A 1,147,490-nucleotide genomic window follows, 5' to 3' on the forward strand; every position below is an offset into this window, starting at 1 on the left:
CATGATATTTAATGAATAAAAGTAACACACTAAACGTTAAAAAAACGCCCCTTCGTGCGTAACATAAAATCTGAAAGATTTCCATTTTTTTTTTTTTCCAGCTCAAAGGGGCAATTGGCCCAGAACAACTATTTGTTTTGCCATTTTACGTCGTTCACTAAAAGGCGTTTCACTTTTTAAATTGTTTCCACCAAATATTAAAGCCCTGCGTTATATTTAAAGAAAATAAATAATGAAGAATCTGCATGAATGTATGTACGATTCTCGCACTGTGAACAAGCAGCGGTACCTAGAAACATCAAATTCTGAATAACGTAGTCCTCCATTCGAATATGGTTGTCTGGAGCCCAAATTTGAAATTTGTTTTATTATCTATTTCATATTTTTAAAAACGTTACCGATTTTTTCATCAACAAACTCAACGATTTCAAAGCGAGCAATGGCAAAACTGTGCGGGGGCGTATCTCCAGCGAACGAGGCTTTGTATCACAAATTCTAATGATATGCTGTTTTTAAATTTTTTTGTGATGTGATTATTGAATTGAATTTTACGGTTTAAATGCAAAGAACGTGATATTTAATAAATAAAGGTAAACTTAACGTTAAAAAAAATATCGTTCCTTTGGGCGTAATATAAAATCTGAAAGCTTACAGATTTATTACTTACCCACCCCTCTCGGTTTAAAAATAGAGTTATTTTTTACGAGCAATGTGTAATCCTTTCATTGTGCTTTTGACTGTAAAAAAAAAAAAAAAAAAGGTTGGCCATTCCTGCTTTAAAGTTATGTTGTAAATGTTTCGGGTAGTAAAAAAAAAAAAAAATTACGTTTAGTGTTTTTCGGCTCTTAAAAGTTAGAGAATCGCTGCACTATATAATAACCATGCATAAATACAGATAAAAAAGAGTTTAATTTTCTAATTTAGCAATGCCTCTCAAATCAATTGTTTTTTCGATCCTATTTCTCAATCATCGTGATTTATCATGGCTAATTATCATGGCTGTTGGCAGTGATAACAGTAGTCCATTCTTATGGTGTCGTATATTTTAGTGATTAACTGTTTTTCTCTGGGAAGATTTGGGGGTACTACAATTTTCGGATCTCCAAATATGCCGCAAAAGAAATCTCTTCCGACTAGGTACGAAATGATTAAAGAGCCCATTATCACATTTTTAAAAATAAATTTAAAATTTAAGATTAGGTTTAAAAAGCAAACTTACTTTGGCATAAATCTTGAATTAAAATTGATACTGAGCGCAATCAGACACAGAAGCAACGCTCCAGAAATATACGGAGTTTTATCCAAATTCATGCCAAAGTAAGCCTGCCTTTTTGCCTAATTTTACATATTACATTAGTGTGTTTCTCTTCCAATTAGAAATTTATAGTTAAATTCTCTCCTTGAATTTACTTTTCTGTTCAGTTCCCTCCACCCTCGGTAATATTTATATTTCACTGAGTAATATCTAAAATACCACTGCTAGAAAAGACAGAATTATATTCCTTGCAAAAACAATATGCTTTCTGATGTGTTCACACTAGGGCTCTCTGCCTAAGGGGAGGGATGCCTTCGTGGAGGACTTTCTAAGGTAAATTGGCTCGTATACACGTTACACATGGGGAAAACCACGAAAACACCCATGCAGCCAGCCCGTTCGCGGGATTCGAACCTCGGACCGAACTACCAGTGTTCAGCGACTTTACCGCTCGGCCGCTGGTGGGCTATGCTTTCTAAAGACAAAATTATATTCTTTGAAAATATATATATATATATATTCTTTTAGCATGAATACATGCAAATATCGAATTCATAAGTCGCAGTCGAGTTCAGAATTTGCAGTTCAAACGTATTACAGAGGATGTGCACACATTTTTGTAACGATTTGGCAAAGATTTAATATAAACAAACCATAGAATTTGATTTTCAAATATGTTCAGTCTGATAGCTCTTTTGTTGAACTATATTACATCTTAATTTCCAAAATTTAAGTCCTTATCTTAAAACATCAATATTAATTTTATTAATTCACAATGTTCCAGAGTCCACCCCCAATGTTTTGGCATGCCGCTTGAAAGGATTATGTTAATTTTATTAACTGTTAAATTTTGAGTTGAACTTCTTTCCTGTCAAATTCTTAACTTCAACTTACTACTTCCGGCCAGAACGTAGTTTTAGAATCACGGCTGAATACATAATGTGGAGGAGCGGTATTTAAACCTCGAAGTTCTTCGGTTTTAGCGAGAAGGAGTAGACTTTCTGCCTGATCAAGCAGGCATATGGACTTGTTGTGCACTAATTTTATTATTTATTTTATTATCTATAAATTGTCTACTCATCTATTTATCCAAGACTTAGTTATTCAAGATTATCTTACGTTATTATTACTACAATTGTCTCGTATCAAGTTAAAAAATTTTCTAAGTCCAATTTCAGTGCATGTGATCATGTGACTAATGAAACAAATTCTGATTGGCTTTCGTCCTCTCACGAATTCAAATAATTAGAGACTTGTATATATTATTTTACCATTTTTACTATACTTCACTTATATTTTATTTGTCTTACAAATGTTTTATCTCCGTGTTTCAAGTGCTAACCATCATCATATTTCATCATCTAATAACATGCCTATCCAATAATTTCTTATCAAAAATTGCTTACTCATCCAATGCTACTCCCGCAACTACTGGTACCTCGACCGACAGATGGAGCCACCGGATCCAGATAAAGTATCTTCTACTCAAGAAATTTTCCACTTTAACTTACTAAAGTGGATTTTTCATCACTAAGACGTACACCGTAGGGTAAATAACTTTTGAGTCAAAGTCCCTGGGACTAAATACTCATCGATACTTCAATTCCTGCCAATTAATGGTCTTAGCGAGAGAATTACCAGGTATTCTGTCTGCACGCGTCCGTTCCTTTTTTAGGCTACTCTCTCGTAAGCTATTATTACGTTGGGCCGTACTTAGGCCCTTGATAGCTTCGCAGTCAATTAGCGTTAAGGGGCCAACTCGGTTAGAATCTTGATACCTTCGGCTATATCTCTTTATATTAGTTTTAGTTTACTTCTTAGCCTCTTAAGTTCAAGCGCAAGTGTCGGCTTTTATTGTACACTCTAAGACGGAGTTCTGTTAAATCATATTTGAATAATAAAGGGTTAGTTATCCTTCCATCTTGTTGTTTCTTGTCACACAAACTCAAGCGATTATTCGCTTATCAGTTCTTAAGGGTCTTCACTTTCTACAATTACACTGTGAGGAATCCCACACGCTTGTTTCAAAAGTCCAAATCTACGATAATCCATAGGCGACACATCAGCGGATTTGGACGAGATGCATTTAAAAGGAATAGCTTCAATTTCGGTTTCATTTATCTCTCTCTCTCTCTTTTTTTTTCCCAAAGAATAGAGCAGTATAGATTTAGAGGTATGGCTCGGAACCTTATCCCGATGGAACTTAACACGGTGAAGATCGTTCGGATAAAGACATGGAATATCTTCTTTAAAAATAGGTGTTAAAGCATATTTCTGATAGTAATTCCAATTAATTTCAACATTTTTGTCTACTTTCTTTATTTAAATCTTTCGCATCGAAGTCGCCCCAAACGCCCGAGCATTCAGACATCGGCTGGACGCCCGAAACGCCTGAATAATTTCCTACCCAGTGCTTTCCCCCATCACGTTACTGCATTACTCATTGCTTTCAGGTGTTGTTAAATCACATTTCAATCATTCTTTTGAAGCTACTAAAAGTAGTTATATTATTTTAATGGCACCTTCTCTTTCCTTTGTTTACTGTCAGTGTTTAGCTTTTGATGCCAGAAGTTGCAATCCCGTTCCAAGGGGGAACTTCACACAGTGAAAGCGTCCAAGAAAGAAGTTCTCGCTTTACTTAAGTAAAGCTATTGTTAGCGCGGTAGTATTCAACTTGGCATGGGGGAAGGAAAAGTATTCCAGGAGAAATTCTCAGATACGGGCGTTTTCGATGTTTGGGGAATAGAGATTTTGCCCTCTCTCGATGCAAAAGAGTTAAGTTTTCCGTCATAAGAGAATCCATTAATAACCATAAAACCTTTAGAAAAAACGTTCTTTGTTTCTCGACCTTTAGAAAAACGTTCCTTCCTTCTCTGAACCAACATATTAAATCTTTTTCTTCCCTTTTCTGGAAGTAAACCAATCTTTTTCTATTGCAATGGGATAAGTACATCCAACTCTCTTCAACTATAACTATATTTTTCTATTTTCACATGGCAAATAATTTTCACACAGTAATCTGCACATAGTCCTACTCCAAGAAATATATTTCGGCGTTAGGAGATGAACATCGTATTTTTTGCTTAGCTTAGCTTTAAATGAGGTTTTATAATTTTGTTCCCAGTTCCTACAGAGATATTTAAAGACTTTTGCAATAGCTCTTTGGGGGACTGGATTATTTTCTTTTAAAACGTGAGATGGAACTTTAGATTTAATAAGAGCTGTACGAACTTTTATTGCCTTTTTCCCAATCAGATGTAAACTTTGCCTTTTCTTTCCTTTCATATTAATTATGAACCCTAGTTTAGGTATAGAAATATCAAAATCATGTTTTTCCCGTCTTTTTTCAATAACTGAATGGCAGCGTTTCTCTTCGGACAGCGCAAAAATATAGTCTTCGATCCATTGTTTATTTTTAGGCTACATTTGGAAGAAAAGAATACTTTTAATGTTGAAGACGATAATTAACCTTAATCCAAATGGATGCCAAGTACGTTTGTATTTAAAAGTTTATATTTAAATTCACGGAGCAAATTAAAATCGTTACAAAAATGTGCAAATACCCGCTGTATAGCTAGGAGATCAGCTAGGAGCTGATGCTTTTGTGTCTAGAATATTTTTGCTATATATGAAGTGCATTCCGTACGAACTAACTCCACACCATTGCTTGTGTTAAACATACAAATATATTTATCGATGAGGAATTTCTGGCCAACGTATATATGAAATAGATTCCAGACGGATATACTCCATACCATTGCTTATGTAAATATGCTAGTATATTTATCGATCATGAGTTTCTGGTCAACGTATACACGAAATAGATTCCAGACGGAAAAAGCCCATCAGCGGCCGAGCGGTAAAGTCGCTGAACACTGGTAGTTCCGTCCGAGGTTTGAATCCCGCCAACCGGCTGGCTGCATGGGCGTTTTCGTGGTTTTCCCCATGTGTAACGTGTATACGAGCAAGTTTCCCTTAGAAAGTCCTCCACGAAGGCATCCCTTCCCTTAGGAAGATAGCCCTAGTGTGCTTTGTTTCTAATAGTGTTCAATTTCTAATAGTCTAATAGTGCAAGTGTGAATCTAAATAAAACAAACCAAACCAAACCAGACGGAAAAAATCAATATCATTGCTTATGTAAATATACAAATATATTTATCGATCCCGAATTTCTGGTTAACGTATTTTCTGTCTACGTAGTGTCATTGATGAATGTGCAGTGCAAAAAAAAAAAAAAAAAGTGGTCAGTTCTATATCTATTCTTTCTACTGGGTCCATTGACGAAATTCAACTTGCGTTTTTCATGTCTTGAAAGTGTGACTTAGGATATATATTACATTTATATATACAATTATTCTAAAATAAACTAAAAACTAAAACTAAACTCAGTGGCGTAACAGCCCTAAAGCTCCGTTCAGACGGGAGCGTAAAGGGCATAAGTGGTTAAAGACGAGCTCCGTTGCCAAGGCAACCAGTCTGTGCTACGTCACAAAATCTGGTTTAGGGCTCGTGGCATAGGGTTCAAAGTTTTCAACTTTACAACGAGTTTGGGATAAGAGTCGACCGAGTTTGGGATAAGCTCTGCTTAGCTTAAACAATACAAGCAGAGAAAACGCGGGAAATCAATCGAACAGGAGAACAGTGCGGGAAAGTTGTAGACACATCCACGCATGCGCAAATTTAGCTTCTCTCATTGGCCACGGCTTTCACCCCGTTCTCGCAAGTGTGAACGGAACTCCCATACTTTATGCCCTTATGACTATGCCTCTATGCCTTATACGCCGCCGTCTGAACGCAGCCTAATGGGAAAAGGCCTGCAGTGCCCGAAATCTGCTTTCTTGATCGTGGGCCACGGGGTACTTAAGCATATGCCCTGAACAAGAGGCCAGCTTGTCGCAGGACCCCCCTCCCAGTGTTTAGTCCCCAAACAAACTTATTACTCATTTTATCTACCCAAGTGATGAAAATGAAGGGATGAAAGACTGAGTCGATCTTGCCCAGCCCGGGAATCGAACCCTGGACCTGTAAGGCTGCTGCGCGATGTGCGATGGGCTTAGCATTATTCTAACATAGGTGTTTTGACACGAAATCGAACTTTTACTGAAATAACATACCAATATTTTCCATATTTCGATTCTACGACTCAAATTATGCCAAGCTGCGAAGTTTTGTAAAAATCGCATGAGTAATTTTTTAAAAATTAGCTCTCAAAATTTATATTATTTTATTCTTCCTATCACATTTCGAAATTTAGGTTCATTCCAAATAAAATTTGCCCTTTTTTATGATTTATTTTTTTAATTTGTATTTTTAAATTATTTTTATAAATTTTTCGTAAACAATTTTCAATTATAAGCTATAAAAATTTTAACATCATCTTAAGTAGATGTATTTCTAAGCATACCTGCAAAAATTTCGAGTTCTTTATTCAAAATTTCCTCAGATATACGGGAAATAACATATTGGCGCGTTTTGAAATTTAGTATATTTGTTATAAGCGATGATAACGCCAAATATGATTTACGCAGTTTGCTAAAATTATTCGAAAGTATTAACGATGACTTTTTTTCTTCTCGTCTGCAATGAAAAAAAAAGGAAAGGAAAATAGGTTGCTATAAATTAAGTAGTTCCCCAAGCGTTTCTTTCTTGGGTTTCAGATTTTAAATTACATCCAGAGGAGCGTTTTTTAACGCTTTGTGTCTTACCTTTATTTATTAAATATCATGTTCTTCGCACTTAAACCATAAATTTCAGTTTGTTAGCAACATCGCAAAATAGTTAGTTTTAAATTGAGCCTATCTTTAGATGTTCTGGTTCAGAGTCTCGCGCGCTGGAGATAAAAAACACCATTGTTTGAAACAGTTTGAAAAGCGAAACGGACATTTATAGTGAACAAACGCAAAATCGCAAAACGAAAACAATAATCCTTCAGAGACCAAACCCCTTTGGTCTCTGACTTAAAATAAAAAAATAATAATAATAAATAAATAAATGAAAATTTAAAAAAAAAATCTGAAATGTTTCAGATTTTAAATTACGTCCAAAGGGGCAATTTTTTTAACGTTTTGTGTGTTACCTTTATTTATTAAATATCATGTTCTTTGCATTTCAAGCATAAAATTTAGTTCAATAACAATGTAGCAAAATAATTTTAAAATGAGCATATCTTTAAAATTTCCGATACACAGTTCCACGCGCTGGAGATAAGGTTCCCCCCCCCGTAGAGTGTTGCCATTGCTCGCTTTGATATCGTTGAGTTTGTTAATCAAAAATTCGTTAAAGTTTTACAAAATATGAAATTGATAGTAAAACAAATTCCAAATTTGGGATTTATTTTACATATAATAATGGATAAGCATATAGTATCTGCATGGCAGACAGATACTTGAAATACACTGCAAGCCAAATCCTCTCCAGAGGTTGGTGGTAGGGGAAGACAGGTAGGTGGCTTTCGGACCTCATCCCAGAGTGATTTTCCTCAGAATTTCATCCAAGGCGATAACTAGCAGTTAGCAAGGCCCGACGATACCTGCTGTTTGAATGTGCAAGTGCTAGTATTGCTTCTGCATGTACCTATATCGAAATAATCGTCTAAGAAATCGCAGTTGTATGCAATTTCAAAAGCCGTTTTGATTGCTTAATGCCATAAAATCATGCCATAAAAATATGTCTCCGTAGATAACAGATTATACGATTACTGTAGTATTTCAAATATTCCCCGCTGGCTGAAATAGAAGAAAAACTTGCCTTCGGTAAGAGTGGAAGCAAATGTTAAAATTGCTGACTAAAAGTCCTAAACATTTTTACATCTGCCCTTCCTCTTTAGATGCTAAATTTTAAATTTTGGATCATAAAACTGATTTTGTACATACGTTATTTCTGCTATTTGTACTGTGTTTTCATTTTATCCTTCTTTCGTTTAATGTTATTTTATATTTCATGTGTTTTTGGTCTGATTCCATAGTTTTCTGTTTGGAGATCTAGGAAATCTCAACCACCACCTCCACAACAACAACAAAACAAAACAAAATGTTGACGTAATTTAAAGTTAATTGTTACTTTCGTTTACGAAAATATTTGTAATGTGGAAGAATGTGTAGTTCTCCGGGTCACCATTGTAGTGATCACGTGGTGGTATGCTCGCTTGGGGCTACTTAGCATACATATATATATATATATATGTATTTTCTTTTTTGAACTTTAATTCTTAAATGTTAAATTCTAATGGTACCACTTTATTGGAATTACTTTTGGGTTTGACTTTTACCCTTGCCTGCATGAATGACGAAACACGAATTGAATGATTGGAGAGTTTGGTTTGGAGGCAACTTCCCCTTGATAAGTCTGTCTCCTGCTACTCTACGATCATTCACATATGCATTTTAAAAAAAAATTGTTTAATTTAATTTTAATTTATTAAATTAGTAGATTTATTTTCATGGATAGATTTTGCACTTGATTTGCTTATGCTTCTGAATTTAAATGATATTGTAGATTAGTTCGAGAATTAAATCTTTTACCTGTTTGCATATTTTTAAATTATTTTAAATTATTTTGGCTTTTTTCTTTTTTTAGAATTTAAATTTGCTTTTTTATTTTTTTACTTTTATACGTATTTGTTAAGAATTTAAATTGGTTTAAATGTATATGAGAAGCCCAGCAGCGCACATATTTCGCATGCCCTTGAAGATGAAAATGATTATGGAATTCAATCCCTGGTCTATTATGTGGCAGCCGAGTAACATATCGATGTTCCAAAAGAGCTCCCGTGCAACAATTTATTTCGATATTCGAATTGCTATATAATACTATCATTTAACTCTCAAGATCACTGCAGATTCACATAAGAAGTATTTTTGCAAGCTATTTTTATCTGTATCCGCACTTCTTAATGATCTGCATTTTTATTTTTTCAGCAGTTGATCCGTATCAGGTAATTTACAGCATGGTTGAAGATGTTTTAATGCGATTTTGTTCAAAGCGAGTTGTTTTGCTTTAACGCAACATTTGTATCATAATTAAAGATGTTTGAGCTTGACTGTTTCAAACTTTATTTACAAAAATTGTTAAATTGTTTATGTACCGTCTAGTAATCGCATTATGAACCTTTTATTTGCTAACCTTTTATTTACTAGGATTTTATTGACCTTTACTGTTCTCTTTTTCTTCACGATAATCATTTTATGGGATAAATTAGAAGCGATGCGCACTGTTGTAATAATAATTCTGTTTGAGGAGAGTAACCCTGCAAAATAAATGAAAAATGTAATTCGAAACGTTTTAAATAAGATCTGTTAACTGTGTAAGTGGTAAACAAAGATATTATTGTATCCACGAGGGATATTCATAGCAGAAGTTTGAAGTTGTCAAACAACTTTAAAAATTAATGCAGAAACTTCTCAACTCATCTTGCTGTGCGATGAAGTCAAAGTACTGAACTTGTCGGAACTGGCATTAGGAGCAGTGCAGTCTGTTGCCGCGAAAGCTGTTAATGTGATTTAAGTGTATGTTGTAATTTGTTTTATTGTAAATGTTAAATTATTTTGTGGATCTGTTGGACTGTTTCGTTTATTTATTTATGTTCAAATTTATACTCACGTGTAGACACCGGCAGAATATATTTATATATTATACTAAGATTCATGCCGTTGCGGCTGGCTAGTTTTTTTGATTTTAGGTGAGCTCTGAAAAGAGTTAATGGAACCTTCGTGTGTACCATTTGACTTTCTTACCTTGTGATCTGCTGTTTCATTATTAGAACCTTTCTTTCAAGTGTACAAGAATGCCACTATACGAGAGGAAAGCATTTGAAAGAAGAAAAGCACCGAAAGATTTAGATCCAAATGAAGTTTTATTTTATTGTAAAGCTACACATGAAGCATACCGAGATTATGAGTAAGTACTGTCTTCTAACCTATCTACGTCATTATTTCGAATTACGCAGTGTGGGTAATTGATATTGCGTGTTAATATCATTAAATATTTTGCATTTAATTGTTGTGGACAAAAGTATTTATGCTGTAATAAAGCTTGTTTTATGTTTGTTTGTGTAACAGTCTTCGTGTGTTTGTCTATACATTAATCTTCTTGGTATTCGATAGGCTTAACTGTAGTAGGTTTGAATTAATATATTTCTAGATAAACGATGAATACCGATCATTTGATGTTATGGTAACTAAAAAAATTTCTAATTGTGATACGGAGATTTAACGATAATTCTCATATTGTACTCATTTTTGCATATGCATTATTTTTAACTGTACATGTGGGTAAATTTTACAATAGTATGTTAATTAGTTGGTTTCGATGCAATTATTGAAAAAGCAAAAACCCGTTTTTTAATTGACTTTTTTTGCTCTCCACTTGAAGTAGTTTCTTAATTAATTCGGTGTATATAGCGAAAAAAGGAGCTTGTGTAAATTTTTTTCAAATGTAAACGGTATTTGTAATTTCTAAAACATTTATCTTAAAATTTTAAATTGAAATTAAAATCTCGTGAAAATTTAATATGTATGACATATGACTCTAGGAGAATTTTTGATGCAAAAGGAAGGGGGAAATGTGCTTAATATAGTCACTTCAATTAAAAGTATGTCGTCAATAAAGTAAATAATGTTAATTTATCATTAAAGTACTAATTGTTTAATGTATAACTTTTTTTTATCATTTATCTGCAATTGTAATTAAACTTGCACTGTTTTCATTAAATGTCTGTATTTTTGTAGTTGACTGAAATACTTGTCAATCTTTTTTAAAATGAAATGTGTAATATGTTGCAAATTTTGCTGTGAATTGAATATTAAGATAATATGCGGTATGTTGTAATTCAAAGTCATGAGCATTTCGTTACTGCAAAATTCTTTTTTTTATTTTTCCTGTGTGTATAATGCAAATGTTTTAGTGCAATTTAAAATCGTATTGATATGTGAAGTTTAAAGGGAAAGAAAAATATTTGCATGTATTTGGTAGTTATTTTTTATACCAAATTTAACCATATAAAATTTGGTAGTATTTTCATGTATTTGAGATTATTGATCATATAAAATTTGGTAGTTATTTTTCTTCTGTAAGAGGAAATATGAGTAATTTATAAAAGGTTCACAATTTTTATGTGAAGTATAAATGTATCAATGTGTTCATTACTTTCTAAATTAACCTGTCCAGTGCTTGCTAATGTATTTCTAAATGTCGGAATGTAAAATGTAACTAATAATATGCAATCTCCGTTATTATCGAAAATAATTTAAGTATAATTTCTTTAAAATTTTTTAAATTGATTCATTATGTAATTCAGATTATTATCTTCAATTGGTTGATATATGTAGAAGAGATTTTAACATGTATTCTGCAGAGAAAAAAATGTCTAATACATAGCGCAAATATTTTACATAGACTAATAATAGCTCACCTTTGTTACTGCAAATAAGTTTTAATAAATCATAGTACCCTTATGAATTGAGGAATACAAATTGAGTACAGTCGGTAGAGAATGCAACAATGCTCTGGCACGCCTGCGTGTCGGCCGGTAGATAAGTGTGTTCGTTGCTGGCACGTATACGTGACAATCAGTGCGAAGGGGTTAATTGATTTAACTCTTTCGCATCAAAACCATCCAAAACGCCTGACCATTCAGACATCAGCAGGCCACCCGAACTCCTGAATAATTTTCTATTTAGTTCTTTTCCCCAACACTTTAGGGCGTTCCTCGTTGCTTTAAGGAGTTGTTAAATGACATGTCAATTATTCTTTTAAAGCGACTAAAAGTAGTTCTGTTATTTTAATGCACTTTCCTTTGTTTACTGTAAATTTTTAGCTATTGGTGCAAGTTGCAATCCTGTCCCAAAGGGAAACTGCTCACAATGGTGAAAGCATCCAAGAAAGAAGTTGTCGCTTTACTTAAGTATGTTATTATTAACACTGTAGCATTCTGCTTGTCATGGGGGAAGGAAATCCATTCCAAGAGAAATTCGTACACACGTCTGTTTGCGATGTTTGCGGAAAACTGATTTGGTCTTCTCTCGATGCGAAAGAGTTAAATTATTGTGTGAATAGTTATGAAAATTATCAGCTGTATTATTAGTAACATAAAAGAGGAACCTTTCTTTTTAATTACTCAGTTTGTTAAGCAACAATAATTTGAAAGATGAATTTTAAATGGCAGTGCTCCAAGAGCTAACAGTTTAAGTGGTTGTTGAAGTAAAGATCTTGTATCTTTTGAAATGGCAGGCAATGTACTTGATAAATAACCTGGCAACATAGCGTAATAGTACAGATACAAAAGCACAGCCAGCATATGTGCATTCCTTAAGATACTAGTATTTTAGGGGTCTGTCCCAGCTTTGATGATGAATATCCTAGAGGCTGGTATAAATTTCTCACCCCTCTTTTCCCCACCATCAACATCTTAAAAGGACTTTCAGCTTGCAGACACTAAGCATTTACAAATACCCATGCTTTCTTGATTTGAACTCAGCACATTGTTATAGCAGTCACTGGTACAAAAAGAGGTAAAAGTATATTTACAGATACCCCTTGGCAATTTTTGGCGGTACATGGATACCGAGTTTGTGCAATTCTTCGACTTGTTATTTTTACTTGTGTAGCAGCGATTTTGCGCCAAAAATCACCGCTACACAAAGCCAAATTAACAAGACAAAGAATTGCACAAACTCAGTGTCCATGTACACATCAGCCTATTTTCAGTTTTAAAAAAATCAGAAAATTGCATAAACTAGGCTTTGCACACTCCCTTGACTTTGTCCATGTACACATCAAACTATATTCACTTAAAAAGTCAAAGGAGTAGCTAACAAAAAAATATATAATCCCAATAAACTACATTTTAAATCAAACAATGAAATAACATAAAAAAGAAGTTCATCTTTGTACTACACATAGGAACTATCCACTTTAACGCATTTTCAGTCAAACAACATTCCATAACAGCATCCAAAAACTTCCTAAAATTATCTGAACTAGAACCTCTATACTGGCATCACCACATAAATTCACAAAATAAGTGTCAAAATTATCCTCCGTAGCTACGTTCAACCATACGCATTTCCGTCCTGTAAACGGGATACCTAATAATGGCTGCTAAGTAAACCTTCATTTGCACACCAAATAAGGCTCTTTTCCCCTTTCTTTCCAAATCGTACAGAAACTTCAAGTTAATCTTACCACATCCAGGCACTTTACTGTCTAAACCACAAAACTGGCAATGTATTTCCTAACCAACACACACCACAAACCCTTACAAATTTACCGCAATCATGCAACTGATTATGTCATAACAGGGTTTCCGTAACATTCAACTACTCAGGCTACCATAAATGAAACAACAACTTTGCAATAATACAAGGAGTACCTTTCTGTCTACTCTGACCCCAAAATGTACAAAGATATCCAGCATGTCGAACACAGAGGATGCAGGTGTTCCTTGAGCGATTCTTATGGTGCCCTCGGTTCATTCTACGAAAATAACAAAAAGTATGTAATACTAATCTGCTAAAAGAAAATTTGAATTCCACCCCACTTCGGGCATATGTGTAAACTTGTGTACTAAAAAGGACTCTTGAGAATATCTCTTTGTAAAAATAGTTTAACAGATGTTAAGAAAGAGTCAGCCTCTTTACAGGTGCAGCTCAAATGCAAAGCACAAATTTAGTGAAGTAAATAATCCTCAGTAATACAGGTGCCCATGTAATTCTCACATAGCTATAAATTTTGTTTTAAAACTGTTTTTATTTAGACTATCTGCTGTCATTGATTATTTGGCTAATTACCTCTGCAGAATGATGTTTCATTGTAGTCATTTTATGTGTTAACCCTTTCCAGATCGCACACCTTTGTTTAAAATGTTCCTGCAGGACAGATAGGAGTTGAAAGGAATCATCGTGCAAGATTGTTATTTCGTGTTACTATGCCTAACTTTAGAGGGGGGGAAGCTATCAGATTTTATATTACACCCAAACGGCAATTTTTATCATTTACAGACAAACACATTTTGAAAGCATTTGCGCTGATGCCGCATTTAAAAATCTTTAGAATTTCTGATAGGCTGTGTCGTATGTTGGAAATAGAAATGTTTTATTCCCTACAGTGTTGCCATTGCTGGCTTTGAAATTGTTCAGTTTTTTAATCAAAATTCATTGAAGTTTTACAAAATATGAAGTAAACAATTAAGCAAATTCCAAATTCGGACTTCCAGGTGCCCATGTTCTGGTGGAGGACTATATTATTCAAAATTTGATGATTGTAGGTACCTTTGCTTTTTCACAGTGCAATACATACATTATGTAGATTCTTCATTATATAATTTCTTCAAATGTAATGCAGGGCAACAATTTGAAAACTGATTCAGATATTTAAAGTGATTTGATGCAAAATGCCAATTTGAGACTATATTAACTCTTCCATTTGAGCTAAAATTATTTAAATCGTAATGTAATAATTTTTGGTACCATTTTAGATTACTACTGAAGTTGATCATACATGTTAAAATTAGCATTTAATAATCTTTTCCGACAACTTTGCATATATATATATATATATATATATATATATATATAAATTGCTTAGTTTGAGGAATAATTTTTGGAAGTACTGTCAAATTATTACAAAATTTTATTTGGTAAAATATATTAATAAACTTTAATTAAAAATACAATAAAGATTATTTACAAGAAAAAGTAGCACAATCTTTCACTGCAAGTGGAAGGCAGGCTCTCAGTGAGCTCAATCTCAGATAAAATGCCCATATGGGAATTACTAGAAATCTCTTACGCTTTAGTAAATGAATCATTGCTCTCATCAATGTTGCTGATTGGCTCGTTTACCATGTGAGTGTATCTTTCCTCTGGTAAATAAGGCTTTCCGAAATAAAAAGAGAGGTCAATAAAAGCAACACAGACTATAACAGAATCCCACATAGTAAACCTAAAACACCCTGCAGAATAGACAAAAAAAAAAAAAAAAAAAAAAAAATTGCAAAGGGATATCAGAAACATAAATGTTTGTGTTGTGGTGAGTTAAAGAGCCAAGCTCTGTTCGTTTACATTACTCTGCTCTCCTGCAACACTGACACCAATGTTAGGCAGAATGTAATCAAATTGAAGGTCAGGAATCTAAAACTCTGTTCTGTTCAAAAGTAATGGATAGGAGAGAGGCATCTAATGGTCTTAATAAAATGGTTCAGCTTAAAATATCTATATGCATCACCCATCCCTTATAGCTCATTCTCCATTGATGCATGGATGGGAGGCCCATCTGGAAAGGGTTTAGTAGATCTTTAAGGCAAATGAAACTTCTGAAACTTTCCTCCATTTGGGGGTGGGGTTGCCATATGTTTTTAGTGGGTACAGGTGCATTTAAGAAGATGTGTATTTAATCTTGTTCAGTTTCCATAGTTAAACCTGCTGAACTGTTCACCCATGTGCAGAAGGTTAATGCATGTTATGTGGGATAGATACCAGAGAGCTAAATGGAAGGCACAAAAATATTCTTTAAGTTAGCTTCCAACTATTTCTAACTTTATTACGTACCAGAATATGCTTGCTTGAGCTTCAGTATATAATTCTTAGCTGAAAAGAAGTATTGTGGGACTACAAAGGAGTTGTGTTTGGATGCTGTGAGTTTCTGCCAGTTGGTGGTTTTAAAAGCATAAATTGATGCAAAGTGTCTGTCCTTGTTTCATCATTGTAATTCTCAGCCTCGTGTTTTGAAGACTTGCTGAGAATGGCTGGGATATTTTGTGTCGCTTCCTGCATATTCGTCAGACCTTGTCTCCTCAGACTTTTCATTTCTTCAATTCACTTCAAAGTTCCAAACAGCCTGGAGTCAGGAAAACAGCACCTTGAAGCGTCTTTATGAATAGAAATTTTCCAGCTGCTGGAGAGATGACAAAAGTCATAAAACAAAATGGTACTTACGTAATTCTATGAAATTTCTTTGTACTGTTTCACATGTTTTTTTTTTTATCAAAGAAAAAAAACTCCCGAACTCTCCAGATGATTCAGCATGTATGTTTTAGCTTTGATAGCTAAACCTATTTTTTTTTATATTAATTTGTTTTTCCTTTGTCATTTATAAAATGCTGAAATTCTTTTTTTTTTTGAACAGTCAAAATTATTAAAAATTTGACAAAATGCAGCATTAGATTGTTATAAAAATGTTGAAAACAATCAAAAGCATATTATTGCCTATTTGTAAGCTTGATTTGGCATGCATTTGTTTCACTCATTGTTCTTAGTAGCTTACAAATATAAACCATACTTTCTGTGCATTTAATTTTTCTTAAGCTATGTACTGTTATAATTAATATATGTATGTACCTAACATTTTTATATTCTGTGTATTTATATAATTTAATAGGGGATGGCCTTTGATGGGGCAATGTATTTTTGAACATTTTAAGAGCGGATTGAAGGAAAATGTATGTTCTGCTCCTGATATTTTTTGTTTTTGTATTTTCAGACCCTTTTTTGAGCGGGTTATCTTGTGCAACAGCTTGGTGTGGACTTGTGCTCTTACTGGAAAGCCTAACTTGACTTTTCAGGAAGCTATGGAATCAGAAGCAGCAGCTCGTCATAGCCTGAAAACATTCCCTAATGCTCTTAAAAAACCAGTTTTATATCTTGCTTCTCTCACTCAACGTACACGTTTAAATGATATGTGTGATGATGTGTTTATGTATGTGAAAGACAGGTATTTTATAGGTGAAGAAGTAGAAGTCACTTTTAATGGTGTTAAGTAAGTTTATTTTGAGTATTTTTCATCTATTTATATATTTTATATGCACAATGTATTATTTAACACACTAATATGTGGCAATAAAACTAACTTGCAAGTACAAAATTATGGGGGGGGGAAACAGATGTTTGTAAGAATTACTTAAAGGTTGCATTGCTGTAAAATATGATGTATTCTATCTAGTTACTGCTCAGTAAGACTTCTTTTAGTGGTAGATATTGGAAGCATGCACCATTTGTTTGGGTTATTTTCTGTGGAGGGGCATTACTGATAAAAGGGCAACACAGCTTTTATGTTCCAAATGCTAGGTAGTAATGGCTTAAAATATCCTTGATTTAATATTTATTTTTCAAATTCAGCAATGCATTCCCATGGCAATAACATGTTATAAAAACTAATATTTTCCAATTCTCTAAGCTTTCCAAATACCGTATTTGACGGCATAAAAGACGCACTTTTTTTCCTAAACTTGGTCTCAAAGTCTTATACGTGAGGACACAGTCTTATACGTGAAGGTAATTGCATTCAATAATTGTTTATTTGGCTTTTATGAAACGTGAGAACTAAAAGAAACCACGCTATTGAAACTTTTTTTCCTTGTGTGTGGCCGTATAAATAAGGGTGCGTCTTATATGCCGTCAAATAAGGTACTGCTAAAAAAATATATATCTTTTTGGGAAGAACTTTAAAATTTTCCTTTTTGTCAACTACCACCTTGCTTCTTCTTATAGACATCTGAAAAATATAAAAATGATATGTGGAAGGCCCTATATATATATGTAGAATTTGACTTAATTCACAGCATGAGAGCACGAAGTAATATTTAAATGGTTTATTTAATATAAAGAAATAAAAGTAATTAAGAAAAAGTAAATAAAGATGAAGTTAACGGTATGCAGGATTAACATAATGATGCACCAACAGTCCTTTTACACCTAAAGGCATAACATCAAAAGCACAATCTAAATTCATAAACTCTTGAAGACGAATGAGCCGTCTGCTCACGTCCGCCCTCCACTCTCGACCAGGTCTCAGCGCTGTCTGGGATGATTCTTACTGCGCTGGGTGATGCTATACTGATGACGTCATAACGGGAAATTCTAATTCAGCATTGGACGTTGTGATTTCCCACATATATATATATTGTTTTTGGTGTTATGAGTTAAAAATTTAATATTACTGACCCTAAGAAAAAAAATTTCTATTTGGTCTGATATTAGTTGTAAAGTAATATTACTCTATATTTATTATATTTATAGTAATGTTACTTTATATATTTGTAGTAGTCTAGTAAATTAAATGTTAATGCTTTATAAACTATGAAAGTTTCAAAGATATTAGGATGAGTAATTGAAGAAAAATAAATATTGTTTTTACATAATGCGGCCCTTTGAAACTACACAGTGTTGTTTCAGAAATCTTTATAGATAAACTGCAGTTTTAAAATTAATGTGTTTGAAACTGCTGAAAAGTTTTGTAATGAACAGCAGTGATTTAAAACCAGTTTTGAAAGTAAAGACAGAATGACTGAAACAAATATAAATGTCACTTTTGCTGTGTTATGTAAAACATTTCTCTCTTTGGTGTTGATATTTGTTGTTGCTGATAAGGCAGTGATCAGTTCTGCATAGACTCCACTTATTATGGTTTCTTCATAATTTCTACGGAAATTTCTTAAAAACTATAAGGTATGGAATTTTTTTTTTAAATGAAATTTTTTTAGAGGGATAAGAAAAATGGTTTTTAAAAGTAAACCAGCATATTCATGGTGTTGCTGACACTGAAGATTAGCCAATTGTATGTAGATCAGTAAGTTCTGGCCCTTATCTTTCCATTAAAGCACCTTGCAGTAAAAGGCTTGTTTACCCTGTCTTAAAAAAAAAAAAAAAAAAAAAAAAAAAAACTTTTAAAAAAATATTATGGAGAGAAAACGTAGCAAATTTTTCTTGTAAGTTATGGTTAAACTGAATTTTTTTTTTTAAGTTTGTAAATTTTGGTGCCTTGAAATAAGAAGCTAAAATTATCAAGCTAGAAATTAAAAGACCATATTTAGCAGAATTTAGATCTGCAAAAGGAAAATCATGCATTTTGCACTTGACTTTATCTAATTCAGAATTTAAACTTGCAAAGTGGGCTATAATCTTTACATTTGTAATTCATAAATGAATTATACACATATACACTACACACATACCTACATATACATAAATACATCCATACGTACATACATTTCTGAATCTGGTCCTCATAACAGAGAGTATCTATATTTTTGTCTCTATCTATAATTTACTTTTTTTTTTATTTATTTGTACTTTAAATCCCATTAAATGTAAAATTTGGGGGAAATTCCACCAAAGCTGCAATTTTTCCTATGGAATTCTGGAGGAAATGATGCCTCTTTTTTTGAATAAATTAATAGTATTCAAGCTTTTTTTTTTTTTTTTTTTTTTTGTGTGTGTGTGTGCTTTGTTAAAAAGGCTTTCTTTTATTTGTATTGCTTTATTAGACCCTTCAATTTTAGCAGAATCTCTGTTTAGAATGCTGTAAATGCAAACTTGTACAGGTAATTGTTACACTCTATTGCTGTTTTGTCAGCTGTAATCAGCTGACCATATCATGCCTTTTTATGGACAGGTCCTATAACTGAAAATAATTCACTGGTCATTGTTCTGGCCCCAAATTTTAATCTTTGTTTCCCCTTTCAAAATATAAGAAAAATACAGCACTTGCAGTTAATGTATTTCCTTATTCATAAAAGCTAAAGGTGGCATGCCGAGAATCAGTCAGGGTTACATCGTATGAAAGCTTAGATATTATGAGTTTGTTGGTAGATCATGCTAGTCTGTAAATGGCTCTTAATCATCCTGCTTTATAACAATTTCACAGTCAACAGGATAATACGTGAGTATTTTATTTATTATTTTTTTTTAATTTCCTCATAGAAATCAGATCCAAAAGCCTTATAAATTTATATTAGTACTCTGGTCATCAGAATTAAAGGATAAGTACCAGAAATAAAATGTAACTAATACTTAATGAAAAATTATTAATAAAAATTTGTACAACAGCGTTAGTTAACATAAATTACAATGTTTGGCAGTTGATTATTCACAAAGTATTGAAATTAAAACCAAATTTGAGGAAATTGGCAAATGAAAAATTTTTCTCTAATCGGGTGTAGGATCACCCCGGACAGATATGCATACCTCATATCTTGATTTCATAGACATTAACAAAGTGTTAAGCCAATTGTATGAGTCTTGTGGAATTGCATGCTTCTCTTCTGACAGTGCACTTTTCAGCCCCTGGAGGGTCCGGCAGGAATTTGATGCTTTAAGGCATCCCACACATGCTCGATCAGGTTCAAGTTGGGTGAGTAAGGTGGCCAATGTATTCGAGTGATGATATCTTCTGTCTGCAAGTATTATGACACCATGTAGGCTCAATGAGGCCAAGCATTGTCATCCATTAGCAAAAACTCTGGCCCAACAGCATCCCTAAACAGTCTAACTTTGGGTTCTAATACCTTGTCCACATATCTCCGAGCAGTTACAGAACCTCCTTGAAAGATATGCAACCATTTGTCATGATTCCTCACCAAACTACAGTCGTGGAAGTGGAATATTTCATGGACAAGGGAAGGTAAGTTGTGTGTTCTTTCCTCTTTCCAGATTAAAGCATATCTAGAATCACTCTTCAGACTATATCTAGACTCGTCAGTAAACGATATTCAGGCCTAGTCGTCCTCGCTGCATTGAAATTAACGACAGTACCAGTTCGAACGGGCCTCCTCTGGAAGCAGGAGTGGGTGGGTTGCAAACCATTGGTTATCTCGCATACAGTCCAACCTCATTAAGCATTCGTGCAGCAGAACAGCTAATTCGAGTTCATGTCGCAGCCTGAAGGTCTAAACCCAAATCTCTTCTAGTCGCTTCGTGATTTCTTTGAGCCGACAACAACAGAAAATGATCTTTTGATACAGTTGTTGCTTTTCACCAGGCTGTCAGTCAACTGATCCTATGCTTAAAAAGTGGCTTCAAACTGTCAATATGATACTTTGAAAGATATTCAAGTGTTGGGCGACTTCCATTTGTGTTTGACCTCTCAAAATCCTACCAATTATTCGCCAATTTTGACCTTAACTTAAATGAATGCCTTTAAGCCATTAGTATTGAATACTGATAACTCTCAGAAATCACATTCACTTTAAACAGCCCTAGAGACCGGAATTCGAACATGTGTTCATTGTACACCACATTGTCAGTCTCTGAATTTGCATATTTCCGGCATTAACGTGTGCATAGAAATGCAGTTATGGGCTCAGTTGTATTTAAATAGCATAAATAGTTACAGCATTGGGCATTAGTTGCAACATTAACTTAGTGAGCATATTTTTTCTCATTATGCTTTAATTTTGATGACCAGTGTATGCCACTTGTAGATTTTAATTTCCTGTAGAGTTTTTGTGATTTAAAATATTGGCTTCAATAATATATTAGTAGATTTAGTGATTTTTTTTCTTGAGGAATAGAATGAACATGTCTAAATAAATATGAATATAATTTTTAAAAAGGTATTTTTAATTTTTTGTTTTAGATTTAAGGATTTTAAGTTAAATGTAATGAAACTAATTACATTTAATGGTTATTAAAAAGTAACATATGGTTATTTTTAAAAATATGCCTTATATGCACTTTTTTAAAGTTATAAAAGCGTTCATGTATTGACAACTGACAGGTTTTGCTTTAGGTTGAAGTCTGGGTCTGCTTTAAAATGTGAAATAAAAGATAGTAGTATTTTAGACTTTATTTTAAAAGAAATATTTATGATGTGCATGTGCTTGAAAGAACAAAATAAATAAATTTATAATATATATTGTGACTAAAATTTTTAGGTATAATCTAGAGATAATGTTAATTTTCTAAAGTTTGTTGGCAATAATTTAATTGATAACTCTCTGTATTAACTTTTGGGCACACTCTCAGCAGGCTTATGAGGAAAATATTTCAAACATTTGTTATGAATGAAGTTTTAATATAGTAATATCTGATTTAAGCATATGTTGCTGTATGAGACACTCTGATTAAGTATTTTTAACATTTTTTAAGTTTCTGTATCATATTATCATTAGATTATTATTTTTTACTTAAAATTTTCCATCATATTTGAAAATATATATGAAATTAGATAGGAAGAAAAGCATTTTTGTAAAATCTCCTTTTTAAGGTTCTTTGCTAAGGTAAGGCATTTTACAAAAGTACTTTTTTCGCTATCTAATATCATATTTTCTGTAAATATGGTCTGTGACATTTCTAATTTTTTAAGCTTAATTTTGTCACCCCCCTTTTTATGTCTCTCTCTTTTTTTTTTTTTTTTTTTTTCCTTGGGGGTAGAGACCTTGTTGTGAAGGCACATATATTTGTGATAAAATGGAACTAATAGAAAAAATGAAAATCTGATCATTTGCAATCATTTGAAAATAAAATCGTGTGTAAAGCAGAAGTTATGATGGAGGAAAAGTGTTCATGAAACGATTTTTAATTATTATTAAAATAACAAATGTAAACAGTTGTGGTGTAAAATTATTTTCATATAATGTGTGATTAAAAAAGTGTGCTTTTTTACTGATCAGAAATATTACGATCAGTTTTGTGGTTTTGTACGCATTAAATTATTAAATGTGGGAAGAACCTTTCTTATTCCATTTCCGAATAGCAAAATTCCTTAAATTTATCCTGCTTCCTGTTACAAAAAGTCATTTTCCCCAGGACTAAAGAGAAGGGCTAGCTCATAGAGCGTTTCCCCCTGAAACAGGCAGTGAGGAGTGATGACGTAGCAATGATGGCACTGAGCGCAGAAATGCAATTGACAACATAGAAATTAACGTTTTAAATTTGAAGAATCAGCGTTTAAAATGAGCTGTGTGTGAAAGGTAGCTATAATTTGGAAGAGACAATGTTACTGCAGTATGCATTTTACACTGAACATTACAAAATTTAATAGTACTTACTCAATTTTAAAATAATAGATAAAATGCGCTACTCTTAACATAAAGTTCCTTTTTTTATTTGCAGGGATTTTTTTTTTCTTTAAATGCCTGTTTGTTTCTAATCATTTCTTTATCTGCATGTTAACTAAGAGAACTGTACTACTGCTAAGATAACTATAATAACAGCTATTTAAAATTAATAAAAAAAAATAACCTTAAATTGACATAGTTTTAAACGTGTATGGTTATATATGGCAAAATTTCTGCTAATCTAAGTTTGAGTTTCAGCCTAATTGTAAATTTTACATTAGCATATTTTTCTCCCGATTCATTATAATAACATATATATTTTTTTTTAAATAATTTTGTAACTTAGGCTTACATCAATATTTCATTTAAATAAATACATGTAAGATTGTTATCTTAATTTAGACAAAACAACTTTATTCACAGTACCTAAAATAATTATTTAATTTTTCAAAAGTGGGGGTTAAGGGGGCAGGTCTTCTTATGCCAATTACTTTAATATTATACTTTATATATATTTTATCTAGAATGCTAAGCTAGCACAAAATCGAATCAATAATAACAGAGGATACAATAAAAATAACTGTAACAATAACTTAACAGAATTAGTTCTCATTTGAAATATGCTTTACGCTATTAACTTCTAAAATGCAATCTAGAAATATTTCAAATCAAAACATATTATATATACTTACTTTTTGTCTCTCGTTTCCCTTGACCATTTAATAATTTGGTTTTAGTTTGTGACACAATTTAATTCTCTTTAATAATATCAACATTTAAAACATTTCCATCTTCTAAAACAAATCCTTTATCTAAAAAGTGGTTTCTCAGTAATTTGAGCCCACCAGAGGTCGAGCGGTAAAGTCGCTGAACATTGGTAGTTCGGTCCGAGGTTCGAATCCCGCGAACGGGCTGGCTGCATGGGCGTTTTCGTGGTTTTCCCCATGTGTAACATGTATACGAGCCAGTTTCCCTTAGAAAGTCCTCCACGAAGGCATCCCTCCCCTTAGGCAGATAGCCCTAGTGTGCTTTGTTATAATTAAATACACCAACACTCAGTAATTTCAGGCAGTGCGCTAAATCTGCAAAAACCCATATTTTTTTCATTTGGAATACTGGATTTGGAAAATGAGAACTATTAATCGAAATCTGTAACTCTTTCCACAAAGTAGTAGATCCTCCTAAATCAGACACTATTGCTTTCACTTCTACTCTAGATGATTGAATATGTCTTATGAGTGAAAAAAGACGTTCTTTCTTCATTGGAGTGTTAAAATCAAAAAATATTGGTTGTTTCCACTGCGAAATGAGACCTCTGATTAAAACAAACTGCACTTTTTGAAAAGGACCGATTTTGGTCCAGTTTAGAGTCATAGCAGAGTTTAGAATCTATGTGCATTTCGTCGAAACTGAGAACGCATATTTTTTCTACAGAATTCAAATATTGGCATCTTTCCTTCATTACAGCAAGAACATCACTCTGAATTCCTGGACTACATGAAAATTTAGTGCACCATCTCTTTAATGTGCTAGTGCTAGGTAAAGGAATTCCCATTTTTTCTTTCCAAAAATCGTAGCTTTTAGATGACAGAGCTCTTATGACAATGCAACGTGAAATATCTTCACTAGTCCACCGGATTTTTTCCTTCTTTTCTAGCAATGCTTTAATCTGCGTCTTTGTAAAAATATGCTTTAGACGTTTTTCCAAATTCTCCGATCTGTTCTGTTTTTTCCTAAATTTCGCTGTTTGGGATTTTAATTTCTGAATTTCCGATACAAATTTCTTTCTAAATGTCGTCCACCTTCTTTGTCGCTGAGCAAACATTCTAAAATCTTTCTTTTCTCTATTTGTCAATATTTTATTACAATTTTCTAAGGATATTATTTTGTTCTTCAAATTATCAATACATTCTTGTTTATCTTTACACTTAGGGCACTCAGGGATATTGTCACATAGGGCATTTTCACTTGTGAGTTTTATTTCAAAATCATTCACATTTAATTTATTATTGTCAGCTTCAATTTCGTTCTCGGTCTCAAAATAAATTTTCTTTGGGCTTAATTCATGTACTCTTTCAAAAGCACTCTGCATTAGTTTTTTCAAATGTCTCCGATTTCTTGGTGTTATTTTGTTTACTGCACACGATAAATTAACTTTCGGCACAGCATTGCGATTCAACAGTTTCTTTTGCGGCAATCCAAGCAAGCGATTTCTCATGTCATCTTCATAATCACTGCACAGAAAATGTTCGCTGCAAATTCTTGCTTTTTTCACATTAATAGAATCCTGTCTTCGACATTTATGTATCCATTCTTTCATCAAAAGCAAATTGTCCTTGGGGAAAGCATGAAATACTATATCTCTTCCTTTCGTATTTTTATAAGTGTTACGGCACGTTGCTACAGCACAAGAAGCCATATTACATAAAGGATACTTTAAATATAGAATTTAAAAGAAAACTGACTAAAACTATATATACACAAATTATTTTAAATATTTGCATTATTAGAAAACAAATACGTATGATTAAAATTAATTTGGGATATGCGATCTCCAGAAAATCGTCTCGCAACTGAATGAAACTACAGTTTTAAAGGCGCGAAATCAGAGCAGGTGCAACAGAGATACGTCAGATTACTTCCAGTTCCCCCCCTCTATGAGACTCGCGTCGACGAGGAGTCGAACAAAGGAATGACCTAGCTATAGTGTACTAGAAGATATAGTGGGATTATCGCCCCATACACCCCTTGTTAAAACACGGTAATAGCGCATATGCCCCATCGAAATCAAGTAGACGTTTGTTTACAATCGTTGACATCTGTCGCTTGCTATCTTCCTATTAAAGATCGAATCATTACTGCTACTTTTAATGCTGTAAGTGAGCTAATAATTTTACACAATAATCTTGGGTATTCTTTATTGTTGTGAGCTGCTGAAACGTAATTTGATATGTCGGCAAAACTCTCACGAAAGTGTTTTGTTCCTGGCTGTATATCTGGTCACCAAAATGCCACAAAAGCATCACTGTTTAAAGTTCCCAAAGACAAAAATCTTCGTCGAGAATGGGCGAAAAGAATCTCCAGAGGAGATACAGAACTATCGATTCACCACAGTGTGTGTGAACTGCATTTTGAAGAACATTTTATTGAGAAATATTATCATCATATTGTTAATGGTGAGGAAATAAAAATTCCAAGAGGTAAACCACTGCTTAAACCTGAAGCAATACCCAGCATATTTCCGAATGCTCCAAAGTATTTTAATAAACCTCTACCACAAAAAAGGAAAGTCAGAAATAATATAACAACTGTGACAAAAAAAAACATGTATGAATAAAGAAAATATTAGTATTTCAAACATCCCTGTTAAAAGAACTGTAGCGATAAGTGATGTAGAGACTGTCCAGTTACCTTCTCCATTTTGGTCAAAATTAAAAATCAAAAGCTGTCCTCAATCCATAGTATTCTTAAATCTGATTTGTAATGAAAATTTTCCGTACCCTTTGGTCAGAAAATTAGTCAGTATCATTGAAAAAAATAATGAATTCATTGCAGATGTTTTCATGTGTGGCCAAAAAACCCAATCTGTTACTTTTAATGCTGTGAGCGAGCTGGTAATTTTACTGAATAATGTTGAGGCAATATCTGTCTGCAGTGGAGTTGGAACCATTTTGGAATATAATCAGCACTATCATAAAAATGTAAATATTATGCATGATCAGATGTACAGTAAAAAGTGTGCAATTAAAATTAATGAGTCTGCAACATGTGTGCATTGTAAATATGTAAATAGATTACTGAAAAAAAATTGTAAAAATAATTATTTGAAATCAAAATTAAGCAATAATAGAAAAAACAAATTGATATGTTGTTTAAGAAAAAAAATTACAGAGTTATCCTTAAAACTGAAGGAACAAAAAACAAATGAAATGGGCACTTCTGTTGTTGCCTCAAATCCGAAGCAATTACTTGCTATAAATGCTTTTAATAATGCCTCCAAACGTAAAAGTACTCAAGGTATGATTTATGATCCAAAATGGTTAATTGAATGTATAATAATGAGAATGAAAGGACCAAAACTTTATGAACATATCCGTGAAAATAAAATTCTGATTGTGCCTGGAAAGAACTGCCTACAAAGATATTTTAAAAATTACCGCAGTGGATTTGGTTTCTGTGATTCTGTTTTTCAGGCAATCAAAGTGAAAACTCAAAGCATGGAACCATATTTTCTCCATGGTGGTATATTGATAGATGAAATGAAGTTATCTGAAAATTTGCACGTGAGTTCAGATGGTCAAATTGAAGGATTTGTGGACTTGGAAAATTTTCAAAATGGAAAAAAGCAAAGCAATCATGGATTAGTATTCCTATTTCAACCATTTGTGGGTGACTGGAAGCAGATTGTTGCAGTTTTTGCCACATGCAACAATATTAAAGGAACCTTGCTTGCTGACTTGATAATAGAAGCAACAATTTTGTTAGAAAATGCAGGTCTGTATGTAGATTTTATAACTTGTGATGGGGCTACGTGGAATAAAGTAATGTGGAAGAAATTTGGTATAGGTACTCAATCAGATAATACAACTGAATATCAGATAAATCATCCATGTGATGAAACACGCAAGTTAAATTTTATATCTGACTTTCCACATTCAATAAAATGTATGCGAAATGCCTTTTTGAAACATGGATTTTACACACCATATGGAGAAGTGCGCCCAGAGCATATAATTTGTGCATGGAAGAAAGATTGTGGTGCCGTTACTTTAAAAGCAATGCCACATATTAATAGAAAGCATCTTTTTCCGAATAACTTTGAAAAGATGCGAGTGGATTTAGCATTTCAGTTGTTTGGAAATGAAGTAGTCAATGGCCTTAGTTTCTTCCATAATGAAATAGAAGAAATGTACGGGAATTTAGAAGGTACAATACAGTTTGTGAAACAGATAAATTCATTAATTCATACAATGACATCTAGATATCCTGCAGAAGCTTTATTTTTAAATTCAGACAAGCACACAGCATTATTAAATTTTTTGTCATTTCTGGATGAATGGGAAAAGCTCACAAAATATGAAACTTGGTTTGATTAGTCATGCAACTGTTGAAGGGTTATGTGTAACGTTAAAATCAACATTGTTTCTACTTCATTACATGACAGAAGAATTAAATTTAAAATACATTTTAACTTCAAGACTAAGTCAAGATGCATTAGAAAATTTATTTGGTATTATCAGACAGTCTAAAGGTTGTAATGATCATCCAACACCTAGTGAATTTTTGAATATTATTGAAACACTGCGTTTTTACAATCTTGCCAAGTCACCAAAGCATGGAAATGTATCAGAGGAAGTTATAACTGCACTTTTTGCACCCTCCATTGATAAAATGCATGCTGTAAAAAATAGTCAACATATTGAGCGTGTAATTGACCAACTGATTGAAAAAGGTCAGTTGGTTGATGCATGCTCATCATTTGATTTCTATTGTACAGCTGTTGATCATACGTACACATCGCAACAAAGTGACTCGCGTATAGTTTATTACGTTGCGGGATATGTTGCTAGAAAGTGGAGAAATGTATTGCTTGTTCAGAAGTTTTAAGAAATGTTGGACTAGAAAGCACATTAAATTCTGAATTTATTTCTTTAGTTAGTAAAAAGAATCTTACACATCCTTCAAATAGTTTATATGCATTGATTGAATATCTTGAGAAGTGTTTTGTGAATTTTTTTAATGTAAATATAATAGAAAGAAGCAGTGTTGTACAATTTGTATCAACGCTCAAATTAAGTCATTATGTAGGTTGTGATTTACATAAAATAATGCTGACCAAAAAAATTCTAAGATTTTATATTATCACACGATTCCATTTTTACACAAAAGCTTTAAACAAGCAAGCAAACACAAGTCAGAAAGATAAATTTTTAAAACTTCATAGAACTCGATGAAAAGAAGCTGTACTTAAGCTAGAATTTCAAGATACAAGAAATATCACCTTTTAATGAAAACTCCCCCCCCCAACTGCAAATATCATCTGCATTGACATTGGCCTGTTTAATAATATTTTGTCAAACCATTTTTGCCATTAGTGTACAACAATGTCAAAAAATTGATGCAATAAATGTGATCAAGATCTTTCACTATTTCAGTGATCAAAGCTGATCATTGTAGTTCTGAATAGCGTAAGATTCGTTAAATATGATAAGTATTGCTTCAGGTTTATGTAATGATTTGCCTCATAAAATTTTTGTTTCCTCAACTCTGACAGTATGGCTGTAAAATGTATCAATAAAATGCTCTTCGAAATGCAGTTTGCACATAAAATCATGATTTGATATCTCTGTATTCCCTCAAAATTCTTTTTTCATTAATTAAAATAAAATTTAGAAGCTTTAAACAGTGACTCTCTTGTGGCATCTTATTGTCCACATGTGCAACTAACTATAAAAAAACTTTCAAAATAAATTTAGGGTTACATCAAGGTAAAGTATCTCTTTTATTTTTCCATCAAATAAATGGATTTTTTATACTATATGTGTGTGTGTGTGTGTATTGTCATTTCTCTCATTTCATTCATATATAATTTAATAATGTTTTGAAATCTAATTTGCACATTATTTGACTACATTCAAACAATAAAAATTTGACATTGCTAATTTTGCTTTAAGTTAACCAGATCAGATGTAATAATTTTCATTATCATTTCGAAATGAAAATTAGGTTGTTTGATTAAGGCAAAACATATGCACTATATAAATTAAACTAAGAAGAATAATGTTTTCATGGAGTACATTTTAGGGTGCCAATTAATTTCTCAAATATTATTAAATCAAACTGCCTTACTTTATGATTCAGTTTGATTTAATAATATTTATAAGTATATACATTGCTATAATGATGTAGAAGTCATGTAAAATTTTCTATTCTAAAGTGATGATAAAATCAAAAAGCCTCTAAGAACCATGAAATTAAGGTAAAAATACATTTTTTATAACAAATACATAGATTTTATATATGCATTTTCGTTTTCTCACTTTCATTTCATTCATAGGATAGCGCTTTGACATTTGTTGTAAAATTTAATTTATATATAACTTACCTGCATTTCAAATGCAGTTCGACAATAAAAATTAGCATTACTTATTTTGCTTTTAAATTAATTAGCATCTGAGATATGACAATTTATGTTATAACTTAGAAATTATTTAGGTTGTTTAATTTAGGCAAAGCACATGAAAGTTATCTGCTTAAGAGGAGGTTTTATATTTGCTTTTGTAGAAGGCTTTTGAAGGGAAACTGACTGAGATTCACATTAGGTTTGGGGGCAAACCATACAAAATCACATGCAACCAGCCTGTTTGCTAGGAATGATTACAGGTTAACCAGTGTCCAAGAATTTTACCTCTTAATATTGGTGGGCCTCAAAATGATCAAAGATTGTTTCACACTTCTGTGCACTTAATTCAGACATTATCTATCAGTAAAACCAGGTAAATATTAAAAGATAATGCAAGAAAACCTGAGTAGTAAAAATGTAGAGCTCTAAATGTTCACAAATTTGAATTAAAATTGTCTAAATTTTTATGGTTTTTATAGATCCATTCAGTTTTAAGTGATATATCTTAGTTTCATATTAACATACTTATACAAAAATAAATAAATAAATGATATATAAATTTTAGCATTCATGTAAATATCTTTGAATGAAAGTGCGAGTCCATTGTTCCATGTGAATTCATTTGCTATATTACTTGATAAGAGGTAGAAGATATTGAGTTTTATATAGTGCAATTTATAAAGAATTTAGGAAATGGCAAATTTAAAATGGTCATACAAGATGAGCATTAAAAATATATAATTTCTGTAATATATGCAAGCAAAAAAAAAAAAAAAAAAAAACTTCTGTAGGCCTCTTAAAGGCGCCATGAAATTAAATAAATATATTTCTTAAAAAAAGATGAGAAAAATTTCGTGTGAAATATGTTAATTTAGACCTCTAAACATAATTGAAATTGCAGTAAACGTCTCGGATTTATGGGGGCACATGTGATCACAGCGCCATCTAACGGAATGTCGAAACTCGATTACGAAAAATAGCGCCGATAATTCCACTATATCTTCTAGTACACTATAACCTAGCCTTCTATTTATCCCTCCATTTTCCGTAGAGAAGCGAAGTGAAGTGAATAAATAAATTCCCTCATATTCCCTAAATATTCGTGTTGCGCACGTGTTCTGTTTTATCCAATTAGACGGTTTGGCGGTTTTCCTCCGCCGTTTTACTGTCTTGATCGTTTGTCGTTGTGTTGTGTATGCTGTGTTTTGTTGTGTATGCTGAACTGGATACAAATTTACCGTTTAAATGAGTTTAAATTTTGTAATACTTCATTGAAATGGCTCTAAGCAAACGAAAGAAATCAACTAATTTCGAAAATGTGGCCAAATCGTGTCGTAAATTAACAGACTTATGGTGAGCGTCTTTTCTGATGTTTTTCAACTAGTATAGATGTATTTATTTTATATCGTAGCTTTGATTTGTTATAGCTTATTTGGTATAACTTATTATTTTAGATGGAATAGATTTTTTAAAGGTGTAGTATTCATTCTTAAAATAACCTCTTTTTTTAAGTGATACGTATATGAAACGTTAAAAACTTGAATTGTTGGATTCCGAATGTTTATAACTGATCTCGTAATTCATTTATTTGTAATAATATTTCTAAAATACATTTTGATGTTTTATTGTTAAAATGGAAGCGTTTTAGTGTAATTATTCTGCCATAAATATGGAAAAGTAAATTCAAACTATTTTACTTTCTGTTCATTTTATAATTAGTTTGCATCCTGAAATATTTTGAAGATTCGTTGTAGTGCGATCCTCTTGTTAATTTTTATTGTTCTTATGTAACAGTAAAAATTAATGTAACAATAACAATAAAAATTAACCAATTTTTAAATGCTCAGCTACTGAGCAGAATTCCATATTACTGAAGAAATGCAATGCTTTCTGTTTTATCAGCCAGCAAATTCCATTGTAATTCTGATTTGTTACATGGAAAAAAAATTGTACCAAATGCAAAAGCAAACACTAATGAAAAAAAGGTCAAATTCGGAGGCTGCATGTGTACACATACAGAGTTGTCACATAAATAATTTTGGTGGTGTCATGGATTGTCCTTTAAATATTTTGGTGACATGATGTGTTGCCTTGTGAATACTTTTTGGGGAATGTGAATAAACAGTAGAACCCAAAACTTTTCGGCTAATCTTTAGAATATGGTAACAGGTAGTTTGGCGACATTTTGGTAAGGCGATAAAGGTTACTAGCTAGGACTTTAGCAATAATCTGAGAAGTACACAGTTCGAATCACAGATTATTTTGTCTCAGAGAAATGAGAGATCATGAGGCATGTAATGTGACATTTTCCGGAAAATTCCGATCATGATTTTAGCTAATAATCACTTAGAAACAATTTCGCTGCTAAAGTGCAGAATCGCGCACTTATTTGTTTGGCGCTTTTTACAAGAGTAAGAAGAATTTAATTTTGATGTGTACATAGATAAAGTCAAGAGTATGTGCAATGCCATTTTGTGCAATTCTGAGATTTTTTTTAAGTGAAAATAGGTCGACATGTACATGGATATCGTTCATGTGCAATTTTTAAAAACATGGCAAGCAGTTTGCGATTCTGCACTTTCTCCCAATTTTGAAGTTTATATTTGTTATGATTAAGCAGTTTTGTTCCATAAAATTTCTAGCAAAAGTGTAATTCGGCTAGCAGATTGTTGGAAAAAGTGTTGAGTAAATAAAAAGAAAAGAAACGTGTCTTTACTTCGTGAAGACAAAATGGTGCCGAAAAAAAAGTAGAAGGTTGCTGTAGCAGAGTTGGTCGCCAAAAAATCGTCAAGTTACCATAATGTAAAGATTCACAAAATTTAAATTCATAATTTGATTTAGATAATTTTAAAATTTAATGTTGAAGTAATTTTTTGCACTCATCTTCATTTAACAAATAAGCTATTTGCATCATCGCATAGAGCAGGAAGAATCTCAATAAAAATTCTCAGTGCATAATTCCTGCTGAAAATTGAGTAGTATTAATATTGGGTAAAGGTGGCCTTAATAATTTTGAGTTTATTACTGTTATTATTTATTAGTTTTTCATATATTCTTAGTGTACAGAATATAAATATAAGATATTCATTAATTCCTATTGCTGTATCCCCCTTTTTTGTATTACATATTTTTAACTATCAGAATTGTTGCTTGTTAGTTTATAAGGCTAATCTTTGGAATATGATAACAGGTAGTTTGGCGACATTTTGGTAAGGCGATAAAGGTTACTAGCTAGGACTTTAGCAGTGTACATGGATAAAGTCAAGAGTGTGCGCAATGCCGTTTTTGTGCAATTCTGGGATATTTTTTTTAAGTGAAAATAGGTTGACGTGTACATGGTTACCGTGTATGTGCATTTCTTAAAAATGTGGCAAGCAGTTTGCGATTCTGCACTTTCTCCCAATTTCACACCTAATCTTCATCATGATTAAGCATTTTTGTTCCATAAAAGTTCTAGTATAAGCGTAATTTGGTTAGCAGATTGTTGGAAAAAATGTTGAGTAAAAAAAACAAAAACATGCCTTTACTTCGTGAAAACAAAATGGCGTCCAAAACAAAACTAGCAGGTTGCTGTAGCAGGGTTGGTCGCCAAAAAATTGCCAAGTTACCATAATCCAAAGATTAACCGTTTATAAACATCATATCAAAGTATTGTGTAGTAACATAAGCAGGGCTGTGGAGTCTGTAGGGAAAATAACCGACTCAGACTCCTGTAATTTTAATGACTGCGACTCCCTCATATATATATGTAAACATATGCACAGAGGTGCAGTGGCTAGCGCATCGCGCAGCAGCACCACAGGTCTGGGGTTCGAACCCTGGGCTGGGCAAGGTCGACTCAGCCTTTCATCCCTTGGGTTGATAAAATGAGTACCAAGCTTGCTTGGGGACTCAACACTGGGGGTCCAGCGACAAGCTGACCACTTGTTCGGGGCATATGCTTATGCACCCCGTGGGTCCATGGTCAAGAAAGCAGATTTCGGGGCGTTGAGGGCCTTGGCCCATTAGGGCTGTTTGCGGCACTGAGTTTAGTTTTTTTTAAACATATACACGTGTGTTACAGCTTATTTTTTTAATATAAAAGAAAAAATAGATGGTACAGGAAAAAAAAAAAAGATGCAATAGCAAATTATTTACATTAATTAGCATTTATAATGAAATGGAAAAACTGGCATTAGTTATTTCTAAGAAACGGTATAGCTTCGGCAATGCCTTCTTTGTTGGAGGCCATAGATCCGATTTGATAAACTTCAGGGCTGAGAGAAGTCTTTTCACATTAACTTGAGTAGGAGGAAGAGCTATTGCTGTTAGGGCTACTTATTTCTTTTAACTTTTCAGGATAGATTTTTTATAAGTTCTAAAAGAAGTAGGTGTCTTGCACAATCATTTTTCTCTGTTTCTTCAAATGCCACGTAGAAATCTTGTTTGTATTTTTTCATTTTTATATCTAAAAACTCCTGGTTCTTTATTTTCATTCGCTTTTCCATAGCCTTTTTAACATTATCCAAAAATATTTCTCAAAATCTAAATCATCTTTGGAAGAGGATGATAGAGACTCAGTTGCAGTGTCCTGATTCGAATTCTCCAATTGTTCTGAGAATAAATTCATTTTTAATGAAAGTTCATAGATGGCTTTCTTTGCCTTTTTAATTTGTTCCTTATCCAAGAAAATTTGGTGTTTCGGATCTACATATATTGAACCCAGCAAGATCTCATTGTCTAGCAAACTAGTTTCTCTTTTCTTCATTGAAGAAATTATTCCTTCTGTAATAAACCCTCTGTTAGAACACTTTGCATTTCACTATCTTGTCAGTAGATGGCTGTACCAGTCCAATACATTGGATTTGAACTTAGCATTTCAGTGGCCTGGTGATAGCTCAGAAATTGGTAAAAAATCAATTTAAATTATGAAAGAAAAGTGTAATAATTATTTGTCATTGCTAATAACTGTAATAATATGCATTTAATTTTTTAAAATTAAGTGTGTGAATTTTCAGAACATTTTTGTTTTGCTGTGTTATTGTTTTTAAATTTTCATATGTAACTGTAACATTGACTAAAGAGTTTGTTGACCATGTGTTTTTTGTTCACCACATGTGTTGGTGTTAGGTGTGCTGAAGGTGGACGTCTGTAATTTTTTTCTGTATAAGTTTTTAGTGCTGTTCATGATTATGAATAAAAGTTTGCAATGAGTTGAACTAATATCTGGTGACCCGTGTTTTATTAGGAATGCTAATGTTTTAGTTTGACTTAAAATTGCAAACATGCCAATGGACAGTGAATCTGCATCAACTTCAAAACTTGAAGCTAGTAAAGTGAGTGTTAAGATACCGCCATTTTGAGTAGAGAAACCTGAAATGTGGTTTTTCACCGTAGAGGCACAGTTTAAAATCAGTGGAATTACTTCCGAAGACACAAGATTTAATTACCTGGTTGCACAACTTGAACCCAAATTTATAGAAAACATTTGGGACATCGTTCGAGACGACACGCCAAACAAATATTCAGCCGCTAAATAAAGACTTCTGAGCACTTTTAAAGAAAGTGAAAACAAACGCATCAAGCGATTGCTAACTGGACTAGAATTGGGAGACCTAAAGCCCAGCCAACTACTCCGAAAAATGCGTGCCCTTGGAGATGCTGATGATGTGTCTGAAAAAATTCTGAGAACCTTATGGATGGAGAAACTGCCAAACCAAATAAAAAACATTTTAATTGTTAGTGATGAAGGTACTGATAAGTTGGCCACAATGGCCGATAAAATTCTTGAGATGAATCCCCGGATAGAGCTTGCGAGTGTGGTCCAAGAAGCTGGCCCATATGACATGTTGCTAAAAAAAATTTCTTCACTTGAGCAACAAATTGCGACTCTGAGTGTTCAACACACGAGAGACAGACGACGAAGTCGAAGCCATCAAAGAAATAGGAGTCGCAGCAGATCCCGCAAGCGTTTTGACCCAGATGGAAAATACTGTTTTTTCCATTTCAAATTTGGAAAAAAATGCTACCCTGATAAATGCAAACCTCCCTGCAGTTGGAAGCAGCCGGAAAACTGCAACTAGCAGTAGAATCAGCGGCAAGCCCTGCTGCTACTGGAAACATTAATTGCCGCAAATTTCGCCTTTTTATCAAAGACAGAAAAACAGGAATCAAATTTCTTATTGACAGTGGAGCAGATATCAGCTTGATTCCAGCTGATACGAAATCTAAAAGTACCTGCACTTCATACAAGCTATACGCAGCTAACGGAACTGAAATCCCAACGTTTGGAAGTAAGGTGTTGACCGTGGACCTCAGACTACGTCGCCCATTCCAATGGCCATTTGTTGTAGCAAAAGTAAACAGAGGCATTTTAGGTGCCGATTTTCTGAATCAGTTTCACTTACTGCTTGACATTCGCCAGAGAAAATTAATTGATGGTGTGACAAATATGTTTGTACATAGTGATGTAATGTCAGTAACTGAAAATACTGCGATTAGCACAGTGAGCAATTCTGTAAAATTCTCTGAGCTGTTGCGAAAGTACCCTGGTATTACGAAGCCCAATTTATTGAACACCAAAGTGAAACATAAGGTCCAGCACTATATTGCTACAAAAGGACAGCCAGTTTACTCTCGTGCTCGGCAGCTTGATGCTAAGACACTGAATTTGGCAAAACAAGAGTTTCAGTTCATGTTAGACAATGGTATAATCAGGCCATCTAAATCACAGTGGGCTAGTCCTCTGCATCTGGTTACAAAGAAAGATGGAACTTTAAGACCATGTGGTGATTATAGACGTCTGAATGAGCAGACTATTCCGGACAGATACCCGATTCCTAGGATTGAGGATTTTCATTTAATCTCTAGTGGGAAAACAATTTTCTCAAAATTAGACCTATTCAAAGCATACTATCAAATACCCATAGCTGAGGAGGATAAACCAAAAACAGCCATTATTACACCATTTGGACTGTACGAGTTTAACGTTATGAGTTTTGGTCTCCGAAATGCTCCCTCAACCTTTCAAAGCTTTGTACACAAGGTGTTTCGAGGGCTTGATTTCTGTTTTCTTTATCTTGATGATGTTTTAATCGCCTCGTCATCTGAGGATGAGCATAAAAAACATCTGAGCTTAATTTTCAAAAGGCTTGATAAATATGGCCTATGCTTAAATGTGTCAAAGTCCGTATTTGGAGTTAAAGAAATTGAATTTTTGGGGTATCTCATTACGCCTTCTGGTTCGCAACCTCTGCCAAACAAAGCTAAAGCTATTCTTGATTATGAACTGCCATCCACACTTCATGGCTTAAGAACGTTTTTAGGCATGGTAAATTTTTATAGGAGGTACTTGAAAGATGCAGCGCAGACCCAGGCCATTCTACATGAAATGCTTAAGGGAGCAAAGAAAAAAGATAAAAGTAAAGTACCTTGGACTGAAGAAAGCATAAAGCAATTTGAGAAGTGCAAAACTGACTTGGCTAATACTGCCCTCTTTAAGTTATCCAAAGTCTGAATGTCCATTATCTCTGTGCACTGATGCCTCAGATTGGGCAATTGGTTCAGTTTTGCAACAGTATGAAGATGGTAACTGGAAACCAGTCGCATTTTATTCAAAGAAGCTGAATGGGGCTCAAAGAAAATACAGTACATATGATCGTGAATTGCTTGAAATATATCTCTCTGTGAAGCAATTTAAATACATGCTGGAAGGACGAGATTTTCAAATTTTCACTGATATAAACCACTGATTTTTGCATTCAAGCAAAAGAATGATAGAGCTTCACCTAGGCAACTGCGTCAGTTACAGTACATCTCCCAGTTTACTACAAATATACAGCACATTAGTGGAAAGAACAATATTGTAGCAGATACTCTCTCCAGAATTGAAGAGATATCTGTAATTGATTATGAAGAAATTGCAAAGGCACAACAGAATGACCCTGAGTTGAAAGAATTAATTGCAAGTAACACCTCATTAATTGTCAAGGAATATGTACTACAATCTAAAAATGTCCTATGGTGTGATACTTCAGCTAGCAATATTCGCCCATATGTACCTCAAAGTTTTCGCAAGAAAATTTTTGATCATATCCATAGTTTTGCACATCCTGGTGTCAGATCCACTATAAAACAGATAACTGCCAGATTTGTATGGCCCAGGATGAAGAAACAAGCAAGTGATTGGGCTAGAGCTTGTCTGCAGTGCCAGAAAGTTAAAGTAACAAGACACACCAAATCGACCTTTGGTACATATCAAGAACCTGATGCCAGATTTAGCATCATCCATATTGATTTGATTGGGCCTTTGCCACCATCTAATGGTAAAATTTACTGTCTAACATGCATTGATAGATTTTCCTGTTGGATGGAGGTAGTTCCATTAAAAGAGATCACTGCAGAACTGGTGAGTAAAGCTTTTTATGACCATTGGGTGAGCAGATTTGGAGTGCCACAGTGTATTGTTACTGACCAAGGTCGCCAGTTTACCTCCCAAATGTTTAAAAATCTTGCTGCTATTTGTGGTGCTAAACTTCTGCATACAACGCCCTATCATCCCCAATGTAATGGGAAAATAGAGCACTTTCACAGGACACTAAAGGCTGCAATAAAAGCTCACAATAATGTAAAATGGAGTGATATGCTACCCACTATTTTGTTGGGTTTAAGAGCTGCTATCAGAGATGGTACAAACTATTCTGTTGCTCAAATGGTATATAGTACCAATATCAGGCTTCCTGGGGAATTTTTTGAAAAACCTAGTGTCCACGTTGAACCTGACATATTTGTGTACAATCTTCAGCAGCAGATGGCCCTAGTAAAGCCAATGAAGTCTGCAGATACATGTCAATCTTATCAAAAAGTTTTTGTACAGAGATTTAAGGACCTGTACTCATGTGTTCGTTCGAGTTGATCGGGTGAAAACACCACTAGAGCCTGCATATGATGGCCCATTTCCTGTAGCAGAAAGACATGATAAGTATTATTCTGTACATATTAAAGGAAAAGATGTTAATATCTCTATTGATAGGCTGAAACCTGCTTACCTTATGAATGCAGATAGCATGCCAGAACTACCGAATCAGCTTCTTGACGACGATGTCAATGGTGGATCCTCAAAGGAAATGCATCATAGTAATTTCCCAACAAACACTCGTTGTGGTAGAGAAATAAAACTTCCTGTTAGGTTTCGAACTTAAAACTAAATCACAACTCTTATTTCTTGTTACTGCAAATATTATTATTCATGATCTACTTCCCCAATTAAGGCTAATGTCATATCGTATTTATCTCCTTCACAATAATGTATACTGATTTTATAATTTCTAATTTATGTATTGTTTTTACTGTTCTAGAAATTTTTGCTTCAAATTCTATATGCATGTAATAGCTGTAAGGGTTGGTATTATTGTGTTTTGGAATACGGTGTGTTTTTGCTTAGGCATAACATCTGCATTACCTCCTTAGAAGCTATCTTATAAAATACAATTATTGTTTCAGTTAGAATATTTCAGTGCTATATAGTGTAGTGCACATATATCTATGTATTATGAGATATGTCTTTTTCACTAATTTGTTAATGTTAGATTGCAGTATTGAAAATTAAGAATTTGAGCTGTATGTAAATAAGTAGTATTCTAATCATGTTGGTATTAGGCATATATGAGCTTTAGAGCAAATATAATTTCTATCCAGCTGCAGTTTAATGCAGTACTAATACCTGTTTTTCGGAAAACTAATAATTTTCAAAGAATATTAGTTGCTAAGGTGTATATTCAGGACAGTGTTGCATTGAGTCAGTCAGGAGTGAGTAAAATAAGAAAAGTGCATTTGGTGTTTAAAATACCTGCTATGAAATGTGAAAATTTTAGTAATACTGATCAGATTTTTATTGGTGTTAACTATTTTCATGTTACTGAAAGCATGTCATTGAATTGTTCAGTTAAGCCCAGATATGGAGTATGTATGTATATACACAGTCCAGTCACATTAATGTGACCACCACGTACTTTCCATGTCATAGTTAAATAACCAATCACAGAAGGCAGGTGGCAGCACAGTGCTGTTGAGCGTATATAAAGGGTGTGTGAGGGCTTCGGAAAACATTTCAATCGTTGGCGTAATGCAGAAACGAAGCGATTTATCCGACTTCCAAAAGGGCATGATCATTGGCTTTCGGGCCAAGGGTGGAAGCATTTCCGAAACAGCTGAGTTTGTGAACTGTTCGCGTGCCGCCGTGGTAAAAGTGTACCGTGCATGGCAAAATGGGACTGTCCAAAATCAGCGACGTAGCAAATGTGGTGCACCACGGGCCATAGATGACAGGGGCGAACGACGGTTGCGGAGATGCGTTCGGGCAGATAGACGGGCTACCGTTGAGCAACTGACCACCAAAATGAACCAAGGGGCTACCAAAAGTGTCTCCCAAAGTACTATTCAGCGAACATTGCTGTGTCTGGGCCTCCGAAGCAGATGCCTGGTTCGTGCACCTATGCTGACTGCTGTTCATCGACGGCGAAGGCTAGAATTTGCACGCCAGTACAGCAGCTGGACGTCCACTGAGTGGCGACAGGTTGCGTTTTCGGATGAATCGCGTTTTATGCTCCATCGGACAGATGGACATTGGCGTATAAGGCGTGAAACCTCTGAAAGGAACCACCCTGCAACCATTGCCGGAACGGTCCAAGCTGGAGGCGGGAGCATTATGGTCTGGGGAATGTTTTCCTGGCATTCTCTAGGTTCACTGATCATTGTGGAAGGCACAATGGATCAATACAAGTACGCATCTGTCCTTGCAGACCATGTTCACCCCTACATGCGCATTGTTTTTCCTCAGGATGATGGCATCTTCCAGCAGGACAATGCGAGGTGCCATACAGCTGCCAGTGTACAAGCGTGGTTCGAAGAGCACCAGGATGAGTTTACCGTCCTCCCCTGGCCAGCAAACTCACCTGACTTAAACCCAATCGAGCATCTGTGGGACCATCTCGATCGAGTTGTTCGCGCCATGGATCCTCAACCGCGTAATCTAGCGCAGCTGGCCACGGCATTAGAGTCGGCATGGCTCAACATCCCAGAGAACACCTTCAGGGACCTATGTGACTCTCTTCCTGCACGTCTCGCAGCAGTCCACTCTGCGAAAGGTGGTTATTCTGGCTTTTGACAGATGGTCACATTAATGTGACTGGACTGTGTATTAACTTTGAGATATAATAATGAAATGTATAATGAATGTATAGAATATTGAATGTGGTATCTACAATAATGTGGATTTCCAGCATGGAACAAAAAAGATTAGTGATATATCTTGAAGTTCCAGCTACCTTAATTATTATTTGTATTTTAATTTGCTATAACCTTACAATTCAGAACCAGATGCAAGCTTAGAAATTCATTCTTTTATACGTGAAGTGCATTTTGATCATGAGATGTAGTGATCACGTTATTCGATTATTGACCTTACCAATGCAATTTAAGTATCGTAACTTAGTTACTGGTGAGGGAGTATAATGTTAGAACACTTTGCATTTCACTGTCTTGTCAGTAGATGGCTGCACCAGTCCAATACATTGGATTTGAACTTAGCATTTCAGTGGCCTGGTGATAGCTCAGAAATTGGTAAAAAATCAATTTAAATTATGAAAGAAAAGTGTAATAATTATTTGTCATTGCTAATAACTATAATAATGTGCATTTAATTTTTTTAAGTGTGTGAATTTTCAGAACATTTTTGTTTTGCTGTGTTATTGTTTTTAAATTTTCATATGTAACTGTAACATTGACTAAAGAGTTTGTTGACCATGTGTTTTTCGTTCACCACATGTGTTGGTGTTGGGTGTGCTGAAGGTGGACGTCTGTAATTTTTTTCTGTATAAGTTTTTAGTGCTGTTCATGATTATGAATAAAAGTTTGCAATGAGTTGAACTAATACCTCCATTTCATAAAAAAACAAACATCCCATTCTCACCTCCTATCAATTCTTCAGATTGCAGCTTTTTTGTGGCTATATATGGTATAAAGAGTGTCCAATTATGCAAGATCATTCCACTGTCTTTCTGTTAGTGAAACATTAGGGTTATCTGCATCTAAAAAAGTTTTTAATTCTAAAAACCTCATTATCATCAAATATGTACTTCCTTATCACATTGCTTGATTAATAATTGCTCGCTTCCTAAGAATGGCATCAATTTAGGAGGTATGCTGCTTACCTAAATTTACCAGTGAGATTTGTAACTAAATGAATCAGTTTAATCACTAATGGCAACTATCACATCCATCTTCCTTCTTTATATTTATTGCAGGTCAATAAAATAGAAAATAACTATTTATTAATGTATACACTCCATAAATTAAAATAACTCAGCTTGCCATTAATTTTTTTTTTTTTTTTCAATTCATTTTAATTTCATTTCCAATTCAAACTGTCCAACAAAACTGGAGTCAAATTCGACCTGTTTTTAAAGACTCTAGCTCCGACTCCTTTTACCCCAAAATCTGCATGACTCCGACTTCACAGCCCTGAGTGGAGCCTTTCTTGTTGCCCAGAACCTAGTTGTTAAGTCAAGGCTCGCCACGCGTCTTTTTCCACATCTTCCATTTGTTTCTCAAAATTACCATCTTTGAGACTTTCTATTGTCGGGACCAGTAAAGAACATCCTCTTTTAGTTTGGTGGCTGATAAGGCTGGAAATTTGCTCTGTATTGTATTTGTGTATCTAAAACATTGACCTTCTTTTGGAAGGCTTTGACACACTGCTTAACCAAGCTTAACTTGATATGTAGAAAGGATAGAAAACTTAATTTGGATTTATGAGAGGTTTTCGGGGCACACTTTTGGTTCTAGATTCTAGTGGAGCCCATTTTTGTCATTTCTTTGTCATCCTGTTCACTTAAAAACAAGGAACTGTCCTAGGAGCATCAATATTATTTTGAAAATGTCACATCCACTTTCAATCAATCATCTTATTTAATTTTTTAAGAATGAATTCCAAATCTTTGTAACACTGTTTTAGATGAAATGCATAGAATGCTGACACTTATCGATGCACATGTATTCCCATTATATAGGACAATTCAGTGTTCTTTTGAATGATTCTATAAACATCCTCCTGTGGGTACTTTTGTTATACTTTTTTTTTTTTTTTTTTTTGTTTGTTTGTTTTTGCTACTTAAAAATGTTAAATTGATTCAAAAGTTTGAGCAGAAGACGGAGTTTGCTTCTGAAAAGTATGGAAAGGAATCCCTTTCTTTGTACCTGAACAAGAAAAATTAAATGGTAGTTGTGAGCAGGTTCTTCTTAATCTCCTTAAGCCTCAAACCAAATCATTTAGTTAGAATCATTAGAAAATTTGGCTCATTTATTGCAATTTTCATTAGAAAACTGAAGGGGTTTAATGGACCGAGCATCAGTGCCCTCGTATATTTGGTACTAGTAGCTTCGCTGCCAGCCTTCGTTTGGCTTTTAAATGTACCGGAAAAATGGCTGAATGAAATGTTAAATTTAAAAACTGCTTAGAATTTTACTCTGCAAAACAACTTCATAAAAAAAAAGTTATTATGTATAACAAAATTCCAGTGAAATAAGCAATATCCTTTAATACAAATATTAATTATCCTAATAAATAAATTAACCAACTTCCCTTTGAGAACTCAAATGGTATAAAGGAGGTTAAGAACTTTGTTTCCTAAAAAAGTCACTCAAAATTTATCAGTATCTTAAAAACAGTGAAATTAGCAATAAATAACATAAAAGAATACAAAAAATTCTGAAAAGCAAAGTATAATTAATGATATTTTATCTTATATTTTCAAGAGATAAAAATTACAATGAAATAAGCTATATCCCTTGATACAAATATTAATTATCCTAATAAAAAAATTAACCAACTGTACATTTAAAAAAAAAAATTTTTTTTTTTGAAAAAATTCCGTTGAAAAGGTGTTAAGCTTCCTTTGTTAAATAAATTCGTATTTAATCAATTTACTGAGACACAAAATTTAAGTTCATAAAATAGCTAAGTGCCTATGTTTTATGACGATGTGAAAATGGAATGTGTAGAGTAAAATCTCGCTTTCCTATAGCCCATAGTGTCTCAAAATGACGCGATTTTGTCACAAAACATAAAATTAAAAAAATGCGAATTTCGAAAAAATTGCTTCGAGGTATGTAGATATTAGATGCTTAGTATAAGCTTAAAAAAGGAAATAAATTATAAAGTATTATATTTTCATATTGTTTAACTTGTTAACAGTTTCGCAATTTATGAAAAATCCCCAAATGGTGCTAAAGAATGAATGTAGTTTTCGGATTGAGCACCAAAAAATACATAAGAATCAATTATCAAAAGTTAAACACAAGCATCACAGGCTTGTATGATTAATAGCTGGGAAAGAAAAGTAATTTTTTCCTGCCTACTAAATAATTTAAATTTGGTGCTTGTAATATTTTTTTACATTTTGATGCTCTCATTTTGATAAATTTAATTTGAAATGTCTTTTATTTTCAAATACTAAAACTTGCTATGAAAACCTACAAATTTATTTAATCTTTGACTTTTTTAATTATTTATTGTGTTTCTTTTAATGTACGCTGCTCGACATTGAAAATGCAACACCAAGAATAAGTAGTCAGAAATTTATGCAAATTTTAGAATAGATGCACGTCACTGAGTTATGCGAATGATGTGAAATGCACAGAAGGAACGTGCAGAATGGGCAATATTCGTATCGTTATTTCTGCTAGACGAATTATCGAAGAAAGTTGGGTTTTGTCCTGGAGGATACGTATAATAGGAGAGAATACCAGGCCGCTGTCAACGAAGGCATTTCCAGCAGGTAAGACGATTTTAGGAGGGGCATGGTGATCGGACTGAAAAGGGCGGGTTGGTCTTACATCAAATCGCACCTAATACCCACTTGGATGCGAGCACGGTGCATCAGCTATGGCGAACATGGTTGGAACAAGGAAATGTGTGAAGAAAGAGGGGTGCAGATACAGCCAGAGTGATGTCAGCACGCGTGGATCAACGCATCCGCTGACAAGCTGTGGGGATCCAGCAAGTCACTTGTACCACGATTCTGCAGCATGTGCAAGATACCCTGGATGTTCCCGTGTCGACCAGAATCATTTCCCGTCGATTGATTGAACGTGGCCTGCACTCATGGTGTCTGTTAAGAAGACTGCCATTGACCCCACAGCATAGACAGCAACGTTTAGAATGGTGGTCGAGTGGAGTGATGTGGATGACAGAATGGCGAAATGTCGTGTTCTCATATGAGTCGCGCTTCTGTTTATCCAGTGAGAGTCGCCTCATATGTATGTGGCGTCGGCGTGGAGACATCTAATTCGGCAGTAACTGTAGAACGTTTGACAGCGTGGCATAATGGTTTGGGGTGTTATTGCCTACAATTCCAGGTCACTTCTAGTTGGTATTCAGGGCACTATGACGGCCCAACGATACTTGGATAATGTACTGCGGCCGGAGGCAATTCCCTACCTTCAAGGGCTGTTTAATGCAATTTTTCAGCATGATAATGCCCGACCACAGAGTGCTCGCATCTGCCAACGTGCTCTCCGAGTTATACAGATGCTTCCCTGGCCACCGTACTCTCCTGACCTGTCACCAATCGAACATGTGAGGGATGCGATTGGACGCCGTTTGCAGACTCTGCCCTTGCCTCATTCAGAAGACGAATTGTAGTAAATGGTTGAAAGGGAATGGAGAGCCATCCTTCATTACACCATCTGCACTCTTATTGACTCTATGCCTAGACGTGTTTCTCCGTGCAATCGCTGTCTGAGGTGGTCCTACATCCTACTGAGCCGATGCGTTCTCGCTCTCTATTCTGATTATCATTTTGAAATAAAGATCAATTATTGCTGCTTGCTGTCTCTGTCTTTTTTGCAAATTGCATCACTTTCTGACCACTCCTTCTTGGTGTTGCATTTTCAATGTCGAGCAGTGTATGTCAAGACCCACTAATATCTGAGCAACTAAGCTGTGGAACACTGATATGTAGAATGTATAGCCTTCTCGTGACCTACCCAGTTCGGAGTAGTGAAAGTTCCAGCAATATAAAATTTATTACTAATCTGTACCACACAGTCTTTGAGCTCTTCTAAAAAAATTTCAAAATTTGATGCCTTCTATTCAAAATAAATACCTTTTTAGAAGAATTATTTATATAAGTTCCCTAGTGGTTGGCTGTGTATAAATTTTTTTTTTTTTTCCTGTGCAGCAACACACTTCTACCTCTTGTCAAATTAACAGAAACTTTTTTTTTTCCCCTGTCCAATGTCGAGAACAGCAACTTCACCAATACTGCCAAAGCTTTAATTGTAGAGGCATTCAAGTGCCAAAGAATACTAACAGGGGATTTAAGTATGCGCTATTAGTACCTGAAATTAAGATTTACACTTATCTGTTTATGTAATTTTATGGAATAACCTCTGTTATTAAGCAAAAATTGAATTCCATTTGTTGCATGAATCTGCATGTAATTTTGTTACTTGTTATGGCAACTGTCGTGATAAGACTGAATCATTCCTGATTTAATATTTGATCTTGTAAACTAAACTGTATGCATTATTTAACATTACTAAAAGTCGAAGACTTTGTATTGTGGAACAGGGGAAAATGATTTAAAATGTGTGGTTATCTATCCTTTCAAGGAACTTTTATTTAAACAGAAGAATTAAGTCTTTAATTTTTCTAAGTTTTCTGATCATTACTAATTACAAAATATGATTCTTAAAACTATTAGACTGTTTTAAATGTAACTGTGAATTGTCTAGAGTAATATGGCATAATTTTACTGATTTATTTATTTTGTTTCAGGAAATCCTGTGAAATTACCCAAGTTGTGCTTCCAGAGAGGCCTATCCGAAGTCCGGTGAAAACTGATAATAAGTAAAATTGGAAAACTCTTTATTAAAGATTTTAAATGAATTTAAAATAATTGATATTGTATTTTATTAAACAAGCTGATACCAATTTTGAGCTGACTTCAGAAAATCAAAAATGAAATGCATGAAAATTAAATCATTGAATCTTATTAAAGATGCTGACTGTAAGCCAATCATGAAAAGTTTTTAAGGGGTTAGCTTGAAATTGGTAAATTTAGTTAAGTGTCAAAAATTGCAATATTTTCATTAAGAGCTTTTTTGAATGTATTTTATCCTGCAATGGTCTAAAAAATTGTTTGCTGTCTTAAAAATGTAACATGCATTTGTTCAATTCTAAAATTTAAGCTCAAGAAAATAAATTTTTATATGTTTTCATCATTTACTCTCTTACTTTTTTCTTTGTGTGTATATAAAAAAATTAAGAATGTACATCTCTACCAAAAATGGCAAGTTATTTAACCTGAAGAATTAATCAAAAAGTGATATGAAGCATATACTTGAAAACAAATTCTGAAATGGAAGTAAATTAAAACTAAAACAACATTAAAATTAATTATTCTGTAGCCTTAATCACAGGCAGCTAAAGAAATTATCAACAAAGCCGTGTTTCTGAATTTTATCTGGATGAATTGCAAAAGTAATAAATTGACTGAACGTCATTAAAAGCAATATTAAAAGAAAATTTTAAAATGCATTTACATTTTTAAAAAGCATTCATTAAGATATAACTTGTTTATATGCAACTCGAAAGAAATGTGTAGTTTATATTTTACACCAAAAAATGATGATTATTAGAATACTGGCAAAAGTTGTGAAGCAAAGTGTTGTTGTTCTTTTGTAAACATATGCAGGATAAAAAATTATATGTAAATCAAAATTCTAATTTGCTATAGTCTAGATTCTCTATTTGGATGTTTCCTTATTCTGTTCTAAAAATAATAACTGTTTAAAATAAATTGCTATAAATTGCATTATTTCAAAATTAACCAATGTCATACGATTCTTGTGTGATACGAATGACACAGGCTTCATCTAATAATTTCAGTTTGGAACCAAAACTTTTAATCAACCCGTGGAGATTAAGTATAAATCAAGCTTTCATCTTAGACATGTTGTATTCTTTCACTTTGCAACTGCAAATTTGCTTACATTTTTGCTGCTGCACTTTTTTTTAATTATTCTATCATAATTGTTATAAAGATGTATAAAAGGCACAAATATGATCAAATTGTGGCAATGGCCTTGTTTGTTGCCTGTGGTTTTTACACCTTGACTGATCTTGTACCATTTATAATTGGTATTGGGAACTATTTGCCCTTGGATGTTAATTTTGAACGTCAATGTTCTTAGCTCGTTTATTTTTGTGACTGAGGTTAGAACTTTCAACATCAAATTCCGTAGCCTTGTGCTTAATCAGTTGCATCAAAACAGCTGCCTAGGTGCAAGCAGTTCGGAGTGATGTGTATTTTATGCAGCAGACCCACTATTAGAGTGACTGGTGGTTTTGTTGCATGTGCAACTGCAATCTCATATTTATTTATAAATCTGGAGAAATTTAATATCATAACATCAGTAACAAATTAATGATCAATATTTAAATCCAAAGAAGCAGTATCAAGATGGCTTTCAAAAGTAAGCACAAGCTAATTGCCTTTTGCAAAGATCTTGTTAGCAGCAGCAGCTCTCTAGTTGAGAATTGAAGTTTTCTCTGGTATTTGCTCTGTCTAGTACATTTTGCAGACCATTGACCATGCCTTTTTAGTTTTTATATTGTATTTTGCAGCTCCCAGTTTGTTATAATATATCAGAACACCTGGAGAATCATTGGTCGATCAGCCCCTTGGAATAAAAAAGCTTTGGTACTAAACACAGTGGTGGACTGCAGGCGAGTGCATGAGCATGCCTAGTTTGGCTCTGTGTTGCTGTGTGGGAAATGTAACATTCTCCGTAATCTGTCCAGTGGCGGCAGAGATGTGTGTTCTTGTAACATTCAAGGTCATCGATATAAAAACCATTCACATCAATGTAGAGGACTCGCAAACATGCTCATAACGGTTTCAGTTGCAATGACGAGTCACATCCCCTCATGCTCCATTAAAAATAATCAGGAAGAGTTTAACAGTCCCGTGGGCTAATCAAATGCTCGCACGACAAAACAATTAAATATTTCCTGCTATTGTATAGATGCACTTTTATAATACAGTACAAAGTTCGTAATCCGGACGTCTGTTATCCGGAATCTATATTCCGGATCTCAAAGCCACAAACTGTTTTTTGTATGCTTTACACATGCGCATTTGAAGGATGTGTCTCCAGATACGTTAAAAAATGCTTGGCATAATTAATGGCCAGCTACCATATTTCATGGTGAGGACGATGAAGATGATACTCATGAATTTGAAGGTTTTTCGGACATTGCAAACTAAAGGTGAGATTTTCCAGTTATTAGATTTTGTTATGAAATGTGGAGAAGCGGTAATAAAAGAAGATGATATAACAGAAGTTTTTCATTGCGACGATAATGCCCCAATCATTAATCAGTTAATGGACGGCCAAATCTGTAGTATGGTTTTAGATCCAGAAAATACCTCTTCCGATAGTGAAGAAAGTGACAGAGAGGTTATTGAAAACGAAAAAATTTCGATTGACAAATTAATCAGTATTCTCAACACAGCAATTACAGGACTTGAACAGTGGAACTTTGTAACCGAACAAGAAATTATGTCTGTTTATAGAATTAAAGAGAAAGTATTAGCTGAAAAAACAAAGCAACTTAAACAACTTACATTGAAAGAAATGTTTAATAAAGTAAACAAATATTAAGCCTTTTTTTTGTAACTTTTGAACCCTTTATGTCATAATTGCTCTTTATTTCATAAATTACGATTTCATATTTTTAATTTTGTATTTTATGCATGCCGTCTTACCAGATTTAAATTGATGATCTATAATCCCAAAGTGCTGACGAGTCCAGATTACCGACTTTGTACTGTAGTGGTAGCCTTGTAATATAACCAGAATCAAACTCCAAGGTCATTTACCATCCTTAAGGGCATGAGGTTTTTCATAGTACCACACCAGCTACATGCTATCAACATCCACATTATTTCAAGAAATCCAAGAGATACTTATAAATTGATACATCAGTTGCAATAATTGATATTGTCATTGCAAGTGTCTTTTTTTTTTTTTTAATTTTGCTTATATACACAGTATACAGATATCCGTTATATTGTGATATTTTATACGTAAGTGTAAATCAAACTGATAATCTTTCATATTTAGGCAAAAGAAAAAAGATATCACTCCTTCAAAGATAAAATATGAAGTTGTAGATTATGATACTGGAAAGACAGCTGTTGTTAAAGCAGAAAATATATGGTAATTTTGTTTTCTTTATATTTCTATAGAACAAGCAGGCTATATCTCTTTTATTTGATTTATTTATTTTTGCTATATATAACACAACTATATATTATTTTATATTGTTTCTTACAGTATTACTATTGAATACATAGTAAATTAACTACAGAATCTCAAATTGAAGCTTATTTTATATAAAAGTAATTAATCTATGAAAAAATTTCATTTTTATCGCAAGACTTAAACAATCTGAGGCGAATTTAGTTCTTTCATTTTATAGATGGCTATAGTGAAAATTTTCATTAGTAAAATGTCACCCCTTAACTACTAGTAGCTGTGTAGGTACTAACACTATCCAACACTGATAGTTTCTCCTAATTCACTTCACATTTAAGTCAGATTTTCCTCATATGGGCTGTAAATAAGAGCTAGTTCATCTAGCAAAATTTTCTAGATATACAGTTCTTCTTTTAAATAAAGAGCAGTGAGGTGTAACAAAAAAAAAGTGACATGCAATTATGGTATATGTTCCTAAAACTTTTCCAGTTATTACATTCACAACAAATATCTAACATCTACATGTACTGAGATTTTTTTTATTGACATATTTATGCATGCCCTCATGTATAATTAATGTATTTATCTAAATTTTAAAAGAGATTATAATTTAGTAAATAAAATTACGACATCGGTTTTTCCTTTATGTTGTTATTGAAGAAAAACTTGTATAAGAATTAATCTTATTTTACTAGGTAAGTAGTGTTTTATGTTTAGTACTGTTAAGATACTAATGTTACTAAATATTTGTTTTAGTCGACCAAAGGGAACATATACCAAACCAAGAAATAAGTTGTTTATTAAGTATCACACACAGCCTAAAGATGGCGTTTGGAAAGTTAAGGTAAATATTTTTTAGATTTATCATATAAGTATGAATGTTTTATCTGAAATAAAAATTAATGATTCTAAGAAATTTTGCTGTGTTTTGTTTTTGATATTCCATGAATATATATGTGTTTAATTTATGATTTTTCATTTAAGAAAGTTAATTTATTCTTAATATATTATTTCTCCTCAGGAAAGTGCAGTTGCTAAATTACAGTTAAACGAATTTCGATTTGAAGAAGTATTTGCTGGTCCCCCTCCAAGTTATGCTACATCACCAGATAAAAAAAAATCTTCTGCGTCTTCTGACAAGGCTGACAAAAATTCGAGCAAAAAAACTTTATCTGAATCATCTGGTAACTGAGATAATTTTATTATTCATCCCAATGAAAAATATATGTTGTAGCTATAGACAATAAGTTTTAACCTTTTCCCCATTTCTGGATAGACACTGCTTGATTTTGTAGATATAGTTTTAAAATTAGAAAATGGTTATTCCATCAGTAGCTTTTCTGACCAAGGCAGCATCATTTGTGAATTAATCAGAACTTTCTGGTTATTCCTCCATCTCTCAGATCTTTATGAACTGGGAAATAAAACTTTAACTCATCAGTACTATTCTAGTCGTTAATAATAATAGTAAACAAGAAATGTATATTGCCAATATTTACATTTATACAGCTCGTAAATACTGCTTAGCAAAATGATGGTAAAGTGTGTAAATTCATGTTGTGGATTAACAGAAAATGCCATTATATCTTCATAAGAAAACTAGAATTTTAAGTGATATTGTTATAAATGCATACATACAAAAAAAAAAAAAAAAAAAAAAAAACTAGCGAGTTGTCATTTAATAAAGATATTGATAGTGAAATTGTATACCATATTTATTCTTGTATTGTTCCCCTTATCCTTATTACAGGATTCTGAATATTTTTAAGTATTCACATAATCTTCTCTTTCCTCATTGTTCAGAAAGTGGCCTTTCCAAGACATAAAATGAATTTGTCCACACGGGGATTTTTCTTATCGTACTAATTTGCTGTTGAATTTTCAGTACGTGGAGTTTGGTTGTTGAAGCAGTAATAGTAAAGGGTTTCAAGAAAACATATCTAAAGCTTATGATTTTGTTTTTCAAAATCACTGCACATGGGAAGACAAATTGAACAATGGCAACAACTTGCAAGCAATTTAAATGCAAAATTTGTGCAGCTGGAACATAAATTTTGTGTATTAAATGTTTATGTGATGCCTTGGGAGTAATAGTGGTTAACAATATGTAGGATGAAGGTCTTGTTTGATTCTGCTATTGTTAATATTAGTATGTATTTTGATTGAGATATAGGTTTCTTTGAAATTAATAATATTGTAGTATCAGTGGTAGTTTATCCATGAAAACTTTTTATTTGTTATGTTATTGTAACTGTGTTGTTTGGAAATTAAATAATTTGCATATTTTCCCCTTCACGATTTTTGTGCAATAAAATTGGAAGAAAAAAAAAAAAAAAAGAGAGGAATATTTGAGTAAATACAGTATTTTAATTTCCATTATCTTAAGATTAAAAGGTAATGCTGTTGACTTTGTTATGCATTTGTTATTTTATTTTAAAATTTATCTTGAACAGGACCACATAAAACATTTGATTGTAAAAATGCCTGGGAACCATTTTCGTATATTTAAGAATAAGTGATTAAAGTTGAACGTTAAAAGCAGGATAAAAGATTTTAAGATTTTAAATATTTTTTTCTTGAATGTTTATTAATTGAAATGCTTTAAATGGCATTGAAATTTTATTCCTATTTATATAAAGTTTTAAAAACATTTTCAATATTCAGATTAATTGGCATGGATTTCAATAATGCAAAGTTCTAATTTTATTCAGGATTAAATAAACGAAAGTGTTTTAGGGCTAACAGATGGACTGTTATACACAGGGTTCTTAAAATCCTTAAAAGTCCTTAGTTTTGGGGTGAATGATTATTGGTCCTTAATTTAAGCCATAACCGATCCTCAGTTTTACTCATCTAACATTTCTGTGTTTTTTCTGACTCCCATTTTGAGTGTGAATTAATGCTGAGGGGTTTTTTCGGCGGATCACTATATTGACAAATATGCATTTGATGTGTTAATCCTTGAATTCTTTCCTACTTCTTAATATAAATGGTAGATATTCGAGTTAAGGGTATGAGGCTCTGCCTCGATTGAAACCTACACTCAAGATCAGTTTTTATGCAAAAATTATTATTCAGAGATTTATGAAGTTTTGGTGATTTTATTTACAAACATAATATTATTGATAAATATCTTAGTAAGGATATATTAAAATTATATTTAAGAAAAAAATTAGTAATGCATTTCTTTAAAGTGACAGGGTTTGGAGCACTCTGTAACGCAATTTAATAGCCGAAATGGCACCATACTTGGTATTTAGACTAATCACGACGTGGGAAAAAGGATTCCATGAAAACAAATTTAGTTCCAAAAATCGCCGCTAGGGCATTTTTTGCGCTGCTGTAGCTTACAATAACAAGAATTAGCATAAAACACGTGTATCAAAGAAAAATGCAAATGTTGTGCGATGACAGCGGCAGTAATAAGGGCAATAAAAGCAAGTAGACAGCTCCGACAAATAATCTCAGCTGAAGTAAACGAGCTCCAGTGGACATGCCTCTCACGTTACCGGAACATGCATTACTGGTGAAGCTGTATTACATGAATCAATGTAATGCATCCACAGCTCTTCGTGAGTTTCGAACCAGAAAAAAATTACGAAAGGGGCCTTTATCGCTGAATGGTCTTAAGAAAATGATTAAGAAGTTCGAGGGAACAGGTTCACTGACCTTATGCGCTGGGAAAGGACGTAAACAGTATCAGAAGATGTAATAACTGATGTGGCAACTGCAGTTGTCGAAGGATCGCATGGAACCATTGCTGATACTAGCAGCGCCGGGGTGTAGCTCGACAATTGGACATGAATTATTCCATGGTATGGAGAGTTTTGCGGCGCATTATTAGATTTTACCCCTACAAAATCAGCCGCTTGCACGAACTGAAATCAAGTGATTATGATAAGCGAGTGACATTCGCTCTATCGTTTCTTGCCAGGGTAGAAATTGATGATGCTTTCCCATGGCACATTCTGTGGGGAGATGAGTGCCATTTTTATCTCAATGGGTCTGTAAACACACAAAATAGCCAAATTTGGGCATCTGAGCAGCCCCACACCGTGCACAAAATCCCATAAATTCCCCAAAAGTCACTGTTTGGTGTCACAGCCGAATTCGTAATTGGGCTATTCTTTTTTGAGACCATCACTCCGACAAGACCCCAAACATGCACCATAAATGCAGAAAGGTACCACGAAATACTGCAAACGTTTGTTATTCCACAACTTCAACAAAAAAACCATCTCCAACAGACAATCTTTATGCAGGATGGTGTTCCGCCACACATTAGTAATAAGATTAAGCAGCTGTTGCGCCAAAACTTCACTGATGATAGAGTCATAAGTGGCAGTTTTCAGTTGCATGGCCGCCTCATTTCCCTGACCTCACGCCATGTGATTTTTGGCTTCAGGTTTATTTGAAATCTCAAGTTTATTTTGGTGGAGTATCAAATTTGTCTATTCTAAAGGACAACATAACAAAGACAGTGCGGAATATTCCTCGTGATATGTTACGTACGGCTGTGGAGAACGTTGTGCACAAAATGTACGGTGTTATTTCTGAGAACGGTGCTCACGTTGAATGTGGTCTAATTCCTCACTGAGGAAGTTAATGTAGTAAATAAACATTAATAATTTAACTGTACGATTGTATGTCTTGATTAGTCTAAATACCAAGTTTGGTGCCATTTCGGCTATTAGATCACGCTACAGGGCGCTCCAAACACTGTCACTTTAAAAAAGATCACCCTGTATATATCTCAGTGCACCATACATTACTCTCTGCCCTAAATTTTGTTTCTTGGTGCTCCACTAAATTCTAAAAATTCTGCTAGACTGGTTCTGGTGCTGACCTTGACTGTATATCACTCGTTGCATATTTATTCTCAATACTCATAATTTAAAAGAAGTAAAATTAGCAGTTTCTTCTATACATTCTAAGTAGAAGCAGTTCTTTAGACTAACAGAAATCCTTAGTTAAATTTGAAAATTCTGAAATGAAATTGATTTTCTAAAGAAAGAAAATTATTCTCCAGAGGTACATTGTTGAAACTAACAAATTAGCAGATGAAGCATAGAAACAAGTAAACCTAAATGCTAAAGATAAGAAAATTAATGTAAGTTTGCTAAAATATCTGGAAAATTTTCAAATTAAAAATGTGCATAGATATTTTGTTTGTCGTTGCTACAAAATATAAATGTTTTTGTAGCTTTTAATGCATAGTTATATTAATGTAATTTTAGAATCAATGTCTTAAATTATAACTGCTCTAAAATGTTATTAGTGCTTTTTAATGGATATTTTTTAGAAATTTAAAAAGAAAAAAATTGTGATTGTAACCATGTATAACTAAGAGTACCTAACTAGAGAGCTTAATTATGTGTAACTAACTGCTCATCCTTAGAAATTATCTCTGCATGTTAAGGTGTGTTATTTCCTTTTCTTATTTATTGTAGTTTGTAATCTATATTTATTGTAGTTTATTTGCTTTCAAAGTAGCCTGCTAGTTTTGTGCACTTTACTGTTATCCCATATTTACATTAAGAAATATTTTGTTTGTCTTAATAATGAGAAAAAACTTTAAATAAAAAAAAAATTAAATGACTGTCTTTCGGGTTGTTTAATTGTGTATCACAGTATCAGTTAAATGGGACTTTACTGTATATATAGACTTCTATAAAGTTCTAACTATAGATCTTTGGTATTTAGAGATTGTGGTGTAAGTCTTGTCAGAATGAAAAATGAAAATTTTGCATATAAAGAATGAATCAGAAACTCAACAAAACATAAAACAATTTTTATGTATTGATTTGATTGCTATTTTATTTTATTTATTATTTCTGATATAGGTAAAAAAACTGTTCAAGGAAAGTTAAATTTTAAAAAGGAAACTGTTGAAGAAAAAAAGAAAAGTATTGATAAACAGGCTTTAAGTGAAAAGCAGAGATTAGCTGCTGAAAAAGAACGAATGAAAATTAAAGATGATCAAAAGAAAAAACTAGAAGAAGATAAAGAGCGTCAGAGACAAGAAAAGCTTAAAGTATATTTCTTTGTTGGTTTTTTTAGCTGTATGAAGTTTGTGTTTGTTTTCAAAAAGAATTCTTTTGATTATGTGTAATATATTTACAGGAAAGAGAGAAAAAACGAGAAGAAAAGAAGATTCTTGCTGAGTATTTAAATTCATGGAAGAAACCAAGAGATGATTTGGAGTGTGACGACTTGAAAGTATGATTTATTCTAGTTCTTTCTTAAAGTAGACTATAGTATTCTGTAAAATTCTGAAAAGATGTCAGTTCTTAGAAACGTACTTTAGAAAATCTAATAGTTTACTATGAAAATATGGAATACTGTGTGTAATGTTTGAAAGTAATATAAACATAAGTTTTTGTTTATTTAATTATTTTTAAACTTGATTGTATAAGAGTTTGTAAAAATGAACCTTTTTTATTTTTAAAATTTTTATAATCACCAAATTATTAGATTTTGAAATCATAATGCAATCATTACAGACATGGAGTAGGAGAGTGACGCATCAAGAAAGTCATATTTTTACAAATCGGATGAAAATTATGTAAAGCTTGTCTGGTCCTTAAAGATCCTTAATTTCACTTAAAATTTCAAACAACTCTTGGATTTGCCCAGCTAACATTTCCGAGTCTGGTGATTTTAATCTCGCTTTGCCTACAAAAATTTTGATTCATATTTTTTTGTGAATTTCATGACAATTGTTTTAACAAATATGATAACATTAAGATGATATTAAAGTATGAGTAGTGTATTTAAATTTTTGATTGAGAAAAGTATTATTAAAATAAAGTACTTTTTGTATCTGTCTGTTGTTTTAAACTATCTTTACCTTTTGTTTTGATGATTTTCGAATATCTTCATTCCGAAATTTAAACAAAACAATAAAGGTTGTATAACAGGATTTTTGAAAAAAAAATTACATTTACTTTTTTACTGTAATTTTCCTCCCTTTGTAAGTCTTTCAAAATATTCAGGTATGTGTTGGCTGTAATGTAATTTTTTTTTTTTATTGTATTAAAAAATCTCCTAATTTTTACTTCCTTGTACGTAAAAAGGAAGTATTGTAATCGCGAAAAGTTTCAGGCATCATATTTCAAAGCAAATATCCATTTTCACCACTACCGAATGCAATTTAACAATGTTTTTGCTTAACATCTGTTTGTAAAGACAGAATAAAGGACTCTTTTCCCCCCAAAAAAAATTTTAAAACTAATTTTAAATGAATTCTGAAGATAATTTTTTGTGGCATCTGTGCATACGTATGTATCTCGCATAACTCAAAAACGAGTTCCCTCAGAACGTTGAAATTTTGCATATAGGACTGCTATAACATGTAGATGTGCACCTCGTATTTTGGTTGCAATTGGCCGCACCAAAAGTATATAAATATATGTATATATATATCCACTCTGTTACTCGGCTCAGTGATCTCAGTTTCTTTATTCTCATATGTTTGTAAATTGTGCATTTTTTGTTTTAAAAATGATTGAATTATGCCTTTCTTACCTTCCGGTTAAGGTTTTTATGCCTTTAGTAAATCTGTATGCAATATTTTTAGAATTATCATCAATTTAAAAGTTGTTTGAGTGCTGCTAAGCCTAATAATTTTTGCCATGTAAGCCATTGCTTGTTCACATTTGAAACAATAGAATAGATTTGTTGCCAATCTAGAGAGACGAAACTTCCCAACAACGAAGATAACGCATTCATTTATTATTACGAATTAAATCATGCTTAATCCATTCTAGAATTTATTCGAGGAAATAAGTGTTTAAGATTTATTTCATAATTTTCAATACAGACATTTTGAGTTTGTATGTATTTTTGCTTTGTAGTGAAGTGAGAACTGAATTAATTGAATAAGAAATAGCAAACCGTCTGTAAAAAACTCCCCCCCCCCTTTTTTTTTTTTGTTGTTGTTGTTGTTTTTTGCTTAATTTCTTTTATACATGATTTTGGATTTATTTTAGTATTTGAATGGATCATGTAGCAACGATTAGATAATTCTTAAGATCATATAAATTTAGTGCATTCTGAGTTAAAAAAAATGAGTGAAGTGTAGCACTGTTAGGTGAACGTAGGGCCAGAGTGTCGCTATGGTAAACAAATATACTGAATTTTAAAGAGTGCATTTATTCTATTGTGGTTTATGCGCTATCGCCGAAGTAAATTTAATGGTAAACAAATATAGTGAACTGTAAAGTGTGCATTTATTCTATTGTGGTTTATGTGCTATCGACGAAGTAGATTTAAGTCAATCCAATAAGTTTAAACGAAATGCAAGAAAAAATATGTATAATTTAATATTCCGTACAAGGAAGTCATGGGATGCACACATCAGATTTTTTACTTTCTCTAAGTTGTCAGGTATATTAATGGCTAGAAGTGTAGGAAAAGGCTATTACAAATGAAAAATGTATTACTGTTGTTAATACATAATAGACTGTTCTGCAGTAAGATTGTGATGGATTTCTCATATTTATTCAAGAATTTTTGGAAAAAGCAGTGAAAAGCAAGATAAGCTCTGCGGTTTTAGAGCCTCCATTATTTTAATGAGCACTTATGTTTTCTGAACTGTGACCACCTTATTCAGAGTTTTTATGTTAGGCAGACTATAAGTGACTGTGAGTAGGATTGCTGATTATTTGGCTATGTTTTACCTCCCGAGTAAGGTTGCTACTTTAGTGCAGTTTACTAACAAAAAGGCTCATGACTTTGAAATAACTAGGGCCAAGGAATAAAGAAATAACTTTTCTACTATTAATACCAAGATCTCTTGATACAGTTCTATTTCCTGTGCTCTTTCATTTTTGTGATCCCCCCCCGTACAAAACAAAAATATGGAATATTACAAAAAAGATTATTGTGATACGGACAGGCACTTATAAAAAGGACTTTGTCTTTTAATAAAGATATTAAAAATTGCAGTTTTTACGTTATGTAGTATCTGAACATATAACATTTCATGAAGTTTTCCAGAGTTATTCATCCTCAACACTGGAATTATTAAAGAAGTAAGATTAGCAAGTCCATATAAACTTGTGTCTGTTTATCCTACTTCCATTCTCCCAATTGCACACTGCTTCTCCAAGTCCATCAAATGCCTTCTCAATGGCGTATTCTGCCTTCCACATACAAAAAATTTTTCCGACTACTTAAACAGCACTGACCTCATATAGCGAATTTCTCATATCTAGAAACAAACTTTCCCCATTGAAAATATTAGAAATTCAGTTAATCCGTTCCACACCCCCAAAAATCTGATTGTCATCTCTTCTTCAGTCAACATACCTGGTGTTTCTTTGGAGAAGGTCGAAGTACAGATTCTTAGCCTTAGTGCAAATAATAGCTTCTGACACTGAATCACCTTTTAACTGCTTCTCTTTAATCCAGAGCAACATCACCTTCTTAACATCTTCTAGGAGTTTTGGATGGTGCTTGGAAATAAAGGTAACTCCTTTGGGCACATCAAGTTTCTTAATTTCTTTTATCTTCTTCAGAATAGTGCAGATCGTCAATGTCCAACGGCCATAAGTCTTTGCCAGTTCCGTCACTCTTGCACCACACTTACGTTTGTCTATTATTTCTTTCTTAATTTCAACAACCATGGCTTCCTTCTTTTTCTTTGCATCACTATCTGAGACAACAATCTTTTTGAGGAGGCATTATGAAATAATTGTTTTCATGTCAAATGTGAAAAACAATTGACTCACAAGCACACAAACACATAGATCAAAGACCACTGAGTGATCTGACAATGAGATTCCATGAGTTGAGCTGGATTAAAAAACGCAATACACATACCCACAGCCTGACTCCTTGCTCATTATTCAAGTCATTGCTTGTATTTAGAGACAAATTTTTCGCTCATACTTTCCTCGTATCTCAAGGTTCCACTGTACGTCTTTGAAGTCGAAACCAGATATTCCAGTTCCTTGTTGTAGTCTTTGATTAATACAGTATAATAAACGTGTATGAAACCCCATATCAGAGGCATAAAAGTATATACTTAGGTTATGAAAAGATTCATTTTAAATCTAAGGAGAGACTTTTGCTGCAAAAGGGCAAAAAGTCATTTCCTTTCTAAATTGTTTTTATTTTTGCAGTCTAAAATTTTTTATTGTTTTAAAATTTTATCATGCTTTAACATATGTATATATATAGAGCATTTTTCATTTTTAGAAGTCAAAGCTTTAATAATAATAATATATTTACTGGATACAAATTTTAGGATTTACCAGCTGCTACACCTGTCGAATGTGATATTCCTCAGGATTGCTTTGGCGATGCAGTTATGATTTTAGAATTCCTCAATACATTTGGAAAACAAGTTCAAATTAAGGATGCTTTTCCTCAGGGTTTCACATTTGGTAAATATTTTTAAATTTTATCCACATAGGAAGCTATTTAGCTATAATTTATTTTACATGCTTAGTTTAAAAGAAATGTGCTTTTACTAATATTTTCATGATAATATGAATTCCAATTTATAATAATACGTAGTAGTTTAGTACTCATCTATAATAATAAGCAATATGTTTATTATTATAAAAATTCTATTATTATTCTTAAAATGTAGAATTAATTTCTTTCTTTCTGTTATAAAGTTATATGCAGGATTTAGGAAAAAACTGCGTGTGTCAAAAAATGTGAAATGTATGTAATTTTTTTTTTAATTTTCCAATGGCAGATTATGAACAGTTACAGGGAAAAAAAAAAATAGAATACAGCAATATAATGAGGGGGGAAACAGCTGCAACAGAGTCCATTAATCTAACATATCTCTTACCTCCCAGTAACGCTCGGCGAGAAAAGTCTTGCACAGAGCGGGACAATGGGGTAGATGTGCGGTATCCATCACCTCTTCAGAGCTGCACAGAGTGCATATCAGAGAAGGAACAATTTTGAATCTATGAAGATGATACTGTAGGCAGTCATGTCCGGTGGCAAGGCGGAATTCAGCGACCGCTCTACGCCATTACAGAAATTCGGGATAGCATTCTTCCAAGACTTATGAGAAAGACGATGATAGAAATCTTCCTGAGCACTTACTTTGATAGATCTTTTAATAAGGTCCTTAACAATATGGAAAGGCAAAGGACGAGAAATATTCTGCATGATTGAAGCACCTTTTTTGCCAAGAAGTCGGCTTTCTCGTATCCCTGGAATCCCACAGTGTTCAGAAACCCGCTGGAGAACAATAGTTTTCTCAAGTGAAGCCAGGTTTTGTAGATAATGTCGAAAATCCGATATGTCCTGTGATATGAGATTTTTATCTCAAACTGTAGCTAACACAGCAGCTCGGGAATCACTGAGTATAACAGCTCTTGAGAATTTTTCCAAGTGGCATGGTAGCTGGTACAGAGCAGTGCGAATCGCAGCAATTTCACCGTCAAATGCAGAACCTTGGCCCACAGGGATGTAAAAAGAGAAAACTCCTTCACCTGCATTAAGGCCATCAGACATAAGGGATCCATCAGTGAAGATACGAAGCCAATCTGGCTCAGGGTAAAAAATATTTAATATTTCGAAAGCGAGGGCTCTCAAAATAGACGGATCCGTATTACGTTTCATTACTTTTTGATCCAGGTCAAGATTAATCCAGAAAGATTTCAAATTTATTGGATTTTGTAGTGGAACAAGTAATTCGAAGGGGGAGGATAAACGAGTGATAAGTTTAGAGCAGGGTTTGTCCAGTGCAACCCCACCTTGCCCGAACAAGGTGTTTAAGGACACTGAGTCTCTTCATAGCACGGTTGTACAAGTCCTCAACATGTGACTTTCATGTTAATTTGCGATCAAACGTCACACTCAAATATTTAAATTTATCACACAAGGGGATTTGGGTACCCTTATATGTCAGCTGAAGATCCAAAGATTGGTGCGGGAGTGAGAAAGTCAGGCAGTATGATTTATTTAAGTTCACCTCCATATTATTAGTATCGCACCAAACTTCCAAATCATTCAAGGCAACAGAGAGTTTAGTTTCTAATTTTCTCACTGCACTTTCTTTTTTAAAAACATTCCAGAAAACCAAATCATTAGCGTATAAGAGGCACTTGACGCCAGAAGTCTCTCGTATTTTATAAATCAAATCATTAATATAGATGTTAAAAAGGCAGCAGCTACTAACAGTTCCCTGTGGGAGAGCTGTTTTCAAGATCCTAGATTTCAATAGAGCATTGCCGTACCTGACTCTGAAAAAGCGCTGTCACAGGAAGCCTTTAATCCAATTAAAAAGATTTGCTCTAATGCCTAGCCCAGACAGTTTCAGTAAGAGGCACTCCTGCCATACTTTGTCGTAGGCAGACTTGAGGTCAATAAAACCTGCGGTCAGGACCTGTGTATTATCCAGGGTGTCCTTGACACATAGACTCGGGAGGGTAACATGTTGATTAGTAGATCTGGAGTTTCTAAACACCGCCTGCTCCTCGGCAAAAAGTCCGCAAGTTTCTAAGTGATAATTAAGTCTTCTCACGGTTATTTTCTTCATAGCCTTCCCCATAATGCTAGTAAGTGATGTTGGTCTATAATTATGGAGACTATCCCGATCTTTGTCTTTCTTATGTATGAGAATAATGATAGAAGTTCGCCATTCAGCTGGTACAATACCAGTGTTTCAAATTAGATTGAAAAAGATCCAGTCTCAAATGCTTTAAGACCAAGATGTTGGAGAAATTCAGAATGGATTCTATCTCCCCCAGGTGTTTTTCCACAAGGAAGGCTTTTCAAAGCATAGGTCAATTTTTCTCGAGTAATGGGTGCCTCAAAAATGTACATAAGTGCTCTTGAGTAATGTATGTAAATGCATCAGTCTGTTTTATGATTTACTACATAAAATATATGTAGATCTATTACAATTTATTATTCTTTTCACTTTATACAAAATAATAATGATGTAAGTGCAGACTAGCAGATTATTCATATTGCAGAGTATTTTTCGAATTTGTTGTGCTTTCGTTATAATGTCTGTAAAAGTTTAAGCATGAATATTGGGAAACTTATTTTAAGATCTTTAGCATTGATTTTAAAAAAGATATCTGCAAATAATATGTTGCTGAAAGTAGTGAAAGGAATAAGAGGAATGTCGCCAAGCTGATGATTGTAGTCTCAGTTGGATAAATTAAAATACTAGAGACTTATTATATATTTTGGAGTAAAAATTGCGAAAAATCAATCTTGCCGTTTTTAGGATTTAAACCATAAATCATAAACTATAAACTTATCAACAAGACATGCTAACCAACATATCTGAAGAGCATACATAGTAGCATGTAATGATGCCTAATAACCACAGTTTTTTTTTTTTTTTTTTTTTTTTAATAAATGTTTGAAAAAGTTACTTTTACGATTTAAGTTTACTTTTACGATTCAGTTTACGATTTAACTGAAACATCAAATTTTAGAACTTAGGAACTGGGCCCAACATGTTAATCCTTGATTTTTAGGATTTGAATAAAAGTTTCATGCAATTTAGTTGCTTTTAGCAGCTTCTTTAAAAATTTTGGTAGCCTGTAATCGTATTATTGAAATCTGTCAATCTGTGTTTTTAGTGCATTTAACTTCATTGAAGTTAATGAATTATTTTAGGTGAAATTCTTATTTTAAAGCTAGGCTGGTTTGCCACATCCTGAGGGTTCCTCCCTTTGCAAATTTATCAGTTCCCCCCTCAATTATATGCTAATTTATTATAGTCCCTCCCCAGATTTTCTTTTCTTGATTTTAGACAAGTCATCTCTTTATGATTAAATTCTGTATTTTCCTTCACTTCCTCTTTTCATATTGGTAGTTTTTAATCTTTCCTACTCAGTTTAAAATATGTTCTTCTGCAGTAATGGTCATTATATCTTTCCAAGAAAAAAGTACTGCATTTATTTTTTTCTGATTTATCAGTATATTCTGAGTTATATCGTACCCACCAATATGATCATGTTACCTAGCTATACTAAATACTGCACAATATTAAAAATATGTATATTTCATAATTTTCATATGACCTTTATTGTGTGTGTATCCTTATTTTATTATGAAAATAAGTTCTAAAATATATATTGTATACAAAATATGTGTTAGTTTGTAATTAATAAGAATTACAGTTATCAGCTGTTAATAGTGAAGTTTTTTTATATTTTAGATTTATTTTGTAGATATTTGAACATTGCATGTTTTTTGCATCTAATTCTACCATTCTTCAGTGATAACTGTCTGTTAACTTAATACCACAGAATTTTATATGCTAACTATACATGTACTTCTTTAAAACACATGAAATTTTCTTGATTTTAAGTAAATCTGCTTTCCCTACAGAACATATAGAGAAGGCTCTTCTGGAGACTGACATTCAGGGAGTGTTTAATGATCTTCTACAGCTTTTTTTGACGTCTATATTCCGTTATCAAGAAGCTGAAGAAGATGCTGTTCCTGTAAAAGATGAAGAAGTTAGTGGTATGTACTGTGAAAAACCGTTGCTGTTTTTCCCACCTCTTTGCATTCTTGAAAATAGCTTATTTCATATTGATTTAATGAACTTCTAACTGTGTATGATGTTTAAATACTGAAATTATGCTTTCAAAAGTTGTCTATACTACATACATTAAAATTATTTTTATTCATAGGTTTTGAAAATTTAGACAATTTGACAGTAGATCAAGCAATGAAACTTGCATCTTCTGTATCAACATGGCCTCAAAAATATCATGGTAAAATATTTTGCGTATAAATTTAGAAATGTTGTGTGTTTAATTTTTACTGTACTTTTTATGATGCATATATTTATGCATGATTTTTTTTCTTCTTGCCCATCCCTTCATGCGTTCATTATTAATGATTTAGTTCTGTCATGTATTCGCTGTCCCATTACTTTTAGGCAAATTATTTTTACTTTCATTGCTTGCAATTTTTGTTATGCGTGGAACTGCATGGTGATCATTTTTGTTATGCAGCTTAAGAGTACCTGAAGCACCCATGTTATTTATAACAAATAAACTAGTATTCTGTATTAAAGTAAAAATTTGATATTTAGTGTATTTGATATGCTAAAATATTTTATTAATATGCTCGCTGTAAATTAAAAAGTTTTTTAAATTGTCTCAAACAATTATCCATCAGGTTTTAAATAATTTATTGGCAAAGTATGACCAGATTTTAAAAAAGGTTCGGTTTGTTAAAAAATTAAGCTGTAGTATAGGGAAAAAGTACTTTCGAACATTCTAAATGGTAAAGTTTCGATCTGAATTTTAAATTAATTGAAGAAAATGTTTGATATACTTATAAAACTAAATTGTGTGCAAGATAAAAAATTTATAAGCTGAAATTTTAATTTTCGGTAACTCTTTATATTTTCTTTTTACTTTGTTTTTCCCTTTTCTAATTTCAGAATAGTAATATGCTTGTAATATCTTTCCAAAGTTTATCATTTCATAATTAATCCCTGTCTCATGATTCTTACATAATGCCAATAACACATGTACTTACACGAGCAGCAGTTTTTCAAATTAAAAAAGGATCTTGTTAAAGAGTCTTTTATGTTGCTGCAGTTGAGAAGGAAAATACCGGTTGACTTTTCTTAAATGTGCTGTCCTTTCTGAAATGGCATTCCTATGAAAGACATCTTTTAAAATTTCTCTTGGATCTTAAATCTTTTATTGCATTCCAAACTTTTGCAGTTCTAAAATCATGCTTCCCACCAGTGTTTTTTGTTTACATCGGTGATGTAAATTTTGCATTTTAACATAATTTGTTTTGCTACAAGTAAATGACCTGTTTCTATTTTTCCAGCTTTTTATATATTGGGTTGTCTAAAACAACGTTGAGCCTTTAGTATAGACTCCCAACTACTAGAGGAGGAAAAGTACAGATTTTACAGAAAGAGGACAGGGGAAATAGTATGTAAACTATTTCATCTGATGATTAACTGAATGCCTATGACAGCACGTTAAGTACATTGCTGGTTTTGAAGAGTACCAATTGCAGATCAGTAAACTCCGTTAATCCCTGTAATCTCGTTCCCTGCAGTAAAGGACATATTACCCTGCTTCGGTTCTGTTTATTTAGATTATATGGAGAGAGTAATTCCATGTGTCTTGTGAATTGCGGTTTACCTAAAGTTGAAAATTTCTTTGTGAATTTTGCCACTTCAAACTAAGAAGCTGAAATTTAAAAATTCATATTCTACAGAATTTCTGTGCATTAACTCTGGCACAGATCTAGTCATGAAGACCTGTATTTAAACAGCCTTTATTAGCTAAATTTATATAATTACTTATTTGAGTCTCAGTTTTCATAAACTTGCGTTCATTAAGAAAATATTTATATTTTTAAAGAAAGTAAGAAAGCAAATTATCTTAAACTATAAACTAATATATACCAAGTGACAAAAGAAAAACTCATGACTGGATGAAGCTGATCATAGTGCTCAGATATAGGTTGGATGTGGCCCCTGAATACATTTCAATTTTGTATTTATTGCAAATACAGTATTGCAAAGCTTTTTAATTATTTGAAGTTTGAGCTTATATTATTTCTATTAAAAAGAAACGTGTAATACACCAGAAAAAATCTAAAGATGTAGTTAATTAATTTTTAAATAAGTATTATTCAAAGATTTAGAGGCACAGATTTTTTTTAAAAAATCAGTAAGCTCAGTTACAAATTGTTGTATTAAGAATAATCATTTTGTTTGAATGCATTTATATGTGAAAACATTTTTTTACACAATTAAATATTCCTGAGATAAGAATCCAGTTAACCAGTGAGCATTTACAATCTGTCATGAAGGAAATTTCCAGTAATTTTTCTGAGTCTCCAAGGCTGATTTTTAGATCATGCAGGTAGCGGCCGTCATGCAATTTTGAGTTTGAGATCCCTGCATTTAAAGAATCTGAAATTTTCATGTATCATGTACATTGCAGTGTTTGCAACAAAGACTTCTCATTTGTGCATGCTGTAAAGGATGTCTAAGCAACATGAGTTTTCTCAAAAGTATTAAGAAATTGATGCTTTGGACTAGTTTATTTAGAAAATGATGCAAGATTTGTTCTTAATTTTATTTTTTTGCATACAAGAAGCAAAGGAACATCGATTTCACTTTAAGACACTTGAAACTGAGCTTTGTAAATGCAGGAAATTTTGCTCATTTCAGAGTCTTATTTGAAATCCTGAATTGAAGTACTACCAGGTACTCTAACAGATGGAAAGGGGGAAAAAATTAAAAATTAATGTTACATTTTTTCTTTAATATCTGCAATTTCTATATAAAATTTTCAGTGTTTTAATGTGCTTTGTATATGGAGACCTTAATTTGATTTTATGTTCATGTACATTAAACTAATATTTTTAAACTTCTTTTTCATAGGAACAGCTTTGCGGAATATTCCATTGGATTCCTTTTCTGTCACTGAAATCCTACGTCTGCACATATTGTCATCAGGAGCCAGACGCCGTGTTAGTTGGCAAGGTGTTTCAGGCCCTAGTGAAGATCCTGGCCTATTTTTCAAGTTAGAAGAAACTGATTTGTTAAAAAAATTGGCGAAAACAAGTGTCTTTGATTTGAATTGCGGTAAAGCTGCATAATGTTACTATTAGTAAATTTATTCATTTCTGTAAATAATTTTTTAAATAATAAATTTGAATGTTAAAAATTTTGGTGTTTAAGTTAGGTCTTGCATTTTTTTTAAATTATTAGTATAATTTAATTATAAATATAATCTGCCAAATTTTAGCAAAAATGCTGTGTTGGAAAGTGATTAAGTATCTCTTCGGTAGCTTGTGTCATGCATTGTGTCTGGTTCCATAATGTGCCAAGGTTTTTTTTTTTTTTTTTTTTAGGTGAAATTCTGTCAGATTTATAAGTATTTTTTGTTTAAGGAATCATATGATGCTAGATTCCATGTGAAATGCAAGTTACTCAAAACAAATTCTATACAAATAAGAATTGCAACCAGTGATAAGAAAACTGTCATTATATCATAGAACTTCTGGGCAAAGCTGTTACTCCAAAACATATTAGATTTTTGCTGAGAATCTAATAAATCGTAAAATATGTTCAGAAGAAACAGGGAAACTTAAATTCGTGTTATCTGTCTAACATGAATAGAATTAGTGGTGGTTGAATAACCTAGAATTAAATGAAAAATGTTTTTTAAAATAGGCCTACTAAACAAAAAGACATTTCTGTATTTGACCCAAGACAAATGTAACTGCTGTGCATCAATGTCAATAAATTTTTTGTAATAATAAAATAGTTGAATTTATTGGCACCTAATCTGTTTTTTAATATTTAAAATATTTAGTTGTTTCCATTTTCACTCAGATGGTATTTGGAATAAAAAGTTACGTCGTTATTAATCCACAAAACATAATATCTTATTTGCTATAACTGTATATGTTGCAAATTAATAAAACAAATAATGAATAAATTAGTTTATCCATATTTTAGAATTATAGTCTTAGCATTTACTGCCTGACTTTTTCCCCCTTTTCTTTTTAGATACATATATAATATTAAGATAAATGTTAATATACTTTATCTAATTTATTTTGTCTGTTTCAGAGGATCGCTGTAAGATACTGAAATTGTTAGTTCATCAGCTTCTGGCTTGTGATGTACTGAGGTGTGCTGTAGATGAGAATGCTGATAATACACGTCCTTTGCGGCATCAATTAAAACAGTTAAAATGGGCACATTCTCGTAAAGAAAAGGAGGAGACAATGAGGTTAGTGAAACTGGCTTTACTTTTCTTCTTCCTCTTTCTCTCTCTCTCTCTTTTTTTTTTTTTTTTTTTTATTCCTTTAAATTTTAATAAAGAAATTATATTGAAACCTTGTTTATTTAACAGTAAAAAAAAAGGAGATGGAAAGCCTAAAGAAAAGGGAGATGGAAATGAAGCGTTAGTATATTTATACTTTTTTTAACTGAATATTATACATGCATCTGTAGTTATTAAAGTTTATTGTCTATCAATAAACTTTAATAACTACAATATCAATAAACTAATAACTTACTTCTATAGTAAGAATATTTTTTGTCTTGAAATTCCTAATTAACTGTTTGAAGATTTTCTTTGATGAAATATGAAATTGTAATCGTATGAAATCTTAATTGAGGATATGTATAAATAAGATGAAAATATGGGCATTTAACTTACCTCTTTTTCCTTGCAGGGAAGTAAACGAAACTCCTAGCCCTGTAGATGAAGAAGAGAAGGAGAACTCGGATAATTTAACTCCGGAAGAACGTGCCGAACTGGAAGAAAAGAAAGCTAAACAGGCTGCCAAGCAAAAGGCAGAATTTCTTCGCAAAGAGCGAGAAATTGAATTGCAGATTAGGAAGTTGCAGTCGTCCTTCAATATAACCCCTATTGGAAAGGATCGAGCTTTTAGGCGATACTGGGTTTTTCAGTCTTTACCTGCTGTGTTTGTTGAAGATGATGATCCATTTAAAGGAACATGTCTTCCAAAACCAACAATTCAGGCTCAGTCTCCAAATATAGCAAGTGTGCGGTCTGAAACTACCAGTTCTGCTATTAAGAAATATTTACAACACATGGATGTTAAAAATGGTAGTAGTGATAAAGAAAATGAAATTTTAAGAGACATAGCTATTGTACAAAGTGATCTTCCATTCCCATTTAAAAACAGAAAACTCTCGGATCTCAATCCGAGAGTAGACTCTAAGAAATCTGTGCACGATGATTTGCTTGAAGATGAGGCTTGTTTGTTGTGTAAAAATAAAAAAGGAGAAATCCAGGACAATTTAGTGTGGTATTGTCCACATTCTAAAAACTTATTACCTACAGACCAGTGCAGTGCAAATATAGACACATGTCCTGTTCATAATATAAATGCACCTAGAACTAAATGGTCTTTTTACTATAAAGAAGAAGAATTAGATGCTTTAATATCTAATTTAAATCCTCGTGGTTTTAGAGAAAGGAAATTAAAAGAGGCTCTTATCAATGAAAAAGAAAGAATTAAAGAAATAATGGCAAAATGCCCATACAATAGCTTAAATAAATCTCTGCCTTTACCCCCTCAACCAGAAGTAAGGAAATCTCAAAGGCATCAAAATTCTCATAGCTCAAGTAGTTATGCAGGCATGTCACCACGACTAGCTTTAGATCTCACTCTCCGTGACATGATTTTAGAATTAGAACACAGAATTCATGCCGGTGGTCTTGGCTCTTTAAAGGTTAGTACAAATGCTATCTTTAATAAGTATGTGACTTCTTGTCCCAAAAATTGTAATATTGTAATTGTATATATAATTTCTAATTTTCGAAGTAGGATTTTAAGATGAATGTGTTAAAAACAAATACCAGACGTATTTTGTCATGTGGTGATCATAGATAAGATGTCAATTTAAGCAGCTGAATTGATGTTCACTTATTTTACCACTTCTAATTAAACCTCATCTTATTTGCTTTTTTAATTTAGTAACTTGATAGCATGAACTTATAAAATGAAAATCTTAGAAATAAGTGTATGTAATAAAATATTCATAAGAAGTTTTATTGAAATTGTTGATAATATTAACATTATTATTATTATTTCCCAGAAAGGTTTATTAAAATTTATCTAGAATATCCTGCAGTTTTAACGACTAATGAATTTCATAGCAGCATGAGATGAAGCATTTGTAGGGCTGACTTGGCATTTGAGAGGATAAATGAAATGTCGTATTTGTATAATTAAAAGTTTACATACGTTATATATTATACAATTGGTCTATATATAGACTTATCATAATTACATGATTCAGCATGTCAAGATTTATTTTCTTTTTCAAGTTTGTGTCTCAAAGTTTGTTTATTTTTAATTAGCCTGTTTATATTTCCATTTCACTAAGAGAAACTTAAATATTTTTCAATTTAAAAATTGAGACTTATGTCTGCTTATGGCCAATTTAAGAGTATTTCAAATATTTCAGTAGCTTTTTCTGAATTTGACCAAATAAAAAGGACACCTTAAGTTTGAAATGTGATGATACAATAAATTTCAGAGCTGTTTTCGTCATGTCCACATAGTATGCCGTGGGTTCAGGATTCCTATGTCTTTGTTATTTGTTTTTCTTTTTGTCAATCTCTAAGTTTTCCCGGTACTTGCGTATTAACGCAACCATGCCAAAATTCGCATAAATTGCGAAATTTGGCGACCCTTCTTACGGCAACCCTATGTGTTATACGTAGTTTTGTAAAAAGAGCATGTGGAGATTCACAAAATTTTCGTGCAAATTTTTGTAATTTATGAGAAAATAGCAGTGTACATGGATAAAGTGAAGAGTGTGTGCAATGACATTTTTGTGCAATTCTGGGATGTTTTTTTAAGTAAAAATAAGTCGACGTGTACATGGTTATGGCGAATACGGTTTTTAATCAGTGCTAAAAGCAATAGCCAAAAGATTTCCGCCGAAAAAATAATTCTGCAACTTATTCAAATTCGAAACCGGAAGGGTTTATTTTAAAACAAAATAATATAAAAAACTGTATTAAAAATTATCTGTAATTAATAAATGTACATTTTCTTTCTATTCATACTTTTTTACTCAAACTTACAAATAGCGTCAACCTGGTTGCGATAATACGTAAGTACCATTTTCCCAAATTTAGGAACTTACAAAATGCCTCAAGAAATGCTTTTTTTTTTTCCTAGATGCACATATGTAGTTTACTCTTATAAAAATGTAACTGTATTATGCCTATTTTGTCGTGTTTTTTAATCGTAAACTGTTTCTACTTACAAGAAAGTACTTCTTTACTGATGACAAATACGCACCACATGACAGATGACTGTCAATAAAGCATCGCCTGCTACATGCAAAAAGTCGTGGCAGATGCATAGCGGGAAAGAATGCTAAGCTTAAAATTTGAAATGATTTAAATTTATTTAACTAGGAACCAAAGTTTTTTGACTTGCTTCCTTCACAAAATTAATTTCAATCGTTAAATTTATGTTCAGTTTTCGCGTTTTACCACAGTAAATGTGAAAATTTTGTATTTACTGAGCAACGAAAAAGTGGCAATTATAATCTTTCGAGATCAGTGTCTTGTCCATAAAGGACTGTTCAAATAAGCATTTGATAAAAGTCGGATATTCCCTGAAGGCTAAATGATTTTGATATTTTCAGTCATGCAGAGAAGAGAAAGGCATCCAAAACTATGTATTTTGAGAACTTGTGCATTCCATTTCTCACCAGTGTACTATTCATTAATTTGGTGCAAAGATCTGAATTAATTTTTGTGGACAACAGCTTCAATTAATCAAAACATAGCAATGGACTGGAACAATTATCTCGAAGAGGTTTGTTACAGTTCTGTGATGTCTCATCCTAAAACTAAGTGATACCGATGTCAGTCACAGGGTTCGTAGCGGTCCTTATAAGTACTTATATTTGAAAATAAAATATAAAAGTGCTTATATCTGCATACATTTTCTCTAAAGCACTTATTTTTTTGCTTTTAGTGCGGTTTTTTTATATACATATATTTTTTATTTTTTCCCTGGTACCAAAGCGGAAACTAAATAAACAACTTTTCTTCCTTATACAGAACTCCAGATGGTGAGTCATACTCCCAAAAATAGCTTTTCACCCCTTTCTCTGCATTAACTCTTTCGCATTGAAGCCGCCCCAATCGCCCAAACATTCAGACACCGGCTGGACGGCCAAAACGCCTGATTATTTCCTACCCAGTGCTTTTCCCCATCACGTTACTGCATTACTCATTGCTTTCAGGTGTTGTTAAATCACATGTCAATCATTCTTTTGAAGCTACTAAAAGTAGCTTCCTTGTTTCCTTTGTTCCTTCCTTTCCTTTGTTTACTGTCAGTGTTTAGCTTTTGATGCCCGAAGTTGCACTCCCGTCCCAAGGGGGAACTTCACACAGTGTCAAAGCGTCGAAGAAAGAAGTTCTCGCTTTACTTAAGTAAGGCTATTGTTAGCGCTGTAGTATTCAACTTGTCATGGGGGAAGGAAAAGCATTCCAGAAGAAATTCTTAGATATGGGCGTTTTTGATGTTTGAGGAATTGAGATTTTGCCCTCTCTCGATGCGAAAGAGTTAACATAACTTTTGGTGTGTGCAAGTAAAGACAGGTGCATGTTGTTCTATTGGTCAGAGAATTGCAAAAGCAGTAGAAAATTGGGCTACATTCCCTTTTCTTTTGCTCCCACCCAATAATAATACTACACGTGTTTGAATTTCTATCAAGATTTTAATAATTTACATTCTCGTTCGGCGTGGTCAGTTCATATTCGCGTTTATCATGATCGGTATGCTTATATTATGAGCATATGTATGAATATTTATAATATATTTGCAGTAACTGAAGTATAGATAAACTTAAAAAATGGGTGTGTTTTAACAGATTATTTTTCTAAGGAATAATAATATTCGGAACGTAGTATTATTTGAAATAAAGTAAAAGTAATCAAATAGTCTCCCCCCCCCCCCCCCCCCCCCCCGCTAATGCATTATTCAGTACGGAAGATGGAGGTTCTCCCCTTTCTCCGCGAAATGTCGAATATTGAAACCATTGCAGTTCGTAGCAAAGCAAGCAATGAACTTTTTTGGGGGTGGGGTTGCTTTTTAACATGGATTGACTAGGACTAAAAGTTCTGCGGTCTACCAAACCAAGCAAAGAATGATTCTATTCCGGAAATGGAACGCAGTCTGCTCAAAATTAGAATAAAAAAAAAACACCCCAGATATGTAAATCTCTCTATTAATCAATATGAGTAATGTGTTCTGCTCAATGATAAATATGCCATGTGGGCGCATGACAGTGAAAAACCGAACGAAGCAAAGGGATGTTTTCTTTGATTTAGTTATTTATTCTTCGAATACCAGCAGCTGTTTATTCCGACTGTGTAATATCACGTGCGGCATATTGTGTATATTGTGCAATAACGTTTGTGATATTTCACAGAGATAAAGAGTTTTACTGTGCTTGCTAAGCACATTATTTTTTAGTTCCATTGGGCTATCTTTTATGATGCAGATATCGAAATGTCAAAAGCATTATTTAGCTGAAAAATCTAAAGAACGGTTGACCGCCCTTCCTCTTTTACCAGTTATGCTCAACTATTCGGAATTTTCAGATATTTGGCAATTTCCGAGTATGCCGGCTAGTTAAGCCTTTACTGTTAAAGGATGACTGCATGAAGCAATTTCCCATCTTCTGATTTCAGAAAAATTCTCTTTTTTTACTTATTTTTACTTAAATTACTTTGCTTGCAATATCTGTTAAGGTGAGACTGTTATAAAATGAAAATTTAGAAAATGTTCAGAATTTTGATTTAAGTTAAATTATTTAAATATTAATATGAGTCAAAAAATAAGTTGTATTTATTTTTAGGTGCCAAGCCAATATTATGCGTTTGGCTTATTATTATTATTTATTTTCTGTATTTTTAACTGAAAATTCATCATTAAATCTTGTAATATAATTTAGTTCTGCATAGTTTTTTTTTCCCTCTCATTGTAAATTATTTCTGTAAATTGAACTGTTATTTAAAATTTAAAAAAAAAAAAGAATGTAATTGTTTTCCATGGTTGAGTAATGCTCATTCTCTCTTAATAAATACTGAATTTCTCATACTTTAAATTACAAGTCTAATTTTGAGCCCTGAGTCAGTGGTACTGATTGAAATCAATAAAAGTTCATTCACAGAGATGAAATATAATGTAGGTCACGTATTACCTCCACAGTGGGTTTTCGGAGGTTTGTCTCGGGAAAACAGGAGCTGTTCCCCATCTGTCTGTTAAAATTTTAATGAACATGATAGAGAATAATGTAGCAGATTAAACATTGCGGATTGAAAGTTGCAGGACATGATCACTTCTCAGTGAATCATTTGTTTAATTTTATTGACTCAGTCGTGGGTTGTCATACTCAATCTATCGAACACTTTTGGGGCAGTGCTAGATGGCAGAACAAATGTCAAACAGACACTGCGTGTCAACATTTTGACTCCTACTGAGCACAGTTCATGTGGTGGTGCCTACATCTGAAAGCTGAAATGTTTTCTGCTACATTAATGGATATTTGTAAATGTGTGTCTCTTGTTTGACCTCCTTTTCCATTTCAGCTTATGTGCTTTAGTAAAAATTTGTTGTAATAATAAATGCTATTTGTAATAAATTGCTACCTGCAAACTATTCTTATAACTAGGAATTGGTTGGAAAAAACCAGCAAAATGCATGACATACGCATAGGAAAAAACTAATTTTAATGATTAAATTTATTCTGACATTTTAGTTCACTTTTATAAATATAAGCATTTTGTTTTTAATTTTTAAACAATTATTTCTATGAATCGATTAATTTGCATGCAATTTGTATGCACATTATTCTTAGTAAATAGCAATAATAATGTAATAGTAAATTTTTGCTTGTGCTTTCACTTGGAGAAAGATTCTTAAAAGAACAAATCATATGTTTAATACTCTGTTTATCGTTATATTTCTTATTTATTTGCACAGAATGTTAATATACTTGTGCATTGAAATTGTGCATATAAAACTTTTAATAGTGCATTTTCTTTTTAAAAGCTGTTGTAAGATGAATATATTTTTTACCATTTACAGTCAAATGTTGTTAATCCGGACTCGTCGGGACTTCGGCGATTCCAGATTATAGATCATCAGTTTAAATCTCGTAAGATGGCATGCACAAATTCAAAAATTAAAAATATGAAACCGTAATTTATGAAATAAAGAACAATTATGACCTAAAGGTTATCAAAATTTACAAAAAAAAAAAAAAAAGCTTAATATTTATTTGTTTACTTTATTAAACATTTCTTTCAATGTAAGTTGTTTAAGTTTGTTTTATGTGATATTACTTTCTCTTTAATTCTATAAACAGACATAATTTCTTGTTCAGTTACAAAGTTCCGCTGTTCAAGTCCCATAATTGCTGTGCCGAGAATACCGACTAACTTGCCGATCGAAATTTTTTTGTTTTCACTAACCTCTGTCACCTTCTTCATGTCTTTATCCACTTTTTATTTGATGGACATCAAAACATACTTTCATTTTGTAGATCCTTTGGGAGCTCCAGCATCGGAAATTCTATTTGACATAATGGAAAGTTCAAGCTTACTTTTATAAAATTGCTCTAAGTCTGCAAAAAATAATAAGCCGGATCCAATTCGAAGATTAAGGAACAACACAATCTGCAACATTAACTGAAATAGATAATTAGATAATTTTAGCTTATACCGTCTGTTATACATAAAACACGCACGCGAAAACGTATTCTGCGCTTGCGCACACGCATATGCGCAGTCGTAAAGGTCTCACGCGCACGCGTAAACGCCTATGCGCATGTGTCAATGCGGCACATGCGCAGAAAGTTTTTAGCTTTGAGGTCCGAATTAACGACTTTTGACTGTATAAATATATTATATATATATTTGAAAAATGAAATATAATAGCAGATAAGTTTTTCAGAATTATTTTAAGTGTGTAAAAGCAATGGATCAATAAATTGTTTTCTTTTGCGTAGAGCCTGCGAAATGTGAATACTCTTAAAATAGTGCTGCTGTATTGGTAATTTCATAAATGCGTGTGGCTCGTAGCAGCCATAATCTTAATTTATTATTCTTTCTGTTTTGTAAGAATATTTTTATATTGATTTTTATTTAAGGTTTAGCCTTATTTTAATTTTATGTAATAAGTAGGTATAGTTAGTTAAATTGAAGTTTTTTGGCATAGCTGCCTACTCTCACAATTTTTAAATTTTAGCTTTTATTAAGAAAACCTGCTTACGAATATGTCTCCCAGCAACGAATGAAACACTGTGCAGATTCCATTCTCTCACCCTTAGTGATTTTCAGCATAAGTTTTCTTATTAAATTTTATTTGACCTGAATTATCTTCAGTAGACATTTGTAGAACTTTTTTATAAAGAATCAACAAGTGTTTAATTAACATTTGTATTTTATTTTGCCTTACATCAATAAGTGGTACATTGCTAAATTTATCCACAGAGCAATGTGTACATTAATTATTTATTTTGTCATCATTTAAAAGGGGTACTTCTATATTAGCTCAACCGCCTTGGTGAAATTTCATGATTTTTTTTAACAGGTGCTAAGGTAAAAGTTACCAGTGCAACAGTAATTATTGCTATTTTTTTTTAAAAGATTCCCAGTCTATCAATATTTATTTAAGTTGGTTGGCAAGGAAGAAACATACTTTAGTAATTTTAAATTAAAAATTTTTATTATTAAATAAGTATTATTAAAACTTAAATTTTCTCCATATTGTTCCGTAATTTTTTTCTGCTATTCTTCTTTCCAAGTACAAAGTGATTGGTTTAAAAATCGTCGGAGAATTCCGAAGATATAGATAGCCTCATACAAATTCTAGTGACTTCGGCTGTTTACTAAACACATCTTTGCATTGTTCCCATTAGAGATTCTGCATCAAAATTCTGTGTTCCTGAAGAAATTTTACTAGTTTCTTCCATTGCTGGCAAATTAAGCACATATATTAAAGTTTAAGGCATAAAGTGTCTCGATTTGTTTATAAACGCCAATGGAATACAACATAAAGAATGCATGCAAAAATGGGGATAGTTTTGCATATAAAAGTTAATGGATAACAACAAAAAGAACACATGCAAAAATAGGCTGTTGCTTGACTGAAGGATTATAATGAGGATGGTTGCTTAACAAATTGTTATGTGACTGACTGCCAGAGTTTGGCACATTATGAAAATTTAATGAGTTCTACTAAGGTGACTTGTGATAGCAATTAAGCTCCTTGAAAGGTACTTTAATAAAATGGAAGCTTTTCCCGGTGTAAAAGTTATAATATCCTAATTTGTGTAGTACTAAGTTAAAAGTTCTCTAGACCTTATTTAGACTGACGCAGGAGTAATAATCACTGTGTCAAAAGTTTTAAATAGGCCTTTTATTAAAACTTAGCGAAGGCACAACTTTCACATACAGAATAAAAATACTGCTTGCAGTAACAGGTACAAATTGAAAGAAGCCTAGCTGTGCATCCATCTAGGCATTGCCAGGCCTTGATAACATTTAAGCTTTTTCCCAGAAAGAATTCTGAAACAAAAAATTGAATTTCCAAATCTAAAAGGGATTCATAGCCGAAGATTACACAATTTGACCTAAGCTTGGTTGAAACTTTTAGTGGTATGATTTAGCTTCGACTAGCAAAATGGCAGCATGCTGTCACAAAGAGGTTAAAAACAGTAAACTGTATGGCATGCAAATGATAATGCAAGCTTTTTTTTTTTTTTTTTTTTTCCCCCTTCCCCAATACCCTGAATCAAATTATGAATAGCATTATACTGAATTTTTTATTTACAAAATATTTGTACAACTTTTTTGAGAAGGCAAAATTTAAATAACTTTTTTATTAAGTTTCTCATTAATATTTTGAAACTTCAAATTTTATTTTGGAATGGCAGTTTTCCTGTCTGCGTGCTGCATGAAAATTTTGTATTGTTGAAATAAGCCTTTGGTAATCAAAAACTGAAATATTGCGCTGTGAATTGTATTGGAGCCAACTGGTTCCTGCAGATGATTCAAACAGTTTTGATAATTCCAGCTAACAGGAGAATGGAATGCATGCTTAAAAGAACAATAATTATTAGTGGTAAATATTAATTTATTTTCCTTTTTCTGGCATATGAAGTATTCTTTAATGTGAAATTATGGATTCAGTGTATAATTCTTGATTTGTTTACTTATCTGTAAATTCGAAAAGTTAAGAATGTGACATTCAGTTTTGTTTCTGCTTGCTAAAATAAAACCTTCAGAAATATTTTTCTTTACATTAGAAAAAATCCTAAAAATTAAAAAAATATCTCTTTTGTGTATATCATGTATAAAGATTTTTTTTAAACCCATAAAAAATTATAATACATTTACTTTCTTAGTTATTCCTTGCTAGGTGATGTTCATCATTTTATCTTTAAATTAATTTTTATTCATTTGATTTAAAACTGAAAGATAATTATCAAAACATGATGTTTATACACCATGTTAATAAAAGACATTTTGGTCCCTTTATTTTTGCAATAGTTGGTGATATGCATATACTTCCAATAACCAAAAACACTTTTAAATTACACAAATATTCATGTTTTGGCATTTTTAAAATTAAAAATCATCAGGTGAGATAAAATATTTTCACTCTTTATATTTTTTGTGTGGATGTGTATTTTTCAAGTAGGATTTTCATTGTTTATTTCTAAGGAGATTTGATGTAGGAGGTGTAGGTTTTTTGGTATTGTGCTGAAATTATATCGGAAGTAGATTTGCAACACATATTTAAAGTCAATTTCTCATTATAGGTTCCTGACCGGGAGAGCTGGAGAGCGGCACTTGACAAAGATTTAGATATAGATTCTACCAAACTTGGAGGAGAAATGTGAGTAATCTATTAATTATTGTTCGGTGAGATTATATTTGATTTTAAACCAGTGGGTCATAATCAGGTTTTATATAATTCTGCTTCTATATCTAGTGATGCATTAAAAAATTTAATTGTTGAAGTTTTTTGCAAAATAATTTTGGAAAGTTTGATTATGAAAAACAAAATTTGCTTATGACCATTAAATTTGAATTTAAAATAATAACATTATGGATAGCATCTAAAAAATCAAAAAAAGTTTATTCATTGTGTAGGTATGGCTGAATCATTAGAAATATTTCCTATTTTTATTAAATGTAATAAAAATTCAAAAATTTGTGTAATATATATTTATTCATTAAAATAAACCACAGCTTTGCAAATATGCAGTACAGTACTTTTACAAGCTATTATACACTTTTTTTGGGGGTGGAAGAAGCACCATGATAAAATTGACTGTAATTAAATATGCATAGATCTTGTACACAGGGAATGAAAGGATCCACAATTTTTTTTAAATGTAATAGTATAAACTTAGTCTGAATTTAAAATTATATAAATTTTTCTAATTTAATTTTAATTTCATTATTTGTAATTTAATTTCCCTTTTCAACAAACATATAATTATTTCAGTCTCTAAAATGGTGAATTCTGCAGTTATTCATTTGATATGTAGTTTAATTTTATTGTAATTTAAAAGCAAAAGTATGTATGTAGTTTGAAATGGCAGCTGTTGCATATGATTGTTGTAATTTGTTTTCCTGTATTTCAGTCATATAAAAGAAGAAATTGAAATGAATTTTTCAAAATCAAGTTCACAGTTGTCTGAAGAACAAGAAATAAAGATGCTCGCGAAAGCTATGCGTCAATTATCACAGGGCATTGAACCAAAATATTTGCATCCACCTTTAGGTAAAACATGTACCAGTTTTATTTATTTATTTATTTATTTTTGCTTACGTTAATCAGTATTCCATTTGGTATCATTCTCTATTGCTGAGAAATGTTAGCTATTGAAACCATAAACTATTTTCAAGCAATTCCATAAAATTTAAAAACATGCTGTATCAGAGATGAGTTTACTATATATGCAGGTGCTCTTTATTTTTTTATTAATTTTTTGCTTTAAGTAAAAATGGCGATGTTAAATATAGAAATTTGTTTATGACAAAAATATCCAAAATCATTTTCATGCAAAATGCTGCTGAAAAATTAATTATAGACTTTTTAGTCTAGATTTCAAAACAATTTCACAGAGACATGAAAGAAATGAATTTAAAATCTGTGTTATCCCAAAATCCACCAATAAAAAATGTAAAAAAACCCTTTTAGCTCTGTTTTTTTTTTTTAAGCAGACAAAATCCTGAACATAATAGAAATACATAAAGAAAGGGGTACAGTCAAAATATGATTCAACGTTATCAAGAGGAGGTAGTTCAGATCTGAATCAAGTTCCACTTCTTAAGAAAACCACTTTTCTATTCATTCAGAAGTAGTTATTGGACCATTTCAAAATTCCGAATGTCTCCTCTACACAGTTGACTTCCTTTCATATGAAATAATAACAAAAGAATAAAAATCGAAGTAAGGAAAGGTGGTAACTTATCATTGCTGGAAAAAGAAAGAATGAAATTCAAAATGGGTGAAAAGAGACGCTTGGTGTTGCCTGTTTTGTGCTATTGGGGATAATGTTTGATATCTCCCAAAAGGTGAATTCACAATTTTTTTTTTTTTTTTTTTTTTTTTTTTAAATGTAATGAAAATTGGAAAGCATTAAAGTAATGAAAGTAAGAAAAGGAAATAAAGAGCAAATATTAGAAAAGAATAAAATTTTTGTGCCATAGTCTTCATGACGACTTAGATTGTAGTAGGTTCTCAATTAATAAAAATAAATCGAGAAAAAATTGAACATAATTATGCTGTAAACCCTTTTAATTCTTCTTTCTTTATCCTTCTCTTATTTGAGCTTTCTGATAAAAAATTCATTACCAGTCCAACTTTTTCAAGTTGACTGTTAATGAACTTAATTCGAATTTTATTTTTGACGAAGAATCTCTTGCTGTTGCTGTTCAATTTCGGTGCATACTTTTTAATTCTAGCAGTTTGGCTAATAATTGTATTTGCAAAACTGGTCTTGTGTAGTTTTAAACAGTTGAGGTAGATGTTGTGTATTTCAGTAAGATTGTTTTTAGAAAGTTAATAAAGGTTACATGAGTGTGTCAAGTAACCTTTATTAACTTTGGAATACCATTTGTTTGCAAGTAAAATGTATTTGCATACTCGAGAAAGTTATTAAATGTGAGAAATAGACATATTATTTCCATTTTTGTAAAAGCAGTATAGTAAGCATTTCAGGGGGGAGGGAATTGGAAGTTCTATATTTTTATAGATTTCTTTTAGCAGAAGAGATATGTAGAGATTTTCAAAGTCGTAGCAGTTGATATAATATTTAATTCCTTCTATTATTTGCAAGTTGTTAATAAGCCAAAGTATAGTTTTTCAGCCTTGGCTGTATAAAAAGTTATGTGGAATTGTTTCGAAATCTATTGCTTTTTTTAGTCTTTATTTCAAATAATCTACAGCATTTTAATTATTTCACCTTTTTGAGCAAAAGAATGTTTTTCTGTAATGCGGTATGGAAAGTCCAAAACTGTGTCAATTTTAAGTTAAACACTGAACTGAAATAGGTGTTAAAGTGTTGCAAAATGCTGAGTTTGCATAGATTTGTCATAAGCTAGTATTCTAAAATAGCACCAGGTTAAGAGATTTATATACATTGTATATTATGCAAGGGTAAAGGTTATTTAAACATCTCTTTGGTTTCTTTTGGTATGTGAAGCAGTTTTGAGTTCTTGGATAAAAGTTTTTTGGGGGTGGGGAGGAACTGGCTGTCTTTACAGTAACTGCTGCATCACAAAGTTTTTCATATGCATTTATCTCAAGTATGCATATTTATTTTAAATAATTATTTAATTTTTTTTTTTTAATTTTATGTACAACCTCTAGTTTTTTACAGAATTTAACTCCTTAGGCCAGTGGAACATGGGCTGTGTGTGTGACTTTTTATATATGTAATATGGCTTTGTTCAAATTTATAACCAATATTCATCTACAGTATTAATATTGCACTTCAACTTTATGTGGTAAGAATTAGCAACTCTCAAATGAAGATGCAGATTTACAAGACAATTTTAAATTTCAATAAACTTGCGATTTAGCTATGTCCACTATGTATTTTGCAAATAATGCTCACTAATCTTCAGCATAAAATGCTTTTGTTTATAGCTCGCCATAATATGTAAATTTTTGGCATAAAAATTTTGCCAATGTAGTTAAGACAGATAAAAATATGTAAAATTTTATCTATGGGGGGGAAAGATAATTTTATCACTGATCCATGTTTAGTATCCTTTGAGAATGCATTTGCAGATTAATGTATGTCTAAACAAAGCTATACAAGCCCTTATTAAGAATATTCTAAATCTTGTAGATCTTAAAAATGCAAAAAACCCTCCTTTCAGAAGATAGAACTTGGAGTGTTTTTTAGATTCTAGAACAAAACAAACTGATAAATGAAAAAGCTTTAATTTCCTAAACAACAAATTACCGGTGTGACCTCAAGCTCGTAAAAAGCTATTCATCCTTTCTTGTTTGCTTGAATTGAAAATATTTTGCTCAGATCAAAAATTAAAGAAAGGGGTTAGGTTACAGTGAACAGATTAAAAAATGTTTTGTTCTATTCTCATTGATTAAAAAAAATTTCTTAGTAAAGAACTTTAATAAGGTGGGGGGGGGGCAGAAATTGTTTATAAATAACAGAAGATGAGTTTAACATTTTGCCTTGTATTTTCAAGAAGTTTCAGTTGGAGGATGATTTCATTTGATTATATAAATGTTCTAAATAAGAACAGTGTGCTTCAAAACATAAAAAATAATGTTTCGGATTGATATTTGTTATGTATTGAGATAGAAGTGAATGCAAAACAGAATTTGGGTTGTACACTAAATTTATTATATGATTTTGCCATTAGTTTTTAATGAATCATTGAACAACATATATGTGTACAGATAAATTCTGTTGTGGATAAAAACAGTTCCTGAATACTTTGACATCACTTAATTATTTCTAGAAGTCATTTAACTTCATAGTATTATTTAACACAATATGCTTACAGAAATATAAATATCAATCAATTAAGCAGCTTAAAGCACTACCATCTTTATCTAAACTATATTATTTTCTAAATCAAAGCAAAACAATCCAGGCATTTCATATTTATAGCACCGCTAAGCCCTATTGTTTTGGTTCGCAAACCCCTCTGTGATGAACTGTTAATCGTTTATCAAGTATTGGAGTTGTCAGTGTTGTTGCCGTTCACTATACCGGGTGCTATATTTTGTTTTCATTAACCAAATGAAAGGTGAACGCACATATTTTTCCATCTTAATCAGGATGATATTCACTTACAACCCTATTTTCATATCTTGGAAGTTTGTTCTTGTGCATGATAACTGAATTTTTCAGGAGATGCGATGAAGTATTTGATAAGTGGTTCCTACATCAAGCAATTACTCTTATTAAAATTCTGTATCAGATTGATATGACATTTGTATCTCTTAATGAATTCCCGTTATGTGAAGACCAGATTTATTATTAATCTTTGTCATATGAGGAAATGTGCTGAAATCTGTGGATTTGTGTCTTCAATCTCAGTATACACATATGCAAGTTACAGATTGCTTCGATCTCAATAATGGTAGTTTCTAGTTCATCATAGTTGGATAGAACTTTCATCAGAATTTCCTTCAAGCTCAGTTTTATGGACTGCACAAGGTTTTCATAAAAGCGAACTTTGCTGCTGTTTCAATTTGTATGAAACAGAAATTTTAGGATTTAGCAATTCAACACTGTTTATATATTCCAAATAATGTACAGCTTAACTAGAATTGCTTTATTGTGTATAAAAACAATTCCTAAATACTGACATAATTTGCTTTCATTGCTGTTATTCCACACTTTTTTCCTTTTTGTGTTCTTGTGGAAATTTTGTTTTATTCTCAAAGTTTGTAATAGTAATTTTCCCATCACTGCAATAAACAAACATTACTTTTTAAAAACAAACTGGTTAATCTGCAGTTCATTGTGCTTCAAATGCCTATAATTTCCTTTTAAGTCTGTCTGAAATGAGATTGTCACATTATGAACTTTTAAACTAATGAATCAGGTATTTATCAGAATTAAGTTCAAAATAAATAATTTTTCATATTCGAAAAGTATGCATGCTTTAAGTACTCTTTAAAAAATATTAAGTGAACTATTTTCGAAGAGAATAGTCGCCTGTTCAAGTATCAAGCTGCCCAATTGCAGAGGTATGCTAGCGAGGATATTCTGGAAAAGAAAATTAGTTACCAAGTGACTTTGCCTCAAAGTGCACTTTTATTAGTGACTGTGCTTATGTCTTCAGTGAATTTTTGGTACTGTTCTGTTGTCAGGACCATACTCAGAAATGGATTTATGTGTTCATGTATACGCTGCCTTCCAAAAGTTAAGAAACAGCTTGTTTTTTGTGTCTAATTTGAGAATGGAGCAGCATAGAAACATGAAATTTATAGAACATGTTCACTAAACAGTTCTTTAATGAATGTGACATAGAATGTTTCTAAAGTTCAACACAAACATGAATTAAATTCAGTCTTGGAGAAACAGTATATCACAGTGTTTTGACAAATAATGGGGTGGTAGCGTTACAAAAATTGTTCTGGGTTCTAATAAGGAATGTGTCCAATTCTAGCTGCAATACATTGGCGGCAACGGCATTCTGTGCTGTCAATTAAGTTGTCGGTCAGTGGAATGGGAAATAACGACCAGACACGAAGTAATCCTTGTTCAAGTTCTAACGACTAAGCAGCAGCCTGTCTCCCAAGGTAGTTCCAAAGCTGCTGTATTGGATTCAGGTCTGAGGATTGAGCTGGCCATTTCATCCGGTGCATACCGTGACCCTTAAGATGTTCTTCAGCGACCTGAGCTCGGTGTGGTTGTGCATTGTCCTCCATCAGAAGAAATCTAGGACCAATACCAGTGGCATATGTGTGGATATATTGATCAAAGATCTCGTACTTCTGTAACTATCCCACACCAGTCAAAGTTACTCCAGGGAACACATGTAGGTCATTGAGACCATTGAGAGAGATCCCAGCCCAAACCATTATTAGAACTTATGTCTTTCCACAATATGGGATATGTTGTATCTGTTGCGATTTTTCCCTCCAGATCAGTTGACGACCTGAATCACTCTCCAATGTGAACATGGACTCATCTTTGAAGATTAGAGATGTCCATTGTTGACTGATCCAGAAGACGTGTTCTCTTGCCTAGCATAAACGGGCACCTCTGTGTTCTCGGGTCAAGAGAACACAAACAACTGGTCGTCTTGCATACAGGCCTGTATGGTACAGGTGTCTGCACACTGTAGTAACTGAAATTCTTGTTCCTGTTACTACTAAACGATCTGCCATGAGCCGAGGCACAGCAATGTTACTCCTCCTTCGGGCTGAAAGAGCCTGTATTATGTGCTTAGGAAGTAAAATAATTATTTTACATTCTTTGTGATTTTTCATTTTTTAATATCATGTAAAACTGATTTGAGTGTTTAAATTCAAAAATGATAAATGTGAATGAATTTTACTAATGTGCTGCAAGCTTTTTAACTTTGTATCTTCTTGAATTGAGCTAAAAGATCTTTTTGTAGATTGTTTGATATATTTCTTTTAAATATCACTGATTTTGTTATTTTTATTTATTTATTACATTGTCTAATAAAATTCTCTTTCAAGAACTTATCTGGTATATTTAAGTTTCCTTATATATAAAGTTATTACTTCATCTTATTTTTTTAACTGTTAATCACTGTTCATTAGATAATTATGAATATCTTTTTTGCATATATTTAATCTAACATAAGATTTTTTTAACATTTTTCTGAATAAAGTTATGAGAAAATTTTTATGATAAATCTTAATTTCATTGCTATTGTATAGGTGAAAGTGATGAATATAAAAAAGCAAAACTGAAGAATCCCGAAGAAGTTGATTCACAGAAGAAAAAAGGTATGCATTCCTCATATTAAAAATTGTATATGTGGCCCAACTAATAATTTAAATTTAATGATCAAGTAATAAACAAAAGATTGCATATTTTTGTAAAGAAACTGCTAACTTTTTTAAAATCAAATTAACTAATATTTAAAATAAGTGCTTATCTCTATCTAATTTTTATTGTATTTAATACTTAAAACTTTTATACCATATATTGTTTATATTTTTTCAATTGTAATATGATGCATTCTTGGAAATGTTTCATTTAGATTTTTTTTTAATGAAAAATTATTTCTAGTTTCTGCTTTGGAGAAATGGCAAGAATCATTGCTTCAATGTACCAGTACGTCTCAGTTATTCGTGCATCTTGGAACTCTGGAGCGAAGTGTAGCATGGTCACGTTCAGGTTTAAAAGCTCACTGCCGAATTTGTAGACGAAGAGGTGATGGAGAAAATATGTTGTTATGTGATGGTTGCAATCGAGGACATCATTTATATTGCCTGAAACCTCCTCTAAAGGTTTATAAAAATTTTATAGTTCTGAAAAACTTAATTCTTAGTGTATAAGTTATGTCTTTTTACCTTCTCTTAATGTTAATTTAATTTTATCCTTATCCAGTGCATTCCTGAAGGTGACTGGTTTTGTTTAAGCTGTAGACCTATCGAAAAACCTGCAAGTCCACAGAAAAAACCAAAACGAGCTGAAAGTGATAGCGATATTGATTCTTCTGAAAATGAATCTGAAGAAGAAAGGTATGCAAAAAGTTTTTCAGTGTTTTATATTCCAGGTTTTGAGGCTCAATGGCGCTGTGGCTAGCGCATCGCGCAACAGCACCGCAGGTCCGAGGTTCGATCCTCGAGCTGGGCAAGGTCGACTCAGCGTTTTATCCTTTGGGTTGATAAAATGAGTACCAAGTTCACTTGGGGACTAAATACTGGGGGTCCTGTGACAAGCTGACCACTTGTTCAGGGCATATGCTTACGCACCCTGGGGCCTACGGTCAAGAAAGCAGATTTCAGGGCACTGCAGGCATTGGCCCGTTAGGGCTGTTACTCCCTAAGATTCTTTCTTTACTGAAAGCGACATTGGGCTGGCATAATTTTTGTGTAGAAAGTGTTTGAAGGTATATCTACTTAATACATGTGTTTATTAAATGAACTTTAGTTCAGACCACTCATCTAAGATAAGCTGCTTGCACTGCCAGCCATCTAAAATAGTTACTAAAGTGAAAAAAAATATATTATGATTTTAATGAGTAGCTAGTGCAATTTTACAGTACTAACTAAAAATAATAGAGATGAACTATGTTATTGCATTTAAATAACTTAGGTTAACTAATCAATAGCAAACAGATTAAATTTGGAAGAAAAATTAAATATCTTATGCTTTGTTGAATGACAGCACACTTCATGGGAGATAACTATATTTTGTTGAGGGCAGTGGCAACAGTTTCTTTTAAATCACTGAGTTTATTGGTTAAATTTGAAAGAAAAGTATCTGAACTTTGCTGAGTAGCAGCACATTTCTTTTAAATCATGGAATTTTCTGCTAAATTTAAAATATAACCAGGGCAGGTAGGGAAAATGACTGATTCCGACTCTTGGAATTTTAAAGATTTGACTCCGACTCCCTCATATTGTGTGTAAACATATACACATGGGTTACAGCTTAATTTTTTAATATAAAAGAAGTAATAGATGTTACAGAAAAAAATGATGCAATAGCAAATTATTTATATTAATTAGCATTTATTATGAAATGGAAAAACTGGCATTAGTTATTTCTAAGAAACAGTATAGCTTCGGCAAGACTTCTTTGTTGGAGACCATAGATCCGATTTGATAAACTCCAGGGCTGAGAAGAGTCTTTTCACATTAACTTGAGTAGGAGGAAGAGCTATTACTTGTTAGGTCTACTTATTTCTTTTTACTTTTCAGGATAGATTTTTTATAAGTTCTAAAAGAGGTAGGTGTCTTGCACAACCATTTTTCTCTGTTTCTTCAAATGCTGTGTAGAAATCTTGTTTGTATTTTTTCATTTTTATATCTAAAAACTCCTGGTTCTTTATTTTCATTTGCTTTGCGATAGCCTTTTGAATATTATCCAAAAATATTTCTCAAAATCTAATTCATCTTTGGGCGAGGATGATAGAGACTCAGTTGCAATGTCTGCAGTTTGACTGTCCTGATTCAAATTCTCCAATTGTTCTGAGAATAATCTCATTCTTAATGAAAGTTCATAGATGACTTTCTTTGCCTTTTTAATTTGTTCCTTATCCAAGAAAATTTGGTGTTTGTTTCGGATCTACATATATTGAACCAAGCAAGATCTCATTGTCTAGCAAACTAGTTTCTCTTTTGTTCATTGAAGAATTTTCCTTTGGCAATAAACCTTCCATTTCAGAAATAACTAACATCACATTCTTCCATTCTAGCCTCCTGTCGATTCTTCAGTTTGCAGCTTTGGTGTGGTTATATACGGTGTAGAAAGAAGTCTCTAATTCTGCAATATCATTCCACAGTCTTTCTGTTAGTGAAACATTAGGGTTATCTACATCTTCTAAAAAAATTCTTAATTCTAACAACCTCTTTATCATCAAATATGTAATTCTTTTTCACATTGCTTGATCAATAATTGCTTCTTTTCCTGCTCTCTTCCTAAGAATGCCATCAATTTTGAGAGTTATTGCAGCTTACCTAAATTTACCAGCGAGATTTGTAACTAAATGACTCAATTTAATCACTAATGGCAAATATCACATCCACCCTCTCCCCTTATATTTATTTATTAATATGTCAATAAAGTAGAAAGTAATTATTATTAATGTATATATTCCATAAATAAAAATAACTCAGCTTATCATTAATTTCTTCCCAATTCATTTTAATGTCATTTTAAATCCAAACTGTCCAACAAAAATTGGAGTCTGAATCGACCTGTTTTAGCGACTCCAGCTCCGACTCCTTCTAACCTTTAAATAACCAAAATCTGTCCGGCTCCACAGCCCTGAATATAACTCTTTGCAAAGTGGCAATATTTTAAGAAGTTTCTTTCCACAAAAGTCTTCAGGAACTGTAAATAGTTAGTTTTCCTAGAGAGAATTTAATATATTGTGAAAGTGGTAGTGGAGGTAATAAAGTTCTGTAATTAATAGGCAGACAGTTAAAAGTAGCCATTGCAACACAGAAATCAGAAAATGGTAAATGGCAACAGTAAAAGTGTTTTTTTTTGGAGGGGGAGGAACAGTAGCTGATATAAACATACAAAGAAAAATGTGTACATATTGTTGAAATGGATAAATAGTTAATTATATGTTGTCTTCTGGCTTTAGACCTTTGTAAATGTAAAGTCTGGTAATTATTTCTTTTATAATGTGGATAATAAAATGTGAATGGATTTCAGCTATTAAGTTTTCTGTTATGATACTAAGTAGAAAACAAGTTTTCTGCATGATATGTTCTGATAAATAGGATAGTTAGCTAAAAGCAAATCAATTTTGCTCTTAGTTTTGATGCAGTGAGAATCACAAGGCAGTTACATGTTCTAGATCCTGCATGTGTTTTAAGTTAAATATGCATATCTATATGTTTCGTATTTGAATAAATTTGACTGAATTTATCATAAAGCTTTCACCTATTGTACAAATTTTATCTTAAACAAATTTTCGTGAAATTATTCCAGAAGTTAGTAAAGGAAAGAATGTATTTTATTTGTAAATATATAATATTTGTATCATTTACTAAAAGTTTATTTCTGCTTTTAATAATTATAAAAAATAATTTGCCATACTCTTAAAGGCTTGAAACACAGGGTGTCTGGGAAAGAAAATACAAAGAATTGCATACATGTTTAAAATCAGTTTGTTGATCGCATTGTGAGTTAGACAGAATATCCCCCTTTTTTTCCCCTCAATCCTGTCAAAAAGGTAGCTGCTATGAAACAGATCTTAATATTTATGTACCTCAATTATGAAAACGATTGGACTAAGTCATACCACTGTTGCTTTCGAACATGTAGAATGAGAGCGTAGGCAGACTTCAAATACTACGTACAGAGAAGAGTACTGAAACTTTTGAATTCTTCTTTCCAGCTATGTGAACCACACTATGATAAACCTATTAATTTTGAGTATATGCAGTATTTTTTTCATCAGTTCTTTCCCTGGCACTGTATATATTTTTGATTTTGAAATATCTGATGTATAAAATTTTGTATTTTTTTAACTGTTTTGTTGTGATCCTTTCAATTAGCAGTCTTGCATATTAATAACTTTTAATTAAATATATTTTGGAAAAGTTTTGCTGCGTGCTTCAGTGTCTATAGTATTCTTTTACTGAGTCATTAATAACTGACATTCATATCAGCGCTGAAGAAGAAGAGGAGGAGGAGGAGGATGAGGAAGAAGATGAGTCTGGTGATGATAAGAATATATCCGAAACTACATTTGTTCAGGAATCCTGTGAAGCTTGTGGAGATGTGGGCACTCTGCTTTGTTGTGATAAATGTCCTCTGATGTATCACCAGGAATGTGTAAATCTAAAAAGAATTCCCCGAGGTGAATGGTTATGCCCTAAATGTAGTAAAAAGGAAGAGGCTATTAAAAAGGCTCAAAAACATCGTAAGTAATTTTGATTTTTAATAACTATTTTACATGCAGTGAGCTAATTATGCTGTTTCCTGCAAGTTGCACTTAAAAATACTGTGTTTACTTGCCTATTGCAAATGGCCCACCAGCGGCCGAGCGGTAAAGTCGCTGAACACTGGTAGTTCGGTCTGAGGTTCGAATCCCGCGAGCGGGCTGGCTGCATGGGCGTTTTCGTGGTTTTCCCCATGTGTAACGTGTATACGAGCTAGTTTCCCTTAGAAAGTCCTCCACGAAGGCATCCCTCCTCTTAGGCAGATAGCCCTAGTGTGCTTTGCCATAATTAAATACACCAAACACACCACCTTGCCTATTGCAAACCTTCCCCCCCCCCAAATTGTCAGTTATGAATACCAAGAATTGTGTGCTATATATATATATAGGAGGATTAAAGAAAAAATTAATCAATCAACAATGCACATAATATTGGATATTATATTTATTGCATTATGGATTTAAAGAAATAAGTTACAAGTATTATATTTAGATTTAATTTTTCTAATAAATCTCCAACACAGTAGTTGTCACTCATATTTACTTTAGCTCAGTAGGTAAAAAAGCTAGGCTAATAAATATGCAGCCATATTTCTGCTAAAAGGTAGAAACTGCAAAATGAACTAAATATTGAGCTAGCATGCACATTATTGCTAGTTAAAAATTTTGTCTGATACTTTTGCATGTGAAAGTTTAATAGTTTTTGATTATGTGTGCATTAGAAGAAGGGTTCTTAAACTCTGGTAGTGATTTTGTTACTGAAAATCATAAAACCTCTTGAGTAATTTTTCCTTTATATTATATTAGTGGATTACATTGCAGTGCAAAGAAATAAACAAAATAGCACAATACTTAGTAATGCATAATAGTGCAATATGGGAAAAGTATTTATAAATAATACAAGGCATATTATTGTGAGCCCTCTTGGACATTAGAGGAAGATATGATTTGTGTGCATTTTGAAGATCTTTGTATTAGAACAAGATTTATCATTTTAACACCTACCATCCATTTTAGCATTATTGGTGAAATTTCTTTACTAGCCAGTAAAACTGCAATAACTCAGTTTAGTATCAATTCAAAATTATTTTGAAGATGAGGTACGTAATTAAGCTTAATGAATTTGTATCTTCTTGAATACAATGTTTTTTAATGAACATATTTTTAATTTTGGCAAAGCATAACAAGGTTGTGGGCCAGTTTCCATTAGAAAGTCCTCTATGAAAAACCTCTTCCTATATAGCTCTGCTATGCGCTAATTACAAGCTTTGGGCGTGTTTGATCTACCTGAGGGAAATTCAAAGCAAAAGGGTTTACCATCCAGTCATATATTTCAAGCTATATTCAGTTTAAGTTTATTAAGATAGCTGCTAAATGTTTCAGTCTCTTTGAGTTGTATCATTTTCTGCTAATGACAGATCAAGAAAGTTCTGAAATTCTTTCTTCAAAAGATCATGACAGAAGTTAAATTTGTTGCTAACTGATGATGCATTATTTTTGTGGAAAAGAAGGAATAGTGGTTAACCCTAACATATTAGATGTAATGATGATGGCTATTAAAAATGCCAGCAATGTGTATTAGTTACAAATGAAAGCTATGACCAGGGTTCGTAGCGGTCCTTACAAGTGCTTATAAGTCCTTATATTTGAAAATAAAGTATAAAGGCCCTTATAGGTGCTTGCTTTTTCTTTAAAGCCCGTATTTTTTTGTTTTTAGTGCTTATTTTTTGCTTTTAGTGCTTTTTTCAATGAATGCGCATATTTCCCCCCGTACCAAAGCCGAAACTAAATAAACAACTTTTCTTCCTTATATGGAACGTCAGATGGTGAATCATACTCCGGGAAATAGCTTTTCCCCCTTTCTCTGCATTAACGTAACCTATGGTGCGCGCAAGTGTACAGACAGGTGCACGTCGTTCTATTGGTCGAAATGCGAAAACCGTAGAAAATTCTGGTGCATTCGGTATTTTTTTTCCTCCCATCCAAATACTACACACATTTGAATTTCTAACAAGATTTTTAATAATTTACATTCTCGTTCCGCGTGGTCAGTTCATATTCGTGTTTATTATGATCGTTATGCTTAGATTATGGGCATATGTATGAATATTTATAATAATATAGTTGCAGTAGCTGCTGAAGTGTAGATAAACTTCCCAAAAAGGGGTTTATTTTTACACAGATTAGCTTTCTAAGGAATAATATTCGGAATGGCTTGAATAAAAGGAAAGTAATCAAATAGTCAGAATAACTTCTTTTCTTTTTTGCCAATACATTATGCAGTACGGAGGTGTTTTTTTTTTTTTTTTTTTTTTTGTTGTTTGTTTGTTTGTTTGTTTGTTTGTCACTGTCCAATCTGGATTGAATAGGACTAAAAGTTTTTGCGGTCTACCCAACTTAAGCGAAGAATGATTCTATTTCGGAAATTTAACGGTCTGTTCAAAATTAGAATCAAAAACACCCCAGATTAGTAAGTTTCTTTCTTTTCCTTTATTTAGTTCTTTATTCTCCGAATACCGGCAGCTGTTAATTCCGATTGCGTAATATCACGTATGGAAGAATTACGCCGCACATATTGCGCAATAACGTTTGCGATATTTTGCAGAGATAATTAATTTTGATGTTGAGTCTGAGATTTATTTATGAACACTTAAAAGAGTTTTACTGTTCATTCTAAGCAGAATATTTCTCAGTTCCGTTGGTCTATTTTTATATGATGCACATATCGAAATGTCAAAATCATTTATTTAGCCGAGAAATCTAAAGAATGGCTAGGATCTCCCCCCTCCCCTTCTCTTTTTCCAGTTACGCTCGACTATACGGAATATTCGGCAATTTCCGAGTATTCGGGTTAGTTAAGCTTTTACTGTTAAAGGATGACTACATGAAGCAATTTCCTGTCTCCTGATTTCAGAAATGTTCCTCTTTTTTACTTAAATTACTTTGCTTGGTATATATGTTAAGGGAAAATTGATATGCAATGAAAATTTAGAAAATGTTCAGGATTTTGATTTAAGTTAAATTATTTAAATATTCATATGAGTGGGAAAATGTATTTATTATTAGGAGCCAAACGAATACAATTAATGTGGCTTATTATTATTTATTTTCTTTATTTTGAACTGAAATTTCATCATTAAATCTTGTAATATAGTTTAGTTCTGCATAGTTTTTCCCTCCCTCTCATTGTAAACTAATTCTGTAAATTGAACTATCATTTAAAATTTAAAAAAAAAAAAAGTTAATTGTTTTCATGGCTGAGGTAATGCTTATTCTCTCTTAATAAATGCTGCATTTCTTATATTTTAAATTACGAGTCTAATTTTTAAGGTTATGCAGTTGTGTATAATGTAATTTGACAGGTGCTTATTTTTTTTCTTAAAATGTGCTTGAAAAGTGCTTATAGGTGCTTTTTTTTTAACTAAAATGTGGCCATGAACACTGTATGACAGTGTATGATACAGGACGTATCCATTATGCAATCACAGTACTTCCTGATGTGCATACGAAAGGCATCGTTTCTCTCTCCAGACAAGATGTTCTAGGTGCTATTGCAACTGCTTACCAACAGCCAGCCAAATTAGTGGACTCTTTATAGAGGTTCTGCATTGGTGCATACTTGACTTGTTACAGTGCATCGCACCCAAAATTTTGGCAGTTATGTTTTAAATGTATGTTCCATTATACTAATGTGTACAAGTTGTATTCCACTGTGTTCAGTAATGTGATATGACATTAAAGTTCTTCATATTGATGGGTTACTCCTAATAAATTAACTGATACCATATTGTTATAATAGCTGCATTTCATCAAATACAAAACATTTTTTTTTTTTTTTTTTTTTTTTCAAAATAGAAGTTAGAAATCTAGGGGTATAACTCTCTTGTACAGTATTAAACACAAGAATGGTGAGCCAAATATATTCCAATACTTTAGTGATTCTGCAGTTTTAACTGTTTCAGGGAGGGACTACATGCATGTGCTTTTTCCTGGTTGAACCAAATTATTACACTTTAAATACATAATACAAAACTCTTCTCTGCAAACCATATTCTGAAAAAATGTGCATTTTTGTTTATAAAAAATTGTGGCTGACTTAAATTCTGCAGTCATGTTGCTATGTTTGTAGTGTTTAAATTTCATGAAATATAATCATATTTAATGTATTTATATAAGTGTTATGTGTATTTTTTTTTTCTGTGTGTGAATTCACATTTGTAGAAAATAAGTGGTAAATGAGAGAACAGGTATCAAAAAAGTTAAGTGTTATGTGTTTACTGTTCTTAAGTTAATAAACTTCTTCTTTATTTTGTAGATTTTATTCTTTAAATGAAGCTTGAATAAAATGTTCATACATATTTTTTTTATGAATCTGTAATGTATTATTAATATTTTTAGCTTCAACTGGATCATATGGAACTAGGTCATCAACACTTACTGCTGAAACAAAGAAAGGCCAATCATTAAAAACTAAAATTGGCAAAAAGGGTGAGTATTACATATTTTATATTTTAAATTTTTAATGTGAATATTTAGCACTATTAAGCAAGAGTTATATCTCTCTTATCTATTAAAGGCACAAAGAGAAAATATGAAGAATCTTTTGAAGAAGAGTTTGAGCTTCCTAGTAGAAGATCGAACAGAGGTAAGGATGGGTTACATACATGTTCAGTGAAGAGTGAATGATTAATTTTTTTCCCATTTTAATCCTCACAATACTTTTAATGTGAGATGTGATTTTATTCTTAATATGCATAATATTTTTTGCCTATGTTTTTAGGCTTTGGAAAATATTACTATGCCTATAGATGATTTTGAATTGAATCAAAGTGGGCAATGTATTTCATTTTAAAACAAAGTAGGATTTCAATTATTAGTTTTATGCTACAAAAAGTAGTGGACTCAATCACACAATTATTGTGTGTATTAAGGGAAATGTTTTGGGCTGTATCCTTAGTGTCAAAAGGGAGGCAATTTTTAAATCTCTAGCAAGGAATGTTGCGCTTTTCTCCGTGAAAAAAATAAAAAAAAATGTTGTGACCCTTTGATGGTAATCTCTGATTTTTGTTGATTAATTTTAATTGGCCGTAGCTATTTTGGAAAAGGTATGTTTGTTCGTGGGAGACTCTATATTTTTGCCATGGCTTAAGGTATTGGATACATTTTATTATTACTGGAAATTAAAGATTTAAAAAGCAAAATTGTTATCAAAACTAAATTATATACATTAGTGTTGTATAATTCAGGTTCATCTGCACGTATCTTACATTTTTCTCCTCTTACAAGTCATTACTGTATATCTGATATTTACAAAATATCTCTTTTAGAACGGAAATCTCACCCAGAAGATTCAGAAAAAGATGATAATCCATTCAAAAAAGTGTATAAAGGTAAAAAATTAGTTTTAATTGTGCATTTTAAAAAAGCTTGTAAAATGTCAGTTTGTGTGTTGTTATGATAAAACAGTCTAAAGTTTGATTGTATCTTTAGTAGATGTAATATAGTCTTTTTAAATTGGGTCTTTCTTTAATCAACATAAATGTTTTAAAACTATATTTCATTCTGAGAAAATGCTTTTAAAATGTTATTATTACCTAGAGCAGAGGTCTCAAACTGGCAGGCCCCCAACACAGTTTTACTTAACCGGCAAATACATTTCAGTTATGAACTTTTTGAAAATGCAGTTCTTTTAGTTGTAGATGTATTGAGATATCAGCTGAGCTTATGAGTGACACTGTTAACGGAGAAAAAATACATTGAAGTTTTATCTTTGTCACTATATTTGTGTATGCTAGGCCATGTGTTTGTGGTAAGTGTCAGGTTGTAGTAAGAAATAAAGAACTTTATATGACATATAAACCTATCTATTTTTGGTGCATGCATCAAAAAAATTTTAAAATATAAGCAAGACAATAATATGTTATTGTTTTGTTCCATTAAAAAATTTTTCATAAGTTGTTTATTTTAACTTATTTATAATTTATTTAATGGTAAAGGAACATATTAGATCTGTTTGAAATAAATGTCAGTCTGAAGTTTAAATATTTAGTTATTCAGTATGCTTGAATTATAAAATATTTTTTTAAAAAATTGTTGCAGGTACCAACTGACCTTTAGATATCAGAAAGGGGGAAAATTTTAATATATAATAAATAATAGGGTATCAAAATGAAATGGGGGAAAATTAACTAAAACCAAACGTTTCATAGCTTTAGCCAGGGAGGGAAGGAGAAAAGTATTAAAAAAAAAAGTAGAGAAAATATAGTTTAACATTGTTGAAATGAATTTTCAACTAAACCATGTTCAAGGAAAATTAAGTTTCAAACATATAAATGCACACACAACACATTTCATACATGCATAACACCAGGTTATAAAAGTATGATTTGCCCCACATGCAATTTGAGTTTGAGATCACCCTCTTTCAGTATGATTGTAAACTAAAATATATAGAATGGGACTTCCAAAGTTATGTAATTTTGCTAATAGTTTTTAGGTAATAAATATCTAGATTATAAATTTAATCATGGCAATACTGCTCTATACATGTATTGTAGATATGGTCCTTCTCATTTGCTATGACATTACAATAATACATTGCATGAACTTTGTGTGTGTGATGAGAAAAATTGTTTGTCTGAAAATGCATAAAAATTATATTTTTGATACAAGAATGGCAGATTTATTACAAATGCCCTCTGTAAGATGCTGCAGTGTCAATTGAAAAAGTGGTGGTGTTGTGGGTCACCATGAAAATAAATTATTTAACAGAACAACAGCGTGAATGAGATGTATTATTGTGATACCATTAATCATAATGTATACTGTGCCTTAAGGACATATAGTTTTCATTAGTTAATTTAATTTAACTAGCTTTGCAAAAAGAGCAGAAGAAAAGCCACTTTGTGGTATTTGTTGCAAACTGTGTCAGATTCTTCAGCCAATATGCCACTCCATTTAAATCTGTCAACAGAAGAGTTATTGCTACAGATGTATGGAGACAACATCAAATGGAAATAAATAGTTACCACTCTGATGGTTCTAACACTCCTAACAGGGTTCGTACAGTATTTAAAAGTGCCTAGATTTTTTGGAAATGATTTTTGGTTCTTGAAAGTCCTTACGAAAATCAGCTAAAGGTTCTTAATTTAATCTGTTCTGTTTTTGACAACTGCCATTTTAAGTGTGATTATACATTTTGGAAGAATGATTTTTTTGAAAATCATTGGCAAATATGTACTTGATGGGTTATCGTTTGAATTGCTTCCGATTTCTTAATATAAATGGTGTGATAATTGAGTTTCTGGGCATGAGGTCCTGTCTCAATTTAAAAAAATTAAAAATTATTTGATTTTTGTAAATGAAGAGTTCATAAAATACTACATCAAAACCAACTTACCCTCTTTTGGATATGAGTTTTTTCTTTTATTATGCTGCTCTAAATTTGGCTGTTTTAAGAATTTTGATTTGAAGATCTGCAAATTTTTTTGTTTTCTGCCCCCCCCCCAAACATTGATAAATATCATTAAAATTATATTTTAAGAAATAACAGAAGAAAAGACATTTATTTTCACCTGTCAATGTAGATGCCATTGCTTTTCATTTTGATGACTTTATAGATATTTGAATTTAGATTTTAGCTGTTATGAAGTGGTAGGGATAGTTTTTCTTTTAAATTACCTTGCACCTAGAAGGTTTAGAAGGCTTTGAGAGCAACATACCTGCCAACTTTTACGAATTTTTCGTAATTTTTACGAAAATGCGTTTGTTTTTACGATCGTAACCCATTTTTTACGATTTTTTTCCTTTTTCAAGTGTTTTTAGTGATTTTTGTCGAAATTTCAGAATTTTTCGCCAATCGCATCGTGTTTTACCGCCAACTACCGATTACTTCGAATCCAGTAACCTGCGGTTTCTCCCAACTCACCGCTTAACCAGCCAATCCAATGCGCTGAACTTGTTTCTCCCACCCACTCTTTTCTTTGTGGGCGCCAGATTATTTTTTTAGCGTGGATTATCGCATTCTGTGTTTTGTTTGTTTGTTGTTGTTTGCACATGCTACGAATTTTCTTAATACGTCGTTGTTACGAAATGAGTTCAAAAAAACCATATTCTCAATATTTCCGGCCTGCCTACAAAGCCGAATTTCCAACAATTAAAGAATCCTTCAAAAGAAATAACTATGCATTTTGCAACGTGTGCGTGTGTGACTTCATAATAAGTCACGGTGGAAGAAGCGACATTATGAAGCATTGTTAAGTCTAAAAAGAATTAATGTTAGCAAGTTAATGCTTCGGCTTTGACAACGTCAAAGAAAGTGGATGATTTTTTTTTCAAATTCGGGTTTTCATCCGCAGAGAACCTGTTGGCGCTTCGGGAAAGAACCCGTTGCATTTTTACTCGCCAAGCTCACGGTTCATCAACCATGAGCCGTGTAAGCATGATATTTATTATTTTGTAAATGTGATTTTTAGTGCATGTAAATTCAAGTTAGCAGACAAAACAATATATTAAGCATATGGTAGTAAAAATTCACAGATAATATGCATGTAGATGTAAAACTAACCGGTTAAACGTGATATACGGAAATAAATTTGTATTAAATTCAAGTTAGCACAGAAAAGAATATATTAAGCATAAGACAATATATAAGCATTTATAATGGAAATAAAAAATATAAATTAGTATTAATGTACTGAAATTACCCGGTTAAACGTGATAAACGAAAAAAATCTGTCTTAAATTCCAGTTAACACGGAAAACAATATATTCCTTACACCAGCAGTGGTTTGCTAATTCTGATGACCATGGTGATGCATCAAACTATTCTGTCATCTTAGATAATCAATCATATTTTTTTATTTCAATTTAATCATCTATTTATGTCACACCTGCCATCCTCTGAAAGGTTATTGTTAGAAAAGCATTAACAAGACATTATCTTGTTAAAATTTTACGCCATAAAAATTGATTTATTCTCGTAATTTTAGATGACAATAACCAATAATAAATATAAAAGCATTACTTAATTACTTAAAATGCATATGCATATTTTTGCGGCCTACGAAAACAAATTATTTTAGGAGTTAAAAACCTCATAGTTCTGCATGCTTACAGCTGTTAATAATTAAGAACACAACGTAAACAGCCGTGTTACAAATTAGCATTTACCCCTCCCGCCGTATTTTCATCCGGAACCGAAAACCGGCATCTGAAAATATTTCTAATAAATAAGAGAAGAATAATATAAATCTGCAAATGCAAACAACGACAGTGATAATTCAACAAAGTGAACGCAAGAGGAATGGTTGCAAACTTCGAACAAGCGAATAGGATAAATCCGCTGGGTTCCCAGGTTGAACTATTATCGCCAAAGTTGGCGATGTTTACATTTACCGGGTTCTCTGCGGAAGTGCTTCTACGAATTCGTATGCCGATGTCATTTTGGCAGTTATTGTTTACACAGTTTGAAGACTTTGCCAGTTCTGGAGAAGATAGACTTGATGTCCTCGTTGGTACCTTAAAAAGAATAAAAAGAGCTGATGGAACACCAAAATATGATAGACTAGCAAGAGTTTTATGTGCTATTCTCGTAATTCCACACAGTAATGCTGAGTGCGAGAGAGTCTTCAGTGTTGTGAAGAAAAACAAAACTATGTTTCGTTCTTCAATTTCACCAAAAACTCTAGAAAACATTTTAATTGCTAAATGTAATGAGGAAACTAATTGTTATAAGAAATTTTCCAAAGAATTTTTGGCTAAAGCCAAAAAATGCACTCTAAATTCATTGCAATAATTTTTTTTGTGTAACATTAAGTTCTTGTTTTATGTTTCCTAATAAATTTTTTAGTTACTACTTAATTGAGATTTACTAATGTAAGTACAATTTTCTTTTTTCTATTTGTATAAATTATTATTATTATTATTATTATTTTTAGTATCAAAGCATGATATTAATTCTTCGTGTTCTTCTGAATTTTTATCTTTAGAGGTTGGCAGGTATGGAGCAAGATTTATAAACCTACGATTTCAGAAGATTCCAGAAAAATATCTTCATAGTAATCACACATAATAGACATGTTTTATTTGAAATTTATGGTGGTTACGTCGCAGCGCACAATTAACTGGATCTGTCAGCACTAATCTTCAGGGCAGATGTTTTTATTTTATTCGGCTTATAATTCCTTACTAAATGTAGTATTTCATCTTGATGTACTCTGTCTTTGCTAGGATTTAAATCAAATTCCTCATCATTATAGATATCACAAATACACATCAGATAGTTTTCTGGTTGCAATTTTCTAATTTCGACTATCCGTAATGTATGCTTTACGCATGCGCGCGTTGAAAGAAATATTTAATAAAGCAAACAAATAAATACTAACCCTTTTTTTGTAAATTTTGATACCTGTTAGATCATAATTGCTCTTTTTCATAAATTACGGTTTCATATTTTTAATTTTATAATTTCTGCATGCCATCTTACCAGATTTAAATTGATGATCTATAATCCGGAATCGCCGAAGTCCCGACGAATCCAGATTAAAGACTTTTTACTGTATAAACTTATGTAATCTGAAATGAGCATGTACACTAGATGTGGCGCGCTGTTAAATGGGCACGTTTGCTAGATTTGGCGCTTTTGCGCATACATTTTCGCTGCAATTTTTTACGGTCCTCAAAACAGAATAGTACTCATATACGTTTTGTTTCATTCATAAGGTAATTTTTTTTTTTTGAAAAATTTCATAGTTCTGGATGATAATTGAAAATAGTGCAAAAGTCATCCTGACTTTTTTTTTATTGTGTCCAGCCAAATTTAGCATAATTAGAGCAATCCCCCCCAATACAAATGATTAGTAATAATTTTCTTCATTTAGATAATTAATGGGTGCAAAATGCTAAAATTATGCCATCATTGTGAAAAGAAAAACAATATATCTGATACTGCTAGGATGGGTCAGCAACATTTTACTGTGTCAAAAAACTTCCATACACTTCTTTAAGAAGAAAAAGAAAAGAAAGATGTTAAATGTGTCAGTTTAAAACCAGTTACTGTTTCTATGGAATATCATGTTTGTCAGTAATCAACATTTATAAGATTATGAAACTTACTGGAAAGAAGCATGTTAATTATTCAAACACCTTAAAAACTGAACTTTGACTCAGCTTGACATGTGATTCTGAATGTGTGGTTTTAGTACATATTTCATGTGTAAAAAAATTGCTTACATCTGTAGAAAATAGAGTTTGGAGGAGGCTAACATTTTATATATATTAAATCATGTGAAAATGATAATGTTCTTCATTTCATAACACAGCTTTCCATATAAAAATTTGGTCTTCCCCAAAAAAATTATTTATGAAATATACACTTTGAAATTTTCTCATGTTTTGTTACGTGTGTGTAAACGTATCGAAACTAATTAACTTTTGCATGCTTGTAGCCGTAATAAAATCTCCCATTTTCTACGATGTACTGGTATTTTTATCATCATCATTTATATATCCTGTTGACATCTCACATAATGTGCATTTAACATTAAAAATTCAGATTTATTTTGTTTTCAGTTTGCTTAGGTATGTGACTGAAATTTGAATTTTCCCTATATCCAAAATAAACATTTTATTTTGCTAGTATTTACAGTTCTGTGATTGCAATTCATAGTAAAATAATTATTAAAATTAGAAATTTGTTTTCATAACGATTTTCTTCATAATTATCACTCTTTTAAGATTTTACTTTTCAAATAAAAATATGTTTAAGTTCAGCATTCATTTAGTTTACCAGTGATAGTTTAGTTATTAATTTTCTTAAATTTTGCTATAAACGGCTAGTATTTAAAATTATGCAGCATTGTTGTGACCCATTGCTAATCATGTTTGAACTGAAAGTACTTTTAGCAATCACATCACTGTATAGCTTCATCTGAACTCTTTCATCATCATGACTATCATCATCCTGTTATATGTCTGTAGTTGCGATATAAAAATCAGTTGTAGAACTTGTTTGTATTGTATTGGCACAGATTCAGCGCAAAATGCAGCTCGGAGGCGATCGAAAGGTGGGAGTGGAAGTGACATGCTGGATTACAAAGCATGTATAGATTTACTAGTTGAATTGATGCATCATCCTTCCAGCTGGCCTTTCTTAGTCCCAGTCAGCAAGAAAGATGTAAGTTTCTTCATATCTACCAAAAGACTGTGCTGTGCGCATGTGCTAGCATATTTATGTTGTGTGGTCTCGTGTGCTAGTTTTCTGCATACATATTTTTCAAAAAGTAGTTAAACTGCCTAAATTACAGGCAACTGTAGTAAATAGCCAAAACATGGTGACAGATGGTCAGTAAATAGGTCAGGGTTAGAAATATTTATCAGCTCATGCCAGCAGAATTTTAAAACTGGCATTCAAATTTCTTTTAAGTTGCATGTGTGTTTCAGAACAATACTCATTCCCGCAAGAAAAGGGGGAATTTTTCAATGCATGTAGTTTTTCCATTAAAGTATCCTTCTGTACCCTAATCTTCTGTCAGATTTCAGCAAGAATATTTTGAAAATTTTACATATAAATAACATTTAAGAAACTTTAAACTAATAGAAATTCAGTATAATAATTTACTACCTTTGACTATTTATAACATGGTCATAATCTTTTATAATATAGCATGGTTTGGGGTAGAACAATGGGATCTAGTCTTAGCATTTTTTATTGTGGTATTCGAGAATGGAAAAAAAAAAAAAAAAAAGTTTGCCAAAAAGTTTAAATTTGTTTCTGCTAATACTGTGGTACTTTAGTATCTGTCATCTGTATTTTTGGAATATATACCAAGCAAACTTCCAGTTTTTATTGTTATAAAAATGTTTAATACTAAAGTACAAATGCACTGTATGTAATATATATAATTTACATAAATGAAGCACTGTACGTGACACATAAACATTTCCCCTCTATCCAGATCAAAAAGAATTTTTGAACATGTTTTAACATCTGATTTTTATTTGGTAATAAACCATTGTTCTCAGCATATGGTATGCAATTCTAGATATGCATGACATCTTGGTACTTTTCAACAATCTTTTTTCGCATCTATGGTAGGCCTAACTATATTTTTCATTGTTCATCTCTTCTCATTAGCTTTCCTAAAATCCATTTTTAATTAATTTGCAAAACATTTACGTGAAAAAGCACAAAATTGCTTGAAAATTCAGAGAACAGGAATTGTTTACCAAGTAGTAGCAACAAACATACTGACACTCACGGGCAGTCATAGCATCGTCTTGAAAGAGGTGTGCAGTCATGACGTGTTAAACTCAAATCATGTACCAAACAAAAAATTTTGTGCCCGAGATGGACTATTTTTAAAGCAGACATGTACCAAGGTACCACTGTATTTCCTCTTAATTCCTTGTGCTTTTTTTGTTTTTTAAATCATTTCTTAGTCTAGATTTATGCATTGCATGAAATGCTAAATCAAAAATGTAAAAGTAATTCAAATTAATAAACTTTAACATTATAAGCATTTGTATTACAGCAAGTTTATTTTGTGCATTTTATATTACTGTTTCAAAAAAGTAAACATTTATTAACTTAGGGTAAATCCTCCTAAAAATATTTATGATTCTTTCCCCCCCTACCACCACCACCACATATAAAATGTGTGTTGGTGTGGTAACTTGTTTAACTAGTAATCAGAAAATCACAAGTATATTAAAAAAATTTGTGAGACATGAAATCTGAAATGCTGTATAGCAGGGAAAAAAGTGAGGATATGAAATAAAAATTTAGAATTTGAAAAAGTGGATTTATCTTTTGTGAGTATTTGCATGAAATAATGGTTTGTATGAAATTTTGATATGTAGCATTAAAAAAAATGAATATTGGCCAAGTGCATGATTTTACCTGAAAGGTTATACTCAAGCAGATGAATTGTAGCAGCTGACATGTACAACACAGCTGTTCTTGTTTCTTGTGCATTTACTTCATCAATTAGCTCATTACATGATTTATATTTTGTTATCCTCTGGAATTGCACTTTTGATATGAAAAATTAACTGTTGTACATAGCATCTAAAGAAATTTTTATTGCAGAATAATAAAAAATTACTATTGTAATTCTTCAACATAAAACAAAATTTTCTATTGAATATGCAAAACCAAAAAGAAAAATCTGTTGTTTTAACAGCAGGGATAGCATATGGTGTCATAGCATTTAAGAGTAGTTTTTATCCACCATATTCCATAATTTAATTGCGTGTAATCCAAGAATATTTACATCGTTAGATCATCTATTAACGTAAATATCTCAACCTTGAAAATTAAATAAGTGTACAGCCATTAGTGGTCTTTTTCACTCCGGCCAAAATACAAGAATAATGTAAATAAAAATAAACTAGTGGAATTTGGTGTAAAAGAAGATATCCATACATATCCAGTGAGAGGGAGTACTTTGAATAGTGATTTAATTTACAAAACTTTAATTTACTTATTCTTCAGATTAAACTACATCAGAAACCAAGTAAATTGATAACAAAATTTTTTATATTACTTTTAATATACATGTTTTTAACTGTGATTTTTAATTAACCAAAGATTTTCACAATTAATAAGGAGTTTGGCTGTAGGACTTAAATGCAGAAATGGGCTAGAACTTCTATAAGCATACTGGTGTGGTTTGCATTTTAGTGCTTTGTTGAATTCTGTAGTATGTTCTAGGTTGCATTATTAACATACTGTTGAAGAATATTTATATATTTAGCATTGAGATTTTGAACCATTTATTATAATTTACAAGTTTGTGGGTCTGGGAATTGTACACATATCCATGCTTAATAAACATCATTCAACAAATCTGTTGCCACAGAATCAAGGAAATCGACTGCTTGTGATCTGCATTATTAAAATATGTGCAGATTTCCTGTTCGTGCAGTCAAGTGTTGCACAGTATCTCCTAGTGAAAAAGAAATTGTAAGCTGTTTTAGAAAATCTGAAAAGGAGGTATTAAATCACCAAAAGTAAAGTTTATCATGTCTTGGATATCATCTTGATTTTATGTGCACAGGTGTCGCAGAAAATCTGGAATTCTGAACTACGAATAAATTTCAGTTTCTATAGATTGAAATTTCTTTCAGATGCTCACAAAAGATTTCTGTTTAAAAATATGTAGAAGGGCAGACATTTAGCTGTATTTGCTAAATAAATTTGACGTGAAGACTTTTCAGAAAGTGCTTTGGAAATCATTTGCAATAGTGTCAAATTCACCAAAATTAGATGGTGCTGTAGTGTGCCAGGGTCATGTTCTTCAACGAGAATCTATTCAGTTTGCAATTAGATTCTAGCTATCAGTTTATCAAGAATAGAAAAAACAACCAAGAGTCTTTTAAATTTCCAGTTCATGTAGTATCGTAAATATATTATGTTGATGATGATAGTCTTATAATTGAGGGCATGCTGAGCTTTACTTGACAATTACATCATTCTGGGAAAATCCTATTTTAAAAGGGTAATTAAATGCCATTTTTTCTTGTTTCATGGTATCATTGATAAAAAAGTGAGTTGATCAGAGTAGTGGATAATCTTCTGGAAAGCTAATATCAATTGAATCATCTGGGCTGAATATTTTGCAGACCTCAGGATCTTTGTGTATGTAAAGGATATTAAGAGACAAATTGTAGCTTGTAGTCATTTTCCATAAAATAATCTAGGCTTAATCCATGTTATTGAGGAGTAGTGGAATAATGTGTCCCAGGAACTAGCTGAATCTTTAATGGAAATAAACATTCTATGGCATTGACATCTGTTGGCTTAACACTTCCATGCATAAAGAAATTGCAAATTCTTGTGAAATAAGTACTCATGTTACAGGAATAGGTAATAGAATAATGAAAATCAGTATTTTAAACATTTAGCTTGCAAAATTTATAGGGAAATAATTTACTTAATGTTGGGGAGGTAACTAAAATTTTCAGTTATATATAGGTAATTTTTCATCAAATGATGTACACTCAAAAGTCGTTAATTCGGACATCCATAATCCGGACCTCAAAACTACAAACTTTCTGCGCATGCGTCGCGTTGACAAGTATAATTCGCTTCCGATAGTGAAGAAAGTGACACAGAGGTTATTGAAAACGGAAAAATTTCGATTGACAAATTAGTCGGTATTCTTGACACAGCAATTATAGGACTTGAACAGCGGAACTTTGTAACTAAACAAGAAATTATGTCTGTTTAATAGAATTAAAGAGAAAGTATTATCGCATGAAACAAAGCAACTTAAACAACTTACATTGAAAGAAATGTTTAATAAAGTAAACAAATATTAAGCTTTTTCTCCTTGTAAATTTGATACCCTTTAGATCATAATTGTTCTTTATTTCATAAATTACGGTTTCATATTTTTTATTGTATAATTTCTGCTTGCCATCCTACCAGATTTAAACTGATGATCTATAATCCGGAATCGCCGAAGTCCCGACGAGTCCGGATTAACGACTTTTGACTGTATATGCAGATGTGTTTGTAAAAGAGGATCAAGGCATTGTTGCATAACAGTTACTGCATAAATATTTTAAAAACATTTTCAAGTAATTTGCAAATAAGCATAACTACGTTGAAATGCAATTACTTATGAGTATTAAGAAATGAAATTTGTTTTAGATAAATAAAAATATTCTTTTTTGGTGGTGTTAAAGAAAATGCATTTTATAAACAAGAATTTTGTTTTAAATTATTGTGTTTTCATTCATTATATGTATATAATTTTTTGTAACTTGTTGTTATAATTTTATTTTTTATTCTAATTTGTTATGCATATTTATTGAGTAATAAAAATATGTTTATCGTATTTTGTCATTAAATAGCATTTTTTATTTTTAATTCTGTTTTTAGGCTCCAGATTATCATCTCATAATAAAACGCCCTATGGACTTCGGAACCATTCGCTCTAAACTTAATTATATGAATTATAAAAATAATGAAGATTTTGTGCGAGACATTTATCTTGTGCTTCAGAATTGTGAATGGTTTAATCCAAAATGTAGCCCTGAGTACAAAGCTGCACAAGTACTTTATAAGGAAGTGAAAAGACTTTTGCAAGAATACCAAATATGTAATCCATTTTCCACAAAAGACCACTTTTTAAATGTAAACGAATCATGAATTATTGTTTAATAATGACTTAATTTCTGTAATTCAGAAAATTCTTGATATTTAACTCAAAGCTGCATGTAAAACACTTGACAGATTTTTTTAAATTAAATACACAAGAAAACCTTTTTGTATTTTTGCTGAATTATTCGTTTTTCTATCTGAATTCCTTAATATCTTCTGTGATATAAGCATTTGCAAAAAATTTTTTAAATATTTCTTGATGACTCCCAGTTTGGAAAATCTTGTAGTTGATTTTCAGGAATTTTAATGATGACTGTATAATAAGGAAACATCCTATTTAGGTTTAAAAACCTTTTACTTTTTTCATTTATGTATTCATTTAATTTATTTTTTAAGTTTCATTTTTAACTTTTGGAAAGAGTATAAAAGTTCTTATATATTTTTTCATGTTGTATAAGCATTAATATTTCGTATAAATTGTATCAGTTTTTGTATTTTTCCTTTAATAAATTGCAATTATTTATTTTTAATTAGCTAATAAATTAAAGACAGTTTTGAATCTGTTGTATTTAAATTATTTTCATGTTCAGTCCAGTTTCAAAAATCTGTATAGCAAAAACATTCAGTCAAGCTTATATATAAATTCTCAACTAGGTAATACAGAAACAGGAAGAAGTTTTAGCTAATTTTCTGTAAGTTTTTTAATGCAGGGCATTTAAAATGACTAATGATATGTTTTTAAAATAGCTAATTATCTCTGAAGCATTTGGTTTGCAGTTTCTATAAACTTAACCAAATTTCTTTTATTCCAGCTTAGTTTATTAAAAATTTCCATATGTTATTGTATAGCCTTTGCAGAGTGATTCAAGCTTTCATAATATCTTTTAAAATCATCGAAAAAGATATGAACTTTTATTAACCTTGCTACCCCACCCCACCCCCCCCCCCCCGAAAAAAAGGGGGAAATAGAATGAATAGAATGATCCAAGTATGAAAATTGTGCTTGCCTTCTCTTTAATTCATGGAATATTCATTTTCAGGGGATCATTTACCTTTTGAACATGCAATTTCTGTACATGAGGGATTCCCAAACTTTTTCTTTCATCAACCTCCTTTGAAAGAATGGTTTTCTTCATTGATCCCTTTACGTTTTCCTCTGTAACATACAGCACGCAGTATAATCATAATGCAACAAATAAATAACTTAAAGGTAATAATTAGCTTAAAAACTTGAACAAATAGGTTATTAAATTTCTTTTATTAGTTTTATTTTTACAAATATAAGCATTAAGAAACAATGACAAAATCACATTCCAACTGCACAAAAGTTATATTATAGTTAATGTGATGTCTATTTTGATCTGTTGATGCAATTTTTTTAATATTTGGCATAAATTTGCTAGATGTAATTCCTTAATCACCTTGTATAAAAATATTGAACCTGTTTTTTGTTTCCATAGTAAAATTATTGACTAGAGCTTGCTTCCACTAAGTAAGAAGACAGAAAAGTCAATAATGTTGGTTTGGTAACAGCTTTTATTTTGGGGTACTTCACTCTGCCGACTCAAATTCTAAAATTTAGCATACCCATGTGTTTTGAGAAAACTTGTGCTTGAAGATCCTTTTTGAATGCTATCAATTGTTCTTGCCTCTCGATTTTTTGTTGTTGTTGTTTGTTTAAATTTTGTAAGTGGTTTGTATATAAGAATATATTTTCGGAAGAAGTGCAGTCCTTTTCAGTAATGGATAATCATATTCTTTGTATATTGCACCAAAAAAATACTCATTTTTAAAATGTATTAATTAATCTTAGCATACTTTCCTCTTTTGTTTATTTTGTAATTTCTCCATTACTGTGTGAAACAGCATTATATCAATAAACAATTATCAATTTTATTAATGCATATTTTTGTAATTAATTAGATCTTGATTATACCAATTACCAGTGAATATTCGGCTATCATTCTCTTTAATCATAATTTATCCTTTTCAGTTTTTTACATTAAAGTTTCCTACTCCCTTAAAATATTTCTTCAACCATCAGGGTGTCTAACAACAACCCCAATGGGAATCTCTGTGATTAATGATAAATTTAGAGTAAAGTGAGTTAAAATAGCAGCTAAACACATAATCAGTGCAGCAAACATTTCTTTTAAATATATGTACTTTTTTCTTCAAATATAAAGATTTTAAAAAAAATTTTAATAACTTTGTAAACGTTAGCCAAAAGTTTTTGTTTATAGTGTAAAAATGTTTAAAAATCTTCTGAACAAGTATAACTATTTTCTGAATATTATGTAAATTCAATATAAACTTCAAATTTTCCTTTTTGAGCCTTTTAAAAAAAACTTATCTAAATTAGTTTACACTTAAAAATTTATGATAGTAAAATTTATAGCTTAAACCATACCATTGCATGCATTCGCATATGCTGAAGGGATATGCTTGTCTTAATGGGACAGTAATATTAATATCGATAAATATATTGTTTTATTGTTGGCATTTATACACATTTCAAAATGTTTGTGAAGTGTTAGCTGTATTTCTTCGAAAATGTACGTATCTGTGATGTAAATTTTAAAATGCACAGCTTGGTATTACTAAGCTTATTGAATGCATTTTATCACACATCATATAAATAAATTGTCTTTTCTGTTTTGGGGAAGTAATGAAGCAGTCATACTAATGATGATATGGGTGTTTGCAAATTCAGGTTATAGCAATGTCCCTCCTTCATATTTTGAAGCAAATATTCATAATTTCAAATTGCATTGTCTAAACATAAATATTTCATGTAGTATTTAGATTTCTTCACTTGGCTTAAAATTATAGATATCAAGTATTAGAATTTTCTCTAAGACTTGAGTTTTTATTTTATGTGCCCTTTTTATATGAATCACTTTTTCTACAGTGTTTGTGAATAAATTATGCAATGAAATTTATCTTGTATAGTGCTGTTAACAATTTCTGATGTCTGAAACTTACATTACCGTAATTGAGATTTTAATAGTCGGATGAAATATTTTTTACAGATTTTGTATTTTTAATTTAGATTTTCCTGGGAAAAATATATTTTTATATCTTTGAGAAATATTTAAATTGCTTTTTAATGTTTTATTTCCTATTAATGCTTATATAAGGATAATATGTGTATTAAGTACGTGTAGTGTAGCACTCGTACAGCATAGCTTGAAACTTTAGAAAAAGTTCTGTTAGACATCATTATCTAACATGTTTTGACCAAGAACATTGCCATTACCGAAAACCTATGGCAGAACTGCGAGTACTTCAGCATAGTAACATATCAAAATACAAGTGAGTTTTCCAGTAGATAATGCCTCTGAAAATGATTAGTGCTTGTGAGAACATAAATAAGCAACAATATTAATAATTCTAGCACAGTTCTATAATCTGTCTGAGACCATCTAATATCAGCTTTTGCTATCAAACTAAAATATTTTATATACAACAAAATCGAAGCTACATTATTGGTTCTTACAGTAACAGCAAATTTTATTTCTGTGGAACAAAGTAGTTTATCATCAACTCGGTGTGTTTATTTCATTCAGTAAGGTGAAGCCTGCAAAAGCTATCTATTCAATGTTGTGTAATTAATTTATCATGTAGGCATCCTTTGAATTTATCACATCTTTGTACTTATTAACTTTTCATCTCTGATCTGCACTGCTGGTGATGTATAATAAATCGGTGTTGAAAAAGGTGCCAAAAGCAGTTTATTTTTGTTTTTGGTCTTATTTACAATCAGTTGTGATTATAGTTCAGTGTATCTATGTCTCTCTTTCTGTTTTGTTTTAAACAAGAAATATCTTTTTCATATTTTGAAAATAATTTATCTAGAGTATTCTAGAAAATTAAGTTGTGTAAAGGTGTTTATTTTTATTAGAGTATTCACTGCTGTTTGTTAATATATTTCTTCTTATTTAAATAAACTGACGTACCGTTTTTCTGCATCAGTATTTTTTTTAACACTGTGTATAAATGTTAAATCTAGTATGTGAATTGATAATTGATCTCGCTGATGGTGGTTTTTATTATACGATCATCCCTTAAAAAGCCGAAATTATTCAGAATCATAAGCAGGCATCTTAAACACCATTTATAGTGTTTTAGTTAGTTTCTACATGAAGATCCTTGCATTGAAAGGAGCAGGGAAAATGCAACATAGAATAGATTCTGCTCAGGAGATGAGGGTGTTTCTCTGAAAAGAAAGCATGCTTATTTATGGGTCATTAGTAGTAAAAATGAACTATATTTTTCTAATTACCATCTAATGCCTTTGGTTACATATTGTAATAAACATATTTCTCGTAGTACAAAATGAAAACAGTAAGCTTTTTCAATGTGAAACCTAATCCTACTAAGCCTGTGGATCATAAAGCACGAATTCACAAAATGCACACATTTTTTACAAATATGCTGAACATGTTATACAGAGAGTACCTATATATTATAATTCTGTTAAGCATAATGATGTCCAGTAAATATCTTCTTATATTGTGGAGTAAGTGATATTAGGATAAATAAATGGTAAAATTAAATTTGCATGATTACAGCAGTTAATTTTTTGTCATTAAACATACACATAGCACATTGAAAATGTTTTAAGATATTTGAAGCTTATGAGAGTTTAAACATGCAATATGATAACCTTACTCTTTCCTCTTGTAAGTAATTCATACTGTATGTTGCAACTTCCTGTTTGAAAATGCTTTTAACCTTCCAGCACGTGCGCTTGGCAATTTTACATGAGCACACGCACGCCGTATTTTTTACGACATCCATTATTTTACCGTTTTTGGCACGAAAAACGACAGAAATGAGTGAATGGATTTGTAAAGTAATAAAATATTAATCTTATTGCAAAATATGAATGATATCACATTTAAATATAAGTAAATTATTTTTAAGTTCTTATGTTAGTGAGCTGGAAATGCAAATATTAAACTTAAAATTTTCTATATTTCATTATAGAAAATTTTAAATTTATTATTTAATAATATTTTAAAATCAAAGCTAATTTGAATATTCTTCAAAGGCAAGTATGGTCTATAAAAAAGGAAAACACCTTGGTAGGGAAAAAAAGTAAGTTTATCATTACTTAACTTCTGCAAGGAAATATACTTCTCACTGGTTACCAAAATGCACTTTAAACTAACTTTAATGTTTTTATTTTTTTCTAAAAAATAGAAATAAAAGAAAATAAGGAATGGAAATAGCTATTGTTCTCCCATCCAAAGGTTTCCTTTTCTTCATCAGAAATATCTAGAAGAATCTGAGCAAATTCAGCTGGTTGCACTTATTTTTCTGCCATGAAAACCGATATAAAATTTACAGAGCCAAATCTATTCAAATTAAAATACATGTCAATTAATAACCGAAAATTACAAAATATTTTCCGAATTTTAAAACATGACTACGTGTGTGTCGTAACTTTTATGATAAAGCTGCCACATAGCACAAAAGCCCAGTTAAAAAAGAAAAAGAAAGTCTACTTCCTGTTGGCACATTCCATGATGTGGGGAAAAGGGTAAAAAGAAGGAATAGAAGTGACTTACAGACAATCTCAGCTTCGATATGCGAAAAATTTGCATTTAAAACTGAATTTGTCATAAATTGTACATATACGCGCATGCTGGAAGGTTAACAAATATTTGTTAGAAGTGTTGGACACTCTAGAGAACCATTTTCATAAATAGGAAAGATTCTGAGCTTTGATTTTAATTTTTTTTAAAGGAGTTGAATACAAAAGCGTGCTATAAAAATTTATCACCATTTAAGATGTAGTGTCCTACATATGCCATGGCATTTAAGTAGTGTTTTGGGGGCGGGGGAATAACTCATCAAAAAATAATGACTTCAGTCACTGTTTAAAATATTTCAAGATTTCCTTGTGTATATATATATATATCTAGGATATTCTGAGAGTGATTGGAGAGTATTAACTTTATAATCGCTTTGATTTCAGAAAGCAGTTTAATCTCCTTGATAACAGGGTTTGTACAGTCCTTAAAAGTCCTTAGATTTTTTGGAATCGATTTTTGGTCCTTAAAAGTCCTTAATTTTGGCCAAAATCAAGAGGAGGTCCTTAATTTTAATCATCTGAAATTTCTGTCTATTTTTACGACTGTCATTTTGAGGAATATTTTTGGCGATTCACTGCTGTATATATGGTAATCTTTTGAATGGGTTCATGAGTTATAATTTATTTCTGTTTCTAATATAAATGATGGGATACTCGTTATAATTTATTTCTATTTCTAATATAAATGATGGGATCCTTGAGTTTCTAAGCAAAAAGTGAAACAAGCATTTCGAAATTCATTTATTCTAGTAAAGAGCTCTTGAACAACTTTTTGCTTCTGGGGATGTGAATTCTTTTATTAAACTGTTCTAAATTTGCCGTAACATATACACATATTTCAAAATTTTCAATGTTTTGGCGATTTTAAGATTAGTTTCTATATAAACTTTTTAATTCCGAGATCTGAAAATTTTTCGGCGATTTTTTTAAAACAGCATAACATTGATAAATTTTAATAAAATAATGGTAATATATTGAAATTATATTTAAAAAATAACATTAAAATAAAACATTTTTATTTTTCGCTGTCATATTATAAAGTTTCATTTTGGCAACTTATTATGCAATATTTTTAATCTGGAAAATAAACAAGATAGCTACAAAGCATAATTTACGAAACAGTTCTTAGTAAAAGCAAAATTAGCTATGTAATTAATTAAAATGTCTTGTTTTTAATTTTTTCTGAGAATTTTATTAATTTATTCACTGACAAAAATTTCTAAAACCTTTCATTAAATATTTTGAAATATGTGTATATGTTACGGTGAAATACCGAAATCTGGAGAATGTCAACATTCACAATGTACTTTTTTTTTTATGTACAGCATGTACATATACTCCTCTCTTTTCACCCTACACCAGAGCACATCTGTGATTGTTGACATACACCGGTGAGAGTCCGAATGTACAAGAATGTAATGCAATATTTAATCTTTCAATGCATTTGGTGAATGTTGACATTCTCCAATTTCGGTCTTTCGCGGTAACATATATGCAAATCATATATGCCATCTAACAAGGGAACAAAGTAGGTTGTTGATTGCATTACTGTTTCTTTGTAGAAGAAACTTTATGCCTTGCTGAAACGAAAAGAGCAGTAATTCAAACAAGTTCCTGAGTTTGACTGACAGAATTGGATCCATAAACACTGCAAATTATCCTTCTGAGAAACTAGTACTCGTGGATGAAATTAAGCCATGATGATATAAATATGGAATAGGTGGGTGTAGAATGATCGAACCAGCATTGTTGCACTCCGAATAAGAGGACTGGGGGCCAACAAAACTTGATTCTGCCATCAACGACATAACTAGGTTTGATACTACTGCAGTGAGACATATCGTAACCTTTACATTATACATCGTCATACCAGCCCACATGTGTAGTGTAGTTTAGGATGCTGTTGGACATTTTTCCTGCATATGCTAACACACTTAACAGCCAATGTTACGTATGAAATTTTGAGGAGCATCCCTTTTGCAGGACAAGCGACTGCACAGGCACACAGCATTTAAAATAATTGCTTACTTGTTCTAATTAATTTCTCAATGAACATGTCTGGTCAATGATTAGTAAACAACTGACTCGTCAAACGCCACATGCAGCTTTGACAAAGCACGAAAACAGCATAGGCTGATGTAACCTAGGGATGCATCCAAAGCCTCTTTTGCATTCACTGACTAGGTATGTCAACAATTAATGGGAGCTATACAAAATAGTCGAGGGGATTGTTATTTTAATAAATTCAGCTTTACCTTGTATTTGTCCAATAAATATGGCTTTCATATCTCTTGATGTTCATGATGCTACAGATTTTATATCCAGCAGTGTAAATGTGCTTGTGTGAATGATTTAAAAAGTAATCAGTGATTAGGTGTTTTGTTAACACTAGATTTAGGGGACCTGCCATTTTGACAAATTTCACACTTCATAAGCATTTCGCAATTAATTACTAAAACCGTCATTTTATAGTTTTCTAATTTATGCAAAAGCAAAATTACAAAAAAAAAAAAAAAAAAAAACGCCATTTTTATAGTTTTCTAATATATGCTGAAAATTATCAATCTAATGAGATGAATACATAACAAATTTACTACCCCTTCAGCCCTTTCAGTTTCAGAGTTCTGTATGATATACCTGTATAGTAAAGATTCATAGTTAATAGTAATAAAAACAGGTTTTTTTTTTTAATTATTTTTGTGGTGACAAATGTATAAGTAGTTAGAAATTGGATACTAAGTAAATATCATAATTCAATAGGAATATCTTTTGACAACTTCAAGCCCAGCATCCGCAGCTCGTTAGAACAAAGAATATGTCGTGATTAGGCTGAAGATTAAGGAACGATCTACAGTCGCTGGGGTCAAGACGCCTTAGAAAAAGATTCAGTTGGTGCGAGTGGAGGTGATTCAGAAGAAAGTATCAGATTATTATTAGCAGGTATCATGATAGAATTAGAAGAAAATACTAGTTTTACTTTATTCTGATGAAATACCCTTCTTTAGTGATCATGAGTAATTCAAGAAGAGAGACTGAACTGCTGGAGAGAATAGTTAATATCGATGAAGATTGCTGTGATAAAACTGTTAATGCTGAAACTATTGTAACTTATTTTACATTGATAAAAACAGTTACAAATCCATAAGTTGTTCTAGTGTTACAAATCCATCAGTTGTTCTAGTGTTAATACTGTGTTTTTAACAAGTTTTTCTTTTTTTTAGCCCAAATGGGCGTTAGCTTAGAAGGGCTAATAATTGCATTTTGGCATTTTTTGTTCATTCAGACATAAAAGTCAATCACTTTTCAAATTGTTGCCACCAAGAAGAATCTGCATGAATGTATGTATGTTTCTCACACTATGAAAAAAACGATACCTAGAGAGATCAAATTTTGAATAATGTAGTCCTCCGCTCGAATACTGGCATCTGGAAACCCAAATTTGGAATTTGTTGTATTATCTATTTCATATTTTGTATAACTTTAACAAATTTTTTAGTGATAAACTCAGAGTTCCATTAACATAGTATGCATCTTCAAGCACGGATATTTTATGCGCGACGTTTCTTTGCATTTCTTACTGTATGTTGGTAGCGTAACAATGCAAAGGTGTTACAATGTCTAACGGTATTTTGCGTCGAATGACTTTGAATATGTGTATCACTTTTCAAATCCCTGGTGAAAAAAACGCCCCTTTGGGCATAATATACCCATCATTTTGGTGGATGTCCATAAATAAAAGTCGGATCATGTAGCTCTGAATGTGAGCAGATGTTAATTGTGAAGCTGAAACTGCAAAGTACATTAAATGTACTTTGAGGAAGGTAGATGGTTATTTATCAGTGTTACTTGAAAATGAACAGTTTTTGAGGACTGTAATTAAAAGAATGTAGTAATTCCACCATGCCTGCTGAATTAATTTTGTGCCATCGAGTCGATATAGTGGTTTGTGATGCTCACTGGTGTAACGAGGGCCCCGTGTTCGAATCCCAGGGAAGACATGGATGCTTAAAATTTCAAACATTTAGACGTAAAATATTTGTACTTCAGACATTCTACCAGCATTTAAAATTTGAGTTAGTATTTAATAAACATAAAAAATAATTTATTAAAAAGATTTTAAGTTTGCTGTCTTAAAGATTGCCAATAGAACCTTTCCTTGTGCATTTTTTTATATTAATGTAAGTTTACATGTAAAACTGACTTGGCATGCGTGTATATAGATATATATGTTATGTATATACACACATAGGTACACACGAGCATATCAGAGCCAGATTCAGACTTGATAAGACCCTAAGCTATTTGAGATATGGGGCCCTTTATAAGCCTGTTATAATATATTTTAATACTAATTATATTTTATTTTAATTTTGGGGAGTCCTAAGCTATGTCTTGTACGTAAATCCGATCCTGGATGTCATGTTACCTAACTACACCTATAGAAGATTAATTAAGTGGCGCTGGGAAGGATGTGCAGCCTATGCAATACAATAAATAAATCGGGTCTGCTGTCAAAATTAGTGTTTTTTTTATCATTGACTGATGTGGCATTGGTGTCGAGCTTCACATTTTGGTTATTGATTCTTATTTATTGGGGGGGGGACATGTCATGCGTCTCAATTTTCCATTATTCTCAGTGAAAAGATTTAGGTCGGTCACTGCAATATACGAATTTTCGAAAAGACGCGAACTTCAAAAGGGCCCATCATACATAAATATTAATAAACTGAATTTCCCTCAAAAAAAGAAAAGAATTAGGTTTTGAAGTTTGTCTTTATATACTCGCCAGACCCCGAACGTGAATGTCCCCTCACTCGTGATTTTCCGTAATTTGTCACTTAGCCCATAGCTTGAAGGTTTGCTTGAAGAACTTCGGTTTGTTGAACTGTAAAACGGCCTGATCGGGGTTTGTGCCTATTTAGATTTTTTTATCTGATTTTTATTACGACTTACGAAGTCGCAATGGATCGACTCCTCATCTACGTCAGCTCTGAATTTCGAGGAAACGAATGGATTTTCTTACTGAACAGGAAGAACAAAGTCTTCAGTTCTTTCTCCGCTTCAGGATGTTCGCCAAAGTTGAATTCCAGCGCGATGCCGCTCGAATGCCAAATGCTGATAGATGCTCCCTATCACGTACAAAACGTATGACGATAAATTTCCTTTGGAAAGGAATGCAGCGAAAAATCGACGGCCTCACAGACCCAGAATTTCTGATTAAGTGGTAAATAAACCATACGCAGCTGCCCTAACTCCAGCGAAAACATCTACACCCACATCTGATAGCCTCTTCGAAGCAAGAAATGAAAAGTTAAAACAAAAATTTTCAAGCAGACGACCTTTTTTACTTCCTTGTACGAAGTTAAAACGAAGTATTGTAATCGCGAAAAATTTCAGGCAGCATATTTCAACGAAAATATCCCATTTTGACCGCTATCGAATGCAATTTAACGATGTTTTTCCGTGATATCTGTGCGTAAGGACAGAATAAAAGACACCTTTCCTCCAAAAAAATTATAAAACTGCTTTAAAATTAATTCTGAAGAGAATTTTTCGTGGCGTCTGTACGAACGTATGTACGTACGTATCTCGCATAACTCAAAAACGAGTAGCCTCAGAACGTTGAAATTTTGTATATAGGACTGCTATAACATGTAGATGTGCGCCTCGTATTTTGGTTGCAATCGGCCGCACCAAACGTATATAAATATAGTTATATATATATATATTTACTCGGTGATCTCAGTTTCTTTACTCTTATATGTTTGTAAATTGTACATTTTTTGCTTTAAAAATTATTCAATTATGTTGTTTTTATCTTCCGGTTAAGGATTTTATGCCTTTAGTCAATCTGTGTGCAACATTTTTAGAATTATCAACAATTTTAAAGTTGTTTAATTGCCGCTAAGCCTGTTTTTAATGGCGGCCATTGATGTTTACATTTGAAACAGGAGACTAGTGGATTTGTTGCCAATCTAGAGAAACTTAGCTTCCCAACAACAAAGATAACGCATTCATTTATTATTGCCAATTCAATCAAGCTTAATTCTTTCTGTAATTGTTTCGAGGAAATAAGTGTTTGAATTTTACTTCGTAATTTTTAATATAGATATTTTGAGTTTTTACGTATTTTTGCCTTCTCGGGAAGTGAGAACTGAATTAATTGAATGAGAAATACTCAATCGTCTGTGAAAAACTGTTTCTGTTTTGTTTTGTTTGCTTAATTTCTTTTATACATCATTCTAGCTTTATTATAGTATTTGATTAGAACATGTGGCAACGGTTAGATAATTTTATTCTTTAAATGATATAAATTTTGTGCATTATGAGTTATAATATGAACGAAATATGATACTGTTAAGTGAATCTAGCGCCAGAGTGTCACTATGCTAAACAAATACTAGAGTGAATTTTAAAGAATGCATGTATTCTATTGTGGTTTATGCGCTGTCGGCGAAGTAGATTTAATTCAATCCAATAAGTTTAAATGAAATGCAAGAAAAAATGCATATAATTTAATATTCCAATACAAGGAAGTCATGTGGTGTACACATCAGATTTTTTTTTTAATAGCAAAGCAAAATTAGTATAAAACAGTCTCTGTAATTCTCTGTAGGTCAGGAGACAATTGTACGTGATTTAATTGTAGATGCAAAGCATCAAATATCTGCAACTATTAAAATATTTTCCCCATTTTTAATATCATATTCTAAAAAGAAAGAGATATTATTAATCAATACCTTCCATCTAAAATGGCACTCTAACCCTTAAAGCATAATTTTTTAATCATAGTTAAAAAAAAAATTCATGTAGTCAAAAAAAATTACTTTAGAAATGGGATACTCAAAAAGAACTGAAAAAATACGTAAAATCATTGACATCTAGAATAGCAGGTATCAAATAATCAATTTATTCACTTTAAATATAAAAGTAAGAAATTTCATAGTTCAAATTTAATATGTACACCTTAATTTTTTTTTATGTTCTGAAATCTGTTTACATTTCTGTATTTTTCTTTTTGTGTTGAACTATGAATTAAGAATATATAAATTTATTTAAATAAAATTACTGCAGCTGCTGAGCAAAATTTCTTTCAAACCTGAAATTTGGCCCTGATACTAGAATGACATCAGACGAAACCATCTTTAATGGCCTCAGGGGAACTACTGTAGTTCAATGGTCTTAACTTCTCGGCCACTGATAGAAATTAATAATGAATGATACGATATAACAAAACAGAAAAAGTGGAAAACAATGTCAGAATATATGTTACTCACATAAATGTTAAAAGTTATGAGGTGAAAGAGTTTTGGGAATTAAAATCGCGCATCACAAAATAATCTCAGAAAGTAGAGAACTGTGCAAGTGCGTTAAGCCGTTCTTTGGAATGCAGTCATAAATAAATAGAACACTACAATAATTAGTAAAGCTCATTCCTATGTAACGCCGGATAAGCTTGTTTCCGGGCGTAACCGAGTAACTGAGGGCAGAAGAATCCCTGTGTATTCAGTTCCACCCATAGCTGACGAAGCTCATTAGTGTCGACCTCTTGTGATGTAATGCGGCCGTCCCTGAAAATACACGCCGCCTGGTAGAAAGTTATCGGTGGTCGAAGAGTTATACCTACGTGGGGAGTAATGACAACACCAGCTTTGTGTCGGCAAAATCCAGTTAAATAAACATCTTCGATGAAGAAAACAGGTGTGACGAAACTTGCCTCTAGAAGTCTGTCCCTTACCGCAGCTGAGAATACGTATGCCATACCAGAGCAATAGGGCGGATAATATTCCCCGGGTAATTCATTTTCCGACACTTCGTATTTATGATAACTAGGTGGCAGAGACACTTGATCCAGAAGATCTTTGCGTAAGATTTTACGCATTCTGTTTTCATGGCACATAAGCAAAGTGTCAGGAGATTTCACACTGTTCAGTGCGTTGAGTAGATTTGGAATATGGATGAGAATATCGTCGTCCGTCTTCATAACAAAATCTGCTTTACGACAGAAAGTTCTTGTCCATTCAAGCCCTGCAACAGATTTCCGACCGAGGTTCCGAAATGATTCTGTTAAGTTGATTTGGACTAGATCACCATATCGATATCCCTCATCTGCAATCAAATCTTGCTTGTGTTGTTGACCTTTTCCAAGAAGGAACACTATTCTATAGTTGTAAGCATTCTGGAGTAACTTTAGACCCCATGTCTCCCGTATTGCTTTTCTTTGCATGAAGTGATCGGCACTGGAAGCCACAAATACTAGCAGTTTCCTTCTAGATTCATCAAAGTCATCACATATGTTAGTGTTCATTTCATAAGAAATTTCAAACGGCACATTTTGGTAACCCTCATGAACAGTAATGTTGCCTGGGAGAACTACCCAGGCAGGGGAAACTTGACTTTTGCTGAACATTCCTGCATTGCCCTGAGATAATTTTCTTTTCAAGTATGTCGTGCTTTTGGTGAATATATAGTTTGAAGGCGGTAAATGCAGATTTTGTGATTGTGATGGAAATGTAGTTTTATTAATGGTTACGTTAATTCGTGAATGAAGCAGGTGGAACGTCAGAGCAGTTGACGCCAGCAATGTAATTGCGTACTTGGCGTACCAAAACCGCCTCATCTCTGCAATGTTGATCTTGTTAGGGAAGTTGATGTTATGTTATCCAAAGTCCAATAGACCTGAAAGAAGAAAAAGAAACAAATTAAGCCTGGCTCGTACGAGGGAAAAAAAAAAAAAAAAAGTTTCCCCTTATCCTATACATAATTACGTTGGAGTTCTGCAAATACAAATTCGAAATGCGTGATTGACTAAATGAAAATGACAAAACCACTCTTGCCGTGCGTTACCTTGTAAAGTGATCTTCTTATAGTAGTTTTATTAGGAAATCTATTCGTATTTATAAACATCTCGGAGACAGACAGCATTTGCATTAATCAATTAACTTAATCTAACTCAAATGCAGGAGTAAGTATTCTGTGTTAAATTAAATTTTCTGATTGTATAAGTTCTTTTTTAGTCCAAAGGGAGTTAGCCTAGAAGGGTTATTAAGTAATTTCATAACGATATTTTGAGTCGATTCACTTTTCAGACTGTTGCCATCAAATATTATCCCTATGTATTATATTTAAAGAAAATAAATAATGAAGAATCTTAATGAATGCACGAATGTTTCTCTCATTGGGAAGAAACAACGGTACCTACAGTCATCAGATTTTGAATAACGTAGTCCTCCAACCGAACATGAGTACTTGGAAGACCGAATTTTGAATTTCGAATTTGTTTTATTATCTATTTAAAATTCTGTAAAACTTAAACGCGTTTTTAATTAACCAGCTCAACGATCTCAAAGCGAGCAATGGTAACACTGTACGTAATTTTTTTTTTTTTTTTTATCTCTAGGGCGTGAGACTGTGTATCGCAAATTTTAAAGATATGCTGTTTTTAAACACTTTTCGATATTGCTGTTGAATTGAATTTTATGTGTTTTAAGTGCGAAGAACATGATATTTAAAAAATAAATGTAACACACAAAACGTTAAAAAAACGTTCGTTTGGGCGTAATATAAAATCTGAAAGCTTTCAGATTTAAAAAAAAAAAAAAAAAATTATTTCTTTTTTTAAACACCTTACGTTTTACTGCATTTCTTGGTATTATGTATCTTTTTCAACAGGACTAGTGGTAAATTTGTTATACAGTAGTACAAGGCTAAAGCCCGATGTCTCGGCACTTCACGAAACGGCTGGCCCGTGTTACCCGGAATCCGAAATATTTAATAATGGAACAATACTAATGAATTCCAGAAAGAAAGACTCTACACCAGGTGTTAAGTTTCAAAATGTTTTTATGCCTTATTTTATCTTTATCTATAGGTGGCACTGTCCTCGCGCCAGATGTTTTATGCACATGTATTTTTAAATCTGATTTTGTTTTTGTGGCAACAAATGGGGAAAAAAAGAAAAAAGAAAACCAAACGATTAAGAATTCAGTATTCCACAAAAATGTCAACAAGTAAAATATTTTAGTAGAGCATAGAAAAGGCGAAATGTTATTTGTGTTTTTATTTATTTATATGAAAGTCAACTACTGCCAGGTAGCTATAGATCTATAATACAGTCTATATTCAAGGTAAGCCTTTTAATAATTATTAATTATTGAACTTACCGCCAAACAATGTTGTTTCGCTAGCTGTTTTATGAAATTATATCCCTTCAGCAAAGGGTTTTAAAAGATTTTAATTAGCAGCTTTTTTATACTTCATAGATCAGTTATTAACGTCACAGAAACCAGCACATTATAAAAATTGCAAAACTATCTGCATTAAAATCGTAATAAAGTCACGATTAAGTTTAATGATGTCCAAGTCTTCCCAGACTGTTCCATTAAATTATTCTTGTTAATATATAAAAGTGAAATATTGTTTATTTGTTTCTCAAATACTTAAAAAAACAGCTGTTGGCGAATCAACTCGAAATTTTGTACTCAAAAAGATTGTCCTTCAATTAATAACAGGCCATTAATCCAGAAAAAGTCTCCAGCTCTATTTATTCCGAGTAGGTAAAATTTTTTATGCAAATAAATCAAGAATTTCTTTTCCGCGTAACATGACGTTTTAAATTAATCCTAGTTTCGAATGTAATTTTTAATAAATTTTTGGATATGTGATTTTACACTTAGAACGTTTTGTTAAACTTAAAAAAAAAATTAAATTTTTCTAATATTTTTAATTCTTTTAATTTAATTCCCCGAAAGAATAAATTCCCTCTCCGAATTGAATATGAAGGAAAACTACTCGAAATACTTTTAAATGTGTACATTCGTCTGATTTGTTGTATTGTAATACTGGAATTTTAAATTAGCTTTGGCAAAGAAAATTGCATCTAGAGTAAAATACAGTGTCTCACAAAAGTGATGGGACACTTGTGCTTTACAAAAGGAAACTGTAATAAAATAAATTAAAAAAACATGTAAAAATTTTTTGTGGGTGTGTTTCATACTTAAATTTAGTAACAATTATTACATAACATACATTTTCTCAAAATATTAAAATATTAATTTAATAAAAATACAATTGTTTAGAAAGGAGCAAAAAATTTATTTTTACTCAAAAGCAATTGGCAATAATTTATAAAATCGTCTGCAGTATTTCTGTCCAGTTTGTTTTGGAATTTTCGTGTTTTTTAGTTCTGTGCAGCCATGAATGCTAAACGAAAAGAAACTTTGCCTGAAATTCGAAAATTAGTTATTAATTTGCATATTGAACGTGAAAAATCTATTAGAGAAACTGCTGAAACAGTTAACTTGAGAGTCATTCGACAGTTTTCAATATCATTAAACGATATAAAAATAATCATATGATTCAGGATAAAAGAAGGCCTGGCCGACCATCAAAGCTATCTAATGGAATAAAGCGAATTATCGTTAGAATTATTTAAAAAAATCCAAGAATGAGTGCTCCTAAAGTTACTGCTGATTTACAAGCATTATATGGAGTAATTGTTAATCCTGAGACTATTAGAAGAGTAATTCGATCTGCTGGATATCACGGTAGAGCAGCTAGGAAAAATTTCTTCGTAAGTGAAAAGAATAGAAACCTCAGACTGGCTTTCGCAAAATCCAACATAAATAAGAATTCTGATTACTGGAATGAAGTTATATTTGCTGATGAGAGTAAATTTAATATATTTGGTTCTAACGGTAGAATCTTGTTGTGGAGAAAACCCAGGGAAGAATTTCGCAAACAGAACTTGGTGCCAAGAGTAAAACATGGTGGAGGAGGAGTTATGGTATGGGGGTGCATGTCGTCCGCTGGAGTTGGTAATATTGATTTTATTGACAGTATAATGGATCAGTACAAGTATATTGACATTTTAAATCCAAAATTTGAAATTTTCAGCACGAAAATTGAACCTTCATAATGATTTTAAATTCTACCAGGACAACGACCCCAAACACACTGCTTTGAACGTTAGACTCTGGCTGCTGTATAACTATCCTGAAATAATAAAAACACCACCACAATCTCCAGACTTAAATCCCATAGAGAATATTTGGCAAGAATTGGAATCAAGAATTCGCAAACACACCATTTTTTCAAAACAACGATTAAAATCGGTGCTTCAAGAAGAATGGGGTAAAATCACTCCAGAAATCACAAAAATATTAGTCGAATCCATCCCAAGAAGATTAAATCATGCTTTAAAAGTAAAAGGAAATCCAACAAAGTATAAAAACCTTTTAAAAAGTAAAATTTTTGGATAAATATTTGATGGAAAAATAAGTGTCCCATCACTTATGTGAACCATTTTTGGCTCCGTTCTAAACAATTGTATTTTTATTAAATTAATATTTTGAGAAAATGTATGTTACGTAATAATTGTTACTAAATTTAAATATGAAACACACCCACAAAAAATTTTTACATGTTTTTTTAATTTATTTTACTATAGTTTCCTTTTGTAAAGCACAAGTGTCCCATCACTTTTGTGAGACACTGTAGCTATTCTGAAATGGAATTTTCAAAGGCTTGCAATATAGAGTTTTTTCTCCTATAAATTTTGTTTGATTACGTTGTTAACACATTCATTATTCTGCTATTATTGTATACTGTCATTAGTATATTGTCGTCGCCCAGACGGTATACTGGCTAGGGAAGCCTACTACGGTACCGAAGAGTAAGGGTTCCAATCCCGGAGAAGACATGGATGTTTGTAAATGTATAGTGTCGGTGCAGCATGGCGGCACTCTAAATATGCGGCAAGCAGAAAGTCCTCTCGTAAGGATTGATGAAAGGGAGAGGGCAGGGAGACCCTGGATCCCCCCCGGGGTGCTCTCTCTCAAAATTGGGGGGTGGGAAATAGAAGTCCAACCTCTCTTAGGAGTAGACTCTGGCAACCATTGTTCCATATAATATGGACAAGACAAAAACAACATTAGTATATTGTCATTATCGTATAATGTCATTAGTGCACGAGAGTGTTACAGCGACTAACTTATAGCAAACAATATATCTTTCAGTTGGTTTAAAACCTTAAATGTATATTTGGCAGGACGACCTAAGTAAGAACTATCAATAACAGAATCCAGATGATGGATTTAATATCCAAATGTTAGTTATGCTGAATGAGGCGCTACAACTGCAACATATTACTTCATCATTGCAGACAGTTATTATAACACGGGCCTTCCTGCTGTGTCTTGCATTTCAGTATTTAAACTTGTGAATTTTGTTAACATTCTGAAACACTCACCGTGCACTAGCAAATATCTGTTAATATTCTTTTCCACACTAAGTCTGATAAATGATATGACTCTGCACTAGAAATGTGACAATATATTTCATTTATTATTTTGTTGATGGAATTGGAAAAAGAAGGAGGGTGATTTTTAGAAATTTATGACACAACGGAGAGCATAATTTATTGATTCACAGGGCCCGACGCGTAAAAGATAACAGTCGTAGTGGCCGACTTACATATCTTCTTATTTTCATTGACAAAATTTTCAAGCCAACGCAGAAAAGCTGGCGGAATAGGCACCTGTTTTAGAATATTTGTTTTCAATGCGTTAGTTTCAGTTTGCTTTATCCTGATCGGTTAATATTTGAGCTTCTAAAATTATTATTGGTGACCTGAGTTATCAGCTTTATGTAAAAATCGTATGAAAGTTTTTGATTTTGAAATTATGCAGTTTAGAGAAGTTTGTTATAAGCAGATACTATTTTTAGGATTGAAAGGGGAAATAAAAACTATTGTAAATAAAAGTTGTAGAGACATTAGGATTTTTGGTAAGCAATGAAGATGAAAAATTAGCAACGCCTTCGCCAGAAATCGAACCGCGGACCTCTGAAATACCGGCCCAGCGTACAGAACCACTACACCACGAAGGCATGCTAGGAAAGCGGAAGAAATACCTTACATACTCCCCTTTTTAAAGGGCGACTGGGGTTTTTAGGGGACCCAATCGCCAAATCTTGGGTATGGAGAATCCTCATCCAATACCCTTTTAGTTCGGGCGCCACTGTAGAGATATTAGGTTAATTGGAAAAGCCGGAGATATGAAAAATGGGCCTTCTCCGGGAATCGAACCACGCCCCTCTGGAATACCGGCCCAGCGTGCAGAACCACTACACCACGAACGAACGCTAGGAAAGCGGGAGAAATACCTTATAAAGTTAGCATTTTGCTTTACATATTTTATCTTACATATATGTTATCTCAATTTAAGCTAGGCAGTGTTATCTAATTTATGTTTACTCCAATGATTAGGGAAGGAAAGAAGGGAAACACCGCGCAAAGGACCTTTATAAATCTTGAATAGAGTTAGCTTGTAGAGTTCTTAGGTGATTTCGAAGCATGAGACAAGAAAAATGAGCAATGCCCTAGCCGGGACTCGAACCACTGACCTCTCGAATTCGCGTCGAGTGTGCTGACCAATACACCACGAAGGCATGCTAAGAAGGCGGGAGAAATACCTTATAAGCTTTCTTTAATATGAAGGTCCAATTTTTTTTAAGATTGTTGTTCTCTTCATATTATCTTATCTTATCACCAATAAATGCAACATTTATAAAAGAATAAATAACGTACTATATGTTTTAAATTTTAAATGAATATAGAATTTTTAAGAGAGAAATTGTATATGTTTAGCGTTGGACATACGTATTTGCTGCAAGCAATACATTAAGAACAAACTTTTTCATTAACGAACCAGTTCAATACCTAACCCTGACCGACAGTCTCTTAATCGCCTTTTTTTATTAGCAACTTTCAGTAATAGATTTCTTATTATTTGAGATATGTTTATTTATGAGTATCAAAAGGGTTTTATATTTATTTTGACCTCCCAACCGCCACGCCAAATAGAATGAGGATTATAATTCAATAGAATTATTGCTATTTAATAATGATATTGAATCTTTATGATTAACTTATCATTCGACAAATAAATTTAACTGGTAATGAAGCCTTAATAATTAATGTTTTGCGAATAACATTTATCAATTTGTTTAAATTAAAGATTTCAATGCACAGCAATTTTAATATCTATTCTTGTTTAAATATGTTATATATATATATATATATATAAATTTTATTGACAGCAGTTGATGCAGTTTTATATTAGAAATGGATAAATTTTTAAATACGTAATTAATAATTTGTTAATAATAAAATTATACTAAATTAATCAAAGAAATACTAATAATTAAGCGACAAATATTCAATAAAACGTACTGAAAAATACCAAAGGGGTGGGGGTAATTTTAATTTTTCTCTCCGTCGATGTAATATCTACCATCTGAGAATCAAGTCGTCACTTTACGTTATTACCTATCATATCTATTCTAAATTCGTAATATACACAAATACATATATACAAGCATATGGAACTTAGAAAGCTTCTTTAGAAAGGAGTTAAAGGAGAGTAACTTTTGAGGAAAGGATAGAACAATCTTTTAATACAATTATAGTTCTGGATATACATTTTACTTCTGTTTCTAATTAGAAACCATTGCAAGAACGCTCTTTTGGTCAGCAATCGAACTTCCTTATGTTCTTCGGTTGTGAAGTTGGATATAGGCCAAATACCCTAGGGATACAGGTTTCCTACATGGCCAAGGACTTTTCCATGACATTAAATGCTGGATAGGAAAAAAAGGCCAACATCTTTACTAGGAAAATATTTCACTCGTGCAAACACGGATCTTAGTTTCACATCACTTTGATGACGTCAGATATAGAGTAGCTAATCTATGAATGTGACAGCTGATAGAATGGCAATGTAATAGAATGTGGTGGTAAACATATGGTAATCATCAACACTGCCTCATGTTTTCATCAATTTCAAGACAAAATCACGAATCCGCAATTTTTTTTCTTTTTCACTGATATTTATTTTCACTTCCTTGTACGAAGTAAAGGAAGCATTGTAATCCCGAAATATTTCAGGTATCATGAGAAATTTTTTTCGCGACGTCTGTACGCACGTACGTACGTACATATCTCTCATCAGTCGAAAACAAGTAACCTTAGAATTTGAGATTATACAGTGGTGGCCAAAATTGTGGACACTTTTGGAAATTTTTATGTTTTTGAACTTTGTATGCTTATAGAAAACGTTACGTTTCACAAAATGCAAACTTGTATAATCATTTTAAAGAGAATTTATTACTGAATTCAATACAAAACACAAAATTCAATTTGCAATACAAAATTTGCAATACAAAAAAAGTTAAATGATAATAGTTATCGATATACATTAGATAGTGATGATTGCAATGAGTTATCAGTTCTTAGTAGAGTAACCTTTATTTTTTTATTATAGCTTCACATCGACGTTTCATTGAGCTGACAAGAGTTTTAAGCTCTTCTTTCGTTATTACGCCAGGAAACAATTATAGCCTCAATTAGTTCCCTTTTATTTGTTGAGCGCCTCATTCGGACAAGAGTTTTCAAACGGTGCCACAAATTTTCGATAGGATTGAGGTCAGGACTGTTTCCTGGCCATGACAACAATTTAATGCTCTTTGTACGAAATCACTCTTTCGATATTTTGGCCGTGTGGCAAGGAGCAGAATCCTGATGAAAAATAAACGAAGCATTGATGGGAAAGAGATCTCTGATGGAAGGTAGAAGTTTTGGTTCTAGAATAGTGTCAATGTATTTTCTGGCATTCAGTGTCCCATCGATGACATGAAGGCGACCAATATCATCTGCTGACATGCATGACCAAATCATAACACTAACTGGATTCTTCACAGTTGCTTGAATGCAGTCAGGATGTAGCTCTTCTCCTATTCTACGTCTTACATATTTTCGCCCATGACTACCGAATAACGATATCTTAGTTTCATCACTCCATATAACTTGTATCATCTGTCCTTTGCCCACTGTAGTCTTTTTTTTTTTTTTTTTTTCGTTGTTGAAAATTAAGATAAGGCTTTTTTCGTGGAATTCTATCTCTCAGTCCAACATCTGTTAATCTTCTCCTGATTGTTCTTGAACTGACTGAAACACCAGCATCATTCAGATCACTTCTGATGGCCGCTGATGACATTTTTCTATCTTGGAGACATAGTCTTTTTATTCTTCTGTCATTAATAGATGTGGTGCATCTTTTTCGGCCTTTTCCTTCTTTGTTTTTTATTGAATTTGTCTCCTGATATCGTAAACAAAACTTTCGGACTCCAGATGTAGTCACTGAACCACCCACCTGTCTTGCAATTTCAGCATAGGAAAGACCACTTTCTCGTAACACAATAATATTCCATCTCTTTCTAGGTTTTCAATCTACTCTTTTATTTGATGTCATTGCTTCTTGACTAAATATTAAAAATTTTTACAAAAATTCTTTCTTGTAACTGCAAGGTCCTCCTTCTACAGAACAAAGCAAAATAATGAATTGTTTCAAGTGTAAACATGATGTCAGCTTCTACTGCATTTACTAACATTTGATTGGTTCTCAGAACAAGAACAGTGATTGGACAGGAAAGCTAGACATTACAAACCACTTCATAACTGTGTTTTTTATTTATATTTAAAGTACACATAACTTTTTTTGTATTGCAAATAATTGAATTTTGTGTTTTGTATTGAATTCAGTAATAAATTCTCTTTAAAATGATATATACAAGTTTGCATTTTGCGAAACGTAACATTTTCTATAAGCATACAAAGTTCAAAAACATAAAAATTTCCAAAAGTGTCCAGAATTTTGGCCGCCACTGTATATATGTTCGCACCCTATTACTTGGCTTTTTAAGCTCAGTATTTTTATTCTTATATTTTGGTAGATTGTGCATTTTTTCCTTTAAATGTAGTTGAATTATGTTGTTCTTATGTTTCGGTTAAGGTTTTTATGGCTTTACTTAATCTGCATGCAATAGTTGTAGAATTATCAACAACTTAAAAGTTTAATTGGCGCTTGGCCTAAAGAGGCCGGCATTTATTTACATTTGAAACTCTTAGAAAAATAGTGATTTAAGCCAGCTGGAGCACCAACTTCAGTGTCTTTTTGACAATGGGACCGAAAGTTAGCTTTCAATTATGTGCGCTGAAAATGAGGTCGACCCGTGGGTGGAATCAGGGCTGTGGAGTTGGTAGAGAAAAGGACCGACTCTAACTCCTGGAATTTTAAAGACTCCGACTCCATATATGTAAACATATACACATGGGTTACAGCTTATTTTTTTAATATAAAGAAGTAATAGATGCTACAGAAAAAGAAATTGGTGGCATAGCAAATTATTTATATTAATTATCCAGGATTAAAACTCCAGATCTTCTGACTGCCAGCCGAACGCGCTGTTACTTAACATCACGAAGCCACACAGTGGAGAAGACGAATATTTCGTATAGTTTTCCTACTTTTAGGAACTAAATTAAATAGTTGTTTTAAAATGTGTATTTGTTATTTCGTTAGCTAACTTATGCTAATACTGTTGCGTGCGTACGGGTTCGTAATAGATTGATTGCACAATCGATAAAGATTAATGCAATTTACAATATCACGCTTTATCGATTGATTGCACAATCGATAAAGATTAATGCAATTTACAATGTTCACAATATCACGTAGTATAATCAGTAGCTAAACTTCAAACTACTAAAAACATTAAAATACAACGCAATGAAAAGATAAAGCTAATCTGATCTCACGCTGAACTCGCAGCAATAACAGGCCCACCAGCGGCCGAGCGGTAAAGTTCAGTGAACACTGGTAGTTCAGTCCGAGGTCCGAATCCCGCGAACGGGCTGGCTGCATGGGCGTTTTCGTGGTTTTCCCCATGTGTAACGTGTATACGAGCCAGTTTCCCTTAGAAAGCCCTCCACGAAGGCATCCATCCCCTTAGGCAGATAGCCCTAGTGTGCTTTGCCATAATTAAAATACACACGCAGCAATAACAACAGCAGCTAACTAAACAACTAACTAAAACGCTCTCTCTTTGGCCTTTTATAGATTTCAACCGATCGCGAGCTATTTCTAGTAATTTCTGCTTCTCGAGATTTCTGGAAAGCAATAAGAGGATGCAATTACGATTACTGCTAACATAGTGGTCAATTACATTTATTCAATTTCAGTAGAAATTAAAGAGATACCTATTTATTGCATGATAAATGCACGTGCTCCTTTTTTCAGTCCAAAGGGGCTCTGTTCCTGAAGGACTATTGTTTTCGCTTTGCGATTTTGCTTTGAATCATGAAAAATCTGCATAAATGTATGTATATTTCTCGCATTGTGATAAAACAACAGTACATAGAACCATCGAATTTTGAATGACGTAGTCCTCCTACGAATATGGGCATGTGGAAGACCAAATTTGAAATTTGGAATTTGCTTTATTATCGATTTCATATTTTTTGTAAAACGTTAACGAATTTTTTATTACCAAACTCAACGATTTAAAAGCGAGGAATGGCAACACTCTACGGTAGGGAAAAGTAAACTTTTTTATCTCCAGCGGGCGTGGAACTGTGTATCGAAATTTCTAAAGATAGGCTCATTTTAAAATTATTTTGCGACATTGCTGCTGAGATGAATTTTATGGTTTAAGCGTAAAGAACATGATATTTAATAAATAAGGGTAACACACAAAACGTTAAAAAAATTAAAATTTAAATTAATTTAAAATCTGAAACATTTCAGATTTTTTTTATGTATTTTTTTAATTTTATTTTTATTTTTCCGACATAGTTTTCTTTTCTTGCCTCGCGCTGCATTGCAGAAGGAAATGCAACAATTTTAATTATGATTCTACTAAAATTTGCTACCTAAATACAAAATTCGTAGCAATATTTAAAAACTATTCCTGTTGTGTCTTATGTTAGCATGCTTCTTAATAAACATTGTAAGGATCTTAAGTTTTACTAACGTTTATTTTATTTTAAATCTTTACTATCACTTCTTATTTTCTACTTCCGGCCAGAATTATAAGAATTATAAGCGTTAGGGTTTTTATGCAAAGTTTGTCTGGCGAACGCCAAGTATTTAAGTTGTGGCTTTTTTGCCAAGCGAGAGAGAGGAAGCAGTTAGTCGAAGCAGGCCGCTTACCTTAGAAGTTTTACTCAGTTGCTGGTTGCCTTCCAGGCCAGAGGTTTAATCCTCTTGATAATTTTAAACGTATTGTAGTGTTCACAGTTCTCTGTACTACACACGGCTTCCTGTTAATATAAGGCCAATCTTCCACGTTTATTATTTTAAAGTTAAATTAGAGTTTAGTTTCATTTTTATATTTTTTACGTTTAGACCACAAGTAGTGGGTCTTTGTATTCCGAAGTACGGAAGTTATTGTAAATAGAGAAAAAATAAAGGGTTTTGTATACCCTTCTTGTGTATCCTGTCTACTTCCCACAGTTATTGAACATAGCTTTAGTAAGCTCTCTGTTCCGAGTCAGGTCCTTGCATGTTCCCGAAGAAAGTAAGACGGAACATTGAACCTGATAACATAAGGAATGCACAGTATTTGTTATCAACGTGAAAGAGCCATAGAAATTTTTAGAACATTTTCTTCGCATTACACAGCCGGGATGGTGGTTAGTGACTCTGACTACAGTACCGAAGAGCCCTGGTTCGAATCCCGGAGAAAGAATGGATGTTTGTAAATGTGTAGTATATGTGCAACATGGGGGCTAACGGAAAGTCCTCTCGAGAGGTTGATGGTAGAAGAAGAGAAGTGGGAGACTTTTTGACCCGGCCCCCCTGGTGTGCTTTCCACCAAAATTAGGGGCGGAACTGGGCAAAGCCGTATGGTGCTCGAGGCTGTTGCCAACGAGAAGCGCAATGTTGCACTCCTTGCAGCGATGAATTTTGTGGGCTTGTTCTGATGTTTTTATAAGACAAGTGAGATAAGTCATAACAACAGCAACCTCATGAAAAAGGATCCCCTCAGCGAAGAATCATCATTCACCACATTTTTTAGTTCGGGCGCCACTGTAAAGACATTAGGTATTTTTTGGAAGCAGGAAAGATGAAAAATGAGCAATGCAATCACCGGGACTCAAACCAAGGACCTAGTGAATACGCGTCGAGCGTGCTGACCACGAAAGCATGCTAAGAAGACGGGAGAAACACCTTATAGGCTTACTTGATTGTGGCAAGCAAAGCACGCGAGAGGTATCTGCCAAAGGCAAGGAAGGCCTTTGTGGAAGGCGTTCTAAGGGAAACTGCCTCGTTATCGCATTACACATCATGAAAATCCCGAAAACATGCACGCAGCCGGCCCGTTCAACTGCAGTCGAACTTGGGTGAAACTACCAATGTTCAGCGACTTTACTACTTGTATTTTCCTAGGATTCGAAGACAGTTCATGCTATATGTTATGCTGATACGTTGAACGGTCCAAGAGCTTTTGCCTTTTGGAAGACAGGAGAGGGAGAGTTGCGACGGAATTAAACATTTGCACCGCATTCCATTTCAGATCACATGGCAGGTTTAATGTGCAGGTGTTGGGTTTAGACTTCATCCATAAGAGTGATCAAAAATGTTTTCTTTTTTTCTTTTTCGCACAGTGTTGCCATTGCTCGTTTTGAAATCGTTGAGTTTGTTAATGAAAAATTCGTTAAAAGTTTACAAAATATAAAATAGATAATAAAACAAATTCAAAATTCGGGCTTCCAGGTGCCCATGTTCGGCGTGGAGGACTACGCTGTTCAAAATTGGATGGTTCTAGGTGCCGTTGTTTTTTCACAATGCGCGAATCATATATACATTCATGGAGATTCTTCATTATTTAATTTCTTTAAATATAACACAAGGCGATAATATTTGGTGGCAATAATTTAAAAAGTGATTCGCCGTTTATAGTGAAACGCTAGAAAATGCCGTTTTGAGACTAGTAGCCCTTATGGACTACTGCCCCTTTTGGCTAATAAACTGAGATTGGAAACTTTCCCTTTTATTTTAAGTTTAAAAAGAAAATTAACAATTTATGTTATAACTTTAACCTTCCAGAAGATTGATCAGTAACAATACTGAATGGTTTTACTGAGATGCAATCTCAGATAGTTGTGATATGTAAACTGATTGTTTATAATGAAAATGTATTTACAATTTAATTATTATTTCATATTTACTAGTACTTTAATAAATACTAAATTAGACGAAATGTTCATGCTAGATTCCTTTCAGTTTTGCTTTTCTACCTGTCTACTTTCGAGAGAAGTAAAGAATGATTAATGGTGAAGGATTATAATTCTTGCGGCTTTCTTTATATAAAGAAACTTTCTCATTGGAAAATCATGTCACGTATCGCAATTAATAACTTCATCGAATTTAGAAAGTTCGTAGAATATTCTGTTTTGCTTTACAAACTTTTTTTGAATTCTAATTAAAGTCTTTCCCTTAATGCTATGGCGTCGTTTTGCAATTGTCAAACTCAGCAAAAGGAATTTGCTTTTATCACTAAGAAGAATGTAAAACATATATTCTTTCTTTAAATTTTAACAAACATGTATATACGTAAAAAAGCAAATTTAAAGTTAAAATAATGTGCAAACATATAAAAGAATTAATTTTCAAACTAATCTACAATATCATTTAAATTCAGATAGCATAAGTACGAGTAAATCAAGTGCAAAACCAAAACATGGAAATAAATTCACCAATTTAGCAAATTAAAATTAATCTAATTTTTTTTTTTAATGCATAAGTGAATGACTGTTGAGCAGGCAGGAGACAGACTTATCAAAGGGAAGTTGCGTCCAAACCTAACTCTTCAATCATTCAATTCGTGTTTTGTCATTCATGCAAGGAAAATATTAATAATGAAGTATTTTGAGAAATAAGCAATGTAAAGTTTAGTATTAAATTAAACTTTTTTTTAAAAATTAAATTTTCCAGAAAAATTAATTTAGAAACCAATGCATTTTAGAAACCCTTGTCTACAGAAACCTCCCAGACACGAATATGCATATTAATCAAAAAGAAACTAAAAAGGAACTAGACAAATTAATATAAACCAATAAGAAACTAAAAAGAACTAATTCATAATTTATAAGAAACAAATATATACTTAAAAATAATTACATATCTAGAAAATACTTAAATACTACATAAAAAATACTTAAAAACAAGTAAATAGTAAGTTTTAATTCTAACTTACCTACCATATAAGCGTTGGGGTCTGCAAAAGTATTTCCTAAGTGATGTAAGTGTGTTCTGCAAATTATATAGATGGCGCTAATGTAAGTAAAGTTGAGTGCCAAGCTGCTATCTTTAATATTAAAATATTTAAATAATATAAATCTAGAAAAAATCAAAGTATATCTTAAAAGTATGTAATTCAAGTTTTAATTTTCTTTAGTTAACTGAATACTTAAATACAATTAAATGTCACTTAGAATTAACTAAAAGTTACAATGAATTACTTTTATAAAAAACTAGGTGTACCCGCCCGGCGTTGCCCGTGCATTTAGAAAATGCAGATAAGTGAATAGCGCAGGAATAGTAGTGTAGGACATGTAGACTGTCTCTCTCTCTTCCCCCCCCCACAAGCTACAAAAAAGAAATGAATTGTAATTAATCGATTTAATGTATCGTCAAAACAGCAAACTAACGCTAGAATAAAGAAATCAATTGTTACAATCGAACGTTATTTGAAAACAAATAATAATATCAGTGAGTCAACTGGTGGCCAGCCCCTTTGTGCTTCCGTATAAAAAATTCCAGGTCCCTGCGTGCGATAGATTTGGCTGGAGAGCTCGGTCAGACAGACAGACAGACACATTACACTTGCTTTTATTATTATAGATAATAAACTTCACTATTGGCATTTTCCTTCAGAAACAAGTATATGCGTTCTGTTCAGTTCATTAACATTTTAGACTTCTGTTTCTTGTGATTTAATATATAGTGATTGTCGAAATCATTTGTAAGCTATTAAATGTTAATTTAATCTTTGGGTTCTAGAATTTTTTCAAACGGAAGTATATTTTTGATAGTCTTTATTTTTACGTAAAACATATTTGGAAAATATAATAAAGAAATGATATCATTTGAATCCGTTTGATTTGAAAGAATTTAATAAACAGATATTTTTCCTAATCATAGTAATAAAGAAATCCTGAAAGGTTTCAGATTTTCAGATTTCAATAACCGTCCAAAAGGGTTTGTTAAGGTTTTCTATGCTTTCATTGAGCTCACACTCTACTAGTCTGCTGTTACACTCACTCGTTCTAACCTAAGCTGTATTATTTAGCATTATTTTCTTCGAAATTAAGTCACATACAATTCAACAGGAAAATTACAAAATTCTAAAAGCAACATTGCAGTATGTATACATTTAAAACTCCCGATGCGGCGTTAAAGTGTTGGCATAAATTTTTTTGTTTTTCCCCTATCTTTTCTCAGTTTATCATATCAGTGTTCCGTTTTCTTACTAAAATGGGTTTACAAACATTTTTTTTTTCTCTCTTTAACGTTTTATGTGTTTACATTATTTATTAAATATCACGTTTTGGTGCTTACGCCATATAAAATTCGATTCAACGGCAAAATCACAAAATATATAAAAACCGCATATCTTTAGAATTTCTAATAGACAGTCTCGTCCGCTGGAGATAAAAATCTCTTATTCCGGACAGTGTTGTCATTGCTCGTATTGAAATCGTTGAGTTTGTTAGTCAAAAATTCGTTAAAGTTTTACAAAATAAGAAGTAGACAATGAAACAAAGTCGAAATTCCAAATTCGGGCTTCCAGGTGCTCATATTCGTTATTCAAAATTTGATAGCTCTAGGTACCGTTGCTTTTTTTTTTTTTTTTTTTTTTCACAATGCGAGAAACATATATACATGTAATAATAAAATTCCATAGTCAAGAATACACTTAAAATTCTAACTGTATGTTCTTTTCATTTTTAATGGCGACGTTCTCTTATTTGAAAATACGTGGAATTAAATCCACAGCCCCGTAGTCAAATTGTTTTTCCCGCCTTTTCTACACGTACAGTTATAGAATGTTCTGGAAATATTTAAAGCGAACTGGCATGGCTGACGAGGCTGACGTCATTTCTTGGAATCTCCGCCTTTTCAGAGGCTATAAAAGGACTCGCAAAGGAATATCGGGGTCTTTTCTTTAATGTAACGATGCAGTAAACTTAATACAAAAAGTTATCAGTAGTTCTTTTTTATTTACTCCGGAGTTCTTAATTTTTGTAACTGCTATTTTCTCCTGAAATATAATAAATGTGTCCTGTTTTTTAAACTTATCCTCTGATAATTTAAGCTACGACTACATCTATGATTCTTCACCAATCTATTTATTCCGGACAAAAGCTGGTACATCACATACATTTATGCAGATTCTTCATTATTTAATTTTTTAAAATAAAATGCAGAGCTCTAATATTTGGTGGCAACAATTTAAAAAGTTATTCAACTTTTATTCGCAAAATGCCGTTTCGAGACCAATATACCATTCGGGACTAACGTACCTTTTGCGCTAATACCGTATTTGACGGCATATAAGACGCACTTTTTTTCCTAAATTTGCTCTCAAAAAAGTTACCTGCGTCTTATACATGAAGGATACAGTCTTGTACGTAAAGGTAATTGCGTTTAATAATTCTTTATTTGGCTTTTTCGAAACGTGAGAACTAAAAGAAACCACGCTATTGAATTTTTTTCCCTTGTGTGTGGCCGTCTAAATAAGGGTGCGTCTTATATGCCAGTGCGTCAGTGCGTCTTATATGCCAGTGCGTCTTATATGCCGTCAAATACGGTAATAATAAAGTAGAGTAAAACTTAATGTTATCTTTAAGTTAGCAAATAAGGGAATTTTAGTTGACAAGGTGGTTAACCAAATTTGTTAACCTCTTTGGTTAAGAAATTTAAATATTAAAATTGTAATATTTAAATTTCAGGAAAATGTTGTATTAACGTAATTAATGCTTCAACAACTGCAACTTTTCGATTCTACGGTTTCAATACGAAACTTATCTGGGTCTAAGATTAAAGTCGTGAAACACAACATGACGATTAAAGAAGCTTAATAGTTGGATTCCAAATGGTAGAAATTAGCTAGTTCTGAGGTTTCTCTATGTGTAAAATGAATGATACACTTTTCCTTATAAGAGCCTCTAAGAAAGCGTACTTCTCATATAATACACTTCTTGCGCTCTGCAGCAACGAATTACACTCATGTCCATAAATTAAGGATAATTTGGAGTCACGTGGAAATCGAACTCTAAAATAAATATATCACCTGTAAAATCACTACACACATCTTCAAGAATCATATGCAAATTTCAGGAAGTAACCAGCTGACACCGATGGTACGTCACAATGACGAGAGTGTAAGAGAGTGATATATAAGGAATACAGGCAAAGAAGTAAAATTGTTCGCAAGCGCTTTATAAGCATTTCAGTGCAATAACCGAATAGTTATGACACAAAGGACGGATTTGGATGATTTTTTACGTGGTAGAATTATCGGCCGTCTGGAATGTGGGCGTACCGAACTGGAAGCATCAGACGAAATTGGAATTGCCCAGAGTGTCATCTCCAGGCTTTGGCAACGACCAAGATGATGGTAATGTGAGTAGACGTGACAGCGCAGGTCCCCCAGAGTTACAACGCCGAATGAGGACCGGTATTTGGGAGTTACTGCCAAAAGAAACAGGCGGAGCACAGCCTCTGACCTGTCTCGTCAGCTCTCTTCAGCCACTGGTACGACAATTTCAAGGCAGACCGTGTACAGACGCTTAGGGCAGATTGGTCTATATAGACCTGTCAGATGCGTTCCACTTACTGCAACTCACTGTCGCCTGCGGTTAGCCTGGAGTAGAGAGCATGCATTGTGGACACCGCCACAGTGGGCTTGTGTGATGTTTTCCGACGAGTCCAGGTTTAGCTTGCAGTCTGATTCTCGCCGGACTTTCATATGGAGAGCTCCAGGTACCCGTTACCACCAAGAAAACATCATTGAACGACACCGTTACGGTGGTGCAGGAGTTCTCGTTTGGGGTGGAATTATTCTGGGTTCCAGAACTGACCTGCATGTTCAGATTGGAACCATGACAAGCCAAATCTATCAGGACTTCATTCTGGAACAACATGTACGTTTGTTTCGGCACGCCATGGGCGCACAATTTGTGTTTATGGATGACAACGCCTGTCCTCACCGTGCAAACATCGTAAGCTAATGCTTTCAATCGGAGGATATCAGCCGTATGGACTGGCTAGCATTCTCACCGGACTTGAATCCAGTAGAGCACGTGTGGGACACGCTTGGCCGACGAGTTGCAGCTCGTCAACCTCCTCCTACATGTCTACCGGAACTTCGGAGAACATTGCTTTTTGAGTGGTGTAATATCCCCCAAGATCAGATCGATAATTTGATACTCAGCATGCCTAGGCGTTGTACGGACTGTATTGCATCGTCTGGGAGACATACAATGTATTAACAATCATACCAACCATGTAATATTGGTTTTTTGTAAATAGGTTTTTTTGTAATTTGCTCCAGGGAGAAAAAATGGCTAATTTTTTTTAATAATATCAAACATATAGCATCTTTTTTTGCTCTTTACCTTTTGTTTAATAAATAAGCTTTACAAATAAATCAAATTTGTTTTGCTTCTAACTCTTCCTTTGCATGATTTTGCATTATCCTTAATTTATGGACATGAGTGTAGATAATTTTATCTTGGTTTCTCTGATTATTTGCGTGAAAAGTCCTTGAAGTTGATTTTAAGCAAATTTTCATGAAATCGATGTTCTTGAATTTTATTTCAAACATATTGATTTTCCATCAATATATACAATGCGATATTCCAGAGTTTTTAAAATTATTATTATTTTTATTTTTTTATTTTTTTTATTTCAGAATTCAATATAACTTTTTTCATTTAATTTTAATCTTATTTAATTATTTTTCTTTAGTCTATTCTGAATGTTTCTCATCTACCCGCCTTTTAACAGTCAAACTAATCATCGCAAAATTTCTTAAATATAATTAAATTAAATAAATTAATTTAATTTAATTAATAAAATAAAATAAAATAAATAAAAAGTCTTTACAGTCACATCGAACCAAAAATATTATGAAAGTTAAAGGAAATTATATTTTTTAATTTTTGTTAATTTAGCAAAAAAATATAAAAACATTTTATCCGCATTTTTTAACCAAATCAAACTAAGTCATTAAAAAAAAACTTTATCTAATCTCAATTCAGGAATTCGCAGTTAAGAATTACAAGAAATTGTTTTTAAGATAACATTCACAATTCAGATTTAGTGATATATCAGGTATTTTTTTAAATTAATAATAAAGCTAATTTACTTTTAAATACTTTATTGAAATCATACAAAGTATAATTTTATCTCTTTCTAATATGAGAGAATTTGAATTTCTATAATTAAAAAACCTGTTAAGAATCATACTTAGAAAAAGATAAAATTATAAAGTATTAGAAAATATAAATAAAGATAAAATTATAAAGTATTAAGTATAAAGATAAAATTATAAAGTATTAGAAAGATAAAATATTATCTCTTTCTAATATTTTATCTCTTTCTAATTTTATCTCTTTCAATACTTTATAATTTTATCTTTTTCTAAGTATGACTCTTAAGAGGTTTTTGAATTTATGGCCACAATTCGACAGAGATTCAGAATTTGCTTTCTGGCTTTGAAGATATTTATCATTATTCTGTACTGCGATTTTCCATTTGTCGCTTATTTTTCAGCGAAAGACTTTTAATTAAGTTTGCCTTAGTTTGTAAACTATCGAATGGTTACTGGCTAACTGGCAGGCAATTTTTCTTCTGTTTATCGGATAAATTTTTAATAAGTAAACTTTCCACAAAATTTTCTAATGTACAGTTATCCAGTCAAAATGCGATCACAATCGTCAGTTCCTTCGATTAATGATTGGTTTGTTTATGTTATCTAAATAGTGAACTATTTGACTTTTTGACTATACTTTTTACTCACTTTCATATGTTAATGTCATATTTTAACTGCATAACTATGTAGAGACATTAGTATTTTTTGATGCTGAGAAACGTGGAAAAAGAGCAATATCTTCACCGGGATTCGAACCTCGGACCTTTCGAATACGCTCCGAGCGTGCTGACTACTACATTACGAAGGCATGCTAAGAAGGTGGAGGAAATGCTTTATATAATCCCCCCTTTTAAAGGCGACTGAGGATTAAGGAACCCAATCTCCGAACATCGATAGTGGAGAATCATCATCCAAAACCTTTTTTAGTTCGGGCGCCACTGTAGAGACATTAGGATTTTTTGATGCTGAGAGACGTGAAAAAAAAGCAGTGCCTTCACCGGGGCTCAAACCTCGGATCTCTAGAATATACGCCGAGCATGCTGACCACTACACCACGAAGGCATGCTAAGAAGGCAGGAGAAATACATTATAACCATTTTGAGAAATCTTCAACTTCGAAGTTTTGAAAGACTTTTTTCACTTATTTGGAAATATTACATATTTGATTGCTAATTTAAATCTGACAATGTAAAGGTGCTATTCAATATATCCAAAAGGAATAACTATTTTTCTTTCAATAAACTCTTTCGTTTAATTATTATGTATAACAATTATCCAAATTTTTGGTTGTAATATTAGATTTGATTTGGTTTATTTGATTACGGCAAAGTACACGAGGGCTATCTGCCCGAAGGGATGCCTTCGTTGAGAACATTCTAAGGGAAACTGGCTCGTATAACACTTTACAAAGAGGCAACCACTAAAGGCCCATTTACACTAGCGGAACTTTGAGCCTAAGAAACGCAGGCGAATTTGAAGACTCGTTTGAGAGCTTTTAAACAGCAATTTTTTCGTATTATGAGGGAATATTTAACTCTTAAACTCTTGAATAATGTTATAAGTTAGGCTGTTTATTTAAATGTGTACATATTCAGTTTCAGTTAAAAAAAAAAAAAAAAAGAGTAACATTTTCGCCATTTAGTGAAGCTAGCAACTTCCGCGTGCATTTCTTAGACTCAAAGTTCCGCTAGTGTAAATGGGCCTTTAAACACCCTCGCAGCCAGTTCGCTCGCCTGGATTCGAACCCAGGACAGAACTACCGTGTTCAGCGACTTTACCACTTGGTCGCCAGTGGGCTGTAATATTAGAAATTTCACACGAATTTGATTCCTGACGGTACAGGTTGGTTGCATTTTCGTGTTTTCATAGGTTGCAAAGTCCTAAAAATGTACAAAAATTTGCTAATGCATTTCATTTAACCCTTAAATGCACGTACTCCTATACAGTCATGTAAATGAAATCAAAACACAAATTTTAGCTTGCTGGCATAACGTAACCAATTGGACATTACGTACTGTTTACGCATATAGTTTTGAAAGTTTCAATGTGGTGGCATTATTAAACGGTGTAACGGTCATTATTGTGAATTGATGTGTAGAGTGGAGACATTATCATTTGTGTTTAAGAATTTTTTTTTTTTTTTTATTTTATGTTTGTTGTTATTTTGGTATATTTAAAATTTTTTTAAATTATTTGAACAAGTTTATTACATATGTTATTATGTAAAATTGTTATTAAAAATTTGCCTATCATATTTTTTTGTAAAAGTTAATAATATTTTTTAAAAAATTTGAATAAAAACTTAGATGTTTTTTAGTATTTTTCCTATTTTATTTCCTATCAATTCTAATGTATTTTTAACTTTAAAATTCAAAATAAAAATTCATGCATTTAAGGGTTAACAACAAAGCCATTACTAAATCTTTTTCTTTGCTGTTATGATTTAATTTACGATGCATAACACAAACTACCGAAGTAGAGTAACCGAGTTTCGGTTATCTAATTATAAATAGAATTTCTTTTAATTGCTTACCGTTGGTTTCGGCAATTCAGAATGTTAACCGAATCATTGCTTAATCCTTAGAAATCAATTAATATATTGATTGCATGACTTAGCATCTATGCCATCTAAAACATCAAAAGTACTTCTGTGAGGAGATTCCACACCAAATCTCGCCGAATTTCAGGAAAATTTTCACTTTCCAGCCTGTCGCGTGCCCAACTCTGTCTGAGTAGCCATCCAAAGCGAGGTAATCCAGCGAAGAATTTTCGATGATTTCCTCTCTCGAATTCGACCTTAATCTTCAGAGAAAGGACATCTTCGTCTTCACGGATGACAGCTTTCTCAAAAGAAGGAACGACCTTTCTCTTCTCAGTTCTTTATCGAACGAAAGTGGCGAATTATTTGGAGAATACTGGCAGTCAATTAAATATTATTTTGGTTTTCAAATGTGCCGTCGTATATTCCGGGGTATAACGTTCAGTTTTAATGCAAAAAATGAGATCGAAATTTACGCGTGCCTTAAATGCTGTATTGGCCATTTTGGCGTTTTTCTAGAACTGAGTTCACAGCACTTTCTGCTAGAATAAGCCATTTCGTTACTCCTTTATACAAAGCACATTCATTCATAATTTGGCATATTAATTATTATGATCTAATTTTTCATGCACCCACGAATGAGTTTTCACCAACCCCAAACATATTTTCTGCAGCTCGATTCCCGTTTACTTTCACAAATTGAATGACTTTGCATTTGAAAACAGCTCTATGTTTGTTCCGTTTGGCCATGTTTTCTACTCAAAGAAACACTAGATCAACTGCATTTCAGCTGAAGCAAACGCGATTTACTAAAGCCTTCGATGTTGACTTAAATTGCGATTTCATATGAGAGAAAGACTCATCAGTGGTCGAGCGGTAAAATCGCTGAACACTGGTAGTTCGGTCTGAGGTTCCAATCCCGCGAACGGGCTGGTTGCATGGACGTTTTCGTGGTTTTCTCCATGTGTAACGTGTGTACTAGCCAGTTTCCCTTAGAAAGATTTCGACGTAGGCATCCCCCCCTTAGGCAGATAGCCCTCGAGGCTTTGCCGTAATCACATAAACCATATGAGAGAAAAGATCTCGTATCTAATTCTGCGAATTCATTCGGGTCGGAAGAACGTTCGTATTCCCAAATTATTCCCCCTTTTTCTCGAAATCCTAGAATAACATTCTTGTGCACACCTGCATATAATACAACCCACCCTGTTTGCAGAATTATTTACCGCCTCAAGCATTCCACCTACCTATCCACATTTCCTTATCAGTTCAGTATAACATTATTCGGAAGCTGCGAAATATCTTCGAATGAACGGCTCCAGAAGATAACAGCATTGCACGTGTATCTTTCATGTTTCTTCGTAACTAAAAGGATGCGCGTTATATGGAGAATATACGTAAAAATTAGAAAATTTAGTTTGAAATAACAGCTGCGCTTTATACGCCTGAATATACTGTATGACGTTGCTTCACAATGCATTTGCTTTCCTTAGAGTCACACATAACTCTGTTTAAGCTTTGGTTTACCTATTTATAACTCATTAATAGAAAATATTGCTTGTGTTTTAACGCACTTCAGAAATGAATATCATAACTTTAGAACAGAATGCTTATTAGCCCAAACGGGCAATTTGCCCAGAAGGGAAATTAATTTCGTTTTAGCATTTTGCGTCGGTCCTCTTTTCAAATTGTTGCCACCAAATATTACAGCCCCGCATTATATATAAAAATATTCAATAATCAAGAATCTGCATGATCGTAGGAATGTTTCTCGCACTGTGAAAAAAATAACGGTACCTAGAGACATCAAATTTTGAATAACATAGTTCTCTATTCGAATATGGGAAAGTGGAAGCCCAAATTTGAATCTGGAATTTGTTTTATTATCTATTTCATGTTTGTCAAACATTAAAGAATTTTTGATAACAAACTCAACGATTTCAAAGCGATCAATGGCAATACTGTACCTCCCCCCCCAAAAAAAAAATTTAGCTTCGGCATGCAAGACTGTGTATTGGAAATTCTAAAGATGTTCTCTTTTAAATATTTTGTGATATTGCTGTTGAATTGAATTATGATTTAAGTGCGAGGAACATGATATTTAATAACGTAACACACAAAAGGTTAAAAAAAAGTCCCTTTGGGCGTAATATAAAATCTGAAAGCTTTCAGTTTTTTTTTTTTTTTTTTTTTTCCCAGCTTTTTTTCTACATAACTGCTGCATGTGTAGCAGAAATTTTGATGGATCTTGATGTTGTTATCATCTTTTTCGTAGATTTTAAGGAAGAAATAGCAAATGAAGCTTCAGTTTAAAAGAAAGATTAGAACGAGTTTAACAGATGCACGACAGTTTTAAGAAACGTACAGGTACTCTCATCGGAGAAAAATAAATAAATAAATAAAGTCATCTGGAATTTCACTTCACTTCGATAAATTTGATAAAAACACTCTCTGCTATTTTCTCTTATACATAGACAACTCGCTGTGGTATTAATAAATAAAATTCTATGGAACATTTAATGCTTAAAAGAAAGTAACAGAATCTGTCTAACACACGATGCAAAAACTGGATAAACTTGTTCTACAGCAAATCTTCTATGTAAAATAACAGCGTAAACATAAGCAGTCTACACATAAATTAATTTTAACAGGAATTCGAAAGGAAAACATTGAAGATTTTATCCATTTGGTAATGTGTAAATTAATTAAACTTTTATTTTACTTTTAGAAAACATTGAGTCAGGCATAAGTTTCAATTTATGGGAAAATAAACTTCATATATAATAAAGGAATCTTATCGTTTGTGTGTTTGCTGCTGATTGGCTCGTTAACTGATCATAGAGAAGTGCAAGCGCTATCAATTTTAGGTGGGATGCCTTCATGGAGGATTTTTTTAATAGAAGCTATATCACACGTGTTTACATTACACATCGATAAAATCAGGAAACCTCCGTGAATCCGTCGCGATAGTTGTAATCAGAAGCCGGGATGAACTACCATCATTCAATGATTTTAACCATTGGATCACTAGTAGGCTTCATGGATTCGAAGAATCAAGAAACACGGTTCATTTCAGTGCGAAAAATTTTCGTTTAGTTTTAAGTAATTTTGGCCTCTTCCCAGCATGATTTCTATATGATAAAATGGTGATTAATTCTTACTAGTAGATTTCTCGTGCATGATTAGCATAAGCAATGTTTAAAACTGCTTTTAAACTTTAAGCAATTCATTCTCCACTGTGATACAAGCTCTTAATCACCTTGAACTGAAGTTCGATTATCAGGAAACTTTATGCAGATTGTAACAAACCTTGAACCATACGCTGAAAGTAATCGGGAATAATTTCTTAAACTCGTGGTTGGAAGAATTGGTTATTAGTTGTTCATCCTGTCAAGGTAACAAAATTCGCCCATCCGCACTCAACCAGTCGCATTCCAGTGTTTAATTTACAAAAATGCAGATTTCAATCGCAGTGTGTCTTCGTCAGTTGAATTTCTTTTATTTTCCGAGTTTTTAAATTATTAAGAATGTTATCAAAGTGGCAGAAGAATCTTGGCTGTTAGTTAGGTGGACAGTACTCTAGATTAATACCGATTTATAGAAAGATAAATACTAGTAATAATCCGAAAATTTTCAGATTTTAACGTTCGCCCAAAAGTGTTTTGTTACGGTTTTTGACGCTCTCGGAGAACTCGCAGTCTACCAGTCTGCTGCTACACTCATTCTTACTAACACTCTTTTTACTTCCTTGTACGAAGTAAAAAGGAAGTATTGTAATTGCGAAAAGTTTCAGGCAGGATATTTCAACGAAAATATCCATTTTGACTGCTATCGAATGCAATTTAACGATGTTTTTGCGTAATATCTGTACCTAAGGACAGAGTAAAAAAACTCGTTTCCTCCAAAAATATTTTAAAACTGCTTTAAAATGAATTCTGAAGAGAATTTTTCGTGGCGTCTGTACGTACGTATGTACGTATCTCGCATAACTCCAAAACGAGTAGAATCAGAACGTTGAAATTTTGTATATAGGACTGCTATAACATGTAGATGTGCACCTCGTATTTTGGTTGCAATAGGCCGCACCAAACCTATATAAATATATTTATATATATATCCACTCTGTTACCCGGCTCAGTGATCTCAGTTTCTTTACTCTTATATGTTTGTAAATTGTATATTTTTTGCTTTAAAAATGATTGAATTATATTGTTTTTATCTTCCGGTTAAGGGTTTTATGCCATTAGTAAATCTGAGTGCAATATTTTTAGAATTATCAACAATTTTAAAGTTGTTTAAGTACCGCTAAGGCTTTTTTTTTTTTTTTTTTTTCGGCGGCCATTGATTGTTTACATTTGAAACAGCAGACTAGTGGATTTGTTGCCAATCTAGAGAAACTTAGCTTCGCAACAACAAAGATAATACCTTCATTTATTATTGACAATTAAATCATGCTTAATCCTTTTTGGAATTTTTTCGAGGAAATAAGTGTTTACGATTTACTTCGTAATTTTTAATATAGATATTTTGAGTTTTTATGTATTTTTGCCTTCTCGCGAAGTGAGAACTGAATTAATTGAATGAGAAATACTCAATCGTCTGTGAAAAACTGTTTCTTTTTTTTTTTTTTTTTTTTTTTTGCTTAATTTCTTTTATACATCATTCTAGCTTTATTACAGTATTTCAATAGAACATGTGGCAACAATTAGATAATTCTATTCTTTAAACAATATAAATTTTGTGTATTATGAGTTATAATATGAACGAAATACAACAATGTTAGGTGAATCTAGCGCCAGAGTGTCGCTATGGTAAACAAATACTAGAGTGAATTTTAAAGAATGCATTTATTCATATTGTGGTTTATGCGCTGTCGGCGAAGTAGATTTAATTCAATCCAAAAAGTTTAAATGAAATGCAAGAAAAAATGCTTATAATTTAATATTCCGTACAAGGAAGTCATGTGGTGTACACATCAGATTTTTTATTTAGTTATTGTCTTTTCAACCTTATCATTAAACATCGTTTTCTTTGCGCTTACGCCATATGCAATTCAACAGCAAAATTACAAAATTTTTAAAAGCAGCTAAAGTTTCGAATTCCCGATGCAGCCTTAAGTGTTGGCATACATTTTTCCGTTTCTTTCAAACTGTTCTTAGTTCATCATGCCAATGTTCAGTTTTCGTACTAAGACGGTTTTTCAAAACTTTTTTGTCTTTTTATTACTATCTTTTCGCGTGTTTAAGCTATTTATCAAATATCCCGTTCTTGGCGTTTTATGCCTCATAAAATTCGATTCAACGGCAAAATCCCAAAATAGTATTTAAAACCAGCGTGTTTTTAGAATTTCCGATAGAGAGTATCGCGCGATCAAGACGAAGGTGTTTTTTTCGTACAATGTTGCCACTGCCCCTTATGAATTTGTTGAGTTTTTTAGTAAAAAGTTCGTCAAAGTTTTACAAAATATGAAACAGATAATAAAATAAATTGGAAATTCAAATTTCGAGCTTCCACTGCCCGTGGAGGAATACGTTATTCAAAATTTGATGGATTTACAGGGGTTGGACAAAATATGGAAACACCTTTAAAAAAACATGTTTCTTTGCTTAATATGGTGTAGGAAACCCGTTGGCATCCAAAACAGCTTGCAGTCTTCTCGGAATGGATACATACAGTTCCTGTATGTTTGCCAAGGGAATATTATGCCATTCTTCCTGCAAAACAGTGGCAAGTTCAGATAACGATGTTGGCGGTGGATAACGAGAACGCACTTTCCGTTCCAATGTAGACCACAAAGGTTCGATAATATTCAGGTCTGGTGACTGTGGTGGCCAGGGGAAATGGGACAACTCATCCTCGTGCTCAGGAAACCAGTCCTGGACAATGTGAGCTGTGTGAACAGGGGCTTTGTCGTCTTGGAAGACACCATCACCATCGGGGAACAAAGTTTGTACCATGGGATGAACTTGATCGGCCAAAATGTTCACATAAGTTTTGGCAGTCATGTGCCCGGACACAGTTATCATGGGGCTAGCAGAGAACCACGATATGGCTGCCCAAACCATAACAGAACCCCCGCCATGTTTCACTCTTGGCAACAAGCAGTCTGTATTATAGGCTTGAGATGGCGTTCTCCAGACGTAAACTCGGCCAGAAGTGGGAAACAATGTGAAAGAAGACTCGTCAGACCATATTACTCACTTCCACTGCTCTATAGTCCAGGCTTTATGACTTAAACACCACCTTTTCCTGTTACGGGCATTAGCATCACTGATGAGTGGCTTCTCAATTGCAGCACGGCCAGCAATTCCCTGTTTATGAAGCTCCCTTCTAATTGTTTTGGTACTCACAGGGTTCGGTAACACAACATTCATTTCAGCAGTAACTTTTGCAGCTGTGGTCTTCTTATTTTTCGTCACAATTGCCCTTAATGATCGTCTGTCACGATCACTCGGGACACACTTTCGTCCGCGCTGTGATTTAGCAGATGATGTTTTTCCGCTTTTCAAATATGCGGAATAAATCTTCAATACAGTACCTCTTGAAACACTAAACACCTCGGCTACCTTGCTTACGGAAGCACCTACCATACGTGCTCCAACAATTTCCCCACGTTCCAAGTCTTAACTCTGACATAATGCAATGACAACCTCACATAACAGTACTCCGACAACAACTGAACTGTTTAGCACATTTACGAAGTTGTATAGGTGGCGTCAGTAGTCAAAAACGCCAGCGCCACCTACATATTTCATTAAAATCAATCTTTTTTTTCAAACATGCATTTCACAAGGTGTTTCCATATTTTTGTCCATCCACTGTAGGTACGGTTGTTCTTTCGCAACGCGAAAAACATGCATACATTCATTTAGATTCTTCATTATTTAATTCTTTAAATATAACGCAGGGCGATAATATTTGGTGGCAGCAATCTGGAAAGTTATAGGCCGTTTATAGCGATTCAAAGCAAAATCTGTTTCAAGATTAATATTCCATTCCGGACTGACGTCCCTTTTGGGATAAAAACAGATTATTATATTTCTATTTTTATTGATATTTTATCTTATTTTCTAAGTTAAATAAATAAAAAAAGTCTGAAAGTTTTCAGATTTTATATTACGCCCAAAAGGGCGTTTCTTTTAACATTTTGTGTGCTACCTTCATTTATTAAATATCACGTTCTTCGTACTAAAACCATAAAATTCGATTCAGCAGCAATATCAGAATAATTTTAAAATGAGCATATCTTTGGAATTTTCGATACACAGTCTCACGCGCTGGAGATTAAAATGTTTTTATTTTTCATACACTGTTGCCATTGCTCGCTTTGAAATCGTTGAATTTCTTAATCAAAAATTCTTTAAAGTTTTACAAGATATGAAATAGATAATAAAATATATTCCAAATTCAAAGTATGGGCTTCCAGTTGCCCATATTCTAGTGGAGGACAACTTATTGAAAATTTGATGTCTCTAGGTACCGTTGTGTTTTCGGTAGCGCGAGAAACATACATACATTCAGGCAGATTCTTCATTATTTAATTTCTTTAAATATAATGCGGGGCTCTAACAACTGGTGGCAACAATTTGAAAAGTAAACCTACATTTATAATGAACCGATTCAAAATGCCAAAACGAAATTAATAATCCTTCTGCGCATGTTACCCCTTTGGGCTTGTAGGGTTTATATTTATTTTAACTAGCATTTATTTTAAGTTTAAACTATCTTTCCTGTCAAGCCTTACATTCCCCTGGAACTGCCAATGCCAGAGTATGTAAATTTTAGTAGAACGCGCAAGGATTCAAATTATCAGCGGAAGTATTCTGAGTTAAATAGAATGGAAACGAGTTCGAGGTGTTCTTCTGTTCTTACTTCACGAGCGCGGAGGTAGTTAGCCAGAAATTGAAGAACCTCGCGTTTCGGCCTGTGTGCTTGCCTTGGAGAATTGTTAATCGTTCAACGTGATATTGAAAGTTTGCTGAATTAGCAGCGGTATTGTAAAACGCGGTGAGGTTAGTTACGTTTAGAGAGCCTCGTAGTTAGAGTCTTGTTATTATTTCTTTTCAGGTTCTTATTTTTATTTTACCGCCGGGTCGGCGTAGTTTGTGAGCGTCAAGAGCCCGCAATTGTAATTTCTTAAGTTGAATAAAAAGGGACTTAAACCCTTAGCAAGACTCTGTCTAAATTCCAGTTTCAACAGTCACCTCTTGGTTGCGTGCAGGTTGGAGGCGCGCAACTCTACAGGCTAATAAAATGAAATGGAATTTTATTTAGGGAAAAGAAAAATCAAATTTACTTATTTCTGACTGCTTCATACATAGGAAGACGCTTAGTATTTCTATAACTATTTGCTCATCCCGCAATATGTCTTCCAAACGAAAATAAAAATTCGAATTTGATATTATCGAATGATTATGATACGTTTCGATGCTGCGATGCGGCAATGGAATAGCTTAACGCATGCTCAACTTAACATCTCAAAAAATACTTCACCACCAGAAACCGAAGAAAATGTTGAGAAAAATGTTGAATCATAAAAATAAATTCTATATCTGGGCACAGTTACTTTACTGTGGTGTATTTAAGTGAACAAGAGAGGAGTCATCCAACAGTTATATAATTGGTAAAAATTATAATTTAAATTAACTAGTATTTGTAATTTCAGCCTTTACTATGATTTCCTCATTACTATAATTTCCCCATGAATGAGTTTCAGTAATGTAATGAGTTTGAGCAATATACATTCATGTCCATAAATTAAGGATAATGTAAAATCAGGCAAAGGAAGAATTAGAAGAAAAACAAATTTGACTTATTTGTAAAGCTTATTTATTAAACAAAAGGTAAAGAGCAAAAAAAGATGCTATATGTTTGATATTATTAAAAAAAATAGCGATTTTTTCTCCCTGGAGCAAATTACAAAAAAAAAACCTATTTACAAAAAAACAATATTACATGGTTGGTATGATTGTTAATACAGTGTATGTCTCCCAGAGGATGCAATATAGTCCGTACAACGCCTAGGCATGCTGAGTATCAAATTATCGATCTGATCTTCGGGGATATTACACCACTCAAAAAGCAATGCTCTCCGAAGTTCCGGTAGACATGTAGGAAAAGGTTGACGGGCTGCAACTCGTCCGCCAAGCATATCCCACACGTGCTCTACTGGATTCAAGTCCGGTTAGAATGCTGCCCAGTCCATACGGGTGATATCCTCCGATTGAAGGCATTCGCTTACGATGTTTGCACGGTGAGGACGGGCGTTGTCATCCATAAATACAAATTGTGCGCCCATGGCGCCCCCAAACAAACGTTCATGTTGTTCCAGAATGACGTCCCGATAGATTTGGCTTGTCATGGTTCCAATTTGAACATGCAGGTCAGTTCTGGAACCCAGAATAATTCCACCCCAAACGAGAACTCCTGCACCACCGTAACGGTGTCGTTCAATGATGTTTTCTTGGTGGTAACGGGTACCTGGAGCTCTCCATATGAAAGTCCGGCGAGAATCAGACTGCAAGCTAAACCTGGATTCGTCGGAAAACATCACACAAGCCCACTGTTGCGGTGTCCACAATGCATGCTCTCTACTCCAGGCTAACCGCAGGCGACAGTGAGTTGCAGTAAGTGGAACGCATCTGACAGGTCTACGAGCATATAGACCAATCTGCCCTAAGCGTCTGTACACTGTCTGCCTTGAAATTGTCGTACCAGTGGCTGAAGAGAGCTGACGAGACAGGTCTGAGGCTGTGCTCCGCCTGTTTCTTTTGGCAGTAACTGTCAAATACCGGTCCTCATTCGGCGTTGTAACTCTGGGGAGACCTGTGCTGTCACGTCTACTCACATTACCATCATCTTGGAATCGTTGCCAAAGCCTGGAGATGACACTCTGGGCAATTCCAAGTTCGTCTGATACTTCCGGTTGGGTACGCCCATATTCCAGACGGCCGATAATTCTACCACGTAAAAAATCATCCAAATGCGTCCTTTGTGTCATAACTATTCGGTTATGGCACTGAAATGCTTATAAAGCGCCTGCGAACAATTTGACTTTTTTGCCTGTATTCCTTATATATCACTCTCTTACACTCTCGTCATTGTGACGTACCATCGGTGTCATCTGGTTACTTCCTGAAATTTGCATATGATTCTTGAAGATGTGTGTAGTCATTTTACAGGTGATATATTTATTTTAGAGTTCGATTTCCACGTGACTCCGAATTATCCTTAATTTATGGACATGAGTGTAAATGAATCTGAGTGAGGTTTTTGGATTGTAAGGCAAAGCATGTTTCTGCCTCTGGAGGCCAGGTTACTTAGTTATTTGCCAGCTCTGAGAAGATCGTAATTTTTCGGCTTTGCGTTATAGCTGCCGTCATTTTAATTGTTACGTCTGTGAGAAGTTCTGAGCCAACTTAAATTGTCCGAGCTTTTCTTTACGGAGTCAAAGTCACTAATCATTATTCCGTCTGAGCTGCATGAATTTTGTAATGATGATTTATTAATCTCTTGTTCCCATGAAACTATATGATAAATTATTTGTCTACCTTTAGTTAATCAGTTTTTTAAATAAAACTTTATTTTACTAAAACTTTTTATTTTAATATTTTTAGTCTCAATGACACGTTATAAACCACTTATTCAAATTAAATACAATTTTTCATATAACTTCATATTTTTAATTCCAATAATTCTGTTACGTCACAAGTCGAAAAAAAACCAGAAATTATGTTAAAATATCATTTTAATTGTAATTAAAGGATTTTTTTTTATTCCATACTGGAACAAACAGTAAAATTTTGAGCTTTTTAGTTTGTTCGTCAAACGACGATATGTGCGAAAAATCATTTCAACATTAAATTTAAAAAAAAATAAACAAATAGATAAAAATTTAAAAAAATGAGGAGAAGTGATTTTTTGAAAACTGAATTTAAAAAAAAATCACTTCTCCTCATTATGTTGTAATATACAATGTGTATATAAATTTGGAACTATAGTGTATCAGGAAATTGTTCACCTTTGGCCATAATGATAAACACTATGAATGATCTAAATAAAAGCTTATAATAATATCATTGTAGATGGAAAATAAATTTAGAACGGTAGATTAGAAATGGAAAACCTAATAAGATAAAATAATAGATGTAACAGGAACTGTGAGATTTATGCAAACATAAAAAATGAACAACTTTATGGCACAGTTTATTTACAATACTTTCGGAAGGTTACGTGCAGAGAGAAATTTTGATGCGAGCGCCTAATTGTGATTATGTATTCTGCATTTAATAAAAGGTATATAAGCGCCATACTGAAATAAATTGATTGAAGTATAAAATATATTTTAACAGGAATTTATATATTGAATGAAACAGAAGGAAGAAAGAATCTAATTTAAATTTAAGATTTTTTTATATATATATATAATTTTAAGAGAGAAAAAGTAAAAGAATCATTACCAACAATGATTAGATATTTAATTTTTGCTTTTCTAACATAAAATTCCTGTTACTTAGTTCAAAATTTCCTTAAGCTCGCAGTCGAATTCGGGGAATTAGAATTTGCCTTCATAATAATGTGCTTAAAAATTGAAAATAATTTTTTAACGTTCTAGACAAACCAAAAAATATATTGCCGCAACTAACTTTCTTTGTATTTTTAATTATACTAATTGTTTGTTAGCCCAAAGAGCGTTATCCCAGAAGGGCTATTAATTTAGTTTTCGCATTTTGCGTCGAAAACTTTAAAAAGTCTGAATCACATTTGAAATTGTTGCCACCAAATATTATCGCCCTGTATTATATTTAAAGAAATTAAATAACGAAGAATCTGCACCAATGTATGTATATTTCTCGCATTGTGATAAAACAACCGAAACTTGAATGACATAGTCCTATTGCAAATATGGGCATCTATAAGCCCAAATTTGGAATCTGGAATTTGTTTTATTATGTATTTCCTGTTTTGTAAAGCATTTATGAGTTTTTGAATAAGAAACTCAACGATTTTAAAGCGAGCAGTGGCAACACTGTAGGGGGGATTATCTTACGAGAGTGTGTATCGGAAATTCTAAAGATATGCTCTTTTTTAATATTTTGTGATATTGCTGTTGAATTGAATTTTATGGTTTAAGTGCGAAGAACTTGATATTTAATAAATAAAGGTAACACACAAAACGTTATATAAAGTCCCTTTGGACATAATACACTGACTACCAATAAGTATTTGGACACCTGTGATAGAAAAGAAAAACTAACTTTATTCAAAATCAGTAGTTGGTAGAGCCTCCACGAGAGTTAATTACAGAGTTGACCTTCCGGGGTATACTTTCCACAAGTCTTTGTATGAGAGCTAGTGGTATTTTCTTCCACTCGGCTTGGAGAAGACATTGAAGTTCCTTCCCCGCTTTTGCACGGGTAGTGCACCCCTGAATTCGGCGATGCAACTCGTCCCAGAGGTTCTCGATAGGGTTCAGGTCTGGACTCTGGGCAGGCCAGTCCATTCGATGAACTCCATTGGCACCATACCAAGCCTTGGTTAACGTCGAAACATGACAACTGGCATTGTCGTCCTGAAAGTAACAGGGTCCAACCCGTAAAACTGCCACAACGTAGGAAGCACATTGTCATCCAAAATAGTGCAGTAGGCATTGGAGTTGAGCTTACCATGAATGGGGCCAAGGGTCCCAGCCCATACCAGGAGAAACACCCCCAGACCATAATTCCACCTCCGCCGAACTTGACTGTTGGCACAATGCATTCTGGCAGGAGACGTTCTCCAGGTAGACGCCAGACCCAGACCCTGCCATCCGAACGGTAAAGGGTGAGCCTTGATTCGTCACTCCAAAGAACCCGTTTCCACTGATCTACGGTCCAATTTCGATGTGCTTTGCACCACATTAACCGAGCAGCGCGGTTGGACTGTGTGATCAAAGGCTTATGGGCAGCAGCACGACCATGAAAACCAAACAGATGTGCTTCCTTACTGATGGTATTCATTGAAACAATACTACCGGATGCCTGTTGAAACACCTCGCGGATGAGGGCTATCGGTTGGGTGCGGTTCTTCCGAATTTCTCTGAACAGCACTCGTCGGTCTCTATCCCCCAGTTTCGTTGGTCTGCCGACTCGGGGCACATTCCGACAATCACCGCTCACCTTCCACTTCTTAATCACATAGGCCACTGTCGATTTTGGGTACTTAAGATCACTAGATATGTCCCTTAAGGATCGGCCACATTTGTGATACCCGATAATTATACCTTTTTCGAAATCAGAGAGCTCCGAACAGCGAGGCATCTTGCATGCGACTAAAGCCGATGCTGTTTCCTACACGATATATACCGGCGGAGTCCGTGACGTACTTTAGGACCGCAGATATCGTCATTTGCTTAGGTATCCAAATACTTATTGGTAGTCAGTGTAGTAACTCATTTCATTCAATTATAATTCGCTTTCTCTCCTGCCCCAGTAATCCTTTATGAAAAATTCGTGGGTATAAAATTTGCTTCACACTTTTTAAACTTCTTTAGTTTTTAGCTTTCTTTTCTTCTTTTTTTAAAGCAAGATTTTATTTTTTATTTATTTTCCTTTTCAGCTTGTACTTTTATTTGACTAAAACTTGGCGACATATCCCTTGAAAAGCGCTAATTTAGATTTTGCGACTGTTTCAAACGCTATTCAAAGATAAAACCTTTGCACAAGACATATTATTCATTGTTTTCCTACGATATTCTTTATTTATCAATATCTCTGCAATTCATTGCAGTTTTATTGATAGATCTGTAAATCAAAAATGTAGCTCTTTCACAGAATAGAAATAAAATATCTATAAAAACATTTAAATCATACACTTTTAATAAAATGATTTAAATGTAAATTTTTAGCTTTGTTTATATTATTAACCCTTTAACTGTCAAGTTATTTTGATGATTTGGGTACACAAATTGTCATATTTTTTTATTGGAAAAACCAAATGTAGCCGAAATAAACATCTCCCGGTATATATTCGGGTATGACAATACGATGCACTCAAAAAAAAACGTTACCCCGAGAAATACTCGGGCGTGACATTTTCGAACCCCAGTGCTGTGCCCGAGACAATCTCGGGCATGACAGTTAAAAGGTTAAGCATATGTGACTGAAAATAAATTGTGAAACAGCTAACAATGACGGATTTTTAATTAAAACCATCAAAGAGAAATTTAAAAGAAAAAAAAAATCTGAAATGTTTCAGATTTTAAATTACGTCCAAAGGGGCGTTTTTTAACATTTTGTGTGTTACCTTTCTTTATTAAATATCGTGTTCCTCGCACTTAAACCATAAGATCCAGTGCAACAGCAATATCGCAAAATAGTTTTAAAACGAGCCTATCTTTAGAATTTCAGATACAGAGACTCACGCGCTGGAGATAAAAATGTTTTTTCTGCACAACGTTGCCATTGCTCGCTTTGAAATCCTTGAGTTTGTTAATCAAAAATTCGTCAAAGTTTTAAAAAATAGGAAATCGATCCTAAAACAAATTTCAAATTTCAAATTTGGTCTTCCACATGCTCATATTCGTTGGAGGATTACGTTATTCAAAATTCGATGACTCTATGTACCGTTGTTTTATCACAATACGAGAAATATACATACATTTATGCAGATTTTTCATTATTTAATTTCTTCAAATATAATGCAGGACTCTAACATTTTGTGGCAACAGTTTGAAAAGTGAACCGACATTTATGAGTCCGACGCAAAATGCCAAAACGAAACTAATAGTCCTTCGGGATTCAAATCCCTTTGGACTAAAAATGTAATTATTTTATATATTAGGTTATTCCTAGGTTTCAGTGCCAGTAACAGTACGCTTGTTAACATCATAATATGACTTTATAAGAATGTTTCATCTGATTTTTTATATTTTGTAAGGATTATGTTAATTTTATTAACAGTTAAATTTTAAGTTCCTTTCCTGTCAAATTCTTAACTTCAACTTACTACTTCGGCCAGAACGTAGTTTTGGAATTTGCTGAATATTTAATGAGAAGAAGCGGTATTTAAACCACGAGGTTACTTACTGAGACAGAGAGAGAATCAGAGTTTCTGAACTACGCGCGTCTGCCTTTTTGGCCGCTCTCTCTCTCTCTCTCAAAGCTGTTTTTATGCTCGGCCGTACTCAGGCCCTTGCTAGGCTTCGTAGTAAAATAAGTTAAGGGGCCAACTCTAATTGAACCTTGATAGCTTTGGCTATACTTATTTAGTTAATCTTAGTTTTAGTTTAATTCTTAGTCTTTTAAGTTCAAGTCCAAAGTGCGGGCTTTACTTGTACACTCCCAGGCGGAGTTTTGTTAAATCTTATCGAAATAATAAAGGATTAGTTACCCTTCTCTCTTGTTGTTTCTCGTCATCGAACTCTAGCGATTATTCGCTTATCAGTTCTTAGGTTCCTGACTTCAAACATTAACTTAGAATTCCAAAGCGAGGTTAGGTACCTTACAATTTATCTTGTTCATACAACGCACTTTATTAAACCCGTATAATTTTAAAATTGTTAGCCCAGATAGACGTTAGTTCAGAACGGCTATTAGTCCAGTAACGCCATTTTGCGTCGAATTACTATAAACGGTTGTATCACTTTTCAAATTGTTCCCACCAAATATTATCACCCTGTATTATATTTAAAAGAATTATATAATTAAGAATCTGCATGAATGCATGCATATTTCTCGCAATGTGAAAAAACAACGATACCTAGAGTCATCAGATTTTGAATAACATAGTCCTCCATTCTAACATAGGCACCGTAAGCCCAAATTTAGAATTTGTTTTATTGTATATTTCATATTTTGTAAAACTTAACGAATTTTGGTTAAAAAACTTAACAATTTCAAAGCGAGCAGTAGGAATGCTATAGGGAATAAAATATTTTTATCTCCAGCACGCGAGACTATCTCTCGGAAATTCTGAAGATATACTGTTTTTAAATATTTTTAGCCAATGTAGTGTTAGGACAAATGCTCTCGAAACTTGTATGTATCTGTGAAAATAACGGCCCTTTGGGCGTAATCTGAAAGCTTCCGGATTTTTAAAATTTTTTTATTTGTATTTTATTTTTATATATTTTAACAAGGGTAAAAGTAAGATAGAAAGAAAATCAATCTCTAAACTTGAATTAAACTCTTCTTCGCAATCATTATAACGACAAAGTATGTAACATCATTTTTCTATAAAACCAAAATTGTCGGGTGATTTCTGAAGGAACAAAACTCACTTTTTCAGCGGTATTAAATCAGAACGGAACGTATTTAAAAAATAGCTAAAATTATTTAATAAATTATTCTGATCGTTCTTCTTTTAAAGCAGAGCAAAAGGCTGTTTTTCGTAAACTGCAAAAAATTTACGGCGCTACGAAAACATGCACTTTTCGACATAGAAAAATAAACACATTGGATATATATAGATTAAAAAAAAGTCTATTGATTTTGAAAATATCTCGAAAAATCAGCAATTTTTGTTAGAGATTTGTAATAAACTTCATGTGGAGGATAATCGTCTGCTATCTTATGAGAGAAAAATCGAAACTCCGCATTTGTTTGTTAAGCGAAGAAAAGCGGAAAAGTCAGTAAAAAATCACTTCAACTTGAGTCTTATAAAAATTAAATCAAATGTTCAAGAAGCCATTACTATGTATCGTATTTTTAACAGAACAAATAGCTGCAAGAATTTCTAAAAAATCGGCAATAGAAATGTCAAAAATCGATTTTAAAATTTATAAACAAACAGAGAAGGATAAAAACAAAAGTAAATAATATCGTGCTGAAATCTTATTAAACTGGTGCCACGCCTAAATTATCTTGACATGCATACAGTTAATGATATTTCGAGAAGTAACCAACCAAAGTGGGCTCCACCAGGGGCAGAATGATTAAGCCCGCTGAGTGCTGGTAGTTCGAACTAGTTTGGGTTCGATCTCAGGCGATCTGTACGGTTAGACTTCATGTTTTTTCCATGTGTAACTTGAATATGAGCCAGTTTTCATCAGAAAGTCTTTCACGAAGGCATCACTCCTCTTAGGCAGATGGCTCTTGTGATTTTGCTATATTCAAATAACCTAACCCTAACAACCAAAATGATTTAATTTTTTTTCATAGAATAAGCAAAAGGCAAACCAAATTATCATTATTTGTTTTATAAGATATTTCTATCACATTCTTAACATGCCTTCGGTGTAATGGTCAGCACACTCGGCGCGTATTTGAGAGATCCTTGGTTCGAGTCCCGGCGAAGGTATTGCACATTTTTCATGTCTCCTGCTTCGAATGAATGTTTCAAGACAGATAAAAAAACAGTGTCTGCCATTTGGCAATAAATTGAAGACGTGGATACTACTAATGAAAAAGGATGAAATCTTAAGAAAACAACTGCTTGATATCTATTTCTATCTGTAAGAAATATCTTTATGTTAGAAAGCCAGTGCTTTGTTTCGTTGAAATCATAATACAGCACGACACACCTGAATTAATGCAGATGATATCAGAGCTAAATTCAACAGTACTACATCCTGCATTCTTTTCAGTTTCACATCTGATTTCGAACTGATTTCCATCCAGACAGAACTAAGAGTATAAAATATTTCCCTTAATATTAGGGAAAAGTCCATTGTGGTGGTGCAGATGAGATGCTATGCGGAGGGATAATGATCAGGTGTATGTCCTTGTATTGTAAGTCTTCTTCCGAAGATCTGTCCAAAGATATAGAGATGAACTCTTACAACCCTACGTAAAGCGTTTTAGAGATGCATGTGACCAAGACTTTATTAATGATAGTGCGAATACACGTCCAGAAAATATATCAACGAATTTCTTGAAACGAAGACACTTACAGAAAAAAACTAGTGATTCAAAATCTGTCGAGGATACGTTAGAAAAACGCTCCGGAAGGTTTCAGATTTTAACAATCTCCCAAAAGGATTTGTGAAGGTGTTTTCCGCTCTCGCTGAGCTCACAATTTACCAGTCCGCTGATGCAATCACTCCTACTAATCTCCCTTTTTTTTTTTTTTTTTTTTTAGCTTTATTGTTAAGCATCATTTTCTTCGCACTTAAACCATATGCAATTCAACAGTAAAACTACAGAAATTTCAAAAGCAGCATAATATACGTTTAGAGTACCCGATGTAGCGTCAAGTGTTGACATACATTTTTCGTATTTTTTTTTTTTTTTTTTTTTTCAGTTTATCATATCACAGTTTTCTTAGTAAGATAGGCTTACAGAATTTTTTGACCTCTTATTATTCACGTTTTTGTGTGTTTACTTTATTTATCAAATATCATGTTCTTGGCGTTTACGCCACATCGAATTCAATTCAACAGCAAAATCACAAAACATTTAAAAACAGCATATCTTTAGAATTTCGACAGACAATCTCACGAGCTGAAGATAATTTTTTATTTCCTCGTACTGCGTTTCCTCTGCTCACTTTGAAATCGTCGAGGTTCTTAATGAAAAGTTCGTTAAAGTTTTACAAAATATGAAATAGTAGATAATGAAACGATATGAAATTCAAAATTCGGGTTTCCAGGTGCTTATGTTTGGGTGGAGGATTTCATTATTCAAAATTTCATGGCTGTAGATACCGTTGTTTTTTTACAATGCGAGAAACATGCATACCTTCATACAGATTATTAATTATTCAATTTCTTTAAATATAATACAGGACGACCGTATTTGGTGGCAACAATTTAAAAAGTGTTACGCCGTTGATAGAGATTCAGCGCAAAAGGCCGTTCCATTCGGGATTAAAGTCCCTTTTGGGCTAAAAAGAAAAAAAAAAAAAAAAAAAAAAAAGAACTAAATGGAGAGATAGCATTCCGCTGGGGATACGGAAGATGGACTGAAATTCTTACTTTCTCAAACTACATTTAACATGTAGTTTAATTTCTGGGAAGAAACATTATCCATCATTATTAATCATAATGTCATTATTAAACATAGTTATGGCTCAGCGTTTTGTATAGTTTTACAGATCCTATTACATTAATTTCTACCATTTTTTACTACGTTTTATCTTACTTTAGTTAAAACTAAAATAATTACATTGGATGTTTCTTTCTTGACATAAAAATCTACCACAGGTAAACACAGTCACAAGTCATAGGCAATTTATCTCGGGTTTTGTTTTCGCTTTCTGAATCTCTTAGCTAGATGGGGTTTCTGTGGATTGCATTCCATTAACATAAACAAGAATCAGTTTCTCATCGAATGCCTTCCACAAATGTATCCTTTCTCTTAGACAGATAGCGTTTGCATGCTTGCCAAAATTAAATGCCAAAATTAATTAATCAATTGACTGTTCGAAACAGTTTAGTCGTGTCTGAAATTTGTGTATTAAAAAAACTTCTGTTTTGAAAGAAAAAAGCTATACAATATCAAATAAGTTTCAAGAAAATCTTTTTAATCCTCTATCGGCCTTTATATTTATTTTACTGCTTTATTTCCGCTAACAATTTAAATAAAAGAAAAAGCTTTGAAAATCATTGAAGATTTCATTTTAATTAAACTTTTAAATAAAAATTATTTTAACTTTTAAGGGGACTGATACACCTTAAAACCCATAAGATGTTCGAATAGGTGACTGTTGAAAGAATTGGAATAACTTATTTATTTTAAAAGAAATTACTACCAACTTTTTACAGCTGACTGCATAATATAGCTGCTTTCTGAAATAGTAATCAGAACGTTTGTGTTGCCACAAATATTTTTATAATTTAATCCCCTTAGTGACAACATTTTTCGTCATGTTTCCAACTTGCGCGCACAGTTTAAAACATTCTGTTTCATAATTTAATTCCATATTTAATATATAGCTCTTATAAAATTTGGAAACTACTGTGAACCTAAAATTCTAAAAATTTCATGTTAAATTTTTATTTTATTTTGAGTTAAGTTTATAAAATATATTTTATTAAAAATTTTTTTAATGTTTTCGTCCATAAAATTTTTCAATATTAAAATATTCATCAGATTGTTGGTTCAGTTAGAAAGTAGAGCCCATATAAAGAATTTCATCAAATTTCAAGTATGTACAATTAGCCATTTTTAAAATATCATACGCGCAAGGTGAAAACGAAATATTTTGTCACAAAGAGGATTAAATTACAAAAATATTTGTGGCAACACAAACTTTCTGGTTTCTATTTTCCAAAGCAGCTACATTATGTAGTCAGATGTAAAAAGTTGGAAGTAATTGCTTTTAAAATAAATAAAATATCCCAATTCTTGCAACAGTCAAGGGGTTTAAGGTGTATGAGTCCCCTTAAAAGAGATTCATCCTTGAGGAATTTTCAAAAATTGTATGCAAGATGAGAATCCTAATAAAGTTCTTGATTCTGCGCTTCAGAAAGAAATTAGAGAAACACTTAAAAAAAATCATACAATAAATATAACATTTTACATTTCACTGCGTCATAATAAAATCAGAAACTTAAATTTCACAGAAGTGTATTCAGCTTACACCTGTATGTATTACATAGATGAAACTTTATTCTCACCTGTAAATTAAATGAAGGTTTATCCACATTCTAAGTATGTGCTGGAACCGGAGTGAGAACTCAGAGAGAGTGTGTTTTAAGATCGCACTTGATGAACTCCTTGCTCTATTGGGCGAACAAAATAATCCTCCTGACACCACTACAGAAAATGTGCACGGACAACTTTTCCACTCACTTTGCTCGCAGCAGGATCTTTACGCTTCAACTCAGCTAGCATCTCAACGACTCTCCCAGGAAAAATAAAGACATTAACAGCGCAAAAATAAATTGTATTTTTAAAAGAGGAGAAAGAAGAAAATGCGGCGTCTTTTTGGGGTTGCATTTGGCGTAAAATTTCGATGCCTCGAGTATTGGCGCTTCATTTCTGATAATGTGTTTCCTCGAGACCATCCGTTAGGACTCTATACATCAAGAACATTTTACATTACAGAAATCCTGAAAAACAATGCGTTATAATTCAGATACGGCATGAATTTAAAGCGAGTATTTTAGCATTTTATTTCAAAATAAATTAGTTAGTTTATTATGCATATAATATCTACTTGAGAAAGAAAATGTTCCGTTCTCTCTCTCTCTTCCCCCCCCCCAAAAAAATACGCATTAAAGTCTTTTTACTTCCTTGTACGAAGTAAAAAGGAAGTATAGTAATCGCGAAAAGTTTCAGGCAGCATATTTCAACGAACATATCCATTTTGACCGCTATCGAATGCAATTTAACGATCTTTTTGCGTGATATCTGTACATAAGGACAGAATAAAAGATTCGTTTCCTCCAAAAAAATTATAAAACTGCTTTAAAATGAATTCTGAAGAGAATTTTTTGTGGCGTCTGTACGAACGTATGTAGGTACATGCGTACGTATGTACGTATCTCGCATAACTCGAAAACGAGTAGCCTCAGAACGTTGAAATTTGTATATAGGACCTCGTATTTTGGTTGCAATCAGCCGCACCAAACGTATATAAATATATTTATATATATATCCACTCTGTTACCCGGCTCAGTGATCTCAGTTTCTTTATTCTTATATGTTTGGAAATTGTACATTTTTTTCTTTAAAAATGATTGAATTATGTTGTTTTTATCTTCCGGTTAAGGTTTTTATGCCTTTAGAAAATCTGTATGCAATATTTTTAGAATTATCAATAATTTTAAAGTTGCTTAAGTGCCGCTAATCCTTTTTTTTTTTACGGCAGCCATTGATTGTTTACATTTGAAACAGCAGACTAGTAGATTTGTTGCCAATCTAGAGAAACTTAGCTTCGCAACAACAAAGATAACGCCTTCATTTATGATGAATGCCAATGAAATCATGCTTAATCCTTTCTGCAATTTTTTCGAAGAAATAAGGGTTTGAGATTTACTTCGTAATTTTTATTATAGATATTTTGAGTTTTTATGTATTTTTGCCTTCTCGCGAAGTGAGAATTGAATGAAAAATACTCAATCGTCTGTGAAAAACTGTTCCTTTTTTGTTTTATTTGCTTAATTTCTTTTATAAATCATTCTAGCTTTATTATAGTATTTGAATAGAACATGTGGCAACAATTAGATAATTCTATTCTTTAAACAATATAAATTTTGTGTATTATGAGTTATAATATGAACGAAATACAACAATGTTAGGTGAATCTAGCGCCAGAGTGTCGCTATGGTAAACAAATACTAGAGTGAATTTTAAAGAATGCATTTATTCATATTGTGGTTTATGCGCTGTCGGCGAAGTAGATTTAATTCAATCCAATAAGTTTATATGAAATGCAAGAAAAAATGCTTATAATTTAATATTCCGTACAAGGAAGTCATGTGGTGATTTATTATGCATCAGATTTTTTTTTTCAATTATTTTTACTATCTTTCTAACTTTGGGATCTTACTGAGCCTTACTGGGCCTTAGTAAGTCTGTGGGCTCTTACTGGGTTCGAACGCGACTGTTTTATACTACTTTTTTCAATTTTCAATTTTAAAATCCTATTGCGATTTGAAATGATTTTTAATTCCCTGAAATTACAGCAAAACAGTTGGAGGCATTTTGCTTAAAAAGAAGAATGTTTCTTGAAACAGTTTCCAACTAAAATTGAAAGGCTTTTAAAATTGTGAAAACGGTTTGCAGATGTTTTAGGTTTTATGGCGTATGGCAAAGCTCGAGAAGGTTAACCTTCTCTGGGGAAGAATACCTTCTTCCTTCTAAGGAAGACTAGCTCATGTGAAAATTAAATTTATGGAAAAACACAAAATCTCTTGTGGGTGTTTCAGCCTTTTATCTAACAACTAAATGTGAAGTAACCTAATGAACAGCTCCGTGAATAATCCCTTTAGTTCAGGAACAGAGACGTAAACTCGAGAAGAGTTAATTACCCTTTATTTTTCAAAATAAGAGTTTCACAGCAGGCCCCTTTCTCAGGACGTACTGCAAAGCCTCCACTTGGGCTTGAACTCAATAAGAAATAACAGTTAACGAATGCTTAACTAAAGAGATATAGCCGAAGCTATCAAAGTAGTTGGCCCCTAACTATCTAATAAGCTAGCGAAGCTATTAAGTGCCTGTAATACGGCCGAGAGTGGTAACAGCTTAAAGGGACTTAGCCAAACTGCAAACTGCAAAAGTCAGAGAAACTTCGACTTACATACTACTCTTACTCATTTACATTAAACGCGATTCTAAAAAGATATTCTGGTAGGAAGTTGTAAGCTGAAATTAGGAAGGACAGAAAAGTAGCTTAAACTAAAATTAACTGTCAGAAAACTTAACCTTATACTCTCATGTTGCCAATTCATTCGCCGCGACTCGACCTCATTCGACCTAACGGTTTTATCACTCGGCCTTTCGTGGGCAGCTTAATACAGCTGCAGTGGGGGATGAACTGGATACCAGTTTCTGCTTCTTCAGTCACTCGACTATCAAGTACTTCCCCAAAATAATAGTCAAGTTCTTCTTTGAGTCAGGACGGTTAGTTGGATATCACAAAGCATACATTGGTTATCTCGCTGAGGAGAAGGAATCTTCATGGAGGACTTTCTAAGGAAGCTTGCTCGTATTCAAGTTACTTATACGAAAAACCATGAAAATCACCCATTCAACTGGCGTATTTGTCTGTTTAAAGGTAGTGGAGGTACTGCGGGAGCGCTCCCTTGAAAAAGCTTTCTTTTTCGGAAGGAGGGTTTTCTTTATTTTACCCATCTTATTAAGTTTCCGGATAATTCTTCTTACTGTAGAAAATCACTTCAGTTGTATTAGTAAAGAAAACTTCAGTTTACTTTCTCTAGTTTCCCTATAATGCATTCTAGTTTCCCTATAATTCCCTATATTATTCTCTAGTTTCCCTATAATGCTATTGTGCATTTATTTGTTTTCTTTGTGTTTAAATACACGATAGTTTCATTATATTATTAATAACATTTATGGACATTAATACCGATATTCTTGACAGCAAGCAACGATATTCTTGACTATTTAAATTTTTTAGACAAAAATAACTAAATAAATAAACTAATAATTAAAGTAAAAAAAAATAATTTAACCCTTTAAAATAATTATTTCGTAAATACTCAATAGCTTTCTAGAAAATATTTTTATGAATTTGTAATAGGAATAAATTCATTAGTGAAAGAATAAATTTATACCAGATTCTCAAATGGGAGTATGTCAGAAAAACCAAATAGAATTTTTTATAAATGCTAATAAAATTTAACAGCAACTGAATTCAGCGGATATACAGTTAAAAATTATAATTTTATAAGACCAGGAACCGAGAATGAAGGACATTCATATGGAAAATAAACACGCCAAAGTAAAATGAAAAATCCCGATAGATATTTAAGTATTTCTTTTTTTAATAGGGGATATATAAATATTTTTAATAACATTTCATTTTTCCAGCCAACCACATTGCACACTCTATTTAAATATTTTACGTTAAGTTTTTAATCTCACAACAAAATAAATTTTAATACTGAATACAAAATTACGTAAAACATTTTTCAGTTATAACAGTATATTTATTTATAATAAATTATATTATCTTGAACATTATATTTGGTCGCATAATGTATTTTGGAATTTGAATTTCATTCATTATATAGCAACGAAATTATGTTTTATTTAGACATTGACAAAATTTTCTTTCCAATGCGACTGTATTTTTTGTTTAATAATTTTTAGTATTTAAACGAGTACTAATCCTCAGAAATTCAGATTTTATAATTGTGTATGGTATTAAATGATTTAGTATTAAACGGTGAGAGGAGTTCAACTGAGCTTAATCGGAGCTAAATTTCTCAAATAAAAATGCTGGAACTCGCCGGAAAGTAAGGAACAGTGAACAAGTATTTAAAAAAAAAAATATGAAAGCATTCAGATTTTATATTACTTCCAAAAGTGCGTTTTTTAACGTTTTGTGTGTTTCCTTTGCTTCTTAAATATCATGTTCTTCGCACATAAACCGTAAAATTCAATTCAACAGCAATATCACATAATATTTAAAAGAGAATATCTTTAGAAATGTCAATACACAGTCCCATGCGCTGGAGATAAAAATGTTTTTTTTTTTTTTTTCGTACAATGTTGCCATTGCTTGCTTTGAAGTCGTTGAGTTTATTAATCAAAAAATTTTTTATGTTTGACTAAATCTGGAGTAAATAAAAAAAAAAAAAAAATTTCCAAATTTGGTCTTCCAGATCCCCATATTCGAATGGAGGACTATGTTATTCAAAATTGGATGGCTCTATGTACCGTTGTTTTTCATAGTGCAAGAAACATACATACATTCATGAAGATTCTTCATTATTTAATTTCTTTAAATACAATGCAGGGCTTTATTTGGCAGCATTAGTTTGAAAAATGAACCCATATTTATAATGAACCAACGCAAAATGCAAAAATGAAATTAATAGCCCTTCTGGAAAAATTGTCCCTTTGGGCTAATAAGTAAAATAGTAACCAAGGCATCTATTAACAAGTAATTAAAATTCAATAAATGCAAAATGTTGATGAAATTTTTGTAAAAATGTTAAATTAATGAAAAATACATAAGCAATAAATAAAATCGAAATAAATGTGTCATAAAAATTAAGTCTCCTACAGATGACAGGAGGAAGGTAAAACTTTCGAGCTATGTTCGGGTTAACTTCTAGTCTATATGTAAAGCTCGATTAACCATCTGAGTATAGCCCATACATATTACATTTTCTGCAGACATCTCATTTTTACTTCCTTGTACGAAGTAACAAGGAAGTATTGTAATCGCGAAAAGTTTCAGGCAGCATATTTCAACGAAAATATCCATTTTGACCGCTTTCGAATGCAATTTAAAGATGTATTTGCGTGATATCTATACCTAAGGACAGAATAAAAGATTCGTTTCCTCCAAAAAAATTATAAAACTGCTTTAAAATGAATTCTGAAGAGAATTTTTCGTGGCGTCTGTACGAACGTATGTACGCACGCATCTCGCATAACTCAAAAACGAGTAGCCTCAGAACGTTGAAATTTTGTATGTAGGACTACTATAACATGTAGATGTGCACCTCGTATTTTGATTGCAATCGGCCGCGCCAAACGTATATAAATATATTTATATATATATCCACTCTGTTACCCGGCTCAGTGATCTCAGTTTCTTTACTCTTATATGTTTGTAAATTGTTGCTTTAAAAATGATTGAATTACGTTGTTCTTATCGTGGTTGAGGTTTTTATGCCTTTAGTAAATCTGTGTGCAATATTTTTAGAATTATGAACAATTTTAAAGTTGTTTAAGTGCTGCTAAGCCTAATAATTGTTTTGATGGCGGCCATTGCTTGTTTACATTTGAAACAGCAGAGTAGTGGATTTGTTGCCAATCTAGAGAAACGTAGATTCGCAACAACAAAGATAACGCCTTCATTTATTATTGGGAATTAAATCACGCTTAATCCTTTCTGGAATTTTTTCAAGGAAATAAGTGTTTAAGATTTACTTCGTAATTTTTAATATAGATACTTGGAGTTTCTATGTATTTTTGCCTTCTCGCGAAGTGAGAACTGAATTAATTGAATCAGAAATACTGAATCGTGTGTAAAAAACAGTTTCTTTTTTGTTTTGTTTGCTTAATTTCTTTTATACATCGTTCTAGCTTTATTAGAGTATTTGAATAGAATATGTGGCAACGATTAGATAATTCTTTAAATGATATAAATTGTGTGCATTCTGAGTTATAATATGAACGAACTATAATACTGTTAAGTGAACCTAGCGCCAGAGTGTCGCTATGGTAAACAAATAAAATGAATTTTAAAGAATGCATTTATTCTATTGTAGTTTATGCGCTGTCGGCGAAGTAGGTTTAATTCAATCCAATAAGTTTAAACGAAATGCAAGAAAAATTGCCTATAATTTAATATTCTGTACAAGGAAGTCAGGTGGTGTACACATCAGATTTTTATATGTGTGTTATTCCAATTGATCAAATTTTCCTGTATTTTTTGCCAGAAAGTAGCGCAAGTATTCAAAACCTAGCACAAATACAAGTTTTACTAACTATTAAAATATCACTGAACAATAATAGTTTCCCCTTCCCCCCGCATTACAAATGAGTTACATAGAAGTGTGCTGGAGATCCTGTCTTTTGAAGCTTCGACTGAAGTTATGATTTCTCGTAAAAAAATAATAATACGATATATTAGACCACTATAGCCCACGAAATACCTCGCGGCAACGAGCGCAAGATTACGCCTTAAGTGCTTAAATAATGTGATAACCAAATTAGTACGCTTGCATCCACTCGTTTTTACCAATCAGAAACATTTATTCACTGCTTAAAGTTTATATGTTAGCAGATAAAAGTCTTCACAAATTATATTGGACTAAAAGCAGCGTTTTCGATGTTAATCTTGGCAACTATTATAGAAATTGTATGAAGGCCTAAAGAAGGAATTGCTTAAATATTTTTTAATTTATTATAAGATTTTCCCAGTCTTATTTGAAGCTGATCTAAAGATCTGAAGATGATTTGAAGCTTAGTAATTCTAAAGATATCATCAAGAGTGTAAAAACAATACTATACATAAGCAGATTTATTTCATCTTTGGACCAGCCCGAATATATGAAATTGTACTTCCTTGTTTTTGTAACGGGAACATGCAATTTCTTATTTTTACAACCAGAACATGCAGGCAATGCATTTTCAATTTTATATTTGTCTTAGAATACATTTTGCTTTAAATCGTACACGGTGACTAACTCTAAAATTTTGATTTACTTTTTATCGAAACAGCTATGGTGTAAATTATTTTTAGCAAAACCTTTACAAAATTAATATGTCATATCAATTCTTTACCTTTCAAAATCATGTAATTATTTTTAATGTTAGAAAATTCAACAAGTGTGAACTAAAATTATATTTCTTCCTGAGTTATTCAACTTCTCACTTCATTTCTCAAATGCATAATACATTATATGCAAGCCTTTGATCAAATTTAGGGTTCTGTAAATAAAATCAACATGGCTTTGTGTCATTCAAACAGACTAAAACGAAATCATATGCAACAAGTATAACAGGCAAAAGCAGCAAGTATAACAAACAAAACAAAATTAGAATCACTTGAGTTAATTTAATAAGCTAATTATTACTTGCTATGTAATTATCAAAAAATGTTTAGAGGATGTTAATGAGAAATTTACTCTACACATAATCAACATCAAGACTATTACAAGTATTAAGAAATAATTACTTTTGGCTGATTCTCTGGACCAAAGTTTTTGAAATTTAGAAGAATGTTTCGATTTTTTTTTTTTTTTTTTTTTTTTTTTAGCATTTCAGGTGTGTTTCATATACGTCTTCACTTTTGGCACTATTTTTTGATTATATTCCTTTTTCCACTTATGTGGCATATTTGCAAATTAAAAAAGTAACACCTAATTAAGACAAAAGAGAAAATAAATAATAATAATAAATTTTAAATTATAAGTTCTTAATTTTTTATGTTGTTTTTGCTATTTCCTTCGACAGATGGCATTATGCTCGTTTTGTTTTGCACCACCCTTTGTTTTTTTTTTTTTTTTAAATATGTTTGTGGACTTCCAAATTTCGACCCTGTAAAGGAGCTAAAATTTAGTGCACTGGGGACCACAAAACGGTGGCTTTGCAAATGCGGTCAAGAGCAGGAGACTGACGTTAATTACGGAAGGGGAAAGTAAACGGCTGTGTCAGGGATCATAAGGGGAGGTATATTTTAAAAGAAAAGTGTTTTGAGGTCTCATTCAGTATCAGTATATCAGAAGGATGCACATGGTATCAGAATGGAGACAAATTACATAGGATACGAAAAGCTATATTTATTTGTTTATTAACATTTCATTATTACATTGTTTTCGTTCAGGAATTTCCTTCCACCCCCTCTAAGCAATACATGCAGGTACATGTAAGTCGGCTGAAAAGCACTGCTATAAACAAATAATCCAACCCAATTCCAGTTGAACAGCGTTTATTAATACTAATTGTTTACGGAAAGTATCCTGGTTTTTGAAAAGCTTTGTATCATCTAACATTAATTAATTAATCATCTTAAGAATTAATTAATAATTAATTAATTCTTAAGATAATTAATTAATTCTTAATAATTAATAAATTAATTAATTAATTAATCATTTTAAGAATGATTTTGTGTTGAATATGGCCAAACATATGAGTGTTGGCTAGGCATGATTTCATGGAGAATTTTCTAGGGAAAATGGGCTCATATTTACATACCTTAAGGAAATCCACGAAAATGCTTACACAAAGTGGTAGGTTGTAGTAGGGTTCCTTCAATCCGTCTGTTAAATTTGCATCTAATTGTCAAGTGCTCCCTCCTTTTTTTTTTTTTTTTTTTTTTTTTTTTTTTTTTGGCTAGTTTATACGTTCAAAGGAAAATACATGTTACTCACTGAATTTCGCACGTTATTCTGAATAACCTTTAAACCCGATGAACAGTATATTTCTGTGACAAGGCGAGCTTTCTGACTGTACAATTTGTTTTACATTTAGCGAGCTTGTGCCGAATAAGTTTATTCGCTATTTTATGTAATTTCTGCAATATTTTGTAATTCTTTTATTTTTTCTTTTAAATTTTATTCTTTTTAAAAAAAGATGTTATTTATCTTACAGTTTATCGTTAAGTAATACATTTTCATTGTACAAAATTGCATTCATTCGAAGAATTCAATTTGTATTTTCCTCTGTATAAAACTCAATGTAGAGAAGTTAGATGTTTAAACAACCCCCACATTTTCTGAAGATCCCGAGCAAGATTGTCCCCTCCTTGTCACCTCTCCCCCTGAAAAAAAGGGATTGTAAATTTACGACCTGACCGCATATGGGGTGATTTCCACAAAACGGCCCTCTGCCCCCAACCAGGGAAAACTGATACACCCGCCTGTGTAAATTGTGGACAAACACACGTTGCTTCATATTGGAGATGTTCCAACTATTCAAAAGATAAGTCAAATAATATGACTACACAAAATCAAAACGTTGACAAAAATGTCTCTCCGAAACACTACAATAAATACGCAAAGCTTAACACGCACGAAACTTAAAAGAATTCAGAAAATAATGAAAATTCAAAAACTAACTTCAAGAAAAAAAACTTACTCTGATGCCCTACGAGGTACACTAACTGATGGAATTACGAGCTTCTTCCAACCAATCAAGGATTTATAAAAAGTATTCGCCAACAATCAACTCTCAGAATTAACTTTGTAAGGATCCTAAGTTTTATTAACGTTTATTTTGTTTCAAATCTTTACTATCACTTCTTATTTTCTACTTCCGGCCAGAATTAAAAGCTTTAACTTATTTATGCAAATTTGTCTTGCTAACGCCAAGTACTTAAGTTGTGGTTTTTTGCCAAGCAAGAGAGAGGAAGGAGCTATTAGAAGCAGGCCGCTTGCCATAGTAGTTTTACTCGGTTGCTGGTTGCCTTCAAGGCCAGAGGTTTAATCCTCTTGATAATTTTAAACGTATCGTAGTGTTAGCAGTTCTCTGTACTACATACGGCTTTTTGTTAATATACGGCCAATCTTGGAGTTAGGCACTTGTTTGATTAATCCAAAGTTAGTTTAGTTAGAGTTTAGCTAATATTTTTATATTCTTACGTTCAGACCACAAGTGGTTGGTCTCTGTATTCCGAAGTCCGGAAATCATTGTAAAGAGAGAAAAATAAAGGGTTTCGTATACCCTTCCTGTGTGTATTGTCTACTTCCCAAATTTATTGAACATAGCTTTAGTAAGCTCCCTGTTCCGAGTCAGGACATTTAATGTTCCCAAAGCAAGTAAGGAGGAACACTGAACCTGATAACTTATCTATTGACAGTTCTCCAAAAACTGTCAGTAGATAGAAGTTTGAAGTTTTGAATGTCAATAGATAGAAGTTTGACCTTCTTGAAGTTTTTGTAATCTCCAAAAACTTCAAGAAGTCCAATATCCCATACACAAAATGTTTCTTATCTTTAAAGAATCAAATGTTCCTTACTATTTTATCCTGATCCTTCATTAATCTTGAACTGTTACTTATCTTTGAAGAAATTAATACAAGTTATGATAATTAATTGAAATACCTAATTCAAATTCTTCTCATCCACCATTTATTAAACTTAGAATAATATACTCTGTAGTTCTTTTCCCGTATTTTCGATAAAATGCTTCATACACTAATTCTTATCTTACTCGAAATTTCCCCTCTCTCGTTTCCCAAATTTTCCGACTTTCCTTCTAAATTGTATAGCCGGGAAAATCTCGTATCCTGCAGGTGACTTGCTCACACACCTCTCCGCCAATCAGAATCTTCTCCATATTTAGCCTCCAGTGTCGGGAAATCAGCTGCTTACATAACTCCTGACTCTTATTCCAAGACCAGACCACTTGTCGACGAATCGTCAGTTTCTATCTTTACCACCCTGGACTGTAAAAATCTGCATTTCGCCTCTACGATTTTTCTGTCATCACTGGAAGTTTATGGACTTTTCTTTATCATCTCCACCGTATTCATTATTATTTCAAAGTTCGGAAAACGATCCAACACCTAGATGCGGATGGGCCTCCAACTCAGGCGTCTGTTGAAACTAATTATTAGTTCATAGGCGTAAGGAGCTAAATTCCAGGCTCCTATTTGTGATGACTTCCTTATTATGACAGGAAACTGGAAAGAGCTGATATGCTGTATAACGGCTGAGTGTCTGTATATGTACCAGTTTGTGCGGATCCCATTGTAAAAACATTTTCTCGGGTTTGAACAACTTCTCTACACAGCAGAAAAACTGCATAATGACAGACGTATCAACGTATCCTGCTTTGCAATTCCCTCACGATAACTAACTTCATATCTAGCAGACAAATACATATAAAAGAAAATCTGATGTGTCCACCACATGACTTCCTTGTACGGAATATTAAATTATACGCATGTTTTCTTGCATTTTATTTAAACTTATTAGATTGAATTAAACCTACTTCGCCGAAAGCGCATAAATCACAATAGAATAAATCCATTCTTTAAAATTCACTTTGTTTACCATAGCGACACTCTGGCGCTAGGTTTACTTACCAGTATTATATTTCGTCCATATTATAACTCAGAATGCACAAAATGTATATCATTTAAAGAATTATCTAATCGTTGCCACATGTTCTATTCAAATACTATAATAAAGCTAGAAATATGTATAAAAGAAATTAAGCAAACAAAACAAAACAGAAACAGTTTTTCACAGACGATTGAGTATTTCTCATTTAATTAATTCAGTTCTCACTTCGCGAGAAGGCAAAAATACATAGAAACTCAAAATATCTATATTAAAAATTACGAAGTAAATCTCAAACACTTATTTCCTCGAAAAAAATTCCAGAAAGAATTAAGCATGATTTAATTGGCAATAATAAATGAATGCGTTATCTTTGTTATTGCGAAGCTAAGTTTCTCTAGATTGGCAACAAATCCACTAGTGTCCTGTTTCAAATGTAAACATCAATGGCCGCCATTAAAAACAGGCTTAGCGGCAATTAAACAACTTTAAAATTGCTGATGACTCTAAACATATTGCACACAGATTTACTAAAGGCATAAAATCCTTAACCGGAAGATAAAAACAACATAATTCAATCATTTTTAAAGCAAAAAATGTACAATTTACAAACATATAAGAGTAAAGAAACTGAGATCACTGAGCCTGGTAACAGAGTGGATCTATATATAAATATATTTATATACGTTTGGTGCGGCCGATTGCAACCAAAATACGAGGTGCACATCTAACATGTTATATCAGTCCTATATACAAAATTTCAACGTTCTGAGTCTACTCGTTTTTGAATTATGCGAGATACGTACGTACGCACGAACGTACAGACGCCACGAAAAATTCTCTTCAGAATTAATTTTAAAGCAGTTTTATAATTTTTTTGAAGGAAAAGAGTATTTTATTCTGTCCTTACGTACAGATATGACGCAAAAATAAATATCGTTAAATTGCATTCGATAGCGGTCAAAATGGATATTTTTGTTGAAATATGCTGTCTGAAACTTTTCGCGATGACAATACTTCCTTTTTACTTCGTACAAGGAAGTAAAAAACAGGTAATCTGTAATTTTTGATGGTCTGAAAAATGCTTTTAACTAAAAAAAAAAAAGGCTAAACTTTTATTTTCAAGCTTTGAATTTTTACAGCTTTATAAAAGTTAATGTTTATGCCATACCGTTAAGCCATATTTGTCTCATTGTCGATGAAAAATAGCTTTTAACCAGCTTCAATATTGAAAAGCTGCTCTCAGAAGTAGCAGCTGAAATACACATTCAGAAAAAGTTTTCAATTTCATATATAAGTGAAAGATTGATTCTTGAAGTCCATTCCCACAATAAATCTAAACATTTTCAATGCAAGCCACTTTTTAAGTTATTTTTTGTTTTATTTTATTTATTTATTATATTCCTCATTTTAAGTCTCAGAGGATGAAACTTCGCCTCAGAGGAGTTGCCGCCGGCACCCTCAAAGGCAGAGTTGCTAAACTGTGCAACTTTTCCTCAAATCTAAGGAAAAATGTATTGAACTTCCTTAGTTTGTAAGAGAATTGAGCATAGGCTTACCCACCCAAGTTTTGCACATAGGGCCGTATCTACCACCCACTAGAGGGATGAAAACTTTTCAGACCTTATAAAATTGTAGCATTAGTGCTCCTAACATAAACTTTTAAGTACAGACACGACATATGTACTTAAAAGCTTCGGAGGTTCCGTTGCCCTCGTTACGCCCCTCGTCTGAAGTTACCCGAAATTACTGATATACGAAATAGAAATCATGTATAATGGCTTCCTTATCAGGATATCTTCTTTACAGATTTTTTTTTCTCCTAATTTCTTTGCCCTCAAAATCGGTACAGATATAATTATACCTACGTTAAACATAAGGTTGCTCTTTTGCCTAATTTTAAGTAACACCGAATTTTATTTAATCAACAGGAGAACATTAAGGACGTTTAAGAACTTGTAAAGGATAATCCAGGGAACGAAATACTATAAAACATAAAGCATAGTTATTAAACATAACATAACGTAACGTAAAGTAAAGAGAGAGGAAAGCAGATACTGAGCAGCTTCGTGCAACCCAAAGTAAAGCTTTCCCGAAGTCAGCTGGAAATCTGCTCATGCTATGGAGAATTGCAGTTAACACCGACAAGTCCAAAGCAATAATATTCCGGAAAGGCTATTCCAATTTTAGTCCAACTAGCCCAGTTCTCTTCGATGATTATATCAATCAGGAAAGATGAAGCAAAATACCTCGGACTCATTCTTACAATAAAAAATTAACAATACCTTAGAGCAACTGTCAAGGAAATGAACATCATACTGGTAACAAAGAGGCCCATCCTTGGAAGACGCAGCAACCTGAAAACTATCAACAAGCTTATTCTCTACAAATGAACACAACGATCGGCTCTCCTCGAATCTAAAGCAAAATTAAGTAATGCAGAACAAAGCCTTACGGGAAATTATCAACGCACCCTGGTTCATTCCAAACACATAGATTCATAGAGGCACCATTCAAAAACTCGCCACCTACAGTGGTGTCTCGCATAAAGAACGCCTCGCACAGCGAACGCTGCACACAACGAACTTCATTTCATGATTCATCCAATGAACTTCGTTTCACACAACGAAGTCGCCCGAGCTTCCACGACCGCTTTGTCCGACTGCACGACAAAGGACCCTCATTACTGCTTGGAAGATGCTTGTGCCTTCGTGGACCCAGGAAGAAGCAGTAGTTGATGACACAGAAGTAGTGAAGGACATCATCACAGTGGCCCAAAGGTTGGAATTAGAGGTAGAGGAAGAGGATGTAGAGAAGCTTATTGAGGAACACGAAGAAGAGCTGACAACTGACGAGCTCCAAGCACTTCTGGTCCAGCAACAGGACAATGCTCAAAGGGAAGCGTCATCTGATAACGAGGAGCAACAATCAAACTATCAACCAATCCCAACTGCTGACATCAAGAACATCCTTGTCAAATGGAAAGCAGTTCAGGAGTTTACCAATGTCCACTATCCGGATTCAGCTGAAGCAAACAGGATCAACGATCTTTACTCCGATACTCTTGTCCGTTATTTCCCGCAGATGTTGGAGAAAAGAGAAAAACAAACGACTTTGGACAGGTTTTTCATGAAACCATTGGCCAAAAAGCAGAAAATGGATGAAGATGTGCAAGATTCGGTAGACTCTACTTAGTCTGTCTTAAAATTTAAATTTTTTTTTTTTTAATTATGTTTTTAGATGTATCTAAATAAAAATAATAACAAAAAATTTATCTTTTTTTATGTCATCTTAGCATATTTTATGCTACAGAACGAATTATTTTTTTAACATGTATTGTTATGGGAAAACGCGTTTCACATAACGAACTTTTCGCATAACAAACTTGCTCCTGGAACGAATTAAGTTCGTTGTGTGAGGCACCGCTATATTTGTCCTGGTCAGTGCTGACCCACTAAAGTCAGCTCACTTAGCTACACTGCATTCCCTACAGACAAGTGTACGTATCTCTTCAACATTTTAAAATCCTAACATTTTAAAGTAAGTCTGATTCTGTTAATGTCCCTGATATTTGCCTTGAGTGAAAGGTAGGCATTTACTCTCTGAAACTCAAACACAACATATGATCTTCGTCCGATCTCCGAATGACCTGTTTGCAGAAATTTCTGTTAATGTTCTACATATATAATGGAAATAGGAACCATTTTCGTTACAGAATCTTCCATAATCTCGCAATAAGCAAAATAATTTTGAACAACATAGTTAAAATAACTCATTTCAGTGAGGACTATTAGATGTTCTTCTGTTATTAATTTACTGTAGAAATGAATTCGAGGCTAAAGTTGTCTTTATGAAGAATTAAAAGAACCCTTTTGTTATCACCTCGCATATGAAGAAAACTCTAAAAATATCTCGAGCCCACCAGCGGCCGAGCGGTAACGTCCCTGAACGCTGGTAGTTCGATCCCAGGTTCGAATCCCGCGAACGGGCTGGCTGCATGGGGGTTTTCGCGGTTTTCCCCGTGTGTAACGTGTATACGAGCCAATTTCCCTTAAAAAGGTCCTCCACGAAGGCATCCCTCCCTTAAGGCAGATGGTTACAGCCGAAAACATCGCGGCAAAAACATCGCAGACGAAAACGTCGCGGAGAAAACAACGCAAGGCGAAAACGTCGTGCTACAAAACATCGTGGGAGAAAACATCGCAAAGAGAAAACATCGCAGTTCTAAAACATCGTGGTACAAAACATCGTCGTCGAAAATAAAGCGGTTCAAAAACTTCGCAGTTTAAGAACATCGCCGTCGAAAATATCGTGGTAAAAAATAAAGTATCTACAAATCATCGCATGACGATAACATCGCAGACATGCTTTTTTCAGGCTTTAATAACTGTAAATGGATATTCCCATAATGATTTGTGAGCGCAAGATGTAAAGAAGGATAATTTTTACTTTCATATTTTTTATTAAATATTAAATTTTTGCTGAGAAAATAAGAAGGAAACTTAAGCATAGAAAATTAAATGCAACTTAATAGATTATACTTTTTATGAAAAATTACCTGTAAAATCTTTATAAAAAATTATTTATTAATGGTCTTTGTTAGTTAACTATGTCGATTTAAAATTCTATTAAGTTGCATTAATTTTCTATGCTTAAGTTTCCTTCTTATTTTCTCAGCAAAAATTTAATATTTAATAAAAAATATGAAAGTAAAAATTATCCTTCTTTACATCTTTGCGCTCACAAATCATTATGGGAATATCCATTTACAGTTATTAAAGCCTGAAAAAAGCATGTCTGCGATGTTATCGTCATGCGATGATTTGTAGATACTTTATTTTTTACCACGATATTTTCGACGGCGATGTTTTTAAACTGCGAAGTTTTTGAACCGCTTTATTTTCGACGACGATGTTTTGTACCACGATGTTTTAGAACTGCGATGTTTTCTCTTTGCGATGTTTTCTCCCACGATGTTTTGTAGCACGACGTTTTCGCCTTGCGTTGTTTTCTCCGCGACGTTTTCGTCTGCGATGTTTTCGCCGCGATGTTATCGGCGGACACCAGGCAGATAGCCCTCGAGTGCTTTGCCGTAGTCTAATAAGCCAAACCAAACTAAAAATATCCCAATTCTTGGTCTGTTTTACGTTTGAGTTACGTTGTTTACGTTGCGTATGACATAGAACATGTTATTAATTTTTTTTTTTTTTTTTGCATCTTAAATTAGATGTAGATTAAAAAATTTGAAAGGGATCCATTGTTATTTATCCACGTCTACTACAAAGATTCTATCAACGACGATAATATATCCGCGAAAGTAATGAAAATAACAATGGAGAAATAACTTAATTGGAGGATTCCTAAGACACTTCCTTTTTGTTTTTATTATGAAACCAAACTTACGAAGCAATGCTCACCTACCAGGAATCGAATATTGCACAAAACTAGTAATTCTCAATAGCTTTAACCAGTTTGCCTCAGGTTAGACTTGCGCAGTCATTACGAAACATTGGTAATTTGCCAGACCAAGCAACAATTGAGCCGTTTTCTTTGAAAGTGGTGTAAGTCCATTTTTGACAAAAAGTTTGTTAAGGATTTAACAATAAATGCAATCTGCTATGAACTTTATATCTATAAACAGTTAACCTCAAAATAGCCTTCAAGATTTTCATCACTTTCTCAATATAAATTAAATGTAATTAATGAAATTACAAATATAATTGCTTTAAAAGTCCACTTTCCGAAAAGACTTAGTTCAATAATTATTCTACATAATTTCTCTACTTCGTTTTTACATGAGTGGCAACATTGTTAATGACATAAAAATTTTCGTTCGTTCACTGGAATTTTGGTACTTCGCCCGTTTATTGTAGAACATAAAATTTAGTAATGTGTTCTGTTTGTTTACGTAACATGAAGTAAATAATTACGATCGCCCCTAAAATTAGCAATTGTTAATTTTATAACAATGGTGCATTTTATATTATATAACGTTCGAAATGGATAACGCCACCATAATCGGACAGTTATTCAGATATGTGTTTATAAAATAAACTCTTATTCTATTACATACCTCTCTACATTTTAATTAATTTTAATATTTTATTACTGGCCCAGAGGCTCAGAAGGGCTATTAATTTCGTTTTGGAATTTTGCGTTGGTACACTATAAAAGTCCGAATCACTTTTCAAATTTTTGCCACTAAATAGTAAAGCCCTGCATTATCTTTAAAGAAATTAAATAATGAAGAATATGCATGAATGTATGTATGTTTCTCGCATTGTGAAAAAGCAATGGTACCTAGAAACATCAAATTTTGAATAACGTTGTCCTCCACTCGAATATGGGCATCTGGAAGCCTAATTTTGGAATTTATTTTATTAACTATTTCCTATTTTGTAAAAATTTAACGAATTTTTGATTAACAAACTTAACGATTTCAAAGCGAGCAATGGCAACACAGTACGAAAAAATAAAAAAAAAAAAAACATTTTTATCTCCAGCACGGGAGACTGTGTATCGGAAATTATAAATGTAATTATAAAATTTGAAAACTTGATATTTTGTTATTATTATTTTTTATTTTTTTTATTTTTAGTTTTCATTATTTTACAGAAATCCTCCCAATGAACAGAAACAAGAAAAGAATCTGGAAATGAGATTCTTATGAAAATAATGTATGTTTAATAAAAATTTGGTTCGATTCGATTGAAATCCCATATTCAGTATTTCATAAATTTATGATTTTAGTTTTTTATTGGCTTTGAAAGTGTTCACCACTTTCCGATTGAGGTCATCAAAAGTATAAATTTCTTTTAATTAATACTTTAAAAAGTATCACATTATTAATTTAAAATTTAATTCTAAATTAATTTAAAATTTAATAATAAAACTGATAAAATTTTTAAAACGTAAAATGAGCGTAACAATATTAGCGTATACGAATATTTTTCAAGCAATTCAAATACAAACCCTTAAATATCTCCGTATAATATTAAGTGGACTTATACCATTTTTAAAGAAAACGGCTCAATTTATTCTGAAGCATATTTTATTTCTAAGATCTATTTTGACTTGAAATGAATTGTTATAAATGAAATTATTTATAAACAAAAAATTTACTTACCCATTTAATTCGCTTATTCATTCACAAATGAAATGACTTATTTTCTAGCTGTAAAAATAATTCACTTTCAAATTCTTAAATTATAATAAGAATATAGTTAGTTCACTTTTGGGAAGACTCACTTAAAATCTAATTAGTCATATATATATTTTGAAATTTTAGTTTTTGTTGAAGAGCAGGAGCTAAATTACAGAACCATCTTTAACTAACATTTTCTTCCTTTTGTTTCATTTTTTTTTTCTCTTATTCTTTGGTGATTTCATTCGCCAAAAGAGCGATGCAGGAGAATGCTAAGAAATCGAATTCGCAGAAAACGATATATTTTCCTCCAACCTTGGGCGCCTAGCCTACATACCTGTATTGGCAGCGCTACCTACCGGATGCTGTAATCGTCCGTAACACAGTTTCTTTCTCTCAATTCAATGAACATAATTTCTGTGATTTTATTTCAATTTTGAATCATGGGGCATGAGAGTTGCTTAATCGCCGTTTTAATATTGAGGTAGCGTAATAATTGTTAACTTTAGAATGGTAGATAGTAGATTAGGTTAACTTTAGGACGGCTAACAAATATTGATTTGTGTATATACGCCAAGCATAACGCCAATACACGTTTATAATAAGTATAAAAATAAGTGTGCATATACACATGTATACATGTAATTATATATCATGTGTGTGAATTAAATGGTCATATGATTCCTACACTTCATTTAAACTTTTCCTCGAATTACTTTAACTTAATAAATCGATTTCTCGAAACAATTTAAAAATGACATCATTCCAATTCCAAATTTTGAGATGAAATATTTTGGTCAATTTTTGTCGCAAGGGAATCAAATTTTTTATAATTTTATTTTTTTCATAACAAGTACGAAATTTTTCGAAATATCAAAAGACAGTGTTAAAAGATTTCGTTATTTGTCGAATAATTTTTTTTTTTTTTTAGTTTGACATTCGCCAAATCATGAACATTTTCGTCACTTAAAACACTTCTGTAATTGGAAGTACATGACTGCCACTAACGATTGCGAAAATAAAAGCCGTACATTTGTGGCCACAAATAAATTGGCCGGATGAGGGGTGGGTAGTTGTGCAGCCGCCTTTTTATTGCAATCAGGAGAACCAAAAGTATAACTATCTCTATCTTTCTCTCTCTATATATAGATATATACTTATCTCTCCTACAGGGTAACTATCTCTCCTACAGGGTGATTCTAAATTGCTTTTACAAATTAAGAGGGGTCTCATCCAGAAAAGCAATAATTACCATAGAACATAGCGTCTCATTCCACTCTGACAGGCAGGAAAGAAGATTAGAATTCCAACCTGAACTTACAACAGTGTTGAGAGAGCGAATGAACGAGACGAAATGTTGCAAAATCAGTTTAGTGACAAACTCACAGAGAGTGCACAAAACGGATAAAACAGCAAACTTGGCGTTCAAGTGTTAATTTGAGCTGAGACTTTGATGGCTAACACTCAAATGCACATCTTTAGTTGGCAAGGTTTCAATCTCCCAAATGATTGCAACAAGTTAATTATCTAAATTATTAGGAGGAAATTATCTATTAGGGGGAAAAACTACCTTGATATCAAGTATTGATACTTGAGGTAGCAGTTGTTTTTCTCTTACCTACCTTCTATCCTGCCTTCATGGGCTTACTCTGCTGCGCTCATTTTACTTGAAGCGCCCTTCTATGGGATACGAAGTTCTGACAGCCGCAACGTAGCATGATCTTTTCATGCTAATCTCGGCATGCAGCGGACGTTGGAGTTAGTTGATAATATTCAGCCCTTGATTGCATAATTAACTCGTTGCAATCGTTTACGGTGTTGACACCTTGCCAACCAAAGATGCACAATTGAGTGTTTGCCATTAAAGTCTGAGCTCGAATTAACACTCGAACGCTACGTTTTGTGTACTCTCTGTGAGTTTGTCACTAAACTGATTTTGCAACATTTTGCAACATTTCCTAATAGATAATTAATAAAGCACTTTCTTTACTTCGTATAAGGAAATAAAAATAAGTATGCGTATACACACATATATATATATACATATACATTTAAACAAATTTTAATTTAAATTTTAACAAACGCGTATAAAAGTAAAAAAGCAAATTTAAAGCCAAAATTAAAATTTTAATTTTAACAAACACGTATAAAAGTAAAAAAGCAAATTTAAAGCCAAAATTAAAATTTAAAGCCAAAATAATTTTTAGAAAATTTTTAAAAAAATGTGCAAACATATAAAAGATTTTTAATTCTCGAACTAATCTACAATATCATTTAAATTCAGAAACATAAGCAAATCAAGTGCAAATCCAATCCATGAAAATAAATTCACTAATTTAGCAAATTAAAATTAATCCAAACAGTTTTTTTAAAAATGCATAAGTGAATGACTGTTGAGCAGGCAGGAGACAGACTCATCAAGGGGAAGTTGCCTCCAAACCTAACTCTCCAATAATTCAATTCGTGTTTCGTCATTCATGCAGGCAAGGTTAAAAGTCAAAACCAAAAGTAAAAAGTGAAGAATGTCCAAAAAGAAATACCAATAAAGTGGTACCCTTAGAAATTCGCATTAAAGAATTAAAGTTCTAAAAGAAAAATACTAATGAAGTCTTTTGAGAAACAAGCAAGTAAAGTCAAGTATTAAATTAAACTTTTTTTTCAATTAAATTTTAAAAAAAATTAATTTTTTATAAAAAAATAATCTAGAAACCAATGTATTTTAGAATCCCTTGTCTACAGGAACCTCCCCGACACGAATATGCATATCAATAAAAAGAAACTAAAAAAGAACTAGACATAATCCATATAAACCAATAAGAAACAAAAAGAACTAATTCACAATTTTTAAAAAACAAATATATACTTAAAAATATAATTTCATATCTAGAAAATACTTAAAAACTACATAAAAAATTTTGAAAAATACTTAAAGCAAGTAAATAGTAAGTTTTAATTCTAACTTACCTACTATATGAGCGCTGGGGTCTGCAAAAGTGTTTTTAAAGAGAAGTAACTGTGTTCTTCAAATTAATTACATAAACGGCACTTATGTAGGTAAAGTTGAGTGCCAAGCTGCTATCTTTGTTATATTAAAAATTTGATGCAAACATTAATATTAAAATATATAAAAAAATCTAGAAAAAATTAAATTAAAAATTAAAAATTAAAAATCCTAAAGGTATGTAATTCAAGTTTTAATTTTAACGATCAATTATTTAGGGTGTTAAGTAGCTGAGTCAATCAAGAGATGTAAGTTTGCTTGAAGTAAAATAGAGTTAAGTAGTATTGTGAATTAATAAATGTAAACTGTTTGTAATGTGAAATGTGTGTTCTGTTGAAAAATTGTGTAAATATTGCAAATAACGATATAATACACACACATATATATACACATATATACATATATTTATATATGGTAAGTGTGTGTGTGTATATATATATATATAAATAAAATAAGGTGTAACAATAGAGTATTGCTAATAGAACACTCCAACTTTCTATTGTTTTGCTTGTTTGTTAATAGAACAATTGTTTTCTAATGGCTCCTGCAAAGAAAACTGCCGTAAGTAAAAATATACATTAAAATTAAATAATTTATTAGGATTAGAACAAATATTTTTTTTAAAGACTCGATGAAATATTAAGCAAAAGAATACTAAAACCCCACGTTTTTTTAAAAAAAGTTAAGTTGATTAGCTTGGTTTATTTTTGATTACTGCAAAGCACTCGGGCTATCTTCCTTCGTGGATTACTTTGTAAGGGAAACTGGCCCGTCTACACTTTAGAGATGGCGAAAACCGCGAAAGCGCATACTGCCAGCTCGTGCTATAATATTCGATCTCCGAACCGAACTACCAATAGTCAGAGACTTTACCGCTCGGCCGCTGGTGGGTATAAGTTAAAGTGGAATGAAAAATTCTAAAAAACTGCATGTAAATGAAAGCGAAAAGATCATCCGTTTTATATTAAAAAAAATGAAAGTAACAGTTTAATTTATTCCGGTTTTACTTTCTGTAAAATTTTGCCTACTAATTTTTTTACATTAAAAAAAGGATATTTCGTCTTTGATTTAGGTAAGAAAAAAGAGTTAAAAAGCATTACATGTCTTAAATTTTATCGTCATTTCTCTACTTTACTCAAGCACTTAAAACGTAGTTTTATTCACAGAAATTAAAACTGCCACACACTTTCATTGTAATATAGGAGACGATTAGTGATGTATGTAAGGCCTGTTATAATAAGAATATAAATGGTCTCCTAGGAAACTAATATATAACTATATATAACACTTCTGAATATTCATAATTTCTGCCTTAGTTTAACGATGGGTGGGACTTCCGTGGCTATGTAGATACTTATGTGGTTATGCTCTTATGAAACAAATAATGCCCGTTAAGATAGTGTCGATGAAAACTCAAGTGAATAACTAATGGCGCTGTTGATATCACGTAGAATATCTAAAACATTTATCTTACATATACGGTGCGTGCACTTTTGTAAGAGAGGCGAAAACAACGATATGACAATATTAAATACATTGATATTTCAAAAGTAGAGCAAAATGCAAGTGTTTCCAAATATAGATATCATTCGGTTTAGCTGGCTGATTAATTGCTTGTAGCGAAGTATTCAAGAAATAAATTGCTTAAAATAAAAAAATAGATGGAATGACTTACAGAACACCTTTCTAAGGAGAATTCTAAGGGTATTTCTTTTTATATTCTTAATATGAATACCAGTCAGTTTCTCTCAGTCTTCATCAAAAGTATTCGTTCCCTTAGGCATGTAGCTCTTGTGTACTTTGCTTTAATCAAATGCTGAATTTAAACCAAAACCAAAAACAAAAAGCGGATGTGGGTCGAATTATCGGTATCAAATCCACCAGGCCATTATAATGGCCACTCATTATTCGGTTTAAGACAGAATTATATTCCCGAGATTTCAGCGTAAAATAGAGCCAGTTAAATATGATAGGAACACATACAAAATGTCAGATTCTTTTATTCAGTAATCAACGTAAAATACTTGAATAATTTTTAAAATTTTATTATGAAATTAAGAGTTGAAAATTATTTAACGTTTTAGATAGTAGAATTTAAGGAAATGAAATTCTTTTATTTCTTTAAAAATGGTAAAATAGATTTATTTTTTTTTTATTAGCCCAGAAAGGCTACAGAGGCTGTTCACACATTTTTTAGACGATGTGTATTATATTCACAAAACTAAATTACATAAAATTCCTGTGTTTTAAATGTTCTGTTTGACATCCCTTATTCTGAACTTTCTTTCGACACCGCAATTTCCGGGATAATAATGCCTTTTGAAGTGGCAGAAGAGGTATTCTATCCCATTCCTCCCGAACAGCTTTCCAAAGTCCTGTTAGGGTTTTCGGACAACGTTTGGATAATGCAGTTTTTAAAAGTCCGAAAGCACAAAAATCCATAGGTGACACATCGGGAGATTTAGTAGGGATATCAGTGAAGGGTACGGCCTTGATACCAGTTTTTTGTTCCATTTCTTTTAGGAAATTTACGGTGGATTTTCATGTGTGACTGCTAGCTTTGTCCTGATGGAGTCTCACAGATGGATGTCACTGTGGGTAAAGCGATGGTATTTCATTCGGAAAAATTGGCGATAAAATATGTTCCTGATAGTATTTGGAGTTAATCTTGACATTTTTTTGCACTCTCTTTATTTTTAACTTGCCATTATAAGAAAAACCAGCAACAATCATGAATCCCTTAGAAAAACTTTCTTTCAATTCTTTGAACCATGTACTTAAATTTTTTTCTCCCCTTTTATGATAATAAATGGCTCTTTTTTTGTTACAATCATTTAAATACATCCATGTTTCATCTATTGTGACAATTGTTTTCCTATTTTCTTTGGAAAAGTGTTTCTCATATAGGATTCTGCAGCGTGTGCAGCGTCGAGCGATATGCTTTGGAAGAAGACGATGCACATTGCGTTTTTTTCGCTTTCTTAAGATTTAAATCAACGTTTATCATTTTGTTTACAGTGGACACCGAGCATTCTAATGATTTTGCAACTGTCCTTTGACTACGGGGATTTTTTTTTTTTTTTTAAACATTAAACAACGTACCTTTGCAAATAGTCGAAGATGTCCGTTTTTTCCTTGGATACTTGTTTGGAATTTTTGTCCCACTTGAGGCTCCAATTTGACTTTTTTGCCTTTCTTGTTGATGATATTACCTATCGACGCTTTAAATATCACAAAACCATGACTCTCACATCATTTTTGGATAACGGAGTATGCATATTTCTCTTCTGAAAGAGCGTCAATGTAGCCTTCGAACCATTGCTTTGTTAAATTCGCCATTTGGAATAAAAACAAAACTTTCAAGCCACAGACGATAATTTTGACTTTTAAAAACATAGTACAATTGCAATTACTTCTTTTGCAGCAAACGATGTTTTATTACCGCTTACCAAAATCGTCTAAAAAATGTACGAACAGCCTCCGTATTAATTTCGTTTTGGCATTTTGTGTTGGCTCACTATAAACGGAGTTTCACTTTTCAAATGGTTGCCACTAAATATTAGAGTTCTGCATCTTATTAAAAAAAATAATTAATCTGCATGAATGTATGTATGTTTTTCGTACTGTGAAAAAACGACGGTACGTAGAGACATCAAGTTTTGAATAACGTAGTCCTGCATTCGAATATGGGCATCTGGAAGCCTAAATTTGGAATCTGTTTTATTGCCTATTTCATATCTTGTAAAACTTTAACAATTTCTGATTAACAAACTCAACAGTTTCAAAGGGAGCAATGGCAACACTGTACACAAAAAAATATTTTTTCTCCAGCACGGGAGACTGTTTATCGGAAATTCTAAAGATATGTTCTTTTCAAATATCTTGTAATATTGTTGTTGAATTGAATTTTATGTTTTAATTGCGAAGAACATTCACAAAACGTTCCGGGTGTAATATAAAATCTGAAAGCTTTCAGTTTTTTTTTTTTTTTAAATTTATTTATTTTTTCTCCCTGATAATAAATTTTAGCTTAATCATTAGAGCTAATTGTCTTAAATTTTTAACGCTTCAATCTGGGTTCATTATTATAAAAGATCCCATTTCTTTGACAAATGAGAGCAACAGCTTCTTGTTTCGCAAAAAGCTTTTCCATTTTTCGATTGTTTTATCAAGAATGAATCGTAAGGGGCCATGCATCATTACTCAATGCTGGCTGTACACTTAATGATTTCTAAATCAAAGCTACGATATTCGTTTGACGGAGTTTCTTCATTCACCAATTAACTTACATATTTGTTTTAGTTTCTAAACATTTACTTTGTTTTTCTTCAATCTCTTGTCCACAATTTAGTGACAGGTTGGTATATATTTGAAAACTTTAATAGCGACGAGATCGTAAGTTTGATAATAAACGCATAATGTATAAAAATCGAGAAGTAAAAGGGAATTTGTTAAAGAGGCTAAGACAGTAAAAGGAATGAGGACTTGACCTTTAAGAGTTTTATTATCTCTAGAAGCACGATAACATATTTTCTGCGTTGCAAGATTCAGAAACCACGCGTGGCACAGCCGGATCTAGGAAACCTCACAGAAGAGGTATTCAGATCTTGGATTTGAGGAATAGGTGTCATGACACATACAAGAGTATTGAGGAGGTTTATTAGGGGTCACAGACGCATTTTAAAATTTATATTACATTTAAATGCGTTTTTTTGGTTGAAATTGTTTTCGAAACTTTTTATTGTGGGTCCCCACGAAATTTTACGGATTTCCACTTTTATTCCGTGATGGCTTCGTGAATTTTTTCCATCTTTTGCCACCGTTGAAATTTCTATGTACGAAATTTCCGCTGTTATCTTAGTGAGCATTAAATTTATTCGAGAATATCAATTAAGTACACGAATATCAGATATTTTATTGCCCAGAACTTTCAATTTTCTGTTGCAATTTTGCTCACACCAGCGGCCGAGTGGTAAAGTCTCTGAGCACTGGTAGTTCAGTCCGAGGTTCCAATGAGCTGGCTGCATGGGCATTTTCGTGGTTTTCAGCATGTGTAATGTGTATACGAGCCAGTTTTACTTATAAAGTCCTCCACGAAGGTATCTATCTCTCTCTCTAAGCAGATAGCCCTCGGGTGTTTTCCGTAGTCAAAGATTGCAACACCAATGCACCATGCGCTGCAGTGACTTGTAAGTTGATTCAAGTTGCTGAAGTACTACAGACTGCAATAACTACCATTGTTCAAATAGGGCAGCTTCACTAGTGGCTGAGTGGTTAAGACCGTCGAATGCTGGTAGTTCGACGTAATTTCGAACCCAGGCGAACGGGCTGGCCGCCTGGTTTGCCTTCTGGGTTTTCTCCTATATTACCTCCTTATTAACCTAATTGAGTCTAATAAAAATTTCCAGCCCTTTGATAGTAGGCTGGAAATGGTAAACGGAGAAAGATAGCACATCTAAAATTTTCAGTAGAAGTCGGGAGAATATTGTGGTCATTCGATGAGAACAATCACTCACGAAGTATTCAATCCAGTAGCGAAAGCTTGCACATGATCTTAGAGTTCAAAAGTTGATCCCTTCCTTGTAATCGTTTATTTAAATCTGCAAAATGTTTGTTGGTATATAATAGTACAAATGCCATGACATCCACTCAGTCCTTTGCGACGACTCGAGATAAATCAAGAATCAAGAAAAAAAAGCTCGATAACATAATTAGTATTATTTAATAATAAAATAAAGTGTGTGAAATCTAAAAATTAGTGTTTGCCTATAATCATTACTATGTTCGAGAAAATATTTTATTTGTAATTATATCGATGAACAGTTCTTCATAGTGTTGAACTGAATACGAAATAAACAGTATGTAGCAGCAATCGATCAAAATACAGGGTGATATAATTAAAGTTTCATTTTGAAATTCTCATAAAAGAATTTTAAAAAAACTACTGGAGCAAATGTTATCAGACTTGGTAATTTTGTCAAAAGGACGTCACGGGAATTTATTTTCCTCGAAAACTCACCACCAAAGGAGGGGGAAATGCCACTGTATACAATATTGTTAAACGAAATACGACATGAAGACATTGGTTTAAAATGTGCTTAATCGTTTCTGAAATGTGTTACAAAGCATGTTCAGTGTGGCGTCCACCCTTTTCCGAAAACAAGTTAAATCGTATCACTGTATTCATTCTCAACAGCAGCTCTTAGCATATTTTGCCAACAAAATGACCTATGCAACATGCATATTTATTAGTTAAGTGTACATTATTCAGTTATGTACACTTAACTAATAAATACAGTCAGTAAGTAAAATAATGGAGACGTACATTGTCAGTTACTGCAAGCTAAGTCCAGAGTAGCTCCAATGAGAGTGACAACAATACCTCGCTTAGAATTATTAGCTTGCCTAATTGGTGCTCGACCAGCAGCAGTGGTAAGAAGAGACTTACATCTAATGGATATTAAAACTTTTTACTGGACAGATTTCAGCAATGCTCTCTGTTGGATTAAACGAGAAGCTGTTTGGGCTACATTCGTGGCCAGTAGAGTAAACGAAATTAGAAAACTAAGTAGCATAAATGATTGGTATCACACTCCAGGTTCACAGAACCCAGCAGATATAGCTTCAAGATTATGTACAGTACGACAGTTAGTGAAGGATCAGTGGTGGAACGGGCCAGGTAATAAATTCGGAGAAAGGAAAATGTGCCATAACAGCTACCAACGTTATAAATACAAGGGATTTATTTTACAACAGATATTCATATAAAAAGATAGTAAGGTTGATAGCTTGGATAAAACGATTCGGAAAATTTATCTAAAGATCGTATCTTCGGTAACATTACTTTTGCAGAATATGCAAATATAAGAAAATATTCTTTTAAAATTAATCTAGGAAGAAAGTTTTGAATCTCATGAAGACAAAACAATCGTATCATTGCAACCTTTTGTGGATGAGAAAGGACTGATACAAAATCCACAAAGATCTCTCAGACAAAGACAGTAGAAATTTTCGATTTCCGATAATTTTTCCTCACAGCCATGTTATTACCAACCTGTTAATCAAGAAAAAACACGAGGAAAATGAACATGCAGGTATTCAAGCCTTAATGGCAATTCTGAGAGAACAATTTTGGATTCTCAAATGCCGGCGTACAGTTCGTCATGTAATAAAAAACTGTGGTCGTTGTAAACGATTTAAGGTAACCAATTTTCAGGTAAACCCCATACCAGAGGAGAGAGTAACATACTCTGCAGTTTTCCAGATTACGTGTGTCGATTTGGCTGGACCTTTATACCCCGAGGCCAGAAGAAGGCATGGATAGTGATATTTACATGCGCTGTTTATCGAGCAATACACATTGAAATTGTTACTACTCCACAGAGGCTTCTGTACCACAGAATGTTTTCATAAATGCTTCTGTACCACAGAAGCATTTACAGGGGTTGGACAAAAATATGGAAACACCTTTAAAAAAACATGTTTCTTTGCTTAATATGGTGTAGGAAACCCGTTGCCATCCAAAACAGCTTGCAGTCTTCTCGGAATGGATAAATACAGTTCCTGTATGTTTGCCAAGAGAATATTATACCATTCTTCCTGCAAAACGGTGGCACGTTCAGATAACGATGTTGGCAGTGGATAACGAGAACGCACTTTCCGTTCCAATGTAGACCACAAAGGTTCGATAATATTCAGGTCTGGTGACTGTGGTGGCCAGGGGAGATGGGACAACTCATCCTCGTGCTCAGAAAACCAGTCCTGGACAATGTGAGCTGTGTGAACAGGGGCTTTGGCATCTTGGAAGACACCATCACCATCAGGGAACAAAGTTTGTACCATGGGATGAACCTGATCGGCCAAAATGTTCACATAAGTCTTGGCAGTCATGTGCCCTGACACAGTTATCATGGGGCTAGCAGAGAACCACGATATGGCTGCCCAAACCATAACAGAACCCCCGCCATGTTTCACTCTTGGCAACAAGCAGTCTGTATTATAGGCTTGAGATGGCGTTCTCCAGACGTAAACTCGGCCAGAAGTGGGAAACAATGTGAAAGAAGACTCGTCAGACCATATTACTCGCTTCCACCGCTCTATAGTCCAGGCTTTATGACTTAAACACCACTTTTTCCTGTTACGGGCATTAGCATCACTGATGAGTGGCTTCTTGATTGCAGCGCGGCCAGCAATTCCCTGTTTATGAAGCTCCCTTCTAATTGTTTTGGTACTCACAGGGTTCGGTAACACAACATTCATTTCAGCAGTAACTTTTGCAGCTGTGGTCTTCTTATTTTTCGTCACAATTGCCCTTAATGATCGTCTGTCACGATCACTCGGGACACACTTTCGTCCGCGCTGTGATTTAGCAGATGATGTTTTTCCGCTTTTCAAATATGCGGAATAAATCTTCGATACAGTACCTCTTGAAACACTAAACACCTCGGCTACCTTGCTTACGGAAGCACCTACCATACGTGCTCCAACAATTTGTCCACGTTCGAAGTCCGTTAACTCTGACATAATGCAATGACAACCTCACATAACAGTACTCCGACAACAACTGAACTGTTTAGCACATTTACGAAGTTGTATAGGTGGCGTCAGTAGTCAAAAACGCCAGCGCCACCTACATATTTGATTAAAATCAATCTTTCTTTTCAAACATGCATTTCACAAGGTGTTTCTATATTTTTGTCCATCCACTGTATGTAAAGCCTGAGAAAATTCATAGCTCGGAGAGGAAGACCAAGTGTTATATGTTCAGAAAATGGTACTAAATTTATGGGAACTAATAACCTTTTCCAGAAAATTAATTTGAAGGAAGTGGAGGGTAAAGCCACAATTAAGAAACTTAATCTTTAAGAGACGGGGCAGTTTGCAACGGTTTCACTTAAAAAGACGGGAAATCCAAATATATTTTCACCCTCTTTTAGCTGCCAGTGTAAAGGGAAACTACTACTCTTATGCAACTTTTCCTGTAGGTCGCCTTTGGGGGTCACCTTTGTTAATTTTCAGATAATATAGAAGAATTTGTTGAATTTGTTCTCTTTTCTGCTGTTTCTTTTCCTTAAACTACAGAAACATATTATGGTGAGATTTCGTAGCTGAATAATTGTCGTATGGTGGAATATTAACTTTTGACATTGCGTCATAATGAAAATACGCCTTAGCAGCAAATGCACGCCTATAATCAGTTCATAGTTTATTCCGTTTTTATTTGTTTCCAAACTGAATTTAATTTAGAATTCCATGTACTAATTAACATTTTTAATTATACTCGAAAAAAATGTTTAACTATTTGTTTCTCGTATAAACCGGCAGTTCGCTTTTATTTGTTTCCAAGCATTGTGTAACAGCTTATATTTATATATCAAACAAATCCCGTTAAATTTTTCTTATATTAGTTTAGTTTACCTTTTTCATTAGTATTCTTTCTTATTCAGTTTAATTTATTGATTCCCCCCCATTGTATCATGAGTTATTTCATCTTTCAACTACATTATTGTTCATTGTTCTTTCTTGCAGTTTTGTGATAAAAGCTTTTTTTATCCTTTAGCATTTTTTTTTTAAAATTATTTTCCTTTACTTTAAAAACAGATTTTATTGATTATCTTTTCATTGCATTTTCCATGTTTCAAACAGCAATATTAAATACAAAAATTACAATAAAAAGGGGAAATATAAAGAAAAAAAATACATTTTTAATGACACTGAAAATTTGGTGAAATTACTACTAATGTCAGATAGCTAAGATTTCACTGCTGAGGTAAACGAAAGGGAATTTACGAAACCCCACAGTTGGGAGGCGCGAAGATCATCTCGCATAAGTAAGTGGCAAGGGAGGTTATTCGGACAATGACTATATCCACACCCTGAAGGATGGGGGGAGGGGAATTTGTTGGCCGATATTTCGGCCACAGCCGTCTTTTTGAGACACTGCAGCTCTGGCCGATATTTAGACCCCCGTTTTTAAAGGTTAAATGGAAATTTAATCTTCCTACATCGCCATGGTGGGGAGAGTGGTGGGTTGGTGTTGGTGTGTTGAGTTATGGCAAAGTACACGAGGGCTATCTGCCTAAGGGGAGATATGGCTTCGTGGAGGACATTCTAAGGGAAACTGGCTCGTATACACCTTACACATGGGGAAAACCGCGAAAACGCCCATACAGCCAGCCCGTTCGCGGGATTCGAACCTCGGAACGAACTACCAGTGTTCAGCGACTTTACCGCTCGGCCGCTAAGGAGAGTGGTCGGAAAGACTGATTAGAATTCTAAAGGACATGTTGAAGAGTATGTTAGGCAGGACAAGCCTAGATTACTCACTGTGAATTACTCACTGTTGAAAATGTCGTCAATTCCGTCCTTTGACATACATATAGGAAGACATTCAAGATTTAATGCCATTAAATACAAATATGTTTTCGTTGTGCAAAGTGAAATTCTGCGCAGATTTAATGAGCGGTTTACCTTTTTTATTTGCACCCAGTTGGGGCGTTTTTATTTGAACCCAGTTAGTGCGTTTTATGAAGTTTTTTTCCAGAGTAAAATTCTGCTCAGGTTTTAATGCGCAGTTTATCGGTTTTATTTGCACCCAGTTGGGGCGTTTTTATTTGCACCCAGTTAGGGCGTTTCATGAAGTTGTTTGCACCTAGTTAGTGAGTTTTATGAAGTTGTTTTGCAGATTAAAATTATGCGCAGATTTGAATGCGCAGTTTATCGTTTTTATTTGCACCCAGTTTGGGCGTTTTCTATTTGCACCCAGTTAGGGCGTTTTATAAAGTTGTTTTGCAGATTAAAATAATGCGCAGATTTGAAAGCGCAGTTTATCGTTTTTATTTGCACCCAGTTGGGGCGTTTTCTATTTATACCCGGTTAACGAAGTTGTTTTGCAGATTTTATGAAGTTGTTTTGCAGATTAAAGTTATGCGCAGATTTGAAAGCGCAGTTTATCTTTTTACTTTGAACCCAGTTGGGGCGTTTTTATTTGCACCAAGTTAGGGCGTTTTATGAAGTTGTTTGCACCTAGTTAGTGCGTCTTATGAAGTTCTTTTGCAGATTAAAATTATGCGCAGATTTGAATGCGCAGTTTATCGTTTTTATTTGCACCCAGTTAGGGCGATTTTATTTGCAATCAGTCAGGGCGTTTTATGAAGTTGTTTTGCAGATTAAAATAATGCGCAGATTTGAATGCGAAGTTTATCGTTTTTATTTGCACCCAGTTGGGGCGTTTTCTATTTAGGGTGCAAATAGAAAACGAAGTTGTTTTGCAGATTTTATGAAGTTGTTTTGCAGATTAAAGTTATGCGCAGATTTGAAAGCGCAGTTTATCGTTTTTGTTTGAAACCAGTTGGGGCGTTTTTATTTGCACCCAGTTAGGGCGTTTTATGAAGTTGTTTTGCATATTAAAATTATGCGCAGATTTGAATGCGCATTTTATGGTTTTTGTTTGCACCCAGTTGGGGCGATTTTATTTGCACCCAGTTAGGGCGTTTTATGAATGCAAATTAAAATTATGCGCAGATCTGATTGCGCAGTTTATCGACTTTATTTTTACCCGGTTGGTTCGTTTTTATTTGCACCCAGTTAGGGCGTTTTATGAAGTTGTTTTGCAGATTAAAGTTATGCGCAGATTTGAATGCGCAGTTTATCGTTTTTATTTGTACCCAGTTAGGGCGTTTTATAAAGTTGTTTGCACCCAGTTAGGGCGTTTTATGAAGTTGTTTGCACCCAGTTAGGGTGTTTTATGAAGTTGTTTTGCAGATTAAAATAATGCGCAGATTTGAATGCGCAGATTATCGTTTTTATTTGCACCCAGTTAGGACGTTTTATGAAGTTGTTTTGCAGAATAAAGTTATGCGCAGATTTGAATGCGCAGTTTATCGTTTTTGTTTGCACCCAGTTGGGGCGTTTTTTTTTTTTTTTTTTTTTTTTGCACCCAGTTAGGGCGTTTTATGAAGTTATTTTGCAGATTAAAATCATGCGCAGATTTGAATGCGCAGTTTATCCTTTATTTTTGCACCCAGTTGGGGCGTTTTCTATTTTCCAGATTAAAATCATGCGCAGATTTATATGCGCAGTTTATCTTTTTTTTTTTTTTTTTTTTTCACCGTGTTTGGGCGTTTTATGAAGTTGTTTTGCAGATTAAAATTATGCTCAGATTTGAATGCGCAGTTTATTGTTTTTATTTGCACCCAGTTGGGGCGTTTTCTATTTGCACCAAGTTAGGGCGTTTCATGAAATTGTTTGCACCTAGTTAGTGCGTCTTATGAAGTTGTTTTGCAGATTAAAATTATGCGCAGATTTGAATTCGCCGTTTATCGTTTTTATTTGCACCCAGTTGGGGCGATTTTATTTGCAATCAGTCAGGGCGTTTTATGAAGTTGTTTTGCAGATTAAAATAATGCGCAGATTTGAATGCGAAGTTTATCGTTTTTATTTGCACCCAGTTGGGGCGTTTTCTATTTAGGGTGCAAACAGAAAACGAAGTTGTTTTGCAGATTTTAAGAAGTTGTTTTGCAGATTAAAGTTATGCGCAGATTTCAAAGCGCAGTTTATCGTTTTTCTTTGAACCCAGTTGGGGCGTTTTTATTTGCACCAAGTTAGGGCGTTTCATGAAGTTGTTTGCACCTAGTTAGTGCATCTTATGAAGTTGTTTTGCAGATTAAAATTATGCGCAGATTTGAATTCGCCGTTTATCGTTTTTATTTGAACCCAGTTGGGGCGATTTTATTTGCAATCAGTCAGGGCGTTTTATGAAGTTGTTTTGCAGATTAAAATAATGCGCAGATTTGAATGCGAAGTTTATCGTTTTTATTTGCACCCAGTTGGGGCGTTTTCTATTTAGGGTGCAAATAGAAAACGAAGTTGTTTTGCAGATTTTAAGAAGTTGTTTTGCAGATTAAAGTTATGCGCAGATTTGGAAGCGCAGTTTATCGTTTTTGTTTGAACCCAGTTGGGACGTTTTTATTTGCACCAAGTTAGGGCCTTTTATGAAGTTGTTTGCACCTAGTTAGTGCGTCTTATGAAGTTGTTTTGCAGATTAAAATTATGCGCAGATTTGAATGCGCAGTTTATCGTTTTTACTTGCACCCAGTTGGGGCGTTTTTATTTGCACCCAGTTGGGGCGTTTTTATTTGCACCCAGTTAGGGCGTTTTATGAAGTTGTTTTGCATATTAAAATTATGCGCAGATTTGAATGCGCAGTATATGGTTTTTGTTTGCAACCAGTTGGGGCGATTTTTTTTGCACCCAGTTAGGGCGTTTTATGAAATTGTTTTGCAGATTAAAATTATGCGCAGATTTGAATGCGCAGTTCATCGTTTTTATTTGCTCCCAGTTGGGGTGTTTTTATTTGCACCCAGTCAGCGCGTTTTATGAAGTCGTTTGCACCCAGTTAGAGCGTTTTATGAAGTTGTTTTGCAGATTAAAATTATACGCAGATTTGAATGCGCAGTTTATCGTTTTTGTTTGCACCCAGTTGGGGCCTTTTTATTTGCACCCAGTTAGGGCGTTTTACGAAATTGTTTTGCAAATTAAAATTATGCGCAGATCTGATTGCGCAGTTTATCGACTTTATTTTTACCCGGTTGGTGCGTTTTTATTTGCACCCAGTTAGGGCGTTTTATGAAGTTATTTTGCAGATTAAAGTTATGCGCAGATTTTAATGCGCAGTTTATCGTTTTTATTTGCACCCAGTTAGGGCGTTTTATAAAGTTGTTTGCACCCAGTTAGGGCGTTTTATGAAGTTGTTTGCATCCAGTTAGGGTGTTTTATGAAGTCATTTTGCAGATTAAAATAATGCGCAGTTTATCGTTTATATTTGCATCCAGTTGGGGCTTTTTTTTTTTTTTTTTTTTTTTTTTTTTTCACCCAGTTAGGGCGTTTTATGAAGTTGTTTTGCAGATTAATGTTATGCGCAGATTTGAATGCGCAGTTCATCGTTTTTATTTGCTCCCAGTTGTGGTGTTTTTATTCGCACCCAGTCAGGGCGTTTTATGAAGTTGTTTTGCAGATTAAAATTATACGCAGATTTGAATGCGCAGTTTATCGTTTTTGTTTGCACCTAGTTCGGGCCTTTTTATTTGCACCCAGTTAGGGCGTTTTATGAAGTTGTTTTGCATATTAAAATTATGCGCAGATTTGAATGCGCAGTTTATCGTTTTTATTTGCACCCAGTTGGGGCGTTTTTATTTGCACCCAGTTAGGACGTTTTATGAAGTTGTTTTGCAGAATAAAGTTATGCGCAGATTTGAATGCGCAGTTTATCGTTTTCGTTTGCACCCAGTTGGGGCGTTTTTTTTTTTTTTTTTTTTGCACCCATTTAGGGCGTTTTATGAAGTTGTTTTGCAAATTAATGTTATGCGTAGATTTGAATGCGCAGTTTATCGTTTTTGTTTGCACTCAGTTGGGGCGTTTTTTGTTTTCCAGATTAAAATCATGCGCAGATTTGAATGCGCAGTTTATTGTTTTTATTTGCACCCTGTTGGGGCGTTTTCTATTTGAACCCAGTTAGGGCGTTTTATGGAGTTATTTTGCAGATTAAAATCATGCGCAAATTTGAATGCGCATTTTATCCTTTATTTTTGCACCAAGTTGGGGCGTTTTTTATTTTCCAGATTAAAATCATGCGCAGATTTATATGCGCAGTTTATCTTTTTTTTTTTTTTTTTTTTCCCCACCGTGTTTGGGCGTATTATGAAGTTGTTTTGCAGATTAATATTATGCTCAGATTTGAATGCGCAGTTTATTGTTTTTGTTTCCTCCATTTGGGGCGTTTCTATTTGCACCCAGTTAGGGCGTTTTATGAAGTTGTTTTGCAGATTAAAATTATGCGCAGATTTGAATGCGCCGTTTATTGTTTTTATTTGCACCCAATTGGGGCGTTTTCTATTTGCACCCGTTAACGAAGTTGTTTTGCAGATTAAAGTTGTGCGCAGATTTGAAAGCGCAGTTTATCGTTTTTCTTTGAACCCAGTTGGGGCGTTTTTATTTGCACCAAGTTAGGGCGTTTCATGAAGTTGTTTGCACCTAGTTAGTGCGTCTTATGAAGTTGTTTTGCAGATTAAAATTATGCGCAGATTTGAATTCGCCGTTTATCGTTTTTATTTGCACCCAGTTGGGGCGATTTTATTTGCAATCAGTCAGGGCGTTTTATGAAGTTGTTTTGCAGATTAAAATAATGCGCAGATTTGAATGCGAAGTTTATCGTTTTTATTTGCACCCAGCTGGGGCGTTTTCTATTTAGGGTGCAAATAGAAAACGAAGTTGTTTTGCAGATTTTATGAAGTTGTTTTGCAGATTAAAGTTATGCGCAGATTTGAAAGCGCAGTTTATCGTTTTTGTTTGAACCAAGTTGGGGCGTTTTCTAATTGCACCCAGTTAGGGCGTTTTTTGAAGTTGTTTGCACCCAGTTAGGGCGTTTTATGAAGTTGTTTTGCACATTAAAATAATGCGCAGTTTATCGTTTTTATTTGCACCCAGTTGGAGCGTTTTTATTTGCACCCAGTTGGAGCGTTTTTATTTGCACCCAGTTAGGACGTTTTATGAAGTTGTTTTGCAGAATAAAGTTAAGCGCAGATTTGAATGCGCAGTTTTTCGTTTTTGTTTGCACCCAGTTGGGGCGTTTTTTTTTGCACCCAGTTAGGGCGTTTTATGAAGTTGTTTTCCAGATTAAAATCATGCGCAGATTTGTATGCGCAGTTTATCGTTTTTATTTGCACCCTGTTGGGGCGTTTTCTATTTGAACCCAGTTAGGGCGTTTTATGAAGTTATTTTGCAGATTAAAATCATGCACAGATTTGAATGCGCAGTTTATCGTTTATTTTTGCACCCAGTTGGGGCGTTTCCTATTTTCCAGATTAAAATCATGCGCGGACTTGTATGCGCAGTTTATCTTCTTCTTCTTCTTTTTTTTTTTTTTTTTTTCACCCTGTTTGGGCGTTTTATGAAGTTGTTTTGCAGATTAAATAATGCGCAGATTTGAATGCGCAGTTTATCGTTTTTGTTTCCCCCCGTTTGGGGCGTTTCTATTTGCACCCAGTTAGGGCGTTTTATGAAGTTGTTTTGCAGATTAAAATTATGCGCAGATTTGAATGCGCAGTTTATTGTTTTTATTTGCACCCAGTTGGGGTGTTTTTATTTGCACCCAGTCAGGACGTTTTATGAAGTTTTTTGCACCCAGTTAGGGCGTTTTATGAAGTTGTTTTGCAGATTAAAATTATGCGCAGATTTAATGCGCACTTTACTGTTTTTATTTGCACCTAGTTTGGGCGTTTTCTATTTGCACCCAGTTAGAACGTCTTATAAATTTGTGTTGCAGAGTAAAGTTATGCGCAGGCTTTAATGCGCAGTTTATCGTTTTTTTTTAGTACCCAGTTAGGGCGTTTTATGAAGTTGTGTTGCAGAGTAAATTTATGCGCAGTTTATCGTTTTTGTTTGCACCCAGTTAGGGCGTTTTATGAAGTTGTGTTGCAGAATAAAGTTATGCGCAGATTTTATTGCGCAGTTTATAGTTTTTGTTAGGAACCAAATGAGCGTTTTTATTTGCACCGAATGGGGCGTTTTTATTTGCACCCAGTTAGCGCGTTTCACGAAATTGTTTTGCACAGTAAAGTTACGCGCAGATTTTAATGCGCAGTTTATCGTTTTCTTCCCCCAGTTGGGGCGTTTTTATTTGTACCTAGTTGGGGCGTTTTTTTTTTTTTTTTGCACCCAGTTGGGGCATATAATGAAGTTCTTTTGCAGAGGAAAGTTATGCGCAGGTTTTAATGCGCAGTATATTGTTTTTTTTTGTACCCAGTAAGGGCGTTTTATGAAGTTTTTGTGTAGAGTAAAATTATGCGCTGTTTTTAATGCTCAGTTTATCGTTTTAATTTTCTTCTAGTTGGGACGTTTTTTATTTGCACCCATTTAGGGCGTTTTATGAATTTGTGTTTCAGAGTAAAGTTATGCAATGATTATAATGCGCAGTTTATCGTTTTTATTTGCACCCATTTGGGCGTTTTTATTTGCACCCGGTTGGAGCGTTTTTATTTGCACCCAGTTAGGGCGTTTTATGAAGATATTTTGCAGAGTAAAGTTATGCGCAGATTTTAATGCGCAGTTTATCGTTTTTATTTGCACCCACTTTGGGCGTTTTTATTTGCACCCGGTTGGGGCGTTTTTATTTGCACTCAGTTAGGGCGTTTTATGAAGATGTTTTGTAGAGTAAAGTTATGCGCAGATTTTAATGCGCAGTTTATCGTTTTGTTTGCACCCTGTTGGGGTGTTTTTATTTTCACCCAGTTACGGCGTTTTATGATTTTTTTTTTTTTTTTTTTTTGCAGAGTAAAGTTATGCGCAGATTTTAATTCGCGGTTTATCTTTTTTTTAGCACCCAGTTGGGGCGTTTTTATTTGTACCTAGTTGGGGCGTTTTTATTAGCACCCAGTTTGGGCGTTTTTATTTGCACCCATTTAGGGCGTTTTATGAAGTTGTTTTTCAGAGTAAAGTTTTTATTTGCACCCAGTTAGGGCGTTTTATGAATTTTTTTTTGCGGAGTAAAGTTATGCGCAAATTTTAATGCGCAGTTTATCGTTTTTGTTTGCACCCAGTAGCGCCGTTTTTTATTTGCACCCAGTTAGTGCGTTTTATGAAGTTGTTTTCCAGCGTAATGTTAATGTTTCAGAAATCGTGGACGATGTCTTGGAATTGATAAGATATTTTGCTTTCATACCATCATTAATAATGTAAATGATATCTTGATAAATGTAAGTTTATGAAAATAGAGACTAAAATAGGTAAACATACAAATTTAGCTAATATAGGTTGTTTAGATACAGGCTTTGGTGACAGATCCAAAAGCCCAAGCCGCTTAGAGAGTTAAATTATTTACGAATGCTATTGAGCAATACTTTTTGCCTAATGTTTTACCTAATATTTGTCTGCATCCGGCACCTCTGATATCAGAATAAATGTAAACAGTACTAACTAATTTTGATTCTCTGGCTCCGTTCAGTACTGGACACTGTGGGGAGATGCAATTTAGACACTTTATAATACGAGATGAGTTACAATTTTTCATCTTGGCTAATTCGTCCAGGAACCATTCTTCCTGATCCATCTGAATTCCATCTTTTAGTTTGAACAGATTGAGATTCTTCTCAAATTGCTCTTTTATTTACTCAGATGTGTCATTCCCATTTTCGGATACAGCATCACTTGGTGTTACTTGTCTTGAAAATCTCTTCCGTGACAAAGATCTCGATTTTGACATTCCGCGTATTTCGGCTGCGGCTATCTGTGTGTAAGTCTTTTTTTTTTTTTTTCCTTTATACCAAATTATGGATTTCATGTTTGCCTTTCTTTCCAATGTGGCCATCTTTAGGCATTGTTCGGTCATAAGGCTAAGCATGTAAGTAAAAATGTGATGAATCTCATTTTCGCAGATTATGCCGTTTTAAATAAGTATTTCATGTGTTGGTTTCCTTTGAGGTTTCAACCTCATTTTGTGCCAGTTTGGCTTTCTATGATATCTGCACTTTGTTCAGAAATTGAGTCCAGCTTTCACCCTCTTCTGAGGGATCCTCTCCGACTGCGTTAAAGTACGCAACACAGGGGACGGAATAATTAGCGAAAAATTCAGTTAAAAGTCAGAGCCAATCCAACATTTTAATCGCTAGAGTCATAACATCGCAGAATCACCACTAAATTATTTCACTCCCCAGGGGAGTTTGAAAAGAGAAGATTCACTCGAATGGATTGTACAATTTACTCACTATACTTAAACTCGTATTGAGCATGCATGGGATATCTTAGGCTGCTGAACGGCAGTGCGTCAAATGCCTTCTTGGATTACCAGGGTCTCAAAAAGGCACTTTTAAATGAGCGAGATTCCACAGGACTTGATCAACACTTTGGTAAATTTTCTGAAATCACATTGTGAAGTTTTCATTTCCGTCAGAGGTGACCATACTTCAGAAAATATAGAAATTAGTATATGCTTCTGAAGCACAGAACTTCGAGATTTATACATCTAAACTATAAAATAAGAAAATAAATTACTAACTTAATTACCAATATCCCTTTACATTTTATTACCAACCTTCTAAAATCTGACATCTGCTGTGTGTTCTGCAGTGTTGAAAATTCTTAACCAGTACATGCTTAAATTCTAGATATTCCTATGAATATCCTGGCTCTAACTAGACAGGATATTCATAGGAATATCTAGAATATCTTCGTTCCGCCAGCGGTTCGGACATATCCAACAAAGATATTTTTACGAGCATAGAGGCTATAAAAGCAACAAAAATCACAGAAGTTTCGAAAGTCCAAGAAAAACTAACTTTTGCTCATACCGGACTGCCCGGAATATCAAAAACGCTTAGCAGAAATTCAGAAGAAAGAAATCAAGAAAAATCCAGCTCCCAAAATAACCCAGGAAAACTTCCCAGGATTTACGATAATTACTACTTCAGACAAGTCCGGTTCTAAAAAATATAGCTATAGTGATATTCTCAAAACTCATCTTAACGCTCAACAGGAAATGCTTGTTTATTCTCGACATCTTCCAAAAATCGGACAATATTACTTTGTTTCAAGAAATCATGAACATTATCACTAAAATTAAAGAAGCAAAACTACATTTAAAAAGCTATCATTAGCACTTCAAGCACTTCATATTTTAATGAGTTTTCTTCGAAATAGGAAACTAAACGGTAACATGCCGCTACCGTCATCATGGCTGAGAGGAATAAATCGCCAAGCTACAGTTCACGACTTTGTGTGTTCGGTCCTGCCCGACTCGCATTTTCCCATTTATCATGATAGATGCGAATACCCCTGCCTGTCATCCCAAAATGGCGCATGACAGATGGGAACAGCCGAAAATTGGATTTTTTAATTTCTCCACTTCTCAAGCCCCAAAAGGATACGAAATTTGCATTGGTAAAAGCCCTCACTGGCCTAAACCTCAAACAAAGTGATGATCTTATAAAAATATCGCACCTTTTTTTCCGTTTCTAACTCCTGCTCCACTAAAATGTAGTAGTCGCTTGTTGGCTTTGTCCATTGTTACAAGATGTGATACTTGTACGGCCGTTGTAAAATGCTTATTGTATTCGTACTGTTGTTTAAGCATAGCAGATGTGTATTGCTAAGAAGTCACTCTTTATAAAATAAATTTATACTGTGTAAAGAATTATTTTGTGATTCGTCAAAAGTGCAGTCACCTACAACGCAGCATAATTTTAACGATCTATCACAACCCGGTTAACTGCAAGGCAGCTGATGCTCTCTCCTTCCCCATAGGCTGAACACTGGTAGTTCGGTCCGAGGTTCGAATCCCGTGAACGGGCTGGCTGCATGGGCGTTTTCGTGGTTTTCCCCACGTGTAACGTGTATACGAGCCAGTTTCCCTTAAAAAGTCCTCCACGAAGGCATCCCTCTCCTTAGGCAGATAGCCCTAGTGTGCTTTGCTATAATTAAATACACCACCTTCCCCATAGGAAATTTTTATTTATTTCCACATTATATACGCACAATGCACATACAGCAGAATCTTCCATTCCTGTCTATAGAACTATGAGCTATGAATAACATGTCTGCAGCGTTTACCCTACAACAAACTGTTGTGAACCCACGCGTTCGTAATAGATTGAATGCACAAGTCCGATAATAGGTTAATAAAAATTTACTTTTATCAAAAGAAATATTTCAGAAATTATTTTATCAAAAGAAATTTTTTCCGGAGAAATATTTGTACAAGCGTCCACAGTATCACACAGTATAATCAGTAGTTACACTACAAACTACAAAGGACGTTAAACACAGCACAATGTAAAGTGCATCTAAAGAGAAAGCTCACGCTGAACTCGCAACAATAACAACAGCAGCTAACTAAACAATTGGAGAGCAGATGTTCTGTCTTCGGCCTTAAGTACCGGTCGCGAGATATTTCTAGTACCTTCTCGAAATTACTGGAAAACGTTAAGAAGACGGAACTACGGTTTAGCTGCTAACATAGTGGTCAATTACATTTATTCAGTTACAATACTTATTTCTATGATACAGGAACGAACCAAAATGGCGCCAAAACCGCCTTCAGTTTGGCGATATCTCGCCAAGTTAGTGAGATACCCACTTACTCAATGTTAAATGCACTTGCCCCTGTATTCTTGCTTTTCCAGTATAGCCTTCTCTTAAAAATTTGTCTGTTACGCATAAAAAATGGAACAATTTTACTTATAATTCTTCTAAAATTACCTATCTAAGTACAACATTCGTAACAATATTTTCTGACATTGATATCAGTAGAAAAGAAGAAAGGGAAAGAAAGCTGAAAGCTGTTAGAGTCGTTACTAACAAATGCCCTGTCACTTAACGCATTCACCTTGGTACGTAGGAGATATTTTACTCACATAATTTTGAAGTTTTACTTCCTTCTGTTCCATCGTCAGTAGACATAAGATGCGAGATCATAAATTTTACCGCTCTTCTCTATTGTCTACCAGAAGAGCTTTTGTGTCTACACGCAGTAAATCTGAAGGTTATCTACATGTAGGAATGACAAAGCTCAGTGGTGGCGAAGATTAGAGTTGTCATCGTATAAAAGGTTTCGTCCAGTCTGTGCATTCTGCTAATATGCATGTCATGCTAATATGTATTTATTTAGAGAATAATTTCAGCCGTCCATCTGCATTAAACTCTTTTTGAGGAAATAATTCACGATATTTCAGTATCCCATGCACACTTCACGATATTACGGTATCACAAGAACACATAGCGCAGAAAACTTGTTTTTGCAATATCTTATAAGAAATTTTTCCTTTTTCTTCCGGCATGCCTTCGTGGTGTGACGGTTAGCACATTCGGCGAGTATTCGAGAGATTCAGGTTCGAGTCTCGGCTAGGACATAGCTCATTTTTATCGTCTTCCTGGTTCAAAACAACCTAATAGTCTCTATAGTGGCGCCCGAACTAAAAACATGTGGTGGATGATGAATCTCCCCCACCAGGATTTGGAGAGTGGGACCCCTAATCCCCAGTCGCCCTTTAAAAGGGGGAGTACATAAGGTATTTCTCTCGCATTCTTAACATACCTTCGTGGTGTTATGGTCAGCACACTCGGAGTGTATTCGAGAGGTTCGAGGTTCAAGTCCCGGCGAGTGAACTGCACACTTTCCATGTCTCCTGCTTCGAAATAACCTAATGTATTTGCAATCTGAGTGCTCGAATGCTGTCCCATGAATAACATTACATTTTATCATTATGCAAGCAGCAGAAAATCAATTTTTTTCTCAGTGTTTTGAAACACGAACGTTTCTCTTTCTCATTTCAAGTCTTTCTCTCTCAGTTCCTTTTTTTTTATTCCAGCCAACCAGCGGCCGAGCGGTTAAAATCGCTGAATACTGATAATTCTAGACTAATTCAAACCCCAGCAAACAGACTGCTTAAATGGAAAGTTTCTTGGTTTTCTCCATGTGTAACGTGAATATGAGTCAGTTTCCTCTGAAAAATTCTCCATCAAGATCTGGAGACAGGTAGCCCTCCTTTGCTTTGCCATAATCTAATGGAAATTCTCGTTGAAGTGTTGCGAGTTTCTTTAATCAGAGTTTGCAAATATCAGTGAATGTTGAAGAAAGAAGCTGAATTTTGCTGTCGACGAAAATATTCAATCAATCCTTTTATCGATTTTAGAACAGCATACGATTGCATTAACAGAGGACTTCTCATAAAAGCTATGCATGAAACGAAAATTCCAAAAAAACTTGTTGCACTTGTAGCCTGGACTCTGAAATAAACCATAATTCAAGTACGCATACAGGGTGATTACATAGAAAGGCTTGAGGTAAGAAATAGGGTGTGACAGGAGGATGGATTAGCATGGCCAATAATATAACATTCGAAAAAATTATTAGAGACTCAAAGATCAATATTAGAGGGAAAACACTGGCTTTTGCTGATGACATTGGCATTATTGACCGAACCGCACCGGTTCTCAAGCAGTCATTTATGGTATTGGAACAAAGTGTTAAAATAATTAATTTATTTGTAAACGAAAATAAAACTAAATATTTACCTTGATTAAAGTCTGACTTACAACGTAGAAATTGGCAATTATAAATTTGAAAAGTTATCATTTTTACTTATTTGGGAACGGAGATAGATAATAAAAATGTGTTGGCCCCAGAAATATACAAAAGAATCATTGCTGCAAATAGATGTTTGTATGCCTTCAAGAGTTATTTAAAATCCAGCTTTCTTAAGGTGTTGAAAAGAGCCCCGCCTGAAGCGAAGTCCCGCCTAGCTACGGAAACGATGTTGCGGCTACGCGGGATTTTTTCAAACCTCACCGAAAATGTCTCGGCTGAACCTCCGTCCCGGGTAGAAACAACCTATCAAACGAAAGTTCTGCTTTTGATCCATCACGTGATCCCAATCTTAGCGATTTTAGCTGCTATTTCTCCTTAGCGAATTAACTGCTATTTCTCCTGAATAATAATAAATGGATCCTGTTTTTTAAACTTATCGTCTGATAATTTAAGCTACGACTACATCTACATTTCTTCAACGATCTATTTATTCTGGACAAAAGCTGATACATCACATATATATAGAGAGAGAGAGGGTATAACTATTCAGAAAAAGAAAACACACTTCTGAATTTCATATATTTTAGTACTAATTGAATACATCATAAATTTACTGAAAAGTGATTTTAAATAACACTAATATCTGGATTACTTCGTACATAAGGTATCTAATGTTTTGAGACGAGAAAGCTTTATTTAGCATTCTGAGGTACTCTCTTATACAATAGAAACTCTTAACCTATTCAAGCTCTGTTTCTGTTCTTTTTATTTCCATCAGAGCATTTTTCACGGCAAATTTGAAGTAATTGAATTTTACTTTATTTGAATGTGAAATGAAGCGTAGGAAAAGGGCTATAAACGAATCATATTACGTTATTGAAGACTGCAGATTTTATGTTGCGAATAAAATCGGAGGCTATAATATTCTGCTAGTTTCATTAACCGTTTGTTCATAAAACGAATTTGAAAGTTTTGAAGTTAAGGTATCTGCCTACGTTCGGAGCACTTTTTTTAAAAACAGAGAATTCTGATGAAATATATATTTATTTAGTCAAAATATGATATCAAATCATGAAAACAGGTAAATTGTTAGGAATATTTTCATAAATTTTTTAAATATATGCAATTTTATGCACATTTTTAGGAGAATTTAACACTTACTTTAAATGTCGTATATTTTTTCCCACAGCATATATTTGGATTTTATTTATACTGTATACTACTATAACACTCATCTGTGTTATGAACTAAAATGTTTATGATATTTCTAAAATTTACTAAAATATGTGTAATTACATGAAAAAACAGTTTTTTGTAAAATATTTCTTATCGTTTTATATAGAAATACTTATAAAGCAATCAAATTAATAAATATAACTTAGATTGTAGCTTAAAACCTAGTAAATAATATAGAAAACACTTTAGTGAAATTTAATACAGATACCTTTAGAACATTTTGAGTAATTACATTTCTTGTATGTAAGAACACTAGAAAAATTAGTTTTCCAGAAAACGCATTTAAAGATTTCACATAAACAGAAAAACTGTTCTGTTGTATTTATACACTTCAAATTCTCCACATTTGTATATCACACACTCCATATCTTTATACTTAAGTAATTTTGATTTCCTATTTGATTTTAATTTTTTTCTGGCTATTTTCGAAATGAGCGACGAATGACGTTTCGAGTTCTTTATTCTTTCGTTATCAATTCCAAAGTAATTTTTAATCATTTCTTGTTCAATTGATATGCCTAAATGTTCAAACACAGGAAGTAATCCGAGATACCCTGAATTAAAAATTAAAACTGCTATATATGCGCCCAGCAACGTAGTCTTTATACTTAATCGCAATGTTGCCAGACCCAGTTAAAAACCCGCGATGTTGCCAGTCCCAGTTAAAAAAATTAAGGCATATAATTATTGCCAGAAACAAAAAAAGTACCCAGAATTAAAATTAAATGTTTTGGCACAATTTTTTACACACAAACAGGTTAAAAAAAAACACGGATAACAACATTGTTTACCTTTAAGTTGAGCTTTTTAAATGGCACTTCCGTCTTTCTGCTTTCACTTCCAGTGCATTTTTTCGCCGAAATCGTGTTTTTAACGTAACCAGATACCTTAAATTAAGAACTAAATTGCTTCTTTACAAAAGCCTTATAAAAGATCTGTCTTGACTTATGCATCAGAGACTTGGGCATTCACTTTACGTAATGAGAAAACTCTGGGAATTTCTGAGCGAAAGATCTTACGTTGCATTCTTGATGGGGTCCAAGTGAATGGATCACGGAGAAAAAGATTTAATTCAGAACAGCATAAAGTTTACAGACAACATGATATTGTAAAATTCGTCAAATTACAGAGACTTAAATGGGCTGGCCATCTGGCTAGACCGTTGCTGCAAGAAATTCCGTCTGGCAAAGCCCATCGAAATAGACCCCAGGGCAAACCCCTGCTAAGGTGGATTGATTGTGTCGAAAAAATATCTCGATATTTGAAAGGTTAAAAACTGGAAAATAGTTACCAAAAGTAGAGATGACTGGAGAAGGCCAGGGTCTACCCAGGCCTGTAGAGCCATTGAAGGAGAAGAAAATATTCAATATATATGTATAAAAACAAAATGCGTTCAGTATGCTAGGGGTCATTAATTTATTATGGCAAAGTACGTTTATCTTCCTTTTTGGAGGACTTTCTAAGAAAAAGGGGAGGATATACATATTACACAAAGCAAAATGTACGAAAATGCCGTGCAGCCAGTCATTCGCCGTGTACTGAATTTTGAAAGAATTACTAATACTCAGCAGTATTGTCGAGTAGGTCATGTATGAAAATGAATAATATCCTCTAGCTGTCCTCTTTTGCCCTGCTCTAATCAAATCCCAGCCTATTATATCGTAATCCTATCCTGTTCTACCCTACCCTTACCTCTCTCCTCTTCTCTTCTATCCCATCCTAATCCTAACCTCTTCTCTTCTCTCCTCTCCTAATCTATTTCGTAATCCCACATTATCCTATCATAATCATATTCCTTCCCTCTCTTCTCCTAATCCTCGCCTCTCCTATCATAATCTTATATTTATCATATCCTAGCTTATACTGTAATATCCTATCATATTCCTATCTTACCAAATATTCTGCTGTCCTAGTCCTCTCTTCTGCTGTCCTAATCTTATCCAATCCTTTCTTCTCCTAATCCCCTCATCTCCTATCCTAATCTTATCCTATCCTACCCTATTCCATCCTCACGTAATCTTCCCCTGCCATCGCCTCTCCCACTCGTCATCCTCTGCTGTCATAATCCTTATCCTGTAACTTCTTAAACCTATCCTGCCGTAATCCTTATCCTATCCAGTCCTAATCCTCTTCTCTTTTAATCCTTTCCCCATCCTGTCGTGTCCTCGCCGGTCAGTTTAGGTCAGGTCCCGTCCCTCACTTGTCCTCTCTTCTCCTGTCCTAATCGAAAAGTACCAAAATAAATATTTTGAAACAATACAGGAATATTTATTTATTAATAAAGTTTTAAATACGATTGATACTGGTTGGCAGAACGATGATAATATTAAAATTTTATATCATGTATAACCTCTCTCCAAATTTATTTTCCCAGACCTAAATCTGGTTAAAATTATTTGTTTATTTAATTTTGTGGCTTATTTTACATTATTTGTTTATTAAAACATATGGAGGAAACCACAGAAATGGTAATGTTAAAACTTTTTCAATTTGTTTTTCAGAGTAGGTGACCTCAGTATTGCTTTACGAATCACGTATTTATCTTAGTCAAAGCATGGTCGAAAATGTTCTACCAGTTTTACAAACATTAAATCGTAGCCTACATTTTCAATAAAGACGAAAATTATCCAAACACTGTTTTATTTTGCCCATTTGGCAGCATTTTAGTATATTTAGTAAATGCTAAAAGTAATTTTCCATTTAATTGCTTTTATCCGGGTAAAGCAATTTTTATGTGTTTCCTTGAATACCAATGGATTATTTACTAAAAGATTTACAAAAATATTCTTAAATATAAATAGACAACTGGAATCTAAAAACTGCAATCTTTGGTACTTTTCTGTTATCAGGACAGGATTGAGAAATGTATGGATTTATGTGTTGTATATGCATGTGTGTATGGATGTATGTGTTCATGTATGCATATGTAGACGTGAGTATGTATGTATGCGTGTATACTCACATACATACATATACACATGCATACATACCCACGCAGCATACATGAACATATATGTCCCGATAACAGAAGAATCTGAATCCGGTCCCGATAACAGAAGAGTACCCAAACTTTACAAAATTTTCAGTTGATATTTGTCAAAATTATGGTTCCGTTTTTCAGAATATCATTTCCAAAATTTAAAATGTTGCATGACAACTAGTTTTGATACTAGAAAAGTATATGTAAAATTTATACAGTTTCTGAAATAGAGTTATTATTTTTCCTTTTGTTTGTCAAGTACTAAAATTTTAAAGAAATGTCTTTCAAATACTAGTGTTATGTGTAGCCGCTTAAGTGAATTTTAACATATCTGGAATAACTTCAAGCTTAAGAAAAGGAAGTTCGCCAACCAGACACTTCCGTTGAGTTTTATTTGAACACACCTAAGCAACCTGTGATTCAACCTTTAAATTACAACGCCTCTTTTTGGAAGCGCTCGAAACCTGTAATATTTGACCTTTCAACCTTCAGATGTCTCACCCGGTAGGATTATCCGCTGCTTACGCATACATTTCCATGGGCCGTAAAAAAATTGAGCAAGACGTTAAGTATCTGAACAGGTTTATTCTACCTTCGTCGACACGCTTTCTTCGGCCTGACCTTTGGCCTTCAGGGATGATAATAATGGTTGCCCTAAGAATTATGCGAATATTTATGCAATGTGGTAGTGACTTGCGAACTCGAGCTTTTTCCTGATTTCGCGCTGTTATAACAAGGCTAGAGGAAAGTTTTATTTTTTAAACGTTTTCTCTTTACTAGCTAGGTATTTGGCACACGTAAAGAAAGGGACAACTGCGTTGCAAACATATTAATACCCTTCTTTAAAACTTCCATTTACAGTTTTTGCAGTTAGTCCTGGGTACCTTCTTTTCCTTCTATTTAAAAATATATTAGACAGCTGTCAAACATCTCTCTTGGAATATGAATTTAGAATTAAATTTTAAAAAAAATCTGAAATTTTCCAGATTTTATATTACGCCCAAAGGGGCCTTTTTACTTCCTTGTACGAAGTAAAAAGGAAGTATGGTAATCGCGAAAAGTCTCAGGCAGCATATTTCAACGAAAATATCCATTTTGACCGCTATCGAATGCAATTTAACGATGTTTTTACGTGATACCTGTACGTAAGGACGGAATAAAAGACTCGTTTCCTCCAAAAAAGTTATAAAACTGCTTTAAAATTAATTCTGAAGAGAATTTTTCGTGGCGTCTGTACGAACGTATGTGCGTACGTATCTCGCATAACTCAAAAACGAGTAGCCTCAGAACGTTGAAATTTTGTATATAGGACTGCTATAACATGCAGATGTGCACCTCGTATTTTGGTTGCAATCGGACGCACCAAACGTATATAAATATATTTATATATATATCCACTCTGCTACCCGCCTCAGTGACCTCAGTTTCTTTACTCTTATATGTTTGTAAATTGTACATTTTTTGCTTTAAAAATGATTGAATTATGTTGTTTTTATCTTCCGGTTAAGGATTTTATGCCTTTAGTAAATCTGTGGTGCAATGTTTTTAGAATTATCAGCAATTTTAAAGTTGTTTAATTGCCGCTAAGCCTGTTTCTAATGGCGGCCATTGATGTTTACATTTGAAACAGGAGACTAGTGGATTTGTTGCCAAGCTAGAGAAACTTAGCTTCGCAACAACAAAGATAACGCATTCATTTATTATTGCCAATTAAATCATGCTTAATTCTTTCTGGAATTTTTTCGAGGAAATAAGTGTTTGAGATTTACTTCGTAATTTTTAATACAGATATTTTGAGTTTTTATGTATTTTTGCCTTCTCGCGAAGTGAGAACTGAATTAATTAAATGAGAAATACTCAATCGTCTGTAAAAAACTGTTTCTGTTTTGTTTTGTTTGTTTAATTTCTTTTATACATCATTCTAGCTTTATTATAGTATTTGATTAGAACATGTGGCAACGGTTAGATAATTCTATTCTTTAAATGATATAAATTTTGTGCATTATGAGTTATAACATGAACGAAATATGATACTGTTAAGTGAATCTAGCGCCAGAGTGTCGCTATGCTAAACAAATACTGGAGTGAATTTTAAGGAATGCATTTATTCTATTGTGGTTTATGCGCTGCCGAAGTAGATTTAATTCAATAAATTTAAATGAAATGCAAATAAGTTTAAATGAAATGCAAGAAAAAATACGTATAATTTAATATTCCGCACAAGTCATGTGCTGTAAACATCAGATTTTTTTAACGTTTTGTGTGTTACCTTTATTTTTAAAATATCGCATTATTTGCACCTAATCCATAAACTTCAATTCAGCAGCAATATCACAAAATAATTTGTAAAGAAAGAGCATAAGTTTAGAATTTCCGATACAGAATATCGCGCGTTCGAGATAATTTTTTTTTTCCCTCGTACAGTGTTGCCATTGCTCGCTTTGAAATCGTTGAGTTTCTTAATCAAAAATTCAAAAATGTTTTACAAAATATGAACACAGCATGAAATAGATAATAAAACAAATTCCAAGTTTGGGCTTCCAGATGCTCATATTCGTGTTGACCACACGTTATTCAAAATTGGATAGCTCTAGGTACCGTTGATTTATCACAATATTTATTATTAAAAATGTATAACAACAGGTTCCAAGATAATTAATTCAGAATTTATAGTTACAGCTTTGTAATGCATTTTTTTTTCTTTATAAGAATATTTCTGAAACAAACATTGAAAAATTTCCTAACATTTGCAAAATATTTGACAATTTACCAAAATTGATGCTACGGTAAAATTACAGCTTCGATGAAAATTCATGATCTGATTTAAAAGTTCCCAAAATTCATTCCACGATAAAATTATTACCTAAATGATAATTTTAGGTAGCACCGACAGAGTCGGTGTTACTTCAGAGTAATACAGTCAATTAATTTAATATTTTCAAATTCAGTCTACCGTGTTTACTCGCATAATGGTCACACACCTGTTTTGAAGCAGAAAAAATCGTCAAAATATTTTCCCCGCATAAAATTTGCAGTCGCGCATTTGACCTTCATCTAGAAAATAGAAAATTATCAGGCGTACTCTTTCCAGAACTAGTACTCATAATAGATTCATCTCTTCTGCCACGCCCATTGACATTTTCAGTGGTCATTCCATAGCGAGATAAGGAATTGCCTGCTTCCCCTGGGATAATGCAAGAGTACCCTGGGGCAGGGCCCACCAGCGGCCGAGCGTTAAAGTAGCTGAACACTGGTAGTTCGGTCTGAGGTTCGAATCCCTCGAACGGGCTGGCTGCATGGTAGTGTTCGTGGTTTTCCTCATGTATAACGTGTATACGAGCCAGTTCCCCTTAGAAATTCCTCCACGAAGGCATTCCTACCCTTAGGCAGATAGCCCTCGAAGCTTTGCCATAATCACATAAGCCCTGAAACAGAATTTCTTATCTTTCCCCCCCCCCCTCATTTTGAAGCTTTCACCTCGTTCTTCGTTAAAAAAAGTATGCACGTGCTCTAAATTTACTGGACGGTCGGTTCACTTTTCAAATTTTTGCTACCAAATATTATCTCGCTGTATTATGTAAAGAAATTTAATAATCAAGAATCTGCATAAATGTATGTATGTTTCTCGCATTGGGATAAAACAACAGTGCCTAGAACCATCCAATTTTGAATAACGTACGTTTCCACACGAATATGGGCATCTGGAAGCCCAAATTTGGAATTTGTTTTATTATCTATTTCATATTTGTAAAATTTTAACGAATTTTTGATTAACCAATTCAACGATTTCAAAGTGAGCAATGCCAACACTGTACGGGGGAAAAAAAAAAAAAATCTCTAACGCGCGAGACTGTGTATCGGAAATTCTAAAGATATGCTTATTTTAAAATTATTTTGGGATATTCCTGTTGAGTTGAGTTGCGAAGAACATGATATTTAATAAATAAAATAAAGGTAACACACAAAATGTTTAAAAAACGCCCCTTTGGACGGAATGTAAAATCTGAAAGCTTTCAGATTTTTATTTATTTATTACTTTATTTTATTTTATTTATTGTGAATTTCGTTGTGGCCATCTTTTTTTTTTTTTTTTTTAAATATGGAAGAGCGTTTAGTAAGAAAAATAGTTACACTGCGTTATTTAAACTGAAGATTGTTGAATATGCTGAAAGAGAATGGAATGTAAGCGAGAAATTAATAAGGATCTGGAGATAATCAGAGCAATCGCTATAAGAAACAAACGTAAATAGGCGAGCATTCAGAGGACCAAAACATGGAATTTTCCCAATGACAGAAAATGAACTTATTTCTTATGTTCGTGCATAACAAAATGATTTATGCGTGGTAATTTCCAATGCTTTGGAGGGAAGTGAAGTTGGCATTTTATGGAATGACGGACATTCTTCAAACATCGATTCGCATTACAACAGTGATACTGATATCTTCGGTGAAAGTGATTTATGAAGAATTATGTCTTGTGTTATTAGAATTTTTTGTCAAAATTTTCACAAAGATTATTTTTGAAATTCATGTCTATAAAATATTACCATAAAAAGAAGACTGCCTCTTTTTTGTGTGCAGCTGAGGAAAAGACTATTTAATAAATAGCACATACTCTGGAAGCATTTGGTAAGTTACTAATTTTATAATTTTTTTTCATATCGGTAGTGTACAATTAGCATTAGAGTGCACAATATTGTATAGTAGACTTCCCCGCAAAGTAGACGCACCTAGACTTTCACAATGAAGAATTGGAAAAAAAAAGTAACTTTTACGCGAGTAAATATGGTAATCACTAGTGTGCGCTATCAGAAGAAACTTCTTTTATTCACCAGTCAAAACATAAGACTATAGCACTCGAAAAGGGCGAATATATATTTTGTGGGACAATATTTTCAGAATGTTCGTATCTTTGCTAATAACGTGCATACGAGCCAGTTTCCCTTAAAAGGTCCTTCACGAAGGCATCCCTCTTAGGCAGATAGCCCTCGATGCTTTGCCGTAATCACATAAACCAAACTATAAACATATCTCTACTACTACATTATTCGTTTTTAATGAATTTTATGATGTGGGAATTTGCATTAAAATTATTTTCATTTTAAAATTAGACTGCTTTAAATTTGCCTTATTAATTCACCAAACTCTCCTAATAATAACACTTCCAAAAATTTATACATTCTAATAGAAACTTTTCATTCGCTGAAGTTTCATGATCTCAATTATTACAATTTCATTCTTTTTTTTTAGCCCAAAGGGTGTTAGTCCAGAAAGGTTATTAATTTCGTTTTGGCATTTTGCGTCGAACCTTTAAAATTCTAAATCTCTTTTTAAATTGTTGCCAAATATTATCATCCTGTATATTATATTTAAAGAAATAAAATAATGAAGAATTAGCATAAATGTATGTATTTCTCTCGCATTGTCATAAAATAACGGTACTTACAGCCTACAAATTTTGAATAACTTACGTCTCCATCGAATATGGGCATCTGGAAGCCCGAATTTGTAATTTGCTTTATTATATATTTCATATTTTGTCAGACATTAAGGAATATTTGATTAACAAACTCATCGATTTCGAAGCGAGCAATGGCAACACTACAGGAAAAAAAAAAAAAAAAATCTCCAACGCGCGAGACTGTGTATCTGAAATTTTTAAGATATGTTTGTTTTGAGTTATTTTGTGATATTGCTGTTGAACTGAATTTTCTGGTATAAGTGCGAAGAACTTGATATTTAATAAACAAAGGTAATACACAAAACGTTAAAAAAAACGATGCCCATTACCAATTTGAGTTTTAATTCATGTATTATAAATTAAGTATTATATCATGATTTTAATATCGTATTGTGTTTTAAATTTGCTGAATTTTTAACCACTCAATGTTGAAATAGTATTTCAAGGTGGGCGGCATGTTCGCGCCTTATGTAAATTTTGATTTTAATAATAACGAACGTTTGTGTCTACTTTCCATCCGCTAACATCCTCCACCTAGTACACCAGGACTCAATACTGGGCATAATGGTCCTGCAGTTTCTTTAAAGCATGATTTGCGTTAGCAGACTTCACAGCTAAAGCTGTGTCGTCTGCATAACATCCTAAAAAGTTATTTGTATCCGAGTGCTCGCGCGGAAAGTCTGCAATATATAATAAATATAAAATTGGTCCTAAAATGCTGCTCTGTGATATACCAGCATTAATTTTTCTAGTGTCACAGACGTCTTTTCCGATGGAGACAGTAAAGCTTCTATTTGTGATGAATGAAGTAATGAGCTCAATCATTTCCCATTCGAAGTTGAAATTAATTAGCTTGTAAATCAGCCCCTCATGCCAGACGCGGTCGAAAGCTTTCGCCGCGTCCAGCATGAGGATGGCAACATTTTGTCTGTGGTGTAAGGCACCTCCACGAAATTCCACAAGCCTTACCAGCTGCTTGGAAGTACATAATTTTGCGCTAAATCCGAACTGTTCGGGCGGAAGTACATCTGAGAAGGGCTTGAGCCGATTTTGGATAACACGTTCATAAACTTTTCCTAGCCCTGATAGTAAGCTAATGGGCCTGTAGCCCTCGGACCGGGTAGTATCCCTTTCCTGGTTTTGGCAATAATATAATTTTAGCGTGCTTCCAGCAATTGGGGAAGTAGCCTGATGTTGAGGCAGGCGCTTACGATATTTGTGTACTTCGTAATCATGTTTATGGGTAGTCTCTTGATGCAATATTACTAATAGTATCATGCCCAGGTGCTTTTCGAGCCTTAAGTTTCTTAATTAAATCTTTAATTTCCAGTGGGGAGGCGTATTTTACTTGCTTTCTGACGGTAGGAGCGTTCAGCCAATCTTTAACTTTGTAGTAAATGTCGTAAACGAAATCAATGTCACGTGGAGTTTTGTTTGGCATGAACTGTTGCTCTAAATAATCTGCGAGAACCGAAGCCTTGTCCTTTTTCGTAATATCGATGTCGTCGTCAGTGAAAATGGGCCTAGTGCTGCTGGTATTACGTTTTAGACTTTTAATAAAAGCCCAAAGTGAGCCGTCCGTAGGATTGAGACTTAAAATCTTCTCCTCCCAGATTTCATTCCTGTGCAAGTCAATTAGTTTTTTAATTTTCTTATTGAGTCGGTTAAGTTTATATTTAATCTGGGGACTCCAGGTAAGATGCCATCTTTTACGAAGGCGATTACGTTTCGTAATTAAATCCCTGATGTTCCTAGGAAGTCTCCTTGCGTAATTTTCTTTGTTAATGACACGCGAAGCATTATTGATGGCAGTTTTGATGCTATCTTAGAATTTATTGAGTGCAGAGTCTGTGTCATTTCTGCTCTTTAATCTACCTATGGCAGGAGAGTTATTGCAAAGTAAATCTTCGTAAAGGTCCCAGTTTGTGACTTTTATGGCTTTTATTGTGACTGTTCCTTGCTATCCACTCTTGAGGTCCCTAAGGTGACAAACACTGGGATGTGGTCGGAGGTAAGCTTGTGCATGACTTCAAAAGTCATGGGAATGTCGGTATTTGTGAGCATTATATCAAGAATATCAGCCCTGCTGAGGTTACTAGGTCTATAAGTATACTCAGCTGGTGCGTTAATAGCAACAGGGTTCCTTAAAAGGAAGTTATACAGAGTCTTTCCATTCTTGGTTGTACAACGGCAGCTCCATTCAGAGTTCTTAGCATTTAAATCACCAGCGGTGATAAACGGCTGGTCATTAGGGCAGAAGCTTGAGATGATATTTTTTTAAGTTGCATTGTGGGCGGATTGTAGGCCGAAGTAAAGTAGATGGTACCATAAAAGGAAGGCGTACAGCAACTGTGATCGCCTAATGATTATTATTTCCATCTTTCTTAATTAAACATGACTGCAGGGAGTTGCACACATAAATAGCGACCCCCCGCCTCTATGACTCCTTCTGTCGCACCTATATGTGCTGTAATTAACAATATTAATATTCCTACAAGGTATAGCGTGCGTCTTAGTGATGAGTGTAATATCAGCATCGTGATTTGTGAGAAAGTTGTGCAATACCGGGACTTTATTAAGAACGCTGCAAGCGTTCCTATATGCTAATACAATAGGTGCTTTGTTAGTGGTGTGCTTGCCCATTATTATTAGGTTCAGAGGTTTGGTTGTCTTTACTTAAGTTTTTAACTTGGCTTATTTTTTCGGAAAGAAAGAAGCCGGAGCTTTTGATTACAGATACCAGTTCGGCTCAATCAGCAAAGACTTTCTTAGCTTCGTTGATTGTATCAGTATAAATTCCATAGATAAAGATTGTGCGAAAGATATATTTTCAACCACACGACTGGCATATGTCTTTGGCTTCTCAGAATTAGTGTTAGCTTTCTTGGGAAATTTATCACACCCCCTGAAATTGGAAGTGTGATCTAAATTACAGTTGGCACACTTTGGGGGCGTGTCCTTGCTCTTACATGGACATTGAAATGAAAAGCGATTGTCGGCACATCTGACACATTTGGGAGGGTGGTTATTTCACCATTTTGTGTATGGTGGAACCCCTGGAACCTGTAGCATTGCATTGGCCACGCTCTTCCTCTGTACTGCTCGACTTTGATTCTTAAGTCTAATAAATATTCCTCATTGAATATTTCTGCTGATTTCTCTCTTTTGGGTAAAGAAATGAGAAAAAGTGGTAGTTTGGTAATTTCTTCATTCCTACGCCGTGTTTTACTGATAAGATGATGTGATTTTTTGCTTCTAGTTCGTCCTTTATTTCTTTTGGGTCGTCATCTCTCAAAAGTCCCCTTACGACAACTTTTAAATCTTTATCTTGGGGTAAGATATAGCAATGGTACTCAATGTTAGCTCCTCTCAGCAGTTTGATCACTAATCTGTATTCTTCAGCGTTTTTGGTGTAAATTTTTATAGAGTTATTTACTGTATGGGGTGTAAATTCGGTATTATTTTCCCTGAAAATGCGTCTGGTTTTACTCCAACTCTTACTGTCTACTTTAATTGTGATGGGTGGAATTTTATTCTTTTTAGTGAAGTTACCTTCAGTGGTTTGTTGATTATCAATAACTGTTGTTCTTTACTGTTAATATCCATTAAATTGTTATCAGTGCCATTGCTAGAATTATTTTCTTCATGCGCAGTACTAGCAGCACGAGAGTCTTTCATGTTTGTCGTGATTTTTTTATTGATTTTTACTTGCACCTTAGTTGCTGCGGTCAGCTCAGGTATGTTAGTCATCTCAGTCATATTATCGATTTTTTGCTTTTTATACAAATTCTTATTATTAATCCTGGTCCTAACTGTTTTGTTCCCTCGGCGTTGGGAATAGAACTCGTCGTCTGAACTTGTGTCTTTGTCTAAGGTTATTTCATCCCCAGAACAATTAACATCTATGTTAATAGGGCTTCTAGATCTTTCGCTGTTGCTACTAAATAGTGCGATCGGTACTTTATCATCCTGTGTGTTATCCTTTATATGAGCACGTGGCTCAGCTAAATTATGTGTTTGCTCTTTTAGGTTATCATTAGCATCAGTGTCTAAGTCCTTGAATTCAGCATCGTATGTACTAAGCATGAGTTGAAAAATTTAAGTTCCTTAAGCTTTCTCGCGTCTAATTCATCTAATTTTTCCTTGCGTTCGTACTCAATAATGAGTTGCCGTGAAAACGCATCTATCCTGTCCATGATCGCGAAAGTCAAGGAACTGTCCAAATCTAGCGCCCAAATAAACGCATGCAAACCTGCGCCCCGGAACCGGGCCCACTCGACAGTGTCCCGGCAGCCAGATGGGCAGGTGGAATCCTACAAGGCCCCTGACTTTCACACTGACAGCGAGAGGCTGGGGGTAACTATGTAGGAAGAAAATCCAAAAAAGAAAAAAAAAATAAACATTTAGAAAATAATCGTAAATATTTTAAAAATGATAGCAATAATAACAGTTAAACAGCAATAAGGCGATGGCAGCGGATAAGCAAAATAAAGCTCTCGGCTTAACACGTGGCTCATAAACACGTGGTCAGATCGGATTCTGTAGCAAGCACAAACTCTTTCACGACGAAACTTCAAGCACCGCTTCCTCCTCTCAAATGAATTACCGAAGGTAACTGTACAACAGGCAACTATCTAATCACCGACCGCCTACGGGACTGAGTCAGTTCAGATAGAATATATGCGTAATCAAAATCACGTCCTTCACGTTTGCTGTCGCAGCTCAGAATGGTTCATAGTGAGTTGGTAAACCGCAACATCAATGTCCTGAGTGGTCCTAAGACTACTGAACCCAGGCGGGTTTTCACCAAGAAACTGATTGAAAAGTTTCCAGTCAGTAATTTTGTGATAATCATTTTCTAAGTTCCTAGTCGTGCCGATACAGCTAAGCTCTAGTGTTAAGGCTGACATCCAAAGGAAGGAAAACCACGTGACCTGTAATAACCAATCAGCATTAGATTGCGCATTTTCCTCGTCTGGTCTTGAGACGTTATTGCCTCAATCCCACGCCAGTTCATCCATCTTGCCATATCTTCATGCTTATCTAAATTGCTTATCACCAATTGCTTACTTTCGCACTACGATGTCAGGATCATCATCATCAGCGTCAAGAACGCACCTTCCGCTTTAAAATGCGGATGAAGAACTTTCACAGGCATCCCTTTGTAAGGGTACAATAAAAATATACTAGTAAAGGCCCTTCTTAGGGCCGAATACTAGTTTCCCAGGCACAAGATACAGATACAGATGAGACGCCTGTGAAAAGTGGGGTAGGATTTGGAAATACGCCGAGTGGACTGGATGCCAGTGACATTCTTACGTGTGATATCTGGTGGAATGGACCAGACCTTCTCCGTGAGGACATTCATTATCCAGAACAACCTCTTGAACCTACCACTGATAATGACTATGTCAAAGAACTAAAATGTTAATCAGACTCTAATTTCGTAATATTAGAAAATAATTCTAGTTTAGCCTCTCTCTTATATCGAACAAATAATTATATGAAAGTAATCAAAATTTGTTGTTTTATTTTTAGGTTCTTCAGATTCATTAGGAATAAGGAAAGGGTTTTAGAGCCTATATCCTTAGAGGAACGGAAAGAGACCGAGTTAACATTGATTCGAGGAAGTGCAGAAAGGTGAGTTTTATTCTGATATTGAGTCACTTAAGAGAGATATCCAAGTACCTCGTAGGAGCAAGCTTAAATCGTTAAATCCATTCATCGATAATGATGGGATCTTACCCGTCGGTAGCAGATTTGCGCAATCTCAGGTAAGTTGTGATTGTAAATATCCAATCATTTTTCCAGCTAAATAGGTTGACTTATTTGATGATGTACTATTATCATCTGAAATATTTGCATCTTGAACCAGAAGCTCTATTGATGTCAGACAAAAGTTTTGGCCCATCAGTGGTAGGAATCTTGCTAGAAGAATAGTACATGAATGCGTGCAATGTTTCAAACACCGACCTGTACCAATAGATCAGACAATGGGTGATCTGCCTGCTGAACGAGTGTCAGTTGAATCAACCTTTAGCAAGTGTGGACTCGATTTTTGCGGTCCGTTTCTTCTAAAAACAAAAAATCAAAGAAAGGGAGTTTTTCAAAAAATTTATGTTGTAGTATTTGTGTGCCTTGCTACAAAAGCAATTCACTTAGAAATTGTCTCAGACTTATCTTCTTAAGCTAAACTGCTACCCTAAAGAGATTTTTCGCTAGGAGAGGGAAAAGCTCAACCATATTTAGCGATAATGCTACAAACTTTCGTGGATCTCGAAATGAATTAAGCTAACTGTTTAAATTAGCCAAGGTACCAGAACAAGATTATCCGACTATTTGTTGTCAGAGGAGATTGAGTGAAAATTTATACCCCCTAGAGCACCACATTTTGGTGGGTTTTGGGAGGCAGGCGTTAAATCGTTCAAAACGCATTTTAAAAAAAATCTGATGTGTACACCACATGACTTCCTTGTATTGGAATATTAAATTATACGCATTTCTTCTTGCATTTCATTTAAACTTTTTGGATTGAATTAAATCTACTTCGCCGACAGCGCATAAACCACAATAGAATAAATGCATTCTTTAAAATTCACTCTAGTATTTGTTTACCATAGCGACACTCTGGCGCTAGATTCACTTAACAGTATTAATAATTATATAACAGTTAACGTATATATTTCGTTCATATTATAACTCATAATGCACAAAATTTATATCATTTAAAGAATAGAATTATCTAATCGTTGCCACATGTTCTATTCAAATACTGTAATAAAGCTAGAATGATGTATAAAAGAAATTAAGCAAACAAAACAAAAAAGAAACAGTTTTTCACAGACGATTGAGTATTTCTCATTTAATTAATTTAGTTCTCACTTCGCGAGAAGGCAAAAATACATAAAAATTCAAAATATCTACATTAAAAATTACGAAGTAAATCTCAAACACTTATTTCCTCGAAAAAATTCGAGAAAGAATTAAGCATGATTTAATTGGCAATAATAAATGAATGCATTATCTTTGTTGTTGGGAAGCTGAGTTTTTCTAGATTGGCAACAAATCCACTAGTCTCCTGTTTCAAATGTATACATCAATGGCCGCCATTAAGAAAAGGCTTAGCGGCAATTAAACAACTTTAAAATTGCTGATAATTCTAAAAATATTGCACACAGATTTACTAAAGGCATAAAATCCTTAACCGGAAGATTAAAAACAACATAATTCAATCATTTTTAAAGGAAAAAATGTACAATTTACAAACATATAAGAGTAAAGAAACTGAGATCACTGAGCCGGGTAACAGAGTGGATATATATATAAATATATTTATATACGTTTGGTGCGGCCGATTGCAACCAAAATACGAGGTGCACATCTACATGTTATAGCAGTCCTATATACAAAATTTCAACGTTCTGAGGCTACTCGTTTTTGAGTTATGCGAGATACATACGTACATACGTTCGTACAGACGCCACGAAAAATTCTCTTCAGAATTAATTTTAAAGCAGTTTTATAATTTTTTTGGAGGAAAAGAGTCTTTTATTCTGTCCTTACGTACAGATATCACGCAAAAACATCGTTAAATTGCATTCGATAGCGGTCAAAATGGATATTTTCGTTGAAATATGCTGCCTGAAACTTTTCGCGATTACAATAGTTCCTTTTTACTTCGTACAAGGAAGTAAAAACGGTTGGGAATTCAAAATTAACTATTGAAGAATTTTTAACTTTAGTAACACAAATAGAGGGAATATTTAACTCCAGACCAATTTCTGCTCTCTCTTCATATGCAAGGGATTTCAATGCGTTAACTCCTGGACATATTTTAATTGGCCGTTCTATAACTACCCTTGTAGAACTAGAAATTATAAATAAGTCTGACAGCAGATTGTCCAGATGGGAAAGAGTCACCAAATGACTCAAAATATTTGGAAAAGATGGCAACGGGATTATTTATCGCAACTTCATGAGCGAACGAAATGCAGTTTAAAAAAGATAACGTTAATTCCGGAACTATGGTGCTCGCGAAGGAAGACAATTTGCCTATTTGTCACTGGATTTTAGGTCGAGTTGAAAAAGTTATACCCGGATAGGATAAAAGAGTTAGAGCAGTTAGTGTACGCACGGCAATGTGTCTCTTTAAAAGGCCTGTCACAAAATTAAGTATTTTGCCCATACCAGATAACTATCAAATATAAAATGTTTATATTATGGATGGACATTATTCATTTAGTGCAAGTATAATATTTGTATGTGTGACATTTTATTTTTTATTATATGCTATTGAATTTAATTGTAATTGAAATAATTAGTGTTAAACTGCATGCATTTGTGTATTTCATATGTCTAAATTTGAATTTTATTGTAAATTTCATGGCATTATTTAAACATGTTTCAATGGGGGACGGAATGTTCGGTTTAATATAGCGCCCTCCAAGGATCAGCGCCCTCTTGTGAGAGGAGCCAAATTTAGTTTAGTTGGTTATTGAAGAATGTACTCAGCGGACCTATGGTGTGTTCGCTCGTTCCACTTTGTCTGTGCTAATAGAGCACTTAACTTGTAACTTTCTACATTATGTAAATATTTAAATATTTGTGTGGCCTAACTTATTTATATTTTGGAACTAGCGCCGTTACCTTTCGTAACTCATTGCACGCATTTATTACAACAAAAGGTGCGAAGGAAAGGGGCAATTTCGTATTTCAAAGGAGAGTAAAAAGGAACTTCGTATATTTTATACGAGTTCGAAAGAAGAAAAGATGGGACCAAATATAATAAAAAATAAATGGCCCAAAAGTAATGGAGAGAAAAAAAAATTAATAATTTAAAAAAAAAATCGCCTATAGAAAGAAAAGGAAAGGAAGTAAAATAATTAAAAAAAAAAAAAAAAAAACAACGATTGTGTCCATGAGTGTAGTCAAAAAGGGGAGGAAGTTGTTATCATTTGCATTAAATAGAGTCTTCCAGGTGTGTGTTTTGTAAAGCTGAATAGATGTGAAGATGGGGGAAAATTAATTTTAAAAATATATGTATTGGGGGATATAATAAATATAAATATAGTATATACTGCTGTGTGCTGACTGTCAGCACATAGCAGTATAAGTCTAGTTTAGAAGCTAACTTTTGCTATCGCAGGGAAACTAAAATTAAAAAAATTTGTAATTATTTTTTTTTTAACATGGGAAAGAATATGTTAGCCTGTACATTGAGACACAGTAATAAAAGACACATAAGATCAAAATACATATAATATCAGGCATAATTATATATTAACTAAAAAAACTTCATTTATTGTGGTTTCCAACATATTTATTAGTATGTTACATTCATAGGCTGCGTGTATTTTTCTCACTGTAAAGTCAGCACCAGCAATGAATCCAGATTTTAATTATTATTATATTCCAGAAAGACCTTAATTTGGCAAATACATGATAAGGCAATACAAAAAAAAAAAAAAAAAAAAAGTGTAAGATAAAAACACACCAGCATCAATTCTCAAGTTCCATGATGTTGAACTGCGGTGCTTAACCACCAGGGTGCCTGGGCGCCATAGCCCTACCCCTCATCGAATAACATGATAAAAGTTTCAAATTATGAGAAATATAACTGAATGTGCTAAATAATTAAATGAGCAAGAGTTTAAATTCATAATTGCTAATAGTTAAATACATATTTTTTTACTTAAGTACCTAATTACTAATCCATACATAATTAACTATTTTTTTAACAACTATTTCACAGAAGAATACATGTACACACAAGAGAAACAAAATGCGAAGTGCGACGCTTTAGTGCCACTAATAAAAACAAAAAGCAATCAGGAGGAAAAAAGAACAATATACAATAAAGAATCTGAGCAACAATTTGCATAACACATATACAAAATTACACATTACTAACATTTAGGATCGCCCTTGGGCGTTTACTGAAATTGGGGTCCCTAGTATCATAACAATTTCTCAAGTTCCATGTGTTACTCACTCAACAACGAGGACAAAAAAAAAAAAAAAAAAAAAAAAAAATTAGAATTACTTGCTTACACAGCTTGCTCACAGAATAAGCTTGTACTGAATTCATTTAATTAAATATAAAATGTATTTAAAATTATGAATTAAATCTTAAAATTATATACTATTATTTAAATGTTAATTTTACCCCCAAACCTTTCTATACATTATTTACGTCTTATTTTTAAACTTAGCATGTGCTATTGTCAAGACTAATTTAGAGAATAAAATGTTATTGACTTGGAGGATTTTAAACTATTTGTTGTTCCAACATGTGGTGCGACTACATTTCAACTTGGCAGGAAATTTTGATTGGTTTGCTCTGGTGACGTCATTCTGACGTATTTAAACTCCGCCTCTCATGTGGCTTACAATCAAAACTTATCATACGCCATGTTTGGTCATGACCAAAGAAGGATTCTTCTCTTGCTTTATCAAAATACATATCTGCTTAAATTGCGCCGGTTCTTCTTAGTTTTGGGGATATTTCATAATTTTAGTCGGAGCCCTAATTAAATAAGAAGGCTCCGGCACTTCTTTTATGTAACTGAACAATAATTTTAGTAGAAATTTGATCTTGAAAACTTTAGTAATAAAATTATATTAAAAATTGTTTATTAAATTCTAATTTATCTCTTTGAATTTTATTAAATTTTAATTATTTAATTACTTTAACCATTCATTATTTAATACTTTTTTAATTGTTAATGATTTTATTAGTCATCTTATTCTTTTATTTCCGGTACTTCTAATTTGTGAAATTGAACCCTGCCTATAGCGGACACCTTTGTTTTTCTAATATGCTTCCTTATGAATTATGACAGCCATATACTGGTAAAAGGTCGTAGACCATTTACCAAAGCGAAGATCCGAGATGGTTATGTCGTAAATAGGAGATTCGTAAGGAAGGTTATATTGTAAGAATTTCGTTTGGTACGAAATCTTCAGTTTTCATAAAGGAAATTGGATAAAATGAAGATCTTTTTTTCCCATGAGAGAAAAGTCCTACAATTACTTCAACTGTTTTATTTTGTTAATAAAGATAAAATATCGCCTGACATGTGTATGCACTAACATATTTTACATTATTTATTTTACATTATATAACATTATTTATTGAAATAAATGGTGACAAAATACAAAATTTAAAATTGTAGTTTAAATTTTTAAAAATAAGCTCTTTTGATTATGGTAAAGCTCTCGAGAGCTATCTGCACACTGAGAAAGGATGCTTTCGTGGAGAACTTTCTAAGGAAAACTGGCTCGTATACACGTTACAAATGAGGAAAAACACGAAAACACCTATGCAGCCAGCCGGCTCGCAGGATTAAAAAAAATTTTTTTTTCCCATGGTTAGAATAAAAATTAATTTGTTATTCATTATCATTTGCGACCTGGTGTAAAAATATGTTGTGAAATCCATTTAGAGCAAGACCTACAAAGAAATAAATGCGGAAAATTTTAAATTCTCAGACAGGGATTATCTGATTATAATCAGTACGATTTGTTCTAAGTGAATCCGTATTATGTAATGTTATCAGGTGGTTAAAAGTATAAAGCACTGGTAATTAATTCTCCTTTGATTTGTAGTAGCTGAATGAAATGATCATAAGGTAATTTCACGACAAGGAAGGACTTAAAAGTCTATCGTGCCTGAAATCTACTTGAATGTTTAGTCATAAGGATACGAGATCTCAAAGTATATGTTAGAATGTATCCATGTTCAAAAGTGGATTGGGGTAATTATTAAACCCCTATACATTTTGTGTTAATTAAATAATGCGGCACAAATAGTACAAATGATTAGGTGAAGGTTTTTTGAGTCTTTTGCTATAGCTGATCCATTAGCATGCTAATATAATCTAACTTCATATTTATTTTTACCCTACGTATCAATGATTTCTTATTATATGCAGATATTAAATTTTGGTTATTACTCATATTGTAATTCAATATGAAAAATAAATTTCTGATTTAAATTGAAAACGATTAGTTCAATGTTAACAGATTCAAGTGATGTCATAAAAGTTTATAAGTTGATAAAATTAAGAATATTCTGTTTACTTTTTTTAATGAAACTTTAATGTTTCTCATCTGGAAAAAAATCCAAATCGCTTTACGTAAGAATCATTAAAGGAATCTTCATCAATAACAATGCGTTAATTAATGGAAACTATACTTGTTTGTATATCAATAATATTTTCCTTTGAAATCTGTGTTCAAAGGAAAGATTCTGTGTGTGCGCATTAGAATAAATAATCTCAAGTTGTGAGATTTATAATGTCGTAATATTCTGAAAAGTCATGCAAGTTTCATAAGAAGTTAAAACCAGTATAATGTGCATATGTTACCGTGAAAGACCGAAATTGGAGAATGTCGACTTTCACCGGAGAATGTCAACATTCACCAAATACGTCGGTGAAAGATCGAATATTTCTTTACATTCTTGTACATTCGGACCCTCACCGGTGTATGTCGACAATCACAGATATGCTCTGGTGTAGGTAGAAAAGAGAGGAGTATATGTACACTCTGCCATTCCAAAAGGAAGTGTTCCACAAATAAATGCAGTTGCAAGGGCCTCTTGTGCAATTCAAAGTGTCATAATAGTTTAAGTTGTTGCAATAAATAAGATTTGAATCACATAATTTGGTAAGTTTATAACTTCTATTATTTTCCTTTCTCATTTTGAATGTACTGTATGTTTTAAGTTCTTATGTTCTTAAGTTCTTATTCTGAGTCTCAAGTGCGTTTTCTCGTGAATGAATTACGGAGAAGGAAATATAATATTCTGATATGTTCAACATTCACCATTAGTACATGGTGAATGTCGACATTCACCGGTGTAAGTCGGAAATAAGAGTATTTGGAAAATATTTCGGACATACACCAAGCGACTATGTGAATGTTGACATTCACCAGTGAAAGTCGACATTCCCCAGATTTCCGTGTTTCACCGTAACACATACATACATAAAAGCAAGAACTATGCATACATAAATTCTAGTTTTACTGTGTGGAGAAAAACTCAAAAGCATTATCAAAGCAGCCCTATCAACAGTTTCATCACAAAACAACTGCATTGCAGAGCATGTTTCCAAAGTATCTCAATTTTTTTTAAAGTACATACTGATTCTACTGAAAATGTATTGTTTACAAGATAAATAGCTCTCAGATGCTTCGCCACTTCGTAAAATTTTTAAAGATTTTATTTTATTTCTGTTATTGGTTTTCATATATCTGACAGGCTGCATACTAGCCCAACAATTTATTTACTGTATGAAATTTATTAATCAATTTTCTTAGAATAGTTTAAGTTTTCACTATTCATAAATTGTGATTGTAATCACCCGCAATTCAAAAATGCTCAGTAACAAAATACAGTAGCATTTTCAAAACCACTGAGATTTACACTTATATGAATTTAATAATTTTAAAGCACTAACTATACTTTTGTGGCATTTTTAATCATTTATTTAGAGAAATATCAGCACACTCTGGTTTGTCAGCAGATACTGAATTATGATTTTCCTTTGTAATAATCAAGTGCTATTGTTATTCGTATTATGTTACTATGTTCTCTGTCATATATTTTACTGCATATTTCATGCTGAAACCTTTAGTTCTTTTGCACATATTGTTGTGATATGTCCTAATAAACACATTATATGTTGATGTTATGTAAAATTATGTTGCTAACTTTGTATATGTTAAGAATCTATGATAATTATTTAGGAAGATCAAATTAGATTCAACATTTCAAACTTAACAATTTTTATTTCATCTTCACCTCCAAACTACACACGTGCACAATCGCGCGTGTTCGACGACTGCTCTTTCCTTGAGAATCTTGGGATAGAATTTTGTGGTCTGTAATCATGTGCTGCCATCTCTCGGCTGTTCTGGGGTTAAATTGGTAGGATATTTTTTTAGACTTTTTCAAATAAGATAAACCACAACAAAAGTATCCCCCAGTGAACAAGCGAAGTGAGAGAACGACAGTATTTACACATACATAGCATAAACAAGAGGGAATTGGAATTCTGGGTTGTCAGTTGCTGAAATCACTTACATATATGAAATTAAATAAAAGTAGAAAACAAAATAAAGTAATACAGGTTAAATCTAATTGACATGAATAAATGAAAATAAAGGTTTTTCAGTTCTGAAATTTGTAGAGAATAATTGTGATATGATGAACATTGAAAATCGAATAACTCAAGAGTAATTATGAGCAAGTTAACCAATTTCTGTGATGAGTCTCTTGCTAAATTTCACAATTCGTCCAGATTTTGTGGTTTTGGAATTGTTGACAGAGTTTCCAGTAGTATTTCCTGGGACTTTAGGTTCATGCTCATGAGGAATTTGTTGTATTTCATCATTATATATAAATGCAGGTTTCACTCTGTCTAGGGAAACATTGCTTTGCCTGCCATTTATGGATATTTTTATAACTTTGTCGCTTCGACTTATGACTTTGTGGGGACCTGTATATGGTTGAGTGAGCGGTGGTGTTATTTTGTCCACACGAAGGAAAACATGTGTACACTTTTGCAATTCTGGATGCACAAAGATTCTTGTTTGGTGATTTTGGTTGGGAAATGGCTTTAACTGCTGCATTTGTGCCTGGAGTTTCTGCACATACTCATAAGATGGAGTTGTATTTTGGGCACTTTGGGAAAATAAATCTGCTGGAAGTCTTAGTGAAGTTCCATACACAAGATCAGCACTTGATGCTTGTATGTCTGTTTTAACAGCAGCTCGAATGCCAAGGAGAACTGTTGGTAACGATTCAGTCCATCTTGGGTTTTTATGGGCTTTTAAAGAATTTTTCAAGACTCTGTGAAAACGTTCTACTAAGCCATTTGCTTGGGGATGAAAGGCTGTAGTACGAATTCTTGTTGTTCCCATAATTTGTGTGAGCTCACTGAACAGAGATGATTCAAACTGGCGACCCTGATCTGTGGTGATGGTAGATGGGCATCCGAAGCGGGATATCCATCCTTCGAACAAGGCTCTGCATGCTGTTGCTGCTGTCATATCAGCGATGGGTATCACTTCAGGCCATCTGGTGAACCTGTCGATGATGGTGAGGCAGTACATTTTGCCTTCTGAAGGAGGCAAGTGTCCGATTAAATCCACATGCAGATGAGAAAACCGTGCGTCTTGTGAAGCAAATGTACACAGAGGTGTTTTTGTGTGTTTGTGAACTTTGGATCGCTGGCATGCATCACAACTTTTTACCCAGTCTTTAATATTCTTTTTCATATTGGGCCAAACATAGCGAGCAGAAATTAATTTGCAAGATCCTGTTGTTCCTGGATGCGAGAGGTTGTGAAAATGGTCAAACACTATTTTACGAAAAGATGCTGGCACAATAGGTCTTGGAATTCCGGTTGATACATCACAGATGAGTTCTGTTGCTGACACTGGGCTGGGCATGGACTTTATTTCTAGTGAATGATTGCTGTTTTGCAGATTTTGTAAATCATCAGCTTTCTGAGCATGACTAAAGGCTTCAAAATCAAGAAATGAGGAATTTGAGATGTTGTTTATCTCAATTCTGGATAATGCATCTGCAACGCTATTTGGTATGACGAATGTCAGTGCTAAATTGAGAAATGAAATCAAGTTGACGCCATTGGCGCGGACTGCACTTCTCTGGATTTTGCTTAAAGGCGTAAATAAGAGGCTTTTGATCAGTGAAAATGATAAAGTTCCGACCTTCGAGCATGTTCCGGAATCTCTTCACCGCAGTGTAAATGGCCAATAGTTCTCGATCATAGGTGGAGAATTTTTGTTGACTGTTGGTGAGCTTAACAGAGAAGAATGCAATCGGTTCCCAGTTGGTTGTGTTGAGTTGCATCAAGGAACCACCAACTGCCAGGTCACTGGCATCAACCCAAACACTAAGTTTGGCTCCTGGAATTGGGTGACGAAGAAGAGTTGCGGTAGCTAGTGCATTTTTGGCATTTGTAAATGCCTGTTCGCTAGCCTCAGACCATTGAAGTGTTTCCCTGAGGTCGTTTCGTTTAGGTTTTCTGCTCTTTTTATTATTTTTGATACCTTCTAAAAATTTATTTAAGGGTGCTAATATGTGTGCTGCTCTAGGAACGAAACGTCTATAGAAATTGAATAGACCTAAGAAGCGTCTTAATTGAGTTAGGGTAGTAGGTTCAAAATACAGTCTACTCTATCTTTCAGAGGTTCTGTTCCTTCTTCAGATACTTTGACACCTAAGAAATTTATTGAGGAAACACCAAAAACACACTTAGAAGGTTTAAGGCTAAGGCCATAATTTTGCAATCTTTCAAAAAGTATTCTTAGATGCGAGATATGCTCTTCCTCAGATTTAGATGCTACTAATATATCGTCTACGAATGCATAAACAAATTTTAAATCTCGAGTAACTTCATCGATGAATCTTTGGAATGTGGCTGCAGCGTTACATAGGCCAAATTGCATGCGACAGCTTTCAAATAAGCCGAAGGGGGTGATTATAGCACTTTTGTGGATATCATCAGGATGTATAGGGATTTGATGATAGGCTTTAATTAAATCAATGTGCGAGAAAATTTTGCAGCCATGTAGTTCAGAAGTAAAATCTAAGATATTAGGAGTGTTATAATTATTTTTTATTGTTTGTGCATTAAGGGCTCTGTAATCTCCTACAGGACGCCATTCCGTGCTGTCCTTTTTAGGGACCATATGCAAAGGTGATGCGTAGTTACTTTTTGAAGGACGAATGTGGCCTAATTCTATCATATTTTGGAATTCTTCTTTGGCGATTCGCAGGCGGTCTGGAGAAGACGTCGTGCTTTAGCAGTGACGGGAGGTCCTGTGGTTTGGATGTGATGCACTACTGTGTTCTTAATTTCTTGGTCAGCACGGGGTGGTTTTGTGATTTCTGGAAATTCTAATAATAATTTATGGTATATACTGTCGCCAGATACTGTCTTTATTGAATGTATTGCACTAACTCGTAAACTGCATTTAGAGCCAAGATTAATGTTGCCGTCGATTAATCTTTTGTGTGGAGGTTAGGCATCGAGTTGAAATTATACAAAAAATCTGCACCAATAATAGGGGTTGAAACACTGCCGACAAGAAAGGTCCATCTGAATATGCGTCTTAAACCTAAGTCTAAGGAGAGATTTTGGCTAGTGTAGACGGAAATTGGTGTAGTGTTTGCTGCTGAAAGGGTCATTTGGATGCGATTTCGCCTTTGCAATGCTGTTGCTGGAATTATAGATACGTCAGAACCCGTGTCTATGAGGAAGTGGACATTTGTGCGCGCATCTCTAACAAAAAGGCGACGAGAATTGGAGGGCAAGGCTGTAGTCGCCGCTATGCCTCGCCTGGGCCGTTTTTTTTGAAAATTTACAGGGCGGGGTACACTTTATAGCTCTCTCACCAAATTTAAGGTGGTACCAACAGGTATCAAATTTTTTTTTTTATTTTGAGAGGGGCTGCGTTCTCTTTGGCCGCGATATTTATTCTGACTACGAGTGCGGCGACGATCACGCGAGATATTATCGATTCTTACGTGCAATTTTTTTATCTCTGCGAGTAACGTTCTTCAATGGAGTCTGAGGTATTAGCAGAACAAATATTTGTGGCACTTACCGCTACAGGAGATGGTGATACATCGATGACACGATCCGCAACTTCCGCAGCTTTATCCAAGGTTAAAGGCGTGATTGCTGCGAGTATCGACTGTACGAAACTCGGGCTTTAGTTCGAGCATTAGTTCATCGGAAACGCTGTATGACTCAGCGCGTCGTCGCATTATGCGTAAGAGTTTACTTGGCCGGCGATCTCCCAACTGTTCGCCGCCCAGGAGTTTTATTTCTTGATGCGTCGATTCTTGATGCGATGATTCGATTGATTAGCTCAGTTTTAATGTGATTGTAAGGATCCGTGGAGTTGGGGGCTTTGATCACATCTCTCACAATTGATGCGGCTTCGGCGCGCAAGTGCGAAACAATGTAATTATACTTCGTGCGAGACTCCGATATCGCTTTCGGTGTTCCCAATTCAAATGTTGCTTCGCACATAGTGAACCATAGTGCAGGATCGGTGAAGTTGTACACAGGTATCTTTACTGCTCCGATTATTGCTGTTCCTTCAGTCATTTTCAGTCACGTGGCTAAGTCCCAAGTAATACGTAAAAAAAAGAGAATTTTTTTTTTCCCGTGCAAATATTAGTTTAAAACAATAACGCTTGGTTGCTGCAAGGCCGGGTCACTATTAATCTATGATAATTATTTAGGAAGATCAAATTAGATTCAACATTTCAAACTTAACAATTTTTATTTCATCTTCACCTCCAAACTACACACGTGCACAATCGCGCGCGTTCGACGACTGCTCTTTCCTTGAGAATCTTGGGATAGAATTTTGTGGTCTGTAATCATGTGCTGCCATCTCTCGGCTGTTCTGGGGTTAAATTGGTAGGATATTTTTTTAGACTTTTTCAAATAAGATAAACCACAACATATATATACCATCAACTGGAGAGCTTTACACTAATAAATTAGTAGTGGTATACTGCGATAGAATATGCAGATCAAAAACTAATTAATAAATTAATTGTGTAACTAGTAAGGATGAAGTAGTGACAAGATTAAGAGCATTATATTTTACATGCTGTTTTTAATTCATCTTAGTATATTTTAATTTCTAAAATATTTAGAGATTATTTTATATACAACAACCTTATTTTGGCACTGATTTTAAATAGATACTGGTCTCTTTAGCATAATTTTTTCCTCTTGAAGAAGAGGGACCTGTGTCCAGTTGCTCTAAAACACTGACAGTTTTATTTAAAATCTATACTGAAATAAAGTTGCCTAATTTTAAGTTATAAATTGGCATATTTTTCTTCCTATTTGACAGTTACTAATACTAGTGTTCCAGCTAAATTGTATAATAATGCAAGAAATTTATTCTCAGAGACAAATCATCATCAGACATTTTCCATAACATGAACGTATCTGGCCTATGTCTAATGTAAAAAAAAAAAAAAAAAAAAAAAAGTAACATATTTACTGATAATTAATACAATGTGTACAGCTCATTAAAATTTTAAGACATTGATTAAATTTCTGTATTTCATTTAAGTAGTTTTAAAATACATATAATAAATTTTAAGCCTCATTGATATATAATAAAATATGTGTATCATTATGATGCTAAATTTACGATTAAAGGCCGTGCTAAAAATGCCCCATAGAAACCAGTAAAACTTTTTATGGGTACCCATAAGATTTTATGGGTTTTTATTGACTTTTACTGGTTTCTGTTAGTCTCTGTGGGTTTTTTTTACTGGTTTCAAAATGACCCATAGAAACCAGTAAAACTTTCTACTGGTACCTATAGAATTTTTGATGGTCTCTACTGACTTTTACTGGTTTCTATTGATCTCTGTGGGTTTTTCTTACTGGTATCAATTGACACCCATACAACCAACATTTCAATGGCAGAACTTTGTACTGGTTTGTATAGGTTTATATTGACTTTCGGTTTTCTTACTGGTATCAATATAATAATAAATCTTCTGTTGGTTTATATGGGTTTATGCTATATTTTTATCTGACGTTAATAGACTTCTTGTAAACAATAAAATTAACAGAATGAAAATATGATCTCTTTAAGACCATCAGAGTAACCTGGGAACGCAGGTGGTCGTTTTAGAGAGGGTTTTTACTAAATACGCTTATTTATTTGATTTAAAATTTTTTTTCGGAAACAATAACAGTAATTATATACACCACACACAACGAGGTCTCTCTAAGGCGACCAACCGCAAATAAAAATTCATCTTTGCAAGTGGTCGCCTTAGAGAGGTGATGCTCAATACCAATATATACTCCAGTTGCCAGTTCTTTAATAAAAATTTAACAATTTGTGATATCTTAGTCATACATATGCATTAAGAAATTCATTTGTGTAATATAAGAATACTCTAATTCTTTTTTTTTAATGAAACACTGAATTACATGCATAAATAATTTTAATTAGGTAGCAGTACTTTATATGTTTTTATTATTTACAAAATGTTTACTTCATATTTCAGGTAGTTGAAAGGAGAAATTTTTACTTTAGTACTATACTTTTGAAACCCTGTATATATATATTTTCGTTTCACTTTTATATTAATGTAAATACATGTGCTCAGACCTTTGGATGTTTACGGCTCTAAACTTTCATTACCAATTAACATGAGACAGTATTAATACCCTAAACATTTTTAAGAAAAAATTACTATAATAATTGCTTTGAATTCAGTCCTCTCGAGCAGAAGTGCAGGAATTAATTAATTAAGTATTTCCATTTTCCTTACCTAATGTGTGTATAGCTTATTTTTATAACTTCTTCTATAAAAAGAGATATGAATTAAAAATAATATTTTATCGGATTATGCATAAAATATAAATGCCCATAGTGCATTTTAAAACAAACGAGATTTCTAATAAATTATCCAGTTATGACCCTGAAGTCAGCGATATACAAGTGTAGCAAATATAGTGTAAATATTGTGAACCTTTCTTTACAGTTGCTCTGTATTTTTAAAGTACCAACTATTTTTTTAAAAATTTGTTTAACTTTTTTATTTTATTTATTTATTTGTTTGTTTTTTCAGTAACAGTACATTTTAGTTTCAATAACATATATATATTTAATGCTTTATATTTATGCTATTTAATGCTCATTTATATTTAAGGCTTCTAGAAACGCAAAGAAATGTTTAAAATTTACTTCAGCTTGTATGCAATTAGTGGTGTTCATAATAGGCGTTATAACCTTACTTATCTAAAAATTGCTAGCGTACTTTACTTTCGCAGTTCATAAGCAGAAATAAAAATTTCCAATAACGTGGAATTTAGTGAACAAAACTTTTCTGCGTTCTACGTCAGGATCCATATCAAATCCAAAACTAACAATACTCGCTTAAGCGGGAAAACTTCAGATGCTCAGGGTCGTAACTCGCGAACTGCTTGTTTGGCGCCAAAATATTACAGTGACACCTAGCGGCGGAAATGAAAATAATCTACGGATACGCGGCAGTGGAAACGCTTGTACGGATGCCGTAGGCGTGTCTTCAATTGGCGCAACGCGTTCGTACGCAGTAGTGGAAACGAGGCTTGACATTCTCGGCAATAATTGCTCAGTTCAGTTCAGTTTAGTGATGGTGAAGATGAATTAGAATTCGATGATGTGGCTGACGATATAACGGAAGGCGAAGGTGACGAGGTTTTCACATTATCCAATAATGAAAATTTTTAAGTTCATAAGGTCATTTCTTTTAAGTAAACAACATTTAGGTACAAAAAATTATGAACCTTTTTAATGCTCATTTCTTATTTTTAAATCTATCATTTTTTATACCCGGCCTAAATGCGCATCCGTAAATTTCGATCTTAGTTTTTGTACAGAAATTGCGCATTATACGCCAGAATATACGGTATATCTATTTAGGATATATATCGAGCGATACTGCGATATTGGAGTGTTATTCTAGATCTCTACTGCCTAACCAGTACTTTTTAGACGAATCACAGGATACCTTACGAAGCCATAGAATAAATGCTACATGAAAAGTGTCCCTCGTAGGAGGTCTTGGATGATGAGAAAAAGACAAGAAGTGTTTTGCCTCTGTAGCAGCTACAGCCATCACGTGTCTGGTGCCATCTATAGCCCTAGGCGGAAATCTAGGTAGGTGGCTTTGGAAGATGAGTGTTCGCAACTCGAGAGTAGCTTCAAATTCTAGGTACAGTGTCCAATCGAGAAGAAAAGAGATTATACGCGAGAAAAGAGATTATACCCTCTGACCGACAAGGCCGTATATATATATATATGGCTTAGAATATTTTGTGTGATGTCTGTAGGAATGTGCATCTTGAAATATGCATAAGACGTTAAGGCAATATATTAAGAGAACATAATCCAGATATAAAGTACGATGGGCATTTAGGAATTAAAATCAAGAAAATACCTCCCTCTCACAGCAGTTTTCGAAGCTTTTAGCTTGCTTAGTTAAATCCTGGGCCGATCAGAAGGTTACGAATTTACATTATGTCGGCTGTAGAGGGAGGGGTAAAACCTCGGCCGATGCTATTCGCACCAGCGGTGCGATTAGCCGCTTGAGCTATTCGCACCAACAATAACCACGCATGTGCATTGAGTTGTCGGATCCGTCATTTGAACCCAATCGAAAGAAACGGATGTACTACGTACGCGAAAGAAACTACGTACGCGAACTGCCTATTAAGTGATGTAGTGAATCTTTTTTTTTAAGGCAGGTAGTTTATCATTACCTTGGCGTTTTTGTCATTTTTTAAGCATTGGTGACTTTCAAATTATTAGAAAGGAAAATGGGTTCCTTTTCTTACACAGTACAAAGTCCGTAATCCGGACGTATATTATCCGGAATGATCTATAATCCGGACCTCAAAGCCACAAACTTACGCATGCGCGTAAAGCCAGTAAAGCGTTTACCCATGTGCGCTTCCGATAGTGAAGAAAGTAACACAGAATGTTATTGAAAAGGAAAAAATTTCGATTGACAAGTTAGTGGTATTCTCGACACAGCAATTACAGGACTTGAACAGTGGAACTTTGTAACTGAACAAGAAATTATGTCTGTTTATAGAATTAGAGAGAAAGTATTAGCATAAAAAACGAAGCAACTTAAACAACTTACATTGAAAAAAATATTTACTAAAATAAACAAATAAATATTAAGCTGCTTTTTTTTTTTTTTTTTTTTTGTAAATTTTGATATTTTTTCTTTAGATCATAATTGCTGTTCATTTTATAAATTACGGTTTCATATTATTAACTGTATAATTTCTGCATGCCATCTTACCAGATTTAAATTGATGATCTATAATCTGGAAAATCCCCTAATCCGGAATCGCCGAAGTCCCGATGAGTCCGGATTATGGACTTTGTACTGTATATATAAAAAGAAGGAACACATTTCCTTTTATTAAAGTATATATAAAAAAGGACAGATTTTTATGTTCGCAGTGTTTATCGTTTTCCTGAACGGTTGGAATAGTTTAAATGACTGGTTTGGGGAGGGGACAAAATCTTGTTTATATTTTTTGTACTTCTTAGAATACATTTATTTATGTGTCTTCAAATCTTTATCTTCAAAGATGTGTTTTGCACAATCAAGACTTTAATTCATCTCTCTTTGAAAATTTTCGTCTGAGAAAAGATAACAAAAATTAGACACAGGATTTCTGTGTAGAAAATTTAGACAGGAAATAAGTTAAAAGCGATTAAATCTATTAATCATATAATGCTGGTTATTTACAATTTTGTATGCCTGTTTATTTATTTTTTTTATGGAAATACTTGGCATTTGCAGGACATAAAAACTATTTCAAAGAACTTTGAAATATTAGTACAAACACATTAATAAATTAAATTTTAATAAATAATGGGATGTAATTTAAAAGACAGAAATAATTTAATGTAAGAGATTTAGATTTTAAAATTTGCGCACACATATGATTTTTCCGATTTTATAAGGTTTTTTTTCGTAAATAACTTTGATTTTGAAATACGGCACTTGAACCCATAAGCATGTGTGGATACTGAAAAGGTGATGAATATATAAGAATATTATAATGTTCAGTAAGTTTTCTTATTGAATAATAAATTCTGACAGTCCTTCGACTAGCGTCTAAGTTTGCATAAAAATTCCCCTGTTAAATAAAAGAATTTAAGTAATTTCTGTAGCCTTTTTGTCAATACATTAAAGATTTTTTAACTAATTATACGTCCTCGCTTGCAATTATAACCATCATTAAATCCGTATTTTATCTAATTATTTCCTGAACATTATATCATGTATATAGATTGACCTCGTCTTTATAACTTATAATTATTACTTGCAAATTATTCTCTTGCTGGTGAACTATTAACAACCCTTTCTATTGCTGAGTTAGGGTTAACAATTTTTCCTCTCGCTACCGCCTGCTTAATGGAAATCGGCATAAAATGCTGGTACCTGGGCTGATTGTGCACATGCGCGAACGTAAGTGGTGTGAATCAAGGAGGTTAGAATAGAAAGAGGGAAGGTTCAACTCAAACGGTGAAGCTTGGCGGCCATGTTACTGTTATCACTGCTCACTGTGACTTGTGCAAGGAAGTCTGTAATTGTAACATTTTTTCCCCCTTTTCTTTTTGAAGCATGTCTGCTTATATTGCATATGGATGCACAAATAGATTTTCGAAAAATATTCCTGGGATTACTGTTCACTCGTAAGTATTTTCTTTTTTATTATGTAATTTCATAAATATGTTAAAAAAATGTCACAATGTCATGTTGTTTTCTTTCCAGATGTGACAAAAAAGACTTGATAATAATCTAAACATGTTAAATACAATACATTTTAATGCTTTTGCTTACAGCTGGTATCTTCGTTCCTTAACATACAATAATATATGCTAGGATTATATGCTTGCTGTCTAATTTGAACGCTTAGATAATTCGTTTTATAATTTTCATGAAAAGTAAGAAATCAATTGTTACTATTTTTATGAATTGTAAAGGTGTTAAATAAAGCAACGCTTTTCCTTATGTATTAATTATTATTCATTCTTAAGTTTTGTGAACTGTTACGAATATAATTTGTGCATTTGATCAAGATAAACTGTTCTGTTGTTAAAATGTTTTTGCATAAGCTTACAAATTTTGGGGCAGTATAGCGATAAACGTAAGTAAAATATTTACATAATTGAACATGTGAAAAGATATATCCAAAAATTTATATAGGTATATTTCTGTAATTCAGCTTAATTCAAGGTAATTTCTTTGAGATTCATAAATATGAAACGCGCATAAACTAAAATCATTGAATTCACATAAATCTGTTTTATTTTATTAAGATTTATTTTCTTGTTGATTGTGAAAAGAATCTATTTAAAACTTTCATTTTAAAAAAAAAGCAACATGTTACCATTTTTTTAGATAATTATCTGCTATTAATTTCAGGTAAAAATGATTCTTTAATAAATTATAATAATATTGCGAATAAATCAGAAATATCACTTCTTAAAGAAACAATTGGAAAGTATACCAGAGAAGTTGCTAATAAAACCTAAACAAATTCTTGAAATTATGCAGAAACATAATTTGTAAAGGCTTTAATGTTATGCACATGCATTTAGATTTCGAAATATTTCTTAATGATTTTCTGTACTTAGTAAATTACAGATATCACCTTTATAACTTTAAAACAAAAAACTAACAATAGCGAAGCATTTCATTATAAATTTAACATATTTTTACTGGAAAATTCATGCATAGAACAGCTTACAAACACGTACGTTTCACTACCGTATTGCAATGTTTTGAAGTAACAAACATGGACGCCGCTTGTTCCGTGGAGTTTCATTCCCCGATAGTGGAGGAAACTGCGAACCCTCCCTCCTTCTATTCTAACCTCCTTGGTGTGAATAGCCTTTATGGTGTAAATAGCCACTGCGTGAAACCTCATGTCATCCATTTTGCCGTAGAAGATGTGCAGCATAAGGTCGATGGAAAAAAATCGTCCTTTAAGATTTTATAATTTAGAAGTGCAGCGAAGTTTGCGGTATTATTGGTTGTTGCTTTGTTGTAAGACATATCAGGTAGTAGTTTGCGAGGACTTTAGTAGTTGTATTGTTTCTATTATAACTGTACTTGCTATAGGATGTTAATTTATCAATAAATACAATTACACATTTTTTCGCATGTATTTACGAAAATGAATTGATAGAATTGACATCGCTTATCAAAACTGAGTAAATGATAGCTACATTTATTTATTATCCAATCTTTCTGAATGTTCACTTCTTAAATCCACATTTATTCATCTCTTCAACGAGAGGTTCATGCCCCAAAACATAGTTGAACATTTCTGTGCTGTCGAAGGGCCCCGTCTTGCCACCTAGCTCATTTGGAAGGATTTCAGGAGGAATGAACTTGTGGAGGCTTTCAATCTTTCTTCCATGCAAGAACATCTAAGGGAACAAATTTAAGACGAACATTGTTAATTGTTTTCTTAATCGTCATTTCTGAGTAATTTCTTTGTAATTATCATTACATTTCTGAGGGGAACAAAGGAGAATATATTTAACAATGCTAACTTCAAGTAAACTTAATGAAATGATATTAAGTAAAAGCATAATTTGAAAAGTGATTCGCTGTTTATAGTGAACCAACAGAAAATCCCATTTGGAGACTAATAGCCCCTTTTGAACTTATTTATTTATTTTTAAACTGAAAGCTCTCAGATTTCAGAGAAGAGTCGTTTTTTTTAACCTTTTGTGTGTTAACTTTATTTATTAAACATCACGTTGTTCGTACTTAAACCATAAAATTCAATTCAACGGCAATATCGTAAAATAATTTTAAAATGATTTTAAAATAAGCATATCTTTAGAATTTCCGATACACAGTCTCGTGCACTGGATATAAAAAATATTTTTTTCTCCGTACAGTTTGCAATTGTTCGCTTTGAAATAGTTGAGTTTGTTAATCAAGAATTCGTTAAAGTGTTACAAAATATGAAATCGATAATAAAACAAATTCCAGATTCCAAAGAGGATTACGTTATCCAAAGTTGGATGGCTGTAGGTACCGTTGTTTTATCCCAATGCGAGAAACGTACGAGGTGTATTCAGAAACTAAGTACCGTTTTTGAAAAAAAAAAAAAAGTAAAACAATTTTTTCGAATCCAATTTTATTTTTACGTGAATATACATGTCTTAAACTATTTTTCAACATAGTCTCCGCCAATGATCAAACACTTGTCATAGCGGATGACCAGTTTTTGTATGCCATCGTCAAAGAAACTTCCCGCCAGTTTCGATAACCACGACTCCACAGCATTTTTCGTGTCATCGTCAGATCCAAAGCGCTTGCCACCAAGCTCGCGCTTCATGTGCAGGAACAAGTGATAGTCGGACGGCGCCAAGTCCGGGCTGTACGGCGGGTGATCGAACTGCTCCCAATGAAACTGTCGAATTAACGATTGAGTGACACCAGCAGTATGGGGCCGAACATTGTCATGAAGCAACACAATTCTTTTATTGAGCATTCCTCTTCGTTTGTTTTGAATGGCACGTCTTAGTTTTGTTAAAGTCTCACAATATCGTGCCGCGTTAATGGTTTCACCTCTGGGAAGAAATTCAGTAAGCAAAACGCCTTTCCTATCCCAGAAGACAATGCACATGATGTTTTGTGATGACATTGTCACTTTGAACTTTTGTTTTTTTGGAGAACGAGTGTGTCTCCACTCCATCGATTGTTGTTTCGATTCTGGTGTGAAATGACACGCCCAAGTTTCATCACCTGTCACAATTTCGTTCAAAATGTTTTCTCCCTCATCACTGTACAGCGTGAGAAATGTCAGGGCACTACCAAGTCGCTTTGTTTTGTGAACATCAGTGAGCATTTTTGGAACCCATCGGGAACACAGTTTGCGATAATTCAAGTGGTCAGACACAATTTCGAACAAAACAGTACGTGAAATTTGTGGAAATGCCTCTGAAAGAGTTGACATTGTGAAGCGTCTGTTGTCATGAATTGCTTCATCAACTTTCCTTATCAAATCATCGGTGACAACAGAAGGCTGACCACTCTGAGCCTCGGCGTGGACATTTGTTCGACCTGCATTAAACATTCTTACCCACTTTCTCACCATTCCATCACTTATCGCGTATTCACCTAAACTTCTGTCACTTGACGATAAATTTCGGCCGGTTTAACATTCCTCGAGTTCAAAAATTTAATCACGGCACGAATCTCACAGTCGGCGGGAGAACTAATTGTCTTAAACATTTTGAATGTGCACAGCAAACTGAAAACAGAACATAGAGCAACCAAAATGGCGACAATTGAAAGTCAGTGAACAAGAAAGACTAGTGCGCATGCGCGGGACGCCTACCACAGCGCTGCGACGGCGCTAGAATGAAACGGTACTTAGTTTTAGAATACGCTACGTATACATATTATGCAGATTATCTATTATTTAACTTTTTTAAATATAACACAGGGTGATAATATTTGGTGGTAACAATATGAAAAGTGGAACGGACATTAAAAGTTTTCGACGCAAAATGCCAAAACGAAATTAATAGCCCTTCTGAGCTAACGCCCTTTGGGCTAATTAGGAACATGCGTTGAAATTATATACTACATTGTTTGAGTCTTAATACCATGTGCTCTGAAATGACTTTCTGGACGTGTAACGACCAAGACTACTGCTGTTAGGAGAATTTTGATTGTGCTAGCGAACATAGATCTGGTTCAAAAATGCTATATGCCCATTTTTTTACCAGAAATTTAGTAATATTTACCAGAAATTTAGTAATATTTAATTTAGTAATAATTTAGTAATATTATTAAATTTAGTTATATTTTAGTATTATATTAATTATTAGTAATACCATATTTACTCATATATTTCCCACTTTTTCTACTAATTTTACCACTTGTTGTTTTTACCAGTCTCACTTATCTGGCAATGGTCAGCACGCAGTCCAAAGCGCCTGTGATTGGCAAGAGCCTCGAGCACCATATACGTGACACCCGCCCGACTTCTCAAGTCCACCCTTCCATTGCAAAAGACAGCATACTGAGGGAGGTCTCCCACCCCCCTCTTTCCCTACCATCAACGTATCGAGAGGGCTTTCCGCTAGCTGCATATTTAGAGTGCCCCATGCAGCTCAGACACTATACATTTACAAAATCTTTAAAATATTCAGTGTGAACTATAAACAAATGCTGATTTTAATCTTAAAAAAAGGTGAAAAAACATAATGTGCATAGTCTTTATTCGCGACATGTCTCCGAACGCAAAAAAAAAAAAAAAAAAAAAAAAAAAAAAACGTGCTGCAGAATTCTTTATGAGAAACATTTATTCGGACAAAAATAGAAAAATTTTATCGCAATGGATGAAGCTTGGATGTATTTAAATGACTGCAAATAAAAAGAGATCCATTTATTTGTAGGGACTTCCTTAGTTCAAATAATCAATTTTTCAAATTTTTGTTATGTTTCCTGAACTCCTCAACTTCCCCTTGCATTTCTTCGCCAGGAGATACGCCTTTTGGCCATATAGGCGTGATAATAAAGATCAACTCCATATATTATCAGGAACATATCTGATGCCCAACTTTTAATTACGAAATAATTTCTCTTTACCCATAATGCCCTCAATCAGCAGAACTGCATCAAGAGAAAGCAAGTAGCCACAAGTCAAAATCCATTATTAACTTTCTGGAGAAAATGGAATGAGAAATGGATATCAAAGCCGTACCCTTCCCTCATATCCATTCTAAATCACCATGGATTTTGACCTTTTGGACGTTTAAAAAGCAAATTGTCCAAACGTCGACCTATAACCCTTCTTGAACTTTGGAAAGCTATTCAAGAGAAATGGGATAAAATACCTCTTGCGATACTATAAAAAGCTTTACTGTCTTGAAAATTACGGTGTAGAAACATAGTGAAGAATAAGGGTTATCGAAAAGAACATTTAAAACACAAAATTTAGGTAAAACATTTACGTAAATACAATGTAAATCGTCTAAAAAGTGCGTATCTTTTTAGATACACACTCTCTACATGTAATCTCTTTACATGTCATGAAATCTTATAAATTAGTTTCATTTTCATTACTGAAATTCAGTTACAAAAAAAAAAAAAAAAAAAAAAAAAAAAAATCTGAAATGTTTCAGATTTTAAATTACGTCCAAAGGGGCGTTTTTTAACATTTTGTGTGTTACCTTTCTTTATTAAATATCATGTTCCTCGCACTCAAACCATAAGATCCAGTGCAACAGCAATATCGCAAAATAGTTTTAAAACGAACATATCTTTAGAATTTCCGATACAGAGACTCACGTGCTGGAGATAAAAATGTTTTTTCTGCACAACGTTGCCATTGCTCGCTTTGAAATCCTTGAGTTTGTTAATCAAAAATTCGTCAAAGTTTTAAAAAATAGGAAATCGATCATAAAACAAATTTCAAATTTCAAATTGGGTCTTCCACATGCTCATATTCGTTGGAGGATTACGTTATTCAAAATTCGATGACTCTATGTACCGTTGTTTTATCACAATACGAGAAATATACATACATTGATGCAGATTTTTCATTATTTAATTTCTTCAAATATAATGCAGGACTCTAACATTTTGTGGCAACAGTTTGAAAAGTGAACCGACATTTATGAGTCCGACGCAAAATGCCAAAACGAAACTAATAGTCCTTCGGGATTCAAATCCTTTTGGACTAAAAAAAAAAAAAAAAGAGACAATTTAAATGAATTACTTACCCTTTCTCTTAGCTTTTTCGGTATACCAACTTTTATAATTTCGAAAAATATTTGGTAAAAGCAGGGTTCATTGACTAAGTGCACTCCTTTGATCCGTAAAGGAATACAGTTCTAAAATGAACAAATGAAAGCTTTAATTCTGTATAATTTGTTTAGTTTCAGCAGTTATTTTCCAAAGAAACAATGATTTAGAGTTCAAGTGTAACATACTGAACCTGATTTTGTGCTGGCCAGCGATATTCGACAGAGCACATTCTAATAGAGACAGTTACTATGTTGCATGTGGAAACTTTTCATTTAATATTTCAGGTCCAGAAAAATAGTTTCTGTATTCAAAGAGAAAATAACTTCCAGGAGAAATAATTATTATTAACTTTGGCTCTACTCTTATATACACCCTAAAGTCGCCGAATGCGGCGATATGTGTTGTACGCTGGTTTTTGGTGAGCTTGCGTGTTCTGTGATGGTTTTGGAGGCGATGCTGGTTTCTGTGGCAACCCTTTTTACGTGAAAACTTGGGTTTACTAATTGGTTCGTGTGGTGTATGGTAATTAAGTGATTTATTACGTGTTGTCAAAATTTTAGTCGCGTACCTGGTACAACTATTTTTTCGGGTGGCTGGAAATTATTCAAGTATTTAGGAGAAGAAGGTTTTGAACATTTATTTGTGAAAGATAGTATCAGTTTTGTGGATAGTGAGTCTGGCTGTCATATAAATACGATAGAGATTACGTGGCGGCATGTTAAAGCTACGTTGCCTACTTAAAATCGGAAATGCGATTTTGTGTTTTATTTGGTGGTTTATATATTTTTTCATCGTTGTTCTCAGAATGGAGAAGATGCTTTTAACAAATTTGTGGTGAAATTGTTTTGGTGATGTTTGAAATTGGTATTTCTGCTGTTCGAAGAAGCATTCATTCATGGTAACTGCATTTTATTTTATTTTTGTTCTTATTTTGTAGAATGTTCATTGTATTTTTAGTATGAATTTCTATCATTATTGTTGTTTTTTTTAATTGTTTGAAATTTATTTTAGTTTATTTTGTTGATTAGTGCGCAATGCGTTGATTGTGCAATTCGTAGATGTTTTTTAAAGTTTAAACAGAACACTGTGTAGATGGTATTCTTTGAAATTTATTGTCGTTATGTTAATTTATTTAAGCTAAGTGTGCGTAGTTTGTGGATTCCTTCACTGCATAAACTGTGCAATTCTGCGGTTTTTTTTTTTTTTTTTTCTTTAAGTTAAAACCTATCGCTGTGCACATGAGTTCTTGTCAAATATTTTTGGTTAGAAGCTTTACGTTTTTGCTATCTATTTTTTTTTTCGGATTTTTAGCTTAAATTGTGTGTTTAAAACGTGGTTTTTGCACGTGCGAAAACCGCGTTTTTGTAGACATTTTAGGCTTAAAGTTCGAAATGTAGACAAAAAATTTAGATAGTAATATGGAAACGTGGCGTTTCTCGGCAAAAATATTTGGCGAGAAATTTGTCGCCTAGCGAGGGCGTATGTAAGAGTAGTTCCCTAACTTTATTAGCTAGCATTTAAATTAGATAAATATTTATGAAGTTAATTCAGAAGTCAAACAACAAAAATCAGCGTTATATTTACAAAATTTTCACAGGACTAGTTTCGATGGTTTTACCGAACCACCATCTTCAGCTGCAAAACCGCAAATGAATAAGATAGGAAATAATGATTAGATAAAATAAGAAAGCCTGGACAAGAATAAGCAAGTGGCGCTATCTGTTGGCGAAACCAGAACTAAAACATAATTTCTTTAAAGGCCGAAGGCAAATTTGGATTGGAATTAGGATCATTAACTAGAACAGAAAGATTTTTATGAATGTGAAATGCCTCTAGAAAATCCAGTTCTCCAATGGAAGATGTTTTTTGAATAATTTTGGCAGCAGAAAAACTGAAAGTGTGGTTTTCGGACCAACAATGTTGAGCAACAGAAGACTTCTGTGTTTCCTTTTTTCTAACATATGCCTCATGTTCCTTGACGCGAAATTTTAAGGCTCTCTTAGTTTGGCCAATGTAAATTAAACCACACTGGCAAAGAATCCTATAAATACCCCAGGAATTCATATCCGGAATGGGGTCCTTGAGTATGGAACTCGGCATTTTATTGACGGGAGAATAAACAACCCGAAAGTTAAATTTCTGCAAAATATGTGCAACTTTATAGCTAATTGATGGAAAAAAGGGAATGACAACAGAATTTTTATAAGCTCCTAAAACAAGAGTGTGCCTTAGTGTGTTGAGATGAGAATTTTTTAACTGCTTGATTAATAATGTTGGGTGGAAAGCCCCTGTCAATAGCTATTGCTTTTAAATAATTTAGTTCTTCATCAAGGGCTAGTTTGGAGGAGCAAACTTGAAGAGCACGGAAAACATAGGAATAAAATGAAGCTAACTTTTGTTTAGTCGGATGACATGATTTAAAGTGTGGTGGAAGGCAAACCGATGAAGGTTTACGGTAAACCGTAGTACTGAAGTTGGATGTGTTACGTGTGACCAGAATGTCGAGAAACGGAAGAGAATTGCAAGTCTCAAGTTTAAAAGTGAACTGAATAGCAGGATCAATAGAATTCATTGTTGAAAGAACTTTATTTAAATCATCTTTATTACCTTCAAACAGAGTAAAAGTATCGTCTACGTAGCGGAACCATGCTGGGAAGTTTAAAGTTTCAAACAATATTGATTCATAATAATGCATGTAGATATCAGCCAGGATGGGACTGAGGGGGCTAATCCCTCAGTTTGCTTGTAATATTTATTTTGGTAAACAAAATGTGTTTGTTTCAAACAGAGTTGAGTGAGAGAAATTAGTTCATCAATTTCGATGCAAGAGAAATGAAATTCGCGAAGTCTGGTTTCTAGACATCTTAATGCACCCTCCACTGGGACATTGGTGAATAATGATTTTACATCAAAAGAAACCATGAGTAAATTACTAGGAGAAATGTTTTTAACTTTTTTTACAAACTCTATTGAATTTTTTATGGTGTAAATGTTATTGTCTAATAGAGTTGAAAATCTAGAAACTAAATATTTAGCTAATGGATACGAGGCAGTACCTAAATTTGATACAATAGGGCGGAAAGGAATACCACTTTTATGAATTTTGGGAACAGCATATAATCTGGCACAATTCGCAACAGATGGGATAAGTGAATGTTTTAAGTTGCCTGAAATGATTTGCGAAGATTTGATCGCAGTTTTTATTTTTGACAAGTCCGAAGGTGAAGGATCTTTAGGGATCGGATTATATGGTCCTTCGTTTAAGAGTTTAGTGACACCATGCCAGTGTGGTTTAATTTACATTGGCCAAACTAAGAGAGCCTTAAAATTTCGCGTCAAGGAACATGAGGCATATGTTAGAAAAAAGGAAACACAGAAGTCTTCTGTTGCTCAACATTGTTGGTCCGAAAACCACACTTTCAGTTTTTCTGCTGCCAAAATTATTCAAAAAACATCTTCCATTGGAGAACTGGATTTTCTAGAGGCATTTCACATTCATAAAAATCTTTCTGTTCTAGTTAATGATCCTAATTCCAATCCAAATTTGCCTTCGGCCTTTAAAGAAATTATGTTTTAGTTCTGGTTTCGCCAACAGATGGCGCCACTTGCTTATTCTTGTCCAGGCTTTCTTATTTTATCTAATCATTATTTCCTATCTTGTTCATTTGCGGTTTTGCAGCTGAAGATGGTGGTTCGGTAAAACCATCGAAACTAGTCCTGTGAAAAATTTTGTAAATATAACGCTGATTTTTGTTGTTTGACTTCTGAATTAGTATTTATTCGGCGTGTTATTGTGTCTTAATTTATGAAGTTGTCAATATATTCAGTTAAACCTTAAAAGCAGGATTTTTTATTTTTATTTTTAAAGTTTAAGGTATTTCTTCCGCTTTCTTAGCATGTCTTTTTGGTGTAATGGTTAGCACGCTCGGCGCGTATTCGAGAGATCCGAGGTTCGAGTCCCGGCGAGGGCATTGCACATTTTTCATGTCTCCAGCTTCGAAATAACCTAATGCCTCAACAAAGTCAAAAACACAGTAGAATTGATATCAAATAAAACAGGATATATACTAAAAGATATCTAAACTATGTTTCTATTCCAATTTTTGGAAAGTATTACTAACTTTTACAAAAAATATGATAGGCAAATAAGTTATAACAATTTTATGTAATAATACATACCTTATAAACTTGTTGAAACAATTTTAAAACTTTTAATACATCAAAATAACAACAACCACTAAATCAAAAATTCGTAAACACTAATGATGTCCACACCTTGTACATCAATTCACAATAATGCAATAATGATCGTTACACCGTTAATGGTGCCACCACACTGAAACTTTCAAAATTATACACGTAAACAGTATATATCCAATTGGTTACACTATGCATTTACATGACTAAATAGGAGTATGTTGAGAAATGGCAACTACATGCATTTAACGGTTAAGGAAGATTTTATTACAAGGAGAATAAATCGTAGACAGCAAGCAAAAAATTGTAACATTTACTCTTATTTTCTAGGAACATTGTTAATCTTTTCGTGTCTCATAATAACTAAGCTACCTGAATTTATTCAAATGCAAATATTCTTTCTTTAAGTTTTTAAGATTATGAAATATAAATGCATGTAAGTTTTTCAGGTTTAGATTTTATGCCTTAGCCGTTTGGCAGCTGCTTTTTCACCGACAAGAAAGTCGTCAAGTAGAAATGCAGTTGTAATAAATGTTGCTTATAATTGTTTACAAATATGGAATAATAAAAAATAAAGTAACAAAAAATATGAAAGCTTCAGATTTTATATTACGTCTAAAGGGGAAGGAGATTTTCAGTTTTATATTACGTCTAAAGGATTTTATATTACGTCTTTTTTAGGTTTTGTGTGTTACCTTTGTTTATTAAATATACTGCTTTTCGCACTTAAACCATAAAATTCCATTTAACAGCAGTATCACAAAATAATTTTAAAAGAACATAGCTTTGGAATTTCCGCTACACAGTCTCATGTGCTGGAGGTAAAAATGATTTTTTCCCGTACAGTGTTGCCAATGCTCGCTTTGAAATCGTTGTGTTTCTTAATCAAAACCGATAAATGCTTTACAAAATATGAAATAGATAATAAAACAAATTCCAAATTTGGGCTTCCAGATATTCGGGTGGAGACTTACGTTATTCAAAATTCTATGGCTCTAGGTACCTTTGTGTTATCACAATGCGAAAAACATAGATAGATTTATGCAGATTCTGCAACATTTAATTTCTTTAAATATAATACAGGGCACTAATACTTGGTGGCAACAATTTAAAAAGTGATTCGACATTTATAGTGAGTGGATACAAAATGCCAAAACGAAATTAACAGCCCATCTGGGCAAATTGCCTCTTTGGACTAAATAAAGATATTACAAATAGTTAGAAAATTATGCCAGTATCAAATAGAACAAAATTATCACATTTCATAATTATGGCTTAAACCTCATATAACTTTTGTTATCATTTCTAAAATTAAGTAGATGCAATATTTACGCCATGTTGTAAATAGCCTCAACACCAAAAAAGAATAGACATTTTGTTTTTAACATTTGGCAACAGTAAATACAGTTTAAAAAAAGAAACATTTGACATTGGCTGTAATTCTTTTAGTATCGTCTGTGATTCGGTCTAGATATGCTGTGTTTTTGTAGCTACGTTTGTTTTTGTGTTTATCGTAAGAACTATGAAAATAAAACTAACATTTACTACAAAAATTAGTCTTTAAGCACTGATTAATAATTTTATGCCTATTAGACGCCTCCCAGAATATCAATCCTTTGTAAAGAAAAAGGGTAAGTGAAACCTTTTTTCTAAATTTTGAGCTTTAGAACTTTTGAAATTAAAAGTTTAGAAATATATTAGAACTTTTGAAATGGAAAATTTGGTTATAATTTTTCAACACACCATTTGTCAAAATTTCCGGAAGTTTTATTGAGCTAGTTGAGAGAAATGACTCATGCAGGCAGGAAATTCATGTTTTTATAAAATCGTAATCGAAAATGAAATTACTTTGGAATCTTGTTCAGCAAAGTATTTTTTTAACATTTATTATATATACTAATACGTTAACTGTTATGTCATGCGTAACGATATATTTATATAAAATTGTATACAGGAACATTTTATGTATTATTCGAAAGGTTTTAAAAGAATTTGATGATATGTTAACAGGCCATCTGGTTATTTAAATGGCAAAAGTTTAGAAAGCTGTTTTACCATTATTAAATTGATTAAATGGATTAAAACTAATTACTAATCTGGAATCTTGTTAGCACATTACTCTCTTAAAATTAATATATATATATATATATATATATATTAGATTGATTTATCCCCTTCACAAGGCGATTAATCTACGATTAAAGACAATAGCTAGTTTTCCAATATTTAAAATCTACTTTTGGTTTTGAAAATTTTTCTTAGCAGATTTTTTAACAAATAGTTGATATTTTTAAAATACTAATTTAAATTCTAAAAAAAACATTTTTTCAATGGTTTTAAATTTGTGTTCCTTGGAGATGGTATATGGAAAGTTTTCTTATTATAAATTATTATGAATTATATATATATATATATATATATACTAATAAGTTAAATTTTTTGTCATGCGTAACGATATATTTGTATAAAATTGTATACCGAAACATTTTATATATTATTCGAAAGGTTTTAATATTAAGAATTTAATGATACGTAAATGTAACAAGCCATCTGGTGCTTTAAATGGCAAAAGTTTAAAAAGATGTTTTCCCATAACTTTGGTTGTAGAGCACGTTTTTGCATGCTATTAAATTTTAAATGCTCACAAGAAATTGAGTTTTAATATAAAATACAAAACAAAGTTCAATATTTTACTTTTTTTTATAGTGCAGAATTTACATATAAGCTACACAAGCTGTAGCTTAGGGCCCCCACTTTCTTGCCCCCTCCCAAATTAAAATATAGTATAAATATAGTATTAATATAACAAAATTTATAAAGGGCCCCATACCTAAAATAGATTAGGGCCTAATTAAGTCTAAATCCAGTTCTGACTTCGTACAAAGTTTATAAGGTATTTCTCCCACTTCCCTAGCGTGCCTTCGTGGTGTAACGGTAGCACGCTGGGTATTCCAGAGGTCCGTGGTTCGATTCCAGACGAAGGCGTTTGCTATTTTTCATCTTTTCTGTCTCTAAAAAAATCCTAATGACTCTACAAGTGGCGCCCGAAATAAAAGGGTTGTGGATGATGATTCTCCGCACTCAAGATTTGGCGACTAGGTCCCCTAAAACCCTAGTCGCCCTTTGAAAAGGGGAGTATATAAGGTATTCCTCCCACTTCCGTAGTGTGCTTTCGTGGTGTAACGGTAGCACGCAATTTTAAAGTTGTTTAATTGCCGCTAAACCTGTTTTTAATGGCGGCCATTGATATTTCCATTTGAAACAGGAGACTAGTGGATTTGTTGCCAATCTAGAGAAACTTAGCTTCGCAACAACAAAGATAACGCATTCATTTATTATTGCCAATTAAATCATGCTTAATTTTTTCTGGAATTTTTTCGAGGAAATAAGTGTTTGAGATTTACTTCGTAATTTTTAATATAGATATGAGGTTTTATGTATTTTTGCCTTCTCGCGAAGTGAGAACAGAATTAATTCAATGAGAAATACTCAATCGTCTGCGAAAAACTGTTTCTTTTTTGTTTTGTTTGCTTAATTTCTTTTATACATCATTCTAGCTTTATTATAGTATTTGAATAGAACATGTTGCAACGATTAGAAAATTCTATTCTTTAAATGATATAAATTTTGTGCATTCTGAGTTATAATATGAACGAAATATATAAGTTAACTGTTATATAATTATTGGATTATATAACAGTTAACTTAGTTTCCGTTATATAATTATTATTAAGTTAATTGTTATATAATTATTAATACTCTTAAGTGAATCTAGCACCAGAGTGTCGCTATGGTAAACAATTACTAGAGTGAATTTTAAAGAATGCATTTATTCTATTGTGGTTTATGCGCTGTCGGCGAAGTAGATTTAATTCAATCCAATAAGTTTAAATGAAATGCAAGAAAAAATGCGTACAATTTAATATTCCAATACAAGGAAGTCATGTGGTATACACATCAGATCTTTTAGAATTGTCTTCCAGATTTTGCAGAATAGTTATTCTTTACTATTTCTCTCCCTGTAAATTTATCTCTCTGCTACGTAATTCCAAAATAAGCTTCGAATTTAAGAAAATTTAGACATCTTGCTGAATAAATTTACTTCCCTAGATCTGAAGAATTTTTTTTATTAAAAAAAATTTTACTTCATGTTTGCATATCCAGCCATTATTCCATTTGTCTTCTAATTACTGATAGGAAACACTACATGTACGGATAGGATTTGGAATATCGAAGTTCATATGTGCGTTAAAAAAACTGGACCAAATCTGGTATTTTGCCGTCCTTAAAAAATTGTCAAAATTATAAAATTTTAAGAAAACATCGTTTCATTCTCGTGAATGAAATAAATACCATATATTCCGGTGTATAACGTGTACCTATAACTTTAAACAACATTAATTAAATTTTAGGTATATTCGCCATATAACGCGCACCCTTTTCTTTACGAAGAAACCTGAAAGATACATGTGCGATGCTTTATCTTTTGAAGTCATTCATTCGAAGATTTTCCTCACCCGTTCGAACACTGTTATATTGAATTGACAAGCGACAAGGGGACAAAAAGGAATTGCTTGGTGCAGTAAATAATTCTGCAAAGAGGGTGGGTTGTTTTTAATGCAGGTGTGCACAAGAATATTATTCTAGGGTTTTGAGGAAAGGAGGAGATAATTTGGGGTAAGAATGTCGATCCGAATGAGTTTGCGGAATTAGGAGTCAGATGTTTTGTGTTTCTGTAGTCATTTGAAACTAATTTTGAAATGAACATCGAAGGTTACAGTTAAAATACAGTTGATCTAGTGTTCCTTTTAGTAGTTAATATGGCTCCTGCCAAACGAAACAACATATGGCTGGTTTCAAATGCAAAGTCCTTCAGTTTCCGGAAGAAAATAGAAATCATGCAGCAGGGAGGATGTTTGGTAATGGTGAAAAATGGAAAGGGGTGATGTTTATTTTTTTATTGATCTAAGTTACAATGATGGTAAAAATGAAACAAAATTCGATGATGTGCTTGAAGATATAACGGAAGACGAACATACCAATTTTTCTTGTTATTCAATAATGAAAATTTTTAAGTTCATAAGGTTAATTTCTTTTAAATAACAGCCTTTAGGTACATGTAGAAATCTAATTACGATATGCATATTTCACAAGTGCACATCTGTGTAGCCACCGAGGGAGTGGCTTCTAGGATGGACCAATGAGCATCCAGTAGTGTTTCTGTCATGTCACATGACCTTTCGCACGCTTTAAGATTTAAGCAAGATGTTTGAAAATATTTTGCCACGCAATTTTCTGTATAAATTTCTGTACATCTTCTATTTCTTCTGAAAATTTTCATTGCGAAGTTATATCAAATATAAGCAATTGGGAAGATTTCACTACCTGGTTGAAAGAATTTGAAATAAATACAAACACATGCTGGATACTCCTAAAAAATATTCATGCGAAATATTACTTAATAAGTGATAAATAAGACGAAAGAAATATGTGATAAACATCTGAGCCCAAATGCTATCTTTACATAAAAATATGCATATGAGAAAAATATTTACACCAGTTATATATGTAAATAGAAGTCTGCACTTTCTGTTGCAGTCTATATGAAAAAGATGTTCTGCAATAATAGCCAATGCATCATTTTATTCAAAGTTTTATTCATTCATTCCCTTCACTAATTTGCATTCGTAATTCACTAATATACAATAGTTATATGTAATATACGAATGTTCGTTCCTTTCGAATGTTAAACAGAAGTAATTTCGAATTAAAGAGAAACAGTTTTACAAAACAATGATTCTTATTCTTCTAGTAATTTAAATCGAAACATTCTAAAAGTTGATGTTTCTTATGAAGATGAAATATTGAAATTTTCTTAGACATATTTCTTATAAAACTAGTATAAAATCTTTTTTAAAGTCTAAAGTTAAGCAAGTCAGCAATCGTGATGACTTAGAGAAAATATTCGAAGTCCATATGAACAGGGTAAAAATGTCCGTTATCTTCATGAAATATCAGTGTCACAGAAAATTAATCTATCAATGTAGTATACTAAGATAAAATTGCATTTTTTTCTGACTTTCCTTGTTCAAAGTGGTAGTGTTGAATCCTCCAAACGTGTGGTAAAATTATTAAATCAACTAATATAACTATTTAGTAAAATGTGTTCAAATGTTCTTGGAATACACTGTAAAAGAGAAATATCAAAATATTTGAAAATTCCGAGATTTGCAGTGGCAGCATGTAAAAAGAGGTAATATATGCATTTGTTTAAAGGGTTATCGATAAGGAGCTCCCCAAAACGGTTAATGAAAACACGATAATATCAGAGTTAACTGCAAATAACTTCAGTCAAAACCGAAAATTTTATGTTTGAAACTTTACTTGAGATCTAGTAAAAGAAGTGTTAAAGGATTAAAAGCATGGATGCTCATGTAAACATTCCGAAGGGAAATGTACTATAATTTCAGGAAATATTCACATACTTTATAACTTGTTTGTAATTTTTTTCATTGTAATTAGTATATGTGAGATAACGAAATGCATTCGAGTGCGGAAAATAAGAAAAATTCGCCATTTGTCAATGAATCGATATTTATCTTTCAAACCATTTCATTTGAAATGAAATGGTTTGAAAGATAAATAATGTACCTACATTGAACACATGGTTAACCGAACACCGATGGAGTCCTAGAATCCGAAGTAAATGGCAGTTGAAAGATGCGCTTTAAAGATTAGTTCTAAGTAAAAATTCAGTCCCTTTTTAATTAGATATTATACATTTTTCACGTAATAGTCATCTAATTGTGTAATAAATAGTTTTAATCCTTTAACTGTGTAATAAAGGGAACATGGTTAACGCAAATTTTGCGCTCAATACCTTTATTAATTATTCTACTTAAATCCTGAAGATACTCAGTATCTGTTTTCAGTAGTTACAGAAGAAAATGTCCTAGATGAAATCATGGCAGAGAAAACAATGTAAGGGGAAAACATTGCGGGTGAAAGGAAAGCAAAACTAAAACATCACAGTTCTAAAATACCGTATTATTAAATATCGTCACGGAAAATAAACCGGCTCAAAAGAAAACAAAACTATAACATCGCAGTTCTGAAATATTGTGTTATCAAACATCGTCATAAAAAGTAAAAAAAGTTTTAAAACATCATTATAAAATTTTTGCAAAGGTTTTAAAGCATCATTGTAAAAGTCTTAAAACATTGAAGAAAATATCGTGGCGAAAAATAAAGTACCTGTAAATCATCGCATTTGTGTGTTTCAGAATTTAAAAGTTTTAAATGCATATTTACATGATTACTTGGGAGCACAAGAAAGAATTATATATATTTTCCTCTATATTTCAGTATTTCATGTTTTTGAATTTACTAATTGATTTCTACTTAAAAAGCAAGATGAAAATTTCTACATTTAAAACATTTAAATAAGTAGAAAATTCTACGTATAGCACTTAATATAATTCTAAGCTTACGTACTTAACAATTAAATGCCATTATTTAATTAATCTGTTTTATGAAGTTGGAGTAGTTGTAAACCCTTTTATAAAATGGGATTAATACTGTGAACATGAGCTTAAAACTTTTAAATGGGAAAATACATGTCTGCGATGTTATCGTCATGCCATGATTTATAACTGTTTTATTTTTTACCTCGATGTTTTAAAACTGCGAAGTTTTTAAATCGCTCTATTTTCTACGACAATGCGCTTTACTACGATGTTCTGGAATTGGGGTGTTTCACCCCTACTATTTTTATTACCGCAATGTTTTCTACGACGATATTTTCCTCTTGCTTTGGTTTCATTCGACTTTAATTGACTTTTAGTATTCTTCTGTACTTACTTGTAAGCAACTGAAGATGAAGATCAGGAACTTGGGCGATATGTTTTTAAATAATATTTGCAAGGTAACGTCTGTGTGATCGATGACAATGACACAGCCACACACAGAACATGCTTCCAGTCGATACAGAATGCATATGATTGTGAGAGAGGTTGCCATCAGATCTTCGATTGTAGCTTCCTTCCAGTTCAACTTACCTGTAATGATAAATATCTTTATATTTATAAATTAGACACTGGAACACTTAATTTCCGACTCCACGAGTGTGAATTATCAGTTTTTCGTTCGAGAATAAATACTGTGGTAAGCAAGATTAGAACGCTCAGATTGTACCCCGACAATATAGCCCATGACAAAACAGCCCATGAAAAAACTATCCATGAGTAAATAGCCTAAATCAGAGGCTTCTAAACTGTGTTCTGCAAACAGTTTTAAAATTTTTTAGCATTTAAATATATGCAGGCGATATAAAAAGAATGGACTAAAATATTTATAAAGCAGTAGTTATACTCAGCATGCAGATGCATTGTAAAAAATGTACACGTTCAAATTTGATGTTGTGCACACATTTACAAAACCTGGCTTATTAAAAAGTGTTCCAGAACCATTCGTCAAGGTGGGTGCGTAGGAATAATTTCCTCATATATGTTATCAAGGCATACAGAAGTTTGGTATCCTCTGGCCTATAATCTAAATTACAATTATTATATCAAGTGGAACTCGCTTATAACGAATGTAAAGTGACCGCGATGTTTGCCCGTTATAACCGACTGCTCGCACAAAACGGGTTGGTAAAAAAATTCACAAAAATTTATACAAACTTACTATACTATAAATACTTTTTTTTTTAATTTCTGTACAGTACAAATGGATTTGGTTACTTTGCTTTGAACTGACTTATTGTCTCTTTATTTTGTTATTGTTCTTCGGAGAAGACTCATGGTCCGAAAAACATCATCATTTGCAACCCTCGCATCGAAAAATGTTTGAGGTTTTTCTGCGCATTTAGAAGCCGTTGAGTATGTTAGGGACGGTTTCTGCTTGAAATTCTTCACATTCGTCGTTATCATCACCACTTTCATTATCTTTTTCATCTGCTTCATCTTGAAGTTCAGCTTCAATATCCCAGGGTATCTGGGAAGTGATAACACTGGCATCAACAGATACGTAATTTTCAAATTCTTCTTGACTCATCTCCAAATTTTTCAAGGCGTCTTCTTCTTCATCCTCAGTGATTTGCTCCTCTTGAGAAATGCCCAATCCAACTGTATGGAAGCAATTGGTAATGCATGTTCATGTAACGTTTTCCCATGCATCGTTCATCAAGCGTAGCACTTCGAGTACGTTTACATTAGCATCTGAAGTTTTTTTTTTTTTTTTTTTTTGTTCTATCGGGAAACATCAAAAACATAGGTTAAAGGAGACTCCTGTTCTAAAGCATTGCTGTCCGGGATTGGCAGCTCGTTGAAGGCAGTGTCTTCGTATTTCTCCAATTAGTGTGGTCACCGTGAATTCGGATCTCTTCGGCTCGGCTGCTCAATCAGTAGGTTAGCGGCCCCACGGACGGCCTCTGGTAGGAGTATTTAAATCATATATGGGCAACTTTAGCCTGGGTCTGAGCTCCTGTGCTGGTGTTCTGGTCTGTTCTGCTGTAAATCATGATTCTCTATGCTGTTTCGAACATTGTCTGTTATATACGAAAGCAAAATTCCTCGATATGCATGTTATTTATTAACCCTTTCACTACGTAAATTTTTTTTATCAAAATAGATTTTAAAATTTTAATTACATATTTCAAATTTACATATAATTTAGATTTAAAATACATAAAACGTTTTTGTAAACGATTTTTTTTCAGTATAGAATTAGCTCATAAAGAAAGGTTGTCGGAAAGTTTAAACTGAAGAATAATCATATAAAAGAAATTTTTGAAAATTAATCTTGGTTAAATTATGATTTATTTTATAAAATATAATGGTAAATATACTAATGAAATTACGCAAAATATTTATAAAACATTTATTTGAAATAAAGTGTAATATAATAAACTTCGAAACAAGGCTCGAGGCATTCTATCTCGCCATCTTTGCACCAAATACGCGTTTCTTTTAGAATTTTTTTGGCCACAGTTCTTTTCTTATAAACAAACAGCACAATGTCTACGAGTGTTTTTTTTTTTTTTTTTGATTGAATTGGGGGATATATATCTAGCAAAATGTCGAGCAGTTAGTCTCATGTGATTGAGAGTTGAACTATAAACATCTTTGAGCTTTGAAACGAGCGCGGAAAATGGTGCAAAATGTGTTTGTATATTTCGCAAAAATATAGACAACTAATGCCTTCTGCTAACCCACATCTGAATAAATAATTAAACATCACAGAAAAGCCGAAATGTGAAAGCATAAACGGGAAAAGAGCGGGTTTCACAGTTAAATAAACGAAAAATATGCCTCCCCGGGGGAAATCGAGGGTTGCGCCAATTTTGCTACTTCTATGTTGCCCGTGGAAATAGCGGGATACGCAGCGAGAGGATTAAGCTGCGGACAGAAATTCTGTGCTAACATTAAATAACTGCTCCGTTTCTCTCCACAATCCACAGTTAAAATGCAAGTCGGCGAGCTAAGCGTTCATATAGCAAATTATTCCCTGCGAAATCCGCATGGGGAATGACGATTTACTCCTGGAAAACCAGCGCCTATACGTGCAGTTAATACACGATGTTTACAAAAGTCCTTATTTGGCCTTTATCATCGCAACTGACGGGTATCAAACCTTTTGTGTTTTATTTTTACTTCCTTGTACGAAGTAAAAAGGAAGTATTATAATCGCGAAAAGTTTCAGGCAGCATATTTCAACGAAGATATCAGTTTTGACCGCTATCGAATGCAATTTAACGATGTTTTTTGCGTGATATCTGTACGTAAGGACAGAATAAAAGACTCATTTCCTAAAAAGAAATTCTAAAACTGCTTTAAAATTAATTCTGAAGAGAATTTTTCGTGGCTTCTTTACGAACGTATGTACGTACGTGCTTACGTACGTATCTCGCATAACTCAAAAACGAGTAACCTCACAACGTTGAAATTTTGTATATAAGACTATATAAGACTTTGTATATAACATGTAGATGTGGCACCTCGTATTTTGGTTGCCATCGGCCGCGCCAAACGTAGATAAATATATTTTTATATATATCCACTCTGTTACCCGGCTCAGTGATCTCAGTTTCTTTACTCTTATATGTTTGTAAATTGTACATTTTTTGCTTTAAAAAGGATTGAATTATGTTGTTTTTATCTTCCGGTTAAGGTTTTTATGCCTTTAGTAAATCTGTATGCAATATTTTTAGAATTATCAACAATTTTAAAATTGTCTAAGTGCCGCTAAGCCTTTTTTATATGGCGGCTATTGATTGTTTACATTTGAAACAGCAGACTAGTAGATTTGTTGCCAATCTAGAGAAACTTACCTTCGCAACAACAAAGATAACGCCTTCATTTATTGTTGCCAATTAAATCATGTTTAATCCTTTCTGGAATTTTTTCCAGGAAATAAGTTTTTAAGATTTACTTCGTAATTTTTAATATAGATATTTTGAGTTTTTGTGTATTTTAGCCTTCTCGCGAAGTGAGAACTGAATTAATTGAATGAGAAATACTCAATCGTCTGTGAAAAACTGTTTCTTTTTTGTTTTGTTTGCTTAATTTCTTTTATACATCATTCTAGCTTTATTATAGTATTTGAATAGTAAAATCTGTCTTCGATCACATGTCGAACATGTGGCAACGATTAGATAATTCTATTCTTTAAATGATATAAATTTTCCTCACGGACTGGAGGAAACGGCGTTCGCCAAAGTCCTCACCTCCTTTCTTCTTGCTCAAAGCAAAATTGCTACAGAATGTAAATTTTGTGCATTATGAGTTATAATAGGAACGAAATATAATACTGTTAAGTGAATCTAGCGCCAGAGTGTCGCTATGGTAAACAAATACTAGAGGGAATTTTAAAGAATGCATTTATTCTATTGTGGATTATGCGCTGTCGGCGAAGTAGATTTAATTCAATCCAATAAGTTTAAAGGAAATGCAAGAAAAAATGCGTATAATTTATTATTCCGTATAAGGAAGTCATGTGGTGTACACATCAGATTTTTTATACAAGGAGGGCAGAATTTTTATATAAGTACAGGAACCGGATGAATATGTAAACAGTTAGATTTCTTTTTCATATGAAATTAACTTTTTAATTTTAAAAATGCAAAATCAAGAATCTTTACATTACACTGTGTTATACATAACGTATTATAATTTTTTCGATTAACTCTTTACTTTATTTATTTATATTAAATCCAAACACTAATACTCTCGATTACACAGTTTCATTTCTAAATTCAAAGAACAGTGCTTAATCTGCAATATTTCACTCAATGCTGCAAGAATAAACTTGGCCAAACAAAATAACTTACCTAGTCGTACAATTGCCACTGCACTACCGTTGCGGTCTCTGGAGAGCAAAACCGTAAAACACTACATATCCACGATTGTTTTAAGCTCAGAAGGCAGAAAGTCGCTCATGATTCGAGAGTACTTCTCCTTAAAGTGGTAAAAGTTCCGCAGTACTTCGAAAGCTTTCTGAACGTCGTACTTTTTAAAACGGAGGAACATGAGTAGAAATTTGTCTTCGAGAAAAGGATGGAAATTGGCTTCATCTACAAAAAAACAAACGAAAGAATTTTAAGACTTTATGAATGCCGAAAGAGGCACCGGGAAAAGTCTGATAAAAATCTTATAATAAAAGGAAACAAAACAAAATTTTTACATGACGTACCAATGTTTGAGAAATGAAAGTTCATTAGAAGAGGTGCTGGAAGTGAACTTCTAATATCTCTAGATATAGTTAAACATGGCGCTGCATGTTCGGGTATGTTGTTGCCAGAGTATTGGGCGTCACTTCTTGGATTTCACGACGTATGTTCTGACGCAAATCGTCTATGTGCGTGATTTGTGCTTGTACGCATTACTTTTAAGATGACCCCCATAGAAAAAACTCGAGATCAAGTCTGGAAAAGTGATTCTTCAGCGTTCTTATTCACTAGAGATGTGTGCCATGTTGCTCCATCTTATTGGTAAGCTATATGTCAGCTCATCATCAAAGTGGTTCAAAATTCATGATAAAGTGCCTGGTACACTTCACTGGCGACAATACAATAATGTAAAAATAATTGGTCTTATGATGCGCCACTGTGTTAATGCAAAATACAAGATCAAGTTTAGAAAAGTGATTCCAACCGCGTTCATATTCGCCACAGCTGTGTGGCATGTTGCCCCATCTTACTGGTGAGCCAAATGGCAGCTTCTCATCACCTAGCTGATTCACAAATTCATGAAAAAGTGCCTGGTACACTTCACTGGTGACAATAATCCAAAAAAATTGTCCCAATGATGCGCTGTTGTAGTTAATACTCAAAACACATCCATCTTCTGTGAATGAAAGGGTTCCCCAACGGCTGCATGCAGGTTGTCACTACTCCATAATCGTGTGTTTCGTTAGTTTACGTATCCTGACAAGTGGAACCACGCTTCATCTCTCTACCACGTGTAATCGGGTAGCAAAATACACGAAAATGCAACACCGTGTTGAACTGTGTGTACGTGTGAGAGGAGGTTACTTCCAGCACCTCCTCTAATGCACTTTCATTTCTCAAACATAAAGGCATGTTATGTAAAAATTTGGTTTCATTCTCTCATTTTATCCCACTTTTCCCGATGCCTGTGGTAATAAAAGCGAATCCAGTCCAATCCAGTCCTTCCTAATGCCTTTAAAATTCTACTATCTTAATTCAGTTACTATTTTTGCCGATAGATGGCGTTACCTCCTCGCGTTTGGTACTACCAGAGGGTATAAAAATCCGCTCAGTGGTTATCCGCTTTTTGCTTTAGTGTTTGTATTGTGTATAAAAAATTATAAAAACCAAAAAAAGTATAAAATATAAAATACAAAAAAATTATAAAAACCTAAAAACTTATAAAAAGATTATGATACTTAAGTTTTTATTATCTTATCTCTATCCCTAAACTTTCTCGAGCCTGTGGCTCCCTCTACTGAGCATCAAGTAAATCACTTATGCAAAATTTTTCCTATTTCTGCTCACTTTTAGTAATTCTGATGTGGAGGTACATGGTTTTGAACCATAGGCACTCCGAAAATTGCAAATCATTGGCATTGGCTTTCCATTATTCGAAGTTCAGATTTTGAGCGTGAAGGTGCAGTTGCCCCTCGCTCCCTATTTTTAACTTCGCTAATTTTCTTGTCCTTTGTGTTACATGTTTGATCAGATAGCCTGGCTCAGTAAAAGAAGGCGGCCAGTGTAACTCTGATAAAAATCTGGTTATAACCACGTGCAGTGCTGATAAGGACCACGTGTTTCTGAGACTCCTTCCCCTTTATTTTTCTTCTTTCTAGGTATTTCTTTCTCCTGATGAGGAGGGACCTTTAGCTGCCCTCGAAATCGATTGAGTGTTTCAATATACTTACGCTAAATACAAGGTTGTTTTTACGATTTTGATTGTCACATTAGCGTGTTTCTCTTCTAATTCTAGTCTAAAAGCTAAAGAGTAGAAATAAAACTTATTACCCAAAAAATTGATAATTTTAAACTGAAGAATTAGCGTTTAAATTTTGCTGTCAAATTACGAAAGGTTGTTTGGTCGTTTAACTCATTTCACTCAATTAAGAATATTCTATCTTCTATATCACGTGCTTTTAAGCCAGGTAGAATTTTCTACATAAGACGGAATTTCATAGTTTCAAGGGATTAGCGCGGGCATCTTTCTATTTAGCTGTGAGGTTTTTCGTTTTAGTTCACGAATTTTAAAAAACTGCTTTTGGGTGCGTACGGGTTCATAATGGATTGAATGCTGCAGAGTCGATGATAGCTAAATAAAATTTATTTTCCCAAAAGAAACACTTTACAGTTCTGGAATTTTCCACAAGAGCACTCGAATAGCTCTTCTTACTATCACAGATCACAATTAGTAGTTACATTTGAAACTTCTAAGAACGTTAAACACAACGCAAAGCAAAGCGCATCTAAAAGACGAAGCTCTCACGGAATCTCAGTACTCCGAAGACAGTTCTGAACTGACTTTTGAGAGCTTCGCTGATCGTTTCTTTGCTTCTGGTATGAACTACAGAGAAAATTTACCAGTAAATTTTAATTTTTTGCCTTAGGCCTTTTGCGTTTATTAATCACAATAGAAGTGCATTAAATACACCAAAACCCGAAGGCAAAAATTAGCTAAGTGGCAAAGTCATGAAAGGAAGTAGCATAATCAATTTTCATCTAGCGATATGGCATGTTTGATGAAGCAATTATATTAAAATGCATTCCTGTGAGATTCTTTTAGCAAATAGAGCAAATTTTTATAGAAATACTTTAAACGTACGGCAATTACATGAGAAAGTGAAATTTTGGTGATCACGTGACATGTCTGTCCAATTCTGAGTGTTGTAGAGTGAAAAAGGTTTCGATCGTTTGAGATTATCTCGCATTGTAGAATTTTTAAGCACACTAATACACATTAATGATAATTATTAACAATGAAATAAAATAAAGTTGAAATAAAGTAAAACAAAGTCCGTCAGCTTTGTCAGATATTAGTCGAAACAAAGTCCATAAGCTTAAAGTCAATGAATAAATCAATGTCCTTCTGCTTTGCCAGTATCTGCGGTCCTAAGGTACGTCACGGACTCCGCCGGTATATATCGTGTAGGAAACAGCATCGGCTTTAGTCGCATGCAAGATGCCTCGCAGTTCGGAGCTCTCTGATTTCGAGAAAGGTATAATTATCGGGTATCACAAATGTGGCCGATACTTAAGGGACATATCTAGCGATCTGAAGTACGAAAAATCGACAGTGGCCTATGTGATTAAGAAGTGAAAGATGAGCGGTGATTGTCGGAATGTGCCCCGAGTCGGCAGACCAATGAAACTGGGAGATAGAGACCGACGAGTGCTGTCCAGATAAATTCGGAAGAACCGCACCCCACCGATGGCCCTCATCCACGAGGAGTTTCAACAGGCATCCGGGAGTATTGTTTCAATGAATACCATCCGTAAGGAAGCACATCTGCTTGGATTTCATGGTCGTGCTGCTGCCCATAAGCCTTTGATCACAAAGTCCAACCGCGTTGCTCGGTTAATGGGGTGCAAAGCACATCGAAATTGGACCGTAGTGGAAACGGGTTCTTTGGAGTGACGAATAAAGGTTCACCCTTTACGTTCGGATGGCAGGGTCTTTCTGGCGTCTACCTGGAGAACGTTTCCTGCCAGAATGCATTATACCAACAGTCAAGGTCGGCGGAGGTGGAATTATGGTCTGGGGGTGTTTCTCCTGATATGGGCTGGGACCCTTGGTCCCCATTCATGGTAAGCTCGACTCCGATGCCTACTGCACTATTTTGGATGGCCAATGGGCTTCCTATGTTGTGGCAGTTTTACGGGTTGGACCCCTGTTACTTTCAGGACGACAATGCCAGCTGTCATGTTTCGACGTTAACCAAGGCTTGGTATGGTGCCAATGGAGTTCATCGAATGGACTGGCCTGCCCAGAGTCCATACCTGAACCCTATCGAGAACCTCTGGGACGAGTTGCATCGCCGAATTCAGGGGTGCACTACCCGTGCAAAATCCGTGAAGGAACTTCTATGTCTTCTCCAAGCCGAGGGGAAGAAAATACCACTAGCTCTCATACAGAGACTTGTGGAAAGTATGCCCCGGAGGGTCCACGCTGTAATTACCTCTCTTGGAGGCTCTACCAACTATTGATTTTGAATAAAGTTAGTTTTCCTTTTCTATCACAGGTGTCCAAATACTTATTGGTAGTCAGTGTATAAACACAAAATATATACACCATATACACGATTAAGAATTATGATGGATTATTCTCGGTCTTCTTACAACACTTTCAACAGTGGGATCATAATTAATAAGGTTTTTAATTGCCGTATATGTTAAATTATTGATGCTTTTGAAGAAATTATGTGCAGTAATCAGAATTTGATGTGATGTATTTCCAAATCTTAATGCAATTGTGAATTTCGTTCAAATTAAGACGGATTTTTAATAGATCTTAAAATTTTGTTTTGGAGAAAATTTTTCTGCTTTATTCGCCGTTGCCAAGGCAGGGACAGCGTAAAGGAGTATTGGCCTTACGAGCATAATATTAGATTATTTTTTAACACGTAGATTTAATTTTGATTTTCTATTACTGTATTTAGAGCCACTTAGGATGATACACGATTACGTGTTACCATTATTCTTTATCTATCGTATAATGTATAGGTGCCATTTTCAGTATTTCATTTCCATTAACGTACAAGTGTTTAAGTGTATCATTTGTACTAATATATATGTATAGCCAAGTAAGGTAATACACGAATATGTGTAACCTTTAGTTGTCATCGTTCACACTGACACACAATTTTCATTCTCAGTGTATCATTTCTGTCAACGTATAGGTGTGTATGTATAATTTTTATTGATGTGTGTATAATCCAGTAGAATAATGTATGATTATGTGTTTTCATTTATCGCCATCATTTGTGTATTTTTATTGATGTGTGTATAATCCAGTAGAATAATGTATGATTATGTGTTTTCATTTATCGCCATCATTTGTATGTGTTTATGCATATCATTTCTAGTAGTTTATGTATAGTCATATAGGATGACACACGATTACGTGTATTCATTAATTGTCATCTTCTGCATTATTGCGCCAGTTGCGTCAGTGTTTCATTTCTTTTAATGTATAAATGTTTATTATTTGCCTATCTCATTAACCACTTAGACCAATATATATATGTATCCAATGTACCTATACCACCAATGTACCTATGTATGAAACTTTTTATTAATTGTATACTGAAGCATATATATGCACACGCCCTTGTTTGGCCACGTCAATACCACATATTCTCCATTAATGTATTCCCGATGCAGCCCTCTCAGAAAGTCGCCAGGGTTGTGTTGTTCTAAATAGGTGCGGGTACCCGACGATACCCGATTTGTCATATTAAGCCGTCCGGGTGTCCGGGCCCTGCATTCACCTGTCACTTGCCAATTAGGGGGTAAAGTGCATAAAAGCAGCGTTAGTTTTGCTTGTAACATATATATGTTCTTTAAAAGTAAGTGACTTATCTACATAAACACCTAGATATTTGTAGGCATCTGCAACTGCAATTGAAGTATTGTCGATTTTAATATCCATATTGTTCTGGAAAATGCTTTTTATATCGACCGATATACTACTACATAGCATTTTGAAGAGTTTAATCTTCCATAATTTACACGAATTGGCTATTGTGTTTACTTGAAATTGTAACTTTTCTATTGCAATTTGTGGATGTCTAGAGCTTATTAGAATTACTATGTCGTCGGCATACTTTAGAATATTGGAAGTGGCATATCATTTATGAATATATTCAAAAGTTTCGGTCCTAAATCCGAACCTTGGGGTACACCACTGTAGATAATTTCCTTGGGTGAAAGAGCATTACTGCATCTGACTTGAAAAGTTCTTCTGATAAGATAAGTTACCATAAGTTTTATGAAGCTGTGTGGCAGTATAAAATTTGATAATTTATCGATGAGGCCTGAATGCCACACACAATCAAAAGCTCTTTCAAAATCGAGGTAACATGCAGCGACTCCATTCTCTTTGTTGAAATTCTTGGGCGATGAATTCTATTAGGTTTAAAATCTGACGAGTCCCCTTCTGAATCTGATGAGTAGTGCAATGTCCCTTTCTGAATTCAAATTGTTTTGCCATCAATAAGTTCAAGTCGATCTAAGTGAGATGTGAGTGTATTGTTTAATATTCTTTGGAATGCTTTTCTAAAAGCCGGTAACAAACTAATCGGACGGTACAAATAGGGCGCAGCCCGATCCACCTAATCGACAAGATTTTATGACAAACAAGGGCTGCGCCAAGCAAAAACCACAAACGAGGGCATCCAGCAACCCGGCCATGTCCCGGCAACAGGCAGTAAAATTAAAAACAAACCTAAAAACTTCAATTTAAAAACACTATAATCGGGAAACAAAAGGGTGTTAAGGGGCCCCGGGTAACAAAAAACATGTAAAGAAAACCAAGAAAATAAACTGGCAAACATCACAACAGGAAAGCAAGAAAAAACGGAAGATAAAAACTTAAACATTGGTGGTTAGTAAAAACAAAATACAGTAAGACCCCGCTTAACGCGGGGGATACATTCCATCGAAGTAGAGCGTAATGCGAAACAGCGCTAAGCGAGGCTATCTTAACATGTAAATAATGGGGTTAGGGGAAGACGGATAAAAAATGGTTAGGCATTAAATTTAATAATGTTTTTTTAATAAAAATAAAATCAAACATTTATTTCTTACAAAAATAAAACAATATAAACGCATATACTTTTAAAAACAAATAAAATTCTCAGTCAGATCATTCAGTCTATTCTGGGTTTCCAATTTTCTGCCTTTTTGTCAAGAAGGCATTATGATAGATTGGCTTAATGGCATATTGCGTTCAATTTCGTCGTCAATCCATATAGACAGTCGTTTTTCCATTTCCTCTATAATGTTATTTCTAGAACGGGTAATTCTAGTTGCAGAGCTTGTTAACGTAGTTGCAGTTGCCGATGACAGTATTTTTTCTTTATTCTTAAGAATTGTCCTTATTGTTGAAGTTGCCAAAATCAATGCAGCACTCATTTGAGATTGACGTTCACCAGAATCTAATCTTCTAATCACTTGCATTTGAGTTTCCAGTGAAATACTTTTTCTGGTTGCTTTCTTTTCTTGTTTTTTATTTATCACCCATGATAAAAACTAAAGATCATAATATTTGTCACTGTATTAATCGTTATAGTATTATACAAATTTAAACTTACAATAATGTCAACAAATGTTTCAAATGATAAAAATGCGTCCACAAAGCAAGAAACACAACTACACTGTTTCGGATATGTTATTTGGAAACCTAGCGCTGCGCACAATTTCGGAGAACCCCGGGTTGAAATAAAAGAGCGCTAAACCGAAACAGCGCTAAACGAAACAGCGTTAAGCGGGGTCTTACTGTATAAGGAAAGGTCAAAACAATTACAAACCACTCATTCTCAGAACAAGCAAAAGACCAATCAGCACACTTCAAATCGATCGATGTAGAGTGTAAAAGTCTCCAACCAACAAAACCATCAGCAAAACCGGCAAAATAAAATCACAGAACTCCAGAAACCCCCACTACCAATAATCCGCCTAAATATGACCAGCGGAAGGATCATACCAACAAGCCGCTGAGACACTAGTTCTCAGCGGCATAATAAATTAATATATAATAATTACATAAAACTTAATGGCAGTAAGTAATGTTTCAATGTGTACATTAACGTAAGCGTTATCTAAGAGTTTTCTCTTTCAGTAACAAATAGTATACAAAACAACAATTAACATTGGTAATTACTCCATGTGATAACCATACAAAACTATAATAGATTTAAACTGAACATGTTATATCCTCAAAATAAATGTGTGGTTGGAAGTGTAATTATACAATAAAAAACACCAGAAGACAAATCATTTTGTTCTACAAAACCAGAGCCTCAACACTCTGAAAATCCTTAAGCTTATAAACTATACATTAAAAACATTGATTACACAAGATGTATTAAATATATCAAAAACAATGAAATACATATAAAATACAAAATTATATAAAAGCATAAAATACACCACATAACGCACTGAATAAAATTATGTTAAAATTCCATATAAACACCAATATCTCAATTTAAAATTATTGTAACACAAAATTTAAGAACAAACTTTTATCAAATAAAAATACCAACATCAGAGCGATTATTATTTAGAAAACACATAAGTTCCCTTGCAAATTTAAATTCTTTTTCAGCACCTGTAAAAATCTTAATAAAATTATATTTTTTTCTTATGTCATAAGTAAGTGTACATTCTTCTACATAGTGTCTTACCGATCCGACAACTCCACAATTATGACAATATTCATTCTCTTGTATGCCAGATCTTTTAAGATACACCGGGAAGGGCCCATGTCCAGTAACAATTTGATTGAAATCCAAATGACAAGAAATACTTTTATTAAACATAGGACTAATCGGACGGTAGCTTGTAATTTGTCTAGGATTTTTCTCGGGCTTAAAAATACACTCATGTCCATAAATTAAGGATAATGCAAAATCAGGTAAAGGAATAGTTAGAAGCAAAACAAATTTGACTTATTTGTAAAGCTTATTTATTAAACAAAAGGTAAAGAGCAAAAACAGATGCTATATGTTTGATATTATAAAAAAAAAAAAATAACCGATTTTTTCTACCTGCAGCAAACTACAAAAAAACCTATTTACAAAAAACCTATATTACATGGTTGGTATGATTGTTAATACATTGTATGTCTCCCAGACGATACAATACAGTCCGTACAACGCCTAGCCATGCTGATTATCAAATTAGCGATCTGATCTTGGGGGATATTACACCACTCAAAAAGGAATGCTTTCCGAAGTTCCGGTAGACATGTAGGAGGAGGTTGACGGGCTGTAACTCGTCGGCCAAACATGTCCCATACGTGCTCTACTGGATTCAAGTCCGGTGAGAAAGCTGGCCAGTCCATACGGGTGATATCCTCCATTCGCTTACGATGTTTGCACGGTGAGGACGGGCGTTGTCATCCATAAACACAAATTGTGCGCCCATGGCGCCCCGAAACAAACGTACATGTTGTTCCAGAATGACGTCCCGATAGTTTTGGCTTGTCATGGTTCCAATTTGAACATGCGGGTCAGTTGTGGAACCCAGAATAATTCCACCCCAAACGAGCATTCCTGCACCACTGTAACGGTGTCGTTCAATGATGTTTTCTTGGTGGTAACGGGTACCTGGAGCTCTTCATATGAAAGTCCGGGGAGAATCAGACTGCAAGCTTGTAGCGTTGCGCGCCTCTAACTTGCACGCAACCAAGAGGTGACTGTGAAACCTGGATAAAACACAGAGTCTTGTGAAGGGTTCAAGTCCCTTTTTATTCAACGTAAAAATTTACAATTGCGTGCTCTTGACGCTCACAGACTGCGCCAACTCGGCGGTCAAATAAAAGTAATAACCTGAAAAGAAACTAAAGACAAGACTCTAACTACGAGGCTCTCTAAAATAACTAACTCACCGCGTTTTACAATACCGCTGCTAATTCAGCAAACTTTGAATATCACGTTGAACAATTAACAATTCTCCTAGGCAAGCACACAGGCCGAAACGCGGGGTTCTTCAATTTCTGGCTAACTACCTCCGCGCTCGTGAAGTAAGAACAGCACACTTCGAACTCGTTTCCTTTCTATTTAACTCAGAATACTTCCGCTGATAATTTGAATCCTTGCGCGTTCTACTAAAATTTACATACTCTGGCATTGGCAGTTCTAGGGGAAAAGTAAGGCTTGACAGGAAAGGTAGTTTAAACTTAAAATAAATGTTAGTTAAAATAAATATAAACCCTACATTTGCCGCTGCCAGAATTTGGAAAACTTGGAAGCAGGTCCTACAAACGACCTGTTGTAAGTTTCTCTCCCCCCGGGGGAAAGCGATTAGAATACGATTAGAAATGCGATTAGAAATGCGATTGAAATGCGATTTCATATTTTTTAGTGCTTAAAAAGCGCATTTTACGAGTACTGTTTCTCTGTTCTTGATTTCTAGTGCTTTCCCAGGGCTCGGGTACCTTGGCGTGGTCGGGGGGCTCCCTCTTTATAGAGGGTCGAAATCCTGAGCCTTTCGAGCCTACTACTTCTGACTGACTTGGTGTGAACCCTAGGGTACCAAGTCGGTCTTACCCTGGCATTTGTAATATTATATTGGCATATCTGGTGATTAATCATAATGGACTCAAAAGACATTCTTAAAGAAGGCCAGGCCTATGTGGCCAACCTTGAAACCATTCTTAAAAATAAAGCAAGTGGACTAAATAGAAATGTGGCCGCTGATATTAGACATCAGTTTCAACTGATGTTTAACTTATTGACAGAACAATGTGTTGAAATGGCCCAACTAGAAGGCCAATTTCAAGCCTCTGTCAATAATAATCAAGCAAAAGATTCATACGCCGAAATCTTAAAACGCCCAAAACGAGATCGTTCAAGATCTAGAAAAAGACCAGACAAACAATTTATTACCATCCTCTACCCTAAAACGGATGGGGACAAACCAGACTCGATAAAGAAAAAAGTACTGAAGTCAATTGATCCCTCCAAACTCCATATCGGAGTCAAACGAGTCAAACAAGTCTCGAAAGGAGGACTTCTCATTGAAACGAACAAGGAAACCGATCTTGAGATTTTGGAAAAAGAAATTAGTTCGGTACCAGAACTAAAAGAGGAACTCCAAATAGTCAGACCACTAAAACGGTCTCCAAGAATAATTATTTATGATATCCCAAAGGATATCACAAAAGAAGAACTACCAATATTATTAAAGGCTCAAAATGAAGAACTTGTTGGGGAAGGTTTAACGGTTTTATTCCCCATTAAACAAAAGAACAAAAACCACTGGGTGTGCGAGGTCACCCCAGAAATTTTCAAGCAACTCCAAAAAATTAAAAAGGTATGCATTAATTGGGAACGATTTAACATTAAAGAATATTTAAGACCTACACAATGCTTCAAGTGCTGCCAATTTAGGCACATTTCAAAGCAATGTCAGACGGAAGAAGCGTGTGGTCACTGTGGCGAGGTGGGCCACTCTCACAAAGAGTGCGATAGTTCAACTCTCAAATGTATTAATTGTGCGGAACGAAATGCCAACAACGAGCAACAATACGACGAAGGACACTCAAGTTTTGATAAAAACTGCCCTTGTCGCATTTTAGAACTAGATGAACTTAAGAAACGCATAAATTATGGATAATACTCCTCAAAAGAAGTATCTAAGAGCACTACAAATCAACTTAGCACGCTCTCACGTTGCTACCGCACAACTTAAAGTGCATATTTTTGATTATGACTTGGTCTTCTTGCAGGAACCTTACTGTATTGACAACAAACCGGTTTGTTTTCCCTTACAAACTAAAGTCATCTATACAAATGATGGACTTCCAAAAACGGCCACTGTGGTCGTAAATCCTAACCTTACGGTTCTCAACATGTTGACCACTCCAACTTTGAATATCGTAAAACTGAACTTTGAACAAAGATCTCTAACGATCTTTAATTGCTATAGCCCACCAGTCACGGACCTTACAGACTTAACTTCTCTCCTCGACTTAGTCGAGAGAAACTTATCAAGTAATAAAGATAATATTATTTTGGGTGATCTTAATGCTAAAAGTGAATTATGGGGTTCTCCATTCGAAGACCCCAGAGGCAGAATGGTTAGAGAATTTCTGATTTCTAGACAATTCATTATTGAAAACGATCCTCAAGGTCCCCCAACCTATAATTGTTCTAGAGGAAAAAGCTGGATAGATTTAACAGCATCCCAAGGAAATATAATTTATGATTGGCAAGTCCTGGACGTTCCTACGCTTAGCGATCATTGGTACGTAACTTTTGAAATCTCCTATGATAAAAGCTCAAATCAGGCAATAAGAAGGAAGTATAAATTGAATAAGATGGACTGGCTCACACTTAAAGAACAACTTGGTAGTTACTTTTCAGTTATCAATCCTCAATATGTGATAGATACAGTCGACCTAAACGCCTTAATAATTACCTGGACCCAAAAAATACAATATATCTGCGACCAAGCAATTAAAGCAAAGGGAAAATTCCTCAATGTTCAACACAAAGGAGTCCCTTGGTGGACTCAATCGCTTAATATTATGCGAAAAAGAATCTTAGCAGAAAGAAAACGCTATCAGCGTTGTATTCAAGATGATAACCTAAGAGCATATTATAAAACTATATACAAAAAAGATTTAGCCAAATACAAGCGAGAGATTCTCCGCTCCAAAAGAACATGCTGGAAAAATCACTTAGAAAGTATAGATCCAAAATCTCCTTTTGGCATACATTATGATTTGGCAAAGGGAAATATCTCCCTTCCTTTTCAAATTAAAGCGCTTCTTAAACCAGACAATTCAAAGACTGAGACCATTGATGAGACTCTCAAATTGTTAATGGCGCATCACTTCCCAGCTGATGATCAGAGCACAGATTCAATTGGACATAGACAAATAAGAAATCAAATTAAGATTCGATATGGCGCTAAGCGAGATTCTCCGTTCACCAAACAGGAAGTTGAATTCACGTTTAAATCACTCAATTCAGGCAAAGCTCCTGGATTGGATAACATTCCTAAAGAAATAATCTTAGAAGCATTCCACGCCAATCCAATAGTACATACGGTACTATTTAACGAACTTCTTAGAAGAGGTACTTTTCCTGATTGCTGGAAAAACGCTAAACTCGTTCTATTTTCCAAAGAAGGCAAAAACTTGGAACTTCCAGAAGCATACAGACCAATATGTCTACTAAACACATGGAGCAAAGTTTATGACAAGTTAATTACTAATAGGCTCAACTATTACCTATTTTCAAACAACAAACTCAGTAATAAACAGTACGGATTTACAGCTGGAGTCTGCTCTACGGATGCCATAAAAGACATAATTGACACAGTTGAAAACAATCGGAAAAATAACTGTTACACGAATATTATATCTCTTGATATTAAAAGTGCTTTCAATAATATTTGGTGGCCTTTTCTTCTACAAGAACTGAGAAATCTTATGTGTCCTATCAACCTTTATAAGGTAATTGAATCAATGTTAGTAAATAGAAGAATTATCTATGAAGTAAACAACACTTCTCTTTCTCATCCACAAGAAAAAGGCTGTGTCCAAGGTTCAAACTCTGGGCCACTATTTTGGAATATTGTCATGAACTCTGCACTCCAAATAGACTATGGTGAGGGAGCGCAAATACAAGCCTATGCAGACGATGTACTATTTATAGTATCAGGAGCCACCCACCAACAAATTTATACCAGAGCTAATAACGCCCTATCACTGATAACTGAATGGGCGACAAACTGCAAACTTAATTTCTCCCCGGAGAAATCTAGTTCAATGTTTATCGCGGTTAAAAAGAGGGGTGCAGCATACTCAGCCCCAACCATAAAGTTGAACGGCACCACCATTAAAAGGCGCAAACAAATTAACTACTTGGGCATAATCATAGATGAATGCCTAACTTGGCTTCCCCACTTAGACTATATAAAAACAAAAGTATGTAAAATCATTAACAGACTTATGAAATTTCCCGGCCTCTCTAAAGCAGTTATGAAAGAACTTTACAAACGAGCTATAGAAAGAACGGCAGTCTACGCCTGCGCAGCATGGTGGTTTCCGCCAACTGTTAAAATGAGAACTAAAGCGAATACTATACAAAGAGTTGCCCTCTTAGCTATGACAAAATGTTATAAAACTGTTCCGACTTCTGCTCTACAGATTTTAGCCGGTTTGATCCCACTAGATATTAAACTGGATCAAGAAAGTGCTATTCAAAGAACCAAAAGAGGCTGGTCAGACTTTACTTTTGAAAATTTACATTTTCCAAAAGAAACCTTAGACTTTCCCAAGAATAAATGGTCAATCCATCCTGCATCAATAATGACTTATGAATGGGATGATCACTTACCAATTAATAGAAACTATGACCTTTTTACGGACGGCTCCAAATCTGAAGAAGGCACAGGAGCGGGTTTTTGTGTCTATTGGAATGGCGCATTGACAGCGGAATTTGCTTTTCAACTAAATCCTAACTGCTCAGTATTTCAAGCCGAAACCCAAGCGTTGAAATCAGCCCTCAATTGGCTAATAATAAATAAGCATATAGCCCATATTTATACTGATAGTCAAGCTGTCTTGAAATCTTTGAAAAAATTTGACTCCCTAAACCAAGAAATACTAGAAGTTAAAAAGCTCGTCTTCCAAACTAAAGCTAAATTACATTGGATAAGAGGTCATCAAGGCTACAGAGGTAATGAAAAAGCGGATGAACTCGCCAAAAAAGGTATCACTTCTGAAGCGCACATAGAATGTAAACTTCCTCTGAGCTTCATCGCAAGGCAAGCAAAAGAAAAAGCTCTCACTCTGTGGCAACTTCGATGGCAAGAAGAAGAAACGGGCAGATTAACATTCAAGATTCTTCCTAGAATCTCCGAAAAGAGACACTTTAACGACTTTTTTCTGAATCAACTGCTTTCAAATCATGGAGCCTTCCCATGCTATTTTAACAGATTTAAACTAAAAACGCCACCTAGCCGCTGTACATGTGGACAAGCGGAAGCAGATGCCTTACATATGATTCTTCAATGTCCAAGTTTGGACAGAAAACGAAAAGAACTTTTTCCTCAATCTTTGAATCTCGACCTTTTATGTAAATTACTCTTAAATGATAAAGGTCGCCAATTGCTCTCCAAATATGTGGAATTCTTATACACCAATGAAAATACAATTTATGTATAAACAATGTATCTGTGGCTTGAAAATGAAATTTATATATTCTGTTCTTCATTACTATTTCAATCTATGATTAGCTATGTTCCTTTTGAATTATATCATAACTATTGTTTATTATTAATTTTACTCATGTACTCTGATTATGTATTACTTTTTTGATATTTGTCAAAATGTGATTAATCTCTGTAAATACTCAAGTCTTGTAAATAAAGATGTTGGCGAGGTCAATACATCTTTCAGTTAGTGGACCTCAAAATTTGCTAGGAATTATATTTTTAAATTCAAATTCAAAATTATCTTCTTTCTTTAGCCTAGTCCTGGCTGATCAGTTAACTTTCTTAGCCTTTGGCTCCGGTGATACCTCAACACTGAGGTGCGGACTGGATAATCTATTCTTATGTTGTAAGTTTCTCTAAATTCTGAACTAACTGTCGAGAACCTCGTTTACACAAAAAAAAAAATCTTATGTAACAAATTGTATACTAAAATTCTGTTGATAGTTATAACTCTCTCTTCTTACAGCAACTTTTCCTGGACTTCATCAATCAATCTTGGTCTTTCCTTCCAGCATCTGGAAGGAATAAGTATCAGTATCTTTCTAAATACATTATGATTTACACTTTCTTGACACAATAAATTTTTGTTTTTAAACGATTCGTTTTTCTTAGTTATTGCTTAATTCACATTCATTCAATTTTTCAAGCATTAATTTAACTTTACCCTGGCTCTCCACCATGTGTGGTGTCAAACGGGAATATTCGTGTTTTAGTCTTACAACACTTCCCCTAACCACCATGATTTGTTAGAATTCAACGACCAAATAGACACACCTTACTCGACATTCTACAACTCAATGAGCTACTTTAACATTCTTAAAAATTCAAGTGTAGGAGGAGAACCCTACAAAACACATTCATTCTAACTTCCCCCTCATTCATCTTTAAACATGCAGGCTTTCGCTCTAAAGCATGACTTTATCTACAATTTAATACTTAAATTTTGACTTCATTGCTTTTAAGCATTCACTTTTAGCATCTACAGTTATATGCTTCTAGACTAAATTCTACTTTTACATAACATTCAAGTATTTAGGTACATTTACAAAATTTTAATACATATGATTTTTACAATTTACCATAAAATGAATAAGAGAAAATAAATTTTTACTTTACTCATTCTTCGCCAAGCTGGCGGCACTGAAACTAAAATTCTTATTAATACAAGAATACGAAGTTATTTTTATCTTCGGCCAAATTTTGGCTTTAACATAACAGAATTAGTCTTTCGACCAACAGAAAATGCTTGTTTTTAGCTTTTACACTTAAAGAAAATAATACTTTTGCCTTAGCTAAATAAAGTAAAACAAAACTAAGTCTCAACCGAGACATATTGACTTTCGTCAAAACATAGAACTTCGTACTTATGCATAACATTTCGGAACAAAAGAGAAAAAAAATTTATAGAAGGTTTTAACTTATCTTTGAGTTTTCGATGCTTGAAACTCCGTCATTCGTTTTTGGCAATATTGTTCCCAAGTTAGAGGTTTCATGGATGTCAATCTTCTCCTTATTGACCTCCGAGTGTCGTCCAGATTACTTTTTCTTTTGCGTCCTCTACATGCTGGCCTCTTGGCGGAGTAATCGTCTGGTGGTTGGCATTTCCGTTTTTCCCTGGGACGGCTGGTCTTGACGTCCTCCGGTCTGGAGTCCTTCTTGAATTTCTTCTGTTCCTCGTATTTTTGTGCCTCCTGTTGCCGTTTCAGTTTCCGGAACGGCGGCCTTGCTGGCACCTGACTCTGTGGCCGTGTGTGCGTTCTCCTTGATGTATAATTTCTCCTGCGATCCTCTGTAGGTGTTGTTTTTCTCTTTACCACGGTTTCTTTACCCGGTTCATCTGTATTTTTGTTTTTCTTAAACGCTGGAGTCTGAAAGTTATTTTTTTCTTTTTGATACCGACGTCCGGGTTGTAGAAGGGCTAGGTCTCTCTTCAGTTCTCTGTTTCTTGGGTGGTGGAATAGTTGTTGTTATCTCTGGACCTTCTACTTCGTTTAGACTTGAGTCCTGCAAGAAACTTTTAAGGATTTCAAAATCATTTGGATTATAGTATTTTTTCACCTGGTCGGGACTTGCTTTACAGATTTCCCCTCTCTCGTTCTTAAGATATAATACTACTCCTTTGATTTCCTGAATTACATAGGGGCCTTCAAACTTTGGAGCTAGCTTTGCCGTAAAATTGTCTGGGGCACTTGATAAAGAAAGTTTCCGCTTCAATACTTTATCCCCAACTTTAAAATCTGCTTCACGGCGTTTTCTATCATAATATATTTTCTGCCTATTTCTTGCCGTATCCGAGCTTTTAAGCGCCTGATCAATCAGCTTTTGCACATCTTTTTGTTTAAACTCCTGCTCTCTTTGTTGCACAAAGAATAATTTATCTAAAGGCATAATTAACTTTCTGCCTAAAAATAATTCTGCTGGAGTTTTTCCCGTAGTATCATGATTTGCCGTTCTTAAAGCATAAGCTAATTCATTTATGTAGCCATCCCAGCGCTTGTGATGTAGTATTATATTATTAGTAGTATTATATTATTCACGTAACTGCGAATTATTTTTACTATATTTTTATTAAATCTTTCTGCGATGTTAGCCTGTGGTCTATACGGAACCATTTTGATATGGCGTATGCCAAGTCCATTGCATATGTTTTCAAATATTTGACTAATGAATTGTTTTCCGTTATCGCTAATGACTTTTATCGGTGCACCGTATTTTAAAATGTATCTGTGTAAGAATGCATCTGCGACTGTTTTGGCTGACGCGCGTTTAAGTGGAACAATTTCTGTCCATTTTGAAAAATGATCTACTATTACTAAAAGAAAACGATTTTTATTTAACTCGCTCTGGGGGAAGGGACCAAGAAGATCTATGCCTAAAATTTCATTCGGAAATGTAGCGCGAATGCTATTTAAGTACCCGGCCGGGCTGTAATTAATATCATTTATTAACTGACATTGATTGCAGGACCTGACATACACCGTTACTATTTTGTATAATTGCGGGAAATATACCGCCTCGCGTACCCTTTTTAAAGTCTTTCGGACCCCTAAATGGCCCGCTGTTTTTGCTTCGTGTAATTCCTTCAAAATGCTTAATCGAAGCGAGGCTGGGATGACTGGTTTATACTCAAGATTTTCGTTTGTTGTTTTCGTATAGAATAATAAATTATCTATTATTTCATAGTTTTTTGCTCTATTTCTTATCGCATCGATATCTGTGTGCTCGAAGCTTTCGGGGTCTTTCAAATAAGCATAGATATTTCCAAATTCAGGATCAGCTTTCAGTTCAGTAATAACCGTATCTCTAAAATCTAAAATTTTTGAAGTCAACACAGCGCATTTAAGTTCATTTCCTTCATCGTCCAGTTTTATACGAGAAAGTGCGTCAGCTACATTGTTTTCCTTACCCGGTTTATATTTTATTGTGATATTATATTCTTGGAGTTTTAAAGCCCATCTTATTAACCTGGGCGTTAGGTTTTTCCCCGAGTAAAGTCTACCAACAGCCGCATGATCCGAAAAGACTGTTACTGGCGCTTTGCCGAAATAAACTCGAAATTTGTGTACAGCCATTAATACGGCTAATGTTTCTCTTTCTGTAGCTGTATAATTCCTTTGTGTCTGATTCAATGTTTTACTAAAAAATGCCAGAGGATGGTTATTTTGCATAAGAATCGCACCCACCGCATAGTCTGACGCATCTGCTGCAATTTCCAGATTTTCGTCCCCCTCCGGGAATTTTAAAACAGGGGCATTAATTAGCGCTTCTTTTAATCTTTCAAATGCTGTGTTAGCTTCCGCTGTCCACGTAAATTTACCCCTTTTTCTTTTGATTACTAAGAGTGGTTCAACAATATTAGCGAAATCTTTTATGAAAGATCGATAGTAAGAACATAACCCAAGGAAAGAAGAAAGTTTCTTGGCGGTGTTGGGCGGTGGGAAATTCTTAATAGCTTTTATTTTTGAATCTTGCGTTTCTATACCCTTTTGCGAAATTTTATAACCGAGATATTTAAGTTCTTTAGTTGCGAACTTGCATTTTGAGGCGTTAATTGTAAGACCGGTCTCTTTTAATAATTTAAAAACTTGTTCTAGATCCTTAATGTGTTGTTCCAACGTACTACTCGTTATAATTATATCATCTAGATAAATTAAAGTTGATTTTCCTAGGACAGGCTTTAGAACAATGTCCATAGCTCTCTGGAATGTTGATGGGGCCCCACACAACCCAAAAGGCATGCGTAAAAATGCATAAGTGCCCGATTTTGTTATAAACGCGGTTTTAAGTATATCTTCGTGTCTCATAGCTATTTGATAGTAGCCAGACGTTAAGTCCAAAGTAGACATATATCTTGTCGATTGGATCTGTCTAATGATCTCGTCTATAACCGGCAAAGGGTAAACTGGAAATTTGATAATACTATTTAGTTTCCTGTAATCAATAGCAAACCTCCAAGCCCTTTTATCCGAAGGAGGAAACTCGTTCTTTTTCCTACATAGTACGACTGGACTCGCGTACTCACTATTTATGGGCGTTATTATTTTATTCTTTAACATCTCCTGAATATGTTCTTCGATGATTACGTCTTTTTGTTTGTCATACCGATAAGGTTTAGTCCTACAAGGTTTTTCGGCATTTAATTGAATCTTGTGCGTGACTATTTGGCAGTTTCCTGGTTTTTCTGAAAACAAATGAGAAAAATTAGTCACCACTTGCTGTATTGCTTTCCTTTCATGGTCATTCAGATGGCTAAGGTCCACTTGCGGTGTCTCCACAGGTTTCACCACCCTCTGGTCCATCTCCAACACCACGGAACTATCTTGAAAATTTAATTTGGCCCTCGCGGCCCTTAAAAACTCCATACCTAAAATAAGAGAATTTTGCAGATTTTTCACTACAAAAATTAATACTTTGAGACTTTCCTCTTTTACCTGTAAATTTAATGATAATTTCCCGATGCAGTGACATGTTTTTCCTTGCGCCGCTAATCGTACCCTATAAAAATTCTTTTTGAAGAAATTTTCACTCATAAAATGTCCTTCTGCTCCTGTATCGATGAGGGCTTCTACTGGTACATCGCCAACCAGGACTTGTATAATTGGTAGCTGTGAGTTTTTTACGATGACTGTATTTAAATGTCTATTTGAGGGTTTTTTTAAAACTTCCGGGGTCTGGACCCTCCCTTTCACAGGCCCCTCTACTCGTTTAAAGCTTTCCTTTCAATCTGTGCCTTCTGGGTACGCGGATGTTTATTTTCAAATTTTCTTTTTGGGCCTTGACCTTCGAGTTTCGATGAGTTTGCTTGATAGCTCTTTTCCCCATAAGAGCGATTTCCATTTCTGGTTTCCTCATTTGAAGATTTCCTTCGGGTACTTTGAGAATATGTTTCCCCTCTCGCTTTTTTCGCTATTCTGCGATTTTGAAACTTCACCGCCAATTCGAAGAGTTCCTGCAATGTGCTTGGGTTTCTAATTTCAAAGTAGTCTTGAACAGCGGGTAACAATCTTGGTAATATTATTTCAATAATCTCCGCATCGGGTTTCTTTCCATACAGCATATCCGTTAGCTTAATTTTTCGTAGAATAAAGTCCGTCAATTCTGCTATAACCCGTTGATAGAAACTATATAGTTCGGCTTCGAGCCGTGCGCGATCTTTCACTATGGGGAAGGCCTTTACTAACGATTTTTTGAAATTTTCAAATGTATATGTCTGGCTTCCAAATTCCCCTAATAAAAATTTGCCTATATTTTCCACCATAGCGCGGCCTGTCCTCTTAGTGCTGATGTGGCGATGGCAACTTTTTGTCTTTCAGGAACAGGGTAGAGCTGAAAGTGGTTTTCTAGACCTTCTAGAAATACCGCCACCGAATTTTTTCCGTCGAAATGGACGTTTGCCTTGATTGACGCTCTCAAGGTCTGGACCAGGTATCCAAATCCTTCCAACTGGCATGTCATTTCTTGGTGTTGTCCAGCGGTTTCCATCGAATTTTCGGCCATTTCAGTTCGATAAGTGTTCGGGCGCCAATGTAGCGTTGCGCGCCTCTAACTTGCACGCAACCAAGAGGTGACTGTGAAAACTGGGTAAAACACAGAGTCTTGTGAAGGGTTTAAGTCCCTTTTTATTCAACGTAAAAATTTACAATTGCGTGCTCTTGACGCTCACAGACTGCGCCAACTCGGCGGTCAAATAAAAATAATAACCTGAAAAGAAACTAAAGACAAGACTCTAACTACGAGGCTCTCTAAAATAACTAACTCACCGCGTTTTACAATACCGCTGCTAATTCAGCAGACTTGAAGCTCACTTGAACGATTAACACTACTTCCCGCCAAGCACATAGGCCGAAACGCGGGGTTCTTCAATTTCTCGCTAACTACCTCAGCGCTCTTGAAGTAAGAACATCACACCTCGAACTCGTTTCCTATCTATTTAAATCAGAATACTTCCGCTGATAATTTGAATCCTTGCGCGTTCTACTGAAATTTACATAGTCTGGCATTGGCAGTTCTAGGGGAAAAGTAAGGCTTGACAGGAAAGGTAGTTTAAACTTAAAATAAATGTTAGTTAAAATAAATATAAACCCTACAAGCTAAACGTGGACTCGTCGGAAAGCATCACACAAGCCCACTGTTGCGGTGTCCACAATGCATGCCCTCTGCTCCAGGCCAACCGTAGGCGACAGTGAGTTGCAGTAAGTGGAACGCATCTGACAGGTCTACGAGCATATAGACCAATCTGCCCTAAGCGTCTGTACAGGGTCTGCCTTGAAATTGTCGTACCAGTGGCTGAAGAGAGCTGACGAGACAGGTCTGAGGCTGTGCTCCGCCTGTTTCTTTTGGCAGTAACTGCCAAATACCGGTCCTCATTCGGCGTTATAACTCTGGGGCGGCCTGTGCTGTAACGTCTACTCACATTACCATCATCTTGGAATCGTTGCCAAAGCCTGGAGATGACACTCTGGGCAATTCCAAGTTCGTCTGATACTTCCAGTTGGGTACGCCCACATTCCAGACGGCCGATAATTGTACCACGTCAAAAATCATCCAAATGCGTCCTTTGTGTCATAACTATTCGGTTATTGCATTGAAATGCTTATATAGCGCCTGCGAACAATTTTACTTCTTTGCCTGTATTCCTTATATATCACTCTCTTACACTCTCGTCATTGTGACGTACCATTGGTATCATCTGGTTACTTCCTGAAATTGGCATATGATTCTTGAAGATGTGCGTAGTGATTTTACAGGTTATATATTTATTTTAGAGTTCGATTTCCGCGTGACTCCGAATTATCCTTAATTTATGGACATGAGTGTAGTTACGATGATAGAATGTTTCTATTGCTGGGAAAAATAACACAGGCGGATACAGGCATCGAAAATATTAGTTAACAGAACTACACATCTTCTTGGCAGTGTTTTCAGATCTTTATCATTAATCATATCACAGCCTTTAGCTTTTTAATGTTTTTAATGTTTTTAATTATTGTCCTGACGTCACTGGGGTGATGCAGGGTAGATGAAATTGGTGCAGCTTCTATTTTTAAAGCCAATTACAGAGTGAAGAATTTCGTTTTCGTGTTCAGAAGTTTCACCAGGATGTTTTCCAAAATTTTTTTTATTTTAAATATGTTTACCATAAGAGTGGCAATTTCAGATTCTGAATAGTGGGTTCTAGTCACGTGACCTATTAAATAAAGTTGATTGGTCCTTGTCGTACGAATTGAGTTAGCAATTTTCCAAACGGTTTTTGGATAAATATCAATATTTTCTAGAAGTATATCCCAACTATCTGAACGGTAGTTAATGAGTTGTCTATTAAGATAATTAATATAATGCCTTTCTCTGGGTTGTGGGTTATCTTACAATTTTTTTTCGTCTATTCCTGTTCTTAAATAAATCTTTTATATGGCTTGGAAGGTCAAGAAAGTTTTCAGTATTACACGTGAGGAAGCGTTTTTCATAGCATCTTTCATGTAAATTTGAAAGTTAACTTTAGAAAGTTCTTTTTTAACAGGTGGATAGAAGCCATAAAAATCGAAATTTATAGGATAGTGGTTCTACTTAAGATCCTCTATAACTTCAAGATATGGAGTGTTGGGAATATTTTTCATTAATGCGATATCCAGGATTTCACCTTGACTGCTGTGATAATAGCGAGTTCGGTGATCCGGTGCAACCAGTCTCACGTAATTATTGATTAAATAGTTTGTAGGGTTTATATTTATTTTAACTAACATTTATTTTAAGCTATCTTTCCTGTCAAGCCTTTACTTTCCCCTAGAATTGCCAATGCCAGAGTATGTAAATTTTAGTAGAACGCGCAGAGTATTCAAATTTTAGCAGAAGTAAATTGAGTTTAAAATAGAAGAGAAACGAGATTGTATTGTGCTTCTTGAATCGGGAACGTGAAGGTTGCTAGGTAGAAATTTAAGAACCGCGCGTTTCGGCCTGTGTGCCTATTTCGGCAGTTCGTTGAATCTTTCAACTTCTTAATCAGAAAGTTTGCTGAATCTCAGCTGTATCTTAGAACGCGGTTAAGTTAGTTACGTAGATAGTGACTTCGTTATTTATTCATCCTGTCATTTATTTTTAGTTGCACTTTTCTATCTTGTTTAACCGCCGGGTCGGCGTAGTTTGTGAGCGTCAAGTGAACGCAACTGTGATTTCTAAAGTGGAATAAAAAGGTATTTAAACCCTTCTTACGAGTTTGTATAATTTGCAGTTTATAGCAATCACTATTACTATTGCTGACCAATTGGGGCCACGCAACATCATAAGTTATTTGAAATGAAACCATTTCTATTAGGAGTATGACAGTTCAAAGAGGTGTGCTTGGCATTAAAGTGGCCAGCGATGATGGTGGGAAAATTTTGGGAAGTTAATCTGTCCAAAACATTATCACATTATCTTTGAGTAAATTTGCAGGTGGATTGCACACTGAGATCAATAAATATGCTTCATTGAACCCATTGTAGGTAAGTGCAGATGTGTATTCCATAGCACCACTGCGAGGAAGTGAAACTTTAGTGTTTTAATTAACGTGGCTTTTAATAATAATTGCCTTGCCTCCTCCTCTGTTATGTCTTCAGTCTTCTCTTATAATGCTGTAGCCATGAATATTAAGTCGGTCATATGGACGCAGGTGAGTTTCGTTGATCATCATAATGTCGATGTTGTGCTTGTTGAGATAATTTATAATGTCATGTTTTTGCTGCCGAATTCCATTGGCATTAAAACAGGAAACCTTTAGAATTTTTTTAGAATCGCGCTGAATGCAAATGAGTTAGAAGAAGTATTTAAGGAAGATTCAGCTTACTTCGATAGAGAGTGCTAGGAGCCCTTAGTAGCTCGTGTTTGCCTTCTGGGTAAGTCACCCTTGGAGCTGTTACGCTCGGCCGTATATTACGCGCCTTTTGATATTCGCCGGCTAGTTTAATTTAAGGGGACTCATACACCTTAAACCCCCTCATGATCTTCAAATATGTGACTGTTGCAGAAATTGAGATATTTTATTTATTTTAAAAGCAATTACTTCCAACTTTTTACAGCTGACTACATAATATAGCTGCTTTGGAAACTAGTAACCAGAAAGTTTCTGTTGCCACAAATATTTTTGTAATTTAATCCTCTTTGTGACAAAATATTTCGCCATGTTTCCACCTTGAGCACATGATATTTTAAAAATGGCTAATAGTACATACGTGAAATTGGATGTAATTCTTTATATGGGCACTACTTTCTAACTGAACCAACAATCTGATGAATATCTTAGCATTGAAAAATTTTATGGACGGAAACATTACAAATTTTTTTTAATAAAATACATTTTATAAACTCAACTCCAAATAAAATAAAAATTTAACATGAAATTTTTAGAATTTTAGGTGCACAGTGTAAGGATCTTAAGTTTTACTAACGTTTATTTTATTTTAAATCTTTACTATCACTTCTTATTTTCTACATCCGGCCAGAATTAAAAGCGTTAACTTATTTATGCAAAATTTGTCTGGCGAACGCCAAGTACTCAAGTTGTGGCTTTTTGCCAAGCGAGAGAAAGGAAGGAGTTAGTCGAAGCAGGCCGCTTGCCTTAGAAGTTTTACTCAGTTGCTGTTTGTCTTCCAGGCCAGAGGTGTAATCCTCGTGATAATTTTAAACGTATTGTAGTGTTAACAGTTCTCTGTACTACATACGGCTTCCTGTTAATATCCGGCCAATCTTCCACGTTTATTATTCCAAAGTTAAGTTAGAGTTTAGTTAAATATTTTTATATTCTTACGTTCAGACCACAAGTAGTTGGTCTCTGTATTCCGAAGTACGGAAATTATTGTAAAGAGTGAAAAATAAAGGGTTTTGTATACCCTTCCTGTGTATCTTGTCTACTTCCCACATTTATTGAACATAGCTTTAGTAAGCTCCCTGTTCCGAGTCAGGTCTGTGCATGTTCCCAAAGAAAGTAAGACGGAACATTGAACCTGATAACAGTAGTTTTCAAATGTTATAAAAGCTATATATTAAATATGGAATTAAATTATGAAACAGAATGTTTCAAACTGTCCGCGCAATTGGAAACATGACGAAAAATGTTGTCACAAAGCGGATTAAAGTATAAAAATATTTGTGGCAACACAAACTTTCTGATCACTATTTCAGAAAGCAGCTATATTATGTAGTCAGCTGTAAAAAGTTGGTAGTAATTGCTTTTAAAATAAATAAGTTATCCCAATTCTTGGGACAGTCACCTATTCGCACATCTTATGGGTTTTAAGGTGTATGAGTCCCCTTAAGGGCAACTACGTTAGATAATTGTGTTTAGCTTCGGTTAAGTCTCTTTCAGTTAATTATAGTTTAGTTTCTTATTTCTTATTCTGAGTTAAAGCCCGAGTAGAGGCTTCCTGTAAGCCCGAGAAGGGAGCCGACTGTTATTCTTATTTGAGTGAATAAAAGGGTATTTTAACCCTTCTCGAGTCTACGTCTTAGTTGTTTTGAACTCAGCGATAAGTCGCTACATAGTTGACTAAGTTCCTCGACGTTCATCTTAGACAAGGAGTTAGGAACCTTATAATGTCATGAACCTTTTTATATGTAAAATTTTTTTTAAATCACACGGAATTCTGCATTAGCAATATAATTACCTTGTATAAGACAGTACTCAGGCCTGCTATGCTTTATGCTGAGTTATGCGTGGAAAACCCACATGCTCCAAGTACAAATCATTCAGAACAATATCCTGTTAACGAATTACAAACACTTCCTGGTACATCAAGAGCTCTGTCGTATAAAGAGACTTAAAAATCGGACCTAAATGACTGCATCAGGAACAGTGCAATCAAAATTTATTTTTTCTATCAAACATCATAAAAGTTCTCTTATTGCCATTCAAAAAGGCACCCTTTTTTTCAAAGAGAATTACTTATGCCCAGCCAACACCACTCTTGTGAAATATACATATTCCATCATTGTCACACATATTGTTCCAGTAAACCTCTATTATCCCGTCATGTTCAGTTGGAAGTCATACCCCCACTCAGTTATATATTCTTATCTACATTTCATTGATTTCTGTTATCGCAAATTTTGATTTTTCCTCTTACATCCTCCCAGGACTGTTACCAACTCTTCACCTTTAAAGCAAACGCCCAATTGCCTCTATCCAGATTAAAAGCCATTAAATAACATACACACACACACACACACACACAAAATTAAAAAAAAATCTAAAACCTTTTAGATTTTATTTTACGTCCAAAGAGGTGTTTTCTACCGTTTTCTGGATCACCTTTATTTTTTAAATATCACGTTCTTCTCACTTAAACCATAAAATCCAATTCAACAGCAATATCACAAAATATTTAAAAAGAGCATATCTTTAGAAATTCCGTTACTGAGTTTCACGCGCTGGAGATTTTTTTTTTTTTTTCTAGTACAGTGTTGCCGTTGCTCCCTTTGAAATCATTGACTTTCTTCATCAAAAACCTCATAAATGCTTTACAAAACACTAAATAGATAATAAACAAACTTCAGATTCCACATTTGGGCTTCAACATGCCCATGTTCGTGTGGAGATGTACGTTATTCAAACTGGATGGCTCTAGGTACCGTTGTTTCATCACAATGCGAGAAACACATACATTTATACAGATTCTTCATTATTTAATTTCTTTAAATATAATACATTTTGAAATGCGCAATAATGTTTGTTGGCAACGATTTGAAAAGTGATTTAGACTTTTGAAGTTTTCGACGCAAAATGTCAAAACGAAATTAATAGCCCTTCAGGGCTAACGCCCTGTAGGTATGACCGTTCTCCCATATTGCTACGAAATCATATCCTCATAAATACTTCATTTTCTTAAAAGGAACTAAAAATTCAAAAGTATGATTACTTACGTTCTACGAGTTCTTTAATTTTTGCCAAGGACTCCTTCTTTACGAGCGATGTCTCACAAAGTTCTCTTTCTGCTATTTTTTCCATTTCAGGCGTTAAACCTTCCATTAAGAGCGGAGTGTAATCCATGTCTTATTGCTGATATGGAGGCAAAGTATATGCAGCAAAGTCCTGCTCCTTAAAATATATAAAATGAATGAAAAAGAGATAAAAATCGCAAAACTCGACATTGTCGACAAGTCAAAACAAATGTAAGGAATAAAAGAATTAGCACTTTAGTATTTATGAATCTAAATAACACATAGTTAACATATGACTCAAGGTCATCAGGAAATGAATGCATTCAAGAAGTAATTCATTACGTAAGTTAAGAATAATTTGGGGAAACCGAAATATTCCGCATATGATGCAAATTCGCTAAATCCCTCCCACGCTACGTGATATGCCAATCACATATAGAAAAAAATAGCACGTGGCATATCATTTCTCTTAAGTGCCAAACGTAAATCGTCAGCTCGTTTCAAATATCTCCACCACCACCAATCTTTTTCTTCCCCTTCTTTTCGAGCTACGGCAATGTTTACGAGATGTCAAATTTTATATTAAGTCTGCTATTGAAGAAACATATTTGTCTTAGAAAAAGGCAATTGAAAAGACTGGAAAACTGGCTCAAAAAGGCTCCCTTTAACAGCCAACGTATGTCTATTAAAATTCAGGTAATTGACAATTTAATTATTATCAGTACAGAGGTTTTTGAATAACCTGCCATTGAAAGAGTTACAAGGTATTTCTCCCGCCTTCCTAGCGTGTCTTCGTGGTGTAGTGGTTCTGCATGCTGGGCCGGGATTCCAGAGATCCGTGGTTCGATTCCCAGCGAAGGCGATTGCTAATTTTTCATCTTGCCTGCTTCCAAAAATATGTCTAATGTCTCTACAGAGTTGCCTCAGGTTTTTATTTATCCTTTGATGATAACATGATGGTGTGGTGTGTTTGATTAAGGCTAAGCACTCGAGGGCTATCTGCCTAATGATAGGAATGCCTTCTTGGAGGACTTTCTAAGGAGAGCTGGATCGTATACACGTTACATATGGGAAAATCACGAAAACTTTCATGCAGGCTGGTTTATGCGATTATATTTTATTTTGTTTATGTGATTAGGAGAAAACCTCGAAGGCTATCTGCCTAAGGGAAGAAATGCTTTCGTGGAGGACTTTCTAAGGCCAGTTTGAACAGCGAGTTGGTCTTTTTTTAAGCAAAACACAAGAAAAATGTGCAATGCCCTTACCGGGACTCGAACGGTGGATATCTCGAATACGCATCGAGTATTTTTCCAATCACACCACGTATACACGTGGATAAGAGGTAGAAAATACCTTATATACTCCCCCCTTTTAAAAAGCGACTGGGGATTAGGGGGCTCAGTTGCCGCATCGTGGTGGTGAAGAATTATCGTCCACTACCTTTTAGTTCGGGCGCCACTTGTAGAGTGATTTGTTTTTTTAAAGCAGGAGACGTAATAAATGTGCTGTGGCCTCCTCGGGACTGGAGCCCAGGACCTCTCGAACAGCCATAAAGTATGCTTCCAGTTACCATGCGGAACGGAGGAAGAAAATACTCATTATTAAATAAGTATTTTCTTAATACTTATTTAATAATTAGTCATTATTTAATAATTAGGAGAAAAGTATAATAAGGACAATTGTGTGGTTATTATAAAAGAAAAAAGAATTTGATTCCCATAAGACAAAAATTGATCGAGATATTTAATTTCAAAATTTACCATTTTTAACGTAATCGATTTTCATTATGGGGTGGCTAATAAATAAATTAGAATATCTCGTGATTGATTTTTTTATCCTTAAATGCCGTTCAAGGATTTCTGATTTACTAGCGTCTTACATTTTTAATTTTGTTACATTTGGTATGACGAAAGAAGAAATTTAGTCTAAAAATACGTTATTAATATTCTCATGAAGTTTTATTACCTTAAAACCATGGCTTGGTAATTGTACAAAAAATTTATTAAGCTGTATATGTTTTTCTTTTTTAATTGATACAAATTATATTACTGATTGCTGTGTGCTCATATGGAAGCCTGCCATTGTTTTCTGGAAAAAAAAGCTGATGTATACACCACATGACTTTCTTGCACGGAATATTGAATTATACGCATTTTTTCCATGCATTTTATGATGTTGGGATGTCCCCAACTTGTCAGCAACAGTAGTAGTGACTGCTATGAACTCGAAATTACACAAACTCTTAAGAATGGCTTCTTTTTATTATTATGTATTCCGCGCGCTTAAAGTTTCTTCCTCTGAATCTTTGCTTACCAATGAACTTAATTATTTGAGAGCAGTTGCGATTGACCGTGGATTTTCTCCCTTGATTATTGATAAAGCCGTTAAAAATTTTTCAGATTCCCATCAAAGAAGACATTCCACTGTTAGAAATAATATTAATGACCTTGTCGTGCTTCCATTTTATCCTTCTGTTAGCTATAAAATTGCACGGATTCTCCAGAAATTCAATAAATTCAATTTTCAAGTCAGTTTCTACCCTATTAATAATATTCACCCTTCGATTCTAAAAGATTGCGTTTCTGTCTTGAATTCTTCGGGAATTTCGTATATCGTGTCAGTGTGATTTAAGATATATTGGCCAAACAAAAAGAGCGTTGAAGTTTCGTATCAAGGAACATGAATCTTATGTCAGAAAAGGCGACATTAACAAGTCTTCAATAGCGTATCATAGTTGGACATTTAACCATAATTTTGACTTTGGGTCTGCAAAAATTATCCAAAAGGCTTCTTCCATAGGCGAATTGGATTTTCTTGAGGCTTTTCACATTCACAAAGATTTAGCAAGTTTGTAAGGATCTTAAGTTTTACTAACGTTTATTTTATTTTAAATCTTTACTATCACTTCTTATTTTCTACTTCCGGCCAGAATTATAAGCGTTAAGGATTTTATGCAAAGTTTGTCTGGCGAACGCCAAGTACTTAAGTTGTGGCTTTTTGCCAAGCAAGAGAGAGAGGAAGCAGTGAGTCAACGCAGGCCGCTTACCTTAGAAGTTACGCAGTTGCTGTTTGCCTTCCAGGCCAGAGGTTTTAATCCTCTTGATAAATTAAAACGTATTGTAGTGTTCACAGTCTCTGTGCTACATACGCTTCCTGTTATTATAAGGCCAATCTTCCACGTGTATTATTCTAGAGTTAAATTAGAGTTTAGTTTTATTTTTATACTTTTACGTTAGACCCCGAGTGGCGGGTCATTGTATTCCGAAGTACGGAAGTTATTGTATATAGAGAAAATAAAGGGTTTTGTATACCCTTCGTCTGTATCCTGTCTACTTACCACAATTAGTGAACATAGCTTTAGTAAGCTCTCTGTTCCGAGTCAGGTCCTTGTATGTTCCCGAAGAAGGTTAGAAGGAACATTGAACCTGATAGTGGCGCCCAACGAAGAAGAATAACCATGGCCGAGTTTCAAGAAGAACCTGTGCTGCCTGCAGAAACGGCTCAGAATCCAGAAATGCCAGCTGCCGCCCTGGAAGGATTCGGTTACATCGTCCAGACCATGCGCGCTTCGATAAAACCAGAAGCAACGTTTAACGGAAACTCACCGGTAACCAGTTTTTTGGAAAAATTGGAGGACCACTTCATGCTCTACCTCGTGCACGAGTTTCAAAAAGTTACCTTAGCTACCAGCGCTTTGAGGGCCAAGCGCTTAACTAGTTCAAATGTATAGGCAGAAGTCTCTTGGGTCAAGCAGGAAGTCCCACCTATACTTACGAGAATTTCAAGACTGCCCTACTAAAAGCCTTCCCTGTTGTAAGGGATCGTGCGAAATTAGAAACGGAACTTTTTAGTATATATCAGTAAAGAATCGAAAACCTCTCGAGCTTTATTTTAAGAAAAATTCACGTTTTCAAGCTCTTGTATGGAAACCGTCCGGATCCTGAAATAATTCAAGTGATTTTGCCGAGGTTACTGCCCCAAGTGCAAGACTTTATTGAATTAAGAAATCCGACTACACTGGAAAAGTTATTTGAGCTAGCAATCCAGTTTGAAAGTAGAAGAACGGCGGACGTCGAAAGAAGACGCCAATATCAACAGCGAAACCAATTTGGTACGCCAAGACTACAGCAAACTCAAGCATACGGCTACGGAGAAAAAGCGAATCAGTGGGCAAGGAAACCCGAGCATTCAAAAACAGCCGGCGAACGTCGACAGTTCAATAGCAACCCAGGAAAAAAGTCTCAATTTCCAGGAGAAAAAGAAGGAAAGCACGGAAAGGAAAAATAATTTAAACTAAAACGGATTTCTGCTGACGAGAGGGTGCGGAAATCCGAAGGCCACGAAAATCCCTCTTCCTACAAGTTAAATACAGTAATGGTGAAAAATTTGACTCTTCCGAAGATTGAAGTCTTGGTGAATAATATCCCAGCCACCGCACTCCTGGATACCGGCGCGCAGTGTTCCTGTGTGGCAGAGGAGTTTTTTAGAAAGTATTTTCGCAAATACCGCATATATAATGCGAATAATACAACAGTGTTAGCGGCGCAAGGAGAAAAATGTAAGTGCGTAGGTAAAGTACCTTTGTATATCCGTATCAAGGACGAACAAATAAAGGTGATGTTTTTTATAGTAAAGAATCTGCAAGCACATTTAATCTTAGGGATAGATTTTCTTTCAGACGGACAAGCAACACTGGATTTTAATGAAGCGTCCCTTAAGCTGACAATGAGACCAGTTCGTACTGAAAAGGCTGAACCGCCGATGGTAAATCTTGACCTCCTGCCTAATGACGAGCAAGATAGAATCCGACAAGTGGTAAGTGAATTTGCTTCGTTATTTAGTGATATTCCAGGATTTACTCAGGTTACTAACCATAGTATTGACACCGGAGATGCATTGCCGGTTCGTCAAAAACCATACCGGTATGATAAGAATAAGGAAAAAATTATAGAATGGCATATTACCGATATGCTACGTAAAAAAATCATAACGCCCATCTCAAGTAGTTATGCTAGCCCGGTGGTTTTATGTTGTGTGTTTAAAAATAATGATTATCCTTTGGAGCATCCAAAAAGGTGGAGATTCGCTATTGATTACCGTAAATTAAATTCCATAACGAAATATCCGGTATATCCGTTACCGATCATAGAAGAAATTTTAAGGAACATAAAATCAACCAAATTTATGACGACTTTAGACTTAACGACTGGTTATTTTCAAATAGGGGTGAGGCCTGAGGACGTGCCTAAGACTGCTTTTATAACCAAGTCTGGCACTTATGCACTTTTGCGTATGCCGTTTGGCCTTTCAGGGGCCCCGGCAACATTTCAGCGATGCATGGACATTGTGTTAAGACCTGTTCTTGGAAAGTCCACATTTATCTATTTAGACGATATCATTATTACTAGTGATAATCTCGACCAACACGTACAGGATTTAAGACAGGTGTTTTCTTTATTAAATGAGGCCGGTCTAAAAGTTAATGTCGAAAAGTGCAAATTTGCAGCCCATGAATTAAAATATTTAGGTTACAAAATATCTCAAAAAGGGATCGAGACAGATGAATCAAAAATAATCGCTGTACAAAAGTATCCGACTCCAAACACGGCAAAGAAGCTCTCTTCTTTTCTAGGACTTTGTTCATATTATAGGTCCTTTATAAAAGATTTTGCGGCTATCGCTGAGCCATTGTTAAAATTAAAAAGGAAAAAGGCAAGATTCTTGTGGACGGCCGAAGCCAATAGTGCTTTCGAAAAATTAAAACAAGCATTAACGCAAGCCCCTGTGTTGAAATTTCCTGAAAAGGATGAGAATTTAGAAATTTCAGCGGATGCTTCGGATTATGCGGTAGGAGCGGTACTTTCGCAAAATCAGCAGCCCGTGGCATTTTTTAGCCGAACTTTAAATCAAACACAAAGAAACTATTCCGCGACCGAGAGAGAGGCACTTGCAGTTCTGTTAGCAGTGCAAAAGTTCCGAGTCTATTTTGGAAAGGCGCCGATAACAGTATACTCTGATCATGCGGCGGTAACTAGATTGTACTCAGAGAAAAATTTATCCCCAAGGTTAATAAGATGGGCACTCAAGCTGCAAGAATATAATCTGGTAATCAAGCATACCCCTGGAAAGGAAAATATCGTAGCAGATGCCCTATCAAGGATTAAAATAGACGAACAAGGCAATACCGTAAAGATGGCAATGCTGACAGCATGTACAATAAATTCCCGAGAAACTGTAATAACCGAACTGGGTAAGGATCCTGAGTTTGGAAGTATTTATGAGTATTTGAAGGATCCTGAAAATTTTAGCCACCAAGATATTGTGGCGATAAGAAATAGCGCGGCCCATTACGAACTAATAGATGGTCTATTATTCTATACAAAAACTACGAATTCCAACAACGAATTTCGACCTGTTATCCCAGCTAGTCTTAGATTAAATATCCTGCAGGAGCTCCATGACAGCCCTTTAGCTTCTCACGCTGGTATTCGAAAAACTATCCAACGCGTACGCGAGGCAGTCTACTTTCCTGAACTGCAAAAGTTAACAAGGGCGTATGTCCAGTCCTGCCCAACATGTCAAGCCGTTAATTATATTAATTTCCGCCCGGCCGGGTTTCTAAATAGTATTAAATCCGAATTTCCAAATGAAATAATTGGCATCGATTTATTGGGCCCTTTCCCAAAAAGTCAGTTAAATAAAAGTCGCTATCTCCTTGTTATGGTTGATCATTTTAGTAAATGGACCGAAATTGTTCCCTTAAAACGAGCCTCCGCGAAATTAGTTACTGATTCTATTTTAAATAAATATATTTTAAAATACGGGGCGCCCCTAAAAGTTATATCGGATAATGGTCCTCAATTTGTAAGTAATATATTTGAAGACATGTGCCAAAAACTGGGCATACGTCATTTAAAAATGGTCCCGTATCGGCCGCAATCAAATATAGCGGAACGGGTCAATAGAAATATAGTGAAAATTATCCGTAGTTATGTTAAAAATTTTCATAAAAGCTGGGATAACTATGTCAATGAATTTGCTTTCGCCCTTAGGACCGCAAAACATGATACAACGGGCAAAACTCCTGCTGAGTTATTTCTAGGCAGAAAGATTATAACACCGTTAGATAAATTATTTTATGTGCAACAAAGAGCCCCAGAATTTAAAATGGGTGATATAGAAAAACTAATAAAAGAAGCAAAAAAGAATACGGAAGTAGCACAAAGAAAACAGAAGCTATATTATGATTTGAAACGACGGGGAGTAACTTATAAAGTAGGGGATGAAGTTTTAAAAATTAAGCATTCACTTTCTTCAGCACCAGAAGATAAAACTGCCAAATGTTTTCCACGATTTGAAGGACCATATGTTATAGAAAAAATAACTCACGCTGTTGTAGTGTTAAAAGCCAGAAATGGTGAAACCTGTTCCGCAAACATTGATCAAATCAAGCCCTACTTCGATCGTAATAAAATGCAAATCTTTTCAGATCTTTTGCAGGATCCGGCACGGCATACACCGCAGGTACAAGTTCCAGAGGTGGAAAAACGACAAGTACAAGGGCAAGCCAATGAGAGACAGAAGCAAGTGAAAAGAAAATTGCCCCGCGGAAAAATTGAAGGTAACAAGAAAAAGAAGCCGTTCCACCGTCCAGAAAACAGAGTTCACGAACACCCCCAGAATGAAGAAGGGAGAAGGACGACGTATGTGAAGAGGACCAGGAGAAATGACGGCAACTATAACCCGGCTTTAAAACGGAAGATCCACTCATCCGACAGAACTCTCCGCAGCAAAAGTCGCCGAACTGCAGAAGGGCCATCAGCGGCGGAGGAAAAAGTACAAGGAAAATTTGAACGGCCAACAACGAGGTCCAAGCAGGATCACGACAGAAGTTTCCCGGTTCCGCCAAGACCAGCTGCCTTCAAACGGCCAAGACCACAAGCAGAGGAGAAAAGGAAGGTGTTCAAGGGTGGCCGAACTGGTGAAAAACGGAAGCTTCCAGAGGAAAGCACTGAAAGGCGAGCCTGTACAAGAAGGAGGATAAATCAAGCTACTATCTGCAGTACCTTTAAAGACTGGGCCCAGAAAAGGATGTCCGAATATTACAAAGATAAGTAAAATTTTGTTACTTTGCAAACTTAAGTTAATCTTTCATTCTTACTGCAAGTGGCAGATTTCAAGAAGTTTTACCTCATGCGAGGTCTACCTTTATCGCCAAAAGGGCGAGAAATGAGTTGTGACCGATTTTCGTATTATGTTTTTCAATTACTCGTGCGTAAAACTAAAGTTGATGTATAATAGCGTTGTGTAAAAACTTAAATAGTGTAAAAAATTATTGTATAAATTTTATTTAAAACATTCTAGCAAGAGAGAGGTTTTAGTCTGAAAGACTTTTTGAAATGTATTATTTCAATGTAGAAAGAATTGGCACTTGCTTTGAAAAGAATAGAAGTTAACAATGTACTACTAATGTATGTTTTCAAATCTGTAAAATTAACGGCATGTTGATATGTTCTGTTATTTTAAATGTTAAGAAATACCGTGATATGGTAAAAGTGAAAGTAATGTTAAAAATTTGTTATTCGTGTGACTGTAAAGACTAAATCATGGCGAATATGTGTTAAAGGTTGAATGATGTAGTTATGCTCTCTGACGCTACACTTTAGAGTTAGCCACTTTTAGAATAGTACCTCAGGGTTTAGAGTTGAAATTAGGGTGTGTTAAGAGGTCTGGTTATGTTGAATTTTAACACGTTAGTGTTTTGATTGTAGGAGGAAGTGTGGCACACGTAGACAGAAACACATTCGTGTTTGGTGTTCTTTTAAAACACATGTCAGAGAGCACGGGGAGAGATAATTAAAATAGTCATGAATGAAATAAGAATGTTAAGAGCAGTATAATTGTATATGTTACTTGCCATGTCATTGTGTAACATTTCATTAAACTAGTTTTCCTTCCAGATCTCTGGAAGGAACCAGAATTGAATAAAGGCTCCTGTTTAGATGCAGTACAGATGAAAAAAAAATTTTGTATCCTGGGAGCTGCTATTGTAACAAATTTCTTTCTTTTAAATTTCTAGTTTCTAGCGAAGTGTGTTTGTAAAAGGTTGGCCTCGCGTTAGATTCTAGAGCTAAAAGTTTTCAACAAGGTCGTTTTAGACCTCAGTTTCAAACTAATTAACTCTGGCGGGAAGTATGTAAGGATCTTAAGTTTTACTAACGTTTATTTTATTTTAAATCTTTACTATCACTTCTTATTTTCTACTTCCGGCCAGAATTATAAGCGTTAAGGATTTTATGCAAAGTTTGTCTGGCGAACGCCAAGTACTTAAGTTGTGGCTTTTTGCCAAGCAAGAGAGAGAGGAAGCAGTGAGTCAACGCAGGCCGCTTACCTTAGAAGTTACGCAGTTGCTGTTTGCCTTCCAGGCCAGAGGTTTTAATCCTCTTGATAAATTAAAACGTATTGTAGTGTTCACAGTCTCTGTGCTACATACGCTTCCTGTTATTATAAGGCTAATCTTCCACGTGTATTATTCTAGAGTTAAATTAGAGTTTAGTTTTATTTTTATACTTTTACGTTAGACCCCGAGTGGCGGGTCATTGTATTCCGAAGTACGGAAGTTATTGTATATAGAGAAAATAAAGGGTTTTGTATACCCTTCGTCTGTATCCTGTCTACTTACCACAATTAGTGAACATAGCTTTAGTAAGCTCTCTGTTCCGAGTCAGGTCCTTGTATGTTCCCGAAGAAGGTTAGAAGGAACATTGAACCTGATAAGTTTAGTTAATGAAATCCAATCCAGTCCTTCCCAATGCCTTTAAATTTCTACTATCTTAATTCAGTTATTTTTGCCGATAGAGGGCGTTACCTCCTCGCGTCTGGTACTACCAGAGGGTATAAAAATCCGTTCAGTGGTTGCTTTCCATTATTCGAAGTTCAGTATTTGAGCGTGAAGGTGCAGTTGCCCCTCGCTCCCTATTTTAACTTCGCTAATTTTTCTTGTCCTTTATGCTTGATCAGATAGCCTGGCTCAGAAAAAGTAGGCGGCCAGTGCAACTCTGATTAAAAATCCAGTTATAATCACGTGCAGTGCTGATAGGGACCACGTGTTTCTGAGACTCCTTCTCCTTTATTTTCTTCTTTCTAGATATTTCTTTCTCCTGATGAGGAGGGACCTTTAGCTGCCCTCGAAATCGATTGAGTGTTTCATTATACTTACGCTAAATACAAGATTGTTTTTACGATTTTGATTCTTAAGAAAGGTTTAACTTCCTTTTTATTTCACTTTAGAAATCACAGTTGCGTTCACTTGACGCTCACAAACTACGCCGACCCGGCGGTTGAACAAAATAGGCAAAAATGCCGCGTTCTAAGATACAGCTGAGATTCAGCAAACTTTCTGATTAAGAATTTGAAAGATTCAACGAACTGTCGAAATAGGCACACAGGCCGAAACGCGCGGTTCTTAAACTTTCTACCAAGCAACCTTCACGCCTCGTGATTCAAGAAGCACACTTACAATCTCGTTTCCCTTCTATTTAAACTCAATTTACTTCTGCTAAAATTTGAATACTCTGCGCGTTCTACAACGATTTACATACTCTGGCATTGGCAATTCTAGGGGAAAGTGAAGGCTTGACAGGAAAGATAGCTTAAAATAAATGTTAGTTAAAATAAATATAAACCCATTGAAACTTATTTCGTCGAATTACATTAGAGATATATTTCTCGTTCAATTAATTCAGTTCTCACTTCGTGGCCAGGCAAAAATACACAAAAACTCAAAATATTTTCATTAAAAATTGAAAGATATAGAAACACATAAAACATCAAGCAGAATTAAAACAATTAAAAAAAACATTTTTACAACTAAAATAACAGTTTCTACGCAAACAACAAGCAATTTGGCCAGCAGGCAAGAATGCAGATTTTTCGATGCACAAAACTAAAAGTTCCTTTTTGGTCCCACTCAGCAAAAAGACACTCAAGGTGAAGAAATACTTAATTCACTGTTCTGCTAAGTTTCAAATGTAAACAAATATGATACAAAAATTAGGCTTAGTCTCACTTAAAGCACTTTAAATTGCTTATAATTCTACAATTATTGTATGCAGATTAACTAAAGGCATAAAAACCTTAACCGGAAGATAAGAATCACATAATTCAATCCTTTTTAAAATAAAAGATGCACAATTTACCAACATCTAAGAATAAAGAAAACTGAGCTCATTGAGCCGAGTACAAGAGTGGTATATATATATATATGTAACATAAAAATATATGAATCAAAATTATAGTTTAAACTATAAACATTAATTCTTCCTGTTTATTCTAAAATCGTAATAACTTCTCTGCATTGCGTCATTTCTAGATCACTCTATGGCCCGCGCAGCTCTGATGACGTAATAATTGGGAACTGTAAACCAAAACTTTTCTCTTCGTCGTGCTTCCATCTTTCATAAGTACGCACTTCAGCTTTTGCTGTCTATTGTGCTAAGATGTAATTTCGCTGGCTTGCTTTCTATCTCAACAATATCAAAAATGTAAATCTTCTGTGGAAAGGCACGACTAGAGTGCCAAGTGATTGTGGCCACAAATATCAGTTGCAAATAAAAATGGAATTAAAACTGCCTCGACTGCCAAGTTAGCAGTACTAGCATACTACGCAATCAAAATCTTCTTCAATATTGGTCTAATCACGCATCTACAATGTTCCGTCTTTCCTTGTGTTTTTATTATGACATATATATATACACCATATATATAATTACAAAACAATTCTTTTGAAAACAAAATATGAAGATACCTAGTATTTTCGCGCATTAAAGTGCAAAAACATTATCATCAAAGATATAAAGTAAGATATTTAGAACTAATGATTTCACAAAGACCAGAAATTTAAGTTCATAATTAATATATATATATATATATATATATATATATATATATATATATATATATATTGTAGTGTATTTTACAGTAATTGACAAAACAGATAATCTTCTTAGTAAAACATAAATTTTATTTTTAATTTACGGAGATAGATTCTGTTGCTGAGCAACAGTTATCTCATACAAATATGGCGTTGCCACTTCAATAATTAATATAGTTATTTTTTAAATAACAAGATATTACAATATATATATACTTACTTTTGGTGCAGCCGATTGCAACCAAAAAAAGAGACGCACAGCTACATGCTATAGCAGTCCTATATACAATATTTCAACGTTTTGAGGCTACTTGTTTTTGAGTTATGCGAGAGTACATACGTACGTAAGTATGTATGTATGTAGGTACGTATGTATATGTGTACGTACGTACAGACGCCATGAAAAATAATCTCTTTTGATTCCATTCTAAATCGATTTTATAATTCGTTTGGGGGAAAAAAAAAGAGTCCTTTATTCTATCCTTACGTACAGATGTTACCCAAAAACACCGTTAAGTTGCATTCGAAAGCGGTCAAAATGGATATTTTCCTTGAAATATGGTTCCTGGAATTTTTCGTGACTACAATACTTCCTTTACTTCGTACAATTAAATAAAAGTTTTGTAAGATTAATATGAATAAGATCGTCATTTTCAAAACAGTTATATATTGTCATTTTTTTAATCTGCTTAGAAATGCTCTTTCTTTAAGCTCATAATATTAGAAAACTTATTCTAATCGATATTTTATTTTTAATTACGTACAAACGCAAGCATTATCTCTTCAATTTGTGTGCGGTTCCTTAATGTGCTTCTCTTACTGTACCGAATATCTCATTCGATTCTTGTCGTAGAGTAAAACGTTTTCTGTTTTATCGCTTATAACATGCGCAAAATTTTTCTAGACTGAAGTATAGGCAATAAAATAAAATCGGAACACGAGTTTTATTAGTAACTTGCAATAAATACTATAATTAGAGATATTTTGCTGAAAACAATTATTGTAAATGCATAATAATCACCGACCAAAAAATTAGAATGAGCACTGATGAGAAATTTGAATTTAATTGCTACAAATTTATGCACCATTTTAGAATTAATGCATTTTCATATAAGAATGAAATTGCATATGAAATTATAAAAATTCTCAAACTAATAACTAATAAAGCGATTAGTATTCCTTTTCATACTTAAAAAAACATTAAAGTATGTTATTTCTTTCCGAAATTTTTACAAACGGAAAGATGAAAAGAGCTATCCATTCATAAAAAGAGTTCACATTAAAAGGTAGAGAATATTTTAATGATTTCATTCATTATTACAGATTCTCAGTATTGTTATTAGAAGAGTGGATTAAGTCAATTGCTGCACCAACTTCAGTATCTTTTTGCCGAGTGGGAACGAAACATTTCAGTTTTGTGCATCGAAAGCTCTGTCACCTGCCCGCTGGTGGGATTGCTTGTTTTGAGGCAGAAACCGTAAATTTGAATTTAAAAAAAAATTTTTAACTGTATTTTGTGTTTTATGTTTTTCTGTATTTTACAATTTTTAATGAAGCCGTGTTGAATTTTATGTATTTTTGCCTTTCCACGAAGTGAGAATTGAATAGATGTAATAAGAAATACATCTCTTATGAGATAAGTTAAAATGAAATGCAGCAAAACATACGTATAATTAAATAGGCCGCACAATGAAGAAATTCGGTTACTACATCAGATTTTTTCTAATAAGGTTTACAAATAAACGTATCGTATATTCCTGAGTATAATGCTCACTTTTAATAGAAAAGAATAAGATCGGAATTCACTAGTGCACGTTATACGCCGAATATAAAAATGATAGCTTGAAAAACAAGGTAAAGATGAACACACAAAAATTAGATTTCTACATGTACCTAAGTGCTTTCTATTTAAAAGAAGTGACATACTTAAAATTTAAAAATTAAAAAACCTAAAAACTTTCATTTTCGGATAACAAGTAATGTTCGTCGTATTCGTCTTCCGTTATCGAATTATCGATACATCGAATTATCGCAGATATATGGAATTATCGCACATTATCGAATTCTTTTTCATCTTCACCATCACTGTTACAGTGATCGATAAATAAATAATCACTTTTAAATATTTTTAATTACGTCGGATTTAATTTTATTATCCACTCACACATTATTTCTAGACTGGCATGACTTGTAAATGTTTTTTGACCTTATAACATCCAAGCCTTCCACCGTCTTTTTAAATTTTTAGTCGAAAGAAGAAATTTGCCAAAAGCACTATAAATTTCGTTTCGGCATTTTGCGTTGATACGTCTGTTCACTTTTCAAATTGTTGCCACCAAATATTAGAGCTCTGTATTATATTTAAAGAAATTAGATAATGAAGAATCTGCCTATATGCATGGTATGTTTCTCGCATTGTGGTAAAACAACGGTACCTAGAGCCATCCAAGTTTCAATAACATACAGTGGTGGCCAAAATTGTGGACACTTTTGGAAATTTTTATGTTTTTGATCTTTGTATGCTTATAGAAAATGTTACGTTTCGCAAAATAAAACATGTATATCTCATTATAAAGAGAATTTATTACTGAATTCAATACAAAACACAAAATTCAATTATTTGCAATAGAAAAAATGTTATATGAACTTTAATATAAATAAAAAACACAATTATGAAGTGGTTTGTAATGTCTAGCTTTCCTGTCCAATCACTGTTCTTGTTCTGAGGAACAATCAAATGTTAGTAACTGCCAGTAGAAGCTGACATCATGTTTACACTTGAAACAATTCATTATTTTTCTTTGTTCTGTAGAAGGAGGACCTGTTTCTTACACACTGCAATTACAAGTAGGAATTTTTGTAAAAATTTTTAATATTTAGTCAAGAAGCAATGATATCAAATAAAAGAGTAGATTGGACACCTAGAAATAGATATAATATTATTGTGTTACGAGAAAGTGGTCTTTCCTATGCTGAAATTGCAAGACAGGTGGGTGTTTCAGTGACTACATCTGGAGTCCGAAAGTTTTGTTTACGATATCAGGAGACAAATTCAATAAAAAACAAAGAAGGAAAAGGCCGAAAAAGGTGCACCACATATATTGATGACAGAAGAATAAAAAGACTATGTCTCCAAGATAGAAAAATGTCATCAGCGGCTATCAGAAGTGATCTGAATGATGCTGGTGTTTCTGTCAGTTCAAGAACAATCAGGAGAAGATTAACAGATGTTGCACTGAGAGGTAGAATTCCACGAAAAAAAGCCTTATCTTAATTTTCAGCAACGAAAACAAAGACTACAGTGGGCAAAGGAACACATTAATTGGACAGATGATCAGTGGTCACATGTTATATGGAGTGATGAAACTAAGATATCGTTATTCGGTAGTGATGGGCGAAAATATGTAAGACGTAGAGACTGCATTCAAGCAACTGTGAAGAACCCAGTTAGTGTTATGATTTGGTCATGCATGTCAGCAGATGGTATTGGTCGCCTTCATGTCATCGATGGGACACTGAATGCCAGAAAATACATTGACACTATTCTAGAACCAAAACTTCTACCTTCCATCAGAGATCTCTTTCCCAACAATGCTTCGTTTATTTTTCAGCAGGATTTTGCTACTTGCCACACGGCCAAAATATCGAAAGAGTGGTTTCGTACAAAGAGCATTAAATTGTTGTCATGGCCAGCAAGCAGTCCTGACTTCAATCCTATCGAAAATTTGTGGCACCGTTTGAAAACTCTTGTCCAAATAAGGCGTCTATCAAATAAAAAAGAACTAATTGAGGCTATAATTGTTTCCTGGCATCATGTAACAACGAAACAAGAGCTTAAAACTCTTGTGAGCTCAATGAAAGGTCGATGTGAAGCTGTAATCAAAAATAAAGTGTACCTTACTAAGTACTGATAACTCACTGCAATCATCACTATCTAATGTATATCGATAACTATTATCGTTTAACTTTTTTGTATTGCAAATAATTGAATTTTGTGTATTGTATTGAATTCAGTAATAAATTCTCTTTAAAATGATACATACAAGTTTGCATTTTGTGAAACGTAACGTTTTCTATAATCATACAAAGTTCAAAAACATAAAAATTTCCAAAAGTGTCTACAATTTTGGCTACCACTGTACGTTTCCATCCCAATATGGGCATCTGGAAGCCCAACTTTGGAATTTGTTTTATTATCTATTTCAAATTTTCTAGTACTTTAACGAAATTTTGATTAACAAACTGAACGATTTTAAAGCGAGCAATGGTAACACTGTGAGAAAAAAACAACATTTTTATCTCCAGCGCGCGAGACTGTGTATCGGAAATTCTAACGATATGCTCACTTTAAAATTATTTTGCGACATTGCTGTTGAACTGAATTTTATGCTTGAAGTGCGAAGAATATGATATTTAATAAATAAAGGTAACACACAAAACGTTAAAAAAAATCTCTTTGGGCGTAATGTAAAATTTGAAAGCTTTCAGATTTTTATTTTTATTTGCATGTTTTATTCATTCATATACTATCTAAATGCTGAAAAAATGGCGTTAATTCCCCTGGATTAACAGCCAATTCTATATTTCAACAAATTCTTCGTGTTATCTGTAAGATGAGATTTGAGCATGTTTCGAATTAAACGCCTTTTTGGATTCTTTACAGTAGAGCTCTTCAACCAGTGCCCCGCTGAAGGCATTTCAATCTGAAGAAAAATTGAAGAAATTTTTAAAAAAAATTTTGATTTCAAGAAAAAATGCCTTGTCAGCTTTTTGTCGTGGGAAAAAAAAAAAAAAATCTCTTATTCAATTTGAAGAATTTAAAAAAATTTTTGATTTAAAAAAAATTCCTTGTCACCTTTTTGTCGTGTAAAAAAAAAATTTTTTTTTCTCTTATTCAATCTGAAGAAAAATTGAAGAATTTAAAAAAGATTTTGATTTCAAGAAAAAATGCCTTGTCAGTTTTTTGTCGTGGGGGGGAAAAAAATTTTCTCTTATTTAATCTGAAGAAAAATTGAAGAATTAAAAAAAAAATTTTGATTTTAAGAAAAAAATGCCTTTTCAGTTTTTTGTCGTAAGAAAAAAAAAAACCAAACCTTTTATTTTCAATATTTGAAACATTTTATTGACATGCCTGATATTATTTGAGACATAATTTTCTAAAAATGACGAATTTTTTTAAAATTTTACTTTATGTTAAGTAGTTTTAAAAATTGCTGCCGAGACAGTGTAGTGGTTAGGGGAGCCTGACTACGATACCATGGGGCCCGGGTTCGAATCCCAGAGAAGGCATGGATGTAAAACTGTCTGTCCCTTCATAGGAGGTAATGGTGGCCGCCTATTAGGTGCCTCCACAATAAAATGGCCACCACTTCTGGCCATAAGTAGTGGCCGATGCCGTTATAGGCAAATGCCCACATTCATAAAAAAAAGTTTTAAAAAATAAAAAATTTGACTATGCATGTCATCTCAATTCCATAAAATGGGTAGATTCTTATCTCTGTTGTAAAAGTGGTTCATTTCATTCGGTCTAAAGGACTTAAACACAGGCAATTTCAACAGTTCTTGAGTGATTTGGAAGCTGACTATGGTAACGTTGTGTATAACGCGGAAGTACGTTCGTTTGAGCCGAGGAAAGATGCTTGGGCGCCTGTTTTCTCTGAAGAGTGTAGTTCAACTATTCGTGGAATCATAAAGATAAATCTATTCACGAGTTCATTGATGAGATGTGGTTGAGAGACTTTGAATTTTTTGTCGATATTTAGACTACCGCTTACTAGGAAAAGATCTACTTGTTCGTAATCTTTATTACATTGTGTAAGCTTTTGAGACAAGATTAATCCTGTGAGAAAGTCAGTAACTAAATAAGAATTCCACTCACTTTCCAAAACGGATGGAGTGTGTGAAGAACTCTACAACACGGAATTCAAATAATTATGTACAATGCATTTCAGAGATGAAAGAGGAAATCAAAAGCAGATTTTCCGATTTTTGTGGAAATGAAATGTTCGTGAGGAATGTCGCCATTTTCAGTAGACGTTAGAAGTGTTCCACCTGAACTTCAATTAAAATTTATACTCGTAGATTTACAGTGTGACTCTGCAGTAAAATACAAGTCTCTTGAAAATCCTACATTAATTGATTTTTATTCGAAGTACGTGAAGGAAGACAAGTATGCAGGAATTCATAAAAATGCACTCTTCATGTTTTCTAACTTTGGCAGTACCTACATATGAGAACAACGTTTTAGTAAAATGAAGACCCTAAAATCAAAAACAAGAATACGGGTGACAGCAGACTTTTGGAGGAAACTTTACGAAATGCTACAACACAAATTAAACCGGATATTGAGGCTTTAATCAAGCAAAAACAGTGTCAAATTTCACATTAAAACTAAAGTAACTACCATCTCCCGCCAGAAATGTAAGTTTTTTTATTGTAAATGCATTTTGTAACATCCTTCTGTACACTTTATCTTTATACTTTACTTTTTTTTATAACTTTTTTTCTATTTATCCTATACTTTAGTTAAAAATGCTGCAATAGATTTTAATTTGACTTTTTGGAACCAATGTATATATATATACAAATGTGTAACACCATCTCTTCACTTAGAATCAATTGTAGTCTTGCAAAACAAACCTCCCTTTTTACTTCCTTGTACGAAGTAAAAAGGAAGTATTGTAATCGCGAAAAGTTTCAGGCAGCATATTTCAACGAAAATATCCATTTTGACCGCTATCGAATGCAATTTAACGATGTTTTTGCGTCATATCTGTACGTAAGGAAAGAATAAAATACTCTTTTCCTTCAAAAAAATTATAAAACTGCTTTCAAATTAATTCTGAAGAGAATTTTCCGTCGCGTCTGTACGAACGTATGTACTTACGTACGTATCTCGCATAACTCAAAAACGAGTAGCCTCAGAACGTTGAAATTTTGTATATAGGACTACTATAACATGTAGATGTGCACCTCGTATTTTGGTTGCAGTCGGCCCCACCAAACGTATATAAATATATTTATATATACTATATCCACTCTGTTACCTGGCTCAGTGATCTCAGTTTCTTTACTCTTACTTTATATGTTTGTAAATTGTACATTTTTTGCTTTAAAAATGATTGAATTATGTTGTTTTTATCTTCCGGTTAAGGATTTTATGCCTTTAGTAAATCTGTGCGCAATATTTTTAGAATTATCAGCAATTTTAAAGTTGTTTAATTGCCGCTAAGCCTGTTTTTAATGGCGGCCATTGATGTTTACATTTGAAACAGGAGACTAGTGGATTTGTTGCCAATCTAGAGAAACTTAGCTTCGCAACAACAAAGATAACGCATTCATTTATTATTGCCAATTAAATCATGCTTACTTCTTTCTGGAATTTTTTCGAGGAAATAAGCGTTTGAGATTTAGTTCGTAATTTTTAATATAGGTATTTTGAGTTTTTATGTATTTTTGCCTTCTCGCGAAGTGAGAACTGAATTAATTAAATGAGAAATACTCAATCGTCTGTGAAAAACTGTTTCTGTTTTGTTTTGTTTGCTTAATTTCTTTTATACATAGTTCTAGCTTTATTATAGTATTTGAATAGAACATGTGGCAACGATTAGATAATTCTTTAAATGTTATACATTTTGTGCATTCTGAGTTATAATATGAACGAAATATAATACTGTTAAGTGAACCTAGCGCCAGAGTGTCGCTATGGTAAACAAAGTGAATTTTAAAGAATGCATTTATTCTATTGTGGTTTATGCGCTGTCGGTGAAGTAGGTTTAATTCAATCTAATAAGTTTAAATAAAATGCAAGAAAAAATGCGTATAATTTAATATTCCGTACAAGGAAGTCATGTGGTGTACACATCAGATTTTTTATATAAATTTTCTGACTACACTATTTTTTGACAGACATGTGGCGTGCGGATCCTTGCGAATTTATTAATGTGGCTCTCGGACGAGAAAGGTTGAAGACCCCTGCTTAAAGCAACAGAATGCTTTTACCGAACATTTCTCATCCACAATTTCACATCGTTTCCTTCCACCTATCCTTTCTCCTGAAGATGAATGAAAACTGTCAAATTACATTTTCACATCCTCTTTGTCTTAAAAATAGCCATGGGTTTTAATTTTTTCGTGCGCTAAGCGTGAAAGCTTTATGGTTAGGTGAGATTTTTCGCAACCTGTGTTTTATGTAAACCGTTTCTGTGCCTTTCACATTGTGGTAAACGGCGACAGGTAGCGCATCTGACTCCGTATAATGATTAGTATATTTGTGACGTTGCGTTATACTTACTTCATTATTGAACTCAGAGCATATTTATTACGATTACGAGAAGCTCTTTATAGATATATATAATGCGTGAATAGCGTAGAACAGTTATGGAAGTGAATGATAGTCCTCGTGACGAGAAGAGCCTGCCAGCGAGGGTCTCTCTAGCCGAGAGTTCAAAGGGATTTTGAGGTCTTCCGGTGGAAAAATCTTTAGATTAATTTAGCCACACCTCCTTAATTTTTAGTAGTATTTTGCATTCTCAGGTTCGCTATATCTGGAACGATATCAGAGGAATAACAAGATCATTGGTTCATTAGCCCTCCTGAAATTGATAGGCTTTGACGACAGACACGACGCAGAACGCTAGAATCTCTTGACACTAGTCGTGAAGTTATGTCTCTTGTAATGTCAACAGGAACGAATTATTGTGTCTGCGATGTTAAACTATGTCTTCAGGCACGTCATAAAAGCCTGGAAACAGTGACTTGCGAGGGACAGCACACACGGTTTGCTCATTCTCTGTGCGGTCCGGAGCAAAGCAACATCAACCACATACATATTGTTCCCCTTATGTCCCTTAAGCCCTTATGTCCATTGAGTCCAGTAGACTGATCCTTATGTCCGGTAGACATGCCCATAGTCCTTATGCCCATAGCCCTTATGCCCATAGCCCTTATGCCCATAGCCCTTATGCCCATAGCCCTTATGTCCCATAGACCATAGCTGTCCAGTAGACAGTGCAGTAGACATGCCCCTTATGTCCATTCAGTATACTGTTGTTTGAAAGCCAGAAAAAAATTCTTCAAATGAATGATTTAAAAAAGTAAGAGCATCGCACATGTACCTTTCATGTTTCTTCGTGAAGAAAAGGGGTGCGTTATGTGGCGAGTATATCTAAAAATTCAAATATGTAGTTTGAAATTATAGGGGCGCGTTATACGTCGGAATAATCCGGTATATATCTTAAATATTTTCGTTTTGTTCGTTCTTAAATATTTACGATGTCCCCATTGCATGTTCACATCGTCACACTGGGCTTGTGTGACGTTTTCCGACGAGTCCAGGTTTAGCTTGATGTCTGATTCACGTCGGTCTTTCATATGGAGTACTCCAGATACCCACTATCATCAAGACAACATCATTGAACGACACCGTTACGGTGGTGCGAGAGTGCTCGTTTGGGGTGGAATTATTCTGGGTTCCAGAACTGACCTGCATGTTCAAATTGGAACCATGACAAGCCAAATCTATCGGGTCGTCATTCTGGAACAACATGTACGTTTGTTTCGGGGCGCCATGGGCGCACAATTTGTGTTTATGCATGACTCGCTCTTCCTCACCGTGCAAACGTTGTAAAAGAATGCCTTCAATCTGAGTATATCACCCGTTTGGAATGGCTAGCATTCTCACCTGACCTGAATCCGATAGAGAATGTGTGGAATATGCTTGGCCAACGAATTGCAGCCCGTCAAGCACCTGCAGCTCCTATATGTGAACGGAACTTCGGACAACATTGCTTAGTGCAGTAATCTTCCCCAAGATCAGCTCGCTCGATAATTTGATACTCAACATTCCTATTCGTTGTGCGGACTGTATTTCATCGTCTGGGAGACATACATGTGTAAGCCATCATGCCAAACATATAATATTAAGTTTCTGTAAGGGAGAGATATTTTTTGTAATTGGTACCGGGAGCAAAAATCATAGTTTTTATGAATGGTATCATACATACACATCTGTTTTGTTATTTATCTTTAGTGTGATAAATGGACGTTATGAATAAATCAGGTTTGTTTTGTTTCTGAACCTTTATTTGCCGGAGGTTGCATTATCTTTAATTTATGGACATTAGTGTAAAAGAAAGTATTGTAATCCTAAAAAATTTCCGGTATCATATTTCAACAAAAATATCCATTCAGACCGTTCTGGAATCCATTATTATATAATCTGTGTTGTTTTTAAAGAAATTAAATAATGAATACCCTGCATTAATATAAGCATTTTTCTCTCATTGGGAAAAAATGTGAGTACTTTTGTTGTTTTTGTAATACACATTTTCCACTTTGTTTTGGATGATAACCATCTTGAAAGTATTGCTTTTTGGCGCCCTTCTTGGAATCATAAAAATTGCCGAAACTGTCAAGGGCCTATTGTAAGATTTTATCTCCAATTTTTCAGAAATTCATTGCTCACATCTCAAAGGCAATTCAATCTATTCTTTTACATTTTCAAATTTTCAACGCTCGCTTTTCAAATCGTAAGTTACATCAGATCATTGACTCATGAGTTACTTAGGAAACTATTTTTGCACACACTTTAAGGAATACCGCATGTTTTATATCTTTTTAGCTCAAAGGGGCGTTAGCCCAAAAGGGCTATTAGTCTCGAAACGACATCTTGCGTCGAATCAGTAAAAACGTTGAATCACTTTTCATATTGTTGCCAGCAAATATTATAGTCTTGTACTGTTTTTAAAGAAATTAGAAGAATCTGCATGAATGTATGTATGTTTCTCGCATTGTAAAAAAACAACGGTACCTAGAGCCATCAAATTTTGCATAACATAGTCCTTCATCCAAACACGGGCACCTGGAAGCTCGAATTAGGAATATGGAATTTGTTTTATTATCTATGTCATATTATGTAAAAAATTAACGAATTTTTCATTACCAAAATTCAACTATTTCAAAGCGAGCAGTGGCAACTCTGTACGGAATGAAACATTTTTATCTCAGCGCGCGAGACTTTCTATCGAAAATTCTAAAGATTTGCTGTTTTCAAACATTTTTAACCCAAAGGGACGTTGGGTTAAAAATCCAGAAACGGGATGTGTGTGTAAATGAAAAAACACTTCTTTGGGAGTAATATAAAATCTGAAAGCTTTCAGGGTTTTTTTTTCCCTTCCCATCAGGCTATGGGCATTACAAAAGTTATTATGCACAATCTAGTATAAGGGAAGAATTGCTCTAAAAATATGCATAGAATAGACAATCTACAAGCATTTATAAAATGTTTAAGTCAACGTTATTTGCGTTATTTTCAATACAACTCTTGTATTTTTAATATTACTAGATCTGTATGATGCGATCAAGCTTACGTTAACACATTTATAAAACTGCATTTATATGATAATATCTTCTTTTTTTTTGCTTTGAAGAGAAATTTTGACGTACAGTAAGACCCCCGCTTAACGCTGTTTCGGTTTAGCGCTCTTTTATTTCAACCCGGGGATTCCACGAAATCGCTCGCAGCATACAGGGATTCCCCGAAATATTATGCAGCGATAGGTTTCAAATACATATCCGAAAGAGTGTACTTGTATTTCTTGTTTGGTGCGGTATTGTACAGACATATTTTGAAGGGGTAAATGTGGAAGATGTCGAAGAAATAATTCAAGAAGCAGCGGCTAGTCTTTCTAATGATGAGCTCAAGGAATTAACAGAACAAGAAGAAATCAAAAATGTTGACAGCAGTGATTCAGAAGAAGAGCAAAAAGAACTTTCGATGGCGTTTGTAAAAAGGAGTTTGTCTACCATAACTGAAATAATGGATCAATTCATTGAAAATGATCCGAATTTTGACAGGAGCTCAAAAGTAAGGCGTGGTGTTAGAGATGCTCTATCCGTTTATGAAGATCTTTTAAGAGAACAACGCAAAAGAAAAAGGCAAACAACATTAGATGCTTTTGTCACAAAAAGGCAGAACATTGAAAACGCGGAAGGCTAACTAAATATGACTGACTTAGAATTTTATTTATTTATTTTTTTTTTAAGAATATTCGTTTTGTTATTTATATTTTTTTATTTTTGCAAGAAATAATAATGTGGTATCAATTTGGGCTTTAAGAAATAAATGTTTGGTTTTATTTTTATTAAAAAAACATACTTTTTAAATTTAATACCTAACCAATTTCCTAGCCATCTTCCCCTAACCCCAATATTTACATGTAAAGATAGCCTCGTTTAGCGCTGTTTCGCATTACGCTCTACTTTGATGGAACGTATCCCCCGCGTTAAGCGGGGTCTGTACATCATTTTCTGTACTGTACATCATTTTCAAAAGCTGCGATTTCCCTGTCGAGAACAGTGTGAAATTTTAATCTTGAAAACTCTACATTCAAACGTCATAAAATAAGCCATCCCTGTTATTTGCTTTATTTCCTGTTTATGTACGTTTAACATTCTTCGAAAAAGATATTATTTTGTGAAACTTTGAAGCAATATGCGGCAATTTTGCAACAAAAGGTGAAGAATTTTCCCTTTTACTTTATCTAATCTAATCAGGACTTGTCATTATTACGTTACGAACAGCTCTTTGTTTTGATAACAATTTCCGATTGCGAAAGAATTTGTAAGCCGAAAATGCTTTTCTCATAACTGTGCTCAGCGGAAAATTTGAATGTTTGTATGCTGTAAAGCTGAAAGTATCGTAGCGTTTTTTTCTGCCAAGTAGAATGGCAACGGGGTAACGACTCTGCAAACTGGTCGCGAGTCGTATTGTAAAAACGTTGCAATATGTCGTCTTTAAGACGCCCGGATGTTCGCGAAACTCCACTGTTTTGCAACCATTGCAAAGACGTCTTTATTACGTCTTTGCAGATGAGGTTTATGTCGCATAGACGTCGTTATTGCGTCTTTCGCAGGTAATATTTTGGTTGTGAAAGCATCGTATCACGGCGTCTTAGCGACGCCTAAATGTTCGCAAACTTCCAACTTTTTGCAACAGTTGTGAAAATGTCGTTATTATGTCCTTGTGTTACATATTGATTTATGCAGAAAAATAAGCTTAATAATTAATATATTTATGTCCTTTTTTCAAATTTTGTATTCCTTGTATTTTTCTAAAGTTTAAATATTTTATCATTTCCTGAAAACCAGAAGATAATACAATTTTTTCTCGTTAGACTAAATATGCATAATTAATAATAGCTTTAATTATTTTCAGTACTATATTTATAAAACTATATTTTATAAATATCTTAAATTCTAAGTTACGATTATTTAAGATTTCATCATTTTTTTTTTAAGTGGGAGTAATTATGGAAGTGGTTATTATAAATATATAACATTAATAGTTGGTTTTAAGTAAATAAAACTCAGTTAGACACAAATAAAAGTAAAGATATATATGTGGGTAAAAAAAAGCTCGTTTCTGATAACAGCATTATCACATTTATTTCTGTTAAATCTCAGAGACATTGAAAATTGCCCCTATCATGATAAAAAGGAAGCGGTTCTTAAGGTAACATAATCAGTATTTTACCTGAACGCAAGTATAAATTTATTCGAGTTTCACAGTAAAAAATATAATCATTAACTTGTCCAAGATATGCAAATGAAAGACTGTATAACGTAGTTAATAAATGTGATCAAAAATATTTCATACAAAATATACCTAAATCTAATAACTTCCCATATTCATATCGAAAATGAAATAATAACCTAACAAACAACATACATGACAGCACTATTTAAGAAAAAACATGAGCTCGTAGTGTTTGAAAGTATAAATAGCAGAAGGAAGGCAATAGAACTAAAATTTCCACTTAATTAAAAAAATATTTGTGTTTTTTAAATAGTAAGCAATTAAAAGTGCAATAATTATGGATTGCAGTATTCACTAGTAATGCTGATGTTTCTTAACACCATTTCTTTCGATCATATGTTAATGTATTTACTTATTTTTAATTTCTACATTTTAGGATAGTTGTAGATTACAATGATTATTTCATGCACTTTTTATAATTAATAACAATATTCAGCTAAGAACGTTAAAGTAAGCTCTTCGTTAAATAGCACACGATGGAACTTTTTGTTTCTATTTATTATGAATTTCTTTGTAATCACAAGCACATAAAAAGTAAGCGAAAAAAATAGAATATACTTAAATTTAATAAAAATTAAAACTTAATTTCCAACATTTCATTTATTAAGATAATCTAATAAACATACATAATGACAATATTTTAAAAAAGCGAATTACACAGTGTTTGGAAGAATAGATACCAAAGGAAAAGTACTAAAACTGCAATTTGCAATCAATAAAAAATATTTAGTGTTTTTTAATATTACACAATTAAATATCACATAATTACCCAACTAGCACAAGAACGTTCAGAGAACGTTCAGAGCAAGTGCTTTACAAACGTATCGGGAACGTTCAAGCAGAACGTTCAAAATGCCGTCTATATGTTACAGTTCTAAGACGGGCAATAACACGTCAAATACTTGTGTTTGTAACACTTTCATGCAACGTGTATTAACGTTCTAGTACAACGTTTTTGGCATGTTTTACCTGAACGTTCTGAACCATGTCTATGTATTGCAGTTCAATAACGGACAGTAGTACGTCAAAAGTGATACTACTATCACTTTTTTATAACGTTCTATGAATGTTCTTCTAACGTTCTAACAGAACGTTCCTTTAACGTTCAGGCAGAACGTGGTGAATCACGTCAATATGTTACAGTTCAATAACGGGTAGTAGAACGTAAAAAAATGGTGTTACTAACAATTTTATAAAACGTCCCTTGAACGTTATATGGAAGCTCCGTTACCTTCTAACAGAACGTTCCTTCAACGTTCTAGCAGAACGTTTATTTAACGTTTAGGCAAAACGTTCTGAATTACGTCTGTAAGATGTAGTTCATTAATGGACAATAGAACGTCAAAATGTGGTAATAGTAATAATTTTATATAACATTCCTAGAACGTTCTTTGAAAGTTTCTATAACGTGCTAGCAGAACGTTCTCTTAACGTTTGGGCAGACGTTCTGACCCAAGCAGCACGTCTCCAAAAATATACGTATAATTTTGGTGAAATAAGGGTATGGTATTTTTTGCACGTTACTTTTACGAAATTTATACGAATGAAAAAGGCTGAAGTTACTGTTAACTCTTGATCGTTATTTTCCACACGTTATTTTTACGAAAATTATACGAATCCGAATGTACTGATAAAACTACCGCCATGATGGTATATTTTATTCGTCACTTTTACGCATATTATACGAATCCGAATGTTCTGAAAGAAACTACTGCCTTTATGGTATATTTCATTCGTCACTTTTACGGATATTATACGAAGTCTAAAAAGATTGAAAATGAAGTTTATTAATTCAAAATATTTAGTGTATTTCTGGCATTTCACTTTGTTTTCCTTGTCCACGAACATGAAAAAAGGGGCAGTCATATATGAGGCTAAAATTTTTCTATAAATTTTAACATGTGAGCTAAATCTTTACGTGCATTTTTGAAAAAAATTATATTTTCTTAATTTAAACATCTTCAAAATAACTTATTTATTTTCTTATATCAAATTTGTTATTTTTATTCATATCAACACTTATATTAATTTACACAATTTAATTTCTTTTATGAAAATCCTATTACCCATTTAACTGGAATAAGCTGTATATTAAATTTGTGTACTTACTGAGTTTGGTACAATACTCTCCTTATTTTATTTAGCAAATGTGGGCAATTGAATTGGAATAAGACTAGCAAATCTTTCATGTCGAGGAATATAATAATAAATACAGCAGAAGATGCTCGAAAACGTTTTAACTTCTTGAACAATAGTTTAATGTAGACCAAAGGATCATTAATTATAATCAAAGATATACTAATATTTTTATTTAATAATAATAATAATAACTCTACGAAATTGCAAGCTGAATCCTGATATTTTACATATATTTCAGTTCCTTTAATCTTTGTTATAAAAATCATATGAGGCTAATTTTTTTAAATTTTGTTTAATGTACGGAAAAAATGATATAGCGATTTTAATAATTTTTATATGAGGAAAAAATTAATAAATAATGTAAATAAATAATTATATTATATTTTATATTTTTCCTGAAACAGTTAAAGACATTCTTAATATGGAGATCTACAGAATAAGTACAAGGGTCCAGTTAAATGAACTCAAAATTTGCATAGTTAATTTTACGCTATAAAAATTAACTGGATTTACGATTATACACTGAGCATGCGCATATACAGACATTTCTATTTTTCGTAGAAAAATTTAATTATTACCTTAATACAGAGATGCTGTGAATATAAATTTATATAATGCAAAAGTAAGTTTATTTCATATGCTAATTTAGAGGCTTTCTTAATATGTTTAATTATAAAGAAAAAAAAAGCGTTGCAATTCTTGTTCACTGACCAATGGCAAAGCAGACACTTTCTACTTCCGGTTGTGGCGGGATATTTGTGAAGTCAGCACTCAGCAATGGCGGTCGAAAAGAATGGTAAAGTCGCAAAGAATACTGTTTGTTCGTGGATTGGCGTTTGTGACAGAATCCATCGAAGTTACTAATTATTTGAAGAAAGTAAGTGAATATTTTATATTTTCAGTGTTTAATACTCGTACCTTTTTCACCTATATAAAATTTTATAAATAGCGTCTGTGTAGGAAATGTGATTTTCCATGTGTTGTTCTTTTGTGTACGTGCCTAATGATTCATTTTCAGGATTTGGTACTGTTAAATTTTGCACTAGTCTGTTTCTTACTGTTTGTGTCACTCCTTTTTGTATGTGTCTCACCTTTTTATAGCTATATTATTTTTACTCAAACGTTTTAATATTTATCTTAAAGCATACTGTAATTAAGCAGGAAATAGCTTTTAATGGAAAAAGAAAGGCAATATTAACATGACTAATTGTTCAGAAATCTGTTATGGAAATGTTATCTACCTTATGCCAAAAAATAAAGCATGTAACTTTCTTTATTTATGAAATTCAAAATTTTTTATTTGCTTAGTGTTTTCCCTAAAAATAATTTAATTTCTTATTTTTGAATTTAGTTTTATAAATTTGCTTTAATATATAATCTTTAACTCAAAGATATTGTGCTATTAAAAAAGGAAACTTTATGCCATAGAAACACAGGTACTTTGTTCCAAAACTGTGTTCATTTTTTTTATATATATACTGAATTTTTATGCACTAGTAATTACTGAAATATATCCTTTCATGAATAATAAGTAAGTCCTAAGTCCTTTCATGAATGCATTTCTTTTTTGTTTGTTTGATTTTGTTGTTTTAAAAGATCTGCCATAGTTAAAGAAAGAAAATAAAGTAAGAATGCTTTACTTTCAGTTTTGAATAAATTTATTACTATTTACTGCAGCTTCAAATTTCTCTAAACATAATTTTCGAAGTCAAAACTTGATAGTTATGTTGATTATTAGACTTGCATGAAAAAATTTATTGAAAAATTGGTATTTGATCTAAAATACCTTAAATTATTTTAATGATATTTTACAAAATCATGTATTTTGATATAACTAGATAGTTAAAAAAATTTAAATTGTAAATGTGCAGAAATGCTTATATAAAACCAAGAAATTGTTTATATTTTTGTTGCTTTTTCCCTTGTAAATTAATTATCTATATATATTACAGTCTGGGGAGTCAGCACCCTGCTGAATTGTAGTAAACGAGACGTCCAATCTACTAGACCATCAAAGATGCAGATTTGGATTTTCTAGTTCATAGTTATTGAAATCGTAATGGTATGTTTGTTTAAATTAGTACTGTTTATGAATGTGATAAAAATAAATTCTGATAAGATAAAAAATGATTTATTTTCTATTAATTATGAACTGTAAATAATGTAACAAATTTTCTTCATAATATATTTACTAAACATTTTTTTTTTTTTTTTTTTTTTATAAAAGGGAGGTAGTCTTATTTATACAATTCTTGCAGAGATACCAAGAAATAAAACATTTCAGGAATTTTCACTCAGTATATCTTGATGTGTGAAATCGTGTTGTTCAATGCCATATTACTTTTTCACAGGAAAGTAATTTTATTGATCTAACATCTGCATAAATCAAACTTTTTTAAGAATGATTACAGTTTCTAAGCTAACTTAAAATTTTCAGATTTAGAAAATGTATGTTTAATGTAGCATTAGTTTTCCATGGAATAGAAAAGGTTTTCAAAATGTTCAGTTGTTAGAGGGAAATAATATAAATGAGATTGTCCTGATACAGTTTCAGCTGGAAATGAAACTGAATTTTCGGATAGTGAAGATTTCATTTAAGAATTCTGATAAAACTGATTAATGTAATTCCTCTGCATTTAAAAATTCTAATAAAACTGATTAATGTAAATCCTCTGCATTTAAGAATTCTAATAAAACTGATTAATGTAAATCCTCTGCATTTAAGAATTCTAATGAAACTGAATAATGTAAATCCTATGATTCATGTAGGTATTCTTCTGTTATCAGGAGATTCAGAAATGTGTGTTCATGTGCATGCATTTTTAAATGTAGGTGCTCGTGTGTGCATGTGTATATTCTTTATGTATGTATGTGTATATGCGCATACATGCATATACACATGCTTACATATCTACAGTGGAACCCCGAGATACGAGTTTAATTCGTTCCAGCATTCAACTGGTATAGCGAATTTCTCGTATCTAGAAACAAGCTTCCCCATTGAAAATAATTGGAATTCAGTTAACCTGTTCCACACCCCAAAAAATATCAATTTTTATATCATCATTATTTTAATATCAAGTCAATTTTTCCTAATAAATAACACTGGTAAATAATATAACAATAGTTTAACTTTGTTACCAACATTTTAACTCATTCTTATTAATCCACACCAACAACAGCTTCTCAACATATCGAAGTACTTTTATGGTGCTTGGAAGCAACGATAATTCCTTTGGCTACATCAGGTTTCTTAATTTCTTCCTGCTTCTTCAGAATAGTATAGATTTTCGATATTGAAAGGCCGCAAGTCTTCGCCAATTCCGTCACCATGCTTATGTTTATCTACGATTTCTTTCTTGATATCGACGGCCATGGCCTTCTTATTTTTCTTTGCAGCACTATCTGAGCCAACAATTTTCTTGCGAGGCATCTTGAAATAATTATTTTCACGTTAAATGTCAAAACAATTAACTTGCAAGTGCACAAACACGTATATAAAAGAACACTGAGTGATCTGACGTGGGGATTCCCCGAGTTGAGCCGGATAGGGAAATGGCGCCACCCGTACCAACAGCCTGGCTCATTGCTCGTTACTCGAATTAATCTCGTATTTTGCTCATACTTTCCTCGTATCTTGAGGTTTCATTGTACATTTCTGAATCCCATCCTAATAACGGAGGAGTACCTTTGCCAGTATTGCAACAGAGCTAGAATGAATTATTGTGTTAAATATGTGGAAATTGCATGCTTAAAGTACTGTTATTTTCTAAAAATATTATGTATGTCTATTTTTTACAAGAAGAAAAAATAGCTAAAAGCTGTTAATTTACTCGGATTTATTAGTCCAAAGGGGCTTTGTCCCTAAAGAACTATTGTTTTTGTTTTGCATTGGTTCACTATAAATATCTGTTTCACTTTTCAAACTGTTCCTACCAAATGTTAGAGTCCCTAGTGTGGGATTAATGCTCTCTATCTTAGTGCCCTGTATAACCTACAAGGATTGCCAGTTTAGGCGAGATATCTAGGTAGTCATCATAATACGTACCTTATTTTTTATTATTTTTAAATTAAATTGAAAGTAATAAACTAGTTTTCAAGAATGGAGTTAAACTAGATTTGCATTCAACTCTGGTTTATTGTATTAATGATGTTTTGCTGTAACAAATATGAATTTTTTGTTTAAGTATAATAATTTAAAATGTTTTTTCTAGAGAATGAAGTACTGCCACTAAGGTAAAGGTGCTAACTTGCAAGGTAATTTTCTATTCTACATTAACTCAATCTTTATGTCCTGTTACAGATATATTGGCAGAAATAATGAAAACCTGACATTCAAAAAGAAAAATAATAATGTTGAATGTAGTATATTAGATGGTTAACTGAGGTTTGGCAACTCATTAATAATCTTATACATATTGAGTACGAATAACTTTGACTATTACCGGTATTTTTCAATAGTATAAAATTAGGCAAGAAAGCAGTTTTAGCTTAGCACCGATTTTAAATACAACTCTCTTACCAATATTGGTTTGACAAAGGTAAAATATAATTGAATTTAATAAGTTGGAAATACTGTCTGTCTTTCCATGAGTTAAAAAATAATTTCAAATAAAATTTTTTTTTTTCAGTTTTTCATGTTATTTGTTTAATGTTATTGTAATCTGATTTATCATATTTAGTCACATATTCCATCCCTCTTTGCACTATAGTATATAATTCAAAGGACTTATCAGTTTCAGCAATATTTTTTTTACCAGTATACATTTTTACCATAACTCTGTTTCTAAATCATATCCTGAAAAATTAAGGAGTAAAGTACACAAAGAAGGAAAATATGCAAGTAAATAATGGCATTTAGTGTTGTTTATGTGTCTAATATTTGTACTAGATTGTAAAAGTTATATAATTCTATTAGCTTTTTTAAATTATTCTTTTTGAAATTCAGGTGCTTCTTTGCACCCAAATGGTTAAAGCCCTAGTGTGACTTTGGTACTTTGATCTAACTTCTATTCCTAATAAATAATCCAGCTGCATACAGTTTACTCAATTTCTGCTATGTGTAAGGTAAACAATATTAGCTTTTTTTAAATATATCTTTTACAACTATTCCATCAGGTAGATTTCTTTCATATTTTGCCTTAATTGAGTCATCCTGCTAATTAAGAATTTATTAAAGTTAATATGTTAGGTTTTTGTGTGTATAATTCATTTTAAGTATGTGCAAGCAAATGCATACATTAACAGTTACGTAGAATTATGTTTTGGGTATCAAATTCAGAAAATTTGGGGCTGTTTTTAGAAGATTTATTAATGATTTATACTATATTAATATTGGTAAAAAAATTCTGTGGCTTTTATATGAGAGTATATATTTTAAAATAGCTGCATGATATGGTAGAGGTAAAAAGCTTCATGTGGATCATAAATTAATATTATGTGGCAATTTTTCATTTATTTAATAAAGAAAATATTCAAGCCACAATTAAAATTTTTTCACTGGATTATTTGCATACAAAGTTTGCAGCAAATATTTCTTGCAACAGAAGTGACAATTTTTATTTTGCCAAGACAGGAAATTTAGTTAGTGAAAGCAGTAACTCTATTTTGAGATGTTAAACAGGAAGGCAAATTTTTGAATTTAAATTGATTTTTGAAGGAAGACTTATTTAGTCTTGCTATCATTCTACGTGGCTCTTAACTTTTTTATGGTATTTATAATTTTATTGTTATTCAGCATTCTGTTTGCTTAGAATGCACATGAATGTAGACTTGAAATATTTTATATTGCAAACTGAGATGCCATTGTTATCATAATTAAAGATTTTTGCTCTGATTTTGGAGGAATTTACTGATAATACTTTTGATTGTGTATTGGTTTCTGCTTTATTGAAATGTGTAAAATAGCCTGTTAATGCATATACGTATGTTAATGACATGTATATGTTTATGAAGTATTCTGTTATATGTATATAGTGTTGTGATTAGTTTTCTGCTTACTCTTTATTTAAGAAAAAGTTATCTGTAAGAAAGTGAATATTCTTTACTATATGTAGGAGTAAAATTGAAAAGGCTAATGCAATATAATTAATACAAAATTAAGTTTTTTCTCATGTACTTAAATACAAACATAGCCATTAAAGACTTTCTCAACCTTGCAGTTCTAAACAAATCTTAAGTATTTTTCACTTGAAATTATAGGCATTGTGTAAGGTATATAATTGAAGCTTACTGTGTGATAGTGTGAAATTAAATTTTTAATTACTGAAATGTAAATTTTTAAATATGAAATACTCAGTGCATTTTATATGCATCTTTTAATACTTCAACTATATTTAAAAACTGAAAACCTCTGAAGTGTGAAATTATTACAAATTTTTCTTTTTCTTGTTTAGGAGCTGTTCTCAAAACATTGGGTGACAAAGAATTCACTTTTACAAAAATCGAGCAGGATATTAAAGACAGCGAACTATAGAACAAATATGGTGAAACTGCATGAAGTCTATATTGAATTTTATTATTGAAAAAAATATGCTCTTCAGATTTAATGTTAGTTTTTATTGTTTAACAGTAATTGCAGTTTTTGAATACTTGTAAAATAAACCTAATTAAATTAATTTCATGTGTATTTCTTTTGCAAGTATTACAGTTCATAATACTTCAAACAACTTGAAATTTTATACTTGTTAATTTATGTGGGATATGTTCATAATAATTTTATAATTTAAATAACTCATTGTCATCATATGAGCATAATCTAAAATGCACAGCGTTTGACAACAAATTAATAAAAAATTAGCCACCTTCTAATTGCTTTCTTTTGTCCAGTTGCCTCTTTTTAAATCATTTAATACCATAAAGCTATTTGATGGAAAAAAATAATTGATATGTCCACATCAACATGCACATTTATAATGATGTTATAGAAAAAGTCACATGAGATAAATATTAAAAAATTCAATATTCCTAAACAAATTAACTTTTTGAAATTTTATCTGGTATATTAAGATAAAATAAAGAACATATTTAGGTAATTTTGAGTTTGCATAATTTTATGAACTTATTTATGAAATTAACAGTTACCTTGTAAAAGGGAACTTTTTAAAAATACCTCAATAAAGCATTTCTTTTGTAGAGGTGAACTTTTAGTACTGATCTAATATATTTAGAAGATTTTAAACTGAAAAAGACAACAATAATAGATTACAATACATTGCAAGATTGACTGATAAATGTAAAATTTTTACATATCATAATTATGTGTGTAATTAAAACAGAAGCTACTCGATTAACTTGCATGCAAATTAATATTTTTTTAATTAATTTATTTTAAAATATGTTTGGGATAAACTGAATTTTAATAAATAAATATGTATATATTTGTGTATTATCTGAAGATATGAATGAAATATTTGTGACATTAAACATTCATCTTCAAGGGAAATAACAAAGTCAGCTTGGTAAACTATTGGAAAAGGTAAGTTTTATACAATTTCCTGGTCTATATTTAACAATTTTAAAATTTAGCACACTCATTCAAATAATCTAAACGTATGATGTTTTCTTTTGTGCTACATTCGTTTACTGAATTTGTTAATTAACTATATTGTACTTTAGATAGAAATTAACGTAGATATTCCTTGTATTTTACGGTATGAAAACTTATATATTTGATAATAATTGACCTAAATCTTCCCTATGTTTTCTTTGCATATACGAATGACTTTGGTAAAAATTTAGTCCGATGTCTTCTTCTCTTCACTGTGTAAAGTGCACATTTTTGGTAAAAAATTTGCATAAATCTCCAATTACCTATTTACTGCATTTTTCGTAAAATGTGCTTATTTTAATCTCTTATTTTTTATATAAATCTATGCAAAAATGTTCTGCATATTATGATTAAAAGATAAAATTAATTTAATATCAAATTTTTACATATCCACCTTTTAGGTATGTACAGCAATATGGAATATATATAACTGGAAAATTTAAATGCAAAAAAATTAATTTCTATTCAAAAATTACATAACACTAAAAGGCTGAAAATCACTTTTAATATTTCATTTAAAAGTGACTACAATATATGCAATAAATTTTGTAAACCTGAGTTCTATGTTTTAAATCAATTAATGCTATCCTTCATTTACATGGCATAAGAAAATGTCCTTCGGAAAAGCAAATAATTTATTTAAAGTATTATTTAGTAAACAACTGTTTGCTACAGCTGTTTACTAAATTTAAATTTATGAAATGAATTTAGTAAACAAAAATGCAAATGAACGATAGCATTAATTGATTTAAAACACAGAATTGATGTTTACAAAATTTATTGCATATTTTGTAGTCACTTTGAAATGAAATATTAAAAGTAATTTTCAGCCTTTAAGTGTTACATAATTTTTTAATATAATTTTTTTTTTCATTTACTAGTGCATTTAAATTTTCCAGTTATATATATATATTCCATATTGCTGTACATAACTAAAAGGCAGATATGTAAGAATTTGATATAAAAATTATTTTACCTTTTAATCATAGCATACAGAAAGTTTTTGCATAGATTTATATAAAAAATATGAGATTAAAATAAGTACATTTTATGAAAAATGCAGTGAAAAGGTAATTGGAGATTTATGCAAATTTTTTACCAAAAAATGTGCATTTATACACAGTAAAGTGGAGAATACATCGGATTAAATTTTTACCAGTCATTCGCATATGCAAAGAAAACGTAGGGAAGATTTAGGTCAATTACTATCAAATATATACGTTTTTGTACCGTAAAATACGGGGAATATCTACCTTAATTTTTACCTAATATATACGTTTATATACAGTAAAAAATCGGGGAAATTTACGTAAATTTTTACTAAATATATACGCATACGTGAAGCAAAAAATTGAGATTTACGTATATTATACGTAAAAGTAGCGAATGAACAGTAGTCTCTCGCGTAAATATACCTAAATTTTACGTAAAAGTTACGTATAGTATAACGTAAAAATATACGTAAATATTTAGTAATTGCCACTGGACACTTTTTATGATATTTTTACGTTCAACTTGAACGTTTTTTATACGAAAGGCCATTCGTAAATTGCACGTATTTTCCTCGTGCAATTTACGAATGCATGCTGCCTGGGGAATGTCGTCTATAGATTAAAGGTTTATAACGAGTAATACCACGTCAAATACTTGTACTCGTCAAACACTTCTGTATCACATGCAAAGAACGTTCCGAATCACGTTTAACTAGAACGTTCTGAATCCGGTCTATATGTACAGACTCTGAAGGACAACAGTACATGAAATATTTGTGTTTGTAATACTTGCGTCTAATGTAAAACAAATAGTGAATTAATATAATAATTTACGTAATTTAGAACGTTTTTCCCAGTACATATTAAGAACGTTTCTAAATGTACCAGGATTGTGCGTTTTAAGAACACGGTTATAATACGCACCGCTTTAGCACGTCGTTTAGAACGTATTTTCTAGTACATGTTGAGAACGTTTCGGAAAGTACCAATATTTTACGTTGAAATGTACGTCCTAAGAACACGGTTCTAACGTACACAACTTTAGCACGTTATGTTGAACGTATTTTATAACTCAATCTGGGAACATTTCAAAAAACACGATTGTTGTACGTCGAAATGTACGTACTAAATACACGGTTGTTACACGCACCACTTTAGCACGTTATGTAGAACGTTCTAAATACACCTAACACCGTTATAGAACGGTATGACACGGACTCTGAACGTTTTCGGAACGTTCCGGTGCTGCTTGGGTATAGACTACAATATTTCATAGAAATGCTAATGTTTCCTTAACACCAGTTTTTCGATCATACATTTTATACACTGTTTAAAATTATTAACCTTTCCTGCATACTATACAAAAGACAATATACTATAGAATGTGCATTATTATTAATTTTAATGTATTGCTTCTTTCTATTGCAAATATCTAATTCATCTTCAGCAGTCATATTAAGTACTGGTACCAGTCCAATAATTTCTTTGTATTTTAAAAATAATGAACATTCCATAACAGCTTAAATTGTTGTTGCTTATGTATTGATGGTATTTTCAGCAAAACCAGAAAGCGCATTACCGTATAAGGTATTTCTCCCACTTTCCTAGCGTGCCTTCGTGGTGTAACGGTAGCAAGCTGGGCCGGTATTCCAGAGGTCCGTGATTCGATTCCCGACGAAGGCGTTGTTAATTTTTCATCTCTCCGGCCTCCAAAAAATATCCTAATGACTATAACCGTTGTATGTTATTTTTGGTTTTGTATGAATTAATTCTGAGAATTAACCTTTCAAAATGAACACAATAATTGATTATTATAAATGATATACGATAAAGCACTTAAGACGTTATAACCGAAGCACAAAGCTAATAAGGGTATCCAAATATTGCACCGTTGGAACCACACAGATTGAAGACTTTATAATATAACCACATAACTTTTTTATCACCGGAAAATGTAATCATAAACACCAGAAAACACAACACTATTTCACGAACACGGTATTTGCGATTAGTAGTGTAGCATTTCTTGTAGAGCAGATATTCACAAACAAAATAAGCACAAATTCAGCATTCTCACAATGATTTCCTCAATTCAGAGGCGTCCAAACAGGAGCTCACAGCAATGGAATTTCACTCGCTGAAGGCAGTTAAGTAAGTAGATACAGAACAACGAGAAGATTCACAATGCATTCTTTGATTGACAGTGCATTATATTTACTTTTAATATAAGCAATATTATTTATATCAGTCATTGCTTGATTCAATTTCAAACATGAAGTCAATCTTTTCAAACGCCTCACAGATGGCATCTTTACCAAATTACTTGAAAGAACTGCTAGAATCTCAATTAATTGCGCAGTTACTTGTTCGAATTTGGCAGCCAAATCGCGCAAATCTCGAGATGTTCGTTTATATAAGCATCCGGTAAATAGTGTACCGTTCTGCTTCTCCTGACTGTCGATGAGTTTTCCGTCATATTTATTGGACAGTCGTTAAATATGCATCGTCTTTTAACATTGGACGTTTTCTCAGAATTCTTAAAATCGCCCCATTTTTATCCGTGAATACATCTTCGCGCACAATCATATATTCGCGAAAATTGTACTTTTTGCATTGTATGCGGTAAAATGTTTCATATTATGTCACCATATGAATTCAAATAAAATCGTTCTTACTTCAAAAATAAAAAATAAAGTCATGTTTCAGTAGTGAAATAATTCCTAACATGTGATTTGCATTGATTTCGGAAATATGATTTTTTTAAATATATAAATTGCATAACTTAATTTATAGATTAGTTTCATTTTTAAATATTTTGCTATAATATTTATAAAAAATATTTTAATTATTTTAACAAAATTTCAACCAATTATTTAGTATGTATTTTTAGTACTAATTAAATTTAATACATCAAAAGTATTTATATTAAATTTATATTTCATTAGAAGATTAATATATTTTTATGAAATAAAGTAATGAAATATTGCAAGTGAATTTTATCTGGACTTCAGATCTTTGAAAGGGCACATTTAGTCTATTTTCATTTTAAAAGTAACGCAGATGAACTATGAAAAAATGCTAAAACGACTACGTCTAAAAGCGGTCATATTATGACGTTTCAGCGACGTCGACAAATTGCCAAGATGCAACGGCAAATATTTTGGTCTTCGCAACGTTGTAAAGACGTCGTAAAAGTTACCACGACCACTTTGCAATCTCTCGGGCCAGTTTGCAACGTTGTGTGCTGCTTGGGCTTGTACATGAAAATCATTATCATCATAGCATTTAGAGGCTGTGCGTGTTATTTTGTGATCATAAATATTCGAATGTGAATCATAAATATTCGATAGTGATTAAGTATTTGTTTTCGAAGCAATTTAAAATCAAGTACAGGCTTTCGTAATGATTTTTGCTGGTATTTTTGCTTTTATTGTTTACTTTTAAAATCACCATATGTGCATCCTTTGTCAGAAAAGTTCCAGAACATTATTTTTTTTTTTTTTTTTTTTTTTTTTTTGTTTTAAATTTCTGAGTTTGCAGAACTAAAAGGAAACAAATATTCTTTGTATGTTACCTGGTATGCATTCTTACTTGAAATGATCTTCGCCATGATTCCACGCAAACTTACTGGTTGGTAGGGCTGTGCATAGCAGCACACTGTTCGGATTGTTGTCGCATTCGCTAAGGTGGCACAATGGAGCTGATCGTGAGCAAAGAATGAGCATTAAGTTCTGCGTTAACCCCTAATGAAACGTGGAACATGATTAAGAAAGCATATGCAGGCAAGGCACTTTCAAGAAGTCGTGTTTTCGAGTGGCACAAAGGTTTTATGAAGGCAGAGATTCAGAGCAAGATGATTCCAGAACTGGCCTCCCGTCTACAGCACATACTGTGGAGCGTGTAAGGCAGTTATTTCAAGGAGACCGTCATGTAACTGTGCGTAGGATATCTAGAGGATTTTAGCTGCCCTGCTCCGGGAACTTAAGCCCACTACAGGTCCACTCCCCCTTTGGGCACGTCGTGGAGATTCAACCTCCACTATTACCCTCCAGGACAGCAGCGCACCACCTGGGGACAGGCCCCAGGCAGCACCGGTCGTCTAATGCTCCTACCAGTCGCTTGGGCGAGCCCGTCGCAGCGGGATATTACCCAGCGACCCCGGGGGAGACCCCCGGGTTACTAGAACCACGCCGCGCTAGGACGTGCCAGACTCCGGGGCCGGCCAATAAGTGACCTTTCCCAGAGCCTTCAGAACCACCAAGTTCATAAATTTTATACCCCCGTGGCCGAGACTGCCTAGGTACAGATCCTAGGATATCAGGACTGAATTTGATTTGTGATGTATGTATGTCATATGATTTAGGGAAACGGAAACTTAATGCGAAAATCGTCCCTCACTTAATAACAGATGAACAGAAAGAGGAAAGACGAAGAATGTCTGCTAAACTATCGGATAGAGTCAGACGGGATCCCACATTTGTGTCAAAGATTATTGTGATTTTTTCCTGTTTCCGTGAGTGAAAAGGTGACTAACAGGAAAGCTTCATCAGGAATACTGCAGACATTCAACGGGCCATGACAAAGGAGCTTGCAAGCATCGCAGTTGAAGATTTCCCTGCTTACTTTCCAAGACCTCCAGAAACGTTGGCAGTTGTGTATAGATAGCCAAGGGGACTACTTTGATAGCAGATAAGATCATTATTTGGTAAATGCAATTTTCTATTTTTACAACCTTTGCCCTGGAGCTTTTCTGACAAAGGATGTATTTATTATCGCTCGACATATGCTTTTTTTCATTATTTCGACAGTTAAATGAGGTTAAAGTAGAATGCGATGTAAGTATTAGCGCAACCACTTCGGCCCAGTTTAACACTTTTTTACAGAAGATGGTTTGGTTAGTTTATTTAATTATAGTAAAGCATGCTACAACTATATGTTCTAACGTGAAGGATGCTTTCGTGGAGGATATCATAAAGCAAAATGGCTCGTATCCAAGGTTACACACGAGAAAAACCAAGAAAACGCGCATGCAGCCAGCTCGTTAGGTTTGAATCGAACCCAGATCAAGCTATTGGTGTTCAATCATATTACCGCTCGACCGCTAGTTGGCTTTTACCGAAGAAAAAGAATAATTTACGACTGTAAAAATTATTTATTACATACATATTTTACAATTAAACTAAGTATATATCCCTAAAATGAATTAATAAACGTTACAAGCATGTTTTGGTTTATGTTGTTCTAATGGAAATTTCGAAGCGATGGCATTCTGATTACATTAGAAACGGTTGTTTTCTTTAATGATCTTCTGAAAAACTACTGTATTCCTGCCAAAATTTTTTCCATTGCACAAAAATCCTACAAGTGCTCAGTTATAATAGAACTTGAGGAAAAAATATCACGATTTCTTTTTAATTACTGCTGGAACTTAACAAATATTTCACTCTCTTTTAAAATATGAGTGATAAAAAATAATAATTAAATGTCTTTTTAGAATTTTTTAAAACTAGTCACGTTTTTATAATCTTTCTTTTAACTCACTCAGTGTGTTTGTCGCTAACGTCAAAACTTCGTCATCGATTCTTTACCAGGTAAGCAACCCAGTTCAAATTTTGCACATACACTCATTGTGAATGAAATACGTTTCTTTAAAATGTGATTTAGACCTTTTTTACTCAAAAAAGGGATTAGCCCAAATGGGCTATTAGTCTCAAAACGAATTTTGCGTTGAAATCACTATAAACAGTGCATCACTTTCCTAATTCCTGCCACCGAATAATATCTCCCTGTATTATTTTTAAAGAAATTAAATAATGGCCGAATTTGGAATTAAAGAATGCCTAGAAATGGAAGCCCGAATTTTAATTTCGATTTTGTTTTATTTATTGTCTATATCATATTTTGTGAAACTTGAATGAATTTTTGATTAACAAACTCAAAGATTTGAAAGCGAGCAGTAGCAACACATTTATCTCCAGCGCGAGAGACTGTATATCGAAAATGCTATAGATTGATGCAGTTTTTTAATATTTTTGATTTTGTTTTTCAACTGAATTTTATGTGACGTTAAGTGCTAAAAAATCATATTTAATTAAACTTAACGGCACAAAACGTTAATAATAAAAGACAAAGGAATATCTTTTCTAACCATCTTACTAGGAAAACTGAACTCTGATATGATGAACTGAGAAAAGAGTTACAAAAATATAAAATGTATGCCAACATTTACTACTGCATCGGAAATTCTAAATTTTGTTAAATTTGATAAAATTTCGTGATTTTGCTGTTGAATTGTATATGGTATAATTGTGAGGAAAAATTATTCTTAATAATGAATCAAAAAAGGCAAAACAATTGGATTAACAGGAGTGAATGTAACAGATGAGCTCAGAGCGTAAAAGAACTGTAACAAACCCTTTTGGGCGACCGTTAAAATGTGAAAACTTTCATTTTTTTCCTTAACATTATTTAAGTTTAAAACTGAAACGTTTGTTCTCAGATATCTTATTTTTAAGAACAAATTAAGATCTCAGAACTTTACTGTTTGCATCATGGTACAGAGCGGAAGAAGAACCGTTAAGTCTGTATGGCAGTTTTGAGGTCCGATTATTTGGCGAGTTTCCGGAAAGCGCAGTTCTCGACAACTGGACATAACAGAGCTGTTGGAAAGAAAATAGTGATTTGTCGTTCTTGAAAAATGATTTTTCGTTTGAATAACTTAATTAACAATGTGTCATTGAGACTAAAAGCATAAAAATAATTTTAAAAAATGTTTTTATAAAATAAGCTTTTATTTTCATAGCTCATAAATTATTCATCACTAGTGATGGGCAAATTCGGTACTTTCTTGTACCCGGTACGAGAGTAACGGGTACAGACAAGTACCCGGTACAAAATACCCGTTACTCAAGTAACCGTTACTTTAAAAAGTACCGAAAACCGATTTCAAGTACCGAGTACCCAAGTACGATTTGGAGTACCGAAGTAACGAAATACCGGAGTAATGGTTTTCTGTACCAGGGTATCCTAGTAACGGTTTGCTGTACCGGAGTACTCTAGTAACGATTTGGAGTACCAAAGTACTCTAGTAACGATTTGGGGTACCGAAGTGCCCTAGTAACGATTGGAGTACCGAAATACGCAGTTAACGATTTTGCGCACTGAAGGAACTCTGCCACGTCACCACGTGTTTGATTTTATCTGTACGGAATAAGATTTTGAATATCATAAAACATGTCAACTACGGAAGTGTCTGAGGAGCAGGCAATTCATGGACACAAGGACCGCATATCACCATTTCGCAAATAAACCAGATACTACTGTCCTCGTACCAAAACTGAAGTGAGCTGAACCCTCATCGATCCTCCAGTAACGAATACCGAAATACCGAGAAGAGACGCATATTTTCGTTACAAAGTAACGAATACCGAAAAGCACCCGTTTCGGTACAGAAGTAACGAATACCGAAAAGTACCCGCTTCGGTACAGAAGTAACGAATACCGAAAAGTACCCGTTTCGGTACAGAAGTAACGAATACCGAAAAGTACCAATTTCGGTACTGAAGTAACGGGTACTTGGACGTACCGATTTTCAGTACCCGTTACAAAATACCCGGTTCGGTAGTACCGACTCATCACTATTCATCACCTAAAAGAAGAAGAAGAATTTACCATATACTTTCATGGGAACAAAAGAATAAATAGCTCTGTTGACAAAATTGATCTATATTTTTACATCACGAATAATACAAAAAATGGGATCCCAAATAACGGAACCCATTAATCGAACTGCATTTTCTTACGCACAACGTACAACCCATTTTCTTTATCTATACAGGGTGTATCATTATATCGTTGACAAACTTTTAGGAGAGATAGAGTACACCTATACGATGGGAAATCACATAGGAATGCATGGTCGGAAACTCTTTCCCGGCGCGTTAGTGACAACACAAAAAGCAAAAAAGAAAGGATACAAACTGAGACAAAACATGTTTTGTTATGTTTAGTACAGCAGAAACCTACATATAAGAACAAAAGCAAACAACGATCGTCATTAAAGAAGATGTTCGAAATTACGTCCCCAGACCATGATACAGGCCTCACATCTCCGTATGCAAGATCTGCATCACGAATGGAAGATGCATGACGCGCAGTTCTTGCATCACGGTCCTGTCGTAATTTCGAACACATTCTTTGATGATGATTGGTTGTCTCTTTATGTTGTTTTTCCTTGTTTTGTTGTACTCTCAATAATAAACATGATTTCTCATCCCGTTCATGTCCTTTCTTCCTTGACTTCAAGACTTGGTTTTCGGCGCGATTGCGTGTTGTATGGCAACCCTGTTGAGGTTGAAAGATCTTTTGCTGGAGTAGTTTAATTGCTCGTTGGTTCGTGTCGTGCGTGTTTTGAAATGGCCTAAGATGCAATGAGAGAAGTGGTGGCAAAATTTCAGTCGCTTATTTTAGATTTGTCGTTACTACCGCGCGAGAAAAGCATTTCCGACCATTTCTATATGATTTCCCATCGTCTAGGTGTACGCTATCTCTCATGAAAGTTTGTCAACGCTGTACTGATACACTCTGTATATATAAAGAATAATGTTTGTGAGTTTGTTTGTTCGCGATTACCGCAGTCACTACTACAGCTATCGTCACCAAACTTTCTGCAGTCTTTTTCTGCATCCTGGGGAAGGTCGAATCAGCCGAAATATTAATTAAAAACTCTGAAAACGCTAATTTTCGCCCTCATTTGTACAAGTGGCAACAGTCTCGCACGCTGGAGATAAAAATCTGCTTTATTTCCCGAAGTGTTGCCACCTTTCCCTTGTAAGGTATTTCTCCCGCCTTCTTGACATGCCTTCATGGTGTGGTGGTCGCGTATTCCAGAAGTCGGCAGTTCGATTCCCGACGACGGTGTTACTAACTTTTCATCTTGTCTGCTTCCAATGTGTAATGTCTTTACATCCTTCCAATGTAATGTCTTTACATCCTTTCAAATCGTAGAGTTTGTTAATAAAATATTTCTTCTAAATTTTACAATGAAATAAAAATATCATTAAATTACCTTATTCCCGATTCCTAAAAATTCGTGTGAAGCCATTTCGACTATTCCCATCTTCGTACGACTTGAATTAGCTGAGATATTAATTAAAAATTCTGAAAACTCTAATTTTCGCTCTAATTTTTTTTTTTGAGTGGCAACAGTCTCGGACGTTGGAGATAAGAATGCTTTATTTCCAAAAGTATTGCTACTGCTCGCTTTCAAATCGTAGATTTTGTTCATCAAAAATTTGTAAATTTTACAATAAATATATAAAGAAGAATGCCTGTTTGTGTATTTGTTTGTTTGTTGGCTTCTGATCAATTATGATCAATTTTTTGCCACCACAAAAGATGTAGAAAGATGTGTAGCCAGTTTTACGTCATAAAAAGGCGCAACTAAGCCTAAGACAAGTAAACGACGTCTCGACTTATGTAACTTCTTCTAGGACTGAGCCGAAATTTCTAATGTATATTCCAGTTATTTTACAGTGTAAGTGTTATGATGAATAATGTAAGTGTTATGATGAATAATGTATCTTATAAGTTTTTAACTTTCTAATTTGAAATGGAAAACATTATAGGACAGATGATAAGCACTAAAATTTTGTTTCCAGCGATTATAAGTTATTGATATTATTTTATAACAATATAAATTATTGTAGGTGCTGTTTGAATTTCTGAATATGATTCACATATAATTAATTATAATTAAATAGGTAAAGTAATTATGAAAGCAAAAAGTAGTTTTACATTAAACATAAATTATACTAGACTTTTCAGGAGTAATTCTACAACTTTCCACGATATTCTGTCATGTTTTATGAGATTCGACGGCATTCTATGTGGGTGTGGGGAATGGTTTTCTTTTTCGCCAACAGATGGCAGCACTATCTGTAATTTGATTTCTTCCGCCTCAGCAAAGTACATTCTGGGATTTTAGCAAATGTAGCAATCTTCTTTAATGGCAAAAGCAATAATTAATAATTAAAATTGGCTCTACTCTTATATGCGCCCTAATATCACCAAATGTAGCTACATGTGTTCTGCGCTGGTTTTTGGCGTGATTGCGTGTTGTATGGCAACCCTGTTGAGGTTGAAAGATCTTTTGTTGGAGTAGTTTAATTGCTCGTTGGTTCGTATCGTGCGTGTTTTGAAATGGCCTAAGTTGCAATGAGAGACGTGGTGGCAAGATTTCAGTCGCGTATTTTAGATTGTGTGCAAAGGAACTTTAGTATTAAAAGGTACGGTGTTGGAGTTGTTAATGAGTCTGCTCTAGGGAAACATAAAGTGGCGAAAGTTGATGAATCGAAGTTCGGCAAAAGGAAATATCATCATGGCCATCCTGTTGAGGGGCAGTGGGTATTTGGAAGTGTGGAAAGAGGGTCTGGGAAATTATTTTTAGTGGGTGTGCATGATAGAAGTAGGGAAACACTGATGCAGTGTATTAAAGAGTGAATTGAGCCTTGTACAACTATTTTTTCGGATGGAGGGAAATGTTACAAGGATTTAGGAAAAGAAGGTTTTGAACATTTCTTTGTGAACCATAGTATGAATTTTCTGGATAGTGTGTCTCGCTATCATATAAATAGGATAGTGATTACGTGGCGGCATGTTAAAGACGAAATGAAATTGGTATTTCTGCTGTTCGAAAAAGCATTCATTCATGGTAAGTGTATTTTATTTTATTTTTGTTCTTATTCTGTAGAATGTTATGTTCATTGTTTTTAGTATGAATTTCTGTCGTTATTGTTTCTTTTAATTGTTTGAAATTTATTTTAGTTATATTAGTTTATTTTGTTGATTAGTGCGTAGTGACTAGATTGTGCAATTCGTAGATGTTTTTTAAAGTTTAAACAGGATGCTGTGTACATGGTATTCTTTGAAATTTATTGTTTTTATGTTAATTTATTAAAGCGAGGTGTGCGTAGTTCGTAGATTCGTTCGATGCCTAGATTGTGCAATTCGTAGATTTTTTTTTAAGCTAAAACATATTCTTGTGAAATATTTTTGGTTATAAACTTCACGTTTTTGCTATCTAATTTTTTTGTTTTTGTTTCGGATTTTTAGCTTAAATTGTATGTTTAAAACGTGTTTTCTGCATGTGCGAAGTTTGGCGAAAAATTTGGCGATCTGAGGGCGCATATAAGAGTAGTTCCTTAAAATTATTTATTCGTTAGTAAATTGCATTATAAGGCATTAGCAGAACCGGATTTAGACTTGATAAGGGCTTAACTATTCGGGATTCCAATGCTTGGATGTGTTATTGTAGTGCTTGTACTACTGCGTCCATAGACGCATTTTAATGGAGGATTGCAGTGTCGTCTGCGTATAATGCTAGTGTGAGGTATATCGTTTTTATAAATTGAAAATAAGGTTGGTGAAAGTATCATTCCTTGTTGTAAGTCCGCAAGGGTTACTTTTCGTGTACAGTGAGCATTGTTATAACAAAAGACAAAGTTTCTATCGTACAGATAGGAATTTATGAGTTTTATGATGTAATCTGGGAATCTCAGAGTGATTAACTTGAATGTGAGACCTTGTAACTATACACAGAAAGCTTTCGAAATATCCAGAAAGAGGGCGCCAGTGATGCCCTTGTTCTTAGTCCATCAGCAATTAATTCTGTCACTCCGTAAAGTTTTGTGAATGTCATCTCTCGTTTGTATTGTATTGAATGAGTACTGAGTGTTGTTTAGAGCTGTGGCATATCCTGCCCAGTTTGTAATAAGGGCTCTTTTGTGTAGTGTACTCTAGGTATTGGTATTGATTTCCATCATAACAGGGTTATGATCAGATGACATTTCTGCGAAACTCTCAATATAGCTAGGTGTGTTGATATTTTTAAGAATAAAGAAATCAATAATAGATGGTCTGCCAATACCACAGTGTGTTGGTTTAACTGGGTTAAAAAGGGTGCGCCTGGGCAAATTTAAGGATTAGTAGCAGCTTCGCTGCCAGCCTTCGTCTGGCTTTAAAATGCACCGGAAAAATGGCTGAAGGAGACACCAAACGTTAAATTTAAAAACTGCGTAGAATTTTACTCTGCAGAACAACTTCATAAAAAGAAATTATTACGTATAACAAAATTACAATGAAATAAGCAATATCCCTTAATACAAATATTAATTATCATAATAAATAAATTAACCAACTTCCCTTTGCAAAATCTTAAGAACTCAAATGGTATAAAGGAGGTTAAGAACTTTGTTTCCTAAAAAAAAATCACTCAAAACTTTTCAATATCTTAAAAACAGTGAAATGAGCAATAAATAACATAAAAGAATACAAAAAACAAAAAATTCTGAAAAGCAAAGTATAATTAATGATATTTTATCTTATATTTTCAGGAGAAAAAAATTACAGGGAAATAAGCTATATTCCTTAATATGAATAATAATTATCCTAATAAAAAAATTAACCAACTTTCCGTTGAAGAAAAAAAAAATCATGTAAAACTTTTCAATATCTTACAAACAGTGAAATAAGCAAAACATAACATGAAAGCAACTCAAAGAACATAAAATTCCGCGCAGAATTTGACTATGCAGAACAACTTTATCCCCCCCCCAAAAAAAAAATAAAAATGTATTATATATATATATAAATGACAATGAAATATGCCTATCTCTTAAAAACTGCAACATAAGAAATACGAGGAAAAATTGTTGCCAGACCCATATTTCTAAAAGAATGAAACTATTCAAAATGATGCGATTTCATCAAAAATCTATCAACAACAATAAGATAGGAAAATTTTTGCCAAAATCACATTTTTAAAGATGTGAGAAGTGTACTCGAAAGCTTCATTTAAAAATTTGTTTAAAATACAAAATATTATCATTTTTCCAAAATTCTTTTTGTAAAAGCAGTCGCAAGGATCAAAGTTTAAAGTGTCCAAAAATCAAAGAAAAACAAACTGTACATTTTTAAAAATAAACGTTTTTGGAAAAAATCCCGTTGAAAAGGTGTTAAGCTCTCTTTGTTAAATAAATTCGTATTGAATCGATTTATTGAAACACGAAATTTATTTTAAGTTCGTAAAATAGCTAAGTGCCTACGTTTCATGACGATGTGAAAATGGAGTGTGTAGAGTAAAATCTCGCTTTCCTATAGCCCATTATGTCTCAAAATGACGCAATTTCGTCACAAAACATAAAATAAAAAAAATTCTAATTCGAATTTTGAAAAAATCGCTTCGAGGTGCACTGGCTCTTGTCTAGATGCACCTATGTACCAAATTTCGTAGCCGTGGGTCTATTACCTATCGTGCAGAGCGCGAACGAAAGACACACACACACACATAGATTCTTTCTTTTATTATATGTAGAGATGCGTTCATGTTGATTAATATCCCAGCAATTCCACTCGCGATGGTGTGCGTTAAAATCTCCACCTATGATAACTCGATTGTAAGTATTTAATAGTATTTACAAATCTGTGTTTACAGAATTTGCAGGTGTGTGTATAGGAAAATAGGCGGAAATAATAGTGATTGGTCGGGATGTGTTTGGGTGAGTGTTATAGCTAAGACTTCGATAGCTAAAAGCTGTGGTAATGGTGTGATATGATGAGAAATGGAGCGCTTAATTAAAATCAGCAGTCCTCCTCGTGCATTTACTCTGGGTGCTTATCTTCCTTCAGTAGGTCTATCCCATCGGTGAGTGAGTACTCGTGTATGGACTCGTTGAGCTTTAGGGAGCAATCCGTTTGCGTTCCATGTAACCAGCGTTAATGACCGATTGTTATTACTCAGATACATAATTTGATATTTCATTAATTATTTCAAAAAACATGAACATTTTGTCAACAGAATCATAAGTTCCTTAAGTTTAGGCATGTACTTTTTAAAGACATTATTCATAACAGATATTTTTTCAATGCCAAAAATTTCATTTAAATCAGTAACATGTTTGATAAAAGTTAAAAATTCAGAAACTTGTCTTGTGTCAGTAACATTTGGCATAACAGATTTTTTACTAGCATTTCTATTAGCATTGCTATTACTGCTGTTCTGAACATTAAATTGAGTACTTACTTGCATGAGTATTTATTTTATTATTATTCTCGTTTGCGTTATTATTCTGTGCAGCAGAGGACAATGTAGGGCTTTTTTTTCATAGGTTTAAAGTTAGGATGTTCTTGCTGACTTTTAGCCATTTGAGCATATGATAATTCATTTTTGACATAATTATATTTTCTAGGAATAGCTGGTTTATTTTTTGGAAACATACTACAACCACGATAAGACGCTGTATGATTTCCATTACGGTTACTGCACCTTGGTTCTTCCAGACGTCCAGGTGTAGGGCAATCCATAGTTGAATCCCACAGAGAGCATTTCACACAGCGAGGCGTGAAGAAACAATTTTTGGAGGCATGGTGCCACCGCTGATAGTTGTAGCATTGTGGTGCTTGGTTTTTTTACACAAACTTTTTTTCTTCAACCTAAAACAGTAACAAGTCCTTAACATGAAATATTTATCAGCGCTTTCTTGATGACTTGAACCATAAATAGTGGCATCGGTGCTTTTGTTTTTCTTCTCGTTAACTGAGTGACTTTTGCAATGAATAAAACCTTTTACAGTAAGAGCAAATTAACGATATTTTGCTTATTTGTAGAAGATCCTAATCCTCGAATAACGACCTTAATAGGCCTTTCATATATGGCATTACTTATGTAGTGCTCAATTTTCTGACTTTTGAAGAGGGCACTTAGCTTGAGATGATCGTCAAGGCACAGCGCTATGAGATAGTATTTTTAACAGTTTGCCATTCACTTTTCCGAGAAATTTAGTTCTTTTAGATAATTTTTGTAAAAATTCTTCATGTGTATGATCTTTAGGATTTACCATATTATAATTGGGGGGACAGCCGGTGGGCTGAGAATCGTCTGCTGCTGCACAGCCTGAGTGTATGAGATATCACCATTCATAGCATCATTTAATACATTAAACTTAATTTGAAGTAGTAATATTCTCATTAAATTTCTCAACGTTTTGTTGCTTGGCAGTTTTAGTCGCTAATTGGAAACCTTCACTACCAATATTATTTGCATTGGAATTTTACTTGCGTTTATTTCCAGAATCAACATTTTAAACTTCATTAGTAGAATTTAGAGGGGGGGTTAGTGCCTGACGAACTAGGAAAATTGCACTTACCTCTTGATTCTTCGGCTTGTGCTTTCAACTTTTGTAATAATTTAATCATTCGAGTCGTAAATCGCATCCTCGTCAGTAACTGCACGCTCAGCCTGATGTACCTGAATGGCGGCTTTCACGTGGTCGATTTTGATGTCCAGCGTTTTTAAGTCATTCCAGCATAATATTCATATCCACATCTATATACGTAACATCGCTTTTCGTATTGAATCCATCTGCACAAGAAATAAATCCAACATAGCTTTCGCGCGGAGTCGATTCTCATCCATTGGAGTGTTCTCATCATCTTCGACGTTTCGGTAGTCTCGCTTCATATTCGAGCAACCTACATGTACGAAGGATCAGGACCGAATGATGTTGAAATATCTGTACTGCAGACATATCGGAGGTAGTCGACATGTGGAACTGACTCCGTTAGCTCAGATAAACCCCAGTGGGAACGGCTTTTTAAGGGCTTCTGTATTGTTGGGAAAATTAGCAGTTTTCCTCTTTCTTGATTATTTCCGAATATATACAAGCTAACTGAGCTGGTGTCGCCTTCCATGTATTCTTTCATAGGTGTGAACCACAGCAGAGGACCACATAGTAACAGGCTGGCTGTTCATACAACACCTTCTAGATAGCTGCAAACCTTATCTTTCGAGACGGTGTTCATTTTTATGAATGCAAGTCTTCGCTTAGATTCTAAACAAGGCTTGGTTAAGAATTTTCTGCATTGTGGAACACATTCTGGATGTCGGATTTTAGGAGGATACATAATTAAATCTGGAGGAGAAATTTAAACAAATATTGATAATTAGTAATTTATTTTCTTTTTGTATATGTGACTGCTATAACCTCTATTTGCGCACTTTTTTTTTTTTTTTTCTTCTTAAATCGTTGGTCGAATGCTTCCAAATACAGAAGTGTTTTAAATAATGAAAACATTCACGTTTGAACATTGTCAAACTTAAAAAAAAAATATTTTGGATAATAACGAAATATAATTTTTAATGTGATGGCCCTGTTTATGTACTTATATCCGGAAAAGTTTTACACTAGTTTCGAAAAAATAAAATTATTAGTTTTGACTCCCGTATGCGAGAAATTGACTTTGATATTTAATTTCAAGATTTGCCATTTTTTGTGTTATTTTCAACTTAAATGGAATTGCCTTGAGGGATAGTGAGAATAATTCAAAAAAATAATTTTAAATGAAGTACAGCTAAAAATTACGTTTAATAGGAAGTCATGTGAGATCCACATCAGATTTTTTTAATTAATATGATAGAGCCTAATCTCTAGAGTACACTATAATTCATATAACTGTATTTAATAATACAATACAATAAAACTTTTTATAATACCGAATACTTTATTATTACTGTACTTAATGTTGGTAATGTCTTGCTTGTATTATTCATAATTAAACTTAATAGAAATAATGTGTGCTATTACAAACATCCCTCTTTACACAATATTCAATATTATCCGTGATATAAGTTTTGGAACATATTACTGGGGTGCATGACATTATTGCATTACCAAAGATACGTTATTTATTAATACAAAGAAAAAATATCTGACATGGAAAAGTGACTTCCTTGTACCCCCTATTAAATTATACACATTTTTTGCTGCATTTCATTGAAACTTATTTCCTCGAATGTCATTAGATTTATTTCTCGTTCAATTAATTTAGTTGCCATTTCGCGGCAAGGCAAAAATACATAAAAACTCAAAACATCTTCATTAAAATTCGTAAAGTATAGGAAAACGTAAAAGACCTTAAAAATAATTTTTAAAACTGTTTTCAACTCTTTTTGGTGTTTTAGGTGTTTTTGTATTTTACAATTTTTAATGAAGGTATTAAGAGGTTTTATGTATTTTTGCCTTCCCGCGAAGTGACTGAACTGAGAAACATATATGTAACGAAATTCTAGGAAGAAAGTTAAAGAAAGTAATGTGTTGTCAACACCAGATATTTATATTTTAATGGAACTTCTGATATCAGCTAATTGTTTAATATTATGCATATATTCATTATACCTCATCCTGTTTATTTACAGTTTTCATAGTCTTTATTTTCCCATTTCCAAAACTGCTAATCAATATTATGTATTTGTCGGTTATGTGTTTTCAATTCAATCTAACTCTGAGGACCGCTTCCCTTACCTTTTTACTTTTGCTTAGCAAACTTTCTTAGCATTCAAGTTTCGCTTTCTCCAAATGAAGAAACATTGCCCCGGTACTCAAATTAATTTTTATTTCTCGGGTAAAAGAAAGAAGAAATGTTTGATTACGAAAAGAATAGTTTTTAAATATTTAACTTCAGATTTGTGCTACAGATGGCAGCACGAAACATTTTTTTAGGAATTATATTTAATTTAACTTTTTCATTATAGATGGCAGCACCAGCTTCGCTCTTAAACCGAAAAATTTAAGACATCAACAAGGGTGACCAGATTTCGAAGTTCGAAATTCAGGATGCTCTATATACATAATTTTTTTTACCAATAAATTGTTTAATTATTACTGTTGTGCAGGTTGTATGTAGGTCAAAATATATAATATATTAGGTGAAACATTTGAACAGATTCTCTTTGGAAGAGAATAAACTCTACTATTTTGCTATGCATAGAATTCCAGGATGCCCCAGTTTATGACTTCAGATAATTTTATTCGTTAGGAAACAAGGGATCTTTTTTTAAGTCCTACGGGAGAATAATCATTGAAATATTCTAGAACACAATTCTCGCCAAACGGAAAAAGTGAGTAACAAAGTTGTGTAGTAACAAAAGAAGTTACTTTTATGATTCCTTTCGTAACGCAACGAAATCTGCTTAAATGGCATTCTGTAAATCTTAATTATATGCAGTAAGAAACCGTGAAAAATCTTTCATATAACATTTGTAAGAATGTAAAACACACTTTTGTTTGGTTCATGATTAAATACAATGATAAATATGCATCATGTTATTGCAGTTTTTAAAGATTACAAATTACTATTAATAGACTTCTAATGAAATGTTGTAACAATATAAATATTTGCGAACATATAATTATACGAACCGTAAAAATTCCAAGTTCGTCCTTTTTAGATTCTAAGAGTATATAATATTGAAGGAATTTTCATTAATAGTATACTGCGTATTAGAAAAATTATTATTGTTCCGAATTTTAACTTTTTAAAAATTTGGGTACTTTTCCGTTTCGCCGGCGCAAATCTCGCCAAGCAGACTTTATTGGCGACAACATACAGTATACACATAAAAAATATTTAAAAAATTTTAGTTCTAAGAATTTTTTATTTTGAAGGCATAAACATTTTAATATCGCTTAAAATTTTATAAAAAGCCAATAAATAAAGACAATACATTTATAAAAAGACACTAATTTAAGAATTTACTATGCTTTCATGGTTCAACATCCTGATTCGCCGGTTCATATCACGTGACCCCAAGCGATCTCATCTCACGCAAACTATTCTACAAAAATCTAATGCTCTCAGTAATTATCTACATTAATTTCAAGTTAAATCTTAATTTGGAACACAAGTTTAAATGCAAGAAATATTTTAATTCGTACGAATAGCTTACTCAGAAAATTTGGAAAACTGCAGTGCTTTACTTCGCTAATGCGCTCTCATTAGAATTGATGAATTTAACCCTTGACTTTACCTTTTCTATATTTTCGGCTTCGGGTAAGCGATGTGATTGCATCCTAATTGACTTAATTACCGAAAATGGCCTTAGACATAAAACTGAACTATCTGATAAAAATTCTATGTAATTATATGTCAGTATTGAAAGAAACAATCAATCTGATAAGAAAAAGCTGCGACTTGTTTTAAAAATGAGGCGTAAAAGGTTAGCGAGAATATTCCGTTTGGCATCGGTTGTACCATTATTGGCGACTTTATCGCTTGCGCCGGCAAAACGGAAAAGTACCATAATTTGTTTTTCATTTGTTGAAAGCGCATGGTCATATGCCACTTACATATAATGAAAAATATACAAAAAAAAAAAAAACAAAAAAAAAACAATTACGATTATATAGCAGCATTTTGTAAAAAAAAAATTAATTATTGCTCTTAAACCTTACTCAGAGTGCCGCTGAGATGACTTCCGACCACGGAGGTGAACCACACGAAATTATATGCCATCAGATCTACTAAGTTACAATGTTGAATAATTATGTACTAATAGCATTTCTTGTACAAACTTTGTTGTTGCTTTGCTCACTTGTCTAACGCAGTCAACCCAAGCCCACGAAATTTCTCGTGACAAGGAGCCCTAGATTACACTTGCCGTTGGCAACAGTCTTGAGCACCATTCAGGTGGCAGCGCCATTTAGCTCCCAATTCTGATGTAGAGCACCCCAGGGAGACGAGTCCAAGGGTCTCTCATCCATAATCCTTCTCGTGTGTTTTACACGAGAGGACTGGCATGTTTAAAATGCTAGTCCTCTTGTACTTAGCAAAGTATTGCCCTCTCACCACATATTTACAATGCCGCCATGTCTTCTCCGGGATGCGTAATGGCAGACCGCACATTGAGTTGAACAGTGTTAAACGAATGTTGCATACTGCGCATGCCCAGAAAACAATTTGGCGTAATTACTATATTGGCGCGATTTGAAAAGAAGATAAATACGGTATATGGTAGACGTATCGCCATTTAATTGTAAACAAATCTCGCGTTTAAATCTTCGTAGAGTATAATGTAAATATAAATTAATTACTGTGTTAAAATACTATTTTTTGCTGTACTGCTCAAACAACTAGAAAGTTGAAATTATTGCGAAGTAATGTGAAGCAGTGTTTACATTCAAAATGTAAAATATAATACTTATGAAATTCTGCACATTCCTTTGGAACTGTACAAATTTTCGTTCAGAAAAAGACTGAAATTTAGGATATATTAGTTGAAAATTTATTCATTATACTTTTAAGCAATAAAAACAATTCAGGATTTACCATACGTTCCATTCGTACATACATAAAGAAACACCGAGGAATATAACAAGTGCTTGCAAATAACACTGAAGAAATTTTAAAATATCTTTAATGCTAGTTATTAAATTGTTTGAAATGAGAAAATAAAAGCGCGAATATACGCTAACAAATTAAGCGAGATACTCCAGTTTACAATTACTGAATTATAACATGTAAACAAATTACATTTAAATAACGAATTATTACGAACATATGTTAACAAATATTAAATGCACTGTTATTGACAAATTAAAATGAAACGTATATTAGAAAAATAAGCAAGTGCAATCGGCATGGACGTTAAAATAACTAATAAGCAAAGTTTCACAACATTGCAATTTTAAACATCACTCGAACACACTCGACAGCCATGGAGATCACGAATAAGCTAACGTAGGGTTGCTTAGTCGCCAATATTTCGCCCCGCGCCAAAAGTACACCATCAAGCATGCGCAGTAAGCGAAATTCGCTTAACACTGTTCAACTGAATGTGCGGTCTGCCATTACGCCTCCGGGATTCGAATACGGTCCTTCGGGACGGCAGTCAGCGAAGCTAACCACTATACCGACTGTCCAGACTTTAGTTCATATAAATACACGTTTTGAGTGCTTGAAACAAACGCTCACATTTATTCTTCTTGCCAAGTAAAAACAAGCCTTACTATTCTGTGATAAAATTGCCTGATGTTCGGCGGTTATTTAGCTTGATAATTGCAGACTCCAGGCATTATCCGCGATTCAATTCACCTATAGGTGGCGCTTTTACACATAAATGTGGCGGATAAAAACCGGTATTTTGATTTGTGATCTGCCCTTACCAGGACTATTACCATTATGAGAAAAATAAGTGTTCATAATTCTACACGGCAGATAAATTTTAAAAAATATGTTTTTAGACGTTTTCTACCCTAGTAGATGGAAAGGGACTCTCGGCCATCACATGACATGGTCAACTACTGAACTTTATTCTCCATGTAAATATTGTATATATTTTTTTCATATTTAATCAAGAGTCTCAATTATCGGTACTCTCATCTGGAACTTTCCCCCCCTACTTGAAATTATTTTTGTATCTTATTAATGTTTGTGAACTCTTCTAATATTTGAATTATTTATTACACCACCCCACGATGTAAAATTCTGCAGTGGCAAAGTGCCACCTTTCCCTTTATTTTTAGTCCAAAGGGATTTGAATCCCGAAGGACTATTAGTTTCGTTTTGGCATTTTGCGTCGGACTCATAAATGTCGGTTCACTTTTCAAACTGTTGCCACAAAATGTTAGAGTCCTGCATTATATTTGAAGAAATTAAATAATGAAAAATCTGCATAAATGTATGTATATTTCTCGTATTATGATAAAACAACGGTACATAGAGTCATCGAATTTTGAATAACGTAATCCTCCAACGAATATGAGCATGTGGAAGACCAAATTTGAAATTTGAAATTTGTTTTATGATCGATTTCCTATTTTTTAAAACTTTGACGAATTTTTGATTAACAAACTCAAGGATTTCAAAGCGAGCAATGGCAACGTTGTGCAGAAAAAACATTTTTATCTCCAGCGCGTGAGTCTCTGTATCGGAAATTCTAAAGATATGCTCGTTTTAAAACTATTTTGCGATATTGCTGTTGCACTGGATCTTATGGTTTAAGTGCGAGGAACATGATATTTAATAAAGAAAGGTAACACACAAAATGTTAAAAAACGCCCCTTTGGACGTAATTTAAAATCTGAAACATTTCAGATTTTTTTTTTTTTTTTCCTCATCTTGTTTCTGTGACACCTTTTACTGATGTTCTTACTTCCAGGATGCCATATTAGAAGACAACTGGCAAAAAGCCTGCAAATTCACGCAGGTTAGGCCCAGTATAATAGCGGTAAATGGAATGGAATGTGATTTAACTTCGTACATTCAAAAATGGAGTTGCTGAGCTTTTCTGAAATGTTTGATTTTGTTCAAGGAGGCGTAAATTCTCGCTGTGTTACTGAAGCACAGCGAATTTTAAAAAGCGGATTATTTGGTAGTGCACGGAATTTTATTTGAAAAATCCCTTTTACAAATTTTGGCTTCCTATTTAAGGACAAGTTGTATAGCGTCCTGATCGCATGAAATCGAAGGACATTTCATTGTTAAAATGGAGAAGTAAATTATTATTATTATTATTTTTTTTTAATTTTCTTGTTCATGTAAAGGAGGAACTGCTGGCTGTTGTAGGAAATTGTGTCACTGTTTTATTGTATTGCGACAGGTAGCTGATAACGTTGACTGATTGTAAACAAATGATTTCATGTGTGTTTAACGTAGGATTTAAAGAAAATCTGTGCACTCAAAAGTGTCATGAATACTAAATATATACTAAAAATATATTGATTTCTTATATTCGTCTATTGTATTTATATCTATTATATACATAATAGCACTAATTATCAGATGCAATTTTGAGAATATCAGCAAGCAAAGCACTTAAAAATGAAAAGACACTTGTAATCGAAATATTAGTATTCTATATGTATTATAGAAAATACATGCAATGAATAATACCATGACCAAACATTTCAAAAAAAAAAAAAAAAAAAAAAAGAGCAGATAAAGTATTACCTACCACTCAATACCTGAGAAATCCTGGCATATAACATGTAGTTAACGTTTGATTACGTGATATTACAAGCATTTTCTTTAAGATTTGTCGTACAAGTGGTTAAAACGACTGAACACATAATGCCCACGACAATAAAAAATAAACGTTTAATTACTTTTCGGTCACAACACGCTTCACAAACTACGTAGTATTGTCAAACGTAAATATCGATTTTTAATGTTTCCTCCTTTTAGCCACTAGATGGCGTATCAGAGCGCTGGAATCGCGGATCCTGATTATCTGCTTCAAATTCTAGTCATTTCAAACATAATATAATTCAAAGTGGTTTCTACTTACGCTTTTCTCTATTTTACCAAACATAACTATTTTTGAGTGTGTTGTATTTGTGTCCAGGCACAATTACAACACACTCAAAACCAGCGAATCTGGTAGGCACAATTCTCTGGGTTTCCTTAAGTACCAGATTCTTGTGGATGGTACTCAATGGAAGTAATAGTAGTCCATAAGGTACACTAGGAATGGTCCATGATCTGTCAAAAATTGTGTTAGGCTAGCGCGCTGTTATTTAAGGACACCAGCGATTTTGGTAGGCACAGTTCTCTGGGTTTCCTTAGATTCTTGTGGATGGTACTCAATGGAAATAATAATAGTCCATAAGGTACACTAGGAATGGTCCATGTTCTGTCAAGAATTGTGATAGGCTAGCACGGTGGGTCTTGATTTCCATGTTAACTTTTGGCAATAAGCGAAGTGTTCTTCGTCCTACCTCTCTTAGCCTGTGACCATCTATTTTGCCAATTTTATAACAAGTTGCCCTTTTAATGTGAAACCAAGGACATTTAGAAGGTTGTTCTAGCAATTCCGTGTTATCAGCTGCCTGCTTCGCCAGAAGGTCCACGGCGTCACCGCCTTGAATCCCTGTACTTAAGTCGTAGTATTAAAAAGCCACTTTTTAAATTGATATTAGATTAAATTTATTGCATTTACAATTAGAAAATAATTATAGTGAATCCTTTGTAGGCGACATCTCTAACATATCGCTTCCTGAAAGGGACCTGTATTGTTGAAAACAAACACTGAAAGTGAACCTGACGTTTCTAAGTCCACCACATCTACAGAGCAGTAAAATCCTCTAAAACCGTTGATAATTGGTTGATCTCATTGTACTTTTAATAAAGCACGTACATTAATCTTAACTATACCTTCGCTAAAAGAGAAGAGAAACTTGCCAAAGTGAAAAATAAAAATTAGCAAAGCGTTGCCCTCTAAATCAGTTGAGTTCTCGACTAAATCTACACCAAACACAAGGCTGCTGCTCCGCTAATTTTATGTGTGAATTTGTTACATTTTAATTTTCTTTCAAAGCAATGGTACCGTTATTCTTTTGTAGAGTCGTAGCTAGGGTTTTCGGCGCCCAGGGACAACTGAAGATTTTGCGCCCCCTATTGCTTCCCAAGGATGGAAAACATTTAATTCTAAAATGTCGTAACATCAGTTTGGCGCCCCTTGGAGTCTGCGCCCGGGGACAGATGCCCCCTCTTGCCCCCCTCTAGCTACGCCCCTGTTCTTTTGTTTAGAATTACATGAAATTTTAAAAACGGACGCTATATAACAAAAATGTTTCTAGATGAAGATACACACCTTTTGAACATGCCTGAAACTCTTTATTCTGCTCACAGTAATTTGTCTAAAGAAAATCTTTAATAATTATTAGGAATCAAAATCAAAGTCAGGTCAAAATAGTCAAATTCAGCTCGTCTAAGTTGTTTTGATTAACGAAAACAGGTGTTTAATTTATCGTAAAGTGACTTCTACTGTATGAAACGGGAAAAATTGTATCTCTTGGGAAAATCAGTGGACGAAAAGGCACTATTTCGAGCTGGAGATGAAACGACAGCATGCCGCTGAAAGCATCTGAAACTTACCGTTCGTAACCATGACACAAATAAACAGACATTTTCTTTAGAAAACTCAATTTTTATTCATTTAAAAATTTTTAATAAGATGACAATAAAAACTTCTATTTATTTACAAATGTATAAATAAGAATTTCATATGAAATAGTTTTAAAAACAACATATTTTTGGCACTGCACATTTTCACTGACAAGGAAGTTCATCAAAAGATTTAAAAACAAAAGTTAGAAAAGATAAAACAGATTTCAAAAAAAAAAGATAAGTAAAAATAGATTGCTAACGCATCAAACATTGCCTTAAACTCTCTCTCTCTCCAGAATGAAATCCTATTTACAGATGAGTTCTCGAGTGTGACTTTTTTCCACATTTCAGACCCATCAGTGGCCAAATTAATAAAATCATTTATTGCTGTGAATTTGTCTCAAGTTGAGTTTCTGGTGAATAACTTAGCAACATAGTTTAATCATTTATTGGATGATAAGTGTTTATATTTAATAAAATTATAACGCGTATTAAACAGAAGTGATAACTGAAAATCATGAAAGAGATGCTGCTTTTCATGACTCGCAAAATCTACAGATGATGATTCAATCTGCTTGAGAAATTAAAAAAAAAAAAAAAAATTATGATAAATGCATGAAAAATCAAAAAAGGAATTACTTAATGATAAAGCGTGAGAAATCAAAAAAAAAAAAAAAAAAAATAAACTTAAATTATTCGATCATATTTACTGCGCAAGAGATAAATTAAGGGAAGCTTTGTTTTTAATCAGCAATTTCAAGCATTAAAATCAGCCATGTACAACTAACCAACACACCATACACAGCGGTATCCGCTTTAATGAATATAAACCGAAATATAATAGTTAATTTCACTCACATTCAGTGATAATTCTGATAAATGCAGAGAACTATCATAAAATATTCAGATAAAAAGACTACTCTCAATTACCAACAACTCATATCTAGAGAGAGCATGAATATAAAAAACAATAAAATAATAAAAAGTAGCATTTAGACTTCCTTTACCGTGATATGTTTTGCCGTTAATTTATATCATTTTCTCATTCACAATAATTTAAAAAAATTCATATTTGTAGACACCATTAGGAATTCGTGCAATTATTGCAGTTTTAAATAGCATTGTTTATCGCTACATAGTATTAGGGTTTGGCAATTTTATTCAGACTTATTTTTCAATTTATAGCTCTATAATAAAACCATTTACTAATAATATCCAGAAACATCATCACTATCGGTTAATCATGAAGTACAACTAGAGCAAGTTCGTTTCTTAGACAATTCATCTTGTAATTGCCTGATCAATGCATCTTTCGTATGACGCTCTTCTAAAAGAGCTCTATTTTGGGTTTCTTGAAATGCAATATGCTTCTGCATAGTAGTCAAATAAAATCTCAATTGATTATTTTCTTCGTGCAATTGTTTTGCCCTCAAAGTAATGGCGTCTTCTTTCTGTCGACGAGCGTCTCTGGATCTTTTGGCGGCTTCGTTATTTTTACGTCTGCGTTCCCAATAAGCGGCATCTTTCAATTCCTCTGGCATGGTCCGGCTTTTTCGTCGGTTCTGGCCGCCACTGGAGGTGTCCGGCTGTTGACAGTTGGAATAACTGTTCGAGAACGAACTATTAGAATCCCCCGAACCATGTGCATCCAGTTTCATATCTAAATCAGTGTTCATGCTAGTAGACCTTGCATTCATTGTACTGCCACGATTTTCTGTTTCTGGTGACTCGTTTTTTATGTCGGTGTTACTTGAAACTGAGGCAGAACGATTCCTTGAATGGTTGTAATGTGTTGGAGGAGACACAGTACTGGAGAAAGAATTTGATGAGCTCGGTGCCGGGTAATTACCGAGTAGAAGTTCGTCTGATAATGCTTTGAAAGGTCTTACGGTCCTAAGAGATTGTCTTTCTCCATTTGGCCCAAGTGTTGGTGACTGCTGTGAAAAATATCCATTTAAGTATGGTGGCATACTTTCTAAAACATTAACGCCTGCTAGAAGGGGAGGCAGAGATATTGGTATATATGGTCCCTGTATGAAAGAAGCCATTTTTGGGGTTATGGGCTGTACTGGGGACATTATTGAATTCTCACTTGTATTTCTAGTGTCCGATAAAGGTGACGATTTCCAATTCGAATTTTCCAAGATTAGTAGTTTCCTTTCTGTTAAAGAAGGGTCACTGTATGCCTCATTCGTACGAGATGAAACATGAAGAACTGCTTTACCTTCCGGAGGTCTGCCATCAACGCGCTGCGGCTCTTCTCGATTAGACGTGCTTTCGTGATTTGTCGGAGGAGATCTCGTTTGTAGGTGACAACCGTTTGAAACCGATGAACCTAGAATAAAACCATTTCCGTGATTTTCTGAGTCTTGCAAATGGCCTTTACCTGAATGATATTCGTAATGTCCATTTTGATGGGGGTAAGAAAGCAGCGAAGACTTGTGCACAGTTTCTTCTGTCGTACAATAGGTACTGGTATCAGACAAGGTAGATTTCTTAGAAAAATCAAGAGGACCATCTTGATTGGTTTCAGCAAAAGGTGAAGGACTTCTCCTTTCACTACTACTTTGATGGAAAAGTTTCTGTTTTTTGGGGTGAAAGCAATGGTGTTTCTCTGATCGTTCCATGGACATTTCGAATATATTATCTTTTCACCTGGAATGAAGAAAAAAAAAACGTGTAAGTAACAGTTAAATTTGCTGAGAAGAAATAAATAGCTAACACATGAAAAAAGAATTAGAAATTTTAATAATTTTTGCAATTATTTCAGCTGAATGAATTATTAACGAATGAACTACACACGTTTTTGGAACAATTTCTCTCTCATTGGCTAAATGTATAATTTCCACGTCATCAATCCACCATATCATCACTACACCAACTTCTATAGCAATGGCTGCTTTAAAAGCTGAAATGGAACTGCAAGCATACCGACGATTTTTTGGTCATTTTGCTTCTTTTAAAAATGTTAATCTGAAACGTACAGAATTATAATAAGCCAAATAATAATTTTGTTACTCAGAGGAATGTACTGGAAATGGCTTGCATAAAACAAAGTAATTCTGCCTATAATTTTTCAAATTTTCATCTGATATGAATAATAACTTAATGCAATTGGAATAATATCCAGTTGTCTTAAGTTGCTGCACTTCTTCTATCTATGGATATTTAAGCTAACAATTTCCATGCAGTTTGGAAAATTCATTATTTCGAGAAAAACGCCTTTAAATATCTGGCATGTGTATAGTTAAAAAACAGCAGCACTTTTACGCATCATGTCTAAACATGCCAAATATATAATACTGAATGCTTCAGAGCTCTCTTTAAAATATTACGTTCTTCGCACTTAAAATTCCCTTCAATAGCAATATCGCAAAATAGTTTTAAAATGAGCATATCTTCAGAATTTCCGATACAGAGACTCACGCGCTGGAGATAAAAATGTTTTTTTCTGTGCAAAGTTGCCATGGCTCGATTTGAAATCCTTGAGTTTGTTAATCAAAAATTCGCTAAAGGTTTGCAAAATATGAAATCAATAATTAAACAAATTCCAAATTTTGGCTTCCACATGCCCATATTCGTAAGCGGATTATGTCATTCAAAATTCGATAGCTCTATGTACCGTTATTTTATCACAATGCGAGAAATATACGTACATTTATGCAGACTTTTCATTATTTAATTTCTTTAAATATCACAGGGTGATAATACTTTTTGGCAACAGTTTGAAGAGTTATTCGCCGTTCGTAGTGAATCGACGCAAAATCGCAAAACGAAAACAATAGTCATTCAGGAACAAAGCTCCTTTGGACTAGTAAGAAAACATTTTTATCTCCAGCGCGCGAAACTGTTTCGGAAATTCTAAAGATATGCTCTCTTTTTAAATAATTTTGCGATATTGCTGTTGAATTGAATTTTATGATTTAAGTTCGAAGAACATGATATTTAATAAATAAATGAAACACACAAAACATTAAAAAAAAGCCCATTTGGACATAATCTGAAATCTTAGTTCTTTTTTTTTTTAATGTAATAAATATATTGATAAGATTTAATGTATATTACAATTTGAAAAAGTACAAAAATTATAGTTGACAGTTACTTATATCTGTTGCCGAAACTTTTGAGGATCTGAAGAAAAATCGTAAGGTGCAAGAAGAAAATACATAGAACATGATGCTTCAGTTTTACCAGATTTACGCTCAAAATAACGTTAAGAGCTGAAATCTATACTCTAAAACAAAAATATTAATTTTTATTATAAGCCTCTATTATTAATAACTCTTTCTAGAATTTCTAGAATTTAAGAGCAAATTTTGGAGTTCTATGATAAGTAGCTGAAAAAAAAAAAAAAAAAAAAAAAAAAAAAATTAGCGGAAACTTTCCCTAAAAAATTTTAAATGAGGATGTATTCAAAATTTATAACTATTTAAAACTAATTTATGACTAATGAATAATACATCATAGAAAAGTCATTTAACAGCAATAACTAAATGTTCGTAGAGTTTTTTTTTTTTTTTTTTTTACTTCCTTGTACGAAGTAAAAAGGAAGTATTGTAACCGCGAAAAGCTTCAGGCAGCATATTTCAACGAAAATATCCACTTTGACCGATTTCAAATGCAATTTAACGATGTTTTTGCATGATATCTATACGTAAAGACAGAATAAAAGACTCTTTTCCTCCAAAAAAACTAAAAAACTGCTTTAAAATGAATTCTGAAGAGAATTTTTCGTGGCGTCTGTACGAACGTATGTACGTACGTGCGTGCGTACGTACGTACGTATCTCTCATAACTCAAAAACGAGTAGCCTCAGAACGTTGAAATTTTGTATATAAGACTACTATAACATGTAGATGTGCACCTCGTATTTTGGTTGCAATCGGCCGCACGAAACGTACATAAATATATTTATAAATATATCCACACTGTTACCCGGCTCAGTGATCTCAGTATCTTTACTCTTATATGTTTGTAAATTGTACATTTTTTACTTTAAAAATGATTGAAATATGTTGTTTTTATCTTCCGGTTAAAGTTTTTGTGCCTTTCGTAATTCTGGAAGCAATATTTGTACAATTATCAACAATTTAAAAGCTGTTTAAGTGCGGTTAAGTTTTAAATAACATGGCGGACATATTTGTTTACATTTGAAACAGCAGAATTGTAGATTTGTTGCCAATCTAGAGAGACTAAGCTTCGCAACACAAAAATAACGCCTTCATTTATTATTGCGAATTAAATCATGCTTAATCCTTTCTGGAATTTTTTCAATGAAATAAGTATTTAAGATTTACTTCGTAATTTCTAATACAGATATTTTCAGTTTTTATGTATTTTTGCCTTGTCGCGAAGTGAAAACTGAATTAATTGAATGAGAAATATTCAATCGTCTGTGAAAAACTGTTTCTTTTTCGTTTTGTTTGCTTAATTTCTTTTATACATCGTTCTAGCTTTGTTATAGTATTTGAATAGAACATGTGGCAACGATTAGATAATTCTTTAAATGATATAAATTTTGTGCATTCTGAGTTATAATATGAACGAAATATAATACTGTTAAGTAAACCTAGCGCCAGAGTGTCGCTATGGTAAACAAAGTGAATTTTAAAGAATGCATTTATTCTATTGTGGTTTATGCGCTGTCGGCGAAGTAGGTTTAATTCAATCTAATAAGTTTAAACGAAATGCAAGAAAAAATGCGAATAATTTAATATTCCGTACAAGGAAATCATGTGGTGTACACATCAGATTTTTGTAAGATACATTAGCCTTAATTTTCGATAAACAAATTCTTTAACAATTATTAAGCACAATCATATTGATTTACTTTATTTAACTTACTGCTGTAGATTATACTTTATTTAACTTACTGCTGTAGATTTTAAGTTCTGATCTAATGAATTTAGGGAAAATAAAATGTCTATTCCTGGCAAGCGTCTTTAAGTCTGGGAGTTCCAAAAGTGAAGACAGCTCTAATGAGCGCATTGCTTAGATGCATGATTAGACGCTAAAAATTTAATTGCATATATGATTAGAAGTTGATAATTAATACTTTTCTAAAGATCGTGAATTACAAATAAAGGAAACAGAGTTTTGCTTTTCCGGAATGGCAACATCAGAATAAAAAGAGGTTCTAAGATCTGACTAAAGTTATCTAATGATCGTGAATTATAAATAAAGGAAACAGTTATGCCTGGTCGGAATATCAACATCAGAAGATGTTCTAAAGATCTGATACAAAATTTGCACTTGAAGTTTTTGTGCTATTTTTTTTTTTTTATTAATCCGGAGGAGTCATGTTTGTGCTTTCAAAACATTAAATTTTATTAATATATCAAAGACGTTTTTTTGACAAGACCCACATTTTACATCTTATTGAAAAAATGTCCAGGAAATGAGATAAATTGTATGAATTCATCTCAGTATGGAATTTTAGAAACAAGAATGTTTTAGTACTTTCTTCTGGATTTAATGATATTGTTGTTGTTGTTTATGATGCTCACTTTTTTGAAGTACAGTCACCTGAAGCCCACGAAATTCCTCCTAGCAAGAAGCTCAAGATTACGCCTGTTGTTGGCAAAAGCCATGAGCACCTTACGGGTGACAGTGCGATTTAGCTCACTTCTGCCCCCCAATTTTGATGGAGAGCACCCCACCCCTCTTCTTCTACCAACAACCCCTCGATAGGACTTTCGGCTCGCCGCGTATTTAGAGTTTTTTCATTCTATGTTTAGATTGCTGATCTGATGAGGAAAAGGGTATTCAACTGCATTTACAAAATTATAATTCTTTATTTAATTAGATACAGGGTTTTTTTTGCTATGTTAAACATAAAAACTACTTTACTGCGTCTAAAGCAAGGAGGATAAGGTGGACATCAAAGGAAAGAAGAGTAATTAAATTAATTTTAAAGAGAGGTACACCAAAGGCTTTTTTAAACGCAGCTGTTATTTTTAAAAGTAAAACTAAATTTAGTATAGATTAGAAGAGAATTCACATGTCGAACTTAAGTGTCTGGGAAACGTCATTAATTCAATAGTTTAAACGGGAAAAAATTATGAAACATTCTAGAAATACTTCACATAATAATAATTGCCTATACAATCAACAACAATTTGAACATTTTTTAAATTAAAAAGGATAAACTGTTAATTATCTCTAGAATAAGTTTTAATTTTAAGAAATAATTTTAGGTAACTTTTTCTAAATTTAAATTTTGCTTCAGAATGCACCATACTTCAGCCGTCACATTTTTAATCCTAGAAATAATATATTATTGAGGTTTAATTGTAAAAGTGCAATTTAAAATGCTTTTAAAGAACCCAAGTGTAAAACAAATGTTGCTTTAAAGCAGTCTGATGTATTTTAAATAGAATGTCGATCTCTCCCAGAAATGGAGAAATATCGCACCTAAATGCCGGTGCATTCTATCTAGAACAAAATTTTCTAGAGATAAAACTAGAGATCTCCTCCCTCCGCCTTTTTAATGAAGGAGGAGAAAACTGCTTTTGAAAATATCAACTTAGTCACTGCGGGAAATTCTCTGTTCAACAAAACGTAATATGAATAACCCCCCTCTCTCTCTCACACACACTTTTACATGGGTTTTACTTTTGTTATTTACCAAAAGCATTTTCCAGTTTCTCAAGGCCTCGATTCATAGCACATGTTACTGATTTCTAGCAGCGAAACAGATGTGCTACAGATATACCAGAAGGTAGGAAGTAAGACATTTCCTTACCTGCATGAGATACACGGTAAGCAATTGAGCTCATGTTTTCCAAGTCAATTTTATTTCTTCATCCGGTCGCCTGTTGCGCTGTTTGCTTCCTAATCACCATCTTAATGTCCCAAATGAACTTCACTTGTGAATGCAGTCCCATCATGAACCACAAACTACCGGATTTTTGCTAATGATGGCACATCGATGTAAATGAGTGTTCTCAAGTTATTCAAGCCAGTACTTTTAAGGAAATTCATCTCATTTAGCTTAGCGTGCTTCTCGAGCGATGACTCACCTTAAGAGACCACATCCAAAATATTACACTGAAGATTAATTCCCAAACCAGACACAAGTTTTGTAAAAGACTATTAGTTTTTTAGTCCAAAGGAATTTGAATCCCGAAGGACTATTAGTTTCGTTTTGGCATTTTGCGTCGGACTCATAAATGTCGGTTCACTTTTCAAACTGTTGCCACAAAATGTTAGAGTCCTGCATTATATTTGAAGAAATTAAATAATGAAAAAATCTGCATAAATGTATGTATATTTCTCGTATTGTGATAAAACAACGGTACATAGAGTCATCGAATTTTGAATAACGTAATCCTCCAACGAATATGAGCATGTGGAAGACCAAATTTGAAATTTGAAATTTGTTTTATGATCGATTTCCTATTTTTTAAAACTTTGACGAATTTTTGATTAACAAACTCAAGGATTTCAAAGCGAGCAATGGCAACGTTGTGCAGAAAAAACATTTTTATCTCCAGCGCGTGAGTCTCTGTATCGGAAATTCTAAAGATATGCTCGTTTTAAAACTATTTTGCGATATTGCTGTTGCACTGGATCTTATGGTTTAAGTGCGAGGAACATGATATTTAATAAAGAAAGGTAACACACAAAATGTTAAAAAACGCCCCTTTGGACGTAATTTAAAATCTGAAACATTTCAGATTTTTTTTTTTTTTTTTTCCCATCAAATTTTCTCTAAATAAACCATTTCATACCATAGATATTCTTCATTTTGGAAAAAGGGAAAATTCAAAGTTATGTTGTTAACCAATGGCTTAAAAGAAAAGTCTGAAAGCTTTCAGGTTTTTATATCACGCTCGAAAGAGCGTTTTCTTAACGCACCCGAAATTGGGTTTCCCATAAAACGCTGCTGCAAAAACCCTTTGAAAACGACATTTTCTAAATTTTTGTTTGTTGCTGCCTTCATTGATTTTCTTGAAGAACTTCGATCTTCGTCTCCAAGCAGTTGACACGAAGTTTAAAAGTGTAGGTTTGCTCCTTTTAATGTCTGAAATTATTGATTGTCCAACACTACGTTTCCGTCTCAATTATTTTTTCTTAACTTCTGAAAGCGATTCGGATAGTATGAGTTCGGATAGTCGGAGTTCGGATAGTCGGAGTTCGGATAGTTGGAGTTGTGGTTGTAACAGCTTTAATATCGTTATTAATCTCTCGTGCATTTGAAATAGATGAATAATAAATAATGTACAGATTACTGGCAATATTGAAATGCAGGCTCGAGAGCTGCATGCATTTTCTCGCACGAAGCATGTAATTATTTTTTTTTTAAATAAGTTTATAGAATATGTTTTCTCTTCTTGTTTGTATGTCGCCATTTTTTTTAGTGTTAAATAAAAGTTATTGCTGTGTTCCATCATTGGAGTTGCTTCATATCGCCAAAGTATTACAGTCATAATTATTTTGGAGGCACCGACCGAGATCGAATAATCGTGCGTATTTTTATTTTATTAGTTCATCACTGAACGTAATATTAGTGATACCAGGTTATTACTTCGTGTTGATATTAAATTGCTTTATTTTATTAGTTCATCACTGAACGCAATATTAGTGATACCAGGTTATTACTTCCTGTTGATATTGAATTACCTTATTTTATTAGTTCATCACGGAACGTAACTTCCTGTTCATATAGAATTGCTTTATTTTATTAGTTCATCACTGAACGCAATATTAGTGATACTAGATTATTACTTCCTGTTAATAATAAATTGTCTTATTTTATTACCATATTTGATATTATATTTAATATTCATTTTAGTTGTCCATACGGTAGATATATATATTGCTCTATGTTATTATTCTTATTTTAATCACAATTAATGTGGTAAGGTTGTAACAAATTTAATATCGTTATTAATCTCTCGTGCATTTGAAATAGATGAATAATAAATAATGTACAGATTACTGGCAATATTGAAATGCAGGCTCGAGAGCTGCATGCATTTTCTCGCACGAAGCATGTAATTATTTTATTTTTTTTCTTTTAAATAAGTTTATAGAATATGCTTTCTCTTCTTGTTTGTATGTCGCCATTTTTTTGAGTGTTAAATAAAAGTTATTGCTGTGTTCCATTATTAGAGTTGCTTCATATCGCCAAAGGAGTATTACATACTGTATTTCCAAAACATTCTGGATAGATATGCCCCAGATGTACAAGTTTTTGCTGACTGACACTTTCATGCCACATAGTCTCTCCATTTTTACTCCTATTTTGATCTTACAGATTTGAACTTTGTTTTCCTCGGAAGTGAAAAATAAATATTTAAAGCAGATACTTCTCACCTTTCAGCTCGCAGTAACAGACATTTTCAGCTTGTCCCATTGTAAGGATCTTAAGTTTTACTAACGTTTATTTTATTTTAAATCTTTACTGTCACTTCTTATTTTCTACTTCCGGCCAGAATTATAAGCGTGAAGGAGTTTATGCAAAGTTGTCTGGCGAACGCCAAGTATTTAAGTGTGGCCTTTTTGCCAAGAATGAGAGAGGAAGCAGTGAGTTCGAAGCAGGCCGCTTACCTTAGAAGTTACGCAGTTGCTATTTGCCTTCCAGGCCAGAGGTTTTAATCCTCTTGATAAATTAAACGTATTGTAGTGTTCACAGTCTCTGTACTACATACGCTTCCTGTTATTATAAGGCCAATCTTATTCTAAAGTTAAATTAGAGTTTAGTTTTATTTTGATATCTTTTACGTTAGACCCCGAGTGGAGGGTCATTGTATTCCGAAGTACGGAAGTCATTGTATATAAAGAAAAATAAAGGGTTTGTATACCCTTCGTCTGTATCCTGTCTACTTACTACAATTAGTGAACATAGCTTTAGTAAGCTCTCTGTTCTAGTCAGGTCATTGTATGTTTCCGAAGAAGGTAAGAAGAAACATTGAACCTGATACCATTAGCATCTGAAAAATACGGGAAAAATATGGGGGAAAAAATATTGTTACGAATTTGCTATTTAAAAAGCTAATGTTAGTTCAATTATAAATTAAATGGTTTTATTTCTCGCGCAGTGCAGCGCGTGACGAATATTAAAAGAAAGCTAAGCCGGAAAAATTAAAAATATAGAGCGCATGCGTTAAATAAATAAATATCTCTTTTTGATTTCGAGAAAGTACTGGAAAATTCTAGCGCGTGATTTTAAAATCTTATAAAAGGAGGAAAACATCTCAGTTTGTAGTAGTTGCTTAGTTTGTTGTTGTTTAGAAAACTACTGTTGTTGATTGTAGCGAATTCGCGGATTAGCGTTCTTTATCTGTTTTTAATTGCGTTCTATTGGACATTTGAGTAGTTAAAAGAAAACTACTGTGAGATACTGTAATACTGCATGATAATTTGAGAAAATTTAAGCATTTTTGTTGTGATAATAATAAATTTTTGTTCATTTTTCATCGGACTTGTGCATTCATTTCATAACGAACCCGTACGCACGCAACAATTTTTGGTGTCAGAAGTGGGATTTGAATGCCAATAACAAGAGCGATGGAAGAACAATTGAGACAGCTCATTAGTGCTTTTGCTGCATTCCAAGATGGAAGCTGGCCAAGCATCATTTAAGGAAGAAATGAAATTGGGCCAGGAATCCGTTAAGGAAGAAATGAAATTGGGCCAGGAATCCGTTAAGGACGAAATGAAAGCCGTTCAAGCTGGTCAAGAAGAAATGAAAAGAGAAATTACTTGCATAATAGAAAATAAATTTGAAGCTATGGAAGGCAGAATTGACGCAGTTGAAAATAAAGTTGGACATATTGAAGAAAGGGTTTCTTCGGTGAAAGAAGAAATAGAAGAAAGAGTTTCTTCTGTAAAAGAACAAATTGATGAGAGAGTTTCTGCAGTTGCCAAAGAAATGGATACTTTAAAGAAATTCGTAGCGTCGGCAGGGAGCAGGAGTGATGATTTTAAATTCTTACCAATGCCTGCTCGTCCACCTCTGAAGCTATCCACATATGATGGGAAGACCTCCTGGCAGGTGTATAAGACACAATTTTCTATCGTGGCGGATGCGAATGGATGGGATTCCCAAGCTAAGGCCTGTCATCTCGCCGCTTCTCTAAGAGCCGACGCAGCGGATATCCTTCAGACTCTTCCCGAAAACAAAAGGTTAGATTTCGAAGCTCTGTCCGGCGCCTTGGAGTTGCGCTTTGGGGAGAAGTGTTTAAAAGACTACAGCAGGCTCCAATTAAAATCTCGTCAACAGAAGCCTACCGAAACACTTCAGGAGCTCGCCGCGGATGTTGAAAGGCTGTCCCATCTCGCCTTTTCGGAATGCCCGACAGAAACAAGGGAAATCCTGTCCTTGCAATACTTTATCGACGGCATCCGAGATACTGAAATACAGAAAGCTCTTCGAATGGCAGATGTAAAGGACATAAAAAGCGCTCTGTTGTACGCCATGAAGTTCGAGGCAGCCCAGCAAGCAACTAGTAGAGATCGCTACCCAGTTAGAGCTGTGCGAGTCCATGAGCCAGTGGATCAACTGATGGCTCGTTTAGATGATTTAGCCAGACAAGTCGAAGATTTGATACGGAGTAGGAGCGAGAAGAAAGTGGCTCTAAGGTGTTGGAGATGTGGTAGTGAAGGTCACCTAAGGCGGAATTGCAGAACACCCCAGGGTACGGAATATAAAGCAGATGATTTTACCAGACAAGTCAGTGGCTTGAGACGGAACAGAAGTGAAAAGAAACTAATTCTAAAGTGCTGGAACTGCGGAGTTGAAGGCCACATACGCAGAAACTGCAGAACACCCCGAGGTACGGAAAATAAGACCATTTCCCAGCAACAACGCAGCAAACAAATTAGTGACCATATCGAGGAACGGAGGTTGCCAGATAGTGAAAAACCTTGTTTTAAAGCTCTTAAAATTTATACAGTGAGTGGCAACAATAACGGACTGTCCATCAATGGGAATATCGATGGAGTTCCTTGCAGTATGATCATTGACACAGGAGCTAATGTTACCATCATTAGGAAAGATTTAGCTGAACAGTTTAAAGATAAACTTATTTAGACGCCATCCTGTGTTACCCTTCAGACTGCGTCTGGTGACAAGATCGACATAACTGGGAAGTTAAACGTAAACATCACGTTTGGAAGTGCCGCCTACCATCACACGGCATATGTGGCGGATATTACAGATCCATGCATACTCGGATTGGACTTTTTAAGGAAATACAATTTTTCCTTAGACTTGAAAAACAACAAATTGTTTTCAGGATCTAAAGACATGACTATCCATCCTAAGAAGGGATCCTCACCTGGAAATGCCGACGCTTTGTCCGAAAGAACCAGCTCGAGAAACAGCCGAAATCATGCTAGGGTCGAAAAGAAACACCAGACTACCAGCTATTCGCCATCTCAGATGCTCTTCGGTCGAGACCTTCGTCTGCCTTGTGACCGCCTGTTTCATCGCCGTACGGATGCGCCTTCATCGCCTGAGGAACACATCCAAGATGTCAAGGCCCGTTTTGAAGTGATGCACCGTTCCGCACGAAAGCGAGTGAACTTGGCGACGGAGAAAGTGGAGACCAGATACAACACGAGAGCTGCTGGACATAGATCCAACGAAGGAGACAAGGTGTGGTTGTGGAACCCGATTCGACGAAAAGGAGTCAGGCCTGATTTACAGTCACCTTGGGATGGTTCGCACACAATCCTAAACAGGCTAAATGACGTCATGGTTCGGATCCGTGAGTCTTCGAACTCTTACGACAGGTTAGCTCATTACTATGGCCATAGTACGTAATGTGAATAATTGTAAATAGTATAAGACCATGGTCCATTTTGTTTTTAAATGTGTATTTGATTTGATTTGTATTTAGTATTTGATTTGCATTTAGTGTTTGATTTGTATTTGATAGCATTTGATTTGTTTTACTTATTGCATTTATTGTTCATGTTGTTTAATATTGTAATGTTTATGCCTCAGTTGCATGTATGCCACAGTTGTAAGTTTAGCTTCCTGTCCAGGGATTGTACTGCCCGGGACGTGCAGTCCTTGGGAAGGGGGCAGTGTTACGAATTTGCTATTTAAAAAGCTAATGTTAGTTCAATTATAAATTAAATGGTTTTATTTCTCGCGCAGTGCAGCGCGTGACGAATATTAAAAGAAAGCTAAGCCGGAAAAATTAAAAATATAGAGCGCATGCGTTAAATAAATAAATATCTCTTTTTGATTTCGAGAAAGTACTGGAAAATTCTAGCGCGTGATTTTAAAATCTTATAAAAGGAGGAAAACATCTCAGTTTGTAGTAGTTGCTTAGTTTGTTGTTGTTTAGAAAACTACTGTTGTTGATTGTAGCGAATTCGCGGATTAGCGTTCTTTAGCTGTTTTGAATTACGTTCTATTGGACATTTGAGTAGTTAAAAGAAAACTACTGTGAGATATTGTAATACTGCATGATAATTTGAGAAAATTTAAGCATTTTTGTTGTGATAATAATAAATTTTTGTTCATTTTTCATCGGACTTGTGCATTCATTTCATAACGAACCCGTACGCACGCAACAATATGGTTTAAAATAATTTTAAAGTTGGGTATATTCTCCGTCCTTCCAGCATGCCTTCGTGTTCTAACGGTAGGACGCCCGATACGTATTCGAGAGATTTAGGGTTCGAGTCCCCGGCAGGGTATTGCACATTTTTTACGTGTTCGGGATAAAGTACCTTAGCACGTTCACGCCGGCGCGAGCCACGGGTGGCCCGCACTAGTCTGTCTTATCGGGCGGCGCGTGCCACCGATGGTACGCATTCGATTATGTTATGAGACGCTGAAAATTAAAATAATAAAAAATTAACGTTTATTTATTATAAAAACTTTTTAATAACAATTATAATTAATAACTATTAGCAAACGTACAACTCGTATAAAGGTCTGAACAGGTAATAATCGCGCGCCGCCAGATGAAACACTGCAAAAATTCGAGCGCCGTCTCACGGCGAAGAACATAAAAATTGGCCCCGGTGTGAACGAGTTAATATTTATATTCTGATTTGCAATAATTTCTCACATTTCATTGGTCTCTCAACAACAAGAACTGCTACAGAATGTCTTGCATTTCTATCTACTTTGCATTAAGGCTTCAAAAAATTTTGTTTCAGGAGTTACGCCGTGATAAGGAATTAGAATCTTTATAGCAATCTTTTGTAAATTACATAAATTTCGTGAGTCTTACAGTGTGTTTATTCGAGTAATAGTGGCATTTTTTGTTTGCCAATTTTTCATTATGAAAGTCTAGGTGCGACTATCATGCGGGGGAATTATATTACACATTATACACTTTTGACGATTTCTTCTGCTTCTAAATGGGGGTGAAACTATTATGCTAGTAAATACGGTAATTACCAAAGACTGAAAATTCAAATGCGCGAAACATCGGAAAAAACCACCTGTCTGTTCGTTTACATTCCCCCACTTACGGGAAAGGAAGTGAGAACGGATTTGTTGTTGAAATAATCCTTCAACAGACCCTCTAGCAAAGGTATTGGACGATTCAGCGAACATGATTCGAAGTTATTTTATCGCTGAACATTAATCCTCACTTGTTGTCGTTTACACTGCAGGGGGTTACCAGTCCCCAATTGCGTCACGAGGCGTTCTCACACAATATTTATCCAGAGAACCACATAATGGGGCGAAATAAATCTTGGGTCCCCTGGTTGTGGTTCGAGGATAAGAAGACTTGCGTAATTCGAGCTGAATTTACTGCAACTCATAGATCTTAGGCTCCATCACAAAGAAGACTGACCAGAGGAGAGAAGCTAGACAAAGAGAGCACGAGCTGTGCGAGACTATCTGGCAACTCAGAATTAATAGCTATGACATTTTATGTTTTGCCCTTCGAAAGAAGGCAGACCACCCTAATTGGCAGTAGGAAAATGTAGCAATGTTTACGCAATTTTTTTTGGGGGCAACCATAAATACTTCGCTTATGTTTTGTCTATTAAAAACTAGTAATTTAACCTTTTTATTCCTTGTACGAAGTAAAAACGAAGTATTGTAATCGCGAAAAGTTTCAGGCAGCATATATCCATTTTGACCGCTATCGAATGTAGTTTAACGATGTTTTTGCGTAACATCTGTACGTAAGGACAGAATAAAAAACTCTTCTCCTCCCCCCCCCCTAAAAAATTATAAAACTGCTTTAAAATGAATTCTGAAGAGAATTTTTCGTGGCGTCTGTATGTACAAATATATCTCGCCTAACTGAAAAACGAGTAGCCTCAGAACGTTGAAATTTTGTATATAGGACTGCTATAAACATGTAGATGTGCACCTCGTATTTTGGTTGCAATCGGCCGCACCAAACGTAGATAAATATATTTATATATATCCACTCTGTTACCCGGCTCAGTGATCTCAGTTTCTTTACTCTTATATGTTAGTAAATTGTACATTTTTTGCTTTACAAATGATTGAATTATGTTGTTTTTATCTTCCGGTTAAGGATTTGATGCCTTTAGTAAATCTGTGTGCAATAGTTTTAGAATTATCAGCAATTTTAAAGTTGTCTAAGTGCCGCAAAGCCTGTTTTTAATGCCGGCCGTTGATGTTTACATTTGAAACAGGAGACTAGTGGATTTGTTGCCAATCTAGAGAAACTGAGCTTCGCAACAACAAAGATAACGCATTCATTTATTATTGCCAATTAAATCATGCTTAATTCTTTCTGGAATTTTTTCGAGGAAATAAGTGTTTGAGAGTTTTCGTGGCGTCTGTACGAACGTATGTACGTACGTATCTCGCATAACTCAAAAACGAGTAGCCTCAGAACGTTGAAATTTCGTATATAGGACTGCTATAACATGTAGATGTGCACCTCGTATTTTAGTTGCAATGGGCGGTACCAAACCTATTTAAATATTTATATATATATATATTAGCTCTGTTACCCGGCACAGTGATCTTAATTTCTTTACTCTTGCATGTTTGTAAATTTGTGAATTTTTTGCTTTAAAAATGGTTGAATTATGTTCTTCTTATCTTCTGGTTAAGGATTTTATGCCCTTAGTAAATCTACAAGCAATATTTGTACAATTATCAACAATTTAAAAGCTATTCAATTGAGGTTAAGCTTTGTTTTAAATAACATGGCGGACATGTTTGTTTACATTTGAAACAGCAGAATAGCAGATTTGTTGCCAATCTAGAGAGACTAAGGTTCGCAATAACAAAGATAACGCCTTCATTTATTATTGCGAATTAAATCATGCTTAATCCTTCCTGGAATTTTTTCGAGGAAGTAAGTGTTTAGGATATACTTCGTAGTTTTTAATACAGATATTTTATGTATTTTTGCCTTGTCGCGAAATGAGAACTGAATTAATTGAATGAGAAATACTGAATCGTCTGTGAAAAATTGTTTCTTTTTTTGTTTTGTTTGCTTAATTCCTTTTATACATCGTTCTAGATTTATTATAGTATTTGAATAGAACAAAAGGCTACGATTAGATAATTCTTCAAATGATATAAATTTTGTACATTCGGAGTTATAATATGAACGAAATATAACGCTGTTAAGTGAACCTAGCGCCAAAGTGTCGCTATGGTAAACAAATATATTGAATTTTAAAGAGTATGTAAGGATTATGTTAATTTTATTAACAGTTAAATTTTAAGTTAAAGTTCCTTTCCTGTCAAATTCTTAACTTCAACTTACTACTTCCGGCCAGAACGTAGTTTTGGAATCTTGCTGAATATTTAATAAGGAGGAGCGGATTTAATAAGGATTTAGACCACGAAGTTACTTACTGAGTTAGAGAGAATCAGAGTTTCGGATTTACGCGCGTCTGATTTTTTTGGCCATCTCTCTCTCAAAGCTGTTATTACGGTCGGCCGTACTCAGGCCCTTGCTAAGCTTCGTAGTCAAATAAGTTAAGGGGGCAACTCGATTTGAACCTTGATAGCTTCGGCTATACTTCTTTAGTTAATCTTAGTTTTAGTTTAATTCTTAGTCTTTTAAGTTCAAGTCCAAGTGCGGGCTTTGCTTGTACTCTCCCAGGCGGAGTTTTGTTAAATCTTATTGGAATATAAAGGGTTATACCCTTCTATCTTGTTGTTTCTTGTCACCGAACTCAAACGATTATTTGCTTATCAGTTTTTCGATTCTTCACTTCCAACATTAACTTAGAATTCCGAAATGAGGAACTCTACAAGTGCATTTATTCTCTTGTGGTTTATGCGCTATCGACGAAGTAGATTTAATTCAATCCAATAAGTTTAAATGAAATGCAAGAAAAAATGCGTATAATTTAATATTCCGTACAAGGAAGTCATGTGGTGTACACATCAGACTTTTTTTTTTTTTTTTTCCTCTTGAATATTTGCTCTGATGAATTTGCGTCTTTCTGTGATATTCAAATTATAGCCATAATACTTTCGTACGCATATCAATACATAGAACAGTAACATATACGCTGCTACCACATTAACTTGCATTACTAGCAAGTATAATTGAGTTGAACTATATAAAAGTTATTTTAACTCTGTTTATGCGAACTGGATGTAGTATTTTCCTTAGGTATCAATATTTGCTAGTGGAAAAAAAAAAAAAAAAAGTAAACATCTGACATATGATCTGAAATATAATTATTAGCCCAAAAGGGCTATTAGCCTTGTTTGAGCACTTTCTCAAATTCTTTGCGTGAAACTAGAGAAGACCCTCCCTTCCACAACATTCTTCTGGAGGAATGTCCCTATGAGTCATTAACCAGGAGCTGAGCAGTTTCTTCCTCAATGGTTTGGTGCCTTAATATTGTTGAGTAAATACACGAATGTATTCTTTCTCCATCTCTTATTAGCCCAAAGGGCTACTGATTTCGTTTTGGCATTTTGTGGCGTTTCACTTAAACGGTATTTCACTTTTCAAATTACTGCCAGCAAATATTAGAGCCCTGTATTATATTTAAAAAAATTAAATAATGAAGAATCTGCATGAAAGTATGCATGTTTCTTGCACTGTGGGGAAAAAAAAAATCAACAAAATATGAAATGTTTCAGATTTTAAATTACGTCCAAAGGGGCGTTTTTTAACATTTTGTGTGTTACCTTTCTTTATTAAATATCATGTTCCTCGCACTTAAACCATAAGATCCAGTGCAACAGCAATATCGCAAAATATTTTTAAAACGAGCATATCTTTAGAATTTCCGATACAGAGACTCACGCGCTGGAGATAAAAATGTTTTTTCTGCACAACGTTGCCATTGCTCGCTTTGAAATCCTTGAGTTTGTTAATCAAAAATTCGTCAAAGTTTTAAAAAATAGGAAATCGATCATAAAACAAATTTCAAATTTCAAATTGGGTCTTCCACATGCTCATATTCGTTGCAGGATTACGTTATTCAAAATTCGATGACTCTATGTACCGTTGTTTTATCACAATGCGAGAAATATACATACATTGATGCAGATTTATTTAATTTCTTCAAATATAATGCAGGACTCTAACATTTTGTGGCAACAGTTTGAAAAGTGAACCGACATTTACGAGTCCGACGCAAAATGCCAAAACTAATAGTCCTTCGGGATTCGAATCCCTTTGGACTAAAAAAAAAAAAAAAAACTACGGTATCTAGAGACATCAAATTTTGAATAGCGTCGTCCTCCATTGGAATATGGGCATCTGGAAGCTGGAATTTGTTTTATTTTCTCGTTCGTATGTTGAAAAACTTTAACGAATTTTTGATTAACAAACTCAACGATTTCAAAGCGAAAAATGGCAACACCGCACGAATTTTTTTTTAATTTTTTTTTTTTTTTTTTTTTTTTAAATCTCCAAGGCGAGAGACTGTATCGGAAATTCTAAAGACACGCTCTTTTTAAATTATTTCGTGATATTACTGTAGAGTTGAATTTTATGGTTTAAATGCGGAGAACCTCATATTGATTAAATAAAGATAACACACAAAACGTTAAAAAAAAATCTCCCCTTTGGGCGTAATATAAAATCTGAAAGCTTTTAGTTTTTTTTTTTTTTTTTTTTTTTTTTTTTTTAATTTTCAGTTTCATTTGCAATTTTCTTTAATACTAATTAATAATAAATATTAATTAGCCCCAACGAACTATTAGTCCCGAAATGGGATTCACTTTTCGCATTTCCCATCAAATATTATCACTCTGTATTATTTTTAAAGAAATTAAATAAAAAATCTCCACGTATATATGAATGTTCTTCGCACTGAGGAAAAAGGAGCGTACCTACAGCCATCAAATTTTGAATAACGTAATTCTTCACCCGCACATGGGCACTTGAAAGCCTTAACTTTGAATTTATTATTTCTTTTTCATACTTTGTAAAACTTTAATGAATTTTTTATTAACGAATCAACGATTTGGCCAGTTTAAAAAATAAAATAGCGAATATAAAATATGTATGACTCCTCTCCGGTAATTCTAAAGATATGCTGTTTTTAAATATTTTTGATTTTGCTGTTCAGTTGGGTTTTATATAGTGTAAGGGCTCAGAGCGTGTTATCTCTACATACGAGTATAATAAAAGAAAGAGTCTGTCTGTGTGTGTGTGTGTGATTTTCGTTTGCGCTGCGCGTAAGCTAATAGACCCACGGCTACGAAATTTGGTACATAGGTGCATCTAGACAAGAGCCAGTGCACGTCGAAGCGGTTTTTTCGAAATTCGAATTCGAATTTTTTTTTATTTTGTTTTGTGACGAAATCGCGTCATTTTGAGACGTAATGGGCTGTAGGAAGGCGAGATTTTACTCTACGCACTCCATTTTCACATCGTCATGAAACGTAAGCACTTAGCTATTTTACGAACTTAAAATAAATTTCGTGTTTCAATAAATCTATTCAATACTAATTTATTTAACAAAGGGAGCTTAACACCTTTTCAACCGGATTTTTTTCTAAAAAAGTTTATTTTTAAAGATGTACAGCTTATTTTTCTTTGATTTTTGGACACGTTCAACTTTTTTCCTTGCGACTACTTTTACAAAAAGAATTTTGGAAAAATGATAATATTTTGTATTTTTAAAAAAAATTTTAAATGAAGCTTCCGAGTACACTTTTCACATCTTTAAAAATGTGATTTTGACAACAATTTTCCTGTCTTATTGTTGTTGATAGATTTTTGATGAAATCGCATCATTTTGAATAGTTTCATTCTTTTAGAAATATGGGTTTGGCAACAATTTTTCCTCGTATTTCTTATGTCACTGTTTTTAAGAGATTGGCATATTTCCTTGAAACACCGAAATCTGGAGAATGTCGACTTTCACCGGTGAATGTCAACATTCACATAGTCTCTTGGTGTATGTCCGAAATATTTTCCAAATACTCTTATTTCTGACTTACACCGGTCAATGTCGACATTCCCCATGTACTAATGGTTAATGTTAAACATATAACAATATTATATTTTCTTGTCCGTAATTGAGTCGCGAATAAACGCACTTGAAACATGAAATAAGAACTTGAAGACCTAAAACACACAACACATTCAAAATGAGAAAGGAAAATAATAGAAGTTAAAAACTTACTTATTTATATAGTACGTTCTAAATGAGAAAATAAAATAACAGTGATAAAAAACTTACTAAATTATGTGATTCAAATCTTTTTTATTGCAACAACTTAAACTATTATGGCACTTTATGACCTCTCTTTTCGACTTTCACCAGAGCATATCTGGGATTGTCGACGTACACCGGTGAGGGTCCGAATATACAAGAATGTAGTGAAATATTCGGTCTTTCACCGACGTATTTGGTGAATGTTGATATTCTCCCGTGAAAGTCGATATTCTCCAATTTCGGTCTTTCACGGTAACATATGTTATGCACTTTTATTGATTTTTTTTTTTTTTTTTTTTTTTTTTTGATAAATTTTTTCTGCAGAGTAAAATTCTGAGCGGAATTTTATGTTTGTTATGTTTTATGCTTTCATGTTATTTTTTGCTTATTTCACTGTTTGTAAGATATTGAAAAGTTTTGCATAATTTTTTTGCTTTCAACGGAAAGTTGGTTAATTTTTTTTATTAGGATAATTAATATTTGTATTAAGGGATATAGCTTATTTCATTGTAATTTTTTTCTCTTGAAAATATAAGATAAAATATCATTAATTACACTTTGCTTTTCAGAATTTTTTGTTTTTTTTTATTCCTTTTACGTTGTTGATTGCTCATTTCACTGTTTTTAAGATATTGAAAAGTTTTGAGTGATTTTTTAAGGAAACAAAGTTCTTAACCTCCTTTATACTATTTGAGTTCTTAAGATTTTGCAAAGGAAGGTTGGTTAATTTATTTATTAGGATAATTAATATTTGTATTAAGGAACATTGCTTATTTCAGTGTAATTTTGTTATACGTAATAACTTTTTTTATGAAGTTATTCTGAAGAGTAAAATTCTACGCAGTTTTTAAATTTAACGTTTGGTGTTCCCTTCAGCCATTTTTCTGGTACATGGCTGGCAGCGAAGCTGCTAGGTTAATAAATAAAGTTAACATATAAGAAGTTAATAATGAAAAGGAAAAAAAAAATTGGTCATCTTACTAAGAAAATTAATATTGATATGATGAATTGAGAAAAGATTGAACAAAATAATCTATGCCAGCATCTAACACTGCATTGGGAATTCTAAATATATGTATATATGTTGCTATGCAGCTTTCAAAACTCTGTGATTTCATTGTTGAACTGTATGTAGCGTAAGTACGAAGAAACCAATACTCAATAATAATGCTAAAAAAAAGCCCCCCCCCAAAAAAGGGCATGGACGTAAGAACTTCCTACCTCCATGAACAATGAATCCTCCATAAACTAACTTCCTTACCTCCATGAAAAAAGGGCGGGGGTTAGCAGGAATGAGTGTAAGAGTAAAAAATCTTAACAAACCCTTGTAGACAACAGTTAAAAATCTGAAAATTTTCAATTTATTTTTCCTTTTGTTTTAATATAATTGAATTGTTTGGAATACAGTAAAACATGCAGGGGTTATCTGCCTAAGGGCAAGGTTGCTTTCCTGGAGGACTTTTTAAAGAAAATTGGCTTGTAGCCATTTTGCACCATAGAAAAATCTGCGAAAATTCTCATCAGCCAGCCTGTTTGCCAGGATTTGAATTTAGGTGTAAGTATACCAAAGTTCAGCAATTGTAACTCTCAACCGGTGGGTAGACTTCTTGCCTTAATGATTATGACTGTTTTAGATGTTATTGAGATTAAAGTGAGTAAACATTTTCTGATTGTTATGAGGATTATTAGTATTGAGTATAGGAATTATAAATAATAAAAAAAAAAGTCTGAAAACTTTCAGATTTTATATTATGCCAAAAGGAGCTTTTTTTTAACGTTTTGTGTGTTACCTTTATTTATTAAATATCATGTTCTTCGCGCTTAAACCATAAAATTCAATCAACAGCAATATCGCAAAAAATTTAAAAACAGCATATCTTTAGAATTTCAGATGCATACTTTTGTCCGTACAGTGTAGCCATTGCTCGCTTTGAAATCGTTGAGTTTCTTAATCAAAAATTCGTTAAAGTTTTACTAAATACAAACAGATACAGATACTAAAACAAACTCCAAATTTGAGTTTGCAGATGCCCATATTCGTGTGGAGACTTACGTTTGGATGGCTTATTATTAAATTGGATGGCTCTAAGCACCGTTGTTTTGTCCCAGTGAAAGAAACTTACATATACTCATGCAGATTCTTCATTATTTAATTCCTTTAAATAGAATACAGGGCAATAATATTTGGTGGCAAGAATAAGAAAAGTGATTCAGACTTTTAAAGTTTTCGACACAAAATGCACAAAACGAAATTAATAGCCCGTTGGGCTAATAAATAAAAATAAAAAATAAAAAATAAGAAAATCTGTTTTTAGGATTTGCCTTAACGAAGATGCAGATGCATATTCTACGAGATGAACATGTTACCGTGAAAGACCGAAATTGGAGAATGTCGACTTTCACCGGAGAATGTCAACATTCACCAACTACGTCGGTGAAAGATCGAATATTGCACTACATTCTTGTACATTGGGACCCTCACCGGTGTGCGTAATGGCAGACCGCACATTGAGTTGAACAATGTTAAGCAAATTTCGCTTAGTGCGCATGCTTGATGGTGTTCTTTTGGCGCGGGGAGAAATATTGGCGACTAAGCAACCCTACGCTAGCTTATTCGTGATCACCATGGCTGTCAAGTGTGTTCGAGTGATGTTTACAATTGTAATGTTGTGGAACTTTGCTTATTAGTTATGTTAACGTCCATACCGATTTCACTTGCTTATTTTTCTAATATATATTTCATTGTAATTTGTCAATAACAGTGCATTTAATATTTGTTAACATATGTTCGTAATAATTCGTTACTTAAATGTAATTTGTTTACATGTTATAATTCAGTAATTGTAAACTGGAGTATCTCGCTTAGTTTGTTAGCGTATATTCGCGCTTTTATTTTATCACTTCAAAGAATTTAATAACTAGCATTAAGGAATTGTAAAACTTCTTCAGTGTTATTTGCAAGCACTTGTTATATCCCTCAGTGTTTCTTTATGTATGTACGAATGGAACGTATGGTAAATCCTGAATTGTTTTTATTGCTTAAAAGTATAATGAATAAATTTTCAACTAATATATCCTAAATTTCAGTCTTTTTCTGAACGAAAATTTGTACAGTTCCAAAGGAATGTGCAGAATTTCATAGGTATTATATTTTACATTTTGAATGCAAACACTGCTTCACATTACTTCGCAATAATTTCAGCTTTCTACTTGTTTGAGCAGTACAGCAAAAAATAGCATTTTAACACAGTAATTAATTTACATTTACATTATACTCTACGAAGATTTAAACGCCAGATTTGTTTACAATCAGATGGCGGTACATCTACCATATACCGTATTTATCTTCTTTTCAAATCGAGGCAACATAGTACTTACGCAAAATTGTTTTCTGGGCATGCGCAGTATGCGACATTCGTTTAACACTGTTGAACTCAATGTGCGGTCTGCCATTACGCCACCGGCGTATGTCGACAATCACAGATATGCTCTGGTGAAAGTCGAAAAGAGGTTATAAAGTGCCATAATAGTTTAAGTTGTTGCAATAAATAAGATTTGAATCACATAATTTAGTAAGTTTTTTATTACTGCTATTTTATTTTCTCATTTAGAACGTACTGTATAATTAAGCAAGTTTTTAACTAATTTTCCTTTCTCATTTTGAATGTATTGTGTGTTTTAGGTTCTCATGTTCTTATTTCAAGTCTCAAGTGCGTTTATTCGCGACTGAATTACGGAGAAGAAAATATAATATTGTTATATATTCAACATTCACCATTAGTACATGGGGAATGTCGACATTGACCGGGGTAAGTCAGAAATAAGAGTATTTGGAAAGTATTTCGGAGTTACACCAAGAGACTGTGAGGTGAATATTGACATTCACCGGTGAAAGTCGACATTCTCCAGATTTCACCGTAACAAATGTTTGAGAAAATTATAACGCAGATATTGTAACTCGATTTTTCAAAATTTCAATTCAAGTCTTCTTTCGCTGTAAAGTTACATCATATTATGTTACAGGAGAAATACAGTGGGGAAAGAAAGAGTGTATATAGATCGCATTTTTGAACAGCAGACAAAAGACAACTGAAGCCTCGAAATTCTTTATACGCAATTATGAATAAAATTATGTAAATGCCTTTAACGCACATATTGCAAGGGAAATGTGCTGCCTGAGTGTTTAAAGTTTATGGAGCAAATTATTTAAACAATTTTAAAATTGTTAAAAGTAACGTAATTTTTAATCTATTTAATTTAGTTGCTTGGTTATGAAATACTCGGAGAAACAATTTCCATAAGTTTATTTCCTCTAAAAGTGACAAAATTTTCCGGGAAGGTAAATATCGGCCTTCAATATTAATGAGCATTTTCATAGTTGCGTAAAATCGTTCGAGACATTGGGTATGCGTTAAAGATTGAATTTGTTGAGTGAATATATGCCAAGAATTTTGTGAATTAATGAAGAATTCTGGAAGGATGCCAAGGATTAACATTATTTCTACTTTTAAAAGATGACAACATATTATAAATCTCAATGATACTCTTTCCTTTTAAACCTACCAATCTCTGCATTCATGCCCAGACTGAGAATCATGAACACTTTTTTGTGTATTTCGCTAAATTTTTTCCTTTCATCTGTAATTTTCGTCTTTCTTCAAATTTTGAGAGCGGTATGTGCCTTTATATATCTCTCACTATAAATGGTGTATTTAATTATGGCAAAGCATACTAGGGCTATCTGCCTAAGGGGAAGGGATGCCTTCGTGGAGGACTTTCTAAGGGAAACTGGCTCGTATACACATTACACATGGGAAAACCACGAAAACACCCATGCAGCCAGCCCGTTCGCGAGTTTCGAACCTCCTCTCACTATAAAAGGAGGTAGAAACGGAATCTATGAATTTACGCAAACAGGAAAGATTCTGACAGCTGCGCAAACTATCCAAATAAATTATCCCCTGCGCGCGAGACTGTGTATCGGAAATTGTAAAGATATGCTGTTTTTAAGTATTTGGAGATTTTGCTATTCATCTGAATTTTATATGGCGTAAGCGCGAAGAACATGATGTTAATTAATAAATTTAACACACGAAACGTTAATAATAATAAAAAAAAATTTTTTTAATTGAAAATTTTCAGATGTTATATTACGCCCAAAAGGGCGTTGTTTTTAACGTTTTGTGTGCTGCCTTTATTTATTAAATATCATGTTCTTCGCACTTAAAACATATAAAATCCAAATCAACAGCAATATCACAAAATATTTAAAAACAGCAAAACAGCATATCTTTAGAATTTCCGATACACGGTCTCGCAACGCTGGAGATAATTTTTTTTTTATTTTCCGTATAGTGTTGCCATTGCTTTCTTCGAAATCCTTGAGTTGGTTAATTAAAAATTCATTCAAGTTTTACAAAATTTGATATAGATAATAAATTCAAAATTCGGGTTTCCAATTTCTCATGTTCGATTGAAGGACTACGTTATTCAAAACTGGATGGCTCTAGGTACCGTTGTTTAGTTTCTTTAAATACAGTACATGGCGACAGTGGCGTAAATAAGGTTATGTAAGGAATGTAGTCGCATAGGAGCCCGAAGGCTTAGTGGGCCCTGTTGAACTACATTTACATATTTAAACTTAAAACACGTATAAAAATCACGTATTCGAGTGGTTTAGTGTGCCAAAAAGTTTTCTTAAAAGAAGGGGGGGGGAACTTTAACATACATATTTTCTACAAAAACTCTATGCTCAAATAGTTTTCTTTATGAAATTTATGATAAATATGTTTTATATTTAACAACTGTATCATTTGCATTATAAAAGTTCTTATTTATGTCTTGTATATTATTGCATAAGTCATGTTCGTAAGCTCAGTTGATCACAGAGCGCTATATGTTAGTGTAATTTCTTTTTTGTAAGTTTACCTATCATGTTGTCTGTCAGTGTATAACATAACCAGTTATTTACTAGCTTGCTAAATTAAGCGAAAAAAACTTGGATTGACGAAGATTTTATATAGACAACTCGAAATATACTTGCATGAAAAACCTACTTGATTTTATTTAAAAATCTCCGCAAATCTAGACTTCCCCCCCTTTTTTTCAAGGACAGTAAATTTATTGGGGGGGAGGGCAGGAAAATGTTTTGCACAGGGGCCCAAGAGTTCTAGCTACGCCACTGCATGGCGATAATATTTGGTGGCAACAGTTTGAAAAGTGAATTGACGCAAAATACCGTTTTGAAATTAATAACCTTTCTAGGCTAATGCCCTCTGGGCTAAAAAAAAGGTTTCGCAAGCCATCTTTACTAAGAAAGTTGTACCTTGATATGATATGACTGAAAAAAATTGAAAAATGTATGCCAAACACGTACCACTTCATCGGGAATTCTAAATACATGTTGCTGTTAAAATTTTTTCCATTAATTATGCTGTTGAATTGGATATGTGCGAAGAAAATTATGCTTAATAATAAAGGTAAAAAGACAAAAAAAAAAAAAAAATGGCTTAGCAGAACTGAGTGCAACAGTAGACTGCAAGCTCAGCAAGAGCGTAGAAAAAAGTTAACAAACCCTTTCTGGGCGATCGTTAAAATCTGAACCCTTTCAGATTTTCTTTTATTATTTATTTAACCAGTTACGGCAAAATACTTCTTCAAAACAACAATGCTTTCGTAGAAAGGCTTTTTAACAAAAGCGCTCATATTCATGTTACACAAAGCGAATACCCTGAAAAACCCCACCCTTTTCACTGAGATTCGAAAACATGTTAATCCTTTGACTACGAATTTATTTATTTATTTTTTTTTTTAAATAAAATTACCCAGTTTTCTGTCCTAGTGAACAAAATATCTCATAAGTAAGGTAAATTTAGCATTTGGAATTTATTTATTTGGGATTTATTTTGGATATTTGGAATTTAGCATTTGGGTTTTCAAGCCAAAGGCCATATGTCCCAGTCGTAGTTGATGGTGGGATATATATGTCCCACACGTAGTGATCGACTAAATTATAAGTACATCTATTATTCTGGGAAACTTTATTACATGAATTAAGATTTTATATCGTATGACATAGGGTAAACCCATCATTACACACATTGAGCAACTCATATTGGGGTTAATCTTTAGATTATGATAACTTGGCGATTTTTTGGCGAAAATTTCGCGACCAACCCTGCTACAGCAACCTGCTAGTTTTTTTTTTTTTTTTTTTTTACTAAGCATTTTTTCCAACAATCTGCTAGCCGAATTAGAACTTTTATGGAACAAAAGTGCTTAATCCTGACGAAGATTAGGTGCGAAATTGGGAGAAAGTACAGAATCGCCCACTGCTTGCCGCGTTTTTAAGAATTGCACATACAACACCGTATCCATGTACACGTCGACCTATTTTCACTTAAAAAAACATCCCAGAATTGCACAAATATGGCATTGCGCACACTCTTGACTTTATCCATGTACACTGCTAAAGTCCTAGCTAGTAACCTTTATCACTTTACCAAAATGTCGCCAAACTACCTGTTACCATATTCCAAAGATTAGCCCATATTTGTTCTTTTCTCTATGTTCCTTTGTGCACAATAAACACAGCGGCATCTTGAATTTGGTCAAATTAGGGTAATTCGTTACGTAATAATTGTGCGGAATCGTGAAATATTTCTTCATTGTTCATTACTTTATCCTACATTTATATCTCAGAACACTTAAGATCCTGACCTTATGACAATACATAAAAATATAAAACATGAAAGGTTTAAGATTTTACGGTGAAAAGGGTGTTTTTTTAATGTTTTGTGCGTAACCTTTATTTATTAAATATCGTGTTCTTCACACTTAAAACGCATAAAATTAAATTCAAGAGCAATATCGCAAAATAATTTTAAATCGGCATTTATCTTTAGAATTTCGGATACACAGTCTCGCGCGCTGGAGATATATTTTCCTCTCTCGTACAGTGTTGCCCTTCCTCGCTTTGAAATTGTATAGTTTATTAATCAAAAATTCGTTAAAGTTTTACAAAATTTGAAATAGATAATAAAACAAATTCCACATTCAAAATCCGAGCTTCTAGGTGCTTATGTTCGGTTGGAGAGCTACGTTATTCAAAATTTGAAAACTTTAGGTACTGTTATTTTCCACAATTGGGAGAAACATTCATGCATTTATGCGGATTCTTCATTATTTAGTTTCTTTAAATATGACAAATACATGGCAATAATATTTGGTAGCAACAGTTTGAAAAGTGAATCGACGCAAAATGCCATTTTGAAATTAATAGAGCTTCTGGGCTAACACCCCTTGGGATAAAAATTATATCAATTACCAAGGAAAAAAAAAAAAAAAATGCCTGATTTTTGATGCTTGCAGATATGTATACTAAAAGAAAATCATAAAAAAAATATGTTCCAAACATTCGTAAGAAGCATATTCCACTGTAGATGAACGCAGATAAAAATATATTATAAACTCTATATATAGTTTCTCTTAAAAGAGATATACTTATAGAGTATATCTATAAGTATATCTCTTAAGAGCTATATAGAGTTTTGGATGTTAAGCAATTCCGACGTAATTAATGAACTTTTCCAGTACAAAAACATTGTTTTATGATAATAAAATTTCGAATAACAATAAAAACAAATGTTTAAATAGATATTAACATCCCGCATCCCAAAATAGGAAACTTCAAATATGGTCGTTTATTTTTAAGTACAAAAAATATAATCGCTATATTTTATGGTTTTTCCGGTTACGACTTAGAAATTAATTATATTGGTACTATTCGGTTTTGAGGACAGTAAAAAATCGTCAAACTACTGTTGATGCCAATGCTGCCAAAAATAATTGCGGCAAGAAAGGAAGTATAGTAGTAAATAACTACCTAAGATTAATGTTTTAATTTAGATGAAAGGTTAATTTCATATAATACTTTTTTTATTATTATTATTTATATGAAAAAGGCTAAACATGACTGAATGGAAGCATAAAAGTGAATAACTATTTGAGATCATTATTATAATTTATATAAAAATTGCTAAACATAACTGAATGGATACCTGCATCGCTGTTTCGTTACCGACTTATCACTAAAGCATAATTTCATTTCGTTGGTTGCTCAAACGTAATTTTCTATAATGAAGGATGCCTTTCTTTGAAAATATTCTCGGTAAAGTGCAGAATCGCTCACTTATTTGTTTGCCGCTTTTTAGAAGGGTAAAAACAATTGGATTTTTGTCAATTTTATTTTACTTTTTAAGTTAAAAGAGGTCGATGTGTACATAGATAAAATCAAGGGTGTGCGCAGTGCCATTTTTGGGCTATTCTGGGACTTATTTTTCAAGTGAAAATAGGTCGATGGGCACATGGATACCGAGTATGTGCAGTTCTTAAAAACGCATCAAGCAGTGGGTGATTCTGCACTTTACCCAAAATTCTATTGCAGACTTTTCGTAATGGACAATTTCCAAATTGTTAAATCCATAGGATATCAAAAAAGGATTTAAAATCAAAAAAGTATTTAAAATTTAAACTAGTATTTCAATGGCGTCTTAAGAAATATAGAACTATATAAACTTGCTCAATATGAAATCAGCGCGTACGCTAGATTTGGCGCTTTTGCGCATACATTTTCGCTGCAGTTTTCTTACGGCTCTCGAAACAGAATAGTACCATTATATTTAATAAGTTTATTTTAGAGCTATAATTATACGAAGTTTTATTAAAAATGTGATTCATCCTTAAAAAATCGTTGAAACAAACAACGAAATGTTTATTTTTGCATTCGGAGTAATTTCATTTTTTGCATTATTTTTTAAATATAGAAAAGAAAGCAAAAGAGAAACACGCCAAGTGAAACATAAAATTAGTAACATAACAAACAATCTTGAATTTGGCGTAGTTTTAATTCAAAATCTGAATCGATTTCGAGGACAAAGAGGTATAAGTCCCCCTTTATCAGGAGCAAAGAAATGTGCATAATATATTATCAGCATGACTTGAAATCCCAGTCTTGCAAATTTCTTTGCTGCTGTGGAAGAGGCACCTGTATGTACCAAAGAACAATAGATATTCTTTGCCAGTAACTTATTGCCCTTGAGATCTTGACTACGCCAATTCAAGGTGGTTGTATTACTAATTTTGTAAATACCTAAACGCTGTTTTTGAATCTCTGACTTCAAATTTTCAAGATACCCGAATGTTACAACACTACTATTGACCGTTTTCAAAATAAATTTCCGTCTGAATTTATTTCACCTAGAACTTCACATTAACTTTGTCCGAGTTCCAGAGACGTTTAACGTACGGTCTTTTAGGTTTAGGTTTGGTCATCTTAAATACATTCACACAGTTCAATGTAACTGATGTTATCAGATAAGTGAAGGTGAGTTTCGTAAAGCAACTATTTTCAACGATCAACGATTTCAAAACGAGCAGTGGCAACACTGTAGGGGTAAAAAACATTTTTATCTCAAGCGCGCGAAACTATATCGGAAATTCTGAAGATATGCTCTTTTAAATATTTTATGATACTGTTGTTGAATTGAATTTTATGGTTTAAGTGCGAAGAACATAGTATTTAATAAATAAAGGTAACACACAAAACGTTAAAAAAACGCCCCCTTGGGCGTAATATAAAATCTGAAAGCTCTCACCTCATTTAACGAGTATCTGATTAACTGTGAATATTAGATCTTTTCTGCCTTTTTTTCCAACTTCTGTTACAAGTAATCGAATATTTTTCATATTTAAATAACCTTGATACTATTACCAAACCACTTTTCTCGAAAATCATGTTGCATAGTAATGATGTTCTAAGATCTGATCTAGTACTTTAGTTAACTTACCAGTCTGGATAAAGGTTCAATGAAAGTTTACTAGACTTTTACAGTACGAAAAAGGAGTTTCCGCAAATTAAACGAAATTTTACTCTTTGTTATATCGATTATGAGCAATTATTTTAGCTTAATTGCAGAATTAAGGAATTACAGAACATATACAATGGAAATAAAAAATAAAAAAGAAAATCTGTTTGCATGTTCCAAATATATTATTCCGGAAGCAGCGCATTTTAGTGGAAATCTGATTTTAATACCACGAAGTTACTAACTTTGGCAAAATTTGACACGTTTGTAAATCTGTTTTGAAATATAAGTAATAATCATTTATTTAATATTTAATGCAAATTATGTATACATTTACAAGCGCTAGTTGTTTATGTTAGTGCCAGTAGATCGTTTTAAAAATCGTACTGTGAACCTTAACAGCTGAAGGTTTAATCCTAGTATCCGGTGCACACGGAATTTGGCTACTTTTGGCGACTTTATGATGAGCAGTAAAAACGGGACATATACGATGAGTAGTTAACGGGTCATTCAAAGAAAATATATAGTTAAACATAGTATATACTCGTACTATGTATATAGTATATATATATAGACGTTCTTCGGATCATTTTTGGTGTTGGCAATAATTTTCGCGCCAAGGCTGCACCGTAGACTAGGATTTTACCACAGCGGAATTTCAGAATTTATTAACGATTATCCGGCGAGATTTCTCACCTGATATGAGTAATGAGCATGGACCTTTTCCGTTATATGGCCATAAATCCTAAGCTGTTTTCTACAGAGAGATAAATGAGCCAAAGTTGTACTGGCCACTGTTTTATTAAATATATTGTCATTATCATTTTTCAAAAAAAAAAAATTAATGTGTCATTCTGTTTTATTTTAGCTTATAGAATTAGCCTAGAGAATATATAGATAGACCTATATATATTATCTTATATAAATTTTACCGTAATGAAATTAACAGAAGGTAAAAGTATGTTTTCTCATTGGAAATACCAATTTGGCATATGAATCTTTCTAGAGAAAAATCGGTACTATTCCGTTTTGAGGACCGTAAAAAATTGCAACGAAAATGTATGCGCAAAAGCGCCGAATCTAGCAAACGCGCCCATTTAACAGCGCGCCAAATCTAGCGTACGTACTGATTTCAAATTGCGTAATTTTAGATAGTTCTATATTTCTTAAGACGCCATTGAAATACTAGTTTAATTTTTAAATCCTTTTTGATTTCAAATCCTTTTTTGATATCCTATAGATTTAACAATTTTGGAACTGCCCATGACGAAAAAATCCGTTCAGTTCAGCCTTCTTTTATATAAATTATAAAAATGATCTGAAATAGTTATTTACTCTTATGCTTCCATTCAGTCAGGTTTAGCCTTTTTTATATAAATTATAATAATAAAAAAGTATTATATGAAATTAACCTTTTATCTAAATTAAAACAATAATCTTTAAATAGTTATTAGTCCAAAGGGATTTCAGTCCCGAAGGACTATTGCTTTCGTTTTGGCATTTTGCGTCGGACTCATAAACGTCGGTTCACTTTTCAAACTGTTGCCACAAAATGTTAGAGTCCTGCATTATATTTGAAGAAATTAAATAATGAAAAATCTGCATAAATGATTGTCTATTTCTCGCATTGTGATAAAACAATGGTACATAGAGCCATCGAATTTTGAATGACGAAATCCTACTGCGAATGTGGGCATCTGAAATCCCAAATTTGGAATTTGTTTTATTATAGATTTTTTATCTTTAACGAATTTTTGATTTACAAACTCAGTGCTTTAAAAGCGAGAAATGGCAACGTTATATATATATAAAAAAAAAAAAAAAAAAAAAAAAAAAAAAAAACTTTTATCTCCAGCTCGCGAGACTGTGTATATCGGAAATTCTAAAGATATGCTTAATTTAACATTATTTTGCGATATTGCTCTTGAACTGAATGGTACTTTTCCGTTTCGCCGGCGCAAATCTCGCCAAGCAGACTTTATTGGCGACGACATACAGTATACACATAAAAAATATTAAAAAAATGTCAGTTCTAAGAATTCTTTTTTTGAGCGCATAAACATTTTAATATCGCTTAAAATTTTATAAAAAGCCAATAAATAAAGACAATTTAAGAATTTACTATGTTACATGGTTCAACATCCTGATTCGCCGGTTCATATCACGTGATCCCAAGGGATCTCATCTCACGTAAACTACTCTACAAAAATCTAATATTCTCAGTAATCATCTACATTAATTTCAAGTTAAATCTTAATGTGGAACACAAGTTTAAATGCAAGAAATATTTCAATTCGTACGAATAGCTTACTCAGAAATTATGTAAAACTGCAGTGCTTTACTTCGCTAATGCATTTTCATTAGAATGGATGAATTTAACCCTTGACTTTACCTTTTCTATATTTTCGGCTTCGGGTAAGCGCTGTGATTGTATTCTAATTGACTTAATTACCGAAAATGGCCTTAGACATAAAACTGAACTATCTGATAAAAATTTATGTAATTATATACCAGTATTGAAAGAAACAATCAATCTGATAAGAAAAAGCTGCGACTTGTTTTGAAAATGAGGCGTAAAAGGTTACCAGCGAGAATATTCCGTTTGGCATCGGTTGTACCATTATTGGCGACTTTATCGCTTGCGCCGGCAAAACGGAAAAGCACCAACTGAATTTTATGGTTTAAGTGCAAAGAACATGATATTTAATAAATAAAGGTAACACTCAAAACGTTAAAAAAACGCCCTTTTGGACGTAATTTAAAATCTGAAAAATTTCAGATTTTTTTTTTTTTACTATTATACTTCCTTTCTTGCGTTAGGGTTGCCGCAATTATTTTTGGCAGCACTGGCATCAACGATAGTTTGGCGATTTTTTACGGTTCTCAAAACGGAATAGTACCGAAAAATCCTTAACGCATGCTGCTGTATAACGGTAAAGATCCACGTATCAGAAACCCCTATACCGACAATGTTAAATTGGCCATTTTCGATGTACCTTTTCTCAAAATCCGCTGTAGATACAAGCTTGAAATTTTTTCTGTAATTAAAGTATACCTATCTGATTATACAGAAATGAGCTTTTGAAGCATTTTGAATTTTACAGTAAATTACAGAATATTTCGTTAGGCATAGTAAAATTTAGCACTTTTCTCACACAAAAAAAAAATTAAATTTTTTTTTTTCTAAGTTTATTTAGAAAACGCTTATTTCAGTAAATATTAGAGAACCTAATAAATAAGCCATAAAAAGTTTAGATACCTGTGAGCAGTAGTTCCTGAGAAAAGGTACATCGAGTATCAAAAAATCACGTTTGGAGAAAAACGTGTTTTTATGTAAAAATCCTCATTGATCAAAGCAGTAGATGACAGATTAAAACTAGATTTTTTTTACAGTTCTAATTTTCATAGAGATTAAAGAATGGTATTTTTAGAAAGATAAAAGTTTAGAGAATTTGAAAATGCAAAAATCCGAAATCACAATTTTTTGAAGATTTTGGGGTTCCAACACCCCTTAACATTACCACTTTCAGTATCATACATTACAATGCCATCAGTCAAATAAAGTACAATATAAATCAGTAAGATATCATAAATCAAAAAGAAAAACATTATTATTCATGATCTAAACTTACGTATTCCGTCTGCTTAAAATTTCATAACATCTGATTAACTCGCGGCAGTGATGCTTTCAAGTACTTCGCCTGCGTAATAAATAAAACCTAACCCCTTTCAGCCCTAATACCAGCTGCGATAGTTGTCCACGCAACTCACCAGAAGTTCCCGCACCAAAGTGAGTGACCAGCGCTGTCTTACCCCTTTGGGTCCATCCCTCCAGTGGAGAATGGTAAGCATACGTCACTTCTGGTATAAACCAAACAGACGGCTCTCAATCAGACCCTCCACCAATCTGGGGAAAGGGGGACTATCTTCACTGCCCGAGGGTCATCCAGCAAAAAGAAAAACACTTTCGCCTCCTACCTTGGCAACTGATTACTAACCATTTACTATCAGCAAATACGTAACAAATGTAGAATGGCTACAGTTTGCTTTCTTCCCTTGAGGTTAAATTGCTATGAATTGCTTAGAATACTTGCCATTTTTGTTTCATTGTATGCAACGAGGTGTTTGACAAAAGATAACATAAAAGTATAGAACGATATTGTAGAATTTGAAGCTAAAATTTCGATTATTTCTTTTTGTACTGACTCTTTACTTAATTATGTCATAGTTTAGTTGTTGATTTCGAAATTTGAGTCACTGTTTAAATGCGTATTTTTTTACTCTTAATTATGAAAAGATTAACTTTCTTTATCCCAGACGGGCGTTAGCACAGAAGGGCTGTTAGTCTCAAAACGGCATTTTGCGTCCAATCACTTTTTAGACTGTTGCCACCAAATGTTATCATCCGGTGTTATATTTAAAGAAACTAAATAATGAAGAGTCGATATGAACGCGTGTATGGGTACTATTCGGTTTCGAGGGCCGTAAAAAATCGCCAAATTATTGTTGATGCCAATGCTGCCAAAAATAATTGCGGCAAGAAAGGAAGTAAAATAGTAAATAACTATCTAAGATTGATGTTTTAAATTTAGATAAAAGGTTAATTTCATATAATACTTTTTTATTATTATAATTTATATGAAAAAGGCTAAACATGACTGAATGGAAGCATAAGAGTAAATAACTATTTCAGATCATTATTGTAATTTATATAAAAATTGCTAAACATAACTGAACATCGCTATTTCGCTACCGACTTATCGCTAAAGCATAATATCATCTCGTTGGTTGTTCAAACGTAATTTTCTATAATGAATGATGCCTTTTCTTTGAAAATATTCTCGGTAAAGTGCAGAATCGCTCACTTATTTGTTTGCCGCTTTTTACAAGGGTAAAAAAAAATTGAATTTTTGTCAATTTTCTTTTAAGTGAAAATAGGTCGATGTGTACATAAATAAAGTCAAGAGTGTGCGCAGTGTAATTTTTCTGCAATTCTAGGATTTTTTTTTTTAAGTGAAAATGGGTCGATGTGCACAGTATGTGCAATTCTTAAAAACGCGTCAAGCAGTGGGTGGTTCTGCACTTTTGCCGACTTTTCGTCATGGACAATTCCCAACTTGTTAAATCCATAGGATATTACAAAAGGATTTAAAATAAAAAAGGATTTAAAAATTAAAATAGTATGTCAATGGCGTTTTAAGAAATATAGAAGTATATAAACTTACGCAATCTGAAATCAACGCTTACGCTAGTTTGGGCGCGTCTGCTAGATTTGGCGCTTTTGCGCATATATTTTCGCTGCAATTTTTTTACGGCCTTCAAAACCGAATAGTACCCGCGTAGGTTTTCCGGTTGTAGCGTCATCAAATTATAAATAACATAATCCGACATCCGACCATGGGCACCTAGAAATACGAATTTGTTTTATTGACTATTTCATATTTTATAAAACTTTAACGAATTTTTGATTGAAAAACTCAACGATTTCAAAGCGAGCAGTGGCAACGGAATAAAACACTTTTTATCTCCAGCTCGCGAGATTGTCTATCGGAAATTCTAAAGTTACGTTGTTTTTAAGTGTAATTAGCTCAATACGGCGCAAGCCCAAATACTCTCCGAACGTATATGTGTCTGAATATTAAAAAATCATCCGTTTAGGCGTAATATAAAATCATCCTGTTAAGAGGTCTCGATCAAGAAGGTGACTCGTCTATACTTTCAATTAATAGAGCTGTTGCGTCATTATTAAAGGATCTTAACCTTGTGCAAGTAAGTAACATAGTGTATTAAATAACGTGATGTTATTGCAGTGTTTAAAAAAGTGTTGAATTGTGTCAAGTTATGCATATATATTAAGTTTAATATCACTTATATCGTCAACGGTCTCTGACAGCAGGATATCTGATTCCAGACTGCGAGTTTTTTTACCAAGTATGTTTGGCTATGTTCATTTTAGCATCGTTAAGACCATATTTTAAAAATTAAAATTGCTGGTTGCTTTATCCTTATGGTTTTACACAGAAAAAAAAAAAGCATATTTTTCAGATTAAAAGTAGATCTCTTTTTCAGATGCATAAATGACTCATGTAGTTTTGTGCAAATGATTTGTAGTTTTCCTTTTAATTTTTTGCCCAAGGGGCTTTTGGCATTTTGCCTTGATTCACTATAAACGGCGAATCACTTTTGAAATTGTTGCCACCAAATATTAGAGCCCTGTATTATATTTAAAGGAATTAAACAATGAAGAACCTGTATGAATGTATGTACGTTTCTCGCATTGTGATAAAACAACGGTACCTAGAGCCCTCCAATTTTGAATAACGTACGTCTCCATCCCAATAGGGGCATCTGGAAACTGGAATTTGTTTTATTATCTATTTCATATTTTGTAAACCATTTATGAGTTTTCGATTAAGAAACTCAACGATTTCAAAGCCAGCAATGGCAACACTGTACGAAAAAAAAAAAAAAAAAAAAAACCCTGCGAGACTGTGTATCGGAAATTCTAAACATATGCTGTTTTAAATGTTTTGTGATGTTACTGTTGAATTGAATGTTATGGTTTAAGGGCGAAGAACATGATAGTTAATGATAGTTAATATATAAAGGTGACACAGAAACCGTTATAAATCCCCCGTTTGGGCGTAATATAAAATCTGAAAGCTTTTCAGATTTTTTTTCTGCTCTCTGTTTAATCTGTTCAAGAAGGTGATACAATATGTATGAATGGATATGAAGCGCATCTTATATACATTCCCTCACTGGATAGCGAAGGTAGCACACTAATGTTTTAACATTAGCACACGCAAGATAAAGCATTTCGTGGTAAAATCCTAGTACAGCCTTGGCGTGATTTTGAAAATTATCGCCAACACCAAAAATGACCCAAACAACGTCTATGTATATACTATACACTATATACTAAGTATACACTATGTATAACTATATATATTCTTTGAATGACCCGTTTACTACTCATCGTATATGTCCCGTTTTTATTGCTCATCATAAAGTCGCCAAAAGTAGCCAAATCCCGTGTGCACCGGATACTAGGATTAAACCCATTTTGTGTATATCAGAATAAATTGCTATATTCTCGAGTTTGCTAATTTTGATTTTCTGAAGAAAATTCAGAATTATTATTACACGGAGTTTTATTGCTACAACTATTGATCTTTTGATATCACAAAGGCTAATTGGTATTTACAGTGTTAACGTAGAAGGACTAGAAACTTTGGCGGCAGTTTGACACTGTTTAGCTTTTCTTTATTTCGGGTGGAAAATGTTTGACGGTGGGTTCTAAAAATAATAGCCTCTTCTTCGGATGGCACAGACTGTCCTTTCACCACCGATAGAGAATAGCTGATATATTGCACTTTGTAACCGATTACGAAGTTTGGATGCTTCGTTTGCGTTTTATGCGGAATTGTGGTAAAGTTGTATGTAGAAAATCTTGCAGAAAGAAAAAGGGCCTACATTCGTATTTATTTTTTTCTCTTTATGAACGAGACTGGGCGCAATACGAATAAATCTCTACGATACATTCAATCGTTTCCATTATTCCAATTAATTCATCGTGAGATTCATTCACCTTTAGAAAGGTCTCAACCATTTGCGGCACAATGTGTCCGGTCTGGACACACCTAAAAATTTCCTTCTGTACGCAGAATAAAATTGAATGAAAAAGGATTTATAAGTTACTCTGAACTTTCTTTATTTATAGTAGTTGGCAACTCAACACAAACCAATCCATATATTTTAGCCATGTTTAGTTTTTTTAAGACCCTCATTTTTCAAAGAAATCTTCCAGATTTTTTTTAGGGTGTAAAAGGAATTGTTTCAAAAGAAATTTCTGTGTTATTTTTTGGCTGTATGCTAATCTCCTTATTCTATATTAGTTTTAAATTTTTACCTTGAAATCTTGCCTAAAATCAAACGGCGAACCCTAGGTGTGCCCAGAGCGGGCTCACCGATAATCTAGGACAACTGAGAGTCTGTATTCTTTGTTTCTCCGCCTCTCGTCGGTCAGTTCATTGACAACAATGTTCGTTTCAGCACTCTTTTCGGAGCTCTATTCAATCAGTGTGCCCATTTTGGGCACACCCACAGTATTAAAACGATAAGTGCTATCTTCACAAAATTTTGCTTGTGTACTGTAATTAGACTGCTTACCTTTTTTTTTTTTTTTTTTTTTCTTTAATCAAAACTCCAACTTTAAAAGTTAGCGTGCCGGAAAGGGTTAATAAACAGAAACTGGCTCATATTGTTGATACAATGATAAAAATTGTTGATAGGCTTAGTTTAGTTCTCTTGTTAATAAAAAACTGAAATTGGGCATGTAATGATTTTAAAAAATAACGAAAATTAATATATGTTTGTATTATTGTCTAAGTAGAAATAATGCATGATTATATAATAGATATTAGAAGCTAGTGATTGTATATGGACGATTTAAAATAATAATTAGGTGTGGTAGAGCACACGAGGAAAAGAATCATTGAATTTTATTTATTGAGAAAACTTCGTAATTCATAAGCAGCCCCCACTTGCTTATCGATGATACAAGTCTGTCTATCGATGTTGAAGGACACTCTGTGCCATCCAAAAAAGCGGCGAACATCTAAAATAGCTTCATAGCATTTTTAACCTGAGTTACAGCTTTCTGCCCGCTACATGAACCCGCTTAGTACGACTTCAGACCTATTGAAACTTCGCCGTGAGGCGCTTCGGTTGACTTGAATTCATTTTGTGCAAACTGAAGCATCGGCGGTTACTTCGCAATTCACTTGTAAGATATTAATACTCACTCTTCTAAGTAATACTTACTCTTGGAAGAAACTAATAGCATTACTTTCATTGTTTGATAGATACCACAAACCCGTGATCGAACTATAAGCTCCGGAAAAAATATCCGTTCTTAAAACTGCGGCTTTTAGGCGTTCGTAAAACTTAGCGATATCGTACGTTTGGAACAGTTATTAATTAGTGTTATGGTGCCAAAGTTGGCAACTATTACCCCTTTTTCTTAGAACAAAGGGGCGTTAGCCGACAAGGGCTGTTCATCTCGAAACGGCATTTTGCGTCGGCTCATTATAAATGTCCGTTTCACTGTTCAAATTGTTGCCACCAAATATGATCGCCCTGCATTATAATTAAAGAAATTAAATAGCGAGAAATCTGCATGAATGTATGCATGTTTCTCGCAATGTGAAAACACTGCCTAGACCCATCAAATTTTGAATAAGGTAGTGCTCCACGTGAAGACGGGCACCTCGAAAACTGAATTTCGAATTTGTTTGTTGTCTATTTCATATTCTGTAAAACGTTAACGAATGTTTGATTGAAAAAAGCAACAATTTCAAAGCGAGCAATAGCAACACTGTATGGGAGAAAGAAAAAAAAAATTATCTCCAGCGCGCGAAGAATGTGTATCGGAAATTCTAAAGATTTGCTGTTTTTAAATATTTTGTGATATTGGCGTTGAATTGAATTTTATGTGTTTTAAGTACGAAGAACATGATATTTAAAAAAATATAGGTAACTGAAAAAACACATTTAAAAAAAGTCCTTTTAGGCGTAATATAAAATCTTAGTTTTCAGATTTAATACATTTTTTTTTTAGTCCAAAGGGATTTGAATCCCGAAGGACTATTAGTTTCGTTTTGGCATTTTGCGTCGGACTCATAAATGTCGGTTCACTTTTCAAACTGTTGCCACAAAATGTTAGAGTCCTGCATTATATTTGAAGAAATTAAATAATGAAAAATCTGCATAAATGTATGTATATTTCTCGTATTGTGATAAAACAACGGTACATAGAGTCATCGAATTTTGAATAACGTAATCTTCCAACGAATATGAGCATGTGGAAGACCAAATTTGAAATTTGAAATTTGTTTTATGATCGATTTCCTATTTTTTAAAACTTTGACGAATTTTTGATTAACAAACTCAAGGATTTCAAAGCGAGCAATGGCAACGTTGTGCAGAAAAAACATTTTTATCTCCAGCGCGTGAGTCTCTGTATCGGAAATTCTAAAGATATGCTCGTTTTAAAACTATTTTGCGATATTGCTGTTGTACTGGATCTTATGGTTTAAGTGCGAGGAACATGATATTTAATAAAGAAAGGTAACACACAAAATGTTAAAAAACGCCCCTTTGGACGTAATTTAAAATCTGAAACATTTCAGATTTTTATTTTTTTTTAATTTTAGCCATTTTCTCCGTTAACACGTAAGTACTACAAATCTGTAATGAATAAATTTTTATAAATGGCACTCATTAGTCTCAGTTTTATCTCCCCCCAACGCTTGGATTTCATTTAGATGGATGGCATAAATTACTTACAAACAATATAAGGATTCCTTTGATAGTTTTGCATTTTAAGAGAAGTTTTAATTTTAGAATAGCGTAAAAGCTCCGACTGTCCTACGTACAAGTGACGGGGAATGTCAGGTAGCGAGAAATGTCGTACAGTATTAGCACAGAATTTTTGAAGGTATGTTATTAAAATATGTTATTTATGGTATGTTATTTACTGGACATTGAATTAATGTGCTTAATGAAATATTATTAATAATAACAAACAACAAACGTATTCTTAAATACTAGCTATTTTTACAGCTTAATTAGAGCTGTAATGTAATTATATAACAAAATATTAAAAACATTAAAGTTTTCCTTGATCCACACTTTAGCAATGACCTTTCTATGGTTTTCGTTCACTGTGCCCTTCTCCAGGGATCAAATTTATCTCCACTGGAATACATCTGAACAAAAAAGTTACATAATTCAGCTTATTGGCTAACGAAAGCTCGTGAAAATAAAGATTAGTTATTATTTACCAAAGGCTCACATGTGCTTGTCATATTAAGTACGTCATAAGAAAGCCCACCAGCGGCCGAGCGGTAAAGTCGCTGAACACTGGTAGTTCGGTCCGAGGTTCGAATCCCGCGAACGGGCTGGCTGCATGGGTGTTTTCGTGCTTTTCCTCATGTGTAACGTGTGTACGAGCCAGTTTCCCTTAGAAAGTCCTCCACGAAGGCATCCCTCCCCTTAGGCAGAGATAGCCCTCGAGGCTTTTCCATAATCACACACACACACACACACACACACATCATAAGAAAAGTCTGTGGTGTCGCCAACTAGTTTCTTTACTCCTTGGAAATTACTCTAGACTGTCTTCAAGGCCCACCATCGGCCAAGCGGTAAAGTCGCTGAACACTGGTAGTTCGGTCCGAGGTTCGAATCCCGCGAACGGGCTGGCTGCATGGGTGTTTTCGTGCTTTTCCTCATGTGTAACGTGTGTACGAGCCAGTTTCCCTTAGAAAGTCCTCCACGAAGGCATCCCTCCCCTTAGGCAGATAGCCCTCGAGGCTTTGCCATAATCACACACACACACACACACACACATCATAAGAAAAGTCTGTGGTGTCGCCAACTAGTTTCTTTACTCCTTGGAAATTACTCTAGACTGTCTTCAAGGCCCACCATCGGCCAAGCGGTAAAGTCGCTGAACACTGGTAGTTCGGTCCGAGGTTCGAATCCCGCGAACGAGCTGGCTGCATGGGTGTTTTCGTGGTTTTCCTCATGTGTAACGTGTGTACGAGCCAGTTTCCCTTAGAAAGTCCTCCACGAAGGCATCCCTCTCCTTAGGCAGATAGTCCTAGTGTGCTTTGCCATAATTAAATACACAAATACACATACTAGACTGTCTTAAAAAAAAAAAAAAAAAAAAAAAAAACGTATGCTGCGCATCTGCAGCCTGGGCGTCAGCCTCAAAGGTAGACTTTTACCAACTCAGGTAGTACCAAATAAGATTCTGAGGAGAACTGCAAATGGGCCCACTAGTGGCTCAGCGGTTAAGTCAATGAACACTGGTAGTTCGGTTCGAGATTCGAATCCCGCGAACAGGCTGGTTGCATGGGCGTTTTCGTGGTTTTCCCCATGTGTAAAGTGTATGCGAACCAGTTTCCCTTAGAAAGTCCTCCATGAAGGGCATCCCTTCCCTTAGGCAGATTGCCGTAATCTCAATAAACCAACCAAGAACTGCAAATGCTCATTACCTGATACGAAACAAACTGATCCATGATGACTTGAAAATCGGCCTTATAGTGGACGACATCACTAAACTTAGAAGCCAAGATTAAACGCCTTTTAGTCACTTTTTAGTAGAATGTCCATATTTTAACAGGTCTGGTTTGGTTTTATGTGATTATGGTAAAGTCTCGAGGGAAGGGATGTCCTTGGGGAGGACTTTCTAAGGGAAACTGGAAACATTACACATGTGGAAAACCACGAAAACACCGATGCAGGCAGCCCGTTCGCGAGATTCGAAGTATTTTAATGCCTGTGACTTGCCTCTTGACCGTATAATCAGGAAAGAGGCCAATAGCAATCTACTTCACTGTCTGAAAGACACGGGACTTCATCATTCAATTTGATTTCTTTTTTTATGTATTTTAATGCATCTCATGTTTGACGATGTTATTCTTTTTTACATCTGATATTAGCTGAATCTTATTGTTTATCTTAGTTTTCATCATTTTATTGCTGGTTTCATAAGTATGCTGTTCCTTTAAACTTGCATTTATCTGATATATGTGCTTCTGCGTGGAAGTATGAAACTTGCATTCGGCGAATATAACCTTTAAGATTATGTGCCAGAATTCTACTCACTACCACTACCAAGAAGAAATAATAGTACTAATAATTTGTGTTAGATCCTTCAGGGATGTCAGAAAAGCTATTTTTTCAGAAATCTAGATTTGCTTTGTAATAATAATATGAATAAATAGAAAAATCTGAAACGTTTCAAATTAAATTACGTCCAAAGAGGTGTTTTTGTTTAACATTTTGCATGTTAACTTTATTTATTAAATATTACGTTCTTCGCACTTAGACCATAAAATGAGATACATTCCGCAAGAGAAGAAGAGGAAGAACAATCTTGCTTGTTTGCATTAGTTATACATAAGTCACGTGATCTCTAAGGTCATCTGCATTGTTTGTTTATAAAAGGTATACATCAGTCACGTGATCAATGAGGTCATCGGAATGTATCTCATTCACTTCAACAGCAATATCGCAAAAATAATTTTAAAATGAGCATAACTTTAGAATTTCTGTTATACAGTCTCGCGCATTGGAGATAAAAATGTTTTTTCTGTATAACGTTGCCATTGCTCGCTTTAAAATCCATGAGTTTGTTAATCAAAAATTCGTTAAAGTGTTACAAAATAAGAAATCGATAATAAAAAAAATTCCAAATTTCAAAGTTGATCTTCCAGATGCCCATATTCGGTGGAAGATTTCGCTATTCAAAACTCGATGACTCTAGCTACCCTTGTTTTATCACAATGCGAGAAACATACATACATTTATGCATATTCTTCATTATTTAATTTATTTAAATATAACACAGGGCTGTAATATTTGGTGGCAATAACTTGAAACGCAAAATGCCAAAACGAAATTAGTAGTCCTTCTGGGGAAATTGCCTCTTTGGACTAGTAAAGAGGTATTTTAAATGTACTACTAATTTAATTTATGAAAATTATTACACTAGTTTTCGAATAAGAAATAAACTTCTCAATCTTCCATGTGAAACCACGGATGTTATATGCGAAAGCGGAATGCTATGTTTTGAAACTGAATGCTATGTTAAACACCAATTTATCAATAAATTAATATACAAGAGAGTGAAAATGTAAGTATACAGTTATGTATATAGTACACAGTTTTGCTATAGTAAAGAAGGACATACCTAGTAGTTGGTATGCGCTTGTAACGGTTGATTATGCTGATAAGACTTGCTTCACGGAGAATTTCACAACGGGTGAACAGGATGACAAGAGTCAAAATGTCAAGGTCTTCGGATCTGACCCCTAAGGATTTTTTTTTCTTTTGGTGTAATGTTAAAGATAAGATATTTTTAAGGAAACCACATGTTCGTAATGGTGTGAGTCAGATCGTCTTTTTACTCATGACAATAAAGAACTGCATGACAAAGTATGCTTAACAGGTCAAGATTACAAGAATGTATGAATGCCCAAAGTGAAGAAATCAAGCGTTTACATTATAAATATTCAATGGAATTCGCAAACAGTATAACTGTATTGTTTTAATTTACGTTTTCCTTACATGCTTCATTACTGTAGCTACTTGTGCTCTGTAATTTATGCTTTCCTTGACGACTGATTACAATATAGCTACTTTAGCTCGAAAACGACCGATTTGATGTTGGCCCATAAGGTCATCTTACGTAGTCTCAAGTTAATTACTTTTGGGCTATTAGTCTCAAAACTGAATTTTGTGACGTTTCACTGTAAACGGCGAATCATTTTTTTAAACTGTTGCCACCTAATATTATCTGCTTGTAATTATATTTAAGGAAATTAAATAATGAAAAATCTGCATAAATGTATGTATGTTTCTCGCATCGTGATAAAGCGACCGTACCTAGAGCTATTCAATTTTGAATAATGTAATCCTTCACCCGAATATGGACACCTGGACGTCCGAATTTTGAATTTCGAATTTGTTTTGTTATCTATTTCATATCTTGGAAAACTTTAACTTTTTGCTTACCAAACTCAGCGATTTCAAAGCGAGCAATGGCAACACTGTACTGAAAAAAATAATTATTTCCAGCGCTCGAGACTGCCTATCGGAAATTCTAAAGGTGTGCTGTTTTTAACTATTTCAGGATATTTCAGTTTCAGGAATTGAATTTTATGTGTTTAAATGCCAAGAACATTGTATTTAATAAAGAAAGGTAATACACAAAACGTTAAAAAACGCTCCTTTGGACGTAATATAAAATCGAAAGCTTTCAGATTTCTGAACGCTGCAAAATGCCAAAACAAAATTTGCTCAGAAGGGCTATTAATTTCGTTTCGGCATTTTCTGTCGCAAACTTTAAATGTCCGTTTCACTTTTCATATTATTGCTACCAATATTATCGTACTGTGTTATATTTAAAGAAATTAAATAATGAGGAATTTGCATAAATGTATGTAGGTATGTTTCTCGCACTGTGATAAAACAACGGTACCTAGAGCCATCGAATTTTGAATACGTAGTTTTCCACCAAATATTGGCATCTGGAAGCCCTGATTTACAATTTGTTTTATTATCTATTTCATATTTTGTGGAACTTGAACGGATTTTTTTGTTAACAAACTCAGCGATTTCAAAGCGAGCAATGGCAAAAAACATTTTTATCTCCAGCCCGCGAGACTGTACATAGGAAATTCTGAAGATAGGCTCTTTTTAAATTACTTTGTGATATTGCTATTGAATTGAATTGAATTTTTAGGTTTAAGTACAAAGAACGCGATAAATAAAGGTAATACACAAAACGTTAAAAAAACGCTCCTTAAGACTTAACATAAAACCTGAAAAAGCTTTCAAATTTGTTGTTGTTGTTTTGTGTTTTAAAATTTATCTAGGGAAACTGCTTTTGGACTTTCAATGTGGTAAGTGCAAACATAGTTATTAGGACAGCAAAATACAGTTTTGTCCGTTATTTCCCACATCCTGAAATTTAGTAACTCTTCATTGCACCGATGATTACTTTGTTTTGGTGCCTTTTCACCGACAAATGCTGTTTTTCTAGCTTTGTTGGGAAAGTATTTCAAGAGTTTAAGGATTTCCTTAGGAAACCGTCAGAAGAAAGCGGTCGTTTAGGAATGAATTTGATAAAGACACAATGAACAAACTATGAGTAATAAAGCTTTTTACCCATGTTTCCCAACCTGATGTGTAGTTTCCTACACGGATTCTCAGCAGAAGCATTGTATAATCACATTAGTGGAACAGATAAGATAGCCGGCGGTTGTCTTCACAGAAAACTAAATCCTTGTCATAGCAACCGTTCTCGTATCCTCAGCAAGGGGTGGGGTGGGGAACTGTTAGCTATCTCAAGATGTTGGCACTTCTGGCAACTTAAAAATTCCAGACAGAAGTTCTGTTTCTAATTATTATAGCTACTTTAACTACTTACTAATAGATACAATTGATTCTGTATGCAGAGTAATGTTTTCGATATGGGTAGGTTATATGGATTACAGCAAAGCTGATAATGGCTATCTGCTTAGAGGGCGAGATGCCGTCGAGGAGGACTTCTCAAGGGAAACTGGCATTTACGTTACGCCTGGGAAAAATCATTTAAACTCCCATACAATCAGTCCGTTTGCCGGGCATTAAACCCGAGTCAAAATACCCGTGTTCAGCGATTATATCGCTTTGCCGCTAGTAGGCTTTCTATATAACATTAACTATTTTGGAGCGAAGAAACAGCAAAGTGCTTAGAAAGTGATATGTATACTGTATTACATTTAAATAAAAGATGCAATAAAAATATGCCAGCATATGTAAGAATCAAACTTTATATTCTTTATTAGTTGCTTTCTGTGTGATCTGCCTAGGAAACATGTGCTCATTTTTTAAGTCCAAAGGGATTTGAGTCCCGAAGGACTATTACTTTCGTTTTGGCATTTTGCGTAGGACTCCTATAAATATCGCTTCCTTTCTCAAACTGTTGCCACAAAATGTTAGATTCCAGCATTATATTTGAAAAAATTAAATAATTAAAAATCTGCATAAATGTATGTATATTTCTAGCACTATGATAAAACAACGGTACATAGAGGCATCCAGTTTTGAATGACGTAATCCTACATGCGAATGTGGGCATCTGAAATAGCAAATTTGAAATTTGGAATTTGTTTTATTATCAATTTCATATTTTGTAAAACTTTAACGAATTTTTGAGTAACAAACTCAACGATTTAAAAGCGAGATATGGCAACGGGGGGTGCAGAGGAACCTTTTTATCTCCAGCTCGTCGAACTATGTATCGGAAACTGTAAAGATAGGCTCATTTTAAAATCATTTTGCGACATTGCTATTGAACTAAATTTTATGGTTTAAGTGCAAAGAACATGATAGTATTTAATAAATAAAGGCAACACACAAAACGTTAAAAAACACCCCTTTGGACGTAATTTAAAATCTGAAACATTTCAGATTTTTTAAAAATTTTATTTATTTATTTATTTGCTGAATCCTAACAATCGTGAAACGGATAAAAGAAAACTTATGCACATAAAAAAATTCTCAGTAATACTAAGTGGCCGAAGTTAGAGTAATTCATGATCAATGCAAGTAACGGCCACCCTTGCTACGTTCTGCGGTTTTGTTACTCTCTTTGACTCGGAAATTATTTATCCAGTTTTATCTAATTAATTAATTTATTTACATAAATTTATTAATTTCGATTAAAATTTTTTATCTTATTTTGAGAATGTAATAAAAACTGCCAATTTAGCAAATATTTCATTGAATAGTACATATTCTTCGATGAAATGCAACAACAAGCGCAACAGCAACAAAAATTTATTTATCCAAGGTCAATGAGAAAAGAAATGATTTAAAATCCTCAAGAATAAAAATACAGTATATTCAGAAATAATAAACGTAATAGAGTATAAACAACAGATTGGTTGAAAAAGTAAATAATAATAAAAAAGTAAATAATGTTTTATTTTGAAATACACGTTTCAGATTTTTTGACTGCAGTACCGAAGAGTGCGGGTTCTAATTACCGAGAAGGTATTGGATGTAAATTATCTGTACCTTCTTAGGAGGCAACAGTGCCGCATATCAGGTGCCTCCATAGTAAAATGACCGTTGGTCATTTCTTCTGGCTTTAAATAGCGGCCAAAAGCCTAAAATAGCTAGTGCCCGCCATTAAAAAAAATTAAATAAAGTTTTTTAACGAACAATTTTTGCTTAAATAGTTTTATCAACAGGATTTCAATTTATGTTTACAATTCAATATTAAGGTTATTATATATTTAGATAACATTTATAATCATTAAAAATTAGATACATTTAATAATTAGATTTCTTCACAGTTGTTTATAAATGAATAAGTTCTTCATTTCAAATACATTTATAAATAATTTAATGAATATTTATGTATTTTGTTAAAGACAGATACATGCTTTTTGCAAGCACATGCATAAATACCCATACATATTTCATATTTTTCATTTCCGGCATGTGCAAATCTTTAATTTCTGTGCATTCACTATATTTTATTTTTAATTAACCCAAATAAGTAAAATGTGTAAGCCCAAAGGGATTATTTTTCAGATATATAAAATTAAAATGATGAGTTTAAAATGAGCAACAGTAAAGCCTCTCCTCTAAAAAATTTTAAAAGGTACATGTTACAATAATATATGGATGTGAAAAATATTTATTTTATTTAAAACACTTTGGCTTTTGGAACATAAAATAAAAGTAGCGAATACTCTATCAAGGGTATCGAAAGACGTATACAATTTTAAAGGTACCGTAAGGTATTTTTCATTCTTTAAGCATAACATTTTTGTTAAAATTTATATTTTTGTAGTTCAACAGCTTAGAATTTTATAAAACAAATTCATAATCAAAATCGCTGTTGTTAGTTATCGAAAAATAACCAAGATGTGATTTTTGCGTAAATGTCACTAAACTGTACAAATTGCTATTATCTATCACACTATGAATGTTTCTTTCATGCGAAAGTGTTCCTTTTTCAATTTCTATGGAACTGTCGTGTGTCGAAATACTATCAGAACACTATCAAGCGAGCTTCTGAAGGTAAACAAAGAACACCTCATCTAGTGACCGAAGCTTCGAAGCAGTGCTTCACTTCTAGTGCCGGTTGGCCACATGGAGGTAAGAAAGGGAGGAGGGGCCATTCCGCGCTAGAAGTGAAGCACTGCTTTGAAGCTTGGGTCACCAGACGGGGTGTTTTTTGTTTACATTCAGAAGCTCGCTTGACAAAATTCTGATAGTATTTGGACACACGACAGTTCCATAGAAATCGAAAAAGGGACACTCTCGCATGAAAGAAACATTCATAGTGTGATGGATAATAGCAATTTGTATAGTTTACTGACATTTACGCAAAAATCACATCTTGGTTATTTTTCGATAACTAACAACAGCGATTTTGATTATGAATTTGTTTTATAAAATTCTAAGCTGTTGCACTACAAAAATATAGATTTTAAGAAAATTGCTAAAAGAGATCTGCCAAAATTTATTTTCTAGAAGATTTGAAAAGTTTGAAACTTGATGGCTAAATGTAAATATAAAATTATGTATGTTAAAATATTTGTAATTAGGCACATGGGTCAGATTAAGTTTTTATTAAATAGAGTAACGCATGCAAGGGCTATCTGCCTAAAGAGAGAGATGCCATCGTGGGGGAATTTTGAAGAAAAACTGACCTTTGAGTGGGTATTAAAAATAATACTTATAATTTTCATTCAAATTATATTCATATATATTTTTTATGTAAAACTTTCGGGTGTATGCTAAATTAGTGTAAATTACTTTACACGAAAAATATAGTGAATGCACAGAAATTAAAGATTTGCACATGCCGGAAATGATAAATAGGAAATATGTATGGGTATTTATGCATGTGCTTGCAAAAAGCATGTATCTGTCTTTAACAAAATACATAAATATTCATTAAATTATTTATAAATGTATTTGAAATGAAGAACTTATTCATTTATAAACAACTGTGAAGAAATCTAATTATTAAATGTATCTAATTTTTAATGATTATAAATGTTATCTAAATATATAATAACCTTAATATTGAATTGTAAACATAAATTGAAATCCTGTACACAAATACGTTATAAAACTATTTAAGCAAGAATTGTTCGTATTGGAAACCAATCTGTTAAAAGGTATTGCAAAGCAAATGCTATGAGATGCGCACTTAAGAACGTAATAAAGAGTTTTGGAATATGTATTGTTGAGATGAAGGGTAAAAAAAAAATCTGATAAGTATAATTAAAAGAATTATTCCCTTTACATTTTATAATAACTCAGTTACAAGTTTTAAATAATACTAAAAAAAAATAAATAAATAAATAAAAAAATTAAAAAAAAAAACTTATTTTATTCCCTTTCAGAAATGTTCAGAGAAAGTCAAATACTATTTTCCTAATAATTCTCTAATTTAAAATGAACCGAATGGAGCATTAATTATAAATTGACTTACATTTTTCGATTTAAAAGATGCCAAAAAATCATGTCATATTTAAGAAAGTATTTTAGGAAGAAGCTCTATAAATAGAAAAGAAATAATGCATAATTTTAATATTAATAATACAATAAACTTTGATCTTAATTTTTGTACCTTAACCGAATAAAATCGAATTACCTTAATTTTTTTTTTTTTTTTTTTTTTTTTTTTTCCTAATGTAATTAACGAAAACTTGTGAAAATATTTCATTCAAATTAAACCATTCTGAGAAAACTGTCCTGTGAAAAGTATAGCATTTAATTCCGTTCAGAATGAAATGTTGTTTAAAAATATGTTGTTTTCACATACTTAGGACTCTGAAGTGTTGTAGAAAAAGAAAATATATACATTTATATGTATATTTGCGACGTAATTACAAAATATTTACACCCGAACGCGTCAAATTTCATAGAACTCAATGGTAAATGACCCAATGTTTTGGTCACCACGTAGGGATCGCCGGTGCTTCAGAGCAGGGTACGGAGAAACTTGTTTAGGGCGACTCCTTCTTACTTCCTACCTCCATGGTTGGCCACTCCTTCCTTTCTTACCTCCGTGGTCGGTATATGATGTCCCAAATGACTCACTCCCATTGTGGCCAAAAGGAAAAAGGATTTTACAACACCTATTCTCTCCAGAGAGATAAGAAATGAAACACACACAAGTACTAAATAAACGATAAACAAATCCCTACCTTCATCTTTCTCCCAACTCACTGGCCTCCTCTCTTGCTTCTCTCTTGGCCACTTTCTTTCACATTTACAATACGCAAATGCAAGCCTTCGCCATACTCCTTCCGCACCTTTGTTTAAGACTTGCTGAATCCGCTTATCTTTGGAAAAACAAAAAGGGGGGGGGCGACCTTAAACTTGGTAAAACAATTACTTAATCTGAAATGAGACTTTGGTAAACGTTTCGAAAATGGTTATATCGGTAATGGTTTTTCTATCTGTATTTACATCGAGACATCTTAATCCTTTTTCTTTAAATTTTCAATACACTTTCTAGACATTTTGTATTTTCAAAGAACACCATAGGGAGGTAGTTTGTTAAATCTTCCATGTGAAAGCACCGAAAACGAGCGTACGAAGAAGGAATGCAATTGAGAACTAGAGTTCCTGGATTTGAAGTCTGTCGAAACTGATGAAAATTACGAATCGTATATCATTCGAATCCCTTGGGGTGAGTACTACTGTTTAGAATATTTTATATAGACACTGTATGTCGCGGTTCACAAATTTGGTACACCAAGTTTGTAACAATATGTAGGAATCGTCAAGCTAGTGAAAGAACACTACCACTAGCAATCAAGCAACACAAGACATAAATTCGATGGATTAGCACATTACATGAGAATGTTTCTTGCAGTTTACAGAAATTGAATTCAAGAAGCTGCTCGTACAATCAAACATCGAACAGCCAATCGCCTAACCGCCCGCGCTAAATGCTTCCCTTCCTTTCACATCTATGTATGGTTTGTCAATTTTTCGGTCTTGGTCAATGAGTTTTCAATCGTTCGTTTGACTTTTCAATCGTTCGTTTGACCTGAGTGAATTTTCTTGTGTGTTTTGCTTAACGCCAGTGCTTTTGCATAGATAAGTTTAATTCATTAAGGCAAAGAAACTCGAGAGCAATCTCCCTATAGATGGGCTGCCTTCATGGAAGGGCTCTTTAAGGGAAATCCGCCTGATTTCACATTTACATGTCACGAAAGCACTCATGTAGTCGCCTGTTCGCCGGAATTACATCCGGATGGAACTACTATGCTCAGCTGCAGGTATGCTTCTGTCTAAACCAGACACTTTTGTTATTGGTGCTGTTCTGCGCCGTGTTTTTCCGCTGTTGTTATCAGTGTTGCAGGATCGCTCCCAAGGGGTGGAACCGGAAATCAGAAATCCGTAATAATTCGTCTGATGAAAAAGTAGTTAAATAGGCCGTTGTTAATTTTCTGCAGTTTATGAAGAGCCAGTTCATTTCTTCAAAAGGAATTCACATACGGGGACATTTCGGTTGCTCAAAAAGAATAGATTTTTCATGTGTTCAGGAAGATAGAGGAACAAATTCTCATCTGGGGTCGATCGATGACAGAATGCTTTCTCAAATATAACATATCTTTTGAAACGGAATTCATAAACTTGGGCTTTTCCAGATTCTCAGGAAGAATGAACAGATCCTTTAACTGGTCCTTATCTGATCCTTATTTTTCCTGAACAGATACTTATCTGTTCAGGAAAACAAGAGGAACAAGATTCTGGTCTCAAATCGATCGGTACGAAACTGTTTCCCCAAAAGTTTCCTATTTATTGATTTTTACCCTTATAATATTATATAATAATGGTAAGCAATACGCACAATTTTTTTAAATATTTACTTCACGAAATTTTATTTAATAATTCAACTGCAAAATGGTTAAACGCACAACATAACACAATTTTTGTAAACATTCCGGAAATTTTTATGTTCCCTTTCAAAAACTTATCACTGTCGTTTGTACGTCTTTACTTAACTTCATGTTCTTTTCCATCCGCCCTTACGGAATATTTCGTTCTAGTTTGTTTCTCAACTTGTCGTAATTTTGTTGATCGTTCTTTGAAACTGTAATAAAACTGTAATAAATCCCAAGATATTTGGATGCAGTTTTAAAATGCTTTTAATGCATTTATATTTCTGTATTTTTTCTTATAATAATTCCTTATAAGTGTTATTCTATCGTTGTCCAGTCCGGATCGCCTTATAATTGTTAAACTCTATCAAATTATGTATATTGGGAAAAAAATCGTTATATTTTTCATGCGTGTCTTTCACCTGGTATATGTGCTGATGCAGTTCATGTGAACAAGTCCAATCTATGCTGCTGTTGTTGTTGTTGATTAATGCTCATTTGTCGGACATAGTCAGTCCAAGCTCACGAAGTTCCTGGTTGGCTCCTCAGTATATCACAGGGCACAGTCCTTTCCTCACCTACTTCCATGACAGAGGCATGTGCCCCTCGGATCTCTGCATACAGTGTCTCAAAAAAGTGATGGGACACTTGTGCTTTACAATAAGAAACTGTAATAAAATAAATTAAAAAAGCATGTAAAAATTTTTGTGGGTATGTTTCATACTTAAATTTAGTAACAATTATTACATAACATACATTTTTTCAAAATATTAAAATATTAATTTAATAAAAATACAATTGTTTAGAACGGAGCAAAAAATGGTTCACATAAGTTGTTGAACTACGTACTATGCCACAAAAATCGTCTGAAGTAAGCAATAAAAATATCTTTTGGGGTATTTATTTTTACTCAAAAGCAATTGGCAATAATTTATAAAATCGTCTTCAGTATTTCTCTCCAGTTAGTTTTGGAATTTTTGTGTTTTTTAGCTCTGCAGCTATGAATGCTAAACGAAAAGAAACTTTGCCTGAAATTCGAAAATTAGTTATTAATTTGCATATTGAACGTGGAAAATCTATTAGAGAAACTGCTCAAACAGTTAACTTGAGTCATTTAACAGTTTTCAATATCATTAAACGATATAAAAATAATCATATGATTCAGGATAAAAGAAGACCTGGCCGACCATCAAAGCTATCTAATGGAATAAAGCGAATTATCGTTCGAATTATTAAAAAAAAATCCAAGAATAAGTGCTCCTAAAGTTGCTGCTGATTTACAAGCATTATATGGAGTAATTGTTAATCCTGAGACTATTAGAAAAGTAATTCGATTTGCTGGATATCACGGTAGAGCAGCCAGGAAAAAATTCTGCGTAAGTGAAAAGAGTAGAAAACTCAGACTGGCTTTCGCAAAATCCAACATAAATAAGAATTCTGATTACTGGAATGAAGTTATGTTTGCTGATGAGAGTAAATTTAATATATTTGGTTCTGACGGTAGAATATTGGTGAGGAGAAAACCCAGGGAAGAATTTCGCAAACAGAACTTGGTGCCAACAGTAAACCATGGTGGAGGAGGAGTTACGGTATGGGGGTGTATGTCGTCCGCTAATCTTGTTTCTATTGACAGTATAGTGGATCAGTACAAGTATATTGACATTTTAAATCAAAATTTGAAATCTTCAGCACGAAAATTGAATCTTCATAACGATTTTAAATTCTACCAGGACAATGACCCTAAGCACACTGCTTTGAACGTTAGACTCTGGCTGCTGTATAACTGTCCTGAAACAATAAAAAACACCACCACAATCTCCAAACTTAAATCCCATAGAGAATATTTGGCAAGAATTGGAATCGAGAATTCGCAAACACACCATTTCTTCAAAACAACAATTAAAATCGGTGCTTGAAGAAGAATGGGGTAAAATCACTCCAGAAATCACAAAAAAATTAGCGGAATCCATCCCAAGAAGATTAAATCATGTTTTAAAAGGAAAAGGAAATCCAACAAAATATTAAAACCTTTTAAAAAGTAAATTTTTTGGATAAATATTTGATGGAAAAGTAAGTGTCCCATCACTTATGTGTGCCATTTTTTGCACCGTTCTAAACAATTGTATTTTTATTAAATTAATATTTTAATATTTTGAGAAAATTATGTTATTTAATAATTGTTACTAAATTTAAGTATGAAACACACCCACAAAAAATTTTTACTGTTTTTAAAATTTATTTTACTACAGTTTCCTTTTGTAAAGCACAAGTGTCCCATCACTTTTTTGAGACACTGTATGTGGCGAAATGGGTGACCCTGATACATCTTTGACTGTAATCTAACAGATGGTAAACATCTGATTAAGCCTAACAGCAATCTAATACCAATTTAAGAAATACGCAGTAAAGAACAGACACCTTAGGGCCAAAATCAGAGTTGTTCTTATACATATCCAAAGACTCGGACTGGATATTTGTCATATCTAATGCTTTTTCATCTCCATATATTATTAAAATATATTTATTTATTTTTTTTAATTTATTGTTCCAACAATTTCATTTTTCTACACAATGCTGATGGACGGGAGCTCCAAAGGCTGGCTTATTACACCTTCCGCTTTAGAAAAGACATTTGTTCATACATTTAGACTTTTCGAAGCATCAGTTGTTGAACTTTTCAAAGACAGTCTTATCTCAGTATGATTTGTGTGCACTATTAATACCGGACATCTGTTATCTCAGAAAGTCCTCTCAAGGAGTTGATGGTAAAACAAGAGGGGCAGGAGATCCTAGGACCACCTTCCCGGGCTGTTCTCCATCATAATTGGGGTGGAACGTTTAACAGTTAGCTAGGTTCAGCAATACCTCAATTACCTGCGGTACTACAAAGGTGCTGGCCTAGCTTCTACCTATACCTGCTAAGGAGCACAAGATACGACGCCTGTCGTTGGCAACAGCCTTGAGCACCTTATAGGTGACTCACTTCCGGTACAACTTATTCTATTTTCAAAACATTTTGAAGTATGCTGAGCAACAAATGACGAAATTCGATCTTCTTTATTTAACAAAAACGTATCTTCATATTTATTAGGAATTAATCTAACCTACCCAGTGAGGATGACAGGTAAACAAAGCTTTAAGTTGGTTTCTATAGAGAGAGAAAATTTTGCTGCTTGATATCGTGACATTGTTACAGTATGAAAATTTGCAGTACAAAATCACATCCGAGATCTTGTATCGGATTCATAATCTGGGCAGTTACAATCCACTCCTTCTAATTCACTATCCTTTTTAAGAATTCCGATGCGCTTGTTCTCGGGATGCAGTGCCCTTGGAGAATAAGGAACTACTTGTCGTAGACAGTTGTGGGGTATTGAACAATAGCCGAATAGTCTATGCAAACCGCTTGGGTGTCCAGAGCCACTTTCACCTGCCACCACTTGTACTTCTGGGTATAGTTAACATCTTTGGATAGGAAAAGTATGTGCGCAAGAAATAAGTGACAATTTCCCTCCCACGGAGGAAACCATTTGCCCATTCAAGAAGAAATCTGTACTGCACAAACTGGTATTCAGCAATCGGTACTAATTTTGAGTAACAGAATGCTAAATAATGCATTCATAGGCTTGCCAGATTTGAGAAATGTTCAACCGGGATGCGTAATGGCAGACCGCACATTGAGTTGAACAGTGTTAAGCGAATTTCGCTTACTGCGCATGCTTGATGGTGTACCTTTGGCGCTGGGAGAAATATTGGCGACTAAGCAACCCTACGTTAGCTTATTCGTGATCTCCATGGCTGCCGAGTGTGTTCGAGTGATGTTTAAAACTGCACTGTTGTGGAACTTTGCTTATTAGTTATTTTAACGTCCATGCCGATTGCACTTGCTTATTTTTCTAATATATGTTTCATTTTAATTTGTCAATAACGGTGCATTTAATATTTGTTAACATATGTTCGTAATATATTTAAATGTAATTTGTTTACATGTTATAATTCAGTAATTGTAAACTGGAGTATCTCGCTTAGTTTGTTAGCGTATATTCGCGCTTTTATTTTCTCATTTCAAAGAATTTAATAACTAGCATTAAAGAATTGTAAAATTTCTTCAGTGTTATTTGCAAGCACTTGTTATATTCCTCAGTGTTTTTTTATGTATGTACGAATGGAACGTATGGTAAATCCTGACTTGTTTTTATTGCTTAAAAGTATAATGAATAAATTTTCAATTAATATATCCTAAATTTCAGTCTTTTTCTGAACGAAAATTTGTACAGTTCCAAAGGAATGTGTAGAATTTCATAGGTATTATATTTTACATTTTGAATGTAAACACTGCTTCACATTACTTGGCAATAATTTCAGCTCTCTAGTTGTTTGAGCAGTATAGCAAAAAATAGTATTTTAACACAGTAATTAATTTACATTTACATTATACTCTACGAAGATTTAAACGCCAGATTTGTTTACAAGTAGATGGCGATACATCTACCATATACCGTATTTATCTTCTTTTCAAATCGCGCCAACATAGTAATTACGCCAAATTGTTTTCTGGGCATGCGCAGTATGCGACATTCGTTTAACACTGTTCAACTCAATGTGCGGTCTGCCATTACGCAACCGGGATACCTGAACGCCCCCCCCCCCTCGGCGACGCGGGTATTCAAGGGTACATACCCTCGGAAGGTTTTTAGATTTTTAGAGGCTCGTTTATTCTCAGTGTTATGAATAAATGGTTACTTAATAGGAACCTAAAAAATAGGTAATAATAAATGGCACATGCATATTAATATAAACATTTTATTTCTTACATGCTAATATAAGTTACTTAAGTAAGAAGAAACACTTCAAATGAAGAATAAAAATTTGAACAATATTTACATGTACTTTTCATTGGCTGGGACTATTTTTAGAAAAGTCTTTTTACTTCCTTGTACGAAATAAAAATGAAGTATCGTAATTGCGAAAAGTTTCGGGCAGCATATTTCAACGAAAATATCCATTTTGACCGCTATCGAAGGTAATTTAACGATGTTTTGGCGTGATATCTGTATGCAACGACAGAATAAAATATTCTTTTCCTCCAAAAAAAATTATAAAACTGCTTTAAAATGAATTCTGAAGAGAATGTTTCGTGGCGTCTGTACGTACGTATCTCTCATAACTCAAAAACAATAGCCTCAGAATGTTGAAATTTTGTATGTAGGACTGCTATGACATGTGGATGTGCATCTCGTATTTTGGTTACAATCGGCCGCACCAAACCTATATAAATATATTTTTATATATATATATATATCCACTCTGTTACTCGGCTCAGTGATCTCAGTTTCTTTACTCTTATATGTTTGTAAATCGTACATTTTTTGCTTTAAAAATGGTTGAATTATGTTGTTCTTATCTTCCGGTTAAGGTTTTTATGCCTTTAGTAAATCTGTATGCAATAATTTTAGAATTATCAACAATTTTAAAGTTGTTTAACTGCCGCGAAGCCTAATAATTTTTTTGATGGCGGCCATTGTTGGTTTACATTTGAAACAAGAGAATAGTGGATTTGTTGCCAATCTAGAGAAACTTAGCTTCGTAACAACAAAGATAACGCCTTTATTTATTATTGCGAATTAAATCATGCTTAATCCTTTCTGGAATTTTTTCGAGGAAATAAGTGTTTAAGATTTACTTCATCATTTTTAGTACAGATATTTTGAATTTTTATGTATTTTTGCCTTGTCGCGAAGTGAGAACTGAATTAATTGAATGAGAAATACTGAATCGTCTGTGAAAAACTGTTTCTTTTTTGTTTTGTTTGCTTAATTTCTTTTATATATCATTCTAGATTTATTATTGTATTTGAAAAGAACATGTGGCATAGAGTGGTGTGGTGTATTTAATTATGGCAAAGCACACTAAGACTGGGAGGGGTGCCTTCGTGGAGGACTTTCTAAGGGAAACTGGCTCGTATACACGTTACACATGGGGAAAACCACGAAAACACTTATGCGGCCTGCCCATTCGCGGGATTCGAACCTCGGACCGAACTAACAGTGTTCAGCGACTTTACCGCTTGGCCGCTGGTGGGCCTTAAAACAAGTAGAGTGAATTTTAAAGAATGCATTTATTCTATTGTGGTTTATGCGTTGTCGGCGAAGTAGATTTAATTCAATCCAATAAGTTTAAATGAAATGCAAGAAAAAATTCGTATAATTTAATATATATACATATATATTTAACTGATATCGCAATTTTCATGAAAATAAATGTTATCTTTGTTATCAAATTTTTTAATCAGTTATAATTACTTGTCCTTTATTTTTTATATATGGCAGTTTTTATAAATAACAACATTTTTATTTTTCATCACAATTATTTATTTCTCTTAATAATAACATTTCTTTTCATGAAGCTTCTGATAACAGTTAAATATAAATGTTATTATTAACCTTATCATTTAAATGCTGTTTGTATTCATTGGATAGATGCAAGTTATTTACCAATTTAATAATTTTAAAGGAAAATGCATTCATTGGCAACATTGTATTTCATATCTAGTTTTGGCAAACAATAAAAGAAAATTCTGTACTTGGATGTGAAAACCAAATATATGAGAAACTTCTATTGTATAACAAAAATACATTGACCGGATTTACTTAAAATACATTCTTAGTGCGCGTCTACATCGTGGAATGAGTAACTATACAAAATTTCAAGTCAATCGGGTGTATAGTTTAGGAGAACTCATGATGAGTCAGTGGTATTTCGCTTATATATAGAGAGAGGGAGATAGATTTCAAAGTGTTTTATAAATTAAACAACAAAAAGTGTAGAAATTGTTGATAAATACCAAAACTTGAAAAAAAAAAGTACTTTTTTATATTTATAAGCTAAAACTACGGATTCTTTTCGCACATTTTAAAACAATTTTCATTGAATTTCCAAAAATATTTTACCTACAAGTTTTGTGTTTTAAATGCTCTATTTGATAACTTTTAATTTTCACTTTCTTTCTGCACCGTAATTTCGAAGACAGTAAAACCTTTTGCAACACTGGAAGAGTTATTTTATTCCATTCCTCTTAAAGAAACAGCCAAAGGAGGATTGTAGGTCGACGTTTGGAGAATACGATTTTTAACACGTTGAGTGCGGCGCCGAATTTGCTGTCCTTTCCGTTCAGCCGTCAGCGAACTAAGCCGTATTTTTGTTTAGAATGCTTCAATACATTTCATTAAAACTAAATTTGATCACATTTCATTGAGACTTTATTTATTTTTTAACTTTAATACTTTCGGCCAAACGAAAATTCCGGTGCCGGTCCCCAGGCACCGACGCCGGTCACACGGAAAGTTCACTGCCGGTCCCCAGGGACTGGCGCCGAGCTCATCGTGTTAAAAGTAAAAAAAAAAAAAAGGCGCAAAAATCGATGGCTGAAAACATTAGCAAATTTAAAGGAAAGGGAACTCCAGATAAGCAAAGTCAGAATTAACCGTAGGAATTGAAAGGTATGGCTTTGATACCCCTTTCTTGTTCCATTTTCTCCCCGGAAATTATCTGTGAATTTTGACATGTGGCTACTTCCCTTGTCTTGATGCAGTTTTACTGATTGATAGCACTGCGGGTAACGAGAAGGTATTGCATATTTAAAAACTGGCATAAAATATGTTCCTGATAATATGTGAAGTTGATTTTAACATTTTTCTCCACTCTCTTTGCTTTTAATTTGCCGTAATATGAAAAAAAAAAAAAAAAAAAAAAACCAGCAAAGTCGTAAATCCCTTCGAAAAACTTTCTTAAAATTCTTTGAACCATGTTTTAAGAATTTTTTCTCCCTCTTTGATGAAAATAGATAGATCTCTTTTTATTGCAGTCATTTAGCTGCACCGGGTCTATTTCTGTTGTGATAAATGTTTCTCAAAAAGAATTCTGCAGCGCGTTCTGCGTAAGGTGGTATGTCGTGGAGAAAGAAGATGCAAATTATGCTTTTTCGCCTTTTTAAGGTTCAAAGGTTTTAAGGTTTTCGTTTGCTGTTGACACTAAACACTGTAATGATTTTCGACTACCTTTCGGTGGATTGTCTTTTAGCATTAAAAGTTTTACCTCGGCAATATTCGAAACATACCGTTTTTTCCTGGATATGTATTTTGAACAATTTTCTCTTTGAAGCCAGACTTTGACGTTTTTCTCCTTCTTATTGATGACGCTATCTATCATTACTTTAGATACCGAAAAATCATTGCTTTCATAGTATTTTTTAATAACTAAATACGAATAATTTTCTTCGGAAAAAGCACAAACATAGCCTTTGTTCCATTGCTCTTTTAAAAGCTCCAATTTGCGACAAGATTGTCAAGTAGCAGACAATCATTTATACTTCCGAAAATATAGCTACAGTTAAGACAAATTTCTAGGAGATGATTTTTCATAGCAAAGCAAAATTGTCTAAAAAATTTTCAACGAGCTTCTGTAAATGCTTAATAAATAAATGAAAAACTGACTGTATTCTCCCTTGAAACTATGGGATCCTCTGCTGGTTGAGAATCCCTCGTATAGACGGATAAATGAACATCCAGTCTAGATAATCCAGTTGCTAGGAATTAATAAATTTAATCTGTTTTTTTATATGATTTAATTCTATATTGAGTTTAATTGCTTATGAATTAATAAATTGAATCGGTTTTTTTGATATGATTTAATTCTATATTGAGCTTAATTGCTTATGAATTAATAGCCACATTATTTGCCGCAACGCCTTACTTGCATTGCGAGATCACGTTATCATTTAACTCAGAATGTAAAGCGTACTTTAGTGGGATATGATATGTTTGGAAAGGCTATGTGCAATTTTTCGGTGCCCTTGTGTGTCTCCGTTTACAGATCTCTCCCGCCCTCCTCCCTGCAGACGGTGCAGTGGGTCACTTCATCAAAACCCCGAATGGATGAGGGCTCCGGATGTTTCTCTGCATGGAAGGTCGAAATAAGGCGGGTGGGAAATTCCTCCTTCTCCCTCTTGCATCCAATCTAGTGACCAAAGGGTTACGCCAAGGTCAGGGCAGTCTTACACAAAATCTGCATCTCCCGCTTGTTATCGAACCCACCAGTTGCGAAGAGAGGAAGTAACTAGATTGGAGGGGATGGAGGAGTGGTAAGCAGTGACCTTGCTCTTCCCTCTTCTTGTGACCGTTTCCATGAGAAGGCAGATTTCAGTGACAAGAAACATTCCATTTGTAGGTCAGGATTTGTTTTCTGAAAGAAAGGAAAAAAGATTGCATCAAGGGATTTGTCACTCACTACAAACAACATTACGAAAACTGTATAGAACTCAAAATATCCCCTTTCTATGCTTCTATCTCTGGAAAAAAAAAAAAAAAAAAAAAAAAAAAAAACCTCTGATGCGGACACCACGTGACTTCCTTGTACGGCTTATTAAGTTAAACGCATTTTTTGCTGAATTTCATTAGAGATATATTTCTCATTCAATTACTTCAGTTCTCACTTCGCGCCAAGGCAAAAATACATAAAACCTCAAAATATCATCTGAAAAATGCAGAAAAGCAGAAAAACACAGGACACACAGTTAAAAGAATTAAGAAACAACTGTTACAACTAAAATTAGAGTTTCTACACAAAAACAAGCAATTCAGCCAGCGGGCAAGACTGCAGATTTTTTTGGTGCACAAAACTGAAAGTTTACTTTTCGTCCCATTCCGCAAAAAGATACTGAAAGGTGCATAAACTGACTTAATTCACTATTCTGCTAAGCTGCTTTCTGCATTTCTTATTCTTAAAATTTTGTTAAATATTTTTACTCAGAACTTCCAAAAATATTACTCTTATTAAGACCTAATGGAAGGTTCCATTTAAAAAAAAAAAAAAAAAAAAAAAAAAACGAATGTTGTAATTCCAAAATCTAAAATTTTTAATTACTTATTTACCTATTTAATTTTACTTATTCATTTTTATTTGCATGTTCTGAGTGAACAGAACCATATTTTTACAAACTGTTCTGAAATTCCTTCGGCATTAAATTCAGATTTCGAATCTTGCTTTAATGAAACACTTACCGTTAAGTAATCCCTCCCTCCCTTTTAAATAGTCTTATGTAAAGGATTCGAGAGATTTGAGAATGTGTTAGAATGTGGAAGAATTCTTTCACCTCTAGAAGAAAGAAAAGTCTCATAAAGAGTAATTGGCAAACATGTTTTTATAGCAGACTGTCCCTTCTTTTATATTGAATAACTATATAGTATATATGCATCTGTATAATCCACTGTGGAAAAAACGGTAGCATCTGCAGCCCCCAAATTTTGAACACACATAGAACATGTGCTCCTCGAAGCCCGAATTTTGAATTTGTCGTCGATTTATTTCGCATTTTGTGCAAGTTTAAGGAACTTTTGATTAAAAACTCACCAATTTAAATGCTTTGTGTTGCCACTCTCCACAGCCTAATATATTTATGCTTCAAATTTAATAAGAAAACTCTGTGATATAAAAGAACTGTGTTGCCACTCGACTAAACGCGAAATGTTTGCCTTTCGAATTTAACCAACGAACTCAGCCATCAGAAAGAAATGTGTTGCCATTGTGCGAATTAAAATATCTTTATTTTCCGCTCGGCTGTTTGTTGCCATTTGTCAAAGCGTAAGATAATTTTTAACGCAAAAGGGCAATTTACCCAGAAAGGCTATTAATTCCGTTGTGGCATTTTACGTTGGCTCACTATAAACGGCGTTTCACTTTTCAAATTATTGCCACCGAATATTACAGCCCTGTATTGTATTTAATGAAATTAAATAATGAAGAATCTGCATCAATGTATGTATGTTTCTCACTGTCGAAAATGGCCTCAGCACAAACAAAAAGAATAGATATTTTTGTTTTTAAAATTGGTAACAGTAGTGCAGTTTAAAGGGGGGGGGGAATTTTTGTAGCTACAGTGTCTCAAAAAAGTGATGGGACACTTGTGCTTTACAAAAAGAAACTGTAATAAAATAAATTAAAAAAACATGTAAAAATTTTTTGTGGGTCTGTTTCATACTTAAATTTAGTAACAATTATTACATAACATACATTTTTTCAAAATATTAAAATATTAATTTAATAAAAATACAATTGTTTAGAACGGAGCAAAAAAATGGCTCACATAAGTGATGGGACACTACGTACTGTGCAACAAAAATCGTCTGAAGTAAGCAATAAAATTATCTTTTGGGGTATTTATTTTTACTCAAAAGCAATTGGCAATAACTTATAAAATCGTCTGCAGTATTTCTCTCCAGTTTGTTTTGGAATTTTTGTGTTTTTTAGCTCTGTGCAGCTATGAATGCTAAACGAAAAGAAACTTTGCCTGAAATTCGAAAATTAGTTATTAATTTGCATATTGAACGTGGAAAATCTATTAGAGAAACAGCTGAAACAGTTAACTTGAGTCCTTCAACAGTTTTCAATATCATTAAACGATATAAAAAGAATCCTATGATCCAGGATAAAAGAAGACCTGGCCGACCATCAAAACTATCCAATGGAGTAAAGCGAATTATCGTTCGAAATATTAAAAAAAAATCCAAGAATGAGTGCTCCTAAAATTGCTGCTGATTTACAAGCATTATATGAAGTAATTGTTAATCCTGAGACTATTAGAAAAGTAATTCGATCTGCTGGATATCACGGTAGAGCAGCCAGGAAAAAATTCTTCGTAAGTGAAAAGAATAGAAAACGCAGACTGGCTTTCGCAAAATCCAACATAAATAAGAATTCTGGTTACTGGAATGAAGTTATATTTGCTGATGAGAGTAAATTTAATATATTTGGTTCTGACGGTAGAATCTTGGTGTGGAGAAAACCCAGGGAAAAACAGAACTTGGTCCCAACAGTAAAACATGGTGGAGGAGGAGTTATGGTATGGGGGTGTATGTCGTCCGCTGGAGTTGGTAATCTTGTTTTTATTGACAGTATAATGGATCGGTACAAGTACATTGGCATTTTAAATCAAAATTTGAAATCTTCAGCACGAAAATTGAACCTTCATAACGATTTTAAATTCTACCAGGACAATGACCCTAAGCACACTGCTTTGAACGTTAGACTCTGGCTGCTGTATAACTGTCCTGAAATAATAAAAACACCACGACAATCTCCAGACTTAAATCCCATAGAGAATATTTGGCAAGAATTGGAATCAAGAATTCGCAAACACACCATTTCTTCAAAACAACAATTAAAATCGGTGCTTCAAGAAGAATGGGGTAAAATCACTCCAGAAATCACAAAAAAATTAGTGGAATCCATCCCAAGAAGATTAAATCATGTTTTAAAAGGAAAAGGAAATCCAACAAAATATTAAAACCTTTTAAAAAGTAAAATTTTTGGATAAATATTTGATGGAAAAGTAAGTGTCCCATCACTTATGTGTGTCAATTTTTTTGCACCGTTCTAAACAATTGCATTTTTATTAAATTAATATTTTAATATTTTGAGAAAATGTATGTTACGTAATAATTGTTACTAAATTTAAGTATGAAACACACCCACAAAAAATTTTTACTGTTTTTAAAATTTATTTTACTACAGTTTCCTTTTGTAAAGCACAAGTGTCCCATCACTTTTTTGAGACACTGTACGTTTGTTTTTGTGTTCATCGTTAAGAATTGTAAAAATAAAAGTGTTTTCTACAAAAAAGTCTTCAAGCACTGCTTGTTGATTTTCTACCTATTAAGCTACTCACGGAATTTCGATCCTTTGGAAGGAAATAGGGTAAGTAAAACCTTTCTTCTAAATTTTTAACTTTAGGTCTTTTGAATTATAAACTTCAGAAATTTTCAAACTTTCTGAAATGAAAAATTTAGTTAAAATTTTGCAACATAGTCATCTGCTCGAATATGGGCATCTGGAAGCCCAAATTTGAAATTTTGAATTTGTTTTATTACCAGTTTCATATTTTGTAACACTTTAACGAATTTTTCATTAACAAACTGAACGATTTCAAAGCGAGCAATGCCAACACTGTAAAAATAATTGTTGTATAAGACAGATATTTACATCCTTACTGTACATAAGAGATAACTTAAATGAAATAGTCTGCTGTTGATAAAGGAAGATTATCAAGACAGATTACCATTTGTTTCCCGAAATACAAGGGTCCTTTTCGTTTCAAGTTAATGTGAATAGAAGACGTATTTGAAATGAATGCTAAATTTAGCTGTTGTTACCTGTAACATAATGTATTTTTAAAAGCAAAAGATATTTTCAAATTGCATTGGCTTTAAAATTTTATATCTTCTTTAATCTTTATTACAACTGAAGTTTATCACGATCGCTTCTGAATTTGTACACTGCAAAACTAGATTTTTGAAATTTTGTTTAAAACACTTGATGCGTGTCTTTTAAACAACACAGTCGACCTCGCTATAACAATCATTCGTTACAAATATTATTCCAACAGGAAGACTTATAACAGAGGCCCAAACTGATGAGGATATGTTAAATTCATTTTCATTACAACAATCAACTCGTTTTAACGTTTAAGAGAAGATGATCATTATAACGAGTGTCGATTGTGTAACAGAAACCCAGCAACTTGAATTTTGAAATGGGACAAAATTTAAGCTTGTATTCTGTTTAATTTTATAGAGTGTCTTTAGCAAAATATTGATAGTTTTTTTTCTCATTTTAATCTTTGGAGATTTATAAGTACACAGTATTTATTTTAATTTTACGGCTCAAATTTTCAGATAGTATTGAGTAATGTTGAATTTGGTTGTATAAATACGTTACATGATATGCTCATTTTAAAATTATTTTGCGACATTGCTCTTGAACTGATTTTTATGGTTTAAGTGGTTAAGAACATGATATTTACGAAATTAAGGTGTAGGGTTTATATTTATTTTAACTTACATTTATTTTAATTTAAGCTATCTTTCCTGTCAAGCCTTTACTTTCCCCTAGAATTGCCAATGCCAGAGTATGTAAATTGTAGTAGAACGCGCAGTATATTCAAATTTTAGCAGAAGTAAGTTGAGTTTAAAATAGAAGAGAAACGAGATTGTATGTGTGCTTCTTGAATCACGAGCGTGAAGGTTGCTAGGTAGAAATTTAATAACCGCGCGTTTCGGCTTGTGTGCCTATCTCGGCAGTTCGTTGAATCTTCAACTGCTTAATCAGTAAGCTTGCTGAATCTCAGCTGTATCTTAGAACGCGGTTAAGTTAGTTACGATTTTAGAGCCTCGTAGGTAGCGAGCTCGTTATTTATTCATCTTGTCATTTATTTTTTAGTTTCACATTTCTGTTTTGTTAAACCGCCGGGTCGGCGTAGTTTTTGAGCGTCAAGTGAACGCATCTGTTATTTCTAAAGTGGAATAAAAAGGGATTTAAATCCTTCTTACGAGTTTGTGTAATTTACAGTTCATAGCAGTCACTACCACTGTTGCTGACAAGTTGGGGCCTCGCAACACTATAAAGGTAAAACACAAAACGTTAAAAAAACGCCCCTTTGGGCGTATACTTTATTAGCCCAAAAGTGCATTAACCGAAATGGGGTGTTAGTCTCGAAACGAGATTTGGCGTATCACTTTTAAGGTCTGAATCACTCTTCAAACTGTTGCCACGAAATGTTATCGCCCTGTATTTCTTTTAAAGAAATTAAATAATAAAGAATCTGCACGGATGTGTGCACGTTTCTCACACTTTGAAAAATGCAGGTACCTAGGCTCATCAAATTTTGAATAACAGAGTCCTCCACCTGAACATGTGTATACGAGCCAGTTTCCCTTAAAAAGTCCTCCACGAAGGCATCCCTCCTCTTAGACAGATAGCCCTCGTGTGCTTTGCCATAATTAAATACAGCAAAATACACCACCTGAACATGTGCGCCTGAAAGCTCGAATTTTGAACTTTCAGTTCCAACTGATGAAATTGTGCCATTAAAAAAATTGTTATTCAAAATATGTTTACAAAAATAGTAAGGGGATCCTGGTACAAGATAATAAATTTGTATTTTCAATTTGGCTGAGTCTGGAAATTAGTATGATCTACCAGACAATGGAAATTAAATTCAGAAACAATTATTAAATTTCACAAAAATAATGACCTTTTTAATACCTTTTCTATACCGGCAAAGTATCACAAAGGTGGTTGGGGAAGGTGGTTGTAGAGTTCAATATCATTATTATGTATCACGGTTTCGTATTTGATTGAAAGTTCTTTCAGCATTCTGTCACGTTGTCCATGTGCAGTACTCAAATGAGTTTACATCTCTGATTTTAGTTTTTTTTTTTTTTTTTTTTTTTTTTCGGGGGGGGGGATAAACATCGATTTTTTCCAGGAGCCAGAAAAGAATTGTAGAAATTTAATGTTTGATGCTCCCTTTAGGCACTTTTCTGGTACATTTAAAAGCCAGACGAATGTTGGCCGCGTAGCAGCAAGTTTAATAAATAAAGGCAACACAGAAAAAGTTTCAAAAAACGCATTTGGGGGCGTAATATTAAATCTGAGAGCTTTCAGATTTTTTTATTTTTACTTCCTTGTACGCAGTAAAAAGGAAGTATTGTAATCACGAAAAGTTTCAGGCAGTATATTTCAACGAAAATATCCATTTTGACCGCTATCGAATGCAATTTAACGGTGTTTTTGCTTGACATCTGTACGTAAGGACAGAATAAAAGACTCTTTTCCTGCAAAAATATATAAAACTGCTTTAAAGTTAATACTGAAGAGAATTCTGTACGTACGTACGTATGTATCTCGCATAACTGAAAAACGAGTAGCCTCAGAACGTTAAAATTTTGTATGTAGGACTGCTATAACATCTAGATGTGCACCTCGTATTTTGGTTGCAATCGGCCGCACCAAACCTATATAAATATATTTATATATCTATATGTCCACTCTGTTACCCGACTCAGTGATCTCAGGTTCTTTACTCTTATATGTTTGTAAATCGTACATTTTTTGCTTTAAAAATGATTGAATTATGTTGTTCTTATCTTCCGGTTAAGGTTTTTATGGCATTAGTAAATGTGTATGCAATATTTTTAGAATTATCAACAGTTTAAAGTTGTTTAAGTGCCGCTAAGCCTAATAATTTTTTTGATGGCGGTCATTGCTTGTTTACATTTGAAACAGCAAAATAGTGGATTTGTTGTCAATCTAGAGAAACTTAGCTTCGCAACAACAAGGATAACGCCTTCATTTATTATTGGGAATTACATCATGCTTAATCCTTTCTAGAATTTTTTCGAGGAAATAAATGTTTAAGATTTACTTCGTAGTTTTTAATACAGATATTTTGAGTTTTTATGCATTTTTGCCTTGTCGCGAATTGAGAACTGAATTAATTGAATGATAAATACTGAATCGTGTGTAAAAAACTGTTTCTTTTTTGTTTGTTTAATTTCTTTTATACATCGTTGTAGCTTTATTATAGTATTTGAATAGAACATGTGGCAACTATTCGATAATTCTTGAAATGGTATAAATTTTGTGCATTCTGAGTTACAATATGAACGAAATAAGTAAACCCAGCGCACTCGGGCCCTAGGTTAAGTGAACCTTGCGCCAGATTGTCGCTATGGTAAACAAATATAGTGAATTTTAAAAAGTGCATTTATTCTATTTTGGTTTATGCGCTATCAACGAATTAGAAGCTTAATGAAATGCAAGAAAAAATGCGTATAATTTAATATTCCGTACAAGAAATTCATGTAGTGTACACATGAGATTCTTTTTAGTTCAGTCTGTTTTACTTGAAAAGAAATAGCCAGTCGTATTAGAAACTAGAATCAATATGATGAAGCTTACTTTGCAGTTCTTGTAATCAATTAATCTTTGTCTTCATAATCTTTAGAAATAAGGCAGATATAAGGAGTTTTACTTAAATTTCGTTAACAGACGTTTTTTTGGCCCAAAATGCAGTTCGGTTTCTCTCCGAATAAGCTGGATAGAATTCGTACTTTTTTAGTTACCTTTTACAAGCTTAAAACAAGAAACGCTGCCGTATAAGAATTCTATAATTTCATAGTAAGTTCATTTACAATTAGAGATAATTTACTTCTGGTTTAATTAGAGATAATTTACTTTCACGTTTAATCAGTCTTCATTTAACAGTTATCATTCTAAATGTAGTTAGGGTCATTATTATAAGGAGAAACGAGAGTGGTAAGGACTCCAGAGAAAATTCTAATGAATCAAGATAATGATTGTCACAAGAATAAAAGCGAGAGTGCAGTCGTAATTCAAATCACGTTTTGGTAATGTTTGGACAGACCCCCAGGAGGGTAGATCTCCCTAAACCCTCAACCGCTTTCCAATTCTGTCAAATTTGCTTTCCCTGTCACCCGCCCCCCTCGTAAGCTTCTTTCACAGGGCAGGGATGAGATCTGTACCCAAAGGGTTGAAAGGGCACCTTTAGGGTTGCAGCATTTCCTGAAACGACAATTACGATACTATCTTTGACGTCAACGCCATTGTGTCCTTGAAACAGAATGTTAGAGTTCCCTTAATATACCAGCTTTTAAGCATATTTTAACTAAATAACTAGATTTTAATAAATTTTGCAACATTTTTTAGCCCCAAGGAGCAATTTGCCCAGAACGGCTATTAATTTTGTTTTGGCGTTTCGCGTAAACGGCGAATTACTTTTTAAATTGTTTCCACCAAAGATTAGAGCCATGTATTATATTTAAAGAAATTAAATAATGAAGAATCTGCATCAATGTATGTATTTTTCTCATCATTGTGATAAAACAACATTTCATTATTGTGATAAAACAACGGTACCTAGAGCCATATAATTTTCAATAACGTACGTCTGCACCCGATTATGGGCATCTGGAAGCCCAAATTTGGAATTTGTATTATTATCTATTTCATATTTTGTAAAGCATTGAGTTTTTGATTAAGAAACTCCATGATTTCAAAGCGAGCAATAGCAACACCGTAAGGAAAAAAAAAAAAAAAAAGTCACCATTGCGCGAGTCTGTGTATTGGAAATTCTAAAGATATGCTCTTTTTAAATTACTTTTTTAAATTATCTTTTTAAATTTAAATAAACATAATATGTTTAATAAATAAAGGTGGACAGAAAACGTTAAACAACGAACTCTTTGGGCGTAATATAAAATCTGAAAACATTCGGATTTTTTCTTCCTTTTTTACTTCCTTATACGAAGTAAAAAGGAAGTATTGTAATCGCGAAAAGTTTCAGGCAGCATATTTCAACGAAAATATCCATTTTGACCGCTTTCGAATGCAATTTAACGATGTTTTTGCATGATATCTGTACGTAAGGACAGAATAAAAGACTCGTTTCCTCCAAAAAAATTATAAAACTGCTTTAAAATTAATTCTGAAGAGAATTTTTCGTGGCGTCTGTACGAACGTATGTACGTATCTTGCATAACTCGAAAACGAGTAGCCTCAGAACGTTGAAATTTTGTATATAGGACTGCTATAACATGTAGATGTGCACCTCGTATTTTGGTTGCTATCGGCCGCACCAAACGTATATAAATATATTTATATATATATCCACTCTATTACCCGGCTCAGTGATCTCAGTTTCTTTACTCTTATATGTTTGTAATTTGTACATTTTTTGTTTTAAAAATGACTGAATTATGTTCTTTTTATCTTCCGGTTAAAGTTTTTATGCCTTTAGTAAATCTGCATGCAATATTTTTAGAATTATCAACAATTTTAAAGTAGTTTAAGTGCCGTTAAGCCTTTTTTTTTTATGGCGGCCATTGGTTGTTTAAATTTAAAACAGCAGACTAGTGGATTTGTTGCCAATCTAGAGAAACTTAGCTTCGTAACAACAAAGATAACGCCTTCATTTATTATTGCCAATTAAATCATGCTTAATCCTTTCTGGAATTTTTTCGAGGAAATAAGTGGTTGAGATTTACTTCGTAATTTTTAATATAGATATTTTGAGTTTTTATGTATTTTTGCCTTCTCGCGAAGGGAGAACTGAATTAATTCAATGAGAAATACTCAATCGTCTTTGAAAAACTGTTTCTTTTTTGTTTTGTTTGCTTAATTTCTTTTATACATCATTCTAGCTTTATTATAGTATTTGAATAGAACATGTGGCAACGATTAGATAATTATATTCTTTAAATGATATAAATTTTGTACATTCTGAGTTATAATATGAACGAAATATAATACTGTTAAGGGAACCTAGCGCCAGATTGTCGCTATGGTAAACAAATACTAGAGTGAATTTTAAAGAATGCATTTATTCTATTGTGGTTTATGAGCTGTCGGCGAAGTAGATTTAATTCAATCCAATAAGTTTAAATGAAAAAAAAAAAAAAAAAAAAAAAAAAAAAAAAAAAAAAAAAAAAAAAAAAGCATATAATTTAATATTCCGTACAAGGAAGTCATGTGGTGTACACATTAGACTTTTTTTTTAATCAGAGTGCGAGAAACATACATACATTTATGCAGATTCTTCATTATTTAATTTTTTTTTAAATGTAATACAGGGCGATAATATTAGGTGGCGACAATTTGAAAAGAAAAACAACGCTTGTAGTGAACGCGAAATGCCAAAACGAAATTAGTAAGCCCTTCTGGGCGGATTGCCCCTTTGGACTAACAAGGAATAACAGCACTTAAATCAAATCTAAAGGTATAGCAATACAAATAAATTAAATTATCTATAAATCAATAAACATTAAATTAAATGGAATAATAAAACATATAAAAAGCCAGTAAATTAATAGCAACAAACATGGTTTGGTTTACTTGATTATGGTAAATGCCAGTAGTGTTTATCTCTCCTAAGCGAGAAGGATGCCTTCGTGGAAGACTTTCTAACGGAAGCTGGTTCGTAAACACGTTACTACGTGGGTAAATTATGAAAACGCCCACGCAGCCAGCCCGTTTGCCTGGTATTGGACCCAGTTTGGAAATACCAGTGTTCAGCGATCCTACCGCTCAGCCGCTGGTGAGCCGCAACAAGCTGGTCCCGAAGTAAAAGAAAAGGTAAGTATTTTGAATAGAATTTTTTGAGATCAGATAAAATTGCACCTCTATTTGGCTCTTAACCCATTTAAAGCGTTCTTGAATGATATAATTGACATTTTCATGAATAGGGCCCACCAGCGGCCGAGCGGTAAAGTCGCTGAACACTGGTAGTTCGGTCCGAGGTTCGAATCCCGCGAACGGGCTGGCTGCATGGGTGTTTTCGTGGTTTTCCCCATGTGTAACGTGTATACGAGCCAGTTTCCCTTAGAAAGTCCTCCACGAAAGGCATCCCTCCTCTTAGGCAGATAGCCCTATTGCTTTGCCATAATTAAATACACCACAACACACCACCATGAACAGACAGGTAGTAGCGGTAAAAAATTCTCATCTCGATGGATTCGTATTTTGATTTCGGGGTACTTCTTTTCAGCTTCTGAAGTCTTCCCGAGCTCAATATCAGTTTTACTAATTTCTATATAAAATATTACCTTCATAGTAGAATATTTCGTTATTACAATTCAGTTATAGCAAACTACCCGAGTGTGTCTTGTTTGGATCTCCAGTTGGCTCAGTGTTTGGCCAAAAATGAAAGGCTGGAAAAGTAGTCAAATTTCTCACCTGTAGTCTTGGTAATGCATTTCCTTGAAACAATGTTTAGAGGCCTTTCATAGAACTAAAGGCCTTTGGCTAAAACCTTTTGTTCTAAAAACCTCAAAAATACTATATTTTAAACGAAAACTGGAATGAAATAACTGAAAATTTCACGCCAAGAGAAAGATAAGTAGCCAGTATTAACATCCTGACTTTCTTCTAATCGAGCGACATTATTTCAAGCTCTCTGGAGAGGACATTAGTTTCGCCGTGGCAATTTTTCAAAAACGACTTGAGGTTTTGTCACTTGTAGATTATTTATGATAGATACCATTCTTCTAAGCAGAAATATTTTTACAGCCGAATCCATCTTTTTTCCCTGTCTTTTCGAAGTGCACATCCCACACATAGAATGCTCCTTTGAATTGCGATTATTATGGAACAAGTGGGAAAGGGTTGTTTTGTTCCATCTTTTGGCACCCAACAAACACAATGAAGTGAAAAGATAATGATTCTTTGACTACGCAGCCTTAAGAAAGTATAATTGTACTGGTATTTTATTCTTTATGGAGATTATTGTGAAGATGACATCGCCTACATCATTACTATAATAAATGAATATTGTAAGTACTATTATATAAGAAGGTAAGGGTAAGATGCTAAAAGTGAAGCAAAAGCATTTACAGAAAAACTGAAAGTAAGGTGCAAGATTTTCCGCTAGAGAAATCTGTAATTAGAAATGATACGTTTCGATCTCTAATTCAGTATACACAATTAAATCGGCTTACTATATATATATGTTACTGTGAAAGACCGAAATTGGAGAATGTCGACTTTCACCGGAGAATGTTGACCTTCACCAAATACGTTGGTGAAAGATCGAATATTTGACTACATTCTTGTATATTCGGACCCTCACCGGTGTATGTCGACAATCATAGATATGCTCTAAGAGAGGTCATAAAGTGTCATAATAGTTTAAGTTGTTGCAATAAATAAGACTTTAATCACATAATTTAGTAAGTTTTTTTATGACTGTTATTTTATTTTCTCATTTAGAACATACTGTATAATTAAATAAGTTTTTAACATCTATTATTTTCCTTTCTCATTTTGAATGTATTGTGTGTTTTAGGTTCTCATGTTCTTAAGTTCTTATTTTAAGTCTCAAGTGGGGTTATTCGCGACTGAATTACGGAGAATGAAGTATGATATTCTTATATGTTCAACATTCACCATTCGTACATGGTGAATGTCGACATTGACCGGGGTAAGGCAGAAATAAGAGTATTTGGAAAATATTTCGACATACACCAAGAGACTATGTGAATGTTGACATTCACCGGTGAAAGTCTACATTCTCCAGGTTTCGGTGTTTCACCGTAACATATGTTTATTAGTATCAGCCTACTATCAATATATTATCTCCAAGAAACTTTTAAAATTTTCTCGCCATTTTAAGGCTAAACTACCTAAAATAGAGAATATCACTTTCTATGGCAACCCTCTTACATTCTATCACTGAGTACAGTTACATTTCCAGCCATTTCGTTTTAAATTTTGCAGACAAGTTAATTTTAATTTCCCAACTAAAATCTTTAAATAGCTAATTAACTAATTTTTCATCAAACTTTAATTTAAAAGATTATGTAAATTTTTATCTTCTTTTGATTTTTAAAGGTATAGCAATACAAATAAATTAAATTAACTATAAATAAACTATAAATTAACTCTTTAATATTAAGGAAAGTTTAACTTTCATTTTTACTTTTGAATTTGAGTTTGAAAATGGAAGTGTCAGGGAATATTTTTTCTAAACTAAGGATCTCGTTTAGTTGTGTTCTTAACGAGTAACTTAAATTGAAAATATTATCTTACTAATTTTATTTATTTATTGTGAACTTCCCTTTGATTTAAATAAACTAGTGTCTTTCTATAGATTGAGCATTGTTCGTGACTTATGATTTGACTACAGCAGAATAATAATTTGGTCCTTAACTTGGAAAAAAGACGAAACACTCTCACTTAACTTAGTTATTGTTAAATGATAATAGATTGGTTTGTTCCCCTTGACAAGTCAATTAATCTGCAGTCCATGACAATAACTACTTTTCTCAACAATTAGAATTTTTACTTTTGATTTTGGTATTTTTACGATTCGGGATTTTTCTTTACAGATTTTTATCGTTTTTATTGCAATATAGAACTAGATAGTACTAATTTAAAATACTAATTAAAGTACTGATTAATTTTTTATAATGATTCATGGCTTTAATTGAATTTCTGTTCCTTGGAGATGGTATATGAAAAACTTTTTCTAATAATAAATTATTGGTTTATTACTTAGCAGCTTTAGCGCAAGTTATAGGCTTATTAATTTACTCATAATTACTTATATATATGTGTGTAAAATATAAAAACAAGAATCTTAATTACTAAAACAGATTTTGAACCCATACCTACAATAGATGCAATACTAGTGTTAACGGATTAACAAATGCAAAAGTGTTTTTTTTACATTACGCGTAGCATTTCGTTATTGGCATATATAGGGTAGAGATTTTCCCTTCCTTACTTTCGAGCTTTGAGGTTAAATGAAAGTTAAATGAAAAGGATACTAAGAAATTAGCATTTAAAACTAATTTTAGTCTTTTCAATAGATTATTTTTGGTTGGAAAAATTTACCAACTGTTTTTCAAATACCACTTAGACAAATTTTTAAAAGATTTAGTAATATATGGATTTACCTATTTTCTACCTACCTATAGTTGGAGATTTAGTAATATAGGAGGAATTTCAATGTCGTAACACAAGCAAACTCTTTCTTCTTTGTACAGGTCAACTTAAAATTTTAAAGCACTAGTGTGAAATTTCTTTTTAAATAGATAAACAAATAATCTTACCAAAAAGAATTTAGAAATAGTCATTTCTACCAGACTCGGACCTTATGACCCAGCAAGCAAATTTAAATTAACTGTTAGAAGTAGTAAATTACCTATTGCTATTTAAAATCAAGTAATTTTTATTTTTCAACTTATTCATTAAAATTTCTTCAAATTTTAAAAGTATCAGATTAAAAACCCAGCCGATTATAGACTTTTTAAACTGATAAAGACTCAAAACACTAATTATGACAATTTATTCCCGAATTTAACTTTCTCCCAATCTGGATCCTCTCTTGTCTTAACCCTTTGCTTCTTCCCAGAGTTTTTCTTTCAAAATTTGTTGTATATGTCCCTCAAAGCTCGAAGGTGAGGAAGGAAAAATCTCTACCCTATATTTTGCAATGCGAATACATACCAGACACTATAAAGACGGTGTTTTATTTCTGCTATAATCGGATCTTAGTTTTTACATTATATGTATTACTCCTTGTTTCCTCTCCTAAGGGAGAATACAAGCAGTGATAGCATATCCCCGCTGTACCCAGATTCAACTCCCAAGGAATACTCCTATTATCCAATACCCAAGGAATACTCCTATTATCCAAATTAAATTTTTTTTTATTTTGAAAATTTGCTATGAATATGAATTGACTGACTATTAGTATTTTTAACCAATCACATTCCTCTGGCCATAGTTTCAGCACAAAGTGCTACTGCGCTCCCATATACACACAAAACACACTATTATACATTTATTTATTTATTTTTTTTGTTTATTAGCCCAAAGAGGCGTCACACCTAGAAGGGTTATTGGTCTCGAAACAGCATTTCGCGTTGAATCACCATTAGACATAAATGGTTGCATCACTTTCCAAACTGTTGCCACCAAATGTTATCGCCCTGTATTATATTTAAAGATATTAAATAATAAAGAATCTGTACCTATGTATGTATGTTTTTCGTATCGTGAAAAAACAACGATAGGTGGAGTCATCCAATTTTAAATAACACAATCTTCCACCCAAATATGGGTACCTGGAAGCCAGAATCTTGAATTTCGAATTTGTTTTATTATCTCTTACATAATTTTTAAACTTTAATGAATTTTTGAAAGATACTCAATGATTTCAAAGCGAGCAATGGCAACACAATGTACGGAATAAAATATTTTCATCTCCAACTCGCCAGACTGTCTATTCGAAATTCTAAAGATATCCTATTTTCAAATATGTTTAGCCCAAAGAGGCTTTAGTCCAAATGCTCTCGAAACGTGTAATGTGTGTGTAAATGAAAAAAAGAAAGAGAGACTTTCAGAAAGGTAGTAGAATTTTAGTTGAATGAAGCATTTAAAAATGAATCTTGAAAATATTTCAAAAATGAAACGTCAAATATGAATCATGAAAACATTGAAAATGGAAACTTTTAAAAAATGAAAAATTAATCAACAAATCAAGTAATTATCGTCATTGATTCATCACTGATAGGGAATTGGTTTACATATATATATGAAAGACTAAAGATTTCAATCATATATATATATATATATATAATTATATATTAGATCTTATTTGTTTTATAGTAGGATTAAAATTACTAACGAAGTTTATGAATCTTATAAAGCATGTCATTGAGCCACAGATAAAATGAAACAAATGAATGAAACATCAAAAAGGTTTTTGTGGCGAACATTTGGTACGTAAACAGAAAATATAACATGTGGGTATTGTTCACTTTCAAGAACTATTCAACATACTGTTGCCAAAAAAAAAAAAAAATTAACGGTCGGGAGCTATTATTTAATTTAACCAGTTAACTGTGATTGACGAGTATACTCGTCATGCGTATGTTATGTTAATGAAATAGAAATATAAGAGGGGGGTTTATTTAGTAAGTACTGCACATAATGACAACGTAATAGAAACAGAGAAAAGAAAAATAATAATAAAGAAACCGGAGCTAGTGATTGATCATAATAAAAAAATGGGCGGAGTGGATATGAGCGATGGAATAATCACAGCGTACTCCACAGCAAGAAAACGACTCAGAAAGTACTACAAAAAGATATTGCTCCATTTCTTAGACATTATGTGTCTGAATGCGTTCATATTATACAAAAAAAATAATGGAACATGATCGCGTATCGATTTTTTGCTCAAATTTATTGAAGACACTTTTGTGACGTATCCAATTGAAAGACATAAATAGACACAAACTCGGCCATTTAGCCAATAAGGCCATATAATATAAGCCAATAAGGCGGGAATCATGTTCCGGATTATACACCCGGAACATCGAAAATAAAAAAAAATAATTAAAAAAAAAAAAAAAAAAAAAAAAAAAACCTGCGCGAAGGTGTTCGCATTACTACACACGTAAGATCAGGAAGGAATCGCGTTACTGGTGTTCGATTTGCAAAGTCCCATTGTGTATAGTACCCTGTTTCGCTGAATATCACTCCACGGCAGGAATTTAAATTCTTACTTTTATATGTGTAATATTTAATTTAATTGATTGCGTTTTGAGTTTAATATGTATGTAATATATGCTTATGTTAACCAAATAAGTAAATATCAGTAATAAAATTTTCAATTTTATAAAATAAACTCATCTTTTTCATCCAGTATCTTACCAGCGAAACTTACTGTGTAATTGACGAATAGATTCATCATGGCTCGATTCTGGCTATACAAAACGATGCGCACTCTTAAACGAGGGCGCCACAGTTAACTGGCTATGGGCGACCGTTAAAATAAGTCCTTTCAGGTTTTACTTTATTTGGGAGGGAGGTACTGTTAAAACATTTCTTCTGCGAGGGAAGTAAACAGTGTGGTTATTAGAAGTTCGGCAAATTTAATAAACTGGTAAACAAAATGGATACTGTTCTATTATCAAGTGTGGTGTGGTGTGGTGTATTTAATTATGGCAAAGCACACGAGGGCTATCTGCCTAAAGGGAGGGATGCCTTTCGTGGAGGACTTTCTAAGGGAAACTGGCTCGTATACACGTTACACATGGGGAAAACCACGAAAACGCCCATGCAGCCAGCCCGTTCGCGGGATTCGAACCTCAGACTGAACTACCAGTGTTCAGCGTCTTTACCACTCGGCAAGCTGGTGGGCTCTGTTCTATTATCAGGACCGGGTCTTGAAATTTATGTATGTATGTATGCATGTATGGATGGGTGTGTTCATGTATGGATGTATACATATGCATTTATACGCATACATATATATACACATACACATGCACATACATGCATTCACTTCCTCAATCCGGTTTTGATAACAGAAGAGTTCCACGAAATGCGTCATGAATACTATGATATGGAACCCATGTATCGAGTTTTTGAACATAGCCAAGTTGTTTTAAGTGATTTTCAATGCGTGTATGTGATACATGAAGCTTCTCTACAATCTCACGTGTTGTACTGTGACGATCCGAATCGATTATTGCTTTGATTAAGGTCGTCATCAACTGGACGACCAGAGCGTTTTTCATCTTTGAGTGAAAAATCACCAGAACGAAATTTGGCAAACCAATTTTGACACTACCGTTCTTTTAAGGCTTCGTCACCATAAACAGCACATAACTTTTTATGAGCTTGCGATGCGTTTTTCCCTTTGCGGAAATAAAAAAGCAAAATATGACGAAAATGTTCCTTTTTAATTTTCCATTTTTCAACGAACGCCAAACGAAAACTACGCAACCTATCAAAAAACTTTTTTTACTGATTGGCAAATAACAAAATGTGTTTTACATTTGTACTACGTCTGCAACCCTAAAACTTCAACTGAAGCCATCTATGAGTGAAATTCGCAATTACTTAGTTGCCAACCCAATACATTAATTTAGCACTACCCAGGGAGCACGTGTAGCTTAAGGAGTGCTACGTTAGTAACCTGCTCCACATGCTGCTAAAAAATGCTGTTTTATCACATGGAAGACTCATTGCTCGGGTATTCATCTAGAATGCAATGCGAATGTACGTATTTAAATATTCTCAGCATTTTAAAATGCGATGTATTTTTGAGCTTCTGAGTTACTTTTACAAAGCTTATAATAGAAAGCTTCCTTAACGCAAATACTTTTACCATATCTTAACAGTTTAAGGACTGAGAATATTTCCTTAGTACAGCATGATTTTGCATCATAATTTTGAATAATAATTTAATTAAACATTTTTAGGTTTAAATTTAAATTTTAAATAATGTTAATTCAAAATCCTCAGTGTTTAATTTTTAATTTTTTCAAATTCTGTGATAAAAGTTCTGATTTCACTTCCCATCAAGTGGATTTCATAGCTCTTGCAATTTTTGCTTTGTTTGTTTTTTGTTTTTTGTGATTTTGTTATACAGAAATATAGTGTGAAACATGCTCTCGGTCACATTAATCGATCTCTACATCAATCATGGCCTAAACTGTTGCAGAAACATTAGGTTATTTGGAAGCAGGAGACTTGAAAAATGAGCAATTCCCTCTCCAGGACTCGAACCTCTCCAATACGCGCCGAGTGTGCTGACCACTACACCACGAAGGCATGCTAAGAAGGTGGGAGAAATACCTTATACTGTAAACAGGCGCGTATTAATAACTCTTTACTATAAATGTAAATAAAGTATTTGCTAGAAATGTAATATGAATCATAGTGGTGCATGTCTCTAGTTAAAATTAATATTTCTATGCAGTTGAAAGGTTTTTAGCTCTCATATAATGTCTACGTTAAAAGTTATAATGGAAGTATAAGACATTTTAAACACCTTTTGCTAAGCGTTGTTTCAAAATCGCATTCTGAAAACATCGACGAAAATATCCATTTTGATGGCTATCGAATGCAATTTAACGATGTTTTTGCGCGACATCTGTACGTGAGAACAGAATAAAGGACTCTTTTTTCCAAAACGGATTGCAAAAAGGATTTAAAATGGATTCAAAAGAGATATTTTTTCGTCATGTCTGTATGCATGTATCTTGCATAACTCAAAAACGAATAGCCTCAGAAAGTTGAAATTTTGTGTATAGGACTGCTATAACATGTAGTTATGCACCTCCCTTTTTGGTTGCAATAGGCAGCACCAAAAAGTCGGCTCGGTGAATTCATTTTTTTCTTTTTCTGATATGTTGGTAAATTGTGCATTTTTTGCTTTAAAATGATTGAATTATGTTATTACCCTCCGATAAAGGTTTTTATGCTTATAGTTAATCTGCATGCAATATTTGTAGAATTATCAACAATTTAAAAGTTGTTTAAGTACGGCTAAGCCTGCTTTTTTTTAACCACAGCAGCCATATTTGTTTATATTTGAAACTTGGCGGAATAGTGAATTAAGTCAGTTTCTTCACTTTAAATGTCTTTTTGCCGAGTAAGACCAAAAGTAAACTTTTAGTTTTGTGCATCGAAAAATCTGCCTTTTTGCCAGCTCGCCGAATTGCTTATTTTTGCATAGGAACTCTAATTTTCATTGTAAACTTTTTAAAATTGTTTTATCTGTATTTGGTGTTTTATGTTTTTCTACATCTTTCAGTTCTTAATTAAGATATTTTGAGTTTTTTATGTATTTTTGTCTTGAACTGAATTAATTGAATGAGAAATCTATCTCTAATGAAATTCGACGAAATAAGTTTAAACGAAACGCAGCTAAAAATGCGTATAATTTAATATTCCGTAAAAGAGGTCATGTAGTGTACACATTAGACATTTCTCAAAGAGTATTAGGAGCAAGGCAGTGATAATGAGTGACAAAACTTATAAATTGAAATATATATTGCTATGAGTGATGAGCAGTAGTAACTAATAAAAATAGCATATAATGCTTTTTATGTAATAAATTATACGGACACAATTGATTCCAGCTGTTAGAAGTAGGGAGGCTTGGTTTGATTTTAATCGTTGTCACCCTGGTTTGCGTAGAATCTCCCTTCATTTCTTTTTTAGTGTGTTCAGGTTTATCTGATTATTATTAGCTTGTCCTTGAACACGACCTTACTCACTCTCAGGATGCACTTAATGTTCTTCGGTTACATCATTTGCAGTCACTGGTGACTGTTCTTTGCAACCACCTGGTTTCTAATTTTCTGGTGGGTCATTCATTCTCCTCTGAAATTATACCTTAAAAAGGTCAGGTGGGTGATATCCATTCCCCAGGTAATTTTCAACGCCCCCAGGCAATTTCACTGCCCTACATTTCTTTCTTGTTCAACATTGCGAGGAACCCTTTACAGATGTAACTTCTTACTCTCCGAAAACGTGGGTTAAAGCATACCAATTGGGATTACCCCGGTCAGAAAATGACAGGGGGCACCGGGAGGTGATCCATCAGCCATCGGCACTTTATAAGGTTATCCATCTCACGCTTGACCACTGTCCGCGCAAGATGACCTTTCGACGGCCTTGAGTCCTTCGGAAACAACCTGTAATAGCTTTTTACTAAGGCCTTAAATTTCTCCGTTCAGTACTCAAGTGAGTGTGAGTGTTTGATTTATGAGATAATAACAGAGTAGCAGCGGCTTTCGGGAATGTTTTAAACATAAAGGAATTGCGAAAAGAAAAGTATACTTTTTCTGTTAAAACGATAAATAGATTTTAGGTAAAAAAATGATCTTTTCGAGGGAAAGGGAAAGTGCGAGTTACTTAATTATGTGGATAGGCTAGAAACAAATTTTTCAGCACAGTTTGTTTTGTGTTTCTTACTGTTTCATATTTCTTAAGCTTTCTTTGTTACTTAAACAATGACTGCAAATGATCTTTGAACGAAAATATGGATATGCTAGGAACAAATGTTTTAGAAGAGGTGGTTTTGTATTTCTTAAGCTTTCCTTGTTAGTTAAACAATGACTACAATTAGTGACTGCAAACGATATTTGAACAAAAATGTCAATATGATAGAAAAAAATTTTTTAGAACCTCTTTGAACAAAAACGTTGATTTGCTAGAAAAAAAATTTTAGAACAGGTTGTTTTGTATTTCTAATTGTTTCATTTTTCTTAAGCTTTCCTTGTTAGTTAAACAGTGACTGCAATTAGTGACTGCAAATGATATTTGAACAAAAATGTCAATATGCTAGAAAAATATTTTTTAGAGCCTTTTTGAACAAAAATGTTGATATGCTAGAAACAAATTTTTAGAACAGGTTGTTTTGTATTTCTTACTGTTTCATATTTCTTAAGCTTTCCTTGTTAGTTAAACGGTGACTGCAAATGATCTTTGAACAAAATGTCAATATGCTAGAAAATATTTTTTAGAACCTTTTTGAACAAAAATGTAGATATGCTAGAAACAAATTTTTAACACAGTTTGTTTTGTATTTTTTACTGTTTCATATTTCTTAAGCTTTCTTTGTTACTTAAACAATGACTGCAAATGATCTTTGAACGAAAATGTGGATATGCTAGGAACAAATGTTTTAGAAGAGGTGGTTTTGTATTTCTTCAGCTTTCCTTGTTAGTTAAACAGTGACTACAATTAGTGACTGCAAATGATATTTGAACAAAAATGTCAATATGATAGAAAAAAAATTTTAGAACCTTTTGAACAAAAATGTTGATATGCTAGAAACAAATTTTTAGAACAGGTTGTTTTGTATTTCTTATTGTTTCATATTTCTTAAGCTTTCCTTGTTAGTTAAACAGTGACTACAATTAGTGACTGCAAATGATCTTTGAACAAAAATGTCAATATGATAGAAAAAAAATTTTAGAACCTTTTGAACAAAAATGTTGATATGCTAGAAACAAATTTTTAGAACAGGTTGTTTTGTATTTCTTATTGTTTCATATTTCTTAAGCTTTCCTTGTTAGTTAAACGGTGACTGCAATTAGTGACTGCAAATGATCTTTGAACAAAAATGTCAATATGATAGAAAAAAAATTTTAGAACCTTTTGAACAAAAATGTGGATATGCTAGAAACAAAATTTTTAGAAGACGTTGTTTTGTATTTCTTATTGTTTCATATTTCTTAAGCTTTCTTTGTTAGTTAAACAGTGACTGCAAATGATCTTTGAAATATATCTCGTTTCTGTGTGTGTGTATATGTGCAAGTTAAAATTATGTAAAGCAAACTTCTAATTTTAATTGACAACAGCCCCTTATATTCTTCACTTTGATCTGGGTATTTTACTTTTCTATGTTAAAAATATTAACTTTCTTCATCAATTTAAAACTGCATTTTAAATTGATGCATACCACACGATATTACAGAACACTGCAGTATATATACGATCAATCAGCGAATAATATTTCACTTGAAATCAAATCACTTTTCGGAACAAAAACCTTCTGACACTCTTTTTTTTTTTTTTTTTTTTCCCGAACGCGGTGCACTTTTCTGCTTGCTTGCTTTCACCTAACACACCTATTACACTTTATCATTCTCGCTACGCCATAAACCTATCCAATCGATTACACACACATATATTCTTCTTTAATTTGCATATTTATATGCATAGGAGTCCTTGTGATTAAGTTTTGAATTTAAAATTTTACATTTCTTGGGAAGGATAAGGATTAAAAAAAAAATCATACTTGCAATATTTTATTTTTCAAATCCATTGCAGACAAAAATCTGATTTCATTTAAACTTATTTTGTCGAATTTCATTATAGATATATTTCTCATTCAATTAATTCAGTTCTCACCTCGCGGCAGAGCAGAAAACATAAAAACCCTAAACATCTTCATTAAAAATTGAAAAATATAGAAAAAACATAAACACCAAATACAGTTAAAAACAGTTAAAAAAATTACAATTTAAATTAGAGTTTCTACGCAAAAATGAGCTACAAATTCGGCCATCTGGAAAGAAAACAGATTTCTCGGTGCACAAAACTGAAAGTTTCCTTTTGGTCCCATTCGGCAAAAAGACACTGAAGGAGAAGAAACTGAATTCACTATTCTGCTAAGAGGCTCAAGCTTAAATAAATGGCTGCTCCATTAAGCTTAGTCGCACTTAAATAACTTTTAAATTGTTGATAATTTTACAGCTATTGCATTCAGATTAACTAAAGGCATAACCTTAAACGGTGCATCAGAACAACATAATTCAATGACTTTTAAAGCAAAAAACGCACAATTTACAAATATATAAGAATAAAAGAAACTGAGCTCATCCAGCCGAGTAACAGAATGGATGTTATACATTTTTGGTGCGCCCGATTGCAGCCGAAAAGGAAAGGGCACAACTGCATGTTATAGCAGTCCTGCGTAAAAAATTTCAACGTTCTGGGTCTACTCGTTTTCGTGTTCTGCGAGATACGTACAGGCGTACGTACAGGCGTCATGGGAAAAAAAAAAAAAAAAAAAAAAAAAAAAAAAAAACACTCTTCTGAATCCATTTAATCCAATGTAAAACTTTAAATTAAGGAAAAAAATCAACCTTAGTTTGTTGGAGATGTTTTCAGGGGGGGGAATACCGTAGATTGTTTTATTTTGGGCTAAGAGCAAATTTTAGAATCAGAAATTAAAATAATTAGAACTATAAATAAAATTTCAAAATTTTATTTAATAATAAAATAGGATTTTGAAAATAAAATAATTTGACATTTTTGAAAAAATAATTTTTGGGAAAATAATTGGTTGGAGTTTTTGATAAAATAAATTTCCTTAAAATATTTTTTTTAGCTTTTGAGGGAGGAAGAGGAATTACTGTCGAGTGTGGAGAAGCCTTCTGCTTATCACATTCATTTACTATTGTGTCATTCAGTTTTGGGCTGAAACTTGAATTAAGATGCACCTCTCGCACATCGAAAGGTATATTTTCATTCAGATCTTTTTTAATACTTTTCTTTTCCTCTTAATAGTTTGCTTGATCTCTAGCTGTACTTACCTATGGACTTGGGTGTGGTAAAACAAGTCAAGTGAAGGGAAGCAGGTGCATCAAAACCCTTTTTGTTTCCTTGCAGTGAAAGTGGTGAGAGAAAACTTTTCCCTCTAAGGGCTTTTAAGGAGTGCAAAAACCCATCATTCAGAGGAGTTACCCGGAGGAGAAGCGGACTTAAATTACGAACCCTTTCTTACTTTAATGACCATTTAAAAGTGAAGCCTATCACAATGGGAGGGAAATGATTAACCAGCTTCTGGAAAAGAATTTCAAGGCAGGGGCTTCTGAAAGTGAAAGTATGCACTCATGGCACGTTGTATCTATATATATAAAGAAGAAAGTCTGTTTGTTTGTTCCCTAATAACTTAGTCACTACTATAGCTATCGTCACCAAACTTTCTACCATTCTTTTCTGGGTCCTGGAAAATGTCGAGTCTCACTCCCTCCTCAAAAAATAGCTAAAATCAGAGATATTTATTAAAAACGCTTAAAACGCTAATTCTTGCCCTTATTTTCCCGAGTAGAAACAGTCTTGAACGATGGAGATAAAATCTAATTTATTTCGAGAATTGTTGCCACTGCTACCTTTCAAATGATAGAGTTTGTTATAAAAAGTTCTTAAGTTTTACGATGAAATAAAAATAGCATTCTAAACATTAGTCCCGATTTTAAAAATTCGAGGGAAGGCATTTCGACTATTCTCATCTTCATGCGACTTTAGTCAGCCGGGATATTAATTAAAAACTCTGAAAACACTAATTTTTGCACTCATTTTTACTTTCTTGTACGAAGTAAAAAGGAAGTATTGTAATCGCGAAAAGTTGCAGGCAGCATATTTCAAAGAAAATATCCATTTTGACCGCTATCGAATGCAATTTAACGACGTTTTTGCGTGATACCTGTACGTAATGACAGAATAAAATACTCTTTTCCTGCAAAAAAATTATAAAACTGCTTTAAAATGAATTCTGAAGACAATTTTTCGTGGCGTCTGTACGAACGTATGTACGTACGTATCTCGCATAACTCAAAAACGAGCAGCCTCAGAATGTTGAAATTTTGTATATAGGACTGCTATAACATGTAGATGTGCACCTCGTGTTTTGGTTGCAATCGGCCGCACCAAAAGTATATAAATATATTTATATATATATATCCACCCTGTTACCCCGCTCAGTGATCTCAGTTTCTTTACTCTTATATGTTTGTAAATCATACATTTTTTGCTTTAAAAATGATTGTATTATGTTGTTTTTATCTTCCGGTTAAGGTTTTTATGCCTTTAGTAAATGTGTACGCAATATTTTTAGAATTATCAACAATTTTAAAGTTGTTTAAGTAAGTGCCGCTAAGCCTTTTTTTTTTTAATAGCGGCCATTGATGTTTACATTTGAAACAGGAGACTAGTGGATTTGTTGCCAATCTAGAGAAACTTAACTTCGCAACAACAAAGATAACGCATTCATTTATTATTGCCAATTAAATCATGCTTAATTCTTTCTGGAATTTTTTCGAGGAAATAAGTGTTTGAGATTTACTTCGTAATTTTTAATATAGATATTTTGAGTTTTTATGTATTTTTGCCTTCTCGCGAAGTAAGAACTGAATTAATTAAATGAGAAATACTCAATCGTCTGTGAAAAACTGTTTCTTTTTTGTTTTGTTTGCTTAATTTCTTTTATACATCCTTCTAGTTTTATTATAGTATTTGAATAGAACATGTGGCAACGATTAGATAATTCTATTCTTTAAATGATCTAAATTTTGTGCATTATGAGTTATAATATGAACGAAATATATAAGTTAAGTGTTATATAATTATTCGATTATATAACAGTTCAATCCAATAAGTTTAAATGAAATTCAAGAAAAAAATGCGTATAATTTAATATTCCGTACAAGGTAGTCATGTGGTGTACACATCAGATTTCTTCAAGTGGCAGCAGTCTCATGCAGCAGTTTGAGATGAAAATGTTTTATTTCGGAAAGTGTTACTACTGCTCGCTTTCAAATCGTAGAGTTTGTTATTCAAAAATTTGCTGGTTTTACGAAATCTCTCTATATAAATAAGAATGCCTGTTTGTTCGCGTTATTGATTTCTGATCCCTTATGATCAATTTTTTGCCACATATAATCGACTAAAATTGAATATAGGCGAAATATTGGATGGAAAATCATTAAAAACTGATCCCGCGAACGGGCTGGCTGCATGAGCGTTTTCGTGGTTTTCCCCATGTGTATACGAGCCAGTTTCCCTTAGAAAGCCCTCCACGAAGGCATCCCTCCCCTTAGGCAGATAGCCGTAGTGTGCTTTGCCATAATTAAATACACCACACCATTAAAAACTGCTTGCCATTGTTGCTGATATAATGAGAGAGAATTAGTTTATCTTTCTATCGAAACTTTTTATGCGGGTTCTATATCGCATAAACGTTTTGCCACTGCTCGCTTTTAAATCGTAGAGTTCGTAGATAAAAAATTGTAAGCGTTATAAAATATGAAATAATAAAAATCTGAAAGATTTCAGATTTTAAATGACGTCCAAAGGGGCGGTTTTTAAACATTTTGTATGTTAGCCTTATTTAATAAATATCACGTTCTTCGCACCTAAACCAACAAACAAAAAAAAAAAAAAAAAAAAAAAAAAAAAAAAAAAAAAATTCAGTTCAACAGCAATTTTACAAAATAGTTTTAAATTGAGCCTATCTTTAGAATTTCCGATACAAAGTCTCGCTCGCTGGAGATAAAAATGTTTTTCCTGTACAACGTTGCCATGGCTCGCTTTGAAATCCTTGAGTTTGTTAATCAAAAATTCGTTAAAGTTTTACAAAATACGAAATTGATAATAAAACAAATTCTAAATTTCAAATTATGGCTTCCACATGCCCATATTCGCAGTAGGATTACGCCATTCAAAACTGGATGGCTCTATGTACCGTTGTTTTATCACAATGCAATAAATATACATACATTGATGCAGATTTTTCATTATTTAATTTCTTCAAATATAATACAGAACTCTAGCATTTGGTGGCAACAGTTAGAAAAGTAAAACGGACATAGTGAACCAACGCAAAACGAAAACAATAGTACTTCAGGGACAAAGTCCTTTTGGACTAAAAATAGCATTGCCAAACATTAAACATATTGTTATTCTATACGATCATATTCTGACGTTGAAGAAAGCACGCGATTGCATATGACGTCATTGCACGTCGAAAACGTTTCATTAATGTCAGCATTTTAAATAAATATCGGCTGTTGGCAGCTTTTTTGTTTCAGGTTATGTTATTACGACGTTAATTCTTTTATTGGTACTAAGAAAACGTTGGCAGCTTTTTTGTTTCAAGTTATGTTATGAGATACATTCCGCAGGAGAAGAAGAGGAAGAATGAACTTGCTTGTTTACATTAGCTGTACATAAGTCACGTGATCTCTGATGTCATCTGCATTGTTTGGTTACAAAAGCTATGCATAAGTCACGTGATCAAGAGGTCATCAGAATGTATCTCATTACCACGTTACTTCTTTTATTGGTATTGAGAAAAAGTTATATTACATTAAATTTAAATAATTACCTCATACGTATATATATTAAAGTGGAAAGTGTCAGAAGATTTTGCTTCCTGATTTGGTCAAAAAAAAAAAAAAAAAAAAAACTGAAATTTTTCAGATTTTAAATTACGTCCAAAGGGGCGTTTTTTAACATTTTGTGTGTTACCTTTCTTTATTAAATATCATGTTCCTCGCACTTAAACCATAAGATCCAGTGCAACAGCAATATCGCAAAATAGTTTTAAAACGAGCATATCTTTAGAATTTCCGATACAGAGACTCACGCGCTGGAGATAAAAATGTTTTTTCTGCACAACGTTGCCATTGCTCGCTTTGAAATCCTTGAGTTTGTTAATCAAAAATTCGTCAAAGTTTTAAAAAATAGGAAATCGATCATAAAACAAATTTCAAATTTCAAATTTGGTCTTCCACATGCTCATATTCGTTGGAGGATTACGTTATTCAAAATTCGATGACTCTATGTACCGTTGTTTTATCACAATACGAGAAATATACATACATTTATGCAGATTTTTCATTATTTAATTTCTTCAAATATAATGCAGGACTCTAACATTTTGTGGCAACAGTTTGAAAAGTGAACCGACATTTATGAGTCCGACGCAAAATGCCAAAATAGTCCTTCGGGATTCAAATCCCTTTGGACTTAAAAAAAAAAAAAAAAAAAAAAAAAAAAATATTGACGAATTGGTTGTTGCTTGGAAAGAATGAACAGATTTCGTTCATATTGAGATGTTTTTATGCATTTTCTTTTCAGGTGTAAATAGAACTTATAAATTTTGCTTTGGCTTTAACCCGCTCATCCGGCGGGCGTTACTTATATTAGTTGTTTAAATATATCAGAACTTTCCGCAAAATTTATGAAAATGAGAACGGAATTTGAGCCATTTTTTTTTTTTTTTAGGCGCATAAATTTGAACAGAAAGTTGTTTCCAGTTCACTAAGTAGTTAATTAACCCAGTCAACATTTTGTGGAATCTTCTTACTCCACCTGTAGTAGTAATAAAGTAGTTTTTTTCTCGGAGTAATCAAGGAAAAAAAGGTAACTGCGAAAAAGTAACTCCCACCTTTTCTTGCTAGAGACATGTGGGAGGTGTAAGAACTTTTTGCTTTTCTGCAGGTTCGTCACAGCGTACGCGAATGACCCACTTTCAGAAGATCCCTTTTGCCCCCCTTTTCGTGTCTTTGGATGAAAGGTGCAACGAAAACTTAGAAAGGAATGAGGAGGAGGGAAACCTTTATCTGAAGCTTTAAAAAAGAGGGGGAGGGCGAAATCTTTATCGGTACGTCCCGGTAAAGAGAAGATATATATATACCCAAGGAACTTGTATGAATCTTTTTCCGGGTGTTCTTTAGAAAATACCCCTTCCTCCAACTCTTTCTTCAGTTGTACAGAGCATATGTCAGGAAAAAGATGCTACACCAAAAGATAAGAAGTTAAAAGGCGTGTTAAGTCGCATTTTTGTTAAATGGTAAGATTTATTAGGTCGACAATACAAAAAAATGGTCGTCATATTTCAGTTGTGTTTGCTTCTGAAGGATGCTTAGCTGAAAGATGTCATCTCTGCAAAATTTCGAACCTTCAAAAGAAATTTATGCCACAGCTAGAACATGGCATACACACCCCTCGTTTTGGAAGTGCTGAAGTAAAATTGGCAGCCCCCGTTAACATTCGATTTACGACTCTCAGATGCCCTAATGAGGAAAAACTCACTAGCTATTTTCACAGATGTATTCGTATTGAATGATTCAAAATGGCACACAACATGAATGTTGAGCTTTGTAGAAAGTTGCGCCTGTTCGAGTTCAACATCTGTGCAAGAATTTATAAAAAGGCGTTCTTAATTTGAAATATATATGTTACCGTGAAAGACCGAAATTGGAGAATGTCGACTTTCACCGGAGAATATCAACATTCACCAAATACGTCGGTGAAAGAGCGAATATTTCACTACATTCTTGTATATTCGGACCCTCACCGGTGGTGTATGTCGACAATCACAGATATGCTCTGGTGAAAGTCGAAAAGAGAGGTCATAAAGTGCCATAATAGTTTAAGTTGTTGCAATAAAAAAGATTTGAATCACATAATTTAGTAAATTTTTTATCACTGTTATTTTATTTTCTCATTTAGAACGTACTATATAAATAAGTAAGTTTTTAACTTCTATTATTTTCCTTTCTCATTTTGAATGTGTTGTGTGTTTTAGGTCTTCAAGTTCTTATTTCATGTTTCAAGTGCGTTTATTCGCGACTCAATTACGGACAAGAAAATATAATATTGTTATATGTTCAACATTCACCATTAGTACATGGTGAATGTCGACATTGACCGGTGTAAGTCAGAAATAAGAGTATTTGGAAAATATTTCGGACATACACCAAGAGACTATGTGAATGTTGACATTCACCGGTGAAAGTCGACATTCTCCAGATTTCGGTGTTTCACCGTAACATATGTATGTAAAGAAAATCTGAAAGATTTCAGATTTTAAATTACGTTCAAAGGGGCGTTTTATTAAACATTTTGTGTGTTACCTTTATTCATTAAATATCATCTTTTTCGCATTTAAACCATAAAATTCAGTTTAACATCAATATCGCAAAATAATTTTAAATTGAGCATATCTTTAGAATTTCCGATACACAGTCTTATGCCGTTGCTCGCTTTGAAATCCTTGATTTTGCTAATCGAAACTCCGTTAAAGTTTTACAAAATATGAAATCTATAATAAAACAAATTCCAAATTTGCGCTTCCAGATGCCCATATTCGCAGTAGGATTACGTCATTCAAAAGTGGATGGCTCTAGGTACAGTTGTTTTATCGCAATGCGAGAAACATTCTTAAATTTATACAGATTCTTCATTATTTAATTTCTTCAAATATAATACAGGGCGATACTATTGGGTGGCAACAGTTAGGAAAGTGAAACGGACATTCAGAGTGATTCGCCACAAAATCGCAAAACGAAAACAATAGTCCCTCAGGGATAAAGCCCTTTTGGAGAAATAACACTATCAATATATTAGACTTTTAAAGTGCTATTTGTTTCACAAAGTATGTTTTTAAAATCATATATGAAATTGTTCAGAAGCCTCAGAAAGAAATGACAGTGGAATGAGAAAATCACTAAAAAGGATGATGGTTTAGTTTAGTTTTATTATGGGAAAGCATGTTACGTTTGTTTACCCAAGGGGAGGGATGCCTTCGTGGAGGGCTTTCTAAGGGAAACTGGCTCGTATACGCATAACACATTGAGAAAACATCGAAAACGCCCATGCATCCAACTTGTTCACGGTATTCAAACCGCGGACCGAATTACCAGTGTTCAGCGACTTTATCGCTCAGCCTACGCATGGGAGCTCTCGTAGTTTTTGTTATGAGTAATGGAAGTACTATCCGTTTATTTCATTTAAAAAATTACACCTTTTTTAAAATAAAAGTAATATATTCCACAGCTTAATTTTAGCTACGCTATAATTTTACCGCCCCCCCTTGAAAATTTCATTATTTGAAATTATTAGACTTAGCGGCACTTAAACAACTTTAAAATTGTTGATAATTCTAAAAATATTGCAGAGAGATTTACTAAAGGCATAAAAACCTTAACCGGAAGATAAGAACAACATAATTTAATCATATTTAAAGCAAAAAATGTACAATTTACAAACATATAAGAGTAAAGAAACTGAGATTACGGAGCCGGGTAACAGAGCGGATATACATATAAACATATTTATATACGTTTGGTGCGCCCGATTGCAACCAAAATACCAGGTACACATCTATCTGTTATAGCAGTCCTATATACAAAATTTCAACGTTCTGAGGCTACTCTTTTCTGAGTTATGCGAGATATTTACATACGTAGGTACATCCGTTCGTACAGACGCCACGAAAAATTCTCTTCAGAATTTATTTTAAAGCAGTTTTATAATTTTTTTGGAGAAAATGAGTATTTTATTCTGTCCTTACGCACACATATAAGGCAAAAACATTGTTAAATTGCATTCGATAGCGGTCAAAATGGATATTTTCGTTGAAATATGCTGCCTGAAACTTTTCGCGATTACAATACTTCCTTTTTACTTCGTACAAGGAAGTAAAAAGGAGAGCAATTTGTATTTAAGTGAATATATAATGGGTCACATAAATGGAGCATAAAGGATTTGATTGTAATTAATTTGAAAGAACAGACTGTAAGCTTTTTCAAGGCGAGCATCGTGTAAATATTCTCTTGACTTGAAATTGAAAAAAAAAAAAAAAAAAAAGTAGAGAGAGATAGGGGAGAAAAAATAATATTTACCATTTGTGTGGTGCAATACAAAAGTTACGAAGTCAAGCGCAATGCTTATAATAGATTTGCGTTTAACATTTATTTATTTGAATGGAAAATACCGTGCAAGCTTTCATTTTATGTATTTAAAATGAAATTTTAATTTTAACACAATGTACTTAATACAGAAATTAAATATAAAAATCAACAAAGCATAAAATTGTAGGACTAAACATTTTTCACCAAGTAGGCTCAGAGAATGTAAAATAAAATATGTAATTAATAAATAATGCCAATAATAAAGTTATATTTACAGTAAATTTTTAGAATGTCTGAAAATAAATTATAGAAAATGTATTTTTTTGCAGCGAATCCTTGTGGAGAGTTTGCGTTTTGAGACTAATGCTTTCTTTTCTGTCGTTTTATTTTTGTTACGCCTATAAAAAATTTAGAATTTGCCACCAGTCCTTCTGAGGATGTAGAGTCAATTATATTTTGTCCCATTTTATTCGAAAACAGATTAACAGTTAAAACATTGAAATTATTAGAAATATATAATACACATTCTCTCTTTCTTACTTAAAAACTAAACTAAACGTAATCAGATTTTATATTACGCCCAAAGGAGCTTTTTGTTTTTAGTCCAAAGGGATTTGAATCCCGAAGGACTATTAGTTTCGTTTTGGCATTTTGCGTCGGACTCATAAATGTCGGTTCACTTTTCAAACTGTTGCCACAAAATGTTAGAGTCCTGCATTATATTTGAAGAAATTAAATAATGAAAAATCTGCATCAATGTATGTATATTTCTCGTATTGTGATAAAACAACGGTACATAGAGTCATCGAATTTTGAATAACGTAATCCTCCAACGAATATGAGCATGTGGAAGACCAAATTTGAAATTTGAAATTTGTTTTATGATCGATTTCCTATTTTTTAAAACTTTGACGAATTTTTGATTAACAAACTCAAGGATTTCAAAGCGAGCAATGGCAACGTTGTGCAGAAAAAACATTTTTATCTCCAGCGCGTGAGTCTCTGTATCGGAAATTCTAAAGATATGCTCGTTTTAAAACTATTTTGCGATATTGCTGTTGCACTGGATCTTATGGTTTAAGTGCGAGGAACATGATATTTAATAAAGAAAGGTAACACACAAAATGTTAAAAAACGCCCCTTTGGACGTAATTTAAAATCTGAAACATTTCAGATTTTTTTTTTTTTTTTTTTTTGAACGTTTTGTGTGTTACCACTATTTATAAGATATCATGTTCGTCGTTAAATTATAAAATTCATTTCACCAGGAATATGTCAAAATAATTTAAAAAGAGCTAGCAAAAGCTTTAAAATTTCCGACACACAGTCTCACGGGCTGGAGATAAAAATGTTTTTCTTTCCGTACAGAATTGCCATTGCTCGCTTTGAAATCGTCGAGTTTCTTAATCAAAAACTCATAAATGTTTTACAAAATATGAAATAGGTAATAAAACAAATTCTTAATTTGGGCTTCCAGATGCTCATATTCGTAGGAGGATTACGTCATTCAAAATTCGATGGCTCTACGTACCGTTGTTTTATCACAATGCGAGAAACATACATACATTCATACAGATTCTTCATTATTTAATTTCTTCATATATAATACAGGGCGATAATATTTGGTGGCAACAATTTGGAAAGTGATACGTCTGTTTGAGTGGTTCAACGCAAAATGCCAAAACGAACGTAATAGTATTTCTTGGCTAACCCCCTTTAGGCTAAAAATCCTTTGCTCATTCTCATTTAGAAAAGTACATAATATTATAAAAAATTACTTTCTAAATGAATGCGAAGAGGAAATGAAAACATACAAAACTACTGTTGTTGACAATGCAGCATTATTTTGCAGATGCATGAAATTTTAAAATTTCGTCAGAAAGTTCGTTATTGATGATCAAATTCGTCAGAAAATTCGTCACAGGCGATGAAAAACCTTCTTTTTTAACAACGTTTTTTGATTTTCAATAGATTATTAGCAGCTAATTTTTTTTTTACTGTTCAGTATTTCTAGATGAGCAAATTCACATATATTGTTTTGATAAAAAATAATCATTATAAAGAAAAAAATCTGATGTGTACACTACATGACTTCCTTGTATTGGAATATTAAATTATACGCATTTTTTCTTGCATTTCATTTAAACTTATTGGATTGAATTAAATCTACTTCGCCGACAGCGCATAAACCACATTACAATAAATGCATTCTTTAAAATTCACTCTAGTATTTATTTACCATAGCCACACTCTGGCGCTAGATTCACTTAACTGTATTAATAATTATATAACAGTTAACTTATATAATAATTATATAACGGAAACTAAGTTAACTGTTATATAATACAATAATTATATAACAGTAAACTTATATATTTAGTTCATATTATAACTCATAATGCACAAAATTTATATCGTTTAAAGAATAGAATTATCTAATCGTTGCCACATGTTCTATTCAAATACTATAATAAAGCTAGAATGATGTATAAAAAAATAATTAAGCAAACAAAACAAAAAAGAAACAGTTTTTCACAAACGATTGAGTATTTCTCATTGAATTAATTCAGTTCTCACTTCGCGAGAAGGCGAAAATGCATAAAAACTCAAAATATCGATATTAAAAATTACGAAGTAAATCTCAAACACTTATTTCCTCGAAAAAATTCCAGAAAGAATTAAGCATGATTTAATTAGCAATAATAAATGAATGCGTTATCTTTGTTGTTGCGAAGCTAAGTTTCTCTAGATTGGCAACAAATCCACTAGTCTCCTGTTTCAAATGTAAACATCAATGGCCGCCATTAAAAAAGGCTTAGTGGCAATTAAACAACTTTAAAATTGCTGATAATTCTACAAATATTGCTCACAGATTTACTGAAGGCATAAAATCCTTAACCGGAAGATAAAAACAACATAATTCAATCATTTTTAAAGCAAAAAATGTACAATTTACAAACATACAAGAGTAAAGAAACGGAGATCACTGAGCCGGGTAACAGAGTGGATATATATATAAATATATTTATATATGTTTGGTGCGGCCGATTGCAACCAAAATACGAGGTGCACATCTACATGTTATAGCAGTCCTATATACAAAATTTCAACGTTCTGAGGCTACTCGTTTTTGAGTTATGAGAGATACGTACGTACGTACGTACATACGTTCGTACAGACGCCACGAAAAATTCTCTTCAGAATTAATTTTAAAGCAGTTTTATAATTTTTTAGAAGGAAAATAGTCTTTTATTCTGTCTTTACGTACAGATATGACTCAAAAACATCGTTAAATTGCATTGGATAGCGGTCAAAATGGATATTTTCGTTGAAATATGCTGCCTGAAACTTTTCGCTATTACAATACTTCCTTTTTACTTCGTACAAGAAAGTAAAAAGAATTTAGAAGAATATACAGCTTGGGCAATTGCAACCTTTAATACTAAAAGCCCAACCAGAAATTGTGGTTTCTCGTGTTTTGTATTTGTATTAAACGTGTCGAAAAGTAGAAATAATCTGAGGACGTTTTATAGATCAAATTTAAGTGATCCTTAAATTAGTGCTACCTTCTCTGCAACAAGGTAACATTTAACTGCAATCAGAAAATAAACACTAAATGTCAATAAATGCTTTAAAATGCTATAACTTTTAACTGACAGGGTAAGAAAGTATAATAAAACAAATAATTTTTTCATATTCAGGTTATTCAAAATTGCAAATAATGGCAAGCAAATAATATCTGCCTTATTGGGCCAAAAGTCTGCATCCGATCCAGTAGTAATGTAATTCCATGATTAGTGATATCGTAATTAACATAAGAAAGAATATATGAAAATTTACTTATTAAATTTTATTACTCTCATTTCTCGAAATCATCCCGCTTTTCAGTTAAGCAATAGGGAGACGTCAGTATATACAGTGAGTAAAAAAAAAATATTGTCAATTGCCTATAACTGATCATATTAGCTAACAAAGGAAATGCTAGACAGTTTTAGCTGGACATATGAACGGTGTCCGCCGATAACATCGCGGCAAAATCATCGCGGGCGAAAACGTCGCGGAGAAAACAACGCAAGGCGAAAACGTCGTGCTACAAAACATCGTGGGAGAAAACATCGCAAAGAGAAAATATCGCAGTTCTAGAACATCGTGGTACAAAATATCGTCGTCGAAAATAAAGCGGTTCATAAACTTCGCAGTTTAAAAACATCGTCGTTGAAAATATCGCGGTAAAAAATAAAGTATCGACAAATCATCGCAGGACGATAACATCGCAGACCTGCTTTTTTCGGGCTTTGATACTTGGAAATGGATATTCCCATAATGATTTGTGAGCGCGAGAGGATAATTTTTACTTTCATATTTTTTATTAACTAATAAATTTTTGCTGAAAAAGTAAGAAGGAGACTTAATACTTAAGAATAAACTGAAGCAGAACAAGAAATAATTTTCATTATAAGAGTATTAGATTGACAAAAGTAAAGAAAATAATCTCATAACTAGCAATTTTTTATAGCTAAGGTCATGCAGTTACATAGCTTCCTTTTTCTAAACATTTTTAGATTATACTTTTAATGAAAAATTACCAGTAAAAACTGTATAAAAAATGATTTATTAATGATCTTTGTTAGTGAACTCTGTCAGTTTAAAATTCTATTAAGTGCTATAAGTTGCCTTAATTTTTTATGCTTAAATTTCCTTCTTACTTTTTCAGCAAAAATTTATTAGTTAATAAAAAATATGAAAGTAAAGATTATTTTTATTTCCCTCTTGCGCTCATAAAGCATTATGGAAATATCCATTTACAATTATTAAAGCCTGAAAAAAGCATGTCTGCGATGTTATCGCCATGCGATGATTTGTAGATACTTTATTTTTACCGCGATATTTTCGACGACGATGTTTTTAAACTGCGAAATTTTTGAACCGCTTTATTTTGGACGACGATGTTTTGTATCACGATGTTTTAGAACCGCGATGTATTCTCTTTGCGATGTTTTCTCCCACGATGTTTTGTAACACGATGTTTTAGAACCGCGATGTATTCTCTTTGCGATGTTTTCTCCCACGATGTTTTGTATCACGACGTTTTCGCCTTGCGTTGTTTTCTCCGCGACATTTTCGTCTGCGATGTTTTTGCCGCGATATTTTCGGCTGTAACCCATATGAACACCGGTGGCAATAAAGACACAAATCCTAATGAAACTTTCGTTTTAATATGGCTTTTACACAAAATATACAACAAAAACGTAAATTTGCATGTCAAAATGTATAGGCAAGATCATACAGAAAAATGTGGGAACAAAATTACATATTTTGTATTCATACTTTTGCATCTATAAGAGCTTGTAATCTATTTCTCATAGAGAAATAATGCTCCCTTTTCCCTTGCAGAAAATATTCGATACCGTCCACTTCTAATCTTATTTTCCGTCGATCCCGTCTCTTTGAACTTTTTTACAACTCTTCTAATAGTAAATAAACTTATGTTCAACTGTATTCCTAAAGCACGATAAGTTAAACACTCATTTTGAGCTGAATAATCATGTTTTTAACGTTAACATCACACTCCTTCGACTTCGAAGCCATTTTATCACAGTATTAGCAAAATAACGTTTTAAAGGTTTTCAAGTAGCACTGCAGGCTGTATACTAATAGGGTTTCTTATCAGTGACCTCTACATAACAAACATAACACACGTGACCTCTACACAACTCTACATATTACACGTGACCTCTACATAACAAAATTTACATAGCAGTTAGAACTTTGCCAATACTTTTTGACATGGAAATTTACGTTTTTGTTGTATATTTTGTGTAAAACGCATATTAAATTGAAAGTTTCATTAGATTTTTGTGTTCATTACCTCCTATATTCGTTATGTCCAGTTAAAATCGTCAGGCATTTCCTTTGTTACGTAATATGATCAATTATAGGCAGTTGCCAATACTTTTTTACCCACTGTATATATATTTTTCCTCCTCGGATGTCCGAAAAATCCCTGCCCATTCATTCACCTGGACACCAGTCGGCTGATATTGTTATTGTCAACAGTTTGACAAAGTTATATTGGGGATACGGGAATGAAAAAAGTATCGGATGATGAAAGAAGGACCGGATGTGCTCACGTGACGCGTCGGCGTTTATACCCAACCCTTTCTTTCCAAGGAGACTGACGCCATCTGCTTATTGCAACGACCGCTGACGCCATTTTATGCACACGCGAGTTCTTTTTTCTATGCAAAAGGTCCTCCCCTCTTTTACCTGGAGAGAAAGGGGGGAAACAGCTAGGATTAGAAAAATATCTTCAAAAACATCCTTTCTTCAAAAATGGTGCAATGCAACAAGGGTTGACCAGCTTCTTCGTTGATGCAGCAAACGTTGCTTTGGCATCAGATTTAAAATGGTGACCATTCATGTTGTCATCCCAGTATACTGATTTTTCAGCATCCGCACTGATTTACAAATTTCAATTTATTTGTATTGAGTTTTGCAAATAGTGCGTTAAAGGTATACTTATTTTCGGAAAATTATTATTCCAAAGGGCGTTAGCCTAGAAAGGCTATTAATTTCGTTTTGGCATTTTGTGGCGTTTTTAAATTGCTGCCACCAAATATTAGAGACCTGTATTATATTTAAAGAAACTAAATAATGAACGATTTGCGTAAATGTACGTATGTTTCTCGCATTGCGATAAAACAACGGTATCTAGAGCCATCAAATTTTGAATAACGTACCTCTCCACGAGAGTATGGGCAACTGGAAACCGAAAATTTGGAATTTCTTTTATTATCTGTTTCATATTTCGTAAAGCATTTAAGAGTTTTTGATTAAGAAATTCAATGATTTCAAAGCGAGCAATGGCAATACTGTACGAAAAAAAAAAAAAAAAAAATTATCTCCAGCGCGAGAGACTGTGTCGGTAATTCTAAAGATATGCTCATTTTAAATTATTTTGCGATGTTGCCGTTGAATTGAATTTTATGGTTTAAGTGCGAAGAACGTGATATTTAATAAATAAAGGTAACAGACAAAACGTTGAAAAAAAAAAAAAAAAAAAAAAGGCCTTTGGATGTAATATAAAATCCGGAAACTTTCAGAATTTTTTTTAAAATTTTATTTTCCTTAAATACAGAATTACTTTTTACTTTCGAATTCAAATATCTGTCGAAGTAAAATAAGAGTCATGTTTTGGTATAAATTCATAACATGTAGTGGTATTGCTGTTTTTCGATTAAAAGAGGCTCTTGACAAATACTTATTGCAAAGACCTGCAACTCCTTCATTCGAAGAGAACTCAAACAAAGAATGATTTCGTTTATTTTTAAGGATAAAGTTGAGGAACATCTTTACATTGTTAAAATTATATAATTTTACAAGTTGCCCTGCGAAATTCTCTTCCGCAGTAGGATAGACCAATACCATCACTGTAACTTTACAATTGTACGATTTGAGCTTCAGTAATAGGAGAAAACCTAGCAATTTTATCTACCTTTGTAATATGAGTAAGTCGTCATAAAGTAATTATGTACAAAGAGAAAACAATTCTTACGTCAAAATACAAAAATATGCATTTAAAATCGATTGGTGCATCATTGCTACTTGAGCTGAATGTCATGTTTGGGCTAATTTCAAGAGAAACTTATTTTAAGGCGCGACAGAGAAAGAAAAGGTTATGCTCAAGTGTTACAAACTCCTTTATATACACATGATTCAACATTTCGCACAAGTCAGGACACTGAAATAAATTTTGCAATAACGTATATTCAGAAGGAGTTTCTTTTATGCAGCTGTTAATCTGTGTTCACACGAATGAATAATTAATCTATTTAAACACTTAACCTGAACACCGGTCATTGTTAGAAAGTTATAAACCCTAGCAACTTGTAATTATAATGTAATTCTACAAGAACTAACGCACTAAATGAAATCGCATTGTTACTTAATTAAAGTGCAGTGTTAGAAATTTATAAACCTAAGCAACTTGTAATTATAATGTAATTCTACAAGAACTAACGAACTAAATGAAAGGGCATTGTTACTTAATTAAAGTGCAATGTTATAAACCTAAGCAACTTGTAATTATAATGTAATTCTACAAGAACTAATGAACTAAATGAAAGGACATTGTTACTTAATTAGAGTGCAGTGTTAGAAAGTTATAAACCTAAGCAATTTGTAATTATAATATAATTCTACTTTAATTAATTCTACATGAACTAACGAACTAAATGCAATGGCATTGTAACTTAATTAAAGTGCTGTGTTAGAAAGTTAGAAACCTAAGCAACTTGTAATCATAATATAATTCTACAAGGACTAATGTACTAAATGAAAGGACATTGTTACTTAATTAAAGTGCAATGTTAGAAAGTTATAAACCTAAGCAACTTGTAATTATGTATATGTAATTCTACAAGATCTAACGCACTAAATGAAATCGCATTGTTACCTAGTTAAAGTGCAGTGTTAGAAAGTTATAAACCTAAACAATTTGTAATTATAATATAATTCTACTTTAATTAATTCTACAAGAACTAATGAACTAAATGATATTATTACTTAATTAAAGTGCAGTGTAGGAAGGTTCTAAACCTAAGCAATTTGTAATCATAATGTAATTCTACTTTAATTTTACAAGAACTAATGAATTAAATGCAATGGCATTATTGCTTAATTAAAGTGCAGTGTTTTTGTTTATTTCAAGACTCGCTGTTGACATAAATACTTTCCATCATATCACAATTATATATAAAAAAAAAAAAAATTAATAGAAAGTTTTTTTTCTGCTCTCAAACGTGCTGCAGCTGTTGCTATTTATGGAAAATATTTTTGAAAACATACGCGAAGGAAAGCTACTGGGTTTTCAAAAACATGATGGTTGAATCAACTATTTTTGTTACGTTTGCTCCCATCAATCAAAGAGTTCCGACTAAGCATGGATTACCAAGTCAAGAAACCAACCATGCGGATACCTCTATTGTCCGGAAAAGTGGGAAAATTAACGCTTTTACATACCGGTTAACGTAGTTCTGTTGCCTAGTGTTGTTTCGAAAGTTATTCTAAGCAAAGAACAATTTCCAAAAGCTTATTAACAAAAAAAAAAAAAAAAAAAAAAAAAAAAAAAATTGTGAAAAATTAACTATTAGACAACAGTAATAGCGAAACACCACCTACTACAAATACCACATATTCGAGAAATAATGTGCAGAATATGTGAACTAAAATTTTTGATGTTATTCTTGAAATCTTCCCACCGCAAAATTATGTCTTCCATACTTAAGAAACGTACATTGTAAGCAATCAGTTTGTTTTTGATCAGTTAGTCATTTAAAAGTAAATTCTAGAATATAAATACTAATCTAATTGTAACGTTTGTGAGGTTCCAACTTTTTGTCTAACAGTTAAATCTGTAGGAACCTCGTGAAAAGGCAAGCGAATAATCGCTTTAGTTCAGAAACGTAAAACTCAAGAAGGGTTAATTACCCTTTATTTCTAAAAAGGCTCCTTCTCATAACGTACAGCAAGCTTTCACTTGGGTTTGAACTCAAAGTGATAAGAAATGAAACTTGACTAATGCTTAACTAAAAAAATTATAGCCGAAGCTATCAAGATTTGCAAGTAGTTAGCTCCTAAATATCAAGTAAGCTGGCGAAGCTATCAAGGGCCTGAAATACGGCCGAGCGTAGAGAGAGAGTAGCCAAAAGGCGCTAGTAAGAAATACTAACGAAGTCAGAGTACTAGTAAGAGTAGTAACTGTAGTTATAGTAGTAATTCAGAGTAGAGTAGTAACTCAGAAGAATAGTAACTCTAGTCAGAAACTTTAATCGGCTCTCTGACGAAGTCAGTGGAACTTAAATACTGCTCTTACTCATTTGCATTAAACGCAATTCTAAAAACACATTCTGGTAGGAAATTGTAAACTGAAATTAGGAGGGACAGGAAAGTAGCTTTAACTAAAGGTAACTATTAAAAACTTAGGATAAACCTTACCTGTTTCTAACTGCTTTCTCTAAGCTTGACTTCGTAGACGTTTAGTTGAAATACGTAGCGACTTTTCGCTGGGTCCAAGTGTGTAAATGAAAAAGTCCAGAGATGGGTTAAAGTCACCCTTTATTATCTCAAAAGAAGAACTGAGATGGCCCCTTTCTCGGGCTTACAAAAAAGCCTCCACTTGGGCTTTAACTCAAGATAAGAAAATAAGAAACTAATCTAATGCTAAACTAAACTGAACTTAACCGAAGATGTTCACAATTATCTAACGTACTTGGCCCTTAATTAAATTCATCGGCGAATATCCGTAGGCATGTTCAATACCGCCGATTGTAGTTAGCTTTAAACAGCGAAGCAGCCTGACAGCAAACATGTGCTAATAAGGATTCCTAAGCTCTTCTGCTAAGTAAGCGAAACCTTCCTTTAAATACTCTTTCTACCACATTTACATGCAACGCGATACTAAACACTTATTCTGGTAGGGAATAGTAGGCGGGAAAAGAGAATAGACAGTAAAGCATGTTTGAAAATTAAAGTAACTATTAGAAACTTAATATAACTCTACATAATAATAAATTAAGATTTTTTTGATACTCTTCTGTTATCGGGACCTCATTCAGAATGCATATATGAACACCCATTTTCAATCCGTTCCGATGACAGAAGAGTACCTTTTTTTAAAGAAAAAATCGTTTTATCACAGGTGAAAAGTTTTTGATACACAAACTTTTAAGCCACATGCGTAGAATTTTAATCATTAACTCTAGTACGACAAAAGCTAGAAACAAATGGAACAATTCTTTAAAATATCAATCTCAAGAAAGCGTGGTAGTGTTAAAACTAGTAAAATTAAATTACCAGTTATTTAATTTTGTTTGAAAAGAAGCTTGAACTAAAAATCACGAAAAAAAGAATTTTGTCTCTTTCGAAAAAGAAAGATTCTCATTAGATAGATATCCTCTTCAGATTCCTAGCACCTTCATTTGAAGTTAATCCAAATTAAAGATGAGTTCATTTGTTTTTAAATATAAAAGCACTGAAGCTGGTTTTAAAAGATGATTTTAGACTATATTTTATTAATTCTTCTTAAACAATGCCATGGATTGGTCACATTGAGATGAAAAACAGTAAAATTTTGACAAATAAATACTTTTTGCGAAAAGTGTTCTTTAACTTTTCTAAAATGTGAACAATTGAATTAACTCATTAAAAATACATTTTGTAATGAAATAACTTATCACAGCACAATTCTAAATCAGTTGTGAATTTTTCTGTAAAAGATTGAAAATCCTTTAATTTTCCTTCCTCAAAATTTTCTGCCTTCTACCAGTGGCAGAGTGGTAAATTCGCTGAATACTGGTCGTTCGGTCTGGGGCTCGAATCGTGGCCTTCGAGAAACAGTAGAATGTGCAAATATTCATCCTATTCGAAGCTTATTTTTTGTAATTACCTAGTATATAAAATATAAATTTACTAAAAAGAGATATAATGAAGATCAAGTACTCTGCAAAATCTGGACGGTAATTACAGAAAATTAGTTATATGGGAGGCTTTCTATAAAAAGTGGTTTCAGAGAAGAAATGATGCTAGCAATCTCAGGAAACTCTAAGTAAGCCTTACGAATAATATACAATTCTACTAAAAACTTTTGTAAGAGTGAACGAAGATCAGGTGCTCGCTTAAAGTTTTAGGAGACCGCTGGCGTATTTCCTTCGCTGTAACCACTTTTTATGGAAAACTTCCATATAACTAGTTTTGCGTAATTAACGTCCAAATTTTTCAGAGTACTTAATCTTCATTATATCTCTTTTTAGTAAATTTACATTTTATATGCTATGTAATTCCAAACATAAGCTTCGAATAGGATGAATATTTGCACATTCTACTGAATTTCTTAGATCTGAAGAATTTCTTTTACTTTCCAATTTTTACCTTATGTTTGCATAACATGCATTTATTCCATTTGTCTTCCTATTACTGATAGGAAAAATTACAGTTACGTGAGAGATTTGGAATATTGAGATTCATATGAATGTTGAATAATGGAAACAAATCCGGCATTCTGTCATAATTGATTAATACTCTCAATAATAAAATTTGAAGAAAATATCAATTTCATTCACGTGAATAAAATAAATACATCTTCCAAAAAAACCCAGGAAATCTATCACAAGTGTCAACATAAATGATCTACAAATATATTTTTAAGTATTTAAATAACTCATAAGCTGAAAATAAACCAAAAAATGTATCGAGAATTCATTGCCATATACCAACAGCAAAGATTAAATAGTTTCCAGTAGCAAAGAGAAAACAGTTTCGAAGTGTCTAAAAGACTACTTAGAGCACACTCTCAAAACGTTTGCAAAAAGACAATGACATCACAAATATATAAATTTTATGGAAGGCCTTATTTAAAAATTTTCTTTCAAAATTTTAGTTCTTATATAGGAAAATACACATTAAGGTACCCGACCTCGTTCGGGTACCATTTTTTTAAAAATGGTTTTTATTTTAATTATAAACATATTAATTTGAAGATAAGCATATTAATTAATGAAAACAGGTTAAAATGTAAGGCTGAGTAGTTTTAATTTTGAAAAAGAATGAAAAAAAGGATAATTTTCCCTTAAATTTTGCCTTTACGGCAACAGCCACGGTGAAAAATTTATATATAAATATGCAGTTTTTTTTAATTTGAATTTATATTTACACTTTTGTATACAACAAAGCAAAATAATTAAGATATTTTCATATATTCTTGAGGATATGTCAAAATGTATAGTATTTACTGTGTATTTTTCTATTATTGCACCCAAAATCAAAAAATAAAAAGTAACAATTCAACTTCTAATTAATATTTCTAAAATTTTCCACTTCAGAGCATGCATCAGATTATATGAAACATGTATAGAAAGCATCATTTAATTTTATCGATAAAATTTTGAGTTATTGGTGTTACTATTGGCAATATTTACAGAAAAATCATTTTTCAGGAAACAAGTTTAAAGTTTTCATAAAACAATTTCTTAGTGAAAGAAGCATTTCTGATAATTAAAATTCGCCTGCTTTGTAACTGACACCTTATTTTTTCTTCACACACTTTGCACTTTTTCTTTCGAACAAAGCGTAAATTTTTCTTTGGGTTTTTGTAAAACTTGTGGAATGGCGCCAAGAGTCATGATTTTGCACTTTATCAAGTTTTCGAATCGTCTGTTCAGTGTAAAATTCAGGATACATACCTAACCTTGAAAATGCTTCAAGCAAACTTATAAATCCATCATTAAATAACACAACACTTACATTTGCTCCAAACATTAATGTTCGCAAGTTTATGAATGTTTTTTTTTCGGAACAATTTGCAATAAAATGCCATTAAAACGTTCCCTGATGTTTTGAGTTTTGCCCTGTATGCACTTTTTAATAACTCTTGTTTATGTCATCAACTCCATATATGTAGGTTTAATCAAAATATATGTTGATATACCAGAGGTTTTTGCCTGATTTTTTTCCTGATTTCTGCAATCGCACATTCCAACTCATTGATTGAGGAGAGCATTGTCTTCAAAGAAGAACTACAATGGAACAAGCAGCTAGTACAACCTGCTGCATCTCAATTAAGTTTCCACATTACTTCTAATTGCAATTCCTAATTCTGTAGTTTATCAATAAAGGAATCAGCCAGTTTAGCTTTTCCTTTCAATTCAGGAGCGGAGTTTTTTTACTTTTCGTAGTCTAGTACCAAGCCTTTTCTATACATGTCCAATGCATTCCAGTTTCTTGACCGAATCTTTCCCACATATATCTTTCAAAAAACCCCTTAGAATCCCCATCCTCATAACACTCCGTATACTTCAGCTTTCGTAATGTAATAAGTCATTCAAAAAGCGCATAAGCACCAACTGCTTCCAATACCCGAGACTGCTTCTTAATAATTTGCAGAACAATTATGTTATGCTTTACATATGTCGTGCTGAAGATTGCACTCCATTGTTTTTATTTTGTTGCAAATGATGCAAAAATTTGACATAGCTTTCAAATCAAGCACTTTGTCAACGCTAATCGACAAAGCAGCAACACGTCCATTCAACGTCCAATACCCTTTCCGCCAAACTAAACACGAAATTAAGGGAAAAAACTATCGCCAGATTCTTAAAATGTATTACAAAATATCTAAACATAGTACTAAAGTTTATAATTTACAAAATATTGATAATAAATAAGGTTTCTTAATAAGTATATCTATTTAAACGCTCACTTCCGGCCCAGAATATTGGAACTTCCGGTTTATTCCGTTACAGAAAAATGCTTATAACTTCAGTTTTAATTAACCTATCAACAAGCAGAAACTTTTATTTGATAGCCAAAGATGTATTCTTTAAGATAATGTAATAAAGCAAAAATCGAAATTTTGACCGAAAATCGTCTTTTGTACGAGGTCGGATACCTTAAGTAATTAAATGTGGGTATTTGTGTACATATTTGTGAAGAAACAAATATATAAACTTTTAGGAAAATTTTGCATGTTTTCTATTTTGGTAATAATACTGGTGAGATAGGAAAATTTTCTGTACTGAACATATGTGTTTATGAAATTCTTTAGAAAGAGCGAAAAGTAAATAATCATTTAAATACTTCACTAGAAATAAAGTGTTATAGATGAATAACCAATATTTGAGTTAACCAAGAGCACAACGAAGTGCACATATAAATTATTTTGCTAATCTGTTATGAACGTTTGAGTAGAATATATCCAGAATCTTCAAAATTATTAATGAAACGTTCAATTTAATCCTTAAGAGTTTACAAAAGAAGGTTCTGTAATAGTAAATTGCTGGTTAAAATTGTGCTAACAGCAGGAAACAATATGCCTTTTTTTTAAAAAATATTCCCATGATACGTAATAAAAATGAAAGCATGGCCCCGGTTCAGCAATGCAATACAATGTGTTAAGTAAAAAAGTTTCTAAACTGAGTTTTTTTTGTCACGTAGGAAATGTATTGAAAGAGCGAAAATTTGTAATATATTAGCAGTGGACTAGGAAACAAATCTTCAAAGATGATATGAAAATTAATCAAAAAGTATAATATGTAAAAATGTTTCTTCGCAATAAGTTATGAATGTTCTAATTTCAGTAGAATGAAGTCACAATGTACAAATTTTGTAATGAAACACTCATTTAAGCCTTTAAGATTTTATTAAAAGATGCAATAAAACACATTCTCTTGAAATGTAATGCAGTAAGTGAAAATATAACTCATCAATACAATATATTAGTTATGTACTGTTAATTACTATTAATTTCGAATATGATAAAAAAAAACTTTTCAAGTCTCAAAGACTTTAAGAGTCAAAGAAACATATTTACAAAACACTGATTCTTATTTTATTACTACTTTAAACAAAAGCTCTGATGTTTCTTATGAAGATGAGGTGTTCTGAATATATTCATGCAAATGTCGGTAGTTTAAAATAATAACAAATGAAATGCTGTTGGCACATATTAGACTGTGGTAGACAATAATAAGATATTTCGTATGTATTTGAACGAAACTGGCTAGAGATGTCCATATATTAGTTGAAGTAGATTTTATGCTATGAAAATTTATTAGTTCATAATTATAAGGTTTAATTCAAAGTCTGTAGATCTTTAAAAATTCCGTATAAGTCCATATTTTTTTTAGGGAAAAAGGAATCAGAAATATTAACAGGGATATGTTTCAAAACATGATAAAAGTTCATTGTAAGGCAAAATGTGTAAATGGAAAATAGAAAGTTTAAAATTTACATTTTTTTACATGTTTCGTGAATCCTTTGAATAAAAGTAAGATGTGTAAAAGAGAATCCGTGATGTTTTGCATAGTGTTTCAAAATGTTAGTATAATACATTAGAAGAGAAAGTTCGGAGTATCACCTGTCGAGTGTTAGTAGCATAATGCGATAGATTAGAAGAAAAAGTTTTGCGTATCTTAAGTATTAGTAGTGTAAAAAAAACTAAGAAATGTAATATACCAATTAAACTATATAGAATGAACATCATACTTATTGGCTTAAATTTACAGAAAATATCCGTGAAAGCCTCTAGAGGGAAATTATATGCGTGTAAATTCCAGCTTCAATTTCCTAGGCAGAGAAATATATATTTAGCTTTCCGCTTATAGAAATGGAGGTGTAACATCAATAAGTATTTAAAACAAGTAAAACGATAAGAGGAAAACATTAAGAGGAAAATTATAAAAAAAGAAAGGCAAGAGAAGAAAAATTCTTCAAAGAATTAGAAAAAAAACGCTTTTATATAAAAGAAAAATTAAAAATTAAAAAATTACTTTTTGAAGTAAAATAGAGGAAGGAAAAAGACCGAGTTTGTAATAAAAATACAGAACAAAAATAAATAAATAAATAAAATAAAATAAAATAAAATAAATAAAATAAAATAAAATAAAATAAGAAAATCGTATGGAAATAAATATAACTTTTGTAAAATAAATAATGTGAAAAATGTAAAAAACGGAAAAAAAAAATAAATAAAAATAAAAAAATAAAAAATAAAAATAAAAAAAAAATAAAAATAAAAATAAAAAATAAATAAATAAATAAATAAAATAAATAAAATAAAAAATCGTATGGAAATAAATATAATTTTTGTAAAATAAATATTGTGAAAAATGTAAAAAACGGAAAGGAAAAAAAAAAACTTTTGTAAAATAAAAAGAGAAAAAAATTAAAATTGTGAAAAATTATTACTTTTATAAAATATATTACTTTTGCAAGTAGTAATGTAGGGGGGGAATTTATTTGTTTTTTTTTGTATTTAATTATGGCAAAGCACACGAGGGCTATCTGCCTAAAGGGAGGGATGCCTTCGTGGAGGACTTTTTAAGGGAAACTGGCTCGTATACACGTTACCCCTGTGCTCGCCTCATGTCCCCAAACTCACCTACTCATGTACATATATTTTCATTCTAGTCAGGTCGGAGGTGATGTCTGCCTTTTAAAATTTCGTAAAAAATCCCTTTTTATTTAAAAACTTCAAATTTTGTATAAATATATTTTCATTTAATTAGTTTTATTATGAACTTAAGAAAGAATTTTTTTCTTTATTTTCATTTGTAGTTCATGCAGATATAATTAAATACCTGACTTCAATTAAATGAATGACATAATTCCCTGTTCTCCTTTTATACCTGAAGTGGCAGGGTCTATAACAATAGTCTTCGAAACTGACAGAGTTTTATGTAAAATCAGGCCAATATAAACCACTTCCCCAACAACTTTTCCATTAGGTATGATTTGGTTTCGCGTAGTTGATTACGGTAAAGCATACTAAGCCTATCTGCTTAAGATGAAGGATGACTTCAGCTCTCGGCCGCTAGTGGGCCTTCATTGGTATGTGTCTCTTCCACATACATTGGGCTCACCAGCGGCAGAGCGGTAAAGTAGCTGAACACTGGTAGTTCGGTCTCAGGCTCGAATCCCGCGAACGGGCTGGCTGCATGTGCGTTTTCCTGTTTTCCCCCACGTGTAACGTGTATGCGAATCAGTTTCCCTTAGAAAGCCCTCCCATCAGGCAGATAGCCTTCGAGGCTTGGCCATAATCACATAAAACCAAAATCTTCCACAGAGTTATACACATGGAAGATATACATACAGTATAGCTCCTCTGTAAACTTTGTATTACAGATCTGACAGATCATTTTGTAAGTAAGAAAAGTTTTTATCTACTCATAAATTTCAGTTTTATATTAAAATAATTGTTCATTTTGATAGCTTGAACACATCTTTCTGAGTTTAATATTTCATTGAGTGATTTATTATCAAGTAACTTCTCAACGAAATATTTTCTTGCAAAACTTGCATTTTCCTAAACTTTTTGCATTCTTCGATATTTTCATATTATTCAATACACTTAAAATTCTATAAGTATGTGTATTTAATTATGATTTAACCGTTTTTCAAGTACAAAACGCAGTTAGACTAGAAATATGAAAAATTCGCTTAATAGCTAGCTTTCTTTCTTTTTCAATCTTCTTATTTTTCTTTCTTTTCTCTCTCACTTTTTTAAATTAATGTACAAGTTTCCCCAAACGTATGTCTAGAATGTATGGGTATTTAATTGCTAAATGTATTCCTCATCTCCTCAAAATAGCCTACCAGTGGCCGAGCGGTAATATCGTTCAACTCTGGTAGTTCGGTTCGAGGCTCCAATCCCACAAACGGGCAGGTTGCATGGGCGTTTTCGTGGTTTTCCCCCATGTGTAACATGTATACAAGCCATTTTTTCATAGAAAGTCCTCCACAAAGGCATCCCTTCCCTTAGGAATATAGCCCTCAAGACTTTTACATAAACCAAACCATTCCCCCAAAATAGCTTCATCACCGGCATTGACAAAAAGTTATATCGACTATTCGCGAATTTCGGGATATTTTTCGAATTCTGACATATCTTGAAGCAGGTTATTTCACTAAGATCTAGACCAGCGGAGCCCAACCTTGTGGTCGCCGATCGTTTTGTATGTGCCCGATTAAGTAGTATGAACAAAAAAATATTTTAAAAATAACCATTCATTTATATTTCTTAATTGTTAAAATATGGTAAGCATTTATAGTCATAAGAGATATCTTGCAAGACGTTATAAAATAATTGATTGTTGAATGATAAACTTGATAGCGAATATGGAATCTTATTGCTTCATTCCGATGTCAGATGGTTCAGCCGGAGAAAAAGTACTTCAACGATTTGTAGAACTTCTTTCGCCAATAAAGCAGTTTTTGGAATCTGGAAACGAAAGTTATAAAGAATTGGACTATAAAAATTGGTTATCCGATCTGTATTTTCTCACAGATATAACAGCTAAACTGAACGAAGATCTCCAGAGAAAAGAAAAAAACCCTTTTTCAATTGACTGGGACTGTAACTGCTTTTCAGATAAAGTTAAATTTGTTGATAAATCAGATGAAAGAAAAAAATGTCACCCATTTTCAGAATTTATCAAGACATATTAATATGAAACAGAGAAATACTCAGAAAACCTAAATGCACTGAAAAAAAATTTTTGAACACCTCTTCTCTGATTTCTATAAAGTTCAACGAATATTATTATTCATCTCAAACCCAGTTGCCGAAATTAATATTTCAGATGTATCACATTAGATTGGAAATATGTTTAACAAAAATGTTGATGATTTGGAAATTTGCTCTCGATAGGTCAAAATGTGCTCCCGATAGGTCAAAATGTGCTTTTGATAGGTCAAAATGTGCTCTCGATAGGTCAAAATGTGCTCTCGATAGGTCAAAATGGGCTCTCGATAGGTCAAAATGGGCTCTCGATAGGTCAAAATGGGCTCTCGATAGGTCAAAATGTGCTCGCGAGAGGCCAAATGTTGGGCACCACTGATCTAGACTCTGGTCATCATTGTTAGATGAACAATGTACCACAATCGCTTTGCACTACGCTTTCACTGTTAAATGTGACTAGCTTTTGAAACTATATGATATTGCAGCAGTTTGACCCAATTTAAAAATAAAAGGAAGGGAAAAAATAAAAGGAAAGGAGAAAAAAGGGCATAAGACATCTTATCGAGATAATCTAGAAACGTTTACAGTGGCTATCGCTTTTATAACGACTGCAACACTTACTGTAAACAAATTTCTTTAGTTAACAGTGAGCAAATGTAAATAGTTTTTTATGAAAGAGAATTTCGAATCTGATATTAAGTCGTGATTGTATTAATCTGAATTGACAGACTCGGACTGCACCCGTTGATTACCCAGTGAGTCGAATCCATGAAGCTTTGTTGAACTAGGAAACATATTGTGGTAGAATTCAAGGATTTCTAAACCATCTCAGGGTGTCTAACCAAGATAACATGGCTAATCTTTAGAATATGGTAGCAGGTAGTTTGGCGATATTTTGGTAAGGCGATAAAGGTTACTAGCTAGGACTTTAGCAATAATCTGAGAAGTACACAGTTCGAATCACAGATTATTTTGTCTCAGAGAAATGAGAGATTATGAGACATGTTATGTGACATTTTCCGGAAAATTCCGATCGTGATTTTAGCTAATAAGCACTTGGAAACAATTTCGCTGCTAAAGTACAGAATCGCCCACTTATTTGCTTGGCGCTTTTTACAAGAGTAAGAAGAATTGGATTTTTGTCAATTTTCTTTGACTTTTTAAGTGAAAATAGGTCGATAGTCTAGAGTGTGAGCAATGCCATTTTTTTGTGCAATTCTGGCATGTATTTTTAAGTGAAAATAGGTCGACGTGTACATGGATACCGTGTATGTGCAATTCTTAAAAACGCGGCAAGCAGTTGCGATTCTGCACTTTCTCCCAATTACGCACCTAATCTTCGTCATGAGTAAGCATTTTTGTTCCATAAAAGTTCTAGTATAAGCGTAATTCGGCTAGCAGATTGTTGGAAAAAATGTTGAGTTAAAAAAAAAAAAAAAATGCCTTTACTTCGTGAAAACAAAATGGCGTCCAAAACAAAACTAGCAGTTTGCTGTAGCAGGGTTGGTTGCCAGATTTTCGCCAAAAAATCGCCAAGTTATCATAATGTAAAGATTCACGGATAACATTATCAAATCAAATAAATGAGCGGATATCCTAAAAAGTCCTCTGCAATTTTTGTACCTTGCAAACTACCAAGCCCAGCATGACTGCCGGGATATCACCACCTTGAAAACGTTACGGTGAAGAATGGCCAAAAGTTAAAGGAACACATCAATCCTGTTTACTAAGCACTAGAGAATAAACAAGTATTTTCTGCGAATTATTTTTAATAGTTTCCAAGAATAAATGATGTAGATTACAAAGCCCGAGAAACATACGAAGATTAAGATAAATTAAAGATGTGCTAAATACACATCCGAGTTTTGACGGTGGAATTGCAGAAGCCGCGGAAATCATTCAGACTCGGAAATTATAACGTACATGTTTTCATTCTTTTTCAGTTTCAATATCAATGTGCATTTTTCTCAGAAAGATTGTAGGGAAAAAATTTTTTTTGGGGTCTTTTTATTATCAACGTTTTGTGTGTTAAATTTATTAATAAAATATCATGTTCTTTGTACTTCCGCCACATAAATTCGATTCAACAGACAGTCTCACACGTTGAAGCTAACAATGCTTTTATCCGCACAGTGTTTGCCACTGTTCGCTTTTAAATCGTATAGCTTGTTAAAAATTCATTGTTAAAAATATGAAATCTAAAATACAAAATTCACAATTCGGGCTTCCAGGTGCACATGTCCCAATAAAGGGCTACGTTATTCAAAATTTGCTACCATTAGGTACCATCGTTTCTTGTGTGAGAAACATGCGTACATTCAAGCAGATTCTTCACTATTATATTTCTTTAAAATAATACAGGGCGGTAATATTTCGTGGCAACAATTTGAAAAGTGATTCAAACATTTAAAGTGATACGCGGCAAATCCCGTCTCGACTTCTAACTAATAGCCCATTCGGGTTAACGTCCTCTTGGTCTAAAAAGGAAAAAAAAAAAAAAAAAAAAAAAAAAAAAAAAAAAATCTGAAATGTTTCAGATTTTAAATTACGTCCAAAGGGGCGTTTTTTTAACGTTTTGAGTGTTACCTTTATTTATTAAATATCATGTTCTTTGCACTTAAACCATAAAATTCAGTTCAAGAGCAATATCGCAAAATAATGTTAAATTAAGCATATCTTTAGAATTTCCGATATACACAGTCTCGCGAGCTGGAGATAAAAGTATTTTTTTTCTATATAACGTTGCCATTTCTCGCTTTTAAAGCATTGAGTTTGTAAATCGAAAATTCGTTAAAGTTTTACAAAATATAAAATCTATAATAAAACAAATTCCAAATTTGGGATTTCAGATGCCCATATTCGCAGTAGGATTTCGTCATTCAAAATTCGATGGCTCTATGTACCATTGTTTTATCACAATGCGAGAAATAGACAATCATTTATGCAGATTTTTCATTATTTAATTTCTTCAAATATAATGCAGGACTCTAACATTTTGTGGCAACAGTTTGAAAAGTGAACCGACGTTTATGAGTCCGACGCAAAATCGCAAAACGAAAACAATAGTCCTTCAGGGACAAAGCCCCTTTGGACTAAAAAGAATTTTTGTAAATCTGAAAAAAATCTTTCAGATTTTGCATTACGCCTAAATCGTTTTTTAACGTTTCTGTGTTTATTTGTTCAATATCATTTTCGTAGCCCTTAAACCATAAAATTTACTTCAACATCAATATCGCAAAATAACTTTGACTAAAATGAGCATATCTTTAGAATTTCCCATACACAGTCTCGCGCGATAGAAATGAAAATGAGAGGTGTTTTTTTTTTTTTTTTTTTTTTTTTAATTTTTTTTCCGTACAATGTTGCCATTGCTCGCTTTGAAATCATTGAGTTTCTTAATCAAAAATTCATTAAAGTATTACAAAATATGAAAACGATAATAAAACAAATTCAAAATTTGCACTTCCACATGCACAGATATTGGGAGTAAGATTACGTTATTCAAAATTTAATGGCTTTAGGTACCGTTGTTTTATCACAATGCGGGAAACATACATACATTTATGCAGATTTTTCGTTATTTAATTTCTTTAAATATAACACAGGGCGATAATATTTGGTGGCAACAGTTTGAAAAGTGATACGGACATTTACAGTGAATCGACACAAAATGCCAAAACGAAATTAATAACCCTTTTGAGCTAACGCTCCTTTGGATTAAAAAACGATCATTCGTTTGAATTTTTAACATCAAAACAGAATTAATTAAACTACGCTTTGAAACCATCTGATCTTTATGGGAAACCATTTTCTTTGAATTACTTTAACTAAACGTTTTACTTAAAACATATTTTCTCTTGCCCAATAATATCCTCAATCCGTCAAAACTAGATATAGTTGCAATATAAATTTTTATATATTCAGTTTTTTTTTTTTTTTTTTTTTTTTTTTTTAGTCGCAAGCGGGAAATGAATAAAATGTAGAATTGGTTGTTGTGAAAAATATGTCCTATTTACTAGCAAATAAGACTCATTTCAGTATAATACCTCCTTACCTTGTAAATAAATTTTAGGAAATAAAAGTTATGTAAATATTTGATGACAGTATGACTCTGATTTAGATTGAAAAGGTAAACTACTTTATTAAATAAATTATTTTACTGTGGTATGGAAAAAAAATTAATGATACATTATTATCCATTTATTTTCAGGTATACCAGCAATCAGTATACTGGACGCATAGCTAAACTGAACTGGACAGTTGTAATTAGCGGTAATTATGCAGTTTACATGTACTATAATTATCTCTGTGGATAATTTAGCATTTAAATGATGTAATTATTCAGTAATATTATAATTAAACACTTTAAATATTATGTTATTAAAATATCCGATTATAAAACCCTATTAAATTTTAGAAAAGAAAATAACACAAGATTTAAGTTCTTACTTTCGAGTAAATAGAGTATAAGTGAAATATTTTTTTTTTTTTTTTTTCAATGGTGGGCACTAGCTGTTATAAGTGTTCGTTACTTCTAAGAGCGGAAGAGGTGATCACTTTATTATGGCGGCACGTAACGGGTGGGTTACCGTTACCTCATATGAGAGGAGAGACAATTTACATGCATGCCTTCTCCGAGATTCGAACCCGGACCTTTCGGTACGGCAGTCAGAACCACTAGCCTCTTTCTTGTCTAGGAGGCAGCGGAATACAGTACATACAGTCCGTAATCCGGACGTCCATTATTCGGAATGATCTATAATCCGGACCTCAAAGCCACAAACTTACGCATGCGTGTAAAGCGTTTACCCATACGCGCTTCTGATAGAAAGTGACAGAGAGGTTATTGAAAACGAAAAAATTTCGATTGACAAGTTAGTCGGTATTCTCGACACAGCAATTACAGGACTTGAATAGTGGAACTTTATAACTGAACAAGAAATTATGTCTGTTTATAGAATTAAAGAGAAGGTATTATCACAAAAAACGAAGCAACTTAAACAACTTACATTGAAAGAAATGTTTAATAAAGTAAACAAATAAATATTATTATTATTATTATTATTATTATTATTATTATTATTTTCTAAATTTTGATACCCGTTAGATCATAATTGCTCTTTATTTCCTAAATTACGGTTTCATATTTTTAACTGTATAATTTCTGCATGCCATCTTACCAGATTTAAATTGATGATCTATAATCCAGAAAAACCCCTAATCCGGAATCGCCGAAGTCCAGACGAGTCTAGATTATGGACTTTGTACTGTATCGCGCCTTAAAATCTTTTTTTTATTATTATAATTTTTTAATCGGATTAAAAAAAAACTGGAGGAGGGCGAGGAAACATTTTTTGTATTATGCAATATTTGCCATTTCCTTTTTGTCATTATTGCATCTATGAGGTACGTATTCATGCAATCTTTTTTTTTAGCCCAGAAGTGTTATTAATTTCGTTTGGCATTTTGCGTTGAATCATTATCATAGGTCTATCACTTTCCAAATTGTTGCCACCAAATGTTAGAGCTCTGCAATATATTTAAAGAAATTAAATTAAATAATGAACAATCTGCATGTTTCTCGCATTGTGATTAAACAACGGTAACTAGAGCGACCAAATTTTGAATAACGTAATCCTCCTTCCGAATATGGGTATCTGGAAACCCTAATTTGGATTTAGTTTTATTATCTGTTTCCTATTTTGTAATACCTTAACGAATTTTTAATTAACAAACTCAACGATTTGAAAACGAGCAATGGCAACACTGTACGAGGGAAAAAAAAAAAAAAAAAAAATGCCATCAGCGCGAGATACTGTGTATCGGGTTCTTTTAAAATTATTTTTGGATACCGCTGTTAAATTGAATTTTATGCTTAAAGTGCGAAGAACATGATATTTAACAAATAAAGGTAACACAGAAAACGTTAAAATAGCCACTTTGGGCTCAATATAAAATCTGAAAACTTTCAGATTTTTTCCCTCCCCCCTCCTAGCTTTAGTCCTGGAAAATCGAGAGGTGAAAGTTATGTGTTTTATGTTGTTTAAATTAAGAATATAGCATATTATAAGCACATATAAGTAGATGCATCTGATATTACCCTATTCTGCATGCCAAAAAATTTATGTCAATAATTATTTTTATTACTTTTTTTATCACACATTGGCAGTTCGTAAACAGAAGGGGATGAAAAATACGAGTAAATAAGTTAGTTTAGAAAAGTAAAGAAATATATAGCTTGCATGCTTGAGTTAGCCAAGCCAGCGTTTTGTTATTAAAGGTCAAGTCTTAATCAAGAGATAAGTGTTTCGCCTAGCAACCATGCAAAAAAAGACAGTCAACACTGTCTCAGCTGATAAGCTACATGGTGTTTTTTGTTGTAATTTCGTGACGTATTGGTGCTTTCCAAAAGTCTGAATAGAACATGTGGCAACGATTAGATAATTCTTTAAATGATATACATTTTGTGCATTCTGAGTTATAATATGAATGAAATATAACGCTATTAAGTGAACCTAGCGCCAGAGTGTTGCTATGGTAAACAAATTTTGAAAGAGTGCATTTATTCTATTGTGGTTTATGCGCTCTCAGCGAAGTAGATTGAATTTAATCCAATAAGTGTAAATGAAATGGAAGAAAAAATGCCTATAATTTAATATTCCGTACAAGGAAGTCATGTAATGTACATATCAGATTCTTTTACTGTCAGAAAAGTAAAAATGCCGTTCAATTAGACAAAAGCAGTGCTCTGTTGAGCTTTTATTTAAAGCTTCGGTCTGCTCTGGCTGGAATAACAATTTTTATAAAAAATTTAAAAGTACCAGAGCCCAGCTTTGGCGCAATTTAAATCAGATTGTTTCTTTTAATGCAGGCATATAATTACATCGAATTTTTACCAGATAGTTCAATTTTATACCCTAAGGCCGTTCGCGGTAATTAAGTCAATTAGGATGTAATCACACCGCTCACCCGAAGGCGAAAATATAGAAAAGGCAACGTCAAGGGTTAAATTCATCCATTCTAATGAGAATGCACTAGCGAAGTAAAGCACTGCGGTTTTACATAATTTTTGAGTAAGCTATTCGTACGAACTGAAATAATACTTGCATTTAAACTTGTATTCCATATTAAAATGTAACTTGAAATTAATGTAGGTAATTACTGAGAGAATTAGATTTTTGTAGCATAGTTTACGCAAAGAATTACGTGAGACGAGATCACTTGGGGTCACGTGATATGAACCTACGAATAAGGATGTTGTACCATAAAAGTATAGTAAATTCTTAAAGTAATGTCTTTTTACAAATTTATTGTCTTCATTTATTGTCTTTTTACAAAATTTTAAACGATATTAAAATGTTTATGCCTTTAAAATAATACTAAAAAAAAAAAAACTTAGAACTAACATTTGTTGACAATTTTTATGTGTATACTACGTTTGTTGCCAATAAAGTGTGCTTGGCGAGATTTGAACCGGCGAAACGGAAAAGTACCTTAAATTCCGTTTAAGCTATCATAATAATTTTTTTACAATGATAGAAAAATTCTGTGTAACGTCCCCTAGATGGCGACACTACACTTTGCGCAAAGGAAGTTTTGAAAGAAAATAGCACGGGTATTGCGCTTTGATTGAGGGTATATAAAGAATAAATATTGAGTCTTATAGCTTTTCTTTCAAATATGAGTAGCGTAATATTTAACTTTCGCCCAGTGGAGAAATTCAAAGATCATATTTAATAGTATATTTGTCTATTGCAGTTTTGACTCATAGGTAAATTGAAGTATCTTGCATTACCCAAATTAGTTTTTATTTCCAGTATCATGTAAATTAATAGACGAAATTTGTTTGAGAAGTTATTACTATGAATGTTTTGCTTATTATACTTTGTAACGTTATTTTATTGCATGAGGACACAAAATAAATTGCGCATTTCAAATCCTCGCCCTCCAAGTATAAGTAAATACGAAGAATATGAATACGGTTGAACTACTGTTGGTAATATAGATGCTGAATTTTTCATCAGTAGTTATGACTTACCTTCGCCTTTAAAAGTTCTATGGCATTTATTTTAAGACGCATTCTGCTTCTTTTCCACAAGTTGTTGCAATTTAGTGCTGCCATCTGTAGGAAAGTACACAGAATATCCGAATGAAGGACTATTTTCTCTATCTCTACATATAATAAAATAAAGAGTCTGTGTGTGTTTTTCGTTCGCGCTGCGCGTAAGCTAATAAACCCACGGCTACGAAATTTAGTACATAGGTGCATCTAGACAATTGCCAGTGCACCTCGAAGCGAGTTTTTCGAAATTCGAATTCGAAATTTTTTTTATTTTTTTATTTTATGTTTTTGTGACGAAATCGCGTCATTTTGATACATAATGGTCTATAGGAAAGCGAGATTTTACTCTACACACTCCATTTTCACTTCGTCATGAAACGTAGGCAGTTAGCTATTTTACGAACTTAAAATAAATTTCGTGTTTCAATAAATCGATTCAATACGAATTTATTCAACAAAGTGAGCTTAACAACGGGATTTTTTCTAAAAAAGTTTATTTTTAAAAATGTACAATTTATTTTTCTTTGATTTTTGGACACGTTAAACTTTCATCCTTGCAACTGCTTTTACAAAAAGAGTTTTGGAAAAATGATAATATTTTGTATTAAAAAAAAAAAAAAAAAAAATTAAATGAAGCTTCCAAGTACTCTTCTCACATCTTTAAAAATGTGATTTTGGCAACAATTTTCCTGTCTTATTGTTGTTGATAGATTTTTGTTGAAATCGCATCTTTTTGAATAGTTTCGTTCTTTTAGAAATATGGGTTTGGCAACCATTTTTCATCGCATTTCTTATGTCACTGTTTTTTAGAGATCGGCATATTTCATTGTCATTTTTATATATATATAATATATTTTTATTGATTTTTTTGATAAAGTTGTTTTGCAGAGTAAAATTGTGCGTAGAATTTTTTGTTTTGTGAGTTTCTTTCATGTTATTTTTTTGCTTATTTCACTGTGTGTAAGATATTGAAAAGTTTTGAGTGATTTTTTTTCTTCGACGGAATGTTGCTTAATTTTTTAATTAGGATAAATAATATTTGTATTAAGGCATATATCTTATTTCATTGTAATTTTTTTTCTCTTGAAAATATAAGATAAAATATCATTAATTATAATTTGCTTTTCAGAATTTTTTGTTTTTTGTATTCTTTTACGTTATTTATTGCTGATTTCACTGTTTTTAAAACATTGAAAAGTTTTGAGCGATTTTTTTAGGAAACAAAGTTCTTAACCTCCTTTATACCATTTGAGTTCTTAAGATTTTGCAAAGGGAAGTTGGTTAATTTATTTATTAGGATAATTAATATTTGCATTAAGGAATATTGCTTATTTCATTGTAATTTTGTTATAGGCAATAACTTTTTTTTATTAAGTTGTTCTGCAGAGTAAAATTCTACGCAGTTTTTAAATTTAACGTTTGGTGTTCCCTTCAGCCATTTTTCCGGTACATTTAAAAGCTAGACGAAGGCTGGCACCGAAGCTGCTAGTAGTACATAATAAGATAAAGATACTAGTTTCATCTTTAAATCTGGTATTTATCATTGCTTTCATATTCATCATGTCTTTATTATGATGAAAAAAATTGAGATGCGTGTACATTACATGCTTTGATAGGAAAAAGATACAAACAACTGAGAGCGTTTTTAATCATGTTGGATGCCAGTTCGTGTAGGTCATAATTTATAGATATAATCTATGTTGTAATGTTCCGCTTCATATTTTTAACCTGCTCCCGAAGCAATTTTACATGGCTGGTGAATACATTTTTATGTATGTGTTGTAAATACGGTACTTATAGAGACGTAGAGATATGGACAAAGCTTATGTACACAACTGCTATTGAAGAAAAACATTCTGGTGTGGACTTCCTTGTACGGTCTATGAAATTATCCGCATTTTGTGTTTCACTTCGTTTATTAATTATTCTAACTAATTTATGGAATTATTCTAACTTAATTAACCGATCTTTTAAAAAAAGTTGAAAATGACATCAAAAACTGCAAATTTTGAATTTAAATATTTCGGTAAATTTTTGTCTTCTGGAATCAAACTTCTTGTATTTTTATTTTATTTATTTTTTTTTTTTTTCCGTAATGAATATTAAAACTTTCCCAGATATATGTATAGCAACCGGAAGACCGCATTAAAATTTAGATTTGTAATTTGTAGTAATAATCAAAATTACTTTTTTTTTTAATTAACTTTACCAAAACTTACTCTTAAGTTATAATATACTCTTAATATACTCTTAAGTGAGCCTAGCGCCAGTATCGCTGTGGTAAACAAATAAAGTGAATTTTAAAGAATGCATTTATTCTATTGTGGTTTATGCGCTGTCAGCGAAGTAGATATAATTCAATCCAATAAGTTTAAATGAAATGCAAGAAAAAATGCGTATAATTTAATATTCCGTACAAGGAAATCATGTGGTGTACACATCAGATTTTTTTAATATTAAAGACTGGATATAAAATTTTTTATTAAAATAAGAAAAAAAATGCCCGAAAATTTAAGTCATAAATTCTTATAATACAGCATTTATACAAAAGACAGCAAAGGTATACAATCGCCGCATTAAAATAATTTTATCAGGTTATTGAACACTCCGTATCATCTTTATTAGGTTAATTTAACCACTCTGTATTATCTACTTTGAAATTGCTCGTATGTGAAAGAGTATATATGCACAAAACATGTACACAAAACACGGCTAGTACATATGCACAAAACATGGCTAGCCGCATCGGACTGCAACCGGAAAAGAAAGAATGATGATATTTAGTATTAAATTTTATTCTCAAAAGTCGGACAGCTTAGTTTTTCGAGTTTAAATATTTGCATTGCAGTACCTTTAATATTATAGGGATAGATCTAAAATTTCATAAATCATTTAGACTTATTCTTAATAAGATGGTTGCTTAAGAAATTTTCCTTTCTTTAATCTTCTCAGACAGGAGCTCTGTTAATCACGAAGAAGTGATATTAGAGATAAATTTTCTTAATACAAAATTTTACTCTGAAGCGCTTTTTCATTTTTTGTATTTCTCGTGGGATAACTATCTACTATTAATACTTTTCTACTGAATCAGTAAACGACTCCCATAGGTCTCTTATAAACTGCCCATCTTCGTGACATAACTCCATAAGAGTTATAAAAGAAATGAACTTCGAAATTTATGCATTGTTAGTCATTTTAATTTAATTTGGATGCACTGGCTGCATTATTAAGTAGATGCAACGTCACTGTGAAGCTTGTGCTAATATTTGCTTATCTTATTATGAAAGTAATGAACTTACCTTAAAAGACGCTTTCAGTGATTCGTGATATATACCGGTCTTCTTGATGTTCTTATTAAAATGTGTTGGAAATACTTATAACGAAGTCGAAATACAATTGAAAGCTGCATAAATTATGTTAATCTATTGTTTAATGTCTGTGATATTAGAAATACATGCAGCAGTCGAAGAAGAAATTAAATGAATTTGTTTTACTTTTCCCGCTCTATTTATTTAACATCATAGTAAAAGCTTTATATAAGTATGTAATTTTCTACTAATAATGCATTTTATCATATTTAAAAGAGACTAGATAATAAACATACAAAGAATCCTGTTCTACCAAAGAAATAATCTGATATGTACACCACATGACTTCCTTGTACGGAATATTAAATTATACGCATTTTTTTCTTGAATTTCGTTTAAACTTATTGAATTTAATTAAATCTACTTCGCCGACAGCGCATAAACCACAATAGAATAAAGACATTATTTAATATTCACTCTATTTAAGACACAATAACACGCTGAATAAATACTAATTCAGAAGTCAAACAACCAAAATCAGCGTTATTAACTGTGAAAATTTTGTAGGTATAACGCTGATTTTGGTTGTTTGACTTCTGAATTAGTATTCACTCTATTTGTTTACCATAGCGACACTCTGGCGCTAGATTCACTTAACAGTATTATATTTCGCTCATATTATAATTCAGAATGCACAAAATTTATACCATTTAAAGAATTATCTAATCGTTGCCACATGCTCTTTTCAAATACTATAATAAAGCTAGAACGATGTATAAAAGAAATTAAGCAAACAAAACAAAAAAGAAACAGTTTTTCACAGACGATTGAGTATTTCTCATTCAATTAATTCAGTTTTCACTTAGCGACAAGGCAAAAATACATAAAAGCTCAAAATACCTGTATTAAAAATTACTAATTATTAAACATTAAATTACTAATTATTAAAAATTAAATTATTAAAAATTAAGTAAATTTTGAACACTTATTTTCTTGAAAAAATTCCAGAAAGGATTAAGCATGATTTAATTCGCAATAATAAATGAAGGCGTTATCTTTGTTGTTGCGAAGCTGCGTTTCTCTAGATTGGCAACAAATCCACTACTCTGCTGTTTCAAATGTAAAGAAGCTATGGCCGCAATGGAAAAAATTATTAGGCTTAGCGGCACTTAAACAACTTTGAAATTGTTGATAACTCTAAAAATATTGCATACAGATTTACTAAAGGCATAAAAACCTTAACCGGAAGACAAGAACAACATAATTCAATTATTTTTAAAGCAAAAAGTATACAATTTACAAACATATAAGAGTAAAGAAAGTGAGATCACGGATTCGGGTAACAGAGTGGATATACATATAAATATATTTATATACGTTTGGTGCGGCCGATTGCAACCAAAATACGAGGTGCACATCTACATGTTATAGTAGTCCTGTATACAAAATTTCAACGTTCTGAGGCTACTGGTTTTTGAGTTATGCGAGATACGTACCTACATACGTTCTTACAGACGCCACGAAAAATTCTCTTCAGAATTCATTTTAAAGCAGTTTTGTAATTTTTTTGGATTAAAAGAATCTTTTATTCTGTCCTTACGTACAGATATCACGCAAAAACTTCGTTAAATTGCATTCGATAGCGGTCAAAATGGATATTTTCTTTGAAATATGCTGCCTGCAACTTTTAGCGATTACAATACTTCATTTTTACTTCGTACAAAGAAGTAAAAATAAACCACTATGTTGATATTTGCGATCAAAAGTGTAATCAGCATAAATTATATTACATAACAGATTTACTCTCTCAGAAATTTTCAAACTGCTGCTGCTAAATACTTTGATTATGAGGTACGTATTATAGTTAAATATGTACGCATGGAAGTTTATGAGTAGAGGGGGGTGACTATTTTCGCGGGTGTTTTTCCTATATTTTATTAAAGAAATCTTTAAAAAAAAAATTCGGAAAGTTGAACGGTCCCCTAAAATGGTTTCATAAGGTTTTTTACACTTTCGCTGAGCTTGCAATCTACCGGTTTGCTGTTTCACTCCCTCCAGCTAAGCCTCCCCCCTTTTTTTTTGACTTTTTGTCTTTATTTATTAAGCATCGTTATCTTCGCACTTAAGCAGTATAGAATTTCACAGCAAAAACACAAAAATTTTAAGAGCTGCATATTTAGCATTCCCGATGCAGTATTAAACATAGGAATATATTTTTCTATTTTTTCAGTCTTTTCTCACTTTATCATATTAATGTTCAGTTTTCTTCAAGATGGCTTCCAAAACTTTTTTTCTGTCTTTTTAATACACTGACTACCAATAAGTATTTGGACACCTGTGATAGAAAAGAAAAACTAACTTTATTCAAAATCAATATTTGGTAGAGCCTCCACGAGAGGTAATTACAGCGCGGACCCTCCGGGGCATACTTTCCACAAGTCTTTGTGCGACAGCTGGAGGTATTTTCTTCCACTCGGCTTGGAGAAGACATAGAAGTTCCTTCACCGATTTTGCACGGGTAGTGCATCCCTGAATTCGGCGATGCAACTCATCCCAGAGGTTCTCGATAGGGTTCAGGTCTGGACTTTGGACAGGCCAGTCCATTCGAGGAACTCCATTGGCACCATACCTAGCCTTGGTTAACGTCGAAAACATGACAACTGGCATTGTCGTCCTGAAAGTAACAGGGGTCCAACTCGTAAAACTGCCACAACGTAGGAAGCAAATTGTCATCGAAAATAGAGCAGTAGGCATCGGAGTTGAGCTTATCATGAATGGGGACCAAGGGTCCCAGCCCATACCAGGAGAAACACCCCCAGACCACCTTCGCCGACCTTGACTGTTGGCACAATGCATTCTGGCAGGAGACGTTCTCCAGGTAGACGCCAGACCCAGACCCTGCCATCCGAACGGTAAAGGTTGAACCTTGATTCGTCACTCCAAAGAACCCGTTTCCACCGATCTACGGTTCAATTTCGATGTGCTTTGCACCACATTAACCGAGCAGCGCGGTTGGACTGTGTGATCAAAGGCTTATGGGCAGCAGCACGACCATGAAATCCAAGCAGATGTGCTTCCTTACGGATGGTATTCATTAAAACAATACTTCGGGATGCCTGTTGAAACTCCTTGCGGATGAGAGCTATCGGTTGGGTGCGGTTCTTCCGAATTTCTCTGGACAGCACTCGTCGATCTCTATCTCCCAGTTTTGTTGGTCTGCCGACTCGGGTCACATTCGGACAATCACCGCTCACCTTCCTCTTCTTAATCACATAGGCCACTGTCGATTATGGGTACTTCAGATCGCTAGATATGTCCCTTAAGGATCGGCAACATTTGTGATACCCGATAATTATACCTTTCTCGAAATCAGAGAGCTCCGAACTGCGAGGCATCTTGCATGTCACTAAAGCCGATGTTGGACACGGATTAATGAACTAAAACTCACTAAGAATGGTGTAAAATCTGTATAATTAACAGTAGTTGAAACTTTTAGTATACTGCAGGTGTTTAGTTCATGCGTGAAGCCAGATTTCATGTGTCATATAAAAATTATACGTCCCTCAGTGCTCTATTTGTATGATAATTCTTAATTTCTGAGCTATGGCATTTCAGTATTGATGGAGTTAAGCATATTACTTTTATTTACATTACATGTTAAACTATTTAGAGGCCATTAAAGCTGTGGGTACAAATTGGTATGAATACAACTTCAGTAATTTTTAAGTTTCTAAAGCTTTCCTGAATCAATAGATAATTTTCTAAAATTGTCAATAAATTTTTACATGATGAATACATAAGTGCATGCTGGCGCTTTAATATATCTAGCAAGTTCACAGTTTAAACTTCTGAAAAAAATTAATAGCATGTCTGCATACAAAGCATGTTTTTTATTTTAAATCTGCTATTTGAAGTTTGCTTACATGGAATCTAACATCTATTATTGTAGCAAACTGGTTAAAAATATTATTTTGCATGTGTTTCCAGAAAAGGCTTTATGATTTTAAATACTGGTTCAAGACATGCACCTTTAAATTATAATGCTCAGATTGAAGTGCAAAATGCTGTAAAAAATACTTCAGTTCTCTGATGGCAAAAAAAAAGATAAATTTTTGTATCGATTTAGTAGAGTAAAATTCCACATCAAAAACATTTTTTCACCCTTATTTAGGTAAAACGAAATTAAAAAATAATACGTACATAAATAAATAAAAATAATACCTTTTACATACGGAATTTGCAGATATTATTTACTAATCAATTATTTGTTATTGATAGCTACTTCTTATAACACATAGAAAAATACTGATAAATTTGTAAGAATTTACATGCATTAAATGATGAAAAAAACATACATATGCTGTTAATATTACACTTATCTGAATATTTAATGATAATTTCATAACCTATATAAGATTCAATTTATACCACTGCAAAAGCAATGCTTAAATCATAGTTCTTCTTATTAGTTAATTTCCATATGTAAAAACATAAAAATATCATTTAGCTACAGATCTATAGATTATGGCCTCTTGTAACAAGCATATGCAAAACACAGATAGTGAAAATAATGCAAAAAACAGATTTTTTTTCACTTTTTTTGTTTTTCTTAATGTAGTGCAATTCATTCCATTATATTGAAATCTTATTAAAATGCAGCAGTAATTTGATATAGAATGATTTTACTTTACTGGATTCTTATTTAAATGAATGTATATGGAAATATGAAAAAATAAATGAAAAAAAAAAAAAAAAAGGTCTGAATAAATCTTAGCCAACACTGCTAAGATATTCTTATTTTCAATAAAATGTTTCAAGGTATATCATTTTAGTTTAGTTCTTTTTCTATTAAAGCAGCTAACCTAAAACATACAGTTAGTCAATAAAGTCTGCGTACATCAAGAAAAGTAATATCAAGTCCAAATTTTAAGGTGCGAAAAGGGTAGTTTCTTAAAGTTTTATTTTTTAAATATTTAGTTTCAATAAGGGACTTTGAAATTATTTTTCAAAGAATTTCAAAGGCCAGAAATCAAAGCCAATAAAGTTTGCGTACAACGCGAAGAATGCGGGGGATTTCCTATCTAACTTTTAAACTTCGAATTTGAGGATGCAAAGAAGGTTACACTTTCAAGGTCATTGACTTCTGAAGCAAATTTCACGTTGATTGGAAGTTGTTATTTCTATTTTCTTTGACGAAAATGACAACCAATAAAGAAATTCCGTTAGTTACGAGACAACTAATTATCAAATTGAGAGATGAAGGTAAAACTCTTCGTTATATTGGTAAAACCATTGTAAAACCATTTTCTAGTGTGCAAAGAGTTATTCAAAACTATCTTGACACTGGTAGTCTTGCTGTAAATCCAAGATGGGGGAGACCGAAGAAGCTAACGCAGAGAGAAGAATAAAAAATTTTTTTACGAATTAAACAAAATCCTAAAATTTCTGCTGCAATTATTGCAAAAGACATTTTTTTTTAACTAGCAACAAGGAAATTTCTCCTGAAATTGTACGAAAAGTGCTGCGAAAGTCCGATTATCAGGACGCAAACCTAGGTCTAAGCCATACATTTCCGAGACAAATAGAAAGAAAAGAATTGCTTTTGCCAAAACATATTTAAACTCTTCGCCGGACTTCTGGAACAATGTAATTTGGTCAGATGAAAGTAAATTTACAATATTTAAAGTCAATGGCCACCCTATTGTATGGAGAAAACCAGGAATAGAACTGAATCTGAGAAATTTAAATCCAACTGTCAAACACGGAGTTGGCGGTGTGATGGTATGGGGCTGTATGTCGTCGAAAGGAGTTGGAAATTTTCACATTATTGATAAAGTCATGGATAAGTATGTTTATCTGGATATTCTGAAGAAAAATCTACGAGACAGTGCCCGAAATTTAAACCTATCTAATACATTTATTTTCCAACAAGAGAGGGACCCGAAACATACAGCTAAAATTGTGAAGGAATATCACCTCTATCACACTCCAAGACAGTTGCGTACTCCTCCAAAGTTGCCAGACGTCAATCCAATCGAACATTTGTGGGCAAAATTGGAGAAACGAATTCGAAAACACAATATTACGTCGCGAAATAAGCTAATTAGTAAATTGCAGGAAGAATGGGCGAAATTTACGTCGGATGACACCGAAAAACTAGTTCAGTCAATGCCCAGACGTCTCCAAGCTGTTTTGAAGAATAAAGGATATCCTACAAAGTATTGAAGTAACGTAAAAAACTTATATTTAGCTTTTTTATGAAAGTTTACGCAGACTTATTAGAGGGAATTTTTGAGTTTTTTTGACAAAATATATTTTTGAAAAAATGTAAAAAGTATTACACTGATATTATTTACTTTTTATTTAAGCTTACAATTTTTGCTAATAGAAGAAAAAAAAATGCAATGATTAAAATACGTTTTTCTATGCTTTAAGTGTATTTTTTATTTAAAATTTAGTCTGTACGCAGACTTTTGTGACTAACTGTATATCTCACTAATTTGTTAAAAATATAGCTTAAGTAAGTTTTATGTGCATACTGAGTAGGCAGAAAAAAATAGCCTTGATTTAAAACCTGTTTTAAAGCAACAAGTAAATAAAATACACTGGTTCTATTAGCATGTCAAAACAAATACTGTTATGTACTCTAAAAGAATTCCGAAGTATCACATTATGATATATTACACTCTTACAAAAGATGAAATATCAGATTAGGAATATACTCTTTTATGTATTTGATAACAAAGAAAAGTAAAACGTATGCAACATCATATTGTGAAAAATCCTGCAAGTCATTACAATAATAAGGTAAAAATCAGTTGATCATTCTTTTACAGTAGCACTAAGTTTTCCAATCAAAATTACGAATATGCCAAAACAAATTCACTATCGGTGCCCAAATTTAAGGTCACACAAAAGTAAATTTGATTTAGCTGAACATGAGATCTTCCACGACAAATTTATGAACAAATTGATTTTCTTTAAAATGTACTTGCAAATTTAACAAAAGCATGCATGAAATTTAACATTATAATCTAAAGCACTAGTATTTAATAACAGTTCCATGTATTAAATGAATTTAATCACACTTTTAAGAATGCAATTTTCTGATAAATTTAAATTTTTATAAGAAAATAGAATTAATTTTGTAAAGCTACTTAAAACATATTTCCTGTTCACACATTTAAATAAATTTAAAGTAAGTATACTTAAAAATTCAATATGAAGATCTACTACTAGATGCATTATAATGGGCTCAAAACAATTTGTCGAATATTTAAATTACTTAACGTCTTCAAAATTCCTAAAAAATACCTAATATATCTTGCTATAAAGAAAAAACAAAACTATTTATAATTTAGATCACACTGGTTTTTAACACTGGCGCCAACTAACAGATTTGGCTACAATATATTAGAATCAAAATGCTACTTTAAATTATCAGTCGTACAGTAAAATTAAATGAAAATAAGGCACATCACATTTTTAAACTTTGTGGTAACTCAGCACAAAGCTTACATGAAATGTAGGATACAATTTTACAAACAGCGTAAACTGTGCGATAATAAAAGAAACATCACAAACATTATTGGCGATAATTTTACTGCACAAACACATGCACATTCCGCAATTCATTTTGTATTTATACAATCAGTTGATCGTCAATAAGTGACAGTGGAATAAAAATACACATTCTGAAGAAATACGAAGAGTAATTTTTCTAACATTCTATGAAAAAATACGAAGCTGAACTTACCTCACCAACGACACTCTCCTGGGCCCGGAATTCATTAATCTTGACAATAATTAATTATCCATTATCTATATTGTATGTAAATCGAACGCATTGCTTCGATCACGGAAAATTCGCTGCCGACGCAGAGAAATTCGACTAATTTTATCCAAATACGCTTCAGCTAAAACTGACGCAAAAACTTCCGCCATGTATAAACATGGCGGACGTTTTTGGAAATATAATCATCTGTTTATTTAACACGAAGGGTCAGACCTGTCCTTACTTTAACAGCCGTCTCTTCAATTTAACGGTCAAATTTAACGCTAGCTTTGATGAGAATACCAATACTTGCGATTTAACTACTTGTGATGTCAGAGTACCACGTGATTCCGTAAAAATCACTTAACGCTGAGGTTAAAAATGTCATGAATCGGGCCCTAAAGCAGTGTTTCCCAAACATTTATGTTTACAGCCCGCTTTTAGAAACGCAAAGAAACGCATTTTTACAGAAAATATATAAGCATATAAAACAGCAATAATGGGGTTGGATTACTTGTATGTTAATGAAATTAGCAGTAATTGCACTGTCATTTTAGCTAAATGAATAATAAAACATAAATAAGGACGTGTGTTTCCGGTCATCCGTAAAGCTTTTTGTTGCCATTCTGCAAAGAATAAGATAATATTTATTTTTCAAATGTAATCATTTAGCTCGGGGGTATAAAAGGAGTCTGTTGCAAATCGCAATATATTTGTCACCCAACTTTAGCAAACAAGTTATTTAAAAGAAATGCATTGCCACTAGCGAAATTAAATATTTACGCTGACCACGCAGCAGATTTTTCTCATTCAACAAAGCGCAGGAATTTTAATTTTCCTTTCAAATTAATTCTTATATTTTTCCCAAAGTAAGCGATTTAGAAAAAAGCCGAAATTCATATAAATTATCTGAACCTATGAAATAAGACTAACCGAATTTATTAGAATCATCTGTACATATAAAAATCTGTGCCCGTTTTTCTTTGTTGTGTAATTTGTACAAATGTACACTTTTATTCCGATCTGGATGAAATTGTGCGCTCTTGACCATCAAAATAAGAAGAAAGCTACCGTCTACACGTAAGATTTGTAAAACTCACCATACCGCGTCACCATACTATTGCTCTCACATCACCTGTCTCAGGTTCGCTTTGCCATAGTTGCGCTCCCGCTATGAGTGAACGCCATACCTATTAAGTAAGTTCTAGTTGCTTTTTTACAAAAATAGGTATTCACATTTCTACACAGCCTTAATTTTTAAGTCACGCCACTAATATTAGCACGTCGCCAGTGTTGGATTCCCGCTGCCAGTTCCTATTAAAATATTTATCAGAATTACTATTTCGCCTACTTGATTTGGCACACATGTGAGTGTTCCGAGTAGAACAATGAGTTTACTTTAAACTACGTTCTTTTAAATTGTAGAAGATATGACACAGATAGGAAGGGTACAATTACCCTTTATTTTCCCCAGTTTACTGCTATTCCGGCATTTCGGGATACAAACTAATTGACTGCAATGCCTATTCCAGGAGACCAAGCGAGTTTAGTTATTATAATATTTTTTACGTGTTCAAATGTATGCAAAAAATTGCAAAAAAATTTGCCCCGACTGAGTGCAGAAAAAATTGCCCCAACTTGGGTGGAAAAAAATTGCCCCAACTGGGGTGGGAAAAATAATGCCCCAACTGGGGTGGGAAAAATTTGCTCCAACTGGGGTGGGAAAAAATTTTTGCCCCAACTGGGACGGGAAAAAATTGCCCCAACTGGCGTGGGTAAAAATTGCCCCAACTGGGGTGGGAAAAAATTGCCCCAACTGGGGTGGGAAAAATAATGCCCCAACTGGGGTGGGAAAAATTTGCTCCAACTGGGGTGGGAAAAAATTTTTGCCCCAACTGGGACGGGAAAAAATTGCCCCAACTGGCGTGGGTAAAAATTGCCCCAACTGGGGTGGGAAAAAATTGCCCCAACTGGGGTGGGAAAAAATTGCCCATTCGCGATTATGGTGAAGAGTGGCTAATCGTAAAAATAGTTTAATCCAAAGTAAGCACACGGATATAAAATGTACAATAATTTTAAAAACTCTCTAAATTTGTTATTTCAGTTTTTTCATGTCAACCAATATTTCGACGAGAATAGAAATAGGAATTTTTAAATAATTAAGGATCTTCGATAACAATTATATGGTTGCTCTGTACAAGCATTAGTTTCTTTTGAAGCAGAATTGAAAATGCTTTTAGTCTTCTAAGCAATTTTGAGACTGGGCTCAAAAATACATGCAGAATTAAATGATTTCCTTTCGAATCTTTGCATTACGGGTTTGTGGATTTGGAGTAATTGATGAAGAATTGAAACACAATTTATTGGCCAGTAAGCGCTATTACACAGGACAGTTCCAAAAACACGTTTACAAAACTACTACGAACGCAGGGAAACAATCAGCAATGCAACCTTGAGGTTATAACAGTGAAGACAGCTTCACGGGAAAGACCTAAAATACAACTTTCGACTCTATCGTTGCTCTCTAACCAATCTCTGACCTTCAAGACACTACTATCTTCTTGTATAGGCAGGGTATATAGAATTTTAACCTACCTTTCGGAATATTCCCTAAAAAAACCGCTAAAAATTAGTTCCAGAATATTCTCGTTCCGTCTATGGCATATCGCTAAATGGGCGATTTCGCGCCAAATCTGGGTACCTTGACTTTCCTTACACATTCTGGCAAACCTAACACCCCTTTGCAACGGAATTGTCAGCAGCCGTGTTGGTTGAATAATTTGGTGTTTCGAGAATCTTTATAATTTTGTGCATTTTGCTTTTGTGCTTCTGAAAGTGTGTTATTATAATTTAATAACACACTTTATTTTGTGCTCCGGTTTCGAAAAATGTGCTTTCTGTATCAAGATTGTGGTTGTGTTTGAAGATACGAATGATTGAAAATTTCTACGAAACGGAACGCCCCATTTGCATGCACGGGTAAGTTTTATGTTGATTTTTTGAAAAATATACCGTGCAAATATATTTCTTTTGAAGATTTTTATTTGGAATTGTGATTTCTACTTGTATTTTTAAAAGCACGATCCCAACTTGCATGGTTTATATGTTATGAGTACTTAAAGTTTTAGAGTGAGCTAAGACTAACGAGGCTGACATTTGTTTATATTTGAAGATATAAGTGTTTAATTGCAGCAAGGCCAACTTATACTCAAAGCCTGCCAGTATGAAAATATTCTTTTGTGTTTTCGGTTGCCTGCGTGATATTCCTACTGACCGCAAGATGGCGCTACAATTCTGCTACACTTTGCGATGTTTACAAAAAAAGTACCAAAAACGAATTCTGTCTTGTTATATGCAAAGTTTAAAAACGATTAATCCATAGTAGTCAGAAATTGTTGATTTCTTATTAGTAAAAATATTTTAATTAGAAGGAAAGCATGGAATTTTAAGCTATCTCACCTTTTTTTTTTTCACAGCTATTTGATCTCGATTTTAATTCCTGCTTTCATATAAACATACGCTATTCTGAAATGTACGCATTACAACTATTTATTCTAATTTAAAGGTAATTCAGAGTATACACCTTATTTTTTAATTACTTATATAGTAAGAAGTTAACAGATAGCTTCAGATCATGTACTATTTCAGTGAAAAATTTTCAAAATATTTCTATCGGCTGTACTGGGCCAAAAAATAATTTAGTATCCCCTATCAAAGATGTAATTAACATATTAATACACCGTGATCTAAAATTTGTATATCTCTTTCCACGGCATTAGAGTAAAAATATTACTTAAAGAGATTAAATTTTACATATTGAAGAATTTTTTAAATTATTAAATAACTGTTTTTTGGAAATCTTAAACAATAAAAGTTTAAATAATACAGATTTTGATCTCTGTGCAGTATTTGCATTGCAGATATTCAAAGACATTCTAAAATTATTAGGCCAAAAAAGAAAAAAAAGTTTTACTGTGGCATAGATTTTGAATGAAACTCAAACCCAAAGTTGCTTTTTTGACTAATTTTAATATTACACAGGTTTGTTTCTCTTCACTTTTATTTGTATTCTAAATTTCATTGGTGTTAACATTAAGAAAATAGTAATTGAATTAAGTGCACTGCAGCAATTTACATTTTCAGTGTTAGAGAACTTCAATTTTTCAAATGAAAATAATGAAATTTTTGATAAAGCTATTGATCAAATCAATCTGTTTATTATAAATAAAAGAGACACAGACATCCTAAAATATATTTTAACAGCACACAAAAAAATAATATCTCTCATAATCACAATATATACTTAAGAAAACGTTCAAGGCTAACACTGTTCTGTATATCAAGGATAAAATTTTAAAACTTGCAATGACTGAATATAAATAATATATCCATCATACGTGCCCACAATGCTAAGTAGAATGAGGAATATGCATAATTTTAGATATATATTCATTTAAAGTTAGGCAAAAAAACAAGCTTATTAAATGCATCACTTAAATATACAGCAAATAGACATTTTTACACACATACAACATTTATCAGAATGACATGTGTACAAAATTTTATGGCTGGCAACGTGAGATACTGATATAGTTCTTTATCAAGAATAATGTATACATGAAATAAAATTACTGAATTTCACAAAACAATATTATCACTATTAAGCACACATACATATGAGTGTCATCTTGATACATTACCTACATGACATAAATCCATGTGTAGCATTTTCATTCCAGATTAATCAGAAGAAAGTTCCACAGAAAGTTTTGAAAGTAGCAGCATTAGATGCACAAAGATTTCAGAATTAAATAAGCAGAATGAGGAATTTCAGAACTGAGTTCAATGAGGTTTATACACAATTTTAAATCTGTATGCATATAAAGTTACGCAAAAAAACCAAGCTTGTTAAGTATAGCCCTTAAATATACAGGAGCTAAATATACAACATGGATTTGGCGGTGTGATGGTATGGGGGTGTATGTCGTCGAAGGGAGTTGGAAATTTTCACATTATTGATAAAGTCATGGATAAGTAAGTTTATCTGGATATTCTGAAGAAAAATCTACGAGACAGTGCCCGGAATTTAAACCTATCTAATACCTTTATTTTCCAACAAGACAGTGACCCGAAACATACATCTAAAATTGTGAAGGAATATCACCTCTATCACACTCCAAGACAGTTGCGTACTCCTCCAAAGTCGCCAGACGTCAATCCAATCGAACATTTGTGGGCAAAATTGGAGAAACGAATTCGAAAACACAATATTACGTCGCGAAATAAGCTAATTAGTAAATTGCAGGAAGAATGGGCGAAATTTACGTCGGATGACACCGAAAAACTAGTTCAGTCAATGCCCAGACGTCTGCAAGCTGTTTTGAAGAATAAAGGATATCCTACAAAGTATTGAAGTAACGTAAAAAACTTTTATTTAGCTTTTTTTTGAAAGTGTACGCAGAGATATTAGAGGGAATTTTTGAGTTTTTTTTTGACAAAATATATTTTTGAAAAAATGTAAAAAGTATTACACTGATATTATTTACTTTTTATTTAAGCTTACAATTTTTGCTAATAGAAGAAAAAAAAATGCAATGATTAAAATACGTTTTTCTATGCTTTAAGTGTATTTTTTATTTAAAATTTAGTCTGTACGCAGACTTTTGTGACTAACTGTATATCTCACTAATTTGTTAAAAATATAGCTTAAGTAAGTTTTATGTGCATACTGAGTAGGCAGAAAAAAATAGCCTTGATTTAAAACCTGTTTTAAAGCAACAAGTAAATAAAATACACTGGTTCTATTAGCATGTCAAAACAAATACTGTTATGTACTCTAAAAGAATTCCGAAGTATCACATTATGATATATTACACTCTTACAAAAGATGAAATATCAGATTAGGAATATACTCTTTTATGTATTTGATAACAAAGAAAAGTAAAACGTATGCAACATCATATTGTGAAAAATCCTGCAAGTCATTACAATAATAAGGTAAAAATCAGTTGATCATTCTTTTACAGTAGCACTAAGTTTTCCAATCAAAATTACGAATATGCCAAAACAAATTCACTATCGGTGCCCAAATTTAAGGTCACACAAAAGTAAATTTGATTTAGCTGAACATGAGATCTTCCACGACAAATTTATGAACAAATTGATTTTCTTTAAAATGTACTTGCAAATTTAACAAAAGCATGCATGAAATGTAACATTATAATCTAAAGCACTAGTATTTAATAACAGTTCCATGTATTAATTGAATTTAATCACACTTTTAAGAATGCAATTTTCTGATAAATTTAAATTTTTATAAGAAAATAGAATTAATTTTGTAAAGCTACTTAAAACATATTTCCTGTTCACACATTTAAATAAATTTAAAGTAAGTGTACTTAAAAATGCAATATGAAGACCTACTACTAGATGCATTATAATGGGCTCAAAACAATTTGTCGAATATTTAAATTAATACTTAACGTCTTCAAAATTCCTAAAAAATACCTAATATATCTTCCTATAAAGAAAAAACAAAATTATTTATAATTTAGATCATACTATTAAGTTTTTAACACTGGCGCCAACTAACAGATTTGGCGACAATATATTAGAATCAAAATAGAATGCTACTTTAAATTATCAGTCGTACAGTAAAATTAAATAAAAATAAGGCACATCACATTTTTAACCTTTGTGACAACTCAGCACAAAGTTTACATGAAATGTAGGATACAAGTTTACAAACAGCATAAACTATGCGATAATAAAAGAAACATCACAAACATTATTGGCGATAATTTTACTGCACAAACACATGCACATTCCGCAATTCATTTTGTATTTATACAATCAGTTGATCGTCAATAAGTGACAGTGGAATAAAAATACACATTCTGAAGAAATACGAAGAGTAATTTTTCTAACATTCTATGAAAAAATACGAAGCTGAACTTACCTCACCAACGACACTCTCCTGGGCCCGGAATTCATTAATCTTGACAATAATTAATTATCCATTATCTATATTGTATGTAAATCGAACGCATTGCTTCGATCACGGAAAATTCGCTGCCGACGCAGAGAAATTCGACTAATTTTATCCAAATACGCTTCAGCTAAAACTGACGCAAAAACTTCCGCCATGTATAAACATGGCGGACGTTTTTGGAAATATAATCATCTGTTTATTTAACACGAAGGGTCAGACCTGTCCTTACTTTAACAGCCGTCTCTTCAATTTAACGGTCAAATTTAACGCTAGCTTTGATGAGAATACCAATACTTGCGATTTAACTACTTGTGATGTCAGAGTACCACGTGATTCCGTAAAAATCACTTAACGCTGAGGTTAAAAATGTCATGAATCGGGCCCTAAAGCAGTGTTTCCCAAACATTTATGTTTACAGCCCGCTTTTAGAAACGCAAAGAAACGCATTTTTACAGAAAATATATAAGCATATAAAACAGCAATAATGGGGTTGGATTACTTGTATGTTAATGAAATTAGCAGTAATTGCACTGTCATTTTAGCTAAATGAATAATAAAACATAAATAAGGACGTGTGTTTCCGGTCATCCGTAAAGCTTTTTGTTGCCATTCTGCAAAGAATAAGATAATATTTATTTTTCAAATGTAATCATTTAGCTCGGGGGTATAAAAGGAGTCTGTTGCAAATCGCAATATATTTGTCACCCAACTTTAGCAAACAAGTTATTTAAAAGAAATGCATTGCCACTAGCGAAATTAAATATTTACGCTGACCACGCAGCAGATTTTTCTCATTCAACAAAGCGCAGGAATTTTAATTTTCCTTTCAAATTAATTCTTATATTTTTCCCAAAGTAAGCGATTTAGAAAAAAGCCGAAATTCATATAAATTATCTGAACCTATGAAATAAGACTAACCGAATTTATTAGAATCATCTGTACATATAAAAATCTGTGCCCGTTTTTCTTTGTTGTGTAATTTGTACAAATGTACACTTTTATTCCGATCTGGATGAAATTGTGCGCTCTTGACCATCAAAATAAGAAGAAAGCTACCGTCTACACGTAAGATTTGTAAAACTCACCATACCGCGTCACCATACTATTGCTCTCACATCACCTGTCTCAGGTTCGCTTTGCCATAGTTGCGCTCCCGCTATGAGTGAACGCCATACCTATTAAGTAAGTTCTAGTTGCTTTTTTACAAAAATAGGTATTCACATTTCTACACAGCCTTAATTTTTAAGTCACGCCACTAATATTAGCACGTCGCCAGTGTTGGATTCCCGCTGCCAGTTCCTATTAAAATATTTATCAGAATTACTATTTCGCCTACTTGATTTGGCACACATGTGAGTGTTCCGAGTAGAACAATGAGTTTACTTTAAACTACGTTCTTTTAAATTGTAGAAGATATGACACAGATAGGAAGGGTACAATTACCCTTTATTTTCCCCAGTTTACTGCTATTCCGGCATTTCGGGATACAAACTAATTGACTGCAATGCCTATTCCAGGAGACCAAGCGAGTTTAGTTATTATAATATTTTTTACGTGTTCAAATGTATGCAAAAAATTGCAAAAAAATTTGCCCCGACTGAGTGCAGAAAAAATTGCCCCAACTTGGGTGGAAAAAAATTGCCCCAACTGGGGTGGGAAAAATAATGCCCCAACTGGGGTGGGAAAAATTTGCTCCAACTGGGGTGGGAAAAAATTTTTGCCCCAACTGGGACGGGAAAAAATTGCCCCAACTGGCGTGGGTAAAAATTGCCCCAACTGGGGTGGGAAAAAATTGCCCCAACTGGGGTGGGAAAAAATTGCCCATTCGCGATTATGGTGAAGAGTGGCTAATCGTAAAAATAGTTTAATCCAAAGTAAGCACACGGATATAAAATGTACAATAATTTTAAAAACTCTCTAAATTTGTTATTTCAGTTTTTTCATGTCAACCAATATTTCGACGAGAATAGAAATAGGAATTTTTAAATAATTAAGGATCTTCGATAACAATTATATGGTTGCTCTGTACAAGCATTAGTTTCTTTTGAAGCAGAATTGAAAATGCTTTTAGTCTTCTAAGCAATTTTGAGACTGGGCTCAAAAATACATGCAGAATTAAATGATTTCCTTTCGAATCTTTGCATTACGGGTTTGTGGATTTGGAGTAATTGATGAAGAATTGAAACACAATTTATTGGCCAGTAAGCGCTATTACACAGGACAGTTCCAAAAACACGTTTACAAAACTACTACGAACGCAGGGAAACAATCAGCAATGCAACCTTGAGGTTATAACAGTGAAGACAGCTTCACGGGAAAGACCTAAAATACAACTTTCGACTCTATCGTTGCTCTCTAACCAATCTCTGACCTTCAAGACACTACTATCTTCTTGTATAGGCAGGGTATATAGAATTTTAACCTACCTTTCGGAATATTCCCTAAAAAAACCGCTAAAAATTAGTTCCAGAATATTCTCGTTCCGTCTATGGCATATCGCTAAATGGGCGATTTCGCGCCAAATCTGGGTACCTTGACTTTCCTTACACATTCTGGCAAACCTAACACCCCTTTGCAACGGAATTGTCAGCAGCCGTGTTGGTTGAATAATTTGGTGTTTCGAGAATCTTTATAATTTTGTGCATTTTGCTTTTGTGCTTCTGAAAGTGTGTTATTATAATTTAATAACACACTTTATTTTGTGCTCCGGTTTCGAAAAATGTGCTTTCTGTATCAAGATTGTGGTTGTGTTTGAAGATACGAATGATTGAAAATTTCTACGAAACGGAACGCCCCATTTGCATGCACGGGTAAGTTTTATGTTGATTTTTTGAAAAATATACCGTGCAAATATATTTCTTTTGAAGATTTTTATTTGGAATTGTGATTTCTACTTGTATTTTTAAAAGCACGATCCCAACTTGCATGGTTTATATGTTATGAGTACTTAAAGTTTTAGAGTGAGCTAAGACTAACGAGGCTGACATTTGTTTATATTTGAAGATATAAGTGTTTAATTGCAGCAAGGCCAACTTATACTCAAAGCCTGCCAGTATGAAAATATTCTTTTGTGTTTTCGGTTGCCTGCGTGATATTCCTACTGACCGCAAGATGGCGCTACAATTCTGCTACACTTTGCGATGTTTACAAAAAAAGTACCAAAAACGAATTCTGTCTTGTTATATGCAAAGTTTAAAAACGATTAATCCATAGTAGTCAGAAATTGTTGATTTCTTATTAGTAAAAATATTTTAATTAGAAGGAAAGCATGGAATTTTAAGCTATCTCACCTTTTTTTTTTTCACAGCTATTTGATCTCGATTTTAATTCCTGCTTTCATATAAACATACGCTATTCTGAAATGTACGCATTACAACTATTTATTCTAATTTAAAGGTAATTCAGAGTATACACCTTATTTTTTAATTACTTATATAGTAAGAAGTTAACAGATAGCTTCAGATCATGTACTATTTCAGTGAAAAATTTTCAAAATATTTCTATCGGCTGTACTGGGCCAAAAAATAATTTAGTATCCCCTATCAAAGATGTAATTAACATATTAATACACCGTGATCTAAAATTTGTATATCTCTTTCCACGGCATTAGAGTAAAAATATTACTTAAAGAGATTAAATTTTACATATTGAAGAATTTTTTAAATTATTAAATAACTGTTTTTTGGAAATCTTAAACAATAAAAGTTTAAATAATACAGATTTTGATCTCTGTGCAGTATTTGCATTGCAGATATTCAAAGACATTCTAAAATTATTAGGCCAAAAAAGAAAAAAAAGTTTTACTGTGGCATAGATTTTGAATGAAACTCAAACCCAAAGTTGCTTTTTTGACTAATTTTAATATTACACAGGTTTGTTTCTCTTCACTTTTATTTGTATTCTAAATTTCATTGGTGTTAACATTAAGAAAATAGTAATTGAATTAAGTGCACTGCAGCAATTTACATTTTCAGTGTTAGAGAACTTCAATTTTTCAAATGAAAATAATGAAATTTTTGATAAAGCTATTGATCAAATCAATCTGTTTATTATAAATAAAAGAGACACAGACATCCTAAAATATATTTTAACAGCACACAAAAAAATATCTCTCATAATCACAATATATACTTAAGAAAACGTTCAAGGCTAACACTGTTCTGTATATCAAGGATAAAATTTTAAAACTTGCAATGACTGAATATAAATAATATATCCATCATACGTGCCCACAATGCTAAGTAGAATGAGGAATATGCATAATTTTAGATATATATTCATTTAAAGTTAGGCAAAAAAACAAGCTTATTAAATGCATCACTTAAATATACAGCAAATAGACATTTTTACACACATACAACATTTATCAGAATGACATGTGTACAAAATTTTATGGCTGGCAACGTGAGATACTGATATAGTTCTTTATCAAGAATAATGTATACATGAAATAAAATTACTGAATTTCACAAAACAATATTATCACTATTAAGCACACATACATATGAGTGTCATCTTGATACATTACCTACATGACATAAATCCATGTGTAGCATTTTCATTCCAGATTAATCAGAAGAAAGTTCCACAGAAAGTTTTGAAAGTAGCAGCATTAGATGCACAAAGATTTCAGAATTAAATAAGCAGAATGAGGAATTTCAGAACTGAGTTCAATGAGGTTTATACACAATTTTAAATCTGTATGCATATAAAGTTACGCAAAAAAACCAAGCTTGTTAAGTATAGCCCTTAAATATACAGGAGCTAAATATACAACATGGATTTGGCGGTGTGATGGTATGGGGGTGTATGTCGTCGAAGGGAGTTGGAAATTTTCACATTATTGATAAAGTCATGGATAAGTAAGTTTATCTGGATATTCTGAAGAAAAATCTACGAGACAGTGCCCGGAATTTAAACCTATCTAATACCTTTATTTTCCAACAAGACAGTGACCCGAAACATACATCTAAAATTGTGAAGGAATATCACCTCTATCACACTCCAAGACAGTTGCGTACTCCTCCAAAGTCGCCAGACGTCAATCCAATCGAACATTTGTGGGCAAAATTGGAGAAACGAATTCGAAAACACAATATTACGTCGCGAAATAAGCTAATTAGTAAATTGCAGGAAGAATGGGCGAAATTTACGTCGGATGACACCGAAAAACTAGTTCAGTCAATGCCCAGACGTCTGCAAGCTGTTTTGAAGAATAAAGGATATCCTACAAAGTATTGAAGTAACGTAAAAAACTTTTATTTAGCTTTTTTTTGAAAGTGTACGCAGAGATATTAGAGGGAATTTTTGAGTTTTTTTTTGACAAAATATATTTTTGAAAAAATGTAAAAAGTATTACACTGATATTATTTACTTTTTATTTAAGCTTACAATTTTTGCTAATAGAAGAAAAAAAAATGCAATGATTAAAATACGTTTTTCTATGCTTTAAGTGTATTTTTTATTTAAAATTTAGTCTGTACGCAGACTTTTGTGACTAACTGTATATCTCACTAATTTGTTAAAAATATAGCTTAAGTAAGTTTTATGTGCATACTGAGTAGGCAGAAAAAAATAGCCTTGATTTAAAACCTGTTTTAAAGCAACAAGTAAATAAAATACACTGGTTCTATTAGCATGTCAAAACAAATACTGTTATGTACTCTAAAAGAATTCCGAAGTATCACATTATGATATATTACACTCTTACAAAAGATGAAATATCAGATTAGGAATATACTCTTTTATGTATTTGATAACAAAGAAAAGTAAAACGTATGCAACATCATATTGTGAAAAATCCTGCAAGTCATTACAATAATAAGGTAAAAATCAGTTGATCATTCTTTTACAGTAGCACTAAGTTTTCCAATCAAAATTACGAATATGCCAAAACAAATTCACTATCGGTGCCCAAATTTAAGGTCACACAAAAGTAAATTTGATTTAGCTGAACATGAGATCTTCCACGACAAATTTATGAACAAATTGATTTTCTTTAAAATGTACTTGCAAATTTAACAAAAGCATGCATGAAATGTAACATTATAATCTAAAGCACTAGTATTTAATAACAGTTCCATGTATTAATTGAATTTAATCACACTTTTAAGAATGCAATTTTCTGATAAATTTAAATTTTTATAAGAAAATAGAATTAATTTTGTAAAGCTACTTAAAACATATTTCCTGTTCACACATTTAAATAAATTTAAAGTAAGTGTACTTAAAAATGCAATATGAAGACCTACTACTAGATGCATTATAATGGGCTCAAAACAATTTGTCGAATATTTAAATTAATACTTAACGTCTTCAAAATTCCTAAAAAATACCTAATATATCTTCCTATAAAGAAAAAACAAAATTATTTATAATTTAGATCATACTATTAAGTTTTTAACACTGGCGCCAACTAACAGATTTGGCGACAATATATTAGAATCAAAATAGAATGCTACTTTAAATTATCAGTCGTACAGTAAAATTAAATAAAAATAAGGCACATCACATTTTTAACCTTTGTGACAACTCAGCACAAAGTTTACATGAAATGTAGGATACAAGTTTACAAACAGCATAAACTATGCGATAATAAAAGAAACATCACAAACATTATTGGCGATAATTTTACTGCACAAACACATGCACATTCCGCAATTCATTTTGTATTTATACAATCAGTTGATCGTCAATAAGTGACAGTGGAATAAAAATACACATTCTGAAGAAATACGAAGAGTAATTTTTCTAACATTCTATGAAAAAATACGAAGCTGAACTTACCTCACCAACGACACTCTCCTGGGCCCGGAATTCATTAATCTTGACAATAATTAATTATCCATTATCTATATTGTATGTAAATCGAACGCATTGCTTCGATCACGGAAAATTCGCTGCCGACGCAGAGAAATTCGACTAATTTTATCCAAATACGCTTCAGCTAAAACTGACGCAAAAACTTCCGCCATGTATAAACATGGCGGACGTTTTTGGAAATATAATCATCTGTTTATTTAACACGAAGGGTCAGACCTGTCCTTACTTTAACAGCCGTCTCTTCAATTTAACGGTCAAATTTAACGCTAGCTTTGATGAGAATACCAATACTTGCGATTTAACTACTTGTGATGTCAGAGTACCACGTGATTCCGTAAAAATCACTTAACGCTGAGGTTAAAAATGTCATGAATCGGGCCCTAAAGCAGTGTTTCCCAAACATTTATGTTTACAGCCCGCTTTTAGAAACGCAAAGAAACGCATTTTTACAGAAAATATATAAGCATATAAAACAGCAATAATGGGGTTGGATTACTTGTATGTTAATGAAATTAGCAGTAATTGCACTGTCATTTTAGCTAAATGAATAATAAAACATAAATAAGGACGTGTGTTTCCGGTCATCCGTAAAGCTTTTTGTTGCCATTCTGCAAAGAATAAGATAATATTTATTTTTCAAATGTAATCATTTAGCTCGGGGGTATAAAAGGAGTCTGTTGCAAATCGCAATATATTTGTCACCCAACTTTAGCAAACAAGTTATTTAAAAGAAATGCATTGCCACTAGCGAAATTAAATATTTACGCTGACCACGCAGCAGATTTTTCTCATTCAACAAAGCGCAGGAATTTTAATTTTCCTTTCAAATTAATTCTTATATTTTTCCCAAAGTAAGCGATTTAGAAAAAAGCCGAAATTCATATAAATTATCTGAACCTATGAAATAAGACTAACCGAATTTATTAGAATCATCTGTACATATAAAAATCTGTGCCCGTTTTTCTTTGTTGTGTAATTTGTACAAATGTACACTTTTATTCCGATCTGGATGAAATTGTGCGCTCTTGACCATCAAAATAAGAAGAAAGCTACCGTCTACACGTAAGATTTGTAAAACTCACCATACCGCGTCACCATACTATTGCTCTCACATCACCTGTCTCAGGTTCGCTTTGCCATAGTTGCGCTCCCGCTATGAGTGAACGCCATACCTATTAAGTAAGTTCTAGTTGCTTTTTTACAAAAATAGGTATTCACATTTCTACACAGCCTTAATTTTTAAGTCACGCCACTAATATTAGCACGTCGCCAGTGTTGGATTCCCGCTGCCAGTTCCTATTAAAATATTTATCAGAATTACTATTTCGCCTACTTGATTTGGCACACATGTGAGTGTTCCGAGTAGAACAATGAGTTTACTTTAAACTACGTTCTTTTAAATTGTAGAAGATATGACACAGATAGGAAGGGTACAATTACCCTTTATTTTCCCCAGTTTACTGCTATTCCGGCATTTCGGGATACAAACTAATTGACTGCAATGCCTATTCCAGGAGACCAAGCGAGTTTAGTTATTATAATATTTTTTACGTGTTCAAATGTATGCAAAAAATTGCAAAAAAATTTGCCCCGACTGAGTGCAGAAAAAATTGCCCCAACTTGGGTGGAAAAAAATTGCCCCAACTGGGGTGGGAAAAATAATGCCCCAACTGGGGTGGGAAAAATTTGCTCCAACTGGGGTGGGAAAAAATTTTTGCCCCAACTGGGACGGGAAAAAATTGCCCCAACTGGCGTGGGTAAAAATTGCCCCAACTGGGGTGGGAAAAAATTGCCCCAACTGGGGTGGGAAAAAATTGCCCATTCGCGATTATGGTGAAGAGTGGCTAATCGTAAAAATAGTTTAATCCAAAGTAAGCACACGGATATAAAATGTACAATAATTTTAAAAACTCTCTAAATTTGTTATTTCAGTTTTTTCATGTCAACCAATATTTCGACGAGAATAGAAATAGGAATTTTTAAATAATTAAGGATCTTCGATAACAATTATATGGTTGCTCTGTACAAGCATTAGTTTCTTTTGAAGCAGAATTGAAAATGCTTTTAGTCTTCTAAGCAATTTTGAGACTGGGCTCAAAAATACATGCAGAATTAAATGATTTCCTTTCGAATCTTTGCATTACGGGTTTGTGGATTTGGAGTAATTGATGAAGAATTGAAACACAATTTATTGGCCAGTAAGCGCTATTACACAGGACAGTTCCAAAAACACGTTTACAAAACTACTACGAACGCAGGGAAACAATCAGCAATGCAACCTTGAGGTTATAACAGTGAAGACAGCTTCACGGGAAAGACCTAAAATACAACTTTCGACTCTATCGTTGCTCTCTAACCAATCTCTGACCTTCAAGACACTACTATCTTCTTGTATAGGCAGGGTATATAGAATTTTAACCTACCTTTCGGAATATTCCCTAAAAAAACCGCTAAAAATTAGTTCCAGAATATTCTCGTTCCGTCTATGGCATATCGCTAAATGGGCGATTTCGCGCCAAATCTGGGTACCTTGACTTTCCTTACACATTCTGGCAAACCTAACACCCCTTTGCAACGGAATTGTCAGCAGCCGTGTTGGTTGAATAATTTGGTGTTTCGAGAATCTTTATAATTTTGTGCATTTTGCTTTTGTGCTTCTGAAAGTGTGTTATTATAATTTAATAACACACTTTATTTTGTGCTCCGGTTTCGAAAAATGTGCTTTCTGTATCAAGATTGTGGTTGTGTTTGAAGATACGAATGATTGAAAATTTCTACGAAACGGAACGCCCCATTTGCATGCACGGGTAAGTTTTATGTTGATTTTTTGAAAAATATACCGTGCAAATATATTTCTTTTGAAGATTTTTATTTGGAATTGTGATTTCTACTTGTATTTTTAAAAGCACGATCCCAACTTGCATGGTTTATATGTTATGAGTACTTAAAGTTTTAGAGTGAGCTAAGACTAACGAGGCTGACATTTGTTTATATTTGAAGATATAAGTGTTTAATTGCAGCAAGGCCAACTTATACTCAAAGCCTGCCAGTATGAAAATATTCTTTTGTGTTTTCGGTTGCCTGCGTGATATTCCTACTGACCGCAAGATGGCGCTACAATTCTGCTACACTTTGCGATGTTTACAAAAAAAGTACCAAAAACGAATTCTGTCTTGTTATATGCAAAGTTTAAAAACGATTAATCCATAGTAGTCAGAAATTGTTGATTTCTTATTAGTAAAAATATTTTAATTAGAAGGAAAGCATGGAATTTTAAGCTATCTCACCTTTTTTTTTTTCACAGCTATTTGATCTCGATTTTAATTCCTGCTTTCATATAAACATACGCTATTCTGAAATGTACGCATTACAACTATTTATTCTAATTTAAAGGTAATTCAGAGTATACACCTTATTTTTTAATTACTTATATAGTAAGAAGTTAACAGATAGCTTCAGATCATGTACTATTTCAGTGAAAAATTTTCAAAATATTTCTATCGGCTGTACTGGGCCAAAAAATAATTTAGTATCCCCTATCAAAGATGTAATTAACATATTAATACACCGTGATCTAAAATTTGTATATCTCTTTCCACGGCATTAGAGTAAAAATATTACTTAAAGAGATTAAATTTTACATATTGAAGAATTTTTTAAATTATTAAATAACTGTTTTTTGGAAATCTTAAACAATAAAAGTTTAAATAATACAGATTTTGATCTCTGTGCAGTATTTGCATTGCAGATATTCAAAGACATTCTAAAATTATTAGGCCAAAAAAGAAAAAAAAGTTTTACTGTGGCATAGATTTTGAATGAAACTCAAACCCAAAGTTGCTTTTTTGACTAATTTTAATATTACACAGGTTTGTTTCTCTTCACTTTTATTTGTATTCTAAATTTCATTGGTGTTAACATTAAGAAAATAGTAATTGAATTAAGTGCACTGCAGCAATTTACATTTTCAGTGTTAGAGAACTTCAATTTTTCAAATGAAAATAATGAAATTTTTGATAAAGCTATTGATCAAATCAATCTGTTTATTATAAATAAAAGAGACACAGACATCCTAAAATATATTTTAACAGCACACAAAAAAATAATATCTCTCATAATCACAATATATACTTAAGAAAACGTTCAAGGCTAACACTGTTCTGTATATCAAGGATAAAATTTTAAAACTTGCAATGACTGAATATAAATAATATATCCATCATACGTGCCCACAATGCTAAGTAGAATGAGGAATATGCATAATTTTAGATATATATTCATTTAAAGTTAGGCAAAAAAACAAGCTTATTAAATGCATCACTTAAATATACAGCAAATAGACATTTTTACACACATACAACATTTATCAGAATGACATGTGTACAAAATTTTATGGCTGGCAACGTGAGATACTGATATAGTTCTTTATCAAGAATAATGTATACATGAAATAAAATTACTGAATTTCACAAAACAATATTATCACTATTAAGCACACATACATATGAGTGTCATCTTGATACATTACCTACATGACATAAATCCATGTGTAGCATTTTCATTCCAGATTAATCAGAAGAAAGTTCCACAGAAAGTTTTGAAAGTAGCAGCATTAGATGCACAAAGATTTCAGAATTAAATAAGCAGAATGAGGAATTTCAGAACTGAGTTCAATGAGGTTTATACACAATTTTAAATCTGTATGCATATAAAGTTACGCAAAAAAACCAAGCTTGTTAAGTATAGCCCTTAAATATACAGGAGCTAAATATACAACATGGATTTGGCGGTGTGATGGTATGGGGGTGTATGTCGTCGAAGGGAGTTGGAAATTTTCACATTATTGATAAAGTCATGGATAAGTAAGTTTATCTGGATATTCTGAAGAAAAATCTACGAGACAGTGCCCGGAATTTAAACCTATCTAATACCTTTATTTTCCAACAAGACAGTGACCCGAAACATACATCTAAAATTGTGAAGGAATATCACCTCTATCACACTCCAAGACAGTTGCGTACTCCTCCAAAGTCGCCAGACGTCAATCCAATCGAACATTTGTGGGCAAAATTGGAGAAACGAATTCGAAAACACAATATTACGTCGCGAAATAAGCTAATTAGTAAATTGCAGGAAGAATGGGCGAAATTTACGTCGGATGACACCGAAAAACTAGTTCAGTCAATGCCCAGACGTCTGCAAGCTGTTTTGAAGAATAAAGGATATCCTACAAAGTATTGAAGTAACGTAAAAAACTTATATTTAGCTTTTTTATGAAAGTTTACGCAGACTTATTAGAGGGAATTTTTGAGTTTTTTTGACAAAATATATTTTTGAAAAAATGTAAAAAGTATTACACTGATATTATTTACTTTTTATTTAAGCTTACAATTTTTGCTAATAGAAGAAAAAAAAATGCAATGATTAAAATACGTTTTTCTATGCTTTAAGTGTATTTTTTATTTAAAATTTAGTCTGTACGCAGACTTTTGTGACTAACTGTATATCTCACTAATTTGTTAAAAATATAGCTTAAGTAAGTTTTATGTGCATACTGAGTAGGCAGAAAAAAATAGCCTTGATTTAAAACCTGTTTTAAAGCAACAAGTAAATAAAATACACTGGTTCTATTAGCATGTCAAAACAAATACTGTTATGTACTCTAAAAGAATTCCGAAGTATCACATTATGATATATTACACTCTTACAAAAGATGAAATATCAGATTAGGAATATACTCTTTTATGTATTTGATAACAAAGAAAAGTAAAACGTATGCAACATCATATTGTGAAAAATCCTGCAAGTCATTACAATAATAAGGTAAAAATCAGTTGATCATTCTTTTACAGTAGCACTAAGTTTTCCAATCAAAATTACGAATATGCCAAAACAAATTCACTATCGGTGCCCAAATTTAAGGTCACACAAAAGTAAATTTGATTTAGCTGAACATGAGATCTTCCACGACAAATTTATGAACAAATTGATTTTCTTTAAAATGTACTTGCAAATTTAACAAAAGCATGCATGAAATTTAACATTATAATCTAAAGCACTAGTATTTAATAACAGTTCCATGTATTAAATGAATTTAATCACACTTTTAAGAATGCAATTTTCTGATAAATTTAAATTTTTATAAGAAAATAGAATTAATTTTGTAAAGCTACTTAAAACATATTTCCTGTTCACACATTTAAATAAATTTAAAGTAAGTATACTTAAAAATTCAATATGAAGATCTACTACTAGATGCATTATAATGGGCTCAAAACAATTTGTCGAATATTTAAATTACTTAACGTCTTCAAAATTCCTAAAAAATACCTAATATATCTTGCTATAAAGAAAAAACAAAACTATTTATAATTTAGATCACACTGGTTTTTAACACTGGCGCCAACTAACAGATTTGGCTACAATATATTAGAATCAAAATGCTACTTTAAATTATCAGTCGTACAGTAAAATTAAATGAAAATAAGGCACATCACATTTTTAAACTTTGTGGTAACTCAGCACAAAGCTTACATGAAATGTAGGATACAATTTTACAAACAGCGTAAACTGTGCGATAATAAAAGAAACATCACAAACATTATTGGCGATAATTTTACTGCACAAACACATGCACATTCCGCAATTCATTTTGTATTTATACAATCAGTTGATCGTCAATAAGTGACAGTGGAATAAAAATACACATTCTGAAGAAATACGAAGAGTAATTTTTCTAACATTCTATGAAAAAATACGAAGCTGAACTTACCTCACCAACGACACTCTCCTGGGCCCGGAATTCATTAATCTTGACAATAATTAATTATCCATTATCTATATTGTATGTAAATCGAACGCATTGCTTCGATCACGGAAAATTCGCTGCCGACGCAGAGAAATTCGACTAATTTTATCCAAATACGCTTCAGCTAAAACTGACGCAAAAACTTCCGCCATGTATAAACATGGCGGACGTTTTTGGAAATATAATCATCTGTTTATTTAACACGAAGGGTCAGACCTGTCCTTACTTTAACAGCCGTCTCTTCAATTTAACGGTCAAATTTAACGCTAGCTTTGATGAGAATACCAATACTTGCGATTTAACTACTTGTGATGTCAGAGTACCACGTGATTCCGTAAAAATCACTTAACGCTGAGGTTAAAAATGTCATGAATCGGGCCCTAAAGCAGTGTTTCCCAAACATTTATGTTTACAGCCCGCTTTTAGAAACGCAAAGAAACGCATTTTTACAGAAAATATATAAGCATATAAAACAGCAATAATGGGGTTGGATTACTTGTATGTTAATGAAATTAGCAGTAATTGCACTGTCATTTTAGCTAAATGAATAATAAAACATAAATAAGGACGTGTGTTTCCGGTCATCCGTAAAGCTTTTTGTTGCCATTCTGCAAAGAATAAGATAATATTTATTTTTCAAATGTAATCATTTAGCTCGGGGGTATAAAAGGAGTCTGTTGCAAATCGCAATATATTTGTCACCCAACTTTAGCAAACAAGTTATTTAAAAGAAATGCATTGCCACTAGCGAAATTAAATATTTACGCTGACCACGCAGCAGATTTTTCTCATTCAACAAAGCGCAGGAATTTTAATTTTCCTTTCAAATTAATTCTTATATTTTTCCCAAAGTAAGCGATTTAGAAAAAAGCCGAAATTCATATAAATTATCTGAACCTATGAAATAAGACTAACCGAATTTATTAGAATCATCTGTACATATAAAAATCTGTGCCCGTTTTTCTTTGTTGTGTAATTTGTACAAATGTACACTTTTATTCCGATCTGGATGAAATTGTGCGCTCTTGACCATCAAAATAAGAAGAAAGCTACCGTCTACACGTAAGATTTGTAAAACTCACCATACCGCGTCACCATACTATTGCTCTCACATCACCTGTCTCAGGTTCGCTTTGCCATAGTTGCGCTCCCGCTATGAGTGAACGCCATACCTATTAAGTAAGTTCTAGTTGCTTTTTTACAAAAATAGGTATTCACATTTCTACACAGCCTTAATTTTTAAGTCACGCCACTAATATTAGCACGTCGCCAGTGTTGGATTCCCGCTGCCAGTTCCTATTAAAATATTTATCAGAATTACTATTTCGCCTACTTGATTTGGCACACATGTGAGTGTTCCGAGTAGAACAATGAGTTTACTTTAAACTACGTTCTTTTAAATTGTAGAAGATATGACACAGATAGGAAGGGTACAATTACCCTTTATTTTCCCCAGTTTACTGCTATTCCGGCATTTCGGGATACAAACTAATTGACTGCAATGCCTATTCCAGGAGACCAAGCGAGTTTAGTTATTATAATATTTTTTACGTGTTCAAATGTATGCAAAAAATTGCAAAAAAATTTGCCCCGACTGAGTGCAGAAAAAATTGCCCCAACTTGGGTGGAAAAAAATTGCCCCAACTGGGGTGGGAAAAATAATGCCCCAACTGGGGTGGGAAAAATTTGCTCCAACTGGGGTGGGAAAAAATTTTTGCCCCAACTGGGACGGGAAAAAATTGCCCCAACTGGCGTGGGTAAAAATTGCCCCAACTGGGGTGGGAAAAAATTGCCCCAACTGGGGTGGGAAAAAATTGCCCATTCGCGATTATGGTGAAGAGTGGCTAATCGTAAAAATAGTTTAATCCAAAGTAAGCACACGGATATAAAATGTACAATAATTTTAAAAACTCTCTAAATTTGTTATTTCAGTTTTTTCATGTCAACCAATATTTCGACGAGAATAGAAATAGGAATTTTTAAATAATTAAGGATCTTCGATAACAATTATATGGTTGCTCTGTACAAGCATTAGTTTCTTTTGAAGCAGAATTGAAAATGCTTTTAGTCTTCTAAGCAATTTTGAGACTGGGCTCAAAAATACATGCAGAATTAAATGATTTCCTTTCGAATCTTTGCATTACGGGTTTGTGGATTTGGAGTAATTGATGAAGAATTGAAACACAATTTATTGGCCAGTAAGCGCTATTACACAGGACAGTTCCAAAAACACGTTTACAAAACTACTACGAACGCAGGGAAACAATCAGCAATGCAACCTTGAGGTTATAACAGTGAAGACAGCTTCACGGGAAAGACCTAAAATACAACTTTCGACTCTATCGTTGCTCTCTAACCAATCTCTGACCTTCAAGACACTACTATCTTCTTGTATAGGCAGGGTATATAGAATTTTAACCTACCTTTCGGAATATTCCCTAAAAAAACCGCTAAAAATTAGTTCCAGAATATTCTCGTTCCGTCTATGGCATATCGCTAAATGGGCGATTTCGCGCCAAATCTGGGTACCTTGACTTTCCTTACACATTCTGGCAAACCTAACACCCCTTTGCAACGGAATTGTCAGCAGCCGTGTTGGTTGAATAATTTGGTGTTTCGAGAATCTTTATAATTTTGTGCATTTTGCTTTTGTGCTTCTGAAAGTGTGTTATTATAATTTAATAACACACTTTATTTTGTGCTCCGGTTTCGAAAAATGTGCTTTCTGTATCAAGATTGTGGTTGTGTTTGAAGATACGAATGATTGAAAATTTCTACGAAACGGAACGCCCCATTTGCATGCACGGGTAAGTTTTATGTTGATTTTTTGAAAAATATACCGTGCAAATATATTTCTTTTGAAGATTTTTATTTGGAATTGTGATTTCTACTTGTATTTTTAAAAGCACGATCCCAACTTGCATGGTTTATATGTTATGAGTACTTAAAGTTTTAGAGTGAGCTAAGACTAACGAGGCTGACATTTGTTTATATTTGAAGATATAAGTGTTTAATTGCAGCAAGGCCAACTTATACTCAAAGCCTGCCAGTATGAAAATATTCTTTTGTGTTTTCGGTTGCCTGCGTGATATTCCTACTGACCGCAAGATGGCGCTACAATTCTGCTACACTTTGCGATGTTTACAAAAAAAGTACCAAAAACGAATTCTGTCTTGTTATATGCAAAGTTTAAAAACGATTAATCCATAGTAGTCAGAAATTGTTGATTTCTTATTAGTAAAAATATTTTAATTAGAAGGAAAGCATGGAATTTTAAGCTATCTCACCTTTTTTTTTTTCACAGCTATTTGATCTCGATTTTAATTCCTGCTTTCATATAAACATACGCTATTCTGAAATGTACGCATTACAACTATTTATTCTAATTTAAAGGTAATTCAGAGTATACACCTTATTTTTTAATTACTTATATAGTAAGAAGTTAACAGATAGCTTCAGATCATGTACTATTTCAGTGAAAAATTTTCAAAATATTTCTATCGGCTGTACTGGGCCAAAAAATAATTTAGTATCCCCTATCAAAGATGTAATTAACATATTAATACACCGTGATCTAAAATTTGTATATCTCTTTCCACGGCATTAGAGTAAAAATATTACTTAAAGAGATTAAATTTTACATATTGAAGAATTTTTTAAATTATTAAATAACTGTTTTTTGGAAATCTTAAACAATAAAAGTTTAAATAATACAGATTTTGATCTCTGTGCAGTATTTGCATTGCAGATATTCAAAGACATTCTAAAATTATTAGGCCAAAAAAGAAAAAAAAGTTTTACTGTGGCATAGATTTTGAATGAAACTCAAACCCAAAGTTGCTTTTTTGACTAATTTTAATATTACACAGGTTTGTTTCTCTTCACTTTTATTTGTATTCTAAATTTCATTGGTGTTAACATTAAGAAAATAGTAATTGAATTAAGTGCACTGCAGCAATTTACATTTTCAGTGTTAGAGAACTTCAATTTTTCAAATGAAAATAATGAAATTTTTGATAAAGCTATTGATCAAATCAATCTGTTTATTATAAATAAAAGAGACACAGACATCCTAAAATATATTTTAACAGCACACAAAAAAATAATATCTCTCATAATCACAATATATACTTAAGAAAACGTTCAAGGCTAACACTGTTCTGTATATCAAGGATAAAATTTTAAAACTTGCAATGACTGAATATAAATAATATATCCATCATACGTGCCCACAATGCTAAGTAGAATGAGGAATATGCATAATTTTAGATATATATTCATTTAAAGTTAGGCAAAAAAACAAGCTTATTAAATGCATCACTTAAATATACAGCAAATAGACATTTTTACACACATACAACATTTATCAGAATGACATGTGTACAAAATTTTATGGCTGGCAACGTGAGATACTGATATAGTTCTTTATCAAGAATAATGTATACATGAAATAAAATTACTGAATTTCACAAAACAATATTATCACTATTAAGCACACATACATATGAGTGTCATCTTGATACATTACCTACATGACATAAATCCATGTGTAGCATTTTCATTCCAGATTAATCAGAAGAAAGTTCCACAGAAAGTTTTGAAAGTAGCAGCATTAGATGCACAAAGATTTCAGAATTAAATAAGCAGAATGAGGAATTTCAGAACTGAGTTCAATGAGGTTTATACACAATTTTAAATCTGTATGCATATAAAGTTACGCAAAAAAACCAAGCTTGTTAAGTATAGCCCTTAAATATACAGGAGCTAAATATACAACATGGATTTGGCGGTGTGATGGTATGGGGGTGTATGTCGTCGAAGGGAGTTGGAAATTTTCACATTATTGATAAAGTCATGGATAAGTAAGTTTATCTGGATATTCTGAAGAAAAATCTACGAGACAGTGCCCGGAATTTAAACCTATCTAATACCTTTATTTTCCAACAAGACAGTGACCCGAAACATACATCTAAAATTGTGAAGGAATATCACCTCTATCACACTCCAAGACAGTTGCGTACTCCTCCAAAGTCGCCAGACGTCAATCCAATCGAACATTTGTGGGCAAAATTGGAGAAACGAATTCGAAAACACAATATTACGTCGCGAAATAAGCTAATTAGTAAATTGCAGGAAGAATGGGCGAAATTTACGTCGGATGACACCGAAAAACTAGTTCAGTCAATGCCCAGACGTCTGCAAGCTGTTTTGAAGAATAAAGGATATCCTACAAAGTATTGAAGTAACGTAAAAAACTTTTATTTAGCTTTTTTTTGAAAGTGTACGCAGAGATATTAGAGGGAATTTTTGAGTTTTTTTTTGACAAAATATATTTTTGAAAAAATGTAAAAAGTATTACACTGATATTATTTACTTTTTATTTAAGCTTACAATTTTTGCTAATAGAAGAAAAAAAAATGCAATGATTAAAATACGTTTTTCTATGCTTTAAGTGTATTTTTTATTTAAAATTTAGTCTGTACGCAGACTTTTGTGACTAACTGTATATCTCACTAATTTGTTAAAAATATAGCTTAAGTAAGTTTTATGTGCATACTGAGTAGGCAGAAAAAAATAGCCTTGATTTAAAACCTGTTTTAAAGCAACAAGTAAATAAAATACACTGGTTCTATTAGCATGTCAAAACAAATACTGTTATGTACTCTAAAAGAATTCCGAAGTATCACATTATGATATATTACACTCTTACAAAAGATGAAATATCAGATTAGGAATATACTCTTTTATGTATTTGATAACAAAGAAAAGTAAAACGTATGCAACATCATATTGTGAAAAATCCTGCAAGTCATTACAATAATAAGGTAAAAATCAGTTGATCATTCTTTTACAGTAGCACTAAGTTTTCCAATCAAAATTACGAATATGCCAAAACAAATTCACTATCGGTGCCCAAATTTAAGGTCACACAAAAGTAAATTTGATTTAGCTGAACATGAGATCTTCCACGACAAATTTATGAACAAATTGATTTTCTTTAAAATGTACTTGCAAATTTAACAAAAGCATGCATGAAATGTAACATTATAATCTAAAGCACTAGTATTTAATAACAGTTCCATGTATTAATTGAATTTAATCACACTTTTAAGAATGCAATTTTCTGATAAATTTAAATTTTTATAAGAAAATAGAATTAATTTTGTAAAGCTACTTAAAACATATTTCCTGTTCACACATTTAAATAAATTTAAAGTAAGTGTACTTAAAAATGCAATATGAAGACCTACTACTAGATGCATTATAATGGGCTCAAAACAATTTGTCGAATATTTAAATTAATACTTAACGTCTTCAAAATTCCTAAAAAATACCTAATATATCTTCCTATAAAGAAAAAACAAAATTATTTATAATTTAGATCATACTATTAAGTTTTTAACACTGGCGCCAACTAACAGATTTGGCGACAATATATTAGAATCAAAATAGAATGCTACTTTAAATTATCAGTCGTACAGTAAAATTAAATAAAAATAAGGCACATCACATTTTTAACCTTTGTGACAACTCAGCACAAAGTTTACATGAAATGTAGGATACAAGTTTACAAACAGCATAAACTATGCGATAATAAAAGAAACATCACAAACATTATTGGCGATAATTTTACTGCACAAACACATGCACATTCCGCAATTCATTTTGTATTTATACAATCAGTTGATCGTCAATAAGTGACAGTGGAATAAAAATACACATTCTGAAGAAATACGAAGAGTAATTTTTCTAACATTCTATGAAAAAATACGAAGCTGAACTTACCTCACCAACGACACTCTCCTGGGCCCGGAATTCATTAATCTTGACAATAATTAATTATCCATTATCTATATTGTATGTAAATCGAACGCATTGCTTCGATCACGGAAAATTCGCTGCCGACGCAGAGAAATTCGACTAATTTTATCCAAATACGCTTCAGCTAAAACTGACGCAAAAACTTCCGCCATGTATAAACATGGCGGACGTTTTTGGAAATATAATCATCTGTTTATTTAACACGAAGGGTCAGACCTGTCCTTACTTTAACAGCCGTCTCTTCAATTTAACGGTCAAATTTAACGCTAGCTTTGATGAGAATACCAATACTTGCGATTTAACTACTTGTGATGTCAGAGTACCACGTGATTCCGTAAAAATCACTTAACGCTGAGGTTAAAAATGTCATGAATCGGGCCCTAAAGCAGTGTTTCCCAAACATTTATGTTTACAGCCCGCTTTTAGAAACGCAAAGAAACGCATTTTTACAGAAAATATATAAGCATATAAAACAGCAATAATGGGGTTGGATTACTTGTATGTTAATGAAATTAGCAGTAATTGCACTGTCATTTTAGCTAAATGAATAATAAAACATAAATAAGGACGTGTGTTTCCGGTCATCCGTAAAGCTTTTTGTTGCCATTCTGCAAAGAATAAGATAATATTTATTTTTCAAATGTAATCATTTAGCTCGGGGGTATAAAAGGAGTCTGTTGCAAATCGCAATATATTTGTCACCCAACTTTAGCAAACAAGTTATTTAAAAGAAATGCATTGCCACTAGCGAAATTAAATATTTACGCTGACCACGCAGCAGATTTTTCTCATTCAACAAAGCGCAGGAATTTTAATTTTCCTTTCAAATTAATTCTTATATTTTTCCCAAAGTAAGCGATTTAGAAAAAAGCCGAAATTCATATAAATTATCTGAACCTATGAAATAAGACTAACCGAATTTATTAGAATCATCTGTACATATAAAAATCTGTGCCCGTTTTTCTTTGTTGTGTAATTTGTACAAATGTACACTTTTATTCCGATCTGGATGAAATTGTGCGCTCTTGACCATCAAAATAAGAAGAAAGCTACCGTCTACACGTAAGATTTGTAAAACTCACCATACCGCGTCACCATACTATTGCTCTCACATCACCTGTCTCAGGTTCGCTTTGCCATAGTTGCGCTCCCGCTATGAGTGAACGCCATACCTATTAAGTAAGTTCTAGTTGCTTTTTTACAAAAATAGGTATTCACATTTCTACACAGCCTTAATTTTTAAGTCACGCCACTAATATTAGCACGTCGCCAGTGTTGGATTCCCGCTGCCAGTTCCTATTAAAATATTTATCAGAATTACTATTTCGCCTACTTGATTTGGCACACATGTGAGTGTTCCGAGTAGAACAATGAGTTTACTTTAAACTACGTTCTTTTAAATTGTAGAAGATATGACACAGATAGGAAGGGTACAATTACCCTTTATTTTCCCCAGTTTACTGCTATTCCGGCATTTCGGGATACAAACTAATTGACTGCAATGCCTATTCCAGGAGACCAAGCGAGTTTAGTTATTATAATATTTTTTACGTGTTCAAATGTATGCAAAAAATTGCAAAAAAATTTGCCCCGACTGAGTGCAGAAAAAATTGCCCCAACTTGGGTGGAAAAAAATTGCCCCAACTGGGGTGGGAAAAATAATGCCCCAACTGGGGTGGGAAAAATTTGCTCCAACTGGGGTGGGAAAAAATTTTTGCCCCAACTGGGACGGGAAAAAATTGCCCCAACTGGCGTGGGTAAAAATTGCCCCAACTGGGGTGGGAAAAAATTGCCCCAACTGGGGTGGGAAAAAATTGCCCATTCGCGATTATGGTGAAGAGTGGCTAATCGTAAAAATAGTTTAATCCAAAGTAAGCACACGGATATAAAATGTACAATAATTTTAAAAACTCTCTAAATTTGTTATTTCAGTTTTTTCATGTCAACCAATATTTCGACGAGAATAGAAATAGGAATTTTTAAATAATTAAGGATCTTCGATAACAATTATATGGTTGCTCTGTACAAGCATTAGTTTCTTTTGAAGCAGAATTGAAAATGCTTTTAGTCTTCTAAGCAATTTTGAGACTGGGCTCAAAAATACATGCAGAATTAAATGATTTCCTTTCGAATCTTTGCATTACGGGTTTGTGGATTTGGAGTAATTGATGAAGAATTGAAACACAATTTATTGGCCAGTAAGCGCTATTACACAGGACAGTTCCAAAAACACGTTTACAAAACTACTACGAACGCAGGGAAACAATCAGCAATGCAACCTTGAGGTTATAACAGTGAAGACAGCTTCACGGGAAAGACCTAAAATACAACTTTCGACTCTATCGTTGCTCTCTAACCAATCTCTGACCTTCAAGACACTACTATCTTCTTGTATAGGCAGGGTATATAGAATTTTAACCTACCTTTCGGAATATTCCCTAAAAAAACCGCTAAAAATTAGTTCCAGAATATTCTCGTTCCGTCTATGGCATATCGCTAAATGGGCGATTTCGCGCCAAATCTGGGTACCTTGACTTTCCTTACACATTCTGGCAAACCTAACACCCCTTTGCAACGGAATTGTCAGCAGCCGTGTTGGTTGAATAATTTGGTGTTTCGAGAATCTTTATAATTTTGTGCATTTTGCTTTTGTGCTTCTGAAAGTGTGTTATTATAATTTAATAACACACTTTATTTTGTGCTCCGGTTTCGAAAAATGTGCTTTCTGTATCAAGATTGTGGTTGTGTTTGAAGATACGAATGATTGAAAATTTCTACGAAACGGAACGCCCCATTTGCATGCACGGGTAAGTTTTATGTTGATTTTTTGAAAAATATACCGTGCAAATATATTTCTTTTGAAGATTTTTATTTGGAATTGTGATTTCTACTTGTATTTTTAAAAGCACGATCCCAACTTGCATGGTTTATATGTTATGAGTACTTAAAGTTTTAGAGTGAGCTAAGACTAACGAGGCTGACATTTGTTTATATTTGAAGATATAAGTGTTTAATTGCAGCAAGGCCAACTTATACTCAAAGCCTGCCAGTATGAAAATATTCTTTTGTGTTTTCGGTTGCCTGCGTGATATTCCTACTGACCGCAAGATGGCGCTACAATTCTGCTACACTTTGCGATGTTTACAAAAAAAGTACCAAAAACGAATTCTGTCTTGTTATATGCAAAGTTTAAAAACGATTAATCCATAGTAGTCAGAAATTGTTGATTTCTTATTAGTAAAAATATTTTAATTAGAAGGAAAGCATGGAATTTTAAGCTATCTCACCTTTTTTTTTTCACAGCTATTTGATCTCGATTTTAATTCCTGCTTTCATATAAACATACGCTATTCTGAAATGTACGCATTACAACTATTTATTCTAATTTAAAGGTAATTCAGAGTATACACCTGATTTTTTTAATTATTTATATAGTAAGAAGTTAACAGATAGCTTCAGATCATGTACTATTTCAGTGAAAAATTTTCAAAATATTTCTATCGGCTGTACTGGGCCAAAAAATAATTTAGTATCCCCTATCAAAGATGTAATTAACATATTAATACACCGTGATCTAAAATTTGTATATCTCTTTCCACGGCATTAGAGTAAAAATATTACTTAAAGAGATTAAAATTTACATACTGAAGAATTTTTTAAATTATTAAATAACTGTTTTTAGGAAATCTTAAACAATAAAAGTTTAAATAATGCAGATTTTGATCTCTGTGCAGTATTTGCATTGCAGATATTCAAAGACATTCTAAAATTATTAGGCCGAAAAAGAAAAAAAAGTTTTACTGTGGCATAGATTTTGAATGAAACTCAAACCCAAAGTTGCTTTTTTGACTAATTTTAATATTACACAGGTGTGTTTCTCTTCACTTTCATTTGTATTCTAAATTTCATTGGTGTTAACATTAAGAAAATAGTAATTGAATTAAGTGCACTGCAGCAATTTACATTTTCAGTGTTAGAGAACTTCAATTTTTCAAATGAAAATAATGAAATTTTTGATAAAGCTATTGATCAAATCAATTTGTTTATTATAAATAAAAGTGACACAGACATCCTAAAACATATTTTAACAGCACACAAAAAAATAATATCTCTCATAATCACAATATATACTTAAGAAAATGTTCAAGGCTAACACTGTTCTGTATATCAAGGATAAAATTTTAAAACTTGCAATGACTGAATATAAATAATATATCCATCATACGTGCCCACAATGCTAAGTAAAATGAGGAATATACACAATTTTAGATATATATGCATTTAAAGTTAGGCAAAAAAGAAGCTTATTAAATGCATCACTTAAATATACAGCAGATAGACATTTTTACACACATACAACATTTATCAGAATGACATGTGTACAAAATTTTATGGCTGGCAACGTGAGATACTGATATAGTTCTTTATCAAGAATAATGTATACATGAAATAAAATTACTGAATTTCACAAAACAATATTATCACTATTAAGCACACATACATATGAGTGTCATCTTGATACATTACCTACATGACATAAATCCATGTGTAGCATTTTCATTCCAGATTAATCAGAAGAAAGTTCCACAAAAAGTTTTGAAAGTAGCAGCATTAGATGCACAAAGATTTCAGAATTAAATAAGCAGAATGAGGAATTTCAGAACTGAGTTCAATGAGGTATATACACAATTTTAAATCTGTATGCATATAAAGTTACGCAAAAAAACCAAGCTTGTTAAGTATAGCCCTTAAATATACAGGAGCTAAATATACAACACGGATTTGGCGGTGTGATGGTATGGGGGTGTATGTCGTCGAAAGGAGTTGGAAATTTTCACATTATTGATAAAGTCATGGATAAGTATGTTTATCTGGATATTCTGAAGAAATATCTACGAGACAGTGCCCGAAATTTAAACCTATCTAATACCTTTATTTTCCAACAAGAGAGGGACCCGAAACATACAGCTAAAATTGTGAAGGAATATCACGTCTATCACACTCCAAGACAGTTGCGTACTCCTCCAAAGTCGCCAGACGTCAATCCAATCGAAAATTTGTGGGCAAAATTGGAGAAACGAATTCGAAAACACAATATTACGTCGCGAAATAAGCTAATTAGTAAATTGCAGGAAGAATGGGCGAATTTTACGTCGGATGACACCGAAAAACTAGTTCAGTCAATGCCCAGACGTCTGCAAGCTGTTTTGAAGAATAAAGGATATCCTACAAAGTATTGAAGTAACGTAAAAAACTTATATTTAGCTTTTTTTTGAAAGTGTACGCAGACTTATTAGAGGGAATTTTTGAGTTTTTTTGACAAAATATATTTTTGAAAAAATGTAAAAAGTATTACACTGATATTATTTACTTTTTATTTAAGCTTACAATTTTTGCTAATAGAAGAAAAAAAAATGCAATGATTAAAATACGTTTTTCTATGCTTTAAGTGTTTTTTTAATTTAAAATTTAGTCTGTACGCAGACTTTTGTGACTAACTGTATATCTCATTAATTTGTTAAAAATATAGCTTAAGTAAGTTTTATGTGCATACTGAGTAGGCAGAAAAAAATAGCCTTGATTTAAAACCTGTTTTAAAGCAACAAATAAATAAAATACACTGGTTCTATTAGCATGTCAAAACAAATACTGTTATGTACTCTAAAAAAATTCCCAAGTATCACATTATGATATATTACACTCTTACAAAAGATGAAATATCAGATTAGGAATATACTCTTTTATGTATTTGATAACAAAGAAAAGTAAAACGTATGCAACATCATATTGTGAAAAATCCTGCAAGTCATTACAATAATAAGGTAAAAATCAGTTGATCATTCTTTTACAGTAGCACTAAGTTTTCCAATCAAAATTACGAATATGCCAAAACAAATTCACTATCGGTGCCCAAATTTAAGGTCACACAAAAGTAAATTTGATTTAGCTGAACATGAGATCTTCCACGACAAATTTATGAACAAATTGATTTTCTTTAAAATGTACTTGCAAATTTAACAAAAGCATGCGTGAAATTTAACATTATAATCTAAATCACTAGTATTTAGTAACAGTTCCATGTATTAAATGAATTTAATCACACTTTTAAGAATGCAATTTTCTGATAAATTTAAATTTTTATAAGAAAATAGAATTAATTTTGTAAAGCTACTTAAAACATATTTCCTGTTCACACATTTAAATAAATTTAAAGTAAGTATACTTAAAAATTCAATATGAAGATCTACTACTAGATGCATTATAATGGGCTCAAAACAATTTGTCGAATATTTAAATTACTTAACGTCTTCAAAATTCCTAAAAAATACCTAATATATCTTACTATAAAGAAAAAACAAAACTATTTATAATTTAGATCACACTGGTTTTTAACACTGGCGCCAACTGACAGATTTGGATACAATATATTAGAATCAAAATGCTACTTTTAATTATCAGTCGTACAGTAAAATTAAATAAAAATAAGGCACATCACATTTTTAACCTTTGTGGTAACTCAGCACAAAGTTTACATGAAATGTAGGATACAATTTTACAAACAGCGTAAACTATGCGATAACAAAAGAAACATCACAAACATTATTGGCGATAATTTTACTGCACAAACACATGCACATTCCGAAATTCATTTTGTATTTATACAATCAGTTGATCGTCAATAAGTGACAGTGGAATAAAAATACACATTCTGAAGAAATACGAAGAGTAATTTTTCTAACATTCTATGAAAAAATACGAAGCTGAACTTACCTCACCAACGACACTCTCCTGGGCCCGGAATTCATTAATCTTGACAATAATTAATTATCCATTATCTATATTGTATGTAAATCGAACGCATTGCTTCGATCACGGAAAATTCGCTGCCGACGCAGAGAAATTCGACTAATTTTATCCAAATACGCTTCAGCTAAAACTGACGCAAAAACTTCCGCCATGTATAAACATGGCGGACGTTTTTGGAAATATAATCATCTGTTTATTTAACACGAAGGGTCAGACCTGTCCTTACTTTAACAGCCGTCTCTTCAATTTAACGGTCAAATTTAACGCTAGCTTTGATGAGAATACCAATACTTGCGATTTAACTACTTGTGATGTCAGAGTACCACGTGATTCCGTAAAAATCACTTAACGCTGAGGTTAAAAATGTCATGAATCGGGCCCTAAAGCAGTGTTTCCCAAACATTTATGTTTACAGCCCGCTTTTAGAAACGCAAAGAAACGCATTTTTACAGAAAATATATAAGCATATAAAACAGCAATAATGGGGTTGGATTACTTGTATGTTAATGAAATTAGCAGTAATTGCACTGTCATTTTAGCTAAATGAATAAGAAAACATAAATAAGGACGTGTGTTTCCGGTCATCCGTAAAGCTTTTTGTTGCCATTCTGCAAAGAATAAGATAATATTTATTTTTCAAATGTAATCATTTAGCTCGGGGGTATAAAAGAAGTCTGTTGCAAATCGCAATATATTTGTCACCCAACTTTAGCAAACAAGTTATTTAAAAGAAATGCATTGCCACTAGCTAAATTAAATATTTACGCTGACCACGCAGGAGATTTTTCTCATTCAACAAAGCGCAGGAATTTTAATTTTCCTTTCAAATTAATTCTTATATTTTTCACAAACTAAGCGATTTAGAAAAAGCCGAAATTCATATAAATTATCTGAACCTATGAAATAAGACTAACCGAATTTATTAGAATCATCTGTACATATAAAAATCTGTGCCCGTTTTTCTTTGTTGTGTAATTTGTACAAATGTACACTTTTATTCCGATCTGGATGAAATTGTGCGCTCTTGACCATCAAAATAAGAAGAAAGCTACCGTCTACACGAAAGATTTGGAAAACTCACCATACTGCGTCACCATACTATTGCTCTCACATCACCTGTCTCAGGTTCGCTTTGCCATAGTTGCGCTCCCGCTATGAGTGAACGCCATACCTATTAAGTAAGTTCTAGTTGCTTTTTTACAAAAATAGGTATTCACATTTCTACACAGCCTTAATTTTTAAGTCACGCCACTAATATTAACACGTCTGTGGTGTCACGGGCGTGATCGCCAAAAGTGTCGATACTAAGAATATCAAGTACAAATTAATTTTGCGTAAATACTTAAACTAAAATTTGGTGTTTAGTACATTGCTTAATCATTACTAAATAGATTAACAAGACTTACCCACTGATGCATGCATGAGCCGATTATTTTCTTTTTCCAATCTCATATTTATTTTAATACACATACTTTCTGGATTAAATAAGACACATTTATCACACACATATACATACTAAAATATCATAACTTAGATACTCGCAATGCGATAACTCAAATGGAATATCCGTGGAGTGCCGACGCGTGACTATTAGCGCAATCCTGTTCCATCGAATAATTTTGCGGTTGAGACTTGATCAATTCTATCTTCATATTATCGCGCTGTCTGGTTACACACTTATAAGCTCTTCTTTTTTCCTTTTACATTCATATGATTTTTACATACATCGCACGTGGTGACACATTGCTGATCAAGCACATCTTGAAGTCGAACAGTTACTTATATTCTGCTTGCGCGTTTATTTTATTCACAAATTCCACACACTTGCGCGTATATTATATTATTCACAAATCAAACATCTACTTTAAGTACTGGATTTCTTCATTCTGCTTCTTTCTCGGCAAAATTAGACAGGGACAAATGGCGACTGCTGAGTGTGTGTGGCCCGAAGGCCCAAACACTCGCTAAGCTCGACGTCAGGCAGCAAGCGGGGAAACAGGAAAGAGAGAGAGAGACAAACCAGTCCTTCCAGTATTTATACCTTTCGACGCACGTGATCGCGCGTGATAACGATACAAGAATCGATGTAGTCACACTGTTCTCACAACGTCGCCAGTGTTGGATTCCCGCTGCCAGTTCCTATTAAAATATTTATCAGAATTACTATTTCGCCTACTTGATTTGGCACACATGTGAGTGTTCCGAGTAGAACAATGAGTTTACTTTAAACTACGTACTTTGAAATTGTAGAAGATATGACACAGATAGGAAGGGTACAATTAACCTTTATTTTCCCCAGTTTACTGCTATTCCGGCATTTCGGGATACAAACTAATTGACTGCAATGCCTATTCCAGGAGACCAAGCGAGTTTAGTTATTATAATATATTTTCCGTGTTCAAATGTATGCAAAAAAATTGCAAAAAAATTGCCCCAACTGAGTGCAGAAAAAATTGCCCCAACTTGGGTGGAAAAAAATTGCCCCAACTTGGTTGGGAAAAAATTGCCTCAACTGGGGTGGGAAAAAATTGCGCCGACTGGGGTGGGAAAAATATTGCCCCAACTGGGGTGGGAAAAAATTGCCCCAACTGGGGTGGGAAAAATATTGCCCCAACTGGGGTGGGGAAAATATTGCCCCAACTGGGGCGGGAAAAATATTGCCCCAACTGGCGTGGGAAAAAATTGCCCCAACTGGGATGGGAAAAAATTTGCCCCAACTGGGGTGGGAAAAAATTTTACCCCAACTGGGGTGGGAAAAATTTGCTCCATCTGGGGTGGGAAAAATATTGCCCCAACTGGCGTGGGAAAAAAATTGCCCCAACTGGCGTGGGAAAAAAATTGCCCCAACTGGGGTGGGAAAAAATTTCTGCAACTGGGGTGGGAAAAAAATTGCCCCAACTGGGGTGGAAAAAATTGCCCATTCGCGATTATGGTGAAGAGTCGCTAATCGTAAAAATAGTTTAATCCTAATGAAGCATCAAAGTAAGCACACGGATATAAAATGTACAATAATTTTAAAAACTCTTTTAATTTGTTATTTCAGTTTTTTCATGTCATCCAATATTTCGACGAGAATAGAAATAGGAATTTTTAAATAATTAAGGATCTTCGATAACAATGATATGGTTGCTCTGTACAAGCATTAGTTTCTTTTGAAGCAGAATTGAAAATGCTTTTAGTCTTCTAAGCAATTTTGAGACTGGGCTCAAAAATACATGCAGAATTAAATGATTTCCTTTCGAATCTTTGCATTACGGGTTTGTGGATTTGGAGTAATTGATGAAGAATTGAAACACAATTTATTGGCCAGTAAGCGCTATTTCACAGGACAGTTCCAAAGACACGTTTACAAAACTACTACGAACGCAGGGAAACATTCAGCAATGCACCCTTGAGGTTATAACAGTGAAGACAGCTTCACGGGAAAGACCTAAAATACAACTTTCGACTCTGTCGTTGCTCTCTAGCCAATCTCTGACCTTCAAGACACTACTATCTTCTTGTATAGGCAGGGTATATAGAGTTTTAACCTACCTTTAGGAATATTCCCTAAAAAACCGCTAAAAATTAGTTCCAGAATGTTCTCGTTCCGTCTATGGCATATCGCTAAATGGGCGATTTCGCGCCAAATCTGGGTACCTTGACTTTCCTTACACATTCTGGCAAACCTAATACCCCTTTGCAACGGGCATGTCAGCAGCCGTGTTGGTTGAATGGTTTGGTGTTTCGAGAATCTTTATAATTTTGTGCATTTTGCTTTTTTGCTTCTGAAAGTGTGTTATTATAAATTATTTTGTGCTCCGGTTTCGAAAAATGTGCTTTCTGTATCAAGGTTGTGGTTGTTTTTGAAGATAGGAATGATTGAAATTTCTACGACACGGAACGCCCCATTTGCATGCACGGGTAAGTTTTATGTTGATTTTTTGATAAATATACCGTGCAAATTTATTTCTTTTGAAGATTTGTATTTGGAATTGTGATTTCTACTTGTATTTTTAAAAGCACGATCCCAACTTGCATGGTTTATATGTTATGAGTACTTAAACTTTTAGAGTGAGCTAAGACTAACGAGGCTGACATTTGTTTATATTTGAAGATATAAGTGCTTAATTGCAGCAAGGCCAACTTATACTCAAGGCCTGCCAGTGTGAAAATATTCTTTTGTGTTTTCGGTTGCCTGCGTGATATTCCTACTGACCGCAAGATGGCGCTACAATTCTGCTACACTTTGCGATGTTTACAAAAAAAGTACCAAAAACGAATTCTGTCTTGTTATGTGCAAAGTTTAAAAACGATTAATCCATAGTAGTCAGAAATCGTTGATTTCTTATTAGTAAAAATATTTTAATTAGAAGGAAAGCATGGAGTTTTAAGCTATCTCACCTTTTTTTTTTTTCACAGCTATTTGATCTCGATTTTAATTCCTGCTTTCATATAAACATACGCTATTCTGAAATGTACGCATTACAACTATTTATTCTAATTTAAAGGTAATTCAGAGTATACACCGTATTTTTTAATTATTTATATAGTAAGAAGTTAACAGAGAGCTTCAGATCATGTACTATTTCAGTGAAAAATTTTCAAAATATTTCTATCGGCTGTACTGGGCCAAAAAATAATTTAGTATCCCCTATCAAAGATGTAATTAACATATTAATACACCGTGATCTAAAATTTGTATATCTCTTTCCACGGAATTTGAGTAAAAATATTACTTAAAGAGATTAAATTTTACATACTGAAGAATTTTTTAAATTATTAAATAACTGCTTTTAGGAAATCTTAATCAATAAAAGTTTAAATAATGCAGATTTTGATCTCTGTGCCGTATTTGCATTGCAGATATTCAAAGACATTCTAAAATTATTAGGCCAAAAAAAGAGAAAAAAGTTTTACTGTGGCATAGATTTTGAATGAAACTCAAACCCAAAGTTGCTTTTTTGACTAATTTTAATATTACACAGGTGTGTTTCTCTTCACTTTCATTTGTATTCTAAATTTCATTGGTGTTAACATTAAGAAAATAGTAATTGAATTAAGTGCACTGTAGCAATTTACCTTTTCAGTGTTAGAGAACTTCAATTTTTCAAATGAAAATAATGAAATTTTTGATAAAGCTATTGATCAAATCAATCTGTTTATTATAAATAAAGGAGACACAGACATCCTAAAATATATTTTAACAGCACACAAAAAAATAATAACTCTCATAATCACAATATATACTTAAGAAAACGTTCAAGGCTAACACTGTTCTGTATATCAAGGATAAAATTTTAAAACTTGCAGTAACTGAAATAATATATCCATCATACGTGCCCAGAATGCTAAGTAAAATGAGGAATATATACTATTTTAGATATATACGCATTTAAAGTTAGGCAAAAAAACAAGCCTATTAAATGCATCACTTTAATATACAGCAGATAGATATTTTTACACACATACAACATTTATCAGAATGACATGTGTACAAAATTTTATGGCTGGCAACGTGAGATACTGATATAGTTCTTTATCAAGAATAATGTATACATGAAATAAAATTACTGAATTTCGCAAAACAATATTATCACTATTAAGCACCTATACATATGAGTGCCATCTTGATACATTACCTACATGACATAAATCCATGTGTAGCATTTTCATTCCAGATTAATCAGAAGAAAGTTCCACACAAAGTTTTGAAAGTAACAGCATTAGATGCACAAAGATTTCAGAATTAAATAAGCAGAATGAGGAATTTCAGAACTGAGTTCAATGAGGTATATACACAATTTTAAATCTGTATGCATATAAAGTTACGCAAAGAAACCAAGCTTGTTAAGTATAGCCCTTAAATATACAGCAGCTAAATATACAACATGGATTTGGCGGTGTGATGGTATGGGGGTGTATGTCGTCGAAAGGAGTTGGAAATTTTCACATTATTGATAAAGTCATGGATGTTTATCTGGATATTCTGAAGAAAAATCTACGAGACAGTGCCCGAAATTTAAACCTATCTAATACCTTTGTTTTCCAACAAGAGAGGGACCCGAAACATACAGCTAAAATTGTGAAGGAATATCACCTCTATCACACTCCAAGACAGTTGCGTACTCCTCCAAAGTCGCCAGACGTCAATCCAATCGAACATTTGTGGGCAAAATTGGAGAAACGAATTCGAAAGCACAATATTACGTCGCGAAATAAGCTAATTAGTAAATTGCAGGGAGAATGGGCGAAATTTACGTCGGATGACACCGAAAAACTAGCTGAGTCAATGCCCAGACGTCTGCAAGCTGTTTTGAAGAATAAAGGATATCCTACAAAGTATTGAAGTAACGTAAAAAACTTATATTTAGCTTTTTTTTTTGAAAGTGTACGCAGACTTATTAGAGGGAATTTTTGAGTTTTTTTGACAAAATATATTTTTGAAAAAATGTTAAAGGTATTACACTGATATTATTTACTTTTTATTTAAGCTTACAATTTTTGCTAATAGAAGAAAAAAAAATGCAATGATTAAAATACGTTTTTCTATGCTTTGAGTGTTTTTTTTATTTAAAATTTAGTCTGTACGCAGACTTTTGTGACTAACTGTATATCTCATTAATTTGTTAAAAATATAGCTTAAGTAAGTTTTATGTGCATACTGAGTAGGCAGAAAAAAATAGCCTTAATTTAAAACCTGTTTTAAAGCAACAAGTAAATAAAATACACTGGTTCTATTAGCATGTCAAAACAAATACTGTTATGTACTCTAAAAGAATTCCCAAGTATCACATTATGATATATTACACTCTTACAAAAGATGAAATATCAGATTAGGAATATATTCTTTTATGTATTTGATAACAAAGAAAAGTAAAACGTATGCAACATCATATTGTGAAAAATCCTGCAAGTCATTACAAAAATAAGGTAAAAATCAGTGGATCATTCTTTTACAGTAGCACTAAGTTTTCCAATCAAAATTACGAATATGCCAAAACAAATTCACTATCGGTGCCCAAATTTAAGGTCACACAAAAGTAAATTTGATTTAGCTGAACATGAGATCTTCCACGACAAATTTATGAACAAATTGATTTTCTTTAAAATGTACTTGCAAATTTAACAAAAGCATGCATGAAATGTAACATTATAATCTAAAGCACTAGTATTTAATAACAGTTCCATGTATTAATTGAATTTAATCACACTTTTAAGAATGCAATTTTCTGATAAATTTAAATTTTTATAAGAAAATAGAATTAATTTTGTAAAGCTACTTAAAACATATTTCCTGTTCACACATTTAAATAAATTTAAAGTAAGTGTACTTAAAAATGCAATATGAAGACCTACTACTAGATGCATTATAATGGGCTCAAAACAATTTGTCGAATATTTAAATTAATACTTAACGTCTTCAAAATTCCTAAAAAATACCTAATATATCTTCCTATAAAGAAAAAACAAAATTATTTATAATTTAGATCATACTATTAAGTTTTTAACACTGGCGCCAACTAACAGATTTGGCGACAATATATTAGAATCAAAATAGAATGCTACTTTAAATTATCAGTCGTACAGTAAAATTAAATAAAAATAAGGCACATCACATTTTTAACCTTTGTGACAACTCAGCACAAAGTTTACATGAAATGTAGGATACAAGTTTACAAACAGCATAAACTATGCGATAATAAAAGAAACATCACAAACATTATTGGCGATAATTTTACTGCACAAACACATGCACATTCCGCAATTCATTTTGTATTTATACAATCAGTTGATCGTCAATAAGTGACAGTGGAATAAAAATACACATTCTGAAGAAATACGAAGAGTAATTTTTCTAACATTCTATGAAAAAATACGAAGCTGAACTTACCTCACCAACGACACTCTCCTGGGCCCGGAATTCATTAATCTTGACAATAATTAATTATTCATTATCTATATTGTATGTAAATCGAACGCATTGCTTCGATCACGGAAAATTCGCTGCCGACGCAGAGAAATTCGACTAATTTTATCCAAATACGCTTCAGCTAAAACTGACGCAAAAACTTCCGCCATGTATAAACATGGCGGACGTTTTTGGAAATATAATCATCTGTTTATTTAACACGAAGGGTCAGACCTGTCCTTACTTTAACAGCCGTCTCTTCAATTTAACGGTCAAATTTAACGCTAGCTTTGATGAGAATACCAATACTTGCGATTTAACTACTTGTGATGTCAGAGTACCACGTGATTCCGTAAAAATCACTTAACGCTGAGGTTAAAAATGTCATGAATCGGGCCCTAAAGCAGTGTTTCCCAAACATTTATGTTTACAGCCCGCTTTTAGAAACGCAAAGAAACGCATTTTTACAGAAAATATATAAGCATATAAAACAGCAATAATGGGGTTGGATTACTTGTATGTTAATGAAATTAGCAGTAATTGCACTGTCATTTTAGCTAAATGAATAATAAAACATAAATAAGGACGTGTGTTTCCGGTCATCCGTAAAGCTTTTTGTTGCCATTCTGCAAAGAATAAGATAATATTTATTTTTCAAATGTAATCATTTAGCTCGGGGGTATAAAAGGAGTCTGTTGCAAATCGCAATATATTTGTCACCCAACTTTAGCAAACAAGTTATTTAAAAGAAATGCATTGCCACTAGCGAAATTAAATATTTACGCTGACCACGCAGCAGATTTTTCTCATTCAACAAAGCGCAGGAATTTTAATTTTCCTTTCAAATTAATTCTTATATTTTTCCCAAAGTAAGCGATTTAGAAAAAAGCCGAAATTCATATAAATTATCTGAACCTATGAAATAAGACTAACCGAATTTATTAGAATCATCTGTACATATAAAAATCTGTGCCCGTTTTTCTTTGTTGTGTAATTTGTACAAATGTACACTTTTATTCCGATCTGGATGAAATTGTGCGCTCTTGACCATCAAAATAAGAAGAAAGCTACCGTCTACACGTAAGATTTGTAAAACTCACCATACCGCGTCACCATACTATTGCTCTCACATCACCTGTCTCAGGTTCGCTTTGCCATAGTTGCGCTCCCGCTATGAGTGAACGCCATACCTATTAAGTAAGTTCTAGTTGCTTTTTTACAAAAATAGGTATTCACATTTCTACACAGCCTTAATTTTTAAGTCACGCCACTAATATTAGCACGTCGCCAGTGTTGGATTCCCGCTGCCAGTTCCTATTAAAATATTTATCAGAATTACTATTTCGCCTACTTGATTTGGCACACATGTGAGAAAGGAGAAGGTTGTTAATATTTTTAAAAGTGTCATACTGTGTTTGGAAACCTAAAACTTTCTCTGAAACTTTTTGAAAACTCATGGTTTGTTTTTTTGCAATTTGATAGATTAATAACTTCGAATTTACATGAATTTTTCCGCCTGTTTAATGAGTGGTCTTTTTCTGCTATTCTTTCCACATTACAGCATTTCATCATTTAAAGGAAGAATTTGTGATCGATTTGGGTGAATGTAATCTTTTCTCTATGTTAAAATAAGATATTTTTGAATCTATCATTATTTATCTATTTATTTTTTTCATTACAGTTTGCAAAAATCATCGTACCATATTTTAGTCCTAATTGTTCTGCTCTTAAATGGGATTTTCTTATTCAGTTTCTTCATATATGCAAAAGTAGAGAAATAAATTAAGCTTTTTGCAAACTGAATATTAAAATCGAACCAGAAAATTTCTTTTAAAATTAATGGCAACGCATTATTATTAACATTTCTATTAAGCAGAAGATTAGACTATTAAAAAATAACGGGGAGACATTTTTAAATGGCTTCCTAAAATTGGTACGATAATGTTTGTTCGCCGCATTACTTATGCTTAACTGAGTAAACAATTTCCTCGAATTATTTTGGTATGAAAATAAAAATGTTTGTGCTAGGACGTAAGATTACGATGCATTATAAGTTGAATTTCGATGATGACAAAGCACGTGAAAGCTATATGTCTGTAGGATGGGATGCCTTCGTAGACGAAGCTTAAAGGAAATTGAGTCATATTCATATTACCCATAGAGAAAACACGAAAGGTTTTAAGTAGCCAGTCTAATCGCCAGGAATTGAACGTGAATCGAATTACCAGTGTTTAAGGGCTTTGCCTTTTCTGTTCGGCGGCTGACCTCCTGGGCCTCTAGCCTTTCACGAGCACGGTTGCAGAGGGCTCGAGGGTTTGACTACCGCTCCGACTCCAAAACAGATGTGAACGGATTCGTTCGTGCGCTTCGCTGAGTTCTTCAGAGGAGAGGTGCGTTCGTTTTCTCTCGTATTCTGTCTGGCTTTTACGAACGGCATGCAGGCCGCAGCTCCTTCGAAGCATTAGGTCAGTGGGCAGAGATGAGATACTGGCTGGTGGTTGAGATAACTGGCTGGTGGTTGAGATATCGCTACCACTGCTGGCCGGGACTTGTCTTTCACCAGTTTCACGCATACTCTGATGCGAAGTTCTTTTGTGATGGAGGTATGTGTTACCCTCTTGCGGAGCATGGGAGTTAGTTCGCTTATCTCTAGAGCACCCTATATATTACCTATCTTATTATGTTATTTGTTTTATTTACACCGAAGGGCCATTACATTATGACCACGCTGTTAATAACATGTAGGGTCACATTTAGCCCACAAAACTGCCAGAAGCATTCGTGGCATTGACTGATAGGTATCTGGCACCAAGCGCTCACCAACTGGTCCTGTTAGTCCCTCATATTGCGAGGGTTAGCGTGGCAGCACGAATTTGGTTTTCTAGGTGGGACCAAAATGCTATATTAGACTAATGTCAAGTGATTTTTGAGATCAAGACATGACTTGAAAGTCACTGGAATGTTCTTCGAACCACTCCCTGACGATTTGACCCTTATGGCATGGTGCATTATCCCGTTAGTAGTGGTGCACTAACAGGATAATGTACTTTTAACATGGTGCATTATCCTGTTAGTAAACACCCTCCCCCGCCGGAAACACTGTTGTCATGAATGGGTGAACCTGGTCTGCAATGATGTTTACCCAGCGTCAGGAATTGTTCTGTGGGGATTATGGGTCCTAATGTGCTTAATAAAGACATTGCCCACAGCATAATACCCCCATCACCGACTTGTCTCGTCCATCTGTGCATCCGGGAACCAGGTTTCGTTTGAAAATCGGCGTATTAGCACATGCCCGTCGATGTGATGGACTAGAAAACATGATTCGTCGGACCATGCAACTTTCTTCCATTCTTCTAATGTCCAATTCCGATGTTTTTTGGCTTATTGCAGATGCAGCTGGCAATGACGTGCCGTCACTACAGGGACATGCTTCGGCCTCCGGCTGCGTAGGCCCATACGCAGCAATGTACGCTGCACAGTGTGGTGAGAAACATTGTTTGGGTCACCACTGTTGTAGCTGGTGGTGATTTCAGCTGCTGTAGCTCTTCGGTTACGGCAAGCAATGCGTAGCAATCTCCTCTCTTCTCTGGAATCAATGTGCCGTGGACGACTCACTGCTGGCCGGCGACTTGTCGTTTCACCATCCAATACACCACTTTCGATATGTGCTCACAACAACTGCACGTGAACAGGCCACTAAACGCGCCGTTTCTGATACTGATATTCCCAGTAGCCGAACCATAACGATTTGACCTTTATCGAAGTCTGATAAATCAGCTGCTTTTCTCATTATGATGATGATCGTGCTACGTTTGGAAAGACAATGCATAGGCACTTTATATACTCCATTAGCAGCGCGCGCTGGTGTTGTTCCTCGGCGAGCCCATTGTAATAGATGGAGGATGGTCATAATGTAATGGCTGTTCGGTGTGTGTGTATGTGTGTATATATATATATAAATTACTTCACACAAATTTCGACGCCTGTAATAATTCAAAGCCCGCGCTACCGATAAGAATTTCGGACCCACAACACTTCTGAGTAAGACGCGAAGTGAACACTGCCCACTTCCCACTAGAAAGAACGTAAGTTAATTGATGCTTTTTCTGGCCTTTTATATCTTCATGTACATTTCCTTTTCTTATTATGTATATTTTAAATTTCAATTTTTGTTATTTGATTTCTATTTTGATATATTTTTGCAAAGATTGCATTATATTTCTTATATTTCGTAATTTTCTAATGATTATTTCAATTACTTTGAGTTCTATTTCATAATGCCAATTTCCATTGTTTAATTTTTTACAAATAGTTTTGATAAAATGCATAAACACGAGGGTGTCGGGGGACAGTTACTCAAGTAATTATCAATTTTACTGTATAAATTGCTTTTCACTCAAAATTGAATTAGCGAAAATGCTTCATCAGAATGAGTTCTTTGGTCCTCTGCATTGGTTCATCATCCCTTCAATTCAAGGAAATATTTGGCCTCACTTAAATTGCCAGTTTGGCATCGCCTTATTACTTGAGTAAAGGACGAAATATCTTCGTATTTATTTCTTAATTGTTGTTCATTGAACGGAAGTTGGTTTGTTCCCCTTGAAAAGTCAACTAATTTCCGATCAATGACAATGATTACTTACTTTTAATTTAATTACTTGCTTTTAATTTCATTTCTTTTTACAATTGAAATTTTGTTATTCATGATTTAATTTAAGTCCCCGTTAAACATTTTTAACAATTTACATTCAAGTTACTTTAAAAACAATTTTCGGCACTAAACTTACTAACTATGGATTCACTCTTTTTAGATAATATTGCTAAAATTAATCTTAGGAGATAATATAATCAATATTTCTTTAGTAAATAAATTATTGTTAACTTATTTTGCAGCTATTGCGCACGTAGTAGAATAACTTGTTTTCTCACTAAGTGAATTTAAGATCATACAACATATATATATATATATATGGAAAAATATGTAAATCAAAGTTCTAGCTTTAATTTGCAATAGTCATTAATTCTTTATTTTAATTTGGTTATCTCCGTTTTCTATAAATCGTTCTGCATTGCATCAGTTCAAAATTATTCCATGTCGTATGATTTTTGTGTAACGCTCATGGCGCGCAAACTTGCATAATATTTCAGCCAATAATAATTTAAGGAACTTAAAATTAACCATTCAAAATAACGCTGAGCCAAAACAAATCATTCTGAACCGGGGTTTCATCTTGAATAAATCGCAGTGTTTCGCTCTCGTTTCGCTATTGCCAACTTGCAACACCTAAAGCTGCTTCAGATGTATTTACAAAATTTATAGGGTACTGATAAAGATCTTCGAGAACAAAATCGCATTTTTATGCCAAGTTATTTGTGGCTGCATACAGGGGTTGGACAAAAATATGGAAACACCTTTAAAAAAACATGTTTCTTTGCTTAATATGGTGTAGGAAACCCGTTGGCATCCAAAACAGCTTGCAGTCTTCTCGGAATGGATAAATACAGTTCCTGTATGTTTGCCAAGGGAATATTATACCATTCTTCCTGCAACACAGTGGCAAGTTCAGATAACGATGTTGGCGGTGGATAAAGAGAACACACTTTCCGTTCTAATAGAGACCACAAAGGTTCGATAATATTCAGGTCTGGTGACTGTGGTGGCCAGGGGAGATGGGACAACACATCCTCGTGCTCAGAAAACCAGTCATGGACAATGTGAGCTGTGTGAACAGGGGCTCTGTCGTCTTGGAAGACACCATCACCATCGGGGAACAAAGTTTGTACCATGGGATGAACTTGATCGGCCAAAATGTTCTCATAAGTCTTGGCAGTCATGTGCCCTGACACAGTTCTCATGGGACTAGCAGAGAACCACGATATGGCTGCCCAAACCATAACAGAACCCCCACCATGTCTCTCTCTTGGCTAAAAGCAGTCTGTATTATAGGCTTGAGATGGCGTTCTCCAGACATAAACTCGGCCAGAAGTGGGAAACAATGTGAAAGAAGACTCGTCAGACCCTATTACTCGCTTCCACTGCTCTATAGTCCAGGCTTTATGACTTAAACACCACCTTTTTCTGTTACGAGCATTAGCATCACTGATGAGTGGCTTCTCAATTGCAGCACGGCCAGCAATTCCCTGTTTATGAAGCTCCCTTCTAATTGTTTGGTACTCACAGGGTTCGGTAACACAACTTTCATTTCAGCAGTAACTTTTGCAGCTGTGGCCTTCTTATTTTTCGTCACAATTGCCCTTAATGATCGTCTGTCACGATCACTCAGGACGCACTTTCGTCCGCGCTGTGATTTAGCAGATGATGTTTTTCCGCTTTTGAAATATGCGGAATAAATCTTCGATACAGTACCTCTTGAAACACTAAACACCTCAGCTACCTTGCTTACGGAAGCACCTACCATACGTGCTCCAACAATTTGCCGACGTTCGAAGTCTGTTAACTCTGATATAATGCAATGACAACCTCACATAACAGTACTCCGAGAACAACTGAACTGTTTAGCACATTTACGAAGTTGTATAGGTGGCGTCAGTAGTCAAAAACGCCAGCGCCACCTTCATATTTCATTAAAATCAATCTTTCTTTTCAAACATGCATTTCACAAGGTGTTTCCATATTTTTGTCCATCCACTGTATGTTAACAATAAAGGAAATGTTCAGCTGCGTCATGGCTGTTACTAGTATCTTTATTAATAAAGTTAAAAAAAGAAAAAGATAGTTTTTGAATTTTACACACATTCATATGCAGCTATAAAGTTTATTAAGAAGTAAAAAATTATTTAAAAAAGGGAATCTTAATAAATTAATATGGATGGAGTGTGGCGTCGATCGAATATTGGGCAGGTGATATTCTTAGTTTCGAAACCAAATAGAATTTATTATTTTCAAATTCCAGCTCATTGGGACTGAGATTCATATCGTTCGCTTTTTACACTTATATATACATATTTTAAATCTAATAATACAGAGGCTGTTCACACATTTTTTAGACGATGTATATTGTATTCACAAAACTAAATTACTGAAAATTCTTGTTTTTTAAATGTTCTGTTTGACATCCCTTATTCTGAACTATCTTTCGACACCGCAATTTCCAGGATAATAATGCCTTTTGAAGTATTGAAAGATATTCTATCCCATTACTCCCGAACAGCTTTTCAGAGTCCTGTTAGGGTTTTGGGACAACGTTTGGATAATGCAGTTTTTAAAAGTCCGAAAGCACAAAAATCCATAGGTGACACATCGGGAGATTGAGTAGGGATATCGGTGAAGGGTATGGTCTTGATACCAGTATTTTGTTCCATTTCTTTCAGGAAATTTACAGTGGATTTTGATGTGTGACTGCCAGCTTTGTCCTGATGGAGTCTCACAGATGGATGGCACTGTGGGTAAAGCGATGGTATTTCATTCAGAAAAAATTGGCGATAAAATATGTTCCTGATAGTATTTGGAGTTAATCTTGACATTTTTCTGCACTCTCTTTATTTTTAACTTCCCATTCATTATAAGAAAAACCAGCAACGATCATGAATCCCTTAGAAAAAACCTTCTTTCAATTCTTTAAACCATGTACTTAAATTTTTTTCTTCCCTTTTATGATAATAAAGGGCTCTTTTTTTTTGTTACAATCATTTACCCATGCTTCATCTATTGTGACAATTGTTTTCCATTTTTCTTTGGATAAGTGTTTCTCATATAGAATTCTGCAGCGTGTCCTGCGTCGAGCGATAGGCTTTGGAAGTAGACGATGCACGTTGCGTTTTTTCGCTTTCTTAAGATTTAAATCAACGTTTATCATTTTGTTTACAATGATTTTGCAACTGTCCTTTGACTAGGGGGATTTTCTTTTAACATTAAACAACGTACCTTTGCAATAGTCGAAGATGTCCGTTTTTTCCTTGGATACTTGTTTGGAATTTTAGTACCACTTGAGGCTCCAATTTGACGTTTTTTTCCTTTCTTGTTGATGATATTACCTATCGAGACGCTTTAGATATCACAAAACCATGACTCTCACATCGTTTTTGGATAACGGAGTATGCATATTTCTCTTCGTAAAGAGCGTAAATGTAGCCTTCGAACCACTGCTTTGTTAAATTCGCCATTTTGAATAAAAGCAAAGCTTTCAAGCCACAGACGATAATTTTAACTTTTAAAAACATAGTACAATTGCATTTACTTTTTTTGCAGCGAACAATTTTTTTATTACCGCTTACCAAAATCGTCTAAAAAATGTGCGAAGAGCCTCTGTATATTCCTTGTAGGCCTTTTAAGCAAAACGGGGATTGCCGCCTGAATCCATTGCATTACAGAACAGTTTCTTTAAAAAAGCATTTAAAGATACATTTTATGGAACAAATGGGCAAATTTTTAAGATTTCGTTAATTAAAAAGAAGAAATGTAAAGCTAGTTAAGGTAGATATATTTTCCTTCGCTGCTAAAGTGAAGATTTCTGCGAGCATCATTAAGATAAAAATGACATTTCAATCACATGGACTGAAATTTTAAGCAATACTTAGACGATCCCCTGCCGTAGCGGCCCGTAACATGAGTTTTCCAGCCACCCTCTAGCGGCGACTCGAGTTTTGGAAGCAGACGACGTTCAGGCGGATGAACTAACTGACATCCGTTCCACCTTCTCCGGAACTGCATCTGCGAAAGGAACTCTCCTCTCTTTCGGTCAATGTGCAAATGACCATGAGTTTGCTTTCCCGCCACAATAGGACGCCGTTGCCAACACTACTTTTGACGTGTACGTTTTTTCTGTGGGTATCAGAACTATCCGGAGGTTCTGAATATAACTATTATCTTAACAGAAATGCTAGAAGAAATCACAAGCTTTTACTCATCCTCATAGACGGTTGCAGATGGGATTATCCGGATCAGGATATTATTGCACTTCCGGGATTTAGAAAATTAGCAGAAAACGGCGTACGAGCACCGTACGTAACGCCTATTTTCCCATCAAATTCTTACCCGAACTGGTACACTCTGGTCACTGGTAAGTGAGCTTATAAATTTGCATATTCATGCTGTTTTTTTCTGGAATGAAAGAAGCTTAAAAATATAGAGATGTGCGCTAATTAATTTTTTTTACAAGGAAATTAAAAAATAAGATGATACATGAATTTAATGCTTTAATTGTACCGTCACGAAACTATGCTAAATATTTTTATTTATAAAAGGTATCCTTGATATCCAACTTACACATATTAGCATTTAATGAGAGCAGTATGAAATTAAATCCGAGTCAAATAACTGTTATTTCTAGATTCAAATAAAAAAAAATCAAGTTTTTCAAAAAAAAAAAAAAAAATGCTTTAATGTAATGCAAGCACAAACAGAAGGAAAAGGAAATGTTGCCAAATAAGAAAATTAAATCAGGAAACTAACTCTTGTTTCGGAGCACTTAATAACAAATACAGACTTTCAAAATTATCTTTTGAACATCATCAAATATATTCTGATAAAAAAATTCTCCGTTGAAAGAGTAATCTGTACATCTTTTTAGACACCAACTTCCAGGTTCTTAAACAGAAAGTTTCGGCTCGTAGCCTAGAACGAAACGGCCATAATTCTGCTTCTAATGACCGGAGAGACAAAATAAAAATAGTTTTGGAAAGCTTAATGTGTAAGCTTTAAAATAAAGTAACAAAAATTTGAAAAATTTCATCAAAATTGACGATTACACCGTAGTCGGATACCTTATCTCAAGAAGAGCGTAATGCTTGAAGCATACACACTTTTCTGTCGTACACATTTTCTCAGTTTTATTTCTCAATTACAAATACTATTGAGTGACTACTCAATACAGCTATTGAAAGTGACTACTTCGAATGAAGGAACTGTTCTTAGCTTGTTAATTTTAACACAGTCTAGTACTTAAGTTCAGAGAAATTCCAGATACAAATATTAATTATTTTCTGCACTGCCACATACTATTATTGGCTAGTGGCATAAAACGTTGGTGGAGGTGTTATAAACCAAATAGAAACGTTAATAATCTTTTGAAATAATGCATTACTAATTGAATTGAAATGGAAAGTTTCAAGACCATATTAAAAAATATTATAATGCGAAATTACTATGAAGAATAAAAAATGTTCCAAAATTTTTCATCATTTACGATTATTATAACTTGCCTAAACTAAAATTTTTCTTTAAAATTCTTAAGAATTGCTTAATAAAACTTCATAATTGATTAATTAATTTGCTTTTATTATAATCAGAGTTAAGTTACTACAATTAAAAATAATAATTTTGTCTATTTTAATGTAATAATATAGTTATTCTAGGGTTTGAATAATAATCCCATCCATCGCATAAAATTTGAATAATTTTTTATTTTTGGCTATGAATAAACTTGAATGTATCCTAATCCACAATAAAATTTTGGAAAATTTAATTAAAATTTTTATAATCTGATTGTTTAATGTATAAATATATCGTTGTTTAAGATAAAATACTACATTACTAGTATTAGTTGGAAGTCAAAAGGTTGTTAAAAATGAAAATATTTGCTTTAAATTAGACTCAAAAGATATCTGGCATTGAAGGGGTACTTATTCCTTTTATATTTGAACAGTAACTGGTAGAAAAATTGTCTTTGAACGGTTTGTTTTAGTTTTAAAATAGAGCAAATAAATTATACATCGGAAAGAGTTAACATAGTGTCTTTTCCACGTAGGGTTTGTGTATATAGAGCTATTCAAAAAAGTTGCTGGTATTATTTCGAAAAATATTGATTCTAGACATGTATTGTTTCCGACTGTAAAATTTCTTAAAAAGGGCAAAATTTATGAGGGGAGGAATTCTAAACCAAATACGTAATACATGACATTTTAAACATCTTTTATTAATTACGCTTTAATGTGTTATAATTAATATCAATGAGAATAAAGAAAAGATTTAAACTATTATGAAGTGTTTACTTTTTTTAAAAATTGCTCGAATTGTTAAGAAATTAGAGACATTCAGTTTGAAAGATAAATTAAACATCTTGCGTTTTGACGAGTGCAAGGTAACAATCTAAGCTCGCGCACTGATAACACTTGTCAAGACGTGTGGATATGTCCATGGTAGCGTAACGTAAGAAATGTAACTGTTTAAAAACTTTGCAAAAACACTATGAACAGGATGGTTCCATAAAAACAAAAATCTGATGTATATACCGCATTATGCGTACAGTTCCGTACATTTCCTTGTACGGAATATTAATTTGTACGCAGTTTTGCTGCATTTCATTTAAACGCATTTTTGCTGCTTTTCATACGTGCGTGAAACCTATTTCCTCGAATTTCATTAAAGATGTATTTCTCATTCAATTAATTGCTTTTCCAGTTTACGACAACGCAAAACTGCATAAAACCTCAATATCAAAATTCAAAAACATAGCAAAAAATAAAATACAAAATACAGTTAAAAAACTCCCAAAACAATTTTACAATTAAAATCAGAGATTCTACGCAAAAAGAAGCAATTCGGCCTGCGGGCCACAAGATAGATTTTTCGGTGCACAAAAATGAAAGTTCCACTCGGCAAAAAGTCACTGAAACTGCAGAAACTGAATTCACTATTCCGATAAGTTTCAAATGTAAACAAATATGGCTGCTGTGGTAAACAAAAATTAGGCTTAGCCGTACTTAAACAACTTTTAAATTGCCGATAATTCTATAACTATTGCATGCAGATTAACTAAAGGCATAAAAACCTTAACTGGAAGATAAGAACAACACAATTCAATCATTTTTAAAACAGAAAATGCACAATTCAAAACATAAATGAATAAAAAAAAACTGAGCTCACCGAGCCGAGTAACAGTGTGAGTTATATACACTTTTGGTGCAGCCGATTGCAATTAAAAAGGGAGGTGCACAACTATATATTATAGCAGTCCTATATACAAAATTTTTATGTCCAACGACTACTCGTTTGAATTATACGAGGTACATACATACGTACGTACGTACAGACGCCACGAAAAAATCTCTTTTGAATCCATTTTAAATCCATTTTGCAAGTATCCGTTTGCTTGTATAATTCGTTTGGGGAAAAAGGGTCCTTTATTCTGTCTTTACGTACAGATGTCACGCAAAAACATCGTTAAATTGCATTCGATAGCGGTCAAAATGGATACTTTCGTTGAAATATGATATCCGGAATTATCCGGAATTACAATACTTCCTTTACTTCGTATAAGGAAACAAAAATTCAACATTTGTGGAGAATTTTTTTTTTAAATTACTTTAGTAGATGTTTTAAACTGTAAGAAATTTTCCTCCCTCCTTCCCGCGTGCCTTCGTGGTGTAATTGCGCGTCCGGCGGTTCCGAGTTCGAATCCCGGAGACTGCATTACCGATATCTCACGATGCCCATATCTAACTGCGATGGCTTCACAGTGGCATCAGAACAAAAAATTGGTTGAAGATAATTCATCACGGACAGTATTCGGAAATTAGATTTTCTACTCCCTAGTCACCCTTTAAGTGGGGAGAATGTAAGTTTTTTCTCTCCCTTCTTACCATATGTCTTCTTGGCGTAACTGTAAAGCACATCCGGCTAGCGGCGGGAGGTTCGAAGTTCAAATCCCCTTGAGGACACTGCACATATTTCATGCCTCCTGTTACGATAAAAAAAAAAAATGGCTCTGAATAACTCACTAAAGCTAAACGACTATTCACAAATTATTTAAATATTTGCTTTTTTTTTTTTTTTTTTTTTTGGTCTTTTTTTCTGTACATTTCACTAAACTATTAAACTATTAACTTTAATTATTTCTAAAACATTTCATATGAAATGAAGCATAGTGCTTATTTTATTGACTGGAATTTTTACAATATGGTAGTATAAGAAAAATTAGATTTTACTTTTTTCATAGCTTTTCCAATCACAATATTGGAACCGTTTGCTTAAGATTATCTCAGTTATTTTAAGAAGCTTTGTAACTGGTAATGCATATCTAAGATCCACAGAAGCGGAGGTCGTATTTTTTCTCTCATTCTCTATATTTTTTCTTAGCATCCTCTATATTTTTCTTCTTTATGTATCATCAGCTCTAAATTACTTAAGGCACAGCGAATATTTATTATGAGAGAACAATAGTAGTTATTTGATCTCGGCACGAGGTAAAAGACCTTTTCAAACAAAATGTTTAACAAAAGTGCATTTCAGTGTCCGGTGGAAAAAAAAAATACAGTTCCATTGTCTTAAAATCGCTTGAAAATGAGATAAAAAATCAGAAATCTGATCTCTATTCGAATATAAAATTCATATATGAGATAAAAGGGAATATTTCAGTCATCAAACTTTTTTGTTATATTCTTATCCTTTTTTACTTCCTTGTACTAAGTAAAAAGGAAGTATTGTAATCGCGAAAAGTTTCAGCCAGCATATTTCAACGAAAATATCCATTTTGACTGCTATCGAATGCAACTTAACGATGTTTTTGTGTGATATCTGTACGTAAGGATAGAATAAAAGGCTTATTTCCTAAAAAAATTATAAAACTGCTTTAAAATTAATTCTGAAAGAATTTTTCGTGGCGTCTGTACGAACGTATGTATGTACGTACGTATCTAGCATAACTCAAAAACAAGTAGCCTCAGAAAGTTTTCAAATTTTGTATGTAGGACTGCTATAACATGAAGATGTGCACCTCGTACTTTGGTTGCAATCGGTCGCACCAAACGTATATAAATATATTTATATATATATCTACTCTGTTACCCGGCTCAGTGATCTCAGTTTCTTGATTCTTATATGTTTGTAAATTGTACATTTTTTGCTTTAAAAATGATTGTATTATGTTGTTTTTATCTTCCGGTTAAGGTTTTTATGCCTTTAGTAAATCTGTATGCAATATTTTTAGAATTATCAACAATTTTAAAGTTGTTTAAGTGCCGCTAAGCCTTTTTTTAATGGCGGCCATTGATGTTTACGTTTGAAAGAGGAGACTAGTGGATTTGTTGCCAATCTAGAGAAACTTAGCTTCGCAACAATAAAGATAACGCATTCATTTCTTATTGCGAATTAAATCAAGCTTAATCCTTTCTGGAATTTTTTCGAGGAAATAAGTGTTTAAGATTTACTTCGTAATTTTTAATAGATATATTTTGAGTTTTTATGTATTTTTGCCTTCTCGCGAAGTGAGAACTGAATTAATTCAATGAGAAATACTCAATCGTCTTTGAAAAACTGTTTCTTTTTTGTTTTTTGGGCTTAATTTCTTTTATACATCGTTCTAGCTTTATTATAGTATTTGAATAGAACATGTGGCAACGATTAGATACTTTAAAGGATATAAATTTTGTGCATTTTTGAATTATAATATGAACGAAATATAACACTGTTAAGTGAACCTAGCGCCAGAGTGTCGCTGTGGTAAGCAAAGTGAATTTTAAAGAATGCATTTATTCTATTGTGGTTCATGCGCTGTCGGCGAAGTAGGTTTAATTCAATCTAATAAGTTTAAATGAAATGCAAGAAAAAATGCGTATAATTTAATATTCCGTAGAAGGAAGTCATGTGGTGTACACATCAGATTTTTTTATTATATTCTTATCCTTTCCCCCCCATTAATCATTCCTGTTAAAAAGAAATGATATAGTTCCTTTTCAGGAAAAAAATGTTTTTATAAATTTTTGCAAGCGGAATAATTTTTACACATAGCTTCTCTTTTATATGACAAAATTTTATTAAATAATCAATTTTTCTCGAGAACATGCTTTTAAATATTAAAATATTATCATCCACTGCAATTTTGTATCTGATTGCATGTAATCAACAACAACGTCGGTTAAAATAACGAGCGAAAGCCACCCGAGGGGATGATAGATTGTCCCTTGGGAAGAGCTTTCATTTATAAACTTCATTGCCTTTTGTGAGAGTGAACTTTTATGTGACTGAACTGCTTATTATATTGGAATCTTGCAGACAAAAGTTTAGTATGATAAATTGTTCGGAGGAGTTGCAAGTTGATAAATTTCTGGAAGCATTTTAGAATTAAATAGTCACATTTTCCTGCAATTTAAAATTCTGTCCGAAGATGGGCATTTTTAATTTCACAGAAGAATCAAAGAATAGTTTTGTCAGGAAATACGGTTGATGTTGTTTCGGTATTTCTTTTCTTGCTAGAACTGCAAAGGCTTTATATTTAATTTAAAATTCTAGGGAATTTAGAATTCATTTTTTATCTTACATTGTTAAAGAATTGGATGCTGCTTTTTAGTCAGTATTAACAAGTTATTAAGGAAATATTTATTTATTGAAAGTTTGCTCATCGGTATTAGGCTTAACCAGCTAGAAAAATGCATTCATTTTGTAGAGTTCCTCACTGGGTAGTTCTAAGTTACTGTTGAAAGTGAAGAATCTTAAGAACTAGTACGCGAATAATTGCTTGAGTTCGTGTGACAGGAAACAACAAGATGGAAGGGTAAAATAACCCTTTATTATTCCAACTAAAGTTTACCAAACCTCCGTCTTGGAGTGTACAATAAAGCCGGAACTTAAGCTTGAACTTAAGAAACTAAGAATTAAACTAAACTAATCTTAAGGTGACGGTGGACTTTAAAATAGCTAAAAATCAACCAAAATATTGAATTTGTTTTTTTTTATTGTCATAATATTCTATATACAAAACTGCATAGTATGAAAAAAAAAGTTAAAATATTCTAATTTTTAAAGAAGTTACAAGCATTTCAAATGTGTGAACAACGTAAACTTTGCCCTTTAAATTTTGGAGAAAACGTAAAAAAATGTATTTCAACAGTTATTTATTGATGTAATAATTAATATATTTGCGCAAAAGAAATGTTTATTTCTAAAAAAAGGGCTAGAAATGTCAATATTGATAACTATTAATGAATTTAGCGTTGGTTGTGTGAATGCTATACGCGTAGAACAAACTCGTTATCCCTACTCGTTGCAAAAACGCGTGATCAACGTCGCTTGCACCAAGCAAAAGGAGGGATTTACTTGCTTGGCAAAAACAGAAATAGTAAAAAATATTGTAAAGCATTAAAAGATGCTGTAAGTGTAACAAATGAAGGTAAAACATTAGATATAATACATAAATCGTTTCTACCTCTAACTTCGAATCACATACTAATTTGCGATATGTTTATTTAATATTATGAGATTAAAAATAGTTAAATGATACGAAAATGTTATCTAGTGTCTACATATTCATATTCATATATATAGTCAATTTTCTGTTTCTCATGACCATGTAAGTTTGAAGGTAAGTTTGAAGAAAAAACTTCATTCGGTTTGGTTTTCTCAAAACAAAAATTTCGCAGTTCGTATCTCTTGAAAATGCTCCACGCGTCTCATTTTTAGTTAAAAATGAATGATATTTGGAAGAAACGATCTTCTTATAGGTTACAGTAGATCTAAGTATGCGTTTTTGGATGTGAGGGTATTAAGAAGTTTAAACTTGTGATAATGTTTAACAAAAGGTGACATTTTCTCGAAAACTGGGTTTAAATTCACAAAAGTGCTTTTTAAAAACTTCTGATTCATCATATTCAATAACGGATATACAAAAACGTTTGTCCAGTCTTTATAACTAATTTAAAAGAAAAATTAGGAAAAAAATATTGAAAATTAGCGCGCAAGGAGCATTTTAAATCTCCAATTAAAATAATTAATTATTTATTTTAAAATTTTTTAATTTAAAATAAATTGAAATTTTGATCATATATTTTGGAAACTGATGTTGTAATACGTATATGTATAAAATTTCTTGTTGAAAACACAAAAACTTAAAAAACTAATTTTTAAAGTCCACCATCCCCGTTAACTAAAGAGATATAGCCGAAGCTATCAAAATTCTAACAGAATTGGCCCCTTAACGTTAATAGACTGCGAAGCTATCAAGGGCCTAAAGTACGGCCGAGCCTAATAATAGCTTACGAGAGAGTATCCTAAAAAGGCGGAGGCGTGCAGCCAGAATACCTGTCATCTCTCTCACTAAGACCGAAGAACTTCGTGGTTAAATATCGCTCTTCCTCATTATGTATTCAGACGTGATTCTAAAACTACGTTCTGGCCGGAAGTGGTAAGTTGAAGTTAAGAATCGATAGGAAAGGAAATTTAACTCAAAATTTAACTGTTAATAAAATTAACATAATCCTTACAATTTCCTTATCAGGAGTTGCCATTAGTTACTTTCGCGAATAACTAGTCAGGACTTCGGTTTCTTATAATTGCCTAGGAACAGTTGACAGTTGAGAGCAGAATCTGGACACCCGTGTGGCTTACTTAGACTATTCGGGTCTAGTCCAGGTTCCGCAACTATCCGGGGCAACAGCTCATGGACCCTATAAAAGCCTACATTGATTTTGTATACATGCTTACATAGTTCATAATATATGCTTATAGTTACATAGTTCATAATATATGCTTACATAGTTACATAGTTCACAGTACATGCTTATATACAAGTAGTTCATAATACATAGATCTTTCATAATACGTGCTTACATAATTCATACATATACATGCTTACATAGTTCATACTTGCTTACATAGTTTATAATATATTGAGCCTGTTACATAATACATACATAGTTCATAATAATTTTCATTGGCCATAATACATACATGTTTCATAATATATACAGTGGGCCGTAATACATACATGTTTCATAATATATACAGTGGGCCGTAATACATACATGTTTCATAATATATACAGTTTTAAAAAATAGAGAGAGAGAAGAGAGATTGACAGGGAACTATTCCACACTGCACAAATCTGTTCCCAATTCCTCCAGTTTCTGCATTATCTTGCATATTTTGGTTGTTTGATCAGATAACGCTTAGGAGAAATTGCCTGTTCCGGAAACTGCACATGCCACTGTGCGGTTAGAGGGCATTGGGTCAAGTAATGGTCTGGTTTACCAATGCCTCCACAGACACAATTTTCGGTATTTGCAATTCCTCGCTCATAGTAATAGGAGGGGAAAGGCCCGTGCTCCGTCACAAATCTCGTTATTTGTGGGGATGGGACTCGAGACGATCGAGGGAAACTTTATGGTAATATTCATAGGTCTTCCTGCTTTGTTCGGTAGAGTCCCATTCCCATTGCCACTGGTGCTGAGCTGCTGTCCTTGTCACTTGTTTAAGATGAGACCACGGGAGTTTGTTAATAACGCTTTGTGCATCGATATGGTGAGCTGCTTCTTTTGCTAGCCTGTCGGCTTCCTCATCACCTTGAATGCCGGCATGCGCCTTTATCCAAGATATGAGGATATTCATTGTCGGCGAACGCTCCTTCAGCATGTCCTGAATCTCCTCTGTGATAGGAAAAGGATGTCTGGGATTTTGTAAGGCATATATGACCGAGAGGCTGTCTGTAAGAATATTAATAGTAGATCCTACTGGGGGGGCTTGTTAATTCGATAGCTTTGCGAATCGCAATTGCTTCAACCTGGAAAACTGAATTACTCTGTTCCATATGACTTTTCCATGTTATCAGCGTTTCCTTGTTCTTAGTTAGTTACTATAAAGCCACAGCCTACTTGTCTGTCAACTTTTGAACCCGCCGTACAAACATAGTATTGATCCTTTATGTCAGAGTCATCTTTCCATGATGTGTGGGCCAAGACTCCTTTTCCATAGTTATACGAATGGATGACATTTAGTGGCGTTATTTCTTCATGGGGGCTGTGCTGAAAGGTGGTGTGTGCTATAACCCCTTTTCCATGGTGTGAAGGATGGGTTGCATATATGAGACGTTTTGTTTCATACTCCTCTGGATCATAGCATAGTGGTCCAAAAGTAGTGCAGAGGTGTAATTGGAGAACAGTCGTTACTACTGCTTCTTGTGCTGCTCTAATATGTTAAAAGTCTCGCCAGTATTCAGGAAATTTACTTAAAACTATGCTCGTGTGAGTGTAGAAGATACGACAAAAATGGGAAGGGTTAAGTTACCTTTTATTTTCTCACAGCGTTTAGCCGATCCCGCACTTCGGGATACAAAAACCAGCATTTATGGTCTGAAACTTAAAAAACAAGAAGAAGCTAAACTACAATAGGTCTTCAAGTATCAAAGAGAACTAAATTTTGGCCTCAAAGGCGGAGAGGAACCAATTGGAAAACCCGCGCGTGGTGAGGCAGCGAGCAATCTCTCTTTAACTCTCTCTTTTGGATAAGAGCCATGTCTTGAATACTTAACAGTTTGCAAGTTCCATTTGCATAGCCAAACCTGTTCGCGTTTATTCTGGCCGGAACTGGAAAATAAGAGAGGATAGCAAAGTTTTAAAATAAAATGGAACTACTCTGATATGCGCCCTCAAGTCGCCAAATTTCTCGCCACACATTTTTGGCAAGAAACTCTACGCTGACATATTGCTATCTAAATTTTTTGTCTACATTTCGAACTTTAAGCCTAAAATGTCTCCAAAAATACGGTTTTCGCGAATGCAAAAACCACATTTTGAACACACAATTTAAGCTAAAAATCCGAAACAAAAACAAAAAATTTAGATAGCAAAACCGTAAAGTTTCTAACCAAAATTATTTGACAAGAGTTCATGTACACAGCGATATGTTTTAACTTAAAAAAACATCTACGAATTGCACAATTTAGGCAACAAACGAATCTACGAACTACGCACACCTCACTTTAATAAATTAACATAACAACAATAAATTTCAAAGAATACCATTTACACAGTGTTCTAGTTTCAACTTTAAAAAACATCTACGAATTGCACAATTTAGACGGTACGCACTAATCAACAAAATAACTAAAATAAATTTCAAACAATTCGAAAAAACAACAATAACGACAGAAACTCCTACTAAAAAAACAATGAACATAACATTCTACAAAATAAGAACAAGAATAAAATAAAATGCACTTACCATGAATCAGTGCTTTTTCGAACAGCAGAAATACCAATTTCATACCGCCATGTAATCACTATGCCATGCCGCCATGTAATCACTATCGTATTTATATGACAGCCAGACACACTATCCAGAAAATTCATACTATGGTTATACATACTATAAGAACAAGAATAAAATAAAATGCACTTACCATGAATCAGTGCTTTTTCGAACAGCAGAAATACCAATTTCATACCGCCTTTAACATGCCGCCATGTAATCACTATCGTATTTATATGACAGCCAGACACACTATCCAGAAAATTCATACTATGTTTCACAAATAAATAAAATAAAAATAATCACAAATCCCTACTTCTATCATGCACAGCCACTAAAAATAATCTCCCAGACCCTCTTTCCACACCTCCAAATACCCACTGCCCCTCAACAGGATGGCCAAGACGATATTTCCTTTTGCCGAACTTCAACAAATTCCACCATTTTAGCTTCTCAGACACAGAGCATGACGCGAACCAAGGAACTCCAGCGAAGGATTTTTCAACGTCAACAGGGTTGCCATACAGCACGCAATCGCGCCAAAAACCAGCGCAGAACACATATCGCCACATTTGGTGAAATTAGGGCGTATATCAGAGTTGTACCAATAAAATAAACGTTGGTAAAACTTAAAATTCTTACAAACTTTATAAACGAATTTAAAGATTCTTTGAAATTATAGTAAAAATTATATATATGACTTCTAATTTCAGACCAGGTGCACGGTGCATAAGCATATACAGTTTCGATTTGGGGTACAAGTATAAACATTTAATGTACAGAAAAAAGTTTTGGCGGGTCGCTGAAAAATAGAAAAAAAAGAAAAAAAAAAAAAAAAAAAGAAGAAGAAGAAGAAGAAGAAGCTTCCATAAAAGAATGAAAAATGTGCCAGAAAGGCGTTTTTTTCTAATTCTACATCAATTAATGAAAATAAATTTGGATGCACTTAAGTACCTGAGCAAAGGTTTTCGACGAAATTTTTGATGCTGCTCAAAACAATTTGGTTATGCTGAAATATGATCACTAAACCATATCGCCCAGGAAACTTAATTTTCGCGTTAAAATAAAAGTAGAAACTTGCCAAAAGTGAGTCAAACGTGAAGATTTCCCATATGTTAGAAAAGTGAAGACAGGAAAGGAGGAGCAAAAAGAAATACAAATCCCAGTTTTTCGGTTATAATGTAATAAAATAAACTAATAAATTACTATAAAATTTTCTACTGCTAAAATTTGTCAGACTGATTCTAATACTGTAGAAAACAGTCAGACGACTTAATTGTCCCGTCTGTTTTCTAACTACAGAAATTACAAGTCGAAGATTCATCGGCAGATCAACCTAAAGGTTACGCTTCCGAAAAATTCAGAAGAAACATATTGTTGTTTAAATGGTACACGTTAGTCAAAAGGTTGAAAACTGCTGCTCTAAGCTAAAAAAATCTGCTGTGGACATTACATGATCTTTATTGTACATTATACACATTTTTTGCTTCACTTCATTAAAATACATTTCCTATGATCATTCTAACTTAATTAACTAATGCTTCAAGGCAAGTCGAAAATGATATCAAAAATTGCAAATTTTCAAATTAAAAGTCTAGGTCAATTTTTGTTGCACAGGAGTCAAATTTCTTATAATTTTATTTTTTTAATAACGCGTATAAAACTTACAGAAATATAGGTATAGGAACTCGGAGACGTCATTAAAAGTGAGATTTCGTTAGTTGTTGGAAAATAAATTTGATATTGCCAAAACATAAATATTTTCGTCATTTAAAACACTTCTCTAACAAGAAGTATAAGACTACAACCAAAGGTTGCAAATATAAAAGCCGAGTAGGGGAATGGCTATACAGTGGTGGTCAAAATTGTGGACACTTTTGGAAATTTTTATGTTTTTGAACTTTGTATGCTTATAGAAAATGTTACGTTTCGCAAAATGCAAACTTGTATATATCATTTTAAAGAGAATTTATTACTGAATTCAATACAGAACACAAAATTCAATTATTTGCAATACAAAAAAAGTTATATGTACTTTAATATAAATAAAAAAACAGTTATGAAGTGGTTTGTAATGTCTAGCTTTCCTGGCCGATCACTGTTCTTGTTCTGAGAACCAATCAAATGTTAGTAACTGCCAGTAGAAGCTGACATCATGTTTACACTTGAAACAATTCATTATTTTGCTTTGTTCTGTAGAAGGAGGACATGTTTCTTATACACTGCAATTACAAGTGGGAATTTTTGTAAAAATTTTTAATATTTAGTCAAGAAGCAATGGCATCAAATAAAAGAGTAGATTGGACACCTAGAAAGAGATGTAATATTATTGTGTTACGAGAAAGTGGTCTTTCCTGTGCTGAAATTGCAAGACAGATGGGTGGTTCATTGTGACTACATCTGGAGTCCGAAAGTTTTGTTTACGATATCAGGAGACAAATTCAATAAAAAACAAAGAAGGTAAAGGCCTAAAAAGGTGCACCACATCTATTGATGACAGAAGAATAAAAAGACTATGTCTCCAAGATAGAAAAATGTCATCAGCGGCCACCAGAAGTAATCTGAATGATGCTGGTGTTTCTGTCAGTTCAAGAACAATCAGGAGAAGATTAACAGATGTTGGACTGAGAGATAGAATTCCACGAAAAAAGCCTTATCTTAATTTTCAACAACGAAAAAAAAAAAAAAAAAAGACTACAGTGGGCAAAGGACAGATGATACAAGTTATATGGAGTGATGAAACTAAGATATCGTTATTCGGTAGTCATGGGCGAAAATATGTAAGACGTAGAATAGGAGAAGTGCTACATCCTGACTGCATTTAAACAACTGTGAAGAACCCAGTTAGTGTTATGATTTGGTCATGCATGTCAGCAGATGGTATTGGTCGCCTTCGTGTCATCGATGAGATACTGAATGCCAGAAAATACATTGACACTATTCTAGAACCAAAACTTCTACCTTCCATCAGAGATCCCTTTCTCAACAATGCTTCGTTTATTTTTCAGCAGGATTCTGCTCCTCGCCACACGGCCAAAATATCGAAAGAGTGGTTTCGTACAAAGAGCATTAAATTGTTGTCATGGCGAGGAAACAGTCCTGACCTCAATCCTATCGAAAATTTGTGGCACCGTTTGAAAACTCTTGTCCGAATGAGGCGCCCATCAAATAAAAGGGAACTAATTGAGGCTATAATTGTTTCCTGGCATCATGTAATAACGAAAGAAGAGCTTAAAACTCTTGTCAGCTCAATGAAACGTCGATGTGAAGCTGTAATCAAAAATAAAGGGTACGCTACTAAGTACTGAAAACTCAGTGCAATCATCACTATCTAATGTATATCGATAACTATTATCGTTTAACTTTTTTTGTATTGCAAATAATTGAATTTTCTGTTTTGTATTGAATTCAGTAATAAATTCTCTTTAAAATTATATATACAAGTTTGCATTTTGTGAAACGTAACGTTTTCGATAAGCATACAACAAGTTCAAAAACATAAAAATTTCCAAAAGTGTCCACAATTATGGCCGCTGCTGTATATATAAATCAAAAAGTAAAAGTCGGAACGAAAATGAATAAAATTATCTTTCTGAAATATGAAGGGCTAACTTTTCCTCTCTAGGTAAAAATTACCAACTGAATAAACGCAAATTAAGGAAGCTTTCAAAAACGGAATCGTTAAATGAAAATTAAAATGAGAAAAGAGAAAAAATTTTAAAAATTACAGAACATGCTAAAAACAAAAATACCAAAATAATTTTTTATTAATCTCATCTTTTGAAGCTTCAAACAGAACTTGGCAAGAGAAAAGTGTTTTGAAAGCCTTAAACCAAGTTGATTTATGAGTTCCTCTGAACCATTTGAGATTTAAAACCGCTTTTGATTACCAAACTTTTATTTTTAAAACAGATTTCTAATTGGTCTTCAAATGCTCAAATTTTTTACCTACATGCATTCTTACTCAAATTATGCAATACTCAAGTATAATATTCAATACTCAAATATACAAATGCTCGAAAATAGTACAAAAACCTTAAAACAGGCGAAAACAAACTAATGACACAAAATTAAATTAAATAAAAAAGGAAAAATATAAAACAAGAATAAATGTTCTGCTGCCAAAATTATTCAAAAAACTTCTTCCTTTGGTGAACTGGATTTTCTAGAGGCATTTCACATTCAAAAAAACCTTTCTGTTCTAGTTAACGACTTTGATTCTAATCCATCTTTGCTTTCAGATTTTAAAGAAATTATGTTTTAGTTCTGGTTTCATCAACAGATGGCGTCAGTGGCTTGTATCCTGTCCAGGTTTCTTATCTTATCTAATCATTTATACCTTATCTCGTTCATTTGCGTTTTTGCAGCTGAGGATGATGGTTCGGTTAAACCATCGAAACTAGTCCTGTGAAAATAAAATTTGAAAATATAACGCTAATTTTTGTTGTTTGACTTCTGAATTAAGAATAAATGTATCAATTCGCATTTCAAACTTGAAAAATATATTGTTCAGTCGAATTAAATTATACGTAACTTAATGCAAGGGCTGGCTCAATTACCTAGGAATTTTAATTTTTTATGATATATTTATGCACTTTTTGTACTGTCGATTATAATAAAAAAAAAGAGGTGTACAACTAGATGTTGTAGCAGTCTCATATGCAAAAATTCAAGGTTCTACGACAAATCATTTTTGAGTTATGCGAGATACTACATACGTATAGATGTCATTAAAAATCCCTTTTGAATTCATTTTAAATCCATTTTACAATCCGTTTTGAAAAAAAAAAAAAAAAAAAGAAAACTCCGGATGGACTCGGGGATGATCATATTTCCATATGAGTATGATATCCGAAGTCTTTCGCGATTTGAATATTTATTTTCTTCGCGCAAAGAAGTAAAAACTATTGGAATGACTGAAACCTTGACGGAACGTAATATTCAAATTGATGACATTATTGAACATAGCCTTACAATTTATTAAACGGTAACCAACGCAATCCTTTGCTACAAAGAAACGTATAAAGAGAATAGACCAAATGAAAAAAATGTGCAGTCATCGATAATATTGCAGTTCTTGGGGACTAAAAAAAAATGAACTATCTCTCTATATGTATTTTTATAAAAAACTACTTTTAACAAAGACATTTGAACTTATTAACCGCGTCTTATTTAAAACGCGGTTAATAAGAAAAATAATAATGATTGGAAATAATTATTATTTGGAATAATAATAATAATAATAATAATAATAATAATAATATAATAATTAGAAATTATTATTATCTGGAATTATTATTATTATTATTATTATTATTATTATTTTCCAATTATTATTATTTAATAATTGGAAATTATTATTAAAAAAATAATAATTGGAGTGAATGAATTATGATTTTGTTTTGTGTGTTTAGTTCTGGTATTAGTCGGAGATATTGTTGGAAACAATTATCAGTACTACGCAAGGTACTGCTACAGGTATATTATCAACAGAACACAACAATTTGTTAAACAATATAAATTGAAATATATATTAAATATCTTATATCATATGTAATGACAACATTCTAGAAACTGATTCTTGTCAGATGGCTGTAAGATAAATTAAAGATGCAAACTGCTCATCAGAAATAAAGGATACTGACAAAAATAAAACACAGTTGTAACTTTTTGAAAAAATGATAAGAGTTCGCATAAAAGCGCTATTTAACGTTAATTATCATGTTGACTAGTTGGTTAATCTCAAAATATTGAATTTCTCGAAATATTGAATGAAAAACTGAATTCAGGGAAATTTTAAAATGATGCAAAAGCCATCTTTCCAGTTTTGGGAAAATAATCTTTTTACTTCCTTGTACGAAGTAAAAAGGAAGTATTGTAATCTCGAAAAGTTTCAGGCAGCATATTTCAACGAAAATATCCATTTTGACCGCTATCGAATGAAATTTAACGATGTTTTTGCGTCATATTTGTACGTAAGGACAGAATAAAATACTCTTTTCCTTCAAAAAAAATTATAAAACTGCTTTAAAATTAATTCTGAAGAGAATTTTTCGTGGCGTCTGTACGTTCGTGCGTACGTACGTATCTCGCATAACTCAAAAACGAGTAGCCTCAGAACGTTGAAATTTTGTATATAGGACTGCTATAACATGTAGATGTGCACCTCGTATTTTGGTTGCAATCGGCCGCACCAAACGTATATAAATATATTTATATATATATCCACTCTATTACCCGGCTCAGTGATCTCAGTTTCTTTACACTTATATGTTGGTAAATAGTACATTTTTTGCTTTAAAAATGATTGAATTATGTTGTTTTTATCTTTAGGCTAAGGATTTTATGCCTTTAGTAAATCTGTGTGCAATATTTTTAGAATTATCAGCAATTTTAAAGTTCTTTAATTGCCGCTAAGCTTTTTTTTAATGGCGGCCATTGATGTTTACATTTGAAACAGGAGACTAGTGGATTTGTTGCCTATCTAGAGAAACTTAGCTTCGCAACAACAAAGATAACGCATTCATTTCTTATTGCGAATTAAATCATGCTTAATTCTTTCTGGAATTTTTTAGAGGAAATAAGCGTTTGAGATTTACTTCGCAACAACAAAGATAACGCATTCATTTCTTATTGCGAATTAAATCATGCTTAATTCTTTCTGGAATTTTTTAGAGGAAATAAGCGTTTGAGATTTACTTCGTAATTTTTTATATAGATATTTTGAGTTTTTATGTATTTTTGCCTTCTCGCGAAGTGAGAACTGAATTAATTGAATAAGAAATACTCAATCGTCTTTGAAAAACTGTTTCTGTTTTGTTTTGTTTGCTTAATTTCTTTTATACATAGTTCTAGCTTTATTATAGTATTTGAATAGAACATGTGGCAACGATTAGATAATTCTTTAAATGATGTACATTTTGTGCATTCTGAGTTATAATATGAACGAAATATAATACTGTTAAGTAAACCTAGCGCCAGAGTGTCGCTATGGTAAACAAAGTGAATTTTAAAGAATGTATTTATTTTGTTGTGGTTTATGCGCTGTCGGCGAAGTAGGTTTAATTCAATCTAATAAGTTTAAATAAAATGGAAGAAAAAATGCGTATAATTTAATATTCCGTACAAGGAAGTCATGTGGTGTACACATCAGATTTTTTTATTATGGGATATGGTCACCTCTCACAAAAACCCAAACCTCGTATTTTAATTTCACAGAATTTAACCAAAATGCTGATCATGTCTTATTGGAGCTGCATTCCACTTTGAATATACTTAAGTGTTCAAAGAAGCATTTAGAGAACTGTACTTCGGTGGCTTTATGTCCAAGTATTTTGACGTAACATGTGCTGGATACAGACAATCCATTAGCAAGATATTATTGCCAACAGTACCCATGAACAGTTTTATTTGTATTCCAAGATCTCAGTCATATTTGTAACCGGTTACAGAATCTCCATAAAAAGGTGCAGCTTAGTACCGCCGTTTTGATAATTATAACTCAAAACATGAAACTGCCTCCGTGGAAATGGAAACTTTCATCAACAAGAAAACGTAATTTGCATGTTTCTCGCTCATTCCAGATGCAAAGTGTCTTCATCCAAAGATTGTCATGAAGTGTATTGTAAGGGTTATGTCTAGACTTCTTAATCAATAATACACAATTCGGTACCTCTTTGGTCCTTTGAACATTGCGACAGCACCACCTTAAGGACACCCTTTTGTAAGATGAAAGAAATGTGACAGAAAATGTATTTTTTTTTAAACTTTAAATCCAACTAAATGAAGCTTCTGTGAAGAAATCGAATGGCTGTACGAGTTGCTGTAGCAGCCTTAATGCTTAGAGAAATTCCTCTATAGTCGCTTCGCGGTTTCTTCGAGTCGACAATGCGGGTTGGTTGTTTCTTTGGCTACCTTTGGCGAGGCCGTTTACTAATTGATTCATTGCTTAAAAATCAGTCTGTTTTTGGTATGACACTTTGAGAGTTTTCAGTTTTTTGGAGACTTTCATTTGTATTACCTCTTCGAGTGTATTAATTAACCGTCACTTTTGCCCTTTACAAATGATGTCGTTGAAATCATAACTAATGGAAATTGTTCGCGCTCACAAACCGCATAAAATTTAACACTTACGCACTCAGATTCCCAATGCATGTATTGTGCAACATCAGTCGTTTGTTAAGGGGACTTATACACCTTAAAACCCATAAGATCTTCGAATATGTGACTGTTACAAGAATTGGGAGGACTTACTTATTTTAAAAGCAATTACTTCCAACTTTTTACAGCTGACTACATAATATAGCTGCTTTCTGAAATCGTAATCAGAAAGTTTGTGTTCCCACAAATATTTTTATAATTTAATCCGCTCTGTGACAACATTTTTCGTCATGTTTCCACCTTGCACGCACAGTTTAAAACATTCTGTTGCATAATTTAATTCCATATTTAATATATAAATTTTGTATATTAAATTTGGAAACTACTGTGAACCTAAAATTCTAAGAATTTCGTGTTAATTTTTTATTTATTTGGAGCTGAGTTTATAAAATGTATTTTATTAAAAAAATCTGTAATGTTTTCGTGCATAAATTTTTTTAATATTAAAATATTCATCAGATTTTTCGTTCAGTTAGAAAATAGTGCGCATATAAAGAATTCCATCTAATTTCAAGTATGTGCCATTAGCCATTTTTAAAATATCACGCGCTCAAGGTGGAAACATGATGAAAAATTATATCTCAAAGCGGATTAAATTATAAAAATATTTGTGACAACACAAATTTTCTGGTTACTAGTTCCCGAAGCAGCTATATTATGTAGTCAGCTGTAAAAGGTTGGAAGTAATTGCTTTAGAAATAAATAAAATATCCCAATTCTTGCAACGGTCACATATTCGAAGATCGTAAGAGGTTTAAGGTCTATGAGCTCCCTTAAAACCTCATAAAATTTAACACTTACACACTCAGATTCCCAATGCATCTCTTGTGCAACATCAGTCGTTAGTTACCATGTTTGCCTAGTTCACGTCTGGTAGTTCGGTCTGAGGTTCGAGTTCCGCGAACGGGCTGGCTGCATGGGTGTTTTCCTGATTTTCCCCATGTGTAACGTGTACACGAGCCAGTTTCCCTTAAAAAGTCCTCCACGAAGGCATCCTTCTCCTTAGGCAGATAGCCCTAGTGTGCTTTGCCATAATTAAATACACCACCTAGTTCACGTACATTCGCAGAAGTCAATTTTGCGTTCGCAACTAACATAAGTACGTATCATATTCGGAAACTTAGTACCGTTTCATTCTAGCGCCGTCGCAGCGCTGTGGTAGGCGTCCCGCGCATGCACACTAGTCTTTCTTGTTCACTGACTTTCGCCATTTTGGTTGCTCTATGTTGTGTTTTCAGTTTGCTGTGCCATTCAAAATATTTAAGACAATTAGTTCCCCCGCCGACTGTGAGATTCGTGCCGTGATTAAATTTTTGAACGCGAGGAATGTTAAACCGGCCGAAATTTATCGTCAAGTGACAGAAGTTTACGGTGAATACGCGATAAGTGATGGAATGGTGAGAAAGTGGGTAAGAATGTTTAATGCAGGTCGAGCAAATGTCCACGCCGAGGCTCGGAGTGGTCGGCCTTCTGTTGTCACCGATGATTTGGTAAGGAAAGTTGATGAAGCAATTCATGAGAACAGACGCTTCACAATGACAACTCTTTCAGAGGCATTTCCACAAATTTCACGTACTGTTTTGTTCGAAATTGTGTCTGACCGCTCGAATTATCGCAAACTGTGTTCCCGATGGGTTCCAAAAATGCTCACTGATATTCACAAAACAAAGCGACTTGGTAGTGCCCTGACATTTCTCACGCGGTACAGTGATGAGGGAGAAAACTTTTTAAACCGAATTGTGACAGGTGATGAAACTTGGGCGTTTTATTTCACACCAGAATCGAAACAACAATCGATGGAGTGGAGACACACTCATTCTCCGAAAAAACAAAAGTTCAAAGTGACAATGTCATCACAAAAAATCATGTGCACTGTCTTCTGGGATAGGAAAGGCGTTTTGCTTATTGAATTTCTTCCCAGAGGTGAAACCATTAATGCGGCACGATATTGTGAGACTTTAACAAAACTAAGACGTGCCATTCAAAACAAACGGAGAGGAATGCTCAGTAAAGGAATTGTGTTGCTCCATGACAATGCTCGGCCCCATACTGCTTGTGTCACTCAATCGTTAATTCGACAGTTTCATTGGGAGCAGTTCGATCACCCGCCGTACAGCCCGGACTTGGCGCCGTCCGACTATCACTTGTTCCTGCACATGAAGCGCGAGCTTGGTGGCAAGCGCTTTGGATCTGACGATGACACGAAAAATGCTGTGCAGTCGTGGTTATCGAAACTGGCGGGAAGTTTTTTTGACGATGGTATACAAAAACTGGTCACCCGCTATGACAAGTGTTTGATCATTGGCGGAAACTATGTTGAAGAATAGCATTTCCACAAATTTCACGTACTGTTTTTTCGAAATTGTGTCTGACCGCTTGAATTATCGCAAACTGTGTTCCCGATGGGTTCCAAAAATGCTCACTGATGTTCACAAAACAAAGCGAGTTGGTATGCCCTGACATTTCTCACGCGGTACAGTAAAGAGGGAGAAAACTTTTTAAACCAAATTGTGACAGGTGATGAAACTTGAGTGTGTCATTTCACACCAGAATCGAAACAACAATCGATGGAGTGGAGACACACTCATTCTCCGAAAAAACAAAATGATACGAAAAATCTGACGATGACACGAAAAATGCTGTGGAGTCGGGGTTATCGAAACTGGCGGGAAGTTTCTTTAACGATGGTCTACAAAAACTGGTCACCCGTTATGACAAGTGTTTGATCATTGGCGGAAACTATGTTGAAAAATAGTTTAAAACATGTATTTTCATGTAAAAATAAAATTGGATTCGAAAAAATTGTTTTACTTTTTTTTTTTTTTTTTTCAAAACGGTACTTAGTTTCCGAATACGCCTCGTATTTACACAGTTGGACAGTGTTTGAAAACGTTAATGAGTGAACACGTTTTTAGTTCATCTTTGAATTTATACTAGCAGTATTTGTCTTGCGCAACAATAGCATTTTTCAGGTCGAGCTGATGATAACGACTTTCAAATTACTTAATACAACCTTGTTGTTTAAAATTAAAGCTCGAGATTTTATAAAGACTCCGCTGAAGACGTCACGTCTTCAGCGTACAAAAAGCAAATTTCTTCCAATGCGGATACTATTTTTGTCAAAGATATTGGTTTTGGTAGTTGAGAGCAGACGAGGACACCTAAGCAGGGATCAAACGATATTGCTCGTCAATTGCAATTTTCTGCTCATGCAAACTTTTTAAGGGTGTATTACCCTTCTATACAAAATTGAATGCTGTCAAACATGTTGAAATTTGATGCTTCAGCAAGGATGACGTAAATCTATGTCAATATTTGCTGTCATATTCATAATTTTATCGCAATAAAAAGTGCAAAACACGAGCATGTTTGAGCGTGCAGCATAAAACTAGATATCTCTGCTTCCTGTAAAAAGAGGTATCGTAATTGTTCCCTTCGTAACGCGAAGAGCTTTTCTGTGTCAGCCTAAGGATAAATTTTGCCTTAGTTTTAGTTATAAAACGGAGATTGAAAAGAACAAACATCAACGGGAGATGTGAAATGAAGCATTTTGTTGGGGGGGGGGCAAACGGAAGATTTGAGAGTGACAAACACAAAATATTTTTTGACAAAGATGTAGTTGAGACATATAGTTAAGATGAGAAGGAGAGGAAGGTTTTTAAGAGTTTTGGTACTTAAGGGGTTGAAACGATTCTCTATTTTGACGAGATGCAAATTTTATTTTCTTTGTGCAGTAAAGGTTACTAAAGCAGTAGTTTGTGGAAGATAATACTTTAAAATCTGAAGCATGTAACATACTTTCATTGCTAATGGAAAGAGAATTTTAAGTAATTTAGTAATTATTTTTTAAATTCTATTATTCTTATTTTCTAAGGAAATAAAGCTGAAATACGCTGAAAAACCTAAAGGGAAAAGTATGCGAGGGAGAGAAATATAGGACTAAATTATATATGTGATGTACCAGTTTTTGTCCGGATTAAATAGATTGTTGAAGAATCATAGATGTAGTCGTAGCTTAAATTATCAGACGATAGGATTAAAAAATAGGATCCATTTATTATATTTCATGGGAAATAGCAATTACAAAATCAGATATCCGGAGTAAATAAAAAGAATTACTAATAACTTTTTGTATGAAGTTTACTGCATCGTGACATTTAAGAAAAAGCCCCCTATATTCCTTTGCGAGTCCTTTTATAGCCTCTGGAAAGGCAGAGCTTCAAAGAAATGACGTCAGCCAATCCAGTTCGCTTTAAGTATTTCCAGAACATTCTATAACTGTACGTGTAGAAAAAGGCGGGAAAAACAACTTGATTACGGGGTTATGGATTTAATTCCACGTACTTTCAAATAAGAAACCGTCGCCATTAAAAAATGAAAAGAACATGCAGTTAGAAATTTAAGTGTATTCTTGGCTATGGAATTTTATTATTACAAATATATATGTAAAATATAAAAAATACGATGGTTTTGCTCTGCGCGAACAGGCAGCGTATAATTAACTTTTCCCAATTTCAGGATCTTTCCTCTAGACCAGTACTTTCGAGAACATTCTGGTATGTTATATAACCGCTAGTATAAATATTGAGTGCGCGCCATTTTCAGTGAGACTGCTTTTTTTCTACCGCTGATACAAGACCTTGCTTCTGCTCATCCCATTTTTTTTTCCCTTTGTTCGAACAATATGACATAGAAAGTCTAAATTTAATCTTACTTAGTTTAAATCACTATTGAATATGTAATTTAGACAATTTCATCTAAAGGCAGAATGATTTATTGTGAGATCGAATAAAGATGTGGAATCTAAAAAGCTACATCTTTGTCGTCATTTTGCAGCCTTCTACTCAGCCACAACAACGCCCGGACTCTGATGTATTTATACCGTCAAGCTTTGTCATTTTTGTGCCTGCCTGCCAAAATATTACACTTATAGTATATATTTTACGGTGAAACACCGAAATCTGGAGAATGTCGACTTTCACCCGTGAATGTCAACATTCACATAGTCGCTTGGTGTATGTCCGAAATATTTTCCAAATACTCTTATTTCTGACTTAACCGGTGAATGTCGACATTCCCCATGTACTAATGGTGAATGTTGAACATATAAGAATATTATATTTCCTTCTCCGTAATTCATTCGCGAAAAAACGCACTTGAGACTCAGAATAAGAACTTGAGAATATAAGAACTTAAAACACACAGTACATTCTAAATGAGGAAGGAAAATAATAGAAGTTATAAACTTACCAAATTATGTGATTCAAATCTTATTTATCGCAACAACTTAAACTATTATGACACTTTGAATTGCACAAGAGGCCCTTGCTTTTACAACTGCATTTATTTGTGGAACACTTCCTTTTGGAATGGCAGCGTGTACATATACTCCTCTCTTTTCGACCTACACCAGAGGCATATCTGTGATTGTCGACATACACCGGTGAGGGTCCGAATGTACAAGAATGTAAAGAAATATTCGATCTTTCATCGACGTATTTGGTGAATGTTGACATTCTCCGGTGAAAGTCGACATTCTCCAATTTCGGTCTTTCACGGTAACATATATACGCATGCAAATATAGTATGTATATATGCAAATAAATGTATATATAAGAATAATTTTAATTCGTTTATTTTAAATTATTTTTGAAATTATAAGAATGTCAAATTATTCCTTTTTAAAATTATTAAAGTTTTATGCATGAGAATTTTTTATTTATTTATTTTTAGGTCGCTTTTGAACTTTTCATTTTAAAATTCATCATTATTAGCAAGATTTTCAGCCTCTACGAATTTATTCACATATGAACAATACTCTAGGCTCCAAAGGAATGAAGTGGAAACAATTTTTATGACTTCGAAACAAAGGAAGAGGAAAATAAAATAAAAAAAATAATAATGAAAGAATGTACAAGTGTAAATACATATCATTGCGCCGAAGCTGTTAAGACTAACTTCTGAAGATAGGCAATGAGAGGTAACGTTTTTTCTCTTTCTAAAAATGTAAGTACCTGTACTGAATACTGTTAATGAATATTCGTCGTCATTTAGTTATTTTTTTCACGAATGACTGCTTCATCTGTAGAAATGAAGTATGATGTTTTAGCTTATCCTTGTGCTCTTTTAAGTTATAAAAAATTTAATATGCTACGCGGCAAAATCAAAAGATATCACGAGAATTAAAGCTTGACTTCATTTTATTGAAAAATACTTAAAAACAATTTACACAAAAGCATTATGTAACATAAAGTGCCGTATCTGCCAGGTGATTAATCTCGAAATATGACTTTAAAACCGAATTCATGGGAAAATTATCTTCCCTTTGTGCATAAATATTTCTTAATTATGGTGTATGGTTACCTCTGACAGAATGGCAGTTCTCATGCTGATTTCGTAAATTTCACCAAACTGTTGATCGAAGGTTGTAGAACTGCACATCACTTTTCTGAATGTGAGCATTTCACATCCTACCGGAACTAAGAAGACATATGGTACTTAAAGCACTTTGGTGGTCTAATGTAACCTTCATGTGCTAAATCGGATTCATGTGCTAAATCGGAGTAAGCTGGCCACCACATTCAAATATTCCCTTCTGTTTTTTTTTTTTTTTTTTTTTTTTTTGTATTCTGACACCAGAGATACTCGATGCGGACGAGCATTATCATCCAATAACAAAACATTTGACTACTGCTTCTATAAACAATCTTACACGCAATTTCCAGACGCATATACAGTGTCTAAAAAAAGTGATGGGACACTTGTGCTTTACAAAAGGAAACTGCAATAAAATAAATTTTAAAAACATGTAAAATTTTTTGTGGGTGTGTTTCATACTTAAATTTAGTAACAATTATTACATAACATACATTTTCTCAAAATATTAAAATATTAATTTAATAAAAATACAATTCTTTAGAACGGAGCAGAAAATGGCTCACTTAAGTGATGGGACGCTTACTTTTCCATCAAATATACTACGTACTATGCAACAAAAATCGTCTAGTAAGCAATAAAAATATCTTTTGGGGTATTTATTTTTACTCAAAAGCAATTGCCAATAATTTATAAAATCGTCTGCAGTATTTCTCTCCAGTTTGTTTTGGAATTTTTGTGTTTTTTTAGCTCTGTGCAGCCATGAATGCTAAACGAAAAGAAACTTTGCCTGGAATTCGAAAATTAGTTATTAATTTGCATATTGAACGTGGAAAATCTATTAGAGAAACTACTGAAACAGTTAACTTCAGTCATTCAACAGTTTTCAATATCATTAAACTATATAAAAAGAATCATATGATTCAGGATAAAAGAAGACCTGGCCGACTATCAAAGCTATCCAATGGAATAAAGCGAATTATCGTTCGAAATCTTTAAAAAAAATCCAAGAATGAGTGCTCCTAAAGTTGTTGCCTGATTTACAAGCATTATATGGAGTAATTGTTAATTCTGAGACTATTAGAAGAGTAATTCGATCTACTGGATATCACGGTGGAGCAGCCAGAAAAAAATTCTTCGTAAGTGAAAAGAATAGAAAACTCAGACTGGCTTTCGCAAAATCCAACATAAATAAGAATTCTGATTACTGGAATGTAGTTATGTTTGCTGATGAGAGTAAATTTAATATATTTGGTTCTGACGGTAGAATCTTGGTGTGGAGAAAACCCAAGGAAGGATTTCGCAAACAGAACTTGGTGTCAACAGTAAAACATGGTGGAGGAGGAGTTATAATATGGGGGTGTATGTCGTCCGCTGGAGTTGGTAATCTTGTTTTTATTGACAGTGTAATGGATCAGTACAAGTATATTGACATTTTAAATCAAAATTCGAAATCTTCAGAACGAAAATTGAACCTTCATAACGATTTTAAATTCTACCAGGACAATGACCCCAAGCACAGTGCTTTGAACGTTAGACTCTGGCTGCTGTATAACTGTCCTGAAATAATAAAAGCACCCCCACAATCTCCACAATTAAATCCCATAGAGAATATTTGGCAAGAATTGGAATCAAAAATTCGCAAATACACCATTTCTTGAAAACAACAATTACAATCGGTGCTTCAAGAAGAATGGGGTAAAATCACTCCAGAAATCACAAAAAAGTTAGTCGAATCCGTCCCAAGAAGATTAAATCATGTTTTAAAAGTAAAAGGAAATCCAACAAAATATTAAAACCTTTTAAAAAGTAAAATTTTTGGATAAATATTTGATGGAAAAGTAAGCGTCCCATCACTTAAGTGAGCCATTTTCTGCTCCGTTCTAAACAATTGTATTTTTATTAAATTAATATTTTGAGAAAATGTATGTTATGTAATAATTGTTACTAAATTTAAGTATGAAACACACCCACAAAAAATTTTACATGTTTTTTAAATTTATTTTATTGCAGTTTCCTTTTGTAAAGCACAAGTGTCCCATCACTTTTTTGAGACACTGTATGTCTGACAGGCTGCAGAACCTTCGTCAAAGATATGCAGCTCACTGCGACATTTGTTATTATTATTATTCCATCTCAAACCATGAAGCCCGGTCTCACGTGAACAAAGGAAGACAAAAGTGAGTTTTTTTTAACTCTCTCCGGATGAAAATATGTTTAGAATCGGAATTCGGGCAATATGTGGGCTCGTCACTAAGCAGTACATGATCCCATCTCTCTTAGCTCCACTGAACATGACCACAACACCGCCGTAAACAATGCTGGACACAAATATTGATAATAATTTGAGTTCCTGTACAAGCTTGAAAGTATAAAACCGACACTTTTAGTGTCATTTCACTGTTGCTGCGAACTAACAATGACAGAAAAATGTCTTTTGGACTCAGTTGCAACTCTTGACGACCCTTAATCAGATTTTCTACGAACTGAGCTCTTAAAAACCGGTTCCAAATTTGGTATTTTGAGGAATATTCAGACTTCGGCGACATCCACTTGTGTTTCGATCCTCTTTCAATCTTCCAGTTTTCCACCACTTTTCCACTACACATAAATCATGTCATTTAGTGATAACTAATGAATACTTATAGCTCTCAAAAAACCACATAAACTTTGAAAAGCATTACACATACGAGTTCCAACATGGCGCTCCTCGCGCAAGGTATTCTCACTCGTCTATTTGCATAGGTGCAGAAACCCGATTTTGCATCCAGTGTTAAATAGAATATAAATAACGTTACCACTGGATATTTGTTGAAAACTTTAATGGAGAGTATATGTTTTTCAGAGTATCCTATCCATGAATTTTAACGAGCATATTACAAGCATACACACTGTAATTTTTCCGAAATTGTACAACCATTAAAGGTATTCTTAGAAATCCATTTAACTTCTCGGAAAATTTGCGAGAAATGCCAGAAAAAAGCTTTATAACTAACACAGCTTAGTATGTAACTGTGTAACCATACACAGTTTAGTATACATTACATATTCTTACAGGATAAAGTACGATAAATTACTCTCGCGCAGGAACGCGAGGGTATTTATTTTGATGATATTCTTTCAAGAATATCAAACCTGATTTTTTACCTGTTGTTTACTCATGGTAACTAAATAAATAGAAAAAATTGCCTTGGTTTTGTTCGTTAGAAAATTTAAATTTAGCATCAGATTTCGAGAGTTTTTGTGTGCGCTTAAGGATATAAAGCACTAATGGTAAGGTTGTAAAGATGTGTGCTTAAGGGGACTCATACACTTTAAAACCCATAAGATCTTAGAATATGCGACTGTTGCAAGAATTGGGATAACTTATTTATTTTAAAAGCAGTTACTTCCAACTTTTTACAGCTGATTACATAATATAGCTGCTTTCTCAAATAGTCATCAGAAAGTTTGTGTTGCCACAAATATTTTTATTATTTAATCCGCTTTGTGACAACATTTTTCGTCATGTTTCCAACTTGCGCGCACAGTTTAAAATATTCTACTTCATAATTTAATTCCATATTTAATATATAGCTTTTATAACATCTGGAAACTACTGTGAACCTAAAATTCTAAAAAGTTCATGTTAAATTTTTATTTTATTTTGAGTTGAGTTTGTAAAATGTATTTTATTAAAAAAATTTGTATTGTTTTCGTCCATAAAATTTTTCAGTATTAAAATATTCTTCAGATTGTTGGTTCAGTTAGAAAATAGTGCCCATATAAAGAATTCCATCCAATTTCAAGTATGTACCATTAGCCATTTTTAAAATATCGTGCGCGCAAGGTGGAAACATGGCGAAATATTTTGTCACAAAGAGGATTAAATTACAAAAATATTTGTGGCAACACAAACTTTCTGGTTACTATTTTCCAAAGCAGCTTTATTATGTAGTCAGATGTAAAAAGTTGGAAGTAATTGCTTTAAAAAAAAAACAAAATATCCCAATTCCTGCAACAGTCACATATTCGAAGATCATAAGGAGTTTAAGGTGTACGAGTCCCCTTAAGGTGATAAGGATTAAAATTTTTTAGTGAGCAGCATATGTCATGCACTATAAGGAAACATGACATATTCATAAATATGTTGATTAGTTGTATAGTGCATGGCATATGCTGTTTCTGATGATAAAAAGAATGAGAATATAAACAATGAAGAGTCTACAGTGAATGCTCAGTGATTCGGGATAGGTTGCTGTCTTTAAGCCCTTAACCTACGATTTAGATTCGAAGATGTTGGGCCGAAATTGTATAAAAGCTCGCGCAGCGTTCGGGACATTTGCACGACTTGTGTAACACGCTAATCCGGGCAATGGTAAACATGACGAATTATGTAATTTTCGAAGAAAGTATAGGCGAATAATTATTGATGATACATCCGATGACGATCAATTACCAGAGTAATTGATCCTGGCTTTGGAAAGAAATAAGAAATAGTCCAAAAACCTGGGACTATACGATGACTCCTGGCATAAGAGAGGAAGCCTTATGTCAATTAGGAGGAAGTGGAGGAGAATTTGATATACCGTATATACTCGCGTATAAGTCGATACCGCGTATAAGTCGACCCCCCACTTCCGAAATCGATCGAGAAACTTCGAAAAATTTTTTTTAAGTACTACATTTATTCAAAATCATCTGAGGAACAAAAGTAAATATACGATAAAAAATACATTGGTAAATAAACAAAATCAAAATCCTTCAACTTCCGATTCATGGGCAGATTCGCCAAACATTTCATAGAACTCTTCTGTCGTCATTGGCTCGTCATCATACATATTTTCAGTCTCCAACTCCGTATTGTTACAATCACTACTAGAGCCTTCGTCGTTATTTTCCCTTTCAAAAACAACATCATCTTCCGTGCCATCTAGTTCGTTGCTAATACAACATTTTTTTAAATGATTTTATAATCATTTCAGAGGGTATTTCGTTCCAAGCATCTTTAACCCACTGAGCAATTAATGTAATATCGGGCTTTTTAATGTTGCCTCCCTTTGTAAATGTTGGTCGACCGGAACTAATCCACTCTGCCCAATATTTTCTAACATTTACTTTAAAGGGCTTATTGAGGCAGACATCTAGGGGTTGAATGAGGGATGTTAATCCTCCCGGAATTACGGCCGCAGTCGTTTTTAGGTGTTTTGTCACTTTTGTCACTTCTTCAGAAAAGTGTCCACGAAAAGAATCCTTTACTAAAAGCGAAGGTTTTTTTTTTGAAAGCTGCTCCCGGTCTTTTATCCCACACATTTTTAAGCCAATCGACTGTTCCGACAGCATCCATCCATCCCTTTTTGATGGGCGCGAACCAGCATACCTGATGGAAACACAACGTTTTTCGGTAAAGTTTTTCTTTTAAAAATGATCAACGGACGATCTTTAAAAATGACTATCTGCATTTCTCTTTTCTTGGCGTGTTGGCGAAACTTTTTTATTGCTCGATATTGATCGGTTGTTCGGGGGCCGAAAATTCTTTGGTTTGATCGAAACGTACTCTAGTTAAAGTATGAAACTCTGTAATTAGTTCGTCACATAATTTAAGTCATGAAATTACTTCAAGTAAGTGGCTTATTTGATAAGTCGTACAATTTGAGCGCGGGAAGAAAACAACTGCATTATATAAAGAAATTTTTGAACTTCCGATTCTTTTAATTTTTTATGGCCCCGCGTATAAGTCGACCCCCCCCCCCCACTTTGAAGTCTTTTTTTTTTGTCCAAAATATCTCGACTTATACGCGGGTATATACGGTACTTAATCTAATATTTGATGACACATTTTGGAACAATATTGTAACCGAAGCGAATCAGTATGCAGATCAAGTACGAGAAAATTCACATAGAACACGAGTGTAAAAAGTGTAAAGTTCCGTTATATGTACCAGAAATGCTTTGAAATACATCTTACCGTTGCAGATTACTAATTTTGTATTTTGGAGTTTTGTATAAATAAACATTTTGTAATACTTGCGTCTACCACAATTATTGCATCAGACTGTAATTGCGTATCAAATATTCCACGTAATATTCACTTCTGGCCCGACCACCGTACGCAGGCTATGCCCGTGAAAGTTAGATTTGACCCGACCATCGTACGCGGGCTATGCCCGTCATTGTAGATTAAGGGGTTAAATGATATTGTGAAATGGATTTTGTTGTTTAGCACTGGTTTGAGGTCAAAATAACTTGAATATGTTTGAGGTCAAATACATATTCTCTCTCCTCGTTACAACTATTGCAAAAAATTAATGAAGCTTCTTTTTTTTTTTGAAATTCAGGCAATTAAAAAGCTTTTGCTGAATCTTGAAATTCACATCCAATTTGTTTATGTTTGTGGGTATTATGAAAATTCTGGAAATAAACGAACTGATGCTTTCGAGAAGCTGGCTCAAATCTTGTTGTTGATTTAAATCTGAATGTTGCAGTTTCCCGCTGGAAATGCTTTTAAAGAAAATATCCTATCTGCTTTTAGAATTATGAGTATCTTGGATCGCCAAAAGAAAGAAGGCCACGATTCCGTACTGCTTTTAGTTGACTAATATTAATTATCTTTAATCTCAACTCGTTTTAACTACGCATGGCAATTTCGAGAGTTATTTAAATCGATTTCAACTTAACTATAAGTGCCTTTTGCAGCTGGGGTAGTAGCCGTAAGGATATTCACATTCATCTTAAAATGTTTTTTGGCTTGTCAAACTGAGGAATAGATGAGGTCGTTTTAAAGGATTTAGGCGTAGTTTAGCTACCATTTGTAAGCTTTAAAGCAGTGGGCGACAACTTCTGTACCCTAGAGAGACAATTTAAATTATGTATTTAAACTGCAGTCACAGATAGCACAATATGCTAAAGCACATATACAGTGGCTCCCAAAAGTGTTCGTACACTTATGATTTTCATTGAAATAGGGCTCTATCCATTAATTAAAAGTAAACTTTCTGATTGAGATTTTAATAATAAGATCTTTAATATATTCGTAACAAAATTACAAGAAATATTTTTTAAATATAGCGAAACTTTATTTTTAATAAATTAATAATCAAAAAATGACAATCATTTTATCTCACAAAAGTCTTCGTACGCTTCAAAAAAATCTAGACAGATTAGTAAATATTTTCATTTTTCGTTAAATTAATATTTAGTAGGATATCCGTTAGCATCCACAACAGCTTTTAAAAGTCTGGGAACAGATTTTAATTTTTTTTTTTTTTGTTATTTCTGTATCAATGTTCATCCATTCTTCCATCATGACTGTTTTGAGTTCGCTTTTCGTTTTGATGTCGTGTTTTTGTACTTCAGTTACTTCTAAATGTGTTCTATGGGGTTTAAATCTGACGGCTGAGGTGGTGTTTTCAAAACCTGTGGACAATTATAGAGACACAACAGGCGAACGTTGGGAGCCATATGCTTAGGATCGTTATCATGATTAAAATTAAAGTTGTTTCCAATACCCAAATTTTGGGCTGATTATTTTAAATTGTCTCTTAGAATATTTAAATAAAGAGAATGATTCATTATGCCACCAATAAATATCAAATTACCTAGTCCTGATGCTGCCATGCACCCCTCACACAAAAACACCTCCACCGCCAAGCTTAACTGTTCCAACTAAGTTCTTAGAATGAAGTTCCTCATTTTTTTCTTCTCCATACAGTTATTCGACCATCGGAACCAAAAATATTAAATTTGCTTTTGTCAGCAAATAGGACATTATTCTAGTACGTTTCGGGTGTATTTATCATTGATTTTGTGAATGGAAGCCTGAGCTTTCTGTTAAAATTTTTTTACGGGCAGAACGCCCATGTAATCCAGCTTCTCTGAGAACTCGTCGAACAGCTTCAGGTGAAACAGAAGCAGAAAACTTTTCATTAAATTCTGCAGAAACTTTTACATCACATTTATTTATTTATTAAATGTGGGTTTTTCACAAATTTTCTAATAATAAATCTCTCATCACGTTTAGTTAACTTTCTCGGTCGACCTTTTCTTACCTTGTTTTCAATCCAATTTTCTTCTTTAAAGCGTTCTATCACATACTGCAATTTAGAATAGGATAAATTAACCAATTTAGCGATATTTCGAATTGATTTACCACTACAATGGTGAAAAATTATCAAATTTAGAATGCTGTTTGTAATTTCTTTAAAACTGCGACGCATTTTTCAATAATAAATAGAATATTATGAAGTAACCAATAAAAATTAAAGCAAACGAATTTTAAATGCCACCACAATGCAAAAATTTAAAAAAAAGCGGCAAACGATAATCATAATTTTTGATTTTATCCAAAAATATTTCAGTGAAGACTTTTGTGAGATAAAATGTTTATCACTTTTTTATTATTAATTTCTTAAAAATGAAGTTTCGCTATATTTAAAAAATATTTCATGTAATTTTGTTACGAATAGATTATAGATACTTATTATTAAAATCTCATTCAGAAAGTTTACTTTTAATTAATGGATAAAGCCCTATTTCAATGAAATTCATAAGTGTACGAACACTTTTGGGAACCACTGTATTTAAAAGTACGTCCTGAAATAATAAACATTAGTTATTTAAAGTGTCTGATGATACTAATTTTAAGCATTAGATGTATAAAGTTATACCTAAACCGCTAAACGATATGTTGAAATCCAGAAATGAGGTTAATAATAAATTTCATTAACCTAGCTGAAGGTTACAGAAAGACCTCATGTTTGGCATGATGCTTATCGCTCCGGTCATTAGTTCTCATTGCTTTAAGGGCCAAAGAGTCCTTAGTTTTTTTTTTAAATATTGTTCTGAGTTTAAATTGTCTCTAATATACACCACGAAGATAATGTATTGTTGTTCACTTAACATATACAATCATTCCCAGGCAACATAAGATTTGCAGACACAGTCAATACCTCTTAAATTGACAACGGAAAGGGTATAGTAGAACTGAGAAGAACTGAAACATTCTAAAACCATCCCTAGTCAGCATTGCTATCGGGTTAAACATAAAAAATTTATCATCCGGGCCCCGTCTCGCATAGTATTCTCGGACGGCTGTCCCGTTCTGCAAGGTGTGGTGTATTTATTTATGGCAAAGCACACTAGGGCTATCTGCCTAAGAGGAGGGATGCCTTTCGTGGAGGACTTTCTAAGGGAAACTGGCTCGTATACACGTTACACATGGGGAAAACCACGAAAACACCCATGCAGCCAGCCCGTTTGCGGGAATCGAACCTCGGACCGAACTACCAGTGTTCAGCGACTTTACCGCTCGGCCGCTGGTGGGCCCCGTTCTGCAAAGCAGATCTTTTGCGTATCTTAGTTTTATTCAGTTTGTTAATGATTAAAAACATGTTTTTTAAAATAATGTGTTGCCATTGTGTGAAACATAAAATATTTAATTTGTCTTAGACGCGCCCTCGTACGTATAGCTGTTTATCTGGATTGTATGTATTGCGATTTGGCAAAACTTAAGATCTTTAATTATTTTTAAAGGTTGTAAATTATCTGTTACTGATTCAGAAGTCAAACAACAAAAATCAGCGTTATATTTTCAAAATTTTCGCAGGATAGTTTCGATGGTTTTACCGAACCACCATCCTCAGCTGCAAAACCGCAAATGAACAAGATAGGAAATAATGATTAAATAAGATAAGGAAGCCTGGACAAGAATAAGCAAGTGGCGCCATGTGTTGGTGAAACCAGAACTAAAACATAATTTCTTTAAAGGCCAAAGGCAAAGATGGATTGGAATTAGGATCATTACCAAGAACAGAAAGATTTTTTTGAATATGAAATGCCTCTAGAAAATTCAGTTCTCCAATGGAGGATGTTTTTTGAATAATTTTGGCAGCAGAAAAACTGAAAGTGTGGTTTTCGGACCAACAATGTTGAGCAACAGAAGACTTCTGTGTTTCCTTTTTTCTAACATATGCCTCATGTTCCTTGACGCGAAATTTTAAGGCTCTCTTAGTTTGGCCAATGTACATTAAACCACACTGGCAAGGAATCTTATAAATACTCCAGGAATTCATATCCGGAATGGGGTCTTTGAGTATGGAACTCGGAATTTTATTGATGGGAGAATACACAACCCGAAAGTTAAATTTCTGCAAAATATGTGCAACTTTATGGATAATTGATGGAAAGAAGGGAATGACAACAGAATTTTTATAATCTCCTAAAACAGGAGTGTGCCTTTTAGTGTGTTGAGATGAGAATTTTTTAACTGCTTGATTAATAATGTTGGGTGAAAAGCCCCTGTCAATAGCTATTGCTTTTAAATAATTTAGTTCTTCATCAAGGGCTAGTTTGGAGGAGCAAACTTGAAGAGCGCGGAAAACATTATCTGTTATTGATTAACAAACTGAGTGATTTAAAGGGCATGTTGTTAAAATCATAATCTTTTTTGTTAATTTTTGTAATATTGTCCTTTCTTAATATTTTGATATCATTTAAAATTTTTAACGGTAAATTATATTTTTAAATGTCAGACTGTAACTTAAAGTCTTCTGACAGTTAATTTTTTTTATTAATTTGCTAACTTTATAATTCCTTCCCTTTCTTTCCGTTACCTTATATTAGTAGTAATATTGGGCTCTTTTTATTTATTTATTACGTTAATGCTGTAAATTACATCCCTATGCCTCGTTGCATGCGTTTTGGAACACGAGGAGATAGATTTTGGTTTAAAAAGGTTTCAAGATTAAAATTTCTCCTTACAAAAATGCTTCGATTATTCAAAAGTAGAAGTACTATTGATTTATTTTATGCATACTATGCTTTTTTTTTTTTTTTTTTTTTTACTTGAAGGAAGAAAAAGTAAAATAAAAAAGAAAGATAAATGACTAGCGTGATGCGAAACGCTGAAGTTTAACACAATTAAACCATGACAAAAGACTGTTAATGAAAAGAGAAGGTACTAATAAATGTCCTCACAAAGCGTCTTTAATGAAATCAGAATCTGCAGCACACATACGTCGAAATTTCGGTTCTTTGAAAACGTGGAAAATTTTGACGCGAGATAAGTGATTAAAATGTCTCTTTAAAGTAGGAGAAAAATCCGTAAGAAAATAACAGTTGTGCTGTTGTTACAACGAAGATACGTGAGAATTAGCGAAAATGAAATTATCCTTAAATGAGTGTCAGACAGTGATTTATTCATGAAGAAAAGGATTTCGTTACATAATTAATTATGACAGAAAGTAATATATCACCATCTAAACATTGTCGGAAGGTGCCAAAAGAAACTATTTTAAATTCTTTAATTTTGTTTTGATATTAACGTACAATAAGTTTATTTAAAATTTTCAAGTACGTGCATTTTCTACAAATATTTCATTTTATATTTACTTCCTTATAAGAAGTAAAAGGGAATTAATGTAATCACGAAAAACTCCGGATATCTTATTTCAACAAAAATATCCATTTTGATCGCTATCGGATGCACCTGAACGATGTTTTTGCGTAACATTTGTACATACGGATATTTTGGTTTATTTAATTATGGCAAAGCACACTAGGGCTATCTAGGGGAGAGATGCTTTCGTGGAGGACTTTCTAAGGGAAACTGACTCGCATACACGTTACACATGGGGAAAACCACGAAAACGCCCATGCAACCACCCCGTTCGCGGGATTCGAACCTCGCACCGAACTACCAGCGTTCAGCGACTTTACCACTCGGCCGCTGGTGGGCCCTGCATAAGGATAGAATAAAGGAATCTTTTTGTTTTCCCAAACTGATTATAAAGTTGATTGAAAAGGGATTCAGAAAAGGTTTTTTTCGTGACGTCTGTACGTACATGTACGTATGTATGTATCTCGCATAACTCAAAAAACGAGTAGCCTCAGAACATAACAATTTTGTATAAAGGACTGTTATAACATGTACTTGTGCACCCCTCTTTTCGGTTGCAGTCGGCCGTACCAAACGTTCATAAATATATTTATATATATATACACTCTGTTACCCGGCTCAGTAATCTCAGTTTCTTTACCCTTATATGTTTGTAAATTGTGCATTTCTTGCTTTAAAAATGATTAAATTTTGTTGTTGTTATCTTCCGCTTAAGTTTTTATGCTTTAGGAAATCTGCAAGCAATATTTGTAGAATTATCAGCAATTTAAACCCTCTCTATTACTTGTCTCAGTGAGCTCTTTTCTTTTTTACTTCCTTGTACGAAGTAAAAAGGAAGTATCGTAATCGCGAAAAGTTTTAGGCAACATATTTCAACGAAAATATCCATTTTGACCGCTAGCGAATGCAATTTAACGATGCTTTTGCGTGATATTTGTATGTAAGGACAGAATAAAAGACTCTTTTCCTCCAAAAAAATTATAAAACTGCTTTAAAATTAATTCTGAAGAGACTTTTTCGTGGCGTCTGTGCGAACGAATGTACATACGTACGTACGTACGTATCTCGCATAACTCAAAAACGAGTAGCCTCAGAATGTTGAAATTTTGTATATAGGACTGCTATAACATGTAGACGTGCACCTCGTATTTTGGTTGCAATCGGCCGCACCAAACGTATATAAATATATTTATATATATATCCACTCTGTTACCCGGCTCAGTGATCTCAGTTTCTTTACTCTTATATGTTTGTAAATTGTAAATATTTTGCTTTAAATATGATTGAATTATGTTGTTTTTATCTTCCGGTTAAGGTTTTTATGCCTTTAGTAAATCTCTATGCAATATTTGTAGAATTATCAAGAATTTTAAAGCAGTTTAAGTGCCGCTAGGTCTAATCCTTTTCTTCATGGCGGCCATTGTTTGTTTACATTTGAAACAGTAGACTAGTAGATTTGTTGCCAATCTAGAGAAACTTAGCTTCGCAACAACTAAGATAACACCTTCATTTATTCTGAGAAGGACCACTGCAAAGAACTAAACCAAGATGACACTAAACAAACATATAGCAGGTCTTCGATTTTTACAGTGTAACTTGCAGAAGTGCTATGCAGCAACCATAAATACGCTGCAAGTAATGACACATACTGCTGCCAATGTCGGAATCTTCCAAGAGCCATACGTTTACAACGGAGGGATTCCTAGTGTTCCAACACACAGCAGAACGTTTCTCTCAAAGAATCAGCTAGCTGCGATTATTTACAGTGGCCCTCTCTCTCCTCTCCTAATGAAAATCACAGAGCATACAGTCTCCATCAGACTAGACACTAGTAATTGCAGCATTGATATTATTGCTGTGTATCTACCCCCGAGCGAAGATATTACCTCTCTATTAGAGGAACTTAATTCTAACCTTCTAACTGGGATATCACACTGTATCATAGCGGGAGACTTTAACGCCACCAGTCAACTATGGGGTGCTGACTCGGAGAACCGAAGGGAAATTGCGGTACTCGAATTCTTGGACAGTAAGCATTTCATTGTCATCAACGCTCAGGACTCACCGCCTACCTTTGAAACATCTAGAGCTCGAGGGTGGCCAGATCTAACAATATCAACTCCCAATACAACTCCGTACATACAAGATTGGACTGTGAGTGACCTGCCGTCACTCAGTGATCACAAAATTATTACTTACAGGCTGGATACTCCTATAAACTACATAATAAAGAAAAGATTCGAAACGGCATTTGGAGGACATTCCGTTTTACGGGAACACATTCGAGCGCACGTAGAGAAATTTATCAAAGATTTTAACAACTGCCAGGACAGAAACTCCTTAGATAATCTCTACGACTTACTAGTTACAAAAATAGTGCAAGGCGCCCACAAAGCATATCGTTTGAAATCTGTAAAGGCAAAACACTCGATATCCGGGTGGTCACCAGAGCTTAACACAGAGAGGAGCAGAGTTCGAGCACTTCGCAGAAAAGCACAATCCAAGGTAGATCCATATCTACGGCAACTCAAAATGATAACATACAATAAAGCCAGAGATTTATATAAAAGAAAAATTAAAGAGGCCAAGTTAATCTCATGGAGAACTTACTGTAGTAATGTCACTAAAGCCTTTGGACCTACTCAAAAGATAATATGTAACAAGGTGTTTCGTCCTACGACCCTTTCGCCTATGGTCAATAGCACTGTCTCATCCAACATCGAAGTAATCAGTGAGATCATAAATGTAGTTTTTCCTGATGATGATGAAGAGGATTTCTTAGAGGAGCAAGAGGAAGCGAGAAAAACCTACAGTATGAAATTTCGCCAAGTTACCAGAAGAGACGAACTCCCTCCTACGAAAATGGAAGTGGATAACATCATACGTACTCTGGTACCCAAAAAAGCTCCAGGTCCGGATGGAATTGATAATATCATCATTAGAGAGATACACCGGGAATTCCCAAAACTATTCCTTGCGGTCATTTCGGCTTGCTGGAAACATCAGTACTTTCCTAAAAATATGAAGTTGGCAGAAGTGGCGTTATTCCTAAAATCAGGCAAAACTCCGGCAGAACCTACATCTTACAGGCCAGTCTGTCTACTGCCAGCGCTCGGTAAGGTATTGGAAAGAGTAATTCTTTACAGACTTCTTCCTGCAAAGGAACAACGCCCTGCATCCCAACCAATATGGATTCCGAATGGGCAACTCAACTGAACATGCCATAAAAGACTTAATGGCCACTATCAAACAGAACAAGGATAACAATTTGCACTCACTGGCAATAGCCATTGACATCAAGGGAGCCTTTGACTCCCTATGGTGGCCAGACGTAATAAATTTGCTGCACAACATGGCGTGCCCAACAGCCATTAATACCATCCTTCGCTCGTACCTTCAAGATCGAAGTGTACAAGTAACATCAGACAGCGGCATTTATGTCAAAAATGTCTTTAGAGGATGCCCACAGGGGTCATGCCTTGGACCAACACTGTGGAATATAGTGGCAAACTTGGCATTTCGTCAGTTTGAGAGCGTAGAATACGCTCGAATCATAGCCTATGCGGACGATTTTATGCTAGTTGTGGCAGGAAGGAGTAACCTCGAAATGAGATCTCAATACTGTCTTGATCTGTTCTCCCAATGGGCCAGAGCACATAAGCGTCAGATTTTGGCAGAGAAAACTAAAGCTTTGCTCATAGGACGCAGCAGGCAGCTAAGACGCAACCCAAGCATTAAACTCCATGGGATACCGGTAAAATGTTTCCCCCAATTGAAATATCTTGGGCTATTACTCGACAACAGACTTTCTTGGATGCCACATGTCAGGAATCTTAAGACCCGAATTAGCATCCTAAGCAACAACATGAGACGCATGACTTCACATAAATGGGGTATCTCATCTAAGCTACTAAAAATTTGGCATAGAACCATTACAGAAAGAGTAATAACTTATGGAGCAGCAATCTGGGGTGGCGAACTTACCTCTCATATGAAAAGATCCCTGCTCTCTATTCAGAGACAGCAGCTACTTCAAGTATGCAGGGCCTACCGTACCACGTCAACACTAGCCGTACAACAACTAGCAGGAATTCCTCCCCTAGATTTGATAGTAGAAAGGGAGGCAGCTATCGTAAGGGTTACCAGGCTGGGTCAAACTTCAACACTCTGGGGTCATAATTATCACCACTCGGACTACAAGGAGCAAAACAACTGCAATAACTTTCATCCAGCAGCTTTCAATCTCTCTGACGGTATCAGTATAAACGACCAACCAATTCAGAGGTACAGTAATAACCTTTTCACAGATGGCTCCAAAACTGAGAACGGCACGGGCAGCGCCTTCTGTAGACTAGAAAATGGAGTTGTAACATTCGAGTGGAAAAGGAAATTAGGCTCGAACAACTCGGTATACCAAGCAGAGCTTCTAGCTATCAGTGCTGCAATTAGATATGCGAACACATGTCAACAGGAGAAATTCTCCATACTCAGTGATTCGGCATCAAGTCTGGCGGCTATCGCAAGTCAAAACAGCCGGAGTCCATTCGTATACAGAATTCAGGAACAGCTTCTGAGAATGCCTATTTAGCAAAGACCCACTTTAAAATGGGTTTCCGCTGACACAGGGATTCAAGGCAATGAAGCCGCTGACCTACTGGCCAAGCAGGCAGCCAACTGCACGGATATATTAGAAAGACCAACTAAACTTCCTTGGTCTCATTTTAAGCGAACAACTTTGACAAGTCTGCTACAAAATTGGCAAAGCAGATGGACAGAGGCAGAGGTAGGACGAAGGACATTTCGCTTACTGCCAAAAGTTAACATGGAAATAAAGACCCACTGTGCTAGCCTAACACAGTTCTTGACAGGTCATGGACCATTCCCAGTATAACTGAACAGATTCAGACTTAGGGATACTCCTTTCTGCGAATGCGGAGAGGAAGGCGACACGGACCATATTACTTCCATTGTGTACATACAAGAACCTGGCACTTGAAGAAACCAGCGGACTGTGCCTGGGCAATGTGGACGACTAGCACACTCAAAAACAGAATAGCCCTTGATAAAATAGAGAAAATCTCAGGACACTGCCTAAGCAGAAACAACCGTGGATAATATTATAATGTTTCAAAAGTTCAGAACTTAAAGCAGGTAACCAGAATAACGCTTAGTGCCTTGCAGTTAACAATATGTAAAAACTGTTATTAGTTTATAATATTCAACCTTGTTACTCTGGAGTCTTCTCCGCCGTGATGGTATATAATTCCGTTTGGTTCATGTCCGTGGTCGGAAGCCATCATAGCGGTGCACTCACTCACTCACTCACCTTCATTTATTATTGCCAATTAAATCACACTTAATCCTTTCTGGAATTTTTTCGAGGAAATAAGTGTTTCAGGTTTACTTCGTAATTTTTAATACAGATATTTTGAGTTTTTATGCATTTTTGCCTTGTCGCGAAGTGAGAACTGAATTAATTGAATGAGAAGTACTCAATCGTCTGTGAAAACTGTTTCTTTTTTGTTATGTTTGCTTAATTTCTTTTATACATCGTTCTAGCTTTATTATAGTATTTGAATAGAACATGTGGCAACGATTAGATAATTCTTTAAATGATGATAATGATAATGATTGATCTTTTAAATGATATAAATTTTGTGCATTCTCAGTTATAATATGGACGAAATATAATACTGTTAAGTGAACCTAGCGCCAGAATGTCGCTATGGTAAACAAATAGAGTGAATTTTAAAGAATGCATTTATTCTGTTGTGGTTTACGCACTGTCGGCGAAGTAGGTTTAATTCAATCCAATAAGTTTAAATGAAATGGAAGAAAAAAATGCGTATAATTTAATATTTCGTACAAGGAAGTCATGTGGTACACACATCAGTTTTTTTTTTACCTGTGGTTTCGAATTGCGAATATGTTGAAAGATTAGGAATCCTACCTGACCATATATACACATATATTTTGATTTTTATATGTGTTAGAAGTGAGATCATGACTTAATAATGATTAAAAGCGGATTAGATCATATAAAGTTACAAGATCCACAAGATATGTGTACTATATGAACAAAATGCAAAATAAATGTGGATTAGTGGATAATCGGCAGAATAATTCAAAAATAACAGTTAAGTAAAGCCAATTATTCTGGCTTGACTTTCGGATAAAAGCAACTTTCTTTTGACTTATACCTATTTTATATGCTGAATAATTTTCTTTCACATTTTCTGCTCTTTTATTGCATTTTACTTGATTTTCAAGATAATAATTTATGTAATTTTCCTGACTCGAGGATTTCTGACTCTACTAAACATTTTTTTGGAGAAATAATCATGCATTGTAAATTAATACAATCAGGAAACATGCGTTTATGTGTTACTGAAGAAAAGAGAAATCTCTAAACAAATTTTGCAACGATATTTCATACAATATCATAAAATACGTAGGTTGGGGCAAAAGTCATGGCAACTATTTTTTTTTTCCTTGAAGATACCAGTCCGGTTGAAAAATATGACGTATACAGACGAAAGGACAAGGTCTTAACTACATGTGTGGACAATGAATAGCACTGAAATATCGTAACACACGAATTTATTACGGTAGTATACAGGGCAATATGGCCTTCACCGTGCAAAAGAATGATAGCACAATACACATAAAGTTGACATGACAAACCTGGGCCTAAGGACTCTCAATGTAGTCCCCTGCTACTGTCACCACAAGCTGCCAACGATGTGGGAGGCGCTGAATACCATCAGCCTCAGCATTTGCCGCACTATGTGTGAATCGGGTCATCTGTTGACGCACAGCATTAGCAATGTCCTCTCATGTTGTAAACCACCTACCACGTACTGGTTCCTTAATATTGGGATTGAGATCAAAGTCACAGGGCGAAAATTCAGGAGAGTACGGTGAGTGCTCCAATTCTTACCATCCGCAACGTCGGAGTAGTTCCCGTACACACTCTGCTTTATGTGGTCTTGCATTGTCGTGCAGAATTATTGCACTGTCCACAAGATACGGACGTTTATCTCGAACGTCACGTCGTACCTATCGCACCAGGAAGTCAGTACTGTGCGGTCACTGTTCTGCCATGAGGAAGAAAGTGGCAAACAATGACACCCTGACGTCTACGCGACGATCACCATCAATTTGACTGGGGAAGGATGCTGAGGCTAGCTCATTACGCAATATCCTGCGGATGGTGCGTTTCTCGATACCACTTGCCCTCTCTAACTCCAGTAATGCCCATCGTCTGTCTTCATCCATGAGGTGCTCGATGACGGCACGTGCCAAGTCGGTCCGCACACTTACCGGTCGTCCCGAACGTTGCTCATCACTGGTTGACACACGTCCTTGCTGAAACTTTCCTACCCACCGTGCTACTGTACGATATGGTAGGGCATTATTCCCAAGGGCTTCTACTAATTCACTGTGACATTCCATCGCATTTCTCCCTCGGAGAACGGCTAGTTTCATGTAAGCGCGCTGCTCAACACAGGTTACTTCCATCTCGCACGGCACTCACCAACTGACTGATTTCAGAGACCTCGCTACCACAGAGCCAGCTGTCACAGAGCCATCTGTTGTTCTGCATACACACTATGCCTGCAGAACTTCCACACGACACATATACGTTTTGTGATCCGTTCACATATCTACAAGAAAAAAAATAGTTGCCATGACAAATGCCCCAACCCTCGTATTTTGTGAATAATAATACTTATAAAACTAGATGAAAAGAAATATAGTAAGTAAAACAAACAGCAATCTAGTTTTAAAAAGTGAAACAAAAATGGAACTTTAAAAAATATGATGCGAGTTAAAAAAAAATTATTCGCTGTTATCAGAAGTAGAAAAATGGTTACAGCCGAAAACATCGCGGCAAAAACATCGCGGACGAAAACGTCGCGGAGAAAACAACTCAAGGCGAAAACGTCGTGCTACAAAACATCGTGGGAGAAAACATCGCAGAGAGAAAACATCGCAGTTCTAAAACATCGTGGTACAAAACATCGTCGTCGAAAATAAAGCGGTTCAAAAACTTCGCAGTTTAAAAACATCGTCGTCGAAAATATCGTGGTAAAAAATAAAGTATCTACAAATCATCGCATGACGATAACATCGCAGACATGCTTTTTTCAAGCTTTAATAACTGTAAATGGATATTCCCATAATGATTTGTAAGCGCAAGTGATGTAAGGAAGGATAATTTTTACTTTCACATTTTTTTATTAACTAATAAATTTTTGCTGAAAAAAATAAGAAGGAAACTTAAGCATAGAAAATTAAATGCAACTTAATATATTATACTTTTTATGAAAAATTACCTGTAAAATCTTTATAAAAAATGATTTATTAATGGTCTTTGTTAGTTAACTATGTCGATTTAAAATTCTATTAAGTGCTATAAGTTGCATTAATTTTCTATGCTTAAGTTTTCTTCTATAAATTATATACAGATTTATACAATTAATACATAATATATACAGAAAGGAATTATAATTATATACAGAACGGAAAACAATATTAAATTTTTTTAAGTTATCAGATGGAGACTTAACAGAATTATGTATAAGGTGAAAATAAATTGCATAAAATGAAAAAAAAAAGACATTAATAGATTATGTAATCCCCTTCATCTGTATGCAAAGTTTACACCTTGTGACCATGCTTTCAATTAGGTGGTCAACGACCGCAGAATTAAGCAATCGTCATTCTTCTTGTAGAGCAGTTTCCAGCTCAATAAGAGTGGCTGGAGGTGGGAAATGTGAAGATACAGCACGGCCGAGAGCATCCCAAAGATTTTCAATGGGATTAAGGTCAGGCGAATATGCTGGCCACGCCATACGCGCAATCCCTTCACTCTCCAGGTAGTCATCGACGATGTCAGCTCTATGGGGACGTGCGTTATCGTCCATTAAAACAAAAGTAGGGCCACCTGCTGCAGCGTACAATCTCACAATGGGTTCTAGGACTTCATCTCGATACCGGACAGCCGTCAAATAACCCCGTTTAAAGATGTGCAAGTCGGTGCGGTATCCTAATGAAATCCCTGTCCACACCATAATGCTTCCGACTCGGAATGCGTGATGTTTGGGACTGATTGTTTGATTTGGGACTGATTGCGTGTTCGTTGTTTACGCCATATTCTTATACGCTTGTCATCTAGCTCCAAAGCAAATCTTGACTCATCAGTAAACATGACATTATCCCATTCAGACTCATTCCAATTGACATGTTCCCGGCACCACTGTAATCGTGTCCCTCTTGACTGGACGGATAGAGGAACATAAACTCGAGGTACCCGGGCGTACAGTCCACTCATATGTAATCTTCGGCGTACAGTAGCTGCAGATATCGCCTTACCAACGGACGCTGTAACCATAGATGTGACACGTGTGGAGGTCGCTCTGCGATTCCGCTTGGCTACAATAGCAATATATCGATCTTCCGCAGGGGTTGTAACCCTTGGGCGACCGGCTACGGGCCTTCGGACAACTGTCTGTGTGGTTTGGAATTCTTTTTATAAACGTGAAATTACAGAATGATTAACGCTGAAGTAAAGACTAATATCGACTGTCCTGCTTCAATGCGGCCCACAGCACGCCAGCGTTCAGAATCTTCCATTCGTCTTCTGGAAGTCATAGAAACACGTATGTCTTGAAAACAAAATGTACGAAAGTTTTAAACACCTTCTATTAGCACTTACAATCAACTTCTGTAACCCTTCATAAACTTCTTATAAGTCCTTTTTGCATATTTCTTGACATGAAATCGCGATTGGCTGTTACCTAACATATTTGCATACTTCCATCTACCTCTGTAGCGAATTGCATCGTTTTCAATTCTGATTGGGTTCCGGAAATTAGCATTTTTCTCTCCGTGCTTAACTTTTGGAAGTGAGTATATTTCTTTCCACCTAATGACAGCCTATTTTGCATCATAATGCAAAGATTAAAAACTGAATCCATTTTTTACTAATGTTTTTTTTTTTTACTTTTCAAGTTCTTCGTTCAATTTCAGATTCAAATAACTGTTAAGTTAGTGCTTTCGCACGTATAGTGCAAACAACGAAGAAATTCGTTGAGATGATTTTTCACAATAAATTTTCCCAAGCGAAACTCCTTAAAGAAATTTTGTTTGTGGTGTTCATAAATTTGAGACTGTCTTCAGACGATGTTAATGACAGATGCCATATTCAACATCTATAAAAAGGTATTTTTTATATTCATGGATGAGGAGTCGCCTAGCGGAATAATTGCCTTAAAAAATGTATTTAATAAAAGATTTAAAACAACTGAACATTTTATGCTTTTCTTCGCTAATTTTCCTAGCTCTCTCTCACGAAGAACCTTCCTTAAATAGTACTTCTAACTCATTTGCATTCAACGTATTTTAAAAACTCATTCTGGTAGGAAGCTGCAAGAGGGAAAAAGAACTGATATGAAAGTACTTTAAAATTAAAATAACTGTTATAAAAGTAAAATATACCTTACAAGGGCATTGAAGATTAATTAAAATATAATATATAAATGAATTAATATTAAAAAATTATATTTAAAATATAATTTTTTAAACATTTCTTGTATTTCGAATCACTTCGTATAAATCATGAAACATCTTTTAAAAATAAGAGCTGACGTAAATGCTTATAGGGAAAGCAGACGTAGTAAAAGAATACATGTCATTAGAAAGAAATGAAAATAGTACATAATTAAAAAATAGGAAATCGACAACTTTGTTGAAAAAAAGCCAATTTTAATTTTCTGGTCTATTATCGTTGCTTATGTTAATATTTAGGTTTGAAAACATGTTTTAATATAATATTTCGTTTCTGCCAGTTAATAAAAAAACTGTAAATTATACGGTTAAAATGAGATTTCCGTAGACATTTATTATTTCCTCGAGTTCTATTTACATTTGAAAGCATGTAAATACCGAGACCTCAGAAAGTGAATAAATAAAAACAACTTAAATAATTACATTAAAAATTAAAAGAAAAATTAAATCTACTTTGGCTTATCTAGATTATTTCATATTCTCTTATTCGTTCGTAAATTATAATTAAAATTAAATTCCCTTATTGAAAATATTTAAATATATGATAAAAAAAATTAATTTTTACAGCAGTTATCAAATCCCTCCCTTAATTTGTTTCCGGCAAATTTCTTCGAAGTAGAGCTTAGCAAATAACCATAATAAAATAACCAAGTTTATTAATGTTATTTAATTGAACTTCCGAATGCATTTTAGATTTTTTTATATTCTTTTTTTAATTCTGTTACTGACTTTCGTTTAAATGTTTTTACCTGCGAATATGTTTCCCCCCCCCCCAGGATAGCCGCAAGCTCTTTCGCTTTAATATTTAATATAAAAATCGAAATTCAATTATGTATGTTAAAATAAAAGTTGCGCTCGTCTTCTTATTTACTTTTCAATTACTAAAATACTATTTAAATGAGCGAAGGAAGCCGAGATTAAAAGGTGGACTAACAGAAGAAAAGGAGAAATGTGAAGTGTGTAGAATAAGTAAAAGGCAGAGGAATTAATTAATTTAATTAAAAATTAATTAACCAATTGGTAAAATAAAATGACTCAGTTAAAAGGTTTAGTTAAAATTTTAATCGGAATAATTCACAATTTTCTTGACCTTTAAATCATTAGCATGAAAAAATAATGTTTTTTTTTTTTTTTTTTTAGTCCAAAGGGATTTGAATCCCGAAGGACTATTAGTTTCGTTTTGGCATTTTGCGTCGGACTCATAAATGTCGGTTCACTTTCCAAACTGTTGCCACAAAATGTTAGAGTCCTGCATTATATTTGAAGAAATTAAATAATGAAAAATCTGCATAAATGTATGTATATTTCTCGTATTGTGATAAAACAACGGTACATAGAGTCATCGAATTTTGAATAACGTAATCCTCCAACGAATATGAGCATGTGGAAGACCAAATTTGGAATTTGAAATTTGTTTTATGATCGATTTCCTATTTTTTAAAACTTTGACGAATTTTTGATTAACAAACTCAAGGATTTCAAAGCGAGCAATGGCAACGTTGTGCAGAAAAAACATTTTTATCTCCAGCGCGTGAGTCTCTGTATCGGAAATTCTAAAGATATGCTCGTTTTAAAACTATTTTGCGATATTGCTGTTGCACTGGATCTTATGGTTTAAGTGCGAGGAACATGATATTTAATAAAGAAAGGTAACACACAAAATGTTAAAAAACGCCCCTTTGGACGTAATTTAAAATCTGAAACATTTCAGTTTTTTTTTTTTTTTTTTTTTTTTTTTTTTTTTTTTTAAGCAGGGGACGTGAAAAATGTCCAGTGCCCTCACCGGGACTCGAACCCTGGACCTCTCGAATGCGCGTTGAGTACGCTTCCAGTTACACAACGAAGGCAAGCGGAAAGCGGGGAGAAAATACCTTATAAAACCTTCTCAAACCTTTGTTCTCAGACATAATCAACTTTACCTCTTTTAGAGTTATAGGAGCAAAACAGCGTCATTATATCAAGTGAAACCCTGCAAACTGTTTATCCCCAGTTTTGCACCTAAGAGATGATTTCAATTTATTAATACTTTGTGGTATAAGGTATTTCTCCCACCTTTTTAGCGTGTGTTCGTGGTGTAGTGGTTCTCTTCGTTTTTAGCGTGTGTTCGTGGTGTAGTGGTTCTCTTCTGGCTGGGCCGGTATCCAGAGGTCCGTCGTTCGATTCCCGGAGAAGGCGGTTGCTAATGTTTCATCTCTCTGGCCTCCCCAATCATGTAGCAATAACAACAGTCTGTCATACCATGCTGACAAAGCCCTTGTATGGCCATATATTGATTGATATTGTTTCAATAAATGCTGGGCCCGGGCGATTGGATGAGGGGAGAATTCTCGGGGGCATATTGGTCTGTTCGACTGCCCACCGGATGCTCTAGGCGCTGGATCTCGGAGTCTTGTGCGAGGCTCTCGTGTGGCCACGCCAACTCTAGATAAGGGTGGACGTGGTGCTGTACTGATTAACCGAATGGCAAAGGAGCAGTGCCCACGTCCTCCGTCGCTTATCACTTATCGCTAATGTCTCTACAAGTGGCTCCCGAACTAAAAGGGTGGTGGATGATGATTTCTCCGTACCCAGGATTTGGAGATTGGGTCTCCTAAAAACCCCAGTCGCCCTTTAAAAGGGAGTGTATATAAGATATTTCTCCCACCTTCTTAATCTGCCTTTGTGGTGTAGTGGCTCTGCACGCTGAGCCAGTATCCAAAGGTCCATGGTTTGATTCCTGGCGAAGGCAGATTGCTCATTTTTCATCTTCCCTGCTTCCAAAAATCCTAATGGCTCTGCAGTGGTGCACGAGGAGACATGCTTTTCTTGGTTAAAAAAAAATTTTAGATGTTGTTCAACATATTTATATATAAGTATAGTTATAACGTGTTTAGTATTCTGATGCAAATGATCGTTTTCCTTATATAATAACCGCCCACGAGCGGTAAAGTCGCTGAACACTGGTAGTTCGGTTTCAGGTTCGAATCCCGCGAACGGGCTGGCTGCATGGGCGTTTTCTTGGTTTTCCCCATGTGTAACGTGTATACGACCCAGTTTCCCTTAGAAAGTCCTCCACGAAGGCATCCCTCCCCTTAGGCAGATAGCCGTCGTGTGCTTTGCCATAATTAAATACAAACACACACACCTTATATAGTAATATTGTCTGCTATTGCTCTGCTTAAAAAACCTGATGCGGACATCACATGACTTCCTTGTATGGAATATCAAATTATACGCATTGTTTTGCCGCATTTCATTTAAATTTATTTCCTGGAAATTCCGATATATTTAAATTTATTTCCTCTAAATAAGGGTAGATTTTTTCCATTCAATTAATTTAGTTCTCATTTCGCGATAAGGCAAAGATGTTTAAAACCTTAAAATATCTTTCTTAAAAATTTAAAAATATCGAAAAAAAAATAAAACACCAAATGCAGGTAAAACATTATAAACAATTTTTACAATTAAAATTAGAGTTTCTACGCAAAAACAAGCAATTCGGCCAGCGGGGAACAAGGCAGATTTTTCGATCCACAAAACTGAAAGTTTTCTTTTGATCCCACTCGGCAAAAAGACACTGAAGGTGCAGAACTGATTTAATTCACTATTCTGCTAAGATTCAAATGTAAACAAATGTGGTCGGTATGTTAAACAAAAATTAGGTTTAGTCGCCCTTAAACAACTATTAAATTGTTGATAATTCTACAACTATTGTGCGGAAGTTATTTAAAGGCATAAAAACCTTAACCAGAAGATAAGAATAATAAGTCAGTAATTCGGACTCGTCGGGATTTCGGGGATTCCGGATTAGGGGTTTTTCCGGAATATAGATCATCAATTTAAATCTGGTAAGATGGCATGCAGAAATTATACAATTAAAAATATGAAACTGTAATTTGTGAAATAAAGAGCAATTATGATCTAAAGGATATCAAAATTTACAAAAAAAAAGATTAATATTTATTTGTTTACTTTATTAAAAATTTCTTTTAATGTAAGTTGTTTAAGTTGCTTCGTTTTTTTGTGCTAATACTTTCTCTTTAATTCTATAAACAGACATAATTTCTTGTTCAGTTACAAAGTTCCACTGTTCAAGTTCTGTAATTGCTGTGTCGAAAATACCGACTAACTTGTCGATCGAATTTTTTTCGTTTTCAATAACCTCTCTGTCATTTTCTTCACTATCGGAAGCAGTATTTTCTGGATCTAGAACCATACTACAGATTTCGCCGTTCGTTAACCGATTGATGATTGGGGCATTGTCGTCGCAATGAAAAAATTATGTATCATCATAATAATATATGTATAATTATTATATCATCTTCATTTATAACCGCGTCTCTACATTTCTTCACAAAATGCAATAACTGGAAAATTTCACCTTTAGTTTGTGATGTCCAAAAACCTTCAAATTCGCGGCTATTGTCTTCATTTTCCTGACTATAAAATATGGTAGCTGGCCATAAATTATGCCAAGCATTTTTTAACGTATCTGGAGACACATACTCCCAACGCGCATGCGCATGCGTAAAGCATACAAAAAAATTTTGTGGCTTTGAGGTCCGGATTATAGATCATTCCGGATAATGGACGTCCGGATTACGGACTTTGTACTGTATAATTCAATCATTCTTATAGCTAAAGATGCACAATTTACCAACGTATATTAAACAATTCAGCTCAACATGCCGAGTAACAGAGTGAGTATATATATATATATATATATATATAGTTATATACTTACTTCTAGTGCCACCGACTGCAACAAAAAAAGGGAGGTGTACAACTACATCTTATAGCAGTTCTTTATACAAAATTTCAACGTTCTGAAGCTATTCGTTTATGAGTTATGCGAGATACATACATACATACATATGTAGATGCGTACAGACGTCACAAAAAAATCTCTTCTGAATACATTTTAAATCAATTTTATAATCCGTTTGGGCAAAAAGAGTCCTTAACTCTGTCCTTACGTGCAATTGTCACTCAAAAACATCATCGCCCTGGTAAACGACGCCCTGGTAACCTGTCCAGTTATTAATATACTATGCTTTACATACTTGATATAAAAATAATTCTTTAATTGCTTGATTTGACGACAAGTCTGGAAAAAACATTAGAGGCATATAAAACGAAATAGGATATTACAACGCATAGTGACCATGCATATGCCCCCGATTCCTTATTTTACCCTCAGCTGTCAGAGAAATACCTGAAAGTTTGATGCGAATAAAATTTCCTGATTTAAGATTTCAAAGAGGTCAGACTGAAATCGTTCTTCAGAAACTTCAATAAAATGATGGATAAAGTATATTAGAATGTTAGGAGACGAATGAAATGGGCAAACAGTTTGAAAGAAAAGTCAAATATGACTTGAAAGATTAAATTTCCGGAAACAAGTGACTACGAATCGTAGTAAAATGTACTGAAAATAAGAACAAGTATATCAGGAATTTCGAATTTTACAAAGATATTTAAATAACCTGAAGCGCGCAGAATTGCAGCAGTAAAGCTCGTTTCGGGATATTTTAGTGCATTCCTTTTTGGCGTCGGCATGTGAAAGAAGTATCTTACGGCAAATGATATACGCATTTGCTATAGTTAGAAGCAGATAAATTGCATAAAAGCATTTTATATGTACAATGTTACACAATATTACAAATTTTTTTCAGCAGCTCTAAAATATGATTTTGCTGTTGATGGTTTGGTTTGGTTTATTTAATTATGACAAAGCACACTAAGGCTATCTGTTTAAGGGGAGGGATGCCTTCGTGAAGGACTTTCTAAGGGAAACTGACTCGTATACACGTTACACATGGGGGAAACCACGAAAACGCCCATGCAGCCAGCCCGTTCGCGAGATTCGAACCTCGGATCGAACTACCAGTGTTCAGCGACTTTACCGGGGCGATTTGCTGTTGAATTGTATATGGTATAAGTAGTGCGAAGAAAGCGATGCTTAATCAATAACCCTTTCCGGCAAGCTACCTTTCAACGTCGGAGTTTTGATTAAAAAAGAAATGGTAGGCAATCTAATTAGGCCTAGAGGAGTACACAAGTAAAATTTTTGTGAAGCTAGCACTTATCGTTTCAATTCTGTGGATGTGCCCAAAGTGGCACACTGATTGAATAGAGCTTCGAAAAGAGTGCTGAAACGAGCAATTGTTGTCAATGAACTGACCGATGAAATGCGGAGAAATAAAGCAGTTGTCCTAGATTATCAGTGAGCCCTGTCTGGGCACACCTTGGGTTCGCCGTTTGATTTTAGGCAATATTTCAAGTTAAAAATTAAAAATTAATATAGAATAAGGAGATTAGCATACATCCAAAAAAATAACATAGACATTTCTTGTGTAACAGCTGACTGGTAGAATGAGAGTTCATGAGAGCATAAAAAATCCTAACAAGCCCTTTTGAGTGACCGATAGAATCTGAAATCTTAAATATTCGAGTCTCTCAAGATCTTATTTAATTTGTTCTTCAGTTCTATATTTATATTCTCGAGGTTTCAGTAAGCAAAATTCAGGAACAAGAAGTTAGAAATAAAGTAAAACTAAAATCATAAATAAAACTGAATATATTATATGTATAGGTAGAGACTACAAGTCGAACCGTTAATTATAATTTCTTTCAACTACTTATATAAGATCTACTAAACCGTAGCTTTAATACAAGAAGTACAAGGTATATTTTAATGTCTTTTGTCTCACAATTAATAATCGCATATTAAAATCTAAAATAAAAAGAAAAAATAAAATAAAACAATACAAGATTGAAAAAAAAATCTGAAATGTTTCAGATTTTAAATTACGTCCAATGGGGCGTTTTTTAACATTTTGTGTGTTACCTTTCTTTGTTAAATATCATGTTCCTCGCACTTAAACCATAAGATCCAGTGCAACAGCAATATCGCAAAATAGTTTTAAAACGAGCATATCTTTAGAATTTCCGATACAGAGACTCACGCGCTGGAGATAAAAATGTTTTTTCTGCACAACGTTGCCATTGCTCGCTTTGAAATCCTTGAGTTTGTTAATCAAAAATTCGTCAAAGTTTTAAAAAATAGGAAATCGATCATAAAACAAATTTCAAATTTCAAATTTGGTCTTCCACATGCTCATATTCGTTGGAGGATTACGTTATTCAAAATTCGATGACTCTATGTACCGTTGTTTTATCACAATACGAGAAATATACATACATTTATGCAGATTTTTCATTATTTAATTTCTTCAAATATAATGCAGGACTCTAACATTTTGTGGCAACAGTTTGAAAAGTGAACCGACATTTATGAGTCCGACGCAAAATGCCAAAACGAAACTAATAGTCCTTCGGGATTCAAATCCCTTTGGACTAAAAAAAGAACTCTCCTTTAGTTCACTGATGGTGTTTCATTGTGAGGCAGTATCTATCACCCCCAATGCATTATATTTTTCCAGTGTTTGTTTTGCACAGTTCGGTCTTACATTGTCGTGTTGCAGAATGACGCCTTTTTCGTCGACAATCGCATCAGATATTTTTCGATTAAAGATTGGTTCGCTAGATCCAATTGTTCACAATAAAGGTCTACATTAACAGTTTTTCCAGGTTTCCGCATTTCAAAATGAACAATTACGCGAATACGCCATCAAACACCCAGAAGCGCCTTTTCGGGATGCAAACCCTTTGTAACCCCTATCAAAACTGCCTTTTGAGTTTTGGATTATCATATAGGACTTACTGTTTTGTCTCCAGTAATCAAACGATCGAAAAACGGTTCTGTAGGGTGCCTTTGAAGCAATACGTTGCATGTAATGGATAGGTTGGCTTTGTTCTTTTCAAACAGATTACGGGAGATTCAAACACCTGCTTTGCTTATTTTTCCATTCTGCTTTAAATGCTCTTGGATGGTCGACCGAGGTTGGTTAAGCCCTTGGGTACATTTGACGTCTGAGACATGTCATTCACTTTTTTTCCCTAGGAGCGGTTGACGTGTCTAAGACGTCAAACCAAAAATTAAACTCTTGGGTACATTTGACATCTGAGAGACGACATTCACTTGTTTTCCCTAGGAGCGGATGACATGTCTAAAACGTTATTTGAGGTTAGGCACAATTCTGTTCATTTCATTGTAGCTTGTATCAATCATAATAGAAGAGGCAATTACAGTATTTCGGTGAACATTATTTGCGATACACTGCCCCATTATGTCAAAAACAAGGAATATATTTTATGATACTGATAGCGAAAGTGACTTTGAGAAATCTAAAGAAGACTTGTTTAGTGATCCTGAAATTGACAATTACAATGAAATACAAAGCGAAGGTGACGAAGACGATACTGAACTAGAAAATGATGACAATTTATTATAATATCAAGGTTTCGAAGACGCACAAGACGTCTATCGAGCAGTGATAGTGAATCTTCTTGAGAATCAGTATCAGAGGAATGGATTTAGGAAGAAGAAGAAAATGTAGCCGATATAAAAAGTTTTTCTGAAATATCTGGAATTAATCCTTTGGGCCTGCGTAGACTAGGTGGTAATCCTACGTCTTTAGATGCTTTGAAAGAAGTCTGGAATGAAGATTTTTGGGACACTATAGTAGAAGAGACGAATAGATATGCCAGACAAGGGATAGAAAAAGAAGGTTGTGTAACAAAAAAAAAAAAAAAAGGTGGTTTCCTGGAAGTTCTGATGAAATGAAAGTTTATATTGCATTATGCATCTTGATGTCGCACATGAAGAAGCCAAAAATGCATATGTATTGGTCAAAAACATATGCAATAAGTACTCCAATTTTTGCCAGCACTATGCCACGGAATAGGTTTTTGATATTTCAAGCTTTTTACATTTTACAGATAATGAAGAGGAAAATAAAGATGACAGAATAAGAAAGATTAGACATATAGTGGATTACCTAAATACTAAATTTTGTTACATTTATACACCTAAAGGGAAGTAGCTATTGATGAATCGCAACCAAAAATTATATCCGTTCCACAAGCAAATATTTTCTCAAATAAATCGGTACCCAAGGGGTTAAGAGTGTTTGACATGGATTTGCTTCCACTTCTGCCCTTAGCATGTTGTTGTCGACATGCGCAGAAACGACATTACTTTCCGGACCGCCTATTATTTATTATCTTTCCGTATATTCAAGACATATAAGTCTTTCTTTCAATAGCCATATTGAATTACTCCAGTCGTACTTCTGCTCGATACTATTCAGCATAGAGATTACGCGCGTCCGGCACTTCATACCCTTTTGACTTTGCGAAGTTTTATGAAAGTGTCCAAGAGGATTAAAGTGAACGCATCGAAGCACAAACGATAACTTTCGACGGAGCAAATAACTTAGTAATACCAAACACAGACTCTTCACGGAAGAGGCGGTAATAAGATTTTCCATCCTTCGTTACAATAGCGAAGACAAATATTGTGAAGCTATTAAACATAATATTTTCTCAATCTGTCCGCTGAATTTAAGCTGTACAATATAATGGAGCTGCGACTTTGTTATCCCGAAAACTCCACTGTAAATTTGTTGCCTAAAGGCTGGCTGAGTGAAATGTGGGAATTTCTCTTTCTCTTGTACAGCTGATGGATTCATTACGTGAAAGAAAATATTTATATTTATATATTAGACATGAAGCTGCTGAAAATAGCTAAGCGTCGCAATTTCGAATAGAAACTTTGATTTAGTAGCTATGAAAGACAAAATTCCCCGACAAAATAACTTTTCGAAACCCGTTTTTACTTCCTTGTACGAAGTAAAAAGGAAGTATTATAATCGCGAAAAGTTTCAGGCAGTATTTTCAACGAAAATATCCATTTTGACCATTATCGAATGCAATTTAATGATGTTTTTGCGTGATATCTGTACGTAAGGACAGAAGAAAAAACTCTTTTCCTTCAAAAAAATTATAAAACTGCTTTAAAATGAATTCTGAAGAGAATTTTTCGTGGCGTCTATACGAACGTATGTACGTACGTACGTACATATCTCGCATAACTCAAAAACGAGTAGTCTCAGAACGTTGAAATTTTGTATACAGGACTCCTATAACATGTAGATGTGCACCTCGTATTTTGGTTGCAATCGGCCGCACCAAACGTATATAAATATATTTATATATATATATCCACTCTGTTACCCGGATCAGTGATCTCAGTTTCTTTAATCTTATATGTTTGTAAATTGTACATTTTTTGCTTTAAAAATAATTGAATTATGTTGTTCTTATCTTCCGGTTAAGGTTTTTATGCCTTTAGTAAATCTGTAGGCAATATTTTTAGAATTATCAAAAATTTTAAAGTTGTTTAAGTGCCGCTAAGCCTCATAATTTTTTTGTTTACATTTGAAACAGAAGGATAGTGGTTAGTCCAATCTAGAGAAACTTAGCTTCGCAATAACAAAGATAACGCCTTCATTTATTATTGCCAATTAAATAATCATGTTTAATCTTTTCTGGAAATTTTTCCAGGAAATACGTTGTTTAAGATTTACTTCGTAATTTTTAATACAGATATTTTGAGTTTTTATGTACTTTTGCCTTGTCGCGAAGTGAGAACTGAATTAATTGAATGAGAAATACTCAATCGTCTGTGAAAAACTGTTTCTTTTTTGTTTTGTGTACTTAATTTCCTTTGTACATAGTTCGAGCTTCATTATAGTATTTGAATAGAACATGTGGCAACGATTAGATAATTCTTTAAATGATATACATTTTGTGCATTCTGAGTTATAATATGAAGAAAATGTAATACTGTTAACTAAACCTAGCGCCAGAATGTCGCTATGGTAAACAAAGTGAATTTTAAAGAATGCATTTATTCTATTGTGATTTATGCGCTGTCTGCGAAGTAGGTTTAATTCAATCTAATAAGTTTAAATAAAATGCAAGAAAAAATGCGTATAATTTAATTTTCCGTACAAGGAAGTCACGTGGTGTACACATCAGATTTTTTTTAAAACTGTTATAACTGTATTTGGTATTTTATGTTTTCTATATTTTACAATTTTTAGTGAAGATTGTTTGAGTTTTTTGGTATTTTTGCATTGCCGCGAAGGGAGAACTGAATTCATTAAATAAGAAATATATATCTATTGAAATTCGGGGAAATAAGTTTAAATGAAATGGAGCGAAAATTGTGTATAATTCAATAGGCCATACAAGGAAGTCACGTCAGATTGTTTTAGAAAAATTTTACCAAGATGAAATGTAGCATAATACTGAAAATACTAGAAGCCTAGAATATAAAAAATTACATGAAGATGTTGAGTGCCACGTTATAATGGGAAGGTGAAGCTACTTGGAATCAAGTGGTAATGAGACGAAATAAGTCTTATCACGTAGAATAATAAAAGAAGAGACATTCATTACGTGGAGATTTTTGTCTTCAGAAGGCTTACTTAATCTTCCTTAGACAAATGCAATGCAGCTTTTTACATTAGGATAATTGTACTATATATGTCTGCATGTCTGCTAGTGTCAATGAGGGAAAACAACATTCAATCCAGAGGTGTGATAGGGTAATGCAAGTAACGAAATGAGAAGGTTGTAACTGAAGTTCCCACGTGTCGGTGCAATAATTGGTAGTCCCACTTACTCACCTATTGTATGCCAGCAAAAACTTCTGCTGAGAAAATGCTTCTCATGAATATCATTTATCTGGCTTCACGCATGAACTAAAAACCTGCAGTATACTAAAAGTTTCAACTACTGTTAATTATACAGATTTTACACCGTTCTTAGTGAGTTTTAGTTCATTAATCCGTGTTATAATAGATGGTGTGTTGCGGCGCTAATTGTAAAAATGAAATACACTGACTACCAATAAGTATTTGGACACCTATGCAAATGACGATATCTGCGGTATTTCACGGACTCCGCCGGTATATATCGTGTAGGAAACAGCATCGGCTTTAGTCGCATGAAAGATGCCTCGCAGTTCATAGCTCTCTGGTTTCGAGAAAGGTATAATTATAGGGTATCACAAATGTGGCCGATCCTTAAGGGACATATCTAGCGATCTGAAGTACCCATAATCGACAGTGGCCTATGTGATTAATAAGTGGAAGGTGAGCGGTGATTGTCCGAATGTGACCCGAGTCCGCAGACCAACAAAACTGGGAGATAGAGATCGACGAGTGCTGTCCAGAGAAATTCGGAAGAACCGCACCCAACCGATGGCCCTCATCCGCGAGGAGTTTCAACAGGCGTCCGGGAGTATTGTTTCAGTGAATACCATCCGTGAGGAAACACATCTGCTTCGTTTTCATGGTCGTGCTGCCGCCCATAAGCCTTTGACCACAAAGTCCAACCACGCTGCTCGGTTAATGTGGTGCAAAGCACATCGAAATTGGACCGTAGATCAGTGGAAACGGGTTCTTTGGAGTGACGAATCAAAGTTCACCCTTTACCGTTCGGATGGCAGGATCTGGGTCTGGAGTCTACCTGGGAGAACGTCTCCTGCCAGAATGCATTGTGTCAACAGTCAAGTTCGGCGGAGGTGGAATTATGGTCTGGGGGTGTTTCTCCTGGTATGGGCTGGGTCCCTTGGTCCCCATTCATGGTAAGCTCAACTCCGATGCCTACTGCACTATTTTGGATGACAATGTGCTTCCTACGTTGTGGCAGTTTTACGGGTTGGAACCCTGTTACTTTCAAGACGACAATGCCAGTTGTCATGTTTCGACGTTAACCAAGGCTTGGTATGGTGCCAATGGAGTTCATCGAATGGACTGGCCTGCCCAGAGTCCAGACCTTAACCCTATCGAGAACCTCTGGGACGAGTTGCATCGCCGAATTCAGGGGTGCACTACCCGTGCAAAATCGGTGAAGGAACTTCTATGTCTTCTCTAAGCCGAGTGGAAGAAAATACCACTAGCTGTCATACAAAGACTTGTGGAAAGTATGCCCCGGAGGGTCCACGCTGTAATTACCTCTTGTGGAGGCTCTACCAACTATTGATTTTGAATAAAGTTAGTTTTTCTTTTCTATCACTGGTGTCCAAATACTTATTGGTAGTCAGTGTAGAATTAAGTGTAGTGAATTAGAATTACTTGAGCACCAAAAATAGTCACTCTGCGTTTTTTGAATTAAAGTATTAGCAAATGTAAATCAAATGGATTGCATACTTAGTAAATCGCGCTGTGTAGCAATAACCCATAAATACTTACTAACGTGCAGATCAAAATGTGTTATCTAGAAGGAAATATGGAATCAAAGTATTTACCCCAAAGTATGACAACTGTATATTACCAAATCAATTACATTTTATTCTTCATCTTTGATATTGAAATAAGCATTAATATAAATAAAACTTTGTACCAGACAGACGAATCAATTTGAAACTCAAGCACGAGTGATGCGCATCAAAAGAATTAACGTTGCACTCAGAATAAAGTCAATCTTTCTCCATCTGCTCGAAGTCTTGGTGTAAAAAGAACAATCGAATTTTGATGGCAGTAGTTAAGCGTATTCGATTAATCATGGTATTTCTGCTTTTTCTTCTTTAAATCAGGAAGTTTCACATCTCACAAACACGTGCGCGCGAAGAGTTCTCGAAAGGAAGAAGAAGCTGAACAAAAATTATTTTCTGCAACAATGTACAGGAAACAGGGGTAATTATTTTCTTGAATCTTCGTGTAAAATCTCGCTAAAAAGGATTTTCATGTACAGCAGACAGCATCGAAGGAACAGCAAAGAGAAGCAGGAAAATGGCACATCGCATCGGCCAGGAAGAGGACAGACCGAAGCCCGTCCTACTCCCTCGAACGCCAGCAGCAGAAGAGCCAGAAACCGCTTGTTGCAATCTTTTTCGTATTGTTCTTGAACGGTTGCGGTTAGCACACCTGACGCTGAATAATGTGGAGGCTTGCTTGCACAATCCGAAATATTTCAGAAATAAGCTTGCAATTAATGCTATTTAATAAATCTGTTTTCAGATGACTTCCTTTAGTTTCACTTCTTAATTTTATTTATATGACTTTATAACAGAAAGTTAATAAATATTTCGAATACAAAATTGAATCTTATAACTATAATTGTACTTCGCATAGTTTTTGAAGTCGATGTTTACTTCCTTGCACGAAGTAAAAGTATTGTAATCGAGAAAAATTTGGGGTATCATATTTCAACGAAAATATCCATTTTGACCACTATCGAATGCAATTTAACGAAGTTTTTGAGTAATATCAATACGTAAGCACAGAATATAGCACTCCTTTCCTGAACCAGATTGTAAAAGGGATTTAAAATGGATTCAAAAGAGATTTTTTTCATGACATCTGTGCGTACTTACGTACGTACATATGTATCTCTCCTAAGTCAAAATCGAGTATCCTCAGAACGTTGAAATTTTGTATATATGACTGCTAAAACATGTAGTTGTGCAACTCCCTTTTTGGTTACAATCTGCCGCACCTATAGTAGTATATATAACCGCTCTGTTATTCGGCTCGGTGAACACAGTTTTTTTTATTATTCTTCTTATATGTTGATAAATTGTGCATTTTTTGCTTTAAAAGAATTTAATTGTTTCTTATATTCTGTTCAAAGTTTTTATGTCTTTTGTTAATCTGCATGCAATAGTTATAGAATTATCAACAATTTAAAAGTTGTTTAATTGCAGCTAAGCAGAACACAGCAGCCATATTTGTTCTCATTTGAAACTTAGCAGAATAGTGAATTAAGTCCATTTCTGCACCTTTAGTTTCTTTTTTGCCGAGTGGGATCAAAAGTAAACTTTCAGTTTTGTACATCGAATGATCTGCCTTCTTGCCCGCTGATCGAATTGCTTGTTTTTGCGTAGAAAATCTAATTTTACTTCTAAAAATTGTTCTTTAATTGTTTTAACTGTATTTGGTGTTTTATATTTTTGCATATTTTTGCATTTTTAACGAAGATATTTTGGGTTTTTATATATTTTTGCCTTGCCGCGAAGTGAGAACTGAATTAGTTGAATGAGAAATTTATCTCTAATTCAATTCAAGAAAATTAATTTAAATGAAATGCAGCAAATAATGCGTATAATTTAATGAGCTGTACAAAGGAGTGTCCACGTCAGATTTTTTAATACCTTGAGAGGTTCATAGTTACATTTGTCTGAATTTAATAGCTTTATTAATATATTAAAAGCCATGAAAAAAATACGATAGTAAATAAGAAGAAAATAAGTTTAATAGCTTTATTAATATATTAAAAGCCATGAAAAAAATACGATAGTAAATAAGAAGAAAATAAGTTTTATATTCATTTTTAAAAATAATCTGATGTGTACACCACATGACTTCCTTGTACGGAATATTAAATTATAGGCATTTTTTTCTTGCATTTCATTTAAACTTATTAGATTGAATTAAATCTACTTCTTCGATAGCTCATAATATCTCAAAATATCTATATTAAAAGTTGCGAAGTAAATCTGAAACACGTATTTCCTCGAATAAATTCCAGAATGGATCAAGCATGATTTAATTCGCAATAATAAATGAAGTTGTTATCTTTGTTGTTGCAAAGCTTAGTCTCGCTAGATTGGCCACAAATCTACTATTCTGCTGTTTCAAATGTAAACAAATATGTCCCCCATGTTATTTAAAAATTACGCTTAACCGCACTTAAACAGCTTTTAAATTGTTGATAATTCTACAAATATTGCTTGCAGATTTTCGAAAGGCATAAAAACCTTAACCGGAAGATAAAAACAACATAATTCAATCATTTTTAAAGCAAAAAATGCACAATTTACAAACATATAAGAGTAAAGAAACTGAGATCACTGTGCCGAGTAACAGAGTGAATATATATATAAATATAGAATTTATATATATTTGGGGCAGCCGATTGCAACCAAAATACCAGGTGCACATCTACATGTTATAGCAGTCCTATATACAAAATTTCAACGTTCTGAGGCTACTCGTTTTCAAGTTATCCGAGATACGTATGTACGTACGTTCGTACAGACGCCACGAAAAATTCTCTTCAGAATTCATTTAAAAGTAGTTTTATAATTTTTTTGGAGAAAAAGAATCTTTAATTCTGTCCTTACGTACAGATGTCATGAAAAAACATATTTAAATTGCATTCGATAGCGGTCAAAATGGATATTTTCGTTGAATTATGCTGCTTGAAACTTTTCGCGATTACAATACTTCCTTTTTACTCCCTAAAATGTTTTATTTTCCCATCACGTAATTCAGGGGATTGTAACTGGTGGGAAATTGCATCCAAAAAGGGAGGAAGCTATGTCAGGAAGAATCGTTTTCAATCTAGTGCAGTTTTAATCCGTCATGGGCGAATCATTATTCCTTTATTTCTGGAGAGAGCTGTTGGTATAATAAATCCTGCGATTGTTATTGCTGTAATATTTGCTTTTATAGCATACCATAGAGACATATGTAAATAGCAAAAATTCCCTTTAGAAAGCTATTCACACGTTAATGATTTTGAAATATCAGAGAAATAATGAGTAGTAATGCAAATCTTTGTATTTTAGTATCTCGAAATACTGCAAAATATGCCAGAATTAAGCCTCAGTTTATAATTTAATACATAATATAGTTGAAAGCAAGCCTGTATGTGTAATGATCACTTCCGAATCTCGCTGTTAGTTCTTCGCCCCGGCACGCATGATTTCGCTAGAAGCAGAGTTGAAAATCAATTTTCAGCGTTATTTCTTCTTGAAGGGCAAAATAACTATTTGTACATTTTCAGAGGAAAGGTGAAAAACAGATTTCAGTATCAGCTGTTACGCGAGTTTTTTTTTTTTTTTTTTTTTTTTTTCCCCCGCTTACCTTCAGTGCTAAATTGAAATTTAATGTAACCCTTTCCGCATAATCTTTCTGCCAAGTTTTGTAGCATTTTTTTGGCATGCCTTTCGATTTCGTTGAGAAGAAAAGGATAAAAATATTTCAGAATTCAGGTAGGAAAGCATTTATGCATGTAATAACAAAGGATTTGTTAGAAATCAAAAAAATATTTTGTACTTTACTCTCGCCCCCCTCCCCGAAAAAAAAAGAGAAAAAGAAACGCATATATTACATAATTGAGGCAGTGGAAGTAACTGTGTATATTATGATAAGTAAAAACAATGTGAAATCAATATAATTTATTTTTAATATTTTACTTACTTTTGATTTGATTACCTCCGAATTATTATTCTTTCTTTCTTCAATCAAAAGTAATTTTCTGTTTGGCTAAGAATTTTCGGCTATTGAATAAAAACACGTAATAATTTGAGATAGCAAAATAGTGGCCATGATGATTTAATGCTAGTAATAAAATCGAAACCAGTCTATGGCATCCACATTGTTAAAAATTCAAGAATAGAATTCAAGAATGTTAAATGTAGGCTTTAGATTCATACTGTATTAACATAAAATAGAGTGGCTTTAAATTACATGAGAAATGTATAAACAAGTATTATAAAAAATTTTTTAAATAAAAATTTGTAAGTCAATTCCTACTTGGGTCAACAAAGAAATTTTTTAAAAAAAACTTAAATTAAGAAATTAAAAAATTTTTAATATGTGAAAAAACTGTATTAACATCAAGTGTCATCCAGTACAACAGGGATGTCAAACTCATAGGTACACTTGGGCCAAACAAACAAGGTTTAACTTTAGGCGGGCCGAAAAAAAAAAAAAAAAAAAAAAAAAAAAAATCAATATTCATAGAAACATAGATTTATTTCGAATAATACAATAATAAACATATATATATATTTATATAGAAAAGAACATGAAAAATTTAATGTTTACGTCGTGATAGCAAAAATCAATTCAAAACAGAGAAACTAATTCTATCTCGCAGCGAAATCGCTACAAATCAATCACAGCATTAAGTTAACAAACAGTTCGCTAGAACTACAGCTACTACTGAGATGAGTTGTTTGTTCTCGGCTTTTATAAGCTTTATAATTAATTTCTCGAATATACTGGAAACATCTATAAATATCTGGATTTTTGTGGATGGCAACGGCAATTACGAGATATTTATTTATTAGGTATTAAATGCACACGCTGTTCTATTTTTAACCTTCCAACGCAGCTGACTTTTCAAAAATCGTCTGCGTTGCTAAGGCAACATGAAGCAAATCTAATTACAATTCTAAATAAAAAAAAACTAAATAAATAACTATGAAATCCGTAACAATATGAATTAATTAATAATTAATAGTAAAGCAAAGTGCATGCACATGCATGCACCAATATATCGTACAAAACTATGATTGGAAAACTGAGACCACGAGTTCGGCCACACTCGGCTATCGGGGGATGCGTACAAGTTCTGAGTACACGTGTCCTCCAAAAGCCGAAGGTAGCTGAACGCAAGCTACTCACACGCATTTGTAATTTAAGTAGTGTGTGTGTCAGCTCGCTGTGAGTAATCTAACAACACTGAATAAATTATCGTTAATTACTTAGCAGTAAACATTTCATTTTTTTCTTCGTCGATATGTTATTTTATTATTATATATTATTATTTGCCGATATATTGGCCGGGCCGCAAAAATATTTGTTATGGGCCGCGAGTTTGACATCCTTGCACTACAAGTTAAAAAAATGTATTTGAACTTGAATGAACGAATAAAAAGTATTTTATTAACGACTGAAAATTTGAACAAGATACAGTGAGAGTGTGGACTAATAGTAGGAATTTAAAAAAGAATAAAGCTGTTATTTTATTAATTTCCAGTTTTCTACATTTGCAGTTCTTTCTTTCCTTCTTTTTTCTATTTTTCACTTACATATATACTCTAAAGCTGAAATGCAGCTAAACTATCAAACTAAATCATGCTCAGATGAAGAGAAAAGTTAAAAGCTGTAATTCCACTGAGAGAATTAGATAAAATTAAGACTTTTAAGGAAAAGAATTCTTTCGCAGAAAGAATTATCAGCAGATTGGAGGTAGACCAATCACAAGTGCAGGTATAGCTACAAAGCTCAGTTTAACGAACAGTTTCGTCAACAGTTTGTGGAAAAAGTTTCAGAATACACGATCCATATCGAGAAGACCGGGTGAAGGTCGAACAAAAACAGTCGAATATAATTCTTCCGGACATAGTCGAAATATCTCTGCTCTTTTCTTTTATGGAAGTCGATGAGAAAGCGCCCATGCCTGAAGATGTATCGGGAGAGGTAGTTATATTTTCAGGAATTTTTGGTAGGATGCTGAAGGTTCGAAGCCCTTGGTGTTCTTGCAAATTAATTAAATTAAAATTAATTCTTGCAACTGATATTATCATGTGTCGTGTAAATTAACTTAAACTGAAATCAATTGAATTGAAATTAAGGCTAATCTTTGGAATATGGTAACAGGTAGTTTGGCGACATTTTGGTAAGGCGATAAAAGTTACTAGCTAGGACTTTAACAGTATACATGGATAAAGTCAAGAGTGTGCGCAATGCCATTTTTGTGCAATTCTGGGGCGTTTTTTTAAGTGAAAATAGGTCGACGTGTACATGGATACCGTGTATGTGCAATTCTTAAAAACGCGGCAAGCAGTGGGCAATTCTGCACTTTCTCCCAATTTCGCACCTAATCTTCGTCATGATTAAGCACTTTTGTTCCATAAAAGTTATAGCATAAGCGTAATTCGGTTAGCAGATTGTTGAAAAAAATGTTGAGGGGGGGAAAAAAATTGTCTTTACTTCGTGAAAACAAAATGGCGTCCAAAAAAAAACTAGCAGGTTGCTGTAGATGGTTGGTCGCCAAATTTTCGCCAAAATATCGCCAAGTTACCGTAATCCAAAGATTAACCGAAATTAATTATTGCAACTGATATTACTATACGTATCGTGTAAATTAAATTGAATTGAAATTAATTTTTGCAACTGATATTACTATACGTATCGTGTAAATTAAATTAAATTGAAATTAGTTCTTGCAACTGATATTACCATGTGTCGTGTAAATTAAATGGAATTGAAATCAATTGAACTGAAATTAGTTTTTGCAATTGCTATTACTCTATGTATCGTGTAAATTAAATTGAATTGAAATTAATTCTTGCAACTGATATTAGTATGTGTCGTAATTTGTACCGAAGCAAAACTAGGTATGAAGAAAAATTATAAGCCTCTCCAGAATTTTCGTACAGGGATGTTAGTCCTTATAGAGGTGAAATTCAGTATTAGTGTTTATTTATGGACTTAAACCTGGAACTTTACCCTGGAACACGGAATAATTGATAACCATTTTTTCTTGATAACTTTGGGTGGAGGACTTTACAAAATTTATGAGCTCGTTTTGATAAGGATCTATTAAAAACTTGAGGCATATTCCTACCAATTATTTTACAAATATGCATATGCGAGAGGGTGGTGTGGCTAGAGTGGACGTGGTCAGAGCGGACAGTGGTTACAGCGGACACGTGAGGGGAGCTGGGTGGGCAGAGAGGACATTCTTGCACCTGTTGTGTTATTTCCCTAATCAGTCAAATGTGATCTATTGTGTAGTTTCGAGCTTTGCACCTGCTTTAGAGATAAGCCGATACTTTTGAGAGAGAAGGCCTTTCTCATTTTCTCAGTAGATGTTCGATCCTGAAGTGTGTATGTCGTTTTATATCGTCGAAAAAATCTGTGATGGAACCCATAGCCATTTCAACAACATTAGTCTCTACAAAAAAAGGAAAAGAATGCTTAGTTGTAGATGATTACCCACACCGTTTACACCGAAAAAATAAATTAGGAATGAGTTGGGTATGTGTAAAAGAAAAGACACATCATTGTAAAGGAAATGTGAAGACAAATTTTCAGTACGAAGTACTGAAGAAAACTGAACATTCCTGCCCCCACCCAACGTTGCTGAGATCGAAGTTAAAAGGAAGTTAGAGACTTGCAGAAAAAGAGTCCGAGAAGAAACATCAGTTCCCGTTCCCCAGATATTTCAAGAAGAACTTTCAGAATTATATCAGAAAGGTTATGATTTCGTTGCTAAAATACCGACATACTCCAATGCCAAAACTGCTTTATGTAAGGAGAGGAGAAAGACTTTGGGAGCTACTCAAAATCCCCAAAATGCCAATGACATTCAGTTTGCAAACGATACACTTTTGCTTTCTAATGGAGAAAACTTTCTTCGCTTAGACTTTCAAAATGACCAAGGTAACAGGATTTTAGTATTTGGAGGAGAAGAATCTCTGTACCTTTTGGAAAATGGAAAGACTTTTTTCTTAGATGGAACATTTAAAAGTTGTCAGAAACAATTTGCTCAAATATATACAATACACGTCGATTTAAGGAGTACAGCAACTGAGACCAACGTTTACCCAGCGCTTTTTGCATTTCTGCCTGATAAGAGACAAGCAACTTACATTGCAATGCTTCAGGAAGTGAAACGTTGGTGCCCTAAGTGGAAGCCGGACATTATAAAATTGGATTTTGAAGCCGCAGCCATCAATAGTTGTATGTTAGAATTTCCCAGTTCGACTATTTCCGGTTGTAAATTTCATTTTAATCAATGTTTGTGGCGTAAGATACAAGAAGTGGGTCTAGTAAAGGAATATAAAGAGAACGAAGATATAAGAAATGTTTGTAGAATGATTTCTGCATTAGCTTACTTGCCAATGGAACACATAGATGAAGCTTGGAGCATTGTATGGGAAAAAGCTTTTAGCATTGACAAACTTACCACATTCATTGATTATTTTGTCGAGCAGTGGATGGACAATCCAAATATGCCCATTAAAGTATGGAACGTATATGGACAGCGTCATAGGACAAATAATTCTGTTGAAGGGTGGAATTCCAAATTAAATGCAATCACTGGCAGAAACCAGCCTAATGTCCACTTATTAGTCAAAATACTAAAAGAAGAAACACAAAAAGTGTCTTTTAATTTGAAATCCAGAGAATTAGGCGACCCTGGAATAAAAAGGAAAAAAGCATACGTAAAATTGGATGAAAGAATTGAAAACATCCTTAAGGAATTCGAAACATCAAACAATTTAGAAAAATGTCTGAAATCTTTAAGTTTTGTAACTAGGTTGGACTAAATCCAATGGTAAATGATATTTATGCCTTTATAATAAAGGTTAATTAGTATTTATTTACTTGTATTTATTTTTCTTTTATTTACTTGTATCTGTTTTATATATTTTACTTTTAGTATTTATTTTTACTTACATTAATGAAACTAATTAATTTTATGGCAGTTGCATCGGTTCTAATATTTATTTGACTCTAAAATACAGTTTTCCACAAAATCCCTGGAGTTCGTTCATACCCTTCATTCTATTGTTACTTACTATTAATTTTTAAATATTTCTCTGAAAGTTTTTATTTTTATTACATTTTGCTATGTTTAAAATGCATTTGCACTATAATATCTTAACAATTTAATATAAATAATTAAATTTGATTGGCAAAAATGTATTTATCCTTGTAATTCGATAATCGAGTGCAAAAACAGAAAACTTCGGTGAAAAAAACGTTATCCCACGTGAAAGAGATTTGCCACTTAAAATACTGTTTTAAACTATATTTGTGATTTTTAAAAGTATTTATTTACTTATTTATCTGCACCCTTTATCTGTTCCATGATGGGGAAAAAAATGTGTCCGCTCTGACCACGACGAGTTTCGCAGTGTCCGCTGTAACCACTGTCCGCTCTGGCCACGTAACCTGCAAGGAAGTAGCAAAATATTAAAAAATATTGCTCGAATGCATACAGGCTCCTTGGTTAATAAAAGCCAAATTTTGTAATTTTAAATATAATATAACGCGAAATTTAGATAAAATAATGGTAGAAAATAAAAATATCTTATTGAGCCGTCGAAGGGGGGGGGAAGGTCACTGTATAATAAGCATTTATAAAGTTTAATTTCTTGCGGAAGCCCGGGATAATATTTTGTACCAACATTTATCTGCAGTCAGAGGTGAAAATTTTCATTGATATTTAAAACATTAAAAGTATAAAAATTAATTAAATCTAATAAAAAATTTGTTAACATAGTTGAATTTTTAGTGACTGTCATGCGTCTATGTTACATAATTATATACGGCTAATCTTCGGATTATGGTAACTTGGCGATTTTTTGGCGAAACTTTGGCGACCAACCCTGCTACAGCAACCTGCTAGGTGTTTTTTTTTTTTTTTTTTTTTTTTTACGCCATTTTGTTTTCACGAAGTAAAAGCATGTTTTTTTTTTTTTTTTTTTTTCTCAACATTTTTTCCAACAATCTGCTAGCCGAATTACGCTTATGCTATAACTTTTATGGAACAAAAGTGCTTAATCATGACGAAGATTAGGTGCGAAATTGGGAGAAAGTGCAGAATCGCCCACTGCTTGCCGCGTTTTAAAGAATTGCACATACACGGTATCCATGTACACGTCGACCTATTTTCACTTAAAAAAACATCTCAGAACTGCACAAAAAAGGCATTGCGCACGCTCTTGACTTTATCCATGTACACTGCTAAAGTCCTAGCTAAAGTCCTAGCTACCTTTATCGCCTTACCAAAATGTCGCCAAACTACCTGTTCCATATTCCAAAGATTAGCTTTATATAAATTATATTTTATTAATTATAGTTGACCTTAAATTTCCACCTCTCAAACGACTAACCTTAAAATTCCAATCTTTGTCCCGCAGACAATGCAATATGCATCTTGCTTTCAAACCTAATCAAGTCTATTTTGGCACATTCTTTTATTTTTATGGATTAGTTGATGATACAATGCTGTTACAGATTTTTTTTCAATTTATCTATTGTATTTATCAGAAGAAATTCATTTAATTCTTTCAGCCAAAACGCAATGCATGGCAAATGCACTGTATTTCATTATTACAATTTCTTTTTAAGCAATTGTCGTAGATTTGAATGTATGTGTTATTCCTACTATGCATGTCATAAATTTGAATGTATACTTTATTCTTAACTGTTCGTCAATATAAAAATAAATGGATAACAGTTTCTTACTAAAGTTAAACATCATCTTCATTCGGATCTTTCAGTAATTTCCTCTTTCAAGATTAGTAAATGTGTCTGCTAGATGTGAAATAGAATCTGATCACAGCAGACTATATCCATTTTATCCTTGTTTAGAAAAATCAGTTCATTTGTCCTAAGCTTCTTTTGTTCCGAGGACTTAGTTACATCTCGTTTTGCCGTCTAATGGCAATAGTCAGCGATATAAATCCACCGAATATTCTTTTTCTTCTATTTGAACAAATGAGAGGAAAAAGTTTGGCAAAGAAAAATTTGTTTCAGGCACTTGCTTCGCAAAAACTTGTCTGCATCAAAAGTTTGTCTGTGGTGATGCTATTTAGTCTAATTAACAAAGAAGGGCTATACATCTAAGAAAACATTTTTCTTATTTAAATCAATTATTTTTTAACATTTTCCCCTATATAATCTACCAGTGCTATAGCTCTAACAGCTAAAGATTCGCTAATACACGTCTTAGAGATTCCCAAAAGATTGAAAAAGAGGTCAAAAAATGGGAAAAGCTAAGCTTTTAAAAAAATTAATAACATGTTACTATTTTGCCACATTTGCAACACTTCGGGAAAATTAATTAGCATTATATGCGAAATACGTTTTTTATTAATATTAGTCTTGGATTTGGGAGAAAAAAGCAATAATTAAATTTAGTGCAGTGTAAGAAAATTCTAATAATCTAAGAAAAACTGTTCATTGAACTTAAACAATAGGATTGTATTGGGTTATTCAATTATAGCAAAGCACATGAGGGCTACCTGCTTGAAGGGAGGGATGCTTTCGTGGAGGACTTTCTAAGGGAAACTAGCTCATATACATGTTACACATGGGGAAAAACACGAAAACACCTATGCAGCCAGCCCGTTCGCGGGATTCGAACCTCGGACCGAACTACAAGCATTCAGCGTCTTTACCGCTCGGCCTCTGGTGAGCCGAGCGGTAAAGACGCTGAACGCTGGTAGTTGAACGTGTTAAAGGAACACTGCGCTAAAAACAAAGAGGACAGTTCTGTATCTTCCATTCTACTCCACCAATTGGCGAAATTCAAGTTCCGTTTTCCATGTTTTGAAAGCACGACTTAGGATATATATTAGATTTATATATAGCATTGTTCTAACATAGGTATTTTGACACAAAAATCAAACATTTTCTGAAATGACATGCCAATGTTTTTCCGTATTTCGATTCTACGACTCAATACCTAAACATCAAATTTTGTAAAGTTTGGTGAGAAATTTACGGAGAAATTCAAACATTTAACTTGGCGACTTTTTTTCAGTTTACGGCAAAAATAATTCACTTGGAGAACTTCTTAATTTATAGCAATCTATTTCCCTTCCCTTTTTATTTCCTTGTACGAAGAAAAAAGGAAGTATTGTCATCGCGAAAAGATTCGGGCAGAATATTTCAACGAAAATATCCATTTTGACCACTATTCAATGCAATTAAAGGATTTTTTTGCGTGATATCTGTACGTAGTGACAGAATAAAAGACTCTTTTCCTCCTAAAAAATTATAAAACTGCTTTAAATTGAATTCTGAAGAGAATTTTTTGTGGTGTCTGTACGAACGCATGTACGTAAGTATGTATCTCGTATAACTCCAAAACGAGTAGCCTCAGAACGTTCAAATTTTGTATATAGGACTGCTATAACATGTAGATGTGCACCTCGTATTTTGGTTGCAATCGGCCGCACCAAACGTATATAAATATATTTATATATATATATCCACTCCACTCTGTTCGGCTCAGTAATCTCAGTTTCTTTACTCTTATATGTTTGTAAATTGTACATTTTTTGCTTTAAAAATGATTGAATTATGTTGTTCTTACCTTTCGGTTAAGGTTTTTATGCGTTTAGTAAATCTGTATGCAATATTTTTAGAATTATCAGCAATTCAAAAGTTGTTTAAGTGCCGCTAAGCCTAATAATTTTTTTGATGGCGGCCATTGTTTGTTTACATTTGAAACAGCAGAGTAGTGGATTTGTTGCCAATCTAGAGAAACGTAGCTTCGCAACAACAAAGATAACGCCTTCATTTATTATTGCGATTTAAATCATGCTTAATCCTTTCTGGAATTTTTTCGAGGAAATAAGTGTTTAAGATATCCTACTTCGTAATTTTTCATACAGATATTTTGAATTTTTATGCATTTTTGTCTTGTCGCGAAGTGAGAACTTAATTAATTGAATGAAAAATACTCAATCGTATGTGAAAAACTGTTTCTTTTTTGCTATGTTTGCTTAATTTCTTTTATACATCGTTCTAGCTTTATTATAGTATTTGAATAGAACAACGATTAGATAATTCTTTAAATGATATAAATTTTGTGCATTCTGAGTTATGAACGAAATATGATACTGTTAAGTGAACCTAGCGCAGAGTGTCGCTATGGTAAACAAATAGAGTGAATTTTAAAGAATGCATTTATTCTAGTGTGGTTTATGCGCCGTCGGCGAAATAGATTTAATTGAATAAGTTTAAATGAAATTCAAGAAAAAATGCGTATAATTTAATATTTCATACAAGGAAGTCATGTGGTGTACACATCAGATTTTTTTTCCTTTGCAGACGAGCGAAAAAAAAGTATTCGTTCATACTTTTAAATAATTTTAAGAAATTCCGTAAACCACGTTTGCCGCTATTATCGCTTATAAGAAATATGCCAAATTTCAAAACGCAGCAATATGTAAATTCATGTACTATAGCTTAGAAAATTGTGAATAAAGAAGTCTAATTTTTTTGCAGGTTTGCCTAGAAATACATCTACTTTAAGGTAATGTTAAAAATGTTATTGCTTATGATTTAAAATCTTTTAAAAAATTTACAAAACTTATTTAAAAATAAATCATAAAAATGGGTTAATTTTATTTGAAATGAATCTAAATTTAGAAATGTGAAAGAAAGAATAAGTTTAATAAAAAAAAAAAAGAGATATTAACAAATATGTGCCAAATTCAATTAACATCGAGGAGCTAAGGTTTTGAGAGCTAATTCTTTAAAAATTGTTCGTGCGAAATTTACAAAACTTGGCAGTTTGGCATAACTTGAGACTTAGAATCGAATTATGGAACAAAACTGGCATGTCATCTCAGAAAAAGTCAGTTTTGTGTCAAAACACCTATATTAGAACAACGCTATATATAAATCTAATACACATCCTAAGTAGCGCTTTCGAGACATGAAATACGCAAGTAAATAAATTTGTTTGCAACAAGTTTATAGCATAATATTGAGGGCCCACCAGCGTCCGAGCGGTAAAGTCGCTGAACACTGGTAATTCGGTTCGAGGTTCGAATCCCGCGAACGGGCTGGCTGCATGGGCGTTTTCGTGGTTTTTCCCGTGGGTAACGTGTATACGAGTCAGTTTCCCTTAGAAAGTCCTCGACGAAGGCATCCCTCCCTTAGGCAGATAGCCCTAGTGTGCTTTGCCATAATTAAATTAAATGCACCATAATATTGAGATAAGCGACTGGATCAGTTTCAAGAGGAATATCAGTCGGATAAGTAATTTTATGATTACGCCCTAAGCATATTGGAAATTCGTTTATTTTCCTTTCTTTTGGCTACTATAAGTGGAAATAAAAGCAAATTAAGTGTATCTCTAGGAATTATGCTCATCTTGTAATACAGAACTGTTGCTGTTACATGTGGCTTTATTGAAAGGTTTAATGCAAACATATAAAACAGCTCAAGTATCACACGAGAAGAATGATATATAATAAAAAATCTGATGTGTACACCACATGACTTCCTTGTACGGAATATTGAATTATACGCATTTTTTTCTTGCATTTCATTTAAATTGATTGGATTGAACTAAATCTACTTCGTCGACAGCGCATAAACCACAATAGAATAAATGCACTCTTTCAAATTCACTATATTTGTTTACTGTAACGACACTCTGAATGCACAAAATTTATATCATTTGAAGAATTATCTTTGCCACATGTTCTATTCAAGTACTATAATAGAGCTAAAACGATGTATGAAAGAAATTAAGCAAACAAAACAGAAAAGAAACAGTTTTTCACAGACGATTGAGTATTTCTCATTCAATTAATTCAGTTCTCACTTCGCGACAAGGAAAAAATATATAAAAACTCAAAATATCTGCATTAAAAATTACGAAGTAAATCTTAAACACTTATTTCCACGAAAAAATTCCAGAAAGGATTAAGAATGATTTAAATTGCAATAATAAATGAAGGCGTTATTTTTGTGTTGCGAAGCTAAGTTCCTCTAGATTGGCAACAAATCTACAATTCTGCTGTTTCAAATGTAAAGAAATATGTCCGCCATGTTATATAAAACTTAACCGCGCTTAAACAGCTTTTAAATTGTTGATAATTGTACAAATATTGCTTCCAGAATTACGAAAGGCATAAAAACCTTAACCGGCAGATAAAAACAACATAATTCAATCATTTTTAAAGCAAAAAATGTACAATTTACAAACATATAAGAGTAAAGAAACTGAGATCACTGAGCCGGGTAACAGAGGGGATATATTTATAAATATATTTATATACGTTTGGTGCGGCCGATTACTACCAAAATACGAGGTGCACATCCACATGTTATAGCAGTCCTATATACAAAATTTCAACGTTCTGAGGCTACTCGTTTTTGAGTTATGCGAGATACGTACGTACTCATGTACGTACATACGTTCGTACAGACGCCACGAAGAATTCTCTTCAGAATTTATTTTAAACCAGTTTTATAATATTTTTGAAGGAAAAGAGTCTTTTATTCTGTCCTTACGTACAGATATCACGCAGAAACATCGTTAAATTGCATTCGATAGCGGTCAAAATGGATATTTTCGTTGAAATATGCTGCCTGAAACTTTTCGCGAATACAACACTTCCTTTTTACTTCGTGCGAGGAAGTAAAAAGGAAGGAGTACTTTAGGTATATGTGACAAGACATGTTGGAACACTGTATTTGTTAAACAGATAAATGTTTCTAAAATGCAAAATCAACGAAGGAATTTGATTTAACTTGGCTTATGAAGTTGTTTTAACTGTATGAGGACATAGGATATAGATTCTACATGCACACTCCTAATAGCAAGAATTATATATGAGAAATTAGAAACACAGTTTTTAGTAAGCATTTTATGCTCTGCAATAAGCGACGGCGGAAAGCTTTCATTCTTACTTAATTAAATAAAAACTTAATTAAATAATTTAATTAATTAATTAATTAATTAATTAATTAATTAATAAAATTTTGATTTAATTTAATACAGAGGCAATAATTTAATTACACTTGCTTAATTTACTAACGTAACATACAAGCGAAATTCTTATTCCCTATATTTCTAAAAGTAATACTGATATTACCCTAAAAACTTAATTTTTCAGCATAATTTGAAACTGAGTTATTTTTTTCCGTGCTGCAAAATAAATGCGGAAATCTTTTTGGCTGCTGGAAAACTCATAATTTGTCAAGACGGTAGCAGAATTAAAAATTTAACTTAAAATTTATTATTCTTAAATGTTCATGAAATGAAATCTTTATGGTATTTGCTCCGTCGTACTACTTAAACAAAACAGAAAATGAAGATATTTTATTAATTCATATTTAAAATTTATGGTAATTAGTTTCTTTGAGAAATTTTGTTCGATGAATGAATTAATCCTAAGCAAGAATTATGCATAGATAATTATTTCTCTTTATCACTTTGAAAACTTAATGCACATAGTGGTGACGTAAATGTAAACACTTCCAGCTGAATGAAAAATTAACGCAGATATAATGATTTAAGAAAACATATTTTGTAAACCAAAACTAACATTTTCGAAACAAAATTTATCTTCGATTCCTGCTTATATTTTTCTACCAACTGAACGGAATATAACTTTACATTTCAATTGAGATACTTTTGAATATTTCCAAATTTCTAAGATAATTTTTAAATTGGCGTTTTTGTATCTTAAATATTTGCTTAATATATTAGTTTCTGAGAAGAAAATGTAGTACAGAACAGGGTTTGGTTTATGCGATTACGGCAAAGCCTCGAGGGCTATCTGCCTAAGGAGAGGAATGTCTTCGTGGAGAACTTTATAAGGCAATCTGTCTCGTATACACGTTACACATGGGGAAAACCACGAAAACACCCATGCAGCCACACGAGTGTTGCGGAATTCGAACCTCGAACCAAACTACCAGTATTCAGCAACTTTACAATCCTCGACCGCTGGTTGGGCTGTATAGAAGAGGGATAGAGAAATAATTAATGTATATATATATATATAGTGATTAGACATCTAGAATTACAAATTTTAGTGCAATAAATTTCTAGAAAATATTCTAGATTCAGTAAGTATCCCGGATTTCTAAAGTAGGAATTTTTCTAATATTGGTCCATAAAATCATAAAAGTTAGAAAGCTAGGTTTGTGATATCAGCTGTGTTGAAGCATAAAAGCGGGTAAATACGTAGCCATCATAATAAAACTATTGTAGCTATCGTAATAATAATACGTAGCTATCATAGTAATACGTAGTTATCATAATAATAATACGTAGCTATCATAATAAAAAATTACACTCATGTCCATAAATTAAGGATAATGCAAAATCAGGCAAAGGAAGAGTTAGAAGCAAAACAAATTTGACTTATTTGTAAAGCTTATTTATTAAGCAAAAGGTAAAGAGCAAAATAAGATGCTATATGTTTGATATTATTAAAAAAATTAGCGATTTTTTCTCCCTGGAGCAAATCATAAAAAAAAACCTATTTACAAAAAAAATATTACATGGTTGGTATGATTGTTAATACATTGTATGTCTCTCAGACGATGCAATACAGTCCGTACAACGTCTAGGCATGCTGAGTATCAAATTATCGATCTGATCTTGGGGGATATTACACCACTCAAAAAGCAATGCTCTCCGAAGTTCCCGTAGACATGTAGGAGGAGGTTGACGGGCTGCAACTCGTCGGCCAACCATGTCCCACAAGTGCTCTACTGGATTCAAGTCCGGTGAGAATGCTGGCCAGTCCATACGGGTGATATCCTCCGATTGAAGGCATTCGCTTACGATGTTTGCACGGTGAGGACGGGCGTTATCATCCATAAACACAAATTGTGCGCCCATGGAGCCCCGAAACAAACGTACATGTTGTTCCAGAATGACGTCCCGATAGATTTGGCTTGTCATGGTTCCAATTTGAACATGCAGGTCAGTTCTGGAACCCAGAATAATTCCACGCCAAACGAGCCCTCCTGCACCACCGTAACGGTGTCGTTCAATGATGTTTTCTTGGTGGTAATGGGTACCTGGAGCTCTCCATATGAAAGTCCGGCGAGAATCAGATTGCAAGCTAAACCTAGACTCGTCGGAAAACATCACACAAGCCCACTGTTGAGGTGTCCACAATGCATGCTCTCTACTCCAGGCTAACCGCAGGCGACAGTGAGTTTCAGTATGTGGAACGCATCCGACAGGTCTACGAGCATATAGACCAATCTGCCCTAAGGTACTGTACACGGTCTGCCTTGAAATTGTCGTACCAGTGGCTGAAGAGAGCTGACGAGACAGGTCTGAGGCTGTGCTCCGCCTGTTTCTTTTGGCAGTAACTGCCAAATACCGGTCCTCATTTGGCGTTGTAACTCTGGGGCGACCTGTGCTGTAACGTCTACTCACATTACCATCATCTTGGAATCGTTTCCAAAGCCTGGAAATGACACTCTGGGCAATTCCAAGTTCGTCTGATACTTCCAGTTGGGTACGCCCACATTCCAGACGGCGGATAATTCTACCACGTAAAAAATCATCCAAATGCGTCCTTTGAGTCATAACTATTCGGGTATTGCACTGAAATACTTATAAAGCGCCTGCGAACAATTTTACTTCTTTGCCTGTATTCCTTATATATTCACTCTCTTACACTCTTGTCATTGTGACGTACCATCGGTGTCATCTGGTTACTTCCTGAAATTTGCATATGATTCTTGAAGATGTGTGTAGTGATTTTACAGTTGATATATTTATTTTAGAGTTCGATTTCCGCGTGACTCCGAATTATCCTTAATTTATGGACATGAGTGTATAACTCCAGATGCTTAAAGAATTCAATAGTAGCATAAAAATAAAATTTAAATACACGAGAAATGGAACTTTTTCAAAACTGGTTTTAGAGAAATCAAGTTTATTTTAAACCTGTTAACTTTAAATTAAATTTTATGTGATTATGCCCGTTCTATAGCAAATAATATTTAGATATCTAGAAACACCCATTTAAAAAAGTGTAGTCAGAAATCTATAATAAATATCGCTAAATTCAAAATTGCTGTAAAACAGAAAATTTTGAAACGGGAAAAGAATTCGGAGAACGGAAAAATAGGATAACATATTTTTAAATGTAATGGATTTTCAGTATCTTATAGTTTTGTTATATGAAATGTTGATGGAATAAAAATTTCTTGTTTTGCATTATGAAATGTTGGAAAAAAGTCAATGTTGTTTAAGCTAGAAATCATTCTTAAAGAATCATTGATATTTAATAAAGTTTTTTTAATATTAAAATTACATCAGTCAGTGAGACATCATATATTACACTCTTGATAAGATTTTTTATATTTCTATAAAAATACTATTATTAATTTTTTCCTTTAAAGCTAACAAATATAGCATTCCAGTTTAATACATTTATTAGCTTTTAATTTAGAAAGTAATTCATATCCATGAGTCAAATCTTAAGGAACACGGCGCTTCTAATTGTAAAATTAACTCTGTAAAGTATCGTAGACACCATTTCATTGTAATACAATTTAATAAAAATGGAAGCTTCGGAAAAGAAATTGAAACAACTCTTTTCTCAAGAGAAAAAATTATTGAAAATGTTTTAGTTCATAGAACCTTGTTCTCAGCAAGTTCTGTTAAGAAACTTATAGGCTTAGAAGAAAAGAAAACTACACACCATGGTCCATACATACCATATCACGTACAATTTATGAGTTTATGCATGATTCATTTTGCCCTGAGATGAAATGACTGAAAAAGGAAATGTTATTCAATGCCTTATCAGTTGCTTTTAAAATATAAAGCAAGGCACTACCTGCTTTAGATCCCTTTCTTCTCCGTCAGAATTGCGGCAGAACTACACGTGTTTGAACCACGAAACCACTAACGAATTTCTGGTGTTTTCCACTTGTAGCTGTTATTGTAAATTCAAAAGTGGAAGAGCATTTTGTATTCAAAGAGGGACTGATGAAGGAAAATAAATAATAATAATAGGGACTGAGGAATGAAAATAAATAAATAAAAAAAAATCTGAAATGTTTCAGATTTTAAATTACGTCCAAAGGGGCGTTTTTTAACATTTTGTGTGTTACCTTTCTTTATTAAATATCATGTTCCTCGCACTTAAACCATAAGATCCAGTGCAACAGCAATATCGCAAAATAGTTTTAAAACGAGCATATCTTTAGAATTTCCGATACAGAGACTCACGCGCTGGAGATAAAAATGTTTTTTCTGCACAACGTTGCCATTGCTCGCTTTGAAATCCTTGAGTTTGTTAATCAAAAATTCGTCAAAGTTTTAAAAAATAGGAAATCGATCATAAAACAAATTTCAAATTTCAAATTTGGTCTTCCACATGCTCATATTCGTTGGAGGATTACGTTATTCAAAATTCGATGACTCTATGTACCGTTTTTTTATCACAATACGAGAAATATGCATACATTTATGCAGATTTTTCATTATTTAATTTCTTCAAATATAATGCAGGACTCTAACATTTTGTGGCAACAGTTTGAAAAGTGAACCGACATTTATGAGTCCGACGCAAAATGCCAAAACGAAACTAATAGTCCTTCGGGATTCAAATCCCTTTGGACTAAAAACAAAAAAAAATGCACTTATGGACGAAATATAAAATCTGAAAGCTTTTGTTTATTTTAATGTTTATTTCAAGCTTATTTTAATTATCTGTTACAAATCGCCGAGTTTTTGAATGAGATCTTTATTCAAGAAACTGCTTTACAAATTAATCGGTGAGATAATTTAACAGACTGGATATGGGAGAAACGGTGATACAAACTTGTGTTACGATCTAAAATTCCTTGAATTTGTGCGAGTTCTAATTGAGATGAAAGCGATCATAGACTTAACTTCAGAACAGAATATTTTAGAGGCGATAATACAGTTATTTTCACTTATATGAAAGAAAGAAGTGATTCTTGAGATAGTGTTTAATTAAGCTCACTTACATTTTAAATACACTTACACTTTGAACGAATACTCTAGCCAGCTGGAAGACTAAAACGTCCTATAATAGGGAGTAACAGTAATTTATAACAACATTTATGAAATAATACACAGAAAATCATTGTTTCACTATCATGAGAAAAAAATGCTTCAAGAAATTCTAGCGATCGCGTTTAGAATTAATTAAGAATATAAAAGGTTCAATTTGTACATTAACATCTTCAATATAAAGAGCAGATAAAAATAAATATGTCTGTAAACCTATTTTAAAAGATTACTTAAAAGATGAAAAATTTTCGGAGGTATGAAAATTTTAAGCTGCTTAAAACCTTGCAGCTGTTTAAGTCTTGCTTGTATAAGCTTGCAAAGGTTTTTGGAGCAACGTCTCAAGTGCGAAATGCATCAAGCAAGTTGAAAAGATAGTAATATTCAATATTGGAACGAAGATAAATTAGCGAAATTTTAAACATTAAAACGTTAGACGATTAAAAATTTAAAGTTGATTTCAAATTCATCTCTTGTAATAAAAAAAAAATAAATAAATAAATAAATAAAAAAAGGAAAAGGAAAAGCTAAAAAAATTGTTTATTTTTAGTCAAATTAGATGATTGTCTCGTATTTATACGATCTAATTTATAACCGTTTTATCATTTAAAGCGTCAAAACGTTGGAGTTCAACTAACAGACCTAGAAAAAGAGCAGTAGAAAACACTTTTGTGTTCACTCCCTCAAAAATTTAAAGGAGAAGAAGCATTAGCCGTAGAGGTATCAAAATGAGAAAGAGATATTAACTTTTGTATGGATCGTGCTTAACCCTCTGAGCGGCCAGGGTATTCACTAAGAAAGTATTCACTAAGAAAGCACAAATTTCCAAAAACTACTATGAGAACAAATTATGTTTTTGATTTTAACATAAAAACTCTCCTAATATTTCATAGCTGGATTTGTGTACTTTTGATATATTGCCTTAATTTCTTTGACCTATTTTAATGTGCACGTATATATACGTTATTACAGATATCACAAAAATATTCTAGGCCGTATATATACGGCCTTGCCGCTTAGAGGGTTTTAATGTAGAACTGAAAAATGTCATCTGATAAATTTTACTTGAGTTTCTTGAATTTTATCTGCATATGACAGAAACTTATTTATTTGATTCATAGAACTAGATTATAAAGTAGCTAAGTATACAGAAGTTATTTGTAAGTTATTAGCATCAAAAAAAGCAAGGAATGTTGTGCAGTAGAAAAATTTACGTTAGTTCATTTGGTTCATCAGTTACATTGGTCACATATAGTGGGTAAAAAAAGTATTGGCAAATTGCCGATAATTGATTATATTAGCTAACAAAGGAAATGTTTGAAAATTTTAGCTGCGCATAATAAACACAGGAGGCAATAAAGACACAAATCTAATGGAACTTTCTTTTTAATATATCTTTTACACAAAATATACAACAAAAACTTAAATTTGCATGTCAAAAAAGTATTGGCAAGATCATACAGCAAAACGTGGGAACAAAATTTAATACTTTGTATTCATACCTTTCGCATCTATAGCAGCTTGTGATCTACAATCTTTGGCAAAAAAATCGAAACACCACGAAGGAAGTGGTGGTTTTTGATGAAATTGAATATGTGTATACACAGATAATAAAATGATTAAAAATCGAGGTCATAGTACCCGTTCACGGCTCATAATCACCCACTGAGTGTTCAAATTAGTGGTTGGTCGAACCGCACCTGGCGGCAATGCATGCTTGAATTCGTCGAGGCAAGGAGTGGTAGAGGCGAAGCAGGTCATTTCGACGCCAACGGTTCGACGCCAACGTTTCGACGCCGTACATTTCGACGCAGGAGCAGTTCGACGCCATAATTTTTTTTCGTATTTTTATTTATTTTTAGAATAAATATGAAGTAATGTAAATAAGTAATATGACTGATTTTTATTTATTGAATTAGCGACTGTTTGCATGCATATTTTGAAATAAATATATGTGTGTATATGAGTGAAAGTGTTCTAGATTTTTGTTTGTGCCCACAGTAGTGAGAAGCCCCCTCGCCAACGTCAAGGCCCCCCGGACATGTGGGAGGTTTTTTATTTATTTATTTATTTATTTAACAAAACAGCATCAAAAAGGCAAAATACACAAATGATAAATAAACATATGGTTACAAAGTAGTTATATTATATTGCAGACAAATATAACTACAGATAAATAAGATTGCAGATAAATAATATTACACATAAATAAGATTAGAGATAAATAAGATTACATCACAGAACTGTTATTATACTAATCCATTGCAAAATTATGCGCCACACCTTTCAGGTATTCCATTATTTCTCGATTTTCAAAATCTTCAACTATTACTTTAATTCTGATGTCAGCTCGCAGATACCTATTCCGCTTGTGCGGCGGTTCATCTCCACTTACACATTGTTCGTAACATTGATCGATTGAATTTTGAACACGCCTCAGACTATCTATGAATTCCCATAATGTGGGGTGTGAAATACCAAATGATGATGACACCAAATTTATTTGAATGATGATGCAAACTTATTCTAAAAATAAATAAAAATACGAAAAGTATGGCGTCTAACAAAAGCAAAAAAAGTATGGCGTCGAACTGACCCCGCGTCGAAACGACCTCGTGTCGAATTGACCACGCGTAGAAACGCTGGCGTCGAACCGTTGGAGTCGAACTGACCTGTACCGTGGTAGAGGTTCCTAATGTCATCCTGAGACACATTCTGCCAGACATTCATCAGTTGTCCCTCTAGATATGCGATATTTTGTGGTGCCCGAATCTGGCGGTCTAACATGTCCCAGACATGCTCGATTGGTGAAAGGTCTGGTGACCTTGCTGGCAAAGGAAGAGTATTGGAAGAGTATCTGTGGACCGCCCGGAGCCAGTCCAGAGATATGCGAGCGGTATGTAGCCTCGCATTATCTTGTTGGAAAAGGGCCCCAGGATGACATGCCATGAAGGGTAATGTAACCGGCCGCAGGATGGTATCAACATATCGTTGAGCTGTTAAAGATGTATCGAGGATGAGTGAAGATGAATGTCATAGGAAATAGCGCCTCACACCATCACACCAAGGGTTATGCCTGTATGCCTTTGTAAAACAAAGGCTGATTGGGACCGCTGGCCCCGTCCTCTCCAGACACGAACACGGTGGTCATCTGCTTCAAGAGTGAACGGAATTCATCGCTGAACACTCTGTACGATGCGAATCTGATGGCAGCCATGATAATCGGTTGCGACACCACCCCAGACGACTCCGCCGATGTTGTTGGGGTCAAAGGCAAACGTCTTAACCCTTTCCGGCACGCTACCTTTTAAAGTTGGAGTTTTGATTAAAAAAAAAAAAAAAAAAGCTAGGCAGTCTAATTAGGCCTAGAGGAGTACACAAGTAAAATTTTGTGAAGATAGCACTTATCGTTTTAATACTGTGGATGTGCCCAAAATGGGCACACTGATTGAATAGAGCTTCGGAAAGAGTGTTGAAACGAGCATTGTTGTCAATGAACTGACCGATGAGATGCAGAGAAACAAAGAATACAGACTCTCAGTTGTCCTAGATTATCGATGAGCCCCACCTAGGGTTCGCCGTTTGATTTTAGGCAAGATTTGAAGGTAAAAATTTAAAACTAATATAGAATAAGTACATTAGCATACAGCCAAAAAATAACATAGAAATTTCTTTTCAAACAATTCCTTTTATACCCTAAAAAAATCTGGAAGATTTCTTTGAAAAATGAGGGTCTTAAAAAACTAAGCATAGCTAAAATATATGCACTGGTTTGTGTTGAGCTGCCATCTACTATAAATAAAGAAGGTTCAGAATAACATGTAGTAAGCTATATATCCTTTTTCATTCAGTTTTTCTGTTCGTACAGAAGGAAATTTTTAGGTGTGTCCACACCGGACACACTGTGCAACAAAGGGTTTAAGGCCTTTGTGAGCCTAACCCCGCCTCAGACATGCGCCGTGAGATGGTCCACGGGAGGTATAGATATGGCTGCATTGCGTTGAATAGTCTACAATGGCACCATAGGGGCGGTTCGGGCCTGGCGAATAATCATCCTATCTTGCCTCGCATTTGTGCTCCTTGGCCTTCCAGATCCTTCATTTCGTCGGTAATTTCCTTTTAGGAACCATTAGTGCCAGCATCTTTGCACAGCAGTGTCTGTTCGCTGCAGGTGATGCGACCACGTTCGAAGTCGTTTAGTGGTCTGTAAGGTCTTCGATATCGTCGTAATAGCATCTTTAGTTGCTTCTTTACGGAATTACAATGGCAGCAACAAAAAAGAATAAATTTTCCGCCTCTATTACTGGTTTTATAATTTGTGAAATGCGCACTAGAAATGGGCACTATGATCGCATTTCCTGTTCATTTGCCTTGAAACTTTGATCATTTGCATGTGTCGATCAAGATATTTTCGCATACCAAATTTCGTCACGATCGCAAAAGTCCTTCTTGGTGCTTCGATGTTTTTGGAAAAGTGTGTATATACACACGTTCTGTTATGCGGCTCGGTGAGTTCACATTTTTACTTCCTTTTACGAAATAAAAGGAAGTATTGTAATCGCGAAAAGTTTCAGGCAGCATATTTCAACGAAAATATCCATTTTAACCGCTGTCGAATGCAATTTAACGATGTTTTTGCGTGATATCTGTACGTAAGGACAGAGTAAAATACTCTTTTCCTTCAAAAAAATTATAAAACTGCTTTAAAATTAATCCTGAAGAGAATTTTTCGTGGCGTCTGTACGAACGTATGTACGTACGTACGTTCGTGCGTACGTACGTATCTCGCATAACTCAAAAATGAGTAGCCTCAGAACGTTGAAATTTTGTATATAGTACTGCTATAACATGTAGATGTGCACCTCGTATTTTGGTTGTAATCGGCCGCACCAAACGTACATAAATATATTTCTATATATATCCACTCTGTTACCCGGCTCAGTGATTTCAGTTTCTTTACTCTTATATGTTTGTAAATTGTAAATTTTTTGCTTAAAAATGATTGAATTATGTTGTTTTTATCTTCCGGTTAAGGATTTTATGCCTTTAGTAAATCTGTGTGCAATATTTTTAGAATTATCAGCAATTTTAAAGTTGTTTAATTGCCGCTAAGCCTGTTTTTAATATCGGCCATTGACGTTTACATTTAAAACAGGAGACTAGTGGATTTGTTGCGAGTCTAGAGAAACTTAGCTTCGCAACAACAAAGATAACGCATTCATTTATTATTGCCAATTAAATCATACTTAATTCTTTCTGGAATTTTTTCAAGGAAATAAGTGTTTAAGATTTACTTCGTAATTTTTAATACAGATATTTTGAGTTTTTATGTATTTTTGCCTTCTCGCGAAGTGAGAACTGAATTAATTGAATGAGAAATACTCAATCGTCTGTGAAAAACTGTTTCTTTTTTGTTTTGTGTACTTAATTTCCTTTGTACATAGTTCGAGCTTCATTATAGTATTTGAATAGAACATGTGGCAACGATTAGATAATTCTTTAAATGATATACATTTTGTGCATTCTGAGTTATAATATGAAGAAAATGTAATACTGTTAAGTAAACCTAGCGCCAGAGTGTCGCTATGGTAAACAAAGTGAATTTTAAAGAATGCATTTATTCTATTGTGATTTATGCGCTGTCTGCGAAGTAGGTTTAATTCAATCTAATAAGTTTAAATAAAATGCAAGAAAAAATGCGTATAATTTAATTTTCCGTACAAGGAAGTTATGTGGTGTACACATCAGATTTTTTATTCTTATATGTTGGCTAGTTGTGCATTTTTTGCTTTAAAAGGTTGAATAACGTTAATCTTAACGTTTAAGATTAAATTTTTTATGCCTTTTAGTTAATCTACCAGCAATAGTTAAAGTTGTGGAACTATAAACAATATAAAAGTTTAATTGGCGCTAGACCTAAGGAGACCACCATTTTCTTTACCTTTGAAACTCTTAGTAGAATAGTGAATTAAGTCAGTTAATGCACCATTTCCAGTGTCTTTTCTCTGGGGAAGTTAATTTTCAATTTTGTGCAGAAGTTTGTTTTCCTACCAGCTATCCAAATTGCTTTTATTTATTTATTTTTTTTTTTTAAGTAGAAACTCTAATTTTAATTGTAATTTTTTTTAAACTTCTTTAATTACATGTGATGTTTTATGTTTTCCTGTATTTTACAATTTTTAATGAAAGTGTTTTAAATTTTTACGCGTTTTTGCCTTGCCGCTTAGGGAGATCTGAATTGTTCGAATGAGAAATGTATCTCTAACGAAATTCGAGAAAACGAGTTTAAATGAAATGCAGCAAATATGTGTATAATTTAATAAGCCGTAGAATGAAGCAATGGGGTGTCCATATCAGATATTTTATTTTCAAAAAGACATACATACATTTCAATTAACGCTTTGTCAAAATTATTGCCCAGTGCACTGAAATATCAGCCAAAACAAGTGGGTTTTTTTAACTAATGGACTGAAAGAAAATAAGTATTTTCTGCCAATCCTAATTATTTGCTTATAGGGAGAAACAAATCACGTCTACAGTCCAGATATTATTGTTCTAGTTACGTCAAGAACGTGAAGAAGATTAATAACTCATCAATAAATTGGAGGCATTGCTGACAGAACATCTAGTTCGAAGGCATTATCGCTGAAGCCGAAAGCGATTAGTGACATTAAGACTGGGGTAGAGAAACAAAAAGAAATTGAGTGTGCTTTAGGTTTTTCTTTACTTTCTTCTGGGCTTATGTGGAAGCAAAATTTACATCTTTAACTCCAGTAATTTATACATGCAGATGATACGGTGCATAATTATTAGATGTGAGGAGATATTACAGCAATAAACAACTCATCAAATATTGTATATTACATTTTTCTTCAAGCTACCGAAAAGGAGAATGCGGCTTGTCTCATGATGTTAGTCTGGCTTTGTAACTGATTATGCAATAAATCTGACGTTAATTTGCTTAGCTTAAAAGGTATTTTCTCCCTTCTTCCAGCATGCCTTTGTGGTGCAACGGTAGCACACTCGAAGCATATTGGAGAGGTCCAGGTTTGAGTCCCTACGAGGGCATCGCTCATTTTTCACCTTCTCCTGCTTCAAAATTACCTAATGACTCTACAAATGGCACCCGAACTAAGTTGACGACAATCCGTCACCACTAGGATTTGGTGACTAGGTCCTCTAATCCCCAGTCGCAATTTAAAAAGGAGAGTATATAAGAAAATTCTATCGCTCTCATTCTCAGCATCGTCTTTTCTGCCCTCGAGTGCTCTCGTAAATGGTACGCTTCTCGGCCAAGGGGATACGAGAGCTTAGGTTGACGAGTATATAAGATATTTTCTCCCTCCTTCCAGCATGCCTTTGTGGTGTAACGGTAGCACACTCGACGCATGTTGGAGAGATCCAGGTTTGAGTCCCTACGAGGGCATCGCACGTTTTTCACCTTCTTCTGCTTCAAAATTACCTAATGACTCTACAAATGGCACTCGAACTAAGTTGACGACAATCCGTCACCACTAGGATTTGGCGTCGCTTTTTAAAAGGGAGAGTATATAAGATAAATTCTATCGCCCTCATTCTCAGCATCGTCTTTTCTGCCCTCGAGTGCTCTCATAACTGGTACGCTTCTCGGCCAAGGGGATACAAGAGCTTAGGTACCTTCTCCTGCTTCAAAATTACCTAATGACTCTACAAATGGCACTCGAACTAAGTTGACGACAATCCGTCACCACTAGGATTTGGCGACTGGGTCCCCTAATCCCCAGGCGCCTTTTAAAAGGAAGAGTATATAAGGTAAATTTTATCGCCCTTTTTCATTCTTAGCATCGTCTCTTCTGCCCTCGAGTGATCTCGTAAATGGTACGCTTTCGGCCAAGAGAATACGAGACCTTAGGTGGACGGAGTTTTAGTCCGATGCGACGAAGTAGAAGCAAGCTCCTTCGGCAAGAGTATATAAGGTATTTCCTCCCGCCTTCCAGCATGCCTTTGTGGTGCAACGGTAGCACACTCGACGCATGTTGCAGAGGTCCAGGTTCCAGTCCTGGCGAGAGCATTGCACATATTTCACCTTTCCTGCTTCCAAATAACCTAATGACTCTACAAGCTTCAGTATGCCTTTTGGTTTGTTCTTATAATTATTCTCATTCTAAGAATTCTTTACTCCCCCATTGTTATAATACACCAGGAACTTGTTGCTAATGTAGTTAGCACCAAGTTCATTGTATGGGTTGCTGATAAATTTATTTACTTTCAGATTGCCCTTGGCGTATTAGGTAGGTCTTTATAATACTGTGAAGTACTACAGCATATCTTCGAATGCTAAGACTCACTGTTCTGTCCTTTATGAATATACTTTAAAAAGAGCTGTTTTCTGTGTCTCAAAGTGTAGGTTGATTGGCTGGCAACTGTTTGATCGACAACCTATTTGGCCCGACATAGAAATTTTTGGCCGATTGGAACCTTTGTCTGTCAGTCTGTGTTAAATCTTTAAGTGTATATTTGACCCACTTTTACCAAATGGGTTTTAAATTTTTGGTTGATCTTTACAATATGGTAACTGGTAGTTTGGCGACATTTTGGAGGCGATAAAGGTTACTACCTGGGACTTTGGTAATAATGTGAGCAGTACTCAGTTCCGATTACGCATTGTTTTGCGTGAGGGAAATGAGAGATCATGGGATATGTCATGTGATATTAATGGACGAATTACGGTTCTTTAATCGGAAAAGGGGGGAAATCGGGAAAAAATGTGGAAATTTTGTATTTAGCTTTATTCTGTGTTGTGTGAAACAGTGTTGTTTAATTTTTGGATCCCATGGCCTTAACTAAAGTGAATTCGAAATGGGTATTTAGGCATTGTGATAAAGAGAAGTTTGCTTTTTATTTAGCGGAGGAAGTATGGAGGAAAAATTCGCAGAAAAAATCTTTCAATAATTTTATTGAATGAATTAGAAAAGTGTATCCGCCACGTAATCAAGATTCTGAAGAAGATTAGGTAAGTTAGTATTTTTAATTATTTGAGGATATTATTTTTATGCATTGTTCTAAATGTAAGGTGGAAAGGAATTTGGTATTATTGGGAAAATTGTTATTAGCAATGATTTAGTTTAAAGTAATTAGGATTGTAAGGTAATTTTTATTAATTTAATGTATGTGCTCATTTATATTTTAAGTAGTGGTTTTGAATTTAATTATATTTTAATGAAATGATAGTTATTTTGTGAATTTTATGTTTGTAGGAATTAGGTATACGTTTAAGTTGAAGTAAACGTGCATGGAAATAATTTAAATATTTGACACTAAGTATTTGTAATGCTTGCGGTATGAATTCGTTGGTGACGTGTGTAATGTAATAGATGATTTAAAGGTAAACGTTTTTGGATATTTTATTTATTTTATATGTGGAAATGTTCATATTTGGAAAGGGTAAATACTTTTTCGCGATCAGGTAATTTCATATATGTTCTTTTTACCGGGTTTAAAGATTGAGAAAATTGTCATGTATTTTCGTGAAATTTTTCTAATTTATGAGAAAAAAGCAGTGTACATGGATGTAGAGAAGAGTGTGCGCAATGCCATTTTTGTGCAATTCTGGGATGTTTTTTTAAGTAAAAATAAGTCGGCGTGTACATGGTTTATGTGTATGTGTTATTTTGGAAAACGCGTAAGGAGTATGGTATTGTGCACTTTTTTCCCAATTTTGCAGTGAATATTTGTCATGATTAAGCAGTTTTGTTTGATAAAATTTCTAGCATAAGTGTAATTCGGCTAGTAGATTGTTGGAAGAAGTGTTCAGTAGATAAAAAGAAAAGAAACATGTCTTTACTTCATGAAGACAAAATCGCGGCGGGGAAAAAAAAAATAGAGGGTTGCTGTAGGAGAGTTGGTTGCCAAATTTTCGCCAAAAAATCGCCAAGTTACCATAATGTAAAGATCAACCAAATTTTTTTATACATATATTTGCGATGACAATACAATATTATGTGGTTAATGGCTTTCAAAATACAACTTTTTATGTGTTCTGTATATATACTCTTGTTTCGTTTGGATTTTTAAATATAGTTTACCAATTTTTGGAAATTTTTTCAGCTGTCGGTTGATATACTGCTAAAAATAACTGGTTTTTAAATCAAAAGACAGTTAAAGAAAAATTTAAATGAATGGAAAATAATCCTGCACAATCAGAATGATCTTGAAAGAAAGATAACCTCAAGGTCAGTCAGTATACAGCCAAGATGATATTCATTCAAGATCAAACCTTTCTCTTTCCTATGGCCGAAACAGTGATGTTTTACATGTATCTGCTCAGATTTACGCATTAAGAATGTCGATGACACCACTCTGATCCTTGATCGGAAAGCGGATACTTTGCATTACATACCTTGTATCCTGGATTATATCGTCTGTTCAGTTGCTATTATTATTAGAAGAAATAATTTTCCTACTCTCAGAGGCAGTGATTTTTCATTTTACTAAATTCTCCAGCTTCTTTGGGTAGAGTCATTGGGTCTGTTATTTTGGATAATGTGACATGATAAATGTGCAGTTGCTAGTTGGATATGTTTCCAGTTACACAACGAGTGCTCGCGTCAAAGAGGAAGAAAAACTTTACATTCTTCTCCACTTAATCTACATTCTACTTGGATGATATCACCTGTTCAGTTGCTATTATTATTAGAAGAAATAATTTCCCTACTCTCAGAGGCAGTGATTTTTCATTTTACTAAATTCTCCAGCTTCTTTGGGTAGAGTCATTGGGTCTGTTATTTTGGATAATGTGACATGATAAATGTGCAGTTGCTAGCTGGATATGTTTCCAGTTACACAACGAGTGCTCGCGTCAAAGAGGAAGAAAAACTTTACATTCTTCTCCACTTAATCTACATTCTACTTGGATGATATCATCTGTTCAGTTGCTATTATTATTAGAAGAAATAATTTTCCCACTCTCAGAGGCAATAATTTTTCTACTTTACTAAATTTTCCCAGTTCTTTGTGTAGAGTGATTGGGTTTGTTATTTTGGATTATGTGACATGATAAATGTGCAATTGCTAGTTGGATATGTTTCCAGTCACACAAGAGTGCTCGCGGTAAAGAAGAAGAAAAACTTTACATTCTACTTGGATGATATCATCTGTTCAGTTGCTATTATTATTAGAAGAAATAATTTTCCTACTCTCAGAGGCAGTGATTTTTCATTTTACTAAATTCTCCAGCTTCTTTGGGTAGAGTCATTGGGTCTGTTATTTTGGATAATGTGACATGATAAATGTGCAATTGCTAGTTGGATATGTTTGCAGTCACACAAAGAGTGCTCGCGGTGAAGAAGAAGAAAAACTTTACATTCTTCTCCACTTAATCTACATTCTACTTAAATGATATCATCTGTTCAGTTGCTATTATTATTAGAAGAAATAATTTTCCTACTTTCAGAGGCAATTATTTTTCTACTTTACTAAATTTTCCAGCTTCTTTGGGTAGAGTCATTGGGTCTGTTATTTTGCACGATGCAGTAATTTTCACGATGCAGTAAACTTCATACAAAAAGTTATTAGTAATTCTTTTTATTTACTCCGGATATCTGATTTTGTAACTGCTATTTCTCCTGAATAATAATAAATGGATCCTGTTTTCTTTTTAAAACTTATCGTCTGATAATTTAAGCTACGACTAAAGCTGGTACATCACATATATATATATGTACTTTTTAAATATTTTTGTGGAAATTATTATTTTTATTTTGTTTTAAAAATTACTCTAATATAAACGTCTTGAGGAATTACTATTACTGAGTTTTTTTATACTGTGAGTACTAAGGAAGCTGATACTTTCTGTCGTCTCAAGAAGATAAAACAAGTCATAGAGATGAAAGTATTGATTATCGCCTTGCAAAAACTGATGTACGAAAAAAAAAAAAACAGACCCATTAAAAGTTCATGCACATAAAGGTGAGGGATTTCATGAAGAGGAATTTGGGAAAGAAAAAATGTCTAAGTTAAAAATACGAAATCTTTTTAAAAATTAGAAAGATAAAATTGCTACAAGCTCCGTAAGTGCAGAATTTTTCATTATTGCAAAATTTATGACCGAAACAGAAAATAAAACTTTTCTCGATATTTATTGTTTAATCTTTGATTACGAAAAGCATTTTCTTTTTCTCTTGATCAGGCAAATATTTACGTTCAACAAAAAGTAATAGTTTTTTATTAACACTTACAAGTATGAATCGTGTAATACGTGTCATTTCCCTCAGAAATTACAGCTACACACTAATGAAAATACATTTGTGTTTTATAGTGGGAAATACCAATTTCACACTTTACGTTTAATCCGGGTTCTACAAGCAACATTTGATCTTTCGAAAGAAAATCGATTAGAGAGGATAACACTAAAAGAACAAGACTAGAAGAGAAACACGCTAATGTGACAATCAAAATCGTAAAAACAACCTTGTATTTAGCGTAATGTATAATGAAACACCCAATCGATTTCGAGGGCAGCTAAAGGTCCCTCCTCATCAGGAGAACGAAATACCTAGAAAGAAGAAAATAAAGGATGAAGTTATTTGATAAATTATCTTTTCGTCTTTGGATTCGGTATGTTGATGACACTTTCGCACTTTTTGACGGTTATAAAGAGGATTTATCCGAGATTCTATCTATTATGAATTCAATTGATCCAGCCATCCAATTCACTCTTGAAATTGAATCCAACAATTCCCTCCCCTTCCTTGATATTCTTATAATCCGCAATGAAACTGATTTTAGCACCACTGTGTACCGTAAACCCTTTGCAGTTTGTTTACCACCCCATGCCAAGTCATGCCACCCTGTTAAGCAAAAAATGGCTTCTTTTTACTATTATGTATTCCGCGCGCTTAAAGTTTGTTCCTCTGAATCTTTGCTTATCAATGAACTTAATTATTTGAGAGCAGTTGCGATTGACCGTGGATTTTCTCCCGTGATTATTGATAAAGCCGTTAAAAAATTTTCAGATTCCCATCAAAGAAGATATTCCACTGTTAGAAATAATATTAATGACCTTGTCGTGCTTCCATTTTATCCTTCTATAAAATTGCACGGATTCTCCAGAAATTTAATTTTCAAATCGGTTTCAGCCCTATTAATAAAATTCACCCTTCGATTCTAAAAGATTGCGTTTCTGTCTTGAATTCTTGGGGAATTTATAGTATATCGTGTCAGTGTGGTTTAAGATATATTGGCCAAACAAAAAGAGCGTTGAAGTTTCGTATCAAGGAACATGAATCTTATGTCAGAAAAGGCGAAATTAACAAGTCTTCAATAGCGTATCATAGTTGGACATTTAACCATAATTTTGACTTTGGGTCTGCAAAAATTATCCAAAAGGCTTCTTCCATAGGTGAATTGGATTTTCTTGAGGCTTTTCACATTCACAAAAATTTAGCAGGTATATTTAATGATTTGAAGTCCAATCCAGTCCTTCCTAACGCCTTTAAAATTCTACTATCTTAATTCCGTTATTTTTGCCGATAGATGGCGTTACCTCCTAGCGTTTGGTACTACCAGAAGGTATAAAAATCCGTTCAGTGGTTGCTTTCCATTATTTGAAGTTCAGATTTTGAGCGTGAAGGTGCATTTGCCCCTCGCTCCCTATTTTAACTTCTCTAATTTTTCTTGCCCGTTATGCTTGATCAGATAGCCTGGGTCAGTAAAAGTAGGCGGCCAGTGCAACTCTGATTAAAAAGCCAGTTATAACCACGTGCAGTGCTTATAAGGACCACGTGTTTCTGAGACTCCTTCTCCTTTATTTTCTTCTTTCTAGGTATTTCGTTCTCCTGATGAGGAGGGACCTTTAGCTGCCCTCGAAATCGATTGACGGTTTCATTATACATTACGCTAAATACAAGGTTGTTTTTATGATTTTGACTAAAAGAACATTTAAACTAAAAAGTGAATTTTAAATATTCATATAGTGATTTTTATGAATATATAAAAACCAAAAAAGAGTTTCTAAGCAAGACAGCAGCTTCGGAAGAATATTCAAGAGGGCTACAAGAACCCCAAACACACATATCAGAGAAGATTTTATGCATTACATACATAGCCTGTTTTTCAATATCCTGTATATTTTTGTCGTCACTACTACAGGATTTCCCTTTGTTCATTCATAGCTACTTTTATCTATCACATAGGCTTGTAAAAAAGATCTTACACACTTTTATAAGTGTAAACAATATAAGGTATTTCTCCCGCCTTCCTAACTTGCCTTCGTGCTGTAGAGGTTCTGTTCCCTGGGCCGGTATTCCAGAGGTCCGTGGTTCGATTCCCGGCGAAAGCGATTTCTAATTTTTCATCTTGCCCGCTTCCAAAAAAATCGTAATGTCTGTACAACAGAACTTTTTAAATATTCGATCTGATAGATTTTTTTCTGGAGTATACATATGCATCAAGATTTCCATTACAGAAACGATTTTCGTAAAATTGCCAAGAATATTAATTTCCATATCTCTTCCTATACTTTCTGCTAGAATTTCTACTACACTAAGTGTCCATCAATCGCGCTGGGTTTGCCTTTGGGAAGAGTTTTCAAGAGACCAAAGACACAGGTGTTCACAGATTAAACGCAGGAGTGCGTTGAAAATGTATATACGCAATACCTGTATCAATCTTCGTTTCTTCTAAGGAATGCAGTGGTACTTTTTGAAGTATGACTAGTTGCTTCGTCTTGATGAACCTTTCATGTTTTTAAAAGTTACTGGAATAAGGAAGTGGGATTTCTTTTGTAAATAGCGTACATAAAACTTTCCCTTGGGAGTACTTTGAGTTGATTTTAATATTTTTTTCCAACTCCATTTATTTTTAATTTCACACTGTAAGATAAGCCTGCCACATTACTGAAACGTTTTTTGTATTAACGTAACTTTTTATACAAGGTTCCACATATTGTTCTGAATTGAGCCACATGCCTCAGTAAAAATTGATGAAAATGATTTTTTTTAACTTTTTTAAAGCTGTAAAATTTGGTTTATTATTTTATTTCTTGTTGCTACAGATGTATGTAAAGATTTTGCAACTGATTTCTGCATCGGCGGATTTTCTCTTCTTAACAATGATTTATTTTTAGAAACGTCAGAAACAGTACTTGCCCTTTCCGAGTATTCGTTTGCAATCTTTATAGGCAGAAGTAACAACTGATGGTTTTTATACCCTTTCATTTCGTAATGTGTCTCATTTTGCACTTCGAAATTTTAACATGATTCATTTTTCAATGTTTTTAACTTCCTTGTACAAAGTAAAAGGAACTGTTGTAATCGCGAAATTTTTCGGGTATAATATTTCAACGAAAATACCCATTTTGATCGCTATCAAATGCAATGTAACTATGTTTTTGCTTAACAACAGTACGTAAGGACAGAATAAATGACTCTTTTTATCAAAATGGGTGACAAAAACGATTTAAAATGGATTTAGAAGAGTTTTTTTTTGGTGACGTCTGTACTTACATACATACGTGACGTACGTACGTACGTAAGTACAGACATACGTACGTATGTATGTATGTATCTCACACAACTCAAAAACGAGTAGCCTCAGAACGTTGAAATTTTGTATATAGGACTGCTTTAACATGTATTGTGCACCTCCCTTTTTGGTTGCAATCGGCTGCACCAAAAGTATATATATATATCTACTATGTTACTCAGCTCTGTGAGCTCAGTTGCTTTATTCTTATATGTCGGTAAACTGTGCACTTTTTTCTTTAAAACTGACTGAATTATGTTCTTCTTAACTTCGGTTCAAGGTTTTTATCTTTAGTTAATCTGTATGCGATGCTGTAGAATTATCAATAATTAAAAAATTTTAAGCCTAACTTTTTTCACCGCAGTAGCCATGTTTGCTTACATTTGAAACTTAGCAGAATAATGAATTAAGTCAGTTTCTGCACCTTTAATGTCTTTTTGTTGAATGGGACCAAAAGTAAACTTTCAGTTTTGGGCACCGAAAAATCTGCCTTCTTGCCCGCTGGCCAAATTGCTTTTTTGCCTAGAAACTCTAATTTTATTTGCAAATTGTTTTTTTGATTGTTTTAACTGTATTTGGTGTTTTATAATTTTATATATTTTCAATTTTTAACAAAGATATTTTGAGGTTTTATGTATTTTTGCCCTGCAGCGAAGTGAGAATTGCATTAATTGAATGAGAAACCTCTCTCTAATGAAATTCCAGGAAATAAGTTTAAATGAAATGCATCAAAAAAAAAAAAAAAAAAAAGTATAATTGAATATTCCGTATTAAGTCATATGGTGTATACATCAGATTTTTAAATTATGAATGGGAATATATTTCTTCAGAAAACGCAGAAATACGTCCTTCAATTCACTACAAGTTTATGCGCCACATTTTGAAAGAAGTATAAATTAAAAATAGCAGACAATATTTTTCATTTTGAATAATAAGCTATTTCCAGAAATTTTAATTCCAAAACATTTCCTTTTCTTTTTTATTCTTTATCGAAATCGTTTTAAAAATGTGTAAACACCCTCCGTGTAACGTGACTGCATTAGGCTTTCTAATCGCAGAAATAAATTTTGGATAAAATATCCTGGACATAGCCTCAACAGCAAATGTTTCGGTGAAAAGTGTGCATAAGCAATTACATCAATACATTTTTATTTAGTTCTTTGCTTTGGGGTTGACAAGTATAATATGGAATGCAGTATTACATCAATGTAAATGCATGCGCTATGAATATTTTTCATGAATCAATGCAAAATATACTTAAATTATCCTCTTCCGAACTCTTAAACTTTGGAATTTTCATTATTAGAATATATTAACTCAGCTCATGCCACAGAAATACCATCAGAACAGCATTAAATTGAAAATCGAAAGCTACTCGATAGCCGATCGAAATTTTACTGACAGATTTGGACTAGTTTCTGCTATCAGATAATAACAATTTTGTGATAATTTGGCAGAATAAATCCACTTGTATTTCTAATGATCCACACTTTAAGAAATTTGATTTCAAATATCATCGAATGTTTTCTAATTTATCAAACACGGTAACTATCGCAAAAGAATTGATTTTCAAAATTTCATGCTATATTCGCCCGAGTAGATTCCGATACACTTTATCAAATGCGGCAGGATGAACAACGTTCAATGTGTTTTAACGAATGTATAATTATAAATATTTTGAACATTTTCGTTGATTAAAATCAATAAAATTTTACTCATATGCACTGAAGAGCTGAAACATTATAACCGTTTCCACATTTTTCAATGAACTCGTCTGGATGACGTGATTAAGTTACTGTTGTCTTGTGCATATCACACGTCTACCAGTGCCTACTCCAAAGAGAGGTTGAGGAAAATCACCACGGGGGGATCCGGAGGTCTTCAACCCCTCTCTCCTTCCACCAATCCCCACTAGAGAAGCTTCTTCTTGCCGCATATTTAGAATGTCGCCATGTCGAACCGACACTATATGTTTACAGACATCCATGTCTTCTCCGGGATTTGAAACCGGGCCCTTCGGTACTGTAGTAGGCAATAACATATATTGTATATATGAATACGACTGACAGTATGTATACTTTTATTTGCTTCGGAATATATATGTATGTAAGTGTGTATATATCTGTATCTGAGTTGGTATTTATATGTATATACATATGTTTTGATTGTAGTCTTTGTCAAGTGCCTTGTATGCACATGTATATTTCTTTTTTGCATTTTATAAATGTCGTTTTCTCAGCCGGGGCTGCCCAGTGCTGCGGCCTGGCAGCTAGTGGTTGACTCCCGCTGAGTTGGTATCCAATTCTGCATGGATATATCTATACCTGGGTCGGAAGCCAACTCCGCGGTTTACCTCCCCTAACCAGTATACCTCCTGGGCGACACGTGATTAAGTGGGAATGGTATTTAACTTCAGCAGAAGGTAAGGAATCACTCTTGCAATTAGTTTTGTAAGTGACGGGAAGGGCTGCTGATCTAAGCGATTTCGATAGAGGGTAGATTGTAATGGCCCGAAGACTCGGAACGAGTATTTTCGAAACTGCATGACTGGTAGGGCTTTCGCAATCTGCCGTTGCTAAAACTTATGCAAAGACGATAAATGACAGTGAAGCTAGCAGTAGACGCCAAACTGTTGGACGTCCACGTGTCATCAAAGAAAAAGAACGTCCAAGACCGTCCCGCTTGATACAACAAAATGGGTGAGGATGAATCACGATTTCTCAATTCATCACGTCGATGGTCGTGTCAGGGTACATCGTCTTCCAGGCGAACAGTTGCTTCCCCCTGTAGAGCAGCTCATACGCAGCCTGTTGGTTGAGGTATTATGCTTTGGAGAACGCTCTCATGAGCGGCTATCGGATTCCCATCGGCGTTGTGGTATGACAGACCATGAAAGCTCTGGACTTCCCAACTGGAAATGGAATCTTCCAACAGGGTAACGTGTCATATCACAATGCTCGAACTGTGTTGGAGTAATTCGAGTAGCGTAAGGATGAACTCCAATTAATGTCCTGGCCACCTAACTCGCCGTATCTTAAACCGATAGAAGACATTTGGGATGTCACGGAACGGCAACTCAGTGCTCAGACATCACCATGTCGGAATATCTCGACTTTGCGTGACCGCTGCATGGATATTTGGTACAACTTGTCTCCAGTCATCTACCAAGAACTTGTGGTATCTGTGCTAAGTGGAGTTGCATTTGTTTTGTAGGTCAGTGGTCGCGCAGCGCGTTATTGAGTAGGTGGTCACAATGTTTTGGCTCTTAAGTGTATACAGCAAAGTTTTATTTAGAGTAAATATAATTTAAAGATTAATATTCATTGTTCTATTCAAAGCATTGCGATTTCACAACTATGTGAACAAGTAAGTTTGACCAATAGCTTTCAGAATCTGACAAAACTATCTCTCTGGCAATCTCCGATCCAAATTATTCAGTTGTACCTTACAAAGGATTTACTGTTAATTCTGTGGACTTATTTCTATCTTTCTGAACTTCTAGTGAAAACAGATATTCCCTCTAAAACAACAAAATAACTGTATTTCTCAAAATATTTAACTTAAAAGAAGCTTTAGTGAGAAAACAGAAATACGAAATTCTGAGATACTCTTTTATTATTGAACATCTAACTTGCCTGTAATATTGTGAAAAATCTGTCATACACAAGAAAATAGTTCATGTTAAATCAAATTGTTTGGACTTTTATTGAAAACTGGCATCCATGTTTTGAGATATTTTTCTTTGGAAAGCATCAAAACAGATTTCCGGTTAAAAGATAGATTTTCCTAGGCAACTGAAAAGAAATAAACTTTTGAAAAGAAATTAAAATGAGCAGTCGGAACCGATTTGCCGGATTCTTCGATAAGATCTATCCGAAATGTTTTTCTGAGAAAAACGCAGATGTTTATTAAAATTTTCTTTGCTTATACTGAGCACATAAAAGAGCATAAAATCCTCAGATTCGGTGAACCAGTGTTCGCTTTCTGCGAATATGCTTAGGTTGTGAAATTGTTTTCATAAGTGCTTGTAGACCACTTCTTTTTTCACTTAAATTCTTATGACTTCGAATGCGAACTCGAGATTCCCTTTTTTTTTTTTAGTTTTAGCTTTATTATTAAACATGTTACGTACTCGTTTTTAGTTTAAACATTTTTCTTTCAGTTGTTTTGGAATTCTCTACTTTGAAGACTTTTAATGTTATCAAACAAGATGAAGAAATAAGCCATTTTTAAAAGATCTCACTTTTGTTTAATAAAAAATCTGATGTGTACACCACATAACTTCCTTGTACGGAATATTAAATTATACGCATTTTTTCTTGCAGTTTATTTAAACTTATAGATTGAATTAAACCTACTTCGCCGACAGCGCATAAACCACAATAGAATAAATGCATTCTTTAAAATTCACTTTGTTTACCATATAGCGACACTCTGGCGCTAGGTTTACTTAACAGTATTATATTCCATTCATATTATAACTCAGAATGCACAAAATGTATATCATTTAAAGAATTATCTAATCATTGCCACATGTTCTGTTCAAATAATATAATAAAGCTAGAACAATGTATAAAAGAAATTAAGCAAACAAAACAAAAAAGAAACAGTTTTTCACAGACGATTGAGTATTTCTCATTTAATTAATTCAGTTCTCACTTCGCGAGAAGGCAAAAATACATAAAAACTTAAAATATCTATATTAAAAATTACGAAGTAAATCTCAAACACTTATTTCCTCGAAAAAATTCCAGAAAGGATTCAGCATGATTTAATTCGCAATAATAAATGAAGGCGTTATCTTTGTTGTTGGGAAGCTAAGTTTCTCTAGACTGGCAACAAATCCACTAGTCTCCTGTTTCAAATGTAAACATCAATGGCCGCCATTAAAAACAGGCTTAGCGGCAATTAAACAACTTTAAAATTGCTGATAATTCTCAAAATATTGCACACAGATTTACTGAAGGCATGAAATCCTAAACCGTAAAATAAAAACAACATAATTCAATCATTTTTAAGCAAAAAATTTACAATTTACAAACATATAAGAGTAAAGAAACTGAAATCACTGAGCCGGGTAACAGAGTGGATATATATAGAAATATATTTATGTACGTTTGGTGCGGCCGATTACAACCAAAATACGAGGTGCACATCTACATGTTATAGCAGTCCTATATACAAAATTTCAACGTTCTGAGGCTACTCGTTTTTGAGGTATGCTAGATATGTACGTACGTACATATGTTCGTGCAGACGTCACGAAAAATTCTCTTCAGAATTAATTTTAAAGCAGTTTTATTAATCTCTCATGCGCAAGCGATTCAGTGAAATAAATGCACCTCAACTTGAGTATGTGAACCTTTTAGTAGTATTGCGTGCGCCAATCCCAACGTGATGCTAATTTACGTTTTGCCGATTTGAAAAATTCATTTTAAATAAAATATTTTAAGTGCTACATCATTAATGTCTGGTTTATTATTTTTAAATTAGCAAATCTATACGTAATTGCTTAACTTAAAACCACCTGAAGCTTTAAAACTGAAATTTATATACTAAATTCAGAATGCAGTTTAACAACTATGTTTGACTATAAATCTAAATTCGAATTGATAATTAATGCAAATTTTTTAAAGTCGGGAAATATAGTGCCAGTCAGCGAATGTGTCATACACAGATTTCCCCATCCCCCATGAGGTACTGTGTATTGGGATGCGTCCCCATTATTTAACGTGGAGGGATCCACAGTAGACCTACATCATGAAAAATTCGCAATATAAAACTAACGTTTATATAGTGTTACGAATTTGGTATTTAAAAAGCTAATGTTAGTTCAATTACAAATTAAATGATTTTATTTCTCGCGCAGTGCAGCGCGTGACGAATATTAAAAGAAAGCTAAGCCGTAAAATTGAAATTACAAGAGCGCGTGCATTAAATAAATAAATATCTCTTTTTGATTTCGAGAAAGTACTGGAAAATTCTAGCGCGGGATTTTAAAATCTTATAAAAGGAGGAAAACATCTCAGTTTGTAGTAGTTGCTTAGTTTGTTGTTGTTTAGAAAACTGCTCTTGTTGATTGTAGCGAATTCGCGGATTAGCGTTCTTTATCTGTTTTTAATTGCGTTCTATTGGACATTTGAGTAGTTAAAAGATAACTACTGTGAGATATTGTAATACTGCATGATAATTTGAGAAAATTTAAGCATTTTTGTTGTGATAATAATAAATTTTTTTTGTTCATTTTTCATCGGACTTGTGCATTCATTTCATAACGAACCCGTACGCACGCAACAATTTTTAGTGTCAGAAGTGGGATTTGAATGCCAATAACAAGAGCGATGGAAGAGCAATTAAGGCAGTTAATATCAGCCTTTGCCTCATTTAAAGAAGAAATTAAAGAGGAAATGAAATTGGGCCAGGAATCCGTTAAGGAAGAAATGAAATTGGGCCAGGAATCCGTTAAGGAAGAAATGAAATTGGGCCAGGAATCCGTTAAGGACGAAATGAAAGCCGTTCAAGCTGGTCAAGAAGAAATGAAAAGAGAAATTACTTGCATAATAGAAAATAAATTTGAAGCTATGGAAGGCAGAATTGACGCAGTTGAAAATAAAGTTGGACATATTGAAGAAAAAGTTTCTTCCGGAAAAGATCATATTGAAGAAAGAGTTTCTTCGGTGAAAGAAGAAATAGAAGAAAGAGTTTCTTCTGTAAAAGAACATATAGAAGGGAGAGTTTCTGCTGTGGAGAAACGAATTGAAGGAAGAGTTTGTGCCGTCCAACACCAAATCGAACAACAAATTGATGAGAGAGTTTCTGCAGTTGCCAAAGAAATGGATACTTTAAAGAAATTCGTAACGTCGGCAGGGAGCAGGAGTGATGATTTTAAATTCTTACCAATGCCTGCTCGTCCACCTCTGAAGCTATCCACATATGATGGGAAGACCTCCTGGCAGGTGTATAAGACACAATTTTCTATCGTTGCGGATGCGAATGGATGGGATTCCCAAGCTAAGGCCTGTCATCTCGCCGCTTCTCTGAGAGCAGACGCAGCGGATATCCTGCAGACGCTTCCCGAAAATCAAAGGTTAGATTTCGAAGCTCTATCCGGCGCTTTGGAGCTGCGCTTCGGCGAGAAATGTTTAAAAGACTACAGCAGGCTCCAATTAAAATCTCATCAACAGAAGCTCACCGAAACGCTTCAGGAGCTCGCCACGGATGTTGAAAGGCTGTCACATCACGCCTTTTCGGAGTGCCCGACAGAAACAAGGGAAATCCTGTCCCTGCAATAATTCATCGATGGCATCCGGGAACCTGAAATACAGAAAGCACTGCGAATGGCGGATGTTAAAGATCTGAAAAGCGCTTTAGTGTATGCCATGAAATTCGAGGCAGCCCAGCAATGCACTCGTCGAGACCGCCACCCAGTCAGAGCTGCTCAAGTCCAGGAGCCAGGGAATAAAGTCACCGCTCGTCTAGACGATTTAACTAGACAACTGAACGCCTTGAGACGGAATATTGGTGAGAAGAAACAGACCGTTAAGTGCTGGAACTGCGGTGCTGAAGGACACATAAGACGGAATTGCAGAACACCCCAGGGTACGGAATATAAAGCAGATGATTTCACCAGACAAGTCAGTGGCTTGAGATGGAACAGAAGTGAAAAGAAAGTAGTTCTAAAGTGCTGGAACTGCGGAGTTGAAGGCCACATACGAAGAAACTGCAGAACACCCCGAGGTACGGAAAATAAGACCATTTCCCAGCAACGACGCATTAAACAAATTAATGACCATATCAAGGAACGGATATTGCCAGATAATGAAAAACCCTGTTTTAAAGCGCTTAAGATCTCTATAGTGAGTGGCAACAATAACGGACTGTCCATCAATGGGAATATCGATGGAGTTCCTTGCAATATGATCATTGACACAGGAGCTAATGTTACCATCATTAGGAAAGATTTAGCTGAACAGTTTAAAGATAAACTTATTTGGACGCCATCCTGTGTTACCCTTCAGACTGCGTCTGGTGATAAGATCGACATAGCTGGGAAGTTAAACGTGAAAATCACATTTGGAAGTGCCGCCTACCATCACACGGCATATGTGGCGGATATTACAGATCCATGCATACTCGGATTGGACTTTTTAAGGAAATACAATTTTTCCTTAGACTTGAAAAACAACAAACTGCTTTCAGGATCTGAAGACATGACTATCCATCCTAAGAAGGGGTCCTCACCTGGAAATGCCGACGCTTTGTCCGAAAGAACCAGCTCGAGAAACAGCCGAAATCATGCTAGGGTCGAAAAGAAACACCAGACTACCAGCTATTCTCCATCTCAGATGCTCTTCGGTCGAGACCTTAGTCTGCCTTGTGACCGCCTGTTTCATCGCCGTACGGATGCGCCTTCATCGCCTGAGGAACACATCCAAGATGTCAAGGCCCGTTTTGAAGTGATGCACCGTTCCGCACGAAAGCGAGTGAACTTGGCGACGGAGAAAGTGAAGACCAGATACAACACGAGAGCTACTGGACATAGATTCAACAGAGGAGACAAGGTGTGGTTATGGAACCCGATTCAACGAAAAGAACTCAGTTTTAAATTACAGTCACCTTCGGATGGTCCATATACAGTCCTGAAGAGACTGAATGACGTCATAATTCGTAAGTCTTCGAACCCTAAACCTAAAGTCGTTCATTACGACATGTTAGCTCATTACTATGGCCATAGTACATAATGTAAATAATTGTAAATAGTATAAGACCATGGTCCATTTTGTTTTTAAATGTGTATTTGATTTGTTTTATGTATTGCATTTATTGTTCATGTTGTTTATTATTGTAATGTAATGCTTATTAATGCATTTATGCCACAGTTGTAAGTTTAGCTTCCTGTCCAGGGATTGTACTGCCCGGGACGTGCAGTCCTTGGGAAGGGGGCAGTGTTACGAATTTGGTATTTAAAAAGCTAATGTTAGTTCAATTACAAATTAAATGATTTTATTTCTCGCGCAGTGCAGCGCGTGACGAATATTAAAAGAAAGCTAAGCCGTAAAATTGAAATTACAAGAGCGCGTGCATTAAATAAATAAATATCTCTTTTTGATTTCGAGAAAGTACTGGAAAATTCTAGCGCGTGATTTTAAAATCTTATAAAAGGAGGAAAACATCTCAGTTTGTAGTAGTTGCTTAGTTTGTTGTTGTTTAGAAAACTGCTCTTGTTGATTGTAGCGAATTCGCGGATTAGCGTTCTTTAGCTGTTTTTAATTGCGTTCTATTGGACATTTGAGTAGTTAAAAGATAACTACTGTGAGATATTGTAATACTGCATGATAATTTGAGAAAATTTAAGCATTTTTGTTGTGATAATAATAAATTTTTTTTTGTTCATTTTTCATCGGACTTGTGCATTCATTTCATAACGAACCCGTACGCACGCAACAATATGTTACCGTGAAAGACCGAAATTGGAGAATGTCGACTTTCACCGGAGAATGTCAACATTCACCAACTACGTTGGTGAAAGATCGAATATTTCTTTACATTCTTGTATATTCGTACCCTCACCGGTGTATGTCGACAATCACAGATATGCTCTGGTGTAGGTCGAAAAGAGAGGAGTGTATGTACATGCTGCTATTCCAAAAGGAAGTGTTCCACAAATAAATGCAGTTGTAAAAGCAAGGGCCTCTTGTGCAATTCAATGTGTCATAATAGTTTAAGTTGTTGCAATAAATAAGATTTGAATCACATAATTTGGTAAGTTTATAACTTCTATTATTTTCCTTTCTCATTTTGAATGTACTCTTTGTTTTAAGTTCTTATGTTCTTAAGTTCTTATTCTGAGTTTGAAGTGCGTTTTTTCGCGATTGAATTACGGAGAAGGAAATATAATATTCTTATATGTTCAACATTCACCATTAGTACATGGTGAATGTCGACATTAACCGGTGAACAATATTTCGACTCTAATATTTTTGTTTATTTTTTTCTTAACTGCAGCTTCTGAGTAATATTGCATGAGCTTCAAGCAGATGTAATCATTTTCTTACTCTGTAGATTTTTTTGTTATTAATTATCTATTCATATTATTATTATCTATGTTTTAATAAGTGAGAAATAAGAGTATTTGGAAAATATTTCGGACATACACCAAGCGACTATGTGAAAGTCGACATTCTCCAGATTTCGGTGTTTCACCGTAACATATATATTTAACTGTTATCATCATTTTCATGAAAATAAATTTTATTTATTGCCTTTGTTATCGAATTTTTAATCAATTATAATTATTTGTCCTTGATTTTTATGTATGGCAATTTTTATAAATAACAACAACATTTTTATTTTTCATCACAATAATTTATTTCTCTAATAATAACATTTGTTTTCATGAAACTTATAATAACAGTTAATTATAAATGTTTTTATTAACCTTATCATTTAAATGTTGTTTGTATTCATTGGATAAATTCAAGTTATTTACCAGTTTAAAAATTTTAAAGAAAATGCGCTCATTGGCAACATTGTATTTCATATCTAGTTTTGGCAACAATAAAAGAAAATTCTGAACTTGGATGTGAAAAGCAAATATATGAGAAACTTGTACTGTATAACAAAAATACATTTTGGACAGGATTTACGTAAAATCTGTTCTTAGGGCCCGTCTACATCGTGGAATGAGTGACTATGCAATCAGTCAATCGGGTGTATAGTTTAGGAGATCTCCTGATGAGTCAGTGGTATTTCGGTTATATATATAGATTAAAAATTTTGAAGGTATCTAACTTGCAGGCTGAGATGCATTTTATCGAGTTAGCTGCCTCTCGTTTTTAAAAGAACTACGTTTCAGTTTATGAATTTTTACATGCCACGTGGTGCTATTTCTGTTACATTTTAATGAAATCAAATTAATTATTTAAAAGTTTTTTAGCTATGTTGAAGTATCCATTTCTTCTTTTTATTATGCATCACATTACTATTTAAAATATCTGATGTGGATACCATAAGAATTCTCTGTACAACCTATTAAATTAATGAATTTTTTGCTGCACTTCATTTAACTTATTGTTTCGAATTTCATTGCAGTAATATTTCTAATTCAATTCAAACTTCGCGGCAAGGCAAAAATACATCAAAACTCAATCTTCATTAAAAAGTCTATAACGCAGAAAAACCTAAAGCACCAAATACAGTTAAAGCCGCAAAAACAAGCAATTCGCCCAGCCGAGAGAAAGATAAAATTTTCGCTGCTCAAAAGTGAAAGTTAATATTTGGTCATACCGGAGAAGAGGCCACTGAAGTTGGTGCACTAACTGCTTTAATAGCCAGTTTGTGCATCAATTATTGACTTAATTCACTGTTTTACAAAGAGTTTAAAAATTAAACAAATTACTGCCTCGTTAGACTTAGCGCTACTAAATTATCAAAATTTGATAATTCTACAACTATTGCATGCACATTAACTAAAGGCATAGAAACTGCAGAATGTTCTGCAGTTCTTATTGTAGGGCAAAGAAACCCTACAATAAGAACTGCAGAATTCAATAGCATTTAAAGGAAAAAGTACACAATTTGGCAACATATAAGAATAAAAATCTGATATGTAAACCACATGACTTCCTTGTACAGAATATTAAATTATACGCATTTTTTCTTGCATTTCATTTAAACTTATTGGATTGAATTAAATCTACTTCGCCGACAGCGCATAAACCACAATAGAATAAATACATTCTTTAAAATTTACTCTAGTATTTGTTTACCATAGCGACACTCTGGCGCTAGATTCACATAACAGTATTATATTTCGTTCGTATTATAACTCATAATGCACAAAATTTATATCATTTAAAGAATGGAATTATCTAATCGTTGCCACATGTTCTATTCAAATACTATAATAAAGCTAGAAGGATGTGTAAAAGAAATTAAGCAAACAAAACAAAAAAGAAACAGTTTTTCACAAACAATTGAGTATTTCTCATTTAATTAACTCAGTTCTCACTTCGCGAGAAGGGAAAAATACATAAAAACTCAAAATATCTCTATTAAAAATTACGAAGTAAATCTTAAACACTTATTTCCTCGAAAAAATTCCAGAACGGATTAAGCATTATTTAATTGGCAATATAAATGAAGGCGTTATCTTTGTTGTTGCGAAGCTACGTTTCTCTAGATTGGCAACAAATCCACTAGTCTGCTGTGTCAAATGTAAACAATCAATGGCCGCATTAAAAAAAAAAGGTTTAGCGGCACTTAAACAACTTTAAAATTGTTGATAAATCTAAAAATATTTCATACAGAATTACTAAAGGCATAAAAACTTTAACCAAAAGATAAAAACAACATAATTCAATCATTTTTAAAGCAAAAAATATACAATTTACAAACATATAAGAGTAAAGAAACTGAGATCACTGAGCCGGGTAACAGAGTGGATATATATCTGAATATATTTATATATGTTTGGTGCGGACGATTGCAACCAAAATACGAGGTGCTCATCTACATATTATAGCAGTCCTATATACAAAATTTCAACGTTCTGAGGCTACTCGTTTTTGAGTTATGCGAGATATGCACGTACGTACATACGTTCGTACAGACGCCACGAAAACTTTTCAGAATTAATTTAAAACAGTTTTATAATTTTTTTGAAGGGAAAGAGTATTTTATTCTGTCCTTACCTACAGATATCACGCAAAAACATCGTTAAACTGCATTCGATAGCGATCAAAATGGATATTTCCGTTGAAATATGCTGCCTGAAACTTTTCGCGATTACAATACTTCCTTTTTACTTCGTACAAGGAAGTAAAAATGCTTAGCTCGCCGAGGCGGGCAACAAAGTAGGTGTGTATGTATGTATATACATATATTTGTATACTTTTCGTCCTACCGATTTCAACCAAAAAGGAGATGCACAGCTACATACTACAGTAGTGCCATATGCAAAATTTCTGAGACTCTTCGTTTTTAAGCTGTGCGAGATATACGCGTACATACGTACAGACGTCACTAAGAAATTTCTTCTGAATCCACTTTATATCCATTTTTCAATTCAGTTTAAAAAAGAGTCCTTTATTTCTGTCCGTAGGTATAGATGTCACGCAAAAATATCATTGAAATGGATTCGAGAGTGATCAAAATGGATATTTTCGTTGAAATATGATATGCGACATTTTTCAAGATTACAATACTTCTTTTTTTTCGTATAAAAAATACAAGAACTGCCATAGATTAAATAAAGTGTATGGCAGAATGTTTACGACTGCTATGTACGATTTAAATTCAAATTCCAGTATTTGTTCAGTCATAAATTTTAATTTTTATCAATCCTTTAATTTTATAAGTTTTAGTTACTTCGTTTGCTAATTAAAAAGCACATTTTACTAAACTGAGCAATTTTTTAATTATGAAAGCCAGTTAAAACGCAGAAATTAAAGTAATTTATTGCATTTTAAACGTGTATATTTTTATCTTCTGCGTAATAAATTGACATTTTGCTTTTATCAGAATAAACTGCAAGGTGAATGCGACTTAAGTTTGTCGGAAGAGATAACAAACAAATGCCAGGCCAATTGACCCTGTGATCATCAGGCGAAAGAAGAGGACGGCAATCCTTATGGCAGATTTAATGTTACTTAGGTTGCACCGCAGGGACAGACACCCAGAATCGATGCAGGCATTGATAGAAATGGTAATGTATCATTAATTGCATCCATTCATTAAATTAATGGAATTAATCTGCTTGTTGCAGCAGTCTTTCTTCTGACAATACATCATCGGTCTACAGATACCATTGATGTGATCAGTGTTCACCATTACGTCGTAGCAGCATTACATAGGTTAATATCGCAATTAACACAGCTGTGAACAGGCAGTGCCTTACTTCATCGCTTCTGAGTTCTGTAACAGTGATCTCTAGTTCTGTAAAGTCCCAAATGACATTATACACTTCCTTATACCTGTGGAGAAACTTCACACCTTCACGCCGGAAATTTAGACGATGAACACACATAACACTAGCGTTAAACTGTCGCATCTTCACAGCTAATAGAAGACAACAAAACATCAGGTTGATGCCTTTGCTCATTCATAGAGCTAAAAAACTCTGTGGTGACTAAGGGAAATAATTCACATTCTTTTCACGAACCCCTTCTTCCCGCTGTTCAGACAAAATTGATCTTTTATCAGCTGCTGATCTAGCGATTCATTAAGTTTTCTTAAAGTCTTAAGTAAAGTTTGCTTAAGTTTCTTTAGCTTATTTGAATTTATCAAAGCTCGCGAGGGCTATCTGTCTAAAGGAAGGGGTGACTTCAATGAGGCATTTATACGGATAATTGGCTAATATTCAATTTATGCATGGGGAAGGGGAATACGAAAACCAGTAGTCATGCAGCTAGGCTGTTCCCTTGAGCTCGAACCCAGGAGTACTAACCACTCGGTAGCTGATTAGGCCTTACCTAACTTACGAGTAACTGATGATCTTGAGTTGATCTTTATGAATTTTTCCTTTGCGAAGAGTTTCTTTTGAAAAGCAGTCTAATTGCGAAAGAAAAATTTCAAAAATGCTGTTCATATCGTTGATAATTAATATGAGAAATGAACGACCTACTATTTGTATCCAATCTCTCTTTATATAAAGAAGAATGTGTGTTTGTTCGCGATTAATTCAGTCACTATTATAGATATCGTCACCAAACTTTCTGCAATTCTTTACTGGGTCCTGAGGTCGACATCCGTCTTTTTCAAAAAAAAAAAAAAAAAGTTAAAGTCAGCTATATTAATTAAAAACTCTGAAAACGCTCATTTTTCGCCCTTAGTTTTCTAAGTGGTAACTCTCACACGCTGGAAATAAAAACCTGCTTTATTTCAAGAAGTGCTGCCACTGCTCGCTTTCAAATCGTAGAGTTTGTTAATAAAAACCATAATAATTTCTAAGTTTTACAAAGAAATAAAAATTGCATTACCAAACATTAAATACATTATTCCCGATACCAAAAATTCGTGGGAAGCCATTTCGACTGTTCCCATCTTCGTACGACTTTAATTAGCCGAGATATTAATTAAAAACTCTGAAAGCACTAATTTCGGCACCCATTTTTCCGAGTGGCAACGGTCTGGCGCGTCGGAGATAAAAATGCTTTATTTTTAAAGCGAGCTAATGCTCGCTTTCAAATCCCAGAGTTTGTTAATCACATTTGGAAGTTTTACAAAATCTGTATATTGTATGTTTGTGTGTTTGTTTCCGTTATTCATTTCTGATCAATTGTGATAAATGTTTTGCCACATTTAATCGACTAAAATTGAATATAGGTGAAATATTAGATGGAACTTCAACTTTTACGACCATATAACGAGAAAGACAAAATCATTAAAAACTGCTTGCCGTTTTACTGCTGCAGATGAGAGAGAATTAGTTAATTTTTTATCAAAATTTTTATGTGGGTTCGATATGGCATCAGACTGAAAAATTGTAGGACTATGAATAGTATTTTTTGCATCGTTATTAAAAAAAGGATTACAGCGGTATCGTCCCCTCTGTTATTAGGTATATTACTTTCAATCTAACTTAGCTGGCATCGGGTACTTCCGCTAGTTCAAAATGAAAATAACGGAAATTTTCGTTAAAAATAAAAAAATTCTCTGTTCGTAAAGTTTAATAAATAAATACCATAATGTATAAAACTTCTCTTCAGACCCTTTTTTGAAACTTTTTCTTCTGTGTAATGTGTGAGTGTTTTTTACTTCCTTGTACGAAGTAAAAAGGAGTATTGTAATCGCGAAATGTTTCAGGCACCACACTTCAACGAAAATATCCATTTTGAAAGCTATCGGATGCAATTTAATAATGTTCTTGCTTGTCATCTGTACGTAAGGACAGAATAAAAGACGCTTTTCCCCCAAAAAAATTATAAAATTGCTTTAAAATGAATTCTAAAGAGAATTTTTTGTTGCGTCTGTGCGTACGTATTTATCTCGCATAACTCAAAAACGAGTAGCGTCAGAACCTTGAAATTTCGTATATAGGACTGCTGTAACATGTTAGATGTGCACCTTGTATTTGGGTTGCAATCGGCCGCACCAAACGTATATAAATATATTTATATATATATCCACTCTGTTACCCGACTGAGTGATCTCAGTTTCTTTACTCTTATATGTTTGTAAATTGTGCAGTTCTTGCTTTAAAAATGATTGAATTATGTTGTTCTTATCTTCCGATTAAGGTTGTTATGCCTTTAGTAGATCTGCAAGCAATATTTGTAGAATTACCAACAATTTAAAAGCTGTTTAAGTGCAGTTAAGCCTAATTTTTAAATAACATGTCGGACATGTTTGTTTACATTTGAAACCGCAGAATAGTAGATTCGTTGCCAATATAGAGAAACTAAGCTTTGCAACAACAAAGATAACGCCTTCATTTATTATTGCGAATTAAATCATGCTGAATCCTTTCTGGAATTTTTTCGAGGAAATACGTGTTTCAGATATACTTCGTAATTTCTAATATTGATATTTTGAGTTTTTATGTATTTTTGCCTTGTCGCGAATTGAGAACTGAATTAATTGAATGAGAAATACTGAATCGTCTGTGAAAAACTGTTGTTTTGTTTGATTTGTTTTGTACGTCGTTCTAGATTTATTATAGTATTTGAATAGAACATGTGGCAACGATTAGATAAAAATTTTGTGCATTCTGAGTTATAATATGAACGAAATATAACACTGTTAAGTGTACCTAGCGCCAGAGTGTCGCTATGGTAAACAAATATAGTAAACTTTAAAGAGTGCATTTATTCTATTGTGGTTTATGCGCTCTCGACGAAGTAGATTTAATTCAATGCAATAAGTTTAAATGAAATGCAAGAAAAAATGCGTATAATTTAATATTCCGTACATGAAAGTCATGTGGTGGTACACATCAGATTTTTTTATTCAAATTCCAACAATAATCTGTAACGATTTTTGAAACTCTAGTAATATAGCTCAACTGAAGAGTAGAAAGGAACTTTTAAATTCAATGAAAATGAGTCTAAATTTCTTTCGCACATTTTTAACTGCTGTATAAGTTCATATGTGGATATCTGCATACTTATTAAATTACCATATGATTTCGATAATACCTCCTGCTGATGAAAATTCCGTATGTGAAAAAGGAAGGAACTATTAAATAAAAACGATTAAAGAATTTTTAAGAATTAAAATTTGAAATCGTAGGGCATACACATTCATAAACTTTTACACTGAGTGTTCGTGCACGAATTTTCAATAAACAAGTGCTTCGCTTTTTTCTACGCCAATATTTTGATTCTATATAGAAAACCGTAAATAAAAGCACCTCTCGGTTTCTTTCTGGAATATTTTTTTTTTAAACTTTTAACTTCCATCCTTTCTTTATGCATGAAAAAAAAAAAAAAAAATCTGAAATTTTTTAGATTTTGAATTACGTCCAAAGGGGCGTTTTTTTAACGTTTTGAGTGTTACCTTTATTTATTAAATATCATGTTCTTTGCACTTAAACCATAAAATTCAGTTCAAGAGCAATATCGCAAAATAATGTTAAATTAAGCATATCTTTAGAATTTCCGATATACACAGTCTCGCGAGCTGGAGATAAAAGTATTTTTTTTCTATATAACGTTGCCATTTCTCGCTTTTAAAGCATTGAGTTTGTAAATCAAAAATTCGTTAAAGTTTTACAAAATATAAAATCTATAATAAAACAAATTCCTAATTTGGGATTTCAGATGCCCATATTCGCAGTAGGATTTCGTCATTCAAAATTCGATGGCTCTATGTACCATTGTTTTATCACAATGCGAGAAATAGACAATCATTTATGCAGATTTTTCATTATTTAATTTCTTCAAATATAATGCAGGACTCTAACATTTTGTGGCAACAGTTTGAAAAGTGAACCGACGTTTATGAGTCCGACGCAAAATGCCAAAACGAAAGCAATAGTCCTTCGGGACTGAAATCCCTTTGGACTAAAAAAAAAAAAAAAAAAAAAGATAGTATGAAGAAGTTTCATTATACCAGTGTCCAAAATGAAATGCAGATTAAATTCAGATAAGAAAAGAATTTAATGATACGTTAATAATGTTTAAGAAAAAAAAAATGAAAACATTAAAACCTTAAATAAAAAAAAATCTGCCTATTTGGATAACAAGAACAGGTTCTTTACTTCATCATATCTGATTTTATAATACTGATACATTTTATCTCTCTTAATATTATTCGTAAGAAACCGATTTTATGTCGTCATTACTCTGATTACCTGACTCAAAATATCTCGTTTTCGTTAAAGAATCGTAGAACGTTAACGTCTCTTCTCGAAGTTAATTGAATATCTTAAAGGAAATTAAAAAAAAAAAAAATAAATAAAAAAAAATAAAAAAAAAGGAGGGAATGATGCTTCTTTCTTGAAAATCTGGATTTAATTAAAGTTTTCAAGCCGGTTAAATATTAATCCGAAAGAATGTTAACCTAAAAGTTAAACCGAAAGAATGATGAAATAAATATACATTCTAACAAATATGAGCATAGAATTTGATAGTTTATTTAAGATTTACTTCTATAATGATTCTAATAAACAGAAATTAAAATAAATTCAGTGCTATCTTTTGCTATTAGTCATGGAAACGTTATATCAGTACAAATGTGTTATAAAATAAACATTTAAGTTTTTAGCAGATGTATGTTGGTGACGTTTTTCATGGTGTGGAATATTATTTAATTTTATAACCTGCTATTTTAAGTTAAATGACTTTCCTATTAAGCCTCATTTCATTTCCCCGCCAGATTGCGAATTTCCAGCGCAAGCGATATTCAGATTAGGTAGAAAGCAGGAAGTATTTAAAGGAAGTTTTTTTTAGATTGAAATCAGAGCGTGGTCTGCCTGCCTGAAGGCCACGTTGCTACTCTGAGATTCTCTAGCGATCAGAATTCTGCGGGGTTGAGCTATTCTTGACATTAGTGCGCAAGCTGTGGAGCCGTTACACTATATTTTATCGAGACTGGTTGATCGTCTAAGGTGTTTAGGGAACATCTAATGTCCTGAACGGGAACAGGGAGCTTACGCAAGCTATGTTTGAGTATGTGTGGAATGGACAACATAAGCAGGAGGGGTTAACTTTACCCCTTTTACTTCCTTGTACGAAGTAAAAAGGAAGTATTGTAATCGCGAAAAGCTTCAAGCAGCATATTTACGAAAATATCCACTTTGACCGCTTTCGAATGCAATTTAACGATGTTTTTGCGTGATATCTGTACGTGAGCACAAAAAAAAAAAGACTCTTTTCCTCAAAAACAAAAAAAAAAACAAAAAAAAAAAAAAAAAACTAAAAAACTGTTTTAAAATGAATTCTGAAGAGAATTTTTCGTGGCGTCTGAACGAACGTATGTACGTACGTGCGTACGTACGTATCTCGCATAACTCCAAAACGAGTAGCCTCAGAACGTTGAAATTTCGTATATAAGACTACTATAACATGTAGACGTGCACCTCGTATTTTTGTTGCAATCGGCCGCACCAAACGTACATAAATATATTTATATATATATCCACTCTGTTTCCCGGCTCAGTGATTTCAGTTTCTTTACCCTTATATGTTTGTAAATTGTACATTTTTTGATTTAAAAATGATTGAATTACGTTGTTTTTATCTTCCGGTTAAGGTTTTTATGCCTTTCGTAATTCTGGAAGCAATGTTTGTACAATTATCAACATTTTAAAAGCTGTTTAAGTGCGGTTAGGTGTTAAATAACATGGCGGACAATTGAAACAGCAGAATTGTAGATCTGTTTACAATTGAAACAGCAGAATTGTAGATTTGTTTCCAGTCTAGAGAGACTAAGTTTCGCAACACAAAAGTAACGCCTTCATTTATTATTGCGAATTAAATCATGCTTAATCCTTTTTGTCCCTCCGAAGGGCGTTCAGGAGTCCACATTCACTTTAATATCTCTTCCCCTGTTAACAGGAAAGATTTTGTCATAGGCCACCTTAAGCAGTTGGCCTTATAAATCATTAACAACATACCAAAATCTTGATAGCCAGCACGGATGTTAGCAAAATTGCTGCCAATGAACGTAATCCGGATTTCTGTTGGATTTTTAGAAGTGAATTAATAGCAACTGACGCGAGACTCGAAGCTATTCTAACCGAAAATTAATTTGGTGTGATCTATGGATCTTATCTGATTGCTGAAGTTCCCTACAACATCTTATAGCAACTGGATATCAATGGGCGATAAAGCCAGTATTTCCATCTTACATAAGCTGGTTTCGTTGCGCCATGATGTCCGTCTCTAGTGGATTCCATCTCATGTTAAAGCTGGTTTCGTTGCGCCATGATGACCATCTCTAGTGGATTCCATCTCATATTAAATCTGCTTTCGTTGCGCCATGATGTCCGTCTCTAGTGGATTCCATCTCATGTTAAAGCTGGTTTCGTTGCGCCAGGATGATCATCTCTAGTGGATTCCATCTCATATTAAAGCTACTTTCGTTGCGCCATGATGTCCGTCTCTAGTGGATTCCATCTCATGTTAAAGCTGGTTTCGTTGCGCCATGATGACCATCTCTAGTGGATTCCATCTCATATTAAAGCTGCTTTCGTTGCGCCATGATGTCCGTCTCTAGTGGATTCCATCTCATGTTAAAGCTGGTTTCGTTGCGCCATGATGACCATCTCTAGTGGATTCCATCTCATATTAAATCTGCTTTCGTTGCGCCATGATGTCCGTCTCTAGTGGATTCCATCTCATGTTAAAGCTGGTTTCGTTGCGCCAGGATGATCATCTCTAGTGGATTCCATCTCATATTAAAGCTACTTTCGTTGCGCCATGATGTCCGTCTCTAGTGGATTCCATCTCATGTTAAAGCTGGTTTCGTTGCGCCATGATGACCATCTCTAGTGGATTCCATCTCATATTAAAGCTGCTTTCGTTACGCCATGATGTCCGTCTCTAGTGGATTCCATCTCATGTTAAAGCTGGTTTCGTTGCGCCATGATGACCATCTCTAGTGGATTCCATCTCATATTAAAGCTGCTTTCGTTGCGCCATGATGTCCGTCTCTAGTGGATTCCATCTCATGTTAAAGCTGGTTTCGTTGCGCCATGATATCCATCTCATGCAGACACTTAGGGCAGTGAAACAGTGGGCAAAATAGCAAAGAAAGGTTATTTTACTCCCTCCTCCTTCCGGCCGTACATCTTTGGAACAATTCTCCCCGAAAACATCATAAAATGTGGTGGAGTGGTTGACGCCCCCACCTTTCACTGGTATCTGCGTAGTAGACCTCGAATGGGATTTCACGACTAGTAGTAGTAGTAGTAGTAGTAACGGAGGACGTGAGCACCATCCCTCTACCATAACGGTTAATCGGTTCTGCCCACGTCCGCCCTTATCTAGTATTTATTAATAAATCAAAGGTTTTTGCATTGCCATATAGTGTGCCATATAGTGCTATATAAAAATAAATAAAAATAAAAATCTTAAAGTCCTTCTTTATAGTCCTTCATGAAGTGTGAAGTGTATCTTTGTAAGTAATTCTTTATAAAATGTCGAAATTTGTCCTTAGTAAAAAACGTTTGAAACTGATTCCCTCGTTCTTCTTCAAGAAGTTCTCTTTCGTTCTTCTTCTTTTCTTCGTTCTTCTCTTTTCTTTAATCTTCCTTTCATTTAATCTTCGTTAAATCTTCCTTTCTTCTGTCTTAATTTCTTTCCTCCATTTTATATGTATTTTCTTCCTATATATCCTTTATCTTTTTACTTAATATAGTGAATAAGAAATCCATCTTTATGAATTACTTGTTAGCATATTCTTTCCACCATCTACAGAAAATTTCCTTTTTCTTTTTAAAATCTTTATTTGTAATTTTATACCTTTTCCCTTTAAATCTTTTTCCTTTGAAGCCGCCGCCTTCTGCCTTTCCTCTGAAACCTTTATTTGTAATTTTATACCTTTTCCCTTTAAAATCTTTTTCCTTTGAAGCCTCCTTCTGCCTTTCCATAAACGATTAAGTAGTCCTTCATTAGCTATATCATCTTGAATACTACTCCTTATTTCCTAAATCTTTAGTTATCCTTATACTATGGAGTAAATTCATCTATATCTCAATTCCTTAAACTTCTTCTACTCAGCAGCTTCTTCTTCTCTTCCTGTAACTTCCGTTATGTTCCCTTCGTTCTTCATATATAGATCAAATATGAAATCCATCATTATGAATTATTTCTTCTTCCCTTTTTATTAATTTCATCTTCTTCTCGTCCTCGTGGTTTCTTCATAAATAACTTGATATCTTAATCTCTATTTTTTTAATAAAACATCTTCCTGTAAAATTTTTCCCTTCTTCTTTTAATGAAACATTCTTATTTAATGAAAAATTTCTTAACCTAGTAAATAGACAGTAGATTTTACTGGTTAGCAAATACAAAGGTACATTTATTCTAATTGTAATGTGACATTAGTTCTTTTTCTTATTCTAATTGTATTTATTCTAATTGTATTTTCTATGGCTGAATCATGTAGAGCCTTCCCCTTCTTCCTTTATTGGACAGTTAAGAAAAACATTCTTGTTAGTTCTTGTTTCTTAAGAAAAACATTCCTTCTTCATAAATTACTGATCTTTTGCCTTTTAACTACTTCTTATAAAAGTTAAATAAATTTCTCTTTCTTCTTTGTAGAATCTTCTTGTAAGAATTAAATGCTTCATTTTCATAGGTAGCCCCCATATTCTTTAAGAGAACAGTTGAAAGATCTGCTCCTTATATTTACTTTTACCCTTAAATTGTATTGCTTCTTTACAAATTTCTTCTTCTGCATAGTAAATGCATATTTTAAAATTCAATGCCATTGTGAATGTATGGTATTTCCCTGAATAAATAAATTTATTTATTATTATTATTTTTATTTGATATTATTATTTATAATTATTATTTTATTTGATATTATTATTTATAATTATTATTTATATTACGATTTATTACATACGTTCCATATGTATATTTAGAGGTAATTTTGAAAGCAGAATCCTTTAAATGATGTTTAATTTTTAGCATTTGAATAAATTATATAACTTGACATAGGTCTATTCCTAGTCTTCCTAGTATTTTCATTGTTTTCGTGATTTTTGTACTATATATTTTTGTTTAACTAAGAATTTTTTAAACGCTTCAATATTTGTAGAAGGTATGTTTATATGAAAATCTTTGGTTAACGGAGAGTTCGTGATATAGTGTTTAGGCGTTCCTGTTTGACCGCAACTGCATATATTGGTGTGTGAAATACCAAATCTTTCGAAATAGGTTGGAAATGGTCCGTGGCCTGAGACATAACGGACTAATTGAGGGTTTGTGATGAGCCGTTGTACATCAACATTTGTAAAATGTAGGAAAGTTCTTCTACCAGTATCACTATTGTTCCACTCATTCTGCTATTTTAAAATTGCTGTTGATTTGAGAATATTTTTCAAGTGTGATATAGGCCATGGAATATCTACAGTAATTGCATTTCGATCTATAGCAGCCTCTTTAGCTAATTGATCTGCAGTTTCGTTTCCATGTATACCAGAATGGCCTTTTATCCATGTAAGAGTTGTGTTAAGTGAAGTATTATTTTGTAAATCATTTTGTATTGCTGCAATAATTGAAGAGGTAGTTTTCGGATCTTTGAGTGCATAAAGTGTGGAGAGGCTGTCAGATTGGATAATAGTATTATATAAACGATGTTCCTGAATATAATTAATTGCATATTTTATTGCTGTTGCTTCGGCTTGGAATACGCTATTGTTTCTATGAAGCTGTCTCTTCCATTGGTGAACTAAAGATTCGTTGGAAAATATTGCAAAAGCAGAACCAACATTGTCCTCTATTTTAGTTCCGTCTGTATAGATTCCAAAATCAGTATATGAGAGTGCATGTTTGTTATTGATTACAACTTTGATACATTGTCCTTTTTTAGATGTTTTTCTTCATAATATAGAGATGAAAATTGTTGTTGATTAAAAATGGCTGGTTTTCTTAGAAGTTTAACTTGTTGCATACAGCTTCTAATTCTGTGCTAATATGAAGTGGTAATAAGCCTGCCAAGATATTTATGGCATTGGATGATGTTATGCGGTAGGCTTTAGTTATGTTCAGTGCAAATGGCCTTAGTATACTTAAAAGATGTTTTACCTTGCGTCCCTGCATGGGATTTGCCCAAATGGCTGCACAGTATGTGACAATCTTTTCTACGACTGTAGAGTAGAGAATTTTTTGAATATGGGAATTTAATCCCCACTGATGTCCTTGCATTTGACGTAGCTTTGCTGCTATGATATTGCCATGATGTCCGTCTCTAGTGGATTCACGACTAGGAAGAGGCCACACCAAGTGCTTACCTTTCTATAGGATAGGAAAGTCTTCGACACCTGCAGTATGTGCCACAGTTCAGGGTTCGGCCAAACACAGCTTGGATTGTTTAGGCGTCTCAAGAGAGGACATATTTGCCAATCCCCTTCGTGTTCTCTACTTTTTTAATGTCAACGGATGATGGGATCTTGTTTGATTTCGTCAGATTATTGGAGGATAAGCCACAACAATAACAGTACCCTAAAAATTTATTTTTAAAGTTGAAATTGTAGGATCGCGTTCTCTTTGGCCACATAAACTCTACTAGATCCTACTACGGAACCTGGCGATTCTCGCACAGGCGTAAAGGAAACCAACACAGAAGAAGGGTAAAAATAACCTTTCATTATTATTCAAACTCTGACTAGAAAAAGGCACGTACTTCGTGCTTACAATAACACCGACAACTTGTGGTGGAGCTTAAGAGCTAAAGAGAAGTGCTGTAAAAACACTTTAATTTAAGGCTAACTAGTTTGACTCGACAACCTGCCCGATGTGATAAATATTCAAGTGGCCAAAAAGGCGTATCAGCAACTCCGCGTAACAGCAAGGACAGACTCGTAACATGCGCTGGCTAGCGAAAACATGCTCTGAATAAACTCCAAGATTCACCCGTTTAAATACTCACTTCACTTTAAATTTGCATCCTGGCGAGGAAATGCGAGGGGAAGTTGAGGAGTTCAGAAAAGATAACAAAAATTTGAATAATTGGTTAATTGAACTAAGAAAAACTACAAAGTGAGTAGAGTAATCTTTGAAAATTGTAAGATAGTAAAATTAGAAATGTCCATTTGAAATTTCTTGGACCAAATTTAATAGGTACTGTTGATTGAAATTTTCTGCGTATTCTGCATTTATGAGTCGTAACTCAAACAACATTCTAAGCTATTTTGATAGGAGCAGTCTTCTTCGCTATCCTTCCTCTTACCCTGATTTGGCTGACATAACATTTTCGATGCTAGAATGGCAATTCAAATTCCGTTTGGAAGCCCTTGGCACGTATATCTCGAATTTGCCTTCACTAGTAAGTATGTGCCACTTTATTTAAATATTTGCATTTGAAACGGGATACATTATCTTCTTTTCTTTGTAGACAGAGACTTGTTTTCTCTTACCGAGAAAATGTCATCGAATGTACGTAATGTTTCATGACATTCTTAAAAAAAGTAACTTGTTATCCATAAAACCATTTTTTTTAAATAATTGGCATACGAAAAGTTCATTTGAGGTACTGAATTTTTCCTTTTTATTTTTCGGTTTCTGTGATTATTTCGTGCGTGAAGCTCGGCGAGAGCATTCTATAAGCCTTAGCTTTTTATAGTGCATTTTCCGCAGTTGTGGCAATTAGGCTCACTTTATCAAATTCCTACCAAAACGAATTCAGCTTTAGAAATTTCAGAAAAACATCTATATTTCAGGTTCCGTTTTTATGCCATCGGCATTTCTGTGCTTTAATTGAACGGAAGATTTGCGTCAATGATTTTTTCTTTTCCATGTATGATATTTCAAGCACAAGTCGTAATCCTTCAATCCGTTGAAAGATGAAAAGGCATCAAAATGCTATGTTCGTGAAAGAAATCGTTCCATTTATTTATTTATTTATTTTTTACTTACGCATAAAAAAGTAGTACTAAACATTTTATTTTTTAACTTTAATTTCATTTTGAATCTTCTTTTAGAAATGATTGCCTAATTCAAAAATTGTAATTTGTTAAAAGAAGTGCATTTCAGCTAATTTATGCTTACTTTCAGACAGATATATGCATTTCCTTGAATGATTCTGCAACTAATTTTTAACTATTCTACGAAACGAAGGAACAATAATTAACTTCTTTAATACTGAAACATTATCAATTTTTCCCCCCCGGAAGTTACACGTTTAATACTGAAACATTATCAGTTTTTTTCCCCCGGAAGTTACACATCTTATTCTGAAGTTTGATTTTTACTTCCTTGTACGAAGTAAAAAGGAAGTATTGTAATCGCGAAAAGTTTCAGGCAGCATATTTCAACGAAAATATCCATTTTGACCGCTATCGAATGCAATTTAACGATGTTTTTGCGTGATATCTGTACCTAAGAACAGAATAAAAGACTCGTTTCTTCTAAAAAATTATAAAACTGCTTTAAAATCAATTCTGAGGAGAATTTTTCTTGGCGTCTGTACGAACGTATGTACATACGTTCGTACTTATCTCGCATAACTCAAAAACGAGTAGCCTCAGAACGTTGAAATTTTGTATATAGGTTTGCTATAACATGTAGATGTGCACCTCGTATTTTGGTTGCAATCGGCCACACCAAACGTATATAAATATATTTATATATATATCCACTCTTTTACCCGGCTCAGTGATCTCAGTTTCTATACTCTTATATGTTTGTAAACTGTACATTTTTTGCTTTAAAAATGATTGAATTATGTTGTTTTTATCTTCCGGTTAAGGTTTTTATGTCTTTAGTAAATCTGTATACAATATTTTTAGAATTATTAACAATTTTAAAGTTGTCTAAGTGCCGCTAAGCCTTTTTTTCTTTTTTTATGGCGGCCATTGATTGTTTGCATTTGAAACAGCAGACTAGTGGATTTGTTGCCCATCTAGAGAAACTTAGCTTCCAACAACAATGATAACGCCTTCGTTTATTATTGCCAATTAAATCATGCTTAATCCTTTCTGGAATTTTTTCGAAGAAATAAGTGTTTAAATTTTTAATACAGATATTTTGAGTTTTTATGTATTTTTGCCTTCTCGCGAAGCGAGAACTGAATTAATTGAATGAGAAATACTCAATCGTCTGTGAAAAATGGTTTCTTTTTTGTTTTGTTTGCTTAATTTCTTTTTTACATCCTTCTAGCTTTATTATAGTATTTGAATAGAACATGTGGCAACGATTAGATAATTCTTTAAATGATATAAATTTTTTGCATTCTGAGTTATAATATGGACGAAATATAATACCGTTAAGTGAACCTAGCGCCAGTGTGTCGCTATGGTAAACAAATAGAGTGAATTTTCAAGAATGCATTTATTCTATTGTGGTTTATGCGCTGTCGGCGAAGTAGATTTAATTCAATCCAATGAGTTTAAGTGAAATGCAAGAAAAAATGAGTATAATTTAATATTCCGTACAAGGAAGTCATGTGGTGTACACATCATATTTTTCTTATCGCACTTGTTTCAAATGTAATTTCAAAACACTTACTGCTTAGTAAAATATTCATTCGATGAAGTCAAAACCATTTTATTACAGTGAACGCTTTCATGGCGACACTTGCTTAAGATCACCTCTTTGAAATTGACGAATGTTTCTGAGAACATGAATAAATGCTTGTATTGAATATCGTCTGATGGTCGCCTTCATAGAAGACCAAAACCATTTGCAAATATGAGTGGTCGTCTTAGAGACAGTTAGCTGTATTTTTTTAGATTATGATCTAATCGTTTTGTGTACGTCTAGTTTTTTATAGAATGTAATGCTTCGGAAAAGGAAATAAGCAGGTTGTTATTGCATTCTTCCAGAATTAGTTCTTGAGATTTTCTTCGCCTTTTAGAATAAGAGATATGATATATTTGGTGGAAACTGAATACATGCTATGTTAACAATTACGCAAACAAGACTTGCGTAAATAAGCATAAAATAAAACTCATGAAATATTTGTTGCTGTGACTTGCTCACTTGTAACATCAGAAAAAAAGCCACGTAATTCATCATGGCAAGCAGATTGGGCCTGTCTTTTGGCAAGAGCCTTGAGCACCATATAGCTGACTGTATGATTTTGCTCAGTTCCTCCACTTTTAATGGAAAGCAATAAGCCTCACTTCAGGCTAGGCCCGAGGGGACAGGTCCATGGATCTTCCATCCCGCTTCACTTACGAAGAACCTCTCGAGAGGACTTTCGTCTAGCTGCATATTTAGAATGCCCCTATGCCGCACAGACACTGCACATTTACAAATATCCGTGCCTTCTCCGGGATTCAAACCTGGACCCTTTGGTACGGCAGTAAGCGTGGCTAACTACTATCTCCCGGTTGCGTAATGGCAAACCGCACATTCAGTTGATCAATGGTAAACTAATTTCGCATACTGCGCATGCCCAGAAGAGAATTTGGCGCAATTTTAAAAGAAGATAAACACGGTATATGGATATGACACGGTATATGAACACGGTTATATGGATAAACACAGTATATGAAGATAACCACGGGTCTCTGGTTGCCATCGTTTTGGTTTGGAGGAGGGTTGACGTATTTTTAATCATATGGTCCAGCTGGGACAAGGCGGATTGGATCTCCCTCGAATAGTTCACGGTATATGGTTGATATTGTGTTATCTGGGTGTAAACAGTTTTTGGTTTTAAAACTTGTTAGGTTGTAAGTTGCTTTATTACTTGGAGTATAAATATCGATTATAAACTACGCAAATTTTCGTTTAAGAAGGATTACAAAACAGGAAGCATTACAAGATATATTAGCTGAATGTTTACTTATTATACTTCTGAGGAATAAAAGCAATTGTGTATTTACCATAAATTCCATTCCTGTATACTTTAACAAATTAAGGAATAAATCCAGTTTAAGGGGGCTCATACACCTTAAACCCCTTATGATCTTCGAATGTGTGACTGTTGCAAGAACTGGGATATTTTATTTATTTTAAAAGCAATTACTTCCAACATTTTACAGCTGACTACATAATATAACTGCTTTGGAAACTAGTTGCCACAAATATTTTTGTAATTTAATCCGCTTTGTGACAATATTTTTCGTCAAGTTTCCACTTTGCGCGCATGATATTTTAAAAATGGCTAATGGTACATACTTGAAATTGGATGGAATTCTACCTGAACCAAAAAATCTGATGAATATTTTAATATTAAAAAAATTATGCACGAAAACATTACAGACTTTTTAATAAAATACAATTTTTAAATTCAACTCCAAATAAAATAAAAATTTAACATGAAATTCTTGGAATTTTTGGTTCACAGCAGTTTCCAAATGTTATAAAAGCTATGTATTAAATATTGAATTACATTATGCAATAGAACGTTTTAAACTGTGTGCGCAAGGTGGAAACATGACGAAAAATTTTGTCAGAAAGCGGATTAAATTATAAAAATATTTCTGGCAACGCAAACTTTCTGATTACTATTTCCGAAAGCAGCTATATTATGTAATCAGCTGTAAAAAGTTGGAAGTAATTGCTTTTAAAATAAATAACTTATCCCAATTCATACAACAGTCACATATTCGAAGATCTTACGGGTTTTAAGGTATATGGGTCTCATTAAATTTCTGAGTTAAAGTCAAAGAAATTATTATAAAATGATATTAAATGTAAGGTTTATGAACAAAATGAACCAAAATGAGATGCAGCAAATACAAATGCAATAAACACAAACAAATTTCAGTTGAATTGTAATTGTAAATAGTTGATAAGATATCCATCAGTGCCTTCTCCGGGACTCAAACCTGGGACCTCTCGAATACGTGCCGAGTGTGCTGCCCATTACACCACGAAGGCATGCTAAGAAGGCGGGAGAAATACCGTATACAGTAACAATGTAATTCACTTTACAGCTACCACACTCTCAGTATTAGTAGTAATCATTTTCTGAGCACCCTCAGTATTAGTTGCATTCATCTTCTTCATCATTTTCTGGGTTAGCTATATTGAGCTACAAACTGCTGGGGATATATCTTACATTAATCACTTTGTAATGCAATATAGGAAAAAGCATTGTAAATGTAAGTACTTACGTACTATACATTTAATTACTCTCACTACTACTTGCATTTGCTGAAAATACCTTATATAAAGCAGCTTAATATTTATAATAAACTTCAAGTCAATGAAAATGTTTTAACTATTTACTTTAATTTCATATACACTGACTACCAATAAGTATTTGGACACCTGTGATAGAAAAGAAAAACTAACTTTATTCAAAATCAATAGTTGGTAGAGCCTCCACAAGAGGTAATTACAGCGTGGACCCTCCGGGGCATACTTTCCACAAGTCTTTGTATGACAGCTAGTGGTATTTTCTTCCACTCGGTTCGGCCCATTAACGGCCGAGCGGTAAAGTCGCTGAACGCTGGTAGTTCGGTCCGAGGTTCGAATCCCGCGAACGGGCTGGCTGCATGGGTGTTTTCGTGGTTTTCCCCATGTGTAACGAGTATACGAGCCAGTTTCCCTCAGAAAGTCCTCCACGAAGGCATCCCTCCCCTTAGACAGATAGCCCTAATGGGCTTTGCCATAATTAAATACACACACGCTTCCACTCGGTTCCTTCACCGATTTTGCACGGTTAGTGCACCCCTGAATTCGGCGATGCAACTCGTCCCAGAGGTTCTCGATAGGGTTCAGGTCTGGACTCTGGGAAGGCCAGTCCATTCCATAAACTCCATTGGCACCATACCAAGCCTTGGTCAACGTCGAAACATGACAACTAGCATTGTCGTGCTGAAAGTAACAGGGGTCCAACCCGTAAAACTGCCACAACGTAGGAAGCACATTGTCATCCAAAATAGTGCAGTAGGCATCGGAGTTGAGCTTACCATGAATGGGGACCAAGGGTCCCAGCGCATACCAGGAGAAACACCCCCAGACCATAATTCCACCTTCGCCGAACTTGACTGTTGGCACAATGCATTCTGGCAGGAGACGTTCTCCAGGTAGACGCCAGACCCAGACCCTGCCATCCGAACGGTAAGAGCGGTTGGACTTTCTGATCAAAGGCACGACCATGAAAACCAAGCAGATGTGCTTCCTTACGGATGGTATTCATTGAAACAATACTCCCGGATGCCTGTTGAAACTCCTCGCGGATGAGGGCCATCGGTTGGGTGCGGTTCTTCCGAATTTCTCTGAACAGCACTCGTCGGTCTCTATCCCCCAGTTTCGTTGGTCTGCCGACTCGGGGCACATTCCAACAATCACCGCTCACCTTCCACTTCTTAATCACATAGGCCACTGTCGATACTGGGTACTTCAGATCGCTAGATATGTCCCTTAAGGATCGGCCACATTTGTGATACCCGATAATTATACCTTTCTCGAAATCAGAGAGCTCCGAACTGCGAGGCATCTTGCATGTCACTAAAGCCGATGCTGTGTCCTACACGATATATACCGGCGGAGACCGTGACGTACCTTAGGACCGCAGATATCGTCATTTGCATAGGTGTCCAAATACTTATTGGTAGTCAGTGTATCTCTTTACCAGAACTGTATATTTGGACTATATAATATTTCGCACTTTTGCTCGAACTCAGTCCGCTTATGTAGATAATGTTAATCAAGATTATTGGATACATATGGACGCATAAATCATCAAAGATCATGTAAATAGCAAGTAAATAATGTATGAAAACAAGAAATAAGTGCATTAGTTTATACAATGAATATACTCGCCAGAACCTTGTATATTTGTGTAGTGAACCTGTTGTGTATATGTTCTCAACCTTGCGTATTTGTGTAGGTCCTGTATTTCGTAAATCTCGAGTAGTCACAATAATTACGGCGCACATTTTCACGCTGAGGTTTTCCATCTACCACAAAAATATTTACTTAAATGTCAGATCAGTGGTTATCCCTGTTGGCATACAGTATTTTGGATTCTTTTGACTATTTGAGTTCTGTGTCTTTAATAATCCATCTATGGCAAATATTTCTATCTTTAGCACTTTTGATTAAATTAATTAAAATCAAAACTTTCTACATTTTTATAAAATGTGTCACATTATAAGGTACTTGCTATCTCCTTCCACTGTGCCTTCGTAGTGTAACTGTTAGTACACTCGGCGCGTATTAGAGAAGTCCAGGTTCGAGTCCTGACGACGGCATTGCTCATTTTAATGTCTCCTGGGTTAATCTTCAGATTATGGTAACTTGGCGATTTTTTGGCGAAAATTTGGCGACCAACCCTGCTACAGCAACCTGCTAGTTTTTTTCGGGGGGACGCCATTTTGTTTTCACGAAATAAAGGCAATTTTCCCCCCACTCAACATTTTTTCAACAATGTGCTAGCCGAATTACGCTTATGCTAGAACTGTTAAGGCCGTTCCCACTGGGGTTTATCTGAGCTAACGAACACAACTAACGTAGTCGACCCATCTCCAAAACCAGTTTTTCCCCATACGGCAGCAAGTTGAAAAATCTTAACTACTGGCACAGCGGAGCTAGTCGACACATGGAACCGACTACGTTAGCTCAGATAAACCCCAGTGGGAACGGCGCTTTATGGAACAAAAGTGCTTAATCATGACGAAGATTAGGTGCGAAATTAGGAGAAAGTGCAGAATCGCCCACTGCTTGCCGCGTTTTTAAGAATTGCACATACGCGGTATCATCCATGTACACTTTGACCTATTTTCACTTAAAAAAAAGTCCCAGAATTGCACAAAAATGGCATTGCGCACACTCTTGACTTTATCCATGTACACTGCTAATGTCCTAGCTAGTAACCCTTATCGCCTTACCAAAATGTCGCCAAACTACCTGTTACCCTATTCCAAAGATTAGCCGTCTCCTGCTTCAGAAAATCCTAATGACTCTAAATTGGCGCCTGAACAAAAAGGTGGTGAGTGAAAGGTGGCGGATGATGATTCTTCACTACCAGGATTTGGCGATTGCGTGTCGCCTAATCCCCAGTCGCCCTTTAAGAAGGGAAGTATATAACGTGTTTTCTCCCTCCTTTTGGCATGCCTTCGTGATGTAACGGTTAGCACACTCGGCGCATATTCGAGGTTCGAGTCCGAACATGGGCATTGCATATTTTTCACGTCTTCCGCTTCGAAAACACCTAATAACTCTACAACATGAATATAAGCTGAGAGAATTTGCAGGGTTTCCTTCTATCGTTTTCAGTTTTTATATTAATTCATTTCTTATACTGTAATCGCTAGGTTTACAACTACCATTTTATGCGTAAAGGTTTTTCTTCCTTGTACGAAGTAAAAAGGAATTATTGTAATCGCGAAAAGTTTCAGGCAGCATATTTCAACGAAAATATCCATTTTGACCGCTATCGAATGCAATTTAACGATGTTTTTGCGTGATATCTGTACGTAAGGACAGAATAAAAGACTCTTTTCCTTCAAAAAAATTATAAAACTGATTTAAAATGAATTCTGAAGAGAATTTTTCGTGGCGTCTGTACGTACGTAAGTACATACGTATCTCGCATAACTCAAAAACGAGTAGCCTCAGAACGTTAAAATTTTGTATATAGGACTGCTATAACATGTAGATGTGCACCTCGTATTTTGGTTGCAATCGGCCTCACCAAACGTATATAAATATATTTATATATATATCCACTCTGTTACCCGGCTCAGTGATCTCAGTTTCTATACTCTTATATGTTTGTAAACTGTACATTTTTTGCTTTAAAAATTATTATGTTGTTTTTATCTTCCGGTTAAGGTTTTTATGCCTTTAGTAAATCTCTATGCAATATTTTCAGAATTATCAACAATTTTAAAGTTGTTTAAGTGCGGCTAAGCCTAATAATTTTCTTGATGGCGGCCATTGCTTGTTTACATTTGAAACAGCAGGATAGTGGATTTGTTGCCAATCTAGAGAAACTTAGCTTCGCAACAACAAAGATAACGCCTTCATTTATTATTGCGAATTAAATCATGCTTAATCCTTTCTGGAATTTTTTGAGGAAATAAGTGCTTAAGATATACTACTTCGTAATTTTTAATACAGATATTTTGAGTTGTTATGTATTTTTGCCTTGTCGCGAAGTGAGAACTGAATTAATCGAACGAAAAATACTCAATCGGCTGTGAAACACTGTTTTTTTTTTTTTTTTTTTTTTTTTTTCCTAGCTTTATCATAGTATTTGAAGAGAATATGTGGCAACGATTAGATGATTCTTTAAAAGATGTAAATTTTGTACATTCTGAGTTATAATACGAACTAAATATAATACTGTTAAGTGAACCTAGGGCCAGAATGTCGCTATGATAAACAAATAAAAGGAAATTTAAAGAATACATTTATTCTAATGAGGTTTGTGCGCGGTCGGCGAAGTAGATTTAATTCAATCCAATACGTTTAAATGAAATGCAAGAAAAAATGCGTATAATTTAATATTCCGTACAAGAAAGTCATGTGGTGTACACATCAGATTTTGTTATTGAAAATCTGTGTAGTGTGATTATGTATATGTAACGATGTATGCATCAGTATTAAATAGATATTTTGCATTGTAGTCTCAATGTCTAAACTTATGTGCACATAAAACGCACCAGGGCAATTTATGTTTATAAATAAACAACAGTGCGGAATTTATATGTCTCGGAGTAAAATCAGTATGAAATGTGTAAATGTCAGCGTAAGATGCTTAACCTTTTGACTACTAACGGGTCATATATGTCTCACTAAAATTTTAAAAACTACTGCCGGGTCTATTGCTAAAAATCTCCTGAATGTTGGGGATCATCTTCGAATAGGTGGAAAATCAAGACTCCACTACACACAAATCAACATAGGGAAAAGAACAAATATGAGTTGCCCAATGTGTAATGTTGGGTTATGCAAAGAATGCTTTACCCTCTACCATACGATGGAAACTGTGTTTCATATCATAAAGTTTTACAGAATAATAGATGTCCTTATGATAAGTTGATTTCTACACGTGCTAAATATATATCCTACCATTCACTACGGCTGATAGATATGTACTTAAAAACCGTTTGTTAAAAAAATCCCAAATTATAAATTTACCTTATTTATGGCATATTGTTGTTCACTTGGATAGAAAACGGGGTTAAAAATATTTTTAAGTTCGTAGTCAAAGGGTTAAATATCAATGCAAAAGTTCCAAATAAACAGAATCAGTATAGTACCGATTCTGGTCTTAAAAGTGCTAATAATTTTTGTATGACAAAGGATTTAAAAATAAGGTAAAACAGAAGCAAAATTTCCCACCTTCTGTAATTTTTGTATAATTTCTTAGCCTAAAGAGCGTTAGCCCAGAAGGGCTATTAATTTTGTTTTGGCATTTTGCGTTGGTTCACTGTAGGTGCCGGTTCACTTTTCAAATTGTTGCCACCAAATATTATCGCTCTGTGTTATATTTAAAGAAATTAAATAATGAAGATTCTGCATAAATGTATGTATGTTTTTCGCATTGGGATAAAGCAACGGTACCTAGAGCCATCCAATTTTGAGTAACGTAATCTTTCATTGAATATGGGCATCTGAAAGCCAAAATTTGGAATTTGAAATTTGCTTTCTTGTCTATTTCATATTTTGTAAAATATTTATGAGTTTTTGATTAAGAAACTCAACGATTTCAAAGAGAGCACTTGCAATCCTGTACGGGGAAAAAAAATTGCGCGCTGTACTGCGTATCGGAAATTCTAAAGATAACTCATTTTAAAATTATTTAGCGATTTTGCTGTTGAATTGAATTTTATGGTTTAAGTGCGAAGAACATGATATTTAATAAATAAAGGCTCCACACAAAACGTTAAAAGAAGCGCCCCTTTGGTCTAAAAGTTTTCAGATTTTATTATTATTATTATTGTTGTTGTTATAAATTTAAAGGGGTTAAAAATAGGTGCATAAAAGAAGAAGAAAATTTAGCATTCACAAGAATAACAAAATCAGTCAAAAATACGTGGGAGTAAAGTAAAATTGGAAAATTAGTGTTTTAACTTCATCCTTAAGATGGCCGAGTTTATGATGATCAGTTTTAGCTAAAATAGATGATTACATTTCAGATTCTATAAACTACAAATAAAAGATAAATTGCTTTACTTAAATTTTATTTCCATCACTTTAGGTATTAACAAGTCACAATGCCGAAATTATAATTTATGAACTGATTAATTAAATTTGTTCATTGTTCTCTTTATTTAAAAAAAAGCTAACGGAGCACTAATTTCTGTTTTAAAGCCTTCAGTTTAATGGCATTATTTAAGTTTGGACAAACGAGGAAAATTCAACTTTATTTTAACTTTGGCTTTGATTTAAGAGTGGTAGTCATTTTAAGAATAATCTCTTTGTCTTTTGTTTTACGGTGAAAAAAGAACTGCTCTTTTCTTTAAAACATAAAGGATTTCTTCTTTTTTACTGAAATTATTTAAACGAGACTTTTATTAAATTAAGATTGAATTAATAAAGATCTTCATTTACATCAAATAAATATTTTTAAATAAAAAAAAAGATGCTTTTTTTAAGTGTTAAAACAAATTTATGAGCATATAAATATTTTTTTAGATATGCAAATTATTTCTTTATGAATTCTAATATGAAACGGCCATTATTAAAAGTTCTCTCCACCAACAATTTAGCGATACTCCTTCGAGCTCGTAAAAGAAAATTACTTTCTTAAGATAGAGCAAACACATAAAAACTTGTATAATCTTTCCATTAACTAAAACTTTTATCCACTTTTAAACAATTTTATCCTTTCCTGGAAGAGCATAAAAAATTTCTCATGACCATCGAAGCGTAACGGTTTTTTGATTGAAATATTGATTAGTTTAAAAAAGACAATGCATAGAGGGACTTATCGTTTTTCTTCTCAGATTAATATCTGCATTGATGGCTGTTTACTTTATGATAAATAAAGTTCATCGCATTGTTTAGATACTTAGCAGATGCATTTAACACCTTTCCAGATTTAAAAAAAAAAAAAAAATCTGATGTGTACACCCCATGACTTCCTTGTACGGAATATTAAATTATACGCATTTTTTCTTGTATTTCGTTTAAATTTATTGGAATGAATTAAATCTACTTCGCCGACAGCGCATAAACCACAACAGAATAAATGCATTCTTGAAAATTCACTCTATTTGTTTACCATAGCGACATTCTGCCGCTAGGTTCACTTAACAGTATTATATTTCGTTCATATTATAGCTCATAATGCACAAAATTTATATCATTTAAAGAATAAAATTATCTAATCGTTGCCACATGTTCTATTCAAATACTATAATAAAGCTAGAACGATATATGAAAGAAATTAAGCAAACAAAACAAAAAAGGAACAGTTTTCACAGACGATTGAGTAGTTCTCATTCAATTAATTCTGTTCTCACTTCGCGACAAGGCAAAAATACATAAAAACTTATATCTATATTAAAAATTACTAAATATTAAAAATTAAATTACTAATTATTAAAAATTAAGTAAATCTTAAACACTTATTTTCTCGAAGAAATTCCAGAAAGGATTAAGCACGATTTAATTCGCAATAATAAATGAAGGCGTTATCTTTGTTGTTGCGAAGCTACGTTTATCTAGATTGGTAACAAATCCACTACTCTGCTGTTTCAAATGTAAACAACCAATAGCCGCCATCAAAAAAAAATTATTAGGGTTAGCGGCACTTAAACATCTTTAAAATTGTTGATAATTCTAAAAATATTGCATAAAGGTTTACTAAAGGCATAAAAACCTTAACCGGAAGATAAGAACAACATAATTCAATTATTTATAAAGCAAAAAATGTACAATTTACATATAAGAGTAAAGAAACTGAGATCACTGACCCGGGTAACAGAGTGGATATATAAAAAAAATATTTATATACGTTTGGCGCGGCCGATTGCAACCAACATACGAGGTGCACATCTACATGTTATAGTCCTATAAAGAAAATTTCAACGTTCTGAGGTTACTCGTTTTTGAGTTATGCGAGATACGTACGTATGTATATACATTCGCACAGACGCCATGAAAGATTCTCTTCAGAAAATTATTTTAAAGCTGTTTTATAATTTTTTTGGAGGAAAAGAATCTTTTATTCTGTCTTTACGTATAGATATCACGCAAAAACATTGTTAAATTGCATTCGAAAGTGGTCAAAATGGATATTTTCGTTGAAATATGCTGCCTGAAACTTTTCGCTGTTACAATACTTTCTTTTTACTTCGTACGAGGAAGTAAAAAATTAGGAATGCTGACATATTAACGAATGAGCTGATTCATATATGCAGTATTTAAAGTTTCATAAAAACGCAAGAATTCTTTGCTCTGTAATGAAGGCGTGAGAGTTTGTAGCAATATAAGAACATTTATATTAAAAGTATAAGCATTATTACAATTTTAAATGGAAATTTATATGCAATTTTCATCAATTTGTAGAGACATTAGGATAATTGGAAAAGCCGGATAGATGAAAAATTAGTAACCGCCTTCGCCGGGAATCGAACCACGGACCTCTGGAGTTCTGGCCCAGGGTGCAGAACCACTACACCACAAAGGCACATAGAAAGGCGGGAGAAATACCTTACAAATTCTGTTAAAATATTATTTTATGAGCATAAAATTCTACCTTTTGAACTGGCACATTAAATTTATTATTTAGAGGGTTACATTTTCTTTTGCATTGTATAAAAATCTGATGTGTACACCACATGACTTCCTTGTACGGAATATTAAATTATACGCATTTTTCTTGCATTTCATTTAAACTTATTGGATTGAATTAAATCTACTTCGCCGACAGCGCATAAACCACAATACAATAAATGCATTCTTTAAAATTCACTCTAGTATTTGTTTACCATAGCGACACTCTCGCGCTAGATTCACTTAACAGTATTAATAATTATATGACAGTTAACGTTTATGATAATTATATAACGGAAACTAAGTTAACTGTTATATAATCCAATAATTATATAACAGTTAACTTATATATTTCGTTCATATTATAACTCATAATGCACAAAATTTATATCAATTAAAGAATAGAATTATCTAATCGTTGCCACATGTTCTATTCAAACACTATAATAAAGCTAGAACATTGTATAAAAGAAATTAAGCAAACAAAACAAAACAGAAACAGTTTTTCAAAGACGATTGAGTATTTCTCATTCAATTAATTCAGTTCTCACTTCGCGAGAAGGCAAAAATATATAAAAACTCAAAATATTTATATTAAAAATTACGAAGTAAATCTCAAACGCTTATTTCCTCGAAAAAATTCCAGAAAGGATTAAGCTTGATTTAATTCGCAATAATAAATGAATGCGTTATCTTTGTTGTTGTGAAGCTAAGTTTCTCTAGATTCGCAACAAATCCACTAGTCTCCTGTTTCAAATGTAAACATCAATGGCCGCCATATAAAAAAGGCTTAGCGGCACTTCGACAACTTTAAAATTGTTGATAATTCTCAAAATATTGCATACAAATTTACTAAAGGCATAAAAACTTTAACCGGAAAATAAAAACAAAATAATACAATCATTTTTAAAGAAAAAAATGTACAATTTACAAACATATAAGAGTAAAGAAACGGAGATCACTGAGCCGGGTAACAGAGTGGATATATATATAAATATATTTATATACGTTTGGTGCGGCCGATTGCAACCAAAATACGAGGTGCACATCTACATGTTATAGCAGTCCTATATACAAAATTTCAACGTTCTGAGGCTACTCGTTTTTGAGTTATGCGAGATACGTACGCACGTACGTACATACGTTCGTCCAGACGCCACGAAAAATTCTCTTCAGAATTAATTTTAAAGCAGTTTTATAATTTTTTTTGAAGGAAAAGTGTATTTTATTCTGTCCTTACGTACAGATATCACGCAAAAACATCGTTAAATTGCATTCGATAGCGGTCAAAATGGATATTTTCGTTGAAATATGCTGCGATCTAATATCTCAATACATACTGAAACTTTTCGCGATTACAATACTTCCTTTTTACTTCGTACAAGGAAGTAAAAATAGGCATTATTCTTGGAAAATAACTTGGAAGTAAATTATATCGAATAAATGTATATACGCTTCTCATATTGTGATAAATAAAGGCCCGCCCACCAGCGGCCGAGCGGTAAAATCGCTGAACACTGGTAGTTCGGTCCGAAGTTCGAATCTTGCAAACGGGTTGGTTGCATGGGCGTTTTCGTGGTTTTCCCCATGTGTAACGTGTATACGAGACAGTTTCCTTTAGAAATTCCTCCACGAAGGCATCCGTCCTCTTAGGCAGATAGCCCTAGTGTGCTTTGCCGTTTTCTCAATACGTATATTGTGATAAAACAACGGAGTTATCAAATTTTGTATACCGTAATCCTCCAACAGAATATTGGCATCCGAAAACCTGAATTTGGAATTTGTTTTATTATCTATTTCATATTTTGTAAAGCATTTATGAGTTTTTTTATTAAGAAACTCAACGATATGAAAGCGAACAGTGGCAACAGTGGAAAAAAAATTAAATTATCTCTAGCGTGCGAGACTGTGTATCGGAAATTCTAAAGATATTCATTTAAAAAATTCATTTTAAATTCTTTTTCGATATTGCTCTGGAATTGAATTTTATGGTTTAAGTGCGCAGAACATGATATTTAATAAATAAAGGTAATGTACAAAACGTTAAAAAAAGCCCCTTTGGGTGTAATATGAAATTCGAAAACTTTTACATTTTAATTTCTTTAATAGTGATTTTTTTGTTGTTGTTTATGGGTCAATTCACATATTTAAATACTAACGAATCATCGAAACCTCTTCTCATCTTATTGAACAAGAGTATCTTTTAAAATTGATAAATAAAAAAGAATTCAGTAATTTAAGAAATTTCCTTAGGAAGAAGTTTGTGTTGAAGTTAATACGAAGTGAAGTAAACTGCAATTTTCAACAGTTTAGACATTTTATGACCCTAGCAACCGAGAGTTAAAAACAACTTAACACTGGTTGTCGAAAACCAGAGTGCTGCATGGTAGTTTTCCCCATACATAACATGAATGTGAGCAAGTCATACCGGAAGGCAGGTAAGGCTCGTGTATTTTGATGTAATTCAAATAATCCATTAATATGCTTACATAAAACGCTTTTATTATTTTGTTTAAAAAGTAGTAATTTACTTTTCAAGTTTCAGTTCATATATTTTAAAGGGTAGAGTAGACTTTTAAGGTACCCCTTGTATTATGACGAAGTTGTTGTTTGATTTATCGCCAAGTTGTTGTTTCATTTATTTTAGCCTGAGTAGTTGAATGTTATGGAAACCCTATTATGACGTAATCGGGTGCATGATTCTGGGAAATTTTGAATCATGGGATGTTTTGTAAGCGTTTTTGTGGTGAGTGTTAAAACCGTTTAGATGGATTTGAATGGGTTTGTAGGAAAAACGTTCAGATGGTCACTATGTGAAGCGTTCGATCAGAAAGAGTACCTGGTTTGAAAAACGTCATTTGGGTATGATTGATATTTTGATTTTTACGTGGCTCTGGGTGTACGAAGCGAACTCGAGAATCATGGTAAATGAATAATTGCTTTTGGTAGTGCTTAAATGTATAACATGTTTTTCCTTTTTTGTTATTTTATTGTTTGGTTTAAAATGTATTTTATTGAGATTATGCATTTTTTGTTTGCCTATATTGTAGACTTTGGTGCTCCTTTGACTTTTAAGATGAAAATATATTGATGTGTACATGGACAAAGTAAAGGGAGTGCGCAATGCAAGCTTGTGCAATTCTGGGATTTTTTTAAAGTAAAAATAGGTCGACGTGTATATGGGTAAAGTCAAAGGAGTGAGCAATGCCATTTTTGCGCAATTCAGGTTTTTTTTTTTTTTTTAAGTGAAAATAAGTCGATGTGTACATAGATACCAAATTTGTGCAAATGTTTGTCTTGTTACTTTGGCTTTGTGTAGGGGCGATTTTTGGCGCAAAAATCGTCGCTTCGCAGGCCAAAATAACGTGTCAAAGAATTGCACAAAATCAGTATCCGTGTACTGCCAAAAATCGCCAAGTTTCCCCAAGGGGTACCCTAAACTATACTTTTACAATTTAAAAAATTTTTGCATGGATAATCAGGTAGTAATTAAGATACTAATTTTATGAGAAAGGAAAATTTTTGTATGATATAATCTATGATATAATCCTGGATAAAATGTGAAATTTCTCACCTAATATTTTGCACTAAATACTCAGCAAATTTCGTAGTCAAAGATTCGCACTAACATTTCCCTTTTACCTTGTGAAAAAGTACATATTATTAAGATGGACAACGTTTTCATGCATTATGTTACATATACGAAGAAGTTGTCTGTTAAACACAAAATTTTTAAGTTTAGGATTGGGTTTATTGGATTACAGTAAATCATATTATACTTACTGTTTAATGTATACTTTCAATGAAAAATTTCTAAGGGAAAGAAAAACTAACCGTGTTTTGCTTTACAAATGCAAAACCTGCGAAAGCGTGTGTGTTATTCTGGCAAAAAGGATTATTTCTTCCATATAAAAAATAAATATTGCATGGGCACACAAGGCCTGTATATAAGCATAGATATGTTAAATACAGATATTGTCTTGTACAAGTTACATGAGATAGTTAGATTTAATCATGACAATTATGTGCACATTTAAACATTATTTGAATTCATATGAATTCATATTTATAATACTTCTACTGAGATAATCAAAGTAAACTTGTAATTTAGTTAGACATTGACTGGTTTTTCTATGTCATTTTTAACTGCTTTATAATATTATTTTTAACAAAAGTGTATGCAAAATTAATAGTAATAAGGATACTTTCCGTTTAGCCGGCGCAAACCTCGCCAAGCAGACTTTGTTGGCGACAACATACAGTATACACATAAAATGGTACTATTCGGTTTCGAGGGCCGTAAAAAATCGCCAAACTATTGTTGATGCCAGTGCTGCCAAAAATAATTGCGGGAACCCTAATAATTGCGGCAAAAAAGGAAGTATAATAGTAAATAACTATCTAAGATTGATGTTTTAATTTAGATGAAAGGTTAATTTCGTATAATACTTTTTTATTATTATAATTTATATGAAAAAGGCTAAACATGACTGAATGGAAGCCAAAAGAGTAAATAACTATTTCAGATCATTATTATAATTTATATAAAAATTGCTAAACATAACTGAACGGATGCCTGCATCGCTATTTCACTACCGATTTATCGCTAAAGCATAATTTCATCTCGTTGGTTGCTCAAACGTAATTTTCTATAATGAAGGATGCCTTTTCTTTGAAAATATTCTCGGTAAAGTGCAGAATCGCTCACTTATTTGTTTGCCGCTTTTTAGAAGGGTAAAAACAATTGGATTTTTGTCAATTTTCTTTTACTTTTTAAGTTAAAAGAGGTCGATGTGAACATAGATAAAATCAAGGGTGTGCGCAGTGCCATTTTTGGGCTATTCTGGGATTTATTTTTCAAGTGAAAATAGGTCGATGTGCACATGGATACCAAGTATGTGCAATTCTTAAAAACGCGTCAGACAATGGGTGATTCTGCCCTTTACGCAAAATTCTATTGCCGACTTTTCGTCATGGGCAATTCCCAAATTGTTAAATCCATAGGATATCGAAAACGGATTTAAAAATTAAACTAGTATTTCAATGGCGTCTTAATATATAATAAAGACTTAATATCTTAATATATATAAGAAGTATAGAACTATATAAACTTAACGCAATCTGAAATCAACTCGTACGTTAGATTTGGCCCGCTGTTAAATGGGCGCGTTTGCTAGATTTGGCGCTTTTCCGCATACATTTTCGCTGCAATCTTTTTACGGCCCTCAAAACGGAATAGTACCCATAAAATTGTTAACAAATATTAGTTCTAAGAATTTTTTATTTTGAAGGCATAAACATTTTAATATGGTTTAAAATTTTGTAAAAACCAATAAATAAAAACAATAAATTTATAAAAAAAAAGTTAATTTAAGAATTTACCATGCTTTCATGGTTCAACATCCTGAGTCGCCGGTTCATATCATGGGACTCAAATGATCTCATCTTACGTGTAAACTACGCTACAAAAATCAAATTCTCTCAGTAATTATCTACATTAATTACATGTTAAATCTTAATTTGGAACACAAGTTTAAATCCAAGAATTATTTCAATTCGTACGAATAGCTTACTCAGAAATTATGAAAAAAAACGCAGTGCTTTACTTCGCTAGTGCATTCTCATTAGAATTCACGAATTTAACCCTTCATATTTATATTTTCGCCTTCGGGTGAGCGATGTGATTGCATCCTAATTGACTTAGTTTCCGCGAATTGCCTTCGGACATAAAATTGAACTATCTGGTAAAAATTCTATGGAATTGTATGCCTGTGTCGAAAGAAACAATCAATCTGATAAGAAATGGCTGCGATTTGTTTTAAAAATGAGGCGTAAATGATTACCAGCGAGGATATTCCGTTTGGCTTCGGTTGTACCATTATTGGCGACTTTATCGCCTGCGCCGGCAAAACGGAAAAGTACCGCAATAAGCTTACATTAGAATAGTGTTTGCTTCTACAGTTCAGGGTAAAATCCTAGTATACGGTGCAGCCTTGGCGTGATTTTGAAAATTATCGCCAACACCTAAAATGATCCACAGAACGTCCATATATATACTATAAACTATATACCATGTGTGTATATACATAGTATATACTATATAACTATATATATTCTTTGAATGACTCGTTTACTACTCGTATGTCGCGTTTTTACTGCTCATCATAAAGTCGCCAAATGCAGCCAAATCCCGTCTGCACCGGATACTAGGACCCAGTTCAGCTACTATTCTGCGGGGCGAGCTATTTTTCTAATGTTGATTTTCAGTTGTTGTAGTACTATCTGGCTTAAACTGTGTAGGGAATTACGTGACTCAGTTTTCTGGTACCTTAGCAGACTTGCTTGGAAAAGTTGCAGCTGCTATTATTATAGTTGTAGTACCTAAAAAGGGAGTAACGTTGTAATTGTTCAATTACTTGGATATTACTGCCAGACACAACTACACTAAGTTGCTGCTTCGTTATCTGCGAGTTGTCAATTCAATGTATTCCACTTTTGTAAGGCCTCTTCCCACCACTTTGATTTACTACTGTAATTATGCTGCGAAGATCCATTTCTCAAAGGGAGGAATTTCTTAGTACCTTGTTGAGCATAGCCTGATCACCTCCTCTGTTTTTCGCTTGCTTGGTGCCGCTGGTATTCACCAGCGGCCGAGCGGTAAAGTCGCTGAACACTGGTAGTTCGGTCCGAGGTTCGAATCCCTCGAACGGGCTGGCTGCATGGGCGTTTTTGTGGTTTTTCCCCTTGTGCAACGTGTATAGGAGCCAGTTTTCCTTAGAAAGTCCTCCACGAAGGCATCCCTTCCCTTAGGCAAGTAGTCCTAGTGTGCTTTGCCATAATTAAATACACACCCCGCTGGTATTCTCCGCATATTGCGGTCAGTATTCACTCCTTGGTGTTTTTAACCACTTGCGCTTAAAAGACGTGCCAAGCACATCGAGATGCTTTTTGTCTCAAATTACGAGCGACATGAACACCACGTCGATAGGCATTTATCGCAAAAATGAAAATAACGTGGTGCACACGTCGCCTCATAAGGGGATTGTGTATTTCTCGAGTTACAGCTCTGGATTGCAGACGCGGAGCGGCGTAAATGAGACACTTTACCGCTTGTTATATAATAGCACACGGCACCGCAACCGTGAAGATTTCTCGTAGCGCAAGTGGTTAAATGCAATTCACCGGTGTTTGCGCAGTTGAAATACAGCTAGACTGTCGCTAAAATACGAACCGAAGTTGAAATACTATTGTTCAGTGGTTATATTCAATCGGCCTATGACTGGCTTTTACAACGAAAGTACAATCAACGAAAGTACAATCACAATTTGAGATCAAACCTGTTTTCACGCGGTCCTTTCCTATGCGATTTATTTTGTGTGAAATTAACTTTCAGCTACATTTTTTTTTTGGGGGGGGGAACTAGAAAATGATGGAATAAACCTGACTAAGTTTGGAAAACGTTTTCGATTTTATACTGCGTAAACCTCGCTACTGCAGCAATTGCTCAAATGAAACAACACACTTTAAATTCGTGCTGGAAAGCGATCTGGTCTGAATGTGCCATTAATTGAAATGTAACCGCAAACACGTCCACGTTATCATCAGAAGTCATTGCACTAGCATCAGCGGAAGGCTTTGATACTTTCCGCGAAAATTATCTTGACAAAATGATTAAGAACAAAAACCTTTTAAGTGAGACTTTTTTTTTCGGTCCCTCTTCACAACATAAAGAAAAAAAATTCTCTAATATGTTGTAAAAAATATTGGTACTATTCGGTTTCGAGGGCCGTAAAAAATCCCCAAACTATTGTTGATGCCAATGCTGCCAAACATAATTACGGCAACCCTAATAATTGCGGAAAGAAAAGAAGTATAATAGTAAATAACTATCTAAGATTGTGTGTGTGTGTGTGTGTGTGTGTGTGTGTGTGTATGTATTTAATTATGGCAAAGCACACGAGGGCTATCTGCCTAAGGGGAGGGATGCCTTTCGTGGAGGACTTTCTAAGGGAAACTGGCTCGTATACACGTTACACATGGGGAAAACCACGAAAACGCCCATGCAGCCAGCCCGTTCGCGGGATTCGAACCTCGGACCGAACTACCAGTGTTCAGCGACTTTACCGCTCGGCCGCTGGTGGGCCTATCTAAGATTGATGTTTTAATTTAGATGAAAGGTTAATTTCATATAATACTTTTTTATTATTATAATTTATATGAAAAATACTAAACATGACTGAATGGAAGCATAAGAGTAAATAACTATTTCAGATCATTATTATAATTTATATAAAAATTGCTAAACCTAACTGAATGGATGCCTGCATCGCTATTTCGCTACCGACTTATCGCTAAAGCATAATTTCATCTCGTTGTTTGTTCAAACGTAATTTTCTATAATGAATGATGCCTTTTCTTTGAAAATATTCTCGGTAAAGTGCAGAATCGCTCACGTATTTTTTTGCCGCTTTTTACAAGGGTAAAAACAATTGAATTTTTGCCAATTTTCTTTTACTTTTTAAGTGAAAATAGGTGGATTTTTAAGTGAATAAAATTACATAGATAAAGCCAAAGGTGTGCGCAATGCCATTTTTGTGCAATTCTGGGATTTTTTTTTAAAGTTAAAATAGGTCGATGTGCACAAGGATACCGAGTATGTGCAATTCTTAAAAACGCGTCAAACAATGGGGGATTCTGCACTTTACCCAAAATTCTATTGCCGACTTTTCGTCATGGGCAAATCCCAAATTGTTAAATCCATAGGATATTAAAAAGGGATTTAAAATCAAAAAAAGGATTTAAAAATTAAACTAGTATTTCAATGGCGTCTTAAGAAATATAGAACTATATAAACTTACGCAATCTGAAATCAGCGTGTACGCTAGATTTGACGCGCTGTTGAATAGGCGCGTTTGCTAGATTTGGCGCTTTTGCGCATACATTTTCGCTGCCATTTTTTACGGTCCTCAAAACGGAATAGTACCAAAGTATTTGTTATACGTATTTACCAAACTTCTGATTTTTTTTTTTTTTTTTTTTTGTGTGTGTGTGTGTGTGATTTATTTTATGTGGTTCTTATCTACCGAGCAAAAACAGATTTCACTGTACAGGCATTGAGAGACAATGGAAGACTAATTTATATATTTTAGAATTTTCCTTTTAAATTTATTTATTTGATTAGGGAAAAGCACACGGTATCTATCTGCGTGAAGGCATGTATGCCTTCGTGGAGGACTTTCTCATGTATACAAGCTACAAAATGGGAAAACCACCTAAACGCCCAAGCAGTCCTTTCGCTGGCATTTGAATCGTGGACCGAACTCTGAGTTCAGCGAATTTTCCACTCGGCCACTATGTACAGTTTACGAAAATGGCATTTTTCTTAGAATTTTATGTGTCTAAGAAAGCACTGTGGTAATTTAAAGTTCGAAGCTCCTAGTATAGGTTTTGAAAATGGATTATTTTACAATGCTTTCGTTCCCTTTTTTTTAATAACTTTAGTATTACAGTTATTTCAAAATGAAACAGAATCTAACTAATAAAATAGAAAGTATTAGGAAAGAACTTGAAATTCATGTATTTATTTGACATCGACGTCAAAATATGTTACCTAATCAATATCAGAAAATCACTAAAATTTGCAGAAATTCGCACTGTTATAAAATTACTATCTTAGCATCATTTAAAATTTCGTATAAAACGTAAACTGCGGCATGTTTAATTTCTGCATTTTCATGATTAATATATCAGAAAGTTAGTTATGAAGAATATATAATTCTCAATATTGTAATATTTCAAAACATTTTTATATCTTCACACTACAATGACCATTTTTAATTAGAAATCATTTTATTCTTTTTTTTTTTCCTACCCTCCCGTGCGTTTTTTGCTTTCGCTATTAACATATACTTTTTTTCATACTTAACGTAGAAAATACTTTCAAGAGTGTATAAGTTCTAGGGAATCGAATATGGCATTTCCGGATCTTTTAAACTTAAAAGTTTTAAAGTTAAAGCATAAAAAATAAGTAGGTTCTTTTTTTGGGGGGGGGACAACAAGAGGCATAAATTTTATTTGAAACACACAAGTAAAATCATTTCCTTTCACACAAGCTGCATGTTTTGAGCTGTAAATCCTTCGCCTGGTTTTCTTATGAATTTTGAGAAAATATATTGTTTTTTCGAGAAAAATATATTAGATTTAAGCTGTAAATAAAGTAAAAAAGATTTACTTGTTTTCGTTTATTTACGTGCATAAAAATTTGTGTGGTATTATTTAAGCATTGTTGATTAATGTTTAGAAATATAAGTGCTATCATTGTTGACTTAAATGTGATTCATGTCCATCAAAAATCACTAATGGCTCTAGCCAAAAGTAATTATTTCCTTCTGTTAGCGTACGATGTATTTGTAGTAAACTGACGCATTCTTCTACGCCTGCTTTTTCTGCAAGTGGACTAGCAAACCAAAAAATTCGCAGCTCTAATTCAAGCAAATGCCTTGTTGATTTTTCATGCTTTGTGGTTCCAAAAGCATAATTCTTTCAGTCCCACCGAAACACGTACTGCCACTTACTAATTAAGTACTACTATATTAAATAATTTAAATAATATTCACATCCATTAAAATGCAGTAAACTAAATAACATTACCTCACTGAAAATCCAAACCTTTGAGTTGAATCTGTGGCGACAAGTTACTTCTTGTGTACTTAATTTAAGTGCCTTGCTTTAGAGTTTTTACGAAATTTAGTTTAAAGCAACGCCTAAATTATAATATTTAAACCAAATGTTTGTTGCTTTTAAAACAGGATTCTAAGAAATAGTATGGGCAACTGTTGTAATTTCATGATTTCTGTGGACCTTAGATTGCCATAGTTGATTTACAATTTCTTTTATATAAGTACGATACCAAACGCCTTAAAATTATAAGCTCATATCTAATAAAACAGGGTTCGTACGGTTCTTAAGAGTCCTTATATTTTTTTGGAATTGATTTTTGGCCCTTAAAAGTCCTTAATTTTGACCAAAATCAGCAGAAGGTCCTTAATTTTAATCATCTGAAATTTCTGTCTGTTTTTACGACTTCCATTTTAAGTGTGAATTAGCATTTTGGAGGAATATTTTTGACGATTCATTGACATACTCGTATATGGTTATCTTTTGAATGGGTTCAGTGGGTTACAATTTATTTCTATTTCTAATATAAATGATGGGGTAGTCGAGTTTCTAAGCAAGAAGTGAAACATAAGCATTTTGGAATTCATTTTTTCTAATGAAGAGCTCTTAAACAATTTTTCGCTTTTGGGGATGGGAATTCTTTTAGTAAATAGTTCTAAATTTGGCGACTTATCAACATTTTGGCGATTTTAAGATCAGTTTCTATAGAAATTTTTTAATTCCGAGATCTGAGAATTTTTCGACGATTTCTTTTAAAACAGCGTGGCATTGATAAATGCCATTAAAATAATGGAATATATTGAAATTATATTTAAAACGTAACATTAAATTAAAACATTTTTATTTTTCGCTGTCATTATTATAAAGTTTCATTTTGGCAACATATTGTATATTTTTAATTTGAAAAATAAATAAGGTATAATGCTATAAAGTACAATTCAAGAAACAGCTCTTAGAAAAAGTAAAATTAGCTATGTAATTAATTAAAAATGTCTTCTTTTTAATTTTTTTCATAGTAAGAGTTTTCCCCATGTAATTCTCTCAGAATATGCATCAGTTTTCTCGAAAATTAATTTTACACTTTCCCCCCTTCCTCTTTTTTTCCCATAATATTTCTGTCTTTTTGCAGAATTGGTAGGAATAATTTTTAGTATTTTAGACATTGCAGCTTGAAACGTTTAGAAGGGTTTGAAGGCAAGATTTATAGACCCACGATTTTAGAAGATTCGAGAAGTATGTGACAAAATGAAAAATGTCTCTGTCTCTACACGTAATGGACGTAATTTACAAAAAATTTGGGATGAATTTCTTACTTTTTGGAGAATGTCTGGAAAAACAATGAAAACATAATATTTGAATGTTTTACTCCTGATACTAGAATATTTTTCTTAATATGTTTATCTTCCCTTTATTTTCTCTACTTTTCACTAGACACAGACATGGAAAAATCATAAATGCTTCTAATCTTACCGCATGGGCAGGTATTATAGAAAGGGATTTTTTAATTAATAAAGAAATTGAAAACTGACAATTTAAAAGATTCATCTAATATGTCTTAATGCATCATACACGGGACTGGCAGTAGGCATTTTCCCACCTGATGCAATCTCTGACGATCCTAAATTCTGCTTCCAATGCCTGCTATAAATTCTAAAAGTTTTGCCATTTCTAGATTTTGTTGTTTGGGTGTAACTAAATTCTAGAAATTCTGCCACACCAGCTCTGGAACCAACCTTTACCATATATATATTTCATATTTCTTCTGAATGTTCATATTACAGACGAAATAAAATTAGCCACTTTTTCTATACATTCTAAAAGCATTTAGTGCTTTTTAGAATAACAGAAATCCTTAATTAAATGCAAAAATTCTAAAATGAAAAGGAAACGTGTTGAAGAAAGAAACTGAATACATAAAAAAAATTATTCTTCAAAGATATGTGCAGTTATTATTCTGTAAATTACCCAATTATTCATAATTTCAGCCTTTACTATAATTTCCCATTTCTATTTCCGCATATGATAGAGATACTGAGCCAGATTAAATTGAAATTAAACTGTATAATCTTTGACTACTAGTCTACATTTTTAGTTTGAATTTGACTGTTTTTGTTTAATTACGTCACCGTTAGCTGTAATTGATTTTGTTAGCATCAGAACATGCCTTTATGTTCAAAGTTCTTTTTAAATAAGAGGCTTATTTAAACCTTTGTCTGATATTGTAGTTACTTTCAGATATAGCAGTAATTTGCTTCACGTCTGTCGGGGGTTGGGGACTGTTTAACAGATCAAGTAAACCCTCATAGGTACATTGTGGAGAGGTTGATAAGTTAGGAGATAAAGCTCGCAGAAGCGAGAGCATTGGTTTGCATATTGAGACAAAGGTTGATCTTTACAATATGGTAACTGGTAGTTTGGCGACATTTTGGAGGCGATAAAGGTTACTACCTGGCACTTTGGTAATAATGTGAGCAGTACTCAGTTCCGATTACGCATTATTTTGTGTAAGGGAAATGAGAGATCATGGGATATGTCATGTGATATTAATGGACGAATTACGGTTCTTTAATCGGAAAAGGGGGGAAATCGGGAAAAAATCTGGAAATTTTGTATTCGGCTTTATTCTGTGTTGTGTGAAACAGTGTTCGTGAATTTTTGGATCCCATGGCCGTAACTAAAGTGAATTCGAAATGGGTATTTATGTATGTATTAATTTAATGTATGTGCTCATTTATATTTTAAGTAGTGTTTTTGAATTTAATTATATTTTAATTAAATGATAGTTATTTTGTGAATTTTATGTTTGTAGGAATTAGGTATACGTTTAAGTTGAAGTAAACGTGCATGGAAATAATTTAAATATTTGACACTAAGTATTTGTAATGCTTGCGGTATGAATTCGTTGGTGACGTGTGTAATGTAATAGATGATTTAGAGGTAAACGTTTTTGGATATTTTATTTATTTTATATGTGGAAATGTTCATATTTGGAAAGGGTAAATACTTTTTCGCGATCAGGTAATTTCATATATGTTCTTTTTACCGGGTTTAAAGATTGAGAAAATTGTCATGTATTTTCGTGAAATTTTTCTAATTTATGAGAAAAAAGCAGTGTACATGGATATAGTGAAGTGTGTGCGCAATGCCATTTTTGTGCAATTCTGGGATGTTTTTTTAAGTAAAAATAAGTCGGCTTGTACATGGTTTATGTGCATGTGTTATTTTGAAAAACGCGTAAGGAGTATGGTATTGTGCACTTTTTCCCAATTTTGCAGTGCATATTTGTCATGATTAAGCAGTTTTGTTAGATAAAATTTCTAGCATAAGTGTAATTCGGCTAGTAGATTGTTGGAAGAAGTGTTCAGTAGATAAAAAGAAAAGAAACATGTCTTTACTTCGTGAAGACAAAATGGCGGCGGGAAAAAAAAAATAGAGCGTTGCTGTAGGAGAGTTGGTCGCCAAATTTTCGCCAAAAATACGCCAAGTTACCATAATGTAAAGATCAACCGAGACAAATCTCTAATTGTTATAAAAGATACTTAAAAAGAAGGAAATCGTGATAAACTAGCCATAATGCTTGGGAAGGCTTCAAATAAAAATGACGGATAAATATTTTGTTGAGTGTTGTTGTTACAAAACATAAATGTTTTGTAGCTTTTAAGGTGTAATTATCGTAATATTGTTTAAGAATCAATGTCATAAATTACATGTATTTTAAACTGTAAAATTTTACTAGATTTTGATTTTAATACGCTTTTTTTTAACAAATATTGTTAAAAAATAAACTTTAATAGGGTCCTTGTAAATTTCATAATGACTAAGGTTATCTAATTACCTAATTTAATTATTTATAACTAACTACTTACCCTTAAAAATTATCTCTACGTATTAAAGGGGCTCATATACCTTAAACCCCTTATGAGCTTCGAATTATGTGACTGTTGCAAGAATTGAGATATTTTATTTATTTTAAAAGTAATAACCTCCACTTTTTTACAGCTGACTACATAACATAAGTGCTTTGGAAACTAGTAACCAGAAAATTGTTGCCAAAAATATTTTTGTAATTTAATCAGCTTTGTGACAAAATATTTCGTCATTTTTCCACATTGCGCGCATGATATTTTAAAAATGGCTAATGGTACATGCGTGAAATTGGATGGAATTCTTTATATGGGCACTATTTTCTAACTGAACCAAAAATATGATGAACATTTTAATATAGAAAAATTTTATGCACGAAAATATTACAGATATTTTTAATAAAATACATTTTATAAACTCAACTCCAAATAAAATAAAAATTTAACGTGAAATTCTGAGTTTTTTTGCTTTACAGTAGTTTCCAAATGTTATGAAAGCTATATATAAGCTATGGAATTAAAGAATGCAACAGATAATTTTAAACTGTGTGCGCAAGGTGGAAACATGACGAAAATTTTTGTCACAAATCCGATTAAATTATAAAAATATTTGTGGCGACACGAACTTTCTGATGACGATTTCAGAAAGCAGCTATATTGTATAGTGAGCCATAAAAAGTTGGAAGTAATTGCTTTTAAAATAAATAAGTTATCTCAATTCTCGCAACAGTCACATATTCGAAGATCATAAGGGGTTTAAGGTGTATGAGCCCTCTTAAAGCGAGTTATTGTCTTTCATTAATACTCACTGTGCTCACAAGATAAAACACAAAATTGTAAAAATTTAAGTAAAACTTATTCCTTGCATTTAATGAAACTTGATATAAAACAACTTATCACCTCTGGTGCTTTAATGGCTTATTGGAACCTTAAAGTATATTAACTGGGTTACAACCCCTGGAACTCTACACGGAAGCTATGACACTAACTGCATCAAACAGAGCCTGAATAACATTCAACACTTGCCAACCGTGCCTGCATCAGGCCTTTCAGGTTTGTTCTAATCAGCTGGTCTCTCTCTCTAGACAAGCAGCAGCAGTGACAACATTCAGTCTTTTGTTATGAATCATGCTGATTATGAATCTTACTTCTCATTTTAACCTATGGCGTTTGACATAAAATCTACCTGCTATTTACTAAACCTCTAGACTGACCAAGTACAGGGATTGGACAAAAATATGGAAACACCTTTAAAAAAACATGTTTCTTTGCTTAATATGGTGTAGGAAACCCGTTGGCATCCAAAACAGCTTGCAGTCTTCTCGAAATGGATAAATACAGTTCCTGTATGTTTGCCAAGGGAATATTATACCATTCTTCCTGCAAAACGGTGGCGAGTTCAGATAACGATGTTGGCGGTGGATAGCGAGAACGCACTTTCCGTTCCAATGTAGACCACAAAGGTTCGATAATATTCAGGTCTGGTGACTGTGGTGGCCAGGGGAGATTGGACAACTCATCCTCGTGCTCAGAAAACCAGTCCTGGACAATGTGAGCTGTGTGAACAGGGGCTTTGTCGTCTTGGAAGACACCATCACCATCGGGGAACAAAGTTTGTACCATGGGATGAACTTGATCGGCCAAAATGTTCACATACGTCTTGGCAGTCATGTGCCCTGACACAGTTATCATGGGGCTAGCAGAGAACCACGATATGGCTGCCCAAACCATAACAGAACCCCCGCCATGTTTCACTCTTGGCAACAAGCAGTCTGTATTATGGGCTTGAGAGGGCGTTCTCCAGACGTAAACTCGGCCAAAAGTGGGAAACAATGTGAAAGAAGACTCGTCAGATCCTATTACTCGCTTCCACTGCTCTATAGTCCAGGCTTTATGACTTAAACACCACCTTTTCCTGTTACGGGCATTAGCATCACTGATGAGTGGCTTCTCAATTGCAGCACGGCCAGCAATTCCCTGTTTATGAAGCTCCCTTCTAATTGTTTTGGTACTCACGGGGTTCGGTAACACAACATTCATTTCAGCAGTAACTTTTGCAGCTGTGGTCTTCTTATTTTTCGTCACAATTGCCCTTAATGATCGTCTGTCACGATGACTCAGGACACACTTTCGTCCGCGCTGTGATTTAGCAGATGTTTTTCCCCTTTTCAAATATGCGGAATAAATCTTCGATACAGTACCTCTTGAAACACTAAACACCTCGGCTACCTTGCTTACGGAAGCACCTACCATACGTGTTCCAACAATTTGCCCACGTTCGAAGTCCGTTAACTCTGACATAATGCAATGACAGCCTCACATAACAGTACTCCGACAACAACTGAACTGTTTAGCACATTTACGAAGTTGTATAGGTGGCGTGAGTAGTCAAAAACGCCAGCGCCACCTACATATTTCATTAAAATCAATCTTTCTTTTCAAACATGCATTTCACAAGGTGTTTCCGTATTTTTGTCCATCCACTGTATGTGACAAAATGAGACATTAAAAAAATCAACTTAAAGCTAACTGTTAGTAAAACGTAAATGTCACTTATCTTCTTTCAAATATGTGCAACTATTATAAGTGTAAAATATTTAATGCTACGTGATAAATTGCATAAAGTTTATTTTATTCTCAAACTTATCAATAATTATGTTAATTAATTCACGTTTAGTAATAATGCATACTACGTAGGCATCTAATTCAGTTCCCATTTGCTCATAGGTCCTTAATTTTTTTCATTAATGGTCTTTAAAAGTACTTAACCCTTTGTTGCATACAAATAATCTAGAAAAGTTAAACGAAAATGTTTGTATTTTTTCTACTTAAAATAACCTTAGTAATGATACAAAAAATTAATTTTATTCAAATTTCGTTTTAAATAACTGCTACAGTTTGTTCACTACAGTGGACATCATGCAGATACGTACATGCATAAAAATCTCTTCCCAACGATTTACGGTCGTTGCATTTGAAATCATTTCCTGCCTTGTTTGCAGTGATCATTACCATCTTCTAAATGGTCAATCTGCAACTGACGTGTACATACAGATCCTCCAAAATACCTTCAGTTCGTCGATTGTGATTGAATTCATTTTGCTACGATTTTGTAACCTGTACCTATTGGATTCAAACGTCAAATGTTCTAGAAATTACTTGCCAAACATAAAACATTTCCAGTGGTGTTTGGCTTGGTACATTTGGGTTTCAATTCACTCTTTTCTGAAGATCTTTATCTACCCACTCCACAATTTTCTCAAACTGACATTTAAGATAAAATGTCTGAAATTACTAATTATGAATAAAAAATGGCAGTATAAGAAAATGTAAGCAATATTATATAATGTTTACTATGAGAAATTGTTCTAACTTGGAAACAGAACTAGCAGCCATTTTCTAAAGGGCAATGCTTTACTTAGTGATGCTATACAGACGTCTATGATCGACAGTTGAAAGTCGGAATTGGTCACACTAGAGTCACACATAACTATCTTCTCAAAGCTGAAAATGAGCCTGTTTGTTTTAATTGTAATGTTTGTTTATCTGTTCGTCATATTTTAATTGAGTGTCCATGTTTTAATAGTCTTCGCCAGAAATATTTTAATAGCTGTGACTTACCTCTCGGCCGTTTAATCGGAAGAGAGGTCAATAGTAATTTATTTTATTATTTAAAAGAGATTGGCTTTTATTACCTAATGTAATTTGTTTTAAAGACTGTGTCTTGAATTTTAATATGTGCTTTTAACTTGTGTTTATATGACTTCACCCACTGGATTTGGTACATTTATCTACTTGTTTTTATTTATTGAATTTTAATGACATCAATTGTAATCATCCCATCTTGTGTTTGGCGCGTCATAATCATCTCTGGTTTTTGCGCCATAATCACTCACTCACTCACTCACTCGACAGTTGAAAGTTCTAATAATATAGAATGAATAAACACAAGAATGGAATCTGTTAAGGCATTTACAGAAGAATAAACAAATTTAAACTTTTGTCTACTAGAGTGGACATGATGCATCAAGGGGTTAATTTCCGTGTGCAGAAATGTGTACGAACCCTGTAAAAATTAACCTGTAAACTCATATTACCTGCTTCAGAAGAAGCGGGCTAAATTAACACGGTAGAAATTATTACAGTAAAATTGGAAGAATTGTGGTAGTTATTTATATTTCAGCTGAAATTTAAATTTTTTCGTTTTTAATTACCTTAATCCAATGGTTCGTAAGTTTTTTTTTTTTAAATTATCAGTGTTGAGCAAGAGTATAATATACTTTGTAGGGATTATTTTAATTTTCTAATAGTTATTTTTGATTTTGAATCCCTTTCTTTTAAATTCTTGTTTTCTACCTACCTGTTAGAATGAGATTTTAGCAGTGCGTTTTATGTAAATGAAGTAGAACCAGTATTTGATGGAATGTTCAATCACTTTCGTAGAAGACCTCAGAGGTTCTCAGTGCAGCGCGTTCTAACTTCGGTCCAAGTCGTCGCTTTAAACTAATCTTGCTACGTTTAACCGTAGTCTTACGTGACTATTAGTATTCGCCGGTGAGGTTTAATTATGGGCCAACTTGATTAGTTATTTTTGAACAGCTTCGGTTAAAGCTTAGCTAGTTAGAATTAGTTCAGTCCTTAAGTTAAAGCCCAAATGGAAACTTTCCTGTAATCCCGAAAGGGGTCGACTGTATTATTTCTTTGAGTAAATAAAAGGGTATTTTAACCCTTCTTTGGACTCATAGTTGTAAGATGACCAGCGAATAGTCGCGAGACTCTTCACTAAAATTCTAGTAGTGAAAGACACATATATTAACAAGAACTTTATCCTCTAGAATACTTGCCTAAAATACAGGATGGTTGTTTTTAAACTGATATCGCTCAGAGCCGTCTGTAGTTCGATCTATCACCTGCAATGGTATAACGAAACGATGGAATAAAGATTCCATAAAAACAAAATAGTTTCGAAAGTTGCCAATAGGTGACAATGCGGCGGTGCTCTATTCTACACAGCTGAGAACTAAACAAATGAATAAGAAAGAAGAAATTATAGTGCAACAAATGAAACAAATGACCTGCATGCAGCAAACTGAACTTAATTCAGTAAATGAACTGTCCAAAGGGTTACAGGGATTTCAGTGAACCGTAGCATACTCAGTGAAACCCCAGGCGAAAAAATAGATCTCTTACAACGTGACCACTAAATCTTATGCACAACTCTCTAGACGACCGAACGTAACATGTCGTCAGGAATGCTCAGCAGAGCGCGTGATATGTTGTCCTTTAAGGCTGTCGAGGAAGTGACTCAACCAAAATAAATTTTTTCACTTCAAACAACCTCTTGAGGAAGAAGTTACATTGGGTTAGATCCGAGGAATGAGGCAGCCATACAAGTGGGAAAAGTGGCATGTGATCCTTTCTACTGTAAAATGATGGTGCAACTGCCACAGTACCGATAGGCCAATGCAAGGTGGTGCTTTATCCTGCATAAAAGTTGCCTGATATAGCAACTGCTTCTGCTGAAGTTGTAGAATGGCAAAATGGTCAGCATATCATGATATTTTTGCGTGGTAATGGTACAGGTGTGTAGTCTTCTTAGAGTAATGTTCTCAAAAGAGAATGGTTTGATGCTGAAATCTACTGTGAAGCCACACCAAACGGTAGCTTTTGGTGAATGATGTGTAATTTCCTGAATTGCATGGAATTGTTCAGATGCCCAAGTTCGAGAACTGTGAGTGTTAACAATCACATTTAGGTGAAAACGGGTCTCATTTTACAACAGTATTGTCCTAGGCCAAGCATCGTCCACCTCCATCTTCGCAAGAAATGTCACCCGTTTATCAAACCGTTGTGTTTTAGTTCCTTCGCGGCTTAACTTTTATGGATAGAAGTGAAGAACTTCGGCAAGATTTGCCATACAGTTGAAAGATTCAAATCCGAACTGCCACGCTATTCCCCTGGTACTGCTACAATCAGCAATTTACCATGGGTGCCGTTAACGATTGCAGTTGCGACATCCGTAACTATCTGTTTGGACCCTGGTTCTCGCCGTCTACCAAATCGAATTCTCAGGGTAGGTGTTTCTTCTAACTTCTGAACCATGCCTTTCAATGCATTAATTTATAGAGGATCTTTACGTAGGTTATTACAACTTCTAAACTCAAGAAGAGCGGCGATTGCATTCGATTGATGAAGCTAAAACAACTCCACGTTACGCGCGCTGATGTAAAATGAGAGAGTGAATTACTTATTCTGTGTCGTTTACGTAACCGAGCATTTGTATTTTCAAATTTTACATGTGTTTCATACAAATTTTAAATTTTGGAGACTACAACAGCGCCATATTTCCCCCTATCGGCAACTTTTGGAACTAATTTTTCTTCGCTGAATCCTTTTTTTTCCATGCCACCCAAATTCTGTGGCGCTGCAGCTGGTAGGCTGAAATACAGGTGACTGAGAAGTTAAAAAAAACACCCTGTATTCCAGTTCTCCTATATTTAAAAAATCTGATGGGTACACCACATGATTTCCTTGTACGGAATATTAAATTATACTCATTTTTTCTTGCATTTCATTTAACTTATAAGAGTGAATTAAACCTACTTCTCCGACAGCGCATAAACCACAATAGAATAAATGCATTCTTTAAAATTCACTTTGTTTACCATATACCACTGTGGCGCTAGGTTTACTTAACAGTATTACATTTCGTTCATATTATAACTCAGAATGCACAAAATTTATATCATTTAAAGAATTATCTAATCGTTGCCACATGTTCAATTCAAATACTATAACAAAGCTAGAACGATGTATAAAAGAAATTAAGTAAACAAAACGAAAAAGGAACAGTTTTTCACAGACGATTGAGTATTTCTCATTCAATTAATTCAGTTTTCACTTCGCGACAAGGCAAAAATACTTAAAAACTCAAAATATCTGTATTACAAATTACGAAGTAAATATTAAAAACTTATTTCCTCGAAAAAATTCCAGAAAGAATTAAGCATGGTTGCGAAGCTTAGTGTCTCTAGATTGGCAACAAATATACTATTCTGCTGTTTCAAATGTAAACAAATATGTCCGCCATGTTATTTAGAACTTAACCGCACTTAAACAGCTTTTAAATTGTTGATAATTGTACAAATATTGCTTCCAGAATTACTAAAGGCATAAAAACTTTAACCGGAAGATAAAAACAACATAATTCAATCATTTTTAAAGCAAAAAAAAAATGTACAATTTACAAACATATAAGAGTAAAGAAACTTAGATCACTGAGCCGAGTAACAGAGTGGATATATTTATAAATATATTTATATACGTTTGGCGCGACCGATTGAAACCAAAATACGAGATCTACATGTTATAGGAGTCTCATATACAAAATTTCAACGTTCTGAGGCTACTCGTTTTTGAGTTATGCGAGATATGTACGTACGCACGAACGTACATACGTTCGTACAGACGCCACGAAATATTCTCTTCAGAATTCATTTTAAAGCAGTTTTTTAGTTTTTTTTTTGGAGGAAAAGAGTCTTTTATTCTGTCCTTACGTATAGATATTGCGCAAAAACATCGTTAAATTGCATTCGAAAGCGGTCAAAGTGGGTATTTTCGTTGAAATATGCTGCCTGAAGCTTTTCGCGATTACAATACTTCCTTTTTACTTCGTACAAGGAAGTAAAAAAAGGCATCTACCTAATAAACTATTGCTGCACATTTTAATCAAATTAAATGTATATATGATGAAATTATTTCAAATGTAAAATATTAGTTGAATTACTAATGTCTTAAAATTATAATTTGATAAAAATCTTTATAATTTGCTATTATATATATGTAACAGAGATTCAAACAAAAATCTGAACTATTTTTATAGGAAAATCAATTCAAATAAAGGCGTAAAATATAAATATCCAATAATTTTTATCCTCTTTCCGAACTAGAAGAAGATGAATTTTCAACGTTTTTCGTAGAAAGCAGTACTTAGGTGCACCTGCATGACTAAATGAAATACCGACTCATCATCACTGCATACCAGTTCCTGGTATTTTGTTGTAACATGATGAAACATATATAGACATACTTTGAACCCGAAACTTGCAATTAATCTGATCAGCAACCAAGTGAGAAAATTTCTTACTAGTTACATCGAAATTCTGCCGTACGTTTGTTTTTTGGCATATTGCTCATTATCTTTTGAAATTTGTTTTTGTATCCTTTGGAAGCCTCTTGCATACCTATGAAGGTGTGTGTACTATAGTTTGAGAACCTAGTTTGTAGGTTATTTCTAAAGTAACGCTAAATTTAGACTCTAGAATAAGGCAAGAAAGTGAATGTTTACGTAATGCATTGGATGGTACATCAGAGGACAATTTGTTGTATGAGAACTCGGATACTGAGGTTTCAAGTGACTTCATTTAGTTCTGGAGATGAGAGTCTGGGTTTCGACGAAGGAGATTAAAAAGGGTTCTTTCCCAGATAGAGTGGATATTTCCAGAAAGTACTACTTTATATTTAAAATACTGTAAATTCATTACAATGATCAGTAATAAAGTTTTATCCTTCAAAAATGTATATAAAATAAGGGGGTGCGTTTTAGCGGCCGGTGCTTCTTATACGCCGGCGAATACCGTAATACATTAGCCGCCTAGACGGTATAGCGGTTTAACCAATTAACTGTGGCGCACTCGTTAAAAAAAGCGCACCGTTTTGTGTCGCCAGAATCCAGCCATGACGAGTATATTCGTCAATCACAGAGTTAAGTTGCGCGGTAAGATATTGCATGAAAAAAATGGGTTTATTTTATAAAATTGAAAATTTTATTACTAATATTTACTTATATACATAAGCATATATTACTCACATATTAAAATAAAAAGGCAATAAATTAAATATTATACATATAAAAGTAAGAATTTAAATTCCTGCTGTGTGATATTCAGCGAAACAGGGGACTACACATTGGGACTTTGCAAATCGAACGCAAGTAACGCGATTCCTTACTAATCTTAGGTTTGTAGCAATGCGAACACCTTCGCGTAGATTTTTTTTTTTTTTTCGATGTTCCGGGTATATAATCCGGAACATGATTCCCGCCTCATTGGCTTATATTAGATCTAAAATGGCCGAGTTTGTGTCGATTTATTTCTTTCAATTGGATACGTCGCAGAGGTGTCTTCAATAAATTTGAGCAAAAAGTTGACACGCGATGATGTTCCATTATTTTTTTTTTATATAATATGAATGCATTCAGACACATAATGTCTAAGAAATGGAGAAATATCTTTTTGTAGTACTTTTTGAGTCGTTTTCTTGCTGTGGAGTACGCTCTGATAATTCCATCGCTCATATCCACTCTACCCATTTTCACTTCCTTGTACGAAGTAAAAAAAAAGTATTGTAATCTCGAAAAGTTTCAGGCAGCATATTTCAACGAAAATATCCATTTTGACCGCTTTCGAATGCAATTTAACTATGTATTTGCGTGATATCTGTACGTAAGGACAGAATAAAAGACACTTTTTCCTCCAACAAAATTATAAAACTGCTTTAAAATGAATTCTGAAGAGAATTTTTCGTGGCGTCTGTACGAACGTATGTATCTCGTATAACTCAGAAACTGTTCAGTTCTTAGTAGCCTCAGAACGTTGAAATTTTGTATATAGGACTACTATAACATGTAGATGTGCACCTTGTATTTTGGTTGCGATCGGCCGCACCAAACGTATATAATATATTTATATATATATCCTCTCTGTTACCCGGCTCAGTGATCTCAGTTTCTTTACTCTTATATGCTTATAAATTGTACATGTTTTGCTTTAAAAATGATTGAATTATGTTGTTTTTATCTTCCGGTTAAGGTTTTTATACCTTTAGTAAATCTGTTTGCAATATTTTTAGAATTATCAACAATTTTAAAGTTGTTTAAGTGCCGCTAAGCGTTTTTTTTTTATGGCGGCCATTGATTGTTTACATTTGACACAGCAGACTAGTGGATTTGTTGCCAATCTAGAGTAACTTAGCTTCGCAACAACAAAGATAACGCCTTCATTTATTATTGCCAATTAAATTATGCTTAATCCTTTCTGGAATTTTTCGAGGAAATAAGTATTTAAGATTTACTTCGTAATTTTTGATACAGATATTTTGTGTGTTTATGTATTTTGCCTTTCGTTAAGTGAGAACTGAATTAATTGAATGAGAAATGCTGAATCGTCTGTGAAAAACTGTTTCTTTTTTGTTTTGTTTGCTTAATTTCTTTTATACATCGTTCTAGCTTTATTATAGTATTTGAATAGAACATGTGGCAACGATTAGATAATTCTTTAAATGATATACATTTTGTGCATTCTGAGTTATAATATGAACGAAATAAATACTGTTAAGCGAACCTAGCGCCAGAGTGTCGCTATGGTAAAAAAATAAAGTGAATTTTAAAGAATGCATTTATTCTAGTATGGTTTATGCCCTATCGGCGAAGTAGTTTTAATTCAATACAATAAGTTTAAACGAAATGAAAGAAAAAATGCGTATAATTTAATATTCCGTACAAGGAAGTCATGTGGTGTACACATCAGATTTTTTTTTATTATAATCAATCACTAGCTCTGATTTCTTTGTTATTGTTTTTCTTTTCTCTGTTCCTATTACGTTGTCATTATGTAGAGAACTTACCCTCTTGTCTTTCCATTTCATTATACGTATGACGAGTATACTCGTCAATACACAAAATCGTGCCGCTTCTCCATGACGAGTATACTCGTCAATCACAGTTAACTGGTTAAGAAGCCTACTGCTGTACCGAAGAACATAGCTTCGAATCCCGAAGAAGGCATGAATGTTTGTAAATGCATAGTGTCCGTGCGCCATGGGGGGCACTCTAAATTTGCGGCGAGCACAAGCCCTCTCGTGTGGTAGGGGAAGACATGTGGGAGACCTTCGGTCTCGTTCTCCTGATGTGTTCTCCATCAAAACTGCGGAAAGCCGTACTGTCACCTATATGGTACTCAAGGCTCGAGAACAAACAAAAAAGATTCAATCTTTTCTCTCTTTGCCACGATTAATTTAGAAGGCTTGTTCTGATACTGCTATCAGACAAGTGAGATAAGTCACCCACACACATTAATACATCCATAGATTGATACGATTTGCATTCCCATCTAGAATAAAAGTTTGTGAGATAGATGTTTCAAATTTTAATTAGGTATTATAACAGTCGTTACAATGTTGTGGATAATCTTTTAATAAATCTTAAGAAAATCTTTCGTCGCCTCCGCCTTATAGGCGAAAATATTTATCATTTGAATTTCTGCCAATACTGTTGATTGCTAGATTACGAAATCTAAATCTCCGAACTACAGACACGCTCGTTAAAATTATCAGACTTAGTAAGTTATTTGAGATCCTAGATAGCATAATTTTAAGACAATATATTAAAGGATTATTTTAGTTTAGACTGCATTAGTTAGAGAATATTTTACAGTGCATTGTAGCTACGTTTATATGATTGCGCCGGAGAATATTTCTAATCGTTCAATGAGATTCAAACGTTTACATTTTAATTAGAAACGAGTATTCCGTCTGCCATCCGTTTCATTAATTCCACTTCATGCTGATGATTTTTTCTGATGCTATTCTTATTCCTGATTGATCACAGTCATTCATTTTTCTAATACATAAAAATCTGATGTGTACACCACATCACATCCTTGTATGGAATATATTAACTTATACGCATTTTTTTTTTTTTTTTTCAGTTAAACTTATTGGATTGAATTAAATCTACTTCGCCGACAGCGCATAAATCACAATAGAATAAATGCATTCTTTAAAATTCACTCAAGTATTTGTTTACCATAGCGACACTCTGGCGCTAGATTCACTTAGCATTATTATATTTCGTTCATATTATAACTCAATGCACAAAATTTATATCATTTAAAGAATAGAATTATCTAATCGTCGCCACATGTTCTACTCAAATACTATAATAAAGCTAGAATGATGTATAAAAGAAATTAAGCAAGCACACAAAAAAGAAATAGTTTTTCACAGACGATTGAGTATTTCTCGATCAATTAATTCAGTTCTCACTTCGCGACAAGGCAAAAATACATAAAAACTCAAAATATCTGTATTAAAAATTACGAAGTGAATCTTAAACACTTATTTCCTCGAAAAAATTCCAGAAAAGATTAGGCATAATTTAATTCTCAATAATAAATGAAGGCGTTATCTTTGTTGCTGCGAAGCTAAATTTCTCTAAATTGGCAACAAATCCACTACTCTGCTGTTTCAAATGTAAACAAGCAATGGCCGCCATCAAAAAAATTATTACGCTTAGCGGCACTTAAACAGCTTTAAAATTGTTGATAATTCTAATAATATTGCAGACAGATTTACTAAAGGCATAAAAACCTTAACCGGAAGATAACAACAACATAATTCAATCATTTTTAAAGCAAAATATGTACAATTTATAAACATATAAGAGTAAAGAAACTGAGATCACTGAGCCGGGTAACAGAGTGGATATATATATAAATATATTTATATACGTTTGTTCGGCCGATTGCAACCAAAATACGAGGTGCACATCTACAAGTTATAGCAGTGTTATATACAAAATTTCAACGTTCTGAGGCTACTCGTTTTTGAGTTATGCGAGATACGTACGTACGTACATACGCCACGAAAAATTCCCTTCAGAATATATTTTAAAGCAGTTTTATAATTTTTTTGGAGGAAAGCAGTCTTTTATTCCGTCCTCACGTACAGATATGACGCAAAAACATTGTTAAATTGCATTCGATAGCGGTCAAAATGGATATTTTCGTTGAAATATGCTGCCTGAAACTTTTCGCGATTACAATACTTCCTTTTTGCTTCGTACAAGGAAGTAAAAAGGAAAATGTCCTTTCTAAGACTGATTAACAGCATCTATGAATCAAATAAAATAACAATAAACGAACTGTGATAATAAGAATTGGGAGATTTGAATATGAGATATCGGCATGCACATGAAGAAATCATGTTATAAAAAAAATAAAAAAATAAAAAAAAGGAAGGAAGGGAGGGGGAAAGAAGAGGAAACTGAAAGGGCTCAGATTAACAGTCGCCAAAACATTTCTTTTTCTCTCTTTAGCTTTATTTGCTTTATTATTAAGCATCATTTTTTCGCACTTACGCCGTACAGCAAAATCGTAAAAATTTTAAAAACTGCATGTGTATAGAATTTCCGATTAAGTGTTAAGTGCTGGCGTACGTTTTTATATTTTTTTCAGTTTTTTTTCTCAGTTTATCATATGAATGCACAGTTTTCTTAGTAAGATGGATCTTTCTTAGTAAAAGTTCAAAACCTTTTTTAGTCCAAAGGGATTTGAATCCCGAAGGAGTCTTAGTTTCGTTTTGGCATTTTGCGTCGGACTGATAAATGTCGGTTCACTTTTCAAACTGTTGCCAGAAAATGTTAGAGTCCTGCATTATATTTGAAGAAATTAAATAATGAAAAATCTGCATAAATGTATGTATATTTCTCGTATTGTCATAAAACAACGGTACATAGAGTCATCGAATTTTGAATAACGTAATCCTCCAACGAATATGAGCATGTGGAAGACCCAATTTGAAATTTGAAATTTGTTTTATGATCGATTTCCTATTTTTTAAAACTTTGACGAATTTTTGATTAACAAACTCAAGGATTTCAAAGTGAGCAATGGCAACGTTGTGCAGAAAAAACATTTTTATCTCCAGCGCGTGAGTCTCTGTATCGGAAATTCTAAAGATATGCTCGTTTTAAAACTATTTTGCGATATTGCTGTTGCACTGGATCTTATGGTTTAAGTGCGAGGAACATGATATTTAATAAAGAAAGGTAACACACAAAATGTTAAAAAACGCCCCTTTGGACGTAATTTAAAATCTGAAACATTTCAGATTTTTTTTTTTTTTTTTTTTTTTTTTTTGTATTTTTATTATTAACGCTTTGCGTATTAAATTTATTTAATTAAATATCATATTCTTCTCACTTACGTCACATAAAATTGAGTTGAATAGCGAAATCACAAAATATTTAAAAACATCGTGTCATTAGAATTTCCGATAGCCAATCTCGCGCGCTGGAGATAAACCAATGTTTTAATCCTTACAGTGTTGCCACTGTTAGCTTTCGTATCGTCTGATTTGTTAAAATTTCATTAAAGGTTTACAAAGTAGGAAACATAAACTTCGAAATTCAGAATTCGAGCTTCCGAGTGTGCACATGTTCAGTTGGGGGACTACGTTATTCAAAATTGGATGTCTCTGGATATCATCATTTTTTTACAATGCGAGATACATACATATATTCATGCAGATAATTCATTGTTTAATTTCTTTAAAAGTAATGCATGGCAATAATATTTTGTGGCAACAATTTGAATGGTGATTCAGACATTTAAAGTAATACGCCGTTTTATGGGCTAAAAAAAAGCTTTGCCAAAAATCAAACAACCTGTATTTACGGGACAACAAGTTGTTAAATAAATTCTGGATCCGAAATGCGAGTAGCATTTTAATCCGGATGAAAATTTGAATCGCAATTTTGAAAAGTATTTCAGAATATGCTAGAAAGGTGTAAATGAAGAACTATTAAAAACTGATGGAAAATCTTTTGAAGGTCGTATGCAAACATAAGTTAAATATATCATTAAATCTCTACGGGTTTCACTCCTCTCTCAATATTTCTGCACTGCCAATCTCGAACCCAGGAGTTGTGAGAATAATGAAGATTTTTACCAGTAAGTGTTTGAGGTAAAATATTAAAGCTGCATGATATGCTTTCTGATTTCTGCTGGGCCTTTAAAAGATGTCTGTTAATGCTAATACAGTGTAATTCTGTCTAAAAGCTGGAAGATTTCATCTTTCGGATGATTTTCTTTGGCGATGCACATAAAAATGTTTATATATTCCACTGCAAAATATTTCTTTACAAGAGAAAATTTCAAAATACACAGTTGAATTCGGCGCTAGAAGTATTGTTATAATCACATATTTTGATTCATTTAAGGCGAAAAAAAGTTACTTTATGTAATAATTTTATTTGACCATCTGGATCATTTACATCTGATTCGTTTTCCATAAATCACCTATAATAGATATTACAATTAAAATTACATAAAATGTTTAACAAAAGACAGAATTTCAGACTTTTCAATTTCTAAGAAAATTAATCAACAACATGAAGAAATAAGAAATATTACAGAGGATGTTGACACATTTTTTAGACGATGTATATTGTATTCACAAAACTAAATTACATAACATTCTTGTGTTTTAAACGTTCTATTTGACATCCCTTATTCTGAAATATCTTTCAACACCGCAATTTCCAGAATAATAATACCTTTTGAAGTGGCAGAAGAGATATTCTATCCCATTCCTTGCGAACAGCTTTCCAGAGTCCTGTTAGGGTTTTGGGACAACGTTTGGATAATGCAGTTTTTAAAAGTCCGAAAGCACAAAAATCCATACGTGACACATCGGGAGATTGAGTAGGGATATCAGTGAAGGATATGGCCTTGATACCAGTTTTTTTGTTCCATTTCTTTTAGGAAATTTTCAGTGGATTTTGATGTGTGACTGCTAGCTTTGTCCTGATGGAGTCTCACAGATGGATGGCACTGTGGGTAAAGCGATGGTATTTCATTCAGAAAAATTGGCGCTAAAATATGTTCCTGATAGTATTTGGAGTTAGTCCTGACATTTGTTTGCACTCTCTTTATTTTTAACTTGCCATTATAAGAAAAACCAGCAACAATCATGAATCCCTTAGAAAAACTTTCTTTCGATTCTTTGAACCGTACTTAAATTTTTGTCTCCCCTTTTATGATAATAAATAGGCTCTTTTTTTGTTACAATCATTTAAATACAACCATGCTTCATCTGTTTTGACAATTGTTTTCCATTTTTCTTGGAATAAGTGTTTCTCATATAGAATTCTGCAGCGTGTCCTGCGTCGAACGATATGCTTTGGAAGAAGACGATGCACATTGCGGTTTTCCGCTTTCTTAAGATTTAAATCAAAGTTTATCATTTTGTTTACACTGGACACCGAGCATTTGAATGATTTTGCAACTGTCCTTTGATTAGGGGATTTTCTTTTAACATTAAACAACGTACCTTTGCAATAGTCGAAGATGTCTGTTTTTTCCTTGGATACTTGTTTGGAATTTTTGTCCCATTAAGGCTCCAATTTGACGTTTTTTTCCTTTCTTGATGATGATATTACCTATCGACGCTTTAGATATCACAAAACCATGACTCTCACATCGTTTTTGGATAACGGAGTATGCATATTTCTCTTCGGAAAGAGCGTAAATGTAGCCTTCGAACCACTGCTTTGTTAAATTCGCCATTTTGAATAAAAACAAAACTTTCAAGACACAGACGATAATTTTGACTTTTAAAAACATAGTACAATTGCAAATACGTGTTTTGCAAAAAACGGGTTTTTATTACCTCTTACCGAAATCGTCTAAAAAATGTACGAACACCCTCTGTATTTATAAATATTGTAAGCATATTTTTATTTTTGTTAGAAGATTCTAAATTCTATTATGTCCTTTAGTTTCCGTCGCTTCAAATATATAATTACATATTCTTATTAGTTCTGCTAAACATCCTTTCGTTTTAAATTCATAGAATTTTCTCGTTAGCGCCGAGAGCAGTTTATTAAATTAAATCAATCGTGCAAACAAAATTTTGCTTGTAGTTTGTGTTAAAAAAAATATAGTACAGTCCATCAAATATAGTTATGGAAAATCTGGAATGGACTTTACCTTATTAACCTTTCCACTGTATGTTTTGTAAACTATGTTTACGGCTGCGTCAACGAAGTTTTAAGAAAGCTTCCTTCAAGTAAGAGATGAAAGATTTAAATCAAACTCGAAGTTTGCTCTGAATTTTTGAAAATTTTCTTTCTTGTGTATTGTTAGTATCTCTACGCATGCTGAAATATGCAAATCCGTATGTCTACGGATTTCAGATGCGAACTCAGAATTTTTGAAAAGGCTTTTCCTTCCTTTCATTTATTGACGGAAAAGTAAAGAGATTTTCCTCAGCATACTTTAATAGAATGCCTGAAAACTCTTCTTTAATAAGGCAAACTCAAGATTTCACTCGTCACTGTTAGAAAAATGTTTAATGGCATTCCCAGCCCAATGTCCATGAAATCGCAAATATGAGGAACTACTATATACATAAAATGAAAAATATGTTCCTGAAGGCAAAAGTGTTTTTAAAAAAAATAATAAATTTTCATTTTCAGAACGAAAGGAAACATATTTGCTAAATTTCTAAGAATATTTAGGAGTGCATAAAATTTCTTCGTCGTCATGACTTTTCAGAAGATACTTTGTATGATTATAATTATTTTTCTTCCATCGACGAATATGAAATATTTTCCAGCAATACACTACAAGTTTTTTATTTCGCTTGTATGAAATAAGGCGAATGTATAAAATACAAAATATAAATCATATCACACAGTTTCGTAGGATGCACATTAAGAATATCTTTAGGAAGTACGATTATGTTTTTGCTATTTTCGTTAGAAATTTGGGTACTATTCGGTTTCGAGGGCCGTAAAAAACCGCCAAACTATTGCTGATGCCAATGCTGCCAAAATAATTGCGGCAACCCTAAAAATTGCGGCAAGAAAGGAAGTACAATAGTAAATAACTATTAAGATTGATGTTTTAATTTAGATGAAAGGTTAATTTCATATAATACTTTTTTATTATTATAATTTATATGAAAAAGGCTAAACATGACTGAATGGAAGCATAAGAGTAAATAACTATTTCAGATCATTATTGTAATTTATATAAAAATTGCTAAACATAACTGAATGGATGCCTGCATTGCTATTTCGCTACCGACTTATCGCTAAAGCATAATTTCATCTCGTTGGTTGTTCAAACGTAATTTTCTATAATGAATGATCCCTTTTCTTAAGAAAAAGCATCATTCATTATAGAAAGTTACGTTTGAACAACCAACGAGATTTGAAAAATATTCAGACTCGGAATTCAGAAGTGCAGAATCGCTAACTTATTTGTTTGCCGATTTTTACAAGGGTAAAAACAATTGGATTTTTGTCAATTTTATTTTACTTTTTAAATGAAAATAGATCGATGTGTACATAGATTAAGTCAAGGGTGTGCGCAGTGCCATTTTTGTGCAATTCTAGGATTTTTTTTAAGTGAAAATAGGTCGATGTGCACATGGATACCGAGTATATGCAATTCTTAAAAACGCGTCAAGCAGTATATGAATCTGGACTCTACCCAAAATTCTATTGCCGACTTTTCGTCATGGGCAATTCCCAAATTGTTAAATCCATAGGATATCAAAAAAGGATTTAAAATCAAAAAAGGATTTAAAAATTCAACTAGTATGTCAATGGCGTCTTAAGAAATATAGAACAATATAAACTTACACAGTCTGAAACCAACGCGTACGCTAGATTTGGCGCGCTGTTAAATGGGCGCGTTTGCTAGATTTGGCGCTTTTGCGCGTAGATTTTCGCTGCAATTTTTTTACGGCCCTCGAAACCAAACAGTACCGAAATTTGTGTTTCTTTCCTATTTTCCACAGTTACCGTGTCGGAATTAGAAGTAACTAAAGGAAACTGAATCAAATACCTCACCTGGGCAGCTATTCAAACAGGCACTAGTTCTTTATAATCATGATCAAGAAGGATTTTTTTAACTTTTTGAACTGAAAAACTGTTATCTTTCTTAGCTAGAATAAAAATATCTAGAATTAATGTCAAAAACCTCTTACGTGAGTATTAATTATTTCTTCTTATTTTTTACTTCACCTGCTTATTTCTTATTTAAACTAAATTCATGTTTTTCTTATTCATCATTATAAGTATTGACTTACATTTCGACAAACAGAAAGAAATATTTTGAATTCTGAAAGAGGGAAAATTTTTAGAAAAATTGTACGGTAGCAATATGTTCCGTGAAGGTTTAGGCCCTTGTACTCGTACGGATGGCGTTACATTAAAGGTAGCACTTAAAAGAAGAATAAAAGCACTTGATAAATCCCGAAATCTTTTCACAGCACCAAGAGGTGCCTGCTAACTTAAAGGTGCAGGTTGTGCTCGTGGACGCTCGTTAATTCGAACGAATCCAAAGTCTCCTAAAATCCTGTATTGGAATTAATGTTAAAAAAGTTTTGTTAACTCGAACTAAATATTTGACCAAAAAATATTTCTTTTTCCGGTGCTACTTTGGTAGACGGTTGCACGGATTTTGGCGATTTTTCTTTTGGCGAGTAATACGACTTATGGTAAACCCATTGCTGGATAAATTAGTTATGGTAACCGATACTTTGTTGTCATTTTATTTTTTAAATAATGCGTTTTATTATGCATAAATTCCGTGTTTTAAATATTATTTATAGCTTCTAAATATTAAAAATCAATTTAATTTTCCATTTGTTTTAAAAATGATTTTAATATAAATGATTATTTAAATAATTTTAATTCTATGCGTGATGTAATCAGCTCCCTGATTGGTTACTGAATATTTGTGCATTACCGCGCCATTTTAAAATTTTATTATTCATCTCTTCGAATTCCTCAGATTTTAAATGGAATAAAAAAATGTAAGTGCATAATTTTCTTTTACTTTATAATTGTATACTTCAATTTTTATTAAAAAATTAATACAATTTTTTCAAAAATTCCTGAGATATTTATTGCCACATATGTTTTAATGTTAAATAATTAAATCCTATAAAACTTATTTTAAAGTATTTAAGTAATATTTTAATTAATTGAAACGTTGGTATGATATTTTTAATTCGATATTCAATTTAAGTAATATTTTAATTCATTTAAACGTTGGTATGATATTTTTAATTCGATATTCAATTTAAGTAACATTTTAATTCATTTAAACGTTGGTATGATATTTTTAATTCGATATTCAATTTAAGTAATATTTTAATCCAATTTAAATGTTGGTGTAATGTTTTTATAGCGGTGTTTTTATTCTATTATATGAAAGTAATAATTTAACCTTACTTTAGCATTTTATACTATTAGTAAATGTATTTACTTACATTTGCCAGCCATCTTAAAAAACAACGTTTTCAACAAAAAATTAATCCATTATTTTTAAAGATATTTATTTTTTTAAAGTTTTTAATACTTTACTATATGCGTAAAATACGTAAAAACAGCATTTTTCAAGATTTCTGATGAGTATAAAAACCGCGCCAAAAATTGCGCCAATGTAAATCGCCAAAAATCTGTGCAACCGTCTACCAAAGTAGCACCCTTTTTCCTCCTTTAACGGAGAAAATACACTCTGTATTTATTATTATTATTATTTTGTGTGTGCGTCAAAATCATGTGCATTTCTTTTCTTTACACAGAATCCTAGACTATTGCATTTTCCCTAAACGTCAGTGACTATTATCCTTCTGTTCTCAGTACTTTTTTTTCAGTTGCAGATTGTGAATAGTTACAGTGTAACACTGTCCATTAATCTATACAATGTCAGATGTGGTGGTCTCTTTATTATGGAGGCACCTAATAGGTGGGCCACCCTCGCCTTCTATGAAGAGAAGGACAGTTACAGCCATGCTTTCTCCGGGATTCGAACCCTTTGGTATCGCAGTCAGGCTTCCCTAACCACTATACCGGCGGTCTGGCGGCTCTGTTCTCAGTACTTAATGGACAAAGATTCCTGGTCTAACGTGTTTCCTTGAATTCATTCAGAACCCTTTATGAATGTGTCGGGGTAAGGTTAACATTATTTGTTAGGTTTCTTAGAATTTCAGAAAAACCGGTCTTTACTACAGATTCTAGAGAGCTGCGTCAGTTGGTCCTGCAGTTAATGTGCTTTAGATTTTCTTCCTCAGTCCAATCCTGATTGCCGGACTATCGCTGAAGACTCGCGATGTATCTAGCTCATGACACATAAGCCAGAAGGGCGCCTGACATGGCAGAGTCCGAACCGATGAAAGACAGGTCTAAAATGGTAAGAGAAAGGGATGACCACTTGTCACAAGGCAGAAAAACCAAGTCCAAGCTAAAGCTGCAGACCAGGAGAGGCGCGTGTAGGTCTGAAGTAAGTCATCATTGTTTGTGAGGTAAGCGGATAGAACAAAATAAAATACGAACACAAAATACACAGTACAATTAAATACACAATACAAAGAAAAAATAATAAAAAGCATATGTACACTATATACAAGTTGCATCAATTACGTAGGGAAGTTGGAATTGCAAATGTGGGCTGCAAATGGCCTGATATTTCGATCTTCTTTGAGTATGATGTAGTCGAAAATTTTCAAATTATCCATGTGCGGGCAGTTTAAAGCCTTATTAAAGAAATTTTCATTATCTTCATGGAGACAAGGCTTGACTCTGCTTCCTCAGTGTGTGGTGTGGACGTGTAAAAATTCAGGATGTCAATTACGTAGGGAAGTTGGAATTGCAAATGTGGGCTGCAAATGGCCTGATATTTCGATCTTCTTTGAGTATGATGTAGTCGAAAATTTTCAAATTATCCATGTGCGGGCAGTTTAAAGCCTTATTAAAGAAATTTTCATTATCTTCATGGAGACAAGGCTTGACTCTGCTTCCTCAGTGTGTGGTGTGGACGTGTAAAAATTCAGGATGTCTACACGTGGAAGGTACAAAACTCTAACTTTGGAGACAAAGATACAGATTTTAAAGAAAGTTAGGAATGGTGAATGAAAACAAAGTTTGCAGCTGACTATGGAATTATAAAAAATATCCTGTCAACTTATTTTAAAAACTAGGAATCGGTTTTAAATTTATAGGGGAAATCTAAATTTTCCAGATGCAGGAACGCATAAGAAATGTGTCGCAAGAAGTTCTAGAAAAAGGGTTCTACTGCTATGGTTCCAGGAGCCTAGATCTCGAAATTTTCCGATAAACGGACCCCTATTGCAGAAGAAGGCTGATGAGTTGCCAAGTCGAACGGGTATTGAAGATTTTAAATGCAGTGAGGGATAGCTTTCTCAATTTAAATCAAGGCACAATAATTCTTATCAGACCGTATGTGGCTAAAGCCTTAGTGTAAACGAAGATGCATGCACTAATTTCTGTGGCAAAGTGCCAGGCTTTTCTCTACTAACTACGGAAAGTTTTACTGCGGACGTAACTGCAATTTTTTTATAAACCCTTGCCAAACAATTTTTAGTGTGAGTATATTTCTAAGTGAGCATTTTTTCATATGAGCTTTTTTCTATGTGGGCATATTTTTTTGTGGGCTTTTTTCATGTTACCATTTATACCTGTGAGCATTTTTCCTGTGGACATTTTTTCGTTCACCTCTAGAATTAGTAACATCTCAACGTATTGCAGGTGATTTAACTTTAAAATAAGAGTATTGATCCAATAAGACTGTCTTTGCTGTCCAACATGACATTGCTTGACGAATGTTTAGACACTGTATAACGCATTTAACTGAGCATTCTCGTTTACCAAAAAATGAATTACATCAATTTATCTTCAAAAAGTAAATTCACTTTTTAACGTTATCCTGGAGGAATCGTCTATTAATTTTTACTTCTTTCTACGAATTACAGGCAGCATTGTAATCGCGAAAAATTTCGAATATCCTATTTCAAAGAACATATCATTTTGGCTGCACTCGAATCCATTTAAACAATGTTTTTGTGTGGCATCTGTACGTACGGACGGAATAAAGGACTCTTTTTCCGAAACCAGATTGAAAAATAGATTTAAAATGGATTCAAGAGAGATTTGTTTCGTGACGTCTGTACGTATGTGTCTTTGTATGTATCTCACATAATTCAAAAACGATATGTTACGGTGAAACACCGAAATCTGGAGAATGTCGACTTTCACCGGTGAATGTCAACATTCACATAGTCGCTTGGTGCATGTCCGAAATATTTTCCAAATACTCTTATTTCTGACTTACACCGGTCAATGTCGACATTCACCATGTACTAATGGTGAATGTTGAACATATAAGAATATTATATTTCCTTCTCCGTAATTCATTCGCGAAAAAACGCACTTGAGACTCAGAATGAGAACTTAAGAAGATAAGAACTTAAAACACACAGTACATTCAAAATGAGAAAGGAAAATAATAGAAGTTATAAACTTACCAAATTATGTGATTCAAATCTTATTTATTGCAACAACTTACACTATTATGACACTTTGAATTTCACAAGAGGCCCTTGCTTTTACAACTGCATTTATTTGTGGAACACTTCCTTTTGGAATGGCAGCGTGTACATATACTCCTCTCTTTTCGACCTACACCAGAGCATATCTGTGATTGTCGACATACACAGGTGAGGGTCTGAATGTGCAAAAATGTAAAGAAATATTCGATCTTTCACCGACGTATTTGGTGAATGTTGACATTCTCCAATTTCGGTCTTTCACGGTAACATACACACACATCCACCCACTCTATTACCCAACTCGGTAAGATCAGTTTTTTTATTCTTATTTTTTGATAAATTGTTCATTTTTTGCTTTAAAAGCGATTGAATTATTTTGGTCTCATGTTCCGGTTAAGAATTTTATGCCTTTAGTAATAATTATGCCTTTAGTAATTAAATATACCAATTATATTTTGTCGTACGGGAGTCGAACTTCTTATGATTTTACATTTTTATAAAGAGCATTAAACTTTCCCAAACATAAGCGCAGGAATTGGGATATCGCATAAAAAGTCAGATTTCATTATTTGTCGAAAATTAATTTTTTTAAAATATTGACAATGCTCAGACATAAATATTTTCGTCATTTAAAACATTTCTATAATTGGAGATATATAACTACGATCAACAATTGCGAAAATAAGGGTCAGGTGAAGGGATGAGTACATACACATATATATACGTATATTGTACGTTTGGTAATGCCGATTGCAATAAAACAATGGAGGTGCACAAATAGATGTTATACCAGTTTTTACAAAATTTCAACAATATATATTTCTTTACATAAGTATATGTTTGGTGGGGCCGATTGCAACCAAAAGAGAAAGATTCACAACTTGTAGAGTCTTTTTTTTTTTTTTTTTTTTTTTTTTTTTTCTGTAACTAATCGTTTTTGAGTTATGCGAGATACATATATATGTACGTACGTGCACAAATAGATGTTATACCAGTTTTATATACAAAATTTCAACGTTCTGTAACTAATCGTTTTTGAGTTATGCGAGATACATATATATGTATGTACTTACACATGTGACGAGAAATATCCCTTTTGAATCCATTTCAAATCCATTTTACAATCCGTTTCCGAACCAAATCCGATGTGGACACCACGTAATTTCTTTGTAGGGCCTATTAAATTATACAGATTTTTTAATGCATTTCATTTAAACTTATTTCCTGAAATTTCATTAGAGATATATTTTTCACTCAACTAATTCGGTTCTCTCTTTGAGGCAAAGAAAAATATATTTAAACTCAAAACAGTTTCATTAAAAGCTGTGAAAAAACAGAAACATAAAACACTAAATACAGTTAGAAACAATTAACAAACAATTTTTACAATTAGAATTAGAATTTATACGCAAAAGCAAGCAATTCGGTTAGCGGGCAGGAAGATAGATTTTTGGGTTCACTAAATTGAAAATCTACTTTTGATCCCATTCGGCAAAAAGACATTCAGTTGGAAGTACAAACTGACTTAATTCTCTATTCAACTAAAAGTTTCAAACATATGGTAGCAATACACAGACAAACGACCATTTATTCACTAAACAAATGGCGGCTTCGTTAGGATGAGTTCCACTTAAGCAACTTTTAAATTGTTAATAATTCTATAACTATTGCATGCAGATTAAGTGAATGCATAAAACTTCATAATTCAATCACTTTTAAAGCATAAAATACACAATTTATCCATATATAAGAATAAAAAACGTGAGCTCATAGATCCAGTAACAGAGTTCGGATTCTGGTACATTTGGGATTAGAGTTTTCGGTTTTATATAAATTTTAAAGTATTTAATAAAGATTTCATGAAATCGTTTTACGGTTTTGATCTCAAATGGACCAACGGAAGCGAAACATATTAATCGACTTTTATGAAGCTTTTAATTCATTTTCTCCTTATGAGTTCTGAATTGGAGTTTCAATAATAGGAGATTAATTTTTATTTGTATAATTTGTATATTCTCTCTTTCGCTTTTTTATTTTTCGAGATTGTTCTACTATGAATTCTTTTTTTTAATTGGATTAGTTTCGATATTGTGTTAAACCTCTTATACACGATGACAATTATTACATTACAGAGGAATTGCCTTACTTTTATTCCCATTTACTAATTAATTTAAATTTTTCAGGTTTATTCTACTTCAATACTGAAGTTATAGCGCAGAACGGTTTTAAATTTTTTTAATTCTAATTTTTTTATTTCTAAGTTTTAGCCTATTTTTATATTTCTTTACATAAGTATATGTTTGGTGGGGCCGATTGCAACCAAAAGAGAAAGATTCACAACTTGTAGAGTCTTTTTTTTTTTTTTTTTTTTTTTTTTTTTTTTTTTTAGTCCAAAGGGATTTCAATCCCGAAGGACTATTAGTTTCGTTTTGGCATTTTGCGTCGGACTCATAAATGTCGGTTCACTTTTCAAACTGTTGCCACAAAATGTTAAGAGTCCTGCATTATATTTGAAGAAATTAAATAATGAAAAATCTGCATAAATGATTGTCTATTTCTCGCATTGTGATAAAACAATGGTACATGGAGCCATCGAATTTTGAATAACGTAATCCTCCAACGAATATGAGCATGTGGAAGACCAAATTTGAAATTTGAAATTTGTTTTATGATCGATTTCCTATTTTTTAAAACTTTGACGAATTTTTGATTAACAAACTCAAGGATTTCAAAGCGAGCAATGGCAACGTTGTGCAGAAAAAACATTTTTATCTCCAGCGCGTGAGTCTCTGTATCGGAAATTCTAAAGATATGCTCGTTTTAAAACTATTTTGCGATATTGCTGTTGCACTGGATCTTATGGTTTAAGTGCGAGGAACATGATATTTAATAAAGAAAGGTAACACACAAAATGTTAAAAAACGCCCCTTTGGACGTAATTTAAAATCTGAAACATTTCAGTTTTTTTTTTTTTTTTTTTTTTTTTTTAAAGCAAGAGAAGTGAAAAATTAGCTACGCCTTTGCGGCAATCGTACCATGGACCACTGGAATATGTGGCCTACGTGCAGACTACCACACCACGAAAGCATGCCAAGAAGGTAGGAGTAATACCTTATATATTTCCCCCTTTTAAAGGGCGACTGGGGTTTCTAGGGGACCGAATCGCCAAATCCTGGGTGTGGAGAATCATCATCCACCACCCTTTTGGTTCGGGCGCGACTTGTAGAGTCATTCAGATTTTTTTGGAAGCAAGAGAAGTGAAAAATTAGTAACGCCTTTGCCGGGAATCGAACCAAGGACCTCTGGAATACACGCCCTGGGTGTTGTGGTGTGGTGTTGAATTTCAATGAAAACCCTAATGATGGAACACCGCATGAAAATTTTATTGAACATCCAAAAAAAATGGCTACATACCATCAACAAGAGAAAAACCTATCTTCCTATTTTTTCAAACAAATTCAAAATCTCTACATTTTTCGTGCGAGAGCAGTACATGGCTCTCGACCCTGCGTTTGAAACAATGCCAACATATTAATATTAACCTAAACCTAATATAGGGTAAATACATAACATTATGCGGTTCAGGATACATTAGCATATAGTAGAGAATACAGGACGGCTAATCTTTGGAATATGGTAACAGGTAGTTTGGCGACATTTTGGTAAGGTGATAAAGGTTACTAGCTAGGACTTTAGCAGTGTACATGGATAAAGTCAAGAGTGTGCGCAATGCCATTTTTGTGCAATTCTGGGATGTTTTTTAAGTGAAAATCAGTCGACGTGTACATGGATACTGTGTATGTGCAATTCTTAAAAACGCGGCAAGCAGTGGGCGATTCTGCACTTTCTCCCAATTTCGCACCTAATCTTCGTCATGATTAAGCACTTTTGTTCCATAAAAGTTCTAGCATAAGCGCAATTTGGCTAGTAGATTGTTGGAAAAAAAAAATGTTGAGCAAAAAAAAAAAAAAAAAGCCTTTACTTCGTGAAAACAAAATGGCGTCGAAACAAAAACTAGCAGGTTGCTGTATTGCTGTAGCAGGATTGGTCGCCAAATTTTCGCCAAAAATCGCCAAGTTACCATAATCTAAAAATTAACTTACAGGACTCGTCGCAAAATGTTATGATCATAGTGATTTGTCTTGAATATATAAAATGACATATAACTTGGATTACACTAACATTACACATGCATAAATAAGTAAAGAAATACTGATACAGGGATAAATAAATATGCATATATTAAATGCATGTTGGAGACGCAATATGCATTTAAGTATATAGTACATGCAGACGTTACACTAATTGGGGTAATTAAATTAATTCATAAACATTGTAGAGTCATTAGGATTTTTTTAGAGGCAGAAAAGATGAAAAATAGCAAACGCTTTCGCCGGGAATCGAACCACGGACTGCTGGAATACCGGCCCCGCGTGCAGAACCACTACACCACGAAGGACGCTAGGAAAGTGGGAGAAATACCTTATATACTCCCCTTTTTAAAAGGCGACTAGGGTTTTAGGGTACCTAGTCGCCAAATCCTGGGTTTGGAGAATCATCATCCACAACCCTTTTAGTTCGGGCGCCACTTGTAGAGACATAAGATTTTTTGGAAGCCAGAGAGATGAAAAATATGCAACCGCCTTTGCCGGGAATCGAACCACGGACCTCTGGGTTACCGGCTCAGCGTGCTACCGTTACACCACGAAGGCACGCTAGGGAAGTGGGAGAAATACCTTATAACATAATTGAGTAAACACGCATACTTAGAAACATATAATTAAGGTTATAATGTTGACTTGGATAAATAATGTCACCTATATTAGATATACATATAGGGATATACTTTTGCATGAATAAGTGCGTACGCATACGTTCGATACACATTGAATATGCATTGCGCATTGAGTGTATTGTATACAGCCTAGATTAGCAAGTTATTACACACGTTGCCCATTGATACACGTTACACATATAATTATTATAAAGAGTTGACTTGGATATCCATGGTCATCTATTAGATACACATTACACATGCTGGGGTAGATAAATAAATACATATATATGGATATAAGGTACACATACATTGGGTATGCATTGAATAAATGTACAGATTATACACAATTTTGCTGCTTAATTCCTGGAATGATCTAACTTAATTAACCTAAACCTAGAGGCAAGTTAAAAATGAAATCAAAAAAAAAAAAAAAAAAAAACGACCGCTCTGCCGTTTGTAGGCATGAAATAATCGCAAAAATTTCTAGTATTATACTTCAACGGAAATATCCATTTTGACCATTCCCAAATTCATTTAGGCCCTTTTTTCGGCATGAATTTTTTACTTACGGGCAGAACAAAGACTCGGCGGGCTTCCTTGTACCAAGTGAAGGAAGTATTGTAGTCGTGAAAAATTTCTGGTATCGTATTTCAACGAAAATATTCATTTTGATCACTCTCGAATTCCATTTGAACGATGTTTTTGTGTGACATCTGAACGTACGGACGTAATAAAGGACTCTTGTATGCAAAACATATTGTAAAATGGATTTGAAATGGATTCAGAACAGATTTTTTTCTTGACGTCTGTATGTTTTCCTACGTATGCATGTATCTCGCATAATTCAAAAAACCAGTATACTCAGAACGTTGAAATTTTGTGCATTGGGACTGCTATAACATGTTGTGCACCTTCTCTTTTCGTTGAAAAGTTTATAAGGTATTTCTCCCACCTTCTTGGCATGCTTTTGGGGCGTGGTTGTCTGCACTGTGATAAGGTCGCATAAGGGAAGAAGAAACTTAAGATTAATATGGATAAGGATGTCTCGTGAGCATAAGATGAATATTATTATTATTTAACTTCCGAATACGTTTTGAATAGTTGTTAAGTTGAATGAATTGTTTTAAAAATTAATTGAATTAATTTAATTACCCCAATTAGTGTAACGTCTGGATGTACTATATATTTAATGCATATTGCGTCTCCAACATGCATTTAATATATGCATATTTACTTATCCCTGTATCAGTATTTCTTTACTTATTTATGCATGTGTAATGAATGTTAGTGTAATCCAAGTTATGTCATTTTATATATTCAAGACAAATCACTATGATCATAACATTTTGCGACGAGTCCTGTAAGTTAATTTTTAGATTATGGTAACTTGGCGATTTTTTGGCGAAAATTTGGCGACCAATTCTGCTACAGCAATACAGCAACCTGCTAGTTTTTGTTTCGACGCCATTTTGTTTTCACGAAGTAAAGGCTTTTTTTTTTTCTCAACATTTTTTTTTTTTTTTTTTTTTTTTTTTTTTTTTTTTTTTGCTCAACATTGCGCACACTCTTGACTTTATCCATGTACACTGCTAAAGTCCTAGCTAGTAACCTTTATCGCCTTACCAAGATGTTGCCAAACTACCTGTTACCATATTCCAAAGATTAGCCGTCCTGTATTCTCTACTATGTGCTAATGTATCCTGAACAGCATAATGTTATGTATTTACCCTATATTATATTAAGTAGCTACTGCATATATATGTAATGCATATAATCAGTGTTATGTCATGCGTATCAGTGTTCATATTTCTATGCATATTTTAAACGTACTTCAAGGTATATTTTAAGCGAGTCAAATATTGTCAAAGTATTATTCAATGTAACAATATGTGTAACTATAATTTGTGCGGTTAATTGTAACTGTTATCAAGGTCACCGTAGTAAATCTTGTAATATGTATCTTGAACAACTATAAGACCCTGTATTTATAAACATAATCAATGCATACTAAATCCGCGTGGCGCTGAACACTGGTAGTTCGGTCCGAGGTTCGAATCCCGCGAACGGGCTGGCTGCATGGGCGTTTTCGTGGTTTTCCCCCTGTGTAACCTGTATACGAGCCAGTTTCCCTTAGAAAGTCCTCCACGAAAGGCATCCCTCCCTTTAGGCAGATAGCCCTCGAGGCTTTGCTATAATCACACACACACACACACGGCGTGTCGCCTGTGTGCCCCCTTCTTGACATCTGGGGATGTTCTAGTTAATGGTGGACGTGGTGCTGTATTGATTAACTAGTATGGTAGAGGCACAGTGCCCACCTCCCCTGTCACTTCTACAATCTGTATAATGAAGTCATGCGATGTCCACATCAGAATTGCTTATATACACCCACTGGCCAATGAATTGGAAACCTCTGAGATTTTCATTTGAATGCATGCTAGGGATGAAGTATGCAAATTGTTTTTATGGGTTACACGTGATTAAAGGTGTATGAGTTGTTTTCACAATGAATGAAGTAAAATGGGAAAAACGACAGATCTTTCACCATTTGAAAATGGGCGTATTGTTGGTGCCTGTTTAGCAGGAGTCTCAGTTTCGAAGACAGCGAATATCGCTGGGTTCTCAAAAGCAGCCATGTAAAAGGTTTTCAGAAGTTAGAATCAGAACCCACAATTCTTCTGTAGAAGACGTAACTGTGGTTCGAGCACAGTTTTCCAAGATTAGTGACCGGAGTAGTCTCCGGCGAATTCTACGGCAGAACAGGGATTCTACTGTATTTCAACTGACGCAGATCATCACTCTTCCCAACAAATTTCAGCTCGAACCATGCGCAGATAATTGCAGAGGACAGGAATGCATAGTCAACTGCCTGTGAGAAAACCACTTATTTCTTCCCGACATGCAAGAATTCGTTTGCAATGGCGTCGTGAAAAAAGGCACTGAACATCTGAAGATTGGAAACAGGTAATGTGGTCAAATGAATCCTACATCCTATTTTGCACCGATGGAAGACGTCGAATTTGGCGAGAACCCCATGGAGCCATGAGTCCGTCTTGCCTTACACGCACTGTGCAAGGGTCTGGTGGGAATATCATGATATGGGGCATGTTCTGCTGGCATGGAAGTGTTTGCCTGGTGTTCCTCGAGGGTAAACAAACAGCCATGAGATACCTAGATATACTGGCAGATCCAGTGCACCCTGCAATGTTGCATTTTTACCCTGATGGCGATGGATACTTCACGGACGATAATGCAACTATACATCGTGCCAGAAGTGTTCAAAATGGGTTCGCTGAACATTAGTTTTACTTCCAACGGATTTTCTGGCCGCCGCATAGGCCGGATCTTAGCACGTTGAGCGCCACGCATATTTCTTAGGCAATCCCGTTCAGGCCACGCGCGCCGCTTAAAAGCGCTGGTATCTTGTACATATATAAATATTGTATCTTATCGCAGTAGAACATAGTTTACGTTTGGAACGTGATTCCTATAGTCATTCATTCAACACGTTACGCGCCAAGTCTGTTTTGTTTTCTTTACCGTTTGGCGAACTAGATAAGATTTTTTCGAAATGGATTCGTTTGGCCGGTGTTCCGTTTACAACAAACCACTTCATTGCAGTTCTTGGCCCCATGCAGACAAAAATTTCTTTAGTCCTGAGCGTCAAAATGTCAGTCCAAGAGTGTGAAAGAAATAGCAGCAGTGAAATTATTCTTGCTAGAAAACGGCCCAGAGGGGATGTAATTTTATCATATTCTGACGAGGAGGAGGAGATTGTTGGAGAATGGCATCCTATATAGAAAGTCTAGTGTGAACCACAGATGGCTGATGCGGCCTAAACGGAAATTCTAGTGTCAGCCACAAATGGCTGACGTGGCGCTTAACGTGTTAACTGCATAGAAAATGTGTGGATATAGTGGAAAGACGCATACGACAGCACTCTCCTCTTCCATCTAATTTACAAGATCTAAAAATTTGCATAGTCAAGGAATGGTATTCTCTAGACATACACTCCAGAAGCATGTAGACACGATGTCCAAACAAATCAGAGCAGTTATCTGTGCAGTCGGTGGTCCAATATAATATTGACCTTGTGTTTCTAATTCATTGGCCAGTGTGTGTATGTGTTACGGTGAAACACCGAAATCTGGAGAATGTCGATTTTTACCGGTTTTAATTCAACATTCACATAGTCGCTTGGTGTATGTCCGAAATATTTTCCAAATACTCTTATTTCTGACTTACACCGGTCAATGTCGACATTCACCAGGTACTAATGGTGAATGTTGAACACATAAGAATATTATATTTTCTTCTCCGTAATTCGGTGGCAAAAAAAAAAAAAAAAAACGCACTTGATACGCACTTGATAAAAGAACATAAGAACTTAAAACACACTGTACATTCAAAATGAGAAAGGAAAATAATAGAAGTTAAAAACTTACTAAATTATGTGATTCACATCTTATTTATTGCAACAACTTAAACTATTATGACACTTTGAATTTCACAAGAGGCCCTTGCTTTTACAACTGCATTTATTTGTGGAACACTTCCTTTTGCAATGACAGCGTGTACATATGCTCCTCTCTTTTCGACCTACACCAGAGCATATCTGTGATTGTCGATATACACCGGTGAGGGTCCGAATGTGCAAGAATGTAATGCAATATTCGATCTTTCACCGACGTATTTGGTGAATGTTGACATTCTCCGGTGAAAGTCGACATTCTCCAATTTCGGTCTTTCACGGTAACATATGCATATAACGTGGCAAACGTTCCCCTAAACTTCATTATATTTTTTTCAGCCGTCACAATAATTTATTTAATATTTGTTAGAAATAAAATATATGTTCCTAAAATTGTTGCACTAGAATGAAAATTGATAACTGACTTTCGTAATTATCACAAATGATGAAAATTTTATCTACTGCTTAGTTTGTTAATATCAAAATGTTTTTTATATTTTTCATATCAAAAAACAGTATGTGTAATAGGTAAGGAAATCATAAGTTAAAAAACGGCGAGTTTGCACTAATTGACCACGCAATATTAAATGGAATATTTTAAGTACTGGGAAAGAAAAGTACATTCTACGAAAGTTTTGGCCTCACAAATTTACTGATCAGGGAAAAAATAGGCATAGTTAATTAACAATTTTCCCTTTCTGAAGTAGCAGGCTTTAAATTCGCATGTGGAGTATTCTCTTATGAACTGACAGCAAACGACATTTTCTGGTTAACTGGAGTCCCGGCGTAATTATTAAACACTTCTCCTCAATTTAGAAAACTCTAATTAGATTACTTTAATCTAACAGCCGAACGAATTTAATCAATGATTATCCAATAACTAAGATATTTTATTCAATACTTTAAATATTTTTGAAAAGATTTCGGGAAGCATTGTTTCAATATAATTATGTTTCAGAAGGTTTATTTGAGGGAATTAAAATAAACCTTTTGAAATACTTTTCATTCTCGAGTACTTTTAATGGCGTACAAAGTTTCTGTAACTTCACTTCTCTCCTTTAATGGAATTATTCCAGGAAAGCAAAATTTTAATAATTTATTATATGTTTTAAAGAGTTCTTTGACAACAGCCAGCTTTCGAAAATATTCACAAAAAAGCGTGTTCTTTAAAAAAAAATACTGAAAACACAGAGATACTGCATTTTATGCATGCACAAACATAAAGAATGCATGAGCCTGTTTGCATTCATAAAAAAAATTTGAGTGTTTTTGCTGCCGTCATTTAATTGATGGAATTCCCCAGGGTTTCCATATCCGTTCTTCAGAACCTGAAAACAAACACACCTCCTTTTTTATTATGGGTTACCTTTAGTCAAGAACATGTTTATGATTTTAAAAAAAATTCTCACCCTGATTTTCAGTGTTCTTAGTCATGTTCATGAATTATTAAGAATTTCTAGAAAATTTTTGGGGAAAAAAATTTTAAAAAGCACCTGTCCGTGAGGTTTTATTCGAAGCATCGTTAGTTATACATCGTGTAAATATAGGCAGTTATTGTAATATGCATTTATTTTCATTTTGTTCTCAGGAATTTATTCCCTTCGGTAAGATAAGTTATTAAACTCCAGTCAGCAACAAAAAAGAGTTTAGTTGCTCATATCCTGAGCTGTTTGTGATATTATTTTCCTCCGGGCTTTGCTTTCCAAACAATTTTTCCCCCAGAGTTAACACTCCTCCCCCCCTAAAATGTTCAGCCAAATATATATAAATATCGCCCTTGAGACTAGTCAGGTTCTTGCTTATATTTCAATGTTGTTATTTCTGCTTTACTTTACACAGACATTGATTTCGAACGTTTATTTACCGTGAGGTGAAATTCGTTTTCGTAGTATGTATCCTGCAAAATAATAAAGCCAGTAAAAAGAGGGGGGGAGGAATGCTTTCCGTGCAGAAAGTAGCAAGAGCCATATCTTGTAGAAAAAATTATTGAAAAATTATTCAAATTGCGTTTTTCGTGTGTCGAAAGCGCGACTAAGGATATATAGTAGATTTATATCTAGGAATTATTCTAACATAGGTATTTTAACACAAAATTGAACTTTTTATGAAATGACATGACAAATTTTTCCATATTTCGATTCTACGACTCAAATTATGCCTTTTTGTAAAGTTTGGTGAGAAATTTACGGATAAATTCAAACATTTATCCTAAAGCATTTTTTTTTTTTTTTTTTTTTTTTTTTTTTTTTTCTTTTTTTTCAGTTTGCGCCAAGAATAATTTACTTGGCGAACTTCTTAATTTATACCAACCTATTTTCTTTTCCATTTTTTTTCCCCATTGTGGACGAGCGGAAAAAAAAGTCATAATTCATACTTTCAAATAATTTTAACAAAGTGCGTAAATGGACATTTGGTGTTTATTATCGCTCAGAAAAAGATGCATAATTTTTAAAACACGCTAATAGGTAAATTCATCGAAAATTTTAAATAAAAAAACTAATTTTTTCCTACTTTAAGATGATGTTAAGAATTTTATAGGTTATCATAAAACATTTTTTCGAAACATTTATAAAAAAACATTTAAAAATACGAATTTTAAAAATAAATCATAAAAAACGTGCAAATTATATTTGGATTTAGTCTAAATTCCGAATTCTGGAAGAAGGAATCAAGCAAGTTTAATATATCTTAAAAAATATGTATCAAATTCAATTAACACTGAGGAGTTAAACTTTTGAGAGCTAATTTTTTAAAAACTACTCAGACGACTTTTACAAAATTTGGCAGTTTGGTATAATTTGAGTCGTACAATCGAAATATGGAAAAAATTGGCATGACATCGCAGAAAAAGTCCAATTTTGTGTCAAAACACTTATAGGTAAAGGTAAAGTATGGGAGCTCACCAGCCATGTATCATATGTCAACATACCTATATTAGAACAATGATATATATAAATCTAATGCATATCCTAAGTCGCACTTTCAAGACATGAAAACGCAAGTTAAATTTCGTCAATCGGCCCTTTAGAAAGGGAAATATAGCAACTTTTCCAATTTTACTTCCTTGTACGAAGTAAAAAAGAAGTATTGTAACCGCGAAAAGTTTCAGGCAGCATGTTTCAACGAAAATATCCATTTTGACCGCTATCCAATGCAATTTAACGATGTTTATGCGTGACACCTGTACGTAAGGACAAAATAAAAGACTCTTTTCCTCTAAAAAAATTATAAAACTGCTTTATAATGAATTATGATTAGAATTTTTCGTTGCGTCTGTACAAACGTACGTACGTATCTCGCATAACTCGAAAACGAGTAGCCTCAGAACGTCCAAATTTTGTATATAGGACTTCTATAACATGTAGATGTGCACCTCGTATATTGGTTGCAATCGGCCGCACCAAACGTATATAAAATATATATATATATATCCACTCTGTTACTCGACACAGTGATCTCAGTTTCTTTACGCTTATATGTTTATAAATTGTACAATTTTGCTTTAAAAATGATTGAATTATGTTGTTTTTATCTTCCGGTTAAGATTTTTATGCCTTTCGTAATTCTGGAAGCAATATTTGTACAATTATCAACAATTTAAAAGCTGTTTAAGTGCGGTTAAGTTTTAAATAACATGGCGGACATATTTGTTTACATTTGAAACAGCAGAATTGTAGATTTGTTGCCAATCTAAAGAGACTAAGCTTCGCAACAACAACTTCCCCCAAAGTCCTGCTATGCTGCCTCAACGTGCCGGGGGGGGGTGTCACTGAGCGGAACAGGCAAAGTACGTCGGGAGCGTAGCTCCTGGTAGGGCCACTCTAGGCGTGAAGGCCGTTCCAACATGCCCAGTTAAAGCATAGCAGTTGAAGAACCCTCAGGGGATTGCCGTCTTGGTGATCGGGTGTCACACTCCCGGGGCCCCAGTGACCTTTCCTCCTCATTCTTTCCTCTCCTCTTGTCTAGCTCTCTCTCTCCTATTTCTCTCCCTTGTGGTTTCCTCTTGTGGTTTCCTCTACTGGAGGTTGGGGCTCACTGTGAGATGCAGCTACTACTCTGGTTTCTGTTTCACCATGGTGAGAATACCGCCTATGCGTTTGCCGTGCATGGTGACCCGTAGGGTGGGAAAGGAGGATCCTGGCAGTTGAGGGGCGAGGTACTGTCCCCAACACACTGCTTTGGCCTCTGCTTCTACTAAAAACGGGATGCACTTAGCCGTCCCCGTTAGTGTCAATCGGCTGGTCACTAGTCCTATTTGTCAGTGGCTAGGGGATAAGCTCTCGGAAGTCGCCGCTTCCAAGAAAGCCGACTGTGGGGCTTCAGTTAGCGTATAGGCCCGGCTAGCCCTAACACAGGGACCTGTGTTCCCTTGTTGGGCTCCATGGTGGGTGGGGCGGTCGGGCCTGAAACTTTCTCTCTTTTCAATATGAAAACTTTAACTTCCTCTCCTAACCATATGGATAGGAAATATTCTGGAGCTTCTAAAAGAATTTGCACTTCGACCTTAGCAGAAGCAAATGTCCAAGGTTCTTAGTTATTACTGGTGAGCTAGAAAATTTATCACCATTCTTCATCCATAAGCATATTGTGACCTCAGCAGGCGAGCCAAAACACATAAAAAAGCTCCGTTCAGGATCTCTGCTCATCGAGACTACATCTGATGCACAATCTTCCTCTCTCCTAAAAATGACCAAAATGGGGGAACATTCTATTACTGTATCCCCACATAAGTCTTTGAACACGTCAAGAGGCGTCATTTCGGAAATAGACTTGATATCAGTCTCTGAGGATGAACTTTCAAAAGAACTCGCCGAGCAAAATGTGTGTGGGGTCCGCCGAATAAAAGTCCGTAGAGACGGGCAACTCGTCAACACAAAACATCTTATTCTGACTTTTTCACCTCCAGAGCTACCGAAAGCCATTAAAGCAGGTTACCTGAATTACCCCATCAAACCTGACGTGCCGAACCCACTGAGCTGCTTCAAGTGTCAACGGTTTGGCCATGCGAAGGCCGCATGCCGTTAAAACCTGGCATGCACTCGCTGTTGTGCAGGTGGTCACGAAAGTCAGGACTGTAGCTGATCCAAAATGTGCAAACTGTCATGCCGATCATCCAGCATACTCACGAAACTGCCCTAAGTGGAAAGAAGAGAAAGAAATACAGCATATCAAGACTACAAGAAAAATCTCCTATCCTGAAGCTAAGAAACTTTTTAGCACGGGTCAGTCAAAAGCAAATGTCTCCTATGCACAAGCCACTAAATCATATCGGTCAATAAGTACACAAACATCGCATAGCACACAGAAGAAGACACCTGAACCAAAAACAAATGACAAAGAAAAGTTTTTCCTCTACCTCCTCCCAAACAGACAATAGAAAGTCGAGAAATAAAAACACAAGAAACAGAGAGTTCAAAAAAGAAAATCAAAAGCTCAGAAAAAAGAAGCTCAAGCCGAAGCTCTATTGAAGGGATCTTTTCAGACTTTATCGAATCTGAGATGGAAACAGATGGAGGCAGAGATGTCTCGAAAAATGTTCTACCTCACAGAACAAAGAAACAGCATCGAAGCAATAAACATTCCTAATGGCTACTCTCATTTCGTGGAACTGCCGGGGCTTCTATCAGGGTATTGATGGCATTAAGCAACTTATTAATAAATATCGACCTATTTGTATAGCGATACAAGAGACATTCCTCAAACCTGGTAATTTTGCAAAGCTACGTAGATATTCGATGATAAGAAAGGATAAGACATTCAGTGAACGCGCAAGTGGTGGTGTCTGTCTACTCACCTCAATTAATTGCCCTTCGAGTGCTCTCCCTTTGGATACTCCTCGATACTCCTCTCCAAGCAGTTGTAGTACAGTTGAGCATTCGAACACTGACTACTGTTTGCAGTATTTACATCCCGCCTAATGAGAACATTAATTTAAGAGATTTAGAAGATCTAATTGCCCAACTACCAGCTCCGTTTATTCTAGTCGGTGATTTCAATGGACACAATCCCTTGTGGGGTAGTAAAGACACAAACCCACGAGGGAAGCAAATTGAACAGCTACTCCATGACCACTGTCTCTGTATCCTTAACAACGCAGAAAGCACTTATTTTCATCAGCCAACAAGGACCTTCCATTCCATTGACCTTGCTATTGTTTCTCCACAGCTTTTGCCATTTTGTTTCTTTAATGTCGAGAATTATCTATATAATAGCGATCATTTTCCTATTATCATAAGCATTACAGAAAATAGGAGTGTTTTTATACCTAGAACACCACGCCTTTTGTTGGACAAAGCCGACTGGGACTCTTTTATACATTATGTTCATTTCACTGAAGAAATAGTAAAGAATGTGTACATTGATCAGGCTGTGAAGATCATTACAGATAAAATTATTCAAGCAGCTGATATATGTATACCAAAAACGTCGGTAAAACAGCGAAAATACCCAAAGCACTGGTGGAATCCTGAATGCCAGGACGCCATCAGAAAACAAAGGAAAGCTTGGAGCATTTTTCGGCGATATCCTTCAGAATCAAATCTCATAATATTCAAAAGGGCTAAAGCAAAAACTCGGCAGGTGCGAAGGAAAAGTCAGAAGAATTCTTGGATCTCGTATGTGTCTTCGATTAGCTCTTCAAATTCGAGTAAGAAGGTCTGGGAGAGAGTCCGGAAAGCGTCCGGTATCTACAAAGAGCACACACTTTCCATTTTAAAGACAAGTCGTGAAAGTTACTAGTAGGGAAGAAATTGCCAACGCTATTGGACAGTTTCTCAGCCGTCTCACACAGTAGTAACTACCCTCTTGAATTTCTTTCTGCAAAAAAATGCATTGAAAAACAACTAATTAATTTCAACTCTCTCAATACTGAACCATATAATCAGGATTTCACTGTGCTTGAACTGAAAAGAGCTCTGTTGCAGACAAAAAATTCATGTCCTGGTCCAGATGATATTGCCTATCCTATGCTGAAATATCTTCCTTCCAAGTCATTGGGAGCCATCCTCTTTTTCTTTAATAGAGTATGAAAGGAACAAGTCTTTCCAAATGCCTGGAAAACAGCTTTTGTCATCCCCATTGTTAAACCGGGAAAAGACCCTACTAATCCGTCAAATTACCGTCCCATGGCTCTAACTAGCTGCCTCTTTTTGAAAAGATGGTCAACACTCGTCTGGTCTATTATTTAGAGACAAATAATTGTATCTTCCCTTATCAGAACGGTTTTAGAAAAGGAAGAGCAACTGTCGATAATATCCTACTCTTAGAAACAGGTATCCATAGAGCGTTCGTTAGAAGAAATCATTATATTTCCATTTTCTTTGATATAGAGAAAGCCTATGATACCACCTGGAGATACGGTATCCTTCGTGACCTATATAGCAATGGTTTACGAGGAAACATGCCGATATTCATCAAACATTTCCTACAGGATCGAAAGTTTCATGTTAAGATAGGCGATACGCTTTCTGACATGTTCCATCAAAAAGAGGGCGTTCCGCAAGGAAGTGTATTAAGTGTTACATTATTTAGTATAAAAATTAACTTTATTTTAAAACAACTGCCTCCAGCAGTCCAGGGTATGCTCTACGTCGATGACCTGCAAGTCAGTTGCCAGGGAAAAGACCTGAAAGACATTGAGTGTAAACTGCAGACATCCCTCAATAGAATTGTTAAATGGTCGCAGGAAAATGGTTTTAGATTCTCTACTCAAAAGACTGTGTGTGTACATTTCTGTCGAAAGAAAATTCCTCACCCTGACCTCGAACTTTATCTGCAAGATGTGCTGATTCCTGTAGAAAAGGAAATAAAATTCCTAGGAATGATATTTGACCATAAGCTTACGTTCCTTCCCCATATTACCTATCTAAAAAAGAAATGTCTAAAAACTATGAATATTCTGAAAGTAATGTCAAATACTTCTTGGGGTGCTGATCGAGGCTCAATGCTTCTTATATATAGAGCTCTCATTCGTTCGAAACTAGATTATGGATCAATCATTTATGGGTCGGCAAGGCCTTCAGTATTAGCCAAACTTGATCCGATACATCACGAAGCACTTCGGATATGCATTGGCGCCTTTAGAACTTCTCCAGTGGAAAGCTTATATGTGGAAAGTAACGAGACCTCCCTGCGGTTAATACGTGAAATCTTTGTTTTAAGCATTATTTCAAAGTCTTATCAGAAACCGAAAATTCTACGCGGTCAAAATTGCTTAATGACCAATACTCTCGTTTATATCAGGCACGACCATCATGTGTCCCATCTTTCGGCTTGCGGATGAGTGCTTTGGTAGAGGAGTATAATTTGTCTAATATAGATATACAGATGGAGGATTTTTTTTGGAATTCCTCCCTCGGAGGATTGGAGAATCCATTCTCTGGATACTTTTCGACACTGGAGTAAATCACAAACTAACGAAATCACAAAACAAGCAGATTTTTTTTAACGTAGAAACAAATATAGGAAATATATCCCTCTATATACAGACGGATCAAAATCCCAGGATCATGTTGGTGCCGCTTTCGTCACAGAGAAAACAATAGTTAGGGGTTCGATTACATACAGTTTGCTCTGTGCTTACTTCTGAGTTTACTGCAATTCATCTGGCTTACCTTTAAACCTTTCAAATTACCTTTCAAAACAAAAGTACATAAAGTTTATTATCTACACAGATTCCATGAGTGCCTTAATGTCATTGGAAAATCACGCACAATGTACTCACCCAGTTGCAACCAGAAACCTGATTGAATCATTCTTTAAAAATTCGGGGTACCAGATTCTTTATTCGTGGATCCCTGGACACGTTGCCATTAAGGGGAATGAAATGGCGGATATTGCAGCTAAAACTGCAACCACAATGTACAATCTTCAGATTCCACTAGCAGACATCAAAGGGTTTGTCAAAAGCAAAATTCTCAGCAAATGGCAGAAGCAATGGGATGACATAGTATATAACAAGCTGAGAAATGTAAAACCCACCATTGGATACTGGCCATGTATGGCTAATAGAAGAGAGGATGTCCTCTTGACTCGACTGAGAATTGGCCATTGTCGCCTGACCCATGAGTATCTTCTGAAGGGAGAAGAGAATCCCAGCTGTCCAAACTGCAATGCAGATCTGACAGTCCATCATATCTTGGTGGAATGCCAGAGTTTTAATTATTTTCGCCAAAAACATTTTAATTGTTCAGAACTGGACTTAGGAAATTTAATTGGAAAAACACATCATCGTAATTTGTTTCTGTTTTTAAAAGATATTGGCTTTTATAATAGACTTTAACCTGTTTTTAAAAAATATCAGCTTTTATCATAGATTGTAATCTGTCTCTTTTTACCTAAGCTGGAAGTTTTTACAAATGACTAATTGCATTGTTACCATTTGTCTGGCGCAGATAACCTTGACAGCTTTTGTGCCGAATTACAAAAATCCAATCCAATCCAATCCAATCGCAACAACAAAAATAAGGCCTTCTTTTATTATTGCGAATTAAATCATGCTTAATCCTTTCTGGAATTTTTTCCGAGGAAATAAGCATTTAAGATTTACTTCGTAATTTTTAATACAGAAATTTTGAGTTTTTACCTATTTTTACCTTGTCGCGAAGTGAGAACTGAATTAATTGAACGAGAAATACTCAATCGTCTGTGAAAAACTGTTTCTTTTTTGTTTTGTTTGCTTAATTTCTTTTATACATCGTTCTAGCTTTATTATAGTATTTGAATAGAACCTGTGGCAACGATTAGATAATTCTATTCTTTAAATGATATAAATTTTTTGCATTATGAGTTATAATATGAACGAAATATTAAGTGAACCTAGCGCCAGAGTGTCGCTATGATAAACAATTATAGTGAATTTTAAAGAGTGCATTTATTCTATTGTGGTTTATGCGCTGTCGACGAAGTAGATTCAATTAAATCCAATAAGTTTAAATGAAATGCAAGAAAAAATGCATATAATTTTATATTCCGTACAAGGAAGTCATGTGTTGTACACATCAAATTTTTTTTCGCAGTGTACTTTAAGGAAATATACTGCGTGATAGCCATGATATGTAGATTGACTAAAAGTGACCATCATATCTTGCAACTCGCCTATTAGTAACAATCCTGACAGCTTCGGTGTTCTTCAGTTAAATTTTGATATCAGACATGTTCTTAGCGGAGTAACATTAGAAACGTCCTTAGCAAAGTGTTTCCAAGAATTTTGGGTGTCCGCCGATAACATCGCGGCAAAAACATCGTGGACGAAAACGTCGCGGAGAAAACAACGCAAGGTGAAAACGTCGTGCTACAAAACATCGTGGGAGAAAACATCGCAAAGAGAATACATCGCAGTTCTAAAACATCGTGGTACAAAACATCGTCGTAGAAAATAAAGCGGTTTAAAAACATCGCAGTTTAAAAACATCGTCGTCGAAAATATCGTGGTAAAAAATAAAGTATCTACAAATCATCGCATGACGATAACATCGCAGACATGCTTTTTTCAGGTTTTAATAATTGTAAATGGATATTCCCATAATGATTTGTTAGCGCAAGGTGTAAAGAAGGATAAATTTTACTTTCACATATTTTATTAACTAATAAATTTTTGCTGAAAACGTAAGAAGGAAACTTAAGCATAGAAAATTAAATGTAACTTATAGATTATACTTTTCATGAAATATTACCAGTAAAAACTTTATAAAAATGATTTATTAATGGCCTTTGTTAGTTAACTATGTCGGTTTAAAATTCTATTAAGTGCTATAAGTTGCATTAATTTTTTATGCTTAAGTTTCCTTTTTTATTTTCTCAGCAAAAATTTATTAATTAATAAAAAAATATGAAATTATCCTTCTTTCCATCTTGCGCTCACAAATCATTATGGGAATATCCATTTATACTTATTAAAGCATGCCTGAAAAAAGCATGTCTGCGATGTTATCGTCATGCGATGATTTGTAGATACTTTATTTTTTACCACGATATTTTCGACGACGATGTTTTTAAACTGCGATGTTTTTGAACCGCTTTATTTTCGACGACGATATTTTGTACCACGATGTTTTAGAACTGCGATGTTTTCTCTTTGCGATGTTTTCTCCCACGATGTTTTGTAGCACGACGTTTTCGCCTTGCGTTGTTTTCTCCGCGACATTTTCGTCTGCGATGTTTTTGCTGCGATGTTTTCGGCTGTAACCGAATTTTGAATGTTAGGCTACGATCTATCATAGCCTAACAAAGATTCAAAATTTATTACTATTACATCACAACTTGTTTATTATTATACCATCTCATCAATTGCTTTCAGACAGATCTACGACTGACAGAATCAGTCTCAAAGATGAATTAAAATATCTTAAATTTTGTCGAATGGTAGCAGATTCGAATGAAGAGTAGAATGAAGCATTTATAGTGATTCGAAGCAAAACCGCATTTCGGGACGAAGATCCATTTTAGGCTACAAAAAATTATATTTTATTACGTCAAAACTTATTGCACGTAATTCAGTATACTTTGGTTTTATGAATGAGAAGCATTAAATTCATTTACAGAGTGTCATTCAAAATCACCTTTCAGACACAAACAACAACAAAAAAAAAAAATCTAGCTTTATTCATTTTATGAGAAAGAACAGAAATAAAATGTTCAGAAACACAATAGCTAAAAAATAGATTGCTAAATGTATCACATGTATGTGTCTTAGTATCTCATACTACTTCGATGAAATGGTAAAGAAAGAATGCGTATTCTTTATTTTGTATCACTTTTGTCAACGAACAATTACCATATTGTTATAAGAGAATCTAAAGCAAAACAGACAAAAATAAATTAAACTTCTCCATAAGGAACTACAAAATAAATCGCGCTTAAACAGAAAGTACGGATAATATCTGCATTAAAATATAAGCAGTCAAACTTAAGCGCTAGAACTATTTAAAATTATCAAAACTCTAAACTTTTAACTCGAGAATACTTCAAAAAGGATTGTTAGAGAATCCCCGGGAGAAAAGGAAATCTTAGGATATAAGTAAAACGAAATCAAGTATTCCTTTCACCATGGACAGGACCAATAACATAGTCACCCTAGGGAATAAATCTCTTTTCCCTTCAGAAAATTAGTAAAACTTTCAAGGAGAAAGTAAATACATATCAGCATTTCTCTGAGTTACTGTATTAATGAATATTTTACAATAAAAGTTTTAGAATACCTGATTTATTTTAGCGACATTAAAATTCGTCAAACAGTACTCCAAGCAAGAGTACCAAAAGTAACGTTTTTTAAAAGAATAATTTTAAAATGTATTAAAAGTATTGTATCACGCAAAATGGATATACAATGCTTACATATTACACTCCAACTACTAAAAACTGACTTCAAATTAGTGTATACGGATTTCAGTTTTATGCTTAAGCAAAAGCAAAGTTATACACATTGAAAGATTTTATTTTGAATCCAGCTATCAATCAAGTTTTTTCGTGTTATTCTTTCGTTTCCTTTTCTAATAGTTTATACAATATAACTCACTCGAGTAGTGTATAAATACAGTGAAGAGCAAAAATATTTTGACCACCTACTCAACAACGCGTTGCGCGATCTTTGGCCTGCAAAACAGCTGCAACTCCCCTTGGCATTCGTGCCTCAAAGTTTGGTAGATCACTGGAGACAGATTGTACCAAATGTGTAATTGCAGTCTTGCAAAGTCGAGATATTCCGAAATGGTGGTGTTTAAGCTCTGAGGTGCCGCTCCATGACCTTGCAAATGTTCTCTATCGGGTTAAAATCCGGCGAATTAGGTAGCCAGAACATTAATTGGAATTCATCCTTATGCTCCTCGAACCACTTCAACACAATTCGAGCCCTGTGACATGCGATATTGTCCTGCTGGAAGATTCCATTTCCAGTTGGGAAGACACAGTCCACAGCTTTCATGTTCTGTTCCACCACAACTTGTGTTTAAGTCAACACAAGTGTCCAAGAGCCGCCCATGTAAGCGTCCTCCATAGCATAATACTGGCACCACCAGCCTATGTATAACCTGCTGTATGGGGCAGAAGCAACTGTTCGCCCAGAAGACGGCATACCCAGTCATGAACATCCACGTGATCAATAACACATCGTCATTCCTCCGAAGAGGCAATCGTCTTCCACTTATCCATAGTCCAGTCTCTGTGTTTCCAGGTTCACTGAAGGCGTAGCTGTCAATGACGCCTGGTCAACAGAGGCACATGAGTGGAACGTTTGCGGTGCAGTCCCATATCCAACAGTGTCCTCTGAACTGTGTGTTCCGAAACACTTGCTCTTGTACCTGCATTGTATTGGGCTGTTAGCTGAGCCACAGTCTGGCGCCAATATTGCTGTGTCAAACGGACAGCCTACGACGTCCTTTTTCTTTGACGACGCTTGGACGCCCAACACTTCACCGTCCACTGCTGGTTTCACCGTTTGCATGAATACTAACAATGGTGGATCGTCAACCACCTACCATTCGTGCATATTCAGAGATACTCGTTCTGAGTCTTCGAGCCATTACAATATACCCTCCATCAATTTCGCTTAAGATCAGAATCCTTTCCCATCACTCGCAAAAGGAAGTGCAAGAATGATTCCTTACTTTGCCAGCGTAGTGTAAAGATAGTACCCAAAGGAAAAAATTGCAGTATATCGAAACATCTCTGATAACGGATACTTCCAGTTCCATATATCATTTTTATAATTATTTAGTTTATAATAATACCCGTTGCCCGGACTGGAATCAGATGTAAGAATCGAGTTGGAGATTTGTTTAAACTCTTTCAATAAGTGAGATTTAAAGTATTTAACTTATAAGCTATTGGGAATTTTAAATGAATATCTATCCATTCAAAGTGGGGACTTTGCAAAATTATTGAAATGAACGTCTATGGATTGTTACTAAGTTTGCATATAAGCTGCTGTTTAACTAATAGTTTAAGTTTTATAATGATTACCAATACGTATTTATTTTTTACATACATAAATGTTTGTCTAATAAATTAGTTTTTAGCAATGATCATAACCTGCGGAAAGCAGATTTAGTTTAGCAAGTGTAGTACCAGTAATTTCGGACTTAGAATTTAAACAACTTCGCAATGTCCTTTCTAATAAAAATCAAATAAACAGTGATATCGTAAAATTTAAAGGATCTATACTATTAAAATCTGTACGCGTCTGTTTATCTGTTTGTTCATTTCTTTATATCATGTCCTCCGGAAGGCCGCAGAGTTGAGTTTCGAGAGATGTACTTCCGAATTTCAAAAATTTGACCTTTCTTAAACTTCGTAAGACTTTAGTTAGCCGAGATATTAATTCAAAACTCTGAAACGCACTCATTTTTCCGAGTGGCAACAGTCCCGTGTTTTGGAGATAAAAATGCTTTATTTTGAAAAGTGTTGCCACTGCTCGCTTTCAAATCATAGAGTTTATTAATCAAAAATTTGAAATCAAGTTTTACAAAATATGAAATAAAAACAGCATCGCCAGACATTTAAACATATTATTATCATATAAGGTTCTGTCGTTGAAGAAAGCACGAGATTGCATGTGAGGTCACTGTCGAAAACGTTTCTTTAATGTCAGCATCTTAAATAAATAGCTGTTAATTCTGTTATTGATATCGAGAAAAGGGTTTTATGACATTAAATTCAAATCGTGACGTCATACTCAACTGAAGAGTCAAAAGTTTTTTTCCTGGTTTGGCAACAACCATTTTTTTGCGGATTGGTTGTTGCTTGGAAAGAATGAACTGGTTTCATTCATATTGAAATGTTTCTATACATTTTCTTTTCAGGTGTAGATAGTACTTCTAAATTTTGCTTTGGCCGCAGCCCTCTCATCTCGCAAGTTTTATCATATTTAAGTAAACATTATAATTCATAAAAGTCTATGCAACCCGACAGTTGATTTGAAAAATCGAATTGAAAAATTGCAAAATAGTTCTGCTGTTTTAGCGTTAGCTGTTTACAGACTCTGCATCGTGTTGTTTGTTCTCAAAAGTACTTGAGTTTCACTGCTGAAGATAGAACATTTAACTGGTGAATATTAGAAAAAATAGGTTTCAGTGGGCGAGAAAGTATTAAGCGAAATTAAAAAAGCACAAAATATGAGTTTAGAAAATTCTATTACAGCATATCTCATCTGAGAATCACATTACCAACCTTGAAGCTATGAAGGTAATGGATAAATCTCCTCACGTATCGGAATTATACTAGAATAATCCAACAGTTGAATGATTTTAAATATAAAAAATCTGATGTGTACACCACATGACTTCCTCGTACGGAATATCAAATTATACGCATTTTTTCTTCAATTTCATTTAAATTGATTGGAATGAATTAAATATACTTCGTCGACAGCTAATAAACCACAATAGAATAAATGCACTCTTTAAAGTTCACTATATTTGTTTACTATAACGACACTCTGAATGCACAAAATTTATATCATTTGAAGAATTATCGTTGCCACATGTTCTATTCAAATACTATAATAAAGCTAAAACGATGTGTGAAAGAAATTAAGCAAAAAAAAAAAAAAAAAAAAAAGAACAGTTTTACACAGACATTTAGTATTTCTTATTCAATTAATTCACTTCTCACTTCGCGACAAGGCAAAAATACATAAAAACTCAAAATATCTGCATTAAAAGTTACGAAGTAAATCTTAAACACTTATTTCCTCCAAAAAATTCCAGAAAGGATTAAGCATGATTTAATTCGCAATAATAAATGAAGGCGTTATTTTTGTGTTGCGAAGCTTAGTCTCTCTAGATTGGCAACAAATCTGCAATTCTGCTGTTTCAAATGTAAATAAATATGTCCGCCATGTTATTTAAAACTTAACCGCACTCAAACAGATTTTAAACTGTTGATAATTGTACAAATATTGCTTCCAGAATTACGAAAGGCACACAAACCATAACCGGAATATAAAAACAACATAATTCAACCATTTTTAAAGCACAAAAAAAATGTACAATTTACAAACATATAAGAGTAAAGAAACTGAGATCCCTGAGCCGGGTAACAGAGTGGATATATATATAAATATATATGTTTGGTGCGGCCGATTACAACCAAAATACGAGGTGCACATCTACATGTTATAGCAGTCCTATATATAAAATTTCAACGTTCTGAGGCTACTCGTTTTTGAGTTATGCAAGATACGTACTTACGTACGTTCGTATAGACGCCACGAAAAATTTTCTTCAGAATTAATTTTAAAGCAGTTTTATAATTTTTTTGGAGGAAAAGAATCCTTTATTCTTTCCTTACGTACAGATATCATGCAAAAACATCGTTAAATTGCATTCGATAGCAGTCAAAATGGATATTTTCGTTGAAATATGTTGCTTGAAACTTTTCGCGATTACAATACTTCCTTTTTACTTCGTACAAGGAAGTAAAAATTAAGAATAAGATGATAAATAACTATGTCATACTCTAAAGAAGTGTTTAAAATGACTCTTTAACTATTATACGAAAGTAGTAATATACAAGAATTTAAATATTACATAATATTATATAATCTACCCTTAAAACGCTTCCTAGAAGTAAATGACTGCCTGAACATTTTTCATCTGAATTTTCCTATAAGAATGCATCTTTACTCTAGTTGTAAGGTCATTATTTCAAATTAACCGGTTATTGTTATTTAGGTCTTTACCATAACTTCTCCATTCCGTATTTCTCATTAGAATGAAAACTTAATTGCGACTATTTAAGCTGAGGTATTTGAATTTGAGACAGAAAGTGTTTCTAGCATTTGCACGCTATGTGATTAGTATTCGCCAGCTGTAGAAGTTATAATTATTTGGCTTTACGGCCTTTCGCTGATGATACTTCAATTCTGACTCGTCGGTAGAATTATTGAGCCAGCTTCTAGTTTAGTATTTAATTGCGTAGTCTTTGGTTGCTGTTCAGCATTAAATTAAAATTCGTTGTACTCTTTATTTGCTTCTCTACGGGTTGTGTTTATTGTAGCACAAGAGCATGCTCTTATGTTTTAAGTTCTATCTAAGTAAACTGTTTGTTTATAACTTTAGTAGAAAGTCCGGCGGTCATACGAAATGACCGCTATTCTAGATATTATAAATAGTAATTAAAATGATTTGTGCAAAGGTGTCTGCCAATTTAAACTGAATTAGCCAGGGCAGGCGGCGAGGACGTCCCTTTGCTTACTGCTCCACGGGGTTTCTGCCTTCTACTTGCGTAATTGCTTAAAGTAGAGTGCAATGAAGGAAACCACTGGCGGTACATTTCTTAAGAGCCCACCGCTAGCTCAATCAATATAGGTGATTTAAATAATGAAATGTTAATTCACATGTCAAAGATCTCTTTGTACACAACATTTGTGTAGATCTTTCCATCATTTTTAAGCTAGCCTTGCAGAGGACCATCCATTATTTTTAATTTTACGTCCGTTCTTTCACGAACTCTTGAACAGCCAACTTAAAGTTGACCGTGTCCAAATGCAGGCTCAGGTGAAAAATGCCAACACGCTTAAGCGTTTGGCCTTGAGACTTATGGAGGGTCATAGCAAAGGCAAGTTTTACAGGAAATTGTCTACGTCTCAATTGAAACGGCAACTTCACCCCATTAGTTAGCACAGTTACGCAAGCAACCAATAAACTATCGGCGACAAACAGACACTTAAGCCTCATATATATATATATATATATGGGGTGAAGTAACATTATCTCCTTCGAAACGGCTGGCTCTCGGACTTAGCGAAGCACACCGTTGGATTCCGCAGGTCCGTGGGACGCCATTTTGACCATTCGCGGCTTCTTTGGACATTAATTAGCCGAGATATTAATTAAAAACTAATTTTCCCTACATTTTCCACTTTCTTTCTTGGGTTTTCCCTATTACAGGGATTTGGCTACGTGCCAAATTCTTTTTTCTCGAATATCTATAGAACGGCGGCGAGTTGAAATTCGAAACGCGTATCCTCGGATTCCAAAAAATTCTCCGAATCCATCGATACCTTTTTCATCTTCGTACGACTTTAATCGGCCGAGATATTAATTAAAAACTGCGGAAACGTTAATTTCCGCACTCATTTTTTCGAGTGGCAACAATAAACTATCGGTGACACACACCTTAGCATTATATATATAAAGATTACGAGTTGGTTGTTGATCTCAGATTGAAAGATTTATCATTGTTAGGATTACAGGACTAAAACAGCGCTACCAAATTCAGTGTAACCCTATGCAGTTGAAATGAAACTTTTACTTGTAATGGCTTGTCTTCGCCGATTTTGCTAGATTTGTGCTCAATTTTACAAGCTCGTAAGAACGACGCAATTGCAAATGCCTAATCTTGTAACTGAGCAAGAAAATCTTGTCCAAAATACTGATTAATTTATATAATATTCGAATTTGATCGGCTATCAAAGTATTCGCTGACTCACTGGTAATGTAAGAAAATTAAAACAGAATATTAATAAGAAAAGTACGTTTGAACAAACAACGCAAAGAGAGATGCTATGTTAAAGATTCAATAAGAGTACATTTTTATTCACTTAGCCAAACTTTTTGTGACTTTTAAAAACTCCTCTTCCTCCTCCGCTGCCGCCGTCGAATGTTTGGATATTTGTAAGTGTAAAGTGAATTTTCAGCATGAGTGGACACCTAAAATACACACAAAGCCAAAAATCTTCTTAGGTAGCTGAATAGGGATAGGTGACATCTCGTGTCCTTTATCTCTAGTAGCAGAAAGTTTGAATAACCTTACATCTAGTATCAGTGGTGGTGTGTAGCCCGACACACCTAACCAAACAAGTTGGTCACATGATCATAATAGTCCACGCCCATTTCAACAAAGGAAAATAATTGAAACATAACAATAAGAGCAGACACCGCCCCCCCCAAAAAAACGCGAACAACAAACACAAACAGCTAAAATCTAGTGTTAACTATATTTAGGTGTAGAAATTCAAGTATATGTACTTCTATGTTTAATACTATGCTTTTCTAACCTACAGCAGTACCCACCAGCGGCCGAGCGGTAAAGCCGCTGAACACTGGAATTTCGGTCCAGGGTTCGAATTTCGGGGAACGGACTCGCTGCAAGGAAATTTTCGTGGTTTTCCCCATGTGTAACCTTTATACGAGGCAGTTTCCCTTTAAAAGTTCTCCACAAAGACATCCATCTCCTTAGGCAGATAGCCCTTAGAGAGCATTGCCATAATCAAGCCAACCAACCCATCCTACAGCAAATTTGCCAAGTATCTACAGAGCACATTGTCATAGTTTTGAGTACCCTTTCTTCCTAAATAGTAACTCTTTTCTTTCGACCAGACTTTCGTCTTCTAAAGAATAGGAATGAAACTGAATGGAAAGGACATTAATACTGTCTCCAAAGTAATTTCCACTTTATGTCTAGGGACTTTTAATAAACAATGACCTCCATACGACTCATTTAATGTCTTTCCTTTAGTGTCGAGAAAATAATATTAGTTCCGTGAGCAACTCTCCGAACATGATATTAGCGTTGGGAATCCCCCATATTAAAAACATCTACGAAATTCTTTTAAAGGACTAAATTCTGAATCTCTTTTTTTTAGAATTAATTGAATTTTTATTGCAAGGATTCAATTGTTTCATTTATCACATGCGTTTATTCTTTAGTAATAATAAAAGTAAAAACTCTTTCTTTCACTTTATATCTTAGTATTACTTTTTAAAAATAAAAAATGTCAGGCAATTCAGCAACATTCCATATTTGATTTCTGTGCCTTTCAAATTCAAAATTCAGTGCGATCGGTAACATGATTTTTTTCAAGGACTTTTTGGTTCGGGAAAAAAATTAACAATTACATTTTTTATTAAAACTTTAAACGAGTAATATAAAGAAAAAAATTTTAAAGTCAATTCCTACTTAGGTCAACAAAGATAAAATTTATTTTAGTTACTTTTTACTTCCTTATACCAAGTAAAAAGCAAGTATTGTAATCGCGAAAAGTTTCAGGCAGCATATTTCAACGAAAATATCCATTTTGACCGCTATCGAATGCAATTTAACGATGTTTTTGCGTGATATCTGTACGTAAGGACAGAATAAAATACTCTTTTTTTCCTCCAAAAAAATTATAAAACTGCTTTAAAATTAATTCTGAATAAAATTTTTCGTAGCGTCTGTACGTACGTGTCTCGCATAACTCAAAAACGAGTAGCCTCAGAACGTTGAAATTTTGTATATAGGACTGCTACAACATGTAGATGTGCACCTCGTATTTTGGTTGCAATCGGCCGCACCAAACGTATATAAATATATTTATATACATATCCACTCTGTTACCCGACTCAGTGATCTCAGTTTCTTTACTCTTATATGTTTGTAAATTGTACATTTATTGCTTTAAAAATGATTGAATTATGTTGTTTTTATCTTCCGGTTAAGGATTTTATGCCTTTAGTAAATCTGTGTGCAATATTTTTAGAATTATCAACAAGTTGTTTAAGTGCCGCTCAGCTTTTTTTATGATGGCGGCCATTGATTGTTTACATTTTAAACAGCAGACTAGTGGATTTGTTGCCAATCTAGAGAAACTTAGCTTCGCAACAACAAGGATAACGCCTTCATTTATTATTGCCAATTAAATCATGAATTCTGTCTGGAATTTTTTCGGGGAAATAAGTGTTCGTAATTTTTAATACAGATATTTTGAGTTTTTATGTATTTGTGCTTTCTTGCGAAGTGAGAACTGAATTGATTGAATGAGAAATATTCAATCGTCTGTGAAAAACTGTTTCTTTTTTGTTTTGTTTGCTTAATTTCTTTTATATATCATTCTAGCTTTATTATAGTATTTGAATAGAACATGTGGCAACGATTAGATAATTTTATTCTTTAAATGATATACATTTTGTGCATTATGAGTTGAACGAAATATAATACTGTTATGTGAATCTAGCGCCAGAGTGTCACTATGGTAAATACTAAATACTAAAGTGAATTTTAAAGAATGCATTTATTCTATTGTGGTTTATGCGCTGTCGGCGAAGTAGATATAATTCAATCCAATAAGTTTAAATGAAATGCAAGAAAAAATGCGTATAATTTAATATTCCGTACAAGGAAGGTCATGTGGTGTACACATCAGATATTTTAATAACATTATTAACAATTTTTCCTTTCTAATTTATGAATCTATTTATCTCTTGTAATGCTTCATTATTGCAAGGAACCTTTCCAGTGAGTTTCGAGCAGTTCAGTTCTTCAATTGATATTCCATCTAATGATTTCACATGACTCAATGCGACATATTCTTGACCTGCTGCGAAGAGTAGTCGAGTGCATCAAGAAAGTCTAACTGTACCGCGAGTTAGAAATAATATTAAAAAAAAATAATAATTCGCTATATAAGAATTTTCGCTACATAATGGGACATTACATCATCCAACTCTATAAAACTACAATTCTTTAATTCCATACACTTTAAAAATCTTTAGAACTCTCTCTTACTGTTGCCACTTATTTTTGTTAAATATTCAATCCCATTTATCACAGTCATGTACTATTATTTATAAGTTGTTATAAAGTTAATTTTTACAGCAAGTGAGAATTCCTAATAAGCGGTCTTTATTTGTAAGTTTTTTAATATATATATATAATGAAAACAGCATATCTTTAGTTCCGATAAACAGGAATAAATAAGTAGGAAGACTTTAATATGCAAAAAAAAAGCTGTACTAAAATCAAGTGTCATCCACTTCAAGTTAAAAAAAAAATGTATTTGAAATTGAGTGGATGAATAAAAATTATTTTATTAACGATTGGAAATTTGAACAAGATATAGGGTTTGTTTTATTGAGATTACGGCAAAGCACACTAGGGCTATCTGCCTAAGGGGAGGGATGCCTTCGTAGAGGACTTTCTAAAGAAGACTGGTTCGTAAAAACCACGAAAACGCCCATGCAGCCAGCCCGTTCGCGGAATTCGAACCTGGGACCGAACTACCAGTGTTCAGCGGCTTTTTCGCTTGGCCGCTGGTGGGCCAAGATATAGAGAGAGTGTGAGTTAATAGTAGGAATTAAAAAAATCTGATCTGTACACCACATGACTTCCTTGTATTAGAATATTAAATTATACGCATTTTTTCTTGCCTTTCATTTAAACTTATTGGATTGAATTAAATCTACTTCGCCGACTGCGCATAAGTCACAATAGAATAAATGCATTCTTTAAAATTCACTCTAGTATTTGTTTACCATAGCGTCACTCTGGCGCTAGATTCACTTAACAGTATTATTAATTATATAACAGTTAACTTATATAATACTTATATAACGGAAACTAAGTTAACTGTTATATAATCCAATAATTATATAAGAGTTAACGTATATATTTCGTTCATATTATAACTCATAATGCACAAAATTTATATCATTTAAAGAATAGAATTATCTAATCGTTGTCACATGTTCTATTCAAATACTATAATAAAGCTAGAATGATGTATAAAAGAAATTAAGCAAACAAAACAAAAAAAGAAACAGTTTTTCACAGACGATTGAGTATTTCTCATTTAATTAATTCAGTTCTCACTTCGCGAGAAGGCAAAAATACATAAAAACTCAAAATATCTATATTAAAAATTACGAAGTAAATCTCAAACACTTATTTCCTGGAAAAAATTCCAGAAAGAATTAAGCATGATTTAATTGGCAATAATAAATTAATGCGTTATCTTTGTTGTTGCGAAGCTAAGTTTCTCTAGATTGGCAACAAATCCACTAGTCTTCTATTTCAAATGTAAACATCAATGGCCGCCATTAAAAACAGACTTAGCGGCAATTAAACAACTTTAAAATTGTTGATAATTCTAAAAATATTGCATACAGATTTACTAAAGGCATAAAACTCTTAACCGGAAGATAAAAACAACATAATTCAATCCTTTTTAAAGCAAAAAATGTGCAATTTACAAACATATAAGAGTAAAGAAACTGAGATCACTGAGCCGGGTAACAGAATGGATATATATATAAATATATTTATATACGTTTGGTGCGGCCGATTGCAACCAAAATACGAGGTGCACATCTACATGTTATAGCAGTCCTATATACAAAATTTCAACGTTCTGAGGCTACTCGTTTTTGAGTTATGCGAGATACGTACGTACGCACGCACGCACGTACGTACATACGTTCGTACAGACGCCACGAAAAATTCTCTTCAGAATTAATTTTAAAGCAGTTTTATAATTTTTTTTGAAGGAAAATAGTATTTTATTCTGTCCTTACGTACAGATATCACGCAAAAACATCGTTAAATTGCATTCGAAAGCGGTCAAAATGGTTATTTTCGTTGAAATATGCTGGCTGAAACTTTTCGCGATTACAATATTTCCTTTTTACTTACTACAAGGAAGTAAAAAGGAACTAATGCTTTAGTCAAATATTTTAATCAAAGTAATCCAAATTTTCTTTTTTAAAACTAGGAGTGAAAGATAATATTCAAAATTTAAGCTGAAAACATGTTAATAATGTAGCAAGAGTCCCATAAATTGAATGCGATTAATATTAAATTTATGGGGAATAAGATCAATATTGCTTGCTTATAAAATCATGCTGAAGAACGTAATTTTTCATGGACATTTGTTTCAATATAGAATTGGCCTGGCATTTGATACGAGTGATATTATTTCACGAATATTTACAATCGCCTAGGTTACAAAATGCTTACTCAAAGGAAACGGAAATATATAAATAAAACCTTAGCCCAAAAAAATACACGTATGACAATGCCAATACAGCTTTCAGGAAAAGACCCATGCGTCAAAATTTCGTATGTTTTTTTAGAAAAAGAGTTTTAAAGAAAGAGGGAAATTTTGAAAATGTATAGCAGTATGTATTCTTAAATTATTAGTATTCTGTAAAATTATTAATGATTAATATTTTGGAAAAACCTTTTGGCTTATGAAATATTTGAGGAATTATGGAAATAATTATAGCAGGCACGTTAGAAATTTAAATAGTGAAATTATATTGAAATTTAGATACAAAACTAGACATTTATTTTTCTAACATAGTATTATTCATGTTTGTTGAAATCTTGTGAAATAACATTTCAGACAGAGCAATATTATTCATCCCTTTTGCAAACTGAGTAGTCGATATCCATTTAGTAGTGTAATTTTAATCACTAAAGGAGACTTTGTTGAGGCATTGGTTTAGTTTGTTTTATTTGATTTTGATAAACCAGGCTAGGGCTATCTGCTTAAGAGAAGGGATGCCTTCGTGGAGGACTTTGAGAGAAACTGGCTCGTATGCACGTTACACACGAGGAAAACTACGAAAACGCCCATGCAGCCTGCCCGTCTTCCTGGAATCGAACCCAGGTCGATTCGAGGCGAACTGTTCAGCGAATTTGTCACTGGCCGCTGGTTATATCGATTAGGTTATATCGATGCCGATATTTATAAACATGCAGTGCCCTTGCCAGGATTCAAAGTCTTTACTTCCAGAAAGCGAATCGAGCATACTTCGAGTTACATCACAAAAGCAGGCGGAAAGGTGGGAGAGAATACCTTATATACTCCACCTTTTAAAGAGCGACTGGGGGTAAGGGGATCCAGTCATCAAATCCTGGCGGTGATGAATCATTGATTGCCCCCTTTGAGTTTGGGTGCCATTTGTACAGACATTTTAGAATGTTTTGATGTTAAGAAAATGAAGATATCCTCAGTGCCTTCGCCGGGACTCGAACCCTTGACCTCTCGAATACTCGTCGGATATGCTTCCAGTTGCACCACGAAGGCGTGCTGAAAGACAGGAAAAATACCTTATAATGCATAAAAATAAGAAAAATGCTACAGGGGTTGGACAAAAATATGGAAACACCTTTAAAAAAACATGTTTCTTTGCTTAATATGGTGTAGGAAACACGTTGGCATGCAAAACAGCTTGCAGTCTTATCGGAATGGATAAATACAGTTCCTGTATGTTTGCCAAGGGAATATTATACCAGTCTTCCTGCAAAACGGTGGCAAGTTCAGATAACGATGTTGGCGGTGGATAAAGAGAACGCACTTTCCATTCCAATGTAGACCACAAAGGTTCGATAATATTCAGGTCTGGTGACTGTGGTGGCCAGGGGAGATGGGACAACTCATCCTCGTGCTCAGAAAACCAGTCCTGGACAATGTGAGCTGTGTGAACAGGGGCTTTGTCGTCTTGGAAGACACCATCACCATCGGGGAACAAAGTTTGTATTATGGGATGAACTTGATCGGCCAAAATGTTCACATAAGTCTTGGCAGTCATGTGCCCTGACACAGTTATCATGGGGCTAGCAGAGAACCACGATATGGCTGCCCAAACCATAACAGAACCCCCGCCATGTTTCATTCTTGGCAACAAGCAGTCTGTATTATGGGCTTGAGAGGGCGTTCTCCAGACGTAAACTCGGCCAAAAGTGGGAAACAATGTGAAAGAAGACTCGTCAGACCATATTACTCGCTTCCACTGCTCTATAGTCCAGGCTTTATGACTTAAACATCACCTTTTCCTGTTACGGGCATTAGCATCACTGATGAGTGGCTTCTCGATTGCAGCACGGCCAGCAATTCCCTGTTTATGAAGCTCCCTTCTAATTGTTTTGTTACTCACAGGGTTCGGTAACACAACATTCATTTCAGCAGTAACTTTTGCAGCTGTGGTCTTCTTATTTTTCGTCACAATTGCCCTTAATGATCGTCTGTCACGATCACTCAGGACACACTTTCGTCAAAATCTTTCAAAAAAATGTTTCAAAATCTTCTACTCCTAAAACCTTTAATGTTATACGCTTTATGCTTTCTTATCATTTTTATGGAATTATTATGGTTAAACGACTATTATTAAACGACTGTTTGGACGTTTAATAATGCTGCACTGCTTCTGTGTTGTACAACTGCATTCTGAATTTAGTATGTAGATTTCAGTTTTAAAGCTTCAGATGGTTTTAAGTTAAGCAATTACGGATAGATTTGCTACTTTAAGTATGATAATTTAACCAGACATTAATGATGTAGAACTTAAAATCTTTTATTTAAAATGAATTTTTCAAATCGGCGAAACATAAATTAGCATCACGTTAGGATTGGCGCACGCAATACTGCTAAAAGGTTCACATACTCAAGTTGAGGTGCATTTATTTCACTGAATCGCTTGCGCATGAGAGATTTATAAAACTGCTTTAAAATTAATTCTGAAGAGAATTTTTAGTAGCGTCTGTACGAACATATGTCCGTACGTACGTATCTAGCATAACTCAAAAACGAGTAGCCTCAGAACATTAAAATTTTGTATGTAGGACTGCAATAACATGTAGATGTGCACCTCGTATTTTGATTGCAATCGGCCGCACCAAACTATATAAATATATTTATATATCTATCCACTCTGTTACTCGGCTCAGTGATTTAAGTTTCTTTACTCGTATATGTTTGTAAATTGTTCATTTTTTGCTTTAAAAATGATTGAATTATATTGATTTTATCTTCCGGTTAAGGTTTTTATGCCTTCAGTAAATCTGTATGCAGTATTTTTAGAATTATCAACAATTTTAAAGTTAAGTGCGCTAGGCCTAATAATTTTTTTGATGGTGGCCATTGCTTCTTTACATTTGAAACAACAGGATAGTGGATTTGTTGCCAATCTAGAGAAACTTAGCTTCGCAACAACAAAGATAACTCCTTCATTTATTATTGCGAATTAAATCATGCTTAATCCTTTCTGGAATTTTTTCGAGGAAATAAGTAAGACACAATAACACGCCGAACAAATGCTAATTCAGAAGTCAGACAACAAAAATCAGCGTTAATTTACAAAATTTTCACAGGACTAGTTTCGATGGTTTTACCGAACCATCATCTTCAGCTGCAAAACCGCAAATGAACAAGATAGGAAATAATGTTTAGATAAGATAAGAAAACCAGGACAAGAATAAGCAAGTGGCGCCATCTGTTGGCGAAACCAGAACTAAAACATAATTTCTCTAAAAGCCGAAGGCAAATTTGGATTGGAATTAGGATCGTTAACTAGAACAGAAAGATTTTTATGAATGTGAAATGCCTCTAGAAAATCCTGTTCTCCAATGGAAGATGTTTTTTGAATAATTTTGGCAGCAGAAAAATTGAAAGTGTGATTTTCGGACCAACAATGTTGAGCAACAGAAGACTTCTGTGTTTCCTTTTTTCTAACATATGCCTCATGTTCTTTGACGCGAAATTTTAAGGCTCTCTTGGTTTGGCCAATGTAAATTAAACCGCACTGGCAAGGAATCCTATAAATACCCCAGGAATTCATATCCGGAATGGGGTCCTTGAGTATAGAAGTTGGAATTTTATTGATGGAAGAGTAAACAACCCGAAAGTTAAATTTCTGCAAAATATGTGCAACTTTATAGCTAATTGATGGAAAGAAGGGAATGACAACAGAATTTTTATAATCTCCTAAAATAAGAGTGTGGCTTTTAGTGTGTTGAGATGAGAATTTTTTAACTGCTTGATTAATAATGTTGGGTGAAAAGCCCCTGTCAGTAGCTATTGCTTTTAAATAATTTAGTTCTTCATCAAGGGCTAGTTTGGAGGAGCAAACTTGAAGAGCACGGAAAACATAGGAATAAAATGAAGCTAACTTTTGTTTAGTCGGATGACATGATTTAAAGTGTGGTGGAAGGCAAACCGATGAAGGTTTACGGTAAACTGTAGTACTGAAGTTGGATGTGTTACGTGTGACCAGAATCATGCCTTCATCCGTTAATCGTTTCACTAAATTACGCCTGAAACGGCAAAAATTCCTGAATCATCTTGACTTTTTACTTAAATGTAAATGTAAAAAATTGATCCCCAATTTTATTCAAATCAAATGTAATCAAAAACCTTCGAGTCGCGTTTCAAGAATTCTGTTAAATTGCAAACTTGCCTTACTTCGGTCCGTGATAAGGGATACACGTCAACAATTGTCCAAAATTGAACATGAACTCTATAAGCTTCATCTGGAACTCGCTAAAACATATCCAAAATTCACTGCCCTTGAACAAAAGTCTTGGTCTAGAACGGAGAATGCAGTTAACCGTAATAAAAACACCCTTGCAGTTAAATTCGAAAAACTTCTTTTACAGTCTTCCAGTTCAAGTAGTTCAAAAAATCTTCCCATTGTAAACATCAAGCCAATAGTTAATATTTCTAATTTCAGAAGAACAAGAGAGAATTCTAAAATATAATTTTAACTTCTCACAAACCTGTAAACCCTCGATTCCAAAGATTTTGGCTCCTATCGAAAAAGCTTTCAAGTTCAGTAAAGTTTCAGATTCACAGAAAGAAATGATTAGGCATCTTATCGCTCATAATGTGAAATTCAATAATAAACCTTTGAAACCAAATCTAACTGCGAGAGAAAGAGCTACAATGCGCGAGATTCATTCTAACCCGGATATTGTCATTTCAAAGGCCGACAAAGGTGGCCAGATAGTCGTCATGGATAAGAACACTTACATCGATGGTGTCACTAAACTCTTAAACGAAGGACCATATAATCCGATCCCTAAAGATCCTTCACCTTCGGACTTATCCAAAATAAAAACTGCGATCAAATCTTCTCAAATCATTTCAAGCAACTTAAAACATTCGCTTATCCCATCTGTTGCGAATTGTGCCAGATTATATGCTCTTCCCAAAATTCATAAAAGTGGTATTCCTTTCCGCCCTATTGTATCAAATTTAGGTACTGCCTCGTATCCATTAGCTAAATATTTAGTTTCTAGATTTTCCACTCTATTAGACAATAACATTTACACCATAAAAAATTCAATAGAGTTTGTAAAAAAAGTTAAAAACATTTCTCCTCGTAATTTACTCATGGTTTCTTTTGATGTAAAATCATTATTCACCAATGTCCCAGTGGAGGGTGCATTAAGATGTCTAGAAACCAGACTTCGCGAATTTCATTTCTCTTGCATCGAAATTGATGAGCTAATTTCTCTCACGCAACTCTGTTTGAAACAAACACATTTTGTTTTCCAAAATAAATATTACAAGCAAACTGAGGGATTAGCCATGGGAAGCCCCCTCAGTCCCATCCTGGCTGATATCTACATGCATTATTATGAATCAAAATTGTTTGAAACTTTAAATTTCCCGGCATGGTTCCGCTACGTAGACGATACTTTTACCCTGTTTGAAGGTAATAAAGATGATTTAAATAGAGTTCTTTCAACAATGAATTCTATTGATCCTGCTATTCAGTTCACTTTTGAACTTGAGACTTGCAATTCTCTTCCGTTTCTCGACATTCTGGTCACACGTAACACATCCAACTTCAGTACTACAGTTTACCGTAAACCTTCATCGGTTTGCCTTCCACCACACTTTAAATCATGTCATCCGACTAAACAAAAGTTAGCTTCATTTTATTCCTATGTTTTCCGTGCTCTTCAAGTTTCTTCCTCCAAACTAGCCCTTGATGAAGAACTAAATTATTTAAAAGCAATAGCTATTGACAGGGGCTTTTCACCCAACATTATTAATCAAGCAGTTAAAAAATTCTCATCTCAACACACTAAAAGCCACACTCTTATTTTAGGAGATTATAAAAATTCTGTTGTCATTCCCTTCTTTCCATCAATTAGCTATAAAGTTGCACATATTTTGCAGAAATTTAACTTTCGGGTTGTTTACTCTCCCATCAATAAAATTCCAACTTCTATACTCAAGGACCCCATTCCGGATATGAATTCCTGGGGTATTTATAGGATTCCTTGCCAGTGCGGTTTAATTTACATTGGCCAAACTAAGAGAGCCTTAAAATTTCGCGTCAAAGAACATGAGGCATATGTTAGAAAAAAGGAAACACAGAAGTCTTCTGTTGCTCAACATTGTTGGTCCGAAAATCACACTTTCAATTTTTCTGCTGCCAAAATTATTCAAAAAACATCTTCCATTGGAGAACTGGATTTTCTAGAGGCATTTCACATTCATAAAAATCTTTCTGTTCTAGTTAACGATCCTAATTCCAATCCAAATTTGCCTTCGGCTTTTAGAGAAATTATGTTTTAGTTCTGGTTTCGCCAACAGATGGCGCCACTTGCTTATTCTTGTCCTGGTTTTCTTATCTTATCTAAACATTATTTCCTATCTTGTTCATTTGCGGTTTTGCAGCTGAAGATGATGGTTCGGTAAAACCATCGAAACTAGTCCTGTGAAAATTTTGTAAATTAACGCTGATTTTTGTTGTTTGACTTCTGAATTAGCAGGAAGAGGAAATAAGTGTTTAAGATTTACTTCGTAATTTTTAATATAGATATTTTGAGGTTTTATGTATTTTTGCCTTCTCGCGATGTGAGAACTGAATTAATTGAATGAGAAATACTCAATCGTCTGTGAAAAACTGTTTCTTTTTCGTTTTGTTTGCTTAATTTCTTTTATACATCCTTCTAGCTTTATTATAGCATTTGAATAGAACATGTGGCGACGATTAGATAATTCTATTCTTTAAATTATATAAATTTTGTGCATTATGAGTTATAATATGAACGAAATATAATACTGTTAAGTGAATCTAGTGCCAGAGTGTCGCTATGGTAAACAAATACTAGAGTGAATTTTAAAGAATGCATTTTATTCTATTGTGGTTTATGCGCTGTCGGCGAAGTAGATTTAATTCAATCCAATAAGTTTAAACGAAATGCAAGAAAAAATGCATGTAATTTAATATTCCGTACAAGGAAATCAAGTGGTGTACACATCAGATTTTTTTTTTTTTTTTTTTTCCAAAACGTTTATGAAATTGATTTAAAATGGATTTCGAAGAGATTTTTCCGTGACGTCTGTACGTACGTTTGTGTCTCGCATAACTCAAAAGCAAGTAGCCTTGAAACTTTGAAAATTTGCATATAGGACTGCAATAATGTGTACTTCTGCAACTCCTTTTCTTATTGCGATCTGCAGAACCATACACACACATATTTTGCCACTCTGTTACCCAGGTCGGTGAGCTCGGTCTTTTTATTCTTATAAATGTTGGTAAACTGTGAATTTTTTGTTTTAAAAGGCATTGAATTATGTTCTTCCTTTGTTCCGGTTAAGGCCTTTAGTTAATATGCATGTAATAGCTGCATAATTATCAGCAGTTTAAAATTTTATGTATCTGAGCCTTAACGAAGTCGCTATTTGTTTATATTTAAAACTCTTGGTAGAAGAGTGTATTAAGTCATTTGGTGCACCAATGTCAGCGTCTTTTTGCAAAGCGTGACCGAAAGTTATCTTTCAGTTTCGTGCACCGAAAATTTTATCTTATTGCCCGCTGACCGCATTGCTTGTTTTGGCTTAGAAACTCTTAATTGTAAAATTAGGTCCTATATTTCGTGTTTTAGGTTTTTCTGTGGTCGCCCAGACGGTATAGTGGTTAGGAGAGTAAACCGCTGAGTTGGCTTCCGATCCAGGTATAGATATATCTATGCAGAATTGGTTACCAACTCAGCGGGAGTTAACCACTAGCTGCCAGGCCGCAACCCTGGGCAGTCCCGGCTGAGCAGACGACATTTATAAAATGCAAAAAAAAGAAATATACATGTGCATACAAGGCACTTGAAGAAAAGTACAATCAAAATATATGTATATAGATATAAATACCAACTCAGATACAGATATATACACACTTATACATATATATTCCGAAACAAATAAAAGTATACATACTGTCATTCATATTCATATAGACATCTATACGGGGGTTATCATGATAGTTAAAGTTTACAAGAAGCATGCCAATGAGATTAGGTACTATAATAAATAAAAGATATAAACATGTACAGATACATTACAGCATCCAGGTACAGTACGAACTTTATGTATGAGAACCTGGCACAGCATAAATTCAAAATTACATATTGAACATAGATATCACATACTCTGTTGCTGACATATTGAACTAGCTTATGTAGACTTTCATGACTACTGTCTTCCAGCGTCAGAAGAGTAATTTCTAGTGCAGTAGTCAATTATTGTTTTCAGTTTCCGCTGTGCAACTCTGTTACTTTGCAGATTCTGGAACCAATTTGGCCAGAATCTGGCTCCTGGTTTCTTGAAGCTGTTAAGTGCTGTGTGTGGTTAGGGGAGCCTACTACGGTCGGGTTCGAATCCCGGAATACACATGGATGTTTGTAAATGTGTAGTGTCGGTGCGGCACTCTAAATATGCGGCGAGCTGAAAGTCCTGTCGTGTGGACTGGTGGAAGGGGGTAGGGGTGGGAGACCCCCGGATCCCCCCTGAGGTGCTCTCTATCAAAATTGTGGGTGGGAAATTAGAAATCCAACCTTTGGAAACCATTTTTCGATGTACTATAGACAAGACAATAACAGGTTTTTCTGTATTTTGCAATTTTTAATTAAATATTTACGCATTTTTGCCTTGCCACGAAGTAAGAACAGAACTGATAGTTAGAAATATATCGCTAATGAAATTCGAGGAAATAAGTTGAAATGAAGTGCTGCAAAAATGTGTACAATCTAATAGCCATACAAGGAAGTAATGTGTACACATCAGATTTTTCATATATTCAATAGCATGTTGAGCTGAATTTCGTATACATTAAATGTCATTGAGCATGTATGTATCTATGTACATGCGTGTGTGCATGATTATATATATTTATACAAGGCATATTATAGCAAAAACTACTTTTTGTGTAAAGTTCAATGTCGTCATCTGATATTTAAAAAATGCTGACAGGAATAGGTACAGAGCCGGGCTTTTTACAGAGTATCAGAAGAGTTGTGGAATGATTTATACATGAGGGTAAAAAAACGCGATTTCTCTTCTTTCTACTATATCATAACGAAAGTATGCCCTCTTTATGATCCATCCACTCCGAGTGTATACTTTTAAAGTCTGTAGCGCTACATGCACTTCTCAAAACTGTACGGAAATATCCCGTTGCAGTTTTCGGAAAATACAGATATTAGGGGGGGGAGTTATAACTTTCTATTTTTTTTTTCTTTCTCTTGGAATGTGAGAATTTAAACGAATAAAATTCCAAAGAACTATATGAAAGTAGAAAATATAAATCAATCTTTCTCCTGGGTAAGTTTGATTTGGGAGCAGTGTTATAGAATACGAAATGATCCTGCTTCTAGCTTTATACATAATGCATGCACTTTAAATTTTTATTTTTCCATCTCTCGATATGGATTTTGGTGCATATTTCGAGGCGAAAATGAAGTCTTTCGTTTTATGTTTCATTTTTAAATGCATTAAAATATTGAAGTTTGGATTGTTGTTTAGCAAGATGTGTATATGATATTCCTAGCAGTCAGCTTTTAAAATATCATATGCTTGAAATCCTGTTGTAAATAGATACAATATATAGTCTATATGTTTGAGATAAAAGCAAGTCTAGATTTAATTTTCTTAGAATCTTGAATATGAAAAATCAAAAATATCTAAACACAAAAATGTTTTGTTAAACATTTATAGAAAATAAAATCTTTCGTAAGTTACTAAAAGTTTATACTACGGATAAAACAACTATGCTATTAAAAACTGCCTATATTTAATGGAATACACTACTTTCATTTTATGAAAAATTTGCATAGAATATTTTCGAGCAATGTATTTTTAGGGAAAATACTATTTTACAAGAATGTTTTGTTATTCTATTAGACCTCAGTTTGCTTTTTATGAATTCATTATTTTCATATACAGTAATGAACCGGTGTTAAGTTGAAACAAAAGAATTGAAAAAATATTTTTTAGTCTCTAAAATAATGACATTTCTCTGGACGCAAAATTTCCGCTAGAAATCCGGGATAAAGTTTACAGTTTTTTAAATTTCTGAATGATTTAGATGAAATTAATGATAATTATAGTTTTATCTTCTTAAATGCTCTTTCTTAATATATTTTCTAAGATCCAACAAATCGTCATAATAGAAGTGATTAGTGATAATTATAGTTTTTTCTATAGTTATCCATAGTGATAATTACAGTTTTATCCTTTTTAAAATGCTCTTTATTCATGTATTTGCTAAGATATAACAAATCGTCATAATAGAAGTGATTAGTGATAATAATAGTTGTATATATAGTTATGAGTAGTGATAATTATAGTTTTATATTTGTGGTAATTATAGTTTTATCATTTTAAATCGTCTTTTTACTTCCTTGTACGAAGTAAAAAGGAAGTATTGTAATCGCGAAAAGTTTCAGGTAGCATATTTCAACGAAAATATCCACTTTGACCGCTATCGAATGCAATTTAACGATGTTTTTGCGTGATATCTGTACGTAAGGACAGAATAAAATACTCTTTTTCCTCCAAAAAAATTATAAAATTGCTTTAAATTGAATTCTGAAGAGAATTTTTCGTGGCGTCTGTACGAACGTATGTACGTTCGTACGTACGTATCTCGCGTAACTCAAAAACGATCAGCCTCAGAACATTCAAATTTTGTGTATAGGACTGCTATAACATGCAGATGTGCACCTCGTATTTTGGTTGCGATCGGCCGCACCAAACGTATATAAATATATTTATATATATATCCACTCTGTTACCCGGCTCAGTAATCTCAGTTTCTTTACTCTTATATGTTTGTAAATTGTACATTTTTTTGCTTTAAAAATGATTAAATTATTTTGTTCTTATCTTCCGGTTAAGGATTTTATGCCTTTAGTAAATCTGTGTGCAATATTTTTAGAATTATCGACAATTTTAAAGTTGTTTAAGCGCCGCTAAGCCTAATAATGTTTTTGATCGCGGCCATTGGTTGTTTACATTTGAAACAACAGAATAGTGGATATGTATCTTACAAGTGTTCAATCTAGAGAAACTTAGCTTGGCGACAAAAAAGATAACGCCTTCATTTATTATTGCGAATTAAATCATGCTTAATCCTTTCTGGAATTTTTTCGACGAAATAAGTGTTTTAAAGATTTACTTCGTAATTTTTAATACAGATCTTTTGAGTTTTTATGTATTTTTGCCTTGTCGCGAAGTGAGAACTGAATTAACTGAATGAGAAATACTCAATCGTCTGTGAAAAACTGTTTCTTTTTTTGTTTTGTTTACTTAATTTCTTTTATACATCCTTGTTATAGTACTTGAATAGAACTTGTGGCAACGATTAGATAATTCTATTCTTTAAATGATATAAATTTTGTGCATTATGAGTTATAATATGAACGAAATATAATACTGTTATGTGAATCTAGCGCCAGAGTGTCGATATGGTAAACAAATAGAGTGAAGTTTAAAGAGTGCATTTATTCTATTGTGGTTTATGCGTTGTAGGCGAAGTATATTTAATTCAATAAGTTTAAATGAAATGGAAGAAAAATGCGTATAATTTAATATTTCGTACAAGAAAGTCATGTCGTGTACACATCAGATTTTTTTCATATATTTCTAACAAATCGTCATAATAGAAGTCCTTCGCGACTTACGATGGAGTTTATATCTTATTCAACGCATTGCCATCTGCATATATGCGGTAAGGAGGAAATGCATCTGTAACCAGCCACCAAATATTAATCCTTATCCTGACCTTACAAGTGTTCAGGACACTTACATTAGTACTATATTTTACGTTTGAAAAAAATGATCTAAACTAGTCGGTGGATGATAAGGTTATTAATTCTTCGTCTTCATGAAATCCAGGAATAGTTGGTAAAAGTTGCAGGGCATTGAGGTAATAAGCTTCTCAAGAGAATATGAAATTAACGTTATGATATGGACAGCCAGTGCCTCCAGTGGAGCCCGTGCGTCCTAACATAGTAACTTCTAAGAAAATATCACAATAAAAAATAATACAATGTAAAATATTTTCTCATTACTGAATTATGAATAAATGCAGTATAATTCCGGTGTAGAACGCGAACTTTTAATGCAAAATATAAAATTGAAATCTGTGGGTGCATGTTATATACATCGAATATAAAAATGGTAGTTTTAAAAATAGTGAAAAGATGAGCATACAAAAATTATATTTCTACATGTACGTAAATGATGCTTGTTTAAAAGATATGACACTCCGTATGAACTTAAAAAATTTCCTTATCTGATAACATGAAAAGTTCGTCATATCCGTATTCTATTGTCTTCAGGCTCATCATTCAATTCTGGCTCATCTTCACCATCAATGTTATTCTGATCCATAAATAGACAATTTTCCCCCATTCTTTCCAGATTGTCAGATGTACTACATATTTTAAAATTATATCGGGTTTAATTGCATTCATAGCGGACATTCATATCCGCGGTGTAACTTTGATAGACGGTTGCACGGATTTTGGTGATTTTTTGGCGATTTTCATTTGGCGAGTAATACAACTTATGGTAAACCCATTGCTGGATAAATTATTTATGGTAACCGATACTTTGTTGTCATTTTATTCAAAAAATAATGCGTTTTATTGTGCATAAATTCCGTGTTTTAAATATTATTTATGGCTTCTAAATATTAAAAATCAATTTAATTTTGCATTTTTATTTGAAATAAAAATTTTATCGTTTGTCATATTTTATAAAATTTTATGTTGTGGATGATGTAATCAATGACGTCATCTTACTTTAAAGTAATTGGTTTTAATATGTATAAATTTAATCTAATGTTTTAAACATTATTTATGGCTGTTAAATATTAAAATACAATTTAATTTTGCATTTTTTAATAAAATGATTTTATTATGTATGAATTTTTAAATAATGTTAATTCTAGACATGATGTAATAAGCTCTCTGATTGGTTATAGAATATTTGTGCATAAACAAGCTGCAATCAGCTCCCTGATTGGTTACTGACAATTTGTGCATTTCCGCGCCGTTTTAAAATTTAATTCATATCTTCGAATTCCTTCAAAGATGTTATCTAAATTATGATTCCGATTTTTTTTGTGGTACTTATCAATAAACAACAGGTTAAATGACTCAAAAAAATGTAAGTACATATTTTTCTTTTATTTTATAATTGTATACTTCAATTTTTGTTAAAAATAATGCACTATTTTAAAAAATTGCTGAGATAATTATTGTCCCTATGTTTTAATATTAATTATATTCTATATAACGTATTTTAAAGTATTTGAATTTAATAATATTCTAATTCTTTTAAATGTTCGTATGATGGTTTTTATTTCGATATTCAATTTCAGTAATATTTTAATCTAATTAAACGTTGGCACAATGTTTTTATAGCGGTGTTTTTATTCTCTTCCTTGCTTATATGAAAGTAATAATAACCTTACTTTAGTATTTTATACTCATACTAAATGTAATTATTTACACTTGCCTGCCATCTTAAAAAAGGACATTTTCAACAAAAATTAATCCATTACTTTTAACAATATATATATATATATATATATATTTTTTTTTTTTTTTAAAGTTTAGAATACTTTACTATGCGTAAAAACAGCGTTTTTCAAGATGGTTGACGTTTGTAAAAATCGCGCCAACAATTGCGCCAACGTAAATCGCCAAAAATCCGTGCAACCGTCTACCAAAGTAGTACCATATCCGCTAACACACTATTTTTAGTTTGTCATAACGCTGGGCCTCCTTTTCCTTCCTTGTACTTTCCATGCCTTCGATGTTCGCTTCAAAATCACGTCTCCAAATGACTATAGAAAGAGAAAATGGAAATAAGAAAAGATAAAACAGCTAAGTGATTATTTTACAAATTCGTTACGAATTCGGAAATTTATGAGCGACAAGCTGTAACTTTCAGAGACTGTTTTTAGTTATACTTTTTAGTCCTCCATATTCTACTCACGTCATTTGTTGATTATATGAACTCGTTGGATTTCATAGACAAGGTAATGCTTATATGCTCTTCGGCGTTTTATTATTTCATTCGTAGACATCTAACTTACAGCAAAGAACAACGTTCCTGGCCATCGCATTTTGTACATAAAAATCGCAGCTCCTGCTCCTCCTGAAACTGAAAGTGAAACTTCTCAGCTCACAAAGATTTGCGTACCTTGCCAAAGAATAAAAAAGACGCTTTACAGATGATATTATCAAGTTCAATGTTCCGTCTTACCTTCTTCGGGAACATGCAAGGACCTGACTCGGAACAGAGAGCTTACTAAAGCTATGTTCAAAACTGTGGGAAGTAGACAGGATACACAAGAAGGGTATACAAAACCCTTTATTTTTCTTTATTTACAATAACTTCCGTACTTCGGAATACACAGACCCGCTACTTGTGGTCTAACGTAAAAATATAAAAATGAAACTAAACTCTAATTTAACTTTAAAATAATAAACGTGGAAGATTGGCCTTATATTAACAGGAAGCCGTATGTAGTACAGAGAACTGTGAACACTACAATACGTTTAAAGTTATCAAGAGGATTAAACCTCTGGCCTGGAAGGCAACCAGAAACTGAGTAAAACTTCTAAGGTAAGCGGCCTGCTTCGACTAACTGCTTCCTCTCTTTCGCTTGGCAAAAAGCCACAACTTAAATACTTGGCTCTCGCCAGACAAACTTTGCATAAATACTTTAACGCTTATAATTCTGGCCGGAAGTAGAAAATAGGAAGTGATAGTAAAGATTTAAAATAAAATAAACGTTAGTAAAACTTAAGATCCTTACAATATCACTGAAAGAGGTGTTGGTTTACGTTCTTCAAAACACTTTCTCAGAAAATAAAAATCGGCCCGTAAAAGATAGCTTGGGAAGGGATGTAAGAAAACATTAATGAAGTCTGGTCCTCCACAAGATATACTACAGAATTTGATAAATATAAGAATACAGCCCAGTAACGAAAATTGAATGCAATTTTAATAGCAGACCTGTGAAAGAATGTACTTGTGAAGGAGAATCTTATGAAGCAAACTTAGTAAGAGAAGAAAGTGTTTTCTGTCAAACTATTGATTCAACTGATGACGACCTCGCAAGGTATTCTAATCCTGTTATGACCTCCATGAATAGTTCATTTTTCCATATAAATTACATTTACTATTATGGGTGAAACGCATTTGTGGAGATTGAGGCATCATCACTCTTGTCCGTACTGTGGTCGTTTTAGCTCTCAGGGATATTCCATGCAATGTACAACTAAAAAGAGCAGCAAGCAGAGAATAATAGTGTTACGTTATTTTCTTCCTTTACGTTCGTAGGGGTTCGTAAATTTGAAATGAATAACGACGACACTTGATGAAGTATCGAAACACACTTTATTTAGCCAATGTTAATCAGGACAGCTCTAATAACACTTTTTTTACAGTCGTCAGAGATCTACTATAAACACGTTGGAATAATCAGGGACACAGCCTTCAGGTTATCAGGCAATAATGGTGGAGACAGCTTCACTGCAAAGCACCCGAGTACAGCTCCCAATTCTGCTTGGTCGTTCTCGAAACTCCACGTACTCTCGAGACTCTCCACGCGATGCATTCGACGATACACAAGATTGTAGCTCTCGACTCAGCGCAGTCTAAGATGCACAAATTCGCGATGCACTAAAAGACTCTCTAGATGCACTCGACGACCAACTCGGCGCTAGACTTCGAGACACTCCCTCAATGACTATCAGCTCGCTACACGAGGCACACACACTGAGACACACTAACTGGCTGCGGACCAGCAGGGTTTAATAGCTTTCGGCTTGTGTTCGAGAACATTCTGGGCTAAACCGGTAAGAATTCGTTCCAGAAGGTTCTTCATCCGTCCATGGCATATCGCCAATTTTGTCGCCAAATGGGCGATTTCTTGCCAAATGTGACAACCCTGCCTTCCTTTGTCATTTTATGGCAACCCTAAACCTGCTTTGCGGGGAAGCTATCTCACCGCGCCTGTACATTTTGTAACAATACATTTATACCACGAACAGTGTAAATCCAAAGAAAACGGTATTTTACCTTTCTGTGTGCATTGTAAAGCAACAGCAGTTTTAAAATGCGTATGATTGGAAAAGCATATGACCAGCCCTCCTGCTTTTTTTCTCAGTCAGTTGCCAAAGTGCTGAATCCGTACCTTACTAAGCAAAGCCAGAATTACATTGTCATATGCTTCTGAGTTCTTAAAAAGAGAAGAAGAAGAACTATCAGGCAATGTATATGAAACTGAAGAAACCAGGAAAACACTGTCATCAGCTAATTTGCCGGGCAGTCCAGAAAAAGAAGATCTTTATCGATTATGAAGTACTTAATGAAGAGAGTGTTGCATGTATTGGGTTATAACCATGATCAATTGTATCCCTTTGCCAGTCATGGTGATACACTGAAATTGTTCCATGTGGTTGCCAGTGGTTTTTGATCCAAATTATAAATTTCTGAATCAAAATAGAGAAACTGCTTTGCACGCAGCTGCTGCTGGTGGGCATTTAATAATTGTCCACTTACTTGGGTTGGGAACATTGATGATTCTTTTAATGAACGAATCTATCCACCTTTGATATTGGCAGTTGAAAATAATCCTAAAGAAGTTGTTCATTACTTAGTTTAAAAAAAAAAAGAGCTTTAGTGTATTTTAAGTGTAAAAGTGGATTGTCAAGTTGGCATCTTACTTCAAACCTTTCAGACTTGGACGTATTAAAAATATTAATGACTTCCAGAGAAGTGGATTGAAATGCACAGCAAGACGGTGGATGGACTCTTATAGTGGAGACTTCTGAACACGACGACTATAATGCAGTTAAATTTCTGCTTAAAAAAAGGTGCCAATCATAATATAAAAGACAACTTCTCTGGTCAGCATTTTCTGGAAATGTTGATATATGTTACCTGTATCTGGATTATGGTTGTGATATGAATGTTATCAATGAGCTTGGTGATACTCCTCTTCCCATTGCTGCCAGACAAGATAGTTTTCTCTGTGTAACGTTTTTCTTGTCAAGAGAAGCAGATGTCCAAATCGTAAACAAGGCAAATCAGCTGTCAGAGGATTTTTATCTTGATAAAAACAGTGATACTTATTTATCACTAAGTTTAAATTTGCCGCTGAGAAAACTAACGAGCAAATACAAGCACAAAACTGAAAAAATTGTGCATAGGGACTTGCATAGGTCAAGAGGCAAGGAGCAGATTTCTATTCAGGATGTGAATGTTGTAGATGATATAGATTAGCTTTAGACCACCTTCAGATTTTTTATACGTAACACCAAGACTTGTGAAACTATGAAACAATCAAAATAGGTCGAACTATTAACAACTTTGCAGTCTTTCCATTGTGAAGATGACTGCTTAGTAAATGAAAAATGATATACAAATGATATACAAATAGTATAGGCGATGAAACAGAAGTCGCCAAGTACAAGATTCTGTAACCCTATGTTTCCCGTTTTAACCAATCGGAGCAAACAGTAGAAGAAAAGGCTTTGTGAATATGCTGCTGACTCTTGAAAATCAGCACTGTTGCCACTCGGAAAAAGAAGCGCGATAATTCCGTGCAGTTTTTAAATTGAATGTTTCTCTTGGATACTGGACGTTTGTTGAGAGAAGGCAACGGGAAGTTGGTTAATTGATTTAGGATAATTAATATTTGTCTTAAGGGATACTGCTTATTCCATTGTAATTATATTATATGTAATACATTTTTTAAAAAAATTGTGGGTTTTTTTTTAATGAAGTTGTTCTACAGAGTAAAATTCTGTGCAGTTTTAAAATTTAACGTTTGGTGTTCCTTTGATCGTTTGGTGTATCCTACTGATAACTAATGCTGGAACAGCTACAGCTTCATGTGTTCCGAGAGTATTCCAAGACAGTGTTCCAAGAGTTGCAATAATAAGAACCTACAAGTGTAAGAGGACACGTCTTTTTCAAAGACTCTGTTAGAAGTGTCAACAAAAACTAATGTTGATGTCTTGAAGGCTTCTAGAAAAAGTGACATATCTGCCAGAACTATTCCCGATAATTCCGTTGAGAACTCTTGATACCGTTGAAATGAGACACCGTCTCAAAAGTAGATCAGGAAGAACCACAAGCATTCCTCATCGAATGGATATATGAACTTTGTTTTTGTTTTCAACTTTTGCAGTTTTATAGGACATAAGGCTTACATCCACAAATTTTGAAAACTATGCTTGTTCTAAATTTTAATTGCAAAGTTCACTTTGAAAATTCTGCACTACATCAAAACATATCTTTCATCGTATTTCATTGCTGATGTAAATTAATTCTGTATTTTTTTCTTCTTAAAATTTCTTGCTTCTATTCTTTAAAAAATAAACATTTCTTCGTTTCAGGACTGTACGCAGAAAACCATGGATTTGTACAGAACATGATGTATGATCCCTACTATGGTGACCTATTTTTGATGGCGCCTAATGATACAGCTTCAGTACCTCACTGGTGGGAATGGGCAGAACCAATCTGGGTTACAGCTGAGAAACATGGATTGAGAAGTGCTCTCTATTGGTGGGATGGCTGTCAAGTACGCAGGTTTTTTTATTAATATTTACCTTTAATTATTGTTATAGCTATACAGTGTGAATTGAGATATTATACTCTAAACATCACGACATCAAATTTCCTTAACATTCGTTTGTTTGCTTAACTGATGCACTTCATTATGCATTACTATGTCACAGATTCCTTGCATTCTTTTCGCGCCAGTGATAACCTTGTAAGGTTTATCCTAAGTTTCTAATAGTTAATTTTAGTTAAAGATTCTTTTCTGTCCTTCCTAATTTCAGTTTAAAATTTCCTAGCAAAATATGTTTTTAGAATCGCGTTTAATGTAAATGAGGAAGAGTAATATTTAAGTCGAAGTTTCAATGACTTTGAGAGAGAGTTTCCGAGTTCTTGACTAGCTCGCGTTTGCCTTTTGACTAAATCTCTCCAAGCTGTTACTACGCTCGGCCGTATTACTGGCCCTTGATAGCTTCGCTAGCTTATTCGATATTTAGGGGCCAACTACTCAGAATTTTGATAGCTTAGGCTATATCTTTTTAGTTAAGCATTAGCAACTTTTTAGTTAGCTTCGGCTATACCTTTTTAGTTTTAGTTAAGCATATCGGCTATATCTTTTTAGTTAAGCAAATATTAAGTCTTATTTCTTACTAGCAGCTACGCGGCCAGCCTTCTTCTGGCTTTTAAATGTACCTGAAAAATGCTTGAAAGGAACACCAAACGTTAAATTTTAAAACTGCACAGAATTTTACTCTGTAGAACAACTTCATTAAAAAAAACCCACAAATTTTTTTTAAAATGTATTACATATAACAAAATTACAATGGAATAAGCAGTATCCCTTAATACAAATATTAATTATCCTAATAAATCAATAAACCAACTTCTCGTTGCCTTCTCTCACCAAGCGTCCAGTATCCAAGAGAAACATTCAATTTAAAAACTGCACAGAATTATCGCGCTCATTTTTCCGAGTGGCAACAGTGCTGAATTTTAACAGTCAGCAGCATATTCACAAAGCCGTTTCTTCTACTGTTTGCTCCGATTGGTTAAAACAGGAAACATAGGGTTACAGAATCTTGTACTTGGCGAAACCGAAAAGTGTGCGAAATCCAACGGCGAAACCGCAGCTCAAATTTAACGAGGATGGAAAAGTTTCTCCGACTTTTATATCTCCGGTTCTATCCCGGCTCGTGAACTTTTACGAACTCTGCCCTGGATGGATTTATTTTTATTCTCACTTTATTGAATGACTTTGTCATTATTGGTCTTTTTGACTTCGGGTGCAGTGTTACAAATTCAATACCTTCATTTGCTCTATTTTTGTTAATGCTAATTTTTCTTATTTTTATCTACTGGTTTTTGTAGTAGGTATCATTAGCAAGATTATGATCCAAGATCCCGAAAAGCGTTACAATAAAAAACAGAGCATAATGGAATAAAATATAATTTTAATTATACCTACTCGTAATTTAGGTTAAAAGAATAGGTATCCGATGCCCTTAAATGTTTATTGAATTGATTGTAAATACTTTTTCTTGCAAAACAATTATCGTACTTTCAACAGTTTAAATTCAAGTACAAATAAACCATTAATAAGATCAGTAGGTTATTTAAAATATATTCCACACAATTCCCCTCAGCTTTCATTCATAAAATAAAAAATTATCGAATGAAATAACAGCTGTTTTTCCTCGCTGTACTTAAAGCTTATACAAGGTTTGTTTGACGTTAATTACCACGCCTACAAGGCGATAACTCGCCATTCCAAATATGACCGACAAGCAGATGTTTCATCCAATGAGAGCAGACCGTAGAGAAATGGTCTGTAGGCTTTGTGAAATGCCAGTCAGCAGTCCAGTATACAATTGAATGAAAAACATTGTTGCCAAAACCACATTTCTAAAAGAATGAAACTATTCAAATTGATGCGATAAAATCGAAAAGATAAAATAATGTTACGAATTTGGTATTTAAAAAGCTAATATTAGTTCAATTATAAATTAATTGGTTTTATTTCTCGCGCAGTGCAGCGCGTGACAAATATTAAAAGAAAGCTAAGCCGGAAAATTGAAAATACAAGAGCGCGTGCATTAAATAAATAAATATCTCTTTTTGATTTCGAGAAAGTACTGGAAAATTCTAGCGCGTGATTTTAAAATCTTATAAAAGGAGGAAAACATCTCAGTTTGTAGTAGATGCTTAGTTTGTTGTTGTTTAGAAAACTGCTCTTGTTGATTGTAGCGAATTCGCGGATTAGCGTTCTTTAGCTGTTTTGAATTACGTTCTATTAGACATTTGAGTAGTTAAAAGATAACTACTGTGAGATATTGTAATACTGCATGATAATTTGAGAAAATTTAAGCATTTTTGTTGTGATAATAATAAATTTTTGTTCATTTTTCATCGGACTTGTGCATTCATTTCATAACGAACCCGTACGCACGCAACAATTTTTGGTGTCAGAAGTGGGATTTGAATGCCAATAACAAGAGCGATGGAAGAGCAGTTAAGGCAGTTAATATCAGCCTTTGCCTCATTTAAAGAAGAAATGAAATTGGGCCAGGAATCCGTTAAGGACGAAATGAAAGCCGTTCAAGCTGGTCAAGAAAAGATTGAAGCATGTCAAGAAGAAATGAAAAGAGAAATTACCTGCATAATAGAAAATAAATTTGAAGCTATGGAAGGCAGAATTAACACAGTTGAAAATAAAGTTGGACAAATTGAAGAAAAAGTTTCTTTCGTAAAAGATCAAATTGAAGAAAGAGTTTCTTCGGTGAAAGAAGAAATAGAAAAAAAAGTTTCTTCTGTAAAAGAACATATAGAAGTGAGAGTTTCGGCTGTGGAGGAACGAATTGAAGGAAGAGTTTGTGCCGTCCAACACGAAATCGAACAACAAATTGATGAGAGAGTTTCTGCAGTTGCCAAAGAAATGGAAACTCTAAAGAAATTCGTAGCGACGGCAGGGAGCAAGAGTGATGATTTTAAATTCTTACCGATGCCTGCTCGTCCATTTCTGAAGCTATCCACATATGATGGGAAGACATCCTGGCAAGTGTACAAGACCCAGTTTTCTATCGTTGCGGATGCAAATGGATGGGATTCCCAAGCTAAGGCCTGTCATCTCGCCGCTTCCTTAAGAGCCGACGCAGCGGATATTCTTCAGACTCTTCCCGAAAACAAAAGGTTAGATTTCGAAGCTCTGTCCGGCGCCTTGGAGCTGCGCTTTGGCGAGAAATGTTTAAAAGACTACAGCAGGCTTCAATTAAAATCCCGTCAACAGAAGACCACCGAATCACTTCAGGAGCTCGCCACGGATGTTGAAAGGCTGTCACATCACGCCTTTTCGGAGTGCCCGACAGAAACAAGGGAAATCCTGTCCGTGCAATATTTTATCGATGGGATCCGGGATCCCGAAATACAGAAGGCCCTACGAATGGCAGATGTAAAGGATGTAAAAAGCGCTCTGTTGTACGCCGTGAAATTGGAGGCAGCCCAGCAGGCAACTCTTAGAGATCGCTACCCAGTCAAAGCTGTGCGAGTCCACGACCCAGGGGACCAATTGATGGCTCGTTTAGATGATTTATCCAGACAAGTCGATGCTTTGATACGGAGTAGCAGTGAGAACAAAGTGGCTGTAAGATGTTGGAGATGTGGTTCTGAAGGTCACCTACGACGGCATTGCAGAACACCCCAGGGCACGGATAATAAAACGGATGAGTTGACAAGACCAGTGAATGCTTTAAGACGGAATAGTGGTGAAACGAAACCGACTCTAAAGTGCTGGAATTGCGGTGTTGAAGGCCACCTACGAAGGAACTGCAGAACTCCTCAGAGCACGGAAAATAAGGCATACGATTTAAGCAGACAATTAAATGCCACGGGAAGGAAAAGGACTGACAAGAAACCAAAGTGCTGGAACTGTGGAGCTGAAGGCCACGTACGAAAGAATTGCAGAACACCCCAGGGTACGAAAATTGAGACAATATCTGAGCAACGACGCAGGAAACAAATTAATGACCATATCAAGGAACGGAGGTTGCCAGATAATGAAAAACCCTGTTTTAAAGCGCTTAAGATCTCTATAGTGAGTGGCAACAATAACGGACTGTCCATCAATGGGAATATCGATGGAGTTCCTTGCAATATGATCATTGACACAGGAGCTAATGTTACCATCATTAGGAAAGATTTAGCTGAGCATTTTAAAGATAAACTTATTTGGACGCCATCCTGTGTTACCCTTCAGACTGCGTCTGGTGACAAGATCGACATAACTGGGAAGTTAAACGTAAACATCACGTTTGGAAGTGTCGCCTACCATCACACGGCATATGTGGCGGATATTACAGATCCATGCATACTCGGATTGGACTTTTTAAGGAAATACAATTTTTCCTTAGATTTCCAAAACAATAAGCTGCTTTCAGCATCTGATGGCATGACTATCCATCCTCAAAAGGGATCCTCGCCTGGAAATGTCGACGCTTTGTCCGAAAGATCGAGCTCGGGAAGCTGCCGAAATCATACCAGGGTCGAAAAGAAACGCAAGACTACCAGCTATTCTCCATCTCAGAAGCTCTTCGGTCAAGACCTTCGTCTGCCTTGTGACCGCCTGTTTAGTCGCCCTGCGGATGCGCCTTCATCGCCTGAGGAACACATCCAAGATGCCCAGCCCCGGTTTGAGAGGATGCATCGTTCTGCACGAAAGCGAGTCAACTTTGCGACGGAGAAAATGAAGACCAGATGCGACACAAGAGCTACTAGACATAGATCCAACAAAGGAGACAAGGTGTGGTTGTGGAACCCGATTCAACGAAAAGGACTGAGTCCTAAATTACAGTCACCTTCGGATGGTCCATATACAGTGCTGAACACGAATGACGTCGTGGTTCGGATCCGTGAGTCTTCGAACTCTTACGACAGGTTAGCTTATTACTATGGCCATAGTACGAAATGTAAATAATTGTAAATAGTGTAAGACCATGGTCCTTTTTGCTTCTAAGTGTGTATTTAGTAATTGATTTGTATTTTGCATTTGATTTGTATTTTGTATTTGATTTGTTTTATGTATTGCATTTATTGTTCATGTTGTTTATTATTGTAATGTAATGCTTATTAATGCATTTATGCCACAGTTGTAAATTTAGCTTCCTATCCAGGGATTGTACTGCCCGGGACGTGCAGTCCTTGGGAAGGGGGCAGTGTTACGAATTTGGTATTTAAAAAGCTAATATTAGTTCAATTATAAATTAATTGGTTTTATTTCTCGCGCAGTGCAGCGCGTGACGAATATTAAAAGAAAGCTAAGCCGGAAAATTGAAAATACAAGAGCGCGTGCATTAAATAAATAAATATCTCTTTTTGATTTCGAGAAAGTACTGGAAAATTCTAGCGCGTGATTTTAAAATCTTATAAAAGGAGGAAAACATCTCAGTTTGTAGTAGATGCTTAGTTTGTTGTTGTTTAGAAAACTGCTCTTGTTGATTGTAGCAAATTCGCGGATTAGCGTTCCTTAGCTGTTTTGAATTACGTTCTATTGGACATTTGAGTAGCTAAAAGATAACTACTGTGAGATATTGTAATACTGCATGATAATTTGAGAAAATTTAAGCATTTTTGTTGTGATAATAATAAATTTTTGTTCATTTTTCATCGGACTTGTGCATTCATTTCATAACGAACCCGTACGCACGCAACAATAAAAACAAAATGTGATTCGAATTTTGGGAAAACTCGCTTCGAGGTGCACTGGCTCTTGTCTGATATAACACTTGTTCTAGTAATTTGTTTTTTAAGATAGAGGAGTTATATGTTTGTGTTTCTAAAGTCTAAATAAAATTTATTAATATTATCAAAAATGGCTTTATATTAACAAGAAACGAATTTCTCATTTCATTGAAATAAAGTGCGCGAAGATTACATTTCATCTTAGTACAAAATGAATGAAAGGGACAAGAAAGTTTTACTTACATCGAATAATATATATCAGAAAAAGTAGATCATTCTTCTTCAAGATGGATGACTGAAAAATCATCAAGAAATTCGAAGAGAAAAGTTAATTACACTTCTTCTTTATTCGTAAATTCATTTTGGAGCCAGATCTTCATTCAAAGAAATTTAACGGGCATAATCATTAAAAGAACTGTATTGCAGATACTTGCGAAATATTTGTTTACTAATATTTACAGAAAAAAAAAATTGCATTGCTGCTGCATTAACATTTTTCCGAGTATTATTTCTAAACTACTATGAATATCTTCAATGCTTTATTGCTGAAAACGGAGAGGCTATTCACGGCAAAATGAAAATAGTTATTTTGTACAGAAACTGATTATCATTTTTCGGAACCAACAGAAATTCAGGCAAATAATTTCGCCTAAAAGCTGCATAATTTTTTTCTTTTTAGAACATAAAGCCTTCTCACTGTCAAGATAATCGGATAATTCTTTAAAGTGTAAACAAGTTAATGCGCCCTGTTCGGAAGTGATAATGTCGCAAATGGAATTTATCGACTGCATGATACTCGTATAGTATATGAGTGGATATTCTGTCCATGCGAGTGCAGCTTCTCGAGTATTTCAAATAATAAATTTTTGAATGTTTTTCTCTACTCTTAATACCTAACTTTTATTCTAATAATCTATGTATAACTTTATGCAGTAGATATCTTTAATCTTTATATCTTAAAATCATACGATAATAGAATGCTTCCAGATTATTTCAGTTTAATAAATATCTAAGCATAACATACGAGAAAATTAATAAGGGTGCTACTTTAATAGACGGGTGCACGGATTTTTGGCGATTTACGTTCCGCAATTGTTGGCGCGGTTTCTTCAATCGTCAGCCATCTTGAAAAACCCTGTTTTTATGTAGTTTACGAATAGTATTCGTATGCGAAACTTTAAAAAAATAAATATCGTTAAAAATAATAAGGTGCTACTTTGGTAGACGGTTGCACGGATTTTTGGTGATTTACATTTGCGCAATTGTTGGCGCTGTTTTTACAGTCATCAGCCATCTTGAAAAATGCTGTTATTACCTATTTTACGCATATAGTAAAGTATTAGAAACTTTTAAAAAATAAATATCGTTAAAAATAATGGATTAATTTTTTTGTTGAAAACGCTTTTTTTTTTTTTTTTTTTTTTTTTTTTTTTTTTTTAAAGATGGCTGGCAAATGTAAATAAATACATTTACTAAGAGTATAAAATGCTAAAGTAAGGTTAAATTATTACTTTCATATAATAGAATAAAAACACCGCTATAAAAACATTGCGCCAACATTTAATTGGATTAAAATATTACTTAAATTGAATATCGAATTAAAAACATCATACCACCGTTTAAAAGAATTAAAATATGACTTAAATACTTTAAAAGAAGTTTTATAGGATTTAATTATTGGTACTACTTTGGTAGACGGTTGAACGGATTTTTGGCGATTTACGTTGGCGCAATTGTTGGCGCGGTTTTTACAAACGTCAGCCATCTTGAAAAACGCTGTTTTTACTCATAGCAAAGTATTCGAAACTTAAAAAAAAATAAATATCGTTAAAAGTAATGGATTAATTTTTTGTTGAAAATGTCGTTTTTTAAGATGGCAGGCAAGTGTAAATAAATACATTTACTATGAGTAAAAAATACTAAAGTAAGGCTATTATTACTTTCATATAGCAAAGAAGAGAATAAAAACACCGCTATAAAAACATTGTGCCAACGTTTAATTAGATTAAAATATTACTGAAATTGAATATCGAATTAAAAACCATCCTACCAAAATTTAAAAGAATTAGAATATTATTAAATTCAAATACTTTAAAATACGTTATATAGAATATAATTAACATTAAAACATATGGACAATAATTACCTCAGCAATTTTTGAAAATAGTGTATTAATTTTTTTAACAAAAATTGAAATATACAATTATAAAAGAAAAGAAAAATATGTACTTACATTTTTTTGAGTCATTTAACATGTTGTTTATTGTACCACAAAAAAAATCGGAATCATAATTTAGATAACATCTTTGAAGGAATTCGAAGATATGAATTAAATTTTAAAACGGCGCGGAAATGCACAAATTGTCAGTAACCAATCAGGGAGCTGATTACAGCTTGTTAATGCACAAATATTCTATAACCAGTCAGAGAGCTTATTACATCACGCCTAGAATTAAAATTATTTAAAAATTCATACATAATAAAATCATTTTTTAAAAAAATGCAAAATTAAATTGTATTTTAATATTTAACAGCCATAAATAATGTTTAAAATATTAGATTAAATTTATACATATTAAAACCAATTACTTTTAAAGTAAGGTGACGTCATTGATTACATCAACCACAACATAAAATTTCATAAAATATGATAAACAATAAAATTTTTATTTCAAATAAAAATGCAAAATTAAATTTATTTTTAATATTTAGAAGCCATAAATAATATTTAAAACACGGAATTTATGCACAATAAAACACATTATTTTTCAAATAAAATGACAACAAAGTATCGGTTACCATAAATAACTTATCTAGCAATGGGTTTACCATAAGTCGTATAGCTCGCCAAAAAAAAATCGCCAAAATCCGTGCAACGGTCTACCAAAGTAGCACCTTAATAAGTAATCATAACTAGGAGCTTAAGATTTAGAACAATGACAAAACTTACCATTTATTATTTGAAGAAAATTGGTGGCTTGAATTTAAAAATTCTAGTCTACACACGAGTTATTTTAAGACTTTCTATACGTTTATGTATTACTTAACACATAAAATCCTGCTGTGACAAAATTGTTGGCCAATGAAAAAGGAAAGTATTTAGAAACAGCCATTGGCAAGTGTTGCTGTTTTAAACATAAACCCTTTAAATTATATTTCGCACATTCTCGCGCATAGCGGTTTCTCAGAGCGTTGTCTCTTTCCTTAAAGTCTTTAATTCGTTTTTTTAATTTAATCGCTGTATTGTTGATTAAGAAGGCGAGAGATCTTAAAATAATGGCCAATGAGCGAAATAAAAATTCTTAAAATTTTTTGCCTTCCATGTGCCCTTACATTTCGACAAAGCATAATGTCTTTAAATGTTAACTGCTCAGATTTAGTCATTCTGTTATTGATTAATATATTCAAAAAGTATAAAATGAGTTCTTAATAATTTAAAAATTTATTTTACTTTTTTAATAATGCATCTAATAAATATAAATTAAAATATATTATATCCAACTGCTAATTTTTATGAAAATAATTTTGTTCCTTGTTTGTTAATCAAAAATTTATAAGCTTTACATAATTTGTACATATAAAAAAGAATGTCTGTTTGCTTGTGTTTTTGTTATTGATTTCTGATCAATTACAATAAATTTTTTGCCACCTTTAATCGACTAAAATTGAATATAGGTGAAATATTGGATGGAACAATGAGCCTTTTACGATCATTTGATTAGAAAGACGAAAACCATTGAAAACCCCGTGCCATTGTTTCTGATATAATGAGAGAGAATTAGTTTATTTTTCTATCGAATTTTTTATGTGGGTTCTATATCGCATCAGACTGAAAAATGTGTGAGTATGAATCTTATTTCTTGCATCGCTATTAGAGAAGGATTACAGCGGTGTCGTTTTCTCTGCTGTTAAATGCATTACTCTCAATTTAACTTAATTCTAGCATTATCGGGCACTTCCTCTACTAACAGAGTAATGAAACAATATTTTTCAAATACAGTAAGATAACTGCAAAATTATTACTTATCTCTGGCACGCAAATTACATATAAAACATCTTATATCCTTGTAAACTTCATCTTAGCACCAAAGAAAGGATTATTAGTCCAAAGGGGCTTTGTCCCCGAAGGACTATTGTTTTCGTTTTGCGATTTTACCGTGGTTCACTATAAACGTCCGTTCCACTTTTCAAACTGTTGCCACCAAATGTTAGAGTCCTGCATTTTATTTGTAGAAATTAAGTTATGAAAAATCTACATCGGTGTATGTATATTTCTCGCATTGGGATAAAATAACGGTACATAGATCCATTGAATTTTGAATGACGTAATCTCTACTGCGAATATGGGCATGTGGAAGCCCAAATTTGAAATTTGGAATTTGTTTAATTATTGATTTCATATTTTGTAAAACTTTAACGAATTTTTGAATAACAAACTCAAGGATTTCAAAGCGAGCCATGGCAACGTTGTACAGGAAAAACATTTTTTGGTACTATTCGGTTTTGAGGGCCGTAAAAAATTGCAGCGAAAATGTATGCACAAAAGCGCCAAATCTAGCAAACGCGCACATTTAACAGCGCGCCAAATCTCGCGTACGCGTTGGTTTCAGATTGTGTAAGTTTATATTGTTCTATATTTCTTAAAACGCCATTGACATATTAGTTTAATTTTTAAATCCTTTTCTGATTTTAAATCCTTTTTTGATATCCTATGGATTTAACAATTTGGGAATTGCCCATGACGAAAAGTCGGCAATAGAATTTTGGGTAAAGTCCAGATTCACCTACTGCTTGACGCGTTTTTAAGAATTGCACATACTCGGTATCCAAATGTGCACATCGACCTATTTTCACTTAAAAAAAATCCTAGAATTGCACAAAAATGGCACTGCGCACACCCTTGACTTGATCTATGTACACATCGATCTATTTTCACTTAAAAAGTAAAAGAAAATTGACAAAAATTCAATTTTTTTTTACCCTTGTAAAAAGCGGCAAACAAATACGTAAGCGATTCTGCACTTCACCGAGAATATTTTCAAAGAAAGGCATCATTCATTATAGAAAATTATGTTTGAACAACCAAATAAATGAAATTATGCTTTAGCGGTAAGTCGGTAGCGAAATTATGCTTTAGCGATAGTCGGTAGCGAAATAGCGAATAACTTATGAATTCAGTTATGTTTAGCAATTTTTATATAAATTATAATAATGATCTGAAATAGTTATTTACTCTTACGCTTCCATTCAGTCATGTTTAGCCTTTTTCATGTAAATTATAATAATAAAAAAAGTATTATATGAAATTAACCTTTCATCTAAATTAAAACATCAATTTTTGATAGTTATTTACTATTATACTTCCTTTCTTGCCATAATTATTAGGGTTGCCGCAATTATTTTTGGCAATATTGGCATCAACAATAGTTTGGCGATTTTTTACGGCCCTCGAAACCGAATAGTACCCATTTTTTTTTTTTTTTATCTCCAGCGCGCGAGACTCTGTATCGGAAATTCTAAAGATTGCTCAATTTGAAATAATTTTGCGATATTGTTCTTGAACTCAATTTTATGGTTCAAGTGCGAAGAACGTGATATTTAATAAATAAAGGTAACAGACAAAATCTTAAAAAAAGTCCCGTTGGACGTAATTTAAAATCTGAAGCCTTTCAGATCTTTTTTTTACGTGACTTTTGTGATTTTATTTCCTTTTCTGATCCGCCGTATTTACCGTAGTGATGAAGTCTTTTCTTCCTTTATCCTTGTTTATACTATTTTCTCACTCTTCTACGGAATTCCATTACCCGTAGTTTCCCATAGGAACTCAAATATTCAAATCCTTCTTACTTTAAAAAAGCACTGTTCTGCATCATCAACTAGTGTTTATTTCCTACGAAACAGTCAATATCATTTTACACAAAATAGTCTTTCTAATAAAAATTCCTTCTGCTTAATTCTTCATGTAACTTGAGAGAAACTGCGACGTTTAATTCTAATTCGCAATTCAAAATCGCTCCACCGAAAAATTACGTGACTTTGTATCTTAACCGTGCTTTCATTTTCTTTACTTTAGTCTAAATTCTGTTCTCGCTGCTTGCGACTTCCCTGATCTTTTTGGTGAAACTACGTTTCTAAACATTTCAATCAGATTTAAAAAAAAAAAAAAAAAAAAAAGAGCTTATGTTTTGAAATCGCTGCAGGTGAAAATAGACGGAAAGGAATAGAACATCAGAGGAAGTTCTCTCCAGCATATACAGTGTCTCAAAAAAGTGATGGGACACTTGTGCTTTACAAAAGGAAACTGCAATAAAATAAATTTAAAAAACATGTAAAATTTTTTGTGGGTGTGTTTCATACTTAAATTTAGTAACAATTATTAGATAACATACATTTTCTCAAAATATTAAAATATTAATTTAATAAAAATACAATTGTTTAGAACGGAGCAGAAAATGGCTCACTTAAGTGATGGGACACTTACTTTTCCATCAAATATATATCCAAAAATTTTACTTTTTAAAAGGTTTTAATATTTTGTTGGATTTCCTTTTACTTTTAAAACATGATTTAATCTTCTTGGGATGGATTCGACTAATTTTTTTTTTTTTTTTTTTTTTTTTTTTTTTTTTTTTTTTTTTGTGATTTCTGGAGTGATTTTACCCCATTCTTCTTGAAGCACCGATTTTAATTGTTGTTTTGAAGAAATGGTGTGTTTGAGAATTCTTGATTCCAATTCTTGCCAATATTCTCTATGAGATTTAATTGTGAAGTTGTGGGGGTGTTTTTATTATTTCAGGACAGTTATACAGCAGCCAGAGTCTAACGTTCAAAGCACTGTGCTTCGGGTCGTTGTCCTGGTAGAATTTAAAATCGTTATGAAGGTTCAATGTTCGTGCTGAAGATTTCAAATTTTGATTTAAAATGTCAATATACTTGTACCGATCCATTATACTCTCAATAAAAACAAGATTACCAACTCCAGCGGACGACATACACCCCCATACCATAACTCCTCCTCCACCATGTTTTACTGTTGGCAACAAGTTCTGTTATCGAAATTCTTCCCTGGGTTTTTCTCCACACCAAGATTCTACCGTCAGAACCAAATATATTAAATTAACTCTCATTAGCAAATATAACTTCATTCCAGTAATCAGAATTCTTAATTATGTCGGATTTTGCGAAAGCCAGTCTGAGTTTTCTATTCTTTTCACTTGCGAAGAATTTTTTCCTGGCTGCTCTACCGTGATATCCAGTAGATCGAATTACTCTTCTAATAGTCTCAGAATTAACAATTACTCCATATAATGCTTGTAAATCAGCAGCAACTTTAGGAGCACTCATTCTTGGATTTTTTTTTAAGTATTTCGAACGATAATTCGCTTTATTCCATTCAATGGCTTTGATAGTCAGCCAGGTCTTCTTTTATCCTGAATCATATGATACTTTTTATATCGTTTAATGATATTGAAAACTGTTGAATGACTGAAGTTAACTGTTTCAGTAGTTTCTCTAATAGATTTTCCACGTTCATTATGCAAATTAATAATAAATTTTCGAATTCCAGACAAAGTTTCTTTTCGTTTAGCATTCATGGCTGCACAGAGCTAAAAAACACAAAAATTCCAAAACAAACTGGAGAGAAATACTGCACACGATTTTATAAATTATTGGCAATTGCTTTTGAGTAAAAATAAATACCCCAAAAGATATTTTTATTGCTTACTTGAGACAATTTTTGTTTCATAGTACGTAGTGTCCCATCACTTAAGTGAGCCATTTTCTGCTCCGTTCTAAACAATTGTATTTTTATTAAATTAATATTTTAATATTTAGAGAAAATGTATGTTATGTAATAATTGTTACTAAATTTAAGTATGAAACACATCCACAAAAAATTTTACATGTTTTTTAAATTTATTTTATTGCAGTTTCTTTTTGTAAAGCACAAGTGTCCCATCACTTTTTTGAGACACTGTATATTAAAAAAAAAAAAAAGAGAGAGAGAGAGAGAGAGAGAGTATTTACCTTCTGTAAAAATTAAAATAATTTCATTAAATGCTGCAAAGTTTGAAATTATTTTAAGGAATAAAATCTTAAAACGTAATATATTGGTAATAATAAAATTCCATAGTCAAGAATACGCTTAAAATTCTAACTGTATGTTCTTTTCATTTTTAATGGCGACGCTCTCTTATTTGAAAGTACGTGGAATTAAATCTACAGCCCCGTAGTCAAGTTGTTTTCCCCGCCTTTTCTACACGTACAGTTATAGAATGTTCTCGAGATATTTAAAGCGAACTGGATTGGCTGACGAGGCTGACGTCATTTCTTGGAAACTCCGCCTTTCCAGAGGCTATAAAAAGACTCGCAAAAGGAATATCGGAGCTTTTTCTTTTAAATAACGATGCAGTAAACTTCATACAAAAAGTTATTAGTAATTCTTTTTATTTACTTCGGAAATATGATTTTGTAACTGCTATTTCTCCTGATATAATAAATGGATCCTGTTTTTTAAACTTATCGTCTGATAATTTAAGCTACACCTACATCTATGATTCTTCAGCATTCTATTTATTCCGGACAAAAGCTGGTACATCACATATATGTATAGTTTTTATTTCCTAAGCTGTTTTTAGTTTTAAGCAGTTAAGACTGCAGTCGAACTCAAAGTGGGAGAGACAATTGAAATTAAGCTAAAAAAAACATTAATTTGGCGTAGATTTTGAATAAAATTCTATCGATTTCACGAAGGGAACGATTTCCCTTCTTTTTCTGGAGCAAAAAATTTAGGTAGAAATAATGTTTTGATATTTCGGAGGTTTTAGCTTTCTGCGCCTGTTGTACTGCGCTTTCCAGAAACCTCAAAGTAACCTATACAAGGGCTTGCTACTAGAACATCCTCAGTTGCATATTATAAGACAGAAGTAAAAAATAAAAGGAGACAGTCTTACGAAAGACTTCTGAAAAGCACCAAATGCTTATAGTAGTATCGAAAAAGGGTCAAGTTATGGTTAAGGTTGGTGCCTCAAATACCAGAGTGGAGTAAAGCTGCGTCACGTGATTACCCTAGTTGCATCATGTTTTAGGAAAAGAACTCAATTCATCTGTCTCTAAAAAATCTCTGCTAAATAAAGTGCCAACTTCAATTTTTGAAGCGACAATTCTTCGCTCTGCGTGCGCGCGCTACTTCCAATATCTCGTTGAGAATAATTCAGAATATTTGATCGTTAAAACAGTCCTTGCATTGGACTCGATGCATACCGGTTCAAGAATACAATTACGAATACATATGCGCTCAGCCGCATTAGAGACTGCACTACCATTGCTAAAAGCATTACTGACAGTCTGGATTGACTTCTTTCCTTGGGCACCGTGTCCACAGCCCGCTCTGTACATATAATAATTTATTTAATGTTTTTTTTTTTTTTTTTTTTTTTTTTTACTTTCTTGTACGAAGTAAAAAGGAAGTATTGTAATCGCGAAAAGTTTCAGGCAGCATATTTCAACGAAAATCTCCATTTTGACCGCTATCGAATGCAATTTAACGATGATTTTGCGTGATATCTGTACGTAAGGACAGAATAAAAGACTCTTTTTCCTCCAAAAAAATTCTAAAACTGCTTTAAAATGAATTCTGAACAGAATTTTTCGTCGCGTCTGTACGAACGTATGTACGTACGTACGTATCTCGCATACTCAAAAACAAGTTGCCTCAGAACGTTGAAATTTTGTATATAGGACTGCTATAACATGTAGATGTGCACCTCGTGTTTTGGTTGCAATCGGCCGCACCAAACGTATATAAATATATTAATATATATATCCACTCTGTTACCCGGCACAGAGATCTCAGTTTCTTTTTACTCTTATATGTAAATTGTACGTTTTTTGCTTTAAAAATGATTGAATTATGTTGTTCTTATCTTCCGGTTAAGGTTTTTATGCCTTTAGTAAATCTGTATGCAATATTTTTAGAATTATCAACAATTTTAAAGTTGTTTAAGTGCCGCTAAGCCTACTAATTTTTTTGACGGCGGCCGTTGCTTGTTTACATTTGAAACAGCAGAATAATGGATTTGTTGCCAATCTAGAGAAACTTAGCTTCGCAACAACAAAGATAACGCCTTCATTTATTATAGCGAATTAAATAATGCTTAATCCTTTCTGGAAATTTTTCGAGGAAATAAGTGTTTAAGATTTACTTCGTAATTTTTAATACTGATATTCTGAGTTTTTATGTATTTTTGCCTTGTCGCGAAGTGAGAACTGAATTAATTAAATGAGAAATACTCAATCGTCTGTGAAAAACTGTTTCTTTTTTGTTTTGTTTGCTTAATTTCTTTTATACATCGTTCTAGATTTATTATAGTATTTGAATAGAACATGTGTGCAACGATTAGATAATTCTTGAAATGATATCAATTTTGTGCATTCTGAGTTATAATATGAACGAAATATAATACTGTTAAGTGAACCTAGCACCAGAGTGTCGCTGTGGTAAACAAATAGAGTGAATTTTGAAGAATGCATTTATTCTGTTGTTCTTTATGCGCTGTCGGCGAAGTAGATTTAATTCAATCCAATAAGTTTAAATGAAATGCAAGTAAAAATGCGTATAATTTAATATTCCGTACAAGGAAGTTATGTGGTTTTTTTGGCTTTGTTTTTGCTGTTTAATTATATTTAATATTATGATTAATTCAGAACTCAGTTAATGTATTCCACAATTTGTAATGTATTTGATCATCTTTACATCTGTACCTGATTATTATAGCACATCCTTAATATAACTGTATGCCTAACATGTACCATAATAGTGAAAAGTGTTCCGCTTAGTTTCAGCAGTCCCCACCATGCACCTTCTTTCCATGTTCTGGTTCTTATTTCAGTGTTCGTCGTTTCGTGGCCATTCCCCGGAGGACACAGTACTAATCTCCTTATTTATATTTATTCATATATTTATTTTTAATTCCATCGACGGGATCCAACAGGTTGAAAAGCACCTAACCCAGTTTGCCAGCTGTTCCGTCGATGGTGAAAAGAAAGATTCTTCTCGAGATGCCTTCCTGTGAACAACAGCCCTATTGTATGTAAGTTCATCCGTTTCTGGAGCTTAATTCCTCTCCGGTTTTTCTCTGCGAATCTTTGGATGTGTCGAAAGTCTCTTAAAAGAAACTATGAGGTCGGATTTACATCTGATACAAACTGGCGTTTCTTCCTTGTAAAGTTTACAAGTATAAATGAAGCGGCCCCGGTCACATTTTGAGGTGTATCAGTTTATTGTGGTAGCTGATTTGGCCGTGGTAAAAATGCTGACATCTAACACATATAATCGGTTTCTTGCCAGTTTGTCTTTTTATCGTAATATTTAATGCCATAGCTATTCTATGCGAGTAAATTTTGCGACCTTCATCTATGCATTTCATTTCTGTGTGAAATACAAGAAGCAGGCCCACCAGCGGACGAGCGGTAAAGTCGCTGAACACTGGCAGTTCGGTCCGAGGTTCGAATCCCGCGAACGGGCTGGCTGCATAGGTGCTTTCGTGGTTTTCCCAATGTGTAACGTGTATACGAGCCAGTTTCTCTTAGAAAGTTCTCCACGAAGGCATCCCTCCCCTTAGGCAGATAGCCCTAGTATGCTTTGCCATAATTAAATACACCACCGCCGTGAAGTACACGAAACGGCTTTTCATTCTTTTAGTCTTCCTCAAGAACTGCTTCACTTCTGTGAAGTTCGTTCTTAATATCCATAGTTTCACCACATACCTGCAGTCCTTCAATAACAACCTTAATTTGTATTCGCCCTTTGGAGTGCTGAACTACATCTCAATTTTCATAAGGCAAACTGACTGCCTCTTGCGATAAATAAAATATATATAATTTTTTTTTCACTTGTATTATCGTACCAAATATATATTTCGGGTACAGGAAAGGAAAGGAAAGAAGAATAAAAGAAAAGGTAACCCAATCATCTAAATAAGGGCACTGTCTCCGAATGTTTGAAATCTTACACCAAAACAAATGAAATGCAAGATATACGAATACATGATGTCTAATGTAGGGATTTTATTGATAGGCGATTATTTTGATAGAGGATTTTATTGATAGGCTTCTACAAGTCTGAAGAAAATGACTTTGAAGTCACGTTCTCAGCTATCGTTAAACATCCATGTTCGATTCTTAATAAATATTCAACTTTTTATGTAAATTTTAGGGAAGAAATATCTGTATTTATGTGATCAATTGCATGTTTGAATCTCTTCCTTAGTGATCAGCATTACGTGCTTAATTATGTTTTGTATAAATTATGTGCATGTTCTAAAGTGATAAAACTAACTATGGAATTAATGTAGGTAAGTTTCTCTTTGTAATTATGTATCAGCATTACGTATTCAAGTGTTTGGAATCAGATATCAGTTTTACTGAGTATGGTTCCGTACTTTCCTGTTTATGTTCACTTTAAAGTACTCAAGTTTGTATTTATTCCTTCTCTGCATGTACTATGAAGGTCAGTTCGTACTTGGCTAGGATTTAGACTACATAGCATTATATAACGATCAGTTTTATGTATTATGCTTATCAGTTTTGGTTTTTAGTTTTCATGTATTATGTATGCATTTTTAAGTGTTATGTATGCAGGCATTAGGGATCAGCTTCCTGTATTTCTGTACTCAGTATCATGTTAGTTTTTCACTTTAATATTCAGATTTGTACTTATGTATGTATTATCCTGTCTGCAAGTACTACGAAAGAAAATGTAGGTGAATGGTTCAATTTGTAAAACAACTACACTTTAAGGGGACTCATACACCTTAAACTCCTTATGATCCTCGAATATGTGACTGGTGCAAGAATTGGGATATTTTATTTATTTTAAAAGCAATTACTTCCAACTTTTTACATCTGACTACATAATACAGCTGCTTTGGAAAAAATGAACCAGAAAGTTTGTGTTGCCACAAATATTTTTGTAATTTAATCCTCTTTGTGACAAAATATTTCGCCATGTTTCCACCTTGCGTGCATGATATTTTAAAAATGACTAATGGTAAATACTTGAAATTGGATGGAATTCTTTATATGGGCACTACTTTCTAACTGAACCAACAATCTAATGAATATTTTAATATTGAAAAATTTTATGGACGAAAACATTAAAATTTTTTTAATAAAATACATTTTATAAACTTAACTCAAAATAAAATAAAAATTTAACATGAAATTTTTAGAATTTTAGGTTCACAGTCGTTTCCAAATGTTATAAAAGCTATATATTAAATATGGAATTAAATTATGAAACAGAATGTTTTAAACTGTGCGCGCAAGTTGGAAACATGACGAAAAATGTTGTCGCAAAGGGGATTAAATTATAAAAATATTTGTGGCAACACAAAATTTCTGATTACTATTTCAGAAAGTAGTTATATTATGTAGTCATCTGTAAAAAGTTGGTAGCAATTGCTTTTAAAATAAATAAGTTATCCCAATTCTTGCAACAGTCACCAATTCGAACATCTTATGAGTTTTAAGGTGTATGAGTCCCCTTAAGAATGCGCAAAGAACTAAATTATGCAGGAATTTATCTTAGTGATAAGAGGTACACATTCTTTTAAATGTTCTTACATAAGAGTCAGGCACATGGAAAGTAAACTGCGTTCAATTATGTTTGGGCGCTAGGATTTTTTTTAATCATCTTTTAATATCTCTATTTATTTATTTATTCTTTTTTTTTTTCTTTTTTTTTTTTTTTTTTTTTTTTTTTTTTAAGTTTACTATGTGCAATAATTTAATAGGTTACAACTTTCCTCCATGCAGGACCAACGATTTCACAAAAGCCCCATAAATATATGACAGTTGTGTCAGGATAAGCACCCGCATGTAGACATTTAGCAAGTGCAGAAAATCCACGCCAGTTAATTTTTCAGGCAGAGTCCTCCTATCTTTACTTTATCTAACACAAGTTTCTGTCTATTCTAACAGCGATTCTTAACAGTCTTTTGATTGCTTCTTTGCTTAATTTTAAGTAGTCCCTAACAGGATGCTCTTTCTCCGTACAACAACATCCAAGCTTATATGTAGACTTTATGAGGCTCTTAGCCGTCTATTCGGCTGCGTTCCCGGAGCAGGATGGAGTAGAGAGTAGATGGTTTCTGCCAGGAAGATAACACACTGTGAGGCTAAGGCCAGGTCAGTGGTCTTCCTTGGTGGCGCTCACTCACTCACCTTCTATTTCTGACTTAAATTTGTGACTTGACTGACTGCTTCTAATTCTTGGAAAATTTTAGCATAGCTTGTGAGTGTGGCTTCAAGTACCGGGTGATCAAAAAGTCAGTATAAATTTGAAAACTTAATAAATCACGGAATAATGTAGATAGAGAGGTAAAAATTGACACGCATACTTAGAATGACATGGGGTTTTATTAGAAAAGCAATAATCTGATCAGAAAAGTAATAATTAGCATAACAAATTAAGACAAAGCAAAGATGATGTTCTTTACAGGAAATGCTCAATATATTCACCGTCATTCCTCAACAATTGCTGTAGTCGAGGAATAATGTTGTGAACAGCACTGTAAAGCATGTCCGGAGTTATGGTGAGGCATTGGCGTCGGATGTTGTCTTTCAGCATCCCTAGAGATGTCGGTCGATCCCGATACACTTGCGACTTCATGTAACCCCAAAGCCAATAATCGCACGGACTGAGGTCTGGGGACCTGGGAGGCCAAGCATGACGAAAGTGGCGGCTGAGCACACGATCATCACCAAACGACGCGCGCAAGAGATCTTTCACGCGTCTAGCAATATGGGGTAGAGCGCCATCCTGCATAAAAATCGTAAAATTTTTTGAACTTTTTTTTTGGTTCTAATAAAACCCCATGTCATTCTAAGTATGTGTGTCAATTTTTACCTCTCTATCTACATTATTCCGTGATTTATTAAGTTTTCAAATTTATACTGACTTTTTGATCACCCTGTATATCGGCCAAACTAAAAGAGTTTCACATCCAGGAACACAATCTTATGTCCGAAAAGGCGAAATTAATAAGTCTTCATTAGCTAGTTATAGTTGGAAATTTAATCATAATTTTGATTTTGGGTCTGCAAAAATTATCAAAAAAGTTTGTCCCACTGATGAGCTGGATTTTCTAGAAGGTTTTTAAATTCACAACGATTATCTTATTTAGTAAATGATTTTAATTCCAATTCAATCCTTCCTTACGCCTTTAAAATTCCATTAACTTTACTTTTCAAATATTATTACTATTTCTGCCGACAAATGGCAATACTTTCTCGTTCGCTTTACTCCTTTTGAATATAAATACAACCGTAGTTTTCCCTCCTGATTTCATCACGAATAAGGAGTCCTGATTTCCTTACACCTGATGAAAGTAACCTGTATTTGTTTGTCCTCGAAATCGATAAAGTCTTGACCGACATCTCTTCATTTAATCTGCATGCAATAGTTGTAGAATTATGAACAGTTTAACACTTGTTTAAGTGCTGCTAAACCTGATTTTTTTTATCAAACAAATAAATTCACGTTTCTAATAAGTTTCAAATGTATTGAAACAGCCATAAATGTTTACATTTGAAACTTATTAGAATAGTGAATTCAGTTTCTACACCTTCAGTGTCTTTTTGCCTAGTGGGACTAAAGGAAAACTTTGTTTTGTGCATCGAAAAATCTGCCTTCTTGCCTGCTCGCAAAATTGCTTGTTTTTGCGTAGAAACTGTTATTTTAATTGTAAAACTTGTTTTTGATTAACAAACTAAAGGATTTCAAAGCGAGCGATGGCAACGTGGTACAGAAAAAACGATTTTATCACCAGCGCGAGAGACTGTCTATCGGAAATTCCAAAGATATGCTCATCTTAAAATTATTTTGCGATATTGCTCTTGAACTGAATTTTATGGTTTTAAGTGCGAAGAACATGATATTTAATAAATAAAGGTAACACACAAAATGTTAAAATAAACGCCCCTTTGGACGTAATTTAAAATCTAAAACCTTTCAGGTTTTTTTTTTTTTTTTTTAAAGCATTAGACGTGATATACAGAGGTTGGACAAAAATATGGAAACACCTTTAAAAAAACATCTTTCTTTGCTTAATATGGTGTAGGAAACCCGTTGGCATCCAAAACAGCTTGCAGTCTTCTCGGAATGGATAAATACAGTTCCTGTATGTTTGCCAAGGGAATATTATACCATTCTTCCTGCAAAACGGTGGCAAGTTCAGATAACGATGTTGGCGGTGGATAACGAGAACGCACTTTCCGTTCCAATGTACACCACAAAGGTTCGATAATATTCAGGTCTGGTGACTGTGGAGGCCAGGACAGATAGGACAACTCATCCACGTGCTCAGAAAACCAGTCCTGGACAATGTGAGCTGTGTGAACAGGGGCTTTGTTGTCTTGGAAGACACCATCACCATCGGGGAACAAAGTTTGTACCATGGGATGAACTTGATCGGCCAAAATGTTCACATAAGTCTTGGCAGTCATGTACCCTGACACAGTTATCATGGGGCTAACAGAGAACCACGATATGGCTGCCCAAACCATAACAGAACCCCCGCCATGTTTCACTCTTGGCAACAAGCAGTCTGTATTATAGGCTTGAGATGGCGTTCTCCAGACGTAAACTCGGCCAGAAGTGGGAAACAATGTGAAAGAAGACTCGTCAGACCATATTACTCGCTTCCACTGCTCTATAGTCCAGGCTTTATGACTTAAACACCACCTTTTCCTGTTACGGGCATTAGCATCACTGATGAGTGGCGTCTCAATTGCAGCACGGACAACAATTCCCTGTTTATGAAGCTCCCTTCTAATTGTGTTGGTATTCACAGGGTTCTGTAACACAACATTCATTTCAGCAGTAACTTTTGAAGTTGTGGTCATCTTATTTTTCGTCACAATTGCCCTTAATGATCGTCTGTCACGATCACTCAGGACACACTTTCGTCCGCGCTGTGATTTAGCAGATGATGTTTTTCCGCTTTTCAAATATGCGGAATAAATCTTCGATACAGTACGTCTTGAAACACTAAACACCTCGGCTACCTTGGTTACGGAAGCACCTACCATACGTGCTCCAACAATTTGCCCATGTTCGAAGTCTGTTAACTCTGACATAATGCAATGACAACCTCGCATAACAGTACTCCGACAACAACTGAACTGTTTAGCACATTTACGAAGTTGTATAGGTGGCGTCAGTAGTGAAAAACGCCAGCGCCACCTACATATTTCATTAAAATCAATCTTTCTTTTCAAACATGCATTTCACAAGGTGTTTCCATATTTTTGCCCATCCACTGTATATGCACTACCTTTGCCGGGACTCGAATCCTGGATCTCTCAAATACGCATCGAGTATGCTTCCAGTTATACCACAAAGACACGCGGAAAGGAGGGAGGAAATATCTTAATAAACTAACATAATTTTTTTTAGGATTTCTTGCATCTTTTGAGGCAGTTTACTAGTGTTTCTGTTATTGGACTTGCACAAAACCTTTTAACAGATGATGAATAAGAAATAATGAGGCAAACTAATTTCTTTTTGTCTTTGCTTCTTTCTTAATAGGTCGATATCAAAGGTAGGAAACCCACATTCTGCCGAAAGTACAAGTACGTGGGCTACTCTTGGCCGTCAGTTAATGAGGACACGAAGGAGGCTTTACTTACAGCCCTAGATCTGTTCGATAATGACGAAATAGAATTGGTTCAGATATATTACGAGCCAGTTGACTTCTACGGTAAGTATTGAATTCCTCAGCATATTACAAAAAAATTAATTTTCTAAAGACAGATTAGTAAAGTTTGGTATCTAAATATCATAAAAATAAATAGCCTCTAAATCAGTATTATAAATATGATAAGTTTCTTAATCAAATCCTGCATGACGTTTTTCTCATTTAATTTAAATTACATAAATAATAATAATAATGGAACTTTGTCGCATTAATTTTAATTATTGTCAGAACCACCATTAGTTACGCAGAATGTATGTGTTTATATAGGATGATTATACAGTATCTAGCAAAAATTAGGAAACCCACAATGTAGGGGGAAACACAAAATGTAGGGGGAAGCGAAACAAGCAGGTTTTGAAATGGAAAATATATGCGGAAGTGGGCATGTGTGGCACGATGGAAGGTTCGAACAACAAGCAATTAAGAAGATGATGATGATGTCGTGTCTATGGCAAAGTGCAATTATATAGTAGCTCCGAAGCTGTCAGAGACAGCTTTTGCAACCTCGGCAGCTCTACCAGTATACAGTAGGTCCACTGGGTCTTAAATGCCGATATTAAACAATCTGGCCTGGATTGCTGGGCAGTTAAAGATGTGACGGCGAGACAGTGGGATGTCATCTGGGCAATGAGGACAAGTGTTGGTGTAACTACGCTGTCCGTCTGCAGAAATCCTCATCCCTTTTAAGTGATTTGTCCTAAGTCTGGTTATGATAGTCGATATGGCTCTGTCATAGTTCAATTCCTTGATGGAATTTCCTTTAACTTGACCGATTAGTCTTTGGCTGGCAACTGCATTGGCATCAACGAGGGTTAGGCAGAAACACCAGGCGAGGGACCTCCGTCCCGAGTCCTCATTATACGGGACCCATCCAAAGTTGAAAATCCAACGCCTGTGGGATCTCGTTCTCGCAGGCGCAACCCCCGCAGTCCCCGTCTGGCTTTTACGAAGCATTGGGCAGAACTTAAACATTGCCAGTAAATACGTTGTCACCTTGCCTCCGGGCACCACTCCATCAGCAAAACCACATTGTAAAAAGGTGCTCTGTCCGCTTTGTCAGTCCCCGCCACGAGAACTGAATGGGGTCAAACCCCCGGGAACTCAGTCGACAAATCCACCATATAGCTCCACCACAGCCGAAGGAACAGACACGACAGTACCAGTACGGTCCCTGCCAAGCCTGAACCAACCTGAGTACAATACTCGGGCTCTATGCCTGTGAAGTCAAATTATATACCCCCCGTGGTTGAGACTGCCTAGGTACAGATCCTAACCAGTACTTCCCAGGCATTCGCCTGAGTCAACCCCCCGGGGGGACGAGGGTTAGGCAGTTAGATGGCTGAGGAGAATCAAGGGAATTAAGAAGCAGGATATAATTGCAGGAAACAAAAAGATTCAGCATCTTTTAATATGTGCTTAAAAAAGCGGCTATTAACAATAATTCGTGATTCACAGCCTCGAAGTATAGATTGGTGTATACATTAGCAAAGATCTCAGACATTCACGCACATTTCCAGCAGTAACTGACAATGTGGCCACTAGATTTTCATTCGAATGCTCAGACGAGAAAGTGGTTAGTGACTGCCTTTCCGAAAGGCTGGATGTAAATTGTCCGTCCCTTCATAGGAGGCAAAAGTGGTCCACCTAAATAGTTGCTTCCAGAATAAAATGGCCACCGCTTCCGGCCTTAATAGTAGCCAGCGCCTATAATGGCTATTGCCCACCACTTGGGAACTCGGACTCCGAGGTACGTTCGTGGATAAATACGCTTACAAATGCTTAACAGTTCACTCCCATACAACTTCTGGTTAATACTGTTACGAAATATCCACCATGCAGTAAGATAGCTTTCCCGCAAAGAAGGTTTAGATTTGGCGATAAATCACCCATTTGGCGACAAAATTGGCTATATGCTATTGACGGATGGAGAAATTTCTAGAACGAATTCTTAGCAGTTTGCCCCAGAATGTTCCCGAAGGCAGGCCGAAAGCTATATAAACCCTGCTGGTACGCGGAGTCGATAGTGTCTCGTAGTCTAGCGAGTTGATCGCCAGTCTAGTGTCGAGCTGGTCGTCGGAGTATCTCGAGTCTTAGCGAGTGCGTTGTCGAGTCTTTCGAGTTGATTGGCAGTTTAGTATCGAGTTGGTCGTCGAGTGTATCGCGAGTTGGTGCATCGTTGAGGCTATCGAGTGCATTGCGAGTTCTAGCGTGGAGAGTCTCGAGAATACGTTGAGTTCTGAAAACGACCGAATCGAATCGGGAGCTGTACTCAAGTTCTTTGCTGTGAAGCTGTCTTCTCCGTTATAGCCTGAAGGCTGTGTTGCTGATTGTTTCAGCCTGTATATCGTAGTTTTTCGACGACTGTAAACGTGTTTTTGTAGCTGTTCCTGAGTAATACTGGCTAGTAAATTGTGTTCTCATTTTTCATGAAGTGTTGTCGTTCATCACCCCAAATACACAAACCCGTACAGAAACACAACAATACATTCGAATGTACTGCGATTTGGCAGCTGTTCAGTTTTCGTTCTCAACTCAGTACATAAAATGCCCGTCAACGAGCTCCTCTTTCGTCTGGATTCGTGCCGGATATTTTTTTAATCACCATACATTTATATTAATAATTTGTAAATAAACCAAAATTGAACTTTCTTAGTCTAATTTTTAGCATTAAATAAAGCGCAATATGCATAAGTAAATTTTGTGCCCATGTTTTTCTTTTATTCTTAAGTATGCATTTTGCTAATGCCTTTCATTAATATTATTGTTAAATTTCAGTATCTTGTATGCATTGAATTTACAATTTAAAGTGATTTCTTTTCCCCAAAACTTATACAAAATTTGTATTCTTTTATGTTTTCCACATCGGTCCGCTGTCTTAATTAAATTTTAACCTTCCGGAATATTTGTTTCCGCATTCTCCTATAATTCTCGAAAAGACATACAAAAGTTAATATACAATCAGTTCTGCATTCAGTGTGTTTAGCTACTTTTATATGTATGCTTGGTATCTGAAAGCTAAGCATAACTCCTACAACATGCAAAACAGAGCATTTAGAACCTCGGATAAGGCAGTTCTATAATTGAAAAAACGATTAAAATCGATAGACTACCAGAATTTATTATGTGGATTAGTTACAATTCAATATCAATCTGTTTTGGCAATATCTTAAAAATATTACCAAAACTTCTAAATCAATTTTATTGCGTTTTAAAATATGGCCACAAACAGAAACTTAATCGTTTCTAATTGAAAGTGCGGAAGCAGGAAATTTAATTGCTAATTAATTATGGAAAAGCACATTATCGTTATCCATTTAATGGGTAATATGTCTTCTTGGAGGATTTTCTGAGTTGAGCTCTTTGTGACCGGTTGGTTGGTTTAGCTGATTGTATGGAAAAGCAGACTAGGACTCTCTGCCTAAGTCGAGGAATGCCTTTGTGTAGGACTTTTTAAGTGAACTGGCTAGTACACGTTACACTATGCATGCTGTTGTATGTCACTATTTAACGGACCTGCTGTTACAGAAACTTCTCGTCACTGTAACAGTGAATAATTTCGAGTTTAACTGCGTAATTAGTAAAATATTGAAGTTCTCACAGACAGATCTGAGCATACGTTCTGCTCACCCCTAGCAGTAAACGGACGTTTTTAAACTTGATTCAAGAACATCGAAAATCGACAGCGAATCCTTTGAATCAACGTGAATAGAGTCCAAAATACAGTTCGATAACTGCTTCTTGTCAAAGTTATTTTCTAAAGAGAACCAAAGAACTGTTAGAACTGAAATTTCTGGATGGCAAGGAACCTCTTTGATAGAAATGACATTAAAATACCACTTCCTCTTATGATGAATAAGCAAACAAAATTCCACATCTTTGACAGAAATCTCCTCAATATTTACATGTATAAACGTAAGATACTAGAGCGTTATACGTACTAGATCCTAGAGCGTTATGTTAAACAAACAACCACTTTGCGCATACATATAAAACTTAGATACATTCCAGCTAGCCAGACTCAAATATACGAAATTCAATCTGTCTATATCATTTGTTCCTCTTTTCAAGCCAAATTTGTTGTACACATCTGTCATAATGATATGCATTCTTATATTCATAAATTCTGTAGTAAAAAAAAAAAAAAACTCCGTTATAAATTTTTACCATCAGCACTCTGTTATAATAATTTTTAACTAACGCAGGTTTTGGTATTCCATGTTTCAACTTTCAACATGCAATATATACTTGTAGTGAAACAACGTCATAAATGGAACTGTAGTATGGTAGGTACTAAGTAGTCAAAGTGTTTGAATTCTTTGTTTATTAATAACTAAAGTTTGCATCTTATAAATTTTTGCCATTTTTCTTTCACTATCATCGCTAGTCTTTCATACCATTTTTACTTCCTTGTACGAAGTAGAGGAAGTATTGTAATCATGAAAAATTCCGGGTACCATATTTCAACGAAAATATCCATTTTGACGGCTATCAAATGCAATTTAATGATGCTTTTTCGAGACATCTGTGCATAAAGACAGAATAACGTACTTTTTTTCACAAAATTATAAAACTGATTTAAAATGGATTCAGAAGAGATTTTTTTCTTGGCGCTTGTACGTAGGTAAGTACGTATGTATGTATGTATCTATCTCGCACAACTTAAAAACGAGTAACCTCAGAACGTTGAAATTTTGTATATAGGACTGCTATAACATGTAGCTGTGCAACTCTTTTTTTAGTTGGAATCGGCAGCACCAAAACTATATAAATATATATATATATATATATTACATATATATACCTACTGTGTTACTCGACTTTGTGAGCTCAGTTCTTTTTATTCTTATATGTTGGTAAATTGCGCATTTTTTGTTTTAAAAATGATTGAAGTATATCGTTCTTGTTTCCCGGTTAAGGTTTTTATGCCTTTAATTAATCTGCATACAATAGTTGTAGTATTATCGACAATTTAAAAGTTGTTTAAGTGTGGCATAATTTTGTGTACCATAGCGGCCATATTTGTCTACATTAGAAACTTAGCAGAATAATTAATTCAGCTTCTGCACCTTCAGTGTCTTTTTGCCTATTAGTGCGACCAAAATTAATTTTTGTTCACCAAAGAATCTCTTCTGTTGCCCGCTTGCCGAATTGTTTGTTTTTGCGTAAGAACTCTAATTTTTATTTCAAAAATTGTTTTTTTAATTATTTTAACTGCATTTGGTATTTTATTTATTCATTTATTTATTTTTCTATATTTTCAATTTTTAATGAAGATATTTTGAGGTTTTATGAATTTTTGCCTTGCCGCGAATTTAGAACTGAATTAATTGAATCAGAAATATATCTCTAATGAAATTCGAGGAAATAAGTTTAAATTAAATGCAGCAAAAAGGCGTATAATTTATTATTCCGTACAAGGAAGTCCCGTAAGTATGAAGTATCATTACATAGTACGCAGTTGTTTTAGAAAATTTAACTATATTTAAGCAAAGAATTATTAGACTATTCTACAGGAAATCTAAACACAATCACTTTTAGGCACTATTGAGTGGAATTCTCAATGGCAGCAGTTATGTATGAAATCTCTGTGCAAGGATAATAACAAATTTTTGCCCTAAATGTTACTCTGAGGATCCCTTCTTTTGCCTGTACTAGTGTTTATTAATGACATTTATAAATTACTTTTTAAATGTTTAAAATTTAATAAATTATATACATCAGTGGTCTCAATCTCAAATTCCATAAGAGCCTAAATATAAAACCAGCTGATGAGTTAACACTTTTTTAGGAAAGTGATTTTTTTTTTTTGAAAAATATAAAAAACATTTTAACTAAATTTTAAAATTTCGGTAGTTAAATATTTATTAAAACATGCATAAACAGCAACAATATTAACACAAACGAAAAAAATTCAAGTTTATATTTATTTTTTATTGAAATCTAAAGTTTCATTCTTGCATGACATTTTCATATTAGTTACACTTTGTCATTTAAGCACATTGGCAGGTAATAACTAATAGTTGATAGTGACGCTTATTTCAGTTAATTCTTATATGATTAGGTAATTATCGAATTACTTACTTTAATTTAAATTAAAAAGGAATTATAAAAACATTCTAAGTTGCACGAAACTTGAGAATATGTAAATAATTCAAACAATTAAAATCTTGAATCTTTGCAACAAATGCATAATTGAAACTTATTCGAGGGCAGCGTAATTTTTTTTTCCTTTGAGAACATACAGACTCCCCGTGCACCACATATGTACAACACGGGGCTTACAGAAGTAAATTAACTAGAACATTAAAGGTTACATGTATAAATAAACATTAAAAATTACATGCATAAATAAAGTGAACAAAAGCAGAGAACAGCAGTTTGGACTTCACGAAAACAGATAAGTTCACTGGCCAAGTCACTCCGAACATTTTCAAATCGTTCTGTAAGCATAATCTAGGGCCGTCAAATGTAGCGCACGAGAAAATCAAATGTTCCACATCCTGAGGAACTCTTTTTGAACATTCACATAAATTGTTTGATCGTAGATTAAAACGAAACAGATAACTTGCAAATTTACCGTGACCAGATAAAAACTGAGACACTTTAAAATTTAACGAGAGGAAAGACTCGGAATTCAGTCTATGGTAAATAGAAGGAAGGAACTTTTTGGTGACTTCAGCATTACAAGATGAAATGTATTCCTCATTCCACATAGCTAAAAGCTTTTTATAATGAAAGGACTTCCAATAACTCTTTGGAATGCTAATGTTGATATCAATGGGTAAATTTAAGGCATCTTTAGCTAAGAAATCAGCTCTTTCATTTCCGTAGAAACTATGATGAGCACGCACATAAGCAAAGCAGATATCAATACCTCTAATTCTAAGTGAACTAACAGTTACTAGGGTTTCGATAACTAATTTATCGCAGCTGGTAATACTGTTCAAAAGTTGAAGAGAAGAAAGAGAATCAGAACAAATAAGGTACTTTGAGGATGTTGTCCCATGATCCTGGATCCATTTGACGGCAAGATAAATGCACAGAAGTTCTGCTTGAAAAACTGCACATTCATTTCGTATACGGTGTCTAAGAAAACAAATCTCGGAATGGCCTTCAAAAAGAACAAAAGCAAGGCCAACCTTGTTGTTCATCTTGCTGCCATCTGTAAAGAAAACCATATGAAAACTTATTTCAGCAGTCTCTTTATAATCGCAGAAATTTATGGGTTCTAAAGAAGCGGGATGAGGAAGATCAGTGAAGGGGACAATTCCATTAATATAGTCTTCCGAAGCATGAGTTGCCAATAACTCAAAAATATTATTCTTATATGCAATTTCAAAATCAATAGGCGGAACTCCTGCAAGAACAAAAGTAGCCTCATAGCTTAAGGTTCTATAACCACGCATCCTCATGCGGGCCGTAGGCCATCAGTTGCCACACTGATGTATATGATAAATATCCCTTCATGTTTAAAAAAAAGCTTTTTAACGCATAGATATTTACACGAAATTTCGCAGGATATTTCTGGGACTATATTTTTATATACAGGGTGATTATAATTAAAGTTTAAGTTTCAAAACGCTATAAAAAAGAACCACTGATGAAAATGATGTGAAATTTGAAAGGAATGTTATTGAAGAAGGCGGAAAGCGTATGGCAGAAGAAAAAATTTAGTTTCAAAAGTTAGCAACAGATGGCGCTGTAAGCGGCAAAATCACGACGAGAAACGAGAAGCGATTCGTAAAACAATGGCTAAAGTGGAAGTTACACATTAAAATGCATTGACAAATTAGAATTGTTGAATAATTTTATTTGCATGACTGTACATATCACATCGAAAGGGACAAATCGGTTTCAAGAGTTTTGCGGCGACATACCGCATAAGAACCATTCATCAAAGAAGTTCGGAACTGTCGCGAGACTGGCACAAAACATGTTCAATATGGTGTTGTGTGCAACAAGTTGAAAGCGACAAACAGCATGTTCCACAACGGATCGCAGTGTCTCCGGGGTGATGTTCAGAATGTGTTGCGAAATGCGTGCCTTTAATTCCGCTAAATTTGCAATTGGAGCACGGAACACAACATCCTTCAGATATCCCCACAGCCAGAAATCACACGGAGTAAGATCAGGCGATCGGGACGGCCAGGCTGTAGGGAAATGACGGCTGATAATTCGAGCATTTCCGAAATGGCGCCTCAGCAGCTGCTTCACGGGATGTGCAATGTGCGGAGGAGCGCCATCTTGCATAAAAATAATTTCATCCACACATCCACGCTGTTGCAGAGCTGGAATCACGTGGTTGCGCAAAAGAGACGCATACCTCTGACCAGTGACGGTTGCAGTAACAGGACCGGAAGCACCCGTCTGTTCGAAAAAATATGGTTTTAGGATAAATGATGCCGTAAAGCCACACCATACAGTGACCTTTTCAGAATGAAGTGGTACGGGGTGCGTAGCCAGTGGATTTTCTGTTGCCCATATTCGACAATTCTGGGTATTCACGTATCCTGTCAGATGGAAATGGGCTTCATCTCTCCACAAAATTTTCCACGGCCATTCATTATCCACTTCCATGCGAGCCAGGAATTCTAACGCAAACGTCTCCCTAGCTGTCAGGTCAGGCGGAAGCAACTCCTGCACATGGCCAATTTTGTACGGATAGCATTGCAGGATGTTTCGTACAATTTTCAGCACCGTTCGTAGGCCTGTCCAATGTTCGTTCAATTCCTCGTGCACTTCACGGTTGCACACCACCGGCCGACCCCTCCTGTAATGCTGTGGCCACTTCTTCAACTACCATCGAATGCACTCGTTTTCTCCCTCTACCAGATTGCACATCAAACGAACCTGTCGTTTCGAATTTTTGCATCATTTTCTTTAGACCTACGACACTCATTGGACCAACGCTTTCTTTTATACCCTTCAGTGTCCTGAATTTTTGCAGAGCTACTCTTGCACAATCATCATTCTTGTAATACAGCTTTACCAGCAGACCGCGGTCCTGCAGTGAAACACCCATGGCGAACGTCTGAGACGCGAAATGAGGAACAGCCTGGTACCTGGCGGCTTTATAACACTGAAATTTAACTAACATTTTAATTTGCCTTCTTCCGCTTGCAGCGCCATCTGTTGCTAACTTTTGAAACTAAATTTTTTCTTCTGCCATACGCTTTCCGCCTTCTTCAATAACATTCCTTTCAAATTTGGCGTCATTTTCATGAGTGGTTCTTTTTCTATAGCGTTTTGAAACTTAAACTTTAATTATAATCACCCTGTATATTCTGCGTTTTCCTTGATTTATGATCAAACATATAAATTATGCAGAATTTTGATCCCAATTAGCTTTATCATATTGGTTTACCTCCACGGCTTTCGAGTTAATTTACACCTTTCCGTTGCCCTGCGTAGGCAACACGCTTTGCATTTATCGTAAATAGAATTCGGTGATTTAACTGTTCTATTACTTATTTTAAAACTTAACTGTTTTTTGGATTATAACTAGATGTTTACGTATGTTTATTTCATTGTTATGTGTTTACGGTTTGGTTTGAATAATTTGAGAGTAGTTGAATTTATTAAAGTTACTAGCAGCCTTCGTCTGCCTTTTAAATGTACCGTAAAAATGCCTGACGGGAACACCAAACGTTAAATTTTAAAAACGGCGCAGAATTTTACTCTGCAGAAAACTTCCGAAAAAAAAAAAAACACAAATTTTTAAAAAGCTATATTAGATATAAAAAAATTTATCAACTTTCCGTCGAAGAAAAAAAATAATGCAAAACTTTTCAATATCTTACAAACAGTGAAATAAGCAAAAAATAACATGAAAGAAACTCAACAAAAAATTCTGCGCAGAATTTTACTCTGCAGAACAAATTTATAAAAAAAAATTAATAAAAATATATTATATATATAAAAAAAATCTGATGTGTACACCACATGACTTCCTTGTACGGAATATTAAATTATACGCATTTTTTCTTGCATTTCATTTAAACTTATTGGATTGAATTAAATCTACTTCGCCGACAGCGCATAAACCACAATAGAATAAATGCATTATTTAAAATTCACTCTAGTATTTGTTTACTATAGCGACACTCTGGCGCTAGATTCATTTAACAGTATTATATTTCGTTCATATTATAACTCAAAATTTATATCATTTAAAGAATAGAATTATCTAATCGTTGCCATATGATCTATTCAAATATTATAATAAAGCTAGAATGATGTATAAAAGAAATTAAGCAAACAAAACAAAAAAGAACAGTTTTTCACGGGCAATTGAGTATTTCTCATTCAATAAATTCAGTTCTCACTTCGCAAGAAGGAAGAAATACATGAAAACTCAAAATATCTATATTAAAAATTTAAGTAATGACCTTAAACACATATTTCCTCGAAAAAATTCCAGAAAGGATTAAGCATGATTTAATTCGCAATAATAAATGAAGGCGTTATCTTTGTTGTTGTGAAGTAGACTCTAGATTGGCAACAAATCCACTATTCTGCTGTTTCAAATGTAAACAATCAATGGCCGCCATATAAAAAGGCTTAGCGGCACTTAAACAACTTTAAAATTGTTGATAATTCTAAAAATATTGCATACAGATTTACTAAAGGCACAAAAACCTTAACCGGAAGATAAAAACAACATAATTCAATCATTTTAAAGCAAAAAATGTACAATTTACAAACATATAAAGTAAGAGTAAAGAAACTGAGATTATTGAGCCAGGTAACAGAGTGGATATAGTATATATAAATATATTTATATATGTTTGGTGCGGCCGATTGCAACCAAAATACGAGGTGCACATCTACATGTTATAGCAGTCCTATATACAAAATTTCAACGTTCTGAGGCTACTCGTTTTTGAGTTATGCGAGATACGTACATAGATACGTTCGTACAGACGCGACGAAAAATTCTCTTCAGAATTAATTTTAAAGCAGTCTTATAATTTTTGTGGAGGAAAAGAGTCTTTTATTCTGTCCTTACGTACAGATATCACGCAAAAGCATCGTTAAATTGCATTCGATAGCGGTCAAAATGGCCTGAAACATTTCGCGATTACAATACTTCCTCTTTACTTCGCACAAGGAAATAACAAATGACAATGAAATATGCCAATCTCTTAAAAGCAGTGACATAAGTAATACAATGCAAAATTGTTGCCAAACCCATATTTCTAAAAGAATGAAACTGTTCAAAATGATGCGATTTCATCAAAAATCTATCAACAACAATAAGAAAGGAAAATTATTGCCAAAATCACGTTTTTAAAGATGTGAGAAGTGTACTCGGAAGCTTCATTTAAAAAATGTTTTAAAAATACAAAATATTATAATTTTTCCAAAAATTCGTTTTGTTAAAGCAGTCGCAAGGATGAAAGTTTAACGTGTCCAAAAATCAAAGGAAAATAAACTGTACATTTTTTTAAATATTTTTTTAGAAAAAATCCCGTTGAAAAGGTATTAAGCCTCACTCTGTTAAATAAATTCGTATTGAATCGATTTATTGAAACACGAAATTTATTTTAATTTCGTAATATAGCCAAGTGCCTACGTTTCATGACGATGTGAAAATGGAGTGTGTAGAGTAAAATCTGGGTTTCCTATAGCCCATTATGTCTCAAAATGACGCGATTTAATCACAGAACATAAAATACAAAAAAATTCTAATTCGAATTTCGAAAAAATCGCTTCAAAGTGCACTGGCTCTTGTCCAGATGCACCTATGTACCAAATTTCGTAGCCGTGGGTCTACGCGCAGCGCGAATGAAAGACATACACACACACAGACTCTTTTAAGTAGCGTATTCGGAAACTAAGTACCGTTTCGTTTCTAGCGCCGTCGCAGCGCTGTGGTAGGCGTCCCGCGCATGCGCACTAGTCTTTCTTGTTCACTGACTTTCAATTGTCGCCATTTTGGTTGCTCTATGTTGTGTTTTCAGTTTGCTGTGCACATTCAAAATGTTTAAGACAATTAGTTCCCCGCGGTCTGTGAGATTCGTGCCGTGATTAAATTTTTGAACGCGAGGAATGTTAAACCGGCCGAAATTTATCGTCAAGTGACAGAGGTCTACGGTGAATACGCGATATGTGATGGAATGTTGAGAAAGTGGATAAGAATGTTTAATGCAGGTCGAAGAAATGTCCACGCCGAGGCTCGGAGTCGTCGGCCTTCTGTTGTTCACCGATGATTTGGTGAGGAAAGTTGATGAAGCAATTCATGAGAACAGACGCTTCACAATGACAGCTCTTTCAGAGGCATTTCCACATATTTCACGTACTGTTTTGTGCGAAATTATGTCTGACCGCTTGAATTATTGCAAACTGTGTTCCCGATGGGTTCCAAAAATGCTCACTGATGTTCACAGAACAAAGCGACTTGGTAGTCCCCTGACATTTCTCACGCGGTACAGTGATGAGGGAGAAAAATTTTTTAAACCCAATTGTGACAGGTGATGAAACTTGGGTGTGTCATTTCACACCAGAATCGAAACAACAATCGATGGAGTGGAGACACATTCGTTCTCCGAAAAAACAAAAGTTCAAAGTGACAATGTCATCACAAAAAATCATGTGCACTGTCTTCTGGGATAGAAAACACGTTTTGCTTACTGAATTTCTTCCCAGAGGTGAAACCATTAATGCGGCACGATATTGCGAGACTTTAACAAAACTAAGGCGTGCCATTCAAAACAAACGAAGAGGAATGCTCAGTAAAGGAATTGTGTTGCTCCATGACAATGCTCGGCCCCATACTGCTGGTGTCACTCAATCGTTAATTCGACAGTTTCATTGGGAGGAGTTCGATCGCCCGCCGTACAGCCCGGACTTGGCGCCGTCCCACTATCACTTGTTTCTGCACGTGAAGCGCGAGCTCGGTGGCAAGCGCTTTGGATCTGACGATGACACGAAAAATGCTGTGGAGTCGTGGTTATCGAAACTGGCGGGAAGTTTCTTTGACGATGGTATACAAAAACTGGTCACCCGCTATGACAAGTGTTTGATCATTGGCGGAAACTATGTTGAAAAATTGTTTAAGACATGTATTTTCATGTAAAAATAAAATTGGATTCGAAAAAATTGTTTTACATTTTTTTTTTTTTTTTTTTTTTTTTTTTTTTTTTTTTCAAAACGATATTTTGTTTCCGAATACGCCTAGAGATTTCGAATCGAAATTAACCTTACGATTTCGGCGTTATTTGAATATAGGAACGTAAACAATATTCATTTAGCATAATCTGAATTTGCGGTATTTTTCTAGGGATATGTTTTTATTTTATTCTGAGTTCCTTAATCCATCACCAAATGACGTAGAATTTTGGTGTCGTTTATTTGACTTTCATGATTTAATGTTATGAAACTTTTGACGCTTCAAAAGTAATTGTAAAATGCGATCTACGCTTCTGAAATACCGACTTACGGATAAATAGCGTCCTTTCATAGAGTGAAAGCTTTATTAAAAGTTGAAATCTAGACTAGATCGCCCTTCTATGTTGTTCTTATAATTTTCTTTCATATTTATTTTGTTTTTAAGGGCCAGCATTCCTTTACTGCAAAAACATTCCTCAGGTGCGAACATTTCGGTATGATGATCAAGTACCAACATACTATCTATACATAAAAGTTTACGGATTATTATTTGCGTGTTCCGCCCTAAGGCACTACACAGAATGGAGGGATGCCTACGTGGAGGACTTACTAAGGGAAACTGGTTCGTATTAACTAGTTACACATGGGGAAAAGCACGAAAATGCCCATGTAGCCAGCCCGTTCGGTGAGCCAACTTTTACGGATTATGATCAAATAATGAAGTTTTAGAGTTTCTTACAAAAAGAATAAATACATATCATTGATAAGAATATTTAAGTCATGATTATAAATAAAATTGTATCCTAAAGGAAGCAAAACTATATTTGTTAAAATACTTTAATTTACTGTTTTGTAAAAATTTTGCATAAAATTCAACTTGCCTAAATTCGTTTCTGCGGCAGATTTTAAATACGATTATACTTTTAGTTCCAGTTACTACATTAACGCAAAGAACGTAGTAACTATCTGTTTCGTACATTAAAGGAAAGCAGATATTTGGCTCATCAGCGAATTTTGGAATTTAGTGGAATTAAATCATCCCATTACCCGAGTTTCTGTCCAACTTTTAAAATATAACTTAATTTAAAATAACCAACTTCGCCATAAATCCTCTAGATCTGTAGCAGAATGTTGGAACCGAAATGAGCGAAGTTCGGTATAGCACAAAATAGCTTAAATTCCTTCAATAAAATAAAAAAATCTGGTGTGTACACTACATGACTTCCTTGCACGAAATATTAAATTATACGCATTTTGTGCTGCATTTCATTTAAACGTATCTTCTCGAATTTCATTAGAGTTATATTTCTCATTCAATTAATTCACTTCTCTTTCGCGACAAGGCAAAAATACGTAAACCTTAAAATGACTTTATCAAAAATTGAAACATATAAAACACCAGATACAGTAAAAACAATTTTAAATTTTTTTTTTACAATTAAAATTAGAGTTTCTACGCAAAAACAAGCAATTCCGCCAGCGGGTAAGAAGATAGATTTTTCAATGCACAAAACGAAGATTATTTTTGGTCCCACCCGGGAAAAAAACACTGAAGATGCAGAAACCGGCTTAATTCACTGTTCTGTGAAGTTTCAAATGTATAAACAAGTATGTTTGCTATGGTTAAAAAAAATTGGCTTAGCTTAATTAAACGCATAAAAACTTTAACCGGAAGATAAGGAGAAATTAATTCAATATTTTTAAAGCAAAAAATGCACAATTTACCAACACATAAAGATAAAAAAAAACTGATATCAGCCGAGTAACAGAGTGAGTTCGGTATACACTGACTACCAATAAGTATTTGGACACCTATGCAAATGACGATATCTGCGGTCCTAAGGTACGTCACGGTCTCCGCCGGTATATATCGTGTAGGAAACAGCATCGGCTTTAGTCGCATGCAAAATGCCTCGCTGTTCGGAGCTCTCTGATTTCGAAAAAGGTATAATTATCGGGTATCACAAATGTGGCCGATCCTTAAGGGACATATCTAGCGATCTGAAGTACCCAGTATCGACAGTGACCTATGTGATTAAGAAGTGGAAGGTGAGGGGTGATTGTCGGAATGTGCCCCGAGTCGGCAGACGAACGAAACTGGGGGATAGAGACCGATGAGTGCTGTCCAGAGAAATTCGGAAGAACCGCACCCAACCGATGGCCCTCATCCGCGAGGAGTTTCAACAGGCATCCGGGAGTATTGTTTCAATGAATACCATCCGTAAGGAAGCACATCTGCTTGGTTTTCATCGTCGTGCTGCTGCCCATAAGCCTTTGATTACAAAGTCCAACCGCGCTGCTCGGTTAATGTGGTGCAAAGCACATCGAAATTGGACCGTAGATCAGTGGAAACGGGTTCTTTGGAAAGACGAATCAAGGCTCACCCTTTACCGTTCAGATGGCAGGGTCTGGCGTCTGCCTGGAGAACGTCTCCTGCCAGAATGCATTGTGACAACAGTCAAGTTTGGCGGAGGTGGAATTATGGTCTGGGGGTGTTTCTCCTGGTATGGCCTGGGACCCTTGGTCCCCATTCATGGTAAGCTCTACTCCGATGCCTACTGCACTATTTTGGATGACAATGTACTTCCTACGTTGTGACAATTTTACGGGTTGGACCCCTGTTACTTTCAGGACGACAACGCCAGTTGTCATGTTTTGACGTTAACCAAGGTTTGGTATGGTGCCAATGGAGTTCATCGAATAGACTGGCCTTCCCAAAGTCCAAACCTGAACCCTATCGAGAACCTCTGGGACGAGTTGCGTCGCCGAATTCAGGGGTGCACTACTCGTGCAAAATCGGTGAAGGAACTTCTATATGTCTTCTCCAAGCCGAGTGGAAGAAAATAACACTAACTGTCATACAAAGACTTGTGGAAAGTATGCCCCGAAGGGTTCACGCTGTAATTACCTCTCGTGGAGGCTCGAAATCACCCCATATGCGGTCAGGTCGTAAATTTACAATCCCTTTTTTTCAGGGGGAGAGGTGACAAGGAGGGGACAATCTTGCTCGGGATCTTCAGAAAATGTGGGGGTTGTTTAAACATCTAACTTCTCTACATCCAGTTTTATACAGAGGAAAATACAAATTGAATTCTTCGAATGAATGCAATTTTGTACAATGAAAATGTATTACTTAGCGATAAACTGTAAGATAAATAACATCTTTTTTTAAAAAGAATAAAATTTAAATGAAAAAATAAAAGAATTACAAAATAGTGCAGAAATTACATAAAATAGCGAATAAACTTATTCGGCACAAGCTCGCTAAATGTAAAACAAATTGTACAGTCAGAAAGCTCGCCTTGTCACAGAAATCTTCATGTTCATCTGGTTTAAAGGTTATTCAGAATAACGAGCGAAGTTCAGTGAGTAACATGTATTTTCCTTTGAACGTATAAACTAGCCAAAAAAAAAGGGGGGGAGCACTTGACAATTAGATGCAAATTTAACAGATGGATTGAAGGAACCCTACTACAACCTACCACTTTGTGTAAGCATTTTTCGTGGATTTCCTTAAGGTATGTAAATATGAGCCCATTTTCCTTAGAAAATTCTCCATGAAATCATGCCTAGCCAACCCTCATATGTTTTGACATATTCAACACAAAATCATTCTTAAGATGATTAATTAATTAATTTTATGTTAGATGATACAAAGCTTTTCAAAAACTAGGATGCTTTCCGTAAACAATTAGTATTAATAAGCGCTGTTCAACTGGAATTGGGTTGGATTATTTGTTTATAGCAGTGCTTTTCAGCCGACTTACATGTACCTGTATGTATTGCTCAGAGGGGGGTGGAAGGAAATTCCTGAACGTGAACAATGTAATAATGAAATGTTAATAAACAAATAAATATAGCTTTTCGTATCCTATGTAATTTGTCTCCATTCTGATACCATGTGCATCCTTCTGATATACTGGTACTGAATGAGACCTCAAAACACTTTTCTTTTAAAATATACCTGTCCTTATGATCCCTGACACAGCCGTTTACTTTCCCCTTCCGCAATTAACGTCAGTCTCCTGCTCTTGACCGCATTTTCAAAGCCACCGGAGGCTCTACAAACTATTGATTTTGAATAAAGACCGACGAGTTAGTTTTTTTTTTTTTGTATCATAGGTGTCCAAATACTTATTGGTAGTCAGTGTATATGTTATCGGGAAAGACCGAAATTGGAGAATGTCGACTTTTACCGGAGAATATCAACATTCACCAAATACGCCGGTGAAAGATCGAATATTGAATTACATTCTTGTACATTCGGACCCTCACCGGTGTATGTCGACAATCACAGATATGCTCTGGTGTAGGTCAAAAAGAGAGGAGTATATGTACACGCTGTCATTGCAAAAGGAAGTGTTCCACAAATAAATGCAGTTGTAAAAGCAAGGGCCTCTTGTGCAATTCAATGTGTCATAATAGTTTAAGATGTTTCAATAAATGAGATTTGAATCACATAATTTAGTAAGTTTTTAACTTCTATCATTTGCCTTTCTCATTTTGAATCTACTGTGTGTTTTAAGTTCTAATGTTCTTAAGTTCTTATTTTAAGGCTCAAGTGCGTTTTTTCGCGACAAGAATTACGGAGAAGAAAATATAACATTCTTATATGTTCAACATTCACCATTAGTATATGGTGAATGTCGACATTGACCGGTGTAAGTCAGAAATAAGAGTATTTGGAAAATATTTCGGACATACACAAGCGACTATGTGAATGTTGGCATTCACCGGTGAAAGTCGATATTCTCCAGACTTCGGTGTTTCACCGTAACATATATATATATATATATATACTTTTGGTGCTGCTGATTGTAACCAAAAAGGGAGATGCACAACTACATGTTTTAGCAGTCCTATATACAAACGAGGAGTTATGGTTGAGGCTACTTGTTTTGAGTTATGGTTGATGCATACATGCGTACGTACAGACGTCATAAAATATCTTTTAAATCCTTTTTGCAACCAGTTTTGAGAAAATGAGTCCTTTATTCTGTTCTTACCCACAGACGGCACGCAGAAACATCATTAAATTGTATTCTATAGCGGTCAAAATGGATATTTTCGTTCAAATATGATGCCCGAAAATTTTCATGATTACCGTACTTCCTGTACTTCATACAAGGAAGTAAAAATGGTGAATCCTTGTACACGCAAACCGCAGTTTTAAAGTGCATATACCTTAATGATGTTTGAGTTTACTATTGTGTGCTCCGCATTTTTTCACATAAGAATTCTTCTGAACTTCAGTTATAAAACGAAAAATTTGTTTTGATTGCCTTTTTCTCGGCACCTTTAACCGTTTTTTTATTTTCAAGTGTATTTTCTTTATTTATTCAATTTAATATTCAGCATGTCAAATAAAATATAAACATCACAATATACTTTCCTTTTCACTCTTCGCTTGAATTTCTTTTAATCCCGCCTGCATCTTCTTTCTCTGGTTATTTTGTTAAAAACATATATTCGATTTTTTTACAGGAAGATTTGCTCCACTTTATTCCAGAGTTCATTTTCGAAGAGTCTGAGTGTAAAGTCGATACTACATTCAAAACCAAATAACTTGGAAGACTATAATACTTAACAAACTCTGCTTCTATTTTTAACTCTCTATAGCAAACACTTCGTGTATTATTTCAAATTTTATTTTTATCATACATAACAAACTCTTCGTCTATTTTAAAACCTTGCTTAAATCGAAGGGTTTTCCTTTCTTTTATTACGAGAAATAAAACCACGTATGTTGTCTGTATTCATCGTTTGACATGGGAATGCATCAGCCTCATTTTATATGCATCGAAAAGAACGCATAGCCAAATTCTGTTATTTGTTTATTAAATTATCTATCTAATCCTGAAATAATGAATAAGTAGCTCTAGGTTAGTAGAGTGAAAACGATCCCAATTTCGAGGACGATTGTTTGCACTCAAACTCCTTGAGGTAGAAAACAGCACTTGGCTTCTGGCCATTTTTGCTGACTTACTTTTCTTAAAATATTACTTTCTTCGTATGTTTTGTTTCTTTTCCAGCTCGGGATGTTTGTTTTGTACGATACCACTCCCTGTTGATGCAGAGGGGGAAATGAGTTGGTAAAGGAGAGGTAAATATTGATTCGCATGGAATGTGTATCATTAAACTTCGTTCTGGGAAATGTTCACAAGTATGCACAGGACGACAAAACACTAAAATGCTTTTCTACAGAAATGTTTGCTAGAGTTCTATACCTTTGTCAAGTATACTGGCAACAGTAGAATTTACTTTATAAACTTTATCGATATTTCAGCTGCTTTTAAAGTTATTTAAAAATACACTGATAAAATAAGTTGAATAAAACCTTGTTGTAAAAACGTGGATTTTTTTAATTTGGCTCAGGTAATTTACCAAAATTTTGCTTATTTTTTCATCTTTGTTTGAAGGGGAATAGGTTTCCTTAATCCCTAACATAAAGGAACTAACAGACTACTTTCAATCAGTTTCATTTATTGTTGAGAATGTTGCACAATATACTAGAAAGCCCGACGGTCACACGAAATGACCGCTGTTCTAGATATTATAAATTGTAATTTAAATTATTTGTGCAAAGGTGTCTGCTAATGCAAACTGAATTACCCAGGGCAGGCGGCGAGGACGCCCCTTTGCTTACTGCCCCACGGGGTTTCCCCCTTCTAATTGCTTAAAGTAGAGTGGAATGAAGTAAACCACTGGCGGTGCATTTCTTAAAAGCCACCGCTAGCTCAATAAATAAAGGCGATTTAAATAATAAAATGTTAATTCACATGTCGAAGATCTCTTTGTACACAACATTTCTTGTGTAGATCTTTCCATAATTTTTAGGCTCGCCTTGCAGAGGACCATCCATTATTTTTAATTTTACGTCCGTTCTTTCACGAACTCTTGAACAAGCAACATAAAGTTGACCGGGTCCAAATGCAGGCTCAGGTAAAAAAATGGTAAGCTTAAGCTTTTGGCCCTGAGACTTATGGATGGTCATAGCAAAGGCAAATTTTACAGGAAATTGTCTACGTCTCAATTGAAACGGTAACCCTGTGCCGTGGCAACTTCACCCCATTGGCAAAAAAACAATAAACGCAAGAAACCAATAAACTATCGGCCACAAACACTTAAGCCGCATATATGTAAGATCATTTCTTGTTGAGAATATTACACTTGGCAGTTTTGCAGATTTATATACAGTAGCAATTAATGCAGCCTCACTAGATAATCCTTCACTAGATCAGTGGTCGGCAAACCATGACTCGTGAGCCAAATGTGGCCCACAAAATAGTACATGCGGGTCCGCGCGCTTAAAAGCAAGAAAATCTTGAAAATACGACACAAAGCCCGTCAAATTTTACAGAATCATGAAAACAACTGAAAACCATATCCACTAATGTTATTCCTAGAATTTTTTTTCCCCCCGATGTCGTCGTTTTGATTATACACTGCGCAAAAAAAAAAAAAAAAAAAAAAAAGTCTCCCGTTCTACTGGGCCAGTTGACGAAATTCAAATTGCGTTTTCCATATCTCGAAAGCGGTTACAGCTGAAAACATCGCGGATGATAACGTCGCGGAGAAAACAACGCAAGTCGAAAACGTCGTGCTACAAAACATCGTGGGAGAAAACATCGCAGTCCTAAAACATCGTGGTACAAAACATCGTCGTCGAAAATAAAGCGATTCAAAAACTTCGCAATTTAAAAACATCGTCGTTGAAAATATCGTGGTAAAAAATAAAGTATCTACAAATCATCGCTTGACGATTACACCGCAGACATGCTTTTTTCATACATGCTTTTCTCAAACATGCGTTAATAACTGTAAATGGATATTCCCATAATGATTTGTGAGCGCAAAATGGAAAGAAGGATCATTTTTACTTTCACATTTTTTTATTAACTAATAAAATTTTTTGAAAAAGTAAGAAGGAAACTTAAGCATAGCAAATTAATGCAACTTATAGCAATTAATAGAATTTTAAACCGACATAGTTAACTAACAAAGGCCATTAATAAATAATTTTTTATAAAGTTTTTACTGGTAATTTTTCGTGGAAAGTATAATCTATAAGTTGCATTTAATTTTCTATGCTTAAGTTTCCTTCTTACTTTTTCAGAAAAAATTTATTAGTTAATAAAAAATGAGAAAGTAAAAATTATCCTTCTTTACATTTTGCGCTCACAAATCTTTATGGGAATATTCATTTACAGTTATTAAAGCATGTATGGAAAAAGCATGTCTACGATGTTATCGTCATGCGATGATTTGTAGATACTTTATTTTTTACCACGATATTTTCGACGACGATGTTTTTAAACTGCGAAGTTTTTGAACCGCTTTATTTTCGATGACGATATTTTGTACCACGATGTTTTAGGACTGCGATGTTTTCTCTTTGCGATGATTTCTCCCACGATGTTTTGTAGCACGATGTTTTCGCCTTGCGTTGTTTTCTCCGCGACGTTTTCGTCCGCGATGTTTTTGCCGCGATGTTATCGGGGGACACCCTCGAAAGCGCGACTTGGGATATATATTGGATTTATATATAGCTTTGTTCTAACACAGGTATTTTGACACAAAATCGGACTTTTTCTGAAATAGCATAACAATTTTTTGATATATTTCGATTTTACGATTCAAATTATGCCTAGATATTAAATTTTTTAATTTTTGGTGAGAAATGGGAAATTTGTGGAGGAATTTAAAAATGTCTCTTGGCGAATTTTTTTTCAGTTTGCGCCAAAAATAATTCACTCGGCAAACTTCTTAATTTATAGTAACACATTTTCTTTTCCTTTTTCCTCATTGTCCACGAACGGAAAAAAAGTCATCGTTCCTTACTTTCAAATAATTTTAACAAAGTGCGTAAACCACATTTTCATTATTATCGCTTATAATAAATACGCCAAATTTCAAACCGCGCCAAATGTAAATTCACGTATATATTAGGAAATTTTGAATAAAAAACTCTAATTTTTTGCAGGTATGCTTAAAAATACATCTACTTAAAATGAGGTTAAAAGTTTTGTAGATTTTGTAGGACAATACAAAATGTTTTTTGAAAAATTTTAAAAAATATTTTAAAATACAAATTTTAATAATAAATAATTATAAATCTGCGAATCATATTTGGATTAAGCTTAAATTTCGACTTCTGAAAGAATGAATCAAGTAAGTTTAATAAAAAAAAAGAGATACTAATAAATATATAAAAAATTCAATTAACATTGAGGAGCTGAAATTTTGAGAGCTAATTTTTAAAAACTACTCGTGCGATTTTTACAAAACTTAGCAGTTTGGCATAATTTGAGTCGGTATATTCGAAATATGAAAAAACATTGGCATGCCATTTCAGAAAAAGTCCAATTTTGGGTTAAAATACCTATATTAGAACAACTCTCTATATAAATCTAACACATATCCTAAGTCGCACTTTCGTTTAAAATATGAGAGATAAGTTTTTCTAACTAGGTTTCAGAAATAAGAAAGCGACGTTAGCCTTTGTTAAAGAAACCTCTTAATGCTGCTGTAACAGAACTAAAATTTATTCCCTTTATAATATTGACATTGGAAACTTAGAAATCCAATTGCTGGATTTAAAAAACAAAGAATTATGGAACTCAAATTCTGAACTTCTTAGCGCTGGTTTAGAAACACTGGAGAAGAACAAATATGAGTTTAGTTGACAGCACACGTGGTCTACTTTGAAAGACCTGGAGAAGGAAGATATGTTGATTTTCAACGCATAGAATAGTATTCCCGACTCGTATAATCAACTGAAAAAATTAGCGTTTACTGTTCTTTCCTTATTCGTGTCTACATATTCATACGAACAATCATTTTCAAACATGAATTTTATTAAGACTAAATTGAGAAGTCGTCTTATTGATGAGAACTTGGAATCATGCTTAAAATTAAAAACAACAGCATAGAAACCTGAGTTACACAAATTTTCCAAGGAGATGCAAGGCCATTGTTTGCATTACTCTTTGTTCTCATTATCATGATTTAAGTTTTTGGATACCTTACCATTTTATTTTATCAATAAATAGTACTCTTGTTTTGTGTAGTATCAAATTTTATGAGTCATACCTATATCGTTTAACTAAGATTTAAAAAGTGAAGTATTAATTTAATTTTATGAAGTGTTGTGGAGTAAAAATAAAATGTGGTGTTGAGAATTAAAAATCTGATGTGTACACCAAGTGACTTCCTTGTACGGAATATTAAATTATACGCATTTTTTCTCGCATTTCATTTAAATTTATTGGATTGAATTAAATCTACTTCGCCCACAACGCATAAACCACAACAGAATAAATGCATTCTTTTAAATTCTCTCTAATTTGTTTACCATAGCGACACTCTGGCTCTAGGTTCACTTAACAGTATTATATTTCGTCCATGTTATAACTCAGAATGCACAAAATTTATATCATTTAAAGAATTATCTAATCGTTCCCCCGTGTTCTATTCAAATACTATAATAAATCTAGAACGATGTATAAAAGAAATTAAGCAAACAAAACAAAAAACGAAACAGTTTTTTCACAGACGATTGAGTATTTCTCATCCAATTAATTCAGTTCTCACTTCGCGACAAAGCAGAAATACATAAAAACTCAAAATATCTGTATTAAAAATTACGAAGGAAATCTTAAACACTTATTTCCTCGAAAAAATTCCAGAAAGGATTAAGCATGATTTAATTCGCAATAATAAATGAAGGCGTTATCTTTGTTGTTACGAAGCTAAGTTTCTCTAGATTGGCAAAAAATCCACTACCCTGCTGTTTCAAATGTAAACAAGCAATGGCCGACATGGCAAAAATTCTTAGGCTTAGCGGGACTTAAATAACTTTTAAATTGTTCATAATTCTAAAATTATTGCATACAGATTTCCTAAAGGCATAAAAACCTTAACCGGAAGATAAGAACAACATAATTCTATCATTTTTAAAGCAAAAAATGTACATTTTACAAACATATAAGAGTAAAGAAACTGAGATCACTGAGTAACAGAGTGGATATATATATAAATATATTTATATACGTTTGGTGCGGCCTATCGCAACCAAAATACGAGGTGCACATCTACTTGTTATAGCAGTCCCATATACAAAATTTCAACGTTCTGAGGCTACTCATTTTTGAGTTATACGAGATACGTACGTACGTTCGTACAGACGCCACAAAAAATTCTGTTCAGAATTCATTTTAAAGCAATTTTATAATTTTTTTTTTTTTTTTTTTTTTTTTTTTTTTTTTTTTTAGGAAAAGAGTCTTTTATTCTGTCCTTACGTACAGATATCACTCAAAAACATCGCTAAATTGCATTCGATAGCGGTCAAAATGGGATGTTTTCGTTGAAATATGCTGCCTGAATCTTTTCGCGATTACAATACTTCCTTTTTACTTCGTACAAGGAAGTAAAAAAACAGGTATGTTTAAATGGTTTGGACATATAGAGAAGATGAACGAAAGATAACGAGTATACAAGACAAATCTGGATGGGACTGTTGGAAGGAGGTTGACCTCAGAGAACATACAGGGGTTGGACAAAAATACGGAAACACCTTTAAAAAAACATGTTACTTTGCTTAATATGGTGTAGGAAACCCGTTGGCATAGAAAACAGCTTGCAGTCTTCTCGGAATGGATAAATACAGTTCCTGTATGCTTGCTAAGGGAATATTATACCATTCTTCCTGCAAAACGGTGGCAACTTCAGATAACGAGAACGCACTTTCCGTTCCAATGTAGACCACAAAGGTTCGATAATATTCAGGTTTGGTGACTGTGGTGGCCAGGGGAGATGGGACAACTCATCCTCGTGCTCAGAAAACCAGTCCTGGACAATGTGAGCTGTGTGAACAGGGGCTTTGTCGTCTTGGAAGACACCATCACCATCGGGGAACAAAGTTTGTACCATGGGATGAACTTGATCGACCAAAATGTTCACATAAATGTTGGCAGTCATGTGCCCTGACACAGTTATCAAGGGGCTAGCAGAAAACCACGATATGGCTGCCCAAACCATAACAGAACCCCCGCCATGTTTCAGTCTTGGCAACAAGCAGTCTGTATTATAGGCTTGAGATGGCGTTCTCCAGACGTAAACTCGGCCAGAAGTGGGAAACAATGTGAAAGAAGACTCGTCAGACCATATTACTCGCTTCCACTGCTCTATAGTCCAGGCTTTATGACTTAAACACCACCTTTTTCTGTTACGGGCATTAGCATCACTGATGAGTGGCTTCTCGATTGCAGCACGGCCAGCAATTCCCTGTTTATGAAGGTCCGTTCTAATTGTTTTGGTACTCACAGAGTTCGGTAACACAACATTTATTTCAGCAGTAACTTTTGCAGCTGTGGTTTTCTTATTTTTTGTCACAATTGCCCTTAATGATCGTCTGTCACGATTACTCAGGACACACTTTCGTCCGCGCTGTAATTTAGCAGATGATGTTTTTCCGCTTTTCAAATATGCGGAACAAATCTTCGATACAGTACCTCTTGAAACACTAAACACCTCGGCTACCTTGCTTACGGAAGCACCTACCATACGTGCAGCAACAATTTGCCCACGTTCGAAGTCTGTTAACTCTGACATAATGCAATGACAACCTCACATAACAGTACTCCGACAACAACTGAACTGTTTAGCACATTTACGAAGTTGTATAGGTGAGGTGGCGTCAGTAGTGAAAAACGCCAGCGCCACCTACATATTTCATTAAAATCAATCTTTTTTTTCAAACATGCATTTCACAAGGTGTTTCCATATTTTTGTCCATCCACTGTACGTTGATCAGATTGAGGACGTTCTTAGTACAAGAACGTTCTTAGCTTCAGCTTGTTGGAGAAGAATAAAAAGCTGAAACGAAGCAAGACTTGCCAGACATGCAATAAAAACACCAGCATTTGAGATAAGCATGCGATTTTCACTATAAGACGGAAATTACGATTTTAATAAGTTCTTGAATGAAATTTTATTATTTTTTTTTTTTTAGTCCAAAGGGGCAATTTGCCCAGAAGGGCTAGTAATTTCGTTTGGGCATTTTGCGATGGTTCGCTATGAACGGAGTTTCACTTTTCAGATTGTTGGCCACAAAAATATATCACCCTGTATTATGCTTAAAGAAATTAAATAATGAAGCATCTGCATGAATGTATGCATGTTTCTCGCATTGTGATAAAATTACGATACCAAGAGCCATCAAGATTTGAATACCATACGTCTCCACCCGAAAATGGGCATCTAGAAGACGGAATTTGTTTTATTATCTACTTCATATTTTGTAAAGCATTTATGAGTTTTTGATTAAGAAACTCAACGATTTCAAAGAGAGCAATTGCAACACTGTACGGGGGGGGGGGATTATCTTCAGCGCTCGAGACTGTGTGTATCGGAAGTTCTAAAGATATACTCTTTTTAAATTATTTTGCGATATTGCTGTTGGATTGAAGTTTATGGTTTAAGTGCGAAGAACTTGATATTTAATAAATAAAGGTAATAATATACAAAAGGTTAAAAAAAAAAAAAACCTTTTTTCGTAATTTAAAATTTGAAAAGATTTCCGATTTTTTATTTATTAAACCAAAGGAGCTTTTTCCCTGAAGAACTATTGTTTTCGTTTCACGATTTTGCGTTGAAAACTTTAAAAGGCTGTATCACTTTTCAAATCGTTGACACCAAATACTATCGCCCTGTATTATATTTGAAGAAATTAAATGATGAAGAATCTGCATAAATGTATGTATGTTTGTCACACTGTGATAAAAGAACGGTACCTAGAGCCATCCAATTTTGCATGGCGTAATCGTACTACGAATATGGGTATCTGAAAGCGCAAATTTGAAATTTGGAATTTGTTTTATTGATCGATTTCCTATTTTGTGAAATTTTAATGAATTTTTGATTAAGAAACTCGACGACTTAAAAGCGAGTAATGACAACACTCTACAGGAGGGAAAAAACTTTTTATCTCCAATCCGCGGAACTGTGTATCGGAAATTCTAAAGATAGGCTCATTTTAAAATTATTTTGCGACATTGCTGTTTAACTGAATTTTGTAGTTTAAGTGCAAAGAACATGATATTTAATAAATAAAGGTAACACACGAAACGTTAAAAAAACGCCCCTTTGGACGGGATTTAAAATCTGAAACATTTCAGATTTTTTAATATTCATTATTTTTCATTTATTTGTATATACGTAGCGTATTCGGAAACTAAGTACTGTTTCATTCTAGCGCCGTCGCAGCGCAGTGGCAGGCGTCCCGCGCATGCGCACTAGTCTTTCTTGTTCACTGACTTTCAATTGTCGCCATTTTGGTTGCTCTATGTTGTGTTTTCAGTTTGCTGTGCACATTCAAAATGTTTAAGACAATTAGTTCTCCCGCTGACTGTGAGATTCGTGCCGTGATTAAATCTTTGAACGCGAGGAATGTTAAACCGGCCGAAATTTATCGTCAAGTGACAGAAGTTTACGGTGAATACGCGATAAGTGAAGGAATGGTGAGAAAGTGGATAAGAATGTTTAATGCAGGTCCGAACAAATGTCTACGCCGAGGCTCGGAGTAGTCGGCCTTCATCGGCTTTACCAAATCATCGATGATTTGGTAAAGAAAGTTGATGAAGCAATTCATGAGAACAGACGCTTCACAATGACAACTCTTTCAGAGGCATTTCCACAAATTTCACGTACTGTTTTGTTCGAAATTGTGTCTGACCGCTCGAATTATCACAAACTGTGTTCCCGATGGGTTCCAAAAATGCTCACTGATGTTCACAAAACAAAGCGACTTGGTAGTGCCCTGACATTTCTCACGCGGTACAGTGATGAGGGAGAAAACTTTTTAAACCAAATTGTGACAGGTGATGAAACTTGGGTGTGTCATTTCACACCAGAATCGAAACAACAATCGACACACTCATTCTCCGAAAAAACAAAAGTTCAAAGTGACAAAGTCATCACAAAAAATCACGTGCACTGTCTTCTGAGATCGGAAAGGCGTTTTGCTTACTGAATTTCTTCCCAGAGGTGAAACCATTAATGCGGTACGATATTGTGAGACTTTAACAAAACTAAGGCGTGCCATTCAAAACAAACGAAGAGGAATGCTCAGTAAAGGAATTCTGTTGCTCCATGACAATGCTCGGCCCCATACTGCTGGTGTCACTCAATCGTTAATTCGACAGTTTCATTGGGAGGAGTTCGATCAACCGGCGTACAGTACGGACTTGGCGCCGTCCGACTATCACTTGTTCCTGCACATGAAGCGCGAGCTTGGTGGCAATCGCTTTGGATCTGACGATGACACGAAAAATGCTGTGGAGTCGTGGTTATCGAAACTGGCGGGAAGTTTCTTTGACGATGGTATACAAAAACTGGTCACCCGCTGTGACAAGTGTTTGATTATTGGCGGAAACTATGTTGAAAAATAGTTTAAGATATGTATTTTCATGTAAAAATAAAATTGGATTCGAAAAAATTGTTTTACTTCTTTTTTTTTTTTTTTTTTTTTTTTTTTTTTTTTTTTTTTTTTCAAAACTGTACTTGGTTTTCGAATACACCTCGTATGTATATTTTCATTTATTTGTATACGTGTTAAATTAAATGTTTACAATTTTTTTCAGGTCATAAATATGGTCCTAATTCGCATGAACTGAAACAGGCAATCAAAAATATAGACAGTATTCTTGATTTAGCACAAAAGGAAATGGTTTTGCGAGGACTCACCAATAAGGTATTTCTTGTTTGCTTATTTAGATGATAATCTTAATTATTATAAAATGAAGAGTCTGTTAGTGAGCATATGACTTCGTTGCACTGTGCAAAGACGGTAGCACCTAGTACCATAGAACTTTGATTACACATAGTCCTGCTCAAGAATATGTGCATCTTGAAACCCGAATTTTGAATTTCGAATTCATTTTTTATTTTGTATATATTTTTCCACTTCCAGACACAATACTTTGTCATTACATAATTTAAAATTTCTTATCATTATAAATGCAAATACGTTTCTTTTAAATTGTCTGCCACTTCTGTATTTTAAATATTGAATTTTTTTCCAATTTTTAGAAATGTTGCCACACAATGTGCAATAACTCTACGAATGTTAACATATATCATTGGAAGAAACCCTCACATCAACCTCATAAGATTTTTATCTTTTACCATATGATTTGAACTACATTTTATCCTGGTCAACCTGCTGCTAGAGCATTTTTCAGTCATTTTTGCCTGGACATTTTAAAATCATTTCTCCATGCTTCATCAGCATTTTCAGGTTCATTCCATCAATTGACTTGATACAGTGTGTTTATGCATCTTGAATTTTATTCACCATTTGTATGGCGCATAATAACCCTCGAGGTTATGTGCCATTTAAAAATCAACCAACCAACCAGTGTGAAAACACTGCAAAAGTTATTTGTAAATTATCAATGATAAAAAAAAAAAAGCTAGAGATCTCAAAAAATATATATTGTGTACTCGGCGCTTTTTAAACTCATTAACACTTGAGCGCCACGCGTATTTCTTAGGCAATCCCGTTCAGGCCACGCGCGCCGCTTAAAAGCGCTGGTATTGTAGGGCCAGGGATTTTTACAGCAGTTGAAGGTAGTTTACGTTTGGAACGTGATTCCTATAGGCATTCATTCAACACGCTACGCGCCAAATATGTTTTGTTTTCTTTGTTTTTTTTTTTTTTTTTTTTTTTTTTTTTTTTTTTTTTTTTTTGAGGGGGGGGGCCAACTAGATAACATTTTATCTAAATAAATTCGTGGCCGGTGTTCCCTTTACAATAAACCAGTTCATTGCAGTTCTTGGCCCCGTGCAGACAAAAATTTTATTTAACCCTAAGCTTCAAAATGTCAGTTCGAGAGTGTGAAACCGATAGCAGCAGTGAAATTATTCTTGCTAGAAAACTGCCCAGAGAGAATGTATTTTTATTATCTTCTGACGACGAGGAGGAGATTGTTGGAGAATGGCATGGCCCGAAAATGGCGGCCTAAATGGAAAGTCTAGTGTCAGCCACAGATGGCTGACGCGGCCTAAACAAAATGTCTAGTGTCAGCCACAGATGGCTGACGCGGCCTAAACGGAAAGTCTAGTGTCAGCCACAGATGGCTGACGCGGCCTAAACGGAAAGTCTAGTGTCAGCCACAGATGGCTGACGCGGCCTAAACGGAAAGTCTAGTGTCAGCCACAGATGGCTGACGCGGCCTAAACGGAAAGTCTAGTGTCAGCCACAGATGGCTGACGCGGCCTAAACAGAAAGTCTAGTGTCAGCCACAGATGGCTGACGCGGCCTAAACAGAAAGTCTAGTGTCAGCCACAGATGGCTGACGCGGCCTAAACAGAAAGTCTAGTGTCAGCCACAGATGGCTGACGCGGCCTAAACAGAAAGTCTAGTGTCAGCCACAGATGGCTGACGCGGCTTAAACGGAAAGTCTAGTGTCAGCCACAGATGGCTGACGCGGCCTAAACGGAAAGTCTAGTGTCAGCCACAGATGGCTGACGCGGCCTAAACAGAAAGTCTAGTGTCAGCCACAAATGGCTGACGTGGCGCTCAACGTGTTAATAAACTCAGCCTCTGATTATGCTCAAATTTCCGGGAACCAAAACCGATACATACTAATCAAAAGAAAAAAGCCCGTTTATTAAACTCATCTCCGCCGCTTATTAAAATCATACTGGCGAAATTCTGATTCTTTAGTGGCAGAATATCCTAATTGTACTTATCAAAGCTTTTCGTAGTTCATTCATTGAACATGTTGTGGACCCTGATTTTATTGTTCAGGCAAGTAGCACTTCAATAAAACTCGTTTGGCCGAACTCTTCTAACCGCAGTCCATATTCATGTGCGACGTCATAGTCAGAATTCTTAGACTGTAATCTACTCTACAGTTGTAGAATTTTCTTATCGTATGCTTAATAAAAAACATTTCTCCAGCATCAGTCTAAATAAGTAATGGTCTCTTCTCGAATGACAGGAAGTGAAAGTGCAAATTCTGTATCCCGTCTCTTAAGGTTTCAACGCTCAAATTTCTCCGCTTCTTATAGATACATTATATTCATAGAGAGTTATAATGCTTATGCAATTAAGCATCAACGTACATTAAGTGTCTTTAAATGCAAAGGAAATGGTAACTGCGGACTGCTGATAAAGCATGAAAAACATTGGTGATGCTTGTAATCATGAAGTGACAAATCGACTAAACAGACAAAGGGCAATCTTTCTGCTGGCTAGCTAGAAACGTAAATTTTAATCTTTGAATAAATCATGTGAAGTATTTATTTTAAAATTTTGTTTGTGCGCTTAACTTGTCGAAATGCCAAGCGGAAAGACTTAAACTGAAGAATGAAGAAAGTGTTAAAAGATTTTAATGTGTTTGGTTACTGTAGCCAGTACTTTATTTAAACTGGAAATTTCCTAAACAGCACTGGACTAATAAAAAATGCAAATGTCTCAAGGAAGCGTAGACAAAAGATTGAAAGTCGAGAGACGTTGAAATTGCTTTTTTAGAAAGGTTTAAAACTGTAAAGCTAAAAGAACTTTTATTTCTAGAGCTTTTTTTTTTTTTATTAATTCGCTAAATTCTAGGAGAAAATTTTATATCGATTGACATAGGGCTCGTATGTTGTAGAAAGTGAAATCCATCATTATTCATCATAAATTGCATGGTGAGAAGGGGAAAACGGGTCATCATGTTGCTGATAAACTGGATATAAGCCGTTAGTTAGGCTGTTAAATAAATGCAAGCCACACGAAATTTATTACACGCACGAAACTGGATTGCGTTACAGAGCATTATGAGATACAGAAATTAATATTTAAATATGAAAGTTTAGTTTAAGAAACTGAAGGAATAACTTCAGTTTCTTAAACATTTAGTTTAAGAAACTGAAGGAATAACTGTGTTATTAACTTGCAATAGAGACCCAGCAATTTGGAAAATAACACTGGACAATTGCAAAAGCAGAAAACTTCGGTGCTTGAAAAGGAGTCAAACATTTACTTCTAATTTACACTTGAGAAAAATTTATTTTTTTCGTGTTACTCAAAATTATTCCCTTAAGATCCTTTAAACACCATTTTCAGCATCTTAATTTTATAAGGTACTATTTTTTTAGTTCAAACAAAAGGAATAGGCATAGTCCTAGGAATAATCATAGTTCTAGAAATAGACATAGTCCTAGAAATAGGATAAGCATAGGACTAGGAATAGGCACAGTCCTAGTACTAGGTATAGGAATGGGTATAGTCCTGGGATTAGGCATAGACCTAGGAATAGGTATAAACTTAGGAATAGGCATAGTCATAGGAAAAGACATACTCCTAGAAATAAGCATAGGCATAGTCCTAGGAACAGGTATAGCCTTAGGAACAAGTATACTCCTAGGAATAGGCATAGACATAGTTCTAGGAATACACATAGTCCTAGGACTAGGCATAGTTCTAGATCTAGACTAGTTCTAGGCACAGGAATAGACATAGGCATAGACCCAGTCCTAGGAAAGGACTGTTCCTTTCCTAGGACTTAGTGACAGATATAGTTCTATTCCTAGGCCTAGTCTTAGGGATTAGAACTAGTCCTAGGAATAGGAATAGTCCTAGGAACAGGTATAGCCTTAGGAACAAGCATACTCCTAGGAATAGGCATAGACATCAGGTATAGCCTTAGGAACAAGCATACTCCAGGGAATATGCATAGACATAGTTCTAGGAATATGCATAGTTCTAGGACTAGGCATAGTTCTAGATGTAGACTAGTCCTAGGCACAGGAATAGCCATAGGCATAGTTCTAGGAATAGGCCTAGACATAAACCTAGTCCTAGGACTTAGTGACAGATCTAGTCCTATTCCTAAGTCTAGTCCTAGGGGTTAGAACTAGTCCTATTCCTAGGCCTAGTCCTACTAATAGGAATAGGACAAGGCATCGGACTATTCCTAGGCGTAGGCCTAGTCATAGGCCTATGAGTATTAGGTTCTTTTCCTCCTCCTTCCTACTCTTCCTTCTTCTTCACCTCCACCACCCATGTTTTCACATACACGTAAAGGCCAACCAGCGGCCGAGCGGTAAAGTCGCTAAACACAGGTAGTTCAGTCCGAGGTTCGAATCCTACGAACGGACTGGCTGCATGGGCGTTTTCGTGGGTTTCCCCATGCGTAACGTGTATACGAGCCAGTTTTCCTTAGAAAGTGCTTCACGAAGGCATTCCTCCCTTTAGGCAGATAGCCCTCGAGGCTTTCCCATAATTACATACACACGTACACGTATAAGAGGATAATATTTCAATCATTCAAAATAGTATTGAAAAAATGCTTGAAATGCTTGAGAAAACTCGAAAGCGTGTGCCTGAGCGAAAGGAAGCCTTCCTTGAATTTTTTTAATGGGAAATTAGTTCGTATTAATGTTGAATCTGGACCGAACTCCAATGTGTAGCGATTTTACCGTTCCGACTTTCGTGGCCGTGTTTAGCGCTAAAATATGTATTAGAAACCAAATATATGCAGTATAAATATGGCAACGTTTGCTTCACCCAAAACGGTTTTGGGTGCATTGATGAGCTGATTAAAATTGCGAAATGTACCGATTGCAGCAATCCTTGTTTATAAGAATTGCTATAGATATGTATGTTACTTTACGTTTAGTGTTAGGAAAGATAAGTTTTTTGCTTACTGTGTTACTACTAGCGTAATAGAGATATATGAAAACTGGGGGAATATTTTTAGGTTTTGCGAAGATTTAAAAGGTACATAATAAATAAAGCAATGGCACCGAAAGGAAAAGCTGTTAAGACAATTACGGAACGAACTACGATTTCTCAACTTCATGTATCAAGTCTTTCCTAGGCTGAAAATGCATTGATATAAATATTTGTAGAATCATTAGTTTATTTTGAAGCAGGAGACATGGTGCCCTCGCCAGAACTCGAACACACGCCGAGTATGCTTCCAATTACACCACGAAGGCTTATCTAAAAGAAAAGTACTAAAAGCTATCTATGTGCCAAGATATAAGGAAACAAAAGCACTAAAAGCAGGAAACAACCTAAAAAGTGTAAAAAGAATTATTGATTGTAGTAGAATGTTAAGGAAAACAACTCTGATACTCCAGCTCCGTTCAGCTCCGATGAACAGTGTGTGAGTAGAGTTAAAATTAATTAAGACGTGTTATAAAATACTATTACTCAAAAAAAGTAGAAATTAATTTTTTACGTTTTTATGCAAAATGTTTATCATTATTGCCTGTAATTTATTAATTGTTTAGTATGCTGTTTGCTACCCTTAACTGAAATGAAAATCTATGAATCTTACATTTCAGTTATTTATTTATTTTTCACAACGCATTTCTGCAGGTAAAAAATAGCGAACAATTTCACTTGAAGCAATAAATGGCGTGTATGAAGTAAAGGAAGTACTGTAATCACGAAAAATTTCGGGTACCATATTTCGACGAAAATATCTATTTTGACCGCTATACAATGCAATTTAACGATGCTTTTGCGTGACATCTGTACGTGAGGACAGAATAAAGGACTCTTTTCTCCCCAAATGGAATTGGAAATCCGATTTAAAACAAATTCAGAAGAGATTTTTTTTTCGTGGCGTCTTTACCTATATACATATGTATGCATGTATCTCACATAACTCAAAAAGGTGTAGTCTCAGGACGAGTAGACTCAAAAACGAGTAGTCTCAGCATACTAAACCAAAAGTATATACAGTGGTGGCCAAAATTGTGGACACTTTTGGAAATTTTTATGTTTTTGAACTTTGTATGCTTATAGAAAACTTTACGTTTCACAAAATGCAAACTTGTATATATCATTTTAAAGAGAATTTATTACTGAATTCAATACAAAACACAAAATTCAATTATTTGCAATACAAAAAAGTTAAACGATAATAGTTATCGATATACATTAGATAGTGATGATTGCAGTGAGTTATCAGTAAGGTACACTTTATTTTTGATTACAGCTTCACATCGACCTTTCATTGAGCTAGCAAGAGTTTTAAGCTCTCCTTCCGTTATTACATGATGCCAGGAAACAATTATAGCCTCAATAAGTTCCCTTTTATTTGATGGGCGCCTCATTCGGACAAGACAGTTTTCAAACGGTGCCACAAATTTTCGATAGGATTGAGATCAGGACTGTTTCCTGGCAATGACAACAATTTAATGCTCTTTGTACGAAACCACTCTTTCGATATTTTGGCTGTGTGGCAAGGAGCAGAATCCTGCTGAAAAATAAACGAAGCATTGTTGGGAATGAGATCTCTGATGGAAGGTAGAAGTTTTGGTTCTAGAATAGTGTCAATGTATTTTCTGGCATTCAGTGTCCCATCGATGACATGAAGGCGACCAATACCATCTGCTGACATGCATGACCAAATCATAACACTAACTGGGTTCTTCACAGTTGCTTGAATGCAGTCAGGATGTAGCTCTTCTCCTATTCTACGTCTTACATATTTTCGCCCATCACTACCGAATAACGATATCTCAGTTTTATCACTCCATATAACTTGTGACCACATAACTTGTGATCCATATAACTTGTGATCATCTGTCCAATTAATGTGTTCCTTTGCCCACCGTAGTCTTTTTTTTTTTTTTTTTTTTTTTTTTTTCGTTGCTGAAAATTAAAATAAGGCTTTTTTCGTGGAATTCTACCTCTCAGTCCAGCAGCTATTAATCTTCTCCTGATTGTTCTTGAACTGACAGAAACACCAGCATCATTCAGATCACTTCTGATGGCCGCTGATGGCATTTTTCTATCTTGGAGACATAGTCTTTTTATTCTTCTGTCATCAATAAATGTGGTGCACCTTTTTCGGCCTTCTTTGTTTTTTATTGAATTTGTCTCCTGATGTCGTAAACAAAACTTTCGGACTCCAGATGTAGTCACTGAACCACCCACCTGTCTTGCAATTTCAGCATAGGAAAGACCACTTACTCGAAACACAATAATATTACATCTCTTTCTAGGCGTCCAATCTACTCTTTTATTTGATGTCATTGCTTCTTGACTAAATATTAGACATTTTTACACAAATTCCTACTTGTAATTGCAGTGTATAAGAAACAGGTCCTCCTTCTACAGAACAAATCAAAATAATGAATTGTTTTAAGTGTAAACATGATGTCAGCTTCTACTGGCAGTTACTAACATTTGATTGGTTGTCAGAACAAGAACAGTGATTGGCCAGGAAAGCTAGACATTACAAACCACTTCATAACTGTATTTTTTATTTATATTAAAGTACATATAACTTTTTTGTATTGCAAATAATTGAATTTTGTGTTTTGTATTGAATTCAGTAATAAATTCTCTTTAAAATGATATATACAAGTTTGCATTTTACGAAACGTAACATTTTCTATAAGCATACAAAGTTCAAAAACATAAAAATTTCCAAAAGTGTCCCCAATTTTGGCCACCACTGTATATATATATATATATATATATATATTTAACAAACATTTTCTATTCGTAAAAGGCAAATTAAAATTTAAATTAAATTTAATGCGAACAAATAAATGATTAATGGTTGGTTGTTGCGAACTAATCTACAATATCATTTAAATTCTGAGAGCGTATGTAAATCAAGTGCAAGTATCAAATTCATGAATAAATAAAGAATTCTAAAAATTATTTAATCCTAAAAAAATTATTTAAAAAAGTGCATAAGTGAATGATTGTTGAGCAGTCAGGAGACAGACTTATCAAACGGAAGTTGCCTCCAAACTTAACTCTTCAATCATTCATGTAGGCAAGAGTAAAAAGTCAAACCAAAAGTAATACCAAATGTGGTGAATTACTAAAAAGAAATTTAAACAAGTGGAATTTTGAGAAATTGGCAATTAAGAGACAATAGTTTAAAATTAAAAAATTAAAAGAATTATAAAATAATAAGTGTAGAAACCAAATTTTTAGAAAATCAAAGTGGTTTAGAAACTCTTGCCCACAGAAACTTTTCCTAACTTATTATTTTATTATTTTTTAAATTTCTTTATTTTAAATTATTCTCTTTTAATTGCTAATTTCTCAAAATTCCACATGTTTAAATTTCTCTTTAGTAATTCACCACATTTGGTATTACTTTTGGTTTGACTTATACTTTTGCCTATATGAATGACGAAACACGAATTGAATTATTGAAGAGTTAGGTTTGGAGGCAATTTCCTCTTGATAAGTCTATCTCCTGCTTGCTCAAAAATCATTCACTTATGCACCGTCGTTTATTTATTATATGCATTTTTCTAAATAATTTTTTAGGATTAAATAATTTTTAGAATTTTATATTTATTCATGAATTTGATACTTGCACTTGATTTACATATGCTCTCAGAATTTAAATGATATTGTAGATTAGTTCGCAACAACCATTAATCATTTATTTGTTTGCATTAAATTTAATTTAAATTAACTTTAAACTTGCTTATAATTTGCTTTTTACGAATAGAGAATGTTTGTTAAATTCAAATTTCATTCTTTGCAGCAATGGCACAAGAGAATTATTTAAAATTAAATTTACTTTTGAAGCAATATATATATATACATACACTAATACTTTAAATATACTTTTGGTGATATATACTTTTGGTGAGGCCGATTGTGTGTGTATATATATGTGATGTACCAGCTTTAGTCATAGCTTAAATTATCAGACGATAAGTTTAAGAAAAACAGGATCCATTTATTATTATTCAAAAGAAATAGCAGTTACAAAATCAGATAGGAAATTCTTTTTCCTATCTGATTCTTTTTATTTACTCAAAAGAGTAAATAAAAAGAATTACTAATAACTTTTTGTGTGAAGTTTACTGCATCGTGACATTTAAGAAAAAGCCCCGATATTCTTTTGCGAGTCCTTTTACAGCCTCTGGAAAGGCGGAGCTTCCAAGAAATGACGTCAGCCAATCCAGTTCGCTTTAAATATTTCCAGAACATTCTATAACTGTACGTTTAGAAAAGGCGGGAAAAACAACTTGACTATAGGGCTGTGGATTTAATTCCACGTACTTTCAAATAAGAGACCGTCGCCATTAAAAATGAAAAGAACATACAGTTAGAATTTTAAGTGTATTCTGACTATGGAATTTTATTATTACATATATGTATATACTCATTCAGTTACTCGGCTCCGTGAGCTCAGTTTTTTATTCTTATGTGTTGGTAAATTGCGCATTTTGCATTAAAAATGATTGAATTGTGTTGTTCTTATCTTCTGGTTAAGGTTTTTATGCCTTTAGTTAATCTGCATGCAAAAGTTCCAGAATTATCAACAGTTTAAAAGTTGTTTAAGTGCGGCTAAGCTTTTTAACCATAGCAGCCATATTTGTTTACATTTGAAAGTTATCAGAATAGTGAATTAAGTCTTTCTGTACTTTCAATGTCTTTTTGGCCGAGTGAGACCAAAAGGAAGCTTCTAGTTTAATGCAGCGAAAAATCTGCCTTCTTGCCTGCTAGCCGAAATGTTTGTTTTTGCATAGAAAACATAATTTTAATTGTTAAAATTATTTCTTTTGATTGTTTTAATTTTATTTAGCGTTTTATGTTTTTCTATATCTTTCAGTTTTTAATGAAGATATTTTGAGTTTTTATGTATTTTTGCCTTGACGCGAAGTAAGAACCCAATTAAATGAATTAGAAATACTATATCTCTAATGAAATTCTAGGAAATAAGTTTAAATAAAATGCGTATAATTTAATATTCCGTACAAGGAAGTCATGTGGTGCACACGTCACCTTTTTGTAATACGTTGACAGAATGAAATTTTGCATTACATATTCTAGATTAGTTTATTTTTATTAGCCAATGTTTATCTCAGAGCGACACCTAATTTTCTTTGCTTAATGTATTAAAACTTAATATTTCCCTTTAACTGAGTGCAAAAATATTTTGTTATGGAACTGAGTAATTTACATGCACGTAATTGCGCACTGGAGGAAAATTTATTTTTTTCATACTATTCGAAATTATTCTCTTAAGATCCACTACCTCCTTAAAGCACCATTTTCAGGATCTCAATTTTATGAGGTACTCTTTTAGTTCATGCGAAAGTTTCTCTATTCTCTTAATTATCATTCTTTTGTTAAAACTTGATAATACCAGCTACCGAAGCTTTAAATCGAACTTCAGGCAAGATATCTTATTCCCCGCAGAGTACACTAGCTTCCTTTTGCAATCAGTAAGTATGTCTTTTACGTCTATTGAGATTCAACATAACAAAGAAATGAAATTCGCTAGAAATGGATAAAAGTTCATCACGGAGAACAAATATTCCGTGTTCATTTCGTTCATTAATATGCCCGAATGACTACTTTCAGTGCGGAGGCAAATTAACAAGCTTTGTCTAGGCTTCTCTTCTTCGAGTATGGATTAATAATCATTAGTTTGAAGTATAGAAAATGTCTGAATCTCGCTAACGTTACATGCGTTTAATCCTTATGTTTTCGGCGCTACATTTGACGTATTTTTATCTTTAATTCTTTCATTAACAATGTTCTATAAAAGTTGCATGTTCAGGTAAAATGTTTAAAACATGCCTCCGAATATTTCTGATAAAGTAACTTCCATAGCCTTCGCCAATAATGCCTTAAAGATTCAAAATAACGGTAAGATTGTGGTGTCTCCATCGCATTACTTTCCTTTCATTTTCAAAAAGTAATTATTATTCATACATAAGCAATGCTCGAAATTGTTCATGGAAGTTTGTGTTCATGTTGGAATTTTACATTAGTTATAATATTATGTCTCGGTACATTTTGAGGATCTTAAAATGACATCCGCTAATGTTAAATTACTTTTGTGAAATTTTCAGTCGTGGTTTCAGCAATTTCAGTCGTGGTGTGAATTCTTAAATAATTCTTAAAAGTTTATTCGTTGTATTGAAATTTCTTAAGAAAGTTTGCTTGATGATATTTGAATTTCTTTCAAGTCTTGAAGCATTTTACTTAACGCTAAAAATTTATTAAATTATATTAACTACACAAGTTCAGAAATAATTTTTCAACCTATTGCGTGCTCTTTTTACTTCCTTGTACGCATTAAAGGAAGTGATGTAATCGCGAAAATTTTTGGAAGTCATATTTCAACAAAAATATTCATTTTGATCGCTATCGAATGCAATTTAGCTATATTTTTGCGTGACATCTGTAGGTAAAGACATAATAAAGGACTCTTTTACCCAAAACAAGTTGTAAAGGGAATTTCGAGACTTCTGTATATATGTATGTCGCATAACTCAAAAAAGAGTAGTCTCAGAACGTTGAAATTTTGTGTATAGGTCTGCTGTAACATGTAGCTGTGCACCTCCCTTTTTTGTTGCAGTCGGCTGCACCAAAAGTATATAAATATTTATGTATATATATATATATATATATATATATATATATATATATATATATATATATCCTCTTCACACCCGAAGTTAAAATACAATTTAAAAATAATTCGTGAAATTTATAAGCTTGCTTTCTGTCTATAGATGGGAAAAAAGAGATTTTTTTTTGGTACGTGTATATTTGGGAACCAAAACATTTAGGTACACATATGTGTACCTTGGGATTCAAATAAGTAAATAATCTCATATTTTAACACTTACAAATTTTAATATTTAAAGCCGCCATTAGATTAAAATATAAAATAAAACATTAACACACTATAATTTCACAATAACATCCTAATGTATGGTTGTTTTATTAATTTTCAATAACTTTAACTAATATTTTATCTTTATCATTACATTATTTTGTATGAAAATTTTCAAAATAATTTTTTTTTAGTACACATAAATACATTTTACATTTGGTACAGAATATTCTTGTTCTTGATGTGCACCCTGGCATTCTGTGCTTAGATGAATTTTTGGTATCCATAAGTCTTGGTAAGTGATTTATACCATCAGACTCGTGTTTTTTACTGGTTGAGAAATTACTTTCCTCTGTTTTCTTATGGAATTCTTCCTCACCTGAACTTGAAGGGAGTCTTAGCCTCTCTCTATTAGTTATTAAATTTCCTTCATATCTTCATATCTATTCATTTTCCTTCATACATCTATCATACAATATTCCATGAGGAATTTAGCACCTGTAAGTAGTAAGCCGTGGTACTCAGCCGACGGAAGTGACGTCACAGAAAATGGGGCGTGGCCTCCGCCATTTTGAATTTCTCCGGAAGTGACGACACCAGCGCCATCTTGTATCACGTGATGGAATGACATCATCAAAGTTTCGCTTTTATTCTGTGGCAACAATTATATGTTTCAAAGTTTTTATTTTTTGTGGCATCGAATATATATTTTTAAGTTTTGTGGCAACGAACTCTTGAAACGTGTTTGGAATGACATCATCCATTTCTTGTTGGGACATGTTGTTTTACAAAATGGCGTCTGCCGTATCACACCTTTGTATGCCTCCGCTGAGGTGTATGGATACTGTTAACCAGAGAACAGGGGCTCCATTACCTAGCTGACATGATGTCTGCCTTACACGGATTAAAGCCCCTGCCTCCAGAAGCTATTTATTATGACTAAGCAGAATAAGTTTACAGTGGCATACAAGGCCTTCAAGAACACAAGAACATAAGTAACATAGTCATAAAAGACCCTAAAGAAAGCATGTTACAAGTAGTACCTATAGCATTTAAACAATAAACCGAGTATACTTTCATAATTTGTACTGAAAATACGAAATACTTTCAAAACTGAGTCCAACTAATTTAAATAAAAACTATAGTACAAACAAAATATAATACATCCATTACTGCATTATACACAATTAATATCAATTAGATTCACAAATTCAAGAAGAACCATTCAATTTAGGAAAAAAAATGCACAAAGATAAACTAAGACAATAATAAACTGCCAAATAAAATTTTTTCATATGAATTCAGAATTAAGAACCAATAACTATGATACCTGAACAATATTATCATAAAATACACTGAACCTGAGATATTATTACAATGCAAAACATAAATTTGGTTTAAAAACAAAACAACTCCAAGTAATATAAAAACTCTACATCAGGTTTGCTGGCGACGCGATAGAAATACATTACAAGAATAATGCCAACATAAATATATGAAAAATTCCGATTCCAAAAAGCACATACATTCAAAAATAAGTCAAAGAAAATTATTATAAAATACTGCCTTAAATGCACATTTTACAATAGAGAACTCAAGTAAAACCAATAAAATTCACAAAAACAGGTCAACTATTCAATTCAGAAAAGTGCAAAAAGGTATGCAAAATAATTATTCTAGATTAGGTTTGCTGGCATCGCTAAGACAAATGCAATACTAGAAAAATGCCGACACAAAATTTTACAGAATTTCAAAATCAAAAACAAAATGCATTCAAGATTAAAGTAAAGAAAATTAATATAAAATAACTATCATGAATGCAAATTTTTATAATAGAATGCACAATACATGCCTATCAAATTCACCAAAGTGAATCAATTCAATTCCAAAAGAACGCATTAAAATATGCAAAATAATAAAATTGTCACAAAAATTTTCTGTTAAATTTAATTAACAATTAAAAAACTAATAGGCTACAATTAACCGTTACAATTTATAAGAGCATAGATGCATTCAATGTCAGATACGTCTGTTCTACGTAAAACCACTTCTAATTTTAAATCAGTAACATAAGTAGTGGAAACAACAAAACTGAACAATAAATAATAAGCATCAAACACACAAAGTTAAACAATTACCATTATACAGTAAAAATCTAACAGTCGCTGAAAGTCAATTACTAACTCCCAATAGAGATGATCTGAGAGAATTATTTACAGAAAAATTTAATTCCTGACAGAAAAGCATAATTTCCTTAAATTTCTTACTCTCACTAGAGTTTTTTAATATCATTTCAGCCCATTTTGGCCTGTGTTGATCTAAAGGTTTATTCAAGTGAAGGTTTTTAATAAATGGACAGTGAAAGATAAAGTGTTCAGGGTCTCCCAACTCCCCGCAAGAACAAAGTTCAGTCGTACGTAGTCCAAATCGAAAGAGATATGTATTAAAAGGTCCATGACCAGTGAAAAATTGAGTATAAAAATTCGATGTGCTTCTTTGACTGAGTGAAACTTTTGGAAAGAAAGAGAAGACTCGTCTTCCTGTGGAGTCATTAGTCCATCTTTCCTGCCATTTCACAAGCAGTGTATTTAAAGTCTCGCTCTTCAAGTGTGAAAAAGGCAATTTCGTTGGATTTTCAATTCCGTTGATATCATTAGCAGCCCATTTAGCTAAAGTATCTGCTTCTTCGTTGCCCAGTATGCCAACATGAGCTGGCACCCAGGTAAGAAGTGGTCTTTCAGATGAATTAAATCTTAGCAATTTCTCTTGAATAACTTGTACAATCGGATTTCTATTCGTAATGTCTGAGATAGCCTGCAGACTAGATAATGAATCACTGAAGATCTTAGTCTTGCCCAATAGATTTCTTTTAACATAAGTGAGAGCAGCGTTTATCGCTAAACGTTCTGCCTGAAAAACAGTATTTCTGTGTATGGATACTTTTCTGTGACGTCACTTCCGTCGGCTGAGTACCCCGGCTTACTACTCCCGTAAGATTGTTTCGCTTGTAGTAGCGTACATGCATCGCCCAACACAATGGGAGAAGATTCGAACTTCTCAGTACATCGATAGTACGTGAAAGGAATCATTTGCTGTTCCACAGAAATGTTTTGCGGTCAAGGCAAAATAAGGCATTTTTCCTTGATGGGATTTAAAAAGGTTTGTACTTTCCAAAGTTTATCATCCTTTTTGATGGACTGCTAAATTAGCTGCAAAATGAAAATTTTAGGGCAGAGTGAATAGTCTGTCTCTTGCCATTGTTTCATGAAAACATCTTATTGATAGGTTTCTTGACTAATATAATTCTGCTTGAGGGAATTTCAGTGTGCCCATACGAGTGTTGAGACCAACAAGTCACATTATTTCATTTGCGTTCGTGTTTACAGATTTATATTTCTGATGAACAGAATACAAATTAGTTTGGGCAGCTACTTCTTCAAAATATTCCACGCTCAGATATTCAAAACACGAAGCCAAGGGTGAAAAAAGCTCTGGAGCCTTCTCAAAATCATCCTGCAAGCATGTTAACTTGTGTTACTATCAGTTACAACTAATAACATTAAATAACAAAGAAATTAAAAACAATGCATTATATTAAAAATTTAAAATCAGGTCAGGAATAGCTATGCATTGTCTTTATTTAAATGGGTCAAAGAATATGAAGAATAGAAGTCCAATATTATGAATATTACATTTTAATTCAAAAAGTAAAGCGAGAAAAGGGTTAAAAACCCTGAAAAATACAAATAATTTAATATTATAATTATTAAATGTATATAATCACTTGTGCCATCAGGGTTACAGCTGAAAACATCGCGGACGAAAACGTCGCGGAGAAAACAACGCAAGGCGAAAACGTTGTGCTAAAAAACATCGTGGGAGAAAACATCGCAAAGAGAAAACATCGCAGTTCTAAAACATCGTGGTACAAAACATCGTCGTCGAAAATAAAGCGGTTCAAAAACTTCGCAGTTTAAAAACATCGCCGTCGAAAATATCGTGAAAAAAAATAAAGTATCTACAAATCATCGCATGACGATAACATCGCAGACATGCTTTTTTCAGGCTTTAATAACTGTAAATGGATATTCCCATAATGATTTGTGAGTGCAAGTGATGTAAGGAAGGATAATTTTTACTTTCACATTTTTTTTATTAACTAATAAATTTTTGCTGAAAAAATAAGAAGGAAACTTAAGCATAGAAAATTAAATGCAACTTAATAGATTATACTTTTTATGAAAAATTACCTGTAAAAACTTTATAAAAAAATGATTTATTAATGGTCTTTGTTAGTTAACTATGTCGGTTTAAAATTCTATTAAGTGCTGTAAGTTGCATTAATTTTCTATGCTTAAGTTTTCTTATTTTCTCAGCAAAAATTTAATATTTAATAAAAAATATGAAAGTAAAAATTATCCTTTTTTACATCTTGCGCTCACAAATGATCATGGGAATATCCATTTACAGCTATTAAAGCCTGAAAAAAGCATGTCTGCGATGTTATCGCCATGCGATGATTTGTAGATACTTTATTTTTTACCACGATATTTTCGACGACGATGTTTTTAAACTGAGAAGTTTTTGAACCGCTTTATTTTCGACGACGATGTTTTGTACCACGATGTTTTTTTAGCACGACGTTTTCGCCTTGCGTTGTTTTCTCCACGACGTTTTCGTCCGCGATGTTTTTGCCGCGATGTTATCGGCGGACACCGCCGTCAGTGAGCTGTTTCTGAAACATAAATTTCAGGAACACTGAAATTATGTCATATTAAAAAAACGTATAACAGTATTCAACTGAGCCTAATTTCCCTAACGGACTGACGTCCACATATACACATTTCAATGCATTGCCACAAAAAAATAACTTTGACGAACAAACAACAACGTTAAACAAAAGCTCTAACCTAAATAGTTATAAATATTCACTTTAAACATTAATTAAATTATTAATTAATTAATTAATTAATTATTACTTACGTTTTCGAAGACGTTTCGACGGCGCCATTTTTGAAAAACAATCCGCTTGTAGCTCTGATTTCTTCAAACGTATGCACCTGTGCTGCTAACCATTGGTAAAAATGAAAAGCTGAAACTTCCCCGTACGTGGTAATCGAGTTGCAATTGAGTAAAAGTGTACTAGAATATTACCAGCATCGCAGAATTGAAGGTCCACATATGTGGACCTGTGGAGTCAAGAAGATATATATACCCTCTCTGTTATCCGGCTTCGTGCGCTCAGTTTTTTTATTGTTGTATATTGGAAAATTGTGTAATTTTTTGCTTTAAAAATGATTGAATTATGTAGTTTTTATCTTCCGGATAAAGTTTTTATACCTTTAATTAATCTGCACGCAATAATTATAGAATTATTATCAATTTAAAAGTTATTTAAGTGCGGCTAAGCCTAATTTTTGTTTACCATAGTAGCCATATTTGTTTACATTTGAAACTTAGCACAAGACTGAATTCAGTTTCTACACTTTCAGTGTCTTTTTGTCGAGTGGGAATAAAAGTAAACTTTCAGTTTTGTGCACCGAAAAGTCTGTCTTCTTGCCCGCTGGCCGAATTGCTTGTTTTTGGCCAGAAACTCTAATTTTAATTGCAAAAATTGTTTTAACTGTATTTGGCGTTTGATACTTTTATATATTTTTCAGTTTTTAACAAAGGTATTTTGAAATTTTATGTATTTTTGCCTTGCTGCGAAATGAGAACTGAAATAATTGAACGAGAAATCTCTCTCTAATGAAATTCGAGGAAATAAGCTTAAATTAAATGCAGTCAAAAAGTACGTATAATTTAATATTCCGTACGAGGAAATCATGTGGTGTACACATCAGATTTTTAAACTATGGAATAGGTATATATCTCTTCAGAAAACGCAGAAATATATCCTTATATATTATAATATATTTATGATAAGTGGACAGTTACCAGGGCGACGATGTTTTTCAGTTACATCTGTACGTAAGGAGAGAATTAAGGAATCTTTTTTCCCAAACGGATTATAAAATTGAATTAAACCGGATTCATAAATATGTATCTCGCATAACTCACGAACGAGTAGCCTCAGAACGTTGAAATTTTGTATATAGGACTGCTATAACATGTAGCTATGCACCTCCCTTTTTGGTTGCAGTTGGAGATACGAAAAGTAAGTATATATATAATGTAAGAAAGGCATACTAGCTAAACTTAAAAGGACCTGTGAGGTCAAGAATTTTGCGCATTGAGCTGCAAACTTTGAAATAAAATTAAAAAATAAATTCTTCAAGCTATAGCCTATGAGCTATAAAGTGATATTTCGGTTCCATTGCAGAAGAGTATAAACACAAAGTAAAGATCAAATTGTAATATTTAATATTGTATCAAATTGTATATATATATATATATATATATACACCCACTCTGTTACTCTGCTTGGCGAGCTGAATTGTTTAATATACGTTGGTAAATTGTGCATCTTTAGCTATAAAAATGATTGAATCATGTTATTCTTATCTTCCGGTTAAGATTTTTATGCCTTTAGTTAACTTTTGCGCAATAGTTGTAGAATTATCAACAGTTTAAAAGTAGTTTAAATGCTAAGCCTAATTTTTGTTTAACATACCAGCCACATTTGTTTACATTTGAATCTTAGAATACGTAATCAGTAAATCAGTTTCTGCACCTTGAGTGTTTTTTTGCCGAGTGGCATCAAAAGGAAACTTTCAGTTTTGTGCACCGAATATTCTGCCTTGTTGCCCGCTGGCCGAATAGCTTGTTTTTGCGTAGAAACTCTAATTTTAATTGTAAAAAATTTTTTTTTAAATTTTTTAACTGTATTTGGTGTTTTATTTTTTTAATAACTGTATACTGAAATTTTATGTATTTTTTGCCTTGCCGCGAAGGGAGAAAATTAATTGAATGCGAATCTTTGATGAAATTCGAGGAAATAAGTTTAAACGTAATGTAGCAAAAAAATGCGTATAATTTAATATTCCGTACAAGAAAGCCATGTGGTGTATCCGTCAGACATTTTTCAAAATTATATTAACTACGCAAGGTCCATAAGTAATTTTTCAGCCTATTGCGTTCTGTTGTTTAGTAAAAGTTCTTGATTTATTATAGAACTGAAATATATTTTTTAGAATCATTTTATTCTCACATAAAAATTATTTATTCTCCTCTTTTATTCTCACATAAAAAATTAATTTTGGTAAGAATAAAAATATCATTTTCTTCTGCAAGAGAATTGGGCACAAACATTTGGAACGTAGAAAGAAAAGGAAGTTAATGGAATTTTTTGCTGCCTCTGGTTAAGTGGTCCCTTTGGTTTACTTTTTCCTGAATTCGGTTTAGTAGATTTCGTGAAGAGATTATAAAGAAAATTGCCTTCGCTATCCCAGAATGAAGAAATCTGCTGAAAGATCACTTGCCTAGGAAAAGAACCATCTTGAAGTTCCCACTCTTCAGTAGTTTTATTCATTCTTATGCGCTGTAAAACTGAAGAAGTTTCTGCCAAAATAACAGTACTGCTGATTCCTGTTGCATTTACTGTATTTTCTATTCATTAAATTGTTCTATAATGTTTCAACTCAAAATAGCTCTGATGAACAAGTAATGCAATAAGCTGCATGAATTAAATTGTCTCGCTTTACTTACATTACCGGAGAATGTACTACATTTTGAATAACAGCATCCAATTATGAAAGTGATTGCCTCAAAGGCGTCTTTCTCCTTTCTTTACTAGCAATTTTGTTAAGCTAAGTTTTCATTATCGGTTTAAGATATAACCATGATAATTCGTGTATTTCTCCACTTATCTTATATAGGTAGAAATTTAAAATTTATTTATTTGAAATTTTATTGTGATGCTGACTTCAGTGCTATTCCAGCAACACTGTTTTAACCCTTTGCGCTCGAGGCGCTTTTCTGAGCACACTGTTCATTCTGAAGGTTCAGTCTCTTCTGTACGATCACTTTGGCTTCCAGATTCACTATCAATTATTCGGAATTTTCGTCTTCTTGCTCCTCTAACGTCGTCGCTATCTTTATCACTTCCGTCTTCGTTCTCACGGGCAAGCTGTCTATGTAGTGATGTAATTTCGTTCGTTATTGCCGAAAAATTAAACTCATCTTCGCTAGAAGTAACTTCTTCGTCGTGTTCCATACTTATTGGGCTCAGTAACTTTGAAAAAAATACTGCGATCGGCAAGAAGGTTGAGTTCGAACTGTTGTCGAAGACAGAGTCTTACACGCGGTCGCAAGTATTTTTGAGATAAGACATTTAATCGCATAAGCATTGCAAAGACAACCTTTATTTGAGATAAGACATCCTTATAGCTATTCAGACACTTCGTAATATGGTCTACAAAAGGCCAAGTAGATCTCTCAAGCGATATTCCTTAGGTCAAGCACAAATAAACACATCGATTGGAATGGTGCCTCTAAGGCACCGCTCAAGTTATCGCATCACATGCAGTGGTGCCTGAGAGGCACCGCTCGAGTGCAAAGGGTTAACTTCTTTGCACGAAGTAAAAGACTCATTGTAATCGAGAAAATTTTCGGGTATCATATTTCGACGAAATATCCATTTTGACAGCTCTCGACTCCATTTGAACGATGTTTCTGCGTGACATCTTCATGTACGAAAAGAATATAAGGCCTCTTTTCCCCAAAACGAATCGAAAAATGGATGCAAAAGAGATTTTTTATGACGTCTGTTGATACGTATGTGTGTATCCCGCAAAACTCAAAAATCAGTAGCCTCAGAACGTTGGAATTTCGTATATGGAACTGCTGTAACATGCCCGATAATCGACTCGCATTTCAGACGACTAGAAAACTGGACTTTCGGAGAGAACTGCCCGAGCGAAGCGATCAACAAAATATTCGGATAGGAGAGGGACAAAATGGTCATCATGTGATGACTGGCTTGGGAAGAACTAGACGTAGAAAGTCCACCAATCGTGCGTAAAATTTTCGCGATAGGAAGACAGACGAATGGAAAAAGTGTTTTCCTATAAATAATGAAATTTAAAGACAAAGTAGTTTTTAAAATTAAAAATCAGAAATGAAGTATTGATCTCATTTCTCCATCTTACAAAATTTTTTTTGAGAAACGAAAACCTCGACATAATGGCGTTCCGAAAAAAAAACTAATGTTAATGTTTTCGTTAAAAGTTAATGTTTAATTTAACTAATAAATTAATGTATATTGGGAAGCCGACAATTCTCAGAGGAAACTGTGATTGTGGCCTCAAAATCGACAGTTTTATTTAAAATTTACGGTACTTACGTAATATCTCAACCAGGTTGACGCTATTTGTACGTTTGAGTAAAAAAATATGAATAGAAAGAAAATGTACATTTATTAACTACAGATAATTTTTAATACAGTTTTTTATATTATTTTGTTTTAAAATATAAAATAGCAATTAAACCCTTCCGGTTTCGAATTTGAATAAGTTGCAGAATTATTTTTTCGGCGCAAATCTTTTGGCTATTGCTTTTAGCACTGACTGAAAACCGTATTCGCCATAACCATGTACACGTCGACTTATTTTTACTTAAAAAAAACATCCCAGAATTGCACAAAAATGGCATTGCGCACACTCTTGACTTTATCCATGTACACTGCTATTTTCTCATAAATTACAAAAATTTGCACGAAAATGCAGGAAAATTTTGTGAATCTCCACATGCTCTTTTTACAAAACTACGTATAACACGTAGGGTTGCCGTAAGTAGGGTCGCCAAATTTCGCAATTTATGCGAATTTTGGCCTGGTTGCGTTAATACGTAAGTAAGATTTGTATTGGCGCATTTTACTTTCAGTAAAATAAAAAAATACACGGTGTTTATAAATTAGTTAGGCAATTTCGTAAGTTAATAACTTCCGAAATAGTAAATGATATTAACCAGGTTAATAAAAGTTTGTTTGTAATAAAGGTAAACTTGGACTGTTTCTCTGTCTTACAACAACATGTACTTTAATTCTTTTTCCTGTAAATTACATTCAAATAAATCATGCTTTTTGCTCAACTAATTTGTCGACACCTTGTATATGTTTCAAATTTAATCAATCCCTTATTGGTTAGGGCCCGCCAGCGGCGAGCAGTAAAGTCGCTGAACACTGGTAGTTCTATCTGTAGTTTAAATCCTGGCGAATCGGCTGGCTGCATGGGTGTTTTCGCGGAATTTCCCATGTGTAACATAATGAGCCAGTTTCTCTTAGAACGTCCTCCACGAAGGCATCCCTCTCTTTTGGCAGATAGCTCTCGAGTGCTTTGCCGTAATTAGAGAAACCAAACCAAAAGTTTTAAAAACTAACCAAATCAAAAGGAATAGAGAAACTTTTTAATAACCAAAATCTTCGTTTTTACTTCTAATAATTGTATGTAATTGATGTAAACTGACATATGTTTAATTTACAACATATCCAACTGATAATTTTATGAATATTTGTAGCTTTGTTGCAATCAATAAAAAATATATATATTTTAACACCCTACATCACGTAATTGGTACGAAATTATTTGCTTTTTATGTGGTGTTACATTTTCAATGTGTTTATACTTTTTAAAATTTTTTAATGGTCAGTTACTCATTGAAGTATCAGATTATAATCTGAAGACTTCAGATGGCAATTTTCATGTTCTCTTCTTATTTTCTTAGGTTAATATGGTAGTGGTATCTGACCATGGCATGACATCGTCTGATTCCAGATGGCTAGGCATCATCAATTTGCAACAAATTATAGAGATTTCGGATATTCGTTACATGATCTACTACGGAGCAACAAGCATGATTCTTCCATATGAAGGAAAACTTGAAAAAGTAAGCTACTTAAGTAACTTCCATATAAATAGTAATTTATTAGTTAATTTTTTGATCTTCGAACGACACAAATAGAATTTTTTACGAAAAATTCTTTCTCACCAAATTTCAAGTATTTTTCATTATCTTTTAAAATTCTATAACTATTATTAGCTCTGATAATCTTATATTAGGAATAGTGACGAGAAAAAACTGTGTAGGACATGGATGCATTCACTTGATCAATGTTTAAAAATATTTTAACAGAAAACATTAGTGATAAGTCGGTACTACCGAACCGGGTATTTTGTAACGGGTACTTAGTTGTAACGGGTACTGAAAATCGGTACATCCAAGTACCCGTTACTTCAGTACCGAAATCGGTACTTTTCGGTATTCGTTACTTCTGTACCGAAACGGGTACTTTTCGGTATTCGTTACTTCTGTACCGAAACGGGCACTTTTCGGTATTCGTTACTTTTGTACCGAAACGGATACTTTTCGGTATTCGTTATTTCTGTACCGAAACGGGTGCTTTTCGGTATTCGTTACTGGAGGATCGATGAGGGTTCAGCTCACTTCGGTTTTGGTACGAGGACAGTAGTATCTGGTTGTATTTGCGAAATGGTGATATGCGCTCCTTGTGTCCATGAATGGTCTGCTCCTCAGACACTTCCGTAGTTGACATGTTTTCTGATATTCAAAATCTTATTCCGTACAGATAAAATCCAACACGTGGTGACGTGGCAGAGTTCCTTCAGTGCGGAAAATCGTTAGCTGCGAATTTCGGTACTCCAAATCGTTACTAGGGCACTTCGGTACTCCAAATCGTTACTAGGGTACTTTGGTACTACAAATCGCTACTAGGGTACTCCGGTACAGTAAACCGTTACTAAAGTACTCCGGTACAGCAAACCGTTATTCCGGTATTTCGTTACTTCAGTACTCCAAATCGTTACTTGGGTACTCGGTACTTGAAATCGGTTTTCGGTACTTTTCAAAGTAACGGTTACTTGAGTAACGGGTATTTTGTACCGGGTACTTGTCTGTACCCGTTACTCTCGTACCGGGTACAAGAATGTACCGAAGTTGCCCATCACTACAAAACATTGTGTACAGTTAAGTTTTTTTTAATTACTTTAATGAGCTTGTAGAGTCATTAGATTATTGGAAGCAGGAGAAGTGAAAAATCTGCAATGCCCTCGCTGGCGTTCGAACTCTGGTTCTCTCGAATGCGCGTCGAATATGCTTCCAATTACACCATGAAAGCATGCGGAAAGGAAGGAGCAAATACCTTATAATGGAATTTATTTTGTTAACTTTACTGCTTATTGTTACGCAAAGTTTGAGCTACGTTGTAAAATAAAGAAAATAAATGATCCACTTTCATTTAATATTCAATTTCATTTAATCTTTTTATCAAGTCCCAAAAATGGATATATAATTTTAAAGTTGGATTTTATTCTCTACTTTTTAACTCCCCCTTTCTCATTTCCACGCGATTCATACCGTAGCTGGTTTCACGCGCTCGCATATTCGATTCGTTAGAGAATCGGGTTTAGCAAAATAGTTGGAAAAATAAGAGATCGGCCATTGCGCAGTGAAAGTTGAAGTGGCAAGATATGAGGAGAACGTTATGCGGGTGGTAGAAATGCTTCAGGGGGCAAATAATTCTACAAAGAGGGTGGGTTATTCAATGCACATGCACATAAAAATGTTATTCTATAAATTTGAGAAAAGGGGGTCAGAATTTAGGGTAGGAATGCACTTTTAACCCGAATGAATTTGCGGAATTAGCAGTCAGACGTTTTTACTTCCTTGTACGAAGTAAAAAGAAAGTATTGTAATAGCGAAAAGTTTCAGGAAGCATATTTCAACGAAAATATCCATTTTAACCGCTATCGAATGCAATTTAACGATGTTTTTGCGTGATATCTGTACGTAAGGACAGAATAAAAGACTCGTTTCCTCCAAAAAAAATTATAAAACTGCTTTAAAATGAATTCTGAAGAGACTTTTTCCGTGGCGTCTGTACGAACGTATGTACGTACGTGCGTACGTACATATCTCGCATAACTCAAAAGCGTGTAGCCTCAAAACGTTGAAATTTTGTATATAGGACTGTTATAACATGTACATGCGCACGTCGTATTTTGGTTGCAATTGGCCGCACCAAACGTATATAAATATATTCATATATATATCCACTCTGTTGCCCGGCTCAATGATCTCCGTTTCTTTACTCTTATATATTTGTAAATTGTACATTTTTTGCTTTAAAAATGATTTAATTATGTTGTTTTTATCTTCCAGTTAAGGTTTTTACGCTTTTAGTAAATCTGCATGCAATATTTTTATAATTATCAACAATTTTAAAGTTGTTTAAGTGCCGCTAAGCCTTTTTTTATGGCGGCCATTAATTATTTACATTTGAAACAGCAGACTAGTGGATTTGTTGCCAATCTAGAGAAACTTAGCTTCGCAACAACAAAGATAACGCCTTCATTTATTTCTGCCAATTAAATCATGCTTAATGCTTTCTGGAATTTTTTCGAGGAAATAAGTGTTTAAGATTTACTTCGTAATATTTAATATAGATATTTTGAGTTTTTTATCTATTTTTGCCTTCTCGCGAAGTTAGAACTGAATTAATTGAATGAGAAATACTCAATCGTCTGTGGAACACTGTTTCTTTTTTGTTTTATTTGCTTAATTTCTTTTATACATCATTCTAGTTTTATTATAGTATTTGAATAGAACATGTGGCATAGAACATTAGATAATTCTATTCTTTAAATGATATCAATTTTGTGCATTCTGAGTTATAATATGAACGAAATATAATACTGTTAAGTGAATCTAGCGTCAGAGTGTCGCTATGGTAAACAAATACTATAGTGAATTTTAAAAATGCATTTATTCTATTGTGGTTTATGCGCTGTCGGCGAAGTAGATTTAATTCAATCCAATAAGTTTAAATAAAATGCAAGAAAAAATTCGTATAATTTAATATTCCGTACAAGGAAGTCATGTGGTGTATACATCAGATTTTTTCTTTTTGTAGTCATTTGAGGCCGTTATTTTGAAGTGAACATCGAAGGCTTTAATAAATCGCATTTGCTTTAGTGTAAATATAGTTGATCTTGTGTTTCTTTAACTAATAAATAAGGCTCTTGCCAAATGAAACAAAACCAGGGCTGGTTTCAAATGCAAAGTCATTCAGTTTGCGAAAGAAAGCGTGCTGTAGCAAGTGTTTGGTGTTGCGTGAAAGCTCTTTGAGTGGAGGAAAAATGTAATCACGATAACTAATATGCCAAATTATAAATGCTCTCTGCGTTAAGAAGTAACGAAATGGCCTATTCTAGAAGAAAGTGTTGCGAACTGGGTCCTAAAGACTTGCCAGATCAGATTAAATGTAACAAGAAACAGCGTACGTTTATTTGCCTTAAAGTGGGAAAAAACGAATGCAAATGAAATTGAAAACTTCAAAGTAATTTTAGTTGGTGCAGTTGATTTATGGTACGGGATAATTTAGTTTTGCGAAGGGGAAAAAAGTTTCGCAAAGCTTTCGGAAGATTTGTACAAGAAATTATAAATTTCCAGAAGGATGTTATCGATCTACGAAGGCACAAAATTATGTATTGTCACATATTGGAAATATGGACGAAACCTCAGTAATATTGGAAATATGGACGAAACCTCAGTAATATTGGAAATATGGACGAAACCTCAGTAATATTGGAAATATGGACGAAACCTCAGTAATATTGGAAATATGGACGAAACCTCAGTAATATTGGAAATATGGACGAAACCTCAGTAATATTGGAAATATGGACAAAACCTCAGTAATACTGGAAATATGGACAAAACCTCAGTAATATTGGAAATATGGACAAAACCTCAGTAATATTGGAAATATGGACGAAACCTCAGTAATATTGGAAATATGGACGAAACCTCAGTAATATTGGAAATATGGACGAAACCTCAGTAATATTGGAAATATGGACAAAACCTCAGTAATATTGGAAATATGGACAAAACCTCAGTAATATTGGAAATATGGACAAAACCTCAGTAATATTGGAAATATGGACAAAACCTCAGTAATATTGGAAATATGGACAAAACCTCAGTAATATTGGAAATATGGACGAAACCTCAGTAATATTGGAAATATGGACGAAACCTCAGTAATCTTTAATATGATACGAAATAAAACCATTGATGTGAATGGAGAAAAAACAGATCATAATAACATAAGAACAACAGATCACGAAAAATTTCCCGCATCGAACGGTACAAAGCGAACGGTTAGTGGTTAAGTTTAGCAGACGGTACAAAATTAAAACCAATAATTGTTTTTGTAAGGCTGCTATCACACGTCAGTTTGTTTCGGAAGAACAACTGTTTGGAATAATTTTTCTGCTTTGTCACAACAGCCAATGACCATAGATCGCTTTGTGGCTAACACCGGGGAAACTGGTTCCCCATTACAAACGAGCTGATAGCTGATTGGTTGAAAACGAACAACTTGCAATTTTTTTTGGAAAGGAAGGAAAAAGTCGTACGTCTTTCTTTCAATAGTAAACCAGGCAGAAAAATTGTCCGAAATAGTTGTTCGTGTGAAACAAACGCCGTGTGATATGGGCCTAAGAAAGGCTATGCCCGAAATGCAATTTCCCAAATGGTGCTTTCATTCGTGTTCACGAAAACAGATGGACGGACGAAACGGTGTGAAATTGCTGATAAGAAATATATTGCAAAAGCGTCCTGCTGCCTTAACCCTTTGCCTACTAACAGGACATACGTTCCACTAAAAATTTAAAAATGACTGCTGAGTTAAAAAGTACTTAGAATCTCCTGAATGTTGGGAATCATCTTCTAACAGTTGGAAAATGAAGACGCCGCTGTGTTTGTTGTACACAAATGAACATACAGAAAAGAACAAGTAGGAGTTGCCCAATGTGTGATGATGGATTATGCAAAGAATGCTTTACCCTATATTGTATGATGTAAAATATATTTAATATAATAAAGTTTTCCCAGAAGTGTGCTTATAGTAAGTGAATCGCTACGTGTATGGGACATACGTATCCCACCATTAACCCCTTAAGATAAAAATAAAATACGCGTTCGAAGAATGACCTTTAATTTGGACACTCATGTGCAAGCTTAAAAACAGAACATTTTATTTTCAAGTTTACATTACTATATAACGATAATAATATACTGCGCGGCGTTCGCTGTAGACAGATGAAATCAATGACGTCTCCCGGACGCATATTTCACAAGCGCACATCAGCGTAGCCACTGAGGGAGGGGTTTCGAAAATGGACCAATGAGCTTCTATTGTTCTTGTGACGCTAAATCTTCATGCATGTGAGCGTATGTCGTTTACGTTTAAATTTGCATTTATTTCGCGGTAAAAAATGTATGACATAGTAGAAAATCTTGTAGTGCATTCGTTTCACGAGTTCAATTAATCGCTGACATTTCACTTTCGCGATTTTTATCACAATATTTGGATTGATGTTCACGGCTCTTTACATCGAAAAAAAGACTCAAGCTATAATTAGCTTCGAATATTATGCATTTACTTAACACCTGTGGATTAAGGAAATTCGAGTGTATAGTTTTTTTTAAATAATTTTTCATATAGACTGCCATAAAAAGTGTTGACTTCTATTTACATATATAATTGGTGTAAATATTTTTCTTCGCATGGATATTTTTGCGGAGTATCCAAAATGTGTTTGTATTTATTTCAAATTCTTTCAACCAGGCAGTGAAATCTTCACATTTGCTTATATTTGATCTAACTTCGCAATGAAAATTTTCAGAAGAAATCGACGATACTTTAATTATTTTGTACATAAAATTGCGTGGCAAAATATTTTACACCATTTTGCTTAAATCTTAAAGCACGCGAAAGGTCATGTGACATGACAGAAATATTACTGGATGCCCATTGGTCCATCCTAGAAGCCACACCCTCGGTGGCTACACAGATGTGCACTTGTGAAATATGCCTCCCGGACGTCATCGTATGTCAAGGGGTTAATTACGGCTGGAACATGTGTCCCAACCTTTGGCTTGAAAACCGTTTATCAAAAAAAAAAAAAAAAAAAAAAAAAAAAATCACAAATGCTAAATTTACCTTATTTATGACATATTTTTTTCACTTGGGTAGAAAACGGTGTAATTTTTTTAAATGCGTAGTCAAAGGCTAGAAAAGCACCTAGAAAATCTGTCAGCCTAGTACATGTTCAAATCCCATCTAATTGACAATACGAAGAAATTAATGAAAGAGTCTAACACAGTCGTAGCAGTTTTTCCAATGGATTAGTGCCGTTAGTTCAGCCTTTAGGTGTGCTTATCAATAGGCCATTCAAAAGAACTTTAAAACTACAGTGGAATACGTGGTGAAAAAACATTTACGAAAGGAGGCCAAATGCGTCACGCCAGTTTAGAAGTACTGTGTGAGTGGATAATAAAAGAGCATGGAATGAAATTATACACGATATTTCGCAAGTCATTTAAAAAAATTAGTATATCTAACAATCTAAATAGAATGGAAGAAGATTATTTATTTAGGAATCAGAGTAACAGTAATAGTGAAAAGAAGATACAGATTTCGATGACGTGCCTGAAGATAGAACGGAAGACGATTTTGAAGAACTCTTCATTTTACCCGATAATGAAAATTTTTAAGTTTATAAGGTATGTCATTTCTTTTAAATAAGCATCATTTAGGTACATGTAGGAATATAATTTTTGTATGCTCATTTTTCCTTTATATTTAAATCTGTCATTTTTATATCAGCTGTGCATAACACGCACTTATAAATTTCGATTTTATTTTTTGCACTAAAAGTGCTCGTTATATGTTGGAATATACGGTATGTGTCAATGCAACTAAAAAAAAAAAAAAAACCGAAAGCAAACAAATAGCTGATACAGAGATGAAATTATATAAATCTTTATATAAATAGTATTAACATGCATCTGTAAGTATTAATCTGTATTAATATAAACGTACACATGTATGGAACGTGATGTTATGTTTTAACTTGAAATTCTGCTCGCATATTACACGGAAAAGGAAAACTTGCCATTACTACAGTTAGTACCACTGAGTAGTCATTTTTATTTTTACTTCCTTGTACGAAGTAAAAAGGAAGTACTGTAATCGCGAAATGTTTCAGACAACATATTTCAACGAAAATGTCCATTTTGACCGCTATCGAATGCAATTTAACGATGTTTTTGCGTGATACCTGTACGTAAGGACAGAATAAGACTCCTTTCCTCCCAAAAAGTTATAAAATTGCTTTAAAATGAATTCTGAAGAGAATTTTTCGTGGCGTCTGTACGAACGTATGTACGTACGTGCGTACGTACGCATTTATCTCGCATAACTCAAAAACGAATAGCCTCAGAAAGTTGAAATTTTGTATAGAGGACTGCTGTAACATGTAGATGTGCACCTCGTATTTTGGTTGCAATCGGCCGCACCAAACCTATTTAAATATATTTATACATATATCCACTCTGTTATCCGGCTCAGTGATCTCAGTTTCTTTACTCTTATATGTTTGTAAATTGCACATTTTTTGCTTTAAAATGATTGAATTATGTTGTTTTTATCTTCCGGTTAAGATTTTTATGCCTTTCGTAATTCTGGAAGCAATATTTGTATAATTATCAACAATTTAAAAGCTGTTTAAGTGCGGTTAAGTTTTAAATAACGTGGCGGACATATTTGTTTACATTTGAAACAGCAGAATTGTAGATTTGTTGCCAATCTAGAGAGACTAAGCTTCGCAACACAAAAATAACGCCTTCATTTATTATTGCGAATTAAATCATGCTGAATCCTTTCTGGAATTTTTCGAGGAAATAAGTGTTTAAGATTTACTTCGTAATGCAGATATTTTGAGTTTTTATGTATTTTTGGCTTGTCGCAAAGTGAGAACTGAATTAATTGAATGAGAAATACTAAATCATCTGCGAAAAACTGTTTATTTCTGTTTTGTTTGCTTAATTTCTTTCATACATCGTTTTAGCTTTATTATAGTATTTGAATAGGAAATGTGGCAACGATAATTCTTCAAATGATATAAATTTTGTGCATTCAGAGTGTCGTTATAGTAAACAAATATAGTGAATTTTAAAGAGTGCATTTATTCTGTTGTGGTTTATGCGCTGTCGACGAAGTAGATTTAATTCAATCCAATCAATTTAAATGAAATTCAAGAAAAAAATGCGGATAATTTAATATTCCGTACAAGGAAGTCATGTGGTGTACACATCAGATTTTTTTACTTTCGCAAAGCGCAAGATATTCTTCAGTCATCTGTTTCGATGAAAAAAGCTATATTTCACATTCAGTATCCTAATTAATATGTAGCACTCTGATATTTTGAGCAACGTTCAGCTCCTAACAAAGAACCCGTGCTGTCTCTTCAGATGCACTAAGGAGCACTTTTGTTGAAAGTAATGTCAAAAAGAAAGGAACGCTTTTCTCTCTAGCGACAAATAACATTTTTGCAATGTCAAGAGCATGAATTACAAGGATTGTCAGACATTCACATATGCTCATTGGGCTTCATTACTTTTTTCATTTGGGATTAATAATCGTGTAGGAGATAATGAATGGTGTTTCACATATAAAAGCATTTTAAGCAGATTTTTTAAGAGATTCTTACATATATCTATAACTAGCAGCTTCGCTGCCAGTCTTCGTCTGGCTTTTGTATGTACCGGGAAAATGGCTGAAGGGAACACCAAACGTTAAATTTAAAAACTGCATAGAATTTTACTCTGCAGAAAAACTTCATAAAAAAAGTTATTACGTATAACAAAATTACAACGAAATAAGCAATATCCCTTAATACAAATATTAATTATCCTAATAAATAAATTAACCAACTTCCCTTTGAAGAATCTTAAGAACTCAAATGGTATAAAGGAGGTTAAGAACTTTGTTTCCTAAAAAAATCACTCTAAACTTTTCAATATCTTGCAAACAGTGAAATAAGCAAAAAATAACATGCATGAAACTCAAAAAACAAAAAATTCAGCGCACAATTTTACTCTGCAGAACAACTTTATAAAAAACATCAATAAAAATGTATTATATATATATAAAAAAAGACAATGAAGTATGCCAATCTCTTAAAAATAGTGACATAAGAAATACGATGAAAAATTGTTGCCGAAACCATATTTCTAAAAGAATGAAAATATTCAAAATGATGCGATTTCATCAAAAATCTATCAAGCACAATAAGAAAGGAAAATGGTTGCCAAAATCACATTTTTAAAGATGTGAGAAGTGTACTCGGAAGCTTCATTAGAAAAAAATTTTTAAAATACAAAATATTATCATTTTTCCAAAATTCTTTTTGTAAAAGCAGTCGCAAGGATGAAAGTTTAACGTGTCCAAAAATCAAACAAAAATAAACTTTACATTTTTAAACATAAACTTTTTTAGAAAAAATCCCATTGAAAAGGTGTTAAGCTCACTTTGTTAAATAGATTCGTATTTAATCGATTTATTGAAACACGAAATTTATTTTAAGTTCGTAAAATAGCTAAGTGCCTACGTTTCCTGACGATGTGAAAATGGAATGTGTAGAGTAAAATCTCACTTTCCTATAGCCCATTCTGTCTCAAAATGACGCGATTTCGTCACAAAACATAAAATAAAAAAAATTCTTATTCGAATTTCGAAAAACTCGCTTCGAGGTGCACTGGCTTTTGTCTAGATGCACCTATGTACCAAATTTCGTAGCCGTAGGTCTATTAGCTTACGCGCAGCGGGAACGAAAGACACACACACAGACAGACTCTTTATTTTATTATATGTAGAGATTATTCAAAATTCAGAACTCTGTTTCAGATTTCAATGTAAGTAACTCGAAAATATATTTTTCTGCTGCTGTTTAAAATTCAACATTAGAATTCAAAATTTCATAATAGATTACTATCCTTTTCCGTCGTTAGCTTTAAAACTTGAGCATTTGGGAGGTATTTCAGGCTTCACTACATATTTTTAAACATAAGAAGCTTTAACGTAAAGGCACTTTTATATTGAACTGTTGATTTCCCGTGCTTGAGAATGTATTGGGACAAATATAGTATTTAGAGGGTTTCTCATTGATAAAAAAAAAAAAAATTGAATACGCAATGCCCGTTTATTCGCTGTTTAATCTATAGTAACTGTAACAAATCAATTCTAATATGAGTATTTTACCGATATCAGGAAGTAAATAGATGCCCAAACATAGAATAGTTTATCTACATGGTTATTACGGTTTAAGACCTTATTGCAAAAAGTTTTGCCCACAGGTAGTTAAAAGCAAAAGGTTTTCAATACAATAGTTTAACTTAATTATTTTAGGTTAGGTGTTTATTGATTTTCGGGCTGCTTACGCTTGTTAATAACTTCTGGGATAATTTTTTCCCTGAAGATTAAATAATGGAAACTTGGTACTCTCTGTTTGATACACAACAAGGAAAATGTGTTTGATTGCAGTCTTTATAGAGGAATTAGTCTTCTATGCACATCTTAACAGACTTTTACCTTGTGTTGATAACGCGGTCGGCGGTTATTAGTGCGGCTTTAGGAGAGGAAGATCGACTACTGAACACATTTTTAACTCAAGGCAGATTTTGGAAAAGTTCAGAGAATTTGGAATCGAAACACACAATCTTTTAATCGATTTCAGAACTGTGTATGCCTATATTAATTGGGAATTACTCGTTGAGGCCATGCTTGAACTAAGTAGTCCAGAAAAACTTGTTGCATTAGTGGCTTTGACTCTTAAAGAAATAAAGGTACAAATTCGTTTAATTTTCAAATGGAACCGAAAGGGATCGGAACAGGTTATCTCCTGTTTTCAAAAGGGTCAAGCTAATAAGGAGTGGAGCCGTGCCTCGCAGTTTAATATGCCTCGGAATAGGCCTCGTATCGTAGATGACGCTTGTGGTAACAAATCCCATTTTTCGAAAAGCGAGAGGAAGCTGACATCATAAAATTACCCTTTTTAGAACGCCCTACCGATGCTGTATAGGATTTAGATTCAGCGACATCACCAAGCACGCCATATGACGAATACCATCTGCCTCCAAAACATTATCAACCAGTTGAACTTTGCATGGCCTCACTTTATCGTCCATAACAATGAAGACTTTTTCTGTAATAAACCTTACAGAAAGTTCAAGAATTTTATAACACCGTGCATTCACAGTGCCTGCATTTAAGACATGCAATAATGTGAAGCTGTGCAACATGATGCTTCCCAACACAAAGATTTCGGCTCCAGAGTGACCGATTTCCCTTACGCTGGGAAGACGAGAACGGATTCCATTCTCTCTCTAGGTACAGACTCGTGTACGGAATCTTGATTACTGAAGATGACATGGTCATATCTTTTTGTGTCCAAGAATAATGTCCGTACAGGCTGTTCTCTGCGATCTATACAAGGCCTCGTGTATTCTGGGCAGGTGACCATCCCATTTAAGTCTCTATAATTTGAAGAAATTTGCTACATCAATTTGTCTTTATCATCTTTATCTCTGATTTAGATCTTTTTCTCCACGATCCATTCGCATGACCCCACCAAGTATGAAATGCAGTATCCTTCTCTCAGAAATTTCCAAAGCTTCCTCACCACGTAAAATCAGCGTCCAAGCTTCCGACGCATAAGTCAGAATAGATCTTATGAGACTGTCTTAAGGAAGCAATTTAGTTCTGAACTTGAGAAAGCTGGTATTAAAATAGCATTTCAAGCCATGAAAACATCTATTCGCTGCCGAGATTCTTTTAAGTATTTCAGAAATTATCTCATTTTTAGAATTCATCTTCGATTCCAGATACGTTAAACTGTAGACTTTTTTTTCAAATCCGTATCTACCAATTTCTAAATGACTAGATTCTAATTTCCAATTTCATATTACGAAACTTTTACCCTGCATTTATTTTCTGTCTTTCTGTTGGCTGTCTCATAGTGTGGAGCATACCAATAATACTCAAGATATCGCGTTTGTATTTGAACTTATTCTGGACGCCAGTATATGTATTTGTACTGCGATTAAAATCAGTGCTTGTCTTGTTCGTCAATCGCTGAGCTATGGCTAGTACATAATGGTCCGCCTTTATTTACAACACTAGATATATATATATAATAATGCATCACCTGTTTCAGATATGCTGTATTAGCTTTGTAGTTGTATTTGTTATATACAGTTTAAGCTTTGACGTATAGCAGTTTTGTAATTGCATTTATATGTGAATTTGTGTCATATTATATTGCATCACTTGTCGCTTTTCCCTAAGCTTTATTAAATTCCTGCTATTAGCTCCCACTCTCCCTATATCTAGTTCTAAACTGTCCCTTGTAAATATTGGGACAACGCAGAAAATATATATTCTTCTAATTTTTGTAGTCACACTTCTTTGTTTCAGATATTTTTACACCAAAACTCTACTTATCCTATGTTAGCTAGCTGAGAATAATTTACAATACATTGCTGCGTAATTATTTTCGAAAACTTAATCATTATCATTTGTACTTCTGTTAATATGTGTGTGATACTTACCTTCTTGTACAGAAGTTTCATTACTTTGTATATCGCATAATTACAATTGTACTATATTCTACTACTAATCGCTACGCGGACAGCCTGCGTCTGGCTATTAAGTGTACCAGAAAAATGCCTAAACGTTAAAAGCTGCACACAAGATTGATGTTTTAATTTAGATGAAATGTTAATTTCATATAATACTTTTTTATTATTTTAATTTATATAAAAATGGCTAAACATGACTGAATGGAAGCATAAGAGTAAATAACTATTTCAGATCATTATTATAATTTATATAAAAATTGCTAAACCTAACTGAATGGATGCCTGCATCGCTATTTCGCTACCGAGTTATCGCTAAAGCATAATTTCATCTCGTTGTTTGTTCAGACATAATTTTTTATAGTGAATGATGCTTTTTCTTTGAAAAAATTCTCGGTAAAGTGCAGAATCGCCCACTTATTTGTTTGCAGCTTTTTACAAGGGTAAAAACAATTGGATTTTTGTCAATTTTCTTTTACTTTTTAAGTGAAAATAGGTCGATGTATACATAGATAAAGTCAAGGATGTGCGCAGTGCCATTTTTGTGAAATTATGGGATTTTTTTTTTTTTTTTTTTTTTTTTTTTTTTAAGTGAAAATAAGTCTATCTGTACATGGATACGGAGTATGTGCAATTCTTAAAAACGCGTCAAGCAGTGGGTGATTCTGCACTTTACCCAAAATTCTAGTGCAGACTTTTTGTCATGGGCAATTCCCAAATTGTTAAATCCATAGGATATCAAAAAAGGATTTAAAAATTAAACTAGTATTTCAATGGCGTCTTAAGAAATATAAAACTATATAAAGTTACGCAATCTGAAATCAGCGCGTACGCTAGATTTGGCGCTTTTGCGCATACATTTTCGCTGAAGTTTTTTTACGGTCTTCAAAACAGAATAGTACCCAAGTATTAATTATTCTAATAAATAAATTAACCAAGTTTCCGTTGCAAAATATTAAGAATACAAATAGTATAAAGAAAGTTAAGAACTTTGTTTCTTAAATAAATAATGCAAAACTTTTTAAATAATTAAAATTATATATAATTGAAACATAATATAAAAGATACAGTGAAATAAGCAATAAATCTCATGTTTTCAAGAGAAAACAATCAGCAGTCCAGTATTCAAAGCAATGAATGAAAAACTGTTACCCAAACCACATTTCTAAAAGAATGAAATTATCCTCAGAAAGCAATAATCCATCCAAATTGTGCTCTGTGGATGACATAATTCAAGATATACAAACCTCTTTGCCATTAGCTAATAAAGAGAGAGAGGGGGGGAAAGGGAAATTCTTTCTGTTGTGCTTCGCGAGACACATTCGCGTCAGAGTAAGAAGATTGCGATGTGCTTATCCAAAATTCAAAAGAAAATAAGCAGCATTTTATCTCATATTTTCAATACTCAGCAGTCCAGGATACAAAGCATTGAATGAAAAACTGTTGCCCAAACCACATTTCTAAAAGAATGACACTATTCGAAATGATGCGATTTCATCAAAAAAGATAAAATTTTTAAAAATATATGATTCGAATTTTGAAAAAATCGCTTCGGGGTGCACTGGCTCTTGTCTATATGCACCTATGTACCAAATTTGGTAGCCCTGGTTCTATTAGCTTACGCGCAGCACGAACGAAAGACAACACACACAGAGACAGACTCTTTCTTTTATTATACGAGTATGTAGAGATAATTCTATTGCATCACTTTTATATCGGTTTATATTTGTCTTTTGTACTGTTAACACTTCATATTTCCTTATGTTGCTATTGGCTGTCTGTCATTATTGGGCTTATCTGAAATCCTTTCCACTGCATATGAAGTACACGCCGCTTAATGTGATCGCGGTTAATGCTACCTTTCGGATATTGTTATCGAATTGCCGAAGTCTCACCTATTTGTATATGAAAACATAAAAAATACATTTCTTATTGTGTTAAAAAAATTCAGTTAATATGACCGGATGATTATAGAATTAATTTTTTAAACTAAAGTAAAATCACCAAATACGGTCAAAATAGATTATAAAAATTGCCAAGTGACAGAAAAAAAAATGTCGCTAAATGATGAGTTAAGTCACCGAACAGGTTAGTTTCAATTTCAATAAGGACAGTCTTAGTTTGGCGTAATAATACTAATAAGAAAGACAGTCTTATTGGTATTATTATGTCATATTAATAGTACCATTGAGAAAGAGCAGCCTTAGTTTGACGTAGATTTTGAACAATTCTATCGATTTTGAAGGCCATCAGATACGATCCTTCTTTTTAAACAGTCAAAACAATTCTCTGAAGATATCTGAAACAAACTATGGTTACTTTTTTTGCTTGATATAATTTTTACATTGGCTTGTTCTCTTCCAATGAGGAATGTCTTCCAGAGATCAAAATTAGAGCTAAAGAAAGCATCGGTCAAAATAATTTCGAAGCGTTATGAATAGTTATGGTATGAAGGATATTATTAACAGTTCATAAGCAAACCTTTGCATTTTCCACATTAAAATGCAGTGAAAATTCCTAGTTATATGTTTCTTGATGCTTTTATAATAAACTAGCGGAAGCACCCGATGCCAGTTAAGTTAGATTGAAAGTAATGTATCTAACAACGGAGAGAACGATACCGCTGTGGCCTTCTCTAATAACGATGCAAAATATACGATTCATAGTCATATATTTTTCACTCTGATGCTATGTGGAACCCACATAAAAATATTCAGTTTTTAATGACTTTCGTCTTTTTAATCAAATGGTCGTAAACGATCAAGTTCCATCCAATATTTCACATATATTCAACTTTAGTCGATTAAATGTGGCAAAAAATAGATCATGATTTATCAGAAACCAATAAGGCGAACAAACAGACAACTTAAAAATTTTTATTAACAAACTCTACGATTTGTGAGGGAGCAGTGGCAACACTTCACGAAATAAAGCAGATTTTTATCTCCAACGCGCGAAACTGTTGCCACTCGGAAGAATGAGTGCAAAAATTAGTGTTTTTATAGGTTTTTATTAATATTTCGGCTTGATTAAAGTCGGACGAAGATGGGAATAGTCGAAGTGGCTTCTCACGAATTTTTGGAATCGGGAATAATGTATTTAATATTTGGCAATGCTATTTTTACTTCATTGTAAAACTTCGAAATTTTTTATTAACAAACTCCAGGATTTGAAAGCGAGGAGTGGCAACACTTCTCGAAATAAAGCAGATTTTTATCTCCAGCGTGTGAGACTTTTGCCACTCGGAAAAATGACGAAAATTAAGCGTTTTCAGAGTTTTTATTAAATATATCTAAATTGAGCTATTTTTTTTTTTTTTTTTTTTTTTTTTCCCCGGAGGAAAAGTGGACGTCGACCTTTTCCAAGACCCAGAAAACAATTGTAGAAAGTTTGGTGACGATAGCTATAGTAATGAAGGAGTTAATCGCGAACAAACACACAGACTTTCTTCTTTATATATATATATATATAGATATTATACAATACATAGCGTCGTAGATTTTTAAGGGCGAATGACAGGAAATCTGATACTAATCGAATTTAGTAGAAAAGTTTTGAAACCAATACTATTAAAGGAAATGTCAATACCTTTTGTTGGCAATCCAGCTTTATCTGAAAAGTTTCATAAATATCATTTTCTAAGGATATTGTCCTTCTATCCTTTTAAGATCTAAATCCCTTTTACTTATCCATCAAAATATAGAATGATTGTTATTTGCCATATGATTCTGACAGATTTTATACCCCAAAAATTCCGTCTTGATATACGAAGCGTCAGCATTTCTGCTTAGCATAGCGTTGCGAAAATACTTCAGAAAACTCAAAGGCAGGTTTCTAAACCATCTGTATGAAACAGATTGTTTCTTGTATTAAATGACGTAAAAATGAGAAACGTGGCTAAATTTCGTTTTTTCCTTGACCTAACTTTGTTTAAAGTTTCAAAAAAGTCTTTAGCCATAAAAGTAAGTTGTAAAGTTCACTATCATTTTCCATTAAACAGTAATTTTTTGTTTTGGATCTTTACTGTCTCTTATTTTCCGCTTCCTCGATAGAATGCAAATTAGATTGGAGTATTTAAGTTGAGGATTCTATTGACAGAGGGCGTTCTTGACTATGCGCGCGCACGTTACTTTTCTCCCCAATTCTAACAGCTTGAGTTTCTTGGATTTTTGCATTATTTTTGCATTATTTATTATCGACTATGGTATTCGCAATAAGTGAGACCAAATAATATATATGATATTTGAATATCTACGCCGGTTAGGTTCGTGAGCCAACTTCGCTTTAAACTTATTTGTGTAATCTTTGACTACTAGCTTATTTTAATTTCATTTGCTTGATAATTTTAAGTTATCTCGCCAAGTGCTGGCTCAGAATGTAAGCATCAAGTGTGCATTTTTTTTGCACTTAGTTATAATAAAAGAGCTCTTTACACACTTCTCGGCTGTTAATTTTAGACTTAGCCATAATTCGCTGGCAGTCTACCTAAAGTTTCGTTACAGGTTATGATAGTCCTGCGTGCGTAGGGGTTCGTAATAGATTGAATGCACAAGTCTGATAAAAACAATTAATAAAAATTATAATTATTCTTATCACAAGACATGTAACAAGGTTTATCCTCAAAGATATTCGTACAATATCACATAGTAATTATATTTTAAACTACTTAATCGCTAAATAGAACGCAATCCAAAGCGCTGAAAAAGCTAAACCGATCTCACTACGAATTCGCTACAATCAATATCAACAACTTATAAACAAGTGAGCTATTTCTCTCCGGCTTTTATAGCTTTTTAAATCGCTCAACGCCAGATAGTTCTAGCAATTTCTGGAAAGTAAAAAGCGTAGAATTACCGTTACAGCTAAACACACTAGTCGATTACATTTACTCAGTTTAAATATAAATTTCGAAATATCTATTTATTAAATGTGCATGATCCTGTATTTTTACTTTTTCGGCGTAACTTTCCCTTAAAACTCGTCACGCGTTGCATTGCAGCGGGAAACAAAACAATTTTAATTACAATAATTCTACTAAAAATGTCTAACTAAATACGAAATTCCTAACAATAGTTAAGAAGACCAAACTTTATTACGTTTCTTTTGTTATATTTGAAAATTTGGAAGTGAAATGATAATTTATTTCTCATTCTCCGAAAACCAGAATCTGATTAACTTATAAATACCACATGCTTTATTTGGTCTCACTTATTGCGAATACCATAGTCGATTGCAAAATGGCTAATACTTGGCATTGATTAATTGCGTAGTTGCTTTCGCATGAAGAAAAGGCCGCCTGCTTATACAGAGGCTGTTCACACATTTTTTAGACGATGTATATTGTATTCACAAAACTAAATTACATAAAATTCTTGTGCTTTAAATGTTCTATTTGACATCCCTTATTCTGAACTATCTTTCGACACCGCCATTTCCAGGATAATAATGCCTTTTGAAGTGGCAGAAGAGATATTCTATCCCATTACTCCCGAACAGCTTTTCAGAGTCCTGTTAGGGTTTTGGGACAACGTTTGGATAATGCAGTTTTTAAAAGTCCGAAAGCACAAAAATCCATAGGTGACACATCGGGAGATTGAGTAGGGATATCAGTGAAGCCTTGATACCAGTTTTTTGTTTTTGAAGCCAGTGCGCCGAGACATTCCATTTCTTTTAGGAAATTTAGAGATTTTGATGTGTGACTGCTAGCTTTGCAATAAAATATGTTCCGAATAGTATTTGGAGTTAATCTTGATATTTTTTTGCACTCTCCTTATTTTTAACTTGCCATTATAAGAAAAACCAGCAACAATCATGAATCCCTTAGAAAATCTTTCTTTCGATTCTTTGAACCATGTACTTGAAATTTTTTTCTCCCCTTTTATGATAATAAAAGGGGAGAAAAAAATTTTGTTACAATCATTTAAATACAATCATTTAAATACACCCATGTTACAATCATTTAAATACACCCATGTTTCATCTATTGTGTTACAATCATTTAAATACACCCATGTTTCATCTATTGTGACAATTGTTTTCCTATTTTCTTTGGATAAGTGTTTCTCATATAGGATTCTGCAGCGTGTGCAGCGTCGAGCGATATGCTTTGAAAGAAGACGATGCACATTGCGTTTTTTCGCTTTAAGATTTAAATCAACGTTTATCGTTTTGTTTACAGTGGACACCGAGCATTTTAATGTTTTTTCAACTGTCCTTTGACTAGGGGGATTTTCTTTTAACATTAAACAACGTACCTTTGCAAGAGTCGAAGATGTCCGTTTTTAACTTGGATACTTGTTTGGAATTTCTGTCCCACTTGAGGCTCCAATTTGACGTTTTTTTTCCTTTCTTGTTGATGATATTACCTTTCGACGCTTTAAATATCACAGAACCATGACTCTCACATCGTTTTTTGATAACGGAGTATGCATATTGCTCTTCGGAAAGAGCGTAAATGTAGCCTTCGAACCACTGCTTTGTTAAATTCGCCATTTCGAGTAAAAACAAAACTTTCAAGCCACAGACGATAATTTTGACTTTTAAAAACATAGTACAATTGCAATTACTTCTTTTGCAGCAAACGATTTTTTATTACCGCTTACCAAAATCGTCTAAAAAATGTGCGAACAGCCTCTGTACGTATTTCGTAATTTTTGCTATATTTAATGTTATGTAGAGCTAATAAACTGAAAGCCTACATGATGACATCCTATCGTGGATTTTCATAAATAACCAGCCTTTCAATAATTTATTTGGGGCATATAGTTTCGGAATGTAGGCGTGCAAAAATGAACATTAATTATATTCAAAATTAAACTTTTAATTCAGAGATCACTACACTTTACAGCATTAATCGAAATATATGCTTGAGAAAAGAAACGCATTGTTGCGTGCGTATAAGTTCGTAATACACTGAAAGCACGAGTCCGATAATAGGTTAATAAAAATTTATTTTTGTCAAGAAAAATATTTCAGAACTCGGGGAAATTCGCCATAGAAATATTCGTACAAGTCTTCACTGTATCACACAGCATAATCAGTAGTTACACTTGAAACCACTAAGAACGTTAAACACAAAGCAAAGTAAAGCGCATCTAAAGAGAAAGCTAACTCGGATATCTCAGTTCAGGCGGAACTAAACAACTCGCAACAACAATAACTAAGCAACTGAAGTCAGATGCTCTCTCTCCGGGCTTTTATAGTTTTCAGCAGTGCGCCGAGACATTTCTAGTACTTTCTGCTTCTCAGAATTACTGGAACGCAATAAGAATGTGGGATTACGTTTACAGCTAACATACCGGTCAATTATATTTATTCAATTTCAATACATATAATGGTGACACAGAGACCGGACCAAAATCTCACCAAATTTGGCGAGTTTTGTCGATTTCTCCCCGAATTTGGGGACAAACTATGTCGCCAAAACCGTTTTCAGCTTGGCGACATCTCGCCAAATTACCGAGATATCATTTACATAATTTTAGATGCACTTGAACCCCGTATTCTTAATTTTCCGCACAGCTTTCTCTTAAAAATTTATCTCGCGCTACATTACACAGAAAAAATACAATTTAACTATTATTTCTATAAAATTTAAATATCTAAGTACAAAATTCATAACAATACGTCTCCACTTTCTTACTTTTTTACGTAAAATATCCAGCATTTTATAAGAGGCAATCAACGAAAGCGAATAGTTTTGTTGTCAACTACCATCACGATATCTGAATCTATTCTTAGTTGCAACTGTAATAACTAATTAACATGATTGTTAATTAGTTATCAGGCATTTTAAATATTTATATCATAATACAGTTCTTATTGCTGTAAGAATTATTTATTAGTCCAAAGGAGCAATTTGCCCAGAAGGACTATTAATTTCATTTTGGCATTTTGCGTCGATTCACTTTTCAAAATGTTCCCACCAAATATTAGATCCCTGTATTATATTTAAAGAAATTAAATGATGAAGAATCTGCATAAATGTGTGTATGTTTCTCGCATTGTGATAAAACAACGGTACCTAGAGCCATCCAGTTTTGAATAGCGTACGTTTCCACCCGAATATGCGCATCTGAAATCTCAAATTTGGAATTTAGAATTTGTTTTATTATCTATTTTATATTTTGTAAAAGTGTAACGAATTTTTGATTAACAAACTCATGGACTTCAAAGCGAGCAATGGCAACACTGTACAGGAAAGAGAATATTTTTATCTCCAGCGTGCGAGACTGTGTATCTGAAATTCTAAAGATGTGCTCATTTGAGTATTATTTTGCGATATTGCTGTTGAATGGAATTTTATGGCTTAAAGGCCACGTAAATTTACCCCTTTTTCTTTTGATTACTAAGAGTGGTTCAACAATATTAGCGAAATCTTTTATGAAAAGTCGATAGTAAGAACATAACCCAAAGAAAGAAGAAAGTTTCTTGGCGGTGTTGGGCGGTGGGAAATTCTTAATAGCTTTTATTTTTGAATCTTGCGTTTCTATACCCTTTTGCGAAATTTTATAACCGAGATATTTAAGTTCTTTAGTTGCGAACTTGCATTTTGAGGCGTTAATTGTAAGACCGGCCTCTTTTAATAATTTAAAAACTTGTTCTAGATCATTAATGTGCTGTTCCAACGTACTACTTGTTATAATTATATCATCTAGATAAATTAAAGTTGATTTTCCTAGGACAGGCTTTAGAACAATGTCCATAGCTCTCTGGAATGTTGATGGGGCCCCACACAACCCAAAGGGCATGCGTAAAAATGCATAAGTGCCCGATTTTGTTATAAACGCAGTTTTATGTATATCTTCGGGTCTCATAGCTATTTGATAGTAGCCAGACGTTAAGTCCAAAGTAGACATATATCTTGTCGATTTGATCTGTCTAATGATCTCGTCTATAACCGGCAAAGGGTAAACTGGAAATTTGGTAATACTATTTAGTTTTCTGTAATCAATAGCAAACCTCCAAGCCCTTTTATCCGAAGGAGGAAACTCGTTCTTTTTCCTACATAGTACGACTGGACTCGCGTACTCACTATTTATGGGCGTTATTATTTTATTCTTTAACATCTCCTGAATATGTTCTTCGATGATTACGTCTTTTTGTTTGTCATACCGATAAGGTTTAGTCCTACAAGGTTTTTCGGCATTTAATTGAATCTTGTGCGTGACTATTTGGCAGTTTCCTGGTTTTTCTGAAAATAAATGAGAAAAATTACTCACCACTTGCTGTATTGCTTTCCTTTCATGGTCATTCAGATGGCTAAGGTCCACTTGCGGTGTCTCCACAGGTTCCACCACCCTCTGGTCCATCTCCAACACCACGGAACTATCTTGAAAATTTAATTTGGCCCTCGCGGCCCTTAAAAACTCCATACCTAAAATAAGAGAATTTTGCAGATTTTTCACTACAAAAATTAATACTTTGAGACTTTCCTCTTTTACCTGTAAGTTTAATGATAATTTCCCGATGCAGTGACATGTTTTTCCTTGCGCCGCTATAATTTCCGTATTTTTGGTTTTAAATAATCGTACCCTATAAAAATTCTTTTTGAAGAAATTTTCACTCATAAAATTTCCTTCTGCTCCTGTATCGATGAGGGCTTCTACTGGTACATCGCCAACCAGGATTTGTATAATTAGTAGCTGTGAGTTTTTTACGATGACCGTATTTAAATGTCTATTTAAGGGTTTTTTTAAAACTTCCGGGGGTCTGGACCCTCCCTTTCACAGGCCCCTCTACTGGTGTAAAGCTTTCCTTTCAATCTGTGCCTTCTGGGTACGCGGATGTTTATTTTCAAATTTTCTTTTTGGGCCTTGACCTTCGAGTTTCGATGAGTTAGCTTGATAGCTCTTTCCCCCATAAGAGCGATTTCCATTTCTGGTTTCCTCATTTCAAGATTTCCTTCGGGTACTTTGAGAATACGTTGCCCCTCTCGCTTTTTCCGCTATTCTGCGATTTTGAAACTTCACCGCCAATTCGAAGAGTTCCTGCAATGTGCTTGGGTTTCTAATTTCAAAGTAGTCTTGAACAGCGGGTAACAATCTTGGCAAGATTATTTCAATAATCTCCGCATCGGGTTTCTTCCCATACAGCATATCCGTTAGCTTAATTTTTCGTAGAATAAAGTCCGTCAATTCTGCTATATCCCGTTGATAGAAACTATATAGTTCGGCTTCCAGCCGTTCGCGATCTTTCACTATGGGGAAGGCCTTTACTAACGATTTTTTGAAATTTTCAAATGTATATGTCTGGCTTCCAAATTCCCCTAATAAAAATTTGCCTATGTTTTTCCACCATAGCGCGGCCTGTCCTCTTAGTGCTGATGTGGCGATGGCAACTTTTTGTCTTTCAGGAACAACCAAGAGGTGACTGTGAAAACTGGATAAAAGACAGAGTATTGTGAAGGGTTTAAGTCCCTTTTTATTCAACGTAAAAATTTACAATTGCGTGCTCTTGACGCTCACAGACTGCGCCAACTCGGCGGTCAAATAAAAATAATAACCTGAAAAGAAACTAAAGACAAGACTAACTACGAGGCTCTCTAAAAATAACTAACTCACCGCGTTTTACAATACCGCTGCTAATTCAGCAAACTGAAGCTCACTTGAACGATTAACACTACTTCCCGGCAAGCACATAGGCCGACACGCGGGGTTCTTCAATTTCTCGCTAACTACCTCCGCGCTCGTGAAGTAAGAACATCACACCCCGAACTCGTTTCCTTTCTATTTAAATCAGAATACTTCCGCTGATAATTTGAATCCTTGCGCGTTCTACTAAAATTTACATATTCTGGCATTGGCAGTTCCAGGGGAAAGTAAGGCTTGACAGGAAAGATAGTTTAAACTTAAAATAAATGTTAATTACAATAAATATAAACCCTACAAGGTTACTGTATTTTTGGTATACGCCTATCATTAATTACATTGTATCAGTTTCTTCATCATTTAATTACTTCTGTATTCTTTTTACTTCCCTCTTTGAAGCAAAGAAATATAGCAGTCACGAAAAATTCCGGATAACATATTTCAACGGAATTATTCATTTTAGCCGTTCCCGAATCCATTTGGACGATTTTTTGTTTCACGTATATAAGTTTGATCATAATAAATAAATCATTTTTTCCAAAACGGATTGTAAAATGGATTCAGAAGGGAACGTCTGTCTGTATGTATTTATCTCACATAACTCAAAAATCATTATCCGTAGAACGTTAAAATTTTGTATGTGGGGACAGCTACTACATCTATGAACTTCCCTTTTTAATTGCAATTCGCAAAACAAAGCATTTGCATTTAGTTTCTTTTGCCACTAATTTTCTGCTATTTTTTTTCATTCTTTTAATTATGAAAATAATTTTTTAGAATTTAGAATTATACTAGTGGGCTGCAGCTAAATCAAAACTTACTCTCTATATACACAGGTTAATATATATTACGTCATTATTTAAATTTAATGTAATATAACAACCTTTTCCTCATAGTAATTCAAGAATTATTGTTGCAATAATATATCCTGTCAATTATCTTATTTTGAAACATAAAAGTTGTCAACAGTAGCTACAGTGTCTCACAAAAGTGATGGGACACTTGTGCTTTACAAAAGGAAACTGTAGTAAAATAAATTAAAAAAACATGTAAAATTTTTTTGTGAGTGTGTTTCATACTTAAATTTAGTAACAATTATTGCATAACATACATTTTCTCAAAATATTAAAATATTAATTTAATAAAAATACAGTTGTTTAGAACGGAGCAAAAAAATGGCTCACATAAGTAATGGGACACCATTAGATACTACTACGTACTACAATAAAAATATTTTTTGGATTTTTTATTTTTACTTAAAAGCAATTGGGAATAATTTATAAAATCGTCTGCAGTATTTCTCTCCAGTTTGTTTTGGAATTTTTGTGTTTTTTAGCTCTGTGCAGCCATGAATGCTAAACGAAAAAAAAACACTGCCTGAAATTCGAAAATTAGTTATTAATTTGCATATTGAACGTAAAAAATCTATTAGAGAAACTGCTGAAACAGTTGAGTCATTCAACAGTTTTCAATATCATTAAACTATATAAAAAGAATCATATAATTCAGGATAATAGAAGACCTGGCCGACCATCAAAGCTAACCAATGGAATAAAGCGAATTATTGTTCGAAATATTAAAAAAAAAAAAAAAATCCAAGAATGAGTGCTTCTAAAGTTGCTGCTGATTTACAAGCATTATATGGAGTAATTGTTAAACATGAGACCATTAGAAGAGTAATTCGATCTGCTGGATATCACGGTATAGAGCAGCCAGGAAAAATTTCTTCGTAAGTGAAAAGAATAGAAAACTCAGACTGGCTTTCGCAAAATCCAACATAAATAAGAATTCTGATTACTGGAATAAAGTTATATTTGCTAATGAGAGTAAATTTAATATATTTGGTTCTGATGGTAGAATCTTGGTGTGGAGAAAACCCAGGGAAGAATTTCGCAAACAGAACTTGGTGCCAAAAGTAAAACATGGTGGAGGAGGAGTTATGGTATGGGGGTGTATGTCGTCCGCTGGAGTTGGTAATCTTGTTTTTATTGACAGTATAGTGGATCAGTACAAGTATATTGACATTTTAAATCAAAATTTGAAATCTTCAGCACGAAAACTGAACCTTCATAACGATTTTAAATTCTACCAGGAGGATGACCCCAAGCACACTGCTTTGAACGTTAGACTCTGGCTGCTGTATAACTGTCCTGAAATTATAAAAACACCACCACAATCTCCAGACTTAAATCCCATAGAGAATATTGGCAAGAATTGGAATAAAAAATTCGCAAATACACCATTTCTTCAAAACAACAATTAAAATCGGTGGTTCAAGAAGAATGGGGTAAAATCACTCCAGAAATCACAAAAAAATTAGTGGAATCCATCCCAAGAAGATTAAATCATGTTTTAAAAGTAAAAGAAAATCCAACAAAATATTAAAACTTTTTAAAAAGTAAAATTTTTGGATAAATATTTAATGGAAAATTAAGTGTCCCATCACTTATGTGAGCCATTTTTGCCTCCGTTCTAAACAATTGTATTTTTATTAAATTAATATTTTAATATTTTGAGAAAATGTATGTTATGTAATAATTGTTACTAAATTTAAGTATGAGACACACCCACAAAAAGTTTTTACATGTTTTTTTAATTTATTTTACTACAGTTTCTTTTTGTAAAGCACAAGTGTCCCATCACTTTTGTGAGACACTGTATTTATTTAAAATGCTGACTTAAGGAACAGTTTTCGACATAACAGTTACGTCACAAGAAATCGCGTGCTCTCTTCAACGTCAGAATATGACCTTATGTAATAATAATACGTTTAATGTTTGGTAATGTTATTTTTATTTCATATTTTGTAAAACTTACAAATTTTTATTAACAAACTCTACGATTTGAAAGTAGCAACACTTTTCGAAATAAAGCATTTTTATCTCCAACGCGCAAGACTGTTGCCACTCGGGAAAATGAGTAAAACAATTAGCGTTTTCAGAGTTTTTAATTAATATCTCAGCTGATCAAAGTCGTGCGAAGATGGAAACACTCGAAATGGCTTCCCACGAATTTTTCTAATCGGGAATAATATATTTAATGTTTGGCAATGATATTTTAGTTCATATTTTCTAAAACTTGGAAATTTTTTATTAACAAACTGTACGATTTGAAAGCGAGCAGTGGCAACCCTCCTCGAAATAAAGATCTCCAGCGAGCGAGACTGTTGCCACTCGAAAAAATGAGGGTGAAAATTAACGTTTTTAGCCCAAAAGGGCTATTAATTTCGTTTTGCCATTTTGCGTCGGTTCACTATAAATATCGGATACTTTTCAAATTGTTGCCACCAAATATTAGAGCTTTGCATTATATTTAAGGAAATTAAATAACGAAGAATCTGTGTGAATGTATGTATGTTTCTCGCATAGTGAAAAAACAACGTTACTTAGAGACATCAAATTTTGAAAGAGGTTAAGTCCTCCATTGGAATATGGGCATCTGGAAGCCCGAATATGGAATTTGTTTATTATTTATTTTATATTTTTTCAAACATTAAAGAATTTTTTATTAATAAACTCAATGATTTCAAAGCGAGGAATGGCAACACTGTACGGGGGTTACTTTTCTGGAAATTCATCTCTTCGCCGTTGCAGAGGAGATAACGCCACAGACAGACGAACACAGATTTTGAATTATATAGATTTTCTTCTATCGAAGTTGCTGCGCAAAATATAACCTAAAAATGCTATAAATGTGAGCATCGTGTTCATTCAAAGAACCGTAGAAAACCTAAATTAAAAGTTCTGCTAAATTAGTTGTTAGAGCAAATTTCGGACACATTCTGGGCGCTAAAGATGATTCCGATTTTCAGCTTATTTTCCTATACTCGCGAAAGTAACACACATTCACGTAACGAAAATTCTTAAAGTGCATAAATGCAGACTATCAAGAACAAATGCCTTCTCACCGCCCTTTGCGATCTGGTTCGATAATTCCCGCTTGTATTTAGATAATTTTCCATTTAAAGTGAGTGTAACCCGTTCGTTCTCTAATGGATACAGTTGAGAAAGATCGATTAAGTAGCATTAGGTTCTAGCTCTGCGATAAGCAAACTGATAGCTTAAGAGAGCTCCTTTTAGGAAAATGTCTAATGGTTGTAGTTCTGTTAATTCTTCATGCTGCAATGGTGTTTAACATAAGTGACTTCCGTAAGAATCAATTCAAGATAATTTGAACACTAAAATGTGTTTGGAAAATTCACTTGTGGCATTTTATTTTGTGGATTTTTTGTGCTTGTAAAGGTTAACTATTAAAACCGAATTCCATACTTTACTGAATCGCTTGTAGAAGTCTTATATATGTCAATATGTCAACAAGAATATATATGCATGTGATGTACCAGCTTTTGTCCGGAATAAATAGATTGGTGAAAAATCATAGATTCGAAGAATCATAGTCGTAGCTTAAATGATCAGACGATAAGTTTAAAAAACAGGATCCTTTTATTATATTTCAAGAGAAAATAGCAGTTACAAAAATTCAGATCTCCGGAGTAAATAAAAAAGAACTACTAATAACTTTTTGTATTAAGGTTTACTGCATCGTTACATTAAAGAAAAGACTCCGATATTCCTTTGCGAGTCCTTTTATAGCCTCTGGAAAGGCGGAGCTTCCAAGAAATGACGTCAGCCATTCCAGTTCGCTTTAAATATCTCCAGAACATTCTATAACTGTACGTGTAGAAAAGGCAAAAAAAACAACTTGACTACGGGGCTGTGGATTGAATTCCACGTACTTTCAAATAAGAGACCGTCGCCATTAAAAATGAAAAGAACATACAGTTAGAATTTTAAGTGTATTCTTGACTATGGAATTTTATTATTACATGCATATAAAGAATTATTTCTTAAAAAATTAAAAAACTATTACTGATCACTTTTGTAAAGATAGAAATAATAGCAAAAATATGATGATGAAGAAATAGCATAAATATAGCGGGTAAATAGTGTAAATCTAAGTGGCAATACACTCGTGTGCTTGAGAGACTTTGCAGATTATGTCTATTTTTATGAAAAGTATTTAACCATAGGCTGTAGAGACATTAGGTGATGCTGGAGACGTGGAAAATGAGCAATGTCCTCGCCGGGATTCGAACCTGGACCTCTCGAATAATGCGGAGTGTGGTAACCGTTATACCATGAATGCATGCTGGAATGATGGAGAAAATACTTTATTAATTCCGCAGAAGAAGAATACAAATATTGAGAGTCGAATACGTAATCGTATACGTGCCTGTCTCCTGAGCTGTGATTGTGAATGGGTTATAAGCACACGATGGGTTTTCGGTTCGTACTCCATGACATTCGCCGTGTTTCTTGCAAGAGTTGGGTAAATTTTATTGGGTAAAATGAGTAGCTACAAAAGTGTAGATGATGGAATGAAATGGAGAATTGTCGGTAGTTTGAAGGCAGGCTAATCACAAGCGCAGGTGTCTAGAGAGCTCAGTGTAACGCCAGTGTAGTGTGCAATTCGTGAAAACCGTTTCAGGATACTGGATCCACATCCAGAACACATGGAAAAGGTCTATCAAGATCCACAACGAGGAATGACAATCGTTATTTAGCCCAGTGTTTCTCAACCACCGATCCGCAAGAAATATTTGCCGGTCCGCGAAATATCCAGCTATCTGTCCAAAACCCAACGTGTCATTGGCCGACAACCGATATTACAACAGCACCTATATTATAATAACAATAGTTTACTTAGTTTAGAAACTAATATGATCGATGATGAAAAATATAACAAACTGGGAACTATGTACCTAATCGCCTTTCATAAATTGCCGTGCCGTACACTTAGTACACCAGTTAGTGTGCCCCCGTCTGCCTTGAGTATCGCTGATTTCTCGAACGCTGAATATCTATCGTAGTGTTTAAGGCGTCTTAGGTTAGGTTTCGCTTTTTATCTTGCTTACATTCTTTCGCACGCTTGGACAAGTGAAAATTATACATCAGCGTGAGTTTTTAGTAACCACTGAATTTAATACTGTGCTATAACTACTATTTCTTTAACTATAGGTAGATTAAAAATCAATAACCAGCATGAGTAAGAAGAAAACGAAAGGCACATTACTAAATTTCCTGCAAAGAAAGGATTCTCCAAAACCAAGTACGTTGTCCGCCCCTTCGAATACAGATAACGATGAATACAGTCCAAAATTTGCCAAAAAATGAAAAAGCTTTGTAAGGCACTATATCGTAGACTATTTGAAATATGGTTTTGTCCTTTGGCCACAATCAGGAGAAAATTGTCCAAAACCGGAATATGTTGTTTGTAGAGATGTTCTTTCCAACGAAAGAATGAAAGCTTTCAAGCTTTCGCGACATTTACAAACGAAGCGTTCACAACTAGAAAGCAAACCCCTTGACTTTTCCCAGAGAAAAAGTTTGGAGATGAAAATTCAAAAGGATGCATTTAAAAAATGTTTCTCGGTTCATAAATCGCTTTTAAAAGCATCGTATTTAGTTGCTCTACGTTGTGCCAAATCTAAGAAACTATACTCAGTTGCTGAAGAACTTATCGAAACCTTGTTTGTTATAGGTGTGTTGTGAAGTGTTGGGCCAATCTGCTGCAGGTAAAATAAAATCTCTGCCTCTGTTCAATGATACTATTGGACGGAGAATATGCGAGTTATCATACGACATAGAAAGTCAACTACTGCAAGACATTCGTAAATGAAAATGGTTTGCTGTCCAAACGGATGAGTCAATTGACGTCTCAAATATTGCCATATTATTATGTTATGTTCGTTATATTGACTATGCAATCAATGATATTAGAGGAGAATTTATGTGCTGTATCGAACTTCCATCCCAAACAACCAGATATTTACGGCAGTTAACAATTGGATTGAAAGTAACTCCATTGATTGGAAAAAATGCATCGGTTTGTGTACCGATGGCGCTGCTGCTATGATTGGAAGACATACAGGTGTTGCAAAGAGAATAACAGACGTAGCATCGGAAGAATTAGTAGTCACTCATTGCATTATTCATCGTGAACATTTAGCAGTAAAGACATTGTCCCCACAACTAAATGACATTCTAGAATCGGTAAAAATTGTAAATTTTATCAGAAGTAACGCCCTTAATTCAAGATTATTTACAACTATGCCAAGAATTGGGATCGGATCATGTACAATTATTGTTGCACGCCGAAATACGCTGGCTCTCCAGAGGAAAAGTCTTTAACCGGTTGTATGATTTGAGAAATGAGGTACAATTGTTTTTAAATCAGTAGGGATCATTATTGAGCAGACGTTTTCATAACAAAGAATGAGTAGCCTTGCTTTTCATACCTATCAGACATATTTTCACTGATTAAACGAACTAAATTTTAGTCTTCAAGGTAAAAATAATACAGTTTTCAACATCTACAGCAAGATTGGTGCTTTCAAGAAGAAATCGAAACTCTGGTACAGAAAACACTTTTGATATGTTTGTTTCTTTCTTTGATTACAATAATGATAATGACATGGATCAGAAGAGCGTTACCAGCGTCATTTTGGAGCATTTAAATGAACTGTCTATGGTTTTTGATCAGTATTATCCCCCACCAGGATGGATGTGCGTTCAGGTAATCTGTGGATAATCAATCCATTTATTGATAATTTTATAACAATCTTACTACAGTCGAGGAAACAGAACTTACTGAAATATCTTCAGATCTAGGACTTAAATGACAGTTCAATCTAGGACTTAAATGACAGTGCCGACAACTTGCGCCTTGGATCAATTCAGCAGCGTGTGTTTTATAGATGAGTCGAGATTCAGTCTGGACACTGATTCTCGGCGTACCTGTATCTGGAGAGCGCCTGGAACATGTTAAACTCACTCTTTCCTCAGGGAAAAGGATCATTATCGTAGTGGTGGTGTAATGTTTTGGCACTCCTGGCATGTGTTTGACAAAGGCTCTCTGACTACTGTGCAGTATTAGAGTGGAGATACCGACTTTTCAGAGACGCAGTTGGTCCTGGATTCCTATTAATTGACGACAACATTTGTTCACACAGTGTTCAGCTGATCGACTGTTACCTGGAAAGTGAGGATATTCGCTGTATGGAGTGGGTAGACCTTAACCCTATACAGTATGTGTAGGAGATAAATTTCATCTCCCTATCTCACCTTTGGGAGGGCAATCCCATCTCGCCAACCCCCTCCAAGAACCATCCTGGATTTGAAAACTGCTTTGCTGCAGGACTGGGAGCAATTGCCACAGGGACTCCGCAACTGCCTCCTATCTAGTAAGCCATCACGCTGCGCAACCTATCTGTCTGAGGGAGGGAACAGCGCCCCATATTAGATTCATTTTCAGTTCGATATCGCAAGGTGGATTTTGAACATGCCTTTTTACTGTTGATCATGCGAACATAAAATGGCTTTTGAATGGTACATTTCTTTCTCTGTTATAAATGTATACTCATACCAAAATTCATTTAAACCCCATTAGTTCTTCAGAAAGACGTAATGTGCAAATTCTCTTAATTATGCACAAACATAATAATAAACTTTAAGTGAAATAACGTGCTAATTTCCAGTTGTTTGCATGAAATGTTGGAACTTAAGAGAGTACATTTCTGTATAATACTCTTAGCTTAAACGCTTTGAAATTTATATAATGTTGAAAAGTTTTTACCATCATTATACATTAATGCAGAAATTAATAACAAGTCAAATCTTACCGTAGTGTTTCAGCTACATAAGTAACTAAGATTTGTAATTAAGAATGTCTGTTTATGTAATAATTTTATTAAATGTTTTTCTGAATGGAGAAGGAAATAGTTCTTTCCGAAATTATTTCTAGTGTACTTGAAATCGTGTTCTATTACGAAATTACATATTTTATTTTATTTCTGGATTTTGTGAAATTCAAGTAGAAATGTAGTAACTATCGAACTTCAAAAATCTCAGAATGTGTCAACTACTAAAGAAAGCATCATCTATTTTATTTAGAATCAAACAGATTCGAAACAAAACGTGGTGTGCGTTGTTGTGTCTTCTCCAATTATGAATGTTATCCAAATACCAGCATCATTAATGAAATAATGGATTTCCCGAGGGCAAAAGCAAGCTCCTTCTTTTTTTCCAAAAAAGGATATGGTTGGTCAATTTTTCCTTAGATGCATGCTGTCTCCGCATTCAAGCTGAAAGAAATGAGTGCTTAACATTAAATTTAGCGCAATTTGTTATTGTGATTTAACTATCGCTATTATGCAAAGGGGAGTTTTCTGCTTCAAAGTTTACATTCAAGTTTAAACTTGGTTAAAGCTTCTTTAAAAATTCTAATGGAATCCTACTTGTCATAATGAAATCCTAATGGAGTTTTCGTTCTTTTCCAAATTATGTACAGTAATTTCGGCAATTTTTCCTTCGGAAAGTCCTCGATGAAGACACTTCTCATGCGAATAGCCCTAATGTACTTTGACATAATAAATAAATCCAATCAAATCCTCAAAATTCATTCGAAAGAAAGAACAGTCCAAAACTTGCACGGACTAAATATATAAAACAAAATTCATCGTCTTTCGGTATAATGACGAATAAAATGTAAACGGTAAAATTGCCATTTCAGATGAATTAAATTTTTTTGAGTAAGTTTGTAGTCTTCAGGCGTTCTTAATCATGAAGGAAATCCCTCTTGGAGGGGGATTTCATACTTTCAGGGGCAAATCTGGTCTGCCTTTTGTTTAGCTATGAAATATTTAGTTTCAATTTATGAATTTAAGAAAACTATTTTTTATTCAAGTTTTGGTATTTATCACAATGTTCTATACATTTTTGTTGTTTAATTTATAAAAACAAGTTAAGAAAATAGAAACAAATGTATATGTAATTTTTCGAGTTGGGAAAAGGCATGGAGGTAGAAAAGGAAGGAGGGGCCAGTCGGCACTAGAAGTGAAGCACTACTTTGAAGCTTGGGTCACCAGATGGGGTGTTCTTTGTTTACATTCAGAAGCTCGCTTGACACGGTTCTGATAGTATTTCGACACACGACAGTTCCATACAAATTGAAAAAGGGACACTTTCGCATGAAAGAAACATTCATAGCGTGATGGATAATAGCAATTTGTATAGTTTAGTGACATTTATGCAAAATTCACATCTTGGTTATTTTTCGATAACTAACAACAGCGCGATTTTGATTATGAATTTGTTTTATAAAATTCTAAGCTGTTGAACTACAAAAATATAGATTTTAAGAAAAATGTTATGCTTAAAGAATGAAAAATACCTTACGGTACATTTAAAATTGTATACGTCTTTCGATACCCTTGATAGAGTATTCGCTACTTTTATTTTATTTTCCAAACGCCAAAATGTTTTAAATAAAACAAATTTTTTTCACATCCATATATTATTGTTGCATATTATTGCAAAAAGCATGTATCTGAATTTGACAAAATACATAAATTTTGATTAAATTATTTATAAATGTATTTGAAATGAAGAATTTATTCACTTATAAACAACTGTGAAAGTACTGTGAAAAAATCTAATTATTAAATGTATCTAATTTACAATGATTATAAATGTTATCTAAATATATAATAACCTTAATATTGAATTGTAAACATAAATTGAAATCCTGTTGACAAATACGTTATAAAACTATTTAAGCAAGAATTGTTCGTATTGGAAAGCAATCTGTTAAAAGGTATTGTAAAGCAAATGCTATGAGATGCGCACTTAAGAAAGTAATAAAGAGTTTTGGAATATGTACTGTTGAAATGTAGGGTAAAAAAAAAATCTGATAAGTATAATTAAAAGAATTATTCCCGTTACATTTTATAATAACTCAGTTGCAAGTTTTAAATAATATTTTTAAAAAAAAACTTACTTTATTCCCTTTCAGAAATGTTCAGAGAAAGTCAAGTACTATTTAAAGTATTTCGCTAATTCCTAATAATTCTCTAATTTAAAATGAACCGAATACAGCATTAATTATAAATTGACTTACATTTTTCGATTTAAAAGAAGCCAAAAAATCATGTCATATTTAAGAAAGTATTTTAGGAAGAAGCTCTATAAATAGAAAAGAAATAATGCATAATTTTAATATTAATAATACAATAAACTTTGATCTTAATTTTTGTACCTTAACCGAATAAAATCAAATTACCTCAACTTTTTTTTCTAATGTAATTAACGAAAACTTGTAAAAATATTTCATTCAAATTAAACCATTCTGAGAAAATTGTCCTGTAAAAAGTATAGCATTTAATTCCGTTCAGAATGAAATGTTGTTTAAAAATATGTTGTTTTCACATACTTAGGACTCTGAAGTGTTGTAGAAAAAGAAAATATATACATTTATATGTATATTTACGACATAATTACAAAATATTTACATCCGAACTCGTCAAATCCCATTGAACTCAATGGTAAATGGCCCAATGTTTTGGTCACCACGTAGGGATCGCCGGTGCTTCAGAGCAAGGTACGGGAGAAACTTGTTTAGGGGTACTCCATCTTACTTCCTACCTCCATGGGAAAAGGAGAGGGGTGGGATGATCTTCTTAGCAGTGGCGAGGTGTGCATGGAGCAAAGTTGAGAACCACTGCTGCAGAAGATTTTCATTTCTTCTAGAATTGGTAGGGCATTCTTCGCTCGTTGCATGTAATAATTTCAAAAAAAAAAAAAAAAAAAATCTAAAAAATACGTATTAATTTCAAATGCTACGAATTCGTTACTTTGTAGCCGACTACAATTATCATTTTTAAATATAATCACATTCAATGACGTAATTTTAAATTATTTAAAAATTGTTTTTTTAATAAATTAGCCAAGAGCACTTTTCGAGAAGACGCTCGGTTTTGTTAAGAATAAGAATATTAAGAACATTTCTGAAAAGAGCATAACGCTTATGCTGCATATGTTACTTTGATTAAACAATAAATAATTTTATTTTAGCTAGTTCAGCTTACTGAAAATTTTATATTGTGATAAAAGGGGAAGAAAATTACTTATTGTTCTTATCTTGGATTTTAGGCTTAACTGAATGATAAGCATAAAAAATTTATTCGTATTTCATTATCGCTAAGAAATACGATGTCTCATGGCGGAAAAGGCTTTCAAAAGACGGTAGTATTTCTTCTTTAAAATATGCTGTAGACATTAGCCCAAAGATGCGTTAGTCCAGAAGAACTTTAAGTCATGCAAAGGCATTTTGCGTCGGTCCACTACAAATGTCAGTTTCACTTTTCAGATTGTTGCCACCAAATATTATCGTCTTGCATCATATTTAATAAATTATATAATGAAGAATATGCAAAGAATGTATGCATGTATCTCGCAACGGTATCTAGAGGCATCTGTTAGTTTTATTGTCTATTTCATATTTTATAAAACTTTAACGAATTTTTCTTTAACAAACGATTTCAAAGCGAACAATGGCAACATTGTACGGAACAAAATATTTTATTTTCAGTGCAAGATTGTGTATCGGAAATTCTAAAGATATGCTGTTTCTAAATATTTTTAGTCCAGAGAGACATTAGCCCAAATGCTTTCAAAACGTGAATGCGCGTGCGTATATTACCCCCTTTGGGGCGTAACATAAAATCTGAAAGCTTTTTTTTTTGTTTCCACCTTACGTGTTTTATTCTTTTATTCATGCATGATCCATAGCTGACCTCCAAACGATATAGCAAACCCATAACTTTCGTGATGATAGTTACTCGTTTCAAAATTGATAATTAAATTTTACGAAAAACTTTAATTTCAGATATCATTAAATAAAATTGCAGTTCGTTACAAACCGAGGGTTTTCATTTTCAGTTTTCAAAATTAGATAGTTTGGCTAAAGAAGACAAAAAAAAAAAAAAAAAACATTTTTAAAACATAGGTTTATTTCTTTTCGAACAGTCTTTTTTTTTTTTTTTTTTTTTTTTTTTTTTTTTTTTTTTTTTAAAGGGAGTGAAAAAAAAAACTAGTATAAAAATTATGTGTTAAAACCTTTTTGTTTCTTTACATGAACAAAACTTTGTAGGAGTAGCTCAAAAAATCGCTTTAGAACTCCGCCCCATGCTTGCTACAACCGAGGTAAAAATCGATGAGCCTAATTACATCTCTGCATGTAGTCGACTCCTTTTAAGTCCATCTTACAAAATTAAAGATTAATGAGAAAACTGCTGTCATTGATCTCTTGCAAACAAGGTAAGCGTCATTAAATTCAGAATGTTTACCACGAAAACATCCTTAACTTCCCAGGATTATCTTATCTTAAGCCACATATTTTAGATACACAAAAATAGCTTTAATAATATCAAGCTCGGAAATAATTAATCGCGTTTCAGAAACATCTATGTGACAGGATAATATATATGCAGCTTCATCCTTCACAGCACTAAATATCAACTGACGGTACAAGATGGTAAAAAATATTTTTCCCATTATAGCATTCATTCTTCAATGTGTGCTGGCAGTCTTCATGGTGTAATTGCACTTGAATCCTCTTGCAAATATTTATCTCGGAAATCAAAATGCTTTAAGACATTTTTAGCCCAAAGGAGCAATTTGCCCAGAAGGGCTATTAATTTCGTTTTGCCATTTTGCGTCGATTTACTTTTCAAATTGTTGCCAGCAAATATTAGAGCCCTTTATTTATTTAAAGGAATTAAATAATGAAGAATCTGCATAAAAGTATGCATGTTTCTCGCGTTGTGATAAAATAACAGTATCCAGAGCCATCCAATTTTGAATACCGTACGTCCCCCCCCCCGAATATTGGCATCTAGAACACCAAATTTGGAATTTCATTTCATATTTTGTAAAACATTTAAGAGTTTTTGATTAAGAAATTCAGTGATTTCAAAGCGAACAATGGCAATACGGGTAAAAAAAAAAAAAATTATCTCCAACGCGAGAGACTGTGTCCATAATTCTAAAGATATGCTCTTTTATATATTTTGCGATATTGCTGTTGAATTGAATTTTATGGTTTAAGTGAGAAAAACATGATATTTAATAAATAAAGGTAACGCACAAAACGTTAAAAAAAAGGCCCTATGGATGTCATAAAATCTGAAAGCTTTCAGAATTAATTTTTAAAATTAACTTTAGAAAAAAGAATTTGTTTACCATTAACAAAATAGAAATTTATACCTGATCTTAAAATATATTATTTTGAGTAATAGTATATTAAATTATTTTTAATAATTAGATTCATAAAACTAGACTTAATAAATGTCAATAAATCAAATATAAAACACTGGATGAAAAATGAAGAAAAAGGTGTTGACTTGATGTATTAAATAATCAAATTCGAGACTAGAATTTAATTTGAGAGAAACAAGTGTTGTAAAAAGTGATTAAAATTTGTAAAGAATTTTCTCCTTCCTTGCATTGCATAACTGAAAGCATACATCTGGCTAATAATCGGGATACGGATTCGAACCCCTGGGAGGGCAATGCTCATTTTTCACGTTTCATGCTCCGAAATAAGCCTCAATAAATTTTTGCTAAAAATCATTAAATACATCCGAGTTTTAACGTTAATAATTAAATAACGGGATTAAAATATAAAACTATTGAAAGAAGCATACCTTTGCAATGATTCTATAGTATAAAATTAAATTATGAAGTAAAAGACTATTGTCTGTTATACTGTATGCAACGTATTCTAAAAATAAGCACTCGTTCTGTGTAGTCATTGCAGGAAGTTTGTTTTGTCTGGTTACTTTTAAAGTCAATGGATGTAAGAATATATATACTACACTGGTGAACAAGATTAAGAAAAGGAAAACTTTTTCCCAAATATCTCAAGATATAATGGATAGAAATAAATAAAATTAAGTATGGATATGTTTTATTGCATTACAATAATGAGTACAAAACAACAATGAAAATGCCATTCATTAGCGTGAGTTATGGCCAAGAGTCCAAAGTGGTCCAAACTTGAGGTTGAAAGATGGCAGTGAAAATGTGGCTAGTATAGTGTGTGGTTGCCTCTGATAGGCAGATAACATGCATAATCAGTGGCTATCCTGTTAGCAAAAGAGTTCACAAATGCCTGTGAAAGCCACACACATTCCTTCACCACAACAGTTTTTAACTCCTGAATGGATCTGGGTGAGGGTTGACAGGTTGCAATAGCTCTCCCAGGAACATTTCAAGCATGTTCGATAGGATTAAGGTCAGGAAATTTGGTTGGCCAATTCATAGGGTGAATATCCTTGCTTTTCCAGATAGTCATCAACGACATTTGCCCTACCCTGTCATCCATAAAAATTAACTCGGGCCAAACAGCACCCCTGAAAAGTTGCACATAGGACTCTAGGATCTCCTGTCTGTACTTGGCATTCACGGAACGAATGTCAAATACATGGAGTGGTGTGCAGGTATCTTGCAAGATCCCTGCTCAGACCATCACTCCTCCACCACCATATTGATCTCTTTCCATGATACTGCTGTAATGGTATCAGGTCCCAGGTTCGCTCCATATCAATAATCGTCAAGAATCAGGTTCTAGACTGGATCTGGACTCATCCATGAAGAAAACATTAGCCCATTGAAGCTGAGTCCAGTGTTGGTATTGTATGCATCATTACAAATGCTCTCTTTTGTGAGAGGGAGTGGAATAGAAATAGAGGGCTTTCTGGCATGCAGTCCTGTCTCGTGAAGCCTTTTGGCAACAGTCTTCCTTGAAACTGATGTTCCTGTGGTGCTAGCGAGGTTACGAGACGGTTATGTGGCTGTGGACATTCTCTGGTGCTTCGCTGATACCGGTTGTCATTAGTCGTTGTGGATCTCGGATGAACTTGTTCTGGTCTTCTGGACCCTGTTCTGCTATTTCTAAACTGATTCCACAAATAAGAGATGACACTTGATGTTACGTCCAGTTCTCTTGCAATGAGCTTGGGACTGCCGTGCCTCAAGCCTATCCATGATTTTTTATCTCATAACTTTGAGCAGTGATATGCACTCATTTCACCTAATAAACCACACAGAACAAAATAATTCAAGAAAGACAATAAAAATCACTACTGTATTGCAGAGTGGAATGAACTGAGTAGCTGGATGCAGACTTCTATACCCCCTGCTGGCATAGCGACGCCCATAGGAATATGTAAAGTCATCTCAGCAACACCAGTGCCACAATAAAATTGCATGACGACCAACTGTAGGTTTTGTGTGGTATTTTAGAAGAAATGCGGGAAAATGTTTTTCAGCTCTTGATTTTGTCCACTAGTATGTACGTAAATCACATATACATATGAGAATGAGCCTTTTCTCAAGGAAAAATTCTGTACAAGCTTCTTCGAGAAATAGTAATAAAAATAGATAAAAAAATCAGAAAGCTTTCAGATTTTATATTACGCCCAATAGGAGTTTATTTAATGTTTTGTGTGTTACCTTTATTTATTAAATATCATATTCTCCGCACTTAAACCATGAAATTCAATTCAACAGAAATATCACAAAATAATTTAAAAAGAACCTATCTTTAAAATTTCCAATACGCAGTACATGTGCTGGAGATAATTTCTTTTTATCTTCCCCATACAGTGTTGCCATTGCTCACTTTGAAATCGAGTTTGTTAATCAAAAATTCATTAAAGTTTTACAAAATATGAAACAGACTTTTAAAAAAATTTGGTTTCTAAATGCCCATATTCTAGTGGAAGACTATGTTATTCAAAATTTGATGTCTCCAGGTGCCGTTGTTTTTTTACAATGCGAGAAACATACATACATTCATGCAGATTCTTCATTATTTAATTTCTTTAAATATTAATACACAGCTCTAATATGTGGTGGCAACAATTTGAAAAGTGAAACACCATTTGTAGTGAACCAATGCAAAATGCCAAAACAAAATTAATAGCTAAAAATAATTAAAAAGCATCATAACTATTTCATAATCAATCAAAATTTGGAAATTAAATTTGATAAAAAAACTTTTTTCAGATATGGCATATCATTTTCAAAAATAAAATGAGAGAACCAAATATATAAACTAACTTTGACAATACTATCAAATGTTTCATGGAGCACTGTCTGTTGTAGACCTGGAAAAAGATTATTCTTCCAATTCGGAAGTTTCTCTTTATCTAGCTAACCAATATATAAATATGATTCTTCCCATTAGTAAGATAAGGCAGTGTTACAAAGAAGAAATAATTTTTTGAAAATAACTTCTCTTTTTCTATATTTCATTTTTATGTAGGTGTATGAAGCTCTTAAAGGTGTGGCTGGACTAAATGTGTACAAAAAAGAAGAAATTCCAGAGCATTACCATGTAAAGTACAGCAGATTGACCCTTCCACTGTTGCTAGTTGCTTCTAAAAATTATTACATACAAGGAGTGAGTACAATACTTTTTTGAAAGATTTTTTCCGTTGCAAACTTTGCACACTTGAACTATTTCCCAAATATATATCTTGAATTTTTTTAAATGAGTTTATTTAGTATGCAGTTATACATAATCAATTCAGTTTAATATGAGTTAATACACAGAAGCTGAATTCACAGGTTCCATATAATTTGATGTCTAAAGAAATCAACTTAAAATTTTAAAATTTATATAATGATGGTATGATACATAACTCTAGAAAGATTACAAACCATTACTCAAAAATAAAAGGTGCAAAATTTTATTAATGAGGATTTTGCCTGTCTGCTAATAACAGGATTTATCAATGGCAAACAGAAAGTAGCCTGTGTGTTTTTATTGCGTGATAAATACTAGTACTCCTTAAATGATTAGTTGTAATAAACTTCCAAATATTCATAAAGTTTTGCAATAGTTACAGTAGATAATTATAAATTTATAAATAATAAGTGACACAGATTAAAATTATAAGGACTAATATTTTTAGTATAAACTAACTGGTTGAATTTCGCGATCAGTCTGTGTCCATCGCAGATAAATTAGCAGCTAAGTAGTTCCACTGCAACTTGGGCCAGGACATGTCCCAGATTGCCCTAGAAATTTGCATTTACTTATTAATATCAAAATTTTTATTATATTTATAAATATTTTCTTTAGCAGAAATGATAGTTTCTTTTTAAATAGATTGTGTAAGAAATGGAGAGGTGATATAGGATGCTATGCCTAAAAGAACTCCAAATTTACTTTAAGTCAAAAGAACAGTGTGTTAATAAATAGACGTTTTTCCTGCTGTTGCTTTATAGTTGTGTGTGTACGGGTTCATAACAGACTGAATACAGAAATCCAATGAAATGTTAATAAAATTTATTCTGATCAAAAGAAATTAACAGAATGCTGGATTTTTCTTCAGAAATATTCGTACAATATCACGCAATATAATCAGTATCTCTACATTAAACTACTAAAACGTTAAATAGAAAACTATCCACAGTGCAGAAAAAGTTATTTCAATTAACAATAATAACAGGAGCTAACAGAACAACTGAGCTGTTCTCTCTGAATTTTTATATCAGCCACGCGAGACAGTTCTAGCAATTCCTGGAAAGCAAAAAGAGCAGAATTACAGTTGCAGCTAACATAGTAGTCAATTACATTTCTTTACAGTACCCTGATGTTTTTTCTATGGTTTTATGGTCTGGTTTTATGTCTCTTCTATGGTTAAGAAAGGACTTTTATCTTGGAAATCAAGATGTAATTGATAAGTCAACTAAACGGCTATCAGACTGAACATATTCAAAAATAAAATTTTAAGGTTTGTTTATACATAAATCTTTGCAAAATCGTTACAAAAATGTGTGAACACCCTTTGTAAAAAATTTAAGAATCTTATTATATGATAACATAATTCAAATTTCAAACAAAAATAAATTTGCGCTCAAATACATGAGGGCTGATGAAATGAAAAGGTAAGAAACGACGTAAAAATGTTACAGTTAAATATTTGCATATTCAGCCATGGGAGAACGTAGCGAGACATCTCGGGATGCAATTGGAGTCTCTGATTGGGATCGGAGCATGCGCAGGAGATGGCAGAGGCTCATATCAAAAGCGCCGTCCAAATGATGCGGCAGTCCGTATGAGGACAGGATGGCGTTCGCATTGCAAAATTCGACGACTGAGGAGCAGCAAGGTGTTATACGATTTCTGACAGCAGAAGGTGAGAAACCGGCAGCTATTCATCACTGGATGGTGACATTTTATGGGGAGAAATGTCTCTGACAAGTCTATCAGAAAATGGAGTGCCTGTTTTCCTGCAGGCCTTGAGAGTACGGGTGGTCACCCGAGACCAGGCCAGCCCAACACTGTCATCACAAGCGATCTCATCGACAAAGTGAACAACCTAATTAGAAGTGATCGGCGTGTCACATTGCAAATGTTGGCTGTGAAGGTGGGTGTCAGCTATGGAACCGTGTGGACAATTGTTCACGACAGGTTGCGATATCGAAAGGTGTGTGCCGCTTGGGTTCCGAAGCAGCTCACCGACCAGTAAAAGGAACTGCGTATGAGGCTAGCACTGCAACGTCTGTTTCAGTATCAGGAAGGACCCTGCTTTCATGGAGCAGATCGTCACAGGTGATGAGACCTGGTGCCACCACTACGAGCCAGAGACAAAGTGGACCAGCATGCAGTGGAAGCATGTGTTGTCACCTCCCCCTAAAAAGTTCAAAGCTGTGCCATTAGCAGGCAAGGTGTTGCTCACCGTCTTTTTCGACATTCAAGGTCTGCTACTTGTGGAGTTCCTCAAGCAGAGAAAAACCATTAACTCCGATGTGTACTGTGAGACACTTCAAAGCCTATGAAGGTCCATCAAGAACAAAAGACCGGAGCTGCTCACGGAGGGTGGGGTTCTGCTCCATGATAACGTGCGTCCACACGTCTCCAAAGTCACACATATGGAACTGGCCAAGTTAAAGTGGGAGACGTTGAACCATCCGCCCTACAGTCCGGACATGTCGCCCTGTGATTTCCTTGTGTTTGGTCCACTAAAGAAATGCCTGAAAGGGAAGAGCTTCAACTCGGACGATGTACTCAAGGACGCTGTGAAGGACTGGGTCTCGCCACGGCCACAGGAATTCTGCGGCTTGTTCATCAGTGGGATTATTGTGCTCAGGCCCATGGTGTATATTTTAAACAAAGTCTACATTTGTACCCACTGTGTCGTTTCGTACCTTTTCATTTGATCACCCCTTGTATCATCTGAACAAATTTTACATATTCTTTTTCTTATACATTTTCGCATTTAGTTTAGAAGATAACACATAACTGGCATAAGATACAAAACGAATAAAATTATTGTAAGCGTGCCTATCCAAGCTATGCTAAATATTCCATAAAATTTTTTAAATCAAATTTTTAAAATTGTAGATATTAAAAAAACTCCACAGCATAAATGCAATAAGGAGCTATTTTACGAATTTCATCATTTCTTAAATGAAAAATCAGTTGCATTTATCCTCTGAGAAATGATACATGGTGATTCAAATTGTATGATTTGAGTGACAAGAGACATTTTCAATTTATTCATAAAGAAAAGAATTTGTTATAGATTTCATCATTCACCGTTTCTTCATTCATATTCTTTTAATATATATATAAAGCACATTAAAAGTTCATATGTATTATGTTTTGATTATTAATATGTATATTGATTTCTGCAAATGATGCTACTGCTGAATGTATTCAATTTGAAGTTTAAATGGAAAAAAAAAATTACCTTCTTTTTCAGTCTCAATCAAATTTTCATTTTTCTTAGTTAGATATTCCAGGAAAAAGCATTCCCACAGGTTCTTCCATATCTTTAGGGTCGCATGGTTATGACCCGTATGAAGTGCCAGATATGAGAGGCATTTTTTTTGCCCGAGGACCAGGTAAAATTGTAAATATTATATAACAAAATAAATGAGTTGCTTAAATTTTGATTTAAGGACTAGCATGATATTTTCCTTCTAAATAGAAATAGTCATTTGTTTTTTTAGAATATATTAGCTAATCATATTTACGGCCACATGAACTGGCAGAGAGATGGCATCATTTCTTTGTTATCTGAACATCGTATACTGAATGTAAATCACTGTTATTCCACCACTATGAATCATAAATACAAGAAATAATCTTATTTGCATGTAGAAAATAGCTCAATTTATAGGAAACAAATTATTTTAAATTGTTGTGCACATGCACTTAAAAAGTTTATAACATTACTTCTAGTCATGTAAGGCATCACAGGGGCCAACATTAGACCTCTGGGCCTTCCGATGCAAACGACGATTCTTAATTCTGCCACCTGGTGCAGCCGCAATGGGTCCGAGATCAGCCTTGATGCATCTTAAGTAAATCCACACAAAGACAAACTTTTAACTCAATGGAGGAATAAAAAAATGTCATTGATCAACTATTGCACATGTTGAAAATCTCTGCCAATTTATGCGACGGGAGGTATGGGTCTGTTATATTCCAATGTTAAAATCGTCTATTACTTCTACAATCACAAAATCACTGATATTTATTGGTCATAAACAAAATAATAACAAATAACTAATCAATAAACACTCACTAGTCATTACTCTAAGACAACACTATTAATATTTGCCTACTATCTGCAATTTTCAGTCTCTTGTGATGTAGTCGCTGAACCCGCTACCCGAAGCCCCTGTTGTGATGACAAGCTGAAAAGAATTCCCAATTCAAGTTCCAAACGTCAACATGAATTTTTAATAAAAACGTAACTTTAACAGATGTGGTTAAAAACAATCTGGGACTTTGGCATTACTAAGTTCAGTAGTTTCAGAAATTATTACAACATGAATGTGCTAAGTTAGTGCCACAACCGAAAAACAGTTTCTTCACGCAAGTTCATATAGTCTCCGAAGGAAGGTGCAAGTCGATGCTCCCCTGAAAATCACCATCGCCTCTCACTGCAAAAACTTAACTTACTTTCACAGTGTCCCTATTCCAGGGAGGGGGAGGTCCTCTTCTGGGTAGGCGATAAAAGGAGACCACATTCCAACCCCAGTGAAAGAGTTTTTAATTCCTGGAACCATGTGGTCACCTTGGAGGGTGAAACCAGAATCAACAATGGAATTCGTTGCAACAGGATTTCTCCTTTGGTATGAAATAGGCACGCCTCCATTCAAAGTCTGATTCCTCTGATCAAAACCACACAAGGAAAATCTATGCAACCTTGTCACATCTTCTTTCCATTATTTGCTTTCTCTACTCCATTATCGAATATATTCTGGCCTGTACTTGTGCATGTGTGGTATTTAGCTCTTACTAGGACTTCTTGCAGACTTTCTTTCCATAAGAGTTCAATTTTCGCTTTCCCGAGTTTTTTGTCATATTTTTAATATCCTGCCAAATCTTAGCTGCTGAATAAATGCGAGTACCTGTAATATTTTTATTGATTTTATGAATTTGACCTTGCAAGAATTTAATAATTTTTTTCATATCTGATTCCATCTATTCATAAGATTAATTAGAATTTTTTTTAATTTCAATACATTAAAATGCAAATTTACGATTTGTCTACACAAGTGATTGCCAAACCATCTAGTAGCTCGCATTAATGCTCGAGTTGGCTAACCTTGATTTCTCCACTAAGCTGACACTCACAACAAGTGCTTGTTTCTCCCACACAACTGCCATTGTCAGACTCATCTCATAAACTGATTGTATACGCTAGGTTGTGCACATTATGTTTTTCATGTGTATCTTAAACAACTGCTAACTTGGATTGTTTGATTTACACATTGGTAGCAAGCTAGGTCTGTCCTAACTATGGCATGTTCAAGCAAGAAAAAGCGAAAAACTTTCATTTGGAATGGGAAACCGATTACTTCTTACCAAGGTAAAGGATAAAAAGAATGTGTTTACTCTGCTATGCAAGTGTATCAGTTCGTAAAAAAGTAGTGAATTCAAAAAACACTTGAAAGATTTCATTTGTTTGTCAAAGCCTCTTTTATAGATATTAATGCTGAAGAGTTTTCTACTTGTGTTATGGAGCATTTTGATTTTCAAGAAGATAATGTTGCAATAGAGTTGGAACTGATTGATTTTCAAGATGATATATCTGAAAAATCGCTTTCTTCAAGCACTGAAAATATTTGGCCTCTTGTTCCTTAAGAAAAATGTCCAATTTTGGTCCAGGTTTGTCTCAAAGTGAAGGCAATATTCGGCTGTACATAACTGTGCGAGATTTCTTTTTTCAGTATGAAACTTATTAAAAATAAGTACAGAAACAGACCCACCGATAAATACTGGAGCAACTGTAATCGAATCGCAGACACTTCCTACTCTCCCAACACTAAAAAACTTGATGACACAAAAAAAAAAAAAGCATTCCATCCTTCTGATAAAAGTTAATAAATCTGATAAAAAACTTATTACATTTGTTATTTGTTAGCAACTACACTTCATTTTCTTTCATAGTACAATTCAATTTGTTTCTTTTTGTTTATAAAATTGATTTCATATTTACTAGAAAATGTAAGGTTTTCTTTTTAAAAAATTGGTAGTTCTTTTGGTTGGCATCTCACAGTTGGATTTAAAAATGGTACAGTAGCTCAGAAGCTTCATAAGTTTGGCGACCATTGGTCTACACTAATCTTCATACGAAACGGTAATTAAGTCATCCATTGTATTTTAATAACTCATTACAGCAAAGAAATTTGAGATTTCTTGATAAGATGAGTTGTAACATGAAACAAAATAAAAATTCCAAGAGACTACAGCGACTGAAGAACAAATTTATGACTAAGTCAATTCTTATTTAGTGCAAATATAAATAAATTTCGAAATGAGGTCTTTACACTTAATATAATGGGCAAGTTCTTATACTTAATAAAATAAGAAAGATCTACAAACAGTATTTTGAATCACAGTCAGTCTCATAACAGCTTATCCAGCAAATAAATCTAATTCATGGTGTAAATTAGTGAATAACTGGTTTAAAATTTAACATTAAGGTTTAAGACTTGATAACCGTTAATATTTTATAACAAAGTCATTATTGATTCAATAAAATAGGTCTTGTGAAAATAATCAAGCTCTTGGTTAATTTAAGCCGATATTGTCACTTAAGATTATTAAAATAAAAAAATACATTTACCTAAAATGATATTCAAGAAAGTAAACTTTATTTTAGGATACACAAACTCACATTTGAGATTTTTTTTAAAACAAAAGTAAAATCTTACTGCATGCTTTTGACTTAACTTGTGAAAAAAATTTATATAAAAACTATCTCATCACTTAAAAAATATGGAGTTAAATTAACTAAAATGCAATCTTCCAAATAATATAAATGATACAAAATTAACAGAATAAACAACCTAATGACTAATATACTATATCTTAATCTGGTAAAGAGTTATTGCCCTTAAAAACAATTTACTTGTCAACACAAAATGCTAGTCAGATTAAAATTTTAGAAATTTTTGGCGAGTTACGCTAGAAATTTTTAACATAAAATGGCAACTCTTTGTATCCAAATATTATAAATAAGAGGCAATTTGCCTTGACAGCTAAAATGTCAGCGATTTAAAAAACTAAGTTCTAAGTTAAAAACTAAATAGCTGGTTGTCTACAATATCTCTAAACTTACAAACCATTTACCAATGGCAACCAACTAATAGCTAAACTTTAAGCTTTCACAAGATCAGATACATTAGGTTATTTGAATATGGCAAAGCACATAAGTGCTATCTGTTAAAGGTAAAGAATGCCCTCATAGAGGACTTTCTGAAGGAAACTGACTTATTTACATTACACTCCTGAAAACCAGTTATGCATCCAGCCCATTTGCTTAGGTTCAAACCTTGGTTAAAATACCAGTATTCAATGGTCATAATCATTCGGCCACTGGTGGGCCAAGATCAGCAGAAACTAGATCTCATTTACAGAGTGGCAATGAGGCGAACACTGCAACAAGCTACAATTAAGATTTGAAATCTACTGTATCTTCACGTCTGAACATTTGCATAACTTTCTGGTCAGAACAAATATGGTGTCTTGAGCCGAAAAGGGCAGGATAGGATTTAGCTCAAATTTAGCTGTCAGTAAAACTTAATTATCACAATGTTACTATTGAAACAACTTTGAAGAATTTTTAAATTTAAATTATATTAGTAATTTTTGTTGAATTAATTTATATAAATAGCACAAAGTTATTTTTTGAATGAATTCAGATATCTGTGATACATGATGCATTTCTGAATAATAAAATATTAATTTTACTTTCAGGGCTTAGAAGAAATTACATATCTCCACCTTTGCAAATTGTGGATATTTATAATGTTCTGTGTGATCTCCTAGGCATTGAACCTTTACCAAATAATGGAACAAAAAGTATTACAAAAGGAATAGTCATCGCTATGCAGTATTCTTCTAGTCATGGTCTTAAAACATTATCTTTAACAGTTTGTGCAGCAAATATTTTTTTATGTTTATGCTCATATAAATACAGTATTTTTACAAGGTGATAACTGTATGGAAATATTTTGTACATTAGTTTTATTAAACGTGATATCAAAAGTATTTAATAGAATAGAGGTCATTTAATAGAAATATATATTGTCTTTAGTTTATTATACTAACTTTATATTAGTGATCCAAATCTTTCACATAATGTGACAAAATGATTACATAATGAAACTGTTTCAAGTATTCAAATATTTCAAATGGTATATTAATAAGGGCTACTTAGAAAAAAAAACTCAAAATAATGAAAAACTTTTGTTTTAAATTAAAAAAAAATAAATAAATAAATAAAATCAGAGAATATTTAGTAGAATCTTAAGCCATTTCGAACAACACATTCTTAGGGGAACGGTGAAACATAAATCAAGAAATTTGACTGTTAAAGGAGGGGTAAAAGTACTCATCACACTATGTAATGTCTGCAAAAGTTTGCATTAGCTTCAGCATTTACTTAACTGTACTATTTAAAATAATGATAATCTTGCTTTTCTAATACTTACGAGAATCTACTTTTCATGATAAGCACTACATGAAAGCCCTAGATGAAAGGAATTTAAAAAATGGTTAGTAATTTGTATACCTAAGATTTCTTGCAAGCTTATGTGCAGTTATGTACAAGTCTGCTGCTATCTGCAACCAAATGCAATCCTGAATGCAACCAATCTTCAAGGATGATATCACTATCACTGAAGCACGTAAGTTACACTTTCTCATACTATCCTCATAGAATGTAATTTTAATTCAATAAGCCCCGCTTTAAAATATAGAGTCTCTTCTTCATTACTTTATTTTCTATTATTCTTTCTATCTATAAAACAACACATGTTTTCACATCTAAATGATACATTAACAGTTAGTAATTTGAGGCAGACCACCTTATGGTTTTTTTTATGTTAAATCCAAAGGAGGTAAAGCTATGGTAATATGCACGTTGAATAATTGAGTAATAAAAAGCTTAAATTAACCCAAAAGATTTTATTAAGAAATCGTGGCAATCAACAGCAGAAGAACATATGGAATATAAATTAGTAATCAGAAATTAAGACTTCATGGAATCTTTGATATAGCTATGTACTCTCATGCATTTATCGAACTGCGAAGAAGAAACATCTCTAACAATTACCAATTGTATTATTTAGATTATGGCACACCACTTGGGACTACCAGCCTATGGGAATAATATTTTATGGAGGATATTTTAAGGGAAACTGGTTAGTATTTATGGGAGTATACAAGGAGGGGAATATGTAGCAATTACTGAAAATTTACACTAAGTTTAGTCTTCTCAGCTGATACTAATGCTAAACTAACAAGTAGTTTCTAAAATGCACCATGGGTATATTAATAGTTCCTTGTAAGAAGGAGGAAAAAATCTTGTTAAAAGATCTATTTCCCTCAGAACTCCTGATTATACATGTGGGGGTAAAAAAGGGGTAGTTGGGTTGAAGTGACAGAAATTGTCAAAATGCCTGATGTCTATGCATTTACCTCTCATTAAGAAAAGGTTCTTGAAATAGATTGATATTACCTGAAAAGGTCTGAGCAAAGAGGAACCGATTTCGGCTTGCTCCTAAGTGCAATCTGTGATAAAAGTATTCTATTTTGAATATCATTGGAGTCTGAAGATAATTAATGAAAGAAATACAGGATTAGCATAAATAATTCGTTTTGAAAAGGCTATATTTTCAAATGTATTTCACACACACACATGAAAGATATATGAAAAGAACCACGAACTCGTATAGTCCGAGCCATGTTTGAGCACTCAAACTGAATTTCATATTTCTGGAACTGTAATATAATCTAACAATTCCAGTACAGACACAATAAAATGCACTCTGCTAGTCATATTTGACATACATATGTCGACCCAAAGATACTGAGTTAGCCTTGTGTCCCTGTTTGTATTTGTGTATTGTTGTCTTTTCAAAAATGCATTTGAATCTATCTTTTTATGGATAATAATGAGCATGTATACCAAGTATATGTAAATGACAAATTTCTTGAAACTGAAGGCATTCAGCGAGAAAGCTGATCAGCCAAATCTCCCGATATGAATTACACAAAATTGTGATGGGATACCACCAAAAAAATTGCTGCACTGCAAAATTCTCAATAGCTTAATACCATAGATCATATAGATAGGATTTAAACTTATTCACCTGCTATCTTACCTGAAACAAGAAATCATATTGCAATTTGTATATACAAATTAGACAAAATTGTATTACCTATTGATGTCAAAGGTCCAATTTTGTTAATAATAGTATAATTAGTTCCAATTTCGGTAACAGTCAGCATTTTTGCAAAGATACCAGCATCTTCAGTACATGTGTAGTTATATAAACTGCTCTTAAGCATTCAAAGAATACTTTTTATAATGCACAAATGTACATTAGATCTATGCAAAATTTTACTTATCTGTGCCGTCAATCATCTTTCATTATCATTACTTCCCTTAAGGAATGACAAATAATATTCATGAAAAATATTTACCTAAAGCAAGATACTAAGATGGTTAACTTCAACAAATACCTTCCTCCCAAATAGAGCAAGTCACATCTTGATTCATGAAGAAATAGTCTATGCAAGTAAGATAAATAATACACACATATTTATTGCCACATTTATTTGTAATTATACCAAAGAACCCAAATGGACAATGTTAACACATGATAAAATGCAAAATATTAACTTACAACATATTCAAAAAGATGTACAGGAAATTAAGTACTTTTTTATGATTAATATCACAGAAGAGTAAATGCAAAAAGTCGAAAAACACAAATTAAGAAAAAAATGGTGAAAAAGTTACTGAAGTTTTAAAGTCTAGCTCTGTTTTTCTAAACGATGATGGTTATCGATGGTTTTCTGCATTAACCAAGAAATCCTCAGCCACACTGACACTGGAATGAGCTCATACATCCAGTACTGTTGAAAAATCAAAAATCGCCATTATTAGAATATGTTTGTTCATATTTACTAACATATATAAATTCAGAGGATAGGGTTAGCTATATATTGTTTGTATATACAATTAATTATATATGCTAATTATCAGTCACAATTTAAAAGCCAAACATGATATATGTTCTGTAGAATGTTTTACAACAAATTCAAACAGTAGTTCATAGTCATGGTTAAAACCAAGTATTGGAGATCACAATTTAATTTTCAAACAGATTGATAATTTAAACTAAATCATTAATGAGTTTCAGACTTCAAGTGCTTCGAAAATAATTTATTAACAAAAACATAAGGCAGCAGATTAACATTTGGTTTTTATGTGACCTAAAACTCAATTTCTTTTTCAAAATCATTGTACTTTCAGATAAGAATATTTTGCAAAGGCTGATGATATGCTCACTTGCATTAGATAAAACAACCAAAAACTACTTCCAAAATTTTAAATGCAAAAAGCATTTTGACAACTGCTGAATGACTTGATGTTTGGTTTAAAGAAAACAAACTGGCCAGCCAAAAAAAATTCTTTAAAAATTAATATATTTTGGCATAATAAAATGACAACATATTTTGTTGCTGTTTTCATAACATACAGTAGAACCCTGGCCTATTGTTCCCACAATGATTGTTTTTCCACACTTATTCATCATTCCGAATTTCGGCTGAAGGAAGTTTTCCGACATTTATTCCCAAATCCACTGTTTCCTGAACTATCATTTTCTGCATTAATCAAATAAATTAAATTCATGATGCAGCATCTCTTGCTTGAATTATTTGGGAGAGAAATTTAATATCAAGTATTAATAATTTATATTACCTTTTCTTAAAACCATAATATGTGATAATAATTATATGTGGTCAATTCCACATCGGCATTATTAGTATCATTTCCAGATATTATTTACTTTATTCTATAATAAGTTTCTCTTAGTTTTCTTTAGTTTTTCTCCTGTCAGTTTTCAGGGATTTCAGGAAAAAAAAAATGTTTCGATAAAAATGAACCAAAAAAAAGGTGACTAGCTTCACTATGACTAACAAAACTTTAAAGTTAAAATGTTTTCTATGTATAAAGTGCACATGATACAGGCCATGAAAACATTTTAAATCTTCAAAAAGCAATAAGCAGAAGACAATGTAAAAAATCTGTGTTGAAGATAATGCTACTATTAACTTAAAAGTATGTTAGTTATTATATTGTTTTTTCTTTTAATTTCCAACACTCATTTTTCTCTTTCAGTCCTATGAAAAAACAACAGATTAAGGATTGAAATGAAAAATGTATCATTTAAATTTAATGAAAAAACTTGAGACTAAATCAAAAAAAATCATTTTAAATTCTACATTAATTTCAAAATAAAAAATATTTTCCTACTGATTATGATGACAGCAAATGTTAACTACAAGTTTTAATTAGCTAAAATTAATAACCTGAATTCCATGAGACCAAAATCCGGTCGTTCGATTAGAAACTCCTATCGTCTGAATGGCACTTTTAACAAATCGCTCAGGATCGGGAACAATGAAACTAGGACGTTGCAGAAAACTACTGAATTTGACCAAGTTTGTAGCTATATATGACGGTATTAAGCTCTGAACGATTATACCCTGATCTTTGTATTCATAGGCTAGAGCTCTTGAAAACCAGTCTACAAACACCTGAAATATTAATACACAGCTAAATTAAATACTGAAATTTTATTGCAGATAAATAACTTCAAAAATTATGGACTTTATAAATTACACTAATCAGACTTAAATTATTAAAAAATTGAATGAAAATAAATTATTAAAAAATATTTATGAAAATTTTCTAACAAAAACTCATGATAATACACATTATATAAAAAAAAGCCTCCACACTTAGAAAAATTTTTGATCGTAACAAAACTCCAACATAAAAAAAAAATCGGACATATATATGAAGTGATTAAAATTAGGTAGCAATCACCTGTTTATCAAACATACATAAATGCATAATCATGAGAATGTGACAGTATTTAATATACATTCATTCATGCTTGTTTCAAGATGGCCATATTGGTAACTAATATGTCCCCATACATGCTACAGAGATCTGCCAGACTAATTCCTGGAGATGTTCACCATACATACACAAGGATTACATAGCTGAAAAATAGCCTAATATACTAAACAGCCCACCTCTCTAAAAGAGATGATGCAGTCTCTAATGAATTTGGTTGATTGATTATATTGTCAACCAATGGATTTGGGAGACATTCTCATTTCTTAATGCAAATAACACTACCACACAAGCATTTTAAGTTGACGCAGCAGCTGGCAAAAGCAACTTACATAAATGCTTTGACAAACATGGTTCTTATGCAACTTACATCTATTTTAAACACTCGTTAGCTGTGCATTATCACTTGAATATCCAACGAAATGGCAATACAATTAACTTTTGAGATTTAAACAAGTTTGCCAGATACACTGACTTCATTTGACATGGAGTACAATAAAATAGCTCAATAATAAGAAAATGTGAAAACGACATTGCATTTCAAACTGTTATTTCATTATACTTACTTTCTCATTTTAAGTAGCAAAAATAACATACTTCAAAGTACACAAAAACAAGTTATGGATTATTTACACTATATTAAAATGTAATTTCATTACCTTCCATCATAATCAAAAAATGCTTAATTTCAGAATATTCACATACCTTTGATGCAGAATAAACTGCCATCAGAGGCAAAGGATTAAAAGCTGATATAGATGACATATTTACAATTACGCCTTTCTGCCTGCAAAAAAGAAAAAAATTATTTTGTACACAATTACTATATATATCAAAGGCTAAATTTGAAGGTGTTTCAGAAATAATACATGTGCTCCTAAAAAAGATTCTGCATTGTTCCACCCCAATTATGCATTCTTCATATTTGGATTTCATAATTATGAATTAAATACTTTTATATTTCACATTTGCTGATGGGACAAGAGAATTCTAAAACAGGATCCCAAATGTTCTAAAATATTTTAGATCACCGTACTATTCTAGCAAATTTTTCCACATACATTAAAAATATAAATATTGCAAATTATTTTCATAAGATAACATATTAAAACAAATTTCAGCATAATGAATAAAAATTATTAGGAGCAACATTTGAACCCACAAAAATAACATCATATTTATTTTATTTGCAAAAGGAATTTTATAACAAGCATTTCATTTCTAAATGCTGCATTACTCTGCTTTAATGTTGATTGTGTTTTATAGTACATAACCTGCTTGGTCATGATGCGTCAAATATAGGGTTAGATTAGACGGAGCTATAAAAATGCATGCCATCATAACAGAAAGCACACTTTGGAATCAAAAAATTCTAAAAACTGCCATCAAATCTAAAAGAATAATGCAGAGAAGAAACTCAAATATCCTAGTATAATCATTAAAAACAATTTTAACTAGTTTAAAACTTGTATAATGTTAAAAACATTTTACTCTGGATTAAAATATAACTATCATTTAAAGATTTACAGTTTATAGCAAAAGGCTATCTGTTAAGTAACAAAACAGATTAAAATGAAGATCGATTGCTATTAATTGAAAGAGATCAACTAAATGACCCAAAATAGAGATTGACTGAATGTGCCAAAATAGAGATTGATTGAATGAGCATAAATTACATCAGCAGATTTAACAGCAAAGTCTGCAGACTCACTGCCTCTAACAAGTGGCCAGGAATTGAACAATATCAAATATCCCTTAGGTCTTACGATTCAAATGGAGATTAATGATCTATGTCAGAGGATTTCCTGAATATCTCCATATTCTAACAATGACTGCACTCGAGAGTCAAAGTAACGGGTTAATTTCCTTTTTCATTGTTTTAAAATACTTAGAAGTGCTAGATAATTTAGCAATAATTTCTGCAGAAAAATTAGGGCAAGCTTTATGCAATGAAATGCCCTCAATTAAATGCTACTCTGCTTGTAAACAAATGCAAATCCAACAACATCATTAGATTTTATACTCTTATTTACTTACTGATATATCAATCATTGTAAATATTTCTGTGCTCATAGAAAATTAGTCTATACATATACTGACCATCAAAATTAAAGAATAATGACAGAAATAAAACGTAACTAATACAAAATGAATTTTTTAAAAAAATGGCTGGGCACTTATATATAATAGCAGTTAGCCTTGTACCACTACAAGGGCCCAGAAATGTTGGCCATTTCATTATGGAAGCCCCTAATAGGTGGCCACCATTGCCTCCTACGAAGGGACAGACAGTTACAACCATGTCTTCCTAGGGATTCAAACCCAGACCCATCACTACAGCAGTCAGGATCACTAATCACTATACCAGCTGGTCAGCACACATGAAAACTATAAATATAAATTTGTACAAAAGTTAGTTGCTCAACAGTTGATTATTTGCAAAATATTGAAATTAAAACCAAATTTATGGAAACTAGAAAATGATAGAAATATTAAGTCACCTTTTGTTGTTGAAAAATCTTTTCTTTTATGTGGTGTATAGTCACCTCAAACAGATATGCATACTTCACACCTTAATTTCAGAGACTTGAAAGTGTTGATTAAGTTTTGTAGAATTGCATCACTGAAGATCATCAGTGTATAACGCTCCACATAATGCTGAAGGGAGTTAATTTAAAATGGAATTAATTTTACGGCTAAAATGTGCAACACTCAGCATACAGCCTAATATCACAGCTTCGTTTTTTTAATCACAGTTTTTAAACTTACATTTCTGGTTACTTTGACATATTGGATTTTTTTCCCTTCCATTTTATATATCTTGAATAATATGAATGAATTGTTTTGCAGTCTATGCAGAGAGGTGTATTATTAGAATTATCATTCTTGTGAACCTGTAAACACTTTACGTTTGTGAGTGCCATGGCATGAGATTATCAAATGCCCAAATCTCTAATATTTAAAACACAGCACTGGATTAGACACATATGGTCTTACCTGACAATGTAGATAGCCAGCTTTGATGACTTTTGGCATACCTGAAACAGTTAATATAATGATTATGTGTTTTGTATTGGATAATTCCTCATCTGAATAATTCCTCATCTGATTTTATTTTTATTCTTTCTGTGGTGCAAACACATTAAGCTTTTACTTCTTCAACTATTTCATCTTCTGTACAGACAGAATGTCAGAGTCCAATATCCCACTGGAAAAATTAGAAGTGTTATGTGGGGAGATTAATTTTCATGCTTCCAAAAACTTTCCTTTGATAGGAATCTCGATGTTTTTCGACTCTCCAACACTAAATGGCATATATTTGGTTTATAAAGAATAGCAACATTCTTTGCAGTTCTGCATTTTCACTATTAATGGCTAGAAATCTGTACTTTCTGTTTTGCATTTTCACTTGTAAAGGTTTCTTAGGAGATTATGTTTTACACAAATCTTCACATAAATTTCGTCATAGAAAGATATGCAAATCCTTCTGCCAAGCCTAACCAGGTCTTCCAACACAAATTGAAGCCCTACAGTCAACTTTCCTAAAAGCTTATCCCCAAGCCACGAACAGTACGATCTAGTAACCAGCCAATTGACAGAGCTAAGTGCCTCTTTTGGACTTAAAACAGAGGCTAAAGCAGCATTTTGGGGAGAGTCCCTATAACAATCAGAATCCTCCTTTAAAAGCAGAAGGGTTTACATGCATGGCAAACTCGTTTTTTCACTATGGTACACAACAGACAAAAGACTTGTAACAACATCTCACAGTGAATTTACTTTCATTTAATAATACAAAATTTCTAGTAAATAAGTGCTAGTCATTTTAACAAAGTTAAAACAAAATATCATTTTAGGAAACAAAGTGATACATAAAAATTAAAACAAGATTTCAAAATACCTTTTAACCATCTGAGGAATAACAATATAACTCATCATAGTCACTGAAGCAACATTGATATTTATATGGTCCCATAATTTCTGAAATTAAATAGATTAAATTGAAATCAAATTTCCACAAAAAAAAATTTATCAAATTCCTTATAAAAGTTCAAAAAAGTAAAGTTGCAAAGGGAAAAAGACAAAAATGCAAAATTAGAATTCCATAACAAATTTTTGAACAGGAAAGCATGCAACCATTCATACACATGAATATGTACTGTAATTTTATTAGTACAGTATTTAAAATGCACTTATACTGTTGGCACCATAAAGATGTCAGAAAGTATTACAGTGTAGCTATTAATATATCACCACATTATTTCAAAGATAATGTTCTGCTTGACAATCAGATTTTAGCAGGTTAAAAAAGGAATTTTTGAGTTACACACAACGCCGAGTAACTGGGAATAGAGTTTGTGTGAGTCTACTGTAGATAACATTCTAAAAATTATTTTATATTTAATTTTTTAATTTTAGCATTTATTATAATATATGTTTACATATATCTTATTATTTTACATTAAAGACAAAAAGTATGAAATTTAAAAAGACCAAAAATAAACATGAATTTAAAAACAGTGAATTTAAAAATGTTAAAACCAAAACATTTGAAACAAACTAAAACCCTCATTCAAAAACCATGAAATTTGAAGAATTTTGATAATATTTTTACCAATCTACTTAAGACTAAAGTAGTGTGTGAACAAGTTAAAGAAAAAAAACTCTGCTGGATTATTTATGACAACTTGAAAACCATTGAAGAAGTTAAAAATCTTGAAATTTACAATATTCACTGCTATGACTTTAGAAACCTATACACGACCATGCCACTCCAAGAAATCTACGAAAGTCTTATTGAAATGACAGAATGTTTTCGTGAAATACTTAATCTAATGGATTTACAAAAATGGAAAGAATTTCTACATTTTCACTGTACAATAACTATATTAAACATTCAAACTTTCTTTACCTGAAAATACAAGGAATTCCAATGGGAAGTTCATATTCCACTCATATTTGTAACCTATTTCTATTTTCTAAAGAATTCAAATTCCTTAAAAGCCTTTCTGAAGACGATTTCAGAAAATTTGAACACACTTATAGATACATTATAGGTTTTACACTAAAAAATATATATTCCCCCCTTTTTCTTTTATAGAGTAAAATTTTGATAAAATTTCATTAAATATTTCTGCATTCTTTTTCTTTGACTAAAAATAAATTAAATTTTCCTTAAAGTTTTCTTTTGGTTTTAAAGATTAAATTTTTTTACAAGATTTAACCTTAGGAGCGATTAATTTCTTGCCAAGGTTTTTAGCTCTGCCAATGAAGCCAAGATGGCAAACCTGTTCAAGCAATTCTGTACAGCCTCAAAAATTTAGACTAAAGTCTAATGAGAGTGATGAAAATTCTTAATTACTTTTTGTGTGTTATTAAAAGGTTTTTCAACTACATCTTAATTCACTGGATTATCTGTTTAAAGGCAAACCTTTTCATTTAAGAAATTATTCACTATAGTTTTTTGTTTTTTCACTTTTGTTTTCGATACTTTTAAAACAATAAAATTCTTTTTTAAGACTTTTCTAAATTTAATTAGGTTTTGTATTTAATATTTGGTTTTGAAAATTACTTTTACGTACAAGATTTTTTATTTTCTGCAATGATATCAAAATGTACGTATCATTCTGTATTACATATCAAATTTTGAGTATAATTTAATGGGAGTGAAGGGAGTTCTTAATTTCGTTTTGTAGATTTTAAATAGGTTTATCAACTACTTTTTAATTCATTGGATTATTGTTTAAAGGTTTACAATAAAATTTTAAAAAATTTTCTTTAAAGTATTTTATTTTTTCAGTTTTGTTTTTCACTTTCATTTTCAACTCTTTCTTTTAAAGAGATGAAGTTCTCTTTTTTGGAGTTTTTCTAATGTTTCTAATTAGAATTTACTTTATTTTTTCCTTGCTTTGGGGAAGGGCCAGAATTTTCGAGTGAACTACTATAATTATAATTTAATTCTGAATTGGTCCATCAGCTAATTTTGGATACAGAAAAGAAAGGATTTTTGTAGAAGAGGGATTTCAATTAGTTTCAAAGTCCCTTCCTCCTGATGAAGTGACATTGAGATCGATTGAATTGCTGTTTTTTCTTTAAATTTTATGGTTTTTTAAGAACGGTTTTAGTTTGTTTGAAATGTTTTGGTTTTAACATTTTTAAATTCATTGTTACATTTATATGTTTATTTTAAATTTATTAAATATGAATTTCAATTTCTGGTCTTTGTGAAAGTTAGTTCTAAATTTTTTACTTTTCGTCTTTAATGATAATTTTTCTGCAGCTTAATGCATAAAAATAACTAGACATGTTTGTGTTATGTTTTAAAAAGAATGGTTTTGTAAATATTTTACATATATAAACAGTAAAAATAATTTTCACATTTAATTTTTAAATACACATACATTTTTATCAAATAAATATATAAAATAAAGCAAAAATTGATGAGACCTGTTCAGGAACATTCATGAAGCATTCAGGATATTCATACATGACACCAACGTTATTGACTGTAAAACAAAGAGTTTAACATTACCATTTTGCATTATTTCAATATAAAGATGAAATCAACAAAACATTTGAAACACATGGTTATAAAAAATCTACCACAGGAAAGAGAAACTTTGTTAAAACTTAACATCACCTATTCAACAGTAAACATAAATTAAACTAAAAATGAATAAGTTTTCAAGATTCTTGAAATAATCTGAAATACAAATTAAGCAACCCAATCTTCAGTCAGAATTTTTTACTAAAAGCTAATCTATTATGTACTTTTGAGCTTACAAGCATTCTACTGAAAGTCTAAAAATTGTTAAAAATTGCAATAAACCTATTAAAATTTTAATATCTAGTTCAGTTCCAGTTTACATTTGCTTTGATTTACTTAACCCTCTGAGCACCATGACCACTTTATCCAGTTACGAGACTTTTTATCACTTGTTATATATTAGCTCATAATTTAAGATATTTAGCTTTCTTACATTCTTTAATATAAATGTCATCTTAATAAATGCAAGTTTATGAAAATAGAGACTAAAATAAGTAAATATACAAATTTAGCTAATAAAGGTCATTTAAATGCAGATCCTCATGACGGATCCAAAAAGCGGCACTGCTCAAAGGATTAATGCAAAGCACTGAAAGGCGGCTATGCATTCTCAGTGACAAAATTTCCTCACAAAAGATTAGCAAAAAGAAGAAAGCTATCATATTACATAAAGAAAATCCCTAGCAGCAATGTATTCTAGAGTCAAGGACTAAACCCAGATGAATTATTGGGGAATCCACAGTGCGTAATGGGTCTTCTTAATAGAATTTAAAATCTAGAATTTTATATCACATCTACACGACAGAACGTGATGGTATTCTTTTTGTGCTACATACAGAAAGTTAAGGACAACAGGCAGCCACTTTATTTGCAAGCTGCTGACATTTTTGGCACTGAAACTCCTTGTTGCAGATAACAGATAAAGCTACAAACTTGTTGGTTAAGTTTTTTTTTTTTTTATATCACAAAGTTTATTATTAGTGCAATAGTATATATGAAACTATCATTCATCACCATGAACTACCTTTTTTTGTTCCATGGCTGTTCCTTTATATTTAAGAAAAAATCTAATTTGTACACCACGACTTCCTTATACGGGATAAATTATACACATTTTTTCCTGCATTTCATTTAAACTTATTTCCTCAAATTTCATTAGGGATATATTTGTTGTTCAATTAGTTCTCACTTCACAACAAGGCAAAATTACATAAAAAACTCAAAATATCTATATTAAAAATGGAAAGATTTAGAAAAACATGAAATACAGTTACAAGTACAGTTAAAACAGTTACAAATCAAATACAGTTAAAACAAGAAAGAAATTTTTTACAATTAAAATTAGTTTCTGTGCAAAAACAAGCAATTTGGCCAGCAAGCAAGAAGGCAGATTTTTCGGCACACAAAAACTGAAGGTTTATTTCTGATCTTGGCAAAAAGATACTGAAGGTAGAAACTGACTTAATTTGTTGTGGATGCTATGCTGAGTCGATATACGAGATAATTTAATAACTTAAATGATAATTCCACGATGGATTAAAGCCTAATTTAATTCTCAATAATAAAAGAAGATATAACTTTGTTACTGTGAAAGCTTAGATTCTCTAAATTGGCAACAAATCCAATTTAATCATATTCTGCTAAATTTCAAATATAAACAAATTAGACTGCTATGGTAAAAAAAAAAAATTAGGCTTGGCCGCGCTTAAAAAATTCTTAAATTGTTGATAATTCTACAGCTATAACATGCAAGTTAACTAAAGCCATAAAATCCTTAACCGGAAGATAAGAACAACATAATTCAATCATTTTTAAAGCAAAAAATGTACAACTTACAAAGATATAAAAATAAAGAAACTGAGCTAAATAACAGAGTGGATATACATATATTTATATACTGTTGGAGTTGCCAATTGCAACCAAAAAAGGAGGTGCACATCTACATGTTATAGCAGTCGCACATACAAAATTTCAACATTCTGAGGCTATGAGTTATGTGAGATATGTACGTACAAACGCCACAAAAATACCTCTTCTGAATCGATTTTAAATCAATTTTATAATTCATTTGGGGGAAAAGAGGTTTTTGTTCTGTCCTTACGTACAGATGTCCCACAAAAACATTACATTGCATTCTACTATGGTCAAAATGTATATTTTCGTTGAAACATGGTACTCGGAATTTTTCTTGATTACAATACTTCCTTTACTTCATACAAGAAAGTAAAAACTAAAGAATTCTTTTAGGGAATAATTAATTTTGGTTTTTAAATTATGCAACAAAAAGTGATGTAAATTGGCAAAATTGATAACATTTTCACAAATTATCCAATTAAATAGCAATAAATTTATTTAATATTTTAAAAATGCTCCTCTAAATTTCAAAATAGATTTGTCCACACAGTGGTTGTTTTTATCTTATTAATTGATTTGCTCATGGATTTTAGATGTTAGGGTTCTGACTGATGGAGAATAGTGAACAACGTCAAGAAAATAAGGATATCTAATGTTTCCAATGGTTTAAATGATCATTGTACACAGGAATACAGACTGAACAGGAAAAAAATAATAATGACAATATTTTAAGTTGTAGCAGAATACACAAACAACAGTTCAAGCAGAATTAAATAATATGAGATGGATATGAAAATAGTTGGACAACAATAAGAGTGAGCTAAATTCAAGATATAGGAAGTAGAGATACCTTATTACATATGGGTAATCTTAGCCTTCCTATAATATCTTAATAGCATGTAATAAATGAACAGTAATTGAATTAGATTTTTGACAGTTACCGATAGTTTATCCATCAATATATTTCATTTATTATGTTTCTACTGCAAGCGCAATTCTTCGTACATTAAATTATTCACATAATTATCCCCTCTCTAATTTCATATAAAATTGATGGTGTTTTATGGTGCATAATCCACTTGGTTAAAATGTGCCAAGAATATAGCAAGAACAGATAGAACTATAAAAGATCAATGCTACGATAATAACAAGCTAGAAATGAAAAATTCTAAACCTGCCATCAAGTGTAACAGATTGATGCAAAGGAGAAATTCAAATATATTACTATAGTAATTAAAACAATCAATACTAGTCCAAAATTTGTAAAATGTTAAAAGCACTTGACTCTGGGTTAAAAATATAGCTGACATTTAAAGTTTTACAGTTTGTAAGAAAAGCCTGTATCTTTTAAAAAGTGAGGAAGACTGAAACGAAGATTCAATTCTAATTAATTAAAAAAAGGATAGATCAAAAGAGCCAAAATGTTTCAACCTAAGAAATTTAAAATTTGGGCAATCAATAAAATATGGATCACAGATAATGTAACATTAGTTTGCACAGATGGGAGCATTTGCCCCCTTTTTAGCAGGTTTTGACGAGTAATCCAGGACTGACCAATCCATAAGCATATCAGAAGGGTTTTTTCTTTTTGGTTTTTATTCACGACACAATGGCTGTTTTCAGCCTTCAAATGCTGTAGCTTTTTATTTGTGACTCTCAGTGCTGCTGCCATTTTTAAAAAATTTGCCATGCAATTGAATGCCCTCAACAATGCTGCCACAAGTAACAGCCAATCCAACATGATCATTACGCTTGATCTATAATATAAGTAAATAAAGGAATGAAATAGTTACATTGCAAGATAAAATTAGTAAAATAAGAGGGAATATGCAAGTAAATAAGATAGTTAAGGAAGTAAAGCCTATAGTAAACATTTACAAATGCCGTATTTTTTATGATCATTATTAAACAAAATTTTGTAACAACGCTATGCTTGTACTTCTACAAAATTTTTACATTCAGAAAGGAAATCCAGCATATCACATTTAATTTTGAAATTATACCAAATATATAGAGAGATCAGTTATTAAATATCATTGCAAAAAGCAAGTGTGCAATATTAGTATTTTCAATGCATACAATTATCAATGTTTAATTTTCATACTGGTGCTTTTACCCAATAATTAAAAGTTAAATTTTAATTGTAACTGGCTGTGTTATAATTGATTTAACTGCACTTCAAATCAACATATTAAATTTAATCAGAATTTATTTTCTCTTGACTTGCAGCAATTTACTTATTTATTCCTTATTTATTCATTTATTACCATGCCAAAGTGAGCTAAAATTATACTGCATGCAAAGAACAGTTTGTACAAAAACGTAGTTATGAAAATTCAGTTATTCGTTTTGGAAAAGGATGCCTTACACGAAGACTTTTTAAAACTTGTCTCCTTTTCAAACTTAAAGAGAAAAAAACCTAAAACTAAAAATCCATGTACCTAATGCATAACAATTAGGATAAAATACCTGTGAAGTGTGAGCTACTATATACATTGCCAGATGTAAAAAATGCAACACCATGAAAATTTGATCACATAAATATGCAAATTTCAGAGAATATATAGTGGAACAAGCCATGCAGACGATGTACACTGCAAGCTGGTCATATGATTATAATGCAAGATAAAAGGGAACGAAATAGGCAGGTGAACTAACAGTTACTACTTTCTGCTGCCTACGGAATCCAAAATTTCAAGAAGTTCAAAGTTCCCGAAGATATGCAATGCCTGAAGAAATGTCTGGACAATGACACCGTAGATAGTTCCAGCAAACAGACAATTTTACTAAGGGTTAAATTGTAGGTTTATATACTACTGGTTGGTGCTACTGAATGTATGTAGACGCATCCAATGTGCACACAATTTGACCTACATGGTTCAGTGAAGGAACCATAAATAGTTGCAAATGACCGGGTCCATCTAGATGAACTACAGACTGCACACATCTACAGATTGCATATGAAAGGAATTGATGGTGGTCCCACAGTCAACTACTATGGACAGTTTATGGAATGTACAGGGAGCTTTGAATGCTCCGATATCTGGGAAAACGGTCTCCCAATCCTTGTGACTTGCACACATGCTGCCCTTTGTAAAGACTGCCACTAATAGCAAACCACTGATGCAAAAGACTGTAATGGTGCCTTCAATGAGCCACTTGGGCAACTGAATGGCACATGGTATTCAGGGGCAAGTCTCTGTTTTGTTTGTCTGATGATAGTCACTGGTTAAGTGTTGGGGAAAGAAGTGTCGGGGAGATAGAGCCACTTTGACTACTATTACTCAATGCCATGCCACTCATCAGAGTGGCATAATGGTTTGAGGTGCCATCAATCAAGATAGCAGGTCGGGCACATCAGAGGCACATTAACAGCATAAAAATAATGTTGATGAGGTGCTCTGCAGGTGGCTGTATTACCTTACCTTCAGCAGTTGGAAAAATTTTTAGCAGGTTAATGCAACACCATATTAACCTGCTAGAAAATGCTTAGCATTCATTGGCCAACAAGCCTTGCTGCATGTCTCATTGATTCCTTGGTCTGATCTTTCACCAATTGAGTTACCTAAGACATAAATTGAGTATACCTAGGACATGAAAATTGAAGTGCTGTGCCTTGGTTCGTTTAACACTGTAACAAGTGAAGTGGAATTGATCTTTACCCTACACTTTGAGTCAAACTCCTAATTTCGAAAATACGCATTCTTGATTCCAAAGATAACTTCAGATATGCCTAACGTGTCACTTCCTTCTAAATTGCGAATCATTTTGATGATCTAGTTTTAGCTGATCCTATGTTCTATGAAAGAAAATCTATTTATATTTTGTTAGGTGTAAATGTATTTTTTACTATGCTTGAGACATCCTTAAAGAGAGGACAATCATTGCCCTTTGTAATTTGTTCTCAGTTAGGTTGGATCATATATGGGAACACTATTACTGATGATTCAAATCTAACACTTATGCAGTGCCTTCTGTGTTTTAAAAGGTGATACAGTTGTGTATAAATGGAAAAGAAGACTTGGCAGTAGGAACTCAGTGACAGTGCCTTCTGTGTTTTAAAAGGTGATACAGTTGTGTATAAATGGAAAAGAAGACTTGGCAGTAGGAACTCAGTATTCCAAGCTGAGCTGGCAGCACTTAAAGCAGCGATTAATTATGTGAAGAGGAACAGACTTACCTAAATTACTATTTACAGTGATTCTGCCTCTAGCCTTGATGCAATCAAAGGTTGCAAAAGCAGAAGCCAGTACGTCCAAGAACTTAGAAAAATACTTCTCAGTCTTCTGCCATCAGAAAGGCCATGCCTCATGTGGGTTCCGGCTCACGTGGGCATTAAAGGCAATGAGGAAGCAGATACCCTGGGCAAAAGAAGCGGCAAAGGAGGTCTCAAGAACAGAACTGCCAGATAAATTACCTAGGTATCATCTCAAAAAGATCACTCTAAAACAACTGATAGACAGATGGCAAGCCAGATGGGGCACAATGGATACAGGAAGGAGAACATATATGTTCTTCCCAAAAACAACGCTAGAGTTAAATTGCAATAGTGGTAGTCAGACACAGTTTTATACAGGTCATGGCCCATTCCTGACCTATCTGCATAGATTCAGCCTGAGTGACACAGAAAGATGTCAATGTGGAGAGGTGGGGGATCCAGACCACTACATCTTCCACTGCACAAACACGGCACAGTACCATATAAGAAAGCCAAGTCAAGCTCACTGGTCACAATGGGCGGCAAATATGAGAACAAACAAATCAGCAAATAAAAAGCTACAAGCGGTAATCAGCCATTGTCAGAGAAAGTATTCTCTAATATGACGATAAGTGTCCCCAAACAGAAATAATCAAGTGCTTAGCACTCTGATTCATAAAATGTACAAATCACACTAAATCAATCTGATAAGTATACGGGGCACACATCTCTGACCTCTCAACCCAAGACTAACTTAGATAATTAGGACTATGACAACAACCTGTCTATATTATTTAAAATTTTTACTTTTGCAATTAATGTACAGATCTAGGACTCGCAAGACCAGATTGAGCAAGTAAAATCTTCAACAGCAATGAGTTTTTCCTACACTTACTAATCGTATATTTAAATTACAAGTTTGTGATAAGTAAGTTCAAGAAGGACAAGGTCAACTTATATTATCACCTCAACTTAAGTTTGTGAATGATATTATTATTGGTATGGCATTTTTGCCTTGTTAATTTTAATAAATATTCAACTTTTTATGTAAATTTTAGGGAAGAGATATCTGTATTTATGTGATCAATTGCATGTTTGAATATCTTCCTAGTGATCAGCATTACGTGCTTAATTATGTTTATTATAAATTATGTGCATGTTCTAAGGTGATAAAAGTAACTATGGAATTAATGTAGGTAAGGTTCTCTTTGTAATTATGTATCAGCATTACGTATTCAAGCGTTTGGAATCAGATATCAGTTTTACTGAGTATGGTTCTGTACTTTTCTGTTTATGTTCACTTTAAAGTACTCAAGTCTGTATTTATTACCTCTCTGCATGTACTATGAAGGTCAGTTCGTACTTGGCTAGGATATAGACTACATAGCATTACTTAATGATCAGTTTTATGTATTATGTTTATCAGTTTTAGTTTTCATGTATTATGTATGCATTTTTAAGTGTTATGTATGCAGGCATTAGGGATCAGCTTTCTGTATTTCTGTACTCAGTATCATGTTAGTTTTTCAGTTTTGTACTTATGTATGTATTATCCTGTCTGCAAGTACTATGAAAGAAAATGTAGGTGCATGGTTCAATTTGTAAAACTACAGTTTAAGTTTGCGCAAAGTTTAAGTTTTGCAAAATTATGCTGGAATTTGTTATCTTAGTGATAACAGGTACACAATTTTTTAAATGTTCTTACATAAGAGTCGGGCACATGGATTTTTCCTCCATGCAAGACCAATGACTTTACAAAAGCCCCATAAATAAATAACAGTTGTGTCAGGATTAGCACCCACATATACACACTTCAGAAAATCCACGGCAGTTAAATTTTCAGGCACACTCCGCCTATCTTTTTTATCTAACACAAGTTTCTGTCTATTCTAATAGCGATTCTTAACAGTCTTTTGATTGCTTCTTTGCTTAATTTTAAGTAGTTCCTAACAAGATACTCTTTCCCCATACAACAATTTCCAAGCTTACATGTAGACTTTATGAGGCTCTTAGCCGTCTATTTGGCTGCATTCCCGGAGCAGGGTGGAGCAGAGAGTAGATGGTTTCTGCCAGGAAGATATCACACTGTGAGGCTAAGGTCAGGTCAGTGGTCTTCCTTGGTGGCACTCACTCACTTACTGATACAGTGAATAATCTTCAGTTGAATACAAAGAAATTATTTGAAAGATTTTGGTTTTTAGACTCCATTCCTAAAGTCAAATGCATCTCTAGTGAAGATCAAGAATGTGTAGAATTCTTTAAAACAACACACTTCCGTGATCAAAATGGTCGTTATGTAGTGAAACTTCCATTTAAAGATAAACCTTCAAGGTTGGGTTATTTTAATTATCTTGCTTTACAAAGATTTACATCTTTAGAGAGAAATCTCTTATGATCTCCTGATTGGAACTTGGGCACATGGAACCAGTTCGTAGTTCAGAGTCCCCAAGTCAAGCATATTACATGCCACATCATACAATAATTAAGGAATCTCTAGGAGCAAAATAAGTGTTTTTTTTTTTAAATGCTACTAGTAAGTCTTCATCAGGACTATCTCTTGATGACATATTGATGACAGATCCTAGAATACAACAAGAGCTGTTTCCAGTTTTGATCAAATTCAGATGTTATTCAGTAGTTGTCACAGCTGATATCAAAAATACTCAGACAAATTCTAGTTAATGAAAAAGAGACTTTCAAAGGATATTTTAGCGGGACAATCCAGGAGATCCTATTCAAGAATTTCGACTGAATACTGTCACATATGACACTGCCTCCGCTTCATATCTGGCTACTCGTGCTTTATACCAACTTGCCTACGATGAGCAGAATAACTATCCTTTAGCTTCGAAGGCTGTACTTCAAAATTTTTTTAAAGATGATTATTTTGGTAGATGCTCAAAACACTGTAGAGTGCAAAAATCTAGTAAATCAACTCTTGCGAATGTTAGAATGTGGAGGATTTCTTCTGTGTAAATGGTCATCCAATGACTTATCAGTGTTAAGGAATACACCCAAGGAGTTGAGAAATGATTGAGGCAATGAAAATTCAAGATGATAGCTCAGTCAAAGTTTTAGGAATTAATTGGAACCCCCATGAAGAATACTTTAACTTTTTCATGTCCATTTCTGGAGAAAAGTTTAAATACACTAAAAGATATATCTTTTCTGATTTAGCGAAAATATTTGACCCATTAGGTTGGCTTGCTCCTTGTATTATTTATGTCAAAATCTTGATGCAAGACATGTAGAAACTCCATTTATCGTGGGATGAACATGTTAGTGATGAGTTTGCTAACAAATGGAAGAGTTTCCGAAATGATTTACATCTTATTAAACAATTAAAAATACCGAGATTTGTTTTGATTCCTGACGTAAACTTATATTGATGATTGCGCTTTTTGTGATGCCTCTGAGAAAGGCTACTGTGCAGCAATTTATTTGCATTCAGTGTCGCGTTATTTGTCACACTCTTAACATCAAAAACGAGAGTTGCCCCTCTGAAGGTGCAATCACTACCCTGATTAGAGTTATGCACTGCAGTTTTGTTAGCGAATTTACTTAAATCAGTTTTAGAACATTTAGAGTTTCCTATGACTTGGCATAGAAAGGTTCAACTGTTATGCTGTCCTGAATTTCTGCAGAACCATATCGTTGGGTTTCCTTTGTTGCAAACCATGTTGCCAAAATACAGAACACAATTCCTAATGTAAGGTGAAACCATATCAATGAAAAGCTGAATCCAGCTGATTCAGGTACAAGAGAAATATTTCCAGCCAAATTTCAGAATTGTGAGCGATGGTTCATGGGACCTACTTGGTTATATACACAAGATTTCCAAACATGTCCTGACAGCGAACATCTTGTTGATGTAGATTATGAAGGAGTTCATAGAGAAGAGAGAAAAAACACGCATTTCAGTATCTTGTACAGTAAAGGAAAATGACATTTTTAAATGGTATTCATCTTGGACAAAACTATGTCGTACAGTTGCTTTATGCCCAAGATTCATTTACAACTGTCGAAACTCCTCCAAAAATAAATTGAGAGGTTTTCTGGCAACCAATGAGCTTTGATTAGCTACGAAAACAGTGATAAAAAAATGAAAAAAGAATCTTATTTTCTCTCGAGAGCTCTCTTGTTTAAAAACATCAATAAAATAAAAAAGTGTGAGCCGTGGAGTAATACAATTAACTCCCTTCCTTGATGAAGAAGACGTCATTCGAGTAGGTGGTCGCTTTGCTTTTAAAGGAAGGACATGTCACTAATCTCATTACCTATTATTATCATATTATTACCTATTATCATATATCATTATATTATTATCATAACTCATTATCATGTCAATTATTTACATGCTAGTCAAGAGTTACTGATAAGCACTTTGCGAATCCAGTTTTGGATTCTTTCAGTGAGAAGTGTAGTGAGAAAGATAATTCACAGATATATTCCTTGTATTAGAAATCGAGGCAAGACAGTGACGCAGATAATAGGAGATTTACCCTCACCCAGAGTTCAACCTTTTGCAGCCACCAGTGATGATTATGCTGGTCCGTATACAATTAAGTCTCAACTTGGAAGAAGAGCTAAAACATTCAAGTGTTACATATCCATTTTTGTGCATTTCTCAACAAAAGCTGTACACTTGGAGTTAGTCAGTGATCTATCAACTTTAACGTTTTTAGCAGCTCTAAAAAGATTTATCGCCCGATAAGGCAAACCATCTGAAATTTCGAAAGCTGTACACTTGGAGTTAGTCAGTGATCTATCAACTTTAACGTTTTTAGCAGCTCTAAAAAGATTTATCGCCCGATAAGGCAAACCATCTGAAATTTCGAAAGCTGTACACTTGGAGTTAGTCAGTGATCTATCAACTTTAACGTTTTTAGCAGCTCTAAAAAGATTTATCGCCCGATAAGGCAAACCATCTGAAATTTCGAAAGCTGTACACTTGGAGTTAGTCAGTGATCTATCAACTTTAACGTTTTTAGCAGCTCTAAAAAGATTTATCGCCCGATAAGGCAAACCATCTGAAATTTCGAAAGCTGTACACTTGGAGTTAGTCAGTGATCTATCAACTTTAACGTTTTTAGCAGCTCTAAAAAGATTTATCGCCCGATAAGGCAAACCATCTGAAATTTCGACTGACTGTGCTACTAACTTCAAAGATGCTAGTAAGGAACTGAAGGAGATTTATAAAAATACAGCTCGCATCAAGAAAAGCAGTGAAGTATGTAACTACATTACCTCAGAAGGTTAACTTGGTTATTTAATCCTCCGACATCTCCTCACTTCGGTGGCTTGTGGGAATCTAATGTGAAATCTATGAAATTTCATCTTAAAAGAGTATTAGAATCCACATTTCTAACTTACAAGGAATTTTTAACAGTGCCTAGACAAGTGGAAGCGTGTATGAATTAACGTCCCCTATGTGCGATGTCTAGTGATCCAAACGACTTTAGTGCATTAATTCCAGGTCATTTTCTGATTGGAGCCCCTTTGCTTGCCATTCCCGAATCTGACTTGAGTGATGCGAAATCTTCAAGACAAACATTGGTCTCTAGTTCAAGAGACTGTGCAACATTTTTGGAAACGATGGTGTGCAGAATATTTAACAACCCTTCAACGTGCTAAATGGTTTCGTGCCCCTCCAAATCTTAAAATGTGGTAACTTAGTTCTGGTCAAAAACGAACAACTTCCTCCAAAACAATGGAAAATTGGAATAATTACCTTAATTTATCCAAGCAGCAATAATAAGTTCCAGTGGCTACAGTCCATACAGCCGCTGGCGATTTCAAATGAACTGTTACTAAATTGTGTCTTATCCCTAATCATGACTGATATGAACTATTGAACTTTAATTTTAATTATATTTTCAAATAATTTTTTGTTAATGTTATTATGTATGCTTTAACTATTTGTCTTTTTTGAACTGCTACGTTAAGTACTTTTTGTTACCAAAGGAATTACTAGTGTGCCTTTGCAACAATAGATTCGATTGTGGTTGCTATGGTAACGAACTTTCAAATTATGTGATTTATGTGTTCTCTTCTTTTTTGTTTTTTATTGCTACAGTGCTTTGAGTGATGTGTCATTATGTGGACACCATTTCTTCTATTTCAAAGTGTTATATAAAATAAATGGTAATACAGTCCGCTTACCTTTGTGTTTTGTGAACTTATTCTTAATCATTTCAAGATTACGTGAATATTTAATGTTTTATACTAATTTTCCATATAATGATTGTAATATTTTTTAAATAGCATTTATGTAGTTTATTGCAATGTAAATATTTATGTAAGACAACAATGCTTCTCCTTGTATTGCAACTATGTTGCTTGGATGGGAAGTAGTGCAACCTCTACAAATCATACATAATCTTTTCTTTTGTACAACTTTATGTAAACTGTGAGTGGCAACAGTAGAAACGAAAATAATTGTAGAATGATGTTGTTTAAAAGATAACATCTTTAAAAAGTGAATAATATATTGTTATGCTTTAAATTTAGTAGCATTAAATTAGAAAAATAATGTTTATGATGTAGCAACTGCTACATACTGATTACAAAGGTACTTTTTTAAATGATAAAAAAGGACTTGCTTGAATAAGCTCCAACATGAAAATAGATTATTCAATCAATTACATAAAATATGAAAATCATAATTACATTAAATAATAATTACATTAAGATAATATAAATTGTTACGAAATTTCTCTTAAAAAATAGTTCAGTACACATAGTTCAATAATGATGTCTAATTAAATACCTAATTAGTTTTATTATACAATATAAAAAGAAGTACATTACTGAAAACATTATATGAAACCTTATAATTAAACATGCAAGATCTTTCAATGCATGCTTTGACTTTTATGTAGTAAAAGTCATGGCACCTTCTAAATAGTAGGTTTTACTTCCTTAAAAGGAAGCTAACTTTTGTAGAGAAATTCTAGGCAGTTCATATAATTTATACATAAATACGTCAAACTTTAATTCAAAGCTCTCAGTTAAATAAGTCACATACAAAATTATATGCTTTAGTAATCGAATAAGATAAACATTTCAATATATCCAACAAAGATTTCGTGTTTATACTAAAACTATATACAGTCAAAAGTGTTGGCTTTAGTTTTCCACATGCAAATTTTGATCGGAGGTCGATCGGCGGTAAGCTAACGTGATTGCCGCTGATTGGCCGATGACGTCAAGATCGGCGGGTTGGCCGAGTATATATATATGTACGCCGGTATCGGCGAATGGTTCTTGTTTCTTGTTCTCTTGTGTGATTATCAGTTAGCTTTATGCTAGTTTGCTTTCACTAAATGATTTTAAATGTAAAGGCTACAGTGTTAGCTCTTTTATTTTATTTACGGAATAAAGCAAGAATTTTTTTAGTTTAGTCTTAGCTTTATTTAAGGGAAGCAAAACATGCTTTGCCTTTATCACCACTGCCAATAGGGTTATGGCCCAGCGCCAACAGCTAATCAGTCATCCAGTTCAACTCAGCTTTGAAGGAATGTAGGTGAAGAGGGCCGTTATCCACGAAAAGAAGCTGACCTGTCTTAGAAGTTTGTTCAAGTTGTTGTGCTCACACTTAATTGAAGATGTCATTACTACCTGAAGGTTTTGAGTTGTTAAACCATGACAACTGGGATCGATGAAAAGTCGACATGAAAATGCTGTTACTGGATAGAAATTGTTGGAGCTTCATAGAGGACAAAGAAGAAGAATTAGATAAAAGTGCAACAAGGCGTGAAAAGCAGGAGTTCACACTGAGGGAGAACAGAGCCTTCACTACATTATATTACGGAATTAAAGCTGAGTTCAGGCCGCTGATACAAGAATGTTCAAGTGGTAAAGAAGCGTGGGAAGTTCTACAGAAGCAATTCGAACCCAAAATAAGAGCAAGGATAATTCAGTTACTGGATGAATTTTTTAGTATTAGATATACGTCAAATGAAGAAATAGGATTATTCATCGCAAGAATAAGAATGACTGCAAAGAAGTTGGCTGAAGCTCGTCACAACTTGACAGATATTTTTAAAGGATTCCAGGCAATAAGGAGATTACCCCAGGAATACTCCGGCATTGTACAATTGATTTATAAGTGGAAGGACGAAGATTTTACGCTGGAAAGAATTGCTGAAGAGCTGGTAAGAGCTGGAAGAAAGCCGACTTCGCCAGGTAATTGCGATTTAGAAGACAGCAAGGTAAGCGTGTTTAATACTATCAGTTTAAACGCAGGGAAAGATAAAGTTGAAAATAAAACTAAATCTAAGAAAAAAATGGGGAATATGAGAATAGGACCTTGTTTCAGATGTCATAAATTTGGGCACTTAATTGCTCAATGTAAAGAAAATGTAAGTAAAAATCAGAAGTTTAAAATAGACGATAAAAATGGACAGTTTAAAGATAAAGAATTAATGTTAGTAGAAAATTATGTAACAACTACAGATAAAGGAGGTAACACAGATAAATTTAATTGGGTCGTAGATACTGCAGCTACAACTCATTTCTGTAATAATAGAAATTTAATGACAAATTTCGAAGAAATAAACGATATACGTATGTCTTTAGCTGTAGGAAATTGTGAAAGTAAAGTACTAGGAAAGGGTACTGTCAAATTTGCAGTAAAAGTAGGCAATCGAATAAATTGGATTGAGTTAGATAATGTGTTATATAATCCAAATCTAAGAAGAAATTTATTATTGGGAGCAAGGTTAGAAAAGGCTGGTGCTCATTTTGTGATTTCAAAAGGGAAGATGTGGATATACTTTAATAATTGGGATAGATTATGCTACGCTAAACGATATGACGGACTTTATCACGTAAAACCATTTAGATATGCAACAGGTAAATAATTGGGATAGATTATGCTACGCTAAACGATATGACGGACTTTATCACATAAAACCATTTAGATATGCAACAGGTAAAAGGGAAGCTGGTTACGGTACAGAAATTGGAAAGTTAAATAAAGTAGATGATGCAATGCTATGGCATCAGAGATTTAGCCATGTAAATTTTGATTATATTAAGAAAACTAGTAAGAATCAAAGCATGAAAGGGTTACCAGAAATTGAAAAACCAATAGAGAAGTGTAAATCGTGTATTATTGCTAAATCTAGTAGAATAACTTTTAAATCTGTTCCGAAGAGATCGGATAAACCATTGCAGTTGGTTTATTTAGACGTTTGTGGCCCACTACCAGTTCCATCTAAGGGTGGGAGTAAATATTTTCTTGCTATTGTAGATGACTATAGTAGATTAGTAACAGTGTATTGTATGAAAAATAAAAACGAATCGTTCTACAACTTTAAGAATTATCATAGGCAAATGGAAAGGCTGACAAATAGAAAATTAATAAGTATACGCACCGATAATGGTGGGGAATTCTGTAATAGGCAATTCGAAGGGTACTTAGCCGAAAATGGAATTAGTGTTGAACGCACGAACGCATACACCCCAGAAGAGAACGGTGTGTGTGTGAATGTTTTAACCGAACGGCATTAGACGCAAAGTCATGGCACCTTCCAAATAGTAGGTTTTACTTCCTTAAAAGGAAGCTAACTTTTGTAGAGAAATTCTAGGCAGTTCATATAATTTATACATAAATACGTCAAACTTTAATTCAAAGCTCTCGGTTGTTAAGTCACATACAAAATTATATGCTTTAGTAATCGAATAAGATAAACATTTCAATATATCCAACAAAGATTTCGTGTTTATACTAAACTTATATACAGTCAAAAGTGTTGGCTTTAGTTTTCCACATGCAAATTTTGATCGGAGGTAAGCTAACATGGTTGCCGCTGATTGGCCAATGATGTCAAGATCGGCGGGTTGGCCGAGTATATACAGTCAAAAGTCGTTAATTCGGACACCCATAATCCGGAATGATCTATAATCCGGACCTCAAAGCTAAAATCTTTCTGCGCATGCGCATAGGCATTTTATGCGTGCGCGCAAGGCATTTACGACTGCGCATATGAGTTTGCGCAATCGCAGAATACGTTTTCGCGTGCGCGTTTAATGTATAACGAACGGTATAAGCTCTAATTATCTATTTCAGTTAATGTTGATGATTGAGTTGTTCCTTAATCTTCGAATTGGATCCGGCTTATTATTTTTTGCAGACTGTAAGAGCAATTTTATAAAAGTAAGCTTGAACTTTAAAATTAGATTATGTCAAATAGAATTTCCTATGCTGGAGCTCCCAAAGGATCTAGAAAACGAAAGTATGTTTCGATGTCCATCAAACAAAAAACGAATTGCTACAAAAAATGGATAAAGCCATATCCTTTGTTTATCTAACCGTTCCGAAATCTGTTTATCAATTTCACGCTGCTCTGCGCAGGGGGGGGGGACGTAGCGGCGCGCAATGAACTGGAAGTTGATCTGTCAGCACTATCGTTATCTTCAGGGCAGATGTTTTTATTTTATTCGGCTTATAATTCTTTACTAAAGGTAGTATTTAATTTCGATGTACTCCGTCTTTGATATGATTTAAATCAAATTCCTCGTCATTATAAATATCACGAATACAAATCAAATAGTTTTCTGGTTGCAATTTTCTAATTTCAGCTATGTGTAAGGTATGCTTCACGCATGCGCGCGTTGAAAGAAATGTTTAATAAAGTAAACAAATAAATATTAAGCTTCTTTTTTTGTAAATTTTGATACCCTTTAGATCATAATTGCTCATTATTTTATAAATTACGGTTTCATATTTTTAATTTTATAATTTCTGCATGCCATCTTACCAGATTTAAACTAATGATCTATAATCTGGAAAAATCGATAATCCGGAATCGCCGAAGTCCCGACGAGTCCGGATTAAAGACTTTTGACTGTATATATATATGTACGCCGGTATCGGCGAATTAAGCTATGCTTAATGACGGTAAAATGGGAAAAGAATGGTGGGCAGAAGCTCTTGGCTGTTTCGTACATACGTGGAACAGAGTATGTCATAAAAGCAACCGAACCTCTTATGAAATGTTCCTAAATAGAAAACTCAGTGTTGTTTATTTTAAAGTATTTGGTTGTAAAGCCTATGTTGGCGTGCCAAAACAGATTAGGAATAAATTAGAAACGAGGTGCAAAGAAGGAATCATGGTAGGATATGCGAAGGAAACTAGGGGTTATAGGATATGGCTGCCAGAAGAACGCAAATTAATAGAAACCTGTAATGTGAAGTTCGATGAAAAACTGTATACAGCAAATGGCATCCTGGAACAGAAATCAAATCCTAAATTTAAAAGACTAGAGGAATCTGAGCTATTAGCAGAATCAGATGAAGAACAGGAAATTTCTAGAGAAGAAATTAAGTTGTCAGATGACAAATCTACTCCGAAAGAAGTATCAGACTTAAACTGGCAAAGAAAAACAGTTAAAAGGCCAGATGGAACACGTACAGACATATATTATTATGTAGAGGGAACAGACACCCGTTTTAGATCCTATAATGATATTGAAAAGTATTGTGAGGCAAGAAATATTAAATATGAAAAAGATAAGTTCAATTTTAGTGGAAAAAACGAATACTCGGGAAAAGTTAATTTCGTAGAACAGGAGACTAGCTCTGTGTCTGAAGAGGCAAATTTCATAGAAATAGTTATCCCACAAAATTTTAAAGAAGCACGAAAATCAGTAAATGGCGAAGAATGGGATAAGGCAATGAAAGAAGAAATTGACACGATAAAGAAAAGAAAGGTTTGGGAATTAGTCGAAAAGCCAGAAAATAAAACTATAATAGGAAACAAATGGGTCTATACGCTAAAAAGAAATGAAAAGAATCAAGTGGTTAGATACAAAGCATGCTTAGTAGCACAGGGATTCAGGCAGAAAAGATGTGAAGATTTTGATGACGTTTACAATCCTGTAGTAAATTTTTCAATCATAAGAATATTTTTCACTATCCTGGTATGTTTATATGGATGGACTAATTGTCAGTTAGATGTAAAGAACACATATTTATATGCAAACCTAAATGAGAAAATATATATGACCCAACCAGAGGGATTTATCGAAGAGAAAAATAAAGTGTGTTTATTACACAAGGCCATTTACGGTCTACATCAAAGCGGCCGTGAATGGTTTTGTGAATTTGAAAGTACTTTAGAAAATCTACATTTTAAGAAAATACAATGGTGTAGTTGTGTTTATAAGGGTTCAAATGTAATTCTCTTGTTATGTGTAGATGATATTGTGATTTTTAGTAAAGATCAATATAGTATAGATAAAGTAATTTCACAGCTGAGTAAGTTTTTTGATCTTAAAGTATTAGGCAAAACTAAAACGTTACTTGGAATTGAATTCTTAGAGAATGAAAATGGGTTTTTTATACATCAGCAAAAATATATTGAAGAAATTTTTGAAAAATTTAAACATTTCCAGATACCAATAACTTCACTTCCCATAGCTAAGGGCACTATTCTTACAAAATTAGATAAGACAAGTGCAGAAGTTGCGGAAATGCATACATAAACCTTTAGAAATCTGTTAGGATGTGTAGTTTTTGTAGCTAACAGGACAAGGCCTGATATTACATATGCAGTGAATATCTTATCACAATTTCAGGAGAATCCTGGAATTAGGCATTGGGAAGCATTGTTGAAATTGCATGGTTATCTCAATAGTACTAAATTATATAAGTTAAACTTATCAAAGATTAAACATCTAAATTTATATTGTTATTCAGATGCTGATTATGCAAGTAATAGAGATGACCGCATGTCCATGGAAGGATTTATATTATATTTAGATGAAGTTCCGGTAATCTGGAAAACTGTTAAACAAAAATGTGTAAGTTTATCAACTATGGAAGCAGAGTATATCGCTTTATCTGAAGCAGCGAAGGAATTAATGTGGACGAAAAATGTCTTACAAGATGAAATTTTAAAGTTTAATTTAAGAGAGTGTAAACTATTTTGTGATAACAAGTCTGCCATTGATTTTTCTACATCGCCAATAGAAAATCGCCGAACCAAGCACATAGACGTAAAATATCACTTTGTTAGAAGACTAGTAAATGATGAAGTGTTTGACCTTGAATTTATCACCAGTAAATTAAATACTGTCGACTTATTTACAAAAGCAGCGACTGCTGTTAATTTAAGAAAGTTTTCTTTAGATGTTTTCAGTGTTTAAAGACAATAAGTGTTTTCTTATAATAGAATTGAACTATGAACTTCTGTGAAAGTTTTGTTTTTGTCTTTGCATGGGGAAAAGAGGGCCGTTTGTTGGCTTTAGTTTTCCACATGCAAATTTTGATCGGAGGTCGATCGGCGGTAAGTTAACGTGGTTGCTGCTGATTGGCCGATGATGTCAAGATCGGCGGGTTGGCCGAGTATATATATATGTACACCGGTATCGGCGAATGGTTCTTGTTTCTTGTTCTCTTGTGTGATTATCAGTTAGCTTTATGCTAGTTTGCTTTCACTAAATGATTTTAAATGTAAAGGCTACAGTGTTAGCTCTCTTATTTTATTTACGGAATAAAGCAAGAATTTTAATTAGTTTAGTCTTAAGCTTTATTTAAGGGAAGCAAAACATGCTTTGCCTTTATCACCACTGCCAACAAAAAGTCGTTAATTCGGACACCCATAATCCGGAATGATCTATAATCCAGACCTCAAAGCTAAAAACTTTCTGCACATGCGCACAGGCGTTTTACGCGTGCGCGTAAGACCTCGACTACTGCGCATACGCGTGTGCGCAAGTGCAGAATATGTTTCCGCCTGCGCGTTTAATGTATAACGGACGGTGTAAGCTAAAATTATCTAATTATCTATTTCAGTTAATGTTAATGATTGCGTTGTTCCTTAATCTTCGAATTGGATCCCGCTTATTATTTTTTGCAGACTGTAAGAGCAATTTTATAAAAGTAAACTTGAACTTTCGATTATGTCAAATAGAATTTCCGATGCTGGAACTTTCAAAGGATCTACAAAACGAAAGTATGTTTCGATGTCCAACAAACAAAAAGTGGAATTGCTGCAAAAAATGGATAAAGGCATGAAGAATGTGACAGAGAGGTTAGTGAAAACGAAAAAACTTCGATTGACAAGTTAGTCGGTATTCTCGGCACAACAATTAACGGGACTTGAACAGCGGAACTTTGTAACTGAACAAGAAATTATGTCTGTTTATAGAATTAAAGAGAAAGTATTATCACATAAAACGAAGCAACTTAAACAACTTACATTGAAAGAAATGTTTAATAAAGTAAACAAATAAATATTAAGCAATTTTTTTTTTTTTTTTTTTTTTTTTTTTTTGTAAATTTTGATGCACTTTAGATCATAATTGTTTTTTATTTCATAAATTACAGGTTCATATTTTTAATTTTAGAATTTCTGCATGCCATCTTACGAGATTTAAACTGATGATCTATAATCCGGAAAAATCGATAATCCGGAATCGCCGAAGTCCCGACGAGTCCGGATTAACAACTTTTGACTGTACAATATATTGATTCTGACTTGTTCTTTCTTAATGCATAAACACGAGGAAAATATTTATAAAAGGAAAAGTATCTTCAATAAAAATAAGTTGCCTATAGGTCAAATTCAAAGAAAAACTATAATTTCACATGTAATTTATTAATTGGACAGTTAAATTCAAATAAAGAAAACAAATTACTTAGAATGCCAATTTCTTTATCAGCCAGCTGCTCAGAAATATGGTTATATATTTCTCGACCCCGAGAAAAATCAGCTTGTATGATGAAGGTTTGGACATTGAAATCCTTTTCTACAAATAAAAAATATGTATAAAATATTTAATAACACAATAAAAACTCATAATTTGAATTCTAGGTCAGTAAAATATTTTTCAAAATTATAAACAATGCAAATACAAATGTCAATATTTCCTTACACTCAGTTCTAAGTGAAATGAAAATAGTATATTGCAAGGGATTAACCCTCTCACTGCGTACGTTTATCAAAATAGGTTCAAAAATTGCGCATATTTTTATTACATATTTCAAATCTATGTATATTTTAGAGTTAAAATAATAAAAAATTTTTTGTAAAAGTTTTTTTTTTTTTTTTCCAAATATAGAATTAGATTATAGAAAAAGGTTGTCAGAATACTGAAATTGAAGAATAATGATATAAAAGGAAAATTCTGAAAATTAATATTGGTTAAATTATGATTTATTTTATAAAATACAAAGGTAAAACATATATACTAGTGAAAATATTTGCATAATGTAATATTTTGCATATAAAGTTTGCACCACTGTCCAACATTTTCAATAGAAACTGAATTTTCAGATTCATCATTATCTGCAGAGGAATCCGATAAATTCTCATCAGTTTCGCTATAACTACCTTCAATATAGTACTTGAAATCAGAGTCAAAACTACTATCAGTGTCGGAAATATCATCAGGAATATAGGTTATATCACTCACGAAACGCTTCCTGCCAGACATCTTTGAATTCTGAAAAGCGCGTGCAAAATGCTACATTACATACTCTTGTATATTTGGCAGAAATGTGGACAACCAACACCATTTGTTAGTTTAGTAATAAACAATTAAACATCACAGAGAAGCTGAAAGGAAACCTTGAACTAGGAAAGAGCGGGTTGCACAGTTAAATAGACGGCAAAAATTCATCCCTGAAGAAATCCCGTTTTCGTAAATTTTGCTACTTCTATGTTGCCTGTGGAAATCGCGAGATGCACAGCAAGAGGGTTAATAAGGAGGAGGTCAAAAATTAATTTGCATCAAGTTCAAATATATCCATGATTTCAGATAGTTAACTGTTTATTGATGCATTAAATTAGCATATTATTTCATGAAATAATGAAGATATGCTAACATAAGTCAATTTTAAGTACTTTTGGTTAGCTGGGCACAAATCCCACCAACTTTTTTTTTTTGTGTGTGTGTGTGTGTGATGTTTTAGGATTACTTGCACAAGTGACCAGAACAAAATGGCCATTACCCAAAACAAAGCAAAAAACATTCATCAATATACAAAGAAAAAGTATTTATTATATGAAAGAAGAAATATTTTCATATTTAATTATTCTATTCTTCCTAAATATGCATACTCTTCTTGCTGTCTTTCTGCAAATAGGTAAAATCATTACACCACCATCTAACTCAGTCACAAAAATTAAAGTTTCATTTTACAATTTTGATTTACAAGTTGAATTTGTTGCCAATATCCCTCTAAGAAAACATGGCCTGCTCTTCACTTCATGGCAAGTCCTAAATTTTCAGCAGTTTTTAATACCAAATTTGTGTAATAGTAAAAACAGGTGTTGCTTATTTTAAATGAATTATGAAATGATGGTGAACAATTCCTGTCAGGTTTGTAAGTTCGCCTAAATTATTTGGAGACTTTCTGCTTGCGCCCGGCAAACCAAAAGGTTGCTGATTTTATACTATATACAGAAATTAAACTTTCTACCAACTTAGAAATATTCCTCTGCTAACTACTTTTAATATCAACATATCAATAACATAAGAATTCTGAATGAGATAAAACTCTTGGCAGACATCTTTGCCAATCATTTCGGTAGAAGTTTAAAATAAATGGATCATTTTTTATATAGTTAAATAATGAGATTCAGTTTACAGATATAGCATATAAAAACTTAATTTGCTTATCATAATTTTCACTTTACATTGCCATGGTTTATCTTTTTTAAAGTCCCATACCATGACTTTTTTTAATGCCTGGATCCTGCAACTTTGAAAATACTGCACTTCATGCAGTCCCAAATATTAATCATTTTTTTCAAAATGCAAGGAAAAAACTGAACTTATACCCTTCTTTACAAAAACAACCAGCTTATCAAAAGTTGATCAGATTAATATCACACCAAAATGAACTTATGATTGCATTGTGATCTATTGTTGGCACTAAATTGCACTATTCAGTGACAATATATGTATTAAGAAAATTACTAGCTCTATAACAGCATTACATATCTGTCATTTACTAAATTTTTCAGCATAAGTAATTTTTAAAAAATTTTAAACTATTCCAGTTAGTTGAATGCCAGAAAGTTGGGTTTTTACTGTATTTTGAAACATTATGATACACAAAAAATTAAAGAAAAAAGAAAGAAGTTGAAAAATTGAAAAATAATTCCCAAAATTAGCTATTAAATACTGCTAGTTGACAAAAAATTTTAATTACCGTCATCCTCCAAATAACATTTCAAAATTCTATATAAGTGAATGCAAATATATATTACCTATATCCCTAGCTGTTCTTTCTAGTTTATCTCTGTTTCTACTTATGATGATAATATCCAAACCATGCCGGGCTAATTCTCGAGCATATGCTTTACCAATGCCATCAGTGCCTCCAGTTACAACTGCAATAAAATTATTTAACTATGAAATATAAAATTTGCTTTATTTAATAGAAATATACCACGAATATCAATACAATATACATTTTTATATCAATAAAAATTAATTTATTGCATTTTTAATTAATATATCAAAATCATGTCAAACTACAGATTTACAGAATCATTTTGAGAAAAAATATTTTGAACACACTTTTCTAATAACACTTTGGAAGAGGTTAAGTTATGATTGTCCATTAATTATTTCATATCTCTCTCAAAGAATACTTATCTTTTGGCAAGTCATGAAGCCTCTAAAAGCAATCTAGAAAATGAACTTAGATTTATTTAAAAAGATTCATGTTTTACATCGATCTGATTATATAAATATCATATTACTGATTTAGAGAAGTGCAAAACTGCTATGCAACCATCCTGGCAGAATAAATGAAAAAGCACTACGAAGACATCAATACTAAATAACATTATCGAGCAATTTTCTAATTTAAAAAGGGACCTGGAAAACAAAATTATCCAGAGCAGCAAACCTGATAAAGCCAGCCCTGAACATACATCTTCCAATATAACCTATATCCATTCAAAACTTATATACAAACAGAACATAAAATTAAATTAAAAATCTGAAAGCTTTCAAATTTTATATTATGCCAAAAGGGGCTTTACTTATCAAATATGTTCTTCCTACTTAAACCATAAAATTCAATATAACAGCAATATCATAAAATATTTAAAAGCACATATCTTTAGAATTTCCAATGCACAGACAATCCCCCCCCCAAACACTGTTGCCATTGCGTGCTTTGAAATTGTTGAGTTTCTTAATTAAAAACTCATAATTGGTTTACAAAATATGAAATAGATAATAAAACAAATTCAAAATTTGTGCTCCCAGATGCCCATATATATTCCAGATATATCTGCAAAGAAACCTTTCTCCAGCTTAAATGTATTCAAAGGATTCTCGTAATTATGACTTTACACACAAAATTATATTTAAACTCTGAAAAAAAGACACAAGAAAAGAGAACAGTCCTAAATTTCACCTAAACAAATAAGTTGAATTTAGCAAAGAGATGTAAATTTTAAAATATAAACTTAGAAAAATTGGTAACATTGGAATTTCAATATTAGAAAATATTCGGCTAGAGACAAACATTATTCAGAATTTCATGGCTCTAGGTACCGTTGTTTTATCACAGTGAGAGAAACATATATACATTTATGCAAATTCTTCATTATTTAATTTCTTTAAATATAAAACAGGGCTCTAATACTTGGTGGCAACAATTTAAAAACTGATTCGAAAATTTACTGTGAATCAATGCAAAATGCCAAAACGAATTAATATCTCTTCTGAGCAAACCATCCCTTTGGACTCAAAAAACTATCAAAGTAGTAGGTTAAAATATTTTTAATTATAGCAGGATAGAAGTACAAAGAATATCAAATTAAAAAATATTTCCTCTACCACAAAATATGGTGCATATTTAGAATTTATTTTTGTCTGAAATCATAATATATATTTACAACTAATAAATACTGAATTAGTAAAAAGGAAATTCAACTAGACGCAAGATATATACCAAGGCTTCTTGTGAAGTAACTAAAGTAGCTGATAATCCTTTAACTTCCGTAATTTCAACTAATACATTTCCTTAATTCTGGTTAAGAAACTTCTTTAAATTTGGCTGACACAAACTTCCTTAACTCATGTTAAGACACTTCCTTAAACTTTCATAAATTTCCATACTTGGTTAACTATTCAGAATAGTTCTTATATTTGCCTAAATTTTCCTTCCTTGAAGAAACATGAACACAATCTTACCTTTGCCATACTGTTTTTAAGCCACTTGCCAAATTCTATGCCCAGTCAAATGTGTTAATCCTGTAACTTCTGACCTTTCAATTGCAATAACTTTTATTTACCATTAAACTTCTTAGTAATCAACTGCTTGAACTCTGAAGCCCTTTTCAACACTTTATTATTTATATGAATATTTTCCATTTTTTTTATCCAAAGTGGAGATAACAGGGTTCGTACACATTTCTGCATACCGAAATTAAGTACTTTTAAGGACCAATAATGAAAAAAATTAAGGACCTATGAGCAAATGGGGACTGAATAAATTCAATTAAAAATAAATTAATAAATTCTATGCCTGAATTTCACTTTTGTAATATCATCCTAAAAATAAAATAGATCCTTAAGTAGTATGCATTATTACTAAACATGAATTAACATAATTATTAATAAGTTTGAGAATAAAATAAACTTCATGCAGTTTATCAAGCAGCATTAAATATTTTACACTTACAATAAGTTGAACATATTTGAAAGAAGATAAGTGACATTTACGTTTTACTAATAGTTAGCTTCATGTTGATTTTTTTTATGCCTCATTTTGTCACATACTTGATCGGTCTAGAGCAGAGGTTCTCAACCGGTGGTACGCAAGAAAAAAATAGGTGGTACACAAAGAAACAAAGTATTTTTAACTATTTATTTCAACAATTAAAATCCCAAAATCCTGATTGAGTTTTTTCTCTAACACTCATAAATTTATGTGATCTGAGCTTTGTTCAAGACTGGTGGTGTTAGTACTTTGTAGTGGTAGTACTAAAGGTTTTCAATTTTTGTTTAGATGGTACACGTTAGTCAAAAGGTTGAGAACTACTGGTCTAGAGGTTTAATAAATAGCAGGTAGATTTTATGTTAAACAGCATAGGTTAAAATGAGAAGTAAGATCATACTCAGCATGATTCATAAACAAAAGACAATATTATCACCGCTGCTGCTTGTCTAGAGAGAGACCTGCTGATAAGAACAAACTTGAAAGGCCTGATGTAGGCACAGTTAGCAAGTGCTTAAAGTTAGTCAGGCTCTGTTTGATGCAGTTAGTGTCACAGCTTTGTGCAGAATTCCAGGGGTTGTAACCCAGTTAATATACTTTCAGGTTCCAATAAGCCATTCAAGCACCAGAAGTGATAAGTTGTTTTGTATTATTTTAAGTCTCACTAGATGCAAAGAATAAGTTTTACTTGAATTTCTACATTTTTGTGTTTTATCTTGTGGCCACAGTGAGTATTAATGGAAAGGCAATAACTCGCTTTAATATATGGAGATAATTTTTAAGGGTAAGCAGTTAGTTATAAATAATCAAATTAGGTAAACAGGGCCACTATTAAATTGTATTTTTTTTACAATATTTGTTAAAAAAGCCCTATTAAAATCAAAATCTAATAAAATTTCACAGTTTAAAATACATGTAATTTATGAAACTGATTCTTAAACAATATTAGAATAATTACACATCAAAAGCTGCAAAACATATATGTTTGTAACAACAACACTCGACAAAATCCATCATTTTAATTTGAAGCCTTCTCAAATATTTTGGCTAGTTTATATTGATTTCCTTCTCTTTAAGCATCTTTTCTAACAATAATTAAAGATTTGCCTCAATATGCAAGCCAATGCTCTCAATAGTTTCTGCATGCTTTATCTCCTAACTTGTCAACCACTCCACAATGCACCTATGAGGGTTTACTTGATCTGGTAAAAGTTAAATAGTCCAAAACCCCTGATAGATGTGAAGCAAATTATCACTATGCCTGAAAGTAACTACAATATCAGACAGAGGTTTAAATAAGCCTCTTATTTAAAATAATAGCTTAATAGCTTAATTGAATAATAGCTCACGCTTAAAATTAAAAATGTGAAACTGTAATTTATGAAATAAAGAGCAATTATGATCTAAAGGGTATCAAAATTTATGAAAAAAAGGTTAATATTTATTTATTTACTTTATTAAATATTTCTTTTAATGTAAGTTGTTTAAGTTGCTTCATTTTATGTGATAATACTTTCTCTTTAATTCTATAAACAGATATAATTTCTTCTTCAGTTACAAAGTTCCGCTGTTAAAGTCCTATAATTGCTATGTCGAGAATACCGACTAATTTGTCAATCGAAATTTTTTCGTTTTCAATAACTTCTGTTAAAATACTACACTTAGTCAGGAATTATAAGCCAAATAAAATAAAAACATCTGCCCTGAAGATGAGTATAGTGCTGACAGATCAACTTCCAATTCATAGCGCGCGGCGTTTCCCCCCCCACCACCACTCGCTGCAGAGCAGCGTGAAATTGATAAACAGATTTCGGAATAGTTAGAGAAACGAAGGATATGCCTTTATTCATTTTTTGCAGCAATTCCACTTTTTGTTTAATGGACTTTGAAACATACTTTCGCTTTGTAGATCTTTTACATATTAGTAAATATATATCGGAAATTCTATTTGACATAAACGAAAGTTCAAGCTTACTTTTATAAAATTGCTCTAACAGTTTGCAAAAAATAATAAGCCTGATCCAATTCGAAGATTAAGGAACAACGCATTCTGCAACATTAACTGAATTAGATAATTTTAGCTTAGCTTAAACCGTCCGTTATACATTAAATGCGCATGCGTAAACGTATTATGTACATGCGCACACTCATATTCGCAGCCGCAAAGGTCTTACGCGCACACGTAAATGCCTATGCGCATGCATCAAGGCGACACATGCGCAGAAAGTTTGTAGCTTTGAAGTATGGATTATAGATTATTCCGGATTATAGGTGTCCGAATTAACGACTTTTGACTGTATTACTCCTAATGTATATAATATTGTTACGAATTTGGTATTTAAAAAGCTAATGTTAGTTCAATTATAAATTAAATGGTTTTATTTCTCGCGCAGTGCAGCGCGTGACGGATATTAAAAGAAAGCTAAGCCGGAAAAATTAAAAATACAAGAGCGCGTGCATTAAATAAATAAATATCTCTTTTTGATTTCGAGAAAGTACTGGAAAATTCTAGCGCGTGATTTTAAAATCTTATAAAAGGAGGAAAACATCTCAGTTTGTTGTAGTTGCTTAGTTTGTTGTTGTTTAGAAAACTGCCGTTGTTGATTATAGCGAATTCGCGGATTAGCGTTCTTTAGCTGTTTTGAATTACATTCTATTGTACATTTAAGTAGTTAAAAGATAACTACTGTGAGATATTGTGATACTGCATGATAATTTGAGAAAATTTAAGCATTTCTGTTGTGATAATAAATTTTTGTTCATTTTTCATCGGACTTGTGCATTCATTTCATAACGAACCCGTACGCACACAACAATTTTTGGTGTCAGGAGTGGGGTTTGAATGCCAATAACAAGAGCGATGGAAGAGCAATTAAGGCATTTAATATCAGCCTTTGCCTCATTTAAAGAAGAAATGAAATTGGGCCAGGAATCCCTCAAGGAAGAAATGAAAGCGGCACAGGAACAAATGAAGTTGGGCCAGGAATCCGTTAAAGGAGAAATGAAATTGGGCCAGGAATCCGTTAAGGAAGAGATGAAATCTCTTAAAAATGAGATGAAAGCAGGTCAGGACGAAATGAAAAGAGAAATTACCTGCGTAATAGAAAATAAATTTGAGGCTATGGAAGGCAGAATAGACGCGGTTGAAACTAAAGTTGGACAAATAGAAGAGAGAGTTTCTTCTGTAAAAGAACATATAGAAGAGAGAGTTTCTGCCGTCGAACAACAAATTGATGATAGGGTTTCTGCTGCCGTCGCCAAAGAAGTTGACAGCCTAAAGAAGTGCATAGCGACGGTAGGAAACAATTCTGAAGGTTTCAAATTTTTATCGATGCCTGCTCGTTCCGTTCTGAAACTATCTACATATGATGGGAAGACCTCCTGGCAGGTGCATAGGACACAATTTTCTATCGTTGCGGATGCGAATGGATGGGATTCCCAAGCTAAGGCCTGTCATCTCGCCGCTTCTCTGAAAGCAGACGCAGCGGATATCCTGCAGACGCTTCCCGAAAATCAAAGGCTAGATTTCGAAGCTCTATCCGGCGCTTTGGAGCTGCGCTTCGGCGAGAAATGTTTAAAAGACTACAGCAGGCTCCAATTAAAATCTCGTCAACAGAAGCTCACCGAAACGCTTCAGGAGCTCGCCACGGATGTTGAAAGGCTGTCACATCACGCCTTTTCGGAGTGCCCGACAGAAACAAGGGAAATCCTGTCCCTGCAATATTTCATCGATGGCATCCGGGATACTGAAATACGAAAGGCTCTACGAATGGTGGATGTAAAAGATTTAAAAAGCGCTCTAGTGTACGCCATGAAATTGGAGGCAGCCCAGCAGGCAACTCTTAGAGATCGCTACCCAGTCAGAGCTGTGCGAGTCCACGACCCAGGGGACCAATTGATGGCTCGTTTAGATGATTTATCCAGACAAGTCGATGCTTTGATACGGAGTAGCAGTGAGAACAAAGTGGCTGTAAGATGTTGGAGATGTGGTTCTGAAGGTCACCTACGACGGCATTGCAGAACACCCCAGGGCACGGATAATAAAACGGATGAGTTGACAAGACCAGTGAATGCTTTAAGACGGAATAGTGGTGAAACGAAACCGACTCTAAAGTGCTGGAATTGCGGTGTTGAAGGCCACCTACGAAGGAACTGCAGAACTCCCCAGAGCACGGAAAATAAGGCATACGATTTAAGCAGACAATTAAATGCCACGGGAAGGAAAAAGACTGACAAGAAACCAAAGTGCTGGAACTGTGGAGCTGAAGGCCACGTACGAAAGAATTGCAGAACACCCCAGAGTACGAAAATTGAGACAATTTCTGAGCAACGACGCAGGAAACAAATTAATGACCATATCAAGGAACGGAGGTTGCCAGATAATGAAAAACCCTGTTTTAAAGCGCTTAAGATCTCTATAGTGAGTGGCAACAATAACGGACTGTCCATCAATGGGAATATCGATGGAGTTCCTTGCAATATGATCATTGACACAGGAGCTAATGTTACCATCATTAGGAAAGATTTAGCTGAGCATTTTAAAGATAAACTTATTTGGATGCCATCCTGTGTTACCCTTCAGACTGCGTCTGGTGACAAGATCGACATAACTGGGAAGTTAAACGTAAACATCACGTTTGGAAGTGTCGCCTACCATCACACGGCATATGTGGCGGATATTACAGATCCATGCATACTCGGATTGGACTTTTTAAGGAAATACAATTTTTCCTTAGATTTCCAAAACAATAAGCTGCTTTCAGCATCTGATGGCATGACTATCCATCCTCAAAAGGGATCCTCGCCTGGAAATGTCGACGCCTTGTCCGAAAGATCGAGCTCGGGAAGCTCGGGAAGCTGCCGAAATCATACCAGGGTCGAAAAGAAACGCAAGACTACCAGCTATTCTCCATCTCAGAAGCTCTTCGGTCAAGACCTTCGTCTGCCTTGTGACCGCCTGTTTAGTCGCCCTGCGGATGCGCCTTCATCGCCTGAGGAACACATCCAAGATGCCCAGCCCCGGTTTGAGAGGATGCATCGTTCTGCACAAAAGCGAGTCAACTTGGCGACGGAGAAGATGAAGACCAGATGCGACACAAGAGCTACTAGACATAGATCCAACAAAGGAGACAAGGTGTGGTTGTGGAACCCGATTCAACGGTAAGGACTGAGTCCTAAATTACAGTCACCTTCGGATGGTCCATATACAGTGCTGAACACGAATGACGTCGTGGTTCGGATCCGTGAGTCTTCGAACTCTTACGACAGGTTAGCTTATTACTATGGCCATAGTACGTAATGTAAATAATTGTAAATAGTGTAAGACCATGGTCCTTTTTGCTTCTAAATGTGTATTTAGTAATTGATTTGTATTTTGCATTTGATTTGTATTTTGTATTTGATTTGTTTTATTTATTGCATTTATTGTTCATGTTGTTTATTATTGTAATGTAATGCTTATTATTGCATTCATGCTTTAGTTGTAAGTTTAGCTTCCTGTCCAGGGATTGTACTGCCCGGGACGTGCAGTCCTTGGGAAGGGGGCAGTGTTACGAATTTGGTATTTAAAAAGCTAATGTTAGTTCAATTATAAATTAAATGATTTTATTTCTCGCGCAGTGCAGCGCGTGACGAATATTAAAAGAAAGCTAAGCCGGAAAAATTAAAAATACAAGAGCACGTGCGTTAAATAAATAAATATCTCTTTTTGATTTCGAGAAAGTACTGGAAAATTCTAGCGCGTGATTTTAAAATCTTATAAAAGGAGGAAAACATCTCAGTTTGTTGTAGTTGCTTAGTTTGTTGTTGTTTAGAAAACTGCCGTTGTTGATTATAGCGAATTCGTGGATTAGCGTTCTTTAGCTGTTTTGAATTACATTCTATTGTACATTTAAGTAGTTAAAAGATAACTACTGTGAGATATTGTGATACTGCATGATAATTTGAGAAAATTTAAGCATTTCTGTTGTGATAATAATAAATTTTTGTTCATTTTTCATCGGACTTGTGCATTCATTTCATAACGAACCCGTACGCACACAACAATATGTTGATCATTCAATTTATGAGCAAACATAGCTCAAAATTAACATGCCATTACCCTTATTTTTCAACCAAGTTGGTAACCTGATATTTGAATGATGTTTAATCAATATGGATAACTTAATTTTAGTGAACTTAACAAAATACATGCTTTTTAATTAACCTTCCAGTGGGCGCGCGTATGTGTGACATACACTAGATTTTAATTTTGAATTTTTTTCGTAGACCAGAAGGCGCTATGACCACGTGTTCTTGGCTATTCTCTCCTCTTCGTTTGTCCTTCTTTCAGTCGTCTGCTGGATTTCAAGGGATTAATGCGAATCTGCAGATTTACTATTTGTATTCCAGACATACGCACGACCATTGAAGTAAGTTTTTGCTATATCTAATTTCCTTTTTTATTATAGAAAATCTTTATTCTTTTACATCTAAATCTTATGATTTTGTATAATTTGTGTGCATAATTACTTTTAATAATAAAATAGAAGCACTGTATGCGTCACATACGCGCGACCATGTACGATACTTTTGTTCTTTTCTTTTCAGTTATGGCGAATAAAAGTAAAATACTCGACATGAATTATCCGAAGGATCTTGAGATTATAAGAAATATGCTTTTATGTGACAGTGATGACGATGAGGACATTATTTTAGATGAAAGCATTACAGATGAAGAAGAGCGAATTTCAGAAAAAGGTGATTCAGAATCGGAAATTAGTGCAGAGGGCAATTCTGAAGAGGGAAATAATGATGATAATTCTTCCGAAATGTATATATCTCATCAAATGAAAAACAGAAAAGTCATTGATTCTTGGACATGGCATAAAAAGAGAACTAAACGAGCGCCTCGTAACATATGTGTTCATGTTTCTGGAGTCATCGGTGAAGCTAAATAGCTAACAGATATTTTGGATATATGTAAATGCCTCTTTACTGATAGTTTGATAGAAATCATCGCTGAAGATACGAATAAGTTTATTTCTTCTGTGAAGTCTAATTATTCTCGTATAAGAGACAGCAGAGAAACGAATGGGCAGAAATAAGCTCTTTTGGGCTTACTTTACTTAGCCGGTATTTATCATGGTCACAGAATTCTGGAATCTTGAGGAACTGTGGAAATGGAGGAATTTAAAGTAGTAATGAACTTGAAGAGATTTTTGTTTTTACTAAGAGCTTTACGGTTTGATGACATAAACACAAGAGCAGAACGAAGAGAAGTCGACCACTTGGCTCCAATAAGAAACATTTTTGAAAAGTTTGTCTCTAATTGCCAGAAGTGCTATTCACTTGGAGAGAATGTCACAACCGATGAGAAATTAGAAGGATTTTGAGGAAGATGTGGTTTCATTCAATACATTCCCCCAAAAAACCGAACAAATATGGCATAAAAATTTATGCCATGGTAGACACTCGTATGTTTTACACATACAATATGGGCATTTATGCTGGAACGCAGCCAGATTGTCTCTTTACGTAAGCAATAAACCACAAAATGTTGTAAAAAGGTTGACAGAACCCATTGATAACACTGGAAGAAATGTAACCACAGACAAATGGTTTTCAAGTTTTGAGTTAGTACGAGAAATAGATGAAAAAAATTGTCATTTGTAGGTACTTTGAAAAACAATAAACCTCAAATTCCGGATCAGTTCAACCTGACGAAAACTCGGGAACCCAATATGAGTCTTTTTGGATTTAGAAAAAATATGTCACTTCTCTCCTATGTACCCAAACATTATAGAAACGTCATATTGATTTCAAATCTTCATGATGACGTAGCAATAGATGAAAATACCCAAGACCAAAAAAAGCCTGAGATTATCACATTTTACAATCGTACCAAAGGAGGTGTGGATACAGTGGATAAACTCTGTGCTTCCTACAATGTTGCCAGGAACACCAGGCGTTGGCCTCTTGTAATTTTCTTCTCTATGCTGAATATAGCAGCAATCAATAGCTACATAATTCATTCAACGAATAATAGTGAAAAATTACTTAGAAGATAATATCTGCGAAAGCTGGCAAATGCTCTTGTGAAGGAAAACGTTGAAAGAAGAATACCTAACTCTCTTCAAAGTGAGCTGAAATTTAAATCGTTGAAACGAAAAGCAGAATTAGCTATCGTTGAAGAAATGACTTCAGGAAAAAAAAAGATGCAAACCCTGCCAAAATGACAAGCATACTAGAATTACGAGGTTCAGCTGCGAGATTTGCTTAAAATTCATTTGTCTAGAGCACTGTAAACATATTTGTTCAGACTGCACCGATGTAATAAAGTGACTATGAAATTGATTTGTTATGTAATATTTAATGTGTTTTTTCACTTACTGATTAAAAATATAAAAGTTCAGTTGAAATATTGGCAGTTTAATTTTTTTTTACTTTCAAGTTAGTTTGATAAGTCTTTAGTCCATTTTATATTTTTTTTTTTTTTTTTTTTTTTTTTTTTTTGCTTTATACTTATTTTATTTTCCTTAATTTAAAGTTAATATTGTTTAACTCAATTGTACTTATTAACATTTAACTATTTACAAAATAATTTTAATATTTTTGCTCTGGAAAATTTATTTTTTATAATAGCGTATCTAAGAAATATGCGCGACCTTTCTTGTTGGTGCAGAAGGCGCGCCCGCTGGAAGGTTAATGAAATAACTGCAATTTAACCCTTTGCGACACGCATATTTAAAATATATTTTAATCTTTAAAAAAATGCCTTAGAATAAGTCAGATGGACTTACTTAAGTGCCTTTAAGGCTTGAAAAAAATTCTGCGCTTTTATTTTTTACGGGGGAAGGTGGGATACCATTTGTCCCACCATGCAACTAGCACATGTCTTATAGCATATTGGTGTATAGCAGGGGAAAAAAATCATATGTGGAATGAATAAACAAAATAAAGCGTGCATTCTAAAATATTCATAATAAACACACTAAAATGCATTTTGTACTTATTGCATATATGCATGACTTGTAAAATTTTGAATATGCACATTTTGCATATATATATTTAATATTTTTAAATTTTAAGAACAAAAGAAAATATTTTCTTGAATATTATTTTAAGATTAAAATTTGATACACGTACAAATGATACTAAATAAAATATTGAAATTGGCACTTGATTCAAAAACATTTATATATGATTAAAACTGAAAAACAGTCATTTTTCATGAAACTTTGAAAAACATGTTGTTTCATTCTTTTGTAAGCATAGAGGCACTTCAAATGTTTCACATATCCAAAATGTTCGTCGTTCTTCTTTCGATGTGCTGCGATATGCCCATCTTTCTCCTGCTCGTTCACTTTGGCATGTGACTTACATTTTTTAGTCTCTTTTCTGGTTGTACGAACGGGTTTTTTAGTTTTTATTTGAACTGGGGATTTCAGTTTTTTTTTTTTGCTCTTTCTTGCCTGCAAGTGCCATTAGACCTTCTATAACTGAGAGAAGAAAATCTTTCATTGTGTTTACATCATGATCGGGTTCGCGAACAAACTTAAATAGAATAAATGCGTTTACTATACTCTCCTCTAAAAAGTAAAAAAAAAAAAATCATGTGCCACCATTTCTTGCTTTTGTGGTCTATTTCATATAGTCCTTTCAGTTGCTCAATCAGTCGACATATCCTATGTTCTTATTATATGAAATAATGCTGTTTGGATGCAGTACTTTTTTTGTCTTTCCATCTCGTTCTTTTCTATTAATTTCTTTCATTTGAGTTGCCTTTTCCAAGCAAGACAGGATAGAAACGGATCTTTTATCCTTCCATTTTATGCAATAAATTGAATCATCTCTAAGTGAAAAGTCTATATATTTTCTTGACATAAATTTGTGGGTAGATACTTCCGATTCATATTTACAGTGCCACATGCATAGATGGCAGCCACACGCATAGATGGGTCTGTGTCTTTAAAAAGCGAAACAAATTATAACTACTTTCCTTTCTTCTTCAGCAATAACTTCAACCTCATTTATTCTCTCTTGGATTTCAATTTCATCTGAATCAGAACTGACATCTGAAGCATTTGAGTCGCAATCGGATGGCAATTCAGCAAAAAGATCCGAAGCTTCCTGTGTTGTTAATTTTTTTCTAGACATTTTAACACATCAGAGCATACAACGGATGTAAAAGCGCGCGCAATCACGAAAAACGTAGATGCAAAAAGAAAAGAAAAAATAATCGTGAGTGCTGCCATCTATTGAGCGGAAATTCAAGTGTGTGGTGGGACAAATTTTAACCCACTTATTTCAACTGCAAAATTAATGTTATAAAATATTGAATCCAATTAAGATTTTTGAAAATAAAATACCTTTGAATATTAAAAAGAATCATGCATATCCTAAATTGTATACCAAAATGTTTAAAATATTGTAAAATGCGAGATACATGGATATCACTTTTGTGATCCTATTTTGAATATTTTTTGCTTATAAACTGAAGCCCTGGTATAGTAGTGACATCTACTGAGAAAAATAATAACTAAAATAGATTATTTTTAAAAGATTAGAAAATTTCTAACGGAAATTGCTAACTGAGAAAATAAATATTAATTAGGTGGGACATATATTGACCCACCATGCCGCAAAGGGTTAAAATGAATGAAACTGCAGATTTTGAACACCTTTTGTTACTTGTTGGTTTTCTCAGCAATCACATTGCCAACGCAAAAAAAAAAAAAAGGCCAAGTTTTAGCACCAGAAGTAGATTTGAAATAACTATAACAAACTGCTGATTTGAATTGATAAAAATACAACTTTTTTACAAAAAGTTCATTTTTCTGAAATTGTATAAAATTAATAATGAAAAGATTCTTACTGATTTTTAATATATACATAATTTCCTTAGTTATGTATCTGCAAAGAAAGCTTCTTTAAACCTTATATGTATTCAAAGAATTCTCATAATCATGACTTTACACACAAAATTATATTTTAAACTCTGAAGAAATGACTGAAACAAAAATCAAAGGATATTCCTAAATTTATCTCCAAAATAAGTGAAATTTAACAAATCAAGAGATATTTCCACTGTAAATTTTAAAATATAAACTTTGGAAAAAATGTTTCACATTGGAATTTCAAAATTAGAAAATTATTTAAAAAATTCACTGCTTTAGCAGATGCACATTATATATACAATTTCTACAATACATGAAGACATATCCTCAAACGTTTTTGACTTTAGAAAAGAGAACTTTCAGTTCATGATAAAGTGATTTTCCTGAATGTATTTTAGGGGCAGATATTAAACCACATACTTATATATGCAAAGACTACTATGCTGTTAAACTTAATCAAAATTTATCGATTTATATATTTTGTAACTTTTTGTTATCAACTACAAAAATGTTTATATCATGAAGTTCAGATATCTTAAATATTTTTAAATTATATGAATTGGAATAACAAACTTTTTCTCCTTTTTCAGTTTTTCTCAGTTTAATTTCATTTAAATTAAGGATTATATCTAATTTCAAGATGCACCAAAAGGATAAAGTATAAGTTTTTATTTGCTAGATAAGATGACTTTAACGATGAAATTGTATTTTCCAAATATCATTTAAAAAATATAAATGTCCAGTATTCCCCCCTACCCCAGAATTAATTTTCCAATTGCTTAGTTTTTCAAAGAAAATTGACTTACTTAAGTCAAAATTCTTATCTCCAAATACCTATAAAGGTAATTCTTCAGATTAATATAAATGAAATAATTACATTTAACAGAGTGGTTGAGATACATAAAAGCCTAACATATGTATAAATCTCATACCACTAACTTCAACAATAGTTACAATAAGTTACAATAAGTAACAATGTACACTAACTTCATAACCAAATACAACAGGGAAGGACAAATTTCAAGACCTCCAATTCCAAAATGCTGTAAGCTTAATACACACTCTAAATTATACGAAAATATTAAACACAGCCAGGGGCATAACTAGAGGGGGGCAAGGGAGGGACATCTGTCCCCGGGCGCAGAATCCAAAGGCTGCCAAACTGATGTTATGACATTTTAGAAATAAACGTTTTCCATCTTTGGCAAGCAGTAGGGGGCACGAAATCTTCAGTTGTCCCTGGGCGCTGAAAACCCTAGCTACGACTCTGAACACAGCATGTTAACATTTTAATGCTCAATATATATAACATTTCCTATACAGAAATTTATATGAAAATTAACAGCAGATGAAATTACAGGACTATTTAAGTGAAAATATCATTTACAGCTTCACATATATGTATTTTCTACACATGCTTTATTCAGTTAACACATTGAAAAACTGAATTTTTTCAGTTGATTATTTCAGCCATAATAAAGTACAAAGATAGAGAGGGATCTGGAGATACCTTTCACAAAGGTCTTGGTTTACTAAACATATGATTCTAGAAGAAGACTTATGCATTTATTTCTGATAGGAAGAAAGAAAAACTACTTCGTTTGAAATTTTATCTAATTACAGAAAAATCAAAAGAAATTTAAAAATTAGAATGCGATTATCTCACACAAATTCAATACCAGAATTTGGATTTTTTTTATTAATTATTTTTACATTTATTTTCTAAAATATTACATGATTTTACTAATTTTATTATATTTACATGTTGTCAAACATACAGATATGCTTGTAATATTTTACACCTGAAAGCTCATATTTTTAAATCTCCACATATTATACCTGAATTAAAATGCATTAACGCTAACACTTGTTAGATTCCGCATTTATAATAAAGGCTTCGTTAAATTATTCAAACAAAGCATATGAAATAATCAACTATACCGTAATTTTTAATACTGTTTCAACGATTAAATTATATAGCAAACAATTCCTCAACTTTTAGAATAATAGTAAACTTTTTACAAATAATAGGAAAAATAATAAATAAAACAAAAATTATGAAGTACGTAATTTACATAGAAATGAAAATATATTAAAAGCATCTTGAAAGGCTGTGTTTAGAAATTATTAAACAGCACATATCTAAGCATTAAATATGATACACATAATTCACAAAGAACAAAAACAACTCACTGAAAGTGATACATGTGAAAAGAATCTCCATTTCTTTACATTGGACACATATACAAACTTCCAAACACTTACTCATGAGTAAACTTATTGACAGATTTAAAAAATTAAAAATAAATGTTTAAAAGTGCAATGTTATATTTAAGGTAATTCGCAAAATTTTATAAGAGATAATATCTAAATAATATTACAGAAGTTTTAAACGTACCTGCCCATCTCCCATACCTTGTCAAGTTTACTCGCCTGAAGTGAGCTAACACATGAGTTCGCAAACCTTGCAAAATGTTCCAAGTCAAAGAAAAAGCTGTTTTGCTAACATATATTAATCCAATAATGGAAAGTATATCTTCAATAACTCTAGCATTGCGATTTATTCCTTGGAATAAGAAAGAAAACTGATCGACACTTGCCATAACTTTTCGTTTACTGACAGCCGTACCCACGTCGCTCATTTTCTTATGCTTTTTTGATGCGGAAGTACTCAGCCGGATATTACGTTTGTTTATATTCTGTTTTCTTCTTCAAGATAGTTTCGGTATGTTTGTTGTCTCCCCCCAGTCATATTTTACCAGTGTGTCTTTTGGTGGCTTTCTAATTAATTATAGTTCTATTGTCAAAATTATATCTGAATTACAATTTTGGAAAAAAAAAATATCAGTAAATCTATGTAGACATGTCAAAAACATTTTTAGCGAATCAATACACTTTCTATTGACAGGTCGATAAAAAGGACTGGATTAGATTTATTAAATTATGGCAAAGAATTTAAAGGTAAACTGACTATGTTTCCGTGAATCAAAAAAGGGACCCTGAGGGTTTCACAAATGGAAGGACCGTCGCTAATTGTGATAACCCCTTTAGTCGTTCTGGTTCTTTATTTCACACAAAGACATCATTCAAGATATCTGCAGCTGGAGTAAGATTTTCCGATCACACGTATAGTTCCACAATCCTCCTTCATTGAGTTCTCTTTCCGTTGATTTGGCATCGTATCTCGTCTTTATGTTCTCAGTGACTGTATTGATCCTTCCTCTGAGAAACCAATGGACGTTTCTTAAAACCTCCGTTATATATTGTACATATGTTTTCATGTTAGATAATATATTTTTTATGTTATAAGAAGGGCACCTATATTTATTTATTTATTTTGCAAATTTTTGAATAATTCATATTTTGGGGTTAGATAAAGTATGATGCACTATTATTATTATTATTTACGTGTTCCGCCCTAAGGTACTACACGCAAGAGAGGGATGCTTTCGTGGAGGGCTTTCTAAGGGAAACCGATTCGTATTAACATGTTACGCATGGGGAAAACCACGAAAAGCCCGTTCGCGGGATACGAACCTGGGAGGAACTACTAGTGTTCAGGGTATTTACCTCTCGGCCGTTGATGGGCCTCGTGGTGCAATATTAGGGTAATTTTTTACAAATATTTTTAACCTACTATACTGTTTTTGTGTTAGTCTGTAACTTAATCACTCCTTATTTATTTCTTCAAAATAGTAAATAATAATAATGATAATGAAGAAGCTTTAGATTGGTGCAAATTTCATTTCAAATTCAAAATAAAATTTTATATAAAATCCCCCCCCAATTTAGGCCTTCTCTGAATCCTATATTTTGCATATTTTTTATGAAGTCGCTATTTTGTATGGCATGTTTTCGTTTTCTATAAATTTATTTATTTGTCCCCGATTCACATTATTAGGACGGAAAATCTAAATTCGCGAATGTTTCGTATAAAACAATGTAAAAGTATATGTAGAAAAGTAGTGCAGACCCTGCAATGCGTGTGGAACCCGAAAATGGCTGTAATATAGTTAGTTCATGTAAGTAATACCATTTGTAAGGATAGATCTGGATATTTTCGGTTCTTTATCTTGCACACGTAAGAGAAATAAATACGTCTTAGTTGCTATAAACTACTTTAGGAAGAGGTCTCAGGCTCATGTCGTCACTGATTAAAATGTGTCAACCCTCGCAGAAGTACTGGTAGAAAATTGAGTTCTCTTCTTATTCATTCTGATCAAGGAATAAACTTCACAAGGCTCAAATAACTACTTTACATCCACAATCAGAGTGAATTGTGAACAAATTTAATCGACCAATATTGGACCATCTCTCTTTATTCGTATTCTAGAATCAGCATGACTGGGTCTGAAATTGCTGTGATTCCTGATATTGTATAGAGGTGTCATTCATGGGAGCACCGGATTTTCTCCATCGTAAATGACGGCTGGCTAAGATTTCCATTTGCCTATTGATCTTACTCTGTGAATTGTCTTCGGATAACCGATGGCCATCCTGTCTTCGTCTGAGCAGTAACTGAAAGATCTGCAGGTGCATTAAACACAATTATTTGACTGTATGACTTTTATAAAATATACATACATACAGGGTGTATCAGCACAGCAGTGACAGACTTTTAGGAGAGACAGTGCACATCTAGAGGATAGGAAAGCACATAGCAATGCATGGACGGAAATGCCTTCCTGGTGCAGGTAATGGCGACACAAAACGCAAAAAATGGAGGGCACAAACAGTGAGACAGAACATGTTTTATTATGCCTCGTACAGTAGAAACCTACAAATAAGAACAAAAACAAACAACCGTCGTCATTCAAGAAGTTGTTCGATATTACGACGCCGGAACGTGATGCAAGCCTCATTTCTCTGGAGCATAGAAGATCTACATCACGAATGGAAGATGCATGACGCACGGTTCCTGCATCACGGTCCGGGACATAATTTCGAACATCTTTGATGACGATCGTCGTCTCTTTATGCTTTTTTTCTTTGTCTTTGTTGTACTCCTAATAATAAATGTATTTTCTCACCCCGTTCGTGCCCGTTCTTTCTTGACTTTTGTGCCGTCACTCCTGCGCAAGGAAAGCATTTCCGACCATTCATAACGGCATAGCAACCGATTAATAAGTAAGATTGGATTATTTGGGTTAAGGCAAAGCATACAAAGGCTAACTGCTTAAGGAAAAGAATGCAATTGCGACCATGCAATTTCTTTTGAGGAGGTCTTTTTAAGCCAAACTGGCTAGTATCAATGTTACGTATGCTGAAAATAAGAAAACTTCCAAGCAGCCAATCTCTTCTCCTGGAGCTGAAGGCTGAGTAACAAAAATTGCTGAAAATTATTAACTGCATCCTGTGTTCGATTCGCCGAAACAGAATTAAAATAAACATAGGTGAAAGGGCTTAAGTAAATCAATGTTTCCTCTCACGTGAAGCCAGTTTTTTAAGTATTTCTATTGCGAAAGTTAACAACTTGAAAGCGAACTGAATATCAGTTGTCAGGTTTTGTCGCAAGATATGGAAAGAGTAAAAATTTATTTTCATTTGTTAACTGTATAACAAAGAGTATTCGGGAAAAGTTTCTGCAGATTTATTTTCTCAGATATTGACACTGGTCAGGATCCAGTTATAAAGTGCTTAGAAACGTAGAAAATGTTATGAAAACAGCTTCTAAACAGTAACTGAGAGGATTTCGTAAGTAGCAAAGTAACATTATTTTTTCATTTAGTCTCCATCGAGTAAAATATTTAATACATTTTAATTTATTAAATAAAAAGTGCTATAATTTTCGTTCAAAATTAGAACATTTCTTTATGATTTACTCACTCAAGAAATTACGACTCAGGCACAGAGAATAAAGAATTTATTGGTGTCGAAGAGACCTCCTTCTATTTTTTAACCACCGTAAGAGGGGAGAAAAATAAATTATTTCTCAAACTTGGAACATCTTCCTTAGGGTTGGAGCTGTGAGAAAAGGCACATGAACACATTTTTCTCAGAATTCTTGTTAAACAACCTGTTGCGTGCGTAAAGATTCGCAACAGATTGAATGCACATTAGAACTGATGACAGTTTGATGAAATTTATTTTACCAAGAGAAATACTTTGTAGCTCTGGAGATTTCCACAAAAGTTCTCGTACAGCTCTTATAAGTATTACAAAATACAATCAGTAGTTGCACTTCAAACTACTAAGAACTTTAAGCATGAGCCACCCAACCGGTACAGTGGTTAGCATCGATAATTACCTTGCCGAAGGGCCCGGGTTGCATATAAGCATTGTGTACCGCGTCACACGCATGGGGAAGAATCCGTACTTGTGATTGGGCATAATTTCCAACGATATCCTTTTCTCTTAGCGTAATGGCGTTTAGGTGGGATTCTTTTTATTTATTTATTTATTTATTTGTCGTTTAATGACACGCATGAGTGGCACGAAAGCGTGAAAATTACCGTTTGTTTTCTTTGAAACGAAAAAAATTATCTGCAGAGTTCTACACATAGCTTCCTGTGTCCTGGAATAATAAAATTATAAAATCTTTCAAAGGTGATGTTAATATCAGAGGCAATCTTAAGCGCTTAGATTATATAAATAGCTGACTTCATGAATTTAATGCAAAAATGAAAGCAGGATGATCTTGATCCAACTGTAAAGGCATTGTGTGCCTAGTAAATATATTATTATTATTGCAATTTTGTTGCATTCTGTTCGTTTAACATTGCCGAAAATATTTCCTTTGCAAATGTTATGTTATTTCCATGTTAATGTCCATTTCTTTCCCATTTCTAATATTCTTAAATGAAAGAATAAATAATTAAATTTAAAATACGTATCTCTAATTTCTCTGTTCCAAATCTATATTAGACTAAATTAAAAAAAAAAGAAAAAAAAAATTTTCAGGCTGATTATAAATATTGTGAATGTACTGTGTACTATGTTAGCTCCCAACATCATTTTTGCTATTTCCAAAAACTGGCTTGTTTCATGCTTTTGGAGATTGCATCTGCAGAGAATGGTATGTAATGAACATAAAATATTCATCACAACACCTTTAACCCTTTCGCCGTCCTCTCCTGTCCGCGAAATTTTCCCCCCAGTGGCCGTCTGTTTTTCGTAGCGTGTAATGTTGTTTTCTCTGTACATCATAACTTTCCATACATGACTTTCGTAGTGGATGAATGTCAATGAATATTAAGTAAAATTATAAGGAAATAAAGCATAATGGAAAAATAATAATGTCTCTGCTTATTTCTAACAGCAGGATAATTTGATAACATCTGATCCAGACGGTCCACTCTTCCCATTTTGTTGCTGCAATCTTTTACAATTATTGGTTTCTTTTACAGTTCTTTTCCGTGTTCCAACATCAATCATCGAGTTATTACGGACTGTACTCATCAAACGTATATCCTTCTTGTCTTTCCAATTCACAACCTCATTTTTTCTCTTTTTCTACTGAATAGACGTTGAAGCCATCTCTCACTGTCTTGTATCTTATGTAAAATGGCGCGAATGTTCATAAAACCCGGGGCAAATTCAATTAGAAATAGAATGCCTGATCAGTGCTACCCTCTAGGAGGTATTAGAACAAACAAAACTAAAAACTGAAACAAGTAAACATTTAGAAAGCGTTTTAAACGTTTAAAGTTTTACAATGTAGAAAAACGCTTGAGGCGCGTTACGGCCGCCCTGCGGAAGTTTCACTTGAACGCGCTAGACGCGTTACGGACGACGAAGAGATTAATGTGAAGGATTTTAAATTAAGAATACATTTCTTAAAAATCTCTGCAATTAATTAATACATATTTACGGAGCTAGCACGTGAAGAAATAATACTTTTTCTCTCTAGGAAAAAAAAAGTCGCTACATTTTTTATATTAAATTCACCACACTACAGTGTTGTAAGAAGTGTACCATCGAGCACAAGCAAAGTCAAGGCGCTCCTAAGTGTAGAAGAAATGATGATCCAATCACGAGGAGGGATTTTTCTCCATATGCGTGGCGCGGTACAGAATGCTTATATGCGCCCATGCATGCATGGATGTTTGTAAATGTAGGGGCTTGCTCTCCATCAAAACTGGGGAAGGAACTGACCTAAATCACACTGTGCTGAAGATGCTCAAGGCTGTTGCCAACGACAGACAGATCTTGCGCTCTTTACCAAGAGGAATTTCGTGAGCTTGGTCTGACTATAGGTCAGACAAATGAGCATTAGTCAACAACAACAACAACAACGTTAAACATAATGCAATGGGTCTTATATAATTTTCATACGACCACCGAGAAATGTAATACCTTCCACTTATTGAAATTATCGGAAGACATATAAAGTTACATCTAAAGACCGAAAACTTAAACTCAAGAAAGGTCAATTACCCTTTATTACACTCCAATAAGATTTAACAGTCGGCCCTTTTCTCGGGGCGTACAGCAAAGTCTTCACTTGGGCTTAAACTCAAAATATAAGAAATAAGAATAACTAAAGAGATTTAGCCGAAGCTAACACAATTCTAAACTAGTTGGCCCGTAATATTAATTTAGTCAGCGAAGCTATCAAAAGGCACGTAATGCAGCCGAGTGTAACAGCTTAGAGAGACGTAACCCAAAGGCAAATGCGCGTTATTCAGGAATTATAACTCTCTCTCTGACGAAGTCAGTCGAATTTGACTTAAGTACTCTTCTACTTCTCATTTGCATTCAACGTGATTCTAAAATCTCATTCTGGTAGGGAGTTGTAAGCTGAAGCTAGGGGAGACAGGGTACAGGCATAAACTGTTAGAAAATTAAAATGTACCTTACAAGTTAAACACACTGGCTATCATAAATTAAGGAAAAATCACAAAAATAGCGATAACTCCCTCAAAAATAAGCCAAACGGTGTAAAATTTGAATATGTTGCCAAGTAAGAGTAGCTAAGTAAAACTGCAATATGTAAATTAGTGGCGCTACACTCGGAATACGTCATCTGCGAGGAGAAGAAAAGTCCATGTTTGAGAGCAAGCTCACATATTTCACTGTAATAGTGACATCAGAAATCTGAGATAGCCAATTCGTAACAATGACCTCCAGGAATCATTTGCTTGCAGAACTATGATGGAGAGCCATTAGGAGACTAGAGACAGGATAAAGTCAAACAGAAGTGGCCAAGTGGCTAATTGTGAGTCCTTCTGTGGATCATAGACTTTGGAGGCGATTTCAAACCACAGATTTGGTCTCTAGGAGGTTCAGCCAAGGACAGCCAACTGCTACGACGAGTGCTGATGACAGATATTTGACATTATATGCACGCAGGAATAGAACCGCTACTCCGACTTTTCTTAGATCTTCCCTTGCTGCAGCCCCCGAAAGGTTGGTGTCAACGTCAACTGTAGGTAGAAGGCTTCACGAAGGTGGTCTGTATGCGAGACGACCAGCCATTTGCGTGCCGCTCAAGTCACGCCATAGGGGGGACCGTTTTCAGTAGGCACGACAACATATCCACTGGACGCTTGGTCAGTGGAGGGCTGTTCTCTTTACGGATGAGTCCAGGTTTAGTCTAGAAATCGATAGTAGGCATTATTTGATATGGAGAGAACCTGGAACCCGTTTTCATCCGTCAAACATCCGTGAAAAGGATGCATACGGAAGAGGCCGTATCTGTGTTTGGGTGGCAAATCTTTGGGTGGACGCACAGACCTTCATGTCTTTCAACGGAAACCGTAAATGCTCCGGTTCATAGAGATGACATCCTTGATGCTTATGTGCGCCCATGTGCCGGGGCAATAGGTTATGCTTTCCTGTTACAGGGCGATAACTCAAAACCACACAGGGCTCGCATCGCAGATCATTATCTTCAACAGGAAACAATTATGCGCATGGAGTGGCCAGTTCGATCCCCGGACTTGAATCCTATCGAGTACGTTTGGGATGATTTAGAGAGACTTCTAGTTGCTCTCAGTCTGCCCCTCAGACCCTTGCCGCGCTTGCAATAGCTTTGCAAGAGCAATGGCTCTCGCTTCCTATGGAACGGATAGATCGCATAATTGAAAGCATCACGCATCACTGTATGTGCTGTATTGCTTCTAGAGGCGACCATATTCCCTATGGAAGGTACTTTTCCTCTAGCAAACTGACACCTTCGATTTGTTCATTTTATACATGTGCTAATTTCTATACTACCATAATTGTGTGGTAATTTATTTTTATGTTATTTGATACCTTACTATGTGTTGTATATTGTGGGTAAGTTTCATAAAATTCTACATGTAACGTTTTCAGTAATCGTGATTTTTGTGATTTTTCCTTAATTTATGATAACCAGTGTACTGTAGCTTTTGATAAGAATTCTGAACATATTATTCATCATATTCCGACTTTGCACCAGATACATATAATTACCATAAAACTTATTCTATACTAATTATCATTTACTATCTTAAAGTTAATGAATTAAAAAGTACATATACACAGGGATTTGGATTATCTTACGCATAATATTAGTTAAATATTACTTAAGCAAAATGTAAGGTTCGAAAATAGTTATAGTTAAGCTACTTGAGTATGAGTTAATGCGAAGTGCTTAGAATAGACGTGACCATAATTCATAGAAATGAAATAAAAATTTATATTTTTTTATGACACTTACATTTCTTTCTGAGAACAATTGTAAAATTGATTTTTCATTAATTTAAAAGTACTAAACTTTGATTTCAGTTTAACAGTTAACATGCAGCCAATTAATTAAACTAAATATATATGAAAATTATCCAAGCTAAAGGGACTATTCTAATTTCTTCTAATTATATTATGTCTGAAAAGCTTTTAAAGCTGATGGGGAAAAAAAAAAAAGGCGTGAATATTAACTCTTTAAAAAAAAAAAAAGAAGAAAAAAGAAAAAAGAAAAAAAAAAAAAAAGAAGACTTATACCTCTTTTTTTTTTTTTTTTTTAATGTACAGTGTGTATCTAAATAGTTGAATCGTTAAACGCTTTATGTGAAGTAAAGACCTTTCAAATTTAGAAAAATCGTTTATAAATCTTTCGATGATAAATGCAGATATCGATCTGTGCATATGCCTTCGGCAGAAGTAATATGACTAAGACAGATAACTTCCTCGCGAAGTAATTTACTTTTCAAAGTCTCATCTTTACGTTGACACTTACGTCTCATCTTTACGTTTCATAATGCTTTCTTGATAATTCCCAAGTATTTCTGAAAAGTGGGTTCGACTATAATAATATAGTCCAGGTACAAAAGACAAGATTCATATAACAGCCGTTTTAAAACTGTCTTCATTGGATATTCAAATGTCTTTGGAGTACTGTATAGGCCTACAAGGTAATCTCTCCCTCCTTTCAGCGTGCCTTTGTGGTGTAACAATAGTACACCCGGCGTGTATTCGAGAGGTCCAGGCTCGAGTTCTGGCAAAAGCATTGCTTATTTTTTACGTCTCCAGCGTAAAAAAAACTAATGACTCTACAGTGGCGCCCGAACTAAAAGGTGGGGGATGATGATTTTTTCCACCAGGATTTGACGATTGGGTCCCTTCATCCCCCGTCGCTCTTTAAAACGGGGAGTATATAAGGTATTTTCTCCTTCCTTTCTGCACGCCTTCGTGGTGTAACGGTAGCACACTCGGCGCGTATTCGAGAGTTCCAAGTTCGAGTCCCGGTGAGGGCATTGCTCATTTTTCGTGTTTTCTGCTTCAATAAAAAAAATCCTGATTACTCTACTGTCCAAAAGACATTTTTTTTAAACAGACGGAGTCCCTGAGCAATAATAAATGCAGTCTTCTCGTGATCTTTGAGATCTGTTTTAAATTACTAGTAGCCGATTTTCAAATCCAGACTAGAAAGTAATTTGTTTTGTTGTTGTACCAAACCATTTGTTGTACTTGCATTGGGATCTGACTTCTTTTATTTATTATTTATTTTTTTCGGATTATAGAGCGCATCCACATTCAGCAAAGTTGGTTGATAAATTGCTTGAAAGCGAACAAATTACACAGCTTTTGATATAAATCCCGCGCAGAAATAATGGACCAACCTTGCTCAGAACTCTTCTTCTAATGATCGCATTTGCCTTGAAGGCTCAACTGTTCAACGAGTGAAATGTACTTCCCCAAACTCAAATTAACCGTCTGTTAAAATCATTATGTAAGAGTCAGAGGAGATCACCTTTCCTTCTTAATGCCTGAAGCCTTTTTTTCCCCTTGGGATATTTAATTTTTTCCTAAAATTTTCTTGGCAAATATTATTAGCATAATTTTGTGTCATATACATTCACATTCGATTTTGAGTCCAAAAGGGCTTTGTCCCTGAGGGACTATTGTTTTCGTTTTGCGATTTTACGTTGAATTACTCTGAATGTCCGTTTCACTTTTTAAACTGTTGCCACCCAATACTATCGCCCTGTATTATATTTGAAGAAATTAAATAATAAAGAATCTGCATACATGTATGTATGTTTCTCGCATTGTCATAAAACAACAGTACCTAGAACCTTCCAATTTTGAATGACGTAATCCTACTGCGAATCTGTGCATATGGAAGTCCAAATTTGAAATTTGGAATTTGTTTTATTATCGATTTCCTATTTTGTGAAACTTCAACGGATTTTTGATTAAAAAAATCAAGTATTTCAAAGCGAGCACTGGCAACGTTGTACAGAAAAAACATTTTTATGTCCAGCGCGTGAGACTGTGTATCGGAAATTCTAAGGATGAGCTCAATTTAAAATTACTTTGCGATACTGCTTTTGAAGTGAATTTTATGGTTTAGGCTAACTGAATTTTATGACGAAGAACATGATATTTAATAAATAAAGATAACACACAAAATGTTAAAAAAACGCCCCTTTGGACGTAATTTAAAATCTGAAAGCTTTCAGGTTTTCTTTTTTCATTGTTTTATTTATTTATTTATTCGGTTTGTATTTAGGTTGAAGCGCATCATACTCCAAAGTACATCCCACTCCAAATAAATTCAATAATTTTTTTCAGAAGTTTTTGAGAAATTAATGGTTTTGTGCATGAGAAGAGGATTTGGGATGAATAAGTATTACTTTTAAAAATTGATCTCTACTCTTCTTTAATAATAAGATTTTAAAGAATGCGTAGTCTTTACTTGAAAACTTAATTTATTCTATTTTTGCATGGAATAGTTACTTACATTAAACATTAACTGAATTCACCATGCGAACTCAGAAATGAAAGTGCATCTATCATAATGCCAGGAAAATCGAAAAACAAAATATCTAATTTGATTGCGTAATAATTTCAAGCATATGGAAGAGTAAATAAATGTTTCCTTAATAAAAACTAAGTGTTAACTTCAGGGACATACACTAACAATACTCGAGAGATAAAAATGGCAGAGATTTCGTAAGTAACTAATCATTCCAGGAAAAAATAAATCTGATGTGGATACCACATGACCTTCCTTCTATAGCCTATTAAATTATCCACATTTCTTTTAAACTTATTTCATTGAATTATTCTAACTTAAATAACTCGAGTTATTCTAAGTTAACTAAAATTCTTAATTTAATTCTAAGTTAATTAAAATTAAATACTCCCCTCAGTTTTTGTTGTACGGATGTCAAAATTCTTATAATTGTATTTTTTCATTGCAAATAGAAAATCTCCCCAGGTATACGAAAATACGAAAGTATACGAAAAGGTTTAGTTTATTATGGCAAAGCACAGTAAGGCTGTCTGCCTAAGGGAAGGGACGCTTTCGTGGAGAGGACCTTTCTAAAAGGAACCGGTTCGTACACACGAGGAAGGTCACGAAAACGCCCATGCAGCCAAAGCCCGTTCGCCTGAATTTCGAACCCAGGTCAGAACTACCAGTGTTCAGCAATTTTACCGCAGCGATTATATATATATATATATAATTAAAGACATAAAGTAAGAAATTTAAAACTGATGTTTCACAAAGACCAGAAATTTCGAAATTCATAATTAATAAATTTCAAATAATCTTATAAATGCAACAAAGAATTTAATAAATATAAACGTTTAATAAAACCAAAACTTTTAAACAGGCAATAACCCAATTAAAAAAAATTTAATAAAATTTAAAGAAAAAAGAACAAAACAAAAGAAGAGTTCTATCAACTTCTATGCTTCTTCATCGGGGGGGGGGGGGAGAACATTGAAATCGACTGAAATCTCTCTTCTACAAAAAAGTTGTTTTTTAATGTATATATATACAAAGATGCAATAATTAATATTTTTGAAAAATTGCTTTGCTTTGAGTCCAAATTACTTTTAACTTTAGATGCTTTAAGTTTACTTTACTTCAATCCTGCAGCTATAGCGCAGGACGGGTATAAAAAATTTGTCTTTAGTTTTTGCCTCTTATTAAGTTTTCTTTATGTATTTACGTATAAGTGTATACTTATGATATTGCCAATTTCAATATAAACGGGTTCACAGCTAGAGGTTATAGAAGTCCCATATACAAAACTTCAACATTCTACGTCTAATCGTTTTTAAGTAATGCAAGACAGAAACGTACGTATACCTTGTACACACCCCTCACAAAAAAAAAAAAAAAAAAAAAAAAAAACTTAAAGCTTTCAGATTTTGCATTGCGTCTAAAGGGCTGTTTTTTTTAATGTTTTGCGTGTTACCTTTAGTTACTAAATATCATGTTCTTCGCCCTTAAACCAGAAAATTGAATTCAACAACAATATGGAAAAATAATTTTAAAATGAGCATACCTTTAGAAATTTCCGATACACAGTCTCGGTACAGTCTCGGTACAGTGTCCCCCGGTACAGTGTTGCCATTCCTCACTTTGAAATTTTTCAGTTTGCTAATAAAGATTTTTTTAATGTTTGACAAAATATGAAATCGATAATAAAACAAATTCCAAATTCGGGCTTCCAGATGCCAATATTCGGTGGAAGATTACGTTATTCAAAATTTGATGGCTCTAGGTACCGTTGTTTTATCACAATGCGAGAAATATATGCAGATTCTTCATTATTTAATTTCTTCAAATATGATGCAGAACGATAATATTTGGTGGCAACAGTTTGAACAGTGAAACGGACATTCAGAGTGATTCGACGTAAAATCGCAAAAACGAAAACAATAGTCCCTCATGGACAAAGCCTTTTTTGGACTAATTAAAATGAAAATAAATGTAAAGAAATTAATAGAAATTTAATAAATTTTAAATTATTTATACACAGTTAAATAAAAAATAAATTATCGGACCTCGTCTTATTTTGGGCTCCGACTAGAATTACAATTCCACTCAGAAACTAAGAAGTACCTTACCCGATCTCCGTTTGAATTTAAACCCTAATTACCGTATTTGCCGGCGTATAAGACGCACTTTTTTTCTTTGAAAACCGGGGCGCGTCTTTATACGCCGATAATGCGTCTTATACATCGGTACTCAGTTTTTTATTGCATGGATTTCTCGAAATTTCCTCTTGTTTTGATAAGAGTATGGGACTATTACACTTACGTAGAGTTCAGTGAATGCGCATGCTCTGTCATCGACGATCACAGCCAGGTTCGTTTAAACTTTCCAATTTTTGTGAACGACTTTTAAAAGTTTGTGATATTTCAAGTTATCTTCATTTAGCTCTGGAGATGAGTCTTTGGGTTTTGACGAAGAAGCTTAGATGGAAAGGTGTTCCTTCCCAGATAGATTGTGTATTTGCAGAAAGCATTACTTTATATTTAAAATACTGTAAATTCATTATAATGATCAGTAATAAAGTTTTAGCCTTCAAAAATGTGTATAAAAAAGGAGGGTGCGTCTTATACTACGGCAAATACGGTATATGTATTACATCAAGAGATGATAGATACAAAAACCAATCTTTTTTTCAGCACACCAAAGAAAAAGGATTAAAGCGTCACAAAGGAGAATAGTGACAATTCTAGAAACAATGAGGAAATGGAAGGAAGGAAGAAAATTTATGGAATATGGAAAATATGGAAGGAAATTTTAATGAAAAGTGTAGCTTTGAAGACAAAGGGGGAAGAGTCCAAGACTTTCTGATCGCAATGCCCCGTCGTTATAATTCTAGCCGTCAAGCAGAATTTTTTTCTGAATACGATCCGATAACAGCGTGAGAATAAACGTAACATAAGTGACAGTAGTGGTCTTCCCGTTTGTTATATCATTCAAAAAGTGTACAGAAGCTCTGCTGTGGGAAGTCACTAGCGTGGCATGTGCACTAGTAGCGTAATGCCTTTTAGCCCATTCAGGAACGAAAAATTAACCCGCTCTCATAAATTCACTTAATTTCCTGGTAAATAAGCCTTTAACACGTAGATTAGGGTTTTTCTTCCCTCAAAAGTCTTAACTTCTGTCCAAGGTTTGTGTGCGAGAGAAAGACAGTCCTGCATTCAGAAATTAGAATCGATTTTTAAGACATATTTATCATAAGAATAAAATTTATTTGTCGAAATTATGGTTAACGTGTAAGGTATATTTTAATTTTGAAACTCTTTCCTTTCAATTCTTGTTTCCACTTACAATTCCCTACCACAATGAGTTTTTAGAATCGCGTTGAATGCAAAGAGTTAGGAGGGGTATTTAAGAAAGGTTTAACTAACTTCGATAGGGTGTGCAAGGAATCCTGAGTAGCGCGTGCTTGCCCTCTGGTTTAGTCATTCTTGAAGCTGTTACGCTCGGCCATATTATTCGTGCCTATTGATATTCGCCGGCTAGTTTAATTTAAGGTCCAACTACGTTAAATAATTGTGTTTAGCTTCGGCTAAGTCTCGTTTAGTTAATTATAGTTTAGTTTCTTATTTTCTTATTCTGAGATAAAGCCCGAGTAGATGCTTCACTGTAAGCCAGAGAAGGGACCAAGTGTTATTTTTATTTGAGTGGAAAAGGTATGTAGAGACATTAGGTATTTTGGGAAGCAGGCAAGATGAAAAATTAGCAACTCCTTCGCCAGGAATCGAACCGCGGACCTCTCAATTACGCGCTGAGCGTGCAGAACGCTACATCTCAAATGCTCGCTAAGAAGGCGGGAGAAATACCTTATAGGTATTTTAACTCTTCTTGAGTCTACGTCTTATTTGTTTGAACTCAGCGATAAGTCGCTACATAGTTCACTAGGTTCCTCGACGTTTCAGCTAAGATAAAGGGCGATGACACCTGCAATTTTACTTAAAACAAGTGTCCCCTTTATTTAGGGCTTCGATGTCTCGGCGAAAATTGTGATTCATCTCGAAAATTGAGAAATACCGGGAGCCGGAATCCACTGGTCCCCAACGCAATTTTAGCTCTCATATACGTAATATAATGATCTAAAATCGAACTGCAAACCATATCCCATGGAACCCTCGCAGAATGAATGATCGTGTCAGAAGTAATGTCATCTTACGAGCGTACGACGTCACAAAAATCACATAATATCTGACGTCATATGCTGTTTTTTTCCCCCTCCAATTTTTCGATTCTTCTTTTGTTATTGTAGCTAAAAAATTTCTCGCAACACTGATCCTGCGCTTTAAGATATTGCAATCTTATTCATTAAAGGAAAGAAAATAGGAATTTAGACTGAAAAGAATGGAGTTGAATTGCTCAAGGAAGAATAGAAAGTGTTAACGATCTTTTTTGTTTCCCATTCGAATTTTCTTTAGTAAGAAGAACAAAGTGAGCTTTTACAAAATTTCTTCTTAGTAGTGCATTTATGATGTGGAGGAAAAAATATTTTTGGCGCTTTAAACGTGTGTACGTGATGAGGAAGCTCTGAGAATTTTTGAGCGAAAGATCTTATGTTGCATTCTTGGTGGGGTCTAAGTGAATGGATCATGAAGAAGATCTAATTTAAGAAATGTATAAAATTTACAAACGACCTGATATTGTAAAATTAATCAAATTACAAATGGGCTGGCCATCTGGCTAAAATGAATGACGATCATTGCTGCAAGAAAATCTTTCTTGCAAAGTCCATGGGAAACAGACCTAGAGGCAGATCCGCGCTAAGATGGATTGATTGTGTCGAAAAAGATCGTAATATTTTAAAGGTTAAAAACTGGAAAATAGTTGCCAAAAGAAGAGATGCCTGGAGAAAAATTCTGGAGATTGTTTTTAAAAATATCTTTCTCCATTACATTTTCAACCTTCCTTTTGTCGCTACTCCATTTTCGTCTTGGATATTTCCATACCTTCCACGCTTTTCATCAGTTCCGCCACTGCTTTCAGCATTGCATCTTCTGTGCTGTTAGTGCCTGTCTATGCCATGAAAGTCGAAACTGCCCACAAGCAGAAGTAACATTATCCCTTAGAGAACGAATGTCCCTTCTGCTGGGCTTGCTAGCAGTCTCGACTTTCATGACATAGACGAGCACACTTCAAATATTTGTTTGCTATTAGACTCAATGTGTCTTTAATTTCACGTCAAGCAGTCCGCAAATTCAAGTTGTGTTAACTTTTAGATGTCAATTTCTAGTTCTTGAAGGGTCTCTTCTGCTTTCTGAAGCTGCAATCGGTGGTAATCCTTGAGGAATGTTTCTTCAAGCTGTAATTCTAGCGCTTTAATTAAGGGATCAATATCAGAACGCTTCTCGTATAACTGCGTCTCTCCGTAACCTCTCCTCGTAAAAAGGTTAACAGATTTAATACTTTACTGACAAGGATCCTAATAATTTGCCTCGGAAATCATTCGCAATTGTGTTTTACACACATTCCATGATGACTTCCCGTCATATCGCGAGAGCTTAATCGTAGGATGACATAATTGGACGGGGATGTTATTCAAAGTACGATGAGTTGGCACATTGTTTATGGGTGAAACCAGGTCTACAATTTTCTTTTCTAGTCTTAGAATCTCTTTCTAGAGTCTCTTGTTCACAGTTGTTGTTGAGATTTCTCCGATTTGTGGTTTGTTTATTTCTCTTTCTTTTTTTTTTTTTTTTTTTTTCTTTCTTTGTCTTTTGTAACAGCTATTTTCGCGTTCTTAGCTCTGATGACTTTCCTGTCGACTGTAGCTATACTGATCTTCATTTCTTCTGCTTCGTTCCTCATCTCGGTGGCATTTGCTTTAATAGAGTTCTTCCTTTCTGCAGCTTTAAGTCATCATCTCAGATGCATTTCGGATGATGGAGTTCTTCATCAAACCGGTCTAACTGGTTCAAACTTGTTAAACGGGTTCAATCCGGTTTGAAACGGCTTAGACCGTTTCGAACAGGTTTAATCCAACCGGTTTGAACCAGTTAGACAGGTTTGAACCGTTTCAAACCTTCTAAACAAAATTAAACCTATTCAAACCGGGTTAAATCGGTCTAAACCGGTTCAGACCCGTTTAAATCGGCTTTATTCGGCCAGTTGAAATAGGTCTAAACCGGTTCAGACAGGGTTAAACCAGTTTAATCTAGTTCAACCGATTTGAAGCACTTTGAACCGGTTTGATCCGGTTTAAACAGGTTAAATATTATACAGGGCGATAATATTTGATGGCAGGAATTTAAAAAGTGAAACGGCGAAAAAATTACTAAATTTGTAGAGACATTAGGTTATTTTGAAGCAGAAATCTTGCTGTCGGCGGGACTCGAACCTGGACGTCCCGATTACGCCCCGAGTGTGCTACCGTTACACAACGAAAACAAGCAGAAAGGAGGAAGAAAAAATACTCCTCCCCCTTTTGAAGGGAGCTTGGGGAATAGAGGAACCAGTCGCTAAATCGCCTGATTGTGAAAAATCATCATCCACCTTTGGGTTCAGGTGCCCCTGTAGAGTGATTAGAATTTCTTTTTAAACAGGAGCCATGAAAAAGGTGCAATGCCCTCGCCGCGTCCGAACTACAAAAGTTGGTGGATGATGATTCTCCACCACCAGGATTTGGCGACTGGCGCCATAATTTGCACCCTTATGGCCAGTCCGACGTTTTTCATAAGGATATACGCACCTATATGCAAGTTCGATTTCCGTTTCAATTACCGATTCATTATTAAAGCAGGGAATGTTTCCTTGCAACTGCGTTTCTTTATAAAAGTAACCCGCCCTGCTTTCTGGAAACGCAGAATGTATTAGAACTAAAAAAAAAAAAAAAAAGAAAGAAACTCATTGGCATAACAGCCCTAGTGAGCCAAGGCCTGAAGTACCCCCCCCCCATATCTGCTTTCTTGTGCATGAGCATACGTCCTGGATAAGTGGTCAATTTGCCGCAAGGCCCCCCTCCGGTGTTTAGTCCCCAAGCGAACTTGTTACTCATTTTACCGACCCACTCAACGCATGAAGGCCTGAGTCGACCTTGGCCAACCCGGGGATCGAACCCCGGACCTGTGGTGCTGTTACGCAACGCGCTAGCCACTGCGCCACCGGGCTTCGATTGTATTAGAACAGTGGTTTCAAAACGTGTGAAATAATTTTCATTGGTCAATGAAAAGATATTTGAATATATATATATATATATATATATATATTTACAGTTATGTATATTTATTTAATTTATGAATTAATTTATTATTAATTCATAAATGAATTAATATAATATAATATAATTCATAAATGAATTTTATTAATTGTTGATATTTACTCATATTTATTTATTATTAATTCGTTATAAATTTTTTTTCGTCTGGATATCTTCTTTCCCCTTCATACAGAAACACGTTTTCTAGAAAATTTCTAAAAAGAGGTTCCTTTTTAGCCCAAAGGGTCTTAGCTCAGAAGGAATATTAATTTCGTTTTGGAATTTTGCGTCGAATCGCTATTAACGATGTATCACTTTTTAAATTGTTGCCACCAAATATTATCGCCCTGTATTATGTTTAAAAAATTAAATAGAGAAGAATCTGCATGAAGGCATGTATGTTTCTCGCATTGTGGTAAAACAACGGTACCTAGAACCATCAAATTTTGAATAACGTAGTCCTCCAGTCAAATATGGGCATCCGGAAGGCCAAATTTGGAATTTGTTTTATTATCGATTTCATATTTTGTAAAACTTTAACGAATTTTTGATTAAGAAACTCAACGATTTCAAAGAGAGAAATGGCAACACTATACGAAAAAGAAAAACATTTTTATCTCCAGCGTGTGAGACTGCGTATCGGGAATTCCAAAGCTATGCTCTTTTTAAAATATTTTGTGATATTTACTGTTGAATTGCATTTTATGTTTTAAATGCGAAGAACGTGATATTTAATAACTAAAGGTAATACATAAAACATTAAAAAAAAGTCCATTTAGATGTAATTTGAAACCTTTATTTATTTATTTATTTTTTTTTTTTTTAATTTTTTATTTATTTTTTTTTTTCACCTTTAAAGCTCTCTTAGGCTGCAATGCTAAAAGATTCGTGAAACACCAGAAAAAACGGAAACATTAAGTGGGGATTCCACACATTTTTCATTACTAACAGAAAAAATTCTTTTTTATATCTGAAACCGCAATAGATATCGATAGTCGAAAGAAAATCAGAAAAGAAAAAAAAGAAAGAAAGAAAGAAAGATTATGTTAAAAAAGCGAACTATATACTTTCTTTTCTTAACTCATAGGTATAATAATTCATTAAGTTCTTATGCAAAACGCATTAAGTTCTTATGCAGTTCTTTTTCATTAAGTCCTTATGCAAAAACTTCGATTCTTATAAAGGTGCTGAAGATTTATTATATTAATTAATTAACTAATCAGTAACTGAAATGGAAATTGGATTTCCATACGGGTGAGCGCACATTTGTATGAAAGGTAGGTTTGATACAACTGTACCAAGATCAATTTCAAGCGAGAAATTGATTTTCAGTTTGTTAACCTTAAACTAAGTTCACACTGGTCCGATAGAGCGAAAAACGGACACACGGAAAAAACGTACATCACGCACTGACGCACGTACATCACGCGAACTGCGGAAACTTTAGCTTTAAAAATTGTCATATGCTTACACTAGATGGGTCTCGATATCGGAAACTTGAGAGAAAATGGGAATTTTTCTCTGGTATTTTGTTTTCTTACAGTTATTACTTCCTTGTACGAAGTAAAAAGGAAATAATGTAATCGCGAAAAGTTTCAGGCAGCATATTTCAACGAAAATATCCCATTTTGACCTCTTTTAAACGCAATTTAACGATGTATTTCCATGATATCTGTACGTAAGGACAGAATAAAACCCTCCAAAAAAATTATAAAACTGCTTTAAAATGAATTCTGAAGAGAATTTTTCGTGGCGTCTGTACGAACGTATGTACGTACGAACGTATCTCGCATAACTCAAAAACGAGTAGCCTCAGAACGTTGAAATTTTGCATATAGGACTGCTATAACATGTAGACGTGCACCTTGTATTTTGGTTGCAATCGCCTGCACCAAACGTATATAAATATATTTATATATATATCCACTCTGTTACCCGGCTCACTGATCTCAGTTGCTTTACTCTTATATGTTTGTAAATTGTACATTTTTTGCTTTAAAAATGATTGAATTATGTTGTTCTTATTTTCCGGTTAAGGTTTTTATGCCTTTAGTAAATCTGTATGCAATATTTTTAGAATTATCAACAATTTTAAAATTGTTTAAGTGCTGCTAAGCCTAATAGTGTTTTTGATGGCAGCCATTGCTCTTGTTTACATTTGAAACAGCAGGATAGCGGATTTGTTGCCAATCTAGAGAAACTTAGCTTCGCAACAACAAAGACAACGCCTTCGTTTATTATTTAAATCATGCTTAATCCTTTCTGGAATTTTTTCGAGGAAATAAGCGTTTAAAATTTACTTCGTAATTTTTAATACAGATATTTTGAGTTTTTATGTATTTTTGCCTTGTCGCGAAGTGAAAACTGAATTAATTGAATGAGAAATACTCAATCGTCTGTGAAAAACTGTTTCTTTTTTGTTTTGTTTGCTTAATTTCTTTTATACATCGTTCTAGCTTTATTATAGTATTTGAATAGAACATGTGGCAACGATCAGATAATTCTTTAAGTGATATAAATTTTGTGCATTCTGAGTTATAATATGAACGAAACATAATACTGTTAAGTAAACCTAGCGCCAGAGTGTCGCTATGGTAAACAAAGTGAATTTTAAAGAATGCATTTATTCTATTGTGGTTTATGCGCTGTCGGCGAAGTAGGTTTAATTCAGTCTAATAAGTTTAAATGAAATGCAAGAAAAAACGCGTATAATTTAATATTCCGTACAAGGAAGTCATGTGGTGTACAGATGAGATTTTATTTTTTAATTAAAGTGGATGCAGTTTCTGCTAAATCAAAACTTATTTTCTTTCTTTATGTAACAGAAGCAGAAAGCAGCGATTTACATTAATATGTGAGAGATGACTGCAGTAAGGAGATGCAAATAATATTGTAAGGATCTTAAGTTTTACTAACGTTTATTTTATTTTAAATCTTTACTATCACTTCTTATTTTCTACTTCCGGCCAGAATTATAAGCGTGAAGGAGTTTATGCAAAGTTGTCTGGCGAACGCCAAGTATTTAAGTGTGGCCTTTTTGCCAAGCAGAAGAGAGGAAGCCGTGAGTTCGAAGCAGGCCGCTTACCTTAGAAGTTACGCAGTTGCTACTTTGCCTTCCAGGCCAGAGGTTTTAATCCTCTTGATAAATTAAACGTATTGTAGTGTTCACAGTCTCTGTGCTACATACGCTTTCTGTTATTATAAGGCCAATCTTATTCTAAAGTTAAATTAGAGTTTAGTTTTATTTTGATATCTTTTAAGTTAGACCCCGAGTGGAGGGTCATTGTATTCCGAAGTACGGAAGTCATTGTATATAAAGAAAAAAATAAAGGGTTTTGTATACCCTTCGTCTGTATCCTGTCCACTTACTACAATTAGTGAACATAGCTTTAGTAAGCTCTCTGTTCTAGTCAGGTCATTGTATGTTTCCGAAGAAAGTTAGAAGAAACATTGAACCTGATAGTGGCGCCCGACGAAGAATAACCATGGCCGAGTTTCAAGAAGAACCTGTGCTGCCTGCAGAAACAGCTCAGAATCCAGAAATGCCAGCTGCCGCCCTGGAAGGATTTGGGTATATTGTCCAGACCATGCGCGCTTCGATAAAACCAGAAGCAACGTTTAATGGAAACTCACAGGTAACCAGTTTTTTGGAAAAATTGGATGACCACTTCATGCTCTACCCCGTGCACGAGTTTCAAAAAGTTACCTTAGCTACCAGCGCTTTGAGGGGCCAAGCGCTTAACTGGTTCAAATGTATCGGCAGAAGTCTCTTGGGTCAAGCAGGAAGTCCCACCTATACCTACGAAAATTTCAAGACTGCCCTACTAAAAGCCTTCCCTGTTGTAAGGGATCGTGCGAAATTAGAAACAGAACTGTTCAGTATATATCAACAAAGAATGGAAAACCTCTCCAGGTTTATTTTAAGAAAAATTCACGTTTTCAAGCTCTTGTATGGAAACCGTCCGGATCCTGAAATAATTCAAGTGATTTTGCCGAGGTTACTACCCCAAGTGCAAGACTTTATTGAATTGAGAAATCCGACTACACTGGAAAAATTATTTGAGCTAGCAATCCAGTTTGAAAGTAGAAGAACGGCGGACGTCGAAAGAAGACGCCAATATCAACAGCGAAACCAATTTGGTACGCCAAGACTACAGCAAACTCAAGCACATGGCTACGGAGAAAAAGCGAATCAGTGGGCAAGGAAACCCGAGCATTCAAAAACAGCCGGCGAACGTCGACAGTTCAATAGCAACCCAGGAAAAAAGTCTCAAGGCCAGTGGAGAAAGAAGGAAAGCACCGAAAGAAAAAATAATTTAAACTAAAACGGATTTCTGCTGACGAGAGGGTGCGGAAATCCGAAGGCCACGAAAACCCCTCTTCCTACAAGTTAAATACAGTAATGGTGAAAAATTTAACTCTTCCGAAGATTGAAGTCTTGGTAAATAATATCCCGGCCACCGCACTCCTGGATACCGGCGCGCAGTGTTCCTGTGTGGCAGAAGTCTTTTTTAGAAAGTATTTTCGCAAATACCGCATATATAATGCGGATAATACAACAGTATTAGCGGCGCAAGGAGAACAATGTAAGTGCGTAGGTAAAGTACCTTTGTACATCCGTATCAAGGACGAACAAGTAAAGGTGATGTTTTTTATAGTAAAGAATTTGCAAGCACACTTAATACTAGGAATAGACTTTCTTTCAGACGCACAAGCTACACTGGATTTTAATGAAGCGTCTCTTAAACTGACGATGAAACCAGTGCGTGTAGAAAAGGTTGAACCGCCAAGGGTAAATCTCGACCACCTGCCTAATGACGAGCAAGATAGAATCCGACAAGTGGTAAGTGAATTTGCTTCCTTATTTAGTGATATTCCAGGATTTACCCAGGTTACTAACCATAGTATTGACACCGGAGATGCATTGCCGGTTCGTCAAAAACCATACCGGTATGATAAGAATAAGGAAAAAATTATAGAATGGCATATTACCGATATGCTACGTAAAAAGATCGTAACGCCTATCTCAAGTAGTTATGCTAGTCCGGTGGTTTTATGTAAGAAAAATAATGATTATCCTTTGGAGCATCCAAAAAGGTGGAGATTCGCTATTGATTACCGTAAATTAAATTCCATAACGAAATATCCGGTATATCCGTTACCGATTATAGAAGAAATTTTAAGGAACATAAAATCAACCAAATTTATGACAACTTTAGACTTAACGAATGGTTATTTTCAAATAGGGATCAGGCCTGAGGACGTGCCTAAGACTGCTTTTATAACCAAGTCTGGCACTTATGCATTTTTGCGAATGCCGTTTGGCCTTTCAGGCGCCCCAGCAACATTTCAGCGATGCATGGACATTGTGTTAAGACCTGTTCTCGGAAAGTCCACATTTATCTATTTAGACGATATCATTATTACTAGTGATAATCTAGACCAACATGTACAGGATTTAAGACAGGTGTTTTCTTTATTAAATGAGGCCGGTCTAAAAGTTAATGTCGAAAAATGCAAATTTGCAGCCCCTGAATTAAAATATTTAGGTTACAAAATATCGCAAAAAGGGATCGAGACAGATGAATCAAAAATAATCGCGGTACAAAAGTATCCGACTCCAAACACGGCAAAGAAGCTCTCTTCTTTTCTAGGACTTTGTTCATATTATAGGTCCTTTATAAAAGATTTTGCGGCTATCGCTGAGCCATTGTTAAAATTAAAAAGGAAAAAGGCAAGATTCTCGTGGACGGCCGAAGCCAATAGTGCTTTCGAAAAATTAAAACAAGCATTAACGCAAGCCCCTGTGTTGAAATTTCCTGAAAAGGATGAAAATTTAGAAATTTCAGCGGATGCTTCGGATTATGCGGTAGGAGCGGTACTTTCGCAAAATCAGCAGCCAGTAGCATTTTTTAGCCGAACTTTAAATCAAACACAAAGAAACTATTCCGCGACCGAGAGAGAGGCACTTGCAGTTCTGTTAGCAGTGCAAAAGTTCCGAGTCTATTTTGGAAAGGCGCCGATAACAGTATATTCTGATCATGCGGCGGTAACTAGATTGTACTCTGGAAAAAATTTATCCCCAAGGTTAATAAGATGGGCACTCAAGCTGCAAGAATATAATCTGGTAATCAAGCATACCCCCGGAAAGGAAAATATCGTAGCAGATGCCCTGTCACGAATTAAATTAGACGAACAGGGTAATACCGTAAAAGTTGCAATGCTGACAGCGTGTACAATAAATTCCCGAGAAACTGTAATAACCGAACTGGGTAAGGATCCTGAGTTTGGAAGTATTTATGAGTATTTGAAGGATCCTGAAAATTTTAGCCACCAAGATATTGTGGCGATAAGAAATAGGGCGGCCCATTACGAACTAATAGATGGTCTATTATTTTATACAAAAACTACGAATTCCAACAACGAATTTCGACCTGTTATCCCAGCTAGTCTTAGATTAAATATCCTGCAAGAGCTCCATGACAGCCCTTTAGCTTCTCATGCTGGTATTCGAAAAACTACTCAACGCGTACGCGAGGCAGTCTACTTTCCTGAACTGCAAAAGTTAACAAGGGCGTATGTCCAGTCCTGCCCAACATGTCAAGCCGTTAATTATATTAATTTCCGCCCGGCCGGGTTTCTAAATAGTATTAAATCCGAATTTCCAAATGAAATAATCGGCATCGATTTATTGGGCCCTTTCCCAAAAAGTCAGTTAAACAAAAGTCGCTATCTCCTTGTTATAGTTGATCATTTTAGTAAATGGACCGAAATTGTTCCCTTAAAACGAGCCTCCGCGAAATTAGTTACCGATTCTATTTTAAATAAATATATTTTAAAATACGGGGCGCCCCTAAAAGTTATATCGGATAATGGTCCTCAATTTGTAAGTAATATATTTGAAGACATGTGCCAAAAACTGGGCATACGTCATTTAAAAATGGTCCCGTATCGGCCGCAATCAAATATAGCGGAACGGGTCAACAGAAATATAGTGAAAATTATCCGTAGTTATGTTAAAAATTTTCATAAAAGCTGGGATAACTATGTCAATGAATTTGCTTTCGCCCTTAGGACCGCAAAACATGATACAACGGGAAAAACTCCTGCTGAGTTATTTCTAGGCAGAAAGATTATAACACCGTTAGATAAACTATTTTATGTGCAACAAAGAGCCCCAGAATTTAAAATGGGTGATATAGAAAAACTAATTAAGGAAGCAAAGAAGAATACGGAAGTAGCACAAAGAAAACAGAAGCTCTATTATGATTTGAAACGACGGGGAGTAACTTATAAAGTAGGGGATGAAGTACTAAAAATTAAGCATTCACTTTCTTCAGCACCAGAAGATAAAACTGCCAAATTTTTCCCACGCTTTGAAGGACCATATGTTATAGAAAAAATAACTCACGCTGTTGTAGTATTAAAGGCAAGAAATGGCGAAACCTGTTCCGCAAACATTGACCAGATAAAACCATTCTATGACCGTAATAAAATGCAAATCTTTTCAGATCTTTTGCAGGATCCGGTACGGCAGACACCGCAGGTACAAGTTCCAGAGGTGGGAAAACGACAAGTACAAGGGCAAGCCAATGAGAGACAGAAGCAAGTGAAAAGAAAATTGCCCCGCGGAAAAATTGAAGGTACAAAGAAAAAGAAGTCGTTCCACCGTCCAAAAAACAGAGTTCACGAACACCCCCAGAATGAAGAAGGGAGAAGGACGACGTATGTGGAAAAGACCGGGAGAAAGGACGGCAACTATAACCCGGCTGTGAAACGGAAGATTGACTCATCCGACAGAACTCTCCGCAGCAAAAGTCGCCGAACTGCGGAAGGGCCATCAGCGGCGGAGGAAAAAGTACAAGAAAAATTTGAACGGCCAACAACGAGGTCCAAGCAGGATCACGACAGAAGTTTCCCGGTTCCACCAAGACCAGCTGCCTTCAAGCGGCCAAGACCACAAGCAGAGGACAGAAGGAAGATGTTCAAGGGTGGCCGTAGTGGTGAAAAACGGAAGCTTCCAGAGGAAAGCACTGAAGGGCGAGCCCGTACAAGAAGGAGGATCAACCAAGCAACGGTCTGCAGCACCTTTAAAGACTGGGCCCAGAAAAGGATGTCTGAATATTACAAAGATAAGTAAAATTTTGTGTTACTTTACAAACTTAAGTTAATCTTTCATTCTTACTGCAAGTGGCAGATTTGAAGAAGTTTTACCTCATGCGAGGTCTACCTTTATCGCCAAAAGGGCGAGAAATGAGTTGTGACCGATTTTCTTATTATGTTTTTCAATTACTCGCGCGTAAAACTAAAGTTGATGTATAATAGCGTTGTATAAAGACTTAAATTGTATAAATTTTATTTAAAACATTCTAACAAGAAAGAAGTTTTAGTCTGAAAGACTTTTTGAAATGTAGTATTATTTCAATGTAGAAAGAATTGGCACTTGCTTTGAAAAGAATAGAAGTTAACAATGTACTACTAATGTATGTTTTCAAATGTGTAAAATTAACGGCATCTTCATATGTTCTTGTATACATGTGAACTGTTATTTTGAATGTTTAGAAATACCGTGATATGGTAAAAGTGAAAGTAATGTTAAAAAATTTTGTTATTCGTGTGACTGTAAAGATTAAATCATGCTGAATATGTGTTAAAGGTTGAATGATGTAGTTAGGCTCTCTGACGCTACACTTTAGAGTTAGCCACTTTCAGAATAGTACCTCAGGGTCTAGAGTTGAAATTAGGGTGTGTTAAGAGGTCTCGTATGTTGAATTTTAACACATTAGTGTTTTGATTGTAGGAGGAAGTGTTGAACACATAGACAGAAACACATTCGTGTTTGGTGTTTTTACAACACATGTCAGAGAGCACGGGGAGAGATAATTAAAATAGTCATGAATGAAATAAGAATGTTAAGAAAAGTATATTCTATATGTTATTTGCAATGTCATTCTGTAACATTTCATTAAACTAGTTTTCCTTCCAGATCTCTGGAAGGAACCAGAATTGAATAAAGCTCCTGTTTTGATGCAGTACAGATGAAAAAGAAAAAAGATTGTTGTATATTCCGGGAGCTGCTATTGTAACAAATTTCTTTCTTTTAAATTTTTCTAGTTTCTAGCGAAGCATTTTTTGTTAAAGGTTGGCCTCGCGTTAGTTTCTAGAGCTAAAAGTTTTCAACAAGGTCGTTTTAGACCTCAGTTTCAAACTAATTAACTCTGGCGGGAAGTATGTAAGGATCTTAAGTTTTACTAACGTTTATTTTATTTTAAATCTTTACTATCACTTCTTATTTTCTACTTCCGGCCAGAATTATAAGCGTGAAGGAGTTTATGCAAAGTTGTCTGGCGAACGCCAAGTATTTAAGTGTGGCCTTTTTGCCAAGCAGAAGAGAGGAAGCCGTGAGTTCGAAGCAGGCCGCTTACCTTAGAAGTTACGCAGTTGCTACTTTGCCTTCCAGGCCAGAGGTTTTAATCCTCTTGATAAATTAAACGTATTGTAGTGTTCACAGTCTCTGTGCTACATACGCTTTCTGTTATTATAAGGCCAATCTTATTCTAAAGTTAAATTAGAGTTTAGTTTTATTTTGATATCTTTTAAGTTAGACCCCGAGTGGAGGGTCATTGTATTCCGAAGTACGGAAGTCATTGTATATAAAGAAAAAAATAAAGGGTTTTGTATACCCTTCGTCTGTATCCTGTCCACTTACTACAATTAGTGAACATAGCTTTAGTAAGCTCTCTGTTCTAGTCAGGTCATTGTATGTTTCCGAAGAAAGTTAGAAGAAACATTGAACCTGATAATATAATTGAAGAAATACACTTGAAAGACATCGAATTTTTTTAAATTACTTTCACAATGGCCTCTTCAGTTCGATGGATTTCTAACCCTCGTTGAATCATTTATCCCAAAGCAGAACACTAATTTTAGCCCAGAATATCGCATAAAAGACTCCTTTGGATGATAAAAATTGGCTATATAGATAAAAATCGTTGTATATATCTAATTTACTTTCTAATTTACTTATGAATTTTCATGAATGATAATTAAAAATTCGTAATTGCATACTTCGATTTTAGAGACTGAATTTTATGAATTTTTTTAGAGAGCGAATATATTCACAGGTAGAATGTTATTAGATTTTTTGCGTGATGTATGAATTTCATTTAATGTGATTTCTTTAGTTAATGTTGTAAAAATATATTTTGTTTAAATGTATGTATGATTTATAGGATTACTATGCACTGCGAAAAAAAATGGGACAGATCTCCTATTCTACTGGGCCGATTGACGAGATTCAAATTGCGTTTTCCAGGTCTCGAAAGCGCGACTTAGGATATATATTAGATTTATATATAGCATTATACTAACATAGGTATTTTGACACAAAATCAGACTTTTTCTGAAATAACATATCATTTTTTCCCCATATTTCCTTTCTAAAACTCAGATTATGACTAGATATTAAATTTTGTAATTTTTGGTGAAAAATTTATCGAGATACTTAAAAATTTATCTTGGCGCATTTTTTTCAGTTTGCACCAAAAATAATTCACTTGGCTGAATTCTTAATTTACAGTTATTAAGCACTATTACGAAGAAATTTGCTAAAAGCTCACTTTGTTCTTACTAAAGAAAATTCGAATGGGGAACAAAAAATCGTTAACACTTTCTGTTCTTTCGTCAGCAATTCAACCTCACCTTTTCGGAATGCCCGACAGAAACAAGGGAAATACTGTCTCTGCAGTACTTCATCGATGGCATTCGGGATCCCGAAATAAAGCAAGCTCAACGAATGACGGATGTCAAGGACATAAGGTTAATCTTTAGATTATGGTAACTTGGCGGTTTTTTGCCGAAAATTTGGCGACCAACCCTGCTACAGCAACCTGCTAGTTTTTTTTTGGACGCCATTTTGTTTTCACGAAGTAAAGGCATGTTTTTTTTTTTTTTTTCTTTTTTTTTCTTTTTTTTTTTTTTTTTAACTCAACATTTTTTCTAACAATCTGCTAACCAAATTACGCTTATACTAGAACTTTTATGGAACAAAAATGCTTAATCATGACGAAGAAAGTGCAGAATCACCCACTGCTTGCCGCAGTTTTAAGAATTGCACATACACGGTATTATCCATGTACACGTCGACCTATTTTCACTCAGAAAAAAACATCCCAGAATTGCACAAAAATGGCATTGCGCACACTCTTGATTTTATCCATGTACACTGCTAAAGTCCTAGCTAGTAACCTTTACCGCCTTACCAAAATGTCGCCAAACTACCTGTTACCATATTCCAAAGATTAGCCGGACATAAAAAGTACGCCGTGAAATTTGAGGCAGCCCAGCTAGGAACTCATCGCTTTCCAGTCAGAACTGTGCGAGTCCACGAGCCAGTGGATCAATTGGTGGCTCGTTTAGATGATTTATCCAGACAAGTCAATGCTTTAATACGAAGCAGGAGTGAGAACAAAGTGGCTCTAAAGTGCTGGAAATGTGGTACTGAAGGCCACATACGACGGCATTGCAGAACACCCCAGGGCACGGAAAATAAAACGGATAATTTGACAAGACCAGTCAGTGCCTTGAGATGGAATAGCAGTGAAAAGAAACCAGTCCTAAAAGGCTGGAACTGCGGTGTTGAAGACCACATACGAAGGAACTGCAGAACATCCCAGAGCACGGAAATTGAGACAGACGAGTTAAACAATTAAATGCCATGAGACGAAAGAGGTGTGAGCAGAAACAAAGGCCACGTACGAAGGAACTGCAGAACAACCCAGGGGACGGAAAATAACATTATTTCCCAGCAACAACGCAGGAAACAAATTAATGACCATATCGAGTAGCGGAAGTTGCCAGATAATGAAAACGCCTGTTTTAAAGCGCTCAGGACTTCTGCGGTAAGTGGCAACAGTAACGGACTGTCTATTAATGGGAATATCGAAGACGTTCCTTGCAATATGATAATTGACACAGAAGCTAATGTTACCATTATTCGGAAAGATTTAGCTCAACAATTTAAGGATAAACTCAACTGGACGTCATCTTCTGTTACCCTCCAGAGCGCGTCTGGCGGTGAAATCTCCATAGCTGGGAAATTAAACGTGAGCATCACGTTTGGAAGTGCCGCCTACCACCACACGGCATATGTGGCGGATATTACAGATCCATGCTTACTCGAATTGGACTTAAGAAAATACAATTTTTCCTTACACTTCAAGAACAACAGATTGCTTTCAGATTCAGAGGACATAACTATCCATCATCAGAGGGGATCTTCACCTAGAAACGCCGACTCTCTTTCTAGAAGACCTTGCCCAGAATGCTGCTGAAAAATCATGTTAGGCTAGAGGAGAAAAACGAGACTACTGCCTATTCTCCATCACGATTCTGTTCAGTCGTAATCTTCGTCTGCCTTGTGATCTCTTGTTTGGTCGCCCTCCGGATGCGCCTTCATTGCCTGAGGAATACATTCAAGATCTCCAGGCCCGGTTTGAGGTGATGCACAACTTTGCACGAGAGTCAACTTGGTGACGGAGAAGATGAAGACCCGTTACTGTACAAGACCTACTGGACATCAGTTTCCACGAAAGAGATAATGTGTGGTTGTGGAATCCGACTCTACGGAAAGGACTCTGTCCGAAATTACAGTCACCTTGGGATGGTCCGTACACAGTCCTAAACAGGCTAAATGACGTCGTGGTTCGGATCCGTAAGTCATCAAACTCTAAACCTAAAGTCGTTCCTATGACAGGTTAGAACCTTACTATGGCCATAGTACGTAGCGTAAATAATTGTGAATAGTGTAAGACCATGGTCCTTTTTGTATTTAATATTTGATAGAATTTTATTTTAGTATTTGATAGAATTTTATTTTAGTATTTGATTTGTTTTAAGTTTCTTATTGCAATTATTGTTTATGTTGTATTTTTATTGTAATGTAATGTTTGTTATTGCATTGATGGCTTAGTTGTAAGTTTGGCTTCCTGTCCAGGGGTTGTACTGCCCGGAACCGGCAGTCCTTGGGAAGGGGGTAGTGTTACGGATTTGGTATTTAAACAGCTAATGTTAGTTGAATTATAAATTAAATTGTTTCATTCCCCGTGCAGTGCAGCGCTTGATGAATATTAAGAGAAAACTAAGCTGAAAATTAAAAATACAAGAGCACGTGTATTTGACATTTAATAATTAAATATCTATTTTAATGTATATTTTATTCGAATAAATGTAATTGACTAGTGAGTTTAGCCGTAACCGTAGTTCTACTCTTTTTGCTTTCGAGAAATTGCTAGAAAAATCTCGTGCGGCGGATTTAGAAAGCTATAAAAGCCAGAGCGAGAACATCTCAACTCAGTTTTCTTTGGAAAACTGTTGCTGTTTACTGTAGCGAATTCGCGGTGAAATTGGATTAGCTTTCTCTACTTTTCTCTGTTTTGAGTTAAGTTCCGTTGAACGTTTTAGTAGTTTAAAAGATAACTACTGTGAGAAATCGGGATATTGTACGAATATATCTAAGGAAATTTAAGCATTTCGTTTTTATTTGTTGTGATAAGAATAAGTTTTATTCACTTTTCATCGGACTTGTCCATTCAATTTATTGTGAACCCCTACGCACGCAACAATAGTAATAAAAGGAATTAAAGAAAGACCAGATTTCTAAATAAGGTTAATCGAATAAGGCGAGTGAAGTGAAATTAATTCAACTATCAGAACCGAGTATTGTTTGAAAGGCATTAATTACCAATTAAAGAAAAGCAAAAAAAAAAATAATATTAATAATAATAATAATAAATAAATAAATAAGAAGAAATAAACCGTAAGAAATAAACTTGTCAATTAATCATAAAAAATATTACATCATAAACTATTTTAATATAATATACATAAATTCTACTATCTCACAGTAGAAAAGAAGACTGGTGCTGCCATCTATTGGCGTGTGTACCCTCAGAATGGACGCCGGAAACTGTGGATATGAGCGCATGTTCTTGTTTATGTTTTATTTTTCTTTTGTTTTGCAATTATAATGTGGTGTCCACTGATTAGACAATGGCTCGATAATGTGATTGTACTGCATCTCTTTCAGAAGTTTCCCCAACTTCCTCTTATTTTGCGAATGGTAGAAGTCGAGGATGTTACTTGATAAGTATAACTAGATTCCTGCGTCAATCCAATGTTATGTCAGATTCGTGGAATCAAAGTCACTAGAGGAGGTTCAAAAGACATCTTTAAATTCTTTTTCTACTAAATTGCTCTCAGCGTCAATATGTTAAGCATTTAATTCTGTACTTTCAATTAAATTTTTCAATTCAGATGGACATTGCTTCTGATCCATGGAACTTAGCCCGATATTTCAGGAGAATTTCCTCTTCCTTCATAAATTTAAGAACCCTGTTACTTGTATCGGCACATTTCCTTTTGCTAAGTCCCCAAAGGCAACCGCAGTTAACAGTCCTTTCGAACGTGTACTTTCCTTCGTGAAATCAGTAATCATTTCATGCAACTTCTCGTCAGTTTTTATTGCACCGCTGATGATGCACTTTGTTCTTCAAAGGATAGTTATATTATTTTATGAGCAATTATTCTATAGTAGCTCATTTTCATCTACTCCAGACATCAATATTTCTTCATTATACGTGTGAAATTCGTTGTTCTTGACACCTACACAAAATACATATTTCTTTAGGAAGTTAAGTCCGAGGATGCATGGTTCTGATATCTGGTACAACATATCAGCCACATAAACTACATACTCAGTTACACAGGATACAAACTTGATGATCACCATCATTTTTCCATGCACTGGCAATTCCTTTCTATTCACAGTTTGTAGATTCAAGGTTGGAGCCGTATACAGTAGGTGACCATTCAACGCGGAGCTACATCAGCTTATAAAAATAGTCACGTTTGCTGCGGAGTCTACTATCAAGCGGGATAGAACTTCCTCCTACCTACAGTCCTTGAACTTCACTGTAAACAGAGGATATTTGAAAGCGTAGTTTCCCTGTTGCTGTTACTACATATTTTTCATCCTTTGAACTAGAGGTGCACGACACTGTTTTTATAGATGTCTTTCTCCCTTACAGTTCCAATATTTAACTTCTTTTCGTCCTTACTCCATTTCGTCATGGATGCTTCCATCTTCTCCCGGAACTATAAGAGAGCTTTTCCTCCCTGAAACAGGAAATGAGTAATGACGCAGTCATCTTGACACTGACTGCAAAGACGCAGTTCGCAGCAAAGAAATCAACGCTTTAAATTTGAAAAAATAGCTGTAGAGACATTAGGATTTTTTTGAAGCAAGAGAGATTGAAAAATTAGCAACGCCTTCGCCGGGAATCGAACTACGGACTTCTGAAATACCCTTTAGTTCAGGCGCCACTGTAGAGACATTAGGGTTTTTGGAAGCAGGCAAGATGAAAAATGAGCAGTCGCCTTCGCCGGAAATCGAACCACGAACTTCTGAAATACCGGCTCAGTGTACTGAACACTACATCACGAAGGCACGTTAGAAAGGCGGGAGAAATATCTTATACAGCCTTAAAAAACAGTTCGTGAAAAAATAGATTTAATTTAGAAGAGAAGATGTCATAACTATAAGCATTTATAACGTTCAAAAAGTTAATAATATTTATTGATTGATTAAAAAATAATAGATAAAATACGCTACTTTTTTTTAAACTTGGAGGTTTGCAGCAGTTTGCACCAGTTAGGCCGGTTCAAACCGGTCTAAACCAGATCGACCCGAATCAAACCGGTCCTGTTTAGACCGGATTATATCAAACCGTTTTTATGCAGTTTGAACCGGTTTTATCTGGTTCAATGTGGATCATACCGGTTTAAACGGAATTCGAAACCAAATTTGAAATTGATTTTAAGTAAAATTCAAAATCTGGGATTTCAAATCCATCACTATATTCTTGTAACAATCTACTGCTTTCTTTACACAATTTACTAAGGTATTCTATTAACTTATTCATTTTTAATTATTAACAGAATTCTTTATTAAAATTTGTCCATATGACTATATTGTTCCAAGAAGAATTTTTGAAACTATATTCATTTAAAATCTGGGGTACAAACTGAACATTTGAAACGAGATATGTGAGACTGACTCGGCAAGTGGCAAAAAATTGAAGTTGAGTCAACTTGCGTAGTCTCCCAGTCGTCCGAAAATTATCCCTTCTGCGCTGGCTTCTGACTGGTCACCGCTTTCCGCCTGATCGCATTGGTGTGAAGTGGCCATTATTCGAAGCACCGTTATGAAGATTTCCCTTTTTAAAAAAACAGGGATCGACTTGCGTAAGGGTGCGGCACCATTATGAAGGAGTCTGATTGAACCTCGGCATTGAGCAGTACTCGTATTAATAGTGCGTTACCTAAGGCCATCGCTTCCACTGAAGATTAAATTCATCTGGAACTATCAGTGTTCTTTTCGAAAGGTTTTACTGTATTTATCTTGAACAGGATGAGTCTTTTAGTGTTTATGTAAAACAAACAAAATTTTATTTTTGATATTTTTCGGTATCCTATATATTACGAAAAATTATTACAAATTTCTTGCAATCCATCTAGTTTCTGATTAAGTTCTACACAAGCATATCAGTACTTACTTTACAGTTTAGAGAGGTTGCATGATGATATTAAATGAACCACCTTTCTGGAAAAAAAAAAAAAAAAAGAAAAAAAAAAAAAAAAAAAAAAAAACAATAATCGCAAACTGTAATCGCATTTTCTAACGCGACCAAGTCCGTGGAAGAATAAAATCATCCGAAACTGCATGGTAATCTTAGTAGAACTCATTGCATTTCTTAATTCAGCAGGTAACATTGAACTTAAAGTAAAATGTAATTAAATTAGCTTAATGGCTTACAGTATAAATTAACAGGATAAATTAACGCGCAGAAAGGCTCTGACTCGTAGAAAGCGGGCGGAAACAAGCTTTATGGATAGAACCACTGAACACCATAGCATCAAATCGCTAGTAATTCAAAATAACAACGTGGTCTTCAAGCAGCCATAACACGCTCTCACTTTCCAAAAGCTTCGCTTAAATAGCACTTCTTTCTACCTTAATTTGAATACCCGCGCGCTATCTGATTAGCATTTTGGCAGGAAAGCGTGGGTGAAATCGAGAATGGAAGGAAAGTTGCTTTCATTAAAAATTAACTAACTAGTCAAAGTAAATAAATCCTCACAGTATATGTTTGAATTTAAGGTATGTATTTTACATTTAGCTTTGCTCATTCAATCAAGAAACCTGTGGGAAAAAAAAAAAAAAAAAAAAAATAGAATCTGGGATTTCGAAATCTATCACTCTTTTCTCGTAACAAGCTATTGCTTTAAATTATTGTGTAAAAGTTATCAACCATATATCTATTATGGTTGATAAACTTTATTAAATAAACTTTAATTAATAAAGTTTATTAATTAAAGTTTTTATGGTTGATATTAAAGTTATTAAGCCTAATAAGCTTGAGAATTTTTCTTTAAATAATTTACCAAGATATTCTATTAACTTACTCATTTTTAATTATCAACTGAATTTTTTCTTAAAATTAGTCCATATGACTATATTGTCCCAAGAAGAATTTTTGAAACTATATTCATTTAAAATCTGGGGTATAAACAGAACATTTGAAACGAGATATGTGAAACTCCTTTTACAACACTAAATTATAAGATTCAGAGCATTTTTAAAAGCTGATATGTTTATTACAATCTATATTGCAATTGTCGTGCGTTTCTTTTTCCTTGTACAAAAAGTTATTTTTCCCCTGATCAATCTCTCGAACATGGTCCTCAGCTGTCAGTCATTTTAATAAAAGGTTTGGAAATAATGCTAACTAAGCATTTTCTTGAGTGCGTCGAACACTTCCTGCAATTCATTCCTTACATATATCAAAAGAAGAGGAACTGACCTCGATGTTTACCTGAGTATTGAATTTCTGCTTTCTCTGCTACTCTCGCCTCTAGTCTCGTTTTTCGTGTCCAGTTTTACTTGATTGGCAGAAGCACGAGTTGATTGGCAGCTTGATTGGCAGAAGCATGAGTTCAGTGCCCATTTCTTTGGATGCTCTAATCAGATGTTGCTCTGCCGAGCGTTCATATTTGGCGAAAATTACAAAATTCATACTTTATTAAGTCCAAACGAACTGATTATAATCAGAACCAAAGGAAGTGGGCCTGCAAGGCCTTCCCGGCAAGCGGGCGTCACCCAAAAGAGAGCGCCGATGGACGATTTATAAGCAATCACTCTTTACTAATTTTTAATAATAATTATGAATCTCTAGCAAAAAAAAAAAAAAAAAATTCAAAAAATATTAAAGATGCAATAATAAAAGCATGTAGAGAAAACATTTTCACTATGAAAAAACTGAAAAAAAGGTTCAAAAAGAAGTAACTGATTTAGCTAATTAAGAAAATGCTGATTATGAAGATTTATAAAGGCAAAAATTGGGCGGCATTCCGAAATATTGGTAAGTGGCAAAATGAGCGCTACTTCGCTAGGTATAGCTGTTTAGATACAGAATTACTAATTATTATACACTATTATTATTATATTGGATTGCTAGCACCTTCGCTGCCAGCCTTCGTCTGGCTTTTAAATGTACCGGAAAAATGGCTGAAGGAAACACCAAACGTTAACTTTAAAAACTGCGTAGAATTTTACTCTGCAGAACAACTTCATAAAAAAAAGTTTGTAGAGTTCCTCACTTCGAAATCTTAAGTTAATGTTGGAAGTGAAGAATCTAAGAACTGATAAGCGAATAATCGCTTGAGTTCGGTGACAAGAAACAACAAGATAGAAGGGTAACTATTTATTATTCCAATAAGATTTAACAAAACTCCGCCTGGGAGTGTACAAGCAAAGCTCGCTCTTAGCTCGCTCTATTTATTGAATACCATGTTCTTTGCACTTAAACCATGAAATTCAGTTCAATAGCAATGTCGCAAAATAATTTTAAATTGATTATATCTTTAGAATTTCTGATACGCAGTAGTCTCACGCGCTGTAGATAAAAATATTTCTTCTATACAGCGTTGCCATTGCTAGCTTTGAAATCCTTGAGCTTGTAGAGTTCCTCACTTTGGAATTCTAAGTTAATGTTGGAAGTGAAGAATCTAAGAACTGATAAGCGAATAATCGCTTGCGTTCGGTGACAAGAAACAACAAGATGGAAGGGTAACTAACCCTTTATTATTTCAATAAGATTTAACAAAACTCCGCCTGGGAGTGTACAAGCAAAGGGCACTTGGGCTTGAACTTAAAAGACTAAGAATTAAAATAAACTAAGATTAACTAAAGAAGTATAGCCGAAGCTATCAAGGTTCAAATTGAGCTGACCCCTTAACTTATTTGACTACGAAGCTTAGCAAGGGCCTGAGTACGGCCGAGCGTAATAACAGCTTTGAGAGAGAGAGTGGCCAAAAAGGCAGACGTGCGTAACTCAGAAACTCTGATTCTCTCTGACTCAGTAAGTAACTTCGTGGTTTAAATATTCAGCAAGATTCCAAAAGTACGTTCTGGCCGAAAGTAGTAAGTTAAAGTTTAAAATTTGACAGGAAAGGAACTTTAACTTAAAATATAACTGTTAATAAAATTAACATAATCCTTACAAGTTATTACGTATAACAAAATTACAATGGAATAAGCAATATCCCTTAATACAAATATTAATTATCCTAATAAATAAATTAACCAACTTCTCTTTGCAAAATCTTAAGACCTCAAATGGTACAGGAGGTTAAGAACTTTCCTAAAAAAAATCGCTCAGAACTTTTCAGTATCTTAAAAACAGTGAAATGAGCAATAAATAACATAAAAGTATACAAAAAACAAATAATTCTGAAAAGCAAAGTATAATTAATGATATTTTATCTTATATTTTCAAGAGAAAAAAATTACAATCAAATAAGCTATATCCCTTAATACAAATATTAATTATCCTAATAAAAAATTAACCAACTTTCTGTTGAAGAAAAAAAAATCATGCAAAACTTTTCAATATCTTACAAACAGTGCAATAAGCAAAAAATAACATGAAAGCAACTCAAAAAACATAATATTTTATGTTTTATGCGCAGAATTTTACTCTACAGAACAACTTTATCAAAAAAAAAAAAAAAAAAAAAAAAAAAAATCAATAAAAATGTATTATATATATATATATGACAATGAAATATGTCAATCACTTAAAAACAGTGACATAAGAAATACGATGGAAAATTGTTGCCAAACCTATATTTTTAAAAGAATGAAACTATTCAAAAAAGGCGATTTCATTAAAAATCTATCAACAACAATAAGACAGGAAAGTTGTTGCCAAAGTCACATTTTTAAAGAAGTGAGATGTGAGAAGTATACTCGGAAGATTCATTTAAAAAATTCTTTAAAAATACAAAATATTATCATTTTTCCAAAATTCGTTTTGTAAAAGCAGTCGCAAGGATGAAAATTTAACGTGTCCAAAAATCAAAGAAAAATAAACTGTACATTTTTAAAAATAAACATTTTTAGAAAATATCCCGTTGAGAAGGTATTAAGCTCCCTTTGTTAAATAAATTCGTATTGAATCGATTTATTGAAATACGAAATTTATTTTAAGTTCGTAAAATAGCTAAGTGCCTACGTGTATGACGATGTGAAAATGGAATGTGTAGAGTAAAATCTCGCTTTCCTACAGCCCATTATGTCTCAAAATGACGCGATTTCGTCACAAAACATAAAATAAAAAAAATTCGAATTCGAATTTCGAAAAAATCGCTTCGAGGTGCACTGGCTCTTGTCTAGATGCACCTATGTACCAAATTTCGTAGCCGTGGGTTTTACGCGCAGCGCAAACGAAAGGCACACACACACAGACATACTCTTTCTTTTATTATATGTACAGAAGATAGAGATAGGAAGAAGATATACTAATCCACATCTATTTAGCATTCAATTTTTCAGCATTTTTTGTTTCTAAATAAAGACAGTGGTTTGAAAATTTTCTGCCTCATTTAGTACCTACCGGTAAAAAGCAAATGCGACTTCTTCCATAAACTGCTGCGTATGTTGTAAGGATTTTAAGTTTGGCTAACGGTTTATTTTGTTTTAAAATTTTACTATCATCACTTATTTTCTACTTCCGGCCACAATAAACGCGTTAACTTGTTTATGCAAACTGTACTTGCTAACGCTTAAGTATTTAAGTTGTGGCTTTTTGCCAAGAGAAGAGTTAGATGGGGAAGAGAGTGAGCCTTTTTGCGACTATACTTCACCGCGAGTTTCAATTAATTGCTGTCTGCCTTAGGCATGAGGTTATAGTCCTCTTGAAAGCTAAAGACGTATTGTAGTTTTCCGCAGTTTGCGTACTACGTACGTAGTAATTTAAAATGCCAGTCTTAGAGTTAGTCATCTGTGTAAAATATTAAAAGTTAGCTCTTATTTAAATTTTAGTAGTCTTATATTTTTACGTTTAGACCACAAGCGGTTGGTCTTTGCATCCCGAAATGCGGGAGCGCCTGTAATATCGTGGAAAATAAAGGGTAATTTAACCCTTCTCATCTTGTTGTCTTTGCTACACTCTAGGACATAGTTTGTAGTCAAACTCACTATCTAGTCAGGACACGTCATGTTCACCCGACAGATAAGAAGGAACAATAGTCCTGATAATGTAACTAAAAGAAAACACTTTGGTAACCAGAAAATAAATGAGAGAAATTCATAAATGGATAGATAATATAAATTAAGATTCCAAGCGTATCTAATCGTTTATTATTCTATATTTTCGTTTCGAGAATCAAGCATCTGCATGCTCGAAAAGCAGCATTTTGAAATTTTGGAAAATCGCAAATAGCATTGCATCCCCAAGTGTAATTTTTAATCTTTAAGGCACAATAGGCGCAATAGAAACAATACGCAGTCTTTCAAGAGAGCACTATCCCCAAATAGGAATGAAGGAACTATCGCAGAAGGTGAACAGCAAGAGGTCACAATAAGTGTCCTGCACGTTTGGCTTCCAAAATTCGAATCCTTATCTCCGTGACCCGAAAATAAAAGTGTCTCACGCTACTGGTCGGCACTCTGCGTCGAGCCGCGGAGTGGTAAAGAATAACTTTTTCGTCTTTAAGACATTAAATCAGTCCCAAAACATATCCGATAAGGATAAAAACCAATGTTTAAAAGGGAAATTATTTTTTTGGAAGTAAAGATACAAATCTTGGATAGGCTTTTAAAAGAAGAAAAGGCATGTCACGTTGAAAAATATCTTGATTTGAATGAAGCAACAGTCCGGACTAGAAAAATTAAAAAGAAATAAAAAGTGCAGTTGCTGCAGGACCTTCGACATCCGCAAAACGTGCAGCTCGCTCCCGGGCGATAATAATTGAGAAGACGGAAAAGGCACTCAGCATTTGGATTGATGAGAGCTGTCAAAAAAGAATTCTGTTGGATGGAAATATGATTAAACTAAAAGCACTCAAAATTTACAAGCACCTTAAAGAACGTGCAGAATCCTCTGTTAAAGCAGATTTTGTGGCTTAAGGTTGGTTCGAAAATTTCAAAAAGCATTTTGCAATTCATAGTATAAGAATTCAAGGAGAATCTGCATCGGTTGGTTATGAAGCTGCTAGAACGTATCTTCAAAAAAAAAAAAAAAAAAAAAATCAAAATATTATAGAAGAGCAAGGATACACAGCAGATCAAGTTTTTAATGCCACGAAACTGGGCTTTGGTGGAAAAAGTGCCCAGTAGAACCTTTATATATAAAAATTAAAAAACTGCACCCGGATTCCAGATGTCTGAAGATAGTCTAACGCTATTTTTGTGTAGAAATGTGTTGGGGGACTTCATGACAAAACCCTTGTTATTTTATAGCTCCTTAAATCCTAGTGCACTTACAGGCGTAAATAAAAACACCTTACCGGTATACTGGAAAGCAAATCTAAGAGCTTGGGTAACTGCAAATTTATTTAAAGATTGTTTTTTAAATTGTTTTGTGCCAGACGTTAAACGTTATTTAAACCCGCGAAGACGCTCGCTATACTTGTAGCTACGCGAGGACGTCATCTCCGCTAAAAATGCGTGTATGGATCCAAAAAATGTGTCGGCAGTTAAATATTGGACACGGCCCGAAAATAACCATCAGCTGAGAATTTCCCTGGAACTTTACCCATACTAGTGAGATTTCAGAAGGAAAATTGTCCTGAAAGCCAGAAAGGTCAGAAACTGCTTATATTGTTCCAGGGTCGAAGAGAAATACATAGCTGCTTAATTCGGCCGTACGTCAAGTTACGAATTCAACATCGTCTGAACAAAACCCATGAAGTGATGAAGAAGTTAGAAAATCCCAGTGGGAAGACGACATTAAAGTCATACTGCATTTAATGGAGTCTTCAAACAGAAAACCTATTGGTCAGAATATTTCTATCTATAGTTCTGTCAAAAAATAATATTGTGCTTTGTGAGACTAACTCCATATTTGAAAAGGCGTCTTGTACCGAAAGTTCGTATCAAAAGATGGAAAGGCGTTCCAAAGATAGACGATACTTTCAAGATCGCGGATCTCGGATGTCCTTACAGAACTATGTAGCAATTCGACAGAAGAACACTTCGGAATATTCATGAATTTGCACAGAGTTCGAGAACGCTTCTACAGGAATAATGCAAAGGCTGACGTGCAAAGGTGATGCCAATTTTGCGATGCAAGTGCGAGTCGTAAATGACCAAAGAAACACAGCCGAGGGATGCTACAACGTTATGATGTATGAGCGCCTTTTGATCCCATTGCCTTTGACATCCTGGGACCTCTGCGACGAGCTGCTGATGGCAACATGTTGCCACAAAAAATTGCCTGAAGAGTTCTTATTCTTTATCAAGAATATGTCATGGTAGTGGAGGTAATGATACAGCATTGAATTTCAAGGCTTGGAGTTCCTTTTCGGTTACATTCCAATCAAGAAAGGAATTTTATCTTGGCTGTAATTAAAGAATTCTGTCAACTCAACACACACAAAACTCAAAATGCATTTTTATATGAGGTGGTATGATAGAGAGGTTTAATCGAGCCATCCTTAACAACTCTCATTGATAGTTTTTAGAAACAACAGGACTGGGTCCAGAATTTACCTTTTTCTTACCGGCCTATCGCAGTTCTGTCCACGAGACTACCAGCTATTCCCCATCCTAGATGCTTTTAGGTCGGGACCTTCGTTTGTCTTCTGATCTCTTCTTTATTCGCCTTACGGATGCGCTATCATTTCCTGAGGAGTACATTGAAAATCTCCATAGAAAGTTTAATGTGATGCAAAATTTTGCACGTGACGACGGAGAAGATGAAGATCTCGTACGAGAGCTAGAGGATATGGATTCCGGGAAAATGACATGGTGGGGTTATAGAAGTCGATTCTATGGAAAAAATGTCCTCTTAAACTATAAGAAAGCTGCAATACAAACTCCTAAACAAGCTGAGCAACGTCGTAGGTCAGATTCGTAAGTCATCGAATGCTAAGCCTAAAGTTAGGATAGCATTTTACTAGAGCAATATTACATAGTTCCCTTAGTGTATATAGTGTAACTAATATACTAAGGCAATGGTCATAGATGTATGTAAATTTGTAAATTCATATATTTATTTATTTAATATTTGATTTGTATATTATTTATTGAAGTTATAATTTTACTACTGCATTGATTTTCTTTGTTAAATGTTTGCCTTCCTGTCCAGAGATTGTACTATCCGGAACGTGCAGTCCTTGGGAAGGGGGGCAACAATACGAAATTTGTATAGATCTAAGAACTTTTTATGAAATTATGTGTAGAATTGTGGTACCTCTTGTATAATATAATATAAAAATCTCTCGAGAAAAATCAGATTACGGGGTGGGGGAAGGAAGTCTATTTAACATTGAGGTAAATGTCCATCTCGCCAAATTTAGGAGATAGCAGCAAGCTGGCGACTGTTTTAGGAACTAATTTTTATGGCCGACTAATTTTCGTCTCTGCCGGAAAAATAAGATTAAAAGAGCAAGTCTATTTAACATTGAGGTCATCTCCTCTGAAATCTCACCAAATCTGCGAGAGAGAGCCAAGCTAACGATAATTTTGGCAACTAATTTTTTGTCTCCAATTTTGGCAAGAAATCTCCAAAAGTCGCCAACTTGACAACCGCTTGATGATATTTTGGGGTGGTCCTTGTATAACTGAAATAATTCGTATCCCGTAATTGAATAATATAATTGATCCATATATGTAACTGCCACCGTATCCGAGGCTTATATGTAACTTAAATGCCTTCTACTGATTTCGAGAAACAGGAAGTATTGGAAATATCTCAACGACCGTGGGAAACTATACAAGATCGGACAGAGCTTGAGTTCTCAATTTTTAGATCAGAGTTGACATCAGTGAATTGAGAGATCTATGTGCGAGATTCTCCTGATTACATGCGCTTCACATTCCCTAAATATTTGTATAAAACTGCCTACAGAAGCATTATACACGTAAAGAGAGAGAGAGTGTGTTCAGGGGATTTGATAACAGAAATTTACTGAAAACCAAATGTAAGCAAACCACCCAGAACTTTAAAAAAGCAAAAGCTTAGAACTATTTTTTATCTGAATTTTGTTTCTAGAGTAAATTTTTGTATGGGGATAGTTTTAAAAACACTTAGAAGAAATCAAGGCCAGCATTTCCCGTTTGTCAGATGTGCCCAGATGGGGAATAAGGTTAGAGTGAACTGGTACTCTGAATGTTACTCTGAAGGTTACTCTGAATATAGAACATAGTTGCTTACAAATGACTTATGCAGTATATGTTTTATTATCATACCCTGCCCTCATAAGCTCAAAAGTAAGACTTCTATGTACAGGAACATAGAAAGTCAATTTTACCGCCAAATATCTTTGATGGTATTGAAATGTGATAAAAAGATGATTATTTTTTGGCAGAAAAAAATTATAATGTTGTGAATAATTTTTAAGCAAAAAGGTTTTTCTCTGAAAAAATATTTATATATTCAAAACTCTTCAAGCAATAGATAGCAGCATTACGTTTTATCATTTATGTGAGCTTTGCCAAAAGAACTGGTAGATATAGGATCAAAGCAACTAATTTCCAGGATAAGAGCTGTACTTTGAATGTCCTTTTTTTTTTTCCTTGCAAAATTTTAGCTTATACTACTCAGAGATGTGAAGTCTAAAAATGCTTGGCTAAAATGCAGTTTTTAACCAACAGTCTGAATATGGAAGTCTGAAATAATGCAATATATTCGTATTCATATAGAGTAAAATACTAGTAAATTATACTTAAGTACATTATTATGCTAACATAATATATTTAAAAATATTCAGTGCAATGCAAATATGTGAATCAACTTATGTACATAAATTTTAAGTGAATGACTTATGTTGGATGTTTTAAGTAAATAATAACAAAAAAAATTACCTTTTTATCAATTTATCTTATATACATGTATACATTATTACTATATTTTGCTTTATATAAGAATAAACTTAATCCAAAGTAATAATATAAAAGTAACTAATACACAACATCTATCAATGTAGACCATTTTTAGTACAGTAACAAATAATAGAAGCAGTATAATTTAATACTATTAATCAGATAAACAGTGAGTTTTGTGAAGCCATTTAATGAGAAAATCTAGAAAACAATTTTTGATGGTTCTAAAACACAAGTTCTAAAATAATGACAATATGTACACCAGATAAATGCTGTTCTTTTTTTAAACCCCTTTACATTAATAACCCATTTAATACTTTTTTAGTACTTTTCAAAACCTTGAAATGCATGAGAAACTGATTTCAGGACAAACACCATTCTAGAAATATTGCTTAACTGCAATGAATTAGCATACAGATACAGATATGGCATATCCTCAGAACCATAATAAGGTTTTCCATGACCTTTATTTATTATTTTTTTTTAAGTTATCAATGAGTTTATACTTAGAAGAGCTGAGATGTCTAATACATCGCCATACTAGCATTTTTAATGATATTTTCACTAACGATTTGAAATCTATATACTATGTTTTTAAATTGTGGTGCTACTTTGGTAGACGGTTGCACGGATTTTTGGCGATTTACTTTGGCGCAATTGTTGGCGCGGTTTTTACAAACGTCAGCCATCTTGAAAAACGCTGTTTTTACGCATAGTAAAGTATTCGAAACATAAAAAATAAATAAATAAATAAATTAATTAATAAAATAAATATCGTTAAAAGTAATCGATTAATTTTTTGTTGAAAATGTCGTTTTTTAAGATGGCAGGCAAGTGTAAATAAATACATTTACTATGAGTATAAAATACTAAAGTAAGGTTATTATTACTTTCATATAGCAAAGAAGACAATAAAAATACCGCTATAAAAACATTTGGCCAACGTTTAATTAGATTAAAATATTACTGAAGTTGAATATCGAATTAAAAACCATCATATCAGCATTTAAAAGAATTAGAATATTATTAAATTCAAATACTTTAAAATACGTTATATAGAATATAATTAACATTAAAACATATGGACAATAATTATCTCAGCAATTACTGAAAATAGTGTATTATTTTTTTAACAAAAATTGAAGTATACAATTATAAAATAAAAGAAAAAAAAATTACTTACATTTTTTTTAGTATTTAACCTGTTGTTTATTGATAAGTACCACAAAAAAAATCAGAATCATAATTTAGATAACATCTTTAAAGGAATTCGAAGATATGAATTAAATTTTAAAACGGCGCGAAAATGCACAAATTGTCAGTAACCAATCAGGGAGCTGATCACAGCTCGTTAATGCACAAATATTCTATAACCAATCAGAGAGCTTATTACATCACGGCTAGAATTAAAATTATTTAAAAATTCATACATAATAAAATCATTTTTTTAAATGCAATATTAAATTGTATTTTAATATTTAACAGCCATAAATAATGTTTAAAACATTAGATTAAATTTATACATATTAAAACGAATTACTTTTAAAGTAAGGTGACGTCATTGATTACATTATCCACAACATAAAATTTAATAAAATATGATAAACAATAAAATTTTTATTTCAAATAAAAATGCAAAATTAAATTGATTTTTAATATTTAAAAGCCATAAATAATATTTTAAACACGGAATTTATGCACAATAAAACGCATTATTTTTTAAATAAAATGACAACAAAGTATCGGTTACCATAAATAACTTATCCAGCAATGGGTTTACCATAAGTTGTATTACTCGCCAAAGGTAAATCGCCAAGAAATCGCCAAAATCCGTGCAACCGTCTACCAAAGTAGCACCTTAATTGTTGTTCAAATGAAAAGTTTTTATTCTCCCCCAGTTCAGTATTTTAACTGGCTTGTGTTGTGCACATCTGTGTGTTTTTAATTTGGCTTTTTATATCAATACATTAATTCTGTAATTATTTTTTTGTTTTTGTTTCTAGTTTTAAATTTCTCTTTTGAAAAGTTTCCTGCAATTTAACTTAATAGCCTTGAATCTTATGAAGAACATTCAAAATCTAACTTCCCATCTTAAATTTCAAGGTTTACCTGGATTCATAACAAGTGTATTATTTTTAAGAGTTATTCAGAAAACTTACAGCTTTGTATTATTGCGCCAATTATATCAGAAGGTTGCAAATTATTGCGTGTCTTTTAAATAAAATGGTAAAACTCCAATTTTTAAATCTATTAATATAACGGCTAAATAAATTTAAGACTTACATCTTTGATGATTTTCTTGATGTTTGATTACATTTCGGATAGCTGCTAGGAAAAAATTGATGTCTTCTTTCCCGATTCATTCATAATGTAGAAATAATCATAGACATGACTTAGATATTCTTAGCTTATATTGACATAATATTATTTACGTTTTCAACTTTAAAGGATAATCATTTAAACAACAAAATTCGATTACAGCCGATTCAAAAGTTCCCCAAAATCGAGTTCAAGTTAAAGTTCTAAATAAAAATGCTAGTTCTACGTTCAATCGTCTGGTTTCTTTCTGTTGCCAAAACGCTTGAATCAATAACTGTTTTCTTCTTCTCCTTTTTATTTTAGTGGTTGCCAACAGTATCTTACATCATGATAATGTTAGAAAATTTCTTTTCATAACTTGTGTACATTTTAGTTTTATCGTATCATGCCATTTTTGAATTAGTCATTCTCCCTTCTTCATTTTGTTCCATATATAGAGATATTCAGCAAGTTTAATCTAAGAAATTTATAGAAGATAAATGTATAAAATTCCTTTCTGTTTCCTTCGTATACTTCAATGCATTTAGTACGGCAAATCAACTAAACACTAAAAATTCCAATAGAAAAAATTTTCTCACAGAGTTCAAATCATTCCTGAACATCATTCAAATCATCATCAGACAGCAATGTGAAATATACAAATACTGCTTTAGTTTTTGAAACAAAAAAGAAATCATTTGAGGACAAGTCTAGCGAACATGGTGAACAGGGTGCAAACTGAAATTTTCACTCCTGAACAGCAATCTGGGCTTGTGTACGACCAAGTGAGGCCATCTGTAAAGTTATATTGCGTGGATAAAGGGTTCTTTACACCCTTCTTCTGACTGTCTGGTTTCACATAAAGTCTTTATTTACATAAATCGAAAAAAAAAAAAAAAAAAAAAACTGTACTATATATAGCTTATCACAACAAGGTAAATAGTTTTATTTTAAATTATTTCAACGACTAATAAAGTTGTAGACTTCTTCATGCAAGTGAATACAAGACAGTTTTGCTTCGCAAATTTCCCTCGACGGCCAACCTTTACCTTAGGCACCTTCGTGCACTTTACCATAATCCAAATAATTCAATCTGGATAAAATCACATCCCGAACAGGATTGGAACTTTATTCTACACGGTATTTCTCTCGCCTTCTTAGCATGCCTTCGTGGTGTAATGATCAGCACACTCGGCGCGTATTCGAGAGGTCCGAGGTTCAATTCCCGGGAAGAGCATTGCTCATTTTTCTTCTCTCCTGCTTCGAAATAACCTAATGTCGCTACAGTGGCACCCAACTAGAAAAGGTTGTGAATGATGATTCTCCACCAACAGGATTTGGCGACTGGGTCCCCTAATCCCCAGTCGCCCTTTGAAAGGGGAGTATATTAGCTCCCGCCTTCCGCCTAAAGGGGAGTATATTAGCCGCATGCCTTCATGGTATAGTGATCAGCACACTCGGCGCATATTCGAGAGGTCAGTGGTTCAAGTTCCGGCAAGGGCATTTGCTCATTTTTCCTATCTCTCAGCATAAAAAAATTCTAATAACTCAACTAAAAAACAGTCACGGCCGAACTAAAAAAGATGGTGAATGATGATTCTTCACCACCTGGATTTGACGATTGGGTTCCCTAAAACCCCAATAAGTATTTCTTTCGCCTTCTTAGCATTCTTTTGTGGTGTAGCGGTCAGCACACTCGGCGCGTATTCGAGAGGTTCGTGGTTCGATTTCCGGCGAGGGCACTGCTCATTTTTCATGTCTCCTGCTTCTAAATAACCTAATGACTACAATTATTTTCAATCTTCTCTGCTCTATCTACCCAACTTATTCTTCCTTGGTGCACTCATAGGCAGAAGAGGACACCTTAGAACATATTCAGAGATGCTCTCCATTAAATGCATATTTTTCTTATTCCTCAATATAAGATCATATTCTTGTCGTGTGAATGTGAAATTATAACTTCGAAAAATAATATATACTATATATAAAATCAAAATCTCGAAAATCGGAACGAAAAAGAAAATGCCATATTAAACATTTGAAGTTTAAACCTATTTTCTCTGTAAAAGAAAATAAACTCATAAAACGCAAATTAAAGACAATTACAAAATTGAAAACAAAAATTTCATTTCAAAGAGAAAAAATTATAAAAAACGGGAAATTTATAGATATTAAAACCAAAACAATAAATATTTTTAAATCTCCTTTGTTTAATGCTTCAAACAAAGCTTGTCAAGGGAAAAGTGTTTTTGAAGCCTTAAACCAAATTGATTAGTGAGTGACGAAAAACATGTTTCGTTCCAATGAATTCCCTGAGACTTCAAACCGCTTTAAATTAATCCGACTTTCTTTTCAAACAAAATTTAATTTAAAGTATCATAAAATTCATTTTCCCCCCCGACATGTTTTTGGCCTCCTATAGTACAAAAATTACATACAAATGCAAAAATATTATTAAAAAAATTATCAAAAAGGCCTTAAAAGGCTAAAGATGAATCAATTACTACACATAAATAAAAGTAACATATTTTTACAAAATTTAATAATCAATTAAATTTTCAAAATTGAAAATTAAACGCATAGTCCTATTATATAAAGCCTAAAGCAAGGGCTGGATCGCGTAAGTGAAGGATAAGAACCAAATTTTTTGTGGAAAAAAAAATCCTTTCAAAGTAAAAAAAAAAAATTAAAAAAAAAATTTTTTTTTTTCAGGAGCAAATTTTGCTAAAAAAGGGGAATAAATATTTTACACAGAAGACAATGAAATAATTGGTGGCCTTCCGGTAAAGGTGTTTTTGGGTTGGGGGCATTAAGGAAGAGATAACAAACAAGTGTCGAACATGGCATCATTTTAAGATGTTTGTCTTTAAAGAGAAACCATCCAAGATAGCTAAGATTAAAACAACCTCTTTTTAAAATTGGCCCCAAAGCAAAGGAAGTATGACGAATAGGTGTTAATAAAAGTCTTAATTCTTCACGCAAAAACGTCTTAAGACATCGAAACAAGAACTTTTTTTAATAACAGAACAAAATGGCTAGTAATTCCATAGAATTCATAAAGAATGTTCTTCTGTTCATTTTAGACAAATTCAAAGAGAAAAGAGAAATTTAATTACATATATAACATTAAATTACTTATAAAAGTCATCCACTAGTTACCTTCTTTCCTTTTCCGGTTTGGGTAAAAAATATCATGTCACTGTAACTCTTTGCAGCACGGTGTGCCCGTTCTGCGCACACCTAAAAATTTCATTCTGTACCCACAGAAAAATTGAATGAAAAAGGATTTATGGGTTACTACAGGTTACTCTGAACCATCTTTAATTATACTAGATGGCAGCCCAACACAAACCAGTCCAAATATTTTAGCCATGTTTAGTTTTTAAAGACCATCATTTTTCAAAGAAATCTTTCCGATTTTTTTAGGATATAAAAGGAATTGTTTGAAAAGAAATTTCTATGTTATTTTCTTGGCTGTATGCTAATCTCCTTATTTTATATTAGTTTTAAATTTTTACCTCGAAATCTTGCCTAAAATCAAACGGCGAAGATCAGGTATGCCCAGAGTGGAATCACTGAGAGACTAGGACCAGACTAACAACGGTGTGTTTGTTTCTCTGCAGTTCTCCGGTCACCTCATTTACGATAGAAAAGTGGGTCCACATCTGTATTTCATTCCTGTTTTTTTTGGGGGGGGGGTTGGGGGAGGTTTCAACTAAGAAGTTGTTGGAGTGATTTTCTGAAGGTCAGGAATAATCTTTAGCTTTCGTTCAAAGAATTTTTGTTAGCACTACGTTTTGATAGTTTTGCGTTGTTCAAGGTTTATTTAATTTTATTTTATAGTTTATAATTTCTAATTACAACATTAGTTTATTTTTCTCGGATTTTTAATTATTTTCCGAATGGATCGGAGAGGGCTGATCATTTCTGAAGCACTGAAAGTGCCGCACGAATTGCCTTCAGGTAGTGAATCTGATATGGATCTCGGTAAATGTTCAAAACATGCAATGTCGGGTTGTGCTTTTTTAAAGGTGGTGTCACTTTCTTCAAAAAGTACCACCATGAAAAAATGGACGTAAGTGTAAATATGAAATGTAAATAATGTAACTATCATATACCCAAGTTACGTTTTTTACCATTTATACCCATGTAGTCATTATATAACCAAGAAGAGCTTAGCTTTTTAGGGGGGTGTAGAGAAGCAGGCCTCTCCGTGGCACACCCTGGGGTAATGCTAAATCCGCTACGGTATTCAGAATCTAGTGTTTTTTTAACGTAGGCAAAATCTCTTACTCTTTTACGCGCTTCCCAGCAATGCTCGTTTCAGCATTCTTTTCGAAGCTCTATTCATTCAGTTAAAAAATGTGTGCCCGAAGCGGCACAGGAAACTTTTTTTTTTTTTTTTTTGGTCGAAATTCCAATTTTAGAAGGTAGCGTGCCAGAAAGGGAACTTTATTTTTTAAAGTTTTCGAAATTGTGAAATTTGGAATTTGATTTTCCAAGAGGATATGAATAAAGTTCTGGACTTCTTCCTGAAGAAAATCAGTATTATTGCAATTTTTTTTTCTAAGTAACTGGGTATTAATAGTATTAATAATAACTTTCTTAGAGATGTTAGAATTAAAATTGATGAGTTTTAAAGTGTGAAAATCGAAATCTCTTTTTTTTTATCATAGATTCCTATATTTTTGCAATTTAATATTTGTAAATCAAGAGAGACGATTTCTTTTTGCTGTGGGCTAGCATTGTGAAGTTTAATTCAAGTTAGCTATATTGCGGGCTCGATCCTATTAAAGTTATTGATAGCAATAATGTCATCTATATATCTGTAAACGTTCGCAAAATAATTACGTTGTTCCAAATTCAGTGATAATTGAAATTTATATATTATATATATATATTTAATAACAAAACAATTTTTTTAAAAACAAAAAATAAACATGCCTAGTATTTTCGTGCATTAAGCTGCTGGAAAATTATTAATGAAGACATAAAGTAAGAAATTTAGAACTAATTTTTCACAAAGACCAAAAATTGAAATTCATAATTAATAAATTTCCAATAATCCAATAAATGCAACAAAGAATTTTAAAATGTTAAAACAAAACTTTTGAAACAAGCAAAACCCCATTTAAAAAAAAAAATAATGAAATTTAAAGAAAAATGAACAAAGCAGATGAGGAATTCAATCAACTTCAATGCCACTTCGTCAGGGGAGGAGAAACATTGAATCGAAAGTAGAAGAGTGTTCGAAGTTTTTAATTACTTCGTGAGAGTTTTAATTAGGTCTTTTCAACTATGTTTTATAATTTCACTAACGTTTTAAATTCTTTGGATTATATGCTTTAAGTTTAAAGGTAAAAAATTTATATTTAAGTTTTTCACTGAAGTATTTTATTATTTCACTTTCGTTTTCAATTCTTTAAATAAAATAGAATTCACTTTATTTAAGGTACAAAATTCTAATTAGAATTTACTTTGTTTTTTCCTTGCTTAGGGAAAGGGCCAGAATTTTTGGGTGAACTATTATAATTAAAATATATTGGACTGGTTCATTGACTAATTCTAGATACAAAAAAGCAAGGATTTTTGTAGAAGAGAGCTTTCAATTAGCTTTGCTCCCCCCTGACGAAGTGCCATTGAAGTTGATTGAATTCCTCTTCTGTTTTGTTCATTTTTCTTTAAATTTCATTAAAAAAATTTTGAAATGGGGTTTTGCTTGTTTGAAAAGTTTTGTTTTTAACATTTTTAAATTCTTTGTTGCATTTATTGGATTATTTGAAATTTATTAATTATGAATTTCAATTTTTGGTCTTTGTGAAAAATAAGTTCTAAATTTCTTACTTTATGTTTATATATATATATATATATCTAGTGCATCATATAATAAACAGTAGTATTAAGGAACTGGTTTCACTTTGGCCAAAAGAAAATAAACTCAGTGCCAATATTTATAAATAAACTAAAATTTAAAGTAAAATCATCATAGTGAAAAGAATTTTTACAAAGACAGCAATAAATCACCCGCTTCCAATAATAATGCATGTGTATTATTTTTATTGAATAATAATATTACCAAAAAACTCGCATTAAATTTTAGTTTATTTATAAATATTGGCACGGAGTTTATTTTCTTTTGGCCAAAGTGAAACCAGTTCCATAATACTACTGTTTATTATATGATGTACTAGATATATATATATATAAACATAAAATAAGAAATTTAGAACTTATTTTTCACGAAGACCAAAAATTGAAATTCATAATTGATAAATTTCAAATAATCGAATAAATGCAACAAAGAATTTTAAAATGTTAAAACAAAACTTTTCAAACAAGCAAAACCCCATTTCAAAATTTTTTTAATGAAATTTAAAGAAAAATGAACAAAACAACAGAAGAGGAATTCAATCAACTTCAATGGCACTTCGTCAGAGGGGGAGCAAAGCTAATTGAAAGCTCTCTTCAAAAATCCTTGCTTTTTTGTATCTAGAATTAGGTGTGATAAACAATGATTAATGGCAATCATTTACCTAATAATAAAGCAAAATACGCCATCTGTATTAAAAATCACAGTTGTTAGTTTTAACTACTTAACAAATTAATTTAATTAATGGTTTGTCACATTTATTCAATCCAGGTGATTAGGAATTTTATTAATTTCAGAAACTTTATTTAACTATTTGGGAGGAGAGGAGAAATCGGTAAAAAATTGAACTTGAAAAAAAGGGTTTAGAATAAAAACACAGACAATTGTTAATTGGAACGAAAAACTAACCTCGAAACATCAATCAAGGAACTAAAGGGGTAAAAAAGAATAAAATCACAGAAGGAAATGGTTCACTAACAAAAAAATACTCTTCTCTTATCCTTTCATTTAATTGATTTTTTCAAATAGGAAACAGTTTTCCTCCTTATTTTAAATTTAATCTAAAATATTTCATCTCTTCCGCCGAAAATGAAAACAACATTCCATTTTGAGGAAAGCTTGGCAGGTCAAGACTTAGGTGCAAAGACATGTGATTCAGACTCCTGAGCTTAAGCCACATCCTGGGTGTAACGAATAGCAATTACAGTGGATGGACAAATATATGGAAACACCTTGTGGAATGCATGTTTGAAAAGAAAGATTGATTTTAATGAAATATGTAGGTGACGCTGGCGTTTTTGACTACTGACGCCACCTATACAACTTCGTAAATGTGCTAAACAGTTCAGTTGTTGTCGGAGTACTGTTATGTGAGGTTGTCATTGCATTATGTCAGAGTTAATAGACTTCGAACGTGGGCAAATTGTTGGAGCACGTATGGTAGGTGCTTCCGTAAGCAAGATAGCCGAGGTGTTTAGTGTTTCAAGAGGTACTGTATCGAAGATTTGTTCCGCATATTTGAAAAGCGGAAAAACATCATCTGCTAAATCACAGCGCGGACGAAAGTGTGTCCTGAGTGATCGTGACAGACGATCATTAAGGGCAATTGTGACGAAAAATAAGAAGATCACAGCTGCAAAAGTTACTGCTGAAATGAATGTTGTGTTACCGAACCCTGTGAGTACCAAAACAATTAGAAGGGAGCTTCATAAACAGGGAATTGCTGGCCGTGCTGCAATCGAGAAGCCACTCATCAGTGATGCTAATGCCCGTAACAGGAAAAGGTGGTGTTTAAGTCATAAAGCCTGGACTATAGAGCAGTGGAAGCGAGTAATATGGTCTGACGAGTCTTCTTTCACATTGTTTCCCACTTCTGGCCGAGTTTACGTCTGGAGAACGCCATCTCAATACAGACTGCTTGTTGCCAAGAGTGAAACATGGCGGGGGTTCTGTTATGGTTTGGGCAGCCATATCGTGGTTCTCTGCTAGCCCCATGATAACTGTGTCAGGGCACATGACTGCCAAGACTTATGTGAACATTTTGGCCGATCAAGTTCATCCCATGGTATAAACTTTGTTCCCCGATGGTGATGGTGTCTTCCAAGACGACAAAGCCCCTGTTCACACAGCTCACATTGTCCAGGACTGGTTTTCTGAGCACGAGGATGAGTTGTCCCATCTCCCCTGACCACCACAGTCACCAGACCTGAATATTATCGAACCTTTGTGGTCTACACTGGAACGGAAAGTGCGTTCTCGTTATCCACCGCCAACATCGTTATCTGAACTTGCCACCGTTTTGCAGGAAGAATGGTATAATATTCCCTTGACAAACATACAGGAACTGTATTTATCCATTCCGAGAAGACTGCAAGCTGTTTTGGATGCCAAAGGGTTTCCTACACCATATTAAGCAAAGAAACATGTTTTTTTAAAGGTGTTTCCATATTTTTGTCCAACCCCTGTACGTTATCTTTTTGTACGCGTAACATATCCGAGTTCCTTAGCTGACAGTAAAATTCTCGTGAGAAAGATGCGTAGATAAGTCTCGGCATATTACAGTAATTTGGCAGCTCAAGGGGTGTTATCATAACAAAACCATGTCAATAGTTAATAGGTCTGTTTTCATAAAAGAACATTCCTATTTCTAGAATTCTATATTTAAAAGCTATCGCTCCCCCAACAGCCCGTTCCGCACAAAAAAAGACTTTTCCCGTCGATATGTAATTTATAATAAGAAAATATTTAATTTGATTTGTCCCATTTCAAGTTTTCCCAGTTTAGGCAATATTAAAAACTGAACTATTCCAGCTTCTCTCAGTGGGGTATATAAGAATTTTCATTTTAGTCTAGGTCAGCGAAAAATCCAAAAGTGCGATAAGTCATGTGATTATGAAGTAAGTATGGCTTGCAATAACAATGACGCTCTGCCCTTAAACTCAACTCTAGACATTGTTCAGATAAAATATTAATGCCATTTGTGATTATAATTTAACACAGAAAACATGAAGTTTTTTGGGAGAAAGGAATTGTTATCTTGAAATATAATTATGTCAATTTCTAAAGAATAATCGTGGCAAACGTATTTTGAGAATTCTAAATCGTAAGTCAAAGTGCAAAATTAAATAATAATAATGTTTTTATAAAAAATGGTATTATTTAAAACTCATAAAATATTTAATGAACCAAAAGTAGAGAAATAATTTATCATATAGTTTAATGGGAAAAAGAAATTAAGTAATTCTACAATTCATCTACAATTTTATAGCAAGAAAAAGCGACGGCGCTTAAAAAAGGAATCTAACTACTAAATTGCATTCTCAAAAGTATATGCCAAGAAGTTTATAAATTTTACCAAATTGCGACCCCACGCTTTTAATATTCGTGCTATAAAGTTATAGCTGAATTTCTGAATTTTGTAAAGAGAATTACTTAATTTTTCGTTTCCGTTAAAACATACACCGGCTTTCAAAAGTTAAGCACGCAACGGTGAAACGAAGAAAAATGTTAAGTAAAGCTTTGAATTGCACATGAAGGTAGCAAATGTGTTTATAAATGAACCAAAACAAGCATTATTTACTGAGACTAGAACAATATTTAACTTTTGTACACTGTATGTTGGCATCATAAATAAATTGGTGTTAAAGCTAAATACGAAAAAACAAAACTTACATTTATAAGGTACTTCTCCCACTTTCCTAGCGTGCCTTTTGGAGGCATCTCCTCTCCGGCCTCCAAAAAATACCTAATGTCTCTACACATTAATAAGACCTTCACACAATGTTTTCAGAGATTGCCCGTGCTTTCAATGAGTTGATCAACCATCGCATATGCTAGCAATGGCCAATCCCTCCTAAGGGCAGTGTCCAACTGTCTAAGCCTGGCTGGAAGACGTAAATGTGCAAAGACAGCACTCCAAAGATTTTCAATGGAATTAAAATGGGAAATTCAGGGAAAAACCCATACAAATGTCTTCACTCTCAAATTTTAGATGATGTTGGCTCAATGGGAAAGCAGGCAATCGGGACTACTACTGCAATTTAAAGTCTCAAAATGAGATGCAGGACTTTATCCCTCTACCGCGCAGCCGTCACAGAACCACCTTGGAAGATGTGCAGCTGGCTACGATATCCCAACCCACATCATGATTCTGCCACCTTGGAATGGGTGATGTTCGATGATGTTGTGGGCTGATTTCATGTACCCCTTTCTCTTACCATATGCTTATAATCAGAGCAAGTATGAATTCGCCCGTGAACATGTCATTGTGCCAATCTAAGACAGTGAAACTGAGATGTTGACGACACCAAATTTAATCTTGCTCCTTTGGCTGAACGGTTAACGGAAGACAAACACTCAGCACCCGGGCGTAAAGTATTGGCAGATATTGTTTTATTAAGTTATTTTGTAACCATGGATGTAACAGTTGTAGAGGTCCCTCGTCGATTCCGCTTCGCTATATACCTTCAGAAGAGGTGGTAATATTTGGTAGACCGAACACTGGTCTCCAGACAACTGTCTGGCTTGTTTGGAACTGTGTTCACATTCGAGAAATTCCACAAAGCCAAAGAAAAGAGCGACATCTTTAACTGGCTCTCCTGATTCAATGAATCCCCTTCCGGATAAACCACTTTAAAACATCAAGATTTCTTCTGGCGCTAATGAGTCCATTGTCGTCAGCGTTGCATTGTTTCTTTAGGCATTTGGGGGTGAAAGTTAGAAAAATATTTCAGATGTGCCATTCTTGGCATACGTTTAACAAATGTACGGGACGGCCCGTATTCGAGGGTAAATTTAAAATAACAATTTTCCGTAAATACAAGGAGCCAGCATAGAAGGGTTATTCTAAAATTTTTGAGATACACATAGGTTTTTAAAGTTATACTTACGAAATTTTAGGAGTGTTCAAAGTAGTCTCCTCCAGCATCAATGCACTTCTGTAGGCGCAGTTTCCAAAGATTAAATGCCTCAAGACATTAGTTTCTTGGAACCGATGAAAAAATGCATTTATAGCCTCATTAACCTCATCTTCGGAAAGAAAACGACGTCCACGTAAGTTCCTTTTTAAATTAAAAAATAGCCAAAAGTCACAGATAGCTAGATCAGGTGAATAGGGTGGATCTTCTATCACTTTGATGTGTTTTTGTTAAAGAAACTCAACTGTCAATCTTGCTAAATGAGAAGATGCACTGTCATGGTGGAATAAGAGTCCTTTAACATTCATTTCTCGAGGAATTTCAGGAAGATTATTAGTGGTGCACCAGTTAGTTGTTATTGTCTTCTGTTCTTCCAGCTTCATATCTTTGACCAGTTGTGTACATCTGAAGAAAACGGCATACATTACTTTTTTCATGCCACATTTTCTTTTGACCATTGTGGGCGTGGAATCATCTTCAAAGACCCATACTTTTTTTTTACTTTCTTGACCTGCTGGAACTTCAAAAAATGGTATGTACGTTTCATCACTACCTACGATTTTAGAAATAATGCGATGGCTACCATCTTTAAGTAATTTAAGGATTTCTTTACTGATTCTGGCCTTTTTTTGTGTGTGTGTGTGATCAGTTAAATGATGAGGAACCGAACGTCAAACTAGTTTTTTCATTTGCAATTTTTCCTGAATAATTTAATGTATGGCCGCGGATCCAATGTTAATCCAACATATAATCATTTAGTAGGTGCAGTGATTATCATCGAATAACATTTTCCGTATGGCAGACACGTTATCCGGAATTGACAACCGCCTTCCTGTATCGTTGAAATATGTCCATGTATTCGGGCTCCTGGGTCAGACCATTATCCCAATATATCAGCATATATCTATTTTTCGAATGTTAATCACAGCGTGGGAATGGCGTATAAAGTAGTTTTCGAAATTCATAGCAATTATTTGGCAACAGTAGAATTTAGCAGAGACGGTTAAGGTATATCTTTTGAGGAAGTTGACAGCAATGAAGTAAAGTCCATAGTATTGAAGAAGTGAAAATTGCAGTGCGAGACGAGTACGAATCGATATAAAATTAGCGTTAAGTCCATCGCAGAGAGTTCGCAGCTGAATGAAAGAGCTGGGTCTGCAGTCAGAAGTGGCCTTCCTGTGTGTTCTTCATCTTGAAGAGAGTTGGAACCACTGTAAAATTCTGCAGACCATCGAACTACATTAACACGAAAAGGATCTTTATTTCCAAATGCTAATTGTAGAAGTTGAACGCGTTCTTGATTTAATCGCCCTTTAAAATTATGGAAAAATCATAGCACGATAATGTTCTCGCCTCAAATCCATTTTACCTTCTAACTAAAATTTATTCTACGCTAAACTACTTGCAATTGGCCAATAAAAAATCGTCTGCTAGACTAAACTAGTTCATGCTTTTAAATTTAACCGTTAATGTTTTTCTACCACTTATCGTCTGCGCGTATTTCAAATATTTCAACGTGATCTAGACGTAGAAGAGAGATAATCCCGGTCAAACCGTCGAAGGGTTAAATTTCTTTTTTTATTATATCTATTATAAACCTAGGAGATCTACCCATCCTTTCCTGGTGCAAATCGCCACCCTCAGGACAACAAAGAGAGATTTTTTCTGACGGTTCAAAAATTTCAGGATGAGTAGGGGCAGCGTTCACGGTCTTTTCGAACAATGAAGAAATTTATCAAGCACAATTCCGTCTAAGCAATCATGCTTCAGTCTTCCAAGCCGAGTCCCTAGCACTCAAAGAAACAGCACTATGGTTAGGTATGCAACCAGCAGCTCACACTTCCTTCTTCACAGATAGCATGAGCGTTCTGAATGCGCTGAATTCCTTTCCTCCAAAACATCTGCACACGGCAGCACTTAGAGAGATCTTCTTGACGTTAGGCTCTTCCATACCTTTAAAGATCAACTGGATAAAAGGACATACCGGGCAGAAAGGCAACGAACGAGCGGATGAACTAGCTACGACTGCAGCTCTTAAACCAGAAATTGACAAGGAAGTTCCGCTTTCCGCAGAAGTTGCAAAAAGGCTCCTCAAGACAGCATTTCAAGAGACATGATCATCACGATGGCAGGAAGATTTACTTACATCTTCCCAATACCTTCTCTCAAGAGGCTCAAATGCAACTGACTCTTCCTCCAAGCCTGTTCCAACCACGGGAAATTCCCAGAGTATTACAGACGATTCCTTAGACGGGACGTCAACTGTTCTTGCAGTTTTCGCGGGGAAGACGCGGACTCACTTCATTACCTGCTCTCCTGCCCTCTGGCAGAGCACCTTCGACAGCAGTTCTTTCCTTCCGACTACATCACATATTCTGTGAATAGACTGTTCACGGACTATTACTGCAACAAGGGCATCTTAGAGATAATGAAGCAAGTGAATGAAAATAATTATATCCAAGAAACTACAGATTAAGGTAAAATGTAGAAAGGCGGCCTAACCGTCAGATTGCTAGCAAAGACTAGGATGACTTCCTAACCCTGTAGTGCCATTAACTTAGTTTGGCGGAACAGGTTAAGTAAAGTGAACATATATATATATCTATTATATAAAAGCTTGCTATCGTGAGTGCCACTTCTATATAAAGAGATATCAATAAATTGGTCAAAATGTATAGAAGAATGATGAAAATAAAAATTTCCACCAAACTTTCAAATCCAAAAAAATTTAGGACAATTTCGCCATAAACAATCCTTCTAAATATAGAAGTGGCCACTTCTATATATCCGGATATATAATTCTTCACTAACATATTACCTACTCATCTCTGTAAAGTATACTTTTAGCATACACCAGTACGTACATTTCAAAATATAGGGACCACAATAGTCTTCTTCAATGAACAATATGACAAATACTTCAAAATAAAATAATTTTATTTCATGCATGTTTTTTTTTTTTTTTTTTTTTTTTTCCTTAACATTTTTTCAAATAATTTATATTTTACAAGACAGAAAACAACTGTTTCCTTCAAATAACAAGATTTGATATGAAAAATATTTAAAACAGCTGACTTCTGTGATTGTCTGATAAAACAACCTTTTTGAATACTAAAATTAACAAATCTTTTTCTCTTAAAAATAAACCGAATTGAATTTTACATATCAGTAACAAACAATAAAGATACATTCCTAGGAAAATCAAATAATAATTAAAACAGCTTAAATATATACTTGAAAAAATACACATGCCGAACAGCAACATAAAATTTCATAAATCAAAATTTAACATTTCTAATCAAATCAGCACATAATTCTAACAATTCTGTCACTCAACTGCGACTACACAATTTTTAAACAAAATAATTTTTCCTATTAATATTTATATTTCCCCGCCGATTGCATCCATTTTTTTATCTCAGTTAGATATCACTTATATTACCTAAATCTTTAAACAACATATGTATCATCAATTTATATACTATTTAAACATACTATAGACCTATAATACTCGCCATAACTAGAGAATTTGTAATATCAACTAGCATTTGTTGCTCTATGACATTAACGCATTTTATCTAATTTGTATAAATTTTTTAACTTCATAAGTAGCAACCAATGTTCCTCTCATTTTCTTATAGCTTAAATGGACCTTAATCTGTTCACCATGAATGCTTTGTATGTTGATGAGTACTATGTACATAGAAAACAAAAGCACCAATGCAACTTCACAAAAATCAGTGTGAGGTTACATACATGCTCAGGTTAGAGTGAACACTGGTAGCAAATTGACTATTTTAAAATAAATATTCATTAGTACTCATTCTAAATTAGGCATCAATATTACATTATCTAGTTCAAGGCTGGCAAACCATCGATCGCAAATTATCCGCCCATATTATAAAATTATTAGTCCAAAGAGGAAATTTGCCCAGGACTATTGATTTCGATTTCGCATTTTGCGTTGATTCAGTTTCCAAACTGTTGCCACCAAATATTATCCTCCTGTATTATATTTAAATAAATAAATAATGAAGAATCTGCATAAATGTATGTATGTTTCTCGCATTGTGATAAAACAACAGTACCTAGAGCCCTCAAATTTAATCCTCTTGCGAATATGGGCACTGAAAGCCCTAAGTTGAAATTTGTTTTATTACCGATTTCATATTTTGCAAAACTTTAACGAATTTTTTATTAACAAACTCAAGGATTTCAAAGCGAGCAATGGCAACGTTGTACAGAAAAACATTTTTATCTCCAGCGCACGAGACTGTATATCCGAAATTCTAAAGATATGCTTATTTTAAAATTATTTTGTAACCATGTAGTTGAACTGAATTTTATGGTTTAAGTGCAAAGAACATGATAGTTAATATATAAAGGTAACACATAAATTTGTTTTTGAAAAAAGGCCCCTTTGGACTTAATTTAAAATCTGAAACTTTTCAGATTTTATTTATTTATTTATTTTTAAAATATTTTCGTTGGAAACCTGTATGTAGCAAATCGATATCATCAATCATATAAGACACCCTGGGGTCCTGAGCTCGGAGCTTTTTCAGACGAATTCAATACTCACTTTCCTTGATATTTGTGAAAGAAATATATTATTATGAGGAACGAACATTTTCAGGCCCCTTAACCTGGGACCAGGCGGTAATCAGGCCTTGTTCAACCACAGAAAAATATAGCTCACACTCTTAAGGCAAGTTGGCCAGCCCTTTAAGTACCTAGTACAATGCAGCATTATTTTTTATTATACATTTAAGTCAAATAAGAATTAATACTTCAAAATTAAAATTAAAAAACACTACAGAATATAAAAACTAAATACTGAAAGGTAAAAAAAGTAAATTACTGAATTGATCCGAATATATAAATGATGTTTATTTCCTTAAAAAAACGCTTCGGGAAATATCCCTAAATATCCCTATCTCACAGGCATAGTCTTATTTAAAAAATAACTTATTCCTTAACATTCATATCAGAGACTTCCTAGTTAGACTCAATATATTAAATGCATGACTTCTCAGTATATTAAGCTTACAGATGTGAAGCTTTTCTTATATATCTTGTGAAACACATTCAAAAATAAGAGCTGCCTTATATTCAACCAAATGTAATATATATATATATATTTGAAAAGTTAGCTCTAGAATTACATTAAAAAATAATTGTATAATTCTGTTAATTAGAATTTATATTCAAGACATTTGAAAATAGTGTAAAAAGTATTAAAAATAAATTCTCTAATAATATACAATATAAACCTACCCTAAACTTCACCAAAACAGCAGTTACTTAGAATACAAATTAAACAAAAGTGCACAGACACCTACTTTGTTAATAAACCGTAATATTATTTTACGATAATTATTATGAGAAAATTACTGTCAAAGGTAGACTTATTGGGCTTGCACATATCCCAACCATAAGGGTCCTCACGAACTAAGGGGTCTCTAATCATTAATTATTTTTTAAAAAATAGTGAGCATACCAGTGTGTTTTCTACAACAAAAGTTCCAATAAAATAATTGAATTTTGTCCAATATCTGCTGTCAGTTTTCCTTCATCTGGCTTCATAATATCAAAGCATACTTCATAAAAGCACACTTATTAACACTTACATTTTTCTTTTCTTTTAATAAATCTATTAATTTTACGTTATTAGTTCTTTAAAACGAAGCTAAAAAGGCATGTCATCACACCCGAAGCAATTTTTGAATTACCAATTTATCATTATTACTTTCAAATATTTTTACTACTGTAAAGGTTTTTTTTAACTTTATAAAGCTGAAATGCAACAGCATTTAAGGTAGCTTATAACACTCTAAATTTAACTCGAAACAACCTGTTAGCAACTGTTTCATTCGCAAAATCAACCAATCAACAATTAAGTTTGTTTCAATTCACAACTTTTGCATGTATTTAAATTCCTTCAAAACAGAAGATTGAATTTTTCATGGCACTTTCAATTTTATAATAGCTCAATCTAAATAACATTTTTTTTCCCATTAATGAATACTCAATAGAGTTTTGAATTTCTATTTGGTTCAATATTTAATTGATTCTTCTTTTTATACTATCTCACTATTTTTACCAAATTATATCAGACATATACTTATCAAATAGATTTTGCCTATTTCATTCAAAAAATACCGAAATATAAAATTTAATTATATCCACTTCAATCTAAATAACATTTATTCACACTAATCACTACTCAGGTGAGTTTTGAATTTTAACTTATTTTAATATTTAGTATGCTCACTTCTTTAAATTAGCCAATTATTTTTACCAAATTATATCTGGCATAATTTAACAGATAAATTTTAAAATTTTCATGAAAACTGAGAAAAATAGAAAAATCAACTAATTTTTGAATTATTTTTAGCATACCTGCAGCTATATGCAGTTTTCATTTAAATAATTTTCCTTCTAATTTTGAATTACTGGCGGAATTTCATAGCAACAGAAATTTGCCTGCATACATATATCATTGTTAATCTGAAATTAAAATAAATAAATACTTATATATATAACTTTTAAATATTTATCTACGATATAACTGAATATTATATATCTATAATATAACTGCATGTTATTTATCTATCATATAACTAAATATTAAAAATTCCGCTGACTAAATCTGATATAGTGTTTCATTTATCTCAGAAGTTAACATCAACAGCCTATGCACTTAACTATTTTTATTGCTAGATGCAGATGATAAATTAGAACATAATAAATTTGCAAATGATAAAATAGAAGGATGAATATTTTTGACAACTAATCAATACAGTAGTTTAAATTCACACACAGCATCAAAGTTGAAGAAAACTTATTAAAAACTAGACATAAATATTAAAATGCATATAAAAATCACAAAAAAGGTAAAAATTAAAAAATCACATATATAAAAATTAATACTATTTTTTTAAATAAAACTTATACTAACCCTAAAGTACATCACAATTTAATTTATTGGATAAATAACAAGAGTTGAATAAGTAAAAATATTACAAAGCAGGTACTTCTTGTTTTTCAATGATCTATTCTTAAGATTTTTCTAAATTTCTAATCCTCCCTAAATCTTCTCTATTTTACTGTACATATACATCATGTTATTTAGGTTTTACATACACATAGATGCAAACCATGGCCATGTAAATGTGCAGTCTATGTTTTTTGACAATTTTAGCGCAATACAAAGTAAAAAAGGACTAGGTACATTCAATGATTTCCAGTTTTTTATTATCCTTCTATACCCCACCCCATCCAATAAACAAAAAATGTACTTAATATACAAAAATTTTTAAAATCACTTAGAAAAATATTTTGATTATTAAATGATTATTATCACAAACCTTTATTTTCGAAATGACATTCAAAACTAAAATTATCATTTTTATATTAAAATTATTATTTAATTCTTTTAAAATATTCTTGCAAAATATTAATGCATTTTTTTTTTCAATTCATAATGTATATAAAAGATTTTGCTATCACATTTGTGACAGAATTGTAAACAATACACAGTTGCAATTACGATTCAGCTTGAAACTTTTATGTTGAATCTAAAGAAAGATATATTTCATAATAATGTTCCGATTTTCATTAAAGAGAAACCGACAGGCTATCTGCAATTATATATTTTTTAAATACATTGAATTATTCAACAGGTACTATTAACAATATTTTGCAAGCCCTATCAATCACTATTTTTTCAGTCTTTCCTCAATAACAGACATACATTGAATAAATAAATTTTGAATGGCATAATATACATACAAATGAATCCGAGAATCTAATTCAATGGATTGTTTTTACACAAAGTCCTTAATCTCATATTACATTTCATGTTTATACATATATAGGGAGAGAGAGACACACATACAACATTCATTTACAACAAATAATATACCAGTTTTAAGATTTATTGAGCCTAAATATTATTCAATCATAATATTTTTTTAACTTTTAAACAAAGAACCCTTATAAATCAAAGAAAATAAAACACTCCAGATAACAAATATCTCAGCAAGAATTTTAATCATTTAGAAATATTTATATATTATTAAAATCAATATTAGTTAATTCGCTTTTATAATAATCACTGAAACATGACTCAATAAGTCTAAAAACTTTCACAACAACATTCATATTCAATCAACAGCAAAATAGATATTTTTTCTCATATAAAATTATATTGCATGATTAAAAATCCATCAGTAAAACGAATATTTACTTTCACTGAAATCTCATTTTATACTTCTGTATAATTTATTACTATTCTATAAGTAGCATTTGTACATATTTTTAGTTATAAGTTATGTTTACATCTAATTTTATTCTGAATATGGAAGACATAATCGAGGTAATGGTCCCAGTATCCTAATACTGCAGAGCTATTATGCAAGAAAATGCATCTATTTTTGACCTTGTTCTTAATATATCTTAAACTCTAGATAAATTATTAACAATTACTTATAGAATACAATAAGTATTGTTAAAAACCCTACAAGTATCAATTCAACAAGATTTCTCCCCCTCTTCTAATGTGCAATTTAAAATACATCACGTCATTTCATTTGAAGACTACAAAGAAAAAATGTCTATTTATCAAGGGCAGATTCACTTTGGAATTATAACCGGAAAGTTTTTCTCTCATGGGGATTCTAAGAACTTTAGAATTCAGGGATCTTTGGAGGATTCAGTGACATATTATTTTTTTAAATCAATGCAATGAAAAAAAAAACTATGTCATTTTTTTAATTTATGCAATTTACAATCCTTTTTTTCAAATTTATGACAACATGTTTTGTTATTATATGATTTAAGTAACAGACAATATAATCAAAATCAGAGTATTAAATACAAAATCGTCATGAATGCCTTCTTAATATTTAACTGCTTACGCTGCTATTAAAATAACTACAAACAAAATTTAAATTACTTTAACCAAAGTAATGGAACCAGTATAAATTTTGAGCTTCAGAAGAAACGAAATGATAATTCTGCAGCAAAATCAGCTGGCATATGACCACAATCCACATCACATCCCAATAATATTAGAATGCGACAACGAAAAACAAATTTTTGCTAGAGTAAATTATTGAATAACATAAAAGAATAACAAAATATTTTCCTACTCAAATTTCCTAAAGATGGTTATAATCCATCAACATCCAGACAGAATTTTTTCAAGCTATATTAAAGTAGATTCAAAATAAAGTCATGAAAACATTATCATAATTTAATGCTTTTATAGTTCATATTTATAATTGAAGATTATTTAAAAAAAACCACTAAAACTGAAAGAAATTATTGTGAATTTCAAAGAATAGTAATTAAACTATTTAGAAAGTCCAATGTAAAAATCAAATGTCAAAACAAGGAAATGTAAATGGTTAGTGAAAAGGAAATATAAACACAGTTCTCAACTAAAAAAATCTGTCTGGGAGTAAAAAAATTTTGAAACAGAAACCCTATATCAATATGATAGCACTATCAACATTTAAGTTTTCAGAAATATTTCTCATATTAAAGAGTTAAAACCAAGATGTAGTGATAAAATTTTAAAAACAATTGCTATCAAAAGACATATTTTAAAGTCGCAGTAATTTTATTCATTTTGACATTAATGAAGAGATAAACAGAGCTAACTAATTTTTAACTTAAAGAAAAAAATTCTAAAAAAATGTGTTGCTCATAATACATGCTAATTAGGTTAAAACCAAGATGGGAGAGAGAATCACTGACATTTCGTAACTATTTTTGTGCTGTTTATTTATGTGATATGTATGTGATGCATTATGTTTGTGACTCCCTAAAGTAATACTGATCTCAAAATAATATACAAGTTATGCAAAATTTGACCTATCATATTAAATTGTATAATTGGCAATGCTTTTAACCCACACAGATATAACCCGAGAAAGTCATTATTTTACTAAAATATGCAGAAAGTATGAAGGAAAATAAATTTTGCACAATTAAAAAAATAATACCAAACACTAAGAGGTTTACCCCTTCAAAAACACAAGTATGATGTGCTTTTCTGATAAAGTATTGTTTTTATTATGGTTTATTATTCAGTCTCAATAAAATAGAAGATGAAATAAAGCTGAATGACATCAAAAGCACTTCATTTCTAACACATAACAAAATTGAACAGAAAGGTATTGTAAGGCACATGGGAACTAATATTATTAATTTTAAAATTAATTCATAATAATAATTTTTATACGAATTTCATTTAACATAACAGATTATTATTATACTTTGTCGCTTAAAAGGCCTTTAAATGTATACAAGATAATAAAAAGAAGTTATCCATATTTTCTGAATTTAAATTAACTTGCTGCCAAGAACTTGAAAAAATTGTGCATCATTATCAATCTCGTACAAAAATCAGACACAAAACATCACTTGCATTATATACATTTAATTAATTAATAACAATATATTTCAGAAAACACACTGCTTTGTTTTATTATTTATCAGTAACTGGCAATTAAGAAAATATGAACTATACATCAATAGCTTTTATAAAATAATAAAATATATTTTTATAAATATTTGGGGTATTTAATGAAAGATATACATGAAGAGATCATTCAAATACTTCCATTTAATGACATTACTTTAAAATACAGTGTTGTAACTAAACAACATGCAACTTATGTGAAATAAATAATTTTATCATAATTTATTGCTACAAAAAAAGTATCCTTATATAATTTTTGACACAAGCAAAATATTTACATTATGAATGATCTATGCTATGAATACAAAGCAAGAAACATTTCAATAGAAAAGTTAGCTAAATTATCTCTGAGCTATATAAAACAATATTGTCAAATACTGCAGTACTGCTAAAATCAGTGAAATTTATCTGCAAAAACTACTATAAAGATTTTGACTTATAAACAAATGAAAATAAAATACTGCACAGAAAAATAAAAAGATGGCATAATAAGCATAATGACATAGCCACTTAATTTTATCTAAATTCAATTTAATTATTGTTTTCAAGAATCCACTGATGAATTATACTATATTAATCAGCTGCATATATACAAAAATGAATGATACACTAAGTCATTCTTCAATAGTACTATCTGAAGACTGATATGTAAGCAAAGGTACATCAGTTCACAGTGGTAAGAATTTCAGATTGTTCCCACAATAAATTAAATAAAAGTGTATACAAATATTTAAAAAAAAAAAAAAAAAAAAAAAAAAAAATTAGTACAAGTAGCCCTCGACTTACAACAGCTCACATTTATGATAGCCAGAAACTTGAAGTCCTCTGATTTAAATTTACTACCAGCATTGCACATAAGCATTGTTTCTGTTCATGCAATGTCATATGACAGTTAAAATGTCACTGTGCCTGAAAACAAAGTATGTTATCTTTGACTATGTTTGTCTATTTTTCATTATTTGCTTCTTAAGTAGTAGAATAATGTGCAGACATAAAATATCTTTACTGGCAAAAGTTTACTGTAAAAGGATTATCTGAAGCATTTTAAAAATTAAATCAAGGACTTCAGTTAGTGAAAAGTATAAATCAAAGTACTAATAATTTCACCAAAGTTGAAACACAAATTTGAAATGCAGTTGGATGTTATCACAACCCATATGACAGAAAATGGAAATTTAAGAAAAAAAAAAAAAAATTAACAGAATAAAATTTTTTGATTTAAGAAACTACTGGTTGCAATAAATCATCCATATGAGTATCAATTACTGATCTCTTGTTTTTAGTCGAAGAAATCACAAATGTTTTTGTTCATGTTAGCTGTTATAAAAGAAGAATATGTCTTAATTTTATCAAATATTTATGTATGCAGTGAATAGCCATGAAAAGAAATTGTTTATAAGTGTTACATCAGTTTATATATTCCTAGGCCCATTTTATGTTAAGAGAAAGCCTACTTTTATAAAATATTATGAAAGCTATCGAGAGTAAAGTAAGATTCCAACTTACATCAGATTTGATTTACAATGGGACCATAGGAATTGCATTCATCATAAGTTGAGGATTACCTGTACTTGGAATTTTCTTGAAAAACTTCTAATATGCTGTCATAATAAATATAGTAAAATAAAAATGACGGAAAACATTCTTAATGTGTCGTACATAAAAACTGGAATTTGGTAATCTTATAAGCATACACATTTATATGAATATAAAATGCACTTCAGTTTTGATTGTGTCATGTGTGGAAGACAGCCTATAAATATACAGGATGGAGATTAAGAACCTGACTGTTTTCATGGCATTATTATGAAGGAACTGAACAAATATAGCACAAGCACTGCTAATAACAGGACAAAGCATATTATAATTTGTTAAAACATAATCATGCCATTAAAATTACATTAGATAGCTGGTTTCTATCACATCCCCAAGCACTTCTGAAAATAGATAAATATGTTGCAATTTACTGAAATATAGTCAAATCTTAAAAATTACATTAGAATGGTGTACATTTTTAATATAATAGAAACAATATTTATATTAACAGAAACTAAACCTTCCATAAGGAAAACAATGCAGCACAATAACATGTCTGAAGCCAACAACAGAGGAGGGGGGACTAGGTGTCTACCAGAGGTAAGTAGGTGTAAGCTTCTCGTCCTCCAATATCCAGCATTTATTTGAGATTTAAGAATTTAGATTAAATTAGATGGCTAAACAAGGGCTAGATGGTGATACAATAGCTACTTTTTTTAGAGACAGAGGTTGCAAGAATCATATTGCAATGTCAAAATATAAAACAATAATTGCAATGAAACCAACTTCTAATGCAATTTTTTAGATGTAATTGCAAAAGACCATTATCTTATTTCTAACAATGCCTGTGTATATTTCTGCCCTATTTTCTTGAACACTGTTATAAAAATGCTATATATTTATTCTTTACACTGTATGATATATAATGACAAATATTGGATCACAATATTAAATATTTCTGCCTATGCTAGTCTGAAAATAATTATTGATATAATGTATTTCTGCCTAACTTCTGCTAAATATTAAAAAATTCATATTTTCTTCTAACCATAAAATTGAGATATTACTGCATTTCTCTATGTGAACAAAACTAAATTTATCTTGCAGATTTATTTAAATAATAAAATATAAATTCAACTTCTTGATAAATGTATTTATTACGCAACATCCTAGAATAAAAATATATTACATTTACTTTCTTTTATCAAAATAATAGGCTCATTTAAAACCTAATATCCAATACAGTAAAATATACATGAATATGCATATATTCTTAATAATCTGTATTATATTTAATAATGTTTTAAAATCAGGAGATCACAAATACTTTTTATAACCTATTTACATATCAAAGTGATGTAATTATCATCTGTAAATGCAGAATAAAGCCTTCATTTAACCCTGCCAGATTTAACAGAGTAACATTTATCATCTAAATATATGATATTTTTGCTAAAAAAAACAATAATAATAATAATAATAATAATAATAAAACTAGCATTTACTCCTTGACATACAATTTTAAATACTACTTAGCAATGAACTAATGAAATACAGATATTTTTTTACACTTTCATAATGCAATACGGAAATGTATTTTTAAATTTACAGCAATAAGAAAATATACATTTTAAAAATTTTTTAATTCTAAAAGTAGATACTCACTAACTAAACACCTTTGGGGGGTAGAATGATAAATTGGTGATTTAGAAAACAGAATTATGTATAACAAAAAAAAGCAAAAGTAGTTACAATTTATAGAATGAATATTACTACTGAACAAATAACACAAAAATTTGTATAATAGAAGGAGGAGGGAAGATCATATAAAAGTCTTTAATGTATTTTAGATCATCTATTTTAACAACATACCTATAAAACAGAGTAAAGATTTTAAATTTTTCATGAAAATTTAAAAAACAAAAACTATTTTCAAACTTTTAAAATAAATATGGTAGTTTACAATTAAGTGAGATTTAGGATAAAATTTTGGGCTAACTTCCTAATTTAAAAACTTTAATCCTAAAACAAACAGGTCATTAAGGACAAACTAAAGATAATTCTTTTAACAGATTCATATTAGCATAAAGAGCAGTTTTATATGTTAAAGCATAAAGAGCAGTTTTATACGTTTATGAGAAACTCCTTATCGAACTTATTTTTTAAATTCTTCATTATAGTTATCATCAACAGTTAAATCACATAATGAAGAGACTGATGATTTTCCCTGCAAATTTTAAGTATTTCCTCCCTTTATTAAAAAAATAAATACTACTCATATGAGATTTAGAATCTGTACTATAAATTTGGTTTCATAATGAAATTTTCAGAAATTATTTTTTCTCCTATTCTCTTTTTAAAAGAGTGTATAAACTTTGAAAGTTCATCAGTTAAAAAATAGTTAAATTTCAGGATTACATAAAAAGAGATATAACACTACAATTAAGTTGACATTAAATCAAATATTTAATAAATGATACTTTTGTTGTACTATCACAACTTATAATAATAATACAGCAAAGCATAAATCATAATAATAATATATACATATTATATTACAAAATTTCTTAAATTATATCAGAGAATAACTTAGGATAGTTTACACATAAAATTTCACATGATTTTTTAAACAAAAATAAATAATCAACTGTATTTATTATGAAAATCACACTTAGCAAAGCAGCAAAACTTGCATTAGTAATTACATTGAGAAAGACAATTTTAGAGACTCTCATTCTGATACGATCTGACATGAAAATACTGTTACATATTCATATTTTACTTCAGTTTATGTGTAGATCTTTAATATTCTGGCAGTTACTAAAATAAATAAACTAAAAAATCAAACTGCCTTATCTCAGTTATTCAATATTACATTTCATAACAATCACCTTAAAATTCTGTAATATTCATCAAAAATATTTTCTAAAAAGTGGAAAATGTTGTTTTGATATGAATATAAGAAAATTAGGAAGTAATAAAAATTATTTAGAACTAAAGTTTTAATAGTAAATATTAAACACACATTTTTCTTAATTTACAAGTTTGATTCATTTGAACTATGTATATATGTATATAACATCAGTAACAAAAAATTTTTATATTTATGATTAACACAACTATATTAATTTAACACTAAAATATTTTAGAACATTTTAACATTGCAAAATATATTTCAAAACATTAAACATAATCATTCTACATTTTCCCATGCATTCCAGTTCCATGTATCAGGAACAAGAATATTTGTATCTTGAGAAATTTCTGCTTTAAGGTTGAAGCTTTTCTCAGTTTTTGGAGCATTAAAAAACAATGGTGATAATCTCAAATCTGAAGTTTTGAAGTCCTCAGGATTTAAAGATGCGGAGGTACTTGATTGACTCAGAACACTATCTAGTGATTGAGATCTATCCCTCTGCATACAGGAGGCAGGAATCAAAGGAATGCTATGTATAGAAAAAATGTCACTGTCAGATTTTGATTTCAGCTTTAATCTCTTGGCACTGGACATTCGCCGAACTTTAGGTAAATCAGAACGAGATTTTCTTAGTCTTGATTCATCAATAATTTCGTCTGTAGTACGAACACCAACAGCTTTTAAGATTGTATCCATTTTGTTTCCATAATCCATATGACCAGATACCTAAGACAATTAAAATGAAATGCATTAAAGAATAAAATGCTTTTACCATAATATACTTTCGATGGCATATAATTATAACCTGATTTAACAAAGCTTATAAGTTAAAATAAGCAGAATTTTTTATTCAACATTACTAAGAATTTTAGTTTTATTTTTAACACCTTGACTTTTTTTTAACTTGAATTTTTTGTAATAATAAATGACAGGGGGTTCATTTTCTATGTCACCAAAGTTAACCAAAAGTATAATAAAGCTCAAGTTGGTACCACATTACAAGGAATAGGCAATTACAAATTTCCATTACTTCAGTACATAAACTTTTTCTTCAAATCATGTTTAGTATAATTACAGATAGTCACTGATTTATATAGTAACAAAATACAAGATTGTTATTTATTAAACAATATTATAATATGACAACAATATAAAACAACAGGAGAAAAAATTTTAAAAAAATTGATTGCTGACTTTCATAATTTGGTGATATTTCATAATAAATACAGTTCATTATTTATTTTGGTGTAAAAAATCATATGGAATCTTATGTGTAATCTATCCTAAGTTATCCTGTGATATTATTTAAGAAATTTTGTAATATAATATGTATATATTATTATTGTGGTTTATGCTTTGCTGTATTAGTTGCTGTTTTATGATTTGCTATAATGTTCTGACTACTGTTTGACAATTCTGTGCAATTCTTTTTCTTGTAAGGAGCTATAATGAGATTGTGGATTTTGCTGGATGATGAAAAAGAAAACATTGCATTTATCCAGAAAAATGGTATTTTGCATAACAATACAGAAAGTAAAAATTTGCATACGATGAATTCCTATTTCATAAATGGTTGAATTTCATCTCACACTGATCGCGTTGTGCAACTTTCTCATTTTAAGTGAAAACAGATCACTGTGTAGACTGGAAAACATCACTGTATGAAGTACAAAATTTGTGCAATTCTCTGATTTTTTTAACACAGGAACCGATTGAGGAAACAACAATGTGCACAGTTATAAGTTGTGTGTGATGCCAAGTTTATGTAATTCTCTAATGCTTTTTAAAGCTAAAATTAATTACAGTACACATGGGAAGAAAAGCTGGAAAAAAAAAGTAAGTGTTTCATTATGGGTGCCCCCCTTTTTTTTAATTTTTTAAAATTTTTTTAACTGGTTGCTGTTTTGTTAAATTCTTAGTTCATTGCCATTTTTGAAAATGACTGTTGTCTTTCACGTCTCAGACTGTCGAAAAATTAATTGTCAATGATTAGCGACTTTTTAGAAGGGTTAAGCAGATAATCAGAATGTAACATCATTTCCCATGAGATCTAGGTTTATGCAAAGGTAAAAAAACTTCTTTCTGTTTGTAAAGTTTTGATGTAATTGATATTCATGGGCATGTCGATGAGATTTTCTTATTAGCTACTGTTGGTTTTTTCTCTTCTTTCTGGCTTAACTTATTCGATGACCAAGAAAGAACCCAGTACCTTAAATCTTCCAATCACCCAAACTATTCGATCCATTGGGGTGGATAGCTCCGTTTGTAATTCTCGCTAAAATGATCCTTCAGCAATTGTGGAAATTACAGTTATCATGGGATGATCCTGTAACAGAAGAGATTGATCGAAATTGGAGAAATCTATGTAGAGAAGTTAAACTTTTGAATTCTATAAATATACCTAGGAAAATTCTGCTACCTGATTATTTTCGATGTGAACTTCACAGATTTTGTGATGCGTCTGAAAGGGGTTATGCAGCAGTTATTTATATCAAAACTTGCAATAACTCTGACATTAATGTTAAACTCGTAACAGCTAAAACTCGTGTAGCACCATTAAAATCTATTACGATTCCAAGACTGGAATTATGTGCAGCAGTGTTATTGGCACGCTTGATTCAGTCTGTAAAAGCTGCATTAGTTATAAATTTTGATTTAGTGCAAGCTTGGAGTGATTCACAAATCGTGTTGTCATGGCTAAGGTCAGATCCTAAAAAATCGCAAGTATTCGTATCCAATAGAGTTTCTGAAATACAATCCATCTTACCACCTGAGAACTGGAGTCACGTTGATGGAAAGGAAAATCCAGCTGATTGTGCTTCACGTGGATTATTTCCTGCAGAACTATTATCTCATCAATTGTGGTGGAATGGTCCTTCTTGGTTAAAGTGCAGTGAGATTGCCTTGTCTAAAAATATTCTTATAGATGAAGAGGCATTACCAGATGCACGTAAAACAGTCTCATTTGTAGTTTCTGAACCTGTACAGGAACTTGCTATTATATCAAATATATCTTCATTTCCAAAGTTACAACACATATTTGCTTGGATATTAAGATTCATATCGAATTCTAAAGTAGCATATCTAGAAAGAAATACGTCTTTTTTATCTAGTAATGAAATTCGAGCTGCAACTTTCTGTATTGTCCGAATAATACAGCGATTTCACTTTTTTAAAGAAATTCAATGTTTGGAGTTGGGAAAGGACTTACCTACAAACAGCAACCTCCTTAGCTTGTGTCCAATTTTAGATGACAACAAAGTGTTACGTGTAGGAGGAAGACTGAAAAATGCGCAACTGTCAGAAAATGAAAAACATCCAATCTTATTACCTTCAAAACACAATCTGACAGAAATCATAATTAGACACTTTCATGTCAAATATCTGCATGCAGCACTGGAACTTCTTCTATCTTTAATTAGACAGCAATTTTGGATCATAGCTGCTAGATCTGCTATCTGAAAAGTAGTAAGATCTTGTATCACGTGTTGCAAACTTAGAGCTAAAACTGCAAGTCAAATAATGGCTGATCTACCGGAATCTAGAGTAACACAATCGCGACCATTTCATCGAACTGGAATAGATTTTTCTGGACCGTTCATGATTAAACATTGTGCAGGACGTGGACAAAAATCATTTAAATATTACGTATGCTTATTTGTGTGTTTTGTAATCAAGGCAGTATATCTTGAAGTGGTAGAAGATTTGTCAACAAAAGCATTTTTAAGTGCACTGAAACGATTTATTGCAAGAAGAGGGAAACCATTTGAGATTTATAGTGACTGCGGTACTAACTTTAAAGGTGCAGACAAAGAAATCAGAAAATGTTTTTTGCAATGTAAGCAAAATCAAGAAATTCACAAATTTTTGTCTTTAGAGGAAATAAAATGGATTCAACCCGCCATCATCTCCCCATTTTGGTGGACTATGGGAATCGGCAGTAAAGTCAATGAAATTACATCTAAAAAGGACTGTTGGTGATACTGTGCTGACCTATCCCGAATTTCAGACCTTGATAGCGCAGGTTGAGGCTTGTCTCAACTCTAGGCCATTGTGTCCAACTTCGGCTGATCCAAATGATTTAACTGCATTAACACCTGGTCATTTCCTAATAGGAACGTCTTTAACTGCCATACCTGAACCAGACCTAAATTATAGTTCCTTCAATCACATCGACAGATGGCATGTGAGACAGTTTATTTTTCAGCACTTCTGGAAAAGATGGAATCGAGAATACCTGTCTCATCTTCAACAAAGACCTAAATGGCAAAAATGTCAAAACAATTTAGAAGTCAATGACTTAGTCCTCATCAAAGAAGACAACCTTCTGCCTCTTAAATGGAGGTTAGGGAAAATAATTGCTGTTCATCCGGGCTCAGATCAAAGAGTCAGAGTTGCTAGTATTAAAACTGGTCATGGTGTCATTAAACGACCAGTCGTGAAATTGTGTCCTCTTCCAATTCAGACTAAAAATTATGAACTGCTTTGCATATAATATTTTGTATTATTTTTCTTATGTTTATCTTTATTACAGACTAAGAAGTTTCAAAATGCTCCAACTGTTGAAATCCCCTGGGATTTCAACGAGGGCCAGGATGTTTATGTGAGTATCATTTGCTTCATTTTATTGTTGCAAACAGCGTAAATTCCTTTTGTTTTTCTTCTTTTAGTTTTGAACTTTATGTATGGCAACAAGATAATTGATTGATAGAATTGTGTTTGTGACAGCCATGTAGAATGGCTCGCTTATTTTGTATCAATTATTTCGCATCGCTGACAAGTGTAATTTAATAAAAGTGTAGGAATACAGTCCATTTGTTGATTGATTATTGTTTGTGAAACCTATTAAGTTTAAGAACATATTTATTGTTGATCCATAGGTCGCTGGTTCGTCTCCGGCTCGATGGACCAACAGTAAATGTTCTTTACTTAATTAGTAACACTCCTGCGTTAAGACCGCTCTTTTTGTTTTAAAAGTTATAAGTTCACTCATAATTGATCACAGTCATTCTATTTCAAATGCAAGAAGACTAATTTAAAATTTTCATAAACTTCATAACTGAAATATAAAAAAGTAGTATATGGTCAATAGTTACAGAGCTATACTTGCCTTCACAATGCAAATGAATTACTTTACAGCATCTTCCAGAGAAGTCAATATAAAAATTAAAACTACTTTTAAATTGATAGTTTATAATTAATTTAACATTTAAAACTGATAGTTTATAGTTAATTTACCAATAAATCTTTTATCCATTATTTAAATATTTGGTTTTATTTGTCAAAATTTCTACCTATTTAACGTTTCTTCAATTATATAATAAACACTGATGTAACATATGTAATAAAAACCAGTTTAAAAAAAAAATTACCAGTAAATGAATTTTGATGCCTTTTTAAATTGTGTTCAAAATTACATGACGACTAGAAAGGAATTTTCATTACATGTTACCATAATTACTCTTAGAGATGAAGGCATATGTGTCAAATAATTAACCTACTCATGAATACAAAGCAAAAGTTCTAAAAAATTAAATGTGGTACTTTATCAAGCAAAGAAATGAACTCCCCCAAAAAATGCACAATCCTCTATTGCTTCACAGACTACAATCTACATAGGGTAAACATGATTTTCATAGCATCTAGGGGTTCTTGCCTTTGACTTGGCAAAGAATTTTAAATCCTGCAAGGGATATCCTATAAACCTCCAAAGTTTATAAATAAGATAAACCTCCAAAGTGCCAAAAAGCTCACAAATTGCTCTTCTAGGTTAACAATTTTGTGTTTTTCATTAAATAAGAGAGTACCAAATAATAAAAAATGAGTAATAAGAAAGTACCAAAATTTCTTGCGATTTATTTTATAACAAAATCTTTATTTTATGGTGGGGAACTAGATCTGAACTAACACAGCATGCCTTTAATCAACTCCAAGCTAGCTTAAAACAAGTTGTTTAATTTAAACGTAATTTTTAGAACATACCACACTGCTCAAATCAACATTGCACATTCTTCTGTCATCCCATTTAATTGGCTGCAATCCAGCAATTTTCATTGTTGCAGAAGATGTACGATATAAAAATTTCAGTAACCAATCTCCACTGAAAATATAAGATATTAGAATTTATATATTTTGTAATTTTAATAGAACTTACATTATGCATTACCATATTTAATGAAAACACATTTTTCTCAAAAATAAGACAAAAATACACAATTTATAATACTTTATGACAGTTAATACTGAATATGTTTATGACAGTTAACACTAAAAAAATACTCTTACAGTTTAAACAGCAGTAAATCAAGTAACCCATATATTATTACTTGTAAGTCAAAAATACCAACGTTACAAACTGACAAAAAAAAAAAAAAAAAAACTGAACACAATAATTTATTGATCAATTGACCTTTAATATTTTAATATATTTTTGAATCTAATAATTTTATGACAAAAGCTGGAAGTACAGAAAGAATTGTGTATTCAACTCTATCTTAACACATAAATGTATTGGTGAATAGCTAATACTAATATGAAATGGATACAAATGGATTTAATAGCTAGTCATGGTTTTATAACAGATCTCTTTTTAAAAATATTTGAAATAAAATATTATATTTTATGTCTCAAATCTGATATTTCCTTCTACACTACTGCTAAAAGAATAGTATTTAACCCCTTCGCGCCGACTGTCACGTCTACGTGCCAGCAATGAACACACTCACTTCCCGGCCAACACGCAGGCGTACCAGCGCATTTTCCCGTTCAGCTCCGACTGTAACGTATTTATGACAGTGTCCTGGAACATTTTAAAAACTATAATTTCTGCCACAAGATGGCACTGTATGTCCATATGGTTTCAGATACATGAACATTAACCTTCTACTCGAAATGAGAGAAGCATAACTCACATACACATGTTCTTGATTATATAAACAAAAGGGGAAAAATAAATCACGCCATTCGGAAACATTCCGAATGGCGTGATTTATGATGTCTCTTTAAATTCGCACGTGGTAGTTGTTTATTGCAAGTAGAGAAGTTTTATGTTCGCTAGAGCGTTGGGTATTTCGGTTTGCAGTTCAGTTTTTAGAAAATAATTAGATCTTGTGACGTGAATTCTTTCTGTTTTTACCATTGCAATGTCGAAGCGTCGAAAATGTTTAACAGAGCATGAAATAGCAGAAATGATGCAAAATATTTCAGATATTGATTCTGAAAGATTAACTGAAAGATATTTTCCAAAACTTTGTTCAGAAGAGATTGATAAGAAAATGAGACGACGATGCTTAGTTTGTTCACATTCCCGGAAAAATCCTCCAAAACGGCAAATGAGTTATTACAAGTGCAAGGAATGTAACGTAGGACTGTGTGTAGAATCCTTGTTTTCAAATTTTTCATACGAAAAGAGAATTTTAAGTAATATATTTAGTTTTCAGATGTATAATGTTAAAAGTCATAAAATGGTGAGTAATGAAAATAAAATGTGTAAAATATGCATTTAAACAAGAAATAAGGTAATTAAAGTATATATAAAAATATCTATAAAGCATAAGCTGTTTAAATACTCTATAGAGCATTATTAAACAATGCGTTGATACTTTGGAAATTTCATGGATTTAGGCTTAATAGCAAAAAAGCCCCAGGCCCTGGACAGATGCTCGCGTAAGACACTGCCGGCCTCCATGATATGCACACATTTGCGCTACCCGGCGCGAAGGGGTTAATTACTAGCATTACACTTTTACATGCACTTGTACACTTAAAATTAGAAGGCAAAATTCCACTTTGAAATTGATATCAGTTTAACAGAAAAACTCTGTGTTATCTTCAACACGATTCTTACATAGCTCCTCTTTCTCAGAAAGGAAAAATATTTTATTCAATTCTGAAATTTAAAATTGCTGAACTTCCTTTCAATGCATTATTTGTGCCTCATCTTAATATATTTTGATTGTTACATCACACTTGGATAATAAACAATACAATTTGTAATTAGTTACAGTATATTAATAAAACAGCAGAAAAACCTTGAAAATCAACATACCTGCAATATCCATTAACAATTTTACCATTTACAACTTTTGAAAAATCTTTCCAACTTTGCACATGGGCAGATACTGGAGCACCTAATAAGATAGCATCTTCAATAATACCTTCAGAACCTAGAATGTCAAAAATAAAATTTAATTAAATATTAAAGAGAAAATTCCAATAAAAACTGAAAAGCAAATTCATTCATGAAATTAATCTTCCTCAAATATATAATGTTACTTAATTTATACTACACTGATTTGCAATTTTTTAAAGTCTTTAAAATTTAAGGATTGTCTTGATTTTATGGTCCCATATGGATTGCAAAAAAGTCCCCATATGAGGCATTTCAGTATCAACAGTATCCCATCATGCTTATCCATTTTTGAAAGGTTCATTCTAATTGTCTCAGCAGATTCAACAGCTTCTCCTGCCAGTACTAATCAGTAATGACAGCTCCACAAGCTTTTCAGAAATTCATACCACCTTAAATTTTTACAGCTGGCCATGTCATCTCTTGAAATCTATCAAGTTTATCTTTAAGGCAAAGAAATTACCATATTTTTTCAATAAATTTTCAGCAATGGAGAAATTTTTTAAGGAACCAAACAAATTAGCCAAAAAATTAGTGCTAGTGCCTTCTACCCAGTAGAAAATTCACCCATCAGAAACAGTTCCAAAGAAATACAATTTACATACCCATATCACCCAAAGAAACAATCTTTCATTTTTATTGCTGAGTACGGTAAATTATTCAGAATCCCACTCTTCCCTTTTTTATGCGATTAGAGTCTAGTCAAAATACCAGCATCTATTTCTCTTATTTTTCCCCCTTATCATCACTAACAATTATTTTTCTTTTTATTAGACACAGTTAGGAAAACAGCATTCCTTAAGTGAGCCCACCAGCAGCCGAGCGTAAAGTCGCTGAACACTGGTAGTTCGGTCCGAGGTTCAAATGCTGTGAACGGGCTGGCTGCATGGGCATTTTCGTGGTTTTCCCCATATGTAATGTGTATACGAGCCAGTTTCCCTTAGAAAGTCCTCCACGAAGGCATGTTTACTCTCTTTGAATAATGTGAATATATCTTCATATTATGGCTGTCTAGGAGCTTAGTTAATTAAAAGACTAAAGTCTTGCTTATCCACCATACTCCTCTATTCTATTATTAAATGCTGTATACTCCTCTAAAGAAAACTTTTGTGTAATGAGGCTGCAGTCAAAAATGCTGTTTTAGAAGTTTATAATTTCATATTGAGATTCATTCGTTATGAATTTAATTTAGCTTTTAGTTGAATGTTCTTGTATTTTACCTCTACTGGACAGTAATTAGCAGTAATGGTTTCTTGGACGTCAGCCCCTGGAGATCCATTGGTTGAAATAGGGAGGTATAGTCTTTATGCGCTTTGCCTATTTTAAATGATCTAACCTTATATGTTACCAGAGTGCACTTCAGAGCAGGGAACAAGTCAAACCAGCAATACTCTCACTGTAATTTAAATTATGAGTTTTACCAGTGCTAGCCTGATGTGCTTCTAATTACACCACAAAAACAAGCAGTGCAGAAGGACAAAAATTCCTTACATTGTTCGCCACTTAAATGGTACTGGTGTGGAGATCCAGTCCCCAAATCCTAGTAGGATGAATTATCGTACACTCTCTTTTCAGTTCGGCCTCTACTTAGTCATTAAGTTTATTCTGCAGCAGAAAACATGAGAAGTCAGCAATGCCCTTGAAGAGTTTCAGATTCTGGATCTAATAACTACCAGAGAGCCATGCTACAAAACCAAACAATAAAGGAGGAGAAAATTCAGTAAATAACTTTCATCAGAGCCTTTTAGTCAGAGCCTTTCCAGAAGCATTTACTTCTTCCTTAAAAAACATCAGATCCTAAGTCTACTAATCAAAGATTCTAGATATGCATTTCTCTAAAAACAACCTGCATTACCTTTTCAAGACAGTAATAAATATCAATATCTAACTCATTTTTATTTTTTTGGTAAAAAAGCTGGACCTTTTTCAGCAGCTTACTTTTAAAGGTGACAAGTACACCCTATAATCTACAAATCTTAAATTTATTATTTTTTTCCTTAAGAAACTGTAAACACTAAGAATTAAACAGTTATCTAGAGGAAGTACATTTTTATTTGACGTTTTATCAGCTGTGCTATATTAAAGTATGTTAAATCTCCTTCAAAAACAAGGACACTAACTCCATTTCTTCTTCTTTTTTTTTTTAAAGGAAACAACAACTGTATACAACTTTGTATCTATATTATTGTTTCTTTTCATAGAAAGGCAGAATGGGGCTGTTTTAATGTAATCAATTAAGCAAGATTTCTTTTTTATACCAATTTTCATAACAATTGTAATCATTTTTGTTCTTGCATACGAGTACTTTTGAGTGATTTTGCTGTCGGGAAATATTTTTCCAAATAAAGCTGCAGCATGATGAAAGGCAATAAATGGTATATTGTTTTCCAATTACAAAAAAAAAAAAAAAAAAAAAAAAAAAATGCACAGAATAGGCCTTCAATGTTAATAACTATTTTACCTTTTGTTTCAGCATAAAAATTTAATTTTTTGTTCCTCCATAAAATTAACGCCATATTTTTTTTTTTATATCTTTAAAAACAATGGCCCTTCTACTATATGAAATCGAAAAATCACTAAGACAAACAGTACACATCATTAACATACTAAATTTCTTCAACAAAATAAAAAGTCATCTGTATATGATTTTTGAAAAGGAAACAACCAAAGTTTCCATTCATAAATATAACTAAGACTGCAAGCCCTTATTAATTTCTCAAAACACATGAAACTTGCATCATTTAATACTCACCATCTATCTAAATGACCACAGAAAAGGAACGAACAACATCCTGATCTTACTTTACACTCAGTAACTGATAAACATTTGTATTTGATGATCTTTGGAGACTTGAAATATCATGTTTTCAAACATACCTCCCTTGACATGCACAGTGATAACCCACAACTGATAAAAGGTTTTTAGAAGAGACCATATTTCTCAGAATAAATAAATAAATTTGGTCAACTTGCATAAAAATCATGAAAAATTTTAGAAATAAAAGAAAATCAGGTGAAATACCTTATAAATAAATCAGGTTTATGGGAAAATCAAAATTAAAAATCAAAAGTTTCTTGCTCATATTGAGAGAGATACCAGTCCATGTTTCCATTATAAATTACATACTAGCCAAATTATGTATAGTAACACGTTACAGAATTGCACGAGATAAATATGCATAACAGGCTCAAAGTTTACAATAAATTAAACTGTTTTTGATGCAATAATTTTAACATATTTTTATTGCATACTTGCCAACCTATGACACTCAAAAATCAGGAGATTTTTTTAAGAAATCAGGAGATTTTTCACAATGTTAAAAATACTTTTTAAATGAATGATGAATTAACTTTAAATAGTTATTAAGTCTTAAATGCAAGCAAAACAAAAATACCTTAGACATAAAAAACATTTTTATTACTTGCATCTTTAAAAAAAAAAAAAAAAAAAAAAAAAAGACACTTTAATCAGTTTTCATACAAATGTTATGGACAGTGGCAGATTTTGCTTTCGTTAAGAAAGAAACTTCATAATTTTGTTCATAGCAATTGCCACGTAGGCCTGCTTTCGCTAATAAAAGTTTTTCTAATGTGTCATCACTAATATTAGATCTAAATTTAGTCCTCGTTTTCGCAACAACACTGAAAATCCTCTCACACTCCGCATTACTATAGAGAACTGTCAAGATGGCCAACATAATTCTAGAGAGTTCACTATATTTTAAAATTCCATCAGCACCTTTCAATTTTCCAATTAAACTCCACTGGGTGTCAATCCTAGCTGATTTTATAACTTCATCCAAGTTTTCTAATTGTAAACTGCAAAATTGCGACTGCAGTATATCAGTAGCAACATCAATATCGTCGTCTTTCATGACTAAACGAAGTAACACAGGAAATCTGTTCAAAAAGTACCTTATATCAGAAATAGATGCATTTGCTAGAGCAGAAACATCAGCAACTTTAGCATGCAAAATCAGTTCATCGTTGACTGGGAATTTATGTAGTATATAATCACATACTCAACAGAAGTAACTTCTAACATGAAGATAAAACTTATTTTTGTCTTCTTCTGAAAGTTCTTCCAGTACTTTTGTAGTTGCAGCTCCTATTACCAAATCTTCATCTTTCTTCTGATTTTCTATTTCATCATAAATCACATCATTTGTAGAATTACAAGACAAAACACAGACTGGTTTTACAAACTTTGATAAAATGTCTTACATAGATCATAAATCATTGATTGAAAAACATCAATTAATAGAATTCTGCTTTGTAGAACTGTATTAAAAACATCAAATGATGGCAAAATGAACTGGGGAAAAAAAAAAAAAGCTTTGTTAAGGTCCGAAGAAAAAAACTTAAATATTTGTTCTTCACAAGACAAACTTACCGCGATCAGAAAATGTTTCGTGTGTTGAGCAATTTTTTTTTATTTTGAGAGAAATTTGTATCAGTTTACGGTTATATTTTGCAGTATTATTTTGAGATCTGCCAGTTGAATTGCTGAATGATGCAGAAATTACTTTATTTTTCTCAAACCTATTTTTAACAATGGAAGTAGTAACTACATCTCCATTTACTTTAGGTACTTTATAACTTTCAATAGAGCCTTTTATCTTAACTCTCGAAGCATTTACTTCTTCTTTAAAAAATGCAAGAAGTGGGTTCCATTGATCGAGGATTCTAGATAAGCATTTCTTTAAAGACAGCCAGCGTGTACACACGTTTCAAAATTTTTCTCATTTCAGTATAATGCAGCTGTTGGAACTGTTTCAATTTTTCCTTTCTTTTAGAACTTCTTTCAAGATAATAATAAATATCAACAATGTGTTCATCCACATTTAATGGTAAAGAAGCTGCCCCTTTTCCAGCTGCTAAATTTAAGAGGTGATAGGTGCACCTCATTATCTGCAAATCTGAATTTGCCTTTCTTAAGATGCCTGCAACACCAGTCTTCAAGCCTACCATTACTGGTGCATTATCGGCACCAAGTGCTAAGCAATTATCCAGAGGGACTGCATTTTCTTTTAAAGTTTTAATAATTAGCTGTGCTATATTAAAACCTGTCGAATGTCCTTCTAAAGTGGGGACAGAAATTAAACTGCACTCAATTTCTGAAGACTCTGGATTAAAAAAAGAAACAACAATTGGATACAGTTTTGAATCGGTATTATTGCTTCCATCCGTAGAGAGGCAGAACGGAGCTGTTTTAATGCAATCAATAACTGAAGATTTATTTTTCAAACCCATTTCTTTAACAATTGCACCTGTTTTGGTCCTTGCACTTGAGTATTTCTTAGCGATTTCACTATCGGGAAACATTTTTCTAAATAAAGCTGCAGCGTGATCTGATGCATTCAGTGGCAGGTTGTGCTCCAGTAAAAAGGAAGAGAACAGACATTCTGCATTAATCACTTTTTGGTCTTTTGTTTCCGAAGAAAAATTTAATTTTTCGTTTTTTTTCAAAACAACTCATGTTGTCCTTGTGTTTTTGTGTATGCACATGTTTGAGAACATCTGCCTTTCCACCATGCGAAATCAAAAAATCGCAACGACAGATGGTACACATCGCAAATTTATTACATTTCCTTGAAGAAATAATGGAAGGAAAGTCAACTGTGTACGATTTTTGAAACGTGCACGAGTATTTCACCTTTCTCGCAGACATAACAAAAGACGATAATTTCTAAAACAATTTCCTAAAGGCACGTGTACTCACACAACTCAGGACAAGATGAACGAAATAACGAAAGAACATCCCAATAATGGCCCAACGGCCAAAGAATCTTCTTTGCAACGGCCTTGAGCTTGCTTTGTGCTCATTGGCTAATATATGCCAGATGACACGCAGTGGAGCTCGATGCCCATTGGAAAACTGGAGAACGACGTTTCTGGATACGTAAGCCAATAAAATTGCATTATACACTTAAGCCCTTAACACTAAATTATTAAAAAAAAAAATATATATAACTACTGTTTCAGCTTCTTATATTATTAAAGTCAATAAAAAGTAAGAAAAACAGATAAATAATTTAAAAATAGGCTTAATTTAAACTGACTTAAAAAAGTTATCCATGCAACTTGGTAATTCAAGTTCTACTGTGGCTCAAATTTCATTCATATCTTGGGATCCACAAATGAAGAAACTCTGTTAAACATAATACAAGAATTTACAAACAATGAAAGCTCTTGAATGAGCTATGATTTTTCAAATTAATATCCCTTTATTTCACTGCACTGTGATTAGTTTGCTGAAACTTTCTGCTCACCAATTAGGTATCACAAAATGGAGTTTTGTTTTTTTGAGAAAACTGTTTACAGATGCTTCAAAACAGACCACATTTAAGGAAAAGCTTGTTATTTGTTGGTGAGTGAGAATTGGTTCATGCATAATAAACTACTTACACCTACATTTTACTTTTTGAACTGTATGACATTTCAAAGCTTCAAGGAAGCAGTTTTTATCATCAGGATGCTGGACTATTAACTCAGATCATGCAGAAAGTTACTCAAATACGACTAGATTATTTGATTATAGTAAACCATATTAGGATAATCTGCCATGGGAAGAGATGGATTCAGGGAGCATTTCTTACAGGAAATTGGTCCATATTTAATTATCAAAATTTCTCAAAAATATCATGCAGTCAAATCATTTAACTGCCAGACAGAAAACTCATACTTGGCTTTAGCCAGCCTAAAACTCCCTTAAATTATTCAAATATTTTGCAGATATATCTATGAATCAATGCTTCAAAAATATATCAATGAAAAATATGCATTTTATGCATATGCATATAATATGCTTATTTATTAAGAATAAACTATTCCAAATTTATTATTATTTCATCTGTATATTTATAATATACAACAGGAATTAAAGCGAAAAACTATACCTTTTCTTTTAGCCATTTCTTGCAAACAGTAAAATATAACTCTTGCACCAAGGCTAAAACCAATCAAAGTTACCGGCCTTTTACCCTGCAAGAAAAAGCATACAACTATGCATTCAGATGAAGAAAAAAAAAAGATACAATAAATTTAAGTATAACTATATTAAGATTTTTTCATACAAGCAAATTATTCCTACTGCTTGTTTAAATCGGTACGGAAAAGCAAACAAAAGTTATCTGTCTATGGGAAGGGATGCCATCCCATTCGTGGAGGACTTTCAAAGGGAAACTTGTCTGTTTACCTTATACGCAAGGAAAACTATAAACGCTTGTTCAACTGGTTACCGGATATTCTAACCTATGTCGAACTAGCATCGTTCATCAATCTTATACATTCTGCCCACTAATACTAGGTTATGTGCTTTTTTTCATTATATTTAAAATCTCTTAATTTATACTTCTTTTAATCGGTATTTATCTGATTATTTGTTCCCAAATACAGAAGAACACACAATAAATAAATAAATAAATAAATAAATAAATCTGAAAGCTTTTAGATTTTATATTACGCTCAAAGGGGTGTTTTTTAACGTTTGGAGTGTTACTTTAAATATCATGTTCTTCGCATTTAAACCATCAAATTCAATTCAACAGCAATACCACAAAATAAACTAAAAAGAGCACATCTGTAGAATTTCCGATACAGTCTCATGCGCTGGAGATAAAAATGTTTTTGTTTTCGTACAGTGTTGCCATTACTCATTTTGAAATTGATGAGTTTGTCAATCAAAATTTCGTTAAAGTTTTACAAAATATGAAATAGATAATAAAGTAAGTTCTAAACTCCAAATTTGAGCTTCCAGATGCCTATATTGAGCAAGTGAAACACCACAAAAATCCAGAACGAAATTAATAGCCCTTCTGGGCAATTTGCCCTTTTGGGCTAATAATAAAATAAAATAAATTACTTGACAGTGAATGAATTTTTTATCTGTGTATTTAACAACTACCCTATTAGATCATTTTAAATGATAATAATTTAAATTGCTAGATGACTAAGAAAATAAAATTCATTGCATTGAAAGCATCGAAGTTGGCATGCTCTCTACATTATAAAAAAAAAAAAAAAAAAAAACTTAATATTTTTGTTATATTTTTTTACTTAACTGAAATTTGAAATTAATGTAAAAACAATCATTCAAAATTATTTTACTATGTTTACTTCCCTCTTTTGTGCAATATGTAGATAATAAGTAGCAAATCTCAAAATTAAATACCCCAACTTATTTTTTTTTTTTTGAAATACTGGTTTTTTTTTTTTTTTTTTTTTTTTTTTTAAACACTATGTTTTTAGATGCTTGGTCCGAAATGAAAGGGCTTTTTCTTTTTTAGTGACATTAAGCTTGATAGTTAGAGGGAAAGTGGGACCAGATACGGAGGGCTATTCAAAGCTGTAATAGAACAAAAGCTTTACAACTTGAAAGTGTCCCCTCACCTTCGAAGTATTTTTCCACCGCTTGTTAGCTGAAAAAGGATGACTTTTCCTGATCTTACTTCTAAATGGGAAATCGTAGACTTTCTGTTCATTTTTTGTTAATGACATGAATATTTTGGGAAGCTTGAAAGCAATATTTTAAAAACTTAAGTCTTGTCTATTGAAAATTAATTACCGCTTTTTTTTATGTATAGGTAGTGGTGAAGTGGGAGAGTGTCCGGGCGCCCAGGCACCCTCCCCTGGCTACGCGCCTGTGTTTGCAGGCATTCAATACCTGAATTATATACCTGAGAATGAATTTTCTATATGTTCTGCCTATCCTTGAGCCTACAAGCTTATCCATGCCCAAGCATCCAATTAGTCACATTTTTGGATCAATGTTTAACAAGCACCATGACAGCTAATTAAAATAAATATGCATTTATAACAAAAATGGAGAATTTGAAAATGCTTTCAGTGATAAAATTTCCTACAAAGAAAGGGTAAAAACTAAACAAAATTCACAAAAGGTAGGTTATCATATATAGAGACCAAGAATATTCATATTTTCATATTACCAAATAGAGTACCGGGCTAAGTAATTTGGGGGAGGCACAGAAGATCATTACTGGGGACATTCATTGGAGGTTACTTCAATGAAAATGCATAAAAAGGTAGAATATAAAACTGCAGAAAATTGTCATGTAAAAGTGTGCATGTGACTACGCATGAAATAGGCATTTAAGCAAATATAGTTTCTTCGCATATACATGAGCATTTGATATTTTGATGGGATACACTGAATGTTAGGTTTCACTGCAATGCCTGGAAAGAGATTTTGGTATTATCTGCAGTAAATTCAGATGTTATTTCACAAGAATTGTGACTGATGATAAGACACAGGTCTATCACCATAACTCGGACACAAACAAAAATCAGTGCAACAGGAATATGAAGGGCTGTGAACTCTTAAGAAGTTTTGTGTGCAAAGATAGGCTCAAAAGATCATGGCAGTAACTGTTTGAGATACGGATGGTATTTTACTCATTGAAGTGTTAAATTACTGAAAAAATCCTGTTCTCACTGTATGAAATCATTACAGGATGATGTTCTCACTGTATGAAATCATTACAAATGTTTAACCGAGGTTATTTCAACTGATTACTGCTTCATGATAACAACTTACATATAACATTGCATGGAAAAGGCTGTTTCATTAGTTTAGACCTAACCCCTAGCAATTGTTTTCTATTTAAAACCTAAAAAATTTAATTTTTTGTCCATAATGCTTCACGGCAACAATGCTGAGTGATTTAATAGTCAAGATATCACATTTTATTCCAAGAGAATCTATTCACTCCAATCAAAGTGTATTATGATCATGGCAGAATAACATTAAAAAATCATGCAATTTTTATTCTTTTTTTATAGTATGTTATAAAAAAACTAAAGCCATAAATGTAACATACTTTTTAAAAATCAAAATTCAAAAATTATCTAAAATATCAAGCAGCTGCTTAACTGCTGCATTTTGCTTGAAACAAACTTCAGAATATAATTATTTAATCTTAGAAGTTATAATATATAGTTTTAGTATATCATTTATTATAGAGAGTAATGTGAAGTAATACTTAAAGAAGGAATTGAAAAAAAACTCATATAGGCATATCTCATTTATATACTCAATAGATAAATACTAAATTAAAAATATAGGAGGAGAAACAAGATTTGATCAAAATTGAAGAACAGTAATGTGCTTTAAAATGAATATACTGTTTAACCCTTTGTGGCTCAGTTTTCCACTACATGGAACACCCAAATTGAATTGCTTCTGAAACCTTTAAAATTCAGCCATAAATAGATAAAAATGCCTTTATAATATACTTTGAACTTTCTTATTAAAAACAGTAGATACAAGCATATCACAAGGAGACATAGAATTTTCATTTATTATGTGTTATTAAAATCCACTTTTTTCAAGTAATTTTCTCTATTTTTTTAATGATATAAAAATTTTTATTTGGAAAAAAAATTAGGCATAATTATGCTGGCTGTACTCCAAATTATTTGTTCCATATTTTTTTTAATCTTTCATACAAAAACCATACGCAGAATCATTGAATAAAACCGGGTGTTCCATTAGAGGGAACACTGCACCTTTAGCGATCTTATGCTGTTACAAATCAGAACATCTGTGCTTAGGAGAGAATATCCGTTGTTTACGTTTTCTGTTTCCATTGTTTTTGAGGGGGATGAATTCAAACAAAGCAGTATTGAGGGGTGAGGTGTGTTTTGTGTTATGAAAGCCCTAATATTGGCATCTCAAATTTTTTTAGAGTAGTTTTTAGGTGGGAATTTTATTAGTAGCTTGACTCATCTTTACTTAGACCTGTGCGAATTTTTTGCTGTCGCTTTTTTGTTTCATTCCCGTTTATTTTCAATAATTGTGTAGATATTTTTCATGCATGTATATATTATAGGCTTATTTTTCTTTATTGTTAATATTAATCATAGTTAATTTTTTTATTATTAAGTTTCCATAAATGGCGTGGAGAAGTCCAACTCTTTCCGAAGCACTAAAAGTGTTTCATGAATTACCCTCGGATTACAGCATGGAGGTAGGAAGTAAGATGGAGTTGCCCTAAACAAGTTTTTCCCGTACCCTGCTCTGAAGCACCAGCGATCCCTACGTGGTGACCAAAACATTGGGTCATTTACCATTGAGTTCAATGGGATTTGACGCGTTCGGATGTAAATATTTTGCAATTGCGTCGTAAATATACATATAAATGTATATATTTTCTTTTTCTACAACACTTCAGAGTCCTAAGTATATGAAAACAACATATTTTTAAACAACATTTCATTCTGAACGGAATTAAATGCTATATTTTTCACAGGACAGTTTTCTCAGAATGGTTTAATTTGAATGAAATATTTTCACAAGTTTTCGTTAATTACATTAAAAAAAAAATTAAGGTAATTCGATTTTATTCGGTTAAGGTACAAAAATTAAGATCAAAGTTTATTGTATTATTAATATTAAAATTATGCATTATTTCTTGGCTTCTGAGGCATCTTTTAAATCGAAAAATGTAAGTCAATTTATAATTAATGCTCTATTCGGTTCATTTTAAATTAAAAACTTGACTTTCTCTGAACATTTCTGAAAGGGAATAAAAGTATTATTTAAAACTTGAACTGAGTTATTATAAAATGTAAGGGGAATAATTCTTTTAATTATACTTATCAGATTTTTTTTTTTTACCCTTCATTTCAACAATACATATTCCAAAACTCTTTATTACGTTCTTAAGTGCGCATCTCATAGCATTTGCTTTACAATACCTTTTAACAGATTGCCTTCCAATACGAACAATTCTTGCTTAAATAGTTTTATAACGTATTTGTCAACAGGATTTCAATTTATGTTTAAAATTCAATATTAAGGTTATTATATATTTAGATAACATTTATAATCATTATAAATTAGATACATTTAATAATTCACAGATTTCTTCACAGTTGTTTATAATTGAATAAATTCTTCATTTCAAATACATTTATAAATAATTTAATGAATATTTATGCATTTTGTCAAAGGCAGATACATGATTTTTGCAACAATATGCAACAATAATATATGGATGTGAAAAAAATTTGTTTTATTTAAAACATTTTGGCGTTTGGAAAATAAAATAAAAGTAGCGAATACTCTATCAAGGGTTTCAAAAGACGTATACAATTTTAAATGTACCGTAAGGTATTTTTCATTCTTTAAGCATAACATTTTTCTTAAAATCTATATTTTTGTAGTTCAACAACTTAGAATTTTATAAAACAAATTCATAATCAAAATCGCGCTGTTGTTAGTTATCGAAAAATAACCAAGATGTGATTTTTGGGTAAATGTCACTAAACTATACAAATTGCTATTATCCATCCCACTATGAATGTTTCTTTCATGCGAAAGTGTCCCTTTTTCAATTTGTATGGAACTGTCGTGTGTCGAAATACTATCAGAACCGTGTCAAGCGAGCTTCTGAATGTAAACAAAGAACACCTCATCTGGTGACCCAAGCTTCAAAGTAGTGCTTCACTTCTAGTGCTGACTGGCCCCTCCTTCCTTTCCTACCTCCATGGATTACAGCCCAAAGATTTCCGTTTAAATTTGCTGTATTCCCTCTGTGCCATGAAAGTGTCAGAGGTAACTTTGAAGAGGTGATTTCCTTCAAGACCTGAAGATACTCCTAGGCATAAAGTAAAGGTTTTCGAGGAAAAACGTTACAGTAGTGTTGAACACATACCGGTGAAGAGTACGCGTACACGATGTGCACATTGTAGCACGAAGCAGAAGCTGCACAAAACAAGTTTTATGTGCAAAACCTGCAAAGTTGGTTTGTGCTTCCATAAAAAATGTGTGACTTGCTTTGAACAATTTCACGAAGCTAAGAAATAGGAAAATTTGTAAATATTTTTGTATATAGATATTTATCTCATTTATCCGTATATATTCAAGAATATTGTGTATATCCAGGAAACCATGTATACAGCCCTAATACAGAGTTTCTTCATTCTTCTCATTTTCTTGCTTCACTGCATTGCTTGCTTAGTCGCACTTTTAAAAGCTCTGGCGGCGCAGTGTTCCACCTCATGGAACACCCACAGAATTAAAACGGTAAGTGCAATTTTTACAAAATTTTACACGTATACTCCTTTAGGACTAAATAGACTGCATACAACTTTTTTTGTTGAAATTCCGACGTTAACGTATAGTGCACCGCAAAGGGTTAAACAATTAAAAACTGAGACGTGGGCATACATGATCAGTACAGAACTCAGAAGGTTTTTAAACATGAAATGGAAACAATATATACTTTTACTGCACAAAAATAAGCTATGCAATGTGTCATTTGTCACTGCCAATGCAGAACTGTTGTAATAATGTTCAGTGAAGCTGAGGATGCTAGCTGTGATGTTATATAAAGCATACACATTGTCTTAGAGCAACATGAAGTGACATCCCATCGCTGATATGCTTACCAGACTGCGCAATTTATGATTTCTTCCTTTGAAAACACAGAGAAACAAAATTCTTCCCATAAAACCCAAAGATCCTTGACTAATTTATGATTACAAGCTATGTAGAACTTTACAGTTAGGCTTCAAATGTGCATACAGAAATATATGATATAATTCAGTCACTGTGATAACCCTAGCTACATTCTATGAAACGTCTTCCACAATAAGATTACTCAAAACTAGTGGCAATAAATAACTCTATACTCTTTTTTAAATTAAACAAAAGAGCAACTTAAGTTTGGAGTAGATTCTGAAAAAAGCTCTTATCTAGGTTGAGGGTGTTTAGACGTGGGTCCTTCTTTTTCAAAAGTTTCCCCCCCCCCCCAAAAATGGAAGAAGTAACAAACATTTTGTATTAAAATTAGTAGGCAGAGCAAAGCAAAAATGAGCACCATCTGCTAAGGAAAACAGCAATGAAAACATGAAGGACTAAGAATTCTAAAAGCATTAGAAAGAACTGAATTAGAATTAATATCATTAAGTAAATAAGACAAATTGTTAATCATAAAAGCTTCAAGGAAATCCAAATCAACAAATGAAGAAATTTTAGGGCTAAATTTTGCAAAACCAAAGTAAAAACTGTGATTAAGTGCTGAGCTATAAAAATCATATGCCGCCCATACACTATAGTGGTTAGGTGAGCCTGTTGTGATTACAGAGTCTGGGTTCGAATGCCGGGGTGCAATGTTCGAATGCAATGGGGTAAAACTGTCTATCCCTTCACATATAAATCACATGCCGCCCATATGCTGTAGTGGTTAGGTGAGCCTGTTGTGGTGTCTAAGAGTCCGGGTTCAAATGCCGAAGAAGTCAAGATTGTAATTGTCTATCCCTTTATATGAAGCAGCAGGCTGCCTATAAGGAGCCTCCACAATAAAATCGCCCAATCAATTAACAGACGCGAAATCTGCAGTATGGTTCTAAATCCAGAAAATACCACTTCCGAAAGTAGCAGAGAGGTTATTGAAAACAAAAAAATTTCGATTGACGAGTTAGTCGGTATTCTCGGCACAGCAATTACAGGACTTGAACAGTGGAACTTTGTAACAGAACAAGAAATTTTGTCTGTTTATAGAATTAAAGAGAAAGTATTAGCACAAAAAACGAAGCAACTTAAACAACTTAAATTGAAAGAAACATTTAATAAAGTAAACAAATAAATATTAAGCTTTTTTTTGTGTGTGTGTAAATTTTGATACTCTTTAGTAATAATTTGATGCCCTTTAGTGATAATTGCTCTTTATTTCCTAAATTACGGTTTCATATTTTTAATTGTATAATTTCTGCATGCCATCTTACCAGATTTAAATTGATGATCTATAATCCGGAATCGCCGAAGTCCCGACAAGTTTGGATTATGGACTTTGTACTGTATATGTGCTCTCATATACAGTTGAATTAAAAAAAATATAAATTCATTTAGAATTATTTTAATAAAATTAATTGAAAAAGACTTTTATTATTTTATGCATTAAACAAAAAACTAATATTCAACTGCATTTAATTTAACATGCTTATGCAATTCAATATTCAACTAAAACAGTAAAAAGTTTGAAACAGATGAAACAAGACGAACATATTTAATTTCAAAATCATTGGTAAGAAATTTTTTACAAGATACACTCCAAACGTGATGTTCCACATCTAATTTTAAAAAAAAAAATAAATAAAGCAAACCTGCTGTCTTGCAAGTAACACATCAGCAAGATGGCGTCCTACTTCAGCAGATCTTCTAATGCATACACCCCATGGATTGTCAATAACTCCAGCAACAGTGATTAGAGCTGCTGGCCACGTTATAGCAGTAATAATACCTACGAAAGCAACATTACAAATATATATAAAGTAATTAAAGCAATGCAATGTTTTAATCAACAATAAGTAAATGCAAAACAGTATAAACAAAATATAAAAGCTGCTCAATTTATAATGTGTAACAAAAAAAATGGCATTTTATTCAGTCATGAAATCTGATTAATTTTTCATATTCGTATTTATTGTCTAAAATATTCTGGTTACTTTAATAATCTAGAAATCATTCTTATGATCTATGTGTTATAAGGATAAACAACATGATCAGTCATTGCACAAAAGGTAATAGATGATATGTACATATCAGCACTTCGTGAGTGAGTATAAGAAGTGGCATCAATGAAAAATTCTGAATATCGCACAAAGCAGAAACTGATAACCCGTACAAAAAGGTTTAGTTAATGCCTGCTAAAAAGAAATGATCATATTACATTAGAGAAATGATTGCATTGCAGGCTGTTGTCAAGAATGATTTGAAAATTAACTTGCTTTCCCTTAAAATCAAAAAGAAAGGAATTAAAATACGATGATTTATTATGTTTTACAAAAATTATCAATATAACTTCCAAAACTTTTTCAATCATAACCGATATTTACAAATCAGAACACATTTCTTGTTATATGCATTCAAATAATATAAAACATTCTATGAGTACAAAGAGTATGGAGTACAGTGAATATTCTAAACATGCACATTCAAAATTTAAGACAATATGTAAAATATGTAAGAAACCTTTCTAAAATGATTATTAAGGTATTTTACAAAGCAAATTTAACCCCCTCCCTTTTTACTTTATTCACGAAAAAGGAAATCACATATACACTCAAGAGCCAAAACCTTATGACCACCTGTCAATAACGAGTTGAGCCACCTTTGGTACGCAACACAGCTTCAACCCGCCTTGGCATGGATGCCACAAGTTCTTGATAGATGGCCGGAGACAGATTGTACCAGATGTTGTAGCAACGGTCATGCAAATACGAGATATTGCAAAATCGTGGTCTTTGACCTCTGAGCTGCTGTCCCATGACATCCAAAATGTGTTCTATCGGATTGAGATCCGGTGAGTTAGGCGGCCAGGACATTAACTGGAAATCAGAATCATGTTCCTAGAACCACTCCAACACAATTGTAGCCTTATGACACAGGGCATTGTCCTGTTGGAACATTCGATTTCCAGCTGGAAAAACAGAGGCCATGTAAGGGTGCAACTGGTCCGCAATGATGTTCAGATACCCTGTAGCATTCATGGTCTGCTCTACCACAACCATGGGTCCCAGAGACGCCCAAGAGAACGTCCCCAGAGCATAATACCGCCACCACGACCTGTGTATGACCTACTGTGCATTGAGGGAGCAACTGTTCACCTGGAAGACGGCGTATCCTGACACGACCATCGGAGTGATGAATGACAAACCGTGATTCATCTGACCAGGCAACTCCCTCCCACTGATCCATGGACCAGTCGCGATGTTCCTGGGCCCAGCGCAGGCGCAGACGCTTGGTCAGCAAAGGCGCACGAGTGGGATGTTTGCTGCGTAGCCCCGTATCCAGCAGTGTCCGCTGAACAGTGTGCTCCGATACTTTTCTACTTGGCCCTGCATTGTATTCGGATGTCAGCTGAGCCACTGTCTGGCTCCAGTTTTGCTTCACCATGCGAGACAGTCTCCGATGACCTTTTTCTTTGATAGCGTGTGGACGTCCAACACCATGTCGTCTACTGCTGGTTTCACCATCATTCATCCACTTTTAATACGTACTACAACTGTAGATCGCGAACAACCCACAAGTCGTGCAGTTTCGGAAATACTTGTTCCGAGCCTTCGAGCCATTACAATCTGCCCTCTACCAAAGTTGCTTAGATCCACAGCCTTTCCCATCAGACACAGAAATAAGTGAAAGAATGATTCTTCAGACTCTTCAGCAGCAGTTAAATACCACTTCCACCTGATCACATGCCTTCCACATCATCCAGGCACGTTCATCGCAAAATGTAGGGCTGGTCATAATGTTTTGGCTCTTGAGTGTAAATCTATATTCAACTTCTGTAGTTAACTATATCCTAACATTTTAGAAAAGTAATTAATACTATAGTAAGTTACTGTTTTAATTTCTTCTGTTAATACACCATTAAAGATTTGTTAAGGATGCTAGTGAATTCCTCACAAACATCATACAACTAATAACTTACATCTCTTCACCTTCACATATTTTTTTACATGAAGATTCAAAACACTATCATATTTACTGAGATATTCCAAGCAATTAAAATAGTTTTCTTTCCTCCTTGAATTCCGACTTTTATCATGAGTTCAAAATGCTAAACCCAATCAACGTAACAATTTTGTAGCAGATATTGTTTTTTTTTTACTACTTATTTTCATATAATTTTCTTCATGATCTCTCTATTACAATAAATCAGAATCGATTTTGTTCAAAACTCTTTTATGCAAAATACAAACAGATGACATATATCTGTTTGAGATTTCATTTCCTGATATAAAAAGTAGTTACAGATTTCCAGTTTCAGAGATCCCTAATTAATCTGAATTTTAATGTGGAAAATAGTTTACAAGGGTAGAAATATACTACATATTCACTTGCTTTTGGAAATATGAACCAGTTTCTTTCTTCTTTGATTTCATTCACTTTCATGCAATAAAAATTATATTTTAATGATATTTAGTGATATATAGTTTTAGGCTTATTTAAAAGTATATGCTCAAACACTGTGTCAGATAGCTCTGTAGGCCAATGAGTTATATCATCGCTTATGCAAGGATTTAACTGTGTAAATTCTCTTGAATTATTTTCCGATTTTTTGAAATTACGATTTTTTGCGACAGTTTCAAAATTTTATCTTTGACAATTCCTTCCTTACTGTATACTGTTACAGATTTCCTTTTATCTCTATTTTCTGTTGTAGTTCTTCAATGGCAATACAGAACAATGATGTTGAGGGCTCTTATTTGTTGACAATGAGAAATCTGCAAACAGTATTTTTCTGCTGATCAGAAATTTCTTCAATTTGTTTTAATTTTTTCTGCTCCTAACTGATATTATTTCATTTTTTCCCCTAAAGCAAATAACTATTTTTTTTATGCTTTTGATTTTTCTACACAAAATTTTACCCATGAATGAAATGGAGCAAGTCCATCAAGATGTTCAAATAAATACTTTCATAATTAGAAATCTCAACTTGGTACCTATGTTACATATACAAAATAAATAAATAAAATATAATTTTGCATAAAGATTACATATTAAACTCACACATATACATAATAGGCTAACTTACTAGGTTTTGTAGATTTTGAATTTTCAGCAATAATGCCATTAAAAATCAACTGAGAGGAAAATCATTCAAATAATTTATTTTTGTTTAAAAAAAATTACACTCACTCTTGACATTAAATGAAACCAAGCTCTTATTGCTAAAATATAATTAAAAAAATCTGATGTGTACACCACATGACTTCCTTGTACGGAATATTAAATTATACGCATTTTTTCTTGCATTTTATTTAAACTTATTAGATTGAATTAAAGCTACTTCGCCGACAGTGCATAAACCACAATAGAATAAATGCATTCTTTAAAATTCACTTTGTTTACCACAGCAACACTCTGGCGCAAGGTTTACTTAACAGTATTATATTTCGTTCATATTATAACTCTGAAAGCACAAAATTTATATCATTTAAAGAATTATCTAATCGTTGCCACATGTTCTATTCAAATACTATAATAAAGCTAGAACTATGTATAAAAGAAATTAAGCAAACAAAACAAAAATACATAAAAACTCAAAATATCTGTATTAAAAATTACAAAGTAAATTTTAAACGCTTATTTCCCTAAAAAAATTCAAGAAAGGATTAAGCATAATTTAATTGGCAATAATAAATGAATGCGTTATCTTTGTTGTTGTGAAGCCAAGTTTCTCTAGATTGGCAACAAATCCACTAGTCTCCTGTTTCAAATGTAAACATCAATGGCCGCCATCAAATTAGACTTAATGGCACTTAAACAATTTTAAAATTGTTGATAATTCTAAAAATATATATACAGAATTACTAAAGGCATAAAACCCTTAACCGGAAGATAAAAACAATATAATTCAATCATTTTTAAAGAAAAAAATGTACAATTTACAAACATATAAGAGTAAAGAAACTGAGATCACCGAGCCGGGTAATAGAGTGGATATATTTATAAATATATTTATATACGTTTGGCGCGGCCGATTGAAACCAAAATACGAGGTGCACATACAAAATTTCAACGTTCTGAGGCTACTCGTTTTTGAGTTATGCGAGATACGTACGCACGTACTTACATACGTTCGTACAGATGCCACGAAAAATTCTCTTCAGAATTCATTTTAAAGCAGTTTTATAATTTTTTTGGAAGAAACAAGTCTTTAATTCTGTCCTTACGTACAGATATCACGGAAAAACGTCGTTAAATTGCATTCGATAGTGGCCAAAATGGATATTTTCGTTAAAATATGCTGCCTGAAACTTTTCGCGACTACAATACTTCCTTTTTACTTCGTACAAGGAAGTAAAAAAAGAACTACAACAAACTAGTTATTGCCATACGAATCTGATTTTTTCTCTCTTGTAAAATTTTTATTCTAAATCCATTTCAGTCAGCCTTTTGATTTCTTTCCATCTGGCATAGGGCATAAAAATTTCACTTTTGGACCTTCCAAAGTTCTGGTATTCTTAAAATGTGTCATATTCATTTGTATTGAATTTTTCATACTATTTTTCTATTTAAATTAGCATTTGAAGCAGTGTGTGGAGAGAAAATTCCCAGAATAATACACAAATAACATTATTTGTAAGGTAATCTGTTCTGTGCTACTGTCACATTCCATATCAAAACTGACAAGCCCATGAAGAATCAAGGAGGGTGAATTATGAATACATCAGCAATTGGTTTTAGAGCTTAGCACCAACAAATGATATCATAGCTTTTGCCTAACATTGTACAAATTTGGATAAAGATGTCCCAAGGAATGATATCTAACGGTCTCTAGCAATTCTTTCCCTACCACTAACTACAGAAGACAATATTTGGACAGACAAATTTCCCATTCATCTATTCTATGGATCATATGACTAGAACAAATGCGTCTGCCTTATCCAGGATTCAAATCCTGGTCCTTTGAAGAATGGGACCTATCCTTACTAACCACCAATGACTAGCTTTGGTTCATTTTTATTTGATTAAAGCAAAGTACATATGGGCTACCTGCCTAAAGAGAGGGATGACTTTGTGAAGGAATTTCTAATGAAAAATTGGTTCATACCTATGTTATACATGGGGAAAAACACAAAAAATGGTCATGCAACCGAGCATTCATCAGGAGTAAAATTCAAATCGAACTACCACACTTCAGCAACTTTACTGCTCGGCCACTGGTCAACTTTCAAAAGTGAATGAAAGTTGATGCATTGCATACATTTTTCATACTTTCAACTTGATTTCAATGTAATAATATCTAACCACATATTAAGAAAGTCATGTTTGTGTTGGATTTGTTATCAATACAAATCAGTGTGGATTAAAAAAAATAAAAACAATCAAATAAGAAATGAATTTTAGTCTCATATTTTATAACAATGTTATGTAACATTCCATGAATCCTGCTAAATATACCACATAAAAATTAAAAGAAGCCATAGATTAATGATTTTGTTGCAATGCACTGAAATTTAATTTGACAGTATCAGAGCCCTTGAAGGAAATCAAATCATAGTCAGAATGCACTGAATATAATCCCAACATATTATTTTGATAATTTAATTTCTGAATATGTAACGCTTACAAGAAATGGTTAAAAGTAATCAAGAATTACATACCTGATAAAATTGTATATTTCAGAGCTTCCTGCGCAGCCATTGAAACAGCAAAACTGAACAGATAATCCATAGCTCGACCCAACTGTAGAAGATATGTAGATTCATACCTTAAACAATACTGTTCTCTGGAATGCATAAGAGTGCGCCAAGGCTCTTGAAATGCCTCTAAAAATAATTTTTTTAAATTAAATTTGGGTAATGAGGCATGAAACAAATTTTTAATGAAGTTTCCTTAATCTCCATTATAAAGCTGAAAATCTTATAGTCTATATAAATAAATAAAAAAAAAAGATTATCATAATAAATATTTTTAGAAATATAACCTCACTCTTTTAAAGAATTGACAATGATTACAATAACTATGATGATGCACTCTGCAAGCACCAGACCCCTCTTCAGAGAATTTTCCTTTCAAGTTTATAAAGGTAATTGGTATTTGCAAGCACTTTTTATTTTGTTTCCCTTGCAAGAAAAAAAAAAAAAAATGTTACGTTAAAATAATGGAAAATTAATTTTTATTGATTGGAACATTGAAAAATTAAAATTAACAGTATAATTAAAAACTATGATCCAAAACACATTAACTTTCATAACCATAGACTCCAACCTTCAGCAAACCTTGTCAGTAGTCAACGCGCGAACGACATTTTTACAACTTTGAAAATGTGCGCGTAGCGTATGTTGTAATTAACCATTCATTAATTTTAAATTAATAATTAATTGTAATCAATTTTATTACATTTAAAATCCATATACATATAAAACTGAATAATTAAAAATATACCTTGTAAATTATATGCACATTTAATTAGAAATTTTCTTTTAACTCCTCAAGCATTCACTAATAAAAAGTACTTCAAATCACTACTAATCATAGAAAAAATCAGAAGCTATATATCATATCTTTATTCTGGATATGATTTCTACAGGGAAATAAAATTTAAATAACCAAGAATGATACATATAAGTATTAAACAAAATACGCATAATTTATGAATGCAAAGATTTATATGTAGCATGCTTAGCAAGCTTAAGTTCTGATTTTGAGAATGTTTTTTTTATAACACAGTTCTTCATTTGCCTGCATATTTATTTTTTCAATCAAAACTGCTTCAAGAGTTTTAAGACCTAAATTTGGTCGAAATTCCGTCTGATTTTTTTTAACAATAGAAAAAATTCTTTCGCAAGCTGCATTTGAATGAGGTATTATTAAGACAGCAAGCATTACTGAAGGCAATACTTTGTATTTAATACACCCATTCATATTTTTTAATTTGGCAATTTCTCCCCATGCTATATCAATACGCAAATCTACAATTTCTTTCAAATCATCTACTTGATACATGGAAAATTCAATTTCTACTTGATTAAGACATTTTTCATCAATAATGGATGGAAAAGTATTCATCAAGTAAAGAACAGATGAAAATGAGACTTCAGTTCTCAAGTTGATGTCAGCAACTTCAGCATGTTTTAGAAATGGATCACTCAGTGGAAATTTATCAATTATATATGAACATGCAGTTACAAAAAAAGCTCGCACAGAATTGAAAAATGATTTCACTTCACTTTCATTCAACTTGGCATTTTTTAAATATAGTCTTGTTTCCGCACCAATCACTAAATTTTCATTTTCTTTTTGTTTACTATACTTCTGAAATGGAATAGACGTTAGAGTAACATCTTCATTTTCTTTAGAAATTACTGATGGTTTTACGAATCTAACAAATAAATTCATTAAAAGTTCAAAAAGTTCTCTTCTCAATTTATGTATATAAGGAGCTTGTTGTTGCAAATTAATATTTACTGTTATAAACAAAGGCAAAGTATTTTTCAAAAATAACAAGTACAATTTGGTGGTCGGTGACTGTAAAATTTTTTTAATGTTTTGCAATCTCTTTCCTTCATTCTCACTGTTATCTGGTTTATCTCCAAAAAAATTTATCACAGCATCCCACTGTTCCAAAATCCTTGTTATAGATTCTAAAAGAGACAACCATCTCGTACTGCAATATTTCAAAATTTTATGAGATTTTGCATTCTGTCCCAAAATTTGTTGAGCAACTTTGAAGCTATGCTTCCGTTTCGAACTTTTCTCCAAGTAAAAATATATATCTATTATCAACATTTCAATTTCTGAGCCAATTAATTTTTCAGTAGCTTTTTTTGCAGCTATATGCAAGAGATGGCACGGACAACCTCGGGTGATTATACTTGGTTGATGCATTTTGATAAATGATGCTACACCTTTAAACTTTCCAATCATATTACTAGCATTATCTGAAGAAAATGATAAGCAATTTTTCCATTCTAAACCTTTGTTTTTAAAGTTTTCATTTATACAATTAAAAATACCTTCTCCTGTATTATTCGTGCATTCTAAAATAGAAATCAATGAAGTAATTATCACTCCCTTTTCTTTACTGTAGTATGTTATAACCAATGGGTACAGTTTGTTATCATTGTTATCATTACTTCCATCAGTACTTAGAGAAAATGATGTACTGCACACTGATTTTATAATATCAGCAACAGCATTTTCTGCAAGCGTTTTCACAATAGCAGCAGTTTTGGTATGACCGCAGCTAAATTTTTTTGCTATGGCAGAATCCGGAAACATTGCTTTGAAAAGCTCTTTGGAATGATCCGAAACAGAAAGCGGTAGATTATGTTCAATTAAAAAAGGAACAAAATAGCATTCGGCTTTTATAGGATCTGTTTCATCATCTTTTATTAAGAAATTTGTTATTTCTTTAGATTTTACGGTGCCAAGTTCTATATGCTTTTGAGAAAACACATGCCGTTTACAGTCATCTTTTCCGCCATGAGCAACTGAGAAGTCTTTGTTGCATACACTGCAGTGTGCGTGATTCACAGAAATTTCGGACGCTTTAATGCATGGAAATTCTGAAGAATATGAATCTTTAAACTTCTGCTTTGATAATTTTGGCTTCTTCGTTCGAGGCAGCATTATGATTAAAAATCTTTCACCTGATTCACAGTTCACAAGACACACGCTAAGCTCTCGCCGTAAACTACACAATGCAGCCGAATGCAGCCTAAACACGCATCAGCGAGGAACCTGGGAGACAGACAATTGGGTGGAACTATTGATAAGTCGTTAACGGTTGGAGTTACTGATCTACGATTGGCTAATTCTTCAAAACTAGGAACGCACTCAACACGTGATATATGATAACACGAGTATTCAGCCAATCATCGGATGAATTAGTTGGTTCCGTTTTGCGTACTGGTTCTCCTGCTCTTGTTTCTGTAAAATCCGTAGTTTTTTCCATACTTTTCGTAGCTCGTAGTTTTTCATGAATTTCCGTAGAAACTACGGAGAATCTGTAGTAGTTGGAGTCTATGCATAACTCTCAATTTCATAAAAAATATATTAATCTTTCTTACTCCACACCTATTTTATTACTATCGCAAGCAACTCTGGCATATTTTTACTAGTATGGGAAAAGGAATTTTTATTTGAAATGGAAAAAATTATAAGTATTTGTAAATGCATTTAGTTTATTTATTTTGTTAGCATGTTTTGTTCTAATGTAAAAAGCACATTTTTTATTTCGTATTGGGGTGATGCAAAAATCCATTTTGTTTTTTTAGAACTTAAAATTATGAGCAGATTTCACATCCTACACTGTGATGATTGGAATTTTCAGCCACTATCAGTTACTATCTACTGTGTTGACTGGAATTTTCAGCCAATAAAATGTGTAGGCAGATAGCATATAAATGGCAACATAGATGTAAAAGTAAATCATACAGTAAAAAAAAAAAAAAAAAAAAAGATTTAAAATTTTTTAAAACTAGAAAGAATGAGGAGCATATCAGACAATGTTTGTTCTACAAGTCTTATACAGTCCTAGCATGATAAAACATTCGTCAAATATATGGGAGGACGTGTTTAATGACAGCACATGTTATCACTGGTTTTAGAAATTCAGGGAGGAAGACAGAAGCTGTAAAAATTAACCACATTTCCAGATATCCATCAGTTTCTGAGTAGATTTTGGGTTAAACAATACTGAATGCCTCCCAGGAACTTCAGGGGAAATACAATTCAGTACAACAGTTTAAAGACGAATGCATGCATTTGAGTTCATCAAAAAGATGGATCAGTGGGGTTCACTTCTACTCTTTCAAAAGGAGAGATGAGTAAGAAAAAGTGCCTGTCTCCAGGAATGAACCAAGTGACGAGAAATGCATATTCTATTGTAATGTCAAATATCACAGAACTTTCTGTCATTTAGCAGAGCCTGTGCCCCCCTTATCAAGAAAAGGAATACCTCTCAAAAGATTTTGTAAAGTGTATGGTGAAATTTAACTGAAATAATCAATTGAAATTAACTCCTACATAACCAAGCTGTTAATGTTGACATATACTGCCAAGATCACTCCGAAAAAAACTACTCGACTTTGATTGGTAAGCTTTATGCTATTCCCAGACTTCGAGCGCAGACCAGATCCGTCAAGTTATCATCCTCTTTTTTTATCATTACAGAATTCCATGGCTCTTAAAACCTTAGATTATGCACAAGATGTAAAAATACATTATAATGTCTTTTTTATTCTAAACTAAAGGATTTTTACCAATGATGAATTAATCTACTACAAGGCAAATAGCAAGAAGTCACGCTAAATGTTGGTTACACTAAATACTATTTTTTTTTACTGTCCCACATTAAACGAAATCTGATTAATCCGCCCCCCCCAGTTAATCAGAAACTGACTTGTGTATTTGAACGTTCAGGTACACATGCACTTTGTGAGTTTTTGTAATTTGCATTAATTAACTCTCTCTCTATATATATGCACATATATACACAGACAATCAACACCTGAATATTTTACTAATGAATACAATTTTAAAAGAATTAAATCCTGATTTAATCATTTTTAAGATTCTGTAAATTTTCTACTTGGAGTTAAGGGATGAAATCTCTAACAGAACATTAGTACCAAATTTTAACAAGCATCACAAATTTTTATATGCACTCGAGAACAAATGATTCATTTTTAAATTTTGCTGTTTAGTTCTTAATACAAAGGCAGGCTCAGTAGAAGGTACAACATAAAGGGAAAACCATATCAAATTGCAGTCATTATGCCTATTAAGTAAATATAGTTAACTTTAATCTCAGCTTAGTCTAGGCTCATTGGTGAGTCTGCATAAGCAGGCTCACCAACCAAGCGTTTTTCATATACTATATGTCTCTAATTTACCAGCTCTTTGTTCTTTCTGTTTCCTTGTTTATTTATTCCAAGAAAACTGTGTTTTTACATATAATAATCATATTTTGACTTGCATTAGTCTTTCTCTTCTTAAGAATTACAGCTTGATTAAAGGTGTTGTAGACAGCCTAAAATTTAAATAGGTGCAGGAAAACATCTTTTTTCAGTAAATTTATTGCTGGACAAATTTTTACGATCAGGATGATGGGATGAAGTCCCATTGTTTAGTGCTCTATTAAAAGATGGAAGATGCAAGATTTTTGACTGTGTAAAATACTTCAGATTTCATGACAGTTTCCTCAAGTGTTAAATTTTTAAGAGAATGTACCTAAAACTATTTTAAAAATTCTTTTTGGCCTTTAAAAACACGTATAAAATATATTGATGTGAATCAAGAAGAAAATAATCTATAGCAGCTTTTAACTTCAATTGTGCTGCACAATTAAATTTACTTTTTATTTTAAATAATTCTTGTGTTATTATGTGATTTTTTATTGATTTATTTTTTTAATTTTACATATTTTTTTTAATTTATGTACAACTGTTTTTATTTTCTATTTTTCTAAAAAGTAAAGTGTTTAATTATAATTTGATATTTTACTTTTGTAAGATAAAATGTGAACGCTTGGTTAAACTGGTTGTTCACCATTGGTTAGACCTCTATTTTGTTATTATAGCCACTATTTTGGGGAATATAGCTTCCTCTAAGTTGTGGCAAACTGCTCGGGGAATTTAGAGCCAACCCATTTAATTTTTCAATCTGCACATCTTTAAAGCAAAACAAGATACTTTCCTAGTTAGTAAGCAAACTGCTGAAATAAGAAATGCTTTTTCTATATTTTTAGTACATTATAGTTAAAGGTGGCCTTCACTGTCTCAGCATGCACACAGTAAGGTCTTGTCAAAAGCAATTCTCAGTTCTTGTTTGAGTTCTGGGTTTCTCGATAATTTAAGTACACTAAAAGAAGTTCTTATAATGTCCAGTAGCAATTTCAACCACCAACTCTTTAATGTATAAATAATGTTACCTGACTTACAGTATGCATGAATTAAACTGTTTGAAATTTATTTTTTAAAAAATGCATTTTTATATTACATAAAAATGTATGCTATTTAAAAAAGGAATATGTTTTTCATACTTTTTACCTTTATCCTCTTCAGATAACCACCCTGAAACAGCTAAAGTAACATGTAACTGCTGGCCATCAGTCAAAGTATCAAACATGAATTCTTCAATATCACCAACCCTTTTTTGCATTTTATATCCTAAAATATTAAATCAGTAAATTCGAAACAATATTTCCTTTTTATGATTTAAATTTTATTAAATTATTAATTTTATTAATCATTATTATTTTTTGTTACATTTATAAACTAAGTTGTTAAAAAATTAGGCATGAGTATTAAAAAGAAATACCATTTACATAAATATAAGTAAGAAATTTTTTTGAAAAAAAAAAGGGGGGGGAGGAACAGATTTTATTAATATCTCTCCTTACATGCAAATTTAGTAAAGAAAAGAAAAGCTGCTGCAGCTTTATATATATTAAAAAAACATGCAAACAAACAATAAACAATCCAAACAACACAAATAAATTAAATGATCTTAAAATTAATTAAAGCAAATAAAGACTACAAAGAAAAAAAATTAAGAGATTAAAAATTCGGTACTTTGAGGGCCATAAAAAATTGACAAACTATTATTGATTCCAGTGCTGCCACAAATAATTGTGGCAACCCTAATGCAAGAAAGGAAGTATAATAGTAAATAACTATCTAAGATTGATGTTTTAATTTAGATGAAAGGTTAATTTCATATAATACTTTTTTATTATTATAGTTTATATGAAAAAGGCTAAACATGGCTGAATGGAAGCATAAGAGTAAATAACTATTTCAGATAATTATATAAAAATTGTTAAACATAATGGAATGGATGCCTGCATCGCTATTTCGCTACCAAGTTAAAGAATATCATCTCTTTGGTTGTTCAGATATAATTTTCTATAATGAATGATGCTTTTTCTTTGAAAAAATTCTTGGTAAAGTGCAGAATCGCTCACTTATTTGTTTGCCGCTTTTTACAAGGGTAAAAACAATTGGATTTTTGTCAATTTTTCTTTTACTTAAGTGAAAATAGGTCGATGTGTACATAGATAAAGTCAAGGGTGTGCGCAGTGCCATTTTTGTGTAATTCTGGGATATTTTAGGTTGATGTGTACAAGAATACTAAGTATGTGCAATTCTTAAAAATACATCAAGCAGTTGGTGATTCTGCACTTTACCCAAAATTCTATTGCAGACTTTTCGTCATGGGAAATCCCAAATTGTTAAATCCATAGTATCTCAAAAAAGGATTTAAAAAATTAAACTAGTATTTCAATGGCGTCTTAAGACATAGAACAATATAAACCTACACAATCTGAAATTAGCATGTACGCTAGATTTGGTATGCTGTTAAATGGGCGCATTTGCTAGATTTGCGCATACATTTTCGCTGCAATTTTTTTACGGTTCACAAAACGGAATAGTACCAAAAATTCTTGGACTGTATTTCTGTACATCAAGTACCACTAGGAAAAAAAAAAAAAAATATCAAGAATGGAAGTTGCCTGGCTTCTGAATTCACTTTCAAAAATGCAGCTATAAAAGTTACTTAAAAAATTCTGATCTCAACATCATATAAATACGCAGACACCTTTAATAAGCAAAGATACTCATAACTTACAAAGATACTGAATAATATGTACAGCTACTGACAGCATACGCATATACTAAATAATATACATAGAATGTGTGATGAACTTCTGTTTGCAAAGGCATGCTAGTATGGCTTTTGCTGCTATATCACATTAAAGCTAAGTTTTTGTATATTTTACTCAATGCCATTTAACTGTTACAAAGATAACATTTAAAAAAAATTTTCAATCATTTTTGTTACAGAACATGTGTTAAATATTGTTCTCAAAGGAAGTATGCTTTCTTACTTTCAGCAAGAAAACATACATTTGGCATCGACTCATTTTGACAGCGATAAAACTTTACTAAAACAATTCTGGAAAAAAAAAGTGTTCATGTCATTTTTCATGAGATAATGCATAACATTTCAGAAGATATGTTTCACCCCCAGCTTTTAATGCAGTTTAATAAATGCTCAGAACTTTTAAGTTTAATAAGGGTGATATTTTCAGATGGTATACAGATGAACAACAATACAGTCAAAAGTCGTTAATCCGGACTCATCGGGAATTCGGTGATTCCGGATTATCGATTTTTCTGGATTATAGATCATCAGTTTAAATCTGGTAAGATGGCATGCAGAAATTACAAAATTAAAAATATGAAACTGTAATTTATGAAATAAAGAACAATTATGATCTAAAGGGTATCAAAATTTACAAAAAGAAAAAGCTTAATATTTATTTGTTTACTTTATTAAACATTTCTTTCAATGTAAGTTGCTTCGTTTCATGTGATAATACTTTCTCTTTAATTCTATTAAACAGACATAATTTCTTGTTTAGTTACAAAGTTCCGCTGTTCAAGTCCTATAATTGCTGTGTCGAGAATACCGACTAATTTGTCAATCGAAATGTTTTCGTTTTCAATAACCTCTGGGTCACTTTCTTCACTATCAGAAGCGAATTATAATGACAACGACGAGGAACTTGATTTAAATCATATCAAACACGGAGTACATCGACATGAAATACTACACTTAGTAAGGAATTATAAGCCAAATAAAATAAAAACATCTGCCCTGAAGATAAGGATAGTGCTGACAGATCAACTTCCAATCCGCAGCAGCGTGAAATTGATAAACAGATTTCGGATTTCAAAACATACTTTCGCTTTGTAGATACAAATTACATATTAGTAAACATATATCGGAAATTCTATTTGACATAATCGAAAGTTCAAGCTTACTTTTATGAAATTGCTCTAACAGTCTGCAAAAAATAATAAGCCGGATCCAATATGAAGATTAAGGAACAACGCAATGTGCAACATTAACTGAATTATATAATTTTAGCTTAGCTTATACCTCCGTTACACCTTAATCGTGCATGTGCACAAACATATTCGCAGCTGTAAAGGTCTTATGCGCACTCTTAAACGCCTGTGCGCATGCGTGAACGCAACGCATGCGCAGAAAGTTTGTAGCTTTGAGGTCCGGATTATAGATCATTCCGGATTATGGGTGTCCGAATTAACGACTTTTGACTGTATACATAATTATTCTTTTACCTGTCAAACCAGCACCAGCCATGCCAAACAGAGACCCAATGACTGCAACACCAGTAGCAGATCCTAATGCTGCAGCACCAGCTCCACCTATGATTGCTCCTGCACCAGCAGCCATGAATGGAGCAGCCAACCCCCCTGTCAAACCTTAGAAGTGAAAAAAAAATAAATAAATAAATAAATAAATAAATAAATAAATATTCCATATAAATGTAAAGTCAGGAATAAACATAGATTTAATCAGTATTTCAATACCACTGTACTGTCCACCCATTGATGGTAGCTGTCAGAAACATACTAATGAAATTTTTGATTCCCATTTCAGAGCAGACAAGGATTATTCCTAAGATTTCTCCTCCTATGTAAATGCAAATGTTCTTTCTTTATTATTTTGTAACAATGTTCTCACATCCTCTTCCATCCTGTATACATGCTTCTTTTGGGTTTCTTGTGTGCCATGTAGTAGAATCCAGCAAGATCTTACCAAAACATGAAATATAACCCAATGTACTTCAGCAAAACTGACTTCCCTTTTTTGTAAATGGATTAGCCTTTTTCACCCATGTGTTGAAGCATCATGAGGATCATGGGTGGCAGTAACAATACAATATGGCAGGTATATTGAAAAGTAACACAAATTAAAATACTAACATATATATTTTTTAATTAGTAAAGAAACAACCTTGCATTTCCCATAGATTTAAACAAGGTTGTATCTTTACTAATTTTAAATTTCACTTTGGCTTGTTTCTTTGATGATTTTATTAATAATTTTACTAGGAATAATAACCACAAGAATTTTGGAAACAAGTAAATATTTTAAGAGGGACCTTAATATATATATGTATATATATACACACACACTTATATATAGTAACTTTTTAATTTCTTCAACCAAAATATTTCTTACAAATGTGAAAAATAAATGATATTATCTCAAGGAATATATAAAACTGAGAATGTCGGAATGTTATTATTCATCTATGATTGCGTTCTTAGAAATGCATTAATATTTTTACATGCCATCAGTGGAAAATATGTTCAGATGATTAGGTAACTGTTATGTTTTTTAATGAATTTTCTGTATTATACATACTCTTTTTATTACATCATGAATTGATGACTATTAAATTTAAACGTAACTTGCTACACATCAAAAAAATTAATTGGTGAAATATATTTGTTTGGTTAATTTTATGGCTCATGGGTACTATTCTGCTCACACTTAAGTGCAAGAGTCATAAATGCTGTTCATTTTACTGTGCCACTTTTTAATCTTTACCATAAAAAAATATGGACTTGGGGAAGCTACAGATCATTAAAATAATATTAGATATAAGACATGTGAACTGACATGCACTCAAATATGTGTATGCTACACACACAAATAGATTGGTTAATGTCTGGGTGAATGTTCAAAAACAAGCTTCCCCCCCCAAAAAAAAAAAAACATGGCAGTTCTCTCAAAGGCAGAAAATGCAGATGCAAATAATCAAAGTAATACATGGTTTACCAATTTCTACTATTACAACAGCCTACTTTTTAATTTGCATTTGGCATTTATGATGCATCGCAGATTATTCAATTTCAAAATGAGACCATTTATAGTTTAATTTTCAAAAACTTCACATCAGATATTGAAAAGTAACACAAATTAAAGTACTAACATATATATTTTTTAATTAGTAAAGAAACAACCTTGCATTTCCCGTAGATTTAAGCAAGGTTGTTTCTTAACTAATTTTAAATTTCACTTTGGCTTGTTTCTCTGATGATTTTACTAATAATTTTACTTGGAATAATAAAAGATAAGTTGTAAGGATTATATTGCAACAATAAATAAATAAACATGATTTAACAAGATTTTAAACTTAAATTATCCCAGAAATATAATAATTATCCAATGTGCAGCTTCCATTTTGATTAACGCAAAACATTCCTTTAATTATCTATATAAGGTAACAGATCTATCTTTTATAGCATATATTCCTGGAAATTCAACTGATGCAATTTAGTAATACCAAATGTCATGTTTTGTATATTTTTTGTACAGATGAGCAGTAATAGCCAACCTATACATGCATGTACCCCTTGAAAATCTCTGATTCTACTCCCCTCTCATCTGCATAAGTTCTTTAATACAAAATTTCAAATCAAAAGAAATTTCATGCCCTTAATATTTATTCTTTGCAGTCTGCTCTATTCAGTGTTTAACAATTCAAAAACCACTGCTACTTGCAGAGATTCCTCTCCATTTGTTATTGATAAAGATTTGAGAGAATTTTCTTAACATTATGAATAAAATTCTCTCTTTAAAATATTTCAGATGCAAGAAATTTGCCAGAAGTAAATGAAGTCATGCTGATGTTCACCTTAATACTGTGAGTAATTATTCCATCCCCTTTCAAATAATGGCAAATTATAGTTCTTCTCATGATTAAAATCATATTTCTGAATTATTAATTTTGAATATAGGAAGAATTCTGTGACACAAAAAATGAAAATTATATAAATTAAAAATAAATAAAATACTTGTATACTTCATAACATTATGTAAAATATATGTAACAAAATAATTTGTTATAGTTTTACGAAATTCCAAAAATTCCAAAAATTCCCGTAGTTTAACCAAATTCAAATTACAGTAAATTGTGCTTGTTTGCATCATTAAACTTCTATTATTACTTCTGATTGGTGATTAAAAGTCAAGTTTTTTTAATAATTAAAAACTAGATATATACTGTATAGGTGTGGCAGTATTAATAGAAACATGGTTGGCAAGCATCTTCCACAAAGGGAAAAAAAAATACATGGGCAAAAACTGGCCTGAAGAAATAAGTTTCTTCTGGCCAATTTTAGGAACTAATTTTTTCCATTATGAAACACACTATTTTTAAACTTATTTCAGATTTGTTTACATCATTATATTCATATGTCACTATTTTACTAATAACTTAAATATTCTCTTTTTCTCTATAATTTAACTAGCCTTATTTATATGCTTCCAATGATAACAATTTTTTTGGGGGGGGATACTATATATGGATTGGTTTTGATAAGAGAAGATACAGATACTTTCAATCAAGGCCGATGTTGTAGATGGTGGCTGAGATGTATGATTATGTGGATGCAATCAAGCATAATGATCCAACACACTTTATTTTTCGACAAAACAATTGAGAAGCACATTCCCATTTCAAATCAGACATCACAATGGTTGCAATCTGAAACCGTTCTTTATCACATTTTGTGCCTTTTTACATTATTATTATAAAATTATGAATGATAATACAGAAAAAGATAAAATTTTTGAGTTATGCGAGATACATATGTATATACGTACGCACAGACGCCACGAAAAATACTCTTCAGAATTCATTTTAAATTAGTTTTACAATTTTTTTTTTTTTGGGGGGGGAGAGTTCTTTATTCTGCCCTTACAAACATATGTCAAGCAAAAACATCGTTAAATTGCATTTCATAGCGCTGGAAATGGATAGCGTTGTGCTGAAATATGATGCCTGAAACTTTTTGCGATTACAATACTTCCTTCGTACAAGGAAGTAAAAAACAGAAAATTAACATATTTATTCAGAAAGATCAGAGGGGATTACAAATCTGAATCTACATCATTAGCACAGATAAACCAATTTTTGTAAAATTGCAATTACATCTGATATTTATTGTTTTGCTTCAGTACTAGTTTTGATTAAAGTAGGAAGCAAAGTCTCAGTCAAATCATTAAACAAGCTACAAGATACAATTTACAAAACTACTGAACCAGAAGTCATACTATAAGGTTAAAATAAAATAGTCTATGCCCTTTATTTTACAACATTTGTTAATTAAAAAAGTAATTGATTCCTACACATTTACTTTAACATATTTAAGAATTTATTGTCCTTTAGAAACAACAATAATGCATTTTAATTTCTAAAATTTAAATTTTTAACTAGACCAGTTTTTAATTAACAAAATGTATATTAATAGCATAAAATATACAGAATTAATAATTACTCTGGGTCATTCTCTCCAGAAAAACATAAAGCCATTATTGAAATACCTATATAAAATACTTACCCAAAACAGCCCCTCCTCCAAGAGTTGCTAAACCAACTAGCAGATAACGCTTGATTTTCTTATTTCGCTGACGTCTTGCATTAGCTTTCTGCTCATCCCTAATAAATGAAGAAAAATATAACTGTTCACTTAGTATAATAAAATTAGAAAATTAGAAAAGCTGCAAAAACATACAGACACTTTGATTTATTATAATATAATCTAAATGGCTCCATCAATATCTCTTCACAGATAATTTATGAAATATAGATATTTATTGTTAAATAAATTTTTACTTTACTGAAAATATGATTCTCATTGTCATTCTACTGGTCATCTGATTTTTACAAGATTTAAAAATTTTTATACCCCTTATGATTATCTAATTTTTGCAAATAATGTGTTCTAAGTTTAGGACCTTCACACCTCAAGTTTTAATATTGAGTATAGCCAACTCCTGATTAAGTAGGAGGGAAAAAAATTAGCAAATATTGAAGATTAACCAAGCCCTGATTTAAAAGAAATTAAGGATATTTATATTACAAACTATCAATATAACAAAAAACTGTCAATGGAAAATGCAAAGAGGGGGAAAAAAAGTGCACTGGATAACAGCAGATGATATCATAATATTTTGGAATTGTTTTTATCCACAGGTGTAACTGTATGTAATTTAAAATATTCATTCATTGTTCAATCACCCATTAAATGTAAACTACTCAGTCTTGTAAATATATCAAGTATACAGCCATTACCATTCTGTTTCACTTTATCTCATATGGTCATACAAAAATAATGTAAACCTAAAAATAATGTAACAAAACATAATAATGTAAACAAAAACAAACAGCAGGTTTACCTGAATATAAGGAAGAAATGAAGAAAAAAAATGGATGTATGCATATGCTCAAGAAATAGCTATGAGTACTGATTTAATTTACAGAACCAAATGAACTTATTTTCCACATTAAACTGCAGAAAAATACAGTACTTGTTACCAGTAAATCTTTGTTGCTTATAATATGGTTACTCCTATTTCAATACTTTCTGATTATCCATGCTAACCCTTTGCTGAATCATCCGTTAAACATAAATTACTCAATCTCACAAATAAATTAAGTATACATCCATTACAATTCTATTTCACTTTGCCTCCTGTTACAATACTAAGAGCATACAAACACCTACAAATAATGCAAGCAAAAACCAACAGCAGATTCACCTCAATGTGAGTTAAAAAGAGAGAGAGAAAGTGGATGCATGCACATGCCAAAGATAGAGACAGACAGAAAGACTTTTGAATGCTGATTTAATTTATCAACCAAATTTTCTGATTAAACTGCTTGAAAATACAATTAAATTATTAACAGTAATTTTTTATTACTTATAATATGGTTACTCCTATTTCGGTAATTTCTGATTATTCTCGCTCCCTTCCAAAAAGTCACCAACTCGTGAGTGACTAACTTTTGTGAAAGCTAATACACAAAAGGCAACAGGTAAATGGCAGCACTCTTAAGAATTCTATGAAATAGCAATGAATTAATAAAATTCAAACAACAAAAATCCCCAAATAAAACACGTCTTTTTGAAGAAATCCATATGCATTTCTCTTCGTGCTGCTGCTCTCCTCCTATACACAATGATCTGTTTCCCCTTAAAAAACATCCGAGAACTGCACAAATTTCATTCCATAAAATTTGATCTTTTAGGAAGCACAATGCTGGCTATCAAAATTGCTACATCACGAAGGCGGCATGCAGCAAACATCAAATTTGCATTTAAAAAGTACTATATAGCGAGACTAGAAATGATTAGCATTTGCGCACAAAGCAGATATCAGTAACATGCATTGAATATAAATGGGAAAATTGCACAACAAGTTTTGCATTTGGAAATCGCATTTGAATGTTGATTGATTGTGTATGCTTTGCAAAGAAGAAAAATTCCTACCAGCACATGTTGGAATTCATCTGCAGTAAGTCCTATCAAAAGCATAGTTTACTGTTCCACAACACTGCAGCCTATACAGATCAGTAACCAATGACTGTCAAATGAGGATCAAGAGCCCTGAGGCAGTAGCTTGGCTCGCATGAAAGAAATGTATCCAAACAGACAATGTGACAACATCTGAAGCAACAAAGATTGTCACAGCATGGTAACTATAGTTGTAGCTTCTCTTGACACTGGAGTAGAGCAGGCATGCATACAAATGACGACACTGGACACAAGAATGGCATCAAATTATCTTTTCGGACAAATTCTAGTTCTGCATACAGCATCATGATGAATGCAACCATATGTGGTGACATCAAGCAGAATGAATGTTACCAGATTGCATTCTCCATTATCAAATGGGCTCAGCACCTACCATGCTGGTACAAGATACACATCCTGGTTACCTCTTGTTCAAATAACTGGTAATGTGGACAGCCACCGTTACATTTTTTACGCAATAAGGTCCATGGCTGTGCCCTATTTCTAAAGCTTGCACAATGGCATCTTTCAATAAGATAATGCATGACTGCATGTTGTCTGTGCTGTTTAGCCCTTTCTCAATACAGAGAATGTTTAACTGTTCCCCTGGCCAGTACATTCTTTAGATCTCTCATCCACTAAGAATATCTGCTCATGGGTTGGAACACCACCACTTGCAGCCACTACAACTGATGAACTCTTACAGAGCTGAAGTTACATGGAAAGAAATACCTGCATCAGTCATCCAAGCTCTGTTCAACTCGATGCCCAGAGCCCCTGTTGCTGCTAAAAGTGGCAGCTCAGTGTATTGAATTCTGCATGCTCTGTATACCAAACCACCTGCAAATTCAATCATATCTTTCTTCTATTATGCTGTACACATACAATAAACAATATTTACTTATTTACTTTCCTTCTTGACATAGCAATTTTAATGGCCTGCAGTGTATAAATACATGGAATATGAATCTTCACGTTTTTTTTAGTATTGGGCAGAATGCCATATTTCTGAAGAAATGCAGTGCTTTCTTTTTCATCAGTCACCAAACTCTGCAGTCCCATTATGATTTGTTAAGAGGAGAAAAAAATGCACTTGGTGGAAAAACAAAATGACCATTGAATTTGAGGGCAGAAATCTGTGTTTGTACATAACTTTGATTGCCTCCTACTTATGCATGCATATCTGAGTTGCCACATAAATGCATTTTGACAATGTCATGGGTTGCCCATTTTAGCAACATAGTGCACTGCCTCGTCAATACGTTCCGGAAGGTGTGAATAAACAGAAAGAACCCCTGTTTCTTATGTCTTTTTAACTGCCCTAGGTTTAACTATGATTTTTAGTTACCTGCAGACATCATCTCTGGTATTTTCTGGGTAAATTAGGAGTTTACTGTATTCACAAACAAAACAATTTATTAAAGCTACCGTGAATTCTTTTTGTTGACGTTTGGGAAAAGCAATATAACATTATGCAGATTTCTAAGACACAAGACAGTGAAAACATATGGTAGCAGTTTTTATCATCTGTGAAAATATAACAGTAAAAATTGCAGAGATTAAATCAACTATGGAAAATAAATTATCAGTGATAATTATCTTTTTTGAATTTATATTGAGAAATTTTGCAAAGACTTCAAGCAAAATTATTATAAAGCTTTCAATAAAAGAGAAATTAGTCATTCTAGACAAATTAGAGTACTCATACATATTACGGTAACTGTTTTCATTATAGGTATTAGCATATTTCATTACCCTTAGACATTTTCAAATTTCTTATGGGGCCATATCATTTTTCTAAGCAATTGTATTTACTGTTCCTATTTTAAATGCATAAGAATTTCATTAAGAAAAGGCCACAATTCATTAAAAACCACTTTTTTTTAATCACAACTAAATAATTCCCAAATAAAAAAAAAATGTAATTGTGTCAAAACACAAAACAAACTGAAAATTTTATATTTCTAGAGAATACTGCACAGAAGAAATTATTATAGAACAGTACAGTAACAGGAAAAATTGTTAGTAAATGGACTCAAAACAGAAATAAAACTTTAAGCTTTAGCCTATTTTGATATGGCTTGAATGATTCCAAAATTTTGGAACATATTTTATTATTTTTAGTTTGAATATTTTTAAATCTAAAAAAATAAAATATAAAATATAAATATTTTTGACTTACTCAGATATTTCTTGCATTTCATGAGAAAGTCTATCCACAACAGATTCTTCATATATTTCAACTAAAGGCAAAGGAACACGGAGAAGCCATGCCATATGCTGAATGAGAACTCTCATACGAGCATCATAAACACCTAAAAATTACAGTCAAACTTATTTTGTATAATTTATTTATTACTGCCTCACTGATCATCAACATAATGAGAATCATCTAAATGTTGCAAAATTAAGCAAAGCTTTATCTTAAGATTGACATTTAAAAAAATTCTGCAATTCAAGGAATAATGATATAATGGTAAAAACATTCTACAGTCAAAAGTCGTTAATTCGGACACCCATAATACGGAATGATCTATAATCCGGACCTCAAAACTAAAAACTTTCTGCGCATGCGCATAGGCGTTTTCGCGTGCGCGTTTTATGTATAATGGACGTATAAGCTAAAATTATCTAATTATCTATTTCAGTTAATGTTGATGATTGCGTTGTTCCTTAATTTTCGAATTGGATCCGGCTTATTATTTTTTGCAGACTGTAAGAGCAATTTTATAAAAGTAAGCTTAAACTTTCGATTATATCAAATAGAATTTCCGATATATATTTGTTAATATGTAAAGGATCTAAAGCGAAAGTATGTTTTGAAATCCGAAATCTGTTTATCAATTTCACGCTGCTCGGCGGGGGGAACGCCGCGACGTAATGAATTGGAAGTTGATCTGTCAACATTATCCTTATCTTCAGCGCAGATGTTTTTATTTTATTTGGCTTATAATTTCTTTACCAAATGTAGTATTTCATCTCGATATGCTCCGTCTTTGATATGATTTAAAACAAGTTCCTCGTCGTTATAATTCGCTTCCGATAGCGAAGAAAAGTGACAGAGGTTATTGAAAACGAAAAAATTTCGATTGACAAATTAGTCGGTGTTCTCGACACAGCAATTATAGGACTTAAACAGCGGAACTTTGTAACTGAACAAGAAATTATGTCTGTTTAATAGAATTAAAGAGAAAGTATTATCACATGAAACGAAGCAAAACTTAAACAACTTACATTGAAAGAAATGTTTAATAAAGTAAACAAATAAATATTAAGCTTTTTCTTTTTGCAAATTTTGATACCCTTTAGATCATAATTGTTCTTTATTTCATAAATTACGGTTTCATATTTTTAATTTTAGAATTTCTGCATGCCATCTTACGAGATTTAAACTGATGATCTATAATCCGGAATCGCCGAAGTCCCGACGAGCCCGGATTAACGACTTTTGACTGTATATAATTTTTGTTAGACAGTGTAAGGAAAGAGTACTTTTTCAATTCACTTTCAAGTACATTCAAATTTAGGCACTTACTTAGCACAACCACCTTAAAAGGATTTGCGGAATTTTCAGAATGTGCCAAACTGGTAACAATGAGCATAACAATTTTTCAGGCAACCATATTCACAACAATTCTTCAATTTAGCAATGTTGCTATTTTTATGTGTATTCCTTTTGTTGTATTCCAACAATTTTTATAGACAAATCGTGATATTTTTTTTCTTAAACTCAATTTTAAAATTTCTGCTCATGGAATTTTCCAGTAATGGAAGAAACTACGGTAAAATTTCTGCAGGAATATAGTATTTTGCTACAAAATAACTAAAGGGAACAATTGTTTTGAATCTGTTATTAAAGCCATCAACAAAAATTTCCATTGGAACAAAAAAATATATCAATAAATAAAAACTAGCTTATTGATTGGTTTGGAGATAAATACCAAATTAGAATGCAAAATGTATATTTATTAATAATTATATATGTAATAAGTTAAATTTTGCAATTAAACTGAATGATGGCTTATATGACCATTCTTTTTCATCTTTAAAAAAAATTTCTGAATAATGATAAGGTGATTGTGCTAATTATGTAATTAAGTGTTATGTATTAATTGTTTCTGAATTCCAAGTTTTGAGTTTCGTTTGCTTCTTAATTCAGTTCTGTCAGTAATTGAAGTTTATTAATTTTTTTTTTTTTTTAAGTTTTGGTTAAAGTAATGGTTGTAAGTTTTGTAAGCTGTAAAATTTGGCAAACTTTAAATTTAATTTGGAAGCTTTAAAAATTTTTGTTTTCTTTTTATCCTTAAAATGAAGTTGTTTCACTTTTAATTTTGTTTAGGAACTTAAATTTTACTTTGGTTTTTTGTACTAATAGTTTTGACCTTTAAGGTTATTTAACTTTAATAATTTAAAGTTTGTTTGCTACACATTTTGGTGTGTTAATTTTTTAATATGTTTAATGTTTACCCCTCTTTCTGTTAAAGTTTTCATGAATACATATTTTTTCACTCTGGTGGTAAGGTCGATTAAGTGTTGAAGAAACATAACTTTGGAAATGATTACTCATCCTTATTTCCACTGTAAAAACATCTTTTACATTGTGTGCATTTGATTGAACAAAATTTGTCAAATATTAGATCTTAAGCCTCAGTAACTAAACTGTTTAACTGTGATGAAAATTATATTACTAGTTATTTGTCAACCAAATTTGTCGGCTTAGAATTTGGATTCTCAGAATTTCCTCATCTTGGACAGACTGCGTCCCGAATTCCTTTGCCAAGTGTTATTCTGCACCCCTTTACGACGAGAGGTTTTACATGGAGTTTTTCCATTAGGGATTATTTCTGTGGGTGGAATTTGGTAGCCGTTAGGCTCCCACCCATGTTACTTTGGGACATCGCTGTGAGGCCAGCTTTTCGCATCATCTGTCAGTAGAGGGTTTTTTGACCTCTCACCATAGCCTTGAGGAGCAGCACTACAGAATGAGGATGTCACAAACTTCTGGTAGCCTGGGAAGACTTTCCCCAGACAAATCTCCTTTTTGCTCCTTTTGGGCTGCCGTAATTGGACGACTTTTCCATCTTCACTCATTTCTATGTTCAAGGTTATCGCCAATGAAGAAAAAGAATTGCTGCATCGTCCAAAAAAGCTGGGGTGGGAGATAAAGACGATGGAGGCAAGATACACTGCAGAGCTGCAGCAGCTGTTTCTGAATTAGAATTCACTACTGACCACTACCATCTTTACGCGTGACATGGCAGGAGTTTGTGTAATTGAAATGGTTCCTCCCGAAGAATTCTGGTGAGCGACTGCAGTGATTTACGAAAACCAAAACTAACCAAATCTTTTTTTTATTCTTTTTTCAGAAATGTTACTTTATGGCTCCTTCTTTCCAGCGTATGAACCTGTGCTTTCCAGCGTATGAAGTGGATGGTTACCCCTCCAGTGGTAACCATCCACTTCAGGTTTTGCCTGTTTCAGTAAAAGTGATAAGTGTATAATTGGCAGTGTAATATAAAATTGAATGTTAATTTTCACTCCCGGTGTAAACCGGCTTGTTTGTTAACCTCACTTAATAACCCTTTTCAGTATTGGATATGAGTTTGCTGTTAATTTGATTTTTCTTTAATTTTTCATTTTTAGAGTTGAGTGAAGGTACAAATTGTGTAGTAATGCAAATCTACTGAGCTGGGCCCACTGCGCGTGGTGATGTTAATTAATTTTTAAGGTATGTATTATTTATGTTACTACCGTGCTAACCACCACGTTACCTTAAATTGTAACTATGTACCACAAAATTTGTCTCTAACAATAAACTTTAGATGCTACTTCTTTACACACTTGTTTGTTTTAATTTTAAATAATTTTAGAACACTCGACCTTTTAAACTACTGAATGGGTTTTAATTGTAACTCACAATGCAATATTTAAGTTCTGGTAAAATTTGAATTATTTTATATTTGTTTACACAACACACCCTGATACAAGCATTTCTGTTATCTCCTGTTACACCATAGCAATGTTTTTTAATAGTGTTTACATATTGATTTTTGGCACATTGCAATTTTCTCATGTAACTCCAGAATGTTTATTGTTCATGTTTTATAATTAATTTTTGGATTGAATGCCTGTACATTTTATTACTGAACATTAATCAATCTTGTCTTATTTCTAAAAAAAAAAAAAAAAAAAAAAAAAGAGGTCTGAATAAACTATTACATTTTTCTGACTTGAGAAAAATAATTTTCATCTCATCTAATTCAAATACTATAAAAATTAAGTATACTCTTTTAAAATATGTTGTGGGCAAAGATATTTTTTAAAGATACTACATCAAGAAAATTCTTCCAGCTCACAAAGATTAGAAGTGAGAAATAATATATAAATACACATACAAAACAATATATAATGTATAAATAATATATACATACATACATACGCTCGCTATAGAGATCTTTAGTGAATGGGGGAGTTCAAAACATATAGAGATATACATAAATAATGCCTAAAAATTGCACAGAGATAGTGCAGCTGGTTTCAAGTTATCCTTACTAATATTATAAATGTGAATGTGAGTTTGTTTGTTTGTTACGCTTTCACGCCTTAATTACTTAACTGATCATCATGAAATTTTCAAGAAATATTTTTGATATATTAGAAAAGGTTATAGGCTATAAAATGACTTTAATTAGCCGAGATATTAATTAAAAACTACTTTTCTCCTACATTTTTCACTTACTTTGTTAGGTTTCTCCCTATTAAACGGATTTGGCTACGGGCCAATTAATATTTTCACAAATATCTATGGTAACGGCAGTTAGTTGAATTTTGAGACACATATTCCCCGATTCCAAAAATTCGTTGGAATCCATCGATATTATTTTCATCTTCATACGATCAATCAGCAGAGATATTAATTAAAAACTCTGAAAACGTTAATTTGAATGCAACTCAATAGCGACATTAGGGATTTTTCTTAGGTTTTCCCATGTGGGTCCAATAAATTGGCGATAAAAATTATAACTTTTGATCTAATTATCCAAATTTCTGGAAATTTAAAAACTTGTGTCGCTCTCTGAATGATAGGAATAATGGTGGTGTAATTGTTTTTGTCGCTTACTTATTTCCAGCTTAATCACAGACAAAACTCCACTGGCTATTCTTAACTCTTTGTTGACAAGCTGTGTAGTGATCAGCACACCACGGCGCATATTACAGAGGCCCGTGGTTTAATTCCCGGCGACTGTGTTACTCATTTTTCATTACTCCTGCTTCAAACAAATACCTAATGTCTCTACAGTGGCGCACAAACTAAAAGGGTGGTGGATGATGACTCTCCCCACCAGGATTTGACGATTGGGTCCCCTAATCCCCAGTTGCCCTTTAAAAGAGGAAGTATGTAAGGTATTTCTCCTGCCTTCTTAGCATGCCTTTGTAGTGTAGTGGTCAGCATACTCGATGCGTATTCGAGAGGTCTGTGGTTCGATTCCCGGAGAAGGCATTGCTCATTTTTCATGTCTCCTGCTTCCAAAAAATCCTAATGTCTCTACAAATGAAACAATAAAGTAATGCTTGCTGTCATTGTCAAATTGCAGAATGTAAATCTGGCAGTTTGTGTAAATTGTAAAATGTAATTTGGAGCAATTACTAGGCTTCTGGTTTCAAGTTGTACTTGTGTATGGAAGTCGCCAGATGTACTTGTGTACAGAAAATGTACTTTTATATGGAAGTCACCAGATTTTCAGAATGCACCAAATTCTGGCAACCAAGAGCAAAATAATTCTTCAGTTTTAACAAAAGTATTTCATCATTTTTGTATTTGAATAGTTTTTATAAATAGTGATATTGCTTGTCTTGAACTCTTTTAAAATATGCACTTTCTGGATTACCCAGCAACTGAAGAAAGTAGGGTAAAATTTCTGCAGAAATTTATAACAGTTTTTACAAAATCATTAATAAGAACAACAGTTTTGAATCTATTTTTAAAACAGACACCATGAAATTTCCATCCAAATAAAACAAATAAAATCCTGCTTGTAAGTAGGTTTATTGATAGATTTTTGGGGTAAATACCTAATGAAAGTGTAAAATGTATGCGTAATAAATAATTTTTCTAGTTATATTACATCTTGTTTCTTCTGCACAAAACACTGAAAATTGAGTGAAGGTGGTTACACTAATAAAAAAATATATATAAACACATCAAAATTTAATTTTTCTTTCTTTCTAACATACCTAAACTATTTTTTTTTCTAAATATATATTTTAACAACACTAAAGAAAATTAAAAAGGAATATGATAATTTTTTTTTTTTACTTACCAGTTAATATGCCTATGAATTTTGCCAAATAAAGAAAATATGCATCAATGAAAAAGTAATTTTAATTATACAAAAACACAATTTTCTTTTAAACAGTGTTTAAATAATACAATAAATAAACAAACAATAATGCTTAAATAACATTTCTCTTTTATTTTAGATAAGATGCCAATTGCATCTTATTTTAATTTAAAAAAACTCTCCTTTAAATTTCACTAATTCAGAATAGTATTTATCAAAAACAGATTCTATTAGTCATTTTGAACTGCTATCAAAAACTGGTACTTTTCCGTTTCGCCGGCGCAAATCTCGCCAAGCAGACTTTATTGGCGACAACATACAGTATACACATAAAAAATATTAAAAAAATGTTAGTTTTAAGAATTCTTTTTTTGAAGGCATAAACATTTTAATATCGCTTAAAATTTTATAAAAAGCCAATAAATAAAGACAATAAATTTGTAAAAAAACATTAAGAATTTACTATGCTTTCATGGTTCACCATCCTGATTCGCCGGTTCATATCACGTGACCCCAAGCGATCTCATCTCACGTAAACTACTCTACAAAATTCTAATGCTCTCAGTAATTATCTACATTAATTTCAAGTTAAATCTTAATTTGGAACACAAGTTTATATGCAAGAAATATTTCAATTCGTACGAATAGCTTACTCAGAAATTATGTAAAACTGCAGTGCTTTACTTCGCTAATGCATTCTCATTAGAATTGAATTTAACCCTTGACTTTACCTTTTCTATATTTTCGGCTTCAGGTAAGCACTGTGATTGCATTCTAATTGACTTAATTACCGAAAATGGCCTTAGACATAAAGCTGAACTATCTGATAAAAATTCTATGCAATTATATGCCAATATTGAAAAAAAAAAAAAAAAAAAAAAAATCAATCTGATAAGAAAAAGCTGCGACTTGTTTTGAAAATGAGGCGTAAAAGGTTACCAGCGAGAATATTCCGTTTGGCATCGGTTGTACCATTATTGGCATTATCGCTTGCGCCGGCAAAACGGAAAAGTACCCAAAAACTTAAAGCAGGTCAAAATACATAGTTTCAAATGCTGAATAGATAATTCACCTTCTTCAACAGCAAATAATACCATATCTTCAATAACTCTTAAACAATTTCCATTTAGAGCAGGTTCTTTCTTCAGAACAGATATCAAAGGTTCAAATTCACATCCCTCTCCATTCAAAAGTGCATGCATAGTTGGCTTTACCTGCAACAATTAAAACAATGAACTTTTTCATAGTCAGCAACAAATACGGAGTGACAGAAATCCAAAATAAACAGAAATAAAAAAATATATAAATAAATAAAAATAAAAAGAACTAGAAGAATGATATTTGAGTAAACTCAAAGTTGAACCTTTTGAGAAATTGCAAATAGTAACTTAACATGATTTCAACTGGCCCATTCTCATACTAACACAGTTTATTGGTCAAAGTTTATTTTTAGTTGACATGAGATAGATTTTACTTAATACATATTCTTATAAAGGTTACAAATACAGAATAATTGCACAAATTGTTTCATTTCTGCAAGTACTGCTTTTGTCAAATGAGTCGCAGACAATATAACAAGATATGCACTTGAATAAAGACTATTTTTAATTGACATGAGATGGATTTCACTTAATACATATTCTTATAAAGGTTAAAATTACATAGTAATTGCACAAATTGTAAATGCAGTTTTGAAGACTTTAAAACAAAAATTATGAACTTGGATACAAATCTGGAAAGAAGTATCCAAGTTCCCCATCTAGTTGACAATGTAATTTAATACAACATATATGAAAAACGTAATATTCAACCCTAAGTAACAAGAAAATTTTGTATTTCCTAATTATCTACACCCCCATAGAAAAGTCATGAACTTGCTGCCATCTAATTTTTTTGTCTGCCTTATTGAAAATGTCTATTGCAAAAGACAATAGACATTTTCAATAAGGTTCATAATTTCAATAATTTTCACTAAGAATTCATACAACAGCAGTCAATCAATAAAATTTGAAAAGCAAGACACGCTTGTAATTAAACAATTACCTTTCTCAAAATATCCTTTTTTGTGCTGTTGTTCTCCCCACATACATGGTGATCTGTTTTCATTGAAAAAATATTGGAGCAAAAAAATGGACAAATGCACACAAACTTAGACTTTGGAGCACAAATATGCACAAACTTGGCATCTTAAAACTTTGGAAGTATGCTTCACTCAAATTAGATATGTCTATACACATACCTAAGTTGCCATACGGGTTGATGGTTTAAATCTTTTGTATTTGTATTGCGATGCGCTAACACATCATCTGTGACACTCGTCTGCGAGATTATCTGCGCAGTCGCAAAGCGGTTAACAGTTTTTCTTTACCATTGTTATTGTTAAAAACAAATGAAAATTGCTATTTTAAAGGTTTAAAGTTGTGTTTTAATTGCTTATTCAAACACATTTTTTTTACATTTTGGTGCATCACTTTGGGAAATTGTACGAACCACCTGGAGTAAAACTGATATCCGTTTTTCGCAAATTGTTGGAACACTGGAAGGTAGAGTAGGTAATAATATTTAGTTTAGAGAATTTTTTTATAATAGTTTGTTTGAATTTTGAAGAAGTTAAGTGAAATTGCATTGTGTAATATAGTACAAAGTCCGGACTTCGGCGATTCTGGATTTGGGATTTTTCCAGATAATAAATCATCAGTTTAAATCTAGTAAGATGGCATGTAGAAATTATAAAATTAAAAATATGAAATTTTGATTTATGAAATAGTGAAGTGATATGATCTATAGAGTATCAAAATTTAAAAAAAAAAAAAAAAAAAAAAAAAAAAGCTTAATATTTATTTGTTTACTTTATTAAACATTTCTTTCAATGCAAGTTGCTTCGTTTTTTGTGCTAATACTTTCTCTTTAATTCTAGAGACAAATATAATCTCTTGTTTAGTTACATTGTTGAAGTCCTGTAACTGCTATTTCGAGAATTCCGACTAACTTGTCAATCGAAATTTTCTCATTTCAGTAACTTCTCTGTCACTTTCTTAACTATCGGTAGTGGCTTTTTCTGGATCTAGAACCATACTACAGATTTCGCCATTCATTAATTGATTGATGATTGAGAAGCATTGTCATCACAACGAAAAACTTCTTTTATATAATCTTCAGTTATTACCGCTTCTCCACATTTTTTTACAAAATCCATTAATTGGAAAATTTCACCTTTGTTTTGCGATATATGAAAACCTTTCAAATTAGCAGTTATCATCATTAAATTTAACTATCCTTCACTATACATATTTGGCTATGCATCATGAGCTTGGCGACTAACAAGTTGTTCCGTTAAATTTTATCTTGCTTCTATCACGCACTGAGACAATTAAGCCTGAATTGTATTAGTTTAGTTATTTATTATATTTATATCTATTTCTTGCACATGCTTAAGGCTTATCAGAGTTCTGAATAAATAAATTCCCACCATATACTTAAGCCTTATTGAGAGTCGGCACTAGATATCTTACCGCCTGATGCAGTCTCTGTGGGTAATAAATTCTCTGACTCGATGCAGCCACACAAGCTCTGCCACTTTTTCTGGGTTTATGCGAATAACAAATCAGTTATTCTTAATTCAAATAGCCCTAAATGTAATCTTTGGGTCTATGACTATCATCAACAAAATCTATTTTTAGCATATGGAAAGAAAGTTTTGATAAATTTTTCCTTGTCAACACTTTTTAGCGCATTTAACTTAAATTTGTAATCATCGCCAGGCGTAATATCAACATAAAAGGTTACCATACTCCTTTATTATTCAATTACTAGCATAAAAAAAAAAAAAAATTGTTTAGGCATCGCTACATGAGTCATTACTCAATTTGTTATTTTTTGATAAACATGTGGTGATGAAAGGAAAGTATAATAAATAATGATTTGCTGCGCTGGTGTCAAATCAACGATGTATCTATGTGGAATGTTTGGGTTTGAGATGTATGCAGCAATGGAGCCAAATTACTGATCATACAAATTTATGCTAAAATAATTATTTCTTCAATAATAAGGTATTTTATTTAGTGTCGAAGTGAAATTAAGAATCGAGACTCTCCAAATGTTTTATTAAGTGTGGAGGAGGGAATCAAATGTGCATGCGTAAAGCCTACGAGAAAACGTTGTTGATGGTTTTGAGGTCCAGATTTTAGATTGTTCCAGATAATGGACATCCAGATTTCGGACTTTGTACTGTAGTAGTTTGTTTACGTTTTCATTCAGCACTATAGAATTGTTTTGTTGTAGCATTGTTATTATTAATGGCTAAAGAGTTAGATAGACTTAAGCAATGTACCTGCCATAGAGGACAAGTTACGAAACTAATATCAAAAATAGGAGTAAGACTGAACCACATATAGAAATACATGATTTAGAAAGCCTTTTAGTTCAGTTACAAATCAAAGATGAACAGCTCAAATCTATTGGCAATAAAATCGAAGATCTTTTAGAAGATGTAGAAATGCAATTAGAAATAGAAAGAATTGATGAATGCAATGAAGTAATTATATTTAACTGGGTAAAACTAAAAAATAAAATAAAATTGTTGCAATCCTCATTTCTACAAGAACCCGCATGTGTGCAACTCTTAACAAGCCAAAGTAAATCAAATACTAACGCAAAGTTACCTAAACTGAAAGTTAATATGTATTACGGGGACCTATCTGAGTATTTAAATTTCTGGCATCAATTCGAAAATTCTATTGACAAAAATTCTTTCTTTTTAGATGTTGAAAAATTTTCTTATTTGTTTAGTTGCCTTGGAGAAGCTCCTTCTTGTATAAAAGGTTTCGCTACTACCTCAGAAAACTATAAGTTGGCTCTTAAATTAATCCAAGATACCTTTGGCCAGAAGGACATGTTAATCAATGCCCATATGTCTAAACTTTTGAAACAACACCATTTAAGAACATTTCTAATTTACAAGAAATGAGAAATCAGTATTTTAAGCACCAAACACAAATTCTTCTCATGTGCCAAACCCAAATTCATTCAGCGACAAACCCAAATTCATTCGAAATTCATTCTTCAAACCCAAATTCTTCTAATTTGCACTGTAATTTTGAAATAATACCAGTGACCTCATTTTGGAATTCAGCAAAAATCAAATCTTGAGCATTAATAATAATTTAAAGGAGTTGATGGATTTTTTACATCGTTCCATTACTGCAGCGGTCGGGGAACCAGGGTAAAAATGAAATTTTTGTGAGTAAAAAGTATATATTTTTAATTTTCAATTTATAAACCTGTTAGAATTTTTTTCAACTTAAACAATTTAGCGACATATGCAGGCCACGCCATCTCACTCCCCACCACTAGAGTGTTCTCGAGTTATATCTTTGCGCAGTAAAGCACAGTCCTGGCTACCTGCTCAGTCCGTGCCATGCCGTCAAGATACAAATACATTGACGAGTCAGAGAGTGAGTTTTTACTAGTTAGTTGCTGACAAGACCACCATTTTATCATTAATCATCGATATATCGATCAAGGTAAGCCGCAACTTGAAAATTTAATTCAAGTATATTACAACTATTATTTCCTGTCTTTTTTCAGATGGCAGCAAATAGAAAAAACATACCGAGACGAATTCCTTAATTACGGTTTTACACAAATAGAAGACAATGGTACAATGAAACCACAGTGTATTGTATGTATGAAGGTACTGACTTCAGAATCTTTCAAAAAAAGTCAATTGAAGAAACATTTAGATAATTTGCATTCACACCTGTCTTCCAAACCGCGAGAATACTTTGCAAATTTAGAAATACCTGTTAAAAGACAAAGATTGAATAGCAACTTGTTTGGTACATTTCATCAGCGTTCAGCATCAAGGGCTAGCTTTGAAGTAGCCTGGTTGATTGCTCGAAATAAGAAACCATACACTATTGATGAAGATTTGGTTAAACCAGCTGCTGTAAAAATGGCAGAGATTATGCGTGGTCAAAAAGAAGCGAAGAAACTGAATTCAGTGCCCTTGTCTGCGAGAATTGTGAAAGAATGAATTTTTATATTAGCAGAAAATGTGAAGGAACAGGTTATTTTCGCATTAAAACAGGCTAAATATTTTGCTATTCAGCTTGATGAGACAAATGATTTTAGTAGCAATTCACAGCTAATGGTATATGTTCGCTACAAAGGTGCAGATAATTTTGAAGAGGAATTGCTGTTTTGTTCTCCTCTCGAGTTGAGATCTCGTGGAATTGATGTCTACAATAAAGTAAATGAATACTTCAATGCGCAAAGTTTAAAATGGGAAAACTGTATTTCTGTATCTTTGGATGGAGCTCCAGCTATGCTGGGTCATATTAATGGCTTTTCGGCTTTCGTAACAAAAAAATAACCCAAATATTGAAGTTACTCACTGTATGATCCATTGCCAGGCTCTTAAGGTCAAATATTTAGAACCTACACTGGAAGCCGTCATGCATGATGTCATCAAGATTGTAAATTTTGTCAAGGGACATGCACTAAACACACGGCTATTTCGTGAATTATGTCAGGACAGTGAAGCTGAATATACGGACCTACTTTATTATACAGAAGTAAGGTGGCTCTCTCGCGGAAATGTACTAAATCGAGTATGGACTCTCAAAACTGAAGTCGAAATTTTTATGGTTGATCAAAAAAATATTCTCGCAGATAAGTTTAAAAACTCTTCCTTTTCATATCTCACATATTTAGCGGACATTTTTGAGAGTATAAATATATTAAACAAAGAATTGCAAGGAAAGAATATTAATATCATTTCAGCGAGAGAAATAGTGTCAGCATTTGGATTAAAGCTGCAATATTGGAGACAGAAAGTAGAACAGAACAAGATATCTTCTGTTTCAAGGTTAGCTTTGTTTTTGGAAGATTGCGAAAATATTACTTTTGCTGACATCAAGGATACAATTGTAAGACATCTTATCAAACACAGAAAGCGGTTTTCAGATTACTTTCCAGACCTTGATACACATACTGTCAGTTGGATTGTAGATCCTTTTAAATGTGAAATTGCTATGATACCAGGAAAACCTCGCAGGTTTGGCAGAAGCAATTCTTGAACTTCGATCTAATACTGAAGCACGTATTCAATTTGAGAGTAAACCAAATCTGCCGTCTTTTTGGATGTCAAAAGCTGCAAAGGCTTTCAAAATTGCACATGAAGAGGCGGTTAAAAAATTGCTGCCATTTGGAACAACATATTTGTGCGAACAAGGCTTTTCCACTCTAATGAACATAAAAAACGAAGAACAGAAATCGATTAAACGCCGAAGACTGTATTCAAATCGCTCTTACATCAAAAAGTCCCAATTTTGAAGCAATTGTATCGAACATGAAACAACATCATTTCTCCAAAACGTGAAGGAAGAATGTTTTCAATTATTCTTTTTTTTTTTTTTCTAATTTTTTCAATTCTAATTTTTGTTTGTACCACCATTATTATTATTATTATTATAATTTGTTACAGTACCCCAAATTGTCAACCCTCAATTGTACCCCAATGGGTTTCAATTTGTTATATATATTACTTATATTACTATTATTACCGTTATGTATTACTAGGTATTACATTGATAAATTGAATAAATGATGTTTAAATTAAATTTTTAGTTATTGTTTTCTTTTCAAAATTATCATGGGGGCTATAATATGAAAGATGCTAAAAATAGGCGATCTTTTTTTTTTTTTTTTTTCTCTTTGCCATGTGGTAATATCAACTTACACAAAAATATTTTTGGGGTAATGATTAAAAAAGTTCTCCGACCACTGCATTACTGCAAGGGAGAGATCATTTCATGCACACTCTCCTTCTTCGCATGCAACACGTAGCCGGTATGAACTATCTAACCACAGAAATTTTAGAGCCCCTAATCGCAATAAATTTCTTTACTCTGCTAATGAATTGCTGACCAGAGCTACTTCAAACACTTGTATATTTTGCAGCCACCAGCACATGAACCATCTGTGTAAGAATTTGAATTCTCAAAAAAAGAGAAGCTTTTACGAGAAAAAAAAAAAATGTTTATTATGTTGTAACATAAATTGCTGTATAAACGCCTACAAAGGGGCAAACTGCTTCTTTTGCAACGGTAAACACGCCCACACAATATGCTTTAAATTAGAAAATTCTAAAAAACAAAGTATTGAACATGGTTCGGAAATTAAATCTAATGAAACAGTAGCTACTTCATCGAATTATATGCTGAATGACAGAAGAGGAATTTTGTTGCAATGCGTAAAGGTAGAAATTGTTGGAAACGAGTCGCCAGGTTTTATTGCTTGTTCATTTAATAATGGTTCATTTAACTAAGCGCACATTTGTAAAGAAAAGAGTTTCTGAAAGGTTGGGATTAAAGGTTGTTGGTTTAAAAAAATTGAATATTAATAGCTTTGGTGCAAAGACTTGCCAAAGGATGGAACTGAAGTTGAGAAATATTTTGAATGGAAGTGAAGTGCTTATTGAAGCATTAGAAATTAATGAAATATCAAAAGTTGCAATAAATATTCCAAATTGAGATATTTGTGCAGAAATGAAGTCCAGAGGATTTCCATTAACACTTGATTTTACCGAGTTATCCAGCAATTGTGAAATTTTGTTGTTGATAGGAGCAGATTATTATTGGAATTTGATAAAGAGATTTGGATGGTTCAACACGTTATTAGTAGCTATAGAAACTGCCTTTGGGTGGTCACTTCAAGGAAAATATGATAATCTAAGTAAGTCCACATTGATGAATCTCATTCACAATGAAAGAGTTTTGGTCTCCATTGAGCTAAGACACTTTTGGGAATTAGAGAGTTTAGACATGAGAAGTGACGAAACAGATACTTCTGGTGTTGAAGAAAGGGAAATTCTAAAGGAGTTTAACAATTCAATTCAGTTTGTAAACGGCAGGTACTGTGTGAAGTTTTCGTGGATAGCAGGTATACAGGAGGAATTTGGAAATACTAGGGAGGTTGCAATGAAACGCTTTAATAGTTAAGTTCAGAGGTTCAAGAGAGATCTGTCATTGTCTAAGCAATATCGGGAGTTTGTTGACAATTATCTTAAAGAAGGAATAATTGAAATATCTTCTGATTTGTTAGGGGATGAATTATCATTTTACTTACTACACCATGCTGTTATTCGAAAAGACAAAGTCAGTAACCATCTGCGAATTGTATTTGATGGTGCAGCTCATGGAGAAGAACTTTCACTAAATTGACTGTCTCCAAATTGGTGCGAACTTGTATCCTAATTTATTTCAACTGTTTTTTAAAATTTAGACAAAATTCTATAGCTTATACACCAAACATACAACGAGACTTCCTGCAAATTCAAATCAACCCAGATGATCATTGGTATACTAAATCTTTCTCGATTAATGATCTAAGTTCAAGTGAATTTATTGTGCTGAATTTTACTCGTGTTTTGTTTGGACTTACATCAAGTCCTTACTTGCTCGCAGCTACATTGAAATTTCCTTAAAAATTATCAAAATTTGTATCCAGAAACCTATGAATTGCTACTAAATTCTTTCTCGGTTGACGATTTTGTTGTTGGAGCTGACGAAGTAGAGACAGCTCTGAAAACCAGCATCGAATGCACTGAAATTCTTAAGAATGATGGAATGGTGCTAAGGAAATGGCAGACTAATTCTGTCGAATTTTGCAACCTATGGAAGAGAGATGGTATAGAAATTATTGATACCGAAGAAGCCATCACTGGATATAGTATGCTGTCAAAAGTTATAGGAATGGCCTGGAATGCAGACAAGGACTTGATACTTTCTGACATAAAAAATTTGATGAATATTCTTTCCAACAGATCCAGTACACAGGGCATCGTCTTGCAAATATTAGGTCATATCTTTGACCCAATCGGATTCATCGAACCTTTCACAGTTCAACTTAAGCTATTACTTCAAAAGCTGTGGACAGCTGGCGTGGATTGAGATGATGAACTCCCCTCTTCACTGGACTACAAGTGGCAGTTGTGGTGCAGCGAATTTCAAAACCTGAATAACGTCGCAGTTCCTAGATATTATCTTTCTGAACTCAATTTATATGATTTCCTTTTTCATTCGATATTCATTTTTTTCACTCGAGACAATAGAGTTATTACTTGTTTTATATGTTCCAAGAATAGAGTCACCCCTCTCAAATCTATCACACTCCCACATTTGGAACTGTTAGCACGTTTGTTATCTTCTAGGCTTGCTAAACAAGTAAGTAAATGTTTGAAATTTGTAAATTGCTATTTCTGGACTGATTCCAAAATATGTCTGTTTTGGGTAAAAGGTAAGGCCTGTAAATACAAACACTTTATGAAGAACAAATTCAAAATTTGAAACCGAGCCTAACCAACGGTATCTTTGCCCTGGAAGGGAAAATCCTGCGGATATCCTTTCTAGGGGTATTTCAGCTTCGAACATAGCTGCAGATCCTTTGTGGTGGCATGAACCACCTTCAGTCAACCTTATGAGTTTTGGCCTGATAAGATTAGAATTGAGAATCTCACTGAGAATTTAGAATTGAGAAACACATTCAACAAAGATCATACACAGCCTTATTCACATGTGGAGTTACTAGAGCACTTCATATCGAATTAATTACTGATATGCTGATGAAAAGTTTTATTTTGTCCTTAAGTCGTTTTTTGACAAGTTGAGGGAACTGTAAGGTCATAATTTCTAATAATGCTAAGAAATTTAAGAACACAGACAACATTCTGAAAGGTTTTCTGCAAATTTTGGTTGATTCGGATTTAAAACATTTTGTTGCTCTACATGAAATAATGTGGTAGTTTATTGTCCCTCATGCTCCAAGGTGGGATAAATTCTATGAGAGACATGAGAAGTATAAAGGGCCCTTTAAGGAAAGTCCTTGGAAAAGCCTGTCTTAGCTTCGAGGAAACGATGACCACTCTAGGTATGAATTGGTATTAAATCATAGACCCCTTACGCAAGCAGTGAATTAGATGAACCGAAACATCTTACTTTAGCCTATTTTTTACTTCCTGGTCAAGAGAATGTTAGCTGTCCTATACATTTTGTTGAAATTTTTGGAAGTCGACCTTCTACAAAGGAAACTTTAACTCGTCAAAATCAGACTAAACTTTTACGTCAACTCTGGATGAAATGAAAAATAATTATTTGATGCAATTGAGAAGTGCTCATAAATTTGTAAATCCATCACTAGGAAAGGATCTTAAAAGAGAAGAAGAAGTTTTGCTCGAAAGGGCCCCTAAATCAAAGTTTCTCTGGCCACTTGGTATTGTCGAAGTGTTTTTACTGGTCGTGACACGTACGTTCATGTGTTATTCAACCTGACAAGGGACAATATAAAAAACCAATTCAGTTAATTTATCCACTTAAAAAAACCTGATATTTCTCCTTTAATATTGTCTTATGCATAACAAATATCATTAAGTACAGTGTATGTTCATGTAGTACTACAGTCAAAAGTCGTTAATTCGGACACCCATAATTCGGAATGATCTATAATCTGGACCTCAAAACTAAAAACTTTCTGCGCATGCGCCGCGTTGACACATGCGCATAGGCGTTTACGCGTGCGCGTAAGACCTTTTACGACTGCGCATATGAGTGTACGCAAATGCAGAATACGTTTTCGCGTGCACGTTTTATGTATAATGGATGTATAAGCTAAAATTATCTAATTATCTATTTCAGTTAATGTTGATGATTGCATTGTTCCTTAATTTTCGAATTGGATCCGGCTTATTATTTTTTGCAGACTGTAAGAGCAATTTTATAAAAGTAAGCTTAAACTTTCGATTATATCAAACAGAATTTCCTATATATATTTGTTAATATGTAAAGGATCTAAAGCGAAAGTATGTTTTGAAATCCGAAATCTGTTTATCAATTTCACGCTGCTCGGCGGGGGGAACGCCGCAGCGGGCGCATAATGAATTGGAAGTTGATCTGTCAGCACTATCCTTATCTTCAGAGCAGATGTTTTTATTTTATTTGGCTTATAATTCCTTACCAAATTAGTATTTCATCTCGATGTGCTCCGTCTTTGATATGATTTAAAACAAGTTCCTCGTCATTATAATTCGCTTCCGATAGCGAAGAAAGTGACAGAGGTTAGTGAAAATGAAAAAATTTCGATTGACAAATTAGTCGGTGTTCTCGACACAGCAATTATATGACTTGAACAGCGGAACTCTGTAACTGAACAAGAAATTATGTCTGTTTAATAGAATTAAAGAGAAAGTATTATAACATGAAACAAAGCAAAACTTAAACAACTTACATTGAAAGAAATGTTTAATAAAGTAAACAAATAAATATTAAGCTTTTCCTTTTTGCAAATTTTGATACCCTTTAGATCATAATTGTTCTTTATTTCATAAATTACAGTTTCGTATTTTTAATTTTAGAATTTCTGCATGCCATCTTACGAGATTTAAACTGATGATCTATAATCCGGAAAAATCGATAATCCGGAATCGCCGAAGTCCCGACGAGTCCGGATTAACGACTTTTGACTGTATTTGTATCATGACAGTTGAATTTGTGTTATACTTATTAATTTGTGTTGTATTTGATTTCTTGTTAATATTTAATATACTCTTAACAGAGTACAGGTGGGGTGTGTTTAAAATTTTTTTATTTGTGCTGCAATTCACTAACACATCGTCTGCGAGACTATTTATATAATGTATACTAAATTTACCATTGTTATTCTTAAAAATAAACGAAAATGGCTGTTCTAAAGATTTGAAGTTGTGTTTTAATTGCTTATTCGGACACAATTTTTATATACCATATGTTCCGTCTCGGTTAGAATATTTCTGTCTATTTGTACTGGCTTAACTTTTGCAGCACCACGTAATGTCAGTAGCGAGTGCCCAGTACTAATCAGTAAGCGATAGGGATGCACTCGGTCCACACCGAGTCTCCGTTCCTCTGCCCGAACAAAGTGGCAGTAAATTGTTAATTGTTCCTTACTCTTTGCCCGTTTAAGCGGCATTATTGTGCTTGTAAGAAAATAAACGTTGTTAAGTTTCTCAACTTGTCTTTTATGAATTAATATACAGTCCACAACTACCAATTGCTATCAGCATTTTGGTCCTAACCGACCCGAAGAAAGAACAGCAACTATGGATAATACAGTCAAAAGTCGTTAATTCGAACACCCATAATCCGGAATGATCTATAATCCGGACCTCAAAGCTAAAAACTTTCTGCGCATGCGCCGCATTGGCACATGCGCACAGGCGTTTTACGCGTGCGCGTGAGACCTTGACTACTGCGCATATGCGTGTGCGCAAGTGCAGAATACGTTTTCGCCTGCGCGTTTAATGTATAACGGACGGTGTAAGCTAAAATTATCTAATTATCTATTTCAGTTAATGTTAATGATTGCGTTGTTTCTTAATCTTCGAATTGGATCCCGCTTATTATTATTTGCAGACTGTAAAAGCAATTTTATAAAAGTAAACTTGAACTTTTGATTATGTCAAATAGAATTTCCGATGCTGGAACTTTCAAAGGATCTACAAAACGAAAGTATGTTTCAACATCCAACAAATAAAAAGAGGAATTGCTCCAAAAAATGGATAAAGACATGAAGAATGTGACAGAGAGGTTAGTGAAAACGAAAAAATTTAGATTGACAAGTTAGTCGGTATTCTCGGCACAGCAATTAACGGGACTTGAACAGCGAAACTTTGTAACTGAACAAGAAATTATGTCTGTTTATAGAATTAAAGAGAAAGTATTATCACATAAAATGAAGCAACTTAAACAACTTACATTGAAAGAAATGTTTAATAAAGTAAACAAATAAATATTAAGCTTTTTTTTGTAAATTTTGATACCCTTTAGATCATAATTGTTCTTTATTTCATAAATTATGGTTTCATATTCTTAATTTTAGAATTTCTGCATGCCATCTTACAAGATTTAAACTGATGATCTATAATCCAGAAAAATCGATAATCCGGAATCGCCGAAGTCCCGACGTTTCCGAATTAACGACTTTTGACTGTATAATATCTCTGAACAGGCAGTGCGGTTGTCTAAAGACAAAAGTCACAAAACTGGAACACTCTCTGCGTTACTTCGTCGAAAATGAAGAAAGTGAATCACTTTTAGAAGTGAAATTGCAATCGTTATCAGGAATAAAGCGATCATTGGATGAATTAAAACAGCGGTACTTCAATCTACCAGCAGAGGTCTCCATAGAGGAATCCTGTGAAATTATTGAAGAACTAGAGGATGATCTGGAGAAAATGGAGGTCTCAAATACCTCCTTTCAAAATTAAAATTAAAAGTTAATGCACTACCAGTACTTAATAGTACTGTTGAAAATATTAATGTTAAATTGCCTGAAATACCGTTACCTCAGTTCTCTGGAAAATATGAATAATTTCATGATTTTAAATCCCAATTTATATTCTTAATTGCTGAAAATAAGAAACTAACTTTTTAAAGGCTGCTCTTAAAGGAGAAGCAAAAAATATCGAGAATTGTGAAGCTACATACCAATCACTGTTTCAAGCTTTAGAATTACGTTACGAAAATAAACAAGCGATAGTGGATAGTCATATCCAAAATATTTTGAACCAAGAGCAAATTCAGCAAGAATCACCTAAGGAACTTCGCTGGTTATTAGATAATATTAAACACAATCTACGCGCCTTAAAAACCTTAGAGTACGATCTTTATAGGCTATCTAACACAATGTTAATAAATATTCTCCTGCAGAAAATTTACAAGGAAACTCAAAAGCAATTTGAGCTCACCTTAAAATCCAAAGATGTTCCATTACTTGATGAATTTTTAAGTTTTCTTGAAAATCAAACTTTGGTGTTAGAAAGCACTCATAAAAATATGCCTATCAAATTTCCTCCTAAACCCAGTATTGGTGCAAAACCAAAAGGTTTTGTTATAAATTCAATTAATTCTAACTAAAAAAAATGTATATATTGTAAAGGAAACCATGCTCTCTTTAAATGTAGTTCATTCAAACAAATGAATGTTGAAAATAGGCTCATTATCGTCAAAAATAAAAAATTATGTGCGAATTCTTTAAAAACTCATTCCAGAGAAAGCAATTCAAACTTTTCGTGCAGCCACTGCTCCCGAAAACATCATTGCCTTCTCCATAGGAACAATGACCCTTAGTGTCCAACAGACACTCCCTGCCTTCCGTCAAACCAGGAGAAAACAAACCCCTCTGAAGAAGCTTCGGGTGACAATATACAGCAAGCAGTATATAGATTTGCATCCACGTCCGGGGCGGGAAACTCTGTCTGAGTACGGTAGTTATTTATGCGACGAATGTGTTCAAAATGTTGATAGCAATTGGTAGTTGTGGACTGTATATTAATTCATAAAAGTCAAGATGAGAAACTTAACAACATTTATTTTCTTTCAAGCACAGTAATGCCGCTTAAACGGGCAAGGAGTGAGTAAGGAACAATTAACAATTGACTACCGCTTTGTTCGGGCAGAGGAATGGAGACTCGGTGTGGATCGAGTGCAGCCATATCGCTTACTGATTAGTACTGGGCACTCGCTACTGACATTACATGGCACTGCAAATGTTAAGTCAGTACAAATAGACAGAAATATTCTAACCAAGACAGAACACCACACAAATCATTTTTATTAATATCATGGGTTGCCATATAACTATTCTGGAGACAAATTGCTTTGCCTCATGAATACTTTTTCACAACATTTTGTTGAGGGCGCAGATAATCAGAAAGTAGCAAAAGTTCTCTGTTATTTTAAATACTGCCTAAGTAAAATAAGAGATAGAATGAAAATGCATACATTAACTGAAAATACTACAAAAACACGAATGTATAGGCCTATGTTAACTACTCATTCAGGTAACAAAATGCAATTTTATAAGGAACACAGTTATACTGTCATAATCAAACTTCAATGTAATCATCAAATTGAGTAATTTTTAATTATATTAATTTTCCTGCATAATTTTGTTAAACAATGTACTACAGTAATTTTAAAATAAATAATATGGCCTTTATTCTGCCAATAATAATATGGTTTGAAATACTAGTAACATTCCAAACTAATGCGGCCCTAAAATTACTATTGCATTTTCATTTGCATACGCATTTTTATACTTCCTTTTGGAATGGATTCATTCTGTCCACATTATTTTAGGGACAGACAGATATACACTGATGATCAAAAGAAGGATGGATATTCGAGTTTTCTCTGTAAATTGTTATTACAGAAGTTTTATATAATAATTATAAATAATAACTTTCTATATTTTGTCACTCAGCATTTTATGAAAAATTTAGCAAAATTTGCTGAAATTTTAGCAATTCATTATAAAATGAGTCTAAAAAATTTCAGCTGAATAGAGCAGCATTTAACATTATAAATATAACCACTTCTTCAATTTATTAAAACTCCATATTTAATAAAACATTTCTTGGGAAAAAATGCATAAATTGCATTTTTCAACTAAAAATAATAAATCTGAATACAGCTATATATTATAAAAATAAACTTCTACTATAACATAATGTTATAAAACTCAAGCAATTTATAATATGTCTAAATATACCTGGTCTGGTAAACCAACACGAGCTATACAACGTGATAAGCATTGTTCCCTGAAATCCCTAAAAGAAAGTTAAAGATTTTAATATTTTTTAAACTCAAATTCACAAATGAAATTATACCAAGAAAAGAAAATATTTTGCCATTAAATAATGATAATAAATAAAATGTATACCATTAAATTCTCAATCAATTTACTCATACTTCAAAATGTATTCACTATAAAGCAAAGGGAGAAGAAATTGATCCAGCTCTAGCATTATTTTATCCTTGGCAATGACAATAAGAAGCATCTCATATAAATTAAACATAGTAATATTTCAAATTATAATATACTTTTATTTAGTTGGTTAATCTTTGGATTATGGTAACTTGAAAATTTTTTGGTGAAAATTTGCCGACCAACCTTGCTACAGCAAACTGCTAGTTTTTTTTTAGACGCCATTTTGTTTTCACAAAGTAAAGGCTTTTTTTTTTTTTTTAACTCAACATTTTTTTCCCAACAATCTGCTAGCCGAATTATGCTTATGCTAGAACTTTTATGGAACAAAAGTGCTTAATCATGATGAAGATTAGGTGCGAAATTGGGAGAAAGTGCAGAATCGCCCACTGCTTGCCGCGTTTTTAAGAATTGTACATACACGGTACCCAATGTGCCCGTCGACCTACTTTCACTTGAAAAAACATCCCAGAATCGCACAAAAATGGCATTGCACACACTCTTGACTTTATCCATGTACGCTGCTAAAGTCCTAGCTAGTAACCTTTATCGCCTTACCAAAATGTTGCCAAACTACCTGTTACCATATTCCAAAGATTAGCCATTTAGTGGATTAAGAATACACCATTTTTAATATTTGTAATCTAGGTTACTAAGAACTTCAGTGGGAAATATATAACATCAGTATAAACTATATTCATGTACTGTATGTAAGTGCTCTAAGTTGGAACCTGAGACTTCTTCTTTAAAGTTTATAACATCACACACAGAACATACAATTTTTTACGAATACTGAATTGGCAAACATACTTTGTGCATTGGTTAGTTGATGACATTGCCTCTGTAAGAATGAATAAGAATGGTACCCAATAAGACATACACTACAGCAACAATTTTTTTTTTTTTTTTTTTTTTTTTTTTTTTTATATATCAACGTTAACATGCTTTGAACATAGTTCTTTCAGGATACAGAATACCTGAAAAACAAAGATCAGCTCAAACTTTGATCAAGTATGCTGTGGACAGTAATCCAGGTACATATATGCAGTGGGAGCAACTTATGACAGAGTAAGACATGTTGCACACGTCCAGGACCTTATATCCGCTGCTACTTTCTAACTATCAGTACTCTGTAGCAAAAACTATCAGCACTATAAAACTATCAGCACTATAAAACTACACTATAAAACTATATAAACTATCAGCACTCTGTAACAAAAGTTGTATTTATTACAGACTTTGTGAATTGACAAAAAGCATTTGTTTGGCTAATGTTATGATTCACTAGTACCATTCTGTTTATAAATAACATTGGAACAAAGCATCATATACGAACCAAGAAACTTTATGAGAAAAAAATGCATACACCTATATGCCCTCTATTTGTATTTTTGCAACAAGTAGTTATTATTAAATGAAAAGACAGTCAAATATAAAGCCTATAAATATGTTTGCTCTCAAATACATAAATGGAATGTGGATATATAAGTCGATTATTGTTGCAGGTATACTCGAAAATTCACCAAACACATGGCAATTCTACTGCACGTTGAAACCCGGGTTGCAGATAAGCAGAAAATACCCACATCTAGTAGATAAAAATCTATTTTATCTGCGATGCATTCAGTTATTGCAGATGGAAGATTACCTGCACATGAAAAATCTGTACAGTGGTTCTTACATCAGTTACCTGGAATTCCCAACTTAAGTTCAGATTGCCGCATTCCCTCGCCATGTTCCTAATTATCTTTCTAAGAACTTCAAAGCCATTGTGTATAAAATATCTACCATATATACCCACATATAAGTCGACAGAAGTTGCAGAGGACTGTAACTGATTTTTTTAAAAGTGTGTACAAAACTTCATTTATATTACAGATATATATTTTCAAGTTTATAGTATCATATTTAGTACTATGTGTATATCTGTACATTTAAATGTATTTTATTTCACTATTTACATGCATTAATCCTACATGTTAGTAAATTTCCTATAGTATGTACAATAAGATTATAGTATTCAATTTTTTTTTATTTTTTTTTTTAATCAATTTGTGTTATCTCAGTTTTTGCTTATCCAAGTTAGCCCCAGTTCCCATTAGCTCAGATAATTGGAATTCTACTGTACTATGTTTTAGTATTTTACCCCTTTTGCTCCACTGGGCAATGTCACTCTTGCAAACAACTTGACTGGAATTCTGAGCAGTTTCTTATGTTTGAAGCATTGTCTGAATGAAACAGTAAATTTACAGACTTCAAATGTGCTCAATTCTAACATAATTGATACTAAAAGAATTAGCTAGTTTTTACTTAACCTGAAAGGATATGATAATTTATGTCGATGAAAGCATACGTGATTTTAGGCACATATGCTTAAAATATGATGAAAGCATATGTGAGTTTAAAGATTTAAGGCTGATCTTTACTGTATGGTACCCCTTGATTTCTGTCTGAAAAAATCGCCATGTGGTATTGGTTGTGCGTGAAATCTGGAAGCCCGTTGCGTGAAGTAGGTTTTTCGGTAACCATAATGTTGGCGAAAATTGTAAGCTTTTTTCGTTTTTGTCATTAAAATGAGATTATTTCTGCGAATATTGCCAAACGTGTTAAGATAAATTGAGATTTTGGCTATTTTTTTTTAATAGTAAGCCTTTCGTATGGACCGGGGTTTTTTATTCTTACCATTCTTTTCAATTGCTGCGTTTGGTTGCAGGTGCATTGATGTTGTATTTTGAGGTGGGTACCATCATTTGAGTATGTCTGAGGAAAATAAGAGGATGAATGTTGATGGTTTGGATGCTATTATACATATTTATCCACTATTAACAGCGGATGAGCAGAAGCAACCATAACTGGAATTGAATTGCTTATGTGGAGGATGAGGAAGATGATGGTGGGAAGCGTGAACGCACGCACGTGAGAAAAAAGTATGTTAAAAAATCGACATTTCATTTATTTATTCATCTTTGTGTGTTGTTTAATGTTTTTATGTTAGGAAATATGTATTTTTAGTTATTTATTACTCTCTGTTTGTGTATTTTTGTTTATATGTTCGTCTCTGAGTATTAAGACAGCGGCAAATGCTTTTTCTGGTTAACATGATAGTTTTAACTTTGTTTTAGCTTCCTGATTTTGCTTAAGTGAAAATAGATCGATATGTACACGGACGAAGTTAAGACAGTGCGCAATGCTTAGTTTGTGCAATTCTCTGATTTTTTTTTTTTTTAATTGAAATAGGTTGAAGTGTACAAGTTTGTGTAAGTCATTGAGTTCTTGTTTTGGTTTTGTGTAGTGGCCGGAAGGATTGGCACCATCTTGAAATTGTTGCTGATCCTTCCTGGTGCCGATCTTGGCTTCAAAAAAGACACGATTCACCAAAGGGTATCGTAGAGTAAATTTTAACCAGATTTAATAAAAAATCAAGGCTTTAGCACAGTGTAGTAAGTTATAGACCAAAATTTAAGAACTTGCACATATTACATTAATTTTTCAAAATCGATATATTATCTAAGATAAGCAAGGGTTGCATAAAAATTTTCCTTTTGTGCAAAATCTCAATCAGTTCATTTCCCAAAGAATGACCAATATCACATAGAAAGTTTTTTGTGGATTCTAACAGATCACACTTTTTTAAGCATATTTTACAATTTTATGTTTTGTGCTCTCCAGTAAAACAGTGAGATAAATACAGCATGGCAATAAAACAGCAGTCAAATTCATCAACTGATTTAAAATAATTATGCAAAAATTTAGTTTGTGAATCCCATTTCCTCAGAGTTCCAAAAAATGATTAAAATTCTCTCCGTTAAACTATATGGTATTTCTCTCACTTCCCTACCGTGCCTTCGTGGTGTAATGGTAGCACGCTGGGCCGGCATTCCAATGGTCCGTGGTTTGATTCCCGGCGAAGGCGGTTGCATATTTTTCATCTTTTCTGCTTCCAATTAACCTAATGACTCTACAGTGGCGCCCGAACTAAAATGGTGTTGGATGATGATTCTCCACACCCAGAATTTGGTGACTAGGCCCCCTAAAACCCTAGTCACCCTTTAAAAAGGGGAGTATATAAGGTATTTCTCCCACTTCCCTGCCTTCATGGTGTATCGGTAGCACGCTGGGCCGGTATTCCAGAGGTCCGTGGTTCGATTCCCGGCGAAGGCGGTTGCATATTTTTTATCTTTTCTGCTTCCAATTAACCTAATGACTCTACAAACATACTAAAATCTTCTCTATCATACCTCTAATCTGCATATTTTTATCTTTTGCTATCTTAATTATAACAAAATTTGTTTTCATAAATGTCATTTACAGCAGCAAATTGCATCTTTTGCTAAATAAAGCTAAATTAAAAACTTAAAGTCTTTTGAGAATATTAAGTATATGCCATTTCCAGCAAGAGAACATAAAATGTTAGTGAAGTAAAATCAAAATCATTATAGCAATTACAACTAATGCTATTTCTTAGGAAAAAGCAATAAATTTTAAGTCATCCTTTAGCAAATGATCCTGCATCCAAATACTGGCTGACATCAAATACACTGACTACCAATAAGTATTTGGACACCTGTGATAGAAAAGAAAAACTAACTTTATTCAAAATCAATAGTTGGTAGAGCCTCCACGAGAGGTAATTACAACGTGGACCCTCCGGGGCATACTTGCCACAAGTCTTTGTATTACAGCTAGTGGTATTTTCTTCCACTCGGCTTGGAGAAGACATAGAAGTTCCTTCACCGATTTTGCACGGGTAGTGCACCCCTGAATTCGGCGATGCAACTCGTCCCAGAGGTTCTCGATAGGGTTCAGGTCTGGATTCTGGGTAGGCCAGTCCATTCAATGAACTTCATTGGCACCATACCAAGCCTTGGTTAACGTCAAAACATGACAACTGGCATTGTCATTCTGAAAGTAACAGGGGTCCAACTCGTAAAACTGCCACAACGTAGGAAGCACATTGTCATGCAAAATAGAGCAGTAAGCATCGGAGTTGAGCTTATCATGAATGAGGACCAAGGGTCGCAGCCCATACCAGGAGAAACACCCCCAGACCATAATTCCACCTCCACCGAACTTGACTGTTGGCAGAATGCATTCTGGCAGGAGACGTTCTCCAAGTAGACGTCACACCCAGACCCTGCCATCCGAACGGTAAAGGGTGAACCTTGATTCGTCGCTCCAAAGAACCCATATCCACTGATCTACAATCCAATTTTGATGTGCTTTGCACCACATTAACCGAGCAGCGCGGTTGGACTTTGTGATCAAAGGCTTATGGGCAGCAGCACGACCGTGAAATCCAAACAGATGTGCTTCCTTATGGATGGTATTCATTGAAACAATACTCCCAGATGCCTGTTGAAACTTCTCCCGGATGAGGGCCATCAGTTGGGTGCGGTTCTTCCGAATTTCTCTGGATAGCATTTGACGGTCTCTATCTCCCAGTTTCGTTGGTCTGCCGACTCGGGGCACATTCCAACAATCACCCCTCCCCTTCCACTTCTTAATCACATACGCCACTGTTGATTTTGGGTACTTCAGATCGCTAGATATGTCCCTTAAGGATCGGACACATTTGTAATACCCGATAATTATACCTTTCTCGAAATCAGAGAGCTCCGAACTGCGAGGTATCTTGCATGCGACTAAAGCCGATGCTGTTTCCTACACAATACATACCGGCGGAGTCCGTGACGTACCTTAGGACCGCAGATATTGTCATTTGCATGGGTGTCCAAATACTTATTGGTAGTCAGTGTATAAACTGGTACCTCTAAATTTTTTATTTTTTAATTAAATGTCTATATAAGAAATTGGAGAAATTTTAAATTCTACCAGTAGCCTTCTATGGAGTTTTCTGTTAGAAAAACACACATTTTTAATGCTTTTATTTACCTGTTTGAAGCTACCATAAGCAAACAACAACTTACAGCAAAAACAAAAAAAAAATTTTGATCAATATGATTTTCTAAGATTTCAATATATGGGGAGATGAAATTGTCAGTTTTTCATCTCAGAAAACATTTATCAGAACCAAAACTTTTGTCTTACATAAATATTGATACAATATTTGATGCACAGTATACTGTAGACATTTTTTTACTTGGAATATTCTTGATCAAAATTGAGACAGCACAAGACATCCCCTCTAGGCTTTGTTTAACCCAATCCAATCAAAGGAACCTGAAGTTACACCAAATAACCACCATAAAAATAATAAATTTAAAAAAAAAAAAACCTATCTGAATCATACCTGGTTGAATAAACATTGAAGAGATCATAGTTGAATGTCCTACATTTTGAAATTTTTCAATGGTAGTTACAATGTATTTATTAAAATACTGAAAAAGAAAATTACAAAAGAAAAATACCTGTTCCAGTCTTCACTGAAGAGATCGTGTAAAGATTTAGCACATATAGCGCAGTAAGCATAAATTCCAGCATCACTGATAAGGCTCTGTAATGGCTTGAATACACAATGACTGATTGTACTACCTGCATAATAAACATTCAGGTTATTATATCTTTTATGCTCTGGGGGAAAAAATATTATTTGTTTCCTATAAATGAAATAAAACTTGCATTATTGTTAAATTAATAAAATCAGACAAGAAATAAATTTTAAAGCGTAATGTTGCTTTTTTTTTTTTTTTTTTTTTTTTTTTTTATTTCATGAATACTCTTCCATTAAAAGTTTTCTAATTTTTTTTTTTCCTGACCAACCTATTTTAATTGAGCAATAATTTGCAATTGAGCAAAGGAGTCAAATATATGAGAAATAAAATGATTCCCTATAATACACAACTGGCCAAATTTTACTCTAATCTGACGTTTTTAAAACTGCTCCATATCTTCAGGATTGTTCGTAAAAAAATGTCATGGTTTTTAATCTCTAAACTCAATATAAATTTTCAATCAAAATCACTGTCAAAGTAAGGTACAATTATAAATATCTGTGGTTTCTGAATTTTAATTTCTGAATAAGGCAAAATTTAATTTATATTTGCATGAATTTTAAAGAAATAGCTTGTGAATTCTGAATATCTCACGAGTTTGTTCTTTCAAATTCAAAAGTTCCATAGGAAGTTTTCTGAAACAAGCATTCTTTTAAAACTGTCTCTAATCAATGATAAAATTTTACATAACAAAGTAGTAAAGTCTTACATTTGTTCTTCAGGAATGATACATACATTAACTAATTTCATTTGTTTCCATTAGTAACTTATGCAATTTTGGTCAAGCAGAAGAGGACATCTCTGAAGTAGTTCGGAATTTTGTATCAGAGCTTGGAAAATATCCATTTAAAATTAATTTTTGACACATTTGACATCCTATTAGGCTGGGCGATTCGCCCGTGATAACAATCCTTAATCGGTAGCTGCATATTTCATCGCGAAACTCTTAAAACAGCTGATTAATATCGCTTGCTTTGCATGTTCTAATAAAAAAGCACTAGAAATCGAGCATGTTTGGTTTTTCAGCAAACATTACTATTCTCAATAGATTTTGCCGACAGATGCCGATTTAATACTTAAAATAGCGAAAAAACGTTATAAATATGGAGCAGCCTTGAACATAAGTTTTCATTTTTATCTGATATTATTTACAGCTTAAGACAAAAAAAAAAAAAAAAAAAGAACAGAACGAAATTACGAGACCTTCATCTGACAGCGAAACATAACTCTTGTACATAACTGAAGAAACGAAAAAGAACGCGTTGCGTAAACAAGGAAACCATTCAGTAACTTTCCACGTTCCTAATATTCATAAACACAAACTCGGACCCCCTATCTAAACAAGTGACATCATACAAAACAATTATGATAAACTTTTATAATGGCTAATAGATGGCGCTACAAATCCTTCTAAGGAATTTTTCTGATTCTGCAGAAATTAGAAAGCACTAGATGATATTCCAAAACGGTTTCTGAAACACTTTTTAGTATACTTTGCAACTTTATGAGAATAGAAATAGAAGTAGATTTTTATTTCCTTCTCTGACATAACAGGCATTTCGTACACAATAAGTTTTTTCATCCTCTGCCTGTAACCAAGGCCAACTAGATATCTTGCTGTAACCTGATGGAAGGTGTGAGCAGAAATACGTTTTATCTAAAATATGTCTCAGGATCTTCATATGATGTAGTGAAAGAAGGAAAATGTATATAAACGCCTATATTTACCATGAAAATGCAGTAAATTTTGTTCCATCAATGTTAAATTTGCTATGATAACTAAGTTCATGTTTTAAAGTCTTTGTTTTGCCTAATTTTAAGTTTCACATTGGTGTACTTTACGCTAAATATGAACGTGACCAGATACATCACTGATTAACACTGATTCATATTGATAAATTTACTCTCTCCTGGATTTATGAGTAAACGCGCTTAAGTTTCCGTCGTGTTCCTGGCCACAACAACTGTTGGTTTGAAGAATTTGTTTGAATAATATATAATAAGGCTTAATATGACAATTAAGTGAGAACTAATCCCTGAATTTAGGCTTTATTCACTATCCGTAGCTGACACAACGCTTCTCCTCCTATTTAATCCTTTTAATGTATTTAGCATACTTTGATATCATCGCAGTGCGATAAGAGATTTTTTATATTTTCTGCACACTAAGTCTATGACTCTTGCTGATTCTTTGGGATAATCCATTGATTTGAATTGAATATTGGTTTATGTAAATTAAGTCCCAAATTTTCTTAATTTCCTTTTACGATGAAGGTGAGTATTTCAGTTTGTTAAGATTTGTGATGCTCTGCAGACTGTGAAGCTGACTTTATGTCATTTTGAACGGACAGTACAACTTCTGGATTCTTATGTTTTGCTATTTTCGTGCTATCTTGTAGTTTCGATAAATATATCGATTCTGTCTTCTTTTTAATACGGTTGTTTACTATTGTTCATATATTATTATTCATTAAAACTATATAATAAAAGTCTAAACTTGTTTCTTCTTTTAATTTTTTGTCCTCATGAAAAATGTATCGTTTTGCAACAAGAATTCCTTCTTGAAAATGATTCCAACATCGAAAATAAATTAAAATAGGGAAATCCCTTTTTGTAAACGATTCCAACAACAGAAATAAATTAAGATAGTGAAAATTCAGCTTGTTCTAAAGAGCTCTTGACAACTGAAGGAAATAGGTACAAAGAATCTAAGGATTCTTTGATAGGTATTTGGTAAATGGCAACGAAATTATAACGATAATTCTTTTATGTTTATGGAGAGGCGGAATTTCCGTGTTAGGGAGGATGCTTATGAAATAGAGATTGTGTTTCTTTCAAGGAGCGGTTTCGCCTGATTTCTTTTTGCTGTGCAACTGCACGTATGAAATAAAGATTATTGAGAATTAAAATAATATCGATTAGTCAGGTTAACAAATACAAGCTGTCAACCGTGCGAATGGGTGTGGATGAAGTATGTTTTGATTTTGTACCGGATGCAAATTGTCTTTCAGATAGTGTGATCAGCATTAGCTCTCAGAATACTAACCTTACTCTTCATTGGAATAAAACTTTATTTCTGATATTTAGAGTATTTTAGTTGAGCTTTTTTTAAAATCTTAAATCGAAATGAATTCATTTCCTATCAAACGAGTCGGATATTGGTGGAGCGAGAAGAAAAGCCGAAAATTCAATGTTGGTGAATTTGCAAGTGTATGTCGGTAAGCATCATATCAAAAACTATATACCTTGAAGTTGTTGATAGCTTTTTAATTTTTGGTGTAATTTTTGTGTAACATTTCAAATGAATATCCATCGCTTTTTGTAATCGAAAATTTGTCTATGAATATTGCATTCGTTAATTGTTTTCTTATGAGGAGAAATTGAAAATTAAAAGTTATATATTACAAGTTATCGGTTGGTTAATGGTTCTAAGTTAAAATTGTCAATAAAAAAATCGTATCTATTAATATATATATTATAATGTGTTATTGTTAGTCTCTTGTTTTATCATGATGATAACGTAATTGTTCTCTCATATTTTCAGTGCTTCTGGTTTGGAGCTTGTTAAGGTGAGAATAAATTATCTACTATCAATATTTTTTTGTGATGTTGTTGAAGCTTTGTTTTATAAATCTCTGAAAGTAGGTTGTGAGATGATGCCATTGCCATTTTGGTTCGATAATATTGTAAGTGAAGGTAGAGAAGACTTGATGTAATCATTATGATTTTTTTTTGTTATTTTAGCATTAGGTAATTGAATAGTCAATGTACTTTATTTGTACTGTATATTTAAAATATTTTATTTATTCATTTGCACTCCACTAATAGCTACCATTACATAAAATTGATGTATGTAATTTTTATTTAATTAACCCTGTGCTTATTTATTTTGTAAAATGGTGGTTTTTATTCAGACACTTTTTGCAAAACCATAAGCAATTAAATTTAAAGAGAATTAATCTGCATTCTTCTTTTAAAATTTATATTTTGTTTACTGTGTTGCAATGAGTAATTGAGGTAGTAGTCCTGCTTAAATAGAATTCATGAGTCTTGTGTCTTCAGCCATCCTATGAGGTGAATGGCTACCAAACAACTGTTATGATGTGAATGCTAGAGGGAATAAAATTCTTAACACTAGACAGATGGGTTGAATCTTTGCCTTTGCCTTTCTTGGTTTTCCGGCATGTTTTAGAATTAGATAAACATATATGTAAGTTTTTAAGGGTTGTAGTTTCAGTAATTCAACACAATTTCTTATAATATTTATCAACACATCTAGTAGTTTTTACAGTGTGATATTTCGTAAAACATTCACCTTTGTGAAGTAAAACTGTACAGAGAATTGATTAATATAGCTTGTTTTGCGTATAATTTTCTGATTCATTATCACGTCTTACACCAGATGACTTCTATGCTAAATTTCCTCACAGATTTCTTTATTTTCCACTAAAAACACTTTCATGCTTTCCATTCTAAAGGTTATGAAATTACTTAAAAATACTACCTAAAGAGCAAAATTGTGTAGTATAGTCAACAGACAGATAGTACTTACTATATATATAAGGAATGGTAAAAAAAAAATAATAATAACAGTGTGCATAAGATGAAAAACTAACGCAGCGTATTGAAAATTCAAGCAAAAACATAAATCTATGTGGCCCATTCTAGGAAGGTACATTGGAAAAACATAGTTACATTATAAAAATTCTGTACTGTGTGCTTATTAAGAACTAGTAAGCGAATAATCGCTTGAGTTCGTGAGACAATAATTAAACTTGGAAATTATTCAAATAAGATTTAACAGAACTCCATCTTGTAGTTTTACTATAAAGCCAACACTCGAGCTTAGGAAATTAAGAATTAAAACTTAACTAATCTTAACTAAAAAGATATAGCCGAAGTTATCAAGATTCTAATGGAGTTGGCCTCTTAACGTTAATTGACTGCAAAGCTATCAAGTGCCTAAAGTATGGCCGAGCATAATAATAGTCTAAGAGAGAGTAGCCTAAAAAAGTGAATGCATACTAGCCAGAATCTCTGGTTCTCTCTGACTAAGACAGTAGAACTTTGTGGTTAAATATGGCTCTTCCTCCATTTGCATTCAAATGTGATTCTAAAACTACGTTCTGGCCAGAAGTGGTAAGTTGAAATTAAGAACCGATAGGAAAGGAAGTGTTGGCTAAATAAATAAATAAATATAATCCTTACATGATGACTCATCCGTTAAGTGTTAAAGTTACATTGGGCTTTGGACAAACAAATAAATCCTGAAATGTGGCAATGAACCGTGATCAACAAGAATGTTAAATGGCTGCAGAAACAAATTAACATGTAAATTAAATAGCATACTTATGAGTTAAATAACAGACTTCTTTTATTTGGGTAATTTATGGAATGTTTCTGCCAGGAGCGTGATTATACAGATTGCACATGATCACTTAATAAATAATTTAGCTTGTGTACATAAAGGATTATTTTATTCATTAGTTTTAAAGGTTGATCTTTGGATTATGGTAACTTGGCGATTTTTTGGCGAAAATTTGGCGACCATTTCTGCTACAGCAAACCTCTATTTTTTTTTTTTTTTTCGCCACCATTTTGTCTTCACGAAGTAAAGACATGTTTCTTTTCTTTTTACTGAACACTTTTTCCAACAATCTACTAGCCGAATTACACTTATGCTAGAAATTTTATGTAACAAAACTGCTTAATCATGACAAATATTAACTGCAAAATTGGGAAAAAGTGCAGAATCGCAAACTCCTTGCGCATTTTTCAGAATAGCACATACACATAAACCATTTACACGTCGACTTATTTTTACTTAAAAAAACATCCCGGAATTGCACAAAAATGGCATTGCACACACTCTTAACTTTATCCATCTACACTGCTATTTTCTCATAAATTACAAAAATTTGCACGAAAATGCAGTAAAATTTTCTTACTATTTAAACTCGATAAAAAGCACATATATGAAATTACCTGATCGCAAAAAAGTACATACCCTTTCTAAGGATGAACATTTCCACATATAAAATAAATAAAATATCCAAAAGCTTTTATCTCTAAATTATTTATTATAGTATAAATGTCACTAACGAATTTATATGCAAACATTAAAAATAGTTACAAATACTTAGTGTCAAATATTTAAATTTTTCCATACACGTTTACTTCAACTGAAACGTATACCAAATTCCTACAAACATAAAATTCACAAAATAACTATCATTTAATTAAAATATCACTAAACCATGTACACGTCGACTTATTTTTACTTTAAAAAACATCCCAGAATTGCACAAAAATGGCATTGCGCACACTCTTCACTATATCTATGTGCACTGCTTTTTTGTCATAAATTAGAAAAATTTCACGAAAATGCATGAAAATATTCAACGTATACTACTCAAACGTATTCCAAAATACTACAAATATATAACTCACAAAATCATGATCATTAAATTAAAATATAATTAAATTAAAAAACACTACTTAAAATATAAATAAGCACATACATTAAATTAATAAAAATTAGATTACAATCCTAATTACTTTAAACTAAATCATTGCTAATAACAATTTTCCAATAATACCACATTAATTTATTTACTCCTTACATTTAGAACAATGCATAAAAATAATATCCTCAAATGATTAAAAATACTAACTTAACTAATCTGCTTCAGAATCTTCATTACGTGGCTGCAGTACTACTGCTAATTTCTAAATCCTAAATCCAGTAGTCAACTGGAAGTCTATTCACCAAGTAATAAGAAATTAATAAAATTTCACCTATACTCAAACTACTTTCAGCAAACAACGTACCCTTCCTTACACTCCTTTTCACAAAATGTCCATTTTCACCATATTTCTTGCACCGCCATTTAAATTTAACTGTAATATCCTTCCTTTCACACAATCTCATTATTATTATCAGATAAATGCATTAAAATTTTAGAATTCACTTTACATAGCGCCATGCAATCCAAAAATTAATCAACACTATTTCACACAACACACAATGAAGCTTTTCCAAATTAACCCCCTTTTCCGATTAAAGAACTGTAATTCGTCCATTAATATCATATGACATCTCATGATCTCTCATTTCCCTCACACAAAATAATGCGTAATCAGAACTGAGTGCATCTCGCATTATTACCAAAGTTCTAGGTAGTAACCTTTATTGCCTCCAAAATGTCGCCAAACTACCAGTTACCATATTCCAAAGATCATCCATTTTAAATTGGGTAACAATTACTATTTTTTATGTATGCCATACTTATTTGTATATTTCTTAGCCTAGTTATTTAGCACATGCTGTAGAAACTTCCGATTTATGAAAGCAATCTTAAATGTATGCATAACTAGAAAAATATTTTGTGTCGCGGGGGGGGGAAGTATCATTAAAATTGATAAGTGCTTTTAAATACATTATTATACTATATTAGTGTATTATGTGTGCTTTTTAATACGGTACATTTATTATTTAAGTCATCTGTTCCGAAATAGTGTACACTTCTTATTTTTCCCTTCCTAGTTGTCAAGTGGTAAAATTAGGTAGAAAAGGGAGAAGAATATATGAGTAAATATGCTATATATTTTGATAGTTATTGAGATAAAATAATTTTTATCCTTTCAGTTACTGTAGCTTAATTTCCTTCTGCTTACACTAAGCAGAAAAAGATAACAACACTTGATGTGCTAGTGTAAAATTAAATGCCACTTATCTAGCAACCTGGTTGATGAAGCAATGAAATTGTATCTTCTTTAGATAGAATGCCCTTTCTCAGCAAGCTGGTCATTGATAGAGGTGCACCCCCACAAAAACTGGAAATACTTCATAAGATTTAGCTGCAATCAGTTTAATGTAAAATTTTTGGAAATACCAGATGGAAATACGAACATTCATCATATATTCTTAATTTTTTTTTCTTTGTAAGTTCTCTTTGATGGTGAATTGCCATTTGTACTTTTGCAGCTGAAGATTAAAAGTTGTAAATTTAAACTCCCGAAATCCTGCAATCCAGAAATATTATGCTGATTCTTGTTAACCTCAAATGATCTCTTGTATTCATTTATTATTCACAAAGCATTATTATGTTCTTGAATTCATCACACACCTATTTTTATTGTCAAAATTTTTCAACATTTTGGAGATAGGAAAATTAAACCGTTGTGCCTCATGAAGAAAGTTAAGTTGTTAAGTTACTGAAAAGCAACCGATGTTCATGTTTTCAACAAAGCAAAGTATTTAACTCTCTGAGTGTCATGAACAGTTTTATCCGGTTATGAGATTCTTTGTCACTTGGTATACAGTGGTGGCCAAAATTGTGGACACTTTTGGAAATTTCTATGTTTTTGAACTTTGTATGCGTATAGAAAACGTTACATTTCACAAAATGCAAACTTGTATATATCATTTTAAAGAGAATTTATTACTGAATTCGATACAAAACACAAAATTCAATTATTTGCAATACAAAAAAAGTTAAACGATAATAGTTATCGATATACATTAGATAGTGATGATTGCAGTGAATTATCAGTACTTAGTAGGGTACCCTTTATTTTTGATTACAGCTTCACATCGACATTTCATTGAGCTGACAAGAGTTTTAAGCTCTTCTTTCGTTATTACATGATGCCAGGAAACAATTATAGCCTCAATTAGTTTCCTTTTATTTGATGGGCGCCTCATTCGGACAAGAGTTTTCAAACGGTGCCACAAATTTTCGATAGGATTGAGGTCAGGACTGTTTCCTGGCCATGACAACAATTTAATGCTCTTTGTACAAAACCACTCTTTCGATATTTTGGCCGTGTGGCAAGGAGCAGAATCCTGCTGAAAAATAAACGAAGCATTGTTGGGAAAGAGATCTCTGATGGAAGGTGAAAGTTTTTTTTCTAGAATAGTGTCAATGTATTTTCTGGCATTCAGCGTCCCATCGATGACATGAAGGGGACCAATACCATCTGCTGATTCGGACTCCAGATGTAGTCACTGAACCACACACCTGTCTTGCAATTTCAGCATAGGAAAGACCACTTTCTCGTAACACAGTAATATTACATCTCTTTCTAGATGTCCAATCTACTCTTTTATTTGATGTCATTGCTTCTTGACTAAATATTAAAAATTTTTACAAAAATTCCTACTTGTAATTGCAGTGTATGAGAAACAGGTCCTCCTTCTACAGAACAAAGCAAAATAATGAATTGTTTCAAGTGTAAACATGATGTCAGCTTCTACTGGCACTTACTAACATTTGATTGGTTCTCAGAACAAGAACAGTGATAGGCCAGGAAAGCTAGACATTACAAACCACTTCATAACTGTGTTTTTTATATATATTAAAGTGCATATAACTTTTCTTGTATTGTAAATAATTGAATTTTGTGTTTTGTATTGAATTCAGTAATAAATTCTCTTTAAAATTTTACATGTGTGCATTTTGCGAAACGTAACATTTTTTATAAGCATAGAAAGTTCAAAAACATAAAAATTTCCAAGTGTCCACAATTTTGGCCACCACTGTATATCATAATTTAAGATATTTCTCATTCTTAATTTCTTTAATAATATAAATGACATCTTAATTATTGTAATAAATACTAATAATCTTAATAATTGTGAGCTTATGAAAATAGAGATTTAAATAAGTAAGTATATAAATTTAACTAATAAAGGCTGCTTAAATACAGGTCTTCATGATGGATTCAAAAGGCCGAGCCGCTCAAAGGGTTAATAAACTGTTGGGTTTCTTTCTTTCTTCCCCCTTTTTTTAATGAGCTTATCTAGCTTTGATTTTCCCTTTTATGTTGTTGTGTGAGTAGCTACAGCAATTTGAAAGATATATTACAAGTATAATTGTTTTAAGTATATTTTGGGGGGCGGGGTTCCATTTTTATAAAATTTTCAAAAAATTCTTCATTAACTCTTTCGCATCGAGAGAGGACAAAATCTCAATTTCCCAAACATCGAAAACGCCCGTATCTAAGAATTTCTCCTGGAATGCTTTTCCTTCCCCCATGACAAGTTGAATACTACAGCGCTAACAATAGCCTTACTTAAGTAAAGCGAGAACTTCTTTCTTCGACGCTTTGACACTGGGATTGCAACTTCGGGCATCAAAAGCTAAACACTGACAGTAAGCAAAGGAAAGGAAGGAACAAAGGAAACAAGGAAATTGACAACAAAGAATGATTGACGTGTGATTTAACAACACCTGAAAGCAATGAGTAATGCAGTAACGCGATGGGGGAAAGCACTGGGTAGGAAATTATTCGGGCGTCGAGCCGATATCTGAATGCTAGGGCGCTTTGGGCAACTTCGATGCGAAAGAGTTAAAAACTTCAGGTTACAGTTTCTTTCCCCCTTTCTGCAGTAATATTTTTAGATATTGCGGCAGTTATTCCATTTTGAATGACCTAGATAAGGTACACAGTCTTTCAGGCTTTGCTGCTTATTCAAAATGTTTGTACATTAAGCTTTATATTTTGCAACAAATTCGAATCATACTAGAGAATTGCCATAGCAGGATTTTGCAGCTTCTCTTAATCGTTCCTCAGCATGCTTATTAAAAATTTTTTTTTTTCCTTGTCGGTTTGATCTCATGTTATATAGTGCATGAAGTTTGAGCTTTTGATTATTAGATAATTCAGTACTGTTCTGTTAACAGAACTGCATTCAGAAATGTATGTGTGCATGCATATATATATATATGTAAGCATGAATGTGTGTGTGTATGCATATACACCCTCATGCATTCACACATTTCTGAATTCGGTCCCCCAATAACAGAAACAGTACCGCTAATTCTTTTCGTTAGAACCTTAATCAATATGAATGCGAGATAGTTCTTAGTTACTTTCCATTGTCATGTCCAAACTATTTCAAATGAAAGTTGGCCATGTTTTTAAATCTCTCAAGTTGATTGAAGAAAATGTAATATTCCAATTATATTAATTTCGTTTTTTTTAATAGAAAAAATAGCTTCTTTTTTAGGGGGGCATGCCATGTTGGAATTGTTTCCACTTTTTTATTAATTATGTCTACATTCATATTCACAGTTACTAAAAGTTTTCTCCCAATTACTCATGTTAAGATAATCTAGTAGGCACAAGTCATCTGTGTCTTTCTTTATTATTCCTGAAGGAAGATTGGCGATATGTAATATTTGAGTTTTTATCACTGTTGTAATTGGTAAAATGTTGATTGTGGAACATGAATTTGAGTGCAAATAAGATTGCAAAGGATTAATGTATATATAAATATATATACATATTACATTATGAAAATGTATTTATATATAAATTTTCAACATGTAATTTAATGTGTTTTCACTAATATTTATGCTTGCAGGCACCTCTTCTAAAGTTTGAGACAACTGTAGGTATTGCTGGCTTTTATGCAGTTGACTTATAATTAATAACAAATCTGATATCACATATGACTCATGAAAAACGTAACTTTCATTATTTATTTATTTATTTATTTTTTTAGATTGATCTTGCTCGTTCTTTAGAAGAACAAGGACCATTTGCAGCTATAGTGCATAAACTATCTGATGCCATAGCAAAAGCTGCAAAGGGTGATGAGGAGTCGAAAGCAGTCTGTGAAGCATTTCAGGTAACTTTAATTAAGAACTGAATCTGTTTATTTGAATAAGCTAAAGTTTATTTTGTATAATTTGTATGGATCTGTAAGAATAAAACATTCATATAAAGTACAAAACTGCTAATATCTGAAATCTGTACACCTTTTTTAATGCCAGCGGTGAATTGAACATGATTGGTAACAGATTTCGTTGTTCAGCATCAAAGCAAGCTGCCTATATTACATTGATGATCGCTTTTATAATTGTTACCAAATAAAAAATTTTTCAGAAGTCTAAACATATGTCTATCAATGAAGAACTCCTTTAATCAAATTCTAAGATTACAGTAATGATAATTCTGGTAGGCCTTTGTTAACAAGACAGCTGCCAAAATGTGCAGAAGCTTTGCCAAACTTAGAAACCATATACTGCAAATGGCATGAAACATTGTGGCCAAACATAAATTTATTCAGACCTCTCAGTTAGAGTTGACTTTAGGTACCCCTTGTATTATCGCGAAGTTGCTGTTTCATTTATCGCTAAGTTGTTGTTTCATTTATGGTAGCCTAAGTAGTTGAATGTTATGAAAACCCTATTATGATGTGTAATCATTCCAGTAAATTCGTTTAGGCTTGTGGTTGCGTGTGTGTTGGTTAGGAAGTATATTGCTTGTTTTGTGGTTTAGATGGTAAAATCGCCAAATGTGGTAGGATTAATTTGAAGTTTCTGTACGATTTGGAAAGAAAAGGGAAGAGAACATTACTTGACTGGTATGTAAATGAAGATTTACTTAGTAGCCATTATTAGGTGTCCTGTTTGTAGGAAGGAAATGCGTATGGTCGAACGTCATTACGAAGGATATTTTTGACTCTTATTTTGTGAATTTATGTGAAGACCCCAGTATACAGATTCTAGTTCAGATAAATTTAAGAAGTTTTTGGATGCTGTTAAGGAGTTTTCTTTGACTGAAGAGGTGTGAATTCGTAAATAAGGTAAATGGATATTTCCTTTGTGTAGTGCAAAGATGAGTTTCCCTTTTTCATGTTATTTCGGTGTTTGATTTAAAATGTAGTTTATTGAGATTATATATTTTTTTGTTGGCTGCTTCTTTGACTTTTGGAGTGCATATACTTTGATGTGTACATGGACAAACTCAAGGGAGTGCACAATGCCATTTTTGTGCAATTCTGGGATGTTTTTTAAAGTGAAAATAGGTCGATGTGTACATGGATACAGAGTTTGTGCAATTCTTTGTTTTTTTATTTTGGCTTTGTGTAGTGGCGATTTAGCCTAGTTTGTGCAATTCTCTGATGTTTTTTTAAGTTAAAATAGGTAGCTGTGTACATGGGTAAAGTCGAAGGAGGGTGCAATGTGATTTTTGTGCAATTTTGGGCTATTTTTTTAAGAGAAGATAGGTCGATGTATACATGGATACCGAGTTTACGTAATTCCTTGCCTTGTTATTTTGGCTTGCGTAGCAGCATTTTTTGCACCAAAAATCGCCGCTACTCAAGTCAAAGATTTGCACAAACTCAATATCCAAGTTTCGCCAAGGGGTACCCTTAAATATACTTTTACTGACCTATTTTTCATGTAATCTTTTGGTATTAGAACTAAGGTGGATTTAAAACTTTGGCAAATACTGAATGACAAAGTGTCTGCCATCAAATTCATTTAGGAAAAGCAATGATATGACTCTAAATCTATACAACTCCAAAACCTGCATAAGCTTCAGACCTTAGGTTGTGTGGATTTATTATTTATTTTTTTAATCTTCTGTTGTGCTAGCCTTTTTATATCTTCTGATTTGGATACCTCCTTTTTACCTTTGATGAATCTTTCAGTATCAAATCTGTGAAATTGCTCATATATATCAATGAAATTTATCACAATATAATTTTTTCTTCCCTTTATCAGTTCAGCATGCTTGAAAATCTACTTGCTTTGTGTGTGTGTGGTGATTTGAACTGTGTCGTTGTGTGTCGTTTATAGTCTCGTTAAGTGACCGATGAGATAAATTTTTATATAATCCAAAAAATATTAGTGTTAGCTTATATTTTAGGGTGACCCCTTGGATTATTGCCAAGTTGTTTCATTTATGGTAACCTGGGTAGTTAAATGTTATGGAAAACATATTATTACATGATTATTTGCGTGATTGCAATGAATTTGACTGATGGGAAAATATTTGTAAGGGCTTATTTCTGCATTGCATATTGTGTGCTTTCCATCGTAAAATGACTGCCAATGGTAAACTGGGTGTTTGGTGATATAGAAAAAGAGAACGGAGAGCAAAAGTTTTTTTTTTTTTTTTAATTATTTTTTTTAAGGGGGGTTGAGGACAGAAGAAAAGAAACTTTGTTGAATGTAATTCAACGGAATTATAAGTGTCCTGTTTGTATGAAGGAAATGTGTATGGTCGAACGTAAAGATTGTTCAGATGGATTTGAATGGTTTGTGGCAAAAAAGGTTCAAGTGCTTACCATATAAAGCGTTTCATTAAAAAGGGAACATGGTTTGATAAATGTTTTTGGATTTTGTTAAAATATTTTTATACTACAGACTAAAGACACAGAAATTTCTGAATAAGATAAGTAGATATTTCCTTTGTGTAGTGCGTAGATGCAGAATTCGGAGAAATAGCACAACTTTGACAGGATCTCCAATCTCTGCCGGTTAATGGGATAATACATAACTATCAAAAAAAGTAATTAATTTAAATTATTAGTTCTTAAAGGTCATGGCCGAGTTCAGCCAGTTTTCAATCATGTCGGATCTGTATTAGAGCAGTGAAATCGTCTTTGATGAAACACTAGTTTACTGTCAACACCTTTAGTCTTTGCACAAGGACTTTTCTGAGCGTTTTGAGGATATTTTGTCTCTGGAAGTCCCTCAGTGGATCGTGAACCCTTTTATGAATATTGAGACAACAGAGACTCAGTTCAGGAGGAATTGGTTGAACTTTCAACAAATGAAACTTTAAAGCCATCTTCCAGAATGGTGATCCTCTCACGGAGTTTTGGATTCAAAGTAAGATCAGTTGCCTCTATCCCAGGATTGTAGACTATCGTCAAATATTGTTAATTCCCTTCCTCCTGCCTTGTCAAGCAAGAAATCAGTGCTGTGATGTGATTGAACTAATTACAAAAAAAAAAAAAAAGAGAGAGAGAGAGAGAGAGAAGTCGTCTCCGAATCGTGGAAAGGGGGACTTGCACCTTCATCTGTCTAAAAATATTGAACCGAACATTCAGAAACTGGCTCTAAATCATAAGCACAGACATCATAATGATAATATTTGTTTCATTGATATTACCCTTTTAGTTTTTTTTTCTGTTCTTTTTTAATTATTTAATTAAGAATAAAGAATTTTTAAACATAAAATATAGTTTAAGCAATTTTTTCTGGGATTAGTCTCAGTCTTAACAAAAGGATTGTAATAACCTTCCTGGCAAAACTATCGAGTTAAATCAAACAAATTTGGTGGTACTGAAAAAAATTAGTTCGAATTTTATAATTCAGAACCCCCTTTTTCTGTACCTAAATTACATGATTTTCACAAATGGGGCATTGAAAACTTTCTCATTCCTTAAGGGGGCGGCAACTTTGAAAAGGTTGAGAAACACTGATTTAAATATACGTATTTTGTAGTGTCTTTTATGGCAGCTTTACATGGTTAGCACTTAAAATAGTTGTCACCATTTGAGATGCTGTTTTCTAAAATGCATCGCTAATATTATTTCATAATTTAAATCAATTATCAAATCATTCTTCTCCCCAGTTGCTACTAATAGTTTCCTTAGCAATTAAGCAAATGCACATATGTGTAGGATTTTATGGGGGCAGGTAATGTAAGGCATGCAAACAGTGATGTAATTTTGTGCAAAATTATTGTAAATGTATACTTAATATATCTATATACTACAAAAATAGGGTACAGTTAAAATATTTCAATTTTCCTAAAACTTCTGAAATGTTTAGAAAGTTGTTAAAATTCCATTTATGATTTAATTTTGATAATAATTGTTAAATTATGAAGCAGATTAATGTGTTATATTATTGGATTTAGTTTAAAAAAATGCTTGCTGAACTAAAACTGTCAGACATATTCTTCTGGTATGCCATAATACTTTGTAAGTTTTGAATTACAGTCAACTGCAGTATAAGTGAATATGATTATTTTTTACACAAATGATGACTACTTTATTTGTGCATGGCTGTAATTGTTAAATGCTTTGATTATGATTTATAAAAATCATGTTCTTCCGGCTAACTAAAAGTAGTTAAGTGGTTTACCAAGAAGTGTGAAAACTTTTTACAGTCTCTTTATCTCTTATCTCTCTTTATCTCTTTTTGGAAATTTATTTTGAAGACTACATTAGACTTCATTTTTTTCTCTCTCTCTTCCTCCCTCCCTAATGCATTTATATTTCATTCCTTTATTGATATTGTACTTCTATAAGTATATTAAGCTCACCTGAATTGTCAATTATTTATCTACTCTTCAATGATCATCTGCATAAGTACACTGCACAAAGAAAAGGGGGGGAATGTTCTATATCTCCTGTTCTACTGGGCTAAGTGCTGTTAAAATGACATGTCTCGAAAGCGCACCTTAGCTATATATTAGATTTATGTACAGCATTGTTCTAATATAGGTATTTTGACACAAAACTTGATTTTTCTGAAATAACATGCCAATTTTTTCCCATATTTCAATTCTACGACTCAAATTATGCCTAAATATTAAATTTTGTAAAATTTGGTGTAAACTTTATGGAGAAATTCAAAAATTTATCTTGGTGCTTTTTTTTTTTTTTTTTCTTAAGTTTCTGCCAAGAATAATTTACTTTGCGAACTTCTTAATGTATAGCAACCTATTTTCCTTTCCCTTTTTTCATTGTAAATGAGTGGGAAAAAGTCATCATTCATACTTTCAAATAATTTTAATAAAATGTGTGAACCACATTTGGCATTATTATCACTTATATGCCAGATTTTGAAACGTGCCAATATGTGAATTCAAGTAAATCCTAGAAAATTTGAATAAAAAAACTCTAATTTTTTGCAGGTGTACCTAGAAAATACATCTACTTTAAGATGATGTTAAAAATTTTATGGGTTATAATACAAAATTTTTTTGAAAAATTTATAAAAGGTATTTAAAAATACAAATTTTAAAAATAAATCATAAAAAAATGTGTGAATTATATTTGCTTTAAGCCTAAATTTCAAATTCTAAAAGAAGAAAGAAAGTAAGAGATATTAATAAATATATGTCAAATTCAATTAACATTAAGGAGCTAAAAATTTTGAGAGCTAATTTTTTTAAATTTACTTGTGCAATTTTTGCAATACTGGGCAGTTTGACATAATATGTGTCGTTGAATCAAAATATGGAAAAAATTGGCATATCATTTCAGAAAAAGGTCTATAAACAATGCTATATATAAATGTAATACATATCCTAAGTTGCACTTTCAAGACATGAAAAATAAAAGTTGAATTTCGTCAATCGCCCAGTAGAACAAGAGATATAGAACTGTCCCCCCCCCTCCCCTGGCAGTGTCCATACAGATTCAAATTAAAACTTGTAAATTTGTGTATATATTGTGTAGATTAAGCTGAAGAATACTCTATTTTTTTAGTCCTGCTGTGTACTTTCTTGTTATGAAAGGTAAAACTATTGTCTTTTCAGGAGTATTCTAACAATCACCCAGATGTTGTCATCATTGATCCATTACCTAATGTTGGTAATCTGCTGGATCGGTATAGGCAGTATAAACTAGTAGATGAAAGTGAACTTAGAGGAAGAAGTAGGGGTTTTTTAACTTGATTGTTCTTTGTAAATACACGTAATGTTCATTTATTGGCTTTCAGTTATATGTATAAGTTCATTTATTGGCTTTCAGTATATAAGAAATCAATGTAATGTAATATTTATTTTACCTGTATTTTTTAGAACCAAAAATTTGTCTATGTATACCATGTTTTTAATTTAATGTATTTTATGTAATTGAATTATATAAATTTTTATATTTTTTTTATGCTCGTATTGAATAACTATGTTGTATAGTTGGTTTATGAAGTTGATTACAGTAATTATCATTATTGTTTTTATTCATTGTTAATCAATGTGTTAAAATGTAATTTAATCAAGATTAATTTATAGTATGAATTTAAATATAATGTAAGTAATATTAATTTTGATAATAATCTTTAATATTTCAATTTTAGAAGATATATTTATTCCTGCATTTGTGGAACTTACAACTCAAAATGTGTCTGAAAATCTGTCTAAAATGAAAGCTGCTGGAGTAGAATTCCCTATTGGTAATGACGAGAAAATATTAAAAAATTTATTAATATATTTGTAATTGTTTTATTTTCTTTATTGCATTTGTGAATGAAATTATTTTTATTTTTTCTTTTTAGCTTAAAAGTAATATTTTCTATTTCATTTCAGTTTGCAAACCTATCTCAGCTCATGGCTCTTCTGCTCACCAGGTAATCTTTTGATATCATTTAAATATTTCAGTTTCTTCTTGGGGGGGGATTTAAAGTAAATTATTTACGTACTTTGCAGAAGTTATGCCAGCCACTCCTGTAAAACTCTGAAGTAGCTTATGCCTCTTTATTTAATAAACAATCAGTATTTGATCCAATGTGTTTTTGTGCTTCATAAAAAGCCTTTTGGCCTGTTATTTTGTTAGGCCCTTTAATTTTACTGGAAGTTCTGTTACACTAGGAGTGCAAACTTCGTGCAGGTAATTGTTCCAATCTATTATTGTTTTGTCAGTCGTATTCAGCTGACCATATTGTCTCTATCAATTTACACTTTTTTTTAGTCTCCCATGACTTTGAAAATAATCCACTGATTCCGGTTCTCTAGAAGAGAAATCTCAAATTTAACTTATTTGTTAAAACGCAAGAGAAATATATAACAATGACAGTTAATTTGCAACTCTGTCTGATAAAAACAAAACTTAACTTATCAAGAAGCAAAGCTTGAAAGTGTGGATGTTAAGAATGTGTTGGTATGTCACGCTTCTCCATATTGGTGCTAAGTCTGCTTGCTGACAGTTTCACAGTCAACAAAATAATGTGTAAATAGCATTTTTTCATGTTGCCTGTGGAAAATTTGAAATTTATAGTGGTGCTGGAAGAGGGCCAAATGTTATGGTAACCTTTTTGCTCGTAATGCCTTTTGACAGCAGCCAGGAAGGCCACAGATAGAGTTTGAATGCTGACAGGCATATTATTTTGTCATATAAAATTGTTTATATGAATATTCATGGAGTATAATTTAAAGATTATAAATATTGTACATATTTATGCATTACTCTATTCAGTAAAGAGTAAATGGATTATAAAAATTCCTTTTTTTTTTAACCCCGAGATAGCTAAATTATCCTATTGCTTTCTTTAATCTGAAATATTTGAGAGTTAACTCAATGTGAGTTACAATGTGTAGAAATGTATATGCAAAAATTTAACATCTGATGTTATTTTCTAACAAAAATTAGTACAAAATATATAATGAAAAATTAAAAAACGAATATCTTTAGTATCACAAAGATAAAATTATTCATCGTAAGAAAGGTAGTTTTAATTTTATTTTTAAAGTGTGAACAGTATTATATTTTGCACCATTTTTATGTGATTTACATAAAAAGTTTTGTTTTATAAGCTTAGTGCTCCTATTGTTAATATTTTAGAGACAATTTTTCTGGTTTATATTTATTGGTATTCATGTCTTATCTGAGTGAGTGTTGAATGAGTTTTGTATGATTATAAGATACATAATTCATAATACCGTAACATTATTATATATAATGTAAAACTGATATTTATTGATATATGGCTTCATATGGAAAATTTTGTAATTTTTTTCAGTTACCCACATATCTAAAAAAAAAATTAAATAATACATAATTATTCTGTATTAATCTCAGACTAATGGGTTCTTAAAAAAAGGTTTATTGGTAGATTATTATATAACAAAGCATAGAGGATTTTCTGAGGAAAATTGGTATTTACATTGCTTACAAGGAAAACTGCAGAAATTTTATGCTTCTAACCAATTCAGCAATCAAAAAAAAATCTAAGGAAAATTATTAGTCTTTTAGTGGACATGATTTTTAAAGAGGAAAAATTACATACTAAGAAATTACTGAAGAAAAGTGTAAACTAGTACCTTTTTAAAAGGTACTTGCGGATTATCTGGAAGTGGTAACAAGCATCAAGCAGGCTATGGTAGACTTATGGCTTCTTTTGGATTTCTGGGAATTCTTGCGTAAATATTACGTAGCCACAAAGTTTTTATCTTTTGGGCAGTGTAAGATTCAACTGAATACACCAAGAAGAGAGAAGCTTTGCCAGCTTGTGGGAAATGGCACTAAGGCAGGAGATACAAACATTGCCAGCAAGAACAGTCGGGGGAGCGAGTTGAAAGATGTGTATAATGATAATATGCCAGTGATTTGATTTTGAAAATTATTTATGCTTTTGACTTTTATGTATGTCAATAAAAAAACATTCTTGTGCAGTCGTCAGCTATCATCTTTGCGTTTTCTGGATATTATTTACTTTATTTTCGGTCACTTTGGGTTTCTTCGATGGTGAGTAGAAAGCCAGCAAATCAAAGTATTTCGAATAGTGCTGTATCAATATGTAGTGGCACAGCTGACCGGATAAAGAATTCATTAGTGACTTGCAGTGAATCTAAAGGTGAGAAATTTATTGATTCTGTATCACCTGCATGCACACAGAGTGCCATTTTTATTAGTTCAGATTTAGAATGTGTTCTGTACAAATTATTTTCACTTTATGCTGATATGATTAAATGTGTGAATTCAACATCATGAAATATTGTGAAAACTGATATTTTTAGTAAAATGTTAATTTGAAATATTGTTAAAGTTTTCCCATCAGTATTCAATTTAGAAGAATTGTTAATAAGTAATTTGAAATTAGCCATTTACACTCATTTTGGAATTGCTAATGAATTACAGGTATTATTGTTAGGAATGTTTTAAATATATAGTTGAAATATTGTTACAGTGAAGTATTGGTAATGCATAGATGTTAGAAAAATGGGTTATATTTTAATGAATGCCTTCAGTTAATATACAAAAGTTATGAGTATGACATTGTAATGTATAAGTTTTTAAGAAAATCATGCACAAGTTGTACTTTAGTTAGCAAAATAGTTTTTGTTATTGTTAAGAAGCCATATTTTAGAGTATTAAGAATGGCTTTCCGTAGAAAAGCTAAAAAAGAATATTTAATATTGTTAGCTTAGGAACTTAGGAAGAAGATGGTTCCAAATATTAAGTGGTAAATTTAAAAAGGATAATTATAGATAGCAAGGTATGTAAAAGGAGTTTTGTTATGGAATTATTAAATACTTTTAAAAATGAAAGAGAATTTGAACTAGGGAAGTTACAGTTAGAAGCTGCTACTAAGAGTGCAGAGGCAAGGTGCAATTACAGACAGTTGCATAGATAATGGCATGAAGTCGTATTATGAACTTCGGAAGTTCATGCGAAAATTCGATCCAAAAGAGGGGACACAAGTCTTTACTTAGTTTTATTTCAAAGACAAGCTTGTAGACAGAAAGGAAATAGACTGGGTTTCTCATCTTTAGGCTTGTTACCATATGAAAGAACTTGCAGAAAAGACGGAGGACTTAAAAACATGTAAAAGAACTTCTTAAAATTAGTGTGGAAAAATTCTGTCACTAGAAATAACCAATTATTTTCAAGAATGGGTTACTGGTCTAAAAGTTGTGCCCTTTGATCAATTCAAGAATCTCATGATCATATGAAGCAGAGTATTGATGGCAGTAAAACATCATTTTATAGATGATTGGGCTAAAAATAGTCTTTCTTTATGCCCTTTAGTATTACTTTTGACAAATTTGACTAAAATCACTAATAATCCATGGGGCAGTGAAGAAGAATTGGTTTTTCAGAAATTAAAGGAACATCTTTCTGACCACTATCCATTTGAGTATTGAACAAGCTACTTTAACTACTATATACTGATGCATCAGCAACAGCTATTATCAAGGAAAAGCACTCAGTAGCATTTTTCAGTAGAAAACTGATATCTTGATGATCCAAAATTAAGAGGAAAACATGCAGCATTTTGGCAGCTCTTCAGAAGTTTGATACTTGGATCTTTGAAGAAAGTCCAGATTGTATCTGACCTTAACCCTTTTATGCACCTAATGCAAATTTAACCATGTGGAGATAGCTTGACACTGGCTTCACAAAAGCATAACATAAAGATTTTTCCCAAAGGGTTCAACAGCACGGAAATGCCGATGCACGGTTACCCAGCAGCAACTGAGTAGCATTCTATGCAGAACAGTGGCTGTAACATTTGTAGAAACATGCATGTATATTTAAAAGAAAAAGTCAATTAGCTATGTATCCTCTGTTATTATCATCAAGAATTGCTCTCAGAAGTTTATGGATAATTACTGTGGCAACTAAATGCTGCTGATTATTCTGTAAATTAATGTTATATCCTTATTTGGAACTCTGAATTTTGTCATACTGCACTTGTGTGTAGAATATGCAATGGTTTATGTATATGTGATCTTGTATGCTCCAGTAAAATGTGACATTTCCAGGTGGGACTTTGTGTGTACAGGGGTACATAAAAAAGCCTTGAATCTGACTATGCATATAATCTCTAGGAGACATGCATTTCCCAAAGAGGGCGTGCAAGATTTAACTGAACAGATCGATAAGATTGAAGCTTCGCCAACTTTTGGAAGATGGTGTTAAGGTAGGGGATAAAAACTTTGCTGCCAGGACAGTTAAGAAAAGGAGTTGGAAAAAGTCTGTGGTGAGAAGAGGGCAGTTATTATCTGCCGATGATTTAATTATGAAAATTAATTATGCTTTTGTGTTCTGTGTGTGTCATAATTAAAAAATTTTCCCGTGAATTCATCAGCTTGAGATCAGCAATTGAATTGTGAGGATATAATTGACTTTATTTTCAGTTGCTCTTGGTTTTGTCAGTGCCGAATAGAAAGAAAATCAAAGTATTTTGAATAGTGTGGTGACCAATTCGTAGTGGCAGTATTACATAATAACACAGATAATTGATAAATTTTTTTCATTGCCTAGTTAATCCCATAAACCTATCATGAAAATAACAAATTATATATGCATTGAAGGCTATACTGACATAATAGCCATATTGGCAGATTTTATATTAATAGGGCATGCTGATGGCTGAAAACATGGTTGCAAATGGAAAGTAAATATTTTTTGCCAAATTATTGCTGTTTATGGTGTCTGCTGTAGTTTCCAATTCCTAATAACTCGCAAGTACTGATTATCCTTATTTCTGGAGTTATATTATTATATTGTAAATATAATGATGAATGTATGCAAAAATATATGTCTACGGGATTTATAAAGATAAATCGAACTCAAAAGCAAGTGAAAAAGGCATGAATCTTAATGCAGTATTATACAGGGTCTTTCATAGATCATGGGACAAACTTGGAGGGGTGGTGGAGTGTACTAAAACGTGCATTTTTTTATAGGAATGTAGGATCTAAAGTGACGGGTTAAAGTAGGAACACAAAAAAAGCGACATGAGAAGAAAATGTGTTTATGTACAAAATCAATGCAAAGTGCTTCTTTGCAGCAATACGGTATTGACAATAAATGTTAAAAAAAAGGGAGCACTAACAGTAATAGGAACTACAGCTGTGATTGAAGTAGTGAACCGGACAAACTACGATCAGTTGTATCAGAGGACCATTTGCAACTCTGATGTTGAGCATGATGGGCGAGTTTACGCACAGGGAAAAAGCTGACATGCATCTCATGTGTGGTGCTGCTAATGGGAACGGCAGAACAGTGCTACGGTTGTGCCAGGAACATTTTCCGAACAGGCGTATGCCGAAGCACACAATGTTCAAAAGGTTGCATTGAATGCAACCTTTCGAACACTTCAAATGACCTGTGTGAAAACAGGTCATTTGAAGCCACCTCTGACACTAGGAGTGGACATGACAACCTCGCATTGAAGAATCCATCTTGAACATTGTGCATGAATCACCTCAGACAAGTACAAGAGCTATTGCACATCATCTGCAGCTGAGTCATTCCACCGTTTGGAGAGTATTGCATGAAAATGGTTTGCACCCATACCATTTGCAGAGAGTCAAGCTTTGCAAGAGACAGATTACCATCTTCGAGTTCATTTCTGTCATTGATTCTTGGAGCAGTGTGCGGTGCAAGCAGATTTGCCATCGGATATGCTATTTACAGACAAAGCAATTTTCTCTCAGGACAGCACCTTCAATAGCCATAACATCCACGTGTGGGCAACTCGTTATCCACGCGGCATACGTCCACATGCCTTCCAAACCCGCTTCTCCGTGAATGTGTGGCCGGGTATTGTTAATGACTACCTCATAGGCCCATATCTCTTACCTGCACGTACAAATGGCTTATGTTATCGTATTTTTCTGCAAGAGGTGCTACCGGAAGTGCTGCAGGATGTTCCGGCTCTCGTTCATGATCGTATGTGGTTCCGGCATGATGGGGCACCAGCCCATAACCACATGCGGGTCCGCAGTTACTTGGATGGAACATTTCCGGGCCGATGGAATGGCCATGGTGGACCTGTTTGATGGCCACCCCGTTCACCAGATTTATCCATTTGGATTTTTTTAATGGGGCTATCTGAAGAGCATCATTTAAGAGACTCCCATTGACTCACTGGAAGACCTCTTTGCACGACTATCCATTGCGGCTGCAAGTGTGCACAAAATGCCTGTCGTTTTTCAAAATGTTCGTCAATCCCTTTCGTGACATTACCAGGCATGTATTACTGCTGGTGCTCGCAATTTTGAACATTTATTGTGAGTACTGTATTGCTACAAAGAAGCACTGCGTTGATTTTGTACATAAACACATTTTCCTCTCGTGCCATTTTTTGCGTTACTGCCCGTCACTTTAGACCCTACATATCTATAAAAAAATGCATGTTTTAGTACGCTCCACCACCCCTCCAAGTTTGTCACATGATTATGAAACACCCTGTATAATGTGGCCCAAGATAAACCAAACTGGACATGATGGACTTTACTTGCTGTAAATTCGGTGTATTTTAAGCCACAATTACAAATTGCAAAAACATTTAAGTCATTATTATTTATAAATGAAATTACTACAGATATTAGTTATAGAAACATAACTGATATTTTTTTGTCCCTGCACAAAGTTTATAGTTATAACTATTTTAAATGGCAATTACATTTTTTAATGGAAATGATAATGAATTACTTCCATTTAAGACTTTTTAAAATTATGTTTGAAGTCATTAATTTTAATGACTACAATTGCTGAAGTAATCCGGTTTTTACATTTGATTATAGATGGCAGCATATTTTTAATGTGTTTTGCTCATGTATTGCTTTTTGTTACTCGTAATTATTTTTTTATTTTATTTTATTTTATTTTATTTATTTATTTATTTATTTTTATTTTATTATTATTATATTTTTTTTCTTCAGATGAGCCTTATTTTTAATGAAGAAGGTCTAAAAGATGTTTCTCCACCTTGTGTTGCTCAGAAATTTATTAATCATAATGCCATTTTGTATAAATTATTCATCATTGGGAATCAGTATTTTATCATTGAGAGGCCTTCCTTGAAGAATTTTTCTGCTGGAGGTAAGTCTTAACATTCTATTAATATTATATTCCTACACATAATTTATATAATGGGGTTCCTTTTGTTCATAATTATGGTGCTTTTGTTTTGCATAGTAAAAGGATATATTAGTTTTCCCCCTGAAATATAGACCTTTAAATTTGAAATTAATGGAAATTTTATTCCTGTTCTCCAAATAAGAAAAAAAATTACATTCACATTAATTAAATCAGTGCGCATCTTTTTCATTTTCTCATGTTTATGAAAATGACACTTAATATTAAATGTTTGCATATTGTTTTCAATTTTAATTAGATACATAAGGGTAAAATATTGTTACAAATTTTGCATATATGTAAATAATTTTGGTGAAATTGTAATATCTATTGTATAAGGTAACCTAAAAAGTCTGAAGAGACAAAGCTGCACCGAAAAAATAAGATTACAGCGGCAAGTTTATTAAACATTGAAGAAAATTGCTATCTCAGTAATGACGAGATATTATGATGTTTTTGGATAGCAATGTTTTAGACAATTAATTTTTATTGCCATTTGTTGCAGTCGTTGTATAACATTGGTGACATTTTAGTCCGGTCATTGTATAATGTTAATTGATCGCTATATGTAACTGTAACCGTATCCGTCACTTATATGTAACTTTAGCCATACATGCCTTCTAGTAATTTCATGAATGAAATTGAAGGTATTGGAGATTTCTGAGTGTCCAAGGGAAAACTATATGAGACTGGGAAGAGCATTTGTTCTCAGTTGTTAGTTCAGAGCTGACTTTGGAGCATTGTGATCTGTGTGAGAGCTTGACCTTTTAGATAGGCTTTGCAATGTGTTTTGTTTAGTGCTCTTAGTTTGAGGTCTAACTACTGATTATGCTGTATGATACTGAGAAAAGTATTTTTATGAATGCTTTTATGGAAAGTTCCAGAACTGTAAGCTGTTTCTTTTAAGAAAGCTGATTTTATCAAGCTATCATGAGTTCTGTGTACATTCAATCCGTTACAAACCCATTTATATATAGGTGTGTAAAATAGTCATTTTTCTAGCAAAGTATTTAACATTTTTAAGGCTCAGCTAATAAAACATTGACTGACCATTCAGATATAAACTTTAATCTTTCCATATGTATGAAATATAATAAGAGGAACCTCCATCTGCCCTTAGTTCTCTTTTCTAAATCATTGACTAAATTCAAAGACCCAGGAAAAGTGATAGCTCTTTCTGTCTGAGCTGTTAAGTGTAGTTATCAAGAGCATGAAGCATTACTGCTGGGTTCTTGTTTCTTTTACTTTTTAGGGGTATACTTTAAATGTTTTTCCCCAATTATCTATTAAGCTATATCTGTTTCTTAACTTTTGGAAATTGGTGTAATAAATAAAGTATAGCTTTATCTAAGCTGCCATTTCACAACTGTTGTATTTTTCCAGAACAATAGAATATTCATGTTTCAGGAAAGCCTTACATAAACATTTCACATGATTACTCGTAGGTTTACTGTAGTTTAGTCCAATAGTCTGAAATTGGTGGCCAGCGAAGACATTTCAGTTATGTATTTGTTGCAAATTATGAATCTTTTGCAAAGATTTCATGATTTTAACTACAGGTTTGTATTATTTTCACTATCATTAAAACTATAGTATGTGAATAACACATCAGAAAATCTATAAATAGAGCTAATTCACAGTGGAATGCAAATCTTATTCAAAGATTTAAATATTAACTTTTATTCTTACTTGTAAAAAAATAAATAAGTTCATTTACAGGTTTTTGCTCTAAGAATAATACCTTTCTTCGGGAAAACATGCATATTTAAACAGATTTTTTTCGCATGTGAAAAATAAGAAGAAAAAAAAAGATTTACCAATGAGCATTTACAATCCATAATGAAGATAATATCTAGTAATAACTGCAAACTGAAGCTCTCTGAAGCTGCAAACTTTATCAAAGTATGTCATCGAGTGTCAAGATGTTTTAAGAAATAAAAGAAATTTTTAATTATTTCCATACAGACATGTATTTTTATTTATATGCACCAAAAGAAAAATTTAATAAATAACAGGAAAAAAAAAAATAAGTAGTCATTATTTATTCTCAATTTTTGTCCCACTTAAAATTTTTCTCTGAAAAATTTAACAAATTTTCATAATTGCTTTCAGTTTAAAGCAAGTTATTTAATGATTAGAACTCTTTTAAATAAATGTCATTCTGAAAACTTAACATTTAGCTGTCAGTGTATTTGTATTACAAAATGTAATGAACAAAAGTATATTGCAGATACCAAACTTTAAATTTAGATAAGAAATAAACATAAGTTTGAATTTATTTTTCTTTTGTGATATTATTATTATTTATGTATATTTTTAAAAATTCTTAGTAATTGAAATTTAAAGTTTATTTAAAGTATTTTTTATTTTGTTAATAAAAATTCTAGCTCGCCAGTTTTTAAAACTGAAACAACACAGAAACTAGAGCTGTAGAAGCTTTATCTGCTTATAGTAAAGTGACTATGCTGTCACAAAAACTATGAGAAATAGCAAAAAAAGTTGGTAACAAACAGGTAAAGCATCACCAAATTAGTATGGAATGATGCCCTGTAGTACAGCAATAACTGTGCATAAGCGTGAGCAAGAGTTTCAATTACCTTGGTATCTAATCATAATAAATATGTGTAATCATGCGTGTGACATTGTAAGGCAGATACAAACTTATTAATAAAACTAGCTCATGTTAGCAAAGTACAATTTATTATAACTGAAAAATTTACATTGCGGTGGGACATCATTATCAAGAAGGAAAACACAATATGTGCTTCAAAATTGTGAAATATCATTATAAAAAATAAAAAAAAGCTCATCTGCAAAAAAAATACACATTCTGTATTCAAGCTGGAATTTGTTGGGTATTCTGCAATATTTCAGGTATTGAGATCAAATATAAAGTTGTTTTCTCCCTCATTCTGAGATTCATTGCATTCATTTGCATCATTAAAAAAGTATCTAATAATGTAACAATTTCAGACCTTTGAAGTATATATATATATTTAAATTACATTTTATTTATTGCTCGGGGCTGACACCCCCTTTTTGGAGTTTGATCTTACAACGATGAAGACGGCGCCTCTCCAGGTTTGGTTTTAAACAATATTTTTTCTCTTGTAAAAATTTTTGGTCTAGGCAAGACTCTTGCTTCAGTTCCTCTGTTTTATTATTATTTAAATTTAACTTTTGGTACTTTTACAAAGTATTAACTCTTTAAGCTAGTAGGTCCTCCCATAAAATCTTGTATATTTTGACTAATAGCAAATCGCTATTTATTTTATTTTGTACATCGGGATTACCATTCCATTATCTATTGTCTTTATTACACCTTAATGTGTTTCTTCAAGCGGATGCATTGGGAAATTGGAACAGAGAATTGAGACTAAAGCTATTGATAAAGTTTATTTAATTAATTAAAAAATGTTTCAGGTACAGTTTCAATTGTCTGTTTCGGCAAAACGCGATATGGAGTTAGCTTGATTTAAAATTCATTAAAAAATAATTTCCCCTGATGAGCCATAATGAGATTCAAATTAGGCTAATCTGCTATTTACCGCTTCTTAGTTTTTATATTTTTGCTCAAATAATTTGTTAGTACTTTTACTAATGTTTTAAGTATACCTTAATTAGATTAGCATATTACTTACTATTAGTATTGATTTTTACTTGTAAATATTCAAATGTTGAATTTTTTTCTCTAGTAACACATTTATTTGCAACTTATTTTGCTCATGTTAATGTTTTCACGGAACCACAGTATTTCAGTGGCTTTTTAGTGTACGAACTAGGATTTTTCTTTTAACCTTTTTCTAAATTTTGCAGCACAGTGCGCAAAGTTTTTGACCACAAAGTTCTTTTATCATTTGTTCTTTTTTACTTTACTTTAAATTATATTTAAATTAATAAACAGGTATGGCTGAGAAAGTATTTTTAGATTTTGCCTCAGCTTGATCGTCAAACTTCTGAAAGGTATATAATAGCACTGTTTTGTGCGTCAGCTTCTTTCAGATTGGTAAATTATTAGATTATGGTATAGCACAATACATGTGTTTACTTATGGAATTACATTACATATAAAATGCAAAAACCTCATGCAGCTAGCTTTTCAGGTGCCTGTAATAGAACTTAGGGTAAGTTAACCTGTGTTTTACAGCTTTAGGGCATTCAGTCATTTGTAAGCCCAGACTTCTGAAAAACTTTGAATAATTATTTTTAATTGCATATAATTATTATATTTAATTGCATTAATTAATATTATTACACCAATAACCTTGTTTCGGTGTAAATTTAAAAGTAAATTTAATCCCATTCTCCTTCTTGTTAACGCCACAAGGTTGCTGATATAAGTTTTTCATAGTGGGATATACGTATAATGCACTGGCACATCATTGTTTTAGTTAGAATTTCTAATTTATTATGTGTTTTGAAACAAATACGTTTCCATTCTCTTGATCAGTCTTGTCAGGTGTATCTTAAGTGTCCATAGATTTGTTTAGTTCTAAGTCCAAAGTATTGAGTAAGCTCAGAAAGCTTACTCAATACTTTGGACATACTATAAATCATTCAGGATTTTATTATTAAGATTGCTTCAATTTCTCTGCAGTTCAAGAAAAAAAAGAAACTTTTTACACAAGTGTTTGTGGTGTAAGGTTGCATTAAAATAATCCATGCAGTTATGTATGCATGCAATTCTGAACTATTCCTCTTTCCAAAGGATTACTTCTGTTTCATAGTGCAGCTATCATTAATTCCGTAACTAGTAAGTGCATGCCTGCCTGATTCATGCAATTAATGTGTTCCTTTCAAAACTCCAGCTGACTCATGGATAGTCTTATTTTTCCGCAGCCTTAAGTTTTCAAAAGAAGTACGTTTTAAGAAAATCTCACAATAAGTCTAAATGCTACATCATCCAATAAAGTTGAATTTTTTGTTATCCTGGCAAAAACGTAATTCTAAAATTTTTTCATTGATCTGATACGACGTATAAATATGAGCATTTAGGCCATATTTTTATATCTACCAATTCACCAATGGGGTGAGAAAATAAAGAAACAAATACTGTGCAGATTTCAGAAATACTCAAATAGGGATTCCCCCCATAACATTGTTTGTTCAGGAAGGGGGTAAAATCAGAATGATTGTTTTGAAAGCAGTATGTCAAATTGTATTTTTTCAGCACACTTAATGTACTTTGGATTAAAAGCTGACAGACTTTTTCTATCATCTTCAATAAAGCAGTGTCTTTAGGCACTTGTTTCAGAAAACTCTTCCTCTTTGATGCACTATATCCCAGTAAAACAGATTAAGAGACAAACCATACTAAAAAAGTTACAATGACTCACTGATATAATGCAATTACCTCCAAGTTTTGTATATTGCTGCTACATTGTAATGTGCTGCATCCTGCTACATAATAGCTGGTATAGTAAGGATTAAGCAGCAACTGTCTTGTGAAGGCTTGCTAGAATGGTATAATATGCATTATGGTCACATACCTAAGAGTTCAATTTCTTCTGTCTTTACTTTGCATGAATAATATAATGGGAATAGACAGTGAAAGTTTTGTTAAAAATAGAGCCACATGAAGGCAGGATATTTTGCATCATTATATCTATAAAATTTGTGTTAGGTTTTTATGCATGAGTGAATGAGAGAACATGAGTGAGAAATAATAAGGCACACTTAACTTGTTCTGAATGATTTAAAAAAAGCGAGAGAGAATTAATTTGTTGCCAGTTAGGCATATATTAGCTCTCTCTGTTTCAGCATTTGGATTAAGATTTATTTATTACAGCAAAGCATGCAAAGGATTGTCTGCCTAAGGTAGAAGATGCCCAAACTAGAGAATTTGGTGGTTATTTGCATTTTACATGGTGCATTTCACGAAAGATCCTTGCGACCAGCTCATTTAGATATCAGGATTTGAGCCTGTGAGTGTCAGTGTTTCACGCCGTTCCCCCACTTAGCCATTTTGTGTATTTTATAGGCTGTAAAGATTGGCCTCTTTTCTATTCACTCAGAACTACAAATGCTTGCTACTTTGCTGAATTACAGGGTATTATTTATATGATACTTTGTATAGCATTTGGATTTAGATTTATTGATTACAGCAAAGCATGCAAAGGATTGTCTACCTAAGGTAGAAGATGCCCAAGCTAGAGAATTTGGTGGTTATTTACATTTTGCATGGTGCAGTTCACAAAAGATCCTTGCGACCAGCTCATTTAGTCATCAGGATTTGAGCCTGTGATGAAGTGTCAGTGTTTCACGGCATTCCCCACTTAGCCATTTTGTATTTTATGGGCTGTAAAGATTGGCTTCTTTTCTATTCACTCAGAACTACAAATGCTTGCTACTTTGCTGAGTTACAGGGTATTTATACGATACTTTGTGTATATTGTCAAAGCATAATTTAGTAGGAACTAGTCTTTAAGAGTCCAGTAGTCTGTTATTTCATTTTTATTTATTTTCCATCAATTTTTTAATATGTGTGTAAAACTGTATTTAAAAATTGTGAAATTATTTAAATAAATTATCTCAATATATTTTATGAAGTATTTATGTGTATTTCGTATGATTGTTTCAGATCAAAAGACTATATTTTTTGATAGTGATAAAATTTCAAAGCCTCACTCTGCATCTGCTCTTACAGAGGTTAAGTTGTTTCCTATTTATTATTTTTCATAAAATTTGTATTTATTAGTACAGTCAAAAGTCGTTAATCCGGACTCCTCGGGACTTCGGCGATTCCGGATTATCGATTTTTCCGGATTATAGATCATCAGTTTAAATCTGGTAAGATGGCATGCAGAAATTACAAAATTAAAAATATGAAACCGTAATTTATGAAATAAAGAACAATTATGATCTAAAGGGTATCAAAATTTACAAAAAGAAAAAGCTTAATATTTATTTGTTTACTTTATTAAACATTTCCTTCAATGTAAGTTGCTTCGTTTCATGTGATAATACTTTCTCTTTAATTCTATTAAACAGACATAATTTCTTGTTTAGTTACAAAGTTCCGCTGTTCCAGTCCTATAATTGCTGTGTTGAGAATACCGACTAATTTGTCAATCGAAATGTTTTCGTTTTCAATAACCTCTGGGTCACTTTCTTCACTATCGGAAGCGAATTATAATGACGAGGAACTTGATTTAAATCATATCAAAGACCGAGTACATGGAAATGAAATACTACACTTAGTACGGAATTATAAACTAAATAAAATAAAAACATCTGCCCTGAAGATAAGGATAGTGCTGACAGATTAACTTCCAATCCGCCGAGTGAAATTGATAAACAGATTTCGGATTTCAAAACATACTTTCGCTTTGTAGATACAAATTACATATTATTAAATATATATCGAAAATTCTATTTGACATAATCTTTCTAATCTATCATAATCTAATAATGACGTTTCTGCCCTCCCTCTGCCGCAGAGCAGCGTGAAATTGATAAACAGATTTCGGATTTCAAACATACTTTCGCTTTGTAGTAAATATATATCGGAAATTCTATTTGACATAATCGAAAGTTCAAGCTTACTTTTATAAAATTGCTCTAACAGTCTGCAAAAAATAATAAGCCGGATCCAATTCGAAGATTAAGGAACAACGCAATCTGAAACATTAACTGAATTAGATAACTTTAGCTTAGCGTATAACTCCGTTACACATTAAACACGCATGCGCACAAACATATTCGCAGCCTTAAGGGTCTTACGTGCTCTCGTAAACGCCTGTGCGCATGCGTGAACGCGACGCATGCGCAGAAAGTTTGTAGCTTTGAGGTCCGGATTATAGATCATTCCGGATTACGGGTGTCCGAATTAACGACTTTTGACTGTATATAGCTCTCAAAGAGTTGCCATATTTTGTGTAAAAAGTAAGATAATTATGTATGTATATTTTGTAAAGGAACAGTATTCTATAAATATGTTAAAATTTTGTTTAAAAAAAACCTAGGAATTGAAATGCTAGTTCAGTCTTCTGTTTCTAATTTGCAAATACATTTTATTCATCTCAAAACAGAGACAGGAATATTGATATACATTACATTTGAATATTATTTAGTAAAATGTACTTTACACAAGAATGCTATAAAATGAATAAACATCTGGTAATTCATAAAACACAGACAGACTTTTGACAGAATTATTGAATGGAATAGCAATTTACATGTTAAATACTGGGTTTTGGTCATGAATGCTGGGATATGAAAGAACAAAACAGCAAAAAAGGGGATGATGCCTGTAATTATTATTGGTTAAACTGTAATAGGATTTTAAATAGTTTGTGAAATATGTTTTTAATATGTATACTTGGGAAAAAAAACACCTTGGAAAAATGAGATGCTATTTTAAAGGTGCTTGTGAAAATATATATTGAGAACTTGTTTTGTGAATTAGTGTAACAGTCCCTAAGTATCCTTCCATGTGTGTATTCCTAATGCATTGTAGTGAAGATACCTATTTCTAGAAATTATGATCAGTATATGTATGGATTAAGGCGATGTTCTTAGACCGGATATTTTATGTGGCTCGCAAATGCATTTTAATTATGCATTTGTTGCAAATTACAGTATCGCAAAGATTTAATTAATAACTCTCTCCAAGGCCCAAACATTATGAGTCAAAATGCTTTCAGGAGTCAAATTGTAGTAAGAAATATAAAAGCATGTAATTATTTACACTCAGATATATGTATTTTTTTTTAATGCATCAAACACAAATATTAGAAAAACAGACAAGACTCTTACGAGTTTTGTATGACTTGGTAAATTTTCTCTGAAAACTTAGAAAGTTTTTATAAATTGTCATAAATTGTTTTAATTTAAATTAAAATTAAAGTAAGTTACTTTATGATTAATGAATATGCTAGAATTATTTGAAAAGAATGTTTCTCAAAGAATGAAATACTCAGTTGTCAGTATATTTGAATTACATTCTAACCAACAAAACAAAAAGATTTAACCAGTATGTACTGAACTGTAGATTTCAAGCAGAAAATAAAAGGAATATTATGCCCAAAGGGACCTTTTTTTTTTAACATTTTGTGTGTTACCTTTTATTAAACATCATGTTCTTTGCACTTAAACTACATAAAATTCAGTTCAACGGCAATATTTTTTTTACAAATGCCAAACATTAGAACTTAAGCCATTAGTTCATGGGCTGTCCAGTACTTTCTAACAATGTCTTTATACTGAGAAAGTGCAATACAGTTATTTAAATGTTCAAAATCATAGGCTGATTGTAATCACACAAAATGCAATTTGGGGCATCCACCACTTCCAATTCTGTAGCAGTGGTCTCACAAACAGTCATGTCCGGTTGGACGTTTAAATGGAGCTACCGCTGTCTTTCATCAAAAAGAAGGCGTGAGAAGGGCAGAACTGTAGTAGATTTAGCATTATCCAGAGGGCACCATGAGGAGGCCTGCTACGTTACACCCCATTCAATAGAAATGTCACAAAATATTTAAAAAGAACCTATCTTAGAATTTCCAGTAGACAGTCTTGCGTGCTGGAGATAAAAGTGTTTTATTCCGCACAACAGTATCGCCCCTGCTCGCTTTGAAATCGTTGAGTTTGTTAATCAAAAATTTGTCAAAGTTTAAATAGCTAATAAAGCAAATTCAAAACTTGGGCTTCCAGGTGCTCATGATCTGATGGAGTAAATGGATCTGGATGTAATTAAAAATTTGATGACTATAGATACCATTGTTTTTTCACAGTGAAAGAAACATGCACACATTCATGCAGATTCTTTATTTTATTTCTTTAAATATAATGCAGGGCATTAATATTTGGTGGCAACAATTTGAAAAGTAAAACACCATTGTATAGTTAGTAGACACTGCAAAATGCCAAAATGAAATCAATAACCCCTCTGAGCAAATTGCTCCTTTGGCTAATAAATATAAATTTATTATTATTATTATTATTATTATTTTGGCGTGTTTTTAATAAATATTTACTAAGCAAAATTTAAATATATTTTTTTATTTTGTTAATAATATTTTTTTCCTTTTGGGGGGAAAATATTCTGCCCTTCAGCAGTTTTCAGATCTTGCATTCAGCTCTTATGCAATTTTAGTTTGAGACCACTGGTTTAAGACATTTCTCCAAACACGTTGTTTTATTAGCCTCTTTTTCAGATAATGGTTTCCAACAGTATCAGTCATAATTAATCACCTAACTGTAAAACTTTTAATGCCTGTAAATGGCATAAAAATGAAGGATCAAGTACTTGGAAGGTACCTGGAAATTATTAGGACTTGTTGTGAGCACATAGATTCCAGTTAGCTCTAATGTATGAACCTTATCTTTTCTTCTTGCTCAGTTCTCAATTCATTTTAGGGAAGTGAAAAAGCCACGAATAGAAGTAAATGCTAATGTTCTTAATTTACCTCATCATTCTCATGCATTAGATAGCGCAACCAGAACTCTCCAGTAAACTCTGGTTTATACAGAAGTGATTAACTGAAGCTATGGCGGTATTATTTGCTTAATGCTTAAGCATATTGAGAGAGCTAAGAGTCATTTTGTTTTCTAATCCCTCGATTTATCATCCTTTTCTTTGGGGGGGGGGTCATGTTAAGTGCTGTTTTATGTTTCTTTTAAGGAGAGGGAATAATTTTTGAAAGGCGGGTGTTCTGCTGATAATGTGTTTCCGAAGCAAAAGTTCTGTGCACTGATTTCATCAGTGAACTTGTCTTCTTTCCTCGTGTTTTATATCTGAGGAGGGAATGTTGTCATGCATTAAATTCATGCCAAATCATTTTGAATACTTAATTGGTGTTACGAGTTTTGTGACACACTGAGCTTTTAAATCAGATAGTCAATGATTTAGAACAATTAAATTAGCATCCGTTTCACTATCAACTTTAGACATTTTAAGGATATCTTTAAATGCGGAATCTGGAATATTTTGAACAGTTTGTATAGCTGAGGCATGAACCATTATTTCATATTAATTCAGTATCATTCATTTTAATCTTATAGTTTCAAATTAAATGACTTTTTATTACCATTTTATGACCATTTCATGCCTTGAAATCTCACTTTTACATGATGGTTTTTCCATTTCTTGAAATTCCTCGGCAAGATTAAAGTCATCCTTCAACCTTTTAGAATATTTTCTTCTGAAGCAGACATTATATTCCAGTTATAATGGATTCAAGATCAGTAATCACATTTGATAGGTTGTAATACATAGAAGCATTATTAAAGGCTTTAGATTGCACCTCAATGCTCCACCTGTACTGTTAAATTTTACTTATTATTTAATAAGCTTTCTCATATTTCAAATCCCCATCTGAGGCAATTTATCACATGTCCTGTTGCTTAGGTTCTTAAGTCACTGAAATCACATATTAATTATTAATTAGTATTGAAATACTGCATCAATCTGAGTTGGTTTATATTGTTTATAATTTTTTTTTTTTTTTTTTTTTTTTTTTTTTACTATCGGATATCATGTTTACTCTTGGAATTGCTATTGGAAACCAATCCAATAGTAATTTTTTACTATTGGATTGGTTATGACATACATACCATGACAGAAGAAGATTGATATTTTAACATTGCAAATGAAATGTCGTACAGCCCTGTCTCCTTCAAAGACATGCAAAAAGTTATTAGATAGCAAACCTTTTTTTATTTTTCAATAATAAGAACTGTGTTAAAACTAAGGTAAATGATTGGATATTAGAAAAGAAACTGAAAATTTTTTGGCATGACTCTCAGCCATTGTAGATTCGCACTGCTGAAAGGAGGTATTGCATTGATTTTATAATAATCAGCCACTTTTTTCAATAAGCCGCCGATTCTCCTGATCTTCCCATCTTTAATATTTAGTGTTTACTAAAGAAAAGGTTTCTCAGTAATAAATGAAATATGTTGAATTAATGAAACTTAAACTGAGCAAATTCCATTTCTCACCATTAGTAATTTTCAATTTTTTAAAAAGTTTTATTAAATTTTATTTGATCTGAATTGTATTGTAGGATTTCTAATAACAATTAAGCTGATGCTTGTTCAATTAATATTTGTGTTTAATTTTGTTTCATGTCATTGTGTTGTAGTAAGTTACTCCATTTGTTCACATAATAGTATGAACATTAATTTTATCATATTTAAAAGCCTTTTGAAAACAAGAATTGTTATATGCACGTTGCCAGAGTTTGGCAATTTCTACAAAACTGATTGTGTTAATATGTAAGTATAGTGTAAACACTTTTCAAACACAAAGGTTATGTCATTAACACATTATGTGTATAACAGAATCGAGTTCTGGAAAGTGAACTTTCTATAGAAAAAATGGGCTAGGGTATAGTTTAAGAAAGTATGTATAATTTACACAAACGTAAATATTGCTCTAATTACTAGGGGAAAATTAAAACAAATGTTAAGTGGAAGAATTTCATTATTGCTTAATGAGTAAGGTATATGATGCAGTTATGTTTTTAAATAGCTGGTGATTTTTTTCTTCGGACAATTTTGCAGTAAGGACTGCAAAGTTTTTCAAAGCCTCTCATAAAGTGTCCTCTGTCTTCATTTAGGTCAATCTCTATTACAAAATAAGACAGTTTTTGTGCCTTCTTGTACATTAAAGGCTCTTGATCTTCATTATTGCTGATTTCACCATTGGCTGGTGGTATAAGATCATTCAATTCTTCCTATATCATTTCAGGATTGTGATTCTGGACTAATTCTATAACTTCTTGTTCTTCCATATCTGAAAATCCTTTACTGCCTGTTACTTTTGCAATTTGCACAATTTTCTTGGCTTCATTTTCAATTGATGGAAATCCTTTAAAATTATTGACAACTTCTGACCTGTTGCTAACATTCATTGTTGATGAATTCACTTGTTCCCATGCAAGTGTAATCATTTTTGTGCAGTATCTTACATTGAATTGTTTCTCAAATGCCATATGTGCTGTGCTGCCCCTCATCCTGTGTTTTATGTGCAGAAATGTAGTCATGCCTTTAAATGTTTTTATGATTTCATGATTCATTGGTTGGATTAAGGAAGTGGTGTTTGATAGAAGGAATAAAACATATACATTTGGATGCATTGTTGCAAGAGCTTCAGTATCGTGTCCTAGAGCAGTACTGAAGAATTAGGAGAACATTTAGTTTAGATTTTTCTGTTTCAAGTAATGTTTGACTTCTTTAATGAGTGAATTTTCAAACTAGTCTTTAAAGAGGACTATTACAACATAGCTGACGTTTTGCAGCGCAGTGCACATAATTGAAATTCTCACTGTGGACAAATAAAATGAAGACAGTTATGGTAATGCTAATGCATAAAATAGTGTTTGGCGGGAGTTAACTGTACGTTTACTTACCCAAATATTTCACGTTTTTTTATATCTTAATAAGATTCTTTATTTCCTATTTTAAAATAATTTTGATCTTTTATATAAGTTATTTTCTGCTGACCATTGCGAAGGTATATATTTAACCCTTTGCAGACATGAAAGGAGTTCTGCTTATACAACTATAGTGATAAAAACTGCCATGAACAAGTATTCTGAACTAAGTTTTGAAATTTTAAAAAAAGGAAAGTGATTTTTTTTTATTTTTCAGTAACGGATAATATACTTCTCGAAATGAAAATCAAAACTCCTAAAATTTATTTTGTGAAGAATTGATTAATCTTTTGTCGTAAAAGTGTAAAATACAAATATTTTCTATATTTTTTTGCCTTTAATTAAAACATTATTTCTAAAAATTTATAGTTAGACGATAATGAAGAGTGTGCTGTTATTGGTTGGCCAGATAAAGAAAAAATGGACTGTATTGTACGGGCTTTGCGTGATTGCCTGGGTCTTAATCTTTTTGGTGTTGATGTGATTGTGGATAATGTAACAGGACATTATGCCATCGTTGATATGAATATATTTCCAGGTAAAAACTCTTTTCATATATGCTTTTAGCTTATTATAGTTAACTATAAATTTTTAGTCATGTTTATGTTAAATAAAAATAATTCAGTAATTAATGAAAATTTTGATTCCTGCTTCCCTCACTTCCAGCTTATTGAAGTTTGACTATATATACTATTTATAGACAAAACCATTTAGTTGGGGGGAAATGCTGTAATGTATTTGGAATGGAGACATCTATCCTAGTCACCTCTATCCTTAGCACTTTAGTATTGCTGGTTTTTCTCTGTCTTATCTCCCAGTTTTTTATTTTTTGTCCAATACTAAGGGAAATGTTTTCCAGAAAAAAATAAGCTTTATTGAATGAATGAAACTGAAATTGTGCAAATTATATTTTTGCATCCCTGGTGATTTTCAGAATAATTTTTCTTGTTTAAATTTAATTTCATTTTGACTGTATTCCCCCAACCCAATTCATTTTTTTGGAAATGGAGGTAAATTTTATTTTATCTGAGTTGTCTTAATTTACTTTTGACATTTCTAGATTTTTATATGAAGATTCAACCAGTGTTTAATCAGTTTATGTTTATTTTACACATTTAGTATAAAAATTTGATGTGACCACACAGTTCGTTTATCGTAAAACATGTTCACTATTGAAAGGTTTGCCCATATAACCCCCTCTCCCTTTTATATGTACATGATGTCAAATTTCATCATTATTGTTTTATTTAGGCTATGCAAAGGTTTGCTATATAATGTGAAGTAAAATTCTAGTTCCCATTTTTTGTCCGTTCTTTCACATGTATTCACTGACAGTCCCCTCCCCCTTTTTTTAATCATAGGAAAATAAAATGGTTTTAGTTTTCTGCTTTAAAAATATTTTAAATTAATAATTAATCAGTAATTTCAGTTGAAAATGATTTGTCAAGTATTTCATTTTGATAATTTTTATGTTTTTCTCTCATTATTAAGGTTACGATGAAGTGGGAAATTTTTTCCAGCTTCTTTGTGATTTAATTTTGAAAAAAATCTCATTGAAATTAGCTGGATTAAAAGAAGAACTCTGTGAACCCAAACTGGCATGTTACTTTCCTACTCTTTCGATTGGAATAAAGTCTGGCAAGTTCAGTTTTGATCATGTAAATTCTGTGCAGTGCAGTGCAGGTGAACATTCAAAAGAAGTCATTCCTTATTTTCCAAAATGTTTTTGTTGCCCAATATCAGGCTCTTGTTATAACTCTTTAAACTCCAAAGTTCAGAAAATTCCACAAATGATGCCATCTTATGAGAATCTCTTACAACCTCAAAATTGTTCTTACAATCAGATGAATAATGGGCCATTGCCACTGCATTCCCATGACTATACTCAGGATGATTCTGGAATTGAAACTTCTGACTCGTGTGATGAGAAAAAGAAAGAAATCCCCTTCAGGACTATCAAACGCCAGCATTCCAGAACTTATCCTTCTTTTGGTTTTTCTGTAAATGAATCTGGGTAATTTATAATGTACATAGTACATTTTCTTATAAATGTTAGAAAAACAATTAACAATTTTGCTTTGATATTTGTAATTTAACATTTACCTTAATTTCCATTTTGTTTGGCCTTAATCATTTTATTCCTCATTTCTTTTTTTGTTTACTTGTTAAATATGGTATAATGTGTATTTAAACCCCTAAAGCAAACAAATATGCTAGCTGAAAGAACATACTGAAAAAAAAAGAGCATAATTTTTGTAATATTTGTTTCAGTTTTCTCTGAACAGCTGTAATTATAAATTAGTGTGGTTTACATATTAAATGATCTAACATCTTGTAAAAAATATGCTGAAAATATCATCGTGCTGGTTATTAGAAAATTGAGATTGTTTAAATCAGCATAGAAGAGAAATCTGGCATTTAGTATGGGTTTCATGTTGGGTCAGACTTTAGAATTGCATTAAAAAAAATTGGTTATTGATACTTTCAGTGCTATCAGAATATGTTATTGAAATACTTCTAAGTATTTGTAAATACTGTTTATCTTTCTGATAAATTGGTGAGCATTAGAAAGTTGACTAAATTTTCTGCTTATGCAATTTAGTTTTTTGTGTTCATCTTCATTGTTCTGATAAATAATAAACCAATAAGAAGTTTGTCTCAATAATGCTCAGTTGATAAGTAAAACTTTAATGTTAAAGCAGTGGTTCTCAACCTGTTTTGCCCCATACAGTCCTTTAACCATCTCTAGATCAACCACCTTCTTTCCGAAACTCGAACTTAAAATACTTTTATTTACATTACTTTTTATTATGTTTCATAAATTAAACAACAAAAATATAGAAAATGTTAATAAAGTACTCCAATAAAAGTAGTTTTTTATAGTCATAAACTAAATACTTAACAGCCAAATAAAACATTGACCACATTTCCCCATGGTATAGATTGTGTAACTTAAAGTTGCTAGTAAACCCTTCATATTTTTTTTTTTTTTTCTTAAAGAAGTATATTCTTAATAAAATTTTGTATTCCTAATGCTAGGGTTCATTTCGTATAGTTTTATTATACAGTAGAATTCTGGGAATTCATGAATGCTTGTAATCCATACACAGTTTTGAATGCAAATGAACAAAATTTTGGTTCCCAGAAAATTCAGTTCAGTAAATTTATAGGTAGTTCTTTTTTTATATATATAAAAATAAGCTTTCTAACAAATGTACATTATATCTGTAGCATATTTTGATGTAAAAATTAATTTATTGCTTTACTGAAATTAACTTCTGCGTCTTCCTCAGCACTTTTTTTTTTTTTTTGAGGTAAACACAATGTACAAAAATTCTACAGATTTTTTCCTTTACATAAATATCTATTTTTGGATGCATATCCCACTGTCTTTTAACAATAATGTTAATATTGATATTATATAGCAGGTGTAAAGAATTTATTTGTCCACAACTAGTCATGTATTGCGTTCCAACTTAAATGCACCTTGTAAGTGGTTTACTTACATTCTGTTAAAAAAAATAAGCATGTTTACATTGGTAGTGATAAATGCTTGAAAATAGCATTTATTAAATTTTTCCAGGCATTAAAATTAAAAATCAGTGTAAAGAACAAGGGGCTAAAGTACAGGCTTTTCCTGTATGACTCTTCACTGCATGTTTACAAAAAGAGTTGATTATTTCTTTAAAAAATTTCCTTATTTTTTCCTCCACGATGATTTTTCTTTGTTCTGATATTTTTTATTTAATTAATTTTTTGTAAATATTACCTTCTTGATTAATAAAAATTAAATAATTCTTAAGTGTGTTTTAGCTGGTTATTTACATGCTTATAATCTAGATTTAGTGAAAAATTTAAAGATAGTGAAATGTAAACAAAATTAAGAAACATGTGACTTATAATTCACATAACCCTTGACCCTGAAGTGTGTGGATTACTGGAATTCTACTGTTTTAAAGTTTATAACGCGCATAAATTTTGAAAAATAATTTTTTTTTTTTTTTTTTTTTTTTTTTTTTTTTTTTCGTTATAAGTATTGTGTTCTCTTGTTTGTAATAAGTATCGTGTTATTTTGGACATTACGAAAAAATTAGTGTCTTATTGTTCTCTTTTTAAGTATTAATATTTTGGTGATATATTTCAAATTTTTATTTATATTTTCATTTGATACATGGGAGCATTTTCTAGAACAGGAGTGGGGAACCTGGATTTATAAAATAAAAACATCAGTTGGAATTTTTTCTTTCAGTTATGATAAATCTGAAACAATAGAGAAACACTCCAAAATAAAACTTAAAATTTAATTTGGCAAAAACCTTGTGTTTGGTGTAGATTTTAACTGAAACTATATCAAATTTGAGGGTGAACAGGTACAGGTCTCCCTTCATCAGGAGCAAAAACATTCTGCGAAAAATGGAGGAACCAAGATCGTATTTATACCAAAAGCAAAGGGTAGAGCAGAGTAAAAAATTATGCCATTTGTCCAAAGAAATAGAAATGGGGAAAATTAAGATATTAGATTTTGAAAAGTATTAGGAGAGACTGGATTGGAATTAATATGATTAACTGAGTAGGATAAATTTTTATGAATGTGAAAAATTTCAAGGAAGTCCAACTTACCGAATGAGGAAGTTTTATGGATGCTTTTCGCAGACCTATAGTCAAATTTGTAATTAAATTTCCAGTGTGATTAACTATCAAAAATTTGTTTGCTTATTCTTTTCTGACATAAGATTTGTGTTCCTTGGACACAAAATTTTTAATTTATCTTGGAGATATTAATTCCTTTGTAGTTCTTAAATCCACTTTGAAAATTCTTTTCTAATCTTTAAATTTTCTGTTGTAATGTTTTGTGTTATTTACCATTTTCTTAAGTAGGTGGTGCTACGCTTGTTTTCACTTTGCTGTATATTTTATTTATGGCATAAGTACAGTCATGCCTCCTCCTTCTGTGCAGAAATTTTGCTCCTGACGAAGAGTGATCTGTACCTGTTTGCTCTCGAAATCGATACAGTTTCATTTAAAATATACGTCCAAAAACGAGGTTGTTGTTTTGCCTAATATCAAAGATGAAATATTCTTTGATAAACTTTATGTATTCTATTATTTATGTATCTTTATTCAGTAATTTTTTGTCAACAAAAATAATACAAAAATTTTTTATGCCACCTTTAGTGGTACTTTAATGTTAGTATTTGGTTAAATAAAATATGCATTCCAGCTTAAAGCAGCTCTCCACTTCAGTCTAGAATATTAAAATGTAAAATGAAATGAGCTTTTCTTCAAATATTTTTCAGACATTGCATTTCATTAAAGTATCTTTTGCTTTTTTCGTGAGTTTTTTAGCTACTGTTTTGTCAAGTTTTATATGCATTTTTTAAAAAGTTTTTAAACATCATATATTTCTTGAATGTCTTTCATTTTCACTTACTATATTCTTGCATTTTTATTTCTTTTGTTTCAAAAGTGTAAGTATTGAATTGGATCAAATTGCATAAATATATTACTTATCTGTTGCATTTGTAAAATTTTATTGGCAGCTGAAAAACAATTATTGTTGAATAGACTCATTTCTGTTTTTCTTTATAAAAGCGTTTGCTTTCATCTAAACACTTATTTTTCACCTTTTTATTATGATATGCAGAACTCGTTAAAAATAACTGCACTTCAAAAGTGTTTTTTATGATGATCTATTAATAGTCTGTATTTTATATGTTTTTGTAATAAGTCATATACATCAGTGTCTTTAGACATATTCATTTAAAAAAATTCAAAACTGATTGATCTATAAATATAATATGTAATTTTAAACTGATTGATCTATAAATATAATTAAATATAATTTGTGATATATTTGTGCTTAAATTGTGATATTAGGACTGTATGTTTCTACTTTTAGTTTGGTTCTTTTTAGAAAATGTTAAAAGAGTTATAATTATGCAATGACAAGTTTTCTGCGAAATTTCTAATTTTTTTATAATACCTTGTTATAACATCAGTCCACTGAAAATTGAAAAAAATACCTATTATGTGAGTATGGGCTTAGAACACTGTCACTATAAAGTTAAGCAATAATACAGAGACGGGGGGGGGATATTAATATCCAATTTGCAGCTTTAAATGTTCAATGCATTATTTAATATCATTAGGATAATTAGCAATGTACCATTTAATATTTTAGCATATTATTGTATACGTATACAGTATGGCACAAAAGTGGAATTAAATCAAACTTTATTTGAAATACCTATTTGTGATTTGACCAGCTGGAAAATTCCCTGAAAAATGCTGAAACTCAATCTGATGGTGCCTGAAGCAATTTTATGAAGCCCACGAACGTTTAAGTTACATATTTATGCAAGTAGCATGTTTGTTCTAATGATGTCAAGATTGTAGTTGTTTGAAGTCTGAGGGTACAACATTTTCATTTCTATTTAAAACGAGTATGAATAATGCATTAGAAAATCGATAAAGAGCTAATTAATTTACAGTGCGATATAAGTTCAAAGATATAGATGTTCGTTATCTTCTATTTGTACTTTAAAAAAGAAATGATAATAATAGCTCAGTTATTTATTTTTGCACTAAGAATAATCTCTTTGTTTGGGAACCCATTTATATATGAATAATCCTTCCCCAATAGAATAGCATGAATTAATAAAAAAAGAACCTGATTCACAATGAGTATCTACAATCCATGATGAAGTTTGGTTCTAATAATTTCTTTATCAAAATTGAAATACCATCAAGTTAATTGTAGTAAGGGAAAAGAAGTGTATAATTGTTTACATACAAACACAAGTATTTTTATTTATGCACCGAAAAAAATCGTAAATAAAAGAGACTAGGTTACCATTATTTATTTTAAAGTTTTGTTTCACTTGGTAAATTTTTCCTGAAAACTTTGTAGTTTGTAATTTTTTATTTTCAGTTTAAATGAAAGTAAATTAGTCAATGATTTTAAACATGTAAGAATTATTTGAAACAAAAGTCAGTCTAAGTATTTAATATTGTATATAATATTTAACTGTCAGTATATTTGAATTACAAAGTATAACCAACCACGTACCAAATAGAAAATAAATTTAAATTTGAATTTTTTTTCTTCTTATGTGATATTATTAGTATTGTTTCTGTGTGTTTTGATTAATTTTTAGTAAGTTTAATATATAGCTAAAATTGCTTTATGATATTTTTTTATTTTATTAACAAAAAAAAAGGGTTATTGCCATCAGCTGTTTCTAGATCCTGTATATCTGCATGCAGTTTGAAATCATTGTTTTAGACCAGGGTTAAATAGAAAAAAGGGCTAGTTCATTCCTTTGAGCAACTCCTCATGAGCCTCGAGGTTGAGGTTGCGAGCTGTGAGGCAATTTTGTGGAGGTCACATATCACAAATTAATTTTAATCATATCTATTTGTTTTCTAATAATGTTAGTCAAGTTTTCCTTTAAATTCTATACTGCAAAGTATCGTTTATGTAATATGGCTTCTTGTGCTATAGCAACATGGCATAACACTTATTAAAACAAAAAAGTGATATTGTATTGCATGCTTTCCCAAAGGACAATTTCCTTTTAACCCCCCCCCCCCAAAAAAAAAAGAAGAAGAAAGAAAGAAAAAAATAATGCATAAATGTCGAAGACAGGACTCTGTTGATGTGAAGAGTGCAAGAATTGGCAGCGAACATTTTCTATGCAGTGATAATGACATGAAAAATCGCTTGCTTGGATTGCCACAAAATAAACTGTTGAAATGCAATGCCGTACCAAAAGTAAATTAAATGTATGCAGTAAAAGAAATAACACCAAATAATTGGAGACGAGGAATGAAAATTAATGCAGCGTGCTTTTGAAACACTTATGCGAACTAAGTTCAAAGAAAATTCATTTTGAGGCCGAAAATGAAATTGATGATGACAATAATAAATCAGATGCGAGTGATTTTGAAATAAAACTCGCAAATGACAATGTAAATACCTGAATGCCCTAAGTGTAAAGATAAACAAGAAAGCATTGATAATTTGAAGAACAAAATAATATCCTTAGAAAATTATATTGAATATTAAAAAATAGAAAAAAATAAAAATTTTAGAATGTTTGCTCAGTGACAAACAAGATGCACGACATTTAGAAATAAATTTGTATCAGAAATTAAAATCTCGGATAGCGAAATTAAAAAAAAAAAAAAAAAACAGCACAGGTCAGAAACTTTTGAAAAATGTCTAAAACATATTTTTATTAAGATGCAGTTTAATGCATTGCTAGAAAAGAAGTAAAAAAAAATCAGGTGGACTAGTGAAGGTATTTCACATTGCATTGTCATAAGAGCTCTGTCATCTAAAAGCTACAATTTTTGGAAAGAAAAAAAAAAAAAAAAAAAAATGGAGAAGATGCACATGTTTAGATATATATGCACATAAATGCGTATGTTTTTTCTGTAAGGAAAGCAACTCAAAAGGCAAGTGGATTGCTTCGAATGTAGCAGACAATAAATAATGTTTGAACAACTGGTAGTTGCAGTGCAACTGTGCAGATAAGCATTGCATTTAAATATGTTTTGATTTGAAATATTTCCGGATGACATTTTAGAAATTAAAGCATATTTCAAATGCGAACGAATTTGTACCATTTGTTAAAGTTATTCTTATTGTATTCTTTGTAATTAATTAAGGATTCGATTTTGTGCTAGAGTAACAGTGCCTCTTCCATTATAGCTATCTTTCACACACAATTCTTCAAATTTAAAAAAGCTAATTTTTATGTTGTGAATTGCATCTCCATACTCACATGACTACTTCGTCACTTCTCACTTCCTGTTTTGGGGGACTGAAGCTCTGTGAGCTAGGCCTTATCTTATAAGTTCTTGTCTAAGAGACAAGCTGCCTTGGGTTTGTAAACTGGATTGTCCTTGCAAGTGGTATAATTAACAGTTTTCTGATACTATATTTAGCAAACACTGGAACTGTATATATAGCAGAAACTTGAAGCCAAAATTACTGCAATCTAACTGGACTTCAGTAAATTTTGACTGTGCTGAGTATATTGACAAATTTTTCTCATTTATAAAGATGTAATAGTTAACTAATTAATAGCTTTAAATAAGGGGAACATACAGGATTTCCCTCAGTCTTAAAAAAATTTCTGTATTCTACATAATCTCTAAGTTTTCAATATTGAAATTAAAATAATAATATTTCATAATAGCTATTTGGTAATTTTGTAAATAACATATGCCAGCAAAATATTTGCCTGTGATAAAAATTCTGAATTTTGTATGTTGTTCCCATAATGAATGTGTGATAATTTTTATCCAATAACTCATTTCAAGCTGTAAAATGAGTCCTTTATTCTGACTATATGATTAATTCTCAGCAGCTGGCAAAAAATAAAACGGGGGATTAATATTTTGTGTTCAATATGTAACTGATTTTTTTTTTCACTAATGTGCTTCACATTACTTTCATCTGACTATTTGTTAATAAAGTTCATATATTGTGATTTTATAAAAACTGGAAATTAAAATATACTTTTTGATTTGAATGCATAACCGCTTAAGTTTTGTAGCTTCTTTATAACCATGAATGCTTGTAATATTGCTTTATAAAGATTGACTTAATTTTGATTTTCTGTTTTCATTGTATTCACATCATGATCGAATAATTTATGTGCCAATAAAAGTACACCTAAAATTTTAATTGAGAGTATTTTTTAGAACTTTTCTTATTTTGCAGAGGACCTCAATCACATTATTACAATCACAATTTAGGATTTATATAGTTATATTTTTGACATACATGTGGGAAAGATGAGTTTCATATCAACCATCTCAGCATTAATTTAGCAATTCGTCTAGCCGATACACTGCCACTTGAATGTCAATGCCTCTTGCTGCCGAATACCGTCTAGTATTTTTGCATGGTGATCCTGAGCTCATGGTTCTGTATCTTATGTGGTTTCTTAGCATATGCCAAATGAGTATGTGAAATTGGGAAGGAGAATTCCAACACAATCTTTATAATTTTTTTCAAGTAATTGCATTTAAATGTGTTCTTTATTTGTATGAAATATGATCAGACTTCTACCATAGTAGGTATTGTATTTTATTTGCTAGATGTAGACCTAACATTGAAAAACATTTTACATTAAAAGAGATTAATTGATTATGCATAATTAATAATCATCTTAGCAAGTTTGATAAATTACAGTAAAATTGCCATTTTTCTTCATGATTTTATAAATTTGTTAAAAGTGCTAGACTTTCTCACTTTTACCAGGAGTTAAAAATTACTTTCAGCTATAGTTCGACCATCTTAAACACAACCCTAGCTGGCATTGTGCCAAACACTTAGACCCATCCAAAATGGGCGTTATTACTTGCTGTAATGTGAAAGGTTATGTGAAAATCTTTTCTTCAGAAAGAGAGAATTTATATGCTCGAAGGAAATAAAGTTCCAATCCTTGCACCCTATTTTAAGAATAATTTGGTCCAAATGGTGCATGCATGTTTGCACTCATGGTCACAGACTAGGTGGTCGAACTGTACCATCAGCAAAAAGTGAAGCAATGATGTCACACTGCTGCTCAGAGAGGAATATAAGAATACACACACTGAGCAGAGTGAAGATGTAGGATGCTACTGTTGTGGCAAATCAGTTAGTGAGATTTCTGAACTTTAAACATGTCCCTTTCAAATGTGCTTGTTTTTTTTTATCATGAAATGGAAAGGTTTTGGGGTTACATCAGCACAGCTATATTGCCTGTATAGAAAAAACTGGAAGGAAATTGCAAAAACCAATCATAAAAAAACAGGCGAAGATCATGCTTGTCAAATAATGTGATTCTAAAAAGCACGACAGTTCTTTCTGCTGGATGTTGTCATCATAAAAGTTAATCTGGAATTGGATATTGTCTGAAAAATAACTGCTATATTGCCTATTTTATTAGCCATCTAACCTTACACACAAAATTCGTTAAAAATATTCCCTGTGAAATTGCAGTTTCTGCCAACATGAATATTTCTTTATTTACAATAAACTGTTAATTTGGTATTCATTGATCCCACAGTCAGGGTTAAAAATATCTGAGGTCCTGCAGATTCCATGTTAAGGTATGGAACTGGCAGAATAGCAACCAAGCTAATTTATTGTTTCTGGTTGATCGTTTATAAATAAAATCTAATTTGTTTATAAACTTATGGCTGAAAGTTAAACATTACTCATTTTTTATTATTCTATTCTCCCTTGCAGTGGACATTGATAATTATACTTTTTCATGTATTCTCATACTTTGATTTGAAAATATTACATCAATCATAGTATATCTTGTGGCCATATAGTGTTTCGGATACACAAATCGATGATCAATGTTAAGTGCTGCCACACATTTCTTTATCAGCCTTTTCTCAGTTTATGATCTTGGTGTGCAGTTTTTCAATTAGATGACAAACTTTGTCATTTTAGCATTATTTATTGAACACACCTCTCACTAAATATTCGGATGTGCTTAAAGAGCCGAAAACAGATTTCAGACCGATGAAAACTTGAAGTTACTCTTCTGTAAATTCAGGGAATTAGCGAAGAAGTGCAAGAAATCTTGCTTGCCCTTGCCTTAGTGGATGCGATGATGAAAAGTGAATTTTAATATTCTGCCACTTTTGTTTGATGATTCTAGGAGTTGTATTTTCTAGTTGCTTCTCCCTGTTCACATGATTGGCACCACCTCACTATCCTACAATGTATCCTCAGTGTTCTCTTTTTCGGAATCTATGATCTTTGTGGCCGTTTTAAAAATTTATCTTAGAGCTGGACAATAGCGCAACCTGGTTCAATTCGACTGGCAAATAAATTTATTGATTGTACCGACATCCCAGGTTAGCCTGGTCATGCAAGTGTAGTCTATAATTTTTTTATTTAACTAACATCGTTAATCCATCCATTCTATTTCTTTTTCATTCAGTAGCAATCACACATATCAACACAATCCAGATATTTCTGTTTATATTTATATTTATATTGTCATTTCCTGAGATGTGACGATTAATGTCCTGTTTTTCCCTTAGCTTCTTTTGCTAGTCTGTCAGGGTGCTATTATATATGCGGCAGATATGTATCTTTGGCTATGTCTCAGCTGTAGCTTAGAGCTCAGTTAATGACTACTAAAATGTTTGCTACAGTTTTCTATTTTCTTAATAAATGCTATTTTGCAATCCACAGCCCTATGAATTTTTAAAATAAATATATGACTGAAAAGTACTGCTGAGCCGCATAAAAGTGCTTCAGAGGCCACCAGTTTCAAACCACTTTCACATGGTACACTTCAGTTCCTTTTCATGATGTGTCATATTTGATACACTCAAACAACACTTTTTAAAGTTTTAAATGTACAGAAATTGTCAGAATATCACAAAACCTTATTGAATGGAATCTCTTGAGTGTTAACCTTGTTGCTATGAATTTTATTCTAGGAATGTAAAATGCACTATAATTACATACTTGCCAACCTATGACACTCAAAAATCAGAAGATTTTTTTAAGAAATCGGGAGATTTTTCGCAATGTTAAAAAGACTTTTTAAATGACGAAAATATACTTTTTAATAATGAATTAACTTTAAATAGTAACTAATTCTTAAATGCAAGCAACACAAAAATACCTTGCACATAAAAAACATTTTTATTACTTGCATCGTTTAAGAAAACAAAAAAACACTTTAATCAGTTTTCGTACAAATGTTATAAACAGTGGCAGATTTTACTTTCTTCAAGAAAGAAACTTCATAATTTTGTTCATAGCAATTGCCACGTAGGCCTGCTTTTGCTAATACAAGTTTTTCTAATATGTCATCACATTAGAAATCACATGTGTCGTCATATTAGATCTAAATTTAGTTTTGCAACACTGAAAATCCTCTCACACTCTGCATTACTATGGGGAACTGTCAAGATGGCCAACATAATTCTAGACAGTTCACTATATTTTAAAATTCCATCAGCATCTTTCAGTTTTCCAATTAAACTCCACTGGGTGTCAATCCTAGCTGATTTTATAACTTCATTTAAGTTTTCTAATTGTAAACTGCTGTTATGCAGCTGTTGGAACTGTTTCAATTTTTCATTCCTTTTAGAACTCCTTTCAAGATAACAATAAATATCAACGTGTTCATCCACATTTATTGATAAAGAAGCTGCCCCTCTTTCAGCTGTGGCATAGTGGCAGGTTGTGCTTCAGTAAAAAGGCAGAGAACAGATATTCTGCATTAATAACTTTTTGGTCCTTTGTTTCCGAAGAAAAAATTTTCATTTTTTCAAAACAACTCGTGTTTTTGTGTACGCACGTTTGAGAACGTCCGCCCTTCCACCATGCAAAATCGCAACGACAGACGGTACACATCGCAAATTTATTACATATCCTTGCGGAAATAATGGAAGGAAAATCAACTATGTACGATTTTTGAAACGTACATGAGTATTTCACCTTTCTCGCAGACATAACAAAAGATGATAATTTCTAAAACTATTTCCCGAAGGACTCGCACAAGTCAGGACAAGATGAACGAAATAACTAAAGAACATCCAAATAACAGTTTGCTTTGTCCTCATTGGCTAATATATGCCAAATGACACGCAGTGGAGTACGATGCCCATTGGAGAACGACGTTTCTGGATACATATGTGCTCTCACTTACAAAGCAGAGAAAATTTAATTGCTTTTCAGACGTCCAAAATCACTTTTTTTTTGTTCATATAACAAAGTATTAAGCAAAGTCCCATAAAAATCGTGAGAAATTTTAAGAATAAGTCGGGAGAAATATATTGTAAATCGGGAGAGTTGGCAACTCTGTGATTATAATGAGAGTTCAGGATATTAAAAAATGCAAACAGCTTAAAATGTTGTTTGCAATATAGCAGTAATATCACTTCCAAAAGTTAAGCACGAAGATGTAAAATGCAAAAAAAATCAACAAATACTGCTTTGATTGACAGAAAATTCGGCAGGAAAGTAGCATATATATTTATGCATAAAACAAAATCAATAATTATATACAGAAATGAAAATATTAAATTTTTGTAAGTTATCAGATAATGGCATACTGGAGACTTAAAACAGAATTGTTGCAGCAAAGCCAGCAAACTATTAACACGTTAAGCTTGGCGCCGGATTTGCTGTCCTTTCCGTTAAGCCGTACTTTTGTTTAGAATGCTTCAATACATTTCATTAAAACTAAATTTGATCATATTTCATCGAGACTATATTTACTTTTTTAACTTTAATACAGTCAGTCCGTCAGACCGACTGTATTAAAGTCGGTCTGACGTCGACGCCGACCACACGAAAAATTCACTGCTGGTCCCAAGGGACCGGCATCATGCTCAATGTGTTAAAAATAACATTACCCTTTTGTGAATGGCATCACTTACGTTTTTTGTATTCATAAGTGTTTTTGCTTGTTCTATATTTTTATGTTACGAAATAAATAATCATAAAATGCTATCTCCTAATATCTGATGCCGAAAAAAACCATTTACGAAACAGGACCTTGTAGTCTTTGATGTAATTTAAATCAAATTCCTTGTCATTATAAATATCACAAATACAGTGTTCTGGTTGCAATTTTCTAATTTCGACTATGCATAATGTAAGTTTTTTTTTTTTTTTTTTTTTTTTTGTAAATTTTGATATTCTTTAGATCATAATTTCTCTTTGTTTCATAAATTACGGTTTCATATTTTTAATTTTATAATTTCTGCATGTGGTCTTACCAGATTGAAACTGATGATCTATAATCCGGAATCGCTGAAGTCTCGACGAGTCCGGATTAAAGACTTTTGACTCTACTACACATCCTACTGCTCACCAGAAATAGTTCACTTTGCTCAGAAGAAAAGACTGAGAATTGCTGATCCACTGGATGACTCTTCACTGCCCATAGAAATACTTATTGGTGGCGTTCATTATTGACAAATTGTTTCCGCAGAAGCTCCAATCAAGCTTTCAGAATATTTTATTATGGTACTGTCAGTGTTTGGATGGGTTCTTGGTGGAACAAGAACACATACTACAATCACTGAGAAGACTTCTGTCCATCAAGTTTGTGTGCAAGTTAAAACTTATTGTTTAAATGATCAGGTATCGCTTTTGTAAATTAGACTCCATATGATACAAGATGCGCAGAAAACGAAGAATGACTACTCGCGATGAAGAAATTTTATCAGAATTTCACAAAACTTACAACACTAATCAATGAATTGTGTCTCTGCCTAGAAAACCATTGGTCACACCTCTGCCTACAAACAAAATTATAGTGGAAAACAGATTTTATTCTCTTAAAAAAAAGACTTGCATCTACTGATGTGTTAAAGACACAATATGAAAAGTGCATGTTGAAGTTTGTTCCATAGATGAATCCAGTGAGAAGCCAGTATATTAACCTTCCTCATCATGCTGTAAGAAAGAAAACGCAATCTGATACCAAGTGGAGAATTGTGTTTGACGCTTCCTTGAATGCCTTCACTGAACGATACCTTGGAAGTTGGCCCGAATCTTCTTCCTGAAACTATTGGTTGTCTACTAAGATTTCGATTGTATGAATTTACTGTTACATGTGATGGTAAGCAAGCTTTCTTACAGTTGTTACTACATAAAAAAGATGGGGACGTCAAAATTTTTGTGCTACAAATTAAAATCTGATTCATCTCAACCTACTACTTTAACAGATGAAATAACTGTTTACAGATTCACTCGTTTACCATTTGGCCTTACTTGCAGTCCATTTTTACTATGTGCTGCCACATGAGAATTGGCTGCAAAACATATCGCAGAATTTCCAATTGCTGCACCAATGATAGATAAACATCTCTATATGGATGACTTTCTTGCTAGTATGGAAACTGAATCACGCATTATAATGCTATATCACGAGATCAAGGATTTGAGGGCTTTAATGCAATTGCCTATGGAAAAATGGGCTACAAACTCTTTAAAACTCAAAGATGTACTACAAACACAGGAAGAATCTCACAAAACGTCTTAGGTATTGGCTGAAATACAAATTCTGATACTTTGAAGAATGTATTCAAAACTTCCCTTTGTGTTTCTACAGACAAACCACTTACAAAGAGATGGTTACTCCGCTGCATTGCTAATTTTTATGATCCCTTAGGACATTTTTCACCATTTACTATCCTAGGGAAAATCTTATTCCAAGAAGCATGGATTCTTGGAATCAAGTGAGATGAATTACTACCTGCTAATTTATCAACTTTATGGTATGCAGCTGTAAAAGAACGTGATGACATTTACTCCCTTCAAATTCCTCGTTACATACACATTTCATCACATGTTCCTTTTGCTATTCATGTGTTTTGTGACGCATCTGAACGTGCCTATGGTTCCGTTCTGTACATTGTTATCTTTAAAGGTGACCAATCAAATGTGAATTTAGTGTGTAGTCATAACAAATTAGCATCTATAAAGAAATTTGGTTCTCTTGGCGGCCCTGATGGGAGCACGATTGTTGTGATATTTCTGTGCTGAAACGAACATCTGTTCGTCAAATGCAACATTGATTCTCAAGTTATCTTAGGGTGGATACATAGTGACCCCAACAAGTGGAAAACTTTTGTTAGCAACAGAGTAACAGAAATTATTTCTACACTAATCCTTCACAATGGAGACATTGCCCTGGCAAAGACAATCCAGTTGACAGACTTTCTCAAGGTGTTTCACCATCAACACTAAAAAACCTGTAAATTTGGTGGAATGGCCCTCCATGGTTAGTCAAATCTCCAGAATATTGGCCTCATTCTGATACTATTTCTAAAGATTACAGTCATAACTTGGAAGCAAAGAAAGGAAAAGTTCAGACCCTTCACATCGTATCTACTCAACCAATTATAAAAGCTAGAAACTACAGTTCTTACTTTGAATTGTTATGTGTAACATCTTAGATTCTTCGCTTTATTCACAAATGTAGGAAACAAGAAAAGTTAGTGGGTGAGTTACATGCCACAGAACTCAATCAAGCTCGTATTTATTGGATACATACGGATCAGAAAGAATCCTTTCCTTCAGAATATGAAGCTGTGTTGACAGGAAAATCACTCCCTAAGAAATCAAGGATAAAAGAATTTAACCCTTTTTTCCAAGAACAATGTTATACTTCTTGGTGGTCGACTAAAATTTTGTGATTTAGCTTATGCTGAAAAACATCGCATATTATTGGAAGGTTCTCATCATTTTACAAGCCTACTGATACGCCAAACACATTTACGAATGCATCATCTTGGTGTTTGGATTGTACTTTCTCAGCTTTGCTCAGAATATTGGATATTAAAAGCAAGGCAAGCCATTAAAAGGGTGATAAAGACTTGCCTTCCATGTAAAGTACTGAAACAAAAGAGAAGTGAACAGATAGAAGCTCCATTACCAGCTGAGCGAATTCAAAAGTCATCTCCTTTCGGAACTACCGGAATTGATTTTGTTGGACCACTCTACATAAAAAATTATAACTCCATTACAAAAGCTTACATTGTTATCTTTACATGAGCTACAACTCGAGCTATGCACTTAGAATTAGTTTCCGATCTGCGTACTGACGTCTTCCTACTTGCTTTACAATGTTTTGTCTCTAGACATTCACTTTCTCATATAGTTGTACACTGATAATGCCACGTTCTGCACTACGGACAAAGAGCTGAAATTATTCTGGGATACTATATCCTCTGCCAAGACACAACAGTTTTATGCAAACCAGAACATCAAATGGAAATTCATCGCCCCACGAGCAGCTTGATGGGAAAGAATGATAGCCTCAATTTAGCGATGCCTTCGAAAAACATTAGGTAAGGCTCTTTTGGATGACGCTGGTCTGATCATTGTATTATGTGATATTGAAGCCGCTCTTAACAGTAGACCGATTGTCCATGAATACAGAATAAAAGATGACTCTGAGGAAGCTTTAACACCCTTGCACTTCCTCACAGGAAAGAAATTAACTACTATTCCTTCCAGCCCCACAAATCCTGAAACAAATTTAAATTGTATGTGGAAGAATCGTTAACATTTGATGGACTGCTTTTGGAAAAGATGGCAAAAGGAATATCTGATGGACTTGCGTATATTTCATCAAGTGCGGAATCCATCTGAAACAAATAAAATCTGGAAAGGGGACATTGTCCTACTACAAGAAGATGTTAGACCTCGCCACACCTGGAAAAAGGCCCGTGTTGAGGAGCTAATCCTTGGCTGCGACAAGAAAGTCCGTACTTGTGTTCTGCGCACCAATGGACACACCATTAACTGACCTGTGCAGCTAGTCATCCCTCTGGAGGCTGACCAGGGTGGGGGGACATTACCTTTTTGTGAATGGCATCACTTAAGTTTTTTGTATTCATAAATGTTTTTGCTTGTTCTATACTTTATATTTATGTTAGGAAATAATTACACATAAAATACTATCTCCTAATAAGAATTATGTATAAAGTGAGTTCCCAGCACCACTGTAATCGTGCCCCTCTTGATTGGACGAATAGAGGAACACAAACTTAAGTTACCCGGGCATACAGTAGCTGCAGATATCGCCTTACCAATGGACGCTGTAACCATAGATGTAACATGTGTGGAGGTTGCTTTGTGATTCCGCTTGGCTACAATAGCAGTATATCGATCTTCCGCGGAGGTTGTAACACTTTGGCAACTGTCTGTGTGGTTTGGAATTGTTTCCATAAACATGAAATTACAGAATGATGAACGCCAAAGAAAAGAGCAACATCTGTGAGCGACTGTCCTGCTTCAATGCACCCCACAACACACCAGTACTCAGAATCTTTCATTCGTCTTCTGGAAGTCATAGAAACACGTGTCTTGAAAACAAATTGTACGAAAGTTTTAAACACCTTCTATCAGCACTTACTTACAATCAACTTCTGTAACCCTTCATAAAGCTTCTTTTTATAAGACTGCCTTTTTTGCACATTTCTTGACATGAAAGCGTGATTGGCTGATATGTAACACATTTGCATACTTCCATCTACCTCTGCAGCGAATTGGCATCCACTTCAATTCTGATTGGCTTCCGGAAATTAGCATTTTCCTCTCCATGCTTAAATTTTGGAAGTGAGTGTATAATAGACACTGATATTTAAATTCTTATGCCTTTTATTTCATTTTTGTTTGGAAATAATTTAAACATGTAAATATAATCATTATTATTAATACTGCTCATTAACTTAATCTGAATTTTTATTGTAAATTAAAATTTTTCTGTTTATATTATAAAAAACATATGCAAGAATTTAAATATTTTAATCAAAAAAGATTATATAGGAATTACTTCTGCATGTTAGGCTTAACAGCAAAACGCATTCGAGCAGAATAACATTCAGCACTTCAGTCACGGGCACACAGGGAAACTTCATGTAAGGAGGAATGTCGAATAAACTAACAAGTTTATATAATCTAACTTTTGAGAAAAGCTAATATTTATAGAAAAGAATATTAATACAGTACGAAGTCCATAATCTGGAATGATCAAACCGGACATCAAAGCTACAAACTTTCTGTGCATGTGTAGCGCTTACACATGTGCATAACACCTTCACGCATGCACATAATACATTTATGCATGCACGTTTAATGTATAACGGATGGTATAGGCTAGGCTAAAATTATCTAATTCAGTTAATGTTGCAGATTGTGTTGTTCCTTAATCTTCTAATTGGATCCGGCTTATTATTTTTTGCAGACTGTTACAGCAATTTTATAAAAAGTAAGCTTG

At 33.4% G+C, this 1,147,490-nt stretch overlaps 8 protein-coding genes and 1 long non-coding RNA gene across 15 annotated transcripts; 4 read left to right on the forward strand and 5 right to left on the reverse strand.

The window, feature by feature from the left end:
- The first annotated feature begins 9,703 nt into the window (after positions 1–9,703).
- On the forward strand, positions 9,704–112,656 carry Acf (ATP-dependent chromatin assembly factor large subunit). 3 transcript variants are annotated; one of them, XM_035350111.2, is made up of 26 exons: positions 9,706–10,150; positions 16,730–17,005; positions 46,964–47,035; positions 50,317–50,412; positions 51,208–51,295; positions 51,473–51,635; positions 56,295–56,485; positions 56,575–56,670; positions 60,704–60,842; positions 64,780–64,917; positions 65,088–65,171; positions 67,826–68,029; positions 69,023–69,185; positions 69,309–69,359; positions 69,634–70,660; positions 79,793–79,869; positions 80,624–80,763; positions 86,890–86,958; positions 87,245–87,465; positions 87,566–87,699; positions 91,312–91,565; positions 95,982–96,071; positions 96,160–96,228; positions 96,911–96,973; positions 103,613–103,758; positions 108,472–112,656. In XM_035350111.2, the coding sequence occupies exons 1-26, from the start codon at positions 10,038–10,040 to the stop codon at positions 108,739–108,741; spliced, it is 4,434 nt and encodes a 1,477-aa protein (XP_035206002.2). In that variant the 5' UTR covers positions 9,706–10,037; the 3' UTR covers positions 108,742–112,656. The 3 variants fall into 3 exon arrangements, with proteins under 3 accessions (XP_035206004.2, XP_035206002.2, XP_035206003.2); XM_035350113.2 differs by lacking the exon at positions 103,613–103,758 and having other exon boundaries at positions 9,704–10,150; positions 108,472–108,670; XM_035350112.2 differs by lacking the exons at positions 9,706–10,150; positions 16,730–17,005 and adding an exon at positions 31,301–31,500.
- Positions 112,657–121,184: 8,528 nt separating this feature from the next.
- Positions 121,185–184,516, reverse strand: LOC118181042 (beta-1,3-galactosyltransferase 5-like). 5 transcript variants are annotated; one of them, XM_085827480.1, is made up of 3 exons: positions 165,652–165,883; positions 137,397–137,448; positions 121,185–122,974 (listed from the first exon to the last, which is right to left on the reverse strand). In XM_085827480.1, exon 3 carries the CDS (start codon positions 122,913–122,915, stop codon positions 121,716–121,718), a length of 1,200 nt encoding a protein of 399 aa, XP_085683606.1. In that variant the 5' UTR covers positions 122,916–122,974; positions 137,397–137,448; positions 165,652–165,883; the 3' UTR covers positions 121,185–121,715. The 5 variants fall into 5 exon arrangements, with proteins under 5 accessions (XP_085683606.1, XP_085683605.1, XP_035206007.1 ...); XM_085827479.1 differs by having other exon boundaries at positions 137,393–137,448; XM_035350116.2 differs by lacking the exons at positions 137,397–137,448; positions 165,652–165,883 and adding an exon at positions 184,316–184,516.
- Positions 124,406–889,682, forward strand: LOC118196852 (glycerophosphocholine cholinephosphodiesterase ENPP6-like). The gene is made up of 10 exons (XM_085827482.1): positions 124,406–124,422; positions 225,624–225,725; positions 474,735–474,796; positions 765,836–766,023; positions 789,325–789,496; positions 818,245–818,354; positions 840,889–841,050; positions 881,424–881,561; positions 884,902–885,016; positions 889,389–889,682. Exons 4-10 carry the CDS (start codon positions 765,871–765,873, stop codon positions 889,625–889,627), a joined length of 1,089 nt encoding a protein of 362 aa, XP_085683608.1. The 5' UTR covers positions 124,406–124,422; positions 225,624–225,725; positions 474,735–474,796; positions 765,836–765,870; the 3' UTR covers positions 889,628–889,682.
- LOC118201473 (clavesin-2-like) lies at positions 245,852–353,770 on the reverse strand. The gene is made up of 5 exons (XM_085827483.1): positions 353,513–353,770; positions 294,500–294,674; positions 262,531–262,727; positions 250,449–250,559; positions 245,852–246,125 (listed from the first exon to the last, which is right to left on the reverse strand). Exons 2-5 carry the CDS (start codon positions 294,624–294,626, stop codon positions 245,952–245,954), a joined length of 609 nt encoding a protein of 202 aa, XP_085683609.1. The 5' UTR covers positions 294,627–294,674; positions 353,513–353,770; the 3' UTR covers positions 245,852–245,951.
- On the forward strand, positions 322,914–328,794 carry LOC146993500 (uncharacterized). Its single transcript, XR_015044360.1, has 4 exons — positions 322,914–323,062; positions 324,138–324,247; positions 326,400–326,442; positions 328,581–328,794. It is a non-coding gene; the product is annotated as an uncharacterized LOC146993500 (long non-coding RNA).
- On the reverse strand, positions 355,473–358,095 carry LOC118201765 (uncharacterized). The gene has a single exon (XM_035373915.2). It carries the CDS (start codon positions 358,077–358,079, stop codon positions 356,688–356,690), a length of 1,392 nt encoding a protein of 463 aa, XP_035229806.1. The 5' UTR covers positions 358,080–358,095; the 3' UTR covers positions 355,473–356,687.
- A 2,557-nt stretch (positions 889,683–892,239) lies between the features above and the next one.
- LOC118196851 (hydroxysteroid dehydrogenase-like protein 1) lies at positions 892,240–940,411 on the reverse strand. The gene is made up of 8 exons (XM_085827481.1): positions 940,141–940,411; positions 924,395–924,517; positions 921,816–921,926; positions 901,015–901,073; positions 898,469–898,548; positions 895,276–895,357; positions 894,018–894,245; positions 892,240–892,556 (listed from the first exon to the last, which is right to left on the reverse strand). Exons 1-8 carry the CDS (start codon positions 940,382–940,384, stop codon positions 892,455–892,457), a joined length of 1,029 nt encoding a protein of 342 aa, XP_085683607.1. The 5' UTR covers positions 940,385–940,411; the 3' UTR covers positions 892,240–892,454.
- Positions 940,412–1,001,469: 61,058 nt separating this feature from the next.
- LOC118187865 (transmembrane and coiled-coil domain-containing protein 4-like) lies at positions 1,001,470–1,090,350 on the reverse strand. Its single transcript, XM_035358149.2, has 14 exons — positions 1,090,189–1,090,350; positions 1,088,902–1,089,025; positions 1,082,318–1,082,375; positions 1,066,806–1,066,947; positions 1,059,574–1,059,706; positions 1,055,436–1,055,533; positions 1,051,359–1,051,502; positions 1,048,257–1,048,376; positions 1,041,864–1,042,028; positions 1,035,855–1,035,991; positions 1,027,625–1,027,709; positions 1,020,645–1,020,762; positions 1,018,580–1,018,697; positions 1,001,470–1,013,323 (listed from the first exon to the last, which is right to left on the reverse strand). Exons 1-14 carry the CDS (start codon positions 1,090,220–1,090,222, stop codon positions 1,012,874–1,012,876), a joined length of 1,926 nt encoding a protein of 641 aa, XP_035214040.1. The 5' UTR covers positions 1,090,223–1,090,350; the 3' UTR covers positions 1,001,470–1,012,873.
- Positions 1,090,351–1,091,732: 1,382 nt separating this feature from the next.
- LOC118187866 (inositol-tetrakisphosphate 1-kinase-like) lies at positions 1,091,733–1,137,412 on the forward strand. The gene is made up of 10 exons (XM_035358150.2): positions 1,091,733–1,092,203; positions 1,092,530–1,092,554; positions 1,100,498–1,100,623; positions 1,106,287–1,106,404; positions 1,106,826–1,106,921; positions 1,107,055–1,107,095; positions 1,114,141–1,114,300; positions 1,120,917–1,120,984; positions 1,128,085–1,128,253; positions 1,129,207–1,137,412. The coding sequence occupies exons 1-10, from the start codon at positions 1,092,112–1,092,114 to the stop codon at positions 1,129,731–1,129,733; spliced, it is 1,422 nt and encodes a 473-aa protein (XP_035214041.1). The 5' UTR covers positions 1,091,733–1,092,111; the 3' UTR covers positions 1,129,734–1,137,412.
- Positions 1,137,413–1,147,490: the final 10,078 nt, after the last annotated feature.

This window comes from Stegodyphus dumicola, chromosome 12, assembly GCF_044657685.1.
Source record: "Stegodyphus dumicola isolate Sdum_Otavi_A_Nest chromosome 12, ASM4465768v1".
NCBI classification, from domain to species: domain Eukaryota; kingdom Metazoa; phylum Arthropoda; class Arachnida; order Araneae; family Eresidae; genus Stegodyphus; species Stegodyphus dumicola.

Bases quoted from the DNA above. Each gene is read 5' to 3' on its own strand.
- LOC118187865 (XM_035358149.2), bottom strand. From the start codon at position 1,090,222: ATGTACAAGAGTTATGTTTCGCTGTCAGATGAAG. The intron at 1,066,948-1,082,317 runs GTATATTTAGAC...TAATTGTTGCAG, and splicing joins GTGTTGGTTTACCAGACCAG to GTAAAGCCAACTATGCATGC. The intron at 1,035,992-1,041,863 runs GTATGTAATTCT...TTGCTTTCGTAG, and splicing joins GAAATATACAATTTTATCAG to GTATTATTACTGCTATAACG.
- LOC118201765 (XM_035373915.2), bottom strand. From the start codon at position 358,079: ATGTCCATGGAACGATCAGAGAAACACCATTGCTTTCACCCCAAAAAA.
- LOC118181042 (XM_035350116.2), bottom strand. From the start codon at position 122,915: ATGAGGCGGTTTTGGTACGCCAAGTACGCAATTACATTGCTGGCGTCA.
- LOC118187866 (XM_035358150.2), top strand. From the start codon at position 1,092,112: ATGAATTCATTTCCTATCAAACGAGTCGGATATTGGTGGAGCGAGAAG. The intron at 1,100,624-1,106,286 runs GTAACTTTAATT...TTGTCTTTTCAG, and splicing joins CAGTCTGTGAAGCATTTCAG to GAGTATTCTAACAATCACCC. The intron at 1,106,922-1,107,054 runs GTAATGACGAGA...ATTTCATTTCAG, and splicing joins TGGAGTAGAATTCCCTATTG to TTTGCAAACCTATCTCAGCT.
- LOC118196851 (XM_085827481.1), bottom strand. From the start codon at position 940,384: ATGAGCGACGTGGGTACGGCTGTCAGTAAACGAAAAGTTATGGCAAGT. The intron at 924,518-940,140 runs GTACGTTTAAAA...ATTTTATTGCAG, and splicing joins AAGGTATGGGAGATGGGCAG to TTGTAACTGGAGGCACTGAT. The intron at 894,246-895,275 runs GTATGTGAATAT...TTAATATTTCAG, and splicing joins CAGTTTATTCTGCATCAAAG to GTGTTTGTAGACTGGTTTTC.
- Acf (XM_035350111.2), top strand. From the start codon at position 10,038: ATGCCACTATACGAGAGGAAAGCATTTGAAAGAAGAAAAGCACCGAAA. The intron at 50,413-51,207 runs GTAATTTTGTTT...TATTTGTTTTAG, and splicing joins GTTAAAGCAGAAAATATATG to TCGACCAAAGGGAACATATA. The intron at 60,843-64,779 runs GTAAATATTTTT...CTTTCCCTACAG, and splicing joins TCCTCAGGGTTTCACATTTG to AACATATAGAGAAGGCTCTT.
- LOC118201473 (XM_085827483.1), bottom strand. From the start codon at position 294,626: ATGGATTACACTCCGCTCTTAATGGAAGGTTTAACGCCTGAAATGGAA. The intron at 250,560-262,530 runs GTAAGTACAGAA...TGTTCATTTTAG, and splicing joins TCATCTTCAGTTGCTTACAA to AACTGTATTCCTTTACGGAT. The intron at 246,126-250,448 runs GTAAGTAATTCA...TTGTTCCCTTAG, and splicing joins CGAAAAAGCTAAGAGAAAGG to ATGTTCTTGCATGGAAGAAA.
- LOC118196852 (XM_085827482.1), top strand. From the start codon at position 765,871: ATGATGTATGATCCCTACTATGGTGACCTATTTTTGATGGCGCCTAAT. The intron at 766,024-789,324 runs GTACGCAGGTTT...CTTTCTTAATAG, and splicing joins ATTGGTGGGATGGCTGTCAA to GTCGATATCAAAGGTAGGAA. The intron at 841,051-881,423 runs GTAAGCTACTTA...ATTTTTATGTAG, and splicing joins ATGAAGGAAAACTTGAAAAA to GTGTATGAAGCTCTTAAAGG.